Genomic DNA, 1,153,433 nt, shown 5'->3' on the forward strand with positions numbered 1-1,153,433 from the left:
TTTTATAAACATATTGACTCCTACGGCTACCTTGGCTATACCTCTTCCCATCCTCCTTCAAAATGCTATTCCTTTTTCTCAGTTCCATCGTCTGGGCCACATTGTTCCCAGGATGACGCTTTCCTTTCTGGGACACCAGAGATGTCCTCCTTTATCAAAGAATGAGGTTTCCCTTCCTCCACTAGTGATGCTGCCCTCACCCGTCTTTTTCCTATTCCCCAGACATCATCTTCCTGTCACCTTATCAGGGACAGAGTTCCTCTCATCCTCACCTACCTCCCCCCCACCCCGTGAGCTTCCACATCCATCTCACTAATCTCTCCAACTCCTGCCATCTTCAACTGGATACTACCACCAAACACGTGTTCATCTCCCCCACCCAAGTCTCTGCTTTCTGCAGGGATTACTCCGTCCGTGATTCATCACTCCCCACTGATCTCCCTCCTGGCACTTAACCCTGCCAGTGACAGAAATACTACATCTGACATTCACCTCCCCCTTACCTCCATTTAGGGCCTCAAGCAATCGTTCCAGGTGAAGCAACTCTTCACCTACAAATCAGTTAGGGTTGTCTGTTGAATCCGGTGCTCCAGATGAGACCAATGTAAATTGGGGGACCACTTTGTTGAGCACCTCTGCTCCATCTGCCAAAAGAGGAACTTCCCAATGGCCAAACATATTAATTCCAGTTCCCATTCCCGTTCTGACATGTCGGTCCATGGCCTCCTCTTTTGCCATGATGTGGCCACTCTCCTCAGGTTCCATCTAGGTAGCCTCCAACTTGATGGCATGAATATCAATTTCCTCTTCCGGTATTTTTTTTCCTTCCCATTTCCTCATCTTCTATTCTCAACTCTGGCCTTGTAACTCTTCTCCTCACCTGCCTAGCATCTCCTCCTTCTTCCCTCTCACTTATTGTCCACTCTCCTCTCCTATCAGATTCCTTCTTATCCAGACCTTTACCTTTTCCACCCACCTAACTTCACCTTTCACCTTCTAGCTCCTCCTCCTTCCCCTCCCCCACCTTTTAATTCTGAAGTCCTGAAGAAGGGTCTTTGCCTGAAATGTGAACTGCTTATTCATTTCCATAGATGCTGCCTGGCCTGCTGAGCTCATCCAGCATTTTGTGTGTGTTGTTCTGGATGTGGTGAGTGTTATCTTTAAAGCTGAAAGGACCAAAAAATTCTCCCAATAGACATTGGTGTTCCTTAGAGACAGAAGAATCCAACAAATAAACATCAGGTAATCAAAGCTGAGGTTACAATAGGGATACTAGAGAGCAGAGGAAGTGACAATAGACAATAGGTGCAGGAGTAGGCCATTCAGCCCTTCAAGCCAGCACCACCATTTACTGTGATCATGGCTGATCATCCACAATCAGTACCCTTTTCCTGCCTTCTCCCCATATCCCTTCACTCTGCTATCTTTAAGAGCTCTAACTCTTTTTTGAAAGAATCCAGAGAATTGGCCTCCACTGACTTCTGAGGCAGAGCATTCCACAGAACCACAACCCTTTGTGTGAAAAAGTTTTTCCTCAACTCCGTTCTAAATTGTCTACCCCTTATTCTTAAACTGTGGCCCCCGGTTCTGGACTCCCCCAACATCAGGAACATGTTTCCTGCCTCTAGCATGTCCAATCCCTTAATAATCTTATATGTTTCAAACAGATCCCCTCTCATCCTTCTAAATTCCAGTGTATACAACCCCAGTCGCTCCAATCTTTCAGCATATGACAGTCCTGCCATCCCGGGAATTAAGCTCGTGAACCTACGCTGCACTCCCTCAATAGCTAGAATGTCCTTCCTCAAATTTGGAGATTTTTAATAAGTGATATTTAACCAGGGTTAAATGTCTAGGACTGTGAATGCCAACTAAAAAGACATAACTAGGTTTAGCCATGGTATTCCCACCAGTAAAATACCTGCTGATACAGCCTGTAATTTCAACTAAGAAATGGCTCAAATGAGAGGCTGGTTAGTCCTTACAGTACTATATAGTTTAGAGACATTCCTATAGAGAGGGGCTGAGATTTTTTTCTCCATTATCTTTCCAAGCTTAAAAAAGGCAGAAATAGTGTTGAGAAAAGTTGAAGCACTTGTTAACAACCAGACCATGAAAGCTCTATTTAATTGTAAACAAGCAGCAAATCCAGTTGTTCATTGCATGTCAGAACTGTCTGTAAAATTAGCAGCTTGGCCTTTGCAAAGACCTCTGAGAAATCAATTCAATGGCTGAAAAACTAGGCAGAAAAAATTACTCAAGGATCTAAGATAAAATAAAGAACAGTAGGAAAATGAAAGGAGATTAGTGCAAGTCCATTAAATAGGAGGGGAAAATTGAAAACCTAGCAGGGAAAAATATATTTGTGAAACATCATGCAGAATGGTTAATGAAGGAAATGAGCCTTATAAATAGAAGCATCTAATTATGGACCTTTATACATGATTCAAGATTCAAGTTTATTTATCAAGTGTACATCGAACATTTAGTGAAATGCATTGTTTTTCACCTAAGGATATGTTGGGGCAGCCTGCTAATTTTGCCACATATTCCAGTGCCAACATGGCAATTATCCCTGCCTTTACCATCTTTTCTGGCAACTTGTTACATTTACCCACCATCTCGGTGTGTAAATTAGCCCTACAAATCTTTCCACTCACATCTTAAACCTATGTCCTTTAGCATTACCACAGGAAGAAGAGTACCACTATTTACCCTGTGGTCCTCATGATCTTCCATCTATCAATAAGATCACCACCCCAGGAAAAACAGTCCCAGCCTATCCAGTCAACACACACAAATTGCTGTTAGAATTCGGCAGGCCAGGCAGCATCTGTGGAAAAGATGGTTCGGGCTGAGACTCTTCGGCAGGACCTACCCAGTTTCTCCTTAGGACTTGAGCCCTCCAATCTAGAGAGGATCCTTCCTGTAGTATGGCAACCAGATCTGCACACAAAATGTGCTGGCGGTCCAAATTTCTGTACAACTACGATAAGCCATGTGGCCTAACCAACCATTCTCAATGAAAACATTATATTCATTTAAAGGATGTGGGTAGCACTGGTAAAATCAGCATTGTGGCTGACCAAAATTGAGACACAAGCTGGAACTGGGAAATGTAAAAGTCTTTATATACACAGCAGCACAGCAGACCCAAGAGAATGCCACTCTCCTGACACAATCAAATAATTGATCAAACCACATTGTCCTATTATGTCAAATATTTATTTATTTAGATAGAGATGCAGCACGGAATAAGCCCTTCCAGCCCTTTGAGCCGCAACGTCCAGAAAACCCTGATTTAAGCCTAGCCAACACATCGGGCAACTTCCGTAGATAAATTAAGCTACAAACTGGTACGTCTTGGGGCTGTGGGAGGACCTGAGAAAACGTACGCATTCCACAGGAAAGACCGTACAAACTCCTTACCGATGATGCTCGAATTGAACTCCGAACTCCAACCTCGCGAGTTGTAACAGCGTCGTGCTGCAGTGGTGATTCTGTTCACCTCGCTGGCGGATGGTTGCAGCGAGGTTGCATGAGGGACTTCAGCAGCAAGGCCAGAGTTCAGAGGTCAGTGCAGTTCACTTTTCAGTAAAGCAAACCGAGTGGAAAGTTGGCTGATGTGTACAAAGAGAAGGTGGTTTACCCTATTACTAAATAGCTTGAGAATAAGAGACAGTTTCAAAATGATGGGCAAAAGGAACAGTAGAAATAGGTAGGAGAGGGGAAATGCGGGCAAAATCTTTCTAAGTATGAATAGGTTTGATCTGGAATCTCTTCTGGCAGTGGGGGTGGAAACAGGGTCAGCACCAACCGGAGCTTTCAAAAGAGATCAGCAAGAGGAACTGGCACAAAAGAGACAAGTGAAACACACAATAGGAATGCTACTGCTGATGACCTTTTGTAATGTAAGTTTTGGAATGATCAGTAATCGCACCGAAAAATAAGATTTTGAGTGAATATTGATACAATGGGGGTTTTCCTGCTGTTGGGTGTATCTGGAACTTGGGTCAGAGTTTTGTGATGAATATACACCATTTAATACTAAAATATTGGTGAAAATTCTTCTCTCAGAAAGTTGTGAATGCTGGGAACTCCTTATTGCAGAGGTTTGTGGATCCTGAGTCATTAGACCAGAAGAGCATAAAACATTGGAGCAGAATTAGATCATCAAGTCTGCTCAGCCATCTGATCAATGGCTGATCCATTTCCCTCTCAGCCCCATTCTCCTGCCTTCTCTCCATATCCTTCCATGCTCTGACTTATCAAGAATCTGTCAACCTCCACCTTAAATACACTCAATGACCTGGGCTCCACAGCTGCCTGTGGCACGAATTCCACAGATTTACCACCCTCTGGCTAAAGAAATTCCTCATCTCCATTCTATATGGACATTACTCTATTCTGAGGTTGTGACCTCTGGTCCTGGACTCCCCCACTCAGGAAATATTTTTCTCCGTCCCCAACATTCTTTCAACATTCAATAGGCTTCAATGAGATCCTCCCTCAATCTTCTAAGTTCCAGCAAGTGCAGTCCAAAAGCCATCAAATGCTTCTCACAAGATAAGTCTTTAATTCCCAGAATTATTTTTGTGAGCCTCCTTTGAACCCTCTCCAATGTCAGCACATCCTTTCTTAGATAAGGGGCCCAAAAGGTGCTCACAATACTGTACTCCAAGTGAGGCCTCACCGGTGCTTTATAAAGCCTCAGCTTTACATCCTTACTTTTGTATTCTAATCCTCTTGAAATGAATACTAACATTGTATTTGCCTTCCTCACTACTGACTCAAACTGCAAATTGACCTTTAGGGAACTCTGCACGAGGACTCCCAAATACCTTTACACCTCAGATTTTTGAATTTTCTCCCCATTTAGAAAATTCAAGCACATTCAAGGCCATATTGCCTACTTAAGCACCCGGTCAAAGAACATCAGAGCCATGGTAATAAATGCAGTCCTTACTTTTCTTTTAGTACCTGCACCTTGCTGCAAGAGTTTTAGATTATGAAGACACACAGTCCCCTTTTATTGTCATTTAGTAATGCATGCATTAAGAAATGATACATTATTTCCTCCGGTGTGATATCACAAAACACAGGACAAACCAAGACTGAAAAAACTGACAAAACCACGTAATTATAACATATAGTTACAAACAGTGTAACAATACCATAACTTGATGAAGAAAGTCCGTGAGCACAGTAAGGTTCAAAGTTTCTCAAATGTCCCACATCTCACGTAGACGGGAGAAGGAAGAAAAACTCTCCCTGCCATGCCAACTACAATCCGACTCGGAGTCATCGAAAGCTTCGGGCTCTGATCAGCTCTCCGACACCAAGTACTGAGCAGCACCTCTGCCGAACGATTAGACCTCCTTCTCGGTCGCCAAAAGCAGGCAAGTCCGGGGATTTTGAGGCCTACCCTCCAAAAGATTCCCGACCACACAGTAACGACAGCAGTGGACGGGCGTTTCAGAAATCTCTCCAGATGTTCCTCTGTGCTTTCACGTCCATTCTCCATCAAATCAGAATTGTCCACGGCCCCTATTTAACAGATACGATATCATTTTCACCGGAGAGCTGCGCACGCGCAACGCGCTGCCATCTTCTCCTCCTGCCTTTTAAGGTACATTGAACAAATGAAAAGCTGATTGGGTATTTATTCCTATCTTTATTGCTGAAATGTATGCAGATGGATAAGTGAATGGTAGCTGCGCAAATAATCTAAGTGACCCAAACCTCGGGTAACAACTCCCAAACCTAATTTCCAGTTACATCTCAGAACTCAAAAGTAACTAGATATTGAAGGCACAAGCACTTTTGCTTTGAAAGAAATAAAGCCACAATAAAGCCATCCTGTCATGTAGCATCTGCTGAATTCAATTAAGAGTTACGGTCATTGAAACAGAGAAGTAATCAGGAGAACCCCCAATGTAATTCTATTATTGTCGAGCTGAAATATTAATACATATACATACAAACACTATTTTTCCTTCTTCATTTCTAAAGGCTTAGCAAGTGACATTATTAACATGAAAGTCAATATGTTCAAACATTGGTGAGTTTTTCCCTAGTTAAGACAGTTTTGACGGACCTTGAATACCTCTGTACTAAAGAGGATACAAAAACTATAAACTAGATGTCCATTTCTAATCTGCTGTTCTTCCGGGGAATCAGCATGTGCATTCTCATCCACAGATTTGGCTCAGTATTAAAAATAATCAAAACGCCTTTTACAACTTGGAAGGTAAACCGACTAATGGGAAATCATTCACCATTTTCTGAAGAGATGCTTTAACCAAAGGCAAATTTCATTGATTTCACAAATGCAGTACATTGTAGAAGGATTACAATTTACATTATTTTAAAAATCTGAGAGTATTATGAAAGAGTGACATTCTATTGTGGAGCTGGATGTAATTTAACTGCAGGAGGTGATTAATTCCATTTTGGGAGTCTCTCCTTCTCAAAAAGATGTTCTTTATTGAGACCTTCTCGCTTCTGAAATGAAACTGATAGCATGAATGAATTCCGATACTGCATCAGATATGCACTAGTACATTATGTACAAATTTTGCATGGCTATATTAGTCAAGAATCTGGATGAGAAGAAACATGTAGTCAAGATGCAAATTAAAAACCACTATTCAATAAAAATGTCAAATATTTAATCAATATTGCTCTCAATATTGGTAATCAATGTACTATGAACTAAAATTAAATAATGCCATAACGTTTTCTGCAAACATTAAGCTTTATTTGAGTCTTGGGTTTTGTATACAAAATGCAAAGCAAAATCTCAATGCCTCAATGAAGTCACACTCTGCACCTCACACAGACTGAAATACAGCAGCAAAATAATATACAGACACAAAGGAATATCCTGCAGCTCTTAAGTAATTCACAGGAGATTGAAAATAAAAATTAACATAAAATCTTTGCAACAAGTTTGAGTATCAGAATTCTTATTTAAGTATTTCTTGGTTCTTTCACAGAAAATATGACATTTTAATGTGTCACAGAGTCATATCTCCAGCTTGTTACACAGCTGCATGACTATAGTAAAATATTCACCACATTCCACATCAATCCTTTCTAATGTGTGGAGAATATCTTTTTTCAACTCCTTCTCCTGCCTGCCTTCCACTTGCGACATGTTGTGTACATTACATTTCTATATGAGCAATGAGCGTACCAGTTTTAGACATAAAAGTGCTTCTAAATTGAAATCTTACCTTTTAGTACACTTTTATTAGCAGGTGAGTAATTTTTTGCCGCGCACCTAGCAGAAGAAGCAGGATCTCAGTGGCCACCTATTTTAATTCCACGTCCCATTCCCATATGTCTATCCATGGCCTCCTCTCCTGTCACAATGAGGCCACACTCAGGTTATAGGAACAACACCTTATATTCTGTCTGGGTAGCCTCCAACCTGATGGCATGAACATTGATTTCTCGAACTTCCGGTAATGGGCCCTCCCACTTCCTTCACCATTTCCCATCCCCTTTTCCTTCTCTCACTTTATCTCCTTGCCTACCCATCACCTCCCTCTGGTGCTCCTCCCCCCTTTTCTTTGTTCTATGGCCTTCTGTTCTCTCCTTTCAGATTCCCGCTTCTCCAGCCCTGTTACTTTCACCAAGCAACTTCCCAGCTCTTTACTTCACCCCTCCCCTCCCATTTTCACCTATCACCTTGTGTTTCTCTATCCACTCCCCTCACCTTTTAAATCTACTACTTATCTTTCTTTCTCCAGACCTGCTAAAAGGGTCTTGGCCGAAAAAAACAAAGGAAAACCTACAACACAATATAGGCCTTTCAGCCCACAAAGCTGTGCTGAACATTAATTTCTTTAGAAATTACCTCGGGTTATCCATAGCCCTCTATTTTTCTAAGCTCTGTGTACCTATCCAGGAGTCTTTTAAAAGATCCTATTGTATCTGCCTCCACTACCATCGCCTGCAGCCCATTCCATACACTCACCATTCTCTGTGTAAAAAAATTAGCCCTGACATATCCTCTGTACCTACTTCCAAACACTTAAAACTGTGTCCTCTCGTGTTAATCATTTCACCCCTGGGAAAAAGCCTCTGACTATCCACACGATCAATGCCTCTCATCATCTTATACACTTCTGTCAGGTCACATCTTATCCTCTGTCGCTCCAAGGAGAAAAGGCCAAGTTCACTCAACCTATTCTCATAAGGCTTGCTCACCAATCCAGGCAACATCCTTGTAAATCTCTGAACCCTTTCTATAGTTTCCACATCCTTCCTGTAGTGAGGTGACCAGAACTGAGCACAGTATTCCAAGTGGGGTCTGACCAGGGTCCTATATAGCTGTAACTTTACCCTTCGGCTTTTGAACTCAATCCCACTGTTGATGAAGGCCAGTGCGCTGTATGCCTTCTTAACCACACAGTCAACCTGTGCAGCAGTTTTGAGTGTCCTATGGACTCGGACCCCAAGATCCCTCTGATCCTCCACACTGCCAAGACTTTTGCCATTAATACTGTATTCTGCCATCATATTTGACCTACCAAAATGAACCACCTCACACTTATCTGATTTGAACTCCATCTGCCACTTCTCAGCACAGTTTTGCATCCTATCGATGTCCTGCTGTAACCTCTGACAGCCCTCTACACTATCCACAACACCCCCAACCTTTGTGTCATCAACAAATTTACTAACCCATCCCTCCACTTCTTCATCTAGGTCATTTATAAAACTCACAAAGAGAAGGGGTCCCAGAACAGATCCCTGAGGCACCCCACTGGTCACCAAGCTCCATGCAGAATATGACCCCTCTGCAACCACCTTCTGTGGGCAAGCCAGTTCTGGATCCACAAAGCAAGGTCCCCTTGGATCCCATGCCTCCTTACTTTCTCAATAAGCCTTGCATGGGGTACCTTATCAAAAGTCTTGCTGAAATCCATATACACTACATCTACTACTCTACCTTCATCAATGTGTTTAGTCATATCCTCAAAATATTCAATCAGGCTCGTAAGGTACAACCTGACCTTGACAAAGCCATGCTGACTATTCCTAATCATATTATACCTCTCCAAATGTTCATAAATCCCGCCTCTCAGGATCCTCTCCACCTACCTACCTACTACTGCAGTAAGACTCACTGGCCTATAATTTCCTGGGCTATCCCTACTCCCTTTCTTAAATGAGGGAACAACATCCGCAACCATCCAATCCTCTGGAACCTGTCCTGTCCTCATTGATGATGCAAAGATCATTGCCAGAGGCTCAGCAATCTCCTCCCCCACTTCCCACAGTAGCCTGGGGTACATCCTGTCTGGTCCCAGTGACTTATTCAACTTGATGCTTTCCAAAAGCTCCAGCACTTCTTCTTTCTTAATATCTACATTCTCAAGCTTCTCAGTCCGCTGTAAGTCACCCATACAATCGCCAAGATCCTTTTCCGTAGTGAATACTGAAGCAAAGTATTCATTAAGTACCTCCACTATTTCCTCCGGTTCCATACACACTTTTCCATTGTCACACTTGATTGGTCGTATTCTCTCATGTCTTATCATCTTGCTCTTCACATACTTGTAGAATGCCTTGGGGTTTTCCTTAATCCTGCGCACCAGGGCCTTCTCATGGCCCCTTCTGGCTCTTCTAATTTCATTCTTAAGCCCCTTCTGTAATGTATTGTGTGAGTATTCGTAGCATCAGAGTGCGTATGGCATCAGGACGTGGAAAAGGGTTTAAAAAAATGGAAGTCTGGTGAATAAAGGTTGGTTGTTCAATCTACACCGGTGTCCGAGTCACATCAATATTACATGGTGTCAGAAGAAAACGGGAAAAGTAAAAAGGAAGAGAAGACCCATAAAAGATGTCACAGTTACAGCTCCCGTCAAGTTTAAGCCTACAAGGTAATCTTGCTGAGAACTGGAAAATATGAATCCAGAAGTTTGAGCTGTCTTGCACCGCTAGCGGCCTAGCTGAAAAGACGGAGAAAGTGCAATGTGCTACGTTTCTGCACGTAGCGGGAGAAGAGGCAATGAAGGTTTGCAACACGTTTGTCTTCCAAGATGATGAGCAAGAAAAAATTGAAGTGTTGATAAAAAAGTTTCAAGATTACTGCGAACAGAGAAAAAACCTACCGTACATCCGACACCAGTTTTTCACGAGGACTCAAGAACCAGCGGAGACCATAGACGCCTACGTAACAGATTTAAAGAGCAAGGTTGTGAGTTCGGACAACTGCATGATTCTTTAATATGTGACAGGATTGTATGCGGCATACGAGATGATCAAGTGAGAGGCAGGCTATTGAGAGAGGCAGATCTTACATTAGAAAAGGCGATTGATGTTTGCCGTGCCAGTGAGATCACGTCGTCAGGTCAAAGTGCTCAATGAAGAGATTGAAGTGCACAAAGTAAAAACTGTGAAAACTGACAAGAATAGGACAAAGCCAGCTCCACAGGATGATCAAAAGGAAGTTAATTGCAACAGGTGTGGTTATAAACATGGATACAGAAAATGTCCAGCCTTTGGTCAGACATGCAAGTTATGCCAGAAAAGAAATCACTTTGCAAAGATGTGCAGATCGAAGGAACACGCAAGGAAAATGCGTGCTGTGGAACAGAGTGAGGGCAACAGTGACATGTTCATTGGCACAGTTGAAGTGGAACAGGAGGTATGCATCAAGAATATTGACAATGCAGAGATGGAGGATGAAGATGATTGGACCCAAGATCTGATAATAAACAGGAGGAAAGTGACATTTAAGCTTGACACTGGGGCAAAGTGCAATATAATGTCAGCAGAAACATTCAACTCACTGGACATCAGAGGAAGACTGGAAAAGTCCACCTGCAAGCTTGTTGCATATTTCGGCCACAAGACAGCGCCACTGGGCAAAAAAGCACTCACCTGTGTGTACAAAGGTCAACAATACAAGATCGAGTTTGAAATAGTGCAGCAACATGTTTCAGCAATACTGGGCAAAGCAACATGCACAAAGCTAGGTCTGGTGAAGCGAATCTATGGTGTTGAAAAAGAAAATGACTTTCTCAAAGACTTTGATGACTTGTTTTCTGGATTAGGATGTTTACCAGGGAAACATCATATCAAGATTGATCCAACTATTGCACCAGTCGTGCATGCCCCGAGAAAGATTCCAGTAGCTCTCAGGGATCGAGTAGTGGAGGAGCTACACAGAATGGAACAGATGGGAGTCATAACAAGACAAATAGAACCGGCCGACTGGGTGAATAGTATGGTGACAGTGGTCACAAGAAAAAAGACAAGGATTTGCATGGATCCACAAGATCTCAACCAAGCCATCAAAAGAGAGCACTATCCGCTGCTCACGGTTGAAGAGGTTGTCTCCCACATGCCTAATGCAAAATACTTTTCAGTATTAGACGCAAATCAAGGCTTCTGGCAGATCAAGCTGGATGAAGAAAGTTCCAAATTATGCACCTTCAACACGCCCATAGGGAGATAGCATTTCCTGCGTCTACCCTTTGGGATATCTTCTTCATCAGAGGTATTCCAGAGATCCGTGGCACAAATGATTGAAGGCCTGGACGGGGTGGTCAACATCACTGATGATTTGTTGATATGGGGTGACACAATTAAGGAACATGATCAGAGACTGAGGAAACTCCTGGAGGGAGCACGTGAGTACAACCTAAAACTGAACAAAAGTAAATGTAAGATCAGAACTACGGAGATTAAATACATAGGTCATGTGCTCAGTGTTGATGGGCTAAAACCAGATGATGAAAAGGTCAGAGCTGTGGTACAGCTACCACCACCCAAAGACAGGCAAGAACTATTGAGGTTCATGGGCATGATACAGTATCTTGCCAAATTCATTCCCAATTTATCAGAGGTCAGCGCTCCACTCCGAAAGCTACTAGAGAGCAACATTGAATGGCATTGGGAAGACAAACAAAAGAAAAGTTTTGACACATTAAAGCAGTTGGTTACCAATGCACCAGTATTCAAGTTCTGTGATGTCAATAAACCAGTGACGATGTCTGCGGATGCCAGTTCAGAAGGAATAGGAGCTGTTATACTGCAGGATGGGAGGCCTGTGGCATATGGATCACGAGCACTTACGGATTGCCCACGCCGATATGCTCAAATCGAGAAGGAATTACTCGCCATAGTTTATGGATGTGAGAAGTTCCACCAATATGTATATGGCAAAGAAATCCAGGTTGAGAGTGATCACAAACCACTTGAGAACATCTTCTAAAAGCCACTCCACCAAGCTCCTATGAGGCTGAAAAGGATGCTGCTCAGGCTACAGAGGTACACTCTCACAGTCACCCATAAGCCAGGAAAAGAACTGTATATCGCTGATGCTTTGAGCCGTGCTTACCTCAAAGAGCAAAAGGAAGAGTTGCTAGGAAGAGAGCTGGAGGTCAACTGGGTTACACCTCAGCTACCCATCTCTGAGGAGAAGTTGAACATGTTCAAGAAAGCAACTGCAGATGATCCTGAAATGCAAATGCTAAGAGACATTACAATGATTAGATGGCCAACAGAAAGAAAAGATGTTCCAAAGGAAATGCAGAAATACTGGACATTTAAAGAGGAAATCAGCTATGCATCAGAACTAATGTTCAAAACGGCAATACTCATCGTACCAAACCAAATGAGACAGGAAATGCTCAACAGAATTCATGAGTCACACCTGGGGATAGTGAAATGTAAAGAAAGAGCAAGGGACATTCTCTATTGGCCAGGCATGTCAAGTCAGATAGAAGACATTGTGTCTCAGTGTGCTGTCTGTAATGAAAACAAAAACAGCAATCCAAGAGAGCCTCTGCTTCCCCACCCACTACCAGGAAGACCATGGGAGAAGATTGGCACAGATCTCCTTCACTACAATGGTACAGAATATCTGCTTTGTGTGGACTACTATTCAAAATATTCGGAGATCACCAAGTTAAGTGACACGTCCAGTCGAGGTGTCATTACCGCAATGAAATCGACATTCGCAAGACATGGGATTCCTGATATCGTCATTAGTGACAATGGTCCACAAAATGCCAGTGGTGAGTTCAGAGGGTTCTCAGAAAGCTGGGAATTTCAACATGTTACTTCCAGTCCAGGGCATGCTCAGTCTAATGGACAAGCAGAGAGAACTGTACAAACTGTCAAGAACATGCTCAAGAAGGCACATAGCAGCAACGGTGACCCTTATATTGCTCTGCTTGAATACCGCAACACACCGATTGAGGGTGTGGGGTTCTCTCCTGCGCAGCTGTTGATGGGACGTCGTCTGAAGTCTAAACTGCCAACATCCACAACTCTACTGACTCCTGAAGGTAATGCTCAAGTACATGACAAGCAAAGGTACAAGCAAATAAAGCAAAAGAGCTACTATGACAGACATACTATACAGTTGCCAGATCTGCATACAGGTGAAAATGTCAGAATACAGAGAGGAGACACTTGGCAACCAGCTGTGGTTGTGAACAGACATCAGCAACCAAGATCCTTCAGAGCTCGCACGCCGGATGGAAGAGTCTACAGGAGGAACAGGAAGCATCTGCTGAAGACAGGCCAGAGTGAGTTTCCACGTACAGATGCACAGGACATTTCCACAGATACAGACATGGAAACAAACGACACCAAGAATGATGCAGACCACAAAAACACAGAGGTCACTCGAGAGACTGACACGGATGAAGGTCAAGCACAGTCACAGTTGTATCATACACTGTCTGGGAGACAAGTCAAACTTCCAGCTAGAAACAGAGACTAGACATACAGTTTGAGGCAAAGTCACACATGTCATAAGTTCCAAGGTGTGAAATAAAAGGTTTATTAGTCTATGTTAGTAAAAGAAAATACACTGCTGTTAGTATTGTAAAATACAATGCAGAATACAGTACAAGGTAAGTTTTTTTTAGTTTATGTCATAGTTGTTCCACTGTAAGAAAGGCATACCTAGAGGCATTGTTTTGGTAATTCACAGTGTTGTAAAAAAAATCTTGAGAAGGGGGATGTAATGTATTGTGTGAGTATTCATAGTATCAGAGTGTGTATGACGTCAGGACGTGGAAAAGGGTTTAAAAAAATGGAAGTCTGGTGAATAAACGTTGGTTGTTCAATCTACACCGGTGTCCGAGTCACATCAATATTACACCTTCCTGCTAGCCTTATCATTTTCTAGATCTTTATCATTACCTAGTTTTTTGAACCTTTCGTAAGCTTTTCTTCTTGACCAGATTTTCAACTGCCTTTGTACACCACGGTTCCTGTACCCTACCATCCTTTCCCTGTCTCATTGGAACATACCTGTGCAGAACGCCACATAAATGTCCCCTGAACATTTGCCACATATCTGCAGTACATTTCCCTGAGAACATCTTTTCCCAATTTATGCTTATAATTCCTGCTGATAGCTTCACATTTCCCCTAACTCCAATTAAACGCTTTCCTAACTTGTCTGTTCCTATTCCTCTCCAATGTTATGGTAAAGGAGCTAAAATTGTGATCACCATCTCCAAAATGCTCTCCCACATAGAGACCTGACACCTGACCAGGTTCATTTCCCAATACCAGGTCAAGAACAGCCTCTCTTCTTGTAAGCTTATCTACATATTGTGTCAGGAAACCTTCCTGAACACACCTAACAAACTCCACCCCACCTAAACCCCTTGCTCTAGGGAGATGCCAATCAATATTGGGGAAATTAAAATCTCCCATAACAACCCTGTTATTAGTGCACCATTCCAGAACCTGTCTCCCTATCTGCTCCTCAATTTCCCTCTTACTATTGGGTGGTCTATAAAAAACACCCAGTAGAGTTATTGACACCTTCCTGTTTCTAACTTCCACCCACAGAGACTCAGTAGACAATCCCTTCATGACTTCCTCCATTTTTGCGGCTGTGACACTATCTCTGATCAACAATGCCATGCCCCCCTCCCTGTCCTTTCTGAAACATCTAAAGCCTGGCACTCTAAGTAGAAATTCCTGCCCCTGAGCCATCCAAGTCTCTGTAATGGCCACAACATCATAGCTTCAAGTACTGATCCACGCTCTAGGCTCATCTGCTTTGTTCATGATACTCCTTGCATTAAAATAGACACATCTCAAACCATCGGTCTGAGCACATCCCTTCTCTATCAGCTGCCTATCCTTGCTCTCACACTGCCTACAAGCTTTCTCTATTTGTGAGCCAACAGCTCCTTCCTCTGTCTCTTCAGTTCAGTTCCCACCCCCCCCCCCAAGCAATTCTAGTTTGAACTCTCCCCAATAGCCTTAGCAAACCTCCCTGCCAGGATATTGGTCCCCTCTCGGATTCAAATGCAACCTATCTTTTTTGTACAGGTCACACCTGCCTCAAAAGAAGGCCCATGATCCAGAAATCTGAATCCCTGCCCCCAGCTCTAATCCCTCAGCCACGCATTTATCCTCCATCTCACTCTATTCCTATACTCACTGTCGCGAGCACAGGCAGTAATCCGGAGATGACTACCTTTGAGGTCCTGGTTCTCAATTTCTTTCCTAACTCCCTGTAGTCTGTTCTCAGGACCTCCTCCCTTTTCCTATCTATGTCATTGGTACCAATATGTACCACGACCTCTGGCTGTACACCTTCCCACTTCAGGATATTGTGGATTCAATCAGAAACATCCTGGACTCTGGCACCTGGGAGGCAAACTACCATCATGTTTCTTTCCTGCGTCCACAGAATCGCCCATTTGACCCCCTAACCATAGAGTCCCCATCATTGCTGCCATCCTCTTCCTGTCCCTATCCTTCTGAGCCACAGGGCCAGACTCTGTGCCAAAAGCTTCCCCCAGGTAGGTCATTCCCCCACCCCAACCCCAACAGTACTCAAACAGGAGTACTTATTGTTAAGGGGGACAGCCACAGGGGTACTCCCTAGTATCTGACTCCTGCCCTTCCCTCTCCTGATTGTTACCCACTTATCTGTCTCCCAAGGCCCCGGCATGACTACTTGCCTATAGCTCCTCTCTATCACCTCCTCATTTTCCCTGACCAGACGAAGGTCATCGAGCTGCATCTCCAGTTCCCTAACCCAGTCCCTAAGGAGCTGCAGCTTGATGCACCTGGCGCAAATGTGGCCGTCCGAGAGACTGGGAGTCTCCTGGACATCCCACATCTGACAACCAGTACAGGCCACCAGCCTCACAGACATACTTCCTGTTCCCATTCTTCACAGGTAACTTACCTTGCCTCGACCCGTTATAGCCGAAGCCCTGTTGAATCAAAGCCCTCTACTCTGTTGCCCGCTCTATAAAGCCGTCTTCTTTTTAAATTCTTCCTGCCGGTCTAACTCGCTGAGGTCCAGGCGCCTGCACAGTCGTGCCTCGATCAAACTGCTGAAGAAAGAACTCGCTTCTTTTAAATTCTTACCACCGGTCTAACGCTCTGACATCCATGCGCCTGCCCAGTCGTGCCTCAATCCGTCGACTGTACTCTTTCCATAGATGCTGTCTGGCCTGCTGAGTTCCTCCAGCATTTTGAGCGTGTTGCTTAGATTTCCAGCATCTGCGGATTTTCTCATTTGTGATTGAATTCAAAAATTCAACAGCCATTGATCTAGGATTTGCACGCACATGTTCTGGAAAGTACAGTAACATAAGGAGGGACTCTCTCCATCACATCCTTGAAAAAAATCTTTAGTGTGGCAAATCATCAGCAGTAAGGTTATTTTATTCCTATTTTTATGAGACTGAGAAATTGTTGCATTGTCATTTATTGCCAACCATGGATTTTCCCATCCGGAGTATTGGCACTAAATCTTTTTGAATGAAACCTTGCACTTGCTCTGTGTCTATACATTTTATTCCAACAGGAGTCAGTCCCTTCATTCCCTTCCCTAAGTGTGGAGGGGAAATAAAATCTGGCTAATTTTTCCACTGATTTTGCCACAAATGCTAAAGTCCCAAAATATTGTAAGTAAGGAAGAGCTTATGCTTTATCATATATCGTAGCAGGAAAAAAAATTTTCATGCTTTCAGACATAACAGTATTCTCTTCATTCAATAGAAATAAAGGTCTTTGCCACATTTAATCCAAAAAGAATAAAATTTTGCTAAGTAAATGTTAAGCATAGCTGAACAGTTCATATTTTTAAAACTGATGACCACATTGAATTATAGAACATTGATAATAGATGGCCCACAATGCTCAATTCCACATTGATCAGGGCGAGAGCATGAGAATTAAATATCTTTGCAGTAAAATTAGCTAGTTTGCCTAAGATAATAACCAGCCCAGCTGTCTCTCAAACAGCCTGTAGATGCACTTGTCACGTAAGGCCTCTGTGGTGCCCTCAACAGGATTATTGTTTGCCCCAGATCTATCCTATGTCAGCACCTTACTCGAGAGACTACACAACAAAGTAGTCTTTCACATTTTGACTCACTTTTGTCCAAGAGAAATCACATGAGATTAGTTCACCATGAACTTTCTGGGCATCAAGTTAAAGGGTGTTTATCCTTGCCTACAATTTGAATCACATGGTGCTCAAGAAAAATCACTCTTAACAATCTGATTTCAGTCTTATATGGAGTTCATCATTCTACTGTTCTTTTCTGGATGAAGATGCCACTCTCACTTAAACAGAGCAGATATTTACTATTGGGATTCACACCAATGAGTCTGTGCTTTTATGCAGCAACCGGAAAATATGCAAAGACATCAGAAGTTCAGCACCAAGCATTTCATCTTGTGTTGACAACAATTTAAATTTAACTCCAGATATGTCACAAAAAACACTGAACAAGGACACCAAAATTCTCAATAAACTATGAATTAGAGGTCTTTCCTTAGAGTCAGAGTGATACGGTACATGAACAGGCAAAAGTTGAACAAGTTTCCCATCTAAGCTAGTCCCATCTGCCCATATTTGATTCATTTCACTCCAAACCTTTCCTATCCACGTACCTTCAGTGGGATGTAGCTTCCATCTCACTTATCAGACTCTTGAACAGAACTTGTTTATGTTAAGATGGACTTTTGCCCTCACAAACTACCTTATTATGATCTTGCACTTTATTGATTTCCTGCACTGCCCTCTTTCAATTGTTTTTGCACTTTATTCTGCATTATTATTGTTTTACCTTATTTGAGCTCAATGCAATCTGTAATGGTTTCATCTGTAAAAAAATAGCATGCAAGACAAGTTTTTCCACCGTATCTTTCTTTTTTGAAGAATAAGTCTCATGATGCTCTGAACGCATCGGCGATGTAACCTGAGTGCATTGGGTGTTTCTTGTCTTTTAACATCAGACACCCTCACCCAAGCAACCCAGCCATGGTTGATCAAGCCACGACTTGTGTTCAGGTGGCATGTGCTGCAGCTCTCCATGGACCTGCTCTCTTTATCCAGAACCATCTTGAGGTTTGCTCTGCTGCCTCAGTGATGTTGCTGATGGCTCTCTGCCCTCTTGCACCAGTGTTGGCCAGTGTGCTGAAGACTCTCTAAAGAGACTGTTCAGCAAAGCCCCAGTAGCCCTCTTCAGTGGCATGCACTTTGCCTTCCACCCCTGCCTATGACAGTTGCTGACCAGTTCCTCACACCTGGCAAGCTACCTTTCATGGGGCTCCTCCAGACGGTCCTCCAGCAGTCTGACGTGTTTTTACTGCCTCTGAGACCAGGAGGATGTCTGGTCTCAAGGTGGTCTTGAAAAAATGCAATGGGAACTTTCAAAGAATCCCTGTGGGTGGTTTTACTCTTGCTTCTGGGTGTTCTCCAGCTCTCACAAAGGTGATGGCTCAATTGCAGGATTGAGCACGTTTGCTGTTACTGATTAAGAAGATTGCTTCTGTGAAGGGTCTTCAATACCTGGTCATGTCTCCAGCAGTATTGGTCCCTTCCAAGAGCTTTTGGGCAGCAGTTCAGGATGTGCTCCAAGGTTCCTCTCCCAGAACACAACAGACAGTCTGGGGCATCAACCTTCCCCCAACTATGGATGGGCTGGGCAAAATGTCATACACTGCCTGGACAAGGAACTTAATTCGGTGTGGCTCTGCTCGCACGTCATTCTCCTTTCGATGGCCTTCTCCCACCTGGTCCAGGCTCCCTGCAGCTTCATGCCCACTGCTTCAGTGGATCTCACTTCATCCATGGCTGCTCTTCACTTCCTCCTGGGTAAGCTTATGCTTCTTCCTCCCCTCAGCTGTGTCATACCTGGGGAGTGGGAAACTTCCCAGGCTAGCTCTTTCACACGTCACCACTCCCACTAGGACATTGTGGGACAGCCGTGATTCAGCCTATTGCATGGCTTCTTATGCTCTATGCTTTCTACCGTTCTTCACAATGACCCCTGCCAGGGCCACCTACCTGCACAGCACTCTTTCAATAGCTGTTATACTTCATTCTGCATTGCTATTGTTTTACCTCACTTGAGCTCAATGCAATGGATATGAAAATATAGTATGCAAGACGAGTTTTTCCACTGTATCTTAGTACATGACAATAATAATCCAAGTGCAGCACCTTAAAAAATGTTGTTAATGTATCTGCCTCAACCACTTATTCTGGCAGCTCATTCCATATACTGACCATCCCCCAGTTTAAAAATTTGCTTCTCAGGTCCCTATTAAATCTCTCTCCTCTCAACTTAAGTCTATGCCCTCTCATTCTTGATACCCCAACCCTGGGGAAAGACTGTACTTTCACCCTATCTATGCCCTCAATTTTATACACCCGTCATCCTCTATGATCCAGTGAAAGAAGCCATAACCTGCTCAACCTTTCTCTGTAACACAGGTCTGAGTTTCAGCAACCTTGTTGTAAATCTCCTCTGTACTCTTTCCAGCATAATGGAATCTTACAAGGTGGCCAAAACTGAACTTAATATGCCTTGAAAATGTCTTGCACAATTGCAACACAAGATCTCAAATTCGATACTCAGTGCCCTGATTGATAAAGGCCAGCATGCTAAAAGTCTTCTTCACCACCCTGGCTACCTGCCACACTTTCTTCACTGATCCATGTCCAAAGTCCCTCGGCCCTATAACACTCCTCAGGACACTTATTGTTCACTATCCAAGTTCTACCATGAGTTGCCTTCCCAAAATGCACTTATCCAAATGAAAGTCCATTTGCCATTCCTCAGCCCACTTGTCCTGTTGATCAAGATACCTCTGTAAATCCAGATTAACATCATCACTGTGAATGTCATATGTAAACTTACCAAAATGTCACGGTATACGCTGGCAAAGATAGAATCCAACTGCGGAGGAAAGGCAGACCCCCATATAGAGACAGCAAACAGAGTTTGAGAATATTAGTGGCACAGCCAAGCGAAACCGCAAGATGAGACATTCTCAGAACTAGGACCCCGCAATATATTTGGATCAGTGAAGTTGAACAGTGGCTTGGACATTGGTCAGCTGGAATCAAGGATGCCATCTATTCCAAAGTTCACAATCCAAGTTCACTTTCTGAGCTTCTCTGGTCTATGTCCAAGCTTTATTCCAAGGTTCTCAAGGTTAACTAGGTTCGCTAGGTCTTCCCATGGGCTTTCATGTTCCCAAGTTTATTCAATGTTTCCAAGATTTATTCTATGTTCCTGATTTTTTTTCTCTATGTTTTTGAGGTTTATTCAATCTCTTGAGTTTACCAGCCTTGTCTCAAGTTCCCCAGGGTGGGGGCAACTCCAATGAGCTCTCTGGGCCTGGGTGGGGAGCTGGAGAGCCAGAGTCTTGGGCTCCACAGTTTCTACTGTAATGAGCTCTCCAGTTCTGGGCATGGAGCTGGACAGTGTTGGGCTCCAAAGTTTGTTTGATTTTCCTAAGTTTTGTTCAATGTTCACAAGTTTTCTTTGATGTTCCTGTGTTTTATTTAGTGTTCCAGGTTTTATTCTATCTATGTTTCCTAGGTTTATTCAATGTCTCAAGTTTACCAGACCTATCTTAAGATAACCAGGTCTGTCTCCAGCTGACCAGCCCTGTCTCCAGATCACCAGGTCTGTCACCAGCAGTCCCTGGATCTGGAGTTCCCCAGGTCTCCCTGGGCTGTCAGGTGAAGCCTTAGGCAGGGGGCTAATGTATGAGCTCTCTGGGCCTGGGCGAGAAGCACCTTAACTGGTTAATTATTGTTTAACCAATATCATTAATTGTTTTACCTTGAGTTTATTTTGACAGGCTCAGAGGTTCAGGGTCACATGTACTATTTTAATGGACGTTCCTTTGCATTTGCAGCGGGGTCCTAGATTTGAGAATGTTTCATCTTGCAGTGTTGTTCTGCTAAATTCTGTACAAATTCCATGGGAGTCTGTCTTTCATCCACACTTTGATCCTATTATAGCCTACAAAAACCGTAACAATATACATACCTTGATAATAAATCTGGTTTGACTTTGAAGATAAAATTCGATAGACCTACAGTCTAGTGGTCAAAATATTCTATCAACTATTTTTCTCTGCTCAGTCATACTTCATTGGATGTACGTCAGTCCATCAAATTGCCCTGCCTGGCTCAGACATTCCCGCACGTTGCAGTGGCATCAGACCACTCAAAGCATTTGGGGAGGGGAGGCTTGGGGGGGGGGGAGAACAGGGTAACTGAGTTGCAACAGGTACTGATGCTACCTCAGTTCCAGCAACCCAGGTTTGAGCTTGACCACCTCTATTGTCAGTGGAGTTTGCACATTTTCCCTGTAAGCGAGTGCCCTGATGCCCTGAGGCCCTCCCACATCGCTAGGACACACTGAGTGCTGCAAATCACCCCTGGTGCAAGTGCACAGCGGTAGAATCAGTGTAGAGTTGAATTGCACGTGAAGAAGATTAGGTGATGGGGAAATAGTGGGGGTATGGAATTACTCTGTGAGATGGTATATACCCTGTGGTCCTAACAGTCTATGCTGTGGAAAATTATGAGACCATATCAGGGCATTGAATGTTGTGTAATAGAGGCTACACTCACAACACGCTGGAGGAATGCAGCAGGTCGGGCAGCATTCGTGGATACGATGTCAACGTTTCGGGCCGGAACCCTTCGTTAGGACTGAAGAGGGAAGGGGCAGAGGCCCTATAAAGAAGATGGGGGGGGGGAGAGTGGGAAGGAGAAGGCTGGTAGATTCCAGGTGAAAAATCAGTAAGGGGAAAGGTAAAGGGGTGGGGGAGGGGAAGCAGGGAGGTGATAGGCAGGAAAGATGAAGGAGGAATAGGGGAAAACACAATGGGTAGTAGAAAGAGGCTGAACCATAAGGGAGGTGATAGGCAGCTGGAGGAGGGGGCAGAGTTAAATAGGGATAGGGAAAGGGAGGGAGAAGGAATTACCGGAAGTTGGAGAATTCTATGTTCATACTGAGGGGCTGGAGACTACCTAGCCAGTATATGAGGTTTTGCTCCTCCAACCTGAGTTTAGTTTCATCATGGCAGTAGGGAAGGCCATGTATGGACATATCTAAATGGGAGTGTGAAGCAGAGTTGAAGTGGGTGGCTACTGGGAGATCCTGTCTGTTGTGGCGGACAGAGCGGAGGTGCTCGACGAAGCGGTCCCCCAATCTGCGTCGGGTTTCACCGATGTAGAGGAGACCGCACCGGGAACACCAGATGCAATAGATGACCCCAACAGACTCACAACTGAAGTGCTGCCTCACCTGGAAGAACTGTTTGGGCCCTGAATGGTGGCAAGAGAGGAGGTGTAGGGACAGGCGTAGCACTTACGCTTACAGGGATAAGTGCCAGGTGGGAGATCCGTGGGGAGGGATGTGTGGACCAGGGAGTCGCTGAGGGAACGATCCCTGCGGAAAGCGGAGAGGGATGAAGAGGGAAAGATGTGTTTAGTGGTGGGGTCCTGTTGAAGGTGTAAGAGGCTGCAGACTCCACTGCTCCCTGCTTCCTTTCTCCTCCACATAGCTGGCACAGCGAGCAGCTCTTTAACGTCTGACAGCTCAGTACAGACAGGACTTTCGTAATTATGCTCTGCCACTCCCATTATGTAGCCGGTTGATGGCGTAGTGGCATCAGCGCCGGACTTTGGAGTGAAGGTTCCTGAGTTCGAATCCAGCTGGCTCCTGTTAATACTTTCCATCCGTGCTGGGTTGAGTGTTGAGCTAGTAACTCGGCCCTATAAAAATAAGAAAGCCTGCTAAAAAAACGCCATCATGACGGCGTCCCGATGACTCCACTCGGAGTTAAGGGCTTTCTTTTTCTACTCCCATTATGAATGGGTTAGGACATAATGGTTCATTAACAGCGAAACAACATCAGGACAACCACAAGAAGTTCTCCAAATGCAGGCAATCCAAAGCAACATGCACAAACTGCTGCAGCAACTCCTCAGTCAGGCAGCATCTATGGAAAAGAACAAATAGTTGACAATTTGGGTTCTTCAGTACAATTTTACTCACCTTTGAAAGGAAATTTGCAAATAGACAATGAAAGGCAATTGAAACAGTATCTGGCACTGGCATTCAAATTCAAAGACTTCTCAGTGCACATAAACAGGTCCAGCCCAACATCTCACATATTGTTGTAGATCAATACAGTGTTACAAATAATAATTATGGTGCAAAAATCTTTAATGATCTAGCTCCTGATACCAGATATAAAGAACTTTCCTATCCTAACTAATTTAAATTCACTTACCCCTCAAGTTAAAAAAAATCAGATGTAATTAAGTAGCACTACCTGCAGGGTAAAAGCATGAAGAGGGGAAACAAAGTATTTGCACTTTACCCACAGCAACCTTCATGAGCTTAGGACATCACAAAACATTTTATAACCATCGAAGCAGTTGGGAGCTTTCTTTCAAGTGACCACATTTCACAATGCGAGGATCTGTTTTGTGCTGAGTATTGAGAAATAAATATAAATCAGTACAACAAGAAGAGGTCCTTTGTTCTTCTTCAAAATAGAGTCACAAGTACTTTATCTGAAAGACAACATCTTCAGTAGCTTTAAAACATGACAAAGCTATGGACCCTGCCATTTGAGGCCTGACTGACATTTAAACTGTGAAAACTTATTACTACCTTAGTTGCAAACTGTGCTTCTGCCACATTCCACTATACTTGCTGTAATTTTATACAGCAATACTATAGATAGATGAAATCTTAGTTTAAACTGTCACTGTAAAACATTAGAGGTGCGCTCCTAGGACTCCAGAATGCCAAACAATGCGATTATTATTTCAGTTAAAACATATACACAATTCAGTGAGCCACAAAACTAAGTGTTTTTCAGGTTTTATGAAAAAGTGCTTTGTACATTTTGACATTGTTTAAAATATGCCTGACGGTTGATGGTGAAGAAATTTGATTGTACACAGGCAGGCAAGCCAGTTGTTCAATATCATTGCTTATTTAGTTGCTTTTCATTGTCTTCTCCTGCTTAAAACATAAGCATTGGTCCCTGGCTTTCCCATTTGTGAAGCACAAAATAAAATCCAAGACAACTTTTGGAGAAAAAAAGTTTTTTTAAAATACAAATCACAATTTAAGTTCATTAAGAGGATTTAATTCTGTATTTGTTACCATTAGATTAGAGAAATTGAGTATGTTGCACTCAAAGTTCAAATTCACAGGTTCAAGTACAGTAAGAAATTCAGCTTTAAATTGTCTGTGTCCTTGCTCACAGTTCAGTTTTGATTTTATGTACCAAGTCTTTCTGATCAATCATATCCAGATGCTGGTTCCACCGATTGTACGCTAACAAGGCTATGTTTTTGGCACCAATGGCACTCATTTCCATGGCACTTGCTGCCCACTCAATACCATTCAAGTAGTACAGGTTGTCATGAAGAATTATGGGAGGGATCCCTTTACCAGAGTTGTATTCAGGATACGCCAGCCAATCAGTGACCTGCACAGAGTAGTACGAGCGAAAGATAGTCTTCAGTTGTTCTTTAGTAAGTTGTTTTGCAGAGAAGACTTTCCATACCGCTGCTTCCTGTGGTTGTTTTCTTCGGTAATTAGTGGTGATATTCACTGGGCAAATACTCGCTGTGCTAAATGTAAATAGTTTTGGACTTTCTACTGTTAGAATTACTGCATAAGGGAACAGTTTGGGGTCTGGGAATCCAAAATATGAGGAATTAAGGTAACCATGAACTACAGAAACAATTAGATGTTTATATTGACCTGGAAATGGTGTGATAGGTGGTGTAAAATCATTGAAGGTGATGCTTGTAGTTTCATGATGAAAAGGAGTTGCAATGACTACAATATCATAGAAGTCATAACCACCTTCATTTTCATTTTCATATTTCACTTGGTAAAGAGCTTTATTACCTATGGAAAGAAAATATTACAATTACTTACAGAAATAGTTTAAAAATTGCATAAAATATCATGAATTAGTCCTGTAAAAGAACAAATCTGCTTTCACTCTTCGGCATGAAATGGACTATTGGTACAGTTCAACAATGCAAAGATTGCAGAATCCAGCTCAGCAACTTTACTTGCTGTTTCCACTATCCAATCATTAGGCACTTCATAAGGGCAAATAAAATTAAATTTACGCGGATCAGCCATTGTGGGAGCGGCCATGGTGGGAGTAGTTCAGTGTTAGAATGGGGAGTTGAGGCTTTGGCTCATAGAGGCTTTGGTGAGGAGAGGTCAAGGCTATAGGTAGATTTTAGGTAACTTTTGTACTTATTGCAAAGCTAGAGCAGTGGAAATGCCAGGTAGGATAGTAGAATGCTCCTCTTGTGTGATGTGGGAAGGCAGGGAGACCGTCAGCATTCCTGACGGCTACATCTGAAAGAAGTGCAGCTTATAGCAGACCATGATAAGGAATTGCAGCTGGAGCTGGTGAACTCAGGATCATTTGAAAGGCTGTGGGGTTGAGTGAAAGGTGATACAGGGAGGTCGTTACACCTAATCAACCCCGGGTCAGGTCACAGATCTCTCAGTGGGTGAGCATCTGGGGGACAGTGACCACCGCTCCCTGGCCTTTAGCATTATCATGGAAAAGGATAGAATCAGAGAGGACAGGAAAAATTTTAATTGGGGAAGGGCAAATTATGAGGCTATAAGGCTAGAACTTGCAGGTGTGAATTGGGATGATGTTTTTGCAGGGAAATGTACTATGGACATGTGGTCGATGCATAGAGATCTCTTGCAGGATGTTAGGGATAAATTTATCCCGGTGAGGAAGATAAAGAATGGTAGGGTGGAGGAACCATGGGTGACAAGTGAGGTGGAAAATCTAGTCAGGTGGAAGAAGGCAGCATACATGAGGTTTAGGAAGCAAGGATCAGCTGGGTCTATTGAGGAATATAGGGAAGCAAGAAAGGAGCTTAAGAAGGGGCTGAGAAGAGCAAGAAGGAGGCATGAGAAGGCCTTGGCGAGTAGGGTAAAGGAAAACCCCAAGGCATTCTTCAATTATGTGAAGAAAAAAAGGATGACAGGAGTGAAGGTAGGACCGATTAGAGATAAAGGTGGGAAGATGTGCCTGGAGGCTGTGGAAGTGAGCGAGGTCCCCAATGAATACTTCTCTTCGGTATTCACCAATGAGAGGGAACTTGATGATGGTGAGGATAATATGAGTGAGGTTGATGTTCTGGAGCATGTTGATATTAAGGGAGAGGAGGTATTGGAGTTGTTAAAATACATTAGGACGGGTAAGACCCCGGGGCCTGACGGAATATTCCCCAGGCTGCTCCACGAGGTGAGGGAAGAGATTGCTGAGCCTCTGGCTAGGATCTTTATGTCCTCATTGTCCACGGGAATGGTACCGGAGGATTGGAGGGAGGTGAATGTTGTTCCCTTGTTCAAAAAAGGTAGTAGGGATAGTCCGGGTAATTATAGACCAGTGAGCCTTATGTCTGTGGTGGGAAAGCTGTTGGAAAAGATTCTTAGAGATAGGATCTCTGGGCATTTAGAGAATCATGGTCTGATCAGGGACAGTCAGCATGGCTTTGTGAAGGGCAGATCGTGTCTAACGAGCCTGATAGAGTTCTTTGAGGAGGGACCAGGCATATAGATGAGGGTAGTGCAGTGGATGTGATCTATATGGATTTTAGTAAGGCATTTGACAAGGTTCCACACGGTAGGACTATTCAGAAAGTTAGAAGGCATGGGATCCAGGGAAGTTTGGCCAGGTGGATTCAGAATTGGCTTGCCTGCAGAAGGCAGAGGGTCGTGGTGGAGGGAGTACATTCAGATTGGAGGATTGTGACTAGTGGTGTCCCACAAGGATCTGTTCTGGGACCTCTACTTTTCGTGATTTTTATTAACAACCTGGATGTTGGGGTAGAAGGCTGGGTTGGCAAGTTTGCAGATGACACAAAGGTTGGTGGTGTTGTTGTAGATAGGGTAGAGGATTGTCGAAGATTGCAGAGAGACATTGATAGATTGCAGAAGTGGCCTAAGAAGTGGCAGATGGAGTTCAACCCGGAGAAGTGTGAGGTGGTACACTTTGGAAGGACAAACTCCAAGGCAGAGTACAAAGTAAATGGCAGGATACTTGGTAGTGTGGAGGAGCAGAGGGATCTCGGGGTACATGTCTACAGATCCCTGAAAGTTGCCTCACAGGTGGATAGGGTAGTTAAGAAAGCTTATGGGGTGTTAGCTTTCATAAGTCGAGGGATAGAGTTTAAGAGTCGCGATGTAATGATGCAGCTCTATAAAACTCTGGTTAGGCCACACTTGGAGTATTATGTCAAGTTCTGGTCACCTCACTATAGAAAGGATGTGGAAGCATTGGAAAGGGTACAGAGGAGATTTACCAGGATGCTGCCTGGTTTACAGAGTATGCATTATGATCAGAGATTAAGGGAGCTAGACCTTTACTCTTTGGAGAGGAGGAGGATGAGAGGAGACATGATAGAGGTGTACAAGATATTAAGAAGAATAGATAGAGTGGATAGCCAGCACCTCTTCCCCAGGGCACCACTGTTCAATACAAGAGGGCATGGCTTTAAGCTAAGGGGTGGGAAGTTCAAGGGGGATATTAGAGGAATGTTTTTTTACTCAGAGAGTGGTTGGTGCATGGAATGCACTGCCTGAGTCAGTGGTGGAGGCAGATACACTAGTGAAGTTTAAGAGACTATTAGACAGATATATGGAGGAATTTAAGGTGGGGGCTTATATGGGAGGCAGGGTTTGAGGGTCTGCACAACATTGTGGGCCGAGGGGCCTGTACTGTGCTGTACTATTCTATGTTCTAAGCCGCAGGACAGAGGTAAATGGATGACCAAAAGGGGAAAAGGGATAGGTAGTGAGTCCATATCCTCGAGGACTGGCGAATGGCTAATGTTCAAGAAGGGAAACGGGGTTGATCCAGGAAACTACAGACTGGCAAGTCTGACATTAATGGTAGGGAAATTACTGGAGAGAATTCTTAGGGATTGGGTTTATGAGCATTTGAAAATCCATGGCCTAATTAGAGAGAGCCAGCATGGCTTTGTGTAGGACAAGCTCTGTCTTAGTAACTTGATAAGAGTTGATAAAGGTGGAGCTCTTGATGTTGTCTACATGGGATTCCAGTAAAGCTTTTGACAAGGTATCTTAATCCAGTAGGTTAAGATACATGGGATCCATGGTGAGTTGGCCATTTGGATTCAGAACTGGCTTGCCCATAGAAGACAGAGGGTCATGCTCGAAGGGTCTTATTCTAGCTGGATGTCTGTGCTACACATTGTGTAGCATAAGGGATTAGTTTAGATGGCTGTTTGATTACTAATTTATTCATTTCGGTACAACATTGGTCCAAAGGACCTGTTACTGTGCTGTACAGTTCTATGTTCTATGTTATATGGGTTCTGTTGAAAAGCATCTTTAGTAGATTTGTCCATTACTTCAAATTTTAGCTTGATTTTACGACTGTCAAAATATATCCTACAGTAGCAGTCGTGTCTTAGTAACTTGATTGAGTTTTTTGATGAGGTGATGAGGGTGATTTATGAAGGTAGAATTGTGGGTGTTGTCTATAGTAGCAAAGAATGTGTGCTCAGGAAGTTAACTCTTCACAAGGCATTAAAAGGATTATTGGAGTATAGATAGAAAATCTGAAAAAGCTAACAGGATTGGGAGAAGATTTTTTTCGAGAATACAAATGTGTACTCTTGTCCATCGCAAGGATCAATGAGGGAACTATTGCCCTTTCTGTCTCCGTCTGGCTGAACTTCAGGAGGAGAAAAAGGAGGGAAAAAAATGGGCTGAAAAGTGGCAGATGGAATTTAATGGAAACAAGAGCGAACTGTTGCACTTTAGTAGGACCATCCAGGGTAGGTCTTACACAGTGAATGGTGGGACACTGAGGAGTGCGTTAGAACAAAGGGATCTGGGAATACTGGTCCATAATTCATTGAAAGTTGGGGCATGGGTAGATAGGGTTGTAAAGAAAGTTTTTGGCATACTGGCCTTCATAAAATGAAAGTACCGAGTACAGGAGATGGGATGTTATGTTGAAGTTGTATGGGATGTTGGTAAGGCTTAATTTGGAGTATTATTTCAGCTTTGGTCACCTACAGGAAAAATGTAAATAAGGTTGAAAGAGTACAGAGAAAATTTACAAGGATGTTGCTGGGACTGGAGGACCTGAGTTGTAAGGAAAGATTGAATAGGTTAGGATTCAATTCCTTGTAATGTAAGAAGATTGAGGGGAGATTTGTTAGAGATATAGAAAATTATGAGGGGTATAGATAGGGTAAATTCCTGCAGGCTTTTTCCACTGAGGTTGGATGGGACTACAACTGGAGGTTATGGGTTAATGGTGAAAGGTGAAAAGTTTAAGGGGAACATGAGGAGAAACTTCTTCACACAAGGGGTCATGACAGTATTGAATGAGCTGCCAGCACAAGTGGTGCTTGTGAGCTCAATGTCAATGTTTAAGAGAAGTTCGGATAGGTACAAGGATGGCAGGGTATGGAGATGCAAGTCGATAGGACAAGGCAGTTTAAATGGTTTGGCACAGACTAGATTGGCAGAAGGCCTGTTTCAGTGCTGTAGTTTTCTATGACTCCATGGCCATCAAAATTGGGCTTTCTTCAATTTAGAATCTCAATTCAAGGACCAGACCTATCCTTTTTTATAATCATCTTGAGACTAATGGCATTATGATCACTGGGTGCAAAGAGTTCCCCTACACAAACTTCTGTCACCTGTCCTATCTCATTCCCTAATAGGAAATGCAGTTTTGTACTCTCTCTAGTTGGAACTTTCAGGTACTAGTTAAGGAAACTTCTTTGAACTCATTTGACAAATTCTATCCCATCCAACTCTTTTACAGTATGGGAGCCCCAGTCAATACATGGAAAGTTAAAATCACCTACTATCACAGCTTTATGTTTCTTGCAAAAGTCTGCAATCTCGCTAAAATTTGTTCCTCCAAATCCTGCTGATATTGTGTGGCCTATAATATAATCTCATTAATATGGTTATTATTTTCTTATTCCTCAGTTCCACCCAGATGAGCTCCCTAGTCTGCCCTGTCTGAGCACCGTCATGACTTATTCCTTGAGAAGTAATGCCCTTCAATCCCTCCTACCCTATCACATCTGAAACAATGGAACCCTGGCACACTGAGCTGACAGTCCTGCCCCTCCTGCAACCAAGTCTCACTAATAACTAAGTGTGATAATTCTACATGCTGATACATGCCCTAAGCTCATTTGCCTTTCCAAAAATTCTCCTTGCATTGAAATATATGCAGCTCAGAACATTAGTCCCACCATGCTCAGCTCTTTGATTCCTGACCTTGTATGTAGGCTTAACAACTTCCATCTCTACACCACTCACTATCTGTTCCAATGCTCTGGTCTGCATTCACCTGGAATTCTAGTTTACCACCACCGCCCCCCCCAACCCAGACAGCACTAGCAAACCTTCCCGCTAGGAAATTATTTCCCCTCCAGTTCAAGTGCAAACCTTTCGCTCTGTACAGGTTCCACCTTCCTTAAGGCCATGAGATACAGGAACAGAATTGGGCCATTTGGCCCATCAAGTCTGCTCCACCATTTTCTCATGACTGATCCATTTTTCCTCTTAGCCCCAATCTCCTGCCTTCTCCCCGTACCCCTTCCTGCTCTGACCAATCAAGAATCTGTCAATCTCTGCCTTAAATATTTATAAAGACTTGGCTCCCACAGTGGCCTGTGGCAAAGAATTATTCAGATTCACCACTCTCTGGCTGATGAAATTCCTCTTCATCTCCTTTCTAAAAGGACGCTCCTCTATTTTGAGGCTGTCCTCTCTGGGCCTAGACTCTCCCACCACAAAAAACATCCTTTCCACATCCACTTTATCAAGACTTTTCACCACTCGATATGCTTCGATGAGATCACCTCTCATTCTTCTGAATTCTCATGAATACAGGCCCAGAGCCAAAAAAGCTATTCATATGACAAGTTATTCAATCCTGGTATCATTTCCATGAATCTCCTTTGAACCCTTTCTAGTTTCAGCACATCCTTTCTAAGAGGCCCAAAACTGCTCACAATTCTCCAAGTGCGGCCTCACCAGTGTCTCATAAAGCCTCAACATTACCTCCTTGCTTTTATATTCTAGCCCTCTTGAAATGAATGCTAACATCACATTTGCCTTCCTCACCACAGATTCAACCTGCAAATGAACCTTTAGGGCATCCTCCACAAGGACTCCCATGTTCCTTTTCAGCTCAGATTTTTGAATTTTCTCTCCATTTAGAAAATAATCTACACTTTTATTTCTTCTACCAAAGTGCATGACTTTGGAAGTACACTTCCACCTGCCACTTCTTTGCCCATTTTCCTAATCTGTCTATATCAGTGAGACCTGACATAGCTTGGGAGGCCGCTTCACTGAGCGCCTACACTCCATCCGCCAGAAGAAGCGAGATCTCCCAGTGGCCATCCATTTTAATTCCACTTCCCAATCCCATTCCAATATGTCAATCCATGGCCACTTCTACTGTTGGGATGAGGCCACACTCCGGTTGGAGGAACAATGCCTTATATTTCGTCTGGGTAGCCTTCAACCTGATAGCATGGACACCGATTACACAAACTTCCGGTAATGCCCCACCTCCATTCCTCATCCCCTTTTCCCTCTCACACCTCACCTTCTTGCCTGCCCATCACCTCCCTCTAGTGCTCCTCCCCCCTTTTCTTTCTTCCATGGCCTTCTGTCCTCTCCCCTTTCTCCAGCCCTGTATCTCTTTCACCAATCAACTTCCCAGCTCTTTACTTCATCCCTCCCACTCCCGGTTTCACTTATCACCTTGTGTTTCTCTCTCCCTTCCCCCCACCCTTTAAATCTACTCATCTTTTTCTTTCCCCAGTCCTGCCGAAGGGTCTGTGCCCAAAATATCAACTGTATTTTTTTTTTCCATAGACGCTCCCTGGCCTGTTGAGTTCCTCAAGCATTTTGTGTGTGTTGCTTGGCCTATAATTTTCTTTCTTCTGCCTCTCTCCCTTCTTGAGGAGTGGAGTGACATTTGCAATTTTCCAGTCTTCCAGAACCATTCCAGAATTTAGTGATGCTTGAAAGATCATTACTAATGCCTGCACAATCTCTTCAGCCACCTCTTTCAGAACCCTGGGGTGTACACCATCTGATCCAGGTAATTTATCTACCTTCACATCTTTGTTTCTCAAGAACTTTCTCCCTAGTAGTAGCAACCTCACACACTTCTGACCTGTGACTCTTTGGAATTTCCACCTTACTGCTAGTGTCTTCCACAGTGATGCAAAATACTTATTTAGTTCATCCACCATTTCCTTGTCCCCCATTACTGCCTCTTCAGCATTGTTTTTCAGTGATCCGATATCCAGACACCTCATACACCTTATACACTTCATATATCTGAAAAACTTATGATATCCTCTCTAATATTATTGGCTAGCTTACTTTCATATTTCATCTTTTCCCTCTTAATTATTTTTAGTTGCCTTCTGTTGTGTTTTTTCTTAAAAAGCTTCCCAATCCTCTGACTTCACTCTAATTTTTCCTCTATTATATGCCCTCTCTTTGGCCTTTATGTTGGCTTTGATTCTCTTGTTAGCTACAATTGTATCATCTTGCCTTTAGAATACTTTCTACCCTGGAAGAGAGCCCATTGCTTCAAAAATCTGAAGCCTTCTCTCCTGCACCAACTCCTTAGCCACATATTAAACTGTATGATCTTCCTATTTCTGGCCTCATTAGCACATGGCACAGGTAGCAATCCTGAGATCACAGCCCTAGGGGTCCTGTCCTTTATCTTAGACCTAACTCCCTGAACTCGCTTTGCAGGACCTCGTCACCCATTCTACCCACGTCATTGGTAACAATTTGACCACGACCTCTGGCTGCTCACCCTCCCACTTAATACTGCTGTAGACTCAATCTGAGATGCCCTTGACCCTGACACCTGGAAGGCAACAAACCATACAGGAATCTCGGTCTTGTCCAAAGTACCTTCTTTCAGTTTCCCTAACCAATGAATCCCCTATCACTACAGCTCACCTCTTCTTACCCCCTTCCCTTTGAACCACAGTGCCAGAGACATGCTCGCTGCGGCTGCTCTCCGGTATGTCATCGTAGGTATCCAAAGCAGTACACTTATTATTGAGGGGAATGGCCATAGGGGTACTCTGCACTAGCTGCCTATTCCCTTTCCCTCTCCTTGCAGTCACCCAGGTACCTGCCTCCTGCAACTTAAGGATGTCTACCTCCTGTAGCTCCCATCTATCACCTCCTCATTCTCCTATACAATCCAAAGGTCATCAAACTGCATCTCCAGTGCCTTAACACAGTCTCTAAAGTGCTGCAGGTTGGCCCACGTCACGCAGATGTAGTTACCAGGGAGACTGAGGTTCTCCCAAACTTCCCACATCTCACACAAGGAAAAATAGCACTAACTCTGGACCCATTCTCAGCACACTACCCATGTACTAACAAAGAAGAGGTTTAGTAGAAGGTAAGGGAGCCATGGTAGTGTAGTAGTTAGTGCGATTCTATTACAGCTTGCCGTGGCGGAGTTCAGAGTTCAATTCCGACTATAGGGAGTCAATTCAATTCCTCCCTGTGACTGCATGGGTCTCCGCCACACGCTCCAGTTTCCTCCCTCAGTGCAAGGATGTACCGTTTGGTCGGTTACTTGGTCATTGTAAATTACCCCATGATTAGGCTAGGGATAAATCGAGGGTTGCTGAGCAGTGTGGCTCGAAGAGATGGAAGAGCCTATTCCACACTGTGTCTTATAAACTCACTTAGAGCCTCCATCTGTGCTTGCTGAAGCCTGTTGAGCCAAAGCCAGAACACTGCCCCACTCGCACAATGACCACACTGCTTACACCTCCTTTCCTTTCATTGGCTCAAACAATAGCTCATTCGAAAGGCTCCTTTCCTGCAAGATGTCACTCCCTCACTTGCTAATTCAAAACAATGACTCACCCCCAACAAGATGTTGCTCTCACATGCTACTTAAAAGCAATTGAAATTACTCCCAATAATCTTAATTAGTATCAGCAGAAAACTAAACTATGTTGGAATTAATTCACTTCTATTACAGTTACATATCTGCAAAACTGACAAATTACTTGATTAGTAATGACTATATTTTCCACTGACTGCACAATTTCAGTAAAATATTACTAATTTTCCATTAATTTTGCCCATCTGTTCAATTTACAAGATGTTACTAGGTATTCTAAGTATTTGCTTATAGTGCTTTGAACACGTCCCAGTTTGATGACTAAAGACATAGAATAAAAACATAGCATTAGCAAGAACAGGCCTCAAACCTACTTTGCCCTTCAATACGATCATTACTTATCTTCTACCTTGATACCACTTTCCTGCCCAAATCTCATACCCCTCAATTCTTTTAGTATCTAAAAGTCTGTTGATCTCTGGATCGAATACACTCTACATCAGATCCTCAATAGTACTCCAAGGAGAATTCCAAAGTTTCTCTACATGATGGAATTTCTTCGCATTTCCATCTTGAAAACCCAGTTTCTTACTTTGAGACTGTGCCCCCAGGTTCCAAACAACCAGACAGGGAATATATCACCCTGCTCTACTATGTAAAGTTACATAAGACTTTCGTGCATTTCCATGACATGTGCTTTCATTCTTCTAAATGAAGACAGTCTATCCGTGTCTTCTCATATGATAAACATGCCCTGTAGGAATCAATCTGATGGAATTTTGAGGCGCTTTCTCTACTACATACTCCAGACTTTATTCTGGGTGTAGTCTCACTATGGCCCTCCATTGCAGCGTGATGGGTTGACTCTTTAATAAAGGTCAAAATACCTTTTACCTTCTGTATGCTCAGATTTGTCTTTATTGATTCTAGAAAAAAGCTGCTAACACCACCAACAACTTTCAAAGTCTCATCATTGAAAATAAAACTTTACATTTTTCTACCAGTAGATGGCTTCAAATTATTTTCCATTTCTTCACCGTTTTTTAACTAGTCCACATCCCCCTGCAGCCTCTCTGTATCCCCCTTGTACCTCATAGTACTACCTGTTTTTGCCACATCAAACTCATCCCCTCATATAAATCACTGACGGAGCTTAAAAACAGCACTAACTCCATTCCGATAGTAACAACCATCCATCTATTTGGACTGTTAATCAATTCTCACTATTGTATTAGCCCAAACACCTTATACTAATTTTATTATTGCACTGAAGACTACGGAATGTGGATGCAAAAGTAAACGTGTTGGTAAAGGAGGCATATGACATGAAGTCGGGGAGTAATGTTTCAACTTTATAAACTTCTGGTTACGCCAGTCTGGAGGATTGCACTCAAATCTGCTTGCTTCATTATACAGAGGATGTAAAGGCTTTGAAGAAAGTGGTGAAGCTTTACCTGGCTCATGCCTAGATTACAAGGCATTTACTATGAGGAGAGGTTGAACAAACTAGAGTTGTTTTCTTTGGAGCAGTAGGGGCAGAGGGGAACCCTGCCAGATGTTTATAAGATCATGAAAGACACAGACAGAGTAGACAGCAGGCATCTTTTCCCAGAGTCAAACTGCTCATCACTAGAGGACACAATTAAGGTTAGATGGGAAATTCAATGGTGAAGTTTGGGGAAAGATTTGCTTTTAAACACAGAGAATGGTAACTGGAATACAGAGTTGGCAGTAGGAGCTAGTGCAAGAGAGGTACCCAAGATGCTCTTAGATAGGCACAGGAACCTGCAGAGGAATATGGACCTGCAGGAAGAAGGGACTAGGTTAGTTAGCCACTTAATTACTAGTTTAATTAACACCTTGATCCAAAGGGCTTGATCCTGTGCTGTGTTCTATATCTCTACAAGAAGATGTCCAAGGCTGTAGATGCAGGTCTTCAAAGTACTATTTTATAGACTTGTGGGGAAATAAAACTAGAAAGAGACAAAATGAACTTTAAACAGTCATGAACTAGAACAAAGTTTAGATTTTACTTCCACTGTCTCAACAAGATACTCAGGAAAAATAATCACCATTTTTAAACACTTACTTAACTAATCAATTCTGCTTGTAAAACGCTGCATGCAAAAAAAATTCTTACGTATTACTTGAAATGCCTTTCTTTCCTCTACACTTGATTATCTGCCTTCAGGGAAACCAATCTACTGTATTAAGGGTGTGTGGAAAATGAGATACAGCCCACATCTGAGAGTCGTTAATATCACATTAACTTCAGTTAGTAAAATGCATCCTAGAGATCTGCTACCATTGCTTGTATCCTGGAGCTTACAGAATTTCCAAAATAAATGGGATGGCTTTGAAGAGTCACAAAATCAAAGCATCTTGCACTTCAAATATTATCTACAAGAAAAGTTTCCATAGAGAAGCAAGGGGTGTATGTGTTTAAAATACAAGACCAATAGCTGATATATATGCAGCTCCTTCGACATAATAATCCACTTCAGGAGCTCTTTTCCAAATGCTTGATCAAAGAGCAAAGTAGTGTCAGAGTAGGAAGGTTTGATGATGAGGGTAGAAGTCCAGTATTTAGGACTTGAGCCAGTAAGACAGTGTTTAATATTAGAAATGCACACATGAGGAAAAATCTCATAGTAATTGGGGAGGTTGCAGACAGAGATTATACAAAGTTTTAATTGCTCAACTGGAGGTCAAAGTTATAAATAATAAAGATAGGTAGAGGAACTATCAGTTATAGGATAACAACTGTTAGTAAAACAACTCTCTCAAAAACAGTTTCAAAAGTCAGCTTCGAGAAAGCTTTGATATAAACAGTCATGAGTGTTTCTGTGACGGACATTTTTTAAAGGTTCAGAAACTGACACTTAAAATCTGGAAGTGCACCGTCAAGGAATAAAGCATCCAATCTATTTGATAAAATTCTTTCACTTGTACCAGTAGATATTCCATGCCAGGGTGTATTAACAGGCTAGAGTGGCTTTAATTTCTTATCCTCAGAAGAGCAGAACAGATTGATCACCTAGGGGCATTGTTATATTATGTAACTCCACAGGTTTACTCAACGCACCAACACCTGAATGCCAACTGTTCCAAGACTTCCTCCTTCATTTGGTACAGTTGTCAGATGGGCAGCCCAACAACTTGCAGAGTGTTTTTTGTTTTGTAAAAGTCAGCAAAAATTCACCAAAATTATCCTTGTACTTGAAAGGGCAGATGCATTGAAAACAGTCTGGTAACAGATGGTCTTGGCAGGTGAAAATACTCTTGCTATTATTTTGACACACCCTTGGCTCTCTCTAGTCTAGTCACCAGAAGTCTGACGCAAGATGCTTCAAGTAGGGTCTTGTTTCCAGCAAAACCCTACCGTTCAACAGTAACCCGGAAAGAAGACTGATCTGAATGGATCTATAACAATTAATAACCCGTATTGGAACACAGGTTTAAAATTTAAGAGCCTGGAAATTAACTTACATCAACTTACCACCCTGGAAAATATTCCTGGGCAGGAAAGAGCAATACAGCATAACCCATAACCCTGGGTCCCCACTTATACAAGCCTAAAAGCTTCATATACATATCAGGCCAACTATGCAGCATCTACATTAATAGAAAGATTTTAAAATTAATTGATTGAATATAAGTAATCCTAACAAAGATATCTTTGCAATAACTTACCTCACATCTACACGAACACTTTGTCATTGCTTCCATTTATATAACAATTTGGAGGTAGGAAAAAATTACATTTTTCAACTCAATGTGGTTAACGTACTGATACAAACTCCAGTCTGGGCTGCAGATATTAACCCCTCCATTTTGATTTGAAGTCTTTCGAATAATGTGTGTATTTGGGGAACTTTGATATTAGCTCGTTCTCTCTCAGACCCAGATAAATACATAAGAACATTTGAAAATTGGAACAAGAATGGGCCCCTCAGTCCCCAAAATCTGTCCCCGTCCCACCAATGAACGAGGTGGTAGACCGGTCCCACCACTAAACGTTATGGTAGATCTGTCCCACAGCTCCTCTCTTCATGTACCAGTGGCTTGCAGCTATCAATTTCACAACCTTTCAAACAAGTTATCTACTTTCGCTTTGAGTACCCTTAATGTTCCAGCCAGATCAATAGCCCTCGGTAGGGAAATCCAGACATCACCCTGCTCTTTCTTTCAATCATGGCTAGTTTATTTTCCCTCTCAACCTCACTCTCCTGCCTTCTCCCTGAAGCCTTTGATGCTCTCACAAATCAAGAACCCATCAACATCCACTTTAGATATACCCAATGACTTAGCCGCCACAACTATCTGTGGCAAGATCTTCCAGTTTCACCACTCTCGGCTCTAAATCTCCCATAATTAGAAACATCCTCTCCATGTCCAACTTATCTTGGCCTTTCAACGTTTGGTAGGTTTAAATGAGATCTCCCTCATTCTTCTAAACTCCATTGTGTACAGCCCCAGAGCCATTAAATGCTCCTCATAAGTTAACATTCCATTCCTGAGATCATCAAACTTCCTCTGGACCTTGTCCAATGCCAACTCATCCTTTCTTAGACATGGACCCCAAAATTGTTCGCAATACTCCAAATATGGCCAATATCTGACAAAGCCTCAGCCTTACAGCCTTGATTTTATACTCTAATCCTCTGAAAATGAATGCTAACATTGCATTTTCTTTCCTTACTACTGACTAAACCTGCAGTAAAACTTTAGGATTTCCAAGTCCCTTTGAACCTCCAATTTCCGATTTGTACCTCGTTTAGAAAATAGTCTAAGCCTTTACTCCTTCTGCCAAAGTGCATGACCATACAGTTCCCTACACTGTACTCCGTTTGCCACCTTTTCTCGCCCATTCTCCTAATCTGTCCATGTCCTTCTGCAGAATTCCTGCTACTTGCCCCTCTACCTATCTTTGTATCATCCACAAACGTGGCCACAAAGCCATCAATTCTGTCATCACATTTATTAACTATAACCTGAAAAACAGTGGGTGCAACTCCAACCCTTGTGGAACACCAATAGTTATGTGCAGCCAACCAGAAAAGGCCCCATTTTTTCACCACTCTGCCTTCTACCAGCCAACCAATCTTCTGTTCATGCTAGTATCTCTCATATAACATCACAGCCTTTTATCTTGTTTAGCAGTCTCATGTGTGGCACCTTGTCAAAGCCTTGTGAAAATCCAAGATCCACAGACTCTCCTTTGTCAATTTGCCTGTCATTTCCTCAAATTTGCCAACAGATTTGTCAGGCAGATTTCCCCTTAAGGCAACCATGCTCTTAAATCACAGACTTCAGCCTATTTTATCCTGTGCCTCCAAGTACTCCAAAGCCTCATCCATAATAATGGATTCTAACACCTTGCCAACCACTGAAGTCAGGCTAACTGACCTATAACTTACTGTCTTTTACCTCCCTCCCTGCTTAAGGAGTGGAGTGACATTTACAATTTTCCCATCCTCCAGAACCATTCCAGAATTTAGAGACTCTTGAAAGATCATGACTAAGGATTCTACAATCTCTTCAGCTCCCTCTTTCAGAACCCTGGGGTGTAGTCCATCTGGTCCAGGTGTCACATCTACCTTTAGACCTTTCAATTTCTCAAGCACCTTCTCTTTATTAATAGCAACTGCACTCACTTCTGCCCCCGACACACTCAAATTTCTGGCATATTGCTAGTGTCTTTCACAGTGAAGACGCACAAAATATTTATTCAGTTCATCTACCATTTCTTTGTGCCCCATTACTACCTCTCTACCATCATTTTCCAGTGATCTGATGTGTACTCTTGCCTCTCTTTTACTCTTTATATATCTGGGAAAAAAATGTTTGGTACCCTCTTCCACATTATTGGCTAGCTTACCTTCATATTTCATTTTTTTCTCCTTATCCCTTTCTTAGTTGCCTTCTGTTGGTTTTTAAAAGTTTCCCAATCCTCTAACTTCCAACTAATGATTGCTATAATATATCCCCCCCTTTTGCTTTTATGTGGTCTTTGACTTCCCTTGTTAGCAGTAGTTGCCTCATCCTCCCTTTAGAATGCTGCTTCGTCTTTGAGATGAACCAATCTTGGATGTTCTGAATTACTCCCAGAAACTCCAGCCATTACTACTCTACTGTCATCCTTGCTAGTGGCCCCTTCCAATCAACCAACTCCTCTCTCATGCCTCTGTAGTTTCCTTTTCTCCAATGTAGCACTGATACATAAAATATTAGCTTTTTTTCCTCTCAAATTGCATGGTGAATTCTGTTATGTTATGATTGTTGCTGCTTAAGAGTTCCTTTACAGCTCCCTAATCAAATCTGGTACATTACACAACAGCCAATCCAGAATTGCCTTTTCCCTAGTGGACTGAAGCACAAGCTGCTCCAAAAAGCCATTTGGAACAAATTATCAACAATTCAAATTTGTCAGCCTAGGTCTAAGAGTTTCAAATTCATTCCCACTAAAGGAAGCAGGACATTTGTAGCAGATGCTAGGCAGCTTGGACAAAGCTCCTTAGGCATCATCATCACATAACTGTGTTAGAAATACAGACAGAGAAAAAACAAAGCAAACAATCTTAAATTCTATTCCTATTGGCTCTTTACTAATATTAGACAGGTTATTAGATAATTTTTTCACACAATTGCTAAGCAAAAACTGAATTTCTGCAAAACATTAATGGACTTCGTTTGTTACCTGATTGCTGCAGAGAGATGGAAGTTACCGTGGTGTGGAGGACACGGGCTTTTGCTGAATCAAGCATCTGTGAGCAAACCAGTTTATTCCCTCCTTCCACAGCCCAGAGGCCAGACTGTACGCCTGTCAACGCTACTGCTCCTGCACGGTATCAAAAAGTAATTTGTGAGGATATTTCATTGTCTGCTCTTTAGAAATGACAAAACAATTACTCCAGAAGATTCCTATGCAAATTAGGAAATGACATAAAAACTGAAAGTACTTCTGCTAAATCAAAATGCCAACTTTACAAGACTTGCAACAATTTTAGTTTCCAAAATAACTGCAGAGTAACCTACTATCTGATGGATAACAATGTCACTTTGTTTAGCCTACTCTGAAGAAAGCGACTCATGTTAGTCTAACTAATATCCAAGGGTCTCCTATTTGGCTTCATATGGAGATGGTGTCAATCAAACCTTCAAACTCAGACGAGGGACATAATTGTCCTCTTCCAGCTGCACACACTGGCGTCAAGGTACCAAATGTATAGTTGGTAAACGTGCCTAATAGAAGAAAGATTGGCATGAAGATAAATTGGCAAGAGGACATACCTGCTTATATAATATGTAGCCTGCTTATGGAAGTGGGTCAAGGTAAAGCAAATGTGGGACCATGTGAAATGATCTATCCTAGCAGGAGAAATTAACAGATAGCACATAATCTGAGTGATGAGAGTTTGCAGAATTTTGAGATCAGTGGGATTTGGATGGCATAGTGCATAAGGATTACTGCACAAGTATAGTAAATAATTGGGAAAACTAACAGAGCTGGTTATTGCAGGAGGAATATATTGGACATAGATGAGACCACATCTGGAATATTTATGTAGCATTGGTCCTTAAGTAAATGCGTTAATGTATTTGAAGCTGTTCAGAGGTTTATCTGGAATGGGTTTGTATCTCCTAAAGTTTACAAGAATGAGAAGGCAACTGATTGAGACAATGGATTGAGGGATCTTCATAGGACAGGTGTGGAGAGGATTTGTCTACTTGGGGGAGAATCTAGAACTAAAGTTCATTGATTAAAAAACTGTCCACCAAGTTAATTCAGAGTGTCACAAGTCTCTGGAACTCCTGTCCTCAAATATGATAGTAGAGTCTTTTGATAAAAAACTGTTCACCAAGTTAATTCAGAGTGTCACAAGTCTCTGGAACTCCTGTCCTCAAATATGATAGAAGTACAGTCTTTTGATAATTTAAAGGGAGGGGAAGATAGATTCTTGATGAATAGGGTATGAAAAGTTACTGTAGGTAAACAGGAATGCAGAATTACAGCTACAATCAGATCATCAATGATATTATTAAATGGCAGAGAAGGCTTATTCACGCTCTAAATTTGCATGTTAAGGAGTGTTCGTTTGCTTGCCTTATCTCTCTCGAGACTTAATTCTAAAGATAAAGTTCAAACAATTTTAATCACATTTACCTCCCAATCAAAAAAGATTGAAAATTTGACACTTGGTAACAAATTGCAAAACACAGCGCTATTAATGAATTAAATGCAATAATGTTTCTTCAAAGTAAGATAATTTGAACCCAAAACTCCCCTTGGTAAAGTGACTTGTTTCGGACAATGCTTCGCGCACATACAAACCAGTTTTATTTCCCCTGGTGCCGTTTGAGAATACTATGTGATAAGATGCTAAATTAGCCAAATCAGCTTGAAACAAACTGTGGGATATTCTGGATAAAGATCAAAATACTTAGAAAATATCACGGCAGGCTGCCAATAAAATTCAGAAAAATAAGTGTATTAACTGTAATGGATGAAATGGATGAAAGAAAAATAGAGGACTAGGTGAGAAGGAAGGGTTAGATTGATCTTGGAGTAGGTTAAAAGGCCGACACAACACCATGGGCCGAACGGCCTGTGGTCTATTGCTCTATGTTCTATGTAATAGCACTGGCTGGTGAATTACTTTGTCACTAAGGTCGTCTGATCAGCCTGACATTCTTTTCTGAAAATAAACTGGAGTCCACATCTTACGTGGCATGAAGAATCTTTTCTGGGTACATTTAATTTTCTATTAAACACAAGCTTAAACGTTTACACTGCTCTGGTGCAGAGCTTCAGAGAAATGCACGTTCCATATAGTACAGATTCATGGGTTAACTTCTTATTAATAGAAATTTAAATGAAAGGGTTATATCAAGGTCAATGTTGAAAATTGTATTCCTTTGTTTATGTCAGCTATTTTAACCAGCAGAGGTTAGTACCGAAGAACAAGACAGAATATATCAAATATACAGCACTGCTGAAATTCAGTAACTTTCTGTCTGCAAAAGTAATAATGATAAATGCACTAACATATCTGTAGAAAGGATATTTTAGAATCCAGAAATTTAAGTGTTAGTAGAAAGCACTTCAAGTTCAAAGTGCTTCAAAGCATTGGAGATCAAACTGCATCCAGATGGATTTTGGGGCGGGTCTTTTATCAGAACTTTTAAGTGTGAGGGAGCTTGTATATTAAAAGCATATTTTGGATTTGGGGAGCCTGGTGGTTGTAGAATGGGATGCTAAGTTTCTGTAGTACAACTTGTGATTATATAGTCCTTTAAATGTCATGTATTGCTTCACAGCTGTATAAGTGAGGCAGAAGTTGCAACAAAAGCCGAAAAGGACAGCTGGTCAAACACTTTGTCAAAAAAGCAAGAGATTTAGACTAAAAGGAAAGGAAGGAGATTTTCAGGTTTATATCTGGAAAGCAACAAGCATGGTCACCAAAGGTAGAATGAAGAGGGATGTTAAAGATGTCAGGGCTGAAAAAAAGCAAAGTTCTGAGGAAAAGAGGAGCTGCTATATTCCCCTGAATGCAGGTTTGTGTGGGCCTATGGTTCTACTGATTTAATAAATGGGCTGTATTTAGTACAGACTTGAGAGCAGGCCTTGTTTGAATCTGCACTAATTAGTTGCATGCAAAACCTCCACCATGAAACACACATTAAACACCCAGATCCAAAGCTATTCATTACGATGATATTCAAGTGACTATAAAACTGACTTCAATTAATGAAGCAAATGAACAGGAGCTATTATCACCACATGCTCCAAATTATTTTAGTTTTACAATATTCACTGTGCCCACCCTGCCCTCTGAAACAAAATCTGCAGTTCAACTGCAGGAAAAAGATACAGACCACTACTAAAGTTGAACCAAAAATGAATCTTATTAGAGAGTTTGGTTTGCCCAGGTTCATCCACACATTAAAAAAATGCACAACAAAAAGCAGTTGCATCTCAGTCTGCTATAGCAACTGATCTTCTCTGGACAGATGGAATCTACAGAGTGGTAAACGCTATCCAGTCCCGTTCTCCCTTCCATCAGGTAGGTGTTTCTTTGTGGTGTGTTGCAACAGGAAGGCTTATGGTATTGTCAAGGGTGCCTTTTTTTAAAAAAAAGTTTACTTAGAAGCTGTGGAATTGGTCTGCTGGGAGTAACTTTCAGAGTTAGCCCTTCAGTATATTGAAGTCACTTCTATAAAACATCCTGCTAAATCTCCTAGTCATATGCCAATTCTAATTATCACAGGAAATGTTATGTTAATTAGCACTAAGACACAAGCAATCAGTGTTAGGAACTCTGTTCTGTTTGCTCAGCCAGGTTTGAAGTTGGTACTTTTTAAAATGCAGCCTTGTTTTTCCTTCACTGTAGTCTGTTGGAAAGGTTTAGCAAATGAGTAAGTAATGCTAGAGTTTACAACATTGAATATCCAGACTGGAATTCAGAATCCAGGTTGGAATTGCAGAATTACATGAGAAATTCAAAATTAAAAGTAGGAACAGACAGCCACACAGTCTTTCAAGCCTGTTTCACTATTCATGAAGATTTCTGTTGAACCTATTCTATACACATTAGTACTAATAATAGTCATAAAACCAGAACTTCGGTGATCTGTAACATAAACAGGCTGGACTTAATTGCTTGGTTTCTGTGAGCTCCTCTTCTTCCTCTGTCGGTAACAGATGTAGGATTGCATTGATTATAGAGCTGGGAAAATACTTGGCCCTGAAATTCCCCTGTACCCTGGAAGGCACACCAAAGGCCACTTTGTGCAAGGCCACTCCAGCAGTCAGATCTTCTCAAAGCCCAAGGTGTTATAGAGTAATATAACACTCACACCATCTAGTTCATGCCGACTAAGATTCCCATCGAAGCTAGTCTCATTTGCCTGCATTTGGCCCATGCCTCTCAAAACCTTCCTATGCACGTAGCTGTTGAAGTAACTTATTTATGTTGTTATTGTACCTTCCTCAACCACTTCCTCTGGTACGTCATTCCACATCCTGAGCACTCTCTGAGCGAAAAAGTTGCTCTTTAGGTCCTAGTAGAATCTCTAACCTCTCAACTTAAAACTGCACTCTCAAGTTCTTCATTCCTCAATTTAGGGAAAAAGAATGTGTGAAACTTGGCAGTAACTCTGTGCAGAAATAATAAGGTTGATTCATAATCCAATAAAGAAACACTCATCTGTCAACTTTTATGTTTTAGCTGCTAAGTATATTTCTATGAGAAAGGAAGCTTTAAAAGGAATTTGATGCCAGGAATAGAATTTCTGTTACAAATTACTATGTAGCACAGAACAAGATCATTTGCTGATAAGGAATACAGCAAAGCAATAAACATTACTGATTCTTGCCCTATACTGTAGATGTACTCATTATAATTCAGGAAAGCTGTGCAGTGGGTTATGTCTGAAGTCCAATTCATTGCTGGGTTAAAATTTTGAAGATTCTCAAAATGAGAGCAAAAGAAATATAAAAAGAGTGCATATAGATATTGGCACCCTCTCAAGATCAAAACCTGTAGAGTAGAGCTACTAGGACTTGATGTTTCAATCCCTATGGTAAGTCGGCACTCTCGATATTGGCAGTGGGCTTGGAGTGGTGACAAGGAGGGAGGGTAGGTACGTCATCGGGGTCATCAGGTGGGCACCCTCCTTCTTTGACATTTCGCTGATAAGCCCATGACATCTCCAGAGGGCTCAACGGTGCTACCTGGCGTCCCAGATACACCCCCCTCAGTTCCATACCCTCCTGTCTTCATCTTGCAGCCCAGTTGTTGTCTTTCCTTTTAATCTAAATCCAATTGCTGCTTTCTTCTGCTACATTTGACAAGGACTTGATTGCTTGTTGGAGGGAGTGACCCCTCACCCCCATCTTCCTCAATAGACTGGTCGTAGATGTAGCAACGAATCCCCTGCATCCCACTTCTACAGGGAAAATCTTGGTCTTCCAGCCATTCTGGGCAGCTTCAGTTGCCAGTTCAAAGTAGTTGGTCTTTTTCCTCTCATCAGCTTCTTCGACACCATCTTCCCAAGGTAATGTCAATTCCACAACATATGCCAGCTTGGCTGCTGTGGACCACAGGACCTTGTCTGGCCGGAGTGTTGTAGCCGTAATGTCTGGGGGAAACATAAGCTTTTTTCCTAAGTCCACGTCCATTTTCCAATCCTGAGCAACCTGCAGAATGCTTACATCTTTTGATGTTTTATTATGCACTGGAGGTTGGCCTGCTGGTACAAATCGTGTGATGTGGACATTTCCTGCAGATGTTTGTGGGAGAGCATTTGTGGTGATTCGCCTCTGTTCCAAGATTGATTGCCAGCTGTCTGAGAACTTGGTTATGCCACCAAGTGTACTGCCCCTGGGTGAGGCTCATGGTACATCTTGTTAAAATGTGCCTTAGTGATCCAGGTGCTTGACAAAGAGAGCAAGAGGGGTCTTCTCCCCACCACTGGTTCAGGTTCTGGGGTGTGGGTAGGAGGTCATAAGTGGCTCTGATGACAAAACTTAGCCGAGATCCCTCCATCTCCCAGATGTCACGCCAGCTAAGTTTCCTCTTTTCCAGGCTCTCCTAATTAGTCCACTGGCCCTGCTTGGCCATTGAGACGGCCCTGGCATGTCACTCTGCCTCCTCCTGTCTTCTCAACTCCTCCACCACGACTTGTCTCTTCTGCACTGATGTTGCCTTGTGCCATTGAGGAGCCTTTGGGACAAGCCCGAGCCCGGCTCTCCCATGTTGGACTTGGCCAACCACATCCCTGAAGCGAAGAGCAGACTTAGCAGTCTGAACGGCTTCAAATGGGGTCCACTTCCTTCCCGTTGTCACATGGGGGGGGGGGGGGCGCTGTGCGAAAAACAGTATCTTCAGATTCAGTGAGGGTCATGACCAACCTTGCTTTGGTGCATTAGAATCCTTCCACAAGACCTGCAATTGGTAATTCCAATTTGCTGTTCCCGTACAGTCCAACAGGACTAAAGCATCGCGGAAATCCAAGCCACTGTTTTACATGTATGCTGATCATTCTTTCAAGCTTATCAATCCTGCTGGTGGGGATTTCATACACTGTTAAAGGCCACATAAGTCCTGGGAGTATGCCGAACTGGAAGCACCACAGCTTGAGTTTTCCTGGCAGCCAGGTCTCGTTGATGCGAGCTATGTACATGATACTATCCTGAATATACTGAACTCAGATCTTGGCCCAACTGTGAACCCAAGTACAATCTGATTAATTATATATTTAATCCAACAAGAGATTAAGCACTTTACCATCACCAAATTCCCTGCTATTAACATTCAAGCAAATCATAGTGGACCACTTCTCAAAATACAAGAGCAGACCGGATGCTAGATACTTTGCCTCAAAGATTCATCTCTTCACTTGCTGCCATCTTTACTACATAGGCCAGGAGTGTGCTGGAATACTGCATACATTTCAAATGCTGCTCAACCTACACTTATGAAGCTCAACACTATCAAGGAGAGAGAAGCTTGGTTGATTGGCTCCATCTTCATTCCCTCCACCACCTGTACACCACAGCTGTAGAGCATACGGCAGTCCAGCATTGCCACCAGCTGCATTTGACCCAGATCCCTGCTGGATTCTAACCCATCAGCTTCTCAGACAGTGCATCATATATCTGATCATTCACTGAAAAAGAGATATTCCTCATGTTGCTTCTGTTTTTTCCCTCTCCAATATCTGCCTGCTGGCTACTCATCCTCCCATGAATCAGAATCTCTTTCCTATTAACTGTTCGATAAAGCGGAAATATACTTCCTTTATAATTTTATGTGGTGTACAATCTGTTTTTTCTGGCTGACTGACAATTCTGTATGGGCAGCACTTACACAGCATTCGCTCAAATTGAAATTTCTTTAATCAGAACATCACGATGTTCCTGTTTGGTTGAACCACTAATCATACCAACCCTAGACGTATATTGTTTATGAAAGGTGGCCTTCTCACCTCTGCATCCCGTGGCTGTTAACAGAGTTGGCCAAGTTTATATACGAGCCTGGTGAGAGGGTTACATACACAAAATGCGGGAAGAAATCAGCAGGTCAGGCAGCATCTAAGAAAAAGAGTACATAGTCGGCATTTCAGGCTGAGACCCTTCTTCAGGACTGAGAAGGAAGGAGCGAGATGCCTGATTTAAAAGTTCCCACCTTTTATGGGGAAAGAGGCTAGCTGGAAGGTGATAGGTGAAGCCAGGTTGGTGGGAAAGGTCAAGAGTTGGAGAAGAAACAATCTGATAGGAGGGGAGAGTGGACAGTAGGGGAAAGGGAAGGAGGAGGGGACCCAGGGGAAGTAATAGGTCAGAGTGGGAAATGGAGGAGGGAAGGGGAGTTTTCCAGAATAGGAAAAACTGAATTATTGGCTGTGAAATTTGGAAGGCAAAAAGGAAGGTGAGATTTTGTTTAAAACTTTGCTGCCCTAGTAAGGTAAATGGGAGCTAAATCACGAATTCATTTAGGTTGGATTTGTGAATACAAATCACCCTTTAAGCTTAATTGAAAGCCCACAGTAAATCACATCTGTCCTTGAAAGGACAGCAGAGGTAAACCATGAAAGCATTTCTTCTGCTGTTTCTACCAATTGACAGATATATACTGCTAGCCAGACAAAGTCTGGCTAGACAGAAGGTCACCTGAGACAGGCCCTCTCAGTTCTACATTTGTCTAGGTGCAGGTGGCAGTACAAAAAGTTTGGACAGTTTTCCTTTCAGACCCAGTGAAGGGATAGGCATGACAGGAGTTCAGAAACAGAAAACGAGTAGTGCTGCCCTTCTAGGCAAAAAGAAATTAATCGGAGAAGAAACTGGTCTTTAAACAATTCTGCTGAAATAATAAAAAGTAAGAAAAAAATCAGTTCAAAGGACATCACAACCAATCGCTTAACAGTGTTTTAAGCCCGCATGACTTTCCCTAAAGAAATGTAACACTTTTGTGGGCCTTCAAAGGGCCACGTGCACTGCACAAACACCATTGTCACAACCTGAAAACAGTCCTATGTGGGGAACAGGGACGAAGGTAGGAGAGGAGAAAAGCCAGCTTCACTGATAGGGGACTCGAGGCTTTTACTAGAGATCACCATAGGAGCACACTTCTCTGTCCAAGTTAATAACTATACAATCCTAAAGAAAGATTGGGGATTTCTGCCGGAAGAGGAATCTATCTGAAAAGTCTATACTTTAGGAAAGACTGCAATGCTCACGTGCCCTAGTGTATGCTTCTGTGAGGTAGTAGAAAAATAGATGAAGTGTTGTGCCTGGAGCTTGGGTCCGTTCATCAGCACACAGATTGCAGCAGTCTGTGGGATGTGCAGCAATCTTGTATTGAAGCAGTTGAGAATGGGGAAGACCATTAAGTGCAGGACCTGGCTAAACGACAAGTGCTGGTCTATATTTGAGGTCACAGATCTCGGCAAGTGTGGTCTTGATCCTCAGAGAAGTTTACGAAGGACCACGTTTCAGTAGACGCTTGACAGATATGGTAAGCCCTTCTCTGTTTCCTGCCACATACATCCCTGTGACTGATACCTGAGGCCTTGCCTATCTCCATGCCATTCAGCGAAAGAGAGATGGGTGCACGCAATAATCACTGTTGGTATTTTTTTCTAAAATATTGTTAAATATACAAAGAAAGTTCAACTTTAAAGGAAAGCAACAAGACTGCAGAGTACCATGTAGCAGCCTGGCAAAAGTTTTCTTGAGCTTTAAACAGCTTTGTTTCAGGACAAACAGCATCAACAAAAGTGAGTGGTCTTGTAAACAAACAAAGATTGATGTCACCCAGACCTGCCAGTTTGGGGGGAAAAGACAAAAGGCGTACTCAAAGAGTCCAAAATCTACCATGGACAGAATTATGGTAAATTTAATGTTTAGACATCAGAAATAGAAACATAGAAAATAGGTGCAGGAGTAGCCCATTCGGCCCTTTGAGCCTGCACCTCCATTCAGTATGATCATGGCTGATCATCCAACTCAGAACTCTGTACCTGCCTTCTCTCCATACCCCCTGATCCCTTTAGCCACAAGGGCCATATCAGACTCCCTCTTAAATAAAGCCAATGAACTGGCCTCAACTGTTTCCTGTGGCAGAGAATTCCACAGATTCACCACTCTCCGTGTGAAGAAGTTTTTCCTCATCTCAGTCCTAAAAGGCTTCGCCTTTATCCTTAAACTGTAACCCCCTCGGTCTAGACTTCCCCAACATCGGGAATCATCTTCTTGCATCTAGCCTGTCCAATCCCTTTAGAATTTTATATGTTTCAATAAGATCCCTCCTCAATCTTCTAAATTCTAGCAAGTATAAGCCTAGTCGATCCAGTCTTTCATCATATGAAACTGCTGCCAAATCAAACTTGTCAATGGAACCAACAAGCCTGGAAATGAGAATTCTGTCAACTCCCCATCAAACCATTTTCAGACACACAACATACTTGTTCAATGCTGTGAGAACAAACGCCTAGGCCTATGTGTTATAAAGCACAAAAGGTGCAAGACGTATTTCAAAGTTCAAAACACAAAGTAAATTTATTACCAATATCACCATGTACTGTACTAACCTGCGATTCATTTTTTGTGGGCATTCACGGTAAAACACAAGAAATACAATAGAATCAATGAACAACTACACACAAAGACTGACACCAATATGCAAAAGAATGCAAACTATGCAAATGAAACAAAACATAAATAAATAATAAAGAATATTGAGAACATGAGTTGTACAGCCCTTGAAAGCGAGTCCAAAGGCTGTGCAATCAGTTCAGTGTTGAGGTGAGTGAAGTTTTCCATCCAGGTTTATGAGCCTAGTCGTCATAGGGTAGTAACTGTTCCTGAACCTAGTGGTGTGGGACCTCCTTCCCGATGTCAGCAAGAAGACAGCATGGCCTGGATGGAGGCGTCCTTAACGATGGACACTGCCCTCCTGCGCAGCGCAACCTGTAGATGTGCTCAATGGTGGAGAGGACTTTTCCTGTGACAAGCTGGTTCTTGTCTGCTTTTCCATTCTTGGGCACTGGCGTTTCCGTACCAGGCCATGATGCAACCAGTCAGAATACTTTCCACCACGCATCCATGGAATTTTGTCAAATTTTCCCCACAATAAAACTGAAATGTATTAACGTGTCAGTGGTGCAGTCTGTAGAGCACATCCAAATCTAGAATCTACCCCTGAGTATTGAGGTACTTCATGAAGGCTTTATTTCAGTATTCACTATGGAAAAGGAGCTTGATGATTGTAGTGATGACTTGCAGCAGACTGAAAAGCTTGGGCATGTAGATATTAAGAAAGAGGCTGTGCTGGAGCTTTTGGAAAGCATCAAGTTGGATAAGTTGCCGGGACCAGATGAGATGTACCCCAGGCTACTGTAGGAGGCGAGGGAGGAGATTGCTGAGCCTCTGGCGATGATCTTTGCATCATCAAAGGCGACAGGAGAGGTTCTGGAGGATTGGAGGGTTGCAGATGTTGTTCCCTTATTCAAGAAAGGGAGTAGAGATAGCCCAAGAAGTTACAGACCAGTGAGTCTTACTTCAGTGGTTGGTAAGTTGATGGAGAAGATCCTGAGAGGCAGGATTTATGAACATTTGGAGAGGGCAGGTCGTGCCTTACAAGCCTGATTGAATTTTTTGAGGATGTGACTAAGTGAACTTGGCCTTTTCTCCTTGGAGCAACGGAGGATGAGAGGTGACCTGATAGAGGTGTCTAAGATGGCATTGATCATGTGGATAGTCATAGGCTTTTTCCCAGGGCTGAAATGGTTGCCACAAGAGGACACAGGTTTAAGGTGCTGGGGAGTAGGTACAGAGGAGATGTCAGGAGTAAGTTTTTTTTTTAAATGCAGAGAGTGGTGAGTGCGTGGAATGGGTTGCCGGCAACGGTGGTGGAGGCAGATATGATAGGGTCTTTTAAGAGACTTTTGGATAGGTGCATGGAGCTTAGAAAAATAGAGGGCTATGGGTAAGCCTAGTAATTTCTAAGGTAGGGACATGTCCAGCACAACTTTGTGGGCCGAAGGGCGTGTATTTTGCTGTAGGTTTTCTATGTTTCTATTGTAAACAGCCAACTCTGCTCTTACTGGATGGCAGGAGATAGAAGGCACAAATGCACCAAAATGGGTGTCAGGGTAATGCCATCAGAAGAAATCCAGGTTCATTCCAGAGCAGAGCTCCAGTGCTGTCTACGTGGGGCTGCCTGCCCGCCCTCTTATGACTATGTGGGGTTGCTTGTCCTCCAGGTGCTCCATTTTGTTCCCACATCCTGAAGGCAGGTGGGCAACTTAGCTGGTGAAGATGAATTATAGAACCTCCAGAACTTCGATGTGAATATGGGGAGAATACAAATGGAATTCACATTTAATTTGCACAAATACTAGGTGGCTGATCATCAGCTTAAATTCAGTGGGCCACGTCACCCATTTCTATCCTGCATCTATCTCTGATTCTTAAAAGTCTAACTATTAAAAGAACACAGGTCGCCATTATTAAGAAATCTTAATTATAATAGATATTGGTTTACCATGCCCCCAGATTAAGACTATTAAATGAGCAATGTTTTAATTTTTACTGCACTGTTTCAACTTTCCACAACCGGAATAATTTTGCCAGTATAATATTTATACTTGGGACTATAATATTCAGCAGCAATATTCTCCTGCACCTTTATTAAATGAACAATATTTTAAATACTGTAAATTATCCTAACACCAGTATTGAATATATTGTACAGCTTTTAATACCTGTTAAACAATGGTGTGTCAACTAATCAGATACAAAGGGATACATACCAACAAATGCCGGAATGGATGCAGATTGGCCATAGTTGACTCTGGTAACCGCAGTAACTATTTCATCAATGAAGCGCTGAGTGATTCCCAGTTCCTGCAGGGTCTCTGTCACAGAGCGCTGTGTCAGATTAATGTAACGTTCGCCACCCAATGATTGCAACATCTCTTCCACTGTACTGAATGCATAGCCATGAGCTTGATACTTGTAAATCCTGCGCCAACAATTATATCATAGAATTAAACGACTTCTTTTTCATCCAGTAACTTCAGACTTAACTGATTGTTGCCTTACTTGTAACAGGTCATATTCTTTTTATGACATTATTAGTGATTGTTCAGAAACAAAGTCTAGAATTACTCAGCAGGTCAGGCCTCATCTGTCTGTAAAGAAGTTCCCTTGAACAATTGTAGATTTTTTTGCTTAGCAAGTTTACCCCAGAAATAACCTATCCTGCATTACTACATGATGGCAACTGCAAAGTCAACTACCAATGGCACAGAAGGAAAACTCAAAAGCCAAAAACAACAGACAAGTGACAATTTTGAAACAGAAGGTGTTACCAATCGTAGTGACCATTCTATTCCTGACAAAGGGTCACAAACCCAGAACATGGACTATTTGATGCAGACAGATGCTGTCCAATTTCCTGAACCCTTTGTTATTCAAGAGACAAGCGACTGCAGATGCAGTAATTTGGAGCAAAAATCAAACTGCTGGAGAAACTCAGCAATTCATGCAACATCGATGGAAGCAAGCAGATGGTTGATGTTTCAGGTCAAGAACCTGCATCAGGGCCTGAACCTTCCGCAGATGCTAGCTGACCCATTAAGTTCCTCCAGCAGTTTGTTTTTCCTTTTGTTATTCCATCTGCTCTGTTCTATCACAGGCCTGTGTTTTGTTCTTCTGCCCTCCACCACTGTACAAATTCCATACTTGCTCATAATCTAATGTCCTAAATCAGAATTGAAGCATTAACTTTGTTTCTCTTGCCACATTTGCAGCCTGTCTTATTTTTCCAGCAATTAAATCCCTGCCATTTTATTTATTTATTTAGATACAACATAGAACAGGCACTTCTGGCTCTTCGAACTGTACTGCCCAGCAATCCCCCAACTTAACCCGAGCCTAATCACGGGCCAATTTACAATGACCAATTAACTTACCAACTGGTACATCTTTGGATTGTAAGAGGAAACTGCAGCAGCCGGAGGAAACCCATGCAGTCACAGTGAGAACGTACAAACTCCTTACAGGAAGTGCTGCGAATTGAACCAGGGTGCTAGCACTGTAAAGTGTTGTGCTAACCACTATGCTACTGTGCCATCCCATTTCACTGCTATTTGCAGCATAGTCTATACCCTCATGTATTACACCTGCCTTAACACAATAAAAAGTACTTGGTGGTATATCCAAATATTATGGAAAACAAAATATTGATGCAAATTTTCTCTTCCAGTGAACTTGTAAGAATAGGTGGGGTGAAAATTGCTCCAAAGTGGAGACCTGTGCATTTCATGCGTTGTACTTCGAAACCACAGTTGGTAACACAATAATTACACAATGTCCATACCTCATAAATTTTTCCAATATTTCTTCTACCCACATCTGCAAGCGGAGTAAACCAAACCCATACCGCCACCACAGTTTAAACAGGTCCTGGAGATACCAGTCAGTTTCTTCAAACACAAACTGCTCCCCATTGAAGATTGCCACTTTCTCTGGAACGCTTTTTCTGTGCTTTAGTCCTTGGATGGAGGGAGAAAGAAAGAAATTAACTAACAACGAACTATGTTGAAAGATGTCAGTTAGATCAAAACTGATAACTCATATGAGGCACTCTTGACCTATCGCTCAAGAACATTTAATGACAAAAATGACTTGTTACTTGCTGCACATGTAAGGCAGCAAGCAAGTAAAGATCCCATGTCCAACACCTGCTTGTGTGTTCTGTGCTGGGATGATAGTAGTGGGCTTGGCATTATGGATTGGAGTTGGGGAGAAAGTTACATTGACCTGGCTCTATAGTTATCGAAGGACTCTAGGTTTTATTCAACAGTTAAGGTTCCCAGCATAGGAAGTGGAGAAGGGCCAAAAACTGACAGAAGGAAAGGCAGGTTTCAAATCGAACAATTTTTGCCGATAAGCTTATTTTGGTTAGAGTAAAAAAAAATCACAAAGTACTGCCTTTATCATCAAAATGTATCAGTAAGGAAACATGTATATCTCAAAGAATATCAAATGAAAATTATTTTTGTATATATAAAAGTGTGTATGGAACTGGAGGAAATAGCAGAGGTACTTAATGAATACTTTACTTCAGTATTCACTATGGAAAAGGATCTTGGTGATTGTAGTGATGACTTGCAGCAGAGTGAAAAGCTTGAGCGTGTAGATATTAAGAAAGAGGATGTGCTGGAGCTTTTGTAAAGCATCAAGTTGGTGAAGTCACACACACAAAATGCTGGTGGAACGCAGCAGGCCAGGCAGCATCAATAGGAAGAGGTACAGGCGATGTTTTGGGCCAAGACCCTTCATCAGGACTACCTGAAAGAAGAGATAGTAAGAGATTTGAAAGTGGGAGGGGGAGGGGGAGATCCAAAATGATAGGAGAAGACAGATGGGGGAGGGATAGAGCTAAGAGCTGGAAAGTTGATTGGCAAAAGGGATACAAGGCTGGAGAAGGGACAGGATCATGGGATGGGAGGCCTAGGGAGAGAAAAAGGGGGAGGGGAGCCCAGAGGAAGATGGAGAGCAGGCAAGGAGTTATAGTGAGAGGGACAGAGGGAGAAAAGAGAGAGAAAAAAGGCAAAAGTTGGATAAGTCACCAGGACCGGATGAGATGTATCCCAGGCTACTGTGGGAGGTGAGAGAGGTGATTGCTGATCCTCTGGCGATGATCTTTGAATCATCAATGGGGATGGGAGAGGTTCTGGAGGATTGGAGGGTTGCGGATGTTGTTCCTTTATTCAAGAAAGGGAGTAGAGATATCCCAGGAAATTATAGACCAGTGAATCTTACTTCAGTGGTTGGTAAGTTGATGGAGAAGATCCCAAGAGGTGGGATTTATGAACATTTGGAGAGGTATAATATGATTAGGAATAGTCAGCATGGCTTTGTCACGGGCAGGTCATGCCTTACGAGCCTGACTGAATTTTTTGAGGATGTGACTAAACACATTGATGAAGGAAGAGCAGTAGATGTAGTGTATATGGATTTCAGCAAGGCATTTGATAAGGTAAGGCTTATTAAGCAAGTAAGGAGGCAAGGGATCCAAGGGGATAATGCTTTGTGGATCCAGAACTAGCTTACCCACAAAAGGCAAAGAGTGGTTGTAGACGGGTCATATTCTGCATGGAGGTCGGTCACCAGTGGGGTGCCTCAGGGATCTGTTCTGGGACCCCTAATATTCGTGATTTTTATAAATGAACTGGATGAGGAAGTGGAGGGATGGGTTAGTAAGTTTGCTGATGACACAAAGGTTGGAGGTGGTGTGGATAGTGTGGAGGGCTGTCAGACATTACAGCGGGACATTGATAGGATGTAAAACTGTGCTGAGAAGTGGCAGATGGAGTTCAACCCAGATAAGTGTGAAGTGGTTCATTTTGGTAGGTCAAATATGATGGTAGAATATAGTATTAATGGTAAGACTCTTGGCAGTGTGGAGGATCAGAGGGATCTTAGGGTCCGAGTCCATAGGACACTCAATGCAGCTGCGCAGGTTGACTCTGTGGTTAAGAAGGTGTACAGTGTATTGGCCTTCATTAATCATGGAATTGAATTTAGGAGCCGAGAAGAAATGTTGCAGCTATATAGGACCCGGGTCAGACCCCACTTGGAGTACTGTGCTCAGTTTTGGTCACCTCACTACAGGAAGGCATAGAAAGGGTGCAGAGGAGATTGACAAGGATGTTGCCTGGATTGGGAAGCATGCCTTATGAAAACAGGTTAAGTGAACTCGGCCTTTTCTCCTTGGAGCGACAGAGGATGAGAGGTGACCTGATAGGGGTGTATAAGATGATGAGAGGCATTGATTGTGTGGATAGTCAGAGGCTTTTTCCCAAGGCTGAAAAGTAAGTTTTTTTCACTCAAGAGAGCGGTAAGTGCATGGAATGGGCTGCCAGCAACGGTGGTGGAGGCGGATACGATTGGGTCTTTTAAGAGACTTTTGGATAGGTACATGGAGCTTAGAAAAATAGAGGGATATGGGTAAGCCTAGTAATTTCTAAGGTAAGGACATGCTCAGCACAACTATGGGGGCCGAAGGGTCTGTATTGTGCTGTAGGTTTGCTATGTTTCTAAGTTTCTATGGGTAATTCAATGTGGTAGGTGGTTTAACAATTTTAAAGATGGTTATATGTGGAACAGATCAAACAAAGCTAATTCTCATTTTATAAAATAAGTCACAGTTGCAATCTAGCTTGCTGATTAAAGCCTCCAATATCACTGCACAGGAAGTGTTGAGAAAAAATGCACTTCAATCAAAATTTCATTGTTTCTTTGCACGGTGTTTTCTAATTTAAAAAAAAACTACTTTCCAAATGCAAATTGCTAATCTGGCATGCTGTTCTTTAAAAATTTATTAACAGTATTCCAATAAAAGATTTGTCTGTATTGTTATGCCTTTGCAAACTTTTATAGATGCTTTTGAAAGTGATAGGTGTAAAAGGTGAGCATTATTTAGCTGCATCATACATCAGCAATAAACCACACTTCTGGCTTTGACACATATTAGAATAAGGCATGAGGCATTGCAGCAGAATTAGGCCATTTGGCCCATTGAGTCTGTTCCGCCATTTGATTTTGGCTGAGTTATTTTTCCTCTTAACCCCATTCTCCTGCCTTCTCCTCCGCTTTAAATATACCCAATTACTTAGCCTCCACAGCCATTTGGGACAATGAAATTGCTATTGGTCTGATGCCATTTCACATATGCATATTTTTTTCTTAAAAGCTTATTAGTGACCCAACTGGTTTTGATTTACAAAATTATGGCAGTTTTCCAGGCACCACTATGTACATTTACTTTCTAGTTAAATTAGTGAGTTTAGCTTCCCCATCGGCCTCACTGCATCATCAGACCACGCCTATTTGTAATAAGCTCAATGACATATTCACTAATTTACCAAAGCAGTATTTTCCCCATTGTTACAATTCTAGGTCATTTTCCAAGACATCTGGCATGCTGTACCTGCCTAAGTTTCCTCTTACAAAGCCAGAGATTCCTAGCAGACTGATGCAGAATTTCAATTTTGCTGACTCAGTGTGATAAAAATCCTTCTGCAGCTAAATATTGAGCTGACGGGGCCCAGGACCAGTGAGCTGTATGAAAAAATCTGGCCACCTCAGCTCAGCCAAGTCAAGCCCAGCAGAACCTGACTATCTTGCACCAGGTATCAAAAGAAAATCCAAACTTAATGTTTTTTTTAACTTTAGAACCAGTGAACCAGTTGTATTCTGCTTCTGCACTACACTTATTAGAGTTGATTCATAGGGATCAAAACTTTTTCTTGGTCAATTTTGTTAAAGGTATCATATAGCAAGCAGTTCAGGGTTCAACTCTGCTTCACTGAAATCAGTGGAACCTGCAAAGTACAATTGTCATGCTATTTTATATTTCGTCAACAAATCAAGGAATAATTTCCACCTCAAAATACATGGTTTTACACAGTAGCAAGCTCTGGGTAAATAGCCATATGGTCCTCCTCACAAAAAGCATATATTTTGATTCTGAAATCCAACTAATTTTAACATAACACAGTTTCCTTGAGATTGTATCCTTATAAAAGATAAAATCTATTGAATGATAAGTATGATCAGAGGTGCTTGGATTAATAATGATCTATAATCTATAATGCTATAAATACTGTACAGAACTGTAATGGGCTGTCTAAATTTAGTGAGATTTGGAAATATTGTACACAATGAGATTAATGTGTAGATTGAGTGAAGATACAATCCCACGAAAAATATATTTTATATAGACAAATATGGAGTTAATTAATCTGATTTTAAAAATTAATACAACAGTATCGTCCATCTGGTGAAAAGTGGTCCCGAGATATTGGTGTTTCTCTGTACTGAATTAATTAAATGCCAATGACAATTGCAGGAAGTTATAAAGGCTGACAGAATGAGGGCATTTATATCTGGAAGACCACAATAGAAGGAGAAAACATGGCATGTTATACATATTCAAACACTGGAGAGGCCACGAGGGAGTCAGAAAGGCATGCTGTTCCTGAGAGCTGCAGCTGAGATCTCGAAAAATAATAATGGGACTCAAGGTGATTAAATTTTGACAAAATATTATGTAAAACAGGATCATATTCCTGTAATTTACAATGTTAAGAGGGGGGGAATTTGATCTAACTATGACATAAAGTGTGTGGACAGAGACAAGATATCAAACATTGAGAGAATGCGAGAGTACCACAGATAGGTGGTCACCTGATCAAAACTTGCTTATTATTTATGTGATAAAAGTAGAGTTGTGCAAACACTGCTCTGTGAGCTGTATAATGACCACAGAATGTACAGATAAAGGTTGTCTGGGTACCGCCGTCCTGTGAAATCAACTTGAAAGCTAACAAAGATTAATTTGTACTAAAGCTAGGTTCAGAGTCTCTTTGTTCAACATGTCAGTTGATAGAGGTAACAGAGTCAACATGAGAGGCTATTTCTGTTATTCAGAGAATCCAGGAAAAAGTCCAAAAATTACAACCAGACTCTACAAGAGTGAAATTATCACATTTCTACAGATAAGGCAGTCGCAATGTGTATACCCTTCTGCAAAAGGCAACAGATGCTAAATGACTTCCTAATTTGTTACAAAGGGTGGAGAGAGTTAGGCCTCAGAACAGCAGAACCTCATTAATTAGCTGGAAGCCTTGTGGGGCTAAGTGGTTTTCTCAATATGTGCACTGAGTGGCCACTTTATTAAGTACACTTGCTTGTTGATGCGAATATCTAATCAGCCAATCATGTGACAGCAAATCAATGCAAAAAAGCATGCAGATATCATCAACAGGTCCAGTTGTTGTTCAGACCAAACATCAGAATGGAGAAGAAACGTGAGCTAAGTGACTGGCTGTGGTGCCAGATGGGGTTCACACGCAACAGTCTAGAACAAGGGTTCACAACCTAGAGTCTGCAGAGCCCTTGCTTAACCGTTTTGGTCCACGGCATTAAAAAAAATGGCTGGCTTTCTCATTTGAGACCCGGGACAAAGATAGAGAAGCATTAAAACAGAAGAAAATAGAGGAAATGCGCAAGAAGGAGGCTGAGGTCCCTGTATTTAAAGCACAGTTGCTTCCTGACTTTGAATCTGCCCAGCTACCTGAGAAGGTGGTGAAGCCTGTGATCAAAGTAGAACCATTTCATTTACGACTAGATGAACGTGGTGCTTACAAAGAACAAGAAGGGGAAGAGATGATGAAGGAAGAACTGAAGAAACAAAAAGAAGCAGCATGTTTTAAAGCCAGACCCAACTCTGTTGTTTACCGTGAGCCATTTCTGCCAAAGAAGGCAGACCAATCATTAACAGAAAGGTTTCCTTTCCTGGCTCAAGAGAAGTTTGAATTAGCAAAAGAGAAGCGTGCAAAAGAGCGCATGGAATTTGAAATGCGCAAAGCACAAAAGGAAGCTTTCCAAGAGAAATGTGAGCAGGAATGGAAGAAAGAGGCTGAAGAACACGAAAGAGATTAAAAAGCTAGACTTCGGCAAGAGCTAGTACACAAAGCAAATCCCATCAGGCAGTACAAAAAAATAGAAATCAAGCCCAGTGATCAACCACTAACAGTTCCTCACACTCATTTTTCTGAAAGATTTAGGCTGTAACGTACATTATTGTTAACTCGGCGCTCGGCGGAGGTGGGGGGGGGGGAGGCTAATCCATCTGTAATATTTCTAATTTCACCCCAGGATTACTAAAATACTTAGTGCAAAGTCATGTTGCCAATAAAATTTATTTTATTGCTTTTGGTTACTTCTGTGTACTGTCACTTGTTCCAGTAAAGCTTCCATGTGATACATTTGTTTAATTAAATATAATAAAGGTAGAAAAAATTTCTGTAAGAACAAAAAATGGCTGGGAATCCTGGTCTAGAGTTGACAGAAAATGGTGTGAAAAACAACAAATATCCGTGAGCAGCAGTTCTTCAAAGGAAAATGACTTGCTAATGAGAGAGGTCAGAGAATGGTCAGGCTGGTTCAAGCTAACAGGAAGGTGACAGTAACTCGAATAACCATGCGTTACAGTGGTGGTGTGCAGAAGAGCATCTCTGAACACACAACATATCAAACCTTGTGAAGTGGATGGGCTACAGCAGCAGAAGACCATGAACTAACACTTAGTGGCCACTTTATTAGGTACAAGTGGTTCATAATAAAGTGGCCACTGAGTGTACATGACTTTGCAGCAACCATCTCTGGCTACCTCCCCACTTTGTAACGAACATTAGGGTTCTACCTGACATTCTTTCACAGCAGTAGCATAGTATGTAAATATGCAATCACATCTTCAGTATTAAAATGCAAGACAAAAGGCCAAACAACAGACAAGTTCAAATTGGCAGAAACAACTGGACAGAAAAGGAAGTAAAAAAAAACAATGTGCAGGTTTTCCTTGGGTCAGAGAGATTAGCTGCGACGTGGATCAGCAAATGCATTGCACAAGAATGGTGAAATATAGTCTGGTAAACTATACAAATACGCTTGTTGCAATAAATCCATTTGTAAACAATGTGTTTAGTATTTACTAATGTAACAGTCAAAGAATCCATTCCCGAGCTAACTCCACTTGTTTTCGAGATGGTGTCAAAAAAGCTAAGGTAGTCCAATTCTCAAGGGTACAAACACAAAGAAAATGTGCGCTGTGTATATTGTAAAACAACAATTGATAGGATGCAAAACTGGGCTGAGAAGTGGCAGATGGAGTTCAACCCAGATAAGTGTGAGGTGGTTCATTTTGGTAGGTCAAATATGATGGCAGAATATAGTATTAATGGTAAGACTCTTGGCAGTGTGGAGGATCAGAGGGATCTTGGGGTCCGAGTCCATAGGACACTCAAAGCAGCTGCGCAGGTTGACTCTGTGGTTAAGAAGGCGTATGGTGTATTGGCCTTCATCAATTGTGGAATTGAATTTAGGAGCCAAGAGGTAATGTTGCAGCTATATAGGACCCTGGTCAGACCCCACTTGGAGTACTGTGCTCAGTTCTGGTCACCTCACTACAGGAAGGATGTGGAAGCCATAGAAAGGGTGCAGAGGAGATTTACAAGGATGTTGACTGGATTGGGGAGCATGCCTTATGAGAATAGGTTGAGTGAACTCGGCCTTTTCTCCTTGGAGCGACGGAGGATAAGAGGTGACCTGATAGTGGTGTATAAAATGATGAGAGGCATTGATGTGTGGATAGTCAGAGGTTTTTTCCCGGGCTGAAATGGTTGCCAAAAGAGGATACAGGTTTAAGGTGCTGGGGAGTAGGTACAGAGAAGATGTCAGGTGTAAGTTTTTACTGAGAGAGTGGTGAGTGTGTGGAATGGGCTGCCGGCAATGGTGGTGGAGGCGGATACGATAGGGTCTTTTAAGAGACATTTAGATAGGTACATGGAGCTTCGTAAAATAGAGGGCTATAGGTAAGCCTAGTAATTTCTAAGGTAGGGACATATTCGGCACAACTTTCTGGGCCGAAGGGCCTGTATTGTGCTGTAGGTTTTCTATGTTCTATGTTCTAGAACTAGAGAAGCAGTAACTATATATTGCAGAACATGGATGGACACAGTGCAGTAAGCACCAGTTGTCTTCAGGAAACTGAGTCAAGAACCATTGACACTTCAGAATAATTAGACCCAGATACAGCTGTAAATTTAGGGTGGGTACCTTGGGCTACTGATTCCATTACACCCACAGCAGAACACAGCAGGGAGACAGCTGAATGTAATCAGATCTAGCTACTTCCCTCTACATTCAGAATCAGAATTAATAACATGGCATTTGTTGTGAAATTTGTAGATGTACTTTGAAGGAAGTATCATGTTTATCATTCATTACTATTAAGCTATCATTGTGCCACAAGTTCACTCTAGACCATGGCATATGGACTATAATGTTGCATGTCTGTATTAACTTGTTTAATACTGATCTACATCTGCATCTGTGGCATGCTGCCGCCCACATTGGATCCTCTACAATTCAACTACTGACACAACCAATCGACAGCTCTACACACCGTCCTTACACATCTGGAGAAGAGGGGTGCTTATGTCAGAATGCTGTTCTTGGACTGCAGTTCAGCTTTCAACACCATAATTCCCTCCAGGCTCGACAAGAAGCTCAGATACCTCTGCCTTCACCCTGCCTTGTGTAGCTGGATCCTGGACTTCCTGTCAGATCGCCGGCAGATGATAAGAGTGGACTCCCTCACCTCTGCCCCTCTGACCCTCGACACAGGTGTCCCTCAGGGCTGTGTCCTAAGCCCCCTCGCCTTTACTCTCTGTATACCAATGACTGTGTCACCACCCACAGCTCCAATCTGCTGATTAAATTTGCTGATGATACTACACTGATTGGCCTCACCTCAAATAATAATGAAGCAGCCTACAGAGAAGAAGTCATCACCCTGACACAGTGGTGTCAAGAAAACAACCTCTCCCTCAATGTCGCAAAAACAAAGGAGCTGGTTGTGGACTACAGGAGGAATAGAGACAGGCTAACTCCTATTGAAATCAATGGATCTGGGGTTGAGAGGGTGAACAGCTTTAAGTCCTGAGGATCACTGAGAATCTCACGTGGTCTGTACACACCTGCTGTGTGGTGAAAAAGGCACAACAGTGCCTCTTTCACCTCAGACAGTTGAAGAATTTTGGTATGGCCCCCCAAACTCTAAGAACTTTCTACAGGGGCACAATTGTGAACATCCTAACTGACTGCATCACTGCCTGGTATAGGAACTGTACTTCCCTCAATCGCAGTGATCTGCAGAGAGTGATGCGGACAGCTCAGCAGATCTGTAGATGTGAACTTCCCACTACTCAGGACATTTACAAAAACAGCTGTGTAAAAGGGGCCTAGATGATCATTGGAGACCCAAGTCACCCCAACCACAAACTGTTCCAGCTGCTACCATCTGGGAAATGGTACCGTAGCATAAAAGCCACGACCAACAGGCTCCGGGACAGCTTCTTCCATCAGGCCATCAGGCTGCTTAATTCATGCTGACGCAACTATATTTCTATGTTATATTGACTATCCTGTTGGACATGATATTATAAATTATGATAATTGCACACTTAGATGGAGACGTAACGTAAAGATTTTTATTCCTCATGTACATGAAGGATGTAAATAAGTAAAATACAGTTCAATTATGAGAATAATTGATAACACTAGTATATTGATGCACGTGATGATTCTGTATTGAATCTAATGTGTTTACTTAACTTTATGCAGTTTCACAATGTTTTCTCATTAAAAACCCCAAAGAAAGCTTACAGCGGGTGATTTTTTTTTTAAGGTGGTGTTTAATTCCCTGCCTAGCTTTATACACAACACACTGCAAGGAGAGTAAAATAGTCTTACCTAACTGTTTAACAAATTCTTGCATATGGAGATTGAGTGGGTGAATGACAGAGCCACCAATTTCATAATGTTGACCATTTACAGTAATAGTAGCCAGCCGACCTCCAATAGCACCTTTTTCATAGACATCAATTCCAACATTGTGACCAAACTTCTGCCTAAGGAAATAAGCAGATGAAGATCCTCCAACTCCTGCCCCTATTATAGCTGTGGAAGACAGGAAAAGACATTCATAATTGTGGTATACATATCTTGGCCACATTGATGCTACTAGAACAATACTCACATATAAAGGAAGTTTCAAAATAACTTGTTAAATGTAATAAAAGATTAAACTGATAGTTAGCAAATGCCAGAATAAAGATTCCCACTTTGATAACAAAGTGTCCAGAAGAATCTAGTTTAATTGTGCTCTGGAAAAAAAAAAAAAGAAATACAGGTCGACCTTCACTAACCTGGTACCATTGGGCCCTGAGGAGTGCCGGATTAGTGAAATTGCCGAATTACAGAAGGATCACATTAAGCATAATCAGTGCCGGATTATCGAAGGAACCGGATTACAGTTAGTCGGATTAGTGAAGGTCAACCTGTATATTCCTGAAGTGTGATCAATATCACTTTCTTTAAAATTCTATCTCTTAAGTCCACTTACTAAATTAGATTACTTTTCAATCTATAAAGTAGACTTCACCAAGTATTCAAAGAAAGCTTTTAATTATAAGGTGATCATACTACAGTACAAATAAGGTTTTGAAATAATTCCTCACTTTATTACTGTTAATTACCTTTCCTCCCACTTTAAATGCTGTTTAGTTGCTAGTTGTGGTCCTGTTACCAAGCAGAATTCAGTACTTTGCTCAGCTTCCCTTGACAATATACTTACCCACAATCATCTTCATTCCAGTACCCCTAGCCTTGTCCATGTCTGTGACTACTAGATGATGACCAGGGCTAAAAACTCCCATAGACCTGTCAAATGCTGACAATTCTGAGGCCAACCAAAGAACCATCTTTTGATGGCCAAGATCTCATCACCAGCATAATTTCAGATAGTCATGAAAATTAGGCACCCCAATACTTTCCTTCTCTCTCCTTCTGGAAGTAGAAACTTGGGTGTTAAAAGGTTGGCTGAGGGCCTAGTTCTGGTATTCTCATCTCATTGACTCTAAACAGAGAGTATCAAATGAGTTTCACAACCCAGCTTGATGCTGGTTTCATCCATTATGTGTATACAACATGCACTTTCTACAGAAAGAGGCTTGACATCAGCAAGAAATGATGCTTTCACTGACTCTACCTTTCTATACACGTGTTTACTATACACCATCAGGATAGATCTATAGAGTCTCTCAAAAGCAGAGGTGGAGGAGTATGCCTCATGATCAACTCTTCTTCGTGCACAAATATATCAGTGCTGTCCCAATTCTGCTCACCAGACCTGGAATATCTAGCAGTTAAACGCCATCCCTTTTATCTACCATGGGAGTTCTCCAGGGTCATTTTGGTAGCCGTATACATTCTACCTCAGGCCACTATCAATCAGGCTTTAGATGATCCGAGCAATGGGATCAACATACAGGAAACAACGCATCCTAATGCTTTCACAATCGTTTTGGGAGATTTTAACCAGGCCAGTCTGAAAAAAAAATCACTAAGCAATTACCATCAACAGAATCACTTGCAGTACCAGAGTAAACAAAACACTGGACCATTGCCTACCATGCTATTCCACACCCTTACTTCGGGAAGTCTGATCACCTGGCTGTACTTCTACTCTCCTGAGTATAGGCAGAGACTGAAGACTGCAGCACCAGTAGTGAGGACCAAGAAGGCATGGACAAGGGAAGCACAGGAGCGCCTACAGGACTGTTTTGAATCAGTGGACTGGACTATTTTCAGGGATTCATATTCAAACCTGGATAAGTATGCTGCAGTTGTTACTGACTTCATTAAAACATGTGTGGATGAGCGTGTGCATACAAAGACTTCCTGTACATTCCCAAACCAAAAGCCATGGATGAATCAGGAGCTACCTTGTCTGCTGAAGGCATTCAAGTCTGGCAACCCAGGCCTGTACCAGAAAACCAGGTATGATTTGCGGAGGGCTATTTCAAGGGTGAAGAGCCAATTTCAATAAGGTTGGAGGCAACATCGGATGCATGACAACTCTGCAGGGTTTGCAAGACATTACTTCCTACAACGTGAAACCCAATGGCATGAACAGCAGTGATACTTCTCTACCAGATGACCTCAATGCCTTCTATGGCCGCTTTGAAAGGGAGGAATACAACTACAGCTGTGAAGATCTCTGCTGCACCTGACGACCCTGTGATCTCCATCTCAGAGGCCGATGTTAGACTGTCTTTAGAGAGAGTGAACCCTCGCAAGGCAGAAGGTCCCAATGGAGTACCTGGTAAGGCTCTTAAAACCTGTGTCAACCAACTGGCAGGAGTATTCAAGTACCAAATTTCAGCACATTTCCAGTCCTACTAAGGACTTTAGTGCCACAAATCAGAGCTGGCTTTTGATTCCAACATAGTAATGGATCAAAGAAAGAACCCATTTGACTGACCTTGCTAATGATGATCAGAATCAAAACCCAAATTCCATTTACAGCTCAGTTTGAGTGCGCATCAGCCTATGGTTAGGCCACACTTAGATCCCCTCCAGTTCGCCTACCAGCCCTGACTAGGAGTTGAGGATGCCATCATCTACCTGCTGAACCGTGTCTACACCCACCTGGACAAGCCAGCGAGCACTGTGAGGGTCATGTTTTTTGACTTCTCCAGTGCGTTCAACAGCATCCGCCCTGCTCTGCTGGGGGAAAAGCTCACAGCGATGCAGGTGGATGCTTTCCTGGTGTCATGGATTATTGATTACCTGACTGGCAGACCACAGAACGTGTGCTTGCAACACTGTTTGTCAGACAGAGTGATCAGCAGCACTGGGGCTCCACAGGGGACTGTCTTGTCTCTCTTTCTCTTCACCATTTACACCTCGGACTTCAACTACTGCACAGAGTCTTGCCATCTTCAGAAGTTTTCTGATGACTCTGCCATAGTTGGATGCATTAGCAAGGGAGATGAAGCTGAGTACAGGGCTACGGTAGGAAACTTTGTCACATGGTGTGAGCAGAATTATCTGCAGCTTAATGTGAAAAAGACTAAGGAGCTGGTGGTAGACCTGAGGAGAGCTAAGGCACCGGTGACCCGTTTCCATCCAGGGGGTCAGTGTGGACATGGTGAAGGATTACAAATACCTGGGGATACGAATTGACAATAAACTGGACTGGTCAAAGAACACTGAGGCTGTCTACAAGAAGGGTCAGAGCCGTCTCTATTTCCTGAGGAGACTGAGGTCCTTTAACATCTGTCGGACAATGCTGAGAATGTTCTACGAGTCTGTGGTGGCCAGTGCTATCATGTTTACTATTGTGTGCTGGGGCAGCAGGCTGAGGGTAGCAGACACCAACAGAATCAACAAACTCATTCGTAAGGCCAGTGATGTTATGGGGTTGGAACTGGACTCTATGATGGTGGTGTCTGAAAAGAGGATGCTGTGCAAGTTGCGTGCCATCCTGGACAATGTCTCCCATCCACTACATAATGTACTGGTTGGGCACAGGAGTACATTCAGCCAGAGACTCATTCCACCGAGATGCAACACTGAGCATCATAGGAAGTCATTCCTGCCTGTGGCCATCAAACTTTACAACTCCTCCCTTGGAGGGTCCGACACCCTGAGCCAACAGGCTGGTCCTGGACTTATTTCCATCTGGCATAATTTACATATTATTAATTATTTATGGTTTTATATTGCTATATTTTATTCTTGGTTGGTGCAACTGTAACGAAACCAATTTCCCTCAGGATCAATAAAGTATGACTATGACTTCTTTTTTTTTTAAGTGTTATGAGTTTTTGCTTTACCATTGTCTCTGGCTGTGACTTTTGGACCAAAAACGTTTTTGATGATTCGTCTCACCTCCAAAAAAAAAACTTAGAACAATCAACATATATTTATGAAACAATAAAAGCAAGTAAAAAATCTGAGCTAAATAGAAACCAATCCAGCAACTATACAATTCCAACATTATCTCTATCAACCCCACACCACTTAACCATGTTATTCTTTCGGTCTCCATGAGTCTTCCCTTCAGCCTTTTTTTTCTGAAGTCTCAGGACCCATGTGTAAGATTTTCTACACAACTTCAATTATTGTTTAATATAGAAGGCATGATGCTTCATAACGCTTTATAAAGTTGAGTCTTTATAAGGCATTTGTCAGAACAACTTTGGAGAATTGTGAGCAGTTTTGGGCTAAGAAAAGATGTGCTGGCATTGGAGACCGTGCAGAGGAGGTTCATGAGAATTTTCCCAGGAGTGTAAAGGTTAACATTTGAGGAGTGGTTGACGGCTCTGGGCTGGAGTTTAGAAGAAAGATCGGTGGTGATGGTGGTGGGGGTGGAGGAAGAAATCTCATTGAAACCTATATCGAATACTGAAAGGCTTAGATAGAGTGGATGTGGAAAAGGTATCTCCTGTAGTAGGATAGTCTAGGAACAGAGGGCACAGCCTCAGAATACAATGACTTCCCTTTAGAACTGAGGTGAGGGAGGAATTTCTTTAGCCACAGTATAGCGAATCTGTCAAATTCATTGCCACAGATGGATGTGGAGGCCAAGGTGTTGGGTAAACTGAGGTTGATATGTTTTTGATTAGTACAGGCGCCAAAGGTCATGAAGTATGAGGTGGAGAGTGAAAATAAATTGGCCATAATCAAATGTACAGCAGACTCCATGGGCCAAAAGGCCTAATTCTGCTCCTATATCTTAGGGTCTTATGATGCTTGTTGATGATACGACTAGCTGACTAAAATAGGAAGCAAAGAAATTTCAGAAGTATCACAGAATCAGAATTGTTATCCCTATCTTATATGATAAGAAATTTGTTGCTTTGCAGCAGTACAGTGCAATAGTGATAGGCAAATTACAGAGACTCCAGGTACGTGTGCAAGCAGGAGTTAATTCTAGCCATAATCACTTTCTTGAAGCACTTTATCACAGTAGATTTAAGTGCTACCAGTCACCCTGCTCATCTTGGTAACCAGTATAATTGCTGTCCTCCTGAAGCAACTGGAAATCTGAGACTGCAGCAGTGAATGGTCGATTGATGTCCTTGTGTACTTCCCCAGTTGATCAGCACAGGTTTTCGGAACCAGGCCAGGTACATCCTCGGGGTCTGACGCCCTGCCTGGGCTCATCCTCTTAAATAATGTTCTGACAATTGCCTCCAAGACAGAGATCATCGGGTCGCTGGATGCTGTGGAGATTTGCACAAGTGGGGTGTTACTCTTCCTTTCAAACGTGCATAAAGGGCATGGAGCTAATCAGGGAGTGAAAGCACCACCGCCAGTTATGCTGTTAGTTTCATTTGCCACAGTTGTCGTGCCCAGATTGTGTCTCTAATTTTTGCTCTCACGCTGGCCCACCGTAGGTCGTTCCTTGGACTACAAGTGCCATCAGATTCCAAGGGTCATTAATTCAAATTGTACTAACGAACAGTTTTGTAAACAGCATCAAAGCAATACTCATTTTCACCCGCAAGCGCTAAATTCTCCAACCCATATAACCTCAAAACGGTAATGTATTGGTACCCAGTTCCTAATGCATTGTTTTTGCAAATTGGTAAGAAGCAGTTCCATTTTAATAGAATATTAACAGAGGACATATTTATTCAAATATTATCTTTGGCACTATCAGAATGTAAATATGACATGGATTTTCAGCATTGCGAATTAAATGGCATTCCATCTACTGGTTTCTACAATAAATAAAATCATGCTACGGGCACTCATCTTACCTATTTTTTTCGGAATCGCTTCATCCTGATGACATAAAATGACTCCAGAAATGAGTAAGAGTACAATTAGCCAAGCACTAATCGCCATGTTGTATGGAGCCAAGGTCCAATAGCACAACACAAGGTGACTCAGGGGAAAGAGAAGAATGAAAGATAATGTTGGTTGTATAGTTGCCGGCAGAAAGAAGGAGGCCTCTACAACGGCAAAGGCGGGGCTCTGGGGAAGTTCATTTCAAAGATGCGCCTGACGGTGACAGCGCAGCCTACCCAGACAGAGATTTTCACAAAAGCCGGAGCTGGATATGACGTCCGTTTTATAGTGGAGGGCTCCTGCCCTTTACTCGCGTTTTTGAAGGAGCATGTAATGAAAAGAGAAAAATATTTAACCCACAATTTTCTTTTGTAATATCTTTATATTTCAACTCTGTTTTCAAGCACTCATTTCAGTTTCTGAAGAGATCGCAAGGCCTGCCTCTGCAGAATCCCGCAACATTGACAAAGACAGACAAGCACGCAAGCGCAGCTTCCCTGCTGCGAAGCTGAGGACTTTCACCGGGCTAGGTGAAATGAATGGTAGGGCTGGTCCAAGCCCAGAAAGCTTATAAATTCTCCAACCGTTTGGAGAGAAGTAAAGTAACAAACAGCAGATGTTAATAGATTACAATCTTCAGAAGCGACTGTTCACATGTTTATATTCTTAAAAATGACATCGACTAAAATGGAGACGCAGATGATGCCTAACCCGTTGTGTTCCTTTTTGTGTATTGTTCGAGACGCACGTCTATCTCTTAAATCCTTCAGTTGCACAGTAAAAGGCTGTAATAAAGCTACTTGCAAGAGCTTAATCGCAAGTGATTTAAAAAAAAGAAAGAACGAGGATTCAAGAAAACTGAGTTCTGTCCTTGCAATTTCCTGTAAACACTGAACCATGTGCATACTGTAGGTCTCACTGCTTTTCAGGTAGTATTATATCTTGGATGCAATTAACTTGTGTTTCCTACCTGCATATTAGAGAGATGGATGACAATTCACTGTTTGTAAAATGTACCAATTCAAATTCAGTTTTTTCCCCGGGGATGGGGTTTTAAAATGAATTATTGCAGTTTATTGCAGGTCCTGGACTTATTTTCCATCCGGCATAGTTTGCATTTTGTTGTTTGACTGTTTGTGGTTTTTGTATTGCTATATTTATGCTCTATTCTTGGTTGGTGCGGCTGTAATGAAACCCAATTTCCCTCGGGATTAATAAAGTATATCTATATATCTATCTATCTATCTATTAAAGGCAGGGGACAGGTTTGGAGTTTAATTTTCAGTTTAAAAAAATCACAACCCTTCGGCAAACGCATCTTTAATTATTGAGAAATATTGATTTTGTTTTTGGAAAAATACGACGTATTTAATTGGTTCCGATTTTAATTGTTCCCCAGATGATCAGTTCCTCTCAGACGTACTAAATAAATATTTATTTATATTTTCTAACCATTGATTTAGTTTGAGGGAACACCTATCAATAATATCCAAGTCACTTCACAGGACCAATAACAATACAAAATTATCATATGAGATATGAAGAGACATTGGGACATCAATGAGTTTAAAAGGAATATCAGACTAGAGCACATTATAAATATTGGACAGTGTCAGATCATAGAGGGATTAAAATAAGAATGGAAATTTTAAAATCTAGGTGTTGCTTACCTGGGAGTTAGCACAGACTGGTGAACAAGCGGGAACCGGATACAAGTCAGGAAAGATTTAGGTAACTTCAAGTTTACAGACCATGGAATAATGGAGTCAACCAGGAGTCATTTAAATCATCAAAAATTGAAGCAATGAAAGCACAGAAGAGGAGCAGATGTGCAGAGTTGAGTGGCGAGGATCAACGTCAGAGATCAAAGGTCACAAATTTAAAAAGATCAAACCTAAGACAAATGTAAATGTCAATATTATACATTTGTTATGAAAGATGATGGAATCAATGGTGAGGGAAGAGAGTTATAGATGGAAATACCACTGATATTTAAATAGAGGAAAATTCTGTTCATCTAATCCAGAATTTAGAATCGATGGCATGGATGGGAAGGTAGGTGATGTGGCAAATCAGGGCATGATCAGTCACATACAGACACTTATGAAGTACTTTCAACTGAATTGCCAAGTAAAAGCATATGGATGACAAATACAAGAAAACTCAGTGGTAGATCACTGGAGAGCATCTGAGGTGTTGTTGGGCACAGGCACGACCTTGGGAAGTGAAACCATTATGGTTGAAACTGTAACTGTGACTGGATAGTCAAACATGGAACCAGGTGAGCAGAGGTCATCCCTTCCTCTACTTACATAGGGCCTACCATGTGCTATATCATGGCTTTGAGGACCTCAATACCATCCCAAATGCTCTTTCTCAATTTGAGCAACTCTTCAAGAAGGCTTAAAACATGTCATTGAATGTGTTGCTCTGTCCATATAGTAATCAATTTCCACTTTACATTTTGAAATAGAATGTTTGTTGCAGTAGGTGGTGTTGGGTGAATGATGTAGCCTGCCAGTGCCGTTAATAGATGAAGGGATAATACAGGTCAATTATTTTAACAATTAAAGTACTTTGAGTGAAGTTGTTACTTTTTCATTAGTCATTGCCAACTACATGTTTGGTTTGTTGAACTTAACAATTGATGTGCAAGTTTCACCAATTCAGTTATTAACTGGAAAGAATTTTCATTGACAATTTATGACAGGAGTATGAACAAGATGAAGTATAATATCAAGATCAAGATCTTATTGTCTGCATATTGCAGACAACTTTGCTTTTTTTCCCAATTTCGCTCAAAATCTTCTTTGTTACTTTCATGGCAAATCAGAATTATAAAATGGAAATTTCTTTTTGCAAATTGTCCCTATTCAGCTGTGGAATACAAATGCAAAAGGCCGACATGCAAAGGTTTCTTCTATTTTATTTTTGTTCACATTTTGGAAGTTTGATACGTTAATGTAGCAGCTGAAAGACAGGAAATACAGTATTTGCTAGTAATAAAGTACATTCTAGTATTTTCCCAGTATTCCAAAACAAATTTTTGCACATTTTATTAGGTTATAAAACAAAAAAAAAGGTACCAGTAAATCAAACAGCAGGTGCTGCAAATACTCAGCAAGTCAGGAAAGGAAACAGGAAATGCTTTGGGTCAGTGACCTTTCATCAAAATTGGAAATGTGGGAAAAGTCACAGAATGGAGAGAAAAGTGAAAGTGTCGGTAATAGGATGAAAAACAGGTTGTCCATTTGATGCAATGCTTTTGATGATGTTTTGTTAACAACTGAGTGAAAGAATGTGAGAAAGAACACAAATGGAATTGTAAGATGCAGAACACGAGTTACTGTAAGTCTGAAATAAAAGGGAGTGCTGGAAACACCCAAAGGTTCAGGAAGCATAGAAGTGCCGTTCCTCTCTCCTAAAGGATTTGATCAGTTTCTTTTGTCCCGTTCACCTTCAATAGTTTCTGTTTACCATCTTTTCTTTATTAAGGTCTCTTTGCTTAACATCTCTTTACTTAATAAACATCACTGCCCTCAACTCATCCCATGTAGAATCCAACTAAAATTCACCTTTCACAACTTGGATCCACCCAGCATCACAAATATATCACAAACTGTCCAGTGTTTCTACAGAACTAGTGAAGGCTACGATCATGGAAGGATTTGAAATCATAGTCATATAAAACTACAGCACACAGACAGACCCTTCAGCCTATCTAGTCTGTGCTGAACCATTTAAACTGCCTGGTCCCTTTGGCCTGCATCTGCAACGTAGCCTTCCAAATCCCTCCCATCCATGTATCTATCCAACCTTCTCTTCCAATGCTAAAATCGAAATTGCATCCACTATTTGTGCTGGCAGCTCATTCCCCACTCTCACCACCATCTGAGTGAAGAAAGTTCCTCCTCATGTTCCCCTTAAACATTTTACCTGAAACCATGACCTCCAATTGTAGTCTCACCCAACCTCAGTGGAAAAAGCCTGCTTACATTTACCCTATCTATACCCTTCATATTTGTATATCTCCCCTGAATCCTCTACATTCTAAGGAACACAGCCCTAACCAGTGGAAAGCGTCCAGTGAAGGAGTGGAGCTTTGAGGCTTTGACTCAAGAGTTTCTGGCAGTTTTGGCAGTTGGTCTGTGCAATCAAGTCAATCAAGATTTGAATAGATCGGGGGAAAGCCGTTGATTAGACGATCAAGATTTGAATAGCTTAGACTCTGCAGAAAGCAGCTGATTGGGCAGTCGAGGTCAGGTGACCAAACATTTTGGAAAGCTCAAACAGATAAATAGAGGGATAGCGCAAGCGAAGCAGCCAGTGGAAAGCGGCCAGTGTGTGAGTGGGCCAGTGAAGGAGTGGAGCTTTGAGGCTTTGACAAGAGGCGAAGGACGAGCTAGCTTGCAGTTAGTTTTTACAATGTCTCCTGAGACGGTGATGTGCCTCTCATGTGAGATGTGGCAGTCTTGGGGGAACTCCCCTCTCCTGTAAAGTCACATCTGCCAGAAGTGCATACGGCTGGGCGATCTGGAAGACCGTGTAAGGAATCTGGAGCAGCAGCTGGATGACTTTCGACTCATAAGGGAGAATGAGGCAGTCATAGATGAGAGCTACAGGGAGATAGTCACACCTAGGCTGTCGGAAGCAGGTCGTTGGGTCACAGTCAGAGGGTGGAAAGCAAAGGTGAGCAGACAGTTAGTGCAGAGCAGCCCTGTAGCCATTCCCCTGAATAATAAGTTTACCATCCTGGATACTGTTGGCAGGGATGACCGACCAGATGTGAGCCACAGTGGCAGGGCTTCCAGCACTGAGTCTGACCCTGTGGTGCAGAAGGGTGGGACGGAGAAGAGGAGAGCGGTCGTCATTGGAGACTCTATAGTCAGGGGAGCAGACAGGAGATTTTGTGGACGTGAGAAGGACACCCGCATGGTTTGTTGCCTCCCGGGTGCCAGGGTCTCTGACCGGGCGCACGACATCCTGGTACAAGAGGGAAAGCAACCAGAAGTCGTGATACATGTTGGGACCAACGACATAGGCAGGAAGAGGGATGAGGTCCTGAAGTGTGAGTTTCGGGAACTAGACAGAAGGCTGAAGAACAGGACCTCAAGGGTGGCATTCTCAGGATTGCTGCCAGTGTTACGTGACAGTAATGGTAAGAATTGGAGGAGATGGCAGTTGAATATGTGGCTGAGGAGTTGGTGCAGGGAGCAGGGTTTTAGATTTTTAGGTCATTGGGATCTCTTCTGGGGAAGGTGGGACCTGTACAGATTGGATGGGTTGCACGTGAACTCAAGGGGGAGCAATATCCTTGCAGGTAGGTTTGCTAGCATGGTTCGGGAGGCTTTAAACTAATTTGCGAGGGGGATGGGACCCAAAGCGATAGAGCAGTGAAAGAAGTGCATGGAGTAAAGCCAGATCTAACATACAGAGAGGCTTTGAGGAAAGAGAAGCAGAGTAAACAGTGTAAAGACAGTAAGGTGGAAGGGCTGAAATGTGTGTACCTCAATGCAAGAAGCATCAGGAACAAAGGTGATGAACTGAGAGCTTGGATACATACATGGAATTATGATATAGTGGCCATTACAGAGACTTGGCTGGTACCAGGGCAGGAATGGATTCTCAATATTCCTGGATTTCAGTGCTTTAAAAGGGATCGAGAGGGCGGAGAAAGGGGAGGAGGGGTGGCATTACTGGTCAGGGATACTATTACAGCTACAGAAAGGGTGGGCAATGTAGCAGGATCCTCTTTTGAGTCAATATGGGTGGAAGTCAGGAACAGGAAGGGAGCAGTTACTCTACTGGGGGTATTCTACAGGCCCCCTGGTAGCAGCAGAGATGCAGAGGAGCAGATTGGGAGGCAGATTTTGGAAAGGTGCAAAAATAACAGGGTTGTTATCATGGGTGACTTTAACTTCCCTAATATTGATTGGCACCTGATTAGTTCCAAGTGTTTAGATGGGGCAGAGTTTGTTAAGTGTGTCCAGGATGGATTCCTGTCACAGTATGTGGACAGGCCGACTAGGGGGAATGCCATACTAGATCTAGTACTAGGTAATGAACCGGGTCAGGTCACAAATCTCTTAGTGGGTGAGCATCTGGGGGACAGTGACCACTACTCCTTGGCCTTTAGCATTATCATGGAAAAGGATAGAATCAGAGAGGACAGGAAAATTTTTAATTGGGGAAAGGCAAATTATGAGGCTATAAGGCTAGAACTTGCAGGTGTGAATTGGGATGATGTTTTTGCAGGGAAATGTACTATGGACATGTGGTTGATGTTTAGAGATCTCTTGCGGGATGTTAGGGATAAACTTGTCCTGGTGAGGAAGATAAAGAATGATAGGGTGAAGGAACCATGGGTGACAAGTGAGGTGGAAAATCTAGTCAGGTGGAAGAAGGCAGCATACATGAGGTTTAGGAAGCAAGGATCAGATGAATCTATTGAGGAATATAGGGAAGCAAAAAAGGAGCTTAAGAAGGGGCTGAGAAGAGGAAGAAGGGGGCATGAGAAGGCATTGGCGAGTAGGGTAAAGGAAAACCCGAAGGCATTCTTCAATTGTGAAGAAAAAAAGGATGACAGAAGTGAAGGTAGGACCGATTAGAGATAAAGGTGGTGTTACGTACGCCGTAACTGGGTTGCCAAACCAGCAGAAATGGACCACTCAGTTGGAGTCTGGATTACTTGAACTAAGAAAGTTTTATTAAAGAAATAAGCAACACAGTACTCTAATCACAAGGATAATAAATGCAACAGTTCAGTAATGATAAAACACACATGTACACAGAACTAGGATAATAGGATCAATCAAACTCTATCGCAGTCTGGGGGTAAATGACCAGTTTCAAGTGACGCAAAGTTCAGTTCAATTGAGTTCAGTTCATTTGGCAGTAATCACTGTTGTGCCGTTGGGCGGGGAAAAGAGAGAGAGAGCGAAAGCGAATGAATATTCAAAACGGATTCCACACAGACCTTCGATATTCCTCGCAGTTAGCTTTCGGGCGAGTCCTTGGTAATGTCTTCTGAGGTCACCAACTGTGACTCCTCCATTCCAGATACAATCGTTCTTCTGCGGTGAACCTAGCACCCCGGCAAGGGTGGACACACACACCAGGTTCCCGCCGATCCGTACCTTTCTACCCTGTGCATCTCTGGCTGGTCCCGCGACCAGACCTCCAACAACTCTCACCAACTAGTGGGGCGGGGGCACACCGCTTTCAGGGTCTCGTTACCTCGTGGAGTCGTGTGTCGATTGCCTTATCGAACCTGTCCCTTTTTATCCCCCTGCTGGGGTATTGCCTGTCCATCACACCTCAAACAGTTCAGGGTTCAAAAGGAGCCGGTCTTGACAATACTCAGACCGGTGTCTCCTTGCGTTAAACTCTCTCGTCTCTTCATTAACATTTCCAAATGCTGCTCCATTGTCTTACTTATCTCTCTCTCCTGAAGACAGATGGCAGATCAACTGTTGACCCCACTGGTGCTAGCACAGGACAGTTAACATCTTAGTCTAGGTGTACTTTTGTAACCCTCTTTCGTCACAGTGGGGAGATGTGCCTGGAGGCTGTGGAAGTGAGCGAGGTCCTCAATGAATACTTCTCTTCGGTATTCACTAATGAGAGGGAACTTGATGATGGTGAGGACAATATGAGTGAGGTTGATGTTCTGGAGCATGTTGATATTAAGGGAGAGGAGGTGTTAGAGTTGTTAAAATACATTAGGACAGATAAGTCTCCGGGGCCTGCTGGAATATTCCCCAGGCTGCTCCATGAGGCGAGAGAAGAGATTGCTGAGCCTCTGGGTAGGATCTTTATGTCCTCGTTATCCACGGGAATGGTACCAGATGGTTGCAGGGAGGTGAATGTTGTCCCCTTGTTCAAAAAAGGTAGTAGGGATAATCCGGGTAATTATAGACCAGTGAGTCTTACGTCTGTGGTGGGAAAGCTGTTGGAAAAGATTCTTAGAGATAGGATCTCTGGGCATTTAGAGAATCATGGTCTGATCAGGGACAGTCAGCATGGCCTTGTGAAGGGCAGATCGCGTCTAACAAGCCTGATAGAGTTCTTTGAGGACGTGACCAGACATATAGATGAGGGTAGTGCAGTGAATGTGATCTATATAGATTTTAGTAAGGCATTCGACAAGGTTCCACACAGTAGGCTTATTCAGAAAGTTAGAAGGCATGGGATCCAGGGAAGTTTGGCCAGGTGGATTCAGAATTGGCTTGCCTGCAGAAGGCGGAGGTTGGTGGTGGAGGGAGTACATTCAGATTGGAGGATTGTGACTAGTGGTGTCCCACAAGGATTTGTTCTGGGACCTCTACTTTTCGTGATTTTTATTAATGACCTGGATGTTGGGGTAGAAGGGTGAGTTGGCAAGTTTGCAGACGACACAAAGGTTGGTGGTGTTGTAGATAGTGTAGAGGATTGTCAAGGATTGCAGAGAGACATTGATAGGATGCAGAAGTGGGCTGAGAAGTGGCAGATGGAGTTCAACCCAGAGAAGTGTGAGGTGGTACACTTTGGAAGGACAAACTCCAAGGCAGAGTACAAAGTAAATGGCAGGATACTTGGTAGTGTGGAGGAGCAGAGGGATCTCGGGGTACATATCCACAGATCCCTGAAAGTTGCCTCACAGGTGAATAGGGTAGTTAAGAAAGCTTATGGGGTGTTAACTCTCATAAGTCGAGGGATAGAGTTTAAGAGTCGAGATGTAATGATGCAGCTCTATAAAATTCTGGTTAGGCCACACTTGGAGTACTGTGTCCAGTTCTGGTCACCTCACTATAGGAAGGATGTGGAAGCATTGGAAAGGGTACAGAGGAGACTTACCAGGATGCTGCCTGGTTTAGAAAGAATGCATTATGATCAGAGATTAAGGGAGCTAGGGCTTTACTCTTTGGAGAGAAGGAGGATGAGAGGAGACATGATAGAGGTGTACAAGATAATAAGAGGAATAGATAGAGTGGATAGCCAGCGCTTCTTCCCCAGGGCACCACTGCTCAATACAAGAGGACATGGCTTTAAGGTAAGGAGTGGGAAGTTCATGGGGGATATTAGAGGAAGGGTTTTTTCACTTAGAGATTGGTTGGTGCATGGAATGCACTGCCTGAGTCAGTGGTGGAGGCAGATACACTAGTGAAGTTTAAGAGACTACTAGACAGGTATATGGAGGAATTTAAGGTGGGGGCTTATATGGGAGGCAGGGTTTGAGGGCTGGCACAATATTGTGGGCCGAAGGGCCTGTACTGTGCTGTACTATTCTATGTTCTGTTCTATGCTCCTATTCAATCTTTCCTTATAACTTAGGTCTTCCAGTCCCAGCAACATCCTTGTAAATTTCCTCTATACTCTTTCAACCTTATTTACATCTTTCCTGTAGGTAGGTGACCAAATCTGTACACAAGACTCCAAATTAGGTCTCACCAATGTCTTATACATCTTCAACATAACATCCCAGCTCCTGTACTCAATACTTCGATTTATGAAGGCTAATGTGCCAAAAGCTTTCTTTACAAAACTATCTACCTGTGGAATTTTCAAAGAATTATGGACCTGATTCCCAGATCCCTTTGTTGTACCACCCTCCTCAGTGCCTTACTGCTCTCAATATATGAGACTTACCCTGGCTTCTCCTCCCAAAGTGCAACATCTCACATTTGTCTGCACTAAATTCAGTCTGCCAGTTTTCAGTACATTATTCCAGCTGGTTCAGCTCCCATTGCAAGTTTTGATAGTCTTCCTTGCTGTACACTGTGCCCCCAATGTTGGTGTCATCCACAAATTTGCTGTTCCAGTTAACCACATGATCATCCAGATCATTGATATTGATGACAAACTACAATAGACCCTGCACCGATCCCTGCGGCATTCCGCTAGTCAGAAGCCTGCAGTTAGAGACGCAACCATCTACTACCACTCTTGGGCTTCTCTCGCAAAGCCAGTGTCTAATTCAGTTTACTACCTCATTTTGAATGCCAAGTGACTGAACCTTCCTATCCAAACTTCTTGCGGGACCTTGTCAAATGCCCTGCTGAAGCCCATGTAGACAACATCCACTGCCTTGCCTTCATCAATTTTCCTGGTAACTTCCTCAAAAAACTCTATAAGATTGGTTGGACATGACCTACCGTGCACGAAGATGTGTTGACTATCCCTAATCAGTCCTTGTCTATCTAAATATTCAAAGATCTAGTCCCTTAGAATACCTTCCAATAACTTTCTGACTATTGATGTCAGGCTCACTGGCATATCATTTCCTGATTTATTCTTAGAGATTTTCTTTCACAGCCGAACAACATCGGCTATCCTCCAATCTTCTGGTAACTCAGCTGTCACTAGGATGATTTAAATATCCCTGCTGATGCCCCTGCAGTTTCCTCACTTGCCTCCCACAGGGTCCGAAGGGACACCTTTGTCAGGCCCTGGGTACTTGTCCACCTTAATTTGCCTCAAGAAAGCAAACCCCACCTCCTCTGTAATCGGGATAGGGTCCATGAACTCACTGCTGCTTTGCCTCACTTATATAAACTCTGTGTTCATCTCCTGAGTAAACGGAGGAGGCCTGTCAAGAGTACAAAGAATGTAAGATGTCATTTAAAAAGGAAATTACAAATAAAGAGATATCACAATTTATCACTAACAGATAGGATTAACTCACTGTGTGAAGAAATACTTCCTGATATTAGTCTGAAATCTCCCTTTAACTAATCTCCACCTACGGCCCCAAGTTCGCATTGATGGATTAATTTTGAAGTAGCAGCTGGCATTACTTATATTCTTAATGATTTTGAACACTTATATCATGTCTCCTCTCATTCTATGTCTACTTAGGTTGAAATTATTTAATTTCAATCTTTCTTCATAGCTCATACCCTACAGACCTGGAATGAGTCTAATCACCCTTCTTTGGACTCTCTCCAGTCCCTTCACATCACTCACAAAATATGGAGACCAAAATTGTACTCTGTACTCAAGGTGTGGCCTCACAAGCACATTATACAGTCTAAGGTGAACGTCTCTAAACTTGAACTCCACTCAGCGTATTATATGTCCCAACTTTTTATAAGCCTTCCTAATCACTTCTATGCATTGTCTAGATGTTGATAGTGAAGAATCTACCAGTACACCCAAATCCTTCTCATCCAGTGCACTTTCTAACTCAACACCCCATTGTACATTCATGTCTAATATTTCTACTTCCTATATGTAATATTTTAAATTTACTTACATTAATTTAACCTGCCATTTATCTGTTCACATCTGGATTTTGTTTAGAACTATTGACACCACTGCCTGAATGTTATCAGCCTGTTCCCCCTAAGTTTGTGTCATTGGCAAACTTTACTAGTTTATTTGTTATGTGCTTATCCAAATCATTAATGTAAATTAAAAGCAGCAGCGGCCCCAAAACTGATCCCTGCAGAACCCCACTTTTAACATCATCTAGGTGTGAAAATAATCCTTTCACCGTAACTCATTGTTTCCTGTTTTTGAGTCAATTCTTCAACCATTTGCATACCTTACCCTGAATCCCTATCTCCTGTAATTTGATTATTAACCTCTTGTGGGGTACCTTGTCAAAAGTCTTTTGAAAGTCCAAGTAAATGATATCAACTGATCTATTGTTATCATAAATTTCAGTTGCCTCTTCATAGAACTCCAGCATATTAGTAAAACATGATTTTCCCTTTCTGAACCCATGCTGGCTTTCGGCTAACATGCCTGTACTTATCAGCTGTTTTTCCAGCTCAATCTTTATTTATGTTTCCACTATTTTACCTATGATACACGTTAAGCTTATTGGTCTATAGTTACTAGGGTCAGTACAGTCACCCTTCTTATATATCAGGACAATGTTACCGCATTTCCAGTCCTTAGGAATTTCACCAGTCTTTACTGACTTTTGTAAAATACATGTTAGGGGATTTGTATAGATAATCACAGACATCTTTAAGTACCCTTGGATACATGTTGTCTGGCCCTGGAGATTTATTAACTCTCAGCCTTTTCAACTGAAGTAGGACCTCACTTTCTAAGATCTCTACATCACTTACAACAACCTTATTTTTCTCTATACTCCTCTGCATAATTTATCATCCCACTATTATTCTTAATACACTTAACTTCCTCCTTTACTTTTCTTTTTATTGATTTTATTGAAAAAATCTCTTGGGGTCAATCTTAGCATTATCAGCAAGTTCCTTTTCAATCTGCCTTTTTAATTCTGGAGTTGATGCCCTCGGACAGTGCCTCTTTCTTTCTGGTCTGGAATCTCAATTCATGGCTCTCTTGGGGTGCACACTGTCTCCCTAAAGGACATCTGGAGCACATCTGCCATTTCTCTGCAACATCTCAGGTCAACTACCTCCTCCTTAAGTTCAGCCACCTTGTTCCCGAGGTGTTGAATTAGCTGATGTTTCTTGCATAGGAACTCTCCAGGGGAGCAAATTTCTGTGAATCTCAACATAAGGCAAAACTGACATTGCAGAGGCTACATTATTAAACTTTTAGGAGGGAAGAGCTACTGAAGATTATGTGATTGTAATTATTTAAATTCTTAAAGAAAACAACTATTTATACTCGCAAACACGAGGAAATCTGCAGATGCTGGAAATTCAAGCAACACACACACAATGCTGGTGGAATGCAGCAGGCCAGACAGCATCCATGGGAAGAAGCACAGTCGAAGTTTCAGGCCGAGACCCTTCATCAGGACTAACTGAAAGAAGAGATAGTAAGAGATTTGAAAGTGGGAGGGGGAGGGGGCCATGGATAGACATATCAGAATGGGAATGTGACGTGGAATTAAAATGTGTGGCCACTGGGAGATCCTGCTTTCTCTGGCGGACAGAGTGTAGGTGTTCAGCGAAACGGTCTCCCAGCCTGTGTCGGGTCTCACCAATATATAGAAGGCCGCACCGGGAGCACCGGACGCAGTATATCACCCCAGCCGACTCACAGGTGAAGTGTCGCCTCACCTGGAAGGACTGTCTGGGGCCCTGAATGGTGGTGAAGGAGGAAGTGTAAGGGCATGTGTGACACTTGTTCCGCTTCCCATTCCCATTCTGATATATCTATCCATGGCCTCCTCTACTGTAAAGATGAAGCCATGCTCAGGTTGGAGGAACAACACCTTATATTCCATCTGGGTAGCCTCCAACCTGATGGCATGAACATTGACTTCTCTAACTTCTGTTAATACCCCTTCTCCTGTTCTCACCCCATCCCTTATTTATTTATTTATTTCCCCCTTTTTTCCTCTCTGTCCCTCTCACAATTACTCCTTGCCTGCTCTCCATCTTCCTTTGGCGCTCCCCTCCCACTTTCTTTCTCCCTAGGCCTCCCGTCCCATGGTCCTCCCCCTTCTCCAGCTCTGTATCCCTTTTGCCAATCAACTTTCCAGCTCTGAGCTCCATCCCTCCCCCTCCTGTCTTCTCCTATCATTTTGGATCTCTCCCTCCCCCTCCCACTTTCAAATCTCTTACTATCTCTTCTTTCAGTTAGTCCTGATGAAGGGTCTCGGCCTGAAACGTTGACTGTGCTTCTTCCTATGGACACTGTCTGGCCTGCTGCATTCCACCAGCATTATGTGTGTGTTACTATTTATACTACTATTCTTCCTTTGCTGCCGGTGTACCGTATAGTGCCTAATGCCTAACGTGTGCTTGGACCTTCAACAGAATTTCCAGATTTGTGTCCCCTGATCAATTCGCATTCTTCACCGGTAAACTATACGGCAAAGCAACTCTTTTAGGCCTACAACAACTTCACCACTATTCTAATTATCAGCTGGCTTTTTCATCAAAAACATGCTAAGCGCCTCCATTTTCACTAGCGAACTACCAGGCAAGAGAAACTGGTCTTGTTAGGCTGGGCAAAAAATTCTTTTGCAGCCCCTGTAAGGTGATCAAACACAAGTTACGTAAGGCAGCCGCATGCAAAATTTAAAACAGATCAGAAGGATGCTGCTGGCCAAACCAGCCAAACCAACCAAACCTTTCTCACACTCACACACTCACATAATGCATCATTCACGGAAGTCCTGGCGGAACATGTGAAAGGGTAACTGGAGAGGGGAATGGAACAAGAGAAAAGGAGAGATGGGAGAGAAATGACCAAAAGTTGTATAAATAATTGTTCATACATCAGGGTGAAGGCTACACAAACGGAATCTGAGGTGTTCCCCCAACCTGAGTTTGGTCTCATCATGGTAGTAGAAGAGGCCACGGAGAGACATGTCAGAATGGGAATGGGAAGCTGAATTGTAATGGGTATAGGAGTGCATGGAACCAGATGAGGTCCTAAATTAATACATTTAATTGGTATTCACAAAAGAAACAAATTTAGTAGTTGGGGAAGGGAAAATGAAATTCCAGAACAAATCTTCATAAATAAAGAAGATACTTGATTTCTCAGTGGACTGAAGGATGGGCAGATGCCCAGGACATGATGGCATTTGTCTCTCTTTTAGAGAGAGACAGCAGGGGAAAGCCTGGTAACTATAGACATATAAGCCTATTATCAGTAGTAAGAAAGGTACTAGGAACATTTTCTGACAGAGCGATTAAAAGACCACTTGGAAATACAGGGACTAACTGGATACAACCAACATAGCTTTGTCAAAGGCACATTTTGTCTGATCAGTCTGACTTATTTGAGAGAGTAACAAGGTGTACTGATGAGGGCTGTGGGGTATGGGGTCTTTGCAAGGCCTCAAATGGGAGACTGGTGCAAAATGTTAAGTGCAGGAGATCCAGATCAAGATGGAAGTATTGGATCCAAAATTGGCTTGGGAGGATGATAGAGGGTTGTTTATGTGTTTGGATGGCTACAACCAGTGGTGATGCACAAAGACTGGTGCCGGGAGCCCTGCTGTTTGGACCATATGTGAATGATTTGTATATGGATATGAGGCATAGTTAGTAAGTTCAGAGATGACACAAAGATTGGTAGAGTTATCAGTGTGCAATGTGGTCTTAGACTAGAGGGCAGGGGTGTCCCGACTTTTTTTATGCCATGGACCCCAACTATTAACTGAGGGGTCTGTGGATCCCAATTTGGTAACCCCTGCTATGGGATGAAATTAATGCTTTGGGGAAATTAGTTGAGAAATGGCAGATTAATCTCCTTATATTAATCCTGATAAATGTAAGGAGATGCATTTTGGAAATAGTAGTGCAATCACTCGAGTTGAGTATGATGTTCTCCTGAGGGATAGTGGTGGGTCTTCAAGTGGCTGTAGAAACCGATCCAGGCCTGCCCCCTTTCACCACTTGTTGACCGCCATGGGATTTATTCCGGGCTGTTAAAGTGGACTCCCTGAATGGAAAGTACCAGTTTGTGACTTTGTTAACATGGGGAGGCTGATTCATGGGCAGCCACCACATGGACCTTGACAGATTGGGGTCAAGTTCCAGTGGTATGGAATGCAAGACGACCGGAGACCCTTCACTGCCATTGTAATAGGTCATCTTCTTCCACCAGCTGCACCGTTGAGGCTTTGGTTGGATCGCTCACTTCCAGTAAGATGGCGGCATGCCTGATTAGGCAGGGGAGCTGTGTGTCCTGGGTTGTCGCAGAGAACCAGCCCATCATGCCGCGGTGTTGCCTGTTACAGCCAACCAAGGGAGGAGGTGGTGTGGGAGAGAACAGAGGTATGGCGGGCAAGCAGGAATCCCTTCTGGGCTGGAGCCGGCCCTTCCTGCTGGTGTTCCTTTTCTGTGTTCGCTTTCTAGAAGACAAGCTGAATTGCCTACGGCTAACCCCACGTGAAATGAGGAACTGCTGAAAACTGTTCTTGCAGAAATGTGGCTTCAGGACAATGCCCCATGCACAATCAATCTTCAGGCCTTGACACTCAGGGACTCATGCTAATATTGTTTTTTTTTGTGACTGTACATGCTATTGTAACTATACATTGTGTGATTGTGTGTACTGTGTTTTGCAGCTTCACCCCAGAGGAATGCTGTTTTGTTTCGCTGGGCTGTGTTCAAGCATTTATCTGCAGAGCTGAATGAATACACCAGGATTGTAATGGACGTACAGCTATGGATGAGTGTGTCTCCATTAGAATCTTCCCAACCTTGAATGAACCATGAGATCCAAAATTTACTGAGGACCAGATCAGAGGCATTGAAGAGTGGAGACCAAGAAAGCTACAAGAGGGGTAGGTATGACCTCTGGAAAGCAATCTCTTGGGCGAAGTGTGGATTCTGGACGAAACTGGAACTAATAAGGGATGCTTGATAGCTGTGGCAGGGTTTGAATGCTATCACCTCCTACAAAGTTAAATCAAACAAGATGGGGGACAGTAGGGCTCTGCTTCCAGCTGGGCTCAATGCCTTCTATGTTCATTTTGACCTTTAGAACATGGAGGAACCATAGCAAACTCCTAAATCTCCTGATGATCCTTTGATCTTAGTATCTGAAGCTGATGTATCGGCTGCCTTCAGGAGGGTGAATCCAAGGAAAGCATCCAGACCGGATAGGGTACCTGGCCATGTACTTAGGACCTGTGCTGACCAACTGGCTGGTGTGTTCACTGATATCTTCAGTCTCTTGATTTGGCAGTGTGTGGTACCCACCTGCTTCAAGCAGGCTCCAATTATACCAGTGCTCAAGAAGGACATGGTGATCTGCATCAATGACTGTTGCCCGGTTGCGCTTACATCTACAATGAAGTGTTTTGAGAGGCTGGTGATAAAACATGTCAGCTCCTGCCTGAGAGGAAACTTGGATCCGCTCGAATTTGCCTACCAGAGCAATAGATCCACCAAAGATGCCATCTTATTGGCTCTTCACACAAGCCTGGACATCTGGACAGCAAAGATGTATATATCAGGGTGCTCCTTATTGATTTCAGCTCAGCATTTAGTACCATCATCCCCTCAAAACTAATCAATAGGCTCCAAGACCTTGGCCTCAATACATCCTTGTCCAATTGGATTCTAGATTTCCTCACTTGCAGACCCCAGTCAGTTCAGATTGACAGAAACATCTCCGCGATCTTCATCAACACAGGGGCACCACAGAGCTGTGTTCTTAGCCTCTTGCTGTACTTGGTTTACACCTATGACAGTGGCTAAGTACAGCTCCAACACCATATTCAAGTTTGCTGATGACATCACTGTTGTGGGAAGCATCAAAGGTGATGATGAATCAGCATACAGGCAAGAGATTGAAAATTTGGCTGAGTGGTGTCGTAACAATAACCTCTGACTCTATGTCAGCAAGACCAAGGAACTGATTGTAGACTTCTGTAGAGGGAAACCAGAGGTCCATGAGCCAGTCCTCATCAGAGGGTCAGAGGTGGAGAGGGTTAGCAGTTTTAAATTCCTGGATCTTACTATTTCAGTGGATCTGTCCTGGACCCAGCGTGTAAATGCAATTGCACAGAAAGCACGGCATTGTCTCCACTTCCTTCAGAGTCTGTGGAGATTTGGGATGAGATCTAAAACTTTGACAAATTTCTATAGATGTGTAGTGGAGAGAGTATTGACTGGCTGCATCACAGCCTTATATGGGAACACCAATGCCTTTGAGTGGAAAATCCTACAAAAGGTAGTGGCTCTGGCCCAGTACCTCACAGGTAAAGCCCTCCCAACCATTGAGTACATCTACATGAAGCACTGTCGTAGGAAAGCAGCGTCCGTCATCGGAGATCCCCACCACCCAAGCCATTCTCTTTTCTCGCTGCTGCCATCAATTAGAAGGTACAAGAGCCTCAGAACTTGCACCACCAGGTTCAAGAACAGTTACTACCCCTCAACCATCAGGCTCTCGAACAAAAGGGGATATAACTACACTTACTTGCCCATCCTGGTTCCAAGGTTGTCAAGCTGAGGAGTGGTACAGTGAGATCCATTGGCCAGGAAGGTGGTTCTGCAATGCTCCGTGGAGAGTGGAGGGCACGATGAGGCACAGAACAGTGGTCATCCACTGCAACCAAGGAAGACCTCAGTTTGTAACACTTTTTCGTACAAATGAAAACTGACTCCTGAGATCAAGAGAGTCGAACAGACCCAGTGAACGGCTTTTCCACTTTAAAAACTCTGCCATCATCAGACACGATGGATAATCACCTCATTATGTAAAAATCACAGTTTGACTTTTAGTAGTTCCATAGCAATTATGTGCATGTGCCCAAGAATCCCTGCGATGGCAATGAGATGTTAGAAAGAAACTGAAGTGAATTCAATTGCTACATAAGGGCACATGAATCAGCAGTCACAGCAAGCCGTTCTACCCCTTGAGCCTGCCCGGCCATTTAATAAGATCATATTACTTCAACTCCCAAGGTTCCAGGGTTGTCAAGCCGAGGAGTGGTAGTGGGGATAAGCTCCCACTACCTAAAAGTGCTCCTCACGGCATGCGCCTCAAATAGCCTCTAACAACCAAGTCCAACTCCTGGCCTTCTCTTTCTGTCTCTATCTCTGGAGACAGCTTATCTATTGATGTCTACTATAAGCCAACTGACTCTCACAGCTATCTGGACTATTCCTCTTCTCACCCTGTCTCTTGCAAAAATGCCGTCTCCTTCTCGCAATTCCTCCGTCTCCGCCGCATCTGCTCTCAGGATGAGGCTTTTCATTCCAGGATGAGGGAGATGTCCTCCTTTTTTAAAGAAGGGGGCTTCCCTTCCTCCACCATCAACTCTGCTCTCAAACGCATCTCCCCCATTTCAAGTACATCTGCTCTCACTCCATCCTCCCGCCACCCCACTAGGAATAGCGTTCCCCTTGTCCTCACCTACCACCCCACCACCTTCCGGGTCCAACATATTATTCTCCGTAACTTCCGCCACTTCCAACGGGATCCCACCACTAAACACATCTTTCCCTCCCCCCGCTCTGCTTTCCGCAGGGATCGCTCCCTATGCGACTCCCTTGTCCATTCGTCCCCCCCATCCCTCCCCACTGATCTCCCTCCTGGCACTTATCCTTGCAAGTGGAACAAGTGCTACACATGCCCTTACACTTCCTCCCTTACCACCATTCAGGGTCCCAGACAATCCTTCCAGGTGAGGCGACACTTCACCTGTGAGTCGGCTGGGGTGATATACTGCGTCCGGTGCTCCCGATTTGGCCTTCTATATATTGGCGAGACCCGACGCAGACTGGGAGATCATTTCGCTGAACACCTACGCTCTGTCCGCCAGAGAAAGCAGGATCTCCCAGTGGCCACACATTTTAATTCCACGTCCCATTCCCATTCTGACATGTCTATCCACGGCCTCCTCTACTGTAAAGATGAAGCCACACTCAGGTTGGAGGAACAACACCTTATATTCCGTCTGGGTAGCCTCCAACCTGATGGCATGAACATTGACTTCTCAAACTTCTGCTAATGCCCCACCTCCCCCTCGTACCCCATTCGTTATTTATTTATATACACAATTCTTTTTCTTTTTCTCTCTCTCCTTTTTCTCCCTCTGTCACTCTCACTATACCCCTTGCCCATCCTCTGGGTTCCCCCCTCCCTTTTCTTTCTCCCTAGGCCTCCTGTCCCATGATCCTCTCATATCCCTTTTGCCAATCAACTGTCCAGCTTTTGGCTCCATCCCTCCCCCTCCTGTCTTCTCCTATCATTTCGGATCTCCCCCTCCCCCTCCAACTTTCAAATCTTTTACTAGCTCTTCTTTCAGTTAGTCCTGACGAAGGGTCTCGGCCTGAAACGTCGGCTGTACCTCTTCCTAGAGATGCTGCCTGGCCTGCTGCGTTCACCAGCAACTTTTATGTGTGTCTTCCTGGCCTTCCCGTGTGTCTAAGCCTGGTAGAACTGTTTCTACTGACGGGAGAGGGGGCGAAGGCGAGTCCTGGCACCTTAAAACCAGTACTTTGGGTAGATGGAGCTCATCAGCCTGGGATGGCAGTCCTTCTAAGAGAGGGAAAACTCTGAATTCAAACCTCTGCTGCCTTGTGGCCATACCCACTCATGGGAAAGGCTTCGGGAGTTAAACCCTGAGGACAAATCCAGAGCTGGAGTCCCTAAGGCAGTCTGACGTTGCCTTCAACCTCGTTCTGGCAACTCCTGCGATGACACTGGTGCCAACCTGTATCGGCCCTTGCCCTTCACTTGGACAACATCAGTGTCGTGGAGAGGGGAGACTTGCTACATGGGCAACTGCCGGTCTTCCATACAACCTTGCCCAGGCCTGCGCCCTGGAGAGGATACTCCAGCGTCGCCACACCGCGACGGCACAACACGGAAAGCAGCAGGCTGCCGGTTATACAGACGCTACTCTACCAACACAGACTTAAACAAGACTTTCCAGGCGCAGATCCATGGTCTCGCGAGACTAACGGATGCCACCACCACTTGCCCATCCATTGAGATGTTCCCATGTTCTCAATGATCTCACTTTAAGAACTCTATAACTCATGGTCTTATTATTTATTCCTATTTGTATTTGCATTTGCACAGTTTGTTGTCTTCTGCACTCTGGTAGATCTTTCACTGATCCTGTTATGGTTACTATTCTTTAGATGTGCTGAGTGTGCCCACAGGAAAATGAACCTCAGGGTTGTATGGATGACATATATGTAGTCTGATAATAAAATTTACTTTGAACTTTGGTAACACATGTATGGCTGAATGTCAATTAAACTTTGTCTGGGACCTCCCCCTTGACCTTACTGCCATCCGTGACCCTAACAGGAGTTAAGCGCCAGATGGCTAAATTCCATACGGCATCGCACTCGGGATCTCAGGAACTCTCAAGCCTCACCACCACAAGGTGACAATCCTCCGAGATTTTGGGAATAATGGAGTGATAATTTGGGAATAAAGTGTGAGTGGTAAGGTGCTAAGGACCATTGAGGAACATGAGATCCAAACATCCATGAGGATGGCAGTGCATGTAGATAATATAAGAAGGCATATGGGACACTGAATACAAAAGTAGGAGAGGTTATGTTCAAATTTTATTAAACATTAGACAGACCTCAGCTGGAGAACTGCATGCAGTTCTCGTCACTGGAGCATAGGAAACTTGTCATAGTGCTGGAGAGGATGGAGGGATTCATCGAGATATTGCCTGGGATCACACACAGAATGCTGGAAGAACTCAGCAAGTCAGGCAGCATCAATGGAAATGAATAAGCAGTCGATCTTTAAGGCCGAGACCCTTGTTCAGGATTGGAAAGGTGCCAGAATAAAAAGGTGAGGGGAGAAGGAGGATTTGAGGACAGCTAGAAGGTGATAGGTGAAGCCAGGTGGGTGGGAAAGATAAAGGACAAGCGAGGAAGGAATCTGATTGGAGAAGAGTTTGGACCATCAGAGAAAGGGAAGGAGGAGGGGAGTCTGGGGAGGTGATAGGCAGGTGAGAAGAGGTTAAGAGGCCAGAGTGGGGACTAGAAGAGGGGAGGAGGAGGAAATTTTTTTAACGTGAGTTGAAATAGATATTGATGCCATCAGGTTGGAGGCCACCCAGAAGGAATGTAAGGTGTTGCTCCCCCTCCTGAGGATGGCCTCATCTTGGCACAAGAGGAGGTCATGGACTGACATGTAAGAACGGGAATGGGAATTGGAATTAGAATTAAAATGTTTGCAAACCAGAAGTTCCGCTTTTAGTGAATGGAGTGGAGATGCTGGATGAAACAGTCCCTAATTTATGACAGGTCTCACCAATGTAGAGGAGGCCACACCAGGAGCACTGGACACAATAAACAACCCCAGCAGTTTTGCAGGTGAACGTTGTCTGATCTGGAAGACTGTTTGGGGCCTTGAATGGAGGTGAATGGGCAGGTGTAGCACCTTGGCCTCTTACAAGGATAAGTGCCAGGAGGGAGATTAGCGGGGAAGGACAAATAGACAAGGAGATTGTGGAGGGAGCGATCCCTGCGGAAAGCGGGGTGGGGGAAGCTAAAGATATCTTTGGTAGTAGGATTCCTTTGGAGATGGCAGAATTTATGGAGGATGATGTGTTGGATGCGGGGTGGTAGGCAAGGACAAGAGAAATTTATCACTGTTAAGGTGACAGGAAGATTGGATGAGCACGAATGTTCAGGAAATGGAGGATACGGGTGAAGGCAGCATCAATGGTAGAGGAAGGGAAACACCATTCTTTTAAGGAGGACTGATGACTTGGAATGGAAAGCTTGGTGGGAAGAGGTATAGTCAAGATAACCATGGGAATTGGTAGGTTTATAAAAGACATTGGTCAACAGATTGTGGGGACAGAGTGATTGAGAAAGGGGAGGGGGATGTCAGAAATGGACCAAGTAAACTTAAGGGCAGAGTGGAAATCAGAGGCAAAGTTGATGAAATTGATTAGCTCAGCATAGGTACATGAAGCAGCACCAATGCAGTTGTCAGTGTTGCAGAAAAAGACTTGGAGATCATTACCGAGGAAGGCTTGGAACACAGGACTGTTACACATAGACAATGAAAGTGCCTGGGATGGAGCATTTCACATGGAAGACTGGGCCGGCAGAGGTTATGAGAGGAAATGACTGTGTTGCAATATAAAATTAATAGGTGTTTAGGGTTGCGTGCAGAAAACTTTTACCTTCATCAGATATGGATAAAGCTAGAGGATACAGATTTAAGTAGAGGTTAAGAGATTTATTGGGGGGTGGGGGGGGATGCTTCTTCACTCACAGGGTGGCAAGTACTTGGAATGCTCTGCTCGTAAGAGTGGTGGAAGCAGAGTTGCTGACAGCATTGAAGAGTGTTTAGACAAGCACTTAAAATCACCAAGGCACAGAAAGCTATGGGCCAAGTAGTTTGGACCATAATTTTCTGTGCCTGGATACAATGTGGATGTGCTGAGACAAATGCTGACTTTTTCTGTTTTGTATGTATAACCATAAATTGAAAAACGGTAGGGCTTTGCATATTCGTTCCAGCAATATCAGAGCAAGCAGGTTTCAATTCATAAAATTTGTGCACAATCAATCCACAAATTGGAATCATGCAGAAATTTACTAAAGAACATTATGAAATTGAGGGAATTACTGCAGCACAATTCTCATTTGGTCATTTCATCCACCCGAATATTTCTTTTCCACTCACAGCTGGCTTGCCATGCTTGTCAGGTGTAAAGCATATTTGTTTTTACCAGCACGTTTGTAATACATCTTAAGTAATTTACAACCCTCACCTCCAGAAATACTTGCTGTAAAGGTGAGGCGTTGGGCAGCACAGTGGTATAACGGTTAACACAATTGCTTTATAGCACCGGGGATCTTAGATCGGGGTATGATTCCTGACGCCGTGGGGAAGGAATTTGTATGGTCTTCCCTTGACCGCATGCGTTTCCTCTAGGTTCTCCAGTTTCCTCCCACATTCCAAAGACAGAGGCTTAGGGTTGGTAAGATATGGGCATGTTATGTTGGTGCTGAAAATGTGACACTTGTGGGCTGTTCCCAGCAAAACTCTTGCTGATTCGATTTGATGCAAATAACACATTTCACTATATATTTTGATGTACATGTGACAAATAAAGCTCATCTTTAAAGTTACTAAGTATACTGTATGACAGTTTTAGTAGATTTTGTTTTGATATGCTGAGCAGCTCAGCAAGAGGATTCATCCACATGATCCACTGTAGCTCCTAACTGCATCATGATTCACAAATTAAAAGTTTCCTTTCAAACTTTCAATAGTTTCTGGTAGTGATGTCCATATCAGAACATTTGGAAGCCACTTGCAGCATTCTTAAAGAAAATGCAACAAAAACTTAGAAGTTTTTCAGTGTAAATAAAAACTATAGATAAAGGAGTATTTCAAATTAAAGTAAAAGGAAATGCTCTTTAGAATTCAGAACTAAAGTCTATTGTTAAATGAAAAGTTTAGTTATATCTCAATTACTTTGCCCTGCAGAATAGACTTACCCTAAACAGTTGGGGAGAAACAAAGATTATTCGTCACTATAAACAAAATAAAACTCTGGAGTAAAATTGACTTATGTTCCAAGCACTAATTCACCACCCAAGCCCAGCCAAAGGGAACCAGCAAACATGTTGATAGATTAAACCATTGTTTTAAATTAAGAATAGGAGCAGAATTAGGCCACTCATCTCATCAAGTCTGCATGACCATTCAATAACAGCTGAGTTAACTTTCCGTAGCTGTCTGTAAGGCGTTTGCATGTTTTCCCTGTGAATGTGTGGGTTTCTTCACACTTTCCAAAGATGTATAGGTTAGTAGTTAGTCATATGAGAGTGACGCATGTTCGTTAGGCCAGAAGAGCATGTTACCATGCTGTATTTCTAAATAAATAAAATACAAGTAGCCAAAGGTAAATTCCAAAGTAATACTCTTTCACATGTTTGCTTCCTATTTCATACTTGCAACAATAGGAAGATATACCCAATGATGGCACAACTTTTAAAATCTAGAAAGCAAGACAAAGTAAGTTCACTTAGAAGAGTTTGAAGTTTTTCCAAAACTCTTTCTTTAATTACAAGGAAATGTTTACTGGTCAACAATGTTTTTTTTAAGTTTTAAGTTGTTTTCAATTTGCATACAATAAAACTCACATATTGGCTCAATATAAACTTCTGGCACACAATAGGTTTCAGCCCACATAACAGTGACAAAATAATCCAAGTATTATATAAATATATTACCATTTCCATTGGCATACCTACGCTACTTGATTACAAAAAAATAAAATCTTGCTTGTCATGGTATGTTAAATATATTTACAGTTTAACATTACTGTAATAAATAACATACTATTCTGTCCACAAATCAGGCAGAAAAAAAGGCAACTTTACAAATAAGTGCAATGTAGGCCCACGCAAAATTGAATGTCAAAATTCAAGTGAAATACTCAAGAACTACCCAAGCCCACACTTCCGAAATAAGTGATGGAATGTGATAGAAAGGGCTGGTTTAACCAACTTTTGAACAAACTTACATTAATAGCACAGGAAGTGGACTAGATTTAACAGTAGTTTTATTAAACTCGCCAAAGAAAAATAAGCAAAATCTTGTGGCTCTCTCCTTTATAGATATGTAGATTCTATATATTTCCTCTGGTAGTTCCCTCCAGTGGCATTTTAATACCAATTTGCAATTCCACAAGAACTTCAAATAAATTTATCATGTAATCCATGTTAAAAATTCACCCTGTACCCTTTCCATTTTTACTTTATACATTTCCTTGATCTCAGTGGGATGCAGTTCAATAGATTTCTTCTTTTACCGTACTCAAACAATTATCCACTGATGCTTCAGTGCAACCAAATGGAATTGTTATTTTTCCCCACAAGGGCACCATCAGTTTTGTTACTGGGCACTAATATGAAGTGAGGAAAGAATTTAAGAAAAACCAAGGCAAATTTTACCAACTACACAATGACTTCAACCAAGTAAGCACAATCCACAAATCTGTAGGGCTTGGCTGCTGACTTAACTCCCTAGGAAGCATCCTTCTCTATTCCCATCAACCACTTACCACATCTGAATGGACACAGTTGACAGGTTTTTGGCAATGACAGGGAAACAGCTTCCATTTCAGGAAGGCCTTTATATTTAAGTATATCTGGAAATCATTTCGATTTGACTTCCTTTCATGCATGAAACTGAACTAGCCACTTTCATGTAAAGCACTTACTATCCTGTAAAATGTCCATTTCTCTCCTTGCAACAAAGTCATATCTTAACCGTTTTAAAGCTTAAATTACTATATAGCTAACCATAATAAGTACAGGATGTCAAAAAAAAAACTCAACGCTTTTCATAAATTACGATTCTTACAATCAGACCACATTGTGACCATTGTGCATTTGTCAAGATCTACTTTTGCCTTTTCTTAAATGTGGCTGAATCTCAATAGCCAGTCCAACCTGTGCAGTCCTCAGGATTCTGCCATGAAGTTTATAACCTTCTTGCACGATCTTTACCACAGTACCAGGTAAAGCTTCCACAGATGGAACACGTGAAACAATGTCATGTTCTGCTGAGTTGTACTTGCAGCCAAGAGAGCTCATTTTCTCCATCCCATGCTTGGCAAATACTTTGCATAGTTTCTCATTTATCAAGCATAATCCTTCGTAGAGGTTCTTAACTGTTGGATTAGAACTTTCAAGCTCCATGTCGGTTACATTTTGTGTGGTCTTTTCCAGTAAATCAGCAACTGCCAGGATATCTTTGCAAAAACTATGGATACCTAGTGAGGCAAAAGTAAGCTTTTATTAAAACACATTTGAACTGTCAAGTCTTCTAATTTGGCACTTGCTTCTTAGAGCTGGGAGCTAGTCACAGTAGCTTGCAAATACCAATTTAAACACATTCAAAAGCATATTACCAACTTTAATAAAAAAGTGCTCTAGGCATAAGACAACCTCATTCACCTTCCTCCCAAATGAACGAGTTTATGGTAAAGACTGGGAAATTTAATTGTTTTATTGGTCTTATTTATCCCTTACTCAAATTCCTAATCATTTTCATTTTGCTGCATACATCAAGGGTACTTTAACAGGAGAATCCAGAAATCAAGATTAAGGCTCAACCACAAACTGTTCCTACACCTTTGCTGGCAGAAAGCAGATAAGAGTTAAACTAATCCCTGAGATATATCAAAGTTGCTGGTGAATGCAGCAGGCCAGGCAGCATCTGTAGGCAGCTGCCTGGCCTGCTGCGTTCACCAGCAACTTTGATGTGCGTTGCTTGAATTTCCAGCATCTGCAGAATTCCTGTTGTTCCCTGAGATATATGGCTGAACCTGATGCTGCTTTTATTAAAGCAGCTATCAACAGCACGGTTAAATCATGCTCAACATTATCAAACTAGGCTCCAACGTAATTAAACAAATTAATTCCCCCAGTTGCAATAGTAGGCTTTGCACAAGTCCTATGAACACTAGTCCCAAAAAATTAAATTGTAGTCCAAAAAGTTAAACACTATAATTAAAGAGTTCTTTTACTTAAAATGTTAAGTCTGTTTTCCTTCCACAGTTGCTGCTATGCCCAGGATTTTATTTCTATTTTAAATTTCCAGTATCTACACCTTTTCTTAAATTTTCATTTCAGTTATCCTACTGTACCCATTGCAGTATCATCCAGATTTTACTTTCAGCTCATTTTTTGGACAAGGTCACAAATACGTAATGAAAATTTTCCATTGGAGGTACATGCTTCTAGCCATTACTTTGCATGAAATCCTCTTGGACAACTTCCCTAATTTACACTGGAAATTTGTCTTACCATACATCCTGGCATCTTCTACGGATTTTCGAACTCTTCTATTGGTGTCTTCAGCATGGGCTAAAACCCTTCTGTAGTTATCCTATAAAATCAAACACGAGATAAAGCAAACACTTAAAATATAACCTTTGGAGGAAGAAACCTGATACAGCTAATCTGGTTCAATTAAAAATATTTTACCCAGGGGGGACTGTGTCAAGCCCATTATGTCCTACAGCTTACAAAATTGATTAACTGAACATATTGTAAAATACCTTCAAAAATATACCAATTTTTCACAAAACTTTTGTATTGAAAATGTATGCAGTTCAATAAATTTTCCAAATATTCAATATGCAGTTGATGAAATCTGCAATGAAAGCTGGATAAGCACAGAAGGCATATGACATGCTTAACTTCATAGGTTGTAGTGTTGGGATGCTACATTGCAACTTTACAAAACACAAATTAGACTGCACTTGGGAGTATTGTGTATAGTTCCAGTTGTTACATGACAGGAAAGATTGTCCTGGAGAGAGTGCATGAGATTCACCAGTACATTGCCTGGATTGGAGGACTAATTATAGGGAGATATTGCATACGCTGGGGTTGTTCTCCCTAGAATGAAGCAGGCCAAAGGGTGACCTGATAGAAGCATGTAAAATTATGAAACATAGCTAGTTAAATTGTGAAAATATTTTCCAATGGCATGTGTATCAAAAACAGGAGGACATAAAAACTATATCCTCCTGTTTTTGACACTCTTACTACCAGAAAAATATTCCAATGAATGTCAAGGTGGGAAATTTAAATGGTATCTTGGGGGTTGGGCTTTTGTCAACCACAGAGTAGTTGACATCTGGAACACAATGCTAGAGGAGGTAGCAGAGATAGATGCAATTGCTGTGTATGCAGCAGTTAGACAGAGGTAAGGCATAGAAGGGCACTGTCCTAATGTTGACAAATGGGATTAGTGTAAATGTGCAAAATGGTCAGCAAGGACATGGTGTGCTGATAAGCCTGTTTCTGTACCAGAGATCTCCATGATCCTGAAACAAAGGATCAAAGGCTTTACCCTTGGCTTTTATAGCATAAAGGGAAACCAGCACCAATTTCTTGAGATGTTAGTCCTACTGTATTCATCAAAGCAGAGTTGATTAATGCTGACAACCTGACAGTGATATCAAATGGCCACTTGGAACACATGCTGAGGTAAATTAAAGCTAATAATTATGTTTGTATTACCACTTCACATGTTTATGCCGCAATGCAACTTACTTAAAGGAACTTAAGTCATTCATTGCCAATTGCTAACTTAAAAATTGCAACCAATTCCCAGTTTGCCACCATTTATCCGCATGAAGTTGGCTTGTTTTGTTTAAAATCAAGAGCTTGTTCTCAACAAACTCCTGACAACACACCTTCAACTTCAAGAATCAGAGGCCCTGCAATTCGGTTTCACAACAAATCGCTCATCCACCTTGATGCTGTAATTCACCTGCAGAGAGCATTCGGATGGTCCGGTGCAGAATCCAAACTTCTCATGTTCCACACAGGCCTGAAATTTGGCTTCAGGAATACAATTCAGTTATTAGAATGCAAGGTTACAGTCCAGCACACTTTAAATATCACTTTCAAGTAACATTTGCTCACACCAGTGTTAAAACATTTCTCTATTTGGGAGCTATTTGCAAACTGACTACATATAAAAAATAATTGAAATGAAAATCTAATTTGGTCAATGCCTTTGAACATGCCTCAAATTACATGTGATAACTTGGTGACAACATGGTAAATCAAAGTTTACACTGAAAAAACAGGCTTAGCTCTATTGGCCATCCTTAATAGTAATTGCAGTTCTTGGGGCATTTCCTACTGGCCAGTTATTAATGATCATTGAATCGTTAAACTTAAAAGTATTTGGAATTTTATATGCCAATGACAGACGAGAATGAAGATGATATAACCAGCCAATTCCATATGCCTGTAATGAAATCAGAAATGCTGAAGGTACTCAGATCAGATGGATTCTGCAAAGAGAGAAGCAGTCTTAGGTCAATATCCCTTTTTCAGAAGTGAAAAAAGACTTGGTTAATATTTTCCAGTTCTGTTGAAAGGCAACTGACCCAAATAGTTAACTCTCCCTGCACAGAGGCCTCCTGACCTGCCAAGTATTTTCAGCAGCTCTCAGGAAATGTATTTTTTAAATTTCAGATTTCCTACATTTGCAGTACAAATATAATTTTAAGTACAAATATGTAAGTGACTGATCACCCAAAAGCAGTTAGATATTCAATGGAGCTTAGTTTTTATGACAAATAGAGGTCCTTACAAGTTGCTAGCAAAATTGCAAAGGAAAACATTAGTAGTATCAAAAATGCATGTAGCATATTTGTCTAGTTTTCCAATACTTAATTGTTCAGCCATGCATCCACCATGTTGAACAGCATGTATATTATTCCCAAAATGTAATCCTATTCTTCTTCGATCTGTTTTAAGGAACCAACTGCTTTAAATAAGGGGCTCCTGGATCGGCTGCAGTGACGAAGGCTTTGCGGCTGTGGGCTCACTTTCGTGAACTTCAATTATGAATGTTATTTGCTTGCTTTTATTTTTTTTCACGATTTGTGTTTTTTTTGCACCTTGTGTGTTTGACAGCCTTCGCTTTTTGAAATGGGTTCCACTAGGTTCTTTGTTTTGTGGCTGCCTGTAAGGAGACGAATCTCAAGGTTGTATATAGTACACATACTTTGATAACAAACGTACTTTGAACATTGCTCTGCAAAGCTTTCCAGGCACATTCCAAAAATTGTTTGAATAGTACATCAACTCTAGTAACCAAGCAGATGTTATGAACTCTGTGCCATTCAACTTTGTAGCCTCACAATAACTACCAGATGACTGCAAAATGATCTGCAGTGGAATTAGATAACTTTAGAAATGAAGCCATAAAAAATAGGGTAGATGGCAGCTTCTCTTCAGAACACCTATCCATCACCACCCTACCACCTTGTATTCAAAGGTTACAAAGATTGTTTTTAATGTTTATTCCCAATGAAAGCTATACTTTTATAGCTTCCCAGTTCTTAATAATTCAGCAGTCAAAGACAGAGACTAGTTCAGTGAGAAAAATGGCTAATGTTAATGGCAATCAAATAAATCAAGATAATGCATGGAGTAGGAACTTAATACAACTTGTCACACTCAGACAAGCAGGAAATATTCGACTGGATGCACCTAGTTGTCAAGGCCAAAGTTCCACAGATTTCAATGTGATTCCCTCCAATTAGAAAGTAGCAAAGGAGAGTGAGAGCAAACAGAACTAGAAACCAGTTAGCCTGATATAAAAACCGGGGAAAAAGCTGGAATCTATTGTTATGGGAAAGGAGAAAGAGCACTTAGAATGGGCAAAGTCCGCACTGATTTATGGAATAGAGATCATATTTGCAGATTTCCTGAGGTTTGAACTTGAAAAATAGATAATGACAACCTTGCTAAGCTGGTGTATTTGGATTTTCAGGAGAAATTATGATTCAAAATCAGAGCATGTGGAATCGTAGCGGTTAGCACGATGCTATTATAGCTCGGGGTGTTCCAGAGTTCAGAATTCAATTCCAGTGTCGGCCGTTCCACAAGGAATCTCGGTACGGCTTCCCTGTGGAATGAGTGGGTTTTCCCAGGTGTGCTCTGGGGCTTCCTCCACAGTCCGAAGATGTACTGTGTAGGTTCATTACTCACTGTAAATTGTCCTGTGATTAGGTTAGGGCTTGGGTTGTGGGGAAGTGGGGCTTGAAAGGCCAAGACATCCTACTCCACTTTAAATATAAATATTGGCATGAAAGGAGAATTGGTGAATGTAAATAAAAGTTAGGAATTTGCTGGGATGGGAGGCTTTCACCACTGGGATGCCAGGGATCCCTGCTGATCATGGTCTATAAATCCAATGCTTTTAATTCATTACCCCTGATCCCTTCAACTATAATATGAGGCTGGGAGGCAGTGTCGATTATGAGAGGGTATGGACAGACTTTATTTTTAAGTGTATGTATAAGTGTATATATATATATAATTTTTCATTTTTATTCATTTAATTTTTTTGCCAGAATATCTCACCTGACAGTGCTTAAACTTGATGTTAATTGAGAACACATTCTAAATGTTGGCATTCGTGAATTTTGTCCTAAATGGGTACAAACAATGAGAGCTTACTTAAACACGCTGTCCTCCCATATCAGACACAAGAAACTTTACTCTATTACACACACACATACATACATATATATATATATATATATATATACACACACATACATACACGCACATATTCAGCTCAATATTGAGCTATGAGTACTATGAAAGAAAATTTAGCACCCAAAACTTACATGTGTGATTCAACTTTTAACAGTTCCTAAGCAAATAGCTGCTCCCATTAAAAAGTTACTATCAAGTCCTTCAATATCACCAGGTGAGCAACTTCTAAGCACTAGTAAAAAGTGTGCACGCATGGGTGACAAACATGGTAGCAAATAGAGTCTTGGCTGCAGATTCTATTTTTGTCGCATTCACTGCCAAAAGGAGACTTGCCTGCAGGGTTCGATATTCTCGATCCAACTCATTCATTTTAAGTTGCAGCACTTGCATTTTTTGAGTGGCACAGGGACTAGAATTCATCTTATCTTGCACCATATTTTCAGCAGGGCTCTTAGTAGGCTTTGTGGTATTCAATGAACCTTGATTTTCTTCAGTTTTGTGTTGGATGGGAGTAGCACAGACGGTCAAAAAACTCCTAGAATGTAAACATAATACATGACTTAAAAATAATTTCCATTTATATCATGCAGCCTTGTATCATACTAACTTAGTCACATGCACTTTTGTATTCGAGCAATTCTAGTAGTTACAATCAGATCAACAATGACAGGGCAAAACTTGGGGCCTACTCCTTTTATATTGCATATTCATAAAGGATAAGGTTATTTTGTAAAGACTAACAAAAAAAAATCCAAGTTTCATCCCTGTCCTTATGTAGTTGGGAGAGAGAGACATTATTGTTGAAAGCGTAGCCATTCATTGCTTCAAAGCAGAAACCAAGATATTCATATTAAATGAATCTTGCTGAAAACAGTCTGACATCCCTCCTCTTCATAAAGCACCAGAGTATCATTTACCGCCTTCAGTACCATACATACCTGATAACACTATGTGCACAAAGTCTAAAGGAAGTCGAGTACTCAACAGTACTCACAAGAAGCCTTAAAAGCAGAAGGTAATTACAAATATGTCAGAGTATTCTCTCTGACGCACTGTGTACTAAAACATAAGTTTGACAACTTCTATTGATTTGGCCTACTCCAGGCTTTGGATCTGAGGACAGAATTTTGGTTCAGAACGCTGTTGTTTAATTCAATTGTTTGCATGATTATTATTTTTAATTTTCCTCTTGCGTATTGAGGGTTATGTTCCTTGCTTTGTGGCTACCTGTGAGCAAACAATTCTCAAGGTTGTATGTATAGTTTATATATGATTTGCTAATAAATGGATCTTGAAATCTTGAGAAGTCAGTAATCATTACCTAGTTGCAAATCTTAAATCTGGTGTGCATAAGAGTGCATAAAACATGCCTGCTATGGTGAAATTCTACACCCAATTCCTTAAAAGAGATTTTTAAAACTGCTAAGATTTCAGCTGCAAACAGAGCAATCATGGGACTTTTGCCATTCTATGAATCAGAGTGCATAATCTCCCCATATCCTTGACATCAGATAAATGTACTTAACACAGGGATCACAGTAGTGATCATAGCTCATTTCATGCACAGCTAAACCACATTGAGCCTGAAAAAAAATTTCTATCAGATTGAATGACCTCAGTCTATCCGGGATAGCAGGGCTACCTCAAATTCTTCTCCCAACTGCCAGTGTTGATGGCTTTTTGTTCGCACATTTTCCTACCTTGGGCATGAAAAGAGTGGTTTCAACCTCTATTCAGTTTTGAGAACAATTAGAATGCTGACAATTCCAAACAAGCCCACATCTAGCAGTGCTAAATGAGTTGTTGTTTTGTTTACTATTTTTGAAGGAGGCATTAATTATGGGCAAGGACAGCTATTTTACAACATCAGGCGAAGCCAGTTTTAATGGTGATAAACTGGAAATAAGTTTTTAAAAAAGCTCTACTGATTTCAAGTTACGACCCTCTACTTTTCTAAACACGGCCAGAGATCTATTGGAAAATCAGCAAACGTCAAGCTGCCTACGCGAAAAAATTTTTGTCTCAAGCGCAACCTGTTTAATTTATGAACCGCCTCCCAGTCAGTTTACTCACTAGAATACTTAATTAATTACAGCTAAATTAAATTATAATCCAGCGAAATCAGACATCGTTTACACATTGAAATCCAGGTATGGATTTCGGGAGATTGGATTTCTACTGAGTTTACGCTTGGTGCTTTGCTCCTTTAAAGCAAACCCAAGCGCCTACGTGAGGAGCAGCACGATGCAAAACCATGCAACTTGTGAAATGTCGAACCAGGAGGAGTCAGGCCACTCCGCACCACGACTCCAAGGTTAGCCAGGGCGTGAATGGCTGACGGCCAAAACTTCGACCGCATACACTCCATCAACGCACTGGCTCTCCGCAATCACCATGCGGATCAAACAAAAGCAAAGCGACAGTGTTCGCAGACCAGACACCGCGCTTAACCTTTTCACCCGGCACCGCAAACACTCATTGTAGGGCGGGGAACCTGACGGTAGATCGGGGGGGGGGGAACTGTCGGGAGATGAGGGGGGGGACGGGAGATCGGGGGGGAATGGACGAGAGATCGGGGGGGAATGGACGGGAGATCGGGGTGGGAATGGTCGGGAGATCGGGGGGGAATGGTCGGGAGATCGGGGGGGACGGTCGGGAGATCGGGGGGGAACGGTCGGGAGATGGGGGGAATGGTCGGGAGATCGGGGGGGGAATGGTCGGGAGATCGGGGGGGAATGGACGGGAGATCGGGGGGAAATGGACGGGAGATCGGAGGTGAATGGACGGGAGATCGGGGGGGACGGACGGGAGATCGGGGGGGGACGGACGGGAGATCGGGGGGGGAATGGTCGGGAGATCGGGGGGGAACAGTCGGGAGGAGGCGGTAGTTACTCCCATACCCTCACTCACCTTCCACTCGCCCGCTGATTCAAGTTCGCCACATGACAGCCCATCCGCAGCGCCCTCAAGTACATGGTGACCATTTTGTCTCGGAGCTCGGCCGGCGCTTCCCAGATTTAAGAGGAGGCGGCAGCCGAGCGGCCGCCCCGGAACCGGCTTTCCCGCCCCGCCCCACGCGCCGTTTGTGACATCACAGAGCAGAGCCGACACGTCATGTGACATCTCTGCTTTGCTCCGGTGACTGACGTGTCAGGCGATCGGAGTGTGCTAGAACAGAGCAATTCATGTTTTGGCTCGTTTACCCTCCCCTTCGAGACAGGCAGGCCCATCTTCTCCCCTCCAGAGAGGAGGTACAGGAGCTTGAAGCCTCGCACTTCAACGATTAGCAAATTACCGAATTTGCAGATGACACAAAGCTGGGTGGCAGTGTGAAATGTGAGGAGGATGTTATCAGAATGCAGGGTGACTTGGACAGGTTGGGTGAGTGGGCAGATGCAGTTTACTGTGGATAAATGTGAGGTTATCCACTTTGGTGGCAAGAACAGGAAGGCAGATTACTATCTGAATGGTGTCAAGTTAGGAAAAGGGGAAGTACAACGAGATCTAGGTGTCCTTCTTCATCAGTCACTGAAAGTAAGCATGCAGGTACAGCAGGCAGTGAAGAAAGCTAATGGCATGTTGGCCTTCATAACAAGGGGAATTGAGTATAGGAGCAAAGAGGCCCTTCTGCAGTTGTACAGGGCCCTGGTGAGACCACACCTAGAGTATTGTGTACAGTTTTGGTCTCCAAAATTGAGGAAGGACATTCTAGCTATTGAGGGAGTGCAGCGTAGGTTCACGAGGTTAATTTTTGGGATGGCGGGACTGTAATATGTTGAAAGATTAGACCGACTGAGGTTGTATACACTGGAATTTAGAAGGATGAGAGGGGATCTGATTGGAACATATTAAGATTATTAAGGGATTGGACACACTAGAGGCAGGAAACATGTTCCCGATGTTGGGGGAGTTCAGAACCAGAGGCCACAGTTTAAGAATAAGGGGTAGACAATTTAGAATGGAGTTGAGGAAAAACTTTTTCACACAGAGGGTTGTGGTTCTGTGGAATGCTTTGTCTCAGAAGGCCGTGGAGGCCAATTGTCTGGATTCTTCCAAAAAAGAGTTAGATAAAGCTCTTAAAGATAGCGGAGTGAAGGGATATGGGGAGAAGGCGGGAAAAGGGTACTGATTATGGATGATCAGCCATGATCACAGTGAATGGTGGTGCTGGCTTGAAGGACTGAATGGTCTACTCCTGCACCTATTGTCTATTGTCTGTTAATTAACATCTTCCTCTCTACCATTTAGTTTCGGAACAGTCTGTGAACCTTTCATCACTACCTTGTTACTTTTTCTTACACTATTTATTTTGTAATTTTTAGCAATTTTAGGCACTGGACAACAACCGCAAATCAACAATTTCATTTCATAAAACCAGTGATAATAAATCTCATTCTGTTTCTGACATTTGCTCAGGTACATTGCCTTTTTCTTGTCTGATCGTCAAGCCTTGCTTAGCCCTTTGTCACTTAATGAGTCCCCGCCTCTGATTTACAGATTTCCTTTTTGTTTTAATAACTCTCTCTTTGACCCTACTTAAATTATGTTTAACCCTTAATTATTTCCATTTCAACCTGAATTTTTAAGATTCCACTCAGTCCCACGGCCATGCAGCTCCCCCTTCACCAGAGTTCAGGAATCCTTCCAGGGGTGTAAATACTGTCTGGTTGAGATGACAATTCCTGCTTTGCATGATACTGTCTGTTTTCTTTTTTTTGCCACGTGATATTACCTCTGCCTTTCCAGAAACCTCTATTTAGTTCACAAACATGACTCTAGCTGATTGTTGTTTTTATCTCCTGCTGAATACACAGAGAGTTGAGAGTCCCTCCCTTATAGGCTTGTGCTATTTCAGAAAGTACAGCACAGGAACAGGCCCTTCAGATCAGGATGTTGTGCCAATCTAATTGAGATAATGACGCCATTAAACTAATCCTTTCAGTCTGCAGATGGGATATTCGTGTGCCCAGCTAAAAGGCTATTAAACATCTTTATTGTGTCTGCCTCCAACATTGTCTCTGTCAGTGCCTTCCAGGCTCCCATTATTCCATGTGTGAAAAAATATCCCACACATCTCCTTTAAACTTGTCCCCTCTCATCTTAAGTACATGGACTAATTAGTTATTTCTACCCGGAGAAACGATACCTGTCTCTATCTATGCTATGCATAAATTTATAATCTATCACATCCCCTCTTGGCCTCCACCACTCCTTATTTATATACCTTGCCTGGTAAAATAGTGACGCATTTGGATGCAGCAGCCTTTTGGAGGTCAACCAAAGGTGCTTTTGTGTTTTTTAAACATCCTTTTTACGACTGCAAGACAATGCTGGACCTTAAGAACTCTCTGATCAAGTACTGCAAATCTACCCGATCAGAGAGCTGCTCACTTGTGGAGGAAACGGCCTTGGCGTGGACCGTGTTACTGCCTGGTACAAGAAGGCATTGGAGTCAGTGCGTGAAGGCAGTGTGCAGTCTAACTGCAGGTGATCGGATGTGTCTTGGATGTCTCTCTTGCACATTGATAATGTAAAATGGCTGCAAGTCCATTTCGGTTGTTTATTGACGAGACAGATGGTGGGGGAGCTGCGTGACCTTGGTTGTGGTGAGGACGAGCCACTGTTTGCAGCAGTCCAAGAGAGAAGACACTGGAGGCGATGTAACATGGCGCCCTTGCTGGGTTAGGGGCTGGCCCCTCCCGTCGGTGCTACTCTCCAGAGTTCGATGACAAGCTGGGTTGCGTAAGTACGTCATCTGCCGACTGCTGAGAACTGCTTGTTCCTGCCAATAACATCGATGGACCAACAATTTACAAGACATGTCACTTGGGGATCTGGACTATATTACTGTATACTTTTAGTGTGACTGTACGTTTTACTGCTATCTTATATGGGCCATATGTGCCTTGTGCTGTGTATGCTGTTGGTACTATGTTTTGCACCTTGGCCCCGAAAGAACGCTTTTTCCTTTGGCTGTATTCATGGGTGGTCATGTATGCTTGAATGACAATTAAACCTGAACTTGACTTTGTCCAATCCCTTGCTGAAGCTCATGCCCTCTAATCCAGGCAGTGTCTTCTGCACTCTATCCAAAACTTCCACATCCTTCCTGTAATGGAGCAGCTGGGATTATAGTCATAGAAAAATACAGCACTGAAATAGGCCCATCGGCCCATCTAGTCCATGCTGAAACCATTTAAACTGCCTACTCCCATCGACTTGCACTGGGACGATGGCCTTCCATACCTCTACTAACCACATACCTATCCAAACTTCTCTTAAATATTGAAATCGAGCTTGCATGCACCACTTGTGCTGGCAGCACATTCCACAGTCTCATGGCTTTCTGAATAAAGAAGTTTCTCCTCATGTTCCCCTTAAACTTATCACCTTTCACCCTTAACCCATAATCTCTGGTTGTAGTCCAACACCACCTCACGGTAAATGCAAGCAGGCTTTTCCCACTATCTATACCCTTCATAATTTTCTATACCTCTATCAAGTCTCCTTTCAATCTTCTACATTCTGAAGAATACAGTCCTAACCTATTCAATCTTTCCTTATAACTCAAGTCCTCCAGACCAGGCAACATCCTTGTAAATTTTCTCTGTACTCTTTCAATCTTGGCAACATCTTTCCTGTATGTAGGTAAACAAAACTGCACACAATTCACCTACAATAGACCAATGTTTTGTACAATTTCAACATAACATCCTATCTCCTATACTCAATACTTTGATTTATGAAGCCCAATGTGTCAAAAGTTTCTTTATGACCCTATCTACTGGTGATGCTACTTTCAAGGAAACATGGAACTGTATGCTCAGATCCCTCTGTTCTACTGCACTCCTCAATATCTTACTGCTCATTGTGCAAGTCCTTCACTGGTTAGTTCATCCACAGTTCAATACCTCACACTGGTCTGCATTAAATTCCATCTGCCATTTTTCCAGCTGGTCCTGATCTCACTGCAAGCTTTGATAGTCTTCCTTGCTACCCACTGCACCCCCAATCGTGGTTTCATTCACAAATTTGCAGATCCAGTTAACCACATTATCATCCAGATTGTTTATATAGATGACAAACAAAAAAGAAGCCAGCAACAATTCCTATGGCACACCACAAATCACAGGCCTTCAGTCAGTGAGGCAACCATCTACTACCACTCTCTGGCCTCTTGCACAAAACCAATGCAATTACTACCTCATCCTGAATGCCAAGCAACTGAACCTTTTCGACCAACCTCCCGAGCAGGTGCTTTTCAAATGCCAATGCCTTGCTAAACTCAATGTAGACAATATTCACTGCCTTGCCTTCATCCACTTTCCTGGTAACTTCCTTGAAAAACTCTATAAGATTGGTTAGATGACTTAACATGCCCAAAACCGTGCTGACTATACTTAATCAGTCCATGTCTATCCAAATACTTATATATCAGGTCCCTTGGAATACCTTCCAATAACTTTCCCACAACTGATATCAGATTCGCTGGCCTATAATCTCCTGGTTTATGTTTAGAGCCTTTCACTGAAGAACATTGGCTATCTTCCAGTCCTCGGATACCTTTCCTGTTGCTAAGGATGTTTTAAGTAGTTTTGCAAGGGCCCCGTAAATTCCTGCACTTGCAGGGTCCAAGGCAACACCCTGTCAGGCCCTTGATTTGCCTCAGGGTACCAAAACCTCCTCCTCTGTAATCCGTTTCAGGTCCATGAAGTTGATGCCATTTTGTCTCACTTCTGTAGACTCTGTGTCCATCTCCCTAGTAAATACAAATGCAAACAAAAATTAAGAACTCTCCCATATATTTTGGCTCCACACATGGATTACCATTCTGGTGTTCCAGAGGACCAAATTTGTCCCTTGCAATCCTTTTGCTCTTAACATACAGTATCCGTAGAATCCCTTAGAATTCTCATTCACCTTGTCTGCTAGGGCAACTTCATGCCTTCTCTTAGCCCTCCTGATTTCTTTCTTAAGTGTTCTCTTGCATTTCTTATACTCCGTATGCAGCTCATTTGTTCCTACCTGCCTATACCTTCTATGCACCTCCCTTTTTCTCTGAACCAGGGCTTCAATATCTTGAAAACCAAGGTTCCCTACACTTGTTATCTTTACATTTAATTCTGACAGGCACATACAAGTTTTGTACTCTCAAACATCACTTTTGAAGGCCTCCCACTTGCCAAGTACACCTTTGCCAGAAAAAGGCCAGTCCCAATCCACACTTGCCAGATCATTTCTAATACCATTAAAATTGGCCTTTCTCCAATTTAGAATCGCAACCTGGAGACCAGACCTATCTTTCTGCATGTTTACTTTGAAACTAATGACACTGAGGTCACTGGATGCAAAGTGTTCCCCTGCACATACTTTTGTCACCTGCCCTGTCTCATTCCCTAACAGCAGATCACAAATCACATGCTCTCTCGTTGGGACTTCCACGTACTGATTAAGGAATCTTTCCTGAACACATTTGACAAACTCTACCCCATATGTTCCTTTTACGGTATAGGAGTTCCAGTCAATATGTAGTAAGTTAAAATCACCCACTATAACAACCTTATGTTTCTTACAACAGTCTGTGATTTGCTCTACAAATTTGTTTCTTTAAATCCCTTGGACTGTTGGGTGATCTGTAATATAGCCCATTAATGTGGTGATACTTTTCTTATTTCTCAGTTCCACCATTAACACCTCACTAGATGAGTTTTCCAGTCTGTCCTGACGGATCACTGGTGTGACATTTTCCCTGACTAGTAACACCACCCCTCCTCCTTTCATCCCTCCCACTCTGCCACATTCAAAACAACAGAACCCCAGAATACTGAGCTGCCATTTCTGCTCCTCCTGCAACTAAGACTTGATAATGGCTACAATATCATAGCTCCAGGTATCGATCCATACTCTGAGCTCATTCACTTTTCCTATGATGCTTCTTGCATTAAAATATATGAAGTTCAGGACACTAGTAGCACCATCCTCAACCTTTTGATTCCTAACTTTATCTGAGGTCTTACCAGCATCTGTCTTCATAACTTCTTCACTATTTATTCTGGCAATTGAATGTAATAGTCCTCATCTGGCCTAAAGAAAAGTTTTATGAAGCTGCAGCATAACTTCCTGACTCACAAAACTACTCAGGGTTTTTTTTAATTCCTCACAATTGACTGAGTTGGCATTGAAGGTCATAACTTCATAGATAGCTTGATTAAGTAATTTACTTAACTCTTAACTAAAAGAATAAAGAAATTAGTAACTCAAGTAAATTCAAATCTACTATAGAGCTAATTCAGCTTCTAACTACGGAAGCAAATCTAATCCAATTCAACTAACAAACAAACAAACAAACAAAACTCAGATGTTTGTTTGATTCCGCACTAATAAACGAGCCTCAAGGTTGCATTTTAATATTTATCAACAATTAGCAATTCTATATTCTTAACCACTCAGTCTTTAGTCACCAGGGAGTCCTGTCATTGACAGTCAAGACAGATCACATGGAGAAGCTCCAAAAATCCCTTGAAACAATCTTGATTTTTATCTCTCCCTTTCCCAGGGTAGCATACCCTCCCGCTTCAAATCATCCACCGTTGTTTCGGTACCTAAAAAGACCAAGGTAACATGTCTGAATGACTGGTGTCTTGTTGCACTCACCTCAATAATAAGCAAATGCTTTGAGAGGCTGGTCAAGGACTGCATCTGCAGCATGCTACCACCCAAACTGGGCCCCCTACAATTCACTTACTGACACAATCGATCGACAGACAACGCAATAGCCACAGGTCTACACACTGTTCTTACACATCTGGAGAAGAGGGGTGCTTATGTGAGAATGCTGTTCTTGGACTACAGTGCAGCATTCAACACCATAATTCCCTCCAGGCTCGACAAGAAGCTCAGAGACCTCGGCCTTCACCCTGCTGTGTGTATCTGGATCCTGGACTTCCTGTCAGATCGCTGGCAGGTGGTAAGAGTGGGCTCCCTCACCTTCATCCCTCTGACTCTCAACCCAGGTACCCCCTCCTTTACTCTCTGTACACCCATGACTATGTCACCATTCACAGCTCCAATCTGCTAATTAAATTTGCTGACGACACTACACTGATTGGCCTAATCTCAAATAATAATGAGGCAGCCTACAGAGAAGAAGTCATCACCCTGACACAGTGGTGTCAAGAAAACAACCTCTCCCTCAATGTTGCGAAAACAAAGGAGCTGGTTGTGGACTACAGGAGGAATGGAGACAGGCTAACCCCTATTGACATCAATGGATCAGGGGCTGAGAGGGTGAACAGCTTTAACTTCCTTGGCATACACATCACTGAAGATCTCATGTGGTTTGTACTTACCAGCTGTGCAGTAAAAAAAGCACAACAGTGCCTCTTTCACCTCAGATGGCTGAGGAAGTTTTGTATGGGCCCTCAAATCCTAAGAACTTTCTACAGGGGTACAATTGAGAGCATCCTGACTTGGTGCAACACTGCCTGGTATGGGAACTGAACCTCCCTCAATTGCAGGACTCTGCAGAGAGTGGTGTGGACAGCCCAGCGTATCTGTAGATGTGAACTTCCCACTATTCAGGACATTTACAAAGACAGGTGTGTTAAAAGGGCCCGAAGGATCATCAGGGATCTGAGTCACCCCAGTCACAAACTGTCCTAGCTGCTACCATCTGTAAAATGGTACCGCAGCATAAAAGCCAGCTTCTTTCACCAAGCCATCAGACTGCTTAACTCATGCTAACACATCTGTATTTCTATGTTATATTGACTACCCTGTTGTACATAATATTTATTATAAATTACTATAAATTGTTCATTGCACATTCAGACGGAGACCTAACGTAAAGATTTTAACTCCTCATGTATATGAAGATATAAGTAATAAGTCAATTCAATTCAATAATATTATACTGTTCGGCGTCTCCCTTATCTCCCATATAAGTGACTTGCAACTCCATATAAGACAAGGCTTCTGATAAGCAATTTACTGGAAACTACCACAATTTTCATAAATAGCCCTAGACGGGCCTACCTGCATAACCAGGGTCAAAAACAACATGAGTCAGCCGTCTTGTCAACATATTCATCTATTTTATTGCTGTTGCAACAGGGAAATCACTAATTCTATTTCATTTTACCACACAGATTTTTGATAACATATTCCTCAACCAATAAAGGCAAATTTTACCCAACCCATAAGACCATAAGAAATAGGAGCAGAATTAGACATTTGGTCTGTCAACTCTGCTCTGCTATTTGATCATGGCTGATTTATTTTCCCTCTCAAACGCATTCTCTTGTCTTCTCCCTGCAACCTTTGACATCCTTACAAATCAAGTCCTTCCACTAAACTTACCAATTTTAAGTTTTAACAACAGTCGAGGTAAAAACGCATGGAAATCAGGATCAGGAGTAGGCCATTAGATCATTTGTGTTTTCTCCCATTCAATATGGCTGACCATCCAAATTCCATTCCATTATCTCTACATTCTCCCCATGGCCCCTCATCTCTTTAGGCATTAGAATTATATCTAATCCCTATTAGAATATAAAGGTCCAAAATCCCTTATCCAAAATCCTTGGGGCCAATTGCATTTCGGAATTCAGAATTTTTCAGATTTCAGACCCTCCTCCTTGCCCGATACAAAAAAACACGTATGCTCAAGTCCCTTATTTAACCTGACTCAGTGCGGTGGACTTTAGGACTGAACCTATGCACATCCTCCCATATATTTTAAATCATCTCTAGATTACTTATGATACCTAATAAAATGTAAATGCAATGTAAATAGTTGTTAGACTGTATAGTTTAGGGAATAATGACAAGAAGAAAGTTTATTTCCAACAAAAACATACAATAAAACATATAAACACACAGCTTCGAACGAACCAAATCAAACACATGGTAAATGACTTATTGGAATAAATGTAGAATGTCACTGTCACTGTCACTATAAAACTTCAGTAACTTGTCTTTCTGTTTATTTAAATCATACACAGCGGTAGTTCTGACACTATTTTCTTCAGTAAGACGCCGCACAGACACACCATGATCAAGCTTCTGCAATAACTCCACTTTCTGCGTTATTGATGATAGATGCTTCGTTCTCTTTTTCTCATTGTTACCCATAGGGGAATCTGCAGCTCTTTTTGACATTTTCACAGTGAAATTAAACACAAAGTCAACAGTGAACACAAAATATCAGCGAACAGCAAATGCACGTGTAACCAGTATGAGCGCTGAGCCACAACTGACGTCTGGCGGCCTCTGCTAGTACTGCTATGTCACACCTGAATGACATCAGCTGTCGGCGAAAAAAACTTCGGTTTTTGGAGCTTCTTGGATCTCAGAATTTTGGACAAAGGAACGTGCACCTGTATTTAATCATTTTACCTCAAGTGCTAGAGAACTCCAAAGGTTCACCACTCATCTCAGTTCTAAATAATCAAGGATCCCTGCCACTGCAACAATCTCTTTTCTCCCTTCTCCTGCCAGGCGGAAGATATAAAAGTCCAAGAGCACAACCCACCAGACTCAAGAACAGCTTCTATTTCCACTGATAAACTAACTCTTAACCAGACTCCACATATACTAAAAGATGAACTCTTGATCTCCCTATCTACCTTGTGGCCCTTGTACTCTATCTGTTCACTTGTACTATGCTGTATCTGTAACTGTAACCCTATATTCTGATTTCTGTTTTCTTTTTAACACCTTAACATAATCATCTCTGGCATGATCTGTCTGCATGGAAGGTAAAACAAAAGCCTTGCATTATATTTCAGCATATGTGATAATAATAAAGCAATATTAAACAGACTACTTCATATCATTGGGCTGTGATTCCAGATTCTAGACTTCTCCTGTATTAGGAACATTTGATGCTACCTGACCTGGTGACTTAGTTCAGTATTTTGTGTCTGTTAATCCATACTTCCAGCATATGCAGTCTCTCTCGGGTCTCCAGTTTATCATACATGACAAACCTGTCTGAGGCGACTTATGGAAATCATGTGGTAGTATGTCAATGCTGATATTGACTAACCCTGTTACCATTTTCCAGATGATCAGCAACCACATTTTCTATTGTAATATTTTTCTCAATATAAATACCAGGCTTTAAGTTATAACAGCAGATGAGGTAAAGGAGCATAGAAATTACGATCTGTAATTCCTTCTGTACTCCCTCCCTTCTTTTTTTTATATAATAGTGACACCCCAGTCCATAGGAACTGATCCAGAATCTAAAGAATATTGGAGAATGAGTACACCCCCAGCGATGGCTGGCTGCACTCTTCACTCTCATCCATGCCGAATCCCCCAGGAGATCACAAAAACACCAGATCACTTAGTTGGCTCAAAAATACATACTTAAAAGGGAAATTACAGGCTGCAAATGATCACGTGCAGAAGAAGCATATTTCGAGGAAGAAGAGTATCTAGTAGTTTTGTGAGCTGTTTTCCCGATATCGCCATTGGTTGCCATTAGTATTTATGTATTTATGCATATTTCATTCCTTATCAGTACTTTAACTTCTAACTTTATTTTTATATCATTCTATATTCTTTATAATTGTTGAATGTTGTTGCATGTCGCAGTAACACACCACAGCAAGTTCCTAAAACATGTAAATATATATGGCAAATAAAATTGATCCCTGATCCTTAGGAAAGTAGAATCACTTCCTTATGCCTTCAATGTGATTGCATCTATGTGGTGGGCCCAGGACAGGTCATCTGATATGTTAGTGCCTCGGACTTTAAAGCTGCTGTCTCTCTCTACTGTTAAACCTCTACTGCAGGCTAGTGCATGGTTGCCCTCCTTCCCCTTCCTGAAGTCAACAATTAGGTCTTTAGTTTTGCTCATGCTGAGCAAGAGGTTGCTGCTGCAGAACCACTCAGCAGGTGTTCTATCAAGTTCTGTTAAAATGACTCATCAAACAACAGTGGTGTTATCAGTGAATTTGAATATGGCATTGGAGATGTGTTTAGCCATACAGAGATTAGAACAGGATGCAATAATCTCTACTGCAGCCAGTGATCTTTTCTGCACCAGTGAGGAGGAGATGTTGTTTCCAAACTTCACTGACTGCTGTCAGCCGATGAGGAAGTCAAGTACCTTTTGACTTCTCCAGTGCGTTCAACACCATCCACCCTGCTCTGCTGGGGGAGAAGCTGACAGCGATGCAGGTGGATGCTTCCCTGGTGTCATGGATTATTGATTACCTGACTGGCAGACCACAGTACGTGTGCTTGCAACACTGTGTGTCTGACAGAGTGACCAGCAGCACTAGGGCTCCACAGGGGACTGTCTTGTCTCCCTTTCTCTTCACCATTTACACCTCGGACTTCAACTATTGCACAGAGTCTTGTCATCTTCAGAAGTTTTCGGATGACTCTGCCATAGTTGGATGCATCAGCAAGGGAGATGAGGCTGAGTACAGAGCTACGGTAGGAAACTTTGTCACATGATGTGAGCAGAATTATCTGCAGCTTAATGTGAAAAAGACTAAGGAGCTGGTGGTAGACCTGAGGAGAGCAAAGGTACCGGTGACCCCTGTTTCCATCCAGGGGGTCAGTGTGGACATGGTGGAGGATTACAAATACCTGGGGATACGAATTGACAATAAACTGGACTGGTCAAAGAACACTGAGGCTGTCTACAAGAAGGGTCAGAGTCGTCTCTATTTCCTGAGGAGACTGAGGTCCTTTAACATCTGCCGGACGATGCTGAGGATATTCTATGAGTCTGTGGTGGCCAGTGCTATCATGTTTGCTGTTGTGTGCTGGGGCAGCAGGCTGAGGGTAGCAGACACCAACAGAATCAACAAACTCATTCGTAAGGCCAGTGATGTTGTGGGGATGGAACTGGACTCTCTGATGGTGGTGTCTGAAAAGAGGATGCTGTCTAAGTTGCATGCCATCTTGGACAATGTCTCCCATCCACTACATAATGTACTGGGTGGGCACAGGAGTACATTCAGCCAGAGACTCATTCCACCGAGATGCAACACAGAGCGTCACAGGAAGTCATTCCTGCCTGTGGCCATCAAACTTTACAACTCCTCCCTTGAAGGGTCAGACACCCTGAGCCAATAGGCTGGTCCTGGACTTATTTCCTGGCATAATTTACATATTACTATTTAACTATTTATGGTTTTATTACTATTTATTATTTATGGTGCAACTGTAACGAAAACCAATTTCCCTCGGGATCAATAAAGTATGACTATGACTATGACTACTGAGCGCAAGGGGAAGTTCAGAGGACCGGATCTTGAAGCTTGATGATGAGTTTGGATGGAATGGTTGTTTTGAATGCTGAGCTGTAGCCGATTAAATTATGAGTTCCTGTTGTACAGAGTGAATAGCAAGAGAAATTGTCTTGTCAGGGTGACATGGGTCATCTCTGAGGCAGGAGTTGATCTGTGCCATGGACAACCACTCAATGGTCGACGTTAAGGCAGATCACCACATTCTTCTTGAGTACCAATGCAATAGATGCCTTTATGATGCAGGAGAGAACACCACACTGTGAAAGTGAATGGTTGAATATGTCCAATACCATTCCAGTCAAATGGTCTGCACAGTTCTTTAGTATTCAGCCAGGTACGCTATTTGGACCAGACACCATTCATGGATTCTCCCTCTTGAAGGATACTCAGGCATTGGTCTCAGAGACTGAGGTTACGGTGTCATCCAGAGATGTAGGGGCTCATACTAAAACATCCATAAAATGCATTGAGCTCAGCTGGGAGAGATTGGCCATTGCCACTTATGCTACCTGGTCTTGGCTTGTTGGAAGTTATATTGTCCAAGTCCTGCCACAGCTGTCGAGTGCCCATCTGTGATTCCAGTTTAGTCAGAAATTGCCCGTTTGCTCATAGTGGCCTTTTGGACTTCTTGTGACTTCAGCACATCTGAACATGATGGTTATTAGCAAGTGAACCCCAACCACTGGGGTTTCTAAGCTAGTGAGAAATCAATTGCTTTGGATAATATAGAATGAAATGAGAAGAAACTCTCTGTGAGAGAAATTTTTTTTCCATTTGCTACTGTTGTTTTCCAATTTTTGTAACTATTTTTAGAAAAGCATACTTGATCTTCACTGTACTCATTTGTATTATTTTCATTGGATCTATTAAGAAGTGTCCAAATTTCATCCATCCGTCCACTATAATTTTCAAGGAAAATCTGAGTAAATACCAGGAAATTGCCTTAAATGGTACTTATATCATGATTCCAAGTTTCCATTGTTCAGAAGTTATCAGAAATAGTCGGGAGAAGACTTTCTTATGTTTCTAAGAATTATGCTACACTTGCCCATTCACCTCCTCCCTTGCCTCCATTCAGAGCTCCAAACAATCCTTCTAGGTGAGACAACACTTCACCTATGAATCTGTTGGGGTCATCTACTGTATCCAATGCTCCCAATGGGGGCTCCTCTGCAATGGTGAGACCCAACATAGATTGAGGCACTAATTTGTCAAGCATCTTCACTTCATCTACAACAAGCAGGATTTCCAGATGGCCAACCATTATAATTCTAATCCCCATTCCCATTCCGACGCTACTGACATGATAACGCCATTCTTGGTGGAGGAGCAACATCTCATATTCCGTCTGCGTAGCCTCCATCCTGATGGCATGAACATTGATTTCTCTAACTTCTGGTAATTATTCCCCTCCCCCTTCTCTCTTCTTCCAATTCCCCACTCTGTCTCCCTTCTTACTCTTCACTTCTCCTCACCTGCTTATCATCTTCCCCGGCACCCCTCCTCCTTTTCTTCCTCCCCAATGATTCACTTCTCTCTGATCAGATGACTTCTTCTTTGGCCTTCACCTATTGCCACTTAGCTCGTACTCTTTGCCCGACCCGACCCCCACTTTATTATACTGGCTTCTTCTTCTCTAATCTTGGTGTAGGATATTGCCCTGAAATATCTTTTTAAATTAATTTTCATAGATACTGCCTGACCTGATGACTTCCTCCAGATTTTGTATGTGTATCCCGATCAGCAGTATTCCTACTCGCGAGTTAAAGGATCATCAGGAAACTTGCACTCACTGGCTACTCCTTTTACTTTTCCTCAGTCACCCATCTGTCTGAAGCCAGTACCCTGTGTGTAACCATATCAGTAAAAGTCTCATCTATGATGTTCTTGGCCCCCCAGATGGTCCTGTGTACATTCAAATCCACCTCTATTTCATTGTCAGGAGTGGTTTCTGATTACATTTCCCTCACAAATGCAGTCATCAGAGAGAATGTGAGCTCCCTGACTTGCCATGTTTTGGGTGAGGAATATTCGTCAGGAAGCTCTTCAGAGCTCTTCCTTCAGTTACTCCTGATGAAGGGTCTCGGCCTGAAACGTCGACTGCACCTCTTCCTACAGATGCTGCCTGGCCTGCTGTGTTCACCAGCAACTTTGATGTGTGTTACCACAACAACAAAGCTTTTTCTGCTAACACAAAATAATCTGCAGATGCTGTTGTCAAAGGAACACTCACAATGCACTGGAGGAACTCAGCAGGTTAGTCAGCATCAGTTGAAAAGATTTAGTTGACGTTTCGGGCCGAAACCGTTCGTTTGCACCGGGGAAACGGTGTACTTGGTGCACGTTTGTCCAGTTACAGAGTAGAAAAAATTTAAAAGGGATTGCTCTTGGCTCTCGTGCAGGAGGACTTAAAACTAAAAAAAAACAAAGACTGGAGCGTGTGGAGGCAACTGACAGGGAGTTCATGGACAGTATGACCTGGCTAACGACGAACATTGAAATACTGACTAACTCTGTTGCATTAATAAAGCACCTTGTTAAATGTATAAAATATTTTTAAAATAGTCAAAAAAGCTCACTTTACAATTTAACTCTCACGCCGTTCATACCGACTGGGCGTTATAACAGCGGTACGGCAGTGCCTGCGCAGTACCAAGCAGAAGCAGAAAAAGCATTGTTGTTGTGGTGTTGTCATGACAGCGTTTTTAAATCTCTCCATTTACCCCGCACACACTACAACGGATATTAGGCGTTTTCAGATGTATTCACTCTGGAGACCGTTTCTGAAAATCTCCGTTTTCGGGGGATGAAAATGCCGTTTTAGTGTGGACAGAGGGTCAAAACGAAGAGAAAAGGCTTCGTTTTCAAAATTATCCGGCATAGTGTGGACGTAGCCTTACTCTGCTGATCCATCACTTGAGCTAGTAATCTGTGCAGCATAGTTAAGGAAAGAAATTGAGAAGAAGAATAAAATACATATCCACAAGTATTTTGTTTCCTATAGGTGACAGATATAGAAAACCTCAATAACAGCAATAATTGTTATAGTTTCTATGTTACAGAAAAAGATCCAAAGGTACCTCATGTAAGTGATGGATGGGGTGACAGATTTATGAAAATTCAGCAGCAAATGACCGGAGGTAGAGGGTAAGAAATCCCTGTTACACTAATGGAAATAGGTGGTCTTGGTGATGGCATGGCTATGTGACTGTAATATCACATTGGTGTCAAATTTGACAGCAAGGTCAAAACAATTTGTTCAGCCTCAGACAGATGCCAGAAGTAATCGATGTTTAATAATTTGTGAAGAGGCTGAAGGAAATTCCTGTGGTCTTTTCTGTGGCGTTTAGAGATGGAAATAGGGAGGAGCTGAGGGCAATACAGAGGGATCTGAAAGCCAGGATCAGGGAGGCTAAAGACAGGTACAGGAGGAAGACTGAGTGGAAACTTCAGCAGAACAACATGAGAGAGGTCTGGAGTGGGATGAGGACCATCATTGGATTCCGGCAGACCAGTGTAGCCCCCTCCGGCCACCCCCAGGGTTGCTCGGCTCGCTGTCGTCTAGGGAAACAGCCTCGGCCCCGCCAAACTGGATAATTCGTTTGTGTGGATGCTGTGTGATGTACCCCACCCCACCCAGATAACAGACAATACACCAGATGCAATTAAATGATTTACAGTTTATAGATATTACTGGAACTATATAATTAAGAGAGAATAAAATATAAAAGGAAAATAAAAGGCGCCACACTTATCAAAGTTCAATCTCTTCGTGCACAAAAACCGTTGGAGCTCAAGGACCTTCTTCTTCACCCTGCGACCCCCTCGGACCACCTCGACCGGCCGCCTGGGACCAACAGCGGTGGTCGACCAGACGCTCCACACGAGTCCGTCTCCATCTCCTCGCCGAACGCCCTCCTTGGGGTCCAACCCCGTTAGCGGACGTCACAGCACCTGGTCCATCCTCTGTCTCGTTCTCCCGCCTTCTGCCCCAAAATCCCGCGCATACGGTATCTTCAAATAAACCAAAAACGTAACAACTATCCCAATTGGTTAATAACATATTTCTTATCACACTCTAAACCAAAACAAGCTACTAGCGCAAACTTTCTCAGCGTTTAACACAACAAAGCCGCATTCTCCAGATTAACATAACAAAGAGGTCATTTTAATTAGCCTCTGCAGTAACATTAAAGTCGAAACCCCCTTACACTAGCAACAGAGGAGCTGAAGGCAGGGTGGACAGGGCCAATGAACTCAACCTGTTCTTTAACAGATTTGACATTGTGGCCCCTGCCCATCCCCCACATGAGCCATCTGTTGTCGGTCCCCAACCAACACATATTCTACTCTCCCCTCCTACCCCTCCTCACAGTCCCCCACCCTGCTCTCATGACTATACCCCCTCCCCACACGAAACCACCACGGTGGGTTTCACAGCTGAACAGGTGAGAAGACAGCTGAAACGTCTCAACCCAAGCAAGGCTGCAGGACCGGATGGTGTCAGTACCAGAATGCTCAAAGCCTGTGCCCCTCAGCTATGTAGAGTACTTTGCCATGTATTCAACCTGAGCCTGAGGCTCCAGAGGGTTCCTGTGCTGTGGAAGATGTCCTGCCTCGTTCCTGTGCCGAAGACTCTGCACCCCAGCGGCCTCAATGACTACAGACCAGTGGCATTGACCTCCCACATCATGAAGACCCTGGAGAGACTTGTTCTGGAGCTGCTCCGGCCTATGGTCAGGCCGCACTTAGATCCCCTCCAGTTCGCCTACCAGCCCCGACTAGGAGTTGAGGATACCATCGTCTACCTGCTGAACCGTGTCTACACCCACCTAGACAAGCCAGCAAGCACTGTGAGGGTCATGTTTTTTGACTTCTCCAGTGCGTTTAATACCATCCGCCCTGCTCTGCTGGGGGAGAAGCTGACAGCGATGCAGGTGGATGCTTCCCTGGTATCATAGATTCTTGATTACCTGACTAGCAGACCACAGTACGTGTGCTTGCAACACTGTGTGTCCGACAGAGTGATCAGCAACACTGGGGCTTCACAGGGGACTGTCTTGTCTCCCTTTCTCTTCACCATTCACATCTCGGGCTTCAACTACTGCACAGAGTCTTGTCATCTTCAGAAGGTTTCTGATGACTCTGCCATCGTTGGATGCATCAGCAAGGGAGATGAGGCTGAGTACAGGGCTACATTAGGAAATGTTGTCACATGGTGTGAGCAGAATTATCTGCAGCTTAATGTGAAAAAGACTAAGGAGCTGGTGGTAGACCTGAGGAGAGCTAAGGTACCGGTGACCCCTGTTTCTATCCAAGGGGTCAGTGTGGACATGGTGGAGGATTACAAATACCTGGGGATACGAATTGACAATAAACTGGACTGGTCAAAGAATACTGAGGCTGTCTACAAGAAGGGTCAGAGCCGTCTCTATTTCCTGAGGAGTCTGAGGTCCTTTAACGTCTGCCGGACGATGCTGAGGATGTTCTACGAGTCTGTGGTGGCCAGTGCTATCATGTTTGCTGTTGTGTGCTGGAGCAGCAGGCTGAGGGTAGCAGACACCAACAGAATCAACAAACTCATTCGTAAGGCCAGTGATGTTGTGGGGATGGAACTGGACTGTCTCACGGTGGTGTCTGATTGCATGCCATCTTGGTCAATGTCTCCCATCCACTACATAATGTACTGGGTGGGCACAGGAGTACATTCAGCCAGAGACTCATTCCACCGAAATGTAGCACAGAGCGTCATAGGAAGCCATTCCTGCCTGTGGCCATCAAACTTTAAAACTCCTCCCTTGGAGGATCAGACACCCTGAGGCAATAGGCTGGTCCTGTATTTATTTCATAATTTACTGGCATAATTTATATATTACTATTTAACTATTTATGGTTCTATTACTATTTATCATTTATGGTGCAACTGCATCGAAAACCAATTTCCCCCGGGATCAATAAAGTATGACTACGACTATGACTATGACTATGACTATTTCAATACTTCGTTTAAGGAAATTTCCGTTTCCTTAAATATCTTAGAAGAAAAATCTTCTTCTAAGGCAGTCCCTCTGGATAAAGGGTACAGTTCGGCATTCAACATCATAGTTCGAGCCAGGCTTGACAAGAAGCTGAGAGACCTCATCCTTGACCCTGGCTTGTGCAGCTGGATCCTGGACTTCCTGTCAGATCACCGGCAGGTGGTAAGAGTGGGCTCCCTCACCTCCAGCCCTCTGAGTCTCTACCCACTCACGGGGAAGCCCTGAGGGGAAAATCCAGAGCTGGAGCCCCTACGTTAAGTTTAAACCCTGACTGGCAACTTCTGAGATGCTGCTGGCACCAATCTGCATCAGTCTCTGCCATTCCTTTGGGTTCATCAAATACATGGAGAGGGGGAGCTTGCTACACGGGCAAGAGCTTACTCTCCTTATCGTACTGAATGATAGAAACACCGAAGCCCTGAAGACCTGCAGCAAAAGCATTGACCCCCCCCCCACACGTGCCTGCAGAAGCAGCAACACCCCCACCTGTCGCACCATGCAAGCAACAGCAGAAGTCCCTCAAAGAAACCTTGATCCAGAGTCCATCAAATCTACAGTCCACAAACCAGCACTGTGAGGGCAAGAGGTTGCTCCTGCAACTACGAGAGCAGAGACCAATAACTTACTGCTCTGACGTTGTAATCTTCTACATTGCTTTTCCAAGCTCCTCTTCCCCCCCCATCTCGAGGACCGACAGACTCTCACTCTCCATCAAAAGAGAGAGAGAGGGATCTATTAAGTAGAGGGGCCTACCTTCAACAGCAGCTGGCGATTTGCAAACACATCACCTGTTGTCTCTGTCTTCCAGTCTCAATGTCTGCCACGATGCATCAGTCAGCGACATTGGTGAGGAACCAAGTCATCCATAGGGCCATCCCCTGACTTCTGACCTCCCAGTCTCAACAGCACACGTCTTCCAAGCCATTCCTGGAGATAGTGAAGCACTAGGCCACACAATTGGACCAAAAACCCACTGCTTGTGAAGAACCATAGGTTGAACTGAAAATTATGAACTCCAACAGAACCACAACCTCTCTTGAAAAGAGAAGAAAGACATAAGAAAAGAAAATTAAGCTGTTTCATGGATGGACTGGAAGAAGTTGCTTTGGTCTACAAAATCCACTGGTGCTATATTTCCCCACTCCTCCTTCTATTCAGGGACTACCAAATGCTACCAAAACTATCTTCACAAAGTCCTCCAGATCACTGGAAGGAGAAGTAAATCAATGTTAGTGTTCATTCACTATCAGAAACTATGATAAACCTGAGCCATGGAGGAGGCACAAATGGCACTGATGTTAAATTTGCAAAGACATCACAAGGAGGAGCAGGTAGGAAAAATGAAGAGGGCCAAGGTTATGTACCTTGGGGGACTGCAACTGTAGATATACAGGAGTGGGAACAGAAACCAGTCTTGTCTGACTCTTTGACACTGTGAGAGAAGGGAATCAGAAAAAGGCATTTTTATTTGGCTGGGCAATGAATGAAACGATGAAAGTGGATAGCCTGATTAACCTCACAGATTAATCAAAGGGCAATGAATTCACAAATCTAAATGCACAATGTCAAAGTTATGGAAAGATTTACTGAACAAAATAGTCAGGAAAAGAATTGGGTGTACTGCATTTGATTTTAGAATTTCTAATTTCTGAAGTTGAAGCTCATCTTCCAGGACAAACCTCATTTAAAAATCATTGATGTGTAAACATGTTAGTGGCTTAAACCCTAATACTTTTCTAAACTTTCCCTCCAGGCTTAAGTTTATTAGAGTGATTTGTAAAATAAATGATGCTGACAAAATACAATTTGGAAGGAGATTTCCTAAGGTGACTTTGGCTCCTGAATGCCTGTGATAACTTTGGATCCTTGTCACATTTCAAGTTGATCTGACATTTCAAAACTGGATCTGTGTGGGCTGACTTCACAGGCATTGTGGACATGTCAGGAATTTGCTTCAGTAAGTAAGAATTTCCATTGTTACAGAAAGTCACTAGTAAACATTCCACTCTAACAATGCCTGGTTTTATTTGCAGAGCCATTACAGTATAGATACACGTTTGTCCATTTTATGTCCTTTCAATCAAAATCTTTAACCCCAAGGCACAAACCTGGGGAGGTTACGCGTGCTCTATTAACAGCAATTTAAGATCTCATAGTGTGTGACATGATTTCACTGCTCCCTAATAAAATTATTTATCTCTGCATTCATCATGTTAAATCCTTTGGAAGTTTCAAAGGCAAACTGAAGGAAATTAATCTTTGGTTTCCAGCACCAACATAAGTGACATGCACAGGGAACATCAAGTATTAGGAACTCACATTTAGAGAAAAGGAAAGAACAGATTGTTGGTTTCACAGACTGCATCCGATTTGAGCAAAACACTCACTTTTGAAGAAAAGATGAAAGCAGCATACGTGTATAATTGTGAAGATGATGAAATTTTCTATAATTCCTATTTAACCAGTTAATGAACTACTGAGAACAAGAGGAGAATGTCATAAAGCTCAGACTTAAATGCAACAGTTTGACATTTGTGTGATGTCAGCTAATGCCTCAATTGCATGAAAGGCAATTTGAGAATGTGTGCTCAACATGCTGTATGGTAGTTGATGGTAGTTCATTTGATGGTATCTCTTACTGTGTTGTATTTAGTAAATGCTGCAGCAAAGTTAGCTGTGTTTGGAAAAAGACATTTGGAGAGCTCTTAACAGATTTGAACTCATGCATTCTTTATCTGCATATGCTGGCTGACAAATTTGAAAGGGGATATTTAACCAACATCCTATGTTTGCTACTTTTGTTCTTGAAATCTCTGATAAGACAACAGGAAGGACAAGCTATCTACCAACAGCTTTTACAAACCTACTGATTCCCACAGCTATCTTAACTAGATTTCGTTCTGCCCTATCTGCAGTAAACACGCTACTTCCTTTCCTCAGTTCCTTTGTCTCTGCTGCATCTGTTCCCAGGATGAGGCTTTGCTTTCCAGGACATCAGAGATGTCTTCTTCAAAGAATGGGACTTCCCATCCTCCACCATTGATGCTGCCCTCACCCGCATCTCCTCCATTTCCTGACAAATAAATAACTAAACGAGGAAACCATAAAAATACGAAAACTTCACATACAATTCACTTCTAACCTACACAATTCACATTTTGCAATATTTACAACAACGAAGTGGCAGGTCAGCAGCTGAGTAGCAGCACATAAAAATTCCTTCTTTACAATGAAAATATCCTTCCTACTACATTGGTAGAGTTTGTTCACTCTCATAATTCAGTCGGCAGTTCAGATGGGGAAGTTGAGGAAGGTAACTCAGAAGGGAGAGGCTGACATCACAGCCCAAGTTGGACGAGTCCATTCAGTGTTTGGAAAACATATCACGCCTATTGTCATCCTACCGTCCTCCCCTCTGTGCAATAGGGCACTCAACAATTATCAGCCTATTGACCTCCCCTTCGTGCAATACAGCATTCACCAATTAGCAGCCTACCATCCTCGCCTCTCCACAATACAAGATTCACCAATTATCAGACTCCTGTCCTCCCCTCCGTGCAATACAGAGCTCCCCATCAGCCTGCTGTGTTCCCCTCTATGCAATATAACATTCACCAATTTCAGACTCCTGTCCTCCCCACCGTGCAATACAGATCTCCCCATCAGACCGCTGTGTTCCCCTCTATGCAATATAACATTCACCAATTATCAGCCTACCATCCTCCCTTCCGTGCAATACAGTGCATCCCATCAGCCTGCTGTGTTCCCCTCTATGCAATATAACATTCACCAATTATCAGCCTACCATCCTCCCTTCCATGCAATATGGCACTCACCAGTTATCAATGGCCTCCCTATCTCACGTCAGAAACTGAGAATGGACTCAAGCAAATAAACTCGGCCCTACTACACACTGCCATACTGAGCTGAAAGACCTCTAACGAGATTGCTCACAGAGCTGCCTGGTCACTGCCCATCACTACGAGCATTAGCATTGCACAATGGCATGAAGCTCGAAAGATGATGTTTTTTTAAAATCATGATCTCTTGCGGATTCTCTGGCGACCTCTCATTGAACCCCGGTTGAGAAATTCTGACCTACTGTATCCAGTGCTCCCAATGCAGCCTCCTCTGTATTGGTGAAACCTGACATAAATTGGGGGACTGCTTCATTGAGCACTTCTGCTGCATCTGCTAAAAGCTGGGTTTCTTGGTGGCCAACCAATTTAATGCCGATTCCCATTCCTGTTCCGACATGTCAGTTCATGGCCTCCTCTTGCTGTGACGTGGCCACTCTCAGGGTGGAGGAGCAACATCTCATATTCCGTCCAATTAGCCTCCAACCTGATGGCATGAACATTGATTTCTCTTTTTGGTAATTTTTTTTCTTTTTTTTCCTTTTCCCCTCCACTTCCTCTTCTTCTAGTCCCCACTGTGGCCTCCTACCTCTTCTCCTCACCTGGCCATCACCTCCCCCTGGTGCCCCCTTCATTTTTCTCCTTTGATCTACTCTCCTCTCTTATCAGATTATTTTTTTTCCCAGCCCTTAACCTTTCCCACCCACCTTGCTTCATCTATCATCTTATCACTTGACCTCCTTTGTTACCCCCCCTCCATCTTTTTATTCTGGGGTATTCCTCCTTTTTTTCCAGTCCGGATGAAGAGTCTCAGCCTGAAATGTTGACTGTTTGTTCATTTCCATAGATGCTGCCTGATCTGCTGAGGTCCTTAGCCATTTTATGTGTGTTGCTCTGGATTTCCAGCATCTGTAGAATCTCTTGTGTTTACGACTCACTTGATGATTGTTCCGTTTATAATTTGTTATGGAAAGAAACCTGATTTCAGAATAAAAAGGAAAACATAACTTCATTGATTTTTCCTGGATCACTGTCCTGTAGAGCAGTGAGGATAAAAACTGCTTGTAAACAAAGAATAGGTGAGACATTCTGATACAGATATATAAGGTAGACAAAGAACTCTCTGAATGAATTTTCATCGAAGTGATTAGGGGAAGAGAAAGCAGTAAAGAAATTCAACATAAATTCAATTGGAATTTTCATGTGGAATTCAGTAAGACGACACCTCTTCCTCCTGTCTTCTCCTATCATTCTGGATCTCCCCCTCCCCCTCCTACTTTCAAATCTCTTACTAACTCTTCCTTCAGTTAGTCCTGATGAAGGGTCTCAGCCTGAAACGTCGACTGTGCCTCTTCCTAGAGATGCTGCCTGGCCTGCTGCGTTCACCAGCAACTTTGATGTGTGTTGCTTGAATTTCCAGCATCTGCAGAATTCCTGTTGTTTGTAAGACGACACTTCTCTTTGGTGGAGAGGATAGCCCAGGATGGAGGAAGTTATAATTACTCGCTTTAGACTGGGCCATAGTGATTTAAACGCCAGACTGTTTAGACTTGGTAAGCATACGTCAGGTGAATGTAGACAGTACCAACTTCCAGAGACAGTCTCACATGTGTTACTGGAATGTAGGGCATATGAGTGGGAAGGATAGTAGACCCTGGAGAACTATATTGTTACTTTTGGTAATTTAGTGGGGTATGGGCAAGAAACATGCAAGGACTATAGCAAGTATTTAAATTCATGAAACTTGTTGGGTTGTTTAATACAATTTAAGTTAATAGTGTTGGGTGTTTATATATTTAATTATTTAATCATTATAAAAAATTAAAAACATTTTTTCTCAGTGCATGCTGGTAAAACCTGAGGTGTGGGCATAGCCAAGCATGCTCATTTCTCAATTGCTAGCAACCTTCAGACTATCCAGATGGTTATTCAGGATTGTCCTATCTGTAATAACAGATCAGTTATAATGTAACCTGTGGAATTCTGATTCTAAAACTGGATCAAGCTATATTTAATAGTAAGGCATGATTTATTTTATGAGTCTGTATTTTAAAGCCAGATTTTGACAAATGATGACTTGAGTCTGTCTGTGTAGGTAATCAGATGAAGTTAAACTGTTACAGGATCCTGTAATTTGTAGGATTGTTTCTGGTTTCTCTTGCCATTTTCTACATTTATCATCTTGAATTTGCTGGTCTTTTATTATTTATTTTTGATTTTTTTTGGGTTAACCACCTGGACCTGTATTGCCTCAAGAAACCCCTCTGTTTCTGGGAAGAGATCTCCAACTCTGAGCCAGGCGTTCAACGCTTCCTTGTCAATATCTAGTCTGCTCAGATTGAGGGGATGTCTTCCATGCAGGGTCATGCTCTTCCATTGGTTAACTTTCTCTTCAATAGTGGTAATGTCTTTCTGGGTTGTGCTGTCACTTAAGTTTAGTGGTGTACACTTCTTATCAGAATTGCATATGCTTGCATGGAGTGCTGACTCCTGTTTTCGTTGATGAAAATATATCCTTAGAATTTTATCTGACAGTTGGGTAGATTTTTAAATATCTTATTCCTCTTCCCCTTTTCTGCCCTAGGTTAGCACATTTGTGTGTATATAATATTTTCTGAAAACTTCGTTTCTTATTTTTCTTCATAAATTTTCCAGATCGGTTTCAGACCAAGGTATTATCCAAAAAGGATATGTTACTATAGGTACAGCAAAAGTATTTATTGCCTTTGTTATATTTTTTCTGTCAAGCTCTGGCAGATTTCCTTAAGCTTTGAAGTAAATTCTATCAAAAGTGTTTCCTTCATCACATCATGAGCTATTTTCCTTGCTTGTTGATATCCCAGAAACTTAAATGTTTCTTTTTTTTTGCGTGTGAGTCTGTGCGTGTGTGTCTGCGTGTCCCTGCGTGCCTCACACAGGCATTTTTCGCAGTATTTTCCCTTTGTTTTACGAGGTCGAGTTGCGATCTCGACTCTCAACCCAGCACGGATGGAAAGCGTACTCGGGGGTGGACCTGACTACTTTTGAACTCGGGAGCCTCCGCTCCCGGGTCTGGCACTGACGTCGTTGCACCACCAGCCAGCCCAGAAAACTTAAATGTTTCATAGTCATCCATCGGTTGTATTGTATCCTGCTGCTCTGTTTTGTATTCTAATAGTTCTATTGCACCTTTCTTTGTTTTAATGTTCTGCATTTATCCAGTCAAAAGTTCATGTCTATATCTTTCAAAAATAGTTCTACAATTTGAATTAATTGCTTTAGTTTTACTGATGAAGGAGCATATAATTTCAAATCATCCATGTATAAAAGGTGTGTTAAAGTATAATTCATTTCATTGATTCTGATTTGATACCCAATTTTCGCCCGATTCAGAAAACTAGAGAGCAGTTTTACAGCTAGACAGAACCGTAGTGGACCTAGAGAGTCGCCTTGGAAAATGCCTCGGTTTATTTTGATAATGGTGGTTGTTCTTTTTTGCAAGTTAATAGACAGGGTGATACAATATGACAATGCTTCATCAGATATTGCAGGAATTTCACAAGTATTGAATGTAGTTTATATATATTAAGAACTTCTTTTAACCACAACTGTGGGACAGAATCAAATGCCTTATGGTAGTCAATATAGCAACATGAAAGATTTCTGCTTTTCCGCCTAGCTTGATTTAGAATTACAGAATTTATTATCAGTTGTTCTTTACATCCTTTCATACCCTTACAACATCCTTACTGTTCTGCAGTAAATATGTTGTTATCTATGTGAGTGGTGATTAGTTGTGAGATAAATTATGTTACAATTTTATACGTATATAGTTTGTAAACAAGTAAGAGGATGATATTTTGATGGATATTTTGTGACTTCCCCTTTAGGTAAAAGATATATTTTACCTTCTGTCAAAAATACAGGCATGTTTTCAGGATTTTTACAAAAATTGTTGATATGTATGAGGGGTGATTGATAAGTTCAAGGCCCAAGGTAGAAGGAGTCAATTTTAGAAAAACCAGCACTCTTGTTTTTCATCATAGTCCCCTCCTACATTTACACACTTAGTCTAGTGGTTGTGGAGCATACGGATCCCTTCTTTGTAGAAGTCGGTATCTCGGACCTCCAGAAAGTGGTCCACAGCAGGGGTGAGTGATAAGTTCGTGGCCTAAGGTAGAAGGAGCTGCGTTATTAACTTCAAGCTTTCTGCATAATCACTCAAAGAGTTGAACTGCACGTGTATGTAACGAGAGCTGTAGAACTCATCTCCTTCTACTGTATGCTCCATGACCGCTGGATTAAGTGTGCAAATGTAGGAGGGGACTATGTTGAAAAATAAATGTGCTAGGTTTTCTAAAATTGACTCCTTCTACCTTAGGCCACAAACAGATGAAGGCAAGTAAATTTTTTATACCAACAATTATAAATATTATCACTGCCAGTACTTCTCCAGTTGTGGGTATTTTTTATAACCTCTTTCAGCATACCTATTGTAGCTTCAGGAATTTGCATTTCTTCAACCGTATGTGTTTATTCTTTTTCCTCCCTAGTCCAGCTTGCTTCTTGATTGTGTGTCACCCTGTCTGACCAGATATTAGACCAAAAGCCAAAGGTCTCTGTGTTTGTTGGTAAATCTGTTGTAGGGTTGGTGGCATTTTAGTGCATTGAATTTAGTTTCAATGTCCTGTATTAACATTTTTCATTGTTTATGAACTGATAATTCTGTTTGCTTTGTCTGGTACATTTCACTTATCTATTTAGTCTGGTTTTGTATGCACAATGCTTTCATTTTAGTGTATTATTATTGTTTTTTTTCTCTGCTCAAGTTGGTAAAACCCAAGGTACGGGCATAGGCAAGCATGCTCATTTGTCAATTGCTAGGGACTTTCAGACTATTCGAGTGGTGTTTAGAATTGTGACTTTCTGAAGATTTACATAGATTTATTGTGTAGCCCTAATTGTTTAATACTATTGTGTAGTGCCTTTTGGACTGTACCTCCTTTAACCTTAGGATTCTGCAGAGAGTGGTGCGGACAGCTCAGCACATCTGTAGTTGCAAATTTCCCATGATTCAAGACATTTACAAAGATAGGTGTGAGAAAAGGGCCTGAAGGATCATTGGGGACCTGAGTCACCCAAACCACAATCTATTCCAGCTGCTACCTTCTGGGAAAAGGTACCACAGCATAAAAGCCAGGACCAACAGTCTCCGGGACAGCCTCTTCCACTAGTGTTACAGTGAGCGAATGAAGCGAATCCAAGTGCAGGACACAGGCACAGAAATTGAGTTAGGATGCTTATGCGGATGTGAACGTTGAACAGCAAACAGGAGAGATCTTGACACGGAGCTTTGACACAGAGAGACGGAGTTTCATAGGTAAACCTTGAAAATGGAGCAAAACTTAGAACACACAGTCCTCAGCGACCGGGAAACTTAATTACCACACAGGCAAAACTAACGATCTGGCGACTAGTGGTTGTAATGCCGGGGTTCTTATACTGCAGGTCTTGATGGAAACCAGGTGTGCCGTCATCAAAGAGAATTAGAAGCAAATGGGAAATTAGCGGTTGGAACCGTGGCACAATCAAAGGAAATTAGGACAAAGATAGGGAATTAACAATTGGGACCGAGACAGCCAGGCCATCAGACTGATTAACTCACGCTGATTTGGGTGTATTTCTATGTTACATTGACTGTTCTATTTATTATAAATTGCTATGATTGCACATTGCACATTTTGACAGAGACATAATGTAAAGATTTTCACTCCTCATGTTATGTGAAGGATGTAAGAAATAAGGTGAATTCAATTCAATGACACCAGTTGTAGATATTACTTTAAGGTCCGACCATCGTCATCAATGAAGACCTTGACACCATAAGTACTTTTTACGAGGTCGAGTTACAAGCTTGACGCTCCATCCAGCACAGATGGAGAGCATGCAAGGGAGCCGGCCAGGTTCGAACTTGGGACCTCTCACCCCGAAGTCCAGTGCTGATGCCACTACGCCACCAGCTGGCTTATTATGATGGTGTCAAGACTAGCGCTTGATTTGGAATTAAGTGAGGGAGAGTTGCGCAGTATCAGCCTTACTCTCTCTTCCCAATTCCCATCTGGATCCAGCGGCAAGACAAGAGTCAAGATGGCTGGAGATGGGACTAGGCGCAGTGGATGACCAGGATGTCTTCTGTGTGTTGTCGTGCTCTACGCGTTCCATGACGCTTGCAGAGACCGCCTTCTTGACCGTTGGACCTTCCATTGGTCTCGTCCACTCAATCCGCCGGAGTCTGTTTTCACGTGCTGGGATAGGCAACTCCCCATCTCACCGAGGGTTTGAGACCCGTCGGCTACCCTCACCTGGTTTAGCCGGCTTGTCGAAGCCGTTGCCCGGGGTGTGGCCGCTCTCACATGCAACAGCTATGGGGAGCCACAGGTGAGAGCTGAGTGCCAGGTGGGGACCAAAGGTGGACAAACCGCCTGAAAAAGATGTGACATGTTCCCCCACCAGAGGTGCTACCCCTCCCTGACACCCCATACACCCCATAGATATTACTATTGGGACAGTGTATACCTGTTCATATTCCAAAGTCTTTCAATTTCATCTTTTAATTCAGCATATTTCTGGTGTTTTTCACTTACTGATTTTTGTCAGTTATGTATGTTTGGAATGGCTATATCTATTAAATAAGTTGTTCTTGCTTGTTTATCCTGTATTACTATATCTGGACAGTTATTATGGATTGACCTATCTGTAATTACTGATCAGTCATCATATAATTTGTGAGATTCTGACTCTAAAACTGGATCAGGCTTGTATTTATAGTAAGGCATGATTTCATTGATGAGTTTGTATTTTAAAGCAAAATTTTGATGAATGATGTTTGCCATTTGATTGTGCCTGTGTAAGTAATCAGATTGAGGCTACGTCCACACTAGACTGGGTAATTTTGAAAACGCTGGTTTCGCTTAAAAACGATAGGCGTCCACACCAGGCGTTTTTGAAAATACCTCCGTCTACATTAAAACGGGTATTTGGGCGAACCTCCTCCTACTGGGTATGTGCGGGACACATCTACAGAAAACAGGCGAAGAGGGAACGGTATACTTGGTGCGCACTTGTCCAGTTACACACTAGAAAAAATTAAAAGGAAATTGCCAAACAATGGGCAGCTGTTGGCTCTCGCGCAGGTGGACTTAAAACTAAAAAAAACAAATACTGGAGCGTATGGAGGCAACCGACAGGGAGTTCACGGACAGTATGACTCGGCTGACAACGAACATTGAAAAACTGACTAACTCTGTTGCAGAGGGATTTGCAATGATGAGGAATATGATGGCTCCCCCCAGTACTTTTCACCGCCACAATACCAGCTTCACAGCCACTACAATACCTACACATGCGGACACACAGACTCCAGGTGGCCCCACCAACACCTTCTCCACTCCCACAGAGGGGTCACCCTGGAAACATTTCCTACGGCCATAGTCTCTTCACCGATGAAAGGGACGACAGATTTTTTAAAACCTCTGGTGACCCCGTACACACTACAATGCCCAACCAGCGTTTTCAGATTTAAACACTCTGGAGAGTGTTTTAGAAAAGCTCCATTTTCGGGGGAGGAAAATGCCATTTCAGTGTGGACGGAGGGTCAAAACGAAGAGAAAAAGCTTCGGTTACGGATTTATCTGGTCTAGTGTAGACGTAGCCTGAGTCAAGCCACTTAAACCTTCAAGTAAACTCTGTCAAAAGTGTTTCCTTTATTGCACTATAATCTTTTTCTTTCCTTGATTACATCCCAGATACCTATACGTTTCATATTCATCCATCAGTTGTATTGTATCCTGCTGCTCTGTTTTGTATTCTGTTAGCTCTATTGTACCTTTCTTTATGTTTAATGTTCTGCATTTATCCAGTCCAAAGTTCATGTTTATATCTTTCAAAGATAGTTCTATTATTTGAATTGATTGCTTCAGCTTAACTGATGAAGGGGCACATAATTTCAAATCATCCATGTATAAAAGGTATGTGAAGGTATAGGTCATTTCATTGTTTCTGATTGCTACTCAACTTTCATCTGGGTTTAAAGCTAGAGAGAACCATAGTGGACTTCGAGAGTCACCTTGAAAAATGCCTAGGTTTATTTTGATAATGGTGGCTGCTCTTTTTTGCAAGTTAATAGATAGGGTGATTACAGTATGACAATGCTTAGTCAGATGTTGCAGGAATTTCTCAAATATTGGGTGTAGTTTTTATATATTAAGAACTTCTTTTAACCACAACTGTGGTACAGAGTCAAATGTCTTATGGTAGTCAATATAGCAACATGAAAGGTTTCTGCTTTTCTGCCTAGTTTGACTTAGAATTACGGAATCTATTATCAGTTGTTCTTTACATCCTTTCATACCCTTGTGGCATCCTTTCTACTCTTCTGTAAATTTTTTGTTATCTACTTGAGTGGTGATTAGTTGTGAGATAAATGATGTTACAATTTTATATATAGTTTGTAAGCAAGTAAAAGGACAATGTTTTGATGGATATTTTGTGATTTTTCCCTTTAAGTAAAAGATATGTTTTATCTTCAGTTTAAAAAAAATCAGGCACTTTTTCAGGACTTTTAAAGAAAAGTTTTGAAATGCATTATGAGGTAAGTAAATTTTTATACCAACAGTTATGAATACTGTCAGAATGCAAGCTATATTCAAAAGTAGTGGGAACGGTAAAGAAAATGTATTGGAAAATATACTGTGAAAGCATCGGGAAAAAGATCCAGGTAGGCATCATACAGGGTATGAAACAAAAAATGGGGGCTGTTAGAAAGCTTGGGGCATTACTGCTTTTGTGTGGTGGGAGAAGGTTGTAGTTAACTCTGAAAAAGCAGAGTTATTTGCACAGGTAATGTCAGTTACACAATTTGTTCAATTTAAGTAAAGAAGAGAGGACATATAGAGAAACTGTTTTGGTAAACAATCCTCAGATTGCTGAGAAAAATGCATGTTCCAGTTCCTGCTTGGGTGTTGAATTTACATCGCCTGAACTCAAAAGGGCTATTAATGGTGCTGGTCAGACATCACCTGGAGAAGATGGTATTTGTTATCATATGTTTACATGGTTTTCATATATGAAACTTGTGTTGGTTTTGAAATTCTTTAATACAATAAGGATTGAAAGGAAACTTCCTGCTTCCTGGAAATTAGTGGTTGTTATCCCTATATTGAAACCCGATAAGGATCAGTCAGATCCTTCCACTTATAGACCTATTTCGCCAACTTCATGTGTATGTAAGATAATGGAACAAATAGTTATAGCAAAGTTTTCTTATTTTGTAGAACATAGTGGAAAACTAGCTGTATAGCAGTCTGGATTTCAAAAAGGAGAATGACCATGGATTTAGTGTTATGTTTGAAATCTAATATTTGTAAAGTCCAAGTTAATAAAGCTTACTTTGCTGTAGAGAAAGCTTATGATAAGTTATAGACATAAAGATTGCTGCTTAAACTGGAAAAGATGGGAAAAGGTTCTAGAATGTTCAATTGGATTGCGAGGTATGAGATAGAGAATGGGACTCCACAGGGGAGTGTGTAGCTTACTTCTTTTTAATATCATGATTAATGGTATTTTCTTAAATGTTAGCTCAGAAATTTCCATATCATTATATGCAAATAATGGTGTAGTGTGGAAGAGAGGCAGAAATATAAATTATATAGTTAGGAAAATGTAGGCAGCTATTAACAAAGTAGAGGAATGGGAACATTCATGGGGCTTTGTTTTCTGTCGCAAAGACCCAAGTTATTAGTTTTTTTCTGAAAGGAATATTTCAACCACAATTGATCTCAAGTTATATGTTAAATCTCTTAAACAAGAGTCAGTAGTAAACTTTTTAGGTACGTGGATGGACACAAAGGTAACATGGAAGGTGCATGTGAATAAAATTCTACAAAAGTGTTAAAAAAAAACCTGTTATGTGTTCAGGTGCTTAGTTAGCAATGATTGGGGTGCAAGTAGGAGATCATTTAGACAAATGTATAATGCGTTATCAAGAACTGTCTATGATTATGGATGTGATGCTTGTGGCTCAGCCTCACCAGTGGTCTCAAATCCCCTAAATAAAGTTCAAACTCAAGCATTGGGATTATGTTCTGGTGCTGTCAAATCATCCCCATTCTCAGCCTTACTTGTAGAAATGGGTGAAGTACCTTTACATCTATGCAGGTTATGGTTAGCAATGGTTTATTGGATTAGCATAAAGTTGGTCATCCAATATTGGCAACGTTAGAAGAACGTTGGGAGCACTGTATTTGTAAGGTCTTCAGTTTTGAGTGGATGGGTAATGTATGGGCACAAAATCTTGGGTTGTTTAATGTGGATTATAACCCCTGTGTACCCCTTTCTGTCACTCCTCCATGCTTTTTCCCTTTGCCTGTGGTTAATTTTGATCTTTAGGAAAAGATCATGATGAGGAGTGATTATTTATCAGTGGCACAGGAAGTTCAGCAATATATGCAAGGCAAATACTATAAATTCTTGTATATCTGCACAGACGGTTCAAATGATCCCGTGATGGGTCAAACAGATGTTTCTGTTTATGTTCCAAAGTTTCAGGTGACTATTTAGAAAATATTATCAAAGTATCATTATTCACTTCTGAGATGTTTGCTATCAGTTTAGCTTTGGATTGGGTCGAAGAAGTACATCATTATTATGTTCTTCCGTGCTTTGATTCACTATTGATCTTGACATCTATAAAATACAGGGACTTTAAACTGCAGGCCAGGTATTCTTCTTGAAATTAGATGACGTCTGATGAGGCTGCAGGCTCTAGACCTGTCTGTACATTTCATATGAGTTCCTATGAAAGCTATTATTAAAAAGTCCATTTGATCACTCTGACAACAATGTTGGGATAAGAAAAAGAAAGAATGGCATTTATATAAAATTCCAAGGATGGTGGGAACCAAACTGGCAAAAGAGAGGAAGCTATACTTATACATTTATGTATTGGACATACTAAGTTGAATAATTCCCTGGCAGCATCGATGGAAAAGAGTAAACACTATACGTTTTGGACCGAGACCCTTCACCAGGGTTAGGAAAAAAGATGAGGTTCGAACAAGAAGGTGGGGGGGGGGGGCGGAGAAAGGAGAACAAGGTGGTAGGTGATCAGCGAAACTGGGAGAGGGGGAGGGGTGAAGTAAAGAGGTGGGAAGATGATAGGTAGAAGAGATAAAGGGCTGTAGAAGGAGGAATCTGACAAGAGAGGGTAGAAGACTATGGAAGAAAGGGAAGGGAAAGGAGGTGATGGGAAGATCAGAAGATAAGGTGAGAGAGAGAAATAGGAATGGGGGAAATGACAGAGGGGGGAAATTGCTGGAAGTCAAGAAATTGATGTCATGCCATCAGGTTGGAGGCTACCCAGACGGAATATAAGGTATTGCTCCTCCAACCTGAGTGTAGCCTCATCACAGCAGTAGAGGAGGCCATGGACTGACATGTTGGAATTGAAGTGTGTAGCCACCGGGAGATCCTGCTTTTTCTGACAGATGGAGTGTAAGTGCTTGGTGAAGCAGTCTCCCAATCTATGTCAAGTCTCACTGATATACATGAAGTCACGCTGGGAGGACTGGATACAGTAGATGACCCCAGTAGACTCCCAAGTGTTGCCTCACCTGGAGGGATTGTTTTGGGCCCTGAATGGTAGTGAGGGAAAAGGTGTAGGGGCAGATATGGCACCTGTTCACCTTGCAAGGGTAAGTACCAGGAGGAAGATCAGTGGGGAGGGATGAATGGACGATCCCTGAGGAAAGTGGAAATTGGAAAGTGGGAGGGAAGGAAAGATATGTTTGGTGGTGGGATCCTGTTGGAGATGGTGGAAGTTACAAAGACTTACGTGCTGGATGCAGAGGCTAGTGGGGTGGTAGGTGAGGACAAGAGAATCCCTATCCCTTGTGGGGTGGTGGGATGTTGGGGTGAGTGCAGACTTGTGTGAAATGGAAGAGATGTGAGTGAGGGCAGCGTTAATGGTGGAGGTAGGAAAGCCTCTTTCTTTGAAGAAGGAGGACATCTCATTAGTTCTAGAATGAAAAGCCTCATCTTTCTTCCAAGAAAGGGACTTTTTTTCCTCTACCGTCATTGTGAACTGTATTCTTCTATCTCCCACTTCATCCTCCAAAATCAAAGTACATATATGTCGCCATATATTTCTTAGAGACTGATTTTCTTGCTGACATTGTGAGAAAAATAAAGAAGTGCAATAGAATTTTTGAAAAGCTGTACATAAATAATGACTGACAAACAATATATATGCAAAAGAAGACAATTTGTGCACAAAAATAACAGAGGACATGAATTGTAGAGATCTTGAAAGTGAGTCCATAGTTGTGGAGTCAGTTCAGTGTTGAGGTGTGAAGTTATCCACGTTAGTTCAGGAACCTGATGGTTGTGGGGTAATAACTGTCCCTGAGCCAGTTAGTGTGATACCTGAGTCTCCTGTACCTCCTGCACGATGGTAGTGGTGAGAAGAGGGCATAGCCTGGACGGTGGGGATCCTTTGATAGATGCTGCTTTCTTGCAGCGGTGTTCCTTGTAAATATACTTAATATTGGGGAAGGATTTGCTTGTGACGGACAAGGCTCTATCCACCACTTTCTGTAGACTTTCCCATTCCTGGGCAAGGGTGTTTTCATTCCAGGCCTTGATGTAACCAGTCAGGATATTCTCCACTGTGCTTCTTGAGAAGTTTGCCAAAGCTTTAGATGACATGCCAAACGTATGCAAATATCTTAGAATCAGAGCCAGAATCAGGTTTAATAACACAGGCATATGTCATGAATTTTGTTAACTTTGTGGCAGCAGTACAATGCAATACATGACAAATATAGAAAAAACTGAATTACAGTAAATATATATAATAGTTAAATTAAATAAATAATGCAAAAACAGAAATAAAAAGTAGTGAGTAGTGCTCATGGGTTCAACGTCCATTTAGAAATCAGATGGCAGAGGGGAAGAAAGTGTTCCTGATTCACTGAGTGTGTGGCTTCAGGCTTCTGTATGGAAGGCCATGGTAACAATGAGAAGGGGGCATGCTCTCAGTGGTAGGGGTCCTTAATGATGACCCCCTAAGGCATCACTCATTCAAGATGTCTTGGATACTGTGGAGGCTAGTACCCATGTCTGAGCTGACTAATTTTTACAACTTTCTGCAACTTACTTCGACCTTGTGTGGTTGCCTCCCACCCATACCAGACAGTGACGCACCCAGTCAGAATGCACTACCCGGTACACATATTCAGTTGTGTTTGGTGACAAACCAAATCTCATCAAATTCCAATGAAATATAGCCTCTGTCTTGCCCTCTTTATAGCTGCGTCAGTGTGTTGTGACCAGGTTAGGTCCTCAGAGATATCGACACCCAAGAACATGAAACTGCTCACTCTCTCCACTTCTAATCCCTCATGAGGATTGGTTTGTGTTCCCTCATCTTATCCTTTCTGAAGTCTACATCAAAGTTCAAAGTACATTCACTACCCAGAGACCAAGGTAACTAAGAGGTGGTTGCAGGAGGCCCAGGAACAATTACAGGATTGCGTTGAGTGCATGGACTGGGCTATGCTCAAGAACTCATCTGAAGTCCTGAATGACTACACCAGGGTCATAACAGACTTTATTAAAACAGCTGTAGATGGATGTTTTCCCCCAAAATCATTCAGTGTTTTCCCCAGTCAGAAGCCTTGGACGAACAATGAAATCCGGAATCTGCTGAGAGCCAGATCAGAGGCATTCAAGTCTGGAGATCAAGATGCCACAGGAGGTGCAGGTATGATCTCCGGAAATCCACCTCTCGGTCGAAGTGGAGATTCCGGACTAGATTGGAATCAATGAGGGGTGTTCGACAGCTGTGGTAGGGTTTGAATGCTGTAACCTCCTACAAAGTAAAAGGGACAACAGAGGTTGCTTCCAGGTGAGCTCATTCAATGCCTTCTATGCTCACTTTGACCACGCAGAAGAGGGTGGAACGATCACACACCCCCATGGCTCCTGATAATCCTTTGGTTTCAGTATCTGAAGATGACGTGTGGGCTGCATTCAACAGAGTGAATCCAAGGGAAACTTCCAGTCCAGACGGAGCATCTGGCTGAGTACTGAAGACCTTTGCTGGTGGTGTATTCACAGATATCTTCAACCTCTCGCTCTGGCGGTGTTTGGTACCCACTTGTTTCAAGCAGGCTTCAGTTGTACTGGTGCTCAAGAAGAACATGGTAACCTGCCTCAATGACTATCGCCCTGTGTCACATCCACAGCAATGAAGTGCTTTGAGAGGCTGGTGTTGAAGCATATCAGATCCTGTCTGAGTGGACCCGCTCCAGTTTGCCTACCGAAGCAACAGGTCGACAGCAGATATTATCTCATTAGCTGTTCACTCAAGCCTGGAACACCTGGACAGTAAAGACAGTAAAGATGTATACACCAGGATGGTCTTTATTGATTACAGCTCACCATTTAACACCATCATCCCCTCAAAACTAATCAGTAAACTCCAAGACCTGGGCCTCAGTATCCCCTTGTACAAATGGATCCTGGATTTCCTCACTTGTAGGCCCTAGTCAGTCTAGATCGGCAAAAACATCTCCTCCACAACCTCTATCAGCACAAGAGAACTGCAGAATGTGTGCTTAGCCCCCTGCTCTACTCGCTTTACACTTATAACTGTGTGGCTAATTACAGCTCCAGCACCAAATGCAAGTTTGCTGATGACACCATTGTTATGGGCTGTATTAAAGGTGGCGATGGAGACAGACAGGAGGGGGACTGAAAATTTGGCTGAATGGTGTAGTAACAACCTCTCAAGCAATGACAATAAGACCAGGGAACTGATTGTAGTTTTCAGGAAAGGACAACTCGAGGTCCAAGAGCCTCTAATGATTGGATGATCAGAGGTGGAGAGGGTGTTAAATTCCTGGGTGTTACCATTTCAGAGGGCCTCTCCTGGACCCATCATATAAGCAGAGTTGTGAGGAAAGAACAACAGCACCACTATTTCCTCAGGAGGCTGCAGAGATTCTGCATGAAATCAAAATCCTTGGCAAACTTTGAGAGATGGTTGGTGGAAAGTGTGCTGACTGGCTGCATTATGGCCAGGTATGGGAACATCTTTGAGTGGAAAATACTATAAAAGTTAGTGGATTTGGCCAAGTACATCACAGGTAAAACCCTCCCAACCATTGAGCACATCTACAAGAAATGATGCTGTAGGAAAACAGCATCCATCATCAAAGATCCTCACCACTCAGGCTATGCACTTTCCTCACTGCTGCCATCAAGGAGAAGTGCCTCAGAACCCGCATCATCAGGTTCAAGAACAGTTACTACCTCTCAATCATCAGTCGCTTGAACAAAATGGGAATAGCTACACTCTTTTATCTTGTTATTTGATACTTGTTATTTATTGCTATTTATTTATATTTGCATTTGCACAGTTTGTTGTTCATTGATCCCGTTTACAGTTACTGGTCTATAGATTTGCTAAGCATGCCCGCTGAAACAGAACCTCAGGTTGTATGTGGTGACATGTATAGACTCTGGTAATAAATTTTACTTTGAACTTTAGACAATCTGAACCAAAAACTGAGTCCTCAAATCAACCCTTTGGTTTTGCTAATGTGACAAGGTTAAAATCTGTTCAATTTAGTTATAATTGTTTAAATAATTCTTTAAAAAAGTTAAAATAATTTATTTAATGTGAATATCATTCCATGTTGAGAGAAAAGGGATATTACTTTAAAACATGCAAATGAGTTTCATCAAAACTTCTGAGAATCTGTGGGCAAGGTGTTCTCTTATAGAATTGAGCTCTGAACCCGCCATTGACTTGTAAGAACTTGCATTCAATCTTCAGCACACGATTGATTGCTTATGCCTGAGAGGGGCAGAGCACGCTTGTCATGTATTGTATTGGTAAGGTCAGTTTATGTAGTTTGACACTTGTCAAGAGTGGTGATGATTTTATTAGTCTGGTTCAGAACAACATATGATGTAAGGGAGCATGGAAGTGAGAATGAAAAATAAAGACACGTTCAGAGCATAAAGTGTTGAGTCATGATATATGCATTATCTAATTAAGGATTAAGATAGGCTGCAAGTACACAACAATGTTGTACTCATTCACCATAAAATGACTGATGCATGAACATTACAGCTTTTATGTTTCATTTGTCTCCTCTTTTCAGGGGTACCACAAAACTTTGGAGGCACCGCTAGGATGGGTGTGCAGATGGACTATCTCCTGCCAGATTAAGTCAATCCGAGCAACAGCCAATCTTTTCATAATTGCCCAGAGCAGCAGCAGAGTAAGGCAGCTGATTGAGGTAGGTGAGGCTGAGGGCTGATGGAGTAGTTCGTGCCCTTGAGGCACAGTGAATGCTAGAGACTGCAGAATCCAGTCAGCAGCAGGTAATCTTACAGTCACCACAATCAGTTGCACCACTGCCAGGGGGAAAAGAAAATGGATGTTCTTAGGAATCTCCAAGAGGAAATTAGTGATGAAGTGTGTGAATTACCTAAAGAGAAGTTGGTAGAGCTCACGAGCTTCATTCAGCTCCCAGGAAAGGATACATATCTAAGAAAACACGGTTATCTCTCCTATCCCTGATAAGTGATCACCTGGGAAGAGAGGAGCTGGGAAACCTGGAGGACAGTTTCATGCCTGAATATCTGCAGGTTAGAGATAAGTTAAATGAGTTAGTACAAACACCATTTCCAGAAAAGTTGGGATATTTTCCAAAATGCAATAAAAAAAATCTGTGATATGTTAATTCACGTGAACCTTTATTTAACTGATAAAGGTACAAAGAAAAGATTTTCAATAGTTTTACTGACCAACTTAGTTGTATTTTGTAAACATACACAAATTTAGAATTTGATGGCTGCAACACACTCAACAAAAGTTGGGACAGAGGCATGTTTACCATTGTGTTACATCACCTTTCCTTTTAATAACACTTTTTAATCGTTTTGGAACTGAGGATACTAATTGTAATAGATTTGCAATTGGAAATTTTGTCCATTCTTGCTTGATATAAGACTTCAGCTGCTCAACAGTCCGTGGTCTCCGTTGTCTGATTCTCCTCTTCATGATGCGCCATACATTTTCAATAGGAGATAGATCTGGACTGGCAGCAGGCCAGTCAAGCACACGCACTCTGTGTCTACAAAGCCACGCTGTTGTAGCCCGTGCAGAATGTGGTCTGGCATTGTCCTGCCGAAATAAGCATGGACGTCCCATGCCTTGATGGCAACATATGTCTCTCTAAAATCCTAATATACGCCTCAGAGTCAATAGTACCTTCACATACATGCAACTCACCCATGCCGTGGGCACTGATACACCCCCATACCATCACAGATGCTGGCTTTTGCACCTTTTGCTGATAACAATCTGGATGGTCGTTTTCATTTTTGGCACGGAGAACTCGACGCCCGTTTTTTCCGAAAACTAGCTGAAATGTGGACTCATCTGACCACAGCACACAGTTCCACACTCTTTCAGTCCATCTGAGATGAGCTCGGGCCCAGAGAACTCACTGGTTTTTCTGCCTAGAATTGATGTATAGCTTCCTCTTTGCATAATACAGTTTCAAGTTGCATTTCTGGATGCAGTGACGGACCATGTTGAGTGACAATGGTTTTCCGAAGTACTCCCGAGCCCAGGTGGCTATAATTGTCACAGTAGCATGATGGTTTCTTAGGCAGTGCTGCCTGAGGGCTCGAAGATCACGCGCATTCAACAGTGGTTTCCGACCTTGCCTTTTATGCACTGAGATGTCTCTGAATTCTCTGATTCTTTTCACAATATTATGTACTGTAGATGTTGAAAGACCTAAATTCTCTGCAACCTTGCGTTGAGAAATGTTCCTTTTGAACTGACTAACAATTCTCTCATGAATTTTGGCACAAAGGGGTGAGCCACAACCCATCCTTGCTTGCAAAGACTGAACCTTTGATGGACGTTACTTTTATACCCAGTCATGATACCTCACCTGCTACCAATTAGCCTGCTTAATGTGGAGTCTTCCAAACCGGTGTTACTTGAATATTCTGTGCACTTTTCAATCTTATTTTAACTCTATCCCAGATAGTTGAGTGTGTTGCAGCCATCAAATTCTAAATTTGTGTATATTTACAAAATACAATTAAGTTGGTCAGTAAAGCTATTGAAAATCTTTTCTTTGTACTTTTGTCAGTTAAATAAAGGTTCACGTGAATTAACATATCACAGATTTTTGTTTTTATTTCATTTTGGAAAACATCCCAACTTTTCTGGAAACGGGGTTTGTAGTTGCTACAGCTTATGAAACAGAGGAAGACAGCAGGGAAATTACAGTAACCCACATTTCAATACAAAGGTTTACTCCTAACACTATGATCTCTAGTGATCCACAACACAGCGCAAAGACTTTAAAATATCTGGTCAGGTTGGTGGGCCTGGTCATTTTCCAGTTTGGTTCGCCAGATAGAAAGCGCCCTAAGTAGAGGCAGTCCAGAGGAGGAGATGATCGATGCAGTGATCATGCCTGGGCTCCAGTTGTGCAGTTATCTTGAGGGTAAAGCAGACTTGAACTTAGATCCTTCGCTCACGTTATCAGGAAAGGGGGCAACTGCACTGTGAGCAGCTGACAGCAGGAGCCCAATGCAGTACAGAGATGCCGCAAAGTTTCTTAATATGTGTTCTTGACCTGAAGCAGAAGGTACTAATTGCCTGGCACTTTTCAGTTTCAAATAAAAAACAGGAGGTAAGAGCAACTCCCTCTCAGCTGCAGGACCTAGCACAGAGTTACCAGCAACCACCAGAGTGGGGAACAAAGAAGCCTGGGCAGTCTGTGGGGCAAATCATTGTGAGGTCTGGACTCCAGAGAGGGCCAAGCATTGAACAAAAAACTGTGGTGGAAAAATCAAAAGCCAGTTAATTGAACTGGCTCTGTCCCAGGCATACCCAGCCCCACAAGATATTCCCCCATGTCAGCAGTAGCAACAGTATCATATGCATTGCTGTCAGAAGCTCAGCAGCCATGTCAAGCAGCTCCCCAGAATGACTCATTTCTACCACAGCAGCATGGAGTTGTATAACAGTATCCAGTCCCAATATGTCCATATCCTGGCCTGCCTCAGCGGCTTCATTCACCACGAACTGGAAAGTGTTTCCACCGTCAGCAGAGAGGGAGTGTGAGGAACTTTACACCCACTGTTACAACTGCGGTAGCAGCAAGCACTACTTAGTGGAATGCAAAACATGAGGAATCAGACAGCCGTCCACTGGTGTTTTAATTGCACAGTGCCAAGTCAATCAACATTCACTGGTGGGCAGACAGTGCCTTGTAGAATGCGACTTACAGGGACATTGAAGTGAAGCCAGGTTCACAGATGTGCATCATCGATAAGCAGCAGAAAACTAGGCACTTACCTGGAGTTGAACTGAGAGATGTTTCGGAGGCAGTAGAGACATCCGAGGCATTACAGCTGGGAGCAGCCAATGGTGCAAGCATGCCATTTGTAAGATGGGTTGAGATCGTTTTCGCCTGGTGCAAAAGTATTGATTATACCGGTTCTGGTTCTGAAAGGCAGACCTCTACCCCATCCTATCATTGGATTCAACGTGATTGAACAGATTATAAAGGACAGTGATGAAAGAAGATTGAAAGAGAGGGTGGGAGAAACTCAGACAGCAAGGGAGATGAGGTTGAGTACAGGTCTACGGTAGGAAACTTTGTCACATGGTGTGAGCAGCATTATCTTCAGCTTAATGTGAAAAAGACTAAGGAGCTGGTGGTAGACCTGAGGAGAACTAAGGTACCGGTGACCCCTGTTTCCATCCAGGGGGTCAGTGTGGACATGGTGGAGGATTACAAATACCTGGGGATACGAATTGACAATAAACTGGACTGGTCTAAGAACACTGAGGCTGTCTACAAGAAGGGTCAGAGTCGTCTCTATTTCCTGAGGAGACTGAGGTCCTTTAACATCTGCCGGACGATGCTGAGGATGTTCTATGAGTCTGTGGTGGCCAGTGCTATCATGTTTGCTGTTGTGTGCTGGGGCAGCAGGCTGAGGGTAGCAGACACCAACAGAATCAACAAACTCATTTGTAAGGCCAGTGATGTTGTGGGGATGGAACTGGACTCTCTCACGGTGGTGTCTGAAAAGAGGATGCTGTCTAAGTTGCATGCCATCTTGGTCAATGTCTCCCATCCACTACATAATGTACTGGGTGGGCACAGGAGTACCTTCAGCCAGAGACTCATTCCTCCGAGATGCAACACAGAGCGTCATAGGAAGTCATTCCTGCCTGTGGCCATCAAACTTTACAACTCCTCCCTTGGATGGTCAGACACCCTCAGCCGATCAGCTGGTCCTGGAATTTCATAATTTACTGGCATAATTTACATATTACTATTTAACTATTTATGGTTCTACTACTATTTATTATTTATGGTGCAACTGTAATGAAAATCAATTTCCCCCAGGATCAATAAAGTATGACTATGACTATGACTATCTCACCTCTCCCGGAAGTTCCAGGAGTCTCCCACAAATTGATAGTGGCTCCCTGAAGCCCGCAAATTATATACAATATCCTGGAAATCGATTTTTTTTTGAGAGAGAGTGAGAGAGAGAGAGTGCAAGAGAGAGAGAGAGAGAGAGAGGGGGAGAGAGAGAGCGAGAGAGAGAGTGAGCATGCGAGAGAGAGAACGCCATGGCAGAGTGTTCCAAAAAAATAAAATATAAAACGTACGTCACCCCAGACTACACTAAAGTGTACCCCTGCCTAATAGGGGTCAAAAATAATGACAGTGTTGCTCGCTGCACTGTTTGCAACAGTGACTTTTCTATTGCTCATGGTGGGTTAAGACTGTAAAAGACATGTTGAGGTGAGTTTAACAGGTGTCATTCGTTCATTGGCATAGCTAACGTTATTTAAACTAGCTGGCTAGCTGCTAAGGAGCTACTCTATTGCAGTCATCCCACCTCTCCTGGAAGTTCCGGGAGTCTCCTGCAAATTGATGGTGCTACCACCCTGATATGAGTTTTTGCAGGGTGGGATGTCTGGAAACTTTGTATAAAACAGTAAGAGTTGTGTTCCCTAGCCTGAAGCGAAGCAAAATCAAGGCATTTATCAAATTGATTAGCATTGAGAATCCCTGTGAGTATTGACTAAAGACAACAAAGGAGAGAGTTAACATACCAGAACTTACAACAATGGAAGTTCAATGCCACGTATAGTCTCTATCTGTGAGGGAAGACAAAATAATGCTCTTTGAACCAGAAGTGAAGCCACAATGAGCAGAAGGCCTTGAACTGTGTGAAACATTTGTAACATTCCAGAGGGCTGCACGTCCATACATTGTTATTGATGTGCATAACGGAACAGACCACAACATTGTGTAATGCTCAGCTATATTGGCTTGTATTTGTCTAGGGGAAACCCAGTCTGCCGCCCGCCTGGTCTCCTGGTTATGTCAGTTGCTGTACAACTGTCTCCGGATTCAGCTTCAAACATCGATCATCAGCCAGCACACACCGTACGTTTTACCAATTACACTTTGTAGATATTACTAAGACTATGAGATTAATAGAAGTTCAATACAAAAAAGGAATGGAAAAGGCGCCAGACTTATCAAAGTTCAATTTCTTCGTGCACACGCTGGAGCTCAGGAACCTCTTCTGGACCACTCTGACCCCTTCGACTCGCAGCTCACGACCACGCGGAGTGGTCAACCTGAGCTTTCCCCGCACGTCCGTCGTCCTCACGGTCTCTCCTCCGACTCCCCGCCAAAACCTCCTGTTTCCCAGTCATATGTGACAGCATATCACCCCAAGAAAGAATAACATGGACACCCATTGGTTGATAGTACACCTGCTATCTGTTATAACCCAAGCAAAGTGCTAGCTAGAGGCTTTCTCAGCATTTAACATAACAAAGAAACCATTTTAATTTTAACATAACAAAGAAGAAACCCCTTACAATTGTGCTTGATGAAAAGGTAGTGCTTCGGACATTACAACCAGTTAAATTCGTGTTCCCTGTCACCGAGGAAGAAAGTGCCGTATTTGACCAAGCTACTCAACAACAAATAGAGGATGATAAAGAGTGAACTCGACTCTGATTTACGGGATCCCCCCGAGTCAATGTGAGCCACATAAATATATAACAGCAGCAGATCGTGAAGCAGATGCTACGAGAAGAATGTCACTCCTTTTCAAAATCAGACGATAACTTTGGATGTGTTGAAGGTTTGCAGTTGAGCACTTCTCTCAACAATGAAGAACCAGTTGCCCACTCTTATATTTCAGTTCCAAACCCCCTCTACAATGAAATGAAGAATTACTTGCGTGACCTCATTGTCCATGGGTGGATTGAGAAATCTAACTTGCCTTATGCCTCGCTATTCGTGAGTATCAGAAAGAAAGATGGAAGCCTTCGTCTCTGTATTGATAATAGGGGCCTGAATTTTAAAAAATACTATTTCTGACCGCCAGCCCTTTCCGTGAGTGCAAGACGTTATGGACAGCTTAGGGGGTAACACTTAGTTCTCGTTACTTGACCAGAGGAAAGCATACAAACAAGGATTCATGATGAAGGAAAGTAGGCCGCTAACAGCATTCATAACATCCTGGGGCTTGTATGAGTGGGTTCAAATCCCCTTTGGACTCATGAATGTGCCTGCAGCCTACCAAAGTTTCCAAAGTGCCTTGAAGGAATAAGAGATGAAATCTGTATACCATACCTGGATGACACCCTGGTGTTCACTAAGACCTTCGATGAGCATGTTGATACAGTGAGAAGACAGCTATAGTGAATGGGGGCGTGGGAGTGGAGGCCAGGCACAGTGGGAGGACTGAGAAAGATTCTGGGTCTATTAAGCTACAATCAACAGTACACTAAATATTTCTCTCAAATCGTAACCCACCTCTATGACTTGGTAAAAAGCAGAGATGACAGTGACCAAAATCAGCTCTGTAGGGGTAGCATCATAAAGGCAAATAAGAGGAACTATGTGCCCTCTTGCAAACCGATCAATTGGTCAGAGACACATCAAGAAACTTTGGAGAAGCTGATGAGACTGCTTAGTACAGCCACCTGTGCTGCTGTTCCCAATCTTTGCACAACCATCCATTCTCCACATTGATGCCTCCAATCAGGGGTTGGGAGAAGACCTAAATCAAAAGCAAGATGGCAAATTGAGAGTAATAGCCTATGGTTCATGAACATTGATGAATGCAAAAAAAATCTACCACCTATACAGCGGGAAATTGGAATTCCTCACCTTGAAGTGGGCAATTTCTGAAAAATTTAGGGATTACCTATACTATGCCCTGATATTCACAGTTTACAATGACAACAACCCCCTCACATATGTTCTGTCTTCAGCAAAGTTGAGTGCAATTGGATATAGATGGGTTGCTGAACTGGCCGATTTCTACTTCACTGTCTGTTATCTCCTAGGAAAAGAAAATGTTGATGCTGACTCTTTGTCTCGAATGCCAGTAGACATGGAAATGACTATGAGGCTAAAGACAGGTACAGGAGGAAGCTTGAGTGGAAACTCCAGCAGAACAACATGAGAGAGGTCTGGAGTGGGATGGGGACCATCACTGGGTTCCGGCAAACTAGCAACAGAGGAGCTGAAGGCAGTGTGGACAGGGCCAATGAACTTAACCTGTTCTTTAACAGATTTGACATTGTGGCCCCTGCCCATCCCCCACATGAGTCATCTGTTGTCAGCCCCCAACCAACACATATTCCACTCTCCCCTCCTACCCCCCCTCACAGTCCCCCATCCTGCTCTTGTGACTATACCCCTTCTCCACACAAAACCACCATGGTGGGCTTCACAGCTGAACAGGTGAGAAGACAGTTAAAATGTCTCAACCTAAGCAAGGCTGCAGGACCGGATGGTGTCAGTACCAGGGTGCTCAAAGCCTGTGCCCCTCAGCTATGCGGAGTACTTTGCCATGTCTTCAACCTGATCCTGAGTCTCCGGAGGGTTCCTGTGCTGTGGAAGATGTCCTGCCTCATCCCTGTGCCGAAGACGCCACGCCCCAGCGGCCTCAATGACTACAGACGGGTGGCATTGACCTCCCACATCATGAAGACCCTGGAGAGACTTGTTCTGGAGCTGCTCCGGCCTCTGGTCAGGCCACACTTAGATCCCCTCCAGTTCGTCTACCAGCCCCGACTAGGAGTTGAGGATGCCATCGTCCACCTGCTGAAACATGTCTATGCCCACCTGGACAAGCCAGCGAGCACTGTGACGGTCATGTTTTTTGACTTTTCCAGTGCGTTCAACACCATCGCCCTGCTCTGCTGGGGGAGAAGCTGACAGCGATGCAGGTGGATGCTTTCCCGGTGTCATGGATTCTTGATTACCTGACTGGCAGACCACAGTACATGTGCTTGCAACACTGTGTGTCCGACAGAGTGATCAGCAGCACTGGGGCTCCACAGGGGATTGTCTTGTCTCCCTTTCTCTTCACTATTTACACCTCGGACTTCAACTACTGCAGAGAGTCTTGTCATCTTCAGAAGTTTTCTGATGACTCTGCCATAGTTGGAAGAATCAGCAAGGGAGATGAGGCTGAGTACAGGGCTACGGTAGGAAACTTTGTCACATGGTGTGAGCAGAATTATCTGCAGCTTAATGTGAAAAAGACTAAGGAGCTGGTGGTGGACCTGAGGAGGGTTAAGGCACCGGTGACCCCTGTTTCCATCCAGGGGGTCAGTGTGGACATGGTGGAGGATTACAAATACCTGGGGATACGAATTGACAATAAACTGGACTGGTCAAAGAACACTGAGGCTGTCTACAAGAAAGATCAGAGCCATCTCTATTTCCTGAGGAGACTGAGGTCCTTTAACATCTGTCGGACGATGCTGAGGATGATCTATGAGTCTGTGGAGGCCAGTGCTATCATGTTTGCTGTTGTGTCCTGGGGCAGCAGGCTGAAGGTAGCAGACACCAACAGAATCAACAAACTCATTCGTAAGGCCAGTGATGTTGTGGGGATGGAACTGGTCTCTCTGACAGTTGTGTTTGAAAAGAGGATGCTGTCCAAGTTGCGTGCCATCTTGGACAATGTCTCCCATCCACTACATAATGTACTGGTTGGGCCCAGGAGTACATTCAGCCAGAGACTCATTCCACCGAGATGCAACACTGAGCGTCATAGGAAGTCATTCCTGCCTGTGGCCTTTAAACTTTACAACTCCTCCCTTGGAGGGTCAGACACCCTGAGCCAATAGGCTGGTCCTGGACTTATTTCCTGGCATAATTTACATATTACTGTTTAATTATTTATGGTTTTATTACTATTTAATTATTTATGGTGCAACTGTAACGAAAACCAATTTCCCTCGGGATCAATAAAGTATGACTATGACTATGACTATGAGTGAGTTCACAGAAGTCTCGTCTGATTCAGTGAGGGCCACAGTCCAAGCCATTGAAGTGCAGCAAAGTGCAGAGATACCTGGTTCATGGCAATATCTGTACTGTTAGATGCAGTTAATGTTGACTTGGTGAACACATCAGTTCCACCACTGCCCAGGAGAGAGATCTGGCATGCACAGGAAGAGGATGGTGACGTCAAAATGGTAATCGACTTTATACGGTCAGGTACAAAGCTTACTTTTCAACAAAGAAAGACATTAAGCAAGCGAGCCAGGTGCTTTCTGTGAGAGTGGGATAAATTAGTATTCAATGAGGATGGCATCCTTCATCAGAAAACTAACCAACGAATACAACTGGTGCTACCTGAGAAGTTCAAGTGAACAATCCTGAAAGAGCTATATGATAAATTGGTGTTGATTGCACAGCAGCTCTGGTAAGAGAGAGAATTTTCTGGCCTCACATACAGGGCGACATTGAACACTATGTGTTAAGACTCTGTACCTGTCTCAAGCAAAAGAAGCCATGTTGCGAAACAAGGGCATCACTGAAGAGCATCTTGACAATGCAGCCATCTGAACTTATGTTAGTTGACTTTCTTCACCTGGACAAGTACAAGGGTGGATATTAGTACATTCTGGTGATTATTGACCACTTACATGATTTGCACACTCATACGCCATAACCTCAAAGTCAAGAAAAATATTGCTGACTGCCTTTTTAATGACTTTGCCCTGAAGTTTGGGTTCCTATCACAAATACAACATGACCAAGGGGCCGAATTTGAGAACCAACTCTTCACGCAACTGAGAAAACATAGCAGTGTGGTAGGATCAGGAACTACACTCTACCACCCGTAGGGAAATGTACACAAACTACACCATACCACCCCCACCCCCAGGGAAATGGACAAGAACTACAACATACCACCCCATCCCCAGGGAAATGTACAAAAATACACGGTACCACCCTCAGGGAAATGTACAAGAACTACACCATACCATCCCCAGGGAAACGGACACGAACTACACCATGCCACATCACCACCCCCACCCCCAGGGAAATGGAGAAGAACTACACCGTATCACCCCCAGGGAAATAGACAAGAACTACTCCATACCACCCCCAGGGAACTGGACAAGAACTACTCCATACCACCCCCCCCCCCCCAGGGAAATGTACAAGAACTACTCCATACCACCCCCAGGGAAATGTACAAGAACTACACCGTACCACCCCCAGGGAAATGGACAAGAACTACACCATCCCACCACCCCCTAGGGAAATGTACAAGAACTATTCCATACCACCCCCAGGGAAATGTATAAGAACTACACCGTACCACCCCCAGGGAAATGGACAAGAACTACATCGTATCACCCGCAGGGAAATGGACAAGAACTGGTCCGTACCACCCCCAGGGAAATGGACAAGAGCTACTCCGTACTACCCCCAGGGAAATGGACAAGTTGAGAGGTTCAATCAGACCCTTCTGCAAATGTTAAAAACACTGATAGAAAGACAAAAAGAAAATTGGGAAGAGTTATAGGATATAATGGTCGATGCTTACAACTGTACAAAAGGTCGGAAGTAACAGGATTCTCCCCGTTCTACCTTTCCTTGGTAGATCGCCGAAGTTGCCCGTAGATATACTCTTTGGCCTGAACACAGACAAAAGGCCTGCAACCCACAGTTACTACTTGGAAAGATGGAAAAGAGGCATACAAGAAACCCATCAGGTTGCCAAGGAGTATAAGCAAAAGTTCTCAGGGAGAAATAAGAGAAATTATGACAGCGGAGTGAGATTTACTGAGTTGGAACCTGGGAATCATGTCCTAGTGAAGAATCTGAATTCCTGCGGAGGTCTGGGAGAGGTTTCAAACCATTGGTAGGACTGCATCCATATTCTTGTCTGAAAAGTTGGGAGGATGCGCCAATCTATGAAATAAAACCTGAACAAGGGAAAAGGGAGATCCAGAGTACTACATCACAATCTTCTCATGCCATGTGGGCACCTGCTTTTGGATGTTGAACCACAAATGATACCACAGCAAAGCAAGGGCATCTGCCATGATGGATCACCAGGGCTTGTCCTCCTAAAGAAAGGGAAGAGAGTGAACCAGCCGGCAACAGTGAGGAAGAATATTACATGTCCCCAATCTCACAGTAGCAAGGACAGCAATAGTTTTGAAGTAGAGCAGCAAATTAGGGTTGAGGCTTCAAAATACATCCAGCAACGAATGCCTGAGAAGGAACAGTTGTTGAGCTTACCTGCATTTGAACCAGTGCCAGCCCCTGTATCTTCACCTCGACCAAGTAACCTAGATGACTTACCTGAATGCAAATCATTGCCAGTCCCTGAACCTTCATCCGAACCAAGTAACCCAAGTGATTTTTCTGCATGTGCACCGATACCAGTTCCTGTATTTACTCCAGTGAATGATGAGCCAGACAGCCACATGGATCAAAGAAAAGAGAGCTCAAAATTTCCTCAGAGAGAACGATGAACACCAAAATGCTTTACCTACATTATGGTTGGGATCCCCACATGTCACAACATACCAACTGTAGACTGTAGGCCAAATAAGTATCAGGCCTTGTAACGTCAATGACTTCATGGCTACCTGTGCCTCAGTTCCTACATCAACTACTATGTGCCTGCTAGAAACTAAAGGAATGTTTCGTACAAAGGAAGTAGTGATTGTAAGTCTAACGCTGAGAGGAGATGTCAGGACAATCTCTACTTTTGAGGTGGAGTGTTTGACAAGGTTGAAATCTGTTCAATTTAGTTATAAGTAATTGTTCAAATAACTTTTTAAAAATGTTAAGACAATTTATTTAATGTGAATATTATTTCATGTCAAGAAAAAAGGATATTACTTTAAAACCAATGCATGAACATTACAGAGTTTGTGTTTCATTTATGTTTCATTTCTTTTCAGGGGTGCTACACTAACGTTGACTGCAAGGTTGTTGCTATGACACCACTCAACTTGCTGGTATATCTCACTCCTGTACTCCCTTTTGTCACCATCTGAGAATCTGCCAACAGTGGTTGTATCATCAGCAAATTTATAAGTGGCATTTGAGCCATGCCTAGCCACACAGACATGGGTGTAGACAGAGTAGAGCAGTGGGCTAAGCACACCTCCCTGTGGAGTGCCAGTGTTGATCGTCAAAGAGGCGGAGATGTTATTTCCAATCCACACAGATTGTGGTCTTCTGGTTAGGAAGTCAAGCATCTAGTTGCAGAGGGATGTACAGAGGCCGAGGTTCTGTAGCTTTTTCATCAGGACTGTAGGAATGATGGTGTTAAACGCTGAGCTATAGTCAATAAACAACATTCTGACAAAGGTACTTGCTTTTGTGTTTGTAGAAAGTACAGACACTGTTGTGTCTCATTTGTGATAGTGTTTACATTCTGGTTACGTGATGTAAACATGCCAAGAAATTTAAAGTTACTGACACTCTCCACCTCAGATCTCCGAAATGAGGATTGGGTCATGGAAGTTGGCTTCTTCCACCTTCTTTGGGTTTCCATACGTAAGTGAGAGGTTGTTGCTGGGTCACCATTCAACCACATTTCAGTCTCCCTTCTACAGTATATGCTTCACAGTTCAAACACTACTTCATAATCAAGAGTGATTGTGAAGCAGATTTGTTGTAAAATTTAATAAATGCAACTTTTTGACTTTTTGTCTACTGAGTCATCTTCAGTATTGCTTTGATGCTAAGTATTTTAGTCTTAACCCTTCACTTATTTAACTTACATTGAATCAGACAGGGAATTTCAGTGAATTAAATGATGGTTGGGTTTGAGTTCAGGCATTTGTTTGAGGAATCATGCTTGGCAGATCCTGAGTTAATGGCAAAATCCTTGTGTTTGAAGAGAGTAATTTATTTAAATTATAGTACCAGAGGCACTGGGTCAAACCAAACAAAACGCTGGTAAGTTTGGTTTAATGGCAATGGAGAATAAACAAAGCTTTGGAGTTTTGGTTTAAAGATACAGACAAGTGGGCTGGAATCAAAAACAATTCAATCAAAGCAGAACAAAATAGTTAATTAACTCCCGTGCACATTATCAGCTCTTTGATTGGAACGATTAATCTATTTTTATTCCACAATTTTTCTCTCGGCTTTGAAACTTCTTTCCATGCATTCATCTACTTTTCTTTCTGAGACTAACTTCTGTGGTTGGTTGCAACATCCATTCCAGTATCTTCCTATTCATCATCATAATGTACCGTATCATTTGACGTGGGCAATCATGGTCCCCTCCACAATGTTGTTCTTATTCTTTCCTATCAATGACTTTTGCAAGATGGCAGCCATTATCAATACTCTTCAGAATTTGTTTATCTGGTTTTAGTGGTCACATAACAGGACTTGTCATGTTCCCCAGCTGCTCATAGGACCGTCCACCTCCTGCTCCCATGGCTTCATGTGACCCTCGTGGGGGGGGGGAAATTGCGGAGGGGACGAATCAGGTGATGCACCTTGTCCAAGGGTGACCTGCAGGCTAGTGGAGAGGAGGAGCACCTTACACCTCCTTTGGTAGAGACATAACTGTACCCAGCCACTCACATCTTCCGAATAGTGGCTCATAAAACTCAGTGGAGTTCAGGGTTTCCACCATCTGCAGAATCACTTGCTTTTATGACTTTCTCTCCACTGCCAAGTCTCTTTGATGTTTGCCTACCCTGAAGACGTTTAAATCTTCTCTTTGTCGGGAATTCAGTGAAGTCCTCTCTCACTGGTCCCCCTCTGTAATCTCTGTTGCACTCTGACTCCGCCATCACCCAGTCTCTCTGCCACAGCCACACGCCGGACTCCTTGGGGACTTGCTTCCACTCTGGATTTCCAGCAACTGCAGAATCTCTGTATAGTGGAAAGTGTCCTCACTCTTAATAATTTCTCCTTCGGCTCTTTCCACTTCCTTCAAACAATAGGTGTAGCCGCGGGCACTCGCATGGGTCCCAGCTATGCTTGCCTTTTTGTCGGTTATGTGGAACAGTCCATGTTCCAAGTCTACACTGGCGACCGTCCCCACTTTTCCTATGCTACATCGATGACTGCATTGTTGTTGCTTCCTGCACCTATCTGGAGCTTGTCGACTTCATCAACTTAGTCTCCAACTTCCACCCTGCCCTCAAATTTACCTGGTCCATTTCCGAAATCTCCCTCCCCTTTATCGATCTCATTTTCTCTATCTCTGGAGACGGTTTATCTACCGATGTCTATTATAAACCAACTGATTCTCACAGATACCTGAGATACCTGACTACTCCTTTTCCCGCCCTGTTACTTGTAAAAATGCCATCCCCTTCCCTTAATTACTCTGTCTCCACCGCATCTGCTCTCAAGATGAGGCTTTTCATTCTAGAACAAAGGACATGTACTCCTTTTTCAAAGAAAGAGATGTCCCCTCGTCCCCGCCCTCAATGTTTCTCTCAACAGTATTTCCTCTATTTCACGCACATCTGCTCTTACCCCATCATCCCATCACCCTACCAGGGATAGGGTTCCTCTTGTCCTTACTTACCACCCCAACACCTCCACGTCACCACATAATTCTCTGGAATGTCCGCTATCTCCAATGTGATCCCACCACCAAGCACATCTTTCCCTCCCACCATTTTCTGCTTTCCACAGGGATCACTTCCTTTGCGACCCTCTTGTCAATTCGTCCTTCTGCACTGATCGCCCTCCTGGCACTTATCCTTGCAAGCAGAACAAGTGCTACACCTGCCCCTACATCTCCTCCCTCACTACCATTAAGGACCCCAAACAGTCCTTCCATGTAGGGTGACACTTCACCTGTGAGTCTGTTGTGTTCCTATATTGTGTCTGGTGCTCCCAGTATGGCCTCCTGTATATCGGTGAGACCCGACATAGATTGGGAGACCGCTTCGCCGAGCACCAATGCTCCTGGCTGCCAGAAGAAGAAGGATCTCCCAGTGGCTATCCATTTTAGTTCCACTTCCCATTCCCATTCTGATATTTCTATCCACGGCCTCCTCTACTTTTGGGACGAGGCCACACTCGGTTTGGAGGAACAACATCTTATATTTCGTCTGGGGAGCTTCCAACCCGAAGGCATGAACATTGATTTCTCAAACTTCTGGTAATGCCCCCTCTTCACCATTCCCCATTCTCTTTTCCTTCTCTCACCTTATCTCCTTGCCTGCTCATCACCTCCCTCTGGCGCTGCTCCCCCCTTTTCTTTTTTTCCATGGCCTTCTGCCCTCCGCTATCAGACTCCCAGACTCCCTCTTCTTCAGCCCTGTATCTTTTGCCAATTAACTTTCCAGCTCTTTACTTCATCCCCCATCCCTCCCCCCCCTCCGCCGTTTCACCTATCTCCTTGTGTTCTACTCCTCATCTTTTTTTTTCTCCAGTCCTGCCGAATGGTCTCGGCCCGAAATGTCTGCTGTTCATTTTGCCATAGGTGCTTCCTGGCCTGCTGAGTTCCTCCAGCATTTTGAGTGTGTTCTTTAAATTTCCAGCGCCTGCAGATTTTCTCTTGTTTGTGATCTGCAGAATCTCTTCTGTTTATGACCTGCTGAGTTCGTCCCGCATTTTGTTACCGTGGAGAAATATTTTCTCTCAGAGCAGTTGCTTTATAAGTAACTTTTACCTCTACATTATTCTGTGACAATCTGCAGTTCCAAAGATTTGGCCTCCGTGGTTATTGTTAATTAATCGACGCGGTTAGTACTTCCTCTTCACAATTGTGCATTGTGATCAATTTAAAACAAATAGAACGCTTTTAATGACAATGCTAACCGTAGTGAGTTTTGTGAGATAAATGAACAAAGGATATGTACTGAGGCGATAACGACAGTGGAACAGAAATTGATTGTTAGATTAGCAATTATTTGCATTTCGACTCTCGCCTTGCGCATAGTTGATCAGCCACTGGGAGAAGGGAAGGAATTTCACACGTAGAGGAGTTAATTTGAAGGCATGTTGTCAAATAATCACAGCGTTGGCTACATGACTCGATCAAGTAGGTTTTATTTTATTCAAAAGGGAAACGATTATCGATTTATTTATAGAGAACACACACAAAATACTGGAGGAACTCAGCAGGTCAGGCAGCATCTATTGAAAGGAATAGAGTCGACGTTTCGGCTGAGACCCTTCATCAGGACGTTTTAATTATGATCTAAATTAATTGTCATGGCTAGAATACATTCTTTTGTGTATCAATATGACTATAGATTAGATTAGATTAGAGATTCAATTTTGTTGTCATTGTGCCGAGTACAGATACAAAGCCAATGAAATGCAGTTAGCATCTGACCAGAAATGCAAAGAATAGTGTTACCTACAAAATAACTGCGAATAAAAAATAAGTGCTACAGCACACAAATATAAAAGTACTGGGACAGTACAATATGGGTGCAATACTGCGTAGTGCTGTGATGTGAGATTCAGCAGGGTCACAGCCTCAGGGAAGAAGCTCTTCCTGTGCCTGCTGGTGTGGGATGGGAGGAGAGTAAAAAGTCCATGGTTAGGGTGAGATGCATCCTTGATAATGCTTTTCGCTCTGCCCAGGAGCGTTTATGGTAGATGTTCTCAATGGTGGGCAATTGGCTGCCAATAATCCGCTGGGCAGTTTTCACCACCCGCTGGAGTGCTTTGCAGGACAATTGCCATACCACACTGAGATGCAGCTGGTGAGTATGCTCTCAATGGTACAGAGGTAAAAGTCCGTCAGTGTCCTGAGACAGAGGTGAGCTTTCTTGATGCTCCACAGGAAATAAAGGCGCTGTGCACCTTTTTGACCAGGATGGAGGAGTTCAGGGACCAGGTGAGATCCTTGGAAATGTGGACACCAAGGAATTTGAAGCTTGATACACGCTCCACTACAGCTCCGTTGATGTAGATTACAAGGAATCAAATCTGTAATGAATGATAGTTTCTTTGTAAAATGCAAAGCGTCTCACCATTGAAAACCAAAACAGAAAATACTGGAAAGCACCACCCCAAACTTGTTATATTCTTAGTCCCTTTCTTACTAACATGTGCCCTGTGCCCCCTCCCCCCAGAATATTATTTGTAGACAGGGACTTCCAACACTCCTTTCAACATGTCTGCTACTTAAGTTTTTTTCACTGACTTTCTGCTTGCAGCTATGAGGTGTTGAATGAAGTGAGATCTTTTCAATTCTTTCAGTCAAAATCTAGTGAGAGGTTTGGAACCACTTGCTTGATAGATGCTGGAGACCGTCAAGTCTCCATAATGAAATGACAGAGCAGATATGATGGGCCAAATGGCCTAATTCACTTCTAAATCTTATGGTCTTGTGTTTAAGTGACACCAGGATGAACTCTTGATCAGCCATCTTGGTGTGAGAAGAAAAATCTAAGCCTGAACACGGAGAAGACAGAGGAAATCATTGTGAACTTCAGGAAGGTGCAGACGAACCATTCCCCTCTGCGAATACATGGTTCCTCCACAGAGAGAGTTAAGTGCAACAAGTTCCTGGGAGTTCACATCATGGATGACCTCACTTAGTTGCTTAATATCACCTCCCTGAACAAGAAGATTGAGTCAAGCAAGGCCCCTACCATCTTAACTGTGTTTTACAGGAGCACCATTGAGAGCATCCTGACAAGTTTCATCTCCATCTGGTATGGGAACAGTGTAGCATCAGACCAGAAGTCCCTGCAAAGGACTATGAGAACAACTGAAAGGATGGTAGGGGGTCTCCCTACCATCCATCGGGGACATTTATCAGGAGCGCTGCATACGCAGGGCCCTTAGTATTATTAAGGATCCCACCCATCCATCCAGCATCCTCTTTGACTGTCTCCCGTCAGGCAGGAGACTCCGATGCATAAAAACAAGAACAGTCAGGATGGGAAACAGTTTCTTCCCTCAGGCCATTAGGCTTCCGAACTCCCTGCAACATCATATTCAAAGTGTCACTGGTTAATCTGTTCCAGTACAATATTTAATATTAATGCACTTTTGTTTGTTATTTATGTGTGATTCATCTGTAGATTTTATCCTTCATGAATTACCCTGTGTTATGTGTTAGGTTTTACACCTTGGTTTGGAGAAACGTCTCACTTCTATAGACGTTATGTGGTTATATATGATAAATACATGTATATAGTTAAATGACAATAAACTTGACCTGACTTAAATGGCTGATCCTCATTGATAGACTCTGGTCACTAATTCTAGGCTTCTCAGATACATGAAATGGGGTACTTGTCATCTCAGTGTCTTGGTATCAATAATACTAAGCCTGATGCTTCTTGATTCCAGTGGTTACTTAAATCTTCTTCACAGGACAAGCTTGTCGTTCCAGAGATAAAGCATGTGCACCTGTTAGCCTTCGTTAGGATGGTGGCAGTGTGGTGCAGTGGTTAGCACAGTCACTTTACAGCACCGGCAATCATCGACTGGCCTTCAATTCCTGTCGATGTCTTCGACATTAACGAGTTTGTATCTTCTCCCCATGACCACATGGGTTTCCTCTGGCTGCTCCATTTTTCTCCCAATTCCAAAGATGCATGGTTAGGATTAAGGTTAGTGAGTTGTGGGCAGGCTGTGTTGGTGCTGGAAGATTGGCAACATTCACAGGCTGTCCCTAGCAAGTCCCTGCTGATTTGATTTGACACAAGCAATGCAATTCACTGTGTGTTTTGATGTACACTACATGTGACAAATCTTTAAGAACTAGAAACTGTTCTTCAACATGGAGGTCTGCTGGAATATCTCATAGCCATGCTTCTGTTGATTCAAAGCACCAAGTGAAACACAGAGAACTTTGAATGTGTGCAGTTTTGATACAAGCTGTAATATTAATCTCCTGACTGAGTAACTTCCAGACACTGTAAAAGCAAGTCGCGAATCATAGCCACAGAGATCGACAGCAAGGAAATGAGCCCTTTGGCCCACAGAGTCCTTGATGATGACTGATTAACCACTTTGGTTTGTAGCAAGTTATATAAAGTAACTGACCTCCCAATGCCAGATTCTTTCTCCATTCAAGAATAGAAGCAGAAACTCCTAGAAATACTCTGGATTAGATAGTGTATCTAGAGGGCAAAACAGAGTTAAGGGCTTTATTTAAAAATGTACTTTATTCATAAAAAAGAAAAGACAATACAATCAGTGTACAATTGTATGTTCATTGCACCAAAACAAAACATATTTTTGAAAGCAGCAGCATCTCTTGTGTTTTCTCTTTATACTATACACCTATGAAATATTTGAGGGAGTGTAAGATAAGATTCAGAACCTCAATGTTTAGAGTTGGCAGAGCCCCAGACTGTGGTTCTGATATTCTGCACTGAGCTTCAGTGTGTCTGTCTGCATGTACCCCAACAGCCTGGCACATGCCAATTGGTGGCATTCACTTGTGGACATCTAATCATGCTGGAAGACTGCTGGGTTTCAGGCAGCCCAAGGGGCATCTTTCACCATCTTGATCTTTCAACAGTGCTTTTTGTCTCCACATTGGAATCAGGTCTTTTATCACCTATGTCTGAAATTTGTTGTTTGCGGCAGTAGTACAGTGCAATACATAAAGCTATTATAACTAACAATAAATAAGTAATGCAAAAGAGAAATAGCAAAGTAGTGTTCATGGACCATTCAGAAGTGTGATGGCAGAAGGGAAGAAGCTATTCCAAAAATGTTGAGTGGGGTTCTTTACGCTCATGTACCTCCTCCTTGATGGTAGTAATGAGAAGAGGGCATGTCCTGGTTGGTAAGGCCCCTTAATGATGGACGTCACTTTCTTGAGGAATTGCCTTTTGAAGACACCCTTGATGATGGAGCTGGCTAAGTCTACAATCCCCTGCAGTCTCTATCAATTCTCTACACTGGTGCCTCCATACCAGGCATATTGCAGCCAGTCAGAATGCTCTCTAGGAAATTTGTAGAAATTTGCTAGAGTAATTGGTGACATACCAAATCTCCTCAAACTCTGAATAAAGTACAACCTCCAGCATGCTTTCTTCATTGTGTTGGATCGAGGATCTATGTCCCTGGAAATAGCCTGTAGAGCAGAGTCTATTAGGGACAGCTGCTTGGGATATATCTTGACAAGGGCAGTTAAGTGCTTTTCCAGATGGAATTGGCAAAGTCCACAGAGAGGTGGATGATTGTTTCATCCATTGCAAGGGGAGTGTGCAATGGGTGTGATATTCCAGCCATGTGGGGAGAATCACTCTTACTGCCAATGAGGCATTCTGCCAAATGATTTTGATAACCTTCTCAGGAAGCAAATCCATAGGATCCATCTTGCTGTTCTCTAGCATGTTGACAAGTCCAAAAGCAAGTGGTCAGAAATATTTTTCTGAAGGAACTTCTTTGTGAAGCATGGGTAGTGTGGCAAAGTCCCACAAGAATGGAAGATTATCTGGCGAGAAATCCAGGCCTTTTCTTTTTAACAGCAGGAATATAGAAATTCATACACATGGTGACATTTAATGTTCTATGCATAGCTTGATGCAGCCATACACAGGCGACCATCTGTATGAGGGCAATGTTGGAGGAACGGGGGTATGGGCCATACCTGTGCCATTAACAGCAGCACTGAGTACCTAGAACCAGATAACCATCTTGCCTGCCATCCAAAGGAAGGCCCACTTCCACATTCTCAGCTTTTGTTGGATCTTGCTGACTGATCCCAGCCAATTTTTGCCACTCATTCCAGTTCCTCTGAACCAGATCCCCAGCCCCTTCAGGTAGTCAAACTCCAGGGTGAAGGAAAGGGAGCATTGCTTGGGAGAGTTGCCAAAGAACCCGGCCTCCTTCTTTCTGTAGTTGACTCTGGCTGCCGAGGCCGTCTTCAGTTGTTTGCAGGGTGAATCAATGAGCATACTGACTATGCATCTGAGTACAAGACAGTGATATACACCTGAATCATGTCTAGCAACACTGAGGTCAGTGAGAGAAGGGACATTAGACCATTCGCTAAACCTAGACTAAGGGGTTAAGAGAATCTCGTTATAGCAATGGTGGCTCCCTTCACTCATCATCTTAAGCCTTTAACTTTGTCCTGGACTTTCTTAACTTTTAATTTTTTGTGCATTCATTTTCCCCGTCATTATTCTGCCAATTTCCAATTCGTAGAGTTTTCTTATAATTGCTAAGTGTCCGGTGCTACCACCTTGCCTGTTTTCAATTGTCAGCTCGTTAAATTTAATTGCAATTTCCTTACCAGCACTTATCCCTGCATGCAGCCAAAGTGCTGCACCTGCCCATTCACATCCTCCCCCACCTCCATTCAAGGCCCAAAATAGTCCTTCCAGGTGACGTAACACTTCACCTGTGAATCTGCTGGGGTGCTCTGTTGGGTCCAGTGCTCCCGATACGGCCTCCTCTACATTGGTGAGACTCGTTGTAAGCTGGGGGACCACTTTGTCAAGCACCTTTGCTCCATCTGCTAAAATTGGAACTTCCTGGTGGCCAAACATTTTAATTCCCATTCCCATTCCCACTCCGACATGTCAGTCCATGGCCTCCTCTTGTGTCATGTTGAGGGACATTCAGGGTGGAGGAGCAACACCTTATATTCCATCTGGGTAGCATCCAATGTGATGGCATGAATATCAATTTCTCCTTCTGGTAATTTTTTCCCCCTTCCCTTCCCCTCTTCTTCTATTCCACACTCTAGCCTCTTACCTCTTCTCACCTGCTTATCACCTCCCACTGATAACCCTCCTCCTTCTCTTTCTCCTATGGTCCATTCTCCTTTCCCATTAGATTCCTTCCACTCCAGCCCTTTATCTTTTCTACCCACTGATTACCTTCTAGCTATCCTTCTTCCCCGCCCCCCACCTTCTTATTCTGGTTTCTGCCCCCTTCCTTTTCAGTTCTGAAGAAGGGTCTGGGCCTGTAACGTTGTCAGTTTCTTTCCACGGATGCTGCCTGATCCGCTGAGTTCCTCCAGCATTTTGTGTGCGTTGTTTTGGACTTCTGGCATCTGCAGAATTTCTTGTGTTCATTATTCGTAAACGTTGTTGTTGGACTTTACCTTATTACACCTTCGTTTATAGTTTGTAAACGAACTTAGGTTTCCCCAGTTTTTTATAACACTGTCAAGTATGGATGACTGATTTTAGCTAGAATTGATAGCATCCAGGCTCCACCTGGTGGCTGTTCTGCAGAATTCCTTGAGGGTTGTCATGCGCAGCTGCTTCTGACAAAGGACAAGTGCACATTCCCTGAGGATTCAAAGACCAGCTGGAAAATCCCTTCAAGCATTGCTGGCATGTTAGCAGTCAGTTGTGTAGGTTGAATGTCTTTCAAGATATAACACCAACTCCTTTGAAGTTTCTTTTCATGCAGCAGTCCTGCATAAAAACTTGTCTAAGGCGAACATTGTTTGGTTTAAATTAGAGAACAGCACGGAGCTGTGCTGCATGCTTCATGCTGACAACTAGCTAAATCTCCAAAGGGAAGAATGCCTTTGCTCTTGTCAGCCAACATCAATATTAACTTTTTAATGCAGTGGTTCAATTTGAGCCCAAGTACAGGAACAAAAAACAATAACATTTTGCAGATGCACAAAATAAATAATCCACACACTATCTAAGCGAGAATATTTATCCTCTTCCTTTATTCAACATCCAGCAGTGCAATTCTGCTGAGAGACAGTATTCTTGAAGGTTCAGTCCTTTGAAAATGTGTCCACTGTATATGTTTCAACACTCTTTATCCCACAAAGCATAAAGCTTCCATCCTTTCATTGGCAAGTATGAGCATTCTAAACTATGTGAGTCAATACTTGTCTAAGTAGCTGTCATGATGACAACCTGCTGATATTGAACTCGAGGTGGGTGACCAAGTCTCTATCCTTTGCTAAGATAGACAGAGTGAAGGAGAAGAGGAGGAGATTGTCTTCATAGTGGGGGAGTTTAGGACCAGAGGGCATTCCTTCAGAATACAAGGACATCTCATCAAAAGAGATGAATTGGAGTATTTTTTTTAGCTAGAAGATAGTGAATCTGTGGAATTCAATGCAACAGACAAGTCATTGGGTATAGTTAAAGCAGAGGTTGATAGATTCTTGATTAGTAAAGGCATCAAAAGTTACAGGGAGAAGGCAGGAGAATGGGGTTGAGAGGAACAATAAATCAGCCATGATGGAATGATGGAGCAGTCCTGATGGGCCAAAATGGCCTAATTCTGTTCCTATGCTCTTATGGTCTTATGATTTTGCGGAGAACCTGTTCGTGTTTACATTGAGATACCTGCTATAGGTAGTCCACTTCTCCGATACATTAGAAGAGGGTGGGGATCATTATGACCAAATAGGCTTTGAGCTTTGTGCTGGGTTTGAAGTCTTGATCTATGAACACTTTCCTGAGTTAATCAAAGATTGTACTGAAGGTGATGGATTGTACTGAAGGTGTGAGGTTGCTCCTGTGGGAATGAGCAGAGAATAGTGACTTTTAGGAGAGGGAAAGGGAAAAGACAGTGCGGAGTACCCCTGTGGCTGTTCAATAATAAGTAAAACACTTTGGATACCGTGGGGAACGGAGGGGGGCTACCAGGCTACAGCGACCAGGTCTCTGGCACTGAGTATGGCTGTGTGGCTCAGAAGGGAAGGGGTGTGAGGAGAGAAGAGGAGTGCAGTAGTAATAGGGGATTCCATAATTAGAGGAGCAGAAAGTAGATTTGGTGGACGTGAAAGAGAGACCTGGACAGTATGTTGCTTCCCAAGTGCCAGGGTCAGTAATGTTTTGGACTGTGTCCACGGCATTCTAAAGGGGGAGGGTGAACAACTGGAAGTCATGGTGCATATTGGTAACAATGACTTAGGAAAACGGAGGAGGTTCTGAAGAGAGAATATAGGGAATTAGACAGAAAGCTGAATATCAGGAACTCCAGGATAGTAATCTCTGGATTGCCGTCTGCGCCACATGCCAATGATGGTAAGAATAGGACGATTTGGCAGATGAATGCGTGGCTGAGGAATTCGTACAACAGGCAGATTTATGGATCAGTGGGACCTCTTCGGGGGAAGGTATGACCGTAGAAAAAGGACTGGTTACACCTGAGCTTGAGTGGGACCAATATGCTGGAGGACAGGTTTGCCAGAGCTGTTGTGGAGGTTTAGAAGTAATTTGGCAGGGGGATGGGAACTGGAGTGATGGGGCAGTGGAATACAGGTAGATGCAGAGTGAAGTGAGACTGTGAGGACAGACAGGCAGATGATAGAGAACAATTCATTAAGTGGGTGACTTCAAGCATGCCCAGTAATTCACGTATGAGCCAAATCTCAAAAATTCCTTGGGAGGCCATAATGAACAAAGTACTCCTCCCGTAACACTTTGGCAACTGTGGATGCTTTCTGATCCTTTGTAGGGAAGGCTTGAGCATATCTGGTGTAATGATCCATGATGACCAAGACATTTACAACATTACGAGAATCGGGGTCTATGTAGAGAAAATCCATACACAGTAAATCAAATGGTCCTGCACTCTGTAAATGAGATAACGGAGCATCTCTTATAGGCATTGTCTTCCTCTGAATACTTTGGATGCATGACTTACAGTACTCTTTAACCTTGGGCTTCATCTGGAGCCAATAGAACCAGTTTTGTCAAACCCCAAAAGACTTGAGTCATCATAAGGTGACTTTAGTACAATCCTCTGGTACTTCTAAGGCAAACCCAACTGGGAAAGCTAAGGTCTGTCTGGAGGAGATGTGACCCTGTATAAAACTTTGTTCCTCAACTCCAGTTTGTTCCATTTCCTCATCAGTAGGGGTATGGTAGTGTGTTTTGTCTCCTCAACTTGGGCCACATTTCCTTTCACAACAGGTGACCAAATGGCATCTATACCAGAGTCGTCTCGCTGGGCTGCTGCCAATTCTGCAGGACTCAAGGCAGGAAACTGCTTTGTATCCAGAGTGCTCAAGTTGCAATATACTTGTGGAATGGCCAACTAGAAGCTCCCAAATGATCCACAGCCTTGCCTCTGATTTCCCCACTGTGGAAAACTGGCACAATGCTTTAACTTCAGAGGCAGGAACACCCTCCCATTCTCCGTCCATTTCCGGCACCTCATGCGAACGTCGGGACAATGCATACGCACCAATGTTCTGACTCCCCAGATGATATTTAAGGCTGAAATCATATGCAGACAACATTGCCAACCAGCGTGACCTGTGGCATCCAACTTCGCCAAGGTCAGGATATAAGTCAGTGGATAGTTGTCAGTCCTCAACCCGAACTTGGCACCTAACTTATCCACCATGGTCCATTTCAATGCCAGAAACTCGAATTTGTGCATAGGGTAGTTTCATTCAGTATGTAGTACATACAACAACTGGGATTTGCAAAGGCCAACAAAGCTGCTTTAGTCAGCAACTCTTTCAGCAGCTGAAAGGCCTCTTCACATTTTGCATCCCATCTTTCCCCAAAATAATCCAAAGGTCTATGATAAACCTTGCATTCTTTCCCTTTCATTCTCCTCTCTTTCTTCCCCAAGGGAGGGTAACCACACAGAAGTTGATTCAAAGGGTGGTTTACTCTGGAGAAGTCCTTCACAAATCTCCGGTAGTACCCACAGAATCCAAGGAATGAATGTAACACTCACGTTCTTGAGCTTTGGCCATGTGGTCACGACCTCTATCTCAGATGGATCTGTAGCCTCTCCATTCTGTGAGACTAGGTGTCCAACATAGTTCACTGATGTCTTACAGAACTGGCACTTGTCCAGTGACAGTTTTAACCCTTCAGCTTTCAGGCAGTCTAGCATCTTCAGGAGCCTTGTCTTACGCTCCTCCAGAGCGGACCTGCACACTATGAGATCGTCAAAGTACACCAGTCCCTCAAGGAAGTTCATGTCCTCAGCAGTCTTCTCCATGACATGTTGAAAAGTAGCCGGTGGTCTTGATTTACCCTGGGGCATTCTTTCAAACTGAAAGAATCCAAGTGGACATATGAAAGCTGTCTTCTCTTTATCAGCTTCACTCATGGGCATCTGAGTATAACCACTCCTTAGATCCAACACACTGAACCATTTTGCTCCTGTCTGGCAGGTCAGGGCATCCTCGATCTGTGGAACAGTATATTGGTCTGGGACCATATGTCTGTTCAGTGCCGATAATCATCACACATTCGTACCTTCCCATTCTTCTTCCTCATCACCACTATGGGTGACTCATAGGGACTCCTTAATTCTAGCTTCCTTCAGTTTCAGCAGGTGCTGCTGAACGTCTTCAACCTCCACTGGTGCTAACTGTTGAGACCTCTCTCTGAAAGGGGTGTCCTCCATCACTCTAATAGTGTGGTGACTATTACCTGGAGAAACCCACATCAAATTTGTCAGTGGAAAAGACATTTTTGAGCTTCAACATCTTCTCAGTTAGTCTCCTTTTCCATTCCTCAGGTACCAGGTGGTCACCAAAGTTGAATGACTTTGCTGTTAACTTTCCTGATCCAGGAGCCTATTTTTCTCCTGGTTTTCTCACCGGAAAACTAGACTTTATTCTCACAGGGAAAAGATGTGCCATCGGCATCCCACTTCTCAAAGTAACCTCTCTCTCCGAGGTGTTCCTGACAATCACTGTCATCCTGTTTGCATGGACAGCAGAAGGTTTCTTCAGTTCACGTCTCACCAGCACCCCAGCAGGTAAATGTGACTCTTCGTGATCCTCTGGAGCATCCACTAAGAGGGCCTTGGCGTCAGGGATTCCAAGGGATTTGGGTTTCCTGGCACTCGGGCTACCCCCCCCCCCCCCCAGGATGTAACGCGACAGCTGTGGACTGGTTGCACCACACACTTCCTCGTTTACGCTCATCATCCTGCTTAGGAGGAACTTGCATCTTCTCAAAAGCCGCTCTGAACACCGGTGAATGGACAAGGTTTTCAAAACATTCTCTCCATTTCTCTCCTTGCATGCTCCCGTGAACCTTCTCACAATAATGGAAGCTTCAACAGATCCAGACAGACGAACACTAATGTATCAAGGATTCCAGTTACTCTGCTTCCAAAAACTCCAGCTTCAATGTCAAGTAACCATCATATGGCTAATCATCAGTACTAAGGCTCAAAAATTTATAGGGCACTAAGTGGCATCAATGATAAAATTGTCAAATACTGGTTGTAAAAGGATCTGTACAGCAGAGCAACCTGAGAACCTGTGTCAAGTATAGCTCTAGTATCAATACCCTCAATCTATATGGAAACATCTGAGCTAGGTCCCACTAAACCTTCAGGAATAAGATTTTGCACTTTAGTGTTTCCCTTGACACATTGATTGAAACGTGTTTTCTCCGAGACTCCAGGCCATTCCCTTACTGGGTCCTTCCAAAGTTTCCTGACTTCCTTTTCTGTTTAAGCGACTGCTGGGTTACTTTCTGAAGGTTTCCCTGTCCTTCATACTTCCACTTGAAATGTCCACCCTCTCCACAGTTGCAACAGAAACTACCAGATACTTCTTTCGTCAAAAGACCCCTTTCAGCAGCATCCCTCTACTTAGTACGTCCTACTGGTGGATCCTGCTTCCGATTGGACTTGTCACACTTGGTGGCAGCACTAACCAATATCAACGGAGATACCTTGATTTGCAGAGTCTTCACATCATCTGGCAAAACCCCCGCAGGTGTGGCATCAGAGGTTGCTTCAGCGTCAGAGCCTATGACTGATGACTTTGTTCTGCAGGCAGAGGCCTCCCCTCCTCCATCATATTTTCCTCCTCTCTTACTTCTCTAATCAGCTCAACAAACAAGGGAGGGGGACACATCTTGTGAGCCATTCAAATGCTTAAAGCAATCATGTCACGTGACAGCGAGCCCTGCACAACTTGCCCCATCCTTAATCGATTTATCTCAGCCAGTTGAATGGCCCCTTTAGGGCACAAGCAAGGCAGCCGTCTCTCTAGCCCGAAAATGTAGGCAGAAAGTTTCTCTCCTCTCTCCTGGAATGTGTGTCTGAATCTCATCATAAGCTGCGCTGGGCTGTCCGTCATGTCATGCCAAAACCGTTTTCTAATGCTTGCATGTCGTCCATGGACGTGACCAACAGGTTTTCTGCCTTTAACAACCGCACCAACTCAGCAGCCTGATCTTCTCTACCAGTCGCTGTTTTTCCATTTTATCTGTGCACTGCCATTCATCCAATAACTGAGATGTCTGCTCTGCCCAAGTCTCATATTCCTCCTCCCCATCAAGGATGACCATGACCCGAGAGAACACCATCCGCCTACAATAACCTTGGCTCTCCGCAGGTACACTTTGGCATTTATCAAACAATGATGTAATAGCCGAAACCAGCTCAGAATTGAAATCAACTGTTGAAGGACCCATCAGACCAGTGATTCACAAAGGGGGCAGTTAAGTGTCCTGAGGGGGCCTTCAAGATTCTTGGTGGGTGCGTGGGTAAGCAGCACCCTAACTTGAGGTACGAGATGTGACTGACTGTTAGTAGACCAGGCACTTCCAAAAAAGAGGATGAGGCATTGGAACACATGAAGAGCCATAACTCTGCAGGTGGTGAACACTTGTCACAAGGTGTCTGAAACTTGGCAATCTCATCCAACCTTACCAGCCACACAGACATTATTGGGGATACGTAAGTTAGCAACCAAGGTGCCCAACTGTTCCCCTTGACTTGCAGCATGGAATGAGTTCATGCAATTTAACAGCTGGTAAGTCAAGTACACCCTCTCAACGTTCTCTACAGATCTACAGAAATCAGGTTGCACAATGATATAGTGCTGGCTGGAATCAAATGGTGAAATAGAGCCAATCAGTGAACCTGTCGACTCCGAGGGTTCCTCTTAAGGTGTTTGAAGTGACCTTGGCTTCAAATATGTGGTCAAGATTTTGTTTTATTCCTTTCCATCAGATCATCGACACCCCATGTATCTTATTTATAATACTGTACTGCCTAATGAAGCTACGAAGCCATCAAGATTGCAGGAACACTTCTGCAAAAGCACCCTGAAAAGGCTACTTATGATATTACTCAGTTCTAGAAGATGAAAGAAGCATTTGAAAAGCGTTGCACACTCGAGTCATTTGCCAAGAAAGCTTAAAATGACATTGATTGTGGTCTCATTGCTTCTTATAGCATTTCCAAAATGAAAGCAAAGTGTGGAGAATCTTTTACAAATGGTGAAAGACTGATAATGCCAGCTGTATCAGAAGTGCTCACCACTGTTCTCAAATGGATACCAGTACTTTAAAATCAATTCCTCTGAGTAATAACTCTGTAGCTTGTTGTATTGACAAAATGAGTGAAGACATTGAATATCAACTATGCACAAAGCTATAATAAACAGAATTTGGTATACAACTGGTGAGTCAACTGTGCAAGAAAATGAGCAATTGCTAATGGCATATGTATGGTTTGGCAAAAATAGAGAAGTTTATGAAGACATTCTCTTTTGTAAAAAGTTAAAAACAAATACCAACAGAGGATCCATTTACAACAAGCATAAAACCTGTATTGAGGATAAAAGTATTCCCATTGGTTACATGATTTTTTTGTACAACAGATGGAGCACCACATATGGAATCCTGATGAAAGGTCTCAGCCCAAAATGTCGACTACTTTTTTCCATAGATACTGCTTGGCCTGCTGAGTTCCTCCAGCATTTGGTGCGTGTTGCTTGGATTTCCAGCATCTGCAGATTTTCTCTTGTGACAGGGTCCCCATGCTGGTTTAGTGGCATTTATTTAAAAGAAATTCGAAGTCTGTTTGCAATTCATTGTGTAATTCATCATCAACATCTCACAGCCAAAACATAGCCAGCCAAAACATAGCCAGCAACTTTTTTTCAAGCATGATTCTTGTAATACCTGCCAGCAAAAAATTAAAGCTCATCCATTAAATAGCAGAATATTTTACCAGTTATGCCTGCTAATGCCCAAACAACAAGGACACATTTTTCTTTTGCTTAAACAACTTTACTTTCAACGTCTCCTTTCAATACTTGAGGGCTGCCACCTTTAGATCCCACAAACCTCCCTCCCCTCCTGCACGTGCATAACAGGGAGAGTGTGCATGTGTACTAAATATACTTATATTGTCTAAATGAACAGAACTCAATAATGCCTAGATAACGATGAAGAGCTTGGACATTTGCTTCTTCACACTGAAGTGCATAGGATGGCGAAAGGCTGCTGCTTAAAATATTTCTTTGATCATTTTGACACCATGGTTGAATTTTTGCTCAAAGTTGAGAGGAGCTTGGAAACAAGATTGAACTTCTACATGGAGATGTGACATACCTTACCGATCTGTATGACAAAATGAACATTCTAAATATGAAACAGCAGGGTGAGAATTTAAATTTAATCCCGGCAAAAAGTACAGTGTCCACTTTTATCAGAAAATTGGAAGTATATCAGCAAAATATTGGGAGAAGAACGTTCTCACGGTCTCCCTGCATGGAAAGTATGGCACTCTCTTTCACAGATGGTGAATTGCAAGAGTACTGCTGCACCTACAGTCTCTACTTTACACTTTATACTTTGTCGCAAAACAATTGATACTAGAACTTACAATCATCACAGCGATATTTGATTCTGTGCTTCCCGCTCCCCAGTACAAATGGATAGTAAGTATTAAAAATTTAAATTATAAATCATAAATAGAAAATAGAAAATGGAAAGTAAGGTAGTGCAAAAAAACCAAGAGGCAGGTCTGGATATTTGGAGGGTACGGCCCAGATCCTGGTCAGGATCCGTTCGGCAGTCTTATCACAGTTGGAAAGAAGCTGTTCCCAAATCTGGCTGTACGAGTCTTCAAGCTCCTGAGCCTTCTCTCGGAGGGAAGAGGGACGAAAAGTGTGTTGGCTGGGTGGGTCGTGTCCTTGATTATCCTGGCAGCACTTCTCTGACAGCATGCAGTGTAAAGTGAGCCCAAGGACGGAAGATTGATTTGTGTGATGTGCTGCACTGTGTTTACGATCTTCTGCAGCTTCTTCTGGTCTTGGACAGGACAACTTCCATACCAGGTTGTGATGCATCGAGAAGAATGCTTTCTACGCCTTTTCTTTGCACCCAGTGATCTCATTTAGACCCTGCCGTAGTCTATTGGCATCCCTCTGGTTAGCCTGGGCTTCCAACTTGGCTCGATATTGCCTCTTGGCATACTCATCGAGATTAGCTGCCAAGTCCTTGAATACTAACCAGTTCACTGATTCAAAGCAGTCACGGAGGACTTCATCTGTTTCCTCCGTCCAAGGCGACACTACTTTTGACACTGTGACCTCCCGCTTCAGTTTCTGTTTGTAAGCCGGGAGGAGGAGTACGGCCTGATGGTCCAATTTTCCGAAGTGAGGTCGTGGGACGGAATGGTAGGCATCCTTGACTGCTGTGTAGCAGTGATCAAGTATATTCAGAGCTCTAGTGGGGCAGGAGACATGTTGCTACAACTTTGGCAGTGCCTTTCTGAGGTTGGCCTGGTTAAAGTCCCTGGCTATAATGAACAAAGCCTCCGGATACCTGGTTTCAAGTTCACTGATGTTGGCATACAGTATGTTCAGAGCACACTCCATGTCTGCCTGGGGATGGGGAGGGTGCGAAATGTAGACCGCTGTGAGTATGACCGAGGTGAATTCCCATGGCAGATAGTAGGGACGACACTTCACTGACAGGTGTTCCAGATCCGGGCTGCAGGAGCTTGTCAGTGCCACTGTGTCCGAGCACCACCCAGTGTTGATCAGTAGGCAGACACCACCTCCCCTCGTCTTGTCCGAAGACGCTGTGCGGTCCATCCGATGGATCGAAAATCCTTCCGGTCAGATGCCACAGTCGGGGATGGCAGGGGAGAGCCAGGTCTCGGTGAACAGAATACTCAGCAGTTCTGCATCTCCCTGCAGTAGGTGAGTCTCCCTTCTTCTTCTCTAAAGAAGGATTTTCAGAATCAATTCAAGGATTTGAACAATCTGGAAATTCTGGAATGAGTAATTAACCCATTTCTTTGCAACATGGCGTTTAACTGTGACAAAGGTACTCTCAAGACTGTAGAGAATGATACCATTAAGAAAGTCTTTGACTACAAGTACCTCGGGTCAAGAATGATGAGTTCGGAGAAGGACATAAAGATACGGAAGCTGCTGGCGTGGAGGGCTATGAATGACATGGAGGAAATCCGGAAGTTGAACCTGACCAGAGGGCTTAAAAAGAGGATTTTCATAGCAGTCATAGAGTCCATTCTCACGTACGGATGTGAGACGTGGACACTCACCCTGACGATGCAAAAGTCTCTAGGTGGTTGCTATACACAAATGCTCTGGATGGCTCTTGATGTGAGTTGGCAACAGCATACGACGAACGTTGAGCTCTATAACAATCTACCGATGTTCTCCACTAAAATTGAGGCGAGAAGACTGCAACTAGCGGGGCACTGTCTACACCACCCCGAGCTACCTGCCAGCCTAGTTATCATATGGGAGCCCAAGCACTGGAGGATGAACCCTGGGCGCCCTCCCAAGACTATAGTCAACACGCTCCTAGAAGACAGCGGCGCGGTTAATGTAGATGAACTGAACACACTGATGAGGGAGAGGGAGAAGTGGAGAGTCTGTCATCGTGCCCGACGCTGGCCCCCTAGGCTTGAGTCGACGTGGTAGTAGTAGTAGTAGTAGAAGTTTGCAAGATGGAAGACAGGAATAGAACATGCAAGAAGAAATTATTGAAATTCAGAATGATGAAGAAACAAAAGTGCTTTTAAAAAATGTCAACTTTTGTGGTATATGGCTACACTGTAATACAAAGTTTCCTGATCTTTGGAGAAGAGCCTAACTGTTCTTGTTTGCATTTCCATCCTCTTACCTTGTTGAAAGAAGCTTCAGTGCAGTGAAGCACATACTCACAAAAACACAGAAACCACTTGGACATTGTTCCAAGTGGGGACTTAAGGTTTTTGCTGTCACAACTTGAACCAGATATTTCAACTCTTGCTAAAAACCATCAAGCTCACAGATCACATTGATATCGAAGATGCTGTACAGCTCACAGGTACTGTGTAAGCTAAGTTTAAAGACAAATAAAATTTAAAGCACAATCACCTTTCTCATGTTAGCATATAGTAGACATGTTTTTACACTATGGCGGCACTAGAAATTATATTGTGCCTAGGGGAGGGGGTGTTGGCACGTATGAAAGTACTTTAGGGGGCATTGGGCTAAAAAAGGTTGGGAAACACTGCATTAGACCTTTCACATCAGATGACCCCTTTCCCTCACTTTGCAGAAATAAGAACAACTTGTCTTTAAAGTCTTCATCCTCAGCTACATTCCCCTCTTCTCTAAAAATATGGGCTGCTTATGGCTCTGCCTCTCCAGGTGCCCCTATCTTATTGGGTGGTGTGACTTCAGTTACTTCAATAGTAGCCTGGACTAGCACAGCATCCTTGATAGGTCAAAATGCCTTTTAGTGAGTGTAACTTTCCCCAATACTTTTATAGAACTCAGCATTCTAAGTAGCAGTTCATCTGGAATTCAAAAATCCAATCCACTCAGAACATAAACGTGACTTGTGGATAACCACTTTGAATCGCACCAAACCTTAATCCCCACAATATCCATAATAAAACACCTTTATTATGGCACACCTCACTTTTCCCAAACACTAGTTTAAACACTGCTTAAACACACAATAAACTGCTTAATCAATTCTTAAATAGCATTCACACAACATCCAAAATCCCAGATGAAGACCCCAGAAAGGCCATTCTCTCACCAGGGCTTGTACACCAACTTGACTCATTAGTTAACTCTGCTAACAGTCACATGACTCAGTGGAGAGAAGGCCGCCTTTATAAGCAATACACGTCTAGGGTCGGTATGATTTGGGGTTCAACCAAACAGGAACGTCACAATGTTCCAATTAAAAGAACCTTGATATGAGTGAATGCTTTACAAATACTGCCCATACACAGTTATTGGGAGCCCAGGAGTGACAGATCATACACAAGCATAAAATTGTAAGGAAAGTATATTTACCAATTTTCAACTTTATCAAACAGATAACAGAGAAAGAAAAAAAGAAAGATAAAATGGCCCAATACAGTTAAGCCAGTCTAAATTTGCACATAAGCATTAGAGCTCATTCCGGTATTAGCTGGGTGTATCGATTTACTATGCTACTGAATTCTCATCACAACCGCAGGTAGAACTTCCCCTCTTGAGATCCTCCACCTTGTGAAGCACTCCTTGAAATAGGGTCTCCCCTTCAGATGAGATCCTCCAGGCATCTTGCCTGGAGCTCTTCGCCCTGCACCTCCCACCAAAAGACCCCAAACCAGACTACCGCACTTCAGAAAACTCTTCCACTCAGCTCCTGAGAACCTTCTCTCACTTCCCACAATCCTGATTGGCTGACACAGCATTTCTAAGTTGGACAACATGGCTCCTTATCTTAAGCCGAAGCTAAAACACTCTTTCCAGCAAGGCACATTGCTTTTACAGAAAACTGCTAAAATAAAATACCTCAAGGCTTAGCAATAGAAATCTTAACTAGGGCATTACACAATGTTAGCATTCATTTTGAGAAGACAAGAATAGAAAAGCAGGGATGTAATGATTAGGCATTGGTCAAACCACACTTGGAGTAATATGAGCAGTTTTGGGCCCCTTATCTAGGAAGTGCTGTTCTGGCATTGGAGAGGGTGCAAAGGAAGTTCATGAGAATGAAAGAGTTTACATATGATGAGCATTTGATGAATCTAGGCCTGTACTCCCTGGAGTTTAGAAGAATGGAGAGGGGGAGGGGTCTCATTAAAACCTATCGAATATTGAAAGTTCTGAATAGAGTGGATGTGGAGAGGGTGTTTCCTATAGTAGGAGATTATAGGACCGGAGGACACAGCCTTAGAGTTGAAAGACATCCATTTATAACAGAGCTGAGGAGACATTTCTTTAGATCGAGGGTGGTGAATGTGTGGAATTCATTGCCACAGGCGGCTGTGGAGGCCAAGACATTCAGTATGGTTAATAGGACGGTTGGTAGTTTCTTGATTAATCAGGACATCAATAGTTACAGGGAGATAGTAGAAGAATGAGGTTGAGAGGGATGATGAGTCAGCCATGATGGAGTGGCAGAGAAGATTCGATGGGCTGAATGGTATAGTTCTGATCCTATGTCTTATGGTCAAATAAAAAGGGATTTGTGTTAATGAGTACTTAATGGTTGGTATAAGCTCAGTGTGCTGAAGAGCAAGTTTCCATAAAACAATGGATATTGTACAAGTCAAAAGGTGGTCTACTGCTTGTTGGTATTTTCAATGGTATATTGGTTTTGCTCATCTATACTGCGAATTTGAGGGAGAAAGGATGGTCTTTCCACGTTGGATTTTCAGCAGCTGGCTGAAGCTCTGACAAACTCCATAACAGGGAACTTTAATCACCCTTCCCTAACCTGGTTTTGAACCTGAGAAAAGGGCTTTGATTAGATTGCTGTCTTTATAAAACCCAGCCCAAATCTTTGAACACTGACCTATTTTTTTGTGCCTAAGCAACAAAACAGATGTCTTGCATCAATAAAAAAATGCTTGCAAAGCACCAGAATGTTTTTTTTTGTTTAAGCAATAACGTGTTTTGTTCTGACTTAGTAATAAGTATGAATCTTATTACTTCTCAATTCTGAGAGTGTGCAGTTTTGACACTAGAGTACACTCAGCACAAGGGTGGATTGGTGGGGTAGGAGCAAGGATGACAAGCTTAATCTCTTAGCCTCAGGACGTTTGTAAGACAAAATGTCTCATGTTAAGGATGCAGTGAATGATAACAAATGGTGAAATGCAAACAGTTTGCTAAGTAATTTTCAGGAGGATGAAAAACATTTACACGCATATATGATATTGGGGTATTATAACATGTGGATGGTTTATCAATTCTGAGTGATGATCTTTACATGTAATTCTGGATGGTAGTTACTCGCAGAATGTTTGATGGCCAAGCTCAATTCTCACCGCACTTTTGCTATGATTTCTGAGAGGGAAAATGGATTTTTGCTGAGTAGGCCATCCCGGCCCATTGAGCCACGCCACCCCAGCAACCACTGACAATCCCAATTAACCCTAACCTAACCACAGGAAAATTTACAATGACCAATTAACCTACGCAGTACATCGTTGGACTGTGGGAGGAAACCGGAGCACCCGGGAAAACCCATGCATTCCACAGGGAGGACATACAGAGACTCCTTACAGAATGGCACCTGGACTGAACTTTAAACTCTGGTACTCCCGTGATGCCCCTTTCTCCTCTTCTGCCACGGGTACTTCGACCAGATTGTGGACATTAATAAAAGATGACTTAGAAAATTCTAGAAATGCTCAGCAAGAGTGAAAAAACCAACTGTTAATGTTTCAGATTGAAGACCCTTCATCTTTGTTTCCCTTTCCACAGACGATGGGTATTTCCAGCCATTTGTGTTTGTTTGAGAATTATAGAATATTTTTGCTTTTCATGAGGTAACTCGATTCAGATAAGAGACAGAATTTTGCAGAATGCAGAGTAACCATTCTCAACTGAAAAAAATTTGGGAGCTAGTTTTATACTTTTGAATTTTCTTTGACATGCGGCATTTGTAAATGAATTTCACTGTTAAAGACTCATCCAGATAAATGTTTTGGCACCTGATGATGAAAAAAAAAATCGATCAGCCAAAAGAAATGAACAGTGTATGTGTTCACAACTGTAGAAATAGTCGTGATTTACATGATGTAAATGAACAGTTTAGCACGAGTTATTGGATTGTGATCTCGATAGATTATAAATTAGACAGCAATAATGCAAGGATAATGTTTCCTTCTGGTCTCTGCATTAGTATTATTTTGATTTCATGTTGCTTGTGTTTGCCCCTCTGATTCAAAAATTGAGCACATATTTAAAGTGGAGGAATCACCTGCTGCAAGTCATCCGCTTGCATTGCAATGAGCTGGAAATTCAAAAAAGGTGATCTAATGGAGTTGTGATATTCCACACCTGGCCTCCAGTTCAGACTTGGCTGAAACAAGGTGCAAATCTTCAATCAAATTGTATGTGTATGCACACACGCATGCACTCCAGAATGGTTTTATTTGAGCCTTGTTAGCTCAAAAGCAAAATATACTTCTTGCCATGTGAAGCTAACTAATATAGTACAAATTACAAATTGAAGCTAGGCAGCTTGCAAATTCCTTTCTGATCTTACAAATTTTCATTGTTCTGCTTGTATGGCCTACTCTTCACATCCCCTTAAATTGTCCTAGATAACAGAGGCTTGCGATGTTCTAAAGCACGAAGCAGCATAGGAAGTAATTCTGGAGTTTACTCATTGGCATTTTAAGAGAATAATGCCTGCAGCCCACAAGCAGCATTTTACAAAAGACAAGATTTTTTTTTCATGTTACTGCTTGTGGAATGGAGACATTAGGATCCCATTGTTCAAAATAGTGAAAAGGAGAATTGTCAGCCTGTTGCCTGGGATGCAACATTTCAGTTATGAGGAGAGACTAGATTGGCTGTTTCTTTTCCCTTGGAACTGAGGGGTATTTGATCAATGTATACAAAATTATGAGGTGCATAGATAGGGCAGATAGTAAGAAACTTCTGCCCCTGGTAGCAGTGTCTATGAACATGATGCAAAGGTTTAGAGGGGATTTGAAGATTTTTTCCCCCACACATAGGGTGGGTGCAATCTGGAATTTGTTGCCTGAGGAAATCTTGGAGGCAGATATGGTTTTAACATTTGATCAGCATTTGGGCAAGGATGTTAATTGCCAAGTAGGAAATGCACCACATGCTGTGAAATGGAATTGGTATAGGTTGGTATGGACATAGTGGATCAAGGGGTTTATTTCTGTTTTATGATTACAACGGAAGGGCCACAGCACCTTTTGCCTCCTATTTACGTAAGATATAAAACAGATTGTCAGTATAAAAATGGAATTCAAATATAGAGCTTGAGCAAAGGTATGAATAATTTTGATTACAATTTAATCTTTTGTCACTTTTGAGGCAATGCACTTCATATGTTCATAATTTGGTTCTTTATCTTGTTCCTGGTTATCAACCATTTTACCAGGGAACAGTTTCCATTTATTTACTTTAACAAGACTCACGATAGCTTTGAACACTTCTATTAAATTTTGAAACTAATGCGAAATGCATTAACTTGCAGAATATTTATAAAATCTGGGGTTCTTAACAATAAATTTAATGAATGAAACTCAAGACTCTTCATTTGGGGAGAAAGTACTTGTCTACTTACCGATGCGACAGGCTATTGAAAACAAATTATAATGCATTAATGCTTACTCAAATGTATTTTCTTGGTGTGGTATCTCTGGATTTTCATTTCACCGGTGGCTGTTATTATTGGATTAAAATCCAGGCACTGTATTGAAAGATCTCAGACTAAATTTGATACCTGAGCTGATGAACTAATATCAGTATACAAATCATGGAAATGTACACTGAAGCATTTTAGATCGTGCCTGGTAGCTTAGTCTCTAGCTAAAGCTATGCCAGGTTTGGTAAAGCTTAATAAGCTAACAATTGTTACAATAATGTTTCCAAGAATAGGCACATTTCATCTGGAAAGTTAAGATAATGTGTGTTACAGGACTTATGTATGTTCATTTTACACGTGCAGACATCCAAAGATACGGATGTTTTTATATAACCGATGAATTTCTTCCACTTAGTGCAGTCACTGACCTGGTGATTAGCTCACACCTAGTATAGCAATCATATTGCTGCCATGTTTTGACCATCATAATGTAGCATTGAGCTTGAGGTCTCTGTGAAACTTTTGGATATAGCATTAACTACATAATTCTAACTATCACATAGCTACCTAACACCAATATTGTTTTATTGAGAATTCCAACATCAACATACTAATGAATGCTTTTACTTGAATCGTAGTTTTAGTTTAGTTAACCAAGCAGCTTGTTGTTCTATATTTACTATATGTAAATTAGTTAAGTGAATGTGTCTATTTTAATTGGAATGGACAGCCAAGAAGATATGGTCATCCAGTGCAACTATGGAAGTCCCACTTGTGACGACTACTCCTACCACTGGACCCAGACTTCCGAGAGCAAGACAGTGGAACTGCCCCAGTGCAAACACAGAATACTCTGCAGATGCTGGGGTCAAAGCAATACTCACAACACGCTGGAGGAACGCAGCAGGTTGGGCAGCACCCGTGGAAACGATCAGTCAATGTTTCAGGCCGGAACCCTTCGTCAGGACTGAAGAGGGAAGGGGCAGAGGCCCTATAAAGAAGGTGGGGGGAGGGTGGGAAGGAGAAGGCTGGAATGATCCAGGTGAAAAACCAGTAAGGGGAAAGATAAAGGGGTGGGGGAGGGGATAGGCAGGAAAGGTGAAGAAGGAATAGGGGAAAACACAATGTCGAGCACCTCCACTCCGTCCTCACTACAGACAGGATCTCCCGGTTGCCACCCACTCTAACTCTGCTTCACATTCCCATTCAGATATGTCCATACATGGCCTCTTCTACTGCCATGATGAGGCTAAACTCAGGTTGGAGGAGCAACACCTCATATACCGTCTGGGTAGTCTCCAGCCCCTTGGTATGAACATAGAATTCTCCAACTTCTGGTAATTGCCTCCCCCTCCCATCCCCTATCCTTATGTCACTCTGCTCCCTCCCCCAGCTGTCTATCACCTCCCTCTTGGTTCCGCCTCCTTCTACTACCCATTGTGCTTTCCCCTATTCCTTCTTCACCTTTCCTGCCTATCGCTGCTTCCCCTCTCCCACCCCTTTGTCTTTCCCCTTACTGGTTTTTCACCTGGAACCCACCAGCCTTCTCCTTCCCAGCCTCCCCCCACCTTCTTTATAGGGCCACTGCCCCTTCCCTCTTCAGTCCTGACGAAGGGTTCCGGCCCGAAGCATTGACAGATCGTTTCCATGGATGCTGCCCGACCTGCTGCGCTGCCCCAGTGCAATAGCTCTTCCACTTAAAAAACTCTCCCACAGATTTCTTTGTGCAGTTCACATCATCTAAATCAAGTTCTGTGGCAATGGAGGCAGGTAGAGGATAACCACAGGCTTTCATAGTTGCAATCTTGCATGTAGGCAGCCTGCGCAGCTTGGTTGATCTACGCTGAGGCTGGAGCAACAGAGGAGTTTAGTGCATCCCAGGTGACTGCACAGCTCTTTTTAGAATCAGCACTGCTCGCTCTCAGATGAGGAAGGGGACTAGAAAAGGTGTCCTAAATCTTGCTTGTTGCAGAACAACTGGTCAGCAAAGCTGCAGCTGGCAGTTTACCCCACACAACAGACGAACTGCAAAAATCTGTTGTTGTGGGTTGTGATGGACAACCAATCAATCAATCATGGTAACCTATTCTACAACTGCAGTGAAGAATTGTTCTTTAAGCCCTGAATTGCTTCCTACTGGCAATGATGTGGCAACTGTAAATATCCTCTTTTAGAATCATTCTTAGTGCAAAATGTTGCAGTTCTTTTTAACACTTTACCTTATTTCACACATTTATTTTTAGAGAGCTGCTTGGGTATTAGTGACATATTTAACAGATGTTTAGTCTATTAAAATAGAGCAAATATAATTTTTGTGCAACTAAATCTTTACCCATTCATCCCATTTTACCTTTTTAATACAGTTTAAGCACCCCTTATCTGAAATTCTAAAGTCCGAAAACCTCTGAAATCTGAAAGGTTTTTGAGTGTTGACATGATGTCACAAACAGAACTCTCCCCAAGGCACTGGGAAGGTTCCCAGGCGATGTCCAGGTCTCTGTGCACTGCAGACAGTTCTGCAAAGTGACCTCACATCCAGAATGATCAGGAGTTAGTGAAAAATTGAAAAACACCACATAAAGCAAAAATGAAGATCTCACTCGTGTACTGAAAGAGTGGATTCGTCAGCGTCGGAGTGTAGATATGCCACAACGGTGTGCTGATTATGAAACAAGCAAACTGAAAATTCAAGGTAATTGTGAATATTCAGCAGGCTGGTTGCAGAAATTTAAGAAAAGGCACGGTATTAAGGTTTGTGGTGATAAAGTGTCTGCTGATAATGAAGAAGCAGAAAAATTCATTGGTGAGTTTGCCAAGATCATCGCTGAACATGCTGAATGGCCACATCAGTACATATGCGTGATGAGCAAGTGTAAAAGAAAGACTATTTACTGGTAGCATATAAATTCACAGTCGGGAATGATGGTGATGCCAAACAGCCACAGACCGTACACCTGGGTGGCCGAGGTAGTGATAGCTTACCTTTCTGATGGTTCAATGTACACATTATTGTTTCATACACAAAATTATTAAAAATATTGTATAAAATTACCTTCAGGGTATATGTATAAGCTGTATATGCAATGTAAATGGATTTCATGTTTAGACTTGGGTTCCATTCCCAAGGTATTTCATTACATAGATAAAGATATTCCAAAATTGGAAAAAATATCTGAAATACTTCTGGCCCCAAGCATCTTGGATAAGGGGCTCTCAACCTGTAGTAATCTAGACCATACAGTTTATTTAATATTCTCTGCCTCACTTGTCCTTTGTGGGAAACTATTCCAAACATCATTAACACACCCCCAAGTACATGTGGCTGATCCAACTTGATCAAATTAGCAAGCCGGGGATGGATCCATCTTGGGTACTAGCCTACAAAGCACCCAGGACATCTTCAAGGAGCGGTGTCTCAGAAAGGCAGCGGCCATTATTAAGGACCCCTAGCACCCAAGGGGGTGTTCACTGTTACTATCAGGTAGGAGGTACAGAAGCCTGAAGGCACACACTCAGCGATTCAGGAACAGCTTCTTCCCCTCTGCCATCTGATGCTTAAATGAACATTGAACCCGTGAACACTACCATACTTTAAAAATATATATTATTTCTGTTTATGCATGATTTTTTATCTATTCAATATACATATACTGTAATTTATTTGTTTTTTTCCTTCTATATTATGTATTGCATTGAACTGTTGCTGCTAAGTTAACAAATTTCACGACACATACCGATGATAATAAACCTAATTCTGATTCTGATACATTCACAACTTACACTCGACAATGCTGATCCTTGATACAAAACTTTTTTTTATTTTTTATGGTTTGGAGAGGGAATGTGTATAATTAACAGTTGGACATAGATCATGTTATGAGAAATGAGAAATATTCATTAATCCTTAAATACATGTGGAATCTATCCCTTAAAGTGCTTACAAGTTAAACAGTATTTTGTTGCAAGTTAAAAATTACTGTCAATCAAATTATACATGATTTCATTGTCCTTGGTTGGACAGGAAACAAAAATCCTGCAGCATTGCCCTCTAATTCTGTAAATGTACACAGTAAAGCAATAATAAGAACAGGGACTGAATAAAAAAGATCAAACACTCAAAGCTCTAGGCTTATTGAGAGTATCATTTGGAAAGTTCTGAGTCGAGAGTTAGAAGGAGAAATACGGTAAGTTTTTGAAACAGTCACAGTGAAAATACAGATGGATTCCACCTGTTTGTTAGCTGTTTTTGGATTTTTTTTATATAAATACTCAATTCGCTCATCAACACTGAAATAAACAAGGTTTAGTTTGTTTAAAAATACCTTGTGGAGAGGGGAGGAAGTCATTATTCATTTGATTCATGAATTACAATTCCCAGAAATTATGCATTCCAACACATTTGAAGGCTGCAATGTAGTCTTGGATACAGTGGCATCTTAACAGCATTCAGCTTCTATCTATTCAATAAGATTAAAGCTAAAGACTTTGGCAGTGAATATGAACAGCTAGATCTTGTTCAAAGTTCATTCTCAGTTTGACATTTTTTAATTTGTAAATTATCATCATTCTAAGTTCAAAGTGACTCCTGGCATTTATTGAACTGTGGATTTAAAGAAAATCTTCTTCATCCAGTTTAGTCCAAAGTGCAAACTTTAGTCGAACAGTTTTGGAAAGCATTCAAAGCAATGTAGCACTATGACTATTACACAGTGTAACAGGATCTAGTCTCCGTTTAACTTTGGTTAGTTAGTTTTAACCATCTCCATCCCATGACTTCCCTATCACCAATATTATTTAAGTGGTGAATTCCAATGTCAAGATATTGTCAAAATGTTTTTGATTGAATTTTGATCTTTGTTTTATGGGACTACTGTAAAGATGGTGATGGAAATAAAAGGTGTTATTGTCTTTATTAATTGTATTTGTTGTGATTGCAAGACTCTGCTGGACATTAAGAACTTAAAACCACTGCAGATCTACCCCATCACTGAGTTGCTCGTTGGCAGAGATACTAGAGGAGCTGGACCTGGTGTGGATCATGCTGTGGCTGTGTCAGAGGCATCAGTATATGAAGGCGGTGTGCAGTCTCACAGCGAGTGATTGTCTTAGTCGCTTATCTTGTGATTGCAAGACCCTGTTGGACATTGGTTATGTGGAATGCTGCAAGTCCAATTCGCTGTTTTATTAGTGAACGGTTGGGGTGGACAGCGGTGGAGCTGCATGGTATCGGTCGTAGTGGTGAGTAGGCCTCAGACTGTGGTGTCGCCTGTTTGCAGGAGAATGGCATTGGTGTTGGTACACACCACTAGAGGTGGTGCTGCCCCTCAGTGTTCGTTCCGCAGAAGACAAGATGTATTGTGTTCGACTGCAGACTGCTGCAACATTCATGGACTTGGGGAACTGGACTATATTTTTTTGTGTGTGACTGTATTTTACTGCTGCTTTATTTGTGCTATATGTGCCTTGTGCCGTGAACGACTGTTGGTATTGTGATTTGCACCTTGGCCTCAGAGTAACACTGTTTCATTTGGCTGTATTCATGTGTATTCACGTATGATTGAATGACAATTAAGCTTGAACTTGCTTTAGTGACCTATGCTTCTTGTTGTTCTATATTGATATAACTTAATTATATAGACCATTTTAAGTGAATTTTACTCTATTTTCATCAGAATACAGCAAATGCAGAGGTGATGGGATATCAATATAGTGAAAGTAAGCAGGTACAACTTGGTCAGTAAGTGTAGAATAGGATGCATATTCAGATGCCTGGAATGAAATTGGCCCTTCGTTTTCCATAGAGCTGCATACTGACTATCAGAAAGGTATCCCCCCACCCCTTTAGTTAGTGGCAGAGCAGACTCGATGGACTGAATGGCCTAATTCTGCTCCTTTGTCTTATGGTCCCCCAAAGTATCATGGATTGCAAAGAATTGGCCTTGCTGTGGGAATTGGCATGGAGAAATATTATGAAGAGATAGTCGTGCAAGGTCGTGCTTTGATAACGGCAAGTGGCTTTTACTTCAGCCCAAGATTTGTTAAAGTAAATTGATTTTGACCATCAATTGAGAAATGCTGCTCTGGAGAATGGAAAAGGAAATGAAGTCACAATTTAAATAATCAGTGTTTCTGCAATCTAGTTTAAAGGTGAATTACACAGTGTTGTTGCTGGAAGATAAGGTCAGTTTGTCTTTTTACAGGCATGAGAAGCTAAAAGAATTCATGCTTTTTAAATATAACAACCAGGAAGTTAAGACAAACCATTATTACCCATCTGATTGCATTTACTTTCTTTATCTGTCCATCTGATTTGCAACTTCTGTTTGAACAGGAGGACACACCAATTTCCCATTTCTGAAAACTGACATGCTTTGATAAAATCCTGAATCTGTTACATATTTTCCAACTTAATAAATAACTTCATGTTCCGTCTTCAATGGATTATTTCATGTTCCTGTCTTTTTCTCCCATTCCTAAAGTAAAAACAGAAGAAACCTGACATTAGAGTTTGTTTTCAATCTTCATGAAAAAGAAACTGATTCATTCTTTAATCTGTTTTTACAACCGAGTAATTTATACAGTGTTAATCTGAATAGCTTTGCTACTTTATGTTCCTCCAGGGTTCCACTTTGATTTAATTATGATACCAATTTGGGAATGATCTTCTCCCTCTTTAATTTTGCATGCAATGTATTAACAAGTCACATATACATGCACAACAGCAATCATTACAAATGAATTCAAGCAAATGGGGAGTGATGCAGCAGGCGAAGAATTTAACAGTGCTCAAAACACATTTAGGGGAATGTTATGAAGTTCATTATTTCTGTTTTCTGTGGGGAATGGAAATCTTTACAAGACTTTGATTATTCACAGCCAGAAGTTAACTCTCAGATGAGTATTAGTACCAACTCCTGGAACTGAAGGAAGCATACTCATCTTGAACATCAATACTGGAGCACTCTTCTCCATTACAGAAAAATGTATAATAGAATTAAATTCATGCTACATTTATGAAGCAGAACTCACTTTCGCAGGATGATGTATTTTATATATGCCTCTTTCCACTAAACTCTGAGCAATGGTAAAGCAACAAATTAATTTAAAACTTGGGTGGAAAACGAGGAATCACATTAACATACTTCTAAGTGTCAATTCACTATCGATTAGGATCAAGCAAAGAAAACAAAGTTGATACCTTAGCTTTCTGTAAAACACACACTTTACTGGAGGGTATAGTGGTGGGAGTTTTTCTCTTTTCTGATGCACAGTTTACTGGAACGAAATGATGCTTTGTGTAACTGTTTTCAGTCTATGAAAAATACAGGACATTATTTCGTTAAGTGAACAACTCATCCACACAATCTCAAAGCAGAGCTCTATAACCTATGTTCTATATACTTTCACAAACAAGAGAAAATCTGCAGATGCTGGAAATCAAGGGGTTTCTTCTTTTATGTTACTGCAAAAGTTAACAAAATGGTTTCTTTGTTATATTATAATAAAAATGGCTTTTCTGTAATAATAACTGCAATGTAAGGAGTTTTCTCTCTCTCTCTGCTTGTTTGGGTCATATTATTGATAAGAGAGGGAACGGACCAATTGGGATAGATGTTATTCTTTCTTGTGTGTCTGTAAGCTATTGTTTTTGCGGGTTTTGGGGCAGAAGGCGAAGGGGGACAGACAGAGGAGATGCGATGCTGTAAGCTGGCTGACGGAACGGACCCTGAGCGGGAGTCCGAGGCCCAGGGTCTTTGGTGAGGAGAGGAGACGAAGGCAGACTCGTGTGGAGCCTCTGGTCGACCACTGTGGTTGGTTCCAGGTGGCAGGTCGAGGAGGTCGGAGGGGATCGAATGGTGGAAAGAAGACTCAGTTAATTGAGCTCCAACTGTGTGCACAAAGTGGTTGAACTTTGATAAGTTTGGTGCCTTTTACTTTCCTTTTATATTAGTTCCAGTAAGATCTATAAGGTGTAATCATTTAATCACATATGGTGTATTGTCTGTTATTTGACGGGGTGGGGTACATCACACAGCATCCACACAAACTTGATTACCCAGTTTGGCGGGGCTGAAGGCTGCTCCCCCGGACGGAAGCGAGCTGAGTGAGCCTGAGGCTTACCAGGGGGCTACACACGCAACACACACAAAGTGCTGGAGGAACTCAATAGGCCAGAAAGCACCTATGGAATACAGTTAATGTTTTAGGCTGAGACCCTTCATTAGAAAAAGAGACGAAGAGTCAGAGTAAGAATGTGGGGGTAGGGACAGAAGAGACACAAGGTGATAGGTGAAACTAGGAGGGGGCGGGATGAAGTAAAGAGCTGGGAAGTTGATTGGTGAAAGAGATACAAGGCTGGAGAAGAGGGAATCTGATAGAAGAGGGCAGAAGGCCTTAGAAGAAAGAAAAGGGGGAGGAGCGCCAGTGGGAAGTGATGGGCGGGAAGGAGGTAAAGTGAGAGAGGGAATACTGTAACACTCAATGTGGCTAAAATGTTGCATCGCTTCACTGGAGTAAGAGAATTTGACAATGGAGATTTGGGGACGATTGGTCAAAGAAAAATGGAATAGAGGACTTTAGCGAAGGAATGTCAGAACTTGGGGCCATTCATTCAACATCAGTTTGTTTATTGCAATAAATGATAAAAATGTAAAACACAGCTATCAGAGATGACCAGTAAATTTCTACCCTGCTTTTTTGCAGGAACTTATTTGATTTGACTCAAAACTCGAGGTGTGTTTCCTCCACCGAAAATCTCATTGCAAATGTTTTTCCATCATCGTCTACCAGGGAGAGGGAGATTTGTAAGGACCACCACTGAAATACTCCGTACAGTTTTGGTTACCACACCAAAAGGAGGACTTGATTGCGATGTAGAGAGTGCAGGGCAAATTCACCAGGATGTTGACTGGGATGTAGTGTTTCATTATGAGAAGAGGTTATGGAGGCTGTGTTTGTTCTCTCTGGGGATAGGGTGTGGAAACACAACCTGATTTGAGGTATACAAAATGATGAGGGGTAAAGACAGGACAGATAGTAAGAAAAAGAAGATGAGGGTAAATGGCAAGAACTTTAGGAGGATCTGAAGAAGATTTTTGTCACCATAATTGTGCTTGGATTCTTGAACTCAGTGCCTGAATGTGTATGGAAACAGGTACTCTCACAGCATTTTAGTATCTAGCGGGGCTCTAGAATTACTAAGGTGTAGAAGGCTGGTAAATGGAATTTGTTTTGGATGGCATGAAGATAGTGGGCTGAAGGGCCTGATCCTGTGCTCTATAATCCTCACTTCGTGACTTGACAGTACCATGTGTTTGTAGAATAAAGTTCTGTAATTTTTTTCTTGTTTTCACCTGCAAGTGCTGACTTTCATTTTTGTATATTGTTGAAAGTTCTCATGGACTTCATATGAGGCGCATGAAATGGGGTAATGTGTCCGTGATCTTAAAATAAAAACTTCTAGAGACATTGCAGCTAAATGAGAAAGAGAGCTCATGTGAAATTCAGACAAGGACAATCCAAATCACTGACTGGACTTCTTTTCTGCTTTAGTCTAACTAACTTCAATGTCTCATCTTGGCTCCAGTTAAGATCATGTAAATGAGTGTAACAGAGGTCAAGTGTTGGATCCAAATCTGTCCAGGGGCTCATTTTGTAGAACATATTTTAGCAATCATGCTGTTGGAGAATATCTGCTATAGACGTAGCCTTTTGCATTTTGTAGAATAGAATATAGAATATAGATTATTCAGTGACTTTTTGAGATACAGTACTGTGCAAAAGTCTCAGGCATGTATATACAGTTAGGGTGTCTATGACCTTTCCATAATACTGTAGTAATTCTATGTATTGCACTATACTGCTGCCACAAAAAAAGCAAATTTCATGACATATATGAGTGATGATAATCCTGAGTCTGATATGAGTCTCTATTGTGGACTGAGATTGGGAAGGGACAGGGAGAGGGGAATCATGGTTGAGAAAAGGGGAAGGGAGAGGGGAGGGAGCAGGGTGCACCAGAGACATTCTGCAAGGACCAATTGCTTGGAATCAAATGACGCCCTTGCCTGGAGTCCCGGCCCTAGATCCTGTTCCCTAGGAGGGGTCCTGACTCTGCGTAAAGCCACGGCCCTATGTCTTGTTCCCAAGGAGGGGTCCCGGCTCTGTGTTCTGTGTTCCTGTGTTCCAAGTTCCAGGTGCCGTGTTCCAGTCCTGTCCAAGTCAAGGCTTCATGTTCTCATCCAGTATAGGAGCTCCCCCGTCCAGTCCAGGAGTCCCTCGGAAGTTCACCTCGGCAGTTCCCTTGGCAGTCATCCCGGCCCTGCGTCCTAGGAAGGGTCCTGACCCTGTGCTCCAAGGAGGAGTCCCGGCTCTGTACTGCAGAGCCTAATCAAGCTGAGTCCAAGAGTCAAGCCAAACCTAGTCCAAGAGCCAAGCCAAACCTAGTCCAAGAGCCACATCCTGCCCTGGAGTACCTCATCCAGTCCATGTCCAAGGCTCTGTGTTCCTGTGTTCCAAGACCAAGTCCTGGTGCCGTGTTCCAGCCCTGACCAAATTTGAGCTTCATGTCCTCATCTAGTTCTGGTGCCTCGCCCAGCCTGGTGCAGGAGATTCCTCGCCCTGTGCTGGAGTACCTCGTCCTGTCCTGTAGCCACATCCTGTCCTTGCCTAGACGTGGGTTCTGGTTCTGAGGCCCAATCAAGACCCAGGTTCCAGGTCCTTGTGCAGGCTCTGGTCCTGGAGTTCCGTGTTCCTAGTCCAGGCTCCTCATTCCAAGTTCCCTGTCCAGGTCCCGTGTCTCTAGTCCAAGTCCTAGACCAGGGCCCTGAATTTTAGCCTCGTCCAGGGCCTGTGTCAATGTCCAGCGTTGTTTCTTCCTTATTCACCTCGCTATCTCGATAAACCTAGTCCTCTTCCTAGTACTTCAGTGCCTGTGTCTTGCATTTGGGTCCGCCATCAACGCCTCCTATATAACAGAACAGTCCAGCCATACATGGACCCAGCGACGTAGACACTGTCGTTTAACTGTCGCCATCCTGGGTTCCCTCCTGTTGAAGACCCTCCCACTTGCCCGGGTCATCCATAGTCCAGGAAAGACTGTTAGGTCACCAGAAGGCTCCCATGGGGGGGGGGGGGGGGGGGGAGTGTACTGTCATAGTCCAGTCCGTGAAGTCTGATTCCGGTTCATGGTATGGTCTGTCGATTCCTTATTCCGGGTTTTCCTGTTTTCCTTTGTTCCATTGGGTGCCTTAATTGAGGCACTTGATTCTCGTTTTGGGCTGGCAACTCTCAAACCAGGGATTCCCTGTTGGACTGTTCCCTTCCCCTTCCTTCTGAAGCCTTGTCAAGTTCAACCGCTGGAGTGAGACTGGAGCCTTGCCATGCCAAGATAAGGAACTATCTTTTTGTGTCCCTGTGTTTAGTGTCTGTCTCAAAGAAGAGTCCTTGCCCTAGATCCTGTTCCCTAGGAGGGGTCCTGACTCTGTGTAAAGCGCTGGCCCTATGTCCTGTTCCCAAGGAGGGGTCCCGGCTCTGTCCTGTGCTCTGTGTTCCAAGTTCCAGGCGCTGTGTTCCAGTCCTGTCCAAGTCAAGGCTTCGTGTTCTTGTCCAGTCCAGGAATCCCTCGTCCAGTCCAGGAGTCCTTTGGCAGTTTACCTCGACAGTTCCCTTGGCAGTCGTCCCGGCCCTGCACTCCAAGGAGGCGTCCCGGCTCCATACCCAAGAGCCCAACCAAGCCGAGTCAAAGAACTGAGCTAAACCTAGTCCAAGAGCCTTGTCCTGCCCTGGAGTACCTCGTCCAGTCCATGTCCAAGGCTCTGTATTCCTGTGTTCCAAGACTAAGTCCAGGTGCCATGCTCCAGCCCTGTTCAAATCTGAGCTTTGTGTCCTCATCTAGTTCTGGTTCCTCGCCCAGCCTGGTGCTGGAGATTCCTCATCCGGTGCTGGAGATTCCTCATCCTGTGCTGGGGTACCTCGTCCTGTGTTGGGGTACCTCGTCCTGTGTTGGGGTACCTCGTCCTGTCCTTGTCAAGATCCTAGTCCCAATTCCTTGCCTAGACTCGGGTTCTGGTTCCAAGTCAAGACACAGGTTCCGAGTCTCAAACAAGTCTCAGGTTCCGGGTTCTTGTCCAGGCTCTGGTTCTGGAGTTCAGTGTTCCTAGTCAAGGCTCCTTGTTCCTAGTTCCCCGTCCGGGTCCCGTGTTTCTAGTCCAAGTCCTAGCCCAGGCCCCGAATCCTAGTCTCGTCCGGGGCCTGTGTCAATGTCCAGCGTTGTTTCTTCCTTATTCACCTCGCTATCTCGATAAACCTAGTCCTGTTCCTAGTACTTCAGTGCCTGTGTCTTGCATTTGGGTCCGCCATCAACGTCCCCCATTTAACAGAGGAAGGTTTTTCACTCAGAGAGTGGTTGGTGCGTGGAATGCACTGCCTGAGTCAGTGATGGAGGCAGATACACTAGTGAAATTTAAGAGTCTACTAGACAGGTATATGGGTGAATTTAAGGTGGGGGGTTATAATGGAGTCAGGGTTTAAGGGTTAGCACAACATTGTGGGCCGAAGGGCCTGTACTGTGCTGTACTATTCTAAGTTCTATTTGTGCCAGTAACTTGAGTTCAATCCTGTACTGTATGTATAGAACTTGTACATTCTTCCTGCGATCACGTGCATTTCCCCAGGGTTATCTAGGCTCCTTCCACTTCCCAAAGATATGCAAGTTTGTAGGTTAATTACCCCGAGTGTGTGGGTAGGTGGTAGAATCTGGAGAGGGTTACTGGAAATATGGGATTCGTGCAAGACTGCAGCAAATGAATACATGTTTGGTCACAGAGCTTGCTTCTGTACAATATGACTTTAATGGAATAAGGAAACGCTGGACGCATTTAGCAAAGACTTGCTTTTGCCTTCACTGTAGAAAATGTACAACGTACCAAATAAAAACAATTTAATAAGAGCGGGACTCTTTAAGTATTCAAGTGCTTAAAATAGGTTATCAATTTAGTACAGATAAAGTACGAGAGAAATTTATGTACATTTCACTTTAAAAAGGTGATATTATGGAAGCTCAAGTGGGCTTGGGTACAAGTGCCTTTTCCTGGAACTTGTGGAATGTTTCTGATCAATACACCTGGTATCAAAGGAGATAGCCATCGAATAATATGTGGTCCTTGGCTCAACTCAACCGTGCTGACCATGATATTGATCAAGCTAGTCCCAAATCCCTTGCAACCCTTATCCAAATGTCTCTGGAGAAGGGTGATTGTGGATGGTGTTTTAATTGGCCTCCATTCTGGGAAGAAGTGGAGAGCCCTCAGAACATCCTTGTGAGGAGTGAAAGTGTATAGAGATTGCACAACCTTTGTAAAAATGAGGCATGGGAAAAATGGGTGCAGAATATAGATCTGGTCTGTTGTCCCTTATTGCCGAATGATTGTAGCTCAATGGCAAGAAACCAGAACATTCATTTTAAAGGAACTGCAGCAAAAAAACACTACCTGAATTCCCAGGTATCCATGAAGTATCAGAGCATCATTTATAGTACCCCCTTTAGTACTACACAAACCCATTAAAACTACATGTCCCAAGTCTGAGAAAACTCTTCAAAAGAAGGTTGTGAATCAATGGAATTCTTTAGCCTAGAGGGCTCTGCTTATATATTCAGGAATGAAATAGATATAGTTTTGATTTAAGGGAAAGGTGCCAGGCATTGATTTGTAAAGAAAGGGCATCATATCATTTGCCTCGATTCAATGCTAGTATTTCAAGCCTATCTCTTTAGGCAAAAATAAAATTTGAGTTGTAATGTTCCTGGAAGCTTCCAGTTGCACATAAAAGGACTTGCTTTAAATAATAAATTATAGTATGTTTTACCTTGAGAAATTTTTAATGTATTGCATTGTACTGCTGCCACAAAACAACAGATTTCATGACATACGTCATTGACAATAAACCAGTTTCTGATTAAATTTCCTGTAAATGCCTCAAAACACTTCATATGATGAATTACAAAGAAAAGTTTAATGATAGTGGTTATACAAACAATTTGGAGAAACTATTTGTTTACATACCATAGGAATGAATGGTTGCCTGAATCATCTGTTTCAGCTGCTGAATGAAAGCCATTGCCCAGAAGACTATTATAGTTTATGCTGATGTGCAATACAGAAGTATGTGTGCTCATGCAGGAAATAACTGGAGCAGTGAAATTAACAAGATGCACAGGTTTTAGCTGCTCTTTGTACCTCAAAGTGGTTAATCAAATTCATGATACTACACACTACTAGAGTAACTGAACACACATCTTCATTTAAACCAACAACTCCTACTGTGTTATCAATAGCGTAATGGAAATTTAGATGCCCATCTGAAGAGGCATCTGGGATATTGACTAACTTATCCTCTGAAAGACCCATTTCCAAAAATGCAACACTGCAATGGTGTTTGAACCCAAGTGTGACTTGGGCATTGGACTGGGTCCTAACTTTACAACCTTCTGATCGAAAAAGGAACACTCTAAACCAAACTGGAGGTGTTATACTCATTAAACATTAAATTTGGCTGTTGTAATTTTCAGAACTTATCTCATATGTAATTGTAATCGTAAGAATTGTAATTGTTTCTCAGGTACCTGTGGAGCACTTGGCTCAGCTTTGGAGTCAACAGATAAACTAATTTCTGCGCCCCGTGCAATTGTTTTCTTCAGATTCTCCTTTACTTGTGTTAAATGGAGCTCCAAGTTCACTCGCTCAGTCTCTTTAAGTTTGCATTTTTCTTCCAGTATTCGTATTTTCTCCTCCAGGACAGATTGGGATTTTTTACCTATGGAAAAATTACATACATTAACGCATGTATTTTCTAGTTGATGTTTTTAACATTATTTTAATAAAGGATTTCCAATCACTTGGGCCAGGAATCCAACAGCACCTGAAAATACCTTCTGAGGCAATGCTATAGGGTGGATATACATCAGTTTGACATGAAGTGATTTCTAAAGTGCTCAAGATTCAAAAGATTGCCCGTGTTAGTACTGGTAAACTTTGATATGGATGCCACTGTGCATAGGACCAAATTCTTGTCTTTACAATCTCCTTTCAAATGGAAACTCTGAAGAATTGGTGCTTAACGTACTGGGGCTTCTTCTGTCGCTGCCTTCCCTTGCACTAGGGGAGTAGAGAGGTAGTGGTTGGCTAGGTACTTTTATGTTTATGTGTGAGAGAGAATAAGCTGTAAGGGTGCTGAGAAATAAGGAGAGGGAACTAGGACTACTGGAATTACTTCCCAGCTGAATGTCTCATTATTAGAAAAACATATGAGGCAAGTTTCACCACATATATATTGACTATTGGAGGTGGATATGTGGGCTACGTATGACATGGTTTGGGCCGTTAAAATCCTAGGATACAAGAAAATGGGAATTTAATGAAAAATACTATTTTGTTGGTCTCTTTGCTGCTAGAACCCTTGATTGTAGCCCAGGTAGGTTTGGGTCCTTGCAGTACAAGGTCTTAGTCCTTCAAGTAAGGTCCTTGTAGTGTCACATACACAAAAGGCTGGAGGAACTCACCAGGTCAGACAGCATGGAGGGAAATGATCAGTCACTGTTTTGGGCCAGAACCTTCATTAGGACTGAAATGGAAGGGACAGAAGCCAGGATAAAAATGTAGAGGGAAGGGAGGAGTATAATCTGGCAGGAAATAAAAGCTGAGTCTAAGTGGGGGGAGTGGAGGTAGGTGGGTGAGGGAGAGAGGGACAAAGGGAAATGCTGGAAGGTGATAGGTGGAAGAAGTAATGTATTGAAGAAGGTGTTTTTGGAAGATAAAAATATCTAGAGAATGGTACCAATCATCTCAAAATTTCAATCATGATTGAATTACTGTGCATGTGCCAAGTGCACACTGTACCCAGTTATGCTTCATAAATGTTCTACTAAAGTTGAAATGCCCTAAATTGGACCAATTGCATTTGACACAAAACATTAACGTTAGGCTTGGTCGCAGCAATTAAAAATGGGTATGCCTGGGCTTCAATACTTTCAGTCCAAAGTTAATGCCTTGCTTTTTAAAAAAATATTCCTGCTGGTATTCTTTCCTTTTCCATCAAAATGCTAAATGGGATCAAGTGATAATGTCACCAGACACTGTACATCACCATCTCGCTCTACAGGCAACACTTCCTCAGCCTCAACATCTCTCCGTGATAGAGGTTATGTTATTGTAACCAGGAAGGTAATTGAGAGTTGTACCAATAAAATTGTTGGTTAGTTATTAGTAAATCTGTCTATGATTTTGTTACCATCAATACACACTTGTAAGTACACACCAGATGTTCAAATACAATTCTTCCCACAGATAACAGTATGGTACATTTTACTTACTTGCAACTTAAGGCCAGGTTACATGGACAAGATTTTGTTCTTGTCATCATTCCAAATGATACCTAATGTAACATATTCAGGTAATACATGAATTTGTATGCTACCTTGATTTACCAGCAACCAATTCGCAACTACCATTGAAAGGGCCAGCAGATGGCATGATCCTGATTTCTGCCAAGGACACTTCTCAGGTTGCCAGGAAATTTGCAACATTTGTATGGTTATTTTCCATTTCAAACAAAATATACCGTGGAAGCTTCTTCATAATGATTGCCGGGAAGAGCTTGGTGAAATGGATTGAAGTTAACTTGTCCCTTCATTTTGTGACGCTGTATACTGGTGCTACAACGTAAAGGAACTCTGGGGATTCTCAGACTTTCTCTAGTATATATTAACTCCACTGGCTGTCTGGTACCTTGGTTTTATTGAAAATTTCACTGAGTAAGCAGATTTATGTTTTGGAAGATTGGTACATTTTGTTTTGTTAAGCAAGGGAGGCTAAGAGGTGACATTATAGAGACGTAACAGGTTTAGATAGGGTAGGTAGTCAGTATCTATTTCCCATGGTAGATACAGTCTTAAATTAGAGGACATAGGTTCAATGTGAGAAGGAGGAGGCTTAAAGGGGATGTGAGGGGTAAATTTTTTCACACTAAGCATAGCTGTATCTGGAATGAGCTACCAGATGAGGTGGGACAGGCAGGGGCAGTGACCACAGTTAAAAGGCATCAGGGTAGTCACTCGAATGAGCAAGGGACCGAGGAATGTGGAATGCAGGTGATAAGTACAAATAGACACAGAAACAGTGGCTGAAGGGCCTGGTTCTATGTGTACAACTCTGTGAACGAATGATTCTATTTGCATACCTTTTTTTGTTTTTTCCAGTGACGTACATGATGATACTGCTGCATCTTCATTAGCTGAAATACACAAAAGACTATTGTATGCTTAAAAGACATTGGCACAGGGATCAAGCAGCATTGCATGGGACAGTACTGGAACGGGAAAGCAATGTAAAATAACTTCCATCCAACCTACAAGGATGATCCTGAGCTTACAGTTAACTATCACTTGTATTCAATAATAATAATTGGCATCGGTTAGTCTCATGAGACCACGGATATGCGCCTTGGAAGGTTTCCAGGGCGCAGGCCTGGGCAGGGTTATATGGAAGACCAGCAATTGCCCATGCTGCAAGCCTCCCCTCTCCACGCCACCAATATTGTCCAAGGGAAGGGCATTAGGACCCATACAGCTTGGTACCGGTGTCATCGCAGGGCAATGTGTGGTTAAGTGCCTTGCTCAAGGACACAACACGCTGCCTCAGCCAAGGCTCAAACTAGCGACCTTCAGATCACTAGACGAACGCCTTAACAACTTGGCCACGCACCAACACTGTATTCAATAACAACACAAACATTAACACTAAGGTCTACTATTACATTGAATTTACAACACAGTCATAGGCCATTCACCCCAACCTGCTAATACCAGCTTATGTTTCATTTGAGTTCTCACATTGTTTCTCATCTGAATCTATCCTTTTCTTTCTTATGTGCCTGTCTGTCCTCTGCTTAAATGAACCATCCGCCACCTGGGGTACTGAGATCCATGTTCTCACCCCACCACCCCACCCTTCTTGAGTAAAGAAATTTCTTCTAAATTTCCCATTGTATTTCTTGGTAACCCTCTTGTACTGATGGCTTCTAGTTATGCTTTTCCCTATATGTAAAATAAATTCTCTCTTTAATTGGTTTGTCAAAGCGTTCATAATTTTACATATTCTTTCAGGTTCTCTCAGTCTTGCAAAAAGGGCCCCAGTCTGTTCACCTTTTTGCGATCTAGCTTTCTGCCACTAGGTGGCAATAGAAGCTTTAGGAAAAAGCAATTGAAACTGAACGGTTTGTCCGAACATTACACCTTTTTCATCTTCTGTGTACCTCATGGCAAAAAAGTGTGAGCTGATAACATTGGGGATCTGAATAGGGAAAGTGAACTCCTTGACCAATCCACTTCAAGGAATATGACAAATCTTGCAATTAGAGTGGGTGAGTTCAGTGTCTAAGGAGGTACAGATTTTTAAATTTCTAAAATCTCCAAAATAAAAACCTCAGTGAATGTGTTTCCATTGGTATTTCCAGTGACAATATTTCTATTTATTAATCCAGGGATACTGACGTTGATTGTGGTGGTGTGGGAGATGGGTTATCTGAGATCAGTTGACTTAAAAGAAGTCAGAGGTTGAACATGACTCCTTCTCATCTCTCTCCCATCCCCCATCTCCTTCTCCACAGGATGATTTCATAACAAATTATTGGAGAGCTTATCATATTTTTTTTTTCTTTCCTGTTGTATCAGGCCACTTCCTTCCTGGAACAAAACTAAAGCTACAGAAACTAATTGCATACAAACCTATTCGCCATCTCCATATGAAATGTTTTGAAAGATAATTGTCTTCTACGATAGGCATTAAATAAATATGATACACTCTGTTGTGACTGTGTACGAAGTCACCACAGAGACACTGAAGCTGGAGGATATAGAAGTCTTTATTCAGCAAAACAAACAGGCATCATACTAGAGACACTCTTAGAAGAGGAGGCTCCCTGTTGCAATATTGCCTGATATCTTTATATGCTAAAGGGCAAAGATGATGGCAGGACAATTCTATAGTCACAATTCTTCCTTTGAATTACATATAATTTTCAGACACCTAAATCTTCCCACCTATACTCCAGACAGCCAAAATGAACGTTAATCACTGATGTTTCTGAGCTGCATGCATGCATATGTGGGGATGTTGTGGCGATGGAACTGGACTCTCTGACAGTGGTGTCTGAAAAGAGGATGCTGTCCAAGTTGCGTGCCATCTTGGACAATGTCTCCCATCCACTACATAATGTACTGGGTGGGCACAGGAGTTCATTCAGCCAGAGACTCATTCCTCTGAGATGCAACACAGAGCGTCATAGGAAGTCATTCCTGTCTGTGGCCATCAAACTTTACAACTCCTCCCTTGGAGGGTCAGACACCCTGAGCCAATAGGCTGGTCCTGGACTTATTTCCTGGCATAATTTACATATTACTATTTAATTATTTATGATTTTATTACTATTTAATTATTTATGGTGCAACTGTAACGAAAACCAATTTCCCTCAGGATAAATAAATTATGACTATGACTATATGCAGACATCTCAGGTCAGTGAGTGTTTCTTGGTTTGCAGTCACCCTAGTTTGCAACTTCAAGAACACTATTGTTCTGGGCTGCATTTTAAACTCAATCTATCGTTCACATTCAGATCTGAAGTCTGGTTGCTATTGAAATTAATATTTGCTATATACCATAACTCCAGAATGTACCCTAAAACACTGGTCTACACGGTTTCAACTCCAGCTTTACAATTAAGTTGGGCTGAAGCTTATTTCTAACTAAATCTTTGGCTCAATGCAGCAGAATAAGAATATTGATTTTTTTTTTGAAAAAGAATAATCCTATGCATAATGTTTACTACTTTCACTGTTACCTACCCAATCTGTTACAATGATGCAGCAGGTGGTACTGCTATCTCACAGCTCCAGCTATCCAGGTTTGGTGCTATCTGTGTGGAGTAATCAATTTTTCTTTGTGACAGTGTGGGTTTCCTCCAGGTATATTGATTTCCTGTCATCACTTTAAAAAAAAACTGCTGGTTGCTGGGTCAATTACTTACTCTAAATTACCTCTCGTGATGACATGTGAGAGAAGAATCAAAGCGTAGCTGATGGCCATGTGAGTGAGCATAGGCTTCTGGGATACAAGCAGGGGAAATAGGTTTGTTCATAGACTCAATGAACCAAATGGCCATCTTTGTTGTAATACTAAAAAATATAATTCACTAAGTGAATGGTACCAGTACTCACCTAACACCGAATAAGCAAGCATTTGAGAAAGTATGTTTTAAGCCGTACCTATGCATTCTTTCAGAGCCCTGCGGAGATCCTTCTTTTCTTTTCGGAGCTGCATCAGTTCTTTACGAATTGAATCCTTCTGATTCTCGAGTGATTCTTGTTCGGACAGCCATCTCTTTGCATCCTCCTCTGCTCGAGTCTTCCCATATTTAGACTGATTTGCATCTAAGAAAGAAGAATGGATTAAAGCTACAGGTGGGCCAAGTTTCAGTTAAAGGATTTTGATTGCAAAGTGCATCGTGATTCTGAGTTGCCAAGGACGATACTTCTGCTTAGATTCTGATCCCTAATATGATTTGTATTCTGTTTAGTTAATTTGATGACATTTTAACATTATTGGATAGCTGGTGGTGAGGGGAGTGGGGAGAGGGGATGCACATCAGCAAGAGAAGAATTTAGAAAAATATTACAGAAAAAAAAATCTCCTTCAAAACTGTGAAAAAATATCGTACATTGACAATTCTCCCCAAAGATACATTAATTTAGTAGCAGTTAATAATAGGGGAGCAATCAGATACTGTAGATCTACAATTTTAGCTAGTCAGATATCAAAGATAGCTATCTCGCATTCTAACAAAACATTGAATGAGCAAATTCATTACTGTTCAACGAGCTATTAACAAAGTAGGAAGTAATAGGAAAGACATATACATTGAACATCTGCTGACATTATATATTAATCAGGTGAACTCATTTTGTTTCTTTAAACATTAAACAAATGACCTAAATAATAGCTTTGCTTTTAGTATTACTTAGAGATTCAAATACCTCTCGGAGGATATTTTTCACTTCGATGCAGTACTGTATTAAACAGGTTTATGAAGTTAATTTATCCCAAAGTCAAATTGCAAACTGTGCAACCACTATATGTAAATGAAATATTCCTTCCTAAATTAATAATAATGCCATTCACTCACAAATTGGAATTAAATTAATTTAGGATCTCGAGTTATTTGAGACAAATGTTTATGTGCATTGCTAGATTTTTGGGAAAGCAAAGATGTATATTAACAAACTTAAAAATATTACTTATTTTGTATCTGAAATGCCAGCTGAGCTACTGTGCAGATTAACAGTGAAGTCTAACCACTGAGTTGGCTTCATAATAAAAAACCTTTACTACTATTATTATTATGGAAAGCAAAAAATTACGAGCTCCCTTATGAAGTAATTATAATATCTCATATGACACACCACAGCTTACAGGGGCTGTAAATATAACATTAATTGTGCTGTTTATCTACTCAAGTTTTGCTGTTAAATGGTTATTAACAGCCCATAAAAGTGAAATTCCTTTCTGTGCACTGGCATTGGCCCTTTGTGTCCATTTTGATATTCTCACTGGCAAAGGAAAATACAAGTCCCAGAGACTTTGAGAAGATTTATTCCTCCATTTTCCCATTAGCCTTGAATTTCTGAGCGTGGTAGATATTTCCCTCTACAGAAAGCAAGCTCACCAGCTGTATGACTAGCTACTACCAAGACATGGATGTTAACACAAGCCTGGTGTGAGCCTGTCTTTAATCTCAGCACCTTGTCATCATGTGATGATGGCTGTGTGGCCACAGGAAATGAATGTGGCTGTGTACAGCTCTTGGTTCAAATATTTCAGTCCCATATTAAATGCCAATATTTTCTCAGTGACAGTTGCATTTGAGTGACGAGAGCAAAGACCCAGCTCTCATGTTTTTACAAATGGTTTTACTTGTATTGAAACATTTTCTCTTATTTTTACAAGGGTTTGCTTTGGGTATCTAGTACCTCAGTTGATTCAGATGTGAGTTTAGATCACCACAGTACCCTCCGATACATCCAAGGCATACAAAAGGAATGCTATTTACCTTTAGGAGGAGAGAGAAAGCAGGAGGTTTACACAGAGTTTACCTCAGGCATCCTTACCAGTTGGCAGTAAAAATAAGGATCTGGACAAGAACCATTTACATAACTCTTCCAAAGCCTTGGTGCATGCACAATAGAATGAAAGAATCCCTCTATTGCATGATTCTCCAAGCATTCAACCCAATGGAAATTAATTCAAGTCTAGCTAAATAATTAGGCACATAAATCTAGAAGTGACACAAAATAATATTGGGCTACTTCAAATTTCATCCCAGTAAAACAATTTTTTTAAATTAACACTATTCTCTTGTAATAAATGGTATCTTCTGGTTCCACAGGAATGGTCATAATAATCAGTAGAAGAGTCACAAGAACAGCCTTATCTCTTCCTGCATATTATCAGGTTTAAGGCATTGTCCAGAAATCTAGCCACACCCGGCTGGTAAAGTGCTGCTTCACCACAGCCCTGGGAATATGGAAGTTCCTTTAGTTGGAAGCCAAGCTCCACTCCCCTTGAATTTTAAACAACCATCACTGCCATTGCTGTTTACAATATTACTACAGGGTGTACTGTTTCTGCTCAAGAAGAATTTAATTTTCTTTACTATTTTCAACTCCACTAATGTAGACCCATTTATATATTAAATCTCTATTAAAAAGGATAGAGCAAACTGAAATTTCTTTTGCTTTAACTGTAGCTAATACCCTCATACAACAGAACATGTATTTTTGGCAGAAAACATTTTAAATTAAAAGCTTAATTAACATTGTCTTAATTTCCTTCATGTCAGTTGTGATAACAGAGACTTATCCTGCTGAAGCTTCTATTTACTTGACATCCTGGAGCTATCAATGGCAGTGGGAATTTCTTCATTTGAGAACAACTCAGGCAATGAACCAATGATCCAATGAATTAACTCAATACATTTAAAACTTTAAGTACAGTCAGTTGGTATAGAGTTATTTTTACACATTTCTAACGGAAAGTGCCAAAATTTAATAAGACTGCAAAGAGATAAGTGAGAACAAAACTGTGTGCTTACTTGAACCCTGACGTTTAACTTTGTTTTGAGAATTTGTTTTATTTGAGGCATCATTTGATGTGAAAGCTTGGCGAGTTACTTGCGAGGTGAAAGGCTGCTTCTGTTCTTCAATCTGAATAACACAAGACACAATTGTGAAGCAACAATCCCCTTCAAGCTGCAGAGTTGACACTTGTTAACTACTGAGGCATAGGTGGTTTCGTCAAGATCCATGCAATGTATTACCAAGAAGTACCAAAATGGAAAGGCACCAAAATGCTCGATTGGCGCAATCTAACCTCCACTGAGATCTGAATGGAGTTCCTACTCCTTGCTGTGTCCTTGTGTGTTCACTACAGGTGTTCCAATTTCCTCCCACATCCCAAAGATATACTGGCTAGTAGGTTAATTGACTATTGTAAATTGCCGACTGTGTAGGTTAGGTAAGGATTGATGAATACGTAAAAGAACATGGGCTACAGGAAAATAAGTGAGGGAACAGAACTGATAGAAATTTTGAGAGCCAGCACAGGCTGGATGGCCTTCTATGACGTCATAAGAAATGTAGAAGGATAATTGGAGAAAAATTGCTTTTGCCACATGGTCCCAATGCTGGTCTGGACCCTTTGTACTTTGCTTGTCTCAGACATCTACTGAAAGAAGAGACAAAGCTGGGGAAAAGAAACCATTTTTTTGCGGGGGGGGGGGAGAGTCTACTCTTCTCTTCTCACCTTGATGTTAATGTAATCAAAAGAATTTACCACAATAAGTGGGGCAGCAGGTCTGGAAAGAAAAGCAGTTAACATTTCATGTGGAAGACACTATAGGCTGATTTATACTTGAGTGTACGGGCTACGCCGTAGGCCTGATTTATACTTTTGCATAGCCCTACGCCGTAGCGAGCATGCGTAGTTGTGTCTGCGTCGCTCTGCAATTCACCGCCAAAATGCTAGTTGGCGGTGGGGTTTCTATGCCACTGTGTTGAGTTTCTTTGTGAGAGACATGGACGAGGAAATGCATTTCAAATATTTTCGGATGTCGGCAGGTAGATTTGCCGATTTGGTTCATCGTCTCCAACCATTTATTTCACATCAGTTTACAGACATGGCGGAGAAAAGCAACCAGAAATGCGTATGAGGAAATGTGATGCTACCAAGCTGACCAATCACAGTTGTTGCGGTCTGCGTCACCGGACGTGTAGTTACATTTTTGGGGAGATGCACGTCACCTATGGCGTAGGGTGCGCGGTACCTATGGCGTACATTTGACGCACAAGTATAAATCAGCCTTTAGTCACAACCAATCAACGCTCTTTCTCGTCTCGCAGTTTTTGCCCAATCTGTTGAGCCCTTCCAGCATCTGTTTTTTTTTGCTTCAGATTTTCAGTATCTGCAAAGTTTTGATTTTGAAAGGAAATTTGCCATCTGGCTACTTTCATGACTGTATTAGCATCTGTAGCACCTGGGATAAGAAAAAATAGGAGTTGGTGTTGGTACAGTATTCAATTGCTATTTATCATTTTCAAGACCACATGGAGAAATGGGAGATTGGGGTTTAGTTAAATACCTAAATATCTGACCAAGTGTCACTGCCTTTGAGAGGGAAAATGCAAGTGCAGTATGTTCTGATACCCTGTGGGATCTTGCCATGCACAATTGGCTGTCATATTTCCTTCAATTCCAAAAGCTGTCACACTTCTGAAAGTATTGCTTTGGTTAGATATAATAAGATGCAATATGAAGAGTCTTTAGTTCTTTCTTTTGGGAACTGTCTGAGAGACGAAACCAAGTAAAGACCCATTTGTTACATATTACATTTTTTCAAAATACTTTCCATCTGTTTGAATGCTTATTAAACATGTCCACACACCAGTAATAATCAAAAGCTAAAGGAATGCAAAAACAGGATGTTTTGTTCTATTCAGATAAAAGAAGAAACTCACTATGGTGTATAAGTGGAGAGGGGTAGGCTTTACAAGATTTCCTCTTTATAGGTTATCACCCTATTGACAAGAAACTTTCGTCGACTAAGTATTATGCATTTATGAATCTATTGTGTATTACTGTGCCTACTGGGTCTTTTCAGCATTACAGCTTCAGGAACTCACTGAATATATGCATGGCGGGGGAAAGAACCATTGATCCCATGAGAGTCCAGCAATCACATCCTTGCTAGTCTACCACAATTAAGAAAAACAAAGGCAAAGCAGGTTTATGAAACAGATCTTGTGAGGAAAGGCATTGAAAGCAGCTGTTTTCTTTTCAAAAGGCTCAATTCCCACTGTATTATCGCCCCTCCCCCATCTCCCCCCCCCCCACCCCACCCTTCCCTCAGTCTGGGAAGTACTCTCTGGAGACAAAAGTGGGAAAAGCATTTGTTCCTGTGAAAGTTTATGGGAATAGCTTCTCAGATCAGAGGTGGACCTGTGGTAGTCATAAATTATATGAGGCTCATAGGAAACTGGAGGCCTGCAAAGGTTAAATAGTCTGGCTTTTATGTCACACCTGTCAATAGCTTCCATGCTCATGCTTAAAATTTGTTGGAACAACACAAGTTTTAAAGACTGCTGTAAATTTAATATGGAAATAGATAAGTAGTGAGAACTGTCAATGGCATATCTGAAATAGAATCAAAGAGTGGATGGAATCAAAGAGAAACAGAAAAAGGCTACTGAAAGTAGTGGATATAGCCGAGTCCATTACAGACTGAGGCTTCCTCGGAGTACATTGGCGTGGAGTGTTGCCACAAGAAAGCAGCATCTATCATCAGAGACCCTCAGCATTCATGCCATGCCCTCTGCTCACTACTACCATTGAGTAGAAGGTTCAAAGTTACAAGTAAATTTATTATCAAAGTACATATATATCACTATATAGTATCTTGAGATTCATTTTGTCAAGGTCAGAAGCCTTCAGCCCCACATCACCATGTTCAAAAACAGTTATTATCCTATAACCAGCAGGCTCCTGAACTTGCATGGATAATTTCATTTAACACTACTCTGAACTAATTCTACAATCTACAGATTCACTTTCAAGGACTCTTTATGACTCGTTCTCAGTATTATTTTTATTTGCAGCCTACCTTTGCCCATAAGTGTTTATCAGTCTGCCTGTTTTTTGTAAAATCCTATTATTTCTTTTTTTCCCTTGTAAATTACTGCAAGAAAACGAATCTCAAAGTAACAAATACAGACTTTGATAAAAAAAAATTGGTTTGAACTTTGAATGATTGAGAACGTAAGATCATCCTAAGAGTGATAATTTCTTGTGCAGTCACTATAAAAACTGTTTAATTTCTATTTTTTAAATGATAACCATTTCTCTTCGGAACTTTGAGTTAAATTTTAATCACCCACCTTGTCCCCAGCCAATGAAATTGGCCTGTGGGTGCAGATATTAAAAAAATTATCTGCTCTCTGGGCATGAATTTTTTAACCTCTCTGCTCCACAATATTTTACTACTTCAATTTTTGAAGCTAGTTCACACCCTGATGTAAATGGTTGTTGGCACCCCATTGCTAATTTCAGAAAAGCATTTGAATGTACAGTATGACAGATCAGTTAATTCAGAAAGGGAACAATGATGAGGTTGAATGATGTGACGTAAAGCTGTATCAGGAAAATCTAGAACCTAAAGAAAAAATGCCCGGCTTTCCTTTGTTCTTTCTTCTGAGAGGAATGTGTTAAAACATAATAGTTGGCCAAGGTGTTCCCCTCTGTCATCCTCCACGAGCTTGCCCTGGCCACAGCAGTATGGAAAACAATGTTCTGTGAGTTTTTAATTACCATTGTGTTGAGATGTAGTTGAGATTGAGTTTGTCAGTGGCTGCTGGAGGAAACATCTGTGAAAGTTTTCAGCAGCAGACCACTTTCTCATTCACCAGGAAACTAATGTGAAGTTGCTACAAAGTAAAGGGAAATTGGATTTAACATACGGGTGTGGGGATGACTGAGGCCTGCCTTCATATTTCTTAAAAGGCTTCGTAAGCTAAAATTTTACATTCATTGGGGTTTTGGATTAAGTCACGTTAGCTGACAACAACTCACTGGTATCATGTAAAAGTGGTGTATGAGGTCTCCAGGGAGAGATGAGCACCTCTGGTGAAAGGGCTTGTCATGTCCATTCCAGACCGGCTCACTCACTTTTGGCCCCCACTGGACATTAAGATCTCAGCTGTGGCTCCAAATAGCTGTTTGCGGGTGACAGTGGCCACAGCGCAGTACACAGCTTTAGCAGGCATGCTAAACCAGCTGAGGGTAGCCAGTAGCCTCACATCCCAGTGAGATAGAGACATGCATGTCCCAGCATACAAAGTCAGCTGGCCTGGGTGGATGAGATCTACAGTGAGATCCATTGGCCAGGAAGGTGGTTCTGCAATGCTCTGTGGAGAGCGGAGGGCACGATGAGGCACAGAACAGTGGTCACCCACTGCAACCAAGAAAGACCTCAGCTTGTGACACTTTTTCGTACAAATGAAAACTGACTCCTGAGATCGAGAGAGTCGAACTGACCCAGTGAACGGCTTTTCCACTTTAAAAACTCTGTCATCATCAGACACGATGGATAACCACCTCATTATGTAAAAATCACAGTTTGACTTTTAGTAGTTCCATAGCAATTATGTGCATGTGCCCAAGAATCCCTGCGATGGCAATGAGATGTTAGAAAGAAACTAAAGTGAATTCAATTGCTACATAAGGGCACATGAATCAGCAGTCACAGCAAGCCGTTCTACCCCTTGAGCCTGCCCGGCCATTTAATAAGATCATATTACTTCAACTCCCAAGGTTCCAAGGTTGTCAAGCCAAGGAGTGGTAGTGGGGATAAGCTCCCACTACCTAAAAGTGCTCCTCACGGCGTGCGCCTCAAATAGCCTCTAACAACCAAGTCCAACTCCTAGCCTTCTCGTGTGGCTTAGCCTCTAAGCCCAACAGAACTGTTTCTACTGACGGGAGAGGGGGCGAAGGCGGGTCCTGGCACCTTAAAACCAGTGCTTCGGGTAGATGGAGCTCGTCAGCCTGCGAAGGCAGTCCATCTAAGAGAGGGAAAACTGTGATTTCAAACCTCCGCTGCCTTGTGGCCGTACCCACTCGTGGGAAAGGCTTCAGGAATAAACCCTAAGGACAAATCCGCAGCTGGAGTCCCTAAGGCAGTCCGACGTTGCTTTCAACCTCGCTCTGGCAACTCCTGCGACGACACCGGTGCCAAGCTGTATCGGCCCTTGCCCTTCCCTTGGACAACATCGGTGTTGTGGAGAGGGGAGACTTGCTGCTAGGGCAACTGTCGGTCTTCCATACAACCTTGCCCAGGCCTGCGCCCTGGAGAGACTGAAGGCAAGACTTTCCAGGCGCAGGTCCATAGTCTCGCAAGACTAACGGATGCCATCCGGATTACTTCAACTCCCATTCCATTCGACCTTGATGACCTTTCATTCTCTTGCTTATTAAGAATCTGTCTACCTCTGTCTTAATCATTTTACAGATTACACTTCCATTGTCCTTTGAGAAAGAGTCCCAGACACTCATGACCCTCTAAGGAAATACTTTGTCTCGTTTCTATAGACGACCCTTATTTTTATATATTGATTCATTGATTGAGATGCTCAGGTAAGTAGAAACCTTATTTGTCCACCTTTATTGCTGCAGGAAATAGAGAGCAGCTATTTTTAAAAAGCAGTTATGAGAAATTGTCTCATTTGTAAATATAGCGCTCACAATTTTTGGAGCCTTCAACCAAATCACTTAAATTGCGTAGAAAACATTGAGGTCTCAGTACCGATCTCATTTATTACATCTTGTTAAGTGAATAAAGACCTACTTATTGCCTATTACTCACCCCATCTTCTATCCATGCTAAAACTGGTTAAATGTATATTTTTCCTTTTATAAAACCACATTGACATTGCTTGTTACATTAATTTTTCTAGTCCCTTATTATAACACCTTTTATTATGGCTTCCTACAGGGATGTCTTAAATACTTGCATTGAATGATATCTCCACAGGTCCTTCTCTGGGATAAGGTTTTAATGTGTTAGAAAAAGTACCAGATGAAATCTTGTTTAAAGTATGTGTTGATAATATAAAACCCATATAGTTAAAAATGGGTTTAATCAGAACCACCACAAAAAGATTAAAATTAGCTCACTGTACTGTATTGTACATGAACCTTTGTTCTCCTGCCCCACATCTCAGTGAGTTCTGCTCCCACCATGTCACTGAGCTCTTCTTCTGCTGCCTCCGTCTCTTGGCCTACTTCTTCGGCAAGGACTCTCCAGCCTGCACTGATGATCTCTTCTCCCATCTTCAACCCTCCTCCTCTTCCTGGACACCCTGCTCTGAATCTTTTCATTGTTAACTGCCAATGGACCATCAACTGTCTCGAGTTCACCACTCCTCTCTCTAATTCCAACCTCACTCCTTCCGAACACACTGCTCTCTGCATTAATCCCGATCTCACCATCAAACCCACAGATAAGGGGGATGCTGTAGTAGTCTGGAACACTGACCTCTACCATGCTGAGTCCCAGTGACAACTGCCAGACACCTCCTCTTACTTACCTCTTGAACACAACCCCACTAAGGAGCACCAGTCCAGGTAGACCTATTGTTTCTGCTTGTTCCTGCCCTACTGAACTTGTATCTGTATACCTCGACTCAGTTTTATTCCCCCTGGTCCAGTCCCTTCCTACCTACATCTGTGATCTTTTCAATGATTTCAAGTTCCCTGGCCCTGATCATTTTATTTTCACCATGGATGTCCAGTCCCTATACACCTCCATCTCCCCCACCAGGAAGGCCTCAAAGCTCTCTGTTTCTTTCTGGACACCAGACCCAACCAGTTCCCCTCCACCACCACTCCCCTCTGTTTGATGCACAACTTGTCCTCACTCTTAATAATTTCTCCTTTGGCTCCTCCCACTACCTTCAAACAGAAGGTGTAGCCATGCACACTAGCATGGGTCCCAGCTATGCCTGCCTGTTTGTCAGCTATGTGGAACAGTCTATGTTCCAAGCTTACAGTGGTATCGCTCCCCAACTTTTCCTATACTACATCGATGATTGCATTGGTGCTGCTTCTTACACCCATGCCGAGCTCGTCAACTTCATCAACTTTGCCTCCACTTCCACTCTGCCCTCAAATTTACCTGGTCCATTTCCGACACCTCCCTCCCTCTCTGTCTCTATCTCTGAAGACAGCTTATCTACTCATACCTATTATAAACTTACTGATCCTCACAGCTGCCTGGACTATACCTCTTCTCACCCTGTTATTGTAAAGATGCAACTCTCTTCTCTCAATTCCTCCATCTCTACTGCACTTGGTCTCAGGATGAGGCATTTCATTCTAGAACTAAGGAGTTACCCTCCTTCTTCAAAGAAAGGGGTTTCCCTTCCTCCATCATCAACGCTGCCCTCAAACGAACCTTTTCCATTTCGCACGCCTACCCTCACCTCATCCTCCCGCCACCCCACTTGTCTTCACCTACCACCCCACCAGCCTCTGTGTTCAGCGCATAATTCTCTGTAACTTTCACCATCTCCAGCGGGATCCCATCACCAAGCACATAATTTCCTCCCCCTCACTTTCTGCTTCCTACGTGACTCTCTTGTCCGTTCTTTCCTACTCCCTGATAACCTTCCCGGCATTTATCCTTGCAAGGGGAAAAAGTACTATACTTGCCCCTACATCTCCCCCTTCACTACCATTCAGGGCCCCAAACAGTACTTGTAGGTGAGTCGACACTTCACCTGTGAGTCTGTAGGGGTTATCTACTGTATCTGGTGCTCCCGATGTGGCCTCCTGTATATCGCTGAGACCTGATACAGATTGGGAGACCGCTTTGCTGAGTGCTTACAAGCTGTCTGCCAGAAAAAGAGGTATCTCCCAGTGGGACACCCATTTTAATTCCACTTCCCATTCCCATTTCGACAAACCAGTCCATGGCCTCCTCTACTGTCGCAATAAGGCCACACTCAGGTTGGAGGAGCAACACTTACATTTCATCTGGGTAGCCTCCAACTTGATGGCATGAACATCAATTTCTCAAACTTCTGGTAACGCCTCCCCTCCTCTTCTCCATTCCACATTCCCATTTCCCTCTCTCCCCTTATCTCCTTCCTTGCCTATGACCTCCCTCTGGTGCTCCTCCCTTTTTTCTGTCTTCCATGTCCTCTGTCCTCTCCTATCAGACTCCCCCTTTTCCAGTCCTGTATCTCTTTCACCAATCAACTTCCCAGTTCTTTACTTCACCCCTCCCCCTCCCGATTTCACCTATCACCTTGTGGTTCTTCTTTCCCTGCCCCCTCTTTTTTACTCTGACTGCTTATCTTTTTTTCCCGTCCCAATGAAGGGTCTCAGGCTGGAACGTCAACTGTACTCTTTTCCATAGATGCTGCCTGGCCTGCTGAATTCCTTCAGCATTTTGTGTGTGTTGCTTGGATTTCCAGCATCTCTACATGAATATTTTATTGGGAAATTCATTCATTAGTGATTCTCTAACATGACATCAATATTCACGTACGTGTGTGGGCATGTGGCCAAGTGGTTAAGGCATTCGACTGGTGACCTGAAGGTCACGAGTTCAAGCCCCAGTCAAGGCAGCGTGTTGTGTTCTTGAGCAAGGCACTTAATCACAGATTGCTCTGCGATGACACTGGTGCCAAGCTGTATGGTCCTAATGCCCTTCCCTTGGACAACATCGGTGTCGTGGAGAGGGGAGACTTGCAGCATGGGCAACTGCTGGTCTTCCATACAACCTTACCCAGGCCTGCGCCCTGGAGAGTGAGACTTTCCAGGTGCAGATTCATGGTCTCGCAAGACTAACAGAGAGAGAATAACTTCATAAAAGAGAATACATAAAGAATTTCGGTATGTATATTGTATGCATTTCTCTGACATTAAAGGTGCCTATTGAAACCTACTGAGTTCGATGCAATTGCTTTGATCCCAGAGGTTTAAAGGCTGGTTGTAATTGAATGTTGTGTCACTTGCATCCACAGAAAAGGCCTTTAAAAGGATTACTTAAAAAAATCAACTTTGCAAGTAACTGAGCTTATAATCAGCCAGTGATGAAGTATTCCGTGGAAGGCCACCTTTTAGTCTGAATGCAATAGGAGATAATACAGTGTAAATCAAGGCAATAGATGGGAAAAACTTATTCCGTAATAAAGTTTACCTTCTCCAGTGGAGTCAACTGACAGAATCGAGTTCCCTACATTCATTAATGGGAACAGCATCACTTAGGTTTCGAGCAACTTCCACTAAAAACATAAAAACTGTCACACCTGCAGCTCCAATATTCTGTGTCCATTTAATCAAAGCCATTCTTAATTCAGTAACTTCCTGTTTCTTATATAGTTTTGCCATCTGGAACAATGCTCTTTTGATGTGGAAATTTAAATGGAAAATTAAACATCCTGTTCTGAACCAGAACAGGACCTTACGTTAGGCTCAATTACAATTTTTCAAATCTTTCTATGCTTACATAGAAATGAGCTATTTGGAAATGAGCTTATATAGAGATCAGCTATTTATCCTGGTGACAGCTTTACATTAATGTAGCTGTATTGTTTTACTGTTTAATGTAAATACCCCAAAGATATCACAATCTCTTATGGAAAGCAGATGAACCTGAATGCACTATGAGTTAGTTATTATTTTATAACCCATCTGTGAATTTACAAACTTTAGCACAAATAAGTGCCCTACTGCAACAAAGCCTGGGGAATTGTTTTATTCTGGGTACAAATTAAGAAGGTGACTGTGGCACAATGCTGGTCAGACATACTCAGGGAGTCCTACACAATCTTGATGTTGTGACTTCCTTTGAGTTGAATTGGCACACTGTGCAATTAATTTCTGTGCTTGGCATTCTGGAAGGAAGAGGACTGCAGAACCTGAAAGGGCAGGACGGAATAGACAGTGGATGTCAATGGGTGGCAAACAAAGAGATTAGTTTAAATAAAAACTGTTGAGATTATGCATGTCAGCAGGTTCGATTCTGGGTTACTGTGAATAATAAGGCGAATTCTTCGTATGGAGGGAGAAATTTAGGGTAGTAATAGAAGAACAAAACATGGAATGCAGGGTGGATGTAAATGTATTTGAGTTTTGGAGATTAAAATCTTTTTTTGGAAAAGAGGAAACAAACATATACATCAAGAAGGCAGGTGCTTAAAGCTAAGACTTGGAAATTCTTCAAGTAAGTGGTTATATGAGCTACAACTAGGTAATTTTTGTGATGAGTAACTAAGCAACAGTGCTTGTTCTTCATCTCACTAATAACTGCCTTAGTATTTCGAGATCAAGCATGTTCTAATCAGTTATTAAGATCTAGCTGGGTGCCCCCTGCAAGCATCTACAAGCCATGAGAGCAAGCAAAGCAAGAAAAGCAGAGGGCTGTAAATCATTCATGAAAACATGTGCTAAAGTGGCACTGCACAATGGCTTTCCTTGGCACAGATGATACAAGTGCTCATGCAAATGAATAAAGTGATACACATCTTACCCATTTTCTTTCATACGCTTTCACCAGTCTACACTTTGTATTTTATTTATATACTTTGACAGGTCAAACGCACAACAGCAAATAAACTTGTCCAAATTAGATATGATGGCTGGACCTCAAAGCAGACTGCATCTGTTGTTATAAAACTGCTCAGCTTGGGTGAACTGTTTGGAAGCTTGGCTTGGCAGTAATAGTGGAAATATTGAACAATTTATTACAACTCCGATGACCCCAAATAATGCCTGCACAGTGACAGATTTAACTGCTGTGTGGCCAGACTGTTTCAACAAATGCACGTTATCCACATACTGTATGTAGATCCACGTGAAAGATTCAATAATTCGCCAACAAGCCCTGAAAGGTTTTTAACATATTGAGCAAAAGATTTTGCATACAATTTTATCCTGTGGCATGCTCTAAGATTATAGTAAGTACAAAGCAGACACCATTTTAAAACTAATGTATGTTAAGTACTACAATAGACGTGTGACTATGGCAGAGAGACAAAAGTGAAATAATAACACTAGATTTTTAAAAATAGCCGGTACTGACTTTCTTCCGAGCAAATAAAAATAAATTTTAAGAGCTGATCACAGTGATTATTTATCACATCATTTAAAACTCTCATTTTTGAATGTATGGAATCCAAAATTTTCACCTATATTTTTAGTACGAAGCCAGTTTGCCTCAGCATTGCCTTGTTAGATTCAGTTCAATGTGGGCTATAGGCAACAACTTTGCATCTTGTGGAGGAGTGCGAGGTCCCTTATTGGATTTTTTTGGACCCGTGCATTAACTATGCACATATATACTGTACCTGTACTTCAGAAGTTGGAATCTGATTTGTCCCACTACCATGTTGTACATTGTTGGCTCCAAACACAAAATTCAGAACATTGGTAATTTTAAAAATATCTGCTAAAGATAATCTTCTGCATCATATGTTTGATTTCTATCTGAGTGCATATTTAGAGTACTGCTTACCACTAAACAGCTCACCTGTACTTTTTCATATGGAACGTCATCATATGTTCTGGAATCACACAGATAAAGTGCTGAGTTATTTGAGGAAGTAGCCCACCTGCGTAATGAAGTAAAATAGTTCCATTTAATAGATGTGATCATATTCCACTCTGAGAAACAAAAGCATGCCAGTATATTTTGTCATCTAGAGGCTAAGGAGGAAAGTTCTTTTTGCTTCTAATTACTACCTAGAATTGTTTTAGTTTACAAGTGGCACCTTCTTTAAATAGCTTATTCACAGTCATAGTCCAAATCCACAAATTATAGTTCATGTAAGTGGGCCTTTATGAACTGAGTAGACCGCAGTAGCATAGCACAATGTTATTACAGCTTGGTGTGTCAGAGTTCGGAATTTAATTTCTGGCACCATCTGTAACAAGTTTGTGTGTTCTTCCTCTGACTGTGTAGCTTTCCTCCGGGTGCTCCGGTTTCCTCCATAGTGCAAAGGTGTACCGGTTAGTAGGTTAACTGGTCAATGTAAATTGTCCCGTAGACTTAATAGGTGGGTTGCAGGAGAATGCAGCACGTTGGGCTGGAAGAGTCTGTTCCACGCAGTACCTCTAAATAAACAAATATGATATGATTTTGATACACTCTTGTACATGCTTCTGGTGTGAGTTAAGACTTGCTTTATACTTACGACTGTGGGCCTAAGAACAGCTCTAATACCATTTTTAAGCTTGTTGGTGACCCCACTGCCGTTGGCTGAATCAAAGGTGGTGACTAATCAGCATGCAAGAGGGAGTTTAAAAATCTGGCTGAATGGAGCCAAAACAACAACCTCTCATTCAATGCCACCGAAACCAGTTAATTATTGACTACAGGAGGAGGAAACTGGAGGTCCATGAGCTAGTCCTCATCAGGGGTCAGAGGTGGAGAGGGTTAGTAATTCGGGGTTACTAACTCAAAGGATCTGCCCTGGGTCCATTATAAATGCCATTATAAAGGATACATGGCAGTGGCTCTACTTTCTTAGAAGCTTGCAAAGATTTGGCATGTCATCTAAAACTTTGACAAATTTCTATAGACGCACAGCGGAGAATGTACTGACTGGTTGCATCATGACCTGGCATGGAAACACCATTACCCTTGAACAGAAAAGCCCACAGAAGGTTGTGCATATAGCGCAGTCCATCGCAGGTAAAGCCCTCCCCACCATTGAGCACGTCTACAAGGAACACTGTCACAGGAAAGCAGCATCCATCATCAAGGAGCCCCACTATTCAAGCCATGTTCTCTTCTTGCTGCTGCAATCAGGAAGGAGGTACAGGAGCCTCGGGACCCACACCTCCAGATTCATGAACAGTTATTACCCCTCAACCATCAGGCTCCTCAGCCAGAGTGGACAACTTCAAATCTATGGATTCAGTTTCAGGGACTCTACAAATCATGTTCTCAGTATTATTTATATATTATTATTATTTTCTTTTTCTTTTTTTAATTGCAAAATTTGTTGCCTTTTGCACATTTGTTGTTCGTCTGTGTTCGAGCTTAGTTTTCCTAATGTGTTTCTTTCCATTTACTGCGAATACCTGCAAGGGTAGAATATGGTGACATATATGAACTTTGATTATACGAACTTTGCTGCCTTCAGTTAATTGCTGTACCTCTTATTCAAAGAGTAACATGAAAAAGAAAGACTGACATGATATACATGTAGAACCTTCAGGAGGCTGTTGGGAAGGAGAGGTATTAAATGGTACTACCCCAGCGTAGTCGTTAGTGCAACACTATTTCAGCTTGGGGTGTTCCAGAGTTTGGGGTTAAATCCACAGCTGTTCTGTAGGTAGGTTAAAAGGTCATTGTGAATTGTCCCGTGATTAGGTTAGGGTTTATCTGAAATATGAGAAAATCTGCAGAAGCTGGAAAACCAAGCAACACACACAAAATGCTGGAGGAACTCAGCAGGCCAGGCAGTATCCATGGAAAAGAGCAAACAGTCGACATTTTGGGGCCGGGACCCTTCATCAAGACAGACTGTTTACATTGACTGTTTACTCTTTTCCATAGACGCTCTCCGGCCTACTGAGTTCCTCCAGCATTTTGTGTGTGTTGCTCGGGGTTAGTCTGGTTTGGCGGTGGTTTGCAGGGGCGGCAATAGTTGAAGGACCTACTCCGTGCTGTATTGCTGAATTAAGAATAAATAAATAACAGCAGCTCATAAAGTTGGCTAAATTCCTTCAGAGCTTTTCTATTTTAATACTGGTTTCCATTTTTAGATGGAGTAAAGCGTGGTTTGTCCTTCTAATATAATATAAAACTGCCAACAGCAACAAAAGAACAGTTTTCTTTTTTCATTTTGTACATTATGGATAGAGTTCTCACCAGAAGGAATGTCTGACTGCATCCACAATGTTGGCTATTGTTTCCACGTCCACATAGTCGTAATGCAGAGCCTCTGGTTTTGTGGTGGAGCCTGTCTCAGCCAGCAGGAGCCCCAGCCACCTACCCATCTCTTCGGAAGAGCTAGTCTGTATACGACATAAAAGATGAAAAACAAACAACACTTCAGCACAAGTTATTAAATTCATATGGCAAAATGAATCCTACAATATCAATTGGAAACTTTATTCATATTTATCAACCAAAACACCAGTGCCTGAGGTACATTATATCATATTGATTTTAACTTCAACTTCCACTAGAAATTATTTTGTCCCATTGTGCTCCTTTATCGATAGAAGCACATTACTTTTACAAAGCGCTCTCAGACACTGATTGAACTCATAACATGAAATTATTTTAAATCACAAAATATTAAGGATTTAAATATTATTTAAAACCTAAAACATAATTTCATATTTTACTACAGATTATTCTTGAAAATACACTTGAAAATCACATTTGGATCATATAATCATCAACAAAAAAATTAATATTATTTTGTTTTATTTTGACAATTTTATGATTTTTTTTTGTTTCCTGAAGGGTGTTGACTTTTTAAATATTTTACCTGAAATGTTATTGTTTATGAGTGAACACTGACAGTAAACATCAGAAGCTATTCAAGCACAAATGAGCCCTTACTGTCCAATAAAAGGCTCTTTCTTGTACATTGGTCCTCTATCAAGTCTGCATTTTCTCATTTTCCTATTGTTTGTTTGGCATTTTGGAAAAGAGAGCAAGTATTGAAACTTGACCTTAGAGCTCTTCAAAGTTATGAAGAGGTTCAAGCAGAAAAGGTTATGAACCTGATTGACACCTTTAAAATTACACAACGGAATTGTTGTGAGATGCGGCAATGATTGTCTTGGACAAGCAGTGGTAATATTCATAATACCAGAGCCTAAATGTTGGAGTGGGCTGGATGATTGGGGATCTGGGGGAAGGAGTGAGGGTTTACGTTTCAGATAAAATGTCCTACTTCTTCTGGAGGTGTGGCTTCCCTTCTGCCGTAGTGGTGCCCTCACACACATTTTCCCCATTTCCACTTGTCTGCTCTAACCCTGAGGAAAAGAGTCGAGCAACAGCAATTTGGAGATGAAGATCATAGGGATCGTTTAAGATGAAGTCAAAGGAAACCTGTGTGAAGCACAAACTCAGGAGGTAGATCTGCTGGGTCGAATGGCCTGATTTTTGTGCAGTAATGTGTCATGATGTTTTAATTCTAAACAGCCTGAGTCATTCTTCACCTCCTCTTTACACTTCTAGCAAAGATAGCAATTAGGATCAGGAGATCCATTGTAATTAGGAGATGTTAAAATCAATTGTAGCATTACTTGCAATATTCTGGTTGAATTCAGCTAATGTAAAAACATGTAATCAAATCTGAATTTGTTCATTCTGGAACAAAGACCCCATCAGTTCCTCTCCATGAATACTCTTATCCACTTGACAGAGCTTGTCCTTGCCCGCGGTGACTCCAGTTTCGATTCCTCCCACTTCCTACACATCAAAGGGCCAACCCGTGCCCCAGCTAGACTTGATGTTTTGTTGGTCACGTGGAATAGCTCTCTTGCAAACCTACTGAAGTACTTGCCTGTACCACAGCTTTCTCCTCTAAATCAACAACTGCATCAGTGCTGCCTCCTGCAGAAATCTTCAGTTTTATCACCTTTGCCACCCATTTTCAAAATCACCTGCACAATCTCTGACACTTCTCTTCCTTTTCTGAATTTCTGTGTATCCATTTCAGGAGATAGGCTTGTTGCTGATGTCTTAAATAAACCGACGGAATCCCACAGATACTTCAAATATACCTCCTCCCACCCTGACTTCGATAAGGATTGCATTCAAATTTCTTTTTCTCTGCTGCATCTTTTCTCATGAGTATGTCCTACCTCTTCTGGAAGTGTGGCTTCCCCTCTGTCTTAGTGGAGCCCTCCACTTGCCTGCCGTCACCCTCCCCCCGTCCAAGGAAAGGAGTCAAACAACAGCAATTTACTGAGCACTTGCACCCTGTCTCAACAGCCATCTCAAGCTTCCAATTGCATGTCATTTTAACTCTCCATCCCCATCCCACACTCACCTGTCTGTCCTCAGCCTTCTGCACTTCTACTAAGAGTCCAAACAAAAGCATCTCTTTTCCCAACTGGGTTGCTTAGAACTCAATGCTATGAATATGGAACTATCCAATTTCAGGTAATCCATACTCTACTGTTCTTCGACCAGACAAAACCACCCGTCTACCCAGTTTTTATCTCCCTTTGATTCATCCCTCTCTTCCCCTCCCACCACTTGGCTCCATCTGCCCATCAAACCTCCACGTCTGGTTTCAGTTATCACCTACCAGCCTCTAACACAAGCCCAATGTACTGGTATACACTAGCAATCTTTTCTCTTCCTATCAGTCCTGATGCAGGGTCTCAACTGGAACCTTGACTTCTTCCTACTTCCTATACAGGTGCAATGTGACCTGCTGAGTTCTTTCAGCCTTCTGTTTCTGTTCTATATTCCAGTATTCATAGTCTCCTTTGACTTCTAATCAAATCTAGAATATTTCTGGTCTGTGCAGCTCCTCTGAATGCTATGTTCACTTCACAGGAATGTTGCATTAACTGACTGAGCCTATCACAGAGCAATTCTCCTAAATTCAGGCGAGCTGAGATGGATGATAATAAACATGAGAGGTAGAATGTTCACTTTAGCTAATTGTATTTTTAAAGCTTATTTTTTAGAAGCGTAACTAGCAAATGGCTGCTTCAGAATTAAAAAACGAATTGCAATTCATAATAAACTGCACCTCTAGAACACAAATGTCCTGTCCACTTCGAAGGATCCGGAAAGCGAAGGGATGCTTTGGCCCAAATCCAGGAACCACTTCACAATCCTGCAGCACAATAGAATTTACATGCGTCCGTAGATCTGTCCTGTCCTTGTGGAAGTAGAGTGCGTTAGCTTTCAGCCGACACCAACGCTCTCTCCAATAGTTATTAACCATTACATTGAGGTAACCTAGAAAAGGGTTAAGAGCAAATGGCATAAACTAGATTGTTGTAAACACTTTCCATATAATAACAGTTTGAGCACAATGTCCAGATTATGGAGAGAGAGGGGGGATACGTTCACCTCACAAGATCAAGCTTGTGCTGTATGCAACCCAGCTGCACATTAAATTTCATAAACTTAATCTCGTTGGCCACTGTTTTAGGTATCAGCAACATTTCAGGATCTGAGATTGACCAAAGCACACTTTTGAACCACAAATCTGCCAACTTATTCTCAGAAAATTTCAATGTTCTTTTTTTAATAACAAAAATGAACAAAATAATCTCAGTTTTTTTCCTATGTTATTATTAATTAATGGATTCCTGGAGAAATATATACTGTAAACAGGTCCTCTATTCACCAAATCCTTGCCAACCAAGGATGAGAACCTGCTGAGAAACACATACCGTTGTTGCCTTGTAGCAGTCATCAACAAATGAGATTCCTTCATGTATTCTTCTTTGAGAGAAAATGCCTATCCCACACTTCCCATTGTGATAGAGATGAAAACCACACAAAAAAAAAACCCACTGATGCTTGAAATCCAAAATAAAAACAAAAAATGCTGGACCTAATCAGCAGGTCAGGCCGCATCCAGGGGAAGAGAAACAGTTATCATTTTGGTTCAAAGACCTTTTCATCAGGTCTTCAACCTGAAAAGTTAACACTGTTTTTCTTTGCACAGACGTGTCCTAACCTGTGGGATGCAGCTGAATTTAGATAACTGCATTCAAAGCCTAGTTTGCATTACTCTGTGGAGCCACAACACTAGTTGCTGGCCTCTCAGTCAGCAGGTCATATGTTCATGTTACATTCTGGAAACATAATTTCTAAACCATGCTGACAGTTCTGTATGGAACTGCCATAATTCTACATTACTGGGGCTGCTGCTTTTGAGTAATATATTAAAACGAGGGCCTGCTTGCTCTCTCAGATGGACACACAAGATTCTACAATTCCAGAGGATACTCCCAAAAGGGCAGCTTTAGGAAATCAATGCTTATAAAAATAATGCCTCAGCAAAAATCCTTAAATCACATATGGTGAGTTACAGTGTGAAGCTTTCCTAGTTTTACTGTGAGTTAAAAAAAAAGGTTTTGTTGGTGATCTTTTGATCCAATTTCTGTCAGCTATTTAAGAAGGTGCACCACACATCTTAATGATAACATCATGCATCAAAAAATGATAAAAAAAAAGTAATAAGGTGAATTTTGACAAACCCAAACAAGTTCCAGATGACTAGAACTCCATGAGAAATGGGTGCAAAGGCTCTAATACCAGAATAAAATATATAGCGTTTGCAGTTTATAAATAAAAAAGGGCACAACAGTTTTTTTAAAATTGAAATTAATTGGCTTTCATTTCATATTTGATAAAATTGTCTCTGATTGTAGTGTCTGTAGCTAGTTTCTGTTGGGATGGAGTGGGGCTTATCGAGTTCCTATAGAATGGATGTCTCTCATCTATCCAAGGCCCTGGCCAGAATTTAAAGATGCATGGGCGTGTGGGTGTGAGAGAAAAAGCCCAAATGTGAATCATTAGACAATAAATAAATGTATAAGATCACACTTGGTGTGGCAGCCTAAGGGAAATACTCATGGGGAGGTCATACCCAATGCAACTGACCTCATAGTAAACTACAAGAGAACAAAACCTGTGTGGTGGCTAGAAAAGGAAATAAATAAATTTTTAAAAATCCACACCAATGTTTATTTTGGCAGTATCTGAGGTGTTATTACATCTGACAATAATTAATTCTGCTCCCCTATACCAAACCTACCACTGTAACTCAGTTGAAAGGCAAGTCTACACATTGCTAAAGTTTATACAGGGTTATTTGTTTGTGGGTTTCATAATACTTGTGTCATTTTAACTTATGAACCCCCAAAGTCTGGTTACCTGCACCCCTTAAGTGTTAAATTAGTCCTGCCACTCAGTAAACCTCTCTATACAGCATGACTATAAAGTTATCTGTTTTAATTACTCACACACCCATTTAATTTTTATATTCATTGTAAAAGCAAAGGAGAAACCCACAATCTAACCAGATGGTGCAGATGTCCTTGATAAGTGTCTGGCTGATGGAGATACATGAAACAGATCAGACATGTGGCAGGCAGACACACATTCTAACCTTTGCTGGAATTTAGAATTGGAACTGTACTGGCCTGTGATTGAGTGCGTGTTGATATGCAACTGGGGTGTGATTCTTTCCCTGATGGGTGGTGTTGGACTTAACAGCAAGTTTATCAGTGGAATTACCTCCATTGCCAGAAAATAAAGTGTTCCTTTTGGGAGTGGTAGGAAATTAATACAAATCTGCAAATATTTCTTGATCACAGGTTGGTACTTCTGCATAATGCCGATAATTTATGTGAGTATTGTTTTTCTAAACTCCTATTTTTGAGAGTTAGAGTTATAGACAGATACAGCAGGGGATCAGGACCTTTGGTCTGCTAACTCCTTGCCGATTATCAAGCTTTTATTTATACTAATCCAGTATTAATCCCACTTTATAGAACGTCTCCGACATTCTGCTCAACTCCTCCCAAACTCCACCTCTCACCCCACACACGAGGGGCCAATTAACCTACCAACCTGCACACTTTGGGAGCACCTGAAAGAAATCCACACAGTCACAGGGAGAACGTGCGAACTCCACACAGACATCTGCTGAGGTCAGGACTGAGCCCAGATCTCTGGTGCTGAGAGCTAGTAGCTCCACTACCCATGCCCCAGTGCTCCCCACAATTGTGTCTTCTGTTAGTCATTCATATGTTGTGAAAAGTTCCAATCAAATCTTTTCTGTGGGGCTAATACCCAACATAAACTTATTATTTATGGCATCTACTTGGCTAAATTCACACAGCATGCCTGTGCATAGTGAAAATTAATATTTTAGCTTTTGATACCAAGTAGGAGTTGATTAATTCAAAAATCATACTTGGTATCAAATACTAAAATATAAAATTTTACTCAATTTTAGGTCACAATAAACTATATACATACAAGATGGCTAAAGTAGAAATGAGATCAAAATAGGTAATTGAGAGCAAATAGTTAATGGATTAATTGGTTGGTTAATCAATCTGCAATTAATATACATAAGTTTTGATTAGAACACTGCACATTCTTCCAAACCCAGCCTTGCCTTTTCAAAGTTTTCCTAAATCTGACAATTACACTTCCCATGATAGTCATCATTGTGTATACCTTGTTGGCTGAAAGGCCTGCTTCTATTCTGTATGACTCCATTGCAAATGAGTCGTTCATCTGTACAGGAACATTTAGCAGTAACTGGAAGCTCTTTTCTCTGCATGATCTGCAAGCACCCCCCTCCCAACTTCCCCCAAAAAGAACTATCTCCAGGGCCTCAACTCTGAATTAGTTGGTAGCATATGTACCACTGAATTGCAAGGTTCTGGGTTCAATACCCTCTCCAGTGACATGAGGGCAAAAATTAGTTTGAAGCTCCAGGTCAGAACTGTGCCTGTACAGTTTTGATTACACTGAGGCAGGCTGGGAAGCTAATCCCATTGACTATAGGGAGAAGAAGCAGGAGGCCCATGAGCCAATCCTTATTAAGGGAACAGAGGTTAAGGGGGTCAGTAGCTTTAAATTCCTTGGCATGAACACATCAGAGAATCTGTCCTGGGACCAGCACATTAAGTATCATCACAAGAAAGGCACGATAGCCCTTCTATTTTCTTAGAAGTTTGCGTAGATTTGGCATGACACCAAATCTTTGACAAAATTCAGTAGATGCACAGTGGAGAGTATGCTATCTGGTTGTATCACAGCCTAATATGGAAACACCAATGTCTAGGGATGGAAAAATGCTAGAGAAAGTGGTGGACAAAGCCCAGTCCATCACAACAAAACCCTCTTCGTCTTCATTTACATGGGGCGCTGCCACAAGAAAGCAACATCCATCATTAAAGACCCTCAGCATTCTGGCCATGCTCTCCTCTCACTACTACCAACGGGCAAGAGGTGCCGAATCTTCCTACAAGATTCAGGAACAGTTGTTCCCCTGCAACCATCAGGCTTGAACCGGAGTGGATGATTTCTCTGAACTGATTCTGTGACCCAGTGCAGGAGCTCCCAATCTTCTTTTATGTTATGGATGAACACTGTTAAGCCAGGGGTGGGCAACCCTGACCTAGAGAGTCACTTAGAAGTACTTTTTACAACTGAGAATTCATGTTCTCAGTATTATTTTTTATTAGCATAGCTTTTCTTCTTTTGCACCATTGGTTGTTAGTCTTTGTCTGACTATGTAGAGCTTTACTTCTTTTCTATTACATTTCTTTTTCGCCTGTAAATGCCCACAAGACAATGAGTCTCAAGGTAGTATATGGTAACATGCACACACTTTGATAATAAATTTACGCTGAATTTTGAACACCGACCCTGGTTTTGGAGCCAATAATTATACCTCAATTTTACAGACCTACAGTAAAAGAAACATTACTTGGTCAATGTCATGCTGTGAAAGTTTGCTGTATGTAAATTGCCTCCTACACTTCATTCATTAGAATAGTGCACCACTTCAAAGAAATTACTCCTTTGGCTACGTGGTTGGGATAACGTGAAGGGTCCTCGGTGTTTATGCAAGATAGCACTTCTCTTAAGCACAAGGAAATCTGTAGATGCTGGAAATCCAAAGTGACACGTGCAGAATGCTGGAGGAACTCAGCAGGTCAGCCGGTGTCTGAGGAAATGAATAGCTAGTCGACGTTTCTTCAGCTCTGAGGAAAGAGGAAAGATGCCAGAATAAAAAGGTGGGGGGAGGGGTGGGGAGGAGAAGGAGGCACTGGAAGGTGACTTCTCTTCTCTGCCATTTTCATAGTGAATGAGAAGTGTAATTAATCCCGACACAAGTCAGTAGACCCTGACCTGATAGTCTCAGCTGATGGTCAAGTTCTGAGCTGCAATAACCCACAAAGTGCTTTGTATTTGGAATATGCATCTTCAGAAATTGTCTTCTTTAAAAACATAACATTTTGTATCAACATCAGTATCGTGTGACTTGTACCATTAGTGTGTTCATCTTGGATTTAAACACAATGCTTAATGAGTCCCAAAAAACAAATCTTTTGAGTAAAGAAACACATAAGAGCTCCATTAAATACATAATTCCATTTAGTTTAGTATTAGCCATGAACTGGACTCAATACCCAAAATAATATCCTATCCATCAAGTTGTTGTTTATAAAATTATAAGCAGTAAAATATAACATTATAAACAATAGCTGCAAAAAATGTTATTATAAATCCTAGATGAGATAACAAAAGTCATATAACAGCATGGAATATCGTCACATGCTAAGGCATTATTTTCAATATTGAATAGTGATCATAGTTTTTTTAAGATAGTTCTCTTGGGACCTGCACATCATGCAGTTACAATAACTACCTATCTCTGCTGAATGTTTTTGTAGAGATGGACTACTTGCTAGGAATGGAATCAGGCCTTCTAGCCCACACAGTTTGCACCAACCAGCAAGTACCCACTTAAGCTAACCTCATTTTTATACTAAACCACACATTCCAATCAGCTCCTCCCAGAGTCTCCTACACACTTACACAGTAGGAACAACTTACTGTGGCCAGTTAACCGACCGATCAGCATGAGTTTGGGAAGGAGGGGATACTGGAACATCGGAAGGAAACCCATGTTTTCATACGGACCACGTGCAAACATCACACAGAGAAGCACTAGTGGGCAGGACTGAACAAGTACGATGCCTAGAGAAGGGCTCAGAGGACAGATGTTTGCAATCAGATTTTAAACAGAATATTTAAAGACACTGTATATTCAAACTATCAGAAGCTAAATGGCACAAAGAAAGATTTTGCAACAAGCTTTTTTCCCTGGAAGGAAAGGTATACACACAATAGAAACTGACTTTTTTTTGCCTTATTTAGGTGGACAGACAGTTTCTACATTTTCCGGTGATCCTATTGGTTGTTTTTTCTTGTTTAATGTCACCTTCCTCCAGAAATTTAATGGTTGCTGGAATGAGTTAGAAATACCCAGTTGTGATACTTCAGGAGTACTTCTGGGACCTCCATGGATTTGACTTAGTGTTTCCAGCAATTCACAATTAATGGCCCTCAGGTGAACTCAGGGTCCCTAAAAGCATCCAGGCATCTCTCAACCTCTGGCGTCTGTGCTGGTCGCAAACATCCCAAGGTGTATCCAAGCATCGTGAGTAGTCCGAGCTGGTCATTCATATGATCACAGGTAAAAGATGAATGGAACATGTTGTAGAAACTACTATTCTCCTTTACCAAGGTGAGAAGTGAAGATTGATTACAGCAAATAAGATTTGGTTGCAACTATTAATTTGTATGATCATTGACTGTTTGGCTACACATAGCTCTAATACCATCTATAAATTCATGTTTGATACCATTGTTATTGGTCGTATGGCAGGTGGTGATGTGTGTACAAGAGTGAGATAGAACATCTGGTTGAGTGGTGTGGTAAACAACAGCCTCATACTCAATGTCAACATGACTGAGGGACTACTCATTAACTTCAGAAAGGAGAAGTTGGGAGACCACATGACAGTTCTCAATGGTGGATCAGAGGTGGAGAGAGCAAGCACCTTCTAATTCATGGGTGTTAACAATGACTTATCATAAACTCTAGACACAGAACGTACTGTAGATGCAATCATGAAGAAGGCGCGTGGGCACCTCTTCTTTCTTAGAGGCTTAGGAATATTTGACATATCACCAAATACTCTAACAAATGTCTATAGATGCCCGTCTGAAAGTATCCTGTGTGGTTACATCATGGCCTGAATTCTGATTCAGCAGTATGCAAGAGGCTGCAGAGGATAGTGGACACAGCCCAGTCCATCCCAGCCATAGCCCTTTTCTCCAAAACAGACACTACCTTAAAAATGTGGCAAGGATCCTCACCATCTGGGTCATGCCGCCTTCTTGCTCCTCCCACAGGCAGGTGGTACAGAAGCCTGAAGAGCAACACCATCACGTTCAAGAACAACTACTTCCCCACAAATATCAGGTTCTTGAACTGACCTGTACACCCTTAATTCTATTTCAGCAATGGAATAGCACAGGCCTCCTCTTGCTCTACTATTGACTTGTCTCTGATTGTATTTTTGTTTTTTTACATTAGAGACTTGTTTTTTTCTCTCTCTTTTCACTGTTTTGTATAGTTTAAATATAATTTATGCTCTGTCTATACCTCTATGCCAAAGATGCTGCTGAAAGGAAGTTTTACATTGTACACCTCATTGTGCGTGTGCACATGAATATAAACTCAACTGACTGACTTACTCTACAACAATAAATCCTATCTGGTCTCACCTCACTGAACATGCCTTGAATGGAAAATTCTACAAAGGGTAAAGCCTAGTCTATCATGGATAAAGCCCTGCCCACCACTGAGCACATCTATATGTCACAGGAAAGCAGCATCCATCATCAGGGACCCCCACCACCCAGGCCATGCTCTCTTCTCACCGCTGCCATCAGGAAGAAGGTACAAGAGCCTCAGGATTCACACCACCAGGTACTTGAATAGTTGTTACTCCTCAAACGTCAGTCTTCTGAACCAAGGGGATAACTTCACTTGCCCCATCATTGAAATGTCCCCATAACCTATGGACTCACTTTCAATGACTCTTCATCTCATGTTCTCGGTATTTATTGCTTATTTATTATTACTATTTCTTTCTTTTTGTAACTGCACAGTTATTTGCCCTTTGCACACCGGTTATACACCCAAGTTGGCGCGGTATTCCATTGATTCTGTTACAGTTATTTTTCTGTAATGGGTTTATTGAGTATGCCCGCAAGAAAATGAATCTCCAGGTTGAATATGGTAACATATATGTACTTTGAACTTTGAAATGTTTTAGGCCAAACAGCCTTCATCAGAGTGGCTCCAACATTTCTGATTTTGCTTGTTTTGATGTGATTTTTTTTTGGCTTATCTACTTTAAGACGAAGAACCAAAATATTTCAGGGAAGCAAAAGCTGAAAATAAGAATACAAAAGAAGGCATGCAGAAAAGAAGGAAATGTAGTATTATAAAATCAGATATTTGCTAGCAAATGTACTCTTCTGAACTTCAGACTGAGTTTGAAACACTTTGACTATTTACGGTCATGCAACATAAGGATTTTACTTTGGCTCATTATTATAAACATAAGGAAGTAAAAATATGGGTGTGGTTTAAATCAGAGAGAGTGACACAGGTCACATCTGGTGCTCTCCATTCAATTTTGGTAATGACATGGCTGGCAAATTGTAGGATTATTGGTGGAAATCAGGAGAAGAATCAAACAGTAGATTTATAAACTGATAGCTCTGACTTATAGTAAGATTGTTCGGTCTGTGTCTTGACTCTCTGGAGGAGTAAACAAGAAGAGACAGATAGAGATCTTCACAATTTTCTTGGATATCAAAACTTTGATCAGGAAAGCTTTTCTGCCAAACACATGACTTAAGGATGTAAGATGCACATTTAGTTCAATGATAACATAAACACAATGGCAAAATTTCATTGTAAGTTATAGAAGTGTGGAAAAAACTTGCAAGAAAAACATGATTAGTGTTGAACATTCATGCTTTAAGCGTGAGTGGCATGGTAGCATAGAAGTTAGCTCCACACTTTACAGCGTCAGTGCAACATTTTACAGCAGCCAACTGTAAGTTTGGGTTTTGATTCCAGCCACTGTCTGCAAAGAGTTTGTACGTTCTGTACATTTTCCCCATGACCGCGTGGATTTTCTCCTGGTGCTCTGGTTTCCTCCCACATACCATAAGTGTAGCTGTCCAGTACAATCTTTGCTGATTTGATTTGTCACAAAACAATGCATTTCACTGTACGTTTTGATGCACATGTGACAAATAAAGCTGATCTTTATCTTTATACATGATTAAGTCCCTCCCAATAACGTGGCTTGGTTCCAGTAACACGAAAGAAAATTGATGGGAAGCTTGGAAGGGTGGATTAAAGGAAACAATATTTCTTACTTGATCATATCTTCAGTGTAAAGACACCAACATTGGAAATGCATTCATGTGAAGTAAACAAAAAGCTTTGTAGAAAACCTCTATTGGCCTGGTGTAGGGACAAAGAGTTTCCAGTGGGAGCTCACACATTCTCTACAAAGGACATTGTAGGGTCTGGAAGAGGTTCCCAAAGGTTGACTTCTAATTTCTGGGAAATCTATGTATTAACATTGAAATACCAATATCCGAGATGGTCTCATCTCTCAGAGACAAAAAATTCTGGCTTCCTTAGATCTCTTCACAATGGAATGATACTCATTGGTAAAGAGTCAAATTATTATAATTTCTTGTAGTCAAGCTTGCAATTCCTCGAGTGATGATTTCCCCAGGGTTACCAATGCCAAAGCTATGCCTAAATAATTTGAGATTCTGGGTAAGGTAATGATGTTGATAGGTAATGGCTAGCTTGATTCGTGTAGACTCACTGTTCTCATAGGCCAAGTGGATACAGGTCAATGGCATTGGGCAGGAGCTGTCACATTAAGGGGCCAGGAGGAGTAGTAATTTATACACGTACTGGACCACCTCAGACAGATATCTAGCTCCCCTTCTTACAAAGTACTGACTGGCTTCAGTGACCATGCCAGTGTATTCCAGACTTTTGTACCTGTACAGTGCAATGCAGAAGTACAAAATAGACAGGAGGTCAGACCAAGGCACATTAAACCTTTTGTTTCCTCTCTCGTCCTGCTAGGCAATCTCTTAGGATCAAGGATGACTTGATAGTTTGTGAGGTAGACTACTCCTCAGGCTATTTACACTGAACTTTTGTGTGCTCCTACCCAGTTCCTCAGTGCCAGTTCCTGCTGTCATCTATGCCGAGCTGACATAGCCTATTGCGGAGCCCTCAAAGTACAGGAGAGATGATTCACACACATACTGAGATGCAAACAGCGTACGTAGATGCCTTCTGACTTCACACACGGGAACACAGATACACAATCTTACCCACACATTTCCTCCCGCACCTTCCTCACACCTAATCTACTCACTCTGTACATCTTTACCTCCTCACCTAAATGCCTTCCTCATTCCTCCTCTAGCTTGGCACCCTTTATTCAATCACCTACTTCCTTCTTCTCTGACATTTTCCATTACTAATTCTACAGAACCACTTTCTATAGGTCCAACACTCATTTTGTTAACTCTTCTTTCTTTAACACCTTTTAAATTTCCAGCTTGCTTTGTCTTATACTCAGCCTTTTCATTCATTTGTTTTCCAATTCTGCGCTACCAGTTTTCTTTGGCAACGATATGCTTTTTTGTTGTTTGATACAATCTTTAAACACTAAAGGTGGTTCCACCTTTGAATTATCCTTTCCCATTGGGAAGCATTGTATGAATAACCTCAATTATTTCTATGGCCCAGTCTGAAGTCAAGGGGCAGTTCCTCACTGCACTTCATTGAGGATCTGGATGCACTTTATACCTGGCCCCTCAGTTTCATGCCAGCCTTATTCATATATCTAACCTTGGCTCCGTTCATTGAACCTGGATAGAAAAGGCAGTAAACTTCTTTATTTTCCCCAATATAAATAAAAAAATATTCATGTTTGTGAAGATAAATGTTTTGTTTTAAAAGACAAGAGAAAATCTGCAGATACGGTAAATCCAAGCAACACACACAAAATGCTGGAGGAAGTCAGCAGACCAGGCAGCATCTATGGCAAAGAGAACAGTCGACATTTCAGGCCGAGACCCTTCGGCAGCACGTTGCCGAATCCTGCTGAAGAGTTTCGGCCCGAAATGTCGACTGTACTCTTTTTCATAGATGCTGCCTGGTCTGCTGAGTTCTTCCATTATCTTGTGTGTGTTTTTTAAAAGGGGCATTATTTAAATTTCACTCAATTTTATTTTATCTGGCAAATAGGACTTATGGATTTGCAGTGGAAACATTCTCAGGACGAGGGGTACCTTGTGTGAAAATTAGCCTATCACGTCAAACACAAATAATAAAGCATCAGGCATGTTTATTAAAGTAGTGACAAGCAGATGAATACTAACCACAGCATGGGATGTCCTCCTCAGTTGAAGAAGTCTGCTCTTCTGAAACCTGTTTCTTCTTCGCCAAACTCATGATGCGGGTAATCTTCCTCCCTGCAGCCTTGCTGACTGTGCCTTTTAGCTCAGCCAAGCCACTTCTCTTCCCTTTCCCTATTTGATCATGAACAACGAAAGACATTACTTGCAGGATGCAGAGGGAATGTGACATGATTCCTCGTGGAATGCTGGGGAGGATCATTTGCAAGTCAGGGAGTGACTGTTGAATAGCTCAGTCCCAGCTCCCCCTTCAGAATATGACAGACATTTAAAGAACATCATGAAAGCATCCCATACGTTTGTGGCAGAGTCTGGATTGTGTCAAGCAGATGTTATTCCTTTTAAAGTTAAAAAAAACATTTTATCTGGTTTACATGTTAGTATTTTTCACATTAATAATGAAGAGTTTTGCAGATTTCAACAGAGCATTTATAATATATCAAGCACAATTAGGGAGGGGACAACAGTGTAAAAAAGATTAATGAACATGATGGATAATACTTAAAATGAATAAGGAAGACATCTACGGACATAAATTTGATTGGCCCCTGCAATGGTTGCTGGGGTTGATTAATGCATGCTGCTTCAGTGTAACATATAGCAACATGGCAACCATGTTGCTTGTGAATTATAAGTTGCATAACATAGAAGGAGAAGGCCAAAGAAATAATGCTGTCATTCAAAATGTTCATGCCAAATTCCTGAACTCAACTGCACTTTCCTAAATTGGCTTCATTTGTCACGTGTACATTCAAACATAGCGCGAACTGCATTGCTTGTGTCAATGACCAACAATGATGCACTGGGAGCAGTCTGCAAGTGTCACCACACTTCTGGCATCAATATAGCAACTTACTAATCCTAACCCATACGCCTTTGTCATGTGGGAGGAAACCACAGCGCCCGGTTGAAACCCACGTTTTCATGGGGGGAATGTACAAACTCCTTACAGACAGCAATGGAAATTGAACCCCGAATATCCAGTTGCTGGTGCTACAAAGCATTACGCTAACCACTATGCTACCATGCTGCCCATTTGGCAGACATTTTACAGTCAAGGTTGATCTTGGAAACACTGAAGAGTGGGGCAACAGGAAAGAAATTGGACTGCACTGGAAGTCTTGATCGAGGAGAAGGCAGGTCCTGGGAGCTGGGAGCTATGCACATTTTACACAAAGCAGAGTGCGCAGATAGACCAGGAAGTTAGTGGCAGGAGTTGCATCTAAGGACCGGCATGCAATATTCCAAGAATTTTGATCATGATACATAAGTGTACGCCTCTTCAAAGAAGACACAGATTCACCCACGCACTGTCATTCACCTATCATTAAGCTTGTTTCTTTTAGAGACTTTAGTACCACTAAATGTCTCAGTTAAGTTAAAGTCTGTCCCGAGCCTTGTGGCCCATCAGGCCGGTGCTTATGCTGGTTTCTGTAGCATAAGCCCCCCTCCCGGATAGGACACCAGTCTATCGTGAGGTTAACCCCCAGCATTTTCAGCTGGATGGACTGGAGCAGTGTGTGGTTAAGTGTCCTGCTCAAAGGCACAACACACTGCCTTGGCTGAGACTCGAACCCACGACCTTCAGATCGTGAGCCCAACGCCCTAACTACTTGGCCACGCGCCACAAATGTCTTAGTGCTGTAGCATAATGATCACGGCAGTGGTGCAAAGGAGATTTCAAGATGACTCAGGGCTCTAGAAATTTCTTCTCAAAGTCTTTTCCTGCAGTCATATCGCTCCTGCTGTGGGCAAGGGCTCTGCCTTTATGACTGAGCATAAAGCAGAGGATAGTGTGAGAGTTTCACCGGAGGACACAAGGAGAGTTGGGATCGATTTGTGAAGCACAAATTGCATCTGACTAATTTAAGAATTTTTAATAGCTCTAGTAACAAGATTGATGATGAGTGCAGTGTTGCTAATATAATCCATATGGATTTTAACAAGGCATTTGAATTAAAATCTTCTTAGTTGTAGAAAGCAAAGAGTAATGGTTGACAGATATTTCAAGGCCTACTGCACTGGGCACAGCAAAGTTCTGCAGGGCTCAGGACCAGGCCTCTTGCTTTTTGTAGACTAATGATATGGACTTAAATGCGTGGACCATGGTTAAGAAGTTGTTAATAATAACAAAACTAGCAGTGTGATTGACAGGGAGGATGTGAGTTCTAGGCTACAGTAAATTATAACTGGTCAGATGGACTCAAAAGCAGCAAAAAGACCTAGAGGAAAGTAGTAAACACAGAAACACTCCAATTGGGTGGTAATTATGGAAAGATAAACAGAATATTTGGTCAAAGGTCAACAGAACTCTGTTTCACTTTCCATAGCTGCTGTCTGACCCACTAAGTCCCAGCAGTTTCAAGTTTTGGCTCAGATTTCTATTATCCACATTTTGATTTTCAGTCTGGAGAAGTTTGAGGTAATGTAGCTGGAAAGAAAAATCAAAGCATTGTGAATACACAATAAATGGTAGAATAATAAGTATAATGGAACAGGGCACCTTAGATTGCATGACAATGATCCCTGAAGTAGCATAACAGGCTGTTGTCAAGAAAGCACAGGAGAATATTGCCTTTGATAGTAGGGGCATAAAACATGACAGTAGAAGGATCATTTTAAGACTATAAATATTGGTTAAACCACAGCTTGAGTACCACAAACAGCTCTGGCAACCACACTACAGAAAGGATGTGAGAACACCAATCTCCATATAGTGGAAACTTCTAACGATTTTGCTGGGTTTGGAGAGTTATAGTTATGAAGAGTGACAATGTAGGTTTGGGTTACTCTTGTTGCCGTTTGGCACGATTTTTCTTGTGTGTGTGTGGTGGGGGGAGGGGTTTCTCGATCATGTTGCCATTCTTTCTTCTTGCTGTTTGGTGTAATTTGTTAGTTTTTTGATGTTTTTCCTTGAATAACTTCCATCGTTTTCTTTGTTTAGTGGTTATCTGGAGAAAATGAATCTCTCAGTTGCATACTGCATACATACTTTGATAATAAATGAATCTTTGAATCCTTTTCTCCCCCCATGCCATTGACCAGGAGGATTTCCACTGGTACTTGAATATTGCCTGCTAGTCCAGGAGGTGATTGACTTTGTGTTCAAAAAGATCCCTGGGTTCAGCTATAAAACCTGGAGTGCTATGTGTATGAATTTTCACTCACTGATCCTTCAGGAAGCCCTCAACCTTGGCAAGACCCGCTCCTTAAGTTGACAGCAACCATCATGTCCTGTATACCATGTGAACTAAAAGCAATGCAATGAAGGAAAAGATCAGGTATTGACAACTGCAGCAATCCAGACACTAACTTCAGGACTTTTTACCTAATGCCTCAGTGACTCTGCTTGCAACGGCCATGTGGCTGGACATCTGTGTGAAGAAGGTGACCACTTTCTGAAACAATACCAAGGAGAACTTTGGATGTATTGATACCCAGACAACTGGAGGTAGGAGCATTGTATTTGGAAGGCAGTAATTGGGACTTTCCAGCTCCAGATCATGCTGCTGTCTCAAAAGAATCAGCAGTAAAGCTTTCCCTATAAACAGCACTGAGAAGCAGCATTTACTCAAACTTGCTGCATTACTTTTAAATGGAATTGTCTGTGCTTTGAAAATGATACCCACTGAAAATGACTTGTAAACCAATGAATAATTTCATTGTAGGGGCAGAGATCAAAGTTCAAAGTGCATTTAAAATCAAAGTATGTATACAATATTCAACCAAGATTCATCTTCCTGCACGCAGCCACAAAACAAAGAATCATAGAATCTATTTAAAGAAAAACCCACATAACCAGACCATCAAACACATGGCAAAAAGAACAATTTGGGCAAGCTCAAAAAAGAGAGAAAATAACTCACAGAAAATTAAACATCAAATCACAGAGTCTTCAAAAGTGAAGTCACAGCCACAGCTGCTGATGCAGGTGAAGCTGGTCCAGTAGCTGATGGCCGCGGTCACAGCCACCGAGTCAGTCAGTTCAGTGCAGTGTCGATGCTGGCTGTAGGCCACAGCCACAGATTCAGTTCTGCGCCTCAATCAGATTGTGCAAACAGTAAAGCGCGTTCAATGCTGAGGACATTAAACATCAAACCGCAGCCTAAAGTTAGTCTACAGACACGAGCTGCTGAGGTGATCGAAGCTCACAGAATGGGACCTAAGACTCTTGCACCTTCTGCTGACAACCATGAGAGGGAGACCGGTTGAACGCAGACACACTGCACTGAACACCCATTCACTTTCTGCTTTTGTCCTCGTCGATTTTAATCCCGCTTAACGTTTTAATTGGCAGGGAGTAATGGAGCCAACCATGGGTTCGTCTTCCACCATTAGGGACTGCTGCAGTGTATAGCCATAACTGCACTCCACATGCCGAATCCCCCAGGAGATCACAGAAGAGCCAGGTCATTCAGTTGGCATAAAAATATATTCAATGCAGAGAAATTACAGGCTGCAATCAATCGCAGTTCAGAAGAATAAGCAGAAGAATGTATAGTTAGAAGAGTATCCAGTATTTTTGTAAGCTGTCTGCAAGATATCGCCATTGGTCACTGACGTCATTTCCTGTGTGTGGTGCACACAAGGCATTATGGATCTCCAATTTAACTTTGTCATCAATAATTGGTCCTTGAATGTGGTTTGACATTCGTCTAATATGTTGCATGGGAGACACAATTTACGCTGACTACTAAAGGACCCAATCCTATTTCATGATCAATTGTATTTTTAAAATCAATCACAGTGATTAAAGAACATGCTCTATGTGATTGAATTTCTGAGCAAATACAGACATTTTTTCAACATGGCTCATCAGTAATGTATGCCTTATGTCATCTGGATCTACTGTAATTAACACTTGAATGTCAAGCTGGTAACGTTATTAATGTAACAGAGAAACCTGATGATAGCATTGATTTGTAACGCTTTCATCTTCAAATTTTAATGGTACGCAGCCTTTTGTTTTTATGAAGGCTGCCCCAGAGGTGGTCTTCTTTTGAAACTGGCTTTGGTCTGATATATATAATATACAATTATATGAAATAATGGACATCAAACTTGGATCTAATTAACAAATAAAACTAGTACAAGGAAGCCATAAGACCATAAAACGTAGTATATGAGCAAAATTAAACAATTTGGTCTATTGGGTCTGCTCCACCATTTGATCATGCCTGATTTATTTTCTCTCTCAACCCCATTCTCCTGTCTTCTCCCCTTAACCTTTGACACCCTTATTAATCAAGAAACCATCAACCTCCACTTTAAATATACCCAAAGAAGCTTTAACTTCTTGAAATCCTAATTTTACTTTGCTCCCCTGCACATTTTATTTTATTAGTAAAGAACAGGCTTGTTTTAGGAGTGCTGCCCTGAGGTATGGATAAAACAGATGACTTGAAAATGGTAGAAAGGAGAACTTGCTGGTGTATATCCAGGAATATCCAGAAAGGTGGGACAAGCAATTATTAGCTTAACAAGTAGCGAGCACGACCATCCCGGACTGGCACTATGTAAATTTTCTACAGCACTATCCTCAATGTCTCTGTTTATTCCAACATTAAAAAAAATAGGAATGGGGAAAATCTTAGGACAAATTAGGAAAAAAACTAGAACCGAGTGAAGTGATATTTGACTCTTGTGTTTGGATACACTTCACTAGCATTGACACCAGAATGAAATGGAGAATACTTTTCCCTTCACAGATTGCTTAAAAAAGATCTACTAGAGCTGGTATGTAAGATGATTGTTTACATATCAATATAGAGGCTTACCATGTTCTCTACTCTCTCGGCCATTAACTGGAGATCCGCAGTCTCCTGTTACTATGCTTTCGCCATCTGAAGCCTGTTTTTCATTTGATAATCTCTGTCAAAAAGCATGGAAATGAAGATTAATCTTTTTTTTCCCCCAAAGTAACAGAAAACCTTGCACTTATTTTCACAAACATATGCCACAATCATTTTAATTTGAGTGGAGTACCAGCAGAACCAGGGCTGAAAATTCCTGCGGTTTTCTAATCTTACTTCAAAAAAGCAGTGAAATACTAATCTTAAGCTTTTAGTTTTGCTTGTGTTTTCACAAAAACAAGCATCTTCTAGAGTAAACAGGTTAGATTCATATCTCAGTTTTTCATATGCAGCTGAACTTTCAGAATACTTGAGCTCTCAGTGAATAGCCTAAAAATCAAAATAACTGCTGACGCTAGACATTCAAAATAAAAGCAGAAAATACTGGAAATACTCAGCAAATGAGACTGAATCTACAGGAACAGAAAAGAGTTAACACTTTAGGTTACAAAGGTTGCGACACAAAGGTCGGTGGTGTTGTAGATAGTGTAGAGGATTGTCAAAGATTGCAGAGAGACATTGATAGGATGCAGAAGTGGGCTGAGAAATGGTAGATGGAGTTCAACCCGGAGAAGTGTGAAGTGGAACACTTTGGAAGGACAAACTCCAAGGCAGAGTACAAAGTAAATGGCAGGATACTTGGTAGTGTGGAGGAGCAGAGGGATCTCGGGGTACATGTCCACAGATCCCTGAAAGTTGCCTCACAGGTAGATAGGATAGTTAAGAAAGCTTATGGGGTGTTAGCTTTCATAAGTCGAGGGATAGAGTTTAAGAGTCGCGATGTAATGATGCAGCTCTATAAAACTCTGGTTAGGCCACACTTGGAGTACTGTGTCCATTTCTGGTCACCTCACTATAGGAAGGATGTGGAAGCATTGGAAAGGGTACAGAAGAGCTTCACCTGGATGCTGCCTGGTTTAGAGAGTATGGATTATGATCAGAGATTAAGGGAGCTAGGGCTTTACTCTTTGGTGAGAAGGAGGATGAGAGGAGACATGATAGAGGTATACAAGATATTAAGAGGAATCGATAGAGTGGATAACCAGCGCCTCTTCCCCAGGGCACCACTGCTCAATACAAGAGGACATGGTTTTAAGGTAAGGGGTGGGAAGTTCAAGGGGGATATTAGAGGAAGGTTTTTTACTCAGAGAGTGGTTGGTGCGTGGAATGCACTGCCTGAGTCAGTGGTGGAGGCAGATACACTAGTGAAGTTTAAGAGACTACTAGACAGGTATATGGAGAAATTTAAGGTGGGGGCTTATATGGGAGGCAGGGTTTGAGGGTCGGCACAACATTGTGGGCTGAAGGGCCTGTACTATGCTGTACTATTCTATGTTCTATGTTTAGGTTGAAAACTCTTCATCAGAACTAGGAAGGAGACAAAAGCAACTTGTTAAACTGCAGGAAGGGTGGGGTGGGGTGAATCTTTGAGAGGGTAAAACAGGAGTGGCCATGGAGATACTGTAAGTTGTAATCAGGGTTATATGGTCAATGAGTGAATGGGAGCAGTTAGAGAGTGAGATCATAGATGTAAGAATGAAGGAGTTATGAAGTGCAGAGCAGGGAGTCTGCATGATTCTGTTAGTTATGTTTTTCACTTTCCAAGAATAAAAGGAAAAAGAAAACAAACAAGCTGAGTTGATATCACAGATGGATGTCTGATTCAGGCAGAGAACCTCCGGCACCCTGAAGTTGGAGGATTCAAAACTGAGTCCAGAAGGCTATAACGTGACCAGACACAAGATAACATGCCATTCCAAAAGCTTGCATTGGGCCTCATTGTGACAGTTGAGGAGCCACAGAGTACTAGCTCAGAGTGGAAATGGGATGGAGAATTAAAGAGTCAGGCAATGGAAAACTTAGGGTTGCCTCTGCACGTTGAGTAAAGATGCTCTGTAAAATGATTACCAAATCTGTATTTGGTTTCCTCAATTGCGCGGTCACCCCTGCTGGATTTTAGTCCCTTGGGTAAGCCTCAGGTTCTATTGAAACTCTAGCAGGTGGTGAAACTGTGACCATAATGGTCAATGATATGCTGTACGTTGACCATATAGTGTCTCTTTAACAGAGCACTACACTCTGTAAAACAGAATATGCAGACATCAACCATGTCTGGAAAACATCATTTTTGTTTACGTATAACTGGTTACTCTCAGCTTTTCCTACAGTCTTGCTGTTCTATGAATGCTTTTATTGTTTTATAGACATATGCATTTTTTTGAAAGAAATTAATTAATTCTCCCAGTTCAGCACGCATACTAGAATCCCACGAAGAACCTGAGCAAATGTACTCTTTCGATTCTGTTGATGTTACCTGTCAATCAGCTATAAAATAAAATGGAAGGGATGAAGTCAAAAAGGTTTTATTTCCCTCCTGTATCCTTCATTCCAACAGTAAATCTACAGCTACAACTTGATCTGAACAAAATCAAAGTTAATAACCAAAATTGTATCAGGGCGATGTACCTTAACACCAATAAAGCAAAGGTCTGAGAAACTTAAACCTTCTTTGTTACTTCATGAGGTGAATCCTGTTGCATTGCCCTGCCATGTTCACAATATTGCTTTTCTTTATCTTTTAAGTGTCAACCAGGCTTTCCATCCCGAAGCTAAGCCTATCTTTGTTGGGAATCTCTGGGAATAAGGAGTAGCAATACCTGTTGGACCGTTCCCTCCCTCCAGTGGGCAAGGCTGAAAGAAATTTCCTTAATGCAAAGCTGCTGCTAAATCTGTATGATGAGCTGTTCTGCATTTACCCATCGAGCCCTATGTGTGTATTTTGAAATTTTAGAAGTAAGCTTCCCAAATATAAACTTATTTAAATTTACCTGCATAAGTTTATTTATTCTGATACAGGTTTCCCCCACCATCCAAAGGTAGAGCGTTCCTATGAAACGGTTCGTAAGCCGGAATGTCATAAAGCGAAGAAGCAATTACCGTTTATTTTTAAGGGAAAGTTTTGTGAGCGTTCGCAGACCTAAAATTAACCTACCAAATTACGCCAAATAACAGATAAAACCTAAAATAACAGTAACATATAGTAAAAGCAGGAATGATATGATAAATACACAGCTTATATAAAATAGAAATACTTTTCCACAATCACTGCCTGAACTGTTCTCCATAGCGAAAATCTCACCCAAACGCCGTTGGCAAAAACACGGCACAAGCGCTCTCCAGTAATCTTTAAGCTATGAAGCTGCCAAATCATACCAAATAACACGTAAAAATACACAGCCGATATAAAGTAGAAATAATGTATGTACAGTGTAGTATCACTTACCGGAATTGGGAAAGCGTGGAGCACGCTGATGATAGTGTGTTAGACTTGTTGGAGTTTGGCTGGTGCAGTGGCCCCCCACCCTCCAGGCTGCCGAGCGATACATTGTCCCGAAGCGGGACAGTGGTAGCTAGGTGGCACCCGGCACATCTTTAAGAAAAAAGCCAAAATAAATATGCTAATTAATTAGGTGCCTCCCGGCACGTAACTGTTGGCCCAGATCAGTACCAATTACCGATTGCGTTGCCTCTGATCTGGGCTGACAATTACGTGTCGGGTGGCACCTAATTAATTAGCATGTTTATTTCAGCTTTTTTCTTAAAGATGTGCTGTGTGTCTTCCGGCTACTGCTGCATTCTCCGCGAATCAGTATCCGTCCGCAGCCTGGGTGTTGGGGTGGTGGGACACTGGGGTGTCATCTTGTCGTCTGTTTCCATGAGGGTAGGCAGCTCATCTTCTCCTATGACTGCCCGCCTTGATATCGAAGGTCGAGGTTCGTCATCTGCTGTGGCTGATGTGGAAGGCTTGCTTGACTGCTGAGCCTTGCGTATTTTTAGATCATACAGTTCTTTGTAAGCACTCAAACCATCCTGCAAATATCCCCTAAACCAACTTACCCGTTCAAAATTAAAGTCGTACTTCATCATTACTCATTCGGTTTCGATTGTTATCCTTTCCTCTTCCAACTGCAACAGCTCTTCATCTATCAGTTCTTGGTCATGGGATGCCAAAACCTCTTCAACATCATCTTCGTCAGCTTCCACAAGCCAAACTCACTTAGTCCTTACTTCGTTCACCACGATCAAAACGCTTAATTATGTCTAGTTTTACGCTAAGTGTAACACCCTTACGAACTCTTTCAGGCTTTTCCAATACTATAGAAGTCATCTTCCGAACGGCTGCTCACAGACACGTGTTAAAGCAATGCCGGCGAGAATGCAGTTCCGAATCCAGGGGAGAGCGGCTGCTTGGGGCGTGCGCTGCCTTTTGTTGCACGTTGATTTTTTTCGCACGCTGCTTTTTTCATAACAGTGAAAACACCTTCTGTTAGCAAAAACAGGGTACTAAGGTCGGTCTTTCGTAACAGTGAGGTTTCGTAAAGCGAACGTTCCAAAAGCGGGAGACACTTGTATTTGTAATTCAGCCATTATATTTTAAAATCAATATTTTATTTTAAATATAAACAGAAACTATTGGAAACACTTACCTTGTTAGGCAGCATCAGTGGGGAGAGAAACAGATTCAAAGTTTTGAATTAAAGATCCCTCAGTTAATGTGGAAAAGCTGAAAAAAGTATGATTTAAATTGCAGAGAGGTGAAAAAAGCTGAGGGAATGTCTGTGATAGGGTGCAGACCAAAGTTGTCAAGATAACAATTACATTAAGCATGATATCCATTAGTTCAAGTTTAAATATGTCCTATAGCTTACCTTTTCCAGTTCTAATTTTGGTAGAAGAGGAGACGTTGATCCTTCTATTCCAGTGACGTGGCTGCACACCTCCTTAATTATCTAAGTAAAAAAATGCAACGTATCAGAGATTTGGCATATTATTTTGTTTTATATCTCACCTATTTAAGTCTAACAGAAATTTACCTTTAACTACAGCTGAGAGAGTTCGAGCTCTCATTGACAGGAACACCAAATGGAAAACACAGAAAAAAATATTAACTACTTTGGCAGTTTAAATTAGGACGCCATATGAATTGACAACACCAACGCATAATATGGAGATAAGTGTATTAGGGCAACTAGCAGAGCAGTTGAGGTAAGAGTACAAACACTGAGACAGATAATTGTATAAAACGTCAGGGGACAGCAAGGATATATCATTTTATTATGTTGAACAATGAACAGTTGGGCTACACCATCACACTATGCAAAGTTTAGACTTGAGCAGGTTTGAGTTGTTTGTGCATACGTTATATCACTTTGTTAAGATAGGCTTTCACTTTTTTCTTTGGTGACTTAGGGCCTCTCTGTGGTCAGAACTGCTGAGGTTATGTCTGGATCTGTTGTTCTGCTTCATGCATTTGTCAAAAGATTTAACACAGAAATCCACGTGTGAAACAATTGAAGAATAACTGTAGAAGGATTTCACAACATCCCACAGTCCTGCTGAGGGAACACACCATCTGAAATGCTCATGGGTGGGGGTGGTGGGGTAAGCTTTTTCAAATAAAACAACCTATTACCCTGATTCACTAGGAGAAGCTGTGAATAATCAGAGGAAAACCGAAGTGGAAATTTCAAACAAATCTGATATCAGACAAAAATAATCAGAAGTATGATCTGTACCAATAAAAACAAGATTCACTCCAGGGAGGTTGTCAATTTTCTTTCTCAATTTCTTTCAGCTAAGGTTCAGACTGCCAGAAATCAAATCTCCAAGACAAAGGCTTTTAACTTGGATGATCCATGGAAATACCAACGGACTTAGTCAGAATATAAATGTGAACACTTAACGTGTGTGCAAATCTAATAGTTACTCTTTTGAGTAGTTCTTTTCAGTGCTCTCTACTAAGTTTGCTTTGCCATTATTTCGTCAAAGAACAGCCTTCAATGAACTTGTTTAAATTAAAATTTAATCTGACATTTAGAATTCCAGTAAAAGTAATATACATTGTGTATTCAACATTAAATGATGTAGTGATAGGCTCCCAAAGTCATTCCTTTGTTAACATCAGCAACTTGATTTGGAAGTTCTAGCACAACCAGTCTTGTGTTATGTCATACTACAATCTGGAAGCTTGACAGCACATTTAAAGACTAATATTCCAGTCTGTATCTGAAGGAATGCTATGTTCTCAGAGGCATAGGCACTTTCAGGTGAAATGTAAAGCTGAGGTCCTGATTGGTATTTAAGTGGTAGAGATGTGCTGGCACCATTTTGAAAATGGGAAGGGAAATTATCCAGAGAGTCCATGCAAGTACTTGTTCAACAATCACCCTTTTTAAAATAGATTGTTTAGTCATGATCACATTATTGTTTTTCAGAGTGAACTGAGAGAAAAGGACTGTCACATACCCTGAATCAGAACAGTGTCGTTAACCTCCATGGTTGTCAAGTGCTTTGGAAAGTCTTCAAGGAAAGAGAATTTTATTTAATTTTTATTTTAGCGATACAGCCCCGAACAGGCCCTTCTAGTCCAATGAATTGCAACGCCCAGCAATCTATCTACCTAACGCTAGCCTAATTACAGGACAATTTACAATGATGAATTAACTTACTAACCGGTACATCTTTGGACTGTGGTAGGAAACCAGAGCACACAGAGAAAGCACACGCAGTCATGGAGAGAACATACAAACTGCTTACAGACAGCACTGGCAATGAACTCCAAAACTCCAACAATAACAGTGTCGGCTAACCACTACACTGCTCAGGCGCCTATGTGAAACCCAATGGGTTTATCTTGATCCATTTGTCTTAGTTAATATCACATTTAGTTCTTGGGTCTATTATTAAACATTAAACATTCCAATTAGGCATTTTAATCACACATTCTATTAATAATATTTTAACATTGCAATATAAAAGATTGAAACCTCATGGTCAATTTCATGAATATCTCAGGAGGGTGTGCAATACTAAGTTAAGGTGAGGGTAGGTTCTTATTTTTTTTCTGCAAAGCTTTTAAGTCATAACAAGTGAACTCAGACCCGTGTCGTGCTCCGCCTGTGCAATGTGGAACTCAGGGAGTCTGCCAGAGTTCCCGATGGCTGCATGTGTAGGAAGTATATCCAGCTGCAGCTCCTGACACACTACATGATGACCTTGCACTAAACATGACTTCACTTTGGAGCACCCATGATTGTAAGGAAAGAGCCAAATGTGATTCTTCTTTGGTATATGCTAAAATAAAATGGAAGTCTGTAAGACAAAATGGTGTTTGCTTGGAGTGAAATTGTTTTGAGAAAGTACAAGAGAGCCAGTTTACAGCAATGTTTTGAGAAAGTCAAGGAGGTTAAAGTTTGCACCCATAATAGTGAAAAATAGTGAAAAACACGTTTGTCTGGGATGGAAGTTGGAAGAGATAAGTGGGGGAGGGGTGCAGTTGGTACCATGAAGGGATGGAAAAGTACCAGTGTAAGGGGTTTTGAAGGGTATAAAAAGGGCACTTACCTTGTCTTAGATGTCTGGTCATGGCTGGTGTTAGTGCTAAGAATTGAAGAGGATAGGGCAAGTTCGTCGAGTCAGAGTTGGAGAGAGAAAGAAAACAAGCTGTGTGTAAGATGGTTGGATTTGTTGCTCTCCTCCGACATTGCAGAGGTCAGCTTGTTTAGTGGATGATAAGTATCACTTTGATTTGTGTACTGCATTTGTGCTAGATCCAGTAAACTGTTTTCTTGTGGCTCTGAATACATCAGTTCAGTGGTTGCAAATGCATATGCAAATACCCTGAGCTGAATGAGGAAAGAACACAGAACGAATATTAAAATAATTTTCATTAAATAATCAGCGTAATCAGCTGGACTCAACATAACAGGCGCTATCTTTTGCGAACAACAGGACATACCTGAGGATGAGACTGAGACTGAAGCTCTGGGGCCTATGGCTTTGTAGCAGTGGCTAACGTATTGCCTGTGTGTTGCCCTCCCAGATGTTGGAGGGCGCCGGTGGGCTTGGCTTTGCTGGAAGAGGATAGTTTGAGGGGTTTCCATCAGAATGGTGGACAGGTTTAGATGAGGATGAGGAGATATTGAATCAGCGGCATGGAAACAGGATTGACGATGCGAAGCAAAGACCTCAGAGTTTTGAAGTCAATGGAGAGGATGGGAAGCACTTTCGGGGAATGTCGAGTAGAAGGTTGGACACAGGTACTGAACATTTGGTTATAAGGGGAAACCCTGACTGGCATCAGGGGCCTCTGGTGTGAGTGGAGGGCTCGGGAGGAAATATAACAAAAGCACAGGAAAGGCAGTCCGATTGGGAATTGGGGTGGGACAGCTGATGGAAGCCTGGGTACTGATAGCTGCATTACCTGAAAATATTATTGGAATGAATGTGCTGCAGGGACAGATGGTGCAGACAAAATTGCATGTGATATTTGTCAGCAAGTTAAAAGACAAGCACTCCCTGAGAAGCTGACTACCCATATTAAAAAGGGGGCTGGTCCAGCCCAGGTATGGCAGATTGATTACACTGGACCCTCACCATAGCAGCAACAATTTAAATATTTGCTTACCATGGTTGACACCATGTCTGTTAATGGCAATTCTTCATTTAAAAGTTGACCAAGATCATATTCTGAAGGGATTGCAGAAGTTAGTTAGTTATTATGGGGACCCTCAAGAAATACAACTGGATAATAGGTCTCATTTCTCAGGACAAACTGTGAAAGACTCAGCTGCCAATAAAGGCGTTCATCGGGTATATCAAATACCTCATTACCCTAAGCATCAGGGCTGACTGACAGAATTAATGACCTTTAAAACAACAGATTTGTTTATTGACACCAACTCACACTTTACAGGGGTGGCATATATTATCCCAAGCCTTGTATAACCTGAACAACCTCAAGGATAGCTGATGACCAAGATGATTAAATGTACCTCAGAACCAGAGGAGGGAACAGACTCTGGAGAAGGGGCCCCCATGGTAGGAGATAAAGTACAAGTGCACATTTCAAATTCTTCATTTTGCAAGGAGGAGATTGTAGCAAATGGAGACAGTAATACTTACTAGATATCAGTACAAGGGAAAAACTATCTGGTGTGTTTAAACAAGGAGAAATTGACCAAAGAAGAATGACTTAAATCTTTGTAAGGCTGATAATAACATATACTCTGTTTTCTCTCAAGAAAAACAACAGCCCTAGAATTAGTCTTGTCAACAGCACGGACCCTCTCCTGAGTGGAGGTCACTGTCTGGACATGCGAGAAGAATACACAAAGACCAGATATAGAAGAAAACGCATTTTGTTACAATACACACCCTCATGAAATTTAATCATGATTAATCGCAATTCGGCTTACATTATTCAAAATAATGTGTGGCACTGGGGAACAAATAATGGACGTGAACTAATCATATTAGTTTGTGTTTATAGTGCAGTTTATTTTAACTTATTGCTTAGATAGGATTTGTATTATAATGCCATAGTTCAACTATGCTATAATAATTCTGGTTAATTTGTATTTATCGTAATTTTTGTGTAGTACACCAATGAGCAATCAAGGAGTGGAGTGCAAGGAAAAAATTAAATGTGATTCCTCTTTGGTATATGTTAAAATAAAATGGAAGTCTTCAAGACAAAATGGGGTTCGCTTGGGGTGGGATTGTTTTGAGGAAGCACAAGAGAACTAGTTCACAGCAACTTTTTGAGAAAGTCAAGGAAGTACAAGTCTGTAGCCATAATATTGGAAAAAGGTGAAAAGCATGTTTGTCTGGGCTGGAGGTCATAAGAGATAAGGAGGATGCAGCTGGTACCACCAAGGGGTGGAAAATACTAGTGTAGGGGGTTTGAAGGGTATAAAAAGGGGCACTTCCTTTGTGCAACTGGGAGAGTTTTGCATTAGGCTAGGTCACAGCTGGCACTAGTGCTGAGAAGATAGGAGAAAGTACATTGAATCAGAGTTAAAGGGAGAGAAAACAGGCTTGTGTAAGGTTGTCAGATCTGTAGCTCCCCTCTAACATTGCAGAAATCGGCTTGTTTAGTGGATGATAAGCATTATTTTGATTTCTGTACTACTATTACTGTAGATATTTGTTTTCCTTTCTGTATTGCATTTGTGCTACTTCGAATAAAGTGTTTTCTTGTGGCCTTGAATACATCTGTTCAGATTGACAACAACATCTCCATGATCTCCATCAGCACAGATGCACTACAAGGCTGTGTGCTTAGCCCCCTGCTCTACTCGCTTTACACCTATGACTGTGTGGCTAAGCACAGCTCCAGTGCCATATTCAAATTTGCTAACAACACCACTGTCGTAAGTTGAATCAAAAGTGGTGATAAATCAGCAAATAGGAGGGAAATTGAAAATCTGACTGAGTGGTACCACAACAACCTCTTAATCAATGTCAGCAAGAACAAGGAGCTGACTATTGACTTCAGGGGGAGGAAACCAGAGGTCCAGGACCCGGTCCTCACTGGAGGATCAGAGGTGGAGAGGGTCAGCAACCTCAAATTTCTCTGTGTTATTATTTCTGGGGACCTGTCCTGGGCCCAGCACTTAAGTATAATTACAAGGAAAGCATAGCAGCACCTCTACTTCCTTCAGAGTTTGCAAAGATTTGGCATGACATCTAAAACTTCCATAGATGAGTAGTGGAGAGTGTATTGACAGGCTACATCACAGCTTGGTATGGAAACACTGATGCCCTAAATGGAAAATCCTACAAGAAGTAGTGGATATGGCCCAGTTCATCAAAGGTAAAGACCGCCACTATTAATGAGCATATTTACATGAAGCATCGTCACAGGAAAGTAGCATCCATTATCAGGGACTCCCACCGCCTTGGACATGCTCTCTTCTCGATGCTGCCACCAGGAAGAAGGTACAGGAGCTTCAGGAGCCATACCACTAGGTTCAGGAACAGTTGTTACCCCTCAGTCATCAGGCTTCTGAACTACAGGGGATAACCTCACTTAGCTTCACTTGCCCCATCATCAATGTTCCCACAAAGTGCGGACTCACCTGCTTCGCTTCCGTGGGGCCTGGGTCCTAATGTGAGGCATGATCTGCTGTTTGGTCAATCTAAACCTGGCCCAGATGGACTGGAAAGGCAGGGTTTTGGGACCAGAGGTGAGATTCCGGCCTATTTTGCTCACTCTCCTGTGATATTCACTCCTCTCTCCATGACGCCGAGGCTGTGAGACTGCCCCGGCTGCCGTGATTTGCCCCGCTAATATGATGAAGTCAGACTGAGGCTTGGGCTTACTCCGGGGAATCGGATCTAAGGGCTCAATTTGGTTCGCAATGCTATCGCTCACATCTATTGTTTGCATTTGTGTTTTTTCCTCTTTTGCTGTGCATTGGGTGTTGGTCTTTTTTTTATTAGTTTCTTTCCAGTTTCTCACTTTGTAGTTGTCCGTAAGCAGACAAATCTCAAGGTTGTATAATTTATACATTCTTTGATAATAAGTGTACTTTGAATCATTGAATCTTGAACCTTTGAAATAAGGATTATGGGGAAAAGACAGGTAGGTGGAGCTCAGTCCACAACAGATCAGCCATGATCGTATTGAATGGCAGAACAGGTTCAATAGACGAGATGCCTACTCCTGCTCGTATTTCTTACGTTCTTATATTTAAATATAGTTGCCTTTTGTTCTAGTATTTTCTGTTTTATTCAGGGGCAGGTATGTCATGGGCTGGGAGCAACAGAGAATAATGAATATATTCCTTTACATCAAGTGGACATTACGGTTGCTGATTAAAATGGATCCACACTTAAACTGTTAATTAATCTCTTTCTTTTTTTAATAGGCAATAATCAACATTTTTGCTAAAATCGCTGACTGCAGAATATTACGTGAACGCTCAAAGCATGTGTCTTAGAATGGTGGCAACAGTAATTTAAGCTTGATAAATTGACATGAATTTTATTTGTTCATGTGACATTTAGTGGTGTATTTATTGTACTCATTTTCATTTTGTCATGGATCATTTAATTAGATTCGCACATTGAACTTTTGAAATCAGCTGAAACATCAGCAAAGTAAAAAGTCACTGTTGCCCATTGAGGATTATTCTAATCTGAAGTCATTAGAAAGTGAAAGAGGTAGGGAAATGGATGCTTCAATCACTATCTTTTGGGCAAGGAATTGCTTCAGTTATTCATTTCCAAACAAAATATATGCAGTTCTTAAACACTGAACATTGACATTCGGAAAAAAACTGCTACATGAAGAGTCATTGTCAAAGAGTACGACAGCACAGAAACAGGCCCTTTGGCCCATCTAGTCCATGCCAACTGGATCTTTTCCTAGTGCCATCGACCCACACCTGGATCACATCCCTCCATACCCCTCACATCCATGTATGTATCCAACTTCTCTTAAAAGTTGAAATCAACCCCACACCCAGACTTCCACTGGTAGCTCATTCCACACTTGCATCATCCTCTTCAAGAAGAATTTCACCTTCAGGTTTCCCTTAAACATTTCACTCTTTGCCCTTAACCTATGATCTCCAGTACCAGTTTTACCCAAACTCAGTGGAAAAAGCCTTCTTGTATTTACCCTATCTACATGTGCCATCATTTTGCATACCTCTATAAAATCTCCCCATATTCTCTTCAATGCTCCAGGAAAAAAAATCTTTCTCAACCTTTCCTTAAAACTCAGGTTCTTAATTCCCAGCAACATCCTTGTAAATCTTATCTGTACTCTTTCAATCTTATTGATATCTTTCTTGTAGGCGACCTGAACTGCACACACTACTCCAAGTTTGGCCTCATCGATGTCTTACACAACATCAACATCCCAATTCTTGTGTAGAAATCCCTCCTTGTCATGATCACCAGTAATGTAATAGTGGATTAGACATGCTTTAGCCAATCAGAAGCATCCTCTGATGATTCAAACTCTATTGACCATGTGAGGGCATATTGAAGAGTCAAAGATTTGGTAGTCGTAATTTGTATACATACTATAAATTGTTGCCAATACCTTTAACCATTCCTCTGCTTGTTCCTTGCTTTGTACTGCTAATACAAGGGCTTCAGTTCCTGGCTGTGAGAATCTTAGTTCATGTTTTTTGCGTCGACCATCTTTAGGCACATAAATAACATGGCACGTGTTCAGTGGCAGCTCCATGTGAGGCTGATGGTCCTTGGAGCTTTTGTAACACTGAGGAAAGGGAAATGTACATTATTTCTTCTTTGAAAGAAACCCTTCAGCATAAAAACAACACATTTTCCTCAACATATGCACCAAATTAACTATTAATGAATAACATGACTTAATGGTGTGCTTTTTGGTTATTTAATACAGCAGCAATTGCCAAGTATGCCAAATATATTCATACATCCCATCAGTTTTCCCAAGATGATGTCTGGAAAAAGCTGTAGGAAGTTTCCCATTAACAGAGTATTATCTTCAGACACTAAGTTATATCCTCTGAACTGACGATGCAACAATACTACTTATTTCGAACATAGGTAATGTCATGTGTGACTGTCAATGTAATTTTAACGTTATTCAAAATATTTAAAAACCTTGTAACAAATGCTAAGAGATAGAATAATATTACCTTATTGATGTGTTCAAACAAAGAAGAGTTTTATTTGCTGACTTTATGATTTAATTGGAGTATATTTATACTTAACAGAAGTGTCTAACTTATTTTATTAAAATAATCTTTATTCATAATAAAACTATATACAAGAATAAACCATGCAAAGTCTTTTCATTTGCAGATAATGTATAAGTAGTGTTAGCACTAAACACTAGAATACTACAGCACAGTACAGGCCCTTTGGCCCTCTATGTTGTGCCGACCCATATATTCCTAAAAACAAAAGAAGTACTAAACCCACACTACCCCGTAATCCTCTATTTTTCTTTCATCCATGTGCCTGTCCAAGAGGCCCTTAAATACCCCTAACGTTTTAGCCTCCACCACCATCCCTGGCAAGTCATTCCAGGCACCCACAACCCTCTGTGTAAAAAACTTACCCCGATGTCTCCCCTAAACTTCCCTCTCTTAACTTTGTACATATGCCCTCTGATTTTTGCTATTCATGCCCTGGAAAATAGGTACTGGCTATCCACCCTGTCTATGCCTCTCATAATCTTGTAGACCTCTATCAAGTCCCCTCTCATTCTTCTACGCTCCAAAGAGAAAAGTCCCAGCTCTGATAACCTTGCCTCATAAGACTTGTTTTCCAATCCAGGCAACATCCTGGTAAATCTCCTCTGCACCCTCTCCATAGTTTCCACATCCTTCCTATAGTGAGGTGACCAGAACTGAACACAATCCACTTATTAATGAAGCGTAGCATCCCATAGGCCTTCTTAACTATCCTATCAACCTGTGCAGCGACCTTGAGGGATGTATGGATTTGAACCCCAAGGTCCCTCTGTTCATCCACACTCTTAAGTAACCGACCATTAACCCTGTTCTCAACTTACATTTTTAAAACTGATTTTTAAAACCCTCCAAACTAATCAACAAGCTTCAAAACCCGGGTCTCTGTACCGTCCTCAGCAAAAGGATTCTTGACTTCCTTATCAGGAGGCCACAGTCAGTATGAGTTAGTGATAACATCTTCCCTTCACTGACAATCAACACAGGTGTACCTCAAGCACGAGTGCTTAGCCCACTGCTCTAATCTCCCAACATTCATGCCTGTATTGCTAGGCATAGCTTAAATGCCATCTATACATTTGTCAGCATAAACATGCTGTTTTTGGCAGAATGTCAGATGGCAATGAGGAGGCATATAGGAGCAAAATAGATTCACTGGTCAAGTAGTGTTGCAATAATGACCTTACACTCAATGTCATCAAGACCAAGAATTGATTGTAGGCTTCAGGAAGGGGAAGTCAGAACACCCACCAATCCTCATTGAGTGGTCAGTGGTGGAAAAGGTGAGCAGTTTCAAATTCCTGGGTGACAACATCTCAGAGGATCTATCCAGGGTCCACCATACTGATGCACATCAGCGCTAATGCACCATTAAGAGTTTGAGGAGATTTATTATGTTATCAAAGACTTTAGCAAATTTCTACAGATGTACTGTGGAGAGCATTCTGACTGGTTGCATCACTGTCTGATGTGGAGGTGCAATGTACAGGATTCTTAGATGCCTCAGAGGGTTGTAAACTCAGCCAGCTCCATCACAGGCTCAAGCATCCCCACCATCAAGGACATCTTTCAAAGGCAGTGCCTCAAGATGGTGGCATCTATCGTGAAGGAACCTCACCATTCGGGACATGCCCCCTTCTCATTACTATGATCAGTGAGGATGTGCAGGAGCCTGAGAAAGCTAAACTCCATGTTTTAGAAGCAGCCTCTTCCTCTCTGCTGACAGAATTCTGAATGGTCAATAAATCCATAAACACAGCCTTGCTATTCCTCTTTTGCATATTTATGTATTTTTATTGTAACATGGTCCTTTGTGATGCCTGCATTGTACTGCTGTGACAAAACAACATATTTCACAAATTGTATCAGTGACAATAATTTGAATTGCACTTTTGCCACTCAAGTTGATTTCCAATTTTTTTTATACAGAGAGATCAGGACTAAATACTAAATAATGCACTTTACTGTCGTAATGGAATACACATGAGTGAAAATTGTAAACAAAATTCAAAGATTTTAAGGTTGATAGGTTAATTTGATCTAAATATTAAGTCTTGTTATGTTCACCTTCAACCTAGAACAAAGTATACTTCTTTGTCTTGACATGACTGGGCCTGACTATATTATCTCATTAACTTCCACTGCCTAACTAGTCAGATTAACAGTCACTTGATTAGCTATTTTACTTTCATGTTAAACACAATTTTGCTTTGAAGCTTTGCAAATTGCTGCCCCATACACCAATGTTTTTCTTGTTTTCCTTTTCTTCCCTATTTCTGTATTTAGTGAAGTCGTAGTAGAATGGTTTTGGAGGAACAAGTGGAGTTGACCTGTATGCATTAAAAGTTTGTTAACTAGGGGTATCTAAAAATATACTTCTGTACCGTACTACTAAACATATTACAGTAGTTGTATCTGTTGTTGCAATCCAAAATTAAATCTGCTAACTATTGTCATCTATACTAAAATTATACGTTAACTAAAGCAATGTTCAGAAGCCACAAATTTTGTGTTCTTTCAATAGAAGCAGAATCAAGAATCAGGTTTGATATCACTGTCTTCTATGATGTGAAATCTGCTGATTTGTGAAGCCAGAAAATTACTATAAATTACAAAATAAATAAATAGTGCAAAAAGAAGGAATAATGAGGTAGTGTTCATGGAGTGTTCATGGTGTTCAAAAATCTGATGGCAGAGGGGAAGAAATTGTTTCTGAATGGCGTGCAGTTCTTCAGATCTCCTCAGTAATGGTATTTGACACCCAGAACTTAAAGCTGCTCATTCTTTCCACTGCCGATGCCCTCAGTAAGGACTGGTGCGTCTTCTCCCGACTTCTCCTTCCTGAAGTTCACAATCAATTCCTCTGTATCGCTGACGCTGAGTGTGAATTTGCTGTGCAACACTACTCAATCTCACTCCTGTATGCCTCCTCATCGCTATCTGAGATTTTACTGGCAACAGTGGTGTCATCTGCAGACTGCTTCCCCACACAGTCATGAATGTAGAGAGAGCAGACAAATGGTTTCATTTTCAAAATAAAAATATTGCTTTGACACGTCTAGCTGAAATTGGATTTAGGCAATCTTGTTATAATGATCTGAGTTCTATCTAAATGTTAAAGGCCTATATTGGCATATAACTTGGGGTTGTATTCAGTGCTATTGGTGCATTATATCGAGCCTGTTTCCTTCTGAGCATAACCACGTAGTTCTCCTGTGGCACTGCTGACAGATCCAACAGTGAGCTGATTCATTATTACATCTGCATCCTAATTGACTGCTCCATCATCACCTCCAATAAAAATCATATGTTCAGGAAGTGCATGTTTTTACAGTTATGCGATCTTTGAAACTTGTTCAAAACCTAATTAATAAGGTAAAAATGATGTATTTTCAGAACACAGGGTTTAAAAATGCACATAGGTTATTTATCTACAGTAATATTCCTGAACGCAAACACGAGAAAATCTGCAGATGCTGGAAATTCAAGCAACACACACACAAAAAATGCTGATGAACGCAGCAGGTCGGGCAGCATCTATAGGAAGAGGTACAGTTGACGTTTCGGGCTGAGGCCCTTCGTCAGGGCTAACTGAAAGAAGAGATAAATCGCTTCCCTCTATCTCTTCTTTCAGTTAGTCCTGACGAAGGGTCTCGGCTCGAAACATCAACTGTACCTCTTCCTAGAGATGCTGCCTGGCCTGCTGCGTTCATCAGCATTTTTTGTTGTAATATTCCTGAATATTGTAGCAATCTTCCTCTTAAGTAATATAGACTGTACTTTAAATTACATTTCAATTATTTTTCCCTGAAAAATAAAGGCATTTGGCTGCTTTAACCTCAAAAGAACGTTTGATAATGACTCAGTAGTTAAGTGGTTAAAATACAAAAATGTGCTTCCATGGTAAGGTGTCCCATTAAAAGTTTGACGTCATCTTACCAGTAGTCGGTTTTCCTTAATGACACAGAGCTGCTTGGCCCACTGCCCAAAGCGTTTCTTTCTTAGCAGGAAGGCACAGATGCTGCAATCTTTCACCAAGTCCATGGAAGCTTCCTCTGATGGCCATTGGTGGGTTAGTTGTTGGCCTTTTCCGTCTTCCTCTTCATCATCATAAGATTCATACGAGCTGCTCATTACATCTGAGTCATTGTCTAGGTGAAGTAATTGGGGCATTTTGTTACAACCTATTAGGAACTCAGTAACACTGAAATGGCATGAAGAACTTCATGTTCTGTTCACATTCTGCATTTTTATTAACCACATTCTGATCAAATAAAACAGAAAATGATGGAAATATCCAGCAGGCCAGGCACCGCTTACAGAGAGAGAAACAGCTAAAATTTCTGATTGATGACTTTTCCTTAGTACCAGAAAAAGTTAGTTGTAAAATCAGTTTGAAGTGATGCAGAAGGACACTGGAGAAGAGAGAACAAAAGCGAAAATCTTTTATAAGCTGGAGACCAGGAGAGAATGAATAAGTGATGGATTAACTTATTGAAAACTGGAAGGGAAACAGAATTGGAGATGTCAAGATGAAAGAAACCAATAGGAATCTAGTCACTAACACTAACGAGTCCTGACGAAGGGTCTCGGCCTGAAACGTCGACTGTACCTCTTCCTAGAGATGCTGCCTGGCCTGCTGCGTTCACCAGCAACTTTGATGTGTGTTGCTAGTCACTAACACTGCTAATTTTCTGTTCTTCTTTATTCCTTTTACATATTTGAGACTCTTACTCTTTTAACCCATCTTATTTAACCATTGATGAACCATACTATGGATTACCATAGTACATTCTATACCATAGTACATTCGAGAGTCATTTTATTCTATTACTGTCAAATGAACCCAATTCTTCATTCCATCTGTACTGAAGGAAATGGTTACACCAATTATACGTATTTAGTTAATTTCTTAGTTTTATTTATTTCTCTTGCTTAGATGAATGAATAATGCTATAAACAATATCAAAGTTCAAAGCAATTTTATTATCAAAATAGATAGATGTCACCATATACAACCCTGACGTTCATTTTCTTGCAGCATGCACAACAAATCCAAGAAACACAATAAAATTAATGAAAGACCACACCCAACAGGACGGACAAACAACCAGTGTGCAAAAGACAACAAACTGTGCAAATAGAAAAGAGAAAAAATATGATAATAAATAAATAAGCAAAAAATGTTGAGAACATGAGATGCAGAATCCTTGAAAGTGAGTCCATAAGTTGTGGGAACATTTCAGTGATGGGGTGAGTGAGGTTTGGTATTGGTAAAAGTGACTTTGAATTGTCAAGACAACAAATGAATAGAAATATACAGTACATCTGGGAATGTAATTTGCAGATATTATCTAGCTTGACTGCTAAGGCAAATAGTCTCTCAAAGTTTGCACGTGATTAATGTCCATTGAGGGAATATACTGGGAATGGCATAGATAGGATCATGTCCCAGAAGAGCGCTTAGAAGAGTAAGAAGAAAATGAACAAGAGTATGAATCAAGTTCTTGTTATGAGCCCGCTGACTGCAACACCAGCTATCCTGCACAGAACAGGGTAGAATCAGGCTGAAAAAACCAAAAACCCTGTCCACAGGGTCCCCACTCACAGCTTTAATCCATCTTTTACTTCAGACACCTTGATGCCTCTTCTCAGCAATTTTAATCTTTTGGAAAATTGTAGTTATTTATAATTTTTTAGTTTGATAAATATTAGTACCAATCATCACGCTCCAACACCACCTCCACAGCAAATGTACAGATGTAAAGACCGGCAAGGCTGCATCTAGAGCAATGCATCCAAGTACCTGGAGTATTGCAGTTAAATTCTAGCATCCTATTACAGGAAGAATGTGGAGTCTATTGAAAGGGTGCAGAAAAAATTTACCAGGATGCTGCCTGGATTAGAGGGCATGTGCGATGCGTAGAATTTGGACAAACTAGCATTGTTTTCTCCTGAGTGACAGAAGCTGAGCAGAGACCTGACTAAAGTTTACGAGATTTTGAGAGGCATATTTGGAGAAGACAGCCAGTGTCTTTGTCCCCAGGGTCAAAATGTCAGTCTCTAGGGGTGAGAAGAGGAAAGTTCAAAGGAAATACGAGGGCAAGTTTTTTTAAAAGAGTATGGTGGGTGCCTGGAATATACTACCAGGAGTGGTGGTGTTAACAGAATCAACAGAGGAGTTTACAACATGAATATGCACAGAATAACCACGTGGCCAAGTGGTTAAGGCATTGGACTAGCTACCTGAAGGTCATGAGTTTGAGCCCCAGCCGAGGGAACGTGTTGTGTTCTTGAGCAAGGCACTTAATCACACATTGCTCTGCGACGACACTGGTGCCAAGCTGTATGGGCCCAATGCCCTTCCCTTGGACAACATTGGTGTCGTGGAGAAAAGAGACTTGCAAGCATGGGCAACTGCTGGTGTTCCATACAACCTTGCCCAGGCCCGCGCCTTGGAAAGTGAAGACTTTCCAGGCGCAGATCCATGGTCTCGCAAGACTAACGGATGCCTAAAATGCACAGAATGGAGCATAAAGACCATGAGCAGTTAGAAGGGATTGGACGTCATTAGCCTGATTAGTTTGTGAGCTATTAGGCCTGTTCCACTGCTGTACTGTTTAACAGGTCAATAGCAGATGTCATTTGTTTGGCTCTTCTCTGAAATAGCTCTGAAATACCTGGTCAAAGAAGAGGCATATGTCAGGATGCTCTTCATTGATTACAGCTCAGCATTCAGCACTATCATTCCCTCGAAGCTCATCACTACTGACCGAGACTTGGGCCTCAGTGCCTCACTATGCAACTGAATCCTAGATTTCCTCACTGGAAAACCCTATTTAGTGTGGATTGGAAACAAGATTTCCACAATTACCATCAGCACATACACCACACCCATTTCCACTTCCCTCCTTCCCACTGTGTTCCTTTGTAAATGTTTTTGACAGTGGCCAGATTTTAGGAAGGGCCAAAGCTTTGTAAATTTAATGAATGCTCATCAACAATGTCACAGAGACAAAAAAACATATCAGTTAATTCTGTTCTGATGCTTAAAGCTCTGAATTTCAAAACTAGCACATTTTAGTCACAAGTTGGATCATCTTACAGAATAGTTTCATTGGAAAGACTTTCTTGGTAGCAGATTTTCGAAGGCAACACTCACAACACGCTGGAGGAACTCAGCAGGTCGGGCAGCATCCGTGGAAAAGATCGGTCGACGTTTCGGGCCGGAACCCTTCGTCAGGACCTGCTGCCCAACCTGCTGAGTTCCTCCAGCATGTTGTGAGTGTTGCTTTGACCCCAGCATCTGCAGATTATTTTGTTTTTAAGATTTTCGAAGGCTTCAGCTTCAAGCACTAATTTTGCGACTCTCTACTGTATGTGGAATCTGAGCTTATGCTCTCCATTATAAGAATGGGAATATTTGGTTCGAATAAATGTGCAGCCAATCTACGTCACTGGCATCTTTTGGACTAAACACTTCCTTTTCACTAATACCTATCTCCTCTGCTGGTCAGAATTCTGAATTGGCAACACAGTGTTTGGCTAAGATGAGGTTTGACCTGTTGGCTGAGATAAATTATTCATGGATGGAGCTGAATGAATTGAAAACTTCCTTCTAATACATCAGAAATGAGTCATAGAGTGTAATATAGGTCATTTCCAGGTTGCAACCATGTTCTGTTCAGGGTGAACTGTTTGTAATCTGGACAGTACTCAGGTCTGAAGTCGTGGACCGAGTTCTCAGGGAGAAGTGGCCAAGAAATCCATCTTGTTGGTCTCCCAAACTTATATTCACACGTTCTGTAATGGATGTGCACCAGTCAGATGCTTGAAACCTGGGGAAGACCTCTGCTCTGAAACACAGCATTACTTATGCCAGGGCTATACCATGCAAATGAACAATAAAGAAGGAGCAAACACTGAAAAGATGAAAAGACTCAGTCAGTCAAGCAGCGTTTGTGGAAAGAGAAGGAAGAGCCCCTGATCTGAATTGTTGACTGGTTTCCCTTTCCACAGCTGCTGCTTCACTGGCTGTGCACTTCCAGTATTTCTCTTCTTTGTTTCAGATTCCTGCATCTACAAATTCACTTGTTTTCAGTTGAAGAGGAATGATTGTCTAATTACATGAATGCTTGTGTTCTCCCATAATCCTGGTGATTGGGTAATTACTGTCAGCATCTTCATAATATCCATCCTCAATAGAATTTGGTGGACTGGAACTGTCTAGAAAAGAAGGAAAATACAGTAAGCTAGAAAAAGAACTTCCAATTTTTTAAAAACTTAAAATATTTTCCAACCAGATTAAACAACAGAAAAGAAAAGTTATAAAGTGCCTTTTGCAACCCAAGATCTCCCATGTTTTGCAGTCAATGAGGTTATTCTGAACTGCAGACTTTCTTGGAATATGTGTATAGCAAAGTTCCACAAACTACAATATTATAAACTCCTACACCAAATTTATTTGGTTTTAAATTTGCCTGCAATCTTTATTTCTGAATACCAGATCAAATAATTACTGAAATGCACTGGATTTTTCCAATTTCCTCAATATCAGTCCCCAAGGGAGCACTTCAAAATTACCTTCATCGTTACTCATTGTCTCTCAACCGCCTCCTCAGATCAAGTTGACTTTTTGCCAGAATGTATACATACGAGTCACATATGAATATGTTGAAAACAGTCAGACTGCATTAGCTTGTTTGGTTTTGATAAGCTATTCTATACCACTGGGGATGAGAGGAAATCACAGTACAGCAAATTAATCTCCTGAACTGGTATCTAGATCCACATTCTTATAATTATCAAGCCACTGGCTGAAAATCAAGAGTAGGAATGATTCTCTTGCCTGAGTGAAAAGCAGTTGTTTTTCCTTCAGTTGAGATGAGCTAAGTATCACAGACTGGGAATTAAATTTTCATCTTGCTGTGGCTCAGTCACAATGTATAAGCAATTTTAACCATGAAGTCAATTCCTCTGTTCATGGTTCTATCCAATTTATACCTTAATGAACATTATGTCATAAAAGGAAGTTGCTTTTTTAGCTGCAATTAATAATTCTAATTTTTGGAGTATCATGTAGTAAATGCGCATTTTGATTTGGCTACCTGACAATTGCCTAACTTGAATATAGCTTTTAACCAGTATGAGGCATTGCAAAAACAAGGAATTACTGGCTTAAGATTTTATTGCAGAATCCTAGCTAGCAAACAATGAAGCAAATTACTTGCTCTTGCCTTGAAATAGGGATCAATTTTTGTGATAGATACTTCCCTACCTACTTGCTACTGTGCTTCTTAATGTCTACTTATCCCATTCTAGGGTAGCGGGGTGTAGATGTGTCTCCACCAAAGGAGGTGTAAGGTGCTCCTTCCCTCTGCTAGCCTGCAACTGACCCTTGGGTAAGGTGTAGCACCTGCTTAGCTCCCCCCCCCCCCCCACCCCGATCAGCGTCATGTGAAGCTATGGGAACAGGTTGTGGATGGTCGTCTGAGCAGCTGGTGCATATCACAAGTCCTGGTTATGTGACCACCGACGCCAGACAGACCATCTCTGAAGAGTATTGATAGTGGCTTTGGTCACCAGTCTTTTAAAGACACTGCCCAGAAGAAGGCAAAGGCAAACTACTTCTGTCAAAAAATTTGCCAAGAACAATCATGGTCATGGAAAGACCATGATCACTTATGTCATACGAGATGGCACATAACAAATGAATGAATGATCCTATCCTGCAAACAAAAATTTAAGTTGAAAGTTCCCTTTTCCAGCTTGGCACATTTTGTCAATTGAAACATAACTGAGTACAAATTCTAAAAGCAGCATGAATAGCTTTACCATAGTAACCTGCTATTAAACTCTCATCTCAGATCTCACCTGGGTTCAGCATATCATCCCTTCAAGCTTTACTGTTATTAGCATATCATTTGTGAAATGCTGCAAATACTTGAGATTACATTGATTACACAAACACAGAATAAACAGTATTTTTAAGGCAGACAATAATATTAGAAAGACAGAATTTTCAGATGGGGAGATTTTTTATGCCGACGAAACAAAATGATTCTCTTGCCAATAAGAACAGCATTGTAAAATCAATGCGTGTATGTGGTTGCTATCTTATTCTCTCTCCATGAGCAACTTGAATTAAATTCTTCATTCTGTCATGAATTTATTCATTTAAAATCACAAGTGCTTCTTTTGTGATATCTGAAGACACATTCCATTAAAATAGATATAGTATACTGAACTTAGAAGGCTGTTATAATAAGAAATTATTTAAGCCATAACTCACTCTATCATTTGCTTTGGATTATATATATACACACACACACGTACAAAATCTATGTGTTTTCTTAGATGTTAAGCTAGAAAACTTGAAAATCAGGTATCTGACATGAAGGTCACATAAATCATCCGAATTCAATATCTCTGAATTTCAGCTTGAGTTACTGCACCTAACCAATATTGACAAGAAAGAATACACAAAGCTCCAAAGGGCAAGGGAAGGATTCCTTCACACAGGTAACTGTTTTCCCCAAACACTACAATGCCAATATTTCACTTTCTAAATATTTCATTTAGTAATAGTTAACATAATAGAAAACAGGGCAAAATAGTCTGCACCATTTAGTACTGTTATAGCTCTTGCATTTTAATCCAGCATATTTAAAATTATTTAGTGGATTAATAGGTCTAAAAACCCTCAAAAATCACATTAAAGCTTTTTCGAAAATAACTTTTCAGCAGGCTATATCAACAAGTCGTTCCAATGTGTTTATCTAGTTCTTGTTGTATTTCGTGTGCGGGGGGGCGGTTTGGGGTTGATGCTCTTGTTGCATTTTTGTTATTTTTTTGTGCAAGGTGGAATTTGGGGGTGGATGTTCTTATCATGCTTCATGTGGGCGGAGTGGGGGGAGGTGCTGATGATCATGTTACTGTTCTTTTTTTGTGCGGGGGAAGGAGGTAGGTTTGCTGCTTCTCTCTGAACTGGCTTTCATGGTTTTTCTTTGTTCCGTGGCTATCTGAAGAAGAAGAATCTCAGACGTGCATAGATACTTTGATAATAAATGAACATTTGAACCTTTGATTTAGTGTTCAGTAGCGAGTGAGAGAGTGACATCTTGCAGGGTGGGAGCCATTTGTACACTGCAAGTCTCATCGGGAGTGAGTTTTAGTTGAGCCAATGAATGGAGCGGAGCGACTGTTGTTGGCGTGGGCCGGTGTTAGAGTGGTCCGGCTTTGGCTCAACAGGCTTGCGCAAGCACAGGCAGAGGTCCTAATTAAGTTTCTACTAAGTTCTTTTTCTGTAAGTACATAGCAAGTGTGTTGAGAACGGGTCCAGAGCTAGTGGTATGTATCTTGAGTGAGAAGTGAAATCTTTGGGAGACCACCAGTCTCCCTGACAGCTATATCTGCACCAAGTGCACCGAAATGCAGCATCTTAAAGACCGTGTTAGGGAACTGGAGCTGCAGCTTGATGACCTTCGGCTCATACAGGAAAATGAGGTGATAAATATGAACTATAGGGAGGCAATCACCCCTAAGTTGCAGGAGGTAGGTACCTGGGTAACTGTCGGGAGAAGGAAAGAGAATAGGCAGCCACTGCAGAGTACTCCTGTAGACGTTCCCTTCAGTAATAAGTGTACCCTATTGAGGGGAAATGAACTACTAGGGAAAAGCCAAAACAAGAAGGCCTCTGGCACTCAGAAGGGAAGATGGAAGAAGAGGCGAGTGGTAGTAATAGGGGATTCATTGGTTAGGGGAAGAGAAAGGAAGCTTTGTGGACAAGAACAAAATTCCTGGCTGGTTTGTTGCCTCCCAGGTGCCAGGGTCAGGGACATGTTGGATTGAGTCCACAGCATTCTTTATTGCAAGGGTAGGCAGTCAGAAGTCATGGTCCATGTTGGTACCAATGATACAAGTGGGAAGAGTGACGAGGTCCTGCCAAGTGAATTCAAGGAGTCAGGTGCTAACTTAAAGGACAGGACATCAAGTGTTGTGATCTCAGGATAGCTATCCATGCCACGTGCTGGTGTGACCAGAAAAAGGAAGATCATACAGTTTAACATGCATTCAAGAGTTCAAGTACACTTATTATCAACGAATGTATAAATTATATACCTTGAGATTTGTTTGCTTACAGGTAGCCACAAAGCAAGAAAGCCAAAAAATTCAATTAAAACAAGACCATAAAAGAGGGAAAAACACACACACACCCATCTTTCAAACAATAGAAGTAAACAACAGCATTCCAAACCGGATTGAGCCCTTAGATTCGCTCCCCGGGGCAGCCGGCGTAGGCCCAATTATGAGGGGTATAGATAGGGTAAATGCAAGAATGCTTTTTCCACTGAGGTTGGGTGAGACTACAATTAGAGGTCATGGGTTAAGGGTGAACGGTGAAATGTTTAAGAGGAACAGTGAGAGTGTGAAATGAGCTGCTTGTGCAAGTGGTGGATGTGTGGTCAATTTCAACGTTTAAGAGAAATTCAGATAGGTGCATAGATGAGAGAGGTATGGAGGGCTATAGTCCAGGTGCATGTTGATAGGACTAGGCAGATTAATGGTTTAGTACAGACAAGAAGGGCTGAAAGGCCTGTTTCTGTGCTGTCGTGTTCTATGACTCTATTTGCCACTATTCAAATGGCTGTTTTGAACAAAAGCCTGAATCACTGGTTAGTGGTTTACTATCTGTGCAGAGAGATTCTGTTAAAGTTCAGAAACTGACAACACAGTGAAGCCAGACTTCAATTTTCCAATATTAGAAATGATGCAGTGGTAAGGACAAACCAGGGCAGCCTGATCATATAACTGAGTCATATAATTAACTCACATTTCTTCTTCAGAGAGTACTAGAGTTGTCAGTTCCTTGGGCAGTGCAGCAGTTAGCCATGTGTCAAACCGCACTCAGGGTAAATGGATCCACCAAAATACAGAGTTTTAAAGGAATTCCAACTACATCTTCTCCTTGTTGGTAGTATCACAATTTCAAACCCGGCATTGTTCATTCTATTATACTTGAGGATATTCAGAGGTAGTAAATATAGTTACCAGGTCTGTTTTCTTTGGACCGTTGGAAGCAGAGGGGAGACCTGATAGAAATTTTAAGATTATGAAAGGCATCAATAGGGTTTGAATGTCACTTGACTGTTCAAGAAGGAAGAGAGGCAAAAGACAGGAAGTTATAGTCTGGATAAGTCTAACTTCAGTGGTTGTAAGATTTTTGAGTCTGTTACTAAGAATGAGGTTTCGGATATGGTTTTGCTAAGGAGAACCTTGCCCGACAAATCTGTTGGAATTATTTGAGGAAGTAATAAGTAGGACAGATAAATGAGAGTCACGGGATGTTGCTTACTTGGATTTTCAGAAGGCCTTCGACAAAGTGCCACATATAAGGCAGCTAAACAAGATGAGGGTGAATGTTATTACAGGAAAGGTACAAACATGGATAAAAGACTGGCTGACTGGTAGAAGGCAAAGAATGGGAATAAAGGGGGCGTTTTCTGGTTGGCTGTCTGTTCCTACATGCTGGTGTTGGGCCCACTACTTTCCATGATATATGTTAATGAACTGGAGGATAGAATTGGTGGCTTTGCAGCCAAGTTTGCAGCTAAAAAAAACATAGGTAGGCGGAGGAGCAGGTGGTGTTGAGGAAGCAGGGAGTCTGCAGAAGGACTTGGACAGATTGGGAGAATGGGCAAAAAAGTGACAGATGGAATGCAACAAAAGGAAGTTCATGATCCTTCGTAGAAGGAATAAAGGTGCAGACTGTCTATGAAGGCTGTCAGTCATCCAGGTCATTGTACATCAAGCAGTAGTAAATTAAGGCAACTGGACTTGCTGTGCTGTCTGGAAGACATTTCGCCATTCATTCTAGAGGCTTCTTCAGTTCTAATCCATGGTTTCCTGGATCATAAATTCTATGAACTGTTTAAAGGTAAAGCAATTTCATGAGGGTCATTAAGAGCCACAGAGATAATAAGGGGCTCATTAGTCTTTGCAAAAATGGAGGTGTGAACTGTTGTGGAAATGCCAGGGTAGAGATGTTAGGACTGCACTGTATGTAGCTGATAGGTGGTGTCATACCCAACTCCCTCTCTTCAGGGATGGGTTTTCCAAATTGACAAAGATGGCTTCTTTAAAAGAGGGGTTAAGAGGGGAAAGACCTATTAATATTTGATTAATTTAAATGCAAATTAACTCCACCTGTGTTTTGATTACATTTGAATCATTCTCCCAAGTTGCACTATGTCAGAAAAGAAGCTGGCGAAGGATTCTTAACATGAAACATTAGCTCTGTTTCTTTCGTTTCAGCTGCTACCTAACCAACTGACTACTTTCATCATTTTTATTTCAGATTTCTAGCATCTGCAGATCTTTGCTTTCAGATCATAAATATTGATACCGGTATGGCTAAGAATTCATAGAATATTGGGCCACTGTGTGGAATATGCTTATTTCAAACCTGCATACATTTAATTGTGACTGCCCTAAGAAGAAGAAATGAAGGACGCTCCCTTGTCCAAGTAACACCTACAACTGAAAAGAAATATTAGGAACAGGCCACACACATAAAAGTTGCTGGTGAAAGGCAGCATCTAAAGGAAGAAGTACAGTCGACGTTTCCGGCTGAGACCCTTCGTCAGGACTAACTGAAAGAAAAGCTAGTAAGAGATTTGAAAACGGGAGGGGGAGGGGGAGATCCAAAATGATAGGAGAAGACAGGAGGGGGAGAGATGGAGCCAAGGGCTGGACAGGTGATTGGCAAAAGGGATCTGAGAGGATCATGGGACAGGAAGCCTAGGGAGAAAGAAAGGGGGAGAGGTGAAGCCCAGAGGATGGGCAAGGAGTTTAGTGAGAGGGACAGAGGGAGAAAAAGGAGAGAGAGAAAAATAAAATATATATAATAAATAACGGATGGGGTATGAGGGGGAGGAGGGGCATTAACGGAAGTTAGAGAAGTCGATGTTCATGCCATCAGGTTGGAGGCTACCCAGACGGAATATAAGGTGTTGTTTCTCCGACCTGAGTGTGGTTTCATCTTGACAGTAGAGGAGGCTGTGGATAGACATATCAGAATGGGAATGGGATGTGGAATTAAAATGTTTGGCCACTAGGAGATCCTGCTTTCTCTGGCAGACAGAGCATAGGTGTTCAGTGAAATGGTCTCCCAGTCTGCGCCGGGTCTCGCCAATATACAAGAATGCTGCATCGGGAGCACCGGACGCAGTATATCGCCCCAGCCGACTCACAGGTGAAGTGTTGCCTCAGCTGGAAGGACTGTCTGGGGCCCTGAATGGTGGTAAGGGAGGAAGTGTAAGGACATGTGTAACATTTGTTCCACTTACAAGGATAAGTGCCGGGAGGGAGATCAGTGGGGAAGGATGGGGGGGGGGGGAACGAATGGACAAGGGAGTCGCATAGGGAGCGATCCCTGCGGAAAGCGGGAGGTGGGGGAGGGAAAGATGTGCTTCGTGGTTGGATCCCGTTGGAGGTGGCGGAAGGTATGGAGAATTATATGTTGGATCCGGAGGCTGGTGGGGTGGTAGGTGAGGACCAGGGGAACCCTATCTCTAGTGGGGTGAGAGCAGATGTGCGTGAAATGGGAGAGATGCGTTTGAGAGCAGAGTTGATGGTGGAGGAAGGGAAGCCCCTTTCTTTAAAAAAAGTGGAATCTCCTTCGTCCTGGAATGAGGTCAACCTGATGGCATGAACATTGACTTCTCTAACTTCCGTTAATGCCCCTCCTCCCCCTCATACCCCATCCGTTATTTATTTATTTATTATATATATATTCTTTTTCTCTCTCTCCTTTTTCTCCCTTTGTCCCTCTCACTAAACTCCTTGCCCATCCTCTGGGCTTCACCCTTCCCCCTTTCTTTCTCCCTAGGCTTCCCGTCCCATGGCCCTCTCATATCCCTTTTGGCAATCAACTGTCCAGCTCTTGGCTCCATCCCTCCCCCTCCTGTCTTTTCCTATCATTTCGGATCTCCCCCTCCCCTTCCCACTTTCAAATCTCTTACTAGCTCTTCTTTCAGTTAGTCCTGACGAAGGGTCACGGCCTGAAACGTCAACCGTACCTCTTCCTATAGATGCTGCCTGGCCTGCTGTGTTCACTAGCAACTTTTATGTGTGTTGCTTGAAATTCCAGCATCTGCAGATTTACTTGTGTTTGCGATCAGGAACTTGCCAGCAGTTTTATCAATAGCTTAAAATTTGAATCCCAATCTTTCTGCTTTATAAAGGTTGTTTGATTAGCTCATTGTATAAAAATATTTAGATGTGTCCTCCTCAAGGTACTTACTGCGAGAAGTAATGTACTCTGGAGCTTTCCCTGGACTTAAAGGCACAGCTTCTTCATAATAATCCTCAGGTGGAGGAGTTGTGGGGAGAGGGGGTGGTATATCAGATACTCCCTGAATACGAGAGAAACTTGTATTAGCCATCAGAATCTCATTAATCAAATTTCAATACAGCAAGGATCCACAAATACAAATGAGATAGTGGCCAAATAACTTGTTAAAATGAAACAAAAACGGAAAATGTTGGAAACACTCAACAGGTAGGGTAGCATCTGTGGAAGGAGAAACAGGGGTAAATTCTTCACAACAGGGTCAGAGGTTCTTCACAATCATTCTGAGAGTTTGCAACTGTTTTTGTTTTTGATTTTCAGCAACTGCAGTCTTTTAAAAAGCTCTCAGTTTGTTAAAAAATATAATAATTGAAATGGCAAGACACAGGGGAATACAAACAAGGAACAATTTGTATTCAGTTGAGTGGCCAGTGTTGTCTTCGTGTAACATCTCAAACTAAAGTCCATTGAACATTGGTAAAATTTGGTCAATGTCAGCCACCAAATAAAATAGATGATAAGCTGCCAAAAATTAGATTAAGTCCTGAAATTCAATACAACACAAAAGATTTTCAACTTATTACATCACTCTGTGGTCAAGTACTTCATATTGCTTTTCAGTTCTACACTTCTTTTTGAGTTCTCAGCTGCTCAAGGGTGTGTTTGGAAGTTGCCATGTTTACAGGACTCAATCGCAGGAGAATGAGCCAACTGAGGGGGTCAAGTCACACTGCAACTTCTTCAACACTCAACCAGATGGTGCCTCAAGATTTGATTAGTTCTGCTGCTTAAAAAAAAGCACTCATCAGCAGTAACTTTACACTCTCTAATAAATAAAAACATTGCTCATTAATTAAAAAGATCTGGAACAGTTAATATTCCTTCATTTACCATAGCTGGCCAAGAAAAATTAGCTGATGTGAGCTAATATAAATAAAATGTCAACTTCTGCACAGAAGAGTACAGCACCTCACGGGCTGCTCAGTCCTTTGTCTACTCAGGCACTTCTTTTCCATCTGTGGACGCATCCTTGGTTACCACATTCAGTTACCTCAGAACCCATAAACTAGATTGAAAGCAAACCAACCCCAATAGTAAAGGACTATTCAAGAAGGGTTTCTACAGAAGAAATCAAATATCCAAATATACAAGACTCACTGATTTGGAATGTGGCGTTTCAGTTAGTGGCAATTCAATACAGCCTCCATCCTTATAATCCTCCTGCATGTCCTTAAGGCCACGTAATTCACAATCTGCAACAACACGAATGAGATTTATACTTCAGTAGTTACAATTATACAATGGATAGGAAGCATTTTTATTTACGCTCAGGGTTATTTGAATAAACTTGATAGAGCATGTGCTAAAGAAGTATTGGAATGGAAGTCAATTGCTGAAAAATAGCTTGGGTGATGATTCCCTAGTACTGACGCTGCTGAAAATTTGTAATAGATTTGACATCGTACACTTTTTTTTACTTTCTTTGTTCCCTTTGGAACACTTATTTACAGATGGTGAAAAGCATTCTTTTCTGTAGTACTTTATAACTTCCTTGCCTACATTTTCTTCACTGTATGTGGTCCCATGTGCAGCATCTACAGGATGTTGAATTATGTCCCACAGATGAAGCACATACAGTTTGTCTGAATAGTACACCAGAGGGAAATTTGAACTGTTTGTTTTTTTTTTGAAATGGCCGCATTCATCATCATGATTTTGATACCAATATCTGGAAAATTGTGCTTAACACAGTTTGTGCAGTGGAGTCCTTGAAGCAGGAGAGTATTTAAGAGGCTGGAATCATTTTCAGTACTGCCATTTGATGCTACACTGGGAATTCGAAGTGTGTTTCTGGATCAATAAAGTGATATTATCTGAATGTTCATGTATGATAATGTGAAAAAATTCAATCAAGAGTTAGACCCTGGCATAAACAACAATTGGTGTAGAAACACAGTACCAAAGAATAAAGTTGAATTTACTACAATTATATAGGGTCTTAGCAAGACCATGCTTGCTAATTTAATACCAGTGCCAATGCTACAGGTATGGTCTTGCTAAGGCCCTACGTAATTGCAGAAAGCACAAGATCACGGAAGGGTCCTTTGGCTCATGATTGGTTTACTATTGTCACATGTACTGATGTACAGTGAAAATATTTGTTTTGTGTGCCATCCATACAGGTCATTTCAAAAAATAAGGACATTGGTGTATAACAAATGTGAAAAGCAATAACAGAATGCAGAATACAGTGTTATCGTTGCAGTTACAGAGAAAGTGCAGTACAGGTAGATAATAAGGTGCAAGAGCCATGACAAGGTAAATTGTGGCATTAAGAGTTCATCTTTAACATTCAACTGGTCTGTTCAAGAGTCTTCTGACAGTAGGATGAAAGCTGTCCTTGAAACAAGTGGCTTTCAAGCTTTTGTATCTTCTGCCTGATGAAATGGGAGAGAACAGCAAATACCCAGGGTTGAAAAGGTCTTTGATTATGTTGACTGTTTTTGAGGCAGCAAGATGTAGACAAAGCCCACGGAAGGGAAGCTGCTTCTCACGATAAATTGAGTTGTGTCTCCAACTCTGCAACTTCCTGTGGTCTTGGACCAAGCAGTTATCATACCAAGTTATAAAGCATCTGAATGGGATGCATCCATAAAAATTGGTCAAGTTCAATATGGATGAGCTGAATTTCCTTAGCTTTCTGAGGAAATTGAGGTACTAGCGTGCTTTCTTGGCCATAGCATCTACATGCTTGGACCAGGACATGCAATCAGTAATGTTTACACCTAGGAATTTTTAGCATAAAATCCTTACCTAAAAAGTTATTCAAGGAGTGCAATGAAGATTTACTAGAATAGTTCCTTGGATGATAGATCTATATGCGAGAAATTGAGTAGATTAATTCTCTATTCTTTAAAGTTTAGTGGAATGATCAGTGATCTCTCTGGAAGACAGTCCTCAGAGGGCTTGATGGGGCGACCTGTAGAATATTTTCTGTAGCTGTGTAGGCTAGAACTAGGTTCACCAGCTTAAAATAAAGGGCAGGTCATTTAGGAGAGAAAAGTTCACAAATTTCTCCATGCCCCTTGGAGTGCAAGAGTCCAAAGATTCACCACCCTTTGAGTGAAAGACTAGTTAATGCATTTAAATCTGAGGTAGATATAATTCTGGATATTGGAAGAATCAATGGATATGGTGGACATGGAAAGATAATGACCTTGAACTAGAAGATCAGCCATAATCTTACTGAATAGCAGAGCAGCACTGAAGGACAAAATGATTTATGCCTGCTCCCATTTCTTATTTTCTTATAACCACATACTTTTTCTACCATTGGTTGTATTACTGTTGTTATGAGTCTTAATACCTCTGTTGGCCATTCACTAAAATTTATTTTGGGCTCAGTTATGTTGAGTCTGACCTACTGGCCAGAGTTGTCAAAGAATCATGAAGCCACACAGAATGGAAACAGGTTCTTCAGCCCAAACGGTTCGTGTCGACCGAGAATCCCAACTAACCTGATCCCATTTGCCTGCATTTTGCCCACATCTCTCTAAAACTTTCCGATCCATACATGTTGAGGAAACTTTTAAAAGCTGTATCTGTCTCAACCACTTCCTCTGGCAGCTCATTCCATCTACTGACCACTCTCTGGGTTCAAAAACAAGTTGCCCAAACTTTATGACCTCTAGTTCTCTTGAAACTAGCTATCACCAGCGCCTGACCGCTGTTACCAGTAATCTCTGCTGTAGTCTCATGAAGCTCACAGGTTCTCTGTACTCTTTTCTTGGCCAATGAGGCTGCAGCAGGTTGTTTTGTGCAGAGGCCTCTTCCCCCGTACGCCTATGACAGACTCTGACAGAATGGAAATCTGGGAGCCAAGCTTTACTATCTGTCAAAGCCAATGAATGATTTTAACAGCCTGAAGTATTCCTAACATTTACAGACCATTTGCAGGTAAAAATATTAAAATCTAAGTAAATGATTAAAAGAACAGATCAATTTTGAACATGTAAACAATAAAACGGCTAAACTGAGTAATTACTATCATTAGCTTCCTACATCTCCGAACCTCCTGGCCGAGAAATTCACAATAAAATCAAGCATCTCGGCTTCTGTGCCAGGTCAAATTAGCACTAGGAGATTCTGCAGTAAACTGGGAAATCTTAGCTGGGCTGGTCTCTGCTATTGGATTCCACGTGGAATCCAATGGGATGTGTCACTTGATCAAATATTGGACTTCTGAGTTTGACAGCACACATGCAGAAGAGCTTAAGTCACTGCAGCTGAAAGTTATATGGCCAATTAAGAACTACTGGTTTCCACTGCCAAAATTCTCTCCATTTTATTCATCAAATTATTCAAAAGTGATCTGTCTGAACATATATACACATGCGCACGTTCGAGACATTTCCCTCACTTACCAGTATGAAAATTTCCTGAGTGCTGATCTTTCCCAGGAAGGAAGCAAAAACCATTCACCACATCTAAATTCTGGTGCTGGAGAAATTTCAGCTGAAGTGTGCTCAAGAACAAGTAGCTAAATGGTAACATTTTTTAAAAATGAGCTTTTATTTCAGCATGAAGCTATTAAAAACATTATTTGCAAACACTTCACTGTGAATAACATCTGCTTTTAGCAACCAGGGGTATTCAGCTCTACATGCATACCTTCCAACACAATATGGGTAATGCTGTGAGTGACATGTAAATGTCTCGTTAATGATATAAGTTGATGAATAACAATATTTTAAATTACAACATGCAAATCCCCGTCACGTGAATCCCAGAAGCCAGATGTTGTGAATGCGGCTGAGTCAATGGTGCTGGTATCAGTACCAACACAAATTAGTTTCTTTGAAGCTTTGTTTATGTATCTTCACCATTTACCTCTGTTTTTCATGTGAAGTTCTGTGACTGCACGGAAGCCCAGGACAAAGAACAGACATCAGAGGCAAGAATACACAAAGCACGTAATCCCGAAATTGATCTCCGCTGTGGAAATTTGAACTTCTTTAAACCAAACAGAATTGGAAAGAAAATTCTGACAGGCAGATTTAAACCAATTGTGAGCAACTGAAATGCTTTTTTAAATTAAAGTAGTTCTGGATTAAAGATTGAGGAGAGTTCTGTCATGGATAATCTTGCACAAAGACTTTTTATTTTATCTTATCAAATATCAAGTTTATGTGAAAGTTTTTCAGATCAGTGAGGTTTTTGCTGCTGGCTTAGTTAAGGAATTTTGGCAGTAGTTTTGAAATGAGCTGATCTATCTGACATTCTGTTAGACTCCTGCAATAACACATTTCTTTGATCTACTTATTTGGGCTCTATCATATTAAAAAAAATCATGACATATGTGAGTGATGATAAACCTGATTCTGATATGGGTCTTCATTGTGGACTGAGAGTGGGAAGGGGGCAGGGAGAGGGGATCATGATTGAGAAAAGAGGAAAGGAAAGGGAAGGAGGCAGAAATCACTAGAGAGACAATCTGTAACGATCAATAAACCAATTGTTTGGAATCAAATGACCTTGACTGGTGTTTCAGTGCTAAGAATGTCTGCACCCATGTCACACTCCCCTGCCCCACCCTGCTTCTGGCACTCTTTCTCTGCCACCTGTCCGCACACCCCTCTCGCAGTGCTTCACCCTCACAATTTCCAACACCCTTTGCTCCAGTAAGATTTACAAACACGCTCTCTGCTCCATGTTGGCAAATGCAGTACTGTGCAAAAGTCTTATGCACTCTAGCTATATATACAGTATGTGTCTGAGATTTTTGCACAGTACTATATATGTATATTATGCAAAATGAGGGCGGAGCTACAATGGCACTTAACAGAGACTCCTTGGAGCTCATCTGCGGAAACAGCCTAATTTTTTCGTTTGAAGTCTCTCTTTGTCCTTTTCAGGGTGGATGGGATTCTGTCGAAGACCCTGACCTAGACTCACACTCAGACTTCAGATCTTTGCAGTGGTGGGACCTGTTTCTGGGGGCTCACAACCGACTACTTTTCAAAATCCCAAGGAGATAGACTAGAAGACAAGCACGCCTTTGGGGTGCTTGTCATGTGAATGATTAGTTTTTTTGTTGTACTGCAGATCATGGTCTTTCTTGTGGGTTTTGTCATTGCTTGCTTGGAGGGTGGAAGGTGCTGATGCGTTTTGATGTAGTAAGTAGAGGAGGAGAGCAGTGTTGCCTTGTTGCTGTTTACATGTGGGGGGGAGTAGGGAGGATTTGGGGTTCTAATGTTTTTACTGTCACTCATTCTTCGGTGCACTCTTCTGTTTTTGTTGATATCTGTGAAGAACAAGAATTTCAGGATGTATATTGCATACATTTACCCTGATGTTAAATAGAACTATTGAAAAAGAGACAAAAAAAATGAGGTAGTATTCATAGGTTCATTGTCCATTCAGAAATCTGATACCGGAGGGGAGAAAGCTGTGTCTGAAGCATTGAATGTATCTTTAGGCTCCTGTACCTCCACCTTGATGGTAGCAATGAGAAGATGGCGTGGCCTGTGTGACGAGGGTCCTTAACAATGGATGCTGTCTTTTTGAGGCATTGCCTTTTGAAGGTGTACTAGATGCTGGGGAAACTAGTGCCCATAATGGGACTGGCTGAGTTTACAACTTTCTGCAGCTTTTTTTGATCCTGTGTAGTGGCTCCACCATACCAGACGGTAATACAACTGGTTAGAATGTTCTCCACCATACATCTGTAGAAATTTGCAAGCATCTTCGCTGACATACCACATCTCCTCAAATTACTTATGAAATATAGCTGTTGTTGTGCCTTCTTTGTAACTGCATCAATATGTTACGCCCAGGATGGATCTTCAGGCAGTGACACCCAAAATCTTGAAACTGCTTACCTTTTCCACTTCTGATCCCTTCGTAAGGACTGGTGTATGTTCCCTTGACTTCTGCCTACTGAAGTCCACAATCAATTCCTTGGTCCTTCTGACACTGAGTGCAAAGTTGTTGCTGTGACACACTCACCCAACTGATCTATCTTGCTCTTCTCCATTTCCTTGTCACCATCTGAAATTCTGTCAACAATAGTTGTATCGTCGGCAAATTTATAGATGGCCCTTGGGCCGTGCCTGGCCACACAATCGTGGGTGTAGAGAGAATGGAGCAGTGAGCTAAGCACACATCCTTGAGGTGTGCCAGTGTTGACTGTCAGTGAGGTGGACATGTTATTTGCAATCCACACTGACCCTGGTCTCCCAGTGAGGAAGTCAAGGATGCAGTTGCAGAGGGAGGTACAGAGATGCACGCTTTGTAGTTTCTTGATTAGAACTGGGGACATGATTGTGTTTAACGCTGAGCTGTAGTCAATAAGCAACAGCCTGACGTAGGTTCTACTATTGTCCAGATGATCCAAGGCCGAATGGAGAGGCAGTGAAATTGCATCCACTGTAGACCTATTGTGACGATGGGCAAATTGCAGTGGGTCTGGGTCCTTGCTTGGGCAGGAATTGATTCTAACCATGGCCAACCTCTGAAAGCATTTCATTTAATTTCCACAGTTGGTGCAATAAGTGTAACACTTTAGACAATATTATTAGAAAGCTCAACGTGATTAACAAAATGAACGCAAAGGGCCGGAAAGAGCACAGGTATCTTGAAAATTTCACTTGCAGCCTGCAAGCACTGAGCTTGTGATGGGTATTCACTTTCGATGGCCCAAGAGGCTTATTGATAAACTCAGCTTTCTAGCCCAGCTGCAAATCTTTCCAAAGGGTCAGAGTTGTTGGTGATAAAGTTAAACTTTTAACAGATAGTCTATGCTCAGCTTTTTGTTGTAAACAAGGTAGTTTTTAAAGTAAATTGCAATTAGCTATCAGTTTGTACTTGGAGATACAGGTTTATAAAGTAAAGTGACCAGTAGAGTTGTCTCCATCAGCCAATCGTAAGACAATGGGGTTAAGTCACTTAGCACAAAAAACATGGCTACAAGTTTGGATGTTAGTGTACTCAGGTGGTCAGACCTCACAGCATTAATTGTGGAGGTTTGGGCTCTCTGTTGCCATAAGTTTTTAAGACAATCTGTGTGAGTTACTTGTTCCAGCAAAGGTATCTGGAAAATATAATATGTAGATGATGTCGTCAAAAAGAAAATAGTATAAATACCATCCCAGTTTTGGATTTTTAGGAATGATGAGAAGGAAGGAGGAAGGGGGAAAAGTTACTGAAAGTTGGAGAAATTAATGTTTCCTGAGAGTGGCTTCATTGTGGCTGAAGAGGACACCACAGACTGACATGTTGGAATGGGAATGGGATTGGAATTTCAATTCAACCATTTCAATTCCAATTCCCATTCTCTTTCCGACTTGTCAGTCTATGGCCTCCTCTTTTGCCACATCAAGGCCACTCTCAGGTTGGAGGAGCAATACTCAATCTAGGTAGCATGAACTTTGATTTCTCCAACTTCCAGTAATTTTCCCCCCTTCCTCTTCCTCCTCCTTAATTTCCCCACTCTGCTCCCCCTTATCTCTTTCCTCACTTGCCTTTCACCTCTCTCTGATGTCCCTCCTCCTTTCCTTTATCCCATTGTCCACTCTCCTCTATCATATTCCTTCTTCTCCAGCCTCTTACCTTTCTATCTATCACCTCTCAGCTTCTTACTTCATCCCCATCCCTCCCCCACCCACCTAGCTTCACCTGTCACTTTCTAGCTTGTACTCCTTCCCCTCCCCCCACTTTCTTATTCTGGCATCTTCTCCTTTCCTTTCCTGCCCTGATGAAGGGTCTTGGCCGGAAATGTTGATTGCTTATTCGTTTCCATTGATGCTGTCTGACCTACTGATTTCCTCCAGCAATTTGTGGGTGTTGCTTTAGATTTCCAGCATCTGCAGAATCTCGTGTTTAGTTTCTCCTCATTGGTAGGGAGGTGTGACCAACCATTCAAGCATTGGGTATTGGCAGCTAAGCTTCACCACATGATAGGTGGATACTGTACTATGTAACCTCCCTGTAGTGAAGGTACTCATAGATATCTATATTGAGTAGGACTTAAAACCTTCTTTTCAATTTAGGGCTTTATGGACAGGGTGCCAATACCATCACAAGCTACTGAGGGATGAGGCAAAGGAGGAATTTGAAAGTTGGGAGAATCTTAAAATAAAGCTGTTGGTAAATGAGAAGCTAGTGCAGGTGTGCAGCCGCTAGGGTGATGTGTGAACAGAACTTTGCTTGAAATTGGGCAAGGGCCACAAAGTTTTGGATAATTATATTTAGAATAGACCAGAGGTCAGCCAAGAGTGTGTTGGATAAGTTTAGCTAGAGGTTACAAAGGAATGGAAAATGGCAAAATAGTAGAGCTGATAGGTAGGAGTCACACTGGGGACTATAACGGAAGTAGAGGCAGATAGTCCAGTCCAGTGTGAAGTTGAAAATTACCTTCAGTGCCAAGCATGACAGAAAGGTTGCAACAGCGAACAAGAGGAAAAGGTTGCAACAGTGTGCTTCAGCTTCAGAAAATCCCTGGGATAGGATGGAAACACTGGATTCGATCTTCCCAATGTTTAGTTGGTACACACAGTGTCCATCCATTCTGGATGTTGATTATGCCTTGTGACAGATCAGGGAATGTGAAAGGGGCAAGTGAGATGACATGAGATAGAGATGAATGTGCTGACTATACACCTGAAATCTCGCATGCCTTAGTTGATGTTACTGAGTAACAGGAGGAGCGATAGGAGTGACCCTACCTGGATAATAGAGCAGGGCTGAGAAGAGCAATCTTTGCTGCTGGTTCTCTGACTTCAAGTGGATACACGAGAACAGAACTAGGCAGGTACATTCCTGCCCAACAAGGCAATAGTGGAAAGGCACTGTAGGAGTACAACTGTGTCAAAAACTGCAGCCATTTTAAGAAGCATGCTTATGGAAGTTTACTGCAATCACTGTCATTTGTCATTAACTTTGCTCATTAACTTTGCTATGTGCTGGTTATCACAAACAAGGGAAAATCTGCAGATGCTGGAAATCCAAGCAAGACACACAAAATGCTGGAGGAACTCAGAAGGCCAGGCAGCATCATTAGAAAAGAGTAAACAGTCGATGTTTCGGGCTGAGACCCTTCATCAGGTCAGTGTGTTGCTAAGTGCTGGTTATGAAATGGTGGTGTAATAGCTAAGTTAATGGATTTGCAATCAGGGTTGTGGGCCTTTGATTCAGAGACACTGGCAGTTGGAGAACTTAAATTCAAGTAGATGGAAGTTTAAAAATAAAATCTCAGTAATGGTAATCAAGAATATGTTGGATTACCATAAAGAACTATTTAGTCCCTTCAAAGAAGGGAACCAACCATATTTATCCCCCAACTGATTTACATATAGTGTTGAATCTATCAAAATGGTTGATTCTTAATACTCCTGAAGTCGGGTCAATTCAGGGTGGACAATAATTGCATAGATTGTTAGCAAGAGGCATATTTTTTGGGGATGTGACAAAGCACATTAAGGAAGAGTAGTAGATGTAGTGTATATGGATTTCAGCAAGGCATTTGATAAGGTACCTCATGCAAGGCTTATTGAGAAAGTAAGAAGGCATGGGATCCAAGGGGACATTGCTTTGTGGATCCAGAACTGGCTTGCCCACAGAAGACAGAGTGGTTGTAGACGGGTTATATTCTGCATGGAGGTCGGTGACCAGTGGTATGCCTCAGGGATCTGTTCTGGGACCCTTACTCTTGGTGATTTTTATAAATGACCTGGATGAGGAAGTGGAGGGATGGGTTAGTAAATTTGCTGATGACAAAGGTTGGAGGTGTTGTGGACAGTGTGGAAGGCTGCCAGAGGTTACAGCAGGACATTGATGGGATGCAAAACTGTGCTGAGAAGTGGCAGATGGAGTTCAAACCAGATAAGTGTGAAGTGGTTCATTTTGGTAGGTCAAATATGATGGCAGTATTAATGGCAAAACTCTTAGTAGTGTGGACGATCAGAGGGATCTTGGGGTCCGAGTCCATAGGATGCTCAAAGCAGCTGCGCAGGTTGACTCTATGGTTAAGAAGGCGTACGGTGTATTGGCCTTCATCAATCGTGGAATTGAATTTAGGAGCTGAGAGGTAATGTTGCAGCTATATAGGACCCTGCTCAGACCCCACTCGGTGTACTGTGCTCAGTTCTGGTCGCCTCACTACTGGAAAGATGTGGAAACCATAGAAAGGGTGCAGAGGAGATTTACAAGGATGTTGCCTGGATTGGGGAGCGTGCCTTATGAAAACAGGTTAAGTGTCTTTTCTCCTTGGAGCGACAGAGGATGAGAGGTGACCTGATAGAAGTGTATAAGATGATGAGAGGCATTGATAGTGTGGATAGTCAGGGGCTTTTTCCCAGGGCTGAAATGGTTGCCACAAGAGGACACAAATTTAAGTTGCTGGGGAGTAGGTACAGAGGAGATGTCAGGGGTAAGTTTTTTTTTTACACAGAGAGTGGTGTGTGCATGGAATGGGCTGCCGGCAATGGTGGTCGAGGTGGATACGATAGGCTCTTTTAAGAGACTTTTGGATAGGTACCTGGAGCTTGGAAAAATAGAAGGCTAAGGGTAAGGCCAGTAATTTCTAAAGTAGGGACATGTTCGGCACAACTTTGTGGGCTGAAGGGCCTGTATTGTGCTGTAGGTTTTCAATGTTTCTATTCCAACAGTGAATTAAAAAAACAGGACTGTTATAGAGATAGAAGCTTGATCAAATGAAGTTCTGGAAATGGTGGGGGGCATAGGACATATTTAGAACCTCTGGAGAATAGAGACTGGGCAGTAGGCAGCAAAGGTGAGGAGTGAAAGGCTTTTTTTTCAATGAAAGGTTTTACAAAAGGAAAATATAGGTGGAGAGAGGCTATTTAAAAAAAGAACGTTAACATGAGAAGAAAAAGAATTTGGGTCATCAGTTCAAAAGAAAGAACAGATAAGATATCTTGGTTAGAGATTGGATTGCAGTTCTTTTTTTGGCACACCAAAGCATTTTGGCCCCCCCACCCCCACATCAGAAACTGCTTCAAAATATATTGGAGAAAAGTGTATTCATCATTCACAAGGACATATCAAACGCAATCTGAACGATTTGTTGATAAACCTCTTAGATGGATGAACTCATGCAGAGCCACCTTAAAGAGTTCCTGTCCAGCATAGTGAAACCAGCACATCTCAAACAAGACACTCGCTTGACTCATCATGGACAACATCGCAGAATAAAGAGGAAAGGGAACAACCTTCCAACAGCCACAAAAATGATGCCTTGATGGAGCACAAGGATTTATAATTCATCTGCAAGACTGTGAAATGGGAAAGGCAGAAGAGCGTGGAACATTTTCCCCGTTGTGATTTTCTGACATTCTCAAGCAAAAGCTTGATTTATTTGAGATGGTGAGTGATGCTATTCATTAAAATGATTGGCTTATTGTAGTAGAGCACATGATGGTGATGTGGTCCGACTGATGCAATAGCTACCAAGTTATTCTGGCAAAGGTTGTTAACGATCTTCAATCTGACATTGATTCAACTTGGAATTCTTTTCATCTGCTTGTTTCTCCACTACAAAATTTATCACGACAAGCTCTGAAGAGGATCTCTTATGAGAAGATGAGGAGATGAAGTAACAATCTCTGTCACAGGAGACCAACTTGAAGTTCTAAAGAAAGCAATAAATTATTAAAGAAACTGAAATACGTCATTGGCTCTATGACGCCTGCTTCCTTTGGAATTGAAAATGACAGCAGTACGTGAGAAAGTATTGCCAAGTGATTCTGTTTGCAAATGACAGTGTGACTATATTGATCATACTTAACTGTGCAAGCTGAGGAAAACATAGCATTGGTTCTTGTCACCGTTCTTACCCATTGTGTACCTTAAATGGTCAACAAGTACTGCCATTTCAAAGGAATATCACTTGGAGTTCCCAAAGTGCTTTTCTGGATAAATGAGATATCTCATCAACATAACCTCCTGTATCAAATTTCCACCTCAGTATGGATTAGCTTGGAGCCCACTTTTTATCTTTTCCCATAACTGAGTGACTAATGGCACCTGTTGCAGCCCCCAGCCCTTCCTTAACCAACTTTATGTTGTGAAAACGACTAACAAGGGAATATTTGTCCCATGCTGAGATGACGACGACATACGTCAATTGTATTAATTAGCCGTCACATCAAAATTAGTTTGGAATTGATGGCTGCTGGCTCACCCTGCATCACCATTGATAAAACTATTTCAAATTTGGTTCTTCACAGATTACAACCGTCACCATTAAAGTGAGTTCCTTATTAATGAATGATAGCAAGAAGGTTTGAGACAAGGATAGTGGTAAACATTTCAATCTATAGATTACAATCTGTTGAAGAGTTTCAATAAAATCATTACAACATAGTAATTCACATGCAGTCCATTTTTTCCTTATTTTACCCCCATGAACTACAATTTGTTTTGAATTTTGTTTTGTATGAATTTCATTCTCTTATTAATCTGTGATATCTCCAATTTTAAGGTTCATTCTATTATGTCTGTAATTACCGACTGATTTCTTTTTAAATTGAAGGTGAGTTGTACTGAGCAACACACAAAATGCTGGAGGAACTCAGCAAGTCAGGCAACAGCTACGGAGGGGAATAAACAGTTGATTGTTCGTGCCGAGACCCTTTATCAAGACTCTTCAATAAGGTCTCAGCCCAAAATGCCAAAAATCCCTCTGTAGGTGCTGCATGACCTGCTGAATAGCTCTGTCATTTTGTGTGATGCTCTAGATTTCCAGTATTTGCAGAAACTCTTCTGTTAAAGAGCTGTACCGAGATAGTTTTCATTGTTAATGCCTCTAGTTATATTGAATTTATCTTCTGACATTCTAGTTGATGAATGGAATTTGTTCATTTATGGACTTTTCATTCCCTGTAGTTCACGTTTGTTGAAGTATTCTTAATGGGACACGAATGGAAAATATAAATGTCCAGTTTGAAATAACTGCAAACATGCACAATGTTAACTAAAATTGAAGAAGCATGATTGATATTCAGGGGGTTCTTTATAATCTCCAGGGCTGCAGTGCAGTGCAAACAAACCATAGAAATAAAATATTTTGTTTTCTACAATGAAGTCAATGGCTACTCAACAACAATAAAGCTATTTTTCCATTAAATAAGTATCAGACAAAAAGATTGGAAGTCTTAGACTGGGACAAGTTTAGAAGTTGGAGCTATTTGAATTAGATTGAGAATTACATGACTAATGTCCTAAAATGGACAGGCAGTGGTAATGGGGATAGATAGAGAGTGGCAGGGGGCAGGATGGTTTGAGTGAATGCCATCAGAGGGATTTTTTCCACCAATTCTTTATTCAAGCTATACTTTGCTTTATTAATCAGAAGATGGTTGATTAGAAGAGTTGTTTTTTAGTGCTATGCTTTGCTATATTATGTTTCATAGTGTTACTTACAGAAGCAACTGCATTGCTGTCAGTCGGAAGACTTTAGTCCCACTCAACATCATTTCTTTGTTTGATCAATCTACAGCATCCAGACTCCTCTATTTGCTGATTTCTCCTTACACTAACTGTACTGTAATTTGTCATATTTTATCTCAATCAAAATGAAATAGGAATTGGTCAAAAAGCCAGGAATTTTCTTCTATTACATTTGAATATCACTTACATAGGATTAAAAAAAGATCTGCTTTTAGTTACCTTTTCCAAAGCATCAACAAATACATCAATAAATTTAAAGTTTGACATGCCTGTATGTAGATGGTGGAATGAGCATTGTGGCTTTCTAAGAAATGTATGTCTCTGTCAGTAACTTGATTAAAGCTAAAGTATAATTTGCAGTGGACAATCAGGCTTTCAATATTGAAATAACAGAATCATTTCAATTCTTTTTTAAAAGCAATATATTTATCAAAAGCTTTACAATCCCATTCTCTATTACTAATTCTGCATTTATAATTGGGACAGGTTTTATAAATCATCACACAATAACTACACCTTCTTACTCACAGTACTACTGTAGGAATAGAATCTTTAAAAGCATAACCCTATGCAGATTTTGCCATCAGTTTCACAAGAATAGCAACAAAAAAAAAATGCTAGATGACCTCAGCAAGTCAAGCAGCATCTGCGGAGCTAAAAAGTGTAAACTGACATTTTGGGTCAAAAACCCTGCATCAGGATCGATAGGAAACCGAAGGGCTTGTTTGTATAAAGCTGTACAAGGGGCATAGTGGTTGGATGAGGTAAAGGCTGATGGGTGTTGGGTAAAATAAGATAGAGGGCAAGTGATGGGCAGATAGAACCAGGAGGAGGATTAGGTTTGGTACAGATTCTGGTTAGGTTATAGGTAGAATCAGATGGGGAGGGGATGATAGGCAGGTGGAACCAGGTGGGGAGGGGATGGGAAAGGTAAACAAAGTGAGAAGAAAACTAGATGGACAGGTGGGGTGTGTGTGGGGAGACAATCCCAGAGCTCTGAGTTGGAACAACAAACAATTTGCTGGAGAAACTTAGCAGGTCGAGGTGCAGATCGAGTTCCTCCAGCAAACTGTTTGCTGCACCAGGTTTAAGTATTTATGATCAGTTGTGTTTCTAGGGGGTGTGGGTTACCAGAATATGGAAAGTTCTACATTTATACCTAAACTCCTACATTTAGAGCAAAGGCAAATTGGAAGAACAATATCTCATTTTACCCAAATGAAATGAGATGTTGTTCTTCCAATTTGCTTTTGCCTTTGCTCTAATAATGCAGTAGGCAGAGGACAGATAGGTAAGTATGAGAGCGGAAGGAGAGTTAAAATGCACAAAACCAGAAGCTTGAGGTGGCTGTTGCGGTCGACTGCTGGTAAACCTCTACCTTACTTGGAAGACCGAGTTTTGAGTTATTCCAAGTGAGGCAGAGGTTCACCTGCACCCCCTTCCAACTCGGTCTGCCATTTAATGCCCATAGTGTGGTCTCCTCTACATTGGTGAAATAAAGCGTAGACTAAGTAATTATTCTGCAAAACACTTGCACTCTGTCCACAGTGGCTTCCAGTTACATATTATTTTAATTCTCTTTCCCTCTCCCACACCAACTTGTCTATCCTCGGCCTGCTCTAGCCTTACAATGAGGGCAACTGTAAAATGGAAGAAAGAAATCTCATCTTTTGCTTGGGTAGTTTACAATCCAATGTATGAATAATGAATATTCCAATTTCAGGTAACCCACACGTCAGTGTTCTGTCTGCCCAGCTTTCTTCTTCTATTTTGCTTATTCCCTTCCCGCATTTGATTCCGTCTGCCCACCTCCCCACCTGTTTCCACCTATCAGCTTCCAATCTCCCTCTACCCCATCTGCCGCTCCCCCCACCCTCCCCAACCTTAAACTGCCAAAACCTTTCCTCTCAACCCTGATGCAGGTTCTTGACACAAAAGGTCAACATACACCTTTTATCTCACAGGTGCTGCCTTACCTGCTGAATTCTCTCAATGTTCTGATTTTTTGTTTATAAGCTGTTAGCATTTAGAATAACACTTAACTATATAACTTCATGTCATATTCCACAGAGGTAGCAATTACTCATGCCGGGACATGCAGGATTTTTTTGACAGCAACTTACGGACTGCTACATTTCACTGTACATTTGCAGACACAAGACATTTTATTTTACATTTTATTTTATAATTGCAGTGCATACTGGCAGTTGTGCTTCTATTAAAACAACAAATCTGGGCCCCCATAGTTCTTAAAAGTTAGAATTAGCCTTGGACTTGCATTTGCTTACTATTAAAGCAAAACTGCTACATTACGTACCAAACTCCTCAAATAGGGATTCCACAAAACTTGTGCCATTTCGACAGTCTGAGGTATTCATGTACATGTAGCTTTTCTCTGAAACAGAGGAAAGAGATACGGCAAGATCTAATTATAACAAGTGAAAACTAAAATTTGGAAACATTGCACTCCAATTCTCTCACTTTCTTCCACTGATTAACTATTACGAATATTGGTTTGAACAACTGACACGATATCAGTTTCCAACTTGAAACCATATTGCTTAAGGAACCACCACTCTATAGTTTATATGCTGGCAAATCAAAATCCAACTTTTTGCTGCTTAGCTTGTGCTGTCAGGTAGAAATTTGTCATTGAAGCATCTGTCGCATACAGTGATTCAGTATTCCTCACGACAATAATTAAAATCTGTGAATCTCCTGGATGGAAAAGAATTGGAGTATTCAAAGATATAAACTGTGATTTAAAATTGTGATCCAAATTTCCACCATCTCTTAATCTTTGTTCAGTTGACCTCAACCTACTTGTGACTGTCTCTGGTGTATGAAATAGCTGCTCCTTAATAGGTAGTACCTCTTCAATATTTTCCTTTTTGATTTTGATCAAGTTAACTTAAACAGATTCTGGAAAGAAACTAGCTCCAAGCCAGGGACATCAACACCAGGCTCAGGTTTTTGAATAAAACCATAAGACACAGGGGCAGAATTAGGCCATTCAACCCATCGAGTCTACTCCACCATTCCATCGCAGCTGGTTTAATTTCTCTCTCAAATCCATTTTCCTGCCTTCTCCCTGTAACCTTTGATGCCTTTAATAATTAAGAACCTATCAACCTCTACTTTTAGAATATTGTTTCGTCATACGTAATTATGAACAATATTAGCCCTGATTCTTATAACTTTGGAAACCTAAAGCTTTAAAATCTCCTCCTAGTGAGAATTTGTAAGTCAGAAATTGTTGCAATTTCAGATTTAATATTTTCTTTTTGGTATTAGCAGCAATATGCTATATGTCTCAAGTACAGTACTTAACTTATCATCCAAATTGCCTGTAAAGTGACAGACTTTACTGTAATACACACAGATCAAACTATTCTTTACAAACTACAGCCCAGATTAACAAACTAAAATCAAGGACTGTACCACTGGCTTCACTGTTTAAGTGGCAGTAGTATACAATATTTATGTGCCTATTGTTGGGCATAATTAAATTCCATGCGCCAATGTGTTTATTACTAGTATACAGAGTGATGAAACATACCCTAAAACACTTCTGACACTAAGTGGTGACGAATTAAATGCAGCACACTTTCAAATTTCACAATAACCCTAAAGGGGCACCCACACAGCTGGGCGGCTAAACTTCAAAGCCAGTAAACCACTTGGCTCTGTGTTCCTGGAAATTGCTGGACAGCAAAATTCTGTTCTAATCACTTTGAAGATGTGAAGCAACTGTTTGCTCATTTTGCATACCCACATATGATGAAAGGAAAAATGCTGATTACTATGCTTTATCATCTGCGAACAGGCACAGCTAGAAATCTTATCATTACTTACCATCAGGCCATCTTGATGGATAACAAAATTTGTTAACTAATTGGCAATGCAGGCTTGGCAACAAATAGTTAAAAATTACAGATCTTCATAGTTAAATTTTGTAAAACAGAAATGCATAAAAATGTCTGAAAGAAACACTTTAAGTTGTGGAAACATCACTGCGAGTCTCGTAGCACAGTTTATTTTAGGTCCAAGCAATTTAAAATGGAAACGTGCTTGTGTGAAATAGGATAACAAATATTTTCAGGTGGTTCCATGTAACACCAGAAATTAAACTAGGCACTTCCCAGCTTGCAACATCCTGGCACGTTGTGATGTCTACATGTAGTGTAGCAGGGGACAAGCTCTTTGGCCTATGATGTTGTGGCAAACTAATTTAGCTTATGACATCAAACTTGTGGGTCTTATATTGCAAATACCATCAGCACCCAGGAGTATCGGAGGTGCCAAACAGTTATTGCAAATTGTTCTTCATTTGCAAGTGAACAAAGTGAAATAATGGCATTTGGAACAAGAAAGAAGAGAAAGAGAGAAATTGCCTTTCAACTCACGAGAGAGCATAGGCCATGAACTTTTGCGGTTGTTGTTTCTGTAGCAGGCAATCTGTTTTTTACGAGGTCGAGTTGCTAGCTCGATGCTCAACCCTGCATGGATGGAAAACGTGCATAAGAGCCGGCTGGATTCGAACTCAGGACCTTCTGCCCCAAAGACCAGCGCTGATGCCACTACGCCACCAGCCAGCATTTGGAACAAGGGCCGAGGCCTATGTCTCAGGGAAGGGAGGGGGTGGTAGTTACAGATCTATCTGAGACTAGGAAGTGTCATTCATGTTCCTGGGCCTTCTATAGAAGGGTGCAGGTCTGTGGTGATGGCTTAGGACTGGAAGGCAGGAGAATGGAGCTCCGGACAGTTGTGGGGTGGTATTGGTGCACAACACGGTTCAGTCAAATGGAAAGCCCAGGGTCTCATTTTAAATACATGGTTGATACCTAAGTAATCACAGCTGTTCCCTGGGGTAGGCAATCTGATTTCCCTTGCAATGCTTCAAAGAAATATTGTGTGGGGAATGAGGCTCATTGATAGTGACTTGTTGTCCTGTGAACTTTCTAAGTTTATTCATAGCAGATAGAGACAGCGGAGAAATATGGATATGTATAGGCAAAAGGGATTAGTTTAATATGGTGTCATTAGCTGAATCAGTTTGCCACAACATCACTGGCCGAAGAGCCTGCTCCCCGCAATAGTGTTCTATTTTACATGTAGATATCACATCGTGCCAGGATGACTCAAGTTGGGAAGTGTCTGGTTTAATTTCTGGTGTTACATGGAACTAAGTGAAAATATTTATTATCTTTTTTTACACTGGAATATATCCATTTTAAGTTGTTTAGTCCTAAAATAAACAGTGCTTACAAGACCGCATTTTTAGAGTAGTACGGGTTTTGATATCTTGGGCTTAATAAAGTGAGGAATGCTCCAATTAAAGGGAGTGAATCAGGTTTGATTTCTTTCTGATTAACCTGAGGTTGGTGGGTGCTAGAACTACAGGACCGCAGTTGCTGCTGAACCAGAAGAAAAACCAGCTGTGCCTTCAGAAAGCCTCAGCCTCAACCTCCCAAGAGCACCTTAGTGCCATGGTATCACATATCTTTGCAAACTCTTATGTCTGAATGAACTTGACAATTTAGTTCAAGAGGTTTATGCCACAAAAATATCATAACTCAAGAACCTGGGATTTTCACCTTGGGAGCAACCTCCCACAAGGCATACTTCCAATTAATTAGTTGTGGTCTGGCATGGATTGCATCTGTAGCAGGTTGTAGATAGTGCCCCATTCACTTATTACAGAAGGAAATCATATGGTAAGTGAGACAATCAGCTCCTAAACTGGTAAATACACATGAGCACTAAACTCATTGTTTCATAAATAAAGAAAGAGACTTGAAATACGACTCCATTCTGGTTAGAGCTCCGTCAAGTGGATTGAGTGCAAAGTCACTTAATTTCCATCACTAACCGGAGGCTGGCTGAAGCCGTTGCAGCATGCTGCTCACTGTCATAGTCTTCTCTCTGGTGGTGGCACTCAGATACTCATGGTCCAGTAATTTTAGTAAGAGATTCAGTTCTGGGATCAGCTGCTCCACCACTAGAGAAAGAAAAGCAAGTTGTACAATTAGCCCATTACAGAAGTTTGAGTGTGAACAGTAGGAACTGCTACAACTGAAACTAAACCAACAAGCATTTACAAGTTTCTCAGATGCAGATAAGTGCCTCGTAGCACTTTATCGAAACGATTATAATCTTGGAGTATGAAAAAGAGATGCGGATCCTCGAACGGAGAACTGCCAAAGGCAATAATGTTAAAAGCAGTGTAGGAGTTATATTGGTGTCGTGCCTGAAGGAGCAGCTGAAATAATAAAGAGAAATGAGGTGACGAAGAGATAACAATTCACACAGGGTTAGAAGAAATCAACAGAAGAACTGCTAACTTAATTCATTACTGCACATTTACTGAGGGAATATTTACTTCAATGTTGTGCTGATAAGCTTTTACACTGCCCTTAATTCATAACCTCTCATTCCTCTTACTACCTATGACAGATTTGGTTCTATTACAAATGAACAGAGTGGTATTGCAGTAAGTAATCTCCCAATTTCAGGAGTACAAACTCAGCACTGAACTCATTCTGATGAATTAAACATGTACGATAATTTGACCCTTCGACAGGAAGGGTCTTGGCCCGAAACATCGACTGTATCTCTTCCTATAGATGCTGCCTGGCCTGCTGCGTTCGCCAGCAATTTTTGTGTGTGTTACTTGAAATTCCAGCATCTGCAGATTTCCTCGTGTTTGCGATAACTTGACAGTTTCTTTGTATTCGGTCAGAGCATGAGTTCTGCACTAAGTGAACTGCAAAGCTGAAAGTACATTTATTATCAAAGTATGTATATATCATACAACTTTGAAATTTGTCTCCTTCCAGACAGCCATGAAACAAGAATTCCAAAAGAATCCATCAAAAGAAAACAAGAATGCGCAGAGAGAGATTAAAAAAAACACAAATTTTGAAAATAATGAAAGCAAGCAACAGCGTTCAGAATGGAAGTGAGTCCATAGACATGAAGCAAGGAGCAGCTGCAGCAGCCCCAGAGCTTCAGCCCGAGTGCGGCAAAGAGTGGAGTAAACGTCGTAGAGATCAGTCTGACCTTCGTCTCCAGTCCCCACACCCTGCCTTTTCAATCCACCTGGCCCAGTTTAAGCCCAATGATCATACAAGCCATCCGTCAATCGAGCAGGTTTGAGGTGAGGCCCACTGTTTGTCCTATTTCTTATGTTCCTGTGTTCTTATTCCCCTGAATAGGGAAGCAAAATACCACTCCTGGTTCTAGTGTGAATACTTCCAAAATACCATTAATGTCCAAAACTGACCACTACAATAAACCAATGCTTTGCCATTTAGTATTTTAATCCAATGTTTATTTACCATATTTTTTTTGTTGCCAGCTTAAAATGATCATATTTAAGTAAATCTAAAATTAGCTGCTTACCAATGAAATCAAGAGTTTACCACAGCCAATGATGAAATATTTCTATGACATTTTCCTTGCTGTGTTTCATATTCACACAACTTTCAGCCTCCACAAGCAGTGTCTCTTCCGCTCCCCCTCCTCCTCTCCCTCTTGGGCTTACCATACCTCATGGCTAGATCAGAGGCCAAAGCAAACTTAAGATAAATAAGTCAAACTATCAGCAGGGGATATTTTCTTTGTCAATAAATAACAGTGCTTCCACAGAAAGCACTCACATACTTTCTAACCACAACTTCCTGTGAACTGGAACAGCATAAGACCCACTGAATTACACAAAACCAAGTTAAAAAAAACTCATTAGTACAATATTCACTTAACATTATCATTAATTTTATATAGCATTTAAAATATAAGCTCCCCTACTAAATTGTTGTGGCCTACTGACATCAGAAAAGCAGATAAAAGGAATATGGACAAAAATAGGTCTATCGTTAAGTGTTTCCATGTTCTTAGAACTGTTGGTTTCTGGTAAATGACTTGGATGGTAAAACAAAAACATGTAAGCTGTAATACAGTGAAGAAATATGACATGTTCATGCTGTATTTCAGAGATTACACTGAACTCCAAACCACTTGAAAATCTCTTGAGTCTACTATTTCTATTGGCAATCCAGCTGATTAAAAATGAAAAAAAAACACTCTTTTCAAACTGTTCAGCATACTCCTCATACTATTATTGATTAGAGAGATTCAGCTTGTTCGGGCATATTCTGGAGTTATGGTATGCAGTAAACACTAATTTTAACAGCAGTCAGTCTTCTGATCTGAATGTGGATTACAGATGGAATATAAACTGCAGCTCTGTACATTGGACTTTCTGGAGCTGCAGGTTGGGGTCAATTGCAAACAAAGAAACACTCCACTTAGATCTCAGACACAGGCGTATGCATGAATGCAGCCTAGAGTCAGCGGGGATTAACATCCATTTTGGGTGTCTGGAGTGTGGGTGCAAAGAAGGAGGTGTCTGAAAACTATGTATAATTCAAAGGAAGCATTGTAGGTACTTTGTAACTGTAGAATCATCCCGCTGTTACCTTTGATCTTTAGTATTTGAAAAAATGTCATGTAATATTGGGTAGACCAGGCTTCTTCTTCCAAGAGTATCTCAAACATGATGCCTGCCGCTCCTTTTTGCTAAATAAACACTTCAGTGCCTCTTTGTGCACATCACAACACAGCTCTTAACATGAGCTGTTTTACTATTTTGCCCAAATATATCACCAAGATATATTTGGTTTAGTGGAACAGATGATCTTTTAGTTCGCATATTCCCGTGTAGGATATCGAAAGTTAAGCTCCTTTTCCTTTTACTGCAACTTTTTGTTCTTTGAAAATTCCTTTCATTTGGAGGGCTTCAAGGATACTTTGACTTAATCACCAATACTTCTACATAATTAATACAAAGTTAATTCACTCTGTCAAGAAAGGATGGAGAAGTTTCTGAAAGGTTTTGTAGATTAAAAAGTTCAAGAAATCAGAACAGCTATTTTTATGCTTTCCTAAACCTAGATAAATGAGAGGTCTTCATTAAAATATGCAAAATTCTTACAAAGCTTGAGAGGTAGAAGCAGAGATGTTTTACCTCCTGGCTGAAGCTCATAGAGCCAAGGGCCATGGATTCAAAATAAGAGGTTGTGCATTAAGGGATGAAATGAGAAGATATTTTGTAACCAAGTGGGTCAATGAATCTTTGGAATTCAGCACTTAACATTTGCTAAGTACGTCCAAGGTGAATGTAAAAAAAACTGTAAATTTTGGATGTTAAGAAAACAATGGATATGGGTTAATACAGGAAAGCAGTTCTAAGGTGAAGTATTTGGACAGTGAGGGAGGCCCAAAGGGAAAAATGGACTTATTCCAACTTCTATTCTTCAAATGTTTGCAAGACTTTGCATTATTACAAGGTTACTTCAAGATTTGGTGCTTTCTGCTTTACATTAGTTTTTGAGTCTACGCACATATAAAGCTTTCAGTTGACAACTGCTGCAAGTATTTAACAGATCTTTAACTACCGCAACCAAGGTTGTGACACAGTCACATGTCAAAATATGCTTCTGTTTGTATTGGAGTTTAGAAACAGTCTATTAACCATAAGCTCTAACTATAAACTGGGCACTCTCTGGTACTTTATAATACTTGAGTACAAACTAAACTCATGAGTTTAAAGCAGCAAAAGGCAGTCCAAAGCAGAGTGTAGGATGATTCATGGGGGCAGGTTACACTGGAATTCAAACCTGCTGAAGGAATTAGGTCACAGTGGATTTAAGTGAACAAGCTCCCTTCTTTATCTTAGCTGTCAAGACTTAGCACAGATTTTCAGTAATCAGTGCTGACATTTAAAAGATATGCTGCCTGGACTCAAGGCAACACAGGTGGCTCTGCCAAGCATGATTTTCTTCTTATGAACTAAACACCAAATGTTTGGTTTGTAGCTTAAGGCTGTGCACTTAATTTTGCTTTGTGTCAGTTAATGTTTCTTTATTCAGAGACACTATGGAAAATACATTAGTTAACTAAGTTCTATTGCCTAACAGTTCAATTCCATACAGCTGTTTTTGCTTTGGGGTGACGCACCTGAAATTCAATTTTATTTCTAGAAAAAAGACAACTCTTACCACTTACGGTTTTTGCAATGCTATGGAAATTTAACCAGGCATTGTTGGTTAAGTTACTCTTGTAGCCTTGACATAAATTCTGTTTTTGGGGCAGATGGGATGAACTTTATCCCCATGTAAAGCTGCTTAATGGAGCTTCATAGAAGAACTTAACCAAGCTACAAATATTGTTGGACTTACTGTGGAGACCTGGTCTTCAAGTGTAGCACTGGATAAGGCTATCAAACAGGTCCTTTACATAGCCACCATTCTTCCAGCTCTCCCTTCAAACCCAATTACAATCATGACCTTATCTCCACTGCTTTCATAACCTTCTGAAGCCCAGGCTCAAAAACCTTGACCAATGCACATCACAGACCCCAATCACCACTCATCAACACTCTGATCCATCTCTTTCCCTTTCTGTCCATCCATGACATCACTACCATGCATCACTTACAATCACTCTCAATCCCTGACCACATCAAAACTCCCTCCCTAACCCCTGATCATTTGTTTGTGTCAGCTTAGATACCACCCTTCCCACCGCTCCCAATGCTCATCCATTTTACAGATCCCTGACTGGAGCCATAGCCACCACTATCCCAGTGAATAAACTGAGATCCACACTGAGTTGAGGGAGGGATAATGCTACATAAGTAATTTGTGCTGTACTAGTTTTCCCTTTTGAATGTAGGAACACGTGGAGATCAGGCATACTTTTGTTCTTTTCCCTTTTCCTCTGCCATTGAAGGGGAATATAATATCCAAAACACTCATCCGTCATTTCCCATCTCCCTTTTGTCGATCAAAGTGAAAGTTGGACCACAGCACTTACTAGACTGTGTGGTTACTGGAGGTATGTTGCCATCCCCACCCCCTTAATTACAACAGGATAATCTCATACAAACTTCGAGCATGGAGGTACTGTTTGATGTCAGTACCTCTGGGACTTATCTCAGTCTGTAACCATCCCTCAGAACTTGGTGAGTGCGAAGAACAGAGAACAAATGGCCTGTGCAGAAAACCCCTGCTCTTGCAAAGTCAAGGGGCTGGACTAGAGAGAATGCAAAGGATCAGAAGGAAGCCACAAAAAATCAGAAGTAAGAAACATGAAGTTGAGCAACAACAACTTGTTAATTTTAGGCTGGTTCCAAAAAGACATATAGATGGAATGTTTTAGACTCAGTTCTTACAGAAGTAGTTTACAAGCCTGTACAGGCTGTCCCCAGATAATGAATAAGTTCTGCGTTTGCAGATATTCATAAATTGGAAAATATAGAAATCCTCAATATAGTAACTATACTTACATAATGTTTTAAGGAATGGTATCAAAAGCACACAAGACTGATAAGATAGAACAATTACTAAAAGTGAAGATAGAAAACCAGTTCTGTCATTTGTATGAACAAATGCTAGACTCCTGAAATGAATATTATGAAAGTTTATTCATGTGTAGGGGTATCCATAGGTTGGGCATTCATAACCAGGGAATGGCTTGTGGTAATAATTCAGGTAGAAAGGAAGATGAAATTATTCTTCCACCAGACTTCTGATTTAACTTGTGGTTGCATACAGTTAAACATTAAGGGTGCATTGACACATTCAAATGTTTATTATTAAACTAACTTCTGAGGTCTCCTAAGAAAAATGCAGTTTCATAGATTTATTCTCCCAAAGTTTCACACATGCCACAAATAAAATTTCCCAATTTTACACATTCACATGGACTGACATCGCCCTGCTTGTGTGTTCCATTTGATAACAGTTTAAGACTGGTATTAATTTGTGAAGGGAAGTTTTAAATTATATTGATATTTAGAAATTATTGATTGATGGAGACAATCCTGCTTCAAGACAAGACAAAGATTCTGTTCTTCAAAGATAGTGACGCAATAGTTTTGTATCCACATTAAGTTTAATGTGAAGTGATTTTGGGATATCTATACAAATGGAAGTCTTCTGTTTCTTTCTTATGGAAAAGCAATTATCTTCCAAATTGGTTTGGGATTACTGTACTTTCTTTTTTATATGCTGTTGGGATAGGATGTATGAGCTGAAACAGACACACCCCTGCAGATGCCAGCTGTGCTTACAATAACTGTGACTCTCATCAAAGCAGACATGAACATGAAATAGGCCAAAATTATTGGACTCAAAGAAAACTCTGAACATGATGTTCTAATTCTGTAGTTTTAAAGCTTCAATACATTTAGCCACCTAATTCCTATCAGTAGTCACATGCAGTTGGGCAAGATTTTCAATTATTAATTCAAGGTGAACTAACATCATAAAACTCCACTAAAAGTAACAAAAACAAAACAGGGTAGACATCAGTGAGTATAAGTAATTAAAACTGCTTCAAAATTACAAAAAAAAACAAGATTTTTTTTGCTGTCTGTAATTTGATAGGGTCCCAGCTCCTGCAGCTGTAAGGAGCTCACACATGAGGCTCTCTAAATGGGAGGCAAGGCATTCTAATAGGAAACAAGCAGGAGAACTGGCCAGCAGCTGCAACTGATGTGGCAAGTTGTCTCTGTATATGTATGTAGCTTATATGCAAAATTCTGCAGACTTTTGAGCCACATTTGATATACACAACACACAGCCGCAAAAAAAAGCAGGAAATCCCCACATCACAGAATATAAATTAGGATTCGAGATAAAACTGAACTTTGGAGCAAGGTGGAATAATTCCCTTCATACAGGTAATTTCAATCCTTTTCATTCTGGTGTTAGATCATCGACTTCAGATTCAAGCCACATTCAAGGCAACTACAATACTGAATTAAAAGGTATTCATTTCAGCCTATCTAACTTCCAATGACTGCTGCATCTACCGTCAGTTATTCATAACAGTGCATGAACTGCTTAAAAGTACTGAATTCCAAGCCTTCATGACCTGGAGGCTTACTCTTTAAGTATAGTGCATAGTAGGATAACCATAAATTTACTGTTTTATAAGCATATCATTTGGGTAAGCCACATCTTAATGTAACTTAAACTTTGCCTTATCTATTTATACAAAATATGATGCAAGGCAAATCTGACAAACTCTCGATTTAAATAAAATACTTATTCTACATTAATTCTGCTTTTTAAAAACAGTTATCAACTTTATTTCCACTACAGAAAGAGAAAATAAAAACCCCAAACTGGAAAAACCTCTTTGTAGTTAAACTGAATAACCAAAAAATATCAGAACTTACAATTTTCAGCAGCTTTGTAAGGATCAGACAACATATTTAATTCCAAATCTGGCAAGCAGTTCCAGTAAATGTTTTATATCCAATTGTTAAATTATCCTCTTCAGCTCGAGACCAGCTATTTCAGTCAAGACTCTCACTCAGTTGAATGAATTCTGCTGTTGTGTTTGAGCACCCCTCCTTAATCCCTCCCTCAGCGACGTGTCCTGCCTCATTTTCCACCTGCAACTTGTTGCTTTGGTTTCATTGGTTCAACACTCCTCTCTTTTATGATTGCTACCACAAGCTCAGTTAATCAGCAGGGTTACTCTACTGGCACCAGCGTGTCTCATTGCTGTTAGTATGTAACCCCCAGCTTCCTACTATCTGACAATATGAAGCATTTACAACTCCTAAAGGATGAACTTCTTAAGTATTTGAAAATTAAATTTCATGTTATTTTTTTAATACCTGCTTTATATCCAATAATAGGAACTGCACTTTGGTGCTGATAGTAGTACAATTAAGAATACAGTCATCAGAACTGACTAAACATTATGCTGAATGTTCTTCCCCCCACCCCACCCCCCAGTTTCATTTTTTCCTTTTCTCCCTTGAACATTCAGATGGGATTTATTTTTTTAAAATCAGACAAAATGAGCCAGACCTTCTTAGTGCCCTGGGCTATGTAACAACTTGTATTGTTGCTCTAACTTAGATCATCGGGCTTAGCGTTGAATAGAAACATGATATTCTCTGAAATTAGAAAAATACAAATTATGATTAAAAAAGGCATGTAGTTTCTTGAAAAAGTTTCAATGACTGCTCTCTTCCAAAATATATTTCTTCTCCTCCCCTCTTCTGACCTCCCACTCTCCCAACCATGTGTAGACTTACCCTCCCTAACCACTTTTACAAACACCCCATCCTATTCCCACCAGGATCTCTGGCCTCAGTAATCACCTATCCCAGTACCATAGGAACTGGGAGGGGAATCGGTCTAAACACACACACACTTAAAAGTTCAAGGAATCCAACATTTTTCACCCCTCCACCTCACCCTGGAGCACCAACCCTGAAACTTGGCGGTCACGAACTCCCATCTCTGACTTTACAATTCCCACCTGACCGGCTGAATACTTCCAAGCACATTTCTGCTCTGTGCGAACCGGCTGATCCAAGTTGCTGCGGCAGCTGCTGGGATATTACCCTCCACAGTCCTGGACACAGGAGGGGAAAGCTATGTTCCAGGGTTTCCAGTCCTTAGTGCTAACCAGTGACCCTTACTGGAAAAGATGTGTATGGACTTTGGGTGAAAACAAATCAGGCTACGATTGAAAAGCCCATTGGTACAGTATCACACACACATGAAATGCTCCCTTGGGTGAACACTTGAGGAATATTGGCAGGAGCAAAAGGCAGTACTACAGAACGAAGGCCAGAAATTAAAAGCCTTCCACATGAGTTCACAATTTACTTATTAAACAGTGATTCAACAGAAAACTGAGCTCTTTCAGTGTATGTTTTTAGATACTTTAATCACTTATCACTAACTGATCAGCATGGAATCACTGATTTTTAAAAAATAAAAACACTTCGATATGTAATCCTGTTCATCCTTTTACTCCAAATGTACCTGCACCATTTGTTGCTTGTTTTGCAACTTGAGAGTTTTATTATTTAAGTAACACTGTTAATATAGATTCAAAGATTCAAGATTCAAAGCACATTTATTATCAAAGATTAAGTCATACACCTTGAGATTTGTCTGCTTACAGGCAGCTACAAGGGAAGAAACCTGAATAATCCAATTTTAACAACAGAAGGTCCAAAAACCACTGTGCAGAGTAAGAGAGAGAGGAAAAAAAAGCACAATCATGTAAACAATAGAAGCAAACCAAGCCAACAGCATTTAACACGGCTTAAATACGTTGCACCTCGCAATGCCCCAGCATGGCTGATCCCTTGAACCAGCCTTGCCTCCTCACTGTTTGTGGCAATGGTTCACCACAATTTGCTTCAGAAAAGATGTTATAAGCAGTGTTTTTAGTTGAATCTCTTGCCTTTTGATCTACCAGTAAGCTGTCGCATGCTTTCAGTTGCACTATCTTAAACTGGCAGGTTTTTTAAATGCTTGGTATTATGATATACTTGGTATTACAAAAACCAACCTCCCCTCCAATGACTAATCTACACTCGCACTGTCCTGAGAAAGTAGCTAGCATGATCAAGGGCCTTTCACAGCTGTTTATTCTCTCTTACCCCTGCCATCAGCTAGAGAACACGTACTACCAGACTCAAGGACAACTTCTACCTGGCTGTTATAAGACTCTTGGATGGACCTCTTCTATGATAAAAATAAACTCTTGATCTCTCAGTCCATCCCATCATTGCCCTCACACATCATTTGCCTACCATCACTGCATTTTCTGTTTAACAACAACAACATATTTGGCACTTCTTTCCTTTCATGCTACAGGTTGAGTATCATTTATCCAAAATGCTTGGGTCTGGAACTGAGTCAGATTTCAGATTTATTTGGATTTTAGAATATTTCCTTCCATATACGTAATAAGATACCTTGGGGATGGGACTGGAGTCTAAACACAAAATCCATTTACATTACATATGTGCAGCTGGTGTGAAGCTCACAAAGTGAACAGTCCACAGTGTGATGTGATGGAGCTGGGAGTGTTGGAGTTGAATGACCACCCCCGACTGTGTCTATTACTAGGTTCCAGCACTGCGATTGGCTTCATATCCACCATCAATTTCAAACAACTGCCAGATCCACAGCAACTACAAAAGGAGGGGGGTAGTTTTATATAATATTTTTAATACTTTTGCACGTGAAACAATTACCTTTAATTTTCAGTTTAACCTGATAGATCTTTGCTTGTTTCATAATCAACATACTGTTATGTGGCATATGTTCACTCCATCACTGACGAATCCACTCTTTCAATGCACATTCAGGATCTTCATTTGTTGCTTTATGCAGTGTTTTTCTATTTTTCACTAACTTCTGTTCATTACATATGTGAGGTCACTTCCCAGAACTGTCCGAGGTGCGCAGTGACGTGCACATTGCTTGGGAACCTTCCTAACGCTTTGTGGAATTTTCTGTTTGTGATGTCATGTTATCGCTCAAAAAATTTTGAATTTTAGAGGCTTTCAGATTTTGGATTACTGGATAAGAGGGTGCTTAGCCTGTAGCTTGATGTACTTCTCTATGGAATGAACCATTTGGAAGGCATGCAAAGAAAAGCTTTTCACTGTACATATGACAACAATAAACCATTTAAATCATGTAGTTAAGGAGTAACAGCAGTGAAGATGAATTCCTAGACTTTCAGTAATGCTACCTGTGAATTGTCTCTTGCACCTCTCTGAGCGGGGGTACAAGCTTGTTTCAATTTTCCTTCATCCTCTGTATTAGAATCAAAATCAGAATCAGATTTGATGTCACTGGCACATGTGTGAAATTTGTTGTTCTGTGGCATCGGTACAATGCAATACATAATAATTTAAGGAAGAATAAATTATAATAAATATATAACATTAAATTAATGTTAAATTAAACAAATAAATAAAGAGAAACACAAAATGTGGTAACATGAGGAATATTATCAATTGAACATTAATCATATCATTAACACAGGTAACCTCCATAGAATAATCAAAGCTTAAAGTATCTTAAATTTTAGTCTGTATTCCAAAGAGTCTCAATCAATATACTTGAATATTCTCTGAGAGCCAAAATGTCCAAGTGGAATCAATGCTGAATATAATTTTGAACTGCATGAGATGAAATAAGAAACAGTTATTGGAATGCAGGGTGATTTTTTTCTTGAAAATTATAATTTCCCAAAGATGTTGGTGTTTTAGTGTTAAAACTACGTGGATCCAGAAGCAGCATTTTTAAAAAAATTACATCTCCTGCTGATTGTGCTTGAGCTTGTCACCTCTAGACTTCTGCTAGTTTTTAGCTCTCAAGGACCACCCTAAACGTACTGCCACCCATATTTGGTCTTGCTTTTTTTCTGGACCATTCTTCAAATTCCAAGGTCTTTTAGAACTTGAGAGGCAAAGGAAAGATAATTGTGCACGGATTCAGTGTTATAAGTTGGATCTGCAGTGAGTGATTAGGTGGGTGGCCTTTCCAACCTGTTGTATTGTTTTCCTTTTCCTACATGGTATCCCATTTCTAACCTGTGCTGTATACTAAACATCAATTTCCCATGACTCATGTTATGTTGAAACTCAAGGCAGGAAACTCTTCTTGCAGACACACTGCAGGTTCTAAGCTAATTCCTGCTTCTTATTCAAGTGGCGTTGAATTTCCCAAGACCATTAGAAGTACTGCTGAAGAGACTTCTGCTGCCTTGACGACCACCTAGCTATAAAACACCAAGTTAAACAACATTATTATCTATTTCTATTTGCAATCTGCAGGGAACAGTCAATTGGAGATCAACTTAAATTTCTGTGACACCTCAAGTATAACATTTCAGAACAATATTGTAAATAATTCCTGTTCTTTCTTTGCCCACATGCAATCTTTCTCTTGAAAGTCACCTTTTTCTTAAGTGCTGATTATTTCCAGATGTTGATACCGATAAATGAGATTTTTCAGAGTAGTAATTGTAAATTTTAATTTAAGAGGCACAGATATTGTTCCTAAATTGTCCACAATGCTTCAAATTGGCAAATCAACCTTTACAACAATCTGTTTATTTAATCCATCCAAAGAAAGTACAATTACACCCACAGATGACCTTGGACTGGCTTCAGGAGAATTTAGAAGTTTGAGTTCTGCTTGGAAGGATTGCACCCTTAATATAATCAGAAATCTGCCTTGTTTAATGTAATCATAAATCCACCTTGAAGATGAATACATTTGCCTTGGTCTCCTCTCTTTCATACAAAGGGCAGCTTACTCCCTTGCTGGGAAGATAATAGAACATGTGCTAACTATTAAGCAACCTCTAATAGTACACCAGGAGTGAGAACTGCTTCGACAGACTCAATATCCTTTAACTGTTTTATGGAATTAATCACCCTTAACTTTTGATGTGGCTACAGTATTCTGAAAATTATACCATCTAAAATTATTTGAATTTTAAACAAAAAGCATAACTTATTTTGTTGTGCGTACCCCTTTAGGTTGAGTTTCATATCCTTAAGGTTTTGATACACAGTAACCTAATTCAGACTGGTCTCAAGGCTCTCAATACAATTGCGCGATATTTCCCATCTACTAAATCTTATTGATTCCACCTGCAGCCTAATTGCACAGTACAAAGCATCCAACACAGCTTGCTATGGTAATTGTTCTGCCTAAGACCACAAGAAATTGCAGAGTTGTGAACACAGCCCACTACATCACATAAGTTGGCCTCCCCTCCATTGGCTCCATCTACATTTCCCACAGTCTCAGGAAAACAGCCAACATATTAAGGACCCCTCCCTCCCCGGTCATTCTCTCTTTTTCCCTCGCCATCAGGCAGAGATACAAAAGCTTGAAATTATTTACTGCCAGGCTGAAAGACAGCTTCTATCCCACTGTTATCAGACTCCTGAATGGACCTTTCATACGCTAAAGATAAAGTCTTGATTTCACAGTCTAAATCTCTATGTCTACCTCCACCGCCCTTTCTCTGCAACCACAATATTATATTCTGCAACACACACAAAATGCTGGAGGAACTCAGCAGGCCAGGCAGCATCTATGGGAACGAGTAAACAGTTGACATTTTGGTCCAAGACCCTTCATTAGACAGTGAAGGGTCTTGGTTTAAAACATTGACTGTTTATTTCTTGACTGTGTTTCTTAAATTTCTAGCATCTTGAGATTTTCTCTTGTTTGTGCTTCTATTCTGCATCTTGTTAAATTTTTCACTACTTTGACGTACTTATGTATGGAATGATCTGCCTATTACCAACTGTATCTCTACGACATGACTAAACTAATAACAATTGGCTGTCTTCTAATTACAGTTATGCAATTATGACATCAACTGTACTCAAATTCTTTGCTGAATTATTTACACATAATACCTCTGAGGCAAAAACTAAAAGCTGGCCCTTTATTGCCTACCTATAATAGAATGAAAATAATTCCTGATAATTTGAAGGAATAATTGCCTAGAAATTGGATTGTACTCATTTTTAGTGTATTCAAACATTCAAACTCGTAAGAAATTATGAAATTGGTCAACAGCAAATCTACAATGGTGTTAAGATGTTTCCATACAAAAATACATGTTAAAAAGAAGCACATGGATTTCATCAACGTACCCACATTCAATTGAAGACAGGTGTCGGTACTTTGCTAGACCGCAATCAGAGCAGGGCAGAAACCCATTAAGCCCGATACTCATAGCAGCAAATTACAGTTGAGAGGGAGGGTGCAGAGGAGAGGGAAAACACTCTCAGATTTCAAAAGGGACATTGATGCACTCATAAGGGCACTGTACACCAAGGCAGCAGTCCTGTGTTCTGCTCTTAGACAGGAGTGGAGCCGAGGAAGCAGTGATGGAGGTGCCACAAAAAGAGTGTGGTAGAGGTGGTTCAACTTGAACCTTCCAGGAAGGAGAATACCATGATATCACAAGAAATTTCATGACAAGGTAAGCCACAGACCACAATAAGCTACTGCTCTCTCCCATAAATCACACACACACACACACACACACACACACACACATACCAACACATACACTGATATTCATGTCATCACTGCCAATTCACGCTTACTCCCTCTCAGCACTACAGCCAGATGTCAAGCCCCCAAAGGGCAGAATAATGCAAAGGTTATTCAATTTTTTAAAATCTTCTCCATTTAAGCTAAGATACCAAGAAATAGGAGGGAGGTTATATACATGACAGGACTTAGGTTTCTTCTTGCTGAATTTTACTCGGACAGCTAATGCACTTGGTTACATTGAAAAGAAATAATAAGATTATCTGAGCTGGCAAAGTGGAAAATTTTAATTTAAAACTTGTCCAATTCAGATATGCAATTTCATAATTGGAAATTGACCATGATTTAAACCCTGTTGGAAAAGGATCAAGATTTCTGTCAATGACTTGCAGAATTTGGATCAAAAGCGCTCTCTGCAGCTTTGAATTCAGAAGAGTTTTAGGCCAAGAAGGTGTACAAGCTGTCCGGCATCACCACTGTTCTTCAAATCCCGACAGCACCCAATGCCATTTTTAAGATGAGAGTGGAGATGTAATTTTTTAAAAATCAAACTGATTTCATCAGGCTAAATAATGAGATTGGAAACTGTGGAGAAATTTGTGTTTTAGCTGCATTGGGACTTCAGCTAGTATTTTGGAGCATCATCTTACTTCAGTAGTCCATTAACTACCATGAAAGATGCACAAAAAATTTAAATACACTAATTTTGTCATGTGCTAACCACAACCTGAACGATAAATTTTAGTATTTTTGGTTGCGGGATTTTATTTTAAACAAAAGGGTTTTTACGAAAGTGAAATATGGATTGATAGTGCTATGGTTTTTTGATAATTCTCCAATTTACAACCTAATTGGGTCTACTATATCAACATCCTGGGCAAGATGTAAAACTGCATCCAGGCGCAGGGCTACGAGCATGATGGAGTGCTTCTTAACTGGTACTGGTACTCCCAGGTGTCCCTTGGGCAAGGACTAGCACCTGTCAGCCTCCCTTACAAGGGTTACGGTGAAGACACAGGCAGCAGGGTGTTGGATGACAGCATTGGTGGGGGAACTCAGCAGGTCAACGGCAATAACGTCAACTGTGCAGGCGGAAGAATGCCATAATGGCATCAACAGCTGGGCAATTTGGTCAGTGAGCGACCACTGCGCTGTGAGGAGGACGTGGAGGACCACTCACAGAATCTTTCCTCCAAGACAACCACTTTCACTCTATGATAGGACCAATGAATGACAAAACCCTTTCCGTGGGCAGTAGGACCTGCAGGCTGTATCACGGTAACAATGCTACTGGGGAAGAAGCTGACAGCACTTCAAGTACCTCTGGTCATAATGACGACTCTGGGGGAAATCCTCTTCTAAGAACCCCGGAATCTGACACAACCAGTGCTGGAACGAGACACTCAGACTTAACAAAGATTATATCAATATTGGCACTTGGAATGTTCGCACTCTAGGAAGCACGGGGAAACTTTACCTTCTCATCACTGAAATCGGCAGAATCGGCTGCGTTATCATTGGAATAACAGAGATCAGATGGTCTGACAGAGGCCATTTTACAACAAAAAACACCTCCACAATGTACTACTCCGGGTCTGAGAAAGGAGGAAGAGCAAGTGTTGCGTTCATCTTGAAGCAAGAAATAGCTAAAGCAGTACCAGGCTACAACCCATTGAACGAACGACTAATCTACATACAATGCAAGCCCTTCCCAATCCCACTTGTTGTCAACTACTCAGCAACTAGCGATGCAGAGGAAGAAGAGCTTGAGGGACACTACAACAACCTGCAAGGCCTCATTGATGATACTTCGAAAACTGATGTTGTGCTCATTTTAGGTGATTTCAATATAAGAGTAGGTCAAACATCTCTGAATAAAGAAGTCATGGGAAACAACGGTTTAGGAACACCAAATGAATGGGGGACACAGCTACACACACAAAATGCTGGTGAATGCAGCAGGCCAGGCAGCATCTATAGGAAGAGGTACAGTCAACGTTTCGGGCCGAGACCCTTCGTCAGGACACGGCTAGTTCAGTTCTGTCAAGAAAACCACCTCTGTATAATGAACACAATGCTTGATCAACACCCTTGGCGCAAATACACATGGACAGCTCCTGATGGTAAAACCAGGAACCAGATTGATTATATCCTTACCAACAAAAGATGGAGACCAAATATTCTGAAATGCAGGACATATCCGGGAGCTGACTGTGATACTGATCATCAACTGCTGTTGGCCAAGATGAAGCTCAGGGTTAAGAACGTAAAATGAACAAAACCACCAGTCAGATATGAATTCTCAGACATACCAAACTCTCACAGCATAGGGGTTTGCAACAGTTTCGAAGCCCTGCTGAACTTAGGAGAAGAGGTCGAACCAGAAGAACTTTGGAACGCAACAAGAGATGCATTGACAACAGCAGCAGAGAAACACATTCCAAAGGACGCAAGCACAAAGCACAAAATGGATCCCTAATGAAACGCTGTTTGCAGTAGAAAAGAAGAGATTGGTGAAAGGTCAGAAAGGAACAACAAGTAAGGAATACAAGGAGCTGAAGCATGAAGTACGACACTGCAGGCTTGACAAAGAGGCATACCTACAACGCATCTGCTCCAACATGGGAAATTGGGCCAACAAAAGCAACAGCAAGAAAGTTTATGCTGCAGTAAAATAACCTACTGACACCTTCACACCAAGAGTTGGTGCAATCAAAAATGACGAAGGAAAAATTCTGCCAGAAGATGCAGATGTGAGGGAAGGGTGGCTCGAGTACACCAAGAAACTCCATGAAAATCACGAGAATGAAAACCGTGACAAAGCCATTGACTGGACAACACTAGAACATGAATCAGAGCCACTACTGTCAGAAGTAGAAAGAGCAATCGAGAAGATTAAAAAGAATAAAGCACCCTGGTCCAGACAACATACCAGCAGAACTACTGAAAGCAATAGGCACCTCAATGGCCCACATCTTGCACCGCATTGTCTGTACCATCTGGAAGACTGGCAAAAGTTCAACAGACTGGTGCAAATCTGTCTACATTCCAAGAAAGAGGACCTCCTGCAGTGCAGTAATTACAGAACATTTGCATTGATATCACATGCCAGCAAGGTTCTACTCATAATCATCTCTGAGAGACTAAAGAACTATGTAGATAGAGAAATTCCACTCGAACAGGCTGGCTTCAGGAGTGGCCAAGGTACCAGGGACCAGCTCTTCAACATGCGCCTAATAATGGAGAAAATGAGAGAGGTCAATACCCCCCTGTATGTCTGCTTCATAGACTACTCAAAGGTGTTTGGCTGTGTCCAATACACAAAACTGTGGATGACAATGATTCAGCTGGGCGTGGCACCACACCTAGTGGCTCTTCTAGAAACACTGTATGCTACACAACCCTCCAGCCTTCGGACCACATCTGGTGAGATTGAATCATTCTGCAGTGGGAAAGGAGTCCATCAAGGCTGCATCCTTTCTCCACACCTTTTTAACATCTACATTGAGATGATCATAAGACTGGCAATTCCAGACAACGCTGGCATTAAAATAGGAGGAAGAACCATCAGTAACTTGAGATTTACAGATGACACAGCCCTGCTAGCCACAACAGAAGAAGACCTACAAGCACTACTCAATAGTGTTGCACAAGTCTGCTGAATTTGGATTGCTGATAAATGGCAAAAAGACCAAAGTTATGGTGATAAGCAAAACTGCAATTCAAGCGGACATCTACATCAGAAACGACAAGATCGAACAAGTGTCCCCTTTATATATCTTGGTGCAGAACTAAGTGACACAAACGAATGCAGTAAGGAAATAAGGTGAAGGCTAGCAATGGCACGCACAAGCACTACCAAACTCTGGAACATCTGGAGGGATAGATCTGTGAGCACTGTCACCAAGACACGCCTCCTCAAGAGTCTCATCTGGCCAGTAACCCTATGGCTGTGAAACATGGACCCTCAAAGCAGCTGATGAAAAGAAGTTGACAGCATTTGAGATGTGGACATACAGACGGATCCTCAGGGTATCATACTTTGAAAGGAGATCCAACAATTTCATCCTAGAAAGGACTGGCATGAAACCAATACAGGTCCACAATCCCTGATCCGAAATTCTGAAATCCGAAAAGCTCCAAAAACTGAAGTTTTTTTCATGGAGTGTGGAGCATGTCGTAACAAGGCTTGTTTGGCACGCCAACAGCTGACGTCACACAGATGTGACGTGGTAGCACTAGCAGAGGCCGCCAGATGTCAGTTGTGGCTCAGCGCTCATACTGGTTACACGTGCGTTTGCTGTTCGCTGATATTTTGTGTTCACTTTTGACTTTGTGTTTAATTTCACTGTGAAAATGTCAAAAACAGCTGCAGATACCCCCATGGGTAACAATGAGATTATGGCAGTTTGCTCAGTTAAAGAGAGATTGCTTAGACATAAACCTATGTTAATGAGACAGATGACACTTGAAGAAGTCTTTAAAAATGCCGTCTGGCGTAGTGCTGCTTCATGACTTGAGAATCCTGTTCCTGGCTCATCAGGTACTGTACCTGTAGAGTATTTAGCTTAGTTTGAACCTGTATATGTCCTAGAGTATTTACGTTCTACATTTATTCCAATAAGTCAAAAAGAGCGTGGATCGGGAAAACCCGGAAATTCTCTCTCCAGCACTTGTTGTTTGAGCATGTACAGACTTTTTTTCTTGTCATTATTCCCTAAACAATACAGTATAACAACTATTTACATAGCATTTACATTGTATTAGGTATTATAAGTAATCTAGAGATGATTTAAGGTATACGGGAGGATGTGTTTAGATCCGGAGCTCCCCCAGGTCCTAAAGTCCACCTGCTCTGAGACAGGTTAATTATCAATATAATTATCAATTTTCTGAAATCCGAAAAATTCTGAATTCCGAAATGCAATTGGCCCCAAGGATTTCAGATAAGGGATTGTGGACCTGTACTTCTGGAAACCATTATCCAAAGGAAACTTTGCTATTTTGGACACATCTCAAGAACCGATGACACACTGGAACGCAATGTGCTTGAAGGCAGAGTAGCAGGAAGCCGCTCCTGAGGCAGACAGAGGACAACCTGGATAGACAACATCAAGGAGTGGACAACCTCACCGCCAGAGATCCAACAGGTTTGACGGCCGACAGATCGCAGTGGAAGAAAGTGGTCGCCGAGGCTCTGGCAGAGTACGGCACATGATGATGATGTTATCAACTTATTGCATTCTAGATCATGTCAAAAAAAATAGCCATCTCTTTTCTGCTCTTCACCATCATTGCAAGAATCAACCTGATCTTCAATACAAAATCTTTCCCATTTATCTCCAAACATGGGGTAAGTTTCCACATACCCAGCTGCGCATTAAGACCAACATTCATGGCACTTTTTTTTACCTTTGCTCATTGGACTTCCTTTCCAACATTCAGGTTTGATGTAAAACATTATTCCCTTCAACTAAATACTTGAAGACCCAACTCTTTATCCAACATTGGACTCCAGCTAGGACTTCATTCCTCTTTATAGAAAATCTATGTTCTATACTTTATATCTCAATGTCTTCTAATTTTTGACAACTTTTCCAAATAAAGTAGCTCCATCTTATTTACCATAACAAATTAGCCTCCTCTCAAGAGGCACTGTTGACACATCTTTCTATTCAGGCCAATAGGCATCCATTAGTCTCGTGAGAACATTGATTTGTGCCTTGGAAGGTTTCCAGGGTGCAGGCCTGGGCAAGGTTGTATGGAAGACCGGCAGTTGCCCATGCTGCAAGTCTCCCATTTCCACGCCACTGATGTTGCCCAAGGGAAGGGCACTAGGGCCGATACAGCTTGGCACCAGTATCGTCGCAGAGCAATGTGTGGTTTAGTGCCTTGCTCAAGGACACAACACGCTGCCTCAGCTGAGGCTCGAACTAGCAACCTTCAGATCACTAGACTGATGCCTTGGCCACGTGCCAACACTATTCAGGTCAAGCAGTCAGCATAATTAAAGACCCTACCCACCCTGGACACTCTCTCTTCTCCCCCTTCCCATTGGGCAGAAGATACAAAAGCCTGAAAGCTCATACCACCAGGCTCAAGGGCAGCTTCTATCCTATCATTATAAAACTATTGATCAGACCTCTTGTATGATAAGATGTAGTCTTGGCATCATAAGCCACCTTATCATGGTCTTACATCTTATTGTCAGCCTTTCTGTTCCTTCTCTGTAGTCTGCATTCAGATATTGCTTTTATCTGACACCACCTCAATGTATTGATATAATGAAATGATCTGTACAGCTGGCATGCAAAATAAAGTTTTTCACTGTGCACCAGTACTTGTGACAACAGTAAACCAATTTACCAAATTTGACAATGAAAAGGCCCCTCATTGTGTTATGCTCCTCAATTATGTTTCCCCTCAGCCTCTTCAGATGCACAGGAAATAAGTATCAGCTGCTTTCTTTGGCCAAACACTTTCTGATAAAATCTTGGCATTCAGTGTTGTTCTGAGTTGATATTTCAACCTCTGAACAACTCGAGGATTTTTATTTAATTGTATTACTTTATTTATTTAGAGATACAGTGTGGAACAGGCCCTTCCGGCCCAATGCATAACAACGTCCAGCAACCCACCTATTTAACCCTAGACTAATCACAGGACAATTTACAATGACCAATTAACCTACCAACTGGTATGTCTTTAGACTACGGGTGGAAACCAGAGCACACAGAAAGAACGTACAAACCTTCTTACAGAGTTTGCTGGAATTTAAGTTTGAACTCTGACACCTTGAGCTATAAACGCGCCATGCTAACCTCCATGCTACCGTATGCATCCTACACTATGCTACGCGAACACCATCATCTCACTGTTTCAAAGGGCAGTAAACCTGCCAATGATAAACACTGAGCACAAGCCTGCAAAAACTGCTTCAAAATGACAGCTGAACAGATCATGAGGAGGTGGTGAAAGAAGATATGGTTTAAGCAGAAGGACTTTACTGAACAAGTAGACAGGAAAATACAATTATTTCTGACCATGTAAGTTTTGCCACTCAATAACTTCATAGGCTGGTTATGCTGCACCCTGTAATGTTCATCAGTAATGGTTGGATTTATCATTGATGAATGCCAGGAAAATTACACTGGAGTCTTAAGACATTCACTGGAGTCCCAGTACATTACAGTACCCGGTATATAGAAAAGTACAGCACAAGAACAAGCTCTTCATCCCACAATATTATGCCAAGCTTATTGAACTGGTAATTAAATACCCGATTAAACTAATCCCTTCTGTCTCTACAATCTCCATAACCATCCATTCTCCACACATTCAGTTCCTATCAAAGACACTCTATCATATTTGTTGTAATGAGACTGCTGCCTATCTTGAGCAGAAATGCTGACGTAAACCAAGTCTAGACCTGGTCTAAACCCAGGTGGAGGACCTTGAGTAGGGAAAGGACGGGTATCAATGGAAGGTCTAACTTTTAACTTGTACATGCTGAAAAACAGCCCTGTCAAAACTTGTTGCTCGGATAGAGTCACGGAAAATTAGCAGAGTTCCTGGCAGTTCTTGTAACTAAACTAACTGACATCTGCCTGTTCCTGCAATGTTTCCTTTAATACGTGTGGCACTAAAAACAAACCTCATCTCATCTTTGCCTGTACAGGCATATCACTGTCTTCCCAATGCCAATAAGTAATACTGTGGCATAGGATTCTAAAATAAATAGCCTTTGCTTCCAGGTTCTCAGTGATTGCCTTTTATTCTGTAACAGATGGTCATGCTCTCTTCTCGCTGCTGCCATCAGGAAGAAGGTACAGAAGTCTCAGGATTTACACCAACAGGTTTCAGGAGCAGTCCATGCCTCCTCAACCATCAGGCTCTTGAACCTCAGGGCTGTGTGCTTAGCCCACTGCTCTACTCCCTATATACACATGACTGTGAGGCTAGGCATAGCTCAAATACCACCTATAAATTTGCTGATGATACAACCATTGTTGGTAGAATCTCAGGTGGTGACAATAGGGTGTACAGGAGTAAGATATGCCAACTAGTGGAGTGGTGCCGCAGCAACAACCTGGCACTCAACGTCAGTAAGACGAAAGAGCTGATGGTGGACTTCAGGAATGGGAAGACGAAGGAATACGTACCAATCCTCATAGAGAGATCAGAAGTGGAGAAAGTGAGCAATTTCAAGTTTCTGGGTGTCAAGATCTCTGAGGATCTAACCTGGTCCCAACATATTGATGCAGTTATAAAGAAGACAAAACAGCGGTTATACTTCATTAGGAATTTGAAGAGATTTGGCATGTCAACAAATACACTCAAAAACTTCTATAGATGTACCGTGGAGAGCATTCTGACAGGCTGCATCACTGTCTGGTATGGAAGGGCTACTGCACAGGACCGAAAGAAACTGCAGAAGGTTGTAAATCTAGTCAGCTCCATCTTTGGTACCAGCCTACAAAGTATCCAGGACATCTTCAGGGAGCGGTGTCTCAGAAAGGAAGCATCCATTATTAAGGACCTCCAGCACCCAGGGCATGGCCTTTTCTCACTGTTACTATCAGGTGGGAGGTACAGAAGCTTGAAGGCGCACACTCAGTGATTCAGGAACAGCTTCTTCCCCTCTGCTATCTGATTCCTAAATGAACATTGAACCCTTGGATACCACCTCACTTTTTTAATATACAGTATTTCTGTTTTTTGCATGTTTTTTAATCTATTCAATATACATATACTGTAATTGACTTATTTATTCTTATTATTTTCATTTATTTATTTTTTTCTTCTATATTATGTACTGCATTGAACTGCTGCTGCTAAGTTAAGAAATTTCACATCATGTGCCAACGATAATAAACCTGTTTCGGATTCTGAACTTCACTTGCCCCGTCATTGAAATGTTCCCACAACCTATTGACTCACTTTCAAGGACTCTTCAGCTCATGTTCTCAATATTTATTGCTTATTTATTTATTATTATTATTTTTCTTTTTGTTGTTGTACAGTTTGTTGTTTTTTGCACACCTGTTTACCACCAAGTTGTTGTGCTCTTTCACTGATCCTATTATGGTTATTATTCTATTATGGATTTATTGAGTATGTCCACAAAAAAGAAAATAAATCTCAGGGTTGTATATGGTGACATATATGTACTTCGATAATAAATTTATCTTGTACTTTGAACTTTTGAACTTTGAATCAATGCCTTTGTAGAAGTGCCTCGTTGAATACTGTACTCGTGTCCTGAAATTGGAAATAAGGAGTATGTAACCTGGAAAGCACTAAAACCCTGGCCAAAAGTAGTTTGCAATTTTCATACATGAAAAGTTATTTTAATTAATAAACACAAGAGATTCTGTAGACATAGGAATTCCAGAGTAACATATAAAAATGCTGGAGAAACTTAGCAGGTCAAGCAGCATCTATGGAAATGAATAACAGTCAACGTTTTGGGCCAAGACCCTTCATCAGGAGTGGAAAATAAGAGGGGAAGGGGATGGAGTACAAGCTAGAAGGTGATAGATGAAGCCAGGTAGATTGGGGGGGTGGGGGTGGTGGTGGCTGAGTTAAGAAGCAGGGATGTGAGAGGTGGAAAAGGTAATGGACTTGAGAAGGAGGAATCCGAAAGGAGAGGAGAATGGACCATGGGAGAAAGGGGAGGAGAAGGGGCACCAGATGAAGAGAGAAAAAGAGGTAATTTACATCTGGCTATCGCTCACCTGTGTTGATGATTGAGGAGGTGATGCTGTCACTAATCCTCACTGACTGAAAGTCAGGTATCCATTTGCAGAAGGAGGTGTAAATGACTGGGTAATGTAGCTTGGTGAGCTTGGATAGGGTGATTGTGTTGAATGCTGAGCCATAGTCAATGAGTTCCTTTTATCACAATGGTCCAGAGCAGAATAAGAAGCCAGAGAAATTGCATCTGCTTTTGACCTATTGTGGTAGTAGGTAAATTGACGTGGATCCAAGTAACTTCTAAGGCAGGAGATGATTTGCACCATAATCAACCCCTCAAAGCACTTCATTACAGCTGATGTAAGCACTACTAGACATTACTCTTTGAGGCAGATCACGACACTTGGACATCAGTACAATAGATGCCAATAGAATTTCTACAGTTCTGGAGCCTTTGCCTTTATAAGGGAAAAAATGGGTTTAGCAACTCGACTCAGGATTGAAAAGAGGCAAGGAGGGCTGTGAATGCCTTATTCAGGGATGGGACCCTTGTAGCTCAAAGTAAAATTACATATAACGCTCCATATGCTATCCTAAGATTCATTTTCTTGCAAGCATGCACAGGAGATACAAAGAAACACAATAGAATAAGTGAAAAAAATGCACACCAAGACAGACAGACAGTGACATTGTGCACATTTTGCCAATGACATACTTATGGGGATCTTTGGATTAATTCATACAGGAATCCATTACTATATTCAGATAGGTACAAGTGGAGTCTACAAAATGCAGTCTCAGTAGCCAGCCAAATGTGTGAGAAGTGACAAAACAGGAGGAGGAAGATGCATGCCAGATGAAGACAGACGAGAAGTACAGTAACGCATTATGATCACCCTCTTAGACACCAGCAAGGAGAATGTTAGTGTGCTACCTTTACTACAAACTAGTAGATACAAAAGACAGTTTGAATTCTTTAATTGAATTACCATCCCTTATTTCAACTTAGTGCATACATGGATTTAGGACTATTAAAGAACACATCTTAGTTCTACATTTCTCCATTGTTGAATGAGCCACTAAAAATCTTGATCTCGGCTCATAGGTGATGTCACTTCAGCAAGGAATTAAGCAACTCTTGGTGCCAAATGCTGTGGTCTATGAATTATTAGTACCATTAGGTAAGAGTAAAGTGGGGAAAAGTTTTTTATTAGAGAAGCTTCAAAAGTATTCATTGGGTTGCTTTGTGCTTCATACACACAGACCCAACTTGGAGTATTGTCAACAGTTTTGGGCCCCTTATCTCAGAAAGGATGTATTGTTATCGGAGAGAGTCCAGAAGAGGTTCACGAGGATGTTTCTGGAAATGAAGGGACATATGAGGAGCATTTGGCAGCTTTGGGCCTGTACTCACTGGAATTTAGAAGAAAGTGGGGGGATCTCATTGAAACCTACCAAATGTTGAAAGGACTAGATAAGGTGGATGTGGAGAGGATGTTCCCTCTGGTGGGGATATCCAGAACTAGAGGGCACAGCCTCAAAACTGAGGGGTGGCCTTTTAGAACAGAGGTAAGGAGGAATTTTTTTAGCCAAAGAGTGGCGAATCTGTGGAATGCTCTGCCACAAACTGCAGTGGAGGCCAAGTCCGTGGGTATATTTAAGGCAGAAATTGATAGATTCCTGATTGATCGGGGCATCATGGGAGATGGTGAGAGGGCAGGTGTATGGGGTTGAATGGGATCCAAGATTAGCCATGATGAGATGGCAGAGCAGATTTGATGGGCTGAATCATCTAATTCTGCTCCTATGTATTATGGTCTAAAAATCAGTGTATTACTGCTCTATAAATGTCTTGGATGTTTTTCTTGCGATGACAAGACCCCATTGGACATTGGTAACTATAAGTTCAGTTCACTGGTTTATTGTCGAAACTGACGTTGGAGCTGCAAGGCCTCGGTTGTAGCAAGGAACAGATCTCACACCGCAGTGCCACCTGTTGCAGCCGCCAGGAGGGGAGATGCCAGAGGCGGCATGGCACAGCATGCAAGTTGAACTGAGGACAGGGCCTCCTGTCGGTACTGCCCTCCAGTGTTCGCTCGGTGGAAGGCAAGGTGGATCCTGTGCGTGTGTATGTGTGTGTGTTCTCCTCGTTGTAGACAAGGTGGGTCGAGCGTGTGTATGTGTATGTTCGCTTGGTGGAAGACAAGGTGAATTGTGTGTGTGTGTGTTTGTGTGTGTGTGTGTGTGTGTGTGTGTGTGTGTGTGTTCTCTCCTCGGTGGCAGACAAGGTGGATTGTGTGTGTATGCGTGTGTTCTCCTCTGTGGAAGACAAGGTGGATTTGTGCGTGTGTATGTGTGTGTTCGCTCGGTGGAAGACAAGGTGGATTGTGTGTGTGTGTGTGTGTGTGTGTGTGTGTGTGTGTGTGTTCTCCTTGGTGGAAGACAAGGTGGATTGTGTGTGTATGCGTGTGTTCTCCTCTGTGGAAGACAAGGTGGATTTGTGCGTGTGTATGTGTGTGTTCGCTCGGTGAAAGACAAGGTGGATTGTGTGTGTATGCGTGTGTTCTCCTCTGTGGAAGACAAGGTGGATTTGTGCGTGTGTATGTGTGTGTTCGTTCGGTGGAAGGCAAGGTGGATTGTGTATGTGTGTGTGTGTGTTCTCCTCGGTGGACTTCTGAAGGCTTGTTCTTGCCAACAGTGGGACTTGGGCTGTATTACACTTTTTGTGTGACTGTATGTTTACTGCTATCTTATATGTGCCATGTGCTGCAAATAACTGTTGATCAGACACAGCACCTTGGCCCCAGAATAAGTGTTTCATTTGGCTGTGTTCATGTATGGTTAAATGACAATTAAACTTGAACTTGGACCTTTACTCCATAAAATGGGAAATTCTTGGTAAAATCCTAACCCTTAGACTTAATAAAAGATTAAGAGCTTTAAAGTATATAGTAATTTAGTTTTGAAATAAGAAGGTTAATTGTCACCATTACCAAATAATCAAGTTCGATGTCTTGCATTAAAGATTTATTTCCCTTCACATACACCATGTGGTCAAAGTGAAATGCATATTCCTGGCCAAATTCACAGCCAAATACAGAAAATTAAATAATTTTAATACAACCATTGAAAAGTTTACTTGTGTTTATTATTTCAATTTCTGTGGTCCATTAAATCAAAATGCAAACAGTGCTTTAGAAATTAAATAAAAATAAAATAATATAGTCTGTGACATTCTCTATTCTGTGAATGGATAGGCTCTGTCGACAGTTTCAAACTGTTTGACACTGCATTGCTAGTCAGGATACGGCTTGCAGATGGCCTTTCCTGTAAACCTTGGGTGTTGTTATATCTGCATTGCCTTCTGTTTCCTTTTCATGCTGTACTCACATCCATTTGGCAGCAGAGCATCTAAATCGCCAGTTTGAAAGGAACTGCATCCCAAGGTCTTGGCCTTAATCCGAAGCTTCAAAACTCATTCATAGCAAACCTTTATATTAAACTTTTCTGGGGTCAAAAAGGATAAGTTCTGTAATAAGCTAGTGTAACTCTAAGAATACAGAGACTTTTCTATGTTATTAAATCTGATTAAGATTGAAATCATTATTAAGGTTTTGAATTTTAATCACTCTTCAAATATAGGCACACTCAAAAATTCATCAAGCTAGTCGACTAAAGAGTTCTCAGGTACAAGTGATTGTATGTGTCGGAATACATTGACAATTCTAACTCAAGCAACAAGTGAGCAATGACATGGAGTGTGGGGATTTTCATTAATTATTGATCAAGTACCTTTTAGTGTGGAGCTGGAAATGGGTATCATGTCTGTAGAGTGGGCTGGGACATGAAAACTGGAGGTTTGCAGCTGTTGGTGGAATTGAAACAGAGCAGGATTTGGTTAGGAAGAAATAGCACCAATCACAGGAGGCCGTTTGGCCTATTTTTCTTTCACTGGCTCTTTGAAAGGGCCTTCTGATACATCTTTCTCATTTGCCACATTGCTGAAAAAGTTTCCTTCTACATTTAAGAATCCATGGAAACAAAATAATTCACAATAGCAGAATGAAAAAAGGAACAATAGAGACAGACAGAGTGAGTGAGTGAGTGAGAAGGAATGGGAGAAAATACAAGAGAAAGAAGTTGTTTCTTCCTACAGAAAATTCTCTGAGCAGGAGTAAGGCGTTGTGTTGGGGATTGGGTGCTGGATTTGGAAGAATGGGAATTTGAATTGTTCACTGACACTCAGTTGTAATGTTATGCCAGATAAGTCTGAGGAAAATTTATTCAGTAAGATTGCATTTTCAATTATGCTACAGAGTCTGAGCTCTTCTGGTCTCAGCATCCATCAGATAGCCCCTGGGCCACAATTAAGCAGTTCCAAAATTCATGCTACTTGCTTGTTCATCTTTGGAAGGAAAAATCATAGGAGCCAAATTCAGGACTTAAGTCAGAGCTACTGGAGCTACACGATTAAAAAAACATCGAGGGACGCCTGTCACATGAGCTCCTCAAGACCTTCTCTTTTCAAAGTGGGACAAGCTTGAGTAATTTCAAAGTGTAAACCAGAGTGAGAACCAATATTTCAACTGTTTAATGGACTCACGTGTTATACAATTAACATAAACAATATTCTGCACTTGGATATTTTACTTACAAAATTTCCAAGAATTATTAGCAAACCTTTTTCATAACATGGTTCCATTCATGGAATAAACATTGCCAAAGGTTACGGAGAGTTACACTTGCAATTATGCATTTCTTTTTGCGTCTCCCCTTCACCATATGTCCCTTTCTCCACTTGCACTTACAGCACAAGTTTACACTGCATGCATTATATAACATGCACTTTGCAAGAGCTGAGGAGTTTAGAATCTAGTGAGTTGATTTTTAATTTGTAAAGCACCTTAACAGCACTAACACAGCCAATGCTGCACCTACCAGTGGAAATCAACCCTAATATTCTACAATGCTGATTATGTTATGTTTAATTTCTCACAGTTCAGTTGAAGCAATTATGTTAGGTTACTTTTATTCTTGTTAATTCCCACAGTTAATTATTCACTGCCTTTCCACAAAATAAATGTGAATAAATGGCAGAACTGTCAAAAGGCTGATTTAACCTGGGCACGCTATTCAAGACCTTTGTGTTTAATGAAGGCAGTGAATTGTTCTGTGAGTGAGATGGATTATTATTGACTTCACAGGGTTTCCCTACTCATTTGAAGCAGACTGGTTTTATATTTGGAATATATCCACACAGTGCAATGAATTTACCTTTGTAAACAAAGAAATCCTAATTAGCTATGTTCTTTCAAAAGTCATGATAACAGAATAAATTACAGTTTATCCTTTGAAGTCAAATTGCACTCAGTTTGCACTGAAATGAGAAAGATAATGAAAACTCTTTTAAACTAACATCCGGAGAATTGTTACACAGAACTTTACAATTCCAAATCTATTTGTATCTGGAATAGCAGAACTATACTTTTTTTCTAATCCCTTTACAACAGTAGTGGTAACAATTCACGTAACATAGGAAGAAAGGCTTCCTTTGGAAAAATGATTCAAGCCAACTAGATGTCTCTGTGGGAACCCATATAATATTCCAGAGGTAATTGTATTAAATAATTTTAGCACTCTGCTGTAAGTATATACAATTAATAGAAAATATGGTTATCTATATTCTGCATCAGTTTGATGAACTTACCCTTTTGCACCTAAACTGAAGTCAAAGGACATTTAAGAACCAGGGGGCCCCTGTTCTGAACTTACATTTTCCCCAAAAGTGGATTTTATACCCCTTGGCTTCTAGAATGAAACTTAAATAAAATCAATCTACCCTTTCAATGTTGCCCAATAAAATGGTTCCCACTTCCTCTGTATCTCTTGGTTGTTTTGGTTAATGCCTTCCATCATTCCCTGATATTCATAACTATTCAATACACAGAGGGTGGGGAGATCCTTCAATCCTTTAGCTCAGTCGGCTCAGATTTTTATAGAGAATGAAAGTTCTCAATATCAGCAACATGGGGATAGTGCAAGACAATAGACCAGTGAAAGATCAGCTATGATCTTGATGGTTGGTGTGGTAGAATTAAAGGGCGAGGTGACCTATTCTGGTTCCTGAATTTTATCTTCTTATATATTGTTGAATCCAAGAATTGAATAGTTACCAACAAAATTAATATACACTGCAGTTATATTATTTGTTGCTTTTGATAGAAAATTGTATCAGGAAATTTCACACTAACCATCAGCTGTCACAGAAACTCGTAAGAGAAAGCTTGGTTGAAGAAAAAGATCATCTCCGCTCACAGGCCAGTTAGGTGCTGCTTGTAGTCACTCACACCACCTGTTCTTCCACAACATCCAATAAAATAAATAGGAAACCATTTCAATGAAAATAATTAAATATCAGATTAGTTAATAAAGGAATCCTGTAAAAAAATATGAAGCTTAATTTTTGTCTTTTCTTCACAAGGTGCAAAACTGCTTACTATCCATTCAGCTTAATCTAAAGCTGCACTCAAACTATGTTCTTCATGGACAGTATGTCTCGCTGTTCACAACTCACCAAGCGGCTTGCGTTTCGGGATCTCCAGGAGCGGCTTGGAAGATATGCGCCCTCAGGGTACGGCCCTGTGGACGACACGATTCCTCACCGACTGGAAGGTCATGGGAGATCGAAACATCGAGACGGGGGGCGCAGCTGTCCGAGGCCTCTGAACTCGACAATTGTGCTCTTTCGCTCTCGCTCTTTTGTGATGGCGGGAAAGAGTCTGCAGATTGTGGGAACTTGAAATAAGCGATGCTGTAGACTGCAACATCGAGACAGTGAGCTGTTAGCATCCCCTCTCACTGTGGCAGGAACGCTATCTCTCTCACTCTCCCTTGTTAGTTAGAGAGAGGGCCTGTTGAGATGTCAAAGTGTTGGGATGGACAGTAATTTTTGATAGTCTACAGATCATAGTCTCTTGGGGCTTGCTGTTGCTTGGTGGGTGGTTGGGGGGCTGCTGCTTTTTACTGGAACAAGTTGGGGGAGAGGGGAGAATTGATGCTTTGCTGCTGCTTGTGTGTGGGGAGGGGCACTTTGGGGCTCTAACATTTTTCTGTCATTTGTTGCTTGGGTCTTCTTTCTCTCTGTTTCGTGGATGTCTGTGAACAGTAAGGATTTCAGGTTGTATACTGTATACATTCTCTGACATTAAATTGAACCATTTGCTAAACTGCTGAACCGTTGAGTAGGCCTCTGTGTGAAGGATCCTGGTTGTGGCCTGATCAGTGAAGCCCCAAGCAATGCAGGGGCTCACTGGCCATTGGTCCCACGGAATGCTTAGACAGCTGGTAAAACCATGACCCCAAACCGCAGCACCCTGCACTATGAAGCTCACAACAAGCTACTTAAACGTTTTAAGCTACTTTGACAGTCACAAACATTTGAAAATATCCAAGAGCTGCTAAAATTAAACAAGCAACACACATCAAAGTTGCTGGTGAACGCAGCAGGCCAGGCAGCATCTCTAGGAAGAGGTACAGTTGACGTTTCAGGCTGAGACCCTTCGTCAGTACTCACGACGAAGGGTCTCGGCCTGAAACATCGACTGTACCTCTTCCTAGAGATGCTGCCTGGCCTGCTGTGTTCACCAGCAACTTTGATGTGTGTTGCTTGAATTTCCAGCATCTGCAGAATTCCTCGTGTTGGCGTAAAATTAAACAAAGTAGTTTAAACAATGTTTAAAATATTAATAGAACTACACCTAACACGTTAGCCAACCCTTAATACAATTAAGTGTATTCAATTAGAAATATAAATTACTTATAACTTTCCCTTCTCCCTTGCATATATTTTTCTTCATTGAAATGAGTAGAGTCCATATAAGTGTGTGAATGCTTATGGGGAATGGGTCACAGTTACCTAGAGTGAAATAGTCTCACAATATACAGTCACTAAGTTATCAGAATCAGATTTAACGTCACCGGTCTATGTTGCGAAATTTATCGCTTTGTGGCAGCAGTACATTGCAATAATAAAAATAAATATATATAAAAATAAATTAATAAGTAGTGCAAAAAGAGCGGGAAAAATACTGAGGAAATGTTCATGGGTTCATTGTCCATTCTGAATCACTGGGTGTTGAGTAGCTTTCGTTGGAAAGTGATCAGGAACAGATGCATGACAGCTCTTTGCTTCCTGTTACACAATGACATAGAAGAAATAACTTTCCAGAATTTTCTTCCACGTCTCAAATGAAATGATCGTACCTGGGTACTTGGTCAAAGAAGTATAGACTAAGATGAACTACTATGTGAACAACAGAGTCAGATAATGCTGTCTTTTCCACATGACCAAATAATCGGCTGACCGGACTTCAACTGGCTTCACAGCTTTAATCCTGCTGAAGGGCCTCACCCCGAAACGTTGACTGTACTCTTTTCCACAGATACTGGCCGGCCTGCTGAGTTCCTCCAGCATTTTGTGTGCGTCGCTTGGATTTCTAGCATCTGCAGATTTTCTCTTGCTTGTGATTGGACTATAATACGATGTCAGATTTTTTTTGCCTCTACATGCAAAGTACAGAAGTGATTTTGCTGTCCTGAAGTGGAGCACTAAATTATTGGATTAAATACTGTGCAGATCAAATTTCTAACTTTTGTCCTGAGTGCGGCTTTGTTTTGCTCAACCAATTCCTAAAGTGTAACCTCAACATACAACCATATATAGAAGCACAATAAACCTCTTCTACTTTGAAAGCATCACTTTCTGCAATATCCTTCCTGTACCAAAATAAAAACATCACAAATTGCATCAATATCAAAGTGTTATGCTTGCTTGAGGAAACAACTGGAAGTGCAAAGCTATTTTTGAAATGTACTGTTTTTCATATTTGTATTTGATGGAGGAAAACCCAAGCTACTTCCACTTTCCTTTTTATTCCACATACACGTTCTGGGAATCAAAACTTTTCTTGACATGCACATGGTCCAGTCATGCAATAGTGACACACAATAAAAAGTTTCCATTCTGAAGGCAATATCATACCTTTGAATATTTGCTGGAAGTTCATGATGACTGAAAAACATCAGACCGATAATCAGGTTTACAGTAAGTAACCATCACCTAGACCTGTCATTGATGCTAAACTCATGAGCTGTACTGATTGGAGATTCATCTATATTTTCCAATTGATTCAGGATTATTATAAACACCAATGCTCCACAGGGTTGCTTTCTCAGGTCCCTACTTCACACCCTGTACACTCATGACTGTGTGGCTAAATTTTGCTCTACCTCCATCTACAAGTTTGGAGATGATAGCACCATAGTGGGTCATATTCCAAATACCGATGAGCCAGATTACAGAAAGAGATATAGAACTGATTGACGTGGTATCATGACAACAGGAATTGGTGTTATTTCATCAATGCCAACAAAAGAGTTGGCCATTGACTTTAAGAAGGGAAGCAGTGCACATGCTGTTGTTTATTTCAATGGTGTTGAGGCTGAGAGCTTCAGATTCCTTCACCAAGAGGTTGTCCTGGTCCAACCACACAGATGCCACAGCCAAGAAAGCTCACCAATACCTCTCCTTCCTCAAGAGACTAAAGAAATTTGGCATGCTCCCATCATTATTTACCAATTTTATCAATGCACCATACAAACCATCCTATCTGGTGCAAAATGGTGTGATATATTAAATTTAAAGCATCGTTAGTCTTGCCAGACCATTGATCTGCACCTGGAAAGTCTTCACTCTCCAGGGCGCAGGCCTGGGCAAGGTTGTATGGAAGACCAGTAGTTGCCCATGCTGCAAGTCTCCCCTCTCCACGACACCAATGTTGTCCAAGGAAAGGGCCTTAGGACCCATACAGCTTGGCACCAGTGTCATCGCAGAGCAATGTGTGATTAAGTGCCTTGCTCAAGGACACAACACGTTGCCTCGGCTGGGGCTCGAACTCCTGACCTTCAGGTCGCTAGTCCAATGCCTTAACCACTTGGCCACGTGATATAACAACCGCTCAATTTGCTTGGAATTTACATTGCTCTGCATGCGATTGCAAGAAACTGCTGAGAGTTGTAGAAACAGTTCAACACATCACAGAAACCAGCTTCCCCTCCATGGATTCTGTCTACCTTTCTCACTGTCTCAATAAAGCAGCCGGAATAATCACACCACACGCACACACTCTGCACATTTTCTCTTCTTTTTGATTTGGTGGAAGATACAAAAGCCTAAATGCACATGTCACCAGGCTCAAGGACAGCTCCATCCCCTCTAACAATACTATTAAGTGGCTTCCTAGAATGATAAAATGGATTCCTCACCTCACAATCTACCTCATTCTGATCTACCTCATTGTTTACCTATATAGCACTTTCTCTGAAGCTGTTACTTAATTCTGCATTATTAATCTTCTACCTTGTTCTACCTTAATGCATTGTATAATGATAATTTGTTATGAACAAGCTTTTCACTCATGACACTAATAAAATAATTCCAACTTCAACTTTAAGAACAATACTAGTTAAGCTCACTCATTATGTCTTAAGATTTTAATACCATAGTATTTAATAACTTTTTGGTTCAGTTATTTTCAAAAGAATAAAATTTCCGATATCAAAACAAGAAATGTAGGGATTGTTTTGAAATGCAAAACCTAAGTTCATGCAGATGACAGACAAGGCCTGACTTCCCTAATATTAATCCCTCATATTTAAGTCATTTGGTGGATTAGTTACCTCTCATCTGTTAACCTAGAGCGAAGTTATTTCTCTAGCTCTGTCTTCTGCAACCCCCTTTTCTGTAATATCACCACTGATATCAAGCAGGAGTGGATCAAGGCAAGTGAACCCTCTGTGTTGTCTAGAGGACATTTTGCCACCCATCCAAGAGGCTGTTGCAGTTCTGATCCACAGTGGGCAGTTTTCCAGCTGAGTTGTTTAAAGGTATAGCAATCACCTGACAGTCAGTACGAGTTGCAAAGGTAATGGGAGGGTCATTAATCTTATCTTTGCATGAACGGAGATGTGAACTGTTGTGGAGACGCTGGGGTAGAGATGTTAGGACTGCATTGTAAGTAGCTGAAAAGTGGTGTGGTAACCCACTTCCTCTGTTCGGGGATGGGTTTTCAAGTTTGACAAAGGTGTCTTCTTTAACCCCTCTTGACCTAGATGATTGAGAACCTTCATAGATATCACCACTGATAGCCATATTTTCACCTATCCACGTTCCCTATGATTCAGAAATTACTGAGTGAACAGCAACACCAGTTTTATGGCCGAGTCAAGTGGGTTTCGTATTCCCACAGGAATAGAATGATTAAATAGTCATAATACTTCTTACATATTCCCTACGAGTTATCAAAGTGAATGATTTAGAGTCCATTAAATGTTACATATCTGCTTGCTTGTTCACTGATCATTTGGAGCAAGGCTGGAGCACTAGAATGTGACTGGATGAGGTCGGATGGAATGAAGTTTGCAAACTGAGCAAGGAGTGAAAAAAAGAGATAAAAAGATGTACCTGTAGTAATGTTTAAAAAGGAGGACTATCTCATAGAATCACCATCTAACTGTAGACAGAAGGTGTCTGTGGAACTCTTCCTTATTGCTTAACACTTTAGGGTGGTCTATCTTGGCTGGAACATTATCTGTAAGGCATTGTCTCGGGACTACTTTTACAAGGCCAGCATTTTAAAAGGTGCACCATTAATTTACATCCCAGTGCAGACAACTTCATGTGTACAGACACCCCTTCTCATTATGAAGTATGACACCTTGCATACTAATATCAGTGACACCTTTTATGCGGCTGGTTCTTTTTCTGTCCCAAATTACCTGGTCAATTTTGATAAAACCTAGTTAGCTCTTATGAATCATTTGGGCACTATAATTCGGGATTCATTCCACAACAATTATTCTCTTCTCACATAAATATTCCACTTCTGTACTTTATTAAAATGATGTAGCATCACAGAGGCCCAGCCATATAAGGCAATAGCACTTAATCTGTCATGGTTTATGATTAAAAATAGGAGAACCATGGAATGCAACTATAAATCACACAAAGAAACAGTAGTTCAATGTTTATACATTCAACTTCTTTTTGAATCCCGTAAAAGGCAAACAACTGAATTCTTTTTGAGGGTGTTGTTGACATTGTTTTGCTAGTAATAGTACAAAACATGCAGTATCACATCTGTGAAAAGCTTTAATGCAAAAGCAGCTTATATAGGGGCACACTACAGGGGTTGTGCTTAACACAAAGACCACAAGTATAGTTTGCGTCCTTTAAATAAGAAAAATCCTTCAGCCTCAGAAGTAACTTACTTGATTTAAAAATATATTTTATTTTAAAATTACCTGATTTTAAAATAGTATAATTACACAATAAACTCATCTCCTACCAAACTCACATTGCTCACCCTAACACTGAATTAACTCAATGGGTCAACTTACTCTCTCCCACCCACCCAAATTCTAGGCATTCTATTTTTCATGACTCTCTGAACCAAAGCCCATCTCTGAATCTTCCCAATTTCTGTTGTGTGTCCCACATTATCAGAGCACACAAACAAAAAATTCTTCTAGTCATGACACCTCACATGAATCTCTCAACAATAGGACATCAAACCAAATGCTCAACGCTTCTGCACAATCTAACCAGATAACACAACTTTATAGGCAATTTTAGTTTTGTACTTTATTTGAATAAAGTTTGAAAAATTATGAAATTTGATAGCTTCAGTGTCCATAGAGTCAAGATTCAATGTCATACATTTCAAACAGGGTGCAGGAGAAACTAATGAGTTCCAGGTATTATGAATTCATTTCCAGAGTTAATGAATGAGACAGAAATCATGACAGATCAGAGAAATGAAAGGAAAACAATGATGGAATACAGGAGCAATAAATGTGCTTAGACCTATTTGTTCGTGAGGAGAAGGAGTATCTTTACGGACAAGTTTGATTAAATAACCCAAACTTTGCATTTCTCTGCATTTTTGATCTAAATTACCTATAACATTTGTATTATTACTGAAGAACAAAGTAAACTTTATATCTCCAGATTTTCAAATAAGAAATGGAAGTAAAATTGTAAGTCTACTTGGTTTATTGCAGTGATGAAGAATTCCATCTCAAATGGATGAGTAACCAATCAGAACAACCACCTAACACCAACATTCTTGACGTTAGGAACCTATGAAGTACTGTATCTTGAATTTAATTTCTTAGAGCAATACAAACATAAACATACTACTCATAAATCTATGCTCAGAACTTTATTTCCAGCACCATTTTTCAGCAATAAAACTGGCATTTTTTCACATCATGAAATAAAAAAAAACAGAAATTGGTGGAAACACTTTACAGGTTACCCAACATCTGCAGAGAGAGCAACAGTAAAATGTTTCAGGTTTAAAGTCACATAAATTCAACATACTCCCAACTACTACCTTTCTATCTGCAGCCATAGAACCATAGAACCATAGAAACTACAGCACAGAAACAGGCCCTTTGGCCCTTCTTGGCTGTGCCTCCTGCATTGTTAAAAAAAAGCTTGAGGAACAGCATTTCTTCCTTCTAGGCAGTACAGACTTCTGAACTCATTATCGAATTCTCCAACTTTTTGTTGCTCACTCTTTCGAAAATCAGAACTCATCATTTTGGTTTATTTTTCATTCTCTATTCATATAAAATAGCATGCTGGGTTGTCAGACAACTCACAACACATGATGTAGGGAAACAGCTTGATGTGCTTGTAACTGTACCTATTTAGATATTTCCAATAGTGCAATTCCCTTTGTTCCAGTGTTGTGCAAAATCAGGTTCGCGGGTTCAATGAGCGGGGACAGAAGACATTCACTACCAGTAAGTAACTACAGGACAAGACCAACACAACCATTCAAGTTACAAATACTTATCCAAAGCGTGCACACGTGCCCCCTGTTACTGCAGCACACTTGTAGGTTTACTGTTACCATGGCACTGGTTACAAATCCCTGTCTGTGGTGACCCAGAAAGCAAAGAGAGCACATACTTTCAGAGCACTAGAATTATACTCTACCGGCACCATGACATCATCAGCTAAACAAAAGCTACTGGGAGTGGCTACAATGATCCTTAAACAGGCCAATCCCCAGCTAGCACAGAAGAGCGGCTTTCGATGAACAGGCAAGATGGACACGTATTGTAAAAGCCATTCATCTCTCTCCCATTTTCTTCCCACTGAAAACTAATCGTTTTTTTCCTTTCCCTATTCTGACAAAGGGTTCCAGACCTGGAATTTTAACTGCTTTCCTCTCTACAGATGCTGCATGACCTGCTGAGCATGTCTAGCATTTTCTGTTTTTATTTCAGATTTCCAGCATCTGCAGTTTTTTGCCATTCTTACATTGAACAGTGTTTGATGACACAGATAACTGGGTTTGAAATTCCAATTGAAAGTTGGCACGAATGTTGTATTACTTATAAGCATGGCTGAATAACCAAGAGTTATTGATAAATGAACATGATATTAGAAAATGCCAATGCAACTATTATATCCTGTATACTTGGTCTGCTGGTTTTTGCTAATGCCCATCATCAAGTCTCTTTGGAATATACATATTTTAGATGCTGGCCAAGAAATTAAAAGCCACACCTAGCATAAATTGTGATGAGTGATATTAATTTTGTGCCTGTGATATTAATATTGGATCTGGACTTTCAGTAATTTAGAAACAAATTTGATTTCAGTTAATTGAAGATAGAATTAATTCAATGAAGCCTCTTTGATCTCTTTTTGTAAGCATCCTAAGTGGAATATTTAAACCACTGAACTTTAAACTCCCCATTATTATGGGATTAAGTGGTGAAATAAAGATAATATTTTCTAATACTATTCAAAAATAGCAGAATATAAAACAGAACTTGGCTTCTGAGGAAGTGCTCTAGCTTGCTTGATATATATTTGGAGACAAAATCTACCATTTATATGAACCAAGGCTTCTGACAAAATAAGAGCAAGGAAATGAACACCAGCCCAATTCAATTCAAAATAAAGCAAATTTCACTTACACTTCCCTTACTCATTCCGAGCCATTAAAAACTTTTGTAAGTTTATCTATATAAACTTTTTCACTAGATCTTAATCTGAAGCTTTCAAACAGTTAGATTGAAATGAAATGTAGTAACTTCCTTCTAATTTTTACAATGGCAGTAATCTATAAAAGTTTTAAAATAAGTAACAATACTGGTTGCTCATACTCTTCCAGCCTGCAGATTTAAGAGCCTATGTGGTGTACTTAATAGTAATACACAAACCACTGTAGAATAAATGGTTTCAAAATAGTTTGCAATAAGATCATGTGACAATAGTACAGTGAAATTCTTAATTACTATGCATAATTACAATGGGTGTTGATGAATCAGCAGTCAGGAGGGAGATTGAAAATTCGGCTGAGTGGTGTCATAACAACTACTTCTCACTCAATGTCAACAAAGCCAAGGAACTTGAGCAGGGGGAAACCAGAGATCCATGTGCCAGTCCTCATTGGAGGTTCAGAGGTGCAAGGGTTAGCTATTTTAAATTCCTGGGCATTACTGTTTCTGAGGATCAGTTCTCAACCCAGCATGCAAGAGCAACTGCGAAGAAAGCATGGCTGCACCTCGACCTCCTTAGAAGTCCGCAGACAATCGGCATGGCATACAAAACACTGACAAACTTCTATAGATGTGTATTGGATAGTGTATTGACTGGCCGCATCATGGTCTGATATGGAAACACCAATGAACAGAAACTCCTACAAAAGGTAGTGGATTCAGCCCAGTACATCATGGGCAAAGCCCTTTCAACCACTGAGCACATTTACATGAAATGCTGTCATAGGAAAGAAACATCTGTTGTCCGAGATCCCCACCGCCCAGGCCTTGCTCTTTTCTTGCTGCTTCCAGGTAGCGAATGTATCAGAGCCTCAGGACTCACACCACCAGGTCCAAGTACAGTTACTATCCCACAACAATCACGCACTTGAACAAAGGGGATAGCTACACTCCCTTGCATATCCATTGAGATATTCCCACAACCAATGATCTCACCTTAAGGACTTTTAACCTGTTATTTAATGTTCTTGTTATTTATTACTATTTACTTACATTTGCAGTGTTCATTGTCTTCTGCACTCTAGTTGATCTTTCTTTGATCCTGTTATAGTTACTATTCTATAGATTGGCTGAGTATGCCCGCAGGAAAATGAAACTCGGGGTTGTACACGATGACATATATGTACTTTGATAATAAAATTAGCTTTGAACTTTCATTGCATGATTCAACATTGTTTATAAAACTTTCATTGTTCCTGCTGTGAATATGGTTATATTTGATAGTAATGTTTTGAATCAAGCAGTCTTCAATGTAGCATGAGATTCTAAAGGAACCCAAGGACATACATTAATGTTGCTCGCTTGTTTGGACTCCATATTGGGGCTAGTTTCAGTGTGGAACTGGAACTGGAACTGAGCAGAATCTCCTGTGCTTAAATGATAAAAAAAACTCTGCTATTCAGTAAAATCAGCTCCCAGGAACCACTGTCCACCAGTCCCAACAACACCTTTAAAAGAATAAATTCTTCTTGGGCATCCAAGTGGGTACAAGTATCAATTACAACTGACATTTCAATGACAAACTCCACTGTCTTCATCAGGGATGGACAGGGAAGATAGTCAGAGCAAGTTGGTTGGGTCAAGGAATGTTCAGTAATAGAACCAGGTGAGGTGGGGGATGATGGGCATAAGGGAAGAGGTGAGAGAACTTAGATGCAGAGATGTGTGAGTAATAGATAAAAACAGACAAGGGAAAGAAAAATTACCAGATGGTGCCAGATGAGATTGAGGGCAAGTAGAGATAGAGACTGGCAGGTGATAAGTGGAACCAGATAAGGGAAAGTGATGGAGCCAGATGTGGGAGAGGATATGAAGGCTTGGTCAAGCAATCCTGGTGTTTAGATGTGATGGGGCAAATGGAAGTGGAAAAGGTGAACAAAGGGAGAGAGGACCCAGTGGACCAGTTGAAGTGAGAAAGGAACATAGGAAGTGTGGGCTAACTGAAATTAAAAAATTCAATATTTATACCAGTTGGTTGGACTGTAGACTATCCAACTCAAACATGAGGTGATGTTCTTCTAGTTTACATTTGGACTCACTGGCACAGTGGAGACAGACAGGTCAGTGTGGCAGTGGGAAGGGAAATTGAAGTGACTTGCAACTGGAAGCTCAAGATGACCATTGATGACATGACCATAGAGGAGAGTAGCCTACATGGACTTCAAACGCAAGTCTTTAACTAACCTCTTTGAACTATTTGATGTCACAACAGAGACAGAATAATGCAACTTACATAGATTTTCAATTGATTTTATTAAGGTAGCACACACTAAGCAGATGACAGATGTGCCATGGAACATCTAATTGAATGGATAAGCACATTATTTTAAATCAGAAAGCAGAAAAAAGACATTCAGCAGGGCAAAACATGTAAAATTGAGATATTGAAATAAAAAATTATGACAAAACTGGATAAATTGAACTGAAGAGGTAATAAATGATGAAAATAATAAATTATAGGAGACATTAATAAGCAGTGGGTCACAAGCCCAGAATGCATTGCTGCAGCAGGGCCTGGGTCCTGATGCGGGGAATGGTCTAGTGTTAGGACGATTTAAACACCGGCCCAGATAGACTGAAAAGGGAGGGTGTCGGGACTGGAGGTGAGGGTCGGGACAATTCCATTCACTCTTCAGCGATGCTTACTCCTCTCTCCGTGATATTGGTGCTGTGAGGCGGAGTTAAGATGGTGCTAAACGGCAACTCCTTTGCTTGCATTTTCGGAAACAGCTCTATTTCCATCTTTAATATCTTTATTTTTCCCTCTCAGGGTTCTTTTGAAGACCCTGACCTGGAGTTACACACTGACTTCGGTTCTTTGCTGGAATGGGACCCGTTCTCAGGATATCAGGACCGGCCATTGTTCAGCACGCCAAGGCTAGGCCTGAGTGGTGGCCTGGTGTTTTGAAGCCTAAGATATCGGGGCTCTGGAGACGGGTGGATTGAGAGTCGGTGTCACAGCAGGAGACTCGTGTGTTGTCGGGAAGGCTGGAAAATCTTTTGCTGTGGGCCCAAAGACCAGAGATCTTTGCGATCTTCAGGCACAGAGCTCATAAAAAGCGACTAAATGGACTTTTTAACATCCTAAACCAGCGGGCTGTTGTTATGTCTCCCGCTCACTGTGAAAATGGGGAACACCTCCCTCTCCCTTATTAGGGGGAGAGAGAACGTGTGGGTTGCCGAATGCCGGATGAATTGCGATAGTCCTTGGGGTAACTGCAAGGCCTGTGTCTTTGTTATCGCTTAGCTCACGCTTGTGCTCGGTAGTGGGTGCACTTTTTATTTTTGCCGGTGAGGGGAGGGGGTATTATTGCTCGCCACCGCTTACACGCGGGGGGGGGGAGCTGGGGGGGGACTTTGGGGTTCTCACATTTAACTGTCGTTCCTTCTTTGGGGCACTTTTCTGTTTTCGTGGATGTTTTGCGAAGAAAAAGCATTTCAGGATGTATATATATACATACAAAATATATACATTTCTCTGACATTAAATTGAACCTTTGAACGTCGTGGTGAGTTGCCCCACTGTGTGATGAACTGAGAGTGATGCTGCTCCGTCTGCTCTGGGCTCTGGGTCTATGGACTCGATTTGGTTTGGAATGCTTTTGTTTGCTTTTATTGTTTGCATGATTTGTGTTTTTTTTCTCTTTCTCTGCATATGGAATGTTGGTCTTTTTTTTGAAGTGGGTTCTTACAAGTTTCTTGCTCTGTAACTGCCTGTAAGCAGACAAATCTCAAAGCTGTATAATTTATATATTCTTTGATATTAAATGCACTTTGAATGTAGGTTAGACATTCAGTCATAATTAATTTGAAACATGCATACTATAGAGCATAGAACAGTAGAGTACATTTCTGGTTCTTTTCATCCATGACGTTGCACTAATCTTTTAACCTATTCTAAGCTCTTCCTCTCACAAAGCCCTCTTGTATTAGCCATTTCTGCCTTGGGGAAAATATTTCTGGCTGTCCACTTTCTTATCATCTTATACACTTCTTTCAAGACACATCTCCTCCTCCTTTGCTCCAAAGAGAAAAGCCTTAGCTCAATCTTTCCTCATAACACACGCTCTCTAATCTAGGCAGCTGCTCTCTAATCCAGGCAGCATCCTGGTAAATCTCTGCACGCTCTCTAAAGCTTCTACATCCTTTCCAAAATGAAGGGACCAGGAATAAACACAATATTCCAAGTGTATTCTAATCAGAGTTTTATAGAGCTTCAACATTCCCTCCCAGCTCTTGAACTCAGTCCTCTGACTAATGAAGGTCAACACACAATATATCCTCTTAACTAAAGCTGCATGAAAACTTTGAGGTATCTGTAAAAGTGGACCTGCTGCTCCTATAAACTGCTAGTATTCCTGCCACTAACCTTGCACTTTGCCTTCAAGTTCTACTTTGCAAAGTTCTATTTCACATTTTTCTGGACTGATCTTCATCTGCTACTTCTCAATAATTAGGCATGCTGTGGGATAAACTTTTATAAACAGAAAACAAATGATTTTTTTTCAGCATGGCATCACAAATAACATGATTTTCCTTTCAAGACTTATGTCTAATGTATAGAAATATCCACTGACACACTGATACCCAATAGTGTACAACGTATGCCTAAAAGCCACTTCCATTTGTATTTGTGTATGGATGCCCTCAACATACTTGATTTACCTAAAAATAAAGGGAGCCCTTCTGAGTAGACCCCAACCCTAGAGTCCATTATAAGCAAGCACTTTGTGACCCTGACCCCATCTGCCCATTGTATGTCCATTTTTTTAACTCCCAGCTGAATCAACCCAACTGTTGAAGTTCTGATCCTAGATTCCCCATTACTGACTTGCCCCACGTGTCTGCATCTTGCACAATCATCTGAACCCACCTGTTTCTTCTGTGCTCTCAGCACTGGTGTAGTGTATTGAGGTAAGGTTTGGAAACGGGTAAGTTTGCAAGACCTATTACTTTGAGTTTAACAATATAGGCTTGGTCATTATGATGATAGAAAAAAACATTAACACGAGGAAATCTGCAGATGCTGGAAATTCAAGCAACACACACAAAATGCTGGTGGAACGCAGCAGGCCAGGCAGCATCTATAGGAAGAAGCACAGTCAACGTTTCGGGCTGAGGCGCTTCATCAGGACATTAGTTTGCTGCATAGCACCCATTTAAAGTAGCCTTCCAGGTACCAAAGAATGTCAAGGCCTAAGAATCAGGAGCAAGTGCAGTGATGCAGTCAGAAACCCTGGTTCAATCCTGACCTTGCTTGTTGGCTGTGAGAAATTTGCCCATTCTCTCTGTGTCTGTATGGGTTTCCCCTGGGTGCTCCAGATTCCTCCCACAGCCCAAAGATATGCCAGTTGATAGACTGATTGGTCACTATAAGTAGACCCTCCTGTAGGTTGACTGGTAGAAGCTGGGCAAGTTGATGAAAATTTGGGGAGAATAAAAACTGGGGGGGAGGAGAAGATGGCGGCGTGACGCAGTGCGCGCGGCCGTTCCGAATGAATATCCATTATGTGTAACTAGGGGGCTGTGCACAATCTGGATTTGATGGAGACAGCCGTGAGAAGTGCAGAGGAACATCTGGATTAACTTCTGAAATGCCTGCTTCGCTGCCGCTGCTACTGTGCAATCGAAAATCTCCGAAGACGAAGGCCCCAAATCCTCAGCTTTGCGTATCGCCTGTTGATAGGGCTGGGGTCGAAGCGCTCGGCAGAGATGGTGCTCGGTGCTCAGTGTCGAATAGGTGGTCGGAGGCTCAGAGTTTTTCAGACGGACTTGGAGTTGGACTGGTCGGATGCTTCCGGGATGCTGCACCGGCAAGTTGGCGGTGCTGGAGGTTTACCGTCTGTGTGAGATGATGGGACTTTTGAGAGACTTTGAGACTTTTACTGTGCCATGGTCTGTTCTTATCAAATTACAGTATTGCTTTGTACTGTTGTAACTATATGTTATAATTATGTGGTTTTTGTTAGTTTTTAAGTCGGTTTGTCATGTGTTTTTCATGATATCATTCTGAAAAAACATTTTATCATTTCTTAATACATGCATTACTAAATGACAATAAAAGGGGACTGCGTGTCCTCATAATCATAATCATAACTGGGATCACAAGATCAATATGGATGGCTGGCTGATGGTTTGTGCAGACCTAATGGGCTGTAGGGTCTGTTTCGGTGTTATTTCTCTGTGTTTCTAAACCAGGGGTCCCTGACCTGGGGTTCACTGACCCCTCAGTTCATGGTAAAGCTCCATGGAATAAAGAAGGCTCTAACCCAAGTATGCCAAGGAGCAAAAGGATCTTGCAGCATCAAAATACAAGTTACTAAAATTACCTCATAATTTAAAAAAAACAGAACTCAATTCTTCTCGGCATTATTGAAAAGAAGAGAAGTTAAGTCAATTTTTATCGTATGATTTTTAGACAACATATGGAATTATGCTTATAATTTGGTCACTGTGTGATAAAAGATGTACACAGAAACCAGAGAAGGTGCAAAAATATATTTACAAGAACGGCTCTAGAAAGGTGAGATTGTGTCCATCAGAGTCTCTCTTCCCTTGAAAGAAAAGGATTAGCATATTAAAACTCAGAATTCTAAACCACAATAGCCCTAATGCATATGATGGCTACACCTCCTTTAAGTAATATTCATCATCTGTCTGTGGGATCACTCCCTAGCCCCTTCTACCATTTTGAACCTTCCCTGGTTTCTCTATACACCATTTATTACACAGCAGACATCCCACCTCTCCCGGAAGATCCAGGAGTCTCCCGCATATCGATAGTGGCTCCCTGATGCCCGGAAATTATATATAATATCCCAGAAATAGATTTTTTTGAGAGGGAGAGGGAGAGCGAGCATCCTGATTGGTCTCTCTTCGTGCTAAGAGTGGTCCCCAACCACCGGGCCACGAGGAAACAATATGATTTGGCGATATGAAACGATATGAGTCATTTGTACCTTTCCTCATTCCCTGTCACGCGCTGTTGAACTAGAACGCACGCGAGGTCATTATGCACGCGTCATCCAGTCAGTGTGGGAAGAAGATCAACTCCTCGAGCTTGTAAATGATGGCAGGCTGAAAAGTATGTTTGACATAACATCTCTGCCGGCATTCTGGATCAAAGTCAAGGCTAAATATCCTGAGATAGCCACGAAAGCACCGAAAACGTTGCTTCCATTTCCAACAACATATTACTGCAAAGTGGAGTTTTCTGCAATGAATGCAACGAAAACTAAACTGTGGAATAGACTGGACATAAGGAACCCCCTTCGAGTATCGCTGTCTCCCCTCACCCCTCGATGGGACCATCTTGTTGCAGGAAAACAAGCCCGGGGCTCGCACTGATTCAGTGATATTGGTGTGTTGCAATGATTTTATATGTTCATACAGGGAAAATATGCGCTGTGTGTTTAATATCCAAACGTTATTTAAAATGTTATGATGCTATTGACTTATCACCTATATTCCGGTCGTGATTAACAGCCCTCCGGTCAGCCGGTCCGCAAGAATATTGTCAATACTAAACCGGTCTGCGGTGCAAAAAATGTTGGGGAGCCCTGCTAAGTAGACCTATCAGTTTTCTCTGTGGGCGGGCTTTACAGTCGACCTCAAAAATAATGACAGTGTTGCTCGCTGTACTGTTTGCAACAGTGACTTTTCTATTGCCCATGGTGGGTTAAAATGTAAAAGACATGCTGAGGTGAGTTTAACAGGTGTCATTACAGCATAGCTAACGTTATTTAAACTAGCTGGCTAGCTGCTAAGGAGCTACACTATTGATGTCCTACGTGATGAGGCCAAACTCCCTGTAGACTTGCTTAAAGTTGTAATAGAATAAACATAATAATATAATATAAGTACATATTTTAATGTCACATTTGCTGCATATACCCAACTGGGTTTACAGATTGGACAAAATCACTAAAGAAAGTATTACATACACCCTTGGAGGTCAACGGGCCGGGTTGGGGGCGTGGAATATGGTGTTGCGGGGAGGTGGGGATGCTACCTCCCTGAAATGGTGGTGATACCTCCCTGAAATGAGTTTTTGCAGGGTGGGATGTCTGACACTGTGACCATTAGTAGCACACACACATACACTTGTAGATGGAAGAGCATTGCTTTTATTGTGACATAATCCTTTACCAATAAGTGCATCTGTTGTGCCATATGTTGGCAATTTTAAAACTTGTAACACTTCCATATGCTTCTGTTACAATGCAGCATTATACATGGAAACAAGCAACACACACAAAATGCTGGTGGAACCTCGATGAGGGCTCTCGGCCTGTAACGTCAATTGTTTAACTCTTTTCCATTGATGCTACCTCTCCTGCTAAGTTCCTCCAGCATGTTGTGTGTGTAGCTCTGGATTTCCAGCATCTGCAGATTTTCACATGGAAACAAAACAAATGGTGTGAATCTTTTAAGGCTCTTGCTGCTTTTATACCAGAAAAAATGGTTAAAATTATATGCTTGTGTATTTTCAATGTACTATCCAATTCAGAAATGACTTCCTCATGTTTCTAGATGCTGAATCCAAGAATGTTGCTTTCAGAGTTTGCAGTTTGACGTTATTCTTTTGATAAAAGTGGCAGAAAAGTCCCATATATCAGAAAGACCCGCTCCTTCCATATCTGATCATCACCCTTTGTGCTTTGCTTCCAATAAACACTGGGTATTAAATCGTTCAAATGAATCGAGGTAAATTTGAATCTCCAAGAAATGCAATTTTAGTCAATATCATAACCGCAGGGCACAATTATTCCATGAAGTCATTTCATCCATATAAATACTATTAATCATTTTAAACCGACGGTTAGTTTTGACATTCATTACTTTAAGTGGAACTGAAAACAATACATTATTGTTTTGTCTGGTTGCAGACTAATGAACAATGCAATATTTCATATTACTGGCTGTTAACTTGGTCATTAAAGCTAATGTGTCTGTTTGCCTTGACAAAACAAACGCAAGATTCTGCAAATTCTGCGCACTGCCATTTCCCTTGATCCTTGATACTGTCAATCATATATTTTGCAGCCAAACCGATAATCCTGAATGGAACCACTCTATGCTGCTTCAAAATGCTAAGTAGCAAATAGTTTTCAAAACATTTAAGTAAGCTCAATTGAATTAAATATATTAATCAGCTACAACACATCTGTGTTCTACATAGCTTTTCCTATAGCAGCTATATTTCATTAGGAATTTGCCGAGATTAGGTTTGTCAACTAAAACACTTGAAAACTTCTACAGATGTACTGTGGAGAGCTTTCTGACAGTCTGCATCACAGTCTGGTATAGAGGTGCTGGTTGGCGGGGGGGGGGGGGGGGTGGAACTAATGCACAGGACAGAAAGGAGCTACCGAAAGTTGTAAGGTTAGTCAGCTCCACCTTGGGTATTAGCTTCCGTAGTATCCAAGATACCTTCAATGAGCGGTGCCTCAGAAAGGTGGTGTCCATTATTAGGGACCTCCATTACCCAGGAAATGCCCTCTTCTCATTGTTACCATCAGGAAGGAGATACAGAATCTCCTCAGCAATTCAGGAACAGCTTCTTCGACTCTGCCATCCAATTCCTAAATAGACATTAAACCCATGAATGCTTTTGTTGTTGAGTCTGACTCTTTGTGACCTCATGGAGCATAGGGTCCATAGGGGTTCTCATGGCAAGATATGTTAGTAGATTGCCAGGCCTTTCCTCCGCACAGATGCTGCTGCTGTCTAGGTTGGGACCCGGCTGGGTTTGAACTCAGGACTTCTGCCTTGAAGTCCAGTGCTGATGCCACCACACCACCAGCCAGACCCCAAGAACGCTACTTCACTTTTTAAATATTATTTATGTTTTTGCACTATTTTTAATTTAACTATTTAATATACATGTATATACTTTCTGACGTTGATTTTTTAATTTTTTTTTGTATTATGTATTGCATTGTACTGCTGCTACTTTTTCACAACATATGCTGGTGATATTTAACCTGCTTCCGACTCTGATTCTCAATTGAAATGAATGGACTCACCATTCAGACTCTGGGTTTGAATTGGTGCACATTCAGGTATAGAAGAAATATAGAATTCATCTACCTGATGGTGGCAAACTGCAACAAATCTGTGCTCTTCCATAGGTCTCCATAAAGACCAACAGAAGGTACAGACTATTTCCTAAATGGGGATCAAATTCAGAAATCATAAGTGCGAAGGGATTTAGGAATCTGAGTACAGGATTCCCTAAAGATTAACTTTCAGGTTCAGTCAGTAGTAGGAAAGGCAAATGCAATGTTAGCATTCAATCTGAAAAAATCAAAATATAAAAGCAAGGATGTAATGCTGAGGCTTTATAAGACATTGGTTAGACTGTACTTGGCAGGGGGTGAGCAACTTTGGGCCTCTTAACTAAGAAGGGATGTGCTGGCTTTGGAGAGGGTCCAGAGGAGGCTCAAGAGAATGATTCCGAGAATGAAAAACTTAATGTATCAGGAGCGTTTGATGCCTCTGTGACTGTACTTGCTGTAGTTAACGAGGTGGTGGGAGAATCTCAGTTACTGAAAAGCCTAGAAACAGTGGATGTGGAGAGGATGTTTCCTATGGTGGGGTAGTCTAGGACCAGAGGGCACAGACTCAGAACAGAAGGATGTTACTTTAAAACAGAGATGGGGAGGAATTTCTTTAGCCAGAAGAGTGGTGACTCTGTGGAATTCATTGCCACAGGCAGTTGTGAAAGCCAAGTCATTGGGTATGGTTAAAGTATAGGTTAATAGGTTCTTGATGACTAAAACTGTCAAAGAAGAAGAGAAGAGAATGGGGCTAATAAATCAGCCATGATGGAACGGTGGAGCAGACTTGATGGTCCAAATGTTATAATTCTGCCTCAATGTCTTATGGTCCTATGGACATTGGTTTAGATATTTGAGGCTCCTTAAGTAATTGCACCATGAACTTAAATTCTGTGCATACATACTGCTCCATTGTGGCAAACCTATCGTGCTTCTGTGGTAGTATTTTTTGATTGCCCTTTGCCATCACTCTGTTCACCAGTGGGTTTAGTGCTATGTGCAAGAGGACCAAATCCAATATCTGAAATTTCACAAAGAACCTGATCAATATACATCCAGAGTGAAAGTTCTGCTCCAATTTTTAAACTAACATTCTACTTTTAAGAGTGCTGATGTTTAATACACTAAAAAACATGAATACCACTAAATCAAACAGTTTTATTTTATATAAGGTACAAATTAAATTCTGCTGTTCAATCTCAAAGAATCTAATGAATTAAATATTCACCTGCTGCAGGATTGCATCCTTATAGTTTTACTAGGAACATCCCATTTATTGGTACAACGCAATTGCTTAAGGGTGTTTTAAGTTAATTGATGTGATTGACAGTAGGATTGTTAATATTCTCAGACTCCCACGAGCAAACTCCCATTTGGAAAAATGTAATTAAAAAACAATAATTCAAGCTGGAGTAATCTGGACATGGAGGAAGCAATGGCAAACAGAGGTGGGATGAGCGATCTGCAGCTGTGCAGTCCCACCCACCCGAAAGTTCTTTCTCTCTCCCAGTGAGCAGATGAACATGATCCTCACACACATGATCAACGCCCACACTGGCTCCATCGGGCAGGATAGAGCTGTAATAAAATATCAGTCAAAAGTATCTCTGTTCATTTTGCTTTCATATTTGGGAAAGTTCTGTTATTATCCCCTCCCCCCCACCAAATCTCATAGAACTTACAGTGCCAAGAAAAAGTATTTGGCCCCAAAAACTATTTTCACATTTTACTGTCTCATTTAAAAAATATGAAACCACAGCCACCTGCCTCGGTCAAGCTGCCTCTGTAAACTTAATCGCCAAAGAATAGCACTTGTAAGAGAGGCTACTGTGACACCAAAATTTACTCTGAGTGACTTGCAGAAGTCAGTGGCTGCAATTGGAGGTCAAATTCATGGCTCCACAATCTCTAACGACTTACACAAGAAGGGTATTCATGGAAGAGTGGCTAGGAAGAAGCACTGCCTCAAAAAAAAGCATATCCTTGCCCATAGCAGCTTGCAAAGCGCCATTTAGAAGATAATGTAAAGATGTGGAAGGAAGTCTTGTGTTTGGATGAGAGTAAAGTGGAATATTTCAGCCTCAACACTAGGCAGTACATGTAGTCTGAGTCTAATAATGTGCATCACCCCGGTAAAGTATGGTGGAGGTAGCATTATGCTGTGGGGACGCTTTTCAGCAGCAGGTACTGGAAATCTGGTCAGGATTGATGGGAAGATGAATGCTGCTAAATACAGAGAGATCCCGAATAAAAACCTGCTAGCCTCTGTCAGAAAGTTTAAACTGGATAGGAGGTTCATCCTTCAGCAGGACAATGACCCAAAACACATCACCAAAGCAACAATGGAGTGACTTCAAATGAAGAAATTTGATGCCTTTGAGAGGCCCAGTCAAAGTCCTGACCGTAAACCAACTGAATATCTCTGGCAAGATCTCAGGATTGCTGTCCACCGCCACTCTCCAACTAACCCGGTACAGCTTGAGCAATTTTGCAAGGAAAAATGGGCAAATCTTGCTCCATCATGTTGTGCAAAGCTAATGGGGACTTATCCAGAAAAGACTACTGGCTGTGATAGCTGTGAGAGGCGGTTTAGCTAAGTACTGAGCAAATGGAGATGAATACATTTGACCTACTGACATTTCAGTTTGTGATATTTTAGTTCTTCATGCTTTACAACTTTCTTTCCTTTTGGGCTCCACTGTGAAAAAGAAAGTGTGCAATTCACAAATAAAAATTCTCAGTTAAATTGATCAAAATCCCTGGTTGTAATACTCATTTATGTGAACAAAGGGTTGGGGACCGAATACTTTTCTAAGGCACTGTATAGCTTCTATGTTTGGTGATATTACTCTCAAGCCTCCTTACTTTAAGGATTTTTTTCCCCCAAAGCTAATTCTGCAAACACCAACCTTAGAACATCAGTGCCCCCACAGAAGTCTACTACTTCCTTTGATCCTGGTATAATTAAAGACCACTTCTAGAATTACAGAACATTAAGATATTCTCTTCAGTCAGGTTGACTCATTTAACAGAAACCTGATGATACAGTGATTCAGTAATTTGTGACATTTGAGCTAGGGGCAGATAACAGAACTACTGCTTCTCAGCTCCAATGGCTTAGTTTCGATTGTGCACCCCCCCCCCGCCCCCCCAGTGTTGCCTGCACGTTGTTTAGACATTTTCCTGGGTGGCTTTCATCTGGATGCTCTAGTTTCCTCCCATATCTCAGGGCAAACAGATTGGTAGCCACAATGGTTACACAATGTGTAACAAAATGGCGACAAGTTTTAATTCCACGTCCCATTCCCGTTCTGATATGTCTATCCATGGCCTCCTCTACTGTAAAGATGAAGCCACACTCAGGTTGGAGGAACAACACCTTATATTCCGTCTGGGTAGCCTCCAACCTGATGGCATGAACACTGACTTCTCAAACTTCCACTAATGCCCCACCTCCCCGTCGTACCCCATCCGTTATTTATTTATATACACACATTCTTTCTCTCTCTCTCTCCTTTTTCTCCCTCTGTCCCTCTCACTATACCCCTTGCCTATCCTCTGGGTTTTCCCCCCCTCCCCCTTTACTTTCTCCCTGGGCCTCCTGTCTCATGATCCTCTCATATCCCTTTTGCCTATCACCTGTCCAGCTCTTGGCTCCATCCCTCCCCCTCCTGTCTTCTATCATTTCGGATCTCTGCTCCTCCTCCCACTTTCAAATCTCTTACTAGCTCTTCTTTCAGTTAGTCCTGACGAAGGGTCTCAGCCCGAAATGTCGACTGTACCTCTTCCTAGAGATGCTGCCTGGCCTGCTGCGTTCACCAGCAACTTTTATGTGTGTTGCTTGAAACTCCAGCATCTACAGGTTTCCTCGTGGTGGCTTAAGTAGTTACTATAAATTGCCACTCCTCCAAGAGGACCACAACCTTGTCATGGTTTGGGGGCTTGCATGCCTCAATGACCCAGGGAGCTATGTTGGCTGGAGTCAGGGCTTTATGCTTTGGCTCTTACCCATGCTAAAAAGGTCAAAGGGTAGAGGCCAGACTAAGAGTGAACCACAAGTCCTCCACCGGGGTTCAGTTAAAGGCTAACAACCCAGACTGGTCAAACAAAACTGTTACGGAAACAGCAATGAAGAATCCCTCTCTATCTGTGTGCAATGGTATTCCTGAGTCTCTATCTGGGACGTGCATGGCTGAAGTATTGAAAACTGAGAGGAAACTACTAGCACGATGAAGAAAGTCCTGAACACCAGCAGGACCAGAGACAGGCTAAGTCAGACAGAGATGGAAGACCTTCATTGCTGTCCTAAATGCAAGTGGTGTAACGGGCAGTAAGTAAATACAAATTGCCTCTAGTGTGGTAGAATCTCAGCTGGAGGTGAGGAATTGATGGGAACGAGGTGAGAATAAAATTGGAGTAGGCTGATATTAGGGCAGTTGGTTGGCCTTTTATTAGTGTGCTGTTTCTTTTTCAATGTTACCTGAATAACACAAACTGCCAAGGAGGAGAACAAAGATGAGAAAATCTTCGGATGCTGGAAATCCAAGCAACACGCACAAAATGCTGGAGGAACTCAGCAGGCCAGGCAGCATCTATGGAAAAGAGCACAGTCGATGTTTTGTGCCAAGACCCTTCTTCAGGACAGATGAAGGATCCTGATGAAGGCTCTCAGTCTGAAATGTCGACTGTTCACTTTTCTTCATTGTTGCTGCATGGCCTGTTTCCCTCCATCATTTTGTGTGTGCAGTGGCACATATTTCTGTTTCATCATAGAGATGGAGAGAAGAGACGGAAAACTAATGTGAAAAAGCTGAAAGCTGGCTCCAAACCACAACATAATAAATGTTTCATGGCACTAATGTTTTCGATGCATGGAAATGTTGATTTGTCTTAAGGTGATCATAAATTAGAATTATGGATAATGAAAATATAATGAAAAACTCTTTAGGAATATTATATAACATTGGCCGATTGCACCAATGTCTTAGGCAGCAGTTTCATTAATTAGCTACTTTCTTTCACTTTAAAGTAATCCAAGCCCATTCAAACAACTGAAATATAGATGAAAGCATTTCTTTTATAAAATATACCCGGGACACAAGAAAAAAAATAAGCATTCACGTGATCAATAGGGCATGAAAGGTTGAAATCATGCAGACAAAAGCCACAAAGCCATTGGAAGAACCGATTCCTTCTTTTTTTGCAAATACTCACAGCTTTGATTGTGAATGATTTTGACTGTGTAATTAAACCAGATCATCTTCAAAAAATATGATTCAGAACATTCTATGCATTAGTTGAATTTTGTAAAGCAATTTGGGGAAATGCAATTCTGGGTCAATTACTAATTGATGCGATAAATTCTCAGAATCAACATAAATCAGTTATCAAACACCTAAACATTTCTCAGAGAAGTAAGATTTAAATATATTTGTTTAGTCAGCAACTGGTCCCCAGTTTGGGCAGAGCAGTGGCTAGTGCAATGCTTTACAGTGTGCCAGCTAAAAGATTGGGCTTTGATTGCTGCCACTGTCTGTCAGGAGATTGCATGTTCTCCCCATGTCTATGTGGGTAGCCTCCAGGAGCTCCAGTTTCCCCCACATTCCAAACAGGTACAGGTTAGGGTTAATGAGTTGTGGACATGAGTTAGTGCCAGAACCATCACGGTATTTTTGCAGGCTGCCTTGCACAATCCTCGCTCAATTAATTTGATGCAAACTGCGCATTTCGCTGTATGTTTTGATGTACATGCGATAAATAAAGCTAATCTTTTATTTTGTCGAGTATTTTACTACAGTTGTATTAGGTAGTTAGCTCTTTGTGATATAACAAGGTTGTGAAGTCTTGCTATGTAAGCGCAAATTCATTTCCCTCTAAGTGGTTTTGGTTCTCAGGGCTTTCAATGCCAGATGATAAGATACTATATACTGAAATCCATTGAAATACAAAAACACTAGGGTCTGGGTGGGAGAGAGGGTGTGATTTGTTGATCTTCCTGTCATAGGAAATATCCAGCAATTCAACACAATAAAGACATGAATAATGAGAGAAGGAAAATCATTTCAGCCAGAACCTTTTTTTTACAAAATATATATTTATTCTGGAGCTTTGTGTAGTGCTCTTTGAATTTTAACCAATATGATAATTTTGTAAGTCACTCTGTTCTGTGAACTTGCACTCAATCAATTAGATTAACAGGCTCAGTTCTCACTGTGGTACATGAGAAATGGGGTACGGACGATCAGAAGCCCGAAATTTCTGCAAAGTCCTTCAGTACTAGAAACACAGTTATTCAACTTTCTGCTAAATCCACTCTTCAGCTCATATATCTGCAAAGACCCAGCTTCAGCCTGACTGGTGTGCATGGGACTTGTCCAACAGAAGTGCAGTGAAGATACTTGTGTCCCCTGGCTGAATCAGCTGTCAAAAAACTCCAAAGTTTGTGAGAGAGTATCGATGACATTCAAAGGCCTTCAAAAAATATTTAGAAAAGCACTCAAAACTTAATGAAATATTTAAAATTTGAAAACATTAAACACTAAGAAAGCATTCAGAACAATTAAATTGATTTGAGTTAACTGACCTGTGCAAAAAGATTGTGACTAATATAATTGTGATCTTAACTCTGTCTTCCCATCTACCTCAGTAACCTTTCACACTTTTACTTACTAATATTGTAATGTATACTCTTATTGAACAGTAGAGTCTCAAAGGGGCTTATTTCTCCCTTGCAACCTGTCACAGGTTCAATAGGCTGTTCTTCCAGATTAACAGCTGTGAAGGTACAGAGTGTTTGCTTTACCCCAAACTCAGCAGTAATCAGCTATGTAGTAGCTCAGGGCATCCATGTTTGTGTCTGGTCGGGTAGAAGCCCGAAACTTGTTCACGTTCACGATGTTAATGTTAGCAGTTCCATGCAGAACCGGTAGCCTTTTTGTATGAATTTCATGCCAACAGTTATTCTACTAAATAGGAGAATAGTATTCTTATTGAACACAGTTACAGTTTAACATTATGCTTCAATGAGTTTTATCAATCAAAAGACTGTAGAATCAAATTCAGCAGTTGGAATGTTTCAATGGACTGGAATCTCAAGACTGACAGAAAAAGTGTCAGCGTTTCAACTCAATCACTAACATTTGACCGGGTTAGAAACTCCATTTGTAAGGACTTTTGCTAAGGATCTGATGCACTTTATAGAACATTGTAATCAAACAGACTGTCCACCTTTGCCCACACTCACACCTCTAGAACAAGCATATTAATAAGCAGCACAGGGGCTCAGAACCTGGGGTTGTATCTTGAAGTCACCAACAAAGTTACTGTATTGAAAATTAAGAAGCTGGTGACTATGGAATTCTGAAGCAATAGAAAGCAACGGAACTTCAAAATATGTTGGCATTGCCAGTATTTTCTGTATTTAAGATTTTAGTACATTTTGTACCCTGTGGGAGGTGGAGAATTTTGGAACAAAATACGAAGATAATATTACAGGAAGGAACACCATAAATGCTTTCTGTGGGGAAAATTTTAAAGCATAGAAGGCATAATTACTTTTTGGAAAATTCAGTTTAAAATAAATTGCAGACATGAATTGTTTTGTACCACCAGAGTGAAACCTGCTTAGATTCTGGCAATAGCTGACTTCTGAACCAGGTACAGGCTGGGACTGGTTTGGGCAACACATCGTATAGCTTCAGGCAGGTATCTGCCTGCACTCACCCACAAATAACCTCGATGCACGCATACCGTTCCTTGGTAGCAGAAGTGTCCGATTACAACAAAAACGTGAAATTGGATGTTTTAATGAGCTTAGGCTACATTAGAGAAGCCCCAAGTCAGAAAAATGCACCCTATTTTATTTGAACCATCCAACTATGAAATAGTATCATCATGCCATGACCAGAGGATTAGTGTTATTAGTAATGAAACTGAGATTCACCTGCTGAGTCATTTAATTGCTTTGATGTAGATTTGCCTCTCCAGCCAAGAGAATCAAAATTTTGATGTAGGCCTGGTTTCCATTTCAAGGTCATGAGGTTTACAGCCAAATCTAATTGTGCTGCTGAGTCTTCTCTGCTTCAGCAGAGCTGCTTGCAGACAAATGTTGTTTTCAGACTCACACTGAAATTTCCCCTATATTCAGGAATCAGTCTTTCTTCACTCATATTTTGTTAAAAGATCAAGAAAATATTTTCTGATCTGCTATATATCCACAAGGAATCGATTCTATTACTTTTTATTATACTATTTCACTACGCAAAACTTACTGGGGATTATTCTTAGTTATTTATTGAGATACAGTCCAGAACAGGCCCTTCTGGTCCTTCCAGCCCTGCCACCCAGCCATCCCCTTATTTAACCCTGAACTAATCACAGGACTGTGGTTAAGGCATTCGTCTAGCGATCTGAAGGTCGCTAGTTTGAGCCTTGGCTGAGGCAACGTGTTGTGTCCTTGAGCAAAGCACTTAACTACACGTTGCTCTGCGACGACACCGGTGCCAAGCTGTATGGGCCCTAGTGCCCTTCCCTTGGACAAGATCGGTGGCGTGGAGAGGGGAGACAACTGCCGGTCTTCCATACAAACTTGCCGAGGCCTGCACCCTGGAAACCTTCCAAATCCATGGTCTCACGAGACTAATGGATGCCTAAATCACAGGACAATTTACAATGACCAATTAACCTACCAACTGGTATGTTTTTGGACTGGGGGAGGAAACCGGAGCACCTGGAGGAAACTCACGTGCAGAGTTGAACCTGTACTGTAAAGCATTGTGCTAACCACTATGCTCTGGAAAAACTATCTAATTCATACTTAAGCAACACACATCAAAGTTGCTGGTGAACGCAGCAGGCCAGGCAGCATCTCTAGGAAAAGGTACAGTCGACGTTTCAGGCTGAGACCCTTCGTCAGGACTAACTGACGAAGTTAGTCCTGACGAAGGGTCTCGGCCTGAAACGTCGACTGTACCTCTTCCTAGAGATGCTACCTGGCCTGCTGCGTTCACCAGCAACTTTGATGTGTGTTGCTTGAATTTCCAGCATCTGCAGTTTTCCTGTTGTTTTAATTCATACTTAACAGCACTGATACTGACATCCTATTATTATTTTTTATGACCTGTACATGGGGTTTATAACATTAATAGAATTAAAATAAGTTAATATACTTGCCTTTAAAAAAAAACTGTATTTTCATCAGCTCTGGTCTATGCCTATCCAAGATTTGCAGACATACAGATACATGAATGTATGGTTGCTGCCAAGTTACCTAGAAGCCACTTATAGAAAACTACCCCAGAAAGTCTATCTTGCTTTTAGGAGCAAAGACTGAAAGTGGGATAATTGTATTTAATACAAAGTGATTTAATATTGCTAAGTTTAAAAGCACTTCCATATAGCAATTCAGATGATCATTTAATCCTAACATAAATAAAATCTGCCAGCTTGCAAATACTATGTAAAAGATGCTTTTCTCATATTTCTAGGAATAGGAAAAGACCAGAGTAAGATTGACAGCAACTAAAATTTAAGTCAGGGAGTATATAATGCAAATCTCCAAGACTTCTGAATTTTCTAACTCTAGTCTCTTATGAGTCCTGAATTTTTATTTTTCATATTCAGCTGAAGATTTGCTGGAATTCCCCCATAAAACTCTTAAACCCTCTTAATACTTTATACTTTATTGTCACCAAACAATTGATACGAGAACGTACAATCATCACAGCGATATTCGATTCTGTGCTTCCCGCTCCTTGGATTACAAATCGATAGTAAATATTAAAAAATTAAATTATAAATCATGAATAGAAAATAGAAAGATGAAAAGTAAGGTCGTGCAAAAAAAAAACGAGAGGCAGGTCTGGATATTTGGAGGGTACGGCCCAGATCCAGGTCAGGATCTGTTCAGCAGTCTTGTCGCAGTTGGAACGAAGCTGTTCCCAAATCTGGCCGCACGAGAAATGCTCTCTTTTTCATTAATCTTTTAGTGTCCACCTAGTGTCTTCTAATGTGGCTCAGAGTCAATTTTTGTTTGATAACACTCAAGTAATCCAGCTTGCAACTGCATTACAATGAGAAGGATGTTCCATACTGTGGATGAAAGTGATTGCGTTGTCTTGATGAATGAAAAGTTCCCGTGCAGCATGGATTGGAATATTTAGCTGTCTGTTGCTGCTGAAGCACACTCCAAAACACTTGTGGCTGTAGATTAACTAGGAGAATGTAGTGTTTGCACAGAGTCAATGTTACATCCTACCAAGATGTTTCTTCTACGTAAATATAATGAAGTAGTTGTCTCTGTGGCCTCAGTTACAGCTTTTCAGTACTAAAAGTAGCATGGTGATTACTAAATTGGCAATTTTATTCTGTTTGCAGCTCATCAAGGAGATGTTTCATGGGCTTTATGAATGGAGCATTTTATTCTTTATAAATCAAGCTCTTGGTATTGTAAATTTACTAGCTGGTACTCCCTCTACATTCCTTTAGACCAACAATATTAACAGCCAGACAGAATAGACTGAGGATGTGAAATCATTCAACTGACCAGCCTGTACAAGGTTTCTTTGATTTTGTTCAAGTTTGGGGAGTAACGAATTAAAAAAAACGAAGATCTCCTTAGTCTTCTAAGAAATACTTTCCACAAATATATAGTTCAGTGTTCCAAACTGACCATTTTAGCACCATGACATCATCAGTGAACCACTTCATAGAACAAAGATAACAGATCACTGCACATTCCATCTCTAAACTCCGAACTGCTCTTCACTTAATTAGGCTGCTGGTTGAAAGACAATCAACTTGTGTTTGCAGACTGCACGCAGACAAGCTGCAACTGTACACACAGTAGTATTGGTCTTCTTGTCTGAATTGAGCGTTGTGTGATGCGAATTCACTGCCAAAAAGCCCAGACATAATTGTAGCTGCTACTGAGTGGTAACATTGTTTGTTTTAAATTTCCATTGTCCTCTACAGCAACAGGTGTAACAATACAGACAGCATTTCAAGCAAAAACATTCTCTTCTTGTAAAGGTGAACTTGACTTTTACAGCTTCACCATTTAAGTAGCCTGATAAAAGTTTGGCTCGTGATGGTTTTAAACCTGGTGAACCACAAGTACAATTATGCACTGTGACAGTGATCAGTTTCATTTTAATATTGTTGGCAGGCTTTCAATAGTGTTTGCATCACGTGTCAAAAGATTTTGTCACTGATTAGGATACAGGGTTGTAGAAGCAGGCCGCTGCCTCAGGTGGAAGAAATGAATCAATATCAATGCTTCTTTAAGGGAATTCACAGTTAGAGGCAGGTTCGATTTTGTCATTTAAAAAAAAATTGGATAGGTATATGGACAGGAAAGGAATGGAGGGTTATGGGCTGAGTGCAGGTAGATGGGACTAGGTGAGAGTAAGTGTTCGGCATGGACTAGAAGGGCCGAGATGGTCCGCTTCCGTGCTGTAATTGTTATATGGTTATATGGTTATCACACTTTCACTTTCTGTGTAAAGCCAAATCACGATAAATTTAGTGAGACAAAACCTACTCCAAAAACCTTAATTTCCCCATTTACTGAGCAGCTTTTGAAAGCTCAAGTAACTAAACAAAGTACATTAACTAACAAAAATAATAGACAAAGCTAAAGAACTGCAATAGGCAAGAAAAAATGGAATGACAAATTATTTCTGAATGCATGATAGACTGCTCCTTTTGAATTTTCTACTTCTCTGCAGTAAATAATGTTGATTTTTCAAATGCACTCTAATTAAATGTATAACTGTCTTAAATACATTTACAATCTACTTAGTCTGTTCAGGCCCTCCTCAAATGAGATTCACTTCACAAGTCTGCACAAAATGCCAGCAGGAGGAGAGAGAGCAGCGCACAGCGTGTGCACAGCCCTCCGGTGAAAATGATATCGTATCTGTTAAATGGGGGCCGTGGACAATTCTGATTTGATGGAGAGGGACGTGAAGGCACAGAAGAACATCTGGAGAAATTTCTGAAATGCTCGTTCGCTGCTGTCGTTACTGCGTGGCCAGGAATCTTTCAGAGGGTAGGCCTCAAAATCCTCAGCTTTGCCTGCTGTTGGCGACCGAGGTTGAGGTTGAATCGTTCGGACAGAGATGGTGCTCAGTTCTTGATGTCGGAGAGCTGATCAGAGCTCGAAGTTTTTGGGTGACTCAGAGTCGGACTGTGGTGGGCATGGCAGGGAGAGTTCTTCCTTCTCTCGTCTGCGTGAGATGTGGGACATTTGAGAGACTTTGAACTTTTACTGTGCTCATGGACTTCTTCATCAAGTTATGGTATTGTTGCACTGTTGTAACTATATGTTATAATTATGTGGTTTTGTCAGTTTTTTTAGTCTTGGTCTGTGCTGTGTTTTGTGATATCACACCGGAGGAAATATTGTATCATTTCTTAATGCATGCATTACTAAATGACAATAAAAGGGGACTACGTGTCTTCATAATCTAAAAACTAAATCACCTTTAGCCTGCCTGTAGTTCACATTGATAAAAGGGAAAATGGAACTTTAAAAAAGCTATTATTTTGTACACTTTTCATACATTGATTTTTGTTGCATTTACCATTTGTTTTAAAGTAACTTAAGATACTTCAAACTTAAAATTCAAATTTAAAATTTAAAACTACATTTTAAATTTGCAGTTTGAAATGATCTCCGCAAATGGAGGTTACTAACCATCAGGGATTGCGGTTTCGGCACAGATTTCCTATTGCTAAGTTGTTATGATACGAGTTCATATTGTCCAGATCTATACCAAGTTCCATAATAGTTTTCTTCTAACCATGAACTGTGGCACAAGGACTGGCAAAATGTCTCCACGAGTTATCTAGTTATCATTTTTCACTAAAACTATATAGTACACACTGGGAGGGATGACACTAGGAAAGGCTATATCATGTTGAATGAGAATTTCATACATTCTTAAACTGTGGAGGAGCCAGTCGTTGAAAGAGATTAAAGTAGAGCTCTTCCACTCCTGAGCTCTACGTTTGAATCCCAAAGTGGCAGACTTGAAAATGTTACTTTACCTTGAAGATTACCCACAGTTATAAATAAAATGAATTTGGACAATCACAACCCAGCTCCCAGAGGATGAGGCCAAAGGTCAGGACTAACGAAAGGTCCCGGCCTGAAGCGCAAACTGTACCTCTTTCTATAGATGCTGCCTGACCTGCTGCGTTCACCAGCAGTTTTTGTGTGTGTTGCTTGAATTTCCAGCATCTGCAGATTTCCTCGTGTCTGTGTAATTCAGTACTAACTTGGGATTCTTGCCCAAGGAGTCATGATTAGGAAGTGAAAGTGTCACATTCCTTCAGTGGCTTATGATGAAGTACAGCACCAAGGAGTATTGTGAATTTTCATTACCCCTCCCCAATGTCCAATCAATATATTATTAAATATATGAAAAATCTTCTCCTTTCTGCATTATCGTTCCACAGAGATTCTAACCAGTATGACAAAAAAGAGAAGATGATCAATTAAGCATGAATTTATAAGCCCAAAGAGGAAAGTCAAGGCTGAAGTACAGAGGAACAATTTGGGTAAAATGAGGCAAATTTTGTCTGAAGAGGTCAGATAGTTTCACAAAGGTTATGATGACTTACTAGGGAAAAGTAATAAAATCCAATTTGCAAAATAGCTGGAACTCTGTAAAGGACACCTAACAACCGTCCTGTTCAGACTTTAATAAAACCACCTAATGCAATAAGTGGAATGAATATGCAAAGAAAAATGATTTGAGTAGTATTTTGCTGTGAATAATTTAAAATAACAGCATCTGAATTATTCAAGAGCTATAAAATAAAAGTACATTATTAATGCTTCTTAGAAATGCTACAGATTAATAAACTAGCCAAAATCGTGCAATACAAAGAATCATGTAAATAAGTAAATGAACATTAAGGACCAGCTAATATTGGTTAGGTATTTAATTCATATTTTCAATCAAAAGACCGAGCACTCAACTTTACCAAAATCTGAGATACTTTTATAAAGACAATTCTTATTTCTTCTTAGAACAATAGGCATCAATATCATTACAGAGCCACTCTAAATAAGGATGCAGGTGTTAGAATTAGTATTCCCATAACCTTTAGTAAGAGCTCTTACTCTAATGAATGGATAGCTAGAACATTAAAATAGGAACTGGGTGCTTAATCAACAGCTTGGTTTTGATTCTAATTATGGGAATATTCCTTTATGAACATTCAATTCACCTACTGTTCCAATTACTTGAATAGACTCAAAATTTCATGTGGAATCTTATTTTACTTTGAGGTCTACTGGTTGTATATCTGCTCATTTATAAAATAAGTAATGCTGGTCATGAACCTTCTTCAGTTACCATGCAACAGGTTTCTGGAGCTTGAGATGAAGACCACAAATAAAAACAAATTGGGATAGAAAGTTTGGTTTGAGATAACTTGGAAGCTTTGACTATAATGTTGACCACATCATTCAACTATTTGTCTGTAAAATATAGGAAATCACTTTACTGATCCCTAAATAAAGTATAATTATAATTTCATAGAACCATAGAAACTACAGCACAGAAACAGACCTTTTGGCCCTTCTTGGCTGTGCCGAACCATTTTCTGCCTAGTCCCACTGACCTGCACACGGACCATATCCCTCCATACACCTCCCATCCATGTATCTGTCCAATTTATTCTTAAATGTTAAAAAAGAACCCGCATTTACCACCTCGTCTGGCAGCTCATTCCATACTCCCACCACTCTCTGTGTGAAGAAGCCCCCCCTAATGTTCCCTTTAAACTTTTCCCCCCTCACCCTTAACCCACGTCCTCTGGTTTTTTTCTCCCCTTGCCTCAGTGGAAAAAGCCTGCTTGCATTCATTCTATCAATACCCACCATAATTTTATATACCTCTATCAAATCTCCCCTCATTCTTCTACGCTCCAGGGAATAAAGTCCTAACCTATTCAACCTTTCTCTGTAACTGAGTTTCTCAAGTCCCAGTGACATCCTTGTAAACCTTCTCTGCACTCTTTCAACCTTACTTATATCCTTCCTGTAATTTGGTGACCAAAACTGAACACAATACTCCAGATTCGGCCTCAAATTTCAGATACTATCAAATATTTTAAAACTGGATTTTTTTTTTCTTTTGGTAGGCAGTAAAGTGCAAATATCTTGGTTAGTAGTCAAATATCTTTTGTTCTGAAGTTTGAATCTATTTGTTCATGAGTAAATACATTAATCTTGGCTAATATGTTATTGAACATAAATCTTTCCAAGATGATTTTCCAGAAACCCCATTGAACTGATTAGAATTACAGACTTGAGAAAACAGGTTTTCATCATTCAAGTATGTCGTCATGAACAGAACTTTGCACATTTCTTAACTTTAGATATTTTTGTAAATTTAGCTCCCTTTTGGGAGTTCATTTACAGAAGTATTACAGTTTGGTCAACAGTATTACTTTGCTATCAGCTTTCCAGTGAACCGAGTGGTCGAGAAGGTGGTGCACTCAAGAAAGGCTAGTAGTTCTGACGTTCAAATCTGTGTTTGGATATTCCTGAAATTCAGATACATTTCCTTCAAAAGCATTCATTATGTAAGACAGCAAATAGTAGAACATTTCTGATCCATCAGGGAGAAAGAATAGTTTCAGAGAAACAACTTCCATAAAAATTCCCAGAAAAAAAATCTTGTGAAATTTGATTTTAAACAAACACATCATTAGAACTTCTCCGGTAACTTTTGTTATGGTAAGATGGAATTTGAAACATGGCTGCAAGAATTGTCAGCTAATTTGGACTCTCCTATTAAAGGAACTTGCTTAAATAAACTCTGCCACAATGCAGGTATAACCATCTGTTTATAGCACCTCTGCTGCGCTATTGTACTTTGAGATATTAAAATGAACTTCACTTTTCCACGTCAGACCGATTCAAAGATCCTATTGGCTTGTAGTACAAGTATGGAGATAATCCATTGTCCTGGTTATGATTTCTTCCTTTAATCTGTGAAATAACACACATCTATTACTATTGATAGGATATTGTTTTCAGTAAAATGAATTCCTGATTACTCTACATAACCTCAAAAAGATCCCTGGCAATAAGGAACATTGGCATATTCTGAAAATATGCCGTAGTACCTAAATGCATATTGGTTCTGCCCTCACTCTTTCAAGAAGGCAAGTATGGTCATTGGTAATATTTTATCAGGATATGGATGAACTGTCACCATAATCCCACTCCAGACACAAAATTACTCCTAGAGTTCATTGTCCCAGCATCCTACTGGATTCATCATCATTGCCCTAGCTATAAACTTGAGTTGGGCCATCACTATCTGTGAAAACAGTCAGAAATAAATAATCCATGAAAGCTTTGGTGCAGCTGCCCACTCTTCCAGCTGGAGTTTGTTAATTAGGATGCGTGCTGAACTGCTGAACCACTTTAGTTTGCGAAATTTCCTCAAGTTGTATTGCAGACTATACAACAGTTATATTTATTGCAAATATAGAAACTGGTGGTGCTGTGGATAGCAAGGAGAATTGGCAAAGGATACAGCAGGATATATGAGGGGTGATTGATAAGTTTGTGGCCTAATGTAGAAGGAGATGAGTTATTAACTTCAAACTTTCTGCATAATCAAAGAGTTGTAACGAAAACTGTATAAATCATCTCCTTCTACCTTAGGCCATGAACTTATCAATCACCCCTGCTGTGGACACTTTCTGGGTCTAAGATCTGTATGCTCCATGACCGCTGGACTAAGTGTGTAAATGTAGGAGGGGACTATGTTGAAAAATAAACGTGCTAGGTTTTCTAAAATTGACTCCTTCTATCTTAGGCCACGAACTTATCAATCACCCCTTGTAGATCATCTGGAAATTTAGGCTGCGAAATGACAGCGGAGTTTGACATGTTGGAAGATCAAATGCAAGAGGAAAGTATATAGTGAATGGCAGGAACCTTGGGAGCATTGCTATAGAAACATAGAAAATCTACAGCACATTACAGTCCCTTCGGCCCACAATGTTGTGCCGACCATGTAATCTACTCTAGAAACTGACTAGAATTTCTTTTACCGCATAGCCCTCTATTTTTCTAAGCTCCATGTACCTATCCAAGAGTCTTTTAAAAGACCCTATCGTATCTGCCTCTACCATCATCGCTGGCAGTGCATTCCACATACCCACCACTCTGTGTGAAAAGCTTACCTCTGACATCCCCATTGTACCTACTTCCAAGCACCTTAAAAATTTCCCCTCTCATGTTAGCCATTTCAGCCCTGGGAAAAAGCCTCTGACTATCTACACAATCAATGCCTCTCATCACCTTATATACCTCTATCAGGTCACCTCTCATCCTCCATCGCTCCAAGGAGAAAAGGCCAAGTTCATTCAACCTATTTTCATAAGGCTTGCTCCTCAATCCAGGCAACATCCTTGTAAATCTCTTCTGCACTCTCTCCATAGTATCTACATCCTTCCCGTAACGAGGTGACCAGGAGTCCAGTACTCCAAGTGCGGTCTAAATAAGGTTTTATATAGTTGTAACATTACCTCACAGCTCTCGAACTCATTCCCAAGGTTGATGAATGCCAACACACAATATGCCTTCTTAACAACACTGTCAACCTGTGCAGCAGCTTTGAGTGTCCCATGGACATGGACCCAAAGATTTGGCAGATCTTCCACACTGCCAATTAATATATTAATATTATATTTTGCCTTCAAATTTGACCTACTGAAATGAACCACTTCACACTTATCTGGGTTGAACTCCATCTACCACTTCTCAGACCAGTTCTGCATCCTATTGATGTCCCGCTCTAACCTCTGACAATCCTCCAGACTATCCATAACACCCCCAACCTTTGTGTCACCAGCAAATTTACTAACCCATCCTTCTACTTCTTCATCCAAGTCATTTATAAAAATCACAAAGAGGAGGGATCCCAGAACAGATCACTGCGGAACATCACTGGTCACCGTCCTCCATGCAGAATACAAACTATCCACAACCACCCTTTGTCTTCTGTGGTCAAGCTAATTCTGGATCCACAAAGCAAGGTCTCCTTGGATCCCATGCCTCATTACTTTCTGAATCAGCCTCGTGGGGGAAATCTTATCAAATGCCTTACTCAAATCCATATACACTAAATCCATTGCTCTACTTTCATCAGTGTGTTTTGTTACATCCTCAAAGAATTTAATCAGGTTCGTAAGGCATGACCTGCCCTTGACAAAGCCATGCTGAGTATCCCTAATCAGATTATGCCTCTCCAAATGCTCATAAATCCTGCCTCTCAGAATCTTCTCCAACAACTTGCCCAGAGAAATCTTGGATGTGGATCAGTTGCTGAAGGCAGAGTCTGGTATGCTTACCTTGTTGGTCTATGCATTGAATATAAAAATCAGGAAGTTACATTGCAGCTGTTTAGTTTAGGAGTACTGAGTCCAGTTCTGGTCGCCACATTATAGGAAGCATGCGCAAGCTTTGGAGAGGATGCTGAAGAAGACGATCAGGATATTACCTGAATTGGAAAGTATCAGCTATAAAGTTGAGGTTGAACAAACTTGGATTGTGTTCACTGGACTACTGGATGTTTAAGGGCGATCTGATAGAAGCATACAAAATTATTGGGAGAAATAAATACTGTAGACAATCAGAGTCTTTTTTTCCCCCCTCGGGTATAATAGTCACCTTCCAGAGGTGTAGAGTCATAGAAAAGTACAGCATGGACACAGGCCTTCGACCCATCCAGTCTATGACAAACCACTTCACCTGCCTACTCCCATTGACCATAGACCTATCATTCATGTACCTATGCAAACTTCTCTTAAATGTTGAAATCTAGCTTACATGCACCACTTGTGCTGGCAGCTCATTCCACACTCTCACGGCTCATAATTTTGTATACCTCTATCAAATCTCCCCTCAATCTTTTACGTTATAAGGAATAAAATCTGAATCTATTCAATCTTTCCCTATAACTTAGGTCCTCCAAAGTTGGCAACATCCTGCAAATTTTCTCGGTACTCTTTCAATCTTATTTACATCTTTCCTGTAGGTAGGTGGTCAAGACTGCACACAATACTCCAAATTAGGGCACACCAATGTCTCATACAACCTCAACATAACATCCCATCTCCTGAACTCAAAGAGTACCATAGGTTTAAGGTGAGAGGAGAAAATTTGAAGATGATTTCTGAGGCAAGTCTTTTTTTTCCTTACACAAAGAATGGCAGGTACCTGGGAAGCACTGCCAAGGGAGGTGATTGAAATAGATCTGATAGTAATGTTATTGAGGCAGTTAAGACAGACATTTGGACAGGCAGGGAATAGACGGATACAGACAATGAGTGACAGATTAGTTAGACTGATCAATTTACTCAGTGAGATGAAGAACCTGTTCCTGCATTGTACCGTTCTATATTCTATGAACTGTACAACACATTTAATGCCTTCTAATGTGTCTTAATATTCTGCATTGAGTGTGGAGGTGCATCCTCCATAACCTTAGATAATTGAGAGTTACGTGAGGTTAGATCTGGAACAGGATACACAAGCTGATTCATTAAAATGGTAGGAAGGTTAATAAAGGTTAATACAGGTTATGATTTAAGGAGTGGACAGAGCTAAGGATGGCGTCAGACAGCGACTTTTCCCAGCTCATCAGTGAAACGGTTAAATGCTTTCTATTCTAATGTCTCTATTTTCCTTTTCAGCGTGGCTGGAGTCTTGTTGGGATCTTTGATCTACAGTGGTACTCAAACTGTGGTTCTGCATGGTGATATGTTCCTGTTCTTGGAGCTCGCCGATTGGTAGTGTTTTGATATGTCTAGGTGTGGCCAGAAGTCAAGCGCCTTTGGGGTGCGGCCTTTTATGGCCCTGTGGATAAGAGTTCTCACCAGTGTCGTGAATTGAAGCAACGTGGGAGCTGGAACATCGAAGAGAGTGTGCCTCGCTGTCAGAGGGCTCTGGACTGAGTGATTGATCACCCTCTCTCTCGATGGTCAGGGAGAGTTTGCTGCAGATTCTCGAGGTCGGCAATTGGAAGTCAAAAGCAACGCTTCAGACTGACCGTAACATCGAAACAGCGACTGCTTGTCTCCACTTTCACTTTGGAATGAGCAATATCTGTCTCTCCCTTGTTAGTGAAAAAGAGTGCCTGTGGGATGTTGAAATGTTGGAGTGAACAGTTAGTTTTTGATGGACTATGGGGCTTTGCTGTTGCTGGCATGGTGGGTAGCAAGTATGCTGATGCTTTATGCTAGAATGAGTAGGGGCGGGGGAGGAGTAAATCATTGATGGGAGGGGGCAGGGGGCTTTGGAGTTCTTACGTTCTTTCTCTCATTCACTTTAGTGTCAAGGATGTCTGTGGAGAGTAAGGATTTCAGATTATGTATTGTATACATTCTCTGATATTAAATGGAATTCACATTGACTTTAAATGGAAATTTAAGTAATTGTAACTTAGTTTAATTTTACTTTTCTTTCTTGTAGCTGTTCAAGCAACAATCATGTGAGTGAGCTTGTCAACATTGTACCAAGTCCAACCTCGTCAGAAAACTACAACAGATTCACCAGTGCAAATTCTGGAGCATTCCAGCAGGTTCTTCTTCCATGGTTTGACTGCAGCAGTGGAATCCAGCTGTGAACCTGCATTTACAAAGGAGACCAGAAATATCTAATGTTTGCCCAACTGGATGCCAATAGTTCAATGTGGAACGGCTGGCTAATTCCAACAAAACCTGGACCTCGACTTCAGACGAAAAACACAAAACGAAGTGAAAAGAGAAAATGCTGGAAGCAGTTAAGGTTTTTAATTGGAAACGTTAATTTTGTTCCTTTTTTCACACATGCTACCTGTCCTGTTGAGTGTTGACAGCATTTTCCATTTTTATTTCAGAATTTCAGTAGTTTCAGTATTTTTGTATGAAAATCAATATGTCGCTCTTCAGCAGACTGTAAAGATTACTCAAGTTTGCATTAATGTCACTTGCAAGTGTAATAGCTGAGCAGGTTACAGTATTTTGTTTTGGGAGAGAGCAAAGGGCTGAAAATTAAACCACACAAAGATGAAAAGTGATGACGATAAAAATGTGTTTAAATAATTATATAGCAATTTCAACTCAAATCATGTTGATGAATTAAATCTAGCAGGATCTGATAATTTTCAGAGGGAGGTGTACTCATCTCACTAAATACTGATGTGTGGAGCAGAATAGATTTTAAAATTCTCAGCCATGTTCAGTCAACTGATTTGGTGGCGAGTGAATATGCAGGCAGGTGTTGGGCGGGCTGTATAATTAAACCAATAAAAGATTTATCTTTAGTAATCCTGAATTTAAAAATGGTGATTAATAATTGGTTCCTTAAGGTTGTTATAGCCAGGGATGTTAATGGGGACAAGCTCCCACTACCTATTACATGCTCCCAATGACGTGCGCCTCAAGTAGACTCTGATGACCAAGTCCAGCTTCTGGCCTTCAAGTGTGGCTTAGCTACTAAGCCTGGTGGGACCATTTCTACTGACAGGAGAACGGGCAAAGATAGGTTCCTGGAGCCTTAAAAACAGTCACTTCAGGCAGATGGGGCTCATGAGTTGTGGTTGGCAGCTCAACTACGAGAAGGAAAACTCTGATCTCAAATTTCCGCTACCTTGTGTCTGTACCCTCTCATGGGAAAGGCTTCAGGAGTAAACCCATAAAAAATCCAGAGCTGGAGTCCCTAAGGCAGTCCAACATTGAATTCAATGTTGACTGAAAACTCCTGCGATGCTCCTGGTACCAAACTGTATTGGTCTCTGCTGTTCCTTTGGGTTCATCAGATGCGTGGAGAGGGGAAGCTTGCTACATGGGCAACAACTTGCTCTCCATATTGTACTGCCCAGGCTTAGACCATAAGGCCATAAGACATAGGAGCAGAATTAGGCCATCTGGCCCATCGAGTCTGCTCCGCCATTCAATCATGGCTGATCCATTTTTTTCTCCTTCTCAACTCCAGTTCCCAGCCTGTAACCCTGTAACCTTTGATGCCATGTCCAATCAAGAACCTATCAATCTCTGCTTTAAATACACCCAATGACCTGGTCTCCACAGCTGCACGTGGCAACAAATTCCACAAATTCACTACCCTTTTGCTAAAGAAATTTCTCTGCATCTCTGTTTTGAAAGAGTATCCTCTATCCAGAGGCTGTGCACCTTGTCCTAGACTCTCCCACCAAGGGAAATATCCTTTCCACATCTACTCCTTCCAGGCCTTTCAACATTCGAAAGGTTTCAATGAGATCCCCCCTCATCCTTCAGAATTCTAGCGAGTACAGACCTGAAGCCATCAAATGTTCCTCGTATGATAACCCTTTCATTCCTGGAATCATCCTTGTGAATCTTCTCTAGATTCTCTCCAATGCCAGCACATCTTTTCTTAGATGAGGGGACCAAAACTGTTCACAATACTCAAGGTGAGGCCTCGCCAGTGCCTTATAAAGCCTCAGCATCACATTCTTGCTTTTGTATTCTGGACCCTTGAAATAAATGCTAACATGGCAGTTGCCTTCCTCATCATCGACTCGACCTGGAAGTTAACCTTTAGGGTGTTCTGCACAAGGACTCCCAAGTCCCTTTGCATCTCAGATTTTTGGAGTTTCTCCCCGTTTAGAAAATAGTCTGCACATTTATTTCTACTATCAAAGTGTATGGCCATGCACTTTACAACATTGTGCGAGGGGTGATTGATAACTTTGTGGCCTAAGGTAGAAGGAGATGAGTTATTAACTTCAAACTTTCTGCATAATCACTCAAAGCGTTGAACTGCATGTGTATGTAATGAGAATTGTATAACCCATCGCCTTCTACTGTAGGCCACGAACTTATCAATCACCACTGGGGTGGGCACTTTCTGGAGGTCCAACATCTGTATGCTTCACGACCGCTGGACTAAGTGTGTAAATGTAGGAGGGGACTATATTGAAAAATAAATGTGCTAGGTTTTCTAAAATTGACTCCTTCTACCTTAGGCCACGAACTTATCAATCACTCCTTGTATTTCATTTGCCACTTTCTTGTCCATTCTCCTAATCTGTCTAAGTCCTTCTTTATCCTACCTTTTTCCTCAACGCTACCTGTCCCTCCACCAATCTTCATATCATCTGCAAACTTGGCAACAAAGCCATATATTCCATACAGCATAAAAAGAATTGGTCCCAACACCAACCCTTGTGGAACACCACTAGTCACTGGCAGCCAACCAGAAAAGGATCCTTTTATTCCCACTCGCTGCCAATCAGCCAATGCTCTAACCATGCTAGTAACTTTCCTGTTATACTATGGGCTCTTAACTTGGTAAGCAGCCTCACGTGTGGCACCTTGTCAAAGTCCAAATATACAACATCCACTGCATCCCTTTTATGTATCCTACTTGTAATCTCCTCAAAGAATTCCAACAGGTTCGTCAGGCAGTATTTTCCCTGAAGGAAACCATGCTGATCTGTGCTATCTTGTCCTGTGTCAACAAGTACTCCATCACCTCATCCTTAAAAGTTGACTCTAACATCTTCCCAATCACTGAGGTCATACTAACTGGTCTATAATTTCCTTTCTGCTGCCTTCCTCATTTCTTAAAGAGTGGATTGACATTTGTAATTTTCCAGACCTCTGGAACGATGCCAGAGTCCAGTGATTTTTGAAAGATCATTTCTAATGCCACCACAATCTCTAACACTAACTCTTTCAGAACCCTCGGGTGCAGTTTATCTGGTCCAGGTGACTTATGTACCTTTAGGTCTTTTAGCTTTTTGAGCACCTTCTCTCTTGTAATAGTAACTGCACTCACTTCTGTTCCTTCACACACTACAACATCAGACATACTGCTACTGTCTTCCACAGTGAAGACTGAGGCAAAATACTCATTTAGTTAATCAGCCATCTCCTTGTCCCTCATTATTATTTCTCCTGCCTCATTTTCTAGCAGTCCAATGTCCATTCTCATTTCTGTTTTATTTTTAACATACTTGAAAAAAATGTTACTATCCACTTTGATATTATTTGCCAGCTTGCTTTCATAGTTAATCTTTTCCCTTCTAATGATTCTTTCAGTTGCTCTCTATAGGTTTTTAAAACTTCCAAATCCTCTATCTTCCCACTAATTCTTGCTTTGTTGTATGCCCTTTCTTTTGCTTTTACAATATCTTTGAGTTCCCTTGTCAGCCATGGTTGTATTATTTTACCATTTGAGTATTTCTTCATTTTTGGAATACATATGTCCTGCACCTTCCTCCTTTTTCCCAGAAACTCAAGCCATTGCTGCTCTGCTGACAACCCTGCCAGCAGCTTCTTTCAATTTACTTTGGCCAGCTTCTCTCTCATACCATTGTAATTTCTCTTACTCCACTGAAAAACTGCTACATCAGACTTTACCTTCTCCCTATCAAATTTCAAGTTGAACTCAATCATATTGTAATCAATGGTTCCTAAGGGATTTTTTTTTACCTGAAGGTCCCTAATCACCCCTAGTTCATTACACAACACCAAATCCAGTATAGCTGATCCCCTAGTAGTCTCAATGACAAACTGCTGTAAAAAGCCATCTCTTAGGCATTCAACAAACTCACTCTCTTGAGATCTATTACCAACCTGATTTTCCCAATCGACCTGCATGTTAACATCTTCCATGACTACCATAACATTGCCCTTTTGATTCGCCTTTTCTATTTCCTGTTGTAGCTGTGGTCCATGTCCCACTACTGTTTGGAGGCCTGTATATAAATGCCTTCAATGTCCTTTTATCCTTGCAGTTTCTTAACTCAACCCACAAGGATTCAACATCTTCCGATCCTATGTCACATCTTTCTACTGATTTGATGCTGTTCTTTACCAGTAGAGCCACACCAACCCCTCTGCCTACCTTCCTATCCCTCCGATATAATGTGTAACCTTGGACATTCAGCTTCGAACTACAACCATCCTTCAGCCATGATTCAGTGATGGCCACAACATCATACCTGGCAATCTGTAGTAGTGCAACAAGATCACCCACCTTATTTCTTATACTACGCACATTTAGATACAACACCTTGGGTACTGTACTTGCAATCCTTCCTGATTCTGCATCCCTAATGTTTTGATACTCAGCCTATTGGCTGCAGCAAAGTCCCATCACCTGTCTGCCCTTCCCGACAGTCTGGCTGCATGCTATCTTTACTTTATTGGCATTCGTCCTATCCTGAGTCCCTTTAATCTGGATCCTACCCCCCCCCCCCGCCAAATTAGTTTAAAGCCTCCCCAAAAGCACTCACAAACCTTCCCGAGAGAATATTTGTTCCCCTTGGGTTCATGTGCAACCTGTTACTTTTGAACAGGTCATACCTCTCTCAGAAGAGATCCCAATAATCCAAGAACCCGAAGCCCTGCTCCCTGCACCAGCTTCTCAGCCTCACATTTATGTGCCAAATCATCCTGTTTCTACCCTCACTGGCAATCCAGAAATTACTACCCACGAAGTCCTGCTTCTCAGCTTCTCAGCTTTCTGCCTAGCCCTCTAAATTCTCTTTTCAGAACCTCATTGCTTTTCCTTCCTATGTCATTGGTACCAATATGCTCCCCCTACCTCTCCAAAATGTTGTGGACCCGATCTGAGATATCCCTGACTCTGGCACCTGGCAGGCAACACACCATCTGGGTGTTCTGTTCACGTCCACAGAATCTCCTGTCTGTTCCCCTCACTATTGAGTCCCCTATCACTACCGCTCCCTTCTTCTCTCTCTCTCCCTTTTGCACCACGGACCCATGCTCAGTGCCTGTAACCTGGTTGCCGTGGTATTCTCCCAGGAAGTCATTCCCACAAAAGTATGCAAAGCGGGATACTTGTTTTTGAGGGGAATGGCCACAGGGCTGCTCTACTCTGACTGCCTATTTCCATTTCTCCTGACAGTCACCCAGCTACTCGTTTCCTGCAACTTCGGATCTAGACAGCTAGGACATGGCCAGCTCTGACTGACGGAGGCCTCAAAGCTAGGACATGGCCAGCTCTGACTGACGGAGGCCTCAAAGCCTCAGACGGAGATGAAAAATACCCAATAATCCATAAATCATCTTCAATTGGCACCCTCAGACTAACTGAAAACCAGTAATCTTACAAATGGCAGAATGTGAAAAGCAGCTAGGTATAATATACATCAACTTGTGATTCGTTAAGCATTGCAGTGATGGACTCTCTATTAATATGATTTTATATTTAACTTATCCTCATTTTGTAATTTCTGTGTCGAGTTTAAAAAGGAGAGGGAAAAAGTAGAAGCAGAGAATGCCATCACACAGGAAAAGACCATGTAACCCACTAAGTTTGGAGGAGTTGTTCTTTAGAATGATATGCAGTTTGGAAAAAGTTCAGAATATGGGAATGTGATCAAGCTGGGATTATGAGAGTACCATCACAAGATGACGCTGTGATAGTGTAAGAGACTTTCAGGAGAAGAAATAAATCATTCGCAGAGTTGTAGTCATAAGTCATAACTATAACAGTTTCAAAGTTGCTGGTGAACGCAGCAGGCCAGGCAGCATCTCTAGGAAGAGGTGAAGTCGACGTTTCAGGCCGAGACCCTTCGTCAGGACTGACGAAGGGTCTCGGCCTGAAACATCGACTTCACCTCTTCCTAGAGATGCTGCCTGGCCTGCTGCGTTCACCAGCAACTTTGATGTGTGTTGCTTGAATTTCCAGCATCTGCAGAATTCCTGTTGTTTGACTATAACAGTTTGTTATTTTATCTGATTTATTTTATGTTATGTTATTTTATTTTATGTTATTTTATTGATGGACAGTAGAATTGCTTCTGGAATAATCTTTCAGCGCATCATTTCTGGTAAAACAGAAACGAAAGGACCAGGAAGTGAATTATGCAACAGAATTTTTAATGCCAGTAAGGAAGAGAAATGATTCCTTGCAAATGAGTCAGAAACAAAAGGATGGAAGATGGTTATGGTGTACTGTTTTTCAGTCAGTCCTACTCCTAATCCATGGTTGATCTGATCTTTGGCCTCAACTCCACTTCCTGTCTGCTCCTCATAGCCCTGGATTTCCCTAAGATACAAAAAGTTTATCATAACTCATCATCTGTAACTTTTAAAATAGGCAGTGCCAAACAGTCAAAGTCTCTAAGAAAAATATTCTATCCTCAAATTTCTGATTAACTCCTAATCTGAAGACAATATCCTCTTGCTCTAAATTCCATTACTGGGAAAAACTCCCCTGGAGTATCACAACCCTGAGATTTTATCAATTTCAACAGGAAATTATCATTGATGGAAATTCCTGCACTTAATGGCCATTACTAATTACCCTTGAATGGAGGAAGTAGTGTGAATCTGTAACCAGATATATTTGGCTTGATAGGGTTAGAATAGCAGATTCATCTCTTGAAAGATAGTGATGACCAGATAGATTTTAGGACAATCTGGTAGTTTTGTGGACTCCATTAATAAGATTAGACTTAATTCTAAATTTAACTACTCAGATGTAATCTTCACCCCAGTTGTCATGATGGCATTTGAAATCATATCTCTGAATCAATACACACTTTTGCTGTTAGTCTAGTAACTTAAACCAGTTAGCCTGTCAAGCTTCTCAGCTCTTAAAAGTGTGGGCCTAATCCTCACAATTTTCTCTAGAGGCGAACCCTTCATCCTAGCGAGCAATCTACAAATAAAATCTTCACTGCACGATCTTCAAATATATTTCCCCTTAATTTAAACAAACAAAATACGATGCAGATAAATATCACATACAGTTACAGCGAGCATCCTTACTCTTCTACTCAATTTTTCAAGTAATAAAGCACAACCTGTCATTTTTAATGGATTTTTTTGCATCTGTATTTACTCAGAGACAGACACAGAGTCTATAGAAGTGAGGCAAAACAGCAGTGAGGTCACGGACTGTGTACAGATTACTGGAAGAATTGTTTGCTGTCTTGAGGCAAATTAGGGTGGACCAATCTCAGGGCCAGACGAGGTGTTCCCTTGGACCTTGTGGGAGGCTCATGTATAAATTGCAGGATGCTAGCAGAGATATTTGAAATGTCCTTAACCATGGGTGAGGTGCCAGAGAATTGGAGGATACCTAATGTTGTTCTGCTACTTAAGAAAGGCTCTAAGAATAAGCCAGGAAACTGGTGAGCCTGATATCAGTAGTGTGTAAATTATTGGAAGGTATTCTTAGGGACCAGGTATACAAGTATTTGGATAGACAGAGACTGATTAGGTATAGTAAACATGGCTTTGTCCAGCACAGGTCGTGTCTAACCAGTCTTATGGAGAGTTTTTTTGAGGAAGTCACTAGGAAAGTTGATGAAAGCAAATAAGTGGATGTCTCCGACATGGATTTTAGCAAGGCCTTTGACAAGCACCCGCATGGGAGGTTGGCCAAGAAGTTTCAGTCGCTTGATATCCAAGATAAAGTAGTAAACTGGATTAGACATTGGCTTTGTGGGAGAAGCCAGAGAGCAGAAGCAGATGGTTGTCTCTCTGACTGGAAGCCTGCAACTAGTGGCGTGCTTCAGGGATCAGTGCTGGGCCCGTTGTTGTTATCATCTGCATCAACAATCTGGATGACCTTGTGGTAAACTGCATCAGCAAATTGTAAACACAAAATAATCTGCAGATGCTGGGGTCAAAGCAACACTCACAACACGCTGGAGGAACTCAGCAGGTCGGGTAGCATCCGTGGAAAAGATCAGTCGACGTTTTGGGCCGGAACCCTTCGTCAGGAACCTACCAGCCTTCTCTTTCCAACCCTCCCCCCACCTTCTTTATAGGGTCTCTGCCCCTTCCCTCTACAGTCCTGATGAAGGGTTCCGGCCCGAAACGTCAACCGATCTTTTCCACGGATGCTGCCCGACCTGCTGAGTTCCTCCAGTGCGTTGTGAGTGTTGCATCAGCAAATTTGTGGATGACACAAAGTTTGTGGGTGTAGTAGACAACAAGGAATGCTATAAAAGCTTGCAGCGGGATCTGGACCAACTGGTAAAATGGACTGAAAAATGACAGATGGAATTCAATGCAGACAAGTATGAGGTGTTGCACTTTGGGAAGACAAACCAGGGTAGGACTTACACGGTGAAAAGTAGGGCACTGAGGAGTGCGGTAGAGCAAAGGGATCTGGGAATACAATTCTTTGACAGTGGTATCACAGGTAGATAAGGACGTAAAGAGAACTTTTGGCAGATTGGACTTCATAAATCAGAAGTATTGAGTACAGGAGTTACGTTGAGGTTGTATGAAACATTGGTGAGGCCCAATTTGGAGTACTGCATTGTGTGCAGTTCTGGTCACCTCCCCACAGGAAAGACATCAATAAGATTGAAAGGGTGCAGAGAAAATTTACAAGGACGTTGCTAGGAATTGAAGACCTGAGTTATAGGGAAAGATTGAATAGGTTTGTTCTCTAGAGCACAGGAGAATGAGGGGAGTTTTTTTCTTGAGGTATACAAAATTATGAAGGTATAGATAGGGCAAGTGCAATCATGCATTTTCTACTGGGGTTGGGTGAGATAAGAACTAGAAATCATGGGTTAAGGGTGAAAGGTTTGAAGTAAATTTATTGTCAAAGTACACTTACGTCACCATGTACAACCCAGAGATTAATTTTCTTGCGGGCATACACAGCAAGTCCAAGAAACGCAATAGAATCGATGAAAGACCACACCAAAGGGACAGACAAATAACAAATGTGCAAAAGAACTCTGCAAATGCAAAAAGAAAATAAATAAGCAATAAATAACAAGAATAGGAAATGAAGAATCCTTGGAAGTGAGTCCATAGGTTGTGGGAATAGTTCAGTGATGGGATGAGTGAAGTTGAGAGAAGCTTATCCCCACTGAGTCAAGAGCTTAATGATTGAAGGGTAATAACTGTTCCTGAACCTAGTGCTGTGGGTCGCAGGGCTCTTGTTCCTGATGGCAGCATAGCCTGGATGATGGTGGACCCTGATAATGGAAGGTGAAAAATTTAGGGGAAACATGGCGGGAACATCTTCACTCAGATGGTGATGAGAGTGTGGAATCAGCTCCCAGCAGAAGTGGAACATGTGAGATCGATTGCAACACTTAAGAGAAAATTGGATAGGTACATCGATGGGCAGGGTATGCAGGGCTAAGGTTCAGGTACTATGCAGATTAATAGTTCAGCATGGAATAGAAGGGCTCAAGGACCTGTTTCTGCGTGGTAGTGTTCTATGACTCTATTCCATTCATCTTTCTGAATATTTGCATCCTAACATTTCATATTTTTTGTGCAATTGCATCTAGAATTTCTCTAAATGCCAGTGTTTAAATATTATCTTAAGGCTGTTTTATAGGAATCCTATTTTCTATTCAAAGTGGATAATCTCACATTTCTAAATAACACACATCTTCAAGAGGTAACTACAACTATGGAAAGCCGTCTTTCTAGTACAAATTGTGTTACACATATTCAACATTTCTTCCTCCTCGACACCACGTTGTTCTTACTGTGAAATATTCCGCCAAGAATGATAGAATTAATTGTCTACTCATCCTATGACTCAAATTCATGAATGCAGAGTGTGTAAAATTTCCACATTATGCATACTTTGACCTTGGCATCAAGAATAAATTGCTTAATGAAATCCCTTAATCCTGTTCATAATCTGTTGAATTAAAAAGTCATTGCAGCATAATACTGGAGCAAAATTGGAGTGATTTTTCAGCGTTCAGTTATTTTTCATTCTTTACCCACCAATATTGCAAGGTATTTGTTGTATCTCCCAATTCAAGACCTAATATAACCAGAAGAGTTATTGTCTGAAAATTGATTTTGGTTTTATCATGGTTTTCCCCAGAATGCTTAATATCTGGAGATGCTCATCATCCAAGTATAAATTAAGTCTCCTTAGCAACCAGGTAGCATGAACTTCATGAGTATTTCATCTTCTAAAATCAAAGTAGAGATTGACAGATATTACATTAAGATAGCTCAGACACTTGTTTTCTCCTTTGTCTCACACACTAAGTCTTTGATGGATGAGATGCTGCAATGAAGACATGATTACCTTGCTTAATGATACATTCTTTATCGTGCTGAAGTAAATGTGACTGCTGTTTCTAGACTGCCGGACAGGAAGCACTTATTTCTGAGCAGAACATTCCCAAAGCCTGTCCTTCACCCAGATTTTGAGAAGGGAAATTTGCGCAAATATGCTCTGTGAGGAAGGAACTAAGATGATGTCAATCAAAGAAAGCGGATACTTTAGTAAAGGATACTGGGGAAGCTGCAATGCTTTGGATCTCAGCAGAGGAAGCAATTCAGGATTGTGGTCACACCCACATCCAATGGGTCTTGTACCGATATTAAAGAATGCTTGTGCACAGAATGCTTGAAGGGCTATTATTCCAAGGAATATCACAGATAAAGCAAGAGGATGAAATTCAGTTTTAGAGATCTGATAAGTGTTTAAACACGAATTCTTTATGAATGTATTACTTAATAACCCTCTAATTTACCACTAGGGTTCAGAAAACGTGGATGTTCTGTCGAAAAACACCTGGTTTTTCCACAAACATGAGAAAAATTGTAGTCTGTGGCATAACATATCCTGTGCTACAGCATAGGAATTCAGGATGGCCTATACAGGAAAGCCACCAGATGTAGGAAGAAAGATGTTTCCCTGTAAAGAAGAAGTCAAAATGTAGGTCAACTCACACTGCTGGTTTAAACCTCCATCAGTAATTGCACAGCAACCTTATTTGCTGCAGTGTTACCTGAATGAGATAATGTAATCCATATAGACCAGTGACCACAAAGAACACCAGTCAGGAACGATCGATACAGGGTATGTAACCTCCCAGGCCTGCTCTGCTTTTCAGTGACAATATGGCTGCTTTGAACCTCATCTCCATTTTCCCAATTCTCTGTCTGCCATTTCCCTGTTTAATACTTTTCCCTAATATCTCCTTGATATCCTCACAGTTCCTGCTTTTTGAATAAGAACATTAAAAAATTCTATCTCTACTCATGCAGAATTCCTTTTTTGATTCCATTCTTTAATGACTTTCTATTTGAAGATGATGACATATTGTTCCAGGTTACCTGCTCTAAATCCAGCCAAAGGAATGATTTTCTTGCTTAGTCATTTTAACCAGATCACCTCTTCATTCTGCTTTATTTGGGGGAAATAAACCTAAACCATAGGATGATCTCTCTGTGCTGCCTTCCACCTAATATACCTTTACCCCAATGGCCGGTACCCAACACTGGACATGGAATTCAATTACATTTTGAATAAGGTTCAAGATAACTGAATGATTGCTTTTTCATTTCTGTATATCAACACTGAGATAACAAGCCAACCCTCTAATTGTGTAGCAAGCAATCAAAAATAGCTTTATTAAGCAAGTTCCTTTGCTCTTAATAATTTGTGTAGTAGGATTTCAAAAAATACTCTTTAGTCTAGCCTCTCACTATTTAGAAAGAACTCCAGCTTTGACTGGAAGAGTGACACACCTGCCTCTGTAGGACTCAGCCTTCCACAGATTTCCCTCCCCACACACATTTAATCTGCTTATGTTCCTTTGTAACTTCATAATTCCATCCACCTATTATAGTCCCTCCTAATTCCATGTCATCTACAAACACAACCACAATAAATATAAACAAACCACAGGGTCTGACACTTAACATTTTAGGTTAGCCAGGATAAGGTCAAGAATTAGTGCATTTGTGAACTTACAATGCACAAAATAAAGCAAAAATTAATCATTCTATGCACCTTGGAAGAATCCAGCCTTCTTCTTGTGGAAATGTTGTTGTATACCAAAACAACCAGAAAATTCCACCTGTAATAAAATCTAGCTCAATCAAACCGTTTAACTTCACATCCCTTACCCAACTGCTTCATTCACTTTAGCTTCTCTTGTCCTAAATAGTTTCTTTTAGGTCCTTGGACAATTTTTGAAAGCTTTGTGGAATTACTTTAATTCATTCCACATTTACTCAAGAGTTATATTAATAATGTTTTTGCATCAATTGAGCCAATAAGTCATTCATGTCTCACTAACTTGGAGTTTCTTGAGTAGGTGATGTAGGTGCTGGATAAAGGCAGAGTAGTGGATATTGCCTCTATGGATTTTAGTAGGTCCCTCATGATAGGCTTATCAGAACATTAAGAATCATTAGATCATCTTGACCATTGATGTTTAGAATTGGTTTGCCCATAGAAGACTGAGTATTGGTCAATGGCTCTTACTCTGGTTGGAGATCTGTGACTTTGTAAAAAAAATAGATTTGTGCATTAGTACGTTTGCAGATGACACAAAGACTGGTGGCATTGCGGCTAGTGTAGAAGGTTGCTAATGAATATAACGAGATATAGATCAATTGCAGATATGGGTGGAGAAGCAGCAGATGGAGATTCATCTGGACAAGTGTGAGGTGTTGCACTTTGGGAAATCTAATGCAAAGGGAAATTGCACAGTCAATGGCAGGACCCTTAAGAGCAATGATGTCCTGAGGGGCCTTGTGGTCCTGGTCCATAAATCCCTGAAAGTGCCGTAGAGTGGTAAAGGCAGTGTACGGCATGGATGCCTTTATTGGTAAAGGCACTGAGTTCAAGATTCAGAAAATTATGTTGCAACTGCATAAATTCTGGTTAAGCCACATGTGGAATATTACATTCATTTCTGGTTACCTCATTGCAGGAGGTAGAGACTTTGGAAAGGATGCGGAAGAGGTTTACCAGATACTGCTTGGACTAGAGGGCATGTGCTGCAACGAGAGGTTGGGCAAACTGGAGTCGCTTTCTCTGAAGTGATAGAGGCTGAGAGGAGACTGATAGAAGTTCCTAAAATTATTTAAAGCCTATAAAGAGTAGACACCTAGTATCTTTTACCCCAGGGTCAAAATATCTAATAAGACAGGCATGCATTTAAGTTGAGAGGGGAAAGTTCAAAGGAAATGTGTGGACAAGTTCCTATAAAATTGAGAGTGGTGGGTGCTTGAAATACATTGCCGGGGTGGTGGTGATGGTAAATGTAATTGAGGCACTTAAGGGGCTCTTAGATAGGAACACGTATGTACAGAGAACGGAGAGATATGGACAATGTGCAGGCAGTGGGGATTGGCGTAATTAGGCACATTCGCTTAATTGGTTTGGTATTACATTATGGGTCAAAAGGCTAGTTTGTCTGCTGTATTGTACTCTGTTTTATGTTCTATATTCACTTATTCATAGAGTTATAAAGAAGTACATCACAGAAACAGATCCTTTTGTCCAGCATGTTCATGACAATCTTTGTGCCCATCCATACTTATTTCATTTACTCATATCAGATCATCGGTATCCTTATATGCCTTGCCTACTTAAGTGCCTGTTTCTTAAATGTATCGACTCCACTACTTCCTTTGCAATGTATTCCAGATATCAACTCTGTGTAAAAATACTTGTCCCTCAAATTCCCTTTAACACTCCTTCCTCTCAATATAACCCTATCTTCTCTTCTTCTTGATATCCCTGCAATGGGTAAAATATTCGCACTGTCTATGCATCTTATAACTTTACATACAATACCTCTATTAGATTACCACTCAACTTCATTCACTTCAATATTTTCTCCGTTACAAGAGAAAACAGCCATAAAATAGGAAATATTAATGAAGAAGTGAAGAAATTGGCTGTCTGTAAGTTAGCTTCCCTGAATTCTTCATTTGAATCCAAAATAATTTTAGGGTTTTAGGCTGTTATCCTGTGACACACAATGCAGCTTTGTCAAAATGCTTCTTATTTGTTCTTCCCATTTATTTTCTACAAACACCACTCACTGTTTTGATTCACTGATAAATCTAAATTAAAGCAAATCTGTATTATCTAACATCAAGATCAGATGCTTTGCAATTCCTTCCTTTCTTACACTGATTAATAATTTTGCTATACAGAGATTTTTTTGCATGCAATCCAAATGCTTATGCTAGGAATGAAAGTCCCAGAATAGAAGCACTCATTCCTGTCTGCTGCTGTCTCTGTCACTTCCTGGCTAGCATGGTGTGATACAAGTCCATACTGGATGTAACGTGCCATCAGCTCACGTATACAAATTGACAGATAAAACCTCTCAACCTATGCTTCTTCGGCTATTTTTGCTTCAAAGTTGTTGAGGCAGGATGGTACCCCTGTAAAACAACAGTGCAGGAAATACTCAGCCGGTTAGGCAGCAGAAGCAGATTAACTTTCAGGTTAATTCATGTCAGAGATCATTGAATGAGCTGATTTTAGAAAGCTGTAATCCAGTCAATCATAAGACAGGTAGCTGATCCTTGGAAGTTATGAACCAGCAAATCAGGTTTATTATTACTGACATGTCATGAAATTTGTTGTTTTGCACCTGCACTGTAGTACAATACAAAAATAAACTATAATGTAATGTAATAAAATATTAAATAAGTAATGCAAAAAAGAACAAGAATAGTGAGGTAGTGTTCACAAGCCCATTGGCCATTCAGAAATCTTATGGCAGAGGGGAAGAAGCTGTTCCTAAAATGTTGACTGTGTTCCTTCAGGCTCCTGCACCTCCTCTCTGATGGTAGCAATGAGAAGAGGGCCTGTCCTGAGTGGTGGGGCTCCCTAATGATGAATAATAATGCCTGTTAGAGGCATTGCCTTTTGAAGATGTCGTTAGCGGTGGGGAGGCTATGTTAAAATTGCATCTTTCTTGTATTCCAAGGATAAGGATGTCACAGTAAGACAGAGTAAGAATTACAGAGATCGTGATGGTGAAACTGTCAAATTCAGAGGAGGGAACCTACAGAGTTCTGCAAACACTTTGTGGAGGGAGTGCCCAAGACTTTTGCACAGTACGGTAGTAGTTTTATGTATTGCAAAACATAAAAACACATACGAAAAAAACATTTCATGGCATACTTGAGCGATGATAACCTGATTCTGATATGGGTCTCTATTATGGACTGAGAATGGGAAGGGGGCACTGAGAGAGGTTGGGAAAAAGGGAAGGGAGAGGAGAGGGAGCAGGAAACACCAGGGAGGCATTCTGTAATGATGAATAAATCAATTGTTTAGAATCAAATGACCTTTCCTGGTGTCTCAGAGCTGGGTGTGTCTGCACCCACACCACCCCTCTACCCTGACATCCCTTCTCTGCCATCTGTCCCACACCCCTCTCACGGCACTCCACCATTGCCATTCCCAACATCCATTGCTCCCACCAGATTTAAAAACTCACTCTCGACTCCACGTTGACAAATACAGTACAGTGCAAAGTCTTAGGTATATTATATATAACCATGCCTAAGACTTTTGCACTGTACTGTAAAAGCAAGAGAGAGGAGTGAGACAGAAGTTGGTAAGTGGAAACCAGTGAAGGAAAGAAGATAGGGAAACAAAACTAGCTGGGGGAAGAGACAGTAAAGGTGAACCATGGGAGAGGTATGTGGGTGATGGGCAGATGGAAATGAAGTGGGAGGAAGAAAGGGGTGAGAAGATTTGGGATGCAAAATGTAAACAAAGGGAAAGTGAACCTCACTGGACAGGTGGGAGGGGAAAAGAATCATAGAAAAGTCAGTGATCGCACCACTGGGCTGCAGGCTCCCCAAGCAGAATGTGAAGCTCTGTTCTTCTAATTTGTATTTGGCCTCAGAGTAGAAAAGGTCAAGAACAGATAGGGAGTGGGAAGGGAAGCAACCAGAAGCTCAAAATGTCTGATGTTTTCGCAGAGAAGCTGCAAGCTGTCTTCAGTTGCCTAGTCTATGCTAGGTCTTGCCAACATAGAGGAAGTGTGTCACAACCACCAATAGAACAGACAGGTCGGATTGGCCAGTTGCTCAATGGCCCAACTGGCCTGAATGTGTAAGGCCAGATACTTTTCCAACCATTCTTTGCATATAAAGTACTGTATAAAAGTCGTAGGATACATAAAAATATTCTGTAAAGTGAAGATGCTTTTATAAATAATAAAATAAAAAGTTTCTAAACATTAAAAAAATTGTAAAGAGCAGTAGACAGTAAAAAAATGATATCAAATCAATATTTGGTATGACCATCATTTGTCTTTATAACTGCATCAATTAGGTATACTGTCATGGAGTTTTATAAGAAAATTGGCTGGTAGGTTGTTCCAAGCATCTTAGAGAACTTGCCACAGTTCTTCTGCAAACTCTCGCTTGATCCGGTCTCTCCAGGTAATCCCAGACAGCCTTGATAATGTTGAGATCAGAGATCTGTGGAGGCCATACCATTTGCTGCAGAACTCCTTGTTGTTTTGCTGAAGATAGTTCTTTATGACCTTGGCCACGTGCTTGGGGTCATTGACCTGCTGTAGAATGAAGTTAGGACTGATTGGACCCCTTCTCGATGGTATTGATCACCAACTCCATTTTCAGAAATGCAATCCCAAACCTACAGGGACCCTACACCATGCTTCATTGTTGGCTGCAGCTATTTAACCATGCAGCACTCTCCTGCTCTTCTACAGATAAACTGCCTCCTTTTTCAGCCAAAAGTTTCAAATTTAGACTCATCAGTCCAGAGCGCTTGCTGCCATTGCTCAGCAGTCCAGTCCTCATGTTTTTGTGTGTACTCGGCTTTGAATCTACTTCGGAGGAATGACTTTTTGGCAGCAACTCATCCATGAAGACCACTTCTGACAAGATTTCTCTAGACCGTATAGAGGTGTACTTGTTTTCCAGTGGTTTCTCTGAGTTCAGAGTTGATAGAAGTGCTGGATTTCTTCTGATTTAGTAGGGTTGTCAGTTTGATGTATCTCTCATCTCGTTTTCCATGGCCAACCACTGCATTTCTGGTCCTCAACATTGTCCGTTTCTGTGCTTCTTCAGAAGAGCTTAAACAGCACATCTTGAAATTCCTGTCTGCCACGAAATATCTGCTTGTTAGAGACCTTGCTAATGCAAGATGACCACCTTGTGTCTTGTTGCTATGCTCGCTCTTGCCATGGCGTAAGAATTGGTGATTTGAAGGTCAAACTGCCACATACTCAACTTTTAGTTTAGTTGTCCTACATCAAGTTTGATTCCTTCTACACCTGTTTTTGTTTCAGTTAATCAATTAAGTTTATTCATCTCATTATGTCTTTGATCATGAACATTCTGTTTGTTGCTTTCGTTTAATCATGCACTGGGTCTATAATGTAATCAAGTTCTTATTTAAAAAGTGTCTATAATTTAATCTGTTACTTTATTTAACAAAATATTACAAATTCTCTATAACATTTAATATTTTGAAAAATGAATACTTGGGAGATCTAAAGTTTGCTCTTTTCTACTAACATATGAATGTAGAAGACAAAAAAAGCATTAAAGCAAAATTTATATAAAAAATCTAGGGTGCCTAAGATTTTTGCACAGTACTGTATGAGATACCAATATTAATTACCCCAATGGTTGTATAGGTCTGCACATTGAACATCTAATTTGAGCTTGGAATATTGGACAGCCGGACATGTTATGCCACATGGAAGGGAAGCTGAGGATATACCTGGCAGCTATGTAGCCAAATCTGATGGGCGTGGGATGCTCAGCAATAACTTAATGATTCCTCTGAACCACCTGCAGTTTACCCTTATGGTGTTTTGGAAGCAAATAGAAAAACAAGGAGAAACCTATTGAGGTTGCAAGGCCTGTATATTCTTGTAAGAAATAACACTGAACTGGGGCTCTTCCTTCAGTCACTGATCTCCCCATTACAAAGAAATATCAATGCAGCATCTAGGCCAGGCTATATTCAGTGATTTCATAAATAATCATTAGATAAAGAGTGAAGATCCTCACTGATGACTCACTGTTCAATTTTATTCAAAACTCCTCAGATAATAAAGCTGTATGTGGCCATGGGCAGTTCAACCTTGGCAACTTTCACACATGGGCTGATATGCAGTAAGTGATATTTAATCCTTACAAGTGCCTGGAAATGATCCATCTCCTTTTCAAAGAACATCAAACCACCTTCTCAAAATATTGCCAACACAAAGTCCCCTTTCATCTACATCTCAGGGGCTACTACAACTGGCAATAACAGGAGGATTCATGTAACTGCTATGGTTGGAAGAACAGATTATCTTGAGGTGAGTAATTCATCTATTGACTCTATGGAGCCATTTTACTATCCACAACCAGCACAGGTCAACAGCATGATGGAATACTTTACACTTTCTTGAGTAGCTATAGCTCCAGTAATATCAATAAATTTGACAGTATCCATGAAAAAACCACTATGATTGACACCTAATTTGCCACAATAAGTATTATTTCTCTCAGAAACAGTACACCGTGGCAATACTGTTACATCTACACAATGCATTGCAATCACTCAAACACTTCTCCAAAGGCACTACTCAATCCCAAAACTTCTACTACCAGAGTCAAAGGGAGCATCTGCAAGTTGTTCTCCAGCTCAAATGTTATCCTGACTTGGAAACATTGAAATTCTTTCATTATCACCACAACTACTTATCTTTACTATAAAGTCTACAATAGATCAAGAAGGAGGATTTCCATTACCCACCACTTGAAGGGCAACGTGATGGGCAACGAACACTTGCATCCTGCTAATTAACAAACAATACTTAAATGGCAAAGAAGCTAATTTTGGCAATGGAAAGATTCTGCATTTGATGGAAATTATGATTTTAAAAAGTTGAAAATGCTGGTAGTACTCAGTACAGAGAAGGCAAATCAGACTTAACACTTTATTCCAATGACTTTTGATCAGAACAGTTGAAAGATCAATGTTTTCACAATTGCCACTGTTTCCCACTCCACACACGTCGTTGAACAATTTCTACTTTTTTCCAGGATTTGATGAGTATCTGTCATACTGCGCTGTTTTTTGGTTCAAGGATAATCAATTCATTCACTTACATACCTACTTAGAATACCCATGAAATAATTCCTGAATTCTGGTTGCTATTGTTATATATTTAGGATTTTTGAGATTTTATGTGAAGCAGTCTAGTGAATACTTGTTACTTACTGCACACCATTCTGGAAAAACATTATTACAATGATTACTGGACTCTGTCCCAAATTATTGTTCTTTGTTTATAAAGTTGGTTGAAAATATACTTTTACAAAAATAAATCTCAGATTTGAATGAAAAAAGATGCTTTTATTCAGGCATGACAGGAAAATAAACTAAACATTACCAAAAAAGTACAAACAAGAGAAAATCTGCAGATGCTGGGAGTCTAAGCAACACGCACAAAATGCTGGAGGTACTCAGCAGGCCAGGCAGCATCTATTAATACAGTTAACATTTCAAGCCAAGACCCTTCATCAGGACTGGAGAAAAAAAGACGAGGAGTAGCGTTAAAAGATGGGGGGGGGGGGCGGAGGGAGAAACACAAGATGATAGGTGAAAATGGGAGGGGGAGGGGTGAAGTAAAGAGCTGGGAAGTTGATTGATGAAAGAGATTCAGGGCTGGAGAAGGGGGAGTCTAATAGCAGAGGACAGAAGATCATGAAAGAAAGAAAAAGGGGGTAGGAGCATCAGAGGGAGGCGATGGGTAGGCAAGGAGATAAGGTGAGAGAGCGAAAAGGGAATGGTGAAGTGAGGGGGGGGGGGGGCATTACCGGAAGCTTAAGAAATCGATGTTCATGCCATCAGGTTGGAGGCTACCCAGATGGAATATAAGGTGTTGTTCTTTCAAACGGAGTGTTCCTCATCACGACAGCGAGGAGGCCATGGATTAACATATCGGAATGGGAATGGGAAGTGGAATTAAAATGGGTGGCCACTGTGAGATCCCTCTTCTTCTGGCGGATGAAGTGTAGATGCTCAGTGAAGCGGTCTCCCAATCTACGTTGTGGCTGATCAATATATAGGAGGCCACACCGGGAGCACTGGACACAGTACATGAACCCAAAAGAGTCACAAGTAGTACACCTGCCCCATATACCTCCTCCCTCACTACCATTAAGGGCCCCAAACAGTCCTTCCAAGTGAGGTGACATTTCATCTGTGAGTCCTTTGGGGTCATCTACTGTATGCGATGCTCCCGGTGTGGCCTCCTGTATATCGGTGAGACCCTATGTAGATTGGGAGACTATTTTGCTGAGCATCTACACTCCATCCGTCAGAAGAAGCAAGATCTCCAAATGGCCACTCATTTTAATTCCACTTCCCGTTTCCATTCCAACATTCTCCGTGGAGGAGAAGATGGCGGTGCGATACAGCTTGCAGCAGCCACTCTGGTGAATGATATCTGTTATCTGTCAAGTAGGGTGCCGTGCACAATCCTGATTTGATGGAGACAGACGTGACAGCGCGGAGGAACATACAGTGAGACTTCTGAAGTGCCTGGTTCGCTGCCGCTGCTACTGTGTGATCCAGAATCTCCGGAGGGCAAGGCCCCAAGTCCTCGGCTTTGCTTGTTGCTCGGCGACCGGCGCGGGGTTGAAGTACTCGGCACAGATGCTACTCGGTGTCGGAGGGCTGGTCAGAGGCTCGAGGTTTTCGGATGGACTCAGAGTCCGCTGCAGTCGGGTGCTTCCAATGCATTGGCAAGTTTGCGGCACTTGGAGGTTCATGGCATGGAGAGTTTCTCCCTTCTACCGTCTGCCTGAGATGATGGGCCTATCGGGACTTGAGACTTTTTTTTACCATGCCCATGGTCTGCTCTTTATCAAATTACAGTATTGCTTTGCACTGATGTAACTGTATGTTATAATTATGTGGTTTTGTCAGTTTCGGTCTTGGTTTGTCCTGTGTTTCTCTGATATCTTTCTGGAGGAACATTGTATCATTTTTTTAATGCATGTATTTCTAAATGATAATAAACGAGGACTGATTGTCCTCATAATCTAATCTAATCTAATCTAATCTAACATGTCAGTCCCTGGCCTCCTCTACTGTCACGATGAGGCCACACTCAGAGAGAAAGAACACCACCTTATATTCCGTCTGTGTAACCTCCAACCCGAAGGCGTGAACATCGATTTCTTGAACTTCTGGCAATACCCCCTTTTCCCCTTCACCATTCCCCAACCCCTTTTCCCTCTCTCACCTTATCTACTTGCCTGCCCTTCGCTTTCCTCTGGTACTCCTCACCGCTTTTCTTTCTACCATGGCCTTCTGTCCTCTCCTTTTAGATTCTCCCTCTCCAGGCCTTATCTCTTTCAACTTCCCAGCTCTTTGCTTCATCCCTCCCCCCACCTTCTAACTCTACTCTTTGGCTTTTTCTCCCCAGTCCTGCTGAAGGGTCTCAGCCCGAAACATCGACTATACTCTTTTCCACAGATGTTGCCTGGCCTGCTCAGTCTCTCCAGCATCTTGCGTGTGTTACAAAAAAATACATTTCTATTATCAGTCACTGATAGTCACATAAATTCTTTTTGGCCTATCCAGTGTACTCCATATTACAGTTATATTTTGGGTATCACAATATTTTTACATGCATTAAAAATTGAAAGTTCAAAGTATAAAGTAAATTTATTACCAAAGTATATATATGTCACCATATACAACCCTGAGATTCATTTTCTTGCGGGCATCCACTATAGGAAAATAACCATAACAGAATCAATGAAGGACCACACGAACTTGGTCATTCAACTCGTGTGCAAAAGACAAGAAATGCAAATACAAAAAGAAAGAAAGAATAATAATAAATAAAAAGGCAACAAATATTGAAAACATAAGATGATGAGTTCTTTAAATTGAGTCCATAGGATGTGGGAACATTTCAAAGAAGGGCCAATGAAGTTGAGTGAAGTTACCCCCTTTTATGATCTCTTAGGAGATACTAAAGATAAAATACAAGGAGGTATTAAAAATAAAATACATTTTACTTAGGGGACACAGTGTATTATTAGATTATGAGGACACGCAGTCCTCTTTTATTGTCATTTAGTAATGCATGCATTAAGAAATGATACAATGTTCCTCCAGAATGATATCACAGAAAAACAAGACAAACCAAGACTGAAAAACTGACAAAAACCACATAATTATAACATAGAGTTACAACAGTGTAAAGCAATATTTAGATTATTTAGATTATGAGAACACTCAGTCCTCTTTTATTGTCATTTAGAAATGCATACATACATTAAGAAATGATACAATGTTTCTCTGGAGTGATGTCACAGAAAACGGGACAAACCAAAGACTAACACTGACAGAACCACATAATTATAACACATAGTTACAACAGTGCAAAGCAATACCATAATTTGATGAAGAACAAACCATGGGCACGGTAAATAAAGTCTCAAAAGTCCCCGAGTCGACTGACTCCCGAGTCCCCAATAGCAGGCGGCAAAAGGGAGAAACTCCCTGCCATAAACTTCCAGGCACCGTCAACTTGCCGATGCCTTGGAAGCAGCTGACCACAGCCGCTTCCATCCATCCGTCCGAAAACTTCGAGCTTCCAACCAGCCTCTCCGATACAGCCTCCCAAGCGCCATTCATTCTCTGCCGAGCGCCTTCAACCTTGCCCTGGCCACTAAAACACGCAAAGCCGAGGATTTCGGGGCCTTTTGCTCCAGAGATTCTGGTTACCACACAGTAGCAGTAGCAGCGAAGTGGGCATTTCAGAAGTTTTCCTGATGTTCCTCCATACTCTCACGTCCGTTTCCATCAAATCAGAATTATGCACGGTCCCCTACTTGACAGATAACAGACATCACCACCGAAGTGGTCGTGCACGCTGCTGGCCTGTCGCCATCTTCTCCTCCTACCGTAATTTGATAAAGAACAGACTATGGGCACGGTAAAAAAAAAGTCTCAAAGTCTCTCGAAAGTCCCATCTTCTCACGCAGACGGTAGAAGGAAGAAAAACTCTCCCTGCCATGAGCTTCCAGCACTGCAAACTTGCCAATGCAGCACCCTGGAAGCACCCGACCACAGCCGACTCTTGAGTCCGTCCGAAAACTTAGAACCTCCGACCAGCCCTCTGACACCAAGCACCATCTCTGCCGAGCGCTTTGACCCTGGCCCCGTCAACAGGCAATAGACAAAGCCGAGGATTTGGGGCCTTCCCCTCCGGAGATTCTCGATCATGCAGTAGCAGCTGCAGTGAAGCGGGCATTTCAGAAGTTTCTCCAGATGTTCCTCTGTGCTTCTCATGTCTGTCTCCATCAAGTTAGGATTGTGCACGGTACCTACTTACAAATACGATATCATTTCTGAGCGGCCGTGCACGCTGCGTCGCACTACCATCTTCCCTCCCCTCCTGTATTGGGAAATCTGCTCAATTCCTCTACAGCACAGCATGGAAATATCTCTAACTGGAACTTCCAGCAGTACTTTTTGTAGAAGATGCAATCTGCCTCAGCCAGAAGCACATCCAGACCTTGCTTGAAGGAACTCAGTTGAATATGGTTCAACCTCATACGACGTCCACCATTCTCTGGGAAAAGAATCAGCTCCTAGACCAAACCTAAACATGGCCCAATACTACTTCAAATGATGACCCATGATCCTCTGCCAGCCTATTCAATCAGAGCATATCTTCACTTTCACATCTCACAAACCTATATCTAATCAACCCCTTGGCTATATGGGTACATATTTTTTATATCAGAGATGACTATGTTCACCAGTAACTTCATATTTGTTTTTAGTTGATTACAAGAGCTACAAATGTGGGCATTCCTGAGGCTTCGTCTCCCGTGAGTAACGACTAAAATGTTTTGTATTGGAAATTAGCCTGGTGATTCTCTTTGTCACACATTGTGCAAGCAGCCCGGAAAAGAATATCACATTCCAAGTGAGGCCCAATTCATGTTTTATATACTTCGTTGTGGATGATAAAATGTTCAGTGGATACACCACAATCCATTCTATGTGCTGGTTCACAGCAATGCTGCTGTACTTCTCTGACTTTGATACTTTACCCTGAAGGGTATACATTGCTCAGGGTTTGTATAGGTAAACACAGCACTTTTCAGATTAAGTATTATTCGCTAGTCATTGCTGCGTATATTATCCTGACCTTGGGTGCTGTCTGTTTGGAATGTGGTCATTCTCCGTGTGACCATGTGAGTTTCAGAATGCTTTGGTTTTCTCTCACAAAGCAAAGATGCATTGGTTGGTAGGGTAATTGTCCATTGTAGACTGCCCCTTGTGTGTAGATGAATGATAGAATTTGGGGGGGGGGGTTATTAGAATAAAAAACAGTGTAGGATTAGTGTAAATGGGTGCTTGACAGTAAGCACGGACTTTGTGGGCTGTATGACTTAATCACTAAATTACATATGCTATTGACTTTCTTAATAGACATTTACCACACTTAAAACAAATGTAGCTCTTATGTTAAAGCATGTTAAATGTAAATAGTTAGAATCTCTGAATCAATTTCCATGATCTCCTGCAGTAAGCATGGCAGGTCTATGGAATCCGTGGAGAACAGAAATGAACAGCTGTTTGTGTTGTTGCTGCAGATTTCCTGCCACAGTTACAAGAGACATTGAGAATCTCACTCTCCCATTACACCCACCTCATCTCACTTACACTCATCATATTCAAGTTCTAAGTAGATTTATTATCAAAGTACATATGTCACCATAAACAACCCTGAGATTCGTTTTCTTGCACGCGTACTCAATAAATCCATAGTATAATAACCATAACAGAATCAATGAAAAATCCCATCAACTGAGCGTTCAACCAGCATGCAAAAGACAACAAACTGTGCAAATACAAGAAAGGAGTAATAATAATGTATTAAATATCAAGAACATGAGAAGAAGAGTCCTTGAAAGTGAGTTCATAGGTTGTGGGACATTTCAATGATGAGGCGAGTGAAGTTACCCCTCTGGTTCAAGAGCCTGATGGTTGAAGTGATTCAGGTCTAAGGAAAGGCAATTCCAAACCACAAGTCGCCAGCTGCAAGACACACGCACCTAATAGTCTGAACCTCAATTACTCATCAAGGCCAATATAAATTAGGAATCTGAGTCTGCGCTACAGAGCTGTCCATCAAAGAGAACTATAGCAAGCCAAGGACGCTGCTTCCTGCTCAAAGGTTTCTAGCAAAGCTGACAAATAATCTCATTACCCAGGCTAGCACTAACCTGAGTGAGTCAGGAATATAGAGAACTATATATATATAGACAATGTCCACATACTCACTTACATTACTGATTCGTCCTCTGTGATGTTATACAATAAAATACAGCATATACATAATTACATCGTAGATCCACTGAGAATAAAAAACATTGAATGATCAACCAAATGTAACGAGGATGAATTTTAATAAAATAATTCTTACTAAGTAAACAGTTAATATTTCAGCGAATGCATCCTTCTTCAAGAAAGCTTCCAATTAGCACCTTTGTTGTTTTGTTGCCTCCATCATATAGAGTTCAAGCATATTTTCGTCATAACCAGCCTGCACAAGGAATAACCATACTGACATTGTTTGACAATGGTCAAGAACTTGCCTTTCAGTTGTAGTTCAATTTTATACAAAATACTGCTCTAAATTATATCATATAATATTACATTCCATTCTATTATCCTTTTATGGTATATTAGAGATTAGTATTTTGCTTTTCCTTGTATCAACAACAGAGTTGACTGTTAGGTGAGTGGAAGTGACTGTAACATTCAAGGTGGGGCTCAAGTCCAGTACAATGATGAAAAACACTTGGCTAAACTTCCAGCATTCTCTGCAATTTGTTAATTGTTGTTTTCTCTCATCTCTAGGCTCTGTAGAACCTATTTCTTCCAGATGTCTTTTCCTGCCCAACTTAACACAATTTAGTGTTATTTTCATCTTTACTCACATACATTTTCTTAAAAAATGCTCACCACATGAACCTACTTTCAACACTTTCCCCACATTCACTGACAATGGACATCATACATTTGGCTCCTGGCACCTTAGGGAATGGTGCCGGTGAAGTGACAAGTCACCAGAGTAGCACAATAGAAAACTGAATTTAAACCAAATCATAAGCAGCTGTGGAATTTAAAGACAAATAATAATGTGAAATTAATAAAACCGAATGCATCAACTGTAATGGTAACACAAAATATCCAGTGTTGTAAACACCTATATGGTCCAGTAATATACTTCAAGAGAGGAAGTCGCCAGTTTCCTTAGATATACATTGCCAAATAGGTCCTTCATGCTGCACCACCCAGCAAACCCCAACAGCAGCGATTTCAAAGTTCAAAGTAAAGTTTATTACCAAAGTACATATGTCACCATATACAGCCCTGAGACTCATTTTCCTGCAGGCATACTCAGCAAATCAACAGAATCATAACTATATACAGGATCAAAGAAAGACAACAAACTGTGCAAATGGAAATATAAATAAATAGTAATGAATAAACTTGAGACATGAGATAAAGAATCCTTAAAGTGAGATGGTTGTGGAAATATTTCAATAATAGGGCAAGTGAAGTTGAGTGAAGTTATCCTCTTTTATTCAAGAGCCTGATGGGTGAGTGATAGTAGCTGTTGAACCTGGTGGTGTGAGTCCTGAGGCTCTTGTACCTTCTATCTGATGGCAGCAGTGAGAAGGAAGCATGTCCTGTGTGGTGAGATTTCTGATGATGCTGTCCTTTGACAGCGTTTCATGTAGATGTGCTCAGTGGTTGGGAGGGCTTTACCCGTGAGGTACTGGGCTGAATCCACTACACTTTGTAGGACTTTCCACTCAAAGGCATTGGTGTTCCCATACTAGATGTGACGCAGCCAGTCAATACACTCTCCACTACACATCTATAGAAGTTTGTCAATGTTTTAGATGTCATGCCGATTCTCCGCAGAGTCCTAAGGAAATAGAGGTTCTGCCATGCTTTCTTCACAATTGCACTCATGTGCTGGGTCCAGGGAAGGTCCTCTGAAATAGTAACACCCAGGATTTTAAAGGTGCAAACCCTCTCCACTCCTGATCCTCCAATCAGGACTGGCTTATGGACCTCGGGTTTCCCTCTCCTGAAGAGTACAATCAGTTCCTTGGTCTTGCTGACATTGAGTGTTGTTATGACACCACTCAGCAAAATTTTCAATCTTCCTCCTGTATACTGATTTGTCACCACTTTTGATTCAGCCTACAGCAGTGGTGATATCAGCAAACTTAAATGTGGCATTGGACTGTGCTTAGCCACACTGTCATAAGTGTAAAGCAAACAGAGCATGGGGCTTAGCCCTGCGGTACACCTGTGCTGAAGAGATAGTGGAGATGATGTTGCTAATACGAACTACTGGGGGCTACAAGTAAGGAAGTCTAGGATCCAATTGCACAAGGAGGTTTTGAGGCCACGGTCTTTGGTGTTTATTGATTAGGTTTGAGGGGATGATGGTATTGAATGCTGAGCTGTAGTCAGTAAAGAGCATCCCAATGTATGCAACTTTGCTGTCCTGGTGTTCGAGGATTGAGCCAAGAGCTAATGAGATGCCATCTGTTGTGGACCTGTTGCTGTGGTAGGCAAAATGGAGCAGATCCACCTCTCAGACAGAAGTAGATAAGTTTCATTACCAACCTCTCAAAATACTTCGTCACCGTCGATGAACTCTAATCTAATCGCAGGACAATTTACAATGACTTATTAACCTACTCGCCAGGTCTTTGGACTGTGAGAGGAAACCGGAAGACCCGGAGAAAACCCACGCATTCCACGGAGAAGTAGGGCAAAGACTCCTCACAGAGGACACCAGAATTCAGCTCCGAGGCTCCGAAGTGTAATAGTGTCACGCTCCCCGCTACGCTACTTTGGCAGTGACCTCAAGCCTCCCACTGTAATGATCTAAATATTGGTCCATGAGCAGTTCGGGATGGGTAATAAATGCCTTCTCAACAATGAACTAGGTGCGTCAGTTTAGAGTAGCGGTTCCGCACTGCATCCCCAAATAAGTAAATAAATTAAAACTATCACGGGGATTGTTAGATTTCCATGTGAAATTCTGCTCTGTCTGAATGTCACAACAGAACAAAACTAACTCTCCCCCACCCCCCACACACTTAACTATTCTAGTTTATTTCACTCATGCCTACTGCCAGCATATCGCTAAACATGAACATCTGGATGGGTGAGCAACCCTCTGCAAATGGGACCTGGCTCAGCTGGCCGGGGTTGTGCCGCGGCCGCACCTGGGTGTTGGTCAGCAAATGAGAGATCAACTCGGGGCGCTGAGGATGATATCATCAGCAGCAGCGATATCCCACTCGTACTTGCAAGCAAGGTTCAAGTATTTGTCACTGTAATGAGATCTCAACATGTCAGTTCAACAGATCAACCTCAAATGTCATTATCGCTGTTTTCACTGGCAAAGTGAAGGCGAGGGCTTTTGCTTCGTAAGTGAGTCAAAATCGTGGCATGCAGGGGACGACGGGGTGATGCTTATCTACTAGCCAAATAAAATATACAGATTGCTACAGTAGTGAGTTACAGCATCAGATATGCATTTTCTGGACCTTTGATTGTATTTCTTTTGTTTATCCTTCTATTCGACTTCACAGGAATCGGGAAAAGGAAATAAATAACATACTTTCCGAGAGGGCCAGAGGAGACCAGTTTTGAAGACAGACTTTATCATTTCCCTATCGTGAACTCTGAGGCATCGAGAGAGAACTCGAGAGAAAGATGGTATATAAATCTGTGCTTTCGGATGGACCCCAGGTGTTACACAGCAACGGCATCTGAAATCAAATCGATTTCCACCGTGAGCTCCTGAAGATGCAGTGTAATAGGAATGGGAATTACAATCACCCGGTCCTCTTTAAGGTAAATTGCACGCAAGATGTCTAGGTGCACATATTTTAGTGTCTGGAGAACTTAACAACAGGGTACCCTCCATTTCACGAAGTCGGCGCAGCTTCTGATTTCAAGACCAGTCAACCGTAGCACAGTGATTACTTAAAAATTGCTGCACATGTGCGCTTTGAATTAAATGTTCAGTCTGGTTCTAACTGCTTCAAAACACAAGAGTACTTGAAAGTTAAACTTACCACTCTTTTTCTCCATGGTCAGTTAAGGGTCACAAATGAAAGAGCATGAAGACGGCAGTCACCAGGACACAGCAAAGAGCAACGCCGCCTCCGTCCTATCGGGGACACCCGCTTGCTCGGACTCCAGGAAAATGAGCAACCCGCTAGTTTCTTTGGTCTCCCCAGTGCCACGGTTAGAAAGAAACAACCGCCCAGGGTCCTAGCGCCCTCTACCAATCAAATAGATACAAGGACAGCTGCTACTCAAGATTAAGATTTGAAATATTCGGGTTTTATTTTATATTCAGTTGGGAGGTATGCCCCACTCCCAGTTATTTGAATTTAGTTAATTCTGGATTTTCTGTTAAAATAGGAAAGTGTATCACAGTGCATGTTTTCTATCACAATGCAGCTACTTTGGTAATAACTATATACCTACGTAAATACATTTGCAGCTTGTGTTGAGTGTTGGCCTACCCACTGCTTCACACATTGTCTTTGTTCAGGACACCTGATCCAGAGAGGAGAATGAGACAGTGCAAATAAAGCAATTAAGAGTGGGAGCTTGTAAAGGGATATGAGCACACTCCGGTGACTGTCAGAGAACTGCATAAGCATTGGGTGATGGGGTCTGTGTACAAACGTTTTGATGTGTTAGTTCACCCTATCATTAGGGATCAGTACACAGACTGGTGACATTCCTGTGGTTGTCCATATTTCCGCACACTGGGCGTAGGCAGTCACCTCCCCCAGGTTACCACAGCCCAGTGCTTCCTTGCTCACTCCCTTGTCCTTTCTGAAGCAGGATGGTTGATTCCCAACAGGAGCCACAATGAAAAAGTTTGGTTGAAGCAGATGTTTGCCCCTGAAGAATTGGAACTGCCATATAATTATTGCAAATTACCATTATGTTAAAAAATGTTTCTCCCATTTTATTTATCTTGTCCATAAATCAAATATATTTTATGATTCATCCTGAAATTTAAGTAGTTTTAGGAATGATAATAAATTATGCCTAAATGATAATAAATATAAATAATAAACATAAATGATAAATGAAACAAATTGAGCAGCAGTGAACCATCTGATTGGCCTATCAGCATTCTTTTTGGGAACTCGTTGACTTGATCAGCATTTCTGATCTGGCTACTGTTCATGAATGCACTTAATAAAAAAAATGCCTGTTTGTTCAAAGTTATTTATCACTATTCACATTTTTACTAATCCTTAATTGACCAGCCACTACAGCACAGTACAAGCCCTTCGGCCCACAATGCTACACCAGTCTTTTAACTTACTCCAAGATCAATCTAACCCATTTCTCCATTTTTCTATCATCCATGTGCCTGTTTAAAAGAGTTTCTTAAATGCCTGTAATGTATCTGCCTCTACCACCATCCCTGGCAAGGCATTCCACGTGCTCACCACTATCTGTGTAAAGAACTTACCTCTGACACCACCGCCCCCAGAGTTTTCTCCAATTACCTTAAAATTAAGCCCTCCGGTATTAGTTATTTTCATGCCGGGAAAAACTCTGCGGCTATCCACTCAATCTATACCTCTTGTGATTTTGAACACTTTTATCAAGTCACCTCTCATCCTACTTCATTCCAAAGAGAAAAGCCCTAGCTCACTCAATCTATAGTACTTATAAGACATGCTCTCTAATCCAGGCAGCATCCTGGTAAATCAACTCTGCACCCTCTTTAAAGCTTCCACACCTGTCCAGAACTGAGCAGAATATTCCAAGTGTGGTCTAACCAGGGTTTTATAGAGTTCCAAAACTACCTTGCAGCTCTTGAACCCAATTCCCTGACTAATGAAGACCAACATGCCATGCACCTTCTTAATCCACCCCATCAACTTGCACAACAACTTTGACGGATCAGTGGATGTGGACCCCAAGGTCCCCCTCTTCCTCCATGACCTCAATCAGGCTTGGCAGACATGACCTGCTGCTCACAAAGCCCTGCTGACTGTCCCTATTCAGACCATGCTTCTCCAAATGCTTGTAAATCCAATCCTTAAGAATTATTCCCAATGATTTTCCCATCACTAAAGTAAGATTCATTGGTCTAAAATTCCCAGGGTGGTCCTTCCACTCTTTCTTGAACAAAGGAATAACATTTTCCACCCTTCAGTCATCTGGTGGCCAAAGAGGTTGCAAATATCAGCAACAGAGGCACAGATAAGTCTTTACTGTTACTTTGCTTCCTTGTAGTAATCTGGGGTATATTCCATCTGGCCCTGGGACCTTATCTATTCTAATGTTTTTACAAATTTCTGCACTTTCCGTGTCTTAACATTGACATTTTCTAGCATATCAGTCTGTTTTACACTGTCTTCATGAATGTTAAGGAACCTCTCTCTGGTGAATAATGAAGCAAGGTATCCATTAAAGTCCTCCCTTACCTCCCTCAACTCCTAGCAGGTTTCCTCTACTACCCCTGGTCAGTCCTATCCTCACACTAGTCATCCTTTTGTTCCTCATATACATGTAGAATGCTTTATCCCCTTCTAGCTCTCCAAAGTCCATTCTTCACCTCCTTTCCTGGTGATCTTGTAACTCTCTAGAGTCCTGTCTGATCCTTGCTTGCTAGCCCTGAAGTAAGCTTCCTTCTTGCTCTTGTCAAGATGCTCTTCATTTCTTGTCAGCCATTGTTCCTTCACCCTATCATGCTCTCCCTCCCTCAATAGAACAAACATATCCAGAACCCCATGTAGTTGCACCCTAAACAACTTCCACATTTCCATTGTGCATTTCCCTGATACACATGTTCCCAATTTGTTTATTTATTGAGATGCGGCACAGAGTAGGTCTTTTTGGCCTTTTTGAGCCGCCCTGCCCAGGATTCCCCTGATTTAATCCTTGTCTATTGACAGGACAATTTACAATGACCAATTAGCCAACCAAATGGCACCTTTTTGGACTGTGGGAAGAAATTGGAGCACCTGGAAGAAACACACATAGTCACGGGGAGAATGTACAAACTCATCACTGGAAGTGGTGGGAATTGAACCTGAGCTGCTGGTACTGTAAAGCGTTGTGCTGACTGCCGTGCTTCCGTGCTCCCAGGTTCCTGCCTAATAGCATTATAATTCCCCCTATTCCAATTAAACATTTCCCCATAGTGTCAACTTTTGCACTAAGGAGGTGCCAATAAATATTTGGAAAGTTAACATCAACCATGTAGACAACAACCCTGTTCCTCAGTGTCTCTGTTACTCTTTGGGAGGTCTCCGTACAATAGCCCCAATATTTTATTGTTCTCTTCCAGTTCTACCCACATTGACTCAGTAGAGAATTCCACCATGCCCTCACCCTTCTCTGTAGCTGTGATACTACCCCTGATGAGCAGTGGTGCTACCCCACCCCTTTTACCTCCCTCCCTGTCCCTTTCAAAACATCTAAACCCCAGAACATGCAGTAGCCATTCCTGCCCTTGTGACGGCCAACTCTCCATAATGGTTATCATGTTGTAGTTCCCTGTTCTGACCCATGACCTAAGCTCATCACCCTTGTTCTGAATAATTCTTGCATTAAAATAGACACACTTCCACCTGTTCTGTTGACTCAGTTTTTCCTATCAACTGCTTTTCCTTCCTCACAATCTCACTACACACTACATCTGCTGGTATACAACTGCCTCACCCTCTGCCCTATCAGTTCGGTTCCCACCTCCTTGCCAAACTAGTTTAAACCCTCTTCAACAGCTCTAGAAAGCCCTTCCACAAAGATATTGATTCTCTTTGAACTAAGTGCAAACCATCCTTTTTGTACAAGTCATACCTTCCCTCAAAGCAATCTCAATGAACTATAAATATGATACCCTGGCTCCTGCACCAATTCTTTAGCCGCATATTTATCTGCCAGATCATCCTATTCTTACCCTCAGTGATGCATGACACAGGCAGCAATCAGAGGTTACTATCCTTTCTCTGTATTCTCTCTTCAGGACCCCATCCTTTTTCTTACCTACAGTATGTCAATGGTACCAATATGTAACACAGTTTCTAAACTTATACTCAATGGCCACTGAATGTCAGTTCATGATCTGCTGCTGCACTCCAGGGTTCAATGTGTTGTTCACTCAAAGATGCTGTTCTGCACAATATTGTTGAAATACATGGTTATTTGAGTCACTGTTTCCTTCCTGTCAGCTTGAACTAGTCTGGTCATTCTCCTCTGACCTCTCTAATAATAAGGCATTTTCACTCAGAGAGCTACTCACCAGATGTGTTTTGTTTTTCCACACCATTTTCTGCAAAGACTGGAGACTGTTCTGTGTGAAAATCCCAGGAGAACAGCAGATTCTGAGATACTCAAACCACCCCGTCTGGCACCAACAGTCATTCCCAGTCAAAGTCACTTAGATCATATTTCTTCTCCCATCCTGATATTTAGTCTGAACAACTGAACCTTTTGACCATGGCTGCATGCTTCTATGTATTGAATTGCCGCCACTCGATTGGCTGATTAGATATTTGCATTAACGAGCAGGTGCACAAGTGTAGCTAGTAAAGTGGCTGCTGAGTGTAGAACTTATTAAGTTGGTGTCATAACAACAACCTTTCCCTCAGTGTCAGCAAAACAGAAGAGCTGGTTTCTGGAAGTGGGGGTGGTGCAGATGCTCTTGTCTACATCAACAGTGCTGATGGTGCGAGTTTCACACAGCTGGGAGTGAATACTGCCAATACCCCATCCTGGTCCAATCTATTAGACACCAGGAAAGCTCACTGTTTCCTCAGGTGCAAAGTAAATTTGGCATGCTTCCATCTATCTTACCAGCTTTTATGGACAAACGCATAGAAAGCATGACAGAAAACAGCCTCCCCTCCAACTTCTTGTTGGAGCCAACATAATCAAAGATCAGAATCAGAACCAGGTTTATTATCATTGACATGGGTCATGGAATTTGTTAACTTAGCAGCAGCAGTTCAAAGCAATGCATGATAATATAGAAAGAAAAAAAATAAGTAAATCAATTACAGTAAGTATATATATGTATATTAAATAGATTAAAATAGTGTAAAGCAGAAATAATATATATTAAAATGTGAGTCCATTCACTTCAGTTGAGAATCAGAATCAGGTTTAATATCACTGGCATATGTCATGAAATTTGTTAATTTAGTGGCAGCAGTACAATATAATACATGAAAATATGGAAAAAATAAATAAGTAACTCAATTACAATAAGTATTTAGCTGTATATTAAATAAATTAAAAATAGTGGAAAAATGTAAATAATATTTAACAAAAATGAGGTATTGAAAAAATGGGTTCAATATCCATTTTGGAATCAGATGGCAGAGGGGAAGAAGCTGTTCCTGAATTGCTGGCCTTCTGTGTGCCTTCTGACTTCTGTACCTCCTTCCTGACACTGACAATGAGAAGAGGGCAAGTCCAGGGTGATGGGGGTCCTTAATAATTGACGCCGCCTTTCTGAGGCACCGCTTCTTAAAGATTTCTTGGATACTATGGAAGCTAGTACCCAAGATGGAACTGACTAATTTTTCAACTTTCTGTAGCTCCTTTCTAACCTGTGCAGTAGTTGCCCCCCCCCCACCATACCAGACAGTGATACAGCCTGTCAGAAGGCTCTCCACAGTACATTTATAGAAGTTTTTGATTATTTTAGGTGACAAACCAAATCTCTTTGAACTTCTAATGAAATATAGCTGCTGTCTTGCCTTCTGCATAGCTGTATCGATTTGTTGGGACCAGGTTAGATTCTCAGTGATCTTCACACCCAGGAACTTGGAATTGCTCACTCTTTCCACTTCTGATCCCTCTTTGAGGATTGGTTCATGTTCCCTCATCTTACCCTTCCTGAAGTCCACAATCATCTCTTTCATCTTACTGACACTGAGTGCAAGGTTGTTGCTATGACACCACTCAATTAGCTGGTATATCTCACTCCTGTACGCCCTCTCGTCTCCATCTGGGATTCTGTCCACAACGGTTGTATCATCAGCAAATTTATAGATGGCATTTCAGCTATGTGTAGCCACATAGTCATGGGTAGAGAGAGAGTAAAGCAGTGGGCTGTTCATAACCCCTGAAGTGTACCAGTATTGATCGTCAGTGAGGAGAAGATATTATCACCAATCCAAACAGATTATGGTGTTCAGGCTAGGAAGCTGAGGATCCAATTGCAGATGGGGGTACAGAGGCCCATGTTCTGTAGCTTGTCGATCAGGACTGTGGGGCTGATGTGATGGTATTAAATGTTGAGTTTCCTGACATAGGTAATGTCCAGGCGATCTAAGCTGTGCGGAGAGCCGTTGAGGTTGCGTCTGCCATGGGCCTATTGTGGCGATAGGCAAATTGAAGTGGGTCTAGGTCTTTGCTGTGGCAGGAGTTCATTCTAGTCATGACCAACCTCTCAAAGCATTTCAATCACCGTAGATGTGAGTGCTACAGGACGATGGTCATTAAGGCAGCTCACTCTACTCTTCTTAGGCACTGGTATAATTGTTGCCTCTTTGAAGCAGGTGGGACCTTCTAGCTGTAGCAGTGAGAGGTTGAAAATGTCCTTGAATACTCTCGCCAGTTGTTTGGCACAAGTTTTCAGAGCCTTACGAGATACTCCATCAGGGCCTGTTGCCTTGGAAGGGTTTATCCTCCTTAAAGACAGCCTGACAACAGCCTCCGAGACAGCGACCAGAGGGATCCCATGAAATTCAGACATTCTCTCTTTTCCCCTCTCCCATTTCCCACCAGGATTAATACAACATCTACCCTGTTGTTATATGACTATTGAATGTTTCCCTAAAATGATAAGATGGACTTTTGACCTCACTGAAATGTTCCCATGACCTATGGACTCACTTTCAAGGACTCTTCACCTCATGTTCTCAATACTTATTGCCTACATATTTATTATATTACTTCTTTTTTTTGTATTTGCGCAGTTTGTTGTCTTTTGCTCACTGATTGAATGCCCAAGTTGGTGTGGTCTTTCACTGATTCTAATACAGTTATTATTCTATTATAGATGTATTGAGTATGCCTGCAAGAAAATGAATCTCAGGGTTGTATATGGTGACATATATATACTTTGATAATAAATTTACTTCGAACTTTTGAACTTTGAATGTGCATTATCCTTTCATTTCCTATTTAAGAGCTTCTTGACTGCCTCTGTCTTCTTTACCTACATCAACCTCACAGGCACCACAGTCCACTTCCAACAAAATTTGTCCCATACATCTCCTTTGAACTTAACCATTCTTACATTAAGTGCATGCCCACCGGTATTAGACATTTCTCATTGGGGAAAATGTACTTACTGGCTGTCTACTCTATCTGTGCCTCTCATAATCTTATAAACTACTATCAGATCTCCCCTTAGCCTCTGCTGCTTTAAAGAAAACAATCCAGCTTTGTGCAACCTCTCCTTAACGAACAGATCTTCTAATCTAGGCAGCATCCTCGTAAACCTCTTCTGCACCCTCTCCAAAGCCTTGACATCCTTCCTAAAATGGGGCAACCAGAACTGAATGCAATCCCCTAGAATGGTATAACAAACAAAACTTGCCAACTCTTGAACTCAATTTTGAGTAATAAAAGTAAGCATGCTATATGCCTTCTTTACCACCCTATCAACCTGTGTAGCCATTTTCAGGGAGCCACGAATGGGACAAATATCCTTCTTGACATTCACAAAGTACTTACTATCCCTTTAGATATGATCTCCCAAAGTGCAACACCTCACATTTTACCCTATCATTCACCCTGATGGGTTAAACTCCATCAGCTATTTCTCCACCCAGATCCACAACAGATCAATATCCTGCTGTATTCATTTCCAGTCTTCCATACTATTTACAACACCACCTTGCTTCATATTGTCTCCAAAACTACTAACCCACTCATCTGTGTTTTCATCCCGGTCATTTATATATAACAAGCAGCAGATGTCCTAGGTCAGATTCCTGTAGAACACCACTAGTCACAGACCTCCACCTGGAATAAAATCAAATACTACCCTGTCTTCTATGAGCAAGCCAGTTCTGAATCCAATAGCCAATTCACTAATTCATCATGTATCCCATACATCTTAATCTTTTGTATGAGCCTCCCATGAGAGATCTTGTCAACCATTTCATTAAAATCCACATAGGCAGCATCCACAGGCCTACCTTCATTAATTAGCTTCATCACCTTCCCAAAAAGCTCAATCAAGTTAGTAAGACATGATTGGCCCTCATTGAGTCATTCTGACTACCCCCAATTAAGCTTTGGGTTTCCAATTGATCATTATTCCTATCCTTAGGAATCCTCTTCGGTAACTTCTCTATTACTGACGTGAGACTTATCAGCCTATAGTTACCAGGACTACCCTTTACCCCTTGCAAGGCTCACTGAGAAAGTAAGGAGGCATGGGATCCAAGGGGACATTGCTTTGTGGATCCAGAACTGGCTTGCCCATAGAAGGCAAAGAGTGGTTGTAGACGGGTCACATTCTGCATGGAGGTCGGTCACCAGTGGTGTGCCTTAGGGATCTGTTCTGGGACTCCTGCTCTTAGTGATTTTCTATAAATGATCTAGATGAGGAAGTGGAGGGATAGGTTAGTATAGGGATAAGGTGATGACACAAAGGTTGCGGGTGTTGTGGATAGTGTGGAGGGCTGTAAGAGGGCTGGCAGAATATAGTATTAATGGTAAGACTCTTGGCAATGTGGAGGATCAGAGGGATCTTGGGGCTGGAGTCCATAGGACACTCAAAGCTGCTGCACGGGTTGACTCTGTGGTTAAGAAAGCATATGGTGCATTGGCCTTCATCAATCATGGAATTGAGTTTAGGAGCTGAGAGGTAATGTTGCAGCTATACAGGACCCTGGTCAGACCCCAGTTGGAGTGTTGTGCTCAGTTCTGGTCGTCTCACTATAGGAAGGATGTGGAAACCATAGAAAGGGTGCAGAGGAGGTTTACAAGGATGTTGCCTGGATTGGGAAGTATGCCTTATGAGAATAGGTTGAGTGAACTCGGCCTTGGAGCTACGGAGGTTGAGACGTGACCTGATAGAGGTGTATAAGATGATAAGAGGCATTGATCATGTGGATAGTCGGAGGCTTTTTCCCAGGGCTGAAACGACTAGCACGAGAAGGCACAGTTTTAAGGTGCTTGGAAGTAGGTTCAGAGGAGATGTCAGGGGTAAGTTTAAAAAAAAAACGCAGAGAGTGGTGAGTGCGTGGAATGGGCTGCCAGTGATGGTGGTGGAGGTGGATACAATAGGGTGTTTTAAGAGACTCCTGGACAGGTACATGGAGCTCAGTAAAATAGAGGGCTATGGGTAACCCTGGGTAATTTCTTAGGTCAGGACATGTTCAGCACAGCTTTGTGGGCCAAAGGGCCTGTATTGTGCTGTAGGCTTTCTATGTTTCTAGTTTCCTTTTTGAATAACGGAACAACATTAGCTACTCGCCGGTCCTCCAGGACCTTGCCTGTGGCTGGAGAGGACACAAAGATATTGGCCATGGTCACAGCAATCCCATTTCTAATCTCTCCCAATAGCTTGTGTGTATGCTATCAGGCCCTGGGGACTTATCCACCGTATATTTTTAAAGAGACCAAACAGTAACTCCCTGTTTATTTAGAGATACGGTGTGGAACAAGCCTTTCCAACTCACGGAGCCGTGCAACACAGCAACCCACTGATCTAACCGTACCCTAATCATAGGACAGTTTACAATGACCAATTAACCTACTAACCAGTATGTTTTTGGACTGTGGGAGGAAACCAGAGCACCCAAAGGAAACCCAAGTGTACATGGGAAGAACATGCAAACTTTCTTACAGAGGATGCTGGAAATGAACTCCGAACTCCGATGGCCCAAGTTGTAATAGTGTCGCACTAGCCACTATGCTATTGTGGCACCCCAAGTTAATCATTCTTTATCAAAATTCCAGAGCAAATTAGTATGCTCCACACTGATCTTGCCATCCTCAATGTCCTTTTCCTTGCTTAACTCTGGTGGAATGTACTCATTTAGGACCTCACCACATCCTCTGCCTCCAAGCACATAATCCCCACCCCCCTCATCCTTTAGTGGTCCCACCCACTCTATAGTTATCCTCCTGTTCTTGATGTACAGAATACCTTGAGATTCTCTTTAATCCTACTTGCCAAAGACATCTCATGACCTTCTGGCTTTCCTAATTTGCCTTCTTTCATTCGTTTTTGGGTTTCTTATAATCCTCAAGGGCTCTACTTGATTTTTGCTTCCTAAACCTTATGTATATTTCCTTTTCCTTCTTGACTAAACTCGCCACCTTTCTTCTACATCCCATCCTTTTACATCCTTCTCTGTTTTTGCTAAATTATCAAAACCCTGGAACACTAAGCATCCTTCCCTCAACCAAGTGTCTGTAATGGCCACATGTACTAATCCATACTCTAAGGTCATCACGCTTACCTGTAATACCCCTAGCTTTAAAACCCACACACTGCAACCTAGTCATCCCATTCTGTCAGTTACCTGCCTGTCCCTACTGGTCATGTCATCCACCTTCCTCTCAATCCCTCCACGTTCTGACCTGGTGCTCTGGTTTCCATTTGCCTGCCAGACTAAACCTCCTGAGCAGCACCAATGAACCTCCTAGCCAGCATGTTCGTTCTCCTCCTGTTAAGGTAAAACTAGTTCCATTTGTACATACAGGTCACCCCTGCCCCAGAAGAGGTTCCACTGATGTTAGTACTTGAAACCTTGCCCCCTACATGAGTCCCTCAGCCATCCATCTGTTCCATCCTTCTATTCCTGCCCTGGCTAGCACGTAGCACCATGAGTAATCAAGAGATTGCTATCTTTGAATTTCTGCTTTTCCGCCTCTTTCCTAACTCCCTGTGCAAAATCTCTTCCCCCTTTCCACCTATGTCATTTATGCCAATGTGCACCATGACCTCTGGTTGCTCACACTCCCACTTGAGAACGTTTTGCAGCTGCTCTTGTACATCTTTCTGGTGCCTTTTCATAGCCACAGAATTACCTGTTTGTCTTGCTAAGTACAGAGCATTGCATCACTATTGCTCTGCCTGGCTTTATCCTTCCCTGCTGAGCCTCAGAGCTCATCGCAGTGCCAGTGACTTGCTGCAGCCTCTATGCCCTGATACCCAGTAGAATCCAAAGGGATATACTTGTTCCTGAGGGGAATGGCCACAGGTGAACCCTGCAGCGACTGCCTACTCCACTCATTTCTCCTCGTGCTCACCTTAGGCTTAGACCTTAAGACATAGAAGCAGGATTAGCCATTCAGCCCATCGAGTCTGCTCCACCATTTCATCATGGCTGATCCTGGATCCCACTCAACCCCATTCACCTGTCTTCTCACCATATCCCTTGATGCCCTGACCGATCAGGAAGCGCTCAGCTTTTGCCTTAAATATATCTATCGACTTGGCCTCTACTGCAGTCTGTAGCAGAGCATTTCACAGATTCACTACTCCCTGGCTAAATAAATTTCCTCCTTACCTCTGTTCTAAAAGGTTGCCCCTCAATTTTGAGGCTGTGCCCTCTAGTTCTGGATACTCCACCATAGGAAACATCCTCTCCGCATCCACCCTATCCAGTCCTTTCACCTTGAGTGAACAACAAAATAAAACCATACTTATGACTTCTCATTGAAGCCTTTTATTAGAGCTGTTCTCACTTCCCAAGCATAGGCAACTTACTCAGCCTCTTGAGTTAGCTGCCAGCTTCCTTTCTTCCTACCTTTCTTCCCTCCATCCCTCATTCCTCCTTCCTTCCCTCATTCCTTTCCTCTCTCTTTCCTTCCTACCCTTTCTGCCCACCCCCTTCCTTCCTTCAGTACCTTGTCCCTTCCTTCCAAGGCTCCAGTGGTATCTCACAAAGGACCCCAGCAAATTTCTACAGATGCATTGTGGAGAGCATTCTAACCGGTTGCATCACGATCTTGTGTGGAGGCACGAATGCACAGCATCAGAAAATACTGCAGAGTGTTGTTAATTCAGTCAACTCCACCATGGCATTCGCCTCCCCTCCACTGATACATCTACAAATGGCAATGCCTCTAAAAGGCAGCATCCATCATTAAGGACCCTAATCACCCAGAACATGCCCTCTTCTCACTATTACCATAAGGGAAGAGGTACAGAAGTCTGAAGTCGTACACTCAGCATCTTAGGCCAGCGTCTTCCCCTCCACCATCAGATTTCTGAACAGTCAGTAAACCCATGACTACCTCATTCTAAAAGTGAACAGCCAGAAGTCTTGGCACATATTGGTACCAAAGAGTAAGCAATCGTTGTTTCGGGCCGAGACCCTTCATCAGGTCTGGTGGCTGAATCATGGGTTTAAGAAGGGTCCTGATGAAGCATCTCGACCCAAAATGTCGACTGTTCATTCTTTTCCACAGATGTGCCTGGCCTGCTGAGTTCCTCCAGCATTTTATGTATGTTGTGTAAGAACAAGATGATTCACCAGGTGAAAGTGTGGCAGAGGAACTGGTGTAGGAGGCAGGGGTTCGGATCTCTGGATCATTGGGATCTCTTCTGGGGTAGGTACAACCTGTATAAAAGGGGCAGATTACACCAGAACCCAAGGGGGACCAATATCCTTGTGGGCAAGTTTGCTAGAGCTGTTTGAGAGAGTTTAAATTAACTTGGAAGGGGTATGGGAATGGGAATAATAGGGCTGAGGATGGGTTAGTTGGTTGACAAACAGAGGCAGTGTGTAGTGAGACTGCAGGTGAGGAGAGGCTGATGATAGGGTAACATTTCAGTCAATGTAATGAGTTGCAGTGCAAAAAGGGGACAAAATCAAAAAGGGTGATGAATACAGGACTGAAAGTTCTATATTTGAATGTATGCAGTACACAGAATAACTTGTACAGAGATGAACTTGTAGCACAATAATGGATTGGCATGTATGATGTTGAGAGCATCACTGAATTGTGGCTGAAAGAAGATTATAGCTGGGAACTTAACATCCAAGGATACACATTATATTGAAGGGACAGACAGGCAAGCAGAGGGGTTGGGGTGGCTCTGTTGGTAAAAAATGAAACTGAATCATTAGAAATGGGTGATATAGGATTGAAAAGTATAGAATCATTATGGATTGAGCTAAGAAACTGCAAAGGTGAAAAGACCCTGATTAGAGTTGTGTGCAGACCTCTGAACAGTAGCAAAGATGAGGTCTACAAATTACAATGAGGTCTTGACTAATGAACTGGAATTGTTTAGAGAGCTTAAGGTAAAGGACCCTTAGAAGGCAGTGATCATAATATGATAGAATTTACCCTGCAATTTGAGAAGCTAAAATCAGATGTATCAGTATTACAGTAGAATCAAGGGAATTATAGAGGCATGAGAGAGGTACTGGCCAAAATTGATTGGAAGGGAACACGAGCAGGGTTGATGGTGGAGTAGCAATGGTTGGAGGCTCTGGGAGCAATTCGGAAGGTGCAGGAAAGATCCACCCCAAAGAAATAGTATTCTAAAGGCAGGATGAAGCAACTGTGGCTGAAAGAGAAGTCAAAGCCAACATAAAAGCTAGAGAGGGCATATAACAGAGCAAAAATTAGTGAGAAGTTAGAGGATTTGGAAGCTTTTGAAAAACCAACAGAAGGCAACTAAAAAAAGTCCTAAAGGAGGAAAAGATGGAATATGAAGGTAAGCTAGCCAATAATATTAAAGAGAATACCAAAAGTCTCTTTAGATATATAAAGTGTAAAAGAGAGGAGAGAGTGTATATTGGACGGCTGGAAAATTATGTTGGAGAGGTAGCAATGGGGGACCCTTAGGAACCAGTGATCTTAATATGACTGAGGTCAAAGTTACAGGGAAGTAGTCACCCTGAAGTTGCAGGAGGCGAGTAGCTGGGTGAGGGTCAGGAGAAATGGATATAGGCAGTTAGAGCAGAGCACCCCTGTGGCCACTTTCCTCGAAAACAAATATACTGGTTTGGATATTTTTGTGGGTGATGACCTTTTGGGAGAATGCCACGGTGACTGGGTTACAGGCACTGAGCATTTTTGTGCAGAAGGGAAAGAGAGAGAAGAAGGAAGTGGTAGTGATAGGGGACTTAATAGTGAGGGGAACAGACAAGAGATTCAGTGGATGTGGACGAGACACCCAGATGGTGTGTTGCCTCTCAGGTGCCAGGGTCAGGGATGTCTCAGATTGGGTCCACAACGTTTTGGAGATGTAGGGGGGGTGCAGCCAGATGTCTTGGTACATATTGGTACCAATGACATAGAAAGGAAAAGCAATGAGGTCATGAAAAACGAATTTAGAGAGCTTAGTAGAAAGCTGAGAAGCAGGACTCCCAGGTAGTAATTTCTGGATTGCTGCCTGTGCCACACGCCAGTGAAGGTAGAAAGAGGATGATTTGGCAGATAGATGCGTGGCTGAGAAGCTGGTGCAGGGGGCAGGGCTTCAGGTTCTTGGATAATTGAGATCTCTTCTGGGGGAGGTATGACCTGTCAAAAGTGATGAGTTTCACCTGAACCAGAGGGGGACCAATATTCTCAAAGGCAGGTTTGTTAGAACTGTTGGGGAGAGTTTAAACTAACTTGGCAGAGGGTTGGAAACTCAAGTGAAGAGACTCAGGATAGGATGGATGGTAAAAAAGTAAGATAGCATGGAATCACATTGTCAGGAAGGGCAGGCAGGTGATGGGACTTAATTGTAGCCAGCAAGCTGAGTACCAAAACATTAGGGATGCAGAATCAGAAAGGATAGCAAACACGGTACTCAAGGTGTTGTATCTAACTGCGCGTAGTATAAGAAATAAGATGGATGATCTTGTTGCGATATTATAGAATCGTGGCTGAAGGATGGTTGTAGTTGGGAGCTGAACGTCCAAGGTTACACGTTATATCGGAGGGATAAGAAGGTAGGCAGAGGGGGTGGTGTGGCTCTACTGGTGAAGACTGGCATCAAATCAGTAGAAAGATGTGATATAGGATCAGAAGATGTTGTATCCTTGTGGGTTGAGCTAAGAAACTGCAAGGATAAAAGGATGTTGAAGTGCTCAAAAAGCTGAAAGACTGAAAGGTATATAAGTCACTAGGACCAGAGGAACTGCAGCCTAGGATTTCGAAAAAAGTAGCATTAGAAATTGTGGTGGCATTAGAAATGATCTTTCAAAAGTCATGGTGCCTGAGGACTGGAAAATTGCAAATGTTACTCCACTCTTTAAGAAAGGAGGAAGGCAGCAGAAAGGAAATTATAGACCAGTTTGTCTGACCTCAGTGGTTGGGAAGGTGTTAGAGTCAATTGTTAAGGAGAGATGGTGGAATGCTTGGTGACACAGGACAAGATAGTACAAGTCAGCATGGTTTCATTAAGGGAAAATCCTGCCTGATGAACCTGTTGGAATTCTTTGAGGAGATTACAAGTAGGATACGGAAAGGGGATGCAATGGATGTTGTATATTTCGACTTTCAGAAGGCTTTTGACAAGGTGCCAAACATGAGGTGGCTTACCAAGTTAAGAGCCCATGGGATTACAGGAAAGTTACTAACATGTTAGAGCATTGGCTGATTGGTAGGAAGTAGCGGGTGGGAATAAAAGGATCCTTTTCTGCTGGGCTGCCAGTGACTAGTGGTGTTCCGCAGGGGTCAATGTTGGGACCACTTCTTTTTATGCTCTATGTAAATGATTTAGATGATGGAATAGATGGCTTAGTTGCGAAGTTTGCAGATGATACAAAGATTGGTAGAGGGGCAGGTAGTGCTGAGAAAACAGGTAGAATGCAGAAGGACTTAGACAGATTAGGAGAATGCACAAGAAAGTGACAAATGAAATACAATGTTGGAAAATGCATGGTCATGCACTTTGGTAGTAGAAATAAAAGTGCAGACTATTTTCTAAACGGGGACAAAATCCAGGAATCTGAGATGCAGAGGGACTTGGGAGTCCTTGTGCAGCACACCCTGAAGTTTAACTTTCAGTCTGAGTCAGTGGCGAGGATGGCAAATGCCATGTTCGCATTCATTTCAAGAGGTCTGGAATACAAGAGCAAGGACATGATGCTGAGGCTTTATAAGGCACTGGTGAGGCCTCACCTTGAGTACTGTGATCAGTTTGGGCCCCTCATCTTAAAAAAGATATGCAGGATTTCAGGAATGAAGGGGTTATTATAAGAGGAACGCTTGATGTCTCTGGGTCTGTACTCGCTGGAATTCAGAAGAATGGGGGGGGGGCACGGAATCTCATTGAAACCTTTTGAATGTTGAAAGGCCTAGACAGAGTAGATGTGGAAAGGATGTTTCCCATGGTGGGAGAGTCTAGGACAAGAGGGCATAGCCTCAGGATAGAGGGGCGCTCTTTCAATACAGAGATGTAGAGACATTTCTTTAGCTAGAGAGTGGTGAATTTGTGGAATTTGTTGCCGCATGCAGCTGTGGAGGCCAGGTCGTTGGGTGCATTTAAGTCAAAAATTGATAAGTTCTTGATTGGAGATGGCATCAAAGGTTATGGGGAGAAGACTGGGAACTGGGGTTGAGGAGGAGAAAAAAATGGATCAGCCATGATTGAATGGCAGAGCAGAATCAATGGGCCAGATGGCCTAATTTTGCTCCTTTGTCTTATGATCTTATGAACAAGGGAAAGGCAAATGTACTGAATAAAAACTTTTGCATCACTCTTCACTGTGGAACACAGGAGCAGTATGACAGAAGTTCAAGTGTCAGGGGGCATAAGTGAGTGGCCATTACTAGGGAGAAGGTGCTTGGGAAACTGAAAGGTCTGAAGATATATAAGTCACCCGGACCTGATGGTCCACACCCCAGGCTTCTGAAGGACTTAGCTGAAGAGATTGTGGAGGCATTAGTACTGATCTTTGAAGAATCATGGTTCCAGAGGAATGGAAAATTGCAAATCCTTCCTGACAAATCTATTGGAGTTCTTTGAAAAAATAACAAGCAGGATAAAAAAAGATAGACAATTGGTCGATGTTGTATACTTTGATTTTCAGAAGGCCTTTGACAAGGTACCACACATGAAGCTGCTTAACAAGAGCCCATGGTATTAGAGGAGAGATACTATCATAGATAGAGCATTGGCTGGTTGGCAGGAGGCAAAGAGTGAGAATAAAGGGACTCTTTTCTGGTTGACTGATGGCGATTAATGTTGTTCCACAGGGTGAGGACTGCTTCTTTTTACATTATATGTCAATGAATTGGTTGAAGGATTCGATGGCTTTCTGGCCAGGTTTGCAGATGATACAAGGATAGATGGAGAGGCAGGTAGTTTTGAGGAGGTAGAGAGGCTATAACAGAACTTAGATAAATTAGGACAGGCAAAGAACTGGCAGCTGGAATAGGGTGTCGGGAAGCATATGGCCGTATACTTTGGTAAAAGAAATTAAAGTGTTAACTATTTTCTAAAAAATGGAAAGAAAATACAAAAACTGAAGCGGAAAGGGTCTTGGAAGTCCTCATGCAGAATTCCCTAAAGGTTAATTTGCAAGTTGAGTCAGTGGTGATGAGCGCAAATGCAATGTTAGTATTCATTTCAAGAGGACTAGAATATCATAGCAAAGATGTAATGTTGAGGCTTTATAAGGCATTGGTGAGGCTTCACTTGGAGTACTGTGAACAGTTTTGAGCCCCTTCTCTAAGAAAGGATGTGCTGACATTGGAGAGTGTTCAAAAGAGATTCAAAAATATGATTCCAGGATTGAAAGGCTTATCATATGAAGAATGTTTGACGCTTCTAGGCCTGTACTCACTGGAATTCAGAAGACTGGGGGTTGAAGGTGGTATCTCATTGAAACCTATCGAATGTTGAAAGGTCTCAACAGAGTGGATGCGGAGAAGATGTTTCCTAAGGTGGGGAAGTCTAAGATCAGAGTCACAGCCTCAGAATAGAGGGATGTCCACTTAGAAAGGAGATGAGGAGGAATTTCTTTAGCAAGAGAGTTGTGAACCTGTGGAATTCATTGCCTCAGGTGGCTGTGGAGGCCAGGTCATTGGGTATATTGAAGGCAGAGGTTGATAGATTCTTGATTAGTCAGGGCATGAAAGGATACAGGGAGAAGGCAGGAGAGAGAAATGGATCAGCCATATGAAATGGGCCAAATGGCCTGATTCTGGTCCTATACCTTCTCCTTTGCTCCTTCATTCCTTTCCTCCTTCCCCTGGTTTGCCACCTCTTTCCCTTTTTTCCATGGTTCACCATCCTCTACTATCAGATTCCCTCATTTTCAGCCCTTTGTCTCTGCCACTTATTACCCCCCAAGGTTCTTACATCAACCACACTTCGTGCACCCTCCACCTACTTTTAGTGCCTCCTCACCTTGATTCACTTATTAACTTCCAACTCATGCTCCTCTCCCTGCCCACCTCCCCCGCACCCACTCTCTTATTCTGGTTTCTGTCCTCTTTCTTACAGCCCTGATGTTGGGTCTCTTGCCTGTGTTACATACCTCAAGGAGATCTTGTGACTTTCTTGTGAGAATGATGTAATGGTCTTTTGGAGGTCACCTGATGTAATTTTCCCGCCGATGTGAGGTCACATTATGACATGTTCACCATGGTTATAAAAGGGAAGATCCCTGGTGACGCAGTTAGTTTTCCAGCTAGAACGTTAGTCAGAGTTATGTTAGTGCTGGATTGGCAGTTTACCCATTTCTGCCGGATTTGTTGATGTACCTTTTCAGTAATATTGGAGAGTGAAGACTTTATCGAAGTACAGGACCTGAAGGATTAAGAGAAATTGGTATCCTTCCGCAGTTTAACAAAGGATCGACCTTATTGAGTCTTCATTGAAGAAGTAGCGACCTGCATTGAAGATAACTCCTGCCAAAAGGAAAAGGTAGTTCATGCAGGATTTGCTCGCCAGAAGAAAGGTCAGTTGTTTTAAGCCGTTTATTTCCTTCGTTGTGAATCTTTTGGACAGAACCAGCAGGAAAGTCGCGTCTATGAAGAAATTCTTCTCCAGAGAAGTCTCTCCCAATTGAATGTATAAATCTGGTGGACTTTCGAATTCACCATTTTAAGAACTGTATTTGACTTTACCGCTTTAAGAACTGTTTTCACATTTATCGCTTTAAGAACCAGTACCCAGAGACGATTTGTTGAATGGCCGCATAGCGGTTAACTTCCAGTTAAAGTTTTTGTTTGCTTTTTTTATTGTTTATCCATGTTTAATAGATGTTTGGTTGTTTTTATATAACCTGACTCGATTGATATTCATTGTGGCCGGTTAAGTAACACCTGAAATCTTGACTCTAAGTGTGTCCAACAATTTTTCCTCCAGCACTTTTGTGTGCTGCTTCTTATTTCCAGCATCTGCAGACTTCCTTGTATTTCAGGTTTTGATTTGCAAGTTTTACAATCATTGTGATCTAGTTAACAGATTTTCCCATGGCACTCACTCCTTCCTCTACATGTATTAATTAATCATTTTCAACCAATGCATTTGTCAAGTCATTTATTGAGCTCCTATTTATACTGTGATGCCGATTTACTATATTCTTTACTAAGATTTTATTTTTTGTCGCAATAAAAATCTAATGGAATATTCTTCTACATTGGGTTGTTGGCACTATTTACTTTGCACCACATATTAGCATCATGCCTTATCATTTTTGCATTAATTCTGTATTTGAAATTATACCCATTAATCAATAAATAAATCAGATTAAACCAAAGCAAAAACAACAAAAATATCATTCATTTAAATAATTTCATTTTTTAAACACACTGCACTATTCAGATGATTGATTGTGTTGTATGTATATTGCATTCTAAAACAAAATGATTTCATGATCAGTTTAGTAATGAAATCAGTTCAAGTGAAGAGAAAAGGTTTTCATTCAACACTTTGCTCAGCAATGTGTTAAACTTCATCTTTGTTTTCCATAATCATTTCAGGGCTGATGAAGAAGACTCTGAAGGAGGATGTTTCTACAACTCAAAAAGATAATCAGTTATTTCTAAGTTCATGTATCCTTCCCAACTTTCAAAACAAAAGCTCCATTATATTTTGTATCCCACTGGCTCAACTTCCAGCAGGTGGAGTGTTTCAATGGTCCCTGGAATTCTAGGGAACTGCCCAGATATCCTTCTTCAGCATTGATGTCCTACCTGTTTAACAGAACAAAAGCTGAGTATAATAAAAAGCAGAGCAAATTCCTGACCCAAATCTGCCTTTGATCTGGGCTGGAATACTGACCTCCCAATCTCTATGATGTAGTTACCAGCTAAGTTCTTACACAACATTACTGAAGTGAAACAAAGACAGATCAGTTTAAGTCAATTTTCCATCATTTATTTATCAAACAAAATGCAACAATTATCAATGAACAAACATATATGGGACTCTATATCAGCTGAGAAAAAAAGGTTAATAATCATTAAAGTAAAAGTAATCATTTACAGGTGTGTTTGTCTGTGACATTATCAAAACTCCCATTTAGGACAACAGCTACTTCAGTAATATATTTAGTTGACAGTTTTCTGTTCTATGGAGCTTTGACATTCAGCAATTCTATTTGTACATTAACTAAAAAGTTCAAAGATAAAACAATGCATAGAGAATTGATATGAAAAATCTCATCTGAGTAAGAGAAGGAAATCAAACAAAAAATAAATGATAAGAGATAGATAGCAAATAATCTTAGTTTATTCAAAAATCCAAGTTTTGAATATACTGTGTATCAGGGCCACTGTAATTTTACTCCCAAAAACTCTTGATGATTAGTGGATTATATCACAAAATTTGCAAAATATGGAAATATGAGCCCACAGCTGATAGACATTTGCAGAACATCCATAGATACATGTAACTTTCTTAACATTATATGATTGTAAAACACTACTAACAGATTGTGTGAATAAATGCTTGTATACTTGGGTAGATCATTTTCCTTTCTTTAACAGGATACTTATATTTGTTTAAAAGAGCCTTGCTTGCTTTTTCAGTTCATTTCTTTTCCATAATGCAAGTCGATCAAACTCTGCGAGTGTCATTCCAAACACCCGGTAGAAATCTTCTGGTGACAAGTGACGCTGCGAATAAAACAAAGACCTATAAATCTGTTGACAATTGTAGTGCCTTCTACACGTTGTTAATGTTTAACATAGCTGTTTTGCACTAACATAATATACTATGTACTCAACATATTAGGAAGTAGATACTTAACCTAATTCTAATCATCTACATTTGTAATAAGTCATCAGTTCTTTTCTGTTCTGAATTGCATAGAACTGATATTGCAGAAGCTCTTTATCTCTGTTATTAGCCAATGAAATGTGAGAATATGGAGGCTACCAGCTCTCTACAAAATAATAAATTACAAAGCACTTTATAGACCAGAATCTTTAACTGATCTGTTCAAGGAAAGTGATTTAGAAAAGCTATGACAAAATGATTCATCTACCCAGTCTGAACATCATTTGGATAATCAGAATGCGGATAGAAATATGGACGTTAAAAGCATTAAATATTATTCTGAAGCATGTTACGAAGATGTTCAATGGAATGTGATACACAGAACAAACTTCCATAAAACATACTGTTTAAGAAACACAAATAGAAGAACGTTACTCCGCATTACTTTATCCCAGTACAGCTACTAATGCAAAGAAGCTGGGAGAATCAATTCAAATGCTACCATTGGAAGTGAGGTATTGTGGAACTAGCTTGAGGGAATTTGATACATGTTCATTCTGTACAAATAAGTAATCCATGGGCTTTTTAATGGAAATATTAAACAACAGTATAAATTAGTTTATGAGTAGAATCCTGCCATAAAAACATTTTGGTTCCATACTTAACTTGAAGGTTACAATTCAAGCAGCTTTCCTTATTTCACTTTTACATATTGATGTAAAATATTTTTAGCCCATACGGTTTTCTGTTTGTTGTGGCATGGCTGTGCACCTGGTTACATAGAACTATACAGAAACAGTGGCTTACTGAAGTAACACAGCCTTAATTGGGCCACATCACATACCTCTAATCTTGTCCTGTCAACATCTTTTGGCAATTTATTCCGACCTCTGGTGGTTACCATTAGCAGATGAAATGGATAAATCTAGTAAGTAAACAACAAAATCAATGGTACTCAATCATTTTAAGTCTACTTGTCTTGGAATTTCAACAAGAACTACATAAATTGAATTTATGTAGACAACAGTGGAAAGTGGTCTCTGAGAACGCTTGACCCATTTGTATAAATGGAGCCAATGTCAGCAATTCCTTTATGTTTCCATCACAGAAGTCCTAAAGTGAACAATGTAATTCTTCAGTGCTATAGTGTGCTACAAGGAATAATAATAATAATAATAATATTAATAACTTACTAATCGTGCACTTTTCATACCATGAAGTTTAAAGTACTTTACAATAGGATAGAGTGCAAAAGTCAAAATAAAATTAAATAATAAATAACAATAAAAATAAGCATGAAAATAAAAGTCAAAAAGATGTTAGTTAAAAGCAAAGTTAAGTGAATAGGTTGTGAGCTGGTGTTTAAGAGTCTGCATCCTCTATAGTTTTAGGTATTGAATTCTACAGCTTAGGAGTACAGTTCAAAAAAAGCTGATCTGCCAATTATCTTTTGAGGAAGATAGTTTAAATTTAAGAGACCAGTGGAAGACGACTTGAGAGCACGAGCAGGATTACAAAACAAAACTGATTCTGTGATGTACTCTCTTAAGTGTGAAGCATCAATATTTTAACAGAAGAAACATTTACCTAGAAAACATTTGGTTGGGGATAAAAAAAATGATCTTGTGACATAGGTACAAGAATTAAACCTAGGTACTAAGATCCAGTTCAGTAAACATCAGGGACATTAGGGGCCAAATGATAATCTTCTAAGTGTACATTCAATTATTTTAGGCAGTAAGCACCAAAAATGTCCTTAAAGCTTAAACACTTTGCTATAATTTAGGTAGCGTGCTGAGCATCAACCTTGGATAATATAATTCCATCACAATTTCAAATATAAAATTAAGGTTTGTTTTGATAAATCAAAGCAATGAATTTAATTTGGATGTATTTTCATGGAGAATAATACATCATCAACACTAATTCTCTACCAGCAATGCAAGTCTCTATAATGACCAGTTTCATTATTCCAAGTATTAATAAGATAATGGACTATTAATGGCCATAAAACTATAGATGTTCACCATCATCGCTCTGCAAAACTGAAAGCAACTCTGCGATTTCTGTGCATGTGTATTATGGTGTAGAAAGCCTGAAGATTATTTCAGTAATTCATTGCCTCCTTGCATGTCATCTTGTTTACAAAATTCTCCCATGCAATCAAGAAAAAAAATGATAGGATTTTTAGGTATTTATGGAAACAAATTTCATACTTTGTTTTTCTCTGTTGAGTTTTTAATGGGTAACTGAAACATAATTGTTGCCAATCAACCTATCTGATTCTAAAAGTACAGAATTCCCCCATGCACATTTGAAAATGTAAGTGCACTTAATTCTTTTATTTGTTTATTTATGATATTTCTGACTCAGATCACACGTGCAGAGTAACATTTTTATTCATCACTCTGAAGATAATTTGAAGCATTAATTAAAATGTGTGCTCTGCTCATTGGTATATGCTCAATGGAATATTTTAACGTGATTCATTACTTAGCCAACTTGAAGGTATTTCAGCTACTGGAGTTCAGACATCCTTTAGACACTACATAGCATCAATATAAAGATGTATAAAGGGCAATATACGAGAAACACCATCATTGAAAACTTCTCTTATGTGATCTTAGGAAGTTGTATAATATTATCGTACAAGCTAATTGCTTTTCCTTGGAACAATATAAATACATATCTACAGATAATATAGAAGACATTGGTAAATGGTCAAGTGCTCCTTATAGGTACAGTGCTGGAATCAAGCAGCTCCTGAGCAAAGCATTTCTTTTTCTCACTCATTGTTGCTGCACTCCAAGGCCACAGGTTCAAAGCTGCAGTTCTCACCTTGTATTCTGTAAAAGAAAGAGAAGAAATTTTATTTGATGTAGTACTGTAAATGAAACAATGTTTGCATTATTGGAAATAACCATGGCCTCTTCTACTTCCTTGGTTTAAAATTCACCATCACTGCTGCAACACAGATCCTCCCCAGCTTATGAATACCCATACATATGAGCACGTGCCTGGAAGGCAGGTGAAATAGATCTGCTGGCTGCTACAGGCATCTTTCACTGTGTGGGAACCTGATTTACAGTCACATTTCCAACTTGCAAACTGTTCAGGTTACAGTCAGAAACATAGAACCATAGAAAACCTACAGCACAATACAGGCCCTTCGGCCCACAATACTGTGCCGAACATGTACTTCTTAAGTTCCTAAGAATAGAACCCTGTTGTAATCAATGGACAAGCAGTCCAGTTTTGTACTTTTGAAGGAGGTAAGAAGATATCCATAGTGGAATACAAATGTTAAAATGTAGTAATATTACATATTATATAATCATTAAAGGTTATGCAGTCTTCGATGTTTTGCAGTTCCAAAATAGTGCAGTTTCCCATCCTCAAAAATTGCAAAGCAACATGGTAAAATTTTCCTTGAACTACTCTTGAGAGTGGAAATGTTCTCAGTTGCCATTTTGACTTTTGATTATGTTGACAGCAAAGCGAGGGGAAAATTGTTATTCAATTGATAATGGTGTTTGTGCCTATTACATTGACAGTACTTTTAACAGATTAAAAGAGATTGTACAGTACAACACGAGTCCATGACTGAAGCAGTTTATTTTGAGTGCAGCCACTGAAATCACCTTACCTCTCATTCCCCAGTTAACAGAACTGTCATTGTCATATTGGAAAATATCAGCACTCTGGGGCTAAATGAAGTGGAAATAAAAATACCTGTCAGTTATTTGCAATTTCAGATACAGTTCTTCCAGTTATTTCTTAGAATCATAGATAATTATGTTCACGCCAGCTAAGAATAGATCTCAGATCAATCCTACTTCTCAACACTTGCTCTGTAGCAAGTTTGTGGCTCTTCAAGTACTAATCAGAATATTCTTTGAATTCTTGGGCAATGAATAATTTCCCCTTGTAATTGTATAGCGCAGAATTCTTGAAGTTCCTTCCACTAATCTTCCAACAGTTAACAAATCTATGTTCCCAGTTCCTCACCTCTCTACTGAAGAAGGTAGGTCTTTACTTCGGTCAGGCCTCTTAGAATTTTATAAACCTATCATTTAAATCTCTCCCTCACTCTTCGTTTCAAAGAAAGCAACCATGGCCTCAAACTCAGACTCAGAATTCTCCAAACTGGGTAACATCCTCACAAATCTCCTCTCAGTGATGCTAGCACATTCTTCCTGTAGTGTGGCCACTGGGCAGGACGAGGTACTCTATCTGCAGCCTAACGAAATGTTTTGTGCAGTTGGGGCCAGGGCCCTGGTGAGTAGATGGGGAGCTTGGGAAACACAGCCTTCGTGAGCAGGCAGGGAGCACAGGAGCCACTACTGTAATTCTGCTTCATTGTTTCCCCCTGCTTTCTCCTACAGAGCCAATTTTTTAAAATCCAATTTTCCACATTTACTTGGATACCACAGACTTTTACATTCTGGATCAATCCACCATGTGGGGCTTCATCATGTTCCTTTCTAGAATCTGTACATACTCCTATACCAAGTACTCTGCTAGTCAACACTATCTGCTATCTCCTTGAAAATTTGTATTCTTAGTCAGATGATCTAGGCTTAGCAATGCATGCAGACTGTCCTTGATCAACCTGTGATTCTTGAACTAGTTTCTTATGTCATCGCTTAGAACTTCTCCCAACAATTTTAACACTACCAATGTTAGACTAAGTAGCCTGTTGTAACTTGTTCCATCCTTACCCCTTTTTTAAGCACCAGTATTACATCAGCAACTATACAAGGAATAGGCCACCAGGTCCCTTCAATATGATCATGGCATATCTTTGCTAACTGCATCTCCTCATCTGTGCAGACATCCCACCCTGCAAAAACTCATTTCAGGGAGGTAGCAACACCATTTCAGGGAGGTAGCACCCCCGCCCCCCCGCAACTCCATATCCACCCCCCCCGTCAACCTCCAAGGGTGTATGTAAAACTTTGTTTAGTGATTTTGTCTAATCTGTAAACCAAGTTGGGAATATGCAGAAAATGTGACATTAAAATATGTACTTATATTATCATGGAGTTGTTTTTTTATTCTATTACAACTTTAAGCAAGTCTACAGGGAGTTTGGCCTCATCACATAGGACATCAATAGAGTAGCTCCCTAGCAGCTAGCCAGCTAGTTTAAGTAATGTTAGCTATGTTAACGAACGAATGACACCTGTTAAACTCACCTCAACATGTCTTTTACATTTTAACCCACCATGGGCAATAGAAAAGTCACTGTTGCAAACAGTACAGCGAGCAACACTGTCATTATTTTTGAGGTCGACTGTAAAGCCCACCCACAGAGAAAATTGATAGGTCTACTTAGCACGAAGAGAGACCAATCAGGATGCTCCCTCTCGCTCTCGCTCTTCCTCTCCCTCTCAAAAAAATTGATTTCCGGGATATTGTATATAATTTGCGGGCGTCAGGGAGCCGCTATCAATATGTGGGAGACTCATGGAACTTCTGGGAGAGGTGGGATGTCTGTCTGTGCCAGTTTGCAATAACCATCTAATCCTTTATCTTTTAAATATTTGTCTATTTCCACCTTAAAAATATCTAATGATCTGGACCCCACGCCACTGGAGTCAGCGAATTCCTGAGGTTTATTCAATTCTGAGAGATGCCATTTCTGTGTACTTCAGTTTTAAATTAAGTACCCTCTTATTCTGAAGCTATGGACCATTGTTTGTGAATATCCCATTGGTTAAAACATCTCAAAATCTGCCATATCAAGCTCCCTTAAAATCTTATATGCTTGAATAAGGTCACCACTCATTCTTTTAAACTCTAAGGAATACAGACCGAAATAATCTAGCCCCATTGCTGGACACTGTCTCACCCAGAAATTAGTCTGGTAAACTTAGTCTGCTGTCGGCCTTCATTGGTCAAGGGATTGAATTCAAGAGCCGCAAGGTAATGTTGTAGCTCTATAAAACTCTGGTTAAACCTGCAATATTGTGTTCAGTTCTGGTCGCCTCATTATAGGAAGGATGTAGAAGCTTTACAGTGATTTACCAGGATGCTGCCTGGATTAGCGAGCATGTTTTATAAGGAGAGATTGAGCTAGGGCTTTTCTCTTTGGAGCAAAGGAGACTGAAAGGTGACTTGATAGAGGTTTATAAAGTTATAAGAGGCCTAGGTAGAGTGACTAATATGAAAGGGCATAATTTTAAGGTGATTGAAAGGGAAGTATAGAGGAATGTCAAAAGTAGTTTTTTTTACACGGAGAGTGGTAAGTGTGTGGGATGTACTGCTAGGTCTGGTGGTAGAGGTGCATACGTTAGGGAGATTAAGAGACTCTTGGATATGCAAATGGCTGAAAGGAAAGTGGTGGAAAGCATTTAGATTGATCCTGGAGTAGGTTAAAAGGCCTGTATTCTGTTGCACTCTTCTATGTTTCATGCTCTAAACCTCTTTTGGACTGCTTCCAATACTCTACATCCCTTTTACTTTGCTAAGGGAACCAGAACTGTGCACTGTCTTCCAAGTGTGGCCTTACCAATGCCTTGTGCAACTGTAACAATATCTCCTTGTACTTAAGTTCCCAATTCTTCACAACAAAGATCCACATTCCATTTGACTTCTTAACTACTGTTGGACCTGCTTGCTAAATTTTTGTGATCCATGCACAAGAAAACCTAAATCCCTCTGAATTTCATTCATTGCAGTCTCTCCATTTAGATTATTATCCTCCTTTTGATTCCTCTCACTAAAGTCCATGACCACATATTTCCACACATTAAACTTCAAATGCAAAGTTTTTACCCTGTCACTCAATCTATCTATATCCTATTGCAGATTCACATTGACCTCATCACCATACTCCCTTCCACTTACACTTGTATTATCATCAAACTTTGAGACCCTATATTTGTTCCTTCCTCCCAGTCATTACTGCAATCGTTCCCTGGAATAATCCATTAGGTTGTCACATTTTACTTGTCAACTTCCACCTCATGATTCACTATCACCACTCTTTCATTTCCTCTTGATTTATTAAATGTCCTATGCTTGGAGCCCTCCACTTCCTATTTAGACCAAAGCTCTGTGTACAACCTAGTTATGGGGTTTGTCAGGACACATATCCCATCATGAATTGGTTGAAGTACATCCTAGTGGAACAGCTCTCTTCTCCTCCGGTATTGTTGCTAGTATTCGATGGATTGGAGCTTGTTTCCTTCACATCAGGCTTTGAACTCTCTAATCCTATTAAATTTTGCCAATTTGCACATGACTCACGAAATAATCTGAAGATTATCCACTAGCGTTTCTGCTTTAAATTTTGCCTGACCTCCATATAATCTGTCAGCAGTAACACCTTCATAGTCCCACTACGTCATATGTCATTAGTGTCTATGTGGCCATGGCAACAGATCCTTTCCCTCCCATTCTTTCCTTCATGTGATGTCATTAACCCAAGCACTAGGTAGGCAATACCACCTTTTGAAGTTTTTGCTTTTGTCGCAGGGAACAGAGTCAGTTCCTGTAACTATGACATTTCAGTTTTCAGAACCACATGCCTGACCAAAGAAAATTGTAAAACAGTCAGAGCTTGTGCTATATTTCCCTTGCTTCTGTTAGTGTGATGAAATGTACCTTATCTTGGCCTCATGAATTATCCACATGGCATTATCTTCAAGGAAATTTACCTTGGACCCATTGCAAATTTTCTTTCCCCATTCAGCTGATGCAAATGTACAATTATAAATTTAGATATAGCTTAAGGTTTCCCATGTTAAGATAATGTTGTAATGCTTGAATGATGTAAACTGACAAAAATCTGGCCATCTGTCTTTCAAATCTTAATATGAACCAAATATTAGAGTCGGGAAGTTACATGTCAAAAGAACATCTTCAAGAGAGAGGGAGATAGGGAGCAGGCATTTATTCATAGGAGATTCTGCAGATGGTTGAAATCCAGAGTAAGATATATAAAAAGCTGGAGGAACTCGGCAGGTTAGGAAGCATCATTCGAAGGGAATAATCAATTGACATTTCGGGCCAACACCATTCATCAGGGCCTGATCCTGATAATGTTCTCTGAGAACACCCTCACCTTCTAGTTTACTTCCTTTTCAAGGGAGCAAATTCAGAATAAATTGATTGAAATCTTACCCTGTGCATTCCATTTCTCATGTAGGCAGGAAGAGAAGCAGACTTGGAAATCAGTGGATCTGTGATACACAATATAACAATTCTATCAGCTAACTACATGTATTACTGGTGGCAAAAGTAAAACCAAACTGTCTTGGTGAACCAATGACAAGGGCCTGGCGTGCATGAATGGAAAATACATTTTTCTCAATGTCTGAATTTCAGCCCAACAGTGCCTTGAACAGGTAGGTTTCTGTCAAACAAGCTTCCCTGCATGTGAGTTTAAGCACCACAGTTCTGCCTAGAACCACAAGATGGCGCTTACAGTTAAAGAATAGAATAATTCTGCAGGGACAGGGAGGATGAATAGATGAGAAACTTCATTAGACTTGGTTAAGATAGAAATGTCTTTGCTCAATCTAACAACATATATATGCAATTTAATACGATACACTAGAATCATATACAGATGATGAAAGGTAATTTAACTTCTTAAAAAATGGAAAAGACTTTGCTGTGTGAGCAGATTTACTGCTTATAGGAAACTCTTGTATGTGTTCTTTATATAGGTTATAATTGCCCAGCAGAGCTTTCCCTCCCCAACCCCATCAGCGTTCATTCTACCATCCTTTCCCTGTGTTAAACAGATGCATGTCATATCTGGGCAGGCCACGCTGTGAAGAACAGCAGATGTAAGCAGAAACTGTAACATGTGCAATACCAGCTGGAGAGAAAGGATCTAGATAGCAAATAAAGGGAGGCATCCAGACCAGAAATATGTACTGCACAGGATAAGGAATGCAACAGCCTTGCCAATTTATTTCACAATGTCAGAATTACATTGTAATTTATAGTTAATGTATAATGCTGTGTAAGTAAGTAATATCTGAGTTATATTATTTTATTGACACCTGACTTCTTTAGAGAGAGATCAGAAAAACATAATTGCGATTTAAAAAAAGCTACAAAATGGATATACTGTCATCAAGAAACTTCTGTAAATAAGCTACATAAGGGCCAGTGGCATGGCAGATCTCAGCTTTTAGATTTAGGAAAGTAATCTATCATTAGAAATATGTTATTTGTATGATGCTATACACAGTACAGAACTATACAATGGAATGAAATGTACTTTTAAACCAAGCAAAATGTATTGCAGAATGATGTGAAGAAGTACAAAGCACAACAATGTAAGACTGCGGTTAGGTACAGTGCTCTCTCGTCAGTGCCTCAAAGCAACAAGGGAGGAATTCCATTATCCAATTGCCCATGTTGTGCAACAACAATAAAAATTAGCTACTCAGTGATTCCAACCAGATGCTGCCTTCCCAGCACTGGTATAATGAAGCATCTCAGATGTTGAGGGATTTTAAAACTAGCAGAATGAGTTGGTTGTGTAAAGCAGTGACTGGAAAATGAGGGTTGACTAAAATGTGACTACAATGGATTTGCCCTAATCTAACCTGTCCTTGGAAATGTTAAAATTGGTGTTCAACAGTAAATGGATTTAAACTCACCGCTGTCACCCATGTGCATTCCTCGTGGAGCTGTAATCAGAGGTTAAAATGCAAATTAGAAGAAGGCAGTGGAGTTGGTGCTCTTGGAATCTCACTCTTACCTAAATTGGTCCAAATACTTTACCAATGAGCTCCTCTCATCTAACTCAGCAAGGATGTCAATCACAGAAAATAGACTCGTTAATCACAGTCTGTGATGGTGCGATTGATTGCAATTGAAATTACCAAAATGTACAGCCTGGGGAAAATAGTTGCCAACAATTTCCTGATGGTGGTTACAATCAGCAGTTACTTTTTTCTAACAGAAATATGGAAGCAGCAATGTATGCTTGAAAGACCAAAGCTGACGACATTACAACAGGGATTAATCTAATTTGAGTGAATTTGAAAGTAAAGTTCTTTCCTTCAACTAAATAATGGTAGGGGAAAACAGCAATATAAAATGAATATAAATGCACATAGCAGGTTATTCTGGCCCAGTGACTTTACTGTTTCAATGTCATCATTGGAGTTTCTGTTTTTACTTCTCTTATAACCAGTTCTTCAACAATGTTCTTCAGGGTGAGGAAAACTCCTCTCATCTCTTCTCTAATCCTTTCCCTCTACCTCCTCAATTCAGACATAGAGAAACAAGACACAACTTCCCCTGTGTCACAAATTTTCTGTAATTGCTTTCCTACAGTTCCACATTTAAAGTTTATGCAGCTTCCCACATAACTGACTCCAATTCATTTATGATTGAAATGAAGAGAAATTTCTCCATTCAGACGATGGTGAATCTCTGAAATTCTCTCCCGCAGAGGAAAGTGGAAACTCAGTCATCAAGTACATCTAAAACTAAGGTCGATAGACTTTTCAATATTACAGGAATTACAGCCATAGAGTCATGGAGCACCACAGCACAGAAACAGGCCCTTCAGCCCACCTAGTTCATGCCAAACTATTAATCTGTCTCGTCCCATCAAGATGCATCCAGACCATAACCCTCCATACTCTCCCATCCATGTGCCTATCCAAATTTCTCTTAAATGTTGAATTTGTCTCCACATCCATCACCTGCGCTGGCAGCTCATTCCACACTCTCACCACCCTCTGAGTGAAGAAGCACCCCCCCCATGTTCCCCTTAAACATTTCACCTTTCACCCTTAACCCATGACCTCTAGTTATAGCCTTAGCCAATGTTAGTGGAAAAAGCCTGCTTGCATATACCTTATTTATACCCCTCATAATTCTGTATACCTCTGTCATATCGCCCCTCACTATTTTATGTTCTAGGGAATAAATTCCTAACCTATTCATCTATTGCCTATAACAGGTCCTCAAGTCCTGGAAACATCCCTGTAAATTTTCTATGTACTTTTTCGATCTTATTTACATCTTTCCTGTAGGGACATGACCAAAACTGCACACAATACTCCAAATTAGGCCTCACCGACATCTTATATAAATAACATCCCAACTTCTGTACTCAATACATTCATATATGAAGGCTTATATATATATCATATATGAAGTGTCATAAGCTTATGACCCTATCTAGCTATGACACAATTTTCAAGGAATTATGGATCTGTATTCCCAGATCCCTTTGTTCTACTGTAATCCGCAGTTCCCTACCACTCACTACGCAAGATCTACCCTAGTTGGTCCTCCTAAAATGTCTGCATTAAATTCCATCTGCTATTTTTAGGCCATTTTACCAGCTGGTCCAGATCCCACTGCAAGCTTTGACAGTCTTCCTCACTGTCCAGTACACCCCCAATCTTGGTGTCATCTGCAAGTTAGCTGATCCACATTATCATCCTGGTCTTTGATATACTGTAGATGACAAATAACAATGGATGCAGCCCTGATCCCTGTGGCACATTACATGCCTCCAAAGAGGCAACCATCTACAACCACTTTCTAGCTTCTTCCACAAAGCCAATGTCTAATCCAATTTACCAACTCATCTTGAATGCCAATTGACTGAATCTTCTTGACCAACCTCCCATGTGGGACCTTGTCAAAGGCCTTGCTGAAGTCTATGGAGATAACCACTGGCTTGCCTTCGTCAACTTTCCTGGTAACTTCTTTGAAAAACTCTTTAAGTTGACGTGTATGGCAATATGGTAGGATAATTGTGCTGAGGAAGATCAGCTGTAATGAAATGGCACAGTAGACTTGAGATGCTGAATTGCCATCTCCTGATCCAATTTCTTAAGTTTCTTTGGGCCTTCTTATTTCTCCACCTCCTTCAGTGGTGTCAAGAAAACAACCTCTCCCTCAATGTCAAAAGTACAAAGGAGCTGGTTGTGAACTACAGGAGGAATGGAGACAGGATAACCCCTATTGACATCAATGGATCTGGGGTTGAGAGGGTGAACAGCTTTAAGTTCCTTGGCATACAAATCACCGAAGACCTAACTTAGTCTGTACATACTGGCCATGTGGTGAAAATGGCACAACAGTGCCTCTTCTACCTCAGATGTTTGAAAAAGTTTGGCATGAGCCCCCAAATCCTAAGAACTTTCTATAGGGGCACAACTGAGAGCATCCTGACTGGCTGCATCACTGGCTGGTATGGGAACGGCACTCCCCTCAATCACAGGACTCTGCAGAGAGTGGAGCGACAGCCCAGCACATCTGTAGATATGAATTTCCCACTATTCAGGACACTTACAAAGATTGGTGTGTAAAAAGGGCCTGACGGATCATTGGGGACCTGAGTCACCCCAACCACAAACTGATCCAGCTGCTACCATCAGGGAAATGGTACCACAGCATAAATGCCAAGACCAACAGGCTCTGGAATACCTTCTTCCAGACTGCTTAATTCATGCTGACGCAACTGTATTTCTATGTTATATTGACTACCCTGTTGTACATAATATTACTATAAATTGCACATTGCACATTTTGACGGAGACATAATGTAAAGATTTTTACTCCTCATGTATATGAAGGATGTAAGTAATAAAGTCAATTCAATTCAATATATGTATGTACTTTGATAATAAATTTAACTTGAATCTTGAACATGCATACACACACATTTTTATATCTATCATTTCAGCTCTCCGCCATATTCTTTGATACTTTGTGATCCCCTGGGTCATTGACTGCTACTGTTGAAAATACTTACCTCCTTAGACTGCTGAAATCACTGGCCATACAGTGGGTCATGAACATATCCCAGATGAGCCCCCAAATGTTGTAACTGTGATCGAATTTACTGGAGAGACACTGATGTTGGTGATATAGAAGTCTTCATTCAGCCCAACAAGGAAGAATTCTGGAGATACTCTTGGTAGAGACTCAGAAACCCACCAGTATATCACATTTTTATTCCCTTAATATCAAAGCTAACAGTAAGTGATTCAATATAATTTCAATAGTTACAATGACATCCTTTACATTCAATACTTTGAGTTGACAATCCTCCCTTTGAATTGCATATCTGTAGTGCAGGAACAAGGATGTGGAGAATTGCATATCTCTGAATCTTCAAATACCTTTGTTAAGTGCAAGCTTCCTTGAATTTATTTACATGCTAATTACTGAATCCCATAGTTGCCCGTATTGGTGCAGGGAAATTAACACAACCCCATTGTTTCAAATTTTGGCTGCTGGATATGCAATCTTTTAGTTTGTGGGACTGCCTGTGCTTTTAACTCCAATTTGCTGCTTGCAGTTTACAATATGTACTGAAGATACTAATTCTTGCTTGAATTAATATCTTCTATATTCACATAACTCCAGAATACTCCCTGACAGCCACTGCCCTGGCAAGCCCAGTAGCTACACAATGCTTTTGTGGGTGTGTCCTTTCCAATACCATGGTAGACAGGCTGCTTTGGTTTTTCTGTGATGTGCAGGGGCCACAGGAAATACCCGGGCTTGATTAGTGGAAAGAAAGCCCTGTTCATGGTGACCTGATGGCATCTGGCTCCTTAATTTCATAAGGCCACAAGACCATAAGATAGAAGGCAGAAGTAGGACATTCGGCCCATCGGGTCCGCTCCACCACTCAACCATGGGCCGATCCAATTCTTCCAGTCATTCCCACTCCCTTGCCTTCAGCCTATACCCTTTGATGCCCTGGATAATCAAGGACCTATCTATCTCTGCCTTAAATACACCCAATGACTTGGCCTCCATAGCTGCTCGTGGCAACATATTCCACAGATTTACCACCCGCGGACTAAAGTAATTTCTCCACACCTCTGTTCTAAATGGACGTCCTTCAATCCTGAAGTCATGCCCTCTTGTCCTAGACTCCCCCACCATGGGAAATAACTTTGACATATCTAATCTGTTCAGGCCTTCTAACATTCGGAATGTTTCTATGAGATCCTCCTCATTCTCCTGAACTCCAGGGAATACAGTCGAAGTGCTGCCAGACATTTCTCATATGGTAACCCTTTCATTCCGGAAATAATTCTTGAGAATCTTCTCTGAACCTTCTCCAATGTCAGTATATGCTTTATAAAATAAGGAGACCAAAATTGCACACAATACTCCAAGTCTGGTTTCACGAGTGCCTTATAAAGCCTCAACATCACATCCCTGCTCTTATATTCTTTACTTCGAGAAATGAATGCCAACATTGCATTCGCCTTCTTCACCACCGACTCAACCTGAAGGTTAACCTTTAGGGTATCCTGCACAAGGACTCCCAAGTCCCTTTGCATCTCTGCATTTTGAATTCTCTCCCCATCTAAATAATAGTCTGCCTGTTTATCTCTTCCGCCAAAGTACATGACCATACACTTTCCAACATTGCATTTCATTTGCCACTTCTTTGCCCATTCCCTTAAACTATCTAAGTCTCTCTGCAGGCTCTCTGTTTCCTCAACACTATCCATTCCTCCACCTATCTTTGTATCATTGGCAACTTTAGCCACAAGTCCATTAATCTTATAGTCCAAATCATTGACATACTGTACATCGTAAAAAGCAGTGGTCCCAACACCGACCCTGTGGAACTTCACTGGTAACTGGCAGCCAGCCAGAGTTGGATCGTTTTATTCCCACTCTCTGTTTTCTCCGACCAGCCAATGCTCTACCCATGCCAGTAACTTCCTTGTAATTCCATGGGATCTTATCTTGCTAAGCAGCCTTATGTGCGGCACCTTGTCAAAGGCATCCTGAAAATCCAAGTACACCACATCTACTGCATCTCCTTTATCTATCCTGCTTGTAATTTCCTTAAAAAATTGCAGTACATTTGTTAGGCAGGATTTTCCTTTCAGGAAACCATGCTGGCTTTGGCCTATCTTGTCTTGTGCCCCCTGGTACTCCGTAATCTCATCCCTAACAATCGATTCCAACAACTTCCCAACCAGTGATATCAGGCTAACAGGTCTATAGTTTCCTTTCTGCTGCCTCTCACCCTTCTTAAATAGCGGAGTAACATTTGCAATTTTCCAGTCATCCGGTACAATGCCAGAATCTATTGATTCTTGAAAGATCATTGTTAATCCCTCTGCAATCTCTCCAGCTACTTCCTTCAGAACCCGAGGGTGCATTCCATCAGGTCCAGTATATTTATCCACCCTCAGACCATTAAGCTTCCTGAGCACCTTGTCAGTCATAATTTTCACTGCTTCCCTGACACCCTTGAATGTCCAATATACTGCAGATGTCTTCCTCTGTGAAGACTGATGCAAAATCCGCATTCAGTTCCTCTGCCATCTCTACATTTTTCATTACAATATCTCCTGTGTCATTTTCTATTGGCCCTGCCTCCTACACCAGTCTCTCAGCCACGCATTAATATGCCGGATCATGCTATTCTTGCACAGGCAGCAATCCTGAGATTACTACTCTGGAGGTCCTGCTTTTCAGCTTTCTAACTAACTCCCTGAATTCCCTCTTCAGGGCCTCCTCCCTTTTTCTACCTATGTCATTGGTACCAACATATACTCAAACTTCTGGCTGTTCACCCTCTCCCTTCAGAATACTCTGCACCCGATCCAAGACATCCCGAACCCTGGCACCTGGAAAGCAGCTCACCATGTGGGTATCTCTATCAGGCTGACTGAACCTCCTGTTCTCCTAACTTCTGCATTGCAGTACACAGTTATAGAAAATTACTACATGCACTGTAGTTGTCTTTCAGTTCGCAGTGAAGAAGTGTATATCGTGAGTGCCAAAACTGAACAATTTACTTTGATTGTGAAAGGAATACTAAAAAAATGCCTTTTAAAAAAAAGTCTCTATTTTTACATTTAGTTTTCTTCTGCCACAGCTGTCCTCCTCCTTTACATCTTCACAAAATCTATTCCAAGCATACAAGGCTTTGCAGAAAATGCCTACGTCAAATATCGGGAAGTATATGAGATAAGATTAAGGCAGCAGAACAGTTCATTACTATCATTCTGCTGTGAAAGTAACTTTGTTTCTGCTCGGCTGCGCTCTTTGACAATACAAAAGATCTACATATGGGATTGCAAGGGAATTTTATACAAAACTTGAAGTCCTGCACATAAGAGAATATGGCATGTTTACCCCACAATTCCCTGTCCCTTATTCAAAAACAACCGATCTACAGTGTAAAATGTAGCTACTATAAATTAATTGGAAAATTGTCTATCCACTACAATTATTTAAATTATTAATTTTGTGGAAGTGTTTTCTGTCTCTCTCTTTCAATATCTCAATATTTTACTATTCCAATGATTCGTTACAAATTTGTTTCCAAATTTTAGCCATGAATAATGTTCTGGATTTTATTTCACTCTGTTCAAAAATAAAAATACAATATAACTGGAGACTGGTGAGTTGTCTTACATTGTTTGTGAATATTATTGATTTACAAACGTTTGTAGTTTTGATAAGTTCTTAAGTTTGTGCTTCAAAACCTATGTGCAAGTCATTCATGGCCTCTTCTGCTGCCCATGCTCAGTTTCGGGAAGTGGCCCCTCATGTTCCATCAGGGCAGCCTCCAACCTGATAGCATAAATGTCAATTTCTTTGGATTCTGGTAATTTCTCCACCTCCCCGCTCTCTTTTTCCGTTCCATATTCTGGTTCCCATCTCACCCATTCTCTTCTTCTCACCTCCCTCTGGTGACCCTCCTCCTTCCCTTTTTTCCCTAATTCCACTAGCCCATCCTATCAGGTTCCCTCTTCTTCAGCCCCTACGTTTCCCACCTATCACCTCCCTGCTTCTTACTTCGTTCCCCCTCCCTCACCTACCTACCTTACCCTTCGCCTGGCTTCACTTATCACCTGCTAGCTTGTACGTTTTCCTCTTTCCCTACCTTCTATTTCTGGCTTATTCCCCCTTCTTTTCCAGCCCTGATGATGGGTCTCAGCCTGGGACATCGACTGCTTTCCCCCCCTCCCAACCCCCCCCCCCACCATAGATGCTTCCTGACCCGCTGAGTTCCTCTAGCATTTTGTGGGCTGCTCTGGATTTCCAGCATCTGCAGAATCTCTTGTACTTATTCAAATACAATATTGTTGCTAATTTTGTGAATAAGATATGGGGAGTCCAAATTGTTCATGACAGACAATCTTCAAATATCTGAGCTGTCAGGTTTATAATTGCTTGTAATTAATTAAAGTGCCAGCATCAGATGTTTATTATCTGTGTATATTTGTCAAAGGAACCAATCAGCAAGTCTCCATAAAGTACTTGTGAAGTTAATTTGCATTTCTAAAATAAAAATCCTATTCAGCAGTTAACTCTTGCCAAAGATTGGTATGACCACTTTTTACACCTGTGTTGTTTATTTCAAGGCTGGTACAATAAAGGAACAGGATTTAACTGATTTCCAATCAGCTACAAGTCAAATGACACAGTGATGTCATTTTATTTTGTCTTTATAAGCTAAAGATAAAGATACAGAGCTGCCCATAAAATAATGTGGCATGTTCACCCCAGAGTTCACTGTCCCTTATCCAAAAAGAACAACTGAGCTACAGTGCAAAATAAAACTGCTATAAATTAATTAGTAATGGTGCATCCACTGTAATTTTTTCCAGGTCAAGATGGCACCAATGTACAATGCTCCCTTGATCCACATCTTCCAGATAGCCTATTTTACTTCTTTTACGTCTGTTTTTCACGATAAATGTTTTTCTGGAACTGTCAGAGTCTGTGATTTACACTTTGGAGATCGATTGAGTGATCCAGCACTTTGTTGTCTCCGAGAAGATTCTGGGAAGTGAGCACATACTTGGACAGCCATGATGCGAGGAAACTTAAAGATGGGACGCGGGCTGATGTTCGATTCCATTTCACCGGTTGAATGTCCGTTAATCCTTGAGGAAGGTTGAGTCATCAAGGTGAATGTGAAAGGCGAGTGAGAGTTCAGTGCCAACTGCCTACCATCTGTTTGCTGCCAGAGAAGTGGTCAGTGAGTGGCCTATCGCTGTGTGGCTTGCTGTGGCGGGCAGGTAGGCATCTCTGCATTTGTGTGGTATCCCTCTCTTTTGCTTAAGTCGGAGGATGTTACCCTGTTTCTGCGTTTATGGATTGGACTATTGCATTTATGGACTGTGGACCTTTTCAGACTTATGGTTTTTATATTCTGTGTTTTTTGTCCATTTCTTTTCCATTTTGTTGTGCAAAGGGAAGAGGTTTGGGGGTTGATATCTTTGATGCATTCTGTTAGTTTTTGTGTGGGGGAGGGGGTTTGGGGGGTTGATGATCGGATTGTTGTTCTTTTTTTTGTGTGTGTGTGTGGGTAGGTGGGTTCGATGTCTTCCTCTGAATGACTTTCATGATCTTTCTTTATTTCATGGCCATCCACCTGGAGAAGATGAATCGCAGAGTTGTATATGGATACATACTTTATTAAATGAACCTTTGAATCTGTGGACCTTTGAATTTATTTACATTAATAGTAATTAAAGCTAATAAACTATATAAGTAAAGATTTTGACTCCCTTATGTTATGAGATGGATGTAAGAGATACAAAAAAAATCTAATTCTGATAGTTAGCTCTGAGCTGTCAAAGAATGGGTCTGGAAGCTTTCCAGCTCCTTTGCTCATATGGTCACTGTGCTCACTTGTCGGGTATTGTTAAGAGTTTCTCAACATCTTTCAAGACATACTGTGCATCATAGACCTCATTTGCACTCTGCAAAGTCAGAGTGAAAATCACAGTGCATTTTTCACCTGCTCATTTTATTTGTATTTTAATAGTAGTCCCTTAAAATCTGGATATTTATTGAACAAATGATGAATTAGCTACATTTCTAACATGTAGATTTACTCAAGTACACCAAAAGCTTGGGCCTTTATTCTGGACGAAGATTGCAAGATTATAAGAAACGAGAGTTCATTAACTATGATTGAGTTAGGGAGCTGGCAGAGCTTGCATACAGAAGCTACTGAAAGAGGGTTTTGCTGTTACTTACATCCATTAAGTGGAGAATCAATGCCTACATTTTGTAGGTATTCCCTACTTGTTGTAGAACTTCGTGTTGTCCAGGGATCATTGTCATAACTCCCCGATCTAGCCTTCATTTCCTCCTTCAGAATTAATCGATTAATGCCACTCTGTATCTAAATTAAGGGAAGCAAGAAAATCATATTGCACCTTTGCCAAAACAATAAACTATCCCAGAGGCATAATTACACAGATCTTGGTAACACACAGGTAAACAGCAAATAGGACTTTATGACCAATTTATATGCCTTGAACAAATTGACAATGTACGCATCATTAATATCAATTAGTTTAAAATGCAACTCGTTGTATTATGTTAGAAGCACCCACAAAATGTGATCACCCACATGAAAGCATATAAATAGCATATGCATTGACAATTTATAATCCGATTCATAGTCCAAAAGCACTTGACTCGTTTTACCAACGCCTCATGAAAAGTGTTAACTATGTCTTATTGTGAAAGTGAATTTTTGCAGGTTGATGACTTTTAAACCATGCTATGGCAAGAGCACAATGACTTTCAGCAGCCATTATTCCTAACAGCCAGCACTGCTGCATATCCTGTTGGCCTACAACCTCTGCCTGATAAGGAGGTACTGTCAGGTTCCAGGACTAATTGGATAATCCTCTCTAAGTAATTTGTATTCAAAAATAACGTACTGTGAATACAGAGGAACGCTTGTGTTAACAACTAGCAGATGGCCATGAGATATCGTCAAAAACATTAATGCCTGTTGGTGCGCATGGCTTTGAAGTACGCCAATGTGCCATAATAAAAAGTCACTGCTATCCTGAAAGTAAGTTGTCACATAATTTATTTAATTTGGAGATACAGCACGATAACAGGTCCTTCTGGTCCAGTGAGCCTCTGCCGCCAAATTACACCTGTGTGACCAATTAACCTACTAACCTGTATGTTGTTGGAATGTGGGAGGAAATCGGAGCATCTAGAGGAAACACACACAGTCACTGAGAGAGCATACAAACTCTTTATAAACAGTGGCATAATTGAACCTGGGTCGCCGACACTGTTAAAGTGTAATGCTTTGCTACCATGCCTCTCCAATATATATAAATATTATACAAAATAAATGCGAATTCACCAGAGAACATACTGATTTGCTGTGCATTGCTGTCTGAAGAACTTTAACTGGAATGAAATCCTAAGGGCTCTATGTTTCCCACACATTGAGACTTTATAAAGCACTGGTGAGGCCTCATTTGGAGTATTGTGAGCAGTTTTGTGTCCTTTTATCTAAGTAAATTTGGTGATATCACGTGCAATGATATACCAGTACATGATTGGACAGAGCACTGAGCAAGTGCGGGATTGCCAGAATGTTCCAGCACGTGGCTGGGTTAAGACGTGTTTGTTTATTACTGTAAATAAAAGTTCTCTAATTCTTCCAGAATATGATTCTTTACTGTTAACTCATGGTACGTTTAAACAGAAGTAACATAACATGGTGTCAGAAGTGGTTCTGGAAGAATGATATGGGAGAATGGAGAATCGAAGATAATTGGAAAATAAAAGAGAAGAAGAAAAATGTTCGAACTGTAAACGGTAAAATGGAAGGTTTACAACCCCCACCAAACCTTCAGCTGACTGGCAATGTAGCTGAGAATTGGAGGATGTTCAAACAACAGCTTGAACTGTACTTATCAGCGATCGATTATGAAGAAAGATCAGAAAAAGCCAAAGCTGCACTTTTGCTCCATGTAATGGGGAATGACGCAGTAGAGGTATATAATAATTTTGTCTTTGAAGATGGAGATAATTTCAATTTAAAGTCGATAATGGACAGATTTGAAGTATTTTGCCTACCTAAACGTAATTTAATGTATGAGTAATATAAATTCTTCACACGTGTGCAGAGAGCCGCTGAAACAATTGATCAGTATGTTACTGAGTTAAGAAAGCGTAGTAGAACATGCAAGTTTTGGATTGCTCACGGACTCTCTCATTAAAGATAGACTTGCTTGTGGCATTCGAGATAATGCTCTGAGAGAAAGGCTGTTGAGAGAACAAGATTTAAATTTTGAAAAAGCTTTGGCACTTTGCGAAGCTTCTGCGACTGTGACGTTGCAGGCTGAAGAGCTTTTTGCCGAAAACTGCAATGTAAGCACTGTAAAAAAGTGTGAATACATCAAGAAATATAATTATACATTGACGAAACTGGCAGCAAGACGGCATTGGAAAGAAAAAAGTCATGTGATCGCTGTGCACGGGAACATCGTCCAGATCAGTGTCCCGCATATGGCAAAATTTGCAATGGCTGCGGTAAGATTAATCATTTTTCACACTGTTGTAAAAGTAGAAAGAAGGAAAATAAAATGAAACAAGTAAATGCTGTGCTTGAAGATGAACGTGAGGAATTTTAAATGGATGTGCTTTGTGAAAATAAACAAAAGTAAGAATGACTGGGCTATTCCGTTGCAAGTGAATCAAAACAATATTCTGTTTAGACTTGATACTGGAGTGCAAGTAAATGTTCTTGCAGAATCTGAGTTTAATGCATTAAAGTCAAGACTGAAGTTACATCAGACAAATATAATAGTGACTGGGAATTCAGGTGCAGACATTCCAGTTAAAGGAACATGTGTGGCAAAGGTATCACACAAAAATATTGTGCACATGCTTTCATTTGTGGTCATACCAAAAAATGTACAGTCCATTCTGGGTTTATCTGCCTGTGAAAGATTTAATTTGGTGAAAAGAATTTTTGTCTTGGATGGTGACACAGAGCTGAAGTGACAAAATGTTGCATTACAGTCGGCAGAAGGTGACGTAACTCGACTGCAGGTCCAGCTCATGGAGGCAAATGCTGACATGGAGAATACAAAAGCAGTAGCTGCAGTGCCTGAGATGACCAAACAGGAGGCAACTGATGATATGAAAAAGCAATGGCAGGAGGAAGTAGCTTCAATGCAAGTGTAAGGGGTTTCTTCTTTTATGTTACTGTGTAGGCTAATCAAAATGGCTTCTTTGTAATGTTATAATTAAAATGGTTTTTCTGTAATAATGACTGCAATGTAAGGAGTTCTCTCTCTGCTTGTTTGAGTTATATTAGAGATAAGAGAGGGAATGAATCATTTGGAATCGATGTTATTCTTTCTTGTGTGTCTGTAAGCTATTGTTTCGCAGGGTTTTGGGGCAGAAGACCAAGGGGGACAGAGAGAGGAGACGCGATGCTGTAAGCTGGCTGATGGGACGGACCCTGGGCGGGAGTCCAAGACCCAGGGTCTTCGGCAAGGAGAGGAGACGAAGACAGACTTGCGTGAAGCGTCTGGTCGACCACCGTGGTTGGTCCCAGGCGGCAAGTTGAGCTGGCTGGAGGGGATCAAATGGTGGGAAGAGAACCCTGCTACTTGAGCTCCAACTGTTGTGCATGAAGCAGTTGAACTTTGATAAGACTGGGAGACCGCTTTGCTGAACACCTACGCTCTGTGTGCCAGAGAAAGCAGGATCTCCCAGTGGCCACACATTTTAATTCCACATCCCATTCCCATTCTGACATGTCTATCCACGGCCTCCTCTACTGTAAAGATGAAGCCACACTCAGGTTGGAGGAACAACACCTTATATTCCGTCTGGGTAGCCTCCAACCTGATGGCATGAACATTGACTTCTCTAACTTCTGCTAATGCCCCACCTCCCCCTCGTACCCCATCCGTTATTTATTTATATACACAATTCTTTCTCTCACTCTCCTTTTCCTCCCTCTGTCCCTCTGACTATACCCCTTGCCCATCCTCTGGGTTCCCCCCGCCCCCGTCTTTCTCCCCGGGCCTCCTGTCCCATGATCCTCTCATATCCGCTTTGCCAATCACCTGTCCAGCTCTTGGCTCCATCCCTCCCCCTCCTGTCTTCTCCTATCATTTTGGATCTCCCCCTCCCCCTCCCACTTTCAAATCTCTTACTAACTCTTCCTTCAGTTATTTCTAACTAAGGGTCTCGGCCTGAAACGTTGACTGTACCTCTTCCTAGAGATGCTGCCTGGCCTGCTGCGTTCACCAGCAACTTTGATGTGTGTGCTTGAATTTCCAGCATCTGCAGAATTCCTGTTGCTTAAGTTTGGTGCCTTTTACTTTCCTTTTATATTTTATCTCTATTAATTACATAGTTCCAGTAATATCTATAAAGTGTAATTCATTTAATTGTAAATGGTGTACTGTCTGTTATTTGACGGGGTGGGGTACATCACACAGCATCTGCACAAACTTGATTACCCAGTTTGGCGGGGCTGAAGGCTGCTGCCCCTAGATGAAAGAGAGTTGAGCGAGCCTGAGGCTTACCAGGGGGCTACACAAGCGATAATGAGAGAGACACTGAGAGAATATGAGATTCAGTTTCATCACCGTCTAGAGCAAGAACGCTCACAGTGGGCACAGCATAAGGAAGAAGTGAAAGCACAAGTGAAGGAATTGGGAAGTATTATTGAAATGATGAAGTCTCAGCATAAAAAAGAGATTACACAGTTAATGAATGAATTAGCTGAAGAAAAGAAAATTCGTATTTCATTACAAATGGAAGTGGAACGTGAATTGACTGATCTAAGGAGACGTTTGTCTGAAGGACAAGGAGACAAAGTGAGGATACAAGATAAAAGGAACACATGAACACAGACCAGATCACACATGGTCCAAACAGAGGAGGGGGCAGTGTTAAGAAAGAATCGCAAAGGCCTTAAGAAAGAGCCAACTTAAGAGTTTCAGTTATCTGATATAGATGTGTCTTGATAAATGTTGCTAATTGTTTTTCTTTTTAAGGAAAGGAAGATGTGGTGACATCACCTGCAATGATGTGCCAGTACATGATTGGACAGAACACTGAGCATGCGTGGGATTGCCAGAATGTTCCAGCACGTGGCTGGGTTAAGACGTGTTTGTTTATTACTGTAAATAAAAGTTCTCTAATTCTTCCAGAATATAATTCTTTACTGTTAACCCACGATATGTTTAAACAGAAGTAACATAACAGTAAGGATGTGCTGACTTTGGAGACGGTTCAAAGGAGGTTCATGAAAATTATTCCGGGATTGAAGGGCTTGTCATATGAGGAGTGTTTAATGGCTCTGAACCTCTGCTCACTAGAATTCAGAAGAATGAGGGGTGACCTTTCGAATGTTGAAATGGCTTGATAGAGTGGATGTGAAGAGGATCTGGAGAGGATGTTTCCTATGGTGAGGGAATCTAAGACCAGAGGACACAGTGTCAGAATAGAGAAATGTCCATTTAGAACAGAGATCAGGAGGAATTTCTTTAGCTAGAGAGTGGGAATTCATTTCCACAGGGGGCTGTGGAGGCCAAGTCATTCGGTATATTTAAGGCAGAGGTTGATAGTTTCTTGATTGGTCAGAACTTGAAGCGATACAGGAAGAAGGCAGGAGACTGGGGCTGAGAGGGAAAATGAATCAACCATGATAAAATGGTGGAGCAGACTCATTGGACCAAATGGCCTAATTCTACTTCTATATTTTATAGTCTTATATTATTGTACACATTCTGCATATTATAATAGAAATTTGCTCCATTCACTCCAATCACATTTGCCTGCATTAGGTCCATATTCTTCAATACCTTGCTTACTTAAGGACCTCTTAGCTATAATGATTGTATCTAGTTCCATCATCTCCTCTGGCAGTGAGCACCAGATATCAACCACTCGTTGTGTAAAATGTTTTCCACTCAGATCCCTTTTAAAAATCCTTCTTCACAATTAAACTTTTGCTCTCTTGTTTCAGTACCCCTATCATGAGAAAAGCTCATACCTATGCCTCTTAAAATTGATATGCCTCTATCAAGTAATCCTTAAAGCTTCTGCTCCAGGGAAAATAAGCACTGCTTATCCACTTTTTCTCGATATCAAAAGCCCTTGGATCCAGACAATACCCTGGAGAACCAATCTGCACCATCTCCAACATAACCAACTCCTTCCTATATTCCTTATCTAGCGACTGTGACTGATTGTGAGGATGATGTCAAAATGGATTGAAAGTTCGGAAGTGATCAAATACTTCAAAGTCCTAGAGGTGCTGAATTGATCCTGATCTCTGACGTTAGCTGTATGGACTTTGCACATTCTCCTTGTGTCATCGTGTATTTCACCAGATGCTCCGGTTTCCCACCTAGGTCCCAAAGACACAGTGGTTGGTAGGTTAATTAGCTAATAGTACCGTAGACGGGTGGCAGGAGATTTGTGGGAGAAATGTATCAGCATGTGACTGAAAATGGGTTGCATGAGGAAATGGGATTGTTCTCGGAGGTAGCATTGACTGGATGGGATATTAGAGACACTGTGGTGACAGACGTATCCAACAATTAACTTACAAGAGAGGCGAAATTTAAAATGGCACATGTAGGCCACTGGATCACACTGCAAGCCACACAAGAGAAGAGCAATAAAAATCCTGATTTTGAACATACTCCTGGAGGGAGTTATCTAATTTCGAATGAATTTATGAAGGATAATTATCGTATTATTTATAATATGAAGATTACAATGCAATTATCAGAAGTGACTAGTCCTTGAAATGACCAAATTGCTGCTACTGGATTATGGTACTACTGCTGCAGAACTAAGAAAAGACCAAATAATGTTGTGACTAACCAAAACTGAGCGGCACAGAAGCTGTAACTGGGCACTGAAAGTAATTCCCCAGTGTGATGTGAGCTTTCTGAAGTTTGTACTTTGCTGTAGTGAAGGGAAACGCCTATCAGTTCTCACAATGATAATGTCAGAAATCCTAACTGACTTGTATCATTCCAAGCATTTCACTTAATCTATTAGTTGTGAGTCTTGTTGAATGCTGGATGATGCTGAGATACATCCTAGGATGCACTGGGACACATTATCAGTGATGTAACCTGGGGTCTTCGGGTCTTCGGGTGTATTGTGTCTTTCAACATCAGACACACTCACCCAGGTGACCCAGCCAGGGTTGATCAGGTCCTGGTTTGTGTCCCAGCAGCACTGGTCCATGGGTCACACCTCTTGATCCATAGTGATCTGGAGTCTCACTCAGCAGCTTCTGTGACAGTCCTGATGGCTCTTTTCTTTGCAGCCTTCATAATGCCATGAAGAGTAGGTTCTGCACAGTGAGCAGCCAGAAAAACCTCTACAGCCCACCTCTATAAGCTCACAATGTGCCCTCCACCCTGTCTCTGGTACTGCTCTACCAGCTCCTGGTATTTGCCTTTCTTATGCTCAAATGCCTCCTCAATCCAGTCTTCTCAAGGAACTGTCAACTCTAACATGACCACCTGCTTCGGGGTTTCTGAGAGGCTTCAGTGATGATGATGCGATGAAATCAGGGAACTTTAAATGCTTGCCAAGATCAACTTTGAAATAAGCATGCATTTAGATGATCTGTTTATCTACAATTTAGGCTTCTTTGCTTTTCCTTCATCAATATTGACTGCAGTGAACATGCCAAATATCTATCCACTGATATTACTGAAAAAATTGTTATTGTTTATGAATATATAAAGTACCTGGAGATGTTGACTTTTGTGGAGCTACACCACAGGTGCAAAGCATAATCTCAGAATAGCACGGGAAGAAAAGTATTGGTGTGTAGGGACATGAACAATGTCAAGATGTCATTAATGTATATTTAGATTTGATATCTAAACATTATCAAACGTCATCTTATAATTGATACATGCTGATTTTCAATTTATTAATGGTTTTACTTAATTATCTGAATATACAATGTAAAAAATGCTTGGGATTGATTCAGAAGATGTTCAAACCAATTGGATCTGCAATAGTCTTCTAAATTAGGCATCGTCTTGGCGTTTACATAAGGATTTTTGTTTGAAATGCATTGTCTAATCAAGAACTGGGATTACCTACTGTAGTAAATTTTGAATCATTTGAGATAAAGTTCATACCCTCTGAATACCCTGGTCCCAAATATTTTGGCCATCATCTTCAGCACCAGAAGAAGATCTTCGACTCCATCTTGAGGCTAAAATAGAAGACCGATCTATCACAAACAATCTTCAGTTATCAGTAGATCAGTGGGTGAACCAAAGCAGAATATTTTCAGCTACTAGGCTGACCATATTGTCCTCCCAATTTTGCCATTTTAAAAAATTCAACAATTGTCCAATTTCTCTTAAGCTGTTGTCATAAGAACAGCACTGGGTGGTGACTGAATCCATTATTCTGAATCAATAAAATAGTTAATTCAGTTTTTTTTTGCAAATCAGTTATGTTCACATTTTACCTGTTTGCTGCATCAATTCAGAATTCCTTATTAATATTTTTACTAACAATCTCTTGTAGCTTCCTTCATTCTGCTGTGAGGAAAAGTAAACAAACTCTATGGATCTTTCAGTACAATTATTGGAGCCGTGCTCAATGTCATATAACAATGTCCACTTTATGCTTAAACTCAGATGATATTGCTTTGCTTAGTTTAAAATAATCTTAGTCTTACTCTGGACAATGACATAAATTACTTCAAAGGGTACTTACCTTTGTGCATAGAAGCTATAAAAAGCTTATTGTTTCCAAATGATATTTGAATTACCTTTGTCTTAAATATGCTCTTGTAAACTAAGCATTAAAATACTGTAATTAAAATTCATTCTGCTACATATTATATTTAATTATAACTATGTCATTTTGCTCTGATGTAAATGTTTTGTTACGAATGATTAAAAGAAAAACAATGGAAGGCAGTTGGCTTTCAAATGAACAGTATATATTTGACAAAAGTGTAGCATATTTTATTATTAAAATGAATTTATCATTAGAACATAATGGTATGATTGATTTAAAATGAGATAAAACACACTCTGAAAAATATAACAATTCACAATTTGAATTAAATATTAATGTTAAGGATATAGAAGTGAAATTTACAGCAAAATTTCTGATCTTAAGCCTGTGTAGTCATTCTAACGTTCCTGCATTCACCTAATTTGATAATTTGATCTTTGTAATCTTAAACACAATATCATTTTGAACATACATAGCAATAGTAGGAATTATACACAAGAATGGCATCTGTCTTTAACCACTACAGATACCTTGGTTTCTATTATATTTTCTTTTTAGTTTCAAATACCATATAATGTAATGAAAATTGTCACTCTGGTGCTTTGCGAATCATTGGTACTTGAATGTGCTCCTGCACCTATGAGAAAGTTTCATCCTTTATTCATCAATAATCTAAAAGTTTCAGCTGTCCTGTTCATCACCAGAATTCTAGCTCCTCTGTCTGCAAGCTGGGGTTTCACAGATGATACCATTGCTACGTTTTCTCAAAACTTCACTTATATATGCCACCTATTTGACTTAACACCAATATAAGAAAGTCAACCCTATAAGGGGGATATTAGAGGAAGATTTTTTAATCAGAGAGTGGTTGGTGCGTGGAATGCACTGCCTGAGTCAGTGGTGGAGGCAGATACACTAGTGAAATTTAAGAGACTACTAGACAGGTATATGGAGGAATTTAAGTTGGGGGTTATATGAGAGGCAGAGTTTAAGGGTCGGCACAACATTGTGGGCTGAAGGGCCTGTACTGTGTTGTACTGTTCTATCTTCTATGTTCTATAATATTTTCCTGGAAAGTCTGGGCAGTGTTCTTTACTGGACACAAGCAATATTTAGCAAATAACTTTGACTGATTTAACTCAGATTTTGATTTAACTAAGCAAGGAAAATCTGAATACTGTTGCAGTTAACAAGGCACAAAATATACGTGGTATATAGATTTCAACACAGCACATTCTGATTAACAGAGAAATGGAGCTATTACCAAAGCCTGTTTATTCTTGAATTGAGTTCACTCTTCCACTCAACTTTAGCTTCTTAATTACTTAATTTATTTTAATGCTTGAAGGTTTATTTTGCTTCCATTAATTTTCTTCCCAATGAGGTAGCAATTGTGAAACAGGAAGATAATGTCATACCATTCTTTAAAAAATGACCTAGGCCAAAAGTGGGTAACTAGAGCTAGTTAACTTAACATTGATAGTTGGGATACTTCTTGATACTATCACTAAGGAAAAAATAGTGAGAAATCTGGATAGGAGAGGTTCATCAGCCAGGCACAGCATGGATTCGTGAAGGGCAAGTTCTGTTTGGCAAACTTACTAGAGTTCTTTGAAGATATAATAAGCACATTGATAGAGGGGAACAGGCGGATGTTGTAAACTTAGATTTCTAGAAAGCATTCAATAAGGTGCCGCATAAAAGACTTATCCATGAGATAAGGATGCATAGAGTTGGGGGTAAGTATTAGTATGGATGGTTAACTGGTTAACCAATAGGAGGCACAGAGTTGGGATAAATGGGTGTTTTTCTGGTTGGCAGTCAGTTCTGCTCCTATATCTTTTGGTCTTATGGGTCAGGACACAAATGTTCACGATATACTATACATTTTATAATCCGGAAGAGGATACTGAGTATAATGTATTGAAGTTTGCTGGTGACAATAAATTGGGTGGAAAAGCAAATTGTGCAGAGGATGTGGAGAGCCTGCAGGGAGATACAGTCAGGTTAAGTGAGCGGGACTAGTCTGGCAGATAGAGTACAATGCTTGTAGATGTGAGGTCATCCACTTTGGAAGGAAAAATAGAAAATCAGATTATTATTTAAATGGTGAAAGACTGCAGTATGATATAATGCAGAGGGATTTGGGAGTGCTTGTACATGAATCATAAAAGGTTGCTTTGCAGATGCAACAAATGATCAAGAGCACAAATTGAATGTTGGGCTTCATTGCTCGAGGGAGAGAGATTGAATCTAACAGCAAGGAGGTTACGCTGCAATTGTACAGGGTGTTGCTGAGGTCTTACATGAGGAGAGATACAGTATACTGACTTTGGAGGTGTTGAAGAGGAGGTTCACCAGGTTGATTCTGAAGATGAGGAAGTTAACCTAGAGAGAGAGGTTGAAACATCTAAGGCTATGTAAGGGGTTTCTTCTTTCATGTTACTGCTATGGCTAATAAAATGGCTTCTTTGTTATGTTAACTGCTGAGAAAGTGCTTCTCTCTCGCAGCTTGTTTGGGTTATAATTACTGATAAGAGAATTGTATTCATTTGCTAACCAATTGGGATAGATGTTATTCCTTCTTGTGTGTCTGTAAGCTGTTGTTTTTGCAGGCTTTGGGGCAGAAGGTGCGATGAGGACAGAGAGAGGAGACACGATGCTGTAAGCTGGCCGACGGAATAGACCCTGAGCGGGAGCCCGAGGCCCAGGGTCTTCGGCGAGGAGAGGAAACGAGGACAGACTCGTATGGAGCGTCTGGTTGACCACCGTGGTTGGTCCCAGGCGACGGGTCGAGGAGGTCGAAGGGGATCAAATGGTGGAAAGAAGACTCCGTTAATTGAGCTCCAACTGTTGTGCACCAAGTGGTTGAACTTTGGTAAGTTTGGCGCCTTTTACTTCATATTCTATCTCTATTAATTACATAGTTCTAGTAAGATCTATAAAGTGTAATCATTTAATCGCATATGGTGTATTGTCTATTATTTGACGGGGTGGGGTACATCACACAGCATCCACATAAACTTGATTACCCAGTTTGGCGGGGCCGAAGGCTGCTCCCCCTAGACGACAGCGAGCTGAGCGAGCCTGAGGCTCACCGGAGGGCTACAGCTGTAATCGCTGGAACTCAGAAGAATGAGAGGTGAATCTTTTAAAGCTGCTTCCACCAGTAAATTGGACTAGACATAACCTCCAGATTTAGGGGAATATATTTAGGACTGAGATAAGAAGAAAAACTGCTTTTCCTAGAGAGTAGTGAATCTACGGAATTCTCTGCTCAGGGATCAGTAGAGGCTACCTCATTTAAGACACAGTTAGACAGACCTTTGCATAATAGGGGAACTAACAGTTATGGGAAAAGCCAGGTAGGTGGACCTGAGTCCGTGACCAGATCTGCCATGATCCAGTTGAATGGAGCAGGCTCAGTGGGGCAGATGCCCTGCATCTCTTCTTATTTTTTATGTATTTATGAAATCATATTTCTATTTTTATACTTTTAATAGACTGCAAACACTATGAGAAATACTTTTTTTTAATTTTCAGGTGGTGTAGTGGGAATTCTAGCTTCCAAGTTTAAGTTCAAGATTATTGTCATTTGACTATACATATACACAACCAAATGAAACAACATTCCTTCAGACCACTCCCCAACAACGGATATGGATACTGATTACACGTTCCCACTAATATAATATATGCATTACTTATTAAATAAAATACTCATTAACATCTGTCTATTTGGATGCTTACCTTTAGGTGAAGTTGGGTAATGCCAATAGTCTGGCTCTGTCTGCTGGAATATATCTGGAGAGTAAGCTGCAGGATATCTTGCAGACTGTACAATATCTTCGCTGGTTTTGCTTTTTGTTGCTATGTACACATATTCTGAGAAATAAATGCAGCACAGTTAGAATACTATATACATAATTTGTTTCAATACCTTTTCCTCCTACTGTTCACCAATAGGGGGAATAGATTTCTTCTGCTCTATTGTTCTTTCTCTGAGGGCTAATTCATTGATCCAATTCTCACTTCATATTAACAGGAACTGAAAAGCAACGAGGTGCAGCCCGCAGATGATCTTCACTTTCCAACTGTTGCAAGGTAAGCTGTGGAGAAAGCTAGTTATCAGTTGACTCAGCAAATTTACATCAAACCTATAACCTTCTTAGTGTTATGGCAGGCAATATTTTCCCTACAAGTTCATCTGTGGAGATGAAAATGAAATTTCGTTGCGTCTTGTTGAATGCAAGAATAATAAAAAAAAATTATTTCCAGCAAATGACATAAGTGCCAATACAATGAAGGAGAGTTAAATTATATACATTGCCTTCCATTGTCCATCCTGCACAAATTGCTTCAGCAAAACTACGTAGACTGTATTCAAAGAAGAAATTTAAAAAAACAATAATAAAATCACAGTGCAGGTAAATTTTATGCCTGTACATGTTTTATTCGAAGCTATTCAGAACATCATCATCATCATGGCTTGGCTTCATGAGCGAAGATTTAGGAAGGGGGCTGCCCACATCTGCTGCAGGCTCGCCAGTGGCTGACAAGGCCAATACGGGACAGACAGGCTCGGCCACAGCAGCTGCAAGGGAAATTCTGTTCTGGTTTGGTGCTGCTGTGTCACGGTTCTTCCTCCTGCTCCTTTTGTCCTCAATGCCAGCCCTGCGTGCATTCTCGAAGGAGGAGACAGACTGCTGAATGGTGTGTCGCCAGGCCTCGCGATTGGAGGATAGATTAGACCACCGGCGATGGTCAATGTGACAGGCACCAAGGGATTTCTGCACAGAGTCCTTATACCTCTTTTTTGGTGCCCCTCTGTCATGGTGGCCGGTGGAGAGTTCGCCATACAGCACAATCTTGGGCAGGCGATGATCCTCCATCCTGGAGACGTGCCCTGCCCAGCGCAGCTGCGTCTTCAACAGCATGGCCTCGATGCTGGTGACCTCCGCCTGTTTGAGGACTTCGATGTTGGTGACGAAGTCGCTCCAGTGAATGTTGAGGATGGTGCCGAGGCAGCGCTGGTGGAAATGCTCAAGGAGTCATTGGTGGTGACGGTAGGTGACCCACGACTTGGAGCTGTACAGGAGAGTGGTCAGTACAACGGCTCTGTACACGCTGATCTTTGTGCCTTTCTTCAAATGCTTGTTGTTCCAGACTCTTTTGTACAGCCTGCTGAATGCGCTGTTTGCCTTTGCCAGTCTGTTGTCAATCTGTTTGTCGATCTTGGCATCTGATGAGATAGTGCACCCCGGGTAGCTGAACTGGTGGACTATCTTCAGCTCTACCTCACCGATGGTGATGCGGGGAGGGTGGTAATCTTCCTGAGGTGCTGACTGATGGAGAACTTCTGTCTTCTTCGAGCTGACTTCCAGTCTGAAGAGTTCAGCAGCCTCTGCGAAGCAGGATGTTGTACGCTGCAGGGCTATCTCTGTGTGGGCAACAAGGGCAGCATCGTCTGCGAAGAGTAGCTCTCGGATGAGATGCTCCAATGTCTTGGTGTGGGACTGTAATCACCTCAGGTTGAACAGGCTGCCATTGGTGCGGTATCAGATGTAAACACCGTCCTCGTCATCAAGGTCTTCTGTGGCTCTTTCGAGCATCATGCTGAAGAAGATGGCGAAGAGAGTCGGCGCGAGGACACAGCCTTGCTTTACTCTGTTGCCTATTGGGAAGGGTTCTGAGAGATCGTTGTTGTGTCTCACTTGGCCACACTGATCTTCATGTAGCTGGATGACCATGCTGAGGAGCTTTGGGGGACATCCCAGTCGTTCCATGATTTGCCACAGACCTTCCCTGCTCACGGTGTTGAACACTTTGGTAAGGTCGACAAATGTCATGTACAATCCCTTGTTCTGTGCCCTACATTTCTCTTGGAGCTGTCTGAGAACAAATACCATGTCGGTGGTGCTCCTGTTGGCTCTGAAGCCACACTGGCTCTCTGGGAGGTGTTCTTCTGCAATGATGGGCACCAATCCGTTCAGAAGTACTCTTGCGAGGATTTTTCCCACAATAGAGAGCAGAGTTATCCCCCGGTAGTTGGAGCAGTCGGACTTTTCCCCCTTGTTCTTATACAGGGTGATGATGACTGCATCACGAAGGTCCTGTGGTAGTTTACCTTGTTCCCAGCAGCAGACAAAGAACTCATGGAGTTTGGTGTGTAACACTGGGCCCCCATGCTTCCAAATCTCAGGTGGGATTCCATCAACTCCCACTGCCTTGCCACTTTTCAGCTGCTCTATGGCCTTGACTGTCTCTTCTAGGGTTGGAATCTTGTCCAGTTCTGTTTTCTCTGGCTGTTGTGGGATGCGATGAATTGCTGAGTCTTGGACCATGTGGTTGGTGCTGAAGAGAGTCTGGAAATGTTCCCACCACTCAGAACATACCTGTCTTTATAATATATTCATCAAGCAATGGTGACCATCAATGTTCTTTCTGGCCCCACCAATAGCTAAACATATTTATTAACTAAAATAAATTAGAAGTGCAGTAAATTCCACTTGCTGGGTGAATGTTAGCACAGATGAAATAAATGGTATCAGCTTAATATACTATCACTATGTTCTATAGTATTTACTGTAACTGGAACTGAATTTCAATGTTATGTTACTTTATTGACTTATCTAGGCATTGGATAAACAACATCAGATAGAAAGGAGGGAAAATGGGCAGCTGCTCAAATTGGTTGTACGACGTTAGTAGCATCCTGCGTAGATTTGTGTTGGGGTCTCAATTTTGATGATGGCAGTGGAAGCCACGTATCCAAGCTTGCCAAAAGGTCAAAGGTAGGAAGAAATGTAAAGTCTGTAAGTAGAAATGTTAAATGACAAAGATATAACAGGATCAAATTTACACCAGCAGCAATGCTGCTGCCTTTCACACATCTTCTGGTAATCATCCCAGCAGGAGTGTGCAGAATCTACTGGGAAGGTCCTTCATGGTGAGGCCTCCATGTATCAAAAGGGCCCTTTTTATCATAAGGGGGAATCATGTGAGCAGGTCCTAGAATGTCAAATCCAAAAATCTGTTTTTTTAAAAAATACTCAATATATTTCTAAACCCTTCAAATGTGCTTCTACATGCTGTGGACATTCAGAAGCAATCAGAAAGATTAGTACGTAGGGGTCCTTGATGATTGGCAAGAATATAGTAGCTTTTTTCTGTACTATATGACTCTTTGGGTCTCCATTTTGAGGGGAAATTGTCATTCCTTCACAGAAACTTACAACATCTCTTCATGATATGTTTTGTACAATGTTTAACAAAATAAATCAAATCAGAAAGATCATATTTATTTAACTTATGCAAATGAGGAAATGCTGCAATTCAAATCAAAAATTGAACAAGCGACAAGATTTGGATGTCATTTTCAACAGGATAGCTAATTGATATTACTCTCTGGTGTTGAGTTTCTGTGAGCTCAGTGTCATAGAGGCTGCTGGAGGAAAAAGAAAGGGAAGAACACATAAACAGAAGAGAGAGTTTTGTGAGGATGTGAGAGTGTTGATGATCACATTGCTCCTTCTCTTCCTCAACATATAAGTGCTTACCCTTTCAAGCCAGGTCTTTTCACAAACAGGTAGCTAAAATGTTGTTAGAGCCCTATGCAAATCATAAGACTCGAACTTATAAATGAGTCTTTTGTCTGCTTTGAACAGGCACCTTACCTGGCCAGCAGAAGGCTTTAGAGAAACTTAAAGTAAAGTAAGGGATGAAATTGTGAAAGTTCACCTTAACACTGCTCTGTGCACAGAAAGTTAAAATCTCTTCCAAAAGTTCGGTGCTGATTTTTTAATAAAACTAGTTTAAAAATACATCAATCATCATCAGTGCATTCATATCTCTTGGAGAACTTTGATGCATAGGGCGACCACACATATGGCTGCATATAAACCTCAAATTCAAGAAAATGGATACACTTGTATTGGAAGGGTCAGAAAACCAGTCTTGTCTTTGTTACTTCACAATGTTTTCTCTCTCAAATATGATGGCGACTAATACAGCTTAATTATGATCATGCTGATGAAACCTGAACACATTTAATTACTTAGCTTGGAAGATAAACTTACTAATTATCCATTTCTGCACTCAGCACCTGTTCTGAGTGTTTGGGCATTTACTGAGAATTTTTTTTAGCCTTACAAATATGGTTTGTTTAACGCAAATGTCACAATACAGGAGGCAGGTACTGCAAAGTCCAGGTGTAATTTCATTAAAAGGTCCTTTAATTTACCTTAATTGATTTAGTAATTGCATGATTGCCAAAATTCTGACTTCAGTTTTAAATTTCACGAAGGTATCATTCTGTCTTTTCCTTATCAGTATGACCTGTTCTTCTGAGAATATTAACACCAGCAAATCTACTTACACACAATATACAATGGGGTCAACATAGACTATCTTATTAGAGCTGTGAGGAAACACTGATTAGTATGCCATTTTCTGTCTCTGCCTGATAGGAAATGTCACTGGAGCCAGGAATGAATCCCGCTGAATAACATTGCAATGTCAAACACTAAGTGTTTACCAGAGCATTGATCAGAGTATCTCTCTAACCCAACTGGCTCAGGTTTCTCACGTGAATACTGAGAACTTAATCACTAGGCAAACCAAGCTGCTTATCTATGTCCTATTAATAACAGTTATCCGAATTTATAACACTGGACAAATTTCCCAGTGGATTGGGTTGTTACAGAGAAATAGGATAAGCACACAGGCAAAATGTGAACTGCAAGTACTGTGAAAGGACACACAGACCAAACAAACAGTATGATGCAGCTTCCAAAACTGAAGTTTCCACCATTAGGAGTTCATTTTGTTCTGCTTACATAAAAGGTCAGCTAACTCAAATCCCAATAAAAGTGGCCAAATAAATCTTTGGGCAAGCAGATATAGAACATCTGACAGGAAAAGAAGTCACTACCAATTATCTGAGGTCAGGGTTTTCCCTATAAGAAGACAATGATAAAAAGATTATCTTTATTTGTCACACATACATCAAAACATTCAATGAAATGTATTGTTGGCACAGTCTGAGGACGTGCTATGGGCAACTCACAAGTGTTGCCATGCGTCTGGTGCCAACATAGTGTCCCTACAACTTACTAACCCTTATGAACCATTACATCTTTCCAATGTGGGAGGAAACTGGAGCAGCAGAGAAAAGCCATGTGGTCGCAGAGAGAATATATAAACTCCTTGTAGGCAGCAGCAAGACTTGAACCTGATCACTGGCACTGTAAAACTTTTGGCTAGCTGCAATGCTACCCTGCCACTAACACTTATAATATCTCATTGAAGACCAATTCAAGTTCCAGGTGTCTTTGCAACATAAGCAAACTGCTTTGTATGCCATCCCATACAAATACTAGAGAGGAAAAGAAGCCACTCTTCATTGTCTGAAAGAGGGATAGGGATTGAATGAAAACATAATGGCAGTAGATTATGGGAGCATTCCTCATAAGGCAGGATGCCTCTCAAATGGGGCAATGTTATTTCTATCATCGTCATTCACATATCAGTAACCATCAATATTAAAAAAAAAGACACAAGAAAGCCAAAACAAAGCAAGCAATGTTCAGAGCGTTGCAGTGATTGCTCTCACAAAATTACCCTTTATTCCTCCAGGTAATAAAGGACAACCAATGAACACCTCATGATATGCACAAGCTTGAATGTTTGTAGCTATTCTGTTACATTCATGAGTTGTAATCTTGGTCTACACTGTTTGGGTGATTTTGAACTTATTTCTCAAAGCACAGAAATGAACATTGTGTAACTATGTAAAAATTTGGTATAACAGATAATCCTCACTTGCCTTTCAACTAGATTTAAACACAGTAAGTTTCTCTTTTTTGAAAAAATTATATTCTACTTTGCTTTGGTGCAGAACCCCTGAGTATATAAAGCTTTTCTATCAGCGTTCAGTGCTATTGATTAATTGCATTTATGTGAACTGTACTTTTAAATTCTGCTGTTGAATCTTGTTCACAGTAGCAGAAACATGGCCCTTAAGGTTATTTATTACTTCTGTAGTAAACGTTAATTTAAATTGGATGTTAAAGAAGTAAATACTGCTCGACAACTTTGCCCCACGACATGCAAATCACGGGCTCCAATGGTTTCAAAATAGTAGGTAAGAAATGCCCCATACTCCAGCCAGAGGTACACTATCCAGGAGATTAATATGTTTATTGTCCTTCACTTCTGTACATAAGGTGTTGAATATTGGATTAAGGTGCCCCTGCTAAAATTATTCTGGCTTGAGCCAGGTTTTGCTGGTGTGCCCAGAGATTCAAGTACATTACTCTCTAGACACATGCTTTCTAAATTTAGTCGAACACGAATCAACTGAATGAACCTGTCCAAATATATATTAACAGTAAATTCTCCATATTTTTGCAATCTGAGCTGGCTCCTTTTCCTGCCTCTAAAGATAGCCTTTAAGTTAAAAGTGCATCTTAAATTTAGCACACTTTAATATCTCTGCTCGAACAAGCACAACTGACATACCAGGCAAAGGCAAGCTCAACTTAAGCGGCTTTTTCTGATTTTTAATTAGTTTTCTTCTGATCAACTGTATGCACTAACTTAATGCTAACACCACATAATGCTCAATGAAATTTTATGAAAAGACTATGAGGAATAGAAATATTTCTTGAATAAACACTCACAACATGCTGGAGGAACTCAGCAGGTTGGGCAGCATCCGTGCAAATGCTCAGTCAACATTTTGGGCCGGAACCCTTCGTCAGGACTGTAGAGGGAAGGGGCAGAGGCCCTATAAAGAAGGTGGGGGGAGGGTGGGAAGGAGAAGGCTGGTAGGTTCCAGGTGAAAAACCAGTCAGGGGAAAGATAAAGGGGTGGGGGAGGGGAAGCAGGGAGGGGATAGGCAGGAAAGGTGAAGAAGGAATAGGGGAAAGCACAATGGGTAGTAGAAGTAGGCGGAACCATGAGGGAGGGGGCAGAGTGAAACTGGGATAGGGGAAGGGAGGGGGAGGGAATTACTGGAAGTTGGAGAATTCGATGTTCATACCAAGGGGCTGGAGACTACCTAGATGGTATATGAGGTGTTGCTCCACCAATTTGAGTTTAGCCTCATCATGGCAGTAGAGGAGGCCATGTATGGACATATCCGAAAGGGAATGTGAATGTCTCCAGCCCCTTGGCATGGACATTGAATTCTCCAACTTCCGGTAATTCCCTCCCCCTCCTTTTCCCTATCCCTATTTCACTCTGCCCCCTTCCCCAGCTGCCTATCACCTCCCTCATGGTTCTGCCTCCTTCTACTACCCATTGAGCTTTCCCCTATTCCTTCTTCAGCTTTCCTGCCTATCCCCTCCCTGCTTCTCCTCCCCACCCCTTTATCTTTCCCCTTACTGGTTTTTCACCTGGAACCAACCAGCCTTTTCCTTCCCACCCTCCCCCCACCTTCTTTATAGGGCCTCTGCCCCTTCCCTCTTCAGTCCTGATGAAGAGTTCCGGCCCAAAACATTGACTGGTCATTTCCACGGATGCTGCCCGACCTGCTGAGTTCCTCCAGCGTGTTGTGAGTGTTGCTTTGATCCCAGCATCTGCAGGGTATTTTGTTTTTAATATTTCTTGAATAATTGGATGTTCTCCTATTATTAATGTGATATTGCAAAGAATACCTTAGAAATATTTAATGTATTATATGAGAAAAATATTTAGAGCTTGTCAATAAGTATATTTCCATTATTCAACAAGTTCAGATATTCAAGCCCAAGTTGTCATTGACCGCTCATCCAGTGAATGTTGCTATAACTTGTGACAATTTGGCTGAGTCATGGGAGGTATTATTAGAGGGCTGGAATAATATAATGAATACTAAGAGATGCTTCTCTTTGGGTCAAAATAATTATAACTTTTGAATGCCAACTGCTATTCTTGCACTTATATGACAGTTATTAAGATTATGAGACCTTTATATCTTATTGGTGATAATAGTCACCTTCTGTTATTTAGTAATAGTATTGTGCTGTGCAAACTTTTTATGTGCTGCTGAGTCAATCGCTGAAACTCACCAATATTTCTTAATGCACACGACGCACAATGGAAAATTAAATTGTAAACATCTACGTGGCTGATGCAGCAGCATACAAGTCTGTTGATATTAGAGCAATCTGCGTGCAAAGCACATTGTCATTGGATTTGGAATGTGTGGCAGGATGGAGTTCAGCCACAGAAGAAAGAAAGACTGTCTGAAGGTATCTATCTTGCCTGCTTTGTTGCTATGATGTCCACAATTGAACGCTGACTCCTTCAAGGCTCCCACCATGCCAAGAGGTCACGTAAGTTAACTTGTGGCTTCTGATGAGATCATCAGAATGAGATTATGTAAGGTTATTGAGCACAGCAGTGGTAAAGGCCTAGCAATTCTATCCTTGACATGGAAGGTTCCTTGTACACCATGTTCAAACAATCATCAACTTCAGTGAAAGTGCATATGCATATGTGGTATTAGTTATTAACCATCGTAATTTTTGTAGATGCACTGTATTTCTTTCTATAATACGTGACTAATTATCCAATTATTCACATGAAATTGATAGCCAATAACATAGCACATTTTAAGCTAAGAATTCATCTTCCTACCAGTTATTCTAGCAAAGAACACTATTTTACATAAAATACATGCTAGAAATATCTATTGTCCCAGTAATAAAAGACGTACAACTATTACCTTTATTTGACAAATATAAACAAGGATGCAGAAATATAGAACGGAGTTCATCATGGTATGAACCTTGTATTTGCATGTAATTAAAGATACAAACCATGTTCTTAAAATTAATTAGACTTGGATTAATTACAAGTCTAGATAGATTACAATACTGGTGAGACATTTGTTTTAGATATGAGTTAGTTGCTTCGATGTTCCATTCTCAATAAAGTAAATCTTCTTAGCATCTTTGCAACCATAATTGCATTCCTCTTAATGATACAAAATGGAAGACATATTGTTGATTTTGAATCTCTTGTTTTTCTAAGAGACATACATTGAAATTCACAGATTGAATAACTATATTAAAGTAACCAAGATTACTTACAGCATATTGGTGAGCCAAAGCCCAGTTAGCAGGCAGGAAAAGAAACAAGCATCAGAGTGAGGAATGTAAGCAACAGGATATGGAAAAAAAATATATATTGAAGAGAAAATTTTTCAGCACGGTGTGGAGGGCAACAAAGTGCAAATTTATGTCTATTTTATTTATAGTTCAATACTGAACTGCAGGTTTTAAATTGTCTGTTTCAGAAAAGTACAAACAATGTTTTTTTCCATCACAATCACTGTAATACTGTATACACGTACAGCAGCTACAGTGATGTATGTATGTTCAAAGAATTATTGCTTATTTCACCTGGGGGAAGAAACCAAGTTACATGTTTCTAATATTTATTTACTATAAATAATAACGATCAGTCTCCTTCATTATTAAGCATGAAGAAAATGTTTAATAATGGAAGACTGCTACTGTGCATAATGAGCCTGTCAATTAAACTGGTGCCCAAACAATTGAATGATAACAGGGTTTCTTCTTTTGATTCAAATTCGGTGAAATGATACTCATAGACAAGACTGTAGGAGAAATTGCCTTCTCAAATACATAACAATTGTTTATTTTTCTTATAGGCTGCAAACCAGATTGAATTAGTGATTGCTGCAAAAAAAAACAGGAACCAGAATGCTCACTCAAAATATGATCTACATGTTGGTAATCAGTTTGAAAAATTTCTAGGAAACAAACAAAAACAATAATTTCCTCTGGTGCAATTAGGTCTCAGTAAAGTATGTTTATCATAAGGATGCTTACTATTTTCTTTGAAATGGCCTGAAAGAGTTGTGTGGAATAGTGATGCAGGATAATGCATGAAAAATATTTTTTTTCAAAATCTAGAAGAAAGGTAAATTTACTAACTGTGCAAACTGAAAATTTAAGTACAGAGAAATCCTCTGCATTTGAGTCACTTGATAATTCACAAAGAATTATTCTTAAAACTATTTAGCTCATAAGCTTTAGTTCAACTGTATTTTACTGAACAAACTCTACATTTAAAAATACTGTAAACATTAAAAGACTTATGTGTAAGAATCATGCAGATAGTACCATGTCGCTTATAGATAGGGGGCTTCCGGTAGATATTAGAACTTTCTCCACTAGCTGAAGAAAAAGAGAAGAAAGCAAGGATAGCAATTGTTAATACAGCAAAATACAATGTACTGACATAGTGTGTCATATAGAATAGTACTTCATTCTGAAATAGCATTAATTAAGAAGGTTTTACTTCAGTTAGCTATTGAATCATAATAATATGCAGTAAATTACATAAGATTTCATTTTAGTCCTGTAATTTATCTTAATTAGAGTGTAAATTCAATGCTGAATCCAATCCTTGTGTTAACTTGATACTTCCTGAATTGTAGTAATATCCAAAACTTCAGATACCTTTAACTAAGTCTATACTGTGGATTAATTCATTTTACTTGCTTTGTTTTTGAGACATTTTCTTTTCAAGTTTATCGTCATCTGACTGTAATATATACAACCACATGAAACAAGGTTCCTCTGGGCCTTGGTACACCTACAAAACATATATCACATATTTTTGCATGTAATATGCCATGAAAGTGGCCTTATAAATAAATGAAGCAAATCCAATGACTGTTAACAGCATGAGGACATGATCCTGAAGCATAGCATTGCATTGCAGTAATGGTGCTTGCCTCTACAATTACACATCATGCCAGTTCCATTGAAAAGAAAATCACCAGAAAGCCAACAGAAAAGTAAATGATGCAAAGTGTTGGCACATTCATGGCATAAACAAATGCTGCATATTTGTTTCATAAAGCAATTGTCACTATTTGGAACCTATTTGAAGCAAACTTATGCCTGATCATTAATATGTCATATTCCATTGGTTGTGTATCACAAATTAGTAGGTAAAAATGGAGAGTTACTAACAAGTTATTGTGAGGCTGTGGCCCAAAATTAGAACTGACCCTTCCTTAAACACTAACATTCTACATAGATTTTCCAAACTTGCTGTTGGTGTTGGTTTTACTCCAGAAAACAAATAAGTGAGCCATGCAACTATCTCAATCATTTCCATCTATTTAGCAATATACCACTGGATTGTGTTCTCGCTTCCCATCTGCTGGGACTTACTGTGTAAAGCTAATTTATTATGTATTCTGGAAGTACGGTAAAGTGCCAATGGGATGCACTTTTTTGTTGCCTTTTGAAATGTTCTGACATAATGAATGAGACATACAGAAACAGAAAAGGTGTCTTTGGACATAGTACATGTAAAAATATCACGAATGTCATTGTACATGTAGGAAGCAATAACTTATTTTATGCACCTATATGTTCTTTAAGAATACAGAGTTATCTCTAAATGTTCAGTGCAAACCTTGTTCAGTCATGTGAAAAAAGCTGCTTTAGTTCTTTAAGGGTTATAAACTTGACAATGTATTTATTTCTAAATAACATTATAGATCTGGAACAGTTAAGAAATTGGCAATCATGGGGACCTTGTGTACAACATAGCTATGAATGATGAAAGAATTAAAAAGCAGTTTTCTTCTAACTAGGAGTTCTGTGAGAAAATTTAAGTGCCGCATGTACAGCACTGGAATACTCTGTCTATAAGTCTTTCCATATGAAGCCTTTACCCATGAATTTACTAAACATAATCATCTCCATTTCTAAGTTCAATGCACTATAATCTGCAAGAATTCTGATGAATGAATAACTCCATCTATTTGTCCTTTGAGAAATATTGCACAGCTGTTCTATTACTTTGTGTTCCCCAACTCCTTTTGACTGAGGTTGGGAATTTCTGATAACAGAAATATTTAAAAAATCATTTTATGGAATTCTGGCAACAGTTGGATGGTCTTCCCCCATGTGCCCTTGAGAAGGTAGAAGATTTTGCCTTCTTAAACTGTGGTTGACAACTCTCTTGAATAGCTCCACAGTGCTTGTGGGTAGGGAATTACATGGTTTTGACCCAGCATTGATAAAGAATTGGTAATAAATTTTCAACTGAAGAGTGGGTGTGACTTGGAGAGGAACCTGATGCTAATGGAATTTCCTTGTGCCTCTGCACTTGCATAGACCTCATGTACACCATTTGTGTTGTCTGCCAAAATATTATTTTCTACTAAGTCGCCACACATCTCTATGTAATTCTGCATTTGTCAGCAGTCTTGTGGCACATGGGATCTCTCTCCAAATAATTTACTAAGGTGAACATGTAAGCATCTATTTATTGGCAATGTTTAATAATTGATATGGAACTTTATAACTGAGAATCAAAATGGTTAAGTTGTTTTCCACTGAGCTTGAATCTGCATGTCTCTTTGCAACAGCTATTGATTTTTGCTGTGTGCAATTCTACATTTGAAACTATCACCTTAAAGTAAAATAGAAATTCTGTTATTTGGTCCAATGCATTCAAGCCATGCTGGTGAATGCGTAAGCTCCTACCTGGTATATGGAAATGTATAGGAGTCTGGACAGGACTTGGCTTGATGTCTAGCTGGCTATAATAAGGTGAACTCCGGCCGCTTTCAGTGCCTCCAAAGAATTGCAAAGAAAGCAGCAGAAACATGAATAAATAAATAAAGGCGAAGGCTGTGAAGCAAACAAGAATGAGTAATCGGTTCACAGTACCATGCTTTTCCAACAAGGAGCTTCACTGTCATTGATTTCTTTTTGCTTTTTTCTAAAGTGTTCTGTTTATACTGTCAAACTTTCATGCAAAGAATGACAGGCACATTATCTATTTAGATTTATCCATTTTCTTTTATTTTTGAGCTTTAATTTGATGTCAATATATCATGAAATTAATCAAAAGTTTTCAAATCTTGAGTGCTAATTCCATAATCACTCAGCAGAATGACAATGGGATTTTCCCTCTAATTCCCCATTGCTCCAATACAGGATTCCTCCCTACCAATCAACTCCTCCCTGCCCTACTAGTGGGAGTTTTGTGTAAGTATATGCCACTTGTGACCTCCTTGCCAGAAAATATGGTAAATTAAACTCTTGGCCAGATTGCTTGCATCTTGCCACATGACGTGCCAATTGAAGGTTCTCACTTATATAAGTTCTTGACCACACAATCAACATTTACAAAGAAACAATTGCAATTTCTTCTTTCAATTTTAATGAAATGGAATTTTCTGACAAACAGAAACTAAAATAATCTAAGCTGCATTGCAACATTTGTCAATGAACATTTCACATACCAATTAAAGTTTCTTTAGAATGGTAACAAAATTATATTTTTTCAACAAATAAGGCTACCATTTCCATTATTTTATTATATTTCATTGGTATGAAATAGATTCTTTACACTTAGATATTTACTCAAAGTAAAGCAACTTTAATTAAAATATTTTCATATTTAGTAGAATTATTCATTAGTAACATTACTTTCCGTTGAAGATCTTTGGGGTGAGTCAAATCTTGTAAATCAAAGATTTATGAGTTAGCATATTACACTCTGCCTCTGAAATTCACTAATATGGCTGATCCTATACTATAACATAGATACCATTCTGACCAGGGACGAATTTCCAGGCATCAATATTTTACTCATTTATTTACTTTTAGAATGAATATAATATTTAACTAATTCAATAATTTTTCATTATTTTCAAATTCTACATCTTGCCATTAACCCCTTTGGACAATATTTAATATTCCACAATTATTTTCTAAGCCAAAATTTGTTCAAATGCTATTAAAGAGTTAAAAATATTTTAAAAGGTATGTTTTTACTGTAGCTTTTTCTTCTCTGGAAAACTGGACACCACATCTATCCTGCTCACTAATTCAAAGGCGAGAACTGCCCTTAATATCATGCACAGATTTTCAAATCCCTGATGTGCATTTAAGATGTCATACCGACAGCTAACAAGAATTTGCACTAATTGAAAGGAAAAGTAATATCTACAAACTCAATTAATCAGGAAAATGAAATCAAAGAAGACGCGTCCGGAAGAGAACTACTTTAAAGATATTCGATCTTTTTTTCATTGATATTATTTCTATGCAAAAGCAGTAATAATTTACCTAAACCCCTGCCTAAGATCAAATAGCTGGGATAGCACCAGGAATCTTCCAGATACAGATGGATTATTCATGAAATAAAATCACTGCTCTAACAAGAAAAATAAAACTTCCATTTTAACTTAATTTCATTTTTTTCTCTGTAACTCATGTTCATCGTGAAAGTGGTTTCATTGCACTAATTGCCCTTCAGTATTTTACTAAAGTCAACATCCTTTACTATATTGTGTTAGTAAGCTACTCATTGATAGAAACATTTAGCAATTTGGACTGAGACTGTTCAACCTTGCTCTATTTTTTTTCTGAGCAAAGGCTTATCATGGCACAGTTACCATTATTCCTGCTGGGAATCACACTAACCTAGATTATAATGAGCAGTACATTACTGAGAGGACATTTCTCACCTTTCTTATTATCACCGAGGGAGCAACAAGATATGAGTGCAGTGTATCATATACATGATATGAATACTTTCATATACAATATGTTTGATGTTGCACATCAGTGTGTAACTTAAGCACCCAAGTTTTTTTTACATATAAGAAGCTTTGGTTAAAGAAAACCAGAGAATGATGTTGTGTTCTAATAACTTAATCAATCAATTAATGCAGTTATATGGTAAATTTCATAAATTGTCACCTGCAGTGCTGGAACAGCATACGAATGGATTATTGTTACACCTTTTTATTTTACATATTACACAGAGATAGAATACATTTTCCAGAGTATCTGATGTTTAAAGAGAGCAAGAAATCCACAAGCACTCTGGACCCTGATTCCATTTGCAAACTTTTTCATGTTCCTAACTATTACTGTTCTGAACTCCAATTTCGGCTTTGGTTGCACACTAAAACCCAAAATCTGATCCCTTGGCTCACACTCTGAACTAATGAGTGAGCCAGATGCAAGGATATCAGGATTTCTGAACAACCAGATGCTGGATTAAAACACTTGCGGATTTCAGTAAATCCGTGATCTTTATCCCATGACATCCTAAAGGCGCATGATATTCCAAGTAGTTCCATGTAACTCAGTCAAATTTATTCTGCTGTTTTTTTAAGGTGAATTAATAGATAGAAACCTGCATTTTTAATAAGCTATTAATTTGGAATGAATAGAGAATTCTATAGCTTATCTCAAAGATATTAACACCAGTAAGAACTTGAAAATAATTTTTTTATGAATCATGCAAAAAGAAAGGTGAACAACAGGAATTCTGCAGATGCTGGAAATTCAAGCAACACTCATCAAAGTTGCTGGTGAACGCAGCAGGCCAGGCAGCATCTCTAGGAAGAGGTACAGTCGACGTTTCAGGCCGAGACAAGGGTCTCGGCCTGAAACGTCGACTGTACCTCTTCCTAGAGATGCTGCCTGGCCTGCTGCGTTCACCAGCAACTTTGATGTGTGTTAAAAGAAAGGTGAATCTGTGATTATGGAAAACAGAAACTTCTTTTTCTCGTAAACACATAATAGGACTATACAGATCAGGGCCGGATTAAGCTAGTGCGGAGCTTGTAGCATATGTTAAAAAAGGGCCCTAAATTTAAAAAGCACATAAGTATTAAACCATAAATTATTTACTTGCATAGTAAAGTAATTCAATTTTTTCATTTGCTATACAGCCAGATAATACAACAAATGTCTGACACTTCAGCAATAGTATTACTTAAATGTAGTTATCAATTTCAAATGTCAAAAGTAACAAAACTACAATTTAAAAGTTAGATTTTCTAGATTTAGCTTGAGCATATTTGTTCATGATTTGGAAATGTCTATTTCATGCAGAAATTCATGTTCAGTGCTCATTAGAGTGAGATTGTTCAATCTGTTTTGACCCATGGTGCTCCTTAGTTCATTTTTAATTCTTTTCAGTTTTGAAAATGAGCGTTCTCCACTGCAGTGGGTAACCATGAGTGACAAATAGATGTGCAAGGCATTTTCTACATTTGGAAAACATGACTCCAAAGAATTGTCAGTTATCAAACAGTACAACTGTAACTCTACAAGTTTTTGTTTGGCGCCAATATGAGAAGCAAGATCAGTTCTCAACAGTTCAGTAAACTGCACAAATTCTTCATTAAGACTTCCTTCCAGATCTTCCGGATATGATTTAATAAGATTTGGTGGCCTCTTTACGATCTCTTCAGGTGTAAATGACTGTAACTGATCAAGGAATCCAAAAACACCATTCACCTTCAGATAAAGCAGAAAGCAAGCTGTCAATAATGGCAAGAAATGCTCAACTTTTAAACTTCTGAGAAAGCGTTTGAGATTCAACAAGTGGATCAAGAGTGCTGGAACCACTGAAATCACCATACGCGCGATTTTGCTTGTGTTTTCTTTGAGCTTGCTGTTGATAATCTTCACACTTAGTCAGATCCTTGCCTTTTTGCTCAGTGTCTGAAAAAGTAGAACGCATAGCTTGAATATATCGATGCAAGGATTCATAGAGAGCACAAGCTGTGTTCAAGTCTTGGCCGGAAGATTTCAAAGAAGCACCGGTCATTTGAAAATGCTGTAATACTTCATCCCATAATATGACCATTATTCCTGTTTCCAACTTCATCATGGTTGAAAATAGTCTACAAGCCTGTTGTTGACACTCTGCCTTCTGATCATAGTTATTTGAAATGTCATCCAAGATTTGTTTTATTGCAGAAAAGCTGTGTAAAAGTGTTTTTGTTACATCTGCATGAGCTGACCACCTGGTGTCTGATATTCTTTTCACAATGGGCAAATGAGCACCACCATCAGATAATGCAGCAGAAAGGAGATCCCACCGATAAGTAGAAGCAGAAAAAAATGTGTACAGGCTTTCTACAAATTGAAAGAAAATTAATGCTTCTTGACAACATTCAGCAGCACATTTTCCAACCAAATTTAGTGAATGTGCAAAACATGGAATGTAATCCGCAAACTCGTTCAGCTCTTTAATTCGTGCTTGTAAGCCACTATACTTGCCACCTTATGTTGCTGGCATTGTCATAACTTTGACCACGGCAGTCTTTTATATCAATGTCATTTTCCTTTAAAAAGTCAAGTAAACTTTGAGCGAGCTGTTCAGCACTATGACCTTCCATATCCAAAAACTTCACAAATCTTTCAACTGGTCCAGACGGCAAAACATAGCGCACAGTCAAAGTCAGCTGGTCCACATTAGATATATCTGGAGTAGAATCCAATGAAACAGAATAATACTTGTATTTCTTCACTTCACCGATAATGTGATCCAATATGCTGGATCAAATCAGATTGATGAATTCCTCACATGTTGTTTTAGATAGGTATAATTTATGTCCCCTTCCTTGGTTTGCATGAGCATTTATACCACGACACAGCAAGGAGCCAACACATGCCTGCACACACATACTGCACCATGCAGCATGCAGCTCCCCTGACATGAAAACAACAACGTTGCCAGATCGTTGTTGTTGTGGCGTGGATGAAATCACAGTGCGTTGCATTACTGGTAGGTACAAGGCAGTTTCTTTATTCGACAAAACAAGGTTACAGCAGGCAGAGACCCCCGGTAGAACAGGTCTAACCACCTTGTGATTGAGGCTTGATATGTATTTGCTAAACATGAAGGACATTTCATAGTTACAAGTATGGATAATTCTTTGGAGTTTTCACATCTTTTAATTAAATTCATTCTACCGGCACCAGTATGCCTAAGCTGGCATTCATGGCCTTTAGGAATGCAAGTTAAAATCCATAATACATTATTTGGTACGGTACGTGCTAACACAGAGGACAATTCATATTCAAAAAGCATAGATACGGTGTCTTCGCAACTACCTGTAAACTTAGCATACTTGTCTCAGAGGCGTCAGAGATGCATTGTTACAAATGAAACTGGGTTCACAGTTTTTAGAAAATGCATTGTTATGAACTCAATCTGCAGTACTTTGTCAAAGAACAGAAGACTGATGGCTGAAGTCATTTATTTAAGTGTAAATGAATTGTCTACCCAAAACTCACTCTAACAGTCGTGGGAATACAGTGAGATGCCGATTTCACCAGACTGCAGCTTGCAAGCATTTAGTGCAGGCGGGGCCCTTGGAAATGCGGGGCCCGTAGCATATGCTACTTTTGCTACTAGGTTAATCCGGCCCTGATACAGATCAGAAGATAAACATAACAGCAGCAACAAAACTCTCAATGTGAAAGTAGAAATGAAGTCTTCTCTTTCTCACTTCGAAACTCAATGCATTGATAGCTGTTATTTTGTAAATTGTAAATACAAGGAATGAAGAATTGGTGGGAAAATAAATAAATTGGAAGACGCTGGACATTAACAAAATTTCAAAATATTACTCTATGATTCATAATAAATGTATCTTGTCATGGTCATTATTTAAAAATTTAGGTAAGATAGGGTTAATGTTTATACTGGACTATAACCACATCTTCATAAATTACTTTGAATTATGAATCAAATCTAGAACAGAGGAAGGTGAACAATAACTACTGCAGAATTCCACTCCAACATTTTAAATTGCTCCTTTTAACCAGTCAATGCTCTAATTTTGTAGAACAAAATGTCATAGGTCACACCATTGAATCTTCCTTTTGAGAGCTTCAGAGAGGTTTACCTGATTGTGAGTAGTAGGTACATACATAGAATGAACATAACAAGGGAAAATATAGCTAACTTTTTAAAATCACCTGTTTAATCAGCCGAGAATAAATTTTGTCACAAATATTATTGTAATCAAATAGAACTTCAGATTATCTCAACACCTAGAAGGTTGAGTCATGAAAGAAAATTGAGTCATGATGTGCTTGTACATGAGTGTCCAACAGTGTTTCACTTTTGAGTCAAGGAGAAGAATTTATACAAGTAGTTAACCTAGAGCTGGCATTTTTAAACTGTATGTAGCAGTGACTCAATTGGAGAAGTGTTAAAAGAGGATTAAGGAATTACTGCATTTCAATAATCTACATCTTTACAAGAGATTTTAATTATTATAATAAAACCTTGATATCACAGCATATAAATCACTAAAATCAGCAAAGCAGATTAATAAAGCCATAAAAATTCAAGGCAATTACCAGTGGTCTTTGCTAGAGTCAAGCAAATAGAGAAGGAATTGCCCTTGGTGAGATCATAATAGACAGCTGTATATTACAGAGAAAAATAAACAGAGATGATACCACCTGTAAGCAAATGCTTAAACAAGGAGGGAATGAGGCACCTTCTGTAAAGACAGAGGGTAATGTGTTAAAAGATTTTCAAGAAAGAGCTTGATATATATTGAAAAACTATTTTTCCTGCACTAGAATTCAAAACCATATAATAAATAGTAATTAATAATTCCAAAATTGAATTCAAACATTTCTCTGCAACATACACAAAATGCTGGTGGACGCAGCAGGCTAGTCAGCATCTATATGAAGAAATACAGTCGACGTTTTGGGTCGAGACCTTTCGTAAGGACTAACTGAAAGAAGAGATAGTAAGAGATTTGAAAGTGGGAGGGGAAGGGGGAGATCCGAAATGATAGGAGAAGACAGGAGGGGGAGGGATGAAGCTAACAGCTGGGAAGTTGACTGGCAAAAGGCATATGAGAGGATCATGGGATGGGAGGCCTGGGGAGAAAGAAGGGGGGAGGGGAGCACCAGAGGAAGATGGAGAGCAGGCAAGGAGTTATTGTGAGAGGGACAAAGAGAGAAAAAAGAGAGAAAAGTGTAAATAAATAAACAAACAAACAAACAAATAAATAAATAAATAAATAAGGGATGGGGTAAGAAGGGGAGGAGGGGCATTAACAGAAGTTAGAGAAATCAATGTTCATGCCATCAGGCTGGAGGCTACCCAGACGGAATATAAGGTGTTGTTCCTCCAACCTGAGTGTGGCTTCATCTTGACAGTAGAGGAGGCCATGGATTGACACAGCAGAATGGAAATGGGACGTGGAATTAAAATGTGTGGCCACTGGGAGATCCTGCTTTTTCTGGTGGACAGAGCGTAAGTGTTCAGTGAAACGATCTCTCAGTCTGCGTCGGGTCTCACCAATATATAGAAGGCCACATCGGGAGCACCGGACGCAGTATATCACACCAGCCGACTCACAGGTGAAGTGTCGCCTCACCTGGAAGGACTGTCTGGGGCCCTGAATGGTGATGAGGGAGGAAGTGTAAGGGCATGTGTAGCACTTGTTCCGCTTACAAGGATAAGTGTCGGGAGGGAGATCGGTGGGAAGGGATGGGGAAGACAAATGGACAAGGGAGTCGCGTAGGGAGCAATCCCTGTGGAAAGCAGAAAGGGGAGGGAAGGAAAGATGTGCTTGGTGGTGGGATCCCGTTGGAGCTGGCGTCTGATGGTCCATCTGGGTAGCCTCCAACCTGATGGCATGAACATTGATTTTTCTAACTTCCTTTAATGCCCCTCCTCCCCTTCTTACCCCATAATGCCATTTTGATAGATAATGGCAACGCAAAGAAATGTGAATCTCATGAAAAAACCTGAGAAATCAACAGCTCACATTACACATTTGTATGTTCCTCATCAAAACTGCCAATAATAATGGAATGATGAATTTTCATACAAGGCACTGTGAAGTATCTTTCTCCACCTCATATCTACCAATTCCAGTCAGTGGGGGAGAAAACAAAATTGAAATTTCTGTTTGATTCTTCAGTTCCAAACTGAGAGAACCATAGTGCTAATGCTGTAAAGCTTATACTCCAGCATAATTTCAAGGCCATTCTAGTGAATAGTTTATAAATTGCAGCTATTTACAAAATCAATATACTAAGTCCTTGATCGCATGTCAACAACCATTAAACAAATTTACATTTTCCTGGTGATTACTTTCTTTGGAGAAAACAACTGTTGCCTCGAATGTACTTTTGGTAATTTATTAGAATATATCTACGCCTCTTTCAGTGAATACGTTTTTACCATACTCAATCATGATATCATATGCAGAGAACCATACAAAAAATTATGTTTGACTGAATGCCATTGTGAGTGAATGTTTAGCCTAACAAAACATGAAACAACATGGATGATTTCTAGTTGTGGCAACATCAAAGTTATATTCCTCCTGCAGTTTCTTATTGAAACTGGCATGATGACATATTCAATGATGGTAACATCAAAAATGCTTGACTTCTTACATTCACTTTCTTGTCTACGGGCAAGAAAGCTGAATGCTTAAATGCTTTAAGAAACAAAATTACAATAAAGTTAGTTGGCCTTCCTTTATTGTTTTCTTGTACAGCCACTTTTTTTTCTATTTGAGCACTATGCCACAGCTCGGTTTCTGTGGGACAAACTTTGCATGGGTAGTTTATTTATCTTCAAATACCTTGTGAAACCACAGTCCAATGTCATATATTTGATATAATCAATTTGCTTATTTGTCCATCTATAATGCTTAATCATTGAAACATTAACCCAGAATTAACTTCCTTTGTTCTACACTTTTGAGCACTTCTTTCTCCTAGGGTCAACATTGCATGCATCTCATATAACTCTCGACACAATTATTGAACCTAAGATATTCTGGATAGACCAAGTTATATTGCAGTTCAGTTCAAATGACAGATAATACAAAAACTGTTTCATGTGCTGTGTTTATTTTCCTATAATAACAGAATATTACTTCAGATTGTTACATGTAAAAATGAATTCACCAAATCAATCTACTAGTTCAAGCTCATTCATTACCTGGTCTGTGATATTGTTGAGGTGATCGAGGCATTGTGGGAGACATTCCCTGTCGACTGTATGTTGGTGAGTCAATGTATCCAGGACTAGACGATCTTCTCTGTCTTAAATCAATCCCATCATATATGTCCTATCACAAGTCAACAGGAACATCTTTAGTATGATATCATGCAAATTGATTGTTTGGTAACAAGTTAGCAATTCATTACGTATGCTGCTTCTAGTACAGTTATTAAGGAAATGGATGCTAAATTCCTGAAGAGAGGTTGAAAAAAAATTCATAAGAAAATTTGACTCAAAGTTCCACTTAATTAAGGTAAGATGCATTAAACAGGTCATGTGACATCAGTTTTGTTGCATGACTTTACCTTGAGCAGATCCTTTATTCCCCAAAAGTTATTGAGGTCCATACGAGAAAAGTTAAAAACATAATCTTTGCATTGGAACTATTGTAGAATTCAATGAGCTGAATAAACAGATGTATAAAACACTAATCTTGGTATATTTTGATATGCAAAATTATAATATAAATTGTAGTTTTGAAACTCAACACTTTGCAATGGAGTCAGACACATTTCTGATGTCTAAAGCAATATAGCTTGCGGGAGAAATTATTTTTCAGCTCAGCCTGTTTGTAACAGATGAACCAATGCAAATTATTTGTTGCAGTAAAGATTTCCTAGCTACAGCAGATGCACTGTTAATCTAGAAATGCATTAGAATTAGATCTGTGTTCAACTGCAACCTTCAAAGAGCAGAATTACATGTATTTTAAAGTGACAACTGGTTCCATCTGTGATTCATATCTTCGTTTAATCTGGCTGGCACAAAACAGTCACTTAGCAGAGTTGGGAAGCATTTTACAGGAAGAGGGAAACAATTGAAGATAAAATTAACTCGCATGATGGTCCAAGCAGACAGTAAGTATTTGCAGTTGAGGATTTGGTGGAAATGCCCCACCAGCTCACTCAGCAAAGGAATATTGTGAGGTCAAAGAAAAAATGTATTGCATATGGCAAATAAGAATCGCAAGAGGTACATTAATTGTACATAATGCCATCAGTCTGATATGTTACCAATCTAATTAGTGTATGCATCCATACTTTATAAAAATGCATATTGTTTTCTGTCAGATTAGAGACATATACAATATCTCAAACAGTGAATATTCTAGATATTATACTGCAGCATACCCTCTTATTATCAGGAAATTATGTTTAAACTCTATAAACACAGGCTAGGCCACAATTGCATTCAGTTCTGTAAAGACTATGGACAAGGGCAAAAAACATTTAATAGAATGATTCCAAAGACGAGGGAGTGCATTTAATTTTTTTAACATGAGAGCAATTATGTTCCAAAACTTGGTGAGGTAAAAGGTAATGGAAAAAGAGTCAGAGCTTTCGAAAGGAAACATATACACATCAGAGGTAGAATAATGTGCAGGCTCCAAAGGGAGAAAGGCAAAATGGGACTTACAGGATTGAGCTAACAGGAGCCTGCACAGACTTGATGGCTGTACTGTCTTTTATGCTCTAATGATTCCATGATTCCTTATAATAAAATTAACATAGCATTTCAAATACACGTTGTCTTGAAAGTTGCATCTTTGTTTTGTAGTAAATTTAAATGTAATCATTAATTGAAATTGACAGATTAGAATATATGATTGTAATTTATAACTTAATTATTAATTTCATAATTCAAATCATGTAAAATATATTGCGGGGTGCAGAGAGACAGGCAGGAGGGTGATTAAATGAATACAAGGTTGTAAAAAATAGAAGCTATCTGTGAGTTTCTCAATCCATTTTGTTTATTGACAAACACATTTAATTTTTTAAGAGAGGCTCTTCAAAATGCAGAATATTACTGCTTCCATCTGCTTTTCAAAATGTGCCATAATGTTTCATCCTGCTGGTCAAAACTCTCATTACTAAAAGGCACAACAGGATCGCTCTAGAGTTGCCGTTTAGCTGGAGATATTGCAGTTGAGGATTTAGTGAACGTTTTTAGGGTGCGATGGTAGCCTAGCAGCTAGTTCAACACTACTACAGCTCAGGGTAGTGGAGTTTGGAATTCAATTCTGACGCCATCTGTCAGGTGTTTATACATTCTTCTCGTGGCGGTGTGGGTTTCTTCCGTAGTCCAAAGATGTACCAGTTAGTAGGTTAATTGGTCATTGTAAATTGTCCCATGATTATGCTGGGGTTAAATAGGTGGTTTGCTGGGTAGATTGACTCTTTGTGCTGGAGGGGCCTCGTCCTCGCAGAACCTCTAAATAAATTAATAATAACTTTTAATGTGACCGCCTTTCCACACCAAACAAGTTTCTCTACAATAACTGCAAGATCCACGTTACTTATTAAACTAGACATCTGCCTCTTTGATTGGATGTTTATTTTATATATTTCACTTTGCTGGATGTCCATGTTTTAGACAAATAGACACCAAATGATGGTACATTCTATCTTTAGGTTGCTAGTGTACTGTAGAAAGCAGAAGACTCTTTTATAGTTTCAGCTGGGTAGTCGGAAGCAATGATTATCCCTTGCCAATCAATATTCTTTGTGGACATTTCCACAGATGAATTTGAGGAGAAAACCAGATTGGCTTGCAATGTAAACACGAGGAAATCTGCAGATGCTGGAATTTCAAGCAACACACATAAAAGTTGCTGGTGAACACAGCAGGCCAAGCAGCATCTCTAGGAAGAGGTACAGTCGACCTTTCGGGCCGAGACCCTTCATCAGGACTAACTGAAAGAAGAGCTAGTAAGAGATTTGAAAGTGGAAGGCAGAGGGGGAGATCCGAAATGATAGGAGAAGACAGGAGGGGGAGGGATGGGGCCAAGAGCTGGACAGTTGATTGGCAAAAGGGATATGAGAGGATCATGGGACAGGAGGCTTAGGGAGAAAGAAAAGGGGGAGGGGGGAAAAAGCCCAGAGGATGGGCAAGGGGTATAGTGAAAAGGACAGAGGGAGAAAAAGGAGAGAGAGAAAAAGTACGTGTGTATATAAATAAGTAACAGATTCTGCCCCATCTCCCCCTCGTACCCCATCCGTTATTTATCTATACACACATTCTTTTTCTCTCTCTCCTTTTTCTCCCTCTGCCCCTCTCACTATACCCCTTGCCCATCCTCTGGGCTTTTCTCCCCCCTCCCCCTTTTCTTTCTCCCTAGGCCTCTTGTCCCATGATCCTCTCATATCCCTTTTGCCAATCAACTGTCCAGCTCTTGGCCCCATCCCGCCCCCTCCTGTCTTCTCCTATCATTTTGGATCTCCCCCTCCGCCTCCCACTTTCAAATCTCTTACTATCTCTTCCTTCAGTTAGTCCTGACGAAGGGTCTCGGCCCGAAACACTGACTGTACCTCTTCCTAGGGATGCTGCTTGGCCTGCTGCGTTCACCAGCAACTTTTAAGTGTGTTGCTTGGTTTGCAATGTACTGCTCTTTTAGCAGTGCTTTAGTGGAGAAATACCTACAATGCTTTGTTTATGAGCTAACCTGCCTCCAACCTCCACAACTGTGTATTAAAACACAGACATCAGAGACTGAGCTGGAGATCTGATGCCAGCCCTTCAACTGTTTTGCTGCAGTGCTGAATTCAGCTTCAAGTCCAGGGTGGAGTGCAAACTATCTGAGACCAGAGAACAGGTGAACTTTTGGTTAAGTGAACCTAAAACTGTGAGGACACGAAACACAAATTTAAACTGAAAGGGGTATTATATTTATTTATTTAGATACAGTGCAGAATAGACTCTTCAAGCCACGCTGCCGAACAATCTCCTGATTTAATCTGAGTCTAAACACAGGACAATTTACAGTGACCAATTAACCTATCAACTGGTATGTCTTTGGACTGTGGGAGGAATCTGGAGCACCCAGAGGAAGCCGACTCGATCATGGGGAGAACGTACAAACTCCTCATAGGCAGTGGCTGGAATTGAACCTGCGTTGCCGCTTTACAACTGTAAAGCGTTGTGCTAACCACTATGCTACTGTGCCACCCCAATGTAAATGGGACCCAATAGGAAATCTTTTAACACAGAGGGTGATGGATAAATGGAGTGAGATTCCATAGGAAGTTGTAGAGGTAGGTCCAAATACGATGGTTGAAAGACATTTAGATAGGTACATGTTTGGAAAAGATTTAAAGAGATATGGAACAAATACAGGCAAATAGGACTAGCTTAGATAGGTGTCTTGGTTAGCATGGATGAGTTGGTCTAAAAGGCCTGTTTCTGTACTATCAGTGATGCTGAACATCTGTATCACAGCTTCATTTACCTGACCTTAATTTAAAGATACATGCAGTTAGGTTTTTTGTTTTGTTTTATCTTCATACGATTAACTAATATCATGCTTTAAAATTATAATATTAATTTTATTCCTTTTTAGTTTTAATTAATATTACTTGAATCTACCTAACTTGCTTTTAGAGGCTTTTTAGTATCATAGACACTTTAAACTCTTCAAAGAAATCTCTGACGAGCAATGAGCTCTCAAAGTTGTGCGGGGTCTCAGAATATGCCATCTAAAATCTAATTGTACTTGTGGCATGTTCTTCAGAAGGCAGCTTTCCAGGAACTTGAGCAGCATCTGTGGTATTGTCAGCATTTCAAGTTGCAGCCCTGCATCACAACTTGACCCTTTGCCTCAAACAGATGCTGTTCAACTTGCTGAGTTCCTCCAGTGATTTGCTTTTTGTTGCTACCTTTCCCAGCATTTGTAGCCTCTCATTTCTTCAGGATTCCAGGATGACTGGGCAAATACAGGGCTGCATAAAATTCACTGAGAATCGGAAGGGAAGGAGGAAGCATGGCACTATGCTGGGCATCTGGCCCAGTAATACTGATCACTTTTATCTGTCTGTACACATGCCTCTAAATACATTGCACCTTTATAACAAACAAGAAGATTGGAATTACCTGCGAGTATGGTGACAGCATTCCAAGAGACTACAGCAGAGGAATAATAAAAGATGGCACTTAGGGTATGAACAAACCAAATGTTATAGACATTACCTTAAAGGCAAATTTCACAGCTGAGTGCTAAGTGATGGATTACTAAATGATTTTGTGCCCTGGTACTATAGTTAATTGCTGTGGAATACATAATTTGCTTTACATAATTTCCTCACTCATCATGAGATCAGAGGCTCTACTACAAATGAGTTGAAACATACTTTTATTTGCTTTGGATGAGTAGATTGTTAAAGTAACAGAAGTCATACAAGAGGTTAGTGAAAAATAAGTAATGTCGTCTTGCAGAAATCAGCAATGATGAGTAAATGAATGCAGATTAAAAATGACGTAGAAGCTACAATTACTATTCATTTAAGATACAATTACTGAAGCGCAGTTGGGTCTTTAACTTATTATGACTGAGGGCACTGACTAATATACTGACTAGGATCCTTCTTTTTGCTGCTGACAATATTTTAATGAAAAGATAATGCAGTATATAAAAACGTTAGATGTTTATTTCTTCACTTTTCTGCTATAGCTCTCCTGGAAGTGTAACCCAGTTCTTTGTGAAGTTCTGTGAATATTTGAATGATTTCTACAAGTGCTGAATGCTATTAAAAAAAAGTTCCACATAAGTTCATACAGCGCCCAATCATCAGATGAATTCTCAAATCTATATTACATTTGGATTTTAGATATTCTTAAGGAAATATGATTAGTTAAATAGCTGTTCACCAATGCTTTTGACAAGTTTGACAAAACATTAAAAAGGTAGATTTTTAAAAAGTGCCTTCAAATTCAGCCTGTTGTGACATTCAATTATCTTTATACATTTAATGAATGATGTTGGTTATGTGAAATTAAGATTTATGTTTTTAAAATTTTCAAGCTATTGCACAGATTTGCATAAAGGCATCAACTTTTTAACTGATGCGCTTCAGAATGCCACGAGCATGCAGAGAAGGAATTATCATTCCTCCTTTCCCATCCCATCAAGGTAGATAGGAACAAAATGAGAGCAAGTCATACACTTAGCTTGTGTAATGTTTAAATCAAAAAGTCTTTAAATGATGTGGAGAAATGACCATTCCATGCGAAGCAAATTGGTAAGTTGCACAGTACCTCCCCAAAACTGTATCTTTCAAGTCTGTCTTCTGATGCAGATTTTTGATATTGTTCATAGGAAACCAGATCGGGACGTTGAACGTCATAGATAGTTTTAACTTTGGGAAGAGCGGCCAGATCCCTATAGTCAAGTATTTCATTATCCACTTTTGCCTAAGATAAGGATAGAGGAAAGAGGACAAAAGAAGGAATCAAAAGAAGCTGTCAGATACAAAGAAACAATCATTTCAAAGGAAACAGTTCAAATTGATTTTTGAAGTTACAGGTATTAGTTCCTGAAACATACACAATGAAGATATTAAATACTGTCTATGCACAGATAAGAGCTTGAGATTTTAATGACAGAGAGAATGAAGAGATTTGTTAGGGTGGCCATAACTAGCACAAGTTAAAAGACACTAGCAAGTCTTATTAAGCATAGGAAAGAGGTATTTGTAGGTTGATGTTCTTGTGTTATATGCAGTGGGGGTGGCGGGTGGGGGTTTGGGGGTTTGATGATCGTGTTGCTGTTCTTTTTCTCTGTGTGAGGGGGGATGTGGGTTTGCTATTTCTGTCTGCACTGACTTGCATTTTTTTCTTTCGTGGCAATCTGGAGAAGAAGAATCACAGAGTCATTAACTTTGATAATAAATGAACCTTTGAACATTTTGAACCTTTGGAACTAGTACACTGAGTGATTTGTCCTTCTGGAGAGAAGTTCCCTACATTTTGTGATATCTTTTTTATATTTAATGGAAAATGGAATAATAATTTCACAATTGTAAATTAGTGGAATTTTAGAATGCGATCTTTGAAACACTTAAATCCCACAAAATAAAATGGTATTTGCTCTTCCGACATAATATTTCAACAGAATTGGTCACAGATATTATAAAGGATAATCAGACTATTGAGAGAGAAGTTTCTCTCAGAAGCTCCTTTCAAGCCTGATAAGAGTTTTTTGAGGAGGTGACCAGGCATACAGATGAGGGTAGTGCAGTGGATGTGATCTACATGGATTTTAGTAAGGCATTTGACAAGGTTCCACACGGTAGGCTTATTCAGAAAGTCAGAAAGCATGGGATGCAGGGAAGTTTGGCCAGATGGATTCAGAATTGGCTTGCCTGCAGAAGGCAGAGGGTGGTGGTGGAGGGAGTACATTCAGATTGGAGGATTGTGACTAGTGGTGTCCCACAAAGATCTGTTCTGGGACCCCCTCTTTTCATGATTTTTATTAACGACCTGGATGTGGGGGTAGAAGGGTGGGTTGGCAAGTTTGCAGACGACATAAAGGTTGGTGGTGTTGTAGATAGTGTAGACGATTGTTGAAGATTGCAGAGAGACATTGATAGGATGCAGAAGTGGGCTGAGAAGTGGCAGATGGAGTTCAACCCGGAGAAGTGTGAGGTGGTACACTTTGGAAGGACAAACTCCAAAGCAGAGTACAAAGTAAATGGCAGGATACTTGGTAGTGTGGAGGAGCAGAAGGATCTGGGGGTACATATCCACAGATCCCTGAAAGTTGCCTCACAGGTAGATAGGGTAGTTAAGAAAGCTTATGGGGTGTTAGCTTTCATAAATTAAGGGATAGAGTTTAAGAGTCGCAATGTAATGATGCAGCTCTATAAAACTCTGGTTAGGTCATACTTGGAGTACTGTGTCCAGTTCTGGTCACCTCACTTTAGGAAGGATGTGGAGGCATTGGAAAGGGTACAGTGGAGATTTACCAGGATGCTGCCTAATTTAGAGAGTATGGATTATGATCAGAGATTAAGGGAGCTAGGGCTTTACTCTTTGGAGAGAAGGAGGATGAGAGGAGACATGATAGTGGTGTACAAGATATTAAGAGGAATAGATAGAGTGGGTACCACTGCTCAATACAAGAGGACATGGCTTTAAGGTAAGGGGTGGGAATTTCAAGGGGGATTTTAGAGGAAGGTTTTTTTCTCAGAGAGTGGCTGGTGCGTGGAATGCACTGCCTGAGTCAGTGGTGGAGGCAGATACACTAGTGAAGTTTAAGAGCCTACTAGACAGGTATATGGAGGAATTTAAGGTGGGGGGTTATATGGGAGGCAGGGTTTGTGGGTGGGCACAACATTGTGGGCCGAAGGGCCTGTAATGTGCTGTACTGTCCTATGTTCAATGTCTGCGTTGTGGAACGACCTCCACAAATTCTACTTTCACACTTTCAAGATCATAAACTTACAGATCACTCTGTGGCTATAAGGCTCAGAATTGGTCTCAGCAGCACAGCAATGGATAACTTGAGGCAATATAGTGTTCTAGATAGACCACATAGACTGATTCTTGCATCTATTTTGTTCACCATTGACAAATTTCCAGCTCGGCCTGAAACGTCGACTGTACCTCTTCCTAGAGATGCTGCCTGGCCTGCTGCATTCACCAGCAACTTTGATGTGTGTTGCTTGGATACTAAAAAGATTGGTTAGGCTTTTAAATGAAGACAAATGGAACCCAAGTACTTGCTTTACTTGCTTGTCGTCGATACTTGAAGACACATCAGAAGCAGTATTGAGGCTGTGCATCTTTCAGGCCCAGGGTGTAGCCCTGCAAAATTGATTCTTTTGCCTCTGGCAGAACACACAATAGAACTTCATTGTCTAGATTTCTGACTGCGGCTTCAGGAAATGTGGTTGATAACATCAGTATGTTACTGGCCAATTTGATCCTCTTCATGCGTATAGGATGACTTTGTTAATAGTTACAATTGCAGATGTTTACAGATCTCTTCTGGGCTGTTTACAGTAAATCAGGATGCGGAACATGAATGAACACTTCATTAGTTCATGTTCCAAGCCTCACTATTGTTTTCCAAGTGTTCTTTGAACTCCTGAGAAAGATGTATTTCAAACTTCACAAGCTTCAGAACAATCCTTCAGACCATCCTTTGGGCTTACCTTGACTGTAGCCTGTCCTACAAAATGAATCTTACAGCTCAAATATTTGAGGTTTTATCCTGACCACGGATGTCAGGTATGAGGAGTTAACATTCTCCAAGGTGCTTCAGTCTCTGCTCATGTGTCAAAGATATGCTGATAAAGGCAATTGACTATTGTAAATTATCCCTATGTGAGTGATTACAAGGAACTAGAAGAAGGGATGAAGTTGATGAGAATGCTCTGAGAGCTAACATGGAATCCACATGCCAACCTGGCTCCTCCTATGTTCTGAGAAATGATGAGAAATATGAAATAATTTGTACAAGGTTTGAGGGAGCAGACTGCCTTTAAAGTACGTTGAGATAAAACATATGTCTTTTATTAGTCTGCAGGTAGAGACTGGCAGATCCCTTTCACTTAACAACTCATATCAGTCCATTTTTCAAATTAGACTTAATTTTTAAAACAAAAGAAATTCTGCAGATGCTGGAAACCTAAAGCAAAACACACAAAATGCTGGAGGAACTCAGCAGGTCAGGAGAATGGACCGCAGGAGGAGGGGACTATAGCGGAGGTGGCAGATAGGTGAGAAGAGGAAAGAGGCCATAGTAGGGAGTAGAAGAAGTGGGGAGGGGGAGGGAATTTTTTTTTCTGGAAGGGGAAATCCATATTTGTGCCATCAGGTTGGAAGTCACACAGACAAAATATAAAGTGTTGCTCCTCCACTCTGAGGGTGGCCTCATTGTGGCATAAGAGGAGGCCATGGACTGACAAGTTGGAACAGGAACAGGAATCAGAATTAAAATGTTTGGCCACTAGGAAATTCCGCTTTTGCCGGATGGAGTGAAGGTGCTCAACTAGGTGGTCCCCCAGCTTACGACGGATCTCACCAATGTAGAGGAGATCGCACTGGAAGCACTGGATACAATCGGTGATCCCAGTAGGTTCGCAGGTGAAGTGTTGCCTCACATGGAAGGACTGTTTGGGGCTCCAAATGGAGGTGAATGGACAGGTGTAGCATTTTGGCTGCTTGCAGGGTTAAGTGCTGGGAAGGACGAATGAACAAAGGAATTCCCTTATTTATTTTTAAAACTTGGTTTTGTCACAGGAGAGTTTTCAGTAGTGCACAATATACTTACACAGATAACGCGATTCGGAGATCCTGAAATACTGGATCCTGGAGGAGAGATTGAGGCTTCTGAAGCACGCCTGTGCTGTAAAGAAGTCGATAAAATTCATTTTGACATGTTTTCATGCAACCAAAACTGTCGTATACACAGACAAAGCCTACAGTGTTAACAGGCCAGTACAATTTTTTTTCATGCAACTTTTATTATTTGGCCCTTCCAAAGACAATGCTGTGCTGGGGAATTTATTAACTTTTTGAAAACTGATACATTAAGCTATGTTATTTGATCAGTCCCCATTCTGGCTCCAGTTGCTTCTACACAAAGCCTTTCCGGTCTACACTGAAACCTCTCTGACCTCTTACTGAGCTTTCTAGCCTAGCCAGTGAGCCAGCTCTACCGAAGTTAAGTAGGGCTATATAGCTTGAAAACTACAATACAGCAAAAAACAAATTCACTCTAATCTACCATTCTTCAGCTCACCAATAAAGACACAGCAAATTATGCAAATTATGATTCTCTAACTTGCAGCCTAACTATATTGCATTTCGTGGGGAAAAAAGGGCAGAAGGGAGGGGGGTGCTGTTGTTTGGGCTTTTTGCATTCACTGGAATACATTTTCTCAGACATTAGGAATTCTCTATATTTGCATTTTATGTGACTGGATGGTACAGACTATCTGCATGGTCTAGACATGCAGCTTTCCTGAAGCTTTGGTGATGATTTTGATAAAGGAAATGGCTGCGGCTGCCTGACTCGTTACAATAAAGCTTTTGGTGTTACAGAGACACTACCAATTTCTTTCTCACAACTTTTCAGTTCTGTACAGGTTGCTAAGACGGTAATGCCCCAGATGCTTGTAAATTGTAAGGTAATCCATCTGAACATAAAGATACATACAGACTCTCCAATGTACATTCACCTTTATAAAGCCTACAGTGATTGTTTAGGACTCCAATATTTAAACAAAAGGATTAAAAAAAGAGAACTACACTGCAGAATTATTAAAAATGATGCAATATTAAGAAGTCTGAATATGACACAAAAATTGGTGGTGTTGTGGACAGCAAGGAAATTTTTCTAAGCCTACAGCAGGATATACTGTAAATCAGATGGAAAGTTGGGTTGAGTGTTGGCAAATGGAATTTATCCTAACAAATGCAAGGTAACGTACTTTGGGAAGTCAAAAAGGGATGGGACATATACAGTAAAAGTTAGGGCACCAGGGAATGTTGATGAACAGAGGGAGGATCTTGGGGTTCAAGTCCATAGGTTCCTGAAAGTAGAATACAGATAGATATGAGGCAAAGAAATCATTAGACATGCTTGCCTTTATTGGTTGGGGTATGGAATGTAAAAGCTGGGATGTTAATGTTGCAACTTTACAAAACACTGTTCAGTTGGAGTATTGTGTACATTTCTTGTGGCTACACTATAGGATGAATATAACTTCACTGGAAAGAGTGCAGTGTAGATTCACAAGGATTCTATCTGAGTTACAGGACGTTGGTTATGGGGACAGATTGGATAGGCTGGGTTTGTTTATCTTGGAATGAAGGACACAGTACTGATTTAGTAAAAGTATATAAAAATTATAAGAAACAGAGAGCGTAGGTAGAATTTTTTCCCCATTATTCAGGTATCAAAAACAAGAGGGAAAAAGCTTGGTGTAGAAGGAAGATTAAAGGGGATTTGCTGGGGGAAGTTCTTTTACACAGAGAGTAGTTGATATTTGGAACTCATCTGCCTGTGAAGGTGCTGGAGTTGGATGCAATTACTACCATTAAGAGACACTTAAACACATATATAAGAAAACAAACTAAATTGGGTAAATAGAATTAGTGTAGATGGCAAAAAGATTAGCACAGTGGTGGTAGAAGGGCCCATTTCTGTGTTGTACAATCTTGAAAAAACATCAAAGGTTAATTTGTAAAACACAGAACAATATAACCTATGGGAAGTCTGGAAATCATGCAAGTACGAGGGGTGATTGATAAGTTTGTGGCCTAAGGTAGCAGGAGATGAGTTATACAGCTCTTGTTACATGCACATGCAGTTCAACTCTTTGAGTGATTATGCAGAAAGTTTGAGGTTAATAACTCATTAGAGGTGATTGATAAGTTCATGGCCTAAGGTAGAAGGAGATGAGTTATTAACTTCAAACTTTCTGCATTACCACTCAAAGAGTTGAAATGCATGTGCATATAACAAGAGCTGTATAACTCATCTCATTCTACCCTGGGCCACGAACCTATCAATCACCCCCGCTGTGGGGACTTTCTGGAGGTCCAAGATCCGTATGCTCCACCACTGCTGGACTGTGCATATAAATGTAGGAGGGACTATGTTGAAAAATAAATGTGCTAGTTTTTCTAAAATTGACTCCTTCTACCTTAGGCCACGAACTTATCAATCACCCATCTGTGGACACTTTCTGGAGGTCCAAGATCCATATGCTCTACGACCGCTGGACTAGGTGTGTAAATGTAGGAGGGGACTATGTTGAAAAATAAATGTACTAAGTTTTCTAAAATTGATTCCTTCTACCCTAGGCCACAAACTTATCAATCACCCCTCTTTAGTGCCTAATGTTCTAGGTATCAAAGATTTCTGGATTTCAAATGTGTTGGCATAAGGATGTTTTGTTCCTTCAAATAACTGGCAGTTACCAGTGCTTTGAATGGAATGCAGATGGGCTTCCTTGACATGTCTGCCCGTTGTGCCTACAGAAAACTAAAATGCTTATCAGTTCAGAAAGCGATGTAAGGTGCCTTTGCTTTTAATTGGCGGGAAAAAGAAAAAGAAAACTTTATCAGTAAATCTTATTTTAACTATAGCTGTCTTTGATTATATCAGGACCCAAATTCCTTACACTGAATTAACATTTCACACAGAAAGCATAGGTTTAACTAGGAAATATTTCCGTCTTGCAGATGTAACTTTAGAAATTAATAGGTCATTTCTGTAGTAGTATTTGTGATGTTTAGGTAGCCAGTGTGTTATACCTACCCGTAGCTTCTTTTCCATTCTAGCAGACTGTTTACAAAGGGGATGCCATACTTCGCAGCCTGAAATAGAAAGGGAAACAAATCATGCCTAATATGTACAAATTTATACAATTTTGTCACTTTATGATCAGGCAGTAATCCAAAATGAACGGTGCCTTTCCCATCAATTGAATACTCTACAGATTGATTTTGTAGGTTCCAGTTCAGCCTCAACAAAAGGGATTAAGACGGAACTCATGTCAATATAGCCTGGGAAATCCCTGAATTTTTGGCAATGGCACACTATCTGCACTTGGCACTGTGGAACAACTATCTGAACATATAGGAAGTTACTTTATAATGTGCTCTCTAATAGAACGCTATGGGATTTATTTTCAAAATTATTAAGTTCTTGCTACTATAATGTTGATCCAACAAAGTCACAAGCTCCTTATTACTTTTAAGAATTCATAAATCTTGCAGTTACAATTTTCATGAAACTGTTCGAAACATAATGCACTTGGTGTTTGTTTTCCTAGTACAAAATATCTTCGAAGTTCCAAATGATCATGTGTGCAAGAAAGGTGAGTAATCCCTGGACATGCTTTAACAAAGCTTGTACCCTGCAGCCAATTTATGAAACCACATTCTCTGGGAAAGCAGTTGGTACAAGTCTGAACAGGTTATAGAAACTGCTAAACCAAAGAAGAAAGATTCATAAATAAACTGGAAAATTTTTGAATCAATGCACAATTTATACTTGATATTTCCAATTAAAAATTTACACCATAATGTGTACTCTTCTTGCTAATACTGATTTTCTTTTTTAAAAAATTTACCTGGTTGAGGCAAATTATGAACAAGTGTTATTACAACTTCAACAATCTTATCTTCTTCATTCAAAGTCTCTGGTAGTAAATTACCATGTCAACAGCTTGCATTAATCAGGCATTTTAAACATAGTGTAGCAATTATCAAATACCAAGCCTTGCAAAGAAATGTAATAATAAGTGGGCAAACACTTCGGCAAATGGATAGATTCCAAGGTACATCTTGAAAAAAAAAGAATGGTAAAGAAAGAAAATAGGAAGAAATTTCAATAATAAAGGTCTGGCAGTTGACAGCAATTTGACAAAATAAATTATGAATTAAAGAAGAAATGTCAGAAGAGCGTAAGGCTAGAGGAGGTAGTTACAAAGTTAGAGAGGACTGGCAGAACCATAGAGGGATCTTGAAAGGACAGAATGATGAGAATTTCAAAGTGGACATTCTGCTATACCAGTAGTTGAGGTGGGTCCATTTGCACAAGACTGAATAAAGGATAGGACTTGGTGTGAATTAGGACCTATATGTTAAAGTTTTGATGAGAAACTGCAAAACCAAGGAAGACAAATTCATAAATAAAATAAATAATTCAGAAGAAAAGAAAAACTTAAGAAACGTTCAGAGAGCTAGGTTAGGGATCTAAAACATTATAAGGCTAACAGGAAGGAGCTTAAGAAGGAAATTAGGAGAGCCAGAAGGGGCCATGAGAAGGCCTTGGCGGGCAGGATTAAGGAAAACCCCAAGGCATTCTACAAGTACGTGAAGAGCAAGGGGATAAGACGTGAAAAAATAGAACCTATCAAGTGTGACAGTGAGAAAGTGTGTATGGAACCGCAGGAAATAGTAGAGGTACTAAATGAATACTTTACTTCAGTATTCACTATGGAAAAGGATCTTGGTGATTGTAGTGATGACTTGCAGCGGACTGAAGAGCTTCAGCATGTAGATATTAAAAAAGAGGATGTGCTGGAGCTTTTGGAAAGCATCATATTGGATAAGTTGCTGGGACTGGATGAGATATACCCTAGGCTACTGTGGAAGATGAGGGAGGAGATTGCTGAGCCTCTAGTGATGATCTTTGCATCATCAATGGGGACGGGAGACGTTCCGGAGGATTGGAGGGTTGCGGATGTTGTTCCCTTATTCAAGTAAGGGAGTGGAGATAGCCCAGGAAATTATAGACCAGTGAGTCTTACATCAGTGGTTGGTAAGTTGATGGAGAAGATCCTGAGAGGCAGGATTTATGAACATTTGGAGTGGTATAATATGACTAGGAATAGTCAGCATGGCTTTGTCAAGGGCAGGTCGTGCCTTACGAGCCTGATTGAATTTTTTGAGGATGTGACTAAACACATTGATGAAGGAAGAGCAGTAGATGTAGTGTATATGGATTTCAGCAAGGCATTTGATAAGGTACCCCATGCAAGGCTTATTGAGAAAGTAAGGAGGCAAGGGATCCAAGGAGACATTGCTTTGTGAATCCAGAACTGACTTGCCCACAGAAGGCAAAGAGTGGTTGTAGATGGGTCATATTCTGCATGGAGGTTGGTGACCACTGGTGTGCCTCAGGGATCTGTTCTGGGACCCTTACTCTTCGTGATTTTTATAAATGACCTGGACGAGGAAGTGGAGGGATGGGTTGCTGATGACACAAAGGTTGGGGGTGTTGTGGATAGTGTGGAGAGCTGTCAGAGGTTACAGCGGGACATTGATAGGATGCAAAACTGGGCTGAGAAGTGACAGATGGAGTTCAACCCAGGTAAGTGTGAAGTGGTTCATTTTGGTAGGTCAAGTATGATGGCAGAATATAGTATTAATGGTAAGACTCTTGGTAGTGTGGAGGATCAGAGGGATCTTGGGGTCCGAGTCCATAGGACGCTCAAAGAAGCTGTGCAGGTTGACTCTGTGGTGTATTGGCCTTCATCAATTGTGGAACTGAATTTAGGAGCTGAGAGGTAATGTTGCAGCTATATAGGACTCTGGTCAGACCCCACTTGGAGTACTGTGCTCATTTCTGGTCACCTCACTACAGGAAGGATGTGGAAACCATAGAAAGGGTGCAAAGGAGATTTACAAGGATGTTGCCTGTATTGGGGGGGGGCATGCCTTATGAAGTGAACTTGGCCTTTTCTCCTTGGAGTGACGGAGGATGAGAGGTGACCTGATAGAGGCGTATAAGATGATGAGAGGCATTGATCGTGTGGATAGTCAGAGGCTTTTTCCCAGGGCTGAAATGGCTGCCACAAGAGGACACAGGTTTAAGGTGCTTGGGAGTAGATACAGAGAGCTGTCAGAGGTAAGCTTTTTATGCAGAGAGTGGTGAGTGCGTGGAATGGGCTGCCAGCAACGGTGGTGGAGGCGGATACGATTGGGTCTTTTAAGAGACCTTTGGATAGGTACACGGAGCTTAGAAAAATAGAGGGCTATGGGTAAGCCTAGTAATTTCTAAGGTAAGGACATGTTCAGCAAAACTTTTTGGGCCGAAGGGCCTGTATTGTGCTGTAGGTTTTCTATGTTTCTATATTTCTATAAGATGGAAGTTACGTTAACAAATACAAGATTTATGTAATATAGAGGACGTGAGGTTGAAGTGGAAGCAATAAGTGTGAAGATATTTAAAATAAACTGGTTTGGAAATTGATGACCTGAAGTAGAAGCAGAGTCAGATGGTACTATAGATTTGTAAACACATTGCTTATTGATTGTCAATTAGAAGATTAAGGATGTAAATGGATTGGTTCAACCATAGGTACAGCCTAGAGAAAGAGATTAAGATTCTGGTAGGTACTAAAGACAATGACTTTTGGCTTTTCAATAACTTGTATGCCTTCTTTTGCACTACTATGGAATGTCTAGCAATTTGTCAAGTTCAAAGGGACACTGAAAAGACTCATGTAAAATACTTCACTGACCCATGTGGGAGAAACAATCTTACCAAATTAGTTTTATTTTTGACTTGGATACTAACTGTGAAAAGGATCAAGTTCTAAGGCAAATTTCTCACCAAGTTGTCAGGATAAGAAGAACAAATGAGCTGAAAGTTCATCAAGCAGATCAGAAGAAGAGCAAACCAGTGAATAATATAATAATGAATCCTGACGAAGGGTCTCGGCCCGAAAAGTCTACTGTAACTCTTCCTATAGATACTGCCTGGCCTGCTGCGTTCACCAGCAATTTTTATGTGTGTTGCTTGAAATATACAGGGATGTTGCTTAATTGACCAGTAGGTCCTTTCAGTCAGATGCAAATTTGATTTAGTTAGTCCATCATTTAATATAGTCAGTTGTGAGCAAGTATCTTGGTTCCACGACTTCATCCATATCTGCTGAGATGATGTGACACATAGAAAGTTTGTGTCCTTAATCTGTATTTATGCATTCAAACTTCTGGACACTCTAACTTTCCATAAACTTTCAAGAAAACTTTCTGTTGCCCTTATCTTCATATGTTACACTTCAACAGTGACCATGAGCAAGAAAAATTTGAGACACAGAACTCATTTAAATACCCAACAATAAGGCTCCCAAGTTTTCAGCAACTTTAAAAGGACATTAGTGAGCTCTGAACAGGATATTGCTAGATACAGTATGTGACAACCAAGACATTGCTCTGCCTAGTGAATGTTGTGACCCAGATCAAACCATGGACCAGATCACCCGAATTTGCACTTACTGTAAACTTGATGGATATAGAAACATAGAAACATAGAACATAGAAAATAGGTGCAGGAGTAGGCCATTCGGCCCTTCGAGCCTGCACCGCCATTTATTATGATCATGGCTGATCATCCAACTCAGAACCCCGCCCCAGCCTTCCCTCCATACCCCCTGATCCCCGTAGCCACAAGGGCCATATCTAACTCCCTCTTAAATATAGCCAATGTACTGGCCTCAACTGCTTCCTGTGGCAGAGAATTCCACAGATTCACCACTCTCTGAGTGAAGAAGTTTTTCCTAATCTCGGTCCTAAAAGGCTTCCCTTTTATCCTCAAACTGTGACCCCTTGTTCTGGACTTCCCCAACATCGGGAACAATCTTCCTGCATCTAGCCTGTCCAATCCCTTTAGGATTTTATACGTTTCAATCAGATCCCCCCTCAATCTTCTAAATTCCAACGAGTACAAGCCCAGTTCATCCAGTCTTTCTTCATATGAAAGTCCTGCCATCCCAGGAATCAATCTGGTGAACCTTCTTTGTACTCCCTCTATGGCAAGGATGTCTTTCCTCAGATTAGGGGACCAAAACTGCACACAATACTCCAGGTATGGTCTCACCAAGGCCTTGTACAACTGCAGTAGTACCTCCCTGCTCCTGTACTCGAATCCTTTCGCTATAAATGCCAGCATACCATTCGCCTTTTTCACCGTCTGCTGTACCTGCATGCCCACTTTCAATGACTGGTGTATAATGACACCAAGGTCTCATTGCACCTCCCCTTTTCCTAATCGGCCACCATTCAGATAATAATCTGTTTTCCTATTTTTGCCACCAAAGTGGATAACTTCACATTTATCCACATTAAATTGCATCTGCCATGAATTTGCCCACTCACCCAACCTATCCAAGTCACTCTGCATCCTCTTAGCATCCTCCTCACAGCTAACACTGTCACCCAGCTTCGTGTCATCCGCAAACTTGGAGATGCTGCATTTAATTCCCTCATCCAAGTCATTAATATATATTGTAAACAACTGGGGTCCCAGCACTGAGCCTTGCGGTACCCCACTAGTCACCGCCTGCCATTCTGAAAAGGTCCCGTTTATTCCCACTCTTTGCTTCCTGTCTGCTAACCAATTCTCCATCCACATCAATACCTTACCCCCAATACCATGTGCTTTAAGTTTGCACACTAATCTCCTGTGTGGGACCTTGTCAAAAGCCTTTTGAAAATCCAAATATACCACATCCACTGGTTCTCCCCTATCCACTCTACTAGTTACATCCTCAAAAAATTCAATGAGATTCGTCAGACATGATTTTCCTTTCACAAATCCATGTTGACTTTGTCCGATGATTTCACCGCTTTCCAAATGTGCTGTTATCACATCTTTGATAACTGACTCCAGCAGTTTCCCCACCACCGACGTTAGGCTAACCGGTCTATAATTCCCCGGTTTCTCTCTCCCTCCTTTTTTAAAAATAATCAAGATACACTCTTTCTCCCATTAATCCATATAATAGCTTATTTAGTTTTACAGATGTTCCTCTGGTTGTATACAGGAAGACTTATCAGAAGATTAAAGAGGCATCAAATATGAAGAGAAATGGTTTATTCATAAAGCAAAATGTCTTTATAAACACTTGGATTTGAATTCTACATAATGAACTGTATTATATTATTGAATATATTTTGAAAGCGAAGCAAAGTCCATAAACTTTAAGACACCATAAAAGTAGAATTATGTGATATCACAGGTTAGGTCATTTGAAGTTTTTCAGCACTTTCAAGTGATAGATATTAAAATGTCCCAGTGAAGAGGCGTTTTCATTTGCAAGGCAAGGAAACAGAAAATGAACAGTAATCATTATCATGGAACTTAAGATATTCATACAATTCCCCAAAGAGGAGGAATGGCCACAGGTAGGTTTACAGTCAAATTTCTCTCTAACCCTCCCCAATGTACAGAAGGATTCCAGAAGGATTTCAAAATACATTTAATGCACTTAACATTAATTATCTTTGACCGGTTACTTCTATTTAGGTGTACATTCAGCGTTTCAACCGAACCAGAACAACATTCTGTCACACTCACTTGGTACTGATGCAATGAAATTAAACTTTTCTTCTTTAAAGGACAGGTCATCATTCTCTCCACTTATTTGAATAGTGAAGAAAATAACCACGCTCTGCCAGTTCAGTGTTCAATTACTTACATCTTATCTCGATTTTAAGTCACTTTGTATAGGAATTCTTACAATTCAAATGGACATGTGATGAAAATGCAATTGGTGATCAGAATCTGGAATTCCATTCACATGAAGTATTCTAATAAGGGCCCTGTCATTAAATTTTCCTCGGTTGACAGTAAATCTGCCTTATTAACACTGGATAGCAAAAATATTGCTCTTCTGTTCCACTTGAACTGAAATATGAGTGGTAATTAAATGATCTGCTGTTAGTCAAACACTATATGCTTCACTGGCACCGTAAAACAACAAATTTCACGACATCTGTCAGAGATAATAAACCTGATTCTCAATCTACCATAAGGAATTATTATCTGGAAGCATTAAAAAAAAATCCAAAGGAAGCTTACACAATATTAATTGGGGTAACCAAATATTATTCTTAAAAACTTAAATGGGTGGGAGCTTGATGTACTAACTTGCCCATGAAATGAATCTAACATTTCTACTGGACTTGTTTATAGATTGCAATTACAATGTTCAAAGCTTGAAGGCAGAAGGGTGTGCAGGACACGCCTGTCTCATTTTTCCCTGGAGCTGACAGACTCTCTGGGTCTGCTAAATCTTTATCAGATTCTTCTCCTATCCCTAAAGCCCGATTCCAGCCTGACCTACCCATCAGCGGTGGATATTTTTCATCCCACACCAAACAGCAGCAATGAGTCAACTTTATGTTTATGGCTTAGGAGGAAATACTGTCATTCTATGCTAATTTAAAAACAAAACTCAGTCAGAGACTTCCGATTTTGGAATTTAGAGCAACATAATCTGCTGGAAGATCTCAGCAGGCTGAGCAGCATCAGCGGAAGGAACAAGATTGTTGACATTTTGGGCTGAAACCCTGCATCGGGACCAAGAGTGGAGAGGTGAGATGGCCAGAGGGAGAAGGGAAGTGACACGAAAGGACTCCGAGGTGATTGGTACAATTAAGATGATAGATAGGCAGGTAGCACCATGTAGGGGAGGTGAGTGGGGTTGAAGTTGGAGGACTGTGGCAGGCGAATGATAGATGGAAACAAAGAGAGAAATGGAAAAAAAAACGATGGAGTAAGGTGAGTGGAATGGAGTGTGAAGATAGGAGACAGCTGCTGGAGGGGAATAAGCAGAAACAACGGTGGTAAATTCTGATATCAAGTATAAGTAAAAAGAAATAGGAGCAGGAGTAGGTCATCTAGCCTCTCGAGTCTGCTCCACATTTCAATAAGATCATGGCTGATCTGCCATGGACTCAGCTTCACGTACCTGCATTTTCCTGATAATCCTTAAATTTCCTGCTATGCAAAAAAAATCTAACTGTGTTTTAAATATATTAATATGGTAACCTCTACTGCTTCCTTGGGCAGAGATTTCCACAGATTCACCACTCTCTGTGAAAAGCAGTATATTCTCATCTATGTCCTAAATCTAGCCTTCAAATCTTCAAAGTTCAAAGTTCAAAGTCAATTTATTATCAAAGTACATATATGTCACCATATATAACCCTGAGTTTCATTTTCTTGCAGGCATACTCAGTAGGTCCATAATAGAATCAATGAAAAACTGCACCGACTTGGGCATTCAGCCAGAGAAGAGAGCACATGAGCGGTAGGGATCCCTGATGACAGATCTGCTTTCCTGCGACAATGCATCATGTGGATGTGCTCAATGGTGAGGAGGGACTGGGCCATATCCACTACTTTTTGAAGGATTTTCCATTCAAGGCCATTGGTACTATCATACCAGACTGTGATACAGCCAGTCAATATACTCCACACATCTATATACAGCCAGTCAATATACACCACACATCTATAGAAGTTTGTCAAAGTTTTAGATGCCGTGCCGAATCTTTGCTAACTACTAAGGAAGTGGAGGCTTTTCACATAATTGTACTTATATGCCAGACCCAGGACAGATCCCCCAAACTAACAACAAAGAGAATATTCAATGTTGCTGACCCTCTCCACCTCTGATACTCTGGTGAGGACTGGCTCATGGACTTCTGGTTTCCTTCTTAAGTCAATAATCAGCTCCTTAGTCTTGCTGACATTGAGCAAGAGGTTGTTGCTGTGACACCACCTAGCCAGATTTTCCATCTCCCTCCTATACGATGATTAGTCACCATCTTTCATTCAGCCTTCAACAGTGGTGTAATCAGCAAATATGAATATGGCATTGGAGCTGAGCTTAGCCACACAGTCATACGTGTAAAATGAGTAGAGCAGGGGGCTAAGCACACAGCCTTGTGGTGCACTGTACTGATAGAAATGGTGGAGGAGACGTGTTGCAAATCCTAACTGGCTGAGGTCTGCAAGTGAGGAAATTGAGGATCCAATTGTACAAGGAGGTATTGAGGCTAAAGCCTTGAAGTTTATTGATTAATTTTGAGGGGATGATGGTATTGAATGCTGAGCTGTAGTTGATAGAGGACATCCTGATGCAAGCAGCTTTACTGTCCAGATGATCTAGGGTTGAGTGAACACCAATGAGATGGCATTTGCTGTGGACCTGTTGCTCCAGAAAGCAAAATGGAGATGATCCAAGTCACCTTTCAGCAGGAGTTGATAAGTTTCATCACCAACCTCTCAAACCACTTCATCAGTGGTTGTAAGTGCTACTGGATGATAGTCATTGAGGCAGGTTATCACACTCTTCTTAGACACCGGTGTAATTGAAGCCTGCTTGAAGCAGGCAGGTATCTCAGACTGCTGAAGTGAGAGGTTAAAAATCTTAGTGAACACTCCAGCCAGTTGATCAGCGCAGGTCTTTAGAACTTGGCCAGTTTTCTCTTCTGGGCCAGATGCTTTTCGTGAGTTCACCCTCTTGAAGGCTGCTCAGACGTTGGTCTCAGAGACTGATTATTAGGGGCTGTGAGAGTTCGTGATGGCTTCTCCAGGTTTTGATGGTCAAAGTGAGCATAGAAGGCATAGAGCCCATCAGGAAGCGGAGCCTTGATGTCACCTCTGTTACTTGATTTAACTTTATAAGAGGTGATTGTATTCAAGCCCTGCTGCAACTGTCAAGCATCCTTTGTTGATTCAAGTCCAGAATTGCCACTTCACTCATGAGATGGTTTTCTAAGGATCGTACCTGGACCTCTTGTAATTTTCTTTGTCGCAAGATTTGATAGCCTTTGACTTGACCCTCACCAGGGCTTCTGGTTGGGGAAGACTGAATGATTTTGTGGGGACACGCTCATCTACAACTATTTTAATAAAGTCCATGACAACCATTGTGTATTCATTCAGATCCACAGATAAGAGTATAGATATATAAATCTTATTTTCACCAGTGGAAACAACTTCCTTGCCTCTGTCTTATCTATCCCTTTCATATTTTCATATGTTTCTATAAGATTCCCTCTCATCTTTCTGAATTCTAGCAAATATAGTCCCAGGCAACTTGATCTCTCCTCACTGGTTTACCACCTCATCTCCAGAATTAATCCAGTGAGCTTTCTCTGCACCACCTCTGAAGCCAGTATGTTTTTGCTCACGTAAGGCGACCAGAAATGGTCAATATTCCAGATGCGGCTTCACCACTTCCCTGTACAATTGCAGTATAACCTCCCTGCTCTTAAATTCAATCTCTCTACTAATAAAGGCCAACATTCCATTTGCCTTCTATTTGTACCTGCAAAGCAAGCTTTGGAATTCATGCACAAGCACTCCAAAATGCCTCTGCACAACAGCGTTTTGCAGTCCTTCACCATTTAAATAATTACCTGTTCTTCTATTTTACAGTTCTGGTCACCTCACTACAGGAAAGATGTGGAAACCATAGAAAGGGTGCAGGGAGCAAGAGGCTGAGAGTGAAGGAGTAAGGAATCTCAGAGAGAAGAGGCAGTGGAGTAAGAGGGAGCAGAGTGGGAGGGCTTTGGTTCAACAGGCTTCAGCGTGAACAGGCAGAGTTGAGTGTAGGTTCTGGTAAGTTTTGTTCTGTTTGTTTAGAGTAGAGAGAATGCCAGGCAGGATGTTGGAATGCTCCTCTTGCAAGATGTGGGAAGTCAGGGAGACCAGAGGTCTCCCTGACAACGACACCTGCAAGAAGTGTATCCAGCAGTAGCTCCTAACAAACCACGTTAGGGAGCTGGAGCAGGAGCTAGATGACATCCGGATCATTCAGGAGAATGAGGTGTTTATAGATAGTAGCTTCAGGGAGGTAGTTACGCCAAAGGAGCAGTGCACCGTCAGGTGAGGGAAGGGGAAAAGGCAGTCAGAGCAGGGATCCCCTGTGGCCATTCCCCTCAACAACAAGTATATTGATTTGGACACTGTGTGGGGAATGACTTACCTGAGACAAGCTGTGGCAGCTGGATCTCTGGCACTGAGTATGGTTCTGCAGTGCAGGAGGGAGGGTGGAAGAAGAGGAGAGCGGAAGTGATAGGGAACTCGATAGTTAGAGGTACAGAAAGGAGGTTCTGTGGTTGTGACAGAGACTCCTGGATGGTTTATTGCCTCCCAGGTGCCAGGGTCAGGGATGTCTCTGATCGTGAGCACAGCATTCTGAGGTGGGAGGTGATCAGCCAGATGTCATGGTACACATCAGTACCAATGATGTAGGAAGAAAGAGCGAAGAGGTCCCAAAGAGTGAGTATTGAGAGTTTGGTAGGAAGTTAAAAATCAGGACCTCGAGGGTGGTAATCTCAGGATTGCTACCTGTGCCACGTGCCAGTGAGGGTAAGAATAGAATGCTCTGGTGGATGAACACGTGGCTGAGGAACTGGTGTAGGGGTTTCAGATTTCAGGATCATTGGGACCTCTTCTGGGGCAGGTGGGATCTGTACAAGAGAGACGAGTTACACTTGAACTACAAGGGGACCAATATCCTTGCAGGGAGGTTTGTTAGTGCTTTTGGGGAGGGTTTAAACTAGATTTGCAAGGGGATGGGAACCAGAGTGCCAGAGCAGATAGTGGAGCGGGGGTGAAAATAAATGATGTTAAAAGTTCATGCAAAGTCACAAGTAGAAGGGTTGTGTGTGGTGGTAATAATTTTCTGAGGTGTGTCTATTTCAATGCAATGAGTATTGTGGTGAAAGCTGATGAGCTGAGGGCGTAGATTGACATATGGAATTATGACATTATAGCCATTAGTGAAACTTGGCTGCAGGAGGGGCAGTACTGGCAGCTTAATGTTCCAGGGTTCCGATGTTTCAGATGTGATAGAGGCAGAGGAATGAAGGGTTGGCATTGCTAGTCAGGGAAAATGTTACAGCAGTGCTCAGGCAGGACAGATTAGAGGGCTTGTCTACCGAGGCCACATGGGTGGAGCTGAAAAGGTACGACCACATTAATGGGGTTGTATTATAGACCACCCAATAGTCAGCGAGAATTGGAGGAGCAAATCTGCAGAGAAGTAGCAGACAACTGCAGGATGCATAAAGTTGTGATAGTAGGGAATTTTAATTTTCCACATATTGATTGGGATTCCCATACTGTTAAAGGTCTAGACAGGTTAGAGTTTGTAAAATGTGTTCAGGAAAGTTTTCTAAATCAATATATAGGGGCACCAACTATGGAGGATGCAATATTAGATCTCCTATTAGGAAACGAGTTAGGACAGGTGACAGAAGTGTGTGCAGGGAAAAAGAAAGAAGAAAAGGGAGCAGGTTTTAATTAAAATTAGAAAACTCAATATTCATGCCATGGAGTTGTAGACTACCCAGTTGGTATATAAGGTGTTGCTCCTCCAGTTTGTACTGAGCTTCACCCTTGAGGTAGACTTATAGGTCAGTGTGGGAATAGGAAGGGGAATTGAAATGGTCAGCAGCTGGGGAGCTTGGGATAGTTATTATGGATTCCACTTTGTGTTTTGTGAAATGGTTACCGACTCTGTGCTTGGTCTCATGGATGTGGGGGAGCAAATGCAGTCAACAAAGTTGGAGGATGTGTATATGAACCTTTGCCTCACCTGGAAGGTCTGCTTCAGTCTCTGGATGGTGGTGAGGGAGGAGGTGTAAGGACAAATGTTATATCTACTGCAAGGGCAGGAGAAATGCTAAGGGTAAAGGAGGGATTTGATGTGGAGGGATGAGCCAGGGATTAATGGACGAAATGGTTCCTGTAGAAAGCAGAAAGGAGTGGACATGAGAAGATGTGGCTAGCGGTGGGATCATGTTGCAGCTGGCGGAATTTTTAAAAAAATTACTCATTTACGGGATGTGGGCGTCGCCAGCAAACCAGCATTTATTGTCCATCCCTAGTTGCCCTTGAGAAGGTGGTGATGAGCTGCCTTCTTGAACCACTGCAGTCCCTGAGGTGTAGGTACACCCACAGTGCTGTCAGGGAGGGAATTCCATGATTCTGACCTGGCGACAATGAAAGGAACGGCGATATGTTTCCAAGTCAGGATGGTGAGTGACTTGGAGGGGGATTACCAAGTGGTGGTGTTCCCAGGTATCTGCTGTTCTCGTCCTTCTAGATGGTAGTGGTTGTGGGCCTGGAAGGTGCTGGCATAGGAACTTTGTTATGTTGTTGCAGTGCATCTTGTAAATAGTACACACTGATGCAACTGTTCGTCGATGGTGGAGGGATTGGGTGCTTGTGGAAAGGGTACCAATCAAGTGGGCTGCCTTGTACTGGATGGTGTCAAGCTTCTTGAGTGTTGATGGAGCTGCACTCATCCAGGTGATTGGCGAGTATTCCATTACACTCCTGACCTGAACCTTGTAGATGGTGGACAGACTTTGGGGAGTCAGGAGGTGAGTTATACATCGCAGGATTCCTAGCCTTTGACTTGCTGTGGTAGCCATGGTGTTTATATGGCTTGACCAGTTCAATGTTAACCCCCAGGATGTTGATAGTAGGGGATTCAGTGATGGTGATGCCACTGAATGGCAAGGGACGATGGTTAGAACCTCTCTTGTTGGAGATGGTCATTGCCTGACATTTGCATTGCTTGAATATTACTTGCCACTCGTCTGTCCAAGTCTGGATATTGTCCAGGTCCTGCTGCATTTGGGTATGAAATGCTTCACTATCTGAGGAGTCACAATTGGTGCAGAACATTATGCAGTCATCTGTGAATATCCCCACTTCTGATCTTATGACGGAAGGAGGGTCACTGATGAGGCAGCTGAAGATGGTTGGTCCCTGAGGAACTCCTGCAGTGATGTCCTGAGGACCACCAACCACCACAACCATCTTCCTCTGTGTCAGGTGGCAAGCTGGATGGAGGGGATCATTGGGTGAAACATAAGGACCAGGTGAGTTCTATCTCTGTTCTGTCTAGAGGGTGTGGGTCGAGAGCAGAAGCATGAGAAACAGAAGAGATGTGAGACAGGGCTCCGTCAACCAGAACATAAAGGAAACCACACTTCCTGAAAAGACGGAAATCCGTAGCTTGATAAAATGCAATATTATGTAGCATCTCTTATGACCAAAGTGCTTCACAGGCAGTCAAGGTTATCTTATGTATAATTACTGTATCATGGGAATGTTAGTAACATGGCAGCCGATTGTGCACTGCAAATTCCTTGAGTAAATGATGTGCTTCTGATCACATAAGATTTACTAAATATTGACCAGAGCATTTGATTTTATCTCAAACTCTACTTCAAAACATATTCACTGCAAAGGGAAATATTACATTTTGATTGACATATGCTATTTATATGTTTTTAAATTCTGTATTATGATTTTGCACTTTCATATCACCAAATGTAAAGAGGCATATATTATAGGGATGAATGAAAATAAAATTAGTTTGGGTGGCAGTAGAATTTAAGGTAAATTGATTATCACTCAATCAGCGATTATTCCTTATGGATTCCATAGCAAACCTAATAGTACTAACACATTAAATCACAAATGATAAATTGTGCAGTAAAGAATATGGTGGTCACTTATCGGAGGGCTTAAGAGCCCAGAAAATTGTTACGGAATTTGTTTCGGCATGGGTCACACTTATGTCAGGGCTTAGAAAACACCCAGTCAGAAAGTGTAGCTTGAGAAACGCATAACAAGCTGGACTAAATATGTATCGGAAAGTGATGGAAAAATTTGTTAACTTCAGTTTTGGAAAGGTAAGAGTATATTAAACACCAAGATTTAAAGGTGAAACATAAGGGGCAGTCTTTCTCTGTAAGTATCACCCAGAAGGCGCCAGAAGATGCAGCACTGACACAAACCCCAAGAGGTGGAGGAAGTCTTGCCATATTCTTGCCTATAACGTAACTCCCTAGGTTTGAAATATGCACAGAGAAAGACACAGAGCAGAAACTACCTTGAATATTTCATGTGATAACATGCCATTAAGGGACACTAAGTGTTGACTACTAAAACGATTTATCATCTGTGCTGCTCGGTAAGTAATTACTACTGTTTCCTACCAATGCCAAAACAAATCAAATACCTTGGTTAAAAATCACTTATGAGAAATTGTACAATGTAAAATGTGGTGGATACTTATTAGAGGAGTGTCACGAGTCCAGAGAAGGGCTGAGTGGGTTGCAAGAGGATTTGGTTTAGGAACAGCTCTGCATGGATATGAAAAAGATAAACATCTGGAGAATGGAACAAAATTTTTGAACACTTGGCCAGATCAATTAGTTAATTAGCATAGGACAAGGCAGTCAGATCACCACAATGCAGCACTATGTTGATCCTGAAATCTGTCTTGGAAGGTGGAACCTTCTTTGTGAAGTGGCTGGAAGAGAATAGAGAAAATAAGTATCTTTATGAGAAGCAACACACATCAAAGTTGCTGGTGAACGCAGCAGGCCAGGCAGCATCTCTAGGAAGAGGTACAGTCAACGTTTCAGGCCGAGATCCTTCGTCGGATGAAGGGTCTCGGCCTGAAACATCGACTGTATCTCTTCCTAGAGATGCTGCCTGGCCTGCTGCGTTCACCAGCAACTTTGATGTGTGTTGCTTGAATTTCCAGCCTCTGCAGAATTCCTCGTGTTTGCATCTTTATGAGAAACTGTGATGCAGGTACAGGGTAGGGAGGCTTTCTCTTTTCTTCCAAATGATAAAAAAAGTAACAGTTGTGAATTGGACAATTGGGAAGGGTGTATTTTTTTATCCCATGGTTAATAATTGTTTCTTTCTTTTAATAATCTGTCATATTTTATAAAAAAATCATTCATGGAATGTGGATTTTGCTGGCTAGCCCAGCCTTGAACTGAATGCCTTGCTAGGTTACTCAGAGGACAGCTACGAGCCAAAATTGCTGTCAGCAGAATCTAGTCCATTGTGATCAGCAGCAGAATATTACATACTCCGTCATGTTTAACACCAGCCAAGTTCAGATAATCATTTGTAATGCTTACATTTTGAGTGACCTTCATATCAAATTTCCTAAAGTTGTTTCTTCTACTGTAGATATATATATTTTTATGCCACTCTAACAGACATTTTTCCTAAAATATGATAGGAAATACAGAAGTAAGTTCTTTACCAAGGGAATGTTGTGAATTTGTGAGGAGTTTTTGAGGCAAATAGTATGAATCATCTTCAAAGGGAAGCCTGATAATCGTGCAAGGAAGAAAAGAACTGAAAGAATTGTATAAGGAAGGATAAACAAGGCTTGCGAAGACTATAAACAACTTGGTTAGGATGAATGGTCTGGTTTTGTGGTCTTTATTCCATACAAGTCTCACATACCTGTTAGATACATTTCTTCTCCCTCTGTGAACATCTGGTGGCATCTGACACACCTCGCACAAGTTGGGTGGTAATGTTTGCCTCCTGCCTAAAAGAAAAGCACACTTTTACAACAAAGCTTGCTGCCCTATTGCAGATGTAGGGAGCACCATACCTGATTTCTTTCCATGCACTGCCCTTGGATGATGTTTTATGCTGCAATAACTTAGGAAATATCTCCCTTTCTATGTCATTTTATTTCAAATTAATCAAATGCTTTTACAAAACTGAATTATTACTGTTTTTCTTAAAATTCTGCAGTGGCATGTATAATCCACATCTCAAAGACCCAACCACTTTTAATAGTGTGGCATTCTGTCTCTTTGTGAGCATCACCATAATGCCACAGGCAGAATTGTCTTGCTTCTAGTTAATTTACATTGTCAGTGATGGAAGTAGAGACAGGATGCAACTGGGAGGTAATATAGCCTTTCTTATTCCTCAAAATATGTCTAAGCACTTTGATTGCCAGAAGAAGCAACCACAGTCTGGAAAGAAACTGCTTATCTGGTTTGATCTTTAAAAAATTAAAGCGGATATGATCTTGGAAAAGATAAAAAAAAAAGAGGATAATTGATAGCCTAACACATACTCTTGGAATTTGCATTTGTTTTGCGTAAAGGGGTAAATCTGGAGTTGCTATCGGTAACCCAATATATCTGAAGCAGCTGCACTGCTTTCTTCCACCTCAGCACCATCTCTTAAACTGATACAAATATAATGCTTTTACAAATCAGCTTCAATGTCATATGCCCTAAAAACTTTTAGTTCCATGAGATCTAAGTGAATTCTTAGTTATTGCTTGGCCATAATTATTGCTTCATTAGCTAGCTGGTTCTAAAAATCTAAGTTTATGAAAGTATTTTGCAATTTCCTTGCACTAATATTTCAAAACATGAGGAATTTTAATATCTGAAAACATTAGAGAAGTTGACTTCAAGTTTTGCTTTCCTACAATGGATGTTACAATCTATCAGTATTTAATACTTAAGAAGTTAATTAATAATGCTTTTTTGCATTCTGCAGTGAAAACTTTCACTTCTTTGACAGCTCAATGTCACAGCTGTTGGGGGTCAGAACCTAATGACTGACAGCACTACGGACTGAAGATGGGGACATTTTCACAAATGGTGTATAGGCATTGATGAATCATAAGCAATTACTTCTGAAGCTTGTCATTTAGAATGACTTATATCAGCTCACATGTTAACACATGCATTTAAATTTTCTCAATGTAGAACCCGATTTTATTAAATAAATAGCTCACTAATTTGTAAAGTTTATGTGCAATGGCATTCAATGAATTCTATCAGTTGTCACATTTTACCATAATATTAAAGGCAGATAATGATCTATTAAATATTAAACCAGAAAGCCCATCATTGTGTTAAATAATATTGCAATTAGATTCCACTCCAATAACTTTTCACCATTCTTTTATCATACTATCATTACAAATTTGGGTTTGCAGTACATTATTCACTCAGTTCAGTATCATCAGTGTACTCATTGCTACTCTACTATGTAGCGTACATCAAATTACAGGTCTTATAAATTAATTTGGAGTAAAGATTATTTCTTGACACAATGAGGAAGGTTTAAGGTTTATTGCAATAACTGCATTAAGCTTTAGCACTGTAGTAATAATTTGTTATAATTCTTCCAGAGGTTATACATATTCAATAAACTGTTAGCAGCAACATGTCACTTAAAAAGACTTATAGTGGTCCACACGTTAATGCCTAGACTTTTAATTTAACACCGCAATGATTGGATAATATTACATGACCTAATGAATCACTGACCAATCTGTAAATTTTATGAGAGGTGGCACTCGATGAATTTAGGCAGTTGTCATATGTTTTGTTACATTATTAAAGGCAGATAATGATCTATTAAATGTTCATCAGGGAAGGCTATTATCTTCCAAAGATATTGTTATTGCTGTTCTACACCCATAACTCATCGCCATAGTTGTCATCAACAGGTTAATTTATTCATTCATAAAATCAATCATATATCAAATATCTATGCTTGCACCAAGCCCACACACACTTGAAATATACTTCAGATCTGAGGAGAGCTTTGACAATACTGCAGCCTCTTCAGAAGGCAGGCAGAATCTTTGATAGCTTTGGCGGTTATCTCTATTTATTTGATTCACATTTTACAGATGTAATCATTACCTGTTCAATCAAATAAGAGGTCAAGGGGCTCCTCTCAATCAATGGAACTACTCTCTAAGGCAAATGACAGTATTTCTGAACAACAATCAATTCATCTCAAAGTAATTCAATTTTATCAGCAAAATCTCTTATAATAGAGTATATCCAAAGTGAAGTCACACAATGTCACTCAGGCAAGTCCCAGGACACCAGTACTTAGGACTCACTGAGCTGGTGGTTGTAATTGGTACGAGTATGGCACCAAGGCCATAGATTACAATTGCAAGCAACATGGTTCTTCATTAGGACAAACATCTCTGATGAATTGATTGGAAAAAATGTGAATCAATACAGAAATTAATACTATCTTAAATCTGATAAGGAAAACTAACAAACAATAATTCACTGAGATAAAAATAGTTCCTAAAATTGATATTTTCTTATTCAGGGCAACACTTTATTCCCTAAACCTTCCTCATGATTGTGGCTTATTAGATTTTTTATCTTTTAAATAACTTTAACAGATAAAATGCTGTGCATTTGTTTTGAATTTTTATTAATCAGAATTTGAAGCATAAAACAGACTATATAACTATATAAATTCTTCCTATCATCACCCCTAAAGTATATTAGAAGCAATTACATAAATCAAGCTTGCTCAAATTAATTGGGCTCATCTGGGTGTTAAATGCATTTGTAGGAAAATAAAATGGATGAATATTAAAAAATTCAGGTATTTTGCTGCATTTAATTCAATTCTAAACAAGTGAAAATCAGTAATTCCATTTTCTAAATGTGGATGTTTGTGATTTTATAAAATGCTGTAATGATTAACTTGGAAGAATTAGAATTCAAATTTATATTGTAAAATGCTAACATTCAGGAAGTACCAAGCTTAAGCACAGTCAACTTTTATATTTGTAGTGTTTAATTTTTAATTCATTGTTAGCAATTTAAAAATACATGCACAAGGTGATTTGTTGCAGACAAAATTGTCACTGACAAATAGAATAATGAAGTCTTGATGTGAGCATTCCACTTATCAAACTTATATATAAAATGCATCATGAAATTTATTGTGTTTTATTGTCCTAATAATACTCTTTTATCTGAAGTATTAGGATAACGTATCTTTTTGTGTATCTTTTTTATTACGTAAGCTAGCTTGAAAAATCTTTTTGAAAGGGAGAGCTCTTGATAGTGAACTGTGAATGTGTTTTATATTTTCATCAGCAGCCATCAGAAATCAAGTGACATTACCTCATATGTATTTAATTTCAATCTTTTAAAAATATGCACTGAACTATAGAACATCTAGCATGAATGTCCAGGGACGTGTTCACCCCTTGATATTGGAGATGGATGTGAAATACCATTGTAGTCTGCTTCTGAATGAATTTCTAGGTGAAAAACCTTTATTTAATTAGTACTAGTTGGAGCCAAAAGCCAAATATTTAAGTCATGGTGATATTTTTCTACTTACTAGCAAATCCATCTTGCATCTAATGGCTACAGGTTCTAACTCTGAAATCCTCTTCTTTTTCTGGATCTGTCACTATCTCAGGGGCCAGGCTAGTCACAAATCTATCCATCTCTTACCTTGACTGTATTTCCTCCCACTGTATCTCCTGTAAGGGATTAATTCTATTTTTCCATTCCACCATCTCTGGAACTTTCCAAACAAATGCCTCTGAGATGTCTTCCTTCATCATAACTTGTGGCTTCCCCTGTTCATTGACTCCTTGACCACAACTCATTGGACAGAGAAAGGATCGTGTTCTCCTGATTCTCACCAAGCATCCCACCAATTTCTATATTCATTGGATCACCCTTTGCCTACATCAAGATTCTGCAACCAGACATACCTCACTCTTCCCAACTCTTTCAGTACTTAGAGGGGGCTGCTCCCTTTGTGACTACCTGCTCTGCTCTCCATTTCCACCACCATTTCTTTTCTTATGGCTCTGAATACTTCCAACTGCAGTGTTGCAATACTTGCCCTATTATCTTTTCCTTTCTAATTACTAAGGGCCCAAGAAGTACCTCAAGCTGAGGAATAGATTCACTTGCAGTTATGCTACACCATTCTGTTTATTCAGTATTCACAAATAGGAGGAAAAAATGGATTTATTTTTTGCAGGGAACCTATGTTCAACCTGCAGGATTGACAGAGCTCCCTGTTAGCTGCCACTTTAATTCTCCATCCCTCTTTCACTCTGAGCTCCCTGTCTCTGACCTCCTGCACTGTTAGAATGAGGCCAAATTTACTTGAGGAAGAGTAGCTTACCCTTCTTCAGGGCATATTGCAGCCTTCCAAAGTCAGTCTCAGGCTCTGCAGCTTTAGGTAACATCAACATCATAGAATCCAGAACATTACAGCACAGTACAGGCGCTTCAGCTCAACCTTTTAAGTGACTCTAACATCAAAGTAATCCTTCCCTCTTACATTGCCCTCCAGTTTTCTATCAACCATGTGCCCATCTAAGAGTTTCTGAAATGATCCTAATCTATCTGCCTTTACCACCACCCCAGTCAGTGTGTTTCACACCCCATCACTCTCTGTGTGAAAAATTTACATCCCCTATACTTTCTTTCAATCATATTAAAATTATGCCCCCTCTTATTAGCCATTTCCACTCTGGGAAAAGGTCTCTGGCTATTCACTCAATCTTTGCCTCTTATCATCTTGTATACCTCCATCAAATCATCTCTCATCCTTCTTTGCTAAAAAGATAAAAGCCATAACTGATCATTTTTTCTGCGTCATCCATATGTGACATTGGTTCAGTTTTTCTCTCTCGAAAGGCAGAACCTGAACTTTTGGGCATGTCCCACATATTTGGACTGTGTAACTTTTGTGACTTTTGTTTTTATTTTTACTCTCTAACTAGCTTCATTTATGGCCTTGGTTCATTTTCTCTTTCTTCTGCAACTCCCTTTAATCCAGGGGTCCCCAACCTTTTTTGCACTGCGGACCGGTTTAATATTGACAATATCCTTGCGGACCGGACGACTGGGGGGAGGGGGGTAGGGTTGCCAACGGACAAGAGTAGCAGTCAAATATGTTGTGTTTACCCAGAGAAAGACTACAATGACCATGAAGCCTTGCGCGGGCACCAGGGCGCATGCGCGTCGTGACCTGTCGATTTTCTTTCTACAAATCGCTTTTGCCGATTCTGTTCGGGGGTGGGGGGAGTGTTAGTCATGACCGGAATATAGGTGATAAGTGGCTAATACACTCAATTTCATTTCTAAAAGAGTTTATTTAACGAATTTAATATTAAACATACAGCGCATATTTTCCTCGTATGAATATAGAGATAAGTCAATTATCAGGGGAGATTGAAGTAAGTGTTGAATGAACTTCCAGTAGAAGTGGTAGAGGCAGGTTCGATATTATCATTTAAAGAAAAATTGGATAGGTATATGGACAGGAAAGGATTGGAGGCTTATGGGCTGAGTGCAGGTCGGTGGGACTTGGTGAGAGTAGCATTCGGCATGGACTAGAAGGGCCGAGATCACCTGTTTCCGTGCTGTAATTGTTATATAGTTATATAAGTCACTTAACAGTCAATAGCATCATAACGTTTTAAGTAATGTTTGGATATCAAACACACAGCACATATTTTCCCCATATGAACATATAAAATAATTGCAACACACCAATATCGCTGAATCAGTGGGAGCCCTGGGCTTGTTTCCCTGCAATGAGACGGTCCTATCGAGGGGTGATGGGAGACAGCAATACTCAAAGGGGGTTCCTTATGTCCAGTCTATTCCGCAATTTAGTTTTCGTTGTATTCATCGCAGAGATATGTTGGAAATGGAAGCAATGTTTTCAGTCAGTCGTGGCTATCTCAGGATATTGAGCATTGACTTTGATCCAGAATGCCGGCAGAGATGTTATGTCAAACATACTTTTCAGCCTGCTGTCATTTGCAAGCTCGAGGAGTTGATCTCCTTCCCGCACTGACATGGTTGACGCGCAGGTAATGACCTCGCATGTGTAATGGCTCATCAGTGGCCGTGACAGGGAATGAGGAAAGGTGCAGCTGACCCCTATCGCCAAACCATATCGTTTCCTCACGGTCTGGTAGCACATGCTTTGCGGCCCGGTACCGGTCTGCGGCCCGGTGGTTGGGGACCGCTGCTTTAATCCACTGACTGGATGATGTCTACAATTTATGTGTAATTTCTGTCTTTTCCAGTTCTTCTACCTGAAAATGTAACTTTATTTCTCTCTCTACGAATGCTCCCTGACCTGCTCAGTGTTTCCAGAATTTTCTATATTTATTGAAATTTTTATATATGTGCAGTTTTTTTATTTATGATTACAAATTACATGTTTCACAACATTTAAGAACTCTCAGATAGCATTCTTAACTGACTTGCAGCTAGAGTTACATTGCAACACTTTAAAATGTGCGCAGTTTTTCTTAGTTGTCATATTGGAATTGTGCTATTTGGTTTCATGAGCGTCTTGGCTATTTCCTCGTAATTGCAGTTTATGAGCTTTTCAAAAGCATTCAATCTTCAAAGTGTGCAGTTTTAATTTCACAGACTTCATGAGTCATAATGTTTTCCCAAATCAGAGTCATTATTCAGTACATTAAGGTTTGCCGGTGCTGACAGTCTAGTTTTTACTTTTATATACTAGGAAAAGTAATTAGGTTTCAAATGAACTAAATACAAAATACAGTGTCAATTAGTAAAACTGGAGCAAGTTAAAACCTTTTTAATTATCAGTATTAATTTTTTTGAGCATTGGTCTGCTAATTTACTTGTCTTTGCACATTGAGTATCATGGAGTTCCATCATCTTGATGACAAGTTGACAGGTCCATTGAGAACCACTTCCTGGGCGTGATACATCATCTATGCATTCTGGTCTTTGGCTCACTGTATTGTTGAAGTACTAAGTGCTTTGAAGTATGCCTATCAAAGCTGCCATATCTAATCTGGCCCCATTCATTTGAATAGGCTACCAACCTCCATTAAAGAGGCATGCTTATTTTTAGAATGTTTTTTCAACTAACAACATTTTAATGAATTCAAGTCAAGTGAATTATTTTGTAATTTAAATTTTTTAAATATTATTTATGCATTTTTAAAACTTTAATTGTTTTCAACATTCCTAAATTTGTGAACAGTGCAAAGGCTTCCTAAAACATAGGGTGTCCGAAGGCCACCAGTGGACAGGATCTCAATATGAGGCTCACTCATTGCTGACAGAATACTTCACCTCGGGGAAAAGCAGAAGAGGTGTGGCTTTAAGCTCTCCAGAAGCCCACTGTTCCTGTCCCTAGAGTTCACCTGGTCAGAAACATCACTTCTTATACATAAGCTGTTTTTTATATCATGTCCTGCTCAGGTTAGCTTGGATTAAATTCAAAGCACATGATGGACATCCGTCCATCTCCATTCCTCTCTTTATTTGCCCTTGAAACAGCAATATTTGTAAGTCTTACATTTTTGTTAATATTGGTAAAAATATAGTAGATATATTTTGAAGGAAGTCTTATGTTTATTGTTTATCATTAAGTTATCGTTGTAACACAAGTTTACTCTTGTTTACAAGCACAGTTATGCAGTGTTGCCTGTGTGCATTACCTTGATTAACACTGATTGTGAAAATAATTGACAGAATTAGTATATTCAGAAGCTTGTCAATTCTGTATTGAATTTAATATGTATTTTACTTAACCTTCTGCAGTTTCACTAATAATATCTCATTAAAACTCTGAAGACAGCTTCTACTTTGGCTGTTTTTGAGAAGGTGCTTAACTCACTGCATATCTTTGTACATAGGCACTATGAAGGCAGAATGAAAAGATAAGTCATCTTCTAAGATACATGACCTATGTCTGAACGGCATAGACCATAAAGTCAACTTCTAATCCAGCATAAAGCTGAGGCTGCCTCAGCAGATGCAAAGTCGTATGAAGCACAAGATGACTTACGCATAGTGAGTCATATAACCAGAATCAGGCATGCTTTGCCATCACAACAGCCAATTCAGCTTACTAAAAAATATGTCCCAACGCATCTTGGATAGAAGGAAGACGGTGCACTGGTTGTATGAGAAGAAGCTATCCACACCACACAGCCAACTTGCCTTTAACACTGTCCAGGTATTGATGGTCAAGGTCTACAGCAGCAAATACCCACAACACCTCATCTACAGTTCCATCACAGCAAAGACTTCAGTCAAGAGTTACTATGGATGCCAATTCCATCTGCACAGGCATGGATAGTCTGAACTTTCATCCATCCCAGAACTCACATTTGGCAAACCAGTCTCTGCAATGCTCTCAAGCAGGAGCTGCAGGAGCATTAGATTTGGTTTGGTGTCTGGCTCGTCGAGACTTAGTCACAGCAGGGACTAAAAGTGTTTGCCAACCAGTCTGCCAGTTATCAAGTTTTCACAATGCCTTAGAAGGACTAATTCTCAAACCTAGCAAAGAGCTATACCTTCTCTGTACATGGCTTTATGGGGAGTCACTTCAAGAAGGATTAGAGCAGTTCTGATTAATAATCCAGCTACTGGTTTACAAATGTTCTGGCAGAGGCTGGACAAATGCTATGGCTCTCCAGAGGCAACTAAAGAATCTCTCCTCAGAAGACTAGGTAATTTTTTAAAGCTCTCACACAAAGAATTGTACAAGTTACTGGAGCTTGCAGATCTGTTGTCAGAATTGCAAGCCACAGAAAATGTGGGTTACCTCTAGCCTCTGTACAAGGACTGAGTTTCTTGGGCACAACAGAAGGAATAAACCCTACAGTGGAGGAACTACTGAACAGTATCCAAGAGCAGGGTATAACTGAAGGTTTCAAGTGTAAAATGAAACATCGTGCCCTCTATCTGTCAATTCTATTCTTTGTGGAACTTATCTGCCGTCACACAGAGATATGAAATGACTCTAATTCTGTTCTCTCAACTTCCGGCGACACCTCATCCAAAGAGAGGTCTCCAGCAAAAGCATGGTAAACCAAAACCTTTAACAAAATTGAAGTAGAAAACTCAGTAAAGAACCACAATAGAAAATGCCCTGTTCACAAGAAACCTCACCCTTTAAGAAAATGCAGAGGATTCAGAGAAAAAAAAACACCTGCAGACCAGAAACACTTTCTAAAAGAACACACAATGTGTTTCAAATGTTGTGCTTCAAAAGCACACCAAGTAAAATCCTAACTCCTGAAGCTGCACATGGTTATTCACATCCTAAGGACATAGCTGACAAGACATCCTTTACCTTTCCCACCCACTTGGCTTCAACTATCACCTTCTAGCTTGTACTCCAGCATCTGAAGAATCTCCTGTGTCTATCATACACTGCACTGAGTATAGTAGTGACCAGCACAAAGCAGCAATTTATTCAGGGCCTGCACCTTGGGCTACTGCTGGCTCCAGCACACGCACAGCAGAGAATGGTGAGGAGCCAGCTGAGCACCCGCCAGATGTAGCTACTTCCTGGTGCACAGAAGTATGCGGGAAAGACTTCTAAGGCAAACCCTGCACTAAAATACGTCCAGTCAACATCTACCCGAAAAGATATCTCAGCAAAAAATAAAGCCATATGTGATTTTGGATGATCAGAGCAATGTGTCTTTCGCAAAATCAGCATTCTTTGACATATTCAGTATTCAAAATTCAGGTTCCCCATACACTCTAAAGACATGTTCTAGAACATTGTAATTGCCAGATGAAGAGCTAATGGATTTGTCATGGAGTCAACAGGAGTGGAGGTCTAATTAACCTTGTCAACCCTCATCGAATGCGACCATATTCCCAACAACAGGGATTAAATCCTAACTTCTGAAGTTGCACGCAGTTATTTACATCTTAAGGACATAGCTCCCAAGATTCCCCCACTTGACTCTTCTGTTGAGATTCTACTGTTGTTTGGCAGAGACACCATCTGTCCACAAAATGTATGTAAACAGCGCAATGGTCGGCTCAATGCACCTTAGGCCCAATAACCCGACCTGGGTTAGGTCATAGTGAGTGAAGTCTGTCTTGTTGGTGCTCATCTGCCCACTGTCAGCATATTTAAGACTAATGTCCTGGAGAATTGGCGCCCAAGTCATTTCAGACCCTGTGAGAGTAGTATCTATGTGAATGAGAAGACTGTCGGTAAACAAAGCTGGCCCCCTATCATACATAAATCTGCTCAAATAGGTTAAAGCAAGCTTGTCTTCTTTCATTCAGAAGATGATTATAAGCTGGCGCCTTCCATCGAAGATGAGGTCTTCCTCCAAATCATAAACAAAGAGTTTAGCAAAGACGAGTCAAACGGTTGGGTAGCTCCCTTTCCTTTTCACTCGCTACGGCAACTCCTATCAAATTTTAGGGAGCACACCCTCACTGACTCATGACCCTCGGTCACACATTCAGAAGGAAACAAGATATGAAAAATTATTATGCAGAGTTCATGGAGAAACTTTTCAGGAACAATCTTAGTACCTCCACCAGATTCTAACAAAGAAAACTGGTATTTGCCCAAATTAGATGTTTACTACCCACAGAAAACTCCACAAATATGAATTGTCTTTGATTCAAATGTAGTGTTCAAAGGCATATCTCTGAACAATGTGTTGTTGTGGATTCTAGACCTCAGCAACAGCCTGCTTGGGTCTTCATGCGCTTATGAACTGAATCCATTGTATTGATTAAACAAATGTTCCAGTTTCACATTCAGAGAGGATCATCAAGACTACCTCATATTCTTGTGGTTTTGAGACCGACTAGACAACAAGATTCTGGAGTACCACATGAGGGTTCATGTATTTGGTAACTTCCCCTCACCAGCAGTAGTAATCTATGGCTTTAAGAAGACAGCTATCGAGGGAGAGAATGAATTTGGGGCTGAAGCACAGAAGTGCATAAGAAAGGCGTTTCTATGTTGATGATGGCCTGAATTCATTTTCTAGTGCAGAATGAGCAGTCAGAATGCTGAAAACAGTACAAGATATGTTGATGCAGTCTAATCTCAGACTGTATAAGACTGCACCCAACAGTGCAGAGGTCATGCAACATTTCCCAGCTGAACGTCTGGCCAAAGATCTACAGAATCTTGATCTTGGACAAGACCTTCATCTTATGCTCTGAAGTCTGGGCCTTGGGTGGGAGCTCATTACTAACACCCTTACTTTCCAGGTCACTGATACGGAAAGATCCTTTATGTGCTGTGGCATGCTATCAACAATTAACAGCCTATTTGATCCTCTTGGATATGTTGCTCCAGTATCCAGTGTCCAGAGACCTTTCATGTTAAGAGAGTTGACCTTGGACATTTGTGGATGGGATGTTCTACTCCCTAACGAGAAACATAAGCAGTGACAGCAATGGTATTCTTCCCGTCAGGATCTTAAAGGTTTGTAGATTCCAAAAACCTGCACAACAATTCTTCTATCTACAGCTCAAAACAAAAAGGTCTGCATCTTCCAGGGTGCATCAACTACAGCTAATACTGCTGAAGTAACAGATGCTGCTGAGTATCGTGAAGTTGGATTCAAGACAAAGCGTGCTCCCAAACCAGATCTCACCATAACAAGGCTTGAACTTGGTGCTGCCGCTCTAGCAGTTGAAATGGTAGTGAAGATAACTGAAGAGCTGGACAGAGAGGTAGATGATAACAAGTTTTTTTACTGAAAACAAAATTGTTCTTGATTGTTCATTATATATAATGAAACAAGGAAATTCTATGTTTATGTGCATAATGGGATCCAATGTATAAAGCAACCAATGCAGAAGAGCCAATGGAACCACGTTCCTACTGATCACAACCTGGCTGATCATGCCACAAGAGGGCTCCAAGCTAATCAATCCACCTTCTCCACATGGCTGACTGGCAAAGCATTTCTTGTTGATCCCCACCAGGAACATTATCAAGGTTGGTCTTTTTGAAGTGAGAATGGCTAAAGACAATGTAATAAGACCATGCTCTGAGACTATCCTTCTTTTGCCAAAGACTTAATGACCCGGATCTGGGCCGTACCCTCCAAATATCCGGACCTGCCTCTCGGTTTTTTTGCATGACCTTACTTTCCATTTTTCTATTTTCTATTTATGATTTATAATTTAAATTTTTAATATTTACTATCTATTTGTAATCCAGGGAGCGGGAAGCGCAAAATCAAATATTGCTGTGATGATTGTATGTTCTAGTATCAATTGTTTGGCGACAATAAAGTATAAAGTAAAGTAAAGTAAATTAGCATTTGAGTTTTAGTTTTAGAAGTTAAGTTTAACATTCTATGGATGCCATGCAGGGAGTGTTCTGGCCTCTAGCGGTGCAGTTTGTTTTGTATGCAAATACTTTATTGCCGCCAAATAATTGATACTAGAGCGTACAATTATCACAGCGATATTTGATTCTGCGCTTCACACTCCCTGGTGTACAAATCGATAGTAAATATTAAAAATTTAAATTATAAATCATAAATAGAAAATAGAAAAGGGAAAGTAAGGTAGTGCAAAAAAACCGAGAGGCAGGTCCGTATATTTGGAGGGTACGGCCCAGATCCGGGTCAGGATCCGTTCAGCAGTCTTATCACAGTTGGAAAGAAGCTGTTCCCAAATCTGGCCGTACGAGTCTTCAAGCTCCTGAGCCTTCTCCCGGAGGGAAGAGGGATGAAAGACGAAAAGTGTGTTGGCTGGGTGGGTCGTGTCCTTGATTATCCTGGCAGCACTGCTCTGACAGCGTGCGGCGTAAAGTGAGTCCAAGGATGGAAGATTGGTTTGTGTGATGTGCTGGGCTGTGTTCACGAACTTCTGTAGCTTCTTCATTTTGAATGAACATCACTTTCTGTATGAAAGCTGTTTTTTAACATCATTTCCTGTGTGGGGTAATTTGGATTAAGTTTGAAGCACATGGTGGAAAGACATTCATCTCCGTCCTCTCTTTATTTGCCCTTGAAACAGCAATATCTGTGAGTCTTAAGTTTTCGTTAATATTGGTAAATATTTAGTAGATATATTTTTAAGGAAGTATTATGGTTGTTGTTTATCATTAAGTTGTCATTGTACCACAAGTTTACTCATTCACTCAGCAGAGTTATGGGGTGTTGCATTTGTGCATTACCTTGGATAACCCTGTGAGAATAGTTAACAGCATTGGAATATCCAGTCACACGACAATTCTGTATTAAATTTAATAAGCATTTTTCTTAACTTTCTGTAGTTTCACAAGTAAGATCTCATTTAAAAATCCTGAAGAAAGCTTCTATCTTGGTTGAATTTTGAGAAGGTTTTTAACTGGGCAGTAGACCCAGAGTTACAAAAGGTGAGTGTACTGCAGGGACGAGTGTGCATGGTGACTATGAAAAAAGGGCTGGTTCCAATGCAATCAAGCCTATTGATTTCAATATGGACAGGCGAGCATAACAGCTGTTTGAATTTCCAACTTGTGTTTAGCACTAGCAATTGAGTATCTTTCAAGTCCTTTATAATTGTGATACAATCACTATAATGGCATAAAAGAGATGATAAGTGCGCAGGTAAACCAAACTACTGAATTGGAAGGCTTTAAGCACATGAACTGATAAATATCACAAATAGATTAATATTCTCCAGATATCTGCATCTGACAATACTGGAGCAAAATTACAGTCACCAGCAAAATGTAAGTAATAATTCTTTCTATGCTCCTCCATATTTATATAGAAAAACTACATATTTTGCTTCTACTGAAAAACGCTACAATAAATTTACACATCCCTAAAATGTTTGCTTGTTTTTCATTATTCAAACATTTCCTTGTACTTAACAATGATATACTGAATATGAAGGGATTGTTATTTAAGTCAAAACTTAGTAATCAATTGAGAAAATAATCACGTAGAAAATCACAACCTAGATTGTTAGGTTATGAGCAAGAAATGAAGTCACCACTCTTCAGCCCTCCCCCAACCCTTCCCCCAAACTCCTGGTACATTTTAGTGTTTTCTCCATGTTTGGCACTGCCAGCACAGTCACAATAGCTTTGTGATCCGCTTTTTCTGATGTCTCCTGCTATATTATTAAAGAAATAGGAGCCTTAAAGAAACAGGAGCAGGGGAAGGGTACTTGATCCTTCAAATTACTCCACTATTCATCAAAATTATGGCAGATTTACCCCAGTCAATTTTTCTGCACAATCATCATAACCCTTGATTTCCTTAACACCCAAAAACCTATTTTTCTCCGTTTTGCATGAACTCAATGACTGAGTCTCCATAGCCCTCCAGGATAGAGAATTCCAAAGACTCACTATTCTGCAAAAGGCACAGATTCTCCTCTGAAGTTTAATCTGGACAAGTATGAGGTGTTGCGCTTTGTGAGGTCAAATGCACAAGAAGAGTATACAGTAAATGATAGGACCCTTATGAGCACTGATGTACAAAGGAATCTTGGGATACAAATCCACAGCTTTCTGAAAGTGGCCACACATGCAGATATGGTGGTAAAGGCAGGATTGGATATACTTGCCTTTATTGACTGGGGCATTGAGTAAAAGAGTTGTTAAGTTATGTTGCAGCAGCACAAAACTTTGGTCAGGCATGTTATGTACAGTACTGGTTGTTGAATTTCAAGAATATTAGTAAGGCTTTGGAGAGGGTGTAAAAGAGGTTCACCAGGATATTGTCTGGATTCGAGAGTATTAGTTATAAGAAAGGGATAGAGAAAGGTGGATTATTTTCTAGGGAGCGTCAGAGGCTGAGGGCAGACCTAACAGGTTTGTAAAAATATGACAGGGAAAATAGCGTAGAGAGTCAAGTGTCCTTTTCTCCAGGATGGAAAGACCAAACAATACAGGGTATAGATTTATGATGAGGGCGAAAATTTACAGGAGATTTTTGTGGGTGAGATATTTTTAAAGAAAAGGAGTAGAACGCCTGGAACCCACTACCAGGGGAGGTGGTAGAAACATATATGACATCAGTGTTTAAGAGGGATTCAGGCAGGCATATGAACATGCATGCAATGGATTGACAAAGACCAAGTGCAGGCAGAGAGGATTAGTATAAATTGGCATGACGTTCAGAACAGAAATGGTGTGTCGATGGGCCTTTCCTGTGCTGCAATATTCAATATTCCTCATTACAATCCTACTGCTTATTCTTAAGCTGTGAGCCCTGGTCAAGCACTTTAGCCTGCTGGAAATAAATGCAAATGAACCATTTATGTTTGTAAGAAATCAAATATGCTGAATGACATAAAAAGCTTGAATTAATTTTGAAATAATTATCTTTTACTTAAACATTCAAAACAATATGCATGTCTACTCTTCACGGAACCAAATATTTGACAAACTCTTCAACATAAGCAAAATCTTTTGGCAGAGTAGAAGAAATGTTTTTCAGTTGCAATTTTACCTTTCTTAGCCAAGTATTAAGCTGATAGTTAGAATATAAGCACAAGGAGATAATGCTGAGACTTTATAAGATGCTAGTCATACCACACTTGGAATATTGTCAATATTTTTGGGCCCCTTATCTCAGAAAAGATATGCTATCATTGGAGACAGCCCAGAGGAGGTTCACGAGGACGATTCTGGGAATGGAGGAGTTAACATATTAGGAACATTTGCAGCTTTGTGTCTGTACTCACTGGAATTTAAAAGAGTGCGTGGGGAACTCATGGAAACCTACCAAATGTTGAAAGGAGTAGATAAGGTGAATGTGGAGAGAATGTTTCCTCTGGTGCGTGTATCCAGAACTAGAAGGCACAGCCTCAAAATTGAGGGGCGACTTTTTAGTAAAGAAGTAAGGAGGAACTTTTTTTTTGCCAAAGAGTAGTGAATCTGTGGAATGGTCTGCCACAGACTGTGGTGCAGCCAAGCCCATGAGTATATTCAAAGTAGAAGTTGATAGATTCCTGATTGGTTGTGGCGTCAAAGGATATGGCGAGAGAGCAGGTGTATTGGGTTGAATGGGATCATGCAATAAACCATGAAATGAATAATATGGTATTATCATGAGCAAGGAAGCAACTTTAAAAGTTAATGAAGAAGCTTCAATTGTTAATAAAATGTAATTCTCCCTATGTTAAAGGGGTGAAAAAATTACAAGACCAATAATTGCATCGATTTAATTTTAAAATATTATTCAGGTTGTAAACTCAGGTAGCACATCTAATTTGATATGAAGTGTGAAGTAATAATGACTTCTTGATCATGTGCTGAAATGAAGAGAAACTGTAAACTTCACTAGAGGCAACAGCCTGGAATCATTTGTTGTGCATGCCTCTAAATACGAAACAGCACACAATTACTTGTAAATAGTCAATGAGAACCGAACAATTTTAAAAACACACTAGAGCCTAGAAAGGTCAATTCAAATCACAATCAAGAACTCGCAGAGGCATAAAGCCAGTGGCAACAATTATCACCTACTTGTGTGAGTTAGTTGTAAATTGTTAAGAAATGATGCTCCTCTCAGAAGGGCAGTAAGTTTTCCTAGTAGCCCTAAACTTTGTGAATCAACACCTAATTGTTCACAGGTTAAAGGTATGTCTCGAGGCATACATTGAGTATGTAAACAACATATAGATTGATTTAAAAGGATAGAATGGATTTTAAAAAGTGTGATTCCATTTGAAAACATTTAACAGCATTTCAGAAACATTAACTATTTTTGGATATGGATTAAGCAACAGGATTAACAAAATGTAATGTAAATTCAAGGTTTAAATTTGAACCTGGTAGAATATTCTGGAGAAGCAGCTGAAACCTGTTTAGACTTTTGAAGAGTAAGTAACATGATAGCTGCTAAGATGTGGCAATGCTGTAAATAGATGTGAGGAGGCCTTCCATTTGCGGCATCTCATACGACCAATCCCCGTACTGCTCTGGCTATGCCTGCCTGAAGGGAAGGCAATACGGGGTTCAGTTTCCTGCTGCAGCTGACACGTGATATCACCTAATGCAGCAGTCCCCAACCACCGGGCCGCAGACTGGTACAGGGCCGCAAAGCATGTGCTACTGGGCCGCGAGGAAATGATATGATTTGGCGATAGGAGTCAGCTGCACCTTTCCTCATTCCCTGTCACACACTGTTGAGCTTGAACGCATGCGAGGTCATTACCCACGCGTCATCCATGTCACCGCAGGAAGGAGATCAACTCCTCGAGCTTGCAAATGACGGCGGGCTGAAAAGTATGTTTGACATAACATCTCTGCCAGCATTCTGGATCAAAGTCAAGGCTAAATATCCTGAGATAGCCATGAAAGCACTGAAAACGTTGCTTCCATTTCCAACATTTTTCTGCGAAGCGGAGTTTTCTGCAATGAATGCAACGAAAACTAAATTGTGGAATAGACTGGACATAAGGAACCCCCTTCAAGTATCGCTGTCTCCCATCATCCCTCGGTGGGATCGTCTTATTGCAGGAAAACAAGCCCAGGGCTACCACCGATTCAGCGATATTGGTGTGTTGCAATGATTTTATATGTTCATACGGGGAAAATATGTACTGTGTGTTTAATATCCAAACATACTTAAAATGTTATGATGCTATTGACTTATAAGTGACCTATATAACCATAAAACAATTACAGCACAGAAACAGGCGATCTCTGCCCTTCTGGTCCTTGCCGAACACTACTCTCACCTAGTCCCACCGACCTGCACTCGGCCCATAAGCCTCCATTCCTTTCCTATCCATATACCTATCCAATTTTTCTTTAAATGATAATATCGAACCTGCCTCTACCACTTCTACTGGAAGTTCGTTCAACACTTACTTCAAGCTCCCCTGTCCTCCCCTGATAATTGACTTATCACTATATTCATGCGAGGAAAATGTGCGCTGTGTGTTTAATATTAAATTCATTAGATAAACCCTTTTAGAAATGAAATTGAGTGTATTCGCCACTTATCACCTATATTCCAGTTGCGATAACAGCCCCCTCCAGCCCCGGACAGAATTGCCAAAATCGATTTTCAGAGAAAAAAAATCGACAGGTACACACATGCGCACTGGTGCCCATGCAAGGCTTCATGGTCATTGTAGTCTTTCTCTGGGTAAGCCGGTCCGCAGTGCAAAAAAGGTTGGGGACCCCTGACCTAATGTACTAGCTCTGTGATGCAACTTTCCTGTGCTTGCAATAAATAATACAAACTTGCTCCTAGCTCTCTTCAGAACCCTTCAAAACAGGGAAAGCCAATTAACAAGTGATGGTGGCCTAAAGTCTAGTAAGTGTACATTGTCATTCAGGCCTTAGTGGATGATGATAAAATTGCTTGCCTCTAACACAGTACCATGCTGTTTAGGGGGCTTCCATACAATCAGCCAGCATAAATAATAATGCCTTTCTACAATTTTTCCTGACTATGAAGATTTGTTTTACACTAATTAGCAAAATGAGTGATGAGCACCTCCATTCACTTGGGCATTTTCTATCACTTAAGTAACCTGACCCTGCTGGTGTCTCCTCAATAATCTTCTTCCTTTACTTCATATAACCTGAATTAATTGAGTTTTCCATTTGAAAATCTATAAGAGTCTGTCATGATGGCTGGCAGCAAAGAAAAAAAAGTTCAAAAATAACAGTTCAGGAGATTATGAAAATCTAAATGCTTAAATCTCTCAGTTTTTTCCTCTTTACTTTCAACCTTGTTGGTGCAGTGCATACCTACCCATATGTCTACTTTAAAGAATGAAAATCAGAAGGATTGGTCACAATTTGATCACAAGAATATGATACATTACATTTCCTAAGTAACATGCATTCCCACCGTCTGCCTGTGTATAATGCAATTATGAACAAAAAGTGTGTATATGTCTCTGTAGTCACGTCAATTGACATGGTAAAATTTAAGGCCTAAAACACAGAAACATTCACCTTAGTAATTCTAATCAAGCTGGCATCTTCCTTTTAATGCCATTAAATTAATGACAACATTTCCATATTCAATCAATGAGCTTCTATTAAATCCTATTCCATGATAGAGATCAGTAGCAGTTGTACATGCAGGTTGTAAAGAACCTCCCCTGTCATTCTGTATGCAACTGGGAATTTTAATATAATTAGCTTGTTGGATTGTTTTAATGAATTGTGAAAATCATTAATTTTTTTATATGCAACATGTTCATGATCAGTATCAGGAAATAAAACATTTATGGTGTCCAGATAAAAGCACATTGTCATATTGAGCTTTGTTTTCTTAATTCAAATATTGCAAAACTCTCTTAAAAAATAACAGGCAGAGGAAACATCTTTGCAGCCTTCACCTAATTTAAAAAAAACTAATTATAGGGAATTTATTCTCCACCTTTTCAGATCACAGCTTTTTATTTTGTTTGGGCTTTCACTAGAAGAGAAAAATGATATGATTTTAACTAATTTATGATGGACCTTATTCAGATCCTATCTACACCAATTCACAGGTCAAAAGCAGGACTAATGAAAGCCATTTGTTTGGTTTTGGTTTCCTTTTCTCCTAATAAAATACGGCTCTGTGATTTAGTTGCACAATTTGGAAGACCAAGCCTGTTACTCCTGTTCTGCTGAATCAGCACTGGAAGATTCCTTACATTAATTCCCACTGTCTCCAACTCAGAAGATACATTTGTCTTCTATTTGCAACTGACAAGCAATAATTTAAGCAGTCGTGTATACATGCAGATTCAAATATTGTCTGATTCTTGACTATTGCAACAGATTTTGCTATGAATGGTAAGCAACTAATAATTACTCAATATATTTTGAAGAGTTGAATTAATAGGCAATTAAAAATGTTGCTGGTAGATTTCAAACAGAAATTAATTACCGAAACGTCGACTGTACCTCTTCCTAGAGATGCTGCCTGGCCTGCTGCGTTCACCAGCAACTTTGATGTGTGTTGCTTAATTATTTTAAGTTTATTTATTAGAAAAAGTATTAATTTGGTTTCTAACTTCTGCCCTATTTTTATTTGTTCACTGAATGCCAATATTGACTGTCAGGCAGCATTTATTTTTCATTTGCAAATTAAATTGGGAATGTGATGAGGAGGTCCTTTCTTGTATTGCTGCATTTTACGTGGTGAAGGTACACAAGTTTATTTGGCACAGAGTTCCATGATTTTGACTGTAATGATGAAATGATGGCAATATATACTCAGTGGTCTCCTGTACTTAATCAAGTGGCCACTAAATGTATGTTCGTGGTCTTAGCTCTTCCACTTCAAGGTTTGATATATGTGCCTTTCTGCACACCACTGTTGTAATGTGTGGTTATTTGAGTTTCTGTTACCTTCCTGTCAGCTTGAAACAATCTGGCCATTCTCTTCCGACCTCTCTCTTTAACAAGGCATTGTTGCCCACAGAACTGCTGCTCACTGAAGTCTTTTTTGTTTTTTGCATCTTGCTCTGTAAACTCTAGAGATTGTTGAGTATGAAAATCCCAGGAGATACACCATTCCTGAGATACTCAAGCCACCTCATCTGGCACCAGCAATCATTCCACCGTTAAAGTTATTTAGACTACATTTCTTCCACATTTTGATTTTTAGTCTGAACAACAACTCAACCTTTTAACCATGTCTGCATGTTTTGTGTATTGAGTTGCTGCTACGTGATTGGTTGATTAGATATTTGCATTAACGGGCAGATATATCTAATAAAGTGGCCACGGAGTGTATTTGAAATATAATGCCAATACGGTACTTTAAGGTGATGGTGTTCTTGTTTATCTGTTTGTCCTCCTATGTGCTAGCGATTACAAGTGTGTGAGGCACTGTGACGGAAATTTCCCTAAAATTTGAGTTTGTGTAGAAAAATAACCTCCCTCATAAAGTGAGAATATTTATATGAAGCAAAATTATTATCAGGAGATTGAAGGACACTACAACATATAAAATATGTGCATGAGTAGCCCATTAGGTTCCGTGAACTCGCTCTGCCATTCAACGATATCACAACTCAGATCTTCAACTTCCTGCCCTATCACAATAATCCTTGACTCCTCAAATTCAGAAATCTATCAATTTCTGTTTTGAACACAATCACTGACAAAACCATCACATTTTTCTGGGGTACAGAATTCCAAAGATTTTTGACTTTTGAGTAAATAAATTTCTCATTTCAATTATAAATAGCCCCACCTCTTACTTCGATGCCTTCCAGAATCCTTCACCAGGGGAAACATCCAACATCAGGCAATTTGTTGTTTTCCAATTTACATTATGATAAAGTCAAGATGAACCCCTCGGATTAATTCTAAATATCCTGTAAAACATTGCTGAAATAACAGTTGTATCCGGAAGACCAGAATTTCGCTCTGAACTCACCATGATTTTCATAATCCCATAACCACACCATTTCAACAATATTTTCATACAAACTATTCTACCAGACTATAGAAGTGCAAACATTTAGAAATGAGATATAAAGGATAATGAGATGTAATATCTCAAAGTAAATCTGCTATAATGAATGTAATTCATGACGCCACACAATGTTGTTATTCCCTAGCAACAGTGTTGCTACAGAATGCCAACTGTGAAAATGCATTTAAATCACTGATGCAGACAAGTGCAAAAATTAAACAATTCCTGTAGCAATTTCAGAGGCATTTAAGTCCAATTTTATTCCATTAAACTGTTCTATGTTTCTCATGTAGTAGTAGCTGTTTCCCATTGTACACCTTCCAAGTGATAAGCTCCAAATTGCAGAAAACAATGCTTCCTGAGGGTTTCTCTAAAAGTTTTAATTAAACTGACCCAGAATATTTGCTGGAAGCACCACCAAGTAGGTAGCACTCTGCTCTGCTAAATCTACGTCACTGGTTGCCTGAACACAGAAAATGCAGCCTTGATACGATATTTAATTTTGAGTAAATTACAATTCCACCTTGTCCTTGGCCAACCTCTGTGTATGCTGCTTCCAGGACTAGTCCCATCCCAGGACAGCAATATGAATGGGAATTATAGCCAGTCTTCACCTTCTCTTCCCTGAGAAGAGAAGCATTAGCTGCAGCATCACTATTGTTACCTAAGAAATGACCAGCTAACTGGACAGTACTGAAGAACAAATCTGTCATTATCGACAGAGTGCATTTATCAAATATATAACTGCAGGAGCTAATAGATGGATGGAATATAAAAGCTGTATTGCATTTCGCTAGTCTCCCTGCTGTATTAATCATAATATAGTACAGCTTTTCTTCAGTACACTACTGGAAAAGGAATTAGAGTTGACGGAATTATTTTATTGTAATGTTATGAACCCTGACTTTTTCTTTAAAACGAAGATCATACATACTTTGACTTTCTTACATTAGTAACGTTATCTCAGGAATTGTCTGTATGCTCCTAACCCAGTAAGATTGGGGGAGATTTCAATGCAGTTTAATTAATTTCTTTGCAAACCATCTCTATAAAATATACATGAAGGTCAATACAACATCATCAAAAAATCCTACACTGTATTCATGTGGTGGAAATGAGAATTCAGGACTTGCATTAGTTAATCTCATGGTTAAACATTTATATATTTCACTGCACAACACTGGCTGTGTTCAAGAATGATAAAATGTATTTTAGTAGGGTATTTGTTTGAAAAACTTTCATTTAGCTAGCAGTATTTGGAAATCTCTTTTATACTGTCCTGAAATCACATTTGGAAGATTCTTTTCCTGTTCTTTTCACAAGACGTATGCGTGTGTCACTGTATTTAATACCTACCCTGAAATGTCTTTCAAGTGAATGGGTTGCTTTATTATTTCAAGCAGTAATGAGTCAACCACATTGCAGTAAGTTTACTATCACATAGTAGTCAGATTTAGGAATAATGAATTTTCTCACCACCATTAAAGATCCTAGTTTTATGCCAGAATTTATTTCAGGAACAATTTAAAATACTCAGACTGTATTGTAAAATTGAAATCATAGCACCATAAATCTAGTTCTCTCGAATGCTTATTCATAATGCAGTCAATATATCAATGTACGGTATGTTTCCATGTTTCGATGTACGTGACAAGTAAAGCTAACCTCTACCTTTATCTTTGACTCCCATATTACGGCCATTCTAGTTAAGGAAATTCACCCTCAGAGAATTCACAACTCACAACCCAAAATCAGAGATATAGAATAAAATTCACTCTTAGAGAACTTATGTGAGGAAAAAAATAAAGATAATAAAGACAAATCCATTTTAACTATTTTAAATTTTTTTGCAACTTGCACTGTACTAGATTTTTTGTAGCACCATAGCTCATTTTGCTGTCCAGCAGATTTTTCCTTAAGAGTTTTCCATATTATTTAACTCCCTGATGTTTTAAAGAGGGCCAGCAATTTAAGTGAAAGTTGAAAACCTAAACAGAAGGATGTAAAGTGATAAATAGAGACACAAAACACGGCAGATAATGGAATCTTATAAGTAAGGGAGGTTGTAAGCTGAACCCATGGTTAGTGAATTCCTTATGTGACTTTATCAGCTTCCAGTCCTCAGTTTAATTTTTGCTCCTGATTAATGCATCTGCATTTACCTATGTCTCCAAGTGCAGCTGTTGGTCACTTAAGAGATTTGCTTTGGAAGCTGACAAGACAGAACTGAAGAACTTATTAATGTTGCCAGCTAGGTCATCTGCTACCATGATTATGACACTTTTCCAAATATCCTTGATTATGAATAATTTCTTCCTTTGCTATTTGGACAAATGTAAGTTATCAGAATTCACCAGATAAACGTTTGCTATTTATGGACTATGGTTTATTGACTGTCAGGAGAGGTAAAAAAAGAACTGGCCAGCTATTAATCATCTCTTTCACATGAATGTTTTTTTGTGATCGGTAAACTGAAAAGAATTGTAGTAGAGGTTTATGACAATACAAGTTGCATGTAAGCTATTTTAGGCCAATGGGGAGTATGACTGATGTCTAATAGAAATTCAGATGATATGCGCACATGCTCTGTGGCCAAGTAGGCAGCCTCATAGCAAACAAACAGCTGTATTAATCCTGATTATCTAACAAGCATCCTTGTTGCAATAATGAAACAGATAGCCTCTTATTATCCCATGAACTTCCTGTCAGGTACAAGAATGCTTCTGCTCCTTTCGTCAGAATGGAAATTGAAAAGGGAGACAGTATTTTACATCAGTGTCAGGGAGACTTTGCATTTGCAATATGGAAACACTTACTGATTGTTTACAAATCACTCAAGGTCAAAGCCATTACTCAGTAGGGAATCATACTGGAATAATCAGAAACTACAGCTGTCAGATTCCATATCAGCCTTGTAAATATCAAACTTCAAAGTTCACATTAAACTTATTATTATAGTACATCTACCTGTATGTTATAATATACAACCCTGAGATTCATTTTCTTGTAGGAATACTCAATAAATCTATAGAATAATAACCATAACAGAACCAATGAAAGGCCACCCAGCTTGGCATCCAACCACAGTGCAGAAGACATCAAACTCAGCACATACAAAAAGAAAGAAAGAATAATAATAAATAAATAAATATATAATAAATACCGAGAACATGAGATGAAGAGTCTATGAAAGTGAGTCAGCACAATAAATGAGATTGATGAGGCAAAAGATTAAACAGATTCTGTTTTATTTTGTGTACACATGTAAGGAGACTCCATCAAATTTCTGAGTACTTCTAGTAACAGTAAAAATTTGGTACGCATAGGAGCACTGCGATTATTGCAGGTCAAACCAGAAGTTTTAATCTGACATTGTAACTTATAAACCAATCCAAGCTTCACTGATAAAGGCATTATTTAATACTGTGGCCACACTACCTTCTCCTTTATCAGTCCACAATAAAGTGGGCAGTGGTGAGATTCATGATGAAGAAACATTTCGGTGTATATGATGGAAGAAATTTTTCAAAAGGATTGTATAACTAAATTAACTCATAAACTGGCCTTCAGAGATTAGACTGATCAGATTGGTCTCCTTTAAATTGGGCTGAAGCAAGTCACACGTACATTGACAAAAGTGATGAGTAGTATTCAGGGACCAAACAAGAGCAATATAATTTAGTGGGTAGTGATATCAAAACGTGCATGAATGCCATTGTGCAGATTTAGGTCTCCCTGTGCATAAGCACGTCAGGCATAGAAGACTTGGAATCAGCTTGATATGTTGCAGGAATGATTAAATGAGTACCTAATTGCATTTAGTGAGAAGCAACTAAACTATTGTCTGAAATAAAGGAATTTCTATGTCAAGCCCTTTCCTGTTTCTATAACAGAATCTAACGCACAAACTTCCCAAACCATTAGTGTGTCAAGTTACTCTCTCCATTGACAACAAAGTCTTTGAGTACCATGACAGTACACACGGGATGTGACATTCTGAATTCCTTCAATATCTCTCCAAATTTTTGAAAACCTGCTCTAAAAACATAATTCCTTCAAATCAAAGATGTAGCCATGGTTACTTGCATGGGTCCCAGCTATGCCTGCCTTTCTGTCAGCACGTGGAACAGTCCATATTCCAAGCCTACACTGGTATCACTCCCCAACTCTCCCTACACTTCATTGACAACTGCATTAGTGCTGCTCCCTGCACCTATGCTGAGCTCATTGACCTTGCCTCCAACTTCCGCCCTACTCTCCAATTTACTTAGTCCATTTCTGACAACTCCCTCCAGTTTCTTGATCTCTCTATCGCTATCTCTGGAGACAGTCTACCTGCTGATATCTTTTATAAACCCACCGATTCTCATAGCTACCTGGACTATACCTCTTCACATCCTGTCATTTGTAAAAATGCCATCACCTTCTCTCAATTCCTCCATCTTCACTGTATCTGTTCTCAGGATGAGGCTTTTCATTCCAGACGAAGGAGATGTCCACTTTCTTCAAAGGAAGGGGGAAAGGGGCTTTCCTCTACCATCAACGTTGCCTCCACCTGCATCTCTTCCATCTTGCGCATGTCTGCACTCATCCCATCTTCCCTCCACCACATCATGGATAGGGCTCATCTTGTCCTCACCTACCACCACAGTAGCCTCCGCATAATTCTCTGTCACTTCTGTCACCTCCAACAGCATCCCACCACCAAGCATGTCTTTCCCAGCCTCACCCCCGCCATTTTCTACTTTCTTCAGGAATCGCTTACTACGTGACTCCCTTGTCCACTCATTCCCCCCCCCCCGCCCCACTGATCTCCTTCCTGGTACTCATCCTTGCAAGTGGAACAAGCACCACACCTGCCCTGACACCTGCACATGATCATCCAGGGCCCCAAACAGTCCTTCCAGCTCAGGCGACACTTCACCTGTGAGTCTGTTGGGGTCATCTACTGTACCCAGTACTCCCCATGTGGCCTCCTGTAGGTCAGTGAGACTAGACATAGATTGAGAGACCGCTTCACTGAGTAGCCAGAAAAAGCAGAGTCTCCTGGTAGTTACTCATTTCAAGTCTAGTTCCCATTCCCATTCCAACATACAGTTCATGGCTTCCTCTATTGCCACGACGAGACCACACCCAGGTTGGAGGAGCAACACCTTATAATCTGTCTGGGCAGTCTCCAACCTGATGGCATGAACATTGATTTCTCGAACTTCTGGTAACTGCCCCCTCTCTCCTTCGCCATTCCCCATCCCTTTTTCCCTCTCTCACCTCCCATTGCTGCTCATCCTCCTTCCCTTTCTTCCATGGTCTTCTACCCTCTCCTATCAGATTTCCCCTCCTCCAGCCCTTTATCTCTTTCACCAATCAATTTCTCAGCTCTTTACTCCATCCCCTCCCTCTCTCCAGTTTTCACCTATCACCTACTATCTTGTACTTCTTCCTCCCCTCCCTCCACCTTCTTACCCTGACTTCCCATCTTTTCTTCCAGTCCTGATGAAGAGTCTTGGCTCGAAATGTCGACTGTTTAAATCGTTTCCATAGATGCTACTTCGCCTGCTGAGTTCCTCCAGCATTTTGAATGTATTGCTTTCAATTTCCAACATCAGCCGATTTTCTTGTGTTTGCTGAACATAATGTTAGTGTCGCTACTGCAGCTCATCCTACACTTCTTTTCACTCTTCACTGAGACTAGTGGCATTTCCTTTCAGCTGTAGGTCGGGCAGAGAAACGGCAGATGGAGTTTAATTTGGGCAAGTGTGAGGACTCACATTTTGGGAGAGCAAATGTAAAGGGACAGTGTATAGGTAAAGCAGGATGCTTTGCAGCATTGATGTACACAAGTATCTTGGGTCCAAGTCCATTACTCTCTGAAAGTGGCCATTGATAGAGGTGGTAAAGAAATGACCTACATGCCTTTGTTAGTTGAGATGTTGAGTTTAGAGTCAGGAAGTTACGGTGTAAAACTCTGGTTAGGCTGCATGTGGAGTGTTGCAATTAAATTCCCATCACCCTTTTGTAGGAAGGATGAGGTGGCTTTGGAGGCATTTCAGTAAAGGTTTACTAGGATGCTTCCTGGATTAGAGGGAAAATGCTATATGGAGGGGTTGGACAAACTAAGGGTGATTCCTCTGGAATGGAAGGAGCTGACAAAAGAGCTGGTAAATGTTTCCAAAGTTATATCAGGCATAGATAGACAGTCGATATCTTTTTCTCAAGGTTAAAATATCTCATACGGTAGGGCATGCATTTAAAATGAAGAGGGAAAAATTCAAAGGAGATGTGCGGGGCAAGTATTTTTACAAAGTGTGGCAGGTGCGTGGAATGCAGTGCCAAGGGTGATGGTGGAGACAGAGATGGTAGATATTTAAGAGGATCTTAGATAGGCACATGAATATACAGAGAATGATGGATATGGACCATGTGCTTTATTAGATTGGTACAACACTGTGGGCTGAACAGTCTGCGTTATGCCGCACTGTTCTTTTACTCCATCAAAGTGTCAATCTAATTCTGATAACACACATCAAAGTTGCTGGTGAATGCAGCAGGCCAGGCAGCGTCTCTTGAAAGAGATACTGCCTGGCCTTCTGTGTTCACCAGCAACTTTGATGTGTGTTGCTTGAATTTCCAGCATCTGCAGAATTCCTCGTGTTTACGAATCTAATTCCGATGGCTGGTATATATACGTTTTCTTTAACTTGCTATTGGGATGCTGCTGGCAATGCACCATTTATTATTCATCACTAATTGCTTCTGAACTCAATCCAGTGTCAACCACATTGGTGGATCTGGAATAAATCCAAACTGTTGGAAACATTCAGCAAGTCAGGGCTGCATCACAGAAAGAGGGACTGAGTTAATCTTTCAGGCAGTTTTTAAGTTCTGAGCTGTCAAATGTCTCCAGCATTATTTTTAATTTGTTTTTATTTTAAATTTTCAGCATCTCCCATTTATTCGTTTTTTATTTAGTAGCTTGAGAATCACATGTAGGCCAACCCAAATATAGGCTGTAGACTTCCTTCATAAGTGAACCCGATGGGTTATGTTTTGTCCCACTTTCTCCACCATAGTTTACATCAATCTCTGCAAAAAGATTCTTCCTGATGATTTAACATCACATGCTCTCTGCAGTAAAAGTTATAATGGACAGACATTGCACTGAAACTCAACCTGAATGTTTGAAGTCCTTTCTGAATCTCATTCAATTCTCTGTTGTCTTCATGGAACTGGAATGTGTGCACATGCAAGACCGGCATGTCAGCAAACACCAGTCATTCGATTCAAGATGTGCACGCCCACAATGTACAACATACACATGCAGAAAAGAGAACTGGGGCCAGCTGAGTACAAAATTTTTGCAATCCTGATGTTTGGCTGTGAATGTCAATATGTAGACTGTGCTCTGCAAACACTACCTGGTTATTCAGAATTCTAGCTTTGATATGTGATATACATGTTTTGATATATCTTGGAGTTGTATACCACAGAAACAGGGTCTTTCATTACCAATATCCACAATAACTTATCTACACTTAACCCATTTGTTAGCATTTGGTCCAAAAGACTTCCATGCTTTGGCAATTCATCCAGAATCTACTTAAATGTGACAATACCCCTCTCCATCCCTCACTCAGGCAATGTTTTCCATCTTCCGGGCAAAAAAAAAATCTCCAGATCTCCTACACACTAAACCTATACACTCTTGTTTCTGACTCTTCTAGTATGAGGAAAAGTTTTCTATTATTTTCGCTAAGGCCCGAAAAGTACTATATACTTTAATTAGGTACCCCAGCCTCCTCCATAAAGAATAAGCTCAGCCTCTACAGTCTTCTTTCATAATGTTCCATTCCAAGCAACATCTCCTCAGCACCTTCTCCCAACATAACAACTGTACAGAGTACAGTACCCCTGCTGTAGCCTAACCAATGTTTTCTAAAAATGTTTGGCTGGTTCCAGGTTGGAAATTATTTCTGTTCTTTTTTGATTCTTTCCTTCTGTTCAATTCAATAGGTAATTTCCCTAATAAGTAACAAACAAAGAGCAAATGTTGTATTTCTTACCTGCTACTGACAGCCAGCCTGATCCAACCTAAAACTTAGAAAGGAGATCTGGCAAAGGTTTAGGAGGGAAATGCAGGTGTCATGGGAAACGACACCATTTTATGTGGGCTATTAATTTTAATGAAGAAAATGGTATTTTTAAATCACTGTGTTACCAGCCTATGCAAGAAAATGGAGAAGCTTTCTTCTGACTGAATCTGCTAATGAAGCTATTAATTGATTTCATTATTCCAGCATCATGAAAAGACCTTATCTCCCACTATGTTTACAATACTGCCAAAACACAGTAACTACAAGAAATACCAGCAAATTATTTCTGGACTTCATTCAATATATAGGTACAAGATCCACTGCAAAGTAAATTTTGATTAAAAATACATTTGAATATGTACTGTAATCTCAAGCCATTGAGCAAAATCTGCTCTCACAGTGTGAAGACCTTCATGACTGGGAGTGAATCTAGTCTTTGTTACACTTGATTTCTAGCACATACTTCACTGTGTACAATAATAAAAACAATAGATATGATGCCCAAACAAACCATGTCTCTTGGATTCAGTTAAAACTTTTTTTCTCTTTTGCTCCTTGTGGGTAAAGATTAAACAGAAATAATATTTCAGAAGCTAACTCCATTAAAACCTAAATGCACAAAACATACATTTAACTGCACAAATGTTTGATGTTTAAACTTTAAGGCTGATTTATACTTGTGCATACGGGCTATGCCACAGGCTTGGTTTATACTTTTGCGTAGCCCTACGCCGTAGCGAGCATGTGTAGTTGTGTCTGTGTGGCTCTGCAATCCACCGCCAAAACGCTAGTTGGCGGTGGGGTTTCTATGCCATTGTGTTGAGTTTCTTTGTGAGAGACATGGACGAGGAAATGCATTTCAAATATTTTCGGGTGTCGGCAGGTAGATTTGACGATTTGGTTCATCGTCTCCAACCAGTTATTTCGCATCAGTTTTCAGACATGGCGGAGAAAAGCAACCGGAAATGCATAGGAGGAAATACGATGCTACCAAGTGGACCATTCACAGATTTTGCAGCCCGCGTCGCCACGACGTGTGAGTTACTTTTTTGGGGAGGTGTACATCACCTTACGGCGTAGAGTACAGTGTAGGGTACGCAGTACCAACGGCGTACATTTGACGCAGAAGTATAAATTAGGCTTTATACTATTGGTGGCACAACACCATTGTGTATATAAGTTACCATAGAGAAATAAATTTCTGTCAAAGTGTTTCAGGCAGTGATCCATTTGTTATGCTAAACAGTTGTCAAACTAGTCCTTAAGATAAGAAAAATCAAGCCTGCACCTTGATTCTGCATTCCTCTCCACCTTAGAAGATATAGCACATTACAAAGTAGTTGAAGAACTAATTTGTTTTCATTTTCCAAAAACAGCTTAATTTGTTTCAGGCAATAATAAATACATTCCCTTAGATATTTTCTTGGCACAGCTCTTCAATGAAATTGTTTAATTTCTTTGCGTTTCCATGATCTTATCACAAGTAAAATTGCTGCAAGATTTAGGAAGGTTATCGTAGAGTTTTATGCAACAAAAAATAGGCTGCAATTGGAATACTGAGTTGTAGCCTAACTCAGTCAGTGCAGAGGAGATTCACCAAAATATTGCCTGCTTCATTCCTGAAAGGATACGAGAGAGGCTGGATCTATTTTCCTCGGAGCGAGATATGTTGCATGTTACAAAATTAACCTCAGAGAAAATCCTTTCTAGTTACTATCTGTAGCAAAATCAAAAATAGATTTTTTCCTGTGGGCATTTTTGATTTCAGTGATTGTTGCTTAGAGTGTTCTCTCCTGTATTTGTGTATAAAGGTTGGCACAAAGTAATTTTAGTATCTCCCAATCTACAAAAAAAGATCATGAAACACAAAATAATGCTCCCAATCAATGTGCTATAATTCTGAAGAAGTTCATTTGGAAAATAAGTAAAACTACAAACAAGAACATTATAAGTGAGTGGTTTAAGAGAAAGGTTTTACCAGCCATTATTTCACATAGAATGTATAAAATGAATAGATGAATACAATTACTGTTTTAAAGTATCTTATGTTTTGCTTTTATATGATAGATACATTTAATACACATGTCTTTTACTACTATTACATTGAAAGCTAAAGTGTGCTTTGGTTGTTCAAGTTATGGAAAGTTTGCATGTAATATGCTGAAAGTTGAGTTAGTGAGGTAACATATCTTACTGTCACTATCCTTGAAGTACTTAACCTTGTGAACTGGTTTGTTCATTTGTGGACTTATTAGCCAAACTGAAATGATCTGATTGATGCCATTACATTAGAACAATACAGTAATTCGCATCTGCTCTGTCCGGGCTTTTCGGCATTTGGGGGGTTTCGATGGGATCCCGCATTATCCTTCTGGGTTCTAGCAGGTGCAGACCCAGAGCTCCCAGGCGTTCCTCATATGATGGCCCTTTCATTTCCGGAATCAATCTTGTGAACCTCCTCTGAACTCTCCCAATGCCAGCACATCTTTTCTTAGATAAGAATCTCAGAACTGTTCACAATACTCAAGGTGAGGCCTCACCAGTGCCTTATAAAGCCTCAGCATCACATCCCTGCTCTTATATTCTAGACCACTTGAAATGAATGCTAACATTGCACTTGCCTTCCTCACCACCGACTCGACCTGCAAGCTAACATTTAACACTTAGTCCCTTTGCATCTCAGATTTTTGGACTTTTTTTGCCCATTCAGAAAATAGTCTGCTCACTTATTTCTACCAAGTGCATGACCGTGCATTTTCCAACATTGTATTTCATTTTCATTTGGCACTCTGTTGCTAATTCTCTCAATCTGTTCAGTCCTCTGCAGCCCACCTGTTTCCTCAACACCACCTGCTTCTCCACCAATTTTTGTATCATCTGCCAACTTGGCAACAAAGCTATCTATTCCATCAACTGAATCATTGATATACGGCATAAAAAGAAGTGGTCCCAACACCAACCCCTATAGAACACCACTACTTACCGGCAGCCGACCAGAAAAGGATCCTGTTATTCTCACTCACAGCCTGCTAACAATTAGCCAGTGCTCTAACCATGCCAGTAACCTTCCTGTAATACCATGGGCTCTTAACTTGGGAAGCAGCCTCATGTGTGGCACCTTGTCAAAGGCCTTCTGAAAGTCCAAATATACAACAGCCACTGCATCTCCTTTATCTAGGGGTGGGCAGTTCAGGGGAGATATTAGAGGAAGGTTTTTTACTCAGAGAGTGGTTGGTGCATGGAATGCACTGCCTGAATCAGTGGTGGAGGCAGATACACTAGTGAAACTTAAGAGACTATTGGACAGGTATATAGAGGAATTTAAGGTGGGGGGTTATATGGGTGGCAGGGTTTAAGGGTCCGCACAACATTGTGGGCTGAAGGGCCTGTACTGTGCTGTACTATTCTATGTTCTATGTTGTATGTTCTATCTATCCTACTTGTAATCTCCTCAAAGAATTCCAACAGGTTCATCAGGTGAGATTTTCCCTTCAGGAAACTATGCTGACTTTGTCTTATCTTGTCCTGTGTCACCAAGTACTCCATAATCTCATCCTTAACAATTGACTCCAACATCTTCCCAAACACTAAGGTCAGGCTAATTAGTCAATAACTTCCTTTCTACTGCCTTCCTCCTTTCTTAAAGAGTGGAATGTAATTTGCAATTTTCCAGTCCTATGGCACCAGGCAACAGTCCGATGATTTTTGATAGATCATTTCTAATGCCTCCACAATCTCTACAGCTACCTCTTTCAGAACCCTAGGGTGCAGTTCATCTGGTCTAGGTGACCTTTGTTACCTTAGGTCTTCCAGCTTCTTGTGCACCTTCTCCCTTGTAATAGTAACTGCACTCACTTCTCTTCCCTCACACCCTTCAACATCTGGCACACTGCTAGTGTCTTCCACAGTGAAGGCTGATGCAAAATACTCATTTAGTTCATCTGCCATATCCTTGTCCCCAGTTATAATTTCTCTGGCCTCACTTTCTAGAGGTCCTATATCCACTCATATCTCTCTTTTATTTTTTACATACTTGAAAAAGCTTTTACAATCCACTTTGATACTGTTTTCTAGCTTGCCTTCATATTTCATCTTTTCACTCCTAATGATTCTTTTAGGAGTCTTCGTAAGTTTTTAAAAGCTTCTCAATCCTTTGTCTTCCCACTAATTTTTGCTTTGTTGTGTGCCCTCTCTTTTGCTTTTACATTTGCATTGACTTCTCTTGTCAGCCACGATTGTACTATTTTGCCACTTGAGTATTTACTGTACGTCAGGGGTAAGTTCTTTACACAGAGAGGAGTGTGTGTGTGAAACACCCTGCCAGGGGTGCTGGTAGAGGCAGGAGTAGAGGCAAATTCATTAAGGGCATTTAAGATGCTCTTAGATAGGCACATGTTCCTTTAAGTTGCCATAGCCCGGGCTGGGAGGTGTGGTAAGTAGTGGGGATGAGGTCCCACTACCCATTAAATGCTTCCAATGGTGTCTGTCTCAAATAGCTTCTGTCAGCCAAGTTCACCTCCTGCCTTCACATGTGGCTTAGCTAGTAAGCCTGGCGGAAATATTTCAACTGACAGGAAAGGGGGAAGGGCAGTTTACTAGCACCTTAAAACCAGTCACTCCAGGCAAACGAGGATCTTCAGCCATAGTTGGCAGCTTATCTCAGCGAAGGAAAGCTGAGACCTGAAACCTCTGCTGCCTCGTGGCTGTTGTCATTCATGGAGAAGACTCTAGGAGTAAACCCCAAGGAAAAATCTGAAGATGGAGTCCCTAAGGCAATCCTTGGTTGAGTTTAATGCTGACTGGTAACTCCTGAGACACCGCTGGTACTAAACTGCATTGGTCTCTGCTGTTCCTTTGGATTCATCAGCTGTGTGGAGAGGGTCGGCCTGCTGCCTGGGCAACAGCTTGCTCTTCATATCATACTGCCGTGGTTTGCATATTGGTTCACGTATTGAATTCAACAGCTTGGATGCAACATCCATGTTTGACCCTGACCAGCGGAGGCCAAAGAGATAGGTGCAAGGATGATAAAAATGAACAGATATATAGGAGGGAAGGGTTAATCTTACAGTGGGTTATAAGGTTAACACAACATTGTGGACAGAAGGGCCTTTAAGTGCTGTAATATTCAGAATTAGAATCAAGTATATTATCTCTCACAAAATATCATGAACTGTTTTACAGCAGCAGTATAGTGCAATACATAAATATATTTGTACTCTAAATTATAATAGAAGAAAATAAGTAATGCAAAGGGAGAGTAAAAATTGTTCATTTTCTATTCAGAACTCTGATATTGGATGGAAAGAAACTGTTACTAAAACATCTAGTGTGTGATCTCAGGCTCCTGTACCTCCTCTCTGATGACAGCCGTGAGAAGAGAACAGGCCTGGGTGTTTCATGTTCTGTGTTCTAATTCAGTGAAGAGCTGTGGCTCTGAGAGAAGGAAAGTGTAGAATCCTGCTCATCTGCAAGTTTTGAATTAAATGGTTTGTCAAAGTCTTTCTAGGGTGGTAAGGCCAGTTACAACACTGAGTGAGGGTGATGCAAAGAAGCATTAGTACAGATGTAACAGAGCAGCGAAGGGTTCTCTCTGTCTGAAAAATGGGCACAGAGTGGCAGTGCCCAGGGTAGTGAGCCAGAATACCATAACCTTGTGGGATCTCTGTGCAAGCTGACAATGAACTTGTCCAGCATGTAGTTAGAAGACTGCATTTTAAGCAGTTTGGTGGCAGTAATCAGAAATGCATTAATTTTGAAGCTGCAGGAAAACATATTGACCAGTATATCAATATGTACACCGATATGGCTGCTGACTGCTTGAGACTTAGCAAGATGTCTTCAGCAAGGAACATGTTGAATATGAAGGCTCAGAAAAGCCTGTGTCAGATGGCATGTGCAGTTTCTCATTAAGAAATGTGAGAATCTGCCAATCCTCGTGACTGGCTATGCAGCTTGATCGACCCTATTAGGGAAAGATCTAGCTCAAAGAATTACAGGTGGACTAGAGGGATTTAGTCAGTGTGAGTAATTTGTTAATGCAGCTAGATAAGGTTCCAGAGCTGTAAGCATAGTTATTTGAAAACCTGTTTACTGGTATTTGTAGAAAACAAAATGCACAAACACACGTGATGCATGAACACTGAAAAATGGAGGGCTATGTTGGAGGGAAGGCTTAGATTAATTTTAAATTATGTTAGAAGGTTGGCACTTCATTATGGGCCAATGGGCCTGCACTGTGCTATAGTGTTCTATGTTCTCCAATTAAGGAAATGAACCCTGGAGAACTGAACAGAAATCTAACAGCAACATAATTTCCATCATGTCCACTAAAAATCTATCTATTCTTGTTATAGAAAACTTACCTCCAGTACTCTTCCACTGATATATCTATCACAACTCTCACACTTGATGCCAAACCGAGAATGGTAATCTGTTTCACAATAAGGAACACCATCCCTTAGAAAGAGAAAAAAATCAATACTGAGCAATTTAAACTGAGCTAATGATCATACATTTTTCAGCCCTTATAATTTTCATCAAAAGTAAGAGGTACTGAAGCTCCATTTCAAATTATTAGTATTTATAGAATTATTAAGTAATTTCATGACCCTATATATTTGGTTCTACAGTTAGAAAATCAGCATTAAAAACTGAAATGTGTTACCATTTTCAAAATTGTGACAGATTAAGCAGTTCCAATGCTCCTGTTGCAATAATAAAATACACCTGTTCACAAGTAAATTTGCTGCACGATTTAGAGAGGGTATGGTTGAATTTATAAAACATTAATAAGGCTACAAATGGAATAGAGAGTGTAGCTCAGATCATCATTTTGCACACAATTGTACTGGAGAGGATGCAGAGGAGATTCACCAAAGGACTGAGATGCCTGGGATAGAATGTTTCATTTATGACAGGAGACTAGAGAGGCTGGATTTATTTTCCTTGGAGTGGAGAAGACCAAACCTTGTTACGTTTCACAAAATTAATCTCAGAGAAAATTTGTTCTGGTTATTATCTGTAGCAAAATTGAGAAGTTTTTTCCCTGTAGCCATTATTGAATTCACTGATTGATGCTTGCACTGTTCTCTCCTGTTTTGTAACTTTAACTTTAGCAATAATGCATGAACTAAAATGGCTGGCTGGTGAATATCAAAACATCCCTAAAATCCAACATTTGCTTTCCTTCATGTCAAGAAGTCTTCAGAGCTTCTGCTTGTTTTTATATGCCAGTGGGATTCAGAGTTGGACTTCAAATGTCAGAAACTTTCTGCATGATTCATTAACTGATCTATGAAGAAGGCTTTTAGGTGAATCAGAGAGGGAACATGCTATGTTCTCTTTCGTTTCTGCTGTTGGGTTGTTCTGTAAGGTGTAAGGAGAACTCTCTAGCATCCAATAGGGAAGTCACATCTAATAGAGATAACCTTAAAGATATTTCTAACAAATTATTGATAGATGTAGATTCTTAAACATTTTAAGATTAAAAAAATAAATTCATGCAAGTTCTCAGTTTTGTAGGAGTAAAAACACCAAATCAGTAAATTATGACTAAAGCCCTTCCTTCTGAGACAGGAACACCTAATGTGGACCCACATCAAGTTAGTACTCTTGAACTAGCAGCACCATCCGTAGCTTATTGACATCGTGACAGAATATTAAACATGGGCAATTAACTGACAAGCTAGAGTTCCTTGTGAAGAATGTGTACTATTGGGGAAGTAAAAGTCCACAACATAGGCAAGAGTTAGTAAATGTAATGAAAGGGATTACAGGAGACACAAGAAACTGAAGATGCTGGAATCTGGGGCAAAGAACAAACTGCTGGATAAATGCAGCAGCCCAGGTAGCATCTGTGGAAGGAAATAGATTGTGATATTTTGGGTTGAACTGAAATATAGAGGAGAGATTGCCAGTATAAAGGGTGGAGCAAGAGCTGGCAAATGATAAATGGATCCAAGTGAGGAAGAATGATAGGCAGATGAAGGAAGGAAAGTGGAAATAGCAACAGAGACTGGGTGTTGATAGGTGGCTGCAAATGATGGAACATGTGATAAAAAGAAGATGGAAAACGGAACCAGTAAAGGGAAGTGAACAGATAAGAATGGGGAGTCGGGGTTTGGGGGCAGGTGGGTCGTGAAGAGACACAGTGGCAAGGGTATCTGTTGGTCAAACTGATAGGAGTTTTTTTGATGGAATAAGGTATAGAAGGAGATACCAGAAGGTGTGTCATATTTGGATTTCCAGAAACTATTTAATTAGGTTGCGGGCACAAGGTCGTTATACATAATTAAACCTCATGGCATTAGGAAAAGCAAATTATGCTGAGTTAAATTGAGGATCATTAACATGGAGAATATTCATGTAAATGGATCATATTCAAGATGGCAGTCTGGTGAAATGTCAGGTGGATCATCTAATTACAACCCTATTTATAGTGTAGGTAAGAGACTAACTGTAAAGGATGCAAGTTCGCTTCCATTCAAAAACAAGGTGGGCAAATGAGTTGTGGGAGAGCACTTTCTGTCATACCTCTGAATTCCATTGATAAATTCTCCTCCCAACTCAACCTCTGTGCAGATCACTTTCATGGACTCTACAACTCATGTTCTCAGTATTATTTATTTTTTTTATTATTTGCACAATTTGCCTTCTTTTGCACATTAGTTGCTTGTCAGTCTTTATTTATGCATAGCTTATCAACTAGTACGCCTTCACCACCACCCTCCTCCTTCTGGTAGAACTGGTTCTCACCTCAACAATTTCTTCTTCATGTCCTCCCACTTTCTCCACGCTCAAGGGGTAATCATGGGCACCCGCATGGGCCCCACCTATGCCTGCCTTTTGCTGGCTACATAGAACTGTCCATGTTCTAAGCCTTCCTTGGTAATGCCTCCCAACTCTTCCCGTGCTCATTGATGACTTGTTAGTGCTACTTCATGCACACCTGCTGAGCTCGTCAATTTCATCAACTTTGCCTCCAACTTCCACCATGTTGTTGGTCCATTTCTGACAATTCTCTCCTCTTTCCCGATCTTGCTGTCTTCATCTCTGGAGACACACTGCCTACTGACATTTTTTATAAACCTACCTAATCCCACAGATATCTTGACTATACCTCTTCCCATCCTGTCTCCTGTAAGAATGTCGTTCCCTTTTCTTAATTTGTTTGTCTCTGCTGCATTTGTTCCCTTTCAAGACATCAGGGATGTCCTCCTTCTTCAAAGATTGGGGTTTCCCTTCATCCATCATAAATGCTGCTCTCACCCTTATCTCCATTTTCCAGAAAACAAGGCTCACCCCATCTTCCTGTCACCTTAACAGGGATATAATTCCTCTTGAACTCATCTACCACCTTATGAACTTCAGCATCCAACACATCAGTCTCTGCAACTTCGAACATCCTCAATGCAATCCTACAATTAAACACATCTTTATCTACATCCCCCACTCTCTGCTTTCTGCAGGAGTTCCTCCCACCCTGATTCCCTTGTCCATTCATTCCTCCCCAGTAATCTTTCACCTGGCATCTGCCATTCACCTCCTCCCTTAACTCTATTTTAGGGCCCCAAAGAGTCTTTCCAGGTGAGGCAATACTCCACCTGTGAATCTGCTGGGATTGTTTATTGTTTCCAGTCATCCGTCAGGGCCTCCTCTACTTTGGTGAGACCCGTTGTGAATGGGAGGACCACTTTGTCCAGCACCTCTGCTCCATCCACCAAAAGCAGGATTTCCCAGTGGCCAACCATTTTATTTCCTTTCGCCATTCTTGTTCTCACATGTTGGTCCTTGGCCTCCTCTTTTGTCATGATGAAGCCACTCTCAGCGTGGAGAAGCAGCATCTCATGTTCCATCTAGGTAGTCTCTAACCTGATGGCATGAACATCAATTTCTCCTTCCTGCAATTTTTTCACTTCTCCCTTCCCTCTTTTACTATTCCCCACTCTTGCCTCTTACCTCTTCTCCCCACCTGCCTATTATCTCCCCCGACACTCCTCCTTCTTCCCTTTCTCCCATGGTTCACTCTCCTTTCTTACCAGATTCCTTCTTCTCCAGCCCTTTACCCTTCCCAGTCACCTGGCTTCACCTATCACCTTCCAGCTAGTCCTCCCTCCCCTCCACTACTTTTTTATTCCAGCATCTTCCCCCTTCCTTTCCAGTCCTGAAGAAAGGCCTTGGCCCAAAATGTCAACAGTGTATTCATTTCCATAGATGCTGCCTGACCTGCTGAGTTCCTCCAGCATTTTGTGCGTGTTGCTATGGATTATCATAAATTCTATTGCATTTCATTATTTTCCTGTAATTGCCTGCAAGAAAAAATAACCTCCAGGTAGTATATGGTGACATATATGTACTTCGACAAAACATTTACTTTGATGTTTTGAAGATTGCTGTCAAACATTATCACCTCAATACTCTACTCAATTTTTATCACTGCAATGCTACACCCTACCTCTTACCCTCAGCTCTGTTGGAGTGAAGCTAATCGGAATGACAAAAGGAAAAGTTGTTCAACAGATATTACCTCTGCTCTAGAACTACAGTCACCACAGCTACAGTTAGTGAACTGCAGAATATAGGGAAATGGACTTTACACTTCACATCTGCAAAACAAAAGTTTCAACTAACTTGCTCCTTGGAGCTGTTGATGGTTCCATGTACAAGTTGCATTAGTTCTTGTTGTTGGTAAGTGCATTGTGTCAAGTTAAGAAATCAAGTTTTAGGACTTATGATGGGGAGAAATTTAATTGTTAAGCAGCCCATGAAATTTAGAAGTTCTTAACCCCACAAGGATGTATCAGTAGCTGGTCATAATCAACACAGATTTTGAAAGATCTTGAGCACCATGCAGCAGGAAGGTAAGGTAGGAAAGTGGTGCTGATGTAGAACTTTGGCGACATTCTTACTGAGTATTGTGGTAGGCTTAAGGATCTGTAACTACCACCACTGCTCCTAAGAGTGCAGGTGAACTCAGAAGATCTCACGACAAAGTTTACTTTTTATGAGCCACCATCACTAAAGCAGAATCACTAGTTGTGTATCACCTCCCTCTTTGTAGGACCTCATGTGCACACAGGCTGTTGAATTTCCCTTATTACCACTGTAAGAAGCATTTAGATGTGATTTCATGGTTTGGGATGTTACTTACCACTTCATCAGAGAATTCTACCTAATATGATGAAGTGAATAAAACGGACTGGTGCAGAGAACACTAAGGAATAGCAGAACGTAGTTCCATATTCCTAGTCTCCCATACATTCATCACTTTGAAATAGTACTGTCAACACCTTCCACAAGGAGAGTGGAAATTCTGAGATGTTTGGACGTCTTAGTCCTAAGAATAGGTGAGTTAGTTTTTTAAAAACTCAACCCCCAAACTTTTATGTACATATCATCAATATTCCTTTGATTTTGGACTATGATTTCTATGCTGAGATTACAGAGCAAACTGAAAAATAGTCTGTTGTATATATTTACACATTGGCGAGATTTTGCAGGAAAGTGACTTTTTATGAACTGATTGTGAGTCAAAAAATTCAAGCGGGGAGGAAGAAATCCAAAGAAATACTACCTTTCTCCTAATAATCTAATGGTAAATTGAAGTTTGGCCATTAGGTAAATTAATTATAGAGTAGAAATCAGCTCATCCAATTTGGATGGATGCATTTAGTTAGAAAGAGAGTATGGGTTATTCTTTCCAACATATATCCTGAAGAATCGTACATACTTGCTGATATATTCTCCTGTCAGGACAACGCCACAGGACTGACATTTGAAGCAGCTCACATGCCACTGCTTCTCTAGGGCCAGCAGAGACTGTCCGTGTCTGATCTCATCCCCACAGCCAGCACACTCTGGAAAAAAAACAGTAGAAAGTTGCTTATTGTTAAATGCTTTGACAATGCAGTATATCAAAGTGTGATGATTTTAATTAAAGATGTAATATTCCATCAAATATGGTACTTCACAAATAATCCTGAGCCATGACAAGTAAACTACTAAGAGCATCTTCACAATAAAAGAAAAATAATTAATTTTTTTCCTTGCTTTATGATGTTGCTTGATGACATTTCCCTTAACAGCTGATTAAACCAATTTCTGAACTTTTCTAATTCAGTATTTCTCTTGGGAATTCAGTTATCAGGCACATGTTGCAGACCTCAGATACATTCTAATCCACTCACCATTGAGAACATCTATTTTCTAGGTTAGACTGAGAAATTGTGGATGTTTTGATGATTGTAATGAAGCGGGAGCCCAACTTTACACTTCAACAGACTTCCTTTGAATATATAGCATTCAGTGTCATATCTTCTTCACTTCACTGAACGATTATATCACAGCATCTTTTTCTCTCATTCACTCGCTGAAATAAGCTGATTATTTAAACTAATGAAGTGTATTTTACATAAACAACTTAAAAAAGAACCTGCTACTTTTATTTACTATGCATCTACCAATAAACAGGTTGGCAGCTTCTTACCAGATGGAGGTGATGGGCATCAACAGAGAATTGTTGGTGAAATGACAGTTTTTGAAAACATACCAATGAAAATTATATATGCAATATTTATTACAACTCTCCTTTAATTAAAATGATATAGACTTCGTGTCCATATCTTGACAGTTAGTGATTGAAAGTAATGTGGGTAGTTAATAACAGAAAAGATTGCATGTGAGTGAGTGAGTGAATGAGTAAGTGAGAGTGAGAGAGAGAGATAGAGATAGAGAGAGAGTGGGGGGGGAGAGAGAGAGAGAATTGCAAATAATGTACAACAAAAATTATGTTTCCTCGTTGTCTTGATCAGGGGCCACTGCACTTGTTCACAGTATTGTGCCAATCCTTCTTTTACATCGTGACAAATTTTATTTAGTTCAAGTATCAGTCCTTGAACATTTACCCGACTTATACCCCAGCAGGTAAACCCACGTTTATCTATGTTCAGTGCGTATCTTGAAAGACCCATAATCCACAAAGGCAGTCATATCTATCTCTATTAGCATAACCACTATATTATGAAACTGTGTGTCCAATAATAGATGCACAGCTGTGAGTCTGTGATCATGCCTGCACATATGTTGGCCTTTTTGCCGTGCTGTGCTCCTCCATTGATTGCTGACACACTGACCACATCAGGACCAATCCCAAAATAAACTTGCAGAATCCACTAGGATGTGTCACTGGGAAGAACAGTGAGCCCCTGAATTTTCTCCAAGCTGCTGCCAAGAATTCACAAGTTCACCACGAGAGGTGGAAGCAATTGTTTTTTTTAACACAAAAAAGGGAGAAGATCGCTTCTTAATCCCTGACATAAATTACTGAAGTGGATTCAGAGGAGCTCCCTGGAATTTCTTGGTTCTTATTGTAGACAGCTGGCAACAACACAAACACAGCTTGAAGTTAAGCAGCTTAAACTAAAGATAACTTCGGCAATCCAGGATGCTTACAGATAATTTTTAAAGATACAAATTTACTAACAAACTTACACAATCCACTGGAATGTTATAGAATGGGGCGGCAAGGGAGCTTAGTGGTTAGCACAATGATTTACAGTACCAGCGACCCAGGTTCAATACCCCCAGCTGTTTGTAAGGAGTTTGTATGTTCTCCCCGTGACTGCATGGGTTTCATCTGGGTGTTCTGCTTCCCACCCACAGTTCAAAGATGTACCAGATGGTAGGTTAATTGGTCCTTGTAAATTGTCCCATGATTAGGCTAGGGTTAAATCGGGGGTTGCTGGGCAGTGTGACTCAAAGGATCAGAAGGGTCTACCCTGCACTGTATCCTAATAATAAAAATAAAATAAAAAGTTTATGGGATAATTTTCATAATACTTTTGTCATTTCACTCTATTTGTTTGATCTGGGCTATTCATATTAAATATTAAACACAAAACTTACACTGTAGGCGTAATGCTACTAGGCAGACAGGAAATGCCATTACTGCCCAGGATGTCTCATATTCAATTCACCCTTGTTTGCTGTCTGACCATATTATTAAATGACATCTGGAATGCAAGAACTGCACCCTAAGGTTTAACTTTAATGGGGTATGTGCTACATCGAGCTCCCCTCACTATTGTTGAGCAATTTAAATTAATTTAAATATTAAAAAAATGATAAAATGCTATGATTACCAATGGTAACTAAGAAACTTCTGGTTGGTTGTAAAAACGCTTTTGGTTTTTGCAGTAAGCAAATCCATCATTCTTATCTGGTTTAGTCTTCCTGCCTCCATAACATGGTTGACATTTGCTAGTGCTATTGCAGAGTTAGCAATGTCTGTCCACATTTGACTTCATCTCCAAGGTTCATTGTGAGCTATCATATCATGCTCCTTGGAGGTGTGGAATATCCATCAATAGACAGCATTAAGTCATGGATCAAGCAAGGCCTTACTGAATGGTAGAAGCTTCAAAGGGCCAAATGGCCTATTTCTATTTACATGTAATTAAAGGAGAAATATAGGCATAGCACCAACATGGATCACTGAGTTACAATACATCTGTTGAAGCAGAGGTTCAGGTATCGGGACAGCTCTAAGATTAGGTATGATGGAAGTTACTTAGAAGTTTTCATTCTGTCACAAAAACAGTTCTCTTTCAATTAGGAAAATTAAGGGAAAGATCAGGAAACTACACTAGACACAATTCGCAGCATCATCTTGATCAAGAATAGTGATGTGGTTGACCTGTTCTTTGCCAATCCTGAATGCATACACAAATCCTGGCTGCGTTAACAGTCTTTGCTACATAGCGCAACTTACTTAATCTTGCATTAAAGAGCATTGAAGCTTCATAGCAAGCTATTACATTGACAAGGAAGGCCTGGGGACTGAAATGGAAATACAGTATAATTGAAAATTAAGTGCGAAATGTAATAAGGGTGATGAAACACCCCCCCGATACAATAATATACTTTATTCATTTCTCTCCCTTCCCCCTATACCTTAATCCACGGCTACTTTCCAAATAAAGCAGCTGTCTAATAATCCTGCAAGGTGATCTGCTGCTGACCTCAGCAAAGCTGGTGGAAAGCTGCGATTGCTCATCTGGGAATCCTTGAGGAACTTGTACCTGGTGATTCCTGGCTATTTGAGCCTATGAAGGACTGACTGTTGGTTTGTCAACACCAAACTGGATTCCACTGTATACTAACTTAAATGGTGGCAAGGAAGATGATTTGATGTTATCACTGATATGGCAGCAAATATATCCTCTTATTACACACAGAACTGGAATTCAATCTGTCTTAAGAAACTGCAAGCTTAATTAAGAGGAGGATACCCATTTTTAGGTCAGGTGTTAGAGGTTCCTGAGTAATTGCTGATAATCAATCTTTTTTTGGATGTGATTTTGTGCACATAACCATACTGAAATGAAGTTTGGGAGTCTGGTTTATCCAGGACTCTTGATTGCAACATGACATACTTCTATTCAGCAATTAGAGTTCACTTTCCAGTGTAAATAAATAGCTTTTCCAGTGACCCAAAATGAATCGAGAGAGGAGGCTTCACCCAGGTCGGGATGAGAGATTTAAAAAGGACTGTTTGTGGGCTTTCCACTTTTTCTGGTGGCCCAGTTGAACTGAGGGAGGAGACTACACACAGGTCAGTACGAGAGATTTAAAAGGAATGCTCACAGGCTTTTGGCTTTTTCCTGCAGTACAATCAAATCATGATTCATTTGCGAGGGAAAATAAAAATAAGGTAGGGTTAAGAAGAAAGGCCATTGTTGGAGTGCACCAGTGTTAGAATGGGAAGGTTTTAGCTCAATGGACTCAGGGTAGAACAGGCTTGGGCAAAGTAAGTTTCTTCTGCATTCTTCATCAGTTAGTGAAGTGAGAATACTCCAGGAGATGTGTTGTGTTTCTTGTGTGAGAGGTAGGAATTCTGGGAGACTTATGGCCTACTGGATAACCACATTGCCAGCAGGTGCACCAAGCTGTAGCTCGATGACCTTTGGCTTAGATGGGAAACTGAGGAGGAGAGAGAGATAGGAGCTACATTGAAAAAGTCACCCTTAAGTTGCAGTTGTTAGGAGTGGGAAAGGAAACAGGGAGCCAATGTGGAGTATCCCTGGGGCCGTTCCCCTCAATGACAAGTATATCATTCAGGATGAACGGCCAAATGGGGGGAGCTATAGCAAGCAAGTCTCTGGCACTGAGTCTGGCGCTATGGCTCAGTAGGAAAGGGGGGAGAAATTGACTGTAGTTGTAATAGGGTTAGAAGAGTATATACAGGATTCTGTGGACATGAAAAAGACACCTGGATGCCTCCCAGGTACCAGGGTCAATGACGTCTCGGATCAGGTCCATGGCACTCTAAAGGAGGAGGGTGAGCAGTCAGAAGTCTTGGCAAATATTGGCACTAATGACATAGGTAGGAAAAGGGTGGAGGTCCTAAAGAGAGAATTTAGGTAGCTAGGTAGAAAGATGAAAAGTAGGAGTTCCAGGGTAGTAATCTTCAGATTGCTGTCTGTGCCTTGCGGCAGTGAGGGTAAGAATAGGATGACTTGGAAGATCAATGTGTGGCTGAAGAACTAGTGCAGGGCAGGGCTTCAAATTTCTGGATCACCGGGATCTCTTCCGGGAAAGGTTACACCTGAACCCAGTTGGGACCAATATCCTTGCGGGCAGGCTTGCTTGAGCTGTCGGGGAGGGTTTAAACTAAATTGGCAAGGAGATGGGAACGAGAGTGATAGGGCTGAGGATGGGCAGGAGTATCCAACTAGATGCAGTGTGCAGTGAGATGAGGAAGGACAGGCAGATGATGGGGCAAAATTGCAATCAATAGGATGGTTTGCAGCATAATGTGGGGACAATACAGAATTGGAAGTGTTATATTTGAATGCACACTGTATACGAGAAAAGGTAGACAATTTTGTAGCACAGTTAGAAATTAGTGGGTATCATGTTGTGAGCATCACGGAGTCGTGGCTGAAAGAAGGTGGGAGTTTAATATCCAAGGATACACACTGCATCCATCGAAATGACAGGCAGGTAGGAAGATGTGGTGGGGTGGCTCTGTTGGTAAAAAATGAAATCAAATCCTTAGAAATAGGTGACATAGGATCAAAAGATGTAGAATCCTTGTGGGCAGAGATAAGAGACTGCAAGGGTTAAAAGACCCTGATGGTAGTTATATAGAGGCCTCCAAACAATAGCTTGAGTGTGGTCTACCAATTACAACTGGGATATAGAAAACACATGTCATAAGGGCAATGTTATGATATTGATGGGGTTTTCAATATGCAGGTAGATAGGAAAAATCAGGTTGGTACTGGATCCCAAGAGAGAGAATTTGTAATATACCTACAAGACAGCTTTTTAGAGCTGCTTGTGATTGAGCCCACTAAGGGAATGGAAACTGTGGACTGGATGCTGCACAATGAACTGGGTTTGATTAGGGAGCTTAAGGTAAAAGAACCCTTAGGAGGCATTAATCATAATATGATAGTCCACCCTGCAATTTGAGAAGGACAAGCTAAAGTCATATGAATCAGTATTACTGTGGAGTAAAGGAAATTATAGAGCTATGAGAGAGGAGCTGGCCAAAGTTAATTGGAAATAGACACTAGCATGGTTGATGGCAGAGCAGCAATGGCTGGAGTTTCTGGGAGCAATCTGGAAGGCGCGGATAGATACATCCCAAAGAAAAAGAAGTATTGAAAAGGCAGGATGATGCAATTGTGGTTGACAATGGAAGTCAAAACCAGCATAGCATCAAAAGAGAGGGCACCAAAGAAATGGAAAATGACAAATATCACTCCACTCTTCAAGAAGAAAGTGAGGAAGAGAAAGGAAATTATAGGCCAGTTAGCCTGACCTCAGTGTTTGGGAAGATTCTGAAGTTAATTGTTAAGGATCAGGTTTTGGGGTACTTGAAGGCACATAGTAAGATAGGCCAGTCATCATGGTTTCCTTAATGGAAAGTTTTGTCTGACAAATCTGTTGGAGTTCCTTGAGGAAATATGAAGCAGGGTAGACAAAGGAGCACAAACACGAAAAAATCTGCAGATGCTGGAAATTCAAGCAAGATACACAAAATGCTGGTGGAACGCAGCAGGCCAGGCAGCATCTATAGGAAGAAGTAGCCAACATTTCGGGTTGAGACCCTTCATCAGGACTAATGGAAAAAAGAGATAGTAAGAGATTTGAAAGTGGGAGGGGGAGGGGGAGACCTGAAATGATAGGAGAAGACAGGAGGGGGACGGATGAAGCTAAGAGCTGGAAAGTTGATAGGCAAAAGGGATTCAAGGCTGGAGAAAGGAAAGTATCTTAGGACTGAAGGCCTTGGAAGAAAGAAAGGGGAAGGGGAACACCAGAGGAAGATGGAGAACAGGCAAGGGGTTATTGTGAGAGGGAAAGAGAGAAGAAGAAATAAATAAAATGAAAATTAGGGATGGGGTAAGAAGGGGAGGAGGAGCATTAACGGAAGTTAGGGAAATCAATGTTCATGCCATCAGGTTGGAGGCTACCCAGATGGAATATAAGGTGTTGTTCCTCCAACCTAAGTGTGGCTTCATCTCGACAGTAGAGAGGCCATGGATTGACATATCGGAATGGGAATGGGACGTGGACAAAGGAGAACTGGTGGATATTGTGTACTTGGTTTTTCAGAAGGCCTTTGACAAGGTGCTGTACATGAGTCTGAATGACTTTAATCAACTCTGAACCAATGCTACTATGGAGAGACACATTTAGAAAATTAGAAAATGGTGCTGTTGTTGCGTTCTAACAGTTTTGTGATTGACTAAGGAAACTGGTATCTATGCCTAGTATATATTCTGCTTTCATTTGTCATGTTTGTAGCAAGGAATTGGATAGGAACCATGGATTAGTTAAGCAAATGTATGTAGGGGATATCTAGTAAACTTCAAGTGAATGTTCTTAATGATGCAGTAGACAAGGAATCCCAAACCTATATAATGCTGAGGTGGGCTCCCCTTTCCAGTTACTGTCTTACTGCCTGGGTATGCAGCTCAAAAGAATATCCAAGCTACAATGTTCAGATGGAACTTCACTTGGAAGTAGCTCCTCCATAGTTTGCCTGCTCCTCCTCCTCAATGTTGGATGCCATCAAGCAAGGGTTGAGCCCTCAGGAAAGCCTAGCTGTGGAGTATAAACCTTGGCTTTAAAAGCTTTAGCCCATGGATATAATTCAGCTTGGAGAACTGAAGATAACAATGTGGTTCCCAGTGCATACTTGGTGTGATATTGTTTGTGGGGTTGACCCCTCCTTGCAATGACAACCAAACTGTGAATTTCCTTCATCTTCACCTCTCAAACCCAAGACTGCCACTGAGGAGATAATTGGAGCAATAAATATGCAGCTCATTCAGTGTTTTTATTACAAGTTGGACTCTCGTCTATTGTACTCTGGCAGAACTTATCATTTGCAGAGCATGCTAAGCAAAAAGAAATAGTGAAATAACTATTTAATCACCACAGCTTCAGAGTATACAGTCCTATGGAAATCTGCTCCATCTCAGATCCTTAATCTGAGTAAGGTAATCCAATTTCAGACGGGTGCTGTAGAAAGAGGTGTTGTATGCCAACTGATATCATCCATGTGTTCAGCATGTGTGAAAAATCTGGGTAATCGTGCAATTCTATGGGTTCTGCAGATCAAATGTGTTTACCATATTTGCATGTTTTACAGCTGAAACATCAAAATTCATTCATGTGACATGCAAACACTGGTCCTTCCATATGAAACATTTTCTTGCCACTAAAACTGACAGTTTCCTCTCTGTAAAAATCGGTGACTTGGACCAATTCGTCCCTTTAAATGTTACTTGTGTGTTTTCTAAAAATATCTCTATAGGAAAGCTGTAGTGCCACATCTACTGTAAGAACATTACAAAGTGTGCTTGTTTCCTTTTATAAAGTCAGGAAAATTTACATAAACACAAAAATCTCTGCAGATGCTGGAAATCCAGAGCAACGCACTCAAAATGCTGGAGGAACTCAGCTGGTCAGGCAGCATTTGTGGAAAGAAATAAACAGTTGACATTTTGGGCTGAGACCCTTCTTCAGGTCTGGAAAGAAAGGGGGAAGAAACAAGAATAGGGATGTGTGGGAAGGAGAAGGAGTACAAGCTAGAAGATGATAGGTGAAGTTGGGTGGATTGGACACTGAGGATGAAGTAAGAAGCTGGGATGTGATAGGTGGAATAGGAAAAGGGCCGGAAATGAAGGCATCTGATATGTGAGAAGAGTGGACCAAGGGTGAAAGGGAAGGAGGAGGGGCACTGGGGGGAGATGATAGGCAGATGAGGAGAAAAGAAGCTGTAAGAGGGGAGCTAGAATGGGGAATGACAGAAGAGGGAAAGGAAGGGGGAAAAGTTACCAGATATTAGAGAAATTGATGTTCATGCCATCAGGTTGGAGGGTACTAGACAGAATATAAGGTGTTGCTTCCCCAACCTCACAGCGTCCTCATTATTGCAGTAGGAGAGGCCACGGACTGACATGAGGAATGGGAATGGGGATTGAAATTAAAATGGTTGACCATAGGAAAATCCTGCCTGTTGTGGATAGAGCAAAGGTGCTCAACAAAGCGGTCTTCCAATCTACGTTGGGTCTCACCAATGTAGAGGAGGCTGCTTCAGGAACACTGAATATGGTAGGTGATGCCGAAGATTTGCAGATTAAATTTGTCTCACCTGGAAGGACTGTTTGGGGCCCTGACTGGAGTTGAGGGAGGAGGTGAATGGGTAAGTGTAGCACTTCTGCTGCTTGCAGGGAGGAAGATTAGTGGGGAGGAATGAATGGAGAAATCACCAAAAGAGTGATCCTTGAGAAAGCAGAGAGTGGGAGGAGGGAGGTAAAAATGTGTTTAGTGGTAGGGTCCCGTTGCAGATGACAGAAGTTGTAGAGAATGAGGTCCTGTATGCAGAGGCTTATGGTACATAAGGACAAGAGAAACTCTATTCTTGTTACTATGGCAGGAAGTTTGGTTGAGGGAAGTTGTCTGGGAAATGGAGGAGATGTGGGTTAGGAGAGTGTTAATGGTGGAGGAAAGGAAGCCCTGTACTTTGATGATGGTGCTAGAGGGCAACTTCTCCCAGCCCATCAGTGAAACGGTTAAATTCTTCCTCTTCTAATGTCTCAATTTTTCTTTTCAGGGCAGCTGGGGTCCTGTCGGGGGTCTGTGACCTACAGCAGCATGCAAACTGTGGTTCTACATGGCAGTGAGCTTCCATTCTTGGGGTTGGGGCCTTGCGCGGCCCTGTGGACATGCATTCTTGCTGGTGACATGAACTGAAGCGTTGCATGGTCCCGGTATATTGGGACAGCGCGAGAGTTTGTCAGGGGCCCCTGTACTCAGGTGATCACTCTTTCTGTCTTTCGATAGTCAGTGACCGTTTGCTGCCGATTCTCGAGTCAGGGAACCTGAATTAATAAGCAATGCTTCAGACTGTGACTGTAACACTGAAACAGCGACTGTTTGTCTTCCATTCACTGTGGAAGGAGTGATAACTGTCTCTCCCCTGTTTGTGAAAGAGGGAGCTGACAGTTATTTTTTGATGGACTATAGACCATGGTCTCTCTCTGGGGGTTTGCATGGTGGGTGGTGGGAATACTGATGCTTTCTGCTAGAATAGTGGGGGTGATGGGGGGGGGAAGGGTTGATGCTGCTTGTGCGTGGGGGTGGGGCAGGGGTCCTTAGCATTCTTAAGTTTTTCTGTCATTATTTCTTTGTGTTCTATTCCATCTGTTTCAAGGATGTCTCTGGAGAATAAGAATTTCAGGTTGTATATTGTATACATTCTCTGATACAAAATGGAACCATTGAAGAAAAAGGACACCTCTGTTATCCTGGAAGTAAAAGACTCATCCTGGGAACAGATGCAGCAGAGATGAATGAACTGAGAACAAGGAATGGCATTTTAACTGATGACAGGGTGGGAAGAAGTGTAGTCAAGATAGCTGTGAGAGTCTCTAGGTTTTTACAAGATATTAGCATATAGTTTGTCTCCAGAGATGAAGACAGAGAAATTGATAAAGAGAGGTGTCAGAAATGGATCAAGCAAATTTAAGGGAAGGGTGGAAGTTGGAGGCAAAGTTGATGAAATTGATGAGCTCAGCATGGGTGAATGAAGCAGAACTAATGGAGTTGTCAATGTAGTGCAGAAGAGTTGGGGATCATTATCAGCGATAACTTACGTTATCATTGATTAAATTAACACTTTAAATTACCATTGTCTTATGTTAGTTATAGTAGAATATTATCTGATATTGTTGTAAAGAATAATAAAAGAAGAGTTAGCTCAGGCTCCACATACTTGTTTTTGTAGTCCAAGATGGACAATCATTGAATCATTAGAATGAACAATGCAGCACAGAATGAGATCATTTGGGCTGATGCTAGCTTTATGGTAGAGCCATCTAATCGGTTCCAGTTCCCTGCTTGTTCCCCTTCCCTGTAAATGTTTTCTTTTCAAGACTAAACCCAAATAGACTTTTCAAAGTTATTTTTGAATTTGTGTTTGCCCCCCTTCATGCAGTGCATTCCAGATCATAACAACTTGCTGCAAAGGAAAATGTTTCCTTATGTTGCCTTTGATTGTTTCACTGCTAATTACTCTGAATTTGTTTCCTCTGGTTATCAATTCTTCTGCCACTGGAGACAGCTTTTCCTCCTTTACTGTAACAAGGCCATTTCTGATTTTGAACACATACACTGAATATTCCTTTAATCTTTTCTACTTGAGGAAGAACGGCCACAACAACACAAGAAAACAAGAAAACAGGAGCAGAAGTTGTCTACCAGGGCCCTTAGGCTTCCCCTCCATTCAATATAATCACAGCTGATTTACCTTGTTAACAATGGTTGATCAGCTAATAAATTCTATCATGTGTGTTACACACTAGAATTTTATTAAAAAAAACTATGATTATCTGTGACCAGCAATGCAATTGTTAGCTCACTTCCAGATTCTTATTTGTAGTTCTCCACGGTCGTGACTTTGAAGCTGTCAGTGCGATTATGTAATATGCAATACTCCTTCTGATGTCGTGTCCCTTTCACGGAACTGCTCTTCACATAGCAAGCTGCCGGGCAGTGTGTACCTCAACAAGCCTTTACTGGAGACAGCGTTAATTAATTAAAGGAGGCAAACAAGATGTCCCCGTCCCTTCAAGTATTTTCATTAATAACCGCTCAACACCAATTCCTTCAATGTAGCTGACATCCTCCAATCACAATCACCTATCTGAATGACACCTTGACCTAATGTACTGAAATCACCATCTCATCCCCAATCCCTGAGCCCAATCTTATCCCTAACTCCCCAGTCCTCTTCCCTTCTGAGTATCATCCTCTGTCCCTTGCAAATTCTATCCCTTCTACTTTTCTTTACCCTCTTCACACTTTCATTTCTACAATCCCAATCCACTGAATTCCCATAACCTTTTCTACGTCTGAACCTCTCTCTGATCCCAACCCATTTCTCACTGACTTTCTCACCAATCTGTCAAGCAGTGCGTTCCATGCACCCAACACTTTCTGTGTGAAAACTTACTTTTGACATCCTTCCTGTACCTACTTCCAAGCACCTTAAAGCTATGGCCCCTTGTATTAACCATTTCAATCCTGGGAAAAAGCTTCTGGTTATCCACACGATCAATGTCTCTCATCATCTTATACACCTCTACCAGGTTACCTCTCATCCTCCGTCACTCCAAGGAGAAAAGGCGAAGTTCACTAAACTTATTCTCTTAAGGCATGCTCTCCAATCCAGGCAACATCCTTGTAAAGCTCCTCTGCACTCTCTCAATAGTATCCACGTCCTTCCTGTAGTGAGGTGACCAGAACTGAACACAGTACTCCAAGTGGGGTCTAACTAAGGTCTTATATAGCTTTAACATTACCTCATGGCTCTTGAACTCAATCACATGGTTGATGAAGGCCAACACACCATATGCATTCTTAACAACACTGTCAACCTGCGCAGCAGCTTTGAGAGTCCCATGGACACGGACTCCAAGATCTCGCTGATCTTCCACACTGCCAAGAGTTATACCAATAATATTATATCCTGTCTTCAAATTTGACCTACCGAAATGAACCACTTCACACTTATCTGGATTGAACTTCATCTGCCACTTTGCAACCCAATTCTGCATCCTACTGATGTCCCACTGTAATGCCTGACAACCCTCCAGACTATCCACAACACCCCTAACTTTGTGTCATCAGAAAACTTACTAACCCACCCTTCTACTTCCTCATCCAGGTCATTTATAAACATCACGCATAGCAGGGGTCCCAGAACAGATCCCTGGTCACTGTCCTCTGGGCAGAATACAAACCATCTAAACCACCCTTTGCCTTCTGAGGGCAAGCCAATTCTGGATCCACAAAGCAAGGTCTTCTCAGATCCCATGCCTGAATAGGCTTTGCATGGGGAACCTTATCAAATGTCTTACTGAATTCCACATATACTACATCCGTTGCTCTACCTTCATCAATGTTTTTGTTACATCCTTAAAGAACTCAGACAGGTTTGTAAGGCATGACCTGCCCTTGACAAAGCCATGCTGACTATCCCTAATCAGATTATGTCTCTCCAGATGCTCATAAACCCTGCCTGTCAGGATCTTCTCCAACAGTTTGCCCACCTCTGAAGTAAGACTCATTAGTCTATAACTTCCTGGGTTTTCTCTACTTCCTTTCTTGAAGAAGGAGACAACATTTGCAATCTTTCAATGCTCTGGTACTTTTCCTGTCCCTATTGATGATGCAAAGATCATCGCCAGAAGCTCAGCAATCTCCTTCCCTGCTTCCCACAGTAGCCTGGGGTATACCTCATCTGGTCCTGGCAACTTATCTAACTTAATACATCAATATCCTTAATACTTAAAAATGTGCTCCTCTAGATCTCACTGACTATTGGGTCGTCTATAATAGAATCCTATTAATGTGGTCATCCCCTTCTTATTCCTCTGTTCCACCCATACAGCTTCAGTAGATGAGCTCTCCAGTCTGTCCTGGCTGAACACCGCCATGATATTTTCCTTGACAAGTAAAGCCATCTATCGCCCTTTAATACTGCCTCCTTAATCATGCCCTAAGCAACAGAACCCTGGAACACTGAGCTTCCAGCCCTGTCCTTCCTGCAACTAAATCTCACTGTCAGCTACAGTATCATAATTCCATGCTGATTCATGATCCAAGCTTATCTGCCTGATCTACAACGCTCCTTGTATTGAAATAGAGGCAACTCAAAACTCAGAGTTTGTTAATATCTGCTTTCCCCAAAACCAAGCCATTGCCTGTCTTGGCACTAGGGCTCCCACCTCCTGCAACTAGTTTAAATCACCTCACCAACCACTCCCCAACCCGTCACCCCACAGCAGCACTCGCAAACATCCCTGCAAGGATATTGGTCCCCATGCAGTTCAGCTGCAAATTGTCCCATCTATACAGGTCTCACCTTCCCTAGAAGTGAGCCCAATAATTTGCAAATCTGAAGCCCCAGCTCCTGCAGCATCTCCTTAGCCATGTGTCAAACTGTATTAACCTCCTGTTTCTAGCCTCACTTGCACATGACACTGGTAGCATTCCTGAGATAACCACCTTGGAAATCCTGTCCTTTAACTTAACAACTATTTGCCTGAGCAACACACATCAAAGTTGCTGGTGAACGCAGCAGGCCAAGCAGCATCTCTAGGAAGCGGTACAGTCGATGTTTCGGGCCGAGACCCTTCGTCAGGACTAACTGAAAGAAGAGCTAGTAAGAGGTTTGAAAGTAGGAGGCCGAGGGGGAGATCCAAAATGATAGGAGAAGACAGGACGGGGAGGGATGGAGCCAAGAGCTGGACAGTTCATTGGCAAAAGGGATATGAGACGATCATGGGACAGGAGGCCCAAGGAGAAAGAAAAGAGTGAGGGGGGAAAAGACCCAGAGGATGGGCAAGGGGTATAGTCAGAGGGACAGAGGGAGAAAAAGGAGAGAGAGAGAAAGTATGTGTGTATATCGTTTCGCTGAACACCTATGCTCTGTCCACCAGAGAAAGCAGGATCTCCCAGTGGCCACACATTTTAATTCCACGTCCCATTCCCATTCTGATACGTCTATCCACGGCCTCCTCTACTGTAAAGATGAAGCCACACTCAGGTTGGAGGAACAACACCTTATATTCCGTCTGGGTAGCCTCCAAACTGGTGGCATGAACATTGACTTCTCAAACTTCTGCTAATGCCCCATCTCCCCCCCGTACCCCATCCGTTATTTATTTATATACACACATTCTTTTTCTCTCCCGTCATTTTTCTCCCTCTTTCCCTCTGACTGTACCCCTTACCCATCCTCTGGGACTTTTCCCCCCTCCCCCTTTTCCTTCTCCCTGGGCCTCCTGTCCCATGATCCTCTCATATCCCTTTTGCCAATCAACTGTCCAGCTCTTGGCTCCATCCCTCCCTCCCCCGCCACCCCCCGTCTTCTCCTATCATTTCGGATCTCCCCCTCCCCCTCCCACTTTCAAATCTCTTACTAACTCTTCTTTCAGTTAGTCCTGACGAAGGGTCTCGGCCCAAAACGTCGACTGTACCTCTTCCTAGAGATGCTGCCTGGCCTGCTGCGTTCACCAGCAACTTTGATGTGTGTTGTTTGAATTTCCAGCATCTGCAGAATTCCTCGTGTTAACTATTTGCCTGAACTCACTTTGCAGGACCTCGTCACCCTTCCTGCCTATGTCATTCATACTGATTTGGACCATGACACCTGGGTGCTCATCCTACCTTCTAGGAATGCTCTGGACTTGATCCAAGATGTCCCTAACCCTGGCATGTGGGAGACAATATACCATCTGTGAATCTTGTTTTTGTTCACAGAACCTCCTGCCTATTTCCCTTATTAAGAATCCCCTAATGTTACTGCTCTCCTCTTCCCCTGCCTTTCCTTCTGAGCCACAGAGTCAGACTCAGTGCCAGAGATCTGGTCACTGCTGACTCCCCCTGGTAGGTAATCCCCCCAACAGTATCGAAAGTGGTATACTTCCTACTTAAGGAGAATTGCACAAGTGTAATTTGCACTATTTACCTATTTCCTTTCCCTCTTCTTACAGTCACATTGCTACCTGCTTCCTGCAACTTCCATGTGACTACCTCCCTGAAGCTTTTAACTATCATCTCCTCATGCTCCTGAATAATCTGACAGTGATCCAATTCCAGTTCCAGTTCCCTCATGTGGTCTGTAAGAAGCTGCAGCTGGATGGACTTCTTCCCTGTGTAGTCGTTAGGGCGACCGGAGGCCTCCTTGTCTTCTACCTTCCACAGAAAATTCACTTCACTGGCTGTCATTCCAGTACTCTAACTATGCAATAAGAAAGAAAGAAAAACGTGATAGCAACCTCACCCTAGCCTCTGCCTTTCCTTGTTAATGTCTCAGTTCCCCAACCCAACAACGGCTGTTCTAATTAAACCTAACTTCTTTTTATTGGCCCTTCCCTAATAACCCAAACAATCTTAAGTGCCGCAGAAAGTCACGACAGTGCCCGCTTACATTTTAATACTGGAATATACACTCCACAATTGAGACATCGATAGCAAGATCCTGCTTAAATTTATTCTGACATAGTTGATATTTTGTATCTTTCTTTGAATAAATTACAGCTTGAATCAACTAATTATAGTTCTGCTTGAAATCATTTAGAAAACATGAATTGAAATTGCAAATGACTACATAAAATGGGTATGTTTTGCAATAAAGTGCAGATAAACACTACTCTCTTTAGTTTTGTTTGAAGTGAGCCATTTGGTGTTGTTTTTAAGCAATAAATGGAATGAACTCCTTCATGGTAGTGTGCCAACTTTTTATTATTACCATAGACCCAAAAGGAGGAATTGTATTTCTTAAAGTAGTGGAATTTTGTATTCACACATATATCAAAACTCATTAATGACTACTATCTTTTTCAATAACTTTAAATGGCCAACATAAATTATTGATTGTACCCAGAAAGCATGTTTTCATAACTTATATTCCAATTCAGAATATTCAAATAAATCCTTTAGCTGTCGATGTAGTCAATTGGAACATTGGCCTTCCAATCAGTGCAACAGGTCCAGATACTGACAGATTCTCTCCTACATGTAAGTTAAAGGAGATGGTGCTACTTTCACTGAACCAAACATTTGACATATACTAAAGTTTAATACAATCAGAACCTCAAGTAAGCCTCAAGTTCTCTTTCTCTCTCCATTTCCGGCTATGGGGATGACTAACACATAGGAAAATGGAAAAGGTACATTGATACAATAGGAGACGATTTTCCAAAGCTTGTAGATAAGCTCTGATCTGAACTTGTAATCGTTCTTTCTGGCATGGGAGTTTTTAAATAGCTGCATAACTGTATAAATGGATTAACAAATTCCCCAGTTTTAAAGCACATGTCTTGCAATGTTTTCTTTCTTGTTGCCAGGACATAAAGAGTTTGAACACTTAAAAGATCAAAATAAAAAATACATCTAATATACAGGAATCTTAATGAAGAGAAAGTGTGATAGTTCTCTCACAAAACTTGATTGAGGAAACAATGGCAACAGCTGTATCCTGTCCTGGCCGAAGCACACCCTATCAGTGCATGATCTTCACATGACCAAGAACATAACTGGCCTTTCCTTGGTTTCAGTTGTTAGGCAATGCAGGAAAATCCTCTCGCCAAAATCAGCGTTGAAAGTTTCATTTGAAAACAAAGTCAGCATTTTTTCCCTGTACTCAGGAACTTTAAAAGTAAACTAAGAATACGTTATTATAATTTATTTCAATGTTGCTCTTGGGAAATGAAAACTTTGTATAACCTTGCCTGAATTTCCATTCCAGTTCATGCATTGTTAGGACCATAATAATGTCTTTCCTTCACAAATTGTATCATGTTTTCATGTTTTTAAGCAAGATAATTATATAAATGCATTTTAAACAAGTAAACTAGTGAATCTACATACTTTAATAGTTTCAATGTTATTCAAACTACTAATTTGATTTGTTTTAAAATAAAAACAGCTAGAAGCTATTTTGAGCATTGTGGTGATATGCCATGCCAGAACGTGATTGGAGAGAGTTCTGAGCATGCGCAGAAATGATAGAATGATCAAGAAAATGGTACTGTAAAAACATGGTTTGGTTGTTGCTGTAAATAGAAGTTCTATATCTTCCAGAATATGATTCTGTATTAGTAACCCATGCTACGTATTAATATAAAGAACACAACATGGTGTCGGAAGTCAGTCTGGAAGACAACTTGGAGTTAGAAATTGGTCCAGAAGAATAATATGTTTCCTGACACGGTACAATCGAAGATAATGGAAAAGAGCTCAAACTGTTTTGGTGCTTGCTAACAGTTTTGCAAATGGAAGGTTTTCAGCCTCTACTGACACTTCAATTGTCTGGGAACGTAGCTGAGAACTGGAGAAAACTTAAGCGGTGTTTTGAAATGTATTTATCGGTGATTGATGCTGATAATAATTTAAGCTGAGAAGAGGTGTATAAGAGAGAGGTATTGATCGTATGGATAGTCATAGGCTTTTTCCTTGGGCTGAAATGGTTGCCACAATAGGACACAGGTTTAAGGTGCTGGGGAGTAAGTACAGAGGAGATGTCAGGGGTAAGTTTTTTACGCAGAGAGTGGTGAGTGCGTGGAATGGGCTGCTGGCAACGGTGGTGGAGGCAGATATGATAGGGTCTTTTAAGAGAATTTTGGTTAGGTACATGGAGCTTAGAAAAATAGAGGGCTATGGGTAATTTCTAAGGTAGGGACATGTTTGGCACAACTTTGCGGGCTGAAGGGACTGTATTGTGCTGTAGGTTTTCTATGTTTCTATGATGGAAAACCTGAAAAAACAAAAGCTGCACCTCTACTCCACGTAATAAGTGATGACGCAATTGAGGTATAAAATCATTGTATTTTTGAAAATGGAGATAATTTAAAGCTAAAATCGATAATGGACAAATTTGAAGCATTTTGTATACTTAAGTGTAATGTGATGTATGAGAGGCATATATTTTTTACATGTGCACAGAGAGCTGGTGAAATAATTGATCAATATGTTACTGAGTTGAGACACCAGAGTAAAACATGTGAGTTTGGAGAACTGACAGACTCTCTCATTAAAGACAGAATTGTTTGTGGCATTCTGGATAATGGTCTGAGAGAAAAACTGTTAAGAGAAGAAGACTTAGGCTTGGAAAAAGCCTTGATGCTCTGCAAAGCTTCAGAAACCATGCCATCACAGGCCAAAGACCTTTGCATTGAGAGTTGCAATGTAGACGCTGTAAAAAAGCGTGAACATATTAGAAAAAAATAATAAAACAACAACGAAACTGACAGAGAGCAAGATGTCATCTGAGAGAAAAAAAGCTATGTGATTGCTGTGGGTGGCAGCATCGGCCAAAACGGTGTCCAGAATATAGGAAAATGTGCAACGACTGCAGTAAGAGTAATCATTTATCACACTGTTGCAGAAGTGGAAAGAAAATAAAACAAGTAAATGTAGCGCTTGAAAATGAACTTGAGAAGCTTTATATAGATGTGCTTTGTGAAAACAAAGAAAGTAAGAATGACTGGACTATTCCACTGCAAGTGAACCAAAACAATATTTTGTTTAAACTTGATACTGGAGCACAATTCTTGCAGAACCTGAGTTTAGTGCATTGAAGCCAAGACCAAAGTTACATAAGACAAATATAAAAGTGACTGGGTATTCAGGTGCAGACATTCCAGTTAAAGGAATATGTGTGGCAAAAGTATCACACAAGAATATTGTGCACACACTTTCATTTGTAGTGGTGCCAAAGAATGTACAGTCAATACTGGGTTTATCTTCCTGCGAGAGACTAAATTTGGTGAAAAGAGTATTACTCCTGGACAGTGACACACAGCCAGAATATAGTGACTCGATGAAAGAGTATGAGGACTTGTTCAAAGGGCTTGTTTGTCTTCCAGTACAGCACATGATTAAAATTGCCACCCGTAGAACATTCATGTAGAAAAGTGCCTTTTGCATTACATCATCAACTAAAAACAGAGCTTGACAGAATGGAACGGCTAGGAGTCATAAAAAAATTAATGAACTGAATGAATGGTTCAATTCGCTTGTCATTGTTGATAAGAAAAATAGAAAACTGAGGATTTGCTTAGATCCAAGAGACTTGAATCGAGCCATTGAAAGAGAGCATTTCAAATTGCCTACTCATGAAGAAATTATGTCACAGTTTGCTGATGCAAAGTGCTTTAGTGAATTAGATGCATCCTCTGGACTCTGGCAACTTAAACAAGATGAACCGAGTTTAAAGTTGTGTACCTTTAACACACCTTTTGCCAGATACTGTTTTCTTAGGCTTCCATTTGGAATTGCATTAGCTCCTGAAATGTACCATAAAACTATTCACATGCTATATGAGCACATTGAGGGCATGGATACATCCATGGACGATATTATTGTTTGGGGATCAACTAAACAAGAGCATGATGCCAGACTCAGACAAGTCTTTGAGGCAACATGCAAGGCAAACCTGAAGTTGAATAAAGACAAATGTCAGCTAGGAGTGACTGAACTTACCTTTGTGGGTGATATCATTAGCAAGGAGGGTGTGTGTCCTGATCCATTGAAGGTTTCTGCTATTGAGAACATGCCAAGACCACAATGTAAAAAGGTTGTTCAAAGGTTTATGGGAATGGTCAACTACATGGGAAAATTCATACCCAATCTTTCGGAATAGCTTACTCCATTGAGGCAGCTAACAGAAAAGAAAAATGAATGGAGCTGGAATAATGAACAGGAGAAGGCATGGCAAAATCTCAAGAAAGTGCTCACTAAATAACCTGTGTTGAAATTCTATGATGCTGAGAGACCCATTGAAATCTCATGTGATGCATCTCAAGCAGGCTTAGGGGCAGTATTACTCCAGAAACATGATAAGGAATGGCTATCAGTGGCATATGCATCTCGTTCGTTATCTGATCCAGAAACAAGGTATGCCCAAATTGAAGAAGAATTGCTCAGCATTATGTTTGCTTGCGAGAGATTTCATCAGTTTGTGTAGGGGCAATCTATTGATGTTGAAACTGATCATAAGCCTCTGATTGCATTGTTTAACAAACCTTTAAGCGACTATCCTCTGCAAATTCAGTGAATGATGATCAAGTTGCAAAGATATGCATTGAATGTGTCATACACACCTGGAAAATTCATGAACACGGCTGACACACTTTTCAGAGCTGTGGATCCAACAACAAAAGACATTCACAGGGATGCTGTTGATGTTCAGGCATCTGTTGATATGATCATAGAGACTGTACCTGTTTCTGCTGAAAAGTTGGAATTGCTGTGTCTTTACACAGAGAAGGACAAAATTCTCAGTCAGTTAATACAAGTGGTGATGGATGGATGGCCAGATAATAAGCATGGCTGTACCTCAGTAGTACAAGAATATTGGAACCACAGATCAGAACTTTCTGCTGTGGATGGAATATTGTACAAAAGTAGCAGAATTGTGATTCTTAAAAGTCTCCGAAAAGAAATACTTGGGGAAATTCATGAAGCCACCCAGGTATTGAAAAATGTAAGAGAAAGGCTCGGGAAGTGATGTTTTGGCCCAGGATGAATCAAGAAATTGCAGAATTTGTTCTTCCTGCCAAATATACCTTAAATACCAACCTAGCAACCCTAAGGAGCCACTGCATCCACATCCTAGTCCTCAGAGACCTTATCAGAAGGTAGGCATTGATCTTTTTGTAACTGACAACAAAGATTATCTATTAATAACAGATTACTACTCATTGTATCCTGAAGTGTGTGGCCTGAGCAGAACAACTGCAGAGAATGTAATTGCATGCATGAAATCAGTTTTTTCGAGACATGGTGTACCTGATGAAGTTTTCACAGACAATGGTCTACAATTCAATGGTGAATGCATGAGACATTTTGCTCATGAATGGGGCTTTGCCCATACAACATCTAGTTCATTCTTCCCTCAGTCCAATGGATTAGTTGAGAAGTCGGTAGGAATTATCAAGAAACTGATGCACAAAGCAGAAGATAGTGGATGTGATTTTTATAAAGCCTTGTTAGCCTATCTGAGCACTCCACTTGAATGTGGATTTTCACCTGCTCAGCTCTTGATGGGACGCCATTTGAGATCCAATCTGCCAAAAGATGAGAGCCTTCTGAGAACAGAGGGAGGTGAACAAGTGAAAAGATGGGAAGATGAACACAAAGCAAAGCAGAAAACATACTTTGACTGATGTTCTGGTCCATTACCTGAACTGCACCAAGGAGATGAAGTGAGGATACAAGACAAAATGAACACATGGACACAGAAAGCTACAGTACTTGAAGAAGTACAACCCAGATCATACATGGTCCAAACAGAGGAAGGAGCAGTGTTAAGAAGAAATCGCAAAGACCTTAAGAAAGAGCCAATTTCAGAGTTTCAGTTAACTGATGCAGACCAGACAAAACATGAAAATAACAATGAAACACAAGAACTGTGTGAACCACTTAGAAGGTCTACTCGTGTTCATAAACCCCCAGAGAGAGTGATAGAGACATGTTAAGTTATGTATTTGCTCTGGTCAGTGCTGCTAATTGTTTTTCTCTTTAAGGAAAGGAAGATGTGGTGATTTGACGTGTCAGAACGTGATTGGAGAGAGTTCTGAGCATGCGCAGAAATGATAGAATGGTCGAGAACATGGTACTGTAAAAATGTGGTTTGGTTGTTGCTGTAAGTAAAAGTTCTATGTCTTCCAGAATATGTTTCGTTATTAGTAACCCACGGTATGTATAAATATAAAGAACACAACAGGCATGCAACAAAATGTTGCTTAATTTTCTATCTCTTTGCTGATCATTATGATTGTAAACATAAATGATTTAAAAAGTGCAACAATTGAGAAAGGAGGCCAATTACTGCATTCCTGATTGTGGCTCCTGCTTCAGCAGAGCTTCCCTTCACTGCACTGTCACAGGTGTGTGTGTGTGGTGCACTGCGCGCACAGTGGCTACGCAATGTGGTGGGATTGGGGCACTTGTAATCTTCTACCAAGATAGTTCTTTCAACTACTAGGTTGTGGCAAGTTGATGCTTCATCTGCTGAGTATTTTCAGCAGTTCTTGCTTTATTTTTGCTTTTCGTTAATGGTGCTCCACTCCATAGGTGTTACTGTGACAGGTAACGGTCCCTGCAGAACAAAGCAAATGTCTCCATATAGATGTAATTGGTACTGTTTGAGAGCTGATGCTTTCCCCACTGTGTTGTTACATTGTACTCATCACAATAAACATGATTAGAATACAAGTGGGAAATATCAGAAGGACTGATATATAGATTCTACATGAATTATGGAAAGTACCCAACAGTTTGGAGCACGTTCCTGCAAGTGATTACAACACAGAGACAGACAATCCATGGAGAAGCACTGTCTTCACAGTTAGTTCTGATAAACTGCTTTCATTTTAAAATATTCATATTTTCATGCTTGTTTCTTTAACTACATTTTTAAATCAGTTTACAGTCCAAGGCAAACTCAGTGAACATATTGCTCCAAATGCTTTCTTGAATTAATGGTTCTGTGTAACTGGAGAGATTTCCAGATGCAGAAGGAAAAAATGTTTAGTGAGATTGTGAAAAAATAAGATTACAAAGGAAACTAAATAAGCCAAAATGAGAAAATAAACTTACGACTTGGTCCATGAATCTTTATCGGCTCAGAGGCTGTAACCAATGTATGAGAACACTGCTGACAGACACAGTCCTTCCCACTGAAAGTAACACGGTCTCCAACTGGGAATGGCTTCCTACAACAATGACATTAAATACTGGTGAATGGAAGTCCATCCTTGCCGGAATGTCACTCTTTTAAAGCACATACTGACAAAAGTATTTCATCCCAAAATGATTTGAAGGTACTTACTCTCTTGCCATAACTACATTGTGCTATTTAACAAAATATTTAAAAAATTAATTTGCCATGTGCATTTTTCATCGAGTATATGAGTAATTAACATGTTAAGTATCCTGTTCGTAGATCACTTAAAACTATAGCAGTATTCATTCTGATGAAATCTGGTTGTTGGTCTCTTATGCAGAATTTTACAGTAAAGTGGAGTAATGATAAGCATACCACTCATACCATTCAATGTATGTGTTATCAACCTGTATCTGTAAACCAACCATTTATTATAGAACACATTCATATCACATCTACATCATCACAACAGAATCCACATCAGATGTCAGTTATTTGTTTTAATGTCTCCCAGTCATGTCCATTTCCCATTTTTATCTGCCAGAGGAATCACTCTCTGAATATATTAGCTCCTATCATTTAGTCCAAAGAGCCTTTAGATTGGAGTAAAGTACAATATATTCATCAAATTTACTTTTATCATTCCTGCATTATCACTGAGTGTAAATCCAGGTTCAGCGGCACTGTGGGAGTACCTGCACCAGAAGGCTGCTTTGATTTCAAAAGGCAGTTAACCACCATTCTCTCATGAGTAAATAAGGGATAGGCAACAAACAGTGCCAGTTACATTCATGTGGGAAGCACCACCCACAAACAGAATGTAAAAAAATCTTGTTTAGTATTAAGACATCTTTTAAAGCATTGAAAAGAAATTATCTACTGCAATCAAACAGTCAAACAGTCTGGGTTTAGAGTATGTTTATCTCAGCCACTCATTTACTCCATCAAGTAGTAATCTATTCCTTAAGTTCAATTTAAGCTATTCCTTAAGAACTCCTTATTTTACAAATCCGTCAGTGCTATGATTTCACAAATGAATTCCTCTTTATTTGATTTTAAGTATTTTCTTTCCTAACAGTTTTGAGCTCTGTAGTCTGCAAGATAAAAATTCTTTCCTGCAGCACATAACTGTTACTTACCATTTAATAGTTTAGAATAAAAAAAGAGGTGTTAACTGTGTCTCTGTGCGTATGTTGTCTGGTGCTCTATATCGTCACGTACTTTTACTGAAGGGATGCTTGCTGTTTGGCAGTGATGTTAATTAATGTGCAACAATCAGTATTTGAGTGCAATAAGCATTTCCTGCACAATGTGCACTTTAAATTCTGGGGCAGGCATGAAACTGAGAGCAATATAAAGGAGCTATCCCTTCCTGGACTGCTGTTGTATAGTGATGAATAAGTTCTCCTGAACTCATCCATCCCCCAGGTAATACTTCCTCTTGTTGGTCAGATATAATGATCTCTGACAGCACAAAGTCCTATTAGCTAATGAAAGAGTGTGGCACCTGTCAATCCATAATCTGATTGGAAATATGGCCTAAAGTATCAAATGATCATGGAACAACAGGAGATTATGCAAGATAATCTTGCCTTTCACAATTTAGCAGTAATGTCACAGATTTGGAGAAACCCAGGATTCAGGAAACTTTCATGCTAGTTCACTGTACACAGTGTGCATTAGAAGATCATATGTTTATGACCCTGCCCCAGACTGGAGTTGCAATGGGAATTGGTTTAATACTGTTACATGTACTGAGTTACCATGAAATGTTTGTCTTGATGTGATCCCCTGCAAAATTAAATTTTTTACATGCAAAGCAATTTCCAGATTTATTTTTCTTGAATAACATTTTCCTTCCAATTTGTTTTAAGGTTTGCCTTGGTAATCATGTGCAGCCAAGTTTGTAAAAGGACTATACCAAGAGAAGAATTGGGCACACGAGAAAGCTCATGACTGGAGGTAATCTCTGTTGCTATTTACAGGTGAATCTCAAAATCTCAATTACATTTTCATCAGTAATTAGCAAAATCTCCATCAAAAGATTTAAAAAGGAGTCAACTTATGTCCTCAGGAACAAATTTCATTTTAGTAGGTGGTTTCCCCTCTACTTATACTACCTCTCATAAATCTTTGATAGTATAGGATGGGAGATGGGCACTAACTTGTTGCTTCAAGTGATTCTGATTATTCTTAAGCTGTGATCTGGACAAGATGAATACAAGTTTGAGGCTACAAATGCAATTGATGCAGTCTGAAATTGAAATTTTATTTAAATATGATCATTAGGTGCAATTAAGCACCAATGAAAAATTGCATTTATGGTTTTCCTAACTGAGTCTTTTTAATTTATGATTTGTTGTGTATGCTGAAACACATTAGTAGACTGGTCAAAATTAAACTCTACTTGTACTTCGACTTCCCTGATAAATTCTTCTCATGTTTTGGATTTACATTCCTTATTTGAACAGCCTTTTAAAATATTTCTCATGCTGACTAGAAAGCCGTAAAAACTAGACTTATTAAATTATAACGAAATCCAGCAGCATACCACAGTAAATCATCATCTGGAAATATAACAATACTGCCTTTTTCAGTGATATTATTTCTGTATAAACATTTTAATGAGACAAACAACTCAGAGCCATGAATAAGAAACCGATAAGGAGCTTTTCAGGAGAGGCTGATCTAAATCCTAAACTGGGCGGGGGGGGGGGGGAGGGGTGGGCAGTCTAATCTGAATTGGACCTATTCCAAATCTTGTTTACTAAATAAATATGATTACACCAAATTCTTTCCAGCTCGTAACTCACAAATATGTTGTGTTTAATTCTAAATGTTTAAGGTATGCTCTATTGAATATAATTTTGTGACATCATCAATCTAGATTACTTCCAAGTACATATTTTACAATGTACTATACATTTCCCCCCCACCCCCATTGGCTCATGTTGATACTGAGGTAACATGCAGAATATAGAGAGTAAAGAGAGGAAACAGAGGGCTCCAGAAGGTGTGTGTGATTATTCTTTTTTATATTATGCACACACATAAATATATCAAGCAGTATTGTCACATTGAGAATGTAATGGGTTTCTCTTTTAAAGGGGAAAAATAGTGAAATGAGTTCAACACTTAAACGTTTGCCAAATTATCTGATCATCCATTAGGAAGGTTGTTCTTCAAACTTTATAACTGTTCAGCTGATCTGGGAGCCAGAGGAGATGTTGAATTGTATTCTGTAACTGGACTCATTTAATATCTCACTTGATGCCTTCTTAGTCTTCTTCAACATTTACATCAAGAGTATTTTCAAATTCAAAACCTCCCTGACCATTCTATTGGGGCTTTGTGCTGAGATCAATTGGTGTAGGTGAACCCTTGTGAATCTCCTTCCTATTCTTGAGACAATTTTTGAAGTTCTTCATTCTACAATCTCTGATATCTCATTTCTCAACTCTAACCAGTTGGGTAGTCTCAGCACTTCAATCTTACAGATAATCTGACCTTCCCCTTTTGAAATGTTATCAAGTTTTGCTTCAACTGCTTCCTTTCACTTCCCCTTCCAGATTCAGCTGAAGCAGAATCCGACATATCATGAATCTTCTATGCTTCATCACTTTTGCAGGAACGTGTCATGGAGTGCAGCTCAGAAGAAAATCTGCAAGTTTATGATTCACAGTGAGATCTTATTTGTATTCCGTGACTTTTTTTTGCAGGGTCTCATTCACTGTACCTACTGATTTCCCAGTTTCAATGTCTGAGGCTAGATAATAAAGCAATTACTGACTCCATTTTATTTTACAGAACATTCGAAATATAATAACAAAGGTTGAGGACATATTTCCAAGATGATCTCAACATGGGATATTGTAGCATACCCTCTGTGGTGCCATCAGTGGTAGGCATGACTCCATAGTCATTATCGTTATTTTGAAGGGCTATCCAGTAGTACCAGGAAGTTGTCCGCACTGCTCTCATAGTAGTCTGTGTGGATATGCTGGAATAGCTTAATGAGCCACTTCCACATCTGGCTCTCAATGGCTGCTTCCACAGATGTAGCAAATATTGGACATTTTGGAAATCTCTTCCAGATTGGCATTCATGGCAGGCCAACAGACAGATTTGCTAGCTACTATTGTGAATTATCAATATTGATGTATTAATTTGTAACATTCACCTTGCATTTGAGATTGCTCCTTTTTCAACTGTTGTTGCCAATGCATTAGTGCTTCACTCTCCATGCTGCTCAGCAGTTTCTAAATATTGTAAAAGTCTCTCCTTTGTGGCTTTCATTGCTGTTTCAACATTATGAAACTTAGTGACCTACATTTTTCTAGCCTGCAGTCCTGCATCCAACCTTGCACATTGATGCTGTACGTACTTTATTTTGCAGTGGAAACATTTCCCTGCTTAAAATGATATATACATAAAGTGATCTCGGTCACCTCCAAACTAAGTTCCCCTGCATGTTCTATCTTTTGTGACAAACCGATTTGTGTAATTTGGACTCTTGTAAACTGTACCAGAATTCCTCCTTTGCTATCATCATTTGTTCATGTACAGCATTAACACTCAAATCGTGCACCCACTGGAATTCTTTGGTGATTTTGGAAGGCATCCTGTTGACGTTGCATATACACATATCAATTGTTAGATTTTTGCACAATCATATAGATTGAATTTCCTTGTCTGTTAAATTAGATACAAACTTGTCTGCATTACTTGATTTGGGAAGGTTTCAAATATATAACTTTGAGGCAGGCTCTTCAATACAACTACAAAATCTCTATTGGTCTCATCTATATTGTTCAGTTCAGTTCAGTTCAGTTTTCGTTTACAGGTTTCCCCCGCCATCCGAAGGTAGAGTGTTCCTATGAAACGGTTCGTAAGCCGAAATGTCGTAAAGCGAAGAAGCAATTACCATTTATTTATATGGGAAAATTTTGTGACTGTTTGCTGACCCAGAAATAACCTACCAAATCATGCCAAATAACACATAAAACCTAAAATAACTGTAACATATAGTAAAAGCAGGAATGATATGATAAATACACAGCCTATATAAAGTACAAATACTTCCCCACAATCATTACTGAACTGTTCTCCGAAGCGAAAATCTCACGCAAGCGCTCTCGGCAGAAAATCTCACACAAGGGCTGTTGGCAAAAACACTCTCTCCAGTAACCCTTAAGCTATGAAGCTGCGAAATCATACCAAATAACACGTAAACATACACAGCCGATACAAAGTAGAAATAATGTATCACTTACCGGAATTGGGACAGCGCCGAGGTGGTGTGTTAGGCTGAGTTGTCGGAGTTTGGCTGGTGCAGTAGCCCCCACCCTCCGGGCTGCCTACCGATACTGCTCCGCGAAGCATGCAGGGATCCAGCGGTAGCCGGGAGGCACACAGCACATCTTTAAGAAAAAAGCGAAATAAACATGCTAACTAATTAGGTGCCGCCCGGCATGTAATTGTCGGCCCAGATCAGTGCTGATTGCCCATTGCATTGCCTCTGATCTGGGCTGACAATTACGTGTCGGGCGACACCTAATTAATTAGCATGTTTATTTCGGCTTTTTTCTTAAAGATGCACTGTGTGCCTCCCGGCTACTGCTGCATTCTCCGTGAATCGGTATCTGTCCGTGGCCTGGGTGTTGGGGTGGTGGGACACTGGGGTGTTGTCTGTTTCCATTAGAGCAGGCAGCTCATCTTATCCTATGACTGCCCACCTCGATGTCGAAGGTCGAGGTTCGTCATCTGCTGTGGCTGATGTGGAAAGCTTGCTTGACTGCTGAGCCTCGCGCATTTTTCTGTCATACAGTTCTTTGTAAGCACTCAAACCATCCTGCAAATATCCCCTAAACCGACGTACCCTTTCAAAATTAAAGTCGTACTTTATCATTGCAGCGAAAATCTCACGCAGTTGCTTCACGTTCATTTCGCTACTGCATTCGGTTTCAACTGTTATCCTTTCCTCTTGCAATTGCATCAGCTCTTCATCCATCAGTTCTTGGTCACGGGATGCCAAAACCTCTTCAACATCATATTCGTCAGCTTCCACAAGCCAAACTCACGTTGTCCTTACTTTGTTCACCACGATCGAAACGCTTAATTATGTCTAGTTTTACGCTAAGTGTAACACCCTTACGAGCTCGTTCAGGCTTTTCCGACACCTTAGAACTCATCTTGCAAACGGCTGCTCACAGGCACGTTTCAGCAATGCCGGCGAGAAAGCTGTTCCAAATCCCGGGGAGAGCGGCTGCTCGGGGTACGCTGCCTTTTATCGCGCGCTGATTTTTTTAGCGCACTGTTTTTTTTCGTAACAGTGAAAACACCTTCTGAAAGCGAAAACAGGGAACTAATGTAGGTCTTTTGTAACAGTCAGGTTTCGTAAAGCGAGCGTTCGAAAAGCGGGGGACACCTGTATTGTCATTTAGAAATGCATGCATTAAAAAATGATAAAACCTTCCTCCAGAATGATATCACAGAAACACAGGAAAAACCAAGACTAAATCTGACAAAACCACATAATTATAACATATAGTTACAACAGTGCAAAGCAATACCATAACTTGATAAAGAGCAGACCATGGGCACAGTAAAAAAAAGTCTCATAGTCCCGATAGACTCATCATCCCACGCAGGCAGCAGAAGGGAGGTACTCTCCCTGCCATGAACCTCCAAGCGCCACCAACTCGCCGATGCAGCACCATTGGAAGCACCTGACTGCAGCAGACTCTGAGTCCGTCCGAAAACTTCAAGCCTCCAACACAGCCTCTCCGAGCACCATCCTCTGCCGAGTGCTTCGGCCCCGTCCCAGCCACTGAGCAACAAGCAAAGCTGAGGACTTGGGGCCTTCTTCTCCGGAGATTCTGGACCACACAGTAGCAGCAGCAGCGAAGCAGGCATTTCAGCAGTTTCACCAGATGTTTCTCCATGCTCTCACGTCTGTCTCCATCAAATCAGGATTGTGCACGGCACCCTACCAGACAAATAACAGATGCCACCACTGGAGTGGCTGCTGCGAGCTGCGTCATGCCGCCATCTCCCCACCTGGTGTCAGATTCCAACTTCTTAGCTTTTCATGATCTCCAAAGGTGCTGGATTAAAGTGATTCTGCAATTTTTTTTATCACCTCATCAAACGAAATATTTGTCTTGCAAGATGCCAGGATAATTTGGCAAAGTGGCATGGCTATCCTGCCATCTCCAGGATAAAATTGTTTTCTTGCACTCTGTTATGACTTCATTTTGAGTAATGACCCTCAAATTCAGCAACATTGCTTGTCCTGAAGAACAGCATTGTTGGAGAACAAAAGAGCTTAGTTCAGTAACATGAATACCCAAGTTCCCAATGTAGCCAAATTGGGTCTCAGCTTCCACCTTCTTTCATTTTCATTTCAATGATTCTAAGTCTTGTATCTTACAACTTCTGCACCTGCATCAGAACCAGAGCCCTATCACTTCAAAACATGCAGGTTAACTGCATTATAATTAATTGTGTGGCTTCGACTCACCTTAACACTACAAGCTTGTGGTTATTCAGGAATTCAATTATTTCAATATCTTACAGATTTAATTCTTTTCCACCAGTGCAATATACTTGCCCCTGTGTGTTCCTGTTCTGCAATGAAGTACCATGCAGAGTATGCAAAGTGGGAAACTTGGACAGCTCTAGCAGATATATTTGTTTTATTCAAAGATCTTCTCAGATGCACACAATGTAAATATAATCTATGTATCATTAAAAATATCAGTTACTGCCTATAATTACCACTCAGATTGATGTTTATTCACTTAATGTTGTTATTTTCTGGGAAACATTATTGTTTAAACACTCAATTCATGCAGGTTGTGTCAAGCTATACTTTGTTAGGAGTTTGAGGATATTTGGTATGGCACCAAGTGTTCTTGCAAGTTTCTATAGCTGCACAGTTGAGAGCATTCTGACTGATGTGGAGGCTGCAATGCACAGGATTGCAAGAGGCTTCGGAAAGTAATCGACTTTGCCAGCTCCGCTATGGTCAGCACCATCCCAACATCAAGCACATCTTCAGGAGGTGTTACCTCAAGAAGGCAACATCAATCATTAAGAAACCCTATTATCTGGGACATGCCCGCTTCTTGCTACTATCATAGGGAAGAGGTACAGAAGCCTGAAGACCTACAACCAACAATTTAAGAACAGCTTCTTCCCCTCTGTCCTCACATATCTGAAAGGTCCATGACCAGCACCACATTATTTTCTTTTTGCATTAATATTTATTTTGAAACATATTAATTTTATGTCCTTGCACTGTACTGCTGATCCAAAACAGTGATAAAACATGCTTCTAATTCTGGTTCTAACATCAGCCTTATAGCAAAGCACACCACAGTGCAAATGATATGGTTCTTGGAGCTATAACCTAAATTTATCCAAAATTCTGAGCAAATAATTAAAATGTTTGCAAGTTTTAGAAGACATGCCTTTATATTTAATTCTGCATGTTTATAAGACCATAAGATATCAAAGCAGATTTAGGCCATTCAGGCCACCAAGTCTGTTCAGCAATTCCATCATGGCTGATTTACTATCTCTCTCAGTGCCTTTCTTCTGCCTTCTTCCCGTAACCTTTGCACCCTTACTAATTAAGAACCTATCAACCTCCATTTTAAAGATACCCAATGACTTGGCCTCCAGAGCAGTCTGTAGCAATGAAATCCACAGATTCAATGAACTTTGGTTAAAAAAAATCACCCTTCATCTCTGTCCTAAAGAGATGTCCTTTTATTCTGAGGCTGTGCCCTCTGGTCTTAGACTCGTCCACTATAGGGACCATCCTCTGTACAACCACTCTATCTAGGTCTTTCAATATTCGATTGATTTCAATGAGATCACTCTCATTCTTCCAAACTCCAGTGAATACAGGCTCAGAGCCATCAAGCACTCATATGTTAACCTTGCCATTCCCAGGATCATTCTTGTGAACATCCTCTGGACCCTCTCCAATGCCAGCACATCCTTTAATAATAGGACCAAATCTGATCACAATACTCCAAATACATCTGGCTAATGAAGCGTAAAACTTCTGCATTACATCCTTGCCTTTATACTCAAGTCCTCTTGAAATGAATGCTAACATTGTATTTGCCTTCCTTACCACTGGCTCAATTTGCAAGTTTACATTGAGGGTATCCTGCACAAGGACTCCCAAGTCCCTTTGCACCTCTAAATTCAGAATTTTCTCCCCATTAAGAAAATAATCTATGCCTTTATTCTTTATTCTAAAGTACATGATTATAGACTACCCGGCACTGTATTCCATCTTCCACTTCTTTGCCTATTCCCTTTATCTGTCTACATCGTTCTGCAAACTCTCTGCTTTCTTAACACTCCCTACTCCTCCACATACCTTCGTATTGTCCTCAAACTTGGCCACAAAACCATCAATTCCATCTTCCAAATCAATGACATATAAAGTGAAAAGCAGCGAGCAGTCCCAACACCAACCATTGTGGAACACCACTAGTCACTGGTAGCAAACCAGAAAGGTCTCCTTTACTCCCAGTCTTTGCCTCTTGCCAGGCAGCCAATCTTTTATCCATGCTAATATTTTTCCTGTACGACACATGCTCTTATCTTGTTTAGCAGCCACAGGTGTGATAGGTTGTCAAGAAGAAGAAGAAAGCCCTTAAATCTGAGTGGAGCCATTGGGACGCTATCATGACAGCGTTTTTTTAGCAGGCTTTCTTATTTTTACGAGGCCAAGTTGCTAGCTCAACACTCGACCCAGCATGGATGGAAAGTGTGCAAGGGAGTCAGCTGGATTCGAACTCGGGAGCCTTCGCTCTGAAGTCCGGCGCTGATGCCACTAAGCCACCAGCCGGCTACAGGTTGTCAAAGGTCTTCTGAAAATCCAAGTAAACAACATCCACCAACTCTCTTTTGTTTGTCCTGTTTGTTACTTCCTCAAAGAATTCCAACAGATTTTCAGTCAAGATTTTCCCTTAAGGAAACCATGCTGACTTTGGTTTATTTTACCATGTGCCTCCAAATACTTCAAAAATCTTATCAATAAAATCCACTTCAACATCTTCCCAACCACAGAGGTCAGGTTAACTGGCCTAGTGTTTCCTTTCTTCTGCCTAGCTGTCAGGACGCAGAAGCAGGGAACCAATTGCAGACCAAGTTCTGTGCGCACTGCGATATGTATTGAGAAGCAAATCCAGAGGGGCAACAAAGTTGGCGTCAAAGTTCAGGCAGAGATCAAAATGTCCAGAGAAATACAAAAACCAGAATCAGCAAATAGGCAAAGTCAATACTCAGAAGGACAGAGTTCAGATATGAATGCTGGAAAGGCTCAGGAAAACTCACTGGCACAACCTGGCAAAACACAGGTGAAAACACAGGACTAAAATACACAAAGCAATAAACAGAGAGGCAGATGATAGGTGGAGCACAATGAGACACAGGTGGCAGGTAATAATAGGAAACCGGTGAGGGGTGGAGTAGTCAGTGATACAGTGGCAGGAGTAGAGCAGGGGTGGGGACAGGAGCACATGGGGCATGAAAACAAACAAGAGCACATGGCAATACAAAACCACAGACTAACGGCTAGGGGGAAACACACAAAAAAACAGAGTTCAGCTGGAGGTACTGACACCAACTCCATTCTTGAACTGTGGAGTGCAATTTGTAATTTCCTAGTCCTCCAGACCATTCCAGAATTTAGTGATTCTTGAAAGATCATTTCTGAGGTCTCCATATCCTCTTCAGCTAACTCTTTCAGAACCCTGATGTCTCACAGAGACAGGCCTTTCAGTCCATCTAGTCTGTGCCAAACCATTGATCTCCATAATCCCATCGACCTCCTCCAGGACCACAGCCCTCCATATACATCCCACTCATGTAGAGTACCTATCCAAATTTCTCTTAAGTGTTGCAATCAACCCCACATCCACCACATCCACTGGTGGCTCGTTCTACACTCTCGCCACCCACAGAGTGAAGAAGTTCTTCCTCGTGTTCCCTTTAAACATTTCACCTTGCACCCTTAACCCATGATCTCTAGTTGTAATTTCTCCTACTCTCACTGGAAAATGCCTGCTTGCAATTTACTAATCTATAACCCTCATAATTTTAATACCTGTATCAAATCTCCACTCAATCTTTTACGTTCTAAGGAATAAAGTCCTAATTTATTCACCCCTTCCCACTAACTTCGGTCCTAAAGTCTCCCTATACTCTTTCAAACTTGTTTACATCTTTCCTATAGGTAGGTGACCAAAACGGCACACAATACTTTAAATTAGGCCTCATCAATGTCTTATACAATTTCAATATAATATCCCAACTCCTCTGCTCAATACATTGATTTATGAAGGCCAATATGCCAAAAGTTCTCTCTATGAACTATCTACTTGTGAACTCCAATCTACGTGTGATGATATTTTCAATGAATTCTGGATCTGTATTTCCAAATCTCTCTGTTCTACATCACTCCTCAGTGCCCTATGCTCACTATTTAAGAGTTACCCTGACTGGTCCTCACAAAGTTCAACACTTCACACTCACCTGCACTAAATTCCATCTGCCATTTTTCAGCCCATTTTCCCTGCTGGTCCAGATCCAGTCTTTCTCACTGTTCATTACACACCCAGTCTTGGTGTCATCTGCAAATTTGCTGATCCAGTTTACCGCACTATTATCCAGATCATTGATATAGATGACAAACAACAATGGACTTGGCACCGATCCTTGCAGCACACGGCTAGTCACAGGCCTCCAATCAGAGAAGCAACTATCTACTATCACTGTCTGGCATCTTCCGTGAAGCCATTGACTAATCTAATTTACCACCTCATCTTGGATGCCAAGTGAATGAACCTTCTTGACCAATCTCCCACGTGGGACCTTCTCAAAGGCTTGCTAAAGTCCATGTAGATAACCTCCACAGCCTTGCCTTCATCAACTTTCCTGGTAACTTCCTTGAAAAACTCTGTAAGATTGTTTAGACCCGACCTACGTCACACAAAACTATCCTTGTTGACTATCCTTAATCAGTCCATGTCTATACAAGTACTTATATATGCAATCCCTTAGGATACCTTCTAATAGCTTTCCCATTACTGATATCAGACTCACCGGCCTATAATTTCCTGGCTCATTCCTAGAACCTTTCTTAAACAACAGAACAACGCTAGCTATCCTCCCATCCTCTGACACCTCACATGTGGTTGATAATGTTTTAAATATCTCTGCAAGGGTCCCTACAATTTCTGCACCAGCCCACAAGGTCAGAGGGAACACTTTGTCAGGCCATGGTGATTCACCTACCCTAATTTGCCTCAAGGCAGCAAACACCTCCTCCCTTGTAATCTATATATGGTCCTTGACCTCACTGTCGCTTTGCCTCACTTCTGTGTCTGTCTCTTGAGTAAATACAGATGTAAAAAACCCATTTAAGATCTCCCCATCTGTTTTGGCTCCCTGCATGGATTACCACTCTGATCTTCCCGAGAAGCAATTTTGTCACTTGCTATACTTTTGCTCTTATTAGATCTGGAGAACCCCTTAGGATTCTCCTTCACCTTGCCTGTTAGAGCAATCTCATGTTTTCTTTTAGCCATCATGATTTACTTCTGAAATGTTCTCTTGCAGCTCTTATACTCAATGTTCCTACCTGCCTATACCTGCTATGCAACTCCTATTTCTTAGCCAGAGCCTAAATACCTCTTGAAAACCCAGGTTGAATAACCCAGGTTATTCTTGCCTTCTATTCTAACAGGAACATACACACTGTACTCCCAAAATTTCACTTTTAAAGGCCTCCTACTTTCCAAGTACACCTTTGCCAAAAACAACCTGTCCCAATCTACACTTGCCAGATCTTTCCTGATATCATCAAAACTGGCCTTTCTCCAATATAGAATCAGACATATCCTTTTCCATAGTTACTTTTAAACTAATGGCACACCGATCACTATATGCAAAGCGTTGCCTTACACAAATTTCTGTCACTTACCCTGTCTCATACCCTAATAAGAGATCTGGCATTGCACTCTGTCTAGTTGGGACTTCTATGCACTGATTAAGGAAACTTACCTGAACACATTTGATGAACTCTTTCCCATCCAGCCCTTTGACAATATGGGAGTCCCGGTCCATATGTGGAAAGTTAAAATCACCTACTATCAAAACCTTATGTTGCTTGCAGCACTCTGTAATCTCTACAAATTTGCTCCTCTAAATCCGTTGGGTGGTCTATAATATAATCCCCATAAGGTGGCCATATCTTTCTCATTCCTCAGTTCCACCTATGGAGTCTCACAAGATGAGCTTTCCAGTCTGTCCTTTCTGAGCACTGCCATGCCATTTTCCCTGCCTAGTAATGCCACCCCTTCCACTCGATCACATCTAAAACAACAGATCCCTGGAACATTGCGTTGCCAGTCTTGCCCCTCCAGCAACCAAGTCTCACTAATGGCTACAATGTCATCATTAATGTGCTGATCTATGCTCTAAGCTCATCCACCTTCCCTACAGAAATCCTTGCATTGAAATATACGCAGCTTAGAACATTAGCCCCACCATGCTCAACCTTTGATTCCTGACTTTCTAAGTAGGCTTAAAAACGTCTGTCTCCATAACCTCTCCACTATCTGTTCTGGCACTCTGGTTCCCATCCTGCTGCAACTCTAGATTAACCGCCTCCCCCATGCAGCATTTGTAAAATCTTTCTGCTATGATATTAGTGCCCGTCCAGTTCAGGTGCAAACTGTCCCTCTGTACACATCCCACCTTTTCAAAAATCTGAAGCTCTCTCCTGTGATCTGCACCATCTCCTTAGTCACATGTTAAACTGTATGATCTGCCTATTTCTGGCCTCACTAGCACTTGGCACAGGTAACAATCCTGAGATCATAACCATGGAGGTCATGTCCTTTAACTTAGCACCTTACTTCCTGAATTCACTTTGCAGGACATCGTCACCCCTCCTACACGTGTCATTTTAACCAATGTGGACCATGACATCTCCCACTTAAGAATGCTGTGGACTCAATCCAAGATGTTCCTAATGCTCTGATATCTTGGATCGATGTCAGGGACATCAGGAGGCAACATACTTCACTCTTCACTTGGCCTTAGGTCACCTGGACAATACAGACACCCTTGTCAGGATGCTGCTTGTTGACTATAGCTCGGCGTTTAACACCATTATTCCTACAGACCTGATCAAAAGGCTACAGAACTTGAGCCTCTGTACCACCCTCTGCAATTGGATCGTCAACTTCCTAACCAAAAGACCAAAATCTGTGCAGATTGTCAGTAACATCTCTCCCTTGGTGAGAATCATTCAACACTGCTGCATCTCAGAGATATGTGCTTAGTCCACTGCTCTGCTCTCTCTACACCCATGACTGTGTGGTTAGGCATAGCTCAAATGCCATTTATAAATTTGCTGATGATACAAGCACTGTTGGCAGAATCTCAGATGCAGATAAGAGGGTGTACAAGAGTGAGACATACCAGCTAGTTGAGTGGTGTCACAGCAACAACCTTGCACTCAATGTCATTAAGACCAACAAGCTGATTGTGGACTTCAGAAAAGATAAGACAAAGAAACATGAACCAGTCCTCATAAAGGGACCAGCAGTGGAGACAGTGAGCAATTTCAAGTTCCTGGGTGTCAATATTTCTGTGAATCTGATCTGATCCCAATGTATCGATGCAGCTATAAAGAAGGCAAGACAGCAGTTATATTTCATTAGGAATTTGAGGAGCATTGGTTTGTCACCTAAGACACTCGAAAACATCTTCAGATGTATCACGGATAGCACTCTGAGAGGCTGCATCACTGTCTGGTATGGGGGGAGCGGGCTACTGCACAGGATCGTAAGAAGCTACTGAAGGGTGCAAACTTAATCAGCTCTATCATAGGTACTAGCCTCCATATTATCCAAGATATTTTCAAGGAGTGATGCCTCAGAAAGGTGGCGACCATTCTTAAGGACCTTCATCACCCAGTTCATGTCTTCTTCTCATTGGTACCATCAGGAAGGAACTACAGAAGCCTAGAGGCACACACATCAATTCAGGAACAGCTTCTTCCCTTTTGCCATCCAATTTCTAATTGGACATTAAATCCATGAACATTACCTCACTTATTTGTCTGTTTTTGTAATGTTTTTAATTTAACTATTCAATATACACAGATATACATTTTGCAATTTATTTATTTGTTAATTTATTTATATTTATTGCATTGTCCTGGTGCTGTTGAGTTGACAAATTTTAGGACATATACCGGTGATATTAAACCCAATTCTAATTCTGAAAATGTGCCAACCGCCCTGCTCGTTTCTTTTAAACTCTCTCTTTCTACACAATCCAATGTCTCCTTGGGAATTATGGTGTGCAAAACTGTGGCATCCATCTGTTCCAGGTGACTTATCTGCCTTCAGACCTTTTAGCTTCCCAACCATCTTCTCATTTGTAATAGCAACTATACTCACTTCTGCCCCAAAAAGCACTCTTGAATTTCTGGCATACTGTTGGTGTTTTCCATGGTGATGCAAAATACTTATATAGTTCAAAGACAAGAAAATCTGCAGATGCTAGAAATCTAAGCACCACACACAAACTGCTGGAGGATCACAGCAGGTCAGGCAGCATCTATGGGAAAGAGTAAACAGTTGACACTTCAGGCATTTTGCTCTTAAACATTGACTGTTTACTCTTTCCATGGATGCTGCCTGGCCTGCTGAGTTCCTCCAGCATTTTGTGTGTGTTGCTTGTATTTATTAAGTTCGTCTGCCATTTCCTTCTCCCCCATTACTACCTCTCCAGCATAATTTTCGAGCAGTCTGATAACCACACTTTTTATATATCTGAATAACTTTTTTGTCATTATTTAGCTTATCTACATATTTTATCATTTCTCTCCTTCAGGCTTTTCTTTTAGTTTCCTTCTGTTGCTTTTTAAAGGCTTCTCAACCCTCTAGCTTCTCATTAACTTTTGCTATACCTTCTCTTTGCTTTATGATATCTTTGATTTCTCTTGTCTGCCATGGTTGCCTCATCCTCCCTGTAGAATACATCTTCTACTTTGTTTTGTGCAGTATCTTTTCTGTACTTTCTAAATTGCCCCCAGAAACTCCAGCCATTAGTGTTCTGCTGTCATCCCTGCCAATACCCCCTTCCAATCAGCTTTGGTCAGCTCCTCTCTCACGCCACTGTAGTTGTTTTTAATTATGTCTATTCCATGGCATAAAGAAAATAACACTACCCTGATCAGATAGGAAACTAGCATTATATTTAGCATTAAACTATCCATCATTTCACTGACATCAGTAAGATTTTGCACACAATTTTATTCTCAGTACATCAGATAGTCTGGATTTTGTTTGCTGGTGACAGTGGCTACTGAGTTAGTTCAGAATTGAAAAGCATGACTGATGTCAAAATGCTATTTGAGGAATAATTGTCATCCACATGTGTTATCTATAATAAATGGCACAGATTTCATGCTTGGAATAATATTGCCTCACTCAATGTTATGTGACCAATGCTCTGACTGAGCAAAATCTGTTCCAGTGCGAACAGGTGCAGCTGTTGTTGCTGGTTCTTGTGTCTGACACAGGCAGACAGCTGCACAGGGGCCAGGAATCCAATCAAGACTACAACAAATTTCTGAAGAATATTGTGCCAGCTACTCTTCTGTGCAGTTATCCAATAAATCCTTTGACCTCACCATCAGATATCACTGCAGAAGCTTCTCTTGAAAAGTAACTGTAGAAAAGACACAATTTCTGCACTAAGTAACCTAAACCAATTCCATAAGTCTATTTCATAAAGTTTAGTTTAATCACAAATTCCTGACTTACATTACAGAAGCTTTTGCAATAAGCCAGTGAATATGTATTCTCCTAAATCAAGATGGAATAAATATGATTTGTGTAATACTTGCAGAAAGGATAACAGATAATCACGACCTAACACTTTACAAGGAGAATGAGGGGCTATTGTGAACATATTCCCAACAACTATAATATATTTTGGGACTTTCTGAGTGTAAAAGGTTCAGGTAGGGCAGAACTTGTTAGGTGCATTTAGGAGCGCTTCTTAGTTCAATATGCAGAGAGTCCAACAAGAGCAGGGGCTGTACTGGACCTGATGCTGGGTAATGAGCCTGAGCAGGTGACTGACCTTTCAGTGGGAGAGCAGTAAAAGAACAGTAATCACAACTCATTAAGTTTTAAGATAGTTATAGATAAGTATGGGCCTTGCTGGAGAGTATTAAATTGGAGTAGGGCAAATTATGAGAGCATTAGGTAGGATCTATGGAGTTTTCTTGGAACAGCTGCTTTTGGGAAAGTCCACATCCAACATGTGGAGAGTTGGTTTAAAGTTCAACTGCACAGAGTACAGAACAGGTATGTTCCAGTCAGAAAGAAGGACAAGGATAGTATGGTTAGAGAACCTTGGATGTTGAGAGAGATGATAATTTTAGTCAAGGAGACAAAGGGAAAGTATGTAAAGCTTAGGAAGCTAGATTCAAACAGAGCCCTTGAGGATTATAAGGAAGCCAGAAAAGAACTCAGGAAGGGAATAAGGAAAGCCGGGAGGGACCATGAAAAGTTCTTGATAAGTCGGGTTAAGGAGAATCCCTAGGCATTCTATACATACATCAAGAGCAAGATGATAACCTAAGGAGAGGATAGGACCACTCATCTATAAAGGGGGGAGCATTTGCTTGGATGCAGAGGATGCGGGTCAGGTCCTTCGTCAGTACTTTACATCATTATTTAGCAAGGAAAAGGACATGATGGATAGGGAGATCAGTGCCGAGCATATTAATATGCTTGGGCATTTCAAAGTAAAGAAGGAGGTGATGTTGAGTCTCCTAAAGAGCATTAAGGTTGATAGGTCTCCAGAATCTGATGGGATATACCACAGGTTATTGAAACAGGCAAGAGAAGAGACTGCAGGGGCCTTGACCAATACCTTTATGTTTTCTCTAGCCACAGGTGAGTTCCAGAGAAATGGCAAGTAACTAATACTGTTCCATTATTCAAGAAAAGAACAAGGGTTAATCCTGGAAAATATAGACTGCTAAGTCTCATGTCAGAGGTAGCGAAGTTACAAGAGAGAATTATTAGGGATAGAATTTATGAGCATTTGGAGAACCATGGTCTAATTAGGGACAACCATCTTGGCTTTGTGTAGGGCAGGTCATGTCTTACTAATTAGAATTTTTTGGCGAGGTGACGAGGGTGATACATGAAGGTAGAGATATGGATGTTGTTTATATGGAATGGTGTTTGACAAGGTCCCTCACGGAGGGTCATCCAGAAAATTAAGAATTGTGGGATCCATGATGAATTGGCCATTTGGATTCAGAACTGGCATGCTTGTAGAAGACATACTGCAGTAGTCAAAGGGACTTATTTTAGCTGGAGGCCTGTGATTAGTGTGTTCCGCAAGGATTTGTACTGGGACCTCTGTCATTTGGGATGTATATAAATTACCCAGATGAAAATGCAAATGTGTGAGTTAGTAGGTTTGGAAAGATTAGTGGTGTTATGTATAGCGTAGAAGACTAGTAAAGAATAGAGCAGGATATAGATCAGATGCAGATATGGGCAGAGAAATGGCAGATGGAGTTTAACCCAGACATATGTGAAGTCTTGTACCTTGGTAGGTCAAAAGTAAAGAGACAGTACACTGTTAAGGGCAAGATCCTTAATAGTGTTGATATACAGAGGGATCATGGAGTCCAGGTTCATAGCTCCCTAAATGTGGCTACACAGGTTGATAATGTGGTTAAGAATGTAAATGGCATGCTTGCCTTTATTGGTCGACGCACTGAATTCAAAAGTCAGGAAGTTATTTTTCAGCTTTATAAAGCACTGGTTAGGCCATATTTGGAGTACTACGTACAGTTTAAAGGGCTGATCTTCATTATAAGAAGGGTTTTAGAGAGGATATAGAAGAGGTTTACCTGGATGCTGCATGGATTAGAGGGCATGTGCGACGAAGAGAAGTTGGACAAAAGTGGGTTGTTTTCTCTGGAGCAGCAGAGTCTGAGACAAGATCTGATAGAGGTTTATAATATTATGAGAGGCATTGATAGAGTAGACAGCCAGTATCTTTTTCCCAGAGTTGAAATGTATAACACCAGAGGGTAAGGGAGATGTAAGGGGCAAGTTTTTTCACACAGAGTGGTGGGTTCCTGGAATGTGAAGAAAACACAACAGTGCCTGTATTTCTTTAGGAGTCTGCAGAGATTTGGCATGACATCTATAACTTTGACAGACTTCTATAAATATGTAGTGGAGAGTGCGTTGATTGGCTGCATTGTGGCCTGGTCTGGAAATGCCAATGCCTTTGAACAGAACATACAACAAAAAGTAGTGGATTTGGCCCAGTATATCATGAGTAAAGCCCTCTCAACCATTGAGCACATCTAAATGAAGCACTGTCATAGGAAAGCAGCATCTGTTATCAGAGATCCTCAAAACCAAGGCCATGTTAATTTCTCACTGCTGCTGTCATGTAGAAGGTACAAGGGCCTCAGGACTCACTCCACCAGGTTCAAGAACAGTTACTACCCACAACCATCAGGCTCTTGAACAAAGAGGATAACTACACTCACTTGCCTATCTATTGAGATGTTCCTACAATCAATGATCTCACTTTAAGGATTCTTTATCTTGGTATTTCATGTTCCCTTTATTGACTGCTATTTATTTATATTTGCATTTGCAGAGATTGTTGTCTTCTGTACTCTAGTTGATCTTTCATTGATCCTGTTATAGTTACTATTTTATAGGTTTGTTGAGTATGCCAACAGGAAAATGAATCTCAGGGTTATATGTACTTTGATAATAAAACTTACTTTGAACTTTAACGGGAGTTGTGGTAAAGGCAGATACATTATAGACTTTAAAGGGATATTTAGATCGCCACATGAATGTGAGGAAAATTGAAGTATATGGACATTGTGTAGGCAAAAGGCATTAGTTTAGTTGTCCATTTGATTACTAACTTAACTGGATCAGCACAACTCCGTGGATCAAAGGACCTGTTCTTGTACAGTTCTATGTTCAATATTTGATGTTCTAACTCAAACCTTATAGCTTTTGTGCTAAAATTAGAAATGCATCCACAGCAAAATGATAAGAGTAAGCAACAGCTGGGAAAGGAGATTTATTTAGAAGGAAATATCTGGAAGTAACTGAACTTATAAAGTACTGTAACATTTTAATTGTACATGGAATAATTTGGTGAAACAGCTCTCCACTCCAGGTGTGTATATAGGGCACATAATTCATGACATGACAGTTCTAAATGGTCAAATATCCAATGCATTTTTTGAATCAATGGACCATCATCTGTACCCACAGAACACAAAGCAACTTATAAATATGAGAAAAAAACTTCCAGAGGATGAAGTAGCATAGATGCTGCTTGACAAGGTGCTAAGAAAGAGTGCCACAATGTTAACGATGTAGAATCAGCAATGTGTTGTGCAGGGATATGATTATTTTTAGAACAGGGAACTTCAGCAACCGTTCTTTTGCCACCTTGTAAATAGCAGTATCCAGCTACTTGGGTAGTATGACAGAACGAGTAACTCACACTTTAGGTGTAGTAGGAATCTGCCTTAATTGAATGATCAACTAATTCACATATATAACTAGAAACCCAGCACTTAAATTAGGACCCTTGAGAAACTGATGCCTGTAAGTGTTTGAACTGTTGATATTTAATTATACTCAAAAAATATGGTAAGAGCACTCATAAATTACAAACAAGCATTTTTTTCATGTGCATCCCATCAGCATTATGGAAAATCTCTGGATAATCATTTTCTAGCTGCTCTTGCCAAGTTTGGAAGAGTATTCTATAGCAAATAGCTGCTGGAGAGCTGTCTTTTAGTAGCAGCTGTGCTTTGTGACTTCGGAGGCAGTAGTGGCGCTGGATTAAATGGAAATAAAGCATGAGAGGATGATAGTGATGGAGACAAGCAGTTACCCTGCTGCAAGACAAAATGAAGAACAAGAAACTAGGGTGCACACAAAGCCACCGAAGGTCACAAAGGCGTCATCAGCCAACATCAATCAGTTTGGTTCTACAATGGCCATCAGAGGATGTCCTATCTGTAGAGGAGAGCAGCACCCGACTTTACTGATAAAACTGAGCACTGCTGTCCTCTATTGATATGACATGAGCCTTTTCCACTGAGCTATGGACACCGTCACCAGGGCATTTCATTACATTCTCACAACACATTCGACCTAAATATTCACAGAGCCATAAATATTTAAAATTTGTTGCTAATGCTAAAATTATTTCACAACTTGAACCCTTAAATCACAATTTTCTAATTTGACTGATGCTATATTACCTGCAGGCTGTGCAGACAAAGCATCTTGGATGGAATGTCCTTCCCAGAGCTGAGATCACCTCTCCCCCGATGAACTCCTTACAACTGTCACAGCGTGTGCCATAGAGCCGTTGATAATCCAGCGTGCAAATATACTCTCCATTCTTGTAGAAGAAGTTTGCTTGGGCTAAGTCAGAGCCGCACACTGTAAAACAGACCAAATTATACTAGGCTGATAGAAAATGACACAAAGCGGATAATATTAGATTTTAATGAGAAGGAAATAATGATCACCTAGCAAATAGAATAGGCGATATATGGAAATTAGTAACCACTCCAGGGTCAAAGTCAGGAGAAGCCTTCACTCAATGATAATCTGACTAACAAAATGATTGAAAGTCTGTCTTATAATAAAGATTATGGCCAGAAGTATGTACTTAATCGCATGGATTTTATTGGTGCAACTTGGTTAAAATAGTGTTACCAACACAATTTCCGTTTGGTACAAAACAAATTTCTGCAGTCCTCTGCTCTGGAATTCAAAAGCCAGGCCACAATAACAAAGCAAGGATGCCTACAGGGCGAATTTATCAATATCAAAATGCCCTCATTTGCAAACTTTCTGAAAGGTTTAACAGTTGACTAGTTTTGTTTTCATGAATAGGCTCTAAAAACTACATTTGAAAACTTTAGTCTTTTTTATTTTGCTACAAGTAAGTTGATTGCAGCATTCTTGACACAATGGTTTTATATATATTTCTTATGAGATATTTTCAGTAACTTTGTATTCAGAGGCAATGGATTCATACAGTATTTAAAAGTGCTTATTTTTGTGACAAGGGTTTCAATAATCTTGCTGTTTCCATCAGGAAGAAGATATAGGAGCCTCAGGTCTCATACCACCAAGTTCAGGAACGGTTATTACCCCTCAACCATCAGGCTCTTGAACAAAAGTGGATAACTTCACTCAACTTCGCTTGCCCACCATAGAAATGTTCCCATAAACTATGAACTCACTCTCAAGGATTTTTCATCTTATGTTCTCAATATGTATTGCTTGCTTGCTTATTTGTTTGTTTGTTTATTTATTATTATTATTATTATTATTCTTTCTTTTTGTACCTTCACAGTTTGATGTCTTTTGCACACTGGTTGAATGCCCAAATGGTCCTTCATTAATTCTGTTATGGTTAAAATTCTATTCTGGATTTATTGAATATGCCTGCAAGAAAATGGATCACAGGGTTGTACATGATGACATATATAATAATAATTTACCTTGAACCTTGAATAAAACGATTTCCCTGACTTATGAAACACTGCCTACCCTCACATCTCAGAACTTGTGACCCTCCACTTTGTTCCCTTGCCCATGACTTTGCTGAGCCTGTAAACCACTGAGTTTCGGTTAGTTCCATACATGGTGGCACAAAAGAGTCCAAAGTCAAATCAGCATGTATTTGATGTCCTGATTTGCAGCTCTTGACATCTATCTCACCAGCCTTTCACCCATTTGGTGCAGTAACTGCAGCACCATGCAGAATGATAGAAAAGTTAAAAGTTAAAAATTAGGCACTAGAAGTCTGCACAAGGATCATTTTGTAGACTGGTTATGATGACATATATAAATGCATTTTTCACTGTTCAGTACCCAGCCTATGAAGGACACTTTTAAACAGTAATTATATACCCAGCAAATACATTTTATGGCCATTTTCATTTCCCATGATGTTGACGGTGCAGAATTGGGGAAGAGTAACATTACAGTTTTTGGGATCAACAGGGTAGATGCAGTGAGGTTGTTTTCCCAGGTCGAGGAATCTAAAACTACGAGTTATAATCTCAGAATAAGGACTGAAATAAGAGGCATCCTGATTGGCTTTCACTTCATTCCAGACAGAAACGGACATGTTTCAGGAGGTTAGGGGAACAATGTATATGGGGATAATGCAGGAAGATTGAGGTTGAAGATCAATCATGGTCTTAATAAATGGGGAGTAAATTTGAAATACCAGATAGCTTACTCTCACTCTTAATTCTTATGCCAATAAATTAGCAAAGCAAAAGTTAAGTTAAAAAATATTTTGCAAGTTTCACAGTTGCAATTCAGTCCCAAACAGATGAAAGAAAGGGGCACTGTGTGGTGGATGCAGTAGGTGAACATGGGTGGTATATCTAAGCTGTGCAGAAATGTTGCACCATATAATTTTATGGGTGATGTCCCACAGTGATGGTCGAGGCATCTGACCTACTGTATAGCACAGGGAACAAAGTCATAAAATCAATATAATGTAATTATTGGAGATAAAACATAGACTTGCAGCTCATACTGTAACCCTATCATAATCTTAAAGAGAAATATCTTTTAAAGAATGCCTTTACACCAGGGTTCCTATCCTGGGGTCCGTGTACTTGGATGGGAAAAAAACTTGTATCTTTATTTTCACTAATCTTTAACTGAAATTTAGCATTTTTCCTTCAGTTATGAATGTAGGCAACAAAGCACAGTGGTATTAGCGGTACCTGCGACCTTTTCACCAATAGAAATAACAGATAGTTTCATGTCATATTACAGCTGTTACAAATATCTCACAGTATCTTTTGCAGCATGCTCATCACTACTTTGTAATTATGGTAGCTATTAGACCCGCCACAAGATCAAACATAACTCCAGCCTTCCTGACTGCAGATGATCCCATCACTTAGCTGGCCTAACTATTGGGCGGCCCTGCACCTGGTAGACATTCAGCCAGCAAACAGTGAAGTATCGCACATTTGTGACCCAGACATCTACGTTGTTCTCCATTATTCCCTATCTACAATTGCTTTCTGATCAATGTGTGGGAGGGGGTGAGTTGTATTTTTGTTTGTTATTGTTGTTTGCAAAGCTGGACAGTTCAAATGAGAATTCCTAACTCTCTGTAAGGCCACGTGGCCTTTTGTAATACCACGTAACTCCATGTGCAACAATAGCTGAATTCCAGGAAGAATATGATGCCTGAGCTATTGCTGTAATCCTGTGTCTATCCAAATATCTAAAAGCCATTAAAAGTGTTAAAACTTTGGATAAATTGTAAAATCTGTCTTATTTTACTTAATTTGCATACAAATTTCTCGAGTATCTTACCTTTCTCTTAATTAACGTACATATTACTTATTTCTTTGCTGATTTCTCAAACAAATTACTTAAAAACTTAACATTGAGTTTCAACACTTGTAATCATTAAAACAGAAAATTGAAATTGTTTGGATGTTCAATGTGACATGCATGTTGCTTTGTCAAAGACCACCCCACAGTTCAATGTTATTATTCAAGCAAAGCAACAAAAGCCTTCACACTGATGTCTTTAAAAAGTACAATTTAGTTTAACTTGCCTGTATTTTAAATGTATAATCTTGTTACTTAATGCGTTAATAAAGAAGCACATAGATTACTGTGTTACAAATTTTTATTTTGTTAATATTTTGATAACTGTATTTCAATATAATTGGTTTCTTTTGTAATCCTATGTATTTTATTTTATATTTTTAATTACATTATTCTGAGAAGGGGTCCATAGGCTTCACAGGACTGTCAAAAGGGTCCATGGCATAAAGAAGGTTCAGAACCCCAGCCTTGCACTAATGGAAATCATTATTTTTAAGCCTGAAAGGTCAAGTATTTAACAATTTATCTTTTCTATGTCCGATACAATGCGAAGTCTTAAGTTAAAAAGACTGGAAGATAGGTAACAGAGAAGTTCATTCCTGCCTTCAAAATCACATGAGCTTGCCTTCAGTTGCAAGTAAGAAAGTTCATGCCCCATTTCTGAAGACTGAGAATGATGCTTTGGTGTAACAATGGAGAGAGTGCTGCCTCATCTCACACAATATGATAAACTGAAATCCAATACACTCTTTTAGAATGTCAAGACTGAGAGGTGGCGCCCAGAGCATTATCTGTAGTTTTGGTCTTGATACTTAAAGGATATACTTGCCACAGAGAAAGTGTCCTGAAATTTCAGACAATAACAGAGGGGTTGTATCTGTTGTTCCATCCAGTAAACGACAAACCATTTACTCAAGAGGAAGGAGGAGGGATAATTAAGGTTCAGGAAGCAAAAATCTTGAGAGATATAAGGTAGCCAGGAACATTAAGGTGACTAGAAGGGTACATGAGAAGGCCTTGCTGAACAGGATTAGACAACCCCAAGGCATTTTATGTGTACCGTAGAACAGGAGAATGTCTAGATCAGGGATAAAAGCAGAGTTGTGCCTGGAGTTGGAAGAGGTAGGAGAGGTCCTTAATGAATGTTTTACTTCAGTATTCACAAGTGAGAGGGACCTTGATGAATTTGCAGTCAACATAGAAGAGGTTAATGTGCTGGAACATGTCAAAGTTAAAAAAGAGGATGCACTAGAGCTTTTGAAATAAAAACATTAGGATAGATAAGTCCTCAGGGCCAGAATGGAAGAGATTGCTGAACCATTGATCTTTAAGTAATCACTGGCCACAAGAGTGGTACCAGAAGATTGGAGGTTGTCAAATGGTTTGATCAAGAAAGGAAATAAGGTAATACTGGGAATTACAGACCAGACACAAGGAAATCTGCAGATGCTGGAAATTCAAGCAGCACACATCAAAGTTGCTGGTGAATGCAGCAGGCCAGGCAGCATCTCTAGGAAGGGGTACAGTCGACGTTTCGGGCTGAGACCCTTCGTCAGGACTAACTGAAAGAAGAGCTAGTAAGAGATTTGAAAGTGGGAGGAGGAGTGGGAGATCCAAAATGATAGAAGAAGACAGGAGGGGCAGGGATGGAGCCAAGAGCTGGACAGGTGATTGGCAAAAGGGACATGAGAGGATCATGGGACAGGAGGCCTAGGGAGAAAGAAAAGGGGGAGGGGGGGAAAACCCAGAGGAGGGGCAAGGGGTATAGTGAGAGGGAGAAAAAGGAGAGAGAAAGAAAGAATATGTGTATACAAATAAATAACAGATGGGGTACGAGGGGGAGGTGGGGCATTAGCTGAAGTTTGAGAAGTCAATGTTCATGCCATCAGGTTGGAGTCTACCCAGACGGAATATAAGGTGTTGTTCCTCCAGCCTGAGTGTGGCTTCATCTTTACAGTAGAGGAGGCCGTGGATTACAGACCAGTGAGTCTTTCATTAGTTGTAGTTAAAATATTAAAGAGGATTCTTACAGAGATAGAATTTATGAACATTTGGAGAAGCATCATTTGAGTAAGGATAGACAGCAAGGTTTTGTAAGGGGCAGGTCATGCTTCATGAGTCTGATTGAAATTTATTTATTTATAAATGGCTTGGGAAAATAAGTAGAACGGTGGGTTTGTAGATGACATAAAGGCTGATAATGTTGTGGACAGTGCAGGTTTGCCATGGTTACAATGGGACATTGACAGGATGCAAAGCTGGGCTGAGGAGTACAGATAGAATTCAGTCTGGAGAACTGTGAAGTGAAGTTTGTAAGGTCAAACTTCTAGGCAGAGTACAAGATTAATGGCAGGATTCTTAGCAGTGTGGAGAAACGGAGGGATTTTGGCGTCCACATACATAGATCCCTCAAATTAGCAGCACAGTTTGATAGGGTGTTTAAGAAGGTCTATGATGTATTGGCCTCCATTAGTTGGTGGATTGAGCTCAAGAGCCACAAGGTAACGCTGCAGTTCTATGAAACTCTGGTTAGACCACAATTGTGTTCAGCTCTAGTTGCCTCATTATAGATAGGATGTAGAGGCTTTAGAGAGGTGCAGAGGAGATTTACTAGGATATTGTCTGGTAAGAGCATGTCTTATGAGGAAGGGTTGAGCAAGCTGCGGTTTTTCTCTTTGGAAAGGAGGAGGATGAGAGGAGACTTGACAGAGGTGTATAAGATGATAAGAGGCATAGTTAGAATGGGCAGCCAGTATCTTTTTTCCCAGAGCAGCAATGGCTAATGTGAGAGGACAAATTTTAATGTGATTAGAGGAAAGTATAGAGGGGATGTCAGAGGTAATATATTTTAACAGAGAGTGGTGGGTGCATAGAATTGCCAGGGATGGTGATAAAAGTGGATACGTTAGGGATATTTAAGAGATACTTAGAGAGACACATGGATGAAAGAAAAATGAAGGGCTATGTGGGAGGGAAGGGTTAGCTTGATCTTGGAGTGGGTTAAAAGATTGGCACAACATCATGGGCCAACGAGCCTGCACTGTACTGTACTGTTTTATGATTATACACTAATTATGCCTGAATCAACATAATTTAAAAGACAAATTTTGTTCATTGAGATATTGCTGGCTAAGGGAGGTTGCTGCACAGTGACTATCCTTTAAAAGTAATTTGTTAACTGTAGAGTGTTTTCAGATAACCTGAAGTTGTGAAGTGGCCAATTTATTTTGTTCTTTTCCTCCCTCTCCCCTTTGTTCTTTCTTTCCTTCTTTCATTCTTTATTCCCCTCATTCTCTGCAGCTATTGCTTAAAGTTTCAAATATAATGGATAGAGTGTTATGTGAGCAGAAACTCAGATTTTGTGAATTAAATCCAAAATAATTATTTAAAAAGATAAAGCAAAACAATTGTACATACAAAAGACTACCTAAGGCTACGTCCGCACTAGACCGGATAATTTTGAAAACGCCGGTTTCGCGTAAAAACGATAGGTGTCCACACCAGGCATTTAAAAAAATATCTCCATCCACATTAGAATGGATATTTGGGCGAATCTCCTCCTACTGAGCATGTGCAGTACACACAGAAAACAAGCGAAGAGGAAACGGCGTACTTGGCGAAAAACCAGAAATTTAGAAAAACATTGAAGGTCCAAGTATTTTAAAATCTGAAGTTCATAATGCAATAAATAAGATGAAGAAAGGAAAGGCAGCAGGTCCTGATGAATTAGTAATAGAACAAATTATTGCCCTTGAAGATTATGGAATTGAAAAACTTACTGATTTAATCAATGACATTTATGAGACTGGAATAATACCAGAAGAGATGAAAAAATCCGTATTTATCACTCTTCCTAAGAAACCAGGAGCAATAGAATGTGAACTACACAGTACCATAAGTTTAATGAGTCATATCACCAAGATACTTCTAAGAATTTTGATGACAAGAGCTAAAAGCAAGATACAAGCTGAAATAGGCAAAGAACAATGTGGTTTTGTGAAAGATAAAGGTACAAGAAACACAATATTGATGTTAAGGATACTATAAGAAAGAGCTATTCAAGTGCAAAAAGGTTTGTTTGCTTGTTTTATCGACTACACAAAAGCATTTGATAAAGTGAAGCACAATAAGGTATTTTAAATATTACAGAATACTCTAGATCTAGATTCAAAAGACCTCTGCCTAATCAGAAATCTGTACTGGGAACAAACTGCCGCTGTAAGACTAGATGGAGAAGTGAGTCAGTTTATGAAAATCAAGAGAGTCTTTAGACAAGGGAGTGTTTTCTCCCCTGATTTATTTAATGTGTATAGTGAAACAATATTACAAAACATAAAAGACATCTTGGGAATCAAAGTTGGCGGTGAAAAGATCAACAATTTCAGCTATGCAGATGACACTGTGTTAATTGCAAGTACGGAGGAAGAACTACAAAACTTAATTGATATAATTGTTGAACAAAGTGCAAAAATGGGTCTATCTATCAAATGCAAAAAGACAGAATGTATGGTCGTATCCAAAAAGAAGGAGAATGCTATCTGCAGGCTGAGAATAAATGGGGAAGACATAAAACAAGTACAGAACTTTTGCTACTTAGGAAGCTGGGTGACATCAGATGGCAGGTGCGACTTGGACATCAAAAGAAGAATAGGGATGGCAAAAGACACCTTTACGAGAATGAAGGGTATACTGACCAATACTAAACTAGGCATGACAACCCGCCTCAGAGTACTGAAATGTTATGTTTATCCAGTTATGTCATATGGCTCAGAATGTTGGACAATATCTAGTAAAATGAGGAAACCAATTGTAATAGCAGAGATATGGTTTTTGAGGAGGATGCAAAGAATATCATGGATGAAACGAATATCTAACGAGGATGCCATGAACAGAGCAAACATAAAAAGAGGAATAATGTATGAGATCATGAAAAGGCAACGTAAATTCATTGGACATGTGATTAGGACAGAGGAGTTAGAATGCATGGTAAATATGGGAAAGATTGAAGGGAAGAAAGCAAGAGGAAGACAAAGACAAATGATGATGGAGACAGCAGCCAGAGAACTGGAAATGAATACCAATGAATTGATCCACTTGACCCGAAACAGGAGTGTGTGGGCCATGGCAGTCAAAGCTCAAACTGGGCATGGCATTTTTATGATGATGATGATGATGTTGATGATACTTGGTGCGCGTTTGTCCAGTTACAGATTAGAAAAACTTAAAAGGACTTGCTGTTGGCTCTCATGCAGGAGGACTTAAAACTAAAAAAACAAATTCTGGAGCGTATGGAGGCAACTGACGGGGAGCTCACGGACAGTTTGACCTGGCTGACGACGAACATTGAAAAACTGACTAACTCTGTTGCATTAATAAAGCACCTTGTTAAATGTATAAAACATGCCTGCATCAGTGTTATCTTCTATTTCCATACAAGGTTACATTCGGCAGTTACACATCTATTGTCAGAGAAGTACTTGCATAAATAGGTAAGCCACCTTCATACAAGCAAGGACAGAAAACAGGGCAAAGTGAGTATGGTTATTTATTCAGTAAGCTATGGGTCAAAGTATTTGGTGAGTACATTTCTAACTCTTCTGGCTTCAGTCTCGTTGCTGTCTGTTCTGAAATTGTTAGGTTGTGTGGGGGAGTTGTGTTCAAGAAAACAATGAAATGCCGCGCTGCTGCCATCTGTTCCAGCGTGTCATGAGAGCGTTTTTAAAAATATCCGTTTACCCCGTCCACACTGCTCTGCACAATCAGTGTTTTCAAATTTACACACTCTGGAGGACGTTTCAGAAAAACTCTGTTTTCGGGGGAGGAAAACGCTGTTTCAGTGTGGACAGAGGATCAAATTGAAGAGAAAAAGCTCCGGTTATGGATTTATCCGGTCTAGTGTGGACGTAGCCTAAGTCATCACTGGTTTTGTAACACTTCCAGACATTGGGAAGTCAATTCAACCAACTGTGTTAACATCATTATTCAATATGATAATCAACTAATTATTTCACCTTGAATCTCTTGCAATGAGAGTAGTGTGTACCCATTGAAAATTAACAGTAAAAGGGAAAGCAGAGTTTACTTTGCTGTGATAAATTTATTTACCTCTAGTGGAAGCATGCCAGAGTCTCTCAACTATATTTAGTATCTACTTATTTATTAATTAAGCAGTAGTACTGCTGTATTGCACATGTTATTATATGGTACACTAGGATCTGTAAAGTAAAATTATGAACCTGAGACCATCCAGAAGAGAATGTAATCTCTCTCACTTAAACTGTCAATTCAGATAGATGAAGTGAAGTCTTTGCTAGTGTCTTATTCAAAAAAGGTGATAGCTTCACTCATCAGCTTTCAAATATAACTCAGTGAAAATGAATTTCTTGAAGCAATCAAGGTGCTTTGTGGTTATCAAAAGCAAGATAGTCCTCAAAGGCAGGAAATAAAGAGTTCTGTATGACTCAGGATTTAGGAGCTGAAGACACAATGCAGTTGCTGGAACAGCATTATTAAATAATAACTTTTTGCTGTGCCAATATTTTTCATTAAGCCATCTAACGGGACTTATTTCTATTGAATGTCATGATGCCATCAATGCAAGCACTGAGAATGGCAGTTGTCCTTATTTTTCATTCTGTCTTCTCTGAAAATAATTTCTTACTGCAAGATTCTATGTTCAATAGCTGCATCCATTGTGAATTCTGTTTTTTTTTAAAATCCTGCTTGAATTAGATTTCCATTCAGTATTGGAAATCTCACAGTTATTATACACTCAGGCTTCAATGCAGATCTGTCCTTGTATTGCAGAGATAGAAGTACTGTCGTGAGGATTAAATGCTAAAAGACAGTTATGCCCTGTCAAATAGGTTTAAAAGGGTGACACTGTTGCATATATGATATCTCATGTAACATCCAACAGGATGGAGGATGTTGCCTCCAGCAACAGGAGGAAGTTCAGTACAGCAGTGAAATGCCAAGCAACACTGCATTTTGTAGTTTGGAATGAATATTGAACACACAGAATATGAGTTGTAGTGAAATGTTTAAAATTTGGTCCAGAACGTGAGGTTTGATGCCAAGAATGCACTTTCCTGCATCTTACACTCATGAGCATTCGATTACCAAAGTGTCCTGTAATGTATTAGATACAGAAAGGAAAACTCCCACAATACTTCATCCTAAATGTGTCATAGCCATGGTTATTCTTAACATTTGAATACTATTTTTCTTTTAAGATCTCATTCTTAATGAATATCTCATTCAAGTTATTAGGAGGTTAGAACAACTCTAAGTGCTCTCAAAAGATTCCATTTTTGTCAAATTGGAGTAGACGGAGCCAAAATTCATCTATTTCTGCTTCTCATCATTAATTCAGCTGTTCCCTGTAGATAATATCCTTCGAATAATGTAATTGTTGAATTGGGCAACATGGAAACAGACTAGTCAGTACATCCCACACATGCTGACCAGTGGGCACCTTTCTGTGTTAACCCCATTGTCTGCACTTGGTCTGTAGTCCTCTATCTGTCAGTATCTATCTGTCACTATCTATCTGTAGTCTGTCAGTGACCCAGCATCAACCACTCTCTCAGGCAGTTCATTCTAGGTACTTATCACTCTCTGGTTGAAGAAGGTCGCCCCTGTATCTCCTCTGAATCCCTTCCTTCTTCCCCTCAACTTATGCCCTCTGATTTTATTTACGTATGAAATGGGGAGAAAATATCTGCAGTCTACCTGATATACACCCCTCATCATCACTGGTCTCAGATGGTGACAAAGAGGTGTTCAGGAGTGAGACAGATCAGGAGTGATGTCACAACAACAAGCTCACACACAATATTGGCAAGCCTAAGGAAATGATTGCAGACTTCAGTAAGGGGAATTGGAGGTCATACACCAGTCCTCATCAGGAGGTCAGTCATTGAAAGTAAGCAGCTTCACATTCCTGGCCCTTAACAAATCAGAATATCTATTCTAGGCCCAACTCATTGATGCAATCACAAAGAAGGCACATGAGCATCTGTACTTTGTTAGGAATTAAGATTTGGTATGTTACCAAAGGCTCTGGAAAATTTATACAGACATCTAGTGGACAGTATTTTGACTGTTTGCATTTCTGCCTGGTGTAAAGGCTCCAATCACAGGATCAAAAGAGGGCGCAGAGAGTTGTAGGTTCAGACAGCTAGATTATGGGCACAACCCTCCCCACGACTGAAGACATCTTCAAAATGTGGTGCCTCAAGAAGGTGACATCCATGACAAAGGACTCCCACCATCCAGACATCCCTCTTCTCCTCAACCAATCTGAAAGGAGTTACAGGAGATGAAGACTCACACTCGACAATTCAGAAACAGTTTCTTGCCCCCCCCGCCCCCCCAATCAAAAGATCCACAAACTCATGAGCACTACTTTGGTGTTCCTTTTATCTTTTTTTTGTAATTCAGAGTATCCTGTATCTCCGCACTGAATTGCTGCTGCAAAACAGCAAATTTCCCACCAAAGTCGGTAATAATAAATCTGATCTTGAATTTTATATACCTGTCATGTGCCTTCTTGACCTTCTCTGCTTCATGGAGAACTGATCTGGAAACTGCAGTTTGTCCTCCCAAGCAATATTCTGGTAAATCCCCTTTGCACTATCTTCAGCTCTATCACATCTGTCCTATGCCACAAGTGACCAGAATGGCACTCTTGTTGAGGTCTAACCAAGGTATAATAAAGTTAGAACATAATCCCCCCATTTCTGTTGTCAATGTCTCAACTAATGAAGGCCAGTATCCCATATACTTTCCAAACCATGTTGTCTGCTTGCATTGCCAGCTTCAAAGATCGATGGGCTTATATTCCTGAGATCTGTCTGTTCTTTAAAACTCCCTAAGTCCCCGTCATTTTCAGTGTGTATCCCAACCTCATTAATGCTCCCAAAATAGATCATCTCACATTTGTCTGAATTAAACTCCATCTGTCATCTGTCAACCCAGTTCAACAACACTGATTGTTTTTCTGCAACCTGAGACTACCTTCTACACCAGCTTTCTTGTCATCTGTTAACTTAATAATTGTCACTAATATCTGCATCAGTGTCATTGACCTTTATTAAAAATAGTCACTGTCCCAGCTCTGATCCTTGTGGGATACCACAGGTCACTGGCATCCAATGGGAAAGAAAAACATCCTTTATTATCACTCTCTTTCTATTACAATTGCCAGTTTTGGATCCAGTTTACCAGCTTATCCCGGATCCCATAGGTCCTGACCTTCTGAACCAGTCTCCCATGTGGAAATGTGTCAAAAACTTTATTAAAGTCTGTATAATCAGAATCAGAATCAGGTTATCATCACTGACATATGTTGTGAAATTTCTTGTTTTGCGGTGGCAGCACAGTGTAATGCATAAAAATATACTATTAATTACAATAAGAAATATAGATGTGTGTGTATATATATATTTAAATTAGAAGTGCAAAAAGAAAGCAAATAGAGTGAGAACATTTACTGCTCCACCCTCACTGAGTTCCTTGGAGTGGTAGAATTTACTCTTGACAATGACATGTTGACTGTTTCTAAATAATCCCCACCTTTCCAAGTGTTCATTCATCCTCACTCTCAGAAGTTTTGTTTTCCGCTCGTCTCTTCCCTGATGCCAATATCTGGATTCAAGATCTATAGTTTCCCAACTCTTCCCAGTTACCTTTCCTGGAAAGAGGAACTTCGTTTGCTGTCCTCCGGCACTTTTGTGCCCTGCAAAGATTTCAGAATCTCAGCCAGAGCCCCGGCAACCTCTTCCTTTGCCTTCCAGAGCAATCCGAGACAAACCCCATCTGGTTCTAGGCCTGCCAAAACATCAGGTACTCTACATAATTCTCTTGTCAACTCATCCCTCTCTACTGAGCTCTCTCCAGACAAGTGGGACAAATGCTACACCTGTCTCTCACCACCATTAAGGGCTCCAACCAGTCCTTCCAGGCGTGTCGACCCTCCCCCTACAAGTTTGTCAGGATCATCTACCATGGCCAGTGCTCTTGGTGAAGTCTCTTCTACATTGGTGAAATCCAATAGAGATTGGGAGAAATGCTTCATTGAGCACCTTTGCTCCATCTGCCACAAAAGAATCGGATTTCTCAGTAGTCACACATTTCAATTCAACTTCTTTGGCCTCCTCTATTGCTACAATGAAGGCACACTCAGGTTGGAGAAGCAACCCTTCATATCCCGTCTGCGTAGTCTACAATTGGATGGCATGAACATCAATTCCTATAACATCTTACTTCCGCTTCTCTCTTTTCTCATTCCCCCTTCTGGTCCCTCTCTCACCCCTTCTCCTCCCCTGCTCATCACCTTCCTCTCGTGTCCCTCCATGGTCCCTTTCTTCCACGGTCCATTGTCCTCTCCTATCAGATTCCCTTTTCTTCAGTCCTTTACCTCTTTCACGAAACACCTTCCAGCTTCTTACTTCAACCACCCTCCTCCACTCTCACCTGTTTTCATCTCCTTCCCCTCCTTCTTATTCTACCTTCTTCCAGCTTCCTTTCCAGTCTGATGAAGGGTCTTGGTCTGAAATGTCAAATGTTTATTCCTCTCCATAGATGCTGCCTGATGTGTTGAGTATCTCCAGCATTTTGCATGCGTTGCTCATGATTTCCAGCATTTGCAGAATCTCTTGTGTTTATAATCAGGTGCCTCCTCTTTACTCAGTGGAGGCCTGCAATAGATTTTCACCCATACATTTACTGAATTATCCAACTCCAATGTCTGTTTCCTTTGGGAATACAAGCTGTTTCTGTATAATTCCTATATCAACGAGAGAAACAACATTCTACAATCAGGACTGACTCCAGTTTTGTTGTACATGTGGATTTGATGTTTGTTAGGGCAGTGCTTCTCAAACTTTTGCTGCTCACTGCACGCTCATGATTTCCATTTACCTCTGTCCACTGTCCACAGTCTTCATTAGTTGCTGAAGTTTTTTTTGGTCAGTTGTACTAATTATTCTAAGGTAAGTCAATATTTATGTTTCAATAGGTTCTGGATAATATTATATGCTAAATATAATGTTACAGGTGTATCTGAAAAATAAAACAATTTCAAAGCTCTGAATAAGATACTTTAGTTATAATTTATATAATATTCTTCCAACCAGCAACAAAAAAGTGCTTAATATTTTTACTTTGAGTACTTAGTGAAATTCTTATGACTGTTGCAAACTAGTGAGTTTTTGAAAATATGTCAACATCATTCACATTCACCCCAAATGGATCCATCACCCAATCTGGAATATGCAACTCCAGCAGGTCTCCGAACCAAAATTCCATATCAGTGGGCAGTTGTTTCAAATGATCAAGCTAAACAATCAGATCATTATCTTGCAATTCTATTTGAAGAGTGGCCAATGAAGGGGTTGGTATAAGCTTGCCACGTACAGTATTGCTGCTGATAAGTTTGAGTTTTCCAACGAAAGCTTTAATAGCCTCTTGTTATGAAAATGCAGGGTTTTTTCTTTGTAACTGTTAGTTTAATTTGTTTTTTTTTCCAAATATATCTGGCAGGTAAAATATATCAGTTGTTTTGCTGCCTTATTTGCATCATCTAGCATATTTTCCCATTCATTTCATTCATGGTTCCAACTAAATTATATATATTCATTTCTGTTTTATTTATATATTTTAGTAATTTTCATTGAAACAGTAAACTTATCATGATTCATTCAGAAAATCCTGTGGCTCACATTAAGAACTATTATATCGGGATACAATATTCACAGTTCAAGCAACTGGTTGGCAACCATCAATTGTGTATTAGTAGAAAAGGAATCCAAGGTAGGCAACAATGTCTGATGAAATACAATGCTGGAACTGAATATTGGTTGTATTGTTGGTCTTAATTCTATGGGAGCCTTCAAATATTAATACATAAAAATATTGTCTATTGCTTGTCAAAGTCTTCTATAAATTAAATCGTCATGAACTTACATGTGCTAGTCCAAGTTACTGGGATAGTCCATGAATGAGAATATTTGTATTTGACAAGTTCATTCAGAGAAATGACAATGCATGCTATTTATAATGTACTACCGTCAAGCCTCATGCATGAATTAAAATCAAAACCCAATCTGCTTTTAAATTATGCCCTTCTAGTCTTTGGAAAGACTTGAAGCTAACAATTGATTCCAAGATATAAGGAACATTTGGTTCTACTAACATTATCCTCTTCTGTCTACAGGTTGTCAGAGTTTGTAAATTTCTATAAATTACATTAAACTGGAACAGCACAGTCAATATTTAACAATTTGCTCTGAGATTAATTGTGTGCAAACATGGTTTTAATGACAAGAGAAACTCAGATTAAAATACAAAGTATCGGCAAAGCCAGTGGAACCACATTCCCTGCCTCTGGGCATTTTGAAAACAAGCGAGGAACGTAATTCTCTCAACAAGCATGGCAATGTCCCTTCTCTGTAATTTACAACTGCAGATTTGCACCCTGTTGTTTAGTTAACAAGATTGTTTCTTGTTGCTTAAACAATCTGATGTTATTTCATAAAACTCTGAGAAATAGCATTCTCTCAGCCGTCTACAACAGAACTTAGATTTCGTGGATCTTGACAAAAATGCAAGATTGTTAGTTTGTGGCAGATACAGGGGAAATTAGCTGGTTTAGAACACATATCTATAAATGAGCCCACAGACTTTAATTCCATTAATGATAGATCACTATGCCCAATTAGAAAGGTTCTTACCCATTTTTTTTAGCTCATTTTAAAAGTGATACACACTCTATCATGATACTGTATATTTGAGTGGCCACATCGTTAGCTCAGGGAGCTTACTATTGCGCTTGTCACCACTGTCTATTTAACTCCCCCCATGAGTGCTCATGCCAAGGATGCACTGGGAGAACTCTACAGTATCATCAGCTCGCTGCAAAACAAGCATCCGGATGGTCTCTTCATAATTGCAGGAGACTTCAGCCACATTATTTATTGTGTCTATTTTTGTTCTTACTCACTGTGTTCTTTATTCTCATTGTATTTTGTATGCTGCATCACCCAGAGTTAGAATTATTTTGGTCTCCCTTTACACTTGTGTACTGTAGAAATGATAATAAAAAAGCTTGAATCTTAAATTTTCCCTTATTCACTCTTGAATTATCTCAATTTTATCTAAGACAGACTTTGGAGACTATATTCCATGAGCATTAAAAAGGACTGTGTTTTCAGAAAAGTCGGTAACCTGTGGCCGTTAGTTACAGTGGGTAGCACACCAATTAGGTGCTGCCTGTTCACATCAATTATTTCAATGTGCAACCAGCATGAAGCATGCCTTTGACTGGCTGAATTAATCACCACAGGGCCAATGTCATGAATGGCTAGTTCTCGCACGTCGTGTTGAAGTTTCCAAAGTATTAACAAAAAGGCAAAGAAATTAGGTAATTCCCTTAACCTAATAACCTTGCATTTTCCAAAGGCGATGCTACACTGCACAACAACAAGCAGCTGAAGGTTTCAGCTTGAAGCTTGCTCACGTAACACTAACCATATGAAATCCAATTTGTATCTTGGTGGGAGCACAATTATGCGGCTTCCAGCTTGCCTTGGCCCCAAGAGTTAGCAAGTTTACGAATGGCAGGCAGAACAGGCCCTTCCGGCCCAACAAGCCACACCACCCAGCAACCCACCTATTTATCCCTAGCCAAATCACAGGACAATTTACAAAGACTAACTAGCCCATCATCAGTACGTCTTTGGAATGTGGGAGGAAACCCATGTGCTCATGTACAAACTCATTACAAGTGGCATCAGAACTGAATTCCAAACTCCGCCGCCCTAAGCTGTAATAGTGTCCATCATGCTAACTGCTACACTAATGTTGCCCTAATGTTGATGGTATGCCATATGAAAATAGATTAATGTGTCTTTGTAAGGGCTGAAGAATTACTATGGTATAGTTCTGTTCCAGATGCAGACTGAAGGTACCAAATAGGCTAAACCCAGCTGCCTTGTCCACTGGTGAACTACACTCCCTGCTTAGTAATTTTCCTTTTGCTTTAAACATATATTTTGTTTATATGTAAGTAATTCAACCAGAACATGCCTATATAATCACTAATACCACCCAACTAATTGTAACCCAGGTTAATTAAACCCAAAATTGTAATGTTAGAAAGTTCTACCTGTGGAGGGATGAAGACAAGGTTTACTGATTTAAAAAAAGGAATTTGGGAAAAAAACACTATGCAAGGGAGAGCTGAGCTGGACACAAGACAGACAAGAAGAAAAACACAGCAATGATTAGAAGCTGAAGACATAAGCTGTTAAGAGTGGAATTGGTAGTGAGTATCTTTACTCTAATAACTTGAAATCCTCAGGGTGAAACCCCTGGAGGAGAGACAATAGTGATAAAAGATTTATTGAAGCTACAGCTATAACATGCAGCAGCAATAACGGGACAATATCAGTAGAGACCAATGTCCAAAATCCCTACCGTGTAGTTGGGAATTAGTTCTGTAAAATCAAACCAAGGGATTTGGTCAAATTTTGGTACAAGTTTGTAAACTGACCTTCTGTGGATGATGAACTATTTCATTCCAATGAACCAAGAAACAAAGATGGCGAGCCACCCAAGATGAAGGACCAGTGCAGGAACGAAATGTGTAATGACGCAGAAGACTTAATATGGTTGGATGCATAAGCTTATTTTATTTTGAAGAATCCGAATTCAATTTTCTGCAAGAACTGATTATTTTTGCAAAGACTTTAATAAGTTACTGAATTAGATTTACTTTGTTTAAGAGTTGTGATTTTGGAGAATTGTCATGAAAGGAGTTAAACTGTGTATATATAATTTTTGAATTTGTATTTAAACTTGTAGATATACTGCCTGGAACTGAAACTGAACTTAACTATAATACTTGAGTATAGGAATTATATTTGGTTTCCTAACTAACTAGGGATAAGTACAAAGGAAAGTTTAGTCTGTAAACTTTTAAATAGGGAATAACACTAGATCTAATTAGTTAGATACATTGGAGTAGCAAAGATTATTCTAAGGAATATCACTGATTCTACTAAACAGGAATTTGGCTTTTGTTGATATCTAAGATTTGGAACCTAAACAGAATGTTGGAATTTTGAATTGTTTTTACTCATGTAAATATTTTGTACATATTGTTTTTTCCCTATAAACAAAACCTTACTTCCAGAAGTGTGTGGTTTCTATTTACTTCCTCCTTCCGATACCTGGAACCTTCTGATGGCCTACTAGCACCTAGTGTAATTTGGTTTCCTCAAAAGAGTGCGGTGACTAGTCACACACGATAAGACAGGTGTTACATAATACCTCCTCATAAAATAGAACAACACGACTTACATTTCAATGCAAGATCTAGCACATTAGCGCCCAGTGGCCTCAGGACTGTAGATTGAGGCCCTTCTCCACAGAACCTTTGCCTAATCTGCACCGAGCTTTCCTGTCCCTCACCACGTACTCCTTTGCTCTAGAACATACCAGTTGGCAGCATTTGCTTGCAGTCATCTACTTAAACTGGAAGACCAACAAGTTTCAAACAAATCAAAGTGCATCCTTCCCTGAACTGATGACCTTCCAGCAGAAGATGATGTTTATCTAGTATACTTCCTAAGGAGCAACCAACCAAGCACTGAGTTCTGTGTTATGCAACTTTGCACATAAGTACTTTCTGAACTTCTGCATTAATGCACTTCAGAAATATAACTTGCCTCTCTGGTGGATTTGCCTTTGATTCCAAGGCCATTCCATAACTAACTAAGCTGATGATAGGCCACAATCACTTTCATTGAACATTTTGGGTCATTTATTTCAACAATTAATAATGTTTTATTCAATTTGTGAATTTATCATTTTGCATTTTAAATTAGTTAACTGTTTCCACATGTCTCCGATGACCCGAGGTGTTTAGAGACAGTAGAAAAGTCCTCTGACAATGTCAGAAGAGCATCAGGATGGTCAGGCTTCTACCATCAATGGACCTTTCATCACTCATAAGCGGCTCTTCCTCAGGCTGTGGTGGAGAGAAGACACTGAAAGTGATATGGTCATAAAAAGCCAAGTGTGACTGTGGATCCAATATGATCCAGACCATTGTCATAGTAAATAACGTAGTTAGAATTACACACAAGCAAGAACTAACAGCATAGCAAACATGCACCAGGAATACTCTGTGAGCTCTCAATAAGTAGTGAACAATATTTTTGTAGGTAGTAGGGAAATGAGAGCAGAGAGCAATGTAAGAACTGCTCCCATTTTACCTGCAATATGTTTAGGGTAAAGCGATCAAACTCAGGTGAAGATAAAACCAGCTTCTGGCTATGCAGCTCACACTAGACAACGGGAAAGATGACTGGTCTTGAACCACAAAATGTGATCGGTTTGCTGCTGTTGGTTTTACACTTCTCAAGATGTGGGATCTGTATTTTGTAGTAGGCTTTGCCTGCATTCAATAATATAATGCAGGTGACAGTTAGATGAAGGGTAGTTTTTTATTTGATTTTTATTTGAATTGACTTTAATTAATTTGGCCCTGTACTACTTTCTTAATGTGAAACAGATTTTGGCACTGCATTGTGGTTAAACATGCTCTGTGAATAAGTCTCCAGTGCTTGGAATGATGTAGAGGGATGTCAGGCTTGGGTTAATAATTATCCATAATATACTTAGATTCCTGAAAGTAAATTGAAGCAAAGTTTGAATCAATAATTGTATGACTTTTAAATATATGCTGATGAAGTCATTCCACTATTTGCAATTCCAGATATTTATTTGTGGCAAAGTGAATATTCATCCCGTGACTTGCTATCAAAATATAATTCTAGTGTAAATTCTAGAATTAAAATTCTAGCATAATTCCAAATTAAATAACTGTAGATGCCAGAAATCTGACACAGAAAATCCTGTAAAATTGTCAAGCAGTTAAAGCTGCATTTGTCGAAAGAGAAACAGGATTAATCCTCTGAAAACTTGAAACCCTCTTTTCACAGGTGGCTTAATTGTTAGGTAGAGTATTTGCAGCATTTTGAGTTTTTATGATTTTATTTCTAGCTTTGCACTAATAAAATGATAGGTCCAGGATTATCAGCACAAGGAATTATTATTTGCAAAGTGCTTTTTGTTAAAATGGATGCTATTTCTTGCTATCGATCCTTTCAGTGTACTTGTGGTTCCTAGAACCTATACTTTTTTTTCATTATATTCTTTCTGAACTGAGGACCAATGATGATGGTAATGTACAGACCTATAGTTATACTCTGACACGTCCGTTCTGATCTGAGATCTGAGAACTAAGAGAGCAGTTGACGAGGGTCACAATACAAAGGACTTACAACACCTATCATCTGGACTGGAAAGAAAGGCGGAGATACTTATTATAAAAAGGTGGAAGGAAGGGATGGAACAAGAGATGGTGGGTGATAGGCAGATAAGGGTGGGAATGATGTCAGAAACTGGGAGGTAATAGGCGGAAGTGACGAAGGGCTGAGGATGATGGAATATGACGGAACAGAACGGTGGACCATAAAAAGGGAGGGAATTGTGGCAGGTCTGTGTGGTTGATGGGCAGATGGAGAGGGAAGAGGAGAAAATAGAAGGAGGGGCAGAAGGTAGATGAGGGGAAGGACATAGGGTGATGCTGGCCAAATAATTCAGGAGGAGAGAGAAATAAAGAAAAGAAAAATAGAGAAAAAGTGACTCCAGTTGATGGTAGTTGGTGTAATTGCCAAGTGGAATCCTTTGCTTATACCAAGCCTTAACATTGCGACAGAGTGAGGCCAATGAATAACAAATGAAAATTATGGATTATTTTTATTCCTTTGACTACTATGACTGATGAGTTATGACTTCCTGATTGTTGTTGATGACAAACAGCCTGGCCGTGGAGAAGTATTTGTCCATGGGAGTCTCATAGAATCCCAAGCCTCAGTATCGAATGCAGCATTTATCACTTGCATCTTAAATTTTAAACAATAGAAAGCAGAAAAAATATATATCAAGATATTATTTGGTTTTGGTGTTTTTTATGTCTGAAGGAACAAAGATAAGCCGTCCTTGGAGAGAAAGGAGAGCTGGGTATTATAAACTGTTATGATGTTGTAAATAACTGAACCTATGCACTGACAGGATAAATGTTTTTGATTGTATGTACACAGTGTTACGTACCCTGTAACTGGGTTGCCAAACCAGCAGAAATGAATCACTCAGTTGGAGTCTGGATTACTAGAACTAAGAAAGTTTTATTAAAGAAACAAGCAACACAGTAATCGAAAGGATAATAAATGCAACAGTTCAGCAACGATAAACACACATGTGCACAGAATTAAGATAACAGGATCAATCAAGCTCTATCGTTGTCTAGGGGTAAAGGACCAATTTCAAAGTGACACAAAGTTCAGTCCAATTTAGTTCAGTTCGCAGTAATCGTTGCCATGGCGATGGACAATGTGGGGGGAAGGAGAGAGAACAAGAACGAATGATCATTCAAAACGGCTTCCACACACAGACCTGCGATATTGCTCACAAGCAGCTTTCGGGGGAGTCCTTTGTGATGTCACCTGAGGTCACCGACTGTGACCCCTCCTCCAGATGCGGTCAATCCTCTGCAGTGAACCTGGCACCCAAGCAAGGGCGGACACACACTGGGTTCCCGCTGATCATACCTTTCCACCCTGTGCGTCTAAGGCTTGGTTCCGCAACCAGCCTTCCAAACGACTCCTGCCGACTTGCGGTGGGGGGGGGGCACCGCTTCCAGGGTCTCATGTGTCTCCTGCCTTAGCGAACCTCTCCCTTTTTATCCCCCTGCTGGGGTATTGCCTGTCCATCACTTCAAACAGTTCAGGGTTCAAAGGGGGAGCCGCTCTAGACAGCTCTCTCTCCCGTCCCTTCATTACACATCTCCAGATCGCCTGTCCATCACTTCAAACAGTTCAGGGTTCAAAGGGGGAGCCGATCTTGACAATACCCAGACTGATGGCTCCTTCATTAACATCTCCAAATGCTGCTTCATTGTGTTCCTTATCTCTCCCTCCCCTGAGGACAGGTGGCAGACCAACTGCTGATGCCACTGGTGCTATCCCAGGCCAGCAAACATCTTAATTTATGTGTATTCTCGTCACAACAGACAAAATAATTTGCTAGGCATATTTCTAGGAGGCTGCTTTGATGTTATTTCTTGTAATCTGGTTACTCTTCATCAATTTTTACTTTATCCTCACTCCTCCCATCAATCCTCTTTATTGAGGTCTGTCTTCAATTGAAAAGGTTAGTGACTTAACTATTGGATGACAGGCAAATAAACTGTGTGCATACTTCAGGTTCAACAAGCAATATTCCAGGACATTACATCTTACAATATCATATCAACAGATTACCGTGTGCATCAGGAGCCATCATGTCATTGCGATGGATGATTTGACAGTGATCCATCTTCTCCTAAAGGAGGGAGTGAATACAGTGTCCCAATGTTATCCCATTTCCAAGACCACACAGCTTGGACCTATGCAGGATGAATGCACTAACAACCAACTAGCCAGGGAAAATTCTCAAATAAATACCTGTTTGAACAATTTTGATAATTGAAGCATGATTCATTCTTACAGATTAAACTTTGGAATCCATGGAAAGGAGGTAAGTTGGACGGAGTACTGAATTAGTGGCAAAAAGTAATGGCAAATTCTTTAAAACTAATACAAGTACAGTTCACTTTCTACTTGTCATTTGTTGCACAGAATGAATTACAGCACAGACTGCTGTTTGCAGAATTAATGAAATGCAACACACTTATCTTTTTAATTGTTATTACAGCTGCATCAAATTGACTGTACTATGCCTTCAGTAACCATGGATCATGGGAGCCTGACTGCATTGAATTGTATGGTTTATTTGCTTATAATTGGTAATCTTTCAATTTAATGATCCAAAACTATGTTCTTGTAGCATGAATGTCACATGTTGGTGTTAGGGCTAGTTCAATGAAGTACAGATGATTTTTTCAATAGTTTCATACGTCAGTACAAATTCTGAGCTAGTAAATGGAGAGTAACTGAGAAATACATTGGTGCTCACAATAGCACAGTAAACTGTTGAGCAGCTACCAATGACCACTTTGCTTGGGGCTCACCAAGAAAAAATCAGTAGTACCCAAAGTCCAAGGCATCTGGGTACCAATATCTTTCCTTTCCACAGCAGAACAGGAGAAACATAAATTCATGCCCAGCAGCTGGGTTTAGGAGATGCTGCAAACCGGACCAAAGTAAAACAAACTGCTGAAGGAGCTCTGGTGAAATGATGATGAACAGAACTTAAAATTAGTAAAAAGTGAGAAGTATCCTTCTAGACCAGTTGATATTTCTAAAGAACAGAGTTCAGATGGATGAAAATTGCTGTAAGATGTTTAACCTGAAACTGTTAAGGGTTGTGGGTATCCGGTGGGTGTGAAACTGGCTGAGATGGCTGATATTATGTAGGCGGAAAATATAATTCTGTTGCCAGATAGAATAAATGATTGATGTACAATGTTAAATCAAAAATGTGAAGGATTGCATTAAAATGCGTTGCACACAGCAGTTTTTTGAATCTGCAACTCTTGACAGACAGCACACCCGTTCAGATATCCATATCATATTCTAAGCTAGGAGTAGGTACTTAGATTTTGTGTTAAAAGAAACCATTTCCAATCACTCTTTGCACTTCTGCTTATTATAAACTGGATGTCCAACAATTAGCTCCATAGACAATGACATTTTGTTCTGTATTTTAAATTCTGTTTTACGTGCTCAGACATACGAAAGATAGGCAGAGCGATGTGATCTTTCAGCTGCTTCTTCTATTAATGCAGAATCAAGATGACATTTTACAGGTCAGAATAAATGGCAAAAGTTTAGAGAGAAATACAAGAGAATGGTAACAGTGTATAATACCATAAGCCTGAATGGTAATCCATCAACGTTTCATCTCTCTGGATCAATTTACTTGGCTTTGTATTTTTTTGTATGAATTATCGCAACAAAAATGGACTCCAAATTCCTAAATGACAAAGCAGTCTCACTTTAAGAAGCTGTAAAATGCTTTGAGATACCCCAAGGCAATAAATATTCCCTATAAATGCCCCATGCTTTTCCTCCTGTAATATGTCAACATGGCTCCGTCTGTCTAAGTAGACAACGGATGCGCCCGTCCAGGGCGCAGACCTGGGCAATGAATATGGAGATCCTGGGTTGCCCAGACGTCAAGATCCCCTTCTCGGCCTCGCGGATGTGGTCTAAAGGAATGTGAAGCAGTACGTTTGGCATCAGCTTGGCTGCAGGAGCTGCCGGGAGGTGACGTGATAAGTCATCCAACCACCTTAGGAGCTCCACTCCGGATTTGTGTAGGGTTTACTCTTTAGCCTTCCCTTCTCCTGAAGATACCCAGAAGGCAGTGGGATCCGTAACCCTGGATAGGGGCCCATACTGGGTACTGTCAGCCGGAGCCAGCTGAGCCCAGGACTCGTGTAAGGCAGGGTCGTCACACCCTGTAGTAGTGACATATGGAGCCACTACCCACTACCCAACATGTAGGGACAGTTTAAAGACCTGAGTTTAGTGAAGGTATCTGACCCCACATTTTTACCTGAACACTTGGGGGGCCAGTGGACAATAGTTGTGGGAGGTGGGTGAATCTCAGAGACACAGCGCCCACAAACTTGAAAAGATCAATAGCAATTGGTAGAATTTGTGATAGTTAAAGATGAGCGAGTGAAATTGTCATAGAGGAGATGACATAGTAAATCTAGTATAGCTGAAAAGTCATAAGGTCATTACAGCAATTCAGTACTGAAGGAATTTAGAGTTTCCACTTGACTATTGGTTATATTGGCATAAATCAGCCAGTTAGTTTAGCTATAGTAAATAATTGCTTGAACTATGTGGTTCAAATCTTTAGCCCTAATTTTAGAAACACCCTCAAAGCTGAAGTAATATTTATTAACCATGTTATCATGTAATACCTGGAGATTCTTTTTCTTGCAGGAACTTACAGAAGAAATAAAGAAATACAATAGAAGTTACAAAAAAAACTATACATAAACAAAGACTGACAAGCAGCCAAAGGAATGTGCAAAGCAAGACAAATTAATAAAAAATAATACAGAGAACGTGAGTTATAGACTCCTTGAAATTGAGTCTAGGTTGTAAAGTTACGATAAGTGAAGTTATTCATGCTGGCTCAGGAGCTTGATGGTTGTCTAAATGTTCTCGAACCTGATGGTTGTCTAAATGTTCTCAAACCTGATGGTTGTCTAAATGTTCTTGATCCAGTAGTGTGGAACCTGAGATTTCGGTACCTCCTGCCTGATGATGGTAGTGAGCAAAGAGCATGGCCTGGATGGAGAAGATCCTTGATAATGAATTCTCCTTTCTTGTGTCAGTGCTCCATGCAAAGGTGCTCAACGATGGGAAGGACTGGAGAATTTCCGGAGAATCACTTTCTGGAGAATCTTCCAATCATGGGCATTGGAGTTTCCCTACCAGGCCATGATGCAACTAGTTAGGATACTCTCTAATGTATACTTACAGAAGTTTGACAAAGTTTTAGTCTGGTTTCTTCCTCCTATCACCAATAATCAGCTCTGTGGTTTTGTTTACATCGAGTGAGAGGTTGTTGTTGTGGCACCATTCAACCAGATTTCAATCTCCCTCCCATATGCTGATTTGTCACCACCATTGATTCAGTCAACAGCAAAAGTCATTAGCAATCTTAAATACAGTATTAGAACTGCACTTACCCACACAATCATAGGTATAAAACAAGTAAAGCAGGGGGCTAAGCACACAGCTTTGTGGTGTACCTGTGCTGATACTGATAATGGAGGCAAAGTTGTTGCCAATACATACTGACAGAGGTCTGCAAGTGAGAAAATTGAGGATCCAGTTGCTCATGGAGATATTGAGGCCAAGGTCTTGGAGCTCAGTAATGAATTTCAAGATGATGATATTGAATGCTGTGCTATGTGCAATGAAGTGCATCCTGAGAAATATATCTTCATTGTCTAGATTTTCTAGAGCTGCATGAAGGGCCAATGAATGAGCATCTGCTGTTGATCCATTGTGACAGAAGGCAAGTTGGAGCAGATCTAAGTCACTTCTCAGGCAGGAGTTGCTATGCTTCATGAGAAATCTCAAAGTACTTCATCACAGTAGATGTAAGTGCTACTGGACAATAGTTATTGAGACAGGTTACCACATTCTTCTTGGGCACTAGTATGATTGAAGCCTGCTTGCCTGCTTGAAACAGGGTGGGTATCTCAGAGTGCTTGAAGCTCTGTTTCCAAACTGGGGTACTTACTCAAAAGTGAAGCTCATGTATTCACTCTATTTTGCCCTGTTTGTCTGAGCTGCTGAGAGAATTGAGGACCACTGTTCTTCAGATCAGGCCTTTGATCTTGTTTACTGAGGGTCTTGAGAGACAATACTGCCAAACCTCTAACTTTGGGCGTAAGCGTAGCCCCCCCAGCAACCCTCAGGGTCGCTCGGCTCACTGTCCTGCCTTCTCCCCCAAAACCCCGCGCATACAGTATCTTCAAATACACCAAAAACATAACAACTATCCCAATTGGTTAATAACGTATTTCTTATCACACTCTAAACGACAACAAGCTGCTAGCGCAAACTTTCTCAGCGTTTAACACAACAAAGCCGCATTCCCCAGATTAACATAACAAAGACGCCATTTTAATTAGCCTCCGCAGTAACATAAAAATCAAAACCCCCTTACATAAGCAAATGCAAATTGTACTAAAATTGTGCCTGTTTTGAGGCAAACATATTGTATGGTATGGCTACAGGACGGAAATAGACCATTCAGCCAATCACATTGGAGTGTGTAAAAGAACAACTAGCCTTTCCTCACAGGATTGAAAATTCTTTTCTTGCAAAAGTGTATCCAGCTTTCTTTTGAATCTTCCTCCCTCACTGTTTCAGCAACACATTCAAAATCTTCATCACTCATTGCAAGGAATAAAGAAGCTCTGTACACTTCTGTTTTTGATGTTGGCAGATGCAAAATCAGATGTAATGTATTTGTACGAAACGAGCAGAAACACCACCCAGGTTTGGAGTATATTGACGAGGTGGACCTTGACTAATGGAGCTAAAAAGCAGATAAATCACAAAATAATTATTAATCTGAATGCCCATATAATTTTGAGAATGATCAAACTGACTTCCAACAACATAAAATAATTAACTAATGTGATTGGACAGCTGTTGTAATTTCCTTGGTAAAACTATTCTTTCATGTCCAGCCTAAATTTTAAAGTACCGTTGAAGGAAAATCATTAGCAACAATGCTCAATGGTGATTAATTGATTCCACCTGTGAGTGTGGCCAACATGTTTTTTAAGATCACAGAAACTTAATTTTAACTGAACATGAATTGATCTTAAAATTTCACGATCATTTGCATTGATCATATCAGTGGCATGTGGAATATCACAAAATAAACAGAGCCTAATCAAAAGGAAGCTCCAGGCCATGTTTAAGCTTTTCCTCTGATCAATGGAACTGCCTGCACCACAGAGACAAGAAAATAAACTTGAAGTTGGACCAGTGCCCAAAAGTGCAGTAGGTCTTTCTTTTCCTTTTACTTAAGCTAATGTTTGATGGAACTGAATTTTTGAAATAATTGAGTAAACAGAGCAGTAGATAACTATTTACCCAGCACTTATGCCCATGTGTCTTCACAATTTATTAATTTTTGTAATTTATAAAATCTGATGTTTTTGTATTGTACTGTTGCTACAAAATCAACAAATTTCACGTCATATGTCAGTGATAGTAAATCTGACTTTGATTCAGATTCAGATTCTGAAGGTGCAGACCACTGCAATTCCGTTGCCGCCTTTCAAATTCAGGGATGTGTTTTGAAGTGAATCCATATAATCCTATTAAAATCCTTGTTAATTGATTTATCCTAAGATCATTCAGAGCCGGAGACTTCCAATTTTTGACTCAAGCATCCGTAAGTGAATAGGGCATTGTGAACTATTTGTATGCATCATAATATGAGATGGTAATAAAGCTCAGTAGCTTGGTTCGAGACAAGTAACAAAGGAGCTGTTTGTGGTGTTATGAAGAAGCAGAGGCAGTAGTTACATTCTCTCTCAGGTTACACTGTTGTTTTTGTTGAAACCAGTACTGGCAGAAAGCCCCTGGCTACTTGTGCCAATAGCTTCCACTTAGAAATGAAGGGATGGGCAGCAATTTGGAAAATTACATGCCAATCACTGTTCTTGAAACCTTAAGGGGTTCCTTTAGATTCTGCTTATCTTATTTTTCTCAGTTCAGACCATTCTTGGTTAGATCCAGAACATTCACTTTCATTTCACATTGTGTATCTTTTCCTGCAGTTCATCAATATATGAATTAATTATCTGTTCTTTGTGCCTAACTAGATGAGCAGTCACTTCAGTTATAGTGCAGTGTGTAGGAACCAACAGACAATGATAATGGAGTCTAACACCATAAGCTATTTGATGTCCTTATCTCTCTGCTCCATTAAGCAAGAGATCTGATGGATGGCAATGCTTCGTCACTGAATTATTGGTGATTGGTCAATTTATCATACCACAAGACGACAATAAGATATAGGAGCAGAATTAGGACATTCGTCCCATTGAGTCTGCCCTGTCATTCCATCATGGCTGATTTATTTACTGTCTCATTTTCCTCACAATCTTTGATGCCCTTACTAATCCAGAATCTGTCAACCATCCTCTGTAAATATACCTAATGACTTGGCCTTCACAGCCATCTACTGCATATTCACCAACCCCTGGCTAAAGCAATTCCTTCTCATCTCCTTCTATTCTAAGTCTGTGCCCTCTGGTCCTAGACACTCCCACCTTTGGAAACATTCTCTCCACGTGTACTCTGTCTAGGCCTTTCAATGTTCAGGAGGTTTCAATGAGATCCTCCTGCTCTTTCTTCTAAACTTCAGTGAATATAGGTCCAGAGCCAACAAATACTTCTTATAGAAACATAGAAATATAGAAAAACTACAGCATAATACAAGCCCTTCAGCTCACAAAGCTGTGCCGAACATGTCCTTACTTTGTAACTACCTAGGTTTACCCACAGCCCTCTATTTTTCTAGGCTTCATGTATCCATCCAGGAGTCTCTGAAAAGACTGTATCATTTCCACCGCCACCGCACCCCATTTCACGCACTCACCACTCTCTGCGTAAAAAAACCTACCCTTGACATCTCCTCTGTACCTACTTCCAAACATCTTAAAACTATGCCTTCTCATGCTAGCCATTTCAGCCTTGGGAAAAAGCCTCTGACTATCCAAATGATCAATGCCTCTCATTATCTTGTACACCTCTATCAGGTCACCTCTCATCCTCTGTTGCTCCAAGGAGAAAAAGCCGAATTCACTCAACCTATTCTCATAAGGCATCTTCCCCAATCCAGGCAACATCCTTGTAAATCTCCCCTGCATCCTTTCTGTGGTTTCCACATCCTTCCTGTAGTGAGGCGACCAGAACTGAGCACAGTACTCCAAGTGGGGTCTGACCAGTGTCCTATATAGCAGCAACATTACCTCTCGGCTCTTAAACTCAATCCCACGATTGATGTAGGCCAATGCACCCACCATATGCCTTCTTAACCACAGAGTCAACCTGTGTAGCAGCTTTGAGTGTCCGATGGACTCGGACCCTAAGATCCCTCTGATCCTCCCCATTGCCAAGAGTCTTGCCATTAATGCTATATTCTGCCATCATATATGACCGACCAAAATGAAGCACCTCACACTTATCTGGGTTGAACTGCATCTGCCACTTCTCAGCCCAGTTTTGCATCTTATCACTGTCCCACTGTAACCTCTGACAGCCTTCCGCACTATCCACAACACCCTCAACCTTTGTGTCATCAGCAAATTTACTAACCCATCTCTCCACTTCCTCATCCAAGTCACTTATAAAAATCACAAAGAGTAGGGGTCCTAGAACAGATCCCTGAGGCACACCATTGGTCACCGACCTCCATGCAGAATATGACCCGTCTACAACCACTCTTTGCCTTCTGTGGGCAAGCTGGTTCTGGATCCACAAAGCAATGTCCCCTTGGATCCCATGCCTCCTTACTTTCTCAATAAGCCTTGCTGGGGTACCTTATCGAATGCCTTGCTAAAATGCATATACAAGTCAAGTCAAGTTGCTTTTTATTGTCATTTCGATCATAAACTGCTGGTACAGTACACAGTAAAAATGAAACAACGTTCCTCCAGAACCATGGTGCTACATGAAACAACACAAAACTACACTAGATTAAGTGAAACAGCACAAGGCTACACTAGACTACGTAAGACAATACAAAAACTACACTAGAATACAGACCGACACAGGACTACGTAAAGTGCACAAAATAGTGCTCGGCAGTACAATAAACAAGACAATAAGCACAGTAGAGGACAACTACAATATAATAATAAATGATGTAGATGTCAGTCTATCCTCTGGGTATTAAGGAATCTGATGGCTTGGAGGAAGAAAGTGTTGCACAATCTGGTCGTGAGAGCCCGAATGCTTCGGTACCTTTTGCCAGATGGCAGGAGGGAGAAGAGTTTGTATGAGGGGGACGTGGGGTCCTTTACAATACTGTTGGCTTTACAGGTGCAGCATGTAGTGTAAATGTCTGTAATGGCGGGAAGAGAGACCCCGATGATCTTCTCAGCTGACCTCACTATCCGCTGCAGGGTCTTGCGATCTGAGACGGTGCAATTCCTGAACCAGGCAGTGATGCAGCTGCTCAGGATGCTCTCAATACAACCTCTGTAGAATGTGGTGAGGATGGAGGGGTGGGTGATGGACTTGTCTCAGCCTTCGCAGGAAGCAGAGACGCTGCTGGGCTTTCTTGGCTATGGAGCTGGTGTTGGGGGACCAGGTGAGATTCTCCGCCAGGTGAACACCAAGAAATTTGGTGCTCTAAACTATCTCCACGGAGGAGCTGTCAATGTTCAGCGGAGAGTGGTCGCTCCGTGCTCTCCTGAAGTCACCAACCATCCCTTTTGTTTTGTTCACATTCAGAGACAGGTTGCTGGCTCTGCACCAGTCTGTTAGCTGCTGCACCTCCTCTCTGTGTGCTGACTCATCATTCTTGCTGATGAGACCCACCACGGTCGTGTCATTGGCGAATTTGATGATGTGATTCGAGCTGTGTATTGCTGCACAGTTGTGGGTCAGCAGAGTGAACAGCAGTGGACTGAGCACACAGCCCTGGGGGGCCCCATGCTCAGTGTGACGGTGTTGGAGATGCTGCTTCCAATCCGGACTGACTGAGGTCTCCCAGTCAGGAAATCTAGGATCCAGTTGCAGAGGGAGGTGTTCAGGCCCAGCAGTTTCAGCTTTCCAATCAGGTGCTGAGGAATGATTGTGTCGAATGCTGAACTGAAGTCTATGAACAACATTCGAACGTACATATCTTTTTTGTCCAGGTGGGTGAGGGCCAGGTGGAGGGTGATGGTAATGGCATCGTCTGTTGAACGGTTGGGACGGTACGTGAACTGCAGGGGGGCCAGTGAGGGGGGCAGCAGGGTCTTGATGTGCCTCATGACGAGCCTCTCAAAACACTTCATGATGATGGATGTGAGTGCAACGGGACAGTAGTATTTGAGGCAGGACACTGAAGACTTCTTTGGCGCGGGGACGATGGTGGTGGCCTTGAAGCATGTTGGAATGACGGCGCTGCTCAGGGAGATGTTGAAGATGTCAGTGAGAACATCTGCCAGCTGTTCTGCACGTCCTCTGAGCACTCTGCCAGGAATATTGTCTGGTCCTGTAGCCTTCCGTGGGTTGACCCTGCATAGACTTTTCCTCACATCGGCCACGGTAAGACACTGCACCTGGTCATTGGGAGGAGGAGTGGTCTTCCTCGTCACCACATCATTTCCCACCTCGAAATGAACGTAGAAGTTGTTCTACACATCTGGGAGGGAGGCATCACCAGCACAGGCAGGTGATGTTGTCCTGTAGTTGGTGACGTCCTGAATGCCCTTCCACATGCGCCGCGTGTCGCCGCTGTCCTGGAAGTGGCTGTGGATTCGTTGGGCGTGTCCACGCTTTGCCTCTCTGATGGCCCGGGACAGTTTGGCCCTTGCTGTTGTTAGAGCTGCCTTGTCACCTGCTCTGAAGGCAGAGTCACGGGTCCTCAGCAGCGCATGCACCTCCGCGGTCATCCATGGCTTCTGGTTAGAGCGTGTAGTAATGGTCTTGGACACCGTGATGTCATGAATGCACATGCTGAGGTAGCTAGTCACTGATGCTGTGTTCTCCTCTAAGCTGGTGGAGTCGCCATCGGTTGCATCCTCCCTGAACATGTGCCAGTCAGTGTGCTCAGAGCAGAGTTGAAGAGCAGAGATGGCTCCTGCTGGCCAGGTTTTCACCTGCTTCTGAGCTGGTCTGGAGCGCGTGACGAACGGTCTGTATGCTGGGATTAGCGTAACAGAGATGTAGTCTGATTAACCGAGGTGGGGGCAGGGCTCTGCCCGGTATGCGTCGGGGATGTTTGTATAAACAAAGTCCAACGCATTCTCCCCTCTCGTTGCAAAGTCTACATGCTGATGGAATTTGGGGAGCACTGACTTAAGGTTCGCGTGCTTAAAATCACCGGCGACATTAAACAGTCCATCAGGGTGTGTGTTCTGCAGTTCGTTAATAGCCCCATACAGTTCACAGAGCACCTCCTTAGCATTAGCGCTGGGGAGAATGTACACACCAACTATAAGGACAGTGGTGAATTCATGTGGTAAATAAAATGGTCTGCATCTAACAGTCACAAACTCCACTAGCGATGAGCAGTAACTAGAAACCAGCACAGAGTTCATGCACCATTCCGTGTTGATGTATATAGCACAAGCCACCACTGCAAGCCTTACCGCACAGAGCTGCATCTCTGTCGGCCCAAAACAAAGCGAGCCCGTCTAGCTGAATGGCGGCGCCCGGAACTCTGTTGCTAAGCCATATTTCCGTGAAAACGAAAGCGCAGCAGACTCTGAACTCTCGCTGAGTAGTCCGCTGGATCTACTGCTCTGTACACTACATCTACTACTCCACCTTCATCAACGTGTTCAGTCACATCCTAAAAAAATTCAATCAGGCTCGTAAGGAATGACCTGCCTTTGACAAAGCCATGCTGACTATTCCTAATCATATTATGCCTCTCTAAATGTTCATAAATCCTGCCTCTCAGGATCTTCTCCATCAACTTACCAACCACTGAAGTAAGACTCATTGATCTATAGCTTTCTGGGCTATCCCTACTCCCTTTCTTGAATAAGGGAACAACATCCGCAACCCTCCAATCCTCCGGAACAGCTCCCATCCTCATTGATGATGCAAAGATCATCACCAGAGGATCAGCAATCTCCTCCCTCGCTTCCCACACAGGCCTGGGGTACATCCCATCCGGTCCCGGTGACTTATCCAACTTGATGTTTTCCAAAAGCTCCAGCACATCCTCTTCCTTTATATCTACATGCTCAAGCTTTTCAGTCCGCTGCAAGCAATCCCTACAATCGCCAAGATCCTTTTCCGTAGTGAATACTGAAGGAAAGTGCTTATTAAGTACCTTTGCCATATCCTCCGTTTCCGTACACACTTTTCCACTGTCACACTTGATTGGTCCTATTCTCTCATGTCTTATCCTCTTGCTCTTCACATACTTGTAGAATGACTTGGGGTTTCCCTTAATCCTGTCCGCCAAGGCCTTCTCATGGCCCCTTCTAGCTCTCCTAATTTCATTCCTAAGCTCCTTCCTGCTAGCCTTATAATCTTCTAGCTCTCTATCATTACCTAGTTTTTTGAACCTTTCGTAAGCTCTTCTTTTCTTCTTAACTAGAGTTACAATAGCTTTTGTACACCATGGTTCCTGTACCCTACCATCCTTTCCCTGTCTTATTGGAATGTACTTACGCAGAACCTCACGCAAATATCCCCTGAGCATTCGCCACATTTCTTCTGTATGTTTCCCTAAGAACATCTGTTTCCAATTTATGCTTCCAAGTTCCTGCCTGATAGTCTCATATTTCCCCTTACACCAATTAAACATTTCCCTAACTTGTCTGTTGCTATCCCTCTCCAATGCTATGGTAAAGGAGATAGAATTGTGATCACTATCTCCAAAATGCTCTCCCACTGAGAGACCTGACACCTGACCAGGTTCATTTCCCAGTACCAGATGAAGTACAACCTCTCCTCTTGTAGGTGTATCTACGTATTGTGTCAAGAAACATTCCTGAACACATCCAATGAACTCCACCCCATCTAACCCCTCACTCTAGGGAGATGCCAATCAATATTTGGGAAATTAATATCTCCCACCACAACAACCCTGTTATTATTACCCCTTTTCAGAATCTGTCTCCCTATCTGCTCCTCGATGTCCCTGTTACCATTGGGTGGTCTATGAAAAACACCCAGTAGTGTTATTGACCCCTTCCTATTCCTAACTTCCAACCACAGAGACTCTGTAGACAATCCCTCCATGACTTCCTCCTTTTCTGCAGCTGTGACACTACCTCTGATCAACAATGCCACGCCCCCACATCTTCTGTCTCCCTCCCTGTCCTTTCTGAAATATCTAAAGCCTGGCACTTGAAGTAACCATTCCTGCCCCTGCACCATCCAAGTCTCTGTAATGGCCACAACATCATAGCTCCAAGTGCTGATCCACACTTTAAGCTTATCCGCTTTATTCATAATCCTCCCCGCATTAAAATAGACACATCTCAAACCATCGGTCTGAGTACGTCCCTTCTCTATCACCTGCCTATCCTCCCTTTCACGCTGTCTCCAAGCTTTCTCTATTTGTGAGCCAGCCTCCCTTTTTTCTGTCAGTTTGGTTCCCACCTCCCAGTAATTGTAGTTTAAACTCTCCCCAATAGCCTTAGCAAACGTCCCTGCCAGGATATTGGTCCCCCTCAGATTCAAGTGTAACCCATCCTCTTTGTACAGGTCACACCTGCCCCAGAAGAGGTCCCAGTGATCCAGAAATCTGAATCTCTGCCCCTGCTCCAATCCCTCAGGCACACATTTATCCTCCACCTCAATCTACTCCTATACTCACTGTCACATGGCACAGGCAGTAATCCCGAGATTACTACCTTTGAGGTCCTGTTTCTCAACTTCCTTCCTAACTCCCTGTAGTCTGCTTTCAGGACCTCCTCCCTTTTCCTACCTATTTCATTGGTACCAATATGTACCACGACCTCTGGCTGTTCTCCCTTCCACTTCAAGATATCGTGGGTGCGATCAGAAACACCCACGGCACCTGGGGGACAAACTACCATCTGCGTTTCTTTCCTGCATCCACAGAATTGCCTGTCTAAAATCCCCTAACTAAAGAGTCCCCTATCACTGTTGCCATCCTCTTCCTTTCCCTACCCTTCTGAGCCACAGGGCCAGACTCTGTGCCAGAAGTGCGACCACTGTTGCTTCCCCCAGGTAGGCCGTCTCCCCCAACAGTACTCAAACAGGACGTACTTATTGTTAAGGGGGACAGCCACTGGGGTACTCTCTAGTATCTGCTTCTTGCCCTTCCCCCTCCTAACTGTTACTCACTTCTCTGTCTCCCCAGGCCCCGGAGTGACTATCTTACTATAGCTCCTCTCTATCAGCTCCTCACTCTTCCTGACCAGACGAAGGTCGTCGAGCTGCAACTACAGTTCCCTAACCCGGTCCCTAAGGAGCTGCAGCTCAATGCACCTGGCACAGGTGTGGCCGTCCAGGAGGCTGGGAATCTCCAGGTCTTCCCACATCTGACACCGAGCACAGAAAACCGGCCTCACACATGTACTTTGTGTCTGTATTCTAAACAGATAACTTACCTCACCTCAACCCATTATCGCCGAAGCCCTGTTGAGCCAAAGCCTTCCTACTTGGTCTCCCTCTACTCCACCACCCATTCCTCCAGCACCCGCTCTGTAAAGCTGTCTTCTTTTTAAACTCTTCCCACTGTTCTCACTGGCTGACCTCCACGCGCTTGCGCAGTCATGCCCTGTTCAAGCTGCTGAAGCACTATATTAACCCTTTCATTTCTGGGATCAATTAGTCTTTAGAAATTTCCCAATAGTCTAGCTTCCAATTTTTTGCTGCATTGTATGCTGTCTTTGACAACCCTTGTCAGCCAAAGTTGCCTCATTCTGTATGCAGGATGCTGCTTCTTCTATGGGTTGAACCAGTCCTGTCTTTTTATCACTTATGAAAGCACCAGAGTACTGCCACCAAATACAGTTTGAAATGACTGTTCAATTAACACGTCTCCGTGATCATATAATTTTTAGTTAACTTATTCTGAGCTATTCTTGAGAAATGAGACACAAAATAACAACATAAATCACATCTAAAGGAGCTCAATACCAAGTGTTTTACTGGGGAAAAAAAAGATCTCTTTCACATAGAAGCCTGGGAAGCGATAATGCCACCAATTTTTAAAATGTTTTTTGTTACAAATTTGAGCAAGTCATTGAAAATAAACATCTACAGCTTAAGATGTACTGTCACTTTCTCAAATGTTGTTCACACCACAAAAACAGCAAAAGATATTCAAACTTGGAAGCTTTTTCTAGAATGACACAGAGGTGCTGAAGTCCTAATTCAATGCTGGATTGAAGATTATACGCACACTTCTATTGCCAGTGACTCATGCTCCACTGTTGGCGTAGGTCTTGACATGCATTTTATAACTGCCTTCTGCACTAGTGCTTCAGAACAGGCACCAAGTTTCATGGCAGTAGCTTCCTAGTAATTAGTAACTTTACAGGACGATACATTAGGTGCAGTTTCTCCATGTTTCACTTTCATTGTGATTTCATTGAAACATTCGCACCTCCTATAGCTACGTGCTGGAACGTTACCTTATCTTGAAATCAAAAGAATAAGCAGTGCAGGTCAAATTTCAGACCACTTAGCCCGAAACAAGAACCAAGCAACCCCAGTGGCAGGCAGGCCATGTGCAAAAGCAGCAGCTTTCTAACTGCTCTTCACTAAAGAGTTAATAAAATGCATGAGATTGCCGCATAATCTAATCCATCAGCACTTGAAGTTTAGAGCATTGTTACTGTCCACCAGCACTGTACTTTCTTTGTAACTGTAACACTATATTTTGCTTTCGTTATTGTTTTTCCTTTCACACAACCTTCATGTAATTTTGATTGAAATGATCTATCAGGATGGCATGCAATGCAAACCTTTTCACTGTATCTCGATACTTGTGACAATAATAAACCATTTACCAAAATGTCAACAGGCTAACTAGTCAAATATAAAAGCATGAGAAACAGGAGAAGACATAAACTATTCAGCCCATTGTGCCTGCTCCGGCATTTAATAAGACCAAGGTGGATCCTTTGCATCACCACTATTTTCTTATTCTAAACCACTGAATTAATCCCATAAATCATGATTATTGTGAAGAATATTATTAAGATTAGACCATCAGAAAATAATTGTTATTCAATTCTTCTTCAGGTAGCTGTCGGAGCAGTCCTGCTTTCATTCTATAAAGTGAGTTCATATTATCGCAGCATAAAGAGGAATTTATGTACAGTTCCATTGCCTCTAACATCACAACAGCCCTCTGCCTACAAATCAACTTTGAAATTAAGCTAATTATTATATAGATAACAAGGAGGTCATTACCTCTGACAAAAAGTGATCAGGCTTTCATCGCTAACTGAATTCACAGTACTAGTGGGATGGGTTTGAAAAGGGAGGGATTTATATTCTTGTTATATACTTGACTTTCTCACAACATTACTATGAGACACCTTTGGTCACCTCAGTAGCCAGAAGTTTGGAATAATATTACACTTTTAGCTGTGCAACAGTGGAGAGATTGGACTGACACAAAGAGGAAAGGACATGGAAAAAGCCCAGAGTAGCAGCCAATCTCCAGTTTACTGTCCATGATACACCAAGCAACATGCTGCTCTTTTCAAGTCCAATTGATTTTTTTTTCCCTATCAGTGCATAGGTTGTGGATGATGCTGGTGTGACCAACAATACCTATTCATCCCCAGATGGTCTGCTGAACCGTTTTAGAGATAATCAAGCATCAAGCACATTGGTGCTTGGATGCAGATCATATAGTCTGGTTTAAATAGGAATGGCAGATTTCCTTCCTTGTAGAGCTTCTGGAGAAGGCCACAGGACCACTCCTGAGATCTGTCCTGGGCTCAAATTCATACTGGTGGGAATGACTGAGTTTCAGTAAATTGGAAAATGGAATTCATTTCTAAAAAATAAAATTCCTTTTAGTAGATTGTATCAAATCATCTGAGCAAATTTGAACTGTACAATATCATAAAATCATGGTTAATCTAATACATTAGCAAATTTAATTTTCTCAAAAGCAATAAGTTATTACATAAATTTTAATTACTTTCTAATGTTATCTTGTTTGATCCATTAATACAAATAGGCTAAAGTTTTCACAACAAAACTCCATTCACTGAGTGTCTTTTAATCAGCTCTGATTAATGGATTTCAGTCTTTGTTTTGGTTAATCTTTATCCATGTAGATTTGGCATATAATAATGCCATGTGACAACTAAAGCTTTCTCTCCAGATGTGTTGCTAGTTAATTTTCCGAAAATTCTTTCAATTCCCTTTAAGGGAAACCCTTCAGTGGTGGCACAGCAGTTAAGTTACTAATTAAGTAATTCAGGGACTTGTCGAAATCCATCTGAAATGAGAGTTCAAACTCTACTTCTGAAACTATGAAACTAGAATTTAGATCAATAAACTGGAATTTGAAAAAAACTATAGAGTATGAATCTTGAAGGTGGTAGTTAAAAACTACCTGGTTCACTGCCACCCTTTGGAGGATGAAATTAGCTTTTCCTCTCTGTAGCCTATATGAGATTCCAGATTTGTAGCAATCTTAACCATCTTGAAATAGTTTAGAAAACCACACAGTTGTTCACTGTTCAAAATAAATTTATTATCAACTGTAAATATATATATAAATAATAACAATAATAGTAAATAAGCAAATAAAATTAATAAATTAATAAATAATAAATATTGAGAGCATGAGATGAAGAGTCCTTGAAAGTGAGTCCTAAGGTTATGAGAATTCAGGGCTGTGAAAGTAAAGTTGAGTGAAGTTATCCCCACTTGTTCAAGATGATTGAGGGATAATAGCTGTTCCTGAACCTGGTGTTGTGGATCCTGAGGCTCCAGTACCTTCTCCTGATGGCAGCAACAAGAAGAGATCATGGGCTGGGTGGCGCGGGTCTTTGATGATGGATGCTGTTTTCTTACAACAGTGTTCCATGCTGATGTGCTCAATGGTGGGGAGGACTTTACCTGTGATGGACTGGGCCATATCCACTACTTTTTGTAGTTTTTTTTTTTGCCCATTCAAGGGCATTGGTATTTCCATACCAGGCCATGATGCAACCAATCAATATACTCTCCATCTCACGTCAAAAGAAGTTTGTCAAAGTTTTAGATGTCATGCCAAATCTTTATGAACTTCAAAGGAAGTAGAGGCAATGCCATGCTTTCTTTGTAATTGTGATTATGTGCTGCGTCCAGGACAGATCCTCTGAAATGATAACGCTGAGTAATTTAAAGTTGCTGATACCCCAGGAAGAAGTGGCTCACGGTCCTCCAATTTCCTCCTCCTGAAGTCAATAATCAGCTTCTTGGTCTTAATAATAATAAATACTTTATTGATCCTGAGTGGGAAATTCCTGCTGACACTGAGCAGTTGTTGTTGTGGCACCACTCAGTCAAATTTTCAATCTCCTTCTTATATGCTGATTCATGTGCTTAGCCTCACAGTCATAAGTATAAAGTGAGTACAGCAGGTGAGTAAGCACACTGCTTGTGGTGCACCTGTGCTGTTGGAGATTGTGGAAGGGATGTTGTCAATCCGAACTGACTTGGGTCTGCAAGTGAGGAAATCAAGGATCCAATTGCACAAGGAGGCCTAGGTCTTGAAGTTTAATGATTAGTTTTGAGGGAATGATGGTACTGAATGTAAGCTGAAGTCGATAAAGAGCATCCTGGTGCATGAATCTTTGCTGTCCAGATGTTCCATGGTTGAGTGAAGAGCCAATGAATGGTATCTGCTGTGGACCTATTGTGACATTAGGCAAATTGGAGTAGATCCAATTCGCTTCTCAGGCAGGAATTGATATATTTCATCACCAAGCTCTCAAAGCACCTCATCAGAGTAAATGCAAGTGCTACTGGACGATAGTCATTGGGCCAAGATACCACATTCTTCTTAGGCACTGGTATAATTGAAGCCTACTTGAAACAGGCAGGTGCCTCAGATTGTTGAAGTGCGAGGCTAAAGATATCAGTGAACACTCCAGCCAGTTGATTAGAACAAGTCTTTGGTACTTAACCAGGTACTCCACCTGGGTCGGATGCTTTCTGTAGGTTCACTCTTCTGAAGGATGCTCTGATGTTGGCCCCAGAGACAGAAATCACAAGTTCGTTAGGGACTGTGGGAAGTTGTGAAGGTTTTTCCATGTTTTGATGGTCAATATGAACAGAGAAGGCATTGAGCTCATCTGGGAGTGAAGCCTTGTTGCCACCTATGTTGCTTAGTTTCATTTGTAAAAGGTAATAGCATTCAAGCTCTGCCACAGCTGTTGAGCATCCTTCGTTGATTCAAGTTGGGTCCAGAATTGCCACTTTGCAAGTGAGATGGCCTGCCAAGACCGTAACTGGAACTCTTGTGTCTAACTTAGTCACCAAACCTGAATGCCACTGATCTGGTCCTCAGCAGACTGTGGATCTCATGGTTCATCTAGGGCTTCTGGCTAGGGAAGTCTCTGAATGATTTTGCACAGACACACTCATCTACAACGGCTATTATAAAGTCCTTGACAACCGTTGTGTACTCCTTCAGATCTACTGATGAGTCCTTGAACACAGACTAGAAGCAGTCCCATAGCTTCGGCCTCCCTTGACCACCTCTTTTTTATCCTTATCTCTGGAACCTTGCACTTTAGCTTCCTCCTGTATGCAAGGTTGGAGAAGGATAACTAAGAGATCAGATTTCCAGAAATGTGGTCTAGGCATGGAAAGGAAGGTATTCCTTACTGAAGTATAGCAGTGGTCGAGTGTGTTGGGACCCCTGCAGTTTATATGCTGATGATAATTGGGCAGAGATTTCTTCAAACAAGTCTGATTAAGGTCCACAAGTATGATTTGAAATGAGTCGGGATGGGCAGTTTCTTGTTTGGTGATGGCAGCATTCAGCATCTCTAGTGCCTGATTAAAATCAGCTTTCATTGGTGTGTAAACTGCAGTCAGGGTCATGGAGCAGACCGTCTTGGTAAGTAGAATGGTCGGCACTTAATTGGTTCATGTTTCAGGTCAGGGGAACAAATGTACAACAAAACCACCAAGTCCGAGCACCACAAAGAGTTTATCATGAAACACCAACGCCCACCTTTTGCCTTCTCCATACTGGCAGTTCAGTCCATTCTATGTAGTGAGAAACCTCCAGGTCTTACCAACATATCTGGCATATTCAGAGTGAGCCATGCCTCTGTGAAACACAGAACTCTGTAATTCCTCATTTCCCTCTCATACAGCATTCTTGCTCTTAGGTCCTTAATCCTGATCTCCAGTGACTGTAAATTTGCTAACAAGATATATAAGCTGGGTGGAGCTTAGGAGTATGATGGCGCCTAACAGCAAATCCTATGCTTGCATCTTCGGAAATAGCTCTATTTCTATCCTTGATATCTATTTCCTTTTCAAGATTCTCTTGAAGACCCTGACCTGGAGTTACACACTGACTTCAGTTCTTTACGGAAATGGGACCTCCCGACCGGCCGCTTTTTGATATGCCAAGGATGTGGCCTAGAAGACTAGTGCGCCTTCAGGGTGCAGGATTTTCATGGCTCTGGAGGTGGGTGGATTCAAGGCTGGTGCCACTGTCTGATACGTTGTGGGAGATGGAAGATCGTAAGCAGCAAGCAGCGAGCAGGCTGCTGGCTATGTGTCCAGAGACCTGAGTTCTTTGGACACAGAGCTCGGAAAAAGCAACACAGCAGATTTTTAATACCATAAATCAGCAAGTTGCTTTGTTATGTCTCCCCTCTCGCTGTGAAACGGGGACATCTCTTTTTCCCTTATCAGGGAGAGACAGAGAGAGAGAGAGATCCTGTGGTATGTCAAATATTGGGTGAAAGGGTAGTTGTTGGGGTCCTGCAAGTCTGTGTCTTTATTGATGCTTTGCTGCACACTTGAGTGTTCGGTGGGGAGTGCCAATGCTTTTTTTTGCTGGTGGGGGGAGGGGGGATTCGTTGCTTTGCTGCTGCTTATGTGTGGGAGGGAGGTGCCAGTGGGGGGGGGGGTTACTTTGGGGTTCTAACATTTAACTGTCGTTCATTCCTTGGGGCACTCCTCTGTTTTCGTGGATGTTTACAAAGAAGAATTTCAGTATGTATATTGTATAGATTTCTCTGACATTAAATGTATCTATTGAAACATATTGAGATGCTGGGTAGAAAAAAAAACTTCTATGGCTTGGCATTTCAGCCTGGCTTGAAGTCCTCCCCTCCTCCCTCTCTTCTGGCATACCGATGTACCTTCATCTGCTTAAAGGTGCCGTACCTGCATGCTTGAGAGTTAAGTCCGCTGAGAAGATCGTGAAATTACTAGTTCGCTGAAACAGTTCAAAAGTACGCTGCTTAAAGAGAAATTACAGGCAGTTGATTGCAGTGAGAGTAATTCAGAAGAAGTATATTTATAAATTTTGTAAGCAGCTTGCAACATGCCATCTTGGTCACTGGCACTGTCTTGGTAGCTAGTTGTATTGTATTGGATAGGTTAAAACAGCAAAAAGATAAAACCAGTTGAATCATTTGATACTGAACCAGACACTGAATTGCAACACAGCAAACTTGATCCTAACCACAGCAATCTTGCAAAATCATCCCTATAAAACGTCAAAGACTGGTATTTAGATGAGGGTTGCTCTTCCACAGACCAGTGAAGTGACAACCTTACATAGAAGTACTCACAGAATCATTGCGACAGACAATGTCAGACTCCTTTCTCAAAATCCTATCTCAACTGCATGAGAAACCCACAAGAATTAGAAATAGTGATATTTAGGCATGAGGAAGTAGCTCTGCAGATCCTTAAAATTGATTCTAAGCCCTAGAGGTTTTATGGCATCAGATCAAAATGGGCAACAAAATCTCCTCCTGTTGACCACCTACACCACTCTATGAATCAACGCTTCGCCATAGTGAACAATGCTTAAAAGCAGTATATGGAATGCTCAATGTCTATCAACATGGAAAAAATTAGAATTATTCAAAGCAATACCTGACCCAAAACGTGGACTAATAATTCCTTTCCATCAATGTTGCCTGACCTGCTGAGTTCCTCCAGCATTCTGGGTGTGTTCCAACATCTGCTGAATCTCTTCGGGTTAAACATAAATCAACTTAGAACCTAAGTAACCCTTAAAAATTACCACTGTTTACCTTTTCAAATTAGTTTAGCATTATACCTCATAAAAAGCCCTTGCGCAACATTTGCACTGAATAGTCAGAGGTAGTGTTTCTCAAATTTCAGATCAGCCCAGCTGAGTTTCAATGCTGGTACAGCAGCAGAGCTTTGGGTCAGCATCTGGCCTTCAGTACCCTTTAGACTTCAGTGCTGTGGCATTTTTGTGTGCAGGTCGGATTACACTGATCCATTTAATGTTGCTATTCAATGGTGGTAATTGCTTTTAACTCAATTTCTAATACTTTTCCTGTTCCTAACACCCCTTTTCATGTGACATGTCAATCCTGTTGCCAACGATCGCTCTCCCTCATTCTTTCCTTCCCTCCTTTTTTTCTGGCCTCCAGTTTCTTTCAGATTTCCTCCAGTCCACGGACAGTATTTATCACGTGTCCCAGAATGAGAGTTATGTAGAGAACAATGCCTAAACAGTCACTTTTGCCAGGTCTAACAGAATTAGAAGATCATTCATTCTGAAATATCAACTCAGAGATAATGTTGATAAAGAGACCAATGCTCCCAACCCCATAAAAATATAAAAAAACACAAACCGAGGCTAATCAGCAGATCTGTCTGCTGAAACTCTGTAGAACATGTTTTCAGTTCCAACATGACAACCAGTATCTGATGACTATTTTAGGATTACCTAGATGAAAATGGTTGAGTATTAATTGCAGTTAACCATTTTCAACTTCACAAAAGGACTGGTTTCTGCATTGTTTCTAATTAACACATTGTTACCAGTATTCCATCCAGTGTTAGTTCACCTTCCTCCCACTCCACTGCCCTCCCTCTAACAAACCACACCCCCACCCCACCCATTTTTTCTTGAGCATATTTGCATTTCTCTGTGTAATGTCTATTAGGAACTGGGTTAATTCCACATTATAGGATGCATGTATACAAAATAAATATTCCTTGAAGCAAGAGATTTTTCCATATTACTTCCTTCACTTCAGTCCTCTCTTTCAAGAGAGTTAGTATCCCAACAACATCTGGAAATGAAGTTTGGGAGAAAGCCATTCTCCCTTATTCTCAATAAGGAAATCTACAATAGTTCTGTGGTTTGTGGCACTTGGATTCAGTGGCCATTGATAATTATACTTCTTCAGCAAGCATTCACCCTGCAATAAAAAAGGCCATGCATCATTAACTAATTTTGATGTGCAGCACATTTTTTGCTATTTAATTCCCTTGCACAGAAAATCAGTTAATGCACACTTATTTCACCAAAGATATTTGACTGTCTGGACAAGATTTAAATGAAACACTGAGAGATGTAAAACACTGATGGACGTCCATAAGGATTACGCAAATAATGGAAAGGATTCGCTCTTGGCCTTATGAAAAGAAACTCAAAAAATTAGTCTCTACTAACACTTCAGATTTCATATACTGTATTTCAACACTATTATCTAAACTATTCATTTCAGATTCATTTCAATTACTTATATATCACATGCACCTTACAAAATATTTATAAGGCAAATATTTGCGGAGAAGTTTTTTTTTCTGAATCATGTCTTCTGCTGATCAGGAGTAATAGGTGTACTAAAGTAACACACAAAATGGTGGAGGAACTCAGCAGGTCAGGCAGCATCAATGAAAAGGAATAAATAGTTGACATTTCTGGCTGAGACAGAACTGTTGATGAAGATCCTGATGAAGACTCTTGGCCCGTAATTCCTCTCTGCCTGACTTGCTGAATAGCAATGCATGGTACTCTAAATTTCCAGCATCTACAGAATCCCTTATGTTTAGGGATCCTGAAATATCCAATGAATGGCATATCGATGTTTTACAGCATGTCACATTCAGAGGTATGAAATCTTGTTTTGTTTTCCAGTTTGGGTGTAAGATTTTCAGCCGTCAGTTGTACTCATCTCCACACATTCAGTTCACTTTTACATGAACATAAGGAATAGAAGCACGAATGAACATCAATCTCCTCAAGCTTATTTTGCCATTAAGATCAACATTTTCCTGCCTGTTCTCAATATCATTTAATAATTTTTAGTGTTAAAAAATCTGTTAGACTCAGCTTTAAATATATTCAGTGACTGAGAATCCACGGGCCTCTGGGACAGAGAATTGAACACTTAGGTCCTCTGTGTAAAGAAAGTCCTCTTCATCTTTGTCTTAAATCTTTGACCCTTTCCCCTGAGACTCTTGCTACAAGGTTCTAGATTCACCAGCCAGAGAATATAGCCGTCTGATAATCCATCTCAGAAATTTGTATGCCTCAATGAATTCACCTCTCATTCTTCTAAACTCAAGTGAACGTAGACCTGTCTTACTTTCTCTCTCCTTGTAGGATCACTTTCTTTACCCAGAAATCAACCAATGAATCCACACTACTCCAACAATAATACAAGTTTACCATTCTTTTGGTACAGAAGACAAAATTTTAGCCAATGCTGAAAATCAGTTCTCACCAAAGCCATCCTTACTTTTGTTTTCCAGCACTGAAACCATCTGCCTTTTTATTGCTTATTCTATTGCCAAGCTCTGAAATTGTTTTAGCTATAGTTATTTTTTGCTGCATTTTTGAGCTATATTGATATTGAGATTACTCTGCAATAAAACATGAATATAATTTAGACTGAAGCCAGGGATGCTCAGATTCATATTGAAAGCTACTAATTAAAAAAAAACAACTAGATAATCAAACTGTGCAATGCATTGGCCAGGCTGCTGTCAGAAGTGTGTCCATCCCTGAAGAGTGATATTACTAGTTACCAAAAGGAAAGAAAACAAAATAGGTCTCATGATAATAATGAATTGATTTAGTTTTGCAGGGCACTCTCTTAACTGGTTAACAAAAGATTGAAGGAAGGTAGAAACAGAACTGCATGAATAGATTTGAGGAGATACACAGTTAAAGACCACTCCTACTTCAATGAATTATTAAATAGACGGCATTAATTAAATTGAACCTTATATTTTGTAATGAACTGCACTTCAGTGTTCAATTGTCCCTCAATATTGAAATGCCTTTAATTTAGATTTTGTAATTCAAATTTGATTCTAAATTAATAGTTTAATATAAAGATATTCAAGACAATTGGAAAGGATGAGCAGGTGAATGGGATTAGATTACATTGTTTACATGATACAGAGACCATAAGACCATAAACTATAGGAGCATTGTAAGGCCATTTGGCCCATTGAGTCTTCACCACTGTTCAAACATGGCTGATTTATTTTCTCTCTCAACCTCATTCTGTTGCCTTTGCCCTGTAACCTTTGACGCCATTACTAATCAAGAACCTATCAACCTCCACTTTAAATATACCCAATGACTTGTCCTCCACAACTGTCTGTAGCAATGAATTCCACAGATTCACCACACTCTCGCTAAAGAAATTCCTCCTCATCTCTATTCTAAAGCAGGGGTCCCCAACCACGGACCGGTATAATATTGACAATATTCTTGCGGACTGGCTGACCCGGGGGGGGGGGGGTGTTCAAGTAGGGTTAAACTCATCTCAACATGTCTTTTACAGTTAGGGTTGCCAACTTTCTCACTCCCAAATAAGGGACAAAAGTAGCAGTCAAATCCCGGGACACTTTACCCCAAGAAAGACTACAATGACCATGAAGCTTTGCGTGGGCGCCTGTGTGTGCATGTCTGACGTGCGCATATGATGTGCGCATGCGCATACGTGCTGATTTTTTCCCCACAAATCAGTTTTGCCTTCATTTTCCCGACTATACTGTACATACGTTATTTCTACTTTATATAGGCTGTGAATTTATCATATCATTCCTGCTTTTACTATATGTTAGTGTTATTTATTTTTGGTTTTATGTGTTATTTGGTATGATTTGTTAGGTTATTTTCTGGGTCTGGGAACGCTCAAAAATTTTTCCTATATAAATTAATGGTAATTGCTTCTTCACTTCATGCCACTTCAGCACGAAAGGTTTCATAGGAATGCTCTACCTTAGCGGGGGAAATATGGGACAAGATCGGTCTCGTATGGGACAAACCAATTTTGCTCAATATACAGGATGTCCCAGCAAATACGGGACAGTTGGCAACCCTATGTTGAAGTTCAACAGTGCGTGACAGGGAATGAGGAAATGTGCAGCTGATTCATAATATTGTTTCCTCACGGCCCAGTACCGGTCCGCGGCCTGGTGGTTGGGGACCGCTGTTCTAAAGGGGCATCCTTCTATTCTGAGGTTGCGGCCTATGGTCCGAGACTTTCTCACTATTGGAAACATCTTCTCCACTTAAATGCTTTCGAGACCTTTCAATATCTGGTAAGTTTCAATGAGTTTTGCTCTTATTTTTCTAAACTCCTTTGGGTAGAGTAAACACAAAATACTCTGCAGATGCTGGGGTCAAAGCAACACTCACAACACACTGGAGGAACTCAGCAGGTTGGGCAGCATTCATGGAAATGATCAGTCAATGTGTCGGGCTGGAACCCTTCGTCAGGACTGGAGAGGGAAGGGGCAGAGGCCCTATAAAGAAGGTAGAGGGGGGGGGTGGGAAGGAGAAGGCTGGTAGGTTCCAGGTGAAAAACCAGTAAGGGGAAAGATAAAGGGTTGGGGGAGGGGAAGCAGGGAGGTGATAGGCAGGAAAGGTGAAGAAGGAATATGGGAAAGCACAATGGGTAGTAGAAGGAGGCGGAACCATGAGGGAGGTGATAGGCAGCTGGGGGAGGGGGCAGAGTGAAATAGGGATAGGGGAAGGGAGGGGGCAGGAATTACCGGAAATTGGAGAATTCTATGTTCATACCTAGGGGCTGGAGACTACCTAGACGGTATTGCATCTGGTGCTCCCGGTGCGACCTCCTCTACATCGGTGAAACCCGACGCAGATTGGGGAACCGCTTCGTCGAGCACCTCCGCTCCGTCTGCCACAACAGACAGGATCTCCCAGCAGCCACCCACTTCAACTCGGCTTCACATTCCCATTCAAATATGTCCATACATGGCCTCTTCTACTGCCATGATGGGGCTAGACTCAGGTTGGAGGAGCAGCACTTCATATACCATCTAGGTAGTCTCCAGCCCCTTGGCATGAACATTGAATTCTCCAACTTCTGGTAATTCCCTCCTCCTCCCTTCCCCCCATCCCTGTTTCACTCTGCCCCCTCCCACAGCTGCCTACTACCTCCCTCATGGTTCCGCCTCCTTCTACTACCCATTGTGCTTTCCCCTATTCCTTCTTCACTTTTCCCGCCTATCACCTCCCTGCTTCCACTCCCCCACCCTTTATCTTTCCCCTTACTGGTTTTTCACCGGGAACCTACCAGCCTTCTCCTTCCCACCCTCCCCCCACCTTCTTTATAGGGTCTCTGCCCCTTCCCTCTTCAGTCCTGACGAAGTGTTCCGGCCCGAAACGTTGACTGATCGTTTCCACGGATGCTGCCAGACCTGCTGAGTTCCTCCAGCAGAATGTTCCTGTGGGTACAGGCCCTGAGCCACTGAGTGCTCCTCACACATTAACTTTTACATTCCTGGAATCATGCTTATAAACCTCCTCTGGACCTTCTCCAATGCTCTCCTAGATATGGATTCTAAAACTGCTCACAAAATTCCATATGTGGTCTGACCAATGCCTTATAAAGCCTCAGCATTCCATTATTGTCCTTACTGCACTAATTTTGTTGATTCTGCAGTTTTTACTTTATCTAACTCTGTTTTCCTTCACAGCTGTATCAGTTTATCATAATTAGAAAAGTCAGTGTAAGGAGAAGCGATTGAGTAAGCTGATAAGATCTTGTACAGGAAGGGAACCCCTCCCCCCCCTTGTACAAATTGTATAAAAAGAATAGTTATTGACCTTATGAGAAGATAACTTAAAATTCAGTCCTCAAGCTCAGACTCCACAAACAATCAGATTGTTATAGTATCTTCTGTAAATGTTTTAACACTCTCATCAAATAAGAGAAGATTGGGCCATCAGCCAAAGCAACCGATGGCCATGTCCTGCAGACAGTTCACGAAGCTGCTTCTTCTTCCTTTAAACATGCCTCTACTACAATCAACCGCATGTGATTGGATCCTGCGTTTTACATTTTGGTGATGTATTTTTGAGCTGACTGAGCAATCCAGAGCTTTGTCTGTCTCCGGCGGAATTCAGCCAGGTTGAGGGCAGAGTATGCAGCCTAAAGGTGGAGCACGAACCCATGTGCGGTTCCATTACTCACCGATTAAAGCATCGAGCAAGATTGAAATCGGCCAGGACAAGTGCAGAAGGCACTTCTGCCTGCATTTGGCTGGTCTCCCTCTCCCACTTGCTCACTGCTACCAATGGAAGGTGCAGGAGTCTGCCTCATGTTGCAAGGTTTGATAGGTGTGGCTCATGGCTGTGGACTTGTTTTTGGAGAACTCTGTGGTTCACATTACATGTGTTTCTGGTGCCTGATTACTCTTTTTATGCTATTTTTCATGATTTGCTCAGGGTGGTTCAGGGGCACTCCTATCTCTTATGGTCTTATGGCTCTGTGGTCTGCAGTCGACGAATAACGAGCGCTAAACTGATCTGCACTGAGCTAAACTGAACACTCCCAGACCGCTTCAATGACGCTGCAGTTTGATGTTTTAATACTCTGTGTTATTCGCTCACTTTTTGCCGATTACATGATTTGTTCTTTTTTCCGCATGATGGGTGTTTGATATTTTCTTTGAATGTGGTTCATGGTGTTTCTTTGTTTCGTGGCTGCCTACAGCAGGACTAATTTCAGCATTGTATACTTTGATAATAGATGTACTTTGAATCTTTGAACCTTTGAACTACTTGATTTATAAGACAAAATAATTGCTGGGAAGTTTTTTTGAGTTATGTTGTCTGCTGGTCAAAATTTAGAAAAGCATAAATGAAATCTTCAGTTGTGTATCTAAGTCAGAAAAAGAACTTGCATGTGGAATGAAGCCAGTTGTGGTCCAAACATTTTTAATGAGTTCATGGTGCAGGCAGAATCAAATTATGGTTTACTGGGCTTAATCAAATGTGCAGTGCATCTCAGCAATGAAGTATGTGGAATAAAAATCACTATTGTGTTTACTCCAGACATACTTCTAGTCTCATTTCCAGACCTTGCAACTTATTTTTGCCAAAATTATAGAATAATTGAATGAGGCCACTTGGTCCTTAGAATCCAAATGTGTAAGACTATCCAGTTAATCATATTATGCCACCATTTTAGCATTTCAAATTCTTTTCTTTCAGAAACATACCCCACCCACTTTCAAATACTACAACTGAAACTCCCTCCACTATGTATGGCAGTGCATTCCAGTCCTTAACTGCTCACTGTGTGTGCGTGCTTGTGAGTATGCATGTATATTAATAACACAAAAAAAGATCCTTACGTCTTCGTTGAAAATTCTGCCCTGTACACTCACATCCAAGTTATTAGAAGGAGCTTCGGGAAGCTCCTCCGTACATGTCCCTCCATATTTAGAAGTTAGCTTTCTCTGCCACTCAGTGACCTGTTACTGAGATGGTGTCCTTGCTACCGCAGCTTCTTTTCTTCATTGGCCTTCAATCTTGATGACAAGACTTTTATGGAGCACCTGATCAAACACTGTCTGCATGTCCATGTATACCCACATCAGACATATTTCCCCCAATAGCTCTCTCCATTCCTTTAGATAGAATGACCTACCAAGATAGTTTGGCATGATTTCCCTTTAAGAAATCCAAGCAGGCTTTTTCTAATCTATCCATATTATCTCTAATTCTACACCTGAATATTATTTCTACATCTGCCCTTGTTACAGAGGCTGAAGTCGTCTGCAGTAATTGGGATGATCAGGATACTCAGTCTATAATCAAGAATGGAACAATTCCTAGACACCATCCGAAATGCAAGTATACTTGAAAGATTATATCCAGGACTTCTGCCTTAGTGCTGTGAAGAGTAAAATGAATTTTATTAACCAATTATGAAGTTCAAGCCAGTCAAAATCCCAAACAATGATTTCATAAAATAGCAAAGTGAAATATACCTTGTTCTCAGTTCTTGTACAGGTTAAAAGTTCACAATTGCATGGAATTAGTATTTTGTATTTCAGCAGGACATACAATAAAACACTACATGGAGAAATCTGACTTGTTTGTGTGGGCAATATCGGCAATATCAGCACTGAGATTAAACGCACCCTGACAAATTTGTAGAGATGTACGTTGGAAAGCTTTCTGACTGATTGCATCATAGCCCAGGGCAGAGGACTGCAAGAGGTTGTCGAAGGTTGTAGAATCAGCCAGCTCCATTATGGACACAACTCTGCCCATCGAGGATATCTTTATTTATTTAGCAATACAGCCTGGGAAGCTGCATCACCCAGCAACCCACATATTTAATCCTGGCCTAATCACAGGACAATTTACAATCAGCAATTAATCTACTAACTGGTACATCTTTGAACTGTCGGAGGAAACGGGAGCACCCAAAGGAAACCCACGTGCTCACAGGAAGAACATATAAACTCCTTAGAGATGGTAGCAGAATTGAACTCCGAACTCCGGAACACCTGAGCTGTAATAGTGTTGTGCTAACCGCAGTTCTGCCATATCTCCAAGAGACTTCAAGGAGGTATCACCCATCAGTTCGGACTCTTACCATGTAGGACATACCTTCTGCTTGTTACTAGCAGTGGAAAGGATGCTGCGTAACCACATTCAATAATTCTGAAGCAGCTAATTCCTCTTCACAGTAAATGGTTCATAAACCCATGAATATTTTCATTGTTCCCTTTCAGCTATTGTCAGATGATGGATTTTCTGATTTTTATGTAGCAAGATAGGATTTTCTCACTGCCAGTTTTTCATTTAACAATGCTATATTTGGTAATGACAAAGTCTAAGACTGTTGCTCTCTCCCCATACCAATCCTCTCCTTAAACATGATAGATTCTTGCCTTTTGAAGACAATTTAAGAATCATTCCACTTTCCTTTTGTAAACCACCTCAAAAATGCCAAATATGGTCATCACAGAATAGAACTGTGAGCAATGCTATGGCAACAATGTTTCTGGTGTGATTAGACAATGACAATATAAGATTTATTAGCTACCCTCTTTACTCTTCATCAGTGACAGAGTATTACAATCAACGTTTTTAATTTCAGCCGGAAACTATTTGAGCAGAAAAGAATACTCTGCACTTTAAGCCTTTTTGTCTTTGCTCTCAGTGGAAAAACGGTTTGCAGTATTTTCATCCTCTTTTCTCAATAACCATAATGCACATTAAATACACATTTTTGGTAATATTATTTTGTCTGCCCTCAAGATACCTTTTTTCCCAAAAAAGATTAGAGCTGTTTAACAGTACACACAAACTTCCTTAATAGATGCCACTACAGGTGTCCCCCGCTTTTCGAATGTTCACTTTACTAAACCTCACTGTTACGAAAGACCTACATTAGTTACCTGTTTTCGCTAACAGAAGGTGTTTTTACTGTTACGAAGAAAGGCAGTGCGCGGGGAAAAGCAGCGCGCGACAAAAATCAGCGTACGATAAATAAAGCAGCTGCGCCCCGAGCAGTCGGTCTCCCCCGGATTCGGAACGGCATTCTAGCCGGCATTGCTTAAACACGTGTCTGTGAGCAGCCGTTTGCAAGATGAGTTCTAAGGTATTGGAAAAGCCTAAAAGAGCTCGTAAGGGTGTTACACTTAGCGTAAAATTAGACATAATTAAGTGTTTCGATCGTGGTGAACGAAGCAAGGACAAAGTGAGTTTGGCTAGTGGAAGCTGACGAAGATGATGTTGAAGAGGTTTTGGCATCCCATGACCAAGAACTGATGGATGAAGAGCTGATGCAATTGGAAGAGGAAAGGATAACAATCGAAAACGAATTCAGTAGCGAAAGTGAAGTCGTCCAGGAACTGAACGTGAAGCAACTACGTGAGATTTTCACTGCAATGATAAAGTATGACTTTAATTTTGAAAGGGTATGTCGGTTTAGGGCATATTTGCTAGATGGTTTGAGTGCTTACAAAGAACTGTATGATCTAAAAATGCGCGAGGCCAAGCAGTCAAGCGTACTGTCGTTTTTCAAGCCTTCCACGTCAGCCACAGTAGACGACGAAGCTCAACCTTTGACATCGAGGCGGGCAGACACAGGAGAAGATGAGCTGCCAGCCCTAATGGAAGCAGACAACAATGAGATGACACCTCAGTGTCCCACCGCCCCAACCCCAACCCCCAGACAGATACCGATTCGCGGAGAATGCAGCGGTAGCTGGGAGGCACACAGCACATCTTTAAGATAAAAGCCGAAATAAACATGCTAATTAATTAGGTACCGCCCGGCACGTAATTGTCGGCCCAGATCAGAGGTGATTGCTGATTGTGCCGCCTCTGATCTGGTCCGACATTTACGTGCCGGGCGGCACCTAATTAATTAGCATGTTTATTTCGGCTTTTTTCTTAAAGATGTGCTGTGTACCTCCCGGCTACTGCTGTACCCCTGCGTGCTTCACGGATTGGTATCGGTCGGTGGCCCAGAGGGTGGGGACCATTGCACCACGCAGACTCCGACGACTCAGTTTAACACACCATCATCAGTGTGCTCGGCAAGCTGTCTTCCCGATTCCGGTAAGTGATACTACACTGTACGTTCATTATTTCTACTTTATATAGGCTGTGTATTTTTAGGTGTTATTTGGTATGATTTGGCAGCTTCATAGCTTAAAGGTTACTGGAGAGAGTGTTTTTGCCAACCGCGCTTGCGTGAGATTTTCGCTACGGAGAACAGTGCCGGCAATGATTGTGGAAAAATATTTCTGTTTTATATAGACTGTGTATTTATCATATCATTCCTGCTTTTACTATATGTTACTGTTATTTTAGGTTTTATGTGTTATTTGGCATGATTTGGTAGGTTATTTTTGGGTCTGCGAATGCTTACAAAATTTTCCCATATAAATAAATGGTAATTGCTTCTTCACTTTATGACATTCCTGCTTACGAACCGTTTCATAGGAATGCTCTACCTTTGGATGGCAGGGGAAACCTCGTCGAGAAGATGGTGGCGCGACGGCAGCGCACGCGGCCTCTCCGGTGATGAATATCTGTTATCAGTCAAGTAGGGGACCGTGAACAATTCTGATTTGATGGAGACAGACGTGAGTGCGTAGTGGAACATCTGGTAAACTTCTGAAATGTCTGCTTTGCTACCTCTGCTACTGTGTGGTAACCGGAATCTCTGGAGCTGTAGGCCTCAAAATCCTTGGCTTTGCGTGTTTCAGCGGCCAGGGAGAGGTCGAAGGCGCTCGGCAGAGGATGGCGCTCAGGAGGCTGTATCGGAGAGGCTGCTCAGAAGCTCGTGGTTTTCGGATGGATGGACTGAGGGTCGGCTGGGGTCGGCTGCTTCCAAGGTACCAGCAAGTTGACGGTGCCTGGAGGTTTATGGCAGGGAGTTTTTCCCTTTTGCCGCCACTATAGGGGACTCGGGAGTCGATCGACTCGGGGACTTTGAGACTATTTTATTTACTGTGCCTATGGACTGTTCTTCATCAAATTACGGTATTGCTTGCACTGCTGTAACTATATGTTATAATTATGTGGTTTTGTCAGTGTTAGTCTTTGGTCTGTCTTGTTTTCTGTGATATCACGCCGGAGAAACATTGTATCACTTCTTAATGCATATATGCATTTCTAAATGACAATAAAAGAGGACTGAGTCTTCTCATAATCTAACCTGTATCTTGTTATTATTGTAAAGAAACACAACAATTAACCTCTGGAGAAAGTCTGTTTCTTCATAATAACTTCTTCCAGCTCATTTCTAGAGGAATAGAGTATAGGAGCAGGGATGTGATGTTGAGGCTCTATAAGGCGCTGGTGAGACCTTACGTGGAGTACTGTGGGCAGTTTTGGTCTTATTTAAGAAAGGATGTGCTGACGTTGGAAAGGGTACAGAGAAGATTCACTAGAATGATTCTGGGAATGAGAGGGTTAACATATGAGGAACATTTGTCCACTCTTGGACTGTATTCCTTGGAGTTTAGAAGAATGAGGGGAGACCTCATAGAAACATTTCGAATGTTGTAAGGCATGGACAGAGTGGATGTGGCAAAGTTGTTTCCCATGATGGGAGCGTCTAGTACGAGAGGGCGTGACTTAAGGATTGAAGGGTGCCCTTTCAGAACAGAAATGCAAAGAAATTTTTTTAGTCAGAGGGTGGTGAATCTATGGAATTTGTTGCCACGGGCAGCAGTGGAGGCCAAGTCATTGGGTGTATTTAAGGCAGAGATTGATAGGTATCTGAGTAGCCAGGGCATCAAAGGTTATGGTGAGAAGGCGGGGGAGTGGGACTAAATGGGAGAATAGATCAGCTCATGATAAAATGGTGGAACAGACTCGATGGGCTGAATGGCCAACTTCTGCTCCTTTGTCTTATGGTCTTATGGTCTATAACTCTCAAAGGTATCTGCCCTATTCCGATTTTAGATATTCCCAATCTTAATCATTCCAATGAATGGTAAGCAACCCTTCCTAAACTCTTGAATCCCTTTCCTGCTTTAAGAAAACATTAAAGCTAACTGGTTCATCAAGCTCAAACAAAACATTCAATGATGAAAGCACTCATCAGGTTAAGGAACATTATTGAGGAGGATCAGCATTAGGTGAGTAGTTTTGACTTGCAATATCTTTCTTTCCACTGATGCTGCTGAGTGTGACCAGCAACTTTTGTTCTGCTTTGGAGTTCCTGCATCTAAAACTTTTTGCCCCAATTAGACTGTTATGTTATCTATTTCTGTCTCGATTTAATTTAAAGTCACCCTCTATCTCCAATGCTCCAGGGAAAAGAATTCCAGCCTATTTAGCCTCTTCCTATAACCCAACCCATCTAGATAACATCATTGTTCACCTCTTCTGCACCCTTCCAGCAAAGTGACATCCACCCTATCAATGGATGACCAGAACTGCACACAGTACATCAGGATATGGTCTCACTAATCACTTGCATAGTTGGAACACTGGGTCTCTGGCACTGTCTGGTGCTATGGCTCAGAATCCGTAAAGGTTCCAGAATATCACCCCACTCTTCAAGATGGGAGAGGGACAGAATAACAAAATTACAAGCCAGTTGGTCTGACCTTAGTGGTTGGGAAGATGTTGGAGTTGATTGTTAATTATGTAGTTTCAGGGTACTTGGAGACACATGATAAAATAGGGCATAGTTAGCATGATTTCTGCGAGGGAAAATATTGTCTGACAAATCTGTTGTGATTCTTTGAAGAAATAACAAGCAGAATAGACAAAGGAAACTTGGTGGATGTTGTGTTCTTGGATTTTCAGAAGGCCTTTGACAAGGTACCACACTTGAGGCTGCTTAACAAGTTCAGAGCCCATGGTACTACAGGGAATATTCTAGCATGGAAAAAGCAGTGGCTGATGGGCAGGAGGCAGAGTGGGAATAAAAGGAGCTTTTCCTGGTTGGCTGCTAGTGACTAGTGGTGCTCCACAAGAGTCTGTGTTGGGACTGCTTCTTTTTACATTATATGTCAATGATTTGGATGACTGACTTGATGGCTCTGTTGCAAAATTTGCAAAAGATACAAAGGTAGGTGGAGGAGCAGGTAGTTTTGAGGAAGCAGAGATGCTACAGAAGGACTTAGATTAGGAGAATGGGCAAAGAAGTGGCAGATGGAATACAGTGTCAAGAAGTGTATGGTCATGCACTTTTTTCAAAGAAGTGAAAGGGTAGGCTATTTTCTACATGGACAGAAAAATCAAAAATATGAGGTGCAAATGGACTTGAGAGTCATTGTGTAGGATTCCCTAAATGTTAATTTGCAGATTGAGTGGTTAGTGAGGAAGGCAAATATGAATTTAGCATTCATTTCAAGAGGACTATAATATAAAAGCAAGGATGTAATGTTGAGGCTTTATAAAGTACTGATGAGGCCTCACTTGAAGTGTTGTGAGAAACTTTGGGCCCTTTATCTACGAAAGGATGTGCTAAAACTGGAGAAGGTTCAAAAGAGGCTCAGAAAATGACCCCAGGATTGAAATGTTTGTCATATGAAGGGCATTTGATGGCTTTGGGCCTATACTCACTGGAATTGAGAAGAATGAGCAGTGACCTAATTGAAACCTATCGATTATTTAAAAACCTTGATTGAGTGAATGTGGACAGAATATTTCCTATGGTCGGAGAGTCTAATGCCAGAGGCTCAGAATAGAAGGGCGTCCTTTTAAAATGGAGCTGGGGAAGAATTTCTTTAGCCAGAGGGTGGTGAATCTGTGGAATTCTTTTCAATATGCAGCTCTAGAGGCCAAGTCTTTAAGTATACTTAAGGTAGAGGTTAATAGATTCTTGACTGGTCAGGGCATGAAGGGATATGAGAAGAAGACAGGAGGTTGAGGCTGAGAGGGAAAACGGATCAGTCATGATTGTCATGGTCCGGTCCGTAAAGTCCGCATTTGGAAAATCTGGTTGGTGCTGGATCCCAAGAGAGAGAATTTATAGAATACCCATGAGATGGCTTTTTTGAACAGCTTGAGGTTGAGCCCACTAGGGGAAAGGCGATTCTGGATTGGGGGCTGTGTAATGAACTGGATTTGATTTGCGAGCTTAAGGTAAAGGAACCCTCAGAAGACAGCAATCATAATAGGATAGAATTTACCCTGCAATATGAGAGGGAGAAACTAAACTCAGATGTATCAGTATAACAGTGGAGTAAAGGGAATTATAGAGGCACAAAAGATGGGCAAATTGGATTGGAAGTGACACTAGCAGGATGATGGCAGAACAGCAATATCTAGACTTTCTGGGAGAAATTCAGAAGGCGCAGTATAGATACATCCAAAGGAAGTATTCTAAAGGCAGGTTTACACAACCATGGCTGACAAGGGAGGGAAAAAACAACACAAAAGCAAAAATGTGGGCATATAATAAAGCAAAAATTAGTGGGATGTTAGAGGATTGGGAAGATTTAAAAAACAAAAGAAGGCAACTAAAAAAGCTGTAAGAAGGGGAAAGATTAATTATGAAGGTAAGCCAGCCAATAATATAAAAGAGGATACCAAAAGTTTTTTCAGATATACAAAGAGAAAATCAGAGATGTGAGTAGATATCGGATTGCTGTAGAATGATGTTGGAGCGGTCATAACACGGGACCAGGAAATGGTGAGAGGTAGTAATGAGGGAGAAGGAAATAATGGATGAATTAAGTAACTATTTTGCAATATCTTCATTGTAGAAGAGATTAGCAGCATGCTGGATGTTCAAGAGTGTCGAGGAGCATAAATAAGTGCAGTTGCTAATACTAAGGAGAAGGTTATTGGGAAGCTGAAAGATCTGAAGGCAGTTAAGTCAACTGGACCATACGGATTACATTCCAATGTTTTAAAAGAGGTAGCTAAAGAAATTATGGAGGCATTAGTAATGACCTTTCAAGAATCTCTAGACTCGGTCATGGTTCCTGAGGACTGGAAAATTGCAAATGTCACTCCACTCTTCAAGAAGGGAAGGAGGTAGAATAAAGGAAATTATAGGGCAGTTAGCCTGACCTCAGTGGTTGGGAAGGTGTTGGAGTCCAATGTTAAGGATGAGGTCTTAGGGCACTTGGAGGCACATGATAAAATATGCAAAGTCAGCATGGGTTTCTTGAAGGAAAAGCTTGCTTGACAAATTTATTGGAATTCTTTGAGGAAATGACAAGCAAGATAGCCAAATAGTGGATGTTTAGTTAGATCTTCAGGAGGCCTTTGACAAGGTGCCGCACATGAACCTGCATAACAAGATAAGACCTATGGTATTAGAGGAATGATATGAGCATGGATGGAGGATTGGTTGATTGGCAGGAGGCAAAGAGCAGGAATAAAGGGAGTCATTTCTGGTTGGCTGCTGATGACTAGTGATGTTCTGCATGGGTCGGAGTTGGGAACACTTCTTTTAACTTTATGTGTCAATGATTTAAGTGATAAAATTGATGGCTTTGTGGCCAACTTTGCAGACGATATGAAGATAGGTGGAGGGCCAGAGAGTGTTGTGGAAGCAGGGAGGATGCAGATGGACTTAAGACGGTTTAGCAGAATAGACAAAGAAGTGGCCAATGCAACATAGTGTTGGGAAGTTTATGGTTACGCACTTGGTGGAAGAAGCAAAAGGATAGACTATTTTCTAAGCGGGCAGAAAATTCAAAAATCTGAGGTGCAAAGGGACTTGAGAGCCCTCATGCAGGATTCCCTATAAGTTAGTTGCAGGTTGATTTGGTGGAATGCAAATGCGATTTCATCATTCATTTCTGGAAAACTAGAATATAAAAGCAAGGATATAATGCTACCGCTTTATAAGGCACCGGTGAGGCCTCACTTAAGAGTATTGTGAGCAATTTTGGGCCTCTTACCTAAGAAAGGATGTGCTGATATTGGAGAGGGTTCAGAGGAGGTTCACGAGAATAATTCTGGGAATGCAATGGTTATCCTATCAGGAGTGGTTGATGGCTCTGGGCCTGTACTCACTGGGCCAAATGGCTGTATGAAAGGGGAGAAGGTTAGCACTCCCGTTGATATGTATAGAATGGACCCTAGCCGCCTTCTGCTCTGTGCTCCTATCTCTTAACACAATGTTTCAACCTCTGTCCTAAAGCAGGCAAGTCTGTCGAACATCTTCTTCAGCAAATGTCTATCTATATCTCTACTTTCAGGCAACTATGTACTCGTATCTCTAGGTCTCAATATCCAATAACATTCTGCATAACCCTACCAATTATTTTGTGAGTCTTGCCCTAGTTTACTTTAACTATAACTAAATTATTGCTCCTACTACATCAATATATGCTATGGACCCAACTTAAAGACCTCAGTTGAAGTTTTTTTGATGTAAAATATCAATGTTCCTAGTTGCTATATTTAAGGAAATGTAGATATCACTTTTAATGATCTTTAAATTGCAAAGCAATTTGAAGTCTCTCATGCATGCACCTATAACAGATATCCCAAAAACCTTTGAATAAATGAACAAATAGCCTAACTTTTAAAATGGTTGCCATCAGGGTAAACATCAGCGAGCACTTAGAGTGATCTTCCATTTACGGTACATCCTTAAAATGATTGTTCTGTTTATATGTTCATACAAGTCCTTAGTTTTACCATCTTATGTGGGGAAAATGTGGTATCCCAATAGAAATACAACTCTTAAGAGCAAATTGAAATATTGAGCCATTGATACATTGTTTATCATGAATGCTTTTAAGCAACGTAGAACTGAAGAATAATTTGCAAAGATTTTACAAAATTGAAACTTTAACAAATGAAGTTTTTGCTCAATATTCTGAATTGTAACATTTAATTCTTGGGAAGCTTAGAATAGTAATATAAATTGCAGAATATTTGTTTCCATAATCATTACAGCAGTATTAAGGTGTTTCAATCTGTTAAACTTGAAAATGTTTTCCTTCAGACCTTGGTTTATCTGGCCATGCAGCTTTGGGGTACACTGTAAAGCCACAGTAACGATGCCCCTGGAAGAAGGCAGTAATAGGTGGAGCTACTGATGATGCCAATCTGTATTTGAACATTTCTTTGGTATTGTTTCAGCTCCGATATTATGGCCACGGGTCTTGTTAATGTGAAACTGATGGTTACAATAAAGCAGAATGTTGATGAGGGTAACAATCCTACAAGTGAAAATACAGCAAAATGTAAGGCAAGTGAACCATTCAAATTCTATTACTCCAAGTTCCATTTCACATACAGCCAGAATGAAGACTAGATAAACGACTGGAAACAAAGTCTGTTTATCCAGTAGGGTCTATTGGAGATGGTTCCTGACAATCAAGGAACTTGAGGTAAGAAGTAAAAGCAAGGGAAAGGGGGGGGCGCGGTTGCAAATAAGAGGGAGAGGGAAGGCAGCAGAGAGACTGGGGGTGGTTGGGTTAATCGGACAACTGAGAAGAAGGTGTCATCTCAAAGCAGATTCAGTTTGATGTTACCAAAAAGCATTCCTGCTTTCCTAGCCACACCAACAGAGCCACATTTTAGATGTAATGGATTCTTGCTCCCTACAGTTCTCATCTGGGAACTGTTCAAGTCATATTGCTACCAAATGCTGAAGCACAGACCTCAGGTAAATCTATCTTTGATATTTTTTTCAGATCAAATTTTTTCAGATAAATTGAATATCACCATTCATTCACTATACAGTAAATCAACATTTGCACATGGCACAATTAAGTATCGAACTCAGAAAATTTCTGCTTGATATGTCCTAATCCCAATAAGATTAATTTAGTATTTCCCACTGGCAGGCATGATTAAAAACACATGAAAGATGGGATGTTACAATACTTATCCACTAGTGCACTAGTAAACATGCCAGAAAAGGACTATGCTGGCCAACATATGCCAAACAATCTCACTGACATTAAGAGTTTCTCTTAGCAACTGTGGAATCTCATTAATACAGATATTAATTATTGTTATATAACACAATCCACAATCCCTTATCTGAAATTCTTGGGGCCAGTTGCATTTTGGAATTTAGAATTTTTCGGATTTCAGAACCCCCACCCCTGATACCAAAAAACACGTATGCTCAAGTCCCTTATTTAACCTGTCTGAATGCGGTGGACTTTAAGACCCAGCGGCGCACCAAACCCATGCACATCCTCCCATATACTGTGAATCATCTCTAGATTACTTATAATACCTAATACAATGTAAATGCTATGTAAATAATTGTTATACTGTATTGCTTAGGGAATAATGACAGGAAGAAATTTTATTTCCAACAAGAACATTCAATAAAACATAAAAATATACAGCTTCAAACAAACCGAATCAAACACATGGTAAATGACTTACTGGAATAAATGTAGAACGTCACTGTCACTATAAAATTTCAGTAACTTGTCTTTCTGTTTATTTAAATCATACACAGTGGTAGCTCCGACACTATTTTCTTCAGTAAGACACCGCACAGACACGCTATTATCAAGCTTCTGCAATAACTCCACTTTCTGCATTATTGATATAGAAGATTCCTCCTCTTTTTCTCATTGTTACCCATAGGGGTATCTGCAGCTCTTTTTGACATTTTCACAGTGAAATTAAACACAAAGTCAACAGTGAACACAAAATATCAGCAAACAGCAAATGCACGTGTAACCAGTACGAGCGCTGAGCCACAACTCTGGCGACCTCTGCTAGTGCTGCCACGTCACACCTGAGTGACGTCAGCTTTTGGCGAAAAAAACTTCGTGTTTTCGGAGATTTTTGGATTTTAGAATTTTGGATAAAGGAATGTGCACCTGTATTTAGAAATAAAACTAAAATGTTTTAAGTGACACGCTGTCTCATTTAACTTGTTTTAATCCCTTCCTTACTTCTTGCCTTTGTGTTTATCTCAATACATTTCTAAGTTTGAACTTAATCTGCTGAGAAATCTCTAGCAAGGTCATATCAGTCTTCTTGCCTAATGGAAATTCAACCCAGAAATTTATTGGCACCAGGAAGGTTCATTAAAGAAACTTGCACATGGCCTTTAAGAATTTCCTTAGGTGCTGCATTATAGTTATCAGCTAAATCTGGGATTGAGTGTATGAGGCCAGTGAAGGAGGGTGGGGGGCAGCAGAAAGGAAACTATAGACCTGTTAGCCTGACATCAGTGGTTGGGAAGTTGTTGGAATCCATTGTTAGGGATGAGATTACAGAGTACCTAGAGGTACATGACAAGATAGGCCAAAGCAAGCATGGTTTCCTGAAAGAAAAATCCTGCCTGACAAACCTACTGCAATTCATATTGATGGTATGTTGGTGTTGAAAACTGAGCTGTATTCATTAAACAGTAGCCTGTTGTAGGTATTGCTACTGTCCACGTGATCTAAAGTCGAGTGAGCTTGTAGCTGCTGTAGACATATTGTGATGATAGGCAAATTGCAGCAGGTCCAGGTCCTTTCATAGGCAGGGGTTGATTCTGGCCATGACTAATGTCTCAAAGCATTTCATCACAGCAGACGTGAGCGCAAGAGGACAAGAGTCATTGAGACAGCTCACCCTGCTTTCCTTGGGTTAACAGTATGATTGTCACCTTTTTGAAGCCAGTGGGCACCTCCAACTGCAGCAGTAAGGGATTGAAGATGTCCTTGAACACTCCTACCAGTTGTTTGGCACAGGTTTTCAGTACCCTACCAGGTCTATCATCAGGGCCTGATGCCTTTTGAGGGCTCACCCTGATGGAAGATGTTCTGACGTCACCCTCTGAGCCAGAGATTACAGGATTACCAGATGCTGGAGGGATCCTTACACTTGTACTTTCATTATCCCTTTTAAATCATGCATAAAAGATATTTAGTTCTTCTAGGAGTGAAGCATCACAACCATGCATGATGTTAGGTTTCGCTTTGTAGGAAGTAATGGCATGCAAACGCCAAATGGCTGCCAGAACTGACATATATCCAATTCGGTCTCTAACTTCAATCTTCGCTGTTAAAATAGTTTTTCTTAGGTCATACATGGACTACTTGTATAGTTCTGGATCACTGGTCTTGAATGCCACAGATCTAGCCCTCAACAGACTACAAATCTCCTGATTCATTCTTGGCTTTTGGTTTGGGTATGTCCGGTATGTTCTCGAAGGCATAAACTCATCCACATGGGTCTTGATGAAGTCAGTGACAAAGGTGGCATATTCAATCAGTTCTGAAGATGATTCCCTGAATATTGTCCAGTCCACCAACCCAAAGCGGTCTTGTAAGTGCTCCTCCACCTCCCTTGGCCATACCTTCCTGGTCCTCACCAATGGCGCTGTGTTCTTTAGTCTCTGCCTAAAAGCTGGGAGTAGAAGTACAGCTAAGTGATCAAACTTTGCATAGTATGGGCACAGAATGGCACAGTAAACATTATTAATGGTGGTGTAACAGTGGTCAAGTGTGTTGGCGCCTTTAGTTTCACAGGTAATATGTTGGTGGTAATCGTTCAGACTTCTTCAAGCTGGCATGGTTGAAATCTCCCACAACGGCAGGGAAGGCATTAGAATGCACTGCTTCGTGACTTCTGATCATGGTGCTCAGCTACTCCAACGCTTACCTGATGTTGGCCAGGGGTAGAATGTACATGACTATCAGGACAATGGCAGAAAACTCACTTGGCAGATAAAATGGGTGTTACTTGAGTGCTAGATAGTCCAGTTGGATGATCAGGACTAAGATAAAAGTAACACATACATGTACATGAGTTAATCATGAAGCATACTCACCTTCCTCTATCTTTAAAAGATTCAACTGACCTGACTTTGAGGAAAATGGTGAATCCACTGAGCTGCAGTGCTGCATCTGAAATGGCAGGGTGAGCCATGTTGCTGTGAAGCAACATATAAAGCAGTCTCTCATGTCCCCCTGGTACAGCAAGCTTGATCTGAGGTCTTCAATTTTATTTTCCAGACACTGTACAGTACATTCACCAGCAGGATAGTTGCGAGTGGGGGGTCTCAGGTTTCTGCACTTCAATTACACCTGTAGCCTAGTGCAGGTTCCCTACTTCCATTGTGATAAAGGGAAACCGCGCTCCTGACCTGAGTCTGCCATCCGGAGTCCATTGATTTTGGGGATCAATAGATTTTTTTAAAAGACAATGTTACATATTTAAATACCCAGGCCTTTGGTTCTGGATTTCAGCTTAGTAGTTCTAAATTGGAATATTTGTTGATTCCCATCGAAGTAACATACAAAGAGTCACCACTTAGCAGCGCCATCAAAGAAAGTACCTGAGTGAGATCTCACGACATGTGTTATGACTTGTTGAGGCTTTAATGCTATGAAAACACAGCTGTTTTGAGAGCACCAAACCCAGATGCAGTGTATCACTCAAAAAGGTTGCAGCATAAGGAACTGCACAAGCTAAATTCCCAACCAGAGGATTATTCAAGGTGGAATATTCTTAATCTGAATATCATTGCAATCAGGTAGGAAACAGTTAAATTTCACATATATAGTTGTATTTATTGCTTATCTTGTTTACATGGGTCCCTGTAGAAGGCACTGCACTGAAATTCATCTTTAATTATTTTAAAATTTGCTCAAAACATTAGGGAAATGTAGTAGGCTGCTGCTAGTGTGGTGCATGTAGGTTGCCATCCTTTTGCAGCCACCTGTGCAGTTACCCACCACTTGAGTGAGTTATCTGGCTGCTAGGCTCTGACCCCAAACTCAGCGCAGACAACCCACAAATAAACACATTCAAAGCTAAGGGGCAGGGCAAGCATTCCTTTGCTGATGATTTAAAGCAATGCCTCTACCTATCCAATCCGAGAAACTGCCATGCCAGTTGTTTTAAACACACTTCTCTACACTAGAATAAGTCTAGTCATGTTAATTATATGTGAGAGAAATGTAACCAAAGTTCTTAAACATGTACCCAAATAACATGGTCTACACTAGAAACGTATTTCACACTAACCTCATTTGCAATGCAAAACAAGAATAGAATCAAAATAACATTTTGATTTACAGATGATCTCAAATAAAACAAAGTTTTAAAGATTTATTTCTGTGATGTGCAGGGATTTCAAAGTTGTTGAAGTACTAGCTACCAGCAATCGGCAATTTAATTACCATTACTCATACAGGGGTACCTTCATGACCTTGGGTGGGGTCAATTTGTTGAAGCTGAGAAGCTTATCAGAGCATTATCTCCTACCCTCCCAATTTTATTTCCTCGCAACACACACAAAATGCTGGAGGAACTCAGCAGGCCAGGCAGCACCTATGGTAAAGAGTGAACAGTCGATGTTTCAGGCCGAGACCCTTCATTCTTATTTCCTCTTCCTTTTCTGGATGCAATTTAATTTAATAGTTCCCCACAGTCTAGCATCATTGTCAAAGGATTTGGGGTTGTGAGTCTGTAAAGGGCAGTGAAATGAAGAGTGCTTTCAGAATGAGCAATTTGCTGACACAAGCCTTTTATTCAGCAAGTAAAGGGAGGCATACACCTTGAAATTATTTGTCGGGTTTGTCTGAAATTAATCCTAATTATGCTCTCAATGGTATTAACATGTTTAGCTTAAGTGGATGAATACATCTAATAAAATCGCAGAGAGAGCAATCTCATTTGAGCCTGTTAAGCATTCAAAAACTAAATCCACAGTGTAATTTCAAACTAATTTTCTACAGTAGCTGCTTGCATATAACACTTAAAACCTGCCATTTACTTGGACAAAATTACTTCTGAGTTATAGTGGGCTTACTTTTGTTTTAGTGTTACTGGCTCCTATTGTGTGAATTTTGTACAACCAAGATACCAAACAGAAAAGGGGGCCAGAACCACAAAGGCCAGCTGTGAAAACTGGCTCAATGCATTTTCCAAAATGGGCAGCATGGTCAACTGGCACTCTTTACTGGGACCCTGCCTCAGGCTTGCACATCCAGCCAGTGCCAAAAAATCTGAAACAAATCCACAGCTGTGCAGTGAGTGTCAGTGAGGGGACTGGGCAAAAGCTGGACCCATAGGAACAGGAGAAGTAAAAGCACAAGAAGTCCATTCAGCCCTTTTTGCCTACTCCAGTATTCAATAAGAACATGCCTTTAATCTCAGAGCCACCTCCCTGAATTAACCCCATACCTTTTATTCCCTTAATATCTAAAATTCTAAAAAATACACTTGTAACTGTCTCCAGAGCCTTCTTGGGTAGAGAAACCATGGCATTCTCTTTCCCATGGATAAAGAAATATATTTTAGCTCATCCTTTATTCTGAGACAATGCTCCTGTTGGTAAACAGCTTCCCATACCGCCCCCCCGCCCCCCCCCAATCTGACTAAGCTTCATTTCTGTGTCTGCCCTGACAAGACCTGTATGGATACTTTGTATCAATTAAATCATTCCTCATTCTCATGAACTTTCAGAGAGCATCAGCTCAATCTCGTTTACCTCATATGATAAACCTGGCATTTCAGACATGTAAGTCGCTCTAACTCCAACACAAGTATCTTCTTCCTTAGATAATGTGAGCAGCACTGAGCACAATATTCAAAGTGTGGTGTCACCAGGACCCAAAATAATTATAGGAAACATCTTTACATTTGCATTATTTTTTCTTACTATAAAAGCCATCATGCCATTTACCTTTCTAACTGCTTGCTGTACTTGCATGTCAGTCAGTATTTCCCTTTAATGAATTCATGAGGAGACACTATTTCCATTTTATAATTCCATGTTGACCCTTCTCAATATAATTCTATATAATTCTTATATAATTCTAAGTGAACCACTGTAACTTCCTTAATGGTTGATCCCAGAATTTTCTTTTCTATCAACATCAGGATAATTTACCTCTAATTCCTTGTTTTCTTTCTCTCACTTTTTATAAATAATGAAGTTATATTTACTTCTTGCCAATGTGGCATCAGTGGTGTTTTGATATATTATGGTACATGCATAATCTCAAGAGCCATCTCTTTCAGGGCCTGAAGTTTATTACCTTTTTGTCCCTTTATTTTCTGCAGTACTACTTTTATAAATGCTAATTTCATTTGTTTCCCTTTTGGAGGTTTTATTCACTATTTCTGAATTTGTTCATGTCTTTAGTTACCAAAACAATTTCTCTGCATATTCACATTTTCCATTCCTTTGTTTTCTATGTATGGAAGCTTACTCAGTCTACTTATATGATTGCCACAGGTTTTTTTTCTTGTATTCTACATACCTCCTCTTTATTACCATCTCTGTCCTTCATTGCTCAATTCTGAATTTTTCACAAATCTCATGCTTAATGCTTAATGAATTTTTGATAACATTATATGCCTTTTCCTTTGATCTATCATATCTTTTTAAGTACATTTTTCTCATTGGATTTCTGGGCTTAAAGAAAAATGTGCTTATTGTTAACAGTATATTAATTCTTTAGTTTTTAGCCATGCTAATTTATTATTATACCTTCTAATGAAGTTTCCCAGTCTATTGCCAACAAGCACCTCACACCGCTCTGAATTATCATAGTGTCATTCAGTACGGAAAAAGCCCTTTAACCCATGCTGACCAAGTAAGTATTTATACAAATCACATTTGCCAGCACTTAGTCCCACAGTCCTCTATACATTTCCGATTCAAGTAATTATCTGGATTTGTTGCTTTGTTTATGATTTAACTAAATAACCTGTAACCTTAATATAAACTTTGATCATATGATTCATGCAGGTAATGGGGACTTCGTAAAGTCCCCATTACCAGTTTTTATTTGACAATAATAGATTGAAAATAGCCCATTCCTTAGATGGTTCATCAACATACTGATCATGAACACACTCTGTCTGGTCTCTGAATTCATTCTCCATATTATTACTGCTAAATCGGCCCACTGGGAATCTTTGGATTGTTAATTTATGGAGGAAAGAAAATGTTTCTCTCTTTCTCTAGCCACCAGTGGATTGCCACAATTGGAGTGACTGATTTGAAGCAACAAATACACTTCAATGTATGATGCTATGTTTCCCATAACAAAAATTAACGGTAGGTTCTTTTGAAACATCGTTCTGTATATGGTTGAATGACCTTCAAAAATAGTTTATATGGGCCCGGACAACTTCAATTTTAGCCTTGTAAAGCCCTATATTTGTGGTTATCCCATATAATTGGATAAGCTATGCCTTTTACAAAATAATCATGGGATTTCACGGCAGGTTGGTGTCTATGATATCTGTGTCTTGAGTTAATTTGCAGTAAATCTGCTGAATTTTCATTGGAATAATAAATAGGAGTATATAGAAAGGACCCCAAGTTTGTAATCAGTCAGATCAAGATATAGAATTCAATCAAAAGGGAACTCCTCAAAAATATTAAGTACCTGGAACAAAAACAGGTTTGTTTTTAAAAATAACAAAAATGCCTTGCTTTGTGGATTCTTCAAAAGCATAAAGGGCACTTACATTGGCAGGTGAAGCATTTGACGTGGAAATGGTTATTGTGTACACGCACCACCTCTCCTTTGCACACCCCGCCACATCTATAGCAGCGGATAGTTCCGGGCTCACCTCCACGGCTGTATGAATTCTGCTGATAGGGTACTGCTGAAACAAAACAAAAACAAATCTGGTTAGGAACAGTCTCTATACAGTATCTTCACTAGCTCAAAAGTTGCAAATGCAACAGTTTCATATCTCTCACACCAATGGCAACGGGCCTTGATAATGATGTATTTTGTCTTTTTGATTTGTGTTGAAAGTAAGTTAAATTTAACCTGTTGTTGGTAAGGAAGGCAAACCCCAGTTGCTTTACCCTTGTAGGAGGAAGGAGAAAAAACAGTCATAAACTGTTACAATGCTATTATGTGAACTTGTCACACTATTGTCTGCAGAGCCAAGGGACCAAGCCCCGTCTTCTAACCTTAAATGGGGAGACTTTCCATGTCAGGGGAACTCTAGTATTAGCATTGGAGGGGAATATACTTACTATTAGAATTTGTAGTCTTTTTTTCCTCAACTATGAACATTTAAGACTATAATTGCCTGGGAAAAGTATAACTGAATCTATTGCATTTAAAACAAGCAAATAGAATGGATTTCAAAACACACAAGGCTGAACAATCCTTTGAAGGGTTTACTAGATTCATTGTATCTAGTTCTCATTGTAACACCTGGTAACAAAGTGCCATGAAGATCAAAAGCTTTAGGATTGTTTGATTTATCACTGTTTCTTATGATATAATGCATTTAACGTAAATGAATAATCTGAAGATGCTTGGAAATTGCCAACTAGTGAGTCTTATGGAGAAAACGTTGACTGTTTATTCCCATCCATAGATGCTGCTTGATTTGCTGAGTTCTGCCAGCATTTTGTGTACCACATGTCTTTGCATTTGTTGGGAGAGTATCCTGAATCCTTAAATTATTGCCCTCCTGCATTTAAAGTTCAAAATTCAAAGTAAACTTTAATTAAAGTACATATATGTCACCGAATGCTACCCTGAGATTCATTTTCTTGTGGGCATTCACAATAAATACAAAGACACACAATAGAATCAATGAAAGCCACATGCAAACAAAGATGGGCAAATAACCATTGTGCAAAGAACAACAAATTGTGCAAATACAAAAAGAAAAACAAAATAATAACAACAGATAAGTAATGAATAATATTGAGAGCTTGAGCTTCAGGGTCCTTGAAAGCCAATCTAATGGTTGTGTAACCAGCTCAGTGTTGGGGTGAGTGAAGTTCACACTGATTCAGTTCTTTTCCACTCTGGTTCAGGAGCCTGATGGTTGAGGGGTAATAAAGGCTCCTGAATCTGGTGGTGTGGGTCCTGAGGCTCCTGTACCTTCTTCCTGGTGGCAGCAGTGAGAAGAGTACATGGCCTGGATGGTGAGAGTCTTTGATGACCCCTGCTGCTTTCCTGAAACAACAATCCTTGTAGATGTACTCAGAGGGGAGGGCTTCACCTGTGGTGGACTGGACTGTATCCACTACCTTTTGATGGTCTTTCTGTTCAAAGGCTTTGGTGTTGCCATGATGCAGCTAGTCAGTATTCTAAAAACAGAGATGCGAGAGGGTGGTGAATTTGTGGAATTTATTACCACAGGCAGCTGTGGAAGCCAGGTCATTGGATGTATTTAAAGCAGAGCTTGATAGGTTCTTGATTGAACATGGCATAAAAGGTTATGGGGAGAAGGCCAGGGAGTAGGGCTAAGGAGGGAAAAAAGGATCAGTAATGATTAAATGGGCCAAATGGCCTAATTCTACTCCAATGCCTTATGGTCTTATTCTCTACACCACTTACCTATAGAATTTTGTCAAAGTTTTAGATGATATGCCAAATCCGCACAAGCTCTAAGAAAGTAAATGCACTACCATGGATTCTTCATAATGGCACTTACACACTGGATCCAGAACAGATCCTTTGAAATGACAGAGCTGAGGAATTTAAAGTTACTGACCTTCACCCTCTCGGACTCCCTGATGAAGATTGGCTCATGGACCACATGAAGAGTTTCCTCCTCCAGTAGTCAGTAATCAGCTCTTTGAATTTGCTAACGTTGAGAGAAAGGTTGTTGTTGCGGCACTCAGCACTTAACACCATCATTCCCACAATCCTGATTGATAAGTTACTGAACCTGGGCCTCTGTTCCTCCCTTTGCAGTTGAATCCTCGACTTCCTAACCGGAAGACCATAATCTGTGCAGATTGGTGACAATATCTCCTCCTCACTGATGATCAACACTGGTGCACTTGCAGGGGTGTGTGCTTAGCCCGCTGCTCTACTCTCTCTATACCCATGACTGTGTAACTAGGCATAGCTCAAATATGGTCTATAAATTTGCTGGTGATACGACAATTGTTGGTAGAATCTCAGATGGAGACAAGAGGGCATACAGGAGTGAGATATGCCAACTAGTGGAGTGGTGTCACAGCAACAACCTTGCACTCAATGTCAGTAAGACAAAAGAACTGATTGTGAGCTTCAGGAAGTGTAAGACGAAGGAATACATACCAATCCTTATAGAGAGATCAGGTGAAGAGAATGAGCAGTTTCATGTTCCTGGGTGTCAAGATCTCTGAGGACCTAACCTGATCCTAACATATCGATGCAGCTGTAAAGAAGGCAAGAGAGTGACTATATTTCGTTAGGAGTTTGAATAGATTTGGTATGTTATCAAAAGCACTCAAAAACTTTCTTCTATATTATGTGTTACATTGAACTGCTGCTGCTAAGTGAACAAATTCCACAACACATGCGGTGATAGTAAACCTGAGTCTGATTCTGACTCTGTCCACTCAGCCAGATTTTCAATCTCCCTCCTATATGTTGATATGTCACCACCTTTGATTTGGCCAGTGACAGTGGTGTCATCAGCAAACTTAAATATGGTTGTGGAGCTGTACTTAGCCTCACAGTCATGAGTATGGAGTGAGTAGAGCAGGGAGGTATGCACACAGCCTTGTGGTGCACCTGTGTTGAGGAGATGTTGTTGCCAATCCAAACTGTCTGGGATCTGCAAGTGAGGAATTTGAGGGTCTAGTTGCACAAGAAGGGACTGACACCTAGGTCTTGGGGCTTATTGATTAATTTTGAGGGGATGATGGTGTTGACAGCTGAACTATAGTCAATGAAAATCATCTGCTGTATACATTTTAACTGTCCAGATGTTTCAGGGTTGGCTGAAGAACCAATGAAATGGTATGCCTCTCAAAGCACTTAATCACTGTGCTCTTCATGTAAGTGCTACCAGATAATAGTCATTGAGGCTGGTTATCAAGTTCTTCTCGGGCAGTGGCATGCTTGAAACCTGCTTGAAGCAGGTGAATACATCAGACTGCCTAAGCAAGAGATTAAAGGTGTCAGCAAACACTCCAGTCAGTTGATTTACACAGGTGTTTAGTACTTAGCCAGCTACTCCGCCTGGGCCAGATGCTTTTCGGGGATTCACCCTTCACCCTCCTGAAGGGTGCTCTCATGTTGGCCTCAGAGACTGAAATCACAGGGTCGTCGGACGCTGTTGTAGTTTCTCCACGTTCTGTTGATCAAACTGTGTATAAAAGGCACTGAGCACATCTGGGAATGAAATCTTGTTGTCATATATGTCTCTTGGTTTTACTTTGTAGGATGCGATAGCGATCGAGTATCCTTCTGTGATTCCAGTTTGGTTCTGAGTCTTCAACTGTTGTCTTAATTCAGTGCTGCCAACAATGCAAGGTTATCAGTAAGTGTTTAGAGATTGAAAACTAATCCCTTTGATACCGCTTCAATTAATTCAGGGATACATTAACAGAGGTAATTTTGTTGATTAGTTACAGATACATTGATAATGCGAAAAAGATGATCAATTGGGTGAACATCTGGCATCTTTATGCAAAATGATGAATCCTCTGGTGATGTGTTTAACCTGAAAAGTGCAACATTATAATGCAGAGGTGGAAAGGGGTCATGTAAAAAGATCTTAGTATCCTTTTTGATATGGCAATAAGGTCCTGATGTTTGCGGGCTTAACTAGAAGTGTCCTGGCATGAAACATCCACATTCCTTCAGAAAGCCTATCCTGGCAAAGAAGCTGATCAGAATCAGAAGAGATCAGAAAGGTAATTTTAAAGAAGTGTTCTTTTTCAGACCGTGTCATAGAAGGTATCCTTAGACCATGCTATAAGTTCACCACCCCCTACTAATTACTAAGTTCTCCGCAAATAGCCCCAGTAGCGATCCAATTGCTTCAGTAGGGTGCCTCTCAGCACAACTCTCAGCTAACTTCCTGCCTGCTGAGATTTAAGAATCAGAATCAGGTTTAACATCACTGGCGTATGTTGTGAAGTACGTTAACTTTAAGGCAGCAGGAAAATACATGATAAATATAGAGAAATAAACTGAATTACAGTAAGTATATACTGTATATTAAAAAGTTAAATTAAATAAGTAGTGCAAAAATAGAAGTAAAAAATTAGTGAGGTAATGTTTATGGGTACAATGACCATTTAGAAATCTGATGGCAGAGGGGAAGAAGCTGTTCCTGAAGCGTACAGGGTATGCCTCAGGCATCTGTATCTCCTTCTTGATGGTAACAATCAGAAGAGGGGATGTCTTGGAGTTAATGGGGATCCTTAATGATGGACACTGCCTTTCTGAGGCACTGCTCCTTGAAGATGTCCTGGATACTATGGAGGATAGTGCTGACTAAATTTATAACTCTTTACGGCTTACTTCGATACTGTGCAGTAGCACTACCCCCACCCCCCGCCCCATACCAGATGGTGATGCAACTAGTCAGAATACTCTCCATGGTACATCTGCAAAAGTTTGAGTGTTTTAGGTGACAGTCCAAATTTCCTCAAACTCCTAATGGAATAAAGCTACTGTCTTGTCTTCTTTATAGCTGCACTGATATGTTAGGACCAAGTTAGGTTCTCAGAGCTACTGACATCAGTAACTTGAAATTGCTCACTCTCTCCACTTCTGATCCCTGTATGAGGATTGGTTTGTGTTCCCTCTTCCTACCCTTTCTGAACTCCATAACTAATTCTTTTCGTCTTACTGACATTGAGTGCAAGGTTTGCTACGACACCCCTCAACTAGCTAGTATATCTTGCTCCTGTATGCTTTTGTCTCCATCTGAGATTCTGCCAACAATGATGGTATCATCAGCAGATTTACAGATGGCTTAAGCTAAGCCTAGCCACACAGTCATGGGTGTAGAGAGAGTAGAGCAGTGGGCTAAGCACACACCCCTGAGGTGTGCCAGTGTTGACTGTCAGTGAGGTGGAGATGTTATTACCAATTTGTACAGACTGTGGTCTTCTGGTTAGGAAGTCAAGGATCCAATTGCAGAGGAAGGTAAAGAGGCCCAGATTCTGTATCTTTTCAATCTGAACTGTAGGAATGATGGCATTAAACACAACACTATAGTCAATAAGCAGTATCCAGACATAGGTATTTGTATTGTCCAGGTGATCCAATGTCACATGGAGAGCCAGTGTGATCACGTCTGCTATAGACCCATTGTGGCAAAAGACGAATTGCAGTGGGTCCAGGTCCTTGTTGAGGCAGAAGTTGATTCTAGCCATGACCAACTTCTTAAAGCATTTCTACACCATAGATATGAGCGCTACTAAATGATAGTTGTTAAGGCAGCTCACACTGCTCTTCTTGGGCACTGGTATAATTGTTGCCGTTTTGAGCATGTGGGAACTTCCAACTGTAGCAGTGAGAAATTGAAAATGTATTTGAATACCCCGCTAGTTGGTTGTCACAAGTTTTCAGAGCCTTGCCAGGTACTCCACTGGGACCTGCCACCTTGTGAGGGTTCACCTGACATTGGCCTCCAAGTCAGAGATCACAGGGTCATCGGATGCTGCAGGGATCGTCACAGCTGTGGTCTTATTCTTCCTTTCAAAGTGAGCATAAAAGGCGATGAGCTTGTCTGGTAGTGAAGCATCACTTTCATTCACGATGTTGGGTTTCGCATTGTAGGAAGTAATGGCCTGCAAGCCTTGCCAGAGTTGACAGCCAACCGATGTTGCCTCCAACCTCACTTGGAATTGTCTCTTCAGTCTTGAAATAATGCTCCACCAGTCAAACCTGGTTTTCTTGTACGGACCTGGGTCGCCAGACTTAAATGCCACAGATCTGGCCCTCAGCAGACTATGAACCTCCTGGTTCATCCACAGTATTTGATTTGGGATTGTACAGTAAATTTTCACAGGCACACTCTCAACCACACAGGTTTTAATGAATTTGGTGACAACTGTGGCATACTCATTCAGACTCGAAGAGAATCCCTGAATACAGTCAAGTGTACTGATTTAAAGCAGTCCTATGAGTGCTCCTGTGCTTCTCTTATCCATACCTTCATAAGAGCCATGAATTGAAGTATTCTTTTTGTTGCATAGGGTAGATTATGTATAAAGATCAAAAGTTACTCACAACTAAATTATGAGAAGTACTACACCTTCCTAAAAGAAAACAAGGGCAGTTAGTTTTATTGACACCTGTATATTTTGGAGTTCCTATTGTTAATCATCTAAATAGTCTTCCAAATACAACATTAATGGGGGATTATCCAAAATGACTGGAAGCTGTTTCATCATTTTTCTCCATCATAAAATGTTGCAGAAAAATTCTCAATTATGCATCTCATGTTGCTTTCTATTCATTTCTAGCTGTTTCCCACTGTCATACTACCAATAATTTACATTAATTGTTAACGACCCAAAACTGATCTGGTGAAGCACAGTAGAGTGATGGTCAGCGTAATGCTATTACAGTACCAGTGACCCAGGTCAAAGTCCCACCTCTGCCTATAAAGAGTTTGTATGTTCTCCCCATGACCGCGTGGGTTTCCTCTGAGCGCTCCGGTTTCCTCCGTTAGTAGGGTACGTTAATTGGTCATATAGATGACACCGGGCAGCCAGGCACATTGGGTCTGTTACCATGTTGCATCTCTGAAAAAAGCCAATATTCTGATCTGATACTAGCTTTAAATTATTTACAGAGGTTGATTAAGCTACACAAGTTTGGGACTGTGAACTTCAAAGAATTGCTGTAACACCGTGAGGTGATCCAAGAGGCACTCAAACTATAGGGCACAATATCCTCACACAAAATGACCAGTGTTGAGAGGATTTCCAAAGTTGCCAAGAAACCAGGCTCATACCGGATTAACAGCTACAATTCCAATATGGAGATGATGAATTGGTAGCCCCTGATCCATTTGCTGGGAAGATGGATGAAGATATGCTGAGGAAGAGAAACAATTAAGAGAAACAATTCTCTGTGGAATCTAAGGCAGCGATCACAGTATTGACTGTATTCTGACTGTGGACTCATCATCGTTGGCATAACTAGCTTGGTCCCATTCATCTGAATGAAGTCACAGCCTTCACTTAAAAGATAAGCAATACTCAAGGAGATGGAGGGACTTAACAGGGACATAATACTTGTGTAGAGTAAAAGTCCATTTCCATATTGAGACCATTCATCTAGACTAGAGAACAAGAGGGAAAAAAGCCAGTATGAAAAAGTGGGACAGAAGGGGAGAGACGTGGGGAGGGGTTATGAGTAGATGGAGAGGGTGATAGGGCCCAGTTGCATCAGGAGGGAAAAAGTAGCTCAGGTGGGCGACCTTGGCTGACATAGAGTAGTGGAGCTGAACACTAGTTCACTTTCTGCTCTTGGGGCTTGATGCTTTAATCTGTCTCTTACAAATCTCCCTCCTATCCGCTAATTCGTCACCACCTTTGATTCGGCCTGGTGTCATCAGCAAACTTAAATAGAGCATTGGAGCTGTACTTAGTCACACAATCATAGGTATAAAATGAGTAAAGCAGGGGGCTAAGGCAACGGCCTTGTGGTGCACTTGTCTGTGATGATCAGAAGCAGTTTGGGAAAAATAAAAACATAAAAAGATCAGAAATGATTTTTTTTTCAAATGACAATTTTATTTTGAGGTGCTTGAAATTGCTGTTAGTTGTACACATTTTTAAAACAATAATCTCTTGAGATTTCTGTTGCTAGGAAATGGTTACACAATACAGTTTAATGTTCCTATTTGTATCACTGGGTATTTTAATGGGATCATAAGTGTTATATTGCTGTGATGACCATCAAATGGAGACTGTAATTGTTAAACTACCAGAATTTTAACCATGTTTTTGAGCTTGGAACGACCCAAGCTGTAATAGCATCGTGCAAACTGCTATGCTGCCATGACGCCCCATAGCATGTTGTAAAGAAACTTAAATTTTAAAATGGATAAGAAGACAAAGGAAATAAATTAGATTCCAAACATATCCATGATTACTGTTGAAAAATCTAAAAGTGATGTCAGAAGCGTTTCAGAAATAACAAGAAGGTAATCAACGTAATTATTTCCTTTGAACCATTTGGTTGTTGAACTATCCTGCACAACTATCCTTCATTGCTACCTCAGACTTAAAACAAGAGCAAAATAATGCAAAACCTAATGTAAAGACAGACAATACTGGATATACTTGGCAGACAGATTTTATAAACTTCCATCAAAACCACAATAAATGTATACCGGAGAGATGGTTATGGATGGATGTTTGAGATATTCTTTATATCTACCATGACAACTAGTTTACAAATATAAAAATCAAATATTAGGAGTCAGCTGCATTGACCAGACTTGGAGTATTGTGTTCAGTTCTGGTCATCTAATTATAGGAAGGATGTAAAAGCTTTAGAAAGAATGCAGAGGAGATTTACAGGATGCTGCCTGGATTAGAGAGAACATCTTGTGAGGAAGAGTTGTGCGATTTAGAGTTTTTCTCTTTGAAGAGAAGGATAATGAGAAGTGACTTGATAAACGTGTACAAGATGATAAGAGGCATTAATAGAGTGGATAGCCAGCACAATTTTCCCAGGGTAGAAATGGCTGATATGGCATGGCAAAATTTTAAGGTAACTGGAGGGAAGTATAAGGGGAATGTCAGTGGTAGGATTTCTTTTGACATAGAGAATGGTTGGTGCATAGAATGCACTGTCAAGGTGGTCGTAGAGGCAGATACATTAGGGACATTTAAGAAACTCTTAGATAGACACAAGGATAAAAGAAAAATGATGGGCTATGCAGGAGGGAAATGTTTGATTAATCTTAGAGTAGTTTAAAAGATCAGCACAGCATCCTGGACTGAAAGGCCTACACTGTGCTATCTTGTTCTATGTTCACTTGCCCCAATACTGAACTGTTCCCACAACCTAAGGAGTCAATTTCAAGGAACCTTCATCTCATGTTCTTGATACTTATTATTTATTTATTATTATTTATTTCTTTTTATATTTGCACAGTGTGTCATCTTTTGCATATTGGTAGTGTGCCCCATTAGTGTGCTCTTTCATTGACTCCATTATGGTTATTGGACTTATTGAGTATGCCCACAAGAAAATGAATCTCAGGGTTGTATATGGTGATATATATATATATTTTGATAATAAATTTACTTTGAACTTTTGAACTTTGAATATTCTATTACTCTCTCTCTCTCTTCTGTATTTTCACAGCAAACTGCAGCTCATCATGTTTGAGAGCAAGTGTGAATTCTTGAAATATTCTCAATAATTGCAGTCCTATAATGTTCTAATGTAATTAGAAATCAGTATGTTAAACCATCAACTTTAACTTTTCCTCTTGCACACACTACAATCACTAATTAATGCAGTACAATATTCCTCAGTGTACTAATCAGGCCATTGGCTTAACAATAAATTATTCACGACAGCCATTACAAATTTATCTGCAGTACCAACAGGATAATGTCTTGTGCAGTCAGAATTATTGTGGTATTTTTGAATTTTAAAATCTACTACTTTCTATCTTGTAGCAAGAGTAATGAATATTCTGTTTAATCACTGAATGTAAGAAAATACCTCCTTTGGGAAAAATTAGTTCACACTGTGATTGTAAACCTTTACCGTAGCTCGTACGTGAACAGGCATTGCACAAGTACAAGGCCGTATGCTCAAATATGGGGCGCCATACGGAGCAGCACGGTAGTGTAGCAGTTAGCGCCACGCTTTCCAGCATCAGCTGTAGGATCAGTGTTAGATTTCCACCACTGCCTGGAAGGAGTTCGTACATTCTCCCTGTGACTGCGTCCCCCTGGGTGCCCCAGTTTCCTTCCACATTCCAAAGACGTACATTTAGGGTTAGTGAGTTGTGGGTGTGCTCTGGTGGTGCAGGAAGCACGGCAACACTTGTGGGCCCCCTGTTGATTTGATTTGATGCAAATGACATACTTAACTGTATGTTTCAATGTACATGTCAAAAATAAAGTTAATTATCAAAAACAAAGTCAAATATTTTGCTATATGTTGTATTATGGTGAATGTCTGACATGATGCAAACATACATTTGAAGTGTGCATTAATTTGAAATGATTTTCCTCTGATGAGGTCAAGGATCTTGTAGTTTCTACAATATTATTCAAATGGTAGTAACATCTATTGATAGACCCTACTGAAGGACGCCTGAGTATCAAAATACTGACTGGAAGTATTTGTAATCCTAAAAATAATCATGGAATTCTCAGAAGTAACTGAAAAAGTGGAAGCAGAGAGTGTAAGTAATCAGATGAAACAATTTATAGTGAGGCAATATAGCTTAGGATGGTAGTTCAGAAAGAAGCCATTTTGGAATGAATAACTATGGTTAATTCTACCACATCCAGCTGTGAGCAGTAAGGAATAATAATTTGTATTGCTGGTATGGTTGTATGGAAAAATAATCCCGTCTATAAAAATCAGTTGAGAAACTCATCAGTTGAGGTCCTGATGAAGGGTCTCAGCCTGAAATGTTAACTATACTCTTTTTGATAGATGCTGCCTGGCCTGATGAGCTCTTTCAGCATTGTGTGTGTGTTGCAGTTGAGAAACAAAGTTGCCAGAATTCGGCTTGTTTTAAGGTGATTTTCAGTACAAAAAATAATAGTTTGATAAAATCTATTCAAAATTCGTCATGCATCTCAGAAAGTAACAAATATATAATGTGGGTCCATTAACATTAAAGTACACGTTAAAGAACCACTGTCCATAAATTAATGCTAATCACCACTCACTCATCTATTAAAGTGTATGGAACAACCACATTTTGCACTTTAAAAAAACTTTCATCACTTTACAAAACCCAAAGTGCTCTAAGAGCATGAAATACATTAAGAATATAGTATATCAACACTGAAAAGAGAATAGAAGATGCATTTATATGTTATCCTTCATTTACACTGAATAACCTGAAACTTTACAGCAATTACACATTTCTTGCAGTTGCAAGTAATATAGCTCCCAAACTGCACACGGCAATGTCACAACAGCAATGCAAGACAATCTGATTTGGTACTTTTTTCTTGATGGATAAATATTTGTACTATATGTTTTTTTTCCTCCCCCTCCTCTTATTGCTCCTTCTGTGACTGTAACCCAAATAGGTGAACTGTGTAAGAACTAAGATTATTTTACTGTTTATCAGTGTTAAATATATTTTGCCTGAAGTAAAAGTATTTTAATCAAATACATTATTTCTTCTGATGAGCTGTAGGGGAAGTATCCTATCAAGGACTCATTCAAGCATGCTGAAGTTCTCATTGCCAGCAATCGGTCACAAATATAACTTCCAAGTGGTAAATGTCTGATTAGTTTCCTCGACTTGCGAAAGTTATGGATCAGTGCATATTTGTCTTGTGCAGACTCTGGAAAAATAAATACTTAAAACCTGAAAATCAAGAATGCAAATGCAGGAAAACTAAAAGAAAAAATTGAAAAATGCTCGGAACATTCATCAGGTCAGACAACAACTGTGGAAAGAGTGTTAGAATTAACATTTCAGGTTCAGGGTCCTTTTTCAGAACTGGAAAGGAGATCAAATAAGTTCCAGTTCAAAGGTTTTGCAATCTGAAATGTTAACTCTGATTCACTTTCCACAGGTATTGTCTGACTTTTGAATGTTTCCATTATCTGCAGTTTTATGTTTTTCCACCATTTCATTTCATGGTAAAGAAAGCCGTCTGAATTCCCACGTTGCACTTCAATGAGGTGTTTGATCCCAAGTCTAGGCAGTGCATGTGACATTGAATTTTTGCATTATTTTCTGTCTCAATATACAGATTTACAGAAAAAAATAATAGGATGGAAGGAGGCCATTTGGCCTGTCAAGTCTGTGTGGATCTATAGTAAGGCAACCCAGCTCGGAACATTCTTCCATCCCTTCCCAATTTCCTGTAAATTCTTTCATGTCAGGCACTTATTAAGTCCTTTTTCGATACCACTTGAATCTGCTCTCCCTGGAGTGCATTCCAGACCTTAATCACTTTTATGTTTTCCCTCACATAATTTTTGTTTCTTTTGTAAATTATCCTCATTCTCTGTCCCCAGTTCTTAGCACCTCTGCCAATGAAAACAGCCTCTCCCTTTCTACTCTGTATGTACCTTTCATGATTTTCAACGACAGACTTCTTCACAATCACTTCTGTTACAAGGAAAACAACCTTGAGCTTCTCCAGTCTACCAAATCAACCACATTTCCCTATTGACCCTCTTCAATGCTTCATTAGAAAAATCTCCAGCAAGTTTGTTAGACATGATCTGCCAAATCCACGCTGCCTTTCTCCGATCAAACCACATTTGTCCAAAGGACTGAAAGCTTCATCCCTGATCATTATTTCCATATCCTTCTTCAACAGTGAGGTAAACTGAAGGGTCTGTATTTTGCAGGTTGATCACTTTTTTAAAGTAAGTGCATGACATTTCCAATATTCCATTCCTCAGGTTCCTTAGTCTACAAGTGTTTGAAATTGTCGTAGCTTCACTGATTTCCTCACTTCACTTCAGATTCCTAAGATGCATCCTATGATGCAGGTAATTTATCCATTTTAACTGCAGCTAAACTTTCCAGTGTCATCACTGCACTGATTTTTTTTGAACTCCAGTAGCATCATCATCCTTGGTGAAGACTGTTTCACTCATTTAATACTTCTGCAATAAGCAAATTTCCTTTTTTGTCCTCTTACATCTCTGCTCCTGTTCAAATGTCTACAGAATTTTTTAGAATTCCCTGTGTATTTGTTGCCAGTTTACTCTCATGTTGTCGTTTTGCCTCCTTCATTTCCTTTTTGAATTTCCTTCTGAATTTTCTTGTAAACCGTCTGGTTTTCTTTTGTGTCATTGATTTGTCATATGTTCTTGTCTATTTTATTTCGCTCTTGCTCTTTTTGGTAATCTACAACATAAAATCTTTAATTTATCCACTCTTTCACACTTTCCCCTCATGGCTATGTACCTAGACAACAGCTAAAACTTTTCCACTTTAGAGGCCTTACATTGTTGGGTTACAATTTTGCCTTCCCTCATTTGGTTGCAGTTTAAGCAGGCTTATCCCATTTGAAGTTGGCACATCACCATCAATGTTTCATTTTTGACTTTGTGATAGACTGTATCTTTTTCCAGAGCTTTTGTAAGTCTTATGAGTGCTGTTCCTTACATGTTCCCCACCTGAAACTTGTTCCACTTGGCCAGGGAGGGGATCCTTAATTATGTTGGTTGCTTTCCCAAGGGAATGGGAAATGTAAACACCAAAAGGAGGAGAGGTAATTAACAGTCATTAATTACCCCGATAACCAGTATGTCGTTTGTGCTTTTTTCAGGAAGCAGTAGCGCTTGAGGGAAGCCCAAATGGTTAGAGGTAAAACAGCACCAGAGATCGGAATAGAAGCTGAGTAACTGGAGCTATGGAATTGCAGCACTATCTACAATGTTAATATGCTACCTACTCTGCCTCTTGCTCAATAGTAAATAGACAGATGTTGTCCTTATAGATACATAGATAGATAGACACTGGCAGAATCTGAGAAGGCATACAGGAGTGAGATATACCAGCCAGTTGAGTGGTGTTGCAGCAACAATCTTGTACTCAATGTCAGTGAGATCTAAGAGCTATTGCGGTGCTCAGAGAGGGAATATGAACCAATCCTCATTCAGGGATCAGAAGTGAGCAATTTCAAGTTCCTGGGCATCAGTATCTCTGAGGATCTTACCTGGTCTCAACATAATGATCCAACTATAAAGAAGGCAAGACAACGACTATAGTTCATTTGGAGTTTGAGGAGATTTTGTCACTTAAAACACTCAAAAACTTTTACAGATATGCTGTAGAGAGCATTCTGACAAGCTGCATCACTGTCTAGTATGGGGGAGGGGTGGTGGAGGGCTACTGCACAGGACCGAAAGAAGTTATAGAAAGTTGTAAAATTAATCAAATCCATCTTGGGCACTAGCCTCTATAGTATCCAACATATCTTCAAGGAGCAGTGCCTCAGGAAGGCAGCGTCCATTACTAAAGACCCTCATCACCCAGGACATGCCCTCTTCTCATTGTTACCATCAGGTGGGAGGTACAGAAGCCTGAAGGCATGCACTCAATGATTCAGGAACAGCCTCTTCCCCTCTGTCATCCGCTTCCTAAATGGACATTGAACCCATGAACACTACCTTACTTTTTAAAATTATTTCTGTTTTTCCACTATTTTTAATTTAACTAATATACAGTACATTTATATACTTGGTGTAAATTGACATTTTTTTATATTTATTGTGTTGGGATCCTGAATTATCCCTTATGGACTGTGCTTTTAAAAAGGGAGAGAGAGCGTGCAGCTGGTGGCAGCACAGCTGAGAGCTGTACAGCATAAACAACTTGTTATTGAGAGAGAGAGGGAGAGGCGAAGACTGCTCACAGTTTGTTTGGGATTTCTGCAAGGACACTGCCAGCTTCTGAGTTCCTACAGAGAGAGAAGGGAGGAGCTACTTGATGGACAGTGGTGTTCAGCACAACAGTATTTAAACTAGCGTAATTGCTTGTTTCGCAGGACATGCAGACGCACTAAGATGTGGTGAAGTTACCACTATTCTGTTCAGGTGCCCATGAGTGTGGGACTGAGGATCGATCATGAGGGATCGATCTGTGATTATTGGTGTGTGAAAGAGTGATCCTGTGGAGTCTACCAGTGTGTCTAACCTTTGCCTGGGTTGGTAGACTATCACTTGAAGATGGTGCTCTTATGTTGGTCAAGTTTGACTAACTTGGAAGTTTCAGAGGACAATGGGAAGAATCGATGGCATTGGCTTACTTGGACAACCACAACACCTCTCTATCCCCATCATTACTCAACTAAATACCATGAACTGAACTGATTCCCTTTAATCATCATCGTAAGACTGTATCCATTTACCCCTAGGCTTGAAGAAGCTTCGATTTTATATTTCCACACTTATATATATATTATTTGGTATCTGTTTGAGATATCTGAAGTTATATTACTGCATTGTGTAGTTACTAATAAATAGCATTCGTTAACAGCAATACCAGACTCCAAAGTGTTTTCCATTTCTGCTGGTTCTTTAACCCGTCACGGGGTATGTGACATAATTATGTATTGAATTGTATTGCTGCTGCTAAGTTAACAAGTTTTGTGACATATGCCAGTGATATTAAATCTGATTCTGATTCCCTTATTCATTCCAGGACATCCTCTCTCGCCGGCACCGCAAGGTTCTCCAGACAATACTGAGTCTCTTTAGCGCTGCATTTCCTTATCTCTCATGAAAACCTTGTAACCTGCAATGATTATGTCCCCTTCTTGCCTTTTTTCAAGCCATATTTTTTTTACCGGCATGACCTCTGAATGTTACATGATTCATTGCTTTTGCACTGCTTGTTCCGCTGCTACCTATGTCTCACAATCCTTTTCGCACCTTTTGCCATTGTTTCAATGTTACCTTCCTGTGCCTATCCCCTTGACAAACTAGGTTAAACCACCCCCTCACAGCACTAGGAGAGCTTTCTGTGGGACACCAGTCCCTGTTCTGCTGAGGTCCAGTTCATCCAGATTACCTCACTATTTATGGAGTTGAATTTTCATGGCATCTTCAACCATACTGAGTTCCTTTAAAGTATAACCTGTCCGTATTAGGGCAATTATCTGGTGAAGGTATGGTAAACATCAGTGACTGTACCATGGCATAATTAGCTAAGTCAATATTATATTCATAGACACTGTTTAATAGATTTTCTAATTTTAACTAGTCAGTACGATTCACTCTTATTTTGTGTGCTAATTAAGAACTCAACAGCTTTCAATGGTTTCACCAAAGGAAGTATAATAATTACTACCTTGGAGGAAAATTAACTCTGAATGTGATTAGCTTTCACAGTTGAATAGGATGGGAAGATCTTGCCTGGGGTTTGCTTGTGTCATTGATGATATAAGGGGCTTTATTCCCTATCATGTTTCAGTGTGCTTCTCGAGCACTACTGGGTACATTTCAAGGAAGATTAAATGTTTAATTTTAATGCTTCGATATTAATTAATTATTAACATTTGTAGGTTGTTTTACACATTGGAAAACTAGAAGCTGCAATAGCTGCTTTTGTAAATTCTCTGTCCAAATGTGAATAATGTGTGGTCTTGACAAAAGTAGAGAAAGACAAGCTGAAAGAGATCCAAAAAAAAAGAATTATGTTAAACATTAACATTTACAATTTTACTTGGCAGTCAACAAAATCAAAGCACTGGTCATAGATTTCCAAAGCTTCCTGAGCCCAAGCAAGATGATTGTGGCTAAGAACCATACAAGGGAATTATGACCCATTACATCTGTTGCATATGTCACTCTCCTCATGTGCTGGAATTCCCCTGCATTATCTTTTCCTGATGTGAAAAAGATTCTTGATTTGGGAATTGGAAAGCCAAAAGCTTAATTCCTAATTTTGTACTCACTTTATTTTAAATTTTCCCTACTTTATTTTTTAAGAAATGTTGCTGTAATAATTATTTTCCCTTATTTGAAGGAACTTTTATCTTTTTAAATGGCCTCTAAGACAACAGGCTGTGATAGGAAATAAGAGTCTGACCTAGCCATGCCAGCTTTCAAAGGCTTCCAGGGTGCTTCAAGGTGTGGATCTCAGTACCCAGCTCTAGGAAAGGGAGCTCAGGACATGACCCGGGCATCTGTACATCAGTACGGCTGTGAGATCCTCATGAGTATCAACTTCTGGTGGTGTGCCAAAAAGAATATCATTCCTACCAATACCTTAATGTTTTTCAACTGCATTTCCTTCAGCTTCACTTCAGAAAGCAGAAATCAAAGTGCTGATGAAAACTTGCAGCATCTGAGATGCTGGGTTTTAAATCAAATATAAGCCAAGGCTCCGTCTGAATTACTCTGAATGTAGTACACCTCCCTGTATTATGCAATGAATAATGAGTTCTCCAGCTGTTTAGACCATTGGGAACTTTGTACTAATCAAAAATAAATCAGATAGTAATATCACTCAATGTCAGTGAGACCAAAGTGCCAACAAGTATTGACTACAGGAGGAAGAAACTGGAGGCCCATGAACCAGTACTCATCAGGGAATCAGAGGTAGAAAGGATCAGTCGCTTTAAATTCCTCGGTGTTCTCACCTCAGATGATCTTTCCTGAGTCCAGCATATAAGTGTCATTTCAAAAAAAGTACAGCAGCATCTCTCCTAAAAGTTTGTATAGGTTTCGGCACGTCATCTAAATCACTGACAAACTTCTCTAGAAGTGGTGGAGAGTATATTGACTGGTTGTATCATGGCCTGGTACAGAAACACCAATGCCCTTGAATGGAAAAGCCACCATGAAGCAGTGGATAGACAGCAGTCCATTACACATAAAGCCTTGTCCACCACTGAGCACATCTACAAGGAGTGCTCTTCCAGGAAAACAGCATCCATCAATTGGGACCCCACCACCCAGACCACGTTCTCTTCTCGCTGCCTCTATCAGGAGCAAGGTACCGGAGCCTCAGGACTAATACCACCAGGTTCTGGAACAGTTATTACCCCTCAACCATCAGGCTCTTTAACCAGAGGGGATAACTTCACTCACCCCAACATTGAGCTGAACACAACCCATGGACTCACTTTCAAGGACTCTTCGTGTCACGTTCTCAATACTTATTGCTTATTTATATAGTTATTATTATTATTTTTCCTTTTTGTGTTTACAGTTTGTTGTCCTTTGCACATTAGTTGGTTGTTCATCTTGTATACAGTCTTCCATTGATTTTATTGTGCTTCTTTGTATTTATTGTAAATGGTGCAAGCAAATGAATCTCAAAACCCTATACAATTTTTAATTGACTCATCACAAAACAATGTACTTCTTGATGGCAAACCTGTTCATTAAATACAAGTTATTTTGCTGGAAGGTATAGTAATTCTTGAATGTTTATCTATATCCACACTCACACAGTCTCAGAAGAAGACTTCTCACTTTTGAATCAGAAGGCTCTGGGTTCAAGTTCCACTACAGAAACTTGAGCACAGAATTACAATCCAGCAGATTAAATGAAGCTGTGCCTATCCTTTCATGAGGACCAGAAAAGACTTTTTGGTGCTATTTTGAGAAAAGGATGGTAAAAATCTCCAGTATCCAGGAAACATTTGTCAATGTTGGATCACTGTTTTAAGAGGTAATCTGGTTAATTATTTTAATGCTGTCTGAGGGCTGGTCTTTGTGCATTTCCTACTTGATTACCTTCAGAATGTAACTGCTGTAGCAGGTCATTTGATGCCCCCCTCCCCATACTGCCTACTCTGCTATTTAATATCATGGCTAATCTCTTACCTCATGTACACTCCAACCTTATCCCCTTATTTCCCCAACTCATTCAAGTTTACTGTCATGCAACCAGACATATGTATATCGCTAAACGAAACAGTCTTCTTCGGACCAAGGTGCACACATTACAGATAGCTCACACAGAAAGTAATATTACCACTAGTAAATCAGAAAATAATAAGGTGAATTTACAACACAAGTTAAAAAGTAAACAGTATAACACTTCTGGTGCTTCATGCATGACTAGTGACAAGGAGTTCAGTCTTAGGCATGGGAAGCAGTTTTACATCCTAATGCTACAGTACTTCCTGTCTGAAGGTAGGAGGTCAAAGAGATTGTTGGACACGTGGGAGGGAACAGTGACCATGCTAGGGGTGCTGTGAACACAGCACTGCTGATAAATAGCTCTGATGGGTGGAAGAGGACCCCAAAGATTTGAAGTCAAATGCCTTGCAATTCATGCACCAGATGTTGCTGCCTTGCAATTCACTACCAGATGTTGATGCATCTAGTCAGAATACTCCTGGTGTGCTCCTGTAAAAGTTGGTTAGAATGGGTTGTGGAGGGGTGGGTAGGGAGGGGAGAGAAACTTCACTCGCCTGAATCTCCTCAGGAAGTGGAGACACTGCTGTGTTTGCTTGACCAAGGGCAATCAAGAAAGTTCAGAAACCTACAACCTTCATTCTTGAATATGCATAATAACTGCAGGCCCAGTGCTCTTTGGGATAAGGAGTCTCGGAATTAACAACTTATTCTTTTTAAATAAAACTCTGTATAACATTGTTAAATGACCAAACTTATCTCCTGAAAACAATCCTCTTCATTTGAGATTCTCTAGCATGAGGAAATAATTTTTTCCAATAAATTAATTGTTTAATTGGTGTGAAGCACTCTGGTGCATTTTGAAAATTTTAAAAACTCCCACGAATATCTAAGTTCTTTATTTGGTTGAAATGCCACAGGGAAGCAAACCAACTGAAAGAAATATTTTTAACCATTACTTTTAGCTCAGAATAATAGATTAATTCTGTGAAACTCATTATTATATCTGTAATTAGAAACGTTTGCATATAATGAAAGGCTTCGCTGGCACAAGTAAATCTCTTAACTGGCACCATAATCAGTGGAGGTACTGAGTTCACAATAAGATAAAATTACACTTTTAACCTTATAATTGCAGAATAAAAGCGCCAAGAAAAGAGAGGCCTGGAATCAAGTGTATATTTGTACATTTCTCTAACCAAGGCCTGAGTTTTAGAAAATAAAAATTTCATTGTCTCCAATAAAATGCATCTCATGGTAGTATATGTTACTTTGATAGTCAATTGACTTTGACTTTGAAAGCAAGCGAGAATGTCAGAGGTAAGTTTTTTTTCACACAGAGGGTGGAGAGTGCATGGAATGCCTTGTCAGTGGTGGTGGTGATAAAGACAGAAACATTTGGAACATTTAAGAAACCCTTAGACAGCCATGTGGATGATGGAAAATGGAGGGCTATGTAGAAGGGAAAGGTTTATTGATATTGAAGTACTGCAGATTAAAAGGTTGACACAATATTGGTCTGTACTGTGCCGTTCTTTCCTATGTTCTATGTTCTACCTTCTGTGTCTTTAGTCTTGTCCAAATTTCTTATTTTTTAAAGATTTTCTTATGGATGCCTGAAAGAAAGTGAATGTCAAGGTTGTATACAGTATACATATTTAGATAATAAGTTTACTTTGAACTTTAAATATGTTAGATGAATTCTCAAAATATTCCCTAATTTATTTGCACAGAACACAAACAATGAAAGCATTAACCCTGATATAGAGAGCATATTAAACTCATTTTAATCATAGCATAGAGATTGAACATCACTGTTTTAAAATTTAAACACCAAAGTGACGGAAGCTGTTGTTGATAATATTATCAAATGGCACCTATTCAACAATAACTAGTTCACCAACTAACAGTCTAGCTTCTACCTGGACAACTGGGCTCTGGTTCCCATAAAGGAACTGCTCAAAATGGCTGTACTCCAGAGATAACAGACCTTGAATAAGTCAGAAAAGAGCTAAAATATCAGAGACATAATTATCTTGAATTCTTTAAATAAAATCTGTCCTATGCATGGTTGGCAGTGGCTATCTCCAGCAAAAGGAGGCCTAACCACTTGGAGTATTACAAATAACAATATCCATTGACCAGACACTTAACTGGAGTCGATGCAAAATTCTCTGGTTGCAAGAGCTGGTCACAATGACCAACACTGTGCTTGAAGACGTACTTGAAAAAGGCTTTTGTGTAACTATCTGGGCATGAATATTGAACCAGTGTTGCTACTCTCACTCTCACATCTAGTCTAAGCACCAGATACAGATTCTGAATTATGTTATAGAGTGATGTCACCAGCTTAGCTTTTATTTGAGAAAAAGACAGTTACAGCCATCCTGAGATTGTGAATGACACTATTTAACAATGCCAGTATGGTTCTGTTCAAAAACCTGAACCTGAAGCTTCAAATTCTTTGTTAAAATGGGCAAACCATGACTTGCTGTAGTAACTCCATGAAATTATCACCTTTCAAGCAAGTAAGATCCTGACTTGTGTGGATTTTTTTAGTTTTGGACAGCAGAGTGATAAATGTTAATAGACACTGTTACATCATTGGAATCCGATTTCCCATCTCTAAACTCAGAAGATAAAAGTGATTTGTTATTTACAACTTAATTTATTTGAAAGTTTCAACCATTTTTTAATGTTTAAATGTGTCAATTTTTTATTTAAAGAATATTGTTAGATTATATCCATTACTTACAACAAATATAATGTTTGTGTAAAGATAACTAACATCAGGTACATTTGGATACAGTTAATTAATTTCTAAAAGGAGAGAAAGATCAGCTTAAAACAATAGACTAGTAGCAGTGAACAGCAAATACTGTGTCTTATTGTGGCACCCATGGAATCTCAGTATGCTTGGCTGCTAATAAGGAAAGATATTATAAAGACATGATTTTACTTAATTAACCCACGTAGCAGGCAACACTCATTCATGTGAGCATGATGTCAGCAAGGAGTGAAAAACGATTGGGTGATAAATGATCACTTCTAACATGGTTTTTTAAAACTTGGCAGTTCTAATTCATGCCTTTCCTCATCACAGTGTCTTCAAGAACCCCACAGAGTCCAGGGGGAGGATGAAAACTATTTAGAGGAGGTCACAGGCTCCTTCAGGGTACAAACACACCACTCATGCAGCCTATGCACCAGTTCAGTTATTCATATCTTCATGAGTCTGGGAAGGCAGATGATTGCTCGGGGTATTAGTGTTACCAACTTGGCAGATTTTCCTGACTACTGCATGTTGCAAATAGTTCTTTAATTCACTTTCCTTAGGTATTACACAGTATAAAAATAAATTATCCAGTGAATTACCTTAGTGGAAAGGGAGTAAGGCAAACCATTGGGAATTTCAGATAGCAGATTGTCAGAATTTTACTGTAAAACTCAGAAACAGCAGATGGTGGAGACAGGTACAACAGCTCACTGCTTGTGTCAGCAGATGTGGGATGTTAAAACTCTGCTCTGCTGGATGTGATATTGGATGTCTGTGACTACCTTTGAATAAGACCATAAGACCATAAGACCATAAGACAAAGGAGCAGAAGTAGGCCATTCGGCCCAGCGAGTCTGCTCCGCCATTTTATCATGAGCTGATCCATTTTATCCTATTTAGTTCCACTGCCCCGCCTTCTCACCATAACCTTTGATGCCCTGGCTACTCAGATACCTATCAATCTCTGTCTTAAATACACCCAATGACTTGGCCTCCACTGCTGCCCGTGGCAACAAATTCCATAGATTCACCACCCTCTGACTAAAAACATTTTTTTGCATTTCTGTTCTGAAAGGGCGCCCTTCAATCCTGAAGTCATGCCCTCTCGTACTAGACTCCCCCATCATGGGAAACAACTTTGCCACATCCACTCTGTCCATGCCTTTTAACATTCAAAATGTTTCTATGAGGTCTCCCCTCATTCTTCTAAACTCCAAGGAATACAGTCCAAGAGCGGACAAACGTTCCTCATATGTTAACCCTCTCATTCCCGGAATCATTCTAGTGAATCTTCTCTGTACCCTCTCCAACGTCAGCACATCCTTTCTTAAATGAGACCAAAACTGCCCACAGTACTCCAAGTGAGGTCTCACCAGCGCCTTATAGAGCCTCAACATCACATCCCTGCTCCTATACTCTAGAAATGAATGCCAACATTGCTTTCGCCTTCTTCACTACCGACTCAACCTGGAGATTAACTTTAAGGGAATCCTGTACGAGGACTCCCAAGTCCCGTTGCATCTCAGAACTTTGAATTCTTTCCCCATTTAAATAATAGTCTGCCCATTTATTTTTTCTGCCAAAGTGCATAACCATACACTTTCCAACATTGTACTTCATTTGCCACTTCTCTGCCCATTCTTCCAATCTATCCAAGTCTCTCTGCAGACTCTCCGTTTCCTCAGCACTACCGGCCCCTCCACCTATCTTCGTATTGTCAGCAAACTTAGCCACAAAGCCATCTATTCCATAATCCAAATCGTTGATGTACAATGTAAAAAGAAGCGGTCCCAACACTGATCCCTGTGGAACACCACTGGTAACCGGCAGACAACCAGAATAGGATCCTTTTATTCCCACTCTCTGTTTCCTGCCAATCAGCCAATGCTCTATCCACGTATGTAACTTTCCTGTAATTCCATGGGCTCTTATCTTGTTAAGTAGCCTCATGTGTGGCACCTTGTCAAAGGCCTTCTGAAAATCCAAATATACAACATCCACTGCATCTCCCTTGTCTAGCCTACTGGTAATTTCCTCAAAAAATTGTAATAGGTTTGTCAGGCAGGATTTTCCTTTAAGGAATCCATGCTGAGTTCTGCCTATCTTGTCATATGGCTCCAGGTACTCTGTAACCTCATCCTTGACAATCGACTCCAACAACTTCCCAACCACCGATGTCAAGCTAACAGGTCTATAATTTCCTTTTTGCTTCCTTGCCCCCTTCTTAAATAGCAGAGTGACATTTGCAATCTTCCAGTCTTCCGGAACCATGCCAGAATCTATCAACTTTTGAAAGATCATCGCTAATGCCTCCGCAATCTCCACAGCTACTTCCTTCAGAACACGAGGGTGCATTCCATCTGGTCCAGGAGATTTATCGACCTTTAGCCTATTCAGCTTCCTGAGTACTTTCTCTGTCATAATTGTGACTGCGCACACTTCTCTTCCCTGCTACCCTTGAGTGTCCGGTATACTGCTGTCTTCCTCAGTGAAGACTGATGCAAAATACTCGTTCAGTTCCTCTGCCATCTCCTCATCTCCCACTACAATTTCTCCAGCATCATTTTCTATCAGTCCTATATCTACTCTCACCTGTCTTTTACTCTTTATATACTTGAAAAAGCTTTTAGTATCCTCTTTGATATTATTTGCTAGTTTCCTTTCATAGTTAATCTTTTCTCTCTTAATGACCTTCTTGGCTTCCTTTTGTAAGGTTTTAAAGACTTCCCAATCCTCTGTCTTCCCACTAATTTTTGCTTCCTTGTATGCCTTCTCCTTAGCTTTAACTTTGGCTTTGATTTCTCTTGTCAACCACGGTTGCATCCTTTTTCCACTCGAAAATTTCTTCTTTTTTGGAATATACCTGTCTTGCACATTCCTCATTTTTCGCATAAACTCCAGCCACTGCTGCTGTGCTGTCTTTCCCGCCAGTGTCTCTTTCCAGTCAACTTTGGCCAGTTCCTCTCTCATGCCACCGTAGTTTCCTTTACTCCACTGAAATACCGACACATCAGATTTCGGCTTCTCTTTTTCTAATTTCACAGTGAACTCAATCATGTTATGATCACTGCCTCCTAAGGGTTCCTTCACCTCAATCTCTCCAATCACCTCCGGTTCATTACACAATACCCAATCCAGTACAGCCGATCCCCTAGTGGGCTCAACAACAAACTGTTCTAAAAAGCCATCTTGTAGATATTCTACAAATTCTCTCTCTTGAGATCCAGTGCCGACCTGATTTTTCCAATCTACTCGCATGTTAAAATCCCCCACAATTATCATAACACTGCCCTTCTGACAAGCCTTTTCTATTTCCAGTTGTAATTTGTAGTCCACATCCCTGCAGCTGTTTGGAGGCCTATAAATAACTGCCATCAGGGTCCTTTTACCCCTGCTGTTCCTTAGCTCAAACCATAAAGATTCTGCACCTTCCGATCCTATATCACCTCTTTCTAATGATTTAATATCATTTCTTACCAATAAAGCCACGCCTCCCCCTCTGCCTACCTTCCTATCCTTCCGATACACCGTGTATCCTTGGGCGTTCAGCTCCCAGAGACATGCATCCTTTAGCCAGGTCTCAGTGATGGCCACAATATCATACCTACCAATCTGTAGCTGTACAACAAGATCATCCACCTTATTTCTTATGCTGCGTGCATTTAAGTACAACACCTTAAGACCAGTATTTGATACTTTTTGCTTTGATTTCACTGCAACTCATCCCAATGGCTACACATTTGCCCCATCACCTGGATAGGACCTTTTTACGGCAAGCGGTAAAGAATATGTGATGCATTTCCAGGTGACTCTGCCACACTATTCACGTCCTCAGGGACATTGGAGAAACGCACCTGCAACATGACTGACATGATCTTGCAGCTGACTGTAGTGATATTATTGACCATGCAAAGAGTTGACCTTTCTTTGCCAATTAAGCTAGGACTTTTTAAAAGGGTTTGCACACTTTGTTACTATTCTTTATTGCCTTAATAACTTGTTGGAAAGTGTTCTCCAGCAGATTATTAAAAGAAAGAGTATATTGGCCATGAAGGAGATGGCCGTAAGAGTTAGCATGAAAATGAGCATCAAGATTTGCACATTTAACTGATGCTGCTCTTTTAGTCAATACCACACTGACTGACTCATGCCTTAGACCGCCGTCTCTTCTCTCGCACAGTGGAAGGATTGTCTCTAGCAAGATCACCCCAGGCTTTCAAGAACATGAGCAAAATGCAGTTTAACTCAGAGCAAGATTCTGATTTGGAGCCTCCTGTGTTGCACCATGGAGAAAAGCCAAGAGCTGGAAAGATTTGTAGTTGCAGTGGGAATGCACACAGATGTGTTACATAGTACAAGGCTGGTAAATTAATATTTCTGACCCACAGAAATAGTTTTTATTTCTACTTCTTTACAATTTAGTCCATTTTTGATTACTGCCTGGTGGGTGGTCTTTCAAATGATGAATCGCCAGGCAGAATTTGACACTGTGCAGTTGGCTCTGTGAAAGGAAAGCTTGTCTTCTTCAGCACTGCTCTGTGTCAGAGGAAAGGGAGTGATGCGAATTTTGCAGGCAGATGTCAGAAATTAATCTGGCAGTAGAAGGGCCTCCTGGTTAGGAATGTGCGCTGCTGGTTGTACTCTAACTCGTTCTGCCTCCTCTTTCTTGCAATTGTTTGAACGTACTTGCACCTTGTTCCTCATGCGGTTCATCGGAATATAACAAGATATGAATTAGGCGCAGGAGTAGGAAACACAGCCACTCCAGCCTGTTCTGCCATTCAACAAGATCATGGCTGATCTGAATTACCTTTTTGCCTTCTTGCTGATAAAGAAAGTGTCTATCTTACCAGTCTCACCCTCATGCCAGCCTTTAAAGAACAGCATTCCAAAGGCTCACAGCTTGTGAAGAAAAAAAATCTCATTTCTGTTTTAAGTGGGCCACCCCTTTTTTTAGACAATGACCTCCTCCTACTGTAGATTCACCTGCAGAAGACCACGTCCTCTCTATTTCCACCCTCAACTCCAGCAAATAGTTATCCAGGTTGTCCAGTTTTTCCACACAATAAGCACATCCACTCCTGCTATGAAATGAAAATGAAAAAAATACTGCAGATGTTGGAAATCTGAATCAAAAACATAAAATACTGGAAACAGTCTGCAGGTCAGAGAACTGCTATGAACAGTGAAATAGTTAGAGCTCCAAAGATAAGAAGAGAATACTGTATGGAAGAATGCCATGTGTGTTCTCACCAGAAACAGTTGAATGTTGCACAGCAAAACCACTCCAGGTACTGTGGCTGAAACACACAGGTATGTAAAAACCTGAAATATATTTTCCACACTGCAAAGACTTATTCCAGTGATTCACCATGGGGGCATTAGGGGAAATAGAAGTCATCAGGTGGCGTTCAAGATTCTTGTGGGGGGGGCAGTAAGTGGCACCCAAACTTGAGGCAAGAGACCTGATCAACTGTGTCAACTCGCTGCCATTGTCAATGGATTGTGCTACTTTTTCATCATAATTTAGCCCCATTAATGATGGACAAATGAGGCCCACTTAAGGGGTGGCCCACTTAAAACCGAAATGAAGCGTGGTCTTTATGAGACTAAAGGCTGTGAAACCTTGAATTCTAATCCTGCTAAGAAACAGAAAATACAGAAAGTGTGTCAATACAATGTTACGTACCTGGAATATGGTTTTATTCTGTTCCCGTCAGATCAGCAATGCCCCATGTGTCTTATTGGTAACACTGTACTGTCTATTGAAGTCATGAAACCATCAAGTTTGCAGGAACATTTCTGTAAAAGATAGCCTGACACGGCTACTTATGGTATTACTCAATTCCAGAAGATGAAAGAAAAGCGTTGCACACTTGAGTCATTTACCAAGAAACCTAAAAATGACCCTGATTGTGGTCTCTTTGCTTCTTATAACATTTCCAAAATGATAGCAAAGTGTGGAAAATCTCATACAACTGATGAAAGATTGATAATGCCTGCTGTATCAGAAGTGCTCACCACTGTTCACAGAATGGATTCCAGTATTCTAAAATCAATTCCTCTGAGTAATAAAAAAAAACCACAAACAAGAGAAAATCTGCGGATGCAGGAAATCTGAGCAACACACACAAATGCTGAAGGAACTCAGCAGGCCAGGCTGTCAAAAGGAAGATTTAAACTTCTTCAGGGTAGGCATCCCTGGAAGAGACTTCACAGAGTAGTAATCAAACCACAAACAAACGAAAATCTGCAGACGCTGGAAATCTGACCAACACACACAAAATGCTGGAGGAACTCAGCAGACCATTCAGCACTGCCAAAGGGTTTCGGCCCAAAACGTCAACTGTACATTTTTCATAGATGCTTCCTGACCAGCAGAGTTCCTCCAGCATTTTATGTGTGTTCCTCTGAGTAATAGCTAATCATATTGATGAAATAAGTGAAGACATTGAGTATCAACTATGCACAGAGCTACAAAAAACAGAGTTTGGCATACAACTGGATGAATCAAATGTGCTAGACTTCGAGGCACTGCTAATTGCATACGTGCAATGTATCGAAAGTGGAAAAAGTTAATGAAGAGATTCTCTTTTGTAAAAAATTAAAACCTATCAATGAGGTATTTATGATGAGCTCAAAATGTATGTTGAGGATAAAAGTATTCAAATTAGAAACATGTTTTCTGTGCAACAGATGGAGTACTATATAGGAATGGTCACCATGCTGGTTTAGCAGTATTTATGAAAAGGATCTTCCAAATCTATTTGCAATCCATTGTGTAATTCATCTTCAACATCTCACAGCAAAACACCTCAGCCAGTCACCTTCTACAAGCATGACTCTTGTAATATCTGCTATTAACAAAAGCTCATCCATTAACTAGCCGAACACTTTGCTAGTTATGCCAAAGTAATGATGAAGAGTTTGAACACTTACTTCTTCACACTGAAGTGCATTGGCTGTCAAAAGGCTGCTGCTTAAGATGTTTCTTTGATCTTTTTGACACTGTGGTTGAATTTTTGCTCAAAGTCGACAAGAGTTCGGAAACAAGATTGAACTTCGACATGGAGACGTGACTTGCCTGGCCAATCTATATGACAAAATTAACATTCTAAATATGAAACTACAAGGAAAGAATTTCAATTTAATCCATGCAAAATGTACTGTGTCCACTTTTATCAGAAGATTGGAAATATATCAGCAAAACATTAGGAGAAGGATGTTCTCACAGTTTCCCTGTATGGAGAGTATGGCAGTTTCATTCACAGATGGTGATTTGCAGGAGTACTGCTTATACTTGCAGTCACCGAAGAAGGAATTTCAGAATTGATTTAACGATTTTAATGATCTGGAAGTTCGAGACTGGGTAATTAACCCATTTCTCTGCAAGGTGGAAGAACAGGAAGAGAGCTTGAAAGAAAAAATAATCAAAATTCAGAATGATGAAGCAAAATTCCTTTTGGAAATGTCAGCCTTTTTGATATGTGGCTACGCTATCATACAAAGTTTCCTGGTCTTTGGAGAAGAGCCAAACTACTCTTCATTGCACTTCCTTTATCCTACCTTGTTGAAAGAGGTTTTGATGCTGTTAACCTCATACTCACAAAATACAGAAACCACTTGGACATTGTTACACGTGGGGACTTCAGGCTTTTGCTGTCACAAATTGAACCAGATATTTCAACTCTTGCTAAAAACCAGCAAGCTCAAGGATCACATTGAAATTGAAGCTGCTGTACAGTGCAGAGGTACTGTGTAAGCTAGGGTTAAAGACAAATAATAGTTTAAAGCAGAATCATTTTTCTCATGTTAGCATATGGTAGACATATTTTTAATCAATGGAAACATTGGAAAGTATATTGTGCCTAAGGGGGATGTTGGCAAGTATGAAGGTGCTTTAAGGGGGCATTTGGCTAAAAAAGGTTGGGAAACACTGACTTAGTCAATGACATATTGGCATGTAGATGTTTGTACCCATTTGGTAATGCACTCCTTGGTACTTAATATCAATGGCTATGCAGCATGTATAGACTGACTGGGGTGGGCACTAGTTGCCCCATGGATTTTGATACACCTCCAGCATCTCATTGGTTTGCTATAGCAGATGTTTTCAGCCATGTATTAAGTGTGAATTCCTCATCTAGGAACAGTAAAAAAAAACAATGTTTTAAGGACTATAGAAATCAGTGAGGAGGTAGGTGGAGCTGCAGATGCTGGAATCTCAAACAAAAGAGAAACAAACCACTGGAGGAACTCAGTGGGTCAGGGCAGTGTCTGCAGAATGATGAGGGCATCTGCCTCAGAGAAAAGGAATTTTTCATGTGCCTGAAGATATGATTAGGTCTGTGCCAAGTTGCACAGTGAACTCTTGCAAGTGACGAACAGGGGTTGCCACTCATGTGAAGTCAGTGTCACCTTGCAAAGGAGGGCAGCAGCTGGAGCTGTAAACCGAAGCAGAAAGGATCTACAGAGAAAAGATAACATTGTAAACCTGTCTTGAAAATAAGCTAGATCTATCCATTTTAAGAAGGTAATTATAAGGAACTGTAACTATATCTGACAGAAATCTGGAAGAATTCATTGAAGTTAATGGCGATGACAAAGGCCCACTACTTAGCAAACCTTGGGTTCCAGCAGACTTCAAATGTTTGCCGATATCAAGCAGCAGATACTGAGCCTCTTGCGGAACTAGGGTTTTGGCACTGTGAAGGTGCTTGTTCTCAGAATGTGGAGGGTACGGCCTCTGGAGAACTGTTCCTCTTACTGATCAGCTCTGTCCTCTAAATAGCAGCCAGTGTCATTCCCATGTGCCCAGCTCCCCCACACAGCTCCATGCAGCTGCAACTGGAACTTGTGTTCCAGCAACTGCAGGTCCTGCTGCTGTTCCTCTCAATCCGCTTCCGTGAGGCCCAAAGCGACACCGCAATGTGCCACCCGCATTGAGCCAATAAATCAGAGCTTCAAAGGAGAGATCAGACTAGCAGCTCTCCAAAGTTTACAAAATAACCCCTCAGCCGAAATACTGTGAACAAAGGCTTGCACCAAAGGAAAAAGGAAAACAGATGTGAGGTTACACCATGTTTTGGTAATATTCCCCGTCAATTCTTTAGCCTCTTCAACTCCTGGATCTGTTTTCACTTTCACTGCAATTCCAAGCACAGGAGAGCTATAACCCCGCATCACTGTTAAACGGGAATGTCACCATAATTAATGAGTTAGCGTATTGAATTTGACAAGTTTTTCTCAATGGGGTTGTTTGGTACAGACCATTGTCTTGAAGTTAAATACAGAAGATGGCAATTGGAGGCACCGACCCACACTCAGTTAAATTCCTTACAGTTAACCATCCATGCACTGAGGTATGTTCTCTGGGAAATGAAAAATTGCCTCCTTCAGGTTTGACCTTATGCAATATTATGAAAATAGGATCCAAGTCAATTTTATGCTACATATAACTTCACTTGGGAGTATATTAAAACAACAACCAACTCAATGTACACCAGCTCTCCTTTACCCCTTCCAAAATCATAAATATGAACTGCGGCAGTAGCTTGGTCACCCTTGATCATATCTGGTCAACAACTTGCGGTTGAGAATGAAAGAAAAGTAGATAAACTTATAGCAAAACTTTGTATTAACAGTTAATCTTATTTTTGGAAGACTTTATATGGTCCAGTTTGGAAAAGAACCCACTTGATATCAGTGTTCCATATGCACAGGGTCCAATAGAACAGAACAACAGTGGACTTATAACAAAACTTTAAGTTTGCTCTTTGGTCACTGGACCCTTACATCATATTGTGGCTACTGTAAATTGTTGTGATGTTATAGAGACACCATGAAGCAGCCTGCAGTAATAGTCTAATAAAATGTTGTTCTACTTGTGCCAGATTAGTCAAGAACTATTGATTTACGGAGTGCAAACACAAAGACTGACTGTAAGCTCTGGGTGTGGTTACAATAATTCTTAACCTTACACGAGGAGAGCACATGGGAATAATTATTACAGCTATGACCTCTGATAGTTGAATGACACTTTAGTCCTGGAATACGACCATGAAATCAAAGGCTTCCACTTAGTTTGAAGCATCATAGGAGGGAAAAATCAATAATATTGTAGTGTGACCCCTACTGTTTGCAACTCAATAGTGAGAGGTTTCAGTTCATGAAATTTGATTCTGCAAAAGGGCATCTTCAAAATCAACAGAGTGAACTATGTCATGATTCTACTTTTTAGAACAGTTATCTAGTTTATAGCCTGTGTCAGTATTCTAGCTTTGGACAGTCTCTTGACTTTTTCTCACTTTAATTTACAAAGCAATAGCTGGGTTACATTGTTTTATATATCCTTCTACTACTTCTAAAAGGAAAACAAATCTAATGAAATTTGTTGAGTTTCAATTAATTCTCTACACTTGTCTCTTAATCATATAAAAATGGCATTTGGACTTTTACGTCCACACTAAGCGTTTTTCAAAATATCTCTGTCCACACTAACACGGATATTTGGGCGAATCTCCTCTACTGGGCATGCGCAGGACACACAGAAAACAAGCGAAGAGGAAACGGTATACTTGGTGCGCATTTGTCCAGTTACAGAGTAGAAAAACTTAAAAGGAATTGCTCTTGGCTCTCGCGCAGGAGGACTTAAAACTAAAACAAAAACAAATACTGGAGCGTATGGAGGCAACCGACAGGGAGTTCACGGACAGTATGACCCGGCTGACAACAAACATTGAAAAACTGACTAACTCTGTTGCATTAATAAAGCACCTTGTTAAATGTATAAAACATGCCTGCATCAGTGTTATCTTGTACTTCCATACAATGTTACATTAGGCTGTTACACATCTATTGTCAGAGAAGTACTTGCATAAATAGGTAAACCACCTTCATACAAGCAAGGACAGAAAACAGGGCAAAGTGAGTATACTTATTTATTCAGCAAGCTATGGGTCAAAGTATTTGGTGAGTACATTTCTAACTCTGGCTTCAGTCTCCTTGCCGTCTGTTCTAAAATTGTTAGGTTCTGCGAAGCGCAGAATCAAATATCACTGTGATGATTGTACGCTCTAGTATCAATTGTTTGGCGACAATAAAGTAGTAATAATAATAATAATAAGAAGAAGAATAAGAAGAAAACAATGAAATGCCGCGCTGCCGTCATTTGTTCCAGCACGTCATGACAGCGGTTTTAAAAAGCTCCGGTTACCCCATACACACTGCAACGGATATTAGGCATTTTCAGATTTATTCACTCTGGAGACCTTTTCTGAAAATCTCTGTTTTTCGGGGGCTGAAAACGCTGTTTCAGTGTGGACAGAAGGTCAAAATGAAGAGAAAAAGCTTCGTTTTCAAAATTATCCGGCCTAGTGTGGACGTAGCATTAGGGTAAGATCTGTCAAACTGAAAGCCATTTACTTCTATCTGTTCAGGATGCCTGTGTGACACATACATAACTTGCTTTGAATATGCAAGTAAGGTTCTATGCACAGATTTCATTGGTCTGGAGTAACCCAACAAAAGGTTCCTAAATTCACAACTGGAGGCTATAGACAAACATCTGTAAACAGTCAGTTTGTGCTTGTCAATGTTATGCAGATGAGATTCAAGGCCTAATTTCCAAATCAGGTGCTGTAGTTGGATGGTCTTAACATCAGTTTTCAAACCTTGCAGATATCTTACATTCAGTAAAGTTAACCTACAATAGTTCTACATGTGCTTTGTTCTTTGTCTGTGCAGGTATAAACTGGGTTAAACCATTTTGCTGCCTCATTATTCCCTTTTTTGCACTTTATTTGTTTTTGTAATTATATTTATGTCTTTGCACTGCAATGCTGCCTCAAACAATGATATGTAATCTATATTCAGCGGCCACTATGTTAGGTCCATACGTACACCTGCTTGTTAATGCAAATAATTAATCAGCCAATCATATGTCAACAAATGAATGCATAAAAGCAAGAAGACATAATTAAGAGATTCAGTTGTTCAGACCAAATATGAGAAAGGGGAAGAAATGTGATCTAAGTGACTTTTACCATGGAATGATTGTTTGTGCCAGATGGGGTGGTTTGAGAATCTCAGGAACAGCTGATCTCCTGAGATTTTCCACATACTAGAGACTTTAGAGTTTATAGAAAATGGTACAAAAAAACAAAAAAAAAATCCAGTGAGCAGCAGTGCTATGGATGAAAACACCTTGTTAATGAAAGAGATCAGATGAGAATGTCCAGACTGGTTCAAACGGACAGGAAGGTGACAGTAACTCAAATAACCATGTGTTACAGCAGGTGTGTGCAAAACAGCATCTCAGAATGCACAACATGTCAAGCCTTGAAACAGTTGGGTGACAGCAGCAGAAAACTACCTTACAGGAGGTACAAACGTTTGTAAATAATAAACCTGATTTTTATTGCAGTAGAAGTGAGAAAGAATAAAGTGAATTTTGCTAGGGAAAATCGTGTGGAGAAATAAGAATATGGTAAGCAACTGACCTCTCAATCTCATTCTCATTTTGTTTGGTCAAATGCTTATTTGGACTATTTATGAACCCTGAAGGTCAATCAGTAGTTAAAATCAGAAGGGCAAATTATTTTTTTTTGGATTATCCAGGAATTCAAGGGGAAGTTTTGATTGATAAATCAAGTAACTTCTACCGTAACCATGCTGCTGCAAGATAAAACATGACACAATGGGTCTAAAATTAAACTAACACCGAAAAGGACAAACAGGCAGAATCCACTGTCAACAACCCTCCCCACTATCCTCAAGAGGTGTTGCTTCAAGAAGGTAGCATCCACCACTGAAGGCCTTCACCATCTGGGACACACCCTCTTCTAGTCACTACCGTTAAGGAGGAGGTACAGGGGCCTGGAGCCAATGTTCCCTCTAATTTTTAGTAGTCAGTGTGCGCAAAAATCTTATGTTGTGCAAATTTTTTTCCTGTGACAAAAGTATGTGTGCACTGAATGCACACATGACACAGTTTATGTAGGTTTACAAACTACTTGACATAAAACTGCACAGAATAACAACAAAATAACATACATATTTAAGTCACTCAGTTATTTTTTTCTCTCTCCTGTCTTTGGCATTTACCCATTCTTTGTAAACTCTGACTAGACTAATAGAACTTCCATCCAATTGATAGCTTTTGATTCTCATTAACATATCCAAATAACATTCACCTAAATGGTTTCTCAGCTTGTTTTTGAGTTGATTCATTAGGCTAAAACCTCACTCACAGTCCGCACTAGACGCAAGAAAGTTTCCCCCAATGTCCATCAACTGTGCAACGTCACAAAACTGTTCATTTTGAAGTACATTTGCACAAATGCCACCATTTGAGTAAAGTTTGAAATCAGTTTGGATTTAATTTTTTCTTGCACAGAAAATTTGAAATCATTAAACTAACTATTACAGTATTTTCAGCTAGAAAATCGTGATACTCTAGACATAAGGTATTAACTTTTTCATCGCCAAATGTGAAGTCACAACCTGCAATTGTGGAGAAATCAAAAGCTGACCATTCTTATACCTCATCTTCAGGAAACCTTTCTTCTAAATGAACACAAAGACTATTTATAAAAGTCAACAGCGAACTTGCTTCTTCACATTGCTAGCTTAGCAAAACTTTAACTTTGTCACTCCAGGAAACATTGTTTCCCAGATACTGCTTTCTTAGCTTGTTAATTTTGCCTTGCGCAAAATAAAGTGAATCAATCGGTGTCAGGCCACTCTTTTGCAGAATCTCGCACAGTGCAGCCAGTTCATCAAAGACATCACTTAAAACCTGTAAAGCTACTTTGGATGTGATGTTTATCAATTTCTTGCGACAGTATTTAGTCACAGGGTCATTTGACTGATCTTTTTCAATAAAATCTTAGTAAGCTATCTACAGGATTTGAAACAGATCTTTGTAAACTTTACAATATGAACACTGCCCACCAAAGATGCCTGCCGTCGTGATGCAGCTGTACAAACCGGAACAGGAAAGGTGAAGTGACGTAAATCAGTGTCGTGCATTGTGGTATTTGAAAAACCGACTAACTAGTTAACAGAAACATTTAGCTAAAAGATTATTTTCAATAATTACTACATTATTTTAGGTAACTAACCTTTTGTGCGCACATTAATTTCCTTTGTGCGCTGGTTGAAAAACGGGTGTGCGCGCACACGCGAACAGCTTAGAGGGAACATAGCTGGAGACTCATACTCAATGATTTAGAAACAACTTCTTCCCTCTGCCATGAGATTTCTGACAGAATTATTTATATCAGCGTATAAAAACATTTCTTTTGATGTTCTATAAAACTGATGATTGCTATAACTCATTTTTCAAGTATTAATTTTTCACATCTACTGATGTCATATGGCAACAGAAAACATGTTCCCAGGGTGTAACCCATTCCTGGGCTTTGAACCACTGAATATTGCAAAAAAACTTGGGAAAAGTTCTGCTCAAACCAGCTTCTGAACATTCTTTCTGCCTCTCCAATTGTCCAGGTGTCTCTCTTTGGAAACACATTGTCCAGTGGTATTTGCTGAAGTAGGAAATTTACCTCGACTACTTCTTTCCCTGATTTCTGTTAATCATCCAAAAGGGAAAAAAAAAGATTCTTGCCAGTTAGTGCTCTGTTTTATCTATTAATGCTTTTGATCCTACTGGTCTTGTGTCCAACATCTGAATATTATTTGAATAATTACAATGAACGGCTTTCTTTGAAAACAAACTGGTCCAACTTCAGTCAATGCTTTCAATTTATCCAGTACAGACTGCAAAGCTTATATTGAACAGACAAGAGAAAATCTGCAGATGCTGGAAATCCAAGCAACACACACAAAATGATGGAGGAACTCAGCAGGCCAAGCAGCATCTATGGAAAAGAGTAAATAGTCGATATTTCTAGCCAAGACCCTTCAGCAGGACTCAGGGTTTGTTCCCACATTACAGAAATGCCTGCCGCCCTGCAGCCATCAGCAAATCCCTCCTGCTGGTCCCCTAAATGCTTGATCATAGATGCAGACTTTACATATTGCGTGTGAGGTGTTCATAACCTGTACTTTTATATCTAGGTATCATGTCTCCATTTTCTTGTGGGTTAAAATGTTAAAAGACCACAGGGCATAGGAGGAGCAGAATTAGGCCATTCAGTCCATTGTGTCTGCTCCATCACGGCTGATTTATTACCCCTCTCAACCCCATTCTCTCCTGTCTTCTCCCTGTAACCTTTGATACCCCTGATTAATTAAGAATCTATCAACCTCTGCCTTTAATACACCCAATGACTTGGCTTGCACAGCCATCTGTGACTATGAGTTCCACAGATTCAGCACCATCAGGCTAAAGAAACTTCTCCTCATCTCTGATCTAAATGGATGTCCCTCTAAACAGAGGCTGTGTCCTCTGGTCCTGGACTCCCCCACCATAGGAAAATCCCTCTCCACGTCCACTCTGACTCAGCCTTTCAATATTTAATTGTTTTCAATGAGATCTCCCCTCGTTCGTCTAAACAGCAGTGAGTACAGGCCCAGATCATCAAAAACACTCCTCCTTGTCAATCTCCTTTGGACCCTCTCCAATGCCAGCACATCATTTCTTAGATAAAGAGCCCAAAACTGTTCACAATACTCCAGGTGCGGTCTGACCAATGCCTTATAAAGTTTCAGCATTACATCTTTACTTCTTGTATCCTAGTTCTCTAGAAATGAATGTAAACATTGCATTTGCCTTCCTTACCACCGACTAAACCTGCAAGATAACTTTAAGGGAATTTTTCACGAGGGCTCCAGGTCCCTTTGCACCTGTGATTTTTGAATTTTCCTCCCGTTTAGAAAAGCGTCCATGTCTTTATTCCTTCACACAAAGTGAATGACCATGCACTTCCCTACACTATATTCCATCTGTACAAATAGCAGAACTAACACAAAAGTCTCTTGCTTAGTTTTCAATGCGTTCGTAAATACTATATAATTTGCTTGGAAAATTATTTCTTCTGCAGTCAGTGTATTTGGATGAAAATCTAGTTGATGAATATCTGTAGCAATAAAGTAAACTTCAAATTTTACAAGCAATGGCAAATAGGAGGAGAGAAAGGGCATTTGATCATTCTGGCCTGATTCTCTGTTCATGGTGGCATGGTAATGTAGTGGTTCGTGCAGTCCATTACAGCCCCAGCGACCACCAATCTGGATTCTCGTCCAGCTGCTGCTTGTAAGGTGTCTGCATGTTCTCTCCACGTCCACATGGGTTTTGTTTGGGTGCTCCTCTACCCTCCCATCTTGCAAAGAAGTACGGTTAGGATTCGCAAGTTGTGGGCATGCAATGTTGGCGCTGGAAGCAGAGTGACGTTATCCTTGCTGATTTGATATGCCAAATGACACAATTCACTGTATGTTTGAACTCAATCTCTCCTTTTATGACAGACCCACCACGCTAGGCATCAGTCTCATGAATTACTACAGCACTCAAGTTCAAATTTATTGTGGTCTGGCAGTAGAATCAAATGAAACAATATTCCTCTGGTCTATGGTGCACCTACAAAACATACATCACAAACAGCACATAAAACAAAATACTGTGTTAAATACGTTAATAAAATATAATCTAAAATGCATGTAGTTCATAGCACAAGTAAACAGTAAACAACTTGCTGTCCTAGTGACGAGACCTTGGACAGGGTATCCATTAGTTCAAGGTATTCATTAGTCTCACAGCCTGAGGGAAGAAGCTGCTACCCAGTATGGCAGTCCTAGTCCTGATGATTTTGTACCATCTTCCTGAAAGCAGTGGGTCAAAGAGATTGTGGGATGGGTGGTAGGGATCCTCAACCATGCTTTAGGCCCTTTGTCGCAATGTTCCTGGTAAATGCCACAAACAGGGGGGAGGGAGATCCCGGTGATCCACTCTGCAGTTTTTACTTTTCTCTGTAGGGTCTTGTAGCTTCCTCACCACACAATAATGCAGCCAGACAGGATACTCTCGATGGTGCTCCTGTGGAAAGTTGTTAGAATTGGAGCAGACAGCCTTGTGCACATCAATCTCATTAGACAGAACTGTTGTCGTCCAGGTCAGATCATGAGTTGTGTGCACACTAAGGAACTTTGTACTCTTCACTCTCTCCAAGGCAGAGCCATTGATGTTCACCTGTGGTTGACCTGTGCCTTCCTGAAGTCCACAAGCATCTCTGTTGTCTCGAACATGTTGGAGACAAGCCCCTCTACTTTTCTTCGTATGCCGACTCATCATTGTTGCTAAGGGTAGTGTTGTATCATCAGCAAAACTGATGATGCGTTTTCTGCTGGATCTGGCACGGCAGTTGTGAGTCAGCAGTGTGAGCAGCAGTGGGCTGAGCACACAGTCCTGGGAGGGCACCACTGTTCAGTGTGATGGAGTTCAAGGTCTTGGTGCCAACTTGGATTGACTGGGGTTTTTCCGTCAAGAGGTCCAAGATCCAGTTACAGAAAGGGAGTCTCAGTGAAGACAGTTTACCCACCAGTCCCTGAGGGATGACTGTGTTAAATGTTCAGCTGAAGTTGATGAACAATATCCTGGCATATGAGGCATGGATTTCTAGATAGGATAAGACAGAGTGGAGGGCCGAGATTATGGCATATTTAGCTGGAATGTTGGTGGCTGCTTTGAAGCCTGCAAGGACGGTGGACTATTTCAAAGAGATATTAACGATGTTGGGGAGGACCTTAGCTAGTGAACAGGGATATTGTCTGGCCCTGCAACTTGGTGTAGGTTTACCCTGGCTAGGATCTGCCTCACCTTGGCTGTAAGCCAGACAGAGTACCTGCTCCTCAGGCAGAGCGAGGGGCTCTCCTCGATGTCATTTAATAATATGCATTATTTTATCAGTGCATTTTCCAATGTAGCCGGTCACCGATACCGCATATTCATGAATATTGACGTGATGATCGTAGGTAGCAGCCCGCTTGAACATGCTCCAGTCTATACTTTTGAAGCTGTCCTGCAGTGCTGAGGTGGCACCTTCTCACCAGGTCCTGATCTCCCTGTGAACTAGTTTGACTCATTTAACCAGTGGTCCCTATGCAGGGATTAGCAAAATGGTCTGAGTATCCAAGGTGAGGGCACGAGACTGCCTTTTAGGCTCCATGAACATTGCAATAGAACAGGTCTAATATATTCTCTCCTCATTTTGTGAGTTTGACATGCTGGCAGAATCTTGGCAGGACTGTTTATAAGTTGGCATGATTGAAGTTCCATAATAGTAAATACATATTTATCTGTGTATATGTTGTCTCATCAAGACCCTGTATGGCTGTATTTCGACTCTTTACTCTTAAGTGCTTATCTTCTTGAAATAACATGCTGTCAGCCTTCCTAATTGCTTGCTGCACCTGCACATTAGGTTTCAGTTGCTTGTGTACAAGTACATACAGATCCCTAAGAACATTAACTTTTCTCACACTCACTATTCAAAAGTACTCAGTATTTCTATTTCTTTCACACTGAAGTGGATAAGCTCACATTTTGCTCCATTGTATCCATCTGCCACATTGTTGCCTAGTTACTCAGCTTGTCTTTTTGCATCTGAATTGCTATTCATATTTCCATTTACTTTTCCATAATCAGCAAACTTGGAACTATTACAATTGACCTTCTCAGCTAAATCAATGACAGGGATTGCAAACAGTTAGGAACCAAGCATTGATCTCCTTAGTATCCTAGTGGCCACAGCCTGACAGCCCAAGAAGAACCTATTTATTCCAACTCTTTGTTTTCCATTTTTAAACCAATTCTCAATCCATGCTAGAATATTATTCCTAATTTCATATATAGTATTGTAATGTTGCTCATCAACCTTTTGCAAGGCACTTTGGTCAAAGACGTCTACACCTCTAAATGCACCACATTCACCATTTCTCCTTTATCCACTCTCCTTGAAAAATCCTCAAATACTGTAATTCCAATATACTGGTTAAACACAGTACTTGTATATTCCTTTTAACATACAAACAGAAACTCTTGGGATTTTTGCTGGTGAGCTCTCACATTTTATTTCCCATTCCTTTATTAATTACTTGCTCACCTTTTTATGAACTCTACAACATTCCAAACCTAAAATTTATAACTTTTGCTGGCAATTTTATAAGCCTTTTTTCTTTGGTTTAATAGTGTCTTTAATTTCTCTAGTAATCCTTGGTTACACCACTCCTCTTGCATTCTTGTGTCTTAAAGAAATATATATTTGTTGCACCTGTATGTCAACAACCAAAGATAATCTGCACATTTTGAACAAGCTATCCAAGCTGAAGGTATGAAAGCAAATATGCAGCAATATTGGGGAAACCTAACATCACCTAAATTATAGAAACTTTATGGGTAACATTGGGTAACATTGGGTAACTTAATGGGAATTGGGTAACATAATAAACTTTATTTAAATGGAATGTTACCCAATTCCCATTGATCCACTCTTGCTGTAGGGTGTACAATCTGCTGCCTCTAGTAACTCACAATGGCTAAGACCTTTAGCAGTTACTAGGATAAAGGCTAAAGGAGTAATTATACCTCCAGGTCAATCACCATTCTGATTTTGCATTCTTCTTGGTATTCCTTTGTCATCACCATAGGAATACAATCACAAGAAGACAGCTCCATTAATATCTTCCGGAAGACAATTAAGAAAGGGCAATACATTGGTATAGATATGACAGCAAATGCATTTGGTATTCTTAAAATGCCAACCCAAACTGAGAATGACAAAAAGAATGAACCTTTTTGAGACCACTTTATATTCCTGGTGGCAGCTGATATTCTATAACCGTGACTCCTTCAAACCATTATAACAGATGAATGAACACATCATTATTCAGGAAAGCACTGGTCATGGGTACATTTTTGTGCTTCTGTTTAACTAGTAACAGTGAAAACACAAAACACTCCCTTCCTTCACTAGAAGGAAATACATTGGAGCAAGGGAGAATAAAATGACATTTTGCATATTTTTATCAAATGTAGCTCCTCTTGTCATTAACAGCCACAGTTGTAGGATCTATCAAGCTAAGTTAAAGCAATGCTATTATTGTTAACTAATAATATGACTTCTTTATGTAACCCAAAATAACTAGAATTAATATCACACTTTTGACATATAAAAAGATTTTGTAGCTCTTCATAGGGAGAATAACTAGACATGGACACCAAGCAGAAAGAGACATATTAGAGCACGGAATGTGGCAACATTCAAGTAATTTTTCTGCTAAGTTAGTGTTATGTTTTGTAACTCCAAAACAATAAACTAATTGCAAAAAAAAAAGACCGGAGCCCAAGAGAACCATTAGAGCAATTTTTGGGTTAGTACATTTACATTTAATAAACGACTTCAGCCACCAGTGTTCGGGTCTGAGTATAAATTATGGATTTAATTTGGATTGTAACTCTGAACAATGGATTCTTAAAAGCCATGAATCTCAGACGAGACAATGCTGATTAAAATTTATTTAGTTGTCTGTGGTGTGCGTGCATATCGGAAGGTGTGAAGTTTGTGTGCAGTTTCAAAGAAAGCATTGTTGATACATTGTGAATATGGAATTGTCCTTTGATGTATTGCACATAAAATATTGAGCCTTACGTTGGGCCAGCCAGACCTTTTGACTGAACGCGTCTCCATATGATGCCTGCTGTACCTTGTGTTGTCGAATAAAGAAGCTGCTTCGTACCTACCAGTACCTTTTTCTGGTGACTTAATTCACAGAACAACAAGAACAGGTCCTAGTTTTGTTTTCATTTTAAGCAAGGTGTGTACATATTTTATGGTAGTGACATGACATATGCAGTTTACTTATTTTTACATAAAACCCATATTGAATTATTTAACCCTTACATACTGTTCGGGTCAAATTTGACCGATTTTGACATTTGACAGCAGTAAAAACACCTTAAATGCCATTTTTAAGCCAATTTTGTTTCATTTTTGCACATTTTGGGTCACTTTAGGAAACGTCATCAAATTTTGGCTTAAGAAATGGCATTTAGAGTGTTTTTACAGCTGTTAAATGTCAAAATGGGTCAAATTTGACCCGAACAGTAAACTGCATATGTCATGATGCTACCATGTTTAATACAGGCAGAGTAGATACAGGTTCTTTATATTCACAAAAACCAAATGTTTGCAAATTTCCTGAAGCTCCTTGACCTCACTTCTGGTTTAAAACCAAGCCACATTTCACAAGTAGCTGCCTGATTAACATATCAGAAGCTTTCTTGGATATGTTGCCTACGGAAACTGTTGAGGTTGGACTACTGCTTTCATCACTTTCACGAATCCTCTGAGCAGCATGAACCTTCTTTGGTTCAATATGCTTTCCAACCAGAAACACAGAGGCTGGCACCAATACTTGTTTGCCCTCCGTTGGGCAATATTTCATGGTGTGCAGCATGGAGACAGTTGTGGCTTTATTCACTACCTTTCTTAATTTACTTTCAGTTGACTCCAACACAGGGCATGTGGCATGCAACTTGCAGATGGATCTCCAATCAAATTGCAGTTGCCTCAGCTACTCACTTCCCCACAATGCTGGTCCTCCTGTTTCTACCACACACAAGCCCAATGTGACTTGCTGGTTGTTGTATTTCACTGTTACTAATGTCATTCCCGCAGGAATAATCTTTTCTCCAGTATAAGTTCTTAGTTGGACATCTGCAGGCTTCAGTTTAGTTTCTTCAAAATGTTATTCAAACTCATTTTGTGAAGTGAATGAAACAGCCAAGTCCGTGCCCAATTGCATTTTAATTAATTTGCCCTTCACCTCTGGTGTAAACCCTATTGCTTGGCTATTGTTAGTGTTCACATTGTAAATCTCAAGGCTACTCGGTCCTGGGTCACATTATTAGATTCTTCATCAACAGCATGCAGATTATGCTCTTTTTGAAACTGAAACTTGACTTTCTATCTTAATCTCTTCCCTGTGCAGTCCATTTATTTTTGTCTGCCTGACAAGCCTGACTTTCTAAACTCTGTCTGCTTGCAAAGAAAACATGCTGCGGTGCTTTTTTTAAACTCAAATACCTTGCTGCGCTTCATTGGGTAGGTAGTTGTCTCAGGTTCGTTTAAAACTTCCTTGTTTCCACTGTTATGTTTTATAACTCCAAAATATTAAAGCAGCCACTGATGTGGAAGAAGATGGTGCTAGAAAACAAGGCTACCAAAGGAGACATCCTCAATATGGTTCACAAAGCAATTACTTTCACTTCTTTTACAGCTTCTCCTTATTTCAGATACGGTTCTGCTACTGTTAGACCCTGTTATCCACATTCTGGCGGGTGTGTTTTCAGGGTGATCAGGTGATCTGCTGCTTTGCTGTCTCCGGGAGTGTTTCCTGAGGCTGTGAACAAAGCCTGCTGCATGGAGGCCAGGAGGCCAGTAGACGGCGACATGAGCATATGATCGACTCTATCTCTCACCGATCTCACTAAGCACCGAGGAAGACTGGAGCGAGTGTTCAGTGCCATCTTTCAGACTCTCACCTTCGCAATCTTGCACTCTCGCTGCTCCCAAGGGAAAGTCCTTACGTTCAAGTGATCTCTCTCTCTCCTCGGTTCTGTCAGCGGATGGTGCCAGAGTAAGGTTTGATCGACACAGATTGTCGATTTGGACCCAAATTCAGTTTTTATGATGTGTTCTAGTTCTGGTCACTGTTTTTGTGTTACTACTTTTGGGGGATTTTGAATAGGGACAGCTTACAGATAATGAACACTGAACTGAACTGAACTGAACTGAAATATGCCTTGAGATTCTGAGCTTTCACTTGTTTTTTTACTGCCATCTGCGAGATCTTTTTTGTGCATGGGGTTTGATGTTTGATATTTGAATGGGCTGGTTCCATGGTTCTTCTTTGTTTCCTGACAGCCTGTGGAAAGACGAATTTCGGGGTTGTATACTGCATACATGCTTTAATCATGAATGTATTTTTAATTTTTGAATCTCTGTAATTGCAAGAAAAGACGGAAGTCCAAGAGAACGGGTCTTAGTTTCGTTTTTACTTCAAGCAAGTCGAGTACGAATGATGTGGTAGCGTCATGACATATGCAATTCTCTTATTTTTACATATAACCGGGAAGGAATTATTTAAGTGAACAAGAATGCTTAATCAAACAATATACTTACAATATTACTCAAACTACTGAAGTATCAAATACACAACAGTAATGTTCTTCGTGACTAACTTTAGAGAAGGTGGTAAATACAGAAGCAGAATCCGTGGGATTCAAAGTTCAAAGTAAATTTATTATCAAGTACATACGTATCTGACACTATATACTACCTCCTAACGGCATACATAGCAGAAGAGAAAGATATCTATGAAAATACAATAAAATCAATGAAAAACTATTAGGGCTGTAACTGTTTCAGAGATAAAGAGAGGTGATACTCTGGCTTGAGGAAAATACGTTTTAAACTTGGGCATTAATATACGCACATCAGAAGTTAAGCCAGCGAGGGGCAATAGATGAATGATGCTACAAAGTAGTCAGCAGTGGAACCCTGGAATAATTAAATCTGGAGATGATATTAATGTAGCTGAGAACCTGGCACACACAAAATAACTATGCCAAATGTTGTCTCTGATAGTTGCCACAAGCTATACTTGGAGTAATTCCCTCTGCAAGCAGTTGTTTTAGATTATGTCAATACAGAATACATAAATATAAAATGAGGTGGTATTTGCAAACTTTCAATAATGTCTCAAGCTTTATTATTAGCATTACAGATTTTTTACCTTCAGTGCAGTTTTAATATTTGAACCTGCAATAATATGACGAATCATGGCTCTTTTCTTAATGATATGTTCTATGCTACTGTGTATCATTGCTGGCCATCTGCCAATCCCAATCAAAGTTGAATCTCAAATGTTGGTAAGGAAGGTCAACTCATTGGCACTGCTTTGTTATTTACAATAAATTAACAATGTGACAGATGAAAATCTTGCAGTTTGTTTTGTGTAATGCACAATGAACAGACAGGAGGGAAATGTGAAGGATTCTGTTCACACGAGATGCTGAAATATGCTTGTGAATTCTTTGGCATTTTGTCAATACTCCTTTTCTGTCAGGTGTACTGGGGTTTTTAGGACAAACCACAGATGAAAATTAGCATGATTTTTCTAACAATTGTGCACAAAATAGGTATAGATCAGATGAATTAGGTTGTGAAAATGGAAGATGGTCAAGACAGAGCTAGCGAACAAAGTTACCTTGGGTGACATCTTCTAGATAGTCCATGAAACAGTTTCTTTCACTTCTTATGCATCTTCTTTTTATTTTAAATATATTCCTGGTACTGTTAGAGTCTGAGATCTACAGCTTGAAGATTGATTGAGTGATCTGGTGCTTTGCTGTCTTTGAGAAGATTCCAGAGGATGAGTGGCCATGAAGCCTGGAAGCTTAGAGATGGGGTCCAAACTCCATTTCTCACCGATCTTGCCGATTAAAGCATTGAGGAAGATTGAGACACTGAGGTGAGTGAAGAAGGTGAGCGAGTGTTCAGTGCAGTCTGCCAGCCTCTCACTCACTGCTGCCGGAGTAGAGTGGTTACATGTGATGCTGTCTCACTTGCTGCTCCCAGGGGATGGCCCCTGCATCTGGGTGGTTTCTCTCTCTCTCTGTCCCCCACGAGACGGTTGGAGGATGGAATCAAAGTTCTGGGTCCGCGATTTATGAATTGGACCATGGTTCTCTTGACCTCTTTCAGTTTTGTGCTTTTTGTTCTTTGTTTTCTCTCGCTCTTTCTTGTTGTCATTTGTTTTCTGTTTGTATGAAAGGGGGTGGTTTGGGGTTTGATATTCTTGTGGCCATTTGCGCAATTTGTTTGTTTTTGTGTGTGGGGGATTTGGGTTTGGGGTTTGATGTTCTAATTGTCGTTTGCATGATTTGTTTTTGCATGAGGCAGGGTTGAGGTTTGTTCTTGTTGCTATCTGCATGATTTGTTTTTTTGTGCATGGGAAGGTTGGGGCTTGATATTCTTGTTGTTGTCTGCACAATTAGTTTTTTTTTGTGCATGGGTGAGATTGATGATCTTGTTGGCATTTTTCTTTGTACCGCTTCCAGGGTTTTCTTCGTTTCATAGCTGTCTGGAGAAGATGAATCTTAGCGTTGTATGTTGCATCATATTTTAATAATAAATGTTCCTTTTACCTTGAACCTTCTTATTTCTTTAACATCACCCAAATCCCATGGAACTGAAGCAGATTATTTCCTAAACAGCGGTACACTTTACTTGCTTATTAACTGCTATGGTAGAACAAACAAGCTTCATGAAAGATCTTCCTAAAAGATGCTGGGTGCTGGGCAGCAAGTTCAATCTATAAGTTTAATCTTCATCAAACCCACTAACACCAATACCAAGTCCTCAACACCACTGAAGGTTTTACACCATTGCCTGATTTTCTATTCCATCGAGCTGTAGAAACAGTACATAAAGTTTTGCAGCACCTCAACAGTATGTACTTCAGAAATTAAAGTTGACCAGAATCAAATGAGATATTGGATAGTTACAGCAAATATTAAGATAGACATTTTAAGGAAAAGAGCTAATAGGGAAACAATTCCGGAGTTTACGATTGAGGTATATGATGGGACAGGGTGAAGATTATCAGAAATACAAAATAACTGAAAACTAGTATGGTAGATTCTTAACCTTAGCGTTATGTTCCCCCCCTCCCCGAGTGAGCATTTGTAATCGTAGCTTACTGGCCAATTCAAGTCGAAATACTTCCCTGTCCCTTTGTTGGAATGGATGGTCAGTAAACATGCACTGTCCAAATGTTAGAATTAAGACAGCTTTTGCAGCATTCCTCATAGTCATCTATTCTTAGCAACTTAAAAAAACACACAGATTCAGCTGCATCAGTATACCAGTTAGCTTAAGACATAACACAACGCGTATTTCAGTCAAACATTGGAAAAATATCTTTTAGATCAAGTAAAATGCATAGCAAGAGCTGTCAAATATCCCAGAATTAAGTAAACTCAAAACATTTATGTTTCCAATGAAATCTTGCTCGTAGTCTTGCTTATAAAAGGGACAGAACAGAAAACATTTGTTGAAACAGCAAATTTCAGGACACATGCCAGTGATAAAGGATCTGGTCCTTTCCTGGCATATATGACAAATAAACTCTTCTCAGTCTTCAAGGCGAGTACAGGTATCAATTCTAACTGAGGTTTCGATGACATCTTCTTCAGGGATGATGCCCAGTCATGCCTAGTCTGGTGGTTTTTATACCCTGTGATCCATCCCTCCTGATTGGTTAGTCCTCATCCAATCAGGTTTCACCTCTCCCACCTTGATTACAATCAAATTCCAGTTCTTACTTAGAGTGAGATCTTTGTCTTTGTTAACATTCTTTTTGCTGATTTTACCAGTGGACAAGGGAAATGTAATAGTCCTGATGTCCTCCGAGAAATAGCACAAGAAGTCCATCAGATTCTGGACAATTCCTCCTACAGAGTTCTACAGCGGGATCGCATGGATTTGATTGTGAGGATGATCTCTGGTCTGTTAGCAGACATATGTAAGACACTTCTGCCTCAGGTGGCAGTACAACCAAGACTTTATGGGCTCCCTAAGACAGACAAGGAGCAATTTCCTCTGAGGCCTATCATTAGTGGGATAGATTCTCCTACTTACTACCTCACAAAGCATTCAACGACCATGCTGTCTCCTCTTTTTGGGGGCTATGAGCATCATACCATGAATCACCATTCTTCATTAAAACAACATCTAACATCAGGCTTGACCCTGGAGGAAATAATGGTCAGTTTCAATGTGCGTCACTGTTCATAAGAGTTTATATTGAGGACAGTTTGGTCCTCCTGCGGTCAAAGTTTGATAAGGGTACCATACAACTTTTTGAACACACCTTTACACCGACACACTTCCTCTGTCAGGGAAACTACCCTGAACAAATGGACAGAGTGGCCATGGGATCGCCATTGTCGCTGGCTATCGCTAATCTCTACATGGAGGACTTTGCAGAGAAGGCTCTGCGTTCATCGTCCTTATGCCCCAAATGCTTCTTCAGATATGTTCGTAGTGTGGCCTCATAGGTTCCAGGCACTCCAACAGTTCCGCGACCATCTGAATAGTATACATGGAAACTTTCCATTTATGATGGAGATGGAGAAGACTAGTTGCCTCCTGTTCCTAGACATTCTAATACGAAGGAAACTGGATGGTAGCCTCTGACACGGCATCTATTGGAAACCCACTTGAACGGACTTATACCTCAAAAACAACAGCTCCCATCATGCTTCCCAACGTACAGTGATTCTTTCCTGATCTGATTAACCAGACCCCGAGAGTCTCCCAGAAGATATAAGACAATTACACACATTCCTACAGAATGGCAGAAAGGAAGTTAATCGGGCCCTTAAGAGGGCTGACAGAAAAACCAGGAAACCTAACGACGAGAGGAACTCATCACTACTGCTTGTCTTCTCTATATTTTCATGGTTTCTGGAAGGATCGCCAGGATTCTGAGAAAATACCGGATTAATACCATCTACAAGCCCATAAGGAAGCTCAAGTCACAGCTCATGTGGGTCAAAGATGACCTGGGAGTCAGGTTGGCAGGCGCTTACAAGGTTCCTTGTGAACGCAGAGTAGCGTATATCGGCCAGATGGGTCACGTAGTAGAAACCCACGTCAAGGAGCACAGGAGGTGTATCCGTTTGGGTTACCCAGAGAAATTGGCGATAGCAGGTCATTGCATTTTCAATAGCCATAGGATTGACTTCAACGGCACAAAACTACTGTGCCACGCCAGTGGGTTTTGGGATTGCTTGGTTAAGGAAGCCATTGAAATAAAACTAGAGGAAAAGAATTTTAACAGAGACAACGGTCTCGCTCTAAGTAAGAACTGGAATTTGATTGTAAACAAGGTGGCAGAGTGGAAATCTGGTTGGAAGAGCACTAACCAATCAGGAGAGACAGAATAAGGGGGTACAAATACCACCAGACTAGACATGCACAGGCATCATCCCTGATGAAGAAGACAAGAGCTTGTCATCAAAATAGTGGTTATGATCAATACCTGTACCCGGCCTGAAGCCTGAGAAGAGTTTTGGATCCTTGGCTTCAATAGCTGCAACAGCATAATAATTTAAAAAGCTTGAGTGCAACAGGTACCCATTATTAAATTCCACAATTAAGGACTTTAGATGAATTTCCACAACCTGAACACAAGACAGGAGCAGGCACATATTAAACTGCAATCATGTAGACATAAGAACAACATAAGAACATAAGAAATAGGACGGGAGTAGGCCATCTGGTCTATTGAGCCATCTTCATCTACCTGCCTTTTCCCCACAACCCTTAATTCCCCTACTATGCAAAAATCTATCCAACCTTGTCTTAAATATATTTACTGAGGTAGCCTCCACTGCTTCACTCGGCAGAGAATTCTACAGATTCACCACTCTCTGGGAAAAGCCAACCTAAATCTACTCCCTTGAATCTTGAGGTTATGTTCCCTAGTTCTAGTCTCTCCTATCAGTGGAAACAACTTTCCTGCCTCTATCTTATCTATCCCTTTCATAATTTTATATATTTCTATATGATCTCCTCTCATTCTTCTGAATTCCAGCAAGTACAGTCCCAGGAGCCTCAATCTCTCCTCATAGTCTAACCCCCTCATCTCTGGAATCAAACTGGTGAACCTCTGTTGCACCATCTCCAAAGCCAGCATATCCTTCCTTGGGTGAACTCAAGTCATAGAAAACTGAAAAAAACCTAAATGAAGGGCTATAATATGAAATATGCTTGGTTAACTAGTAACATTCAGACAAGGAAGTATGCTTTCCTCACCGAATCTGGTCTATGCCTGACTCCAAATCACCAATATAGTTGAATAACTGTTCCTCAATTAAGGAGCAATGTATACTGATATTCAAAGTTCAAAGTAAATTTATTGTCAATGTACATATGCATCACCATATCAGAGATTTATTTTCATGCAAACATTCACAGTAGGACAAAGAAATACAAAAGAATCAATGAAAATCTGCATACAGATAAAAATTGACAACGAATGTGCAAAAGGAAGATAAAATGTGGAAATTTAAAAATAAATAAATAGATAATACTGAGAACATGAGTTATAAAATCCTTGAATGTGTGTCTGCAGGTTGTGGAATCAGTTTCGTATTGAGATGAATGAAGTTATCCATGAAGTTGATATAATCAAATTGATACAGATTCTTTGAATATATTATAAAATTTGATCCTACTGTAAATCTAAATCATCAAAATATTTAGTTTTAGTTTTGAATCTATTTACCTGTTTTAAAAAATACTCAATGTTGTAGTGTCAAATCTACAACAGCTCAGGATAGGTTTTCAAAGTCTCAACTTCATATGAGCAAAAAAAGTAGTATGCAATATAAACCATGATGAAATTAAAATAAGTTAAATTCTCCTGGATGGCAGTGGATAGCTGATTAGATCTGCTGTTATTATTGTGACCCTAACACCAGAGATACAATACTGGCATGAAGTGCAAATTCAGTTGGAAATGGACATCTCAGCAGGAATCATGATCAATTTCGTTGGTCAGACGTCATTTAATTCTACTGGGAAAGTTGCCAGCACTAAATGCATTGCTTATAAAGCAGCTTGCTGTTTGGGACAGTGGATGATTATTATGGGCTTGCAGCAGCAACTTAGTGTGGATTGCTTGAATCACTTTACACAGCAGCAGATTTCTGCAACAAAGGGAAGCTTGTAAAGATCAACATAACTGACAGATTGAAGAAAATATGAACTACAGTGCTGTTTCTAATTTTAATACACTGCTCCTTAGAATTAATTTGAAATAGTGCTGTAACTGGTAGACTCCCAGTCTGTACCATGTATGGTGTATGAGGAAAATATGCCTGTTTTGAGAAACTTCATATTGGCTCCCATTGCCAATCCTGGTTCACTTAATCAATGTCACCAAAGAAACAAAATTGACTTAGTTCTAGCACTATATCCGTGTATCTCCACTCACCCCCATACCAACTTCCATCTCAGAACTGCCTAACTTATGGACTAAATATAATGGTAACAAGATGAAGATTAGCACTATGACATTGGAGCATGAAATCACTTGGTCTTGCTTCAGCTAACATCACAACCATTCTCAGTTGCTCATTAATTCTGCATTCCAGATGACATGAACCAAAATCCATGTGAAAATACATTTTGTTTCAATATCATATCTAAGTAAGATAAAGGTTGATATCAGAACTTCTGTCAGGATGTGATTCTATTTTTTCTTTTTCCTTTCAAGAAGTATAATCTAAACAAATTTTGGGGTTAAATAATACATATGACTGCAATTTTCTACAATGACAACCCATGCGAAGACTTATTTTTGAACATACTTTATATTTAATGTTATACAGGATGTTCCAATTGCATCACTATTCAGTGCTGTGAAAATTTGAATTGACTATCAAAGCCTAGGCACACTCCAAGTCCATTTTGCCTCTTGTTGAGTTAACAGCATTAAAGAAACAGATTACAGATATTCTTGAAGTATAAATGTCTTCAGTATTTAAAAAACATGTCATGCTATGTATGCAAATTAGAATTCTCATCCTATCAGTCCAAATGCATAAACACAATTCATCACTATTACTTCTGTGGGGTCAATTTCTACACAATAGTATGGACTTTCTGTTAAAATGCTAGATCTAAGTGTAGATTCTGTAATTTCCTTTTATTATTATTTAAATGCAAGCACCTTTAAGGGAGTTTGCAAGACAATATAATAATCAAGACAGCTTTTCGTTCAATATTTAGTTATTTTGGGACATAATTAATTTCAGTCCTTTTCAGAAAATATATTGGATTAGAGTACAGAATAGCTGATAAAATTAAACAAATTAGTGGGTATTCTAATCAATAATACATTGCATTTGCTATTTAACATTTCTTCTCTTTTTGTAAATGAAGAGGGCGAAATACTAGCCGGACAAAAAAAAAATTAAGAACTCAAAAGAATGTGATTAATGCATGCAAACAAAAACAAAAGTTACTGAGAATATATTTGGGAATAAGTTAAGCAATTATCTAGCACCCGATACTTTCTACTTTGGAACATTAAAGAAAACAATGGAGAAAAGGTAAATTGAGTGGACATTTATCTGAGAACCTCTCTGGACTGGTGAAAGGTGTCAGTTAAGCACCAGTTTTGGGAAGTCAATATGAATAATTGTCAGGGACTATACAATTGAGAATTTGAGCAATCATGAACTTATTCATGAGAATGATTATAAATTTGTTAATGGTAATATCATGGTCCCAACTGAACAGCAGCAGGCATCCAAGTTTTGGCACTCCAATTTCCGGGAATTTGGTTAGCTGCCCCGTCCCTTTAAGACTCAGATTACCAATTATTGCCTGTCGCATTCCTTCATGGGAAGTTGGAACTTAAAAGCCTGGTGCTGAGCACTCAGTGCTTAATTGTAGGAGTTTCATTTTGTCTGTTGGCTTGCTTTTGGATTTTGTTTATTTTGAGTCTGAGTTAATTCTTGACCTTATTTTGCACTTGGGTTCACTTGTTACAGCATGATTGAGCCATCACGAACCCAGCAGAGTATAAGTGTCGGTGAACTGCTCTGGCCTGCCTGTGAGCAATTGTAGGCAGTCATGACAATGTTCTTCAGGAGACCCTTATCACACTTCATAAACTCCCTGCTTCTGGTAGGCAGGCTCTGAGTTTGGCTGGAGTGGATGCCAGTTCTGAGCACGTTCAAGTTGGAGACTCTTGTCAATATGTGTGTGGGATTACTGTATCTACAGACTCCCTGATGGTATGGTGGTAACCTCCAAGTATGCCGAGGATTCCTGGTACAATCCTTTGAGTTACAGCTTCTAGGTACCCATTGGAATGCAATAAGGCGATCTATCATCTCAGACCTTTGTGGGCCACCACACTCTGGGAGAAGGATTTGCCTGCCTGTGCCAGTGCATAACTCTTTTTCAGAGACTTTCAGGAGGGTTTTCTATCACCTGCTGGAGGACATGGGTGAGTGATACAACTCCTCCATCCGCACCAGGGGAATCATTCAGTGGCTGATTATTCCATGGAATTTTGCAGCTTGGCTGCACAGAAGGGTTGGAATATGGAAGCACAAACAACTCTGTTCCACAAGGGACTGAGTGACGAGCTAAAGAATGTCCTTGTGCCCAAGATCTGGTGGAGGATCTAGAGAGGCTTATGGACCTGGCAATTCAACTTGATAACTGATTAATGGAAAAGAGAAGATATAGATGAAGGGAATTATTCTGAAGAAACTCTCCCCCTGACTATACTCGATCCTCTTCTATTCCCTGTGCTGGGATTTCTCCTCAACTGCCACTGATCCCAGTCTCCGATGAGCCTTTGTAAGCATGCCGACTAGGCTCTCCCGAGTTGAAGGAGAGAAGAAGGAAGAGGTGCTGTGTTTACTATGGAGGCTGGACATTATCAGACATCTCGACCAAGCTGCAGGGAAACTCCTGGAACCATCCAGTGTAAGGGCTAGTTTCACTCCAAACTGAGCTCCTTCTGGAGTGGTGCTTCCTGTACTGCTTTCATGGGGAGAACATAAACATTCCCTGGATGCCTTTTTTGACTCTAGTGCAGTGGGTAATTTTTTTGGACCTTAGACTGGCCAGAAGTTTGACAATCCCCTTTTTGCATCTCAACCAGTGACTCATGCAATGGATCTGGATGGGAGACCTTTGGTGCTGGGGCAAATCAACCATCAAACATCGCTGCTCAAGCTCAAGATTGGCCAGAATGTGGAATCAATCCAGCTCCATCTTGTTTGCTCTCCGGAAATACCACTCATTCTGGGTCATCCCTGGCTGTCATCCCACAACCCGAGAGTCAACTGGACTCTGGCGTTGTTCTGGCTAAGTCAAACCAGTGCAAAAGGGGGCCTAAGACTCCTTCCAAGACAACCTCTGACTTGCCTCCTGAATTACCTGTTGAATCATCCACCTCTAACCCAATTGCATCTGATTTGCCTAGGGTTCCTCTAGAACGCTCAGAGCTGCTGGAGGTCTTCAGCAAGAAAAAGGCCACCACTGTACCACCTCACCAGGATATGACTGCACCATTGATATGCTACCAAGTACTTGTCCTCTTCGAGGACTGCTCTACTCTCTGTCAGCCCCTGAGAGACTATATCCACGAAGCTCTGGTGTCTGAGTTTATTCAACTGTCTACATCTGCTGGGGCTGCATTTTTCTTTGTCACCAAGAGGGATGGTGTCTAAGGCCCTGTATTGACTATAGGGGGCTAAACCACTATTCAAAAACTAGAATCCTCCCTCCCTCCCTCATGAACACAGCCTTTGAGGTTCTTCAGGGAGATGCAATATTTACCAAACAGGACCTCTGTTGTAGCTACAACTTATTCTGTATTTGTGAGGGAGACAAATGGAAAATGGCATTCAACAAATCTAGGAGCAACTATGAATACCGGGTCATGCCTTATGGGTGAGCAAATGCTCCAGTGGTATTTCAAGCCTTCACCAATGATGGTCTCTGGGAGATGCTATACCACTTCATCTTTGTTTACCAAGACAATACACTCATTTTCTCACAGTCCACTAGAGAGCACATTCAGCATGTCCGGCAGGTTCTACAATGGTTTCTCAAGAATCAACTATCCATCAAGCTTGAAGATTGAATTCTATGCATCCAGTCTCCTTTCTTGCATTTGTTCTATCTCAAGGCAACCTACAAAGGGGCCCTGGTAAGACACAGTCCTTGCAGAATTGGCTTCGACCTACCTCCATGAAACAATTCCAGCGGTCTCTAAGTTTTGCCAACTTTTAGAAGTAGTTCATTCACAATTTCAGTCCAGTGGCGGTGCCGCTCACCAACCTCACCACGAAATCTACTGGGCTGTTCTGCTGGATCCCGGATGCTGAGGCAGCTATTGCGGAGTTAAAACTAAGGTTCATGTCAGCACCTATCCTAATTCTGCAGGATCTGGTCTTGCCTTTCATGGTGGAGGTCGATGCATCAGACATGGAAGTAGGGGCCATCTTGTCCCAATGGCCTGCTTGGACCACAAACTGCATCCCTGTGCCTTCTACATAAGGCATCTTTCTCCCACGGAGGCAAACTATGGCAGTTAAGCTGGCAATAGAAGAGTGGAGGTACTGCTTGAAGGGGTCCAAACATCTATCTGTGATATGGACAGACCACAAAAATCCAGCTTGCATCCAGGATGCTAAATTCTAAGCTGGCACATTGGTCCCTATTATGTAACAGGTTCAACTTCCTTATTACTTACCTCCCAGGATAAAAAAAAATCAAAAACCAGATGCCCTCTCCCAGCAGTTCGACACACCTAAGAGGGAAGAGAACTCTTCAGCTGTAATTCCCAGTTCTAGAATGGTGGTGCCTAGCTACTGGAACATAGACTTGATAGCGCACTGAGCCCAAGACGAATATGGGGCAGATCCGGGTAATGGTCCTACTGGTGGTATCTTTGTTCTCAAACCTATTCATTTGGAGGTGCTCAACTGGGGGACATGCTGCAAACCTGGCTCGGCTTCCCAGAGCTGGCTCACACCTTGGAGTTTGTCAAAAGATGTTGCTGGTGACCAGGCAGGACTAAAGATGTCTGGGAACATGTCTTAGTGTGTGATATCTGCACACAAAATAAAGAACCCTGAGCACATCCTCAAGGGCTGCTTCAGCCTCTCCCCGTTCCTATTTGCCCTTGATCCCACATTTCTACGAACTTTGTCACTGGTTGCCCTGCTTCTTGGAATAATCAAGTAACTATGGTGGTTGTTGACCAATTCTCCAAGGCCTGCCACTTTGTACCCCTTCCCAAACTACCATCAGCTTCAGAGATTGCTAAGCTCATTACAGCACATCTTCAGGATTCACTGTTTTCCCCCAAGTCATCATCTCCAATCATGGCCCCCAGTTGGCCTCCAGATTTTGGAAGACTTTTGAGGGCTCACTGGGGCCTCTGCAAGTCTGTTGTCTGGATTCCATCCATGTACCAATGGGCAAATGGAGAGGGTCAACCAGGACCTAGAGAGAACACTCAGATGTATAGCCTTGCAGAATCCTACCACCTAAGTGACAACCTGACCTGGGCAGAGTCTGTGCAAAATACAATTCCGCATTCATCTATCCAGATGTTCCCTTTTGAATGCCAAATTGTGTACCATCCTCTGTTGTTCCTGGATAAAGTGGATATAAGGGTTCTTCTAGCAGACAAGCTGGTCCAGAGATATTGCCAGAAATGGGTTAAACTGAGAGTGACATTGTTGGCCACTTCATGGCAACAACAAAGCCAAGCCAACCACCGGAGAAGATGGGGACCTGGACTTCTTCCCGGTCAACATGTCTGGCTCTCAACTAGAGTTCTCCCTATGCAGGTGAATACAAAAAATTGGCCCCTCATTACAAGGCAGTACCTTGTGAATTAGAAGGGATATGGCCCAGAAGAAAGTGGACATTGTGGACACCACCTTGACAGATGACTTTCACCAGCACTATTCTGATCACCCTGGGCCATTAGGAACTGGTTGTAGGAAGGCTGGGGTGTTCTGTCATGGTCCTAACTGCACAGTGGCAGGCATCCAAGTTTTGGTGCTCCAATTCCCTGGAGTTTGGTTTACTACTGCTGTCCCTTCAAGACTCAGACTGCCGTAATCCTTCATGGAAAGTAGGTACTTAAAAACCTCATGCTGAGCATTCAGTGCTCAGTTGTCAGAGTCCATTTATCGTACTACTGTTTGTGATTTTACCTTTGGACTTAGTTTGTGTCATCTTGTTTATTTTGAGTCTGAGTTAATTCTAGACTTCTAGAATTCTGACCTCGGGTTCATCACCATCCACAGCTCTCTAGCCTGACTAATTTAGTTTTATTTTCTTTGAGATAATTATGACTGCATACCATTAGCATTAGAAGTAAATTTGTAATGTGGGCTGTGGCAGATATATAATCTGAGGCCCACATTTAGCATCAGGGCTTTGAAATATCTCTGGACTACAAATGACAAGAGATGGAATGTTCCCTGGTGAGCTAAATTATAGTGGGGAACAATGGTTCACTCTTCCAGATATTTACAGTACATTGGATGTAGTGCTTCCCCAAAAACTTGAGGTCAGACGGGGAGAGATCCTGAAAGATGGTGGGATGAATGACCTACCAGTCAACAATGCAGGACGAGAAAATGACAGTGTACTCAGAAGATTACTGAGGAGCAGCAGCAGCATTTCAACGAAAAACCGGGACTAAGTAAACATTAAGGGTGGATGGTAGCATGGCAGCTGGCTCGATATTATTACACCTCAGTGTGTTTTGGAGTTCAGGGTTTGTACGTTCTCCCCATTGACCACATGTGTCTCCTCCAGGTGCATTGGTTTTCTCCGATAGTCTAAACACGTACTAGTTAGTAGGCTAATTGGTCATTGTAACTTGTCCCGTGATTAGGCTGTACTAAATGGGTGGGTTTCTGAGCCATGTCGCTCTCTGGGCCAGAAAGACCTGTTCTTCACTGTATCTCTAAATAAACGAATCTCCAGCATCAACAGAGGAAAGAGCACAAGAGCAAAAAGAGAGCACAGCAAGTGATTTTCTCACTATGATCACATGGAAGAGAATTCTGGGTGATAGTAGCAGGCAAAGAAGAGAATGGTATGAAGGCAGAGACAAAAAGAAAACTTATTTATTTAGCTATAGCACAATAACAGGTCTGTCCAGCCCAATGAGTCCACGTGGCAAAGTACACCCATGTAACCAATTAACCTGCTGCCCGTACACCTTCGGAGTATGAGAGGAAATCACAGCATCCCAAGGAAACCCACACAGTCACGAAAAGAATGCAGAAACTCCTTGCAGACAGCAGAGTGGATTGAACCCTGGTTGCTAGCATTATCCTGCCACACCCAAGGTCCAAGGAGGGATAGATCAGATTGTCACAAGATGCTTTGAAAAGAAAATGTTGTGCTTTAATAGCAAGCTGGAAACTTGATCTGAGGTATTCAAACAATCTGAAAGATTTAGGTACACATTTCATAGAATGTGACACACCTGTAAAGCACTGCAGTTGGGTTGGTAGAGGCAGGCACCCTCACAAGATTTAAAGAGTATCAGGACAAGCAGCTGAATTACTAAGATGCAGGTCAAGTGCTGATAAACAGAATCAGTGTAAAAGGGTATTTGATGGTCAGCATAAACACAGTGGGCTGATGGGCCTTCTTTGGTTCTGTTAATCCTTATGACTATGATATTCATTGAGGATGGAAAGGTGAAGATGGATTGATGCTTTGCTTGAACATGCCAGCCAATGATGTCAGATTATTTTGAGGAAGCAGAGCTAACAGGTAGATTTGATGGTGGGCCGAGAGTAGAACAGCTTAAGCTAAACTGGGGACCAGTAAGGGAAGCTAATCAGGAGTTTGGTAGGACATGTGTAACACCTGTGTAGCACCGGTCTTATCACATGTGACTAGTCGCTGCACTCTGAGAAAATGAAATAACACTAGGTGCCACTAGGCCATCAGAAGATTCCAGGTATCGGAAGGAGGCAGTAAATAGAAACCACACACTTTTGGAAATAAGGTTTTGTTTATAAGGAAAAAAACAATATGTACAAAATATTTACATGAGCAAGAACAATTCAAAATCCAAACATTCAGTTTAGGTTCCAAATCTTAGATATCAGCAAAAACCAAATTCCTGTTTAATTAGAATCAGTGATATTTTTATTAGAATAATCTTTGTTACTCCAATTTCTCTAACTAATTAGATCTAGTGTTATTTGTTATTCCATATTTAAAAGTTTACAGACTAAATTTCCCCTTTTACATATCCCTAGTTAGTTAGAAAACCAAATATAATTCCTATTCTCAAGTATTATAGCTAACTTCAGTTTCAGTTCCAGGCAGTATATCTGCAAGTTTAAATTCAAATTCAAAAATTATACATACATATATATATATATATATATATATACTGTTTAACACCTTTCATGACAATTCTCCAACATCACAACTCTTAAAGTAAATCTCATTCAGTAACTTATCCAAGTCTTTGCAAAAATAATCAGTTCTTGCAGAAAATCAAATTTAGATTCTTATACATCCAACAGTATTAAATCCTCTGTGTCATTACACATTTCATTCCCACACTGGTTTTTCGACTCTTGGGTGATTTGTCAGCATGTTTCTTGGTCCGTTGGAATGAAATAGTTTATCATCTACTGAAAGTCAATTCACAAACTTGTACAAAGCTTGACCAAATGCCTTGGTATGATTTTGCAGAGCTAAATCCTGACTACACGGTAGGGATTTTGGAAATTGGTCTCTGCCAATATTGTCTTGTTATAGCTGTTGTGTGTTACAGCTGTAACTTCAATAAGTCTTTTATTGCTATTGTCTCTCCTTCAGGGGTTTCACCTTGAGGGTTTCAAGTTAGTAGGGTAAAGATAGTCACTACTGATTTCACTCTTAACAGTTCATGTCTTCAGCTTCTAATTGTCACTGTGTTTAGAAACATAGAAAGTGTACAGCATAATAGGGGCACCAGTAGTGAGGACCAAGAAGGTATGGAGAAGGGAAGCACAGGAGCACCTACAGGACTGCTTTGAATTGGTGGACTGGACTATATTCAAGGTTCCATCTTTGAATCTATACGAGTATGCTGCAGTTGTTACTGACTTCATTAAAACCTGTGTGGATGAGTGCGTGCATACAAAGACTTACTGTACATTCCCAAACCAAAAGCTGTGGATGAACCAAGTGGTATGTCGTCTGCTGAAGGCTAGATCTCTGGCATTCAAGTCTGGCAACCCAGGCCTGTACCAGAGAACCAGGTATGACTTGTGGAGGGCAATTTCAAGGGCGAAGAGACAATTTTGAACGAGGTTGGAGGCGATATCAGATGCACAGCAACTCTGGCAGGGACTGCAAGACATTACTTCCTACAAAGCGAAACCCAATAGAATGAATGTCAGCGATGCTTCACTACCAGATGAACTCAATGCCTTCTATGCACACTTTGAAAGGGAGAATACAAGTACAGCTGTGAAAATCCCTGCCGCACCTGATGACCCTGTCACCTCTGTCTCAGAGGCCGATGTTAGACTGTCTTTAAAGGGATTGAACCCTCGCAAGGCAGAAGGTCCTGATGGCTCTGAAGGCTCTGAAAACCTGTGCCAACCAACTAGAGGGAGTATTCAAGGACATTTTCAACCTCTCAGTGCTATGGGCAGAAGTTCCCACTTGCTTCAAAAAGGCAACAATTATACCAGTGCCAAAGAAGAATAATGTGGGCTGCCTTAACGACTATCACCCGGTAGCACTGACATCGACAGAGCACTCAATGAAATGCTTTGAGAGGTTGGTTATGACTAGACTGAACTCCTGCCTCAGCAAGGACCTGGACACATTGCAATTTGCCTATCGTCACAATAGGTTAACGGCAGACGCAATCTCCATGGCTCTTCACACGGCTTTAGACCACCTAGACAACACAAACACCAGGATGCAGTTCATCGACTATAGCTCAGCATTTAATACCATCATTCCCACAATCCTGATTGAGAAGTTGCAGAACTAGGGCTCTCTCTGTATCTCCCTCTGTAATTGGATCCTCGACTTCCTAACCGGAAGACCACAGTCTGTGCGGATTGGTGATAACATCTCTTCTTCGCTGACGATCAACACTGGCGCACCTCGGGTGTGTGCTTAGCCCACCACTCTACTCTCTGTATACACATGACTGTGTGGCTAGGCATAGCTTAAACATCATATACAAATTGGCTGACGATACAATCATTGTTGGTAGAATCTCAGGTGGTGACGAGAGGGCATACAGGAGTGAGATATGCCAACTAGTCGCAGCAACAGCCTGGCACGCAACATCAGTAAGAGGAAAGAGCTGATTGTGGACTTCAGGAAGGGTAAGACGAAGGAACACATACCAATCCCCATGGAGGGATCAGAAGTAGAGAGAATGAGCAGCTTCAAGTTCCTGGGTGTCAAGATCTCTGAGGATCTAACCTGGTCCCAACATACTGATGTAGTTATAAAAAAGGCAAGACAGCAGCTATACTTTATGAGGAGTTTGAAGCGATTTGGCATGTCAACAAATACGCTCAAAAACTTCTATAGTTGTCCCGTGGAGAGCATCTGACAGGCTGCATCACTGTCTGGTACGGAGGGGCTACTGCACAGGACCAAAAGAAGCTGCAGAAGGTTGTAAATCTACTGAGCTCCATCTTGGGTACTAGCCTACAAAGTAGCCAGAACACCTTTTGGAAGCAGTATCTCAGAAAGGCAGCGTCCATTATTAAAGACCTCCAGCACCCAGGGCATGCCCTTTTCTCATTGTTACCATCAGGAAGGAGATATACAAGCCTGAAGCCACACACTCAGCAATTCAGGAAAAAGCTTCTTCCCCTCTGCCATCCGATTCCTTTGAAGCTGTGAAGCTTTGGACACTACCTCACTTTTTTTAATATACAGTATTTCTGTTTTTGCACATTTTTTAATAATCTTTTCAATATATTTAATTGATTTACTTGTTTATTTATTATGTCTTATTTTATGTATTTTTTTTCTCTCTCTGCTAGATTATGTATTGCATTGAACTGTTGCTGCTAAGTTAACAAATTTCACGTCACATGCCGATGAAAATAAACCTAATTCTGATTCTGAAAATTACCTAGGGTTACCTATAGCCCTCTATTTTTCTCAGCTCCATGTACCTATCCAGGAGTCTCTTAGAAGACCCTATTGTGTCCGCCTCCACCACCGTCGCCAGCAGCCCATTCCACGCACTCACCATTCTCTGTGTAAAAAAAAAACTTACCCCTGACATCTCCTCTCTACCTACTTCCAAGCACCTTAAAACTGTGCCCTCTCGTGTTAGCCATTTCAGCCCTGGGAAAAAGCCTCTGACTATCCACACGATCAATGCCTCTCATCATCTTATACACCTCTATCAGGTCACCTCTCATCCTTTGTCGCTCCAAGGAGAAAAGGCCAAGTTCACTCAACCTATTCTCATAAGGCATGCTTCCCAATCCAGGCAACATCCTTGTAAACCTCCTCTGCACCCTTACTATGTTTTCCACATCCTTCCTGTAGTGAGGCGACTAGAACTGAGCACAGTACTTCAAGTGGGATCTGACCAGGGTCCTATATAGCTGCAACATTACCTCTCGGCTCTTAAATTCAATCCCATGGTTGATGACGGCCAATGTACCGTATGCCTTCTGAACCACAGAGTCAACCTGCATAGCAGCTTTAGGTGTCCTACGGACTCGGACCTCTAGATCCTTCTGATCCTCCACATTGCCAAGAGTCTTACCATTAATACTATATTCTGCCATCATATTTGACCTACCAGAATGAACCATCTCACACTTATCTAGGTTGAACTTCAACTACCACTTCTCAGCCCAGTTTTGCATCCTATCGATGTCCCGCTGTAACCTCTGACCCCCAATCTTTGAGTCATCATCAAATTTACTAACCCATCCCCCCACTACCTCATTCAGGTCATTTATAAAAATCACGAATAGTAGAGGTCCCAGAACAGATCCCTGAGGCACACCACTGGTCACCGACCTCCATGCAGAATATGACCTGTCTACAACTACTCTTTGCCTTCTGTCAGTAAGCCAGTTCTGGATCCACAAAGCAATGTCCCCTTGGATCCCATGCTTCCTTACTTTCTCAATAAGCCTTGCATGGGGTGCCTTATCAAATGTCTTGCTGAAGCCCATGTACACTACATCTACTGCTCTACCTTCTTTAATGTGTTCAGTCACATCCTCAAAAAATTCAATCAGGCTCGTAAGGCATGACCTGCCTTTGACAAAGCTATGCTAACTATTCCTAATCATATTATACCTCTCCAAATATTCATAAATTCTGCCTCTCAGGATCTTTTCCATCAACCTACCAACCACTGAAGTAAGACTCACTGGTCTATAATTTCCTGGGCTATCTCTACTTCCTTTCGTGAATAATGGAACAACATCCGCCACCCTTCAATCCTCCGGAACCTCTCCCATCCCCATTGATGATACAAAGATCATTGCCAGAGGCTAGGCAATCTCCTCCCTAGCCTCCCACAGTAGCCTGGGGTACATCTCGTCCGGTCCTGGTGACTTATCCAACTTGATACTTTCCAAAATTTCCAGCACATCCTCTTTCTTAATATCTATATGCTCGAGCTTTTCAGTCCACTGTAAGTTATCCCTACAATTGCCAAGATCCTTTTCCGTAGTTTCTCTCCTTGTCCATCCTGTGTCCAGCCCGCCTCTCCCTCACATAGCGTTTTTTTTCAAATTATTTTTTTAAATTGGTAAACCTCGTGTTCATCCCGCCATAGGTAGAACTTTCTAACATTGCAGCTTTGGGTTTAATTAATGTGGGTTACATATGGCTGAGAACATACGAATTGGAATTCATAGATTAAATGAGCTCAGCTAAAACAAGACGCAAATTCATTGTTATGTTTTGGTGGATAGCAGCTGGGGTGCAGGAGGGATATAGTGCGTCTTAATGCCGTTGTGGCAGCTATCAGACTGATAAGCTATGACCACAACTTCAAGCAGCAGAAAAACTGTAGTAGGAGCTTAAATGATGACTTCAACTGAATGTCAAAGAAGTCCTTGACTTTGCAGATGAGGACGGAGGAAATGGGAGAGAAATGTTAAAAACTACAGTTTGCAGTGAGGAAGTATGTTTCAGTTTCCCCAAACACACATTACTAAAGGACCCTGGGTGGGTGCGATATGTCATCAAAATGCTAATGGGCTGTTGCCATCATCTCAATGTGACTTGATTTCAAAGAGAAGGAAACATCACGTTAGTTGCATAAACCGTTTCTTAGTCTCTATCTGAAATACAGAATTGGGTGTTGGGCATAAAATTTCCACAATGATATCGTGACCGTGACCTTGACCTTGACGTTACTACAAGAGTTTGGAAACGTACCTATCTCCCATCAAAGATGGGAGAGCTAACAATTTTGGGTCAATTGATATTTTTAAAAGCAGACTTTTCCTTAGATACCAAAGGATATGGATCAATGACATGTAAATGGAGATAAGGGATTAATCAACATGGTTAAAATAAACTATAAAAACACAATTCCACAAACTTTCAAGCTACACAAGTAAAGCAATTAGGATTCAATTGCTTTACATGCAAGAATACTTAGTTTTATCATGCCTATTGATAAATAATTATGGATAAAAATAGAGTTAAAGGTACCCTATAATTTTGGATTGAAGATGCACAATAGCCATGCCATACTGAAACTGGGGAACTGGTTAAACCTGTCTTGTGCATAGTTGTGTGCCACCCACTAAGACTTGCTCAGCAGCACAAATTCACCATGCCTGATCCTCTAATGATCAATCAGTGCCCTTGTAAAATATTTAATTACAGTTGCATTCTACTTCTAACTAATGTAAGGTTAACTTAACATTGCAGGCATATAACTGAGCTGTCAAATATGGGAATTGCAAACTAGCAAACATAAAATCAAACTGTTGTACATAAACCGTATAATTATAGTAGTTGAATACTTTCTGACCTCATGTTAGTGATAAAAATACCACTAGTGATGGTGGAAAAATAGAACTATCATCAGAAAAACATCAGAGGGGTGATACCAGCCAGACATTGCCTTATGTGATAGGTAGGTTTCTTGGCCAGTGTTCTTGCTTATTATATGAATTGTCTGCCCATTTTTGGGCATGCAATGGAAGCTAGCCAATCAGTGCAATTTATTGAGATCCCTTCAAGAGCTGCTGGTTACCTCACTTTATGTTCCATTCCATCAAGACATCTAGACAGCACTTGCCCAGAGATGGGTCCACTTCTGACGGGCAAAGGAACAGCACAATGGTGATGAGTCAATGCAGCTGCCTCATTTTTTTATTTACAGGCATATTGTTTCTAAGGCCCAAACGTCATATGGTCTAAACACAGACAAGTAGGATTAACACAGATGGACAATACAGTCAGCATGGACGAGATGGAACGATGGCCCTGTTCCATTCTGTATGACTCAATGTTTTGAAAATTTAATCATTTACAGTATCTTGAAACACTTCCAGAATTTATTGTTCTCTCTTAATGAACAAGTTAAAAACCTCTTTCAGAATCTAGTGATGGATGGAGCAGGTAGGAGGGGAAAAAAGCAGGGGCAGTTAAACTCCATTCAGTGCCGTCTCCCCACTCACATCAGTTTGTCTGTTTTAGTGATTAATGAACACTTATCCTCATGAGACTTGATGCCTGCAGAATGGCACTCTAATAAAGCCTTTTGTTAAAAAGTATGCAAGATAAAAAGTTATTCATTTTTCACTCAAAAAAATCTCTGAATATCACAAGAAACAAATATGTTTGCTTATATGAAAACTTGAGGCTTGATTAAAACATAGCTAGAGATTATTAAACAGGAAAATAGTAGTATGCACAGAAAGTGATTAGGTCAACAGGTAATTATTATCCATTGTTTTTTGGCTGACATCTCATTCATAACATAGTGAGAACTTTAAACAGTTAGGGTCAACTGTAATAAATAATAAGGAGATTTTAACGTTTCCCATGAACAAAGTGGATATATCAGGGTTTAATTGGAGAGGAAAAGAAGTGAAAACTTTTATATTGTTTTGTATGTGTGAAACTGGAATTAGGTCAGGTGGTGTATTAGAATTAGTGTCCAAGAGCCTCCTTGTACTGATTAGTAAACTGGAGCTGAGTGAATCCCTGTGCTCGGTTGCATGGGATTAATTCATACTGCATACAACAAATTCAACAATTTGACAAGTGTATGAAAATACCAGAATGGGTCATTTGGAAAGTTGTACGGATGTGTTGCACTTTGGCATGACCAACTAGGGTAGGTCTTACACAGTGGATGGTAGGGCACTGAGGAGTGTGGTAGAACAAACTGATCTGGGAATACAGGTCCATAATTCATTGAAAGTGGTGTCACAGGTAGATAAGGTTATAAAGAAAGCTTTTGGTACATTGTCATTTATGAATCAAAGTATTGAGAACGGGAGATGGGATGTTATGTAGAAGTCGTACAAGACTTTGGTGAGGCCTAACTTGGAGTATAGTGTGCAGTTTTGGTCACCTACCTGCAGGAAAGTTGTAAATAAGTTTGAAAGAGTACAGAGAAAAATTACAAGGATGTTGCCAGACCTGGAGGACCTAAGTTTTAAGTAATGTTTGAAAAGATCAGGACTTTATCCCTTAGAATGTAAAGGATTAAGAGGAGATTTGACAAAGGCATACAAAATTATGAGGGGTATAGACAGGGTAAATGTAAGCAGGCTTTTTCCACTGAGGTTGGATGGAACTACAACCAGAGTTCATGATAAAGGGTGAAAGGAGAAAGTTTATGGGAAACATGAGGGAAACATCTTCACTCAGAGGGTCATGAGAGCGTGGAACGAGCTGCCAGCACGAGTGGTGCATGTGAGCTCAAAGTTTAAGAGAGGTTTGGATAAGTACATGGATAGTAGGGGTATGGACGCCTATGGTTCCAGTGCAGGTCAATGGGAGTAGGCAACTTAAAGGATTTGGCATGGAGTAGATGGGCCAAGGGGCCTGTTTTTTTGCTATATGACTCTAACACAAAACAACTTTCAGGCAGAATGTACGAATTTTGGACCTTGCATATTCCTGACTTCATGAAGACTTCACCTAATTAATAGCCATTTCTGTCATCACAAGTAACTTTTCTATAAAGAAAATAGAAAAAATGAAGGGTAGAGTGTGGAAATGAATGTGATTTATACTCAACTTTTCTTTACTATCCAAGGGAACCTAATTCATTTGAAGCAGCAAATTTCCAGAAGGATTGGGCTGACAAATAACCAAATGAGAGTTTAATAAAATGAAAACAGCCCTTTCTTAATAGAAAATCTGGTACAGAATAATTGGCTTGACAAAGAATTCTTCTTCTTGGTATTCCAACAGGGTTAGGGCAGATTGTTTCCACTCCAGCTGTGAAGCAGCTGATGAGGCCCAAACTCATTTCCTGTTATTAATAGATACTCAAATATTAAGCGCTTGCATTACTTAGAAGCCATTGTAAACTTCTAATCCCACTAAATAGCTAAAATTAATGGATTTGCTCAGGAAAAAATGAGTACACCATTAGTAACTAAAAGTAATTTCATTTCAATTAGGATACAGACAATAATGCCCCATTAAGGTCACAAGTACTACCTTCTTTACGTAAGTACTATTATTATTCATAATTTGCTTAGAATGATAACAGTGAGAACTATGCACTCAGAGTTTGGCAAAGGATAAAAATCATCAGCCAAGTTTCCATGTCTGATGACCCTTGCTAAGCACTGAAAGAGTGCTAGCATGCAAGGATGCCATTATTTTGAACATCAAATACTTCACTGTCACTAGCAGGATGGTGGTTATGGATGAATGGAAACTATCATATAAAACAATTAGAAGAGTTTTTATGAGCTGTTAATTCAAAGTCAAAGTTAAATTGAGTTTATTGTCATATGCACAAGTCCATGTTATGCACAGGTGCAATGAAAAACTTGCATGCATGCAACAGTACCACAGGGACATTGCAGCATTTGTAAGAAAAAATGTAAATTAAACATAAATTATACACATTTTTTACAAGAAAAAAAAACACAATTTGAACAAAGTCTAATTCTGCTCCTATGTCAGGTGGTTTAAAAAAATAATATAGTCCATATTAATATAAATTGATCAGAGTTGTCATAGTATTGTAAACTGTAGTGATTAGGGTTTTGCTATTGGTTCAAGAGTTTGAAGGGGAATAGATGGTTTTGAACCTGGTGGTGTAGGACTTCAGTGCTCCATAACACCATTGTTCTTGTTTCCATTGAGAATGGATTCAAGGTAGAGCTCCAAGTTCTTATTTCAGTAGCCAGAGATCAGCCTTCCCTAATCATTTGAGTAATGTAAGCTAAACTTGGCTCTTTCCATAATCATGAGATGTTTTATAATTTGTATGAACTTTATATGTAAAACAACTTAGTATTGCTGTTTCCAATGCTTGGATGTAAAGCCATCCAATACCTTACCTTGTAATTTTTTAAAACAACTTTTATTATGTAGTAGATTGGTTGGAAAATTAAAATGCAAACAGAGGTCATGTCTTTGCTAGCAAATGCACATTGTAATTATGTGTAATCCAATTTATATAATCTTCATTACGTAAGTAACTCAGTGCAGGACAAATTACAATGCAGAAGATAATCATTTATTTATAGAGTGATCAGAGCTAAAGATATTCTGTAGCATTTCTGAATCAGTTTTACTTTATACATATATTACCTTCTTTATGCAGATTCTTGGTTGTAAATAATTATTTTTGATTTTGATATCTTTAAGGTATTGTTAATTTTGTAAAACAATGGAATACTTTACAACATTGTTGCTTCAGACAATTTTTAAAAATATATATTTGCCAGTTGTCCTTCTGAAGATAATAGAGCAAATTTTTCCTTCCTATGTTTGGTTCAGGTGTTTGGAGCAGAAATAATTTGTGTAATCTCATCGTGGCTACACCCAGCGTTTGCATCCTAGCAAATGGTTTTACTAGCTAGCTTCTCCTGCTCTTCATACTGCTTCAGGATCATCCTCAAATGCAAAGATAAACCCAACTACTTTTCTACAGTACAAACCATCTTTCCTTTCATAACAAATAAGCAAAGCTCCTGGTCTTCATTGTCCACAAGATTCAGACCTTTTAATGACCTGTGTCCAGTACTTCCCTTCCATTCCCTAGGCAACTGGGATAAATTATAAGGTTTCCCCTTGGCCTGTCCGAACTTAGACCTTTCCTCACATTGCATCTTTTCTCCTACTTTTCAAAGTAACCTTAAATCTCTAATCAAACTTTTAATCCAAAAGCAGTATCATTACCATCAACAAAGCTTGTCCTTTTATCCCCTTTTCTCAATGTCCAGTGTAAAACAATGATTTACTTCAAAATACTGCATTCACTGTTAACAACACAGTCTCCTCTACTGTGGGGAAGCCAAACATGTACATTTTGAATGACCACACTGTACAAATCAATCTACAGGCATGAGCTCAATTTTCTGTTCAACATACTACTATAAAATTAATTATCCATTATATTCTCACTCCCACTTCTGTGTCCTCTGCCTCCTTCACTTGCGAAGCTCAATATGAGCTCAAGAAACAGCAACTTGTCTTTTGACTGAGCACATTACAACCTTCTGGTATGTATGATTCCTGTATAAGATCAATCTCACTTTTACAACACCGAAGTCAAAGTTTATTCAATATATGTACACTGTTATTTATTTATTTATCTATCTATCTACTTATTTATTTTGCCTTCTATATTATGTATTGGATGGAACTGCTGCTGCTGTTAACACATTTCACGTCACATGCCGCTGATAATAAACTTGTTTCTGATAGTTTATTGTCGCATGACCAAGAGCATGTATGCACAGATGCAAGGGGAAACTTACTTGCAGCACCATCACAGGTACATAACATCATGTAAGCAACATTCATAATAAAAAAAACATAAAAAATACGGAAATTTTTACAAGGAAGAACACAACTGGAAAAAATAGTGCCAAGTGATCAAAGTATTCATGGTCGCAAACACGAGGAAATCTGCAGATGCTGGAAATTCGTGTAGCTCAAAGTATTCATAGTCTTTCTGCGCCGCCAGGTTCAGGAACAGTTATCATCCCTTAACCATCAGCACTTGAAACAAAGGGGATAACTTCACATGCCCCATCTTTGAACTGTACCCACAACCTATGGATTCACTTTCACGGACTCTTCATCTCATGCACATTATATCTATTGCTTATTTATTATTGTTTCTATTCGTCCTTGCACAGTTTGGTGTTTTCTGCACTCTGGTTGAACATCCTAGGTCTTTCATTGATCCTTTTATGGTTATTATTCTATAGATTTACTGAATATGTCCATAAGAAAATGAATCTCAGGGTTGTATATGGTGACATATATGTACTTTGATAATAAATTTACTTTGAACTTTTCAACTTTGTTTCTATGCTGAGGTACTGATTAGAGTTGTGAAGGCTGGTTAAAGAAGTGAACAGTTGAGGAATGTAGCTGTTCTTCAACACAGCCATGTGTGGACTTGAGGCTTCTGCACCTCCTGCCAAAAGGAATGGATTAAGTTTCAGAAGGAAAAAGGCTGAGGCAAGGGTGGCGTCAGGCATTGTTATGGAAGTGGATCTCGGATATCTTAGTGATGATGCTGATATGGAGAATGAATCTCACCTCAGGGTTACAACTGATACCAACATTGTGAATGGCCTTATTACACTTCAAGTAAGTTATGCTTAGGATTTCAAACAATGGTTTGAAAAAATACTTGGCTCCTCTGATGTTGGGGCAGTAAAAAGTTCTCTCACAACTTCGTTGTTTTGGATTCAAAGTTCATTGGGAGTCAAGTTTGTTGCATTATGCACAAGTGCATATATGCACAGGAACAGCACAGGGATACTCCATCATACAAGCATACAAGCAGTATTCACAAGTATTCAGTCTGACCTGCATGAAGTCTGCACATCCCTCTGTGATCACATGGGCTTTCTCTGGTGCTTTCGTTTTGCCACACATCAAAAACGCGTGGATTAGTTGATTAACTGGCCACTGCAACTTGCCCTTAATGTAGTAGTAGTAGTAGTAGTAACAGAAACCAAGAAGAGCTGATATGAATATGTAAAAAGAAATGTACTTTATGGTTGGCATGAACTTAGTGGTGGAAAGGCCTGTCTTCATACACTAGGAATGACTCAGTGACGATAAGGGTCAAAACAGGCTCTACTGGGTACAACCAGGGATAACATTGTTTCTGTGGAATTTGAACTTTCCGACATTGCTATGAGCCAGCATACAGATTAGCAAAAGGAAAAGCCCAAAAATTGATCCTTGAGATAAGGTACATGCCATGGAAGAGAAGCTAATGTTGTTGACTTTTTTTTGCCTGCAACAGTAGATTGCAATCGAACCAGGTCAGTGCACTGGCCATTGACAAGTGGGAATGGGAGCAAGGCATAGGGACAGATTACATGCTCAACCCAGTCACAGGCTTCTAGTAAATTGAAAAGGATGAAGATGAATTGATCACCTCTATCACAATCATATATGATATAAGCAGCTTTGATAGAAAGTTTTGTTATCATGTGTGGACAGAAATCTGACTGGAAAAATTCTAATGAATTTCAACATAACTTAGGTAGAAGGATAAATTGCTACAACGTATTTGAGAACTTTGGAGAGGAAAGTGAGATTGGAACTGATGATGGAGACTTAAGAGCCAAAGTTTGGAATTTTAGTGACAAAGAGAGTGCAGAATCTGGAATTTGAAACTACAAATGACACCTTGGCTCAAAATATCTACTTATGCCTTTTGCCTCCATAGATGCTATTTGACCCTTGAGTTTTTCAAATATTCTGTTTTATGTTTTAGATTTCTGGAAGAGAATGACAATGGCAGGTTTGAAGAAGAGTATGTGTTTATAAACTGCAAAGAAAATGGAACAGTATGTGGGCTCAAACATGTTGAGGTGAGAATTGACTTACCGGGCATCTGTAGACTCACTAATTCATTCAATAAACATTATGGGGAAATCTACTTTTCAGTCTTGAAACTTCAGCTGAGAATGGTTAACAATTTTGGTAAAGTGGTCAGTGTTTTTTTTCAGGATTATGATCAAATTCAGTATGCTTTTTGCCAAAAACACATAGCAGGTCCTGTAATCATTCATGATTTTAAGTAACAAGGTGATCTCACTTTGTTTATCAATTCACAGAGGGAGTTTGAAAGAATTACCTATATCCTTAAGTTGATCCTGAATCTTTTAATATAATTTCAGTTTTTCTGACCTTTGTTATTGAATTGTTCTAATTACTTTGATTCAAACAACTTTCTTTAATTGTCATCTGTTTCAATGCTTACAATGATAGCTTTGAGGTGCAAGTTCTATCATTTTTATGTCTAGACTCATTAAGTTGAGGAATAATCTCTCAGGTACCTCTGTTCTTGCCCTGATATCATGATACAACATTTTTGTCTTTGATCTCATTTTTATTTATCTTTTTTAGAGTTATTCCCTGCAGTAAAACAGTTAATCCCTACTGCTGATTTTTATTGCTGTAACTACAATGCTTCCGATGGAAACCATATACTTCATTATTTGTGAGAGAAGAGGAAGCGAAAACCCACTACTCAGCTGTATTCTGAACATAGTATTGATTTTCACATTCAATATTTATTTTGTGAAGCCTACCTGCACTCATAATCCCTCAAGTAATAATTCCCAACAATCAATTAAAAACTTGGAAATACCTGTATAATAACGAAATGACCTTTCTAATGACTGATCTAGAAAGCATTACATGTACTAAATGTCAGGCAGATTATTTGATAGTCATCATTTCCAAAAGCGAACAGCAAGGATCTAATAAAACTGAATTTTTTGCATCAAATAGTTGTTACGTAAAAAGTCGCGCTGCTGCCTCACAGGCTGGGTGATCCTGGTTCAATGCTGACCTCAGGCTCAGGAAGTGTGGAGACTGTATAGTCTTCCTGTGATCATGTGTATTTCTTTTAGGTGTTCTGGTATACTTTTACTTCCCACATTCTGAAAACACTTTTATCAGACACCGTAAAAAAAAAAGCCTCTAGTGTGTAAATTGACTGGTAGAATCTGGGGAGAGCTGATAGAAATATGGGGGATATAAAATGAGTTTGGATAGGATTAGTGTAAATGGGTGCTTGATAGTTGGTGTGGACTCACTAGCTAAAGGTCAATTTACTCTGCTGTCTCTCTTTGACTGGATATATACTGTGTGCTTGAAATTGAATCATTGTGTCTTAACAATGCTCATCATAAAAATCAGATAAAAAATAAAGATTATTTCTTTTTGGAAAGAGATGAATCTAATTGAACAGCATAGGCATGACGAACTGAGTGATTTTGTTCTCTGTTGTACCATTTTATGATGTCAGGGTTTGCACCACCCTACCCTCCACACCCACATCCACACACACACAAATTTTTTTTTCAGAATTTGGTTCCCCAGCAATTTTTGAATCCCATATGTGCACGGAGTTCAGTAGTCAGTAGCTCTGATTATTATTTTTCTGAAAGATCTCATCAATGACCAAATTCATTGAACTGCACTGTGATTTGATCTCACAGCCTGTGTTATGAGCCCAAGATTATAATCATTACAGAATCCTTACAAACACTTCATGCTTTACTTCTATCAGCATTATATTTTCTCCACTGATAGTTTTGATGCAGATGGAATTCCCATGGTTACTGTACACATGAATGAAAAATATTTCACCATCAATCTCTCCCACAGAGCACATAAACATAGATATTTATGTATATGTTAAATTTTCATATTTGGAGAAATATATTGTACTTTGACAAAACTATAAATGTATAACATAAAACAGTATATCAGATGATACGATAGTGCAGAGTTTTAACACAGTGCACTATCATATCATCAGTTCTGCAACACTTGATGCTTGTGCTGCTGAGGAATATGAATAAATGGATAACTTTATATACGTTACATAAATTGTTACAGTACAAAAGGAAATTATTAAATCCACTGTCACTCGGTTGCATTGCTGATAAAGTTGTCCATTCATTCTTATTCCCACACTGCTTAACATTGCAATATATTGCATTAGTTTTCATTTAGAGCATAAAATCTTGCCTCCCATAAACTTTCCATCAGCTTAAACACAACACGTTGCTATCCATAAAACATTCAAGAAGCCCAGCTTTTGCAACAAAGCATCTTGAACCTAAAGAATTTGGCAAAGCAATTGAGCATCTCCTTAACATTCGCAAGAATGACAAGTTCTTCATTAGCAATGCATAGTTGGAATAGTAAATTCCATGCCAATCCAATTACAGAAAATTAAATAATGAAAGACGAACATTGAGGAAGGCTAAGAGAAATTAACAAAATATTTCTCAAACTCTCCAGCAAAATATTAGCAAACTGAAGGAATAAGAATCCACTCAATATCAAAGAGATAGCTGGTCAGCAGTTAATCCTAGTCATGTTATAAAGTGTGTACTTGGACTACATAAACAAATATTAACATTTTTGATTCATCTTGTTTATCTGGGATAAGTACAAGAATATTTGACCATTCAAAATGTTTGATTGTAAGTTGTTGGTGGAATACTGTTCCCTAACCATCAAGAGAGCAGATGATTTCAGAAGCTATACTATGGACTTCTGTTATTAACAGCATATGGATCTAAGGAAGTTGCTATCCAATTTGCACACAATGCCCAGTGTTGTTAACTTCTACTATTTGGAAAAACAATTCCAACCCATTCAGTTTTCTGTTTCAACCATGATGTCTGAAGACTCTTCATAAAAATAACTCAAAAGAGAGAAATTGAAGATAACATTTTCTTATCTTCCAGCACTAAACGCAATTCCCACACTATTCAGTCCCAGGCAACAAAATTACTTTAACATTTCATAGTCACCTACAGTGGTTTAAAACCAGAACAAGATGTATAAAACAGTCAACAACAAAATGCATAGAGTGAAAAGATCATCGTTGGGCCCTAGTATTACAGACAAGTTGGTTATATCATCTCCGGAAAGTTATATGTATGGTGCAGAGCTGAGCAAAACTGGCAGCAATGAACAGCCACATTCAAAGTATTAAAGACTGAAATCTCTTCATATATCTAGGCTTCAGGTATGTTCACTTACAACAGACATGCATTTAAGGCTTCAATGTTTGAATTGTTTTACAAGTGGGATAATTGTTTCCATGTCTAATTGTGATCCATTAAAAAGTCAATTATTTTCACAATAATCTTTCATCCTCGTTTTCAAATCTGTCCACTGTCTCTTCCCCTCACTTCCTCTGTAATTTTCTAACCCTGTAACCCATTATGGACTCTGAATACTTCTACAGGCTTCTTAGGCTTGTTGAAGATACTCGCGTTCTTTTGTCCCTTCAGTTAGCAGTCAAGCCTTTATCTGTAAAACATCTGGGCTCTGGAATTAAACCTCCCTAACTTCCTTTAAAGTGCTTCTTGAAACTTACTCTACATAAGCTGTTAGACATCTGTATGAACTCTAAGTGGCCCAGTGACAATTTTTGTCTGTTAATATTGATGTCTAACAGCTTACATCTTTACAGCTTTCATTGCAAAATAGATTCATTTTTACCCACCAGCGCTTAACATATGCTGTGCTCAAGATTCAGTGGCTCCATGTAATGGATGTAAATGAACAAAAGTGAATGCAACTGCCTGCTAATCTTTGCACATTGACAACAAGGGACCAAAGAGGTTGATCTTTTTAAAAAAATTCCTGCCTGATCTGTCTTGATGAAGTTTCACAGCACTAAATGATTGTAAAATGTTAAGAGATCACCGTCTCTTGGTAACAAGAATCATTGCTACTTAAGCCAGGAAGGCAGGTCTTGTGAAACAAGTTGGTCAGCTTGCCTTTGCATTGTTTGTTTTTAAATTATAACCTGTACAGTGCATTTTACTGTCCAATTTTAACATGTTTTTACTCTCTTTTTAAAGAATCATAAGACAGAATTGTTTCAAGGTTAAACAGCACACTACAAACATTCAAGAATAAAATTTATTCCATTTATAATGTCATTAAAGGTCATGTTTACAACCAATTCTATCATTACCAATCCTGTTTGGTGACAAGTTTTCCAACTATCAGTTCAATTCATGATCACTTGAAGTTAGGTATTTACACACTAAGTTGTTAATGAAATTACTTATGAAAAGGTCAAATGAAACCTTCATTTTATGGCTTTTCATTTTGTTCTAAACAGAATGGCTCCTAAGGGAACGCTAGATACAATACTTAAGAAAAATGGAAGAGCAATCAGCCAGAAGTAAAGGGATCACTCAATCTCATGTAAAATCAAAAGTATCACTGCCATCACCAATCTGACTGGAAACACAAGTTGAGCTAATTATCCACCCAATGCCTGGAATGAAAAATGCGAATCTGCTGCTGCAAGTTATTATCAAATTTCATTTCACTTAGGCAAAAAAGTAACAAGAGCAAGGATTGGGCAATGGAGAAGGTCGAAATACACATCCACTTAAATCTGTGCTTATTTGATCCCAGTTCTGTACTGATTTCTGACTAATTTCATTTAGAGTCTTTGTTTACACAGTTTGCCCAGAAATTCACTGAATTCTGATCATAGTTCACCATGCTTTCCACAATCATGAATGCATTGAGCATGACTAGGAGGGTTGGAATTTCAATGTATATATGCTAGCCGTTCTTGAAAAAGCCAAACAGGATATGACCCTATTTTCTCCATTCATGATTCCACAGAGCAAACGCAAAATGCAGGAGGGACACACAGCAGGTCATGTAGCATCCATGGAAAGCCGTAAACACTCGACATTTTGGGCCGAGACTCTTTAACAGGATTGGAAAAAAAATAAGAAGTCAGATTAAGAAGATGGGGGAATGCAGGAAGAAGTACAAGGTGGTCAGTGATAGGTGAAACCGGGAGCGGAGGAGAGGAGTGAAGTAAAGAGCTGGGAAGTTGATTGGTGAAAGAGATAAAGGGCTGGAGGAGGGGGAAATCTGTTGGATAAGGTAGAAGATCATGGAGGAAAGGGAAGGAGGAGGAGCACCAGAGGGTGGTAATGGGCAGATAAGGAAAAAGTCGAGAGAGAGAAACAGAAATAGGGAATGGTGAAGGGGGAGGGGCAATCACAGAAAGTTTGAGAAATCAATGTTCATGCCGTCAGGTTGGAGGCTATGTAGCTGGAATATAAGGTGTTGCTTCTCTAATCTGAGTGTCGCCTCATCATAGCAGTAGAGGAAGCCATGGACTGACATGTGAGAATGGGAATGGGAAGTGGAAATGAAATGGGTGGCTACAGTGAGATCCTGCTTTTTCTGGCAGACGAAGCAGTCTCTCAATCTACGTCGGGTCTCACAGAAACTGAGGAATTTATCTGGAGCTTAGTTCTTCAAATGAAATACTTACATACTGTAGGTGTCTAGGAATGTGTTCATTCAAATATATAATTCAACATTTATAAGTACCCAGTTTTATATCCAGAAATCATGGGAAAACGGCTATAAATTTGAAGTTAGTGACATGGTCCGGTCCGTGAAGTCCGCATTCTGGTTCACGGTCCGGTCCATCGACCCTTGCTCCAGGTTTTCCTGTCTACCCTGTTTCTGTTCCTGTTGAGCACTAACTGAGGCAGCCGATTCTCGTTGGGGCTGCATAAATACCTCCAGAGACCAGGGCGTGGCTGCTGGATTGTTCTTGTCCTTTCTCCTTGTTTCCTTCCCCTGCCTTCTGTTTCCTTGCCTGAAGCCTTGCCTTGTCTTGCTGGTAACTCTCGCCTCGCCTTGCCTGAAGTTCTTGTCTCGCCTTGCATTGTCTGAAGCCTTGGCTAGTCTTGCCGGTAACTCTCGCCTCGCCTCGCCTAAAGTCTTGTCTTGGAGCCACCTGGTACCTAGCTCCCTTTCTGTCCCTTGCCTCTGCTGGGTAAGCCAGGCCGTATTGCCGTTACTCTGCAGTTGTTTCTGTCCCTTCCTGTCCCTTGCCTCCGTCGGGTAAGCCAGGCTGTATTGCCGTTACCCTGCGGTTGGTTCTGTCCCTTCCTGTCCCTTGCCTCCATCGGGTAAGCCAGGCCATCTTGCCGTTACCTTACGGTTGGTTCTGTCCCTTGCCCCTGTCGGGTGGAGTACCACACCCTGCCCAGGAATACCGTGCCCTGCTCAGGAGTACCGCGCCCTGCCCAGGAGGAGCTTCAAGACCCCTAGCCTTGAGCCGCGCCCCAAGGCAAGCTTCAAGGCCCCAAGCCTCCAGTCTCTAGCCAAGTCTCACCTCAAGTCTTCAGCCTCCAGCCTCGCCTCAAGTCTCCAGCCTCCAGCTTTGCCTCAGGTCTCCAGCCTCCAGCCTCGCCTCAAGCCTCAAGCCTGAAGACTCCAGCCTCATCCTGCCTGCCAGCCAAGTCATGTCCTTGCCTAGTTCTGGGGTCCGAGCCAGAGGCGAGACCTAGGTTCTGGGTCCTTGTCCAGTCTCTGGCTCGGAGTCCAAGCCTGGGCTCCTAGCTCTCTTGTCCAGTCCTGTTCCGGGTTCCCGGTTTTCATATCCATGTCCTAGCCCTCACCCTGTATCCTAGTCCTGTCCCTAGTACTTCAGTGTCTGTGTCTTGCACTTGGGTCCGTTCCCAGCCACCTCGGTATGACAGTTACCTGAGAAAGTTATTGCCTTGAATCCATCTCTGCATAAAGGAAATGTAGAGATCACGATACCATGAACTAGATTTGTTTTATTTATTAGTTCATGACAAATGGCCATCAGGGGCAAAGCTAGCATTTGTTAACAATGAGAAGCTGGCACTGAGCTCCTGTTTTGAACAACTGCATGATATTTAGCAAATTTAGGATAAAACATAATCAGCAATAAGAAAGCTCAAGATAAAATTGGATATTTGATTTAGTGTGCATTCTGAGTACTGCTATAGTTTGCTGTTAATAGAACACAACAACTGAAATACAATCAGGATTGCAGTGCAGGTGCCCTGTGCTGGAAATTATACTGGATGTGACGTGATTCTGATAATTTTGTCTTGACAAGCATACTTTTTTTGTAATTTGGTACATTTGTGCAACTTTATAGAAGATAATCATATTTCTGTTTTCATTCAAACATATTTCTTGCATTTATAGTGGCAAATTATAAACAGTTAAACATGGGTTCCAGATTCTACCTGTGACCAGCATGATTTAAAACCACAGAGTGACTTTAGACTATGTTCAACTATTTATTACTTTCAAATGATAAGTACTAGTCATTTTCATAATGAATTAGACATCTGTTGATAACAAACAAAATCAGTTATGCGCAACAAAAAAAAAAGCAATCTGAAGAGTTTACTCATCAGTTGAATCTCATCATGTGGACTCGGACACGAGGATAGTTTTGTGCGCAGTGCACACACTAAATCTTGAACCGACACCAAAGATTTCATTAGACTCAACAGTAAGTGGTCTGGGATATATCTCATTTTGTTAGTGTTCCTTGATTTTGCTTGCGCAGGTATGGTTGATTCCACAGGGATTGCAACGATAGTGTAGAAGCTACCTCAATGTTTCTGTCTGTACCATGTTATCTTATAATTATAAATTATGCTGAAATTGTACTTTATTTCTGCAATATTTTCGCTGTTTTGCTTTAACTAAATGTGGAATTAGGCATTAGCATTGCCAGACAATAAGGAGTTTGAGAGCATGGCAGTAAACCAAGAAGAAATCTTAAGAAATTTACACCTGGTGCAATTGCATCTTCTCTCAAATTCTACCAGTGGTAGTCATCACCACTCAGTATCTGAATAAAAAAATAAGTCAAAATAAAGCAAAGCTCTTTCTTTTCTGTTTACTTCACTTCAATTAATCAGTATTCCTTGTTAACAGTGCTTAAAATGGTATAGTTTAATAAATGGTTAAGTGAAAAAAGTGCTTAACAGTGATTAAGATGTGGAAATGATAGATCTATACAGAAAGCAATTTCTCTTAACTTTTCACTTCTTAGCTTCAAATGTAATTTCAAATGAATGTGGCTTCCCTCTTGTTCCCCAAATAAAGAAAAAAAGTTTTTCTATATTCATAGAAATCCTTTGAAGTTTTAGACATATCTACTAAATTGAATTCTAGCTTCTTTGTTTCAATTATCTCCCCATTCCTCATGAGCATATTTTCTCATCCAAGTATCAACCACCTGAATCTACTCCCTTCTCTCTTAAAGGCTCTGATATACATTCCATAATGGAGTGCTTGTCCCTGTTTCTGAATATTGGATATCCTTTTAAATGATCAAATACACAAGGATAAGTTTTCATTCTGATTTCTGTGTTGCATATAATGTATGTTATTAGTAAAATAATGAAATACTGAGTGAAACTAAATACAACAATATCTCTTGAAACTTGCTGTCTATAGATATGTTTATAGATTTGTATTGCAATATGCAACCAGATGCAAATTCTGTTGTGAAAATAATGGCTTTGGTTTTCTGTCCTTAACGAACTAGTTTGAGTGGTGTTTAGGAAATACATCAAGTACTCTGAAAGAAATAAAGAACACATGGCACGACTCTTTGGTGCTATCGTGGAAGGGACAGAAAAGGCCCTCTGGACAGTGTGTCTCAAATGGAAACATCTGATATTCAATGACTGCTTTCTCTTAGTACTTTTGGTTGTGTATGTGGCAACTGTATTGAGCCATATAGCTGCAGCTGTCAATGGTTGGCATACTTTAAATGCATTTGCTGCCAAAAGTATTTTTTATTTGCCACTGTGACCCACTAAATGCCACATCATGACAGCTTATGGGTAACTTAAAATAAATTTCCTGCTTTTCTATATCCATGCCCAACAAACTTTGTTAAACTTTGACTAAACCAATTACATTTACTATATGTTTTTGACAGGGTGCCAAGAGGGAGAAGTATGGGTGATGGATTAAGAGGGTAGGGTGAACATGAACCATATTGTGTGGGTGGAAAGAAGAAGCAGAGAAAGATTTCAGAGTGATGACGAGAAGTAAAATGTTGCAGGTATTCTAAATATAAATTGTGAGGTCCTGGGGACACGAATGAGATCACGATCTGACATGTACTGACCTTCTGTTGGAAGTTCTTGGAAGCTCTATAGGGAAGGGCTGTTCAGGTTGTTTAACTTCAAGTCCATGCCACAGGTGGAGCAAGAGGTGTTTGGGTGGGCTGTGGGGTGACAAAGATTGGGTGCAGGTGTAATATAGTTTTGAAGGTGATGTGCTCCGTTGACCACATAAAGTGAGATTTAGTTGCGATCCCAACAACTTGACTTCAGGCACAAGAGATTCTGAAGTTGTTGGAGATGGACTGCAGATTCTCAATACCATTCCCAATGCTCCTTTTCCACTTTGAACACTATAGTCTGGAATTCTGATGAACTTATAGGGATATTATTTATTTTCATAGTGAATTTTAAAATATCCATGAATAATTTTCTCTTGAAACCTGATTTGTCCTTTCTATAATAGAGCTTAGAGTGTCTGTTTTGGGCTTCTGCAGTTGGGGTGGGAACAATGTTACCTTTCCATCTAACCACTGGAGTTGGCTGAGTATAGTTATGACATCTGTGTTGGTAATATTGCCTGGGAGAGGATGCTGACATTGGTCACTTATTCTTCCAGTGTACTTGAAAGATTTTGCAAAGACATTATTGATGTCATCTCTCCAGTTCCTTGTGTGGCCTGCTGTAGACAGCCCATATCTCAGTGTACAGGAGAACAGACATTACATTATCCAGTAGATTATGAGCATTGTGCCTGTCTGATGTCTTACACTCTTCTCAAATAGCCAAAGATTTGTTGGTGCACTGAAAGAGTCAGTGAATTTAATCAGAAAGTTCTGTCATCTTTGAGATATGGCTTCCATGATAATGGGAGGCTGTCCACGATTTCCATCATGTTGTTGGGGAGGGTGAACTGTAGCATTGTGTACCCTAAACTGCTGTGTAGAGTACTATTCTTTCGCATTAGTTATCTGGAAGACCCATTCTCTCATATTCTTTAGTGGACAAATGGGTGATGATTAGGAGCTTGGTCTTGGGGCATACGTGTACATACTCTGTGCATATTGCAAATTAATGACTAATGCTGAGGGGAATGGTTCTGATTTGGAGGTGATAAAGGCTGATAGTTTCCCTCTGGACCTGTATAGCTGCTCAACTCCAGAAGGGAGCTTTTTGGAGGCTGGTACATCAGTGCATCAAGGAAGATATAGAAATGTTGGAGCCATTATTCAGCCTTGCTTGACACTGCTCTGCACTAAGATTCTGCTCTGAACCCGCAGGTTAGGATCTGAGTTTGTATGCAATCATGAAGCAACATATGAGAGGGAGATGATTATTTTGCAGGCAGCAAAGTTTGAAAAAGCTGCTCCATAGCCCCTCTCAATAACATAGTTGAAGATCTTGTGCAAAGTTAGAAAAAGCTATTGGTTGTTGCAGCTCCCTACATTCCCCTTGGAGTTGATGCTCTGTGAGAATCATATCCCTGTGGCTCTAGATGATTGGAATTCACACTGTGGTTCAGGGAGAAGTTCTTAAGCTACTGGGAGGAGATAGTTGAGGAGGACTCTGACATGAATGACTCTCCTCATGCAGATAACATGTACTTGCTGAAATCAGATTTCTCTCTAGTATCTGAAAACGGTTACCATAATGATTTCTCTAATATCTACTGACATATTCACACCACAATTACAGGGGAGTTGCTGTGCATCATACTGTCATGGGTGGGGTAATGCAGACTCATTGCGTTTTCCCATTCAGAAATGATATGTGTTAGCTATGCAGCAATTAAGTCTTATAATTATATTTGATGAAACTGAGTGTTGATTATGATAAAGCCATGTTCCAGCCATTTGGCAGGAAGAGTTGGCTCCCTCTACTTGATTCTTTCTAATCATATTTCTTGAAACAAGAACTTCTCCCTTGAAGTCACATTTTGCTCGAACTGAATCAAATCAGGTTCCTCAACTTCCTTCAGCAGATTCCATTTAAATATTGAATACACTTGAAGGGGATGATGGCCTCTCATACTGTACGCCAGGAATAATCTGCCCTCACTCATCCCTATTTTAAACCCAGGGAAGATTTCAAGACATTAACTCCGTCCAGTGCAGAGCAGAACTGCAGGGACACTAGTAACAAGGTGGTCACACCTTGCTCAAAGGAAAATGAGTATTAGTCAGCTATTGTAAAAGGTTAGTTAATAGCATAACTAAATTAGTTTTAACGTAGGTAACTAACTATTGCAATTTCAAATGCTTAGCGACTATTTCCAATCTTGACAGAAGCATAAATATTGAATATACCTCAGTGGGAATTTTAAAATAATATTTCGTTTGCAATCGTGGGTTATTTCTATGGTGTTGCCTCCTAAAGGTAAACAGTTGAAAGCAAACACACTTTAGCTGCGAATAATTTGAAAGGGAGGCAACTGAAAAATGTGGAAATGGTTCTCACTGGCACGCACACAAAAAAAGCACTTCAACCTGAGCCCTGGCAGGTCTGTACAATCTCGATGGGTCCTGTCCGTTCAATGGTATGTCGACTCCCAGCAACACATTTATTCAAGCACAGTGCCTTAAGACAATAAGAATATAACACAACGCGACATTAATTTATCAACATGCAAGCAAATGCTCAAGGAAGAATGCAGCTGAGATGAGTGCTTTTAAAATCTATTTCAAGATCACTATGTATTCTTTGTTGAAGTCTGCAAGTCATCAGATCAGGGATATTCCACCTGACTGCGAGACGGGAGAATGGCCGTGGAACAGGGCAGAAAGCCACACTTACCGCTCGTGTTCATAACGCAAACCTCCTTCACCCTCCTCCGCACCGAGATCACCAGTCACCTTACAAGTGTCAGGTCCCTGACGCTGACAGTCTCGGTGCTAGACGATAGATAATAGTTCCCTCTGTGATTGTATCATTTGTTTAAGGTGATAATCGTTCGAGCACCCGATTTCTCTGCCAGCTCCAATTTCTGGCTGTCAAGAGCCAACGGGATCTTTCTCTGTACAGTAGGGTGATGGACAAGGTCAAAGACTTGAAATAACCACACTGGGCTGGGCGTTCCCTCGTTGCCGATGATTTTCCCGACTCTAATCACAACACCGACGCACAGCTCCTCGCCAGCACTGATTTGGAGACAACCACCGGTTAATCCACCCACACACAATCATTAAGGATGTGCTCAAGACACAATCCCACAAGTGATCGTCTGCTGCTCGCCCTTCCTTGCAGCTACGCCGACCCGGCCGTTTCGCAGATGCACCGCAGCAGAATGGAGCTCCCCATCACATGCGAGCGGTCCGCTGTGCACGGAGTCATTGCTGGCATCGCCGTTGCCAAATCGGGGGAAAAAAAAGCTTTTGAGTGAAGCTGAGGAAAAATGTCAGCACCGGGGAGAGGCGGCGAGCAGCGAAATACTGCCACCTGCTGCCTTACAGTCTTAAAACAACAGCGCGCTCTCACGTTGGAGCAGGGAGAGACATTCCGAAGCTCTTCTCGGCAGAGGTGAGCGTTTTCTGGTACCACCCACCAGTTAGGCACTGGCCAGGACGAAATGGTTAATCCGCAGTTTCAGCATGCCGGTGAGAAATTGAAGTCACGGGCAGACACTAACCAGCGGCAAACAGTAATGAAAGCAAGACAAATTAAATTCTTGAACCCACAGATCGTCAAATGGGCAAGCTTTTTCCTACTGTGGTAGGACATTCGCATAACGACTTACATGCGAACGAGCAGGAGTTGGCAATCCACCACACATCAACATCCTCGCTGATCTTCTACCTCATTGCCCTTTCACCACCTCTTCTGATTTCTGTAATATGGAGAGGCCACTGCACAGGATTGAAAAAAAAAAGCAGCAGAGGGTTGCAAGTTCAGCCAGCTCCATTGTGGGCACTACTCTCCCCACCATAGAGGACTTCTTCAAAGAGTGATACCTCAAAAAGGCAGCATCGGCTATTAACGTGTGATTTTAATGGGTTTGCTGAATGCAAAGTTCTCAACTCAAAAGAAAATCTTAAGCCCTAACTGATATGGATAGCTATGGGTACCCTCACTAAGTTGAGGTTATACTATAGCTACCTACTTTTCAAAGGTTGTCACTTCCCGGTTAATCCTCCATGGTGAGTTTAGCTGTCAATACCCACTATTTGAGTGATGGGTCCCCCTTCTCTAGCAAGGAGGATGTACTTCCAGCTAGCAAAGTAGTTTAAACACAGTCCATTTAGTTTTAGTGGCATACATTTAAATTTAGGTAAAATTCTTAAAAAGCATATAAAACTGGCAGAAGTTTTCCATCTCATAAAAGACTTCCAAATTACAAGCAATTTCTAAAACACAAAGAATTTCTAGGACACAGGTACATTCCTATAAACTAGAATGACATACCAATGAGTTGCAAGTGAACAAGTCATTCATCACAGAAATCAAAGGTAAAGGAATGGATTCTAGTTCACCCCAACTTTGTCATTCTTCTTGCTTTTCATTGACCATTCCTAATAAACCTAAATGCTGTCTTATACCTGTACTGTTTTTGCCACTAAGGTGACTTCACACATACAGTATGTGATTTTTTTTCAGATACTTTTTTTACACAGGGTTTCTAGAGTTTCCAAACACCGAAAATTAATGCTGTGAAGCTGACTCTCTGAGTACATAAATCCTCCAATTATTGATCATATCAGTTGCTTGATGTGCTAAGTGATGGTATCAATCTGGACTGCAAGCTTCCTTAAACTAAATAACTTAGCTACTGTCGTCTGGTTTGATTCAGGCCAATTAACATAACTCCATTGTCTTACACTGCATCTCTTGAGCAGCCGCATGTTGTGTGCCAGCAGTGGGTGCTCTATAGAAAGTGCTGTTTGTTTGCAAAACTGTCATTTTAACTTCAGACTGATTATTACTTTCCATTTACATTAAGAACTGTAGGCTGGTTCTTGTTTATGACAATAAGCTGTACAAAGGATATTGGTTGGAAGTTTAACTTACTCAAAAACAACTTGATCTCTCTAACACCTGCTGTAACAGAAAAGGCCACCCAAACCTGAACACTGAATACTGATCACAAAAGACCCCCACCACCCAGGACATACCCTCATTGCTACCATCAGAGAGAAGCCTGAAGACACATGGTCGACATTTTAGGGACTGCTTCTTCTCCTGTACCATCAGATTGCTGAATGGATGAACCTATGAATACTACTTCATTATCCTTGCTCTCTTTTTGCACTACTTACTTAATTTGCATATTTATATTTTTTCTTATCATAATTTATAGTATATTTTATGTTCTGCGTTGTACTGCTGCTGCAAACCATCAAATTTCATGACATATGTCAGTGGTAATAAACTTGATTCTGATCTCCTGAAATTTAATAATCCTCAACAGCAAAGGTAGAGAATTCAAAGATTCGTCATTCTCTGAGTGAAGAAATTCCTCATCTTTGTTCCAAACAGCCTTATCCTTGTGACCAAGCCAGAACCACTAATTCTTGACTCCTCAACCTGGGGAAGAAGTCTCCCTGCATCCAGTCTGTATATCCCTGTCAGAATCTCGCAAGCTTTAATGAGTTGTGGCAAGCACTACTGTAGCAACTTTATAGAGTACCTTCATCCTCCCCATATGTGCTCACTGATGCTTGTTCAATGAAAAACGGAAATACGTCTTGCAATCATATAATAAAGGCACAAGTGGGATGGCAAGGCTGCAATCTGGAGCAAAAGCAAATGGCCTGAGGGACTTAGCAGGTCAGGCAGTATCTGTGGAGTCAAAAAGAAAAGCAGACTGTCTACTTGCCTCCAAGGATGCTGCTTGACCGGTTGAGTTTCTCCAGTAGTTTGTCTTTCCAATCCTCTCATTTATATAAGATCTGCAACCCAATGAAGTGTTTCATGTAAAGGCATTGTACCAGTACCTAAGCAAGGAAGGAGTGAAGAATAGGAAACTGCTAACCAGCCAGCCTGATGTCAATAGTGGAGAAAACATTGGAATCTATTTGGAAGGGAGTGCAAAAACATAATGCAATAACAAGGTTGGGAAAAGTAGACTTGGATATAAGAAAGTGAAATGATATTTGACATTCTGCATTAGAGGTTTTTGAGATTTTCATTAACAGGACAGTTAAGAACATATCTGTCGATGTGGTATATTTGGCACTGGTGTGGTCTTCACCAAGATGCTTCACAAGAGCTCATTAAACAAAATTAGATCACTCACTGGAGACATGTCTTGATGCAGGATTATGACCCAAAACATCAAAAATTCCCTTCCCCCAACAGATACTACTCCATCTGCTGAGGTCTTCCAGCAGATTGTTTGATACTCTGGAACACTCAGAGCAGGGGCTAATATATGGGTTTAAATTGGAGATTATTTAACAAATTGAAAGTAAAGTTAAAACAAATGGATCGTTTTCATGTTGGGAGGCTGATGTGGGGATCAGTGCTATGGCTCAGGTTGTTTGCAATCTATGTCAGTGATGTGTAGGCGGGACCCAAGTGTGAAATATCTCGCTAGTGATAGGTGGTAATGTGGGCTGTAAGGCTTCAGGAGGATACAGGCTGCTTATAATGTAGATGAAGAAATGGCAGATGCAGTATAATATGGAAAAATGTGAAGTCATCCAAATTGATGTAGAAAAAAAGAATGTATACTATTCTCTTTAATGGAAAGACATTGAACAATGTTTGAGTGCAGAGGGACCTTGGAAACCTTGTACATGAAACTAAATATACAACTACATTAAGCAATTAGGAAGACAAATAGGTTATTGTGAGAACCTTCAAACATACATGTAAAAATTTCCTATTCTAGTATATAGTGTCTTGTTAGACCCACATCTGCAATATTGTCTACAGGTCTGTTCTCCCTATCTAAACAAGAATACTCAGTGATAGTGGGACTGCAATGGAAATTCATAAGATTGATTCTTGAGGTGGAAATTTTATTGCATGAGAAGAGATTAAGTAGACTTGGCCTGTAGTCTTAGGTTGAGAAGAAATGTGTAACATTTTTACGGAGCTTGAAAGGGGGCCATGTTTTCCCTGGCTTCAGATTCTACAATGCTGGGTCATGGTCTCATATTAAGAATAAGGCATTTGGCATAAAGATAAGAAGAAATTGTTCCAATGAAAATGTAACGAATTTTGGATTTCTCAATTCATATGCGGTCACTGAGTGCATCCAATAAAGAAATCGATAGATTTATAGATATTCAGGAAATTGGGGGATTTGGAGGATGGTGATAGAAATTAGAGTTGGTTTAAAAGAACAGCCTCTGTGTGACATAGCAGCCAGGAAGAATGGTCTGTTCTCATCTTCATTTCTTAATATTCTTAATGGATGTTTAATAGATGTAATATTAAATAGTGACATCCAACCTCAGAGGTAGATGTCACTATTTGATATTACATCTATCCACCCCACCAGGACTAATTTGTAGTGCTTAAATGACAAGGAGAGCGCAAAAGGTTAAACTCAAGGGTGTAGTCAGCTTGTGAGGTAGGAACAAAAGAAATGGGACCCGCCATAATTGCACATTATTCAGTATCACAGCTGAACATTGGCTTGGATATCCCACTCTGCTCTTCATGGCCTTTGATTCCATCTCATTCTTCAAAACACATGAAGGCTCAGTGGCCAGAGCTCTCCAGATTGCAGAGAGGAAGGTGGAGTGGTCTTGAGGTGGTTCTTCCCCGATGCCTTTAAAGCAAAAGAGTAGTCTCTGCAAGGAATTGCATAGTAGGGAGATTAACTGCTGTAAACAATGATGGTTGTGGCAGACCAAAGTAAAATCTGTGAGCAAAAACAAAATGATTTGTTATTCTGTCCAAGTTAATATATTGCTTTAATTTAATGAAGGTTTAAAGGTATGAATGAAGGTATTTCCAGAACAAAGTACAGACTTGGAAAAGGATTTTTTAAAATCTCTTTTCCTCGATCCAGACTGCTGACTATTAATGCTATATGCAATCTGCAACAAAACACTATGATTTATTAATGAATTTTTTTTATTCTGTTCATTTAAAAATGTGTATCTACTCTGAACATAATAAATATTTTTTACAGTAAGCAAAAACTTGAATGCTATCTACTCAATTAAAAGCTGTGAAATGTCCAAAATGTAATGGAATTTATCTCAGGGGGAAAAAAAAAACACGTGCCACAGCTTTGAACTTACTACAGTGGTTTCAAATTTATGTGAGCATTATTAGTGAATGAATGTGTTATATTTTAAAGATAAAATATTTGATCTTTCTTGTGGGTTTATATCTGCTTCTTTCCCTCTCCTCCTTTAGAATACTCATCCAATCAGGTCAAATGCCTTTCAATCTCCTTCTGTGGCAGATGGTCAATATACAGTATTTATAATATTCCTTCTTAGCACCATAGAAAGTATTATTATGATAGAGCCACTGTATAAATACATATTCTTGTTATGGAAGTAACATGCAACAATATTGCAACAAAAGCCTGCTAATATCATAATCACTGGCCTGTGTTTCTCCTACTGCTCTGGTAAATTAAACACAGTTGCATCATATTCAATGGCTGGAATACCATAAATTGCACAAACTCTCAACGTTATTTACTTCAGCAGTAGGCTTGCTGTTTCCTGGCCTCAGCACTGACCTTCCTGCCTTCTGGCCACATTGGAAAATTCCCTGTTTCCCACAACCCTGACACCTGAGAGGAAAATTATAGCTTCCTTAACACTGTTCAAAGAGCTTTTTCCTTCAGAAAATATTTTAACGTAAGGATAAACTTTCATTTAGATCAAGACAACAGAAAATAATACATTAGACAGAAAATCTTGAATAACTTGGAAGCTGATGAATGTTAAAGTGTGAATTGTGCTTGTGCTTTCTCATTTTGAATACAGTTTTATACAGTTGAATCCAGTTTACAAAATTACCAATTTTATAAATTCCACTTTTTTTAATCATTCCTTTAAGTCTGGTGGGTGCTTTTAGGTGCTCATTACTGGCTAGTTACTCCAAATACAAAATATATTTGTCTTAATTTTGGTGATATCTCCTAAAACATTAATTCTGTATCTACAGTATATGACCACGTGGAATCTAGCCAAGAAAATGAAAATTGTCCTGTTGATAACAAATTGGACAAATCCATTCCAGCTAATTACTATCCAATCAGTCTATCACATTCACCAGCAGAGCAATGTTGTCAATAATGCCATCAAGTGCCATTTACCAATAAGTCACTTACTGATTCTCAGTAATAACCCAAAGAACTGAAATTCTGATGTGACTGCTCTTAACATTGCAGCAGCACTTGACTGAATAAGGCATCAAGGAGCCCTCATAAGTCCAATTGTGTATGATGCTGCCACAGTTGTTAAATTAATAGATAAGTAATTCGAAAATGTGGACTAGCAATCTGGAAGTTGAAGTACAAATCTCACCACAGCAGCAATGGAATTTTAACTTAACTAATAATCTGAGACATAATAACCATGGCAACTGCTGGATCGTCATTGAAGCCTACCTGGTTCACTAATATTCTTTAGGTGAAGAAATCTATTATGCTTACTGGCTCTAGTCTATATGCAGCTTGAGACCTATCTCAAAAGTTGGCTATTAAATGCCATTTGAAGTGACCTAGTAAACAACTTAGTTGTACCTGTGATACTACTTTAAAACAGAGAAGGAATAAAACAGAACAGAACACCAATCCAAACATTGAACACAGAAAGCAAAGTCAGTCCTAGTCCAGAGAATGATATAAAGTGCACAACATCTGGGGATTGGAAACACAAGAGATTGCATTTTCTGGAATCTGGAGCAAAATATCTTCGTTTCCACCACATCCAGTAAATACTGATAACATGGTACTCATTAGCACCTCACCCACATCCTCTGCATTCAAACAAACGTTCTACCCTTTATCTTTGAGTGGTTCTACCCTATCCCTAGTTATCCTCTTACTCTTGATGGATGTTGGTGCTGTACACCAAGAGGGGGGAGTTTTTAGTGTGCCTACGAGATGGCTTTTTAGAGCAGCTCATGGTTGAGCTCACTAGGGGATTAACTAATTAGGATTGGGTGATGCGTGTATTGAACTGGAATTGATTAGAGAGCTTAAGGTAAAAGTGATTAGGAACAAGTGATATTGATATGATGGAATTCACTCTGAAATTTGAGAAGGAGAAGCTAAAGTCAGATGTGTCATTATTACAGTTGAGTAAAGGGAATTACAGGAGCGTGAGAGAGAAGTTGGCCAGAACTTATTGGAAAAGCACCCTGGCATGGAAGACAGCAGAGCACCAATGGCTGGAATTTCTGTAAGTAATTTGGAAGGCAGAGGATATATGCATCCTGAAGAGGAAGAAATATTCCAAAGGAAGGATGACACAACTGTGGATAACAAGAGAAGTCAAAGCCACCATTAAAAGCCAAAGAGTGGGCATATAATAAATCAAAAATTAGTTTGAAGTTAGAGGATTGGGAAGCTTCTGAAAAACAACAGAAGGCAATTTAAAAAAGTAATTAAGATGGTAAAGATAAGGGCCACATTTTAGCCAATAATATTAAAGAGAATACGAAATGTATCTTCAGATACATAAAGCGTAACAGAGGGGCGAGAGTGGATAACGGACCACTGGAAAATAATGCTGGAGAGGTGGTAATGGGGGCCAGGAAAATGGTAGACGAACTGAATAAGTATTTTGCATCAATCTTCCCTGTGGAAGATAGGAGCAGGATGGTGGAAGTTCCAGGTGTCAGGGGTTATAAAGTGTGCGGTTACCATTACCAGGGAGACAATTCTTGGGAAACTGAAAGGTCTGAAGGTAGGTAAGTCACCGCGACCAACTAGTGTACACCCCAGGGTTCTGAAAGAGGTGGGTAGAGAGATTGTGGCGGCATTAGTAATGATCTCTCAAGAATCCATAGATCATGGAAGACTGGTGAAACACTTTGGTTCCGTTGGCTGTGTAAGTCTCGGGAAGACAATCTCCGGCCCCACTAAACGTGGGAGACTGAAGTGCGAGCCCTCCCCAAAACCCCCTATTTGTGTGGGTGCTGCATGATTTGTTACCCCGTTACAAATCAGTATCACAAAATAACAAACAGTACACCACATACAATTAGACAATTTAGCTTTTTAATTCTTAACTTGACTAAAGAGTTAACAAAGAAAAAGCAAAAGAAGAGAAAAGGGCCCATTTTAATGAATCAGTCTAATGTGGACAAGTTGGAGCTCACAGTTTCCCCTTTGCTGATCTTCCTTTGATCTCCCTGGGCTTCGTCGGATCATGGCCCTGCTCTGGGTTGAATCCTACGACCTCTTCTCTCTGGCATCTTCTCCCTTAATCTCCCGCCGAACAGAAGACCCAGCTCATCCCGGTGTAAAACACGCAACACAAAAACACACTCCCTCCATTGGACAGCTCACATTCCAAAGCACCCGCTATCTCTAACCATAACCCAAACACTGCTTCTACAGAAAGACCATTACGTTAGCAGTGAAACCTTTCCCAGGGTGTTACACTGGAAAATTGCTCCACTTTTCAAGAAGGGAGAGAGGCAGAAGAAAGGAAATTATGGGCCTGAAGTTGTTGGAGTCAATTATGAAGGATCTGGTTTTGGGGTACTTCAAGGCACATGATAAAATAGGCCATAGTCAGCATAGTTTCCTCATTGGAAAATCTTGCCTGACAAATCTGTTGGAATTCTTTGAAGTAATAACAAGCAGGATAGGCAAAGGAGAATCTGTTGATATTGTGTACTTGGATTTTCAGAAGGTGCCATACATGAGGCTGCTTAACAAGCTATGAGCCCATGGTATTAAAGGAAAGATTCTAGCATGGACATAGCAGTGGCTGATTGGCATGCAGCAAACAGTGGGGATAAAGAGAGCCTTTTCTGGTTGGCTGACAGTGACCAATTGTATTCCACAGGGGTCTGTGTTGGGATTGATTCCTTTTACACTATATGTCCATGATTTGGATGATGCAATTGATGGCTTTGTTGCAAAGTTAGTGACAATATGAAGATGGGTGGAGGGGCAGGTAGTTTTGAGGAAGTAGTGAGGCTACAGATGGACTGATTATAAGAATAGGCAAAGTAATGACCAATGGAATATAGTGTTGGGAAGTGTATGGTCGTGCATTTTTGTAGAAGATATGAAAGGGTTGCTATTTTCTAAAAGGAGTGAAAATACAAAAAACTGAGTTACCGGGAACTTGGGAGTGCTTGTGCAGGATTCCTTAAAGGGTAATTTGCAGGTTGAATCTGTGGTAAGGAAGGCAAAAGTGAAGTTAGCATTCATTTCAAGGGGACTAGAATATAAAAGCAAGGATGTAATGTTGAGACTTTATAAATCACTGATGAGGCTCACTTGGAGAATTGTGAGAAGATTTTGGCCCTTACCTTAGAAAGGATGTGCTAAAACTGGAGAAGGTTCAAAGGAGGTTCACAAAAATAATTCCAGGATTGAACAGCTCGCCATATGAAATATTTGATGGCTCTGGGCCTATATTCACTGGAATTCAGAAGAATGGGGGGTGACCTAATGGAAACCCACCAAGTGGTGAAAGGCCCTGATAGAGTGGACATGGAGAGGATGTTTTCTCTTGTGGGAAAATCTCTAAGAACAGAGGACACAGCCTTAGAATAGAGGGGCATCCTTTTAGAATGGAGATGAGGAGGAATTTCTTTAGCCAGAGAGTGATGAATCTGTGGAATTCTTTGCCACAGACAGCTGTGGGGGCCAAGTCTTTATGTACATTTACGGCATTTAAGTCTTTACGTATATTTGTGCTTAGTTAGGGCATGAAAGGACATGGGTGGAATGCAGGAGATTGGGCTGAGAGAAAAAATATATTAGCCATAATAAAACAGCGAAGCAGACTCAGTTGTCCAAATGGCCTAATTCTGCTCCTAAATATTGTGGTCTTATGGTATAGAATGCCTTGGGATTCTCTTTAATTGCCAAAATCTTTTCAGCACCTCTTATGGCTTTTCTAATTCCCTTTTTGATTTCTTTTTGGCTTCTTTATAATCCTCAAGGGATCTGCTTGATTCTAGCTTCCAAAGCTTTACCTACTTTTTCTTTTTCATTTTGACTAAATTCATTGCCTCTCTCGACATCCAAGGATCCCTTTTTCTTCCTTCTGACTGGAACATACCTACCCTGGACTCTGTGCAGTTTGTCTTTAAACACCCTCCATATATCAGATGTGGATTTGCCCAAAAACAGCTGTTCTCAGTAAACTTTCCATAGTTCCTGCCTAATGCTCACATAATTTGTACTGCACCAATTTAATACTCCCTTGCAAGGTTGACACTTATCCTTATCTATAGCTATCTTAAAATTTAAGGATCCGTGGTTCCCTAACTGTTCATCACTGAAAGGTCAGTCACCTATCCAAGCTCATTACCAAACACCAGGCCCAGTACAACCCCTCTTCTTGTTGAACTATCTACATATTGAATTAAGAAACCTTCTTGGATGCACCTAACAAATTATAGTCCATATAAACCTCCTGCACTAAGGTCCCAGTTTATTAGAGAAGCTAAAGTGCCCCATGACAACAACCAAATAGCTTTTACACCTTAATTTGCTCTCAGTGTCCTGGTGGCTAGTTGGGGATTTGTAGTACAATCCCATCAGAGACATTGAACCCTTCATATTTTTGAGTTCTACCCATTTAGAATCAGTGGATGTGCCCTTCATTATGTCCTTTATGAATGCAGCTGTGACATTGTCCCTAATTAGTCATGTAACTCTTCCTGCACCTCTGTTTCCTCCCTCTCTATCTTTTCTAAAACATTGAAGCCCTGGAACATTAAGCTGTCCCTCTTTCAACCATGTTTCTGTAATGGTCTGGTCATAGTTCCATGCACTGATTCATAGTCTAATTTCTTCACCTTTATCCATAATATCGCAAGCATTAAAATGTACATACTTCAAACACTCCATCTCATCATATTTAGTACTTTTCTCCTGCCTATATTTACTGGCTATGACATCTACCTTCCTCTCCAACCCTCCAGTTTATAACTTTGTGCTTTGGTTCCCATCTCTCTGCTAAACTAGTTTAAATCTTCTTGAGCTCTAGCAAACTCCTGACCAGGGTACTGGGTCCTACCCAGTTCAGGTGAAACAGTCCATCTTCATGGGTCACTCCTGTCCCAGAAAGGGTTCCAATGGTCCTAGAAGCTGAAACACTATACCTGCACAAGCTCAAGGTCAAGTTTCCCAGCCACGCATTCATCCGTACAATTGTCCCATTTCTGCCCCAACGAGCACGTGGCACTGGGAGTAATCCAGAGATTACTACCTTGGAGTTCCTCCTCTCCATGTTTTTTCCTAACTCCCATACTCACTGTGCAGGATTTCTTCCCCCCTTTCTACCTATGTCATTGGTGTCAATCTGCACCACGATCTTTTAACTATGGAGTGACTTCCACTATCTTTACTCTTCCTTGTTAAGCCTCAGAGTCTGCCACTGTGCCACTGGCCTAGCTGCCGCTGCTGTGTCCTAATAGATCACCACCCCCACATCAACCCCCACCCCCCACCACCACCAGCAGTATCCAATGTGTATTTGTTGTAGAGGCAATGGCTACAGGGAAATCCTGCCTGAATGCCTACTCTCATGACTTCTTCTTGTGGTCACCTATCTATCTGAAGTCTGCACACTGAGTGTGACCACCTCAGTGCAAGTTTCATCTATGAAGTGTTTGGCCTCCTGGATGCTTTTGATTACATTCAATTCCTTAGCCTGATCAGCGAGGAGCTGAAGTAGGGTGAACTTCCCACAAATTTAGCCATCAGGGAGACTGTTAGTCATCCTGAAACTCCACACCTTACAGGAGGAGAATTCCACCATCCTGACTACCACCCTGCTTTCACTGAATTAAGCACTAAGGATTTGCAGACAAAAAAAAAAGCTTACCTGTGCCTGCCAGAAGAAGCTTAACCTAAACACAGAGCAGCGGAGATAGTAGAGGGTAGTGGGTAGAGGTCAACTTTACTAATAAACTGCAAAATAACAAGCCATGAGGGGGGTCACAAAACAAGGGAGAAATGATACTTACCTCAACAAGGCAACAAGGTAACAGAAGGCTAGCTGGTTTGTATGAGTGAACAAGGGCTGCAGATAAGACCTGGGTTTAATTAGGCTGCAGTTGATGAGTTGGAAATGAGTGCAGGTGACTACTGTTAGCTGGGTGGAGCCCGGAACTGGCCGGCACCAGTTGGCACAGAATGATCCGGATGGGTCTGGTGGAACTCCTCAATGAGTGATGGATTCAAGGTGAAACTAGATGGCACCCAGGACCACTCCTCCAGGCTGTACCCTTCCCAGTCGACCAGATACTGCACACCCTGCCCATGACGCGGAAATCCATCAACTGGCGAACTGTGTACGCAGGACAGCCTTCCACCATCCTAGGTTCTGGAGACGCAGACTCAGGTGGGTTGAGTGGTCCACGGATAATAGAGTTGAGGCAGATCACGTGGAAGGCAGATGTATTCTTGAGGGACAGAGGCAGTTGGAGACAGTAACTGACTAGACTAATGTGATGGATAAACAAAGGCAAAATGAACCTGGGCAAAAGCTTGCAGGAATCGATACACAGGGAGGAATTGAGGTGCAAGGGCAAATCCCCAGGCCTGACTAGTCTGGCTGACCAACAACAGCATTAGCCTGGCAGCAGAAGGTGCAAGTGGCGACTGGGACAGCCTCTGTGCCCCCTTCCAAGCATTCCGGAGGTGGTAAACCAGGGACCTGGCAAGTGGGACCTCCAATGGTGGCTTCTCCACAGAGAATAGCAGGAGTTGGTAGCCATGAAGCACTTGAAAGGGTGACATACCTGAGACAGAGGAGGTGAGTAAATTGTGGGGCATCTTGGCCAAAAGCAGGTACTTCTTCTGTGTGGAAACGTTGGAGGTGGCGAAGCATAGCAGAAACTTTTACACTTGCTGACTGGCTCCTTCTGACTGACCATTGGTCTGTGGATGCTAACCAGAGGACAAACTCACCGAGGTTTGGAGGAGGGAGCAGAAGGCTCGCCAGAAGCGGGAGGCAGAGTGTGGGCCCTGGTACGACACAATGTCCTGGGGGAAGCCTTGGAGGTGAACTACATGTTGAAGGACAAGGTCGGCCATCTCCGGTGCTGATGGAAGTTTGAGGAGAGAAATGAAGTGGGCTGCTCTGGAGAACCAAACCACCCATATCATCATCACTGTGGCTGAAGGTGGCAAACCTGTGATAAAATACATGGTGATGTGAAACTCTGGGCATTGAGGCACTGGCAGGGGCCACAAGAACCTAGAGAGCTGCTGTATAGAGGAACTGGGCTGGGCACATTGAGGGCAAGCAGTGACATACTGACATTCATCTGCAATCATGTTGGGCCACTAGAACTGGCATCACAGAAAATCCACAGTCTTCCGTGAAGCTGGATGGCTGGAGAGGGCTGAGGAGCAGGCCCACTGGAGTGCCTCAGAGTGCACGGCTGTGGCTTGTCAGGTGTGTAGGCTTCAGCAGGCTTGTGCTGTAGGGCCTGACAGATCTGGATCTGGCCCAGACTATCAGAGTGATGGAACAATGGGTTGATCTCCATTTCAGCTGAGTCGAAATGTCGTGACAGGGCATCTGCCTTCGTGTTCTTGGAGCTGGGACAGTAGAAGATGGTGAAGTTGAATTCCTGAAAGAAGAGGGCATAGCAAACCTGGCGTGGGTTGAGTTGGCAGGTGTCTTGAAATGATATGGGGTTCTGGCTGTCAGTTCATCAGGAAAAGCTTGGTATTCCCCGTCAGCCAATGTCACCGTTCCCCCAAGCCCATTAGATGGTGAGTAGCTCCCTGTCTGCTATTCTATAATGGTGCTGTGTAGAGTTAGACTTGCTCTAGAAGACGGTACAAGGGTGTGTCTTCTTGCTTGGTCCTTGCTGAGAGAGGATTACCCCAGTGTTCTTGTCAGACGTGTTTATCTCTGCCAGAAAAGTTCCAGAGAGGATTGGATGGTGGACAATGAGAGCATCTCTTGAGATCGAGAAAGAGGAGAGAAGTGTCAGAAATAGACCAAGTGAATTTAAGGGCAAGGAGGTAAATTTTACGAGCTCATCATAGGTGTATTTTGATTCCTTTCCCCATTCTCATTCCAACCTGTTGGTCCATGCCTCCTCTTGTGGCACGATGAAGCCACTCTCAAGGTGGAGTAGCAACGCATTAGATTTCATCTGATAGACCCCAGACAGATGCCATGACATCGATCTCTCCTTCCGACACTTTGTTTTTTCAGTTTTTTTTATCCCCAGCTCCCCACTACTTTAATTTACCACTTTGGCATCTTACTACTTCTCCTCCCCCCTGCCTATTACCTCCCCTGCTGCCCCTCCTTCTTCCCTTTCTCATATGGTCCACTCTCCCCTCCTATCAGATTCCTTCTTCTCCAACCTTTTACCTTTCCCACCCACTTGGCCTCACCTGTTACCTTCTAGCTTGTCTACCTTTCCCCCTCCACCTTTTGAGTTCTGTTGAAGTGCCTTGGCCAACTGATCACTCATTTTCCTAGATGCTACCTGACCTGCTAGGTTCTTCCAGCATTGTGTGTGTGTTGCTCTGAGTAAATCAAATGTTATGCACATTATTATATTTTACAATTAATTAGGATAGAATCCAAAACCAGTGGAAGGACCAGGGGTTGTTGTCTAAAGAGAAAATCAAAGAAGAACGAATTATTTCTTTTCTGCACTAGAGTATAATCACCTGCAGGTGCTCATCATTCACATCTCAAAAGAATATAAGGGATATACGTTTCAAGAACCTGCAACTCTTCATTCACCTTTTACCATATATAGTCATCTCTCAACCATTGGCATCCATGGGGAACAGGGAGTGTCAGTTGAATGAGAATTGCTCTAGAAAGTTATTGTACATCAGACACTAATTTTCCATGCATAAATCTTCAAACAATTCGCCAAACTATATGTCATATCCTTTAAAATTACAATGTTTACATTGCAATTTTACATTTCTAGGCTCAAAATTATTAATGTAAAACAGAGTTAGAGTAAATCTAATGAATGACTTTACTTATCATATGTATCTCCTAATCTCCAAAGAATGTTACTGCTAATAAGCCTACAATAGTACTGCCCTTATCAACATAAATAACTAAAAGGGTATTTTTACACATATTTTGCAAGCATTTGAAATACAATTCACAGTCTGAGCTTATTTTCATAGAACAAAACTATCTTATGTGGACTCTACACACCTTCTTTACTCGTAGCCCAGCCTGGGCTGAAGTACCATTTCAATAAATCCATTTACTTCCAAATGTCAAAGGGGTAGTGTAATCTACTGGCCTTGCCTAGATACTTAGTTCTTCAGATTCAATAGAACTTTCAAGAGTTAAAGTCAAAGGCTCAGAAGATTTAACAGAAAAGCAATTTCATTTCTTAACAAGTTCAAATCCTTCAGCAGTGATTTTCTAAAAGACATTTTCCTCTGGCTCCCCTACATCATCACATTCTTCTTCTTGAACTTTAGGTTTATTAGGATTCAAAGCATTTTCAATGATTTCAGCAATATTTAATGCTTCACTAACTGAATCTTCCTTGTCAATTTCCAAACTCTTGTCCAGTTCAATTCTTGAAAGTTTTTTCACTGTATTTTCAGCATCTGACTACCACTAATTCCATGGTTTCATCACACAGGCACCATCTACTTCTCCTTATCCACACAAAATCCTTCAAAAGCTTCTTCAGCAGATGACCCTTCTTCAAATGTGACAAGAGTCCGTAACTTTCATCAACATCTTCACTGTGCTTCAATCTCCACATGCAGGGCAGAGTAAATGTTGTATCGCTCATGGAATATTTTGACAAAAAATCTAAAATTTTCCCTTTTTAGTTTTCACCAGTGTAACATTTTTATAAACTGTATCATGCCCTGATCCATAGGTCAAATTAAATTTATCATATTGGCAGGAAGAAAAGTAATAAAGTATTTTCATTCACAAGAAGGTGAATGGGATGGTTCGACATTAGGACATGACTTTATGATCTTGAGGCAATCCTTTTCTTTTATGCTGGGTACAAAATACAATGAAACCACCAACATGAATATCCTTGCATTTGTAGCCCCCTGGTAAGCCTCAGACTTGCTGAACTCGCTTTCGTCTTGGGGGAGCAGCCTTCGGCCCCGTCAAACTGGGTAATCAAGTTTGTGTGGATGCTGTGTGATGTACCCCACCCCGTCAAATAACAGACAATACACCATATGTGATTAAATGATTACACTTTATAGATCTTACTGGAACTATGTAATTAATAGAGATAAAATATAAAAGGAAAGTGAAAGGCGCCAAACTTATCGAAGTTCAACCATTTTGTGCACAACAGTTGGAGCTCAAGTAACGGAGACTCCTTTGCCTCATTCAATCCCCTCCGACCACCTTGACCCGCCGACTGGGACCAACCACGGTGGTCGACCAGATGCTCCACCTGAATCTGTCTTCGTCTCCTCTCCTCGCCGGAGACCCTGGGCCTGGGACTTCCGCTCGGGGTCCATCCCGTCGGCCAGCTTACATCATCGCGTCTCCTCTCTTGTCCCCATTGTGCCTTCTCCCTCAACACCTGCGAAAACAATAGCTTACGGACACACAAGAAAGAATAACATCTATCCCAATTGGTCCGTTCCCTCTCTTATCAATAACATAACTCAAACAAGCAGAGACAGAGAGAACTCCTTACATCGCAATTACTACTACAGAAAAGCCATTTAAATTATAACATAACAACGAAGCCATTTTGTTAGGCTTCACGGTAACATAAAAGAAGAAACCCCTTACACATTCATTATTTTTGAGATTTTTGAGTAGTGTGGGAGGGGGGAGGGAGTGAAATGCGGAATAACTTAAAAACAAATATGCATTTTTGAAAAAATTCTGAAATTGATGAATATTCTTAGAAATTGGTTACATGAGAACTTAATGCATAAATACCAAATAAACAGCTTATTTGATATATTGCATATATTTCCCAGATGCTTGAAATTGGTAAAATCACTTCATTTTGGTTCCTGATTATTGTGTAAATCCAATTTAAAATACTTTAATATTATACTGTACATAAATTAACATTTGAATAGATGTTGATAGAACTCTTTCAAATGCAAGTTAAATTACTTGAGCAGCAAACAATCTGCTGGAGAAACTCAGGAGGTTGATCATCTTCTGTGGAAAGAAATTGCCAATGATTAGGATCAAAACCCTGCATCAGGACATGTGTCTCAAGTTAAGTTTGTTGGTTTAATGAGAGAAAGGAAAAATAGGTAATGCTTAACAAAACCAAAACTATTAACAAGTGTCGAGCTAAGAGAGTGAGCGAGAGTTGGATGAAATGGATAATTCTTCGAGGTATCAGCAGCACAGTCAGCTCTTCCTCTGATGTAGAATCTTGTACATTGCGAAACAACTGTTATTTCTTTATAATATATGATTGTGAGGCTATCATTATTTAATCCAATTTACAATCTTCTAACGTTTTATGCATTGGAAAAGACTATAATCAGACCTTCGTAATGTCCATGTTAGAGTCTATTTTAGTTTGGAAAGTTATGTCCAACAATTATTGAATTGTACCTTTATCTTTAAAGGATTTCAGTAATCAGATAATTTCCTTAGATCCTCTGCTCTCCTTTGAGGTTGTTGCTTCTTCTGACATTTGAGAACTTTTCAGATAAATTGAAAAATTGTACCACAAAAATAGTAGCATTTTGTAATTTAATATCATATTTTTGAATGTAATTGTGAACTAATATTCTGATATGCTAATGAAAGTGCCATGGAAACTCAAAACAAATTTGGCATTTAGTTATTTTTAATAGCCTTTGACTGGTAATGAAACATTTGAAATGGTTTGTCCCTTCATATTTCCATGGAAACTGATGGGTACAGGGCACCAGGGATCTTGACTGTGTTTAGATTGACACTAGCAAATAAAGGGTGAGCAGCATAGTGAATGTATCATTGTGATATAATGAGGTTTGGAGAATGTCATTTTGGAATCTATAGTTATCTCTTGCAATTTTGGCAGACAATGGAAGGAATCTTTCTTGAAACAGAGTAAGTGAGTTCTTAAATTGTGTAACTTTGAGTGACAGATCTTTGTTTTATATAAATTTTGACTGCAGATTACTCAGACATCTCACCTCTCCCGAAAGTTCCAGGAGTCTCCTGCATATGAATAGTGGCTCCCTGATGCCCGCAAATTATAGACAATATCACGGAAATCAATTTTTTTGAGAGCAAGCGAGTGAGAGAAAGCAAGAGAGAGAGCAAGAGCACGAGAGAGAAAGCAAGCAAGAGCGAGAGAGAAAGCAAGCGAGAGCTAGAGACAGAAAGCAAGCGAGAGCGAGAAAGAGCGTGCGAGAGAGACAGAGAGAGAGCGAGAGCGCGCCATGGCAGAGTGTTCCAAAAAAAAGAAAATATAAAACGTATGTCACCCCAGACTACATTAAAGTGTACCCCTGCCTAATAGGGGTCAAAAATAATGGCAGTGTTGCTCGCGGCACTGTTTGCAACAGTGACTTTTCTATTGCCCATGGTGGGTTAAGACTGTAAAAGACATGCTGAGGTGAGTTTAACAGGTGTCATTCATTCATTAGCATAGCTAACGTTATTTAAATTAGCTGGCTAGCTGCTAAGGAGCTACTCTATTGCAGACATCCCACCTCTCCCGGAAGTTTCGGGAGTCTCCCACAAATTGGTGGTGCTACCTCCCCGAAATGAGTTTTTGCAGGGTGGGATGTCTGGATTACTGTTGGTTTAAATTTCTTTCCACAATGTATGAAGATTCAGAGCAGGATGCAATTGTGGCGCCATCTGCTGGAGTTAATATTCATTGCTCAAATAAAAAAAATATGGTCTTAGTTAAATGCTCAATATTTTATGTGTTAGTTATTTCATTTAAATGATTCATATGTTCTGAAAGTTATAAAAATCTTCTAAACCTTTTTCCTTTCTATTGATTGTTCCCCAAATCTCCAGCCATATTTGTGGGAGAGCTTGTTCTTTTATATCTTTTACTGTTGGTGCTCCTATAAATGTGTTACACCAATAAGCCATCCATATGTAGGCAGGTTATAACAACTCTGACCAATGCCAATATATTGGTGATATGGTGATATCAGCAGGGCAAAAATCTTAATGTTTAGTTGCGTTTTATAACACTACATCATTATGTCAGAACTGAAATACAGGGCACTGCAGCTTCAATAAGATTATTAGCTTTCCTAAACTTAAAGATATTTTAGTGACAAGCAGAACTTCCTTACCGCTTTTCGTGATGGACTGAACTTATTTAAGATCTGTCTTTACATTGAAGTGGTTACGAGGCATGAGAGACCCAAGCAGCAGGACTTAGTAATCAGCGTGCAGCATCAAAATAGATTTCACTAATTTATCCGATCACTGAACTTTACATAATTAATAGCAGCTAGGTAGTGGTTGAAGATGGGAGGCTTATTCTGTTGGACACAGGATTTATGTGTAGAGTACTGTATAGTGCTAAGAATCCTTTGTAAAATATCTCAGCAGAGCAGCAGTCACACTTGGCAACCAGAATGATATGCTGCAGCATTGGAAGGAGCAATTGTTATGAGTTGTGCATGGATTTACAGCTGTTTTATAGGTTTTGGGCAAGTGTATACAAATTAAATACTAAAGGCAGCAATACATAACCCGGGAATTTTCTGAAATGACCCTTCTTGAAACACATTAATAAGAACACCCATCCCACTGCATTTCTCCTGCTGCGTTACCAATGTTGCAGTCCAGAATGGTTTAGAAGCTAACTGACTGCAGAATGTGTGGAAATTATCACAGATCAAATAATTGTAAAAATAATTGCACATTTTGTTCCTTCATCTGGGATCAATGAAATTTATATACTGTGACAAGGATCAGAATGTATTTCTCCTGTCTGAGATCGGTGACTTAGTAGACCATAAATAACCTTGATCTTTCATGTAGTTCTTCCAAGAGGACCACAACCTTGCCATGGTTTGAAGGCTTGCATGCCTCAATGACCCAGAGAACTATGCTGGCTGGAGTCAGGGCTTTCTAGTTTGGTTCTTGATAGGGTAACCCACCCAATTTATAGATGTCTAAGGGATAGTTTTTTAGAACAGCTGTTCCCTAGATCCCCTAGATCCCCTGTTCCTTATTTCAGTGGAATAACGGAAATTACAATGGCATGAGAGGGGAACTGGCCAAAGTTGAACAGAAAGGGACATTAGCAGGAAGGACAGCAGAGCAGCTATGGCTGGAGTTCCTGTGAAAAAAATGAGGGAAATCCAAGACCGATATATTCCAAATAAGAAGAAATTTTTGAATGGAAGACGGACGCTACTGTGGCTGACAAGTGAAGTCAGAGTTAAAATAAAAGTAAAAGAGAGAGCATACAAAGAAGCCAAAGGATTAGGAAGCTTACAAAAACTTGCAGAGGGAAACTAAGAAGGTCATTAGGAAGGAGAAGGAAAGAAGCTGGCGACTAATATCAAAGAAGATACTAAAAGCTTTTTTGAGTATATAAAGGGTAAAAGAGAGTCAAGGGTAGATGTAGGACCAATACAAAATGATGCTGGAGATATTGTAATGAGAGATGCAGAGATGGCAGAGATGCATATTTTCCAGCAGTCTTCACAGTGGAAGACATCTGCAGTATACCGGACATTAAGAGTGTTAAGGAATTGAAGTTTGTGCAGTGAAAATTACAATTGAGAAGGTGCTTAGGAAACTTAATGGTCTGAGGGTGGATAAATCTCCTGGACCTGATAGAATGCACCCTCATGTTCTGAAGGAAGTAGTTGGAGAGACTGCGGAGTTATTAACAATGATCTTTCAAGAATCAATAGATTTTGGCATTGTACTGGATGACGGGAAAATTGCAAAAGTTATTCCGCTATGTAGGAAGCGTGGGAGACAGTAGAAATGAAACTATAGACCTGTTAGCCTGACATGTAGTTGGGAAATTGTTGGAATCAATTGTTCGGGATGAGATTATAGAGTACCTGGAAGCACATGACAAGACAGGCCAAAGTCAACAGGGTTTCCTGGAAATCTACTGCAATTTTTTGAGGAAATTACAAGCAGGGTAGACAAAGGAGATGCAGTGGATGTGGTGTACTTGGATTTTCAGAAGGCCTTTGACAAGGTGCTGCACATGAGGCTGCTTAGCAAGATAAGAGTCCATGGAATTACAGGGAAAGCGTAGGTGGAGCATTGGCTGGTCAGCAGAAAGCAAGAGTGGAAATAAAGGGATCCTACTCTGGCTGGTTGCCAGTTACCAGTGGATTTCCACGTGGGTCAGTGTTGGGACCACCGCTTTTTACGATGTATGTCAATGATTTGGATTATGGGATTAATGGATTTGTGGCTAAATTTGCCGATGATCCAAAGATAGGTGGAGGAGCGGATGGTGTTCAGGAAGCAGAGAGCATGCAGAGAGACTTAGATAGTCTAGGGGAATGGGCAAAGAAGTGGAAAATAAAATATAATATTGGAAAGTGTATGGTCATGCACTTTGGTGGAAGAAATACATGGGCAGACTAGTATTTAGATGGGGAGATAATTCAAAATGCTGAGGTGCAAAGGGATTTGGGAGTCCTTGTGTAGGATACCCTAAAGGTCAACCTCCGGGTTAAGTTGGTGGTGAAGAAGGTGAATGCAATGTTGGCATTAACTTCTACAGGTATAGAATATAAGGGCAGGGATGTGATTTTGAGGCTCTATAAAACACTTGTGAGACCACACTTGGAGTATTGTGTGCAGGTTTGAGCTCCTTAGTTTAGAAAGGATATACTGAGAAGGGTTCAGAGAAGATTCACAAGAATGATTCCAGGAATGAAAGAGTTACTGTGTGGGGAACATCAGGCAGCTCTTGGGCTGTACTCTCTGGGGTTCAAGAGAGTGAGGGGGGATCACATAGAAACATTCTGAATGTTAAAAGGGCTGAACAGATTAGATATGGCAAAGTTATTTCCCATGGTAGGGGAGTTTAGGACAAGAGGGCATGACTTCAGGGTTGAAGGACGTCCATTTAGAACAGCGATGTGGAGAAATTACTTTAGTCAGAGGGTGGTAAATCTGTGGAATTTGCTGCCATGAGCAGCTGCGGAGGCCAAGTCATTGGGTGCATTTAAGGCAGAGGTAGATAGGTTCTTGATTAGCCAGAGTATCAAAGGGAGTGGGGATGACTGGAAGAATTGGATCAGCCCATGATTGAAAGGCGCAGCAGACTCGATGCCCTAAATCCAATGGTGTAACAGGCAGTAAGTTTCATGAGGGTATCTTTCATGAATTAGAACTTTTTTTGGAGTTGGGAAATATAATTAGATTTTGGGGTCAAAAACTTCAGTGCAAAATCACTATTGTGTGCTGGAATAGATACAGTAATGATTATACCATCCTGAAAGGATTGATCATTACTCAGTGGTTTAGGGTCCTGGAGTGCAATGTTTTTAAAACACTGAAACTTTCATAAAAGCCGTTCAGTGTACAGTCTAGAAATAAAGACTGATTAGTTTTCCTTTTCTAAAGTGCACATAGACAAAAGAGAAATTTAAATCTGCAAAGATGGAGTAAGTGAACTCTTCTTGTGAAATAATGCCCTTTGGAAAAACGGATATGGTACTTCCCCATGCTATAAACAGTGGCATTTTCCCAACACCTGGTCTGTACCTTATGTTATAATGCATATTTCTGTCTTTATCATCATTGGTTGAAGTTCAAAGTTATAACCTACAATCTCCATTAAACAGTCATGTAACAAGCAAACCATTGTGTTATCTACTTGCTTTTTTATTACCTGCTATACAAAAGTGAGATCAAGTTCAGGTTAAAGTTCAAGTTTATTTTCATCTGATTGTACATATCTCCAACTAAACAAACAACATTCCTCTGGTCCACAGTGCACCCACAAAACATATATCACACACAGCACATAAAACAAAATATTATTAGAAATAAATTAATAAAATGTAATTCAAAATGCACAGGTAAACAGCACTGTAAACATGTGAACGACTCTATGGCGAGGTAGTCACCCCTAGGTTGCAGGATACAGGTAGCAGGGTGACAACAGTTGAGGAAAAGGGAATAGGCAGACAGTACAGAGTCCCCATGTGGACGTTTTCCTCAACAGCAAGTACAATTTGGATACTTTTGGGGGCAGTAGAGGACAACCTAACAGGGGAAAGCTGCAGTGACCAGGACTCTGACACTGAGTCTGTCTCACAGGCTCAGAGGAAAGGTGGGGGGGGGGGTGGTGAAAGAAGAGGAATGCAGTGGTGAAAGGGGATTCCATAGTTAGAGGAGCAGATAGGAGATTCTGTACATGTGAAAGATACTCTCAGGTGATAAGTTGCCTCCCAGCTGCTAGGGATAGCTTGGATCAGGTCCAGTGGTGAAGGATGAACAGCCAGATGTCGCGGTACATATTGGCACCAATTGACATAGGTAGGAAAAGGGATGAGGTCCTGAAGAGAGAATATAGAGAGCTCAGCAGAAATCTGAAAAGCAGGACCTCAAGGGTAGTAATCTCTAGATTTCTGCCTGTGCCATACATCAGTGAGGGTATCAAAAGGGTGAACTGGAATTGAATTGAATTGAACTGACTTTATTACTTACATCAAACAACAGGAATTCTGCAGATGCTGGAAATTCAAGCAACACACATAAAAGTTGCTGGTGAACGCAGCAGGCCAGGCAGCATCTCTAGGAAGAGGTGCAGTCGACGTTTCAGGCCGAGACCCTTCGTCAGGACTAACTCATTACTTACTTACATCCTTCATATTCATGAGGAGTTAAAATCTATACGTTACGTCTCCATCTAAACGTGCAATGTACAATTTATAGTAATTTATAATAAATATTACGTAAAACAGGACAGTCAATATAACATAGAAATACAGTTGTGTCAGCATGAATTAGTCAGTCTGATGGCCTGGTGGAAGAAGCTGTCCCGGAGCCTGTTGGTCCTGGCTTTTATGCTATGGTACCGTTTCCCGGATGGTAGCAGCTGGAACAGTTTGTGGTTGGGGTGACTCAGGTCCCCAGTGATTTTTCGGGCCCTTTTTACACACCCCTCTTTGTAAATGTCCTGAATAGTGGGAAGTTCACGTCTACAGATGCGCTCTCTGCTGAGTCCTGCGATTGAGGGAATTATAATTCCCATACCAGGCAGTGATGCAGCCAGTCGAGATGCTCTCAATCGTTCTCCTGTAGAAAGCTCTTATGAGTTGGGAGCCCATACCAAACTTCCTCAACCGTCTGAGGTGAAAGAGGCGCTGATGTGCCTTTTTCACCACACAGCTCATAAGTACAGACCACGTGAGATCCTTGATGATGTTTATTGTGAGGAATTTAAAGCTGTTCACCCTCTCAACCCCAGATCCATTGATGTCAATAGGGGCTAGCCTGTCTCTATTCCTCCTGTAGTCCACAACCAGCTCCTTTGTTTTTGCGACATTGAGGGAGAGGTTGTTTTCTTGTCACCACTGTGTCAGGGTGATGACTTCTTCTCTGTAGGTTGCCTCATTATTATTTGAGATTAGGCCAATCAGTGTAGTGTTATCAGCAAATTTAATTAGCAGATTGGAGCTGTGGGTGGTGACACAGTCATGGGTATACAGAGAGTAAAGGAGGGACTGATGAATACATGGCCTAGGGCAGATGGTGCAAGAGGCAGGGTTTTAGATTTCTGGATCATTAGGAACTCTTCTGGGGATGGTATGGCCTGTACAAAAAGGACCTGGATATGAGAGGAATCAATATCCTTGTGGACGAATTTACCAGATCTGTTTGGGAGGGTTTAAATTAGTTTGGCAGTGGGATGGGAACCAGAGCAATAGGTCAGAGGATGGGGCAGTTGCCGTAGAGAGATTGTACATGCAGCATGTAGTGAGACTGTGAGGAAGGATAGGCAGGTTGTAGTCAGTGGGATGGGTTGAAGTGTATCTATTTTAATGCAAGAAGTATCCGGACCAAGGGAGTTGAACCGAGAGAATGGGTTTGTTCATGGAACTACAATTTTATAGCTATTATGGAGGCTCGGCTGTCACAAGAGCAGGAATAGATGCTGGATGTTTCAGGGTTTATGTGTTTCGAAAGAAACGGAAGGAGCTTAAAGAGGTGGGAAAGTGACTTTGCTGTTCAGGGATAGTATCTCAGCTGCAGAAAGGGAGGATGATGTGGAGGGATTGTCTACTGAGTCAGTGTAGGTGGAAGTCACATTTTTCTCCCATTAAAACCAATAGAGAAATAGAATTTGTTGTTTCTCATTGTTTAAGCTAAATTCATGTGGAACTTAAACACTTAATTTATGCATTAATGAAAATATTCTAAAGGCCTTTCACAAAGAATGGACCAAAAGCAATGAGATCATTACATTTCTGGACATTTATGAAAAGTTGCATCAATACACCAAGATTTAAGGAGATTTTTTTTGAAATGAAGTGAGGAGTGACAAGATGGTAGCACTGGGGAATGTCAAACAGCCCAGGACAAGTTCAGTGGGGTTGGCATGAGTGGAGTGAGCAGTTGGGTGGAGATCACCCTCTGATTGATGGTTGGAGCTCAGCTCAGGATCAGGGCAGAATGCTACTGTGGATGGGATTGAGGTGAAGGCTTTGAGTCAGCCCAACATGACCATTATCAGTTGTGCCCTCAGTTGCTTTGTATTAGAACCAAAATGTACTGGTGAACAAAAGGATGATGTACCATAAAGCTTTAATACCTATTTCACCTGGTTAAACTTTTTGAGATGAAACAAGATTAGAAGTTGGTATTGGATGAATTGAAGGTAGTTTTGTGGAACAAAGCCTGAGGAAAGGTGAGATAAAGGATTTAACTAGGAAATACATTGGACTGTCCTCTGGTAACATGGGATATTTGCTAAATAATATTCTATTTTTAACTCAGCTGTAGCACTGGGGATACAGTATTTAACACTCCATATATTAAGCAATTTAATGTTACAAATTCACATTTACCGATACTGTTTCAACCTTGCATCCACAATTAACCTAACCTCACAGAAAACTTCACTCCTTGACACTCATCAAGTCTTTTCTTAAAGCTAGCCCAGAGTTTGAGGTTTAAAAAAAATACTGCAGATCCTGGAAACCCAAAATAAACACAGAAAATGCAGGAAAACCGCAGTAGGTCAGGCAGCATCTGTGGAACTAGAAATAGATGATGCTTCATCAGCATTTGATATTTGTTCCCAGGAGTGACTCATTCATTTTAAAATGTTACCCGTGTCTACAAGTCAAGCTTTGCCCATTTCTAGTTCTAAATTTCTCCAGCTCTGTTACATGTTGAGAGTTCTGCTTTCCTCCAAATCTGATATTTTCCCCATGTTTAGTTTCACTTACTATTCTATTTTTAACTAGCTGGATGAAACATTCTGGATGTTCCTCTTAAATTTAATCCCCTTGTACCTCCTGCTCATCTTTCCATAGAGAATTCCTTAAAACTTTCTTCTTCACCCAAGTATTTTTCACTAGCCTAGCACCTTCAGTTTTGTTTAATACCATCTCAATGACCTACACTGAGGCATTTCACTTCATTAATATTTCTTTATTGCTGCACTGGTTAAGACAACCATACTATTGCTTGATGTTGGCAGATTTCCTCTTCTTTAACCCTGTCCTCTTATATTCCTAACATGGCCGAACATGCTGAGTAGCAAAGATGATGACTTCCACGACATGCAGCTGAGATTGAGGCTTGTTAACATCCTTTTAATTTTAGATTACCCCTTTGAAAAAAACATAAAGTTTCTAAATCCTTAAGTATCACTTGCATCCATTAAGACATTAGGATGACTGTTGTTTTAGAATAGAACAATAATGCATAGTTAGCTATAAAATATGACAATGTACAGAACTAACCAATTCATTAATTGAAATTGGAGGAAATTCATTGGTCGTTTTGCTTATCAATAAAACATTAAAATTTTCAGACCTATTATTAAAATCCTCGGCAATATAATAGTGTAACAGGGTCCAATCAAAATTAAATGTCTGATTTTAAATTAATTGTAGCTTTGATCATTTTGTTAAATTATAATGGAATGTCAGTATTGCTGAATAGAGAACAAGGTCGTGCGGAAATGTGAGAATAGTAGGGTTAGAGGGGGAGGCGAGTGCTGTGATTGTGGGGGGAGGGCAGTGTCAGAGAGGGAAGTGGTATGGTTGAGAGAATCAGCGTAGGGTTTTTGGGAGGGGGAACTGGTAGGGCTGATCGAGGACAGGTTTGGGGGCAGAGCTGAAGTGATTATGGAGAAGGAATGAACCCATGCGGCAGGGATTTGTGAGTACTAGGACTGGGAGAGGGAAGGGAGCTTTGTGGATGAAAGGGAGACAGAGCCAATGTCTGGATGGTGGACAGTAATAAAACTGAGCAATGGCTGTCAATTAGTGGCACCATCAAGACTTTTGTGCTTATGAGAATTTGAAGCTTTGCTGCATCTTAGCTTTCTATCTTCCTAACCACACCTCTTTTATATCACTCTTGCTCTTTATCAATACATTTTTGTCTCTTGCCTTCTCCATTCCACCTCCTCTCTACCAATACTAAATGATGAACCATTGCCTGCATTGGAACTCAATCCAAGCAATCATATTGCCTCTAATTTGCCTATTATCTTGCTACACAAGACTAACTGTAATAAATCTGTGGAAGTGCATTTTTAACATTTTTATAATTATTAATGACATTTACATTATCAATGTCTTCTGGAAAGTGAAGAATTATACTGTATGTATGGACGCAAACACGAGGAAATCTGCAGATGCTGGAATTTCAAGCAACACTCACAAAATGCTGGTGGAATGCAGCAGCCCAGGCAGTATCTATAGGAAGAGGTACAGTTGACGTTTTGGGCCGAGTCCCTTCGTCAGGACTAACTGAAAGAAGAGATATCTCTTCTTTCAGTTAGTCCTGACGACGGGTCTTGGCCCAAAATGTCGACTGTACCTCTTTCTATAGATGCTGCCTGGCCTGCTGTGTTCCACTAGCATTTTGTGTGCTTTGCCTGTATGTATGGAATCTGATTTCTTTAGTCAGATTGTTAGAAATCTTAAAAATGCCAAAGGGTATTTCACATTCTTATCCTTCCTCCCTAAATCCACTTTATTTCCATCCTATCATTTGTTTCTTTATACATAATGTAGAACTCACCTACTCCATTTTACCCCTTGTTTCAATCCTTCCACTGTTCACTCACAATCCTTGAATCACTTAAGAATTGAATTACTTAATCACTTGATTAAGGATTATAACTTTCATCTCACTGTATTCGGTAGTTTAATGCAAAAGGTTTAACTTGGATTTGAACTTATATGACGAAGTATTTTATGAGAAAATGTGCAGGCTCAGATCTTTTAGGGCACAAAGCAAAGTGACCTGCAAAATTTGGTCAAATCCGTCCTGAGCTTTTTTTGGCTTACAGGAAGACAGATGTTGGAGATAAAGCATAGAGCTGACCTTCATTCGGCAACCCTGTTTCTAAGTGCATGCTTAGACTCATAGTTAAGCTTTCAGGAATTCACAAACACTAGGTATTCAGCAGATGCTGGAAATCTAGAGTAACAAACACAAAGTGCTGGAGGAATGAAATAGGTCAAGTAGTATCTATAGATAGGAATAAACAGTTGATTTTCCAGTTTGAAACCCTTCATTGGGACTGGACAAGAAGGAGGAAAAAATCAGAACATGAAGGAATACAGTGTCAGAAAGAGTACGGCCATGCACTTTGGTAGAAGAAATTAAAGTGTTAACTATTTTACAAATGGAAAAAAATACAAAAAAAAACTGAGGTGCAAGGGACTTGGGAGTCCTTGTGTAGGCTTCCCTAAAGGTTAATTTGCAGGTTGAGTCTATGGAGGAAGGCAAATGCAATGTCAGCATTCATTTCAAAAAGACTAGAATATAAAAATAAGGATGTAATATTGAGACTTTATAAAGCACTGGAGAGGCCTCACTTGGAGTATTCAAGCAGATTTGAGCCCCTTATTTTAGAAGGGATGTGCTGAACCTGGAGAGGGTTCAAAGGAGATTCACAAAAATAATTCCAGGGTTGAATGGCTCGCCATCTGAAATGTTTGATGGCTCTGGATCTGGATTCACTAGAATTCAGAAGAATGAAGTGTGACCTAATTGAAACCTATTGAATGGTGAAAGACCTTGATAGAGTTGATGTGGAGAGGATGTTTCCTATGGTGGGAGAGTCTAAGACTAGAGCCTCCTTTTAGAAAGAAGGTGAGGTGGAATTTCTTCAGCCAGAGAGAGGTGAATCTGTGGAATTCTTTGGCACAGGCAGCTGTGGAGGCCAAGTCTTTATGTATATTTAAGGCAAATTCTTGATTGGTCAGGGCATGAAGGGATACAGGAGGAAGTCAGGAGATTGGAGCTGAGAGGAAAATTGGATCAGCCACGATGAAATGACAGAGCAGACTCAATGGGCCAAGTGGCCTAACTCTGCTCCTATATCTTATAGTCTTATAGTCTAGGAGGAAAAACGAAATGGAAAAATTCTATGAATAGGGTGGAAGGAAGCAGCAGCAAAAACTCAGCTTGTGTAACTGGCCTTGATGGAAGTAAACAAAAACAGTTTCTGATTTCTATGGCATATATTAGTTAAAAACTTTGTTGGAGGCATAGCTCCAGCCTTTACATGTGTAGTAGCATTACTTTCTTCTATTAATATGGAGCAACAACCAAGGAAAATAGTGGTGTACCATTCAGGGAAGGCACATAGTAAGTTGTCTACCTGGTTGGCTTGCTGGAAGGAAATATTCTTATTGTTTACCATTGCACTGTCCTTCAATTCTCAGGAATGCTGTTGGTTTTGATTATGAGATAATTACTCCAATGAACTGTCAAGTTCTTGCCATCTTCCAGATTAAATCTATTCAACGTTTCAAATATTTGAATACCTTTAAATGGTAAACATTGACAGACCCTGTGAATGCACTTTGATACCCACAATCAATTTGGTGGCAGTATCACTCCAATTATATTTGTTTTCTAATTATATCAAAGTTAAAAGTTTAAAGTATATTTATTATCAAATTATGTATTACTTTATACAAACTTGAAATTCACCTCCTTACAGGCAGACATGAAACATAGGACCCCAACAGAACCCATTAAAAACAAAAGAAGACTGTCAAACACCCAATATGCAGAGAGAAAAGAAGTTCACTTGTGCAGACAATGTAGCAAGCAGACAACATTCGTATCTGAAGTTCACAATGCCAGGCATCACTGCAGCTGATTCAGAAATCCACAGAAGCCTGTGGAGCAGTGAGCCGAACCAGTCCGTCTCTCGCTTCTGACCCTGAAACCCTGACCACTTCAGTCTGGCCCAGCACTCAAATCATCCAAATCTCAGGTTGTTCCTCGCCTTTGGGCTCAGGCTCCATCGCCTCGATGAGGCCGGTACCCGACCTTTCCAATTTGGCTCAGCTCTTAAATCTCGATCTTTCCTCTGCTCCTAAGTCAAACAAACCTTAGATCTAATCTCGCCTCAGCTCTGCCATGTTGAATTACATGACCTTTTCAATTCAGCTGGGCTCTTAAATCTATCAAATCTCAAAACTTTCCATGCCCTGCCTCCAGCGCATTGAATTGCCTCCAAGCCTGTTTGATCAACTCCAGCCTGGAGACATTGCAACTGTCCGCCCCTAGCAAGACTCCAGTCAAACTGCAAAAATGCCATATCGTACATGCGATTCTGCTCAACTCTGACAGGGAAACAAGGAAGCCACAGGCACTGATTCCTCAATCATTTACCCGAAGAAGCATGAATAACAAAGTATTTAGTTGCTTTTTTTTTGTTTCATTGGCCATCAGCAAGTTTTCGCTCAAATCAGTAAGTGGCAGCATCTTTGGATGATGCTCAGCTGTTATGGGTCTTGAAAGCAGAATGTCTGTTTATGCAAGAGGCATTCTAACTCTTGCCGTTGTGGGGTCAGGTGTAGTATAGACATACTGTAGACGGATTGGAAAATGAAGGGGTTGAAACACTGCTTGGGGCATTGATTTGTGTAATTCTTTCATGATGATTGAAAATGAATTGGAGGTACTGAATCCTATAATTATATAGAATAATGCATAACTTATAAAGGACTGGCTTTTCTTCCTGACTGATTTACGTACCACTAAGCCTTGTCCCACCCTATGTCATAGTATTTTTTAATTTCCTTCTTCCTCTTGGAGACATACAACTTTCCCTTGAACATTCCTACAAAAGTCACCTCAGCTTCTTCTTATGAAAGATTGTGACATGTTCTGCACATAACAGCAACATTATGCAATAGGGCACGTAATGACTGGTGGCTATTATTCATGGTTTCCTTAAAGTTTAACATTCTTGGCAGACTGTAAACACTTTGGTGGTAAAATATCGCTGTTGGCTAAGAAGGAGTTTAAGGCCTGGAATTTCCCCTGACGGTCCATTATGGAATCTAGTTCTGACATTTATAATTAATAAATTATAATTTATAATATATAAAAAACTGCACTTTGTAAATTTAGATAAAATTTTGCTGATAGCAGAATTATATGTCAGCTATGGTCAAATTTCCTGCATATCTCATTAAATGGGGATAAATCAGCACTAACAATTGGAAACAACAGGAATTCTGCAGATGCTGGAAATTCAAGCAACACACATCAAAGTTGCTGGTGAACGCAGCAGGCCAGGCAGCATCTGTAGGAAGAAGTGCAGTCGACGTTTCAGGCCGAGACCCTTCGTCAGGACATGTACAGTCCTAACAGTACAGGCATAAACAGTACATTCCTCTCTAGAGAATGAATATTAAGTTTTCAAATCTTGTAATTGTTCATTTCCAGGAGAGAGTAATCTATAAATTTGACACATAATGCAAGAAAAATGACATTTCCTGCCATACCTGAAAATCCAGTTGTAATTTGAATCATGTCTAAGTGAACGTAGTCGACAGAATTTACAAATGAGTCTTTGTAAATTGGGAATAGGGCCGTTTTAGTTCTGTTGGAGGAATTGATAGATCTCGGTAAAATATTTTGAAGATTTGGGCTTTTGAGCCTGTATCAATTGTGCAAGATATGGAGACTAAGCTTAATGTGGATTGGGGACAGGTGGAGAACAATACCTCTGTTGTAGAGATGCACTTTCTTTTCTATACCATACAGAGATCATAAGAAAATACAACTGCAATTTCCAAGGTTTTCTGCCTTTCATTTAGCGTACTAGATACTGTGAGGAAATTTCATAAAATCATAGAAAATCTTTTAACACAATAGGAGGTCATCTAATCCATTGTGTCTGTGCCATTTGAAAAAGAGCTACCTCACCCAATCTCACCTTACAGCACTGGTTTCAGATCCACATGTGCACAATATGGGACTACCTAAAAATATGATGAGGGCTTCTGCCTCTGCCACCCTATCAGCAGTGATTTTGAGATCCTAATGCTTCGCTTCCTGTCGTCAAAAGCTTTACTTTTCTCTACGAACCACATGGCTGATTTTGTACTACCTGGAAACTTTTTAATCATTCTCCTCATGCTGTGGGGCCTCACGGCTCCACTGGTCCAAGTTCAATCCTAACTTCTTGTGTTGTCTGTGTGGAGTTTGCATTCTCTCTTCCTGATCGCATGGGTTTCTATTGGATGCTCCAGCTCCGAACAACATTCCAGAAGTAAGTTATTTGGTAAGTTAATTAGTCACTGAATTGACCCTGATGAGTGGTAGAATTGGGACAGAGTTGATGGGAAAATAGGATTATTGTAGGATTAATGTAAATATGTGGTTGATGGTTGTCATGGACTTGATGGGCTGAAGGGCTTGTTTCCATGCTGTATCTTTCTATGACTCTATACGGTTATATTATTGATATATATTGTATAAACAATGGACTGAGCACTGTGCCCTGTAGTGTTCCACCCTTCCAAGCTTTCCAGTCATGAAAACACTCAATAACCATGACCCTTTGCTTCATGTACTAAGTTTAATCTGGATCCACATTTGAAGATCCAATATTTAAAAGAAGTAGAAACCTACTCAGAAGTGAAAGCCTTGACCTCAAAGCAGAAAAGAGAGCATATAGAAGTGGAAGTAAAAGTGGTCTGTAATCTTTAAAAAGTTTAAATTTCCAACAGAGTTCCATTACAAATGATATTAGACAACTTCTCTTGCAGCGGAATCATCTATCCCTTAATGGCTGCAGGTATTGTACTTTCCAACATCTCCTTAACTTAAAATTTTCCAGACAGAAACACCTTTTATAATTCATTAAAGCTGATGAAAACAGCACTTCTACATGAAAAAATCAACAATTTTTAAGGTCAGAAGTTTCAAAACAAGCATATGAAGAGCCAGGAAGCCACTGAGAAAAAATCCAAACACATGAACTGAAAATAAGGAGTTCCCACAAGAGTTGAATCTCTTCTGATTGGAATGAAACATAATACATTATTGAATGGATACAGAACAGTTTATGACCCAGGTGGTGTATTCTGTATCATATTGTCAAATTAATAGGTCACTGATGTTCTTCGGTCAAGAGAATATCTGTTTTTCCAAATTGAGCAGGTCCTAAGGTTCTGGACTTCCTCAAGGTTTGTAGAAGCTTTTTGTTGCAGTATTTTGCTTCTCCCTTCTGAATTTGTAACTGTTCATGAATCACAAGGGCTACTATTCCCTCCACATTGACTTAGAGTGACATGGGCCAAACCCAGGCAAATGGGATTGGCTTAGATGGAAATTTTGGTCAGCATGAACCAGACGGACTGAAGGGCCTGCTTCCTGCTGTAGCACTGTATGACTCTAAGACTGTACTCCTCTACAGGTTATCTATGGAAAGTGTTTTGAGTTTCTGTCCTACCAAAAGCTTAAATGAGACTATGGCACTTCTTTATGTTAACGTTGAAATGACGAACATTGAACACGATACGATGTATATGTCCTACTTGAACTTAAAAAATACAAATGTATGCCTTTGCAGTGATTTGCTTTAATTGTGTGAAATTATCACAGTGCATCTGCTAAAACTGTATAAGCAGTTGCACTTACAGGTTTGCTCATAATATGATAAGCTCTAAATACACTCTGAGCCAGGTGTGAAAGAAAACTTGTGTGTTCTGAAGGTAGGAGTCTAAAATGACAGTACAAACTTTCAAGATCCATTTCAACCAGCTGTTCATTTGACGTCCATCAAAAAATGAAGACAGTTCTTCTCTATTCATTACCTGTGCAAGCTAATTAGAATTTCTGGCCCGACAGAAGGTTAAACATGACTGTAAAGCATACCGATGTTAGCATTGACCTGGAAATAATTGAACACTCCAAAGCCAATTTTTGCTTTATTAATAGATATTGAGGCTTTCAGATGTTTCAATAGGTTTCAATAGGTACAATTTAATGTCAGAGAAATGTATACAATATACATCCTAATATTCTTCTTTGCAAACATCCACGAAAACAGAGGAGTGCCCAAAGAATGAATGACAGTTAAATGTTCGAACCCGAAATCCCCCTCCAGCTCCCCCCTCCCAAGCATAAACAGCAGAAAAGCAATGACACCTATGACCCCCCTCCCCCATGCAAAGAAGCAACGGCACCCCCCCCCCCGAGCACTCAAGCATGCAGCAAAGCATCAATAAAGACACAGACTTGCAGTACCCCAAAGACTACTCGTTCACCCGGTATTCGACATACCACAGTCCCTCTCTCTCCCTAATAAGGAAGAAAGAGGTGTCACTGTTACCATAGGGTATATCTAATACCAACTTCTGAATTGAATTGACTTTATTACTTACATCCTTCATATGTGTGAAGAGTAAAAATCTTTACATTATGTCTCTGTCTAAATGTGTAATGTGCAATCTACAGTAATTTGCAATAAATAGTATGTACAACATAGTCAATATAACATAGAAATACAATTGTATCAGCATGAATTAATCAGTCTGATGGCTGGTGGAAGAAGCTGTCCCAGAGCCTGTTTGTCCTGGCTTTTATGCCGCGGTACCATTTCCCAAATAGTAGCAGCTGGAATAATTTGTGGTTGGGGTGACTCAGGTCCCCAATGATCCTTCAGGCCCTTTTTACAGACCTGTCTTTGTAAATATCCTGAATAGTGGGAAGTTCACATCTACAGATGTGCTGCTGTCAGCTCCACTCTCTGTAGAGTCCTGCGACTGAAGGAAATGCAGTTCCCATATCAGGCAATGATGCAGCCAGTCAGGATGCTCTCAGTTGTGCCCCTGTAGAAATTTCTTAGGATTTGGAGGCCCATACTAAACTTCTTCAACCGTCTGAGTTAAAAGAGGCGCTGTTGTGCCTTTTTCACCACACAGCTGGTGTGTGCAGACCACGTGAGATCCTTGGTGATGTTTATGCTAAGGAACATAAAGCTGTTCACCCTCTCAACCCTAGATCCATTGATGTCAATAGGAGTTAGCCTGTCTCCATTCCTCCTGTAGTCCACAACCAGCTGCTTTGTTCTTACGACATTGAGGGAGAGTTTGTTTTCTTGATACCACTGTGTCAGGGTGATGACTTCTTCTCTGCAGGCTGCCGCATTATTATTTGAGATTAGGCCAATCAATGTAGTATTGTCAGCAAATTTAATGATAGGTGGAGCTGTGGTTGGCAACACAGTCATATGTATGCAGAGATAAAGGAGGGGGCTTCGTACACAGCCCTGAAGGGTACCTGCATTGTTGCTATAGGGTACATCTAATACCAACTTCTAACAACCACATATACTGGGAAATGTATGTTATTGTCAGAGAAATTTTGGTCCTCATGTCAGTATATGACTCTGCCATAGTTGGATGCATCAGCAAGGGAGATGAGGCTGAGTACAGGGCTATGGTAGGAAACTTTGTCACATGGTGTGAGCAGAATTATCTGCAGCTTAATGTGAAAAAAGACTCAGGAGCTGGTGGTAGACCTGAGGAGAGCTAAGGTACCGGTGACCCCTGTTTCCATCCAGGGGGTCAGTGTGGACATGGTGGAGGATTTCAAATACTTGGGGATACGAATTGACAATAAACTGGACTGGTCAAAGAACACTGAGGCTGTCTACAAGAAGGGTCAGAGCTGTCTCTGTTTCCTGAGGAGACTGAGGTCCTTTAACATGTGCTGGACGATGCTGAGGATGTTCTACGAGTCTATGGTGGCCAGTGTTATCATGTTTGCTGTTGTGTGCTAGGGCAGCAGGCTGAGGGTAGCAAACACCAACAGAATCAACAAACTCATTTGTAAGGCCAGCGATGTTGTGGGGATGGAACTGGACTCTCTCACGGTGGTGTCTGAAAAGAGGATGCTGTCTAAGTTGCATGCCATCTTGGACAATGTCTCCCATCCACTACATAATGTACTGGGTGGGCACAGGAGTACATTCAGCCAGAGACTCATTCCACCGAGATGCACCACAGAGCGTCATAGGAAGTCATTCCTGCCTGTGGCCATCAAACTTTACAACTCCTCCCTTGGAGGGTCAGATACCCTGAGCCAATAGGCTGGTCCTGGACTTATTTCCTGGCATAATTTACATATTACTATTTAACTATTTATGGTTCTATTACTATTTATTATTTATGGTGCAACTGTAATGAAAACCAATTTCCCCCGGGATCAATAAAGTATGACTATGACTATGACTATGACTATGAATATTAATATTGTAGTAATTGCTTATAGATTTACTTTTGAAATGATTGGAATATTGTGAACTTAACAAGAATTCTCCTTGACAGAAGTAAGGGTTACTGCATTCAAAAGTGAACTTTCAACAATGTGATAATTGACAATTCCCATTGAACACCCTCTCTGACGGTTCCCCATTGAACAGAAATATTTTGCAATGTGGCATCACTGTCAGAATATAAATGCTGAAGATTTAAGAAGAAAAGTAAAATTAATTCTTCAGGGCTATAGTCCCCGGGCAGGTTGATAGGAATAAGCAGTTTAAATAGTTCAGCATGGATTAGATGGGCTGAAAGACCTACTTCTGTGCTGTACCTTTTCACGACTATGACTCTAGCAGTTTTTTTTAATCTGACACCCTTTAATCTGCATTTTCTTAATCTTTAACTGTCTCTACTTATTTATATTTCCTTCTATTTTTCACATTATTTCTTTCTATTGTTCTCAAGAGAATTCTTCATTCTAATCAGATGAAGAGGCTTTCTATTATCTGGCCTATCTTTAACAGAGGGCACCACACTGAGACAGATGTCAGATTTATTGAATTTCAAACTGGCAAATCCACAAAATATTTCTGTAAATTGTCAGTTCCGTGAATTGTGAATGTTGTTCTTTTACTATTGAGAGCACAGTGTAGGCCATTGTAATTCTAACAATTGTTTCTATACCAGCTTATGTTGTCAAAGATCTTCCCCTTTAATATTTGTGCTCTTCTAAGTTCCATAGGTGAGTGAGTCAGTAACAATGTTCTTGGGTTCAGGTCGTTGGCAAAATGAATGTAATGGTGAATAAGGTGTCTTTTCAGGATTTCTTTTGTAGCTTGGCATCAAACTTTTGAAAGGACAGTGGAATTTTTGCTGAATAATTTTTTGTTAAAAAGATAATTTACAGGTTGAAATATGTGAAAATGAGCCTCCAAAAAGACAATGTTATAGCCATGACCTTCATTACTTTGAGTTTTGATTGTTAGAGATTTTTTAAATAATTAGCAAATAATCAACTATTATTTTATCAATTCTGTATTATTTGTACCCATCTTCAGAAGGGCTGGGTAGTTGATTAATTTTCCTGAATTCACTACCATCACAGATTCCAAGTACTCTACATATCATCAAGAAATGGATGTCTGCACTATCAAACAAATCAAAATCATGAGGGATCTTACAGAGGGAGTCGTTAATGATGCTTTATCATGGCAGTTAGTCACCATAACATGTTCAGTGAGTTACATTCAAACTATCTAGCTCCATTGTAGCTGGTAACATCTATGAGTTGATTCCTGTTTGTTTATTTGTTTATTTATCTAATTATTTATTTATGACAACAAAATATTTAGTTCCTTTCACAACTTCTCAAAATTAAGCATTCTATGTCTACACATAATAAATCATATTTACAACATCCAGGCCTGAGATGATAAAACAGGGGAGATGGTAGGTGGGATGGGAAGATTTACCTTTGACTTTTAATTAAACAAAATGATATATGCAGAAATTATTGCTTCACAAGTAATGCGATCCTGAATGCTATCCAGGATAATGCTATTCATTTGATCAGTACCAATAGTTTTAAATAATTACCTCATGAACTATTTTTGTATTAGATAAAATATTCTGTACAGCGTACAGAATGGAATGTAGCAGTTTCTTGAACAGCACCTTCCAAATCTGCAGCTTCTATCATCTCTGGCCAATGGACAGGATAGGTGGTTGTTCATGACTCCGTCTAGAGTAGCTGACTGATAGCATATGGGGATCATATTACTCCATTTTGAGCATTAATCCTTGTTCCTGTGTGCAGGACATTGTATTTGTTTAATGGATAGTCTACCATTCCTGCTCAATCTGGGACAATATAACAAGGAGTATTTCAAAGGATGATTAAAGAGCAGCAGGTTTACATGCGACAATCCTGACTTGGACATTTATTGTTGTCCCTTAAATGTCACAAATCAAATTGTTTGAACTTTCAACTGGATAGCACTGTGAAGGTACCCTCATACTGTCTGGCAGTTCAAGATGATGCCTTCCACCATTTACTCAAGGACAATTACCAGTTTCCTGTGTTGCAATTTTCAATGGATGAAGGAACTGGAGGAGGACCTTCTGGTGCATCATAATGAGAGGGAATGAGACATTTTTGATATAGCTAAAGGTGTGCATGTGTGTTTGCACAGTTGGTGGGGGTAGGATGGGGATTGAATTGTGCTGAAATTTCAATTCACGTCTCTAAACTAAGATCAGTCAAAGTCTCACATTCTTCAGCTATTAGTATAGCATTTGATTCTCTTCTAAATGCACATCTGCTAAATTATTCTCATTGCTCTTCTTTCTGCTGTGAGGTCAGAATAAAATAATAGAATAACTGAAGTCAGTTAGATGCACTGGGATTATGCCTGCTCATTTAAAGAACTTCCTATTTTTCTTTCCATTTCCCAGCTGTTACCCATGTCTTTTTTTTCTCTTTTTCAAATGCTTATCCAGCTCTCTTGAGAATTATTATGGATTCTGCATTTATTATTGGTACTGGCAGAGTATTCATGTGTAGTGAAGAGAAATCCTTCCATCACCTTTCCTGATCCTTATTGTCACAATATGAACGTCATTCCCTTCATCGGAACTTCTGTGGAAACACTTTATTTCCAAAATTGCTTTTACTTCTTACTTTATAAAGTTTATTTTCAACACTTTAATATTAATGATTCCCATCTGTTATTTCACCTGATCACAAAGAAAATGTTTAATTAAGAATAAGGTCGGCATGGTAACGTAGAGGTGGCAGGGTAGTGTGACCAGAGTTTAATTCCCACTGTGATTTGTACGTTCCTCCTATGACCATGTGAGTTTCCTCAGGATGCTTCAGCTTTCTCTCACATTCCGAAAGACGCACTGGTAGTAAGTTGTGGGCGTGCCGTGTTGGCACTGGAAACATGGTGATACTTACCGACAGCCCCAGTACATCCACAGACTTGCAGGTCACTGACGTAAATGATATCTTTAACTCTATGTTGCAATATTTGTGACAAATAAAGCTAATATTTATCTTTTTTTTCCAAATTTTTGGATGGGAGGGCTTGCATTTAACGCCCATCATGAGGATCTAATGAGCAGATAGTGACATGCATCTGTCTTCAGCCACTGTAGCTTAAGGTACTCCTGCTGTAAGTAAAGTGGTGAATTTTGAGATAAACATTTCTTTGGGTTCAGGTGGCAGTGTTCAGTATGTAGTGCTGAGGCCTCACAGTTTCGTAGTACTGAGTTCACTCCAATACTTCATGTATGAAGTTTGCATGTCCTCCACGTGATTACATAGATTTCCCAACAGTGCTCCAATTTCCTCTCACAAAGGTGCACTGTTTAGTGGGTAAAATGGCCAGCATCAATTACTCCTGATCCATGTGGACGTCAGGAGAATCTGTTGATGAACCTGGAAGAGGCAATGTTACCAGGAAATAAGTGAAAGAATGGGATGTCATAAGAAAATATAAAAAGGCATGAGACAAATCAGAGTTCAGTTCAGTAGATTGAACCAATTTATATTTACATTTATAAGTTTTGGTTTTGGTTTTATCTGTCAGTTAAAAGGTCAAAGTTCAAAATGCATTTATTGTCATAGTATGTATACCGTATACAACCTTGAGATTTGTCTTCTTGCAGGCAACCACAAAACAAAGAAACACAATAGAACCTTTTAAAAAAACCCACACAACAAAGATGATCAACCACCCAATGTGTGAAAAGAAGAACAAACCATGCATTTAATAAAAAAGTAAACAAACAACACAGAGAACATTAACACAAAAAGAGTCTGTAGCCACAGAGCCAGTTCAGCACTGTGTTGAATGAGCCAGTCTAGAAGCCCGATGGCTGTAGTCCATAGCCACAGAGCCAGTTCAACACTGAGCTGAGTGTCGATAGTTGCAAACCACAGCTGCAGAGTTAGTTCACCGCTGAAGCGAACTGAACCCCAGTTTGTCCTTCGCCTTCGCCCCTGAAGAGGTGATCAAATCACACAAATAGTAAAAAAATGTGTTAGGTTCCCCTTCAGAATTTGAAAATACCTCATGGACTCCAAAATACTTTAGAAATCAAGATGTGCAAAATCCTCAGAGCTTTCATGTTCTTTCTTCCTTAAAATCTGCCCAATCAATTAAATATTCCCATGCAAAATGTTTTAAAATCAACTTTGTTCAGACAAATTGTACTTATGCATCTGTGAAAGAAACAACCCAAACCTCTAGGCCAGCTTCATGAAATCTGTGTTCTGCTGAACAAACTCTTTTTTCTGTCAGCATCTTTAATAAACAACTGCAGTGCAGCTGACTCTCTGCGATTAGTTCATAAACTAAATAATTTTTTTTATAATAGGCAGGTGGTCACACCGGGGCCACGGGAGGCAGACCAGTGGGTCACGGTTAGGAGGGGGAAGGGGAAGAGTCAGGTAATAGAGAGTACCCCGGTGGCTGTGCCCCTTAACAATAGGTACTCCTGTTTGAGTACTGTTGGGGGGGACAGCTTACCCGGGGGAAGCGACAGTGGCCGTGCCTCCGGCACAGAGTCCGGCCCTGTAGCTCAGAAGGGTAGGGAAAGGAGGAGGAGGGCAGTTGTGATAGGGGACTCGATAGTAAGGGGGTCAGATAGGGGATTCTGTGGACGCAGTCCAGAGACCCGGATGGTAGTTTGCCTCCCTGGTGCCAGGGTCCGGGATATCTCTGATCGTGTCCAAGATATCCTGGAGTGGGAGGGTGAGGAGCCAGAGGTCGTGGTACATATAGGTACCAATGACATAGGTAGGAAAAGGGAAGAGGTCCTGAAAGGAGAATATAGGGAGCCAGGAAGGGAGTTGAAAAAAAGGACCGCAAAGGTAGTAATCTCGGGATTACTGCCCGTGCCACGCAACAGTGAGAGTAGGAATGCGATGAGGTGGAGGATAAATGCGTGGCTGAGGGATTGGAGCAGGAGGCAGGGATTCAAGTTTTTGGATCATTGGGACCTCTTTTGGCGCAGGCGTGACTTGTACAAAAAGGACGGGTTACACTTGAATCCGAGGGGGACCAGTATCCTGGCAGGGAGATTAGCGAGGGCTACTGAGGTGACTTTAAACTAGAATGGTTGGGGGGTGGGAGTCAAATTAAAGAGGCTAGGCGGGAGGAGGTTAGTTCACAACAGGGGGATGGGAACCAGTGCAGAGAGACAGAGGGGTGTAAAGTGAGGGTAGAAGCAAAAAGTAGTAAGGAGACAAGTAAAAGTGGCAGGCCGACAAATCCAGGGCAAGCATCAAAAAGGGCCACTTTTCAACATAATTGTATAAGGGCTAAGAGAGTTGTAAAAGAGCGCCTGAAGGCTTTGTGTGTCAATGCAAGGAGCATTTATAACAAGGTGGATGAATTGAAAGTGCAGATTGTTATTAATGATTATGATATAGTTGGGATCACAGAGACATGGCTCCAGGGCGACCAAGGATGGGAGCTCAACATTCAGGGATATTCAATATTCAGGAGGGATAGACATGAAAGAAAAGGAGGTGGGGTGGCGTTGCTGGTTAAAGAGGAAATTAACGCAATAGAAAGGAAGGACATAAGCCGGGAAGATGCGGAATTGATATGTGTAGAGCTGCATAACACTAAGGGGCAGGAAACGCTGGTGGGAGTTGTGTACAGGCCACCTAACAGTAGTAGTGAGGTCGGGGATGGTATTAAACAGGAAATTAGAAATGTGTGCAATAAAGGAACGGCAGTTATAATGGGTGACTTCAATCTACATGTAGATTGGGTGAACCAAATTGGTAAAGGTGCTGAGGAAGAGGATTTCTTGGAATGTATGCGGGATGGTTTTTTGAACCAACATGTCGAGGAACCAACTAGAGAGCAGGCATATTCTAGACCGGGTTTTGAGCAATGAGGAAGGGTTAATTAGCAATCTTGTCGTGAGAGGCCCCTTGGGTAAGAGTGACCATAATATGGTGGAATTCTTCATTAAGATGGAGAGTGACATAGTTAATTCAGAAACAAAAGTTCTGAACTTAAAGAGGGGTAGCTTTGAAGGTATGAGACGTGAATTAGCTAAGATAGACTGGCAAATGACACTTAAAGGATTGACGGTGGATATACAATGGCAAGCATTTAAAGATTGCATGGATGAACTACAACAATTGTTCATCCCAGTTTGGCAAAAGAATAAATCAAGGAAGGTAGTGCACCCGTGGCTGACAAGAGAAATTAGGGATAGTATCAATTCCAAAGAAGAAGCATACAAATTAGCCAGAAAAAGTGGCTCACCTGAGGACTGGGAGAAATTCAAAGTTCAGCAGAGGAGGACAAAGGGCTTAATTAGGAAGAGGAAAAAAGATTATGAGAGAAAACTGGCAGGGAACATAAAAACTGACTGTAAAAGCTTTTATAGATATGTAAAAAGGAAAAGACTGGTAAAGACAAATGTAGGTCCCCTACAGACAGAAATAGGTGAATTGATTATGGGGAGCAAGGACATGGCAGACCAATTGAATAATTACTTTGGTTCTGTCTTCACTAAGGAGGACATAAATAATCTTCCAGAAATAGTAGGGGACAGAGGGTCCAGTGAGATGGAGGAACTGAGCGAAATACGTGTTAGTAGGGAAGTGGTGTTAGGTAAATTGAAGAGATTAAAGACAAATAAATCCCCAGGGCCAGATGGTCTGCATCCCAGAGTGCTTAAGGAAGTAGCCCAAGAAATAGTGGATGCATTAGTGATAATTTCTCAAAACTTGTTAGATTCTGGACTAGTTCCTGAGGATTGGAGGGTGGCTAATGTAACTCCACTTTTTAAAAAAGGAGGGAGTGAGAAACCGGGGAATTATAGACCGGTTAGCCTAACGTCGGTGGTGGGGAAACTGCTGGAGTCAGTTATCAGAGATGTGATAACAGCACATTTGGAAAGCAGTGAAATCATCGGACAAAGTCAGCATGGATTTGTGAAAGGAAAATCATGTCTGACGAATCTCATAGAATTTTTTGAGGATGTAACTAGTAGAGTGGATAGGGGAGAACCAGTAGATGTGGTATATTTGGATTTTCAAAAGGCTTTTGACAAGGTCCCACACAGGAGATTAGTGTGCAAACTTAAAGCACACGGTATTGGGGTAAGGTATTGATGTGGATAGAGAATTAGTTAGCAGACAAGAAGCAAAGAGTGGGAATAAACGGGACCTTTTCAGAATGGCAGGCAGTGACTACTGGGGTACCGCAAGGCTCAGTGCTGGGACCCCAGTTGTTTACAGTATATATTAATGACTTGGATGAGGGAATTAAATGCAGCATCTCCAAGTTTGCGGATGACATGAAGCTGGGCGGCAGTGTTAGCTGTGAGGAGGATGCTAAGAGGATGCAGGGTGACTTGGATAGGTTGGATGAGTGGGCAAATTCATGGCAGACGAAATTTAATGTGGATAAATGTGAAGTTATCCACTTTGGTGGCAAAAATAGGAAAACAGATTATTATCTGAATGGTGGCCGATTAGGAAAAGGGGAGGTGCAACGAGACCTGGGTGTCGTTATACACCAGTCATTGAAAGTGGGTATGCAGGTACAGCAGGTGGTGAAAAAGGCGAATGGTATGCTGGCATTTATAACGAGAGGATTCGAGTACAGGAGCAGGGAGGTACTACTGCAGTTGTACAAGGCTTTGGTGAGACCACACCTGGAGTATTGTGTGCAGTTTTGGTCCCCTAATCTGAGGAAAGACATCCTTGCCATAGAGGGAGTACAAAGAAGGTTCACCAGATTGATTCCTGGGATGGCAGGACTTTCATATGAAGAAAGACTGGATGAACTAGGCTTGTACTCGTTGGAATTTAGAAGATTGAGGGGGGATCTGATTGAAACGTATAAAATCCTAAAGGGATTGGACAGGCTAGATGCAGGAAGATTGTTCCTGATGTTGGGGAAGTCCAGAACGAGGGGTCACAGTTTGAGGATAAAGGCGAAGCCTTTTAGGACTGAGATTAGGAAAAACTTCTTCACACAGAGAGTGGTGAATCTGTGGAATTCTCTGCCACAGGAAACAGTTGAGGCCAGTTCTTTGGCTATATTTAAGAGGGATTTAGATATGGCCCTTGTGGCTAGGGGGATCAGAGGGTATGGAGGGAAGGCTGGTGCAGGGTTCTGAGTTGGATGATCAGCTATGATCATAATAAATGGCGGTGCAGGCTCGAAGGGCCGAGTGGCCTACTCCTGCACCTATTTTCTATGTTTTCTATGTTTTTCATATTTTGACCAAATATGGATTAAAATGAGAAAAATGTTAAGGAAGAAGAGATCAGGTATAAGTATAATCACTAAATTGATTAATTATTGTCATATGCACTGAGTGAGTTTCAGTTTATTTTGGATGCTATCCATATCACTCACTTAGCAACATCAGTATATTGAGGTAGTACAAGGGAACAACAAAAACAGAACACAATGGGTTGAATTTACAGAGAAAATGCAATGCAGGCAGAAAATAAGGTGCATGACCATGCCAAGGTAGATTGTGAGCTCCAGTGTGCATCTCATCATACAAGAGGCCTGTCAAACAGTCTCATAGCAACAGGATAGAAGCAATCCATGAAACTGATGGTATGTTTTTGTATCTTCTGCCCAATTGGGGGTAGGGTTAGGAGAAAAGGGAATGTCTGTGGGTGGGAAAGGATCTGTCCTGGGACCAACATTTGGCATGTCACATAAAACTTTGACAAACCTCTATAGATGCATAGTGGGGAGTATCCAGACTGGTTGTGTCAATGCTTGATATGAAAACAACGATGCTCAAGAATGGAAAAGCCTACAAAAAGTGGTGGATACACCTGGGTCATCACAAGCAAAGCTCTCCCCACCATTGAACAGATCCACAAGGAGCACTAGCTCAAGAAAGCAAATCAATAATCACGGACGCCACCATCCAGGCCATGCTTTCTTCTTGAGTCTGCCATCTGGAAGGAGTTGCAGGAGATTCAGGTCCCACAGCACCAGACTCAGGAACAGTTATTACCCTTCAACCATCAGGCTCCCGAACCAGCACGGATGATGTCACTCACCTCAGAGCTGAACTGATTACTGAACACAAACCATGGATTCACTTTTAAGGACTCTACAACTCATGTTATCAGTATTAATTATTTACTTTTTTTGGAGTTGCACAGTTTGCACATTGGTTACTTGTCAGTCTTTGTGTGTAATTTTTCATTGATTCTATTGTACCTCTTTGTTCTGCTGTGAATGCCTGCAAGAAATGAAATCTGTGTATGGTGATATAGTATATGCACTTTGATGATAAACTTACTTGGAATTTGTTCTTTGAACTTTGATTGTTAAAAGTGTCTCAAAGAAAATAGAACTTGTACTGAGTGCTTACACTGTAGAAATATTCTGCTTGTGGCATGAAAATTTGTGACTTCAATAAAAATATTTATTGAAAGAATGGCCTATTTTATCATGTGCCTCCAATTACCCTGACACCTCATCCTTAATAATTGACTCCAACATCTTCCCAAACACTGAGGTCAGACTAACAGGCCTATAATTTCCTTTCTTTTGCCTCTCTCCCTCCTTGGTGTGACATTTGCAATGTTCCAGTCCTCCAGAACCACGTCAGAATCAATTGATTCTCAAAACATCATTACTACTGCTTCCACAATCTCTTCAGCTACCTTTTTCAGAATCCTGAGGTGTATGCCGTCTGGTCCAGGTGACTTATCTGGCGTAGGGCCTTTCAGTTTCCCATGCACCTTCTGCCTATTAATGGCAACTTCACACACTTTTGCCCCCTGACACTCCTGAACTTCCTGCATGCTGCTGGTGTCTTCCACAGTGAAGAATGATGCAAAATACTTACTAAGTTTGTTCACTATTTCCTTCTCCCCCATTACTATCTCTTCCGTGGACCAATATCTACTTTCTTTTCTCTTTTACACTTTATATATCTGAAGAAACTTTTTATGCCCTCTTTAATATTATTGGATAGTTTACCTTTCTTATTCCTTCTTTTCCTTCATTACAACTTTTTTTGTTGCCCTCTGTTGGTTTTTAAAAGCTCCTCAATCCTGTAACTTCCCACTAATGTTTGCCCTATTATATGTGTCTCTTTGGCTTTTATGTTGGCTTTGATTACTCTTGTTAGCCACCATTGTGTCATCCTACCTTTAGAATAATGTGGTGACCATTACAGAGACTTGGATGGCTCAGGGACAAGAATGGTTACTTCAAGTGCCGGGTTTTAGATGTTTCAGAAAGGACAGGGAGGGAGGCAAAAGAGGCAGGGGCATGGCACTGTTGATCAGAGATAGTGTCACGTCTGCAGAAAAGGTGGACGTCATGGAGGAATTGTCTACGGAGTCTCTGTGGGTGGAGTTTAGGAACAGGAAGGGGTCAATAACTTTACTGGATGTTTTTTATAGGCCGCCCAATAGTAACAGGGATATCGAGGAGCAGGTAGGGAAACTGATCCTGGAAAGGAGTAATAATACCAGAGTTGTCGTGATGGGAGATTTTAATTTCCCAAATATCGATTAATATCTCCCTAGAGCAAGGGGTTTAGATGGGGTGGAGTTTGTTATGTGTCTTCAGGAAGATTTTCTGACACAATATGTAGATAAGCTTACAAGACGAGAGGCTGTTCTTGATCTGGTATTGGGAAATGAACCTGGTCAGGCGTCAGGTCTCTCAGTGGGACAGCATTTTGGAGACAGTGATCACAATTCTATCTCTTTTACTACAGCATTGGAGAGGGTTAGGAACAGACAAGTTAGGAAAGTGTTTGATTGGAGTAAGGGGAAATATGAAGTTATCAGGCAGGAACTTGGAAGCATAAATTGGGAACAGATGTCCTCAGGGAAATGTACGGCAGAAATGTGGTGAATGTTCAGGGGATATTTGCGTGGAGTTCTGCATAGGTACGTTCCAATGAGACAAGGAAGTTATGGTAGGGTACAGGAACCATGGTGTACAAAGGCTGTAATAAATCTGGTCAAGAAGAAAAGAAAAGCTTACAAAAGGTTCCGAGAGCTAGGTAATGTTAGAGATCTAGAAGATTATAAGGCTAACAGGAAGGAGCTTAAGAAGGAAATTAGGAGAGCCAGAAGGGGCCATAAGAAGGCCTTGACGGGTAGGATTAAGGAAAACCCCAAGGCATTCTACAAGTATGTGAAGAGCAAGAGGATAAGACGTGAAAGAATAGGATCTATCAAGTGTGACAGTGGGAAAGTGTGAATGGAACTGGAGGAAATAACAGAAGTACTAAATGAATACTTTACTTCAGTATTCACGATGGAAAAGGATCTTGGTGATTGTAGTGGTGACTTGCAGTGGACTGAAAAGCTTGAGCATGTAGATATTAAGAAAGAGGATCTGCTGGAGCTTTTGGAAAGCATCAAGTTGGATAAGTCACTGGGACCAGATGAGATGTACCCCAGGCTACTGTAGGAGACAAGGGAGGAAATTGCTAAGCTTCTGGCAATGATATTTGCATCATTAATGGGGACGGGAGAGGTTCCGGAGGATTAGAGGATAGCGTATGTTGTTTCTTTATTCAAGAAAGGGAGTAGAGATAGCCCAGGAAATTATAGACCATTGAGTCTCACTTCAGTGGTTGGTAAGTTGATGGAGAAGATCCTGAGAGGCAGGACTTATGAACATTTGTAGAGGTATAATATGATTAAGAATAGTCAGCATGGCTTTGTCAAGGGCAGGTCATGCCTTACGAGCCTGACTGAATTTTTTGAGGATGTGACTGAACACATTGATGAAGGAAGAGCAGTAGATGTAGTGTACAGTATATGGATTTCAGCAAAGTATTTGATATGGTACCCCATACAAGGCTTATTGAGAAAGTAAGGAGGCATGGGATCTAGGGGGACATTGCTTTGTGGATCCAGAACTGGCTTGCCCACAGAAGGCAAAGAGTGGTTGTAGATGGGTCATATTCTGCATGGAGTTCAGTGATCAGTGGTGTGCCTCAGGGATCTGTTCTGGGACCCTTAGTCTTTGTGATTTTTATAATGACCTGGATGAAGAAGTGGAGGGATGGGTTAGTAAGTTTGCTGACGACACAAAGGTTGGAGGTGTTGTGGATAGTGTAGAGGGCTGTCAGAGGTTAGAGCAGGACATTGATAGGATACAAAACTGTGCTGAGAAGTGGCAGATGGAGTTCAACCCAGATAAGTGTGAAGTGGTTCATTTTGGTAGGTCAAATATGATGGCAGAATATAGTATTAATGGCAAGACACTTGGCAGTCTGGAGGATCAGAGGGATCTTGGGGTCCGAGTCCATAGGATACTCAAAGCAGCTGCGCAGGTTGACTCTGTGGTTAAGAAGGCATAGAGTGTATTGGCCTTCATCAATCGTGGAATTGAATTTAGGAGCTGAGAGGTAATGTTACAGCTATATAGGACCCTGGTCAGACCCCACTTGGAGTACCATGCTCAGTTCTAGTCGCCTCTCTACAAGAAGGATGTGGAAACCATAGTAGGGATGCAGAGGAGATTTACAAGGATGTTGCCTGGATTGGGGAGCATGCCTTATGAGAATAGGTTGAGTGAACTTGGCCTTTTCTCCTTGGAGTGACGGAGGATGAGAGGTGACCTGATAGAAGTGTATAAGATGATGAGAGGCGTTGATCGTGTGGATAGTCAGAGGCTTTTCCCTAGGTCTGAAATGGTTGCCACAAGAGGACACAGGTTTAAGGTGCTGGAGAGTAGGTACAGAGGAGATGTCAGTGGTAAGATTTTTACGCAGAGAGTGGTGAGCGCATGGAATGGGCTGCCGACAATGGTGGTGGAGGCAGATGTGATCGGGTCTTTTAAGAGAAATTTTGGATAGGTACATGGAGCTTAGAAAAATAGAGGGCTATGGGTAAGTCCAGTCATTTCTAAAGTAGGGACATGTTCGGCACAACTTTGTGGGCTGCAGGGCCTGTATTGTGCTGCAGGTTTTCTATGTTTCTATGAATGTATATATCCTGCATGTTCCAAATTGCTCCCAAAACTCCAGCCACTGCTGCTCTGCTGTCATCCCTGCTAGTGTTTCTTTCCAATGGAATTTGGCCATTTCCTCTCCCATTCCTCTGTAGTTCCCTTTACTCCACTGTAATAAGGATATTTTCAATTTTAGCTTCTCTTTCTCAATTAGCAGGGTGAATTCTATCTTATTCTGATCACTGGCCCTTCTCTAATCAATTCTGGTTCATTACACAACACCCAATCCAGAATAGCTGATCCCCTAGTGGGCTCAATTACAAGCTTCCCTAAAAAGCCATCTCATAGGCGTTCTAGAAATGACTATTGTAACATTGCCCATTTGACATGTGTTTTCAATCTCCTGTTGTAATTTGTAGACCACAACTTTACTACTTGTTTGGGGTCTGTATGTAACCTTCATCAGTGTCTTTTTACCCTTGCAGTTTCTTAGCTCTACCCACGATTCTACACCTTCCGATCCAATGTCACCTCTTTCTAATGATTTGATTTCACTTTTTACAAACAAAGCCACATCACCCCCTTGGCCTACCTGCCTGCCCTTTCGATACTAAGTATATCCTTGTACATTAAGCACCCAGCTATAATCTGCTTTCAGCCACGATTCAGTGATGCCCACAATGTCATACATACCAATCTGTAACTGTGCTACGTTCATCTACCTTATTCCTTATACTGCATGCATTCAAATATACAGTAACACTTTTAGTCCTGTATTCCCCCTTTTTGACTGCAATTTTGCCCTATCATAAGCCTCTCCTTGCTAGTAATCTCACTACATTCTGCCTCTATTTATAAACCAACTACTCTTGTTTTAGACTCCCCTAGTCCAGGGAAATGACTATAATTGTTCAGCTTATCTATGTCCCATATTCACAAAAATACAATTTCACTTACTTTGATTTCAACGAGGAGTAAGGGATATTTCAGCATTAAGATTTAAGACTAGCTTTATTTGTCACAGGTACATCAGAAAGACCCTAATAGGTGTTAGCTACAGGCCCCCAAACAGTAGCATGGATATTGGGTGCAAGTTGAATAGGGAGTTAACAATGGCATGTGGCAAAGGAAATGTCACAGTAGTTATGGGGGATTTCAACATGCAGGTGAACTGGGAAAATCAGGTTGGTACTGGACCCCAGGATAGGGAGTTTGTAGAGTGCCTATGGGATGCATTTTTGGAGCAGCTTGTACGAGAGCCGACCAGGTATAAGGCTATTCTGGATTTAGTGCTGTGCAATGAACAGGATTTGATAAGTGATCTTGAAGTAAAGGAGCCATTAGGAAGTAGTGACTGTAATATGATAAGTTTTTATCTGCAAGTTGAGAGGGATAAGAGCAGATCAGAAGTGTCAGTATTGCTGCTGAACAAAGGAGACTATGGAGCCATGAGGGAGGAGCTGGCCAAAGTTCACTGGTCGGATATCCTAGCAGAAAAGACAGTGGAACAGCAATGGCAGGTATTCTTGGGAATAATGCACAAGGTGCAAAATCAGTTCATCCCCTGGAGAAGGAAGGATTCAAAGGGGGGAAAGTGGCCACAGTGGTTGACAAAGGAAGTCAGAGATAGCATAGCATTAAAAAAGAAGTATAACAGAGCTAAGGTGAGTGGGAAGACGGATGATTGGGAAATTTTTAAGGAGCAACAGAACTTAACTAAAAAGGCAATACGGGGAGAAAAAAATGAGGTATGAACGCAAGCTAGCTAGGAATATAAAGGAGGATAGCAAAAGTTTTTTTTAGGTATGTGAAGAGAAGGAAGATAGTTAAGAACAATGTTGGGCCCTTGAAGAATGAATTGGGAGAAATTGTTATGGGAAACAGAGAAATGGCAGACAAATTTAGTAAGTACTTTGGATCTGTCTTCACTAGGGAAGACACAAGCAATCTCCCAGATGTATGGATGGGCCAAGGACATAGGGTAACAGAGGAACTGAAACAGATTGACTTTAGGAAGGAAACAGTGATGGGTAGACTGATGGGACTGAAGGCTAACAAATCCCCAGGTCCAGATGGTCTGCATCCTAGGGTACTAAAGGAGGTGGCTCTGGAAATTGCGGATGCATTGGTGATCATTTTCCAATGTTCCTTAGATTCAGGATCAGTACCTGTGGATTAGTGAATGGCTAATGTTATCCCACTTTTTAAGAAAGGAGGGAGGGAGAAAACAGAGAACTATCACCCTGTTAGCCTAACATCAGTAGTGGGGAAGATGCTAGAGTCCATTATTAAAGATGAAATAGTGGTATATCTTGATAGCAGTGATAGGATTGGGCCGAGCCAGCATGGATTTACCAAGGGCAAATCATGCTTGACTAATCTATTGGAGTTTTTCGAGGAAGATAGACACGGGAGATCCAGTGGATGTGGTGTACCTTGACTTTCAGAAGGCATTTGATAAGGTACCACATAGGAGATTGGTGGGTAAAATCGGAGCTCATGGCATTGGGGGGAGGATAAAGACATGGATAGAAAACTGGTTGGCAGATAGAAAGCAAAGGGTGGGAGAGAATGGGTGTTTCTCGGAATGGCAGGTGATGACTAGTGGGGTGCCACAGGGCTCGGTATTGGGACCACAGCTGTTTACGATTTACGTCAATGATTTAGAGGAAGGCATTGTGAATAACATCAGCAAGTTTGCTGATGATACTAAGCTGGGTGGCAGTGTGACATGTGATGAGGATGTTAGGAGAATTCAAGGTGACTTGGATAGGCTGGGTGAGTGGGCAGAAACTTGGCAGATGACGTTTAATGTGAATAAGTGTGAGGTCATTCACTTTGGGAGCAAGAACAGGAAGGCAGATTATTATCTGAACGGTGTGGAGTTAGGTAAGGGTGAAATACAAAGAGATCTAGAAGTACTTGTTCATCAGTCTCTGAAGGTGAATGAGCAAGTACAGCAGGCCGTGAAGAGGGCTAATGGAATGTTGGCCTTTATTACAAAGGGAATTGAGTAGAAGAGCAAGGAAATCCTTTTGCATTTGTACAGGGCCCTGGTGAGACCACACCTGGAGTATTGTGTGCAGTTTTGGTCTCCAGGGTTAAGGAAGGACATCCTGGCTGTGGAGGAGGTGCAGCGTAGGTTCACTAGGTTAATTCCTGGAATGTCCAGACTGTCTTACCCAGAGAGGTTAGAGAGACAGGACTTGTACTCGCTGGAATTAAGGAGATTGAGGGGGGATCTGATTGAGATATATAAGATTATTAAGGGATTGGACAAAATTGAGGCAGGAAATATGTTCCAGATGCTGGGAGAGTCCAGTACCAGAGGGCATGGTTTAAGAATAAGGGGTAGGTCATTTAGGACAGAGTTGTGGAGGAACTTCTTCTCCCAGAGAGTTCTGGAGGTGTGGAACGCGCTGCCTCAGAAGGCAGTGGAGGCCAATTCTCTGGATGCTTTCAAGAAGGAGCTGGATAGGTATCTTATGGATAGGGGAATCAAGGGTTATGGGGACAAGACAGGAACCGGGTATTGATAGTAGATGATCAGCCATGATCTCAGAATGGCGGTGCAGGCTCGAAGGGCCGAGTGGTCTACTTCTGCACCTATTGTCTATCAAAATGTAGAGTGAAATGTGTAATTTGTATCAAAATCAGTGAGCATTGTGCTGGGCAGAGCAAAACTGTTGGCATGCTTCCAGTGCCAACGCAGCATCTTCACAACTCATTTACCCTCACCGTAAGTCTTTGGAATGTTGGAGGTTGTCGGAGCAGCCGGCCATATGGAGTAAGTACAGACTCCTTACAGGCACTGGCAGGAAATGAACGCCAATCACTGATCGTTGGCACTGTAAAGTGAAGTGCTAACTGCTATGCTACTGTGGTACAGGGAATTTCCCAGCTTAACTCCTCACAAGTACAGCAGCTGTTAACCATTTTCATACTGCTTGTAAGGGTTTCTTTTAATAACCAGGATTTTTCGATCACCGGAAAAATTTTCCACTCAGTCAATGTGCAGGATATTGTGGATCATGAGAAAAATATCTTCATGGTGAATGCCATTACTTCAGGATGCACACATAAATTCTTTACCCTTGAAATCCACACTGCCAAATATCTTCAGCAGCCTGAACTCACCGTACGAATAAGTATTGTTGGATAATGACTTCCCTCAACTCTCCTGGCTTCTCATTTATGTCCACTTACCTACTACAGCAGCTGAGCATTATTATAAACAAGAAAGTCTGCGGATACCAGAAATCCATAGCAACACACCCAAAATACTGGAGGAACTCAGCAGGTCAAGCTGCATCTTTGGAAATGAATAAACAGTTGATATTTCAGGCCAAGGCCCTTCTGGACTTCTGGACCCTTCAGGCCTGATCTGCTGAAAAAGACCTAAATACTAGAACTGTTATGGAAAATGCCACTAGTTCTTTAATAGGAGGGGTGATTGATAAGTTCGTGGCCTAAGGTAGAAGGAGTCAATTTTAGAAAACCTAGCATGTTTATTTTTCAACATAGTCCCCTCCTACATTTACACACTTAGTCCAACGCGTGGAGCATACAGATCTTGGACCTCCAGAAAGTGTCCACAGCAGGGCTGATTGATAAGTTCGTGGCCTAAGGTAGAAGGAGATGAGTTATTAACTTCAAACTTTCTGCATAATTACTCAAAGAGCTGAACTGCATGCACATGTAACGAGAGCTGTATAACTCATTTCCTTCTACCTTAGGCCACGACCTTATCAATCACCCTTTGTAAATGTGATTCTGTTGCTTGCATCATATCAGTGTGCCCATGTAGACGTAGAGACTTCATCATGGTACTCTGCATCTTGTACAAGTTCGCTAGCTGGGGTAAAATTCAGACCGAGAACCTGAGGACATGAGCCTCAGCCAAGCAGCAGCAAGAGGAGATGAAGGTTTCTGAGACAAAGTCTCCACTCCAGTAGACAAGAGAGATATTGTTTCATAGGGTTAGAAGGGAGTCCAACACAGAATCACTATTTTAAAAAGGAGCATGCCAAATTATAGACTCCAATGGCATCTAACTATCTCTTTCCACATTCCAATTTTAACATCAGCATTGTTCACCAATAATCAGCCCATGAATAAGAAACTATAAGATGTTTAAAATTCCCCTAAATTGTGCTCTGTTCATCCTCCCTGTACTAAATATAACACGCAAACTTGCTTAAATGTCTCTATTTCCTATTGAGGGTCCTTCGCAAAAACAATCACGATCTTTGTAGGTGATACACCTTCTTTGGATAAGTTCCACTCTGCAGATCAAAACATAGGTCAAAATGTTAGATTATTTTCTTCTGTTGCTTAATAATACCGAGTGGAAACTTTCACTCTCTACCTCCACCAACTATCTGTCACAATGGTTCTTGCCCTCAACTGCATTTACTGCTCATGGATTAATTTTGCAGATGTCTTTGTGAAAATCACTCCTCTATATTGTCTTATTTTGTGCACTGCAATGCAGTTCATCTTAATCTCTGCTGTTTTAGGAAACATGAATTTTAAAACATTTTTTAGATATTATATTCTACATTGGTCAATCTTAAAATATCCTCACTTGTTTCTTGTTTTAGAACCATTGAGATAACCAGGCCTGGAATATCTAGTATGGTTAAAACTCAAATATTATGCATGAAAAAGCCTCCATTCTCTTTAGCATTTTGTCAACGTATGTGTTTAAATTTGTTTCAAATCTGCAAAACATAAAACAGGTATAATTTGGCGTAAACAATCTTAAAATGTAAGATACTGAAATCAGCTTTAATTTAAACAATACTGCATCAGACTAAAGCCTTGGCAGAAAAACTAGAGCAGCCTCTAGATTGAATATATCACATTGTAGAGGACCACTAATCATGTTAATTTTCAGGCTTTCAGTGAGATTTTAAAAATTATGCTTTTTGTGTACAAAAACACTAAATGGCATGTTTTCAGCAAAATTTAATTATAAGTGTTGTTTTAGTTTTCTCAGAAGCTATGATGAACATTTTTCAAAGAATGCTTTGCCAAGAATTGTATTCTAAAACTCCTGTCAATTCTGCTGATCATGCCATGACGCTGTCAGATGTGTGCCTGAGTTGAATGAAATATTGGGGGAAAAAAAAACACTTTTCTCAGTGAGAGCAATACTGAGATCATTCAGAATATTAAGGTGACTATGCAGAATAGGAAATGAAGGCTAATATGTTAATTCCTAAAATGTTTCTTCATTTTGCACTATTGATATTTCATATCATTATTCATTTAGATCTAAATAGAGTGTGTTTCAATTTTTAAAGTCACTGAGACTTGGGACATGGAATGTACACAAAATAAATAGAAAGTATTTCTCAATAAGGAGGATTTTTAAAACAAGACCTTAAAAATAAAACACAAGCACAGTGTGTGAAAATCTGGTCTAAACAAATGCAGTTCTTGAAAATTCATATACAATTTCAAGGCAATGCCACATTTTTGGACAGAATTGAGTTCCACTGGACGCATAGGCCAAGAATTTGAATTGATAGTGAAACAAAAATTGCTTTGAAGGAAGCTCCCTACAAAGATCCAGTGACCTCTGTGGTGAAAAAAATTATTGATTGCCGGTACCTGTGACCATGTTTTATATGCTAAGTGATAACATCTGTCTGCTAGCTTGAACTCAAGTCACAATGGTGTAAATAACTCAGCCCATGTTGCCGATTTCGATGCAAGCCAATGACTGGACATCACGATTTGCTGATAAATATAAACTCGTACCCTCTCTCACACTCCCTAATACTCACTCACACAAAAACACACAGTCTAATGCAGGGGTCGGCAACCATTTTGCCTCTCTGGGCCAGGTTGCGTACTAATGAGCAGATGGTGGGCCAGATAAATGCCATAAAATACTTGAAATACGGGAATTATTCATTTAAATATATCTAGTTATGTTTTGCCTCAAATTAATGAATAACGCATGCTAGAAAATCATTTGTGCTTAACCAAGGATGCCAATTAGTAATCAAAGAACTCAGATTAGTTGCAATTTATTTCAATTAAGGCATCTTTTGAATCTATTAAAAGGACACAAAGAATCTTTAAACATAAAACATATGAACATGATGCATTGAATGGTGGTAAATTAAGTATAAAAATTTTAATGCAAACAGTCAATAAATCAATGTGAAACTTGATGCTGTTTGTTGCTTGAAAGCTTCTCAATATTGGGTGTCAGACTTGTTGATGCCAAGAGCAAGACATTATCCAGATGGGCATCAGTCAATCTTGTTCTCAAATGGTTCTTAGTGTGCTTCATTTTTGAAAATAATTGCTCACACAGATAAGTACTGCCAAACAATGATGCCATCTTTTTTGCCTGGTCCACTAAGCTAGGATACTTCCCACTTGGATGAATATATTTTCTATAGAAGTCAAGCACTGACACATCTTCAGAATGAAATTTCGATCTCAATATGTCATCACACTGCATCTCAATCAAGTCCATTTGAAAAATTTCTGATGCAGTGTCCACTTCCACGTCAAACAGAGTAGCAAACAGCTTGAATTCATTTGCATGCAAGCGAGAATCAGCAAAACGAGATGAAAACTCTTTTCTCAATTCTTGCACCATATTCACAAAAATGCCTGGATCTTGTGCTTTACTTTTTTGAGAAGTGGGAAAATGTGCACAATTTCCTTTTTGAAGCTTGTACTCCCACAATTGCAGCTTCCTTTCCACTGTGGCGGGTCACGTAATGTCACCTGATATTTGCCAACTTCTTCACAGCAACATTTTCTAGACAAACGAGACAAACTCGTTTCCCAGCTTGCTCGATGAAGAAGTAATCTAGTGTCCAAGTGTCTTGGAAATTTCGGCGCTCAGTGTCTACCTTCCTGCGTTTTACATTCATTGCCACTGGAATTTTTTTCTTCAATTTTATTTCAAAATGCGAGTTATTCAACAAGTATCGTAGCACATGTAAATATCTGGATATTTAGCATGGATTTCTTGTTAAGACACAGTGACGCTGTTTCTGTTTACAAATTTGAACGATCCCATCTGAAAACCTACGCGTGCACGGAGAGTATCTAATACATATTAACAACGTAGTCTGCCTTCCCGTCATTCATATGGAACAAAACGGAACGTGGGGCCAGTGTAACAAGGCGCCATGCATGTCCATCAGCGTGGTCGCGTGAAACACTCAAAATAAGGAAAAGTCGCTTGCGGGCTGGATAAGCATAGTATCCCAATATTTGCTTGTGGGCCGGATTTGGCCCGTGGGCTGTAGGTTGCCTACCCCTGGTCTAATGCATATGGCATTCCTCAGGCTCCTCCCTCAAAATCTTCCCACTGTCCCAGCATCTCTTGTTTCAGATCACCCATCCACAGTGTCCCTATCTCCTGTCAATTCTCATTTAATTCCAGCCCATTTCCCACTCCCCTCAATTCCCAGTGCAAGACAACCCCGCACTGCCTCTGCCTACCCCCCCCCCCCCCGTGGCTAATTGTCCTACCACAGCCTGTCCCACTGGCTCCAAATCCTGGAGCCCAGCCCTGAGTTCCAGTTTCCCTCAGAAAATCTTGAAAAAACATGGCAGCTACCCAAGGCTGGCATATCGCATTCTCCTGCAGCTCTGTGGGCTGCTTGGTCAGTCCCTGTGTGAGTTTTTCCAACTGCAAAAGGCAGGTTCATTCTCTGGGAGTGGCAGCCTCTCATTCAGCCAATATCTTCACTCAGCATATGTAAATACCTTAAACTAACTGACCTGAACTCTGTATTTTGCTCTGCCCTAACCCAGGCATTTTTCTCTCCTGTATATGCACAGCCGAGGGATGTCACTCTCCCTCGCTGACCAAAATACATAGGCTGTGCCCAAACCCATGGAGAAATTATCTCCTGTGTTTTCTAAACCCAGAGGGCCCTTTTCCTCTGCTCTGCCCCCTTTACACATGTCCCTTTAAGCTCTGTCTCAAAGCCCACATGGCATTTGTTATTGAAGCACCAGTTCAACAAGTTTCTATCATTCAATCATTTGATAAGGTTCCACACATGAGGGTGTTTGACAAGATAAAATCCTATGGCATTACACAGAAATATACTGGCCAGGAGGTAATGAGTGGGAACAAAGAGGGCCTTTTCTGGTTGGCTGCCAGTGACTAGTGGTGTTCCTCAGGGCTCAGTATTGGAACTGCTACTTTTCACATTGTTTCTCAATGAACTGGATAATGGATATGATGGCTTTGTGGCAATGTTTGCAGATGATACAAGGGGTAGGTAGTGCTGAGGAAACAATGTGATTGCAGCAGGACTTAGACAAATTGGAAGAATGGGCAAAAAGTGGCAGATGGAATACAGTGTTGGGAAATGTATGATAATGCTTTTTGATAAAAGGAACAATAGTGCCGACTATTATCTAAATGGGGAAAAATATCAAACTTCAGAGGTGCAGAGAGACTTAGGAGTCCTATTGTAAGACTCCCAGAAGGTTAGTTTACAGATTGAGTCTGTGGTAAAGAAGGCCAATCCAATGTTGGCATTTATTTCAAGGGGAATAGAATATAAAAGCAAGGAGGTAATGCTGAAGCTTTATTAGACACTAGTCAGGCTGCACTTGGAATATTGTCAACAGTTTTGGGCCCCATACCTCAGGAAGGATGTGTTGTCATTGGAGAGGGTCCAGAGGAGGTTTATTAGGATGATTCCAGGAATGAAGGGGTTAACATATGAGGAGCATTTGGCAGCTTTGGAATTTAGAGGAATGCGTAGGGATCTCATTGAAACCTACCAAATGTTTAAAGGACCAGATAGGCTGGATGTGGAGAGGATGTTTCCTGTGGTGGGGTATCCGGAACTAGAGGGCACAGCCTCAAAATTGAGGGGTGACCTTTCAGAACAGAGGTAAGGAGGAATTTTTTTAGCCAGACAGTAATAAATCTGTGGAACACTCTACCACAGACTGCAGTGGAAGCCATCCGTGGGTATATTTAAGGTGGAAGTTGATAGTTTCCTGATGGGATGTGGCGAGAAGGCAGGTGTATAGGGTTACGTGGGATCTGGGATCAGTCATGATGGAATGGGGGAACAGACTCGATGGGCTGAAAGGCCTAATTTGCTTCTATGTCTTTTGGTCGAAGATACAGAAAAGTATAGATTTGGCATTCAGCAGAGAGTTGAGAAAGAACTTCTTCAGTCAGAGAATAGTCAATTGTCAGAATGTTCTATGTTCCAGTGCTAATGAGGTTCACTTACCGACGATACTCAAGAAGAGGCATTTGAAACAGGTGACCAAGAGATACTGAGATAGTAGGAAAGGAGTGCTGAGGTAAAAAAAAAAATCAGCTATGTTGTCACTGAATTGCAGGGCAAAAATAAGGGGCTGAAATGCCATTCTCTGCTTTTATGTTAATATGCCGTCAGATAAAATTTTTTTCAGGACGGAAACGCAGAAAGCGAAACTTAGCATTCTTAAACATTTTGAATATTAGACAGCGCGGCAAATAAAGACTGCATTATTACAACTTTGCTAAAAGATCATACGATTTTTATTCATTTTATTGATAATTTTAAAATCCTCCATATTTTTAATATCTATCTGAGGGAATTTCAAAAAATGATGACAGTTATCGCTTAGGACACTATTGAAAACGCAAGCAACAATATTCACGATATTTTAGCGCAAGGGGTGGGTTTTAACTTAAGTCAATCGAACAATTTTCTCTTGATACCACTGGCGGCCAACAGCTCACAGTCGCTTCGTTCATCCATGTGGAGGAATTTGGTGCCATTACTATTAGAGAATCTGGGCCACTGCCAGTGACCGGGGAATGCTGCATTTGCCAAAAATAAAACATGCGCTCTGTGGTCCATGGAATTAAATTTCAGAGGTAGTTCTACAACTTGAGGCGACATTGCCCTACTGGCCAGTGATGAAATATGGGGCAACTGAGGTTAAAACTGCACTATATTTACGCCCACCCCCACCAAAATTCAACCGTCTTTAAGGTTAAATAATGATTTAAGCATGCCAGTTGGCACGATATAGAGGAAACTGAGGTAATATTGAAAGTTTATTAAAGGAAGGCAGACTTATCCCGTCTCACAAGTAATTGTGTGTTGTAAGATTTGTTACTATTGCGCTATCCAACAGTTAACGCCGCGACGGCACTATTCAGGGCAGTCCTAATGCGAGGTGAGATGACTGCAGGGATGGTGTGATGACTGCTCCTAATGTAACGAGGAAGAAAATCAAGTTGATTCATTCTTATTAAGATAAATTATGAAACCTCACAGGGAGAGCGTATCTGCACTTGTCTTCCGGTTTGCTGGGGCATTTCAAGTCGCCGCCCTTCCCAGACTGTTCTGGGCAAAATTACGAAGGTCGTTTAAACTTCCACTTTTCTGAATCTCTGAGACTGCGGGTCGGAAACAACAGGAAGTTTGCTTCGATCACTGGACGTCAGGTTCCCCGTTTACCTGTCACCTGGAACGATTCCAACATCGCAACACGCTCGGAGGATCTGCGGCTGCCTTCCAACCCTGCTCCGAGTTGAATGGCTCTGGCTGCCGCAGCGTTCCCCAGTTGTTTTGCGGAGGTCAGCAGCGATCGGCTGCAGTGAGTACAATATTCGTCACCCCTTCGAAACGAGGCTCTCAGTAATCCACTCGCGGTGTATCATCGTTTTATTTTGCAACCAACTAACTTCAGATTGTTTTGCTGTTACTGCATTGACAGACCACTGCAATGTATTAATTTTGTAGATCTTTTGAGCAGGGTCTGCTTTGGGATCGGTTGAAAGCTCCACTGATGTTGAGACCAAACTCCAACAGGTTAGTTCTGATTTTATTGCGATATTTCATTCTGATTGACTTTTTCCACAATAATTTATTCTTGAAATATCACTATACCCTTGTAAGTGCAGGCTATTTGGTGGCTTGTCCCATTAACCAATTCACGGGTCTAAGCTGCCCAGTTTAAGGTGGGTGGTAGGGGGAGGGGAATCATGTTTTCCCCAGCCCAATCTTGCTTTCGCCAAGCTGTACACGGTCACAGGATAGCCAGCAGGGAAGCTGGCTCTTTCCACAGTTCTTTCATGGGGAAGTGATGTATATCACAAAGAGCCTTTGTTTCTTCTGATTTAGTAATATCTCATTCAGCTAGAATGCAAGGAAATTGGAGCAGGGGTAAGCTATTGGACCCCACCATTCAATGTGACCATGGCTAATCTAAGCTGGCCTTAAATTTCTTCTGTGCCCAGTCCCCACAACCTGAAATTCCTCAATTACTTGTTTACTGTCACTCGAAATATTAGATTTCTACCATCCTTAACATTCACAACTCTTTGAGAGAAGAAATTTCACCATACTTGTTAATGCCCCCTTATTTTGACATTATGCCCATGTGTATGGCCCTCTCACCAGTAAAGACATCTCAACATCCACCCTGTCAAGCCTTCCCTTAGGATATTTTATGTTTGGGTAAGTTCACTTCCTATTCTTCTAAACTTTAAGGAATGCAAATCCAAACTGTCTGCCTTCTGTTATTGGACAATCTTCTCATCCTAGGAGGCAGCATGGTGAATCTCCTTTGGACTTCCTCCAATATACCACATCATTCTGCTTTAAGTAAGGAGATCAAACTGTGCACATTATTCCACGTGTGGCTTCACCAACACACTGTGCAACTTTATTATTCTTTGTTCTGACCTCTTTGCAATGTATGTTTGCATAATTGTTGGACCTACCTGCCAATGTTTGTGATTCATGTACTAGAACACATAGATCCCCCTATGGTTCACTCACTTGCAGTCTCTTTGCATTTAGATAAATAGAATTTCTTTGAGGTAGCTGTTTTGCTTGGCCATGGCGAAGATTGGTGATAATTAAATAGGTCCTTCACAGCATGGGGCCAGTAGGCTGTGTGACCTCATCCTTTGACTGAAAGCTGTGGCCTAGTATCTCACGGATAGCGCTGCACACACAAATTTCTAAGTCTTGTATGGAAAGAAGTAACTGCGATAACCTACAAATTAAATTGTGGTTGTAGAATTTGTTCCAGAAATGTCAGGTATTTGTACCAGAAATGTCAGAAATTTGAATGGCATTTGTGCTGATAATAAGCACAACTTTCAGAGTATAACCCAGCCAAGGCTCTGCACACTGTCCTCTTCTTCTTTGGGAGATGCCTGTTTTCTCCTCTGCAACTCCCAATTGGGGCTAATTAGGGCCAGAATTGTTGGCAATCTTTCTGATTCCATTATCATTCTCCAAATTTGGTCCAATCCTTGAAGGAGATCCCAAATCAATCCTCAATCACTGTTGTTTCCCCCCACCCCCCGTTATCTCCATAATCAGATCTCTTCTGATGATCCCACCTCTCACAGAAATTATTCTTCTTTCTTAATCCATTGTTTTGCCTCTATAATAGTTGACAGGACATTCGGGCATAAAAATAAGAAGAATCTGTAGGTCCAGGGAATCAAAGATGAAAACAAACTGTTGGAAGTACCCTGCAGATGAAGTGACACCTATTGGAAGAGAAACAAGTCAACCCTTAAGGCCAAAAGCCCATTAAACTAAATAGCTCCTTCATCTTTTCCATTTCTACATTCGCTCCCCATCCACCCAGCTTTAGGAACACCTACTGTATGTGCTCACTTTCTACCCTCCTGCCTCCAGATCACCCTTTGTAATTTCAGATACCTCAAAAGTCCTCAGGGCTGTGTTCTAAGCCCCCTCCTTTACTCTCTGTATGACCATGACTGTGTCACTGCCCACAGCTCCAATCTGCTAATTAAATTTGCTGATGATGCTCTACTGATTGGCCTAATCTCAAATAATAATGAGGCAGCCTAAGAAGAAGTCATCACCCTGACACAATGGTGTCAAGATAACAACCTCTCCCTCAAGGTTGCAAAAACAAAGGAGGTGGATGTGGACTACATGAGGAATGGAGAAAGGCTAACCCCTATAGACATCAATGGATCTGGGGTTGAGAAGGTGAACAGCTTTAAGTTCCTCGGCATAAACATTACGGAGGATCTCACGTGGTCTGTACATACCGGCTGTGTGGTGAAAAAGGCACAATAGTGCCTCTTTCACCTCAGACGATTGAAGAAGTTTGGTATGGGCCCCCAAAGAACTTTCTACTAGGACACAATTGAAAACATCCTGGCTGGCTACATCACTACCTGGTATGGGAACTGCGCTTCCTTCAATTGCAGGACTCTGCGGAGAGTGGTGCGGACAGCCCAGTGGATCTGTAGATGTGAACTTCCCACTATTCAGGACGTTTACAAAGACAGATGTGTAAAAAGGGCCCGAAGGATCATTGGGGACCCGAGACACCCCAACCATAAACTGAGCCAGCTGCTACCATCTGGGAAATGGTAACGCAGCATAAAAGCCAGGACCGACAGGCTCTGGGACAGCTTCTTCCACCAAGCCACCAGACTGATTAATTCATGCTGATGCACCTGTATTTCTATGTTATATTGTTGTACATACTGTTTATTATAAATTACTATAAATTGCAGATTGCACATTTAGATGGAAACATAACATAAAGATTTTTACTCCTCATGTATGTGAAGGATGTAAGTAATAAAGTCAATTCAATTCATTTCAATTCAAAGTGAAGGCATCTGCAGATGTATCTTCCATACTACCTCCCATATCACTGCCTTTTAACTCTTCCTGTCATCATCCAGGAACCCAAACACAGCTTCTAGGAGAATTATCGTTACTTCTCCTATCCCCAATTTAGTATACACTCTGTAGCCAGCATATTAAGTACTTCCATTCATAGTCTTCTGCTGCTGTAGCCCATCCAGCTTGAACCAGTCTGTCCATTCCCCTCTGACCTCTCTCATTAACAAGGCATTTTGCCCACAGAGCTGCCACTCACTGGATTTTTAAAAATTTTTTGCACCATTCTCTGTTGTGCGTGAAAATCCCAGCAGATCAGCAGTTTCTAAGACACTCAAACCACACTGTCTGGCACCAACGTTCCTTCCACATTCAAAATCACTTAGATTACGTATATTCCCCATTTAAATGTTTGGTCTGCACCAACAACTGAACCTCTTGACCATGTCTGCATGCTTATATACACTGACTTGCTGCTATGTCATTGTCAGATTAGATACAGTTCTTGCATTACTGAGCAGGTGTATAGGTGTACCTAAGTCAAGTTGCCACTCAGTGTACCTCATGTTCTCTCCTCCTAGACTGGAAATAAAAATTTAGATTGGATGACTGCTTTTTTGAATATGTTGTTTAAATCCCCAAGAACTCCATCTGCAAAATCTTAAAAACATTGCTTTTGCCCTTATTTTTCCCAAAGACAGTTGGCAGCATTAACAATGCTTCTCTCTCAACAGTGTTACCTGACTGGCTTTGTATTCTGAGCATTTACTATTTTGGTTCAAGAAAAAACATAATATTTGACACCAAGCAATTTCTTTGTTAACCAAGCCACCACTTCTGGTTAATTTTTGCATGAAATTAATTACCTTAGAGAGCTATTTCACAGCATCAGTGATTCTTCATGGAATCCTACACTGCCTATTATATAAAAATAGAGAAGGAACATTTGACTACATTGTTGTATATTTTCCTAGCATTTTCACTGCATTCATATATGAAGTCTGTATGCTACCGTCCATTTGTCAGGACAGTACTATGGTTAAAAGCAAGTTAATTGACTATCAAACTACTTGCTGGTTGTGGCATCTTGTGAACAAATGGTTACTCCATTTCCCTATGTGATGACAATTACCACATTTCAAGAAGGAAAAGTCATTCATTGACTGAAATGTCCTTTGAGATATTCTTGGAATGTGGAAGTCACTTTATGAATTCAAGGTCTAATTTCTAGGACAATGAATGCTGCATATTAATGCTATATGCTCGCATTCTTCGTTTACTGTGCACAGTGTAGAAGAGCCTGAATTAACATTGCATTCTTCATCTCTTGATTTGTAGCATATTATCACTACCATCCTCATGCCATTTTGCCAATTTTCTTTTGATCTGAGGAGCAGGTTGAATTTATTTTTCGACTGGGAAAGCATTGTTCTATGCTGCTAGGGATAATGGTATATTTATTATTTTTTATTTAGAGATATAACATGGTAACAGATCCTTCTTGCCGAACGTCACCCAATTACACCCATGTGACCAATTAACCTTATCTTTATAGTGCAGTGTTCATTTAGATTTTAGTTCTGTGGTGCATTGAAACTGGAAAGCCTTGACATATGACTTTTAAATAATATCACATAAACCAATTTTAATTTGTTTTTCCTTTTGTCTTATGCCCTGGTGTTTTAGATCCTTCAGTATGAACATGAATATTTGCATGTTTTCTTCCACCTGTTAAATTTTGCTTTGGGGATTTTTTTCCAACTCACTGAAGATTTTTTTTTTACACATTGATTATATATTTGTATAATCTAAATTAATCTAGGTTTCTGCTTCAATAAAGATTATTGCTTCTAAAGATTGTTACTAGTGCTAAAAGTGGACCTTGCCAATAAAATACATAATATGGTTTCTTTTATATCCTAGTTAAATATTAATTTATATAATCAAGCTGAGTAAAAGGAAATTTTCAATGACTCAGAGTGTCCTTGAGGAAAATTGGTTTGTCCTCGCTATCAAAACAGAATACAGTTGTGCCATTTCTTGAAATTATCAGCTTCAAAGACCAACTGCAGGTTTTTCTTTCCATGTTCTACTATGCTTCACAAATAGAAATAAAGTATATTCTGAGCATTGTATTACTATGCAGGCACTTTTGAAAACAAAAACTCCCTCTGCATGATATAAGGTGTATCAGCCAGAATATTTGCAGTGACTAATGGGTGGACATCTCCATTTCATTCTACTGAGTGAGCCACTTTAAATCTCTCAAATCTTTCACTGATTTGAGATTTTTTTTGGTTGGGTGGGGGGAGTCAATGGCTTTGATTAAAACAGAATACAAAAATACCTGTCATGAACAGATGTGATTAACCATAAGTGGAAAAGTTCGATTTGACTTGGTTCTCCGCCCTTTCTTCAAATAGACGAGAAATGGAACATCCATATTGATGTTCATGGAATTTTGGCCTGACCTGTTTTTCATCTTGACCTTTTTTTTTTAAAGCTGTGTGTGCCAGGGAGAGGAAAGTAGAAAAATAGCAAGTTAGGATCAAACTGCAATTTCACTTGTGCCAGCTGCAAATACTATTTGGTAGTGTACGAGCAGAAGGAGAACCTTTGACTATACTGAATAAATATATGAACACAGGCTTTCTTATGTGTAGTCAAATAGTTCAATGCCTACAAGCATTTAAAGAAAAATATACTGTTAGTTCATAGTTTTATTTGGTTATTGGTGTTATTTTTGGGAAAATACAAAACCTCAATCTGCAAAAACAGCACATACTGTATTTTGCAATAAGGTAGAAATAAACAGGGCTTGGCATACTTGGATAATGGTGTGTCATCAAATAAATATTCTATATATCACATTATTAAAAAAGACTTTTCTAAATATACTTTCAAGGAAATATTATTTTTCCACAAATTTCATACTTTACAATAATATACTAGTCTTCTGATATGAATGGTTCCTGTTCTGTTTCCATACCCCCCGACTAAGACATTTTCAGAGATGAACACTAACTTAGTTTCTTCACAACTTGAATTGGCATGGATCTGTGTTCATTCTTCTGTTTGTTTCACATAACCTGTAGAAATTATGCTCAGAAAACTTTTCCACCTTGTATCTGCAACCCATCAGATTGCTGGCCAAATATTTAACTATTTGTACATAAAATAGCTGTAAGGAAATAATTTTAAATGCAGATAGCTATATGCCTCCGACTCAGAAAAAATGAGTGAATCTGCCATTTGGACTTACCTATCTGGACCTGTTGCAAATAGCAAAAACAAAACACCCCTCTTAGTGTCTTTAACTTCATCTGTTTTATTTTGCAGAAATGAAATTCACGATTGATTAACACAGAGACATCTGGTAAAAATTAATGAAAAACAGGTGATATTGATGTGAAATTAGAACAAAGACGACTTTATGCATATTGTACATGATTTCAGCCCAGTGAATACAACAACGGAAGATGAGAAGACAGACACACAAGGTTAAATAATATTGGAAAAGCTGACTCTCCGCTTTAAATATATCAAGAATCCAGCTGCTGGATCCTGGCACAGGGACAAAATTTTAAAACTGATAATTACCAAGCATACAGATGATTTGTGATCAAATCCTTTTAAATCTTTATGGTAAAACAGCCTGAGAATCATAGCACAGGGAGAAAACAAATAGTATATTTTCTACTGTCAATGGCCACTATTTACAAATGCCGCTAATGCAGAAAATAGGCGGCCAGGCGCTTCATGGACACAGAACTGCTGGTATTGCAAATAAGAAACAGTGCAGTTTAGATGTGAATTCAGCTGAAGAGGAAAAGAGAACAAAGGGCTTCAACAATAGTTTGGAACCACTACCAGGAACTGCAAGATACACAGATCCGCTCAGAGACGGAATGCTGAACTGTAACACACAATTGAGTTGCACCAGAGTAGAGGAGGAGACTGAATCTGAATTGTTTAGCAGCAGGCTTGTTGGGATTGAGGAAAACAGCACCAGCACAACTACTGCAGTCACTACAGGTAGGTGACCAAATTTAACTCCATGAAGTCTTTCAAATAATAGAGAAATAACATTGCCTTGAAGAAAAATACAGTGATTAAGTAAAATTTCTTTGCATTTTGTTAATAAGTTTTGAGTCGACATGAGTGCCAGTGTGCTGAGATCCAATGATTTTAACAGATATGCGACGGGATTGTATTTTTCGTAAACTCTTATTATATACATAGATTAAGCACCAAACATAATGAAGGGAGAAACATACTGTATTTGTATAATGATTGTAATAGTCATACTAATGATAACTAAACAGTGTTTACTTCAGTTACTATTACGTTAGGAATATTTTGCAATTTTAATATATTTAGCAATGCATTTCCTTTACTTGTTGCATTGCAGTGATTTATAAATAAGCTATTCTTGAATCTTATTTTGAAAAGTAAAGGAATATTTTCGAGTGTATTTCTGTGTATTAAGATAATTTTAATTTTAGAATTGAACTTCTGAATTAGATAAACTTGTCACACCATCTATTGAAAATAACTCATTAATAATACTCCTGTCTATAGCAGACTGTGTGGTACAGCAAACTTGGAAACTTGTGTTTTAAATGGAAAACCTTTCTCAGGGAATGTAGGTCGGATCAGTGCTGAATATGTCACAAATCTTGGCAGAATGGAAGAAGGAGCATGGTAGGGAGCTCTATATTTTCAGCATGTATGAGATTGCAGGACCGTAAGCTCACCCAAAAGCCAAGGAATTTAATGGTAGAGGGCAGAAGTGTATGCACAATTACAGGTCCACTTTTATTAAGATTATTAAAACTACCTTTTCCCTTACCAGCCTCCCTGACCCCTACTCACACATGCCCCTACAACATGAAGATCTGTTAATAATACAATTTTGATCGGGTATTCTTTAATTCTATTTATTTGTTGGTCTCCCTTTGTGACCTCTGTCAAGTGTTGGGTAATTTCAGTCAGAAAAGCAAAGGGATACATTCGATCCTCTGGATGTGTTTTTTTAATGTTTGTTTTTTTGGACTTCGATATTCATTGAGAATGACCTACATCGATTAGAAGATGGGAAACAGCTTTTGTTTAATTATTGATCAGCAAAGGCGGAAAATATAGGTTAATAGAAGCTAACCATCTTTATTGTGTTTGTTAACTCTTTGCCCTCTGAAAATTACTTTTTTTTTACTGTCGCTGTTTTTCTAAAGCGACAAAGGCTTTAAAATTACTTTGGAGTAAAGATCTTTCTGATTCTTATGGGCTTTTCACTTCAGAAGATAGATAAATGAGGAAAGTTTTTAATTTGTCTCCCATTGATTTGGCAGGGGCCTCTGTTGTGGCATACTTGATGTCCCAATGCTTTCTACTACTTCCTTTATTTGTTCTATAGGATCCTTCAAGAGTGAGTTTTCTTGTCCCACTCGGTGCTAACAAATGGGGTTATGTCCTGAAAGAGACATCCCAACCTACGGCTACTCAGTGAATTGAGTTATCATTCTGCCTGATGCCTCCTCTTTGAGATTTTTTAAGCCTCCTCAGATTAGGTGTTTTGCACTGTTCGGTGTCATGGTCACCCAGAGGCCTAGACTAACAATCCAAAGACCAGTGTTCAAATCCTCTTATGGGAGCTGTGGCGTTTCAATTTAGTTCATGGTCTGGAGTCTTTCTCATCATTAGTAATGCCCCTGGGATTTAGGGCAATCTAAGTAGTCACTGATCACAGTTGAAGGGGATAGAGGGAGGAAATCTGGCCTGTGTGACTCTAGAGAACCTGGTTGACTATGAAATGAATTAAGCTACTCATTTCAAAAACAAGCAGGAATAGAAAATAATTGATGACTTTGTCAGTGACATATAAATTCCACCTCCAACAAAAATACATTTAATGCAAGGAAAAATTCAATGGTCATGAGATTTATTTCCATTCTGTAAAAGGATAACTCTACTGGGTGTTTTTTATATACCACCCAATAATAACAGGGGCATTGAGGAGCAGATAGGGAGACAGATTCTGGAAAGGTGTAATAATAAGAGGGTTGTCATGGTTGGAGATTTTAATTTCCCAAATATTGATTGGCACCTCCCTAGCGCAAGGGGTTTAGATGGGGTGGAGTTTGTTATGTGTCTTCAGGAAGGTTTTCTGACACAATATGTAGATAAGCCTACAAAACGAGAGGCTGTTCTTGATCTGGTATTGGGAAATGAACCTGGTCAGGCATCAGGTCTCTCAGTGGGAGAGCATTTTGGAGACAGTGATCACAATTCTATCTCTTTTACTGTAGCATTGGAGAGGGTTAGGAACAGACAAGTTAGGAAAGTGTTTGATTGGAGTAAGGGGAAATATGAAGTTATCAGGCAGGAACTTGGAAGCATAAATTTGGAAGAGATGTCCTCGGAAATGTACAGCAGATATCTGGCAAATGTTCAGGGGATATTTGCGTGGTGTTCTGCGTAGGTACATTCCGATGAGACAGGGAAAAGATAGTGGGGTACAGGAACCGTGGTGTACAAAAGCTGTTGAAAATCTAGTCAAGAAGAACTGAAAAGCTTACGAAAGGTTCAAAAAACTAGGTAATGATAGAGCTCTAGAAGATCGTAAGGCTAGCAGGAGGGGGCTTAAGAAAAAAATTGGGAGAGCCAGGTGGGGCTATGAGTAGACCTTGACGAGCCAGATTAAAGAAAACCCCAAGGCATTCTACAAGAATGTGAAGAACAAGAGAATAAGACATGAGGGAATAGGACCAATCAAATGTGACAGTGGAAAAGTGTGTATGGAACTGGAGGAGATAGCTGAGGTACTTAATGAATACTTTGCTTCAGTATTCACTACAGAAAAGGATCTCGGCAATTCTAGGGATGACTAATAGCGGATAGAAAAGCTTGAGCATATCGACATTAAGGAAGAGATTGTGTTGGAGCTTTTGGAAAGCATCAAGTTGGATAAGTCTCTGGGAATGGATGAGATGTACCCCAGGCTATTGTGGGAGGCGAGGTAGGAGATTGCTGAGCCTCTGGCAATGATATTTGCATCATGAATGGGGATGGTGGAGGTTCCAGAGGATTGGAGGGTTGCAGATGTTGTTCCGTTATTCACGAAAGGGAGTAGAGATAGCCCAGGAAATTATAGACCAGTGCATCTTACTTCAGTGGTTAGTAAGTTGATGGAAAAGATCCTGAGAGGCATAATATGATTAGAAATGGCTTTGTCAAAGGCAGGTTGTGCCTTACAAGCCTGATTAAATTTTTTGAGGATGTGACTAAACACGTTGATGAAGGTAGAGCAGTAGGTGTAGTGTATATGGATTTTAACAAGGCATTTGATAAGGTGCCTCATGCAAGATTTATTGAGAATGTAAGGAGGCATGGGATCCAAGGGGACCTTGCTTTGTGGATCCAGAATTGGCTAGCCCACAGAAGGCAAAGAGTGGCTGTAGATGGGTCACATTCTGCGTGGAGGTCGGTGACTAGTGGTGTACCTCAGGGATCTGTTCTGGAACCTCTTCTCTTCGTGATTTTTTATAAATGACCTGGATGAAGAAGTGAAGAGATGGGTCAGCGAAATTGCTGATGACACAAAGGTTGGAGGTGTTGTGGATAGTGTGGAGGGTTGTCAGGGGTTACAGCGGGACAGCGATAGGATGCAAAACTGGGCTGAGAAGTGGCAGATGGAGTTCAACCCAGATAAGTGTGAGGTGGTTCATTTTGGTAGGTGAAATATGATGGTAGAATATAATATCAATGATAAGACTCTTGGCAGTGTGGAGGATCAGAGGGATCTTGGGGTCCGAGTCCATAGGACACTCAAAGCTGCTGCACATGTTGACTCTGTGGTTAAGAAGGCGTATGGTGCATTGGGGTTCATCAACCATGGGATTGAGTTCAGGAGCCGAGAGGTAATGTTACAGCTATACAGGACCCTGGTCAAACCCCACTTGGAGTACTGTGCTCAGTTCTGGTCACTTCACTACAGGAAGTATGTGGAAACCGTAGAAAGGGTGCAGTGGAGACTTACAAGGATATTGCCTGGATTGGGGAGCCTGCCTTATGAGAGTAGGTTGAGTGAACTTGGCCTTTTCTTCTTGGAGCGACGGAGGATGAGGGGTGACCTGATACAGGTGTATAAGATGATGAGAGGCATTGATCGTGTGGATAGTCAAAGGCTTTTTTCCAGGGTTGAAATGGCTAGCATGAGAGGGCACAGTTTTAAGGTGCTTGAAAGTACGTACAGAGGAGATGTCAGAGGTAAGTTTTTTACATAGAGAGTGGTGAGTGCGTGGAATGGGCTGCCGGCGATGGTGGTGGAGGCAGATATGATAGGGTCTTTTAAGAGACTCTTAGATAGGTACATGGAGCTTAGAAAAATAGAGGGCTATGGGTAACCCTAGGTAATTTCTAAAGTAAGTACATGTTCGGCACAGCTTTGTAGGCCAAAGGGCCCGTATTGTGCTGTAGGTTTTTCTATGTTTCGATGATATAGGTCATTTGGATAACCACTGAAAAAAATTCACCCACAAAATATGGAGAGGAAAAATAAAATGGCAAATACTTATTTAAGAATTTGATCTGGCACATCATTAAAATGCTTTAAAAGTTTTATGTAACATTATCGTTTTGTGCTACTGATGATAGCCAGCCAGGGGGCAGGGCCACACCAGATGCCAAGGCCTTTTCGAGGCTGTAGCAGGTAGTTTATAGTGCTGTACAAGGACTCATCCATAAGCTGTGAACAGCCAAGAGACTGTGCTGTGGAAAGTGTGAATTCTGCTTACCAGTCATTGGAATACCTGCCCCGTCATCTGAAAGTGTCAGGGTCCCCACTTTTCTGAAAGTTGACCCTTTTGATATTACCTCAAAATTATTTCCCCCAGAATTTGTTGCATTCCTTCATACCAAAATAATATTTTCTTGTTTGCAGCCCTTGGTTCCACCAGCACTAATAACACTCTTTCAGATGAAAAGGTGATTGTGTCATCTCCATTACCTACGAGCTTTTAGATTAGATTACATAGATTCAATGTTATTGTCATTGTGCCGAGTACAGATACAAAGCCAATGAAATGCATTTAGCATCTGACCAGAAAAGCAAAGAATGGTGTTATTTACAAAATGACTGCGAATAAAAGAAGTGCTACAGCACACAAATATAAAAGTGCTGAGACAGTACAATACTGATGCAATACTGCTTAGCACTGTGATGAGAGGTTCAGCAGTGTCACAGCCTCAGGGAAGAAGCTCTTCCTGTGCCTGCTGGAGCAGGGGTGGAGGCTCCTGTAGCACCTACCGGATGGGAGGAGATAAAAAGGTCCATGGTTAGGGTGAGATGCATCCCTGATAATGCTTTTCGCCCTGCCCAGGCAGCGTTTATGGTAGATGTTCTCAATGGTGGGCAATTGGGTGCTGATAATCCGCTGGGCAGTTTTCACCACACGCTGGAGTGCTTTGCAGTCCGATACGGGACAATTGCCATACCACACTGAGATGCAGTTGGTGAGTATGCTCTCAATGGTACAGCGGTAAACATCCGTCAGTATCCTGGGACAGAGGTGAGCTTTCTTCATGCTCCACAGGAAATAAAGGCGTTGTTGTGCCTTTTTGATCAGGATGGAGGAGTTCAGGGACCAGGTGAGATCCTCGGAAATGTGGACACCAAGGAATTTGGAGCTTGATACACGCTCCACTACAGTTCCGTTGATGTAGATGGGGACTTGAATGTGACTCCTGGCATCCCTGAAGTCCACAATGATCTCCTTGGTCTTCTGGATATTAAGGGCCAGATTGCTGTTGGCACACCACGCAGCCATGTGCTGGACCTTGTCCCTGTAGGCCGTCTCATCATCCCCTCTGATCAGACCAATCACCGTGGTGTTGTCTGCGAACTTGATTATGGAGTTAGAACCATGTACAGGAACGCAGTCATAGGTGAAAAGGGAGTACAGAAGAGGGCTCGGTACACAGCCTTGAGGTATGCCGGTGATCAGGGCGAGAGAGGAGGAGGAGAGGTTGTCTAACTTAACTGATTGGGGTCTGTTAGTCAGAAAGTCCAAGGTCCAATTGCAGAGGGATACGCTGATACCAAGCTGGTAAAGTTTGTTGATCAGCTTGGAGAGGATCACAGTATTGAATGCTGAACTAAAGTCGATGAACAGAATTCTGACGTAAGAGTTGGGGCTGTCCAGGTGGGTCAGGGCAGAGTGAAGTGCCGTGGAGATGGCATCCTCTGTTGACCTGTTGGTGCGATAGGCAAATTGATGGGGGTCCATGGTAGAGGGCAGACAGGATTTCAGATGTGATAGAACCAGTCTCACAAAGCACTTTGCAATGATGGGGGTGAGTGCAACTGGACGGAAGTCATTCAGGCCCATGGCAGTGGAATGCTTCGGCATTGGCACGATGGTGGCGATCTTGAAGCTTGTGGGGACAACTGCTTGGGCCAGGGACAGATTTTCTGATAGCACATGTATTAGCAGTTCCAGGAAGAACCTGGAAGATACCAATAATTGCAGTACCTTCCAGGAATTCCTATTGATACAAGATGGGGAGGGTACAAGGTCAGGACGGTAGGTAGAAACATGGAAATATTTATTGTGATTTCTAAGATGAGGGTTGGGAATATCATAAATACATTTGGAAACAATGTTTTTATATATGTGCTTGCTAGTTGCCTGTTCCACTCCTGAAAGGGGCTATTTGAATGAAAGTTGATCATTTCTTGAGTGGACAATGATCCAGATCACATTTGTACCACTGTGGAAGCTGGAATCTGTGCTTCCTTGGCTGAATCTTGTTTGAAGCAATGACATCCTTCTGTGTTCCAGTAAATAGATCAGCATGTCCTTTTGCAAAGTGCTTCTGGGTTATTGTCCAGGAGGTTAGCCACATCACACTGCAGGGTGCCTATTGTTGGACAATCCAGAACATCCAAGTTCTCGTTGCTTCTCTGTGAGCAGTCAAACAACACTCACTACCACTTAAATTTTGCTGCAGTAGCCTTCAGCCTGAAATGCATCTTTGGCACATTGACAAACCTTCCTTCCACCAAGGCAAATAATTTCTAGGCTGGTGTGGTGTTAACACTTTTAAAGAGACTCTGGTATATGTTGTGAAATATGTTGTTTTGTAGCCACAATACATGTATACTGAGGCAGTGTACATGGTCTCATTGTCCATTCAGAAATCTGATGACGACTGTTTTCAAGCATGGTACGGTCACTGTTAGTAGACCAATGTTGCTGTGGATAGGAGAGTCGGGAGACTGCAAATACTGGGATTTGGAGCAAGAAAACAAACTGTTGGAGGTACTCAGTAGGTCAAGCAGCATCCATGGAGGCAAAGGAGCTGTTGATGTTTCAGGTTGTGATCCTGCCACAGGACTGAGAGTGTAGAGGGCAGATGATCAGTATAAACAGTGAGAGAGAGGAGTGAGGCAGGGGCTTGCAGGCAACTGGTGGACCCATGTGAGGAGGGAGATAGGATTGTTGGTAATTGGGAGGCAGATAAGGAGAGAGCATAAAAGGGGGCAGATGGAGCCAGAGGAGGGAGGCAGGTTGGAAGGTGATAAATGGAAACAATACGAGTCTGAAGTTGCTGCAATCTGAGTAAGGAAGATGAATGGAAACAGATAACAGAGGGATGATGGGCAACTGAAACCATATAAAGCAGGAACAGGAGATCCAATAGGTATAATGTATGAGTTCCAGATAGAATGAGGGGAATAAAGCTGGGTGAAATGGGGTGATGGGTCTGGGAAGATGGAAAAAGGAGCACATGACCTGAAAATGGGTCAAGATGATGCTGGTGATAAACAACGGCATTTTGTGTACAGCTTCACAAAACTCCTAAATCCAGTATTCAATAAACATCTTCTGAACTACCATCACACAATCTGTAGCCTGTACTTTCCCTTTAAGTAACATACTTTTGAACCGTCTAACTGAACAAGCAATTTTATTATATTCTGAAGGACCAGTGGAGTTTCTTCTCTGGAATACAGACAAAGGTGCATCGCCATGGCCAGAGGAGAGGGGAAGAGGAGGTCTCCAAGCCAGACTGAAGTGGCAGGGTGTAAAAAGTTCCTCTACCTAGTATCTTGCTAGCAAATGGACAGACACAGGGGAACAAGGTTGAGGACCCAAGGGCAAGATTGCTGTATTGGTGGGAAATGAAGGATTGTTGCATTGTTTCATAGAGCCATGAACCAGTCAAGGTGTGCTGGATATGGTAGACCAGCCTGAGGGGTTCTTGATCTATCAGAGAGATTGATCTGCAGAACATTTGGGGATGACAAGAGCTGGGGGAATGTGTTTCATGATATATTCTTCATGGTGCTTGGACATAGGGGTCTTGTCGCACTGTTGTTCCCCTGATGTGGAACAGCTAATGATTAGGTGTGGTCCATTCTACTTACCAAGAGAGTTCTCCTCAGGGACTTCAATCATGTCTGCTCAATTATCATCAACATATCACCTGTAGCACCAGGGGCGCAATACACTTAACTACTGTTATACTACAATGAGAAAAGCCTTCTGTTCCATCCCTAGACTGCATTTTGGAAAATCTGATCATCTGACTGTCCTCCGTGCATGCAGTCAGAGGCTAAGGAGGAAAGCTCCACAGGTAGGGATAACAAAGAGGTGGTTGATGGAGGTAAAGATTGCAAGTGACTATGGAATTGCTTCTAGTCAGCGGACTGGATTATTTTCAAGGGCTCATCAGAGGATCTGAATGAATACACCACAGTTGTCAGGGACTTTTATAAAGACAGTTGAAGACAGCCGCACAGCTGCTGAGCAACAAGACCTGCATCACGTGGTGAAGGCGGCCCAGGAAATTGTCAGGATAGAGCTCCCAGGACTGGACACCATCTATTCCAGCAGACTCAGGAGGAAAGCAATCAGCATAACCAGAGACACCACACACCCCAGCCACTCCTTGTTTGACCCACTACCATCCAGCAAAAGGTTCAGGACACTAAAAGCCAGAACAAATAAACTGAGGAACACTTCTATTCCAGAGCTGTGGCCTCCACCACACCACTCCCACAGAACAATGACTGGCACTGTGAGCATGCACATGCACACACAAGAACTCAAATACTTGCACTAAAGGCACTTTGTGCATTACTGTGATATTCTGGTGCTACGGCAACTTATTTACTGCTACTTATCTATTTAATACTGTTTTTCTACTACTGTCTTGTTTTTATCTAACACTTTATTTAATTGCCTGAGAGGAAGCCAAACAGAGTTTCATTGACAATAAGGATCATTCAATTCAATTCAACAAGTGTATTCCTACAAAATCTGAGTATTCCCCAACCAGAAATCTTTGATTAACCAAGAGATCCACAATCTGTTGGGGAGCAGATCAGTGGCGTTCAGGTCTGTGACCAAATAAAATAGAAGTGGTCCAGGTACGACCTCCAGAAAGTCAACTCGCATGCAAAGTGGGAATTCCAGACCGAACTTGAATCATGAACGATGCTTGAGAGTTGTGGCAGGGCTTGAATGCTGTTACCTTCTGCAAAGAGAAACCAAAAAACAGACAACATGAGACAACAATGTTTCGCTTCTAGATGAGACCAATACCTTTTATACTCGCCATTGACCATCAAAATATGGAGGCACCTTCGCGACCACCTATAGCCCCCGATGACCCTTTGATTTCAGTCTGAGAAGCCAACATGACTGCATCCTTCAAGAGGATGAAACCACAAAAAGTATTTGGCCCAAATGGAGTATCTGGCTGACTAGTGAAGACTTGTCCTATTCAACTGGGTAGCGATAACTTTGATCTCCTGCATGGCAGTCTGAGGTACCAACCTGCTTCAAGCAGGCTTCAATTATACAGTGTTCAAAAAGGGCTTGGTAGCCTGTCTCAATGATTATTGTCTAGTAGCATTTACATCCTCTGTAGTGAAGTGCTTTGAGAGACTAGTGATGATGCATATCAACTGCTGCCTGAGGCGTGACTTAGGTCTGTTCTAATTTGCCTACTGTCACAACAGGTCAGCATCAGATGCCACTCAGCTCTGCAGCAACTGGACAGTGAAGATGCATATATCAGGATGCTCTTCATTGACCACAGCACTGCATTCAATACTATCATAGTCTCAAAACTAATGAATAAACTCCAATACCTAGGCCTCCTTGTGCAACTGCATCCTTTACTTCCTCACTTGCAGCCCCTTGTCAGTTGAGATTGGCAACAGCATCTCCTCCACAATCACCATCAGCACAGGTACATCACAATGCTGTGTGTGTAGTCTCCTTCTCTACCCACTTCATCCTTATGACAATGAGGCGAAGTACAGCTCCAATGTCATGTTTAAGTTTGCTGACAACATCACAGTTGTGGGCCGAATCAAAGGTGGTGACAAATCAGCATATAGGAGGGAGTTTGAGAATCTGGTTGAATGGTGCCACACCAACAACCTCTTATTCAATGTCACCGAAACCAAAGAGCTGAGTATTAGCTACAGACAGAGGAAATCAGAGATCCATGGGTCAGTCCTCATCGGGGATCGGAGAGGAAGAGAGTCAACAAATTTATATTCTTCAGTGTTATATTCTTCAGGGGTGGATCGATCATGCTTTGGGCTTGTGTTGCAGCCAGTGGCACTGGGAACATTTGCTGGTAGAGGGAAGAATGAATTCAATTAAATACCAGCAAATTCTGGAAGCAAACATCACACCGTCTCTAAAAAAGCTGAAGATGAAAAGAGGATGGCTTCTACAACAGGATAGTGAACCTAAACACACCTCAAAATCCACAATGGGCTACCTCAAGAGGCACAAGCTGAAGGTTTTGCGATGGTCCTCACAGTCCCTTGACTTAAACATCATCGAGAATCTGTGGATAGACCTCAAAAGAGCAGTGCATGCAAGACAGCCCAAGAATCTCACAAAACTAGAAGACTTTTGTAGGGACGAATGGGCGAAAATCCCTCAAACAAGAATTGAAAGACTTTTAGTTTGCTACAAGAAGCATTTACAAGCTGTGGTACTTGCCAAAGGGGGTGTTACTAAGTACTGCCATGCAGGGTGCCCAAACTTTTGCTTCGGGCCCTTTTTCTTTTTTGTTATTTTGAAACTGTAAAAGATGGAAATAATAAAGTTTTCTTGCTTAAAATATTAAAGCAATGTGTCATCTTTAACTTTATGCCTGTGGTAACTTCTACTTTGGAAAGGACCACTCGACAATTTCATGCTCAAAAGAACGACTTTATCCAGAACGGCAAAACTGATACACATATATAGAGGCTTTCATTAACTCGTACGGCATGGCAGAGAAACTATATACAATGCACACCAGAACTAAAAAGTACAGAAGTAACCCCCTCTCATTATCCAATTTAATATTAACTCACTTTTAATAATGCTCACATTACAACACTTCTCCCCCTTTAAAATCCAACATTCCCCAAATGTGAAAAAAACTAGGAAATAAAAACAGTGGTGTTATTAACTTGCGTACCCCTGAAACTTATACTAGTATCTCAGCAACACAGTTTACCAATACAAAACATTTGGAAAACGTGATAGATTCAACATTCAATCTAACAACAACAAAAAAAAACTGTCCCATCAGAGATTCAGTCTGTCAGGAGGTTTGCGAGTGTGCTGAGATCTGCGCGCTACTCCCAGTGACCCAGCAGGCACCGCTGGTGAGGGTGTTTTGGGTGGGTCTGGTTTTGGGGGCATGAGAGGGGTCTGTGTCTCTGTGTGAGAATGTCCATTCTCCTTGGGACACCGACCCCTCTGCCAGCGTCTCGCCCTCTGGCAAAGTCACTGGTGGACATGCTTCCACAGTAGTCTGTCTCACAAATGGAAACTCGATGGAACTGTCTGCCTCTAAGCCGGTATCATGACGCAGACGGACATGGTCCTGATGTTTGTGGAAAACACCCCCATCAGTCAGCTTAACAACATAGGAGACGGGACCATTCTGCTTAAGAATAACCCCAGGCAGACTTTGCTGATTGTTTCTGACATAGACATTGTCATCCGGTTTCAACTGCCTTTCTCGTGCATGTTGATCACGTCCCTCCTTCTGCTTTTCCTGCTTCATCTCCACTTTTGCCTTCATGTCCGGGTGCAGCAGATCCAATCTTGACTTGGGCCTACGCCCCATCAGCATCTCTGCTGGATTACGTGCAGTTGTAGCCTGTGGTGTGAGGCGGTATTTAAACAGGAAACGTGAAAGCCGAATGCTAAGAGAGTCCCCTGTCATCTGCTTCAACCCGCTCAGCCAAACCATTTGAGGGTGGGTGGAAAGGGGCCGTCCGAATATGATGAATGCCATTCCGCTGCATGAACTCACTGAACAGCTCACTGGTGAATGTCGGGCCATTATCAGTGACCAGAGTGTCAGGCAACCCGTGGACTGCAAACTTGCCTGAGTTCGTCTATGGTTGAGGGGGCTGTGATGTTGCTCATGATGTGAGCTTCGATCCATTTAGAATGCGCATCTACCATTACAAGAAACATCTGTCCCATAAAAGGGCCAGCAAAGTCCAAATGTAGCCTAGACCGGGTGGGGGGGGGCGGTCTGTTCACTCCCATGGGTGCAAAGGAGCTGGTGGTGATATATCCTAATTAGTCTGACATTGCGTGCATGATTTTACCTTGTTCTCCAGATCCTGATCCATTCCTGGCCACCAAATGTAGGATCTTGCAAGGCTTTTCATTTGAGACACTCCTGGATGAGTCTCATGAATTTTCTCCACAATCTGTGAACAGCCAGGGGGAGGCACGATGACCCTTGCCCCCCCAGAAAATGCAGCCATCCTGCAGACTCAGTTCTGTCTCGCGTTTCGCATAAGGCCTCAGTTCCTCTCCTTCCACGACTCTGGGCTAACCTTGTAAAAGAGAAGTCTTGACTTGGGACAGGACTGGGCCCCTCTCTGTCCACTGCCTGATCTGGGTTGCCTTTACAGGTGTCTCTGACAGCCTCTCCAATGAAAACACAGTCTCTGGAGGTGCATATGTAGTAACAGGTGTCTCAGGTAAAGGTAGTCGACTCAGTGCATCGGCGTTTGCATTATCTCCACCTGCTCTGTACACTATAGTGTACTGGTAGGCTGACAATGTAGGAGCCTAAGCTGTATCCTGGCTGAGACTAGTGGTGGGATGCATCTAGTCTCACTGAACAGGCTCATCAGTAGTTTATGGTCTGTATAAATAGTAAATCCACATCCATAAAGGTACTGATGAAAGCGTTTGACCGTAAAAACAATGGCCAGACCTTCTTTGTCTGGCTGTGAATATCCCTTCTCAGCAGCTGTCAGGATACGTGAAGCAAAACCAACAGGCTTCTCTGAGGGGTTCTCCATTGCATGCGAGAGGACTGCCCCGACTCCATAGGGCGAGGCATCGCATGAAAGGATGATCTCCTTGTCTGGGTCATAGTGAACAAACAGCTTCGCTGAGTGGAGGAGTTCTTTCATTTCCTTGAAAGCTTTCTCCTGCTCTTCACCCGACTGTCACATAGTGTCATTGTGAAGCAGCTTATACAGTGGGGTCAAAACCCTTGAGAGGTCAGGAAGAAACTTGCCATAATAATTCACCATGCCCAAAATGATCTGAGTTCCGTGACGATCTTGGGGCTTGGGGCCTCCTTAATAGCTCTCACTTTGTCCTTCACAGGGCAAAGCCCCTCAGCTGTGATTTTGTGTCCCAGCTGTCACACTCGAAGCCAGGAACACACATTTGCTGCATTTCAATCACAGCCCTGTGTTTGAGAGCCTCTTCAGCACCTGTTCTAAAGTTAGCCAGATGCTCCACCTCCGTAGCCCCCGTGATCAAAATATCATCAAGGTACACTGCTACGTGCGGAATCCCTTGCAGCAAAGTGTCCAATGTCCTTTGGAAAATGGCAGGGCTAGACGCCACTCCAAACACCAGGCGATTGTACTTGAATAATCCCTTGTGCATATTGATTGTGACGCACTCCTTTGAATCCTCGTCGAGCAGCAGATTTTTGTAGGCTTGACTCATGTCCAACTTTGTGAACAGCTTACCCCCTGAGAGGGTCGCAAACAGGTCATCCACCCATGGCAATGGGTACTCCTCCAGCCTAGAGACCTGATTCACCGTAAGCTTATAATCCCCACATATCCTTACCGTTTTGTCTGCCTTCAATACTGGAACAATGGGAGCCGCCCACCTTGAAAACTGGATGGGCTCAATAATGCCCAGCCTCTCTAAATGTTCCAGCTCCTCCTCAACTTTGCCTTTCATGGCATAGGGCACCCACCTGGGCTTAAAAAAACATAGTGTAGCCTCAGGGTTGACATGGAGTTTCACTGTCACGGCCTTCAGTGTGCCTAGCTCATCCCTGAAAATGTCACTATACCGCTGCAGAATGTCCTCTGTCGTGCGTGTATACTTAATTTCATGCCAGTTTAGCCAGATTTTGCGAAGGCGATCGCAACTCAAAAGACTGGGCCCACTGCCCTTAGCTATCACTAGCCTGGCTTCAGCCTTCTGACCCCCAGCTGAAATGTCCACATATAACACCCCTAAATGAGGTATGGGCTGCCCCGTATAGGTCCTAAGTTTGAGCTTTGATGGTCTGATGGGAGGCAGGTTGGACCCCCATGTCCTCCTGTAGGTCTCCTCACTAATGATCGATGCAGTAGCCCCTGAATCAATCTCAAACTTAACTTCCTTTTCCCTGACAGTGACTGTGGCATAATATGATTCAGGTGGTTATTTATCTGTTTCCACTGCAAACATGTTGTAGGCATATGCTGCCTCTTCATCTGCTTCTTCTAGATGGTGTGTGGCTGCCTGAGCCTGTTGAGCTTTCCCCTGCCCAGGCTTAATCTTACCCTTTGAACTTCTGCACTTTTTAGCTAAGTGTCCCTTTTTGCTACAAGCATGGGAGACAGTGCCTTTGACTTTGCAATCATTTGCATAGTGCGTCCCTCCACACTGGAAACATTCCACCCACTTTGCCTGTTTACCAGTCTCCCTCCTGACTTGGTGCACAGCCACCGACTGCAACCCCCCATGTCCTTTCTGGATATCCTTGACATTATTAGCAGCGATCTCCATGCCTTGGGCGATCTCTAAGGCTTTCTTGAAAGTCAACAGTGGGGTTTTCCCTAACAGGCAGTGTTGTATGTCGTCATTATTAATGCCGCATACCAATCTATTACGGAGCATGTCATCCAACACTGCTCTGAAATCACAATGCCCCGACAGCTGTCGAAGCTTGGCCACAAAATTGGCCACAGACTAACCTGGCTTCCTAAAATGGCTGTGAAACTTAAACCTTTGGACTATTACGGACGGTTTCTGATTGTAATGGTTCCCCACAAGCTTGACCAGTTTGTCATATGGAATGTCCCCTGGTTTCCGCGGTGCAGCTAAATTCCTTATTAGCTTGTAATTCTTTGCCCCACACACACTCAGGAGAATAGATCGCTTCTTAGCCTCCTCAGTAATTCCATTAGCACAGAAAAAGTGTCCCAACCTTTCCTCATACTCCAGCCAGTCCTCGTTTCCCTCCACAAATTCACCGATAGTCCCAAACGTAGCCATCTGAACGTGAGGCTCCTTATCAGCGCTGCTGCTCCTGTTCGAAATGTGCCGACACGTCCACAAAACCAGTTCACCTCGTCACCACGCATCCCACTGTCTTGTGGTGGGATGAGACTAAAGTGGAACTCTGTGGAGCTGATGGATTTGTTGCAGCCTTCATGCGCCTTCACAGCCGTTGAGTTCGAAGTATCTTCGTCCGCCTGTTTCACCGTTTCACAGGCGGGCTCAACATCAAGGACAGACAGTATATATGGAAAGATGCTGGGAAAAGGCCAGCAATATCATGAAGGATCCCACCCACACAGCTGATGAACTCTTTGTCCCACTCCCTTCAGGAAAGAGGCTCCACAGCATCCAGGCCACGACCATACACTCATAAGTAGTTACTTCTCCCAAGTTGTTTGACTGATCAACACCTCCACCTATTAATCCATCCCACCACTCCCTACCACCACTTCATACACATCACCTGGTGTTACTTTATATATATATATACACCATCAGTCTATGTACATAACAGTTACTTGTACATTGGGTTTTTATAGGATTTTTATATTTATATATTTTTTGTGTTTTTTATTGTGTTACTTATACTTACTCTATTTTTGTGCATCGGATCAGAAATTACGATCATTTTGTTCTCATTTACACTCCTGTACTGAAGAATGACAATAAACAATTTTGAATCTTGAATCTTGAAAATATTATAGATCACAATCAGGTTTAATATCACTGGCGTATGTCCTGAAATTTGTTGTCCTTGTGGCAGCAGTACAATGCAATACATAATAATAGAGAAAAAAATGAATTACAGTAAATATGTAATTGTGTGTCTGTGTGTGTTTGTGTGTATAAGTGTGTGTGTATATGTAATAATTAAGTAAGTAGTGCAAAAATAGAAATAAAAAGAAGTAGTCAGGTAGGGTTCATGGGTTCAATGTCCATTCGGAAATCTCTTGGCAGAGGGGAAGAAGGTGTTCCTGAATTGCTGACTGTGTGCCTTCAGGCTTCTGTACCTCCTTACTGATGGATACAGAAACTAACCTTAAAGTCGAGAAAAAAAAGAAAACCTTTCCATCTGGAATACATAGGTAGCAGTTAATGCAAAGCCCTGGTTAGACCTCACAATACCATGTTCAGTTCTGTTTATCAAAGAGTTAAGAAGGATATATTGACCTTGGAGCAAAAGTAGCATAGATTATTTAGAATGATAATTACACAGCAGGAGTCAAATTACAATAGAAACATTACACATATTATATTTGTGTCCTTTGAAGTTTGTTGTATTGAATTGACTGAGGCTTGAAAGAAATTAAAGGCAATTTAGAGTCATAGGGAACTACTGTATTTTCACTGTTTAAGCAGTCCTGGATAAAAGATATACAGTGCCTTGTAAATGTTTTCAGCTCCCAATCCTTTGTCCCCATAAATGAGCATTTAAACTAGGAATTTTGATCAATTTAACTGAGAATTTTTATTTGTTAATCACATGCTCCTTTTCTCGCAGTGGAGCTTAAAAAGCAAGGAAAATTGTAAAGCATGAAAAACTCAAAATTCAAAAACTGAAATGTCAGCAGTTCAAAAATATTCATCTCCCTTTGCTCAGGTCTTAGTTGAGCCACCTCTCGCAGTTATTACAGCCAGTAAGTAATATTTTTCAATAAGTTTCTGTTAGCTTTGCACTATGTGATGGAGCAAGATTTACCCATTCCTCCTTGCAAAATTGCTCAAGCTTTGCCAGGTTAGCTGTGGAGCAATGGACAGAAATCTTGATGTCTTGCCAGATATATTCAATTGGGTTGAGGTCAGGAGTCTGACTAGGCCACTCAAGGACATCAGTTTTCTTCATTTGATGCCACACCATGGTTGCTCTGGCAGTGTGTTTTGGGTCGCTGTCCTGCTGAATGGTGAACTTCCTCCCCTGTTTAAGCTCTCTGGCAAGGGCTGGAAGGTCTTCATCCAGGATCTCTTTGTATTTAGCAACCACAAAGTTCCACTTTAGTCTCATCCCACCACAAGACAGTGGGATGCGTGGAGGCCAGTGACCAGTTGTGATCTGCAGGGATCCATTCTGGGACCCCTCCTCTTTGTAATTTTTATAAATGACCTGGATGAGAAAGTAGAATGATGGGTTAGTAAGTTTGCTGATGACACAAAAGTTGGGGCTGTTGTCGATAGTCTGGAGGGTTGTCAAAGGTTACAGCATGACATCGATTGGATGCAGAACTGGGCTAAGAAGTGGCACATGGAGTACAACCCAGATAAGTGTGAAGTGGTCATTTCAGTAGATCAAATTTGAAGACAGAATATAATATTAATGGTAAGACTCTTGGCTGTGTGGAGGATCAGCAAGATCTTGGGGTCCATGTCCATAGGACACTCAAAGCTGCTGTATAGGTTGACAGTGTTGTTATTACGGTGTATGGTGTGTTAGCCTTCATCAACTGTGGGATTGAGTTCAAGAGCCATGAGGTAGTGTTACAGTTATATAAGATCTTAGTTAGACCCCAATTAGAGTACTATGTTCAGTTCTAGTCACCTCATTAGAGGAAGGATGTGGATACTATAGAGAGAGTGCAGAAGAGATTTACAAAGTTGTTCCTGGATTGGAGAGCATGCCTTATGAGAATAGGTTGAGTGTACTTGGCCTTTTCTCCTTGGAGCAATGGAGGATGAGAAGTGACATGATAGAGGTCTATAAGATGATGAGAGGCATTAATCTTGTGGATAGCCAGATGCTTTTTTCCCAGGGCTGAAATAGCTAACACAAGGGGGCATAGTTTTAAGGTGCTTGTAAGTAGGAACAAGGGGGATGTCAGAGGTAAGTTTTTCACACAGAGAGTGGTCGGTATGTGGAATGCACTGCCAGTGGATACAACAGTGTATTTTAAGATACTCTTAGACAGGTACATGGAGCTTAGAAAAATAGAGGGCTATGCAGTAGGGAAATTATAGGCAGTTTCTACAGTAGGTTACATGTTTGGCAAAACATTGTAGGCTGAAGGACCTGTAATGTGCAACAGATTTCTATGTTTCTAAAACCTTCCTCCACGTCTTTACAGTATCTTCTCAGTAATGTTTTACAAAGTCTTTATGGGCAAGGGTATGTTTTTTCTTTAGCCAGGGCTTCTTCCTTGCCACTCTTCTATAAGTATACTTTTTGTGCAGGCCTTTGAGGTTGTGGAGCCATGAGCTTCATCTCCAGTTGCAACAACAGTCTTCTGCAGCTCACTCAGAGTAACTATTTGCTTCACAGTGCTCTCTCTTACAATTGCTATTTTTCTCCAGCAACTAAGTTTATAGGGGCAGCCTGACCTAGTGATATTTTTTCCACTTTTTCCTCAATGGACTGCACTGAGCTCCAAGATATGTTCAGTGCTTCTGAGATGGTATTGGACTCTTCCCCAGATTTGTGCTTCTCTATTACATGTAGAATTTTTCTGATTTGTCTTGAGTGCTCTTTTGTCTTTATTTTAGTTTGGACTTTGAAAATCTACCATACTGTTAGAACTTAGAGAGAGAAGGGTTGTGTATTCCTATGAGTTCATTGAAAGCAGGTGATCTTCCAATTTTCTACATCAACAAATAGGATGAGTTGGTAAGGTAATATGTATATTGCTGCTGAGAAAAGTTAGCTAGTACTTACAAAGGGGATGAATACTTTTGCAGCCTCTCAATTTTAGTAACTCAATAGTAAGTTACAGGTTTTGGAATTTTTCTTTTGGTTTGACATGATGTACAATTGCTTTTAGGTTAGCTCAAAAATTCTACCTCAATATACCTTTAAATTTAGAAATGAGACAGTAAAATGTGAAAATAGTTGTGGGGTCTGGATACATTTTCAAGGCACCGTAGACTAAAATTAGAAGCAAACTTTTCTGAAATTGGGAAGCACTTCCATAAGCAAAGCTTGGTGATAATTTGGAACATTGTTTCACAAACAGCATTTAATGCCAGGGCAATTGTTAGTGTCAAGTCTGAGGTGACTTCTGCTAACTAAAGGCATTATAATATATGGCAGTACAATTATTTATCAATAATTCACTATTCATGTATGATTTTATCTTGTGGCATGAGTTTGAGAAGATGAAAGATCTGCTGCTTCTCACTGTCTCTTAAGATAGGGAAATATATCTCCCTACTAACCTCTTATTACAAGAAATATAGGTTACTTTCACACAGTTCCTTCATAGAGAAGGACACCTGCCTTATTCCTTGGTGGGAAATCCTCCCACGTCTCTATCTCTGATTTTTTTTTCCTACCCTAATATCTCTTTTCCCCTCTTCCTTCCTCTCTTCTGGAGATCTTTTTTTAAAATGAGTGTTGATGAAGTTGTGTATAATAATCGGTTTAGTTACCAGAAACTGGTCTTTCATTTTGGGAGAAATCTGCTGCCCATCACCGATGTAGTCAACTCATGTCTGTTCCAGTACTGGGAATTGTCAGACATAAGTAATGTACTTTATGGTGTCTAAATTGAATCAGGGGAATCTTAGCTCTATACTGATAATCTGTCTTGCATTTTCTGTTTGTGTCCATTACCCAACCAAATAATACATATCCATTTTAAGATCCATGTCATTAAGCAGGCTTTCCACTTAATTGGTTCAGATCAATATGAATCTTGTTAGTCTATTCAATACAATCACATTCGATCGACCATGTAGGTCCATAGCCTCCTCTTTTACCATGATGAGGCTACTTTCAGGGTGGAGGGAAGCTTCATATTCCATCTAGGCAGCCTCAAACCTGACGGTATGAAAACCGATTTCTCACTCGGGTAATTTTCTCCCTCCCCCCCCCATTCCCTCTTTTTCTATTTCCCACTCTGTCCGCTTGCCTCTTCTCCTCACATACCAATCACCTTCCCCTGGTTCTCCTCCCCTTCCCTTTATCCCTGTGGTCCACTCTCCTCTCCTATCAGATTCCCATCCACCTAGCTTCACCTATCACCTTCTAGCTAGTTCTCCTTACCCTCCCCCCAACCTTTTATTGTCCCTTTCCTGTCCGAAGAAGGGTCACAGCATGAAATATTGACTGTTAATCACTTCCATCGATGCTGCCTGGTCAGCTGAGTTGCTCCAGCATTGTGTGTACGTTGCTGTTTGGTACAAGTTTCTTTGAGCTTATTTCCCCCAATTTAAAGTAATAGATGTCTTGAGCTGGAACTGTGCACTGTCATTAATAGTCAAACTTTTCTTTAAACTTTGCATCATCTTTTTGTCTTAGTTGCCCTAAATGAAAGACTTTCGATTATCTCCCCACCCAATTCCCAACGGAAATGAATGTATAACTCAAAATTACTCAGAATTAAAATAAAACACTAAATTTTCCAAAGACCACATTGCAGATTAGAACTTAGCCTGAACTGCTGAGTTCCTCCGACATCTTGTGTCTGTTGCTCTGGAGTTCTGGCAACTGAAGAGTCTCTTGTGTTTGTAACTTGTACCAACATGTCAGTTTGCTAAATGTAGATTGTACAAGCAATCACAGCAACTTTAATGATGTTAATACAAAAAAACAGTGAGTTTGGATAAGTAGATTACAACTTCACTTCCCTGCTTCCATGTTAACTAAAGTTGTTAATGATTCCCTGAATTCATGTGTTATCCCCTCTCTTTTCAGACCTGCATTATCGATAGTTTCCTTAAATCAAACAATCAGGTTTTTCGCAGATTATCAGCATATTTTTAAAAACAACGGACTTTTCTTCTCTGAAGTCCTTGAGCATTCTGATGTATCCCAGAATCTATGGCCAACAGTTTTAAAAACATACAATTGGGTTTCTATCTGAAATGGTAAGAAAACGACTCTTACCAGAGTCATAAATGACACCCTGTAACTGTGTTTGAGAAATCCTTAGTGTTTTTGAAATTGTTTGTAATTTGGTAATCTCCTATAGGACAGAAAATCTCAGAGTTTTAAATGTGCTTTAAGAATTTTGTCAGAGTTTAAATGCGTATCACTAAAAAATAAATGAACCATGTTTAAACTACTTTGTTAGTTGGAAGTATCTCCCATTGGTAGGAAGTGAGGAAACCACTGCCCAGATAGTGGGTATTGGTAGCTAAACTCACCGTAACAGTTAAACAGGGAAGTGCACTAGTCTTTGAAGAGTAGGTGGCTACAATATAGTGAGTGGTACCATAGATATCTACATCAGATAGGGCTTAAGATCTTCTTTTGAGTTTAGAAGACGTTCAGCAAACTCAATACCATCACAATACAGAGTAACAATATTCTGGTCTCTGGTCCAACTCACTGCTTCTCTCCAATTTTTGCCTGTCTTTGAATTGTCAAATGGTTGGTTCAATAGCTAACACTAAATAAGATTAAATTTCTGCCAACTTAATATTGTATGGCGTTCCCATCACAAAATCTGTTACCAGACCAACAAGTGCATTCCCCTTCTTGGCACCCAAACTAAGATATTCATCGCCTTGGTTCCGAGGTGAACCACTAAACATTAATATATCCCTTTCCTTAGACCCTTTAATTCACCTCTGTAATGTTTGTTGACCTCTCCTGCCTCTGATCATCTGTTGCTGAAGCCTTGGTTGTGTATCCAATATTTGGCGCACTTCTCATTATTTCCCTTCATTAACTTGATGTCATCCAAAATGGTATTGCCCATGTTCCAGCTTGCATCAATCCTTTACTCCCATGAATATTCTGTTCACTGACTCAGTGGCTCAATTAAGCAACAAGCCTGTTTTCATAACATAAGAATTCTTAACTCTGGAAGACTTACTCAACCTTTCTGCCTTATTACCAATTTTTCATCCTGAAAAGGGTGCATGCTATAAGTTCCTCTCAATGGTTGAACAGTGGGTCTACAACCATTTTTGATATGTACCAGCTGTTACAAGAAATATCTTAGCATCCTGGGGATTAAAGGAAAGTGAAGTGTCTGGGACATAAGGCCATAATTCCATAAGATATAGGAGCAGAAGTAGGCCATTTGGCCCATCGAGTCTGCTCTGCCATTCAATCATGGGCTTATCCAATTCTTCCAGTCATCCCCACTCCCCTGCCTTCTCCCCATACCCTTTGACACCCTGGCTAATCAAGAACCTATCTATCTTTGCCTCAAATGCACCCAATGAATTGGGCTCCACAGCTGCTCATGGCAACAAAATCCACAGATTTACCGCCCTCTGACTAAAGTAATTTCTCTGCATCTCTGGTCTAAATGGATGTTCTTCAATCCTGAAGTCATGCCCTCTTGTCCTGGACTCCTGTACCATGAGAAATATAATCTGCTCAGTCCTTTTAACATTCAAAATGTTTCTATGAGATCCCCCCTCATTCTCCTGAACTCCAGGGAATTCATTCTCATAAATCTTCTCTGAACCCTCTCCAATGTCAATATATCCTTTCTAAAATAATGAGCCCAAAACTGCACACAATACTCATAAGTGTAGTTTCACAAATGCCTTATACAGCCTCAGCATCATATCCCTGCTCTTATGTTCTATACCTCTAGAAATTAATGCCATCATTGCATTTGCCTTCTTCACAACCGACTCAACCTGGAGGTTGACCTTTAGGGTATCCTGTGCAAAGACTTCTAAATCCCTTTGCATCTCTGCATTTTGAATTCTATTCCCATCTAAATAATAGTCTGCCCATTTATTTCTTCCACCAAAGTGTATGACTATACACTTTCCAACATTGTATTTTATTTTTCACTTCTTTGCCCATTCCCCTAAACTATCCAAGTCTCTATTTCCTCAACACTACCCGCTCCTCCAACTATCTTTGTATCATCAGCAAATTTAGCCACAAATCCATTAATCCCATAGTCCAAATGATTGATATACATTGTTAAATGCAGCGGTCCCAACACTGACCCCTGTGGAACTCCACTGGTAACCGGCAGCCAGCCACAATAGGATCCCTTTATTCCCACTCTGTTTTTTGCTGACTAGCCAATGCTTCACCCATGCTAGTAACTCTCCTGTAATTCCATGGGATCTTATCTTGCTAAGCAGCCTCATGTGCGGCACCTTGTCGAAGGCCTTCTGAAAATCCAAGTATACCACATTTACTGCATCTCCTTTGACTACCCTGCTTGTAATTTCTTCAAAAAATTGCAGTATGTTAGTCAGGCAGGATTTTCCTTTCAGGAAACCATGCTCGCTTTGGCCTATCTTGTCATGTGCTTCCAGGTACTCCGTAATCTCATCCCTAACAATCGATTCCAACAACTTCCCAACCACTAATGTCAGGCTAACAGGTCTATAGTTTCCTTTCTGCTGCCTCCCACCCTTCTTAAATAGCAGAGTAACATTTGCAATTTTCCAGTCACTCGGTACAATGCCAGGATCTATCGATTCTTGAAAGATCATTGTTAATGCCTCGGCAATCTCTCCAGCTACTTCCTACAGAACCTCAGGGTGCATTCCATCAGGTCCAGGAGATTTATCCACCCTCAGACTAATAAGCTTCCTGACCACCTTCTCAGTTGTAATTTTCACTGCACATACTTCACTTCCCTGACACTCTTGTATGTCCGATATATTACAGATATCTTCCACTGTGAAGGCTGATGCAAAATACACATTCAGTTCCTCTACCATCTCTGTGTCTCTCATTACAATATCTCCAGTGTCATTTTCTATTGGTCCTATATCTACCCTCAACTCTCTTTTACACTTTATATACAGTTGAAGTCAGAAGTTTACATACACTTAGGTTGAAGTCATTAAAACTCATTGTTTAACCACTCCACAGATTTCATATTTGCAAACTATAGTTTTGGCAAGATCTTGAAGACATCTACTTTGTGCATGACATGAGTAATTTTTCCAACAATTGTTTGCAGACCTGATTATTTCACTTTTAATTGACTATATCACAATTCCAGTGGGTCAGAAGTTTACAAACAAAATCAAAGAAATCAGCCAAGACGTCAGAAAAAAAAATTGTGGACCTTCACAAGTCTGGTTCATCCTTGGGAGCAATTTCCAAACTCCTGAAGGTACCACGTTCATCTGTACAAACAATCGTACGCAAGTATAAACACCATGGGACCACACAGCCGTCATACCGCTCAGGAAGGAGACACATTCTGTCTCCTCCAGATGAACGTACTTTGGCGCGAATAGTGTAAATCAATCCCAGAACAACAGCAAAGAACCCTGTGAAGATGCTGGAGGAAACAGGTAGACAAGTATCTATATCCACAGTAGAACGAGTCCTCTATTGACATAACCTGAAAAGCTGCTCAGCAAGGAAGAAGCCACTGCTCCAAAACTGCCATAAAAAAGCCAGACTACAGTTTGCAAGTGCACATGGGGACAAAGATCTTACTTTTAGGAGAAATGTCCTCTGGTCTGATGAAACAAAAATTGAACTGTTTGGCCATAACGACCATCATTATGTTTGGAGGAAAAAGGGTGAGGCTTGCAAGCCGAAGAACACCATCCCAACTTTGAAGCATGGGGGTGGCAGCATCATGTTGTGGGGGTGATTTGCTGCAGGAGGGACTGGTGCACTTCAGAAAATAGATGGCATTGTGAGGAAGGAAAATTATGTGGATATATTGATCTCAAGACATCAACCAGGAAGTTAAAGCTCGGATGCAAATGGGTCTTCAAAATGGACAATGACTCCAAGCATACCTCCAAAGTTGTAGCAAAATTGCTTAAGGACAACAAAGTCAAGGTATTAGAATGGCCATCACAAAGCCCTGACCTCAATCCGATGGAAAATTTGTGGGTAGAACTGAAAAAGCGTGTGCGAGTAAGGAGGCCTACAACCCTGACTCAGTTAGACCAGTTCTGCCTGGAGGGATGGATCAAAATTTCAGCAACTTATTGTGAGAAGCTTGTGGAATGCTACCCAAAACATTTGACCCAAGTTAAACAATTTAAAGGCAACGCTACTAAATACTAATAAAGTGTATGTAAACTTCTGACCCACTGGGAACGTGATGGAAGAAATAAAAGCTGAAATAAATCATTCTCTCTACTATTATTCTGACATTTCACATTCTTAAAATAAAGTAGTCATCCTAACTGACCTAAGACAGGGAATGTTTTCTAGGATTAAATGTCAGGAATTGTGAAAAACTGAGTTTAAATGTATTTGGCTAAGGTGTATGTAAACTTCAGACTTCAACTGTGCTTAAAAGATCTTTTAGTATCTTCTTTGATATTAGTCGCCAGCTTCCTTTCAAAATTCACCTTTTCTTTCCTAACGACCTTATTAGTTTCATTCTGCAAGTTTTTATAAGCTCCCCAATCCTTTGGCCTCCTTGTCAGCTCTCGCTTTTGCTTTTATTTTGGCTCTGACTTCACTTGTCAGCAACAGTAGTGTCCTTCTTTTATTCGAAAATTTCTTCTTGTTTGGAATATATCTGGCTTGCACTTCTCTAATTTTTCGCAGAAACTCCAGCCATTGCTGCTCTGCTGTCCTTCCTACTAGTGTCTCTTTCTAGTCAACGTTTGCCAGTTCCCCTCTCATACCATTGTAATTTCCTTTATTCTACTGAAACACTGACACACTGGAATTTAGTTTCTCTGTCTCAAATTTCAAAGTGAATTCGATCATATTGTGATCACTGTTCCCCAAGAGTTCGTTAACCTTAAGCTCTCTTATCACCTCCGGATCGTTGCACAACACTCAATCCAGCACAGCTGATCCCTTAGTGGGCTCAAAAACAAGCTGTTCTAAAAAGTCATCCCTTAAACATCCTACAAATTTTCTCTCTTGAGTTCCAGTACTGACCTGCTTTTCTCAATCCATTTTCATGTTAAAATCCCCAATGATTATCATGACATTGCCCTTCTGACATGCCTTTTCTATGTTCTGCTGTAATTTGTAATCCACATCCTGGCTGCTGTTTGGAGGCCTGTATACAACTGCCATTAGGGTCCTTTTACCCTTGCCATTTCTTAACTCGACCCATAGAGACTCTACACCTTCCAATCCTATATCATCCCTTTCTAATGATTTAATATTATTTCTTATACACAGGGCCACACCTCCTCCTCTGCCTACTAACCTATCTTTCCAATACACCGTATGTCCTTGGACGTTCAGCTCCCAATGGCAGCTATACTTTAGCCAAGTTTCAGAGATAGCCACAACATCATACTTGCCAATCTGCAGCTAAATTTCAAGATCGTCCATTTTATTTCTTATGCTGCATGCATTCAAATATAACATTTTCAGTCCAGTATTTGTTGCTTTCTGTTTTAACTGCACCACACCTCTATTGCCCTGTAACTCATCCCACTGGCTGTGATTATGCCTCATCTCCTGCCTTTCCTTTCTATCATCTTTGTTGCACACTGTCTTTGATTTATTTCTGTTTTCCCTTTCCGCAGCTCTATCACTCCGGTTTCTATCCCCCTGCCAAATTAGTTTAAATCCTCCCGAACAGCCTGCTAGGATATTGGACCCCTTTGGGTTCAGGTGTAACCCATCCTTTTTAGTACAGGTCGTACCACCCCCAGAGGAGGCCCCAATGATCCAGGAACCTGAAGCCCTGCCCCCTACACCAGTCTCTCAGCCACACATTAAAATGCCTGATCATGCTATTCTTGTGCTCGTTAGCTCATAACACAGGCAGCAACCCTGAGATTACTACCCTGACATTGCATAACATTGCATGTGTGTTCAAAATGAGTTAGAGGTCTGATTGGCATCCAAGAAAGAGTCATTTTGGACATCAGTAGCCTAACAGCCATTGGGGTGGGTGGTCAGATATAGGAGATATATGGAAGCAATGGGTAGGATATATATTAGAGATCTATTTGAGAGTCTCTGCAATTTGGCTGGCCAAAGACTGGAGATGGGGTGAGAAGCTGGGAGATTTGGAGAATCTGGTAGCAGTAATAATCAAGTATTTGTGAGTTTGGACTCATGAATTGATGATTAGTGACTCAAGAGATTCTGCAGATGCTGCAAATCTATAGATACTGCCTCATTTCCTGAGTCCCCCCCAGCATTTTCTGTGTGTTGCTCTGAACTTCCAGTATTGGCAGCACCCCCTTAGTTTACTTTCTGCAGGGATTGATCTTCCATGACCCCCTTGTCCACTCATTCCTCCCTACTGAACCCCCTCCAACACTCAACCCTGCAACCCCGCTAAGTATTATATACTTCCCTCACCGCCATTCAAGTCCCTCAACAGTCTTTTCAGGTAAGGCAGTCCTCCACCTTGTGAGTCCTTTGGTGTGTGTTTTTTCACCTAGTGCTCCCAGTGCAGCCATCTCTACATCAGTTAGACCTGGTACAGATTGGGGGATTGTTCCATTGAGCAACTTTGCTCCAACCATTGTAACAGATTGGATCTCCCAGTGACCAACTATTTTAATTCAACTTCCCATTTCCACACCAGCAAATCTGTCCATGGTCTCCGCTGCTGTCAAGCTGAAGCCAGACACAGATTAGAGGACCAACACCTTTTATTTCACCTTTGTTGTCTCCAATCTGACAGAATGAACATCGATTTTTCCAACTTCCAGTAATGATTTCCTTCTGTTCCCCCTGTGATCGCCTGAATCCCACTGGCCCTGATACTTTTCCACTCTCCCCTCCTCTGTCCTCTACTCTGACCTCCCCTGTCCTCCTTTCCTTTAGCCTTCTCCTATCAGACTCCATCTTTTTCAGCACTTAGTCACTTTCACCTAGCACCTCCCAGCTGCTTTTCCCACTTCCCCGTCCTCACCTGCCTAACCTGCTCCTCTCAACTGGATCCACCTGTCACCCTGCAGCTCTCCCTCCACTCACCACCCCTCCCCCCACTGCCGTCCTTGTATGCTCGTTATTTCCCCTTTTAATTTGCAATCCTGAAGAAGGCTCTCAACCCAAACCCTTGACAACTTATTCCAATCCAGAGATGCTGCCTGACCTGCTGAGTTCCTCCAGCATTTTGTGTGTCTTAGTGATCAGTGAATAAGGGATTGGGGATTGGTCTATTTAAGTATTTGGGCACCTTAGCTTGGGCTGAACATAAGATATGGCCACAGAAATGATGTATGCATTGTTTTCATGGGAGATAGAGAAGCATCTGGAGAGAAATAAGTAGTGGGCCTTCCCCTGGTAGGCATCATAGTCTAAAATAACTATGAAAATAATGTGTCCCAGGAGTAGCTGATGATGGTCACTCAGAGAACAATGTTAAAACCTAATTAACATCTCATCCCCAATGTTTTTAAAAGGATCTGTAGTGCTAATTGAACTATTTGATGCATATCTACTGTGGGGAAATTGCTCAGAATGCAAAAGTGACTCATCTTCCTGAATAGTGGCAAACTCCTTTGGGGTATATTCCTTTTTTAAGTGTGCTATAAATTCAAAGTTGGTGCATTTGCTATCTGTATGTGCATTGGAACCTCTGAGGTCGTGGAAAGCACAATATAAGTACATTAGTTATATATAAATGACGATTTGCAGAAATGTGCAGTTTTGCAACAGGCAAGTCAAATATCTATCAGTTGAGTGAATAAAAGAACAATTGATGGTGTACGAATTGAAATGTGGATGGGAAGATGTAAATTACTCTGCAGACTATGACTTGCATTTTGTTTATTTGATAATATGAGCCCATAGGACTCATCTCCCATGGTCATTACTCAATAAAGTTTGTAAAATAGTCAGTCATATCCATTTTCTCATCTGAATTTAGTATGATATGGAAACATTATCTTGGTCTACGTTAACCTGATTAGAGACTGAGGAAAAGTTTTGGACTGGAAATATCTATTGAAACTGCTTAAAATGAAAAGCAATGTATAAAACATGACAGTGGAATTAGATCATTTGGCGCTTTAAGTCTGTTCTGCTATTCAATCAAAGCTGATTTACTTTCCCTCTCAACCCCATTTCCTGTCTTCTCCCCATAATCTTTGATGCCCTTACTAATCAAGAACCTATCAACTTCCCCTTTAAGTACACCTAATGACTTATAGACATCCGTTAGTCTCATGAGACCATGGATTTGCACCTTGGAAGGTTTCCAGATCGCAGGCCTGGGCAAAGTTGTATGGAAAACCGACAGTTGCCCATGCTGCAAGTCTCCCTTCTCCACACCACCGATGGTGTCCAAGGGAAGGGCATTAGGACCCATACAGCTTGGCACCAGTATCGTCACAGAGCAATGTGTGGTTAAGTACCTTGCTGAAGGACACACACGCTGCCTCATCCAAGGCTCGAACTAGTGACCTTCAAATCACTAGACAAACACCTTAACCACTTGGCCACATGCCAACACCTAATAACTTAACCTCTGCGGATTCATCACCCTCTGGCTAAAGATATTCCTCCTCATCTCTGTTCTAAAGGGATAACCCTGTATTCTGAGGCTGTACCTTATGGTCCTAGACTCTCTCACTACTGGAAACATCCTCTCCAGGCCCACTCTAATTCTTTCAACATTCAGTAGCTTTCAATGAGCTCTCCTCTCAATTTTCTAATCTCCAGCAAGTGCACAAGCATAAAGTCCTGACTCCAGTCAACACAGCTCTTCAGTTCATTGAGCCACACAGTCTCCAAACTGCGATAAGGTTATGGTCCTCTTGGAGGTTTTATATTCTAATCCACTTGAAATGAATACTAACATTGTATTTGCCTTCCCTATTACTGGCTCAATCTGCAAATTATCCTTCAGGGAATCCTGCACTAACACTACCAAGTCCTTTGTACCTCCAATTCCTGATTTTGCTCCCTGTTTAGAAAAGTCTACGCCTTTATTTATTCTTCCAAACTTCATGACCATATGCTTCCTTCCCTATGCTATATTCTATCTTCCACTTCTTTACCAATTCTCCTAAACTAAGTCCTTCTGCAGACTCCTTGCTTTCTCAATGCTACTCGCTTCTCCAGCTACCTTGGTATCATCTGAAATCTTGGCCACAAAGCCATCAATCCATCAGTCCTGTCATTCAGATTATTAACATACTGTACAATGTGAAAAGTAGGGGACCCAACACTAACCTAATCAGGATCTCCCTTTTATTTTATCCTCACTTTTCCGAACTGTTAAACCCATCCCTCTCCACCTACTATTTAGTTTAATAGACCTAGTTGTGCAATCTACCCAAAACCTAGGCACAATGTGGCTCAGGTGGAGCCTGTCCTATTGGGATGCTCTCTCCTTCCCCAGCACTACCGATGTCCCACAAATTCAAACCCACTTCCCCCACACCATGCATTTAGTTCTCTGATCTTATTCACCGTGTGCCTATTTGCATGTGGCTCAGGAAACAATCCAGATACTAAATTTTTGGCTTTGCATTTTGATTTAATCCCTAGCTGCTCAAGTTCCCTCAACAGGACCTCTCTCATTGTTCTTCCTATGTCATTGGTACCTACATGGACCACAACAACTGGATCTTTCCCCTCTCACTCCTAATCCCTCTGCTGGTCATAAGAGATATCTTGAACCTGGGAACTAGGCAGGCAACACAGTGTTCAGGACTCGCAATCCTTGTGACAGAGAATTGCCTAATCCCTTAACTATGCTACCCCCAATTACAACTACATTTGTCTTTCTTTCATTCCTAAGGAATGGCTTCTTAAACCATTGCACCATTATTTGGTTGCTCATCCTTCGTATGGCCCACTCCCTTACACACAGGGAGAAAGATTCTCAAACCTGTTGGACAAGCTCAAGGGCTGAGGTTCCTTCCACACTACCTCTTAGATCCCCCTACCTCCCTCACACACAATCACACCATTGTCATTGACTGCAGACTGAACTTGAAGTAGTTAATCTAATGGGTGGGACTGCCTCCTGTAACAGTGTCCAGTTAACTCTCCCCCTCCCTGTCACATCAGTGTTTGAAGCTTGGATTCTAGATCATCAAATTTGAACCTGAGTTCCTTCAACCAATGCCTGCTACAGAAGTGGTCACCAGAAACCACAATGTAGTCCACCAGCTCCCACATCATTCAGCTACAACACATCACCTGATCTTCAATTCTACTTAATTTAATTAGTTGTAGTTTAGTGTCATTTTACAGTATTTAACTGAAAAAAAACTAGATTTGGTTTAGATCAAAATGATAATTGATGGGTTTGGACTAAGTGCTACATATTGGGAAGAAAGGAGAAACTGACATTATGAGCTCTTGATGATTAGATTATTAGCAAGAAGTAAAGCCCAGGTGTGTAAATTTGCAAACATCAAGCCCATGATCTGGCATATTTTAAACAGCCAGAAGTTTTATTATACAATAGAGATCTGTACTAAACAGCTTTGCGCAGCAAATTGATGCCCATTTTATCTGGAGGGTAAAGCTGGAGAAGGATGGGGTTGAGTGAAGTTGTTTTCATTTGTACCTGCTGTCCAACTTGTTGGTAGTATAATTCCCAGACCTTTAATGTTGATGAGCAAAGTTGGTGTGTGTATGACTTCAGGAATAAGATGTGAGTTTTGCATTCTTTTGTGGATTTATAGAGTGCCTTCTGTTAGGACTGCATTCCTGGTGAGACTCAGTCTGTTTACTCAAGACTGATGCAGCAACAATGTCAAACGTGCATGGTGTAACAGTGGATGATGCTGCTGTGTGCCTTGTGACCAATGCACCACGGCTATAGTCATAGTCATAGTCATACTTTATTAATCCCTGGTGAAATTGGATTTCGTTACAGTTGCTCCATAAATAATAACTAGTAATAGAACCATAAATAGTTAAATAGTAATATGTAAATTATGCCAGTAAATTATGAAATAAGTCCAGGACCAGCCTATTGGCTCAGGATGTCTGACCCTCCAAGGGAGGAGTTGTAAAGTTTGATGGCCACAGGCAGGAATGACTTCCTATGACGCTCAGTGCTGCATCTCGGTGGGATGAGTCTCTGGCTGAATGTACTCCTGTGCCCACCCAGTACATTATGTAGTGGATGGGAGACATTGACCAAGATGGCATGCAACTTGGACAGCATCCTCTTTTCAGACACCACCGTGAGAGAGTCCAGTTCCATCCCCACAACATCACTGGCCTTACGAATGAGTTTGTTGATTCTGTTGGTGTCTACCACCCTCAGCCTGCTGCCCCAGCACACAACAGCAAACAGCACTGGCCACCACAGACTCTTAGAACATCCTCAGCATCGTTCGGCAGATGTTAAAGGACCTCAGTCTCCTCAGGAAATAGAGACGTCTCTGGCCCTTCTTGTAGACAGCCTCAGTGTTCTTTGACCAGTCCAGTTTATTGTCAATTCATATCCCCACGTATTTGTAATCCTCCACCATGTTCACACTGACCCCCTGGATGGAAACGGGTCTCCGGTACCTTAGCTCTCCTCAGGTCTACCACCAGCTCCTTAGTCTTTTTCACATTAAGCTGCAGATAATTCTGCTCACACCATGTGACAAAGTTTCCTATCGTAGCCCTGTACTCAGCCTCATCTCCCTTGCTGATGCATCCAACTATGGCAGAGTCATCCGAAAACTTCTGAAGATGACAAGACTCTGTGCAGTAGTTGAAGTCCGAGGTGTAAATGGTGAAGAGAAAGGGAGACAAGACAGCCCGCTGTGGAGCCCCAGTGCTGCTGATCACTCTGTCGGACACACAGTGTTGCAAGCACACGTACTGTGGTCTGCCAGTCAGGTAATCAAGGATCCAGGGAAGCATCTACCTGCATCGCTGTCAGCTTCTCCCCCAGCAGAGCAGGGCGGGTGGTGTTGAATGCACTGGAGAAGTCAAAAAACATGACCCTCATAGTGCTTACTGGCTTGCCCAGGTGGGCGTAGACACTGTTCAGCAGGAAAACGATGGCATCCTCAACTCCTAGTCAGGGCTGGTAGGCGAACTGGAGGGGATCTAAGTGTGGCCTGACCATAGGCTGGAGCAGCTCCAGAAGTGCATAACTTGTTTCACCATTTTGCTCTGTACATCTTAGATGCAAATACATCTAATGATCAACTTTGCCCATGAATTGTATTGCACATAAGTAGCGCACAACACCTGGATTATTTTCGTGGAAAGTTGAGTCTGATATCCTTCCAGAATTGGTTTATTGTTGTTACCTCTAATGGGATACAGTGTTTTGCATACTGTTCATACAGTTCAGACCAGTACACAGCACCAAACAATATGAATGCAGCATAACAGCTACAGAGAAAACACAGTTTATGTAAACAGAAGGTGCAAGCTCTTAAGGAAGTAGATTATGAAGTCAATCTTATCATATTTGGCAACTATCTAATAGTCGTATAATAGCAGGTTAGAAGGTATCCTTTAGCTCAGCGGTCCCCAACCACCGGGCTGCAAAGCATGTGCTACCGGGCCACGAAGAAACGATATGAGTCAGCTGCACCTTTCCTCATTCCCTGTCACTCCCACGGTTGAGCTTGAACGCATGCGCGGTCATTGCCCGCGTGCCATCCATGTCAGTGCGGGAAGAAGATCAACTCCTCAAGCTTGCAAATGACGGCGGGATGAAAAGTATGTTTGACATAACATCTCTGCCGGCATTCTGGATCAAAGTCAAGGCTGAATATCCTAAGATAGCCATGAAAGCACTGAAAACGTTGCTTCCATTTCCAACGTATCTCTGCAATGAATGCAACGAAAACTAAATTGCAGAATAGACTGGAAGGAACCCTGTTCGAGTATCGCTGTCTCCCATCACCCCTCGATGGCACCGTGTTGTTGCAGGAAAACAAGCCCAGGGCTCCCACTGATTCAGCGATATTGGTGTGTTGCAATGATTTTATATGTTCATACGGGGAAAATATGCGCTGTGTGTTTAATATCCAAATGTTACTTAAAATGTTACAATGCTATTGACTTCCTTATATATCCATAGAACAATTACAGCACGGAAACAGGCCATCTCTGCCCTTCTAGTCCGTGCCAAACGCTACTCTCACCTAGTCCCACCGACCTGCACTCAGCCATAACTCTCCATTCCTTTCCTGTCCATATACCTATCCAATTTTTCATTAAGTGATAATATCGAACCTGCCTCTACCACTTCTACCGGAGGTTCGTTCAATACTTACTTCAAGCTCCCCTGTCCTCCCCTGATAATTGACTTATCACTATATTCATGTGAGGAAAATATGCGCTGTGTGTTTAACATTAAATTCATTAGATAAACCCTTTTAGAAACGAAATTGAGTGTATTAGCAATTTATCACCTATATTCTGGTCGTGATTAACACCACCACCCCCGACAGAATCGCCAAAAACAATTTGTAGAGAAAATTCGGCATGTTACATGTACGCGCATGCGCACTGGTGCCCGCGCATGGCCTCATAGTCATTGTAGTCTTTGTCGGGGCAAACTCAACCTATTTGACTGCTACTCTTGTCCGTCGACAACCCTCCCCCCCCCCCCCCCCCCCCGGGTCAGCCAGTCCACCGGTCCGCAAGAATATTATCAATATTAAACCGATCTGCAGTGCAATAAAGGTTGGGGACCCCCTGCTTTAGCTTTCTTGGTACGTGCTTTTTTTATTTTTGGTATCATCTGCCCAATGGCAGAGGGGAGAAGAGAGAATGCCCAGGGTGCTTATGCTAGCTGGTTTACAAATGCAGCAATAAGTATCGACCAGGAGTTCCCAACCTTTGTTTATGCCATGGAGCAATTCCATTAAACAAGGGGTCCATGGAATCCCTGGTACAGACAGAGTCCAGAGCGAGGAGACTGGTGTACTTGATATGTTGATTTGTGTCCACAGTTCTCTGCAGTTTCTTGCTGTCATGCAGAACAGTTGTCATACTAACCCATTGTGCATCTAAAAAGAATGGTTTCTGTGGTTCTTGGATAAAAATCAGTAAAGGTTAATGGGACATGCCAAATTTCTTCAGTGTCCTGAGAAAGTAGATGTGTTGGTGAGCTTTCCTGGCCGTGGCATCTACATAATTGGACCAGAACAGACTATTGGTGATGTTCGCTCCTAGGAATTTGAAGCTCTCCACCCCTTCGACCTCAACAGCATTGATAGAGACAGGAACAAGTGCAGCACCCTCTTTCTGACTGCTTATTTTTATGTTGACTTTTTATGCACTCTATCTCCTTTCTATGCTTCCACCCTTCAGTATTTGAGATACAATGTGTTATGGTGGTATCATCTGAAAATTTGAAGATAGTATTAGAGCAGAATCTGGCCATGCTGTTATGAGTGTACAGGGAGTTGATTGGGGGGGGGGGGCTGAGGACACACCTTGTGGAGCACCAGTATATAAGAATAATCATGGCAGAGGTGTTGTTGCCTATCCTTACTGATTGTAATCCATTGACGCTTTAATTTAATGATGGTCTTTTTCAAGGAGCCAAAAGGATCTATGAAATGTGGGTGGAGATCCTGAGTATGAAAAGTCCAGTGTTGCAATCTTGAATCTGAAGCCTACAGAAACTGTGCTGAATCATTGTGAATAGTCCCTATTGTACATTCAAGGACTTGACTCTGAAAACATGATAGGTGGAAGCAGTAGGAAAAAATTAATCATATACAGACAGTTGAAGATCTATGTATTAAAGTTGCATAGCAAGTAAGAGGAAATCCTGAATTAATTTCCTGAAAGCAACAATCATTTTGTGATTACACAAGCAGAGGGAAATCAATAAACAGTGGAAAATCAAATGCCATTTGGCAGTGTGTGTGAGAATGTGATCATCTTCAGCCATATACATCACTGAAGCAAGCTGCCAGGCCATCATGTTGCAAACAGTTGGGGGCACAAAGCAACCGATTCAAACTAATGATCAGCATAGCAGTATATATGGTTGAAAGGAATGTAAGATACATTGGGAATGAGCTAGTGGAAAGAAACCAAGTGATATACCTAGCTTTAAAATCATTTTATCTTAATATGATTGTGGTTTTGTTTAATATTCTTATCGATGATGTAAATCCGTGTGTTTTGCATATCTGGAAGCAAGAGAAAGGTGAGTGATTAGAGTACTGTGGAATAAACTTTGTGACATATGATTACATTAGCTGGTAAATTTTGGGGGCAGTGATTGACTAAATTGTACCCTCCATCAGCTATTGTAATTGAGTCCAGTCACTTGGATGAAATCATTTTGCCTATATCACAGAAAACAAATGAACTGTGAGTCTTGGGATGGCAATTCTTTCAGGCAGGATTTGAGTACTTTACTGAGACAAAGTTGCAGTTTTAATTAGAAAGACTTGAGAATTGCATCAGTTTTCTAATTCACTCGTGCATTGTCATCATGTGTTCTGAGAGTAAGTGCACAATGAGAGGTATCTACTCTTCTTGTAATCTCAGTCTGTTCGCCAGTGATAAGAAATGAAATACAGTCAGTGCACTAAATTTGAAAGGTGAAAAGATAATTGACTTTCATATTTGCCTTTGAATATGTGAGAAGTGCAAAGTATATTTAAAGGAACATCATACCCAATAAACTTGAATACGTTATTAATTCATTTAAATTGGCTGTTTCACAATGAGCAATCGTGAAAACTTTTAGTATTTGTACTGCATTTTATTGGTTACTTTAGGAATATGGTAATTATATGCATTATCTTGACTGTTTATTGCAATGTTGATACATAATAACCATAATTTATTTCCACATACTGCTGCACCTTCCTTCACCTGCGTGGAATTTTGCTGAGAATCCACTTTGGGAGAAAAGGTTACAATGTTCACCAAAGAGATGTCATCATGTTTTGTATCATCAGTAATTTCCATGAGTCAACAGTTCATTAGTCTCTAACCATACTACTATTAATAATATCATCCTTTTGTGTTTGTTTCTTCTGTATCCTCTTTCAGGACCTTGATAATATCTTCCCCTCCCAGAAAACGCTCTACTTTTTCTATCTATGGAACAAATGGTGAAGATCTCTTAAACTTCCATCTTGCCACTGTGTCCACCATCTGGCTTCCCTATAGCTATACCTTGAGAACCATGTTTTCTTTTCACCCACACGATGAATACCCTTCAATTTCCCCAAGCAGGAGTGTTTCAAACTAGGTATTCACAAGGTTTCTTTTGTACTGCTTTATTTTAAAAGGCAGGTCATACAGAGTCCCTGCCTCCTGCTAGTCATCTGCTGTTGCCTCCAATTGCATCCTGATGTGGGCCAACAGGCAGTGTGTACCTGCCATGGGTGTAAGCTAACTATATCAGTGTTGGTCAAAGCTATAAATGTTGGGCTTGCATGCTGTGTGATGAAGATAGTTGGGGATGGGGGGGGCACGGGTTGCAGGGTGAGTGGAGATAAAGTGCACTGAGGCATGAGGGACCTGGTGGGATATACATCTGAAAATGTGTTCTCTGACCTAATTAATTGTGCAGTGTTACCTGAATGAGTCTGGCTACCCAATGGTTCACTATGGAGTTTATTGTAGTGGCTTTCTGCATTGTCTTTGAGTTTATATAGAGAGGAGTCTGGGGTCCCAGGAATGAATTATAACTCTTCTATTGTTCACAGCATTGACAATTGTTAGAACCTGCCTTCTATAACACAGTGCTATTCTTCTATGCCTTAGTGCTACCTGTGTGCAATACTTGTGTAAATTCTTAGTGCTAACTGTGTGCAATAGTCCTGTAAATTATCAAGCAGTAAAGTCTGCTGGCATTAGAGACAACAGATGCAGGTTATTTTCATTTCTCAAAACCGATTTTCCGAGCTTATACCGTTTAGCACCGTAAATTTTAAACATTCAAGAAAATGCAAAATAGTATATTAATGTTTAATCAGTTTTTCTCTTGACCTCAGTGTATTGAGAGAAGTCTATCTCATTTAAGGTTTAGTGAAAGTATGGATAAAATAATAAGATTTGGCAACCATATAAGCTCTTGGTGAGACCAATGGTATAACTGTGTAGCTGTAATTTCTATTGTGCAATAAGTTGTTGCTTGTGTAGTTCTCACAAATTACAAGTCACAGTAACCTAGTGGTTGGCATGGAGCTATTACAGCTCAGGGTGTCAGAGTTCAGAGTTCAAATCTGGCATCCCCTGTAAGGAGTTTGTATGTCCTCCTGTGGAATGCATGGGTTTTCACTGGGTGCAACAGTTTCCTCCCAGTGTTCAAAGATGTAGGTTAGAAGATTAATTGGTCATTGTAAATTGTCCCATAACTAGGTTAGGTTTAAGTCAGGGGTTGCTGGGTATCTTGGCTCGAAGAGCTGGAAGGGCTTATTCCAAGCTGCATCTCCAAATAAATACAATTTAAAAAGTTGCCTTTTACTTGAAAAACTCTGAAACGAGTCAGTTAAGTAGTATTGTTTTAAAAGCTGCATTGTTTTATCAGGGAGTGGTATTGTTGTATAAAATTTTGATAAGCCTGTGAAATGTGGAGCATTGTTCAAGTATCTGAAATTCATGAGTTTAAAATAATAACGAATGGCAGTGAAATGGAAGTAACTTGCACTGAGCAATCAATCCAATGACTTAAGGATACCAGGAAGCTTAGCAGTAAACTGAGGCAATGTTAAGGTGTGTCAGCACGACCACATGTAGTTACAGATAGTAGAAATAAATAAATACACAAGATGAGATAAGGTTTTTCTCAACAATAATTACTAGCTTGCTTAAGTTATATCCTATCCACATTGAGTATGTTTCTGATTATTATATAAACTTACTTGTCCAAACTATTTGCAGTTTGACCAATATATGGTTATTGTTTTGATAATTTCAACATTTCTTGGTTTGGACCTTGGTTAGAGTTGTACCAGTTGAGATCTGTTCAGAATGAATGACCTGAAAATTCTGAATCAATCAGTCTTAAGAAAAAATGTTTAGTTTGTTGAAGGGGAGAAATGGCTTAATCATGATAGCATTGCATAAAAATTATATACCAGTAGCTATTCCCACCCAGCTTGAGGATTATCATTAACCAAAGAAAGACCTTTGGAAATATTTTATGTTCAAAGTTCATAGTAGACTTATTTTTTGAGTATGTATCCTATATACAGCCTTGAGGTTCATCTCCATACAAGCAGTGACAAAACAAAGAAACCCTGTAGAACCCAGTAAAAAGACTGTCAACAACCCAATGTGCAAAAAAAAGAACAAATTGTGCAAACAATAAAAAGTAAGCAAATAATGTTCAAGATTAAAGTTCACAGAAGTGAGTTCATAGCCACAAAGCCAGTCATCACTGCAGCTGGTCCAAGAGCCCATTAGTTGCAGTTCATAGCCTCTGTTCAGCACAGAGATGAGAAAACCTTGCCAAGCAGTGGGTTGAACATTGGATCATCCCTTGCCAATAGCTCTGAAACCCCGAGCCTTTCAATCTGGCCTAGCACTTAAATTGGCCAAACCTCAGCTCGTTTCTCACTCTTGGAAGATTTCATACCTGCTTTTTATCAGAGGATATATTGTTAAATAGAGATTGCAAAATCTGCCCAAATTAGGTTAGATTAGATTAGATTAGATTAGATTCAACTTTATTGTCATTGTGCCGGGTACAGATACAAAGCCAATGAAATGCATTTAGCATCTGACCAGAAATGTAAAGAATAGTGTTATTTACAAAATAACTGCGAATAAAAAAAAGTGCTACAGCACACAAATATAAAAGTACTGAGGCAGTACAATATGGATGCAATACTGCTTAGCGCTGTTATGAGAGGTTCAGCAGTGTCACAGCCTCAGGGAAGAAGCTCTTCCTGTGCCTGCTGGTGCAGGAGTGGAGGCTCCTGTAGTGCCTACCGGATGGGAGGAGAGTAAAATTTCCATGGTTAGGGTGAGATGCATCCCTGATAATGCTTTTTACCCTGCCCAAGCAGTGTTTATGGTAGATGTTCTCAATGGTGGACAATTAGGTGCCGATAATCCGCTGGGCAGTTTTCACCACACGCTGGAGTACTTTGCGGTCTGATACGGGACAATTGCCATACCATTCTGAGATGCAGTTGGTGAGTATGCTCTCAATGGTACAGCGGTAAAAGTCTGTCAGTATTCTGGGACAGAGGTGAGCTTTCTTCATGCTCCACAGGAAATAAAGGTGCTGTTGCGCCTTTTTGATCAGGATGGAGGAGTTCAGGGACCAGAAAATACAATCCTTTCCCATTTCTAGATACGTTAAAAAGGTGGAAGTCAATTTCAACTAGAAGTATTGTCTTCCTTATTGGGAAGATGTTTTAGTAGTTGCACTGGGAAGAGAATTCCAAGATAGAAAAGCATGGGAATATGTGCCCAATTTGGGACACTGAGAAATCTGGAGTGCAATTGTGAGTACTGGCACCATATTGTTTGAGAACATGTCTGCTATTTTTGCAGTTAAAGCATACCTTTTGGTTCGCAATGTATCCATGATGCTGAAAGTTTGCTCATTCTACTAAAATAAGAGCACAGTTGCAGAATGTACAATACAGAAATTTGACTTGAGGAACCTATAAAAAGCATCTCCAATACTTGTCAGCATGTATGCTGGGGAATTGTTGCAATTTTGCACACTTCTGCAAGAATCCAATTTTGGATAAGATCCTTGGAATAATACTCTCTAACCAACAACAATCTTAATACATTACATTAAAACATTAACACATTCTAAACATTCAAAATATTAAAACTTTCAAATATATCCTGCCAATTCTGGGAATTTATCTTAGCTCAGTATAGCCATCCTCTTTCTTGGCTCCTATCTTTTTCCTATTCATATTTTTCTTGAGTGTTGGCACGTGGCCAAGTAGTTAAGGTGTTTGTCTAGTGATCTGAAGGTCGCTACTTCGAGCTTTGGTTGAGGCAGCGTGTTGTGTACTTGAACAAGGCACTTAACCACACATTGCTCTGCAACAACACCAGTGCCAAGCTGTATGGGTCCTAATGCCCTTCCCTTGGACAACATCGGTAGCGTGGAGAGGGGAGAATTGCAGCATGGGCACTGCTGGTCTTCCATACAACCTTGCCCAGGCCTGCGCCTTGGAAACCTTCCAAGGTGCAAATCCGTGGTCTCACGAGACTAACAGATGCCTATATATTTTTCCTGAAAACATTATAGCCAGGAAATTTTCATTCATCAACTACCACCAAAACAGGTCTGTAGAAGATGCTACCTCCCTGGCTTTCTCCCTACAGGAAAGACACCCTTGTTAGACTATTGTTTATTGTCTACAGCTCTTCTTTCGCTTCTAGAATCTAAAGCAGGTTCATTGCAATCTCCTAGACCTGGGACATGACACCTCTCTTTGCAAATGGATCTTTGACTTCTTGACCAACAGACCACAGTTCAGTAAAAGTGCACTCCAAAACTTTTGTCATGATTATCCTCAACACTGGTGGTCCCTACTTTACTCCCTATGTACTCATGACTACATGGCCAGATTCTGCTCTAACTCCAATTTACGTGTGTGCATTGTTGGCAAGATTCCAGGTCCAGTACACCAGAGTGGGCTGAATCTCAAATAATGATGAGTTCAATAGTTCCATTTAATATCAGAGAATATATACAATATACAACCTGAAATTCTTGCTCTTCACAGACATCCATGAAAACAGAAGAGTACCCCAGAAATGAGTGAGAGTAAGAACACTAGAACCCCACACTCCCCTTCTCCCCACTTCCCACACACAAGCAGCAGCAAAGCATCAACCGTTCCCTGCTTATTTCAGCAAAAAACATCAGCACCTTACACCCACCAAGCAAGCAATAGCTAAGTCCTCTAGAGAGACCGTGATCTGTAGTACAACAAAAACTAATTATGCTCCCGACAATTCGACATACCATAGGCTCTCGCTCTCTCCCTAATAAAGGAGCAGAGAGGTGTCACTCACCGAGAGGGAGGTAAAAACTAAATAACTCACTGATTATGGTGTTAAGATATGCTGCTTTTTTCCTCCTTGAGTTCTCCAACTCGAGAACCAGCAGCAAACTTTCCCCCACCAATGAGAGAGAGAGAGAGAGAGAGAGAGAGAGAGAGAGAAAGAAACAAAGAAAGAATATGATTCACTGTGTACAGAGACAAATGATCCACTGTTCCTGACAGCCTCAGAACCCCGAAGGCATGATAATCTTCTTGGTTGCCCCCAGACCAGATGGAATGCACCCTCGTGTTCTGAAGAAAGTAGCTGTGGAGATTGCAGAGGCATTAGCGATGATCTTTCAAAAGTCGATAGATTCTGGCATGGTTCCGGAGGACTGGAAGATTGCAAATGTCACTCCGCTATTTAAGAAGGGGGCAAGGAAGCAAAAAGGAAATTATAGGCCTGTTAGCTTGACATCGGTGGTTAGGAAGTTGTTGGAGTCAATTGTCAAGGATGGGGTTACAGAGGTACCTGGAGGCATATGACAAGATAGGCAGAACTCAGCATGGATTCCTTAAAGGAAAATCCTGCCTGACAAACCTATTACAATTTTTTGAGGAAATTATAAGTAGGCGAGATAAGGGAGATGCAGTGGATGTTGTATATTTGGATTTTAAGAAGGCCTTTGACAAGGTGCCACACATGAGGCTACTTAACAAGATAAGAGCACATGGAGTTATGGGAAAGTTACATACGTGGATAGAGCATTGGCTGATTGGCAGGAAACAGAGAGTGGGAATAATGGGATCCTATTCTGGTTGGCTGCCGGTTACCAGGGGTCCGTGTTGGGGCCGCTTCTTTTTACATTGTACATCAACGATTTGGATTATGAAATAGATAGCTTTGTGGCTAAGTTTGCTGATGATACGAAGATAGGTGGAGGGGCTGGTAGTGCTGAGGAAATAGAGAGTCAGCAGAGAGACTTGGATAGATTGGGAGAATGGGCAAAGAGGTGGCAAATGAATTACAATGTTGGAAAGTGTATGGTTATGCACTTTGGCAGAAGAAATAAATGGACAGACTATTATTTAAATGGGGAAAAAATTTGAAGTTCTGAGATGCAACGGGACTTGAGAGTCCCCGTACGGGATACCCTTAAGGTTAACCTCCAGGTTGAGTCGGTAGTGAAGAAGGCGAATGCAATGTTGGCATTCATTTCTAGAGGAATAGAGTGTAGGAGCAGGGATGTGATATTGAGGCTTTATAAGGCGCTGGTGAGACCTCACTTGGAGTACTGTGGGTAGTTTTGGTCTCCTTATTTAAGAAAGGATGTGCTGACGTTGGAGAGAGTACAGAGAAGATTCACTAGAATGATTCCGGGAATGAGAGGCTTAACATACGAGGAACGTTTGTCCGCTCTTGGACTGTATTCCTTGGAGTTTAGAAGAATGAGGGGAGACCTCATAGAAACATTTCGAATGTTGAAAGTCATGGACAGAGAGGATGTGGCAAAGTTGTTTCCCATGATGGGGGAGTCTAGTACGAGAAGGCATGACTTAAAGATTGAAGAGCGCCGATTCAGAACAGAAATGCGAAGAAAGTTTTTTAGTCGGAGGGTGGTAAATCTGTGGAATTTGTTGCCACGGGCAGCAGTGGAGGCCAAGTCATTGGGTGTATTTAAGGCAAAGATTGATAAGTATCTGAGTGGCCAGGGCATCAAAGGTTATGGTGAGAAGGCAGGGGAGTGGGACTAAATGGGAGAATGGATCAGCTCATGATAAAATGGCGGAGCAGACTCAATGGGCCGAATGGCTGACTTCTGCTCCCTTGTCTTATGGTCTAAATTTTTCTTATGGTCTTGCGATATCAAACAATGGCCAGTCAGTGGGCCCCAGGAGTGGGAACCAGCAACGTAAAGACCCATAGTGTGAGTGCAGCTGCAGGTCATAGACACTGACAGAACTCCATCCACCTTGCAATGGAAAATAAGAGACATTAAAGGTCGAAATTAAGCTGTCACCACAAATGAGCTTGAAGAAGCTGTTCTCTAGCACCATCGTAGCTCTGCCCTCAGGGTATAGGAAAGAATTGGACAGCACGTGGAAGGGTGTCATAACAACAATGTTTTCTTTAGTCCCGGCAACACAAAAAAGCTGGTCATTGATTACAGAAAGAGAATAGTACACATGCTCCTGTTAACTTCATGGTGCTGAGGCTGAGAGGGTTGAAAGCTTCAATTTCATAGTGGTGAACATCACCAATAATCTGCCTTGGTCCAACTATGTAGATGCCATGGCTAAGGAAGTGCACTTGATCTCTACTCCTCAGGAGGCTAAACAAAATTGGTATCTCCCCTTTGACCTCCTCACCAATATTTATTGATGCACCATAGAGAACATCCTATCTGGATCTATCATGGCTTGGTTCGGCAACTACTCTACCTGGGACTGAAAGTTATGGATAGCTCAGCATGTCACAGATGCCAACCTCCCCTCCATGGACTCTATCTATACTTCTCACTGCCTTGGTAAAGCAGCCAACATAATCAAAAAAAAAAACACCCACCCTAGACATTTTCTCCTCTCCTCCTTTCCCTCCAGCAGAAGATAAAAGACTGAAAGCACACACAAGCAGGCTCAGGGACAGCTTCTATCCCACTGTTATGTCTATTGAACAGTTCCCTACTATGATAAGATGGCCTCGACTTCTCAATCTACCTTGTTGTGGCCTTGCACCTTTACAGTCACCCTGGATTTCTCTTTTTTTTTGCAACTGTGATACTTTATCTTTCATTCTGTTATTGTTTTCTCTTGCCCTTCTTCAATGCACTGAAGTGATGAACTAGACTGGAAGGCATGCAAATCAGTTTTTCACTGTATCTCAGCGCATGTGACAATAAACCAATTTCATTAAATATACTCATCTATTTTTAACCCAGATCTCATTTCAAAGCCATAATACTGTACTGTAGGCCCACAAGACAACTTGTCTACCTGGCATGTCAACGGGGCCGCAGCCTCACATGATACACTTGTATTTAAATACCATTCTAGTTTTCAGTCATGTTTTCCATCCCATTCCTTTTTGATTTCTTTTCCTACTATTAGTCTTTGGCTTTCTAAGTGCTTTATCATATATTCCCTGCAGCTGCATTATTCCAAAATGTCCCAAACTATTCATTAACATAACCCCTCCTACCCCCATTAATGAAGTATGTCCATGCCCATTGGACACAACCTGTTCTGTATGTTGAACTTTCTGTCTACCAATATGCATGTACTGCAATTAAATAATGTACAAACAATCACAAGAATGACTTTGATAATGGATCCAGTATATATTCCAGATCAGGATATACGAGGGGTGATTGATAAGTTCATGACCTAAATGTGCTAGGTTTTCTAAAATTGACTCCTTCTACCTTAGGCTATGAACTTATCAATCACCCCTCATACACTTGCAGCTGATTTCTTTTTCCCTAAGCAAGTGTTTTGAAATATTTGAATGAGTTTTAATTGTGCTGCATTTTATCTGCAAATGTCTAGCATAAATCACTGATAAACTTGAATTCATGAAATGGGAAAATGCCTAACAGAACTATTTACTGTACTTTTTGTTAAACTTCACTGGGTTTCTGAAATGTATTCACTTATCCTGCTTGTAAGACCTATGTCTCAGACGTTGCCCTCTCGAATAATAAACAATTTCTAACAACTGGTGCACAGGCTAGGAAAATCTATGGAGCTAATCATCTACCAGACAAGCACAGGCTTTGTTCATTCCTGCCTCACAGATGAAGGTAAATCTTAAAGGAAAATGAGCTCTTGAGTAATTAATCTTAGGCTTACAACTGAAAATTGGTAATAGAGAACAATATGTGGATTTGTATCTCAACATCTGTGTTTTATAACAGATGAGAGAAAATTGATAGGAATTCCTATTTAATGGAGAAAACTGAGCTTGACTTCCACCTTCAAGTTTTTTAGTAGCCATCATTAGGATGAGAATGATAATGAGACAGTAAATCCTGTTCCTGTGTTTAAAAATGATAATTATATTTAGCTGAAATTGTTAAGATGCTATTATATGAAATCATGGCTGCAAAGCTCAGACACTCAATTTACATTCTGATAACTCTGTGACCATTCTCTTCAATGGAATGTCAAAGTTAGCTTCTGCAATAAATATTTTTTGATTGTGACTATTTATTTCCTTACAGAGAAAGAATCCCCTTTTGTATCTCTTAACTCTTCTGGTTATTGGTCCGACCTGCAGAACCAGTCTGTTGAAACAGACGGAGAATCTACACATGGAGATAAAATGGCAGTAGGTAAGAGCAGACAGGAAGTCTCCATACCAATAACTTTACATGATTGCTGGATGCAGTCTGAAGCTTTGGAACTTCATAATAAATGTAAATTTATTGAGGAACATTGTTTTTAATCAACTCAACCCTGTTGATGCAAGGATTTTCACTATCTGGGAAAATTAGGATTCCAAACATGTTATCATTGAGAAAAAAAATAATGGACCTTATCATGGTGAGACCATAACATGAAGTGGAAAGGGAGAAATTTGTTGTTGTTTGCAATATCAAAATTAATGCAACTAAGTATTGGGAATAGAGTACAAAGCCATACTAGGTGAGCTTTCTGCACATAACTAAAGAAGAGTTCCTCGTCAGATGTGTGTCTCTCAATGGGCTTAAGGGATTGTTCATGGAAATTTGTGATCTAATTCCTTCACTGCAAACTCCTGTAAATTATTTTGTGTGGCACTTAGTATTCAGTTACTGAGTTGACCAAAATGAAAAAGTGTTTTGAAGTAGAGCTGTTGCAGATTGACTGAATATAAATATTAGTAGCCAAAGTGAGAGCTTCTGTTTGGTAAGATTCATGCCCGGCCCTGCCTGAAAGGATTTTTTGAAAAGAGACACTTCCTTTGGCTTTCTAATAACTACCATTGCTCTGCTCAAATATGACAAATGGAAGGTGCTAAGTGCTGGGACCTTAACCTCACTACTTCTTGGACATTTGGTCAAGAGGATAAAGTGGAAAAAAGTCATTCCACTGATCTACCTGATACAGGTTCTGAAGCTCATGGAAGAGAGAAGGAAGCACAAGAAAGACACATCTAAGTACAAGGAATTGGACCGACAAATAAGAGCAGAATGTGCAAAAACTAAAGAACAATGGTTTATCAAAAGGTGTGAAAAGATAGAGACCATGGACATGTTGCATCATTCAAGGGATATGCACAGGGAGATTTCAGAGATGACCAACAGGAAGAAAGAACAATCAAGGATTAGCATTATTCAAGACAAGGACGGGAACATACTCTTTGAGAATGACAACGTGGAAAGTAGATGGATGGAAAACATTAGGGAATTGTACTACGATGCTAGAAATGATCAAGTGAGTGAGAAGAACACGGAAGGTCCAGAAATTTTGGTAGTGGAAATAAGAGCAGTGATTGGAAAGTTAAAAACTAGTAGTTTGTGGTGTAGATGGTATTACAGCTGAAATGTTGAAATGCCTTGGCGACTCGGAAGTTGAGGCGATCACGAGGCTTTGCAATACAATCTACTCAACAGGAAAGAGGCCAACAGATTTTGTGGTGTCAGAGTTTGTCATGATCCCAAAGAAAAGTAAGAGCACGAAATGCTCAGACTTTAGAACTATAAGTCTTATATGTCATGCCTCCAAGATCTTGTTTTTAATACTTCTAAGCAGAATAAAAAGGACAGTTCTTAATGAAATTAATGAGTGCCAGAGCGGATTTATACCAGGTAAGAGTACCCGTGAAGGGATTTTCAATATGTGAATGATTGTGGAACGAGGTCTAGAAAAAAAAAGACATTTACATGTGCTTTCTGGATTACGAAAAAGCTTTTGACTGAGTCAATCATGAACAGCTGGTCAATTGCCTGAACTCATTGGGGTTGGATGGGAAAGATGTTCGACGGATTGCAAGTTTGTACTGGCATCACAAGGCAGTAATAAGAACTAGTGGTGGGAATTCACCGGAAGTTGAGATCCAAAAAGGTGTTTGCCAGGGCTGTATTATCTCCCCTTTATTATTTAACATTTACTCAGAGGTAATCTTCAGGGTGTTGGAACGATGAAGCTGGTGTCCAAATTGGTGGAGTGACAGTGAACAACTTGAAGTGTGCAGATGATTCAGTGTTGTTAGCCGAGACTGAAGACGAGTTACTCAGAGTAGTAGATAAGATAAATGCTGAAGGAGAACAATTTGGAATGAAAATAAATGCTGCAAAGACAAAGATGATGGTAGTATCACGGAAGAAAGAAGTCCCCAAAATCAGTATCAAAATTAACGGTGTAGGCATAGAGCAAGTCAAGAAGTTTGTGTACTTGGGACAGATGGTCACAGAGGATGGGAAATGTGTTACAGAAATCAGACGAAGAATTGAGATTGCAAGATCAACGTTCTGGAGCCTGAGTGACATGCTGTGGCAAGAGGTTGGACTTTGGGCTGCGTTGTAGAATTTGTAAATGCTACGTCTGGAGCAGTCTGTTGTATGTAGTCGAATCGTGAAGCTCATACAAGGAAGTGCAACGACGACTGGAGGCATTTGAAATGTGGTGTTTAAGGAGAATGCAGAAAATTAGATGGGTGATGAAGGTCAGTAATATGGAAGTGTTGAAGAGAGTGAGGAGAGAAAAGGAGTTGCTGAAGAATGTGCAGAAAAGGAAGCTGGAATATGCCGGGCACTTGTTAAGAGGTGATGGACTGCAGAAATTGTTATTGGAAGGGATGATAGAAGGAAAGAGGGAAAGAGGAAGGCAGCCAATCACTGGGTACGATAATGTGATGCAATGGACTGGGTTGAGTTATGCTGAGGCCAGAAAACGAGCGCAAGATCGAAGAAGATGGAGGTGCATAGCCGCCAACTCGGGATTCGGGACGGCACCCACTGACTGACTGACCTGATACAGTAAACATAAACAGTCCTATGCACAGAAAATATTCCCAGGCACTATTCTGAGCATACCAACTTGCTTTTATGGATCTTGTTCCCATTTTTCAACCCCTTACATACTGAGAACATTCGGGCAAACAAAACAAGTAATATCAAGACAATGTGAGACTGGTGAAAAATTGAAAGCATTGACAGATCAAGGCCTTCTTACGTTGCTGATGTACTATTCAGAAGATCATGAAAGGCATCTTCCTCAAGGCTGCACTTTGTTCAGTCTGCAATGTTCATGTGGATGGAAAAGCTAATGAAAAATGCAATATTCACAAATAACCTTACCTTCATGTAAGAGCTGTAAATATTCATGGTGCAAGTGAGAAAGTCATGTATTCAACATTTGTTTTAGGTAAATGGGAGCATCAGTCTGAATTGCAATCACCTGACCAGGACACAAGTTGTGAAGAGCATTTGCTGGGACCCTCTGTGAAACTGGAATTTCCTAAAGGTACTACAAATTATATGCTGAGCACCTTTAGATAACACAGTTTCATATGTTTCACAGACTGAAAAAAATCTGTGTTTGTTATCATATGCACTTTTATGCACAGGAGCAATGAAAAACTTATTTGCAGCAGCATCACAGGCACACAGTGTCTTATTAGCATTCACAAGAAAACATACATTAAACATAGATTATGTACAATTCTTACAAGAAAGCAGACAATTAGAACAAAAAAAATCAGTCCATTTTAGTATAAGGTAGTTGTAGTCTTGCCAAACTGTGGTGATTATGATTGTGCCAGTTGGTTCAAGAACTGAAAGGATCATAAGGTTTGAAACAATAGTATAAATGTATGAACAAAATCTTATCTAGCAGTCACAGAGGAGGCAATTCAGTGTAGCTAAAGGCAGAGAAGGACTGTCCTGATTTCACAGAAGCTAGTCTTTCGGTGACAGGAATTAAACAAAGGAAAATAAAAACCATGTTGCTGCCTGTCATAAAAGAGACCTTCAGGAAATTTTGAAAGCAGTAAGGTAACACCATTCTATTTTATCCTTAATTGTGTTCAAACTCAGAAAGAAACTCTATGCAGATTGGAAGCCAAAGACTCCATAACAGTCCTTTGATATTCATGGCTGACACCTGATTATGCCTTTCATACATGAACAAAAAGGAGTGAGGGGTTAGTAGCCGAACTTCATCATATCTTGTGGATAACTTTCCTTGGATTATATTCATTTTTATCTATATATTGAGATACATCTTGGAATAGGCCCTTCTCGCCCTTCGAACCATGCTGCCCAGCAATCCTCTGATTTATTCTAAGCCTAATCACAGGGCAATTGACAATGACCAATTATCCTACCAACCCGTGCATCTTCGGACTGAGGAAAGAAAGCAGAGCACCCAGAGGAAACCAACATAGCCACGGGGAGAACATACAAGCTCTTTACGGGCAGCGGGAATTGAACCTAAGTCACTGGTACTGTAAAGCGTTGTGCTAACCACTATGCTACCGTGCTGCACTTTCATATTACACTGTCCCTTTCATATTGTTGATAGTCAGGTCTTGAAAAGGAAGGAATCCAACTGAATTTTTAGAGGCCAACTTATCACTTGTTCCCACTATCAATAATTAACCACCTTCCTCTCCTTGGCAACTACCTGACACTGAAACAGTTGGTTTACAACTTTCATCCTTGACCACAAGATGATCTTCTGATTACGTATCTATATCAAGTATTTTCCTTCAGCAACATCTTGTGACCTTTCTCTCACTCAAATCATCTGCACTCGATCCAGAACTTTGCATCTGCTTCTGTCATCTTGTGCATCCGTGAGCATTCAATTTATTCACAGTTCAATTGCCCATATTGGAATTGACCCCAAGTCCTGTTCATCTGTGCTCTCTGACCTGTGCTGGGAATGCTTTCGTTTTAGAATTCAAATTCTTCTTTTTTTAGATCCCTCCCAAAACCCTGCCACTCTTCAACATTGATCTTGTCCCTAAATAATCTGCATTCTTCCAACTTCAAGTTAGATCATCCCTCTAATCCTTTAAATCCTGTGATCCTGTCACCACTGCCTATGCGTTTCTTTTTTGAGGTGTCCTTCAAAATGTGTCTTTTTAAATAACAAATTGTTACATTGCTTTTACAGCTAATTATGGAAGATAAGAAGTAGTTAAAGGCATAATCTGGATCTAGAACTTTGATCTGAAATGTTAAACAGGCTTTTTTTCCACTGAGTGTTTCCAATATTTTGTGATGTCAAATTTTATTTGTTGACAATGCTGATGCTACTATGCAAATATGTTTTGTTGCTACTTATGGCAATAATAGAATCTTCAGAAATAAAAGCATGTCCTGGTCTTTTTTCATTGTGCAAATGCACAAGAGAATGTCTTGAGTACTTTTGAAGTAAATATCACTGTCAGTTTAACTGCTCTGAATTGTTGGCATAAAATTAAAAATGTAGTTGACAAGACCTGAATGATTCCATAGGCTATGACTTGCATTCTGTGCATCAGAGGACAGTTCTTGATTATCAAGCTTAACTCCCATAGCAACATTTCTGTTAAGATTCGGAGTGCAGTTGGTGTTATTGATTCTCACTGTTGTGTTTGCATTGTGCATGAATGATTGACCAGCAGCCACTAATCTATCTCCACCTCGGCTCTCTCTGTTCTTTTGCCTTTTGAGGTATGTTTAGTATGGCATTTCAAATTATTATTTCCCTGGTCAAAGACTTTTGCTGAACTGAAAACATCCTGAAAACGTACTTTGAATTGAAGATACCCTAACATGTTAGTCAGCTACAGTCTATTGCTCTGGTAGGGAGCAAGTATGGATGTGAGGGACTGATTGGCTTCTTGCTGTTTTGCAACTGATTTATGGTCCCACAGACTATAACACCTCCCACCCAAAAGCTGCATTTCCTGCTATTTCCCTTGCGTTATACCAGCTCGTTCAATTATGAAAACATAATGTGGCCAACCATGTAATTAAGCCAAATGTACTATTAATTAGTGAATGGCACTTCAATCATCACTAAGTGTTTTCTCAAAACTTGCAAACTAATTTCCTACATTCCTTCAATTACTTCTTGCATCACTACTTAATGTGGCAAAGTTTCATTCTTAACAGCACTCGGTTTGCAGCTGGCGGACTGACTTATCAACATTCCCTGGCTGACAAAATGGTCTGTGCAGGCTTAATTGCTTGCAGTGTAGCCACCTTCAAAATAATGGAATCAGGATATAGGGTAAGGTGACAACAAGGTCTTTGCTAAAAGCTTCTGGCAGAACTTTGACAACCGGCTGAACCACATTTCCTGATAGTTAAATTTTTAAAAAACTCTTCAAAAAGTAGTAGAAATGTTAACATAAATATTAGACAACAAACTGTATAATAAGGTCATAAGACATAGGAGCAGAATGAGGCCATTCAGCCCAATGAGTCTGCTCCGCCATTCCATCATGACTGATCCCGGATCTCACACAACCCCATACACCTATCTTCTCGCCATATCCTTTGATGCCATGACCGATCAGGAATGATCAGTGATAGAGCATTCCACAGACTAATTTCCTCCTTCCCACTGCGCTAAAGTGTGGCCCCTCAACTTTGAGGCTGTGCCCTCTAGTTCCGGATACCCCCACCATAGGAACCATACTCTCCCTATTTAATCCTTTAAACATTTGGTAGGTTTCAATAAGATCCTCTTGCATTCTTCTAAATTCCAGTGAGTACAGGCCCAAAGCTCCCAAATATGCCTCATATGTTAACCCCTTCACTCCCGGAATCATCCTTGAGAACCTTCTCAGGAATCTCTCCAATGACATCCCTTCTGAGATATGGGGCCCAAAACTGTTGACAATACTTCAAGTGTGACCTGACTAGTGTCTTATAAAGCATCAGCATTACATCCTTGCTTTTATATTCTATTCCCCTTGAAATAAATGCCAACATTGCATTTGCCTTCTTTACCACAGACTCAACCTGTAAATTAACCTTCTGGGGTCTTGCACGAGGACTCCTAAGTTCTTCCGCACATCTGATGTTTGAAACTTCTCCCTATTTAGATAAAAGTCCTCACTATTGTTCCTTTTACCAAAATGTATTATCATGCATTTCCCAACACTGTATTCAATCTGCCACTTTTCTGCTCATTCCTCAGCATTATCTACCCCGACACCACAAAGCCCTCAATTGCATTATCAAAATCATTGACAAACAATGTGAAAAGCAGCAGTCCCAATACTGATCCCTGAGGAACACCACTAGTCACTGGCAGCCAACCAGAAAAGGACCTGTTTATTCCCACTTGCTTTCTCCTGCCTGTCAGCCATTCCACTATCCATGCCAGTCTCTTTCCTGTCACACTATTGGATTTTATCTTGGTAAGCAGCCTCATGTGTGGCACCTTATCAAACGCCTTCTAAAAATCCACTGTCTCTCCTTTGTCCACCCTGCTTGTTACTTCCTCAAAGAACTCTAAAAGATTTGTCAGGCAAGATTTCCCTTTACAGAAATGATGCTAACTTTGACTTATTTTATCATTAGACTTCAAGTACCTCAAAACCTCATCCTTAATAATAGATTCCAACACTTTCCCAACCACTGAGGTTGGGCTAACTGGCCTATAATTTCCTTTCTTTTACCTTCCCTCCTTAAAGAGTGGAGTGATATTTGCAATTTTCCAGTCCTCCGGGACCAAGTTAGAATCAAGTGATTCTTGAAAGATCATGACCAATGCATCCGTTATATAAGATGATGAGAGGCATTGATCGTGTGGAGAGTCAGAGGCTTTTTCCCATGACTAACATGAGGGGACACAGTTTTAAGGTGATTGAAAGTAGGTACAGAGGAGATGTCAGGAATAAGTTTTTTACACAGAGAGTGGTGAGTGCGTGGAATGGGCTGCTGGCGACAGTGGTGGAGGCGGATACAATGGGGTCTTTTAAAAGACTCCTGGATAGGTAGATGGAGCTTAGAAAAATAGAGGATTATGGGTCACCCGAGGTAATTTCTAAAGTAAGTACATGTTTGGCACAGCATTGTGGGCCTTAAGGGCCTGTATTGTGTTGTAGGTTTGTCTATGTTTCTATGTTATCTCTTCAGCAAACTCTCTCAGGACTCTGGGATGTAGTCCATCTGATCCAAGTGACTTATCCACCTTAAGTCCTTTGAGTTTGTCTGGCACTTTTTCCTTTGTAATAGCAATGGCACTCACTCCTGCTCCCTGGCACTCATGGACCTCTGGCACACTGCTAGTGTCTTCCATGGTGAAGACTGATGCAAGGTGCTTATTAAGTTCATCTGCCATTTCTTTATGCCCCATTACTACCTCACCAGCATCATTTTTCAGTGGTCCAATATCAACTGTCACCTCCCTTTTACTCTTTATATAACTGAAAAAAATGTTTTAGTATCCTGCTTTATATTATTGTCTAGTCTGCCTTCATATTTCATCTTTTCCCTTTTTGTAGCTTTTTAGTTGCCTTTTATTGGATTTTAAAACTTTCCAATCATCCAACGTCCCAGTCACTTTTGCTACCTTATATGTATTTTTCCTTGGCTTTTATGCAGTCCTTTACTTCCTTTGTCAGTCACAGTTGCCTACCCCTGCTATTTGAGAACTTCTTCCTTTGTTGGACATATCTATCCTGTGCCTTGTGAACTATTTCCAGAAACTTCAGCCATCTCTGCTCTGCCATCATCCCAATAGTATCCTCCTCCAATCCACTTGGGCAAACTCCTCTCTCATGCCTCTGGAATTCCCTTTATTCCATGGCGATACTGATACATCTGACTTATGCTTCTCCCTCTCAAATTGCAGTATCAATTCAATCATAATATTATTACTGCCTCCTGAGGGTTCCTTTATGTTAAGCTTCCTAATAAGATCTGGGTTATTACACAACACTCAATCTAAGATAGCCTTTCCCCGAAAAGGCTCAAGAACAAGCTTCTCTAAAAAGCCATCTTGTAGGCATTCAACAAATCCCCTCTCTTGTGATCTGATGCTAACCTAATATTCCCAGTCCACTTGCATACTGATTGTTATTCCCCATGACAATTGTGTCATTACACTTATTACATGCCTCTTCCAGTTCCATCTGCAATCTTAACCCCACATCTTGGCTCCTATTTGGAGGCCTATATATGATTTCCATAATGGTTCTTTTACCCTTGAAATTTCCTAACTCCACCTACAAAGATTCAACATTCTCTGACCCTATGTCACCTCTTTCTAAAGATGTAATTCCATCTCTTACCAACAGAACCACACCACCGCCAACGCCTTCCTGCCTGTCCTTTTGCTACAAAGTATATCCTTTGATGTTAAGCTCCTAACTATAGTCTTCTTTCAGCCACGACTCAGTGATGCCCACAATGTCATACCAACCAATCTCTAATTGCGCCGAGTTCGTTCACCTTATTCCGAATGCTACACGCATTTAAATACATCACCTCAGTCCTGAATTCTTCACCTTTTTGAATTTTGCCTCTGTGGTACAATTTAACTCTGTTCTGTCCGCATTTGTACCCAATCATTGGCTTGTCTTTCCTTACATTCATGTTACACCCATCATCTACTTGTAAACCTGCTGGCTCATCCACAGTTCTATCAAACTGGTTCCCATCCCAGTGTGATATACAGCTCAATTTTAAAAACTATCCAAAAAGTAGAAGAAATGTTAACATAAGCTTTAGACAATAAAATATACAATCTCAATTTTAAAAGAAGTTATATGAATCAAAACTTGTATTTTTCATCTTTCCAGCTTTTTCCTTCCATTGAAATTAATGGAGGAGCAGTTTCATTGTTACATCTAACAGTGCAAGTTGTTCATTCAATTTCCCTTCTCCTTTTATTCCACTACTGTGGCTGTTCCTTCAACAGCTATTGATTCACACACTGTAATTTATCCTCTGAAGGACTCTATTATGTTTCTTTAAACACCAGGACAGTGTCTTCAACCATCACAAACAGCTGGCCAGTTTACGTGGAATCTCAATGTTCTGGCTGTTGCATAGGGAAAGATCAGTGCTCTCAGGAATAATTAGCAAAACTTTACTTCAAGTTCTGGGGTACTCCTATTATAAATTCTCTTCAGCATATCTGTTTCAGTTTCTCTCAACACTAGAATAAACTCTTGCCACTGTAAGTGTATCTGAGTGCTGTTACACAGTGAATGGAAAATAAAGTTGAACAAAAACTGAAAGTAAAGAGTACCATTTAATTCAAAATATGTGAATACACCTGAAAGAATTGTTTCTTCTGTCCAACTGGAAAGTATGGTTTAAAAACTCAGTTGTACTACAAAATGGAACTACAGCTAGGACTAAGGGATATAGCCATAAGGTTCAGTGGAGTAGATTTAGGATAGAGCCGTGGATAACTTACCAGAGAGTTGTGAATCTATGTAATTTTCTGCTCAAGGAAGCAGTTGAAGCTTGCTCATTAAATATGCTTGGACAATTTTGCATAGTAAGGGATTTAGAGGATATGGGAAAAAGTTAGGTAGGTGGACTTGAGTCCACGATTAGATAAGCCGTGATCTTGTTGAATGGCAGAGGACTGATGGGCCAAATAGCCTCCTCCTACTCCTATGTTCTTGTGTGTTGGAGAAAGCTGTATAATGTTCGTCTAATTTCTGTGTTTTTTTTCCAGATGTGACATTATCGTACAGTGTTATCAGACAAAAATCTGGACTTGTTGATCATGAGCTTCAAGAGGCAACAAGAAGGAGGCTGTGTATTTTAGAAAGTGAAACCAAAGATGTCTGGGTGCTTTTTAATGTAAGACATCTATTGTATGGGGAAATATAGTTGAATACCTGCTAAGATATGAATATGATACAAATACGTTAAAATTTGTCAATGGTCTTCTGTAGGAGAGTTGCAAGATGCAGGGGGATGTCACATCATCACAGGAAAGGATAGTTGTCATTTTTTGGCGGGGAACAGATTATAGTTTATATACATATCTTGACTATATATTGTCCATGATACAGAGGAGCACCTTTTTTAACTGCAGTCTGAAAATGGGAAAATAAAGGATATGTGCATCCTTATTCTGTGATAAAAGAAATTGAATTCCTGTAATATCCCAAAATTCTTTTGGTGACTCACTGTTATGCAAACAGACATAGTTGCAAGCAACACAACTTTATCCTTACTAACATCCCATTTCCAACTTCCCCTCCTATTTCAAGATTCTTGGTATAAAAACTTGGTATTAATAATGATGTACCACAATTCTGGTTAGTGCAAAATCAGGTCTACACCTCTCCGTTAACCTGTAACTCTTCCAGCAGCACAAAACATTCAACACTTGATTTCTCAAATCATCTGATATGGTCTCTTAAATGTCCTTCCACTATTAATTCCACCATTAGAAGCAGTGCTTCGAGCATCCCAACACTAACATCCTAAAACTAATATCCGAACATTACATAACACTTTGAAATTTGCTCTCTGAAATATTTTCATTTCTCTTAAAGACAAGAGATTCTGTAGATGCTGGAAATCCAGAGGAACGCACACAAAATGCTGGAGGAACTCAGCAGGTCAGGCAGCATCTCTGAAAATGAATAAACAGTGAACGTTTTGGGCCAAGGCCCTTCATTAGGACTGGAAAGGGTGGGGGAGGAGGAAGGGGAAGGAGTGCAAGCTATGTGAAAGGTGAAGCCAGGTGGGTGGGGGAGGGGGGATGAAGAACAAAGCTGGGAGGCGATAGGTAGAAAAGATAAAGGGCTGGAGAAGAAGGAATCTGATCGTAGAGGATAGTGAACCATGGGAGAAGGGGAAGGAGGAGGCAGACAGTTGAGGAGAAGAGAAGAAGTAAGAGGGGGGTCAGAGTGGAATTGAAGAAGAGGGAAGGGGGAGGTTGAAAAGTCACTGGACATTGGAGAAACTGATGTTCATGGCATCAGGTTGGAAACTACCAAGACGGAATATGAGGTGTTGCTCCTCCAAACTCTGAATGGCTTCATCGTGGCAGTAGAGGAGACAATGGACTGACATGATGGAAAGGGATTGGGGACTGGAATTAATATGGTTGTCAACAGGGAAATCCTGCTTTTTCTGGGTTTTGTGTGTTTCCTTATTCTATTCAGTTTGATCTCAAAACATCTTTTGAATATTTTGGCAGCTACCTGCCATTGTCTCATTTGCATTAGAATTTGATTTGTTTGTCACATTTGGCAAAATTCTTTCAAATATTTTCTACATTAAAGGGATGAAATGTACAGTGCTGTGTAAATGTCTCAGGCAAGTATAAATAACTAGGGAGTCTAAGACTTTTCCACAGTATTGTAGTAATTTTATGTATTGCACTTTACTGCTGCTGCAAAAAAACAAATTTCATGACATATGTGAGTGAGTGATGATAAATATGATTCTCATATGGGTCTCTATTGAGGACTGCAAGTGGGAAAGGTGCAGGGAGAGGGGAATCATGGTTGGGAAAAGTGGAAGAGAGAAGGGAGGGAGTGGGAAGCAGCAGAGATATATTCTGTAATGATCAGTAAACCAGTTGTTTGGAATCAAATAGCCTTGCCTGGTGTCTCAGGGCTGGGTGTGTCTGCACCTGTGCAACCCCGCCCTGGCACTCTTTCTCTGCCACCAGTCCCCACACCCCTCCCATGGTGCTCCACCCTTACAATTCCCAAAATCCTTTGCTCCTGCCAGATTTATAGGCTCTCTCTCCTTATAGACAAATACAGTACTGTGCAAATGTCTTCAGCTAAGAATGTGCCTAAGACTTTTACACAGTATGGTAAGTAATTGCCAGCTGTCAGGACAATCATTTGACGACTATGCTTCAAAATACATAAAACGCGTTTATTAAAACATAGTTGGTGAAAGGTGCCATTTTGCTGTCACCAGAAGGATGGGCAGGAATTTACATTGGAAGGCTATTAGGGATGTCTCAGTGATCTTGTATCGGAAGCCTGTGCCCGGCTTATCCCTGATTCCCCTGATAGGCAGTGTATAGAGTACATATGAAGCGGCATATATAGGCGTGTAAAATTTTTACTTGGAATTTCATTTGGAATATGCTTAAGAACTGATGAGGACTTCAATGAGATTGGGAGGAACATATTGCATTATTCAATTTCTGCATACAATTAACAATCATCAAAATTTAAAGCACAGTTATTGTCAAAGTATGCATATAGTACTGAACCTTGAGATTCATCTTCTTTCAGGCAACAACAAAACAAAGAAACATAACAGAACTTGATTAAAGAAAAAAAACCCACAGATCAAGGCCAGTTAAACATCCTGTGATGTGTGGGGGGAAAAACAAATTGCACAAACAATAAAAAAGTAAACAAATAACATTAACCCCAGAGCCCCTAGCCATGGGGTTGCTGAGATGAGCCGGTCCAGGAGCCCAGAGTCAGTTCAGTACTGAAGCGCCTTGAACGAATAGTGCAAATAGTAAAAAAAAACATGATGCTTTATTGTAGAAATACTATTTATTTAATCCAGCTCTTGGGAAGCAAAGTGGATTTGCAGAGTTTGTGTTGAGAAATATCCACTAATCCCTCCTGATTTATAAAATAAATTCTGCTAATGCTTTTAATTTTGCAGGAATTGTCATCAAGACTGGTTTCAGTTCATGCTGAGAAGGACCTCTTTGTTCTCACCTTTAAGACTGTTGAGGAAATCTGGAAATTTACAACTTATCTTTCTCTCGGTATGATGGTTTATTATTTTTGAGAAATAATACATTTAACAGCATTACTTGTCAACGGTGTTCTGTAGAATCCAAAGGGAAGAAAATTGGTGCACTGGCGGGACAGCGGAGAGGGAGAAGCAAACAATTCTTTGCACATGATGCCATTGTCTTCTATTAAATCTGTGCCAGTAAGTTACTAATGAAGAACATGTCAACTGCTGAATGTTAAAGTTGCCACCTAATGCAGTTTTGCAAAGGTAGATGATGTAGGGGAATTAATAGTCTTCAGGTGCATTCATACATTAGGCCTTTGCCAGGAATGAGGCTACTAGTCTGACATGTTTTGTGTCAATATTGCAGAATTTGTTCTCTCGGAGGTATGCAAACAGTGTGTTAACTTGTGACAGCAGTAACATCAAATGAGCATTCCTGTTGTTCAGTCCTTTGTCTGATAGCTACGATCAGCAAAAGAAAAAATATGCAAGATGGAATTAAACAGTTGCCTCCAACCTGTCATGTATTTTACAGAGGAAAAATCTTTATCCAGTGCAGGAAAAACCTTACTTTTGAACTGATATTAAAATGCACAAACAGGTTTTTGGTTTGTAAAATCATCTTTACCCCAGTGTCGATTTGCTGCATTTCTGCACATGGAGAAAGCTGTTTTCTGGCCGCTATTAATGGGGACTTTCATGTGCTGCTTGTGTTTTATTTTAGCAGGTGGCTAATGTTTCCCTTGAGATCTTGATGCAGACAGAGAAAATCATTTCTCTGCAATTTGTAATTTGAGAGGTATCAAATATACATTTTGGAAACTGAATCCGCATTTGTATTATTCTTTGTTTAGCAAACACTAGTCTGTTTATGCAACTTACGACTATTATCAAAACCAACACTGCCTTACACTATTGTAATTAAAAATATTGGCATTGTGCTGGGTTTTCTGTTGGGCTCATTGCCTGAATAGCAATTGAGGAAGGCAATGCAGAAACTGTAGAGAGCAGTAAGAGATGAGGTTAGGATTTCATATATATTGATGAACGAGACATTAAAGATTAAACAAATCGATTGTTTTCTGTAGTGATACCACTCTTCCCGCAGTGCTTCCAACAATTCATTTTCTTATTATTTCAGTCCTCCAGCATCTGTAGTACTTTATTTTTTTGATACTTAAGCTAGCGTACAGGACAATGTATTCCATTATTCAAAGAGGCTGGAACTTTTTCCATTGGGAAGCCAAAGACCAGCTGAAATATTCCAGGATATGATGTAACTATTTAGCAAAGGGGTTGTGGTGTTATTGCTAATGGAGGGATTTTTCCACTTCCAAGACTGTCAGATCTTGTAAAATACTTATGCTGTTTAAAATTGGACAGAAAATCTTTGCCAGCAGGTTAGCCAATGAATAGACCTTTTTTTTAATATTTGAAGTGTAGGATATTTTTGAACCAATTTGGTGTCCCACACTGGCTGTCTGACTTGCTGAATATTTCCAGCACTATGATGGGAATTTTGCTGGGTGAGGTCAGTCACTTGCATTTGCGATGAAATCGTATTTTTGTCCAGTGTTTGCATCATATGCATCCTGCTGATCAAGCCTGTGCTTGGACTACATGGCCTTGATAATTATTTTTAAAAATAACACAATTAGCTTTATGTATGGGACGATACGTCCATTAATTTGTAGGCAGTTTGAATATCCTTGTGTACAAATATTTAGGGAGGTCAAAATGGGATCTATTTTCATGTTTGTTATCCAGAGATCCTCGCTAAAAATGTGCATAATGTTGTGGAATGGATATTACAGTGGTGTAGTCCAAGGAGGAATGTTTTTAAGGTCACATAGGAAAAGTGGCTACTTAATTTATTTTGTGCCTCCAGGAGAAGGAAGTCCTTGACTGACAACACAAGTTTTGTTTTTGTTCTATTGATAGTTTGCCAGACTCATTAGAAAATTGTTCAACATTTAACTGCATCATTATTAAAATTCAACTGTTCATCTAGGGTTTGTTGGTCGCTGTTTGGAGAACTTGTTGTTGGACCAACGTTTCTGGTTGAATGTCTCGCTAGTGGAAGATGTGAGGATTCAGGTTGAAGTGAATGAAGCACATTTTTCGTTGATGTATCTGGATCTTCTGTTACAGGAAGGTAAGGTAATGAAAGGTGGATGTGTGAAATCAGGAAATGGCATTCAATTAAAACAAAATGAAAGCCAAAAGGGTTAAATAAATACAATTACATTTTGCTTTACTTATCTATAAATCCACATTTCGAAATCTGGTTCCTATGCCTAACTGTTTACCAGAAATTGAGAGTTCCTGCTCAATCCCAACATAAAACAGGAAATTGTATGTGGAAGCCAAAAAACACATGCTTGTAAATGTAAAGACTTTGATTCCTGATGTAACAATTTTGTAATTCCAAGGCTGAAGTGAACCACTTGGCATGATTTTAGCTAGTACTCCCTGTATGTAAAGGAAAGTCTGAAACAGCACTATGATGATATATAGCTTTGCACAAAGTAAATTTAGCTTTGGAAGTAATTTACTGGCAAGAGAAATGTTGCCAAAAGCATATTGTTAATGATTTGCATTTAAAAAGTGCAGTTTATGTAATAAATTATCCTTGGCCATTTCATAGGTATATTAATAGCCAGAATTTGAATCTGAGCCACACAGACTATTACGGCAGCTATCAAAAAGCTAGGTCAGTGAGGATGGACTTAACAATGGCCTAAAGAAAGAAAGTGCAGAGAACTAAGAGGATTTCAGAGTATGGTGTCTTGGCAGCTGAAGGCATAGTTGCCAATATGGAAATTCAGAGAAGTTTTCTGATGATTACAAATTCCATCAATAGAGTGGTACTGTTAAATTTCCCTCAGCATGGTCCATGACAAGCCAGATTTGAGATTTTTCCTCCATGCAACTTGATGATGTTGTCACATAAAACAGATCCTTCCCAAGTTATGGCAACATTCTGCTTCTGTAAACTCTTGATAACCTGGACAGTCCGCAAATTTGAAATTCCCAGGCAGCAGAAGATATCTACAGTACTCCATCAGCCTGTAAATTCATCTTGGCATTCTCCCACGGGCTATACAAATGTTGTGCATTCTTAAACTGGGAAAGACTTTTGTAAGGATTTATTGTCTGTGGAGATTAATGGCATTCCACATGGTGCTGGCATATCTGGATGTCATAAATAAAGAATGATACACAAGCAAAAGTAGGTGTGCACCCATGACTAAAAGTTTCACTGGCAGAAAATTTATGTAACTCCACAACATTGATACAAGATTTAAGGAGCCAGTTTTACTTCTGATTTAGTCTACCAGCAGAAACCTTCCAATGTTGTTGACACTGTTTTGAATTTTTACTTATCACAAAAGCCTATAAAATTGATAGTTTGCCAATACCTTCTATCAAAGTTAGAAAATTCAAATAGATAGGTATCCTACTCTTTGGTCAAAGGCTTTACTGAATCAAAATAGGCTACTGTCTGTGTATAGTCTGCATATTACAATTTGGGATAACATTCTGAAAACTACAATGGCAGTTTACCCTTGAAACTCTGGACTGAATTTTATTATTGCATCAACATTTGTAAAAGAAAAACAAATTGAAATTGTGTGCATATAAGTTTGTTTGTACCCAAGTAAGTTAATTGATTACACAACAAAGTTAATTGTTTGCAAGGGAATTCTACACTCCTGGCGAAGGGTCTCGGCCCGAAACGTCGACTGTACCTCTTCCTAGAGATGCGGTCTGGCCTGCTGCGTTCACCAGCAACTTTGTTGTGTGTTGTCTACACTCAGTGGCCAGTTTATTACGTACACCAGTACACCTCATTAATGCAAATATCTAAACAGCAATCATATGGCAGCAACTCAATGCACCAAAGCATGCAGACAATAGACAATAGGTGCAGGAGTAGGCCATTTGGCCCTTCAAGCCAGCACCGCCATTCACTGTGATCATGGCTGATCATCCACAATCAGTACCCTGTTCCTGCCTTCTCCCCATATCCCTTGACTCCGCTATCTTTAAGAGCTCTATCTAACTCTTTCTTGAAAGAATCCAGAGAATTGGCCTCCACTGCCTTCTTAGGCAGAGCATTCCACAGAACCACAACCCTCTGTGTGAAAAAGTTTTTCCTAAACTCCGTTCTAAATGGCCTACCCCTTATTCTTAAACTGTGGCCTCTGATTCCGGACTCCCCCAACATCGGAAACATGTTTCCTGCCTCTAGCGTGTCCAAACCCTTAATAGTCTTACATGTTTCAATCAGATCCCCTCTCATCCTTCTAAATTCCAGTGTATACAACCCCAGTCACTCCAATCTTTCAACATATGACATTCCCGCCATCCCTGGAATTAACCCAGTGAACCTATGCTGCACTCCCTCCATAGCAAGAATGTCCTTCCTCAAATTTGGAGAACAAAACTGCACACAATACTCCAGGTGGGGTTTCACCAGGGCCTTGTACAACTGCAGAAGGACCTCTTTGCTCCTATACTCAACTCCCCTTGTTATGAAGGCCAACATGCCATTAGCTTTCTTCACTGCCTGCTGTACCTATATGCTTACTTTCAGTGACTGATGAACAAGGACACCCAGATCTCATTGTACTTCCCCTTTTCCTAACTTGACACCATTCAGGTTGTAATCTTCCTTCCAGTTCTTGCCACCAAAGTGGATAACCTCACATTTATCCACATTAAACTGCATCTGCCATGCATCTGCCCACTCACCCAACCTGTCCAAGTCACCCTGTATTCTCATAACATCCTCCTCACATTTCACACTGTTACCCAGCTTTGTGTCATCTGAAAATATGCTCATGTTACTTTTAATCCCTTCATGTAAATCATTAATATATATTGTAAATAGCTGCGGTCCCAGCACCGAGCCTTGCGGTACCCCACTAGTCACTGCCTGCCATTCTGAAAAGGACCAGTTAATCCTTACCCTTTGTTTCCTGTCTGCCACCCAATTTTCTATCCATGTCAGTACCCTACCCTCAATACCATGTGCTCTAATTTTGCCCACTAGCCTCCTATGTGGGACCTTATCAAAGGCTTTCTGAAAGTCCAGGTACACTACATCCACTGGCTTTCTCATGTCCATTTTCATAGTTACATCCTCAAAAAATTCCAGAAGATTAGTCAAGCATGATTTCCCCTTCGTAAATCCATGCTGACTCGGACCTATCCTGTTACTGCTATCCAAATATGCCGCTATTTCATCCTTCATAATTGAGTCCAGCATCTTCCCCACCACTGATGTCATACTAACTGGTCTATAATTGCCTGTTTTCTCTCTCCCTCCTTTCTTAAAAGTGGGATAACATTAGCTACCTTCCAATCCACAGGAACTGATCCTGAATCTATAGAACATTGGAAAATGATTACCAATGCGTCCACAGTTTCTAGAGTCACCTCCTTAAGTACCCTGGGATGCAGACCATCAGGCCCTGGGAATTAATCACACATCAGTCCCATCACCATTTTACCCAACACCATTTTCTGCCTGATGCAAATTTCCTTCAGTTCCTCCATTACCCTAGGTCCTCTGGCCACTATTACATCTGGGAGATTGTTTGTATCTTCCCTAGTGAAGACATATCCAAAGTACCTGTTCAGCTCATCTGCCATTTCCTTGTTCCCCATAACAATTTCACCTGTTTCTGTCTTCAAGGACCCAACTTTGGTCTTAACTAATTTTTTCCTCTTCACATACCTAAAGAAGCTTTTACTATCCTCCTTTATATTCTTGGCTAGCTTACCTTCATACCTCATCTTTTCTCCCCGTATTGCCCTTTTAGTTATCTTCTGTTGCTCCTTAAAAGTCTCCCAATCTTCTGGCTTCCTGCTCACCCTTGCTATGTTAGACTCTTTGGAAAGATCCTGCACCTTCTGCATTATTCCCAGAAATGCCTGCCATTGTTGTTCCACTGTCATCCCTGCTAGGGTATCTTTCCAGTCAACTTTGGCCAGCTCCTCCCTCATGGGTCCATAGTCCCCTTTGTTCAACTGTAATACTGACACTTCCGATTTTCCCTTCTCCCTCTCAAATTGTAGATTAAAATTTATTATATTATGGTCACTACCTCCTAATGGCTCCTTTACCTCGAGTTTCCTTATCAAATCTGGCTCATTACACAACATTCAATCCAGAATTGCCTTCTCCCTGGTAGGCTCTAATACAAGCTGCTCTAAGAATCCATCTCTGAGGTTCTCCACAATCTCCCTTTCTTGGGGTCCAGTACCAACCTGATTTTCCCAGTCTACTCGCATGTTGAAATTCCCCATAACAACTGTAGTATTACCTTTGCGACATGTCAATTTTAACTCTTGATTTAACTTGCACCCTATATCCGGGCCACTGTTTGGCGGCCTGTAGATAACTCCTATTAGGGTCTTTTTGCCCTTACAGTTTCTCAGTTCTGTCCATACTGACTTTACATCTCCTGATTCTATGTCCCCCCTCGCATATACTGAATTTCATTCCTCACCAACAGAGCCACCCCACCCCCTCTGCCAACCTGTCCGTCCTTTTGATAGGATGTATACCCCTGAATATTCATTTCCCAGCCCTGGTCCTCTTGCAGCCATGTCCCTGTTATTCCCACAACATCATACTTGCCAATTTCCAATTGAGCCTCAAGCTCATCCACTTTATTTCTTATACTCCGTGCATTCATATATAATATTTTAATCCATTTAAAGTAATACTTTTACTCCCCTCACCTTTCACATCGATTCCTATTGCACTTGGCCATACACTCCGATCCCTTCCTGAGCTTTCTGCCCCGTTATTTCTGTTGTCTTTCTTCATTTTTCTTATTCTCTCTTTCCCTTTAACTCCATCCTTATATTTACAGTTCGTTCCCTCCACCCCCCCCCCCACTACTTAGTTTAAACACACCCGTGTAGCAGTGGCAAACCTGCCTGCCAGAACGTTGGTCCCCCGTCTGTTAAGATGCAATCCGTCCCTTCTGTACAATTCATCCTTACCCCAAAACAGAGCCCAGTGGTCCAAGAATCTAAATTCCTGCCTTCCGCACCAGCTCCTCAGCCACACATTCAGATCCCCTATCTCCCTGTTCCTGTCCTGTCCAGCACAAGGAACTGGAAGCAAACCGGAGATAACCACCCTAGAGGTCCTGCTTTTCAGCCTTCTTCCAAGTTCACTGAAGTCACGCTGCAGAATTTCTTTCCTCATCCTCCTGATGTCATTTGTGCCAACATGGTCAAGAGGTTCAGCTCTTGTTTAGACTGAACATCAGAATGGGGAAGACATGCGGTTGACTTTGAATGTGGAATGATTGTTAGTGCCAAATGGGTTGGTTTGAGAATCTCAGAAACTGCTGATTTCCTGGAATTTTCAAATTCAATAGTCTCTATAATTTACAGAAAATAGTGTGAAAAACAGGAAAAAAACATCCAGTGAGTGGCAGTTCAGTGGGTGAAAATGTCTTGTTAATGAGAAAGGTCGGAGGAGAATGACCAGACTCATTCAAACTGGCAGGAAAGTGACAGTAACTCAAATAAACATGTTAGTGATGGGTGCAAAATAACATCAAACCTTAAAGCTGATGGGCTGCTGCAGCAGAAGACCACAAACATACACTCAGTGACCACTTTATTAGCTGCCTCCTGGTACCTAATAAAGTGGTCCCTGAGTGTATTACTTGTATAGTAAATAAGGCAGGATGCACTAAAGTGACTTTTGAAGTAGAACATAAGGCTAGCTGATGTTGTATTTTCACTGGTATCTTTTTTTGGTTGTTAAATCAATGTAAATTGTTGAGGATTACCAGGCTTGACTGAAACTCCAGCAGTAGGGAATGGTGTAGCCATTCTGCAGATTTGTGCCATGTACTCTGCTTGGGAGGAGGAAATCACTGCCTCCATGCAAACTGGCATCAGAATACTATGTCACTGCTTTCCATTACCTTTTATAAGACTTTACAGGGGTTGGATTATTTCACATCCAAAAGGGTTTGCTGCTAAAGATTGCTAGAGCAAAGTCAAATGTGTTAAAGACTGTTTTACAGAAATGTTGATATCCTTTGATGAAAGTGAAGATATAATTAGCGCCCTGCAGTGTTACTAAGTTGCATGAGAGCTATTTTGCTCTTATCTATAAGGAGTGAATTAGATTGTGTACTGCTTGGTGAAACTTAGCGTAGCGTAGTAATTAATCCTTAAATTCATGTGCTAAACTGCAATTTTATTATGAGTGAATTGTATTCTACTTAATGGAGCTGAATTTTAGAACGTGGCAGATGGAATTTAAATTTAAGATGCAGGGCTTTCAGCAGCAAAATAAAAGTGAGGGGGCTGGCTCCATTAAGTAATAACTTCTAACCTCATTCTTTATGAAATGGAAGGAGGACCATTATTCCCAGCATCCCCCCAACCCCACCAAAGAACTTCAGGTTCTATTGTGATTCCGTCTTTCTGTCTCAATCGACAAATTATCTGCATGTAAGCAGCAGTCTTTCACAGACTCCTTATCCACCGGATTATTATTCTCTTCCTTCCCCAGTGGGGCCCAGTCTTTCTCTCTCATCTCCTTTCTGATTGCTAATTGCTTCCAAGAAGGTACTATATTCTGCATTGGTCACGTGTCTGAGGAAGAAAATCTTCCTCACTTTACTTTTATCAGTTTACTTGGAGAAACATTAGTCAGCCTCATCAAATCTTCATTTGTCTGACTGCAGGATTATAAGGAATAAATCTCAAGTGTGATAGCAAAGTGGCCAATCATAGGATATGGGAAAGCCATATAATGTAACGGCTGCACCTTGACATTGTTCCTTCATTGGGTGTTTCTGCCTGTTGACCAAATCGACATGCTGGTGTGGTGGCAAGTGTCCAGCAGTCTGTGCTCTTTAATGATGTGCTCTGGGAATTGGGTATCTGGCATCCTAAAAGTAATACTTAATGGAGGAAAGAAATTGACATAATCAAAGAGAGGGAGGAGATGAGGCAGGATAAGATGGAGATTCAGAGGAAGTGAATAGTTATCTAGTGGAAGTGAGGATTTTTATGAGGAGATTGATGATTGACAGAGAAATTGATTAGTAGAACAGAGACCAGTGATTTTTGGAACGAGCTCTATCTTCCATCCCATGAGGAATGATTTAAGACAGACAACCTTTGGAGCCAGTAATGCATACCTTCATTTTACTGCTGCACTTCCTGGCTCCTGGGAAAATCAGCTCATAACTTAACAAGTTTGAAGTTTACTTATTTTCCTGCTTTGATGATGAGTTGTTTGCATGGCAAATTATCCATCACCTTAAAAAAAAGCTGGGTGTATATTTGCAAAAGATAGATGACAGTTGTGAGAGTTAATATTAACTCACTTAGAAAATATTACAGCACAGAAGCAGGCCCCTTGGCCCATCTAATCTGTGCCAAACTATTAATCTGCCTATTCCTATCGACCTGCACCCGGACCATAGCTCACATACCCTCCCATCCATGTCCCTATCCAAATTTCTCTTAAATGTTGAAATTGAACCCGCATCAAGCTTGTTTCACACTCTCACCACCCTCTGAGTGAAGAAGTTTCGTATCATGTTCCCCTTAAACATTTCACCTTTCACGCTTAACCCTTGACCTCTACTTGACCTCATCCAGCCTCAGTGGAAAAAGCCTACTTGCATTTACCCTATCTATGCCCCTCATAATTGTATATATCTCTATCAAATCTTCCCTCAATCTTTCATGTTCCAGTGAATAAAGTCCTAACCTATTCAACCTTTCCCATAACTCAGACCCTCAAGTCCCAGCAAGATTCTTATAAATTTTCTATGCGCTCTTTTAATCTTGTTTACATCTTTCCTGTAGACAGAGACTAAAACTGCACACAATACTCGAAATTAGTCCTCACCAACTTCAAGTAAAATGTCAACCTAACATCCCAACCCCTATACTCAATACATTGATTTCGGAAGGCCAATGTGCCAAAAGCTTTCTTTGCAACCCTTTCTAACTGTGATGTCACTTTCATGGAATTATGAATCTGTATTCCCAAATCCTCCTTGCTCTACCACAATCCTCAATGCCCGAGCACTCACCATGTAAGACCTACCCTGTGCTCCTTCAAAAGTGCAACACCTCACAATTGTCTGCATTAAGTTCTGTCTGCCATTTATCAGCCAATTTTTCCAGCTGGCCCAGATCCCACCCCAACCCCGGAACACTAAGCTGCCGGTTCTGCCCTTCCTGTAACTAAGATACTCTAATAGCTACAATGTCATAATTCCATGTGCTGATTCATGCCATAAGCTCATCCATCTCTAAAGTATTCCTTGCATTGCAATATATGTAGCTAAGAACATTAATTCTACTATGCTCAACTTTAGATTCCTGACTTTGTTGTTAAGCCTACGTACACCTTTCTCCACAACCACTCCTCTATCTATACCGCTGCTTTGGTTCCCATCCCCTGTAACTCAGCAACTCAGTTCATATGAATGACATGCATTTTAAAATGCTTCGAGTGCTGACTTTTGACAGCTTTATCGTCTATGAGAGCATGCTAGGTTGTCGATTCTCCAGTAGGCCTCTTGTTGATGAAAGTTGATGTAAAATTATAGTTTGGTGGCTTGAATTTTCCAAGCTAATCGTCATTGTAAATGATTTTGCCTGCCAGAGTGTCTGATTAGAGAATGTAACCTCATTTTTAGTAAAATTATTCTTTACTTTTGTAATTTGGTTGGATACATAGCACAAGGGTCTAGTTCTGCATTCATTTAAGTCGCTAATAATGTTGGCTGGTGGCGCAGTGAGGTCAGCACAGGCTCAAGAACAGAGGTTCCCGAGTTCGATCCAGTGACAGACTGCTCCTGAGCGCGCTCTCCATCCGTGCGGGTTGATGTCGAGCTCGCAACTCGACCTCGTAAAAAAAAACACTGCCACGTCCAGTTTAAGTTCTCATGCAGAATATTGTGGAGGATCAAATTCCCATTACCTAATACCCAATGATGCCAAAATTATAAACTCAATAGTTCTTGTACTTCAATCAGCACAGGGGAGCAAGAGATCTTGGTGTGGTTGATCTTGTATTTTTTTCTGTTCTACATGGGTCTCACAATTTTAATCTGATAATTTGCATTAATTTCTGGGTCAATAATATTCTGCAGATTGCATCACGTTGTTTATTTCAGCACTAAAACGTTTGGCACATTGAACTTCAGAAGCCGAAGTACTGAGTAGTGGAGACAGGACGTTATGTTGAAGTTGTATAAGGCATTGGTGAGGCCTAGTGTGGAGTATTGTGTGCTGATTTGGTTACCTAGCTACAGGAAGGATGTAAATAAGGTTGGATGAGTACAGAGAAAATTTACACAGATGATGCTGGGACTGGAGAACCTGAGTTATAAAGAAATATTGAATAGGTTAGGACTTTATTCCTTAGAACATAGAAGACTGAGAGGAGATTTGATAGAGGTATACACAATTATGAGGGGTATAGATAAGGTGAATGCAAGCATGCTTGTTCCCCTGCAATTGGTTGGGACTACAACTAGAGGTCATGGGTTAAGGATGAGAGCTGTAAAGTTTAAGGGGAACATGAGGGGAAATAATCTTCACTCAGAGGGTCATGAGAGTGTGGATTGAGCTTCCAGCTCAATTTCAACATTTAAGAGAAGTTTAGATAGGTACATGGATAGTAGAGGTAGGAATTACTATGGTCCAGGTGCAGATCGATGGGACTAAGCAGTTTAAATGATTCAGTATGGACTAGATGGACTGAAGGGCCTGTTTCTATGCTATACTTTTCAATGACTGTGTGACTGTATGTGAAAGCAAACATGTTTGCTTACCAATGGAATGAAATGATTGACTAATTCCAGATTATTTTGCATTATTGTGAATATTCAGCCAGAAGGTTCCTAGCATGTCACACATCAAAGTTCAAAGTAAGTTTATTATCAAAGTACAAAAATGTCGCCATATACAACCCTGAGATTCATTTTCTTGCAGACATACTCAATAAATCATAATAGAATAATAACAATAATAGAATCAATGGCTGACTGCACTAACTTGGGCATTCAATCAGTGTGCAAATGACAGCAAACTGTAAAAATACAGAAGGAAAGATATAATACTAATATATAAATAAGCAATAAATATCAAGAACATGAAATGAAGAGTCCTTGAAAGTGAATTGATAGGTTGTGGGAACATTTCAGTAATAGGGGTAGAGAAATTGAATTTGGTTCAATAACCTGATTGTTGAGAGGTAATAACTGTTTTTGAATATGATGGTGTGAGTCCTAAGGTTCCTGTACTTTCTTCCTGATGGCAGCAGTGAGAAGAGAGAATTTGCTGGGTGAAGAGGGTCCCCAATGATGGTTGCTGCTTTCCAGCAACAATACTTTGTGTAGATGTGTGCAGTGGTGGGGAATGCTTTACCCATGATGGACTGGGCCATATCCAGTACTTTGGTAGGATTTTCTATTCAATTGCTTTGGTGTTTCCATACCAGGTTGTGATGCAGCCAGTCCATATACTCTCCACTACATATTTATGGAAGTTTGGCAAAGTTTTTAGATATCACGCTAAATCATAGAAACATAGAACGTAGAAAACCTACAGCAAAATACAGGCCCTGTGGCCCACAAAGCTGTGCTGAACATGTCCTTACCTTAGAAATTACCTAGGCTTACCCATAGCCTTCTATTTTTCTAAGGTCCATGTACCTATCCAGGAGCATTAAGAGACCCTATCTTTTCCACCTCCACCATCGTCGCCAGCAGCTCATTCCACGCACTCACCATTCTCTGCTTAAAATACTTAACCCTGACATCTCCTCTGTACCTACTTCCAAGCATCTTAAAACTATGCCCTCTCATGCTAGATATTTCAGCCCCAAGAAAAAGCCTTTGACTATCCACATGATCAATGCCTCTCATCATCTTATACACCTCTATCAGGTCACCTCTCATCCTCCATCGCTCCAAGGAGAAAAGGCCGAGTTCACTCAACCTATTCTCATAAGGCATGCTCCCCAATCCAGGCAACATTCTTGTGGATCTCCTCTGCATCCTTTCTATGGTTTCCACATCCTTCCTGTAGTGAGGCGACCAGAATTGAGCACAGTACTCTAAGTGGGGTCTGACCGTGGTCCTTAAACTCAATCCCATGATTGATGAAGGCCAATGCACTGTATGCCTTCTTAACCGCAGAGTCAACCTGGGCAGCAGATTTCGCAAACTCCCGAGGAAGTAGAGGTGCTGCTGTGGTTTCTTCATAATTTCTCTAAAGGGCTGGGCCCAGGATAGGTCTTCCAAAGTAATAATACTAAGGAATTTAAAGTTGCTGACCATCTCCACCTCCGATCCTCTGATGAGGACTGGCTCATGGGCCTTTGGTTTCCTCCTCCTGAAGTTAATAATCACCTTGAGTAAGAGGTTGTTGTTGTACCACTCAGTCAAATTTTCAGTCTCCCTCCTGTATGTTGATTTGTCACCACCTACGATTTGACCAACAACGGTGTTGTCATCAGCAAACTAAAATATGACATTGGAGCTGCACTTAGCTACGCAGTCATAAGTGTAAAACAAATAAAGCATGGACTAAGCACATGGACCTGTGATGCACCTGTGCTGATGGAGATCTTGGAGCAGATGTTGTTATCAATTCAAACTGATTGGGGTCCAATTGCATAAGGAAGTGGTGAGGGTAATTTTTGAAGTTTAGTGATTGATTTTGAAGGAATGATGGTATTGAATGCCGAGCTGTAGTTGATAAAAAGCATCCTGATATATGCATCTTTGCTGTCCAGATGTTCCAGGATTGAGTGAAGATCAGTGTGATGCCATCTGCATTGGTAGATTGCAGATGGTAGGCAAATTGGAGTGGATCCAAGTCACTTCTCAGACAGGAGTTGATATGTTTCATCACCAACCCTTCAAAACACTTCATCAGTGGATGTAAGTGCTACTGGATGACAGTCATTGAGGCAGGTTTCCACACTCTTCTCAGGCATTAGTGTCATTGATGCCTGCTTGAAGCAGATGGGTACATCAGACTACTGAAATGAGAGGTTAATGATCTCAGTGAACACTCCAGCCAATTGATCAGCACAGGTCCTTAGTACTTGCCCAGGCTGGGCTGGATGCTTTTTGTACGTTCTCCATCTGAAGGATGCTCTCACGTCAGCCTCAGAGACTGAAATCACAGTGTCATTGGTGGCTGTGGGAGTTCATGATGGTTTCTCCATGTTTTGATAGTGAAAATGAGCATAGAAGGCATTGAGCTCACCTGGAAGCAAAGCCCTTTATCACTTGATTTAACTTTATAAGAGGTGATAAAGTGATAGAGTGAAGTTTAAGAGACTACTAGACAGGTATATGGAGGAATTTAAGGTGGGGGCTTATATGGGAGGCAGGGTTTGAGGGTCGGCACAACATTGTGGGCCGAAGGGCCTGTACTGTGCTGTACTATTCTATATTCTATGTTCTATGATGGTATTCAAGCCCTGGCACAACTATTGAGCATCCTTTGTTGATTCAAGTTTAGTCTGGAATTGCCACTTTACCCTTGAGATGGCTTTATAAAGATCATACCTGGACATCTTGGATCTTTCTTGGTCACCAGAATTGAATGCCTCTGATCTGGCTCTCAGCAGATTACAGATCTTACAGTTCATTCAGGGCTTCTGTTCGTGGAAGATTCTGAATAATTTTGTGGAGACATACTCATCTACAACTGTTTTAATAAAGTCTGTGACAACTATGATGTACTCATTCCTATCCACAGATGAGTCCCTGAACACTATTCAGACTACCAACTGGAAGCAATCCTGTAGCCATTCCTCTCCCTCCTGCATCTATTTCTGTGTTGTCTTAATCTCTGGAGTTTTTCTCTTTAGCCTCTGCCTGTATGCAGGTAGGAGGACAGCCAAGTGACCTGATTGACTGAAATGCAACCTGGACCTGGAATGGTAGCCATATCTTAGTACAACAGTGGTCTAGTGTGTTGAGACCACTGGTGCTACAGGTTATATGCTGATGGTGATTGGGAAGTGTTCCCTTCAAACAAGCTTGGTTGAAGTCCCTGACTACGATTTTAAATGTGTTGAGATGGACTGTTTCTTGTTTGGAGATGACATCATGCAATATCTCAAGCACTTGATTATAGTCGGCCACTGATGCTATTTAAACTGTGACCTGATTGAGGAAGTGGAGGGATGGGTTAGTAAATTTGCTGATGACACAAAGGTTAGGAGTGTTGTGGATAGTGTGGAGGGCTGTCAGAGGTTACAGAGGGACATTGAAAGGATGCAAAACTGGGCTGAGAAGTGGCAGATGGAGTTCAACCCAGATAAGCATGAGGTGGTTCATGCTGGTACGTCAAATATGATGGCAGAATATAGTATTAATGGTAAGACTCTTGGCAGTGTGAAGGATCAAAGGGACCTTGGGATCCAAGTCCATAGGACGCTCAAAGCAGCTGCACAGGTTGACTCTGTGATTAAGAAGGCATACGGTACATTGGACTTCATCAATTGTGGGATTGAGTTTAAGAGCTGAGAGGTAATGTTACAGCTATGTAGGACCCTGGTCAGACCCCACTTGGAGTACTATGCTTAGTTCTGGTTGCCTCACTACAGGAAGGATGTGGAAACCATAGAAATGGTGCAGAGGAGATTTACAAGGATGTTGCCTGGATTGGGGAGCAGGCCTTATGAGAACAGGTTGAGTGAAGTCAGCCTTTTCTCCTTGGGGTGACGAAGGATGAGAGGTGACGTGATAGAGGTGTACAGATGATCAGAGGCATTGATCATGTGGATAGATAGAGGCTTTTTCCCAGGGCTATGAAACGGCTAGCATGAGAGGGCACGATTTTAAGGTGCTTGGAAGCAGGTACAGAGGAGATGTCAGGGGTAAGTTTTTTACGCAAAGAGTGGTGAGTGCGTGGATTGAGCTGCCGGCGACGATGGTGGAGGCAGATACAATAGGGTCTCTTAAGAGACTCCTGGATAGGTACATGGAGCCTAGAAAAATAGAGGGCTATGAGTAACCTTAGGTAATTAGGTAATTTCTTAGAGCATGTTCAGCACAGCTTTGTGGGCCGAAGGGCCTGTATTGTGCTGTAGGTTTTTCTATATTTCTAATATTATGGAGAACTCCCAAGGTAAATAGATCAGATGTCATTTGACTGTTAAGTGTTCAGGGTCGAGGGGAACATGAGTTTGACAGAACTGCCACCTCAGAGAGCACCACTGAGAGTTTATCATGAACCACATGCCTTCACATTTTGCCTTTTCTGAATCTGCAGTTCAGTCAATTCTGTTGATCAAGAAGCCTTCTGGTCTGAATGCTGTATTTGGTGTGCTGGAAGTAAGCTACATCTCACTCAGATATAGAATACAACAGTCTCTTATTTCCCTCTGATACAGCAGATTAGCACTCAGGTCCTCAGTTGCATTCTCCAGTGACTCCACATTTGCTAACAAGATGCTGAGTAGCAGGAGTTTCATCCCTTTCCACTTCAGCCTGGTCTGGAGCTCTCCCCCCAGTTCCTAACCTTGCTTCTGGCCATGGTGATGAACCTTCACCAACTTACAGTTGCTGTACCTGCGTGATCCATCTAGGCCTTCAGAAGATTGTGAGATCTATAGGTCATTAGTTGATTTAAAAGTACTTTACTTAAATGGACGAATATATGTTTTAATAAGTTTTTCATGTCAGACTGAGATCAAATACTGCATGTTGCTTTTTTTTGGAGTTTTGCCAGAAGAGTTGGGTTAAGAAATTGCAGAAATAACTTTGGGTTCTTACAGGACAACTGTGTCTTAACAACACAGTTCCAGACTTGTACTTAGTGTCCACTTTATGAGGTACGCCTGTACACCTGCTCGTCTAATCAGCCAATTATGTGGCAGCATCTCAATAAATAAAATCATGCAGACATGGTTCAGTTGTTGCTCAGACTAAACATCAGAACGTGGAGAAATGTGATCTAATTTACTGTGAATGTTGAAGGATTGTTGGTGCTGGTCAGAGTGCTTGCAGTAACACGTAAAAATCTGCAAGTGCTTGAAATCCAAAGCAACACACACAAAATGCTAGAGGAACTCAGCAGGTCAGACAGCATCTATGGAAAAGAGTAAACATAGCATGAACATCAATTTCTTTAACACCCGCCTCTCCTTCACCATTCCCCATTCCTGATTCCCTCTCTCACCTTACCTCCTTGCCTGACCATCACCTCCCTCTGGCGCTCCTCTTCCTTCCCTTTCTTCCATGGCCTTCTGTCTTCTTCAATCAGATTTCTCCATCCCCAACCCTTTATCTCTTTCACTAATCAATTTCCTAGCTCTTTCCTTCACTTCCACCCCCAACTCTCCCAGTTTCACTTATCCTCTACCACCTTGTACTTCTTCCTCCCCTCCTCCCACCTTCTTAATCTGACTTTTTCACCTTCTTTCCAGTCCTGATGCAGGCTCTCAGTCTGAATAGTTGACAGTTTACTCCTTTCCATAGGTGCTGCCTGGCAAGCTGTGTTCCTCCAGCATTTTTGGTGTTTTCAGTTTTTTAGGAACTGCTGATCACGCACAACAGTCTCTGGAGTTTACAGAGAATGGTGCGGAAAACAAAAGTCATCCAGTGAGCAGCAGATCTGTGGGTGAAAGTGCCTTGTTAATGAGGAAGGTTAGAAGAGAATGGTCAGACTGGTTCAAGCTGATTGTAATTCAAATAACCACAGATTACATCAGTGGTGTGCAGAAGAGCATCTCTGAATGCACAGCACATTGAACTTTGAAGTGGATGGGCCACAACAGCAGATGGCCATGAACGTACTCACAGTGACCACTTTATTAGGTATCTCTTGTACCTAATAACATGACTACAGAGTGTATATTCCCCAAACTTGCTAATTATCCTTGACACTTCCCTTCCTACCTCTTCTGTTCCATCATCCTCTTATTGACCTGTGTTCTGCTTCATACTTCTCAGTCACAGAATGCAACTACCATCTTCTGATTCCAAAGCGCTGTCCTTTCTAAGCCATTGAGCAATTACCTGAAGCCCTTGCTAGAGTCCAAATAACTTTGCCATATCTTATCTGTTCAGGCCTTTTAACATTTGGAATGTTTCTATGAGATTCCCCCCTCATTCTCCTAAACTCCAGGGTACACAGCCCAACAGCTGCCAGACATTCCTCATATGGTAACCCTTTCATTCCTGAAATCATTCCTGAAATGGATGAAAGTTTTGGATGGTAGAGGGCTTGCAGGCTGTTTTGCCCTGCTGTTGAGCCTATCCAAAGTTGTTCAGCTCTTCAAAGCTGTTTTATCTTATTTTCAATAATTGAATTGGCTGCACTTTTTTCATTCCCAGGAACTTTTACAGATCATGTTCTCGGTATTATTTTTATTTCCATAGTTTGTCTTCTTTCGAACATTGGTGTTTGTTAGTCTTTGTTTGTACATATGTATATTCTTTTTCATAAAATTCTGTTGTATTTCTTTTTCCTGTAATTTCATTCAAAGAAATGAATCTCAGGATAACATATGTATGTATTTTGATAATAAATGATCTTTGAACTTTGAACCATATATTTCTGAAATTATCAAGTTAACAGTGTGATTGTGGGAGAGAAAAGTCAAGTCCTTTGCTGGGACTGAACCAGGGTTTCACTATTTCTAAAATAGTTTGTCTAGGTATTCCAGATTGCTTGCTTGCATGTGGAGATTTGATATTTAATTTGATATGTATTAGTTAGATACTACTACTATGTTGACTCAGGCCTAGGCGGCCGGCGTCAAGCACGATGACGGACTCTCCACTTCTCCCTCTCCCTCATCAGTGTGTTCAGTTCATCTTCATTAGCTGCGCTGCTGTCTTCGAGGAGCGTGTTGACCATAGTCTTGGGAGGGCGCCCAGGGTTCATCCTCCCATACTTGGACTCCCATATGATGACTAGGCTGACAGGTAGCTCGGGGTGGCATAGACAGTGCCCCGCTAGTTGCAGTCTTTCTGCCTCGATTTTAGTGGTGCGAATCAGTAGGTCGTTATAGAGCTCGACGTTCGTCATGTGCTGTTGCCAACTCACGTCAAGAGCCATCCAGAGCATTCATGTATAGCAACCATCTAGAGACTTTCGCTTAGCCTTGGTGAGTGTCCACGTCTCACATCCGTACGTGAGAATGGACTCTATGACTGCTATGAAGATCCTCTTTTTAAGCCTTCTGGTCAGGTTTGACTTCTAGTTCTTCTTCATGTCGTTCATAGCCCTCAATGCCAGCGCCTTCCGTATCTTTATGTCCTTCTCTGAACTGATCATTCTTGACCCAAGGTACTTGTAGTCAAAGACTTTCTTAATGGTATCATTCTTTACGGTCTTGAGAGTACCTTTGTAGCAGTTAAACGCCATATACTCTGTCTTTTTAGCATTTAGGTGAAGTCCAACTTTATTGCACTCAATTTCCACTTTTGTTAGACGCTGCTGTGCTTCCTCCATCTGGTCAGAGCGCAGGACTATGTCATCTGCAAAATCAAGATCTGTGAACATAACTGGTCTAACCCTTCTGATTCTTTCTGGTTTTATGGTAAAACCAAGCTTGTCATGATCTTTGGTAGCTTGACGTAGAGCGTAATCAAGGGTGATTATAATGATGTAGGGTGCCAGAGTGTCTCCTTGCAGCACTCCAGCTAGGAGCTCGAACACTGCTGTTTCTCCGTCTGGTGATACAATTTTCGCCATGGTTTTGGTATAGCTGGACTCTATTGCTCTCAGTAGATGGTCTGGCACTCTGTTAGCTTTCAGGATCTTCAGCATTTTACCTCGGTGAATGGAGTCAAAAGCTTTGTGAAAACTGATGAAAGTAAGCACGGCTGGTAGGTTGTTCTTCTTGACTTCCTTGATGATCCTATGGAGAACAAGTATTTGCATTACTGTTGTGCGCTTCTGCCGAAAACCATTCTGATTGATTCTTAGCTTAGGGTCAATGATGATGCGAATCCTGTTCAAGACCATCTGATTGTATAGCTTTGCTAAGATGCAGGTCAAGCTGATACCATGGTAGTTATCTGTCTTCGTGAGGGATCCAGACTTGGGGACTGTGATAATGTTTGAGAGTGACCACTGTTCTGGTTTGTACACAGTACACAATGGAGGTGAGAAATCGCTTTGGCCCACTGGAAAGGGGGGAGGAAGAGACTGCCACCGACCGCTATCAATGGCTCATAGACGCACACACAGATGCAACAAAGAGTTTGCCTACTGTGAAGCGAATCAAGAAGAGCCGGATCTTGAAACATCCTGACGTTGTCGCAGCAAGAAGTGTGGTCAATGCTTGTCATGCTGAGCTCAGAAGGAGCGAAACAAAAGAGCTAAGAGACAAGTTCAAGACAGCAAAGAAGAATCTCTTTGCCACCTATGACCGACTGAAGGAAGAGGAACTAGCTGAGAGGATTAGAGAGGTAGAGGCTGCTAATGAAGACAAGCCACATGGAGAAGCATGGTGCCTAGTCAGCGAGATCAGCAGACAGAAGAAGTCCCCATCAGGTCAAATAAGTGGTAAAACAGCAGAGGATTAGTTAGATAGATTGATCTTAAAGTAGGTTAAAAGATTGACACAACATTATGGGCCAAAGAGCCTGTGCTGTGCTGTAATGTTCTATGTTCTAAACCATAATGTGAGACTGGCTGCTTCCTTGTATTTTATCAGATAGATTTAGCCTGATTTTATCTTATTAGTACATTCTGTTCCTTGTTGATGGATTTTGCGTTTTGCAAATGCCAGAAAGTACAGTCCAATCCTAACAAATAATACTTTGTGCAAAGCAGAACAATGGCACTGCCTCACCTCCTACAGATACATTGCCTATTCAATACATTGAGAATTGTTGTTGAATTAAATGCTCAGAGTCAAATTGGAAATAACTAATTATTGCTGGCAGTAGGCCAGCCCAAGTGTTAATTGCCAAACCATTCTTCTCTTCATAAAAAAATGCATACCTTTCTGTTCAGTTGAAGAAGTTCTGACACTTGAAAGAAGTTACATGCTGAAGTTGAGTATCACAATTGATATATAGCCCTCCCAAAACCAGCTGTTACCTTAATCAATTGTCGAATAGTAAGAAAACAGATATAGATCAAATTCATTGCCATCCTACAATGTATAGGTAAATACTAAGTAGTGCTTGCAAGCGAAACCCATGGCTAATTTCAGCCAGCTCTCTAACATTGTACCCCAGTTGGAATATTTTTCCTTGATTGTATTACATGTTTAGAGTATATAGTAACCGCTAAATGTTCTGCTTTGCATTTAAAATCTGATTCTACTAACGCTGGTGGAACTAAACTTCAGGTGCAGAATACAGTGTGGTGCTACTGCTATACCACAGAAGTGCCTAAGAGACTGGATGCACTATCAACTCTGTCTGATCAAGGATGGATGCAGAAAACAATATGAATTTAAATAATTAGCAGTTAGGTTGCACTATGCAAAAGATGGAACATTAGTGATTTCAGGACTAGCTACCTTTTGGAGTTTAGGGTTTTGTTTCTTCTGATAATATTACTTTGCTTTATATTGATTTAAATAATTTTTACTGTCACAAACAATATATCACAAAAAGTGAAACGTAAAAGACTGCAAGGAGATATCGGATGGCAGAATATGCAGACAAATGGCAGATAAAATTTATACTTAGAAGTGTGAAATTATGCATGTTTGCAGAAAACCAAGACAAGGCAATACATGTTAAATGTCATAATTCTAAATGGTTTGCAGGAATGTGTGCCTTTTTTTTAAAGTAACATTATCAGTTGAGAGAATGACTCAAAAAACATTTGGGATTCTGGGCTTCATTACTACAGAAACAAAGTACAAAAACAGTGAAATTGCAATGAACTTTTAATAAAACTCAGGTTAAATCACAAATGGAATATTGCAACACACATCAAAGTTGCTGGTGAACGCAGCAGGCCAGGCAGCATCTCTAGGAAGAGGTGCAGTCGACGTTTCAGGCTGAGACCCTTCGTCAGGACTTTTGCATCCAGGAATATTGCATCCAGTTTCTGGTGGGACAAGCATGTCCAGGAGATCGCAAAAAGAAAGATGCAAACACGAGGAAATCTGCAGATGCTGGAAATTCAAGCAACACACACAAAAAAACTGAAAGAGTTAGTCCTGACGAAGAGTCTTGGCCCGAAACGTCGACTGTACCTCTTCCTATAGATGCTGCCAGTCTGCTGCGTTCACCAGCATTTTTTGTGAGTGTTGCAAAAAGAAATATACTAATGTTTCCAGGAAATAAGGATTTCAGCTACAGAGTTAGACTGATGAAGCTGAGTTTGTTCCCTTGAAGCTAAATTCTGAGGAGAAATAATACAGGTATACAACATTATGAGTGGTTTAAGCAGAGCAGGTTTAAGTGGAGCAAGCAAAGAGAAACAGCTCCCCTCAGTGGATTGTTCAATGATGTGACTGAAAGTGATGGGCAAAAGACACAAAAGTAATGTAATGGGAAATTGTTCATACATTATATGTGAATGAGAATTGAATCTTTCTGCCCGTGGGATAGGTGAATTAATTGGGGCTTTCAAAAAGAAATTGCTAAGTAAATGAGAGAGAATAATCTGTCACGCTGTGGAGAAAGAGCTAGGGTTAGGATTGAATAGACTGACTTGCAAGGGAGTGGCATATACTCAGTATGTTGATTGGCAGCGTCCTTTACCACAACAATTCTATGACTTTGTTAAAAGACATTCCAATACTATTATCTATTTCTGCATCAAGGTCACTTTTTCACCAGAGCCTTATCCAACATTCCAAAGAGGGAAGAGCAAGATCTGCACGTTTGCAAGGAAGATCTCATCATGGTTAAAGATATCGGGGATGACTCAAAGTGGGAAGCAACTGCACTCTCAACCAATGAAAAGGGCCTCGTTCCGGTTTCTGCTCCACAGGCTCTTCTCTACCCATTTTACCAGTATGGCAAGATTATTCTCACTCCTATTACATTTTCATGGAAAGCTAATTCTTTTATGTTATGAAATTGATCTACAGAAGTTGGTACTTTGGCAAGATTAAACATAAAGACCCAGAGACTACTAATCTATGGATCCCTTCTCCTTTAATTTAGGATTATTCTCCTTAAGTGGAGAAAGTCCCATGTAAATCATACTCAAGTCATCATTTACATCAATATTAAAATATAATTGTGTTACACTAAGACACCGAAGAAAGGCTTTCAGTTTGTTTGGTTGGAGGTGGCATCCAATAGAGCAGTCCTATTCCTTATTTCCCTGTATCTCTGCAACTTAATTTCTTGCTCTACAGTTGCATGAACTCCCCTTTTATTCTTTTCCCACATATCTACACATTAGAGAAATTTACAGTAGCTTATTAACCTGCCAATACATCTTTGGGATATGGGAGGAAATCCCACACAGTCATATGGAGACTATGCAAGCTCCATACAGACAACACACACGGATGAAACCTATATTCCTGGGGCTTTGGAATCCCTGAACTTACTGAGTTGAAAAATATATTATTACTTAAATATTCATTGCATCATATCTTCCTTTTCAACAAATATAATAGTTGTGCTAAGTCTTGATTACAATTATAATGTATTTAGCAAAACTATAAAATCAGCTTCAAAGTTAAGACCAAACTATATATTTTTTTGCAAGGCTCAGAACAATTATTTCTTGGAAAAGCTTCTGCTGTTTTATTGTTGTATTTATTTATACCATGGATATTGCACATCCATGAGTTGCTGATTAATTATAGTGCAATTGAATTTGATCCCAGGTGGTTCCTGAAGACAAGAGCAGAAAACTTTGGTGGCTATGAGGAATGTAAACACCACTTCCCTCTTTCAATTGGTAAGCAATTTTTTATTAACCTTGTGATAGTTTTTCCATTTGTTAATTTTTCCCAATGGGTAAGTTTGGGGAGAATTTGAGGGGAAAGTTTATTTTGCAGATACTTGATATTTGGAGCTCTGCCAGAGAAGGTGCAGAAGTTGGATAACATCACTATCTTTAGGAGATATTTAGACAAGCTTTAGAGTAGGCAGGATATGGAACAATTTAGTTCTAATGAAGCTAAATGAGATCAGTATAGATTGACAACAATTCAGCAAGGATACAATAAGCTGAAGGATTCTTTTCTGTTCCAATGAATAATTTTGTGTTCATTAAATTATCTTTCTCTACTTTGATATATGGGGAGGGGGAGAGGGATAAGGCAGTGGATTTTATTTAATATCAAAAGAAACTTTATTCAAAATTTTAAAAAAAATTGAATAATATGAATGCTTTTTCATTCTTTCATTCATAGACAATGTGTTAAATAGTGTTCTATTATATTTCTTAAAACCAAGGCATGAAACTAGCTGTAAAGGTTTGGTTTTTATTTGCTGGTGTCTTGCCTTAACATTGCTGTCCATAATGTTAAATTTCAGGTGGCAAGCTGGGTGAGGGTATTTCAATTCTGATGATGTCACTGACATGCTATGGCTTTGAGCAGGCCAAGGCTAATTAGTTCTCTGCCATGTGTGACAGCTGGATCCCAGAAACCTGTTTCATTACAAAATTTGAAATTTCCTTGCAGGCCAGGTGAATCAGGTACACTCTTTAAGGCCTCCCTTGCTAACTTATGGCCTTCCTGGTAGAAGTGCATGCCTGTCGTTAATAATGATCCAATCTATTCAAACTTACTTTGAGTAGGGCCTCTCAATAGGGATAGGCAGACTGACATGCCATTCCCATCAGTCACATCTTTAACTATATCCAAGTTAAGCAAGTTAAATGGAAAATTTCCTGGTCATTTTACCACCTGAGCCTACTATTTATACTCCTGTCTGTGATTATACCTTAATGGCAGTTTTGGAGGAGGAACTGGACACTGGAACCTAAGTAAGATGCTACATAGGGTTAAACGCAAGAGATTTTGCAGAAGCTGCAAATCCACAGCAGCACATACAAAATGCTGGAAGAACTCAGCAGATTAGACAGCATCTATGGAGAGGAATCAACTGTCAATGTTTCAGGCTGATACATTTCATCATGCCTTCTCCTATTTCCTTTCCAGTCCTGATGAAGGGTCTTGGCCTAAAATGTCCACTGTTTATTCCTCTCCGTCGAATCTGCCTGACTTGAGTTCCTCCTACATTTTTTATATGCTGCCACATAGGGCTTTTTAATGTGCCAGCATGTGCTAGATGTTGTAGTGTGTGAAGGAAGAGAAGTGGGTGCAGTTACTATTACAAGGGAGATGGTACTCAAACAGCTCAAAGACCCAGAAGTACGTAAGTCATCCGGACCAGATGAAATGCACCCTAGGGTTCTGAAAGAGGTAGCGTTGGAGATTGGGGCGTCATTAGGAATGATCTTTCAAAAATCATTGGACTCTGTCATGGTGCCAGAGGACTGAAAAATTGCAAATGTCACTCCACTCTTTAAGAAAGGAGGAAGGCTGCAGAAAGGAAATTATAGACCAGTTAGTCTGACGTCAGTGGTTGGGAAGATGTTAGAGTCAATTGTTAAGGACGAGGTGATGGAGTACATGGTGACACAGGACAAGATAGGACAAAGTCAGCATGGCTTCCTTAACGGAAAAGCCTGCCTGATGAACTGTTGGAATTTTTGAGGAGATTACAAGTAGGATAGATAAAGGGGATATAGTGGATGTTGTATATTTGGACTTTCAGAAGGCCTTTGACAAGGTGCCACACATGAGGCTGCTTACCAAGTTAAGAGCCCATGACATTACTGGAAAGTTACTAACATAGTTAGAGCATTGGCTGATTGGAAGAAGGCAGCGAGTGGGAATGAAAGGATCCTTGTCTGGTTGGCTGCCAGTGACTAGTGGTGTTTTGCAGGGGTTGGTGTTGGGACCACTTCTTTTTATGCTGTATATAAATGATTTAGATGATGAAATAGATGACTTTGTTGTCAAGTTTGCAGATGATACAAAGATTGGTGGAGGAGCAAGTAATGTTGAGAAAACAGGAAGGATGCAGAAGGACCTAGACAGATTAGGAGAATGGGAAAGAAAGTGGCAAATGAAATATAATGCTGGAAAATGCATGGTCATGTACTTTGGTAGTAGAAATAAATGTGCAGACTATTTTCTAAACAGGGAAAAAATCCAAAGATCCGAGATGCAGAGGGACTTGGGAGTCCTTGTGAAGAACACCGTAAAAGTTAACTTGCAGGATGAGTCAGTGAGGAACGACTCATCCTGCCTCACAAATGCCATGCTAGCATTTATTTCAAGAGGTCTGAAGACAAGAGCAGGGATGTGGTGCTGAAGCTTTATAAGGTACTGGTGAGGCCTCACCCTCAGTATTGTGTACAGTTTTGTGCTCTTCATCTTAGAAGAGGTGTGCTGGCATTGGAGAGGGTCCAGAGGAGGCTCACAAGGATGATTCCAGGAATGAAAGAGCAATCATACGAAGAACATTTGATGGCTCTGGGTCTGTACTTGCTGGAATTTAGAAGGATGGGGGGGTGGGGGAGATCTCATTGAAACCTTTCGAATGTTGAAAGGCCTAGACAGAGTAGATGTGGAAAGGATGCTTCCCATGGTGGGAGAGTCTGGGACAAGAGGGCACAGCCTCAGGATAGAGAGGCGTCCATTCAAAACAGAGATGCAGTGAAATTTCTTTATCTAGACGGTGGGGAATGTGTGGAATTTGTTGCCACGTGCAGCTGTGTAAGCCATGTCACTGGATGTATTTAAGGCAGAGATTGACAGGTTCTTGATTGAACGTGGCATCAAAGGTTATGGGGAAAAGGCTGGGAAATAGGGTTGAGGAGGAGAAAAAAAGGATCAACCATGATTGATTGGTGGAGCAGACTCGATGGGCCAAGTGGCCTAACTCTGCTCCTATGTCTTATGGTCTTTTAGGATGTCAATATTTCAATATGTTGCTCTTGGTAGGTTATTTATCACGTTCTGATGCTTTCCAAGGTTTTGCCTGGATCTGCAATTGAAGATACAGGGCAAGTGCTGGAAAAATCACATGTGATTTCATCCACTATTCAGTTACTTAGAAGAATAATTATCAAAACTGTGCGTGCAACTTTCTTTTCTTTAGTATAGTATAGACAAGAATTTGCTGAAATAAAAGAGCAATCTTTTTGCATGGCTTAAACAGTACAATCACAAAGGAGTGCATGTTCATTGTGTCAGTATTCAGGTAACGCCGAAAGACAATTCAAGTGAATTGGAGAACTTCCATCATTTGTCATACAGCTACTACTTACAAGTAACCTTTGCCTTTTAGGTACTGGCACCTGCATTGCAACTATGGATTACAAAGCAGTTGAGGTGGATGAACTGTGTTTCAGTGAAGGAGAAAAGATTCAGATAATTGGCTTCCTTCTTTCGAACCTGAAGTGGTTTTTGGGGAAGTCCTTATCTACTGGAGATACTGGGTTTGTACCAGTAAAGTACACGCGGCCTGACCAATTCAAACCACTGTGAGTAAAATGCTTCTGATTCAGATGAATGTGAGTGTCAATCCAGTTAAAGGGTCTCAGCCCAAAATATTGACTGTTTATTATTTCCATAGTTGCTGCCTGACCTGCTGAGTTCTGCCAGCAACGTGTGTGTGTTCCTCTGGTTTTTTTGCATTTGCAGGATCTTTTGTGTTTGTGAATGTGAGATATGTCAGACATTAATACATATTCCAGAATGTTTGGAGGGCTTTTTAATATGGTTAGAAGTCAATTTCTATTTGTTATAATTTCCATGAAGATTTTGTGAGGGTAAAACTATGAGGAAGACACATACAGTATATAAATGGAAATAATTATTTATTTTAAACAGTATATATTAATTCAATATATCTGAACACCAGACAGAAATTCAGTAGCAACATGCTTGCAATTTTCCAATGCACAAAGAGTACTGGAAAAGGTGAATTTTTCCCCCTTTTGGCTTTCTGTCCTGGAAAATGCACAGCTCCCTACTTCAGATATCAAACACAACAGATATAGTTTTTTAATTCTCCTCATAGCTGTTGAGTAACTCACTGACAACCATGTACATTCAGTTGCCCCAAGTGCAGATTTGGCAGCTCCCTTGTAATGGATCAAATTCAGACTCCAATGCTGTACTGTAGCAATGAGGTGGTCATTTCAACACATCTGCTTCCTGAAGCACTCTCCTTTAATATAAGCTTTCAACCTAAATCTTCACAGACAAATTCTTAAAACCATTACAAACAATTCTAACACTAATGAGCTAGGTAGTCTGATTCAATGCTTGTCAGTCTTACATGCATTAGCCTGACATGTTGGTTTCCTCTCGTGAGCTCCTCACATTCTTCCTTCCATGGTACTGTGAGCTCCACCAGGATGATTTTCTTGTCTTTGGTGGACCACAGTACAATGTCTGGTCGAAGTATGTTTGCGCCATCTCTGGGAACTGTAGCTTCCTGCCCACATCGACCCTAATTTCCCAGGATTTGGTAGTTTACAGCAGATTGGATTTAAGCCTCTTTGCTATAACCAGTGTGGGACTCTCCTTGATGAAAATTACTGCCCTGTTTGCCTCTCTGCCAGCTGGTTTCTTGTTACACCTCTCCTGCTCCAGCGTCTCAGCAAGGGACAACAGGAACATGTCGTGGCGCCACCTATACCATCCTTGTGTTAACGCTGTTTTGCATCCTGACAGTATGTGTGCCAGTGAACCCCGCTGACCATGAAGTGCTGTAGTTAGGGTCCTTTCTCAGCCCCGATGCACGCAGCTGTAATGGTGTAGGGAGAGTGTCATACACTGACTGCAGGAGGAAAGAAATGAAGAAGGGCTCCAGTCTCCAAAGCTCTTCCCCAGTGACCGTGTATTTGGGAAGATCCTATTTTGTCCAGGCGCCAGCTCCACTGCCTTCGTTACCTTCCTTTTGTCCTCACAGTTCCACACCTCTGCCTGGACCATGTCATGCCTATCCTTTGAACGTGCATTGTTGGAAGTGTGCTGAGCCAAGCCCTTGCTATCTCAGGCATGGGTTGCCAATGAGGTCTCTCAATTGCAGGGAGCTTACTGCCTGGTCTTTGGCCGAGTTGGCCGCCCATTTTTGAGCCAATCTTGTTGTGCCTCCTGCTTAGTTTATTAGCTTGTTCATTGGAGCCCCTCAGCGTTAACACAACTCTATACTTAGCCACCTTGAACTCTTCCACTACCAATGACAGCGGGAGCTGTAGCTGGCCTGATCTTGTGTTGTGGCCCACTGAAGGAAAACTTGGGTAGATCCCCAGCCACCTCTGCAGGTGCTTGTTGACTTTCCTCTCAATGCCTTCCACAGTGGGCATGGGGAACTCGTACACCATGAAAAGCCAGATCAGGTCTCTACGTCGTTAAATGAAAGTAAAACTGCAAATGCTGAAAACTGAAATAAAAATTAAAAATGCTAGAAACAGTCAGTAGACCAAACAACATCTGTGGAAAGTAAAACTGTTTTAAGAATGTTTGCAATTTTCTACCCTAGAGAGAAGTGGATAGTCAGTTGCTGAGTATATTCGAGGCTGACACTAATGGACCTGCTGGAACCAGGGAAATCTTGGGATCACTGTAAGAAAGTGTAATTGGCAGAGAAGGATTGAGGGGATGTCCTTGACTTTCTAGCTAGTAGAGTTGAACTCCTGATCTCCTGAGTAGTATCACCAGGCTTGGAGCCAGTAATTTTCACCAACACCATTTTAACCTCACTAACCCTAAATGGTGTTTGGTGCAAATTACTGGCTCCAAGTTGGCACAATATCAACCAGCTATCACGTATGCATGGTAAGAGGATGGATGTGTTCCAGTGGAATGGCAGTGTGATCATACCTGCAGGTAAATGGCATTGATGTCATACCTGCACAATTAATCTTTGATTTACTGGAGTGCTCTTACTTAATGTGATTGAGTGAAAGGTCCCAGTCAAAATGCTGGCAGGGGATAAACTTAGTAAACTAATCATTTCAATTTTAACTCTATCATTCAGTTCCCCCAAGGGTAAATTAAATTATCTGTTTGAATTGCAGAGTAATTGCATGTAAGATATTTTAGTGTAATGCTAAGTATCATGGCAAGATAATGAAGGTTTTTATCTTTAGCAACTCCGATGCAGCATTCCATTTGCCATAATTACATTTTTCAAGTTCAGAGATGTGTCATGATTTTACAACAGGAAATAGTCAGATTATAAATAACAGGTTTTTCCTCCTTTTCAGATTAATGGAAAGTGCTGAAGGTGCTTGGTGCTAAAGCTCAATGTTTTGCAGAAATGTATTCTGATGGCCTACCAGTATTGTTAATATCTAACTTCTGATTCACAGAGAAACCCACCTTTTATTCTTAAGTGAAGAAGAAAAATCTTCTTTCAACATGTTCAGAAAACCTGATGAACGACATTGCATCAATCTTTTGAACAAGCTGTCCCAAACTGATATCAACACTGTTTATCGTTTAGGTGTGTTTTCTTCCAACCTTATATTTTTGCACTTAATATTCAGTCGTTAATTCCATCAATCGCTTTCTCTCTGTTCCAAATGTGTGATTTATTTTGTGTCTGGGCACTTTTGGTTTTTAATCCCGTGTGCTGCACAGGGGATTAAAAGGCAATATGTTTTAAGTATGGAACATCTTAAAGAGCAGATATCAGAAATGACCTGAAGATTTGAACCTTCAGGAGTGAGCTAAATGGTGTTCCTGACCGCAGTCACATTGATTAGTGTGCTTGGGCTTTCTGTGTGGAAGGTTATCCCCACAAAACTGGAGTGTTCGAGAGTAATTCTTGGGATTTGATGTCCTGGTTAACTGGGTAAAATGAAAGCAGGAAGCAAATGAGGAGGATTCAGTTCCTGTTTCAGGCTTTCCTATTCAAGGTGTGTTTCTTTAGTGTTAAGAATCAATCCAGTAATTGTAAACAGGCTGCATGATGATTGGGTTCATAGCCATAACTCTCCTCCAAGTCAAAATATTGTGTTCAAAGTTGGATTCCAAAGTATTATATGTAAAATCAAAGTTGTCAGTGGACTACAGTACAGAAGATACCATCAGCAGGCTAGCGAGGTTCAGTGTAAACAGAAAATGAATAAAAAGTCAGACTATAATCTTACATCAGAACCAGTAGAAATTAGAAAATGTCTCCTTACACTGAATCTGGCTAGCCTGCTGATGGCATCTCCTGTACTATATTGTACTTAACCTATCAATGTATGTGATCTACTAGGTGCATTTAGCTCTTAGGATCACTACAGAATTGAAGAAATGTTATGCACAAACAAGAATGCAAATCTATTATTTCTAATATGCCCCATGATTTGAGATTACTGCTCAGCGCGGAGTTAGCTGGCAGTGTTTGTTCTGTAAGGATGAACCCCCAGATGGATTCCAAAAGGACAGCACAGGCTTTCACAGATTTCTCAACTCTCTGACTGCCAGGCCTGTGCCACATTAAAACAGTCCCATTTAGGAACGGGAAGAAAGGGGGAGGAGCCTAATTTATTGGATTGATAAAATGCATTTATTATTTTTATATACCCCATTGTGCTTTTGAATGCCAAAGACCAACACAAGCATTCAGGTTTAGTATATTTTGACAGCTGGTGAAGCCTTACCAGTGATCAAAACCATCCTGAGTCTGGCTGGCTTCAATGCAGGAAAAGACCCTAATGCTAGATCGTAACACAGTGCTGACATTGGCCTCCTCGTGAGACTGCTGCAATAGATGTAGCACAGCGAGCTGCAGGTCTTGAGCAACAAGAAATTTGCCACAAGGGCAAATGCTGAGCCTGGTGAGTACAAGAATTTGTAAATTCCCTGATTTAATCAGGTTATATGTTGTTGCCTGTGTAATTTAATGGTAATCACTTTATTAATTTATACAGTATATGTGAATAATTTCCAGATTTAGAATGTTAACATGGATGAAACTGAAGAGGTTCTTGCAGACTGACCTTTCTTCAATCAACAGACATGTTACAATTATTAAAATTTGACTAACAAATTAAGCTAACTTAAAAATTGTTGGGAATTTTCTGCCATCGGCAGAAATGTATCTCATTTCTCTAGTGAATATCACAAATTAAGATTTATTTTCACTGTGACTATGAGCTGTGTGTATTTAGTAAAACCACCAAGAGCCCTTTCTTTTCTTGCATGCTTTGATTAAATTGTGAATATTTCTGAATTACTAATTCTTCATTGGTTTTCACATTTTCTCAGGGGAATTACTTCCTGCCACGTTTGAACAGCACCACCTATCTAACCCAGTGGGACTTCTTCATGACAATATTCCAGATAAGAGCCCTTCTTTCCATAAGGAATTAGAACAAGTCATTCCAGAAATGGATCAACCCAAGCATCCAAGATTTTATATAGACCTTAATCTTGAAGATATGAATGATCCTGAAATGTTTGATCCAATGCTGAAATTTCTAAACCAAGAGGAATACATTCCACATTTCAAGCATTTCTATGACTTGAACTTCTCCTTCATAGGCTCCATCTTGTATGGAGTAACGGAAGAGAAGGAAGTTTTACAGTGTTTAGAAAAGGCACGGGAGATGGCCAAAATGTACAACAAACATTGGGCATACTGCAGAATCTGTTTCTTGTTGGGAAGACTTTGTGCTAAACGACTCAGATTCTCACAGGCCAGAGTTTATTTTGAAGAAGCAATGACTCTGGTTCAAGGGACCTTTTCCGACTTGTATCTGTTGACTGCTTTATATGTGAACTTGGCACCTGTGTACTTGAAGCTAAAAATGAAAGAAAAATCTCACACTCTTGTGGAAAAGGCTGCAACTCTTCTCCTGTGCATTCCATCTCATGTTTACTGTTCAGAGAATGAGTTGGAAATACTTTATATTATCCTTAAAAAAGCAATGATTGCCAATGATTATTACCTGGAGGCACGTACCTGTTTTCTAATAGCACAGCTTTTTCTGGAAAGCAGAAAGACTGAAGAGGCATTACCATTTGCTGAACATTTGCAATTCCTTTCAAACAGTTTCAGTTCACAAAGTTACATTGTCCCAATAGATGTGCATTTGATTTTAAGTTGCATATACAACAAAAAATGCTTGTCACAGCTTGCACTAGCAGCTTTAAGATTTGCTCAGCCTGGCTCAAGTTCCACATTGTTTGGTTCTTTGCAGAAAGCTGATTTTGCTATTGAAACAATTGTAAACTCTGGTACTCAAGGAATTTGTACTGGAGAAATCCCTCCACAGGCTGCACTTTATCTTCAAGAAGCTCTGGATGTTGCATCTAGCAGTAGCAATGTAAACAGCCTGAAGGATTTGAACTTTGCATTGGCAAATTTATACCAACAACATAAGTTATATAAAAAGGCAATTAATTACATGGTAAAATCTGCAGAAGTAGCAAGCTGCATCAGTGATGGAGGAACTTTCAAAGCTCGTCTTTCCCTTGCTTGGCTATATATTCTAAATAATCAGCCAACTGTGGCATCAGAAATATTGAATTCCCTTTTAAAATCATCACTTAAGACACATGACCCTATACAACAGGGAGTTGTTTATAACATGCTGGCACTTTCTCTAAGAAAGCACACCAGGCTAAAAGAAGCTGTGGAATACTGCCGTAGTGCAATAATAACTGCTGAAGAAAGTGGCATAAAATGTAACCAAGCCATTGCTCATGCTAACTTTGGATCTCTAATTCTGTGTTGTAAATTTCTTGCATTGCCCGGATGCTACCTCAGGAAATCTTTAAATCTGTATTTTCAAACGCAAGACTGCTGCTTGGAAGTGGGTTATGTGCAAGTTCTCTTGAGCCTGGGACAATACTACATAGAGAGAGGCGTGAGAAATGAAGGGAGACTGCATTGTGAGCTAGCACTTCTTACTGCCATGAAAACCAATAATGTTCATTGTAAGTTTATCTTTTTTGGACTTTGCGCTATGTTTTGGACTTGTGTATCTGGAATTTGCTTTTACAATAGTGAGAATTGAGACTATTTTAAAGAAGATTTATGGTATGCAGTAATCTGTTTCAAGCTGCTACTTTCACATGCTTTGAGTGAAAATTAAAGCAGAAGGTGGTTAAGTAAGACATAGAATATTCTATTGTACTTTCAGGTATGAATAGCTATGAGAATCAGACAGGAATGTGGGCTTGAGAGACAAGATCATCCACAATCGTGTATGAATGATTGAAAAAAAAACAGAAAATCAGAATTAGGCTTATTATCACTGACATGTTGTCAGATTTGTTGTTTTGTGGCAGGACTTAAAAATTACTACAAGTTACAATAAATTGTTAGTGTATAAGAACTGGTGTTCATGGATTCATGGCCAATAAGTCTTATTCAATCTCTATTTCTTAACATTTTGGTCTTTCTCAAACATTTGAGGATTGGCCTGGACAACACAAAACATAAGGAGACACTATCACCCAGGACTGAGCAACATAGATCTATATTAATAGCAAACCATTTACAGGCTCTGGACGACTCAAGGCATGTTGCAGTCAGATACATATTCTGTAATGCAAAAGTGAAAGAACAACAAATAAATGACGAAAGAAAAAAAAGAGTAGTTTAAGGTTACCTTGGATAGTTAGGTGTTGGAAAATAGATAGACTTGAAGCAGAGGACTAATGAAGGAAAACAAACTATAATGGATAACAATCAGAATACCAGAAACCGAGGGGAAAATATTGATTATTGAAAAAAGTACAGGAAGCTTTTTTGCAGCGTATCCTAGAAATAACGAGGTTAGACTATACCTAAATCTGTTTATATACCATTTGTGGTAATAGAGAACTTTGATTGTTTTGATGCAAGCGATGTTTATTGAACTACAAAGGTACTTTGAAACACAACTCTTTAATGGTTTAATAAAGGACTCTTGATGATGCAGAAGAGGGAGCGTTGCTGAGTTATATAAAGCTTCAAGCTTATACAAGTTATTTTCCTTTATCTCTACCATGTTGTTCTAACTTTCTTCAAATATTTCCTTAGAGTAATACCTATCATTAGTGTTTAAGCTACCTTCCTTGTTCTCACATGAATGCATTTTTTATTTAGACCAAATCCAGGCTATTGAACAACTCTGCAGCTTCTATGAAAAGGTTTTACATGATAAATTGCAATGTATTACATATTATGAGCACTGGTTGCTGCTCGCTCGTAAATTAAAAGACAAGGAACAGGAGATGAAAACACTGACCATTCTAAGTCATCTTCACTTTTTGTTTAACACAGAAAGGTAAGTCAAATGACTTGGAAGTCAATTACATTAATATCAAATAGACCAAGAACTCACGTGATCACAATTCACCAATCCAAAGGCAGTCTCCATTGTTATGATGCTTGTTATCTTTTCATTGTATATGATCATATTTAACTTGTTGGAAATAAATAGTAAAACAGTTTTAATAACAAAAAGAAAATGTTGATAAAACTTGTCATCTGTGAAGAAACAGAACTAACTTTTCAGATGATAAGTTTGTATTTTTAAAAATTGTATTAATTTGGAATTAATTTAGACTATTTCATTATCTGTAATTAAGAAAATTAAGATTTGTTGGCAGATAAAGTTTATTGAAGTCCTGTCTTGTGCTTAATACAGCACAGGCCAGTGATTACCTTTGTTGCTTGTTTGTAATTCTCTGGGAGTCCACAGTTGCAACACTATCTGATGCAGTTTTGACAGCTTACTGGCTTGGAAATCTGCCTGCTGAGTCTGTGCCAGGTTGTACCTGCCACAAGTACAACAGTCCCACTGAAATGAATTATAGTATTTGACTGCAAGAGAAACCTTACCTTAAACGGAGTGTAAGATATCTGTTTGGACCTTCTTAAAAAAACCCAGCAGGTTCTAAGAGATCCTAAATGATAGTGATCATGAAAGAGGTTAATAAACATGAAATAACTGGCAGCTTTTACACTGCCTGAGCATAAAGTTAAATTCTCACTTAGTCATTCTGAAAGAGCAACTGCTGCTAAGACTGAGTATGCCTCACCTTGGACAATGCAGGAAGGAACAGCATGATCCAAGGCAACAGAAGATCTGCCTTTCTTATATCTGGCTTCTCTTGCATCTTGCATTCAGTAATAGTTGAAATATTGCAAGTAAAATAATTTCAAATGTTAGCTCCTACAGATCATCTCTAAGCTACACCAAACAGAGCCTGAAGAATTTTATTGATCTTGGAATACACAGCAAGGAGGCAGAAGCCTGGCTGATGGCTGGTAAAACCTATTACATGATGGAACAAGATGAACTTGTTGAACTATACTTACAGGTAATAATTGCTTGCAGTTAACAATGTTAGTACACAGATCAATTCGTCCACACTGAAATCAAAATATGTAGCACGCTCCTCCAGGCAAGACCCACACACATTGTGATGTCCCAGCTTTGCTGAAATCTGACAGTGACGTTGCCACCTGAGTCTCCATTGTAGGTAAACTCTTCAAGGATTTGCTGTGTAGTTTGGTATGCTGCCAGTGAGTTGAATGTGTTTAGTTATTTTTGACTTACCACCCACAAACATGATCTGACATAGCTTTTGTAAGCTCATTGAAGCTACAATTTCTCCAAAAAACTGGCTGAAGCATGCAGTTTATAGGATTTCCAAATTCCAATATTTAAAATTTAAGCCAAAAGAGACCAGTACTTCAAAATCCTTTGTTTGCAATGGAGCTGATTACATTACTAGGTGAAAAGGGTAGAAAATATTCCAATGCATTATATCCCATTAATGCCAGACAAAGGTGAAAATTGAATCCATTAAATCAGAAGATTTCTCCTGTTAAAGATGTACCAAATATAAAGCACTTGGACTTAGTGACTTAGGTCTTCAGTTGGGCTTTTATTTGTCTGATGTTATGAGCCAGCTGAAATTAATTGATTTGTTCTTGTGGCTTTGACCAATTTCAATTTCATAACCTATAGTATTTTATCAATTTGTATTTTTCATGATTCCTATGAATCAATAAGGCTGCTGTACAGACGGCTCAGAGAATAAAGAATATGCACTTTACCATGAAAATAAATGAAGAGGCTGGCGATGTGTTTTACAATGGACCCAGAGAGCGAAAGAAAGCAGTGACATTTTATAGGGTAAGTGCTCGAAAATATCTGAATATCATAACAGCAAATATGGCTGTCCATTGCTGAGCTACTGATGCATATGGAGAGGTGGGGGACAGATCAGTGGGAGGTTCTCATTAACATGGGACAGGCAGCAAAAGCACCACTTCTTGCTCCATGCCAGTGTAAACAATAGCTTTGTTTTGATGGGTGGGAGGATGGATTACCCAAACCCTTTGATCTGTCCTTGATAATTACCCATCAAACCAATGAGCAGGGGATGATCTGAGTCATTTAATTTTAGCACTAGTTCCTTCGAGTGTCTATGGCATTTTCTTGCTTTGGGCTCCACCAGATTTGCTTTCATGGAGGATTTATGTGTTACATAATTAGAGTCAAAGAACACTACAGCACAGAAACAAGCCCTTCAACTCTATTCTGTGCTGATTTATATTTCAGGTATAAAATCTTGCTATTCAAAAAAGCTATTTTATCTTGCTACTTTTAACAGATGATCTTACCTGGACATAGCTTTTTCAGTCACTGGACATGAATGCCTTTGATTTGGCCCTCAGCAGATTGCAGATCTGCTCCTTCATCCAGGGTTTCTGGTTGGGGAAGACTCTGAATGATTTTGTGGGGAGACACTAATCTACAACTGATCTTATAAAGTCCATCACAACCGTGGTGTATTCATTCAGACCCATAGATGAGTACTTGAACATGACCCAGTCCCACGGCTCGAAGCAATCCCATATGTACTCCTCTGCCTTCCATGACCACCTCTTTGTTGTCCTAATCTCTGGAGCCTTGCTTTTTAGCCTCTGCCTGTATGCAGGTAACAGAAGGACAGTCAAGTGATCCGATTTACCAAAATGCAGTCTGGGTCTGGAATGGTAGGTATCCTTATCTTAGTAAGGCAGAAGTCTACTGTGTTGGAACCTCTGGTGCTACAGGTTATATGCTGATGGTAATTGGGCAGGATCTTCTTCAAAGAAGCTTGGTTGAAGTCCCCAACTATGATCTGAAATATGTCGGGATGGATTGTTTCTTGTTTGGAAATGGCATCATGTAGCATCTCAAGCGTTTGATAATAGTCGGCTGCTGGTGGAATGTAAACTGTGGTTAGGATGATGGAGCAGAACTCCCTAGGTAAAAAGGTTTTAAAAAAAAGGAAATTCTGCTATTAAATGATAGTCAAAACATCCATGATGGTGAGACTTCTGAATATGTACTCAATTCTATACAATTGGAGATATTTGTTTCATCCACTTCAGTTTTGGGTGTCTTTGTTTAAAATATTTGAGAAAATATGTTTTGATGCAAAAAAAAGATTAGTTCAATAAGTTTGTACAGGTATACATCTAACCTGGCTTGACCTGAATTTCTGAATTATTCCATAGGATGGGGCAGTACCTCTGGCCAGAATGACAAATGATTTTGACGTAGAACTCAGACTCTTCAACAAACTGGCTGAACTTAGTATGTCGCTAAACGATCTAGAACGAGCCCTAGAATATGCGATTGCAGCTGTAAGACTCAGTATAAACACTGGTGAGTCATTTTTCATTTGTTAAGAATAAGCTGAAGAAAAAATTAACTTCCTTCTTTGTATTGATAATGCCTCATTTATATCTAAGTAATTAATCAAAATTGCTACTATTGTGTTTCATAAATTGAATCTAACTATCATTAGGCATGTAGCTTGATGTAATACTATGATGCTTCTACCTTGATTTGTCAGTCTACTAAAACTTTGAAATGAATAGTAGAGTCAAAGACACTTAGTGTAAGCTAGGGTATCCATTATTATGAAATACCCAGTCTGGCAGCACCCGTCAACCAGACTATGTAGGTGTTACATAAGCAATATCCTGGAATTAATCTAAATTGTGGTCAATGACTCCCTTTGTCGATGACAGAAGTAAATTTTACGTCAGTATCAAAAGTAATAATGGTTGATCTCATGGGTGTATTATATGGACACCACAATACAGTACTGGCCATTGGCTCATCAATGAAAATTTCAGCTGCTCATGAAGATTTTCAATTATTGAATGTTGGATGTTTTTGGAATTTATACTATGTCATCCACACTACAGCAGTTAATAATGTTCTGTTTCTGACTGTGACACTGTGCAGATCACATTTTGGGCACAAGAATAATTTATGCTGATAAGTGCTTGGTTGAGTCAAAACATGCTGGATCTGGATGTTAACACATTTCATTCTGTGGAAAATAAAATCGATTTTCAGTTGTTTATTTCTGGGGACAGTTGTTTTTTTTAAAGAAGGAGCTTAAGTACTCAAATTCCTGGGCAGCATAATTTCAGAAAACAATTTTCCTCTTCGGAGTTTCAAGGCCACCTTCCCTTTCTGAAGGTGTTGTGTTCTAATCCTTGTTATTTTGGGCAGGGAGAGTCAGAATCTTGATGTGTAGATGATTATCAAAACTGCCATGGATAAGAGAGTACATTGGGAGACATACACTTGAGTCAAAAATAATTCTGAAATTTAAGATGATTGGAGTCCTATTTCCAAAGTCCATTCCCTTTCAAATCTGGCTGCAGGATCTATAGTTCATAATACTTTAACTTTCATTATTAGATGCTTTTAGGTTTGTATTAAGATTACTAGCATGTGTAGATATATACTGACAAGTACAATCTGGAATAGTTAATATAAAAATGGGTGCCCCAATAGGGTTTATTACAGCTTTTGGCCTCAGAGTTCAGAGCTCAATCCTGGTGTCCTCTATAAGGAGCCCCTCTGCATGTCCTACCCATGGAATGTGAGGGTTTCCTCTAGATACTTTTGTTTCCTTCCACATTCCAAAGATGAACCAAGTAGTTAATTGGTCATTGTAAATCATCCTGCCATTAGGTTAGGGTTAAATTGGGGTTGTTAGAGGTTGCTGGCGGTGTGGCTTGAACGGCCTATTCTGCGCAGCATCTCTAAATAAATAACTGTAATAAAGTTTTTAAAATGTGCCAAGATAAGAAATGCAACTAAAGCTCTGATAATCGTAAATGTATGCAGAATTAGAATTAAAGCTGCCTTGATTTTATTCATTGGGACATTTACAGTGTCTTTTTCCGAAATTACCGATATTGAATGGCTGGCTGCATACAAAGGTAAAACAACTAAGATTTACTTTCACTTCAACAAACAAAAGGAATTGGCAGTAAAAGCAATTCCATTGAAAACAATAGGAAAAGACCCAACATTTGAGGCAAAACAATAGTAAGGGGAGAAAGTAATTGCATTTCTATAAATGATTCCAGTGAAGGAAACTACACAGACATATTGAGCCAATTTTCTTACTTCTGCACTGAATTTTATTTTTCTTTAAACTGATTATACAATATTATAAGTGTAAGTTAGGCAAAGGCCATTTTTCTTGTCTTGACTATCTCAAAGATATTTTCATGTTATCATTAGGAGACCAGCTGAAGGAACGTGTTGCTTTTTATCGATTAGCCACAGTGTACTATTTGTACCAGCAGTACGAGATGGCTGAAAACTACTACCTAAAGGCATTGTCTCTGAGTTCTCATCTATTGCAATCTCCAGAGGAAGCAAAGTTTTATCTGAAAACTTATTTCAGATTGGGTGATATTACACTCCACAAACTGAAGGTGAGAAAGCAATTCTCTGTTTTTCAAGCTATTTAATGAGTTTGATATTCTCATAATAAGAACATGGAGCTAGTGTGGGTGAATGGGTTGAGTACATTTGGCTGCAATAGGCAGCAAGGATGTGATGGGCTGAAAGGACTGTTCCTGTGCTCTATGACTAAGACTCTTATCATGGTTGAATCAAAATAGAAGTCATCAAGTGTTGTCGTTGTTCTTAAGGAGTATCTATAGGTATGGTAGAAGATGTGATAAGCTCCCATAGCTACTCTTTTCATTTTCTTTGTTGGTTATGAAACATAACATTGTTATACTTGAGATTTTACCTTCCCACATAATGACTGGGAATCCCATTCTGTAAAAGGACTAGATGGGATCAAGTTTGTCAAATGTGTTCAGGAAAGTTTCCTTCATCAATACTTAGAAGTCCCAACAAGAGACCATGCGATACTGGATCTGCTATTAGGGAATGAGACAGGGCAGGTGACAGAAGTTTATGTAGGAGAACTCTTTGCATCCAGTAACCACAATGCCATTAGTTTCAAAGTAAGTATGCAAAAAGGTAGGTCTGTTGAAATTCTAAATTGAAGAAAGGCCAATTTTGATGGTATCAGAAATGTTATGGCAAGTGTGGATTGGGACAGGCTACTTTCTGGCAAGGATGTATTTGGTATGCGGGAGGCTTTCAAGAACACCATTCGGAGAGTACAAAGCTTGTATGTGCCTGTCGGAATAAAAGTTAAACATAATAGGTGTAGAGAACCTTGGTTTTCAAAAGATATTGAGATCTTGGTTGAAAGAAAAGGTTGCAAAGCAGGTATACATACATAGAAACATACATAGAAAATAGGTGCAGGAGTAGGCCATTCGGCTCTTCGAGCCTGCACTGCCATTTATTATGATCATGGCTGATCATCCAACTCAGAACCCCGCCCCAGCCTTCCCTCCATACCCCCTGACCCCTGTAGCCACAAGGGCCATATCTAACTCCCTCTTAAATATAGCCAATGAACTGGCCTCAACTGTTTCCTGTGGCAGAGAATTCCACAGATTCACCACTCTCTGTGTGAAGAAGTTTTTCCTAATCTCGGTCCTAAAAGGCTTCCTCTCTATCCTCAAACTGTGGCCCCTCGTTCTGGACTTCCCCAACATCGGGAACAATCTTCCTGCATCTAGCCTGTCTAATCCCTTTAGGATCTTATACGTTTCAATCAGATCCCCCCTCAATCTTCTAAATTCCAACGAGTACAAGCCCAGTTCATCCAGTCTTTCTTCATATGAAAGTCCTGCCATCCCAGGAATCAATCTGGTGAACCTTCTTTGTACTCCCTCTATGGCAAGGATGTCTTTCCTCAGATTAGGGGACCAAAACTGCACACAATACTCCAGGTGTGGTCTCACCAAGGCCTTGTACAACTGCAGTAGTACCTCCCTGCTCCTGTACTGAAATCCTCTCGCTATAAATGCCAGCATACCATTCGCCTTTTTCACCGCCTGCTGTACCTGCATGCTCACTTTCAATGACTGGTGTATAATGACACCCAGGTCTCGTTGCACCTCCCCTTTTCCTAATCGGCCACCATTCAGATAATAATCTGTTTTCCTATTTTTGCCACCAAAGTGGATAACTTCACATTTATCCACATTAAATTACATCTGCCATGAATTTGCCCACTCACCCAACCTAGCCAAGTCACCCTGCATCCTCTTAGCATCCTCCTCACAGCTAACACTGCCACCCAGCTTCGTGTCATCCGCAAAGTTGGAGATGCTGCATTTAATTCCCTCATCCAAGTCATTAATATATATTGTAAACAACTGGGGTCCCAGCACTGAGCCTTGCGGTACCCCACTAGTCACCGCCTGCCATTCTGAAAAGGTCCCGTTTATTCCCACTCTTTGCTTCCTGTCTGCTAACCAACTCTCCACCCACACCAATACCTTACCCCCAATACCGTGTGCTTTAAGTTTGCACACTAATCTCCTGTGTGGGACCTTGTCAAAAGCCTTTTGAAAATCCAAATATACCACATCCACTGGTTCTCCCCTATCCACTCTACTAGTTACATCCTCAAAAAATTCAATGAGATTCGTCAGACATGATTTTCCTTTCACAAATCCATGCTGACTTTGTCCGATCATTTCACTGCTTTCCAAATGTGCTAGCAGGAACGAATGAGGTGCTTATGAAGTACAAGAAATACAAGAGAACGCATTAAGAAAGAAATCAGGAAAGCTAAAAAAAAAAAAGGCATGAGGTTGCTCAAGCAGCCAAGGTGAAGGAGAATTCTATGGGATTCTGCAGATATGTTAATAGCAAAAAGATTGCAAGGGACAGAAATGGTCCTCTGTAAGACCAGAATGGTAATCCATGTGTGGAGCTGAAACAAATGGGGGAGATCTTAAATGAATTCTTTGTATCTGTATTTACTCAGGAGATGGGCACAGGAGTCTATAGAAGTGAGGCAAAGTCACATCAACTTCATAGACGCTGTACAGATTACAGAGGAGGCGGTTTGTTATCTTGAAGCAAACTGGAGTTGGGGGGGGGGGCAGCAGAGAATAAATCCCAAGCACAAAATAATCTGCAGATGCTGGGGTCAAAGCAACACTCACAACACGCTGGAGGAACTCAACAGTTCGGGCAGCATCGGTGGAAACGATGAGTCAACGTTTCGGGCTGGAACCCTTCCCTGATGAAGGGTTCCGGCCCGAAACGTCGACTCATCGTTTCCACGGATGCTGCCCGACCTGATGAGCTCCTCCACCGTGTTGTGAGTGGGGAATAAATCCCAGGACCTGACAAGTTGTTCCCTTGGACCCCATGGGATACAAGTGCAGAACTCGGTTGGGAGCTAGCAGAGATATTTACATCATCCTTAGTGACAGGGGTGGTACCAGAGGATTGGAGGATATCCAGCACTGTTCAACTGTTTAAAAAAGGCTCTAAACATAAATCAAGAAATTATAGTCTGGTGAGTCTGATATTAATTTTGGGAAAGTTATTAGAAGGTATTCCATGGGACTAGATGCAGTATATAAGCATTTAGATAGACATGGACTGTTTAAGGAGAGTCAGCATGCCTTCGTGTGTAGTAGTAGGTCACATCTAACCAATATTATAGTGTTTTTCGAGGAAGTTACCAGGAAAGTGGATGAAGGCAACACAGTCGATGTTATCGACATGGATTTTTGCAAAGCGTTTAACAGGTTCCACAAGGGAGGCTGGTTAAGAATGTTCAGTCGTTCAGCGTTCAAGATGAGATAGTAAATTGGATTAGACAGTGGTTTTGTGGGAGAAACCAGAGAGTGGTAGTAGAGGGTTGCTTCTCTGACTGGAGGCCTGTGTCTAGTGGTGTGATGCTGGGATCAGTGCTGGGGTCCATTGTTGTTAGTCATCGATATCAATGATATGGATGATAATGTGATTTACTGGATCAGCAAATTTGCGGATAACACCAAGATTGGGGGTGTAACGGACGGAGAGAAAGGCTATCATGGCTTGCATCAGCTGGAAAATGGACTGTAAAACAGCAAATGGAATTTTAGTACAGATGAGTGTGAGTTTTTGTGCTTCAGTAGGACCAACCGGAGTAGGCTTTACATAGTGAATGATATAATGCACTGAGGAATGTGGTAGAACAAAGATTTGGGAATATAGGTCTGTAATTCTTTGCAACTGGTGTCACAGGTAGATAGGTTTGTAAAGAAAACTTTTGGCATATTGGCCTTCATAAATCAAAGTATTGAGTACAGGAGATGGGATATACTGTTGAAGTTGTATAAGACATTGGTGAGGCTTAATTTTGAGTATTGTGTGCAGATTTGGTCACCTACCTACAGGAAGCATGTAAGCAAAGTTGAAAGGGCACAGAGAAAACTTACAAGGAAGTTGCCAGGTCTGGAGTACCTGAGTTATAAGCAAAGATTGAATAGGTTAGGTCTGTATTCTTTAGAACGTAGCAGATTGAGAGATTTGATAGAGGTATACAACATTGAGGGGTATGGATAGGGTAAATGCAAGCAGGCCTCCTCCACTGAGGCTGGATGGGACTACAACCAGAGGTCATGGGTTGAGGGTGAAAGGTGAAAAGTGTAAGGGAAACATGAGGGGAAACTTCTTCATGCATGGTTTTGAGAGTGCGGAATGAGCTGTCAGCACAAGTGGTGCACACAAGCTTGATTTCAATGTTTAAGAGGAGTTTGGATAGGTACATGGATAGTAGAGGCATGGCGGGCTATGGTCATGGTGAAGTTTGTTGGAAGTAGGCAGGTTAAATGGTTTTGGCTTGGACTAGATGGGCTGAAGGGCCTATTTCTGTGCTGTATTCTCTGAGTAGCATGGTTTAAGGATATATAGAGCTGCATCACATGGAAAGAGAAACTTTGTCCCAACTTGTCCATGTTGATCAAAGTGGTGGCATTTGGCCAATGTCCCTCTAAACCCTTTCCATCCATAAACCTGTCTAAATGGCTTTTTTAATGTTGTAATTGTACCTGCTGCCACCACCTCATTCCCAAAAGCTCACAAACCTTTTTGGAAAAATTTACCCCTTAGGTCAACATTAATTTTTCTCCTTTCATCTTAAACTTACACTTTCAAGTTTTAGTCTCCCAACCCTGGGGAAAAACTTTGAACTTCTTCCTTATCTTTGATCTTTATAATTTTATAAATCCTTATGTAACGCTCAGGTCTATCGGCTCGTGTTTACCTAGGGGAAACCCCGCCTGCCCGCCAAACCGTGTCTCACGGTTGTGTCATTGCTGTGTAATGCCACCTGGTACAAACTCACACATCAAATATCAGACAGCACACAATGTACGATTTACAGGTTACACTTTATAAATCTTACTGGAACTATGTAATTAACAGAGGTACAATATAAAAGGGAAAGTAAAAGGTGCCAGACTTATCAGAGTTCAACCACTTCGTGTACAACCATTGGAGCTCAATGAACAGGGTCCTCTTTCCACCATGCGATCTCCTCCAACCCCCTCGACTTGCTGCTCGGGACCAACCATGGTAGTCGACCAGAGCGCATCCAGCACGTCCTTCCTCTTTGGGTCTCCTCTCGAAAGCCCCCAAACCACACGGTTCCCAGCTATATGAGACAGAATATTACCCACAAAAAGAATGACATAGACACTCATTGTTTCGTCCCTTCTCTTATCAATAATATAACCCAAAGAAGCAGAGAGAGAGAGAGAGAGAGAGAGAGAGAGACAGAGAACTTCTTACATCGCAGTTATTATTACAGAAAGGGCATTTTTATTATAACATAACAAAGAAACCATTTTTTTAGCCTTAGCAGTAACATAAAAGAAGAAACCCCTGACACTTATAAGGTCACTCCTAAGCCATCTCCACTTCAGGGAAAACAAATGCAGACGATCCTCATAACTCAAGCTCTCCAGTCTTGGCAACATCCCCGTAAATCTTTCCTGCACCCTCTCTAGCCTAATTTGATCCTTGCTATAGTATAGTGACCAAATGGCCCACAATATTTTAGGTGCAGTCTCCCCAACCTCTGGTATAGATGTATCAAAATCCCTACTCTTGTACTAGGACCCCCATCCAATGTAAGCAAGTGTGCTGTACACCGCCTTCATCAGCTTGTCTCCCAGCGTTGCCACTTTCCTGGAACTATGTACTTTCCCTAGGTACCTCTGATCCACCACACTCCTCAAGGCACCATCACTTACTGTGCTAGTCCTGGCTTAACTTTCCAACATCCATCTCTTTCCACACTACGATTTATTTGCCCACTTTCCCAGTGGATCTAGATCCTGTTGCAATCTTACACCAAACTTCTTCACTGACAACCAAACCATGAAGTCTTGCAGGTAGAATATTGGTTCTGATCCAAATCAGATTTAACCAGTCCCTTTTACATGGGTTACCTTTGTGCCAGAAGGGTACACAGTGGTCCAAAAATCTGAATCTTACCATTCTCCTCCACCTTCTCACCCATGTATTCATCTACCCTATCCTACCTTCATTTGCACCTGGCACTGGGAGAAATCCTGAGATTACCACCCTTTAGATCCTGCCATAACCTTCTGCCGTTAGTAATAAAAGATGGTGCCGGTAACTGGCGACTTTGCGCGTGCTCTCCCGAGCAAACTGCCCTCTCCACTATCCTATACCCGAGAAACCCTTCTAAACCTCCAATCTAGCAAGATCAAGATCAACAACACCTTGGCGAAGCTACTGACCCAGCTGGAGACCACCGCGCCGGAATTGCTTCTTAAACTCCGGACTGCACCTGGACCCAACCAGCAAGACCCACCACGTTCCCGGAGACCTGCGGTCCGCTACCGTGCCGGAGTGCTTGGAGACGCGGCCCATTCCGACCAGCACCTCTCCGGAGCAGACGGCCACACAGAAGTGACGGCGGAGACCTCAAGGTGCCCCAGACGCTTCCCCGGAGCAACCACCGTAAAGCCCCGTTGGTGGCCATCCACAGCTGCCGGAAGTGAGGCCTCTGCTGCCGACCTCAGAAATCGAGCCCGAGGCTCTGCTGGAGCGGAGGCCTCCGCAACAGTGACTCAGCTTAAGGACTTGTTTCAGCCAGGAGCCCGGCCATCCGGGATTAAGTGTCGGCTTCAGGGCCCGACCCAATCGACAGCCCGGGCCCCCAGCAGCAGAAAGTAGCAGTGGAGCCTCCCCTGTTACTCGGCCCGACCCGGAGTGTCCGACGACCCGACCTGCTGATCGATCCCTGCGTGACGCGTCCACCTACCTCAAAGAACTGACAACAACGCTCTGCATTGATGGAAACCTGGAAAGATGCACTGTTTACCAAGGAAGGATGGGAAAAGAGCTGGGCTGCTGGTCAGATTGAAGCTGAGGGGCTTCAGGGTCCCTACGCCCACCATCCTACTAGCTAATGTGCAAGCCATCGAGAACAAGGTGGATGATCTTAAAGGGAGACTCACCTACTGCAGGGAGATGTAGAACTGCTGTGTATTCTGTTTCACTGAGACCTGGCTCTCCCCTGCCACCCCCGACTATGCCATCCAACCGGAGGGATTTTTGATCCATCCGATGGACCACACGGCATCTTCGGGCAAGACAAGGGGAGGTGGTGTCTGCCTACTGATCAACACTGCGTGGTGCTTGGACACAGTGGCACACACAAGCTCCTACAGCCCGGACCTGGAACACCTGTCGGTGAAGTGACATCCCTACTCTCTGCCACGGAAATTCACCTCGGTCATACTGAAAGTGGTCTACATTCCTCCCCAGGCGGACATGGAGTGTGCTCTGAACATACTGTATGCCAACATCAGTGAACTTGAGACCAGGTATCCGGAGGCTTTGCTCATTACAGCCGGGGACTTTAACCAGACCAACCTCAGAAAGGCGCTGCCAGAGTTATACCAACATGTCTCCTGCCCCAGTAGAGGCCAGAATATACTTGACCATTGCTACACAGCAGTCAAGGATGCCTACAGTTCCATCCCACGACCTCACTTCGGAAAATTGGACCATCAGGTCATACTCCTCCTCCTGGCTTACAAACAGAAACTGTAGCAGGAGGTCACAGTGCCAAAAGTAGTGTTACGTTGGATGGAGGAAACGGATGAGGTCCTCCGTGACTGCTTTGAATCAGTGGACTGGTTAATTTTCAAGTTCTTGGCAGCTAACCTCGGTGAGTATGCCTCAGCTGTCATGGACTTTATTTGGAAATGCACGGAGGACTGTGTGTCTCATAAGACGATCCGGGTATTCCCTAACCGGAGACCTTGGATGAGTTATGAGGTCAAGTGCCTTTTAAAAGGCTAGAGCTGTGGCTTTTAGGTCCAGGGATACCAGTCGCTACACGGAATCCAGGCGTGAACTCTGGAAAGCCATTAAGGGCGCCAAGGCCCAGGCTAACCAGAAGGATGCCAGTAGACTATGGCAGGGTCTAAGTGAGATCACTGGGCACAAAGAAAAGGCTGGGAATATCAATAACTGTGGCACTTCTCTTCCTGACGAACTTAACGTATTCGACGCAAGATTCAAACAGAAGAGGAGCGTCCCGCTCCCTCCGGATGAACTGGACCTGGTGGCATCGAGATTCATCGTCACTGAGGAGGACGTTAGAAGGGCCTTCCTGAAGATAAATCCAAGGAAGGCAACGGGCCCAGATGGCATCCCAGGACAGGTTCTCGGGGCCTGTGCAAGCGAGCTAGCTGGAGTGTTTGCTGACATCTTCAACTGCTCCTTGCTTCAGTCTAAGATCCCCTCGTGTTTCAAGAAGGCAACAGTAATCCCAGTGCCGAAGAAGAGCAAGGTGGCATGCCTGAATGACTATCGAGTTGTGGCTCCGACATCAATTGCTATGAAGTGCTTCAAGAGATTGGTTATGGCACACATCAACCACAGCCTACCGGTCAACCTCGACGCTTTGCAATTCGCCTACTGGAGCAATGGGTCAACGGCAGATGCCATCTCTCTGGCCCTACATTCCTCCTTAGAACACCTGGAGAATAAAGATGCATATGTAAGGCTCCTTTTCATTGACTACAGCTCTGCCTTTAATACCATCATTCCAAATAAACTGATTCCTAAGCTCTGGAACTTAGCACTCAGATCTGCACCTGGATCTTCAACTTCCTCACAGGCAGGACCCAGTCTGTAAAAATAGGGGACAAGCTCTCCCCTACAATCACTCTGAGCACTGGTGCCCCACAAGGCTGTGTACTCAGTCCCCTGCTGTACTCACTATACACCCATGATTGTGTAGCCAAGTTTCCATCAAACTCAATATATAAGTTTGCTGATGACGCAACAATTGTAGGCCGTATCTCAGGTAATGATGAGTTTGAGTACAGAGAGGAAATTAAGAACCTGGTGGCATGGTGTGAAGACAATAACCTATCCCTCAACGTCAGCAAGACGAAAGAATTGGTTGTTGACTTCAGAAGGAGTAGCGGACCGCACGACCCAATTTACATCGGTGGTGCGCAAGTGGAACAGGTCAAAAGCTTTAAGTTCCTCGGGGTCAATATCACAAGTGACCTGACTTGATCCAACCAAGCAGAGTTCACTGCCAAGAAGGCCCACCGGCGCCTTTACTTCCTGAGAAAACTAAAGAAATTTGGCCTGTCTCCTAAATCCCACACTAATTTTTATAGATGCACTGTAGAAAGCATTCTTCTAGGGTGCATCACAACCTGGTATGGAAATTGTCCTGTCCAAGCACATCACACAAACCAATCTTCCATCCTTGGACTCACTGTACACTGCTTGCTGTCGGAGCAGTGCTGCCAGGATAATCAAGGACACGACCCACCCAGCCAACCCAATTTTCGTCCCTCTTCCCTCCGGGAGAAGGTTCAGGAGCTTGAAGACTCGTACGGCCAGATTTGGGAACAGCTTCTTTCCAACTGTGATAAGACTGCTGAACGGATCCTGACCCGGATCTGGGCCGTACCCGCCAAATATCCAGACCTGCCTCTCAGTTTTTTTGCACTACCTTGCTTTCCATTTTTCTTTTTTCTATTTATGATTTATAATTTAAATTTTTATATTTACTAATTTTTACTGTTTTTAATATTTAATATTTGTAATCCAGGGAGTGGAAAGTGCAGAATCAAATATCGTTGTGATGATTGTATGTTCTAGTATCAATTGTTTGGCGACAATAAAGTATAAAGTAAAGTATAAAGTATTCCCTACACATATATTCACAAATAGAGACTTCATTCCCATTCCCTCTTATATTGCTTGTACCAATTTAGAGAAGCACTTCTAGTTTCCCATCCTCCTCCCTGAGAACATTTTTACAACAGTTTGGAGATATTCTTTCGTCCCGTGTGCCAGGAGGCATCAGACCAGCCTGGAATCTTGCTTGTGGCCACAGAATCTCCTAACTCCCTTTTGTCTTTCTAATTGCTATCCCTATCACTATAGTTCTTTTTGACTCACCTCTCCTATGTTGTGTAGAGCCAGTTATTGTATCACAGACCTGGCTGCTGCTTCTCCCCTCTGAAAGGTCACCCTCCAATAATATCAAAAACAATATACTTGTTACGGAAGGAAATGCTGAACCTCGGTTCACCGGCTCCACTGAACTTACCGCGTACGAAGCTCTCAGCATCAAGGATTAACCAACTGCAGCAGAACTAGCTTCTCACATGTATAATCACCAGGGACTCCAGATGTTTTCCAATTCTCCCATTTTCAATAGCATCCAACTGCCCCTCAGAAAATGAAAATGCCATGAATGTGTGTGCTTTATTATAATTGTTATCTCATTCATAATCAGAAAGTATAGCTGTTATTACAACAAAAAAGGCAGAATTCCCCTGTTTCATCAAATGCTCAAAGGAAAGGAAATTAATGCAACATGAATTTGTAAAATGAAATAAGAGTATAAAACTAGCGAAGAGTTCCAAATCTAGTCACAGGTTGATAGTATAGAAAGAGTGGTTATACGTAAGTTGCTGTGCATATCTTTATAATGAAATGTTTATAGGAATGATAAAGGTTGACAAGTTTAGTATAATTGATGCATATGAGTTTCCAAATTTTATTTTTGATGAAGTCCGGCACAGTTAGCCTATTTCAGAGTCAACCAAAATGAAAAGGCTTCATAATTGCAAGGATGACAAAACTGACTAAAAGGGCACCATCAGCTATTGAAGTATGGAATGAGGAGCTAGTGAAAAATTGACCATTTTACATTCCTCATACCACTTAGCTCACCTGAGTAAGTTGAATGGCATTTGGACATTACTGGTGAGCAGTGATCTATCAAATTTACTGAAGTTGAACAAACATTAAAAGATACTAATAAGTACTGGTCTGACATGATAAAATAGTGATCACTCTGGTGTATATTTAATCTTTGAAGTAATAATGGTAAGTTGCAGAGTGTTTAATGTTTGCTTTATTTACTGCTCCAAACTAAAATCCATTTTATTTTTCTTTAGGATCCACATGATGCTGCTGGCTATTTCCAAATGGCTTTTGCTGCAGCTATCGAACTAGGAAGTAATGAAGATTTGTTTAATATTTGCACTAAGCTTGCCAACATTTACAAGAACTACATTGTAAATGAAGATCTCTGTTCTCAATTTGTTGAGAAAGCAAAGGCCCTCAGCAATAAGCTGCACAAAACCAAACAGAGCTCGTCATAAAACTAATGTGAAATTATTTAAAATGTAAACCAAACTCTCATGACATGTACACTATCACCTATGCGTTTGAAAGTACCTTCCTAATGTAACATACTCAGGTACACTTACCTTTCTTATGTGTCCAAGAATAGAAGCAATGGCTGAACAAAGGGAAGTCACAACGTCAAAATGAATGACTGAGGTAATGAAATAAGTCGGTATTTGGTAAACAGAGATGCTATTTGGATTCTAAGGGATTGTGGATTAAGGGGAGGGTGGATTAACATTCACAGTAGTGAAGATTTCAGTTTTGAGTTTCTGGTGAATATGATGATCTGCTCATATTGGCTTTCATTTGGTTACCATACTGAATAAAATAGAAATCTGTTAGCAACCAAACTTGTATTGCCAAAGTTTGCAACAATTATAAAATTGAGTATAAAATTGTTTTTGAATATTTAGCCTATTAGACAACTGAAATAGAGCAGTGTAATCTGTTGTATTTAAAGCTGGAACAATTTTAATTATGTTGTTGAGCCTGATATCTTTAATTCACTCATGTTTTATATGTATATAAGTTACAATGAATATTATGGGTTTTAGTGTAAATGTACAATTTCAAAATTCCAAATGAAGTAAAAACGGTGAATAGCCCTAAAATGAAAACTACTGGTATTACAGTATTTTTATAATGCATATGAATTTAACAGTTTCCTTAAATAAAAAATACTTGGTGTAACATTCTATTAAATCACAAACTGTAAAAATTTGCTATTCTTAAAGCATGTGCAACAGAATTGAGCTAACAGCCCCCGTACCTCATTCCTGGCAAGGTGCTATATTTTATTTGCTTTTTACTTTCTGCTTTTCTGTCCAGAAATAAATCTTAAATGACTGCTTTCAGATTTTTTTTATAAATTGAACTGTAGTAACATCTCTTTACCTGCATTTTGTGGTATGTACTGAACATTCAAAGTATTCCCTAAAAGAGGTGATTAGCTTTAAGTATCTCACTTTTTGTATACTATTTAAAACATAAGTTGAGTTGGCAAAATAATGATCTTATTCAGAATGCACTGCATTAAAGTATTTAGTTTGTATTAATAATGGACAAGTATAATTATGGAGCCTGAAATTCCCTTGAACTAAAAACATAAGCATTAATTATTTGGTTAACAATTATGTTCTCAAAACTTAGAATGATTTGAATATAATTACATATCAGTAAATCATATTCTTTTGTTTCCTGTCATTTCTGTAGAACATCCAGGGGTCAAAGGCTTCCACTATATTGGGCATTATGCCCCATTATAAATGGCAGGACAGCTGTAAGCAAAGGTGGCAGATGTCAAAAATGCAGTGTTTCCACAATAAACTTTGACAGCCAATAAAATAGATTTTGATGTGCTAACACTTTAACAGACATCTTGATCTGCTACTCATCTTGCTCAGTAACCCACTCTTGTACCATTAAAAATGCACGTAGGCACTCATCAGTGTCATATTATCTTTGCAATTTGAGTGTATATGATGGAAGTACAACTGGCAGGGATGAAAATGATGAAAGTGATTTATGTAGTATTTTATATTGTTTGAGTAGGATTGGAGAGATGATTTGAATGTATCTTAGTTCAATAGCAATGTGAAGGTATTTTTATATTAAAAAATTTTATGTAACAAATTGAAAAGTTCTGTTCGTATTTTTGTAATATAAAATAGGCTAAACATTGGAGTATTTTAATTGAAAGCACTTAACCTAGTGGAATACAATGTTAGTATATTTCTGTAATGCTCGACACAGTTTAAAATATTTAGTGTAAATTAATAAAATGAATAATATTCTAAGAATTTGTGGACTTCATTTTGTCTAGCATTTTCAAGAAATACTTAAGTTACTCATGCAGAGGCAACCATTTCAGAACAACACAAGCGAGCCACTCGGGCTACTCAGCAAGACAGGTAACTGGGCTGAGTTGTGGTGAGACAGAAGCAAAGAAAAGGTGTGCATGCCCAAAATTTTGTTCACTATCTGAATAACTCAAATTCACACATCTATCCTTTGCTATTAAGTTAGAATCTCTCTCTAGTGTCAAAGTCTGCAGTGCAACACTTAACACACAGTTAACAGCATTGGGTTTTTGAGGATGACTATAAAGCTCTGCAAATTTGTCTTGCCGGTGTTGTAACTTAGTCAAATAATGTGTAAGGCAGCCATCTATTCTGGTTGTAAATATCCTACTAAATCTATCCCGAGGATTTTATGAATGATTCCTGATTCTTATCAAGGAATTCCATTTTTTTTTTACCTAGTATAGGTTTTGTTCTTAAGTTCTACATTGTAAATTATGTTTTGGCTATTAATTCTTTAGAACTGTGACTGGAGCAAAGACTGGATTGTTATGTAACAGCAATGCTATGTGCCAGACTGCTCCAACTGACCTGCTGCTCTATGCACTATTCTTGTGGTTGCACCTGGCTTCTGTGTGTCCGTTGCAGCAATCTATCACCAAGACTGGAGGCTGCAAAGTGAATGGGGTCATGAGGGGCAACTAAGTCTTCAGGCTTCTCTCAAAGGCTCAGATAATTGAAACACAAAATATTTGAATGGATTTAAGTTTGAAAAAAACCTTAAAATAGCATAAATTACTACAGATTAATTAAATAATAAAGAAAATAAAATAGAACAATCATCTACATGCAATTGTATTTCAACCAAGGTCAGTGACTTCATTCAAATAAACTTACTTAAATGACTGGTCTAGTGGTAATGCAGTAAGTCTGATTAGTTACCATGCAACCTCTAGCGTATTTCATTGCATTGGCATTTTGCTTGGGAGGTCAAAGATTTTGATCTAATTACATTCAAGGATTAATGATTTATCTGGAACACTACATAATATGTAATTTGCAGGTCTGTCTGTTTCTCTTCAAGAGGGCCACAACCTTGCTATGATCTGGAGGCTTACATGCCTCAATGACACAGTGAGTTATATTGGCTGGGGTCAGAGGTTTATTCTTTGGCTCTTGGTAGGGTCACCCCTGCTGAACAGGTCAAAGGGTAGAAGCCAGACTAAGAGTGGTCCACCAGTCCTCAAGGTTCAGAGCTTCAGCTCAGTGCTAACAAAAAGACTGGTAAACCAAAATTGTTACAGAAACAGCAGTGTAGAATTCTCCATCTGTGTATGATGGTATTCCTGAGTCTCCATTCAGGACATGCATGACTGGCAGTAGTGAGAACCAAGAGGGTGCTACTGACATGATGAAGGAAGCTCTCAACACCACCAGAGATGGAAGACCTTCATTGCTGCCGTAAATGCCAGTGGCATAACAGGCATTAAGTTGTCTGTTTCTGCACTCTTGTTGTCTTTGACCTTCCATGTATATGTCATTTATTTGGCACGTGCTATGGTCACTCTTAATTCTCCTCAGATATAAATCTCTCTCTCTACGGTTGACTTTATGTGGAATGAGATCTAGAATCAAGTGATCCTGGCAGAGTTTAGCCTGAACACATAGTCTGTTATTGGTATGTGTCCCTTCATAGCAGTATCAAAAATCTCTCCTCTTACTTATAATTATGTACATCCTGTACCTAATAAAGTGGCCACTTGAACATGTTCAAAAATCATATATTTGTATTACTGTCACGTTTTGGTTGGTTTGAACCAGTCTGGCCATACTCCTCTGACCTCTCTCATTAACAATGTGTTTTCATCCACAGAATTGTGGTTCACTAGGTGTAATTTTTGTGTTTTTTTGGTACCACTCTCTCTAAACTCTAGAGACTACTGTGCGTGAAAATCCCAGCAGATCAGAATTTTCTGAGATACTCAAACCACACTGTCTGGCACCAACAATCCTTCCATGGCCAAAGTCACTCAGATAAAATTTCTTCTCCATTCTGGTATTTGGTCTGGACAGCAACTGATCCTCTTGACCAGGTTTTCATGCTTTTATGCATTGAGTTAGGGACTGATGAAGGGTCTCGGCCCAAAACGTTGACTGTACTTCTTCCTATAGATGCTGCCTGGCCTGCTGCGTTCCACCAGCATTTTGTGTGTGCTCCTTGCTACTTACGTTATATATTGTACTTGTTGCATTCTCAATGCACTACAGTAAATTTGTCAAACACAATTTCCCTTCCTGAAATCCTTGATAGTGTTGTTTAATCCACATGACATTTTGAAGCCTTGTTACCTCAGCCTTTATAATTTTCTTAATCTCACCAATGAGATTAGTCTAACCAAAGTATAGTTTCCTGATCGTCTCTCCTTTAACTAGTGGTGCTACATTTGGCACCCTCTGAACTGTGAGACTTCTTCCATGATCTATAGACTTCTGAAAAACAATAATCAATGCATTCACTACTAACAGACTACCTCTGTTAGTATTCTGCATTGTAAATCAACAGACAGTGGGAATCTATCAGCTATCAGTGCTATTGTTTTCACTGACACTTCTAAATTAATACTTTAACTACTTTTAACCTTTAGTTTCCTGCACAGATTTCTGCATAGATGTTTGTCCTTAATGAAGGAAAAAGCAAAATAATCATTTAATTGTTTTTTTATTTCCCTCTTTGCTATGATCAATTCCTCTTATTAATTGTAGATATGGGTGGAGAAATGGCAGATAGAGTTTAACCTGACCAAGTGTTGCACCTTGGTGGGTCAAATGTAAAGTGACGTTACACTGTTAAGGATAGGATCTTGGGTTCTAAGTGTTCACTTCTCCCTGACAGCGGCTACAACAGGTTGATAGGGTGGTTAAGAAGGCATATGGCATGCTTGCCTTTGTTAGTTGAGGCATTGTGTTCAAAGTCAGGAAATTATATTGCAGCTTTATAAAACCCTAGGTAGGGTGCATCTGAAATATTGTATACAGTCCTAGTTGCCCGATTATAGGAAGGATGTCAAGGCTTCAGAGAGGATGCTGCCTGGATTAGAGGGAATGTGTTATATCGAGAGGGTGAACAAACCTGGGTTGTTTTCTCTGGAGCAGAGGGGGTTAAGTGGAGATCTGATAGAGGTTTATGTGATTATGAAAGGAACAGATAGAGTAGACTGTATCTTTTTCCCCCAGGCTTGAAATGTTTAATACCAGAGAGCAGGCGTTTAAATTGAGAGGGGGTAATTTTAAAGGAGACATGAGAGGCATGTTTTTTACACAGTGGTGGGTTCCTGGAATGCACTGCCTGGGTGGGGTGCTGGAAGAGGCAATGGTGGTTAGGGACTTTTAAGTGATGTTTAGATAGGTACATGAATGTGAGGAAAATGGAAGGTTATGGACATTGTGTAAGCATAAAGGTTTAGTTTAGTTGGCCATTTAATTACTAAATTTTATTTTGTTCAGCACAACACTGTGGGCTGAAGGGCCTGTTCCTGTGCTGTACTGCCCTACAGGTATGTTCTATGTACACTTCCGTACATATTTTAAATGCTTTTACAATTTAAAGTTATGTTCCTTTCATATTCACTTGACTTTTTTTCTCCCTTAATGAATTTCTTTATCCTTTACTGAAATGTTAGGATATTTTGGCTAAAGGTGCAATTAGCACTAGAGCACATTTTCAGCATCAAAACTGATGTAGTCCCACAGATTTGGCTGCATCTAAGGTGATAGTATTTGCTTTTTGTTTTGGCATGTGAAGTGAATCAAAGTGGCTAAGGGGAAAATGGAAGAGCAGGCTGAGATCAATTATCCACTAGGAACTTCTGGTTAAAAAGAAGTTCAGCTTCTTCATCCTTGCTTTTCGGGCTCATGTGCTTGGCTCCATTGTCATTGAGGATGGGAGGGTTTCTGGAACATTTCTCTTTCTATTGCTGGCTTCATTGACCGTCACCATTTGAGAGTGAGTATGGCAGGAGTGCATAACTCTGACATTATCTGTTGAATCAGAATCAGAACAGGTTTCATATCACCGGCTTGTGTCGTGAAAATTGTTAACTTTATGTCAGCAGGACAATGAAATACATCATAAATAAATATAGATAAAAATGAATTACATTAAGCATATATATTCCTATTAAATAGCTAAAAATAAGTAGTGCAAGCAAAAATGGAAATAAAAAGTAGTGAGGTAGTGTTCATGGGTTCAATGTTCACTTAGAAATTGGATGGCAGAGGGGAAGAAGCTGTTCCTGAATCATTGAGTGTGTGCCTTCAGGCTTCTGTACCTCCTTCCTGAGGGTAATAATGAGAAGAAGGCATGCCCTACGTGATGGGGGTCCTTAATGATAGATACTGCCTTCCTAAGGCACCACTCCATGAAGATATCTTGGATACTACGGTGGGAGGAGAAGATGGCGGCGCGATGCAGCACGCGCAGCTCTCCGGTGAAATGACATCGTATTTGTAAATAGGACGCTGTGCACAATTCTGATTTGATGGAGACAGACGTGAGAAGCACAGAGGAACATCTGGAGAAATTTCTGAAATGCCCGGTTCGCTGCCGCTGCAACTGTGCGATTGAGAATCTCCGGAGGGAAGGTCCCAAAATCCCCGGCTTTACCTGCTGCTGGCGACCGAGGCTGGGGTCGAAGCGTTCGGCAGAGATGGTGCTCGGTGCTCAGTGTTGGAGAGCTGGTCGGAGCTCGAAGTTTTCGGACGACTCAGAGTCAGACTGTGGTCGGGCATGGCAGGGAGAATTTTCTTCCTTCTCCCGTCTGCGTGAGATATGGGACTTTCGAGAGACTTTGAACTTTTTTACTGTGCCCATGGCCTGTTCTTCATTAAGTTATGGTATTGTTGCACTGTTGTAACTATATGTTATAATTATGTGGTTTTTGTTAGTTTTTCAGTCTTGGTCTGCCCTGTGTTTCTGTGATATTACACCGGAAGAATATTGTATCATTTCTTAATGCATGCATTACTAAATGACAATAAAAGAGGTCTGCGTGTCCTCATAATCTAATGATGGAGCTGATGAATTTTATAAGTTCCTGCAACTTACTTCGATCATGTGCAGTAAACTCCCCCCTCCCCACCTGCAAACCAGATGATGGTGCAGCCGGTTAGAATGCTCTCCACGGTACATTTAAAGAAGTTTTCAAGTGTTTTAGTTGACAAACCAAATCTCCTCAAACTCCAAATGAAATATAGCCACTGTCTTGCCTTTTTTATAGCTGCAACAATATGTTTTATGCTGCATCAATACTGAGTGTAGGATTGTATTGTCCTATCACGTGTCTTTTCACTTTTTAGTATGCATGTGGTTCTATCTTGTAAAATCAACAGTTTCCTGCCTCATTTTTGGGGTTATCTGGTTCTGTCACATATACACTTTATTTTGCTCACTCAACTGGGCGGGTCTTCTGATTCAGTGATAATGATGGAGTGATAAACATGCTAGATCAAAGAATTACAATTTATGCTAGAATAAAATTTTTCTGCTGATGATTGTTATAGCATCACATGTGTACTAGTTTTCATCTGCTAAATCAATTATAAAATCATTAGGAACTACATAGTTGTAATGTTATGGAACAGGGTGGATGTCAGATTCAGTGTTAGAATAGGACTCCACTCTGTAAGGACACTAATAGGTTTTACTATTGTATTGGTAGTCTCACCACCCTGTTCCTTGGGGCCCAAATCAACTCATCCAATTTATGATGCTGCTAAGCCATGCCTGGGTTGTTCAACGTGGAGAAGTACTGCTAATGCATTAGCTGAGAGGAGGCAGGTGTTAATTGAAACATTTATCAAGTACACTTCACAGAAAAACAATTTCCTGTGTGAGCTTGAAATACTTCACTTACCTCAGTTGCTAGAAATATGGCACAGCCATTTGAGAGTAGTGTGATTCATTTTAAATATAAATAAAAAGATAATTAATAGCAGATTACAAGCAACAATATAATATGTCAAAGAACAACTGAACAACTTCCTAATGTATGCCTAGGACATAATTGTTTTCATTTCAGTGACTGTCTACTCTGAATTACCCTCTGTTAAAAGGGAAGTTGAGCACGTTGGTGGGTCAGGAGTTGTATATAAGCAGACTAAGTACGGATGCAGATTTCCACTTTGAATGGGCATTTATGATCCAGAGGGGATGTCCAAATATCAGGAAAAGGAATATACCTCTTTCCATCCTGTTACTTGTAAACACCATCCCCTTCTCTCAAATCTTTCGTATCTGCTCTATCTGCTCTCAGGATGAGGCTTTTCATTCCAGAGTGAAGGAGGTGACCCCCTTTTTCAAAAAAAAGGGCTTCCCTTCCTCCAGCATCAACGCTGCCCTCAACTGCATCTCTTCCATTTCACTCACATCTGCTCTCACCCTATTTTTTTGCTACCCTATCAGGGTTAGGGTTCCTCTGGTCCTCACCTACCACTCCACCAGCCTTCGCGTCCAGCACATAATTTTCCGGAACTTCCACCATCTCCAACAGGATCCCACCGCCAAGCACATTCCGCCCCCCCATCTCTGCTTTCAGAAGTGATCACTCCCTATGCGACTCCCTTGTCCATCCATCCCTCCCCACAGGTCTCCCTCCTGGCACTTATCCTTGCAAGCAGAACAAGTGCTACACCTCCCCCTGCACCTCCTCCCTCACAACCGTTCGGGGCTCCAAACAGTCTTTCCAGGTGAGGCAACACTTCACCTGTGAGTCTGTTGGGGTCATCTACTGTATCCGATGCTCCCAGTGCAGCCTCCTATATAGTGGTGAGACCCAATGTAGATTGAGAGACTGCTCCACCAAGCTTCTATGCTCCGTCCACCAGAAGAAGCGGGATCTCCCAGTGGCCACCCATTTTAGTTCTTCTTCACGTTCTAATATGTCAATCCATGGACTCCTTTACTGTCGTAATGAGGCCACACTCTGGTTGGAGGAACAACTCCTTATATTCCATCTGGGTAGTCTCCAACCTGAAGGCATGAACATCGATTTCTCAAACTTCCAGTAATGCCCCCTCGCTTTTTCCCTCTCTCACCTTATCTCCTTGCCTGCCCATCACCTCCATCTGGTGCTCCTCCCCATTCTCTTTCTTCCATGGTCTTCTGTCTTCTCCTGTTAGATTTTCACTTCTTCAGCCCTGTATCTCTTTCACCAATCAACTTCCCAGCTCTTTACTTCATCCCTCCCACCCCTGGGTTCACCCATCACCTTGTGTTTCTCTCTTCCCACCCCTCACTTTTAAATCTACTTTTCATCATTTTTTCTTCAGTCCTTCTGAAGGGTCTCAGCCCAAAACTTCAAATGTACTTTTTTTTCCATAGATGCTGCCTGGCCTGCTGAGTTCCTTCAGCATTTTGTGTGTATTGCTCGGATTTCCAGCATCTGTAGATTTTCTCTTGTTTGTGAAAAGAACAGATGATGCCTTCAAAAGAAAGATTTAAAAAAAATGTCCTTTATTATGTATTTTATTTATTCATTAAATAAAATGAAACATTTTGAAGTGGCATAATGTACCATCAAAATTCAGTATCCTTCTTAATTATTACTTGAAAAAAAATATTTTAAATTTCTAAACCCATTTAAATTGTTTTAAGTATGCTTCCATGTTGGACACTTAAAAATAGTGAATGATACCATCAGCAGCATGACCTGTCAAATGCAGTCAGGGGTACATGGGGTATCTGCTTTAAGTTCTGCCACCTGAGGTCCAGACATTACTTGCAGCTGTCTTGTTCTTGTTCAATAACTTAGTGGAGTTAAGGACATGGGAGTAACAAAAGGGCACAAATGTGGGCAGTGGTAAACCAAGCCAATCTTGTCTTTTAAACATAATTCATTGTGTTTCAGCAAATTGAAGAGGGCAATTTTACACAGTCAGTACTATGTGTACAGTATTAGAAATGAATTATATTTTTAAAATTTTGAATCCTACATACAGTATATAAAAAAAAACTGCACAAAATGTATCCCTTTCCTTGAAATCAAGGAGATAATGCTGAGACTTTATAAGACACTCGTCTGGCCAGACTTGGAGTATTGTTAACAGTTTTGGTCTTCATATCTCAGAAAGGATGTATTGTCATTGGAGAGAGTTCAGAGGAGGGTTATAAGGATGACTCTGGGAATGAAGGGGTTAACATATGGGGAGTGGTTTGCAGCTTTGGGCCTGTACTCACTGGTATTTAGAAGAACGTGGGGAGATCTCGTTGAAACCTCCTGAATGTTGAAAGAACTAGATAGGGTGGAGAGGATGTTTCCTGTTGTAGAGCTATCCAGAACTAACGGACACAGCTTCACAATTTAGGGGCAACCTTTTAGACCGAAGGTAAGGAGAAAGTTTTTTTAGCCAGAGAGTGGTGCATCTGTGGAATGCTCTGCCACAGGCTGCAGTGGAGGCCAAGTCCGTGGGTTTGTTTAAGGTGGAAGTTGATAGTTTCAAAGTCAAGGCATCAAAGTATATGATAAGAAGGCAAGTGTATGGGGTTGAGTGGGATCCAGGATCAGCCATGATGGAATGGCAGAGCAGACTTGAAAGGTTAAATGTCTTATGATCCTATGGTCTTACTTTTATTAAAATATAAGGAATACACCATGTTTTAGACCATGACCATAAGACATTGCAGCAGAATTAGGCCCTTCAGCCCATCGAGTCTGCTCCATCATTTGATCATGGCTGATCCATTTCCCTCTCAATCCATTCTCCTGCCTTCTCCTCGTAATCTTTTATGGCTTGACTTATCAAAAATCTATCAATCTTCACTTTAATTACATACTGAAACTTAGCGGGGGGCAGTGACCACCTTCCTCAGTTCCTATCTTCTCAGTTTCTGAAATGACCCAGAGTTCATCAAGCTGCAGCTCCAGTTCCTTAACACATTTGCTGAGGTGCTGCAGCTTGGTGCACCTGGTGCATGTGTGGGTATCTGGGAGGCTGGAGGTCTCCCAGAATTCCCACATCTCACACAAAGAACACAACACAGCTCCTGGAGCCATCCTTACTGTGCTAACGATGTACTAACAGAGGAAGAATGAAGGCCAGAAGCCTGTATTCACTACAGCCTGATGAGCCAAAACCTCCCCACCCAACACTGGACCACTCACATAATGGCTGCTCCGCTTGTCCCTGCCTTATTTTTATTTGCACTTGCTAATGAATCGTGATTTGATTGAGCCACCAGAAAACACAGAAAGTCTGCAAGCATTCATTTTTAAAATCTCACTCACGGACCTATGAGTGGCTGTATCTCTCATTCCCGATTCGATTGGGTTGCCTGAATATGCCCAAAGCCCACAAAAGCTCCTTTTTAAACTCTTACTTACGGACCTGTGAATAGCCATCCCTCGTATTGGCGATTCGACTGGGCTGCTGAAAAAACACCGAAAACATGGAAATGTTCCTTTCTCTGCTCTTCAAAATGCTACCAATAATTTTGAGTCAGATTCACTTCAATTTTGCAAGTATATTAGGAAAATTGTTCATTGTCTAAACATCAGTATTGGAATCAATATCCTTTGAACATGCAAAATGTAATAATGCTTTATCTGAATTTTATTCCCTTTGCCTCTACAGCATGCCAGTATAAAAAATTCTCCAAGAACTTTAAAACTTCTGGTCCAGAAATTGAATGGAACCTAAAATGACATGTTAATGGGCAGTGTTCAATGGGGCAATGAAGGTTTTGGTCAAAGAACCATCACTCAAAATTCATGGCATCGGAGCAGATTCAATAAAGCCATGTCAGAGGCAGTGAAGTTCTGATGAAGGAAATAGGTAAACCTTATAGTGGCATACATATTTCCAAAAAATTGCCAAAATTGAAGATAGACACGCATCATAAGTGATAAAGGTCTTTGAATTCTTTATTTTATTTCTTTTTATTGGCCTCTAACGTTACCGAGCTTGAGAGATGTAATGTGATTTTTCAAGAAGCTTAACTCCTGATTCTGACAGAAGAAATTTACAAGACAGCAGCTGAGGAATTTCCAAGCTCAACATGTGCAAAAGTTCAGTGAGTTGTTACATCATTTAGGAATAGTTGAAAAAAAACTTAAATTCATGAACTGCACGGCCCATAAACACTGAAATTTTCCATTAAGTATTCTTGGAGTTCCTGCCTCCAAGCCTGAGGCGTAAATATTGTATTTCTTAAACTTATTTCCTCCTTATGGATTTCATATTCAGCCACTATGAAGCATCTCCTTAGCACCAATGTACTCATTCCCACCACCAGGTTTCACCTGGTCTCTCGCAGTTCTGCACCTCAATTTAGCCCAGTGAGGTTTCGCTTCCTTTATTCTTCATCCTCAATTAATCTGCTTTTCCACCTGATCATCTACTATTCACAACAGATTATTATGTCCTTGCTAAAAGTGCTTCAGATGCCCTCTGTCCTATCCATTGCCTCCTCCACACACGAATACATATAGTGAAGCATTTGTAGCCTGAGAATTCAATCTCTTCCTTCACTTTGCTGAATAGTTGTAAACTCCTTTTAGCCACTAGATGGTGATGAAATAACACCATTGCTTTGCATAACCTAATACTACTGCGTTTAGTGTGAAAATGGGAGTGAATCTGGATTCAGCAGAGCCTTTTTTAAGGTACTCAGATTATATTTTAAAAGGTTTAAAAAAGCATACACACTTTTACACTAAATACTCATGTAAACAAAGCTATCAACTCATTACACCAATCAGTGGGTGGAGCTGATTTTACTGCAGTGTTCTCACCTTGAAATCAAAACTCCAGGTAAAATCTTTTCATAAACAACTGAGTATACACAATAGTATATAAACCTTTTATGAGTGTTATATAGGATAATTGGTTACTAGTTGATAACTATTTCTAAAAAATACCTCAACCATTACTGCTGCTGTAAAACAACAAATTTAATGATATACAGGTATGCCAGTGACATTAAACCTATTTATGATTCTAGTTCTATCTCCCTTGTTTCAGTCCCTACCACCTACATCCATGAAGGTTCACATGCTCTTAATTTCCTCAAAAAATTTCTATCCTGGGCCTTGATTGCCTCATTTTCACTATGGATGTCCAGTTCCTAGACACTTCTATTCCCTATCAAGAAGGTCTTAAAGCTCTCTGCTTCTTTCACAACAACAGACCTGACCAGTTTACCTCCACTACCACCCTCTCCATCTGGCGGAAATGATCCTCACACTCAACAATTTCTCCTTCCGCTGCTCCCACTTTCTCCAAACTTAAAGGGTAGCTATGGGCACCTGCACAGGTCCCAGCTATGACTGTCTTTTCATTGGTTACGTGGAACAGTCCATGTCCAAGCCTTTCCTGGTAGTGCACACCAACCCTTTCTGTATTATATTGACGACTATATTGATGCTTCTTCATTTAATGTTAGAGAAAAGTGTACAATATACATCCTGAAATTCTTTTTCTTTGCAAACATCTACGAAAACAGAGGAGTATCCCAAAGAATAAATGACAGTTAAATGTTAGAACCCCAAAGCCCCCTTCCCACGCATAAGCAGCAGCAAAGCAACGACTCTCCCCCTCTCCCACCAGCAAAAAGCATCAGCACCATCCATTGAGCACTCAAGCGTATAGCAAAGCATCAATAAAGACACAGACTTGCAGTACCCCAAAGACTACTCGTTCATCCGGTATTTGACATACCACAGGCTGTCTCTCTCTCTCTCTAATAAAGGAAAAAGAGGTGTCCCCGCTTCACAACGAGAGGGGAGACATAACAAAACAACTTGCTGATTTATGGTGTTAAAAGTCTGTTGTGACTCATTTTCTGAGTTCTGTGCCCAAAGAACTCCGGTCCCTGGGCACACAGCCAGAAACCAGCTCGCTGCTTTCAATTTTCCGTGTACTCCCACGCCACATCAGGCGGCAGCACCGGCCTCGAATCTGCCCGTCTCCAGAGCCATGTAAATCCAGCACCCCGAAGGCGCACTAATCTTCCAGGCCGCGTCCTTGGTATATCAACAAAGCAGCCAGTCGTGAGGCCCTAAGAGTGGGTCCCATTTCCGAAGTCAGTGTGTAACTCCAGGTCAGGGTCTTCAAAAGTACCTTGAAAGAGAAAAAAAGAGATGTCAAAGATAAAATTAACACTGTTGAGTTTGTCAATTTCATCAACTTTGCCTCCATCTTCCACCCTGTCCTTAAATTCACTCGGTCCATTTCTGACATCTGTCTCTCCTTTCTTGATCTGTCTCCACCTCTGGAGACAAACTGTCTACCAATATCCTTTATAAACCTACCAATACCCACAGCTATCTTGACTATCCAGTAACTCTTCCCATCCCGCCTCCTGTAAAGGTGTATTCCACTTTCTCAGCCCTTTGTCTCCGTCAAATCTGTTCCCAGGATGAAGCTTTCCTTTTCAGGATATCAGAGATGTCCTTTTTCTTTCCTTTCCTCCACTATTGGAGGTGCCCTCACCCACATATCCTCCATTTCCTGGACATCTGTTCTCACCCCATCTTCCTACCGCCTTAACAGGGATAGAGTTCCTTTTGTCCTCACCTACCACCCCACGAGCCTCCACATCCAACACATCATTTCCACAACATCCACCATCTTTTATGGGATCCTACTATCAAGCACACATTGCCCCCCACCCTTTCCACAGGGATCGTTCCCAGCATGATTCCCTTGTCCATTCATCCCTCCCCAGTATTCTCCCTCCTGGCATGTATCCCTGCAAGTAACAGAAACATTACACCTGCCCATTCACCTCCATTTAGGGTCACAATCAGAAGTTCCAGATGGGGCAACACTTTACCTGTGAGTTGGTTATGGTCATCTTTTTTATCTGGTGTTCCTGATCCAATCTACTCTACATTGGTGAGATCTGATGTAAACTGGTGGACTGCTTTGTTGAGTACCTCCACCCCATCTGCAAAAAAATGGAAATTCCCTTTGGCCAACCATTTTAATTCCTATCCAATTTTCGTCTGCCACAATGAGCCCTCACTCTATGTGGAAAAGCAACACCTCATATTCTATCTATGTACCCTCCAACCTGATGACTTTAACAATTTCTCCTTTCAGTAATCTTTTTCCTCCCCCTTCCCTCTTCTTCTACTTCCCACCCTAGCCTCTTACCTCTTCTCCTCATGTGCCTATCATGTCCCACTGGCGTTCCTCCTCCTTCTCTTTCCTCCCATTGTCCAATCTGCAATCCTGTCAGATTCCTTCTCCTGCCCTTTGCCTTTTCCACCTATCACCTTCCAGCCACTTGCTTTATCTACCTTCCCCTACCCACCTGTTATGACACGCACCCAACCGTGACAGCCTCCAAGGTTGAGATGCTTGAATTCTTCAGAATATGGAAAGCTGGCACAGCCCCTTTAAAGATTCAGAGCTGCCCCACTAATTGACAGCTCTGTTTTGGCGTTAGAATTTCAATATTTAAAGAGAATCTGAACAGATATTTGGTGCTCAGACATCAGCTCTATATTGGAATCTCATGTAGCAACCTGCTTAGAACCCTGCCTCAGTCTCGTATCTTGTATCAATTCTAGTCTCGGATGCTCCAGCTCTTGGGTCCGAATCATCCTCGCCCAGGTCTCTCATTACAGTACAATTAAGCCTCATATGGACCCAGTGGGGTACTAGAATCTCTAGACCTCTCTGGCCAGCCACAGCGAGAGAAGTTCTAGACAGAGCCTGGAGATACATGACCTCCAGCTTGCTTTGTGCCAACATTCACAAGGAGGAAGCCAGAGTCACTTGGGTGAGACTGTAGGCTGCTCTACGAAGCCAGTTCATCTTCCAACACTGAAGAGATTCGGCCATGACCCAAGTTCTTTCCAAGGCTTCCTCAAAGAATGTTTGCTGGTGCTCGGACTCCAGCCAGCCCGGTTCCCTAGAGATCAAGGAAAGAAGGCCTTCATGATCTTGCTCCTGACCTGGAGATCCCTGGCCTGGGCCACTGTATATTGGGAGGGAAGGTCAGAGATTTGCTTGGATTTGGAGGAATTCATGGCAACCACAAGGAGGGTGTTCCATCATTCCGCCCGAGCAAACAGAGCCTTGGACCATCTGATGAAGGTGCACTGGGGCGGTTGGTTAACGGCTGACTGCACCACTGAGTTTTAGACTTTGGTCCAAGAGAGTGCTGAAATGGGGAGGCCTTGGCCTCTCTGTACTACCAGAGACTACAAGCCAAACTAAAGGAAGCCCTTGACTTTGGAGAGCCGCTAGAGGATTTGGAGGCCCTGATCGACCAGTCCATCCACCTTGACAATCGCCTTCAAGGGCAGACAATCCGGCTCCAGCCAACGGGACATTGCAAGTGCTGACCCTATTTAGTTGGGAATGTGCTGGATTTAGAGAGAGAGAGGATCTCTAGTTCAGGAGCAAGCCAAGGAGATGCTCAAGCAGTCTGGAACCCTAGCTGCTAAGCCTAAGGGATCTTGCCACCAGGTGCTGACAAAGTGAAAGGCTCCTAAACATAGTCCCATGGAGCCTAGTCCCAGGAGCACAAAGACCATATGTAGCACCTTGTTGCTATTGTCTGAGGATCTGGACTGTAATTGGGTCTCTGTTTCAACGAAAGACTCTAGAAAACCTATGGGGGAAATTCTAAGATCTTCCAATCAACCCCTACTACCTAAGAAGCATCAGGAAACATCCTCAGAGAGAGGACTGGGGTAGTTGCACCACCTAACCTAGTCGAAATCCCTTCTGTCTACAAGGAGTTAGTAGAGACTTTCAGCTAGGGAAAGAATTTGACGTCCACTGCACTGATTCTGTAACAGTGCCCAGTACTACTCGTGCCTGATCAACTACCTGATACTTGTCCTCCATGGGGTTGACTGCACATGCTCCCAGCCCCACAGGAATGAGCTATGGAGGAGTACATAAACAAGACTCATGCCATGGAACTCACTCAGCCCTCCACCTCACCAGCCAGCACAGGCTTCTTTTTTGTACAGAAGGGTGGAAATCTGTGGCCTTGCATTGATTATAGAGGGCTGAATCACATAATAGCCAAAAGTCGTTACCCACTTCCAATCATGAACATTGCCTTCAAGAATCTCCAAGAGGCAAGAGTATTCTCGAAGCGAGACTTGCTGAGTGTATACAATCTGGTCCACATGAAGGAGGCAACAAGTGAAAGACTGCATTCACACACTAATAGGACACTATGAGTGCCTGGCCACGTAATTTGGCCTCACGAAAGCTCCAGCACTTTTCCAGGCCTTTATAAATGACGTGCTCTGGGATACTCTACATAAGTACACTTTTGTCTATTTGGATGATATCCTAATCTCAAAGTTCATGAAGGAGCATTTCGCTCATGTCAGATATATCTTAAAGAAGCATTTAGATCATGGACTTCATGTCAGGCTAGAGAAGTCCAAATTTCACGTGACCACTCTTTCATTTTGGGGTTTTGTCATCTCCAAGACTCAGGTGGTCAGGTATTGGTCAAGCAGCACACATCAAAGTTGCTGGTGAACGCAGCAGGCCAGGCAGCATCTCTAGGAAGAGGTGCAGTCGACGTTTCAGGCTGAGACCCTTCGTCAGGACTAACTGAAGGAAGAGTGAGTAAGAGATTTGAAAGTTATTGGTCACTAACATCCAATGTAAAACAAGTCTACCGATTCCTGGTATTTGGCAACTTTTACCAGAAGTCCATTAGGAACTTTAGCTTCGTGGCGGCTCCATAGATAGCTCTATCTAAGAAATTCATGGACCCTTTTGTTTGGACTACTGAAGCGGAGGCTGAATTTACAGATCTCAAACAATGGTTCGTGACAGCTTCCATTTTGGCATCACCTAATCCGGACCTTCCCTTCATTGTGGAGGTGGGTGTCTCGGATGTCAGAGTGGGTGCAGCGTTGTCTCAACGGACACTGTCAGACAGTAAACTGCACCCGTGTTTGTTCTTCTGCAGGCAGCTCTCCCCAGCAGAGGTGAACTATGACATTGAGAATAGAGAACTGCTTGCAGTCAAGTGGGCTTTGGAGGAATAACGTCATTGGTTTGAGGGGCCAAGAACCCATTCATTGTATGGATATTCTCTGACTAAAAGACTGAATTCCAGGCAGGCTAGGTGGTCTCTGTTCTTTAACCGCTTCAATTTTGTCCTGACATATCGGCCGAGGTCAAAGAGCTAGAAACCAGACACCTTGTCTCGTTAATTCAATGAACCCAAAAGAGAGGAGCAGCCTACCACCATTTTGCTCCAGGCGAAGATGATAGTGTCAATATGTTGGGGAATCAACACACCTGTTCTCAAGGTCCAGTTACGAGAGGAGATTACCAAGAGCGGTCCTCTGGGTCGTCTGTTCATCCCAATTTCCATCTGGTCTCAGGTATTTTACTGAGGATATGCTTCAAGAATGACCACTCGCCCAGGGATTGCCAGGACATTTGAATTCATCAAGAGAAGATACTGGTGGTCTGGAATGGCAAGAGAGATCCATCCATGCATACAGGTATGCAGAGTGTGTGCCCGGAACAAGAAGCCCCACACCCAACTCTCTATCTGTTCTGGATGGACCATGGGCACACATCTCCATAGATTTTATCATAAGCCTTCCACCTTCCAACAGGATGACTGTCATCATGGTAATAGTTGATCATTTTTTGAAGGCCTGCAAATTCACTGCCTTGAATGAACTACCATCTGTGTCAGAGACAGCCAAAATTATCCTGCACCAGGTCTTCAGGATCCATGGACTTCCAGTGAACATTGTGCTGTATTGCAGTTTGATGTGGGCAGAGATCACTTACAATGTTTCATGGGATGTTCCTGTTTGAATGTCAGTTTAGGTATTCTCTGCCACTCTTCCCTGAGCAGGAGGCTGAGGTTGGGGGGTCCTGTGGCTGAAGATCTTGTCTGATGCTGCAAGGAAAAATGGACTAGGGCATGGTTGGTCTCTACCCCAAAGGCTGAAATAAAGACTAATCACAAAAAGAGACAAAGACCAGCTTTGCAGGCTGGTCAACAGGTCTGTCTGCCTACTCAGGATTTGCCTTCCCAGGTGGAGTCTAGGAAGTTGGCATCCAAGTTCATTGGACCCTTCAAGATTCTCAAGAAAATAAACCTGCTGACTAATACCTTGCAGCACCCCAGAGACCTAGGAACCCACTTTCCACACTTCCAAATTAAAATCTGTCAGCACCAGTCCATTAGCCCCACCACCACTAGCCCTGCCGCCACCCAGGTTTGTCAATAGGGAACAGGTCCTTCACCATAAAAAGAATGCTGGATTCGCAAATTTTTTGGGATGTTCAGCAGTTCCTCGTGGACTGGGAAAGATTTGGATCCAAAGAATGGTTCTAGGTTCCTGAAAGGGACTTTATGGAACAGGCTCTCATCCATGACTACCATCAGTGCTTCTCCCAGGAATTTAATCTTTAAAGAGCACCTGCACTGAGGTTGGGTGCTCAATCATCAGCTCTACTTTGGAATCTCACCTAGTGTTTAGTTTAGAACCCTGTCTTTGTTTCAGTCTCAATTCATGTCTCGATTCCCGTCTCGGATACTCCAGCACTTGGGTCCTAACCATCCTTGCCTAGGTCTCTTGTCACACCACCTGACATCACCTATCACTTCTTAGTTTGTCATCCTTTTTTTCTGTTATCTTCCATCTCCCTTTCCAGTCCTGATGAAGGGTCTCAGTCTGAAATGTCAGCTGCTAATTCATTTCCATAGATGCTACCTGACTTGCTGAGTTCCTTCAGCCTTTTGTGTGTGTTGTTCTGGATTTCCAGAATCTGCAGAACCTCTTATGTTTATTATTTCTAAAAACTGCTGTTGTCCAGCATTAGTTCAAGTTCCACATATCTGCATGGAGTAATATTGAATGTGTTGAAAGACTTTCTAATGACTGACTGCTTCTGCAAAATGTTTTATCCCTGAGACATAAATGCATAGATAGAAAATTCCTTGTACCACAGTAAAACAGGCAGAGTGAGCAAAGGGCTTTCAGAAACATATATTGACTTTGACTTTGAATAATAAAAAGTGATAGGTTCTGTAAGAAGAAGAGAACTTTGCCTAATGATTCAATGATTTTCTAAATCTTTCCCCAATAATGAATTTCAGGCCATCTGTCCTGTAGTTACCAGTTATCACTCTTACTTGAGCACAGTTTTACGACCTTGTAATTTCCTGAAACCATTTCAGATTTTAAGGAATTTTAGAAGATTGTGCTTTTGCATTTGCCTTCCCTGCATCTATTTCCTTTGGAATCCCAGATGTAGGTGTTGAGGTAAAGAACGTTTATTGCCTTTTGAAGTAATTTCTCCTGTACTTCTTTTTAATAATACTAATTCCATTAGGTCTCATGTATTCTTTGCTTCCTACTATTCCTATTACATTTGTTGTGTCTTTTAGTCTATGTAATACTTCAGTTGGTTTCAATTCCATACTATGAATTTACCCCCCCCCACAGCTTTTAGTGAAACACCATTTTTTTCCTCTATTGAGTATTGAGGATCTTACTTTTTTATTTCTTGCTATTTTACTCTCATATACTACACTCCCTGCCTTTATTAATTTCTTTTTTAATGTTCATCCCTGCTGCATCTTAAAAGTCTCTCAATTCTTGGACAATAATATAGCTAGAGATGAAAGGAGAGGGTCACGTGAGGAAAGAATTAGAACATGAAAAGGAAAGGATGAGATGATAGGCATTGCATTAAACTGGATAGTGAAAACCAGCGTAGGAGAAAGTTACAAACTTAATAGTAATGGGGTTAAAATAGGGCAAAATGTTTAGAACTTTACCTGATCATATGAACGATTTCTAACATAAGAGAGTTAGTGTCACACGTAGAGATAAATGAGCTTAATCGAAGAACCATTAGAGAGACATGGTTGCAACAAAGAATTATATTGCATGTTTGAATATAAAGTATTACTGGAGGCCAGAAGCAATAGTAGGAACATATAAAATAATTGCAACACACCAATATCGCTGAATCGGTGGAAGCCCTTGGCCTGTTTTCCTGCAACAAGACGGTGCCATTGAAGGGTGATGGGAGACAGCGATACTCGAAGGAGGTTCCTTATGTCCAGTCTATTCCGCAATTTAGTTTTTGTTGCATTCGTTGCAGAGATACCTTGGAAATAGAAGCAACGTTTTCAGTGCTTTCGTGGCTATCAGCCTTGATTTTGATCCAGAATGCCGACAGAGATGTTATGTCAAACATACTTTTCATCCCGCCGTCATTTGCAAGTTCGAGGAGTTGATCTTCTTCCCGCACTGACATGGATGACATGCGGGCAATGACTGCGTGTGCGTTCAAGCTCAACCGTGGGCGTGACAGGGAATGAGGAAAGGTGCAGCTGACTCATATCGCCAAATCATATCGTTTCCTCGCGGCCCGGTAGCACATGCTTTGCGGCCCGGTACCGGTCCGCGGCCCAGTGGTTGGGGACTGCTGAGTTAAGAGATAGGAGGCATTGTTTCGAATAAGACTGAGCTGAATTGTAGAAAAGTAAATCTTTGGAATTTTCTTCTTCAGGGAGATGTGCACATTGTGCACTATCTATATTCCCATTGAAATAGACTGAAATTCTGGTACACCTTGATCACTTTTCATTTAGGCATGCTTGACTATGGGATCAGTAATTAAGTTCTCTCATTATAAAAGACAAGGTCTAAAACTGCTTACACCCTAGTTGAATCTATGATGCCTGAAGAAACTGTCTTGAATGCATTCTATGACTTTACACCCTACAACTTGTTTGACAACTTGATTTGCTGCCTGTCATCTCATTCCTGTGGACTTTAGCAACTAAAAGATCTTTTTCACCAAAGGCTTGATCTGTAGCAATGAATCGGAAAATAGCTGATTTTCCCTTTTAAACAACACTTTGTGCTTGCTGCAGCACAGGTCAAAATAGGGTATTTGCCTATCCTTAACCCATATATCCAGCTGATCAATATCCCCTTTTACACTGTCTACAACACCATCTAATTTAGATTCATCCACGAACTTACTAATCATGTCCCATCAGATCTAAAACATTTACAGTTTATAAATTACAAACAGCAAAAGTCCAACTACTGGCCACTGTGGCACGCCATTAGATACAGACCTGCAGTCTGAGAAACAACTCTTGACCATCAGTCTCTGCTTCCTACTTAAAGTCCATACAGGTAACATCCATTGTCCTATCCTCATCTGCCCTCTTGGTTACCTCCTCAAAGAAATTCAAGAGGTTTGTCAGACAGGACTTCCCATGCTCAATGCCATGCTGCTACCCTAAATCAGAACATATCTTTCCAAATGTTGACATATCCTGTCCCTCAGAATTCCCCCCAGAAATTTACCTACCCCCAATGGCAAACTCACTGGCCAGTAGTTTCCTGGCTTGTGTTTGCCACCCTTTTTAAATAATGGTACCACATTAGCCTCTCTCCAGTTCTCCAGAACTTCACCTGAAACAAAAATTTCTGCAAGGATCTTGACAATTTCTTTGTAGCTTTCTACAAGATTTGAGAATGCACCAGTTGAGGTCCTGGGAATTTAATCACTTTAATGCACTTTAAGGTCTCCAATACCTCCTCCCAAGTAATTTGTATGTGGCCCAAGAAACACCAATCATTTCTCCCATTTCCTTAGCGACCATTGTTTTCTCCACAGTAAAAACTGAAGCAAAATATTTGTTAAAAATCTCACTCACTTCCTTTGGTTCCACACAAAGACGACTGTGCTGATCTTAGGACCTATTGATTTCCTAGTCACCCTTTTACTCTTATTATACCTTTATAATCGCTTGGGATTTTGCCACATCCTGCCTGCTCCATCCGGCATATCCTCTTTTTGACTTCTAAACATCTCTCTTAAGATAAAAATTAATTTTATTTGTCACGTGTACATCAAAACGTTGAAACACACAGTGAAATACACCCCATGCTTCAACTACTAACACAGTCCCAGGAAGTACTGGTGGCAGACTTAACATACTAACACTAACCCGTAGGAGGAAGCTGGAGCATTTATAGGGAACACATGCAGTCATGGGGAAAATATCTAAGGACTATTGCTATGCCCTTTTCCATCAGGAACATAGCTCCCCTCGTCTTCTACATGCACCTCTGTGAACCTCTGTCATGCTGGTTGCATCAGTATCCTGGAACACTGGGCTGCTAGTCCTGCTCTTCCTTCAGCCACGCTCCTGTTACGTTGCAGTACTGAATTATTAGTAAGTGGAAAGAGGAATGGGAATTCTCAGAAACTTTCTGTCACTTTCCCACTGGTTGAAGTTTTTTTCTGGAAGTATGATTATATAAGCATCAATTCCTTTCTGACTGATAGATGTTATAGAAAGAATGTTGGAAACCAAGAAAGGACCTGAAATTCTGTCGCTTGTGGATAACTGAACAGCATGCATTGGAAAACATTCTTTCCAGAAATAACATGCAACATAAATGTGGCCGGATTTTGCTCAAACATCATCTACAAGTTGGTAGATTATACCACAGTAGTGGAACTTAATTAATTTGATAAAAAAGAAACAACTACATATCAATTAAATAAAAGCATGGATGCAGGAGATGGCTTTAACTGGCATATTCACATTGCTGAGAGAGAGAGAGAGAACAAAGCACATGCATAGACAACAGTGCAGGTGCAAACAACAGATCAATACATAGTACTGAGGGGGAAGGGGATCATTGCTCTGAAAGAAATAGATCCATACATTACACTTCCTCCCTCTTTAAATCAATGCAACATAAAACTGTATATGTACAAAACATCCAATTTCACTTTCATAAACCCATGTTCCAAATAAACATGCTTTCACAATAACAGTCCATAACTAACTTCACGGTTCTAAAGATTCAGACTTTTGGGTGGTGCTCTGTTTCTTTCAGGATAGCAGCTCTAGACCTATGGAGTGGCATCAAGTTTGGTAGATGTCTTGTCAACAATAACATTCTTGGTTTCTGGTGTAATGTCGGTGTCGGTGATATGATCATCATTGAGAGGTAATTCTGGTGACTGTAATGTGTCTATCTTGTTGGATGCAATCCACTCAAATGTGTTCTTCGGTTGAGCATCCAGTGTCTGGTCCACATGACCTTTCCGTATCTGATCTCCAACATCAACTGTATACATCAGTGATCCAGTCCTGGTAGCTATCCTACCTGAAGTCCACTTGTCTCCTCGGTAATCATGCGCTAGGAATTCCTGTCCAATCTCGAACCTCCTTGCTGGTTCACGTGGCAACTGGCTGAACTGTTTATTCTGTACTTCCTTGCATTGATCTGGTTTCAAGAAGTCTATGTGAGATCTCAAGTTCCTGCTCATGAACAATATCGCAGGTGTTTGATTTGTCATTGCATGAACAGAGCTCTGATACACAAAAAGGAAGTTATCCACCTTGTGCTGTAGAGAAATGTCCTCCTTGTCCATCACTTTAATTGACTTCTAGAAGGTTTGGATAAACCTTTCAGCTAACCCACTCGTTGCTGGGTGGTGAGGAGCTGACTTGAATTGTTTGATGCCATTTTTCTTCATGAACAGTCGGAATTCTTCTGACGTGTATTGTGGTCCATTGTAACTCACAATTTGTTCTGATAAGCTATTTCTGGAGAAGGTAGTCCTCAGAGCAGAGACAGTCTTTGCTGAGGTGGTGGACTTCATTGGTATAACCTCCAACCACATTGAATGAGCATCCACAGCAATCAGAAACATGGAGTCCATGAATGACCCAGCAAAATCAATATGTACTCTTTTTCATGGTGATGACAACCACTCTCACAGGTATAACAGTGCCTGTGGGGGTGCATTTTGAATTTTTTTGGCATCGCATGCAGCTTTTGGCCAAGTTTTCAATGTGTTCATCTATGCCTGCCCACCACACGTAGTTCCTGGTGAGGGTCTTCACCTTGACTGTACTCAGGTAGTCCCTCATGCAGATTTTTTAACACTCTGGTGCGTAGTTAAGAGGTAACCACAACACAAGATCCACACATCAGCACCCTTTGACATACCGACAGTTGGTCTTATCTCGCTGAGAACTCTGGAAACATGAGCTTGCCATCATTGCATGGTGATTTCATAGACATTCCATGTTTTCCTTTGTATTTCAGAATTTGTTATGGGCAACAGGTCCACCAATGCAGTGTGGAACACTTCTGCTGGGTCACAGTATGAAGACTTTTCTTCTCCCGTTGCCAACAGTGGAAGACGTGACAAGCCATCAGCACTGCCGTGTTGTTTGGTACCCTTGAACTCTATCTCATAAGAGTGGGCTCCTAGGAATAGTGCCCAATGTTGTAACCAGTTCCCACCATCACTGGAATTCCCTCCCTGGGATTGAAAATAGACACAAGGTGCTGGTAATCTGTCATTAGCGTAAACTTGTGTCCATAGTGGTAATGGTGAACTTCTTTATTCCCCATACTAGACTAAGGATCTCTCAGTCAATCTGTGCATAGTTGCGTTCTGTGCTCGTCAGTGATCTTGAAGCAAACACAATTGAGCATTCAGAACCATCATTCATAAAGTGTGACAAAACAGCTCCAATGTCATAAACAACAGGAATTCTGCAGATGCTGGAAATTCAAGCAACACACATCAAAGTTGCTGGTGAACGCAACAGGCCAGGCAGCATCTCTAGGAAGAGGTGCAGTCGACGGTTCAGGCCGAGACCCTTCGTCAGGACTAGACGAAGGGTCTCGGCCTGAAACGTCGACTGCACCTCTTCCTAGAGATGCTGCCTGGCCTGCTGTGTTCACCAGCAACTTTGACCAATGTCATAAGGAGATTCATCACATGCCAGTCTGTTGGGCAGGGATGGGTCATAATGGGAGAACAGTGTATCGTATGTTATTAGTCTCCTAGTTTCCTTGAATGCTCTTTCACATCATTCTGACCATTTCCAGTTTTGCTCCTGTCTGTAACAGTACATTCAATGGATGCAGCACTGTAGCAATGTTTGGGAAAACTGGTCGTAGTAGTTTACAAGGCCCAAGTATGCTCTAAGTTGTGACACATTTTCCGGTTTGGGTGCCTGTAGCACTGCTTCCATCTTTTCTTTTGACTTATGTAAGCCATTTTTGTTACTAACATGTCCAACATATGCGAGTTTTTCATTCCTGAAAAACTCACATTTCTCTCTCTTTGCGCACAGACCATACTCACTCAGCCTGCTAAGCACTTTACCAAGGTTCTGGAGGTGCTTTTCAGCATTTTTGCCTGTTACGATGATGTCATCAAGGTAATATTGTGATCCTGGGATATCTTGGAGCACATGGTCCATTGTTCTTTGCCAAATAGCTGGAGCTGATGCAACACCAAATATGAGACAATTATACTGGAACAGTCCCTTGTGAGTGTTGTCACTGAGGAACTTCCTGCTTGGCTGTTCAGTCTCCATTTGTAGATAGGCTTGTGAAAACCTCTTTGAAAACCTCTCCCTGCCTGCCAAAGATGCAAAAGTGTCTTCTATTCGTGACAGGGGATACTGCACAGTACACAGCACCAGGTTGATGCTTACTTTGAAATCTCCACATATGCAAATGGCTCCGGCCTTCCCTTTCTTGATCACTGAGACAATGGGCATGGCCAAATCACTCCACTTGACCTTGAAGAGAATTCCAGATGCCTCCAAGCTCTGAAGTTCAGCATCCACTTTAGGACATAGTGAGTAATGCACTGGATGTGTTTTTTGGAATCTTCATTTGTTGCTTCATTTAATTCAATTCTGGCCTTCATGCGTTTGAGTTTACCAATCCTCTTCTCAAACATCTTCTCATTAGCATTAAGCAGCTGTGTCAATCTCTGGGTGGTGTTACCAAATGGGCTGCTGTTGCCTGTTGATGTCACACTGAGAGCTTTAATTCAATGCCAGTCTAGTTGGATTTTTCTCTATCATTCGCGTCTGAAAAGCGCTGGCCCTCCACTTTTCAATACATAAAGTTCTAACTGTGGTGCTTGCCTTTGGGAGGCACTTTTTCATCTCTAAGTCTTTAGCATCACTGAGGTCTTCTGTAAAATAGTCTGTTGTAGTCAGCCTCTGGAATTATGGATAAATCTAATCCAGTATTCAGCTCCATTTTCGGGTTTACACCGGACAAATCTATTGTGATCCACATGATTTTGTGATCTGCTTCATTTATATGATGCAGTTCTAGGCATGACGGTTCACTTTTGTCAGACTCTATATTGTCTGATTCTGTTTTACATTCAGTAACTTTATGTTCATTTTGTATTTGAGACTTCTCACTCAGATGTGCTTTTTGTCTGCCTTGCACATTCTCTCTATGTGACCATGTCTGTAGCACTTTCTGCAGACTTTTTCTTCAAACCGGCAGTCATTTGCATCATGGAGGTTTTGTCACATCGATAACTTCTTTCACTTTTTGCACCATTCAGGGACATTTTAGGCATTTCACATTCTAAGCTCCTTTTCTGTAGTCCTGCCACATACTTTGCTAAAGTCTCTAATGATATTTCAGTGGTCAATGCCCGTTCTAAGATTAGGTCTCTTTCTGCCAGAAGCGTCATTTGACTGCTTTATCTATGCATGCCACATACAAGCCTGTCCCTTAATGCATCAGAAAGTCCATCTCTAAACTCACCATCCTGGGAAAATCTGTGCAGTATGCAACGTATTCAGAAAGGCTTTCATCTTCTGACAGGTTCCTTTCGTAAAATCTAAATCTCTCAGCTATTACCAGCAGTTTGCAGCTCAAGTGATTTTGTAAATTGTAACCATTTTGTCCAATGACTTGCTTGCTGGCTTTTCAGGGGTTACCAAATTGTGAAAGAGGCTATGTTCTTGGGCCCAATAAGCTAAGAAGGGCTTTCTTTTGCTCCTTCATATTGTTCACGTCGCAACCCTCTTGAAGTACAATTCCCAGCTTTCATTAATGCTAACAATTTTGTGAGCTTCAAGAAATCGATGTTAATGCCATCAAGTTGGAGGCTACCCAAATGGAATAGAAGGTGTTGTTCCTCTAACTTAAGTGTGCCCTCATCACGACAGTGGCAGAGGCCATGAATAGACATATCAGAGTGGTATTTGGGAAGTGGGATTAAAATGGGAGGCAACTGGGAGACCCTGCCTTCTCTGGCTGACAGAGAGTACGTGCTCGGAGAAGTAGTTGCCCAATCTATGTCGGGTCTCACTGATATACAGGAGGCCACACAGGGAGCCTGCTCATATGATTTTCTCTCATAAATCCATGTTGACTCTGCTCAATCCTTCCTTATAGATTCCAGAATGTTTTCTATTACTGACATGAGGTAAATATTTCATAAATTCCCTGTTCCCTCTCCTTACTTTCTTAAATAGTTGGGTCACATTTGGAGGTGGAATAATTTCAGAATCCAGACTTTGGAAGTGACATCTTCTATCTCTAAATTTTCAGAGACAATATTAAAGTACAACCAAAATGGGATTAATAACGTAGTGTGAGATATTATTTTCTTTACTTAGAGATCCAGCATGGAATAAGCCTGTCCGACCACCACCCGGCAACCTCTGACAACACTGACAATGCATGAGAGTGGCAGAAGGCACTTTAGAGGGTACTTGGAATCTGTTTGAACAGCAGCACAACAGTGTACTTCCTAAGCCACAGGTTGAAATATTGTGGAGCGATTAGTGCGGTGTTATCCGAGAATCTTATGTTAAAAAGTGAATTCAGATTTTTTATCTAAAGCAAATTAAATAACAATAAGAAACAGAAGGTTGTTTGATGAGTGAGTCAAAAGAAATGATTAAAAAAAGATCATTTGTACCAATTAATTTTAACTACCTGAGATTGATTGGCAGTAATTAAAACAGAAACATTTTAAAAGGGGTTTAAAATTAGCCAGAAATGGACAATCTTCAATTTCCAAGGGCAGGTTTTGCTCCCAATAAGATCCGTATACAGGAATTTCATGCTGCTCAATATGTTTAATTCTTGAGACAGACAATAGAATCCTTTATTCTGAATGTAACAGTGAAGCAGCACATCACAGACAACACAACTACACAATTTTCCAACTTAGCCACCCATTGGTAACTTATTTTTTATTCTTTCTTCCTCTCTTCTAATATTTATATCTGTGCACTTGTAATGTACCGTGGGACTGTAATTTCCTTTGGGCTCAATAAAGTATCTAACTATATGTCAACAGTTTTGGGCCCTTTATCTCAGAAAGGATGTATTGTCATTGGAGAGAGTCCAGAGGAGGTTCATGAGGAATGATGGGGTTAACATATGAGGAGCATTTGGGAGCTTTGGGCCTGTACTCACTGGAATTTAGAAGAATGTGTGGGGATCTCACTGAAACCTACCAAATGTTCAAGAGACCAGATAAGGTGGATGTGGAGAGGATGTTTCCTTAGGTGGGGATATACAGAACTAGAGGGCAGAGCCTCAAAATTGAGGGGCAACCTTTTCAAACAGAAGTAAGGAGAATTTTTTTTAACCAAAGTGTAGTGAATCTGTGGAATTCTCTGCAACAGACTGTAGTGGAGGTCAAGTCCATGGTTATATTTAAGGCAGAAGTTGATTGTTTCCTGATTGGTCAGCACATCAAGGGATATGGAGCGAGGGCAGGTGTATGGAATTGAATGGGATCTAGGAACAGTCATGATGAAATGGTGGTGCAGACTCGATGGGCTGAATGGCCTAATTCTGCTCCTATGTCCTATGGTCTTATAGTCTATCTATCTATCTATTATTAGAAATTGTGAGATTCACATACTAATAACATGAAGCAACATCAGTTTTACTGTTACAATGGTAGTACATTCCAAACCCCTATAATCCCTGTAAAGTCAAAGCAAGACAATCACAGTTCTACCATATAATTTATTTCTATGTTTCATCTGGATGTGAATTGGTTACTAGTCCTGTCACAATCGTGTCTGGTTTTATTGAAAATGTATTTGACCTTCAGGTAAGAATTTAGAATTAACAAACATCAAATATGGCACAGATCAAATTATCCATGAATTTAAAAACGCTAACACAAGGAAATCTGCAGATGCTGGAATTTCAAGCAACACACATAAAAATTGCTGGTGAACGCAGCAGGCCAAGCAGCATCGATAGGAAGAGGTACAGTCGACATTTCGGGCCGAGACCCTTCATCAGGACTAACTGAAAGAAGAGATAGTAAGAGATTTGAAAGTGGGAGGGGGAGGGGGAGATCCGAAATAATAGGAGAAGACAGGAGAGGGAGGGATGGAGCCAAGAGCTGGAAAGTTGATTGGCAAAAGGGATATGACAGGGTCATGGGACAGGAGCCCAGGGAGAAAGAAAGGAGGAGGGGGGAAGCCCAGAGGGTGGGCAAGGAGTATAGTGAGAGGGACAGAGGAAGAAAAGAGAGAGAGAGAGAGAGAAAAAAATTAATAATAATAAATAAATAAATAACGGATGGGGTACGAAGGGGAGGTGGGGCATTAATGGAAGTTAGAGAAGTCAGTGTTCATGCCATCAAGTTGGAGGCTACCCAGAAGGAATATAAGGTGTTGTTCCTCCAACCTGAGTCTGGCTTCATCTTTACAGTAGAGGAGGCCGTGGATAGACATATCAGAATGGGAATGGGACGTGGAATTAGAATGTGAGGCCACTGGGAGATTTTGCTTTCTCTGGCGGACAGAGCAGAGGTGTTCAGCGAAATGGTCTCCCAGCCTGCATCGGGTGTCACCAAGATATAGAAGGCCGTATCGGGAGCACCGGACGCATAATATCACCCCAGCCGACTCACAGGTGAAGTGTCACCTCACCTGGAAGGACTGTCTGGGGCCCTGAATGGTGGTAAGGGAGGAACTGTAAGAGCATGTGTAGCACTTGTTCCACTTACAAGGATAAGTGCCAGGAGGGAGATCAGTGGGGAGGGATGGGGAGGATGAATGGACAAAGGAGTCGCGTAAGGAGCGATCCCTGCAGAAAGCAGAGAGGGGGCAGGGAAAGATGTGCTTAGTGGTGGGATCCCGTTGGAGGTTGCAGAAGTTACGGAGAATTATATGTTGGACCTGGACGCTGGTAGGGTGGTAGGTGAGGACAAGGGGAACCTTATTCCTAGTGGGGTGGCGGAAGGATGGGGTGAGAGCAGGTATGCGTGAAATAGGAGAGATGCGTTTGAGAGCAGAGTTGATGGTGGAGGAAGGGAAGCCCCTTTCTTTAAAAAAGGAGAACCTCTCCTTCGTCCTGGAATGAAAAGCCTCATCCTGAGAGCAGATATGGCGGAGACGGAGGAATTGCGAGAAGGGGATGGCATTTTTGCAAGAGGCAGAGTGAGAAGTGGAATAGTCCAGGTAGCTGTGAGAATCCATAGGCTTATAGTATACATCAGTAGATAAGCCGTCTCCAGTGATAGAGATAGAAAGATCAAGAAAGGGGAGGGAGGTGTCAGAAATGGACAAGGTAAACTTGAGGGCAGGGTGAAAGTTGGAGGCAAAGTTAATGAAGTCAACGAGCTCAGCATGCGTGCAGGAAGCAGCGCCAATGCAGTCATCGACATAGCGAAGGAAAAGTGGGGGACAGATACCAGTATAGGCTTGGAACATGGACTGTTCCACAAAGCCAACAAAAAGGCAGGTATAGCTGGGACACATACTGGTGCCCATGGCTACACCTTTAATTTGGAGGAAGTGGGAGGAGCCAAAGGAGAAATTATTAAGAGTAAGGACTAATTCCGCTAGACGGAGCAGAGTGGTGGTCGAGGGGAAATCGTTAGGTCTGGAATCCAAAAAGAAGCGGAGAGCTTTGAGACCTTTCTGGTGGGGGTTGGAGGTATATAGGGACTGGACATCCATGGTGAAAATAAAGCGGTGGGGGCCAGGGAACTTAAAATCATCGAAAAAATTCAGAGCGTGAGAGGTGTCATGAGCATAGGTAGGAAGGGATTGAACAAGGGGGGATAAAACAATGTTGAGGTACGCAGAAATGAGTTTGGTGGGGCAGGAGCAAGCTGAGACAATGAGTCTACATGGACAGGAAGGTTTGTGGATCTTGGGTAGGAGTTAGAAACCGGAAGTGTGGGTTATGGGAACTATAAGGTTGGTGGCAGTGGATGGGAGATCCCCTGAGCGGATAAAGTTGGTGATGGTGTGGGAGAGAATGGCTTCTGATATGTCTATCCACGGCCTCCTCTACTGTCAAGATGAAGCCACACTCAGGTTGGAGGAACAACACCTTATATTCCGTCTGGGTAGCCTCCAACCTGATGGCATGAACATTGACTTCTCCAACTTCCGTTAATGCCCCTCCTCCCCTTCATACCCCATCCGTTACTTATTTGTTTATTATTATTAATTTTTTTTTCTCTCTCTATTTTTCTCCTTCTGTCTCTCTCACTAAACTCCTTGCCCATCCTCTCTGCTTTCCCCCTCCCCTTTTCTTTCTCCCTAGGCCTCCCGTCCCATGATCCTCTCATATCCCTTTTGCCAATTAACTTTCCAGCTCCTAGCTCCATCCCTCCCCCTCCTGTCTTCGCCTATCATTTTGGATCTCCCCCTCCCCTTCCCACTTTCAAATCTCTTACTATCTCTTCTTTCAGTTAGTCCTGACGAAGGGGCTCGGCCCAAAACGTTGACTGTGCCTCTTACTATAGATGCTGCCTGGCCAGCTGCGTTCACCAGCAAATTTTTTATGTGTGTTGCTATCCATGAATTTCCATTTTCTGATAACTGCATGAATACGAGCATTTTGATATGGATCTTCACTTAGCCAAAGATAGATTTATGTCATTTTAGGAATCAGAGCAAGTTCTCAAAATGAATCACTAGAGATAGTTGTCAGGACAGCTGTCAAGGCTATGCTAATCACCAATAAAGCAAAATGTGCAATCAATATGCAGCACATCTAGCAGTATCTGTCAAGAGAAAAGTTGAATGAACGATCTGCTGAAAGGTCATTGACATGCAATGATAATTCTTTTCCAATTTCTGTAAATGCTGCCCAATTTTGGTGAATATTTCTAGCATTTCCTGTTTCATTTCTGACTTTCAACATCTGTGATAATCTGTTTTTGACTTTATAATAATCAGTATTCATCTCATTTCAGTGGAGTATGTTAAAGGATGACACTGTGTGGTTAGCAGTATGGAAAATGATGAATAAGAGAAAAAACAGGGATCACAAGCAACACAGGAAATTTATTTGAAGTGGACTCAGTGCAACGGTTGTGCCTTGAGGAAATTTTGCCCATATTAGATAGCAATGATATACTGAAGAAAAGTATTGAAGGCCTGTAAACTACAACATGGGGCACTTTTGAAGAAAAAGCAAGAAATTTGGCATTGCAAGACCACCAAAAAGAGAAACCTCAGCTCCTACCCACCTTGGTCTCAGGAAGGTTGTAATGTGAGGCTCATAATTTGTTGTACTGTTGAACATTATAGCTGAATATACACCCACTTACCATAAAAGTGCACAGTATTTACTTCTGATCTCCACGTTTGCAACTATGAGTAAGGAAGCATGAATGCTTTTAGATTTTGAACGTTTTGAAAATCATCATTAGCAGTCCTATCACCTCATTTTGATATCCTTTTATGAATAACTTCAGAAATCAACTTTGACCCTTACACTTTCCAACACAGTGGCTTCAGGCGCAATATTCGTACACTGTCAGAGGGAGCAGATAATGAAGTGTTCCTGGTGACAACACTGGGGTTCAAAACACTCTTGTAGCCAGTCAGTGTAATGATTTTAACTTTGTTCTATATATAACTAAATTTAATTTTAAATTGATAAAACCTTTTATTATTCATGAGTTTTGATTATTTCAGCCATTATGTAATGAACTCCAAAAATGAAAGATCAAAATAATCCAATGTAGGGAACTTTAGAAAAATGAATTCTAATTGCATTTGTCCACATTTATCATCTCACTGGGGAAATGCCAGACTTTTGAAAAATGAATTATAATACCTGACTGATCAAAAGTGGAAAACATAATGGAATTTTTCAGCCTGTCTCATTAAAATGTGTATACTGGCCATGTGCAACAAGTCTTTGCACAAATTGCAATATTTGGACAGCCAGCTGTCCTCTGAATAAAAATCATTACTCAACTCTATTTGCTTATTAATTTCCTTCACTTTTGCTCTCCAGTTAACCAAAAATAGCCATGAAAAAATTTCCTTTCTTTTCCACCCTTTTCCTTCCTTTGGTTTAACACCATCAGACAAGCACACAGAATAGGTACATATTATAAGCAAGGGAAGATAACTTACTACTTCCACTGAAGTCAATTACTGGGTGAAGATACTTAATGACAATAGAATTCATTGGGACCTTGAGCAGGAACAAGCCATAGGATAAAGCAGTTGCCAGTGAGAGCATGTTTAGTAATTAGAATAGCCACGGGCCCAGTAAAGGTGAGGGAGTAATACTCAGTTTAACTGCATGTATTTCAATACGCGAGGTTTAACAGATTAGACAGACAAACTCAGGGTGTGGATTGGTTCTTGAATTGGGATGTTACAGCCATAACTGAAACAAGGCTGAGAGAAGGGCAGGACTAGTAGCTCAATATTCCAGGATACTTATGCTAGAGGTTTGACGGAGGTAGAGGTAAGCAAGCAGTTGTGTAGCCTTTTAATAAGGGAGAATGTAAAAGCAGTACTTAGAGGTGGCATTCTTGTGGGATCTTCAGTGAGGCTATATGGGTGGAACTTTGAAACCTGAAGGGGAGGGTCACTCTAGTGGGACTGAATTATAGACACCCCAATAGTCAGTGGGAATATAGGTGTACAAATAATGGTGTTGTATATACAGTAAGTTCCTACTCAGGAGGGTGCAATACTGGACTTTCTCTGAGGGAATGAGGCAGGTCAAGGTACTAAACTGGCAGTCAGGGAGCTCTTTAGTTCTAGTGACCATCATTCCATTAATCCAGATAATAGAAAGGGTTAGGGTTCTAAAACAGAGCAGAGCTAATTTTGAGGGAATTATACAGCTTCTAGCAGAGCTCATTTGGGTCAGCTCGCTTGAAGGGAAAGGAAAGGATAACAAGTGGGAGGCTTTTATGTGTGTGATATCAAGTGTCCAGGAATAGATGAAAGGTAAACCTGGCAAATTTAGGGAACCTTGGCTGATAAGAGATATAGAGATTCTAGTCAAGAAAACAAAGGAAGCATATGTTGGTATTTTGAAGTTGGAGATGAGTGAATCCTGTAATGACTATAAAAATATTAAAAATATATCTAAGAGGGAAATTAGGAGGGCAAATAATGAATATGAGATGGATCTGTCAGTTAAGGTTTAGAAAGATCCCAAGAGGCTATATTAAGAGTAAAGGTGTGGCTAGGGAGAGAGTAGATCGGTAGACCTGCCAATGTCTTGAGCCAGGGAGATAGCTCAGGTTTTCCTCAGTGTTTACTGAAGACAAGTAGAGATGTTTTGGAGGACATTTTTTATTAACTTCTATTGGTGGACAAATCCCCAGGGGCTGAAGGAGTGTCTCTTCAGACATGTGGGAGCTAAAGAAGGAATTGCCGGGGCTTTTGAGAAGATATTTTCTTCATCATTAGTCACTGGTGAAGTTTCCAAAGACTGGAAGGTGGCTAATGTTGTTCCATTGTTAGAGAAGGTTAGCAAGAACAAGCCAGGCAACTCCAGTCCATTTGTTAGAAGTGGGTAAGTAACTGGAGAGAATTCTGAGGAACATTATCTACCAGCATTTGGATAGATAGAGTCTGATCAGGAGGAGTCGGCATGTCTCTGTGCATGGGAAGATGTGCTTGATGGACCTGTTAGAGGTTTTTGAATGGGTAACAGAAAGGTAGATGAGTGTAGGGCAGTGGATGTTGTCTATCTGGATTTTAGCAAAGACCAACATGCCTGACTGGTTTGGAAGGTTAGGTCACATGGTATCCAGGACTTCTACTATGTGTTAGGGCACTAGGGGATGCAATGAAGCAGAGGGACCTAAGAGTCAAAAGCGTAATTCATTGAAAATGAGGTCACAGGGCAGATTGGGTGGGAAAAAAGGTATTTAGCACACTGGCCTTATCAGTTAGGGCTCTGAGTATAGGAGAATCGGACATTAAATTGCAGTTGTAGAAGTTGGTGTTGAGGATGTACTTGGAGTATTATGTACAATTTTGGCCACCCTGTTATAGGAAAGAAGTGATTAAACTGAAAAGATCTAAGAGGATGTTGTCAAGAGTAGAGGGCTTGAGTTATAGGGAGAGTTTGGCTGGGCTACGTCTTTATTCCTTCAAATGTAGGAGAATGAAGGACAACCTTCCAGAAATGTGTGTGTGTTTTTTTTTCTCCAGGGTAAGGAAGTCCAAACCTAGTGGACATGAATTTAGAGTGAGAAGGAAAATACTTAAAAGTGACCTGAAGGACAACAATGTCACACAGAAGGTGGAGAGTATATGGAACAAGCTGCTAGAGGAAGTGGTTGAGGCAGTTACAATAGTATCATTTAAGAAGCATTTTGGTAGGTGTGCGGAGGGGTATGGGCTGAATACATGAAATCAGTATTTTGGGACTAGCTGTGTGGATACCGTGCTTGGCATGAACTTGTTAGACTGAAGGACTTGTATCCATGCTGTATTGCCCTATGCCTGTAAAACAAATAAAAATTAAGGGCACATTGAAATACTAATAACTAATTAACATAATAAAATATAGTAAAACAACTTAAGAATTTATATTTTTCCATTGAGTCCTCATCAGCTTATCAGCATATACACCATGATGTAATGAAGCTCATGGTACTTATTAAATTTTATCGTTATTGCATTTATACTGTACGTATGGTGCATAAGTACAATAATAAAGAAGCATTGTTTTCCATGAACAATGCTGTAAACAGACATCTAGACCTCGATCCTATTGATGAGCCAATGCAGGCAAAATTACAGGCCACAATGCATGGCAACCAATCAGTGACGAGATCTCCTCCCTTTAACACAAGTGAGTTTCCGTAATGATGACCAAGCAGATGATTGATGAATATAAAAAAGGCCAAGCATTCAGAGGACACACTATAAATTAACAGTGCTCTGATGATTTCTTCTCGTATGGTGGTGAACCATTTGCAGTTGAATTGCCAAGATTGGTGAACGACTCAACCAAACCATAATAAAGACAGTGCAGTGACAAGTGCAAGAATAACAGGACGGTGCAAATTATAGTAGACTGAGGTAGAGTGAAAAGAAATACTAAATGACAAAAATGAACGAGGTAGAATTAAGGATTCAAGACCAGGGCAACAGCACCAGGAAGGGGAGTTGGGAGAGATCTGCCATTTGACTGATAGACTCCTTACTGCAAAGCTAAAGGATTAGTTGCAAAATGTTTCCATGTCCTGCACTCAGTGCCTTAGCTCTCAGTTCCTCAGCACAAGGGCAAATGCAGTGGAAGTTCATTTACACCAAAACCCAGCTTCAGGTCACTTTGAAGTTCTATTTTCAGAGCTTATGTGGGTGTCCAAGGTGTATCAGGCACTGAACAGCTGATAGCTGACAACTTCCTACAGATATGTTAGCTCATTAACTGCCACAGCAATTTCAGGCATCCCGTGTCTGCACTTTATTTTCTCGCTCTGTCACTTTAATCTTAGTTGAGTAAAAAAATATGTTCTGTGCAGAGGAACGAATTGTTTAAAGTAGAGTTTTAAGGACATCAGAGCCCCAGAGCTGCATAATTGAGGTCAGGAGCAGGAATATCTCAAATGTTGACCTGCATCATGATTTCCTTGAAAGTGGTTGCACAATAAAATGAGACTGGGAAAATGAACAGAAGAATTGCTCGAGAAGTTTTGCAATATTTTCCCACTTGCTACAGTCAGAGGACAGGTGAAGTTAGTTGTTTTGCTGTTATTATTTATTATAGTATCCACCACATACCTGAAACAACAGTATGTAATGGCAAATACATACAAAATATTGTATCCATTTGTTCATGAGTCATGTGACATAATGTCTTAGAAACAGATCTTCTTTTCTTTATTAATCTTTTTATTGATTTAGAAAGAGCATATATACAAACAAGAGGAGAATTATCTCAAATATATATATCAATAACAATACAAACAGAAAGTGAAATAGACATTATCAAAATCATACATAGTATTAATCAAATATGTAATATATCATAAAAAAGAAAGTCAACTAATTCTCCTCTTATCAATTCATAGAGAGAGAAAAAAAAATAAATTTTAAAGTGAGAAGAAAAAAAAACCCACTACATTATAAGAAAAAGAAGGATTTAAAAAAAGGGGGCTGGGCAGTCCATTCTGAGGATACGACTTTCTGATCAAATCTAAAACTTCGAAAAGAAATAATTGGAAGAGTAAGATGACAGATCAATGCTCTAGCAGCTTCTTGTAGCTCCTTGTAATTCTCTTTGTCTCATTCCCTGGATCGTTCTTGAAAGAAAACAACTATAATCTTCATCCATTTACACCACTGTGTTTCAGATTCCAAATTATAACTACTGTGTGGAAATTCTTTTTTTCAAGTTTCTTTTAGCTCTTTTGCCAATTGTTTTACGATAATGTATGGGGTTGGGGTTTATGTTTTTCTTGATCCCTCTGCCAATTCTGCCTCAGCATTGATGCTGCCCTCACCTGTATCTCATCAATTTCCCAGACATCTGTGCTCAGCCTACCTTCCCACCACCTTAACAGTGATAGAGTTCCTCTTGCCCTTACCTACCAACCAATGAGCCTCCACATCCAACAAATCATTCTCCACAATTATCTCATTTTAAATATTAATTAAATCTCCCTTCAGTATTAATTGCACAAAAGAAATCAAACTGAGCTGAGCCAATCATTCTTCATAGCTGAAATCCTCCAGTCCAGTGATGTCTCATCCTTCCTGCAATGCATTTCCCTGAACAGATCACTGTCCTCTCGATATGGTCTAATATACAGTTCCAATAAGGAACTTCATGCCGATCCCTGTAGAACTCAATTGCCAACACTGCCTAGTTACAAAAGTACAGAATCACAATCCAAAATAATTTTTCTTCTGCCACTGTGATGCTGCTCCAAAACAATAAATTTCACGACATATGTCCCTGATAATAAACGTGATTGCGATTCTTCAACTTCTACCAATGATTCCTGTTTCCTCTGCACAAAACTCAACCCATTAGTTAGATGTAATTAAAATTATCATATCCACGCTGACTTTCTCCAAATAACCTACGCCTTCATAAGCAATATATAAAGGCCCATATTTTCTATATATGGTTCCATGAAAGTGTGTTATCATCCTTCTGCAGAATGTTTTTCTCTCTGACGCTTAAATAACATAAAACAGATGCACATGGCATACAGTTTTAGCACTGGAGAGTTTGCAAATGATATTTATTAGAAATGCAAATGCTCTGACTCATTTAATTCATTTCCAGAAGAACAATTTAAATGTCCTCTGGATACAATGTTCTAGCCGTGCAGATAATAAGTTTTAATTAACCATCCACTGTTTTGCTGGGAAATTAATCCATGCAATATGCTGAACTACATGAAGGATGGAAGAAAATAAATACAATCAATGCCTGAGGTCTAATTTGTGGTCTAATGAATCCAGTTTGAATATCTGAGGGTAAATTAATAGGTGTGTTAAGAATTATATCCAGTTCCTTAGCTTCTTGCTAACTGGTTCTATTAAAAATGTGGCATTTTCTTCGCAGTGAGATTCAGGTGGGCATGTTGTGAACACTCCAGAAAACAACACAGAATAAATTAAATCTACTACTGCTCTGTGCCCACATATAAGATTTAGTTTTAATTGAAAGCTATAAAATTACGAAAGCTGAGGTAAGACAGAATTCAGTGCCGTTTGTTGAAAATTTACAGAATGAAAATTTGCAGCTTGTAATTAAAATCTAAAATGACTGACTCTGAGAAAGTATTTCCATTTTCAGGCATGGTCAAGGATTTTCCAACAAACTGTGGACATTTGAAAAGTGTTCTTTCACCAGAATTTTCTCTCAGATTGATATTCTTATTAAGAAACAGAATTCTGCCATGAACCCCAGATAACAACTGAAACTGCAGACTGTTATTAAAATATTTTACTTAAAATTAGAGATTTGACACACATATATCTGTAACTTGCTGCAGTCTGATGAGTACAGCTGACAATGACTTTATCACTAAGTATAATTATTTTAAAAATCACGGTCACTCCACTGCTTATTGTTAACTTGATTTTCAAATTCATCAGTTTTGGGAATATTTTCATTAAAATAACTTCAAACAAATGTAAAATACTATTTTCTGGATACATTGGAATACAGTATTAACTTTATTGTTATATTTTACTCAAAACAAAAACTCCGACAGTATTTCAACATGTAATTGGCATTCGGTTTCTCAAGGATTCAACTTTGAAGCCTCCTTGATAAACTTGTTCTCAGTAGCTAGAGTGAAAAATCCCAGTGATAATTAATTAAGCTTGAGACTGTGTAAGGTTTAGTGAGTGTCCCTGGCCTTCTGTTCAATTTGTAATCTCACACAGTTTGTTGTGACAATATGGGAAATGTGGCAAAAATTGCGCAAGCCATTAGAAAAAAGAGTGATGTATTTATTTGTGCATTTGACACTGGTCTAATATCTCACATAATACAGAATTTAAAAGAAATATTGAAGATAATCTGTAGCGTTCTTAACATTTTTCTAAGTCCTTCTTCAAACAACAGAAAACCTGAAGAAGTTAGAAATCCAAACAACACACACAAAATGCTGAAGGAACTCAGCAGGCCAAGCATCATCTATGGAAAAGAGTACAGTCAACGTTTTGGGCTGAGACCCTTCTTGTCTTATCAGTTAGTTAAACATTATTGAACATGAAGCTGTCAGATTATTTCTGTTCAAAGAACCCTTGATGTGTTATTTTAACCACAATTTTACATTATAATTAGTTAAAAACAGCAACAGAGTGCTAAATGTTAATAATCCCTAATCAATAACTTCTGACAACGTGTGATGTGATTGCTAAAACCTTCAGACGAACGGATCCAGGTGTGGAGTAAACTCAGGACTCAATCACAGAAATTAACAATGAAGATTTATTTGGAGAATAATGCAGGAAATAATAAAAATAAGAGCTCACTTTCTTGGGACTTGAGCACACAAAACTTGAATCCAGGACTCAGTGCTGAGCACTAGTGTGGAAAAACTTTAAATAGAACACAGGAAACCTGGGCTAATTACTAATTACTTAAGAACGAGAAACATAAGGAAAACGTATTCACGATTCGCGTAATGAGTGTCACGAGAAACACAATGACAGCATAAAAGGTAGTCATTAAACAACTCAAATAGATGATGTTCAAGTGGGTAGAGACCTGCTACTACCTGGCACCATCGTTAGTCCAAAGGATTCATGACAGCTATACTCTGTTAACTGCGAGGACATAAAATTAATTGGGAGTCAAAATTTGGCATCCAATGTCTCATACATTTTGTTGGTTGGTCCAAATTCTGGCTTGAATTTACTGAACAAGTGACCATCCACAGCCCTCTGCTGTGGAGAATTCCATAGATTTACAACCAACTACAGAAGGGAAAAAATCTTCATGTCTGCCCTAAATGGTTGAGTCTTTTTTTTCCCCAGATAGACTCTAAATGTTCCATTTACAGAAGCACCTTCTTTGGATCTGTCCTGTCATTCATTTTCAGAAACTTAAATACTTTATAGAGATCATATCCCATTTCTCTGAACTCCCAATGTATAGATAATCTTCCTCGGCCTTTTCTGATAGGACAAATCCCTATCTTAAGAATCAGTCTAATGAATCTGCATTGTTTTGACTCTAAGGCAAATATATCTTTCTGTAGTTATGGAGGTGGCACTGCACACCGCAGATTGTCAGTCATTAATATGCTCCACTGACAATGGAGGAAATCAATAAATGAATAATATCCAATGAGGGAGAAAAAGTAGCAACAGCTTAAGCAATTGTGGATGCCGGAGGATGGTTGGAGGACATTTTAATAATGAACCTCTGTAACTGAAAGACTTGATTTTCCTTTCTATTCTGATCTGTAGCTTTTGTATATGGAAATATATATGTAATATTGCCATCAAACAGTTAAAATCTACAACTGAATCTCCAACTGCAGTTTGAAGAGACCTCAAGCATGTTAACCATTGGCCTAACCAATAAAGTGACCAACAAATGAATGAATATTACATCATGATAAAGATATTGTATTCTGACTGTGATTCATTGTTAGCATAGGACCCAAAATAGATTATGAACAGGGAAACCTTAAGAAACATATTTCAGGCATCATGGGCTTTGATCACTTGTAGAATTTTGAAAGAGTAGTTCTATTTGTTACATGTATCATACATAAAAAAGAAGTGAAATGCATCATTTGTGTCTAATCAAATCAGCAAAGACCTTGCTGAGCAGCCTGCAAGGGTTGCTACGCTTTCGGTGCCAATGTAGTACTATGGCCTGATTTGAGTGATCACAAATTTCTGTGAAATCAGAACCACATCTTAAGACATGTTTAAGGACTACAACTTGAATAAGTTAGTTTTAAAGTGAATTGGAGAGAACACGAAGGAAGTCTCTTCTAAGTGAACTGTTATAAACCGTTCTCCCTTCTCCCAGCTTATTGAGGTTCCAGGGACTCTGCCAAAGGAACAATGAAGTATTTGCTATTCGATTCTCTGGTCTGGATGTGGATCAATTTAAGAAATACATTGAGGTGAATCACATTTCTCATGTGATCAACTCCAACTTGCCTGGACTGTCAGCACATAATATAATATCTAAAGATTTCTACTGCTGATCTCTCTGTTCATAAGCAACTTGCAGCTACCGAAAATTGGGAACTTATGCAGTTTAATTGGATGGTAGCTTAATTGCCCTACTGAAACTTCTATTCCAGGATGTCATTTATTTCATCAGTCCAAACCTATGGGAAAGATTCCAATTATGACAAATTCCGGAACATTGTCTTCCAGCATTGCTGTCTCCATAGATTTGAAGAGGAATTTGTCTTGACAAGGGAGGTTCCTTGACCTTTTTCTGATGAAAATATATGCTGTAACTTGGCTACAGTTGTTCATACCCATTGTTGTATTTGGGAACAACTATAGGTGTGGAATTTTAAAGCTGTGTTTTACTTTGTAGCCACAGCCATACAATGTCTGATTTGGTGACTGCCTGCAGTTGGTGCCACAACAGATGAAAGAGTTGTTAACTCCAGACCATATTTTCTTGTGTTCTTGTGTGAGGGGAGAAATAGCATTATAATTTTAGGCAGGTGTCCCTTCAACAGAAGTGAGAAAAGTTAGAAATTAACCATATTTTAAACTGGAGAGAAAGAGAATCAGTGGAGAAAGAAGCTTAATTACTATATTTTCAAAATCCTGATAGACTTATGGAGAAGAGGAGTTCGGTGGGTAATAAAATGGATGAGTTCACGGTGCTAGCCAGGCATCAGAGAACATTTCAGGAGTGCAGTGTTATGTGTTTCACTGGAACGGGGCTGCACGAGGACATACCTGATCAAAACTTCTCCATGGATGGCTTCCAGACAATTCCGGCTGACCGGAAGTGCACTGTGGTAAGCGTAAAGGAGTTGGGTGCTTACTCTTCTGGTTAACAACAGATGGTGCAATCCTGGTCATATTACGATCGAGGAATGTATTTGTAGACCAGATATTGAACTTATTACTGTTGGACTTTGGCCATATTCCATCGAGATACAACACTGGGTGGCACTGCCTGTGGCCATCGAACTTGCGCTCCTCCCGTGGAAGGTCAGACACCCTGAGCCAATAGGCTGGTCCTGGACTTATTTTCCATCTGGCATAGTTAGTATTTTGTTGTTTGATTGTTTGTGGTTTTTGTATTGCTATACTTATTCTCTATTCTTGGTTGGTACAGCTGTAACGAAACCCAATTTCCCTCGGGATCAATAAAGTACATCTATCTATCTATCTAAATGGTCACAGGTCAATAGGGGTGTATGGCGTGTCAGGCAGGGGTAGCACGTCTGTTGGGGTGGGCATATCATGCTCCCTTGGGAGTCACTTATCCACCATTGTTCCCCATTTGGCACTCAGCTCTCACCTGTGGCTCCAAGCAGCTGTTTGGTAAACAGCTTTGACTAGCAGATTAAACCAGGTGAGAGTAACTGATGGGTCTTAAACCCTCGGTGAGTTTGAGCTTGCCTGTCCAAGCTAGTGAAGACTGGACCCAGCCGACTACATGAAGAAAACCACTAGTCTGGGTAAACGGGCAGGAAGGTGAACCTAGCAAGGCACTGTAGAATATTTAGAGTGGGATGAGGCACTAAGGGGATCATGGTCATCTATTGCATCTGACTAGATCTCCAGCCATCTTGACTCTGTCTTGCCACTGCATACAAATGGTCTTAGACATGTAAGTGAAGTTGATGCTGCACAACTCTTCCTCACTTTAAACTAAATTTCTGCGCAACTCACTCTTGTCATCCATCCTTCTCATTCTGAGCTAACCAAAGTCCTGTGGCAACAGGCTAGCGATGAAGCGGCGGGTGAGGGTACATTGGCGGCCATAGTGGCACACCTGCACACTGGCGCGTCAGGTCATAGGGTTGCTATTCACTGACATGGAGCTGCAGGTACTTTTAGCGGCCACCTGAGTGACTGAGCAGCCCTCTTCAGCAATGCACTGATCACCTCCATGATACAGTATGGTGAAGGGACTAGAAAAAGTTTTCTAAGCATTGTTCCATTTTTTCTCCGGCCAATTCACTGTGGCTGGCAAGGACCCTATCACTGCGGTCTAAATACATCAATGAGAAAATTAAGGACTATTCCTCTCACACTCAGTGCATGGAATGTGCACAAATTATTGGACAGAGTTGATCACCATCTCATCGTTTATGAACTGAACATCAATATCCAGCGCAAGAGACAGCCACAAGGAAAGAAAGCCCCACGACAGCTGAAGGTCTCCAAACTAAAAAGCAGCAACATAAAACAGTTTTTTGTACATACTGTGGAAGACCGCTTAAGCTCTGCGCTGATGAGAAACTGTTCAACGTCAGGAAGCTACAAGCAAACTCTAGGGTTATGACACAGCATCAGAGACTTCCTTTTTGCTGACAACTGTGTCCTCAATGCTGGTTTGAAGATGATGTGCTGCACTATGTCAACAAGTATTCTGATGCATGTACCAACTTTGGGCTTAGAAGAAGACTGAAGTAATACATCAGCCATTTCCAGGGAAATCATATGTTGAGCCAAACAAAACAATCAACAGTCAAAGACTCAACCCAGTGAACAGGTTCACGTATTTTGGCAGCTCACTGTCCCAGAACATTATCATTGATGATGGAGTAAAAGCCAGGTTCACCAAAGCAAATGTACAGACTTTGGCAGACTTTATACCAACATCTGGAACAGACGTAGCTGAAAGTGTATTGGACTATAGTACTTCCCACTTTGAACATAGAACATAGGATAGTACAGCACAGTACAGGCCCTTCGGCCCACAGTGTTGTGCCGATCCTCAAACCCTGCCTCCCATATAACCCCGCTCCTTAAATTCCTCCATATACCTGTCTAGTAGTCTCTTAAATTTCACTAGTGTATCTACCTCCACCACTGACTCAGGCAGTGCATTCCACGCACCAACCACTCTCTAATATCCCCCTTGAACTTCCCACCCCTTACCTTAAAGCCATGCCCTCTTGTATTGAGCAGTGGTGCCCTGGGGAAGAGGCGCTGGCTATCCACTCTATCTATTCCTCTTATTATCTTATACACCTCTATCATGTCTCCTCTCATCCTCCTTCTTTCGAAAGAGTAAAGGCCTAGCTCCCTTAATCTCTGATCATAATGCATACTTTCTAAACCAGGCAGCATCCTGGTAAATCTCCTCTGTACCCTTTCCAATGCTTCCACATCCTTCCTATAGAGATGCGACCAGAACTTTACACTTGCGAGATATGGACAGCATACCAATGGCATGCCAAGAAGCTGAACCATTTCCACAAAGTCTGCCTCAGAAAGCTCCCTGATACTAGGGTACTTATCAAGGTGAGCCTGCCCAGTGTCTACACCAACTTGTTGCAGTCCCATTTATTCTGGGCAGGCCATGAAGGTCACATGCCAGAGCATCAACTGGCTAAGAGATTGCTTCTTGGCAAACTACAGAAAGGAAAGTGTTCCTATGGGGGCTGAAGGAAACACCCTGAAAATTTCACTAAAAGCCTTTGGCATCAATTCAGACACATGAGAGTATATCGCCCAGGATGGGGTTGAGTGACACTCCATCCTCCATAAGGGTACAGTGACACATGAGGCAGAAAGGACAGAGGCAGCAAAGACTGAGTTACAGTGACTCCCAAACCCAATGTGGCTGCAATGTTTTGTCCACACTGCCAAAGGACATTTTGAGCTTGGATTGGCCTCTGCAGCCATCTGCGTGCCCACAGACCAGTCCAGTCTCCACAAATCACAAATGACTAGAGTGGTTATTATTATTGTATGATGGATGAACAAATGGACAAAATGGTCATCAAACTATTCCTTTCTCGACAGATACTGCTGGGTACCGAACATAGAACAATAAACAGTACAGGAATAGGAACTTTGGTCCACAATTTCTGTGCCAACCATATTGCAATCTAAATAATCCTATCTGTCTCCATATGGTCTACATCTCTTCATTCCCTGGATATTCATGTGTCTGTGTAAATATGTCAATAATGTTGTTATTGTATTTGCTTCAACTACTTCCCCCGTCAGTGCATTCTGAGAATGTCTCTCTGTGTAATAAAAAACTTGCCTCCTTGAACTTCTTTCAAAGTCCTTCCTTTCACCTTAGTGCTATGCCTTGTGGTGTTTTGCATCTCCCCTCTAGGAAAAAAACAGTGAGTTTACCGTATCTGTGCCTCTCATAATTTAGATCAGGTCACTCAATACTCTTTGAAGCTTTAGAGAACACAGTCCAAGACTTTTCCATCCTAAAAGCTGATAGCACTAATACAGATAACATTCTAGTGAATCTCTTCTGTACCCTCTCCAAAGTTACCACATCCTTCCTAAAATGCAGTGATTGGAGCTGTACACAGTACTCCATATGTGGCCTAATCAAACTGCTCTACATATGAACATGACTTCCTAACTTTTATGCTCAAAACTTGATAGACAGTTCAGTTGTGTATTTGGTATTTCAGTAATATTTGAGTAATATTGTAAATGCATATATTGCTTGATTAAGCATTCTTTGTTGGTTATATGTAAGAAGTAGGTGAATAGCCTACGCCATCAAGTTAATATGCCACCATATCATATGTGATCGTTTCACTAAAGCAAATTTAAGTAGACACATTTTTCCTGGCTTCTGAGCTTTTATTTCAATTAGTTTCTAGAGTTACAAAACATGAAGTGGAAACAAGAAAATTTGACAATGAACCTGAGACAACTGCCCACCTGTTGAAGTGTGGCATGTTTTTCTTTGGATTGAGCAGAAAAACATTTGAGTTAAAATGGTAATCAATAAAAGAAGCAGAAATGGCTGGCTACATCGGAAAGATAGATGTGTTCAATTAAACAGCGGATATCTGGATGATGTATACTGAACAAACTGAGCAATATTTTGAAATGAATGAAATAGCCAATGAAAAACAAGTGCCAGTGTTACTGAGTGAAATATCTGGAAAAGCATAGAGTGGCTCCACCAACCAAACTGACAGAAATGAGGTTTGATACTGTGAATGTAATGTAGGAACATTTAAACCAAAACCTTTGTTGATTGCAGAACACTTTAGGTTTCATAAGTGGAATCAAAAGGAAGGAGAGTTCACTTCAGCTTGTACGGTTGAATTGAAGAAATTGCCCAGAGGAAAGTAATTCAAATCAATGAATTTTAGCTTGAACACACTTTCTCTGAATGTTCAAGGAGGCTATAAGAACAAATCTGTTTTTCCATCTGTTTGGTAATATCTTACCTAATGGTGCTTGGAATTGAGTGCCCATTTTTTTGGAAAATGGAAGCAATGTTGGGCATGCAAACAGTGTAACTTACTCAGCAGAATACAAGTGGGGTGTTGATGTTAGCTTCAGAAAGGATGCATACGGTGGTCCTCTTATCCCATCAGCAGATTTGAAGGTATTTGTGGATATAGCATTGATATTATCTCTCCAGTGTTTACAGGTGTCTGCTATAGGTAATCAAATCCAGTGATATAGATTTCTACTGCCCAGTAATCCATGCCCTTTGCGTTGCACTTGAAATTTATAATTTCAATCACTCTTTCTCTCGTGAGCCTACTCAAGAAAGTCAACTTAATCAAAGGAAGAGCTTGGTTAACAAATCTCAAAGTAACATTTAGTATGCTGTGGTTGCAGTGCACACTACCCACTATCCTCTCACAACGTTCCTACTGCCAGAAAGGTGTGGGTAATTAAAATCGCTGTATGTCCAGAACCTTTTCAGGTGCAGACAGTTCAAACCACACGATTTCATTGAAAATGTGGGAGCCTGTTTTTTTCTTAAGAATGATATGCCTTCAACACTGATAGCTAAGCAGAAAAAAACAACATAATTGATTCTGATATCACCCACATTTCCAGTTCAATTAGGAAAATGTGTTGTTGGTTGTAATTTTCTTTTTAATCAAATTGCATTATTCTAGGAATGCCCAAGGAGATATCCAGGAAATTCATTTGAGATTGAAGCATTGAACATACTGAGGAAATTGTTGCTGCGGGTAGGCTGGAGAATAGATAACCATTGAGAGTTAAGCTCAATCATAAAATTGAGTCCAGGAGGTGTTTCAAGGGTCTGGTTGCTTTGAATTGCTCACTATCTAAACTCACAATGCTAATACATTCACACTGAGTCATGTAATGTGTTTGATACAATCATTCTGTTCTTAATTGAAGTAATGACTCACAGCAGATGAACTGATTGAGGTAACAGCATCATGCACCACCCTTCCAAACCTAGTGAGGAATAAGTGATAATCTTTTTGATAAAGGCTCTCACATTTTTACACATTTTTGATGCATGCAAAAAGCAATGGACCATATCATCTTAAGCACGGAAATAGAACTTTAAAATATTATATTTGGTCTTTATTTAGTTAAGTAAATACTAATTAAAACATATGTGTGCTTTTTTATTTCATATATAAATATTGGCTAGGAATTCACAATTGCTTCACTTTCGTTATATAGGACTGGGACAGACTGAGAAACCTAAAGTTGTTTCTAGTGATTCAGCCCTCTTCCAGAGGACTGCACTCCTCATAGCTTTACCCAGCTAAGGAAAAACAGCATGCATTGTTGTAAATTAATTATATTTTCAAACTAAGCTGCTCTAAAAAGAGAGTTGTCTCATGGAACCCTATTAAATATTGAAAGGCCCAGACAGGGTAGATGCCAAGATGATGTTTCCAATAGTGAGGGATTTGAAGATCATAGGGCACTGCCTCAGAATAGAGGAGTGTCTCTTTGGAATAGAGATGAGGAGGAATTTCTTCAGCAAAAGGGTGGTGAATTCATTGTCACAGTTAGCTGTGGAAACAATGTCATTGGGCATATTTAAAATGGATATCGATAGGTTCTAGATTAGAAAGATCATCAAAGGTTATAGGGAAAAAGCAAGAAAATGGCATTGAGAGGGGGAAAAAATCAGCCATTATGGAATGACAGGGCAGACTCATTGGGCCAAATGGCTTAATTCTGCTTCTATCCCTGTTGGCTTTATGGTCTTATGGTCTAACATATCTCAAAAAATATGTATATTTTACATGAATTGCAAGTTTTTAAAAAAATTAGACTAAACTCTAATTACTACTTAGCAAATCTTTTGGCCTGAATCTAATTTATACAATCATATATTTCATATCACAAATATTATTGATACTAAATATAATGGATTTTAATATTTCACTATAATTTCTGTGATATTTACTTTCTATCTTAATCATATGTGCATATTCCAATCTTCTAGAGATCTGCAAATTAATATTTTAAAGTGCCTTTTCATTGGTCCCTGTGAGAATCCTTCAAAATGGTTGTTTACTCAAGCACAAAAACAAAACATCAGAAACGCTCAGCAGTCAGGTAGCATCTGTGGAGATAGAAATAGAGTCAATATTTCAGAGTGAAAATTTCAGAAAGTGTCTTTGAAGTGAAATGTAAACTTTATTTCACTTTCAACAGAGGTAGCCTTTCCAGCATTTCCTATATTTCAGATTTCCACCATCTTTTAAAAAATGTTTTTTTTAAATTATTTTGCTTACTGACCAAGCATTTGACAAGAATTTGATTGAATTAATGCCTGACAGCAAATAGGGTTGCAAACCCCTCTCTCCCACAACATACTCTGACTTCCCTCATCACCAAGTTCGGGATTTACCTAATTTCCTTTGCATGTTCTGCCTTTTGAAAAGACAATTAAAAGGTGGGTGTAAGATTATGGCAACAAGCTAGATGGCATAAAGGGGGAGCAAGAAATAAGGGTAGAAAATGAAGACCAAGAATTCCACTTGGGGCACTTGGTGGAGTTAAAAGATCAGGATCTGCTGCTGAAATTTGGTAGTGGTAAAGTGTGAACCATCTTCTGCAGATCAAGGAATCAAGGAAAGGAGAGGGGTTGGGTAGAAAGTAGATACATGGACAGATCGTGATCCAGAAAAGAATATTTGTTGGCCTCTTGCATAAAGCCTTGGCAACCACATTGCAAATTCTTTTGGAAAACTAATTTCTATACTATACATACAATAAATTTTATACTGTACACACTTTTAAGGCCTTGAATGGAATAATGCAAAGACACAGACAGAGGAGCAGAATTATACCATTTAGTCATCAAGTCTGCTCTACCACTCCATCATGACTGATATATTAACCCTCTCAACCCCATTCTCGTGCCTTCTCTCCATAACCTTTGACACCCTACTCATCAACTACATATCAATCTCTATCTTAAATATACCAAATAACTTAGTCTTCACAGCCATCAGTGACAATGACTTCCACAGATTCACCATACTCTGGCTAAAGAAATTCCTCCTTATTTCTGTCCTAAAGGGACATCCTTGTACTCTGAGGCTCTGCCATCTGGTCTTATACTTTCCCACTATAGGAAAAATCCACTCCACATCACTCTATCGAGGTCTTTCAATATTTGATACGTTTCAGTGAGATCCCCCCTCATTCCTTTAAACTCCACTAAACACAGGCAAAGAGCCACCAAATGTTCCTCATACGTGAAACCTTTCATTCCCGGAATTATTCTCATGAACTCTTCTGGACCCTCTCCAATGTCAGCATATCTTTTCTTAGATAAGGGGCTCAATTCTGCTCACAATATTCCAAGTGGAGTCTGTCCAATGCCTTACTGCGCCTCAGCAATACCCATTTGCTTTTACATTCTAGTCCTCTTGAAATGAATGCTAACAATGCATTTGCCTTCTTTACTATTGTGTTAGCCTTAAGGGAATTCAGCACGAGGTCTCAGAAGTCCCTTTACACCTCTGACTTTTCAACTTTGTCCCCATTTAGAAAATAGTCTATGCCAGTATTTCTTCTATCAAAGTGCATGACCGATCACTTGCCTATCCTATATTTGATCTGAAACTTCTTTGCCCATTCTCCTAATCTGTCTTTTTGCAGACTCCCTGCATCCTCAACACTACCTGCCCCTCTGAAGTGTATTTAATATTTCAAGTATATTGTTCAATTAGCATACTTTGTTTGTTCACATAATTCATTATGGGTTATTTGGAGGAAGCAGTAAATGCCATATGTTATTTTATCACTACGTTATAAATGAGCACCTCAAATGAAGTAGATAAAAATATCATGTCTCCAGTGTTTTTCTTTCATTTAGTTTCTGTAGTTCCAAAACATAACAGTGGTGATGAGGTTAAAACAAACTGATGATGACAACCTACCTGTTGAAGCACAACACATTTTTCTTCAGAAGGGGAGAGAGATGTTCAAATTTTTTAAAAAGAGCAGCATGTTTTTTTTTCTTTCGAAGAGGAGGGAGATGTTCAAGTTAAGAGAAAAGCAACAAATGGACAAAATTAAGGAACTCATAAACAGTGAGCACTGAGGAATAATAATACTAAATTTAAGAGAGACAGAAGTGGCAGACTACATTGGAAAGATAGATACATTCAATTGCAAAACAGATAACTGGATGATGTATACTGAATAAATTGAGCAGTATCTTGAAGCAAGTAAAACAGCCAATGAAAAGGGAGTGCCAAAGTTACTGAGTGTAATAGATAGAGAACTATACAGTTTGCTTAGAAATTTAATTGCTTCAACCAAACTAGGCAAAATGAGCTTTGATAATATTGGGAATGTAATGAAGGAGCATTTCGAATCGAAACCATCATTAACTACATGTCACAATGGTGGACATTGGGAGCAAGGATGGACCTGAATGCAAGACACATCTTGTGAGGTTAACTTAATTGAGTTTATTGTTGGATACCAGGAGAGCAAAGCAGAAGCAGGAATAGCGTACTGGACAAGGACTCAGGCCTACAACTAGGCTGGGACTAAGGATCTGGGCTTGGACTCAGAATCACGGACCACCAGGGACAGGACTTGAGACCTGGATGCCACCAGGGCCAGGACATGGTACTGGGAGCCGCCAGAGCCAGGACGTGGCACTTGGAGCCATCAGGGCCCGGACGTGGTACTTGGAGTCTCCGGGTAGTGGCGAGCTCTAGACTCGGCCCGGGAACAGTAGACAGCGGTTCTTGATTCCCTCTGGCAGGTTAACTGATGGATCCACCTCGGCGAGGAAACTTTGCAGGCTCGCTTTGGCAAGGTAACTTGACAGGGTTGCTCCGGTGAGGAAAGGCAACTTACTGGCACTCACTTCGGGGGAAAACTAGGCTTGCTCCGGCCAGATGACATTGGCTTGCAGTACCTTTGGTGACTTTGCAAACGCTCTTGCGCCAAACAGCTGAAAGCCGGAGACTATAAACTGCCAGTTCAGCCGAGAGTAAATTGCCTCCAATCTCCAAGCCTGAGGGACACGGGAAAACAGGGAACCAAAGGGAAACAGGGAGTCAACAGTCCAGATCGTAACATAAACAAAGTAAATTTAAAGGGACCCCAATCCGGACCATGACACTGCAGAATGATTTAACAGAATCGAAAAGAAGAGGAGTCCTTTTCAGTTTATATGGCTGAATTGAAGAAATTGTCTGAGCATTGTCAGTTCAGTAATTGGCATAATGATGCACTGTAAGATCGCTTAGTTTGTGGAATTTTACAATAAAGCATTCAAATCAGCTCCTAACTGAAGCACAACTCACATTTAAAAGAGCAGTTGAAATTGCTGTATCAATGGAAATGGCAGCCAGCAACACAATTGAATTGCAGTCAGGAATGGAAGTGCGCATGACTAAAATTGGAAGGTCCAAACACAAACTGGCTGGCCGAACAAATTGTGTTACAAATTATGTGAGCAGGGGCTCACATACACCAGACTAGTGTAGTGCAGGGTTAAAGGCAAAACTCACAGAAAATGCAACATAGTAGGGCACATACAAAGAGCATGTTGGGCAGAAGAAATTAAATAGACTGCACAAGGAAGAGAAAAAGATAAAATGTCAAGTTGCAGTTTCAAAAGAGCTCTGATTTGCATGCTGTTGATAAAATATTTGGTGATGATGGGAATGACACAGGAGTGAGCAGCCTTAAGATTTACAATATGAAAACTAACAAGAGACAAGCAATATGGCTTCCACCAGAAGTGGACAGCAAAATAATTTAAATGGAATTAGTTACTGGTTTGGCTGTTTCAGTCATTCCACAAAATGAGTTTGAACAGCATTTCAAAGATACTAAACTGAAGCCTGCAGATATCCAACTAAGAACTTATACTGGATAAAGATAACTCCTGTGGGAATGACATTCATAACAGTAAAATACAACAAACAACAAGCTACCTTGGGCTGGTATGTTGTGAAAACAGGAGGGCCAGCATTATGGGGCCGTGATTGCATGAGGCAACTACAACTTCATTGTACATCCATCCTCCATTTGCATGCCACACCCCCTGCAATAGTCAACTGAAAGCAAATTAAAAAAGACATTGGATGATGCCACAGCATTTGAAAACTCAAATGCATCAATGGTAAAATAATGTTAAATTAAAATATCACACCTTAGTTTTACAGCAGGGTTCTTATACCATCTGTGATAAAGTACCCATTGAGCTAGTTTGTATAGAGGCTGAAGGAGTTCTTTTCAAGGATGAGTGGAGCCCATAGGCAATGCCAGTGGTCCCAGAAGCTAAGAAGGACTGGTATGTCAGGATCTGTGGTGATTTTAATGTCAGCATCAAGCCAGGACTAAAAGAAGATCAATACCCTTTGCCCAGAGTAGAAGATATCTTTGCAAAACTTCCTGAGGTGAAACACTTCAGCAAATTGGGCTTAGCTGAGGCCAACCTACAGATAGAGATGGAAGAAGAGTCCATTATGTTTCTCAACATAAGCACTCACAAAGGGCTTTATCATTATAATATGCTTATTTCTGGCGAGCATCTGCACTTGCACTCTGGAAAATTGGACCAGGTACAGCAAGGTTGCTCAGACACTCAGTGTTACCTGGATGACACCATTGTTACTGAGGATGAAATGGAATATCTACAAAATCTCAAGACAGTGTTAAAAATGATTAAAAAGTTTATGGGCTCAGAGAACAATGCAATAAGTGTGAATTCTTTAGACCAAGCATCACTTACTGTGGTCAAACCATTGACGCACATGGATTGCATAAGTGTGTTAAGAAAATTCAAGTAGCGGTGGTTGTCCCAAGGCCGAAGAACATGTCATGTTTGCAGTCATGTTTGGGATTTATCAATTACTATAACAGGTTCCCGGTAAACCTAACCACCATGCACCACCTTTTGAAGTTACTTCTACAGATCAGGAAGAAATGGCAATGGACAATGTGAGGAGGCATTCCAAAAGGCAAAGTAAATGGTGATGTCAGACACAATACTCATACATTATGATCTACTTCATCCAGTGAAATGCCTTTGTTTCCTTACCTTATGGTATATGTGCAACCATGTCTCATGTTATGAGTGACAGAAGTGAGCGCCACATAGCCTTTGCATCACTTTCTCTTACTACTGAAGACAGAAAATACCAACAGATTGACAGAGAGGTCTTTTCCGGTTTGGGGTGTGAAATGTTTTAGCCAGTACTAGTATGGGAGATAATTTACCCTCATTACTGATCAGAAGGTGTTCCACAAACAGCAGCAGCACTGATGCAGAGATGGGCTCTTTTTCTTGGAGGACCCAATTACGAGATCAAAATCAAGAGGACAACTAATCATGGAAATTCTGATGGATTGTCCTATTTACCCTTGGAAAAGGAAATACCTGAAGAACTTACAAAAGTTACACTCTTCTTGACGTATTTCCCCTAAAGCAAATCAAAAGTTTTCCTATTATGCAGAGATAATCCAAAGGGAAACCAGGAAAGACCCCACTCTGTCTCAGGCCTACATGGCCAACCAAAATGTTGGGAATGTGCAGCAGAAATTCCAGTTACCCCATTTTTACCAGTGCCATGACGAATTTGCCCTTGATAATTGTTGCTTTATGTGGCGATTAGGAGTTGTTGTACCATCCAAGCTGAGAGCTAAATTGTTAGAAGAGCTCTATACAGTCATCTAGGCATGTTCAAAATGAAAACATTGGCTTAAAGCTTTGTCTGGTGGCCTGGGATAGATCAGTAGATGTCATGCACTGTTCAGATTACCACCATATCTAGAAGATGCCAAGAGAGCACCTCTCCATCCCTATCAGAGAATGCAGACATATTACTTCTGCACCGTACCACACAGCTACAAATTTCTTGGTAGATCAAGAGTCTAAAGAATGTCAGCAGAACACACTATACTGACACTAAATCAGAAGCTTGTAAATTTCCTTCTTGCATATTGCAATGCAGCACACTTTACAACCAACAACTAATGAGTTATGCTGTTCCTGGTTCGTCCCTTGTGTTCACGGTTGGATCTCCTCAAACCCAATACCAGAAGGAGTAGGCAGGACGTACAACTTTGACAAACTGAGGGTTCCTCAAACAAAGAGGTTCGATGTTTCATTCCTGAACAAGCAATCCTGGTGAGGGTCCACAGAGGTGATCAAAAGTGGATACCTGGAAAGAAGTGTTTGAGTGGCATACATCATTATGCCACCACGTCATATGTGTGTGCCTTCCTAAAGTAAATCAAAGTAGACAAAAGTATCCATGATCCCATCTTTTTCTTTTGATTAACCTCTGAAATCACAAAACATAACACCCACCACCTACCTTTAAATCATCCACAAACCTGGCCACTAAGCCATCAATTCCGTCATTCTGGTATATAACCTGAAAAGAAGCAATCCAATACCAACTCCACAGCACATCACTCATCATCGACAACCAACCAGAAAAGGCCACCTTTACTCCCACTCTTGCCAATCATCTATCCATACTGGTATCTTCCTTGTACCAATATGCACTCTTATCTTCATAAGCAGTCTCATGTATAGCACTTTATTAAAGGCCTTCTGAAAATCCAAGTAAACAACATCCACTGACTCCTTTGTCTATCCTGCCAGTTATGTGCTCAAAGAATTGCAACAGGTTTGTCAGCCAAGTTTCCCCTTAATGAAACTGTGCTGGATGTGGCATATTTTATCATGAGCTTGCAAGTACCTGCAACTTCATTGTTAATGAGAATGAGCATGGATTGATCAGTAAATATTTCCTACAGATACACACATGTGCTGCAATTAATGTTATTTAGTAGATTGTTCTATGTGGCAATACAATACGTTGCAGATTAAACCTTGCTGTTCAGAGACTCATCGTGAAAATTGGCAATGTTCCTGGCAAATGAGATGACTACCACCTGTATGTTAGAGAATGTGAACTCAGCCACCCTGTTTGCCCTTACAGGAACAAATGAGGTTAAGTTATTTCAGCTTATAGCAACCAGGATTCAGTCATATTTGAGGAACTTCACTTTCTTGGCATTGCATTACATTTTTTGTTTCCATAGTAACCCCACTAAGCGTATGCCGTATTTTCATACAGATAGCTATTGGATCTTGGTCACATGTGTAACTACATTAACAGGACACTACTTGCGTACCTACATTGACCAGATGGTTCACCGTATCTCTCTTCTTTCCATGTTACATATTCTGCATAACTTATTACACTCTTTGATTATTTCATTGGTTTTATCACTCTGCACTTCCAATGACCCCAATTACACTTTGGAAAAGGATGCCCTTCCCTCTTCCAGCGAGATACCTTTCCTGTTTTAGGCTTTATCTTATATCTCTGTTGTAACCAGTGATGCTGTTATATGACCCTAAAAACATTTGTTCAAAATAGCAACAATTCCTTTCCAATATTTTGAATATAATGAATTAATACTTAAAATCCTGTACCTCACTCAGTGCTAAAAGAGATGACGTAGGATAAGCCTGTGAGTTTAAGTTAGAATGCATTTCATCAAATTGCTTAAATCTGTATTTTAGTTGTTTTATGTCTTTCAGGACAAAAATATGTGTACAAAGAATCTTCATATTTTAATGAAAAATAGATTTAGTTTTTAATTGATACCTCTGTTCTATTTGCATCACACATTAGCTGATTGTGTTCTAACACTGCATGTGTAGGGTGCTGATGTGCTGTGAATATAAAATTGCCCTCTGATTCTGATCCATTAATTATTTCATTGCTGAATATAACCAAACATTTTACAGTTTCTTTTTGGTGTCAAACAGAATGAAAAGATGCAATTAAAATCATTTAATGTTTTGCTTCCCCCTTCCTCGAAAAAAAAATCATCATGATTGACTCTCCATTAAAATATACAAGAAAACAAAATGAGCTGAAAACAAATACAATGTTGAATTTTGCTTCAGTAATTCTTATAGGTTATTATTCCAAAAATAGAACATGTTACAACAAATTCAAAGCAAGGACTAAAAGACATGCCATTTAGAAGGTCACTCAACAACAGAGGGAAGAATGGTGCAAATAATGCTGTTCAGATGAAAATATTCTTAAACAAGAGTAATTTCTGCCCATTTCCGGTCTCTGCACCTGATGGATAAATTGATTCCATATTCTCCAGTGAGATCCTCATTGACACTAAAAGGAATCTTCCACATAAAACTCCCAAGATTAATGTCAACAGTGATTTTCAGCCTCACTGGTCTGCAAGGGAACAAGTTTTTATTTACTCTCAGAATAATCAGTATTTACCAATACTGTTCGCCTGAATCCTATTTAAAGGGCTAGCACTCACACTATATAATGAGCGGGGCTGTTTCACACCATTCTGTAGTCTCATTGTTTACTCTACCAAGTGACTGGTGGGTTCTGATCACTTGAATGATAAAACTCAATAGGGTCCCAGTTGTAAACCTCTATTGACCAGATGGTTCACTACATCTTGCTCCTTTCCATGTTGCATACGCAGCATAACTTATTGCATTCTCTGATCATTCCCAAATGAATGGTACTTGCCTTTCATCTACAATGGCTTGTCTACAATCAGAAGTGACTTCCAGTGGGTAATTGTCTACATCTAATGCTGGTAGCATGGAGGTAGACTACTTTATCTGTGGAAGTCAAAGTCATTGTCATTCATAGCTTCCTCACCTCAGCATAATTCCAGATCATTGCAACTGGCCTCTACCAAAATTTCACAGTTTTCTGTCATTGCTGTATGAGAGAAATCCCCAAGTTCCGCACTCAAGCAGAGAGCACTGCATCTACATTTCTTCAGCCACAGGAGTAATCAGAGCAGGCATGAGGATTTGCCTGCATTGTAGACTTCTCCAGAAGTGCATGAATTCATAGGCTTCAATTGCTTTATTTCTCTCAGAATAATCCCTGGCAAACTTTTGCCATGTGAACTTGGCTTGAGCAATGGAGAGAAAATGAAATTATTTCCTTCAGTGAGATCAGAATCCTTCTGATCCTTTTGGAGCCTTTCCATTCCTTCTTCTATCATTGCTTCAATGTCTGAAACAGCGACACTTTTCAATAGTAGGAAGAATATTTCTTGTAACATGGAGACAAATACAGAGAGAGATACAGGATGGAAGGAGGCCCTTCAGCCCACCGAGTCCCTGCTAGTCCTGAACCATCCACTAACATTAATCCTACATTCTCTCTGCATCTTATTAACCTCCACTTGCCTACATTAGAAGTAATTTACAATGGCAAATTAATCTACCAGCTCCCACATCATGGGTTTTTTTGGAGGCAACTAGAGCATCCAGAGAATATGCATGCAGTGAAAGGGAGAACATGTACATAGACAGCACGTGAAGTCAGGATTGAACATATAGGCACATGGTCTATTGCTGTAAAGGAGCAGCTCTACTAGCTGTGCCACATGTTGCTGTCACAGTGCAGCCTTACACTGGGAAATGTGACATCTCTCTTCTAGGAACCTCACAAACAGATTGTGATCTTTATGGAACTGTTAAAAATAGAATTAGAGTAATACAGAATGTTGTTTGAATAGCAATTAAAATCAGAGAATTTTGCAGACAGATGGCATTTCTCCTATTGAAGATGGTTCAGAGCCTCTTCCAGACCAATATCCCTAGCACTGAGGTTCCACTTATCCTCATTTGGCAACATTAGGTTTGATATGTCATTCATATCCCTGATAATAGATTCCGGAAATAGACACCCCATTCCAAGTTGTGTTGTGGGAGGAGATAACCAGACAGAGAATAAAAGAGATGTTCATCGCTGCCTTGAAGGATTGCAAATTCCACATTGACTCCTGGGAAGCTCTAGCCTCTGACTAATCAACATGGAGAAGCAGCATTCAAGTTAGTGTACAGAACCTTATGATAATCCTTTGAGGGCACAGAGAAATCCTGTGTAAATGGCAGAAGTAGCCCAACAAAAAACTACTCCTACCACTTTTGTCTCATCGGCCACCTCCAGTTCCCACACTGGCCTCATCAACAATCTCAGAAAGCATATAATGATTAGTAGAAGAAAGCCATCCCTGATCTATGGATGCACATTAAAGGAGGCATCCTATCCAGATGCATTATGGCTTGGTATGGCAGAAACTTCAGAAAGGGTAAGATGAGGGAACACAAAACCAATCCGCATAGAGAGATCAGTAGTGGAGAGAGTGAGCAATTTCAAGTTCCTGGGTGTTAATATTTCTAAGGAACTAATCTGAATGCAACATATTGATGCAGCTATAAAGAAGTCAAGACAGCTGCTATATTTCATTAGGAGTTTGAGGAGACTAGTTTGTCAACTAGAACACTCAAAAACATCTAAAAATGTACCATGGAGAGCATTCTGTCTGACTGCATCACTGTCTGGTATTGGGGGAGGGGTGCTACTGCACAAGATTGAAGTAAATTGCAAAAACTTGTAAAATTTGTCATCTCCATCATGGGTACGAGACTCTGTAGTATCCAAAACATCTTCAGGAACTGGTACCTTACGAACGTGGCGTCCATCGTTAAGGACCCTTGCTGCTCAGGACACGCCCTCTTCTCATTTTTACCATCGTGAAGGAGATCCAGAAGCCTGAAGGCACACACTTGGTGATTCAGGAACAGCTTCTTCCCCTTTGTCATCTGATTTCTAAATGGACATTGAAACCATGAAGAATACCTCTCTACTTTTTAATTTCTGGTTTTTTTTGCAGCACTTATTTAAACTTGACTATTTAATAGGCATATATCTTTACTGTAATTCAGTTTTTTTCCTGTATATGTATTTATCGTGCATTTCATTGTACTGCTGCTGTAAAGTTAACAATTTTCATGACATACGCCTGTGATACTAAACCTGATTCTAATTATTGATGATCCATTCATTCCCTCTGTTACCTGTCCAGTGACTACACAGTGCACCATCTACAAAGTGCTTTACAACTGCACTTCTTACATCCATGAATTTTAATAACATGAATGGGAGGGGCATGAGAAGAATGCCATCTGCAAGTTCCTTTCCAAGTCAGATACCATCCTGATTTGGAATATACTACCACTCCTTCATTGACACTGAAACTCCTTATCCAACAACACTGCGGAAATACCCTCATCCAGAGACTGCAGCAGTTCAGGTAGACAGTTGGGAATATGCAATAAATGCTACATTTGTCAACCTTTCCATGAGTGCATTTATAAAAATCCCCTGATTCCTCCTGCAATTTCAAACAGCTATTTTATATATTAAGCAAGGTAAGGGTTGCTAAGAGCAATGATACAATAGTCATAGTCATACTTTATTGATCCCGGGGGAAATGGGTTTTCATTACAGTTGCACCATAAATAATTAAATAGTAATAAAACCATAAATAGTTAAACAGTAATATGTAAATTATGCCAGGAAATAAGTCCAGGACCAGCCTATTGGCTCAGAGTGTCTGACCCTCCAAGGGAGGAGTTGTAAAGTTTGATGGCGACAGGCAGGAATGACTTCCTATGACACTCTGTGTTGCATCTCGGTGGAATGAGTCTCTGGCTGAATGTACTCCTGTGCCCAACCAGTACATTATGTAGTGGATGGGAGATATTGTCCAAGATGGCATGCAACTTGGACAGCATCCTCTTTTCAGACACCACCGTCAGAGAGTCCAGTTCCATCCCCACAACATCACTAGCCTTACGAATGAGTTTGTTGATTCTGTTGGTGTCTGCTACCCTCAGCCTGCTGCCCTAGCACACAACAGCAAACATGATCGCACTGGCCACCACAGACTCGTAGAACATCCTCAGCATCGTCTGGCAGATGTTAAAGGACCTCAGTCTCCTCAGGAAATAGAGACGGCTCTGACCCTTCTTGTAGACAGCCTCAGTGTTCTTTGACCAGTCCAGTTTATTGTCAATTCGTATCCCCATGTATTTGTAATCCTCCACCAAGTCCACACTGACCCCCTGGATGGAAACAGGGGACACCAGTACATTAGCTCTCCTCAGGTCTACCACCAGCTCTTTTTCACATTAAGCTGCAGATAATTCTGCTCACACCATGTGACAAAGTTTCCTACTGTAGCCCTGTACTCAGTCTCATCTCCCTTGCTGATGCATCCAACTATGGCAGAGTCATCTGAAAACTTCTGAAGATGTCAAGACTCTGTGCAGTAGTTGAAGTCCGAGGTGTAAATGGTGAAGAGAAAGGGAGACAAGACAGTCCCCTGTGGAGCCCCAGTGCTGCTGATCACTCTGTCAGACACACACTGTTGCAAGCACACGTACTGTGGTCTGCCAGTCAGGTAACCAAGAATCCATGATACCAGGAAAGCATCCACCTGCATCGCTGTCAGCTTCTACCCCAGCAGAGCAGGGCGGATGGTGTTGAACGCACTAGAGAAGTCAAAAAACATGACCCTCACAGTGCTTGCTGGCTTGTCCAGGTGGGCGTAGACACGGTTCAGCAGGTAGACAATGGCATCCTCAACTCCTAGTTGGGGCTGGTAGGCGAACTGGAGGGGATCTAAGTGTGGCCTAACCATAGGCCAGAGCAGCTCCAGAACAAGTCTCTCCAGGGTCTTCATGATGTGGGAGGTCAATGGTGGCACATGAAAAGATATGAGGCAAACATTGTAAATATATCCTTTGAAAGTATCTGAAACTGGAATGTTTTCTAGGAAATCCATAAGTTTGTTATTCTGAAATTAAAATAACATAGATTTGTAGGTAGAAAAAATATTGAAGTAATATTTATTTTTATAAATCCATCCAGAAGAATATGTTTGTTTTTGAGTATGTGAGACTACTTCAAAATACTTTCTTTCCCCAGGGCAAAGCATTGACCTAATTCTGAACTTTCATATGCCCTACTTTGTAGGAAATGTCCAAATATGCCTTCCTCTTCTGAAGTTCCCAGACTGATGAAGTGGAAACATTTGACGTGTGTTCAGCACTTTCAAAAAAGGACGTGGAGACACTGAAGTAATCAAGGATTCAGGGAAATGAACTGAAGTCAAACTAATACAATCTATTGTGACTTGGACTCAATTCCATGAAGATCTGTGTTTCAGCACGTCTCGTTTATAGAAGTCAAGAATCACAATTATTGAAAATGTTTAATGAATCTAATGGCCTGGATTGTTGGCAGTATGTTGTATAAAAATAATAAGGTCTGTACTAAAAAGTAAAGGCACCTTCATTTTTTGACACTGGGATGCGTGCAGTCATTTGAACACTAGTTCAAATATGAAACACCTCATTAAGAATGCAACAACTTGTATTCTTGACTTTTAGCCAAATAAGCTTACTTATCTTTACTTGACAAAGAATCATCTCTTGAACATCTAATTTCAACAAGCTATGAAAATTAAAAGAAACAAAAATCTGGAGTCATTACATATTTATTCCAAAACCTGTGAAAAATTACACAAATTTTCAGAGAGGCACAAATGAGATGTAAACTGGACTCCAATGAATAAAATCCGATAAGAGGTTTTACATACATCTACCATTTCTTCTTGTTTTGTTTTCTGAAGATCGCCTGACTGAGCATTTGGGCAACAGGTGATCCCTGCTCACTGACATTTCTAGTTATACTGCTTTATATTTCTATTGAAGGCTTGTTTTGATCACTCTGCAGTCTCTGCCACTTCACTAGCCAGATGTCAGTCAGTTTTAAATTCTGTGCTAAGGTAGCCCCCAGTCTGCAACGATTTGTTGATCATTGTTCCCTTTATTTCTTACATCCTTCACATATGAGGAGTAAAAACCTTTAACGCTACGTCTCCATCTAAATGTGTAATGCGTAATCATAGTAATTTATAATAAATGGAACAGTCAATGTAAGATAGAAATACACTCAAATCAGTGTGAGTTAATCAGTCTGATGGCCTGGTGGAAGAAGCTGTCCTGGAGCCTGTTGGTCCTGGCTTTTATGCCGCGGTACCATTTTCCGGATGGTAGCAGTTGGAATAGATTGTGGTTGGGGTGACTCATGTCTCCAATGATCCTTTGGGCCCTTTTTTCACACCTGTATTTGTTATTGATAAGAGTATGACCTTACACTTTGGTAGAAGGAATGAAAACATAGACAGTTTTATAAATGGGGAACAAATTTGGAACTATGAAGTGTCAAAGAACTTTGGAGTTCTCAACAGGAATTCTGCAGATGCTGGAAATTCAAGCAACACACATCAAAGTTGCTGGTGAACGCAGCAGGCTAGGCAGCATCTCAAGGAAGAGGTACAATCGACGTTTCAGGCCGAGACCCTGACCAAGGGTCTCGGCCTGAAATGTCGACTGTACCTCTTCCTAGAGATGCTGCCTGGTCTGCTGCATTCACCAACAACTTTGATGTGTGTTGCTCGGAGTTCTCATGCAGGATTCTGTAAAGGCTGACTTGCAGGCCAATACTCACTAGCATTTAGAATAATGGGAAGAGGTTCTAGTTGAAACTGATTGATATTGAAAGGTCTAGATAAAGTGGACGTTCACAGGATGTTTCCAATAGCAGGAGAGTCTAGGACCAGAGGTCACAGTCTTAGAATAGAGAGGTATCTTTTTCGAACAGAGATAAGGAGGAAATTCTTTAGCCAGATGTGGTGAATTTGTGGAATTTGTTGCTACAGACAGTTATGGAGGCCAAGTCAAAGTAAAGTAAAACAAAGGTTGCTAGGTTCTGAGTTAGTAAGGGCATCAAAGATTACAGGGAGAAAACATGAGAGTGGGTTTGAAAGGGAAAATCAGCTGTGATTGAATGACGGAGCAGACTCAGTGGGCTGAATGGCTCAAATCTGTTCCTCTGTCTTATGGCACTTACATTAGTTTTTAAGGTATTTTTATGTAAATCATATTTGTCCACAAGCCAGAAAATTATTCAATGGAATCATGTTTCCCTTCATACACTGAGCCTGAGCTACAGCTATCCTTATCATTTCATGTTCAGATCTTCACCTTTCAATCATTCTAGGCCATTGACATTTTACAGGAACCCAACAGTGTAACAACTGAACAAATGCTTCAGTGGATGAAAGAGTGTGCCTCCTTGAAACTCAGGCAGTTGCTAAATCTTGAAGTATAAGAAACATAGAATTTCAATGTAAAAATAAAATACGTTTTTCTTTCGGATATTCCTTATGCTACTCTACATGATTTTAAGAAATCAGTGCTCTCCAGACCTCATGAGACTAAGACTTGCAATTTTTCATTTTAGCAATCAGTATTCAAACTCTTTTTGCAACATCTCCTATTGGTGTCTCTGAAAAGCGAATACAGGGTGCTGATGGGCCAGATATTACTGCCAGCAGTGTGCCAATTATGCTTGCCACTGACCTACTTCATATGATTAAACTAACTTTCTGCAGGCCCACCATTGTGAGTATATTTTCCAGCCCTTACAACACATTCCAAAACAAATACAACTTAATCAGACAATTAAAAGTGTTTTTTTAAAAACTGAGGAAATTATGCTAAAAATGAAAACATTAAAATACTTGTAAGTTCAGCAGATAAAAAATATAGAAATTGCTGAATATTACCAAAGTCCTGAGCAGCCATTCCTCTCCATAAAAGGTTCAGCCTATTATGTAAGTGTTGTGAATTTGCTACATATTCAACACTCTGATGTTATACTGTATGAATGCCTCCAAATCAGAGAGCTCTTGAGAAATTGTCTGCAGAGGGAAAACAGCAGCTTCAAAACTTCTGTGCTGATTTGGAAATGCCGCGTTTGATGGAACGTGCATGGAGAAATGCCGTCTGACTCACAAAGAACAGCTTGAATTTCCTAGCATGTTCTGGTCAGTCTCTTAATATTAAATTCACCATTGGAAATTATTTTTCAGAATTTCTAAATGGGACACAATAGTTGCCTTAGTTTATAATCTAGATTTTAGTGAACACATTTAACAGTATGTTTATTCTCCTTCCTATTTCTGTTTCATTTCCCTTAACAATTATAATTTTTTTGTTGGTACAATGGACACAGATAAGTTTCAAAGGCTCTGAAGTTACAAATGTTACACTTAGTTAGAAATATTAACTCACAATATGAATCATTGTTTTTGATAATTGGTACTGTGACCATATGACCAGCATCACAGAATGTCATTTCTCTCAGTGGTGGCCATTTTGAATACATTCCTCTCATTTTAAAAAAATATTTTATCTGTAATAGCGCATTGTCCAAGAGTATATTAATTGACCGTCAACTATGTCGGGTACATTGCTATGGTTTACAATTCTTTTATGATTTTAATTCAAATATATATTGAAATTTAAGGTTAACCTGATAAAGAAAATGACATGTGGTCAGCCATGCAAGGCCTACCATTGAAATTATGGGCTAAAATAGGGAAATTGTCAACTATGTTACTTGTCAACTAAGTTACTCAGCAGGGCCAACTCATGAGTAACATGGTTGACGTGACCCTACTGGGTAACATTGTTTACTGATGATAATGGATCAGTTGCCATAGATCAGTATATTTTGTCATAGTTTAGGCCTGTATGTGCCAGAGGAGACTGAGGATTAAAAGGATATTTGCCAATAATTTTAAACAGATGTCAGCAGCTGAGAAACGGCGGAGGTACAGGGCTCGGCGGGATGCTGATCCTGTGAGAAAGTCAGCATACCTGGAGAAGCAGAGAGAGGCATGGAACAGGCTTAGAGCACAAGGCAAGGTCAAAACAGTGACAGATGAGTGACAGATAAAAAGGAAGCAAGAGGGCCTATTAGAAGAAAGCACAGTAAAGAAGCAGAGAAAGAAAGCACCGGCTTGAGAACTTAGCTACGCCACCAGATAGTCTGCCAGTGGTGACCTCGACTTTGCGGATCTACCAGGTAGTCACAGTGGCACCAGGAGAAATCTCGTACTGAGATGTAAGCTGCCCTTGCACCCACCAAACAAAGTTTTGACTGTCAGTGTGACAACACTAATAACTTCAGTTTTGGAGTTCAGCAAAAACCCCTGTTCTGCCTCAAGCAGACAAAAGCAAGGATGACAAAATCCAGTGAGGTCCTCATTTGATTGACCAGTGGTGGGCTCTGAAATACGATGGTAAAATTTACCCCGAAGTCATTCTGGAAGTCACTGAGACACATGTGTAGGTAAAGTGCATGCACCACATAGCTGTTTCTTCTGGCCACTAAGAGATGATGTGCTGTGGTACCTGTTTGAGGACATTGTGAGAATAATTTCTCCTCCAAAGCCAGTGACGTCATGTCACGTTGAAATGGATAAGGATATCTGGTCTAGTTTCCAAAAGGTCCAACTGAATGTTGCAGTTAATACTGTTCTGTTAAATATTTATTTTACTGTACTATTTTTAGTTTAGACTTCACTTGGACCCCTGCTGCCGCAGTTCCTTGAACCCATTACTTTAAAGAAAGCATCACTTAAAAAACTGTTGTCTTCTATCATTCACCAGTTAGTCAAACCAAAGCTTGTTCTTCTACTAGATGTTTGTTTTTTGCCTCATGTCAGTCAAATTTCTAAATGTCAATGTAAAATACAGTATATTGACTGTTTTGTATAAATTTTGTTAGTGAACATTTAATTCTGATTAAATGTGTGAATTGAAAGAACTTGTTTGAACCCTTCACCAGTTACTGGTCAATAGGAATGCTTCATTCAGACTGTATGAAAGCTTGTTCCTCTACTATGTGTTTGTTTTAAGTAAATGAAAATGTATTGTGTTCTGTATTCCTTTAATCAATCATTGAATTCTGTATCTATGAATTGAAAGCTTCAATTGAATGGCACTTCTGCCCTGAAATAAACACTGTGCTGATGGTTAATAATTATGTCCTGTCAACTATGTTACTTGTGTCAACTATGTGACTTTCATTGTCAACTATGTTACACCTGATTTTTTAACACTTAAACTAACTAAAATGCTGCTTCTGATATCTTTCAAGGTATATCGCACATCCACACAGGATGGAGTTTTCTTAAAACTACCAAAATGACCTGTAAGGCAGATTTATGATAAAAAAAAACAACTCCTGACCTTAATGACAGCGCTGAGCATATCACATTTATATCTGCAGTATATTAAATTCTTAAAAAATCTTTTAAAAAATCATTGTACATATGACAGAATACACACAAGAACTCCGAAAAATGTATGTAAACCCAAGTAAAGCATTTAGTCAAAGTCTGTAATGGCATACAGTTTGTCCATAACATAGTTGACAAACTAACTAGCAAAAGTATCCTTTCCCTTAAAATAACAAAAAAGTTGTTAATGCTTAAGCTTTGCAACTAGTGGATATATTACACTGAAGGAAAATTTTAACACTAAACCACTGATTGTTTTATTGAGAAAGCACATTACTTTTGTACTTTTTTGGTTATGTGAAATGTACCCCCAATTATAGAATGACTCATGTGAGAACATGCAATAAATATTCCTAAATGGGAGTACATAGAATTTAGGAAAAGATTCAAGAATATGCTCGAAGTAGCTAAAGCTGGAAAATAAAATACTACGTCCACACTGATTCCTGTGAATCCCTTCACCATGAGTGCACAAAGTGGAGTCAGACTATTTGGGATGTGATTCAGAGTTTGGAGTCTGAATCCATACATAAGTGGAGGAAGGGGAGCAACACCCTACAAACTGTCCATTTGCACATGCAGTCAGCTCCTTCCACTTCTTTGGAAGAGTGTATGATTTTCTCATTTTGCCCTCTTCAGTTATTTAAAAATGGACAAGGAAGCAATTCATTCTGGGAATACCTGAGAGGAAGACATCACAGGAAATTCTTCTCATCTTGCTGCTAATTAGTTTAATAATGACCCCACAATAGATAAGAACAACCTAAAGATCAAGAGCAATATTATTTATTCAGTAGGTAAAGAAAATGAGGATGCAAAAATCACTGATGGTTACGCAATTGATGTTTGTGCTCATTTAAGATTATAGCTATGTAGCATTGAAACAGTATTTCTGTATGGAAGCTGCATCTTTGGATTGCTTTATTTCCTTCGATGTGATTAAATATTGAATTTTAAATTAAACTCTCAGATATATACCTAGTTACATATATTGTAAATAATTCAGCTAAACAGTACTTTTATGTTCTAAATACTGCAGAAGGTGGGTACATAACATTGTCCTTCATTAGAAAATTTCAAAAATAAATTCCATCAAGCAACCTTACTATATGTTGTTTTCTTTTTCAGAAAAGCAATAATCCTGTTAATTGCTTCTTAATTCTGCAATGTGCATTGCATTCTTATTCACATTTCTACATTGAAAGAGATCAGAGCTTTGTAAAAACATAGAAACATAGAAACATAGAAAATAGGTGCAGGAGTAGGCCATTCGGCCCTTTGAGCCTGCACCGCCATTTATTATGATCATGGCTGATCATCCAACTCAGAACACCGCCCCAGCCTTCCCTCCATACCCCCTGACCCCCGTAGCCACAAGGGCCATATCTAACTCCCTCTTAAATATAGCCAATGAACTGGCCTCAACTGTTTCCTGTGGCAGAGAATTCCACAGATTCACCACTCTCTGTGTGAAGAAGTTTTTCCTAATCTCAGTCCTAAAAGGCTTCCCCTCTATCCTCAAACTGTGACCCCTCGTTCTGGACTTCCCCAACATCGGGAACAATCTTCCTGCATCTAGCCTGTCCAATCCCTTTAGGATCTTATACGTTTCAATCAGATCCCCCCTCAATCTTCTAAATTCCAACGAGTACAAGCCCAGTTCATCCATTCTTTCTTCATATGAAAGTCCTGCCATCCCAGGAATCAATCTGGTGAACCTTCCCTGTATTCCCTCTATGGCAAGGATGTCTTTCCTCAGATTAGGGGACCAAAACTGCACACAATACTCCAGGTGCGGTCTCACCAAGGCCTTGTACAACTGCAGTAGTACCTCCTTGCTCCTGTACTCAAATCCTCTCGCTATAAATGCCAGCATACCATTCGCCTTTTTCATCGCCTGCTGTACCTGCATGCCCACTTTCAATGACTGGTGTATAATGACACCCAGGTCTTGTTGCACCTCCCCTTTTCCTAATCGGCCACCATTCAGATAATAATCTGTTTTCCTATTTTTGCCACCAAAGTGGATAACTTCACATTTATCCACATTAAATTGCATCTGCCATGAATTTGCCCACTCACCCAACCTATCCAAGTCACCCTGCATCCTCTTAGCATCCTCCTCACAGCTAACACTGCCACCCAGCTTCGTGTCATCCGCAAACTTGGAGATGCTGCATTAATTCCCTCATCCAAGTCATTAATATATATTGTAAACAACTGGGGTCCCAGCACTGAGCCTTGCGGTACCCCACTAGTCACCGCCTGCCATTCTGAAAAGGTCCCGTTTATTCCCACTCTTTGCTTCCTGTCTGCTAACCAATTCTCCACCCACACCAATACCTTACCCCCAATACCGTGTGCTTTAAGTTTGCACACTAATCTCCTGTGTGGGACCTTGTCAAAAGCCTTCTGAAAATCCAAATATACCACATCCACTGGTTCTCCCCTATCCACTCTACTAGTTACATCCTCAAAAAATTCTATGAGATTCGTCAGACATGATTTTCCTTTCACAAATCCATGCTGACTTTATCCGATCATTTCACCACTTTCCAAATGTGCTGTTATCACATCCTTGATAATGACTCCAGCAGTTTCCCCACCACCGACATTAGGCTAACCGGTCTATAATTCCCCGGTTTCTCTCTCCCTCCTTTTTTAAAAAGTGGAGTTACATTAGCCACCCTCCAATCCTCAGGAACTAGTCCAGAATCTAACGAGTTTTGAAAAATTATCACTAATGCATCCACTATTTCTTGGGCTACTTCCTTAAGCACCCTGGGATGCAGACCATCTGGCCCTGGGGATTTATCTGCCTTCAATCCCTTCAATTTACCTAACACCACTTCCCTACTAACATGTATTTCGCTCAGTTCCTCCATCTCACTGGACCCTCTGTCCCCTACTATTTCTGGAAGATTATTTATGTCCCCCTTAGTGAAGACAGAACCAAAGTAATTATTCAATTGGTCTGCCATGTCCTTGCTCCCCATAATCAACTCACCTGTTTCTGCCTGCAGGGGACCTACGTTTGTCTTTACCAGTCTTTTCCTTTTTACATATCTATAAAAGCTTTTACAGTCCGTTTTTATATTGCCTGCCAGTTTCCTCTGATAATCTTTTTTCCCCTTCCTAATTAAGCCCTTTGTCCTCCTCTGCTGAACTCTGAATTTCTCCCAGTCCTCAGGTGAGCCACTTTCTCTGGCTAATTTGTATGCTGCTTCTTTGGAATTGATACTATCCCTAATTTCTCTTGTCAGTCACGGGTGCACTACCTTCCTTGATTTATTCTTTTGCCAAACAGGGATGAACATTTGTTGCAGTTCATCCATGCAACCTTTAAATGCTTGCCATTGCATATCCACCGTCAATCCTTTAAGTGTCATTTGCCAGTCTATCTTAGCTAATTCACGTCTCATACCTTCAAAGTTACCCCTCTTTAAGTTCAGAACCTTTGTTTCTGAATCAACTATGTCACTCTCCATCTTAATGAAGAATTCCACCATATTATGGTCACTCTTACCCAAGGGGCCTCTCACGACAAGATTGCTAATTAACCCTTCCTCATTGCTCAAAACCCGGTCTAGGATAGCCTGCTCTCTAGTTGGTTCCTCGACATGTTGGTTCAAAAAACCATCCCGCATACATTCCAAGAAATCCTCTTCCTCAGCACCTTTACCAATTTGGTTCACCCAATCTACATGTAGATTGAAGTCACCCATTATAACTGCTGTTCCTTTATTGCACACATTTCTAATTTCCTGTTTAATACCATCCCCGACCTCACTACTACTGTTAGGTGGCCTGTACACAACTCCCACCAGCGTCTTCTGCCCCTTAGTGTTACGCAGCTCTACCCATATCGATTCCACATCTTCCCGGCTTATGTCCTTCCTTTCTATTGCGTTAATCTCTTCTTTAACCAGCAACGCCACCCCACCTCCCTTTCCTTCATGTCTATCCCTCCTGAATATTGAATATCCCTGAACGTTGAGCTCCCATCCCTGGTCACCCTGGAGCCATGTCTCTGTGATCCCAACTATATCATAATCATTAATAACAATCTGCACTTTCAATTCATCCACCTTATTACGAATGTTCCTTGCATTGACACACAAAGCCTTCAGGTGCTCTTTTGCAACTCTCTTAGCCCTTATACAATTATGCTGAAAAGTGGCCCTTTTTAATGCTTGCCCTGGATTTGTCGGCCTGCCACTTTTACTTTTCTCCATAGTACTTTTTGTTTCTACCCTCTGCCTCTCTGCACTGGTTCCCATCCCCCTGTAGTGAACTAACCTCCTCACGCCTAGCCTCTTTAATTTGATTCCCACCCCCCCATGACACATGACAGTTCTGAAGAAGGGTCTCAGCCAAAAACATCCATTTCTATAAATGCCACATGAGCTGCTGATTTCCTCCAGCATTTTGCGCGTGTTGCCATGTTACTTGCAAATGTGGTGAATGTGACAGTTAAGCAGTATGAAATAAGATCTGCAAGTTTGTCTTCCTGAAGAATCTCAATGGATTAAAGAAATATACAACTGTTAGAGCACAGAGGATACTTAATCTGTTGCTCGTTCCTTATAAAACAGTCCTGGTGATGCCAGACTCTATTCATTCCACATAGAATGCAGATTATCCTCTTCATCCACAGGTCCCTGAAAGACCTTGATTCTGCCACAGAAATGAATGTTATGCATTTTTATAAAAATCTGTCTCCTTCATGATTATATTCATAAACATCAGGTTTTTATTATCTCCAAATTCCTATACCTACATTTAGAATGGAAAGTACTTCTGTAAAGTTTGAACAAAATTTTTAATTGTTCTTTCTCTACCCTCATCAACATACCTTTTCAAATCTTGCCATGTTTGGTGTAATATCATATTGTAGTTGAATGTCTATATCTGAATTGAAAGATATTAAATAGACACATAGGTAGGAACAAAAATAATCTCCAGTTTGGTGTTATGAATGACTGATCAATAACAATAATAAAGTAGTGTAAATGTTGAAGTAAACGGAATTCTGGTTTAGAAAAACTGCTGTCTAATTGTGCATCTAATACAGTATTTGTTCTCGATTTATTCCTTAGTGCTGCCCGATGCAGCACTTAATCAATTACATATTCTGTGAGGGTAAATTTTATAGTAGCACCCATATTAACCTCAAGATGAGTCAATATAATTCTAAGATCTTATAAAAGCAAATTGTAGTTGCCTATCAACCAACCATCTCACAATGTGATTCACTGTCAAATTCTGTTGGATTAACATTCCTATAAAGCTCCTTAAGATGATTTAGAATGCCAAAAAATAACCACTCTACCATCCACTGGGCATTTGAATGCAATTTTTCAAAAGGCAACTGGAAATATTTCAAAATGCAGGCATTGCAAGTTATTCTGTGAAGTTGCCAGATTTTATTAAAGTGATAACTATGTTAGAAAATTCCTTTTTGTAGCGAAATTAATTGGATTATATTTGGTTCCAGTCTCAGACCTGTCCTTCTCTGAAAGAAGCCAATGCCAACCACACTGCTTCCCTGCATTACACAGACAGCAGCCGTTCAGGTTACACCACCCTTCTTTCAAAGCAACTAAAAAATTGCAATAAATATCAGACTTACAGACGTTTTTTTTGATATGTGTTAAATCTTATAAAGGGGAACACCACAAGATTTAAAATTGAATTGCAATCTCTTTGTTAATAGCATTAGTTGTCCAGGATACAAAGGAGAATTTTTTCGCCTTTTATTACTGAGTTTTAAGAAGTCCTTTGAACTAGAAGAAGACAATTATCATTTACCTTTTTGACAGAGGGTGACTGTATTCATTAAGCTGACCTTTCTCAGTATTCTACTATTGTGTTCTCATGTGTGGGATTTGAAATACAAAATCAGCAGAAAGCAGCTGATTGGGCAGTTGAGGTCAGGTGACCAAACATTTTGAAAAGCTCAAACAGATAAATAGAGGGATAGCTCAAGCGAAGTGGCCAGTACATGAGTGGGCCAGTGAAGGAGTGGAGCTTTGAGGCTTTGACTCGAGAGGCTTCGACGAGAAGAGGCGAAGGACAAGCTAGCTCGCAGTTAGTCTTTACAATGTCTCCTGAGATGGTGATGTGCCTCTCATGTGAGATGTGGCAGTCTTGGGGGAACGCCCCTCTCCCGTAGAGTCACATCTGCCAGAAGTGCATACGGCTGGGTGATCTGGAAGACCATGTAGGGAATCTGGAGCAGCAGCTGGATGACCTTCGACTCATAAGGGAGAATGATGCAGTCATAGATGAGAGCTACAGGGAGGTAGTCACACCTAGGCTGTCGGAAGCAGGTCGTTGGGTGACAGTCAGAGGGGGGAAAGCGAAGGTGAGCAGACAGGTAGTGCAGAGCACCCCTGTAGCCATTCCCCTGAATAATAAGTTTACCATCCTGGATACTGTTGACGGGGACGACCGACCAGGTCTGAGCCACGGTGTCAGGGCCCCCGCACTGAGTCTGACCGTGTGGTGCAGAGGGGTGGGACGGAGAAGAGGAGGGCTGTCGTCATTGCAGACTCTATAGTCAGGGGAGCAGACAGGAGATTTTGTGGATGTGAGAAGGACACCCGCATGTTTGTTGCCTCCCGGGTGACCGGGTGCACGACATCCTGGTACGAGAGGGAAAGCAACCAGAAGTCGTGATACATGTTGGGACCAACGACATAGGCAGGAAGAGGGATGAGGTCCTGAAGTGTGAGTTTCGGGAATTAGGCAGAAGGCTGAAGAACAGGACCTCAAGGGTGACGTTCTCAGGATTGCTGTCAGTGCTACGTGACAGTGATGGTAAGAATTGGAGGAGATGGCAGTTGAATGCTTGGCTGAGGAGTTGGTGCAGGGAGCAGGGTTTTAGATTTTTAGATCATTGGGATCTCTTCTGGGGAAGGTGGGACCTGTACAGATTGGATGGGTTGCACCTGAACTCGAGGGGGAGCAATATCCTTGCAGGTAGGTTTGCTAGCATGGTTCGGGAGGGTTTAAACTAATTTGCGAAGGGGATGGGACCCAGAGCGATAGAGCAGTGAAAGAAGTGCATGGAGTAAAGCCAGATCTAACATACAGAGAGGCTTTGAGGAAAGAGAAGCAGAATAAACGGTGTAAAGACAGTAAGGTAGAAGGGCTGAAATGTGTGTACCTCAATGCAAGAAGCATCAGAAATAAAGGTGATGAACTGAGAGCTTGGTTACATACATGGAATTATGATGTAGTGGCCATTACAGAGACTTGGCTGGCACCAGGGCAGGAATGGATTCTCAATATTCCTGGATTTCAGTGCTTTAAAAGGGATAGAGAGGGTGGAAAAAGGGGAGGAGGGGTGGCATTACTGGTCAGGGATACTATTACAGCTACAGAAAGGATGGGTAATGTAGCAGGATCCTCCTTTGAGTCAATATGGGTGGAAGTCAGGAACAGGAAGGGAGCAGTTACTCTACTGGGGGTATTCTATAGGCCCCCTCGTAGCAGCAGAGATACAGAGGACCAGATTGGGAGGCAGATTTTGGAAAGGTGCAAAAATAACAGGGTTGTTATCATGGGTGACTTTAACTTCCCTAATATTGATTGGCACCTGATTAGTTCCAAGGGTTTAGATAGAGCAGAATTTGTTAAGTGTGTCCAGGATGGATTCCTTTCACAGTATATGGACAGGCCAACCAGGGGTAATGCCATACTAGATCTAGTACTAGGTAATGAACCGGGACAGGTCACAGATCTCTCAGTGGGTGAGCATCTGGGTGACAGTAACCACTGCTCCCTGGCCTTTAGCATTATCATGGAAAAGGATAGAATCAAAGAGGACAGGAAAATTTTTAATTGGGGAAGGGCAAATTATGAGGCTATAAGGCTAGAACTTGTGGGTGTGAATTGGGATGATGTTTTTGCAGGGAAATGTACTATGGACATTTGGTCGATGTTTAGAGATCTCTTGTGGGATGTAAGGGATAAATTTGTCCCGGTGAGGAAGATAAAGAATGGTAGGGTGAAGGAACCATGGGTGACAAGTGAGGTGGAAAATCTAGTCAGGTGGAAGAAGGCAGCATACATGAGGTTTAGGAAGCAAGGATCAGATGGGACTATTGAGGAATATAGGGAAGCAAGAAAGGAGCTTAAGAAGGGGCTGAGAAGAGCAAGAAGGGGGCATGAGAAGGCCTTGGCGAGTAGGGTAAAGGAAAACCCCAAGGCATTCTTCAGTTATGTGAAGAAAAAGAGGATGACAGGAGTGAAGGTAGGACCGATTAGAGATAAAGGTGGGAAGATGTGCCTGGAGGCTGTGGAAGTGAGCGAGGTCCTCAATGAATACTTCTCTTCGGTATTCACCAATGAGAGGGAACTTGATGATGGTGAGGACAATATGAGTGAGGTTGATGTTCTGGATCTTGTTGATATTAAGGGAGAGGAGGTGTTGGAGTTGTTAAAATACATTAGGACAGATAAGTCCCCGGGCCCTGACGGACTATTTCCCAGGCTGCTCCACGAGGCGAGAGAAGAGATTGCTGAGCCTCTGGCTAGGATCTTTACGTCCTCGTTGTCCACGGGAATGGTACCGGAGGATTGGAGGGAAGCGAATGTTGTTCCCTTGTTCAAAAAAGGTAGTAGGGATAGTCTGGGTAATTATAGACCAGTGAGCCTTACATCTGTGGTGGGAAAGCTGTTGGAAAAGATTCTTAGAGATAGGATCTATAGGCATTTAGAGAATCATGGTGTCTGATCAGGGACAGTCAGCATGGCTTTGTGAAGGGCAGATCGTGTCTAACAAGCCTGATAGAGTTCTTTGAGGAGGTGACCAGGCACATAGATGAGGGTAATGTAGTGGATGTGATCTATATGGATTTTAGTAAGGCATTTGACAAAGTTCCACACGGTAGGCTTATTCAGAAAGTTAGAAGGCATGGGATCCAGGGAAGTTTGGCCAGGTGGATTCAGAATTGGCTTGCCTGCAGAAGGCAGAGGGTGGTGGTGGAGGGAGTACATTCAGATTGGAGGATTGTGACTAGTGGTGGCCCACAAGGATTTGTGCTGGGACCTCTACTTTTCGTGATTTTTATTACCGACCTAGATGTGGGGGTAGAAGGGTGGGTTGGCAAGTTTGCAGATGACACAAAGGTTGGTGGTGTTGTAGATAGTTTAGAGGATTGTCAAAGATTGCAGAGAGACATTGATAGGATGCAGAAGTGGGCTGAGAAGTAGCAGATGGAGTTCAACCTGGAGAAGTGTGAGGTGGTACACTTTGGAAGGACAAATTCCAAGGCAGAGTACAAAGTAAATGGCAGGATACTTGGTAGTGTGGAGGAGCAGAGGGATCTCGGGGTACATGTCCACAGATCCCTGAAAGTTGCCTCACAGGTGGATAGGGTAGTTAAGAAAGCTTATGGGGTGTTAGCTTTCATAAGTTGAGGGATAGAGTTTAAGAGTCGCGATGTAATGATGCAGCTCTATAAAACTCTGGTTATGCCACACTTGGAGTACTGTGTCCATTTCTGGTCACCTCACTATAGGAAGGATGTGGAAGCATTGGAAAGGGTACAGAGGAGATTTACCAGGATGCTGCCTGGTTTAGAAAGTATGCATTATGATCAGAGATTAAGGGAGCTAGGGCTTTACTCTTTGGAGAGAAGGAGAATGAGAGGAGACATGATAGAGGTGTACAAGATAATAAGAGGAATAGATAGAGTGGATAGCCAGCACCTCTTCCCCAGGGCACCACTGCTCAATACAAGAGGACATGGCTTTAAGGTAAGGGGGGGGAAGTTCAAGGGAGATATTAGAGGAAGGTTTTTCACTCAGAGAGTGGTTGGTGCGTGGAGTGCACTGCCTGAGTCAGTGGTGGAGGCAGATAGACTAGTGAAGTTTAAGAGACTACTAGACAGGTATATGGAGGAATCTAAGGTGGGGGCTTATATGGGAAGCAGGGTTTGAGGGTCGGCACAACATTGTGGGCCTGAAGGGCCTGTACTGTGCTGTACTATTCTATGTTCTATGTTCTAAATCACTTAAATTGCAGCACTCATCTGAAAATGATAATTCATACCACCCTTATAAAATAGGCAGCACCATTACTTACCACTCCAAAGGCAGAATTCTTAGAATTAACCACACAGAGTACACTATAGTGGAATAATATATCAATACTCATTTTGCCTGAGTTGGTCCTACACAAAGATAAAGCATTTCTTTTAGCAATGAACTCAACTGAATTTTTGGTATTATGATCTAAATTATACAAAATTCCCTCAACAAATAATTATCAAAATTAAAATGCTCCATATTCTCAATATCGATCAACATTGATCTTAAGCTAGCAACCCCAATCACAACAGCATTATAAAAGTGATAATAGCTTTAATGACGAATCTTATGTCTCTCATGATGAGATATACGATCAAAAATGTTGCGACTCTGACTACAGGAGTGCTACCGAAGATTTTTAAGGACTGCTGTTGTTGTACAATTGGGATAAACAAAGTAGCTACAGGCTTATTAGTTTGACTTCAGAGGAGGGCAAAGTATTAGAATCCATTCTAAGCCACAGGGGACATGCAGATACAGATGAGTACCTCTTATCTGAAATTCCAGAGTACAAAATCCTCCAAAATACAAAAATGTTTTTGAGTGCAGACATAACATCACCAATAGAAAATTCCACAAGGCGCCGGGAAGGTTCCTAGGCTCTGCGCAGATCTCCGCACACCACAGATAGTTCTGAGAAGTGGTGTCTCATATATAATGAACAGAAGTTGTTGAAAACTAGAAAAACACTGCATAAAGCAAAAAACTAAAGGTCTTGATCGTGAATTCATCAGTGTCGGAGTGAACATTTGCCACTTAACAGTGTGTTGATCATGAAACAAGCAAAGATCACGACAAACTAAAAGTTGATGGTAGTTGTGAATATTCAGCAGGCAGGTTGCAGAAATTTAAAAAAAAGCATGACATTAATTTTTTAGGGATTTGAGATGACAAAGTGTTTGCTGATCACGAAGCATCAGAGAAGTTCATTGATGAGTTTGGCAAGATTGTTGCTGATGAAAATCTAACACGCGGAATGGCTGTATCGATACAGATAAATGATGAACAAGTATAAGACAAAATCCGATTAGTGGTAGCACATAAATTCAGTGTTGGAAATGATGATGATTCCAAACTATATCATTATATCATGTTCAAGTTCATGTTTAATTGTCATTCAACCATACGTGAATACCAATGAATACAGCCAAATGAAACAGTGTTACTCCGGGGCCAAAGTGTAAAACACGGTACCAGCACAGTCATACATGCCACAAGGCATGTAGAGTTCATATAAGAGAGCTGTAAAATGTATTCACACAAAATTATATATAGTCTGTTATGTACCCTGTAACTGGGTTGCCAAACCAGCAGAAATGGATCACTCAGTTGGAGTCTGGATTACTGGAGCTAAGAAAGTTTTATTAAAGAATTAAACAATACAGTACTCTAATAGTGAGGATATAAATGCAACAGGTTAGCAATGAATAAACACACATGTACACAGAACTGGGATAATAGGATCAATCAAGCTCTATCGCAGTCTAGGGGTAAAATAATCAATCAGTAGTGACAGAGTTCAGTTTAGTTCAGTTTGCAGTAATCGCCATTGTGCTTTTGGGGGGAGAGAGAGAGCGAATGCTGATATTCAAATCGGATTCAACAGACCTTTGATATTCCTCGCAGTTAGCTTTCAGGTGAACCCTTTGTAATGTCTTCTGGGGTCACCAACTGCGACCCCTCCGTTTTCAGATACGATCGTTCCTCCACGGTGAACCTGGCACCCAGGCGAGGGTGGACACACACACCAGGTTCCCGCCGACTGAATCTTTCCACCCTGTGCGTCTATGGCTGGTCCCGTGGTAAGCCCTCCAAAACTCCCACCGACTTGTGGGGGTGCACCGCTTCCAGGGTCTTGATACCTCGTGGTGTCGTGAGTGGTGTCTTGTGTGGTGTCTGTTGCCTTAGCGAACCTATCCCTTTTTATCCCCCCTGTTGGGGTATCGCCTGTCCATCAGACTTCAAACAGTTCAGGGTTCAAAAGGAGCCAGTCTTGACAATACCCAGACCGGTGCCTCCTTCCGTTAAACTCTCTCGTCTCTTCATTAACATTTCCAAATGCTGCTCCATTGTCTTACTTATCTCTCTCTCCTGAAGACAGGTGGCAGATCAACTGTTGATCCCACTGGTGATAGCACAGGACAGTTAACATCTTAGTCTATGTGTACTTTTGTCACCCTCTTTCGTCACAAGTCCAAGTCTCTGAGCCCATGAATCATGCAGCAGTTTGCAGTCAAACATAATTCCCCAACTTGTCTTCTGTTGAACGAACACTGGGAGGTAGCACTAACTCCAGCATGTGCCGTGCCGCACCATCTCTGGAACTCTGGTAGAGCACCTGACTCCGATGCCTTCCCTGAGGCAACTGCAAACAGGCACCACTGAGGCTTAAGACCTAGTTCTTGCTATGACCGTAGACACACAGCTCCTCACCGTCCGCCCCCACCATTTACCAATAAACCAATGAATGGACTTGTAGCCTTCCACAGCACCAATGTCCAACAGGGTCATGTGAACACAAGAAAAGCAACTAAGATGATCACTCACTGTTGCACTGCACATCTCCTTCACGTGCCAACACCACTCCTGGTGGACTTGGCACTGACAGCAAGTCCAGCTCCTTCACTTTCTCCACCAACAAGCAACTCACTGATGGGGTGACCTGTAATACTCTAAATTCTTAACAGCAAACAGGGTCTTGTGATTGTAAAAAAAATACATTTAATAAAGACAAGAACACATTTGATTGACCCTGTAGAAGCTGCTGCATCCAAGTGCACTGCCATTTTTCCAGAAAAAATATATTCCAAAATCCAAAAAAATCTGAAATCCAGAACACTTCTGGTCCCAGGTATTTTGGATAAGAGGTTCTCAACCTGTATGACAATTGGCCAATAGGTTGACAATGAGGTAGAAAGATTTCGACTGCAAACAATGCAAGTGGTCAGATAGGCAGAAAAATAACAATTCTAAGTTTGTGAGTTTGATAAATATGATATTGAGTAATGTGGCAGAACAGAGCAAGCTTTCAGTGCCTACTCTGAATCCTTTCATTGCTGACTGCCAACAGGACGTCAACCGTCTCAACTTCACCACTCCTCTCTCCAATTCCAACCTCACTCCATCCAAATGCACTGCTCTCCACTCTCTCCACACTAACCCTAACCTCACCATCAAACCCCCAGATGGGGGGCAGGGGGAGTGCTGTCATGTCCTGTGGACTGATCGCCACCTTGCTGAGCCCTGGCGACAACTGTGAGACAGCTTCTCTTACTTACGCCTCGAACAGCATCCCACTAAGGAGCACCAGGCCATTGTCTCCCACAACATCTCTGACCTTATTAACTCAGGGGATCTCCCATCCACTGCCACCAACCTCATAGATCCTGCACCCCGCATCTTCTGTTTCTACCTCCTACCCAAGATCCACAAACATGCCTGTCCATTGTTTCTGCTTGTTTCTGCCCATTGAACATATATTTGTGTATCGCAATTCAGTTTTATCTCCTCCAGTCCAGTCCCTTCCTACCTACGTCTGTGACACTTCACATGTTCTTGATCATTTCAATGATTTCAAGTTCCCTGGCCCTGATCATCTTATTTTCACTATGAATGTCAGTCTCTATCAGTCCCTATACACTTGCATCCCACACTAGGAAGGCCTCGAAGCTCTTTGTTTCTTTCTGGACACCAGACCCAACCAGCTTCCCTCTAGCACCACTCTTCTCCATCTGGTGGAACTTGTCCTCACTCTTAATAAATTCACCTTCGGCTCCTCCCATTTCATTCAAACAATAGGTGTAGCCATGGGCACTCACATGGGTCCCAGCTATGCCTGCCTGTTTGTCGGCTACGTGGAACAGTCTATGTTTCAAGTCTACACTGGTATTGCTCCCAAAGTTTTCCAATGTTACATCAACGGCTGCATTGGTACTGCTTCCTGCACCCATGCAGATCTCACCAACTTCAGCAACTTTACCTCCAACCTCCACCTTGCCCTCAAACTTACCTGGTCCATTTCCAACTCTTCTCCCTGTTTTCTAATCTCTCTTCCTTGATCTCTGGAGACAGCTTATCTACTGATGACGATTATAAACCCACTGACCCTCAGTTACCTGGACTATATCTCTTCCCACCCTATTTTCTTGTAAAAACACCATCCCCTTTTCTCAATTCCTCCCTCTCCACTGCATCTGCTCTCACGATGAGACATTTCATTTGAGAACTAAGGAGATGTCCTCCTTCTTCAAAGAAAGGGGCTTCCCTTCCTCCACGATCAATGCTGCCCTCAATCAGACCTCTTCCATTTTGTGCATGTTTGCCCTTACCTCATCCTCCTGCCACCCCACCAGCCTTTGCATTCAGGACATAATTCTCTGTAACTTCTGCCATCTCCAACTGGATCTCACCACCAAGCACATCTTTCTACCTCCTCCCCATTTCCTGCTTTCCAAAGGGACCGCTCCCTACGCGACTCCCTTGTCCATTCGTCCCTCCCCACTGATCTCCTTCCTAGCACTTACCCTTGCAAGCGGAACCCTACACCTCTTCCCTCACTACCATTTGGGGCCACAAACAGTCCTCCCAGGTGAGGCAACATTTCACCTGTGAGTCCGTTGGGGCCAGCTACTGTATCCCATGCTCCCAGTATAGCTTCCTGTACTTCGGTGAGATCCAACGCAGATAGGGAGATTGCTTTGACACTTCGTCCACCGGAAAAAGAGGGATCTCCCAGTGGCCACCCATTTTAATTCCCATTTCCATTCCAACATGTCAGTCCCTGGCCTCCTCTACTGTCGCAATGAGGCCAAACTGATAAAACAAACATCGATTTCTCGAACTTCCGGTAAAGCCTCCCACCCCTTCACCATTCCCCATTCCCCATTCCCAATTCCCTCTCTCACCTTACCTGCCTATCACCTCCCTGTGGTGCTCCTCCCACATTTCTTTCTTCCAGGGCCTTCTGTTCTCTCTTATCAGATTTCCCATTTCCAGCCCTGTAACTCTTTCACTGATCAACTTCCCAGCTTTTTACTTCACCCTTCCCCCACTCCTGATTCCACCCGTTACCTTGTGGTTCTTTCTCCCCACCCCTCACTTTCTTACTCTGACTCCTCATCCTTTTTCCAGTCCTGTTGAAGGGCCTCAGACCAAATTGTCGATTGTACTCTTTTCCATAGATGCTACCTAGCCTGCAGAGTTCTTCCAGCATTTTGTGTGTGTTGCTTGGATTTCCAGCATCTGTAAACTTACTCTTGTTTGTGATTGGACCTTTCAATGTGTGCCTACAATTAAAGCTGGTAGAACAGGTCAATAGATGGGCAATATACTTCAAGGATAATTTTATTTATTAACTGAAGCGCAGGATATAAGTAGTTAAGCTGGCATACAACAACAAGCAGAAGACCAAGGAGACCTTAAAAACTGAGTAAAGCATTTGGTATGGTCACCGGTCTGCAGAAAGGATGTAATTGCACAGGAGAAGTACAGAGGAGATTTGTCAGCATGGCAGAGTTCTGAAACCCAAGGTATGAAAGAATGGCAGAGGCAGAATTCCATAATACACATTTGAACTGGAGAACAGAGTAGAATGTAAAGAGGCTTTAATGTGTACGTGAGTAAGAACATGACAAATCGAAGATAATGTCGAAAAATGTGAAATTATCCTCTAAGGTACACAAGGCAGAAACACAGTATTTTTCAAATAGTAAAAATTCGTGAAATGATAAATTTCAGAATATCCTGGCTTCCTTGTGTACAAGCCACTGAAAGCCAACATGCAGATGAAACAAGTGATTAGGATGAAAATTGGTGCAGTGGTCTTTATTACATGATAATTTGAGTACAAGAATGAATATGCTTTAATGGAATGAGTTATTGCTGAGACTGTACTTGGATTACCGAGTATAGTTGCCATCTGTTTAACTACAAAAATGATTCCAGTAATGGCAAAGTTTAGAGTAGGAAAGTGGCACTGAGGTAGAAATCAACCACAATTTTGAGGGATAGTTCAAAGTCCAAGTGACCTACTCCTGCCCCTATCGCTTGTTCTGATTTCCTTTTGTAGCACTACAACCTAAAGGGTAATGGCTAATGTTGGAAAGTGCGATCAGCTCCTTCTCAACTGACACAGACATGATGAACCAAATGGCTTCTTTCTGGGCTATAAGTTTTCTAGGATTCTTTGAAGCCTGTTAGTTTAACTCAGTTAACCATACCCACTTCTGCCTTAGTAATCTATGGATTTAATCTGCAATCTAAGCCTGGTATATGTAATCTAATCAACGCTCCATACAGTATATGATTGTAAATGACATATGATGCATTAATAACAATACACTGAGGTTACATTAGCTATGCCTTACAGGTGCTTTAAATACTTCATTATGTCACTGAGAGAGGAACATAGAAGGGAGAAACTTGGATGCTTTGTACCAGGTTAACAAACTGGAAAGTCTGGGAATGTCTTGCCCAATCATATATATCCTCTGTTGCTTCAGTAATGTTATTTAGTAAGGCAAGTGATAAGGCTGGAGGATTTATTTAGACATTTTTAATGAACACAAGCTCACAAGAAAATAAGTTTGGCAGTAGGCCACCCAGCCTCTCAAGTGTGTCCTAGCTAAAGAAGGCAAATAACACCCAATCCTTTAAAGAGATTGAAACAACAATGTATTATAAGTCATACCAAAGTTACATACAGATCTTAAAGGTGTATGAGAACTTTGCATACACTGCACTCACTTACTCATGGAAGACCTCATTAGTCAACCCCGTTCCTGATCGTGGAGAGTAGCTTCCGGGTTGCTCAACTTCTACCATCTTCAGGGAACCAATGTGCCAGAACAGATAGTGGAGTGGTTGTGGACAAAGACATTGTTAAGCCTACATACAAATTCAGGAATCACATGGTTGAGATTGGTGGGACTAATATTCTGAGCTGCACATATTTCAATGCAAGGAGTACTGTAGGAAAAGCGGATGAGCTTAGGACATCTGTCCATCACATCTTCCTGGTGCCCCTCCTTCCCTTTCTTCCTATGTCCATTGTGTTCTCCTATCAGAGTCCTTCTTCCTCAGCTCTTTACCTCTTCCTATCACCATAACAACCAAGCTATTTATGGGAATTAAACTACACAGAGTTGGGTCTTTCTCTTTCTCTAAATGTTCTCCAAAACACTGAATACTTTCCAATTGTTTCGCTCTTGATATCCAACTTATCACATCTGCAATATTTTGCATTTGTTTTATTTAAAATGTGTCCATTGTACATACAGCACAGTACAGGCTTTTTGGCCCAAGATGTTGTGCCACCCTTTCAAACTAATCTAAGATCAATCTAACACTTCCCTCCTACATAGCTCTCCTTTTTCTGTCATCCATGTGCCTGTATAAGAGTCTCTTAAATGTCCCAAACGTATCTGCCTCTAACACCACCCCTGGCAGTCCAATTCACTCTCTGTGTAAGAAAACTATCTCTGACATCCCCCCACCCTCATCCCCACAACCTATGGACTCACTTTCAAGGATTCTTCATCTCATGTTCTCAATATTCATGCTTAGACATTACTATTATTATATTTTTTTATTTTTTTCTCAGCTCAGGCTGCTAAAACCTGAAATACAGGCTTAGTCAAACACACTCATTTCTCAATTGCTAGAAAGTGTCATATCATTCTAGTGGTGTTTGGTATTGTGAAATTCTGAAGATTTAGATAAATATTGTTTTGTAGGCCTAATCGTTTAATGCTATTTTGTAATGGCTTTGGGATGATACCAGTTGTAGATATTATGATTGGGACAATGTATGTCCTGTGTACGTTCCATAACCTTTCAATTTCCTCGTTTACTTCCGCATATTTCTTATGTTTTCATATTTATGTTATATTTATTTTCATTTATGTTATGATATTTGTATGTTGTGTGTGTTTGGAGTGGCTATATCTATTAAGCAGGTTGTTCTTGCTTACTTATTCTGCAATATTGTATCCGGTTGGTTATTATGGATTATCCTATCTGTAATAATGGTTCAGTCGTAATATAGTTTGTTACTATCATTATTATTATTATTATTATTATTATTAGTATAGATCACTGAACAGCAGGATTTAGAGAAGCAAAGTTATCGAGAGACCGCAGACTGTTGCAAGAGACTTAATGTTGTGATAGTAGGCAATGTTAGCTTTCCACATATTGACTGGGACCCCCATGCTACTAAAGGGCTAGATAGCTAGTGTTTTTAAAAACGCAAACACGAGGAATTCTGCAGATGCTGGAAATTCAAGTAACACACATCAAAGTTGCTGGTGAACGCAGCAGGCCAGGCAGCATCTCTAGGAAGAGGTACAGTCGACGTTTCGGGCTGAGACCCTTCGTCAGGGTTTGTCTAGTAGAAAGCTTGGAAGGTGAGGTCTCAAGGGATTCAGGGAGGCCTAGCTTAATTGATTAATTCCTCTGTCAATTCCTCCATCTCCACTGCATCTGGATGTGGTTTTTCATTCCAGAACGAAGGAGATGTCCTCCTTCTTCAAAGCAAAGGGCTTCCTTTTTTCCACAATCAACTGTATCCCTTCCATTTCATGCACACCTGCCCTCACCCCATCCTCCCACCACCCAACCAGAGACAGGGTTCCTTTTGTCCTCATTTACCACTCCACTGGCCTCCACGTCCGGCACATAATTCTATATAACTTCTGCCATCTCCAACAGGATACCACCGCCAAGCACATCTTTCCCTTCACCCACCCCCCCCACACTTTCTGCTTTTCTGGGGGATCAGTCCCTACGCAACTCCCTTCCCACTGATCTCCCTCCTGGCACTTACTCTTGCAAGCAGAAAAGGGCTACACCTCCTCCCTCACTACCATTCGGGGCCCTAAACAGTCCTTCTAGGTAAGGCAACGCTCCACCTGTGAGTCTGTTGGGGTCATCTCCTGTATCCGGTGCTCCTGTGTGGCCTCCTGTATATCGGTGAGACCCGACATAGATTGGGAGACCGCTTCACCGAGCACCTACACTCCATCTGTCAGAAAAAGGGGGATCTCCCAGTGGCCACCTTGTTTAATTCCACTTCCCATTTCCATTCCAATATGTCCATCCATGGCTTCCTCTACTGTTGCGATGAGGCCACACTTAGATTGGAGGAGCAACATCTTATATTCCGTCTAGGTAGCCTCCAACCTGATGGCATGAATGTCAATTTGCTGAAGCGATGTTTCTGCGATAGTTTCAGATACAAGCACCTAGTTTCAGCCTCACACATAGTGGTGAAGAAGGCATTTGTCATGCTAGCCTGCATTATGTGTAAGAGTTAGGACATTACATTGCAATTATATAAGGCAATAATGAGGCTACACTTTGGAGAGAATTGTGTGCAGTTTTGGCCACCTTGTTATAGGAATTACAGTATGTCATTAAGCTGGAATGAGTGCTAAGCAGATTTACGAGGATGTTAACAGGACCTGAGTGCTTGAGTTATATGGAGAGGATAGACAGGCTAGGATGTTATTCCATGGAACATTGGAGTCTAAGGAGGTGACCTTATGGAAAGGTAGAAAATCATAAGGGACATAGATAAGATGAACACACACTGTCATTTTTCTAAGAATCAAGAACTAGTGGGCATAAGTTCAAGGTTAGAGGAGAAACATTTAAAACAGACCTGAGAAGCAACTTCTTTGTTCAGAGGTTGGTGCATATATGGAATAAGGTACCAGAAAAATTAGTTGAGGCAGGTACAATGATGACATGTAAAAGGTATATGAATGGGTGCATGGATAGAAAAAGTTTAAAGGTTTAGCATGGGCCAAATGAGGGCAAATGGAATTAGCTAAGATAAGCACCTTGGATGCATGGACTAGTTGGCCGAACTGACTCTATAACTCTGCATTCTCAAGTTTGCATTCTATTTGTGAATTCACTTCATTAGTAACAACATGGTGTGGGCATGTGGCTAAGTGGTTAAAACATTGGACTAGCAACCTGAAGGTTGTGAGTTCGAGCCCCAGCCGAGGCAGCGTGTTGTGTCCTTGAGCAAGGCACTTAACCATACAGTGCTCTGCGACGACACCGGTGTCAAGCTGTATCGGCCCTTGCCCTACCCTTGGACAACATTGGTGTCGTGGAGAGGGGAGACTTGCAGCATGGGTGAAGACTTTCCAGGCGCAGATCCATGGTCTCCCAAGACTAATGGATGCCTTTAGGTAACAACATGGTGACTTGTTTTTGGTATTTCAAATTAAAGCATAGGCTACTTTGAAAACATTTTATTCTGTTGGTCACTCAGGAGAAAAATAACTGAGGACTAATTTAATGTAATATAATCAAATACAAACCTTGCTTATTAATTGTTTGCATTAAAAGTATGTTAAATTTCAATTTAGTACTTTTGCTAGACTATTTTTGGCAAGCACGTTTAGTGCAAGCTCACAAAGGAAGACTGTGTGCATTTATTTGATAGCTTCACCAGATACTCTATCTTGTGGGTGGAAATATCTTCGCAGATGTCTGCAAACTATTGCCACTTATTTTTAAAGAAGCTTCTTCTAATGAAGGCATAACCCGCTGAACTCCTCTAGCAGATTATTTCTTGTTCAAAATCCTTCTGATATCTGGTAGTGTTTAAAGGATGCCTATTTTAGGAGTAGTGTATGATAGGTGAGTTTCAGCTCTAACAAGGTTTGATCAATGGCTGTGTGTGCAATGCATGTGAAGTTGAAGTGTCAATGTAAGAATGTTTGTTTTCAATCACAACCTCTCTTTTCTCTGGCAACTTTAAATACATGGTATTGAGACTGAATTCTCTGCCGAGTAATTGAGAGGTTTCCATCTCTCAGATCTGGTGAACATCCACTTTGTCTTGCTAATTATCTTTAGGTTCTTTTCCACTGAGACCCATTGTGAACCTTAAGGTCATAAGACCTTAAACCCATAAGATATACAATTAGGCCATTCATCAAGGCTTCTTCAACATTCAATCATGGCTGCTCTGATTTTTTCACTTCATTGTCCTACCTTCTCTCTATAGCCCTTAACCCTCTTAACAATCAAAATTGATCAATCTCTGCCTTCAATATATCCAAACAATTGACCTCCACTGTTCTCTACGGGGTTCATTTCTGAATCTCTGCCTTTGGCTAGAATTCTATGGTCTCTTATTCCCCAAGAAACTACAGGAGAGACAAATGAATTGAGATGGTTGGAGAACATTTTTATTGATGACTGTGAGATATGAGATTTGCAATGATGTGGTTAAAAATCACTGGGGGCTGAACTAATAACAATATGAGGAAATGTTAAAATAGGAGGCAATAGCACACTTTAATATGAACTGACATAAGGGCTGATGTACTGAAGTAAACTTGAGAGAACAGATCAAAGCAGTTGGAATAATAGAAACATCACAAGTACAAGCAGGATATAGCTACACTATTCTGCTTGATTAAGACTTTAAATTACCTATGGCTCTGCGTCCAGGAGCAGGAATCATACTTCTGTAGCTGGCCTTGTGGTTATTATCAGGGAATTGTCAGGTGCAGGGCATCTTTTTGGCCTACTGCTGGGGGTAGGTTGCTCAAGAGGGATGGTTTGCAAAGTGAAGCAACCATGAGACATTCCTCTCTGCATAAACTGTTCATGTGTGTCTGTTAATTGGACTGCTGCTCATCAAACAAGACACCTGCAGCTTAAATTATTTTGCACCTTTCTTCCAGAGATTAAGGAAGGCTGACAGATCAGATTAAATGTGGTCACTCAGTATACCAGATATGGTCATAGGCACATTTTCTAAGTCTATCAATAGCTGGGACATTTGTGTACCCAGAGTCAGCCCACACAATACTAATCCTGGTGTCTGGATTCTCTTCTCTATCCTCATAAGCTTTTATACAATCTGTATAAATCAGTATGTCCCAATAAAGACGTTTGAACTTTCCAAATGTCTTATCAGTTGTAATGTGCTCCCACTGTAAATGAATCCTTCAATAGAACCTGTTGTCAGACACAAAATATTAAAGAAAACTTTATCATTGCAGTTATTGAAATAGCATTGAATCATCAACTATTGCAATTGCCCTTAAAAGTATAAAATCTTAATGTTCTTTGAATTTGAGGAACTCTACTGAGAAGGTCTCCAAAAAAAAAAAAATCTGCCTGCCCTGATTAATAAAGACTTCCGGTTTCTCCAATGGCTTAGTCACAGTCACAAGTTATCTCCAGTATTTCTCACTTTAGATCACTTTAAAACTTCTTTTCACGAGCAATGAGTATAGGTCTCAGTGGTCATTAGTATGCTCAGCACGAAATCCAGTGACAAGCCATTGAACCTATGAGTCATGTGTGCCATCGATAGTCCTGCTCAACCTAATTGGTTGGCAATAATGTGTTTATCTGGAATAATAATCTGGAAATAATGTGTTTATACAGTAATTGTTCCAAAGCTATTCACAAATGTGCTTAAAGAGCAGCAGATTCTCCGCTTGCTATTGGCTTCAAATGCTTTGGAGCAGTAAAATCAATCCTTGGGTCTCCTCAGCTGGGTCAGTTATACCTTTCAGATTGCAAATACATGCCATCTAACTACCTTGACATATTACGTTCCCTGAATTATCCCTCTGTGCTTTGCTCTTTGGAGCAGAGGGCAGGGACTAATGAGTGTCTACTCTCCTTATGGAACATTTCATTTCTCAGCTATTTTCACTCAGGTCCTCAAAATTTGTATACCAAGATCTCCTGTTTTACGACATCATTATATTTATTATTAATTTGTATTTGAAAGGAATTTAGCACCAACTGGACATTACAAAATGATTGCATATCAAGAGTATTTCATAAGCTCTCTTGAGTTCTATGATGGTCTGGGTTCATAAAAGATCCAAAGTAGGAGAAAGTGCTTCCTTTTTTGCTTGTTTTTATCATGGTCAGCCAATAATTTTAAGCTATCCAGTAACCACAGTCATTGAAATTATTCTTTGACATTATTTCAGTTCTGTTTGTGTAGAAATTGAACCCATGCGTGCCCTTTATATGCCCACATTTCATGCATATTTAAACATTTCCAATGGAAGTGTTGGCGCATGGCCAAGTAGTTAAGGCGTTTGTCTAGTGATCTGAAGGTTGCTAGTTCAAACCATGGCTGAGGCAGTGTGCTGTGTCCTTGAGCAAGGCACTTAACTACACAATGCTCTGCGACGACACCGATGCCAAGCTGTATGGGTCCTAACACCCTTCCCTTGGACAACATCAGTGGCATGGAGAGGGGAGACTTGCAGCATTGGCACTGCCGGTTTTCCATACAACCTTGCCCAGGCCTGTGCCCTGGAAACCTTCCAAGGCACAAATCCATGGTCTCACGAGACTAATGGATGCCTATATATATATAAATGGAAGTCATGCTGACTGGGAAGTTGGACGAAGTACTTCTGTGCCCAGGTTACTTTAGCATAGCTTGCATTTTTCGCCACAGTTGTTCATGCATGTGATAATGTGTGACTCTCACCTCTGCCAATTTACATTAAAGTAGAGCAGAGCCTGCTGTTCCAGGATCGGCCTCAATAGCCACAGTCAATGCTGCTCGACAAACTAGTGACTACCAGAGGTGCAGTACCCATGGTCGACCACAACCGACGGAGGCCACACAATAATGATCAAATCACCATATTTGCATACAAATCCAAGTAAAGCAAGTGGCAATCACAGTTACTAATTGTGAATAAAAGAGATCTGTCTGAAGATCAATGTGTTGCTGCCTGATTTTGCCACCCTGAATTTTCAATGCCGGGCACATTTACTACATCATTGCTGAGTCCCACGGTGCAGATCTCCAGAAGCACACCAAGTGAAAGTCTGCCTGTATAATGTGTCCATGTCTCACAGCGGCGCACAGTTCTAATCTGTTAGGATGATCATTGGTAGAGAGGGTGGTATGGGTGTATATATGGATGACATATTCCCTTATTTCCATGGCAATATTTTATGCTGCTGTACTGTAGCAGCCAAGGAGAGAGTTCTTCAGGTTTTCCCATAATGCCTAACAGCAAAGATATGGGAGCTATGTTCTTTAAAGCAGTGACTGTGAGGATCTATGTAAGCCACACTGTAGCACAACAAAGGTAAAAATAACCTTATTGTTTTCTTAAAGATAACATACAGAGCAAGAATGAAACTGAATTACTCACATTAGATGTTTTAATTGGAAACCCAGACTTCATATTAGTTGCCAAGTTTTTTTTTCTGCTAGTGCAAGTGTGCATCATCACTGTTCATCTTTGTATAGGTCTTTACTTTTGCAGGTATTGCAATCTTGCCAGCTTCCTCTCTGTAATAGTAACTGCGCAAATATTCAACATATATTTTTTAAATACCACTGTATGGAATCATTTTCAGCTCAGTGGACAAGTAAAATAGGTGGCAGGTCTGATCTCAACAATTTCCAACTTGGCTAGGTTGATATTTATGTTACTGAAACTCTACTATTCGTAAGTTGCAAAACAAAATTTTATATAGTCACAAAACCAAACCAATAAATTAAATGTAATATAGATAACTCAATGAATTGATAATATTAAAAATAATGAAAAACTTACATTTTAACAAGCATATGCCTCCAGTTATCTCAAAGTCCAGAAGAATAGTTCTGAACAAAATTTATCAATACAAAAATACAAACAAATGGAAAATCTCCTTGTATAGATCATAGTGATTTGCTTGGAAATAGTTTCACAAGAAAAGATAACAGGAATATTTCACCCAAGCTCATCATGGGCACTTCCCCAGAATAGTGGAGTCCAAACCTAGGAGGCATAGAGTTGGGGCGAGAGGGGGAGATTTAAAAAGGATCTGAGAGACAATTTTTTCATACAGAGGGTGGTGAGTACATGGAACCAGTTGGTAGAGGAAGTAGTTGAGGCAGGTACCAAAGTAATTTTTTAGAAGGATAGGTAAATGGAGAGGTGGGGCTTAGAGTAATATTGGATGAATGCAGGAAATTGGGATGGTAGGTGAAGACAATGGTCAGCATGGACTCATTGGGTCAAGAAGTCTGTATCTGTGCTGTCTTGCTCCATGACTCTATAAGTCTATGGATAACATTGTCAAAGGTTTTACTGAAGTCCATGTGTACAATATCCACTGCCCTTGCCCTGTCAATCATCTTTGCCTCTTACTCCCTAAGAATCTTCTCTAATAATTTCCATATTACTGGTAGACGGTAAATTATGATAACACATGAAACAAACAGTAGCCAGCACCTTTCCTCCAACTACTGCGATAGTCAGAATCTCCTGGTAGCCATCTATTTTAATGATACTTCCCATTCCCACACCAACAGGTCTGTCTGAGGCTTCCTTCACTACCATGTCGAAGGCTGATGTAGACTGGAGGAGCAACACTTCATATTCTATCTTGGTACTCTTCAATCTGATGGCATGATCAATAATTTCTTAAAATTCTGGTACCAATTTCCCTCTGTTTTCCCCCACCTTCTGCTTTTTCTGTGGCCTCGTCACCCATTCTCTTTTGCCTTCTACTCTCTCACACCCTACTCATCATTTTTACCTACCTCCCCCTGGTCCCATGCCTCCTTTCCTTACACAATGGTCTACTGTTCTCCCCTATCAGACTCTTTAATCAGCCCATTTCCACCTACACCTATCACCTCCTAGCTTCTCACATTATTCTCATTTTCTCTTCTCCCCCACCCACCTGCTTTCTCTCTCTCAGCTGGATTCACCTATCACCTGCCATATCCTGTGTATCCACTTCTTTTATGCTTTTATTCTGGCTTTTCCCACCTTCATTTCCAGTCCTGATGAAGGGTCTCAGCCCAAAATGTTAGCTAATCATTTTCCTCCATGGACGCTGCCTGAACTGCTGAGTTCCTCCAGCATTTTTGTGTGTGTTGATCCATACTTCAAGGATATTTAACATCCTGTTCTCTATATAACCAGCAATGCATTGTTTCCTTCTATAACATGAAATAACTGAAACAAATCCATGATGTATATCTCTCATTTACAGTACTGTGGAAAAAAGTCTTAGGCACATATAGCTAAGGTGCCTAACACTTTTGCACAGTACTGTAGTAGTTTTATGTATTGCACTGTACTGCTGCAAAAAAAACCAATTTTCATGACATATGTAAGTGATGATAGCCTATTCTGATATGGGTCTCTCTGTGGACTGAGACTGGGAATGGGGCAGGGAGAGGGGAATCATGGTTGGGAAAGGGGGAAGGGAAAAGGGAGGGAGCAGGAAACACTCGAGAAACATTCTGTAATGATCAAGAAGCCAATTGCTTAGAATCAAATGACCTTGCCTGGTGTTTCAGGGCTGGGGCTGCACCTACGCCAGCCCTGTCCCGTCACTACTTCTCTGTCACCTATCCCACACCCCTCCCGAAGTGCTCCACCTCACCATTCCCAACATCTTTTACTCATGCCTGATTTACAAACTCGCTCTCCACTCCACGTTGACAAATACAGTACTGTGCAAAAGTGTTAGGCACCATAACTATATATACCCAAGACTTTTGCACAGAACTGTCTGTTAATCTCAGATGCGTTCAGTACAGGCTTCGACATACAATTCAATATTCTCCTGATTAAACAGGTAACAAATAGGCTTGTAGCAAAAACAAGAAATGGAAAGACGTGATTTGAATATGCACTTATATTTCATAACTATCAGGAAGAGTTTTCTGTTCACCAATATTATTGTTTTCCTGAGTAATATAATTTTCTTCATTGTTGTTTTGTCTGAGATTTACAATTCAAATTGAATATTTAATTTTGTTTTAACAAGGTTTATTGGTGTTAAATAATTGGAATGAAAATATGAATTTTTGAATGCAGAGTTTCACAATAAAATATGGTTTGACAAATAAAGTTTCCATTTTAGAATTTATCTGAATGAAATAACATTGTGGTATATTTTGAAACAACCTCAGCACCTTCAATCTAAAATATATCTGCCATTATTCAACTATGTAAACATGTACTTGTGTGTGCATGCTGTACTCTTGTTTCCTAAATTTGGTTTCAATAACTTGCATACAGCAGGATTTTAGATACAGAGAAATGCTGTTATGTCACATGCTCAGAACATGTAATTTAGGACACTTCTGTATCACTTTCATGGAAAAAGAACTATCATTTTTTTATTCTTAGAACACTATTTTCAAAATGCTTGCAGGTGAAAATATGGATTTCAGATAGTTTGTTCTTATGCACTACACGATACAATGGGTCACAGTGACCGTGGGAAGCAAATAAACAGAAAGATAGAAAAGATGCGGACACAAGAGATTCTGCAGATGCTGGAAATCTTGAACAACACATATAAAATGCTGGAGGAGCTCAGCAAGTACGGTAGCATCTATGGAGGGAAATAAGTGGACGATGACTTGGGTAAAAAACCCTTCATTAGGACTGGAAAGGAAGAGGGCAAAAGCCAGAAAAAAAGCAAAGGGGAGGGATATGAGAGGTAAGTCCAGATGAGAGGAGGAAGGTAGATGGATGAAGGACAGAGGGTTGAAGGGCAATGATGGGAGAAGCCAGGAGGTGATAGTTGGAAGAGGCAAAGGGCTGATAAGAGAGGACAGTAGAGTAAAGAGAAGGAAATGGGAAACAGAGGGAAGTACTAAACAGGGTTGAGAGGGCAGTAAGAGGGAAGAGAAGCATTGCGGGAACCTCAAAATGAGGAGAAAATGGAGAATTGAGGGGAGTGATTAACAAAAGTTAGAGAAACTAATATTGATGCTGTCAGATTGAAGTCTACCCAAATGGACTATGAGGTGTTGTTCCTCCAACTTGCATCTACTCTCAACGTGGCAGTAGAGGAGGCCATGTACAGACATGTAGTCATCTGATTAATTCCAACTCAAAGAGCACTTTGGTTGGAACTGTACGGATTTACAGCTTCAACAACTGTAAACACTTGTTCCAATTTTCTCAAACAACAGATGTTGGAAATTGCTTTGCCATTGCAATTTTGGGTGCACCTTTTGTTTTTATACTCCTGTCCTTTCAATCACAGACTTTCTTCCCCTTTATTCTTTCCTGCAGAGTTTTGTTTTCCTGTATTTGTTCATAATCTGTTACAGCTTTAATGTGCTCTAATAAAAGATCATTGACGATGTTATTCCGTACAGTTGCTCTTTGACTTATGGAATACTTCCAATATTTTCCAGCATTTTTCTTTGCAGAGAAACACCATTGGCTTAAGTTTAGTACAGTGCCTTCCGATATTGAGGCGCTCTTCAGATAATTGCTTCATTGTTTTGAACTTTAATGCACATTGCCATTATGGAGTATCACAAACTCACCCTTTCCTTTGTTTTAGGTCAGCTTGTAATTAACAATGGAGTCAGATGGAAAACAATATGCTATGATAAATATGAGCCCCAGCAAAGAGATTAAATGAATTATCTTGTGTTTTCAAAGTGATTAACATTTTCTGTGCAGTTTTATGCCAGAGGACCAACACCCAAGAAATAAACTAGATACATGACGTGACTGAAATGAAATGATGAATTTACATCATTGCTATCTTTAATGCCTGTGCTTTTATCGGGTTTCTTCCCAGTTCAGAGAAGTTTAACAATTATTGCAAAGGTTCCTTTTACAAAAGAGTGATAACTGAGCTATACTGGAATGACGCTGACATTGGTGATGTCTGAATGATATCTGAGTACAAAATACAGATTAGAATCATAATCATATTCAGAATCAGAACCTGGTTTATTATCACTGGCATATGTTGTGAAATGTGTTGTTTTGCAGCAGCAGTAAAGTGAAGTACATTAAAAACATAATATAAATAATGAGAATATTAATATAAATATAATAATAAATAAATAGTTCAAAAAGAGAGGAAAATAGTGAGGCAGTGCTCAGGGGTTTATGGACTACTCATAAATTTAAGGATGAAGGCGAAGAAGTTTTTTCTAAAATGTTGGGTGTGTATGTCTTCAAGCTTCTGTTTCTCCTTTTTGATGGTAATAATGAGACATGGGTATATCCTGGGTGGTGAGGGTCTTTCATGATAGATGCCTCCTTCTTGAGGCATTGTCTTTAGAAGATATCCTCGATGGTGGGAGGCTAAGTCTGCAACCGTCTGCAGTCGTTTCTGATCCTGTGCATTTGTGCATGCGTACCAGATGTTGCTCCAACCAGTCAGAGTGCACTCCATGGTACAGTTATAAAAATTAGCAAGGGCCTTTGGCAAAATGCCAAATGTCCTCAAACACCTGATGAAACACAGCCACAGGTGTGCCTTCTTCATAATTCTGTCAATATTTTGGGCCCAAGATAGATCTTGTGAGATGCTGATGCGCAGCAAATTGAAGATGCTCACCATATCCTCTGCTGACCCCTCAATGGGGACAGCAGAGTGTTCTCATTTCTCCTTCCTGATGTCAACAATCAATTCCTTGGTTTTGCTGACATTGACTGTAACTCGACTCAACCAGTTGATCTTTCTTGCTCCTGTACATGTTCTCATCACCATCTGAGATTCTGCCAGTGGCATTGGCGAATTTATAGATGGCATTTGAGTTGTGCCTAGCCACACAGTCATGAGTGTAGAGAGGGAATTACAGTGTGTTAAGCACATATGCTTAAGGTTGGCCTGTTGATTGTAGAGAGGAGGAAATATAACTTCTGATCTGCCCTGATGGTAGACTCCCAAAGTGGAAGTCAAGGATCCATTTATAGAGGGAGATATAGCGGTCCGGATTTTGAAGTTTGTTGATTAGTACTGAGTGATGATGGTGTTGAATGCTGAGCTGTAATCAATAAACAGCAGCCTGACATAGGTATTGCTCTTGTCCAGGCAGGACAAGGCCGAGAGGACAGCCAGTGAGATTGTATCCAATGCAGACCTGTTGTGGTGGTCCAAATTGCAGTGGGTCTAAGTCCCTGCTCAGGTAGGAGTTAATTCTAGCCCTAACCAAATTTGCAAAGCACTTCATCAGATTAGATATCTCTATTGGGCAATTGTCATTGAGATTGCCCTGCTCTTCTAGGTACCAGAACGACTGATGCCCTTTCGAAGCAGCTGGGAACTTCTGACTGCAGCAGTGAGGGGTTGAAGATGCCCTTGAACATTTCGACCAGTTGTTTGGCACAGAAAATGCTGGAGTAATTGTAAAAGCAGAGCAATTATCATTGAGCTGAAAGGTTAACTCTGTTTCTCAGATGCTGCCTGACCTACTGAGTATTCCCAACATTTTCTGTCTTTATTTCAGTTTTCCAGCAAATACAGTTGATTTTCTTTTCATGGCAGATTAAATACCAAATTGGATATTTAATATTTTAGTTATATTTGAGTAATCTTGTGTATGTGCGGTATGTGTGTGTGTGTGTGTGTATATATATAGTTTGATTAAGCCTTCTTGTTCATTTAAATAATTAATTAGGGATTATACGTCAAAATACATTGCCTAAGTCATCACACTACATGCACACCTTGCTTAAAGTAAACTCAAACTACACCTATATTCCCAGACTCCTGTGTCTCCTTCGAATTAATTTAATGTGTTGAAGTTACAAAACATAACACTGGTGATGAGGTTTTATTAAAACAAACCCAAAATGGCTACTGACCTGATAAAGTGGAGCAAGACTTCAAACTAAAAAAAAACACTAAGATTAACATTCAAATTTAAATGAAACAGTCCAGTATGTGCAAAGTCATCTAGTTTTAAAACGAGGCTTCAAACAGAAGAATTCAGCATTCATAAAGAGTGAGTACGGGATGATAATAATTTTCAAAATGCAGGAAAGACTAGCTACATCGGAAAGATGGACGAATTTGATTACACAATATGTAATTGGCTCATGTATACTGAACTATTGGAATAGTATTTCTCATTGTTGAAACAGACAACAGCCTCTTTTGCTGAGTTCATTAGGTTGAAACGCATATAGTTTGCTTCGAAGATTGACTGCTCCAACCAAACCATCAGAAATGAGCTTTGCTGCTATTGTAAAAGTGATGTAGGAACACTTCAAGCCAAAGAAATTGATGTACTTGGAGTTGGAGTGAATGACTCGGAGGTGAGAAGATGGGACAGCGGAGCTCTGATGCCTGTCCAACTAACCCTGGTACGAGGCTATATTGCTCTAATCACCGAGCCGAATTGGAGAGGTTGAGAATGGTTTCTTCAGCAGTGTAATCCAGGTCTGAAGTGACTCACCACAGTGAAGCACAGTTCCTAATACGAGGTAAAATCTGCTGTTTGGATAATCTAAGTGCCGGCCCGGATAGACTAGAAAGACAGGGTGTTGAGAGTTGCAGGAAATTGGATTGCTCTGGGAGCCGAGCTCATTTGGAGGGGTTGAGATTGGCTCTTTTGGCAGGAAAATCTAGGCCAGGAGCAATTCACTGGTGGCAGAGCCGGTTGCTAGTGGGAGGTTCGGACAATTTAAACACCCGCCCAGTTAGTCTGGGGGTTTCGTTCTCCACGACACTAAGGCCGTGAGGCTGCTTCGGCTGCTGAGCTTCATGTCTGCAAACTTTGTGGCAACTTGCTCCACTAAAATGATGAACTGTATACTATACTCCAGTCTGCTCCAGGAACTCGGATTTATGGACTTAATTTGGTTCAGAATGCAGTTGTTGTTGCTTGCTTCTATTGTTTATATGGTTTGTTTTGTGCTTTTTTCTCTCTTTCTCTGTGGGCACTAGGGGGAGGTTGTTTTTTTTTTAATTGGGTTCTTTCAGGTTCTTTGTTTTGCAACTGCCTGTAAGCAAACAAATTCAAGGTTGTATAATTTATACATTGGTAATAAATGCACTTTGAAACTTCAAAACTTTGCTATTATTGTTGGCTATTATTAATTTTTTACTATACGGGAAGTTAATTTACGTTTTTTCTCAATAAACAGCTTCGGTCTTGGTAGGGGTTAGTCTCTTTTTTTGTAATAGATTAGTATATTTCAATATAACTATTGACTAACTTACATGCATGAATACGGGGTAATGAGATTGTTATGAATAGATATAATGTAATTGGTAGTTTTATTTTTTATCTTTTTTGACATTTTATATACACTTTCTTGTACTCTATTCTTCTATGAGAAACGAATAAAAATATTGAAAAGAAGACACTTCAAAACTTTGAAATTAATTAAAATGGAATTAGACTTTGGTTCAGCTGTTTCAGTCATTCCACAAAATGAGTTTGAATTTACTCCTAGAGATATGATACCGATATTTGTGAAACATAACAGCAACAAGCCACATTGAGCTGTATGTGGTAGAAACAGAAAGGAGCAGCATTGTGGGGGCATGACTGGCTGAGACAACTGTAACTTGGTGCTCCATGCACCGTTTGTATGCCACCATAAGACCATAAGACATAGGAGCAGAATTAGGTTGTTCAGCCCATTGAGTCTGCTCTACAAATCGATCATGACTGATCCTGGATCCCACTTAACTCCATATACCTGCCTTCTCACCACAGCATTTGATGTCCTGACCAATCAGGAAATAATCAACTTCTGCCTTAAATATACACATGGACTTGACCTCCACGTCAGTCTGGCAGAGCATTCCACAGATTTACTACTCTCTGGCTTAAAAAATTCCTCCATAACTCTGTTCAAAAGGGCCGCTCCTCAGTTTTGAAACTGTGCCCTCTCGTTTTGGATACCCCCATCATAGGAAACATCCTCTCCATATCCATCCTATCTAATCCGTTCAACATTCGGTAGGTTTCAATGAGATCCTCCAGCATTCTTCTAATTTCCAGTGAGTAAAGCCCAAAGCTGCAAATATATGTTAACCCCTTCATTTCTGGAATAATCCTCGTGAACCTCCTTTGCACTATCTCCAATGACAACACACCCTTTCTGAGATATAGGGCCCAAAACTGTTGCCAATACTCCAAGTGCAGCCTGACTAGTGTCTTATAAATGCTCAGCATTACCTCCTTGCTTATATATTCTATTCCCCTTGAAACAAATGGCAACATTGCATTTGCCTTCTTTACCACAGACTCAACCTGTAAATCAACCTTCTGCAAGTCTTGCACGACCAACCCCTCCATCTATCTTTGTATCACTCGCAAACTTTGCCACAAAGCCATCAATTCCATTTTCTAAATCGTTGAAAAACAATGTGAAAAGCGGCAGTCCCAATACTGACTTCTGAGGAACACAACTACTCACCAGCAGCCAACCAGAGCCAACCAGAGAAGGCCTCTTTTATTCCCACTCACTGCCTCCTGCCTGTCAGCCATTCTGCTATGCATGCCAGTGTCTTTCCTGTAACGCCATGGGATTTTATCTTGTTAAGCCACATCCCCTGCAATGAAGCCAACTGGAAGTGAATTATAACAAGTACTGGATGATGCCATAAATGTCGCCATGCCAAACACCATGAACCATGTTGCCCAACTAAAGACAAACAGAAGTTGGTGCCAATCTCTGTGCCTCTGGTTGGCAAGGATACTGGACCAAGAAAGACCATGCCATTCAGAGAAAGCATGGAAGTGACAAATGCAGTGGTCCAACTACAACAGTTTGAGTAAGCTACATATCTGAGAAAGCTCAAACAACAGGAATTCTGCAGATGCTGGAAATTCAAGCAACACACATCAAAGTTGCTAGTGAACGCAGCAGGCCAGGCAGCATCTCTAGGAAGACGTACAGTCGACGTGTCAGGCTGAGACCCTGGTCCTCACCAACACCCCACCAGCCTCCGGGTCCAACATATTATTCTCCGTAACTTCCGCCACCTCCAACGGGATCCCACCACTAAGCACATCTTTCCCTCCTCCCCCTCTCTGCTTTCCACAGGGATCACTCCCTACGCGACTCCCTTGTCCACTCGTCCCCCCATCCCTTCCCACTGATCTCCCTCCTGGCACTTATCCGTGTAAGCGGAACAAGTGCTACACATGCCCTTACACTTCCTCCCTTACCACCATTCAGGGCCCCAAACAGTCCTTCCAGGTGAGGCAACACTTCACCTGTGAGTCGACTGGGGTGATATACTGCGTCCGGTGCTCCCGATGTGGCCTTTTATATATTGGCGAGACCCGACGCAGACTGGGAGACCGCTTTGCTGAACATCTACGCTCTGTCTGCCAGAGAAAGCAGGATCTCCCAGTGGCCACACATTTCAATTCCACATCCCATTCCCATTCTGACATGTCTGTCTATGGCCTCCTCTACTGTAAAGATGAAGCCACACTCAGGTTGGAGGAACAACACCTTATATTCCGTCTGGGTAGCCTCCAACCCGATGGCATGAACATCGACTTCTCTAACTTCCGCTAATGCCTCACCTCCCCCTCGTACCCCATCTGTTATTTATTTTTATACACACATTCTTTCTCTCACTCTCCTTTTTCTCCCTCTGTCCCTCTGAATATACCCCTTGACCATCCTCTGGGTTCCCCCGCACCCCCCCCCCCGTCTTTCTTCCCGGACCTCCTGTCCCATGATCCTTTCATATCCCTTTTGCCAATCACCTGTCCAGCTCTTGGCTCCATTCCTCCCCCTCCTGTCTTCTCCTATCATTTCGGATCTCCCCCTCCCCCTCCAACTTTCAAATCTCTTACTAACTCTTCCTTCAGTTAGTCCTGACGAAGGGTCTCGGCCTGAAACGTCGACTGTACCTCTTCCTAGAGATGCTGCCTGGCCTGCTGCGTTCACCAGCAACTTTGATGTGTGTTATCTGAGAAAGCTTCTGATATGCTAATCAGTCTGCTACTTGTGAAATGTCACCTGGATTTAAGCTGGAAGGGAGTTCAATTGTGAATATAAAGAACCTGAATCTACTCTGTGTTGATTAAGGTTATTGCATGAACTTGAAATGAGAGACATAAAGCTACTTGTAAAAAGAGATGCAAAGACAAAGCCCAGTGGGATAAATGGAAGGCCAAAACAAAAGGAGTCAATGGAATTACAAAAACAGAGGATAAACCAAGAGGAGAGATCAGATAATAAAGGGAGCAATAGAAGGATTAATAAGAGATGGATCTTCCAAGACTAAGATAAGCAAACTGGAAGGAAAAGGAGGATATGGAGAGAAAGAAAAACAAAGGTATCAGTGTCGATCCAGGGACAATAAAGGAGAAGAAAGGTGTCCAGAACTGTTAGAACCACTTCTTGCAGTCTCAGAGACAACTCCTACAATCAACACAGAGCAGGCCCTGCCACAAGTCTCACTTGCCAGGCAGAGGGATCCCCTTGTCAGGTAAGATGTTAGCCCACAAGAGTAAGAAATTCACCACAGCGATGAAATCTCTAGGCCTGAATGGGACAATTTAAAACTTACCATGCTTTGGATGTTCGTATTTAGTAGTTGTACTATATAATATATTGTATATGTAGTTGAGATGCATTCTCCTATTCAGTTGGATTTCATAGCTAATCTGGGAGGAGTATTGTGTATCTAATATTTTAGTTATATTTGAGTAATCTTGTGTGTGTATATGTGTGTGTGTGTGTGTGTGTGTGTATGGTTTGATTAAGCATTCTTGTTTGTTTAAATAATTAATTACAGATTAAATATAAAAATACATTAATTGCCCACATCATTCTGCTACAATGTGACACGTATGTGCCTTTAAAGTAAATTCCAACTACACCCTCATTGCTAGACTCTCGTATCTCCTTTGAATTAATTTAATGTTTTGAAGTTCCAAAACACAACAGTTTGGTATACAAAACCTAATTTAGCTTTGTCATAGAGCAGCATGGTAACGTAATGGTCAGTATAACACGTTACAGCGTCAGTAATCGAGGTTCAAGTCCTGCTGCAGGCTGTAAGGAGTTTGTACGTTTTCCCTGTGAATGCATTGGTTTCCCCTGGGTGCTGTGGTTCCCTCGCACATTCCAAAGACATGCGAATTAGGGTTAGTAACCATGCTATGTTGGCGACGGAATCATGGTTACACTTACGGCTGCTTCCAGCACACCCACGGACTGTGTTGGTTGTTGTCACAAATGATGCATTTCAATGTTTCAATGTGCATGTAACAAATAAAGCAAACCTAAGCTGTCTCAACATTCCAACACGCTGAGTGCAATATGGTCTGATAGAGAACAGATAAGCATAAAGTTTCAATCCTAACTTGCCAGCTTTTTTCATCTAGCTACTGAAGTAACAAATTATTTTTAGATGTTATGGCCTATTAGTCTGAGTGCATGATGCACTCTTCTCATTATCATTTAATCAAATGTTGCAAATATGACATGTGATGGATTCTGAATTTAGTTGCACAAAACTGGGTAGTAACAAATTGATTGCGTTCTTTCTCATAATTCTTAGCATGAGATCATGTCAAGATTAGCCATGTCCCACAAGATGATTGATATAACTCACAAGACTTGCAAGGTTTTGCCACCAGAAAACTGCAGAAATTATTGGCGCATTTTCCTGTCAATTCTTTAGCCCTTTGTAATGTGGCTATGATGTGTTCTTATTCCTAATGGCGTGTTCCCGAAAGTCTGATAAACGTGTGTATTGATCTCAAGTTCAAACTTATAGTACTTTCCAGTAACAGTTTTACTGTGCAATTATGGTATAAAAATGCTGGTTAGTTTCAACCTAAGGTATTTAGTCTAAATATGGTAGTCAGTTCAAAGGTTCAAAGGTTCATTTTAGTATCAAAGTACATATGCAGAATACAACTCTGAAATTTGTCTTCTCCAGATAGCCATAGAATACAGAAGACCATACAAGTAGTTGAAAGAAAGGCATCAGTGACACCCACCACACAAAAAGAAAAAAAAACCAAAAACTCGCAAACCCCAAACACGCCCAATTCCTTCCTCACATATAAACTAACAGAACAGAACCACCCAAACTCCCAGCCCACCAATCTGCAACAGGAAAGAATGGGTGAGAACACAACAAGAACGTAGAACTGAAAGAGGCAAATACGAACTACAGTTAGTTTGAACTACAGTCCAATCCATAAACCTCAGAATTTCGATAACATCTTCAAGAGCATTGGAACCCACTGGCCCCTCAGAGAAAATCAACTCGAACCAGCGACCCTCCTGAGAGCAGCGGCCTAAACCAGTGGCCTCTCCGAGAACCACTCGCTCTCCTCTGCATTTGCCTCAATCTTTCAATCTTCCTCAATGCTTTAATCAGAGGGAAATGTGGTTGATCATGGCCTCCCGTCTCAGCTCTGAGCTTCTTCCCGTGGTAGCTCGTGCTCACATTTCTCTCCTGGAGTTTTCTCAGCGACAACAAAGTCCTAACTCACTCGATCAGACTGTAAAATAGAGGCTCCAACAGATTCAAAAACAAAATTAAGGTAAAAAGAATAAATAGAAGATAAAGAAAAGCTGAAATAATTGACTATCTGGCAGTTGTTACTTCAAATCTGCTGTCACTTTCAGCAAATATGACTTCTGAACTGCCCACAGACCCACTGCACATAGTAGCCTAAGTATTTACAACACCAAGCCTAGACACCTTATCCAAAACTTCTGCTGCTAAAATTAGTGATCTACACAATCTACGTGTGGACTTTCGCCACAGACCACTTGCACTTTATTGCCTAAGTATTTATAACAGAGAGCCAGGCAATTTGATTCACCATATATCTGACAATATAAATGATCTACATGAGCTTCCTTCTATATTTTGTCTTCTAACCATATCTACAGCATATAATTCTTATTTTGTTTCCCTCTCTGGTGTTTAGCAATATCTTCTCAAATGCATCTATGAACTGTAGTAGTAAATTCTACACTCTGTCATCCCCTAAGTAGAGACACGGCTGTTGAATTCCCTATTTGATATATTATATATTCTGTTGGTGCTTGGCCAAGTGGTTAAGGCATTGGCCTAGTGATCTGAAAGTCGCTAGATCGAGCCTCAGCTGAGCCAACGTGTTGTGTCCTTGAGCAAGGCACTTAACCACACATTGCTCTGCGACGACACTGGTGCCAAGCTGTATGGGTCATTGCGCCCTTCCCCTGGACAACATAGGTGGTGTGGAGAGGGGAGACTTGCAGCATGGGCAACAGCCAGTCTTCCATACAACCTTGTCCGGGCCTCAGTCAACAACAAAATCGATGGACAGCCAAAGAAGAAGTTTTGATATATTGGAGACCATCTTATATTTATGGTTTCTTGTTCTGTTATCATCTGCACATAGAAATGTCTTTCTCACAGTCAAACCTTCAATATTTTTCTTTTGCCTTAATGATCTTTACCACACAGGCACTCTGTGTTTTCCATTCCAGAAAAAAGAGCTTGCCAAGTTTACTTGAAAGGGGTACCCTCTTAATTCTTGACTGCATCTTCTCCAGTTTGTCAAAGTAAACATATAACATAAAGCACACAATATGTAATGGTACAGCACAAGAACAATCTCTTTAGCCTACAGTGTCTGTACCCATCACGATAACAAAGTAATTCCATTTGTCTGCACATAATCGACATTCCTCCAATCATTGCCTGTTCATGTGCCTGCCTGGATGACTCTTAAATGATGTACTCCAAATTGGTGCAAAGTTCAAAGTTCAAAATATATTTATTATCAAAGTACATATTATCAAAGTTGAATCATTAGGTATTAATATTGAAGTAGTTAAATGGATTCAGCAGTGGCTGGATGGGAGATGCCAGAGAGTAGTGGTGGATAACTGTTTGTCAGATTGGAGGCCGGTGTCTAGTGCTGTGCCTCAGGGATCTGTATTGGGTCTGATGTTGTTTATCATATATATTAATGATCTGGATGATGGGGTGGTAAATTGGATTAGTAATTATGCGGATGATACTAAGATAGGTGGAGTTGTGGATAATGAAGTAGGTTTTCAAAGCTTGCAGAGAGATTTAGGCCAGTTAGAAGAGTGGGCTGAAAGATGGCAGATGGAGTTTCATGCTGATAGATGTGAGGTGCTACATTTTGGTAGGACTAATCAAAATAGGACATACATGGTAAATAGTAGGGCATTGAAGAATGCAGTAGAACAGAGGGATCTAGAAATAATGGTGCATAGTTCCTTGAAGGTGGAATCTCATGTGGATAGGGTGGTGAAGAAGGCTTTGGCATGCTGCCCTTTATAAATCAGAGCATTGAGTATAGGAGTTGGGATGTAATGTTGAATTTGTACAAGGCATTGGTAAGGCCAAATTTGGAGTATTGTGTACAGTTCTGGTCACCGAATTATAGGAAAGATGTCAACAAAATTGAGAGAGTACAGAGAAGATTTACTAGAATGTTACCTGGGATTCATCTCCTAAGTTACAGAGAAAGGTTGAACAAGTTGGGTCTTTATTCTTTGGAGTGTGGAAGGTTGAGGGGGGACTTGATAGAGGTATGTAAAACTATGAGGGGGATAGACAGAGTTCACTAGGATAGGCTTTTTCCGTTGAGAGTGGGGGAGATTCAAACAAGAGGACATGAGTTGAGAGTTAAAGGGCAAAAGTTTAGGGGTAACGTGAGGGAACTTCTTTACTCAGAGAGTGGTAGCTGTGTGGAACGAGCTTCCAGCAAAGTGGTTGAGGCAGGTTTGATGTTGTCATTTAAAGTTAAATTGGATAGCTATATGGACAGGAAAGGAATGGAGGGTTATGGGCTGAGTGCAGGTCGGTGGGACTAGGTGAGAGTAAGAGTTCGGCAAGGACTAGCAGGGCCGAGATGGCCTGTTTCCGTGCTGTAACTGTTGTATGGTTATATGGCTATATATGTCACCATATTCAACACTGAGATCTATTTTTATAGGTGTGTTCAACAAAACAAATAAATTTGTTCTACCATTGTTCTTTTATTTGCATCTGTAAATGCGTAAGCTACAAACAAAACAAGTGAGTGCATCATTCTATATGGTTGCTTCTCCTTCTATTGACACCTCATCTTACATCACAGATTCAGTAATGATACACTTGACAGGAGTCCCTGTGCCCCCCCGCCAAGCTATATTTCCTCCGGGAATGGTACAATTCACGATATTCTGGAAATCTAGGTGAATAATTTTCTTCCCTGATTTATTAATAGGTATCAAATCCAGCATCAAAAATGGATACCTTTGTGTTAAGGTAAATTAATACATTCAAAAATTATTTTACATTTTCCAGAGACGTGCATTTCTGGACAAGTGAAGCTCCTCAGCAGAAAGAGCATGTTAGTTAATGAGCAACCGGAAACAGTGGTCTTCATGATAGGATTTTAAGAGTACCAGCATTTTTTCTGCCGAGTATTATTTTATTTCTAATGGAATAACTTATATAACAACTGCTTAATTTGCTTTTTATTAATGCTCGAAATAGATTTTTTTAAAATCAAAGCAACACACACAAAATGCAGGAGGAACTCAGCAGGTCGGGCAGCATCTATGGAAAAGACTGTACTCTGCCTGGCCTGCTGAGTTCCTCCAGAATTTTGCTTGGATTTGCAGCATCTGCTGACTTTTTCTTGTCTTTTTTATCAAAGAAGTTTACGTTGGCAAGTTGTTGACTGGTATAGTTTTGGAAATATTACATTTGATATGCTTGGGAGAGGATAGCTTAGTTAGAGTTTCTAACCATGGTTTCTTCTACATTTGGGAGCTGCAATAAGGCAATACTGACTCATGTCATTCAGAATCCCCAAAGCCTCCTTGTTATATTCAAAACACAGCCCCTGGTACCAAGAATAGCAACTATGGATGACTGCAATTCATAATTATGTTCTTTGGCATGAGAATATGTGAAGGGAAAAATAAAATGTTCCACTGAATGGGTACAATAACTTATATTTCGGTAGTTTGCAAATAGATTATAACAAAGTGGAATTTGAGCTCTGTAATATGGTTTTTTCTCTTGCACAGTTTTAGAGCAGTCTTTCTGAAAAAGGCACAACACCATTTCAATGAGACATTTTAAAATGATATGAAATTCAAAGATTCAAAGAACATTTATTATAAAAGCATGTATACAGTTTACAACTCTGAAATTCGTCTTCCCTACAGACGGTCATGAAACAAAGAAAAACCATGGAAACAACCCATTCAAAGAAAACGATGAAACCCGCTCGACCCCACACGCAAAAAAAATTGTGCAAACGGTGACAAAAAAAGAGCAAAATCATAGGATATAAAACACTGATCAAAAAACATACAGTCCAGTTCAGCTCAGTCTTCATTATCTGTAGGCTGCTCTGATTCTAAATCGCCTAAAAGTAGTAACAAACTAGAAATAGAAACTAGAACACTTTATAAACCTGAATTAGAGTCCAAATCTACAATCCACGTTGATTAAACCTTGCTCCAGCACCATCTGCCAACAGCACTGATGGAGGGAGAGATCACTGGAACTCAATGGATCTTCCCTCAGGAGTAGCAAGCAAGAGGGAGTGAGAGACTGCCGCATGCAGGCACCTTTTCTGGCATCAGCACGCAACAGCAACACTTGCTCACCTTGCCTATCTACTTATCTACTACGAATTAGTGCTGATTGTAGTTTGATTCAGATTGGGATAATAATAGGTTGTGTACAATGTGAATATGATGCTTTCTGGGCTAATTGAAATATCGGTCCAAGATGTACACTAGTGTGGGATGCATGGTGCACAATATACTCTATTTATACTCTATTCTTGGTTGGTGCAACTGTAATGAAACCCAATTTCCCTTGGGATCAATAAAGTACGTCCATCTATCTATCCATCTATCTATATGAGGGGTGATTGATAAGTTTGTGGCCTAAGGTAGAAGGAGTCAATTTTAGAAAACCTAGCACATTTATTTTTCAACATAGTCCCTCCCACATTTACACACTTAGTCCAGCGGTCGTGAAGCATACCAATCTCTTCTTTGTAGAAGCTGGGGTGATTGATAAGTTCATGGCCTAAGGTAGAATGAGATGAGTTATACAGCTCTTGTTACATGGACACGTAGTTCAACTCTTTGAGTGATTATGCAGAAAGTTGAAGTTAATAAACTCATCTCCTACATTAGGCCACAAACTTATCAATCACCCCTGCTGTGGACCATTTTCTGGAGACACCGACTTCTACAAAGAAGGGATCCGTATGCTCCACGACCGCTGGACTAAGTGTGTAAACGTAGGAGAGGACTCTGTTGAAAAATTAATGTGCTAGGTTTTCTAAAATTGACCCCTTCTACCTTAGGCCACAAACTTATCAATCACCCCTTGTAAGAATGAATGGAAATTCTGTAATCATGGTGGGTGCATGGAATGCACTGCCAGCAAAGATAGTAGAGGCGGATACAATATATGGTCTTTTAAGAAACTCTTAGATAGGTACATGGAGCTTAGAAAAATAGAGGGCTTTGCGGTAGGGGAATTCTACGCAGCTTCCGGAGTAGGTTACATGGTCGGCACAACATTGTGGGCCGAAGGGCCTGTAATGTGCTGTAGATTTTCTATGTTTCTATGTCATTTAATTTGCATGAGTGGGGTGGAGAAACGTTATGGAATCTTTTCTCACAAAATAAGCTGGATGATCGCCATTCCATTGTATACAATGTTTGGAAGGAACAGACTTTATAGGTGAAAGAGTCATTTCTCATGTGTTTTCTTGTATTACTCTCAGCTCAGTTTAAATCCTTTCTCATTTTGAAGGATTGAAAAAAGAAGTCAGCAGTTGTGTATATGTACTTGTTACTCATCAATCTTTTCTCAGAACTTACTGAGGTTATAGCTGTAATAGTGATATTACAATTCGCAATAATGCAAGAAAAGACAATGGCCCAATTCATGACAAAAATGTTTCAATCATGAAACTGAACATTTTGTTGTATTTTGGATCATGGGATATACTAATGCTTATTTTACTCATCAATAGAGGTCAGAGTGTCCTGTGTCTGAACAATTTGGGTTTCACATATCTTGTGAAACCTGCATGAAGTTCATAGTTTCAATGCAGTATACGTGGCTATTTTTGCATGAGCATCACGGCCAAAAAAAGCAACAAGTCTGAGTTCAAATATAGTTCACCAAATGGTCACAGGATCACAGGCTCTGAGTGCAAGGTCCTCAGCACCAGTGTGCTGTCAGTTAAGACTGCAGTGTTGTGCATTTTCCACTTTATCAAGCTGTCAACAACATTTAATCTGCTGGGTAAAGGCATTTTATCCTGACACAGAAGATAGCTGGTATTTAAAGCTCACCAGGCTGGCAATTATTTTATGCCACTCCCATTTTTCAGAAATGAACAGTCGAAGGGTTAGGTGGCTCCATTGGTCCTCAGAGTGCTTCATAGATCATGCTGAAACAGAAGTTTTAAGCTGGATGGAGGATCCTTTACACGCATTGATCTGCCTCATTACCTGATACACAATCAACTTGCTCAGTAACACGCATGCAGATAGAATTGGGGCAGGCTCCATCTTCAAACTACATCGCTTCAATTCATGCTCTTAGTTTTTAGCTGTTTTGCATTTTACTGTTGGGGAAAAAGCATTCTGGGAAAAAAATTACTTTTTTTTTGTTCCAGACAAAGTTTATTACAATCATGTGGTTTTTGAAAGTTCTGGAATTCAACTGGGACTGAAAGAAGAAGCCTAAATGGTGCTGAATAAACAGGATGGAGAAGGACACTGACCAGGAGATTTTCAGGAAGCACTTCAACTTGAACTTCACAGAGGAATAATTAGTCATGTTACGTATCCTTTCTAGATAGCTACCACCAAGCTATATCACCTTCAGCGGCCATAACTGTAGCTTAGACAAGGACATGGACTGCCCGTAACTCCCTTTGGAAGAATTATTGGATCCCTATCTTGACCTTATTAGATACCACAGAAACTGCAAAATCAATGTAAGTTTGTTGTCTTTCCCGAGAGACTGCTCTAAGAAGAACTTTCTTAGCTTTTATACCACAAAGACTTATCATGCTGAGAAGATGGTGTTGGAGCTGGGTCCCACATTGTTTTCCCCAATGTATCAACTGAAGTCAGAGGTCCTCCGCGAGGAAAAATGTAAAACAGAGTGAGGGAGTGCTGATCTTGATTGCTCTGCACTTTGAGATCCAAGCTACCATAGCTTAGATGGCAAACCATGGCCCCCTACTTTGGCCTTCACTCTCATTATCGCACCTTTGCAAAGAGAATAAGATTCTGCTCCTTGAACCCGAAGCTTGGCAAATCTGTTTTGAATTTCCTGATAGAAATCATAGTTTATTCACTTTGATTCCATTCAGGTCATAAATCACATTGATTACCTGGATGAGATGCATAGTATGTTTCTGGACTTGCCTTGAGATTCTTGGGCTCAGCTGCAGTAAGACATAGATGTATAGAGTCATACAACACAGAAACAGGCCATTCAAGCTACCATGTCTGTCATTGTACTTAATGTCTATCAGTCCCATTTACCGATGTTAGTCACACTACCATATTATATCGAGACTATGTGTGATCGTGTTGTCAACATGTTCACTTCTAGCTTTTACAATGAGAAATCTTATATCAGTCGCTCCACAATAGAACTGAAACACCATTACCGGATAACAGAAATGTTCCACAAGGATTTAATCAAGTGAGCAAGAGAACTCTGTAAAGGGGAACTTTAAACATTATCAATAGCTGATCCACACACCATTTTTATCGCAAGGTAGCATCAGCCACTGCTCCGATGAAAGTCACTTGTGAACATATTTAAAGCGCCCTTGCATTTCATGTCTCCAAACCTGAAGTTGGCACCAACAATCACTCCACGTCAAAGTCACTTCGATCACTATTTACTCCCCATTCCAGTTGGTCTGAATAACTGGACCTTGTGACCATGTTCACATGCTTTTATACACTGAACTGCTGCCATATTAGATATTAGACATTTGCATTAATGAGCAAGTGTACCTAATAAAGTGGCCACTGAATATAGATTCAGCATGATTGGTGTAAGATTTCTCACTCCAAAAGCTGTAAGATGAAATAACAATAGTTCAAAAGTGGACGGTAATTTAAATGATTTAGCACTAATAACTACTGTCAGTAAAGCAAAAGCAATCACTAATGCTGGTAACATGAGGAAGATTCTTTTCAAATTGGCCAAGAAAGATGAGAAAACAGATTTATTGCTTATGCTTCCTTAAAATTGTGTGCTAAATGGTTGATGCTTACATTGAGTTAAGTATGGACAATGATAAAGTAAATCTAGTAAATTTGATTTATGAGTTTGTTCATTCATTTCTGCTTTGATTTCCACATGAATTTATGGAAAATTTAGTTATTGCACATAAAAATGCAGCAAATATATAACTCAACAGCAACACACACAAAATGCTGGAGGAACTCATCAGGCCAGACAACATCTATGGGAAAAAAAAGTACAGTCGACGTTTCGGGCCAAGACCCTTCAGCAGGACTGGACAACAAAAAAGATGAGCAATCAGAGGTGGAAGCTGGGGGGAGGGAAGAAAGAAGCACAAGGTGAAAGGTGGCAATAGACGAATGGACAAGGGAGTCACGTAAAGCAGAAAATGGGACAGGGAAAACTGTGCTTGGTGGTGGGATCCCATTGCAGCCTCACTTTTCCTGTGAGTCTGTTGGATCATTTATTGTATCTGGTGCTCCTGGTGTGGCTGCTTGTATATTGGTGACACCCGACACAGATTGGGAGACTGCTTCATCGAGCACCTCCGCCTGAAAAAGCAGGATCTCCCAGTGGCCACCCATTTTAATTCCATTTCCCATTCCCATTCTGACCTGTCCATCCATGGCCTTCACCACTGTCGCGATGAGGGCACTCTCAGGTTGGAGGAGCAACACCTTATATTCCGAAGCGTAACCTCTAACCTGATGGCATGAACATCGATTTCTTGAACCTCCGGTAATGGCCCCTCCCTTCTCTATTCCCCATTCCCTTTCCTTCTCTCACCTTATCTGCTTGCCTGCCCACCACCTCCCTCTGGTGCTTCTCCCCCTTTTTCTTTCTTCCATGGCCATCTGTCCTCTCTGATTAGATTCCGCCTTCTCCACCCCTCTATCTCTTTCATGAATCAACTTCCTAGCTCTTTACTTCACCCCTCCCCCATTGCAATTTCGCTTATCACCTTGTTGTTCTTATTCCCCTCCCCCCACCTTCTATGTCCGACTCCACGTCTCTTTTTCTCCAGTCCTGCTGAAGGGTCTTGGCCCAAAATGTCGATCGTACTCTTTCCCATAGATGCTGCATGGCCAGCTGAGTTCCTCCAGCATTTTGTGTGTGTTGCTTGGATTTCCAGCATCTGCAGACTTTCTCTTGCATATAACTCAACAGAGCCTCTTCAGATTTGTATCCTTCAAGCCTTGCCTCCCTTTTCCTCTAATCCTATTCATGTATTCTACCATTTCTCCTCTCTTGGAAGATACATAAGCAAAATGTTTTTCATGTATATTCTAGGTTGGATATTATATTATGATGGGATGCACTATCATGAATAACACTGTAAACTGTAGCTCAGTTGATGGTCTTTGCCTCAGATTCCCTTTCAGAAACTGGAACACAGAAGTTCATGCTTTCGTCTAAGACATGTCATCTTTCATATGAATTAAACCAAGGCAGACATAAAAGACTTTCTGGTACTATTGTAATAAAGAGTTTGGGAGCTGTCAATGGTATCCTGACCAACACTGGCCTGTCAACCAACATTACTGATTGTATGCTCATTTTTATTTTGTTGTTTGAAGTGGTGCCAGATTGACTGACATGTTTCCTGTATTATCATGGTAACTACTCTTAAAGAGAGTACTTCATTGATTATAAAGCAATGTGGGCATCGTAAGATCGTAAAAGCAGCTATTAAAATAAAGTCTTTATTCACTTTATCTGTGATTAAGGGAAACATTACACAGACACCATTCGAAACTTGATGGACCTTGCATGATTGGGGTGCAAGTTTAACACAGCTACTTTGTTTTTAAGCTATATTCTAGAAATAAATCCCAGGACTATGCATTCTTTTCTAAATAAAGTCAAAGTAAATCTATTATCAAAGTAAATATAGATCACCATATACTACCCAGAGATTCATTTTCTTGTGGGCATTCACAGCAAATAGATGGAAACACAACAGAATCAGTGAAAAACCATATACAACAAAAACAAATGTGCAAAAAACAACAAACAGTGCAAATACAAAAATGAAGTAATAATAATCTGCAATGAACATGTAATAAATAATAAGCATTTAAATAATAAACATATATAATAATAAACATGTTCTTTTTTAACCTATGTTTGCTTTGTAGAGATTTATGTATCTAACACGCTATATTGTTTACAATAGATGAGTAGTCTTCTTTATCTTCCTTCCAAGATATATCACTAACAATGAAAACTTCTCTTAACTTTAGTTTCTTGAAACTTCACATACTTTCCAGAATGACGATTATTCATGTCTTCTGGTACAGTTTTCATAATTCTTAATAATAAATATAACTTATTAGAAATTGTTCTGCAAGAATTAATGGGTAACATAGGCCACTTATCAGAAGTATTTTATCTGCTCAGTTATGTCATTAGAAAAAGGTCTTACTTGAGAAATGTTTACCAGAGAATTAAAAATGCTGCCATTATTGTCAGAGAAATTAGTCTGAAATCTCTGAAATCTGTCAAGTCTAGGAAAAACAATTAAATAATATATTAATTTTGTCCATTAACCAACAACTACATTAATCATTTGCCTGTCTGTGCTATTGGGCAACCATGTGAATGTTGGAATGGATGTAACATATAGGATTGATTTCAATAACTGAACCTTTTTTGAAACTGAAATATAACATAAATTTGCTGCTTGTAGGCCCTTTTGACTCCAAACAGCTGTTACAAAATGAACTATTTTACATAAGTTGAATGATGTTCAGTGATGAATTATCCACCACTGCAAGTTTCAAAGTCGGAGCATTTTAGATTTGTTAGTACATAGAGCCATTTTCATTTTAAACGGCTTAGGGTATATCAAATCAAACATAATAAATCAAGAAGTCTCTTCCTGATGCTGTTATCTTTAGCAGATTGCCTGAATCGAGTTGATTGAACCGATTTCCAATTGTTCATGAGTTGATAGTTTCAAGCTTTGAAAAACATGCACATTCCTCCAGGGCCTTTGAGGAAATTAAAACAAAGTTGTTCATTTTTAAAGGTTAACTTTTTATGGCTCTTCTGTCTCTTCCCTATTGCTTTTGTTGTAGGCTAAGATAAAGGTCACGAACATTCCTCACTCAAACAGCAAGAAAATAATGACAGAATTATATTGAATGACCTGAGATGCATACATAAAGAAAAGATGAAATTAGTTATAGATAGGTACTTCTGCTGCTTCTCCGGCAAAGGAAATAAGAATTGGAGGCTCTTAGCACATAACAGGAACAGAGCAAAGTTTATTAATGACATACAGCAGACTAAGTCTGCAATTATAGCCTCAGAGTCCTATATGTGACTCCAGATCAACTCATGTGGTTGACTCACAGACCATCTCAAATAGCTGAGCAATATATCCCAGTTGTATTTATATTGTTCAGGCAAAGGAAGAATCAAAATGAATGCACACTTGGTGAAGACTTAGGTACCAAATTTAGGTATGCCAAAGTCATTCCCAGCCCTATTGGCTTTGCCCATTATGGTTCAAATATAATTTTTCAGCTTTATGTGATAAGTTAAAAGGAAGGACCTCCAGAATTGTGATCTCAGGATCGCTACCCATAGCACATGCAAGTGAGGCCAGAACTAGAAATATTGTACAGTTTAATATATAGCTAAGGAGTTGGTGTAGGAGGGAGGGCATAAGATTTTTGGATGATTGGACTCTCTTCCAGAGAAGGTGAGACCTGTACAGAAGAGACAGTTTGCACCTGAACTGGAGGGGGGACTAATATCCCTCTTGGAAGGTTTGTTAATGCTGCACAGTGTGGCTTAAACTAAAGTTGTAGGGGGATGGGAACCGGAGTGCCAGAACAATTAGTGGAGAGGTTGTGGAGGTAGATGTTGATATGACCTCAGACAAAGTTAGGAATCAAACAATTGAGCATGTTGTGACTGGTGCCCTGAGTTGTGTATATTTCAATGCAAGAAGTTCTGTGGGAAAGTTGGACAATAGTGCTGAAGATGAGGTAGCTGGTTTACAAACAGAGGCAATGTGTCGTGAGGAGAAGCTGTTGACAGGGCAAAATTGCAGTCAGCTGGATGAGGTGCAAAGTAAAAGGTGGACAAAATTGAAAAGGATGAATACAGGACTGAAGATGCGTACAGTATAGGAAATAAGGTAGATGAACTTGTAGCACAGTTGCAGATTGGCAGGTATGATGTTGCAGGCATCACTAAATCATGGTTGAAAGATTATTGCTGGGAGCTTGATGTATAAGGATACACAATGTACCAAAAGAATAGGTCGGAAGGCAGAGGGGGCAGTGTTGCTCTGTTGATAAAAATTGAAATCAAATCATTAGGAATAGGTGACATTGTGTTGGAAGGTGAAAAGATTGTGATGGGAGTTGTATACAGATGCCCAAACAGTAGTAAAGATATGGTCTACAAATTACAAAGGATGGTAGGAAATACATGTATGCTACAATAGTCATGGGGGACTTCAATATGCAGGTAGATTGGGAAATTCAGGTTGGTGCTGGATTCCAGGATGGGGAATCTTTAGAATGCCTATGGGATGGCTTTTTAGAGCAGCTCATGGTTGAGATGACCGAAGGGTCAGCTAATCTGGACTGGGTATTGTGCAAAGAATGGGAATTGATTGGAGATTTTAAGGTAGAAGAACCCTTAGGGGCAAGTGATCATAATATGATTGAATTCACCCTGAAATTTGAGAATAACAAGCGAGTCAGATATATCATTATTGCAGTGAAGTAAAGGAGTAATTTCTGGAAGCAATTCGGAAGGCACAGGATATATACATCCCAAAGAGGAAGAAGTATTCTAAAAGAAAGATGACACAACGGTGGCTAACAAGAGTAATTAAAGCCAATGTAAAAGCCAAAGAGAAGGCATATAGTAATATAGTAGGGCAAAAAATAGTGGGAAGTTCGGGAACTGGGACACCTTTAAAGACCAACAGAAGGCAACTAAAATGACATCCAGAAGGTAAAAATGGAATACAAAAGTAAGCAAGCCAATAATACAAAAGTTTCTTCAGAAACACAAGGTGTAAGAGAGAGGCAACAGTGGATATTGGACCTCTGGAAAACAGTCTAGAGAGGTAGTAATGGGGGAAATGGAATAGCAGGTGAATTGAAAAAATATTTGGGAAACTGAAAGGTCTGAAGGTAGATAAGCCACCTGGACCAGACAGTGTACACTACAGAATTCTGAAAGAGACAGCTGAAGAGATGGTGGAGGCATTAGTAATGATCTTTCAAGAAACACTAAATTCTGGAATAGTTCTTGAAGACTGGAAAATTAAAATTGTCACTCCTCTCATAATTGAGGGAAAGAGGCAGAAGAAAGAAAACTATAGGCCAGTTAGTCGGACCTCAGTGGTTGGGAAGATGTTGAAGTCAATTGTTAAGGATCAGGTCTCAGGGTACTTGGAGACACATGATAAAATAAGTCGTAGTCAGCATGGTTTCCTCAAGGAAAAATCTTGCCTGACAAATCTGTTGGAATTCTTTGAAGAAATAACAAGCAGGCAGCTGAAAGAGAATTAGTTGATGTTGTCTACTTGGATTTTCATAAGGCCTTTGACAAAGTGCCACACACAAGGCTGTAATCACTAAAATTCAAAAGAATGAGAGGTGACCTAAATGAAACCTATTGAATGGTGAAAGGCCTTAATAGAGTAGATGTGAAGAAGATGTTTCCTTTGGTGGGAGAGTCTAAGACCAGAGGACACAGCCTCAGAATAGAGGGACCTCTTTTTAGAACAGTGATGAGGAGGAATTTTTTTAGCCAGAGAGTGGTGAATTGTGGAATTCTTTGCCAAAGGCAGCTGTTGAGGTCAAGTTGTTATGTATATTTAAGACAGAGGTTGATAGATTCTTGATTGGTCAGGGTATGAAGGGATATGGGGAGAAGGCATGAGATTGGGGATGAGAAGATTATTGGATCAGCCATGATAAAATGGTGGAGCAGACTTGATGGGTCAAATGGCCCAATTCTGCTACTGCATCTTATGATCTCATATCTTTTGTTTATATGATATATGTGAACAAAGTCACCGGAGGGAGACTGAAGTTAATGGATATAGAAGTAGTTTATTCAACAAATATGAGCAGCGGACTTTCAGAGGAATAGGGCTGATTGACCCAATATCCATGTTCAGGTCTAAAGATTGGTTGCTGAAGTTAATGTTTTGCTATATACCACAAGTCCAGAATATGTCTCAACATTTATAGATTGTATTAATTAATACAGAATATAATTGCACATATTCATAGTATATGTGTTATCTGACAATGGGATAGCTGCTGGAAGGTGCTACTTGAATTCCTGAAGCTGAAGTATATTTTATTTTGACACAGTAGTCCAGCAGTGAATGCTGCTGCCACACAACTTCAGTGACCCAATTTCAATCCTGACCTAGGTTGCTGTCTAAGAGGAGTTTGTATGTTCTCTATTTCACCATATGGATTTTCCCTTGGCCAGTTTAGTCTCCCTCCATTTGCCAAAGATGTGCAAGTTTGTAAGGTAGATGGGTGGCAAGGAAATTGGGGATGTTAATGGAGAGGATATGTTACAGGGAAATGAGTCTGGGAATAGTTCTAATGGGAATACCCTGAGAGCTGGCACAAATTGAATGGACAATATCGTGCACAGCAATAGGAAGTATGATGTTTCAGGTCAAATATTCTTCATTGGAATTTGAAAAGTAATAAAACAGACATTGCAATGATGGGCAGGATGCAGAAAACAGAAGGATAATCTGTGATAGGGTGTGGAGTAAGGTCATCAGGGTATCAATTGATTTAAAATAAAACAATAGAAGGTGAAGAAAAAAAATGAATCAACTTGAAACAAAAATGTACAGCCATTGTTTGTAGAGAGGGGAAATGAAAATAAATGAAATTGTTACATTTAATCTTAAAACCCAAGGGTTGCAATGTTCCTAAATAGAAGATGAAGTGCTGACTAACTCCTGGATATTATATGCAGGTTTTATACACAAGCTATTCGTGAGCCATTGCTAAAGCAGGCCTTCACAATGCTGGTGGTGCTTCTTTCAATAGTAGCACTGTGGCACAACTAGTAAGGGTTTAGAGCTATCTGGGTGAAATTTGCACAGTCTCCCCGTGACCGCACGGCTTTCCTCTGGATATCCAGTTTCATCCCACACCTCCAACAAGGTGTGGATTGGTAGAATAATCACTGTAAATTGTCCCTAGTGTGTAGGGGAATGACACAATCAGGATTGGGGGAGGGGGTTGTGTGAGCAGACTGGAGAGTTAATAGGATGTGGGGAAAAGTAAAATTTTGCATGATTGTAAGTGGGCAATTGGTGAGGACTCAATGGGCTGAATAGATCTGCTCCCATGCTAACTCTAAAATGGATAAAAGGGAATTTGATTCTGAAATGAGGTGATTTCTGACCAGAATGAAACTGAAATGAGGTGGTTTATGCCTAGAATGAAACACAACTGCCAATGATGTTACAAACCAACCACAGAAGAAGTCTGCTGTTAAAAGTACGCTCCCCATGGCAGCAATATTCATAACAGATTTTAAAGATAAAGATTAGCTTTATTTGTCACACATACATCGAAACATGCATCGCTTGCGTCAAACCATATCAGTATGAAAACCATAGAAAACCATAGAAACTACAGCACAGAAACAGGCCTTTTGGCCCTTCTTGGCTGTGCTGAACCATTTTCTGCCTAGTCCCATTGACCTGCACACGGACCATATCCCTCCATACACCTCCCATCCATGTATCTGTCCAATTTATTCTTAAATGTTAAAAAAGAACCCGCATTTACCACCTCGTCTGGCAACTCATTCCATACTCCCACCACCCTCTGTGTGAAGAAGCCCCCCCTAATGTTCCCTTTAAATTTTCCCCCCCTCACCCTTAACCCATGTCCTCTGATTTTTTTCTCCCCTTGCCTCAGTGGAAAAAGCCTGCTTGCATTCACTCTATCTATACCCATCATGATTTTATATACCTCTATCAAATCTCCCCTCATTCTTCTACGCTCCAGGGAATAAAGTCCTAACCTATTCAACCTTTTTATGTAACTGAGTTTCTCAAGTCCCGGCAACATCCTTGTAAACCTTCTCTGCACTCTTTCAACCTTATTTATATCCTTCCTGTAATTTGGTGACCAAAACTGAACACAATACTCCAGATTCGGCCTCACCAATGCCTTATACAACCTCATCATGGATTGTGATGGGGAAGCCCACAAGTGATGCCATGCTTACAACATCAACATGGCATGCCCACAACTCACTAACACTAAACGCATGTCTCTGGAACGTGGAAGTAAACCGGAGCACCGGGAGAAAACCTATGCAGTCACAGGGAGAACATGCAACTTCTCACAGACAGCGACAGCATCAGTGATTGCTGATGTTGTAAGGCAATTACGCTAACTGCTGTGATACTGTGCCACCCTGTTGTCAAAGAGAGAGAGAGAGATGACAGGAAGAATGTCTCATGTGTTGGGTGGAGGGGATCCAAGAATCCCACCAGGGCTGCCGTCAGAAATACCTAGCACTAAGCTACATAATCTGGCCGCAGTTCAGGCAGGACCATTTAAAGAAGAAACAAACATCACAAGCTCTGTGAAGAAATACTTCAGCGTACGGCTCACAGACTGCTTGTATATAAAATTGAACATGACATCCAGGAGTGAGTCAGGCTTACCTAAGACCACGGAAAGGAAGTCACATGATTGATTCAATGTGGCAACTCTTTTTCTTTGCACTTCATTTTATGTTACAGGATCTAATTTCTGACCTATATACATTATTCTAAAATAATTTTAGCCATTTATGCAGAAACTATCTTTTCAGCCTTGGATTATTCATCTCAAATGTTATAATGATTTGTTATATGATCATATAGTTATGCAGTAATTAGCTACTTATCCGAAGGATGTGACTTTGCAAATCATCTTTCTATTAAAATGATTCATGTGTTTGCATTTCCAATTTCTGTTCCTTGATAGCACTTAATTTATTGTAAATAATCAAGCATGTCTTGAACACTCAAGAACTAACAAAATATTTGTGAAATATTCGAAATGTTTGATGGTTAAAGCTTATATTAAAGAAAATATGATAAATGAAAAATATTTTTCATAATAATAATGTTTCACAGTAAAACTTTGTTTTTGTGTACAGTACTTCTTTCAATTATTTCTTCAGTTTGTTGGAAAACTAAAATTCAAAATCTGTGCATGGAGATCTGGCTGAATAGTGGTATTTATTTTGCATCATCTAATATTTTATTGAGATGAAATGATTCCTAATATTTGCAGAATTAAAATCACAAAAATAAATAAAGAATTCCACAGAGAGCTGAATTAATAACTAGAATAGGGTGGAGGGAAAGAAAACTGTATGACCTCCTTCCCAAAAACCTTCAGAGAATAATTCAGCTTCAAAAACAAGCAATCCAAGAGACATCTTCACTTCAAAATAGATTACAGTCTGAAGTTTCACTGCAACACTTAGACCTGCAATGTTTTTGTTGCAAGGTGATACATTGATAATCAGATGTTGCATTAACCTGAGTTCCATAAATACTGTGGCTACACTTGGCAGGTCAGGCAGCATTGATGAGGAGAGAAATAGAGTCAACAGTGTGGGTCAACTCTGCTTCTCTCCTTATGGATGTTGATTGGTCTACTAAGCATTTCCAGCATTTTCTGTTTTTTTTCCCTAAGATTTCTCCAAGAACTGCACAACCCTTGTGACAATCATAGCTTTCTGGAAGGATTTCTAATGTCCCAAGCAATTGGTTGCGTTGACCTGTTGAGGCTTTCTCTATCATCTACACTACTGAATTTTTATCTGACACTTTTGCAGCAAAATTAATGCTCAACAACATTGTCTGATGAGATTTCCAAAGTAACACACATTCCTGAACATCTCCCACATCAGCTCCTGTACATTTTTGCCACAATCTGTCCACATAGGGTTCGCTCTCTAGCCTACCATCCAACTTACATGCTGTTAATATCTCTGAGTATCTGCTGAGAGTGTAGAATCGAATGGCAGTTCCTTTTAATTTGATATGGTGTCCACTCTCTTCCTCTTCGACTGGGAATGTTTCCTTTTTTGATCCTCTGAAACTAAAAAAAAACAGGAAAAGCAACAACATTAATTGTATCTGCAACATAGGAATCAGTGTGATTGTGAAATGAGCAAGACCAGAGAAAGAAGATGAGAGAAGTTGATATGCTCATAATGCTTGTTAGAAATATCCTTCTTCATCAATATTTGAACATCATAAAAACTTAAAGTTTTAAAATTCCAAAGATTGATTACATTTTTGAATTATTCAGAGTGATAGTAGACCCGATTGCTTAACAACAATGACATGCCTAATGGCAAAAAAAAATCAGTAAACCCTGATGATTTGGCGCTGCTTCCTGCACGCATGCTGAGCTCATTGACTTCATTAAATTTGCCTCCAACTTTCACCCTGCCCTCAAGTTTACTTGGTCCATTTCCGACACCTCCCTCTCCTTTCTAGATCTTTCTGTCTCTATCTCTGGAGACAGCTTATCTACTGATGTCTACTATAAGCCTACTGACTCTCACAGCTATCTGGACTATTCCTCTTCTCATCCTGTCTCTTGCAAAAATACTATCCCCTTCTCGTAATTCCTCCGTCTCCACCGCATCTGCTCTCAGGATGAGGCTTTTCATTCCAGGACACAAGAGATGTCCTCCTTTTTTAAAGAAAGGGGATTCCCTCCCTCCACCATCAACTCTGCTCTCAAACGCATCTCCCCCATTTCACGCACATCTGCTCTCACCCCATTCTCCCGCCACCCCACTAGGAATAGGGTTCACCTTGTCCTCACCTACTACCCCACCAGCCTCCAGGTCCAACATATTATTCTCCGTAACTTCCGCCACCTCCAACGGGATCCCACCACTGAGCACACCCTTCCCTCCTCCCCCCCACTTTCCGCAGGGAACACTCCCTACACGACTCCCTTGTCCATTCGTACCCCCCCAACCCGACCCACCGATCTCCCTCCTGGCACTTATCCTTGTAAGCGGAACAAGTGCTACACATGCCCTTAGATTTCCTCCCTCACTACCATTCAGGGCCCCAGACAGTCCTTCCAGGTGAGGCGACACTTCACCTGTGAGTTGGCTGGGGGGATATACTGCGTCCGGTGCTCCCGATGTGGTCTTCTATATATTGGCGAGCCCTGACGCAGGCTGGGAGACCGTTTCACTGAACACTTATGATCTGTCTGCCAGAGAAAGCAGGATCTCCCAGTGGCCACACATTTTAATTCCACGTCCCATTCCCATTCTGATATGTCTATCCACAGCCTCCTCTGCTGTCAAGATGAAACCACACTCAGGTTGGAGGAACAACACCTTATATTCTGTCTGGGTAGCCTCCAACCTGATGGCATGAACATTGACTTCTCAAACTTCCGCTAATGCCCCACCTCCACCCCGTACCCCATCCGTTATTTATTTATTTATATACACACATTCTTTTTCTCTCTCTCTCCCTTTTCTCCCTCTGTCCCTCTCACTATACCCCTTGCCCATCCTCTGGGTTTCCCCCGTCCCCCTTTTCTTTCTCCCTGGGCCTCCTGTCCCATGATGCTCTCATATCCCTTTTGCCAATCAACTGTCCAGCTCTTGGCTCCATCCCTCCCCCTCCTGTCTTCTCCTATCATTTTGGATCCCCCCCCTTCCCCTCCTACTTTCAAATCTCTTACTAGCTCTTCTTTCAGTTAGTCCTGATGAAGGGTCTCGGCCCGAAACGTCGACTGTATCTCTTCCTAGAGATGCTGCCTGGCCTGCTGTGTTCACCAGCAACTTTTATGTGTGTTGCAGTAAACCCTGCTGATTGTTAATACAGTTTTAGCTAAGATCAAACTGTTCTGTAGCTGGTTTCAAAATATCATGGCAGATAAAATATAAATATAACGACCAGAAAGAAAAAGATCTTAACTATCTCATAAATGGAAGATATGGTGAATTAACAAATAATAATAAGTCCTATAACTTCACAGATAACAAAAATGTTTTTAAAGCAGGTTAATTAATAATTATATATATTTAATTATATATATTTAATTTAAATATTGTCATAGGTTGAAAAGGACGAGATTTTGAGAACAAAATAGAATTAATATAAAATCTATATTGAATGTTTCCCTTGAAGATGGAGGATTACACTGCAAGGATAAAATATATTGAAATTAAAAAGAAGTGTGTTCTTTACAAATGATAAAAGATAAAAACAAGTAAATAAGTTTCGCAACACACATCAAAGTTGCTGGTGAACGCAGCAGGCCAGGCAGCATCTCTAGGAAGAGGTACAGTCGACGTTTCAGGCCGAGACCCTTCGTCAGGACTAACTGAAGGAAGAGTTAGTAAGAGATTTGAAAGTGGGAGGGAGAGGGGGAGATCCAAAATGATAGGAGAAGACAGGAGGGGGAGGGATGGAGCCAAGAGCTGGACAGGTGATTGGCAAAGGGAATGTGAGAGGATCATGGGACAGGAGGTCCAGGGAGAAAGATGGGGGGGGGTGGGGAACCCAGAGGATGGGCAAGGGGTATAGTCAGAGGGATATGGGAGAAAAAGGAGAGTGAGAGAAAGAATGTGTGTATAAAAATGAATAACGGGTGGGGTACGAGGGGGAGGGTGGGGCATTAGCGGAAGTTAGAGAAGTCAATGTTCATGCCATCAGGTTGGAGGCTACCCAGATGGAATATAAGGTGTTCCTCCAACCTGAGTGTGGCTTCATCTTTACAGTAAAGGAGGCCCTGGATAGACATATCAGAATGGGAATGGGATGTGGAATTAAAATGTGTGGTCACTGGGAGATTCTGCTTTCTCTGGCGGACAGAGCGTAGGTGTTCAGCAAAGTGATCTCCCAGTCTGCGTCGAGTCTCGCCAATATATAGAAGGCCACATCGTGAGCACCGGACGCAGTGTATCACCCCAGCCGACTCACAGGTGAAGTGTCGCCTCACCTGGAAGGACTGTCTGGCCACACATTTTAATTCCACACCCCAATCCCATTCTGACATGTCCATCCACGGCCTCCTCTACTGTAAAGATGAAGCCACACTCAGGTTGGAGGAACAATACCCTCTGTTCCTCTGACTATACCCCTTGCCCATCCTCTGGGTTCCCCCCCCCCCCTCCGTCTTTCTCCCTGGACCTCCTGTCCCATGATCCTCTCATATCCCCTTTGCCAATCACCTGTCCAGCTCTTGGCTCCATCCCTCCCCCTCCTGTCTTCTCCTATCATTTTGGATCTCCCCCTCCCCCCTCCCACTTTCAAATCTCTTACTAACTCTTCTTTCAGTTAGTCCTGACGAAGGGTCTCGGCCTGAAACGTCGACTGTACCTCTTCCTGGAGATGCTGCCTGGCCTGCTGCGTTCACCAGTAACTTTGATGTGTGTTGCTTGAATTTCTAGCATCTGCAGAATTCCTGTTGTTTGCGTAAATAATTTTCGCGATGCTCAGAATTGCAATATGCATTTAACCTGAAACAGTTCATTTCATCCTTGAATATAGACTAATGATAATATCTTGGAATGTTAGACTGTCCCTGGTTGGAAATCATTATTGATAGAAATTCAATCGCACAAATGTTACTTACAATTGATTATCCTATCCCTAAATACTTTCTAGGTCCTGCTATATGCAAGCATGGGCTGTTTCATTTGGTGAGAAGCTGCAAATAGAATCAAGCATCATGCATTCATTGTGAGCATACCCAGTTCTGATTTTGATGGAAGAACATTATTGATGAAGTAATTGAAAGTGGCTGGGTCTAAGAGGCTACCCCGAGGAGATCCCACGATGATGTCTTGAGTTATGATAAATGTTTCTTGGCAGCTACAACCTTTGTCAATGTGTGATTCCAATCGCTCTATTGTTTCCCCACCAGTGTCCAGGAATTCAGTATCACCAGGGCTCCTCGTAGCCACAATCAGTCCAATGTTGCCAGAGTGTCCAGGATAGTTATTCTCACCCCACCTCTAGAATTCTGCTCTTTGGTTCATTTGGAGCCACGTTGTGATGTCTAGAGTGTGTGGTGCTAGCACAACCCAAACTGGTGACCAAAGTATTGGTTAATAAGGGTAAATAAGTAATTCTCAAAACCATCAATGATGTATTCCATCATTTTTTCGTGGACAAGGAGCTAATTAACTGGTTCGGATTTGTCGTACTTTTTGTGAACAGAAGATAAATAGGCAATTTTCCACATTCTCAGATAGTTGTAATTGTATTGGAACAAGTTGGCTAGAAGTGCAGCTAGTCCTGGAGCACAGGTCTTCAGTACCACAGCCTAGAAATTGTTTTTTCCCACACATTTGCAGTGTTAAATGTTCCCAAGCAGACAAGTGCTCTTGTGAAGTGAATTAAATTAGCCGGAGACTGTATTCTAGAATGTTAGAGATCTCAGTGAGAAGCCAAGATGGATAATCCACTTCGTTTTCCAAACTAATTACCTTTGTAAATAATTCAGCCTTCTCGTTAGCCCTCACTGGACCATTGAAGATGAGACTATTCTTGAAGTTCATCCCACCATTAGCAGTTTACTTGTCCATCAGCAACTGCAATTAGATGTAGTAAAACTGCAGAGCTTTGACTTGCTCCATCAGTTTTTGGCTTGTGTATCAGCAAAGAATTGATCCAAAATCAAATCAAAACCAATGCGTCAGCCTGCAACCCCGCAGAGCGGTTATGCTTGTGTGGCATGCCCACAGTTCCAATGATTGCTGCAAAGAATCGAATTCACAATTTTAATCCTTTATTAGGAGGAGGCCTTTGAAAGGAAGCTCTCCAAGTACACAGGACTGGTCAGCAACTGTCAGCAGGCTGGATGGAGAGCAAGGTGTCTCCCAGTGGAGGTTGGTTGTAGGGGATTCATAGCCTGTTCTTTAGTTAGGGCCTTCAGCATTTTGGGCATCGAGGGAGAGAGGAAGTGGAGAGCCATCCGCAGTACCACCGATGTGGCAGAGAGAGCCTCAAGATGGCTATGGCTCAAAAGAGGGGAGCCATGGAGTCATAAGTAGCTAGCCATCTGGACACAAGCTGGGGTCTGATCAGCCCCGGCTGGGTCACCTGGAGGAGGTTGTATGATGTTGAAAGACCCGAAACACCCGATGATTCCAGGAACATCACTGAAGATGTGTCCAGAAGCATCAATAGATGTATGTACACAGTAATTAGCAAGCATACAATTAAGTATTATTATCAACACACATAAAAGTTGCTGGTGAACGCAGCAGGCCAGGCAGCATCTCTAGGAAGAGGTACAGTCAACATTTCGGGCCAAGACCCTTCGTCCGGACTCAACTTTGGATCCAATTAAGTATTATTGAGTGTTATCTCAATGGTCAGCGAAGATATGAACTCTGCGGTCCCAAGCTACAAACTGCCACAAAATAAGCATGAATCTGGAACTTATCTCCTTTGCTTTTATCATGCCTCACTGATGTAACTAGTTTCCATAATACACATAATAAACACACAGCACAGAATACAAAACAAATAGAGAACAGATGCATGGCTCCCACAGTTTGCTCATTGTGTGCTGCTTTTGTTGTGTTGCAGCTTCACCATGTTAGGTCTTCATTTTTAGATATGCCTAATCCTCCTTGCTACATGCCCTTCCTCTATCCTTGTTGAACTTGAACATTAGTTGAACTTGTGGCTTGATATTAATGTCAGAGTAAAGGCTATGTTGGTCCACAGGGTTACAGCTTGTGCTGTTGTAAAATTCCACAGTGCCTCAAGGATATTTAGTTTTGAGCTGAGATGCAAAATGGAAAGGAAGAAAGAGTGAAGGGTAAGGTTTTTGTCTGGGTGGTTGGGAGGATAAACCTAATGATAAAAGGCATACTGGGGTAAGGCCATAGGGTGCCTACAGAACAAATAGTACAAGATGACTCTAAAAGAGATACAAACGGTCACGGTCGAGTCCAAAATTTAAAGTCCATAAAATTCTCTTGTTAAACGCAATATTCATTTCTGTCATGAGAACAAATTATTATGAAACTAGTGTAACACCTACAAAATGCTGGAGGAACTCAGCAAGACAGGCGATATCTATGAAAAGGAATAATTCAACGTTTCGGGTCAAGACCCTTCATCATCAGGGCTGTTGTACAGTTTACTGTCAAACCGATTGCACTGAACCTCTGTGGAAATGATGTATTATGGCATGGAAGGACCTGACACATGCAGAGATACCAGTGACATTTTCAAGAAGCAGATGCTTCTAGACACAGTCTGAGAATGTGGAAGTTCAGCAGATGTGACAAAACTATGCATCCGTATAAGATCTGTCTGCAACATAGTGATTTACAGCTGAAATAAATTGTATTTTCCCAGCTGCGCATCACAGTCCATAACTTCATAACTATTGTTTTAAGTAACTGAGAAGTAAAACTGCAACATATGAATTAATGCTTAACCAGAGGAAGGTTACTGGGATAACACGGTGGATGACAAATACCTTTAACATGGAACTATGACGGAATACATTTTAGAAAGGAAAATGAGGAATGGGAGCTTAAGTTAAAAACCAAGACTTTGAAGCTTGTGGAGAGAATAGAAACAGATTAAAGTATTGAGCAAAGTCATAAAAATTTCTACTGGCATTTTGAATTTTAAAAAGGGTTTTGTTTATAGGAGCTAGCAAAGCAAAATTAAAATTTGGGCAGGAATGCCAAGATGGTGATTCACCAAATCAACAGCCGATTTCTAATCTGCCCAGTTTCTCTTCCATTAATATGTTTAAGAAGTATTTTCTGTAAAATGAGGTTCTTATTTGCTTTTGTTTAAGTGTGTACCATTTATATCTTGGCATATTCTTGCAGGATAATTGTTAATAATTTAGAATTCTGTATGTCTTATTTTAGCGTACTTATTAATATTTTCAGATCTATAATCCATATTTTTAATTTAATTCAAATCCAGAAACAGGGAGAATAATAGACTTGAAGTATTGGGAATACTTGCACTGTAGAGTTATGGTTGTTCAGATTTAATAGAAGCTTTAGGATTGTTAAACATAATTATTTCCACTGAACTGTTGAAGCAGGCTTATGTTTCTTTTTCCAGAGAAGAGCATGAAAATATTTCTAGCAGATATCACAGGCATGGAGCAGGGTATGGTAATGGGATTCATTTTCAGATGCTGAAAACCAAAGCTGATATGAAGCATGCAGTCAAGTCTATAACTCATTTGTTTTCGATATTTTTCTTACATTTCTGCATTGATGGTTAGTGAAACTTGGATACCAAGCAGAGATAAATCACGTGTATTATTGATATAGAATTCCAGTTTGACATAACTTAATGCAAACAATTATTCATTTCTGTTTTAGTTTCTATATTTACAAGTTTCTACACTTCATAGTCTCAAAATTCCAAAGTTGATTTATCTGCCTTGTTATTTCAAGTAATTTTTTTTAATGTTATGGTGCTTACCATGGAGAATTCCCCTTTAAGTGAGAATAAAACATTGCAAAAATCATTGGAACATTAGTTTAATAACACTGAGAAGTATTTTAACTGAATGTTCGCACATCATCAGAACTTCCCTTCATCCATGTTGTTCGTTGAGTCATAACTATTCCAGTGGAAGAACAGAAAATGAATAAATATTGGTAAAGTTCAACGTTCTTGTGAGTATAAATTTATTAATGTAAAATATTATCTTAGTGCAGAATTAATGCTGGATAACAAGAAATAATCTCAAAACAAGTCATGAGGAGTTGAGCTGTTTAAAATGCAGCTCTCTGCACATTTAGAAACAGCTTAGGTCTCTATGCCTGATTTTTTGCATAAAAGACATGTTGTAGGTGTTCGATGTAAATCTCACCACCAAAGCCATATATCTAGCTCACTCAACAAGAGGAAAACCTTGTGTGTCTAAAGGCTGTCTGTATCTCAACAGAAAATTGATCCTAATTTAGCATTAGTTCCAATAAATTACCACTGTTGTTCAAAGGCTGATTACTGTAGAAAATTAGAAAGTATTATGCAAACCTCACACTGGGCTCGTATACAAACTTAGCTCGTTAGCTAACTCTGCTAACAGGCAAGTGGCAGCAGTGAGAAAACCACCTTTCGTAAGCAATATACCTTTAGGGTCAGGTCTGTATGATTTGGGGTTCCACCAAACAGAAATGTTAGGATGTTCCAATTGAGAACCACTGATTGTAGAAAATGCTGTGTAAGTACTGCCCACACACAATCATCCATCACCAAGAAAAGACATCACACACCAGCATAAAATTATAAAGAAAGTATCCGTGTAAGCGGAACAAGTGCTACACATGCCCTTACACTTCCTCCCTTACCACCATTCAGGGCCCCAAACAGTCCTTCCAGGTGAGGCGACACTTCACTTGTGAGTCGGCTGGGGTGATATACTGCGTCCGGTGCTCCCGATGTGGCCTTTTATATATTGGTGAGACCCGACGCAGACTGGGAGACTGCTTTGCTGAACACCTAAGCTCTGTCCGCCAGAGAAAGCAGGATCTCCCGGTGGCCACACATTTTAATTCCACATCCAATTCCCATTCTGACATGTCTATCCACGGCCTCCTCTACTGTAAAGATGAAGCCACACTCAGGTTGGAGGAACAACACCTTATATTCCGTCTGGGTAGCCTCCAACCTGATGGCATGAATATCGACTTCTCTAACTTCCGCTAATGCCCCACCTCCCCCTCGTACGCCATCTGTTACTTACTTTTATACACACATTCTTTCTCTCACTCTCCTTTTTCTCCCTCTGTCCCTCTGAATATACCCCTTGCCCATCCTCTGGGTTCCCCCCCCCCATCTTTCTTCCTGGACCTCCTGTCCCATGATCCTCTCGTATCCCTTTTGTCAATCACCTGTCCAGCTCTTGGCTCCATCCCTCCCCCTCCTGTCTTCTCCTATCATTTTGGATCTCCCCCTCCCCTTCCAACTTTCAAATCTCTTACTCACTCTTCCTTCATATAGTCCTGACGAAGGGTCTCGGCCTGAAACGTCGACTGCACCTCTTCCTAGAGATGCTGCCTGGCCTGCTGCGTTCACCAGCAACTTTGATGTGTGTTGCAAGAAAGTATACTTACCAGCTTTTCAACTTCATCAAACAATTAATAGGAAAAGAAAGAAAAAATAAATAAAGAAGGCCCATTACAGTTAACCAGTCTAAATGTGCACATAAACAATGGAGCTCATATCTGGAGTAATCAGGTGTGTTGCTTTACTCACATACTGAACACATGGTCGGTGTGAATGCACCCACCACAGTCTGAATTTCCCTCAAAAACGATCTTCAATGAACTGTTCCTCAGGAGTATTGGCCCTTCATCCTTCGAATCATTCATCTGCACAAAGCACTTCCTACAACGGGGACTCTCCTTCGCACGGCATTCTGCAGCATCTTCCTTTGTGCCCTGCTCCGTAGCTACTGCCAAAAAAACCCAAACCAGACTACAGTCCTTCAGAAATCTGCTTCTGCCCAGCACTCTCAGATGTTCCTCTCGACAGAAAGTTATGACACGTATCAAGACAGCTCCAACTGGTTGACACCACATTCCTAAGTTGGACAACATGGCTCCTTACATTTAGCTGAAGTCAAAACTCTCATACTAGCAGGACACACTGCTTAACTGCTAAAGTAAAACTACATCACAACATAGCAGTAGGAATCTTACCCAGGGCATTACAATTACATTGCCTCAGTGAGAGATGTCCTTCTGAATTTGGAAATAATATTCTCTGTGGAGGAAGTGTTTCAGGTTGTTTTCATTCATGCTTTATATTTGATAGCAAAAATGGGAAGTTTTCTTCTCCCAATGTTTATGAAAGCACAAGATCCCAAACAATGTTAATAAATGTTGATCACCAAGAAACATTCATAGCAAACTTATGCAATTAATTTGAAACCTCTCAGTCTTATATGTTCCATGTCCGCCTGGAAGATGAAAAACCTGTAGCCCATGTAATGCCTTGCAAATGATAGTAAAATTAACCATTTTCATGGTGCAAAATGAACAGTAAATTCTGCTGTTAGCAATTACAAGTGGAAATCAGAAATTCAGATTATTCACCACACCTACTGCAGTTCTATTATGGTACCACACTAGAAGACTTAAGAATAATTTGAATTTAAAAGCAGGCTTATAGTACTTGCCCACCAGATACCAACTGAACTAACTAAAAATAACTAGTGAGGACACACACAGGTCAGTCAATTTTTAACAATGCCATAATGAATGATCATATAATTCCATGACCCAGCCAATATATTAAAGATTAAAGATTATAGATTAAAGATCAAAATTCAAAGATTAGCTTTATATGGCAGGTAAAATGAAAACATAGGGTGACATGCATTGTTTGTGCTACATCAAACCAACAAGGATTGTGCCGGGCAACCTCCATCGCATGCCCACAACTCAGTAACTGTATAACTTTTGAATGAGGGAGGAAATAGGAGGATCTAGAGGAAACCCATATGGTGACAGGGAGGATGTAAAAACTCCTTACATGCAGTGGCATCTGGTTTTTGCATCTCTTTCCATGAATTTAATTAGTTTTGGAAATATACAAATATTGAATTGTAGAGGCATAATGGTGTAAAATTTATGTGTATTGTACAACATTCTTAGGAAATTCCTTCACAAAATGGATCCGTGATATCCCGCAAATTGTTGGAGAAGCAATTTTCTTTCCAGGTCCTCTCTAGACTCACCTATGGACTCGTTTTCAAGGACTCTACAACTCATGTTTTCTGAGTTATCTATATATCTATCTATCTATCTATCACATATTGTCTTCTTTTGTAGATTGGTTGCTTGTCACTGTTTAGGTAGTATATGGTGATATACAGTGTGTACTTTAATAACCTATTTAGTTTGAACTTTTAATTTTGAACAAAGCACCTGATGACTCGTGTATGTAGGTGCCTGAACATACACAGCGGACATTAACAATAGGCTGCATACATGTAGATTCCATTCCGTTAATTTCACATGGGTCTTTGGTCAGAATGGCCCAATACAAATGAAGCAGACTTTCACAGCACAAAGGGTCCATGTGATCATAACTTGAAGGGAGTTTTCCAAGAAAATACCAAGCTGTGGAATCTCATTTAAAGTAGGTCTATGTTAAGTCAAAGATATCCCTGTTGTACTTCTCCCCTTATCTTGACTCTAAACTCCAATTCCCAACATTGAGTTATGTCTCATACTCAATAGTCACTTATTTCCATCTACCCTATACACACCCCATTGTAACCCTTCTCTCTCCCTGACAAGATACCCACCGTAGCCTCCAAACTAAGCTTCAATTGTCTTCAGTGCACTGTGTAATGGTGGAAGAATGGAAGGAGGGACAAAAGCTCTTTGATCACTTTAAGACCAAGCCTAGTGTACACATGGCTTGCAACTGTAAGCAATAGAATACTGCCAAATTGGGTCTTTAAAGGAAACAAATGTTGGTCCATGGTGCACCAGCACCTTAATGAGACTAGCAAGAACGTTTCTGGACAAACAATTTTTATTACTTTTCTGGCTGTCTCTTCATTCCCCCATTCTTGAAAACTTATTTTAATCTCAATATTATTTTGCAATTTGCACAAGATTCCAAATACACTATATTGGTTTTCACATGTTGGTTTACACACTGTGGAAAAGAGGGCACTAAACTGGATAAACCTTGAAAATGATACAGGGATTTTAATGAATAATTAACCTATCTGCATTGTGCTTAATGTAGGCATCTTGGCAAGCTGTACCACTTGTTAATTATAATGATTTCTTCAGGCAGCCGCTTACATGCTTTTCAGTGCCTCTGCTTAGCAACAGAAGCCCTACTTTTATTACCAACTTGAACTGAAAGCAAGTTTGTAGCACTAAAAAATGAACATCTCTTAAGGGGTTAGTTGATCTTTAGCAACTGAATGAGAAGGAGAGGTATGGCCCCAGATGGTAGACAACGGGCATAGCTTAAGCACTGCATTGACGATGTTAATGTAAAGGGTAGATAAGGGGGGAACACATATCCTGAAGCAAAGAGCTGAATGACAAGAAAAAAGCAGGATTAACTGGCCATGGAAGAATTATCCTAACAATTGGACGTATCTATGTAGTTTAGTGACTTTACTTTAGTAAAGTACAGCTGTGTGCATGTACTCAGATACTGCATCCTTCTTCTGTACCATCAGAGTCATAGACTCAAAGGAAAACACAGCACAGAAACAGGCCCCTTGGCCCATCTAGCCCACACCAAATCACTTCAGCTGCTTACTCCCACTGACCTGCACCCAGACCATAGCCCTCCATTTCCCTACCATCCACGTATCTATCCAAACTTCTCTTACATGTTGAAATTGAGCTCCCATGCGCCACTTGTGCTGACAGCTCATTTCTCACTCTCATGATCCTCTGAATGATGAAGTTTCCCCTCATGTTCTCCTTAAACTTTTCACCTTTTACCCTCAACCCATAACCTCTAGTTGTAGTCCCACTCAACCTCAGTGGAAAAAACCTGCTTGCATTTACCCTATCTGTATCCCTAATAATTTTGTATACCTTCTATCAAATCTCCCCTCGTCTTCTATGTTTCAAGGAATAAAGTACCAATCTATTCCATCTTTCCTTATAATTCAGATCCTCCAGACCTGGTAACATCTTTATAAACTTTCTCTGTACTCTTTCAACCTTATTTATATTTTTCCTGTAGGTAGGTGGCCAGATTACACACAATACTCCAAATTAGGCTTCACCATTTTATGCAACTTCAACATAACATCCCATCTCCTGTACTCCATGTGCCAGAAGCTTTCTTTATGATCCTGTTTACCTGTGATGCCAGCTTCAATGAATTATGGACCTGCATTCCCAGACCACTTTATTCTACGGCACTCCTCAGTGTCCTACTATGCACTGTATACAATCTACCCTGATTGGTCCTACCAAAGTGCAACACCTCGCACTAATCTGTATTAAATTCCATCTGCCATTTTTCAGCCCATTTTTTTTCCAGCTGGTCCAGATCCTGTTACAAGCCATGATAGTCTTTTTCACTGTCCACTACACCCCCAATCTTGGTGTCATCTGGAAATTTGCTAATCCAGTTAACCACTTTATCATTCAGATCATTGATGTACAGTAGATGACAAACAACAATGAACCCAGCACCAGTCCCTATGGCACACCACTAGTCACAGGCCTCCTGTCAGAGAGGCAACCATCTACAACCACTCCCTGGCTTTGCTCTATTAGCTCTATTAGTCTATTCCCAATTTCCCTTGGCCCTATCATAAATGATCAACTTGGGCTCTGGTTTAATATTAATTTGCACCCTTTCACCCTCCCACATATCAACTCACAATTGTATGCTTGCACATACCAAAATATGTTCAACCATAACTACTGCCTCACCCAAATAAATTTAAGGAACACGTCGAGTTTCTTGCAAGGGAAGCTAAAGTGTAAAAACTGACAAGTGATGAAGTACAGCTGCACTTCCTGGAGACTGGTTGTAACTGTTTCACTGCCTATATATCTGGTTGCCTATACCACAGACCAGCTGCCTTCTGAGTGTCACATGTGGAGAGTTAAGGTGCATAGACACAGTAATTTGCATAAACCTAATAACTGGCTTAACTACATGGAAATCTTGTGTCAAGATTCTTCTCTTTGGCATGAAGGAATGAAATGTCAGAATCACTCTTTGCATTGACAACATTCTCTCTTGTACATGTGCATACTGTCAGCAGTAATGATCGACATTTGCCTCCATAACTATCAGAATGCTTGGAACTCATCCACAAGTGTCTATCAGTGAAGAAGTCCTAGTTTCCCACCTGACGATCACTCAATAATTCACCACCATGCTTTGGTGCTGAATCACCTTGAAGTGCAGTGGACAAACTCCCTGTCATTTCCCAGTCACACTGGGAAAATAACCCACTGAACCAACATAGTTGGATCTGAGGCAGAATCAGTAACTCCGTTCATTTCAATGGAAGGAAATAGATACAAGATAAGTTCCAGGAGATACACAACATTTTAAATTAATTTGGCTTGCTTAGTTGCTTTTAAATGCCGTCTCATATTTTTAAATGTTTCAAGATCGTATTTTGTCAATAATTCTTTAACAGAATAATACTTTACATATTTTTGGAGTTTTGTGAATACTTGTATGCAAATGTCAGAATGTTGGCAGCCCATTCCACTTGGGAGCAATGGCGTAATCAAACATCAAAGTGTTCCAGAACATGCCTCTTATGTCTCAACCTGAAGAACTATTTATAGCTCAGCTGGAAAGCCAGCACAGGGAACAAGTATATGTGAGCTAAGTGGGTGGGGTGCTCATAGCTTGCAGGAAATTCCAAGCTGGAATCTAAGCTTCAAGCCTGGAAAGAACCAAATAGAAAGGCAATTCATCTCCATGCTCTTCATAGCCACGGCTTTGCTTGTAATATCATGCTCTGTGCTTAGAGTTATGGCTGTATCTGTTGGCCATTTTCAGTGACAATCTTTTTCTGTAACAAGCAGCCAAGTCAAACAATGTTTGTTTCCTGGTGTTCAGAGAGAAGGTAATTTCTTTCACACAGCACAATCTCCTCTAATTGCCCTGTATTCACTACCCCATTCGTGCTGTTTTGCAAAGTGAATGAAGGCATCAAAAAGTCCTTTGGAACATATTGTTCAAATCCCTATGCACATCTGCAATAGAAAACAACTTCTCAGAGCAGCATTAAGCAGAATATGTCAAACAGAAATTAATCTGTATAAAATGGTTAATCCCTTTAAATCATACTGGTAAGATTGAGGTGGAGTGGGTTTCCTTTTGCTTTTAAATAATTCTGTATGTTTAAGAGAGGACTTTAAAAGAAGCACTGGCCCCAGAACCACAGTCTTGGCATCAACATGCTGTTCGGTAAAATGATCTGTCTGTTGTGCATTCTTCTGGCAGACAATCCTCCATAATAAGTCTCAACAAGACCTAACCAAAGCAGTGCACATACAGCGGCCAACATAGGGTGCCACAGATCTAAATTTTATGCCCCCAATTTTTTAGTATTATTTTATATATGTTTTGAGAATCACAAACTGTGAGAAAGTTCTATATGTGCATCAATATTTTGTTTCAATCATTTTCTTATCTGAAGTATGTGGGATTTACCCGAGACCAAAAACACAAGGAAAGATTTGTCATGATTCTCAAGGCTACTCATAATTGAATTTGTTATTTTGGAATTGCAGATAAATTCTGGCCATAGAGTTATTTCATGGAGGTAGTTCATAAACATGGAACAATACACTGACAAGCTGCCAATATTCTACCATACACTTATCATAAATCAAGAATATGACTTTATTGAATGTTATCAATGAGACGGAAGCTGAGTTGTGGATTAAGTTTGCATTTAACTGTCACATTGCTAACTAATTATATTCTTCAGGAATTGGCAACTTAAAATACTCCGAAAAGGGGAACTCATGCAAAGCGGCTGAAAATGTATTGAATACCAACAATCAAAAAACTGATGGGAAAACCTATCTGGTCCAGATTCTGGTATATAAATTAACATTTTTGAAATGTACCAGAATCAGTCCAACAAGTTCACGGTATAAAGAAATTAAACTCTGGTTTGCAAATACAAGGCAGTGATTTTAGTGAATATTTATGTTTCTCTGGTATTGGATTGAAGTAGTTATTTTACTGATACATCTCAGATGATAAACTAAGTGGTACTGATTATACATTTTAAGACTCGGTTGAGTTACACCAGATCTGCCAAAAACAGCAAGCAAGTTTTAGCAGAAAAGCTTAGTTTTTCAGTTTCTTTTTATGATAGCCAATTTATCAAGTTAATGATGTGATGCCAAAATATAATAGTCCAAGATACTGTGCCAGAGCACTATTGTAAATCACAGATGAATGATGAGCTTCCATTGAAGCCTAAGGAGGTTGTACGGAGTTGAAAAAAAAGGTTTGATTTACTCAAGAAAGAATGTACATTTACATAGTGCCTTTTGTGACTTCTGGATGTTTCACGAAGGTTGATATATTCTGATAAAACATTTTGTAACAAAATGATTATTTTGAAGATGTTGTAAAATCTAGCGCATTTAAAAAACTGGATTCAGTATAATTCTGCAACTAGTTTAAATTAAAGTACTCATATATACTATCTCAATACTATGACAATGCTAAGGACATAACATAATAACAGTCGAAATTTGTGTTCTTCCTTTGAAATTTAGCTCTATTCTGGAACCAGACTTCGGAGACAGCATTCAAGAGACTATGCTGTTAAGTGGGGATGCTATTAGGTGGTATTTCCCTGGTGTTCGCATGTATATAGAACATTAACCAAGAATTTGCAGCCTATTTCCATTGTGGAGTAGTAAAGGCTGATTTATATTTGTGTGTCAACTCGATGCCGTAGGTATGGCGTCACCGCGAACCCTACGCAGAGCCTACATGGATCCCTACGCCGTAGCCTGACGTGCACCTCTCCCAAAATGTAACTATGCATCGCAGCAACGCAGACCGCAACAACTGTGATTGGTCCATCTGATAGCATCGCTTTTCCTCCTACGCTGCAATAGCTTCCCATTGGTCGACTGAAGGGCATTGGAGCAACTCTGGCTGCAATGTCTTCCATAAAGCTTTACAGACCTCCGAAATTATGGAGGGCACATTTCGTTTTTACGAAAAAAGATGCTCGCTTTAAACTTGTTTACCCCGAGAAAGACTACCATGACTATGAAGCCTTGCGCGGGCAGGTGTGTGCACATGCGCAACGTGCCCAAGTTGCAGAGCGAGGCAGACACACCAACGCATACGTATAAATGCTCACAGCGCGCGTAGGTTACGGCGTCAAGTTGATGCACAAGTATAAATCAGCCTTAACTGATGGTGCGTGTCCTGAGGCTCTTTCTTGCAGCAGTAAGAAAAGAGCATGGCCTGGGTAGTGAGGACCCTTGACGATGGATGCTGCTTTCCTACGACTGCATTTCATGTAGACATGCGTAATGGTTCCAGATATCAGACGTCGTGGATAACTGTTGGGATTTAATGATATCCATCGAATTATCTGACTTCCAACCATACTGAGGTGGTGACATATTAACTGAATATTATAATTTCACATCTGCTTCCAAATCTCTCTTTTTAATGCATTGCGGTATCTGACTCACTATACAGGTCCTTCCCAGTTTACGGACACCTGACTGATGGACATACCATGTATATGAACAAGCTCCCATAAATATCATTAAATTCAAATGAGAGCCAATCTTGAAGATCAAACCTGCTTACATGCAGCCTCTGTACTGTAATCAGAAACCATTGTCTTCTGAGAGCACGAGTCGCTACCTTAAAAGGGATGTTTTGAAAGTTAGCAGATAGTTGCTTCTATTGATACTTGTGCCGCAATATCTATGAAACCCTATGACCCGGATCTTGGTTGTACCCTTCAAATATCCGGACCTGCCTCTCGGTTTTTTTTGCACTACCTTATTTTCCATTTTCTATTTTCTATTTAAGATTTATAATTGAAATTTTAATATTTACTATCGATTTGTACTCCAGGGAGCGGGAAGCGCAGAATCAACTATCGCTGTGATGATTGTACGTTCTAGTATCAATTGTTTGGCGACGATAAAGTATTAAGTATATTATATGCTGTTACTTCAAGCCCATCGAAGCCAGCCATTAAGTGTGGTACATCCTGATTCTGTACCATTATAGGAAGGCAGGGGAAGGCAATAAATAAATATTCATGTTTATTGGCCCTCATTAAAACCATTCATTAGAGTACCATGGAGATACAATATGATTACCATATTGTGCAATATTGTGTATTTTCTAACTTAAAATCATTTTCTGTGTATTTGTACAAATAGAACCCATTAGTAACTTGGAAACAGCAGCATACGGAGCTATAAGTTTACTGGCACAAGTCCCTTACCTTAAACCTTTTTTTAAAACAAAAGGCCTTGCTAGTTGTGAACATCAGGAATATCTACACTGTTCTGCAAAGTCGACAGAACATCCTTCACTTTCCTAGTTGCATGAAATTGCTGACTTTGCAGGTGAACTGATAACTAACTCTCTGCAGAAGGTTAGAGACAGATCTTGATAGCCTGGTACCATTTTAAAACTGAGATTTATATTCCTGAAATGCCAGTGAAATTTTAGGCCCGGATCGGAACAATACAAACAGTGGTGTTCCATTTTTACAAGCAGTAATTATTAGAGGCTAACTGTTATGTATTACATTTTCAATTACTCAGTTTCATTTTCTTAGTTAATTCATTACATTTTAATCTATTTATTTCTTTTCTCTACTTGATAAGATATTGAATTCACCCATACAATCTTATACTCCCATTTCAGTTTTCTGTCCTTGAGACCAGAAGACATAGGAGTAGAATTATGCCAATTAGCTCAGAGATAGATAGGTTCTTGATCAGCCAGGGCATCAAAGGGTATGGGGTGAAAGCAGGGGAGTGGAGATGACTGGAAGAATTGGATCAGCCCATGATTGAATGGCAGACAGACTCAATGGGCCAAATGGCCTACTTCTGTTCCTATATCTTATGGTCTTATGGTCTTGCGGAATCTGCTCCACCATTCCATCATGTCTGATTGACATTCACTCTCAATCCCATTCTACATTATGACCATTATGATCTAACTAAAGGAATTCTCCCTCACCTCTGTTCTAAAGGGACAGCCTTCTATTCTGAGGTTGTGTCCTCTGTCCACTACTGGAAATTCCTTTGCACATCCACTCTAGCGTACGTGAGTAGCTGTTTCAATATTCAAAAAATGCTGGATGAACTCAGTAGGTCAGGCAACATCTATGGAAAAAAGTACGGTCGAGGCCCGAAACATTGACTGTACTTTTTTTTTCCATAGATGCTGCCTGGCCTTCTGAGTTCCTCCAGAATTTTGGGCATGTTACTTGGATTTCCAGCATCAGCAGATTTTTTTCTTGTTTGTGTTCCAATATTCGGTAGGTTTCAATGAGATCTTTCCTCATTCTTCTAAATTCTAGTGAGTACAAACCCAGAGCCATTAAACACTCCTCATACATTAACCCTTTCATTCCCTTGATCATTCTTACAAATCTCCTCAATCCTTTCTTAGATATGATTGGCAGAGACAAAAGAGTGGGAAATGCATTTTCTGATTGGCTATCAGTGACTAGTGGTGTTCCACATGGATTGGTGTTGGATCTGCTACTTTTCACATTATGTTATGTAATCGATGGCTTTGTAGACAAGTTTAAAACTGTCCTTAATACTCTAAATGTGGTCTAACTACTGCTTTATAAAACCTCAGAATTATATCCTTGCTTTTATAATCAAATGCTCTTGAAGAAAATGCTATCATTGCATTTTCCTTCCTTACTACTGGCTCAATATGCAAGTTACCCCTTAAGGGAATCCTGCACTAGGACTCACAAATCCCTTTGCACTTCCAATTTCTGAATTCACTCCCCATTTAGAAAATCGCCCAGCCCTTTATTTCTTCTTTGTGGGCCGAAGAGCCTGTATTGTGCTATATGTTTTCTACGCTCTTTTCTATGTTTTTCTTCCAGATTGCATGACCATACACTTTCCTCCACTGTATTTCATCTGCCACTTCTTGGTTCATTTTCTTACTCTGTCCACACCCTTCTGCACACCAGTGATGTAACTTGTATTACTTCCTGTTAGCTTGCACCATTCTGGCCATTTTCCTCTGACCAATCTTATTAACAGGATTTTTTTTTTCTTTTGCCAGAGAACTGACACTCACTGGATGCTTTTTTCGTTTTTCACAAAATTCTCTTTTAAGTTCTAGAGACTGCAGTGCTTGAAAATCCCTGGAAAGCAGCAGTTTTTTAGATACTTATCCACCCTGTCTAACATCAACAATCATTTCACAGTCAAAGTCACTTAGATCACATCTGTTCCCAATTCTGATGTTTGGTTTGAACAGCAACTGAACCTTTTGACCATGTCTGTATGCTTTTATGGATTGAGTTGCTGTCACATGATTAGCTGATTAGATATTTGCATTAATGAGTGGCTGTGGAAGTGTACCTAATAAAGTGGCCACTGAGTGTATGACAGCCATATTACAAGCAATAGTAAATCTTCCTCACACACTGAATCATTCAAGCATGACTGTTGACTAAATCACTGGGACAAAGCCACTAAGTTCAAGTTTAAGTTTAATTGCCTTTCAACCACACACATGTATACAACTAAACGAAAGTGTTCCTATACCAAGGTGCAATATACAGTACATAGTCACACAGAGCACACAGCATTTATAATTACGATAGCACATATAGTCACAAAATAACATTACCACAAGTTCCGGAGTAGCATGGCCTGTAGATTGATTTTATCTGGGATTTTGTACTTGGGCCACATTTCTGCAAGAACAAGCACACATTTCCTCATCTCCTGCTGGGTCAGCAGCACACGAAGGCAATCCAGCCTGTCTTCCAGGGGGTGAACACTAGAGAGCAGCCTTTTACATGCCGGCCCTCAACCAAACATGGGTTCCAGCACACCTCTGTTCTCTTCCACACCTCCTCCCCTGGGTGTAACAGGCAACATCATGGCATAAGGTCCTGGTCTGCACAACAACTGAGACCATACAGCTCCCTTGCCATCGGCCTTGTCATAAATCAACAAACTGGACTTGCAGTATTTTGAATTACCAATGTCCGCCAGCGTCTTATGATCACAAGAAAAATGTTTAAGACGGACACTTGGAATCATTTGTTGGACACCGAAAGGTCATCGCAACCAAGCGTGTCAGCAAGTTACTGGAAATTTCCAGTAAGCAAAGCAGGACTTGGTTTAGCATACCTGGTAATACAACACTCTCCAAAGAATGCTGTAGTACTGGCTCAGATTCCACATGCAGACTTCATTCCAAGGTCAATGGCTGAGTATAAAACTAAAGATGCTGCAAGCACAACACTTCTATCATTAATATTTTCCTTTGTTTCACAATGTGAGAATATACATAAAAATCATACTGGCAGCATGACACTTCAGGCTTAAATTCTCTAGCTGAATTCCTTAAATGTCAGCAAACTGCTATATAATTGCATAGATTTACAATATTTACAATTTTCCAAAATTTCCTGTTATCAATGAGCCTTAATTTTGTTACATCAGTATTTCTGCCATTAGCAGAACATATCTTTTGCATATTGAGTTTTTATCTTTATTTTACATGCCACAATTTCATGAACTATATACTATACCTCCTTAGTCAGATTGAAGGAATGTGAAATTGGCAGCAAATGTCATTCAAAGGTTCGAAGATTCAAGGTACATTGATTATCAACACAAATGTGCAGTATAGAACTCTGAGATTTTTCTTCCCACAGACAGCCACGAAACAAAGAAACACCATGAAATCCATCAAAAGAAAATATCTAACTCTGAATGCGCACAAAAAAATAACAAATCGTGCAAACAGCAAAAGGTAAGTAAAATAGACACAGAATATATAATAAACATTAATCACAAAGTATTTGAAGCAGGTGAGGTATGTTCAGTTTAGTTCATTTCAGGCCACGCTTTAAGAAGGGAAGGAGGCAAAAGAAAGGAAATTATAGGCCAGGTTTAAGGATGAGGTCTGGGAGTACTTGGAGGCACATGATAAAATAGGTCAAAGTTACCATTGTCTTTTAAAGGAGAAGTCTTGTCTGACAAATCTGTTGGAATTCTTTGAGGAAATAACGGCAGGGTAGACAAAGGAGAGTCAGTGGATGTTGTTTACCTAGATTTTCAGAAAATGTTTAACAAGGTGCCACATATAAGACTGCTAAATAGGACAGGAGCATATGGTTTTTAAAGGAAAGATATTTGCATGGACCAAAGATTGGCTGATTGGCAACTCACAATTACTATCATAGGAGACTATTCCTAATGGCTAAGAACGCCCTTTAAAGCTGTCTCTTACACTATGTATGTACTGTATGTGATAATATCATGAGTCATCAATTTCAAATGATTAATCAAAATGACTACACACAAATACAACACTGTACAAATTAGAGTAGCTCATGAAGATGGTTTCTATCACCTCAGGGATATTTACTGATGGGCAATTAATTCTGCCTTTGCAAGTAGTATTCACTTCTCATGAATTATTAAAAACAATTCTCCGCTATATTCAAGGAGCATCACAAAATTGAGTATTGCATAACTAATGCTTCTTAACTGCAATATGTCATCAAGTAGTCTGTACAAAAGCAGACTGGTATGTAAGTGATGATATTTTCAACAGTGAAGAATTCATTAATGCACATGTTTTATATGACATAAGACATTGCAGCAGAATTAGGCCATTTGGCTCATCAGGTCTGCTCCACAATTCCATAACACAAAATAATCTGCAGATGCTGGGGTCAAAGCAACACTCACAACATGCTGGAGGAACTCAGCAGGACGGGCAGCATCCGTGGGAAAGATCAGTCGACGTTTCGGGCTGGAACCCTTCATCAGGACTGTGGAGGGAAGGGGCAGAGGAGCCTTCTTCATAGGGCCTCTGCCCCTTCCCTCTACAGCCCTGATGAAGGGTTCCAGCCCGAAACGTCGACTGATCTTTTCCACGGATGCTGCCCAACCCACAATTCCATCATGGCTGATTTATTATCCCTCTCAACTTCATTCTCCAGCCTTCTCCCTGTAACCTTTGACACCCTTACTAATCAAAAATCTATCTACCTCCAATTTAAATATACCCAATAACTTGACCTCACAGCCATCTGTGGCAATGAATTCCACATTCACCTTCCACTAGCTAAAAAAATTCTTCCTTATCTCTGTTCTAAAGGAACAGCCTTCCATTCTGAAGCTGTGTCCTCTGGTCTTAGACTCTCTCACTATTGGAAACATCCTCTCCATGTCCACTCTTATCTCGGTCTTTCAATATTTGATAGGTTTCAATTAGATCCCTCCTCATTCTTCGAAACTCCAGGGAGTACAGGTCCAGAGGCATTAAACGCTCCTCATGAGTTCACCCTTTTTTCTCGTAATGTTCCTCTGCATCCTCTCCAATCCTAGCACATCCTTTCTTTAGACATGGCGTCCGAGTCTGTTCACAATTTTCCAAATCTGACCACTTTTCTCTTAAAAATATCTTGCTAAAAGGTTATGAATCGCTGTCTTTATAGATGATAAACATTTTGTTTTTTTCCTCTCCAGTATGAAGCGCTTTCCTTTGAGAAGCACGTTACTTACTAACTCACAAAAATACCAAATCAATTCCATTAGGAAATTTCCAATCCAATTTTACTGAACAATCTACTTACTTTACTGAACTAGTCACCTTATTGATTTGAGAGATTCACTTAGAGAGTGATGGTTGCATTATAAGCAGAAAGACCTTTAACTTAGTCATGTGATGGTTCTTTGCTCAGTAATATACTTTCCTTCCTATCAAGTCTGATAATTTGTAATCAACTGGCAAAATTTTGAGGTAATTCAGCAAGGGACCTATAACCCCAATCCTTAGCTGCTGTAGATTTTTCTCACCATTCCCATTTCAATCTGGTATGGTGTTTGTCTACTCTTCAGCACCCTGGTGTATTGAACTGATAATGGGCAAAGAACCACATACACATTTTCTGTTTCTTTCCAAGGTCTATCATCCTCAGGCATTGCCAATTGGGGATCCATTTGTTTTTTTTTTTCCATTTAAAACTTCTCAGAAGCCTTTGGGTTTTACTTAGTTCTTTGCAGCAGGTTCTGTCCCACTCCTCTCCTTTGTAATGCTGGCATGGATGTGTGTCTATACGGTTGTTTTATCACCGTCTTGTCTGAAGTGTTCTTTACTTTGTAGAAGTGAGCGCTTGGAGCTCAAAGACATTAAACAGTCCATTTTTTTTGCAGTTTTGATTACCATTTGTGTCAGATCTTGTAGTTTAGTTGGCTTCAATATTTTTCTAAAAGAGGCTTGTCACTCCCACTTGATAGGATTTGTGTCTTGAAGAATCTGCCTTTCTCAGAGCCTCACCAATGGAATAGGGTCTTTTAAGAGGCTCCTGGACAGGTACATGGAGCTTAGGAAAATAGAGGGCTATGGGTAACCCTAGGTAATTTCCAAAGTAAGTACATGTTCGGCACTGCATTGTGGGCTGAAGGGCCTGTATTGTGTTGCAGGTTTTCTATGTTTCTACGGAACTGGGACCAACAAGAAATCTGCGTGAGAACTCAGTGGATCAAGCAGTATCTGTAGGGGAAGGAATTGTCAGTATTTTGGGTCTGAGATCCTGCATTGGGATTGAAAATGAGATATAGGCAGCTTAAAGGGGAGAGAGGGGGTTGATGAGAAAGGAGTCTGAGGTAATTGGTTATTTTCTGGGGAGGGGGTATGAAAGGGTAACTTCTGCTAAACAGGGTAGAGGAGAAGGGATGGATTTGTGAGAACCAGGACCATTTTGTAAGAAAGGTCTACCATGGAATCTGCTGGGTATAAAAGCAGGTTTCAGGTAAATGAATGGTTATGTCCAGTCCTGAAGAAGGGTCTCAGCCTGAAACATCGACTGTTTACTCTTTTTCATAGATGCTGCCTTTCTTGCTGATTTCTTCCAGTATTTTGTGTGTGTTGCTGCAGATGAATGGTAAAGATGAGCAGGCATGAATCTCTAGATGTTAAAATGTAACTTGGAATACAGACATGGGAAGAAGAGTTCCAAATACAATTTTATACCAAGAAACCTTATGTCTTTTTTTTCCAGATTAAGGTGTGCCGTGCAAATTACTGTTGCTGTTAGCTAGTCCAGTTCACCATACATTTGATTTCTGCTGAACATCCAGTATGGTTTGGCATCTGGCTCACCAGGTGCAGGTTGCTACATCCTTCTAACACACTGGGGCTCTGGTTCCTGCAGTCCCTTTGACTCATTGGCATTCTGGCTCCCCTGCTGCCCCGCTCCCCCACTCCCCTGACACAATAGAGCCCCAGCTCCTTTGCTCTCCTTAGGAGTCTGTATCTTGTGCTGCCATTGAATTTACCAGGGCCTTGGTTGTCATGGACTTGAAGTTTATTGGTGCTTTGTTTCCAATTTCAGTTACACTGGAAAATCTATAATACTATCGTGCTATGTAGCATCTAAAAATAATGAATTAGAGATATGTTGGAGCATTAATTGGATTATCACATACCAGTCTGAAAAATCTGCTAGTCCAGCATCAAAACCCTAAGAGACTAGATTAAGTTTTGTTTTCTGCATTGTTTCTCAACAACAAAACATTTACTGTTCACCACCAATAATTACTACCTTTTAAAAAATCTTACATAAAACGGTACAGCACAGGGACAGGCCATTCAGCCTACAATGTTGTGCCGAACCAGCTAAAGAGCAAATAAGAAACATCCAAACACTCATCCCTCCTACCTACACAATGTCCTTATCCCTCCATCTTCCTTATGTGCCTATCCAAACACCTCTGTTGTAGACTGTATCAAAGGGGGTGTTGAATCAGCATACAGGAGGGAGATTAAAAAATTAGCTGTGTGGTGTAATAACAACAACCTCCCACTCAAAGTCAATAAGACCAAAGAACTAATTGTAGACTTCAAAAGAGGAAAATCTGAAGTCCGTGAGCCGTAATCATCAGAGGTGTAGATAGTCAGTAAGTTTAAATTGCTGGGTGTCATAATTGCAGAGGACCTGTCTTGAATCCATCATATACAGTAAATATTATTGTGAAGAATGCACAATAGTACCTTCACTTCCTCAGGAGTCTACATGTCATTGAAAATCTTCACAAACTTCCATAAATGTGTTGTGGAAAGAGTGCTGACTGGCTTGCATTACAGCCTGGTATGGGAACATCAATGACTTTGAGCAGAAAATTGTACAAAAGGGAGTGGACTTGGCCCAGTACATCATGGGTAAAACCCTCCCAACCATTGAGCAGATCTACATGAAATATTGCAGTAGAAAACAAGCATCAATCATCAATGATTCTCACCACCCAGGCCATGCTCTTTTCTCGCTGCTGCCATCAGGTAGAAGGTACAAGTGCCTCAGGACTCGCACTACCAGGTTCAAGAACAGTTACTACCCCTCAACCAAGAGGCTTTTGAGCCAAAGAGGATAGCTACACTCATTTAAGAACTCTGTTATATTGTTATTTCATGATCGTTATTTATTGCTATATATTTATATCTGCACTTGCACAGTTTGTTTACAGTTAACAGTTCCTGATACTTACAATTTACAGTTACTGTTCTATAGATTTGCTAAGTATGCCTGCAGAGAAAGAATCTCAGGGTTCTATGTGGTGACGTGTGTACTCTGATAATAAATTTTACTTTGAACTTTGAACTGTAAAGGCCTGTATTTACCTCAACCATCATACCAGGCAGTGCATTCCAGGCATCCACCACTCTCTGGCAATGCATGCCCTCTGTTATTAAACATTTCAACCCTGGGAAATTGATACTCCCTGGTCCTATCTATGTCTCTCATAATCATATAAATCTCTATCAGATCTCCCCCTCAGCCTCCGCTGCTTCAGAGAAATCAACCCAAATTTATCCAGCTCCCTCATGATACCACTAAACCAAGTAGCATCCCGATAAACCTCTTCTGCACCCTCTCTGAAGCCTCAACATCCTTCCTATAGTGGGGTGACCAGGTATATTACAACTGTGAATTTTATTTACATGATTGTTAAAGTGATGCTTAAGTGCTTCTCCACCATCCCACAGCAATGGTAAACAGCGGTGGAAGTATTTACAGGCAAAATGAATAGTGGACAGTAAAGAGAGTTACCTAAGTTTACGGTGAAATCTAGTGCAGATCAACCAGGGAAGTAAGCCAAAGAACAGCAGATTGAATTTAACATGGAGAGGGGTGAGGTATTTATTGCACTTTGGTAAATTAAATCAGGGCAGCAGATATGCAGCAAATAACAGGGCCATGAAAAGTGCAATGAAACAGAGAGGCCTTGTGATACAAGGTCCATGAGAAAGGCAGGATAGGTAATCCAGTCTGTGAAGTAGGCATTTGGTACATTGGTCAGCGTCGGAGCTGAGATGGCATGTTGCAACTGTACAAGTAATTGGTGATACACCTGGAGTAATACACCTGGAGTATTCATGCAGTAATGTTTGCCCAGCTACAGGACAGATGCCATTAAGCTGGAAAAAGTGCAGAAAAGACTCATAGGATTACTACTGGGACTGGGAGGTTTGAGTTATAAGAACAGTCAAGTCTGGTTAGGCTGGAGTTTTATTTTCCCCTGGAGAGTAGGAGTCTGAGGGATGACATAGAAGAATATACAATTATGAGAGATATAGACAAGGCGAATGGGATGTCAACAAGTCCTTTTTCCTAGGGGAGGGGAGTCTAAAATTAGAGGGCTTAGGTTTAAGTTGAAAGGAGAAAGATTTGGGGGTAACTTTTTCCACACAGAAGGTGGTGGGTATATAGAAGGAGCTGCCAGAGAAAGGTACAGGTGCAGTCTTTAAAATACATTTGAACAAGGTTAGGGAAGTTTAGATGTATATGGACCAAGTACATGCAGATGGGAATAATTCAGGTAGATCTCTTGCTCCTGGTTGGACAGGTTAGCCTGAAGGGAATGTTTAACGATGACTATGAACAACAGTAACAGCAAAATATCCAAAGAAAGATTACGGCTATGAATTAACAGGACAGAAACGGCTTAAGAGAGAAAATCCACAGGAAAAAAGCTGTGGTAAAATACCTAAGGGGAAGATTACCATTATGAATCAACAGGACAAGATAGGCTTTGGAAAGGAAAACCAAAGAGTGAGCAAACACAGTTTTGGCCCATTTTCTGCCTTGAAACACAGAAATCAAATCTTTGTGTTCCAAACGACTTCAGTATGGTTAAGACAGCATCAGGATCAACTGTAAGATTCTCAAATTTTCTATGGGTTGTTTTCACTTTAAAAGCAATTGAAAAAGCCTCATATTTTTGAAAGCAAAGAGTTTTAAAATTTGCTTTTCTTTTTCTTTTGTTTTCTTAAAGTGACATGCACATTTAATACCTTAAAAATAGTTTCACCAAATTGCACTTAGTACAATTTATTTTTACCAAGACAAAAAAAGTGTAAGACAAAGAGGGATCAAAGAATTTGAGGTCATCATAACATTATTCAAATAGTCACTACCCCTTATTTTTGTGGTTGAAATGCCAACTTTGAAATAATTAGTGACTAGCTTCACTTTATATTCTAATATATCATCCTTTGTAAAATACATATTTTCAAAAATTAATCTTGAACCTGAGACGTACAAACTGCTATGTCAGAATATAGCTACAGCCTCCAATTTTCACATTAAACACTTTACAATTACAAAGGAAACTAGCATCTTAGAGAAGAAAAAAAATTCAATTTAAATGATTGAGAAAGTATCAATTAATTGAAACCTTTTGTTACTGTATTCAATATTGCCATTCAGGAAGTGAGTTGGTATTATGAAATGTAGAAGGAAACGTTTAGACCAGTAAATATTTAACTTGGCAGTGTATTCTAACTCAATCATTATACCACTTTAAACCAGTTGCAGGGGGATGGGAACCACAGCGCCGTAACAAATAGTGGAGTGGTTGTCGAGAAAGATGTTGATAAGGCTACGTGCAAGGTCGGGAATTGAAAGGATGAGCTTGGCCGGACTAACGTTTTAAACTGCATATTTTTCAATGTAAGGAGTATTGTAGGAAAGGTGGATGAATTTTGGGCTTGAATCAGCATGCGGAATTGTGATATTATAGCCATTAGTGAGGCTTGGTTGCAGGAGGGACAGGACTGGCAGCTCAGTGTTCTGGGGTTCTGTTGTTTTAAACGTAATAGAGCAGGAGGGATTAAAGGGAGAGGTGAGTCATGGAAAACATCACAGCAATGCTCAGTCAGCTCACACTGGAGAGCTCATGTAGTGAGGTTCTATGGGTAGAACTGAGGAATAAGAAAGGTATGTCTATATTAATGGCATTATATTAAGATCACCCAACAGTCTGCGGAATTTAGAGGGCAAATTTGCAGAGACATTGCAGACTGTTGCAAGAAACATAGGGTTGTGATAGTAGGTTAACTTAACTTTCTACATATTGACAGGGACTCCCAAACTGTAGAAGGACTGGATAGGAAAGAGTCTGTCAGATCTGTTCAGGATAGTTCCCTTAATCAGTATATAAAAGTTGCAACTAAGGAGAGTGTGATATTAGATCTCCTGTTGGGGAATGAGACAGGGCAGGTGACAGAAGTGTGTGCAGGGGAATGCTTTGCATCTAGTGATCATAATACCATCAATTTCAATGTATTTATGGAAAAGGATGGATGTGGTCGTCGGGTTAGATTCTAAGTTGGAGAAAGGCCAATTTTGATGGTATCAGAAAGGATCTGGCAAGTGTATTAGGACAGATTGTTTTCTGGCAAAAGTGTAATTGGCAAGTATGAGGCCTTCAAAAGTGAAACTGCGAGAGTACAGGGATTGTATGTTCCTGTCAAAATAAAGGTAAGGATAGCAGCTTTAGGGAACCTTGGTTTTTGAGAGGTATTGAGACCTGATACGTAAAAGAAGGAGGTACATAGCAGGGCAGGGACAAATGAGGTACTTGACAAGTATAAGAAATACAAGCAAATACTTCAGAAGGAAATCAGGAGGGCTAAAGGAAAACATGAGGTTGCTCTAGAAGACAAAATGAAGGAGAACCCTAAGGCCTTCTACAGATATAGTAAGAGCAAAAGGATAGCAAGGGACAAAATTGGTCCTCTGGAAGATCAGAGTGGTAATCTATGCAAGGAGCCGAAAGAGATAGGGGAGATCTTAAATGGATTTTTGCATGTGTATTTACTCGGGAGACCGACCCAGAGTCTATCTGAAGCAATGCAGTAATGAGGTCACGGACCCTGTACAGATTACTGAGGAGGAGGTGCTAGCTGTCTTGAGGCAAATTGGGGTGGACAAATCCCCAGAGCATGACAATGTGTTTCCTTCAACACTATGGGAGGCTACAGCAGAAATTGCAGGGCCCCCAGCAGAGATATTTAAAACATCCTTAGCCACAGGTGAGAATGCTGGAGGATAGTAGGATAGCTAATGTTGTTCCACTGTTTAAGAAAGGCTCTACGAATAAGGCAAGAAATTATCGACCAATGAGCCTGACAACAGGAAAGGAAAAGGTATTAGGAGGTAATCTAACGGGCATTGTAAGTCATGTCTAACCAATTTTATATAAAGGAGAGTTGATGGAGGCAAGGCAATGTATGTTGTCTACATAGACTTTAGCAAGTCTTTAGCAAGTCCCACATGGAAGGTCGACCAAGAAGGTTCAATCACTTAGCATTCAAGATGAGGCGGTAAATTGGATTAGACATTGGCTTTGTGGGAGAAGCCAGAGAGTGGTTGAAGATGGTTGCCTCTCTGATTAGAGCCCTGTGTTTAGTGGTGTGCTGTAGAGATCAGTGCTGGGTCCATTGTTTTTTTGTTATCCTTATCAATTATTTGAATGATCATAAGGTAAACTGGATCAGAAAATTTCAGATAACACCACGTTTGTGATGTAGTGGATAGCGAGGAAGACGATCAAAGCTTGCAGTGGGATCTGGACCATTTAGTGAAATGGACTGCAAAATGGCAGATTTTATTTAATTCAGCCAAGTGTGAGGTGTTGCACTTTGGGAAGACCAACGATGGTAGGACTTACATGGTGAGAGTTAGGGCATTGAGGAATGTGGTAGAGCAGAGGAATCTGGGAGTACAGATCTATGATTCCTTGAAAGTGGTGTCATGGTAGATAGGCTTGTAAAGAAAGCTTTTGGCACATTGGCTTTCATAAGCGAATATATTGAGTACAGGGGTTAGGATGTTATTTTATAAAACTTAGGAGTATTGTGACCAGTTTTGGTCAAAATTATGAGAGGTATGGATAAAGTAAAATGCAAGCATACTTTTTCCACTGAGGTTCTGTGAGACTAGAATTAAAAGTTATGTACAACGAACGTCGACTCAGATCATGAGAGGCCTGCGTCGGGCATTTACATGCCTTACAAGGCACAGATTGGAAGTCTGTGTGGGGTGCTACTCCTCGCACAGACTAGAGCAATATGTGATTAAGTGCCTTGCTCAAGGGCACAAACACACTGCCACAGCTGAGGCTCGAACTAGCGACCTTGAGATAACTAGACGAATGCCTTAACCACTTGGCCACGTGCCCAACACAAGGTTATGGGTTAAGGGTAAAAAGTGAAATATGTAAGGGGAACATGAGGGGGAACGTCTTTACTCAGAGGAAGTTGAGAGTGTGGAACGAGCTGCCAGAACAAGTAGTGGATGCAGGGTCGATTTCAACATTAAAGAGAAATTTGGATTGGTACATGGATGGGAGGGGTGGAAGGCTATGGTCCAGGTGCAGGTTGATGGGATTAGGCAGCCTATTGGTTTGGTGCAGACTAGATGCAGCAAAGGACTCTTTCTGTGCTGTAGTGTTCTATGACTTTATGATCACAGTGCAGATCTACTGTGTCTCTCCATTCTATTTTGACTTACTAAGGCACTTATTAATTAACTAATGGAAAGTTCATGACATGGGTTTAAGTTACAGGGTAATAAAAAGATTCCCATTCTGCATTAAGTTTTATAGACTATATCATATTGCCTGGTGTAATAAATGATAGAAGTGTAGGCAAATGATTTTCTGAAAGCTGAAAATCACCAAATTCTCATATCATATAAGTTTATGTCCCACCATGGGGAACATACAATTTACAAGTATAAAATTTTTCACTGTCAATCCTCGTTGATGGCTTGTCAGTTTTCCCAGCATATCAAAGCCTCCTAACAATTTGTGCCTTTGCTTTACTAAATTGAACTTCACTTAAAGGCTTTCCTGAGGGTAAGACTATGATCGCATAGGTGATTTAAAAGTGATGAGTAAATCACCTGGTGGGCAATCATTTTAAATTCTTTCAGAGGACATGCCTTTGTCATTACCCTCCAGTTATTTATATCATTGGTGCTTTGACCTTACTCTGAAAAACATTCAATGCTTTGACCTTCAGTCATGAACTGCTTATCCAATTTGATATTTGATCATTAGAAATTGAGCTCTCAAATATGACCTAAAATTATTTCAGAACTGCATATTTTGAAATAGCTTGTAAATAGATATAGAATGCAGTCTGATCTGATTTTTAAACATTATGAAATATTCTTGGATAAATCAAAACAAAGGCTCGTGTCACATTCCTTATGACTTTTACAATGTTTGATGATGGGTTTGTAAATTGGCTTGCATGCCTCTTTTGCTCAAAAAGATCCAAAAAGATCCACAAACTTTGCTCCCATCTTACAGAGTATGCTTAGATAAACTCACTGGTGATACCTAAATGATTTTTTCTTCTGAATGAACGATATGCAGAGAATCATTTTACAAAGCCCACAGTATCAGGAAAGTGGCTTACCTGAAATTAATATAAATCATTGCACACTTACAGTATTGGAAATAGCAGCTGTATTGCGATAAGGTGGGTAAGTAAGTTAATTTCAGCACCATATAAGTGCAGATTTCTAGTTCTCTATGTTAGTTTCTTGTGGAAGTAATGGAAATGTGTATGTTGTGAGCGAAAGGGACAGTTGACAAAACACTACAAATAAAACAGTTGGAAAACTGAAGCCCATGGGATTAAAAGGGCACTGGTAGCATGAGTGAAAGATCAGTTAATGACAAGAAGCTGCAAAAATGCTGACATTTTATTTTCATTCTGGAGTTACACCTACATTAGTTTTCCATGAGCTGGTTTAAGGACATTTGCTGTTTATAATCACAGTCTGCTGTCAAATATAAAGTTTGCACGTTTCAAAATTAGCAGATGGTACAAAATTAGGAAATAAATAATCAGGAGGATAATATCATACTGCAGGAATGAATAGACAGATTGGTGAAATGTTCAGAAAAACAGCAGTTGAAAATTGGGAATTAAGGGAGGAGACACAATGATTGAAAGGTACAATCTTGAAATAGATTTAGGAACAGAGAAACTCTGAACTATATGGTCACATAATATTGAAGATGGAGGAACAGCTATTGAGAAAACATATACTTTAGGATTGATTTTATTAACTGGTGATTACAATACAAAGATAAGAAAGGTATTTAGCTTTTAAGCAGCAGCACCAAAGTTGTATAATGATTCTAATTGACCATTAATGCACAAATGCAACAATTTACGTGATCATAAATAATAAGATGCTATTTAGAACATAGAAGATAGAAAGTAGAATAGTACAGCTCTGTGCAGGCCCTTTGGCCCACAATGTTGTGCTGACAAACCCTGCCTCCCATATAACCCTCCCCACACCTTAAATTCCTCCATTTACCTGTCTAGTAGTCTCTTAAATTTCACTAGTGTATCTGCCTCCACCACTGACTCAGGCAGTGCATTCCACACACCAACGACTCTCTGAGTAAAAAACCTTCCTCTAATATCCCCCTTGAACTTCCCACCCCTTACCTTAAAGCCATGTCCTCTTGTATTGAGCAGTGGTGCCCTGGGGAAAAGGCGCTGGCTGTCCACTCTATCTATTCCTCTTAATATCTTGTATACCTCTATCATGTCTCCTCTCATCCTCCTTCTCTCCAAAGAGTAAAGCCCTAGCTCCCTTAATCTCTGATCATAATGCATACTCTCTAAACCAGGCAGCATCCTGGTCAGTCTTCTCTGTACCCTTTCCAATGCATATTTGTCCAACAGCTGCATATTGTTTAGTCGCATGATACTACACAACTCACGGGGAATATTTTGCTGGATGATTCCATCATGAATAACAGCACTATGAAAGTTGACCATACTTGGCAGCAAATTCATGTCTGACGCAATTGAGAATTTAAATACCTGGAGCACAGAAAACACACATTTGTGTCTGTACAGTTCCTTAACTACATTAACTCAAAAACTAACAGAAAAATAATTTCATTAATGAGTTTGCACCATTATACTTGGTTTCCAGGTACTTTTAACCAGTTTATTACATGAATTGAATTGCTTAGTGTAAGGGGTGTTTGTAATGTAATTTTTTATCTACTTCTTAAAAACTCATTTTTTATAACTTTCTTTCTGATTTGGTTATGATCCTGTGGATTTAATTCACCTACACAAAACAGTAAATGAATAATCATTGTCGTTAATCTAAATAGGACATAGGACTGGCCTTAACTGAGTTAATGGCATAGAAGTTTAAGAGAATGGGTTGAAGCAATATTTTCCTGATGCATTTATAAGAAAAAAAAATCACACAGAAAATTAACAATATTTTTCCAGGTCTTGAGGGATAGATTATTCATGAATCTTTTAGACGGATGTATTATTAGTGAGGGTGACATATTTAACAAAGAACCATTGAATAGAAATAATGCTAAATGTAATTATCTGCTATGACAACGGCCTTCTCTATTTTTTTGTCTCAAACCACATCATACATAGATGAGAAGAAAAAGTTAGAGTACATATTTATAATCTGGAAGCTATATTTGAAATATGCTCTGTTCTAAAGAATTTCACTGTACGCAAAGCAGCTAGTGCTTCAAAATAGAGGCCAGTTAAATACATTCTGATATGTAGATTATTCAATCTTTTGGACTCTTAAAGTAAGTCAGTGAAAACCACATTTAAATCAGTTTTCTCCAGCAGATTTCAAGCAATACAATATTCTATGTACCTACTTGGACCCAAGTTACAGAAAAACTCTGACCAAATATTTTGAAACTCAAGCTTCATCTGGATATCTGGAACTCTCGGTTATTTATTGATTTAAACTAAAACTCGTATATCTGCTGTTCTAAGATTTGTCTGAATGATGTGTCTAGGCTTCTCAAGAAAATAACAAGATAGTGGGAATGGTGAGGAGCAAACAACTAAACAAACACAATTTAATCTTTGATGTGGTTTTTATTATCAAAATGTTCCGCTGTGCTTTGTAGGAACATAAACAAGGGAAAATGGCACTGATCCATTTAGAGAAATATAATGGAAAACAACTAAAATCTAACAACAGAAGGAGATATTAAGGAGCTTATGAAGGGAGAAAATTGGGTAGAGAGGCAATAAAATGAGTAAAGGCCCTTAGAATCTGTTGAATCAGATGTTATTGCCAAATAGGAAATAAGTAAATATTAGGTTGCATGAGATAAGAATCAAAGGAACAGGGGCATCTCAGGAAAATATGATGATTATGGATGATATGTATTTAATATTTCAATAATATTTGATTAATTTTGTATCTATGTTGTTTGATTAAGCATTCTTTTTTGTTTAAATAGTAATTATGGGTCATATGTGAAAACACATTAATTGCGTACTTCATCATGCTACCACGTGATATGTGCACATATCACGCAAAGTAAAAGACGAAGTCAGACCCATATTCTGGACTCTGTGTGTTCCTTTAATTAATCTAATGTTTTCAAGTTACAAAACATAACATTGGTGACTAGGTATTTTTAGAATAAACCTGAGATGGCTATCAACCCGTTAGAATGGAACAAGATATTGGAACTAAAAAAACTGTTTAGTACAGCCCAGCACGTGGTTAGATAGTCTTCAGAAGGGATAACACAATCAAGTTTCTTTTAAGGCAGAAAACTCAAGAAAACAGAAAATTTCAGGGTCATAAAGAGTATGCACTGGGTGATAATAATCATTAAAAAACTAGAAATAGTTGGCTAATCGGAAAGATTGACGAGTTTTGATTACACAATGGTAATTAGCTCATGTAAACTGAACTATTGGATCAGTATTCTGAAGCAAATAAAATAAGCAATGAAAAGCGAGTACCAATTTTGCAAAGTACATTAAGTTTAAAGGCAAATGGTTAGCTTCAAAGTTTGACTGCTGCAACCAAACCTCAGAAATGAATTTTCCTGATATTGTCAAAGCTACTGTTGAGTACAGAATGCTTTAGGTTTCATAAGTGGAATCCAAAAGTAGGGGAGTCCAATTCAGTGTACGTGGCGGAATTGAAGAAATTGTCAGAGCATTCCCAGATCAGTGATGGGCTTAATGATGCACTGAGATATTGTTTAGTTTGTGGAATCTTAAAAGAAAGAATTCAAAAACTGCTCCTTATTGAAGGACAGCTTATGTATATTCAAACGAGAAGTGGAAATTGCTGTTTCAATGGAAACCCCAGACAGAGGCACAATTAAGTTACAGACAGGAATGAAAGAAAGCATGAACAAAATTGTGTTTTCTAAACAGAAACCAGCCTGGCTGAACAAATTGTGCAACTGTCGTGGCAGGAGCTTACATACACCAAACAAATGCAGTGAAACTTGCAGAAAATGCAGCAAGGTAGGACACATTCAAAGGGCATGTCGGGCAGACAAAAATGAATGGACTGCTCAGGGAAGGGAACAAGCTAAAATGTCAAATTGCAGTTTCAAAAAGAGCACTAATCTGCATGCTGTTGATGAAAAATCCGATAATGATGCGAATGACACAGGACTGGGTAGCTTTGAGATTTACAATTTGGAACTAACAGGAGACAAGCAATATGGCTTCAACCAGAAGTGAATGGCAAATTAATTGAAATGGAATTAGGCACTGGTTCAGCTGTTTCAATCATTCCACGAAATGAGTTTGAACAGCATTTCAAAGATATCAAACTGAAGCCTACAAAGATCCATCTAAGAACTTACACTAGAGAAAAGATAACATAGTCATAGTCATAGTCATAGTCATACTTTATTGATCCCAGGGGAAATTGGTTTTCATTACAGTTGCACCGTAAATAATAAATAGTAATAGAATCATAAATAGTTAAATAGTAATATGTAAATTATGTCAGTAAATTATGAAATAAGTCCAGGACCGGCCTATCGGCTCAGGGTGTCTAACCCTCCAAGGGAGAAGTTGTAAAGTTTGATGGCCACAGGCAGGAATGACTTCCTATGACGCTCTGTGCTGCATCTCAGAGGAATGAGTCTCTGGCTGAATGTACTCCTGTGCCCACCCAGTACATTATGTAGTGGATGGGAGACATTGACCAAGATGGCATGCAACTTAGACAGCATCCTCTTTTCAGACACCACCATCAGAGAGTCCAGTTCCATCCCCACAACATCACTGGCCTTACGAATGAGTTTGTTGATTCTGTTGGTGTCTGCTACCCTCAGCCTGCTGCCCCAGCACACAACAGCAAACATGATACCACTGGCCACCACAGACAGGAATGAAAGAAAGCATGAAAATGAAAGAAACTCTCGTGGGAATGACATTAATGGCAGCGAAATACAACAACCAACAAGCCACATTGAGTTTTTGACCAGAAATGTAGGGGTGTGATTGACTGAGGCAACTACAACTTGTTTGGAAATACATCCACCATTTGTATGCCACATCCCCTACAATGAAGCCAACTGAAAGTGAATTAAAAAAGGTACTAGCTGAGGGCACAACTGTCTCCATGGTGTACACCATGAACCATGCCGCCCAACAGAGGACAAACAGGTGTTGGTGCGAACCTCTGTGCCTCTGGTTGGAAAGCATGTTGGACCAAGGAAAGATCACGCTGCTCAGAGGAAGCGTGGAAATGACAAAAGCAGTGGTCCAACTACAAGCTTTTGTATGAAACGTATCTGAGAAAATTTCTAATATGTTAATCAGGCAGTTGATTGCAAAGTGTAGCTTGGTTTTGAGCTTGAAGAGAGTTCAAGGAGCTTCAGGAAATTTGCAATCATTTGGCTTTTGTGAATATAATGATCCGGAATCTACTCTGAGTGCATTAAGCAGATAAAAAGCTGCTTGCAAAAATAGATGCAAGGCCAAAGCCTAGCTGGATTAATGAAGGCCAAAGAGAAAGGAGTCAATGGAGATACGAAAACAGAGGATTCATCAGGTGATATTGTGGATGAGGAAAACAAGAGGAGAGATCAGATCGTAAAGGGAGCAATAGAAGGATTAATAAGAAAATACTCCAGTAAACTAAGTGTGCCTTCCCAAAATAAAAAAAAACTAGAAGAAAAAGAGGGAAAAAGAGAAAAAGAGGTGAGATAGAATGTGAATGAGAAAAAGAATGTTGTGAAATAGAGAAGGAAGGTGGGAAAGAAAAGAAAGGAATCGAAGTAGATCTAGAGAGAGAAAAAAAAGAAGAAAGGTGTCAAGAACTGTCAGAACCCATTCCTAGAGTCTCAGAGTCAACTCCTACAACCCCCACAGAGGCCCCAGAACCTGAGATTGTTTTCACAGTGACAAGTCTCACCTGCCAAGCCAAGGGATCCTCCTTGTCAGGAAAGACACTACCCCTCCAGGGTAAAAAAAAAACCTCCACAGCAATGAAATCCTTCAGTCTGAATGGGACAATTTAAAATCTACTATCATGTGAGAGTCTTCAGATGATGGAAATCTAAAGCAACACACACAAAATGCTAAAGGAACCCAGCAGGGCAAGCTGCATCCATGGAAATGAATGGACAGTTGACGTTTCAAGTGGAGTCTATTCTTCACACCAGGAAAGGGAATGGCTTTTTAGAGCAGCTTGTGGTTAAGTTCACTAGAGGAATGGAAAATTCTGGATTGGGTTTTATGTAAAGACCCAGATTTGATTTAAGAGCTTAAGCGGAAGTCCCCTTAGAAGGCAATGATCATAATATGATAGAATTCACCCTGCAGTTTGAGAAGGAGAAGCTAAAATCAGATATTTCAGGATACAATGGAGTAAAGGGAATTGCAGAGGCATGAGAAAGGAGCTGACTAAAGCTATTAGAAGGGGATTCCAGCAATATAATTGCAGAAAAGCAATGACTGATGGTTATGGGGGAAATTAGGAAGGTGCAGGAAAGATACATCCCAAAGATTAACAAGTATTCTAAAGTGAGGATAAGGCAACCATGGCTAATAAGAGAAGTCAAAGGCAGCTTTAATGCTGAAGAGTGCATATACAGTAACGTAGTAAAAATTACTGGGAAGGTCAGTGATTGGAAAGCTTTCAAAAACCAACCGAAGGCAACTAAATAAGCCATAAAGAGAGAAAAAATTAAATATAATGGAAAGCTAGCAAATAATGTAAGAGAGGATAGATAATGTTTTTTTTCCAGATATATGAAGAGTAAAAGAGAGACAAGAGTGCATTATTGGAACACTGAAAATCATAATGAAGAAGTAGTAATGGGAGACAAAGAAACGGTGGAAAAACTGAATCCGTATTTTGCATCAGTCTTCACTGTGGAAGATACTATCAGAATGCCAGAAATGTAAGAGTGTCAGGGGGCAGAAGTGTGGGTTGTTGCTATTACTAAAGAGAAGGGGTTTCAGAAGCTGTAAAGTCTGAAGGTAGATGTAATGTATGGATCTATTTCTTTTAGCTCAATGACTCCCCTTAGCACTATTGACTGATAACTATGTATGTGCACTGATCATTTGTCCATGCATGTGCGTTGATCTGCTCTGCCTCTCACTGTAAAGTGAATTCATGAGTTAACCTAACTTCTTGTGTGCATGCTTTATTTAATCGACATGTAGTTGTATAGACACAACAAATTGGTGGTAAGTATGAACGTGAATGTCAGTGAACATCACCAACTGCACCGACAATTATGAGATGACAGAATTCAGAAGAAGGGAGGGAGACAGTGATAGGAAAGAGTTAAACAGTACGGAGAAGGCTGTCATGGATGCTAACAAAGGGATGCATGAGTAACAGTGCATGGTACACAGTGTGAGATGCACAACTAGCAAAGTTAAAGTGCAAGTAGCGTGAAAATAGACCTAGTGGGGAAAGTTAACAAATTTGATAGCGCAAATGAGGACTGGGAATCATATATTGAAGGAGATGAACTGTATCATAATGTGAATGATGTAGATGAGGTAAAGAAAATCTCCACTCTTGTTAGCTTAATGGGGGCTAGAACATACCATATTTTATGCAAATTAGTAACTCCTGAAAAGCAAGCAAGCAAGGTGCTTGACAAAATTTTTGCAATTTTACAGAATCACTGCTAGTAATAGCTGAGAAATTTAGATTTCACAAAAGTAATCAGTCAAAGGATGAAAGCATTTCTGAATACAATGCAGAACTGAGCTAACTTTCCCAGCACTGTGATTTTCGAGATAGACTTTCTGATGCTTTAAGGGACAGGCTTGTATATGGCATGCATATGTAAGGGTTTCTTCTTTTATGTTACTGCTAAGGTGAATAAGATGGCTTCTCTGTACTGTTAACTGCTGAGACAGTGGTTCTCTATAACAGTATATTTGGATTATAATTAGTGATAACGGGACTTGTATTCATTTGTTAACCAATTGGGATAGATGTTATTCTTTCTGTCTGTGTGAAAGCTGTTAGTTGCGCGGGCTTTGGGGAGAAGGCGCGAGGAGAATGAAGAGAGAAGACGTGGCTTGAGCAGACGGTTGCCGGACCCGCTGGGCTTGGGCTCGGGGCGGGAGCCCAGGGGTCGATGATGAGCAAAGGAGGATCAGCAAACAGGAATCCATGAGCTCCAATGTTTGTGCACTGGACATGTTTATGAGATTATTGGCACCTTTTATTTGTTTTCCTTTTCTTTTGTTTCTTTACTAACCCCATACTTAAATATAAAATCTTAATCATTTAACCGCACATTGTGGACTGAATGTTATTTCCGGGTACTGATGTTACACCGGGGACACAACACGCAGCATCCACCCAAACAAGAATGTGAAGGTTTGGTCGGGGAGGGGGAGCCACCCCTGAGATCATGCCACTGAGCAAAGCGAGTCTTACACATAGTTAAAACACTCAAAAGAGGTTACTTTCGGAAAGAGTCTTAGCCTTAGAACAGAAATAGACCCTTGCCCTGTCTTTAGAGATTGCAGCAAAAGGTGCAGCAGAACTACAGAAAAAGAGTTTAGTATGTGAAAATCACAAAATGTTGTGGAATGGTGCAAAAAGCCAAAACTGTTATTGATGTGGCAAATTCCCCCCATGATGCAAGTGACTGCTGGCTCAGAAAAAGAGCATAGCATAGCACTACTGATGCAGATCGCAAAATCATATGGATCACAATAGATATGTCTGGTCTAAAACTGAAAATGAAGCTAGATACAGAGTCAGCTTGGTCAATAATTTGAGAGGCTGACTACAACAGACTGCTTTATAAGTTGCCTTTAGAAAAGACCTCGGTGATGCTAAAGACCTACACAAGTGTAAAAAGTATCTCCCAAATGCAAACTGGAAGTAGATGTGATGAATGGAGATAAAACACAGCAGTTAGAGCTTTATGTGTTGAAATGTGGAGGGCCAGCACTTTTCAGAATGGTTGAGAAAAATCAAACTTGACTGGCACAAAATCAAAGCCTTCAATATGTCATCAACAGGCAACTGCAGCCCAAATAGTAGCACTAGCCAGAGACTGGCACAGCTGCTTAATACCAATGAGAAGGTGTTTGAGAACGGTATTGGTAAATTCAAAGGCATGGAGGCCAGAATTGAACTGAATGAAGTAGCAACACCAGGATTCCATAAAGCGTACCCAGTGCTTTATGCGCTACTGCTAAAGTGGATCTTGAACCAGAGCTTGGAAGCATCTGGCATTTTCCCCAAGGATGAGTGGAGCAATTGGGCCATTCACATTGTCCTGGTGATCAGTGAAGGTCAGAGCTGTTTGCATATGTGGGGATTTCAAAGTGATCATCAATCCTGTGATGCATACTTTGCAGTATCACCTGCCACGATTAGAAGATGTTTTCAAATCTTTAGCAGATGGGGATATGTGCCTTGTCATGGCATTGGTGCCATTTAATCACACACTATGGAAGATAGGTCTAAAAGTCTGATTGCATTTGCTTCAAGATCACTGACAAGTGCTGAACAAACTACACTCAGGTTGACTAAGAGGTCTAGATTAGAGAATAAAGAAGTTCCACCACTACCTCTGTGGACAAAAGTTTACTCTAGTGACAGACCACCAGCCCCTTGTGTCCATTTTCAATCCCAGGAAGTGAATCCCAGTGATGTCTGTTACCCAGTTGCAACATTGGGCACTATTCCTAGGAGCCCACTCTTAGAGTTCAAGGGTACCAAATACCACAGCAATGCAGATGACTTGTGACATTGGCAATTGAAGAAGAAAAGTCTTCATTCTGTGACCCAACAGAGTTGTTCCACTCAGCATTAGTGGTACAGATTCTGAAACACAAAGGGAAACAAGGAATGACCCAACTTTGTCAAAAATCCTTGACAATTCCATGCAAGGATGGCCAGCTCATGGTAACCCTATGTTTCCAGAGTTCTCAGTGAGATGAGACCAACTGTTGATATGTCAAAGAATGCTGATACGTGAATCTCGTGTTGTGATTCTCTCTAAACTGTGCACCAGAGTGTTAGAGAATCTTCATGAAGGACACCTGAATACAGTCAAGTTGAAGAGTCTCGCCCAGAGCTGCAGAGTGGTGGCTGGGAATAGATAAACAAATTGAAAACTTGAACAAAAGATATTTGAGATGCAAAAATGTTCAAAATGCACCCCCACAGGCACCGTTCCACCCATGGGAGCGGCTGTCATCACCATGGCAAAGAATACATATTGACTTTGCTAGGCCATTTCATGGACTCCATGTTTCTGATTGCTGTAGATGCTCATTTGAAGTAGCCAGAGGTTATACTGATGAAGTCAACCACATCAACAAAAACTGTCCCTGCTCAAAACTACTTTCACCAGAAAAGGTTTACCCGAACAAATTGTGAGTGACAACGGACCACAATACAAAAAAGAATTCTGATTGTTCATGAAGAAAAATGGTATCAGACATTTCAAGTCAGCTCCTCACCATCCAGCAATGAATGGGTTAGCTGAAAGGTTTATCCAAACCTTCAAGAGGTCCATTAAAGTGATGGACAAGGAGGACATTTCTCTACAGCACAAGGTGCACAACTTCCTTTTTGTATCTGAACTCTGTTCGTGCGATGACAAATCAAACACCTGCAATGTTGTTCATGAGCAGGAGTCTGAGATCTCACTTAAAACTCCTGAAACCAGACTTACAGAGATAAGTGCAGAATAAACAGTTCAACCTGTTGCTAAGAATGTCAGCAAGAACTTCAAGGTTGGACAGGAAATCCTAGTGCATAATTACCAAGAAGGCAAGCAGACACCCGGTAGGATAGCTACAAGAACTGGACCACCGATAAACATAATGGATGTTGGAGATCAGGCATGGAGATGTCATGTAGATCAGATACTGGTTGTTCAGCTGAGAACACACCCGAGGCAACTGCATCCAACAAGACAGATGCATTACAGCCACCAGCCTTACCTCTCAGTGATGTTCATGTCATTAACAGCAACGTGACACCTGCAGCAGAGGAAGCGGTCTTTGACAAGACACTGGCCAAACCTGATGCCAGCCCACAGGTCCAGAGGTGCAATGAGAATATTATTGTTAGCAAGACACCGGCCAAACCTATTGCTATTCTACAGGTCCAAGGGCTGTATCCTGAAAGAAACAGTCCACAACTCAAAAGACTGCATCTTTAGTATAGTGAAGGTAGTTATGGTCTACTTCCATATTTGTCCCTTACTGTCTACCTGCATTGCACTTTCTCTGTAGTATAATACTTTATTCTGCACTCTGTTATTGTTTTACCTTGTTCTGTCTCAGTGCATTGTGAAGAATTGATCTGTATGAACAGTATGTAAGACAAGTTTTTCACTGTACCTTGGTGCATGTGAATAACCTAATTTGCCATTTTTTAAAAATTGTTACACTGCAGTATTACCAACATTTAACATTTTTGTTACCCTTTGAAAATGTATGATAGGTAGAGCTAACCAGAGAACAAACAATCATTCCTTAACAGATAAATAATCAATTTACTAATCTTAAGATTATCTTTTTACAAATATATACCATCACAAATAATGTGGATCATCGGGTGAAACCTGAGCCAGTGGCTTGTAAAACAGTTCTAGAAGACCAATTCCTCTTTGGAATCATTTATCAGGTAGTCATACACTGGCAATAATGTGGTCTGAAGTGAATTAATAATATCTTACTACTTGGAAATTGGGAGCAAAAATCCATCATCTTTCTTGTGCTCAACAATTCATGCATAAAATAATCCAATTCTGATGAGAAAACAAAGTATTGGTGTTGGGTTTTAAAGGAACTTAACTGACATAACAGAAGATTTATTTTTTGATTTACTTTACAGCATCAACATTGATTTACTTATTAATCAGTGCTGGTAGAAAACAATTTTTTTCCAGTGTTTAGATTCAATGAAGACCTTACTTTGGAATTGGAGGACTGAACTCATTTGATTTTATATAATTATTACTTTGAAATGTGAATTATTATAATGGATTGTGATTCACTCTAAAGGAAAGCAATCATTTATTCTTTTGCCAATGAATGATTGATATTATTAAATAAAAGCAGACACATTTCTGCATTTTAACAGTCCTGGGCTAGAACATGGAAGCAAACAGAACCAGGAAGATTTTTACAGTAATTGAAGATTCTTTCTTTTTGCAAGAAATTTTGCTGCAGGCCTAAATCACAACTTGGATATCTTGACTCAAAACTTTTCTGCACAATCAGGTGTTTTCATAGTGTCAGTAAGTCTGTATTGCAGTCTTTGTTTTGATGAAAAATTATGATCTAACTCTCATTCCATCACCAAATCTAAAACAAAGGTGACAAACATCAAATGTGAGTTGACTATATCTTTTCCTTGACTTCTGTTCATGTGTGTGATGTCCAGGATCAATTTCTAATGGCAATGTAAGTGTTAACTGCAGATAATGGGCGGAACAGTCTGGTACTTGGTAATCAGTCAAGCTGACCACTTTCCAAAAAGCTGAAGCGATTCAGCAGGTTAGGCAGCATATATGGAGGGAAATAACCAGGCAACTTTTTGGGTCCTTCATCCGGACGCATTTTGTGTCTGTTGCTCTGGGTTTCCAGTATCTGCAGAAACTCACATTTATGACCACCTCCCAAACTGCTCAATACAGATAGGGAAAGTTGGCTGACATGGTGCTCTAAACCCAGTGTAACGCCCTGGCAAAGGTTTTTCTGCAAATATTGTAAGTTATTTCATGTAATACTTTCTCTGTAGAAGCAGTGTGTTCTGCTGGTGGTGTTTGGGTTACCGTTAAAGATAAGGAACGCTGAGGAGTGTTGTGTCATCCAATCAGGTGGGTGAAAATGCCAGAAGGTTCTAGAGAACACGGGAGGAGAGGTGGGAGATGGAGAGAAAAGAAGCTCGAGAGAATCAGCTGTAGGATTTGATCCGGTTGGAATGCAAGATCTGATGGAACCCAAGAAGGGAAATTCAACTGGGGATCGATGAATATGAGTTGGTACAGTGAATACAATGAACACAATGACTATTGGAAGATTTGATCCCCTCTTGTGCACATTTGACTGTTTAATTATAATGAACCCTTTTTGTTTTTTTTCTTTCTTTTCTTTAATAACTCTTCGGTTAAGTTAATGTTCATAAATATACTTTCTCTATAATTGTATGCAGTGTACCATCTGTTATTTCTTGCTGATGGGTGATTGCATGGGGCAGTAAATCAAACAGTTTTCACACAAGCTGGGGTTTTCATGGGCGAGATATCCCAACCTCATGGGTTTAGCGGGACCAAAGTCATACGTACTCTAGATGTACAGAGTCTGAAAAGGGTGGTTTCCTCGCTGTGGAGCCCAGTGGCAGTTAGCGAGGGGCTAACGAGCTGCATCTCTAGGGACAGCCAGTAAAATGTGCCTTCATTAAGGGGGCTATCATCCTGGATTGAATTTGTTGAATACTGTATGATTACTCTAAGAATCAATTAAGTAGTTGGTGGATTAAGCGTGGGTGCGATTCAAAGAGATTACCATAACTAATGCTTATGTTCTGAGTGGGGTGGATATCTGTAGCCCAGGTGAATTGTTGATTAGGGTTTTAAGTACCATTAAAGCATTAGGGAGAGTTACAATCATGGGACAGCAGTTTGACCGAATGACAGGCACAGATGTGGTTTTTGTTCAGACTAGCGCTGACGTGACGGGAGTGGATCTGCTTGGTACCATCAGACCATAAGACCATAATACATAGGAGCAGAATTAGTCCATTCAGTCCATCAAGGCTGCTCTGCCATTCCATCATAGCTGATCTACTCAACCCCACACACCTGCCTGCTCCTAATATCCTCTGATGCTCTGTCCGATCAGGAAACTATCAAACTTCGCCTTAAATATACCCACGGACTTGGCCTCCACCACAGTCCATGTCAGAGAATTCCACAATTTCACCATTCTTCCTTCCTTCTGTTCTAAAAGATCACCCCTCAATTTTGAGGCTATGCCCTCTAGTTCTGGATATCCCCACCAAAGGAAAATTCTGTCCACATCCACCTTATCTAGTCCTTTCAATAATCTGTAGGTTTCAATGAGATTCCCCTGCGTTCTTTTAAATTCCAGTGAGTATAGGCCCAAAGCTGCCAAATGCTCCTCATATGTTGGCCCCTTCATTCCCAGAATCATCTTTGTGAACCTCCTCTGGACACTCTCCACTGACAATCATCCTTTCTGAGATAACTGTCCCTAAACTGTTGGCAAAGCACCAAGTGTAGGCTGACTAGTGCCTTATAAAGCTTCAGCATTATCTCTTTGTTTTTATATTCGATTGCCCTAGAAATAGATGCCAATATTGCATTAGCCTTCTTTACCACAGACTCAAACTATGAATTAACCTCCTGGGAGTCTTGCATGAGGACTCCTAAGTGCCTTTGCACCTCTAATGTTTGAACCTTCTCCCCATTTCGATATTAATCTGCACTACTATTCCTTTTACCAAAACACATTATCATACATTTCCCAACACTGTATTCCATCTGCCACAAATTTCTCTAAGTCCTGCTACAATCACATTGCTTCTTCAGCACTGCCTACCCTCCACCCATCTTCGTATCATCCGCAAACTTGGCCACAAAGCCATCAATTCCACTATCTAAATCACTGGCAAACAATGTGAAAAGTAGCAGTCCCAATATTGACTCCTAAGGAACACTATGAGTCACTGGCAGCCAAACAGAAAAGGCCCCTTTTACTCCCACTCACTGCTTCCTGCTTGTCACCTATTCCGCTATCCATGCCAGTATATTTCCTGTAACACCATAGGATTTTATCTTGTTATGTCATGGTCCAGTCCGTGAAGTCCGTATACCGGTTCACGGTCCAGTCCATCGACCCTTGCCCCAGGTTTTCCTGTCTACCCTGTTTCTGTTCTTGTTGAGCACTAATTGAGGCAGCTGATGCTCGTAGGGGCTGGCTGCATAAATACTTTCAGAGGCCAGGGCGTGGCTGCTGGATTGTTCTTGTCCTTACTCCTTGTATCCCTTCCTCTGCCTTCTGTTTCCTCGCTTGAAGCCCTGTCTTGTCTTGCCGGTAACTCTCGCCTCATCTGAAGTTCTTGTCTTGCCCTGCTTTGCCAGAAGCCCTGCCTTGTCTTGCCGGTAACTCTCACCTCACCTGAAGTTCTCATCTCGCCCTGCTTTGCTAGAAGCCTTGCCTTGTCTTGCTGGTAACTCTCGCCTCGCCTGAAGTTCTCGTCTCGCTCTGTTTTGCCAGAAGCCTTGCCTTGTCTTGCCGTCTTGTCCTGGAGCCACACTGTACCTAGCTCCCTTCCTGTCCCTTGCCTCCGCCCAGGTAAGCCAGGCCGTCTTGCCAGTACCTGCAGTTGGTTCTGTCCCTTGTCTCTGTCGGGTGGTGATACGCGCCCTGCCCAGGAGGATCCTGCCTAGCCTCAAGCATAAACTCCAGCCTCCCACCTAGCCTCAAGCCTGAGGACCCCGTCCTCCCGCCTAGCCTCAAGCCTGAGGACCCCGTCCTCCCACCTAGCCTCAAGCCTGAGGACCCCATCCTCCCACCTAGCCTCAAGCCTGAGGACCCCGTCCTCCCGCCTAGCCTCAAGCCTGAGGACCCCGTCCTCCCGCCTAGCCTCAAGTCTGAGGACCCCGTCCTCCCGCCTAGCCTCAAGCCTGAGGACCCCGTCCTCCCACTTAGCCTCAAGCCTGAGGACCCCGGCCTCCTGCCCTGCCCAGGAGTACCGCGCCCTGCCCAGGAGGATCCTGCCTAGCCTCAAGCATGAACTCCAGCCTCCTGCCCTGCCCAGGAGTAGCGCGCCCTGCCCAGGAGGATCCTGCCCGGCCTCAAGCCTGAGGACCCCGGCCTCCTGCCCAGCCTCCTGCCCAGCCTCGCCTCTAGCCTCCTGCCTCCTGCCAAGCCTCGCCTCTAGCCTCAAGCCTGAAGACTCCAGCCTCCTGCCCTGCACAGGAGTACCGCGCCCTGCCCAGGAGGATCCTGCCCGGCCTCAAGCCTGAGGACCCCGGCCTCCTGCCCGGCCTCCTGCCCAGCCTCCTGCCCAGCCCATGAGTACCGCGCCCTGCCCAGGAGGATCCTGCCCGGCCTCAAGCCTGAGGACCCCGGCCTCCTGCCCAGCCTCGCCTCTAGCCTCCTGCCAAGCCTCGCCTCTAGCCTCAAGCCTGAAGACTCCAGCCTCGTCCTGCCTACCTGCCAAGCCTCGTCCTTGCCTAGTTCTAGGGTCTGAGCCAGAGGCAAGACCCAGGTACTGGGTCCTTGTCCAGTCTCTGGCTCGGAGTCCAAGCCTGGGCTCCTAGCTCTCTTGTCCAGTCCTGTTCCGGGTTCCTGGTTTTCCTGTCAATGTCCTTGCCATTGCCCTGTATCCTAGTCCTGTCCCTAGTACTTCAGTGTCTGTGTCTTGCACTTGGGTCCGTTCCCAGCCACCGCCTTATGACAGTTAAGCAGCCTCATGTGAGACTCTTCATCAAATGCCTTCTGAAAATCTAAGTAAATGAAATCCACTGCCTCACCTTTGTCCTCCCTGCTTGTTATTTCCTTGAAGAATTCTAACAGATTTGTCAGGTAAGATTTCCCTTTACAGAAACCATGCTGATTTTGACTTATTTTATCATTCACCTCCAAGTACCCTGAAATTTCATCCTTAATAATGGACTCCAATTCTTTCCCAACCTCCGAGGTTAGGCTAACTGACTTATAATTTCCTCTCATTTGTGTTCACTCCCTTCTTAAGCAGTGGAGTGACATTTGCAATTTTCCAGTCCTCCGGGACCATGCCAGAATCAAGTGATTCTTGAAAGATTATGACCAATGCATCTGTTATCTTTTCAGCAAACTCTTTCTGGACTCTGGGATGTAGTCCATCTGATCCAGGTGACTTATCCACCTTAAGACCTTTCAGTTTGCCTAACACTTTTTCCTTTGTAATAGCAATGGCACTCACTCCTGTTTACTGACCCTTATGGACCCCTGGCATAGAGCTATATATTAATCAGCTAGTTTGCTCTCATATTTAATCTTTTCCCTCCTTATAGCTTTTTAGTTGCCTTTTTTGGATTTTAAAAGCTTTCCAATCACCTAACTTCTCACTCGCTTTTGCTACCTTATATGCACTTTCCTTGGCTTTTATGCAATCCTAACTTCCTATGTCAGCTGTGGTTGCTTAGACTCCCATTTGAGACCTTCTTCTCCTGTGGGATATATCTATCCTGTGTCTTGTGAACTATTCCCAGAAACTTCAGCCACCTCTGTTCTGCCATCACCCCTGCCAGTATCCCCCTCCAACAGAACTGGGCAAGCTCCTCTCTCATGCCTCTATTATTCCCTTTATTCCATCATGATCCTGATACATGTGACTAATCCTTCTCCCTCACTGCCTCCTAAGTGTTCCTTTACATTAAGCTGACTAATAAAATCAGGGTTATTACACATCACCTAACCTAAGATAAGCTTTCCTCTAGAAGGTTCAAGCACAAGCTGCTCTAAAAAGCCACCTTGAGGGCATTCAACAAATCCCTTCTCTTATGACCCAACACCAACCTGGCTTTCCCAATCTCCTTGCATATTGAAGTCCCCCATTATAATAGTGACATTACCATTATCACATGCCCTTTCCAACTCCCTTTGCAATCTCAACCCCACATCTTGGCTACTATATATGATTCCCATTATGTTTCTTTTACCCTTGCAGTTCCTTAACTTCTCCCACAAAGTTTCGACATTCTCTGACCCTATGTCACCTCTTTCTACTGATGTAATTCCATCTCTTACCAACAGAGCCATAACACCACCAGTGCCTTCCTGCCTGCCCTTTTGACACAAAGTATATCCTTTGATGTTAACTCCCAACTACGACCTTCTTTCAGCCACGACTCAGTGATGCCTAAAACATCATACTGACCAATCTCTAATTGCGCCATGAGTTCGTCCATTTTATTCTGAATGCTACATGTATTTAAATACAGCACCTTCTGTCCTGCGTTCTTCAACCTTATAAATTTTGCAGCTTAACTCTTTACTCTGTCTGCAGTTGTACCCAATCATTGCTTTGTCCTTCCTTACATTTATATTACAAATTACATCATCTACTTGTAAACCTGCTGGCTCATCCTCAGCTCTATCATACTGATTCCATCCCCTTGCCATATTAGTTTAATCTACTCCCAACAGCTCCAGTAAACCTGCCCGCAAGGATATTGGCCCCTCTCAGATTCAAGTGCAACTATCCCTTTTGTACAGGTCACACATGCCCCTGAAGAGGTCTCAATTATCCAGAAATCTGAATCCCTGCCCCCTGCTCCAGTTCTTCAGCCATGCATTTATCTGCCACCTTATTCTATTCCTATCCTCACTGTTGTATGGCATAAGCAGCAATCACAAGATTACTACCTTTGAGGTCCTGCTTCTCAGCTTCCTTCCTAACTCCCTGCATTCTGTTTTCAGGACCTCCTCCCTTTTTCTACCTACAGCTGAAGTCAGAAGTTTACATACACCTTAGCCAAATGCTTTTAAGCTCAGTTTTTCACAATTCCTGACATTTAATCCTAGAAAACATTCCCTGTCTTAGGTCAGTTAGGATCACTATTTTAAGAATGTGAAATGTCAGAATAATAGTAGAGAGAATGATTTATATCAGCTTTTATTTCTTCACTACAAACATAACTCAGTTACACCAGTTCTGTCTGAAGGAATGGAACAAAATTCCAGCAACTTACTGTGAGAAGCTTGTGGAAGACTATCCAAAACATTTGACCCAAGTTGAACAATTTAAAGGCAATGCTACCAAATACTAACAAAGTGTATGTAAACTTCTGACCCGCTGGGAAAGTGATGAAAGAAATAAAAGCTGAAATAAATCATTCTCTCTACTATTATTCTGACGTTTCACATTCTTAAAATAAAGTAGTGATCCTAAATGACCTAAGACAGGGAACATTTTCTAGGATTAAATGTCAGGAATTATGAAGAACTGAGTTGAAATGTATTTGACTAAGGTATATGTAAACTTCTGACTTTAACTGTATGTCCGTGGTACCAATATGTACCACGACTTCTGGATGCTTACCCTCCCTTTCCAGGATATTGTGGACATGCTCAGAAATATCCTGGTACCCTGGTACTTTTGGAGTCCCAGGAGAGGCGGGGCCAACGGTTATCCATACTTTCAGAGAAGAGGGGAGTGTAACCGAGGGTGCAGAATTGGAAACTGAGTTTCCCGTAGCAAAAGGCGAAGACTTTGAAGACAGGTTGCTCTCAATTCTGCGAGGTGAGGGGAAGGAGTGATCTGACGTGAAAGGTGTAATGAGTCCTCCAGCGAGGGGTGAAAATTCTGAGTTGGTATCGGTCCTTATGTTCCTGGCAGATAAATGTCAAAGTGCACACTGGAGAGTTGAAGTTATCATAGGCTGAGAATGTTCTCCGGAGTAAAGCCCACCCTCGAGGGGAAGGAGGAATATGAGACTTCGGTGGAGCAGACATCTCAGATGCTGGATGAGTGGCAGTACGTTGATAATGTAAAAAGACAGCGACTGGTAGAGAGTCCAAAAGGTCCAGCTGCTGAGGTGGTGAGGGCCTAGAAGGTGTAGAACCTTTTTGCTACTTCTGCAGGTTACATGAAAGCATTAGAAAGCATTTTTGGCATGATGGGAAGCCAAATGGGGTTTATGACAGAGTTTAGGAACATGTTTGAGAAGAAAGAGGAGAAACTTTTACAGAACATAGAAACAAAGAAGCATAGAAAACCTACAGCACAATACAGGCCCTTCAGCCTACAAATCTGTGCCAAATATGTACTTACTTTAGAAATTTTTCTAAGCTCCATGTACCTATCCAAGAGTCTCTTAAAAGGCCCTATTATATCTGCCTCCGCCACTGTCACCAGCAGCCCATTCCACGTACTCACCACTCTCTGCGCAAAATACATACCCCCGACATCTCTGTACCTACTTCCAAGCACCTTAAAACTGTGCCCTCTCGTGTTACCCATTTCATCCCTGGGAAAAAGCCCCTGACAATCCACACGATCAATGCCCCTCATCATTTTTTGGCTAGAGAGACAGCTGCTTGCTTGTGGTGTAAAGGGGCCATTCAACTGGTTGATGTGAATTAATTAAGGATGGAACAAATGGCGAGGGGCACACAGGCACGTGATGTGTTTGCTTTAAGCCTCTGAATGTCTTATAGGATGCACCCCCCTCCCTCGTTTGTTGAGCTGATCAGAGAAGTAAGAGAGGAGGAAAACGAGATAGAGGAGCAGGAAGTCTCCATTAGCAGGGGCACAGTCCTTGGTAGTCACCTCGGATGTCCTACAGGTGAGGGTTTTACAGGAGATCGTGAAAGATTTTAAAGCTGAGGTATCTCGGCTGATATTGCTGGGTGCTGTCTCCAAGTATGACTTAGCTGATATGGAGCTGAATCCAGCGAAGAGCTGCACTAAACAGAAGGTTGCTATTGAACCGTGTCCCTTGAAAAGGGGTGGGGCAGGGCAATCAATATTGTCTGTTACAGCTGTGGTGAGGAAGGACATTTCAGGTGGGAGTGTGAAAGATGGGAAAAGCTTCAGAAAGTGAACTAACAGTTACTTAAACAGAAAGGGAAGTCGGGAAACCTCTGAGGGACCCGGAGAGGGAACGGCCTGGCATTTTGGGGGGAAAATATTCTAAGCAATTATTTAAGGAAACACTAATGTGCAAAACCCTATTCCTGAAGGCTTAGTGGGGCCAAGTTCCAGTGTACCTCTACGGATTGAGCGCATTTATGCTAGAGCCATACTTGAAACAGGTTCTTGGGTTAATCTGCTGTATAGGTCCTTCTACAACCGGTATTTGATGCATTTACCATTGACGCCACCCAGTGCTCTGGAGCTCTGAGGTCTTAGTACTGATGACTACCTGTATGATGGTTACTTGTTGAAGCTGGTGTTTTCAGAGGCAGATGTGGGAGTAGCTGACGCCTTTAATATGTTAGTGTTGGATTGTCCGGAGTGGTCAAGAAGGGTGAAGCTTCAATTCTAGTGGTACCAAATGCTCCTATTGTGAGGAGGCTAGTGGGAGAGAACTTTCTGTGAACCTTGTCCATTCACCCTGTGTTCAGAGCTGCTTTTGAGGAAGTGTGTGCCCATCCTAGGCTGGATGATGAGCACAAATGAGGAACTGTGTGGTACACCCAGTCCAAACCCGTCTTGTTACAGCCTGGGGAAGTAGCTAGAGTGATGGGAAAGACCAAATTTTCCAGAATGCCTGATGCTGAGGTCCTCCTGGTGGATGCTCCCGAAGACCACGGAGAGGAGTCACGCTTACCAGCTGGGATCTTGGTGAGTCCTTGAATCAGCTTCAGTGTGGTTACCTTCTCCTGGGGAAGAAAGGGAGGAGGACCAAAGGAGAAGATGGTAAAATTTATCTTGGCACTTCAGAGACTTTAGGAGCAAGATGGGATGCAAAAAGTGAAGAGGCCTTTCAGTTGCTGAAGGAGCAGCTGCGAAAGCACCTGTATTGGCTTTTGCAAACCCCGAATTGCTGTACGTATTGCATACAATTGCCAACCAAGAGGGCTTAAGAGGTGTTCTATTAAAAGGATCAGGGCACAGAGTTAAGATTTGTCACTTTGATTAGCCAGAGTCTGTCACCATGACACCATAAGACATAGGAGCAGAGTTAGGCCATTCAGCCCATCGAGTCTGCTCCACCATTCCATGATGGCTGATCCCATATTCCAGCTCAACCCGATACGCCTGCCTTCTTGCCATATCCTTTGATGTTCTGACCGATCAGAAAACTCTCAACTTCTGCCTTAAATAAACCCATGGATGTGGCCTCTACCGCAGTCTGTGGCAGAGCATTCCACAGATCCTCTACTCTCTGGCTAAAAAAAATCCTCCTTACTTCTGTTCTATAAGATCACCACTCAATTTTGAGGCTGTGCTCTTTAGTTCTGGATACCCTCACTGTAGAAAACATCCTGCCCACATCCACCCTATCTAGAATTTTCAACGTTTGGTAGGTTTCAATGAGATGCCCACACATTCTTCTGAATTCCAGGGAGTGCAGGCCCAAAGCTGCCAAATGCGCCTCATATGTTAAGACCTTCTTTCTCGGAATCATCCTTGTGAACCTCCTCTGGACTCTCTCCAATGACAACACATCCTTCCTGAGATATGGGACCCAAAACTGTTGACAATACTCCAACTGCAACCTGACTAGTGTCTTACAGAGCCTCGGCATTATCTCCTTGCTTTTATATTATATTCCCCTGAAATAAACGCTGCCGCTCAGTGAGATGATCCTTGTATATGTGCTGTTTGATCAGCTGTTGCAAAAGGGGATCTGGCCCAAGCTGTAAAGATGGAACATCCTGCCATACCGCTACTGCTGAGAGAATGAAAAAAAAATGGAGTTGAAGAACCTAGTTCTCTACCGGGTCACGTCTGCTCCAGACAGGCCTCGGCATTCCCAGTTGGTTTTGCCTGAGATGCATCAGAGGATTGTGTTGAAGTCACTTCATGATGGTTCATTCACGTCATTTGGGGTTAGACAAGTCCTATGGATTGGTCTGAGATCGGTTCTACTGGTCCCAAATGAAGCCTGAGGGTGAAGACTACTGTAAATGGTGCATTTGATGTCTACAGAGGAAGACACTGCATATGAAGACTGCTCCTTTATCCCATTTGCAGATTGCGGGACCACATGATCTAGTATATATGGATTTCCTCTCCATAGACCCTGATTCCAGCAACACTGTGATTGTCTTGTTACTGATCACTACACCAGATATGCTCAAGCCTTCCCTACGAAGGATCACAGGGCATCCACCGTGGCAGAAGTGTTATGGGAAAAGTGTTTCATTCAATCTGGCCTTCCCAGATGGATGCATAGTGATCGGGGACAGGATTTTGAGAGTAGGTGAGGACTACGCCTTATCATCCTCAGGGTGATCCCCAGCCTAAGAGGTTCAACCGGATATTGCTAGACATGCTTGGAACCCTGGATATCTGCAAGAAGAACAAATGGAGTCAGCATATTGGGTAGAAAGTCTACAGCTACAAATGTACACAGAATTAAGCGACTGGATATTTGTCATATTATTTCATGTTTGGGTGCGAAGTAAGATATCCTGTAGACTTCTGTTTTGGGACTGGTGGGGAAGATTTGCCACAGAAGATCTACCTTAAGTATGTGTCTGACATGAGGAGAGAATTGCAAAAGGCTTAAGAACTAAAAGGAAAAGGATCTTGGCGATTGTAGGGATGACTTACAGCGAACTGAAATGCTTGAGCATGTAGATATTAATAAAGAGGATGTACAAGAGCTTTTGGAAAGCATCAAGTTGGATAAGCCACCGGGACCGGACGTGATGTACCCCAGGCTACTGTGGGAGGCAAGGGAGCATCTGGCAATGATCTTTGCATCATCAATGGGGACGGGAGAGGATTGGAGGGTTGTGGATGTTGTTCCATTACTCAAGAAAGGGAGAAGAGATAGCCCAGGAAATTATAGACCAATGAATCTTACTTCAGTGGTTGGTAAATTGATGGAGAAGATCCTGAGAGGCAGGATTTATGAACATTTGGGGAGGCATAATATGATTAGGAATAGTCAGCATGGCTTTGTGAAAGGCAGGACATGCCTTACGAGCCTGATTGAATTTTTTGAGGATGTGACTAAACACATTGATGAAGATAGAGCAGTAGATGTAGTGTATATGGATTTCAGCAAGGCATTTGACAAGGTACACCATGCAAGGCTTATTGAGAAAGTAAGGAGGCATGGGACCCAAGGGGACATTGCTTTGTGGATCCAGTACTGGCTTGCCCACAGAAGGCAAAGAGTGGTTGTAGACGGGTCACATTCTGCATGGAGCACGGTCAACAGTGGTGTGCCTCAGGGATCTGTTCTGGGACCCCTACTCTTCGAGATTTTTATAAATGACCTGGATGAAGAAGTTGAGGGATGGGTTAGTAAATTTGTCGATGACACAAAGGTTGGAGGTGTTATGGATAGTGTGGAGGGCTGTCAGAAGTTACAGCAGGACATTGATAAGATGCAAAACTAGGCTGAGAAATGGCAGATGGAGTTCAACCCAGATAAGTGTGAGGTGGTTCATTTTGGTAGGTCAAATATGATGGCAGAATATAATATTAATGGTAAGACTTTTGGCAGTGCGGTGGATCAGAGAGATCTTGGGGTCCGAGTCCATAGGACACTAATGGCTGCTGCGCAGGTTGACTCTGTGGTTAAGAAAGCACACGGTGTATTGGCCTTCATCAGTTGTGGGATTAAGTTTAGGAGCCGAGAGGTAGTGTTGCAGCTATATAGGACCCTGGTCAGACTCCACTTGGAGTACTGTGCTCAGTTCTGGTCGCCTCACTACGGCAAGGATGTGGAAACCATAGAAAGGGTGCAGAGGAGATTTACAAGGATGTTGCTTGGATTGAGGAGCATGTCTTATGCGAATAGGTTGAGCAAACTCGGGCTTTTTTCCTTGGAGCGACGGAGGATGAGAGGTGACCTGATAGAGGTGTATAAGATGGTGGGACACATTCATTGTGTGGATAGACAGAGCCTTTTTACCAGGGCTGAAATGACTAGCACGGGAGGGCACAGTTTTAAGATGCTTGTAAGTTGGTACAGAGGAGATATCAGGGGTAAATTTTTTATGCAGAATGGCGGGTGCGTGGAATGGGATGCTGGTGATGGTGGTGGAGGTGGATACGATAGGGTCTTTTAAGGGACTCCTGGACAGGTATATGAAATAGAGGGCTATGGGTAACCCTAGGTAATTTCTCAGGTCAGGACATGTTTGGCACAACTTTGTGGGCCAAAGGGCCTGTATTGTGCTGTAGATTTTCTATGTTTCTATGTTTCTAACTAGCAGAGGTCTCTGCTATCAAGCAGAATCATGGAATTAAGAGGAGATACCATCAAAGGATTAAGTTCTTCCAACTGATGCCTGGAGACAGAGTTCTCATAAGGAATTTGGGTCTACCAGTATAAATTGGCTGACTGCAAGGTGCCTACGCCTTACATAGTGGAGAGTCAGATGTCATATGTGCCAATTGTTTTGGCTGAAGCAAGAAGACAGGAATGGTCCTGTCAAAATTCTCCATTGGAACTACCTTTTACCTCTAGGACAAGAAGTATATGGAGACCCAGATCCTCACCTAGTAGGAAGACTCTGTGGTGATGTGGGAGAACAAAGACAGTCAGCAGAGAGACCTGAAGGAGACGTAACCACCGAATGTTGCACAGATTTAGAGGATGAGGAAATGGGGGTGTGGTATATGTTACCCAATGCAAACTCCCCAATAATTGACAAAGAGATCCTTGAACCTCCCCACACTAATGTGGACGTAGCTGGGATACCAGCAGTGGACAGGCAGGCTTGCGGCTGAACAATGAAGGGAAACTGGTCCCAAAGTAACTGAGGATGAAGCTGAGCTCAGTCAAGTGGCAAGAGGACCTGAGTTAGTGGAAGACACAAGTAATAGACAGGTGGAGGCCTCTCCAGGAAAGATCCCAAGGAGTGTCTAACCCTGAAGAAGTAGATGATGGGATAAGAAGGTCTCAAAGAGTCAGGAAACCTCCAGATAGACAGGCCTATGACACACTGGGGGAACAGAATGTTGTGTCTGTCCCCCTAGTGAACATAGAACATAGAATAGTACAGTGCAGTACAGGCCCTTTGGTCCACAATGTTGTGCTGACCCTCAAATCCTGCCTCCCATATAAGCCCCCCCACTTAAATTCCTCCATATACCTGTCCAGTAGTCTCTTAAACTTCACTAGTGTATCTGCCTCCACCACTGACTCAGGCAGTGCATTCCACGCACCAACCACTCTCTGAGTAAAAAACCTTCCTCTAATATCCCCCTTGAACTTCCCACCCCTTACCTTAAAGCCATGTCCTCTTGTACTGAGCGGTGGTGCGCTGGGGAAGAGTCGCTGGCTATCCACCCTATCTATTCCTCTTATTATCTTGTACACCTCTATCATGTCTCCTCTCATCCTCCTTCTCTCCAAAGAGTAAAGCCCTAGCTCCCGTAATCTCTGATCATAATGCATACTCTCTAAACCAGGCAGCATCCTGGTAAATCTCCTCTGTACCCTTTCCAATGCTTCCACATCCTTCCTATAGTGAGGCGAGCAGAACTGGACACAGTACTCCAAGTGTGGCCTAACCAGAGTTTTATAGAGCTGCATCATTACATCGCGACTCTTAAACCCTATCCCTTGACTTATGAAAGCTAACATCCCATAAGCTTTCTTAACTACCCCAGCCACCTGTGAGGCAACTTTCAGGTATCTGTGGACATGTACCCCCAGACCCCTCTGCTCCTCCACACTACCAAGTATCCTGCCATTTACTTTGTACTCTGCCTTGGAGTTTGTCCTTCCAAAGTGTACCACCTCACACTTCTCTGGGTTGAACTCCATCTGCCATTTCTCAGCCCACTTCTGCATCCTATCAATGTCTCTCTGCAATCCTTGACAATCCTCTACACTATCTACAACACCACCAACCTTTGGGTCGTCTGCAAACTTGCCAACCCACCCTTCTACCCCCACATCCAGGTCTTTAATAAAAATCACGAAAAGTAGAGGTCCCAGAACAGATCCTTGTGGGACACCACTAGTCACAATCCTTCAATCTGAATGTACTCCCTCCACCACCACCCTCTGCCTTCTGCAGGCAACCCAGTTCTAAATCCACCTGGCCAAACTTCCTTGGATCCCATGCCTTCTGACCTTCTGAATAAGCCTACCATGTCGAACCTTGTCAAATGCCTTACTAAAATCCATATAGATCACATGCACTGCACTACCCTCATCTATATGCCTGGTCACCTCCTCACAGAACTCTATCAGGCTTGTTAAACCTGATCTGCCCTTCACACAGCCATGCTGACTGTCCCTGATCAGACCATGATTCTCTAAGAGCCTATAGATCCTATCTCTAAGAATCTTTTCCAACAGCTTTCCCACCACTGGCCACTGTTCTATAATTACCCGGACCATCCCTACTACCTTTTTTGAACAAGGGGACAACATTCGCCTCCCTCCAATCCTCCGGTACCATTCCCGTAGTCAGCAAGGACATAAAGATTCTAGCCAGAGGCTCAGCAATCTCTTCCCTCGCCTCGTGGAGCAGCCCGGGGAATATTTCATCAGGCCCCAGGGACTTATCCGTCTTCATGTATTTTAACAACTCCAACACCTTCTCTCCCTTAATATCAACATGCTCCAGAACATCAACCTCACTCATATTGTCCTCACCATCATCAAGTTTCCTCTCATTGGTGAATACCGAAGAGAAATATTCATTGAGAACCTCGCTCGCTTCCACAGCCTCCAGGCATATCTTCCCACCTTTATCTCTAATCGGACCTACCTTCACTCCTGTCATCCTTTTTTTCTTCACATAATTGAAGAATGCTTTGGGGTTTTCCTTTACCCTACTTGCCAAGGCCTTCTCATGCCCCCGTCTTGCTCTTCTCAGCCCCTTCTTAAGCTTCTTTCTTGCTTCCCTATATTCCTCAATAGACCCATCTGATCCTTGCTTCCTAAACCTCATGTATGCTGCCTTCTTCCACCTGACTAGATTTTCCACCTCACTTGTCACCCATAGTTCTTTCACCCTACCATTCTTTATCTTCCTCACCGGGACAAATTTATCCCTAACATCCTGCAAGAGATCTCTAAACATACACCACATGTCCATAGTACATTTCCCCGCATAGACATCATTCCAACTCACACCCGCAAGTTCTAGCCTTATAGCCTCATAATTTGCCCTTCCCCAATTAAAAATTTTCCTGTCGTCTCTGATTCTATCCTTTTCCATGATAATGCTAAAGGCCAGGGAGCGGTGGTCACTCTCCACCAGATGCTCACCCACTGAGAGATCTGTGACCTGACCCAGTTCATTACCTAGTACTAGATCTAGTATGGCATTCCCTCTAGTCGGCCTGTCCACATACTGTGACAAGAATCCGTCCTGGACGATCTTAACAAACTCTGCCCCATCTAAACCCTTGGAACTAATCAGATGCCAATCAATATTAAGGAAGTTAAAGTCACCCATGATAACAACCCTGTTATTTTTGCACCTTTCCAAAATCTGCCTCCCAATCCACTCCTCTGTATCTCTGCTGCTACCAGGGGGCCTACAGAATACCCCCAATAGAGTAACTGCTCCCTTCCTGTTTCTGACTTCCACCCATATTGACACAAAAGAGGATCCTGCTACATTACCCACCCTTTCTGTAGCTATAATAGTATCCCTGACCAGTAATGCCACCCCTTCTCCCCTTTTTCCGCCCTCTCGATCCCTTTTAAAGCACTGAAATCCAGGAATATTGAGAATCCATTCCTGCCCTGGTGCCAGCCAAGTCTCTGTAATGGCCACTACATCATAATTCCATGTATGTATCCAAGCTCTCAGTTCATCACCTTTGTTCCTGATGCTCCTTGCATTGATGTACACACATTTCAGCCCTTCTACCTTACCGTCTTTGCACTGTTTATTCTGCTTCTCTTTCCTCAAAGCCTCTTTATATGTTAGATCTGGTTTTACTCCATGCACTTCTTTCACTGCTCTATCACTCTGGGTCCCATCCCCCTTGCAAATTAGTTTAAACCCTCCCAAACCATGCTAGCAAACCTACCTGCAAGATTATTGGTCCCCCTCGAGTTCAGGTGCAATCCATCTAATCTGTACAGGTCCCACCTACCCCAGAAGAGATCCCAATGATCCAAAAATCTAAAACCCTGCTCCCTGCACTAACTCCTCAGCCACGCATTCAACTGCCATCTCCTCCAATTCTTACCATCACTGTCACGTAGCACTGGCAGCAATCCTGAGAACGCCACCCTTGAGGTCCTGTCCTGTTGAGGCCTTCTGCCTAGTTCTAGTTGAAACTCACACTTCAGGACCTCATCCCTCTTCCTGCCTATGTCATTGGTCCCAACATGTATCGCGACTTCTGGTTGCTTTCCCTCTCGTACCAGTGAGATATCTCACTACCACTTACAAGTAGATTAGAGGTCCTGACATCACTAAATACCTTTGAAGACTGTGTTACTAATGATGGGTTGATAATTTCTAAGTCATGAGGACATGACTATTTTTGGTGAGGGGAGAGTCTAATGCCCTCGTAAAGATTTCACTGATAATGTTGTAGGGTATTTCATGTTATGGTTTTCTGTAAAAACAATGTGTTCTGCCTGCAGTGATTGGGTTATTGTTAAGGAATGCTTAGGAATGTTGTGTCATCGAATCAGGAAGGTTGAACTGGGACAAGGTTCTAGAGAACGCTGGGGGAGAGGTTTTGTGAAAGACACTGAAGTGGGCCGAGGTTTTTTTCAGCAGGAGATGGAGAGAAAAGAAGTTGCAGTGAACCGGCTGTAGGATTTGATCCAGTGGGTATGCGCGATGCAATGGAGCCAAAGAGGGGAAATTCTATTGGGGATTGGTGAATATGAGTTGGCACCATGAGTACATCAGACACAATGACTTTTGGAAGATTTGTGCTCCACCTGTGCATATTTGACTGTTTAATTATAATGGGCCCTTGTTGTTTTTTTCTTTCTTTTCTTTAATAACTCTTTGGTTAAGTTAACATTCATAAATATACTTCAAAATTGTATGCAGTGTATTACCAGTTATTTCTTGCTGATGGGTGATTGCAAGGAGCAGTAAATCACACAGTATTCACACAAACCGGTATTTGGGTGGGCAAGACATCCCAACCTCATAGGTTTGGCAGGACCAAAGTTGTACATACCCTAGATGTATGGAGTCTGATAAAGGTAGTTTCCTCGCCGTGGAGTCCAGTGGCTGTAAGCGAGGGGCTAACAAGCTGCATCTCGCATCTCGAGAGACTCCCAGTGAAAAGCGGTTTCACCAAGAATCCTCTGGTGAAGGAAATGGACCACCAGCAGTTTGATCTGTCAAATCGCTCTATATCACTTTAAATGTCTCTGCTAACAGGGGGTGCTTAAACACAAATCACCATACATAAAATGCTGGAGGAACTCAGTAGATCAAGCAGCATCTATGGAGGGAAATGAATACTTGATGCTTTGGGCAGAGACCCTTCATCAGGACTGGAAATGAAAGGGGCCCGAGCCAGAATAAAAGAATAAGGGAGAGAGAGAGGCAGGCAATAAATTTATCAAGGTAAATAGGGGAAAGCAGAAGGAAAGAGGAAGGGTAAAAAAGGTGAACAATATAAGAAGCTGGGAGATGGTAAGTGGGGAAGGAAAGGGCTGAGCAAGGAATCTGATAGGAGAGTAGAGTAGGCAGGAATGAGATGAGGAACCAGAGGAACAAAGGTAAAGGTGGCAGGCTGGTCATGAGAGTGGAGGAGGGAAAGAGAATGGGTAATGCAGCAGGGAGGGAGGAGAATGGGGGAAAAACAGAGGTCTTGCACGCTGTCTTTTTAGCTTCCTTTCTAGCTTCCAATTTTCACTCTTAGGACCTCATCCCTTTTTTTTTTAGCTATGTCATTGGTACCAATATATACTATAACTCCTGGCTGCTCTCCTTCTCCTTTAGAATGCTATGGACCTGATTTAAAACACCCCTGACCCCAGCACCTGGGAAGCAACCAACCAGGAGACTCCTTCATGTCCACAGAATTTCCTGCCTGTTCCCCTAAGTATTAAATCCCCTATCATCACTTCTCTCTTCTCCCCCATCCTTCTTTTCTGAACTATAGCGCCAGACTCAGTGCCAGAGACCTGGTCACTGTAGCTTTCTCTGGTACGTCACCTCCCTCCCCAACAGTATCCAAAGTATTATACAGTGCTTGTTGTTGAGGGGAATGGCTGACTGACTATTCCATTTCCATTCCTGACAGTTACCCATGTATCTGCTTCCTGTAAATCCCTGTAGCTCCTTTCTATGAACCTCTCATTCTTTCTAATGATCCATTGGTTATCTTGCTCCATCTCCAGGTTTCTAAAGCAGTCTGCAAGGAGCTACAGCCAGGTGCACTCTTGTACACTGGAGGTCACTCCGATGTTTCACCACTGCCCTGAGATCCATGCTTGCTGCTCTATCTGTGCAATAATAAAGGAAAAAATAGAAACTTACCAGAAATTCTCCACCGCCTCTTCTTGCCAAAGTTCCTTGAGCCAATGCCTCAGCTCTTCACACTAACCCTCTCTGCTCCCACATTGACCGCTCCTCATAAACCTAACTTCTTTTTATTGTCCCAAGTGAAACTCACATGCAACAAGACTTACACTTTTTAATAGTTCCCATTTTTACACAGATTTCACTCACTTTCTTGCTCACAATCCTCCAAAGTGAAAATTTGGAGTTTTCATAAAGTTGTTACTGTAGAAGCTAAATCTTATAGTAATGAACAAGGTGTTCATTAATTCCTTTCAATTGTTGAACTCTTATTTTATTTTTTTTAAAAAGTGGTTAGTGTTGGATTAGACTGTATAATTGTAATTTTCTTTGCAGTTTAACAATTTATGACAGCTTGCATTTTATATAATTACCTCTATACATGTAATTGTTCAATGTGCCCCTAGTGGTTACAGTTTTTGTCTGATTCTGGAAGCTTCTCTGGTATCACATTATTTGAATAGTGACTATCTGATTGGTTAATTCTTAGCTACACATTTAAATTGAATGTCTCTTATCTATGGGATATAAGAAGGCATTTGGGGATTCTATTTTTATTCTTTATTCTTTCCATCCTTTCTTCTCAGTTCTTAGACTCCTGCTATTCCCCATTTCCAATTCTTTTTGTTCTATTTAGCACTAAATAAAATGCTCATGAAGCAACAAGTTTTATTCCTCTTTCTTTTCTTCAGTTCATCAATTTGGCATAGTCGGCAGGATGATTGCAATGATTTAAAGATTCAGAAGAATTACAGACAAAGTAGAAATTTTCATCAACAGAACTTAAAAAGGGATAAGGCTTTCCTCAATTCAAAATTGTCTAAGAGGATTTACAAGTTCTGTCTTTGATATACCATCTGGTAGAAGTGTAGGAGTGAGGAAACTTCTATATGTTGCTATTTTGAAAAATAAACAGATCTGAAAAAGCAAGGCAACACTAAAATTAATACTGTGCTCAGCTGTACAAGCTGGTTGGGCACAGAGAAATACTTAAGTATATACGAGCCGATGGGTTATGGAGGAAAGATTCAATTGCAATCTGATATTTGAGATCACAGTCAACTTAATAAAAGTACATATAAATCAAGTGTTGAACAAGATTGAATTAAGACAATGGTCAAAGTCATGGAACTGAGCTCAATGCGGCCAAAGAGTTCTATTTTAACTTCATCAGTCCACAGGACTTTTTTCCAAAATGCATCAGGCTTGTTTAGATGTTCCTTTGAACCTTTTGAATAGAACTTTTTGGCCGCAATGAGCAAAGGTATGTTTGGAGAAAAAAAGGGTGCAGAATTTCATGAAAAGAACCCCTCTCCAACTGTTAAGCATGGGGGTGGATCGACCATGCTTTGGGCTTGTGTTGCAGCCAGTGGCACGGGGAACATTTACTGGTAGCGGGAAGAATGAATTCAATTAAATACCAGCAAATTCTGGAAGCAAACATCACACCATCTGTAAAAAAGCCGAAGATGAAAAGAAGATGGCTTCTACAACAGGATAATTGACCTAAACACACCTCAAGATCCACAATGGACTACCTCAAGAGGCACAAGCTGAAGGTTTTGCCATGGCCCTCATAGTCCCTTGACCTAAACATCATCGAGAATCTGTGGATAGACCTCAAAAGAGCAGTGCATGCAACGCGGCCCAAGAATCTACAGAACTGGGAGCCTTTTGCAAGGAAAAATGGGTGAAAATCCCCCAAACAAGAATTGAAAGACCCTTAGCTGGCTAGGAAGAGCATTTACAAGCTGTGATACTTGCCAAAGGGGGTGTTACTAAGTACTGCCATGCAGGATGCCCAAACTTTTGCTTCGGGCCCTTTTCCTTTTTTGTTATTTTGAAACTGTAAAAGTTGGAAATAAAAAAGTTTTCTTGCTTAAAATATTAAAGAAGTGTGTCATCTTTAACCTTATGCCTTTTGGAAATCAGTCATCTTTTATTCGCTTAGCTATTCACAGTAACAGAAATTTTCACCGGGGTGCCCAAACTTTTGCATGCCACTGTATATATGATCGTTCAATGTGCCCCCGTGCTCCCTTGTGGTTACAGCTCTTTGTATGATCCTGGAGGCTTCTCTGATATTGCATTATATGAATAGGAGCTGTCTCATTGGTTAACTGTTATCTACAAATTTAAATGGAATGTCTCTTAACTATGGGGTTATAAGAATAGGCATGTAGACTCATCATCATTATTCTCTATTCCTTTCCTTCCTTTCTTCTCTGTTCTTAGACTCTTTCTATTCCCCATTTTCAATTTTCTTTGTTCTATTAATACTTAATAAAATGATTGTAAAGTAACAAGTTTTACGCCTCTTTCTTGAAAGAAGCCTGGACCAAAAACATCAAAATCCAACAATAGCAATAATTTTGGTGAAATTATTCTCATATCATTCTCTCAGTTAACTTGGAATGAATTTTCTTTTCACTCAATTACCACAAATTCTATTTCTTCAAATATTTGGGAAGCAAGTTGAACTGCTTAGGCAGGCACAAGGTGATGTTTGAAGTTATTTTTGTTTCTGTTTAGTATTTGTGACCACATGTAACCTTATTTTTTCCTTACTTACAATTTGCATATATGTGATATCTAGGAAGTCCAAGAAAGATTGCTGGGTGGCAACAAAAGGCGCGAACCCTATATGATGAGTTGGGTAATGTCAGATAGGTCATCACTTCAACTCACCACTGCTCAAAGCAACCTGATCCTTACAGGGAAGAATGTCTGTTTTGGTTCTTGAACCACAGTAATCTTCTGGTAAAAGGGAGTAGGAAATAAGCAGGGCCTAGATTCATCATGGTTTAACCCACTATCTTCCACTATCTCACTGATAAATTCCCTTCTCTCAGGTAGAGTTTCAGGTAGGTAACAACCATGACATTGTCTGAAATTTCTACCTACAATGTCCTGATTTTCCAATTCTTGAAGCAGCACAAGGTTTCTCTTAGTGTTTGCACATCTCTTGCAACTTTACAGCTAGTTGCTTAATTGGGTTGAAAGGTCAGGATTGGGGATCCTTAATAGATGCAGAGCACATTGGTCCAAGTAAAACTGTGTGAATACTCCATTTAATGCCAATTTAATGCATATTTTGATGCTTTAAGGATTTATTCCACATGTTTATTCCATCAATGAGCAAAGCAATTCAGAAAAGAAAAGGCAACATGCATTTTGTATTTAGCTCATGGTCTTTTTAAAATCTAAAATAAGCAAGCTCAGATTAATTTTGCCTTCCAATCATGAAAAAGATATAGAAGTTTATTTTAAATAAGGAATATAATAAACCATATAAGACCATAATACCATAAGATATAGGAGCAGAAGTAGGCCATTCGGCCCATCGAATCTGCTCCACCGTTCAATCATGGGCTGATCCAATTCTTCCAGTCATCCCCACTCCCCTGCTTTTACCCCATAGCTTTTGATGCCCTGGCTAATCAAGAACCAACCTATCTCTGTCCAATGACTTGGCCTCCACAGCCGCTCATGGCAACAAATTCCACAGATTTACCAGCCTCTAACTAAAGCAATTTCTCTGCATCTCAGTTCTATGTGGACGTCCTTCAATCTTGAAGTTGTGCCCTCTTGTCCTAAAATCCCCTATCATGGGAAATAACTTTGCCATATCTAATCTGTTTAGGCCTTTTAACATTCGGAATGTTTCTATAAGGTCCCCCTCATTCTCCTGGACTCCAGGGAATATAGCCCAAGAGCTGGCAGATGTTCCTCATACGGTAACCCTTTCATTCCTAGAATTATTCTTGTGAATCTTCTCTGAACCCCCTCCAATGTCAGTATATCCTTCCTAAAATAAGGAGCCCAAAACTACACACGATACTCCAAGTGTGGTCTCACGAGTGCCTTATAGAGCCTCAAAATCACATCCCTGCTCTTATATTTTATACCTCTAGAAATGAATGCCAACATTTCATTCGCCTTCTTCACAACCAACTCAACCTGGAGGTTAACCTTTAGGGTATCTTGCACAAGGACTCCCAGGTCCCTTTGCATCTCTGCATTTTGAATTCTCTCCCTATCTAAATAATAGTCTGCCCGTTTATTTCTGGTCAGGAATGCCAACTATTTTACTGGTCATAAAACTGCTCCTATTATCATCACACCCAGAATCAGTATCGGATTTATAACCACTCTCTTATGACCTGAAATTTGTTGCTGTTGTAGCAACAGGAAATTGCAACATCACAAAATTACTATAAACTACAAGATAAATAAATAAGTAGTAGAAAAAAGAAATACAAGACAGTGTTCATGGATTCATGGACCATTCAGAAATCTGATGGCGGAGGGAAAGATGTTTTTTGTCTGAATCATTGGATGGTGTTAGTCAGGCTCGCCAACCTCCTCTCTGCTGGTAGTAACAAAAAGAGGGTATGCCCCAGATGGTGAGGGTCCTTATAGATGGATGTTGATTCTTGCCTCTTGAATATGTCCTTGATAGTGTGGAAGGTTGTGTTTGTGATGGAACTGACTGAGTCTACAGCTCTCAGTAGCCTCTTGTAATCCTATGCATTGGAGTCTCCATTGTGATGTAACCAGTCACAATACTCTACACCACACATCTACAGAAATTTGCAAGTGTGTTTGGTGACATACCAAATCTCCTCAAAATTGAACAGGGCCACTGGTGTGCTTTCTTAAAAATTGTATCAATGTGTTGGGCCCAAGACAGATCATCCAAATTGTTAACACCAAGGAACCTAAAGCTGCTTTCCTTTTCCACCACTGACCGCTCAGTGAGGACTGGTGCATGTCTCCCGTCTTCCTCGTTATGAAGTCCACAATCAATTCCTTGGCCTTGCTGACTTTGAGAGCAAGATTGTTGTTTTGACACCACTTAACCAGCCAATCTATCTCTATCCTGTACGGCCCCTCACCACAATCTAAAATTCTGCCAACAACAGTGTTGTCATCTGTAAATTTATAGATGGCACTTAAGCTCTACTTAATCACAGTCATGCACGTAGAATGAACAAGAGTGGGCTAAGCATGCATCCTTGAGATGCACCTGTGTTGATTGTCAGTTAGGAGATGTTGTCACCAAACAACACTGACTGTGGTCTACCAATGAGGAAGCCAAGGATCCAGTTGCAGAGGAAGATACAGAGGCCCAGAAGCTTGGTGATTTATACAGAGGGAATAATGGTATTGAATACACAGCAGCCTGATGTATGTTTTGCTGTTGGCTAGGTACTTCAAAGCAGAGTAGAAAGCTGATGAAACTGTGACCACTGTAGACCTGTTGGGGCAGTAACAGATTGCAGTGGGTTCAGTTCCTCACTCAGGCAGGAGTTAATTCTAACCATAACTACCCTCTTGAAACACTTCACTGTAGTAGTCATGGTTACCACCTATCAAGAGTTGTTTAGAGAACTCACCCTGCTCTCTTTGAGCACCAGTATAATTGCCGCCTATTTGACAGGAATTTCCTAGGTCAAACATACTTAGTATGAGTCATGTTGTTTGCAAATTTGGGGGCGGGCGGCAATGGTACATAAGGTAGCTAGACCATGATATCAAATTTCAAGCTTTGCTGATTTCACTAACTCGGCCAAATTGTATCAATGTTGGCAGGGAGAACCAAGAACTTAGCAACAGGATCACACACACAATATTGCTGTTTAAAGAGATCCTTCACCACTTGCTAGTTTGCTGGCAATTGGTACTTGGGAGAAGGGATGTGGTAGAGTTGATAAAGGACTGACTAGCGGAAAACAGAATGGAATAAATGAGTTACTTTTAGATTGGCCATCACTAATCAGTGAATTGCACCATAATCTGCGATAAGGCCTCAACTAGTTATTAACTTCATTAGTAATTTAGTGTACTGGAGGTAAATTGTTTGCAAAACATAGCTGAAAAGCAACATATAAGGAGAAAGCAAAGGATCTGCAAAGGGATCTAGATCGGATGGAGATTTTTTGTGAAGAAAGATAAGGTTATCCATTTGATGGCATGGTGAGAATATTATTTAAAGGGCAAGACACTCCAAAAAGTTAGGGAATTTTCTGAGAGCTCTGTAAGGGTGATATGTTGATAGGTAAGCGGATGTAATGCACAAGCTAGTGTCTGTCTCTAGACGAGTGAGAGTTAGTCATTTGTGTACACCACCCTTTATCATGCGTACACAGTCATTATATTTCCAGCAACAATAAATTAGCATCCCATTGATTTGACTACCTGCAGTCACTTTGTTCACTATTTAATCTGACTTCAGAAGACCATCTCCATCCTTCTCTTCACATTATCTAAAGGCCTTCAAAGCTGAGAATTAGGGTTTTTACTGTTGTCTGTAACCAGCCATAGCTTCCAGCAGGCAACAATTCCCACAAAATTAATTCCATCATTAGTTGCAGACAGAAACAAAGCACCAGCTGCCATCTAAAATAACACTCCATATACGGATATTAGACAGCAATATTAGCTCTGGTTGGTTGTGCAATGTAAACTTAAAATCCAGTCAAGTTAGCACTGATTAATAGCCTTTGCCTGTCTGGCATATCATCCAGTATAAACTCCAATCTTTATTTCAAACTTACTATTCACGATATTTTGAGTTTTATGCTTATTTCCTTTTCAATTTGTAACCATTTTCTTTTAGTTTCAGCATGACAGGACACCATTTAAAATTTACTAATACAATTTACAAACCAGAGGCATCTTTGAAAAGGTAGAACAATAATTTGTTGTTGCTGCTATCTAATGGAAATATGAAATGCCAGCAATATATATGTGAATTTTGATGTTTGGTCAATAGATTTAAACAAGAAGTCAAATGGTCAAAGTGATCTCATTTTGATCAGCCAGACATATATGACTTTACTTTGTATCTCTGTATTACTACTGCCAATAATTTGTTGCATGTTATCATATTAAGATATGTAATTGATAATGAAAGTAAATCTAAATGCTGGAAATCTGAATTAAGACAAAAACTATTAGAAATATTCAAAAGGTCAGTCAGCATCTATGTACCAAAATTAATGTTTCAAGCTGAAGGCCCTCTTTCATATTGTTAAACAACTCAGTTTTAATTTGCAGAGAGAGGGGACAGGATTGGAGAGGAAAACACACAAAATGCGGGAGGATCTCAGCTGGCCAGGTAGCATTTATGGAAAAAAGTACAGTCGACGTTTCGGGTTGAGATTCTTCGGCAAGACTGGAGAGAAAAAAAGCTGAGGAGTAGATTTAAAAGGTGGGGGGATTGGAGAGAGAAACGCCAGATGATAGATGAAACCTGATGGGGAAGGGATGAAGTAAAGAGCTGGGAAGTTGATTGGTGAAGAAGATACAGGGCTGGAGAAGGGGGAGTCTGATAGAAGAGGATAGAAGGCCACAGAAGAAAGAAGAGGGGAGGAGTATCATAGGGAGACGATGGGTGGGCAAGGGGATAAGGTGCGAGAGGGAATAGGGGATGGAAAAAGGTGAAGGAGAGGAGGTGGGGGCATTACCGGAAGTTCAGGAAGTCGATATTCATGCCATCAGGTTATAGTCTACCCAGACTGAAGAGAAGATATTGTTCCTTCAGCCTAAGTGTGGCCTCATCATGACAGTGGAGGAGGCCATGGATATACATATCTGAATGGGAATGGGAAGTGGAATTAAAATGGCCACTGGGAGATCCTGCTTTTTCTGGCAGACAGAGGGTAGATGCTCAGCGAAGTGGTCTCCCAATCTACATTGGGTCTCACCGATATACTGGAGTACACACTGGGAGCACCAGATACAGTTGCTGACCCTAACAGACTCACAGTGGAAGTGTCTCCTCACCTGAAAGGACTGCTTGGGGCCTTGAATGGTAGTGAGGTGGAGGTGTAAGTGCAGATGTAGCACTTGCAGGGATAAGTGCCAGGAGGGATATCGGTGGGAAGAGACAAATGGACAAAGGAGTGTGTATCTGCTTATGGGTTTCTCAACTCCTAAAATGTTAACCAACAACGTTAAGTCTTGGTCTGAGGTAATAAACCTCATCCTCTTCAACTAACTGTTCATCCTTAGTACTTTGGCGAGTTCTGTACTTGTGAATAGGGACAGGAGAATGTTGTTCATCGTCTTCAAAAGGAAGAAATCCACAAGAGAGCAAGAGGTTCCTATGTAATGTTCATATGGCCCCAGACTGGTTCTCAGGATGTACCTTGCAGACAGGCAGATCACCAGCTTGGCTGACCACTACATAGACTATTTCTTCCCATTTATCGGCAAGTTTGTTTCTACCTTGCAGGCGCACATTCTTTACTAGCACGCTGTCTCCTTCTTTCAAATCTGAAGATTTCACAAGTTTGTCGTATCTAGTTTTGTTTTGGGCTGCCATTTTCTGTGAGATCTCCATTGCTATCTTGAAGCTTGCCTCAAGATGAGATTTCAAATTCTGTACATACTGAGAGTGTGATGTACCATGTTTGTCTTTCCAGGGTAATCAACTGGGAGTCTGGGTTGTCGTCTGAACATCAGTTCATACAGACTGAAACCAGTCATCTCATTCCTAGTGCAATTATAAGCATGGACCAGGGATTTCTTTCTTTTTTTTGACATGTGCGTGTGTGCGTGTGCGTTTGTGCGTGTGCGTGCGTGTGAAATGTTGGCAGGACGATGTCTTTTTTTTCATGCCTTTACAAGGCGCAGAGTGAGAGAGAGACTGTGTGGCATGCCACTCCTCACACAGACATTTCGCAGTACTTTTCCCTTTATTTTATGAGGTCGAGTTGTGATCTCGACACTCAACCCGGCACGGATGGAAAGCGTACTCGTGAACGGCCCCAACTGGATTCGAACCCGGGAACCTTCGTTCCAGAGTCCGGCGCTGATGTCATTGCGCCACCAGCCGGCCCCTGGACTAGGGGTTTCACAAATTGTCGCCAGCGATTTTTATCTTTCGTCTCCAGGGTTCCCAACATATTTAAGGGGGTTTTATTAAACTTCTTGACAGGGTTTCCTCTGGGATGATATGATTTAGCTCTGGCACATTGAATTCCAGCTATCTCACACAATTCTTTAATCAAGCGAGATTCTAAGTCAGGCCCTCTGTCACTGTGTGGCACTCAGGATTATGATAGGTTAGGTTTCAGAATAGCCAAAGCATATTTAGTAGAATGATCAGTTATTACTAACACATCTTTTATGTTACTTTGATTGTATTCTAAGAAAGTCCATGCAGACCAGCTGCAAGGGTCGAGTAGTTACAATATTCACAAATGGAGCAGCTTTCTCAGATAAGGTCTTCCTTGCATGCATCGACCTCATGTTTTAATCTTGTGTTCTACACCAGCAGTCATCTTGAACCAATAGACCAAAGACATTGTGAAGACTCTTAAGTACCTCAGATTGAAATTTTTAACATAAAACAGGCTGGTATGTTGTTTTATCCCAGGTTATTTGCTTCCTGTAGAGAATTCCATCTTTTAGCTCTAGGCGATCCCATTCTCATGAGAAGGTGGGGTAGTATGGGAATTGCGTTTCTCACCGAGGGCATGGTTTTCCTCCAACTTCCATCTGCTTTATGACTTCCCTAATTCAAGGATCTGCTAACTGTGAGTCTGTAATCTCAGCATCAGAGAGATGAGAAATGACAGTATCGGATTATGATACTGGCTATTATACTTCACCCTGGTGTACTTTCTGGTAGGTGGGTACCTCGATGTCAAATCATTGAGCGGTTTAACTTTCCAAGAAAAATCCTTGCTAAATCAGCGAGAATATCCGATAAATCCAAGGATCAATTCATTTAGGTTTCTGGCAATTGTTCAGGTTTTGACAGCAGCTGTCTTGTCAGAGTCAGCTGGAACTCCTTGATGAGACACTATAGGTCTGAGGTATTTGACTGAGGTCCATGCAAAAACACACCTTACTGGAGCTAGCTTAAGACTATACTCTCAGAGTGTCATAAGGCGGTGGCTAGGAATGGACCCAAGTGCAAGACACAGACACTGCAGTACTAGGGACAGGACTAAAATACAGGCTGAGGGCAAGGACCAGTACACGAAAACCGGGAACCCGGAACAGGACTGGACAAGAGAGCTAGGAGCCCGGGCTTGGACTCCAAGCCAGAGACTGGACAAGGACCCAGTACCTGGGTCTTGCTTCTGGCTTGGACCCCAGAACTAGGCAAGGACGAGACTTGGCAGGAAGCAGGAGGCTGGAGTCTTCATGCTTGAGGCTAGAGGTGAGCCTTGGCAGGAGGCAGGAGGCTGGAGTCTTCAGGCTTGAGGCTAGAGGCTAGAGACTTGAGGCGAGGCTTGGCAGGAGGCAGGAGGCTGGAGACTTGAGGCCAGGCTTGGCAGGAGGCTGGAGTCTTCAGGCTTGAGGCTAGATAGGAGGCTGGAGTCTTCAGGCTTGAGGCTAGGCAGGAGACTAGAGTCTTCAGGCTTGAGGCTAGGCTGGAGGCTGGAGTCTTCAGGCTTGAGGCCAGGCAGGAGACTAGAGTCTTCAGGCTTGAGGCTAGGCAGGAGACCAGAGTCTTCAGGCTTGAGGCTAGGCAGGAGACTAGAGTCTTCAGGCTTGAGGCTAGGCACGGTACTCCTGGGCAGGGTGCGGTACTCCTGGGCAGGGCGCGGTACTCCTGGGCAGGGCACGGATCATCACCCGACAGAGGCATGGGACAGGAAGGGACAGAACCAACCGCAGGTAATCGCAAGACGGCCTGGTTTACCCGATGGAGGCAAGGGACAGGAAGGGACAGAACAAACCGCAGGTAAAGGCAAGGCGGCCTAGCCTACCCGACGGAGGCAAGGGACAGGAAGGGACAGAACCAACCGCAGGTAACGGCAGGACGGCCTGGCTTACCTGGGTGGAGGCAAGGGACAGGAAGGGAGTTAGGTACAGGGTGGCTCCAGGACGAGACTGCAGGCGAGACGAAGCAAGAGTTACCAGCAAGAAAAGGCAAGGCTTCAGGCAATGCAAGGCGAGACGAGAACTTCAGGTGAGGCGAGAGTTACTGGCAAGACAAGGCAGGCTTCAGGCGAGGAAACTGAAGACGGAGGAAGGGATACAAGGAGTAAGGACAAGAAAAATCCAGCAGCCACACCCTGGTCTCTGAAGGTATTTTTGCAGCCAGCCCCAATGAGCATCAGCTGACTCAATTAGAGCTCAACAAGAACAGAAACAGGGTAGACAGGAAAACCTGGAGCAAGGGTCGATGGACCGGACCGTGAACCGGAATACGGACTTCACGGACCGGATCATGACACAGAGTTGATTTAGGACTCTCATACGTCCTTCCTCATGCTCATCCAAGTCTTCAGAGAACACAATGATGTTGTCAGTGAATACAAGGACTTCCCTCAGGTTTATATCAACCATGCATTTCTCTATAAGCTGCTGATATGTACTTGGTGCATTTGTATTCCCTGTGGCATCCTACTGAATTCATAGAATCCAAAAGGACACACAAAGGCAGTTTTAGGCTTGTTGGCTTCTTCAACCTCTCACTGGTAATAACCAGATTTTAGTTCAAAGACTGAAAACCAATTGGAACCGGACAAGCCATATGAAATGTCTTCGAGCTTCAGGAGTGCACAGGCATCTATAATTGTCTGTGGTTTAAGTTCTTATGATCTATGTGCAAACAGACAATTCCATCCTTTTTTCTCACCACAACAATTGGAGAGGAAAAATGAGATTCTGACTCTCTGACCCCTCCTGCATTTAGCAGTTCTAGGAGATGCTTCCAAACAGCTTCTCTATCTTCCAGGTGTATAGGTCAAGGTTGGTGTTTCATCAATAAGGTTGATTCGATGTTTCACATTGTCGGTACATCCAAAGTCTAAGTGGTGATGTGAGAAAACATCAGAGATGCTTCATAACTTTTGGATAAGTCTTTTCTTCCACTCAGTGGGGATAGGAGAATCACCAAAGCTAAACTCTGGGCTTGTCACTTGAGGGGATTCTGACTCACTGGAAGTTTTATTTGGAAGTTCTTTTGGAAGTATAGCTTGTACTGCATTTATTTCAGCTATAACACACTTGGGGCGAATCGTGACATCATGTCCTGTTATATTGGCAGGTAAATGACAATGTTGCTTGTTTTCCAAAGAAACCAGGCAAGTCTTAGCTACAAACAACAGGAATTCTGCAGATGCTGGAAATTCAAGCAACACACATCAAAGTTGCTGGTGAACGCAGCAGGCCAGGCAGCATCTGTAGGAAGAGGTGCAGTTGACGTTTCAGACTGAGACCCTTCGTCAGGACTAACTGAAGGAAGAGTGAGTAAGGGATTTGAAAGTTGGAGGGGGAGGGGGAGATCCAAAATGATAGGAGAAGACAGGAGAGGGAGGGATAGAGCCAAGAGCTGGACAGGTAATGTCTTAGCTACATGTCCTCCCGGCAAGGAAGAAGAACATGGATGCTCCACAACAGCCCATTTCTCAGGTCAGGGTGCAGTGTTCTGTGACTCATCCACACAAGACTCGGCACTTCCCAGATGGAACTTTTCTAGGGTCCTTGCCGACTACTCTCACCAGCCCAACATTTTCCACTGTAGTCTGTCTTTGTCGCATTTGTACAACTTCCAGGACTTGCTTGTAGCCAACCTTGGAGAGAATTTCTAGCTATTTTGTAGTTTGTAGTAGTTTCTATACAGCTCTCAAGGGTATTCATGCCCACTAACACCACAGGCTGTGAATGTAAAGAGACATCTGGAACAATCTATACTAGCTGGGCACTTCCACATCCACTCCTATAAAGTCTTTTGGGAATGTAATGTTGACTTCTACATATCCCACATATGGGACAGCTTGTCCATTAGCATCCTCAACTTCCAACAAGTTGGTGAGAGAATGAACTGGTAAATCCAACAAATTGTGATTAGAGTAGGATTTAGGGATGGTAGTTACCTGTGATCTGGTATCTGGTAAGCAATTGCATTTTCTTCCTGCTAGGCATATTTGAGTGGTGCATTTTGTGCCAATTATTCCCTTAGTTAGTTTAACAGTTTGCCTTCCAGACTTTGTTTCACCGAGCAAGATCTTGGGGCATTTCGGACATGCTTTGCCAACCTCAGTTCCCATTTGCCCCACAACAGGAATCGCTTTTGGTTTAAAATGAGGCTTAGTAGCACCACGATGTGACTCCTACTCACTTCCTCTCTTTTCAAATTGTCTTCTCTTTTCTGCTACCAGTGCAGGATTACATTCATAGCAGCAAGAACTGGCTATGTGCCCATCTTCACCATATTTAAAACAATACTGAGGTTTTGGTTTGACACTTGGCTGCTTGTTAATGGTTGTGAACCCTTGTTTATCTTTTGTATCAATCTTTCCTTTAAGTGGCTTTTCACTTGCTGTCTTAGAGCTCGCCTTACCTTCTGCTGTTTTATAGCTTGCAGAGTAGCTAGCTGACTTTGAAGCTCAACAATCTGTTTAGTCAGTTGAGAGATAACTGAAGTTAGCCGTGCTACATCATCTTCTTTACAGGCACCTGCAGTCTGAGACTGCAAAACAGCACATTGTTTGACTGTTTCTGAATGCTGTTTCATGAGTGTGTTTCTGGAAGCATGCTTGGTGCTTAGAAATACCTATAGCTTGGTAAATGATGGTGGGTTTTGTTTTCTCTGTTCCAGCTGCGGCTGTAAGATTGGGGCGGGTCCCAACATCCGCTACAAAATTGCTTTAACAGATGTTTGTTTGTCTCAGTTTCAGCAACTCCACCTTGCTTTACAGTCAGTGTCAATGCTACCTGTAGCCGCTGTAGGTAGGCAGAGGGCTTTTCACCCATGTTCCGTACGGTGTTCATGGACTTGGTGAATAATTCATCACCATCTTCCATAGTGGCAATGGCTGAATCTGGGAGTTGTAAGTAAATAGTGGGTGAAGCTCCAGCACTTATTGACTTGATTATGGCAGAAGCTGGTGGAAGAATACTTACAAATATTTTCTGTGTTCTATGAAGATCAAACACACTTGGGTCTTGTAAGAGCAGTTTAACATTAGCACGCCATCTCATAATCTGCCTCATTAGGTGAACAAGGGGTTCGACCAGAAAAAGTTTCGAGCCTTACTGCTGGATTGCCATGAGCCATCAAGTCATTACTGTGCACAATATGCTCCGCTATGACTCTTTGAAAACCTGGAGGTTTAGATCACTGGGAGACAGGGATGGTTTCACTGCAACTCCATTAGCTTGCATTACAGTGACTGAGGTATACTGCAGAGCAGCTACAACAGTGCAAACCCGTCTCCCTCAGATCCCACCTTCAGCTCCTGGGCCCTCAGAGGCTCCATCTTCCTCTCACCCCAACCCTCCTCTCTCCACTGACATCACCAGCCTCCCTCCCCCTCCCCCCTCTGATCCCACTTCTCATCTGTGCCGGGACTTTACCATCCCCACTGACCTTCAACTGTCTGAGGCAGAGCACTCTGTCCTCAGTAAGGGCCTCATCTTTGTCCCCCTTCACCCACACTTCAGCAAGTTCCGCGTTCACCATGACGCTGAACTCTTCTTCCACCGGCTCCGTCTCTGAGCCTACCTCTTCAGCAAGAACTCTCCCACCCCCACCGATGACCCCTTCTCCTGTCTTCAACCCTCCTCCTCTTCATGGACACCCCGCTCTGATCTTCTGCCTGCTCTGGATCTCTGATGCCGACAGGACATCAACCGTCTCAACTTCACCGCACCTTGTTCCCATTCCAACCTCACTCCTTCCGAACGCTCTGCTCTCCACTCCCTTCGCACTAATCCTAACCTTACTATTAAACCCGCTGATAAGGGAGGTGCTGTTGTAGTCTGGTGTACTTACCTCTACCTTGCTGAGGCACAGCAACAACTCGCAGATACCGCCTCATATTTACCTCTCAATCATGACCCACTAAGGAGCACCACGCCATTGTCTCCCACACCATCACCAACTTTATCCGCTTGGGGGATTCTCATCCACTGTTACCAACCCTATACTTCCCACACCCAGCACTTCCCATTTCTACCTCCTTCCCAAGATCCACAAGCCTGCTTGTCCAGGTAGACCCATTGTCTCAGCTTGCTCCTGCCCCACTGAACTCATTTCGGCATACCTCGACACTGTTTTATCCCCCCTTGTTCAATCCCTTCCTACCTATGTTCGTGACACTTTTCACACTCTGAATTTTTTCAATGATTTTAAGTTCCCTGGCCCCCACTGCTTTATTTTCACCATGGATGTCCAATCCCTATATACTTCCATTCCCCACAAGGAAGGTCTCAAAGCTCTGCGCTTCTTTCTGGATTTCAGACCTAACCAGTTCCCCTCTACCACCACTCTGCTCTGTCTAGCAGAATTAGTGCTTACTCTTAATAATTTCTCCTTTGGCTCCTTCCACTTCCTCCAAACTAAAAGTGTAGCCACGGGCACCAGTATGGGTCCCAGCTATGCCTGTCTTTTTGTTGGCTTTTTGGAAGAATCCATGTTCCGTGCCTATTCTTGTATCTGTCCCCCACTTTTCCTTCGCTACATTGACGACTGCATTGGCGCTGCTTCCTGCATGCATGCTGAGCTCATTGACTTCATTAACTTTGCCTCCAACTTTCACCCTGCCTTCAAGTTTACCTGGTCCATTTCCGACACCTCCCTCCCCTTTCTTGATCTTTCTGTCTCTATCTCTGGAGACAGCTTATCTACTGATATCTACTATAAGCCTATGGACTCTCACAGCTACCTGGACTATTCCTCTTCTCATTCTGTCTCTTGCAAAAATGCCATCCCCTTCTCGCAATTCCTCCGTCTCCGCCGCATCTGCTCTCAGGATGAGGCTTTTCTTTCCAGGATGAAGGAGATATCCTCCTTTTTTAAAGAAAGGGGCTTCCCATCCTCCACCATCAACTCCGCTCTCAAATGCATCTCTCCCATTTCACACACATCTGCTCTCACTCCATCCTCCCGCCACCCCACTAGGAATAGGGTTCCCCTTGTCCTCACCTACCATCCCACCAGCCTTTGGGCGCAACATATAATTCTCCGTAACTTCCACCAGCTCCAATGGGATCCCATCAAAAGCAGATGTTTCCCTCCCCCCTCTCTGCTTTCCGCAGGGATTGCTCCCTACTCGACTCCCTTGTCCATTCGTCCCCTCCATCCCTTCCCACCGATCTCCCTCCTGGCACTTATCCTTGTAAGCAGAACAAGTGTTACACATGCCCTTACACTTCCTCCCTCACCACCATACAGGGCCCCAGACAGTCCTCCCAGGTGAGGCGACACTTCACCTGTGAGTTGCCTGGGGTGATATACTGTGTCCGGTGCTCCCGATGCGGCCTTCTATATATTGGCGAGACCCAACACAGGCTGGGAGACCGCTTCACTGAACACCTACGCTTTTTCCGCCAGAGAAAGCAGGATCTCCCAGCGGCCACGCATTTTAATTCCACGTCCCATTCCCATTCTGATATGTCTATCCACGGCAACATTGACTTCTCAAACTTCCGCTAATGCCCCACCTCCCCCTCATACCCCATCCGTTATTTATTTACACACATCCCTTCTCTCTCTCTCCTTTTTCTCCCTCTGTCCCTCTCACTATACTTTTAGAAATCAGTTCATCTTTTACTCACTTAGCTATTCACAGCAACAGAAATTCTGACCGGGGTGCCCAAACTTTTAAATATCACTGTATATATATACACACATAGTTTAATAACCATATTAAATCTTCTACAGCTTGAAACATTTCATTCCTGTGCTGGTTTTTCGATCTTGGGTGGTTCGCCATCCTATTTCTTGGTTCATTGGATTAAACAGTGGGTCTTCCACAGAAAGTCGATTCACAAAACATAAAAAAAACCTGACCAAATCACTTGGTAGGATGAACGGAACTAATCCCCAGTTACAATAGTAGAGATCTTGGACCTCCATCTCTGCCGACGACGTCCCGCTATAGTTACTGCTAGTTAGAGGCATAGCTTCAATAAACCTTTTATCAATATCATCTCTCCTCCAGGGGTTTCACCCTGAGGATTTCCCATTGAGTAGAGATACTCACTACTAATTCCATTTTAACATTTTATATCTTTAGTTAGTTTCTATAGTTCGCTGTGTTTTCTGTCGTTTGTCCATGCCTCATTCTCGCATGGCTTCCTCCACACAGTTCTCTTTTTTTTAAAAGAAATTCTGTAAACCTCATTTTCATCCCTGCACAGGTTGACCTTTCTAATATTACATCTTTGGGTTTAATTAACCTGAGTTACAATGGGGAAAAAATTGACTGTCTACCCCCTCTATACCTCTCATAGTTTTATATGCTACTATCTATTTTATTCGGCCTTCAGCCCCCTTTGCTGCAGGAAAAACAAGTCCAGGCTATCTAGTCTCTTCCTGTAATTAACCTTGGTGAATTTCTCTCCAACACAATAGGATTCGCTTGTGCTGGAGCTACTGCTGTCTCTTGTTAATGCTTCAGAATGAGACAACAAACTCTGCGAACAATAGTGAGGGGTAATTTAGCCACCTGCATTTGAAAATCACAGTCAGTCAGTAATGGAAAGAAAAAGGAGTAGGTACATTCTCAAATTCAGCTTAAGTCACCACTGTTGTCCACAACATCACCTTCCCCTGGCCTTGCCAGCCTTCATCAGCTGAGTTCTGTCAAACTGAAGTCACTACAATACTGTGGTTGCTCATGCTTAGCAATGGTCTGCACTCCTGGAGGTAATCAAGCCTTTCTAATGTGGTTTGCTCCAAAATGGATCCAATAATTTTCACCTCCTTTGCTATAGAACTGTCAGGAGTTCCGTAGCTTCATCCAATTGACAGACTTCTACTCAAACCTTAAATTGCTTAAAATTACCTCAGCAGCATAGTTTTATAGATCTCAGGAACGTAGACTTTTAGGGACTATTTGTTAAAAGCTATTGCTTCTTGAGGATCAGGTGATAAGTACAAGTTGCCCTGGCAACAAGAGAAATGCGTAAATAAAGCTCCTAAAAATGACATCTACAGTATTTAACAATGGAGGTTCACAGGGAAATGAATGAAGAATACTTTAATTTAAAGTACAAAAACTTTAAGACTTCATACTTCTAATGAAGGTTAGGGGAGATGGTTTTTCCTTAAAATGTTGATTGTAACTCTAGTGTAAGATTTGTGACATTTTCTCCTGTTTCCTTGAATTTTCCATCAATCATTTATCCAAGTTTTATAGGTGATCAGATGGTGCCCTGGGGAAATTTAATCTCCTATGAAATCATTGGTGCAAGTTGCTGTTTTTACATTGGTGATTTTAAATCACTCAAATGAAGCCATCATGTTAAAGTGCAGTTCCACATAAATCAATAACTAATCAGCGGTATCACAGAGCGAATACATGGAATTTTGTTCAGCGTCACCACAGGCCTCAGAACAAAAAATATCACAATGTTCTTCTCCAAATACACAGAGCACTGGTAAACATTTTAAGATTGCCAAAGAATAGTCAAAAGGTACAGTTGTTGGCTCTTGCACTCATTATTATATTTGCTCATAAATGTTCTATTATGTTTGCACTGATTTAAGGTGGTGTGAAAGAAATAGGAACAAACAAAGGCATAGGTTCTCAATTAATCATCATATAATTATATGCAATGCTAAACACAAGAGATTCTGCAGATGTTCAAAATCTTAGCAACATACATAAATGCATCTATACTTGCTTACTGCCTGTTACGCCACTGGAATTTAGGGCAGCAATGAAGGTCCTCCATCTCTGGCAGTGTTCAGGGCTTCCTTCATCATGTCAGCAGCTTCCTCTTGGTTTTCACTACTGCCAGTCATGCATATCCCAGGTGGAGACTCAGGAATACTCACGCTCAGATGTAAGAAGGTTTCGTCATTGCTGTTTTGATTTACCAGTCATGGTTGTTAGTCCTGAGCTGAACCCCCTAACCTGGAGGACTGGTGGACCAAACCTAAGTTGTCCTCTACCCTTTGATCTGTTTGGCATAAAAGAGCCAACCAAGAGTCAAAACATAAAGACTCCAGGCAACATAGTTCTCCAGGTCATTGACACACGTAAGCCTCCAAATCACAACACAGTTGTGGTCCTCTTGGAGGAGGCAGCATCTATGGAGAGGAATAAACAGTCAACCATTTCAGGTAGATCTGAGAAGGAAGAGGGAAGAAGCTAGAGGAAGGAGAATAAGCTGAGAGGTAATAGCTAAAACCAGGTGAGGGGGAAGGTGAGTGGGCGCTTGGGTGAGGGAGGGGCCAGGAATAAAGTAAGCTGGGAAATGATAAGTGCAAGAGTTAAAGGCTGAAGAAAGAATTTTATAGGAAAGGATAGTACACCTAGAATGAAGAGAAAGAAGTGGGAATCCAGAAGCAAGAAGGTATTGGTGAGGGGAAGGTTGTGAGGGCAGGGTAGTGGAAATGGTAGTGGTAAAAGTGCCAGAGGGAAATAAGGGGAAAAAAAAGGTGGGGGTCGAAACAGAGGAGTGGTCACCAAAAATTAGAGAAATCAATGTTATTGTCATCACGTTGGAGACTACCAAGACAGAATATGAGGTGCTGCCCTTCCAATCTGAGTTTGGCCTCAACAGCAGTAAAGGAGGATATTGCCAGACATATCAGTGTGGGAATGGGGTGGAATCAAAATGCCTGGACACCAGGAGATCCTGGCTGTTATGAAAGATGGAGCAAAGGTGCTTGAAGGAACAATTTCCCAGTTTACATCATATCTCACCAATATACGAGAGGCCACACTGGGAGCACTGAATGCAACAAATGACATGTGAAGTGCTGCCTCTCCTGGAAGGACTGCTTTGGGCCCTGAATGGTTGGAGGGATGTGTAACACTTAGCATTGTTGCAGGGAAAAGTACCTAGAGGAGATTTGGTAGACAGTCATGAGCAGACAAGGGAGTCACAGAGAGACTGATCCCTGCACAAAATAGAGAGAGGAAGGGAGGGAAATCTGTGCCTAGTGAGGGAACCCATTAGAGAGAGCAGAAGTTCCAGCCGGCCCATACTGTGCAGTGCTGGGTTCTGGGTTTTAATCACATTTTTCCATCCTAATACCTTTGCCTTTTGATCAATTACAATGGACATTGTTTTATTCAGAGACAATTGACTGTTTGTCCGCTGTTTAATTGCCTATGAATATTCACACATTGAATAAAACTCACTGTTTAATGCCTTCATTTATTTCCAAGAATATGGAGTCACTTATCCATGCAATCACCCCTGCTACAAATGTGCTTTAACAGTTCCTTCCAAGTGGATTCAGTATGCAACAGGAGTAATCCTGTTACTACTTGTGCTTTAATCGGGAACTTGACCTGCTAAATTACTTTCCAGTTCTTCCTTTTGCTACAGGTTTGGGTATGACTTCTGGCCAGTCTCCTTGTCCTAGAAAGGACCACTCCAGGAATAATGATCACTACACTTTATTGCTTTGAATAATAATGTAGAAGTACAATGAAGAATCCAAAATGAAAACAATACTTTGTTGGAATGCTGAGGAGTGGTCTGCCCTGATGAAACCAGAGTCAAATATTGAATTCAGAAATACAATGAATGACATTGATTAAATTTGGTTAGTTCTCATAATTGAGATGAGAGGGCAGTGATGTTGGTGGAAAGAGGGAGAAAAGCCAATGCCAGAATTCCAAAAACATTGAACGAATGGGAAAGCAAGATGAAGCAGGGGAAGGTGCTGAATGACAAAAATGGGGAGACAAGCTGAAAGTTAAAGGTACAGTTGAAGAGAAGTAACAAATGAGATAAGTGGCAAATAATCCAATACAAGAAAAGTACCCATAAATGATTCTATTGTCACGCCATCAATGAAAAGTTTCTTAATGCAACAGTGAAGTTGATTGCCTCAAAATAAAGATCTATTGGTAGAGATGTTTCAGTATTGAATGAATGCTTCTAATCTGTAAATACAGTGGAAGAGGACTTTACAATGATAAATAAGGCTGAAGGGAAAATAGATGAGGTAAATTTGGAAATAAGTACCAGAAGCTATAATTAATGCATGACTATATTTCAATTTTTGATCAAAATGCAAAACAAATCCGGTAACTGTAGATAATCAGTTATGATGAGGATGGGCAAAACTTTATAACAAATAATCACGGAGAATATCAATATTTTACAGGTGAGCATTAATAACAGAGAACCAAAATGGATTGATAAGGGACAACACGCAAACACGAGGAATTCTGCAGATGCTGGAAATTCAAGCAACACACATCAAAGTTGCTGGCTAGTCCTGACGAAGGGTCTCGGCCCGAAAAGGTCGACTGTACTTCTTCCTAGAGATGCTGCCTGGCCTGCTGCGTTCACCAGCAACTTTGATGTGTGTTGCTTGATAAGGGACACATTATGTTTGACCAACATAAATGATCTACTTACCGAATTAACTGAGAAGATAACTAAGTGAATGATTTTAAAGGTTTTGACACATTAGGCTTGTTCAGAAGAAACCATAGAAACCATAGAAACTACAGCACAGAAACAGGCCTTTTGGCCCTTCTTGGCTGTGCCGAACAATCTTCTGCCTAGTCCCACTGACCCGCACACGGACCATATCCCTCCATTCACCTCCTCATCCATGTATCTGTCCAATTTATTCTTAAATGTTAAAAAAGAACCCACATTTACCACCTCGTCTGGCAGCTCATTCCATACTCCCACCACTCTCTGTGTGAAGAAGCCCCCCGCTAATGTTCCCTTTAAACTTTTCCCCCCCTCACCCTTAACCCATGTCCTCTAGTTTTTTCTCCCCCTTGCCTCAGTGGAAAAAGCCTGCTTGCATTCACTCTATCTATACCCATCATGATTTTATATACCTCTATCAAATCTCCCCTCATTCTTCTACGCTCCAGGGAATAAAGTCCTAACCTATTCAACCTTTCTCTGTAACTGAGTTTCTCAAGTCCCGGCAACATCCTTGTAAACCTTCTCTGCACTCTTTCAACCTTATTTATATCCTTCCTGTAATTTGGTGACCAAAACTGAACACAATACTCCAGGTTCGGCCTCACCAATGCCTTATACAACCTCATCATAACATTCCAGCTCTTATACTCAATACTTTGATTAATAAAGGCCAATGTACCAAAAGCTCTCTTTACGACCCTATCTACCTGTGATGACACTTTTAGGGAATTTTGTATCTGTATTCCCAGATCCTTCTGATCCATTGCACTCCTCAGTGCCATACCATTAACCCTGTATGTTCTACATTGGTTTGTCCTTCCAACGTGCAATACCTCACACTTGTCAGTATTAAACTCCATCTGCCATTTTTCAGCCCACTTTTCCAGCTGGTCCAAGTCCCTCTGCAGGCTCTGAAAACCTTCCTCACTGTCTACTACACCTCCAATCTTTGTATCATCAGCAAACTTGCTGATCCAATTTACCACATTATCATCCAGATCATTGATATAGATGACAAATAACAATGGACCCAGCACTGATCCCTGTGGCACACCACTAGTCACAGGCCTCCACTCAGAGAAGCAATTCTCTACCACCACTCTCTGGCTTCTTCCATCGAGCCAATGTCTAATCCAATTTACCATCTCTCCATGTATACCTAGCGACTGAATTTTCCTAACTAACCTCCCATGCGGGACCTTGTCAAAGGCCTTACTGAAGTCCATGTAGACAATATCCACTGCCTTCCCTTCATCCACTTTCCTGGTAACCTCCTCGAAAAACTCCAATAGATTGGTAAAACATGACCTACCACGCACAAAGCCATGTTGACTCTCCCTAATAAGTCCCTGTCTATCCAAATGCTTGTAGATTCTGTCTCTTAGTACTCCCTCCAATAAGTTACCTACTACTGACGTTAAACTCACCGGCCTATAATTTCCCGGATTACTTTTCGATCCTTTTTTAAACAATGGAACAACATGAGCCACTCTCCAATCCTCCGGCACTTCACCCATAGACAGCGACATTTTAAATATTTCTGCCAGGGCCCCCGCAATTTCAACACTAGTCTCCTTCAAGGTCCGTGGGAACACTCTGTCAGGTCCCGGGGATTTATCCACTTTAATTTTCCTCGAGACAGCAAGCACCTCCTCCTTTTCAATCTGTACAGTTTCCATGATCTCACTACTTGATTCCCTCAATTCCATAGACTTCATGCCAGTTTCCTTAGTAAATACAGACGCAAAAAACCTATTTAGGATCTCCCCCATTTCCTTTGGTTCCGCACATAGCCGACCACTCTGATCTTCAAGAGGACCAATGTTATCCCTTACAATCCTTTTGTTCTTAATATACTTGTAAAAGCTCTTTGGATTATCCTTCACTTTGACTGCCAAGGCAACCTCATGTCTTCTTTTAGCCCTCCTGATTTCTTTCTTAAGTATTTTCTTGCACTTCTTATACTCCTCAAGCACCTGACTTACTCCCTGTTTCCTATACATTTCATACAACTCCCTCTAAGAATCAGAGAAGATCTTATAGAAACCTATAAAATTAGGAAAAGGATAGATAAGATAGAGACAGGAAAGTTGTTTTCTCTGGTAAATGAGACTAGAACTGGGGCACATAGCCTCAAGATTTGGGGGAGTAGATTTAGGACGGAGGTGAGGAGAAACTGCTTTTCCCAGAGAGTGGAATCTGTGGAATTCTCTGCCCAATGAAGTAGTGGAGGCTACCTTAGTAAATATATTTAAGACAAGGTTGGACAGATTTTTGCATAGTAGGGGAGTTAAGGGTTATGGGGAAAAGGCAGGTAAGCGGAGACGAGTCCATGGCCAGATCAGCCATGATCTTATTGAATGGCGGAGCAAAGTCAATGGGCCAGATGGCCTACTCCTGCTCCTATTTGTTATGTTCTTAGCAACACACACAAAATGCTGGTGGAATGCAGCAGGCTAGGCAGCATCTATAGGAAGAAGTACAGTCGACGTTCTTATTATGTTCTTATGTTCAGCAAGACTGAAGCCCTTGTAATAAGAGGGGTAGTAATAGTGTTAATTTATTTGAATTAGGAATTGGTTCCAAAATAGAAAACTGAGTTGTGCAGATTGAAAGTTTTCAACTCTGAAATTTACAGACACCATGAAACCCATAAACGACTTCAAGAAGATACCAGCTGGTAGAACGGGCAGACTTCAGACAGACGATCAGACCTGAAAGTCAGAATTGATGTGGATACAAAAGGATGATAGTCTTACAGAATGTGAATCAGAAGGGGGGATGGATATAGCAATGAGCAATGAACCAAGGAATATGCCAAAGTAATGATCGCATGTTGAAGCAAGAAGAGCAATGTGATTGGAAGTAGACAAGACAGACATAGCCAGGTGAAGCAGAAACCATACAGGTAGATGGAATTAATGTGGATTGTTGTAAGTAGCATACACATAATGTGTTGAAGGGCCCATTTCTGTGATATATGGTGCTGTGATACAGTTTTTGTTTGGTCTGGTCAAAAGGTATGATTTTAAATGGGTATATGACAGACCATTAAAACAGGCTAGCATTATCACTGATATAACCACTGGGCTTTGAGGTTCTTTATATTCTGCATGTTTTTATTCATTAACAGGAAGTGACGTGATCATCATTGGCAGGGTCAGAACTTATCATCTTTGAACTGAATGTACTGTAGGCCATTTGAGGGCAGATAATAGTTATGCACATAAGTGAGAGTCTGGAGTTGACTTAGGCCAAACTAGTCATGGTTACAATTTTAAACTAGCAGAGCAGATGAGTTTACATGAAAAATTTGTAGTTTAATATTCATCATTGTTCGCAGCATCCTTTAACTTTTAAAGTTCAGCAATTTACAGTTGCTACTGTTCAGTTCATATAGCAAATGTAATCATACTTAAATACACACATCACTCAAATACATTTCACATATGGTTTGCAATTGAATTCATGCCCCCAGATCATTAGCCTAATTTTACCAGTTATTTGTTCAGCATAACTGTAATGTATAATATAACTTCATTGTACATAACTACAGTATATTATTGGCCATACCAAATAGTGCATCTAACAAGGGTTATTTAGTTGTGATAAAGTGGTACATTTTGGCTCTTCATTGAAAAGTTAAATACAAACACTTCGCCAAGACTTATATTGAGAAAGGTATCATTGTATGATATTTGTATCTTACTATTGAAGTTTTTGTACAGAAGAAATACAATAATTATTTGCATCTGTGATTCACTAAAATTCCATTCCATGATTGTTATCAACATGTGTTCCTCAATCTCATGCCTGTTTTTAGAGTTTGTCCATGCACAAAGCAGGCTTAGTGATAAGAGTTGAAAGTCAGGCATGCAAAGAAGCCATTAAATGACGTCTGTACTGTAGAGTAAAAGTGAAAAATAATTCCACATCTTTCACTGATTGGAAATTCTGTCTTCATTGCTTTCATCGCATCACACTCACACTCTGCCTTACAGTGCTGCCACTTTTACTTAACTGCTTCCTGTACAAACTCTCAATCTGACAATTTATGTTGTTCAAATAATCAAAGTTACTCTCAGACCAAAAAAAATTGTCTTCATCTTCCCAGCAACACCTTTATCATCACAAACTACTGACTCATTTACAAAACCCCTTGCCTTCTACAAAGTCCTTGAACAAGAAGTTGCTTCTGAAATTAGTGCCTTTCCATAAGATATAGGAGTAGAATTAGGCTGTTTGGCCCATCTAGTCTTCTGTCAGTTGATCATTTATTTTCCTCACAACCTAATTCCCTTGCCTTCTCCGAATAACATTTGACACGCAAGAACCTATTAAGCTTTGCTTTAAATATACCCAAATAACTGGACTTTCACAGCCATGTGTGGCAATGAATTCTACAGAATCACTGACTAAGGAAAATCATCCTGATCTCTAAAGGGATGGCCTTCTATTCTGGGGCTGTACTTTCTCATCCTAGACTTTTCTACTATTGGAAACATCCCCTCTGCATCTACTGTATGCAGGCTTTCAATATTCAGTAGGTGTTCCTGTTCGTTCTTCTAAACTCCAGTGAGTACAGCCCCTTTCATTCCTTCAGCTCCATGTTTGTGCTTCTCCAAACAGGCTCCTAATCCTCGTTAAAATCCTTAATTGGCATCGCAAATTACGTTTTTTTGGGACTCTAATCACACCTAATAATTTATCACTTACTTTTCTTGATCTGTTTTTGACATAGTTGGTCACATATTCTTCCTCCAAAACTATTGTTCCAGCGTCTAGTTGAGTAACATTGCTCCATTGACAGGCCAGATTTTATAGGAGCTCATGCCTCCCATTTGTGGCTGCCTGGCTCCCAAAGTCTTGCTGGCTTCAATGGAGTAGCCATTTTGAGAGGCAGAGTAGTCCTCAAACATCACTTAGGCCCTAAGTAGTGGAAACTAACCCTAATGCATTGTCAATTCTGCTGGCCTTATTAACAATTCTCAATTTTTTAGAAATTCAAAAATATTTACAATAAAATTAAAAATCTGAATAATTTAAAATCAAAAGAAAATAAATAAACAATCACATAAATAAATAAATATCAACAACATGAGATAAAGAGTCCTTGGTTGTGGGAACATTTCAGTGAAGGGGCAAGTGAAGTTGAATGAAGTTATCCACACTGGTTTAAGAGCCTGATGGTTGAGAGGTAATAACTGTTCTTGAACCTGGTAGTGTGCATCACCATAGCTCTCTCCGCCTCTCCCTCAAAGAGATACAAAGTAGAGAGTTAGGGAAAGGAATTGAGCAAAGTATTGTTATGAATTACTTACGTTCATGATGAGTTCTGGCCAAGGGCCTTGGCCCTAAGTGTAGACTTACTATAACTCTCCAGAGATGCTGGGTTCCTCTTGCACTCTGTGTGTGTGTGTGTGTGTGTGTGAACTATGTTTGATTATTAGTATATTTTCTCATTGTAAATTCAGTTGTTGTCTGAGATTTCTTGTGCATTGTTACAGGATACTATTTAGAATTAGGTACTGTATACTGTACGAACATCGGCAGCTTCAGGAAATCTGCAAAGGAATCAAATGTTTTAGAATAATTTTTAATCAGTCCTTCTGCTGACTCTATGCTTGCAGGACTGAGAGAGATAGATTGCACTAGATAAGTGGAACATGGCAGGCCAATATTTTGCTCAAGGGCAGCATGCTATTGAATAGGCCTTAAACTAATGAAGTCTTTCCCCTTCTATGCTTCAATATAGTGAAGATTGCACAGGATGTTATTCAAGTCTGGGGATGGGTTGTTGGTAGGAGGAGGTAGTAAAAGAAATGCACATCAATGATTTGGGGGATCAAAAAGGGTGTTGTTGGACCAGGATCAGTGAGAGGCGTCAGGATATTTTCTTAGCGTCATTGAGTCAGTTTAGTTACAAGGGGTCTGCAAAGGTCATAAAGATTCGCATCGATATTTAGCTGTGATTAATTTTAAAAACTTGTATTGGGATCCAGAGAGCAATCAGCACGGAGTATTGAATGAGTGGTAGGTACAGCATAGCTGGAACCGACAGGTTGGTGCAGTGGTCAGCATATGCTTCAGAAGTTGATTGATGGTAGGGCTTTGAATCATTGCAAAACATTACCAGGAATCTGAAAGGAGAACTGACTTCCATGTATTATACAAATGGGTATACCTGGAAGGAGACACCCAGTGCTGGAATTTAGACATAGACATGCTCAGTCTGGTGTCCTTTAAATAATTCTAGATAACTTACTAGTGTGGGCCCAGTTCTGTTCCTGTGGACAAAATTCCTTGATGCCTAGGTATACAATGTATACCATCATACATTTCATGCTCCTCTATCCATTAGCAGATTAGACACACCCATGATCATTTAACACATCTCTTAATCTTCCTTAATCTTCAATCCTATAGAGCGCTAAAAAGTGGCAATGCACAATCCAATTTTAGGCATTTGTCTTCTGGCCTATTGTGAACAAGCCCACAACACTATTGTAGACTATTAGTGGTCTCCAGCATTAGTCAAACACGCTTCCAAAGAATAGAAGTCTGTATCTTCAGTTTAATTACATTTCAAATAGAAATTGACATTGAAATACCAACCTTCAATCATCCCTTCTCCAAGTAAGGTGTAATTGAATGAAGAATATATCTATTTATCATGTGACTATTTTATTTTCTCAGAAGTACAGTTATGTGCTTACATTTCTAGCTCTGGAAAAACATGCCAAATCATCTTCATGATCCAAATTATGGTAATAGAAGAACTGATCTAAGGAAGGAACTTCCAATCTTCTGTTTGAATACATTGCAATGGATTTAAAATCTGATTTGAAAGAATTAAGGAAAAGATGTAAGCCAAATGGTGTTCTGAATCAAATATTGCTGGTCTTGTTACTTCAAGGATCAATAAAATCTAAAATATGGATTGCAATATCATTGCTAAAATTGATATTAATTGTACTTGAAAAATGAGAAAGACAATATAGATACTCTTGATGGTCATACTCAACAAAAGAATTATGATGTACAGCTTAAGTATTATTTTAAACTTGATACTGTGTTGGATTTTGATGTTTTTAATCCAAGGGTCTTTAGGATATCAGGAGGAGGCACAAAACCTGTTGCTTTATGATTATTCTATTAAGTGTTAATAGAACAAATAAAACGGAAAACAAAATGTTAATGGTCTAGTAGCAAAAGGGGGAGAAAAAGCAACAAAAAAAGAATAGACTGTTAAATTTAACAATTCTCCGTTTGATCATACATCACTCATTTACATCTGAAAATTCAGGAGCAGAGAAATTTATGGTATCCACATTATGTGCAGCACAAAATAATCAAAAACTACCCAAGTTAGGAAATATCAAAAGGGATATATTTTTCAGTGTATTCATAGAATTATGCAATGGTTAGACAGATTAGTGGCACATTTAAGTGAGTTTGAACTATTCTATTAATGATATCTCAAACAAATAAAAAGATGTAAATTATGATAAGACATACTAGTACAAATAATATAACTAATAATATTGAGTAACTCCAGCCTTGAGATTTAAATGAATCTAAAAGAAATCTCATCATTTAATTTTATGTATTTTACCTGCTTCTTTACAAATATGATCAGCCAAATTAGTTATATCTTCAGACTCATCAGGTATGTAAGTACAACATTCTTTACTTGTAATTGCACATGTTCCCCCTTAACTGGTAAGAGAAGAACTAATGCCAAGCAATTCTGAAGAACCATCTTATGCATGGTGTCTATTTCTGTTGTTACTTTTCCCAAGGCATTAGCAGAGTCATTGGTTACTCTTTCTAAAGCTGCAGCAACATCTTTAATCTTTCGTATTCTCATTACTCCCATCTGATGATGCATTGAAGCTGGAACTAGGTTTGCTGTGGGTGATTGGTAGGTGATTGAAGGTAATTGATGGTAGGGCATTGATGCATTGCAAAACATTACTAAGAACTGAAAGGAGAACTGACTTCATATATTACATAAATGGCTATACCTTAAAGGAGCCACCCAGTGCTGGAATTTAGACATAGACATGCTCGGTCTGGTGTCCTTTAAGTAATTTTAAATAACTTACTAGTATAGGCCCAGTTCTGTTCCAGTGGATAATTTGGAATTAGAAAGGAAGCTCTTACCTCCCGTTTAGTTTAGGTGTTGAAAGTTTCCACATTGTTTCCACAATTTCAGTTGTCAGGTTCACTGTATATGTTCTTGATACTTCTTTAATTTCTTTTATTTCTTTTACCTCTTTCCATGCTGCCCTTCTTGCAATTTTATCCAAGAATGTATTTCCACGGTTTTTAATTGCAGTCATTGGTTTTTACATTTTAATATAACAACTTCTGATGGCAATTATACGACATTATTGAGTTCTTGTACCGGTTGGTCATTCTTGATTGGGGTTCCTACAGCCGCAATAAATCCTCTTTGTTTTCATAAGTTTCGAAAATCATGAACAACTCCAAAACCAAATCGAGAATCAATTTAGATATTAGCTAATCTTCCTCCTGCCACCTTATAGGCTTCAATCAGACCGTTCAGTTGCACAGAGATACCCAGAGCCATGTTTCCTGATGGTTTGGTTTCAGAAACAACAGCCCATCCAGCCATTTGAATTTCTCTCTCAATCTCTGAGGAGCCATCAGTGTACAGACCTGTGATAGAGTAATAACCAAAAGGATACCGTCAGTCTTCATGTCCTTGAGTGAAGACTGCCATCATGTGTTTCTTGTTGACAGACAGGGTAAATGATCTACACGTACCACTGACTCTCAATGCAGGTGCAGTACACAAAGTCGTCTTTAAAGTTTGAAATGCCTTCAGTTGTTCTTCATTTACAATCACGGGGTCATCTGAGCACCTACTGCTTTCAAGCAGATTGTTGAGGGGTTGGGAAATAGTTGATGGATCTGCCACCAGTTTGTCAATACATTGATTAACAATAGTTTCATCTTCAGTCCTTCATGTCTTCACTTCCTTGGTCTCCTTTGGAGCAAGCTGTGACTTATTTCCAATCTTATTGTTTCATCAGTGTCATCTTCATATGAGTCACTAGGGACCTCTGTAGAGTCCATGTCATGTCCATCCTGTAACTTCTCAGAGTTCAGATGGTGGCACTATCTTGGAGAACTGTTCAATGTAGGTAGTAATTCTTCGGAGTTTGGATGGTGTCACTGTCTCAAAGGACTGTCCAATGTAGGGGTGTCAGGGGAAGTGTCCCAAGCAACATCACTGGAAGCATCACTAGAAGTGTCACTGGCAGAACCACCCATTTGAGTCCCCTGGAATTAGTCGAAATGCCTTCTTCATGATATTTAGTAATTGTTTGTTGTTTCCATTCATTCATTTGACTTGTCCTGATCACTGGTGATGTGGACAATGAAAGATCATTCCATGTGCATTAGTCCACACAATTCCTGACGAACACCCCTAGTGAAGTGTATTCCTTGGTCAGAGTCGATGTGACATGACAATTGGCACCTAGGAACATAGTTCTTGATCAATCTTTTTGCTGTATGTGTGGCAGTGACTTTCCTTACCGGAATAGCTTCGCCCATCTTGGAAATTTTTTCACTATTACCAGTACACCTGAGTATCCTTGATACTTTGGCAAAGTAATGTAAACCACTTGTAAGTATTATAATCCATGAGATGGAGCAAGAGCACTTAACTGTCATAGCTTTTCCACTGGTCCAGGATTCATCTTCTGCCATGTCATACACTTTTCAAACATTTGTTGAGCTTGTGTCCTGAACATAGGATTCCACCGCCATTGCGAGAATCTATTGATCATCTTTTGCTCTCAAAGTTGTCCTAGGGATTGTATCTGCTGTACCAGATAAGGAAGCAAGGTAGAGTGGAGCTACTAGTCTATGGCTAGTGCCATATCTCCATGCTCCATCACTATTTAACTTCCCACCATTCTCCATCCTGAACTAGAGAAACCTCCAATTGTTTGGTTAGACTGTTTAATTCTCAGATCAGAGGGGTTACTTCTTAATTTTCTTTGCAGCTTAACAATAAATTACCTGCTTGCATTTAATATACTGTAAATATTCTCTGTTTAATATGTTTCCTGGTGGCCATATGTGTTTCCTAGTGGTAAATGGAGTTGTTCAGTGTGTCCTAAGGTGGTAACATTTGTATGATTGTGGAATGCTCTGGAAGCTTCCCCAGTGTTGCATTATTTGAATAAGGGCTTTCTGATTAGCTGACTCTTATTTGAAAATTTGAATGGAACACTCCTTATCTATGGGAATAAATCCACACCTTTTTGTTTCTCTTTGTTCTTGTTTTGCGCATGAAAGGGTATGGGGAGAAGGGATGACTGGAAGAATTGGATCAGCCATGATTGAATGGCGGAGCAGACTGGATGGGCTGAAAGGCCTACTTCTGCTCCTATATCTTATGGTCTTAAATGATTATGAAGTAACAGTATTGTGCCTTGTTCCTGTTATCTGAAAGAACCTTGGACTAAAAACAATTTGGTGTAGTCAGCGAGAATGGTTGTGAAGATTTATGGATTTGGAAGAATCACAAATTGGAAATTTTCAGCACTGAAGCTAAGCAGAATGTAAGAGTTTCCTCTCAAATTTTAAATTGCCTTATGGTAAACATAGTTCTGAATTCAATACATCATCGGATGGGAGTTGGGAATTTAAGAAAGATTAAAAATGTTGCTACAGCTTTAGAAAGAATAACCAATGACACTGCTAACACCTTGCGAAAAGCAGCAACAGAAATGGTCACCATGTGTAAGATGGCTCTTCAGAATCATATTTCCTTAGATCTTCTCTTGCCAGTTAAGAGGGAACATGTGAAGTTATAGACAAGAAGTGTTGTACTTACGTACCTGATGAGTCTGAAGAAATGGATTTGGCTGATCATATTCATAAAGAGACACCTAAAATACATCAATCTAATAAATGAATGCAATCAAAGAAATATCATCTAAGTCTCAGAAGCTGGGGTCACTCAATATTATGAGTCATATTTTTCATATTTAATTTTATGAATAATTTGAAGAATATATACCCTTTGATGTTTCCTAACTTAGGTAGTTTTTGACTATTTTATACTTAACATAGATTGCACAAGTTTTCTACCTCTGAATTTTAAGATGTAATGATTTCAAATGTGTAATTTAGAATCAAAGGGGGGATGATTGTATTAGACTATTTAATATTTAAATTAGACTGTTTAAATTGCAGTCCTCCAGGAGAGATGACAGCAAAGGTGGTGTGTCATGGTGTTCATGCTAATGTCAGTACTGCTCTCCAGTGTTTGCTCAGTGGAAGACAAGCTGGATTACATTCATTGATAAACTGATGCAGGCTTTTATCTTGCCAGAAACATCCATTGTCTCAGGGACTGGGGCTACATTATATTTTTGTTGTGTGACTGCATGTTTACTGCTTTCTTATGTGTGCTATATATACCTTGTGCTGTGTATGACTGTTGGTACTGTGTTTCACACCTTGGCCCCAGAGGAACATTGTTAAGTTTGGCTGTATTCATGGGTATTCATTTATGATTGAATGACAATAAAATCTGAATTGAATTTGACTAAATTGTTATTTTCTTTGTAGGTTAACAATTGTACTGTTTCAGTACTTATATATTTGTGTGCTGTAGCACTTTTTATTTGTAGCTATGTTGTAAATAACACTATTCTTTGGATTTCATTGGCTTTGTATCTGTACTTGGCACAATGACAATAAAGTTGAATCTAATCTAATCTAATTACCTGCTTGTATTTAATATAACTACTTACAAAATGCACATATAACTGCTTAGTATGTTTCTAGTGGCCACAGTATGAATATGCACTTGTTCAGAGTGTCCCCAGTGGTTACATTTGTATGATTCTGGAAAATATTGGAAGCTTCTCTGGTGTTGCATTATTTGAAAAGGGACTATCTGATTAGCTAACTCTTATCTTCAAATTGGAATGCAATGTGCCTTATCTATGGAGATGACTACACGGCAACAGCACCTTTCTTCCTCTTTCTTTTTTCTTCTCTCTGCCTTCTGCCACTAGATTCTACTTCTGTTACTGTCAATCTTTCCAGTTTTCATTGTTCTATTAATACTTAATAAAATGATTGTGAAGCAACAAGTTTTGTGCCTCTTTCCTGGGTTGTTGGATCATTGGGGCCTCTTCTGGGGGAGGAACAACCTGTACAAAAAGGATGGGCTACACCTCAAGCCAAAGGGGTCCAATATCCTAGCAGGCAGGTTTAATAGAGCTGTTAGGGAGGGTTTAAACTAATTTTGCAGGGGGATGAGAACCGGAGTAATAGGGCTGAGGAAAGGGAAAATAGAAATAAATCAAAGATAGGGATGATAGAAACAGGGATGATAGAAAGGACAGTCAGGAGATGAGCCATAATTACAGTCAATGGGATGAGTTACAGGGCAACAGAGATGTGGTATATTTAAAACAGAAAGCAACAAATACTGGACTGAAAGTGTTATATTTGAATCGATGCAGCATAAGAAATAAAATGGACGATCTTGAAATTCGGTTACGGATTGGCAAGTATAACGTTGTAGCCATCTATGAAAGTTGTCTAAAGGATGGCTGCCATTGGGAACTGAGTGTCCAAGGATATACAGTGTATTGGAAAGATAGGCTAGTAGGCAGAGGGGTTGGTGTGGCTCTGTGTATAAGAAATAATATTAAATCATTAGTAAGGGATGATATAGAATCAGAAGGTGTAGAGTCTCTATGGGTTGAGTTAAGAAATGGCAAAAGTAAAAGGACCATAATGGCGATTATATACAGGCCTCCAAACAGCAGCCGGGATGTGGATTACAAATTACAGCAGGAGATAGAAAAGGCATGGCAGAAGGACAATGTCGTTGGGGATTTTAACATGAAAGTGGATTGTGAAAACCAGGCCAATACTGGACCTCAGGAGAGAGAATTTATAGAATGTCTAAGGGATGGCTTTTTACAATAACTTGCTGTTGAGCCCACCAAGGGATCGGCTGTGCTGGATTAGGTGTTGTGCAATGATTCGGAGGTGATAAGAGAGCTTAAGGTTAAGGAACCCTTAGGGAACAGTGATCACAATATGATCGAGTTCACTTTGAAATTTGAGAAGGAGAAACTAAATTCCAATGTGTCGGTATTTCAATGGAATAAAGGAAATTGCAATGGCATGAGAGGGGAACTGGCCAAAGTAAACTGGAAAGGGATAGTAGCATGAAGGACAGCAGAGCAGCAACGTTTGGAATTTCTGAAAATAATGAGGTAAGTGCAAGACAGATATATTCCAAATAAGTAGAAATTTTCGAATGGAAGAAGGACACTAGTGAGGCTGACAAGTGAATCAAAGCCAAAGTGAAAGCAAAAGAGAGGGCATGTAAGGAAGCCAAAGCTACTGGGAAGATAGAGGATTGCGAAGCTTTTAAAAACTTGCAGAAGGAAACTAAGAAAGTCATTAGGAAGGAAAAGACGGATTATGAAAGGAAGCTGGTGACTAATATCCAAGAAGATATTTGTAGTAAGCACAAAGTTGTGATTGTGGGAGATTTTAATTTTCCACACATAGACTGGGAAGCCCATTCTGTAAAAGGGCTGGATGGTTTGGAGTTTGTCAAATGTGTGCAAGATAGTTTTTTGCAGCAATACATAGAGGTACCAACTAGAGAAGGGGCAGTGTTGGATCTCCTGTTAGGGAATGAGATAGGGCAGGTGACGGAGGTATGTGTTGGGGAGCACTTCGGGTCCAGTGATCACAATACCAATAGTTTCAATATAATTATGGAGAAGGATAGGACTGGACCCAGGGTTGAGATTTTTGATTGGAGAAAGGCTAACTTTGAAGAGATGCGAAAGGATTTAGAAGGAGTGGATTGGGGCAATTTGTTTTAGGGGAAGGATGTAATAGAGAAATGGAGGTCATCTAAAGGTGAAATTTTGAGGGTACAGGATCTTTATGTTCCTGTTAGGTTGAAAGGAAAGGTTAAAAATTTGAGAGAGCCATGGTTTTCAAGGGATATAGAAAACTTGGTTCAGAAAAAGGGAGGGATTTACAATAAATATAGGCAGCTTGGAGTTAATGAGGTGCTCGAGGAATATAAAGAATGTAAAAAGAATCTTAAGAAAGAAATTAGAAAAGCTAAAAGAAGATACGAGGCAGCTTTAGCAAGTAAGGTGAAAATACATCCAAAGGGTATCTACAGTTATATAAATAGCAAGGATAGTGAGGGATAAAATTGGTCCCTTACAGAATCAGAGTGGACGGCTACGTGCGGAGCCAAAAGAGATGGGGGAGATTTTGAACAATTTCTTTTCTTCAGTATTCACTAACGAGAAGGATATTGAATTGTGTAGGGTAAAGGAAACAAGAAGGGTAGTTATGGAAAGCATGATGATTAAAGAAGAGAAAGTACTCGCGCTTTTAAGGAATATAAAAGTGGATAGGTCTCCAAGTCCAGACAAGATATTCCCTAGGACCTTGAGGGAAGTTAGTGTGGAAATAGCAGGGGCTCTGACAGAAATATTTCAAATGTCATTACAAATGGGGATGTTGCCGGAGGATTGGCATATTGCTCATGTGGTTCCATTGTTTAAAAAGGGTTCTAAGAATAAACCTAACAATTATCAGCCTGTGAGTTTGACATCAGTGGTGGGTAAATTGATGGAACGTGTTCTTACAGATGGTATATATAATTATCTGGATAGACAGGGTCTGATTAGGAACAGTCAACATGGATTTGTGCGTGGAAGGTCATGTTTGACAAATCTTATTGAATTTTTTGATGAGGTTACTAGGAAAGTTGACGAGGGCAAAGCGGTGGATGTTGTCTATATGGACTTCAGTAAAGCCTTTAACAAGGTTCCACACGGAAGGTCAGTTAGGAAGGTTCAATTGTTAGGCATTAATATCGAAGTAGTAAAATGGATTCAGAAGTGGCTGGATGGGAGACGCCAGAGAGTAGTGGTGGATAACTGTGTGTCAGATTGGAGGATGGTATGTAGCAGTGTGCATCAGGGATCTGTACTGGGTCCAATGTTGTTTGTCATATATATTAATGATCTGGATGATGGGTGGTAAATTGGATTAGTAAGTACGCAGATGATACTAAGATAGGTGGCGTTGTGGATAATGAAGTAGGATTTCAAAGCTTGCAGAGAGATTTAGGCCAGTTAGAAGAGTGGGCTGAAAGATGGCAGATGTTTAAGCTGAAAAATGTGAGGTGCTACATTTTGGTAGGACTAATCAAAATAGGACATACATGGTGAAAGGCAGGCCATTGAAGAATGCTGTAGAACAGAGGGATCTAGGAATAATGGTGCATAGTTCCTTGAAGGAGGAATCTCATGTGGATAGGGTGGTGAAGAAAGCTTTTGGTATGCTGGTCTTTATTAATCAGAGCATTGAGTATAGGAGTTGGGTTGTAATGTTGAAATTGTATAAGGCATTGGTAAGGCCAAATTTGGAGTATTGTGTACAGTTCTGGTCAACGAGTTATAGGAAAGATGTCAATAAAATTGAGAAAGTAGAGAGGAGGTTTACTAAAATGTTGCCTAGGTTTCATCTCCTGAGTTACAGAGAAAGGTTGAACAAGTTAGGTCTTTATTCTTTGAAGCATAGCAGGTTGAGAGGGGACTTGATAGGGGAGTTTAAAATTATGAGGGGGATTGATAGAGTTGACGTGGATAGGTTTTTTTCCATTGAGAGTGGAGGAGATTCAAACAAGAGGACATGAGTTGAGAGTTAAAGAGCAAAAATTTAGGGGTAACATGAGGGGGAACTTCTATACTCAGAGAGTGGTGGCTGTTTGGAACGAGCTTCCAGCAGTAGTGGTTGAGGCAGGTTCAATGTTGTCATTTAAAGTTAAATTGAATAGATACATGGACAGGAAGGGAATGGAAGGTTATGGACCAGGTGCAGGTTGGTGGGACTAGGTGAGAGTAGGAGCTCGGCACTGACTAGAAGGGCTGAGATGGCCTGTTTCCGTGCTGTAATTGTTATATGGTTATATAGTTATAAGATACTAAAAGCCTTTTTAAGTATACAGGTATATGGGGTAAAAGAGAGCCAAGGGTAGATATAGGACAAACATAAAATGATGCTAGAGATATTGTAATGAGAGACGCTGAGATGGCAGAGGAACTGAATGCATATTTTGCATCAGTCTTCTCAGTGGAAGACAATCTGCAGTATACCGGACATTCAAGAGTCTCAGGGAGGTGAGGTATGCGCAGAGAAAATTACCACCAAGAAGGTGCTCAGGAAGCTAAATGGTATGAAGGTGGATAAATCTCCTGGACCTGATGGAATGCACCCTCGGGTTCTGAAGGAAGTAGCTGGAGAGATTGCAGAGGCATTAACGATGATCTTTCAAGAATCGATAGATTCTGTCATTGTATCAGATGACTGGAAAATTGCAAATGTTACTCCACTATTTATGAAGGGTGGGAGGCAGCAGAAAGGAAACTATAGACCTGTTAACCTGACATCAGTGGTTGGGAAGTTGTTGGAATGCATTGTTAGGGATGAGATTACGGAGTACCTGTTGGCAAATGACAAGATAGGCCAAAGCCAGCATGGTTTCCTGAAAGGAAAATCCTGCCTGATTAAACTACTGCAATTTTTTGAGGAAATTCCAAGCAGGGTAGATAAATGAGATGCAGCAGATGTGGTGTACTTGAATTTTCAGAAGGCCTTTGACAAGATGCTGTACATGAGGCTGCTTAGCAAGATAAGATCACATGGAATTACAGGGGGGTTACTAGCATCGGTGGAGCATTGGCTGATTGGCAGAAAACAGGGAGTGGGAATAAAGGGATCATATTCTGGCTGGCTTCCGGTTACCTATGGAATTCCACAGGGATCAGTGTTGGGACCGCTGCTTTTTACAATGTATGTCAATGATTTGGACTATGGGACTAATGGATTTGTGGCAATCTTGATGATACAAAGACAGGTGGAGGAGCAGGTAGTGTTGAAGAAACAGAGAGCCTGCAGAGAGACCTGGATAGTTTAGGGGAATGGGCAAAGAAGTGGCAAATGAAATACAATGTTGGAAAGTATATGGTCATGCACTTTGGTGGAAAAAATAAACAGGCAGACTATTATTTAGATGGGGAGAAAACTCAAAATGCAGAGATGCAAAGCCACTTGGGAGCCATTGTGCAAGATACCCTAAAGGTTAACCTCCAGGTTGATTCGGTGGTGAAGAAGGCGAATACAATGTTGGCATTCATTTCTAGAGGTTTAGAATATAAGAGCAGGGATGTGATGTTGAGGCTCTATAAGGCACTCGTGAAACCAGACTTGGAGTATTGTGTGCAGTTTTGGGCTCCTTATTTTAGAAATGATATAGTGACATTGGAGAGGGTTCAGAGAAGATTCATGAGAATGAAAGGGTTACCATATGAGGAATGTCTGGCAGCTCTTGGGCTGTATTCCCTAGAGTTCAGGAGAATGAGGGGGTATCTCATAGAAACATTCTGAATGTTAAAAGGCCTGAACTGATCAGATCTGGCAAAGTTATTTTCCATGGTAGGGGAGTCTAAGATAACAAGGGCACGACTTCAGGATTGAAGGACGCCCATTTAGAACAGAGATGTGGAGAAATTGCTTTAGTCAAAGGGTGGTAAATCTGTGGAATTTGTTGCCACGAGCGGTTGTGGAGACCAAGTCATTGGGTGCATTTAAGGCAGAGATAGATAGTTTCTTGATTAGCCAGGGCATCAAAGGATATGGGGAGAAGGCAGGGGAGTGAGGATGACTAGAAAAATTGGATCAGCCCATGATTTAATGGCGGAGCACACTTGATGGACTGCATGGCCTATTTCTGCTCCTATATCTTATGGTCTTATATCCGAAAGAACCTTAGATTAAAAACATCAAATTCCAACAATTGGCACAGAAAACACAACAGGAAAATGGATGCAGATGTTGTTTTCTCTTAAATCATCACGGTAATTCACACATTATCTATATAACTATTTGCATAAATGGTAAGTTTCCACTAAAAATAAAAAACTAATTACTGAAGGTTCTGAGAGATTTGAAATAAAGTTTGAAAACATGGAAATATGCTGCACAAAGCTTGTGTAGAGAGAACCAGAACTAAAGGTGCAGTTTCAGAGAAAGGATAAAGGGGACATGAAAGTGCTGGGCCAGAACTTCAAAGTTCAAAGTGCATTTATGATCAAAGAACGTTAGTTCAAGAGGCAGCTGCAAAGCAAGGAACCTGAAAAAACCCAATTTTAAAAAATAAGATCAACCCCCAGTGTCCACAGATAAAGAGAAAAAATACAAAACAAAACATACAAACAACAGAAGTGAGCAACCAGTAACAGCATTCCATACTAAACTGAGTCCTTAGATCTACATCCCTGCAGCAGCTCAGAGTAGGCCTGATGCCTCAGTATATTGGTGGGGCAAATCACTGCTAAGTTCACAGACACAAAGCATAGCAGCCAAGGGCAGTCTTGCACCCTTAGCGTCGTGGAGACGGGAGCCCCCAGACTATCTGAGACGGTGTTTAAATTGTTTGAAACTCAGACTAGGAACTGCACCCTGGCATGGCAAACTGCTCCAAGCCTATATCACGCTACCCAGCGATTCGCTGCGGACCTAGATTTCGCCGTCGGAGCTGTTCTCGACCTCTCCAAATCGGCTCAGTGCTTAGTGTAATTCAACCTTGCCCGACTCTTGACAACCTGCCTTTCCAGTCTATCTGGGCTGGCTTTTACATGGTCCAAACAGCAGATTGTACCTCACATTAGGATCCGAGCCTCACCATGGTGTATCACTCCCGGCCTAGAACACATCACCCAGCGATTCGCTTTGGACCTGAATTTTGCTGCAGAAGAAGCTGTTCTCAACCTTTCCAAATTGGCTCAGTGCTTAGAGCGATCCATCCTCACACCCAGGTTAGTTGGACAGGCATCGGAACTCCTCTGTCATGTTTTCTCCCCTCTGAATCGTCCATGCCAAACTACATGGCTCCAAGTCGAAGAATATCGATTTTGCAGCGCACCAGCAGGGCACATCTCTTGAGTTTGCTTTGCCCTCGTTCACTTCTTCATTGCCTGCAGTGATAGTTTACCCTAAGTTATTTCAAAAAAAGTGTTATTAATAATGTTTTTAATCGAAGTCCCTTGGTTTCAAACCACCAGTAAGCCGTCACACATCATTGGTAGTGCCATCTTAATCAGGACTACGTTGCCCATAAGTGCCAAGTCAGAAATCAAAGAAACTGAATGTTGATCCCACCCAAGAGTTAACACTGGCATTCATCCTCCATCCCCAAGAAGTGGAGTAGAAACAGGTCAGAATCAGGTTAAATATCACCGACATTAAAACAGAAATAATAAAGAAAGTGAGGTAGTGTTCATGGGTACAATGTCCATTTAGGAATTGGATGGCAGAGGAGAAAATGCTATTCCTAAATCACTGAATGTGCACCTTCAGGTTCCTGTACCTCCTCCCTGATGATACCAATGAAAAGGGGACATGTCCTGGGTGATAGGGGCCCTTAATAATGGACGTCACCTTTCTGAGGTGCCGGCCGTTGAAGATATCTTAAATACTACGAAGGCTAGTATCCATGATGGAGCTGACTAATTTTGCAACTTCCTGCAGCTTCTTTTGATCCTATGCAGTAGCTCCTCTCCCCACCCCACACCAGACAGTGATGCAGCCTGTCAGAATATTCTCTTCGATACATCTGTAGAAGTTTTCCATGATCTTCTGTAGAAGTCATCATCCATCCCAGAAGACTGCCTCATGGAGCCTGTGAAAAAAAAAAATCACATCCCTAATTTTTAAACTTACATTCTCCAGAACAACCTACTGTAAACTTTGAAATAGTACATAAGTATATTTTATCATTCTAGACTACACGGTGAAAAAGACAGTTTCTTGTTTTTTGTAATAACTGCTTTGTGTTTGAACAAAACAGACTTGGTATCCTCACTTGGTAGGGGGGAGGTCAGTGGTGATAAAAGAGCAGTAGAGGTGTTGCAGGAAGAATACAAAGTTATTGAGTGATATTCTGAGTAACTGCATCACTTTGTTCATTATCAAGGCTAGCCTGCCTCTTTTATTCATTTTGGCGAACTGTTTGGTGAAAAGAGAAGCCCCTTGAATTACTTAATTTCCAACCTTTGGTCACTTTGCAACAACATCACTGCAATGACTATTAAATAATACATGTTTAATTATACTTCAAGTATTAATTCACAAACTGTATTACAAATGCTATATACAGATAAAACACCTTCAAATTTCATCAACCTACATTTTTTACCATACATACTCTATTCACTCCCAACACAACCTGTCATCATTTACTGTACTACCATTTAGTCACCATTATCCACACCTCAGTTAAATACTTCATATACCAAAGAGGATACAAACTTATTACCTAAGTATCGTACATACAGTTTGTCTCCACATACTACCCTGAGATTCATTTTCTTCTGGGCATTAACAGTAAATACAAAGAAACACAATAGAATCAATGAAATACCACACATGACAAAGACTACCAAATAACCAATGTGCAGAAGACAACAAACTGTGTAAAAAAAATATATATAAATAAATCAATCAATCAATCAATCTATAATAAATACCAAGAACACAAGCTATGAAGTCCTTAAATGTGAGTCCATAGGTTGTGGAAACAGTTCAGTATTGGGGTGAGTGAACTTATCCACTCTTTCAAGAGCCTGATGGTTGAGAGGTAATAACTGTTCCTGAACCTGATGGTGTGGAACTTGAGGCTCTTAGATGTCCTGATGGCAGCAGCAAGAGAGCATTGCCTGGATGGTGGGGCCCTCCCTGGTGATGGATGCTGCTTTCCTGCAACTACACTCCTTGCAAATGTGCTCAGTGGTGGGGAGGGATTTACTTGTGATGGACTGACTGTATCCATTATTTTTTGTAGGTTTTTTTCCCCCTATTATACACTTCACATGAACTGCACTCACTGTGCTTTTATCTGAGACATCAGATATAGTGTTAAATGTGCCACCACTTTCAAGTCACCTGACTTCAATTAATCAGTCCCACCTGGTTTCTGAATCACTGGGAAACTGAAGACTGCTTGTTTACCAGCAGACTGCAGATTAAAACTACAAGAATAACGAAAGCAGCTGAAAATCTAAACAAGCACATGTTTAAAGTGAAAATATTATTTATTCTTTAACTCTCCAAACTCCACAGGACTCAGAAAACACAGTGCTAAAAAGATGCCATGCTCTTTGCTGGCACCATAGTTTTATATTTAAGCTGTTCTGAATATCTGCCTCTAGGGATATCAGAAGATTTGTGGTCTGTGCTCCAGGGATCAATATGCTGTTGCTTAGTTGATGGAATTTGTCCTGATTTCTTGTGTAATGGAGTCTTCTATTTCCCCCCACCCCAGTCCCCCAGCCCCCCAAATCCACTCCACAACACCTTGCCTGCCTGTGCTGTCCATTATTAGTTTTTATCCACCTGTCAGGATATTGCGAAATCCAGCCATTCAAAGAAATATCTCCTTATCCACCAGGGTGTCACAAATGTCCCTCCCACTCATTTAAAGCTGCACAAACACTTCTTAGCCAATTCATCATTTAGCACAGTAATTTCAATCCAGCTGAAGCTTGGATACCAGATGGAACTCACAAGAAGTTACACACATTTGGTGTAAGATTTGATGTAGGATATACAGTGTCTGGTTTCGATCTTCCACATGGTGAACTGTACCCTCATAAACAATGGCAGATGATACCAAGGCCCTTGCACTTAATCATCTGTTAGGGTCAGGGATATCTGATGCACTGAAGAAAAGAAAAATCTGTTCACAATGGAACTTCGGTCATGACAAATAGTCTATGACTCATTGATATGACCATGATGCTATAGAAATATTCTGGTATTACTTTCTTCAACCAATGACATAATATGAGACTTTAATTTCAAATGCATAACTTTCAATGCTGTTCTCCAGAGACGACAGCTGTAAAAAAGAATAGTGGACTTGGATGAAAGGGAAGTAAATAGGACTGATATAAGGTCAGTTGTGATTTAATAGGAAAACTGGAAGACCTGAAATAGATAATAACCTCATTCCTGTTCTTACATTTATGATAAATATAAAACAATAATCTTGAATCACCTTGCTAATAAACCACAAGCTAGACTAAAATAAGTAACATATGGGAGACAAGAAATACAAAAGTAAATAATTCCTTTAAATGCTGGAACAGGTACAAGTTGTCAACTTGGGAAATTCCATATGTGTTAAATAAATTCTATCTGAATAACAACCTCATAGTCTTATAATCCACATGATTGAACAAATTAACTAAAACAGAGATAGACTTTAATAGTGACTGTGAATTACTGGATTGCCATAAAAATATATTTGGTTTATTAACATCCTTCAGGGGGTGAAATTTATCATCCTTATTTAGCATATGTGTACCATCAGATCTTCAGTGACCTAACTAATTCCTGAAATGCCAAGAAAACTTTTGTGAAACAATCACAGCCATGGAAATATATTGACAGTCTATGTTTGAAGCCTTCCCTGGTCATACTCTCCAACTTTTCCTCCAGTACATTGATGACTGCTTTGGCATTGCTTCATACACCCATGCTGGGCTCGTCAACTTCAACAATTTTACCTCTAACTTCCTCCCTGCCCATAAATTCACTTGAGCCATCTCCAATACCTCCCTCCCCTTTTCTTGATTTCTGTGGCATTTATAGCCATCAGGACAGAGAGGTCAGAGCAAGTGCACTCCACCTGGAGAGGAATGGTGCGGCGTCCGAGCTGAAGTTGGTGCTGCCACTCCCAGTGTTTGCTCGGCAGAAGACAAGCTCTATTGTGGTTGACTGCAGATTTCTGCGACATTGATGGCTCAAGTCTGGACGTTTCTATTGCATGGCTATATCTTACTGGTACCTTTATGTGTTTGCTGGCTTCTACATGCTATGTGTGCTTTGTACTGTAAATGACTGTTGGTACTGTGTTTTGCACCTTGGTCTGGAGTAATACTATCTTGTCTGGCTGCATTCATGGTATTCATGTATGGTTGAATGAAATTAATCTTAAATTGAATTGCTCTCTCTGACTTCATCTCTACATTCAAACTGTCAACTGACATCTTTTATAAACCTACTGATTCCCATAGTTATTCCCACTATAGTTCTTCCCATCCCATCCTCCACATCCAACAGATTATCCTCCACAATCTCCGCCATCTCCAAAGGGACCGCACCACTAAACATATCTTTACCTCCCCCCACTCTTTGCTTTCCGCAGGGATCACTCCCTCTGCAATTCCCTTGTCCACTTGTCCCTCCCCACTTATCTCCCTCCAGGCACATATCCATGCAAGCAGCCTAAGTGCTACACCTACCTATACACCTCCTCCCTCACCTCCATTCAGGGCCCCAAACTATCCTTTCAGGTGAGGCAACACTTCACCTGTGAATCTGCTGGGATCGTCTCTTGTGTCCGGTGCTCCTGATGTGGCCTCCTCCACATTGGTGAGACCTGTCCTAAATTGGGGGATCGCTTTGTTGAACACCTCTACACCATGCGCCACGAGGGACACCCGGTGGCCAAAAATTTTAGTTCCCATTCCGCCATGTTGATCCCTGCCCTTCTCTTGTGCCAAGATGAGGCCATTCTGACAGTCAAGGAGCAACACTTTGTATTCTGTCTGGGTATTCTCCAACTTGATGGCGGGAATCCTCGATTTCTCCTTCCAGTGAACAAAAACTCCCCCACCCCCACTTCTGACCTTTTACTTCTTCTCGCCTGCATATTTCTTCCCCCGGGTCCTCCCCTTAATCCCTTCCTCCTATTGTCCACTCTCCTCTCATATCAGATTCTTTCTTCTCCAGCCCTTGACCTTTCCCACCCACCTGGCTTCATTGCCACGGATAACTGTGGAAGCTAGGTCATTGGGTATATTTAAAGTTCTTGATTAGTAAAGACGTCAAAGATTAGATGGAGAAGGCAGGAAGATCGGGTTGAGAGGGATAATGTATCAGCCATTATGGATGGTCTCATGATCTATAACCCCTGCTTGCCATTAATATTCACATTCCAAAAATGAACATCGTCACCACCAAGCCTGACACTGTCGTGACTCCAACAATGTCTTTTTTCAGCAGTGTTAAAATTCTGGAATGCTATTGTGAGAGTGCCATTGTTTCAAAGATTGTAGTGGCTTTAGGATATACACAAATATCATCTTTTCAGAGCCAGAAGAAGAAATAGAAAATAGCATGAGATGATCACTTTCAGACAAGATAGGGCAAGAAAAAGTAGTAACAGAAAGGCAAAGAGACAAAATGCACACAAATGACATCAATTTATTTCAGCTTGAAACAAAATACAATGTTGTTCCAAATAAAAGAGACTCAGAAAAAGAATTAAATTTTTCATTGAATTTTTCATAATACCAAAAACCCTGGTATTGTGTTATAATTTAAACTGTAAAGCTAAAACCTAATCTGAGCTGACGATCTTTTGAATTAAAGTCAGGTGAATAAAGATGAAATCTTTATGGCAAATGAACTGTTATCAAAGTGAAAACAGGAAAAAACATGCAGCCTATGCAAAATAAAGTAGAAGACGAGATACATATATTATATGTTGGAATGGAGATGTATAATATTTTGTAACACAGAAGCATAGAATAATCACAGAGTGTATTTAAGAATTACTATCCTTTTGATATATTTAAAGAAAGTCTAGGAAGTAACACTGAGCTTAAAAACAAGACAGTGCATTGTATATTATAGGAAAGTACAAGTTTTGATTTACCAGTTCCAGCGGGTTACAGATTTTTGGAGTAAAAACGTAGATATTGATTAATCTCAATGGGATATCTTGATAATTATGGGGAAGCTGAATAGGATACACTTATCTGGCCACTCGTTTCTGCTTCATAATAACTAGCCAACAAGCTATTGTTGTCAGTCTTTCTTTTGGCTGGCAGCAGTAGGAAGCCTGTATTGAAGAATGAGGCTAATTTATCTCTTAAAAATATAAATTGTACTATTTCCTAATGTTAAGCACGATAATCTATTGAAATAAACATTTCAGAATGTGGCTCTGCTTGACACAAGAAGACAGTACATAATATAGGACTACTTTTAATTAGATGAGTAACATGTTATTCACAAATTGAATGTCAGTAATTTGAACCGAATAATAAAATGGGGTAGATTTTCATGGGCATTAAGTACCATCTGTACTTGCCAGAGAAAGATTATTCCGGTAAGGAAATTTATATGTCATTAACTGAGCACACCAGTAAAAGAAACTAAAATGGTTTTGATTTCCCATATGCAAATGTTTTGCCATGCTTTTTCTTCACCATTTGCTCTAAGGAAAGCTCAAAAAACACTAATCGCATTAAGGCTCCAACAGCATCACTAAGTTAGCAGTCTGAAGCAACTTCTGTAGTCGTTTCCATAAGTCAGTGATAAATCCACCAAGCCACTTCCAAGCAAGAGACAATTAAAAAAAACTGAAAACCATGCACAACTTAGAATTTTCAGCAGTGCATGTGGTCATTATTATTTGCATCAAATATAGCAGCCTGCTCAGACCTCTCAAATAGTCTTTAACTATTTCTCCAAGATTCTCCATCCCCATTTCAAGAATACAACAAAAAAAAACGATTTTTTTTCTGCTCTTTGTACTGTCAGCAGCAAACTTATCTTCGTGGTAAACCTCAGAGTATAAAGCCAGAGTTGAAGGAATCTATTTCTTTCTAACTGTGAGAACAAATCAGGAAAACAGATTTTCCCATTTATATATTCAGATGAGATCCAAGCATGAAACATACTTAGATTTATATTACTCACTGGCCTGTCGTGTGGAATAAATTGAGAGACCTTAGACAGGTTTAAGTTTCTTGTTCAATTTTGCTTTATATATAAAATTGATTTTTTAAAGGAAATTACTACTGGTGTCAGTGGGAGTGGTGTGGGAGCTGATGTACTCTAATTTGAATTAGGTGTATAGATCCCTTTATATTTCATTGTTTTGCAGTTTCTTTCTCACTCACTCACCACTCTTCTCAATTATTCTGCTAATTTAAAGCTGAATTCCATTTATTAATGAATTTAACTGTTTCACACAAAAAATTCTCACTGAACTTTTACAATAAATCTCATTTATTTGCAAAAAAAAAGAGAAGACAACAAACAAACCAAGATCTGCTTAAAAGCAATGACAATGATTTTACACTGTTGTTATGTCAATGAAATAAATTTTCTGTCCTGCAGTAATCTGGAGAGATATTTAACCAAGATTTTCCTTACTAAGGCCTTTTGAGCCAAGTCATTTAACTATCTTCTGAAGTGATAATGCTTAAGTTTTGTATAAAATGGGTAAAACCTACTTAAATGCCATCAAAATGTTGTTCAGCATTTTCTGGCTGAAAATCACGTCTAAAGGTGCAAAGATTGGGGATGGTGTGGGGTATGAGGAGTGGTACCAGATAAGCAAGAATAAACACTTGACTAAATGACTGTGATAAATCCAAAATCCACCATAACGTTGAGCAATCATTCTCTGATACTTCACAGAAATAGCTGTTGCAAAGTCAGTCAACGCACCCAGCTGAACAAATTATCAATGCATGATAGAAATCATGGGGGAAATGCTGTAACTTCAGAGATTCAGACCTTTAGCACCTCTTCAAGAAAACTGGCTTTAGGATATACATATGAATGGACATTTTTGGCAGTACAGTTGCCAGAAATGTTGCTTATGCAAACCTTAGGGAATATTGGAGAAAATTTCATTGCTTCCACTTACAAGACTCTAAACATACTCTGCAAAATTTTTAAAAAGATTATTCTGCCCTTTCATTCTTGGCTACTATGAGAATCAATATACTCTGAAAGAATGACATGCAACCATCTATTATCACTACACTCTAAAAATGGTCTAGTTTAGCACTCATTCAGACATTACCCATCTTCATTATAACAGGCTGATTGATGTCCAGTACACCTATGACATTCAACATATTACCTTGCACAATTTTTATGCTAAGGGACTGGAGTCCTTTCCTTTTGGGATACTCACTGGAGTCTTCTATAGATTCTTGTAAAGAAATGTGGGTGCTGCACACTAAATATATTGCAATCTTTGAAACCTTTCAGCAACCTACAGCAGTCACTGATTGTCATTCTGCTGAGTCTTTCAGGTCATTCACCTCATGTTTATTTGCCTGTACTATGGTCTTGTTGATATTTCACTGATTGTAGCCTATAATGATCCACTTTGAGAAAAGACTAAGTCCTTACCACTGAAAAAACAGTGTAGGAGTCATGCATCTGTTTGCTATCTGCATTTCAGTCTGTGTTGCGTGTTTATTACGGCAACTAGTCACATGGGTGGGGGCGTGATAAAAGCAAATGAAATAAGTTATGTTTTGCTCTGGGCAATTTTAGAGGAGGGGACTGATGGATGTCATATCTTTTGCTGACAGCTTAATTACATCACTTCAAGATTGCATGTTTTGCTCGTTACTAATAAAAAAAACATTTCTTCAACTTTGTGGAACATTATTATTGGATTGATCAGAGGGCATGTCACCCATGGGGTCACCAGCAGTGGCTTTGCTTTGTTCACATTGCCACTACGCAGTGAATGGAAAAGCTGCAGGGCTTCAATCCCTTGTGTCGGTTAGGGCGCACTCATATCTCCTGGTTCGACACACTGATGACACTTGTTGTCCCTGGGGAGACTTACGTTTCCTTTACTATCTCACAAAACGTTGCCTGTTCTATTTTCTAGACATGAATCAAACTTCCCACTTACTATATCGGCATTCTGGATCCCACAAGACTGCCATACTAGTTTAAATCCTCCTGAGTAGCAGCAACAAACTCCGTTCAAGGTTATTGATTCTGTTCTGTTCAGGTGCATTATCCCCTTCTTGTGTAAGTTTACCTCTGCTCCAGAAGAGATCTCAATGTTCCAAAAACCTAACGCCATCTCTGGTCCTATCTCTCTACTTCGTAACCCTCTTACACACAGCACTGGGAGGCTGTTGATACTACAATCCTGCTTTTCTGCTTTCTACGTAACTCCCTAAATTCTCTTTGCAGGACCCATCTCTCTTCTCACCTGTGTTGATATACCAGGAAGGACTATGACTTATTGCCACCCTTTCCCCCTCACAGTATATTTTGTACCTGTCCTGATACATCCATGATCCTAGCACCAGGGAGATACCATACCATTCTGGAATCTCATTATCAACCACAGAAATGCTTGTCTGTTCCCCCTACTATCAAATCTCCTATCACTACTACTTGTTTACACTCTGTCCCACTCTGCTATACAACAGAGCTAATTGTGGTGCTGCCAATGTGTCTGAAATGCCATCCTTCCTCCATGAATATCCAAAGCACATCTGTTGCAGAGGTGAATAACCATAGGAGACTTTTGTACAGCCTGGCTGACCTTTGTGGCGGTAAACTATCTACTCCGATATTACAGATTCTGCATAATTCCCTTGGTAATTTCCTATAGTATACATGCTGTTAGTGTCTTCTATGAGGTTGAACATGAGGTGACATCTGAATAACCAGAGGGAATTTTGAAGCTATTCTTGTTGGATAAATTAAGTTGAAGAGAACAGTTGTTTTATTCATAATTATGTTATGAGCTCCATGAGTATGGTGCACAGACTATTCTCAAGGGAAAGGATGGGACTCCTTGAATGTCATTAGCACAGTGAATCAGAATCGGATTTAAAATCACCAGTACGTTGTGAAATTTGTTAACTTTGTGGCAGCAGTATCAGGCAATATATAATAAACATAGGAAAATGAATTGAATTACAGTGTATATGTATGTATAATGAATAATTAAGTTAAAAAAAGTAGTGCAAAATAACAGAAATAAAAGTGTAGTAAGGTACCGTTCATGGGTTTAATGTCCATTTAGAAATCACATGGCAGAAGGGGAGAAGCTGTTCCTGAATCGCTGAGTGTGCACTTTTTGTACTACTTAGAGTAATTCAGCCTACAGTGACTTTGATACGGTATTGACATTTTTTAAAATACTGTACAGTCACTTGATGCACAAGTTGCTGCAATTACATGATTTAACTTAGTCTTATTTTGCTCTCATATTTTGCTAGGCAAATCAGTCCTACTCACTTACCAATTATATTCACTAATTGTCATTTGAAATACAATGCATGCAGAAGTCAATGGAACATGTAACACATTTTAAAAGATCAGTGCCTGAAAAAGAATGTAAAGTTAAAACATCCTTTAAGAACTTCATCAAAAATATATCAACCAGAACATCAAGTAAACATTGAACTGGCCCATGCCCATACAGCGCTGATATAACAAACTATATTGCACATGTATCCACAAATAACCACTCCAAGTGGTGACTAAAGAACGGAATAAAAACTATTATGTTACCTGGTACTTTGGTACCCTTGTGGCACTTCCTTTTCCTAGTGATTTTAATCCTAACTAATTGCTTCATAAGAAGCATTTCTGTTATTACAGGAGGAATTACTGACAATATCTACCATCATCAATGAAAAGGCAAGATATTTATTGTTTGGTGACGTTGGCTGAAGAAGAAATATATTAAGCAAACTGCTTGATTCATAGGACTTTGGATGATCACCTCTCTATAAAGACCATAGTTTTAATTTAATGTACATCTGAAGTCCTGGGGTAATGCAGGAAACGAATTTTTGGCCCAAGGAGTGCTTCTTGAAATGATCCTTTCATTGCAGTGCTTCCAACCAAGCCAGGCAGGCAGGCCCAATCCTTAGTGACCGAGTTACTTTAAATAGAAATTCTTTTGTATACTGTTAAAGTCATTTCCATTCGGCAAGAGACTTAATCACTGTGCAAATTTTCCTGGCAGCCATGTGCAAAACCAGCTGTGATGCAAATTCATAATTGCTGAGTTAATTTGGATAAGACAAAAGCAGACCTTTCAAATGTTTTGGAAGCTTCAAGAGTGGATGTCTGCCCAAGCACCTGAGTTTTATGCTGCTGTTCCATGTGACCCTCAGCATCGTTTTTTTAAATTAAATTATAATCTAAAATGAAGAAAACGGCTGGAAATATATGCATCATCAATGCAGACAACAGCAACAATAACTTAACATCTAAGACTTTGTTGGAACTGGGAAACAGGTTGAGAGGCATGAGTTTCATGCAAGTACAGTATCAGGGATGGGGACAGAGAAGAAAAGAGAAAATCTTATCATTTGGAAAGCAATAAAGGTTAAATAACAGGTAAAGAGGGATTATGTCAGATGAAAGATGGACTCAGAAGAGGTGTTTGTCATTTTAAATGACTTACTTCTTTTTATTTCCAATTGTGATAAAAGATTATCAACCTGAAATGTTAACCTTGTACTCTTTTCTACAAAAATTGACTGATTGGCATGGTTTCAGCATTCTCAGTTTGTTTTCAGACTTCCCACACTTGTGTTTGCATTGGCTTTTTGTTAGGCTTGCCAGTTCTACATTAGAGCAGCACTATATTGTGACTGTTTAATGCCTTGTTATCTTCATCTGGTCAGTTTCCATTTCCTGTATATTAATTTAACAGATAATTTACAAATTAACCGATGTTACAAAATGATTGCAGCTTCTCAACAACAGTGTCTGGTATTAAAAGTGACTTTGACATGTAACCGATTGGGGTTTGCTTGGAGGGAAGCTTGCTGCATTTCATGCTGAGACTCTTGATTCCAGATAACGGCAGTGTTTAGATTGTGAGGTACAGTGATCGTGTATTGTCACCTTCAATTTGCAGGTGCTACAATTATAGTCAAAATGGCAGCTCCGACACTACAGCATTTACATCTCTGTTCAGCATTTACACAATTTATGTTCCTCATTAATTTCACATAAGCAGGACAACTCCCACTTTAAATGTCAATTTATTGTAGATGCATTTTATTTAAACATCAAATTGATGTTATTTGATTAAACAAGAAGAAAGCTGGTATGTTTAATTGGTAAAATTTTGATTTACATCTAATTCAAGGTTTATATTCGACATGTATCAAAATCATCCATTGCCTACTGATGCCTACTGATTGCTTTGTAAGCAGTATGGCTTTGCATTAGCCCTGCCTATGACATCCTCTTTCCAATAGGTGTCACCTTTGAATCAATAGACTTTGGTTGCAAAATTCAATTCACTATTACACTTGCAGTATTAAAGAACAGCTATGCTGTATATATTGGTTTAGTTGGTCAATCCATTCACATTAGAAATGAAAACAACATATAGATGGCAGAAATCGCTAGGTAGAACTTTAACAAATCTGGAATAATAATAAGATTTAAGTGTATTGACTGTATTAAGTCTATTGACTGGCTGCATTAAGGCCTGGTATAGAGCACCAATGCCTTTGAGCAGAATATCCTACAAAAGGAAGTGGATTCAGCCCAGTACATCATGGGTAAAGCCCTCTCAACTATTGAACACACCTACACATCTACTGGTGTAGAAAAGCCATATCTATCATCACAGATCCTCAGCACCCAGGCCATGCTCTCGTCTCACTGCTGCCTCAAATACCTCAGGGCTGGCATCAGCAGGTTCAAGAACAGTTACTACCCCTCAAACATCAGGCTCATGAACAAAAGGGGATAGCTACACTCATTCTATTTCTGATGTTCCTATATCTGATTATCACACTTTGAGGACAGTTTATCTTGTTATTTCATGCCCTCATTATTCATTTCTATTTATTTATATTTGCATTTGCACTGTTTGCTGCTCATTGATCCTGCTTTCAGTTACTGTTCTTTGGCTTTGTTGAGCATGCCCACAAGAAAAACAAACTCATGGGTGTATACGGTGACATGTATGTACTCTGATAACAAGTTCTAGTTTGAACTTTGAGATTTAATATGAGGCAAAGAGTTCCCAGCTAATTGAGAGGTGACCTGATAGAGGTGTATAAGATGATGAGAGGCATTGATTGTGTGGATAGTCAAAGGCTTTTTCCCAGGGCTGAAATGGTTGCCGCAAGAGGACACAGGTTTAAGGTGCTGGGGAGTGGGTACAGAGGAGATGTCAGGGGTAAGTTTTTTATGCAGAGAGTGGTGAGAGCGTGGAATGGGCTGCCGGCAGCGGTGGTGGAGGCGGATATGATAGGATCTTTTAAGAGACTTTTAGATTGGTACATGGAGCTTAGAAAAATAGGGGGCTATGGGTAAGCTTAGTAATTTCTAAGGTAGGGACATGTTCGGCACAACTTTGTGGGCTGAAGGGCCTGTATTGTGCTGTAGGTTTTCTATGTTTCTAATTGGGAGAAAGCTTAAAGTGTCTGACTAGAGCCTTTTCCTTGATGTTTTACTTAACTTTTCCATTGTTGTCTTACTGTATTTACACATGTGGTCAAGAAAGCTCCTCAATAACCAATTATTCTGCCTTGCTGAATACTCTAAAGTTGAAATACTCCAACGAACTTTCTGAAATAACCGTGCTCTGTATGTACTCTGAGTGAATCTTTGCCACTGAGCTATTCTGGATGCCTTCAAGCCTGAATGGATAATGTAGTGAAATCAATGTGAGAAGGTTATGGAATATATTCCTAATGCCACATTAGATTAAGCATAATGATTGAAATAGTGTTTTGTGAAAGCACAGCTGTACTTGTTCAAAGATATCAATAAGGTGTGTAATTCATTGCAATAAACTGAATCAAGTGAGATGCCTAGAATTTTCGGGAAATTCTGAATGAACAGATTTTAAAACATATATCTACATATAATTGTTATATTTTACTATACCTGAGAATCCTTTCAGGTACTTTAAGTGATTGGTTACTAACAGAAAGTGAATGTAGTCGGGGTCTGCTTTGCAGGAAATAAACTGCTCAAAGTTAAATGATTTAAATATGCATTTATTTATACACAAACAACCAACAATTATCCAAGTAATAAATATCCAAAAGGGTTTCATTTATCACTTATTAGGATTCATAGGAAAGAACAAAATAGCTTTACGATTTTGCTTTCACGTTGTGCGAAAATATATCAACCAGAACATCAAGTAAACATTGAAATGGCCCATGCCTATTCAGCGCTGAAATAACGAACTGTATTGCACATGTACCCACAAATAGCCGCTCCAAGCGGTGACGAAAACGAATATCCCAATACCTTGACATCGGAACGTAACAATGCCACAGGAAAATATAACCGAGTAGAATTGCTTTTCAACTAACACCGGCGGAAAGGTAACATCATTATGAAAGCTCCGAAGCTTTCGGGTCAGTTCTGGTGACGGCGTGCAGCCGATGCCGGGTCCACTAAGACCACAACCAAGAGTCTCGTGACATGCAAAATCTAGTCAGAAATAAAGCTGCAAATTGTAAGGCAATGCAAACCTATCTCCATTTAACGCGAAAACAAAAGGAGCTTTGAGTTGACCTGATTGTGCAACGTTACAACATACACGTAAATATTAGCACAGTGCAGACGGGTAACAAATACTGAGGCGCAGATGTACAAACGTATAGACACGCCGAGCCACTAACGCGCGCGTCTATTTGCACTTTACGAAAAGTTGTGTAGAAACGAGGATTCCCTACTTTGGAAATAACTGCGTGTACGAGGTTCATAAAACTGAGGGCATGTCTTAAAAGAATAAAACACTGATTTCGGTTCATCTCGCGAACGCACGCCTCTTTTCTGACAAACTCGCGGATCCCGTCAGTGAGCGTGACCGCCCACGGTGGCGCTCCTTCCCTGGCTCGGATCACAGCTACTTGTTGCGACACTTTGAACTGAATGGCACGCCGCACCATGTATTGCACTCTCACTTCTCTTTTGCCTGGTTGCTCACAATCTAAATAAACAATGCACCTGATTACATTCAACAGCCAGGAGCGCAAAGAATAACCCTCTAGCGATGGTCATGATGCTAGTTATAAACGCTTAGATATTCACTGTTAATGCTTACGTTCAACGATCCTCTAACTGTCCCCGATTCCTTGGGCTTGCTACATCTCCTAAATTATCACCACAGTGCATTGCATTGTCTTCGCAGAACAATAATGAGGTAGGTGAACGCATGAGAAAGTACAGCGGAATATGATCGGGGACACGCGTGTTTGCCAAACTCTTAATCTTACAAAGTTACTTTGTCCCACTGTCTTCGAGAAGCATTCGGCTCTATATGGCCGAATCCAGCAGCTTTCGTTCGTTACCGTTAGTGTCGGGGCTGTAGTTCGGCGAGGTGCCCATGCTGGACGCGATGCCATCGAAGCTGCAGTGCAGCGGGCAACCGT

At 40.9% G+C, this 1,153,433-nt stretch overlaps 6 protein-coding genes, 2 long non-coding RNA genes and 1 pseudogene across 11 annotated transcripts in view; 3 read left to right on the top strand and 6 right to left on the bottom strand.

Moving 5' to 3' along the window:
* Positions 1 to 23,332: 23,332 nt before the first annotated feature.
* Positions 23,333 to 70,799, bottom strand: LOC140200418 (prenylcysteine oxidase 1-like). The gene is made up of 6 exons (XM_072263714.1): positions 70,522 to 70,799; positions 64,661 to 64,867; positions 54,654 to 54,828; positions 53,083 to 53,294; positions 40,967 to 41,107; positions 23,333 to 25,217 (listed from the first exon to the last, which is right to left on the bottom strand). The coding sequence occupies exons 1-6, from the start codon at positions 70,607 to 70,609 to the stop codon at positions 24,559 to 24,561; spliced, it is 1,482 nt and encodes a 493-aa protein (XP_072119815.1). The 5' UTR covers positions 70,610 to 70,799; the 3' UTR covers positions 23,333 to 24,558.
* Positions 70,800 to 94,917: 24,118 nt separating this feature from the next.
* LOC140200419 (grpE protein homolog 1, mitochondrial-like) lies at positions 94,918 to 105,021 on the bottom strand. The gene is made up of 4 exons (XM_072263715.1): positions 104,854 to 105,021; positions 102,277 to 102,478; positions 97,714 to 97,795; positions 94,918 to 96,677 (listed from the first exon to the last, which is right to left on the bottom strand). Exons 1-4 carry the CDS (start codon positions 104,925 to 104,927, stop codon positions 96,298 to 96,300), a joined length of 738 nt encoding a protein of 245 aa, XP_072119816.1. The 5' UTR covers positions 104,928 to 105,021; the 3' UTR covers positions 94,918 to 96,297.
* An 80,537-nt stretch (positions 105,022 to 185,558) lies between these two features.
* afap1l1a (actin filament associated protein 1-like 1a) lies at positions 185,559 to 388,125 on the bottom strand. Of its 3 annotated transcripts, none has more exons than XM_072263718.1 (20): positions 387,986 to 388,125; positions 289,082 to 289,210; positions 285,527 to 285,604; positions 269,899 to 269,993; positions 268,693 to 268,804; positions 260,517 to 260,615; positions 256,329 to 256,540; positions 251,750 to 251,929; positions 243,561 to 243,641; positions 238,777 to 238,870; positions 232,964 to 233,113; positions 221,655 to 221,866; positions 218,798 to 218,943; positions 216,449 to 216,530; positions 204,959 to 205,070; positions 202,077 to 202,241; positions 198,992 to 199,045; positions 196,380 to 196,570; positions 188,955 to 189,068; positions 185,559 to 188,229 (listed from the first exon to the last, which is right to left on the bottom strand). In XM_072263718.1, the coding sequence occupies exons 1-20, from the start codon at positions 387,999 to 388,001 to the stop codon at positions 188,203 to 188,205; spliced, it is 2,349 nt and encodes a 782-aa protein (XP_072119819.1). In that variant the 5' UTR covers positions 388,002 to 388,125; the 3' UTR covers positions 185,559 to 188,202. The 3 variants fall into 3 exon arrangements, with proteins under 3 accessions (XP_072119819.1, XP_072119818.1, XP_072119820.1); XM_072263717.1 differs by lacking the exon at positions 387,986 to 388,125 and adding an exon at positions 296,459 to 296,616; XM_072263719.1 differs by lacking the exon at positions 387,986 to 388,125 and adding an exon at positions 290,614 to 290,714.
* On the top strand, positions 387,110 to 388,905 carry LOC140200421 (uncharacterized). The gene is made up of 3 exons (XR_011886620.1): positions 387,110 to 387,331; positions 387,497 to 387,761; positions 388,008 to 388,905. It is a non-coding gene; the product is annotated as an uncharacterized lncRNA (long non-coding RNA).
* Positions 388,906 to 408,197: 19,292 nt separating this feature from the next.
* Positions 408,198 to 731,612, bottom strand: ablim3 (actin binding LIM protein family, member 3). The gene is made up of 21 exons (XM_072263720.1): positions 731,067 to 731,612; positions 647,045 to 647,185; positions 577,528 to 577,711; positions 556,061 to 556,176; positions 533,100 to 533,226; positions 527,734 to 527,827; positions 491,783 to 491,870; positions 475,490 to 475,548; positions 472,493 to 472,567; positions 468,472 to 468,627; positions 467,311 to 467,340; positions 462,379 to 462,508; positions 440,335 to 440,469; positions 435,969 to 436,045; positions 428,038 to 428,185; positions 418,683 to 418,712; positions 417,187 to 417,245; positions 412,703 to 412,763; positions 411,895 to 411,902; positions 409,901 to 409,981; positions 408,198 to 408,953 (listed from the first exon to the last, which is right to left on the bottom strand). The coding sequence occupies exons 1-21, from the start codon at positions 731,077 to 731,079 to the stop codon at positions 408,840 to 408,842; spliced, it is 1,926 nt and encodes a 641-aa protein (XP_072119821.1). The 5' UTR covers positions 731,080 to 731,612; the 3' UTR covers positions 408,198 to 408,839.
* Positions 637,658 to 637,800, top strand: LOC140201047 (U6atac minor spliceosomal RNA; annotated as a pseudogene).
* A 60,563-nt stretch (positions 731,613 to 792,175) lies between the features above and the next one.
* LOC140200423 (SH3 domain and tetratricopeptide repeat-containing protein 2-like) lies at positions 792,176 to 913,065 on the top strand. 2 transcript variants are annotated; one of them, XR_011886621.1, is made up of 19 exons: positions 792,176 to 792,790; positions 798,947 to 799,642; positions 846,042 to 846,152; positions 849,169 to 849,267; positions 856,444 to 856,571; positions 859,374 to 859,479; positions 861,466 to 861,609; positions 882,247 to 882,439; positions 883,270 to 883,343; positions 886,754 to 886,949; positions 889,791 to 889,924; positions 891,682 to 893,355; positions 894,512 to 894,692; positions 895,581 to 895,731; positions 896,430 to 896,552; positions 897,926 to 898,076; positions 899,964 to 900,160; positions 911,084 to 911,471; positions 912,531 to 913,065. XR_011886621.1 is itself a non-coding variant. In XM_072263721.1 (19 exons), exons 3-19 carry the CDS (start codon positions 799,330 to 799,332, stop codon positions 911,288 to 911,290), a joined length of 4,182 nt encoding a protein of 1,393 aa, XP_072119822.1. In that variant the 5' UTR covers positions 792,176 to 792,575; positions 792,722 to 792,790; positions 798,947 to 799,329; the 3' UTR covers positions 911,291 to 913,065. The 2 variants fall into 2 exon arrangements, 1 of the variants encoding a protein (XP_072119822.1); XM_072263721.1 differs by having other exon boundaries at positions 792,176 to 792,575; positions 792,722 to 792,790; positions 911,084 to 913,065.
* A 113,303-nt stretch (positions 913,066 to 1,026,368) lies between these two features.
* On the bottom strand, positions 1,026,369 to 1,054,952 carry LOC140200810 (uncharacterized). The gene is made up of 3 exons (XR_011886737.1): positions 1,054,636 to 1,054,952; positions 1,034,241 to 1,034,365; positions 1,026,369 to 1,027,225 (listed from the first exon to the last, which is right to left on the bottom strand). It is a non-coding gene; the product is annotated as an uncharacterized lncRNA (long non-coding RNA).
* Positions 1,054,953 to 1,152,029: 97,077 nt separating this feature from the next.
* Positions 1,152,030 to 1,153,433, bottom strand: part of LOC140200811 (beta-2 adrenergic receptor-like) — a 2,697-nt gene continuing 1,293 nt past the window's right edge. The window contains exon 1 of the mRNA XM_072264432.1: positions 1,152,030 to 1,153,433. This exon is cut by the window's right edge and continues 1,293 nt beyond it. Within this exon, the coding sequence (XP_072120533.1) occupies positions 1,153,318 to 1,153,433 (116 nt within the window). The 3' untranslated portion in view covers positions 1,152,030 to 1,153,317.

This window comes from Mobula birostris, chromosome 7 (genome assembly GCF_030028105.1).
Source record: "Mobula birostris isolate sMobBir1 chromosome 7, sMobBir1.hap1, whole genome shotgun sequence".
NCBI lineage: Eukaryota > Metazoa > Chordata > Chondrichthyes > Myliobatiformes > Myliobatidae > Mobula > Mobula birostris.

What these genes read in the sequence shown, in the direction of transcription:
- LOC140200418 (XM_072263714.1), bottom strand. Translation starts at nt 70,609, where the DNA reads ATGGCGATTAGTGCTTGGCTAATTGTACTCTTACTCATTTCTGGAGTC. An exon ending in ATATTGGAAAAATTTATGAG is followed by an intron (nt 53,295 to 54,653) that starts GTATGGACATTG and finishes TTGTTGGCGCAG; the next exon opens with GATTTACAAGTATCAAGCTC. An exon ending in ATCCATTCCGGCATTTGTTG is followed by an intron (nt 41,108 to 53,082) that starts GTATGTATCCCT and finishes GATACCGTGCAG; the next exon opens with GAGCAGTAGCGTTGACAGGC.
- LOC140200419 (XM_072263715.1), bottom strand. Translation starts at nt 104,927, where the DNA reads ATGGTCACCATGTACTTGAGGGCGCTGCGGATGGGCTGTCATGTGGCG. An exon ending in GAGAATATCGAACCCTGCAG is followed by an intron (nt 97,796 to 102,276) that starts GCAAGTCTCCTT and finishes TTGATTTTATAG; the next exon opens with GATAACTACAGAAGGGTTTT. An exon ending in AGAAGATGCCAGGATGTATG is followed by an intron (nt 96,678 to 97,713) that starts GTAAGACAAATT and finishes TTGCCTCACTAG; the next exon opens with GTATCCATAGTTTTTGCAAA.
- afap1l1a (XM_072263717.1), bottom strand. Translation starts at nt 296,492, where the DNA reads ATGTTGTCTGATCCTTACAAAGCTGCTGAAAATT. An exon ending in AGAGTACATTACTTCTCGCA is followed by an intron (nt 260,616 to 268,692) that starts GTAAGTACCTTG and finishes CTTCTTTTCTAG; the next exon opens with ACAGTTCCAGTCCACCAAAT. An exon ending in GGGAGAACACAAGCATTCAT is followed by an intron (nt 256,541 to 260,516) that starts GTAATTAGACAA and finishes TACTTCACCTAG; the next exon opens with ACAATGACTCAGATGTAATG.
- ablim3 (XM_072263720.1), bottom strand. An exon ending in CTCCGAATCGCGTTATCTGT is followed by an intron (nt 468,628 to 472,492) that starts GTAAGTATATTG and finishes TCCTTATCTTAG; the next exon opens with GCAAAAGTGGATAATGAAAT. An exon ending in TTACCCAACTTCACCTAAAG is followed by an intron (nt 436,046 to 440,334) that starts GTAAGCATCCAA and finishes CTTCTATTTTAG; the next exon opens with CCTCAAGATGGAGTCGAAGA.
- LOC140200423 (XM_072263721.1), top strand. Translation starts at nt 799,330, where the DNA reads ATGCCGCTAATGCAGAAAATAGGCGGCCAGGCGCTTCATGGACACAGA. An exon ending in GGATCTTCTGTTACAGGAAG is followed by an intron (nt 861,610 to 882,246) that starts GTAAGGTAATGA and finishes TTCTGCATCAAG; the next exon opens with GTCACTTTTTCACCAGAGCC. An exon ending in CAACACTGTTTATCGTTTAG is followed by an intron (nt 889,925 to 891,681) that starts GTGTGTTTTCTT and finishes ACATTTTCTCAG; the next exon opens with GGGAATTACTTCCTGCCACG.